Below are 995,944 nucleotides of genomic sequence, written 5' to 3'. Positions count from 1 at the left end.
CCCAACTATCGAACCCTCTTGCCACCCCTAATCTCTTAATTATCGTACTCATTACCACTATTACACTGGCTATCATTAGTCTTCTCCGCGACCCGTATCCCGACTAACACAAACCTCCCTTTATCGTTCGTCACAACTATCGTACTTTATCGCTTCCGTAACTAAATTATCGTATTCTCTCGTTATTTGTTATCCCAACTATCGCAATCTTGTTCTATCGTATCCTCCAGTTACCGTAGCCTCTCCCATATTGCATTCTAATTACTACACTCGTTCCGAAATATTGTATATGTCGTCAGCTCCGTAAATTACCCTAAATAGCAAACGTAAGTTTATTTCAATAGTTTAAGATTTTATTATGAATAAGCTCGATTAATAATTATTAATTATTAATCGATTATGAAATTAGATTCAGTTTCAGTGGGGCTAATTAAAATTATATTATAAAGAATGGCGGCGTTAGGTCGCACGTAGCAATCCGGCATAGTAGGTAGTGTGGCGTTTACCGCAGTAGTCGTGACGGGATCACGCAGTAGTTGTGACCGGCACGCTAGAGAACGAGGGTAAGCGGCGCGAACCTCGGTAGATAGAATTAACGAATGCAGTTGGATTTTAGGAATCCTAGGACTCACGAGAGCAAAAAGAGACGGGACGCGACGTGCTCCCGGCATATAGGTACATGGAAGGGCAAGGCGGTCCTCTCGTCTGCATGGCGAGTTGGCGGACATTGCGTGACGAACGTGGTGGCGGCGTCGATTCGTCCCGATGGGAGCGAGGAGGATTCTCGATCAAAATGAAGAAACCGGAGACTCATGAGACTTGCAGGGCCGGATGCGAAATAGCGGCGACCTCGTCCGTCTACTCGTGATAGCGCGCGAGCGTTGGCAAGCCCCGTCAAGGGGGCCCTGCGCAGGGGTTTCGCGAGTAGCAGGGCCACTTTATTGTGAAAATTAAGAGACATTGTTAATTAACAAATGAAATCAAGTAAAGAGTAATTCAAGCATTGCGAGGCCTCGACCCTAATCCCCATCTCATTAGATTTTCTCCTCTGAGTTAGCCGAGCTCAATAGCTTTGCCCCAATCCTTACTCGCGTCGAAGTTATTAATAAAAGAGATCGTGGGATCTCTGGAACTCCGGTACTGGTGCCCAGAGCCGCGACGGCCCGTCTGCGCGGATATACAAGGAGTTGGTGATGCGAAGGATGGTAGGAAGAAACGGAGTTCGCTTTCGCGGCTCACAGAAAGCCACAAGTTTCAATGTGTACTGGGTGTTAAATAAATCACTGGTTGTTAGATAGTACACTGCCTTGCTAACTATACAAATTCTGGAAAAAGTCATAAAAAAGGTAATGAACAATTGTTTGAATTTTGCATTTATTATATATATTATTTGCATTTTATATAAATAAAACAATATACATTGATTTGTTCAGAACTAAAGTTTTTTAATATTCTTCAATGTAATACTTAAATTTTAAAACAACTGTTAAATAAATAAAATGTTATTTTTTTCATATAATTCTACATATACATAGTCTACTAAATCATAAATAAATAAGTTATTTAAGGTACCATATTAAATCTAATACTTGTACATAACTTGTATAACAAAAGTTTAATTTTTTTCTTATGATTTTATAAATATTAGTGAGACTATATCACAATCAAATCACAGTCATTTGAAGTACTACATAGCTTTTGTTATAGAATTATAAAATCTCTCTTTGATCATTTACAATATTTATAAACATATTTATAAGCATGTTTTTTAATATAATTTTTTAAGAGTAGATTCAATGTAATACTTATATTCTAAACTTTAAAAAAAAAAATTATGTTTGTATGATTCTACATACATGCATAGCCTTATAAATCACAATTCAATAAAACATATTTAAAGTTCTATATTGAATGTAATACTTGTACATAGCTTGTACCACTTTTAAAACAAAAAGTTTCATAATTTTTTTATGATTTATAAATATTAGTACGACTATATCACAATCAATTAATACTCATTTGGAGTACTACATAGTTTAGACTTTTAAAATCTCTTTTGATTATTATATTCATAAACGTATAAATTGTTTTTAAAAAACATAATGTTTAAAATAAAATCTTTAATTATTTATCTGAGGTAAATTTAAAAACTTTTTTAATTTACCAGCATAGATATTATAAAATCTAGCAGATATCTGCGCCAGACTTCTTTGACCTAAATATCTGTTTGAGGATCGTGCTTGTCGAATTTCTGGTGAAGATGGAGTTCTTCGAGATGATAAATGTGGCTTGAATACTTCACGAAAAGCAGCGCACTCGTCGTGATCCCATGCTCCGGTTTTACGATCTAAAAATAAAGTGCATTATTATCAAGTTTATTTTTATGTTAACTTAAAATTTAGAATAATAAATCAAACACTGATGGAAAAATAAATAAAAACTGATCAATTAAGCGTCATTATAGACCAATTACCGATTTTAGACCAATTAAAAAATACAATGAACTGGAGAAGCCAAAAAAGATTATCAAGCGCCGAGCTGGGAGCGCACTATAGAGTGTATGAGAAGAGAGACATGCGACGCGGTGCGTTGCAGTCACATCCATCGAAAATATCGATAGATGCGGCGAGTCCGAATGTTGTTGTGCTGTTTGTCATCAGCGGCCGCCGTCTCTAGCTTGATTCTGAGTACAGGAGAGAAGCCGTTACCGATGTCGCGCGAGCTGAGTCAATCAGATAGCGTAGATGTGTGGCTCGGTAGTCCGCGCGGACTTTCGAACCAATGCGGCGCGCTTAATAGTGAGGGCCCGTTGGAATCGACGTTGCCGCTTGCAAAAGAAGGAGATTTTGCGCGAGCGCAAATGCGCGAGTTCCTTCCCGATTTTTGTTGGCGACGGAGGTGGTCAACGAGATAGGAATTGGAGTTGTGCTCACAAGTGAGACGAGCACGTGCGGGTGTGGAGAGTCTGCACAGGAACGTGTTAATAGTGGGTGCGGGTACGACGTGATGCCAACAAGCACGAGCAGTGTCGGCGGGTGTGCCGCCGAGACAGCAGCCGGTGCAGTCATAGCAGAGGCGGGGACGAGAGGACAACTTCGAGCATCGGGGAAGCCTAGCCAGCTCCAACTTCGTCAGCAGGGTGCTGCCGGACAACAGGAACCAACCAGCCCCCGGTGCGAGAGAAGACGGCCATAGTGAATATTTGTAGTGTGCGTGAACCTTGAGCGAGCAAAACGACAGCGTTGCGAGTCGTCTAGGTGCCTTGTACTGGGACGACGAGCCGCTGGACGGCTACCGCGAAAGCGTGTGAGAGCCAGAGAGAAGAGGCAAGTGTACGTGTGTGAGAGAGAGAGAGAGAGAGAGAGAGAGAGAGAGAGAGAGAGAGACAGAGAGACAGAGAGACAGAGAGAGAGAGAGAGAGAGAGAGAGAGAGAGACAGAGAGAGAGAGAGAGACAGAGAGAGAGAGAGAGAGACAGACAGAGAGACAGAGAGACAGAGAGACAGACAGAGAGAGAGAGAGACAGAGAGAGAGAGAGAGAGAGAGAGAGAGAGAGAGAGAGAGACAGAGAGACAGAGAGACAGAGAGAGAGAGAGAGAGAGAGAGAGAGAGAGAGACTCGCATGTGGAAGAAAAGTTATCTAACGAAATATTTAATCTCACCTGAAACGATTGATTCCTGTACATCATCGTTGGAACTATCCAGGGATGGTAGCGGGGGTTTTTGAGATTGATGTTTATTTCTAATGGGTGATTCGTAGTTTGTGCTGTTGATCCTTTTAAGGAAATTGACATTCGCAACATCTTGTTTATCGACGACCCTCTTGTATTTTGATTTCTGCATTTGTTCAGAGTGTCCTAAGAGCTCTGCACACATTTGAGTGTTCTTCCCATCATCTATTACACCATTTACAGTGGCTGCATGCTTACGCAGTGCAGTAGCACGTATTGCTTTGTGATTAATTGGTTTATATTCATCATTGCATTTTTTTGTGAACCGGCACATTGAATCGTACAAATCTACATATCTCTCTACATTATCTCGTCCATTTTTTATGGCAAATAAATAAGCATTAGTCGAAGAAATATTAAATGACTTCCTATGTTTTACCAATAATTTTAAACAATCATAATCTAAATTATCCATGTACAAAGATCCTTTACCATCGTATCGTTTTCCCAAAATATCCATTCTGTAGAATGCTAAACGTTCCTCCTTCTCTTCCTCAGTCAACTGTTTAAAGAACTCACAATTTTCGTCTGCTTGTTTAATAGATTCAAAATCTTTTAAAAGGACTCTAGCAACTTCCCCGTTGCGTCGACGATTGAAACTTTCGATGAGCAATGCAACGCACACTGTGAGTATATAATATTGTTCATAGGTCATCACGTTAGTTTCCTTTACTTTATCTAAGGTCTGTTCCCTAAGTACATTCAAGAATTCTCTGAAGATAACTATGTCGTTAGATGGTGGCAGTGGTTTATCATTCGTATGACGATTCAATTCTTTTCTTGAGAGGTATGCCTTGATAAGTATTGCATTCTGAATATCGTCGTCAAAGATGGCTATAAAATCATTCAAATTTTGAATGTTTTCAGTATCTTTGACAGTAACGAAGAAGTGTCGTAAAATTTTAAAACATTTGCGAAAAAGAAGAGGTAATGTTTCAGCATTATATGTTATGCCAAAACGTTGAGTTGCTGCATCATAATCACTAACTTTTCTCATGGCTTCAATAACACTATCCCAATATTGAGGTCTAAAGACCATTTTAAAATCTTCTAATTCGGGGCACAAGTTTTTCATCTCCAACATGAATTTCGCAATAAGACGAACGTAACCTCTGACCATATCAAGTTGTTTAGTATTCGAAAATTTATCTGCGAATTTGTTAGCAAATAAAACAATAAGAATGTCTTGCCTCACTAAAGCTGAAACTACAGGATCTCTTATTTTTGCAAAAATATGATCTTTCACTCGTGGGTCTGTTTTTGGGTGCACGGCTAACATGCAACGTTTTGCTTCCTTTAAAATTTGCTTAGAATTACGATCTCCCATAGTATAATGAGCTGATCTATAATGATTTCGCAAATTTTGAGGTACAACCCATATATTACAAACAGCGCATTTCAATTTGAATACTCCTGATATTGAAGATGCAGTCATATCAGTTGTAGTTGTAATAGAGCTCTTCATTGTATTCTCTTGCTTTGCAGGTATATTATCTGTGGAAACTTCTTCATTGCTCTGAGATTCTGTTTGTAACAATTTCTGTTTCTCAATCATTTTTGGACGAGAAATTCTCCGCGAGCAAATGATTATTCCTTTAGGATTAATTGTTCTGTCATTATTGTAATAATCATTCCCACGTAAACGCAGCTCTTTATACTTAACTCTTCTTTCTGCAGCGGATTTGCAATGAATTAAAAATTGCACTTCTTGCTCTTCAGGGTGGTGGGTTTTATAATGTCGATCCACTCTCAATTCTAGGCTATGACAAAAACAACAGCAATTTAGTTTGTAATAAAAAGTTCCACCTTCATCGGAAAAACCTATTGTTTGTGTAGGAAAATCTAAGTCTTCGATGGTGTTGCGTTTACGCTTTAATGAATTAACATTCTTGTTAGGTGGCGGAACATTTGTTGTGTTTTCGACAAATGTAGATGAACGAAAATTAACTGTAGATGTTTCACATCCTCTATTACTTTCATTTTGATCATTTTGTTCTTCATTTTCTTTTTCTTTATATTCAGAATTAGTTTGAGGTAAATCAGTCGTAGTTGGTTCACAATTATTTATATTTATTTCTTTTTCTTTCTCAGATACTCGGTTTGTGGTAGAATATAGTTCAAATAAAAATTTTTTTCGCTTTGCAGGTTTTTTTGTTTCGGTATGAGGAGCCTCTATTTTTGACGGTACATCCACATCTGAATTTAATTCATTTGATTCAAATGATATTGGTTTATGAACCCTTGAGTTATTGACTTTTGAAACTACTTTTCTTTTCGTAAGACGTTCCGTCTTATGGGATTTCTTCGATTTTTCAAATTCTGCATTAAAGTCGGTCAAGTCACTATCTGAGTCATCTAAGTAATCTTCATTGGATGGTTGGTATTCAGATCCCGAGGAATTCGGATCATCTTCAGGTATCATTGATGCCCGTTCAAATTTTCTTTTTTTGATTGGAGGTAACGCAAAATCGCTTTTTATATTCGTCAAATATTCATCTGAAAAATGAAAAAAAAATATGGATATGTAGATAAAAAGTTATTATTTTATAAGTTTATGTGTGAGATGTGTATATTAATATATAATGATTTGGGTGTGCAATGGAATTAGAGATTCTATTACTCAATCTGCAGTGTGTGTTAGTCTTTATTAGGAGCTACGGTATGATGATTGAATAGATAGATTTAAAGAATGTCGTTTAGAGTATATTTGCAAGGTTTGTCAATGGTAGGATTATGTTATTATAACATACGAATATTTATTATTACCTGCATTTTCTTCATCTGAACAGTCACTTCGATTTGAATTTGATAAAAATAATTCTAACTTTGATTGGTCCAGTCTAGATATTTCATTTGAATGATGGCTGAATTTGCCACTCAAATTAAAGCTAGAATGCTCATTAACTCTGCAAATTTCTGGTGAATTATTGCAAGATTCTACATTCCAATTATTTATTTGTGACGAATCATTACTGTGCTCTATATAAAAAAAATCATGTTTCGAAATTACTCATGAAATATATGTATATAAATATTTATTCTTTTTAGGGAAGGTCAGAACTTACGAGGACCGTTCATATACTTCCATAAACAAATTTCAGTCAACGCTTTTCAATAACAATATCTCAGTGAACGGCTTAGTTTTTCAGTCGTTACCAAAGTTCGCAATCAATTGAAAATTTTTCAAATTTAGAAATTTGTATTTATTCTATAAAGATTTTACATTGTACATGATATCTTGAAAGTATACTGTACTAGTGTTACGTCATTTAACTTGATTTATTTTTGTAACAATATTTTAAATTGGAAAAAACTATGAACTAATTAATTGAAAATGGTTTTTTGTCGCGAACTTTATTTTGTTCTGTCATAAGTTCTGATCCTCCTATAGTAGCATGCTTAAAATAAAAATAATTACCATGAAGACGGTCTTGCTCTGAGTTGAGATATTTGCAAGTTTCATCGGAGTTTGCTGAATCTTCAACTTCATTTTCGTTACAACCTATAAAAATTAATTATATTCAATGTTTATCAATTTATAAATTTGTATGTATAAATTAAATCACGTTCGAAGTTAATACTTTAAAATGACAACATGCAATAAAATGGAAAAAAAGAAAAACAGATAGGAACTATGCAGCTAGGGTGAAGGGCTATTTCTTGCAAGGGCGATCTCGACTCCATTTCCTGCTTAAAACTAACCCGAGCTACAGAAATTGTGCCTTACCCCTCCCCCCCCCTTCATGTTACACACTATGCTTTTTTGACAAGTGCAGGTAAAGGCCCTTTGTTATGTATCTAGAGTGAATGGGAAGTTGCGCATTTTGAATCGTGCGACACTGTCTTACAAAATTTCATAATAAAGGTAGGAAAATTACAGGATAATAAGCGATAAAAGTGCAAGTTCTGGGTCCAGATCGGCATTCTGAGTGGCAGATTGTGATAGCATCCGCGACCCGGAAGCAACCTCGGTAACAGGTTATACCCATAGAATCTAGTAAGGAAAGCCTCTGCTTGAGTTAATGCTGCCGGCCAGGATCATCCTTAGTGGAGGGTTAACCTGATGGGTCAAAACTTGGTTGTTGAAGCAGCTGTTAAATATTGGGATCAGTAGTTCGTCTTTTTTGCTGCGAAGAGAATGGAAGGTCGCCGAAACGCAGGCTCCAAAGGCGTTTCGATATAGGCACGGAGCTGAAAAGTCCTCACCATGGCCAGTGCTGAAATCAAGTGACCAGTCTGTGATGATCAACATCGGGTCTTAACTGACTTGCAGTGGGATACTCAACGAGCAACTTTCCATCTCTGTACAATTGCCGAGAATGTAATCAGCATCAACGCAGCTTGCTACATAGCGAGCGCTTTGAAAAGAGCGTTTCAGCATCTCATCTCTAGATACTGAGACTTTCCCACAAAATGTTGCCAATTCATCAGATTGACTAGCTCTCTTCACGTCCGGTTTGGTTTTAATATGACGACGTGATGGCTGGCTGGTTCAAGCTCGTGCCTTAGTTGATTTAGGATCCAAAGTTATTTGGTCGCATCAGTAGTTGCATCTTTGACACCGTTACAAGTTCAACCTTCATATTACTTCTTCCTCACGGATAAAGAGGCTCGAACTTTAACGATTACCGCCCTGTTGTTGCCCAGCCTGGCTCTAACTACACCGAGGGGCCTTCTGAAGCATGACCACTGGCATCATCTCGACAATATCAGGTTGGCTGATCCTTCCTTCACTACTCCAGGTGATATTGATCTCGTGCTAGGTTCCAAAACATACACCAAGAACACCTACTGCTGAAAACAGCTCTTTTGACTGGCTAGTCTACGGCGACTTTAAATCGAAGTATGAAGATGTCATAATAGTTGCGAGCTCAGTGCCACAAGACCTCTTGCCTAGCTGTTACAGCGCTGTTGGTGTCTGGAAGACGTGAGCAGCACCCGCACATCTTCTGCCGTCAACGTCGATTGTAAGCGCTAGTTCAAAGAGGGTTGCAAAGGAGATGTTTCAGGAGATATGTCGTGCGTGCTGTTGGGTCACTAAAGATCCTTGTAGATCCCAAGGCAGTTGGTCTACAACGTATTTTATGGGTAGAGCCTGATGGTTATGAAGACATTACCAGCTACTTACTATATTAGTATAACATACAGAGTCAGCTGCGCCCCGTTGTTCGTGCTCAGAGTCCTAAGATAGTTAGCTTATAATGAAGATGATGATTTTTGAGAGCAGCACAAGTCCTATTGAGCTTAACTTACATCCACATAATTCTCTATTGAGCTGATAACGACCCTATGGCTCGACAGCTTAGAAACTTGCGGGTCTTCCAGTCACCTGCAAGTTCTCGACGGTGGTTCTCGTCTCTACCAAAATTCTGTTGCAGAAGATGTGGCGCGACCGGTTGAAAAGGGACGATGTGTTGCAGTAATCCCTCAATGCCAGATGGCTAAACTTTCTCCTCGGTCTGATCCCTGTACCTCGAATCCGACTTCCATGGTGGATTCGTGCCACCTCGTCAAGTCTATTGGAGCTTCGTGGATTCGCTGATGCACGCAAAGGGGCTTGTATAGCTGTCGACTGCGTAAGAGTCGCAGACGACGGTTGCACAAAGCGGCGAGCGCGGTGGCAGGCAGCGGCATAGTACCTTAGACTAGCAAAAAAAACGAGGGGTAACTTAGCGCGTGCGAATTTTTTGTGGGTGCTCGTGCGATTTTGTATTGTCCACCATTTTCTGTATTGTGTTTTGACATCTCGCAATCTTGCCAGACACCTCGAAAGAGGATCATCGATTACGATTCGTGCCACTACTCATTAGAGTAGCGACTACCGCGGAACTGATTCGCTTGATTAAGAATAGACTGTGAAAGTACCCGATTTTCACCAAGTATTTCTTATTGTTGTGTTTGTTGATCTTTTGCCTTCTCTCTTGCGCTTTGATTCGTAGGGTACCCTGACCCCTTCGAGGGCACGAGCGAGCCGCGCTTGCAATTAGCTGCGCTAGCCAGCGCAAATCAAGGGGCAGCTGAGTGTTTCAGACGACTCGCTAGGACGGCGAGTAACAAGAACCACTATCGATTATTAAGAATCCGTCCTCAGCTGCCTCGTTATATTTTCAAACAGAGACAAACCAATAACGTCTTGATAATCCGGTACTGCACATCTTCATATGTAGACAGATCAATTAAATAGGCCTTAAATAATAGATACAAAATTTAGAAAGACCAGTTGATAGCTGATAACAGAGTTAACAGCTTTATTGTGTACTATTATCTGACTAACTTCTTTAAAAATTACATCAAATCACTTAATATTCCAGATTAAAGTGACTTTTCACGATAGCAAATGTGTTCTACGGCAACTGGAGGTCTACGAAAAGTTGAGATATATGAAGAATGCACAACCACCTTGCAGATGACTTCGCCGTCTTCTATCAACCTCACTACACTGTGTTGAAACTAACAGGGAATACTCTCACCTATCTATACAGTACCTTTATGTCACGGCTGTCCAACAAAATGGAAAAGAAGAAGAAAGAATAAGCATGAGATTATCGAAGTTTTCACTCGCTGGCGTCAGTATCGGCATCTCTTCACATCAGACTTTGTAGGGATAAAGATGAAGAAAGTTCGGATACGTCCAGATTACGCTATCTAGCAGAGAGTTTCGCCAGAGCGAACAATCGAGGAGAACCAGAGCTGCTCACGGTAACATACGACACTGCTCGTGCACCTTAACAAGAAACTCGAATGCTTTTACGACTAGCTTTTAAAGAGAGATTGACCTATCCTCTCGGAGAATGTTCTAGAGATGAAGAAAATTTGCTTTCTATGGGTGCGTGTGCGGAAAAAGGCTGTTTTATTGGAATTGACAATGAACATGTGACAGTATCGTTGAAGGACGAAGCTGTGGTTATTATCGGCGTATAAATCAAGGTAACGCGATTTATCGAATGCTCGTCCGCGTGGTGTCACCGAAAGAAACATCGCAAATCGACATGTCAACGCGGGCTGATTTAAAAACATGGCATGATTGTTTGGGATATGTCGGAGCTCGTGCACTTCAAGACATGATTCAGATCGATCGTGTGACCAGCGTGAAGTTGAAAAACGTGGATAAATTTTTTTGCTTGCCATTTCATCTGGGGAAGGTACCTGAATCTGTTTTAGAAAAAGTTGTCCACTTAATTATGAGGAATAGTGAAGTGCTAAAAACACTAGTGATAGATTGTCTGAAAAACACGTTTAAGTTAATGATGCGATTTATAAATATGCAGATTGAACGCGTGCTGAGAAAACGATGTTTGATCATCAATCCGAGTACGCTGAAAAAAATCTTAAAAAAGTTTGGTGTGTTGGACGCGAAATCTGTATGTGCGTACCTACTGATCCAAACGTTTTATTGTATTCATACCAAGGGACAGCCACCTAGCCAAAAGTACGAATTATGCATGGAATATCCCTTCTTAAAAAAGAGATACAAGAAAAGTGAAGCCGACTAAAACGAGATTTGATTGGTTGCTTTTAAAAGAGCGCGAAAATACAAAATCTAGAAAGTATTTACGAATTAAAATAGATTTTATTTTTACAAAGTTATTTATGATATAAAAGCAAATTGAATTAATAATGAAACAATATATTAATAAATAAATTTTAATTTGATATTGATTGAAACAATATTTTCTTCAATTGTTTGAGAAATTTTAACCTCAAAATTTAAGACACGTCCAAAAGGCATCAAAATATAAAAGTGCAGTTGCCCGCGCGAAGCGCGCAAAATGTCACTTGTATTAGCTTAACATATATCTTAAAATGAAAAGAATTTTGAGACCCTAGCGGAAATAAATAGTGCAAAAAACAGTACAAAACTGAAGAAAACAGTTAATAACTGTAGAAACATTTAGACAAAGATAACAGTTACCTACAGTTTTTTTCAATTTTTTCAATTTTGTTCAGTTTTATACAGTTTTTCCCAGTTATCTTCATATACAAAATATTACATTTCTTAAATAAATATAATAATGAATATAACAGATAATAACTGATAATAACTAATGACAACAGTTTTTGCCAAACAAAACTGTTATGCACGCAGAAAAAAATGAGAATAAAAGTTTAAAAAAAAGATGAAATTTGAATTTAATAAACAATCAAGTTTGAATTTCCCTCCCAAAAAAAAGTCGCATGCATCTCGGGATGCAGGGTAGACAACTTGAAACAGTTAATACTAACCTAGAAATATTGAAATGATAATAAGGAGGTTTTTAATTTCGAATGCTTTTTGAGGATATTTATCATGATTTTCTACTTTCCTTTTTTATTCTCATGATTAGAAACATATAATTCGAGTGATTTTACTCTTTGCTGTATCTTACTGCGGGACTGTAACTTAGGTAAATTCATTATTTCACAGTGAAATAATGAGCTGTTTAAGTCACGGATAAGCGTGTCTTAAATGCGGGTTTAAGTCACGCAGTGCTATAAACTGATATATTTAAATGAAGTCTCAGGTTAATTACAGAATCTGACAGGTCAATTATAAAAATTCTCAGTTACTTTGACACATCAATCTATATACTCTATGAGCTCTGAGGATCGAGGTTTTTATATACATTTTAAAGCTCTACATTTTAAAGCTCCGAGGATGTCACAAATTACCCAAAGTCAGCCTAATTACTTGGATATCAAGTCATAACTTTGAGTTCTCAGGTTTGAGGTTATACTAAAATCAGGATGAAACTTACATATTAACGTGGGATGTTCATAACTAAGAATTTTAAGCAATAAGATTGTAATTAATAAATTTTATGCGACAAGGTTCCAATTAAAGATTTGTTGGATGAAATTCTAAATCAACGTTTAATCCAGCTCGAGAATTATCAATAAAGTTATTGTTTATTAAAAAATGAATATAGTATAAACGAGTTAGTTATTACTTTCAACATATAGAGTTTGATGGGATCAATCGTGTTTCCAGCAACAATGTATTCCGCATAGAAATTTTTATTAATATTTAAGACGAATATGTAGCTTCTTTAACAAAGTAAATATATTAAATAAAAATGGCCCAATGATATATATACACATATATTGTACACCTATAATAATGTCATAAACAGATAATATATTGCGTACAACATTGGGCCATATTCAAGAACTTTTATTTTATGTAGAAAATAATAATAATGTATAATATTGCTATTGAATTTTTCAAATCATTGAAAATATTTTGACAGAATACAGAATAATCAACAGTATATTTGTTCAATACAATATCAGTTATTTAAGGTTTGTAATATATAACGTACAGCACTGGAACAGATTTGATAACTTTGTTCGTTACAAGATTCAATAATACTTATAGACGAGCATTGAAATTATTTGTTTGTTTAATTATATTGTACTATTGTACAATATAAATGTAAAATAAATTTTAAATACAGCTATCATTTAGTACGGTTAAATTATTTTGTATGCAACTATCAATTTTATATTATTTTAATCATGGTTACTTGTATTAGAACACGGGCAATGTTAAATTTAAGGCGCATTAGGCTTGTAATATATTTAGTACAATACACTAGGCCATATTTAATAATACTTCGTTAATTACAGGTTTTAATAATACTTTTATACAAGCATTCAAATTATTTGTTTGAGTATACTGTACTATTAATTGGACTAGTGTCGATAAATTTTAAATGCAGCTATAATTTAGTACGGTTGAATTTATTTTGATGCAGCTATTAACATTATATTTTTTTAATTAGAACACAGGCTCTTTATATTATTAAGTTATATTTATAGTAGAACATGGGAAGGTTAAAAAGTTAAATAAATATCATGACATATCTTATTATATATTTTTTATACTAAAAAAGATCTGTCAATGAATTTTATATGCAGCTATAAATGTTTAATTTTTTTAATTAAGTTTACGTATATTAGAACACAGGCAAGATCAAACTTGAGGTGTAAGCAATAAAAAATTAAATAATAATCATGCCTTATACCTTATTATATTTTCTATATTATAGATGTACTCACCAACGATGAAAGTATTTTCAACTACTGTTTTATCATTATCATCATTTATTTTTTCATAGTACGCTGAACCAATAATACTTTCGGAGTCTAGTTCCTCAAAGTCTGACGTATATAAATCTGCATTATTATTAGTGTCTTTTTCATCATCTGTAGCATCGAGTAAAATATTTTGTTTGAACGATTCATTGTCAAATAACTGATTCTCATTTAGGTAAAATTTGATGTTATCATCCTTTTCAGAGTTATGGTCAATAATTAAATCAAATGATTGATAATCGTTAGGATCGAATTCTTCGATTTCCTCTTCAGGGTTTGGACCATCCATTTTTTACTCTCAATAGTGTAAAAATGTAGTCTACAAGAACAATATCTAATTGTAATATAAATATTCAATAAAAGTAATATACTAATACTGTTTTAGCACGATAATCTAATAATCTATATATAGTACTGTATATATAGTACTATACTTTATATACATATCAGGCATAAAATATTTAAAACATGACAGAAACTAAATAGATTTTTTTATTATTTAAATAATAATGTATATTATTATAAATAAACACATACCTGTAATCCGTTAGTCGCCGTAGTTTGGTCAAGAAGAAAGAAAACTATGATCAAGACCAAAAAGGCGGGAGTACGTAAATCCAACGAAGACTTGCGTATATGTCTATAGACAATCAAACTTTTTACACAGAAAATTTCAGCTATAATATCCGGGATAAAGAAGCCCATATAATATATAAATATATATATATATATATGGGCTTCTTTATCCCGGAAACTGTTATCGGAGCCTAGAAAATAACAAAATTACTTTTCGAGGATCCCACATAATATGTATAGAACATTTTCTGGGATCCTGCATTATGACGCAAAATGTTTCCGGGATCCCGCATTATGATGCAAAATATTTCCGGGATCCCGTATTATGATGCAAAATATTTCCGGGATCCTGCATAATTACTTATAAATATTTCTGGGATCCCTGAATATTGCGTTCCAGATAAAATTTTTCTGGGACGTCCCAGAAACTAACAAAAAGCCCAGAAGATTGCATTTCGAACCAGGATTCGGCCCGGAAGCTTTCATTCTATACACATATATATATATATATATATATATATATATATATATATATATATATATATATATATAAATTATGAAAGTGTTAATATATAGCTACAAAATAACTTAACCATTACTTATCTCATATTTATACAATTCATTATTAAGTATATCTAACATTTAAATTTTGAATATAGTTTCTGTGGCGATTATTTGGCCAATATTTTACATTTCTAAATTCAATATAATTATGTTGAATTCACATTTTATTTACAATTATCAATATGACATATGATGTTTAGTTTCGAGTGAGAACTTAGTTATTTAATAGGTAATTTAAATTTTAGTAATGTACTATTAGTGGAGATAATTTAGCTGATCAATAGAAAAGTAATATTTCAACAATTTATAATTAATGGCGATTACTCAGCCAATTAATAAATAACTTTAATTTTATTCATTTACTATTAGTGGAGATAACACAGCTAATTAATACATAATTTGTATTTTAGTAAAGTACCATTAGTAAAAATACTTTTGTCAATCAATATATTATTCAAATTTTAGTAATGTACTATTAGTGGAGATAACTCAGCCAATCAATACAAAACTAGCAAAGAACGCTCGCTTCTCTCGCAATTTACATATTCATTAAACTGATATTCAATCATTCGATGTGTCATTATTAAATATACTGTTAAATATAAGATGTATCTTCAATGATAATTAATTTTTGTACAACGTTTTTGAAATGGTTCAATTAGATTGTCGGATTGAAAAATTTCAATTAATTAAAAAGCACGATTTCAAAAACGTTTCATAAGAATTAACTATACTGCCGAGGGTAAATGAATCTATTTAATACAACCAAAATTTTATAATAGTTGTTATAACTACCAGTTGCAATACATGTATATTCAAATAGGGTTTTACTATTCAAAAATTGTATTATTTAATTATAATAACAAATTTAATAAGCGTATCTTAGAATTTTAAGGGGTCCAGCCTGGGTTAAATCCTGCAAAAAAACAACAAAATATTCGTCTCATAAAAATTTTTTCTTTTTACGTACATTAAAAAACAAATAATATCTCCTACAAATATTTACAATACACACTATTCCTACCAAAAAATATCATAGATATACCATACAAAATCACTGACCAAAATTCATGACATTTTACTATATACATAAGTGTTTTTAGTCAATTGCCACGGCTTTGTGAAAGATCCGGGCCGTCTTCTTTACTCTACCCGAGCTTAAAATGTACCTTAGATATGCCTCCTTAGACCTAATAAAATACATTTCTGAAAAATATTAATTAAATATTACTATCCATACGATGTATACACAGCTAATGAATTTAATTAATATTTCTCACACTGTACTTGTTGCTAACAACATTTAATTAATATTTGTCAGAAATGTCTTTCATTAGGTCTGTGGGGACATGTTTAAGGTACATTATAAGTATATTATAAGTATATTCATTTTTGCTGAAAATCCAAAAATTGCCAAAATTGCCATCTTTGGCTCCTTAACATTTTGGTAAAAAGTAATTTAAAAATCTGAAAAAATTCAGGTGCATTGAAAACTGTTTCTGAAACATATTTACCGTGGGTTCAAGCAGAAAAAAATTATTGATCTTTGATTTGACAGAGAACCACCCACATATATATATATAAATATATGGGACGTTCCACGTCAAATGTAACAAAGCTCTGCCCAAAATTCTTTGTGATCTAAAAATTTTTTAAAATATGGAAAATTTAGCATTTTTTATGTACTTTAAATTAGTGAGGGGCGTTTTTTAAAATTTTGTTCCCAGACGGAGCTACGCGTTCCCTAACCTTAAAAAATTACTACTTTACGAAATGATCAAGCTGTCAGAAATCACAGGGGCTCAGGAAAATTCTAAGCAACGACTATTTTTATGTATTTTGAGCTGCTGAACAAGAATCCGATGGTATTTTTTACCGATACCTCAAGCGTTCGTTCCTAACCTCAAAAAACACCCCCCAAAATTGCTTTTTCACGCAGTTGAGAGGTTTATCCTGTGATCGACGGGATGAAAATTATTGACAGAAAGTATTTTTATGTATTTTGTGCTGCTGAACATGAAACCGATCGTCTTTTTTACCGATACCTCAAGCGCTCATCCCTAACCTCAAAAATCCACCCAAAATGTCTGTTTTACGCGGTTAAGAAATTTACATCTAGAGGAAAATCATTGACGAAGGCTATTTTTATGAATTTTGGTCCACTGAATTTCATCACGAAGCTAAATTTTATTTGTTCACTTTTACTTCAGTGCATTTAAATAATGTAATTGATTACTAATAATATGGTTTATACTGTGCAATTTTTTTATTGATTCCTATGAAAGCTCTCTGCGTTTTACAGGGTTGAGACTGTCTTTATTACAAAGCCCGCATTGCTTTATTTTTTTTTATTTGTTGAAGTTTTTTAATTATTACTTTTATTTTTGCATATTTGTATTATTTTGTTGAACATATTTTAAATTCAATTATTAATATTGTACTATTGGATGGACTTGGTGCATTAGAGTATCTAAACACAGTAACTTTTTGTTAACGGGAGAAACTAAAAACGCATGTCCTTCTGAAATTTTTGTAACAGACGGTGCAGCCGAGAATCTTTTCTTTAGTGATCTTGAAGTTTTTTCGTAATCTTTTTTGGAATAGTGAATGATTGTTGGAATAGTGACTGAATGTTATTGTTTGGAACTTTTGTCTCGCCCAGTCATAAAGTTGTTTTGAATTTAAAATCGCTTCCATAGCTTTGGCCTGCAAGCTGGTAAGAGTAGCTTCTCTTTTTAACACGGCTCCTACTCCGTCATATGAACCCTTTCCATGAGCAGTAGCATAGAAATGCCAATCCGCCATTATTTGAAAATCTGACTCATGATTAACCAAGTTCATCATTTGATATCTATTTTTATAGTGCTGCTTTGCACCATCTGTGACGTATATAATCTTACTCATTTTTGGGAATCTTTTCTTTATTTCAGAAATAATCTTTTCTTGTAAAATATAAACTGCGGCCGTATCATGAGTAGTACATTCAGAAAGTGCTATAAAACTACAATGCCTTGTTTCATTATCTTCTCTGTAATATAGTACTGCAACATTTATTGTACACTGATCATTGTTAAAATGAAATTGCTGAGCAGTATCCTGAACGACGTAAGCAAAATTTTCAGAATAATCCATCCCCAGAAGCCCTTCCTTCTCTTGTAAATTGTTCTTCTGATCTTTTATATATTTAGATTGGTTTTTTGCGATGAAATGATGTGATATAAGTTTTTTTAAACTCAAAGACAATTCAGACGTAAAATTATCCACCGAAAGACATTCTCTTATTAAAGTACATTTATTTATTGACTGCCAGACACTAAAAATTAATTCTTCAATCTTATTTTCGTATAATACAGAAGATACAAGTTCTTCAAATCTTAAAAAATTACCACATTTTTGACAACTTCCTAAAAAACAAGCAGGATTCTGATTTCTGCATAAGATGAACGAAAAGCAATCGATATAACCATTTATTGGATCACCAGATCCCTTCGTGAGAATCATCAATTTGGATGCTTCAAGCATGGCCTTGAAATTTTGACACAGACACACACGCTATGCATACCTCTTTCACCAGCCAAAACACACCATTTTGGACGTAGTTCGGCGAATTTACTAAAGCTGATAGGAAATTGTGGACATTCTTCTTTAAAAGTTCGATACAATACTTTAATATCACATAGTAGCAATCTTTTTGGAATATACTGAGTTTCACCATTTTCGTTCATTTTAACTACATCTTTCTTATTCGGCATAACTCGATTGTTAATATCAGATTCATAAAATTTGTTTACCTCTTTAATTGTAATTTCAGGTAAATTTTTCCCTTTTTCGGATCAGGAATCGCTAAGATACCGAATTCATCTTTCAAATCTCTCGCCTTTTTTGCAATTCTTAAAGAGACATTAAACTCTGATTCAATATCGCGTAATGTCCAGCATTCAGGTGCTATTGTCAATATAGAAACTATCAATGGATCATTTGGAGGTAAAGAAGATAACTTACTTTTCAGACCATCCAACATTTGTTCTAGTTGAGCTTCTCTCGACAGACGAATTTTCTTATTTTATGGTCTTTCATTTTCTTCCTCACTCGGCTCATTTAGAGAGTTATTCGATAAATTAAAATTTACAGAAGAGTACGACTTTCTACAAGATGAACAAATCATAGCTGTTTCAAGTATATCTGAATAATATAACAAAAATTTTTTGAAACTTTGCGAAGACCTTTACCTCTATGTCCATTAATATTAAATGGATTAATACACCTGTCAACATGAACTGTTGGAAAAGAATGCTTTGCAGTAGACTCAGACATTATAAATATTTTAGATGCTTCAATTAATCATGGACAAGTATACAAAAGCTATTTCAGCTTAAAAGTTAATTGTGTCTGCTTCAAACTAATTTTTCTGTCATTAAAAATACCACGTGGAAAGTAACAGCTAATAAATTGTGTAGAATTTGAAACAAAACTAAACTATAGAGAAAGATTCTGGACTACAACAGTATACAAAATAATATTATTTTAAATATACTTCAAATCAAAATTTAATAAATGAGAATAACAATCTAAACTTTGATTTAAACATTTTAAAAGAATTCTAGATAAAACAATGTGTGATACAATTTTTACTAAAACTTTACCATCAGAAAATATATCAAAGACAAGAGTAGCGTCTGCAACGTTTACACAGTGATAGCAAGTACAACTCAATTAATATCATTAAATAATTATAAACTTAGAATAATTTTTAAAGTTTAGAATCTTTGTTGGTTGCATTGGACAGCAAATGAAGTTGTTTCGATGAGAAGGTTTTGTAACTTATATTTCCAAATAAACATACATAGCAACGAAGTATCAAAATATTATCATAGTTTGATAAAATACGTTTTATGCGAAACATATTTTAAATATAATAGTTAAGCAATTCCTACAATAGGTAACATAATTTAGAAATATTTTTATATTTTTTATTATAAAAATTCAGATTAGAAAAATAGGTTTACCGCAAGCGAAGCGAGACCAAACGTGCAGGCTATGAAATTATCTTTTAACTTGTACTCGTTTATTTAACAAAAATGATAATGCTATTTATCTCTTGAAAAAAAAAATTAAGTAAAGTAAACTAACTTTACTATATGTCATAATATTTAAAATTAAAATATAATTCAATATTTTGATATTTTTTACAATAAAAATTCATATTAGCAAGTATCAAAATATTACCAAATTTTGATAGTATTAAGTATACTGCAAACATAATATCTTATTGGCAATAATAATGATAAAATAAATAATAAATATGTTTAGCGAATGTTTTAATGTAGCCCTAACATGAAACGGTTCTAAAAACATTTTAAAAACTTTTAATACCACACTTTGAAACGCTGGAATGAAAGTTTAAGAAATATTGGAAAAAACGATAATTAAATGATCGAATGTCCACACTTTTTGGATTTTATTAATTTGATAAAACGTTTATTTAATGTTATAAAGTTGTACACTGTAAATTGTTATAAAATTCTAATAAAAATAGTTAATCACTATAAAAGATTGTTTGTATTTAGACTATGCTTAACAGTTTTTTACAGAATCATACACTTTTTACATTTTTTTTATATTTATTTTTATCATTATATTTTTACATTGTTTTGCAGTTAATAACATTTCTAAATTTGATAAATTTTAAACATTTTAAACTTTAAAAATGTTATAAACTGCAGAAAAATAAAAAATTAGAAAAGATGTTTGATTGCACAAAATGTGAAATACGTAAAAAAAAATATAAAATATAAAAGGGTAGAAATCTGTAAAATCTTGTAAAGCATGCTTTTTTACGGTTCTCTACTATTTTTAGTATAATTTTAAAGGTAAACAGCTAAATTTCTTTTTTATTTTGGTAATTTTTAGAATATCCCAACTAAGGCTGTTCAGAATAAATTCAATTACAACGCGGGCTTTGTTCTGATTACTTATAAAGTTTAGTAATATTTGGTCATTATGAAAGCCATATGGAATTGACGTAATCGAGTTAATTAAATCAATAAATTTTCTAAAATAACAGGTATTTCAGTCATTTTCCAAAAGGAATCAGTCCATTTCATCTACCCTGGTAAAAATAACTTATTAAATCCGATTCGAAAGATAATAGGGTTTAATTGGATTTCTTAATCGGAAATTATCGAATTAAAACCTATTTAATCGATTAAAATCTATTTAATCTGATTATAAGTTTTAGTCGGTCTTAATCGGATTTAAACAGTTGTGTTTTTAAATAAAATGTTATATTTGTTGAAAAATACATCTGATTGAATCCGATTAAAACAGATTTTAATCGATTAAATTGGTTTTAATTGAATAATTTCCGATTAAGAAATCCAATTACAACCTATTACCTTTTGAATCGGATTTAATAAATTATTTTTACCAGGGTATTTATTTCTTTGAATCCATGAATCAGTATACACGACCAAAAATGTTTTTAACAGGTATAAAGTAAAGGTACGTCCATCTAATTATTTAGGTTTTAAAGGCATTTGGTTTTAATCGAATGTACTTAACTAATAGAAACCAAAAGAAATAAGCTTCGTGATCAAATTCAGTGGCTCAAAATTCATAAAAATAGCCTTCGTCAATAATTTTCCTCTAGACGTAAATTTCTTAACCGCGTAAAACAGACATTTTGGGTGGTTTTTTGAGGTTAGGGACGAGCGCTTGAGGTATCGGTAAAAAAGACGGTCGATTTCGTGTTCAGCAGCACAAAATACATAAAAATACTCTCTGTCAATAATTTTCCTCCCGTCAATCACAGGATAAACCTCTCAACTGCGTGAAAAAGCAATTTTGGGGGGTGTTTTTTGAGGTTAGGGACGAACGCTTGAGGTATCGGTAAAAAATACCATCGGATTCTTGTTTAGCAGCTCAAAATACATAAAAATAGTCGTTGCTTAGAATTTTTCTGAGCCCCTCTAAATATATTAGAGACAACAAAGAAACACATTTATTTCGTTGTAATAAAAAATGCGAACCCCAACATAGAAATAAATAGTAGTGCGGGCGCCGCGGCTTCGTCTACTTCTCAAACTCGCCTTCGTGGCGCTGCCGTGCCTCTTGATTCTTATAAAACGTTTTTGAAATCGTGCATTTTGAATAATTGAAATTTTCCAATCCGATCTAATTGAACCATTTCAAAAACGTTCTACAAAAATTAATTATCATTGAAGATACATCTAATATTTAACAGTATATTTAATAATGACACATTTAATGATTGAATATCATTTTTATCACTGTGTAAATCGCGAGCGTTCTTTGCTAGTCTTCTTTAATTTGGTGTATTTGTTTAAGTTTTATTTGAGCTATTATGCATCTTGCTGTAGAGTTCAGTGTTACCTCATCTTTATTTGAGGTTAAATTTAAGTCTTGGTGTTCAGGACAGATTACTAGCGCAAAACTTATCCATTTTTCGTTATTTAATTTTTCAAAATGATTTTGTTGTTACTTTTAATTTTGGATGACATTTATAGTAAATATCTGAACCAGGGCCTAGAGGCAGCTTTTCCTCGGACGCCATTTTGGAATTTTGTCAAAAATATGAAATCGGTATAAAAAAACACCTTTGACAACGTAAATGTAACGGTGGCAACTATAAGTTTTGACTTCAACTACATAAGGCTGTATCTTTGTATTAAGATGCTAATTAGAAAACATATAAATTAATGAATGTAGTGAAATCAGTTAAAGAAATGTCAAGTATTTAAGTTCAGCAGGTAAGGTTAAATCAGCTATTTAGCGGTTATCAAAAAATAAAATTTTACTAAAAGATATAAAACCAAGAGTAAGCTGCATTTTTTAAAATTATTATTTTAATGCACACTTGCCGTCCTGTTGTCTTGTATTCTACGATGAATTTAGATTCAAACATAAGCATACTTGCTAAAAGTCACAATTATAAGAGTTTTAATAAAATAATTTATCGCTTTTTTGATAAAGACAATGCAATAAAAACCCACAGTAAAGTAGATGTAATGCAGTAATTTGGATTTGAGATTTTTTGCCACAAAGTTTCATGCGTGTATAACAATTTTTACGACTAACGGTTGGAGACAATGTCTTGAAGGAAAAAATAAAACTAACAATTTGGATCTTACATCGATGGATTATAAGACGACGGGACAGCAAGTAAAAAATAAAATAATAATTTTCAAAAGCGCAACTTCCTCTTGGTTTTATATGTTTTAGTAAAATCTTATTTTTTGATAACCGCTAAACAGCTGATTCAACCTTACCTGCTGAACTTTAATACTTGACATTTTTTAAAGTGATTTTAGAAAAACTTTTGAAGATTTTTTAAATGTTTCTCAATTATTTCAATGATTTTATGATTTTTAAATGTGAAATTAGCATCTTAATACAAAGATACAGCCTTATGTGGATGAAGTCAAAACTTATAGTTTCCACCATTCTACTACACATTCGAGCGTTTATATACGTGATGTGAGATCAAAATTAAGAAATGCAACTAATGTGGCTGCATAAGTAATACATATAATTTATTAATTGTGTACTCCAAACCAATAAATCGCATAGAAAGTGGCATTATGGATAAGTTCTGAATTTTTGGTGTTCATCTCATTTAATCACGTAGAAAGTACGGCATACATTTAATTATAGTAACATTGAGTATACAAATACAACAATCTTAAAATTCATGGACTCCCGAGTTACCATTTTCTAAGAACATTTTTTTAAGTCTACCTTAGTCGAATGATAATCATATGAGAATCATATAAGAATCCCATGAGACTCATATATAATTTTAGCATGATTTTCACGTGAGAATCACTTGATTCTCATCTCAGATTTTTCAGTAGGGTCAAGTCAATCAAGGGGTTCTATTTTTAAACTAATTTTAGAACTGAAATGCGCGTTTATTATGTATGACTACGCTGAGAATAGAATTTCCAGCGTTTCGTTTTGGACTTCACCTCGCATTTTCATAACTTGGAAATCTAGGAATATTTTGCTTTCTGATGCTGTACCACTTGGATCAACATGTGGTTTTGATTTTTATGTAGAATTCTTTGGATAGTATTTAATTTCTGGTGCAAAAATGGTTTCGCATTTTAAGTACCGAGGCTGCGAAAATGCTTCTATAGGTGTTGTAAAATAATAAACTCCGGAAGGTTTTTGGAAAAAGGTAACGAAGAAAATTAGTCTTACCGTTGGATAAGTGTCTTTACTCCACCGACAGCGACCGTCAAGATAGTACACAAAAATGATACTTGTGCCACCACTAGTGCATTGCTTTTCAAGATTTTTGTGTTCAGGCGCTGAGCGTCCGCTAGGATGACTTAAGCACTAGCAAAGAATGAATCTCACTATAGCTTCAAGATCAAAACGAGTTTTGTGTTTGAATGATTCTTCTATAATTAAACAGAATTTGCTTAATTTTTTTATATAATTTTGCTCATTTATTCGCACAAGATGATTTGGATCAGATGTAGGCAAGTCATTAAACACAAAGCGGATTTCCATTTCGAAGCTATTGTAAGATTAATTCTGCTTGGTGAAAATAATTATCAATATGCAAATTTTTAACATTTGTTATCCATGTGCCAAGAAAACATTATATAATAGATAGGGGAGATTGAGAAAGAAACTCTGAAAATAAAAGGAACATGAATAGTGAGTTTACAGCAACATTAGTTTAAACGCTACACAACCAAATTACGTCATCAGTTCCAATTAGGTAAAAAGGGTTGTGAAAACCGTCGGTATTCAAAACCGAAACCCAAACTCGTTAAGCAAGATGATAACGTTACATTCGGATGTAATCACTAAAACAATCGAGTACGCTAAGGTCAGGAGGAACGTGCATGGACCGATTAAAATGGATCTCACGGAAGCGTTTCTTAGAAGAACTGAGAAAGTTAGAGGAAAACGGTATACTGGAAGGTAAACTGAGAGAAAAATCTTTTAGATTAAGAACATGCAGTATGGATGGTTTGCCTAGCTTCGTCAGTGTCAAGGGCATACACAGCAACTCGTCAACTAAACAAACCGCAGACTACAAGAAGTCTCTGCAAGAAGCCATAAAAGCACGCAACGGAGAAATGGAGTATATAAAGAAGCTTAAAAATGAAGTAGATGAACTTATTGGGGACTGCTAGACTAAGTGCGGAGGAGCATGTCATCATATGGCTGAATGCTAGATGGAACCGAAGTGATTCCTCTGCAAAGAGAATGGGAAGAAGGAAGAAGGCTGTAAACATATAGCTCGTTCCGGCGGCTGTAATATATTCAGGCACACTCTAGATTCAGTAAACAATATTACATATACCAGCATCAAGAGTATGAATCGACGAGGGCAAAAGAGGCGTTCTATGCTGTGGTTGGATCAGCCACTCTGGCTCAAGTGCGAATGGGTTTAGTCGGTGAGAATCCAACACACCTTGGACATTGCTATAAGGACTGTTTCGACGACCGTATCTGTGCGGGCTGTCATGCTTTTCCTAAGATTTTCCCTAATATCTCCTTGTTCAAGAAAAAAGAACACGCACACATGCACATACACGCGCGCGCGCACACGCACACATACACATGCACATACACGCGCGCGCGCACACGCACACACACACATGCATATGGACTTTTGAATTACTTACTATTCGCTCGTCTTCTAAATGTTCAGGAAATTCCTTTTTAACAATATCTGCATAAGCTATCAAAACTTTGACAATAGTTTTAGCAAATCGCTTCATGTATCTTTTCCAAATTTCTGGATCTGGACACTCGAGTTTTGAAACAACGTCGAAGCATTGAGTCAATTGTGTGAATACATCGACGACTGATACACTAAAGAGAGTATGTTCACTACTTTTCTGAAACTAAAAATTAAAATAAAATTACTTGTTTAAATCGGAAATCAAAATATTATTTTAGTCTAGCAAAAATTTAGACTCACCCCATCTTTTTTGTCTCTACTAAAGGCACCATGTAGGTATTCAAGAGAAACATCATCGTTTTCGTTAAGCCATTGCATGACAAATGGCTCAAACCAAGCTGGATATTCTGGTACCTGACCTTTGTAGGGCGGTACGTCTTGCACATAGTTTGTATAGAGCCACTTTACTTTAAAATGAAGATTCATATACGCGGATGATTTGCAAGACCTACTCTGTTCATGTTCATCAAGAGCATCTTTGACATCCAGAGCAAATAGTGACCATACGGTTGCAGCTGATAATTGTCCAATGTTAAGCTCCTGAGGAAACTGATTTAAAACAGGTGCATAACTGTTGCGGTCTTCATCAATTACTGAGACTATTAGAGCAATAAGTTTATGCCAGAAATCTAAAGAAGCAGGCGAATTTTCATCTTCGCGGCGAACTTCATTTGGATCAACTTGAAATTCACGACTGTACAGATCATAGCAATTTTGAAAAAGAAATTGATACGTTGATTTCAAACAAGCAATTACACAATCCTTGACAACGTTACTAGCTCGCGGGGGAGAAGTTAATTCTTGCACTTTCATACGAAAAAATGTTATACTTGTCAATAAATCAACTGTAGATTTTAGATCCATTAATTTTTCTTGACTTGATGCAGGAAAATTATTACGATACATACATAGGTCAATCCGTAATGAGTTATGCAGTTGGTCAAGTAATTTCACAAACTTTTCTTTCTGTAAAAAAAAATACACGAGTTGTAAAGAAAATGTGTTTTATTAGGCATTATTATTTTTTTGCAACTAATTTTGAGTTAAAATTACTTATATCTAAATGATTAACTTTTTTAATGATTTGTATAATCACGTTCCTATTTCTTTAAAATTGTTTACAGTCAAGTAATTTATCATAGTAAGAATAAGAACAGATGGCGTGCGCGTATACAACACAAGAGAGGGGGAGCCTTGAAAGTATAAAAAAGGTTTAACAGTGCTAATCTGTACCATTTTGTCTCTGGTTTGTCTAAAGTTCATTCTCAGTAAGTATTCTGGGTCCTCTATATTCCCGGTACGCAAGCTCTGCTTCTCCTGCCAAGTATAGGCATACCAGACCACTCTCCTTGTGTGTGATATTACGGAAACCTCTATACATGTAAAATCGTTTATAGAACGAAGAAGAATATATTTTTAGTTCTATTTGAATATTATTATTTGAATACAAAACCTTATCATATTGTTTACCCTCCCCTCCCCCCTCCCAAGCCTGAAAATAACCTCTAAGTGTACAAGCTAATCGCTTGACTCCCATGTAGAGGTTCCTTTAACAAGTTAGGACATAAAGACCGACTTTCGAGACCCTCTACCCCTTACTACATTTTATCACGCGATATTTTGCCCAATGTGTAAAGATCTTCGTATATTCCCTCCACTATTAGACCTTCTGTTACAGGTTCTATGACATCCATCGACTCGTGGGAAATTGTATTCACCTTTGGTCACAATAATTACAGCTTTACACAATTTTTTTCGAGTGTTCACGCGTATTGATAAACCTGGATTACATACACAACGCATCAGGTACACTTGTATGTATAGATAAGGTTAGTAATTTTATAGAATGTCGGTTGCCCATACATCTACAGAACCAAGGAATTATTTCTGTAGACTGGCTTGCTTCCGAGGATTCGACTGAACGTTATCCAATTCTTCCGTGGCAAAATGTTCATTTAATGTGTTTACTATGCTTTAATTACTCGTGATTTATATATAATTAATATTTGTATAGTTTTACTGGGAATTCCAGTCATTATTTATTTATAGACCCAGTTCTAATCCGGTTAATATCACATTTCTGATTTATTCCTATAAAGTTATATTAACTTGTAAAAATGTTTTGTTTCTTTTTTTTATAATTTTATTTAATTGTTTGAATCGTGCGGCGTTCTGTGGTCGCTAGATGTTATTGCTTGCTCATCTAACATTATTTGATTCAATATTATTATTTCCTCAATTGGTACTTAGTATTATTATCATTTAATTTAAGCTCTTATAACCTCAATTAATATCTAATTTAAAGCGTTTACAACTTTAAATTTATTATGTATGTATTCCCTTATCCTAGCGCCACGATTATTATATATCTATCCCCTTATCCTACTACCAAGATATTATTATATTATGTTGTACAATTATATCCCGTTACCTTTATCATTATTTTTGATTTAATTTATTCATTTTTGTTTTTGCTTGTATCTGTACCCTCTTCCTGTTCAATTTCCTGTATATACCGTTTGAGTTAATTTATGGTTACTACCCGTGTTTCATTCCCTTTTTGAATTTCCGCGTTGTGTGTTAAGTAGTTTATAGCTATTATTTCGCCTGGCTATTTATATTCAGGTTTGAATTGGCCTACCTTGGGTACCTAAGGAACATAAATCATTTCTCTTTCTCTCAAGTGTTTAACATTTAATTTCTCATCGTAATAGCATTTTGAGCGGTGTTTTAATTGTACTAGATTTATCGCTCCCATCGTTCTAAGTTAAGCGTAAGCTTCTGTCGTGTCATCAAGACAATCGTCGTATGTTTGTAAGTGCTCTTGTGGTGAATAACTTGACGGTGTGCGTGCACGTCTGCCAAAAACTAATTCGTGTAGTGAGTAATCTAGTCCGTCGTGTTCCGTAGAATTATATGCGTGCTGTGCTAATGGTACGACTTCATTCCAATCATCGTTGTCTTTGATTTACATTTTAATATACTCTTTGAGAGTATGAAACACTTGCTCTATTACTTCGTTTGACTGTGGATAGTATGCGGTTGTCAAGTGCTTATCCACTCTGAATATTCGTGCGAATTCTTTTATTACCCGGTTCATAAAATGTGCTCCCTGCTCGAATATAAGGGTTACAAGTGAGCAGAAATAACAAATTAATTTTTCTGTAAGTGCTTGTGTTACTTTCCTTGTCATTGCGGGTTCGACTGTTACTAGTATGCAAAATTTTGTAAAGTTGTTTTGGATAGTTCATATGTAACGGTTTCCTCTTTTGGTCTGTAGCATTGGTATGCAGAAATCGAACGATATTTTGTCAAATAGATGAGATGGAGTATCGGTAATAAGCATTAGCAGTTTTGTTTTTACTTGAACTAGTTTCTTTTCTTGGTACTCTGCGGGTAATGCGGGTAAACATAAAAATAAAAAAGGGCAAAGCTAACAAATTTAAAATTTATAAACCGATATTTTGGAATGAAAAAATTTATAAAACAAAAATGTTGAATTGAAATATTGCGAAAGGAGATATTTTTGGTTGAAATACTGCGAAAGAGATATTTTTAGTAATTTCAAAATTTAGTTTTTCAAAATTATACCCTTCTAATATTTCGAGACTTAAAATTTTACCATTCCTTATAAATAAATTCGTAATTTTTCTTCCTAATCTTTATTTTTCAAAATTTTTACCCTCACGAACGAATTAACAAATTGTCTGACGTCTACTCGCATGTTTCGCCAATAGTACTTGCCTGCTATTCTGTATGTTTTGTTCATTCTCTTATAGCCGCCAATTGATGACTCATGATATTCTTTGATAGGTCTGTATATATTCTCGATCTTTGGTAATGGTAAGTTATTTTTAAATAAAATGATCGATATTGCTTTCCCTTTGTAGGTTTTGTTACACTGCTCAATTACGTGTTCCCAGTTCGTGAGCGTAATTATTCTCTAATTCTCTGATAAAGCTGATCGACGTTTATAGATCCTACAATATCTGGTCTTAAAGATTTGTCGTGTAGATGTTTCTTTAAAATTATGCCGAACATGTATGTCTCTTTATATTTTGTTACGATTATCTTGCATATGGAGCGTTGTGTTTTTAATAGCTCTTTTGTGTGTATATAGCGTTTTTCTATTAAAGAGTTTAGTATCTCTGTGTCAAGGGCCATGTCTTCTGCCAAAATATAAGCAAGGTTGCATTTATGCAAGAACGGGCGCCCTAACTTCTCTTTTTCTTTTTGACTTGGTCTATATCCCTTCGATGGTACCGGAAAATTTGTAGTAGTAGGAATCTCGTGCGACACTAGTGTTGTTGCTTTAAGTTTTTCCCCAGGTAGCCCAAGAAGTTTAAAAATCTTGCGGCCCTATCCTTGCTTTCATTGGAAAAATCGTTACTATATTGACAGTCTCTGACGCTTCATCTTCTTCTAGATTAAATTCTGCTTCTCCCTCTTTTATGGCTTCGTAGGCCTCCAGTGTTACCTCTGGTGTATTCAATTCTTTGTAATGATCTGTAGTATTAACCAGATTCTAGAGAGCTAATCACTTTTGTTTAGGGTGGGAGGCTCGAAAGAGTAGAATTGGGTTAGTGCGATAGCGCGCACTATATCCTGGCGTGTACCCAGTCTAGCACCACCTTTAGTCATGTGTTGGGCCATGTCAGCTGCCTCCATAGACGGGGGGATCCGGGTGGTCGAGCACATGCCGGAATAGAGAAAATTTATGGAGACTATGAACAAACTGGTAGGAGAAGCACAGAGAGAAATCGTAATCGAATCGTAACTTCAACGCGAGAGACATGGAATGGGGCCTGCACAGAAGAATATGCAGCTATCAACCACCAATATATTCTACAAGCACAAGGAGAAACGATAATCGGACGCCAAAGTGAAACACCAGACACATTAACCGAGAAACACTAGCGGAGTTAATTCAAAGTGCGAACCTCTCATCTAACGGGATTCCACAAGAATTAACTGGAAGTGAAAAAGCAGAGCCATTAATAGAAAGAACTACTGAACTAATAACTGAGTTCTATGATGTGACTATGCCAAAGGTGTCCACCAGCTACCTGAGAAGACCGGTTTACTGGTGGACACACGAAATCGCTAAGCTAATAAAATAAAACTTTCACGCCAGGAGGAGGGCCTAAAAAGCCTGGAAACGACATAGGCCGGAAGCCGAGGACTTGTCCAAGAGACACGGCAATATGCGAAAAATTCTTAGGGACGCAATAAAAGAGAGGAAAAACCTTGCTGGGCAAAGATCATTGATGACGTAAAGATAGACCCATTCGGATACGCAATCGTGACACGAAATGTGGGTGAAATGAAACGAACGGAACCCATGGAGGCAGAGGCGATGGAAAAAGTAATAGATGGGCTGTTCCTCTCACACTCCATTCGACCTCAGAGAGGAGCGACGGAGGTCCCCGCAGACGAGATACCCTTTTTCATAGAAGGCGAACGGCAACTTCATCCCTCAAAAGCGATAGGGCTCCGGGATTGGATGGCATCCCTGCGTCGCTCCCTGAGCTGCTCCGGAGATCTATAATCAGTGCCTGGCCAGGCTCATAGTGGAAAAGAGTAAAAATCGTGCTTATCGATAAGCTGAAGAAAGAGGCAAACGCGAATACCTTTTACAGACCTTTGGGTTTACAACTGCAAATATTAGGTGCCGTACGCAAAGCGGGAGACCTTTCAATGAAGCAATATGGCTTTAGAAAGAGGTGGTTAACCATACGGGCAGTTAGTAAGGTAGACACGCGACTAAAAATATTGTAGTGCTGGTAATGCTAGACGTGAAGAATTGTTTGAGGGCCTTCTTATCGGCGTTATTTTTATAGGTAGCTCTCTCCAGTCGCGCATGTCATGGCTCGCGTCATGGATGTTTAACAATCGGTTGAGCAATGTTCGAACCCACAGTCCGTAGTCTCCGGCACTTTCTCCCGCATAATTACATATAACCTTAAGATCAGCTGAAACTTTATCCGCCCCGCTAACGCCACTATTATTATTACCCTCTTAACTAATAAGTAATTTATTGATATGCATATATAGTTGGTCGATATAAGTTTAGTAACAGGGAAAGCCATTAAACTACCCCTTTTTTATAACAGGATATTGTTGCTCACTTCAATATAAGTATGTAAAACAATTTTGGTCGAGATTCAAGATGGGGAATCTTTCCTAGAGGGCGCTCGAAAGCAAGCTGATGCGTCAATTTTCGACTTAATCCATTTTTGGCACATCGAAGGGAGGCAGGCCAGGTAGAGGATTTTGTATATAAAACTAAAATACTTATACCCACCCACCACACGCACCGCGCGTATAAATACGTCGGCACATCTGAGGGAGGCGTGCAAAGGCGAGGATAGGCGAGGATAGGCGAGGATAAAATACTTATCATACGATATTTTATATATATATTTTATATCACTGACTAGCATAAACCAGCTGTCACGCCTATCCGTAGCATTAGCAGTCCTTTTTTGCACCGTGAGGTTAGATATGCACGGTGCAATAAAGGACTACTTATTCCACGGATAGGCGTGACATAAATGCAGATTTATGCCACGCAGTGCTATGAAATAATTTTTTAAAATCACTAAAATGTAGTAAAATTACATGAGGTTCCAACCCCACGTATAGCAATTTTACTACTCTCAGCTACGTAAAATTACAAAAATTTAACAATTTTACTTTTCTTGTAGTAAAATTGCTCCACCCAGCATGGGTCAGATTAGTTTACTAGTCTTAGCGTAGTAATTTCACAGGGGTCAGATTCTCGCGTTCAGTGTGAAAATACTACCGCCGTTATAAAATTACAGCGCGCAAAATAGTAAAATTACTATACATATACCGTTGTGAATTTACTTATACTGTTGTAAATTTACTGTGCTGGGCGTAGGACGGATTGGTTTACTACTGGGTTAGTAATATTACGACAAAATTTTTTACAGTATAACCCTGAAAATAGGCCGTCCCGCGGACGAGCATAAATGTAGCGCGCTTTTCAAACTCAGATTCACAACTGCAGTTACGAGAACAATAAAAGCAGTGCATTTTTTGCGAATTCTATATACGGCTTGACCACGACCAGCTTAACCTATTAGTTTATTGCTTAGTTTATACATACGAACGAAAAGCAATCCGCCTGTATAAGCTTTATGAGCTCTCACTTTCATTGTTTCCTGCTTTACTGAGGCTGTCTTAAAGCCATGTGTAAACGTAATTATAAAATTTCGAGTTGTTTGATAAATATATGATTAAAAAATAATCTCGAGTAGTGCAAGAAACTCGTGTAACTCAAAAGATTCGTGAACGAAAAATTCAAGTAGCTTGGAAAATTCGAGTAGCTCGGAAAATTCGAGTATTTCGAAATATTCGAGTAACTTGACTCAACCCGGTACTCAAGCTCGTCGAGTCGAGTTTTTCGATCGAGTAACCCGACTTTTCGAATAAGGTAAAACGCCCAGTACCCGGACAAAAATAAAATTCAGACTTATGCTTAGACACTCAAAAATGAATTGTAACGATAAATTAAACTATTTAACGTCAAAAAACAAAATAGATTATTATTGTTAATATTATTTTTAATAACATACTTAAATTTCGTATTAATTTTGTACACAATTTAATAAAAATAAACAAGTTGAAATTTTGCCATAAGCCCCATAAGAACAGCGTAATGTTCGTCCACTAGTTTTACATTTTTGAAAACTGCTTAATTAGAATAACAAATTATCTGAAGTACGTATTACGTGCGTATTACTTTTATTTTGTAGCTCTTGCACTGTAGAACTTTTCCATTTAAATATTGTTAAAAAAAAAAATTATTAAAGCCAAAATTAGCTGTCTAAGTTTACCTCGCATAATCGGAGTAGTCGGACAGCGCGGTGATCATGTCCAACTTTAGCTCATATACGATGCTAGTACATGGACACATGTTTCGCTTTATTTTCACCTGGTATTTATGATAAAAGTATTGTTAAAAGTGCATCATTGTAATAATATTAATAAATTATAATCGACATGAAGTTATGTAATTGTAAATTATCTCAAGAAAAAAATGTGTATCATTGTGCAACTTAACCTACAAATCTACAAACGAAGTGTTACTCTTGGGAGACAACGTAACCGTACCGAAAAGTGGAACTTTACCGCTTAAACGAGACGAAGTGCATAGTGTTTTTAAAAGAATAATAAAATTAAATTAAATCAATTTTCATAATTTACAAGCCCTCAGGTATTACTTTTATAAATCGCTAAGCAATTATTATTAAATCAATTGTCAACTAGGAAGTACATATAAATCTGCTGTCTAACTACTCCGATTAGGCATTGTCCATGTACTGCGATGATAGTTCAACTTATGGGTTAAAAACTGTCCTAGTACTACAGTAATCGCAAACGGCTGTCCAACCACCCTGGTATTTTAGCATTAATTAAAACCGACTCTTTAAATAGAAAAAAAGTTTATATAAAAAATTGTTGGTGTCTATCGATAGGAAATTATCTAAGCTTCACGCTGGTACCAAAGATTTGTTTCATAGTTCTATTAATATATGCACGATTTACGATTTTCTAAAACGTTCGTAAAATCTGTCCAGGTGCTGGGCATTTTACCTTACTCGCACACCCTAGTCCGCACGACGCAAAATGAGCGCGCGCGCACCAACCGAAAGGCGAGTCCGCATGAGCGCTGGCCGCGGCGGCCCGACAAGCGACTCAGCCGTAACGCGCCAGGTGACGGGAGCGGCGCGCGCGAAGCGCCGCTAACGCACCTATACACATGCACGTCGCGGGGCTTTATAAGGCCGATCGCGCGGCGTGACGAGCAGTTGTACTCAAGCTTCCGATCTGGGATATGTGACCGTGTGCTCATGGTACTGCAAGAAGAGCCAGAGCTAGACCACCGCCGACAAAACCGTCTCGTAAGTACACGTGACGATTAGTTAGCAATACAGTATGCCGATTCTCCGGATTATCATCGTAAGCACACGAGATATTTAGGAAAACCCGAACGACAACGAGTCTCGTCCTTGTGAGCACACGTGGACCATACCCAGATTCGCCGAAACCCGTAGTCAACAACCTGATGCATCACTGCTCTCTCTGCCACTGTGTGCACACAAAGTTGAGGAAGTAGCAATACGTTCACCGAGGGTTCGTGCGTGGGCGCACGATCAAACTTGTAAATTTTCCGACAAAAAAAAACTGGCGATTGGCAAGGCTGAAAATTTGCACAGGTGTCGAGGAGAATGAGAAATAGCAGGGAAAATATTGTCAGAAGAGCAAGTGGAGGCTAAAGGGTTGTCAGAAGCTGCTAAAGTTGCGAAAAATGTCGGGAAATTTACACGTTAAGGAAAACTTCTGACAATTTGCATTTGTATTGTTTAAGTATAGAATAAATTGCGTGCAGTGTCAGAAGCCAAAGTGGAAGAGATCACGAGAAATTCGGGGGTAAAGTCCAAGAGCGTCTTTCGGCGCGCGGCGCAGCGCCCAGCGGACCGATCGCTTTTATCTTCATTTTCACATCGTACATGTTTTAGAGCACTTCTGACAATTAATATGAATATTCGTAGAGGGTTGAAAGAACTATCATTAATACGTCAGAAGTCAATTGAGAAGATATACATGTTTATACAAAATTTTTTCAATTTCTTTTATTTATAAGCAATTCAATTTTGAAATTATCAATCGGTTTCGCATTCAGTATCTTACACATTCTCTTCAGATTCAGGATCTTCATCGCTATCATATTCGAACTCCTCGTTATCAACTGAAAATAATAAATAGTTTAGTAAATGAAATAAATCATGTATACAGGTAAGAGTTGCGAATTGAATATTACCTTCGGAATCGTCATTATCCAAAATGATATCCTTCACCGATGGGGGCAACTGTGGGCCTTCAAACCACAGGAAATCATATTCATATCATTTTCAGTTAAAGTCCATCCCGACGTTTCTGGCTCGAATTGGATTGGATCCGATAATGTAGCGTTATTCCACAAGTGTGCAATATAGTGTGCTCTTCTTATCTGTTGTTGAAGTTCGGTGTAGCAAGGTGGCAAGCAGGAAGAGTCGAAGTTTTTAAAGATTTTTTTAAGAAAGCTTCGTCCGTATTTTTTATTTTATAATTACAGAGGAACATTTTAAACCTGACGTTATCGATTTTTTTAATTAACACAAATCCATACATACTGCAAACGAATGATTCTATTTTTGAAAATATTTCGGTTGTATCGATCGACGTATCTCCTAAGCTAGCAAATGCCTTCTGAAATTCCTCTTTTTTCGCGAGGATTTTAAATGGACGCTGTTTGCCTTTCCTAAAAAATGCAGGATTATAATCGCAACCGGTCAACGCTTGAAATCCTGGCAATGCTTTGCATAGATCTAAACCTAAAAGTGTATGAAGCGCATTTACATCTATAATATGACGACTATTGGAGACTCCACATTCAATATAAATTTTCGCTGTTATTTTGTGCAAATTACCTAACATAATTACAACAATATCTGTATCAGAGCACTTCACCACAACATTACAATCTGAATTTATTTTAGACGCATAATATACAATTTTAGTATTAGCCTCTTCATGCGAAGGACAAAAAAAATCGGGATTCACCGTTCGAACAACATTACATTAACGACGCTGTACGAGTAACAATGTATACATAAATACAATAGTTTTATTTCGTATAAAAGGGGCTACATCATTACTTTGCCAGTGTGAAATTAGGAAAAGGACAAGAGCTTCTTTAAACTTGTCATTCCTAAGTTCTTTGGCAAAATTATGTGTCCTAGCTTATTCCGGACCAGAGATAACGTAGTCATAGTTACTATCGATACCTCCCCTCAACGAACGTTCATAATCTTTGATAGACGGCGACCAGTAGCGATCAAAAACTATATGAATAGATGAAGCATTATAACTCGTAAGAATTTGTAAAATTTTTTTTGAAATGTTGCCGAACAATTGCGACACATCTTTTATACAATGAATTAAAAAAAAAACCATCAACAATTATAACATCGATTTGGGTCGGTAAAGCACTGTCATTTCGCAGAATTTTCATCATAGCCGATTTTTCGGTTTTACAAATCGTGCCATCCAAATGACATAATGAAGTAGGCATCGGAGTCATCGGGTATGAAAACATTTTTTCTATATCTGTCGCCTCCTCCATCCCTAACATTCGACCGAATAAATCGCGTTGCATACGAATTTCCTGTACTTTATGGTTGATTGTTACTTTTTGTCTTTTATTACAAGTTGTGAAATTAATTATTTTGTTCTGTTTTATAACAGATTCAAATCTTTGTTCATTTTCTGAGCACTCGCAAATAAATGTGTCTCTTAGTTCCTGTCCTTTTTTTCAACATTTAGAAGAAAATCAGCCACAGCTTCAGGCGCGCAGCGACCACTTTTTATATTGTACAATAAATCATTGTTCATTTCATCGCAATCGAAAGGATTCATATTTTTCTTAAGTACATTGATAAATTTAAGTAAACAAGCAGAATCTTTCTTGATATGATGATTTTCCAAATTAGATGTCGCATCCTGAATTTTTTTAATCCACAAAGGTCAAACACATACGAAATTATTGTCGATCTGCGGACGTCGATTGCATTGATTCGCGTCCTTCTATAATATTGGCGCTTTCTGAAAATGTATAATTTAAAATATTAATTTTTACGTATCGTGATAGTTGATTTTTTACACTGTATAAACTCTACACAAAATAACTCTACACACACATATTTGCTACGCATAATCAAAAACGCGTGTAGGCTATTTGTGTATAGTAAATAAATCTGTGTAGAATTTTTTCGTGTAGCAAATATGTGTGTAGAATTATTTTGTGTAGGATGTAGAGGTATTTTTGTGTAGAGTTAGTACGGTATCGATTTTATTGATTAGAAAATTGTTTAGACATACTATAAAGTGTTAATGTGAATATTTAAATTACCTGAGGTACTTGCAAACGATGTCGACGCTGTATCAACTACAGTGGGATTAGCATTTTCTTCGGTTAATTTGTTTTGAAGTTGTTCGTATTTTTCAATATATTTTTTCGGGATTGCCAAGAAATTTTTGCGGTAACCGGAGTGATATCCATGAACATCATCTACACAGTCAGGAAAAACGACGTCGTTGTATTTCATATTTAATGCAGCACGAATACGAAGGATATCATGGCACTGTTTTAAATTGTCGTCGGTAAATTTCATTATTCTACCGGAAACAGCTTCACACTTAAACACACAAGATAGCTTTGAACTTATTTTGTCGTTTACAAATACAGTCACAGAACGAAAATGAAAAATTGAACTCTAGCCATGCTGTAGGCTCCGAGTTACAAGCCGAACTGCCGTCTCGTTCCTCTTATCAAATTGAAAACGGTCATTTCCGAGCGAGAAATCGAAAGAGAGGGGAGAAGAGAAACCCAAAAGAACGAGCAGATGTTCGCAAGAGCTCGTAAATACTGTACAGCGACCCTCGGTTTGTATACCTGAAACGCAGGTCAACGGCCAAACGACATTCAGAGCTGAGATCCATCTCTCTTCTAATATAGCCCCCTCATAAAACTTTCTCTTCCTCTATTTCATAGTTTTCGAACTTGAAAATTTATACATTTATTTTTCACTTATATTTCAACATTTTAATATGCTTGTATTAAAGATATAACAATCACTCAAAATGTTGCTAACGTAACGATAAGTATAGTTAATTAAATTTATGAATTCTTCTCAATTGACTTCTGACATATTAATGATAGTTCCTTCAACCCTCTACGAATATTCATATTAATTGTCAGAAGTGCTCTAAAACATGTACGATGTGAAAATGAAGAGAAAAGCGATCGGTCCGCTGGGCGCTGCGCCGCGCGCCGAAAGATGCTCTTGGACTTTACCCCCGAATTTCTCGTGATCTCTTCCACTTTGGCTTCTGACACTTTGCACGCAATTTATTCTATACTTAAACAATACAAATGCAAATTGTCAGAAGTTTTCCTTAACATGTAAATTTCCCGACATTTTTCGCAACTTTAGCAGCTTCTGACAACCCTTTAGCTTCCACTTGCTCTTCTGACAATTTTTTCCCTGCTATTTCTCATTCTCCTCGACACCTGTGCAAATTTTCAGCCTTGCCAATCGCCAGTTTTTTTTGTCGGAAAATTTACAAGTTTGATCGTGCGCCTACGCATATAGCTTCCAGTGCACCTTCTGACGGTCGAGCTTTCGCTTTGCCGGTAACAATCGAACCTTTTCCAGGTAAAATTTTGCTTGCACCGAGGCATGTTGCTCGCCATGTAGCCAGCTCTCCATCTAGAACGAGGCCAGCGACAAGGATCCGCAGAGCCGTGCGCCCATGACTCTGCGAGTCCGAGGATAACCTCAAAATACCGTAAAACCATTCCGACTATCACTGTGCGCACACAGGGCGATCGAAACCGTTATTACGCGACGCATTCGGATCGATGTAGCCGTGCGCAGACGACTCCGTCGCAACCGAATGCAATACTAATCTCAAAATCCGCCACCGCTCCGTAATTCCGACACCGAACCGATTCACCGATGCTGCAAGCGTATAGTCGTAACTGCACCCTAATTGTATAGTCGCTTTAAGATATTGTAATCGCGCTAGTTTAAATTACTACTCCGATTGTAAAGGCGAAATCTTCTTAAGGAATCGCGTTATTTAAATTCTATTACAGGTGGGCTTTAACATCTAACACCCACCATGATGATTTTGATACTAAATATACGTCTTTATTATTATTAAAACATACAAACAGAGTCATTATTAGCCCTTCCCCCTAACCGAATCCTGGATCCGACTGACAACTCAACACCCGGGAGAAAATCCAAGTCCAAATATCAAATGCTCCTGTCAGCATAATTATGCAATAAATATACTGATAAATTATATTTTATTTGCAGGTTATTTATAAAAAGAGGAATTTTTATAGCTTTAAGGCCATTGATGCCACTGTAGTCGTATACAAATATAAGCGCCAAAAATGAGAAATGTGATTCTAGTGAATGAATTTAATATACGATAATTACATATAAGTGCTCTGTTACAGTGCTTTAATAATATAACGAGAATTTTTAACTTTTTTGTGTTAAATCTTTGTTTTCTCAACTATCACTTATCAAACCTCCAAAAAGTGACATGCGCATGTGGTGTTTAGAGATCTGGCTAAAATTTTAGGAATAGTTTCTTGACGGTGTTTCAGACCAAAACTGTTGAGCAGATTTTTCTATAATTTTTATGTGTCTAGTGTACATATTGGTAAACATAGACATTTTTTTTTATTAATAATACAAAATTAAAATGTATAGAATCATTTAAAATAAATTCTGTTTCTCTTGTTTTTAGGTCAACAAATATTCAAAAAAACTTTCAGACGACAACATTTTAATGGTATGCGCATGCCGCACACACACACACACGCGCGGGGAAACCTAACACCCGTATGTAGCGCGTCCCCAGAGGGTAGAGCAGAAATAAAATATTCTCCGTGGACCAAATCAGACCGCCGCGTTTGCTGTGCGGTACGGCTCGTAAGTTGCCGAAAGGAGATCCTAGGTAGGGAGGCAATGTGAGATTGCGGGCCAAAGTGACCTGAACCACCTTAGGCTCCCGCTGACGGCAAGACGGGAGGCCGGTCACATAGCCAGTACCGGTCAACCGGCTAAGGCAAGTGCGTGATATTGCTTGATGTCTGCCAGAAACTCTCCAGAGAGCCAAGCACTTTGTTCGAGGTGGAAGGTTCAAGAGAGTAGAGATGGGCTAGAATGGTATCGTGTGCTATACCCTGGTATGATGTTCCCAATCTGGCACCGCTTACAGTTACCTACAGGGCCATATCAGCTGCCTCCATAGACGGAGGGATCGAGGGTGGTCGAACACATACCGGGATAAAGACTATTATCGAGCATGGATAATTTAACCGAACAAGAAGAAAAAGCAGGAAGAAGAGCTCTCGAGATCTAGAATAAAATCCGGGATGCTGAGCGAGAACAAAAAAGCATATAAGATAAGATCCGAGACAGGCTAGGCTCTATGGATAATGTTGTGTCAAACGCATCCAACATTCATAAGTCTGTTAAAAGTGATCTATCAGTGATTATAATCCAGGTTGAGCGGCTTGAAATAGGACAAATGGCGCTGGAAAAGAGCAAGGAGAGTCTTGGATCCAAGGTAGGCAGTATCAACATCGTCGCCTAGGATTATCTTAAGTATAACACCATATCCATGCTCAGTGGCCTCAGAAATCCCTAAGTAACGTATTTCACTTAATTACTGTTAAATTCCCACAAAACTCCAGATGATGATGTCAATACTGCCCACCCTGGGCACCAGGTATATTGGGAAGTGTTGTTGTCGCTATATTCGTGTTTAGTGACCCCGAAAACCCCCATTCAAGGAGTCTCGACAAAAAAAATCGTTATTTTTCCGTGAAACTCTAGGAGACGACGTTGATACTGCCCACCCTGGGCACCAGGTACTTCGGGAAGCGTTGCCATCGCTATATTCGTGTTCATCAACCTCGAAAACCCCCGATTAACGAGTTTCGACTAATTATGTTTCAAATTCTAACAAAACTCCAGGAGACGAAATTAATACTGTTTACCCTGGGCACCAGGTACTTATGAGAGTATTGCAGTCGCGATATTCGTGTTCAGCGACCACAAGAATCCCCTAATAACAAAACTGTACTTTCTCCCATCAATATTTACCGAGTTTTTTTGCTTCGCAGGTTACGTATCTCTTCTTTAAAAACAGTATGGGCAAAAATAACCTTATTCTTGCGTTAAAACGATGTCGCTGTTAGCCAATTATAACCCAATATTCTTGGCTTATATAAGCTAATTCGACACTTATAAGCTTATTTTTCGGTTAAAATTGGTTGCGATTTCTACCAGGGCATGCCTTCACCAAAATGCCTAGAACTATTGCACCAGGTAGTGACCACAATGTTTCCCAGGCAACTGAAAGAATTAAGTGTCATCAAAAGAGGTTTAAATGAAGAGACTATCCCACCGATCACGATTAAGGAATTGTTAGCCGCCTGCAGAAGGGTAGGAAACAACAAGGCCCCAGGGCCGGATGACATTCCAAATATTGCATTGAAGCATGTAATTCACGCTTATCCAGAGGTCTTCGTAGACTTGTACAATACATGTTGTACAATACATAACATTCCACACAAACTGGAAGAAACTGCGACTAGTGCTTCTGCCAAAGGAAAAAAAAAACACTCCAGGAGTCCTTATCATACAGACTGCTCCGCATGCTAGATACCCCAGGCAATATCTTGGAATGCATTATCTGCGTCAGAATGTATCATTTTATAGAAGGAAAAGGTAGATTAGCGGAACACCAATATGGTTTCAGAAAGAAGCGTTCAACCCTAGACGCAGTTAGTCTAGTGATTGACACTGCACAAACAGCGATAGAGGGGAAAAGATGAAAGGGAGGAATAAAGAAGTATTGCGCTATAGTTACAAAAGTCGCTGCTGCACTTTCGCGACTAATGCCAAATGTAGGTGGGCCAACGCAGGGTCGAAGGTTACTCCTAGCCAGTATAACTACATCAATTATGTTATACGGTGCCCCAATATGGGCAGATGCTATGTTGGTAAAGTCTTATACACGAAAGCTTTCAACAGTTTATAGGAGAAGTGCATTGCGGGTCGCTTTTGCCTATCGAACAGTATCAGAAGATACAGTGCGTTATTTCAAGTATGCCGCCTATTGACCTTCTAGCAACAGAACGAAAGAATATATACGAAGAAAGCCGGCGTGGTGACAATACTTAAAAGGAAGTTTGGAAATCCGCAAAAGAACAAACCCTAGCTGAGTGGCAAAGACGATGGGACTCCAGTGGAAAGGGGCGATGGACGCACCGCCTTATACCACGTGTTGTTAGCTGGGCCAATAGATGACACGGGGAAGTGAATTACTACCTTACGCAGTTTTTGAGCGGACATGGGCGCTTTCGAGCCTACCTACACTGCTTCAAGATAGAGGGCAATTAGAATTTCCCAGTATGTTTGGAAGCAAACGAAGATGCGGAGCATGTTTTCCGTAACAGTTCGCGATACGAAATGGAACGAGAAGAACTTGAGCGTTACCTTCAGACTAGGGTGACCCTCGAGTCAATGATGATAGCTATGCTAGCGTCAAAGGATGGCTGGTGCGCAGTAAACAACTACGTAAGGACCATTCTGAAGAAGGTTAGAAATAACGAAGAGAATAGAAGGAAAGGACAAGGCGAAATAGCTGAGTAAAACTGTTGCTAGACGATGCAGAGGAACGTAAGAACTAGGGTTGAGTACCTCTAAGTGCTCCTTATACCGATGCAGAGGAACGTAGCTGTCGGGGTTAAGTCTGTCCAAAGGATGGCCGGTCAATGCTGCTTGAAGTAAACGACCAGACGATGCTGCAGGAAGCAGACGGCTGGACGATGCAGAATAAAGAAGACGGCAGGACGATGCAGAATCAAGAAGACGAGTTTGATCCTGAACCCCTTATCACCTTAGTGGATGGGGGATGTATGAAAATGTCAAACTTCATAGAAGAACCCTGGTACAAATGAGTCTAAGAACAGGCTAGTAACTGGCCAGTTAACGGGCCCCATGGAAGTATTGTTCAACAATAGTACCTGTGGGGATCCGGTGTCGGAGGGTTTTGCTTTGCCTACGCCACATTAAAATAAAACACACACACACACACACATATTTAAGTGTTAAAATATCAAAAACAATATATATATATATATATATATATATATATATATATATATATATATATATATACACATATATACTAGGGGGGGGGTACCCCCCCTGCTCGCTCCGCTCGCCAACCCCTCAATTTTAAGTTAAAAGTCAAGTCTTGAGTATAGTTTTGATAAAGTATTTTGTGTTATAAAATGTAATAATATTATATTGCAATACTATAGTATATACAATAATAATAATACTATATTGCAATATAAATATTGGAAATTTTAATTTAAATTATATTAATTATTTAATATTGATATTAATTTAATTATTAATTTAATATTGATACATAATATTACAATAAAATGAATTTAAAGAATACAAAAATGATAAAATATCATATTCTTTTATATGATAAATTTATTTTTTTCTCTTGAGTAAATAACAATATAGGTTATTATTTAATAAAAAATAATTAATAAATATTTATAGCAAATTTAATATTTTACAAAAGATTAAAAGGCTAGATTTAATTTTGAGTATTTAACTCTTGTAATTTATTATTTTCGTGATCTCTTACTAAATCATTCAAGTAGTAAGTTCATAATTTACTTGTTCGATTAAGTGTTGATCTATTTGATTATTCAATGCAATTAAATAATCTCTGTGTTCAACATTCTCTACACGAAATAATGAATTTGGAACTGGATCCCATTCCATTGTTAATAAATATAATAATAAATAAATAACTATTTGAACTTAAAAATTAGTATTTTCTTTTAAACCATATTATTAAAATTTGTTGGCGAGCTTTGAAAGAAAGATAATTAATTGTGATTACTGTGTCGTATAATATAAAAATAAGTAACGGAGGTCTTAAAAAATAATAATCTATAAAAAAAATAATTTGTTTTTTTTAAATTTCGATGAAATATTTTTAAAACATATTTATAATAATAACTCATAGGATTTAAAAAAAATAATGCAATAAATTTGTTTTAAATTGCATCTTTGAAAATCTCACTCCACACAATATTATCGATTTTTGAAGTCTTCTAATTCATTTTGAATAAATATTTTATTATGATTGTTACATCTAGATAAAGCTACATATAATTGACCATGAGAAAATAATGCTCGTCTAAGAAAAATTCCTAAGGAATCAAAACTTTGTCCTTGAGATTTAATTATTGTTATTGCGAAAGCTAATATAATTGGAAATTGTTTTCTATAAAGAGTAAATGGAAATGAAGAAATTTCTCCAGTATTTAAGGTGACTCTTGGTATAAAGACTTTATTTCCAATATTCTCTCGAGTAACTATTTCTGCTTCAATATTATAATGATATAATTTAACAATTTTTAAACGATTCCCATTGCATAGACCATCTATTATACTCAAAGGCTATAGCCGGGTTACTATGGTGAAATGGCCCCCTTGGAAAATGTATATATGTTATATACCATTCGATGGGGGATAAAAAAAAACTCCCATAGCCAAATTTTTAGCTGTCTGCCTAGTGCGCATGCGCAGTAACGTCGATAAACGTGTTTTTTTGATTTTATTTTTTTCTGAAGTCCCTATAGGATAAAAATGTTTTTAAAAATTCACATTGGTGTATTTTTATGTCATGAATAACTGCAATTTTTTTGGGATTACATAACCTCAAATATCGGATCTAAAAAAATTATTAAAGTTTTCAATCGATATTTTGACCCCCTTGTTTTTGAGGTGCAACTTTTTAAGTAGACTTTTTTTGTGTACTTTTTCCCGTTCTTTACGATGGCACTAACGTTTTTTCCTTAAAAATGGTGGCACAACTCGATTTGAGCCAAAAACTGATTTTTTTGCCATTTTTTCACGTTTTTAGCTGGTTATGTTACAATTTAGTTACTAAAGTGACTCCTTTTGAGTAGTTTTGCATATCTTCCCATGAAAACATAATCAAATGAAATATTTTGTTCGCTCCAAGCCGTATTTTTTATATTATCTTACGTTTTCAATGATGGTCTTATCAGAATTGTGATATCACCTTATTATAAAACTGATGGCTAATGTTATGTTCTTTTTAAACGTTCTGTGATTGGTCGAAAGTATTGTCTCTGTCGCACTTTTTTGTTTATTGTTTATTTTTATTTATAATAAAAGGTTATGCTTGGCCCGCGGTTGACGCGGCGGCTGCAATGCAGACGATCTGCGTAGTGAATGGTCAATCATAAAATTAAGAATTATCAGGAGCATAAACAAATAAAGTATTTTGATTTCTCAATTAATTAAACGATGCGCAAACCAATGGCCAACATTGTTTTTTTCAAAACTAATTTTTTTTTTCTTACAATTGTCTATATAAGGGAGAAAGTACAATACGTCCCGTCCCGTCCCGTACCGACCCCGGGACATACCGTCTGAAATAAGTCACTTTTATATTATTGGCTAATTCTGTTCGATAACCCAATCGACGGTACAGAATTAGCCAATCCCGTAAAAACAGCTTATTTCAGACGGTATGTCCCGAGGTCGGTACGGGACGACGGACTCAATTGTACTTTCTCCATAATATACTAATACAAGTGAATGGTGAAAACGCTGTTAGTATAAGTTTATAACTTTTAAAGTAAATTAAAATCTAGCAAATAAAAATTGTTTCGATTTTTCTTTTTACTATTTCGGCTTTTGACTGATAATTGATAGCAATACTAGAAAAAATAATAAAGTAGTTAAGTATTTATTTTCAAATACATTGGAGTTAGTTGGAACCGAAGGCTGACGCGGCTACTTTAAATCTTTCTGCTGTTTACTTCAAAACTAACAATCTTGTATATTTAAAGTGAGTACTATATATTTTACATATCTTTTAAAAAAATGAAGATTTAACAAAGTTTTTCAAAAGTTTTGACATCACAGATTATATGCTTTGATATTAGGGTTATATGTATTTCTAATACATATTACACAATAAATTAATATTTTGTTAAATAACTTCTTTAAAATCAAAACCTATTATTAATATCTAAAATGTTATTTTTATGCCGACACTTTGAGTTTTGAAAAAAATACTGTAACCAACCTACTGATAAATAAAAAATCTCCCATGTATTTATAATAAATACACTTGTATTTTACCGGTATATGCAGAGTAAGACTTATTAATGGGTAGAAAAATAAAATTTTTATTATAAATTCTGTAGTATTAAGAGTAATTGTATCAAAAATAATGACAGATAATATAGTAATATAATAATATGATATAATAATATAATAATATGATATAATAATATAATAATATAATATAATAATATAATAATGTAATAATAATAACAGATAATTATTAGACCTTTTTATACGCTAAATAAGAAAAACATGTTGTGTACGTTATTAAATTCTTGCATAAAATCAAAAGTTTAAACCAACATTAAATTATAAACTGTTTTAGTACTCGCATAAAGATCCGATCTTATCCTAAAACAAAAATAGCAATCAGATTTTAAATCAATAAGCTAACAAAAAAGTAATTAATAAAAATGAATTTTCAATCCTATAGATATAGATATACGTACAATGCATGTAAGGGGAACGAGTCTTTATCTATTTAACTTAACCAATTTAGGCTAATCACATAAAGTAAAATGAGAAATTAGTTAAACATAAAGTTGTTGAAACTATTAACTAAATAAAATTAAGAAGGAAAAACATTTGAATAAAATATGACAATAAACTTTTGCTAGAAACGGATTTGACGATTGATGAGTTGCATGTTTTGATGTAATGCGGTATATTAATTATACAAGTATGATTAAATTGATAAAATATAGAAAGTCTTGAACAATAATTAAATTAATAAAAAATGCACATAAATATCTGCATATGACTATATATGATGTGATTTTTACTATAGTTAATTATTATGAGATGAGAAAAAATATTTGGTTTTACATAAAAACAATACATGAGAAATAATAAAAATGAAAAATAGAACTAATAGGATGCGAACTTATTAATTGTCAATTAACTTTTAAGTTAAAAAAATGTAAAATGAATAAAGTAAACACAAGCTAACCTATGCTTTAAACACATACGTATATGAAACATCATTAAAAACAACATTATTTATTTATTTTAAAATACACTATTATTCATGTCTAGATACAAGAACATATTTTTACAAAAAAACAAATTGAATATAATAATTTCATAGGTTTGTTGATTTTATAAAATCACTAGGTGCAAGCACTTCAATACAGTTTTTATGACAAAAAAAAATTATTTGCTTAAAAAACTTATAAATGAAATACAACTTATTTCACTTTTACTAGGCAATATTATTTTTTTACTTTTCATGTAAAGCTACTGAGAAAACTGGATTATACAAGAACTTAGATTATAATATTTTTGTAATATTTATTATTCATTCTAGTTTTTAATTTAAAAAAAGGCAAACAATTCTTTTAGATTTTTAAAAACTAACTAACAGCATTTTTAAATGTATTGTAAAATATTTATATTTTATTATTTCAGAAGTGATCTTCTTGTCTAATGGTTAAATAAATATGGCATCTAATAGTAATGAAGAGTCAGATAACATCAGGAAACGCGATGATCGAAGATGTGCCATGTGTAATATTTATATTAGAAAATCAATTGGTCGAGAAAAGGAAATCGAATCCGAAGTTGAAATCGAATATGCTAAACAATTATCAAATAAAAATATTTACATCCATGATGTAATTTGTGATTCATGTAGAAAGCGATTAGCCAAATACATATCAAGCTCTAAACCTAAAAAGGTTAATGTTCCAGCAACTGCTTCGTCTCAAGATTCAAATGTTTCTGAATCATTTTCTCAGTTAACTGTCACTTCATCATCTCAGGAAAGTACACAATCATCTGTATACACAATAAAGGAACAAAAAGTACGAGCAACCACGGAATTACTTATTCAAAGGACGATTGCGGCACATAAATATTGCTTTGTTTGTGGGTACCAAAAACAGACTAATAATATATTAGTTCCTTTAGAGGCCCGAATTCAAGTTTATAGTAAAATGAATGTTTTTATTCCACATGGCAATAGATGCTGTTGCACACATTTAATTAAAAAAAGATTTTATGAAGATGAACTAAATAAAATTAATATTTTTTCCACTACAAGTACGGTATATATTGATGAATTACTACAATTTTTGAGTCAATTATCAATGAAAGCAGACGAAACTTTATTAGATACAGTAGCTGAATTTTCCATGCCTGAAAAAAAATTGAAAGTTTTTACGGGATTAACGTGGGAAAATATTAATTATCTTAAAGATCAACTCACTTCTCTGAAGAATTCCTGTGTAAGGACAGCGACACAAGCCATTGTCGTATTTTTATTCAAAATGCGCTCTGGGAATTCTAACTCGCTCATCTCTACAATATTTGACATTGAAAGCGAACAACAAGTATCTCGTTTTTGTCAATCAGTATTATTATCTTTCGAAAAAGATTTACTACCAAAACACTTTGGATTAGAAAATGTAGACAGAAATGAATTGATTGAAAATCAAACTTCTAATATGGCAAAGAAATTACATCCTGGTAAACAACTTATTTTGATTGCTGATGGTACTTATATAAGGCATGAAAAAAACTCTAATAACGAGTACCAAAGAAAATCTTATTCAGGCCAAAAAAAAGTTCCTCTGACTAAACCATTTACTATATGTACTACTAATGGTTATGTTGTTGACCAGTTAGGTCCATATCTTGCAAATAAAAATGATGCTACAATACTGATTGAAATATTGGAAGAGAAGCAGAATATTTTACAGAAACTTCTTCGCCAAGGGGACATTTTTATACTGGATAGAGGTTTCAGGGACATTAAACAAAAATTAGAAAATATGGGTTATATTGTTTTGATGCCTGCACTCAAAGGTTCAAAATCTCAACTTTCTACGCAAGAATCAAATGAAACAAGATTCACGACAAAACTGCGATGGGTTGTTGAAGCAGTGCACGGAGTTCAAAAGAAAAAATATAGGTTATTAGATCACAAACTTGATAATAAAATGGTGAAAAATACTGGATCTTATTGTAAAATTTCTTGCTACTTAAATAACTTGTTTGGCAAACGCCTAGATTCTGATGAAGACATGCAAGATGAAATATTTAGTGCTATGCAATCTAGAAAAAATGTTGAAAATACATTAGCAGTTTTAGTAGCAGACAAAAGATGGAGTCGTCGGAAACTACCATTTAAAATAATAACTTCGGATGATTTACCAGACTTTCCTGAATTAACAATAAAAGATTTGAAAATTCTGTTTACAGGAACATATCAGCTTAAACAGACAATATCTTACTTAGCGGAAATGCTTGACGCAGATAATAATTTGAAGATTGGATATTCAAAAGAGACTAACAATATTCTCAAACTTGAAGTTCAATCCAGGCATATTAACAGAAAACAATACAAATGTTTCGTTGAGTATAAACCAAATGGTATTGGTTATTCTAGCATCTTAAGACACTGTTGTGATTGTGCTAACGGTAACCGTACTATAGGATGTTGTGCGCATATTGCTGCCATAATCTATTATCTTTCACATGGAAGATATTTATCAAAAATCATACGACCAGCTGAAATTCTGTCTAAAATGTTTCTTAATGATCAAATTGAAGTGTGTATTGATGAAGATAGTGACAATGATGAGTGAATCATTTTTTCTATTGTGAACATTCGTTATTTTTAAAAAGCTACTTGTATACGTTCCATAATTTATTTTAAATAGCCTATGAAGATAATAAATTATACTTTGTACGAATTGAACATACTTAACTTCAATTCCTTTTTACCTGATAATTATTACTGTCAATAGATTTTGAATAATCAATTAAGTAGAGGCAGATAAGCCAAATATGGCCTTTTTAAGACCACAAGACGCCAAAAGTACCCTCAAACGATCGATTTCAAGGCTATGTTTAGCTAAAAACAGGCTTTTTTGCGTGAAAACCCTTGCATTATGACATTTTTAGGTTAGTTTTGGGTTACATGGTACCAAAAATGGCCTTTTTCGGCGTTAAATCACTCAAATGAGGGCATTTTTAGGTTAAAGAGAAAAGCAGACACTGACAGCGGCGATATTCTTTTTATATATAGAGAGAAACCCTTTATTACCTCAAATTCTGATAAGACCATCATTGAAAACGTAAGATAATATAAAAAATACGGCTTGGAGCGAACAAAATATTTCATTTGATTATGTTTTCATGGGAAGATATGCAAAACTACTCAAAAGGAGTCACTTTAGTAACTAAATTGTAACATAACCAGCTAAAAACGTGAAAAAATGGCAAAAAAATCAGTTTTTGGCTCAAATCGAGTTGTGCCACCATTTTTAAGGAAAAAACGTTAGTGCCATCGTAAAGAACGGGAAAAAGTACACAAAAAAAGTCTACTTAAAAAGTTGCACCTCAAAAACAAGGGGGTCAAAATATCGATTGAAAACTTTAATAATTTTTTTAGATCCGATATTTGAGGTTATGTAATCCCAAAAAAATTGCAGTTATTCATGACATAAAAATACACCAATGTGAATTTTTAAAAAAATTTTTATCCTATAGGGACTTCAGAAAAAAATAAAATCAAAAAAACACGTTTATCGACGTTACTGCGCATGCGCACTAGGCAGACAGCTAAAAATTTGGCTATGGGAGTTTTTTTTTATCCCCCATCGAATGGTATATAACATATATACATTTTCCAAGGGGGCCATTTCACCATAGTAACCCGGCTATAGCCTTTCGAATTAATATTACTGTTGAATTTATTTTTAAGTCCAATTTATGAGGTAGAAGACCTTCTCTAATTTCATTTAACATTTCAATTGGATAATTTAGATGAATATTTTCGTCAGTTTGATCTACACCCTTATGTGTTGCGTAATCTATACTGTAATATGTCCATGAATCACCATATAACAATTTTAATACTTTATTATTTATAATTTTAATATCTTCATTATGAGGAGCTAAAATTACAGAATTTATAGAAATATTTTGATTAATATTGCAATAAATTTTGTCACAAACATCATTAGTTTTCCAAAGTTGAGGTATTCTGAAAAGATTAATTTTACTTTCTCCTAAATCTAATAATAATGATGAGAATTCTCTATCATTAGAACGAATATTTTTTTTTAATTTTAAAACATTCAAAAGAGGCCTTTTTTTACGTGGCATTTGGAACTCGAAAGTTCATCGCCTCATCTACGCAAGCCTTCCACGCTGCCCTATCTTGTGTCAACCCCACCTAAGATGCACCTGTCCGATCGACACCCACCCGTCCTATTTCTACTAGATCCGCTTTTACGTTGTCCTCCCATCTACGTCTAGGTCTACCTAGAGGTCGCGTTACCATCGGCCTGCCCTTCATGACACGCGCTGCCGTACGGTCGTCTCCCATTCTCGCTACGTGCCCTGCCCATTCCAATCTGCGCGATTTTATTATTCTGTTAATATTTGGTGACGCGTACAGATTGTGTAACTCATCATTGTGTAGTCTCCTCCATTCCCAGGTTTCCTCATCTTTCTTCGGCCCGTATATTTTTCGCAAGACTTTATTTTCAAATACCCTAAAACGGTTGTCCGCCTGCTTAGTGAGAGCCCACGTTTCGCACCCGTACAGAACCACCGGCAGTATTATTGTCCTGTATATTCTTATTTTAACGTTTTTAGACAACAGCCTCGACTTAAGTAAATTACTTACGGCGGAGAAGCAAGCATTATCCGAATGGAGTCTCTTATTTATTTCGACATTAATCTCGTGTCTATCATTTATGGTACCCAGATATCTGAATTCGCTAACCTTTACAAAAGTAAAATTCCCAACTCTGAGATCTTCCTCCCCTCTGCAGATGCCTAGCTTATCCACAATCATGTACTTTGTTTTTGATTCACTCACTTCTAACCCTGTATACTCCACCGCTTTTATGGGGATTTCCGCGTTTCTTGCTACCATTTCCCTACAATCCCCCAGTATATCCAAATCATCTGCGTAGCCTAGTATCTGCGTTGTTCCATTAAGCGTTGCGCCCAGCTGGCTAACCTGCATTTTTCAAACGTTAAGTTGAACAGCACCGTAGAGAGCCCATCCCTTTGTTTTAAACCATCGCGTATCATGAAGGGTTCTGAGACATTACCGCCTACTCGGACCTTTCCCATGCTTCCGTTCAGATATATTTGAATTAATCTCACGAGTTTTTTCGGTACACAGAGAAGTACTAGAATTTGATACATTTTGCTTCGCTTAATAGAGTCGTACGCTTTTTTAAAATCTATAAATAGTTGGTGTATGGTTTCGCAAAATTCCCACTTTTTCTCTAACAACTGTCTTATGGTATACATTTGATCGCTCGTCGATCTGTTGCACCGAAATCCGCACTGATAATCTCCTTCTATATCTTCCGCGAATGGAGTGAGTCTAGCTTGTATTACGTTTGACAGAACTTTGTAGCACGTTGCTAAAAGTGAGATACTCCTATAGTTATTGCAGTCTGTCTTATCCCCCTTTTTAAAAATTGGTATAATGATAGATTCCTTCCAATTTTCGGGTATTGTTTCATTTTTCCAGATGGCACATACTAGTTTATAGATTTTGAAAGTGAGCTCGACGCCCCCATATTTGAGTAACTCAACTGGTATAGAGTCATTTCCCGCGGCTTTGTTGTTTTTTAGTTTTTTAATCGCGGCCTCTACTTCTTGGTAGCTCGGTTCCTCCACGTGGAGTTTAGCAGTGTGAATTTCGTTCCCTAATTCTTCGCTATTTTCGTGCACGTTTAATAATTTATTGAAATAATTTATCCACAGCGACCGTAATTCGTTGTCATTTGTTACGAGGTCCCCGTTTTCGTCCTTCATCAATTGCGCTCTACTCCTAAAACCCTTTCTGATGGCGTTAATCCCTCTGTACATTTCGCGGGGGTTATTTTCCTTACTGTTAGTTTCTATTCTCCTAATAAGAATCTTTTGATACTCCCGCTTCTTATTTCTGTAGATCGCGCTCGTCTGTTTCCTTACGTTAGAATACTCTTCTACGGTCCTATCGCTTCTATTTTGTAAGCTATCTAATTTAGCCTTTTTGCGCCTTTCAAACCAGAGTTCGCACTCTTCGTCAAACCATGGTTTGCTCTTTGGCTTTTTCTTTTTACCCAGTACTTTGTTCGCGGCCTCTTTTACCGTTTTTTCGATGTCCCCCCATAAGCTATTCGGTTCGTCATTCCCCTCCGGCGATGTGTTTGCTTTTTCAAGTGCCTGAAACCTGTCATTAATTTCTATCTGGTACCTAATTCGCTCTGTTCTATCTCGTAGTTTCTCAATATCGAAGCTTTCTACCTTGTTTGCTCGCTTACTATTTTGATTCGCTACTAGTCTAGCTCTTAATTTGGCTACTACTAGGAAGTGGTCCGAGCCGCTATCTGCCCCTCTGTAAGCCCTTACGTCGAGAACGTTAGTATGACGTCTTTTTTCAATGAGGAAATGATAATTTGGTTCTGTTTGGCCCCGTTCTGCGATGTCCACGTTGCCTTGTGTATGTCCTTGTGCTTCAAACACGTAGTTTTGATTATAAGATCTTTTGCCGCCGCGAAATTTATGACCCTAATACCGTTATCATTGCTGGCTTCGTGCAGGCTTTCCTTCCCTATAGTAGGCCTAAACATTTCCTCCCTACCTATTTTAGCATTGAAATCGCCTAATACTATTCTTGTGTCACAAGACGCGAACTGGTCGATTACCTGCTCTAAAGTTTCGTAATAGGGATCCTTAGCTTCTTCTTCTTTGTCCTCCGCAGGACAGTGTACATTAATAAATACATATCTATACCATTCACATTCGATAATGATGTACGAGAGCCTAACATTGACGGATTTCAAACTTTTAACCGAATGTATGATGCTTTTGTTTGCGAGAAATCCGGTGCCTAGAGATCCCCCACTCCCGGCCCCATACAGGTACGTTAAGTTACCCGATGCTAGTACTTTGCCATCTTTTGGTAATAATATAGAAGCAATACCAGTCCAAGGCATTGATTAGACTTGTTTGTTCAATGAAATAAAATAGTGAATTAAAGTTTTGTATAAGAAAGTTTTTCCTGAACCTCCAGGACCATCAATAAAGTAATTGTTAGTTTTACTGTTAATGATTTCTGTAAAAATGGAGTGTTCATCTTCATTTAATTGATTTACCATTTGTTTGAAAATAGTGGCACTTTGCATTATGTTTTCGGAAGACATATCATCATTAACAATAAGATTAGCAGGTTCTGGTAAACTAAAATCCTTACAACATCTTTCTTCTGTTTCTAATATACTTTGGATATGAGATAAAGCATTATTTTCTTTAAAATCCGCAGTAAAAAAATTATTGAACATATTCCAAATTGTATTTCCTTGGATGTTTTCTGCTAATATAAACCAAGCGAAAAATTTACGTAATTGAAAGGGCAACATTATTTGACAGGCCTCTTCGAAAATATTATAAACACAAGAATCATCAGCTACTAAAGCCATAGCAAGTGCTGCTTCTTTATAAGATTGATATAGTTTATTATCATAAGTTCGCAAATCTTCAAAAGAAGTAGCACCTTTCATTCTGTTTAGTATCAACTTCAAAAAAATCTTTCACTATCTTTTGGAGATACTACATTTAATCGTCCAATGGCACCATATTTATAATTACGCGATCGTTTTATCCAAGATTTTGTTTTTTGATCAAATCTATATGGCTCTAAGCGATGATTCCACGGTTTTTTTTTTAGATTATTGTATACAAATTTTAATTGATAAAAATGGATCGGAATTAATCGTTTCATTTTTAACAATAACCATAATTTTATATAATTTAATCATGTCATTTAATTATGTAAAATTATTGGTGATTTTTATACAATAAAATAAAAAAAAAAACAAAAAAAAATCAACGCAGCTAAAGTACATTGTATTAAGACTCTAATACAATATGCTCGACAGTACCTCTTGGGTGGTGTGGAAAACTGTCATTCTAAACTTTAAACCGATGTATCGATTAGAAATTTAGTGAGGTTTTGATCTTTACATTTTTGATGTAAAAATCGGACATAACGATCGGACGCTTTAATCATTTTATTTTAATTCCATCCAATCGTAAAATGTTATAAATTTGTATCTAATTGTTACATTCTTCTGTCTTACAATAATCCTCAAAATGTTTCACTTCTCAAAGTGTGAAATTATTCCAAAGAGAAAAAGTGGAGGGAAAGTGGAGGGGAAGTGGACGGAAAATGGAGGGAAAGTGGAGGGAGGTGGAGGGAAATGGAGGGAAGTGGAGGCAAGTGGAGGGGTTAGTGGAGGTAAGTGGAGGGGCAAAGTTTAATCAAAATAACGTTATTTTTTAAACAATTTAAGGTTATTAAGTGGAGGGGTAAGTGGAGGGGTAGGTGGAGAGGTAGGTGGAGGGAAGTGGAGGGATGGTGTTGGAGGGGAGTGGAGGGGCGGAGGGGATTTGAAGCCTTAAAATAACGTAAATTTTGAAACAATTTTACGTTATATAGTGGAGGGGGCGGAGGGGGTGAAAGGGATTTTCAATTAAAATCACGCTTATAACTATATAATATATATATATATATATATATATATATATATATATATATATATATATATATATATATATATGTATAAAAGGCTTCAACATTTTTTACAATTTATGAATAATACTTTTCAAAATTTTTAATTATTATTTATTGAATTATTTTCGATTCACCCCTTAGGAGTACTTCAGCAAATATACATCATTCAGGTCACTTCCTGTGTATTTTCGGTATATTTCTGGTTCATTGCCTGTTATTTTCGGTCACTTCCGGGTCATTTCGTATTTTTACTGATGACTTTCGGTTCACTTCCAATTGACTTGCGGTCTACTTTCGGTCTACTTCTGGTCTACTTTCGGTCAAGTTCCGTGTCACCTCAAGCCCCTAAGGAGGGGTATTTTTAGGGATGATGTGAATTTATCGTCGGAGACTACCAGACACATTTTAATATAATAAGAGGATTTTATTTTGTATTTCCTGGCCCTGCGTTCAAATACCCCTGTGTACCTCTGTGGGATTTCTGAGTATCATATTATACTTTGTTAATTTGACTGGTTAAAGTGAATAAATTAATCTGTTTCAGAGTGTTCCCATTAATTTCAGATAAACCTCATTTTAACACGCGTTTACCAGAAATTTTGCCTTGAAATAGGGTCAACTTTTAACCAGGGAATTGCATTGTTTTTGTATAGAACCTAATCGGCACTTTTACAGCACTGACCCTTAAAACCCTTGAAAATTTATAATTATTAAATTTTTTCAAAACCGTCAAAAACCGTCAAAACTTGGGTGAAATTTTGGTTTAAAAATTACTGCTGAGTATAGTTTAATCCAGCAATACATTAGTTTTAGCGCTTGATACTCTATTAGTACATTATGTAAAAAGGGACTAAAGTCGAACATTATTTTTGCGGGTGGGTTCACTGTCCAAGCGAAGCAGGTTCCACGTAGAACTTTATTTACGACTTAACTGTGTAGCGACTTTGTTGACTTAAAAAGTGGGACTATTGTCCCGATTCACCAACTGTCAATAAGAAGCAAAGCATTTTCAATATGCCGCGACGGCACCAAAGCAGTTAAATATTTAAAATATTTGACACTTTGAATTTTTCAAAAAATTTTGTATTTTTTTATCATTTTTTAGCTTTTCAATATTTTCAAATTTATGGATTTTTTGTTCGAAATTTTTAAGAAACCTTTTCGGATTTGTCGTAGATAAAGAAATTTATTCCCGCAAAATGCAGAAATAAAGTGAATTTTCGGGCCACTTTAGTCTTGCATTTTGGATCACTAAAGGAGCTACTATATAAGTAAGAGGTGAATAAAATACTTCTTTGCAAATATATTAATCAAAAAGTCACATTTAATTAGACAAAACTTTGACAATCGTTACGTAATGAAATATAATATAAAATTAACTTACCCCAAAATTACTAGCTGCAAATCTATCACTAGCTGATACAGCTGAACTTGCTGTAGTATGGGCGTAGTAGGCATTAATGTTTGCTAAGAGAGAAGACATAACCGCTGGGACTCCTGGACACAAGTATTTAGTAGAAAGGCAGTGAAAGTGTCTATAACAAACATAAGTTATTGGTTTATTTATTTATTAATTTTGTAAAATATTATTTTGCTAAAAATATGTTGTAAATAGTGAGTACACAGTTACATCATCAAAGTTAAAGATGCTGGATAACCCACGCGAAAATATCACATGCAATCTTATATAAGATCTCACGTTGATCTCGCATAAATTTTATATAGATCTCGTATAAATTTTATATAGATTTCACATTAATCTCATTGCAATTTCAATTATGTGTACGTCGTGTGTCTCACAGGCCGGTCGAAAAAGGCACCTCAGAGCCGCTTTTAATGTCTAAAAAACGCAGAAACATCAGCCCCATTCAACAGATGCGAAAGAACAAGAAAATACGTCAGCGCGTTACAAGAAATATAGTGTACACAACGAGCTAAGTGGACTTTTCGTCCTCGAGTGATTGCTGTACTCATCTTCGGTTTGGAGACGCACCAGCCTTCGGCTCATGCTGTGAAATCTACACTTGGTCTCAAAAAGCCCACTTTTCGCCCTTGGTACACAATATACTATTTTGTAACAGATGCACAATTTCCGCGTTTTTCAGACCTAGAAAGCGGCCCTAAACTGACCTTTTTGACTGGCCTCAAAAAAGAAGCCTTTTTTTCGACACAAGTGCACCAAAGTTGATTCGACACGAGTGGGAGGTTTGACAATCTTAGGAGTGTAGAATCAACTTTTTGCATGTATCGAACGTTATTTTTTTATATAGGGGGCGGAAAATGTGCTAGAACGCACGCGGAGCGTTCGTAATAGTACATTACGATACTAGTGGCATGAGTCATACTTTACGACATGGCGTGTACAACGCCTGGAGGTCGACTTATAACGCATGTAGCGTACGTTATTTTATAGCATTGACTAGCATAAATCCGCTGTTACGCCTATCCGTGGCATTAGCAGTCCTTTTTTGCACCGTGAGCCTAGCACGATACACACGGTGCAATAGAAATCTACTTATGTGACGGATAGGCATGACATACATGCAGATTAATGCCACGCAGTGTTATAAAAGTGCATTTGACGCATACTGTATCAAAAAAAATGATTAAAACATGTAATGACATATATATAAACATGGGTATGACAGGGTGGCGCTTATTTCCCAAACTGCTTTAGTATATTCTCCCTAGCCTAAAATAGGTTTGACATCATTAAGAACTGGAAAATAAATATTTATATGACCTTGAAAAGCCGTTTCAACGTTTTCACTGTTCAAAAATCATGATTTTTTTCGATCCTAGGTATTTATTGTTTTAGATTTATGTTCTAGTTCTTAGTAATGACAAACCTATTTTAGGCTAGGGATAATATACAGTTATTAGTATAATATGCAGTTTGGGAAATAAGCGCCACACAGGTATATGCTTCATATATAGAACTGAATACTTTAAAGTGCCGTGTTAGAAAAAAAGTCACCTTAGTTTCGCTTACAGGCACGAAAAAACGCGGAAATCATTACATGCGTTACGAAAACTATGGTGTGCACCAAAAACTAAGCGGGCTTTTCGACCTCGTGTAGTTATTGCAATCTCTACACTCGGTCTAAAAAAGCCTACTTTAAGCCCTTGGTACACAATATAATATTTCCTCTTGGCGTCACTTTTCCTTCTGCTCCCAGAAAAACTTAATTTCCAATTCATTTTTCATGCCTGACTGCGTCATTCAGTGCGTAAGAGAAACAATTGCAATTGTAAGTCGCATTAATATTTAAAATATCAAGAGGCGCGATAGCGCTACAATGGCAAGTATAAAGTACAAAGTATACACGAAGCCTTTGGAAAGCACCGCGCTCTATATTCTTTGAAATCGTGGTTTCTAACCTTAATTAATTTTTTTAACACTATTTTATAAATACAACAGTAGTATTTCATGTGATTGTTGGCATTAATTTGAAAGGTATGATACTTATTTTTCACGCCAGAAAAGAATTTTCTCAAATCATCATTTATTTAATGTAATAAAGAAGATTAAAATTTGGCCATCTATTTTTCATTATTGCACTTTTCATTTCCATAACACGACTTCCGGTTGACAGTGCATAATAGGTGTAATAGGTGTATAACAGGCGTAATAACGTATACATTATATTCACTTTAAAGTACTAAGAATAAATGTCTATTAATGTTATTATATTTTATATTAATTACTTATTTCTCTTAATATATATATATATATATATATATATATATATATATATATATATATATATATTTATTTATTTATTATGACGAGGAACGTTGTTAACTTGTCATAACTTCCCCAGCATACAATAATTATATTATGTGCTGTAAACTAGTTACATGTTACAGGTGAGCAGCGGCAGAGCAATGAGAAAGAGCACACCGCGACCGACGATAAGTTGGGGGAGAGAGAGAGCAAGAGCTTCGCGCGCGAGACTTACTGAGAATACTCGCGACAGATCCGTTCGGGCTAGCTAACTAGATACACGGCTTTTCGCTAGACCGCGTTACCTTTTGTATTTGTGATTCGAGAGAAGCTTGCCCCGATCGTGTGCGTGACCTGTGCGTTACCTGCTCCGAGATCACGGCTACCTCGAGGCCCCTTTGTGCGACATCGCCTTGATTCCGTTCAACTTGCGACTACGCCACCTCGCCTGCGAAGGAGACGTCCTGGGCTTGAGCATTTCCGAGAGCGAGCGACATCTACGAACCGTAAGTGTCAGCTCTCTACTTCTCTCTTTCTTACTAGCTCTCTCCCAATCTCTAGCTACGTCGTCCATCTGCGTCTCGCACAGCCGCGTGTGCTTGTGTATTATATTTTGGAGTACAGACAATATATTTGATTTCTTTTCAACTCAACGATTGTGTTCGGCGTCGGTTATTTCTGCAAACCCGCTTCCCGTCACCTCTAGACAACGTTCCCTGCCGCCTCCGCGGGCACACGTATTGCTTCACGATACACGTGCATGAAAGCTGCAGCTAGCCATACTCGACCTTGGCCGGTTCACTGCGAGCCTCGAAAACATCCCGAGGAAATGAGATCTTGTCTCGATTATTACGAACTAACGTCTGCGCGACTGCTGTCGAAAACTCCACCCCGTTATATTAGCGCCCATACGTAAGTGGCCCTTTTGTTTATTAGAGTACGGATTCTTTTTAGCGCGCAATTATTTGACGCTAAGAACAAAGAGAACAGAGCGACGCCGGCAACCTAGCCTACTGTATGACGTCACACGCACAGTAGCGGCCGACTCGCTCACAGCGCGAAGCCGTTCGGCAAACAGCTGATGTACTTGCGAGCGCGCAGTGTAGTCGCGATAGTATAGGCTATATAGGAATACTTTTGCGGAGTATTGTAATTCAAATATTGTAAAGCTAAAGAATTGCGAATTTGCGTAAGCAATAACTTAGTGTTCCGAGAGTAAATCTTTTTTGTTTCTTTTTTTTTTGTAAACAGTGATGAATAGAGCGAGATTATTAACGCATAAATAATCCCGCTTTAAATCTACATTTACTTTTCTTCTCTCTCCGGTCGAATACGAGAATAATAGAGTTCCTTTTATTTTTATCGAGACATTAGGAAGCGAAGGAATATTCTCTGAAAACTCAAACAGAGGAAAATAGAGTTAGGAGCTCTCAGTTCTGCGGATCGCTTGAATAAATTATTAAATTATTGAACGGTTAATATTTAGAGAAATCAAGAATTGTGTTTTAATTATTTTCGTTCCTCTTTTGCTGTTCAAAAAAAATTTTTTTTTGGTTCTGTTAAGCCCTTAAGTTACTCGCTTACACTGTATAAAATTAAGTACAGACTTGGTGGTGATTCTAGACTGAGAGACCCGTTATAAAATAAATAAAAACAATGAAATATTGTTTCGTTTTTTTGGCAAACAAAAGGAGTGAGAATTTTTCTTCGTCAAACTAGATTTTTCTGTTTTACTTGTTAGAGAGTATATATTACTTCGGATTTCGTTCAGCGTATCCTTATTTACTACTGCGCATAAGCGAATAATAAGAGAAGAGAATGGAAAATAAGCGAATAATAAGAGAAGAGAATGGAAAACTCCGGAACTGGCCACTTCGACGTGGCACAACAAATAGCAGCATGGGCATACAAGATGCCAGAAGAAAGCATAGTAAACGTTCTTACAAATTTAGAATTAAGAGTAGAAAGCGATCAATCTCGAAATGTAGATAGGTTAATTAGGCGATTATGCGGCGATTACACTGCAGAAGATTTCGACCACTGTACCAGAAGACATAGCAACTTCAAGAAGAGCGGCGAAATTGCAAAAGGCACTGCTGCCGAGTAGAGCGTTTTCGAGAATGTCCTCCGTAACAAAAAGCCAAATTCTTGAGCGTCAACGCCCATATCAAGAACGCAGTTCCGATATGGAACTTACGAATTTGGCAGCAAGAGCACTGATGTACCATAGCTCACCTAGACAGCAGCTAGAAAGTAATAATCCTCTCGGCAACAGAGCTCAAGATGATGGAAATCAAGCAGCAGCTTCAAACGTAAACGACTGCCGGTGGGAATTGAGAGGTACGACAATGTCTACACCAGCAATTAACACAGTAGCAGCTGCAAAAGCATCGATGTACGTACTAAGCGACAATCGCAGCGAAGTGGCAACAGCAGCCGTCGGCACGAATACCATAACCACAACAGCAAACAGTACGTTAGTGACAGCAGCAGCAACTCAACAAGAACAGACCAGGTGACAAGTAATATCAGGCAACAACATGTGAGCACACATGCAGAAAATACAGCAGGACATGGTGTGCAGCAACAACAGGCCGAACATGCTGTAGAAAATGAGAGGTTCGAGAATAGAATCAAGAACCTGGAACATCTAGTAGAAGAATTAATTGAAGTCAGTAGAGAAACCACAGCCTCGATACTGCAAATAGCGAATACGCAACCGAGTAAACAGGTGCACTTTCAGGACACGTTTAATATAAGGCACATCGAACCGAATGTGCATAGCATTCGTAATTCGGGAATGAACCCAATAGCAAGTGCCTTTCTACTCGTAGCAGGAGCAAGCACCAACTATACGCAAAACGCGGCTCGTCAACAACACCTGCAGGGGGATCCTAGGAAGGGGGAAGAATTACCTTAGGGTAATGAGAATCCATTTCTCGAAGCCGGACAGTTTCCAGTCTACTCTAGCAACCCGTTCGGGACTAGGTACTCCTAATCGTTTTCGTGGAGTAGCTCACGCCGATATATCGGGAAAATAGCCAGAGAATGGAATATCAAATTCGACGGGCACAAGAGTAACTGCATCGAAGAATTTATTCAACGTGTCAACGAATGTAAAAATAACAGATTAAAAAACAACTGAGATCAATTAAAAAGTCAAGTTTCTAATCATATTATTTTATTATTCATAATGCAGGAATAATATATCGATCAATTACAAAAAACTCTCAAGATACCACGTAACTTTTGATGCCCGTTTCATTTTGTTCATGGTGATGTTGTCTAATTGTAAGTGCAACTTTCTGCATATTTTATTTGTGTACAAAAACTTATAGAATCATTATAATCATATAATGATACATATCTAAAATAAATTACTAATTGTAATTGAACAAAATTTATTTAATATATTACATATTATCTACGTGGATATCTACATGGATTGACATGGATTCTACATGAATTCCACATGGATATCTACGAATGTATCCTAGGCACTGACTTTATGCGGGCGTTCAATGCTATACTCCTACTTAGAGAAAATCAAACAAAATTTATTTAATATATTACATATTTTCCTTATGTAATAAAAAAAAAAAATATATAGAAATTTTAGTCATGAAAATTTTATTTATTTTGAAAAATATGTATTATTTAGCAGTTCAAAAATTCTTTGTAAGAAGTTAGAAACATTAATAAATTTGGTATCACATTGTAACTTATAAAAATAAAATTTTAGTTGTTGACCTATGAATAAAATGAAACGGGCATGGCAAGTTACGTATTATCTTGAGAGTTGTTTGTAATTGTTCGATATATTACTTAAGTTTAAATTAGCAATCATTTGACTCAACCTTGAATTGAACACAATGATTTTTTGTTTCCTGCATTATGAATAATACAATAATATGATTAGAAACTTGACTTTTTAATTGATCTCAGTTGTTTTCTAATCTGTTATTTTATTGTAAATAAAATTGCCTTCTTTGATTCATCTCAATTGTTTTCAATCTGTAATTTCATAGTAAACAAAATTAGATTATTATGTTACATAATTTTATTGACATGCATGATAATATGCAATACATCAAACTCGCCTAACCTTTTTACTTTGCTTAAAAGTTTATTTTCTTCTAGAGATTTCATGTCTTTTTAATCGATCTTATTGAAGTACCATTAGTTTGTTTTAAAAATAAATTGCATGACAATAAGCAATGCATCAAACTTGCCTAAATTTTTTACTCTGGTTAAATTTTACTATTATTATACATTATTGTATTAAGTTTATTGCTGTTTAATCAAACTAGATTTTCATATTATTTTTTATTTTATCAAAAATTTAATATAGGCGTATAAAAGGTAATATAATAATATAATCTATTTTCAACAAATATTAATAACAGTAATGCAACAATAAGATTATAAACCTTAATATTTACTTTGTAGGAATCATTTATACATCTTGGTATTTAGCTTGCCTTAGTAGGTAAAAAAGTGGGTGCTTTAATTATTCACGAAAGGAGACATTTAAGAAAAACTATATAAATGTAGCATATTTCATCAAAACATTTACAACATATTATCAGTCAAAAGTTCATTAAAATACACACGAAGATCAACAAAAATATGGTAGTTGTACCCTGATGAAAATATCTGGCTGGATATCTATGTGAATTATTTACGTGGATATCTACATGGATTGACATGGATTCTACATGAATTCCTCATGGATATCTACGTGTATAATCTACATAAATATACAGCCAGATATTTTTATCAGGCAACGTATTGTGAATAAACTAATGTCTGAAAAAGTCATTTTCTCACAAACTATAAGCTCTAGCAAAAAAATAATTGAGGCACTTTTAAATGTAAATACCATAAACACAATTTAAGGAATAAATAAATTATGGGAGCATCAGTGTGTTTGTGGTATTTACATTTAGAAGTGCCTCTATAATTTTTTTGATAGAGCTCATAGTTTGTAAGAAAAATGACTTTGTCAGATATTCATTTTTTCACAATACTTTACCTAAAAAATATCTGGTTAGATATCCATGTAGATTATCCGCGGAAATATTCATGTATTATCCACGTGCAACCCATGCCAATTCATGTATGTGGATAATTCACATGGATGTCCAGCCCGATATTTTTATCAGGGATAACAGTAGGTAATAGGTGTAGTAAAACAATACCCATATGCGGATAATTTTACGGTCTAACCCTTTTCGTCCGCTCTTGGTCAGACTGCATGCGCGGCTAACTTCACGGTCTTACCACTTTTTGGGCTGAAGAAAAATTAAGTAAGTGATTTCAGCATTTTCGTTCACCTGCATACTTGTTTATTATGTTAAAGCTGCTTTTTTGCTAAAATTTTGGTTTAAAGTAATAGTTTAGCATACCAATGTAAACATTTATCAAAATAAGTTGGGTACATAAATGATAAATAATTTTACCCTTAATTAAAATTTCGAGAGATTAGTATAGAAGTAAATAGTGTCACAGGCGCCGCGGCGTCGTCTGCTTCACAAATTTTCCTTTGTAACGCTCCCGCGCCACTTGATTTAGATGGTGGTTTTGGTCAGATTATAGGTGTGTGCTTTAGTGTGCGATGTCCATGTTGGCTGTTGACGGCGTCCGGCCTGAAAAACCTTCAAATTTAGCATAAGTAGAGATGATGGTGACCCGTTCACTGTCCTCGCCAGAGTAGATTCTCCCATCCCTCATAAAGGTGCAGCATCCCCTTCTCCTCTTTGCCTCCATCCTGGTTTTGATACGCAGCTTGTGAATGTCTGGAGGAAGCAGCTCATTGATGTTAATGAGTCCCTGTTGGTCTGGTTAGAGAGCTCTTGCTTTCTCCAGTAAAGCAGCATCCAGTTCACGAGTGTGAAGCTTGTGTATCCTGGCCTTGGCCACGATGATCGAGCGGGTCAGCGCACTGAAAGAGAAAATGACAGCCAAGGGTAGAAATCTGCTGTCACCTTGCGCGTTGGTGGTGGTTGCGTCAAGTCATTCCATGGTTCTAACGGATGCCACATCCTGCGTTAGGACCGTGGAATCCAGTGCAGCCAGGACAGTGAAAGCCAGGAGTTGCAGCGAAGTTTTCTGTGTGTAGGTTTTCTGTGTGAGTCCAGAGATGTCCACTACATTGTTCGCGCTTTTGCTCCTGCCTCCTCCTAACCTCAGCCAGCTCGCTGTGGAGGTTGTTGAGTTCCTCAGTTGTTCAGTCTAGTTTTGAGTGCAGGCAAGTCGTCAAGGGCTTTGATGCGGTTGTCAAGAGGGCCAAGCCTTTACTCAATATGAGGGACCCTTTCAGACACGGTGTTTTGCGCCTGAAGGATCTCATTCTGGACTTTCCGAATATCCTCCAGCGCCGCAAAGATGTCCTTCAGGGACGTCTCGATAGATGCGGCGGAGATCCACGCAGGTGATTAAGCCCTGGAGCCAGCGAGCGATGCGGGTGCCGACTTATTATTCTTGGGCACGATCGGTTTAGGTGTACCCTTGGCAGTTGTTATTTCTGCTGCTGCTTTTGCCCTCGTCTGTGCGGTTTTAGACGTGCTGGTGGTGTAATCACCTACACAGGTAGCACAAGCGAGTGTGGTAACATACTTCACCATTATAGATCTGAATGCTACACATATAGTATGGAATTGCTGGTCACACAACTTGCATGTCTTCAGTTTGCCTCTTGTCGTTTTTTTTCGCAGCGAGCACACATGGCGAGCGGTTCCACGTTCTTCTTACCGTTTACGCTCATATTATATGTTGTTGTGTCTCTGTCGACAACTTACAGTAGTTGATAACGTAAAGAGTGTTGGAGGGTAGTCGTGAACAGTAAGTTACTGACAGAGCCAGAGACTTGGTACTCTCGAAGCCAGATGGAGTGCTAATCGTGTAAGTGAGAATTGACCGACCTGAGATTGATGATAGTTGATGTTAGAGAGAGAAAGAGAGAGAGAGAGAGAGAGAGAGAGAGAGAGAGAGAGAGAGAGAGAGAAAGAGAGAGGGGGGATGCACGAAAGTTGTGGTCAAGCTATTGTGACAAACTTGTTTGTTCTGTGAGTTTGTATGACCACATTAAACCTATGTAAAACTGGGCTCTGGTATTATTCCTGACTGAGTATAAAGTTTGAACCTTGTTAAAATTAAGACCATTAGCGACTAAGACTCTAACAATTTAGAAGTGGAATAATCCAAAAAATTTTGTGAAACAAGTAAGTATGAAGTGAATACTTAAATAGATGGTGTAGAATTTTGGAAAATTTTGAATAGTTTCGTTGCCAGAGAATCAAACGTATATGAAGTGAGAAATGCACTAGTCTTCGCGACAAAACTGAAATGAATTCAAATGTGTCTTCGTTGAGTGCAAATTAGTAATCTATAAGGATAAATTTGATTGTGACTTTTCTAGATTATTATCATTTTTTGATTTAGTGATTTTGATGCGAAAATCGCCGCCATGTTCTTATTTTTCAACTTAATTGCAACTTTGACAGAGATATATAAAATCTTAGGTAAAGTAATCATCAATAAACTAGTAAATTTAGAATAAACAAAATATAATACGAATAAATAAAATATAATTAAAATAATAGTATCGTACGATATTTTATGACACAACGTGCGTAAACCGAGATGTAGCGAGTGCATTTTTGCACAAGCATGCCGTAAATCAAGGTTTACGCCACGGCGTATCATAAAGTAATAATGTTTACCTCGAGTCAATAATGTTTACTTGCAAACGTTTTGCGCATATTAAAAAAGTCACGTCGTCTAGTTGACAAAAAAAAATTTAAGTGCCATGAAAAGGCACCGCTATATTAGCGCGTCGAGGGGCCCGAAATCCTGCAGGAAAAACCGAGAAAACCCGATAGTCGCTTGCAGCGTGTGTAAATAAGTGCGGCTGATATGTAAGGGGAGAGCTGAGCTGTGCGAGCACGCTAATATGCGCGGCGAAGTGTGCATGGTGGGGGTGGGAGAGAGTTGCCGCTGCTTTCGTGACGATCGGTCTGTCGCGCCGCCGTGACGGTCACCGCTCGCCGATTCACTCCCCAGTAAAATGTGTACCCGGCGAGCCTATAGAAGTATTCACTTCAAAAAAAAAATTTGAATTTCGTAAACGCAAAATGGTTATAGAATCGGCGAGTTCTCGAATTTCGAAAATAGCTGATAATCGGATAGGTGGAAGTAGCAGGTAGCACAGTAAGCTTACTGTTAGTAACCGAGAAAGACAGGAAATAGTTAGTTTAAGGGGACAGAACACCTTTAAATCCTGAAAAACAGAAAGTAAAAATAACAAAATTAAAGTAAATCATTTGACATTTTTTTAGTGATATTTAGTATAAATACCTTTAACTTTACCGTGTTAAAACCTTAATTATCTCTGCTGGCCCATTGTGGCACTCGGTGCAATGTTTTGTGAATTTTTTCACTGTCCGTAGGATTCCAAGTGTACAAACGGTTCTTTTGGGCTCAAATTCCAGGAGGATACTCTGTACACTAGTAGTTTTAGTATGAATGCAGGGATTTTAATTTGAATGTTTAGAAAATGTTTTATACCCAAAAAGGTGGCATAATAAGCGAAAAAAAGAAAAACTTTAGTATTATCATTGTAAAACCATTTCTAAACTTTCTTAACTCGGCTAGTGTTAAGACCGTATATTTAGACGCACATGTCAGAAGTACCGTTGTATGGATATATGCGCCACTTGATTGCTTTCCCACGAATACAAACTACTTATGTAATTTTATTTCTTTTACGCCCTGTAGTTTATGTTGTCTAGGTGTAAAAAATATTCGAGGTTGGCTTTTAGGTGTACAGGACAGCCGATCACGAGGTCTAGGTGGTGCGTTTCGTAGTTTTTTGTATGTATGTGTAAAATATATTTAAGGACGGTGTCTAGGTGTACAGGGTGACCGATTTCGAGGTGTGGGTGATGTTCTCCGTAGTATTTGGTGTCCAGTTGTAAAAAATATTTGCTCAAAAAGAAATAAAATATCTATAAAAAAAAACTGTTAACCATAGTAAAAGGGTTATGCGAGTTTCATGCATTCCGTGTTATGTCGTGCATGGGAATAACATAATGTAACATAACAGCGTTATTTCATTTACAACGAAATTACAGATTATAAACGATCTGAGATCAATAAAAGAAGTCAAGTTTATTATAATATTATTTAAATCATAATATGGCAAACAGAAAATTGTTATGTTCAATTAAGGGCTGAATCGAATGATTACTAACTTAAAGTTAAGCAATATATCGATCAGTAACAAAAAACTCTCGATACCTACTACGTAAGTTGCTATGCCTGTTTCATTTTATTTATGGTGCTGTCTATCGGCAACTTTCTGCATATTTTATTTTTGTACATGCACTTATAAAATTCTAATTTCAATATTATCTCATAGCTTTCCAATGTAGATTACATGACAGTCGAAGTTGAATATTAATAAATTTGATATCACAATCTGACACACAAAAAGAATATTTCAGTTGTTTACCTATGAACAAAATGAAAGGGACATGGCAAGTTACGTAGTAAGTATCAAAAGTTGTTTGTAATTGATCGATATATTGCTTAAGTTTGAATTAGCAATCATTCAACTTAGCCCTTAATCGAACACAACAATTTTCTGTTTGCTATATTATAATTAAAATAGATTTATAACACAATGTGGCTTAAATCCGCGTTTAAGTCACGCCTATCGTGAGTTAAGTAGTCCATTATTGCACCGTGTATATCGCACTCGCAATGCTCGTGCGCTAACCTCACGGTACAATAATGGATTAGATCACGGATAGGCGTGATTTAGCAGATTTAAGCGGCTGTGCTATAAAATTGTATACGGTACTTGTCAACTAAGCAGCCCATTTGTGCACGGCGTTTTATTACCCTCGCTACACTCGGGCGCTAATACACGCCGTGTAATAATCAGCTATTTAGTTCACACGTATCGTAATTATACTATTACTTAGCAAAGTAAAATCATACCATTAATTTGGATATGTATAAAAGTGAGAAGCTATTTATTATTAACGGTTTGAATTTTTTATATAGTAATTTAATAAAAAACCTTGGAATCATTACCTACAACTATATAACCACTAGTTCTCCTACCTTAAGACTTCACGTAGCTAATACCACCCTCCATCCTGCAAAAACATTTTTTTTTATAAATTTGAGAATAATTTTAGAAAATATTAGATAGAGCAGGCAATATTATTTATTATGTTAATAATACATAAAATCTTTGTTATTCATGTTTATGTTGTAAAATATTTAGACTTAATTTATCATCATACACTGGTACAATAAAATATTATGTAATGAATAATTTTATACAGCAATAAAAAACTATGTTACTTATGTTAAACAGAAAATTAAATTGGGGAGTTGGCGTGCGGAGCGAGCAGGTGGGCGAAGCCCTACTTGTATATACATTGTCACAGACACACACGTTTGCATCGCGAGCTGCTAAATGAGTCAGCGATAAGAGTCCGCAGAGCCGTACTACGATGCATAGCATGCGCTTGCATCGTAGACATTAGCTCAGTGTTCAGAGTTCCGGCTTGTTAATCTCGGGGTCCGCGATTCCAGCCCGCGTCTACTCTTTTTCGCTCCCTGACGTGTAATCCAATATGTAATATGTAATCCAATATGAAGAGAATCGAAATGAATTATCTTGATTTTGAATAACATTTAATCTTCGATTTCTCATAAATCTATATTTTTAGAACAAATTTGAAGTATTTCTAGAAGTTCACATAAAAAGAATTGAAATCTCTATAAAAAAATTGATTTTACCCGAAGTTAAAGGTTAGGCGAATTTCATGTATTATTCCGTACTACCATGCAAGTCAATAACATAATGCAATATTAGTATATTGTGTACTAAGGGCATTATGGAGGATTTGTTAGACCAAGTGTGAAGTTTGCAGTACTTCGATTCAAGGCGAGTTAGCACGACCGGTGAATGTATCGTACTAAATCATATGGAAATTTACAAAAATTTACTTAAAAGTAATGATAAAGCATTATGTAAAGAACGGATATTTATGGGAATGAATTTTAGTATTCCAAATACACCAAAACATTCAATAAAATACGTGCCTAGTCAAAAATAGCAAACGTACTTAACTGTACATTATCCTACATAAATTTGCATTGAACTACTTCAGATTTTTCCCATCTGGGAAAACACGTTAAATAGGCCAAGCTGTAGAGCATTTTCACATGACATAATTTGTTACAGCAAACCGATTGTGCGATCATGTGAAGGATGATAAGCAGATAAAAAGGTATATGTTTTTCACTTGCATTTCCGTTCCTTATTGTTAGTTATTAAGAATTCATTGCAAAAAAAGCGAGTTTTGTCCTTTTTTGCTTATAACTTTAAAACTAGCGGAGCTATCGGTATGCTTTAAGAAGGTGATTTGTAGAGAATAGAAATATCTACAAAATGAGAGGTCGAACGCCTCAATCGGATAATTAGATTCTGAGATAATTATGAAAGACCGGAAAAATAGGCGTTTTTTCGAAAATTCATACTTCCGTCATTTTTTGGGCTAGAGCGCTAGAATTTTGGGAATAAGTAGGGATTATAATGTTCTTTATATGTGCAAAAGTTGGGTGCTGTCGGATTATTAGTTTGCTTAAAATCGCGATTAAAAGTTTGCTGTGCGTTTTTTTTTCCGGCAGGTCTGTATGCTGTACCGCAGGTCCGATTGAAATTTCAAAAAGGGTCGAAAAGTTGACATCGTGGACTACGAAATGTAGATTTAAATTTTTCAATCAAGTGTCTGAAAGCATGCGAAAAACCGTCGTAAAGTTCGCGAAAATCGGCCGAGCGCGCGCTTGCAGCCGAGTGGTGGGGGACGGAGCAGCGCCGGAGGAGAGGCGTATATATAGTTATAGGCGCGCGCTACGCGCACGTTTCCTATCTGTGCAAACTGCTGCTTGCGCGGCAAATTCTCCTCGGCGTGAGGAGACAAGCGAAAAGCCGATCAGTTCTGGCGAGGCCTGCGTTTTCTCGGACAAGAGCTGTGTCCCGGGAATTTGTGGAAGTCGCGAAAAAACTAGCTTCGCGGAACAAAATTTTTTTAAATATTGAAAAAACCAATAAATAAATCTCTTACAAAATTTTTTGAGAAAATCAAAGAACTAGTTCGTTCGACCCCGCTATTTAGGACCAAAAAGTAGAACAAAATACCGTGTGCAACACGAGGCAAAAGTAGGTTTTTTCATAGCGTGATTATACTGTGTTTACGAGAATATTCTTTCATAGACGCATCATTTAGAAACATATTTTCTACTTTTGCCCGTTGTTGTATATGTACTGTAACAAAGCATTGGACCTACAAGTTAGCAGACAAAAATATAAAGAATCACTTATTACTAATTTATATATACTTACGTCATAGCTTGGTAAATACTTTCTATTCCATATCGCATGGCAAATTCATCTACAAGTTCTTCACCAGGTGGATCAAAGTATACTTTCCAAGCATCATCACCTTTGGCTTGCGGAAGTTTTACCATTCCATCGTTGTTTTCGCATAAACTATGAAAAAGATTTTCATGCAGGCATGTATATTGAACATGATATGGAGCAACCTTTTCTTCTCCCTTGATTTCAACACTTATGTGCAGTCTAATAGCTCCCGAAACTGCAGATTTATCTGTGCGTTTTTCTAAATTATACCATACGTCCATCTCGCCACTAAGTGTACGTACTTCAATAATCGTTTGACCCAAAAAATCATCACTTTCGCGAGTTAATTTTTGACGAAGTTTAGACTTGAGATCATTATCTTCATCCCAAACGCGAACTTTAATTCGATCTGATGAATTATGGCATTCGCTGCAATGCAAAAAATAACAATAATCAAATAATTGAAAAAGAAATACTGAAGTTATTAAATAAATTATTTCATTAAATATACATTAAATCAAATTTTATTTATAAATATGAATTTTATAAAGAGTTTATGTAACACTTTATAATTTTTATTTTTTAAAGTTTTTATTTTCACCACAAAACAAGATAAACCTTTTGTTCACGATACATACACATTGTGCGAAGGAAGACGGACAATGAGTGTTTCCACTCACAAGGAAAGGTACCCAACCCGAACTCACCGATTTTGATGATTTTCATATATGTTGTAGAACATAAAAAAATAAGAGACACGTATTTTTTTTTATCGGCTAATTTTCATTTTTAAGGGGTAAAAACCTCCCCTAAAGTTAACCCCCAAAAAGCGTTTTTTTTAAATATCTCGGCTTAAAATTAATATTTTTCAATGAAACAAATTGGAGGTTATTTCTTACAAAAAGAGCAAGTATTTCATGGTGATTTGAAGAGTAAGGGTAGCATCCCCTATTTTTTAGGGGTTGAAAACATATATTTTTTGGCATAATTTTATAATAAAAATGTTTAAACCGACTAAAAAAAATTGGAACAAATGTTTAAACATCCTTAATAACAAAATTTAGTTGACGTCTTTCGGTGTTTTCATAAATATTACCCCTAAGGGGGTAAACCACCCCTAACACAAAATAACTGTAAATATGTAATTCAATACATAATATTTCGTAGAAAGTTTGTATATAGAGGTTTTCGAGGTCGCTGATTACAAATCTGTTATCAGATTTTGAAAATTCAAAATGGCGGAACCAATGAGGTGGACGAAAATGTCGAAAAAAAATTTTAACTTTCATAAAAACTTGTTATAAATGTGTTATCTTTGTAGCCTGTACATGTGAACTAAAGAGCCTTAAACCCTAAACCCCTAAAGAACAGATAGGCTAAATGGTTGTGCTTTTTAACCAAACCACCTCAAATTCCTAAATTTGTAAACAAGAAAATTCTGTGTGTGAAGCAGTTTTATAATTTCCGTAGAAATTGTTATCAGAATATTATTGAAATTCCTTTATTGTAAATTCAACTTATAATGTATTTTTGTTTATAATATTAGAGTATAATAATAATCTACAATCTTTTATCTTTTGCCATAGTGCATTTTTTGTATTGAGCATAAAATATATTATTTTACGATGTTTTTACAATAATGGTAGTCCTCATAAAAGTGTTTAAAGCACAATGCTTTTTTGCACCAACCACATCGTACAATTGCAATGTTTGTGCACCCTTCTATTTCACAATGTGTTGCACAAGACTTTCCAAAACTGAAATCTATAGGATTATCAAATTTATCTGGTTTTTCATTGACGTAACCGCTTTTATACCAGGAATATTTAAACAAATCTATACAGGGTGTCCCATTTTAATTTACCACCCCCTAGAACTGGTTAATAATTTGCTCTGAGAAAAAAATGTTTCAAATAAAATTTGTTGGGTTCGAAGGGGGACATCTTTTGGCTATTTTAGCTGTGACCTTGAACATGACCTTCAAGGTCATTTGAAAGTCAAGACCAAATTTTCATATGAAATGTGCATATTTTTATGGCGGATTCGGATTCTACTAAAAAAGAGAAACACTTTTTGTCCGAATCATTTTTTGAAAAAATCCCAAATTTTTGTTGTAAACGGCTTTAAAAAAGTTGAAAAAATCACTAGATATCTCTTATTGCCCCACCCTTTAAAAGAAGTTAAAAATTTTACATTTTATCCGAGGAATTAGAAACGTACACAATTTTACAAATTTAAGTCCAAGTATGACCTTAGCCATGAACTTGTCCTTAACCAACAAGGTCATTCGAAGGTCAGTCAATTTATTTAACGGTAATCCTCGATTTTTATTCCGGCAATTGAAGCTTGGCTATGACCTTGACCTCGAACCTTAAATTCATTTTAAGAAAGAACCATCACTTTAATGGAAAATACTCTCTTTTTCAAAGAAATGAAATTACCAAAAAATTTATTAACAGAACCAAAGTTCATTAGAACGCTAATCTGATTCATTTTTTATCACATGGGGGAAGTTTGCAATCTTCGGGGTGTGTTTGACATTCTCTGGGGCAAGTTTGCAATCTTCGGGGTATGTTTGACATTCTCTGGGGCAAGTTTTACGTCATCTGCGGAAAATTTGACATCATCTGGGGCAAGTTTACGGTCACAACTGGGACAAGTTTGACATCATCTGGGGCAAGTTTGAGCAGTAAGGGGGATGTTTTCAACTGAGAATCAAAATCAAGCTTAGTTTTTTTAATGAAAATTGTACATATTTTAAATCATATTCAGATTCTCTGATAAAGTACGCATCTTTTTAAGAAATATTTTTCTCGTAAATGCTTTATTTCTCGCTAAAAGACATTTTTTTGCTTCGTTATCGTTCTATTGGTAAAGCTTGTAAATTCTTACAGCTCCTCAAAGCTTCTCATCATTAGGTTTTCATTGACTTTCTGAATTTCAGAGCAGAAAAATACTTATAATAAATTATTTCTAGTAAGATTAAATATTCCCTAAAAAATCTACCTACAACAGATAATGGCTGACTACACGCCAGTAGAGATAGTCAACATGATCAAGATTCTGGGAGAATGTCACGACAATTACAAGGCTGCAGCGAGGCTGTACGCTGAAAGGTATCCGGACGCTCGTCATCCTACTAGGAGGAATATTAAACTTCTAACGATAAGAGCTCAAGGAGGTAACTTAAGAAGGAAGAGGCGACGGACGGGCCCAAGAGAGCATATTGCACTTGGGGTTCGTGCTGTAATTGCCGAGGATCCTCATATTTCGACGCGACAAATTCAGCGAATGCATGGAGTAAGGAGCCAGGTGATCCTGCCAGGCGACTTAGATTCTGTCAATGGGCGGAAACACGAATGCGCATAGATCCATTTTTCTTTGATCAGACTCTCTTTACAGACGAGGCAAAGTTCGACAATATGGGAGGAGTTAATCTTCATAACGCGCATTATTATGCAGAAGAAAATCCACATTGGCAGCGAGATCACCGTACACAAAGACGGTGGTCAATTAATGTTTGGGCGGGCATAGTTGGGGAATACGTTGTGGGTCCAATTTTTTATGACCGTAATTTAAACGGCGAGCTTTATTTAGATATTCTCGAGAACCAAATTCCACCTCTTCTAGAAAACATTCCGCTAGAAATAAGGCGAGACATGTGGTTCCAGCAAGATGGTGCTCCCGCTCATCGTAGACTACTTGTCAGGAGATTTCTGAACGCGACATACCCAAATAGTTGGATTGGAATTGGTAGTCCAATCTGTGAATTCCCTGCGCGATCGCCAGATTTGACCCCATTGGACTTCTTTCTGTGGGGGGCCGTGAAGCAGAGAGTTTACGCGGAAGCCCCGACGACGGCACAAAATATGATGGAGAGAATTGTTGCAGCATTCCAGGCGTTCACCCCACAAACATTAATAGATGTCCAAAGAAGTTTTCGGCAGAGAATACAAATGTGCATTCAACAAAATGGGCAATTGATAGAGCACTTGAGGCGTTGAAATTTCCGTGACTAGCTGAACGAAGGGGTCTTGCCTCAAGTGGCTGGACGTGAAGGTCTTGCCTTAAGTGGTTGGACGTGAAGGTCTTGCCTTAAGTGGCTGGATAGGGTCTTGCCTTAAGTGGTTGGACGGGGTCTTGCCTTAAGTGGCTGGACGTGAAGGTCTTGCCTTAAGTGATCAAAAGGATACCTCTGTCTTTGTTTGAAGCTAGTAACATTCATCTAAAACAGCTTATTTCTAGGACAAATTCTCTTTTCAGTTAAAGGGAGAGCTACCTATTGATGATCAAAAAATGGTTAAGACAAAAAGTGTTACTTTTTTGGTAGAACCCGAATCTGTGATAAATCTTATTCAAATGACCTTGAAGGTCATGTTCAAGGTCACAGCTGGAATAGCCAAAAGATGCCCCCCTTCTAACCCAACAAATTTTATTTGAAACATTTTTTTCTCAGAGCAAATTTTTAACTTCTTTTAAAGGGTGGGGCAATAAGAGATATTAGTGATTTTTTCAACTTTTTTAAAGCCATTTACAACAAAAATTTGGGGATTTTTAAAAAAATGATTCAGACAAAAAGTGTTTCTCTTTTTTAGTAGAATCCGAATCCGCCATAAAAATATGCACATTTCATATGAAAATTTGGTCTTGACTTTCAAATGACCTTGAAGGTCATGTTCAAGGTCGCAGCTAAAATAGCCAAAAGATGCCCCCCTTCGAACCCAACAAATTTTATTTGAAACATTTTTTTCTCAGAGCAAATTATTAACCTGTTTTAGGTGGTGATAAATTAAAATGGGACACCCTGTATATCTCGGTGAAGACAGTTGGTTGTGAACCAATGATTGAAGTTTAATTATATTATTTCTCACATGTAAATTCATATCATGATCCATTAACATTACATTATCAGAAAATGTTCGGACAAAGTTTTTCCAAATACGGAATCCATAGACATCAAGTGGTTGTATTTTTCCTGTGGTTCCAGTTGGAATTTTTTTATGTTAATAATTTTATTTTGTGGCATTGTTTCTTCTATAACTTTGTCACAATGACCACTCCAAGAATCAAGCAATAGTATTGAGTGATGGCCTACATAGGGATAAAATATTTTTTCCAACCAGATTTTGAAGTGATCTGCAATTAAACGACTTACTAATTAACTGATCAAAGATATTACAATGTAAAAATTGTTATTAGTTCCCTTACTTGTTGTTAATTTTCCAGATTTGGATGCTTCCACGTACACGTTTTCTGGTCTAAATATGTTTTGTTCTACAATAGGGCCAAACTTGCCACTTGGTTCCTTTAAAACAAGAAATAGCGGTGACAACAGTTGTCCAGTAGCTAATATTAGTGGCTGTATAGCATAACTATGCGTTGTTGCTGAAATTGACTGTACCAGACATTGCACTTGCTTTTCTCCTTCTACTGCTAATGTTCTTCCAGAATGCATTTCTAGCTGAAATCCGCTCTGATCTGTATTATACAAATTTTCGAGTCCAATCCTTGGTATACACGATTTAACGTCATCGATAAATGCTTCAGCTTTAGCCGTAAGTTCTGCACTACTTTCTAGTGTTTTTCTTGTTATGAACTTATTTATTTTCCTAGAAACTATTCGGTGTGCTTGCTTAAATTTGAGTAACCAATGTTTAGAAGCTTTGAATCTAATATCATCAATACCAATTTCTTTTTTAGCTTGTAAGGCCCATCGAATTATATCTTCATCATGGATAATTGAACCACTGTCGAGAGCTGCTTGAAAATTATCCAGGGTATACTGACAAATTTGTGCTACTTTTTCTCTATACGTGCCACCTTTATTAATTGAATGAGCCCAACGACGTAGCTGACTAATAGATGATACTTTTTTGAATCTGTTTTGCACTGTTTTGAGACTTAAATTTTGCTTCGTTTTGCTACTTCTCCAAAATTCTACAGCTCTTTTTTTGTATTCAAAATCTAGTTCTTCATTATCTGCTGTACATTGATTTGTTGGTGCTATATCCGGATCAGGAAAATGATGTTGCACTTCATCTTCAATTATTTCCACATTATGGTCTTTATACTCTTCTTGAAAATCCAAAGAGTCATCAGTAATCATTTCTACATCGTTGAAATCATGTGTTGCATCTATTAAAATTTCTTTTATTTTTTCGGCCAACTCTGTTTCGTGATAATTCGTGACACTATCTGGTATGTTTAACGCTTGAAAGTATGCTAATAATAAGTTTAGAACGTTTAACGGATTAATTTTCATTTTTCAATCTAAAATGAAAACAAGCGGTAAAATTTATACAAGCTGTGTTTTTGCATGTAAGGCACGACTGCTACATTTCTACCAGAATAAAACGAGTGAATGTAAATTGAATCAAATCATTAATTTATGCATTGGAGAAGAATTCTCGTTCCACTTTGTGATGTTCGGAAAACTCTATTTTTGGTTTTATTCAACTTTTATTCACTTTGAAATTGAATAATGTATTTACATATATAAAATCACCAAAGAAAATTTTCTACAACTGTATGATACCACTGACAAACAAAAAGACGTACTATTCGTACTTTCCGGCATCGAACTAGAATACCCACAAAACTCACTCACTGCCTAAAAAATAACACAGGCAGCTGAGGTAAACACTCGATGAAAACAATCTAAAAAAAGAACATACTGATTCGCACATATTGTCAACAACTTTTATGAGTGAAAGACATTTATCTGTGGAATTATCATTGAATGTACGATAACATTCATTAAACTAATGAATGCATATAAAATTCCCTTTCAATAACAACGTGTTCTTTAATTGCAAATGAAGTTCGAGTATTAATATTCTTTTATGTATTTTTACCAATAACAAAAATTATCATAGTAATATAATAATAATAATAAGAAGAAGAAGAAGAATACGCATAATTGCAATAGCAATAATAACAGTAATACTGATAATAGCAATGATAATGAAAAATAATAATAATAATTAGAATAATATTTATTATTAAATTTAGATTTTTTGATAAATTCATTAAATCGTATCAAATAGTATTATTATGGAATTCCAGACTGTAAATATTTTACTATAGATACAATAATCATTACTTCGAGAATTCATCTAAAAAACGTTTGGCTTACGAAATAATTGTAACAATGAAAAACTCCCAAGTTTGACAACATTAAATTTTATTACAAAACGCAAAAGAGTTTGATAAACTAATTTTATTAACCTATGTTTTTTCATTTGCAAAAAAGTGTGGACTTTTTGAATTTATAAAATTATATAATTATGCAATTTATGAAATACTTTATAATTTATGAAATTATTTTTGAAATTATGCTAATTTATAAAAGCAGAAAAATAAATAATCTTTGATTGAAACATAAAACGAGACGTTATTTGTTACATACAAAATGATAGAATAAAATATCGGTAATATGTCTATACTCGTGTCTACGGTAAAGCATAGGCCTTCGGCTTGTCTGGAGGTTAGGGGTTTGGAGTCGTTTGGTTAAAATGCACAACCATTTAGCCTATTTGTTCTTTAGGGGTTTAGGGTTTAAGGCTCTTTAGTTCACATGTACAGGCTACAAAGATCACACATTTGTAAACAAGTTTTTTTGAAAGTTAAAATTTTTTTTCGATATTTCCGTCCACCATATTGGATCCGCCATTTTGAATTTTCAAAATCTGATAACAGATTTGTAATCAGCAACCTCGAAAACCTCTATATACAAACCTTCTACAAAATATTATGGATTGAAGTATACTTTTAGTTATTTTGTGTTAGGGGTGGTTTACCCCCCTAAGGGGAAGTATCTATGAAAAAACCGAAAAACTTAATTTGTTTATTATAGATGTTTACAAATTTTTTCCAAATTTTTTAGTCGTTTAAAACTTTTATATTATATAAATTTTTTTTTCGATATTTCCGTCCGCCATATTGGATCCGCCATTTTGAATTTTCAAAATCTGATAACAGTTTTGTAATCAGCGACCTCGAAAACCTCTATATACAAACTTTCTACGAAATATTATGTATTGAATTACATATTTACAGTTATTTCGTGTTAGGGGTGGTTTACCCCCTTAGGGGTAATATTTATGAAAACACCGAAAGACGTCAACTAAATTTTGTTATTAAGGATGTTTAAACATTTTTTCCAATTTTTTTTAGTCGGTTTAAACATTTTTATTATAAAATTATGCCAAAAAATATATGTTTTCAACCCCTAAAAAATAGGGGATGCTACCCTTACTCTTCAAATCACCATGAAATACTTGCTCTTTTTGTAAGAAATAACCTCCAATTTGTTTCATTGAAAAATATTAATTTTAAGCCGGGATATTTAAAAAAACGCTTTTTGGGGGTTAACTTTAGGGGAGGTTTTTACCCCTTAAAAATGAAAATTAGCCGATAAAAAAAAATACGTGTCTCTTATTTTTTTATGTTCTACAACATATATGAAAATCATCAAAATCGGTGAGTTCGGTTTGGGTACCTTTCCTTGTCAGTTGAGAGCCAGATCATTAATGCTCGCTGCTGGCTCCGGGGCTCCTTATATACCCGAGCTGCTCCCTTTCTCCTGTGTTACATGCGCGCACGCCATCTACCCGCGCATAGGTAGACTATTTACATTTGGCTACTAGCGCCACTCGGTCGGTAACTTGCCTATGCTAGGCAAGTTATCTGTTGCTGTTCTCTTATCCCCGGGCTGGGCCTGCCGTCACAAGATTATACTGTATTATAAAAAAGTAAATATGAAGAGCGATGTTTAAGTATTTCATCCTTGGCTAACTTATTGTAACCAAGGCTGTTATACCTGAAAAGAAATTTATTTTTGCATTTGTTTTATAAAATGATCAAGATTTCTGCTTTTAGTTTTTTATCTTTAGCTTTTTATCTTTAGTTTTAAGTGATCAAATACTAAAGATAATTACATTATCAGACCCTTGCAACACTATTTATATTTTTTCCTTAAAATTTAACAAATTTAAAACTATTTGGAAAACTAAGTTTTGGTTTTAATCCAATTCTTAATTTTACTTTTTGCCGCGGTTTTATCTAATTTCTTGAGCTTATTTAGTAGTGAACTGTATGTTATAATAGCATTATTATAACTGTTTTTATCACTTACTCGTTTTTTCTTTTTAGTATGATTGAGCTTTTTTTCCTAGTAACACTGTAGACATTTGGAATTGAGTTTTGAGATCATGATAATAGATTTTAAGGGATTCAAAATTAAAAAGTTGCTCTAAGTTTAATGGACTATCTTGTATACTAAAATTCCTACATTATATTAAGCACGATCAATTTTTCTCCGGTCGTTTTGAGGTTGCTCATTTTATCTTGGTTAGGTGTTCATAACCGTAGGTGAACCAGAAGTGACCAGAAGTGAACCGGAAGTGACCGGAAGTGATCGGAAATGACTGGGAGTGACCGAAAAACACCGTAAATATCTGTACATTATACCTTCAAATGATCTTCTGCTCATGTTCCGTCGAACTGGAAGTTATTCTGTGGTGTTCTGAAGACCTAAAAAGGAACAAAAAATAAATAGTTAACAACAGAAGAGTAGTTCTTCCAGCGTTTGCCAACAATAGATATGTTGCCCAACTCTTACGGCGAGGACGTGCTGGTAAGGTATACTTTTTCGAGAGTCATTCTAGCGCTGCATTCAAACGAATGCTGCAGCCGATCTTTACAATATTTCTTTATATACAATATTTTTCGTATAAATTTTTGTTTTATGTTCAATTTCAGCATTATTTAGTAGTAGCAATTTTAATTTTTCTCTAATTCTTACCCTTGATAGAGCGACGTGTAATTGACCGTGACTCAAAACTGATGATGGTAGATAAACACCAACTTGATTGTATGATCGTCCTTGTGATTTATTGATTGTCATTTCAAAGCTTAATCTAATTGGAAATTGTTTTCGACTTATATGAAAAGGTACTTCTTCCTTCGATGGTGATAATGTTATTCGTGGAATAATAACTAATTTTCCAATATTTTTTCCACTTAAAATTTCGGCTTGAATTGGATATTTTAAGAATCGCTTTACAATTAATCTTGTACCATTACAAAGACCTGAATTAATATTTAAATTTCTTAATAAAATTAAAATAGCACCAACTTTCATTTGTAACTTATGTGGAGGAAGTCCATTAGGAGTTAATGAGTTTAAGAATTCTGTAGGTAACATAACATCTAAGTTTTCTCCATTATCATCTTCTGCTGTATCTTTACTTAAATATTCAAAACAGCATACTTCCATTATATTTAGAATTTTTACTTTATCATTTAATGTTTTATTGTTTATTGTTATTTTATTTCCAAGAATTTCTTTAATAATATCTCCTTCTTTGGATATTATATCAGTCGGAATTTCAATTAACTCATTTTCTTCTTCGTACGAATTACAGTATTTGCCATCGTCTACACTTAATAGCCATTTTTTAAAACTATTATCATTATTACATATGCGAAGATTTTCATTTAATGTCATTCGAACAAGATATGACCATAAACAACTATGTTTGACAGAATTTTCAATAACTTCTATACTACTACCATGACGAACGATGGTAACGTTTGCCTAAAATCGCCTGATACAACTACGGTTTTACCTCCAAAAATTTCTTTCACATCACATCAATCTTGTAATAGACGATTAACTGCTTCAAACGCAAATTTGGATATCATTGATATTTCATCCCATAATATAATTTGTACATCTTTTAATCGTCTACCATCTTTTGATCTTTTGTGTTAGCTTTTACATTACATGTAGTACAGTCAGTTATATTAAGTGGTAATTTAAATGTCGTATGTACAGTTTTTCCATTATAGTTAACAAATTCGCTGCAATGTCTGTCCAAGCTACACATAAAAATGTTATATCATGCATTTTTAAATAGTCTATTAGAACATTGAGTGAATAACTTTTTCCACTTCCACCTGATCCATCAATAAAAATGCATCTATGCTGTTCGCATTCAAAACTTGTAAAATCGTATCAAATATATATATTTTTTTTTGGATAATAGTTAACGATTCCACCTTTTTTTATAATTCGTTCAGCATTATACTTTCTTGATGAATTGATGTTACATTATTCCAATTATCAATATGCGTTGTTATTTTAGGCAAATCAAAGTCAGTTAAGGTAAATCCATTGACTTGTAAAACTGTTTCAATTGCATTCGGTGCCATATTTTCACCTATATTCTGTTCATATTTAGGGTGGTAAAAATTATCTTTGTATTTTTCATATAAAAATCGCACATTAATAGGATTATGAAAAATGCAAATGAACGCAAATAACTCACACAATGCCACAGAAAATTGTATTTGTACTGCTTCTTTTAAACATTTGTCCTATTCTTCATCTTCGGTAACAATTTGTTTTGCTACAACAGCTTCAAAAAATGAAGAATACAATATTCCGTCAACAGTACGTAAATCTTCAAATGGCGTTGGTCCTTTAACATGCAATAATAATGTAATAAAATATCGTTCTCGATCTTTTGGATTTTCTAAATACATTCTGTTTAATATCGGTTTATTATTTTTTTTTTGTTCAATACTTTCAGCTTTTTATCAAATGTGTGGTATATTGGTATATCTGAATATAAATAATTTCGTGCTTCAGGATCTACTTGATTTAATTTAAAAAATGCAGTTAACGTAGTTTCAATTATTTTATTTATTTTCTCTTATTTTCCTTCTTCAATATAAACATATTGTTCACCTTTATTGTGAATAGCCGAATGTTTTATAGCATGCGATATTTCATGTAAAGAATATTCTAATAATCTGTGCATAGCTTCCGGTGGACATAAATATCTTGTATTAAGAACTGGTTAATTTCGTCATATTTGTACTCATTATTTTCATTGTTTATGTTTTCATTTTCATTATTATTATTTTTTCTAAAATTAATATCTGCATTACGAATTTCAATGAATGCACAATCATGACCTTTGTAACAATATTTAAACAAATATTTAATGCACTGTACTGTTGAACACACTTCTACATTAATGTGACAGTTGAATTTTAATAACAAGAAAAAATTGTAGGGTACGACAAATCGATTATCAGCAATTTTATATGAATTTTTATTTTTATATTTAATTTGCCTACCATCATTTCTTCGTTTATATAAAGGATACTCTGTTGCTTAGAAAGTAGTTTTATTAATATAATTTTTTGGAAAATTGTTGTACATTTTCCTATATTTTGATCCATACAAGGAGAATATTTTGTACACCACAAGGACCATGGATCATAAATTGTTTAACAATACTATATAGATTTGGATAACAATTTTCATTAGGAATTTCAGCATTTATTTAGTTATCTACTTTTTCAGGAGTGTCAAGATTATAATTTTTGTCTAAAAATAATAACATATGCATATGAGGAATCACGTTCTATTGGCGGTTGACCATCTTCTCCAACAAATATCATTGCACGTAACTTCATTATATCTATTTATGTCTAATTTAGCATTTTGTTTTTCGTTTTTCGACATAACATTTCTCAGATTGCAATTATTTGTACTACATTGTTTTAATTCTTCTTGTTCTATATCATTTTATAAGCTTGGGCATATAGATTAATTTACAATACTACAAAATATATTTATGAATATACATATTTAAAATGTATTTATGTATACGATTGTCATCGATATACAACCGAGCGAGCGAGGCATCTGCTGCTAGTATTTTTATTGATAATCTTGAGAATTTTCCTCTGTAAACTTTGTAATAAATCACGGTTATTTCTATAGGCACCACCCCAGGTTACTATTCCATAGCTGATTATGCTATGGAAGAATGTATAGTATATCATTCTCAGTGTTTCTGTTGACATAGTATGTGATTTGTAAAAAATATGAATTAGATACTTCGTTTTTTTTTGTTATATATTGGATGTATTTATCCCATTTTAGATTAAAGTCAATGACAATTCCCAAGTATTTGTAATCTTAACTTTAGCTATCTTTCTATTCTGAATTTTTACATGAATATGCTTCGGTACACTGTCGCAATAGCTTCCAAATGTCATACAAACGTTTTATCCACGTTTAGAGATAACTAATTTACCGCCAACTATTTGTATATCACAGTAAGAAACTCATTCATATTTTTTGCGCCTCTATCCGCGTATTCCCTGTTGCTATTATAGCAGTATCATCTGCGTACGACAGAATTGATTCTAGTGGAATCTCCTTTAGAGCATCATTTATATATAAAATAAATAGGAGTGGACCCAGTATCGTATCCTGTGGAACACCCATACTTATTGGTAAACTATCACTTTCTACACCGTCAATTTTAACAATTTGAGAATATTGATTTGTCTCTACCGGTCTTCCCGAGGCAGGTTGTGTGGTGAGAAAGGAGAGAAAAAACTTAATACATTTTCTCTTTTCTTCTTAACGTTTCGACGGACAATGCCGCCCTCATCAGGAGAAATTATGGAGAAGATCGGTACAAAATTTTGTCAAGAAGGCGCTTCCCCGCCGCGCGGTGGGGGGGGGGGGCGTAGGTGAACAGTGTTTCTCTCTCAACTGTTCGATTCCAATTTGTTTGAAAAAAACAATCTTTTTAGAGAATATGTTTTTTTTTCTATCTGATGTTCTACCTCGGTGGTGATCAGGAATATTGATTTGTCTTTATCGGTCTTCCTGAGGCAGGTTGTGTAATGAGAAAGGAGAGAAAAAACTTTAAAACATTTAACAGTTTGATATTTGTTATTCAAATAGCTTCGAAGAAAATCCAATGCCTATTCTCTAATACCAATACAATACAGTTTATCTAATAACAACTTATGGTCGACTAAGTTATCAGTTTTTATAAAAATATTATTAATGCAAGATCCCTTTGCATTCCCACAGGTGGCCTCGTAATTCCAACGAATCCAGGAATATATCCTTTATCGAAGAAATTACACAGGAATTATTGGCTTACAGTATCGCAATCCAATATGTCAATATTGTAATCTCCTATTACTAAGTGATTTTTAATGTTACTCTTTTTTATTAAATATTTATTTAAATATAAACTTAGTCTTAGGTATGCCATGAGATCTGTATATGAATGAGATTTCAATATTGCTATTATTATTTAAGTTAATTTTTGTATTTAATTCGAATCCTACCCTGTTGAACAATTTCTGTGCTCTGGACCAAATTTCTATTTTCGAATACTATAACTCCATTATTCCTCTTAATCCTACTATCGTTGTAGTAAGACTCGTATTCATAGTTACTTCCGATCAGACTTTCAAAAAATATTTTTACCTTGTCAAAATTCGCATTTATGCTTCTTACATTTAAGTGCATAATTATATCAGTATGTTGCTAATCGTCTTATTTAGATCGCTAATACCACTGTATGTTTTTTCTTTTTGCATTGAATCCTTTTGTATTATATCTAGATAATTAAAAGTATCCATATTATTAATTTGTTTTACTGCTTTTTAACCTTGTACTTTTTGCATAAGCAGCGTGTTCTTGTGGTGTTTGAGCCATCTTTGATTGTTGAAGTTGTTGCTGCTTGGCTGGCTCACTTCTTTCATGTTTATGTTTTGTAGATTTAGGTGGTTCTTGTAAATGCTGTTTCATTGTGCTGTTTGTGGTTGGGTTATGTGTATCTGTAGTAGTATCATGTTCTCAATAAATTGGATGTACCGCTGGTAAGGTAGGCCTCATAGAATAATCAGTGGAGTCTATGTTTTATGCTAATTTTTTTCTTTAGGATGTTGCATTGGTTTATATCGTTAGCAGCGAGGTTGATGTCAAGCTATGTATTGTATTTACAGTTCGAATATACACAATTCAAACACCTAATGGCGTTGATTGTGCAGGTAATAGTCTTGTGCTTTTCTGCGCACTTAAGGCATACAGAACTGTTGTTGCATTTGTTACCGTTGTGTCAAAATCTTCCACAATTGTAACATGGATTTATATTTATTGAGTCATATACTTTGCAATTCTGGTGGTCAACAAAAATCCTACTTTTGTTCTCCTTGATGAATTTGTATATTTCAGCAGGAACCTCTATTAGTACTGTAGTTAAGCTACTGAAATTGCTTTTGTACATAATGTGTAGTACTTGACCCTTGTTAGTAAAACTTTTCATGATTATATCTTTTTCTATGTCCTCCATTTCCATTTTACTATAGTTCTCGATTCCGACAATTTAGATTTTAGGATTCTTCAAAGTATCTTTCCTAACCTCACATATACCTTCGAGGTTATGTTTCAAAACAGATTCAGTTAGCATAGTACTTTCACTATTCAAGCAATTGATAATAAGTTCTTCTTTTCTGTTTACGTACAAGTTTTTTGTTTGAATCTTCTTTCCAGTAACTAAGCACTCTATAACTTTCTTTTTGACGTCCACGGCTTTATTACTCACATTTTTTACAGTTATCTTAGGCACTTTCTTTTGTAATAGTTTAGGAAAGCTTGTAACTTCTGCATACGAAAAACTAGCCGCGGCACTTTCATTTTGCTCATTTAGCAATTTTTTCTTCAAGTGGTACGTTTTTTTCCTGCAATTCACTGACTAGCTGTTTCAAAAGTAAGTTTTCATTTTTTATCAGCTTATACTTTTCTTCAATATTAATGTCAAGTTCATCCTGTTCTGTAATTGAAACTTCAAGTAGTAGTTCCCTCCTTACTTCTTCTGTTTTATTCAGTTTAATTTGTGCAATCAGGAATCTTGTTGCATCGTTTAAACCTTCCTTATCTATCTTTGAGGTTAAGTTTCTGTCTCTGTGTTCTAGGTACACTATTAAGTTTCCACTTATAAATTTGATGTAAGTTGTTTTTTGTGCTAAACGACTAAAATGATATATGCGTCACATGTGATGCAAATCAATGTTGTTGCAGTTTTCTGGCTGTAATAAGCAAAATTTGAGACACACTTATCGGGGGACATTACTGTTGATTCAATCAAAAAGTTGATTATTTCCTAATCAACTTTTTTCCTTCTCAGGTTGGATTTAAATTCGGATAACTGCTTGATGAGAGTGATTCGTTGCGGGAGAGAATTTCTTACGCGCTTTAATCTAGGTAAGGTCAAAAAGAACCCAAAGTTTAAGTGCGCCAGGTGCTTATGTATAGATCTGTGATTACGCAGATTATAAGATAAGTGTCTAATAGACAAATTAATCAATAAGTTTGAACGTCAGCAGACCGTCGTGGTAACGATACAATTTTGAAAAAATTTCCAAATAGAACAACTCCAAATGGTATACCGAATATCACTGTTAGACTGTTTCACACAAAATTTCAATCAATTATGAATAATAAACGGAAAAAATATTTGCTAACGTATCTTAAATTTATACAATTTAATTTAAAAAAAGAGGTTTACCACATGCACATATTTTAATAACATTACATCCTGACAACTAATTTATAAGCTCAGAACAAATTGATAAATTTATATCCGCTGAAATAATTTCAAATAAGGAAAAACTTAAGAAATTATTTATTAAACATATGCTTCATAGACCTCAGGATGGAACAAGTCCGTGTCTTAAGAATCCCAAGCATGAATGCAATAAACGATTTCCGAAACCTTTTGCTAATGTAACAATAATAAAACAAGATGGTTATCCTCAAAATAAAAGAATAGACAATAGCTCTGAAAATCATATTTATAGAACTAAAAATAAGGAAGAAATTCTAGTTGATAATTCAATGGTTGTACCATATAATAAATTTTTGTTAATGAAGTACAAATGACACATAAATTTTGAATTTTCTGCATCTATATAGAAAAAATATGGCAAAAGAGAAAAAATGTAAAGAAAAATATTACAATTGGTAGATTAAATGTAGTTTTACCTAAAGATCACAAAAGACATAAATTACAGTACATATGAAGATACAGCTATTGCGATAGGTTTATTAGAACGTGATTCTCAAATTATGGGTATTTTCGAAGAAGCAAGCACTGTTATGAGTGAGTTGTATAGTGATTTAATCATAACAAATTCGTGTTATTTCTGTGTAGGGGGTGGGAGGGGGGGAGTATAGCTAAAATAACTATATTATATATATGTATATATGTGTATATATATATATATATATATATATATATATATATATATATATATATATATATATATACAGGGTGTTTCATTTTAATCCGACCACGATAAAAAACCATGGAAAAACTAATTTTAACGAAAAATGGCCTTAACAAAAGTTGAAGGGGGTAAAGGGGGCCATCGAATGACACAAACACCTATGACCTTGAACTCGATTTTCAAGGTCATTTGAGGGTAATTTTTTTAAATAGGAACCTCTATTTTTGACCTCGGAATACGGAGCAGCGGAAAAAATTACGTCGGAAATGACATTTCAAGTTTGCCTTAGTGACCTTGAGAATATCAATTCAAGGTCAAATAAGAAGTATCAGCCTAAGATTGTTTTCCTTTCAATTTTTTCGTAGAATTATCATTTTGTTATTGTAATAAACATTAAGAGAATAATTGACTTAAAATGTGATTATGCTTTGCTGACTTCAAAGCCATTTTGTAAGGTCAAAAGTGCAAACATGCAATATCAAATGTTATGTGGAGTCCATATTTATATCCTAACTTTAGTGTTGCCCAGGAACAACGACGTGGACGTAATAGGTGTTTTCCTAGGTGTTAAGATTGTGTTCCCTTTGGGGTGCTTGATTAGAGTGAGTCTCCTTGACTCTCACTTTTATTATGTACAGATTTGAATGTAGGTGCCCAAAGACACCACCCTTTTTTGGATTCTATTCAGTTCTTGGGATGTTTTCGTAAGCGAATTTTTATCCTATCTTTAGCGTTACTCAGGAACGACGTGGACACAATTGGCTACTAATTTTCCTCATCGAATTTTGCCTGAATTTATTGTTGAAATAAATAATTTATTTTGTAAAGATGATTTTTCATGTTGAATTTTCCCGCGACTCATTGTTGAAATAGACAATTTTGCTAATAAGAGATCTCTTTTCATATGAATTTATCCTCTACTCATTGTTACTGACACTTAGTATTCAATAGTTTACTAGTTATTGAATAGTTATTGATTAGCCAAACTAATCAAATATCATTTGTTTAACATTTTCTCTTTTTCATTCATTGACTTTTATTTTTTCTATTAAAATTTATTACTCATCGAAAGCTATCTAATTTGTTCAGTTTGGTAAAAACAAAATTTTGTATTGAACTTGTTATAAATTTTTAACAATGGCTGATTATCCAGCCGCTGAAAGGGTTGATATTTTATTGATTCTTCGTGAATAATCACTCACTCTATCACTATCACTCGAATCAAGCACCCCGAAAAGTGAGAGGCACACTCTAATCAAGCACCCCGAAAAGTGAGAGGCAAGGGGACTCACTCTAATCAAGCACCCCAAAGGGAACACAATCCTATTACGTCCACGTCGTTGTTCCTGGGTAACGCTAAAGTTAGGATATAAATATGGACTTCACATAACATTTGATATTGCATTTTTGCACTTTTGACCTTACAAAATGGCTTTAAAGTCAGCAAAGCATAATCACATTTTAAGTCAATTATTCTCTTAATGTTTATTACAATAACAAAATGATAATTCTACGAAAAAATTGAAAGGAAAACAATCTTAGGCTGATACTTCTTATTTGACATTGAATTGACATTCTCAAGGTCACTAAGGCAAACTAGAAAGGTCATTTCCGACGTAATTTTTTCCGCTGCTCCGTATTCCGAGGTCAAAAATAGGGGTTCCCGTTAAAAAAATACAATGACCTTGAAAATCGAGTTCAAGGTCAAAGGTGTTGGTGTCATTAGATGGCCCCTTTTGCACCCTTCAACTTTTGTCAAGGTCATCTTTCGACATCAGTAAAATAAAACCAGACAAACAGCTGCTTAGCAGATTTTTTGTTATTTGACCTTGAATTGACCTTCTCAAGGTCACCAAAGCAAACTTAAAATATTCTTTGCGACGTATTTTTTTCCGCTCTATCCGATTCCAAGGTCTAAAATAGAGGTTCCTATTTAAAAAAATCACAATTACCCTCAAATGACCTTGAAAATCGAGTTCAAGGTCATAGGTGTTTGTGTCATTCGATGGCCCCCTTTACCCCCTTCAACTTTTGTTAAGGTCATTTTTCGTTAAAATTAGTTTTTCCATGGTTTTTTGTCATGGTCAGATTAAAATGAAACACCCTTATACAGGGTGAGTCATTTTAATCTTTAATCTCAATTATCTCGTTGGCAAAGCATGCCAGCGAAAAAATTTTCGGGTAATAGTTTTAGGATTTTTCCCTGGCTATCTGATGATGACCTTGACAATGTCATTGAGCATGACCTTCAAGGTCATTTAAAGGTCAAGTCGATTTTTTCAAATAGAAACCCCTACTTTTGGCACCAGAAATGGAAAGAGCGGGAAATTTTACGTTCGAACATGTGATTTTGGAAACAAATCATCTTTTGTGCGGAAATTACCTTTGACATCAGCCGAACCCAGGATGCACCATCGAGGAGGTTGTCAAAAGGATTTAGTATCTCATTTTTTGTTTTTTGTTTTATTTTTGTTTGTATTTTTTTTATTTGTTTTTTTTTTGTTTTTTCCCTTTTTGTTATTTTTTTGGTATTTTTATGGAATGTTAACTGGAGTTAACCATTGATTAATTGTTCGAAATTACCGCCGTTTTGTTGGATGCAAAGATCAAGTCGGTCATCATCAGATAGCCAGGGAAAAGTCCTAAAACTTTTATCCGAAACTTTTTTCGCTGGCATGCTTTGCCAACGAGATAATTGAGATTAAAGATTAAAATGACTCACCCTGTATATAAATAAGGACTTATGCTGACAAAAAGTACATACACAGTGGACTTATGCAGACTGTGAGTAACGAGAATGACGTTAGAGCATAAGTAAAAATCAAGGGCACCTATAAATTATAATCCTTTGATTTCGGATAATTCACATACCTCTTATTCAATACCCTTACACAAATTACGAATCAATAAGTTTAAGCAATTCACATAAAAATCTTCTTTCTCATTAAAGCCATTCGCTTGCAGGTGTATATGTACTGTTTTGGAGATCAATCATTTATTTAAATTGGGCTCTTCATCTATTATGTAAAATTTGTCAAAGTTAAATGTGTAATTACAATTTTTTTGGTGTTCAGAGATTACATTATTTTTTGATTTTCTATGTTTCTCAGCGGCATACTAACATTTCTTTTCGTTTGGCCTACGTATGCAGCAGTGCAGTCATTACGGTTTAGTTTATAAATAACATTATTTTCAAGATTTTTGTCTTTTTTATCTTTGCCTTTTATTATAATGTTACACATTTCGCTGTTAATTTTTGGAACCGTATCAATGTTGTTTCTTTTAAAATTAGGACTGATCTGCTCGTAGAAGCTATTTACATATGGGATGCAGTAGCTTTCTGACTATATCGATGTTTTTATTGTGAAATTTTTTATTTGTTAGTTTTATCGCTCTGTTGACGAGTTTGTACACCATGGCAATTTTCTGTGTGTTTGGATGTTGATATAAAAAGTTTGTAACGGTCCTGACTTGCGTACATTGCGAGCGTCAAAAAAAGACTAGCGCACAAAAAAATACCGCGAAAAGGGAGTAGATCAAAAAGGAGATCAGCACCGAAACCAATTAGCGCGCAGCAGCAGGGGCGGACTGGAAGTGGAAGCGGCAGCAGCAGCAGTTGCGGCGGGCTGGAGGGGGAAGCGCGCAGCAGTGGCTCGGCGCTGTAGCACCTCATAAGATAAAAGGCACCTCACTTAGCTCCTCAAATCTTTTTCGCTCTACCGAGCTCGAAGGGATAGGAGCAATAAGTCTCCTTCTCGAAGTAGAGTTGGGTCAAAGCACCTTTTTTAGCGCGAGTTAAGGCACTGGTAATAAGTCCAGTCCCATATACTTGCAGTTAAAATTAAATCGATTCGAACTGTTAACGTAGAGAACAATAAATTATATGTATAATTAGTATTCATATGTCCACACAAGTATCTTTCCGCTAAAGCCCATATAGCACCTATTATTTTGTCAATATTGCCTGCAAGACTAGTTAAATTCCGCAATATTGCCAATGCTTAAAATAACATTGCTGCAACTATTAGGCATTGTTGCTACACGCTAAAATGTCCGCTTTTTCATTGCAAGCTTAGTTATCTCCCACACAGGTGCCAATATTTTGGAAACATTGATGGAAGATCGCGTTCCTAGTTTTCGCAATATTGCACGAGAACTCATTAATATTGCTGCAACTATTCAAAAAACATTGGTTCTAGATTGTACAATATTTAATTAATATTGCGATAACCTTAAATTACTTTCGCATCATTATAAAAATTTGTACCTATATAGCACCCAATCTTTCGGCAATATTTCCTCAAGGTTGCATTTGTAGATTCGTCAGCTTCGAAAATATTGTGCGAAGGTTAAATAACCTTCAAGAAATTTCCCTGCAATATTGCTGTAAGGCATAATGTCCGATTTTGATAGAATTTCCAAAATTGTGTTAATATTGTAAAATATAGGCGAAAAACACTGTTACGAGTGAAGAGTGCAATGAAAAGTGACGGACCCCGGGCTTGAATCGAGATCCTCTAGCTTGCAAGGCAGACGTTCTGTCGTCGCGCCACGGCCGCCGACGCATTGCACTATTCTACTTGCTCTCTTATAGTAATTAGACACTCGTGACGTGTATCCGCACGTGACAACACTATAGTTAAAAAAATCAAATAAACTTTTTCAGGGGGTTCCATACCCTATTCGGGGACTACCATCCGGATGATACTTCCCAAAATGGGCATGGGAGCTCTTGAAAAAGCTTATTTAATTATTTTAATTTAATGTTTTTCGCCTATGTTTTACAATATTGCAAATAATCTTTGAGCAATATTGACACAATATGCTTATTGTCTTTTGGAAATGCAATCCAAAAACGGACATGATGCCTTACAGCAATATTGCAGGGAAATTTCTTGAAGCTTATTTAATTATTTTAATTTAATGTTTTTCGCCTATGTTTTACAATATTGCAAATAATCTTTGAGCAATATTGACACAATATGCTTATTGTCTTTTGGAAATGCAATCCAAAAACGGACATGATGCCTTACAGCAATATTGCAGGGAAATTTCTTGAAGGTTATTTAACCTTCGCACAATATTTTCGAATCTTACAAATCTACAAATGCAACCTTGAGGTAATATTGCCGAAAGATTGGGTGCTATATGAGTATACTAATGCGAAAATAATTTAAGATTATCGCAATATTAATTTAATATTGTACAACCTAGTAGCAATGTTCCCTGAATAGTTGCAGCAATATTAATGAGGTTTTGTGCAGTATTGTGAAATCTGGTAATGGAATCTTTAGGCAATGTTCCCAAAATATTGGGACCTGTGTGGGAGACAGCCAACCTTGTAATGAAAAAGCGGACATTTTGGTGCGTGGCAACATTGCCTAATGGTTGCAGCAATGTTGTTCTAAGCACTGGTAATATTGCTGAATCTAGCCAGTCTTGCAATGCAATGTTGAGGAAATGTTGCTAAAATATCGGGTGCTATAGGGGAGCAATCATCACTCGTTTTATGCGGACGTCTGCATAACTCACGTTGCAGTTTCGATTTTGTCAGCATAAGTCACGGTACAGAAAAAATTTCAGCGCGATTCCTTCAATTGGCTTCGATTTATAGTTGGTCAAAGTTGGGATTTCAAGCAATTTTTGCATTTTTTTCCTTTTTTCAATGATTTGTAGCTCACAAGGGATGCATTTTTAACTAAAACTACCCAAATACTTTTTTTGCGAAATTTTCTGAATTTTTTTTTAAATACTTTTAAAGCTCTACAAATATGTTAAGGCTACCTTATTTGGATTTTGAATGTTTGATCCGGACTCCGACCACCTCAATACAGTAAAAAAGTAGCTGTAAAGTTTCAGAATGGGTCTGACCTACTACTAAAAGTCATGGATTGTAAGTAAACAAACATGATATAATGGCTGATAAGTGGTTTTATACGCAAATTTGACACATATAATTTAGTAAATTGTAAGTCTATCGATACAAATAAAGTCACACGGCTAAGTTTGAGTAGTAAAAGAGCAGTAAGCAACAAGTAGTTCACAACTTTAAGAGCTGGGCTTGGCCCGTAGCAACATATCATGATATAATATCAGTACATAACATAATCAGTACAAGCTTTTAAATGTTTGTCTTCAATTGTTTTTTTAAGTATAAAATAATAATTTTTTGTGCTGCAAGATAGTATTGAAAGTTTACAAATTTATGATGACTCGAAAGTTTAAATATCAATACTAGATTATTGCGTACCTATAATTTACCAATTGATATTCTTATTTTTTGCAACAAACGTATTTCCCCTCCATATTGAGAATTACGTAGATACTTTTCTAGTTCCTGCAGTCATCTTTATGACTATTTTTATAGTGATTGGATATAATAATTTAATTTATAGGCAAAGGTATAAAAGTTGAATATTCATTTTTATTACTTTTTGATTAAAATTATATCATAATATGTTGCTACGAGCCAAGCCCAGCTTCGGTAGTTATAAACTACTTGTTGTGTACTGTTTTTCTATTTGTACTTAAACCTAGGTAGCTGCGTAACTTTTGTTACGTCCTAAGTCGTATGATGACTGTCAACGGATGAATCATTTAGTGGTTATTATATTTAAAGTAAACACGGAGACGATTTGAAACTCGGGAGAGAATTGAACGTTTCGGTTTTTAGACACTCTCGCGATCAGAGAACGACGAAGAATGCCTGAGCGGGAAACTACTTTATTAGGAATATTATTGCTTATCACTAATGTCAGTCTAACAACAATCTCTCTATTTATCTCGATTGTCTGTTATTATAGTTGTGTTGCTCTCTCTCTCTTTTAATATTTGACATAATCGCATTAATAAGACGTGACTCTACGTTGTGGCGTCTTAATAAATCTCGGTGTAATAGTTGGTTTTTATAACTTAAGAGAGAACGAATGTGGGTTTAGTATATTCGGATTTTCAGTGATGTAAATAGGACGTTAGCATTTCATCCGCAGTGTAAGTTCAGAGAGAGAGAGAGAGAGAGAGAGAGAGAGAGAGAGAGAGAGAGAGAGAGAGAGAGAGAGAGAGAGAGAGAGAGAGAGAGAGAGAGAGAGAGAAAGAGAGAGAGAGAGAGAGAAAGAGAGAGAGAGAATGTATCTGTCTAGCTTATATTGAGTATTATGTCGACACCTACCTTTTGTAGTCCTTGCTTCTGCTTCTTCGAATGCACTGCGTCTGCTCGTCCTTAGTGAAGGTGCCGGAAATACGATCGAATTATGTGACGAGAGGGATGGCGGAACAAAGGTTTGAAATTAACTTCACTCACGATTCGTACCGTAATAATTCAGTTTATTCGATTAATTAACCTGTTTCGCGAAATTTATGCTCTTTATAATCTTCGATGCTTCGGAATCACGAGTAAAATCGATGATTTACAATATTAACTTTAAACCTTTTAGATTCCGAGAGACGATTGATTCGATAGACAATCTGTGGGAGCTGATTCCGAATTGCGCGATTTCTTTTAAGTTCGTTATTTTGAGAACTTCTAAGTTAATTTTATTAAAATGATTCTAAGTCCGACGCGAATCTTAGTTTACGTAGAACCGTCTCGAAGATCGTACTAACGTGTAGTGTCTGTAGTATAGAATTACTAGCCGCTCGTGCGGTCTAGGCTGGGCCCTTTTATATCATGTAGTCGCTTTTGTGATAAGCAGGTGTGTAGGTGAGACAGAGGTATGTGATATTCTGTCTCACCTACACAGGGGTGGGCTTCTTTAGCGGAGAGGTCCAATCAAAATGCTTAGTTCCTCTGTGTCGTCATTTTCGTGAGCTCGCTATCACACGTACATAGGGTCTAATCTCCTTCCTAGGCTATTTCCCCGCTTGAGCATTTCTTATGCTTATTATTCTTGGAAATTCGGTTCCTGTTGCTAGCCGGCTTCTCCTCTTTTGGTTGTTGTTTGTCTTTCCGAGTCGTGCCGTGCCCTGCTTTAAGGTATGCGACTACTTATTTGCACAGCTGTGGAGTGCTGGTGCCTACTTGCTTGATTCTTGTTTTACGTTGAAGAATATTCGCAGCTCATGTCGCTTTTATTTGAGTGCGTATATATGGCCGTTTGCTAGGCGGGCTTTGGAAGACTTCTGGCTCGTGGCTGGTGCAGTGCGTTCGCCTTTCCTTGTGTGTGTATGTTAGTTCGCCTCTTGTAGATGTTTGTGTGTGCGTTTCTGGTAGCTTGTAGTGTTTGGTTTATAATGCTGTGATTTGGGGATTCGCGCTCTTATTAATAGTTTTGTTGTTGATTATTCAATTTGGTTGTCGTTAGTTTCGATAAAGTCTCTCTCGATTTCGTCGTCTCTCGTCTTCTCGCGTTTCTGTATAATGTATTCGTAGTACATTCTACTGAGTTTAAGTGAATCATCATGTTCTCTGACTCTATGCTATTCGGTCTCTTTATTTATGCTGTTGTCGTCGGCTGCTCCCTCACTGACGCTGTAACTTAGTGGGATTCTGTTCTAATATGAGTTTTGATATTATTTTATACTGAAAGTAGAAATGCGAAATTTTTGAGTATTTCACACTTTGTTGGTATCGATAGACATGAAATGTATTAGGTATAATACTAGGTATATAAAACCACGTATTAACCATTATATCATATTTGTTTCCTGCATAACTTCTAGTAGAAGGTCAGACAAATTCTAAAACTTTACAGCTACTTTTTTATAGTCCAGTCAAAATCTGCTCGAAATACACTTTTTTACTAGAAGAGCTGCATTTTGAGTATATGTAAGTTTAGTCTGCCCAAAACGTTTACGTAAAATTGCAGTCCCCATAGTGCCCGGGGTGGGGATAAAAATAGCAAAACAATATATTTTTTGTCAATTTCTTGAAAACAGTGGTTGCTACAGAAAAATGGATGCAACCATCTTGAAGAGCGTGAAATTTTACATCGGATGCCTTAGTACTCAACTGATCGTTGCTTATTTATTATCTGATTAAACAGGTTTCTTTATTTATGCGAGTAAAGCAATATATATATATATATATATATATATATATATATATAGACATCGGCTGAATAGAGCTAACGCTATGGTTGTATATCGTGCAGCGCGTATGCGCCGCCATAGACTAGAGTGTAGACAGTCACGATTGGTACACTGTGCGCCGTCGCGCGATCATGCGAAAGAATGAGATGCTTCGATGCAGTGAAATGGGATATCAGGTAGTCAGTTAAGAACACACAGAATATAGGGGAAACGAGATACTCTTTATTCCCTCCAGCAATTATTTCTTCTACATCTTCTTCTTTTCCCTAGCTCTTCTTGCGGTCCCGTAGGATCTCTGCCAAGATCTTCTTGCGACCGCTTCACGCCCGGGTAACCGCAGATGTAGCATCTCAGCTCTTCCTCCCTCTTCTTCCGGAGATACTCGGTGCGCTATTGATCCTTTATCCACGCGCATTCTTCCTCGTAGCGAGTCCGTGTCAATGTGGTATATTATGATGATGTTAATGTAATATATTATGTTTATGTCAATGTAACATATTATGATGATGTCAATGTAATATATTATGATGATGTCAATCGCTTGGTGCGGCACCTTGCTCATGTCTTTCGAGATGATAACACCGTCGGCTTTAGCTGTTTCGGCTGATTTGCTTGAGTCGAGCCCTTAGATGGGCCGGACTTACGCTTTCCATTCTGCTAATTTGCCGTCGACGTGCTTGCCGTTACAATTTTCCGAAGTCACCCGCGCTGGCGGCGAGAGGGTTTCGGGATAGCCCCGTGTACGGGTCCCCCACTTCTCTCCGCCACCGCGGATGTCAACCTATATTTACCAGGCCATTGCTCGCGCTCGTGCTTCTCTCCCGCCACTACGTCCGTCGGCTTGAGCTCAGTCTTGAGTACGCACGCTTCTGGCGGGTCGCTCATCGCTTTCACCTCTCAAGCATCTCCCGGTGATCGCAACTCATCGTCGTTCCCCTCTTCGTCGTCTTTATGATAAGAGGTCTTCATTTCTTTTGCCGATACTAGCTTTTCCACTCTTCCTTTTTTATCGGTCAGCTTGAATGTATTCCAGTCGACTTGGGCCGTAATCGTATATGGGTCTATGTAAGGAAAAGCCAATTTTGCCGTGATCCCTTCCACCGCAGACAACAATACGTGTCTCGTATTGACGACGTCGCCAACCTTAAAAGTTGGCACTAGTCGTCGGGCATCGAAAAATTCTTCTTGACAGTGCAGTTTATTCGTTCCACTGGATTCACCTGCAGGTGATATGGCGGTGAGTACGAGTGGTGGATTTCTTGCTCTGCCAAGTACTCTTTTATTGTCTTGTTTTTGAATTTGGTAACATTATCTTAGTGAAACACCTCGGGTGCACCGAATCTCAAAATCACTTTCTCCTTGAGTGCAGTTAGTATTGCTTTGTCGTTGGCTTTGCAAAGTAGCACGCACTCTATCCATCAACTAAGCAAACTAGCAGACTTCGGCAAGGGTCCTATGATATCTCCGGCTACCCATTGCCAACGCCTTTGCACTACACGTTTACCCATGAAATCTGGTGATGCGCGCTGTTTAACTCTGCTCAGCTGACAGAGATTGCATAGCCATCTTAGGCTGCTGTGATCTGTTATAACTTTGAATTTATAACCTTCGATGTACCGGTGAAACTTGCGTATGGCAAAAGCACGGCCAAGCATTCTCGTTCGCTGACCGTGTAATTCCTCTCTGTGGGGGTAAGTACTCTGCTGGCGAATGCGAGTACTCGGTCTTGTCCGTCTATATACTGCGTCAACACAACGCTGTATCACTTGCATCGGTTTGTATGACAAACTGCTGATCGAAGCACGGGTAATGCAGTACTGGAGCCAAGGCGTTAAAAGCTTTTATTGTCTCAAATGCTGATTGCTGTTTATCGCCCCAAATTAACGGCTGATCTTTCTTTGTCAGCTGAGTCAAAGGCTCGGCTAACGTTGCGTAATTTTCCGGTAATTGTCTATACCACTTTGCAGCTGCGGCGCCAGGCTGTTTGCGTTTTGACGGTGAGACGTACGCAAGCGATGCTAGTAGAATTTGCTCCAGTAGTGGTGGCGTGCGGTACTCTTGCCCGCTCGCCAGTACGGTTTCGGCTTCTTTGGAAATTGTCCCAGTCGTGGCAGTTCATACAAGGCGTCAACTTTTGCAGTTCTGGCATTAGATTTTTATGTAAGAGGTCTAGTTGTCTTTTAGGCTTGGTTGTGGCTTTATTTCCTTCATCATGTCTCCCAGGCATGTCACAAAATCGTGCACGGGTTCGTACGCGCCTTGGTATCTTCTCTCTGCGTCCGTTGTTTTAATCGCCTGTTCGTGCCGTACCATCTTGTCGCCGCCGTATAGAACTCTTTCTAGCTTTGCCACTCATCTTTGTTGTTTTCGCATTATTCTGCGGCTACGCCTGTAAATACGAATGGCAGAGCCGCCATCCTCTCTGCTTTGGTCATTTGCGCTAGGGTTAGCTAATTCTCCCTTCTCGCTACACAAATTTATTTTAATGCCCATCTACTCCGACGCTCTTGCTCGTTACCTGCAACGTTGAGGTGCCAGTTTATCTCGGCGCAACTGGCCTTGTGCATGACGACCACAAAGATGCCACAGAGTCACCAAGCAGTTTCTCTATTTATTAAAATACTACGCCACGGCGATGACGATGCCGCAGCTATATCCCAGTCCAACCCTGTCGAGTCCGCGAACAGGAGATAGGAAGGACGGGGTTCGTAACAGTAAAAAGCGCTACTTGTAAATAGAATAGTTGAATATATTGATCACTTCAATTAGTTACAAAAGTCGCGCGCGTTGCGCGAGAGGACAGTGTTCGGTAGACGAGCCGAGGATTTGGTGGAACAAATCTCGGCTTCGGCGTCTTTATAATCGCGTAAAGAAATTTGTGAGATATACGGAGATGCGAAGCACGCATCGAGCACGATCTCTGGTGACGAAAGTCAAACGACACAATTTGGTCGAGGAGGCGTCCCTCATAACTAAGCTGCTTCACTTCTCAAAAGGCTGCAGGGTAGCTGCTTCTGGACGTCAAGCTGAGATCGAAGGTGCCAGCCATGGGAGTTGATTGCTCGGATGATGCTCGTCGACACGATACGTTTACCGGGATACTTTAGTATGGTCTCCGCGCACGTGTGTTTACTGATCGCAAACCCGAAATAATCAACCTTTACTTGCAGTGTCTCACGCGCGCCACTGTGTAATCCGAGATTTAGAGAGTGCATTTTTGCACGAGCGTTCGGTAAATCGAGGTTGACGCTAGGGCGTATCATACAGTAATGATGTTTACCGCAATAAATTAATAATGATTACCTGCAAACGTTTTGCGCATATTAAAAAAGTCACGTCGTCTAGTTGACGCAAAAAAATTGAAGTATCATGAAAAGGTACAGCTATATTAGCGCGTCCGAAATCCGAAAAAATCCGATAGCCGCTTGCAGCGTGTGTAAATGAGTGCGACTGATATGTAAGAAAAGAGCTGAGCTGTGCGAGCATGCTAACAGGTGCGGCAAAAAGTGCGTGGTATGGGGAAAGAGCTGCCGCTGCTTTCGTAACGATCGGTCTATCGTGCTGTTGTGACGGTCGCCGCTCGTCGATTCACTCCCCAGTAAAATGTGTACCCGTCGAGCCTATAGAAGTATTCACTTCAAAACTCTCAAGATACTTACTTCGTAACTTGCCATGACTGTTTCATTTTGTTTATTGGTAAACAACTAAAATTTTCTCTTTACGTATTATAACGTCATAAAAACACCATAAGTATCTTTTTATCTGTTATTTAGTTGCGGAATATATCAAACTTGCCTAACCTTTTACTTTTTTAAAAGTTAATTTTCTTTTTTATGTTATTAAAGGCGTGTTTTTAAAAAAGTTAAAAAAAAAATGTATAGAATTCCAAAGATAGCTGTTTTGATTGGAAACAAACTAGTGAACGTAGAAGACAGCAAATATAAAATGAAGAAAACTGCTTTGAACTGTGAAAAAATTGTTGTCTTCACTTATCAATAGTTATTGTCTGTTGTATTCATTTTTTTATTTATTTTCTAAATTGTAAAATTTTACACCTGAAAAATAAATCCAATTGAAGTATCAAGCAAACTAAATAAAGCTGAAGACAACAAAAGATTACTGTTATCTGTGTCTCAACTCCAACATTTTTCTGCTATTATCTGCAGTTCATAACGTTTTTTTTTTTCAATTGAAAGTGCACAGTAACCGAAAACAGAAGTAAGCTTTGTTTTAAATGTGGAAAAGATGGGCACAAAACAAAGGAGTGTAAGAACCAACCTAACTGTGTACTCTGCAAAGGAGGTACAGGGGGGAAGAGTCACCTCGCGACTGCACAGGACCTACTGAGCCAGTATGTCCGCGAGACAGGAATCGACATAGCGATCGTGGTGAACAATACAAAGACCTGGACAAACCATCGTGGGGTATGGACAGTACTGATAAAGCGGCAACATAAGCATGCGGAGACGCCACTTTCCAGGAAAAAATGACAAGACGTATAATAAAGGATTCACACGCGCTAAGGTTGCAGACGTATACATTTACAGCTGCTATGCTTCACCCAACACGTCAATAGAACAATTCAGACAATTGTTTGACGAAATAGTACAGGATGCTGTAGGAAGAAAACTGGTAGTGATAGCAGGCGATTTCAACGCCTGGGCAATAGAGTGGGGCAGCCAAAGGACGAACAAAACAGCACAAGCGCTATTCAACGCATTCGCCCTCCTTGACTCGGTCATAGCTAACCAGGGATGTTCTTACACATTTTAAAAAGGAGACGCAGGGTCCATCATATATCTCACGTTTGTCAACAGCTGCCTGATTGGCTCAGTTAGATCGTGGATGGTGAGCGATCATTACACAAACAGTGACCACCAAGCGATAATAATGGAGATAAGAATATCAAAACAGAGATCCAACGGAAGGGCAACGACAAAAAGGGTCGATTGGAAAACAAAGGATTATAATAAGGAGACATTCCTGCTGGCTCTAGAAGAAATACAGCTGTCTGGATCTGCGAATGATAAGGTCGAGCAGGTAATGAAAAATATTACCAGAGTCTGCGACGCAACAATGCCAAGGAGAACTCCTCACAATAGATGATTGCCAGTATACTGGGATAAAGAAATCGACGCGGCCCGCAAAGAGTGTCATCGAACCAGAAGATGAGAACAGCGGGCTAGGAAGAAATACTATAAGACTGGTCGTGGTAAAGAAATAGTAGACGCCCTAAATAAAGAAATGAAGAATGCTCAACGGATACTCCTTCCTTAGAAATAGTAAAAGAATGCTCAACGGATACTCCAGAGAAAAATCCAAAAGAATAAACGACGGTGCCTGAAATAGTTACAGGACGAGGTTGAGCTGGACCCCTGGTGGCGACCGTACCAAGTGGTAATGAAGAAGATAAAGGGAGGTTATATCCCCTCTCCTAAAAGCCCGGAATTAATGGATCGTATTGTGACCACACTGTTTCCCCTTCAATTAGAAGTAACAGCTATTCCTGAAGTGGAGGCTAATGACGAAACCATTCCAGCAATCACCACAAAGGAATTACTGGCTGCATGAAATGAATTGGGAACAACAAGGCTCCAGGCCTGGATGGCATACCCAATATTGAAGAAGGGACGTTTCCTAAGAACTGGAAGAAGCAACGCCTAGTGCTACTACCAAAAGGAGATAAGCCACCTGGAGAAGCTTCCTCGTAAAGACCACTCTGCATGCTGGACACCCCGGGCAAGATCTTAGAGCGCATAATCGGCGTTAGAACGGACCAAGTAGTTGAAAAACCAGGCGGACTTGCGGAATATTAATACGGCTTCAAGAAAAAACGCTTCACTCTTAATGCTATAAGCTTAGTAGTTGACACCGCTAGAACTACAACAGAAGAAAAAAGATCGAAAGGAGGATCCAAGAAGTACTGTGCTATTATTACACTGGAAGTTAAAAATGCGTTTAACTCAGCCAGCTGGGGCAAGGTACAGGAGGCACTACGGATAAAAGAGGTATCCGCATATATAAGAAGGATTATGTCTGACAGAACCCTTTTGTATGACACAGAGAGCGGCATGAAAACCTATCAAGTAACCGGAGAACTCCCACAAGGGTCAGTGCTCGGCCCACTATTGTGGAACATCATGTACGATGGCGTACTTAGGCTAGAGCTACCCGAAGGTGCAACAGTTGTAGGGTTTGCAGATGACATTGTGGTAGTGGTAATCGCTTACGAGGCAGTAAGTATAATCCACGATTGGCTAAAGCAGACTGGACTTGAGCTTGCTAGCCATAAAACGGAGGCTATTCTTATATCCAGTAGAAAGAAAATAAAGACAATAACGCTGTAAGTGGACGGACACGAAATAAACTCTTAGCCGACCATTAAGTACCTTGGAATCACCATAGGCGCCAGACTAACGTTTAAGCAGCATCTTGAAAGGGCAAGCAATAAGGCAGCAAAAGTCGGTTCTGCACTATCGCGACTAATGCCAAATGTAGGTGGGCCAACGCAGGGCCGAAGGTTACTCCTAGTCAGTTTAACTACATCAATTATGTTATATGGTGCCCCAATATGAGCGGAACATAGGTCACAGAGTTGAGCCAAGACTTCCTTACCCGGTGCAGAGGAACGTAGGTGTCAAGGTTGAGTCTGTCCAGAGGATGGCCGGTCGATGCTGCTCGAAGTAAACGACCGGACGATGCGGCAGGAAGCAGACGGCTGGACGATGCAGAAGGAAGAAGACGGCAGGACCATGCAGAATGAAGAAGACGAGTTTGATTCTGAACTTCTAATCACCTTGGTGGATGGGGGATGTAAGAAAATGTCAAACTTCAAAGGAGAAGCCAAAAAAGGCTAGTTAACGGGCCCCACCGAAGTATTGTTCAACAATAATACCTGTGGGGATCAAGCTCTGCCTACGTCACATAAAAAAAAACACACACATCTAAAATTATACTAATTCAGGCGCAAATACTGCAGACAGACCCTGAATATCCGTAAATGCAGTCCTTGTCCGCGTCCGACGGCTGATGACAAGACTCGTATTTTCTCCACCACTATTACCGCACTAAATTTTAAAGCTACAAAACACTTCTTTTGAAAGGTTAAGCGGAGACAGCCACGGAACAGATAGCCACGCACGCGATGTTTATTTACTAAAACACGATTTTGAGGTGCGTGCCGCAACGGTGCTTGCTAATGGGCTGTCGTTAAATAACACATCCGTCTAGCTTGCTCTCGAAACTCGCGGTTTAGCGCATTGGACTAGATTATTGACCACGGCACGTGTACACTGCTAAACTGCTCTCGTATGACTATATCAAAGAAAGCTTGCGAGTATTAAACCCTTGCAGAGTAAAGACAGCCCAGTGCTCGCAGATATTTACAAAAAGAATATGCTTGACTTAAGTGTGTGTTTTTGTATCTTGAGCACGATATGCAGCCGTTTTAATCCTTGATGCCCCAGGCCAAGACTTAAGCATCCTGTCAAGTCGCTTACAATTGTTATTTGCGCCAATAATCTTGCTGGTCGTCTTCTCTCGTACCTTCGACACCTTTGCGAAAGTCAACGACGGCTGCTGTACTTATTCGTCTCTCTCGGGCGACTCTCCTTCCCCCGCGTTGTTTGCTCAAAATCACACGGGCGATTGATTTTGTACCGATAGAAGCACGCGGTAAGAAATCTGATAAAACGCATTTTCGATATCAAGGGAGAGAGCGCGTTTTAGGCATGTTTTGGGAAACTCCGGACGATACGTTAGGATTTAACATGGGCGCGGAAAAAGTACCGCGAGACATTCTTGACGGAAGTAGAAAACCGACAAAGCGTGAATTTTTAAACGTCATCATGTCGGTCTATGACACTCTCGGATTACTCTCACCGTTTACGCTAAAATCGAAAATATTGCTGCAGGAAATTTGGCGCAGTGGGGTTGGATGGGACGAATAAATCCGTGACGAAGAGCATGTAGGTTGGATGGCATGGGTGAAAGCGTTGCGAGAAGTAGAATCGTGTCGCGTACCGCGATGCTTAACGCCGAAAAATACGAATTATTTAGGCGCGCAGTTACATGCATTTCGGTCTCTGTAATTCGTTGGATTAAATCAGAGCCAATCGCACGACAAACATTTGTGGCGCACAGGTTGGGAGAGATAAGCGAGCTTACCACGTGCGCGGAGTGGCGATGGATTCCGACGAAAGTGAACCCCGCGTAGGTACGCCAGCGATACTGGATGTTCCGATAACTGCGAAAATATTTGGTTGGAAGGTCGCGTAACTAGAATGGATGGGGAATGTTTTAACAATTAACCGATTATTCTCGCAGGCGAACATCCAGCTACTAGATTACTCGTTAAAGATTATCACTGTCGATATTATCACGGTAGTAGCGACACTGTCGTAAACGAATTGCGACAAAAATTTCACATTGTTGGACTTCGAAAAGCGTTGCGTTCTATCATAAGCAAATGCGTAGAATGTAAGAAGCAGTGGGGCAAGCCACAAAGCCCGATGATGGCGTCATTGCCAGCTGGACGTCTCGCGTATAAAATAAGAGCGTTCAATCACTGCGGCCTCGACTACTTTGGGCCGATGTTCGTAAAGATTGGCCGGCGTAGAGAAAAGCGTTGGGGCGTACTTTTCACATGTCTAACAACACAAGCGATACATTTGGAGCTCGCGGACTCGTTAACTTCAAGTGCTGTTATCATGGCTATACAACGATTGTCAGCCCGAAGAGGCTGTCCGTCGGTGATGTATAGCGATAACGGTACTAATTTTCGCGGTGCATGTCGGGAGTTGAAAGATGAAGTAAACAGAATGAATGTTAGTGAACAGAGAGGATTTGCGTTGCGAAATGGAATGAAGTAGCTGTATAACCCACTCGATGCTCCACACATGAGGGGAGCGTGGGAGCGACTTATTAGATCTGTAAAAACTGCGTTGTATGCGACCTTAAAAGAACAAGCACCGAGCCTGGAGGTTTTACATACATTGTTAACAGAGATCGAACATTCGGTAAATTCACGTCCGCTGACGCATGTGTCAGTAGATCCGCGCGATAATGAAGCTCTCACTCCAAATCACTTTCTTATCGGGTGTTCGTCCGGCGCGATAGAGCTAGGGAAATACGACGCGGAGGCTGTATGTTTAAGAAAACAGTGGCGTATAGCACAGCAGTTCGCCGATGCGTTTTGGAAACGGTGGCTTCGCGAGTATTTACCTTCTCTTTTGCCTCGGAAGAAGTGGTTAGAAAAGGAAACTCCGTTAGCTGTTGGAGATATCGTCATTATCGTTAATTTACAAGCATCGCGTAATAATTGGAAAAGGGGCATTGTCGAAGAAGTGCATAAGGGCGCAGACGGCGTGATTCGCGTCGCGAAGGTTAGGACAAATAGCGGCGAATCTGTCAGGCCGGTGCATAAACTAATTAAGTTATTAAGCGTTAGCGAAACTCAAGATTAGGTTGATCTTTGAAAAGGTAAGAGGTCAAACAAAATTTTTTGGCTTTCTCAAAATCAAGTTTATTAAATATAATAAACTTGATTTTGTTTGACTGATGTCAGTTTTTTTTATCTGTAATTTTGTTGCGAAAAATATTAAACTTGCCTGACTTTTTACTTTTTTAAAAGATAATTTTTTTAGAGATTTCAGTCCTTTTTAGTAAATTTTTTTGAGTATTCACCACTCAGACTTCGTCATAGGCTACTCTATAACCTAGACACAGTCCTCAAATGATTTTATACCTAGACACCAGAAACCACGGAGCGCACCACCTAGACGTCGTCATCGACCACCCTGTACACCTGGACACCCGTTCAAATGATTCTGACACCAAGACACCAAAAACCACGGTGCTAACTACCTGGACGTCGTCATAGGCAACCCTGTACACCTGGACACCGCGTTTAAATGATTTTTACACCTAGATACAAAAAACCACGGAGCGCGCCACCTGGACCTCGTCATCGGTCACCTTGTACATCTAGACGCTGCCCTCGAATAATTTTTACACCTTGACACCAAAAACCATGGAGCGCACCACCTAGCCGTCATCATCGGCCACCCTGTACATCTGGACACCGTGTTCAAATGATTTTTACACCTAGACACCAAAAACCACAGTGCGAACTACCTGGACGTCGTCATTGGCCACGCTGTACCCCTAGACACCCTCCTCGAATAGTTTCTATACCTTAACACCAGAGAACATATAGCACTTTTAATCCGCGCCACTTGATATGATAGAAGTGTGTGTGGGAAAGCAATATCTAACTGCACTATACATATAGCTTATAAGTGGCAAACTTGACGGTCCTAACGTTTATCTGTCTGGAGAATCGCAAAATTGCACATCGTTCATTATCACATAAATAAAATCGGCTTTTTGATAATATTTTAACTGGAAATCTTAATAAAACATAAGCTTTTTGATATAAGCTACAATTTTTGCAGCAGATTAAGTGACGGAAAAACAATAATAAATAATAAATCCAGCTACACTGCATGCGCAGCTAATTTAACGGTCCTAACATTTGTCTGGAGAATAAAGAGATGATTTAAGCATCCGGAAATTACACATCCATTTATTTTGAAATGAATTAGTTTTTGTGACAATATTTTTGGTAGAATCATAGTTTAGCACAAAAACATGCTAATGAGTCAAGCATTAATTGAAGACAGTAATGATATGCATTTTTTCGAGATACTATTAAAATAGTGTCGCGGCACATGGTTTCGTCTGCTTTTCAAACTCGCCTTCGTAGTGCTACACCGAGCCACTTAATTATGAAATTTCCAAGGAATGGACATCTAAATTATGTATTAGAGCTTTTAATAATTATTCAAAACAGTAGAAAAATAAAAAAACTATATGATTTTAATGCCATTAGCAGTAGAGGTTCGACGTTAATTCAGTTCTTTTACTTTTGGCAACGCATTTCATTTTTGTTTTCTCGACTTCGACAAACATTTAATTTTTGAAATTTTTAAAAATAAAATGCGGGGTTGGTGAGCGAAGCGAGCAGAGGGATGGAATCCTACTATCATATGTATACGTGTATATATATATTTATACTTACAAATAAAACTTCTCATTCCATACTGGATTGAGTTCTTGTGGCATAGTTTTTGTCCGTTTTTTAACTTTACCAACTTGGACAGTTACGTAAGGATCTGAAGTACCGCTTTTATCTTTAGCAATCAATCCTTGAGCACAGATAACTGGAAAAATAAAATTATTTCTGTATTATTATAAGATCATATGTTACTAAAAATATATACGAATATGAACAAAAATTTTACCAACAAGTCAGAAAGTAAAACTTTAAAAATGAACTATAATATTTATTGATTTTTTCAAGAAGCTGAGTTTTGATTAAATCTATGTATACTCAATACTAAATTTATGTATACTCTACTATTGAAAAATCTCACCTAAGATCTCACGTGAGATTTCATGTGAGATTTTTCAATAGGGGCGCGTGCGTGCGTGCGTGTGTGTGTGTATGTGTGTGCACGTGTGCGTGTGTTTTTTTTCTCTTTCGGAGAAAGAAATATTAGGGAAAAATCTTAGAAAGACCACAGCATGACTTTGTTTATGGGGTCGTCAAAACAGCCCCATCCCCAATGTCAGCCGTGTGTCGGATTCACACCGACTAAACCCATCCTTCTTATGGCCAGGTAAAAAAACACTCAGCCATAAAAAGGAACGCCCTCTTCGCGTTTATTGACCTTCGGTAAAGGTGTCTAGCTCCATCTTCTATGCCGCTGAACCCCGCGATACCACTGTCAAGCAATGCTTCGCGGGGGGGGGGGGGGGGGGGTGGCAAAAGGCTTTCGCCCGCTTCTGGTTGATGTGGTCGTCATCACTATAGTCATCCTTCATTTTCTGCGTCGCAAATACACACGTACGTACTCAGCCTCTTCGGCTTCTTCTGTGTTCTTCGCCTTTTCTGACTTTCTTGAGAATGTCTGCTGCATAGTTGCTGACTGCGCACCATCCATCCTCTGAGGTCAGCATGGCCGTCATAATCAACTCAGGAGTTACTCTGATCTGAAGATAACTCTCAAGTTTCTCTCGCTCCTGATGATATCGTGAGCACTCGCAAAAAACGTGCTCGACATCCTGTGTTGCATCCGAACATATTGGGCAGTTCGGATGGTCGTCTAGTTTGAACCGATGCAAGTACGCCCGGAATCATCCGTGTCCGATTAAAAACTGCGTGAGGTAGTAGTTAACTTCTCCATGTCTACTTCCAATCCAGTCTTCTATCCTTGGTATAAGGCGATGAGTCCATCGTCCTTTGCCACTAGCGTCCCATCTTGTTTGCCATTTAGCCATCGTCTACTTTATTGCGGCATCCCAGATCTCCTTCTGGCTTTTGTCACTCGATCGTCTCCTAGCTTCAAATACGTCCTTTCTTTCCAACGCTAAGAGGTCAGTAGGTGGCATACCTGCTATAGTGCAGGCAGCATCGTCCAATACCGTACGGTAAGCGGACGCCACTCTTAGTACACTTCGCCTTTACACGGTAGTCAACTTTCGTGCATACGATTTCACTCGCATCGCATCTGCCCATATTGGGGCTCCGTATAGCATAATCGATGTGGTTACACTGGCTAAGAGTAACCTTCGCTTCTGAGATGGCCCTTCTTCATTTGGCATCAATCGTGACAGAGCAGCCCCAACTTCTGCTGCTTTATCACTGACTATTTTCAGATGCTGTTTAAAACTTAGTCTTGCATCAATGGGAATGCCCAAGTATTTGATGGTTGGTTGAGAAACGATCTCATGTCCATCCACCGTCAGTATGATTTCCTCCATTTTCTTCCTACTGCAATTGAGGATAACTTCCGTTTTGTGACTAGATAGTTCTAGTCCAGTCTCTGTTAGCCATTCGTGTATCATACGGGTTGACTCTTCAGCTATGGCTGTCAACTTTTCTTTATGTTTCGCTACTACAACCACTGCTATGTCGTCAGCGAATCCTATGATGCTGCTCCTTCAGGTAATTGTAGCTTAAGTACCCCGTTATACATGATGTTCCAAGTCGGTGGGCCAAGTGCCGACCCTTGGGGGACGCCTTCTGTAACTTTATATGGCTTGGTACCGTCCTCAGTGTCATATAAAATATTGCTGTCCTTGAAGTAATCAAACATCATCCTCCTTATATATATATATATATATATATATATATATATAAGGATGATATATATATATATATATATATATATATATATATATATATATATATAAGGGCACATCCTGCTTCCAGAGTGCCTCGTGTATTTCACTCCATCTGGCCGACTTGAATGCATTTTTGACATCCAATGTAACTATGGCGCAATACTTCTTTTTTCCTTCCTTCCATCTTTTTCCCTCTATCGCTGTTTGCGCAGTTTCAATCACTAGACTAACTGCGTCCAGGGTTAATCGTTTCTTTCTGAAGCCATATTGGTGTTTCGCTAATTTACCTTTTCCTTCTATAAAATGATCCATTCTAACGCAGACAATGCGTTCTAGAATCTTTCCTGGGGTATCCAGCATTCAGAGTGGTCTGTATAATGAGGACTCCTCGGGTGATTTCTTTCCTTTTGGCAGAAGCACTAGTCGCTGTTTTTTCCAGTTTATGGGAAATTTTCCCCCTTCTAGACATGTATTGTACAAGTCTACGAAGACCTCTGGATGAGCATGAATGACATGCTTTAACGCAATATTTGGAATGCCATCCGGCCCTGGGGCCTTGTCGTTTCCTATCCTTCTGCAGGCGGCTAACAATTCCTCAATCGTGATCGGTGGAAAAGCCTCTTCATTTAAACCTCTTTCGATGACACTTGGCTCTTCCAGTTGCCTGAGGAACATCATGGTCACTACCCGATGTAATAGCTCCAGGTATTTTGGAGGGGGCACGTAGCTTCCTTTAATCTTCTTCATTACTATTTTGTATGTTCGACCGCAAGGGTCTTGTTTGACCTTATCCTGTAATTCCTTAAGGCACCGTCGTTTGTTTTCGCGGATTTTCTTCTTAAGACTCCTCTTAGCGTCCTTCATTTCTTGTCCGCGGGCATCTACTATATCCTGGCCTTTACCAGGTTTATAGTATTTTTTCCTCGCCCGTTTTGTGGCATTGTAGCGTCACATGCTCGGGTGATGTATGCCGTCACCTGCTCCGCCTTGCTGTTCGCCGTTCCAGACAGTTGCATTTCTTCTAGTGCTAACAGGAACATCTCCTTATCATAATCCTTCGTTTTCCAACTTACTCTATTTGTCGTTGTACTCGCGCTGGGTCCACTTTTTGGTATTCCTGCCTTCATTATTATGGCCTGATGATCACTACTTGTGTAGTGTTCACTTACTGTCCATGAATCAACTGAGCCAATAAGACTGCTACTAACTAACGTCAGATCGACAATAGACCCTGCGTCTCCTCTTTGAAATGTGTAAGTGCATCCTTGGTTAACTAGGATCAAATCCAGAAGAGCAAATGCTTCTAGGAGTACTCGTCCTCTGTGGTTAGTCTTTATGCTGCCCCACTCCACAGCCCACGCATTAAAGTCGCCTGCAATCAGTATTGGTTTTCTCCCTACTACGTTTTTTATGAGCTGATCTAGCAGTTGTTCGAATTGCTCGATTGGAGCTTTGAGAATGCAATTCAGCTCGTTCGTGCAACTTTCCGCTGCATGCCCTTACGTTCCGCATTTGAAACAGCATTAACTTCTATCGTACGTCTCTGTACACTTTTTTGCGATATGACCAAAACCCAGACATTTGTAGCATCTAGGTGTTTGCATTTCTTAACCATTCCCTGATTCTGCAATCAACCTAGCCTACTCTGAGCTTTCGCCATGTGATCCCCTTTTGGGCAATCTGGGCAGGCAGCTGTACGATGGCAGTCTGCGTATCTCCGTATGTTTTCCGAAGAGTCTTTACGGACGTCTTCTCTACTACTTCCTTCTCTTCTGGTAACTCTTTACTCAGGACTTCTAGAATATCCTGCTTAGAGGTAAGCATATCCAGGTCTTTTATTTCAAAGACTACTTCATGCTGAAGTCTCTTGATTGTGGCTTTTTTTACCAGCACCGCTTTGACCGCTTCTTGAAGTTCCTGCGTTTTTACTTTTTTGGTGCATCGTAGCTCCAAAATCTCCTGCCACCGTTTTGCGTATCTTATTTACGCTGGTACTGAGCACCGTCAGATTAGGGTCCGCTTTTATTTTCCTCAAAATATCAGCGTACGAATTTCCTTCAGCGGCTTTTATAACAAGTGCATAGGCCTGGTGAGTCTCTCTCGTGGTTTTCTAGTGCTATTTTTGTTCTTGGCATTAGTGCTTTCGTGTACCTCCTCTTTCCTCTTCTTTTCTTTCTTTTTCTCATTTCTGGTAATAACCTCCTGCCAGGGTGGGTCTGCCTTTTCTTCCGGAGACACCTGTGATTGGATTTTTTATGCGACTTCCACAGAGGCTACTTCCTCATTTTTCCTCGTTCTTTTAGCGTAGTTTTCTTGTCGCTCTTCTACCTGGCTTGGTGACATTGCCTTACGCTTATTTAGCGTTCTTGTCGTTACCGCGTTTGATGCTTCTATCGTCTGTGATGCCTTGTCCTCCTTCTGAATACGCTGCTGGTTCGGTGACATTTTCGCTTTTTTTAGCATCAATCCAAGGCTCTCCCTGCTCTTTTCCAGCGCCACTTGTCCTCTTTCAAGCCGCTTAACCTGGATCATAAACGCCGATAGATCGCTTTTAACAGACTTATAAATATTGTATGCGTTTGACACAACATTATTCATAGAGTCCAGCCTGTCTCGGATCTTCTCCCATATGCTTTTTCGTTCTCGTTTAGCATTCCAAATTATATTCCAGATCTCGAGAGCTTCTTTTTCTGCTTTCTCTCCATGCTCGGTTAAATTTTCCATGCTCGATAATAGTCTTTATTCCGGTATGCGTCCGACGACCGTCGACCCCCCCCCCCCCCCGCCGTCTATGGAAGCAGCTGACATAGTCCTAACACATGACTGTAAGCGGTGCTAGACTGGGAACATCATACCAGAATATAGCACGTGATACTGCCCTAGCCCACCTCCACTCTCTCGAACCGCCCACCCCGAATAAAGTGCTTGGCCGGAGAGTTTCTGGCAAACATCAAGCAATATCACGCACTCGCCTTAGCTGATTGACCGGTACTGGCTATGTGACCGGCCTCCCGTCTTGCCGTCAGTGGAGCCAAAGGTGGTTCAGGTCACTATGGCTCGCAACCTCAGATTGCCGCCCCACCTAGGATCTTCTTTTGGCAGCTTACGGGTCACAACGCACGTCAAACGTGGCGTTTTATGTGAGATTTTTTAATACGGGCGCGTGCGTGCATGTGTCTGTATGTTTGTATGTGTGTGTATTTTTTTTATATGTGGTGTAGGCCGAGCAAGCTTTGCACAAGTGGCCCTCTGACACCGGCTCCCCACAGGTACTATCGTTGAACAGTACTTCTGTGGGGCCCATTAACTAGCTTTTTTTGGCTTCTCCTTTGAAGTTTGACATTTCCATACATCCCCCATCCATTAAGGTGATTAGGGGTTCAGGATCAAACTCGTCTTCTTTATTCTGCATTGTCCTGCCGTCTTCTTCCTTCTGCATCGTCCAGTCGTCTGTGTGTATGTGTGTGTGCGTGCGTGTGTGCGTGCGTGCGAATAACAATGACCACTTCTTGCATAAATTAAGAGGGTGTGTTAATGTAACACCAATATGTGTTTGTATCGGTAGACATGAAATTTACTAGGTTATAAATGTCAAATTTGCATGTAAAACCACCTATTAGCCATTATATCATGTTTGTTTTCTACATAATTTCTAGTAGGAGGTCAGGCCCATTCTGAAACTTTACAGCTGTTTTTTACTATAAAAAAGGTATCTTTTTACTGTATTGAGGTTGTCGGAGTCCGGATCAAACATTCAGATTTTTATATTTGAAGGTTTAAAATGCATATAAGGTAGCCTTAACATATATACATAGGGCTTTAAAAGTTTTTTTATTGAAAAATCCAGAAAATTCACAAAAAAAGTATGTTTGGGTAGTTTTAGTTAAAAATGCATCCCTTATGAGTTTTAAATCATTAAAAATAGGTAAAAAATGCAAAAAGTTCTTAATACCTCAACTTTGACCAGCTAGAACTTGAAGCCAAATGAAGTGGAGGTGGGAGCTATAGCTTCGCAAATCCACCACGGGGTATTTAGTATTTCAAATGCCAAAAAAAAACTAAAAGCCCTATTGACATTTTCTTTCGGTAGAATGATTCACTTATCTCAAACCTATGGCGCTTTGCTCATTGTATTGATGAGATTTCAAATTAAAAAAAGTTAATAAGTAAAATTGGTGTTTGAGGTTTATCAATATATATATATATATATATATATATATATGTATACACACACACACAATTCGTATTTAGGCACTCGCATGTATAAAGAGTTTCGAAGAAACCTCTTATACCCAGGGCAAAAGCCTATTGGATTTGACTAAAATGTTGTTTTTTTCCAATTCTTTCTGTGCCATTTTTTACAAAAAGTTTTTTTTATAAAAGTACTCTGGCTTTTTTGTAGTAAATTAAATTATGAAGTAATGATCATTGCGTTAATGATTTACATTTGTATTTTTTATAATTATGCGGCATCGTGTTACGTTCAATGCTAGCAAGATTAAAGTTTTATCATTTTAGATTTTGTCTTGCTATGCGGTAGTTGTATGTGTATGTTATACATATCTATACATATATAAGTGTTTACTGGACGCAAGAGTATTATAAAAAGTTCACCAATTCAAGATTTTAAGTAATATGTAAATATTAAATGTATATTCATATATATATATATACATGGTGATAAAAGCAATATAAGTGACTTGCTGCTATCAGTCACAGCAGCGTAGCACAAATTTTGTGGACGACATAAACTATGATATATTATGAGTTCAAGTGTTTAGTTCACTCAGCTGTAAATGTTTACTGAGTTCCCATTCAAGGTAAATACAAAAATATATATATATACAATATATATTGTAACGAGGAACAACGTCCTTCGCCGCGCCGCACGGTGTGTAAAAAACATTTTTTTTGTATTAAAACCTAATATCTCACGATTGAGTGAATGGAATTGGATGACATTTGGTTAAAGTATAGTTTGAACTATGTGGAATATGAGGAAAATATTGAGAAGTCCCAAAATAGTTTTTAAGGGCCCCAAAATTCAAGGCAAAAAGGCCCATTTTGCGATTTTATCGATAAAATCTTTTCCTTTTTCAATATTTATAATATTTTTTGGTAAAAAAACTATTCGACTTGCAAATTTTTGTCTACTGATCTTATATTTATCAAGAAAAGTTAACCACAAAACCCCATGACCCTAAAACCCCAAAACACCATAACCTCAAAATCCCGTATCCCCAAATCCCGTAACCCTAAAAACCTCAAATCTCTCTAACCCTCAAACCCCGAAATCCTCAAACTCAAGAGCCCAAACCTTTACTAAAAAGATGGCAGCCAAACAGGTCTTTATACCTTAAAGGCCTTTCAAATTTATTATCATATTCCATTTGCTCGCTAAAACACGAATATTATATTGTCGACTTGAACATGCATTTTAAAAAGAGATTTTGAGTTATTGAAATACTTTTACCTTTCTTTAAAAAAGACAATATTCACATAAAAGTGATAAGAAAACTGAAAAGAAATAATAAAAAGGACTAATAGTCTAAATATAAATGAAAAGGTTAATAAAAAATTCAAAGTTTTTTTTTCAATCATTTTATTCAAGCTCCAACCAAATATGGACAATTTATTCAATTTTTTTTTTACGACCGAGTGTCTTCTGTAAGTGTCTTCTCTTGTATCTGAAAAAAAAACATAGCAATAATAACTAATTGAAAACGATTCTTATACACTTCTAGATATCTATAACAATATATTAAATAATTAATAAGATGCGAAATGTGGGTTTTGCCGAAAGTTCAGCTTTATTTTTTCGTGTGATAAAAAATTTGAAATACAGTATTTGAACGGCCTTCAAGGTATAAAGACCTGTCTGGCTGCCATATTTTAGTAAAGGTTCGGGCTCTTGAGTTTAAGGATTTCGGGGTTTGAGGGTTTAGAGAGATTTGAGGTTTTTAGGGTTACGGGATTTTGGGATACGGGATTTTGAGGTTATGGTGTTTTGGGGTTTTGGGGTCATGGGGTTTTGTGGTTATACGGTTTTGGGATTTCAGGGTTATGGGGAAAAATAAATGTATTCCTTCAAATGAGTTACGGTATTCATACATTCATTTGTAATAAATTATCCAAATGTCAAAATTGGACGAAAATTGTAATGCCCGCCATATTTTTCAGGCAAAAAAGGAAGTTATATGTCGTGTTTTATAAAATTTAAATGCTTTCTATCAAAATAAAAATGTTTATAAATATATACATAATTTTTTACGAAAAATACACGATTTATCATATTTAAGTCGATTTTCTTGAAAACTGAAGGAGCTTAGATAACTTTTCTTGATAAATGTAAGTTCAGTAGACAAAAATTTGCAAGTCAAATAGTTTTTTTACAAAAATTTGCAAGTCGAATAGTTTTTTTACCAAAAAATATTATAAATATTGAAAAAGGAAAAGATTTTATCGCTAAAATCGCAAAATGGGCCTTTTTGCCTTGAATTTTGGGGCCCTTAAAAACTATTTTGGGACTTCTCAATATTTTTCCCATATTCCACATAGTTCAAACTATACTCTAACCAAATGTCATCTAATTCCCTTTACTCAATCGTGAGATATTAGGTTTTAATACAAAAAAAAATGTTTTTTACACACCGTGCGGCGCGGCGAGGGACGTTGTTCCTCGTTACAATATATATTGTATATATATATATATTTTTTTGTATTTACCTTGAATGGAAACTCAGTAAACATTTACACCTGAGTGAACTAAACACTTGAACTCATAGTATATCATAGTTTATGTCGTCCACAAAATTTGTGCTACGCTGCTGTGACTGATAGCAGCAAGTCACTTATATTGATTTTATCACTATGTATATATATGAATATACATTTAATATTTACATATTACTTAAAATCTTGAACATACACATACAACTACCGCATAGAAAGACAAAGTCTAAAATGATAAAACTTTAATCTCGCTAACATTGAACGTAACACGATGCCGCATAATTATAAAAAATACAAATGTAAATCATTAACTCAATGATCATTACTTCATATTTGAATTTACTACAAAAAAGCCAGAGTACTTTTATAAAAAAAACTTTTTGTAAAAAATGGCACAGAAAGAATTGGAAAAAAACAACTGTTTAGTCAAATCCAATAGGCTTTAGCCCTGGGTATAAGAGGTTTCTTCGAAACTCTTTATACGGGCGAGTGCCTAAATACGAATTGTGTATATACATCTTTCTATATTATATAGATGCATGTGTAAATTTATGTCAATAACCCCTCCGCGCCCCTCCGCGTCCCTCCGTCCCCTCCGCGCCCCTCCACTGGCCCCTCCGCACCCCCTCCGCTGGCCCATCCACACCCCCTCCGCAAGCCCCTCCGCATCCCCTCCGTTGGCCCCTCTTAACTTAATGAAATTGAATATAAATTTAACATGTATTTTGTAATTTTTAGTACTATTATTGGATATATAGAAGAAATATTTGGCCAAGAAACTTACACACATAAGGCTAAGAATACGACATGATATCCTAAAATTTTTGTTGCGCAATAATGATGGTGTAGAAATTCATAACGAAAACATAAACATTTTTTCTTCTCAATTAAAAATCAATGATGTAAGTAATACGTACATCTATACTTTAAAATTAATTGAAAATTATTTTCTTCAAAAATTACCTCTTTGACTATATCATGTTATAAATACACATTTTCTTTGTGGATTTTCTTTGTGCAATTGAAATGTCGTAATTTGCACAAAACTATAAAATATATATAACATAAATAAACTGTATAAATTGTATAGTGAAATTATTATTTTTTCTATTATTTTATCCCAATTATACTTATATAAAAAACAAATATCTAATTTATATAATGTAACAAAATATTGATAAATTACATGAAGAAAAAGTTAGTTTATAAACGAATGCATGGTTGCTAAAGTAATTTTAAGAGTTTTACGCAAATAAGTGCAAGTTACGAGGAAATTTCTTATTAACAATGAAAATTATTGTAAAAAAAAAACAAATTATTGATGAAAATTAATTTTTTACAAGATTTTATTAGAATCAGTGGTCGTAACAGCAGCTACGTCTTTCACATATGGAAATACAAATTATGAGTGTAACTTACAACACTATTCGACAATAACAAATTTGGGTGAATTTCAAATTATAAAAAACATGAAACCAAGCAAGATTTCTTTCGAAGATATACCAAAAAAGAAAGGATTTATAAGTAAAGCTATATTTAATAATTTTAAAAACAGATTCAATTTGATATCAGTTTTAAATCATTATTTTATACTGTTTAAACTTGCAAATTTTAAAATTTTTAATACTTTGAAATAATATTGACCGATGTAATTATTAATATCACATGACTTTCAGAAATACAAGGATTTCTACGCAATTGTTTTAACCAAAAAAACGTAAATAAAGCAAATGAACCTTTTGGTGCTATAACTGACGGTCATTGTTAGGGTGATGTGTGGCCGTTTAGCGAGATTTGAATTTCGCGCCGTAGAGCGTCGATCGCTGCGGCGAGAGCGAGCGAGCGCATGCGCGCGCCGCCAGGGGCGTATCTTTTTCGCGGGGGATTGGGGCTCGCGAGCACGTGCCAGTCAGTTCTGACAGCTTCTCCCGAGGAACCGGTCGACTTTTGCATCTTGCATCTACACCTCTTGTATTTGCGTGCGATTAAAGTCGTCACTCACGTCCTTTTCAGGACGGTCGACTCTACTTTTAATTCCGTGCGTCGCGTATTGTGTGCGAATTACGAGCGGTGTGCTGTGTGTGTGTTTTCTTCGTGTGTTGGGACGTCGGCCACGTTCGAGTTTCCTCGGCGTGCCGATCTCCACCCGGCGATCGCTACCTACACGGCAGGGCTGAAAAGGTCTGCCCGTGGTCCAGGATAGGTTCCCTCGAGATGTCGAGGCGTCCTGCGACCGAGGAAGGTGCATCCCACGTGCGGCCAGGGCTTTACGTCGCGCCGTCCACGTTTCGTTCTGCGAACAAGGTAGGAGAGCTCTCCAGCGTGCGAAAGGTACCTCGCGGCAAATTTAGCGTTTAGTCATAATTGCGTTTTTCTCTCTCTCTTTATTTGGTCTATCCTAGAGTCACTTTGCATTGTATAATTTCATTATTTCTTCAATAAAGCTATTCGCTTGTCCCGGCTTTTCTCTCTTCTCCGGGAGAGTTTTTACGCCGAGGCAAGTCGTCTCTTTCCCGCGCAATTCATTGTGTCTTTATTGCGTTTGATTTATTCACCTAACCTTCCCTCATTCATTCCACCATTTTAGTTTAAACATATATATATATATATATATATATATATATATATATATATATATATATATATATATATATAGGTGGTTCTCTGTCAAATCGAAGATCAAACATTTTTTCTTCTTTAACTATATATATGTTATAGCTATCTTATAATCCATTTAAACCTTAATATTGATGAAAGTAAGATTTCGACACCCATATATGTATATATATATATATATATATATATATATATATATATATATATATATATATAAATAAATAAATAAATATATATATAGACATTTTAATATTATACGAATATTATTATATTATTTTTTAGATAATAGTTATCTTCTAAAAGTTAAATCTTTCGATCATATAAAATTATTGAGTGAAAAAGTGGAACTAGAGGATCTGAACAAAGAAAGTTGTGCTTTTTTATATATTAACTATATGAATTAACAATAGATGACGGCAACTACGAATTAAGAGTTAAAAAAGAAGATATTTTTTTGAAGAGTATAAATTTAAATAATATATAATTCAGAAAATTTTTTTTCAATTTTAATTTTTTCCATAGTTTCATATCATAGAAAATAAAATGGGAAACTGGCGAGCGGAGCAAGCAGAAGGGCGAAGCCTTACTTGTATACATATTTGCATATTTTAGTGTTGAAATATCAAAATATTTAAAATTATGTACAATTCTAATTGTATCTAATACTAAAAATGCCATCAATATAAATCATTTTAAAAAATGTACATTTAAATAAATATTTAACGCTGTATACAGTTAAATACACTTCAACGTTAATGTGACAGTTAAATTTTCATAATAAGTATGGGCCATATGAAAAAACAAATCAATTTTCTATTGGCGAAATTTCCCTGGAGTGAAATTTTATGCTCCAAAACGAGGAAGAGATGCAACAAGACACGAGTCTCGTCGATAAATATACGCGAAGGCGGCCGCAACAGGTTCGGGGCAAGGTTAGCTGCGCGACACAAAGGCTCGACAAGTGATTCAGCTGTAACGCGCCAGGCAACAGGCGCAGCGCACACTGAGCGCCGCGAACACACCCGCCCGACATACACGCACAACAGCGCACACATACACGCTGCGGGGCTTTATAAGGCCGACCGCGCGGCGTCGCTGGCAGTTCAGCTCAAACTTCCGATCCAGGCAGTACCGTGAGCACACGATACTGCAAGGAGAGCCAGAGTTAGACCACCGCCGACAAAACCGTCTCGTGTGCACACGTGACAGCTAGTTCGCCGTACCGTACCCCGATCCTCTGGATTATCGTCGTGAGCACAGGAGATAATCGGGAAACTAGAACAACAACGAGTGTTGTCCTCGTGAGCACACGTGGACGATATTCAGAGTCACCGAAACCCACTACACACATTTCGACGTATCTCTGCTTCCTCTGCCACTGTGCACACACAGGGTTGAGGAAGTAGCGAGACGCTCACCGACGATTCGCCGAGTCGTGTGCATATGTCTCGGTAAATTTGAGGTTAACCTCTCTCCTCCGAAACGATCTTCACGCCGACGCCTCTTGACTCCGTTTGTCAACGTGCGCAAACAGGGCAAAAGAAGAACACACCTCAAAACACCGTGATATCGGTCCGACTGCTACTGTGCGCACACAACTCCATCGCAACCGAATGCAAACCTAACCTCAAATTCCCGTCATCGCTCCATAATCCCGACACCGTACCGTATCACCGATGCCGCACCCGCATAACTGTAATCGCGCCATAGCTCTATAGTTGCACCGAAATATTGTAACCGCGCCGATTAAAATTACTTAGATTGTACAGGCAAAATCTGCCTAACAACCACGATATTTGATTTCTGTTATAGGTGAGCCTTAACGTCACTCAACCACATCGTTAATTTAAACACCAAATACATATCAATTTTTGTTGTACCATACAAACAGAGTCTTTAATAAACCTTTTCCTCTAACCAAATCCTGGATCCAACTGGTCGCCTAACACGGGGGAAAAGTAGAAACGTTACATGGCGCTCGGACAGGGACCTATTAAGAAAAATTTTGCCTAAAATTCCGCAATAGACTATAAAAGAGAAGCGACTCGAAAAAAGACTGAAAATTATTATTTTTTTTTTTTTGCTCAATTAATGTTAGGTGGATATACCACCTCAATAAGGCGCAACTCAACGCCATACTTTATGAGAAAAACCTCGATAGCAAAGGGACTGTAGTAGAGCTTCACCAACGTCTAATACGATATGCCCAAAATAATCCCGGTGAATTCACGGATAAACAAGAAGACCCAGCGAAGTACGATGAAGAAGCCGATTTAAAGCAAGATTTGGAAATAGAATGCTCTGAATTAATCTAACAAACCCCCGAAGAAACAGGACGAGAGGGAGGCTCGTACACACCGACCGGAGATCCTCCATAATTGTTACCGGGCGAGAATAAAGTCCCCGATCAGATACGCAAGTGGAACTGTCATTTAGAAGGAAAGGATATCTACACCTTCCTAGAGAGGGTCCGAGAATTACAGGTATTCTATGGATTTACCAGTGAACATCTTCTGCAGGGAGCCCCGGAACTACTCCGAGGAGAAGCCCTCCAGTAGCGGCGTTAATACGCCAGCGACTGTCGTACCTTTGAAGATCTTGAGGACAGACTCAGAAACTTCTACCTGTTAAACAGGAAGCGACGCAATCTAACCAGGCAAAACACCGAGAGAATACAGAAACCCAACAAAAACATAAGGGCTTACTGCAACGCTCTATCGACCCAATTGAGACGTAGTGGAGGATATACACTGATAGAGCAACTCGACAACTTATATTATAACATGAAACCTGAACTACAGTTAAGAGTACACAGAGAAACGATCCACGATATTCCTCAGCTAATACAGCGTATCGAAGAATACGAGGATATCGCCACTAAACTACGCAAACAAGAACGGAAAACGACAATCAACAGTACATCCACGAGTAAGAACATCGGAACAACCGACTACTATAACCAAGCCGAGTGCTGTTGGCGCTGTTAACAACGTGGACATTCCCGCTCCAGGTGCAAAAATAAACTACGGAACTTCAGCTCCGTATGCGGGAAGGATGGTGTCCTCACCAGAGACTGTCATGGATTCCCGGACCGATCGGGAAACGCCCAGAAGGACGGCTCTACGGTAGCAAGAGACCGTCTTGAGACGGCAGATACCTCTTAAGCGTACAAATAAACAAAGATACTGTTCTGGCACTTGTCGATCCGGGGACAGTTAGCTCATTTGTAACGCCAGAAACCGCGATACTTGGACAGAAACGGATGGTTTCATAGAAAACAAAAAACTCTCGCTACCCTTGCCGATGGATCTGAACTGGAGGGTAAAGCAACAAGCCTGGGAGCCACCTTTAGGAACAAGTTCATAATAATGAAGGGACTACGCCACGAGATGCTGCTGGGGATGGATGCTTTACGTAAACTGAACATCCGCCTCATCGTAGCGGGGATAGAATTACAGCCTAACCAATCCACTACATCAATACTATCAATCAACGACATCGGCATCCAAGAAATTTCAGAACATTAACAGGCACGAGTAGACGAACTGATCCAGTACGAAAAAGATCTCTTTAAAGATATATAGAGACCAACACCGCTAATTGAATGCACTATAAAGGTAATAGAGTCTAATCCAATCAAACAACGCTACTGGCCCCGCAACCCCGTCATGCAACAAATCATTGACAAAGCGGTCGAGGAAATGTCACAAAAAGGCGTGATTAAGCCATCGGATAGGGCCTGGAGTTCCAACATTGTCTTTGCGAAGAAAAAAGATGGAAAACGACGATTCTGCATAAATCTCCAGGGCATTTATAAAATCAGCGTCAAGGACGCACACCCGCTACCGCAAGTCAATGCAATGCTGAACAAGCTCCGGGGAGAGAAATACCTTACCATGATCTACCTGAAAAATGGGTATTACCAAATACCGCTGTCAGAAGAGAGTAAAAAGTACACTGCTTCCACCCCCGAGAGGGGTTCAGTGCAGTTTAAGGTTTTGCCATTTGGGCTACACTCGGCACCAGCAGCTTTCATACAATTGATGAACACGGTTATCACACCAGATCTTGAACCAAATATTTTCTGCTAACTCGACAATATAGTCATAGTTACAGAAAATTTTGAACAGCACCTTCAATTGATCAGCGAAACTCTCCGCCGTCTTTGTAAAGCCAAACTGAAACCAAATTGGGAGAAAAGCTATTTTTGCAGAAAATAATTGAAATACCTAGGCCATGTGGTCAATGAAGAGGGACTACACACAGACCCGGAAGAAGTAAGAGCGATCACAGATCTGCAACCGCCGATGAACTTAAAGGAATTACGGAGATTCTTAAGATTAATATCCTAGTGCAGGAGGTTCATACCACAGGTGGCAAAGTAACTCAAAGAAGACCTAGTGTGATCACCAGTCTTAGCATGCCCAAATTTCTCAAAAACATTTGTGTTACAAACAGATGCTAGTAACGAAGGACTTGGAGCCGTCCTGACCCAAGAAGAAGAAGAAAAAAAGCTATCACCTACGCCAGCCGATCGTTAAACCAGGCCAAGCGGAACTATTCAGCGACCGAAAATAAGTGCCTCGCCATAAAATAGGGAATTTGAAAGTTTCGCGAGTACCTCGAAGGTTATCATTTCGTCGTACTAACCGATTACCAGTCTCTTAAATGGCTCGAAAAAATTGACAATCTGTCTGGCAGATTAGCACGATAGGCAACGTCGCAGATGCTCTTTCCAGCCAACCTGTAGCAGTGTGTAAGATCGACGTCAAGATGAGCTGCACTTGGTATACGAAGAAGTTGAACGCCACCCAGCAGGACTCAAAAAGTTATCCGGAATACTGCATCAAGAATGGAGTCCTACACCGCCACATTCTACACACGCTGGACTTTAACGACACAGATGTAACCGAAGACTGTAAGATTAGCGAACCTACCGAAAAACGAGCCGACGTATTAAAAAAATGCCACGATTACCTTACCGCAGGACACTTGGGCGTGGCCAAAACATTACAACGATTGACCAGAAGATACTACTGGCCTGGGATGCTATAAGATGGCGCTTGATGTATGCATAGCTGCACAAACTGTAAGGCTTACAAGGCCCAGCAGCAAGCAAAAAAAAAAAAGAACCATGCACGCCACCAACGTCGAACAACCTTGGGAGATGGTCTCGATTGATCTCGTCAGACCACAACCATGCTCCAATAAAGGTAATATATGGCTTTTAGTGATGCAAACAGATTCACTAAGTGAATTGAACTAGCAGTCCTAACGAAAGCAGATATCAAGGCTATAATTTGGCATGTAAAATAGAATAGTACATTACGCAACTAGTGCGAGGGGAACACGAATTACGCACGCGGGGTAGATCGCGCCCGAGCGAAGCGAGGTCGCTGAACTACCACGAGTGCGTAAGTCGTGTTTCCCTCGCGCGAGTTGCGTATACTATTTTTCATAACAAGTGTCGCGGGTCGCGGGTATATTATAAAAATTAAATTTATTTCATAATGCGAAATAGGCCACGCTCCTGTGAAGGCTTATTCATACAAAAAGTGTGTTAAATCACACATTGTCGCTATATACGAGTGTAATTATACTAAACTAAAATATTTTTGCAAAGGCTATAGCCGGGTTACTATGGTGAAATGGCCCCCTTGGAAAATGTATATATGTTATATACCATTCGATGGGGGATAAAAAAAAACTCCCATAGCCAAATTTTTAGCTCTCTGCCTAGTGCGCATGCGCAGTAACGTCGATAAACGTGTTTTTTTGATTTTATTATTTTCTGAAGTCCCTATAGGATAAAAATTTTTTTAAAAATTCACATTGATGTATTTTTATGTCATGAATAACTGCAATTTTTTTGGGATTACATAACCTCAAATATCGGATCTAAAAAAATTATTAAAGTTTTCAATCGATATTTTGACCCCCTTGTTTTTGAGGTGCAACTTTTTAAGTAGACTTTTTTGTGTACTTTTTCCCGTTCTTTACGATGGCACTAACGTTTTTTCCTTAAAAATGGTGGCACAACTCGATTTGAGCCAAAAACTGATTTTTTTGCCATTTTTTCACGTTTTTAGCTGGTTATGTTACAATTTAGTTACTAAAGTGACTCCTTTTGAGTAGTTTTGCATATCTTCCCATGAAAACATAATCAAATGAAATATTTTGTTCGCTCCAAGCCGTATTTTTTATATTATCTTACGTTTTCAATGATGGTCTTATCAGAATTGTGATATCACCTTATTATAAAACTGATGGCTAATGTTATGTTCTTTTTAAACGTTCTGTGATTGGTCGAAAGTATTGTCTCTGTCGCACTTTTTTGTTTATTGTTTATTTTTATTTATAATAAAAGGTTATGCTTGGCCGCGCGGTTGACGCGGCGGCTGCAATGCAGACGATCTCCGTAGTGAATGGTCAATCATAAAATTAAGAATTATCAGGAGCATAAACAAATAAAGTATTTTGATTTCTTAATTAATTAAACGATGCGCAAACCAATGGCCAACATTGTTTTTTTCAAAACTAATTTTTTTTTTCTTACAATTGTCTATATAAGGGAGAAAGTACAATACGTCCCGTCCCGTCCCGTACCGACCCCGGGACATACCGTCTGAAATAAGTCACTTTTATATTATTGGCTAATTCTGTTCGATAACCCAATCGACGGTACAGAATTAGCCAATCCCGTAAAAACAGCTTATTTCAGACGGTATGTCCCGAGGTCGGTACGGGACGACGGACTCAATTGTACTTTCTCCATAATATACTAATACAAGTGAATGGTGAAAACGCTGTTAGTATAAGTTTATAACTTTTAAAGTAAATTAAAATCTAGCAAATAAAAATTGTTTCGATTTTTCTTTTTACTATTTCGGCTTTTGACTGATAATTGATAGCAATACTAGAAAAAATAATAAAGTAGTTAAGTATTTATTTTCAAATACATTGGAGTTAGTTGGAACCGAAGGCTGACGCGGCTACTTTAAATCTTTCTGCTGTTTACTTCAAAACTAACAATCTTGTATATTTAAAGTGAGTACTATATATTTTACATATCTTTTAAAAAAATGAAGATTTAACAAAGTTTTTCAAAAGTTTTGACATCACAGATTATATGCTTTGATATTAGGGTTATATGTATTTCTAATACATATTACACAATAAATTAATATTTTGTTAAATAACTTCTTTAAAATCAAAACCTATTATTAATATCTAAAATGTTATTTTTATGCCGACACTTTGAGTTTTGAAAAAAATACTGTAACCAACCTACTGATAAATAAAAAATCTCCCATGTATTTATAATAAATACACTTGTATTTTACCGGTATATGCAGAGTAAGACTTATTAATGGGTAGAAAAATAAAATTTTTATTATAAATTCTGTAGTATTAAGAGTAATTGTATCAAAAATAATGACAGATAATATAGTAATATAATAATATGATATAATAATATAATAATATGATATAATAATATAATAATATAATATAATAATATAATAATGTAATAATAATAACAGATAATTATTAGACCTTTTTATACGCTAAATAAGAAAAACATGTTGTGTACGTTATTAAATTCTTGCATAAAATCAAAAGTTTAAACCAACATTAAATTATAAACTGTTTTAGTACTCGCATAAAGATCCGATCTTATCCTAAAACAAAAATAGCAATCAGATTTTAAATCAATAAGCTAACAAAAAAGTAATTAATAAAAATGAATTTTCAATCCTATAGATATAGATATACGTACAATGCATGTAAGGGGAACGAGTCTTTATCTATTTAACTTAACCAATTTAGGCTAATCACATAAAGTAAAATGAGAAATTAGTTAAACATAAAGTTGTTGAAACTATTAACTAAATAAAATTAAGAAGGAAAAACATTTGAATAAAATATGACAATAAACTTTTGCTAGAAACGGATTTGACGATTGATGAGTTGCATGTTTTGATGTAATGCGGTATATTAATTATACAAGTATGATTAAATTGATAAAATATAGAAAGTCTTGAACAATAATTAATTTGTTTATGTATAAAATACTGTCAAATTAATAAAAAATGCACATAAATATCTGCATATGACTATATATGATGTGCCTTTACTATAGTTAATTATTATGAGATGAGAAAAAATATTTGGTTTTACATAAAAACAATACATGAGAAATAATAAAAATGAAAAATAGAACTAATAGGATGCGAACTTATTAATTGTCAATTAACTTTTAAGTTAAAAAAATGTAAAATGAATAAAGTAAACACAAGCTAACCTATGCTTTAAACACATACGTATATGAAACATCATTAAAAACAACATTATTTATTTATTTTAAAATACACTATTATTCATGTCTAGATACAAGAACATATTTTTACAAAAAAACAAATTGAATATAATAATTTCATAGGTTTGTTGATTTTATAAAATCACTAGGTGCAAGCACTTCAATACAGTTTTTATGACAAAAAAAAATTATTTGCTTAAAAAACTTATAAATGAAATACAACTTATTTCACTTTTACTAGGCAATATTATTTTTTTACTTTTCATGTAAAGCTACTGAGAAAACTGGATTATACAAGAACTTAGATTATAATATTTTTGTAATATTTATTATTCATTCTAGTTTTTAATTTAAAAAAAGGCAAACAATTTTTTTAGATTTTTAAAAACTAACTAACAGCATTTTTAAATGTATTGTAAAATAGTTATATTTTATTATTTCAGAAGTGATCTTGTCTAATGGTTAAATAAATATGGCATCTAATAGTAATGAAGAGTCAGATAACATCAGGAAACGCGATGATCGAAGATGTGCCATGTGTAATATTTATATTAGAAAATCAATTGGTCGAGAAAAGGAAATCGAATCTGAAGTTGAAATCGAATATGCTAAACAATTATCAAATAAAGATATTTACATCCATGATGTAATTTGTGATTCATGTAGAAAGCGATTAGCCAAATACATATCAAGCTCTAAACCTAAAAAGGTTAATGTTCCAGCAACTGCTTCGTCTCAAGATTCAAATGTTTCTGAATCATTTTCTCAGCTAACTGTCACTTCATCATCTCAGGAAAGTACACAATCATCTGTATACACAATAAAGGAACAAAAAGTACGAGCAACCACGGAAATACTTATTCAAAGGACGATTGCGGCACATAAATATTGCTTTGTTTGTGGGTACCAAAAACAGACTAATAATATATTAGTTCCTTTAGAGGCCCGAATTCAAGTTTATAGTAAAATTAATGTTTTTATTCCACATGGCAATAGATGCTGTTGCACACATTTAATTAAAAAAAGATTTTATGAAGATGAACTAAATAAAATTAATATTTTTTCCACTACAAGTACGGTATATATTGATGAATTACTACAATTTTTGAGTCAATTATCAATGAAAGCAGACGAAACTTTATTAGATACAGTAGCTGAATTTTCCATGCCTGAAAAAAAATTGAAAGTTTTTACGGGATTAACGTGGGAAAATATTAATTATCTTAAAGATCAACTCACTTCTCTGAAGAATTCCTGTGTAAGGACAGCGACACAAGCCATTGTCGTATTTTTATTCAAAATGCGCTCTGGGAATTCTAACTCGCTCATCTCTACAATATTTGACATTGAAAGCGAACAACAAGTATCTCGTTTTTGTCAATCAGTATTATTATCTTTCGAAAAAGATTTACTACCAAAACACTTTGGATTAGAAAATGTAGACAGAAATGAATTGATTGAAAATCAAACTTCTAATATGGCAAAGAAATTACATCCTGGTAAACAACTTATTTTGATTGCTGATGGTACTTATATAAGGCATGAAAAAAACTCTAATAACGAGTACCAAAGAAAATCTTATTCAGGCCAAAAAAAAGTTCCTCTGACTAAACCATTTACTATATGTACTACTAATGGTTATGTTGTTGACCAGTTAGGTCCATATCTTGCAAATAAAAATGATGCTACAATACTGATTGAAATATTGGAAGAGAAGCAGAATATTTTACAGAAACTTCTTCGCCAAGGGGACATTTTTATACTGGATAGAGGTTTCAGGGACATTAAACAAAAATTAGAAAATATGGGTTATATTGTTTTGATGCCTGCACTCAAAGGTTCAAAATCTCAACTTTCTACGCAAGAATCAAATGAAACAAGATTCACGACAAAACTGCGATGGGTTGTTGAAGCAGTGCACGGAGTTCAAAAGAAAAAATATAGGTTATTAGATCACAAACTTGATAATAAAATGGTGAAAAATACTGGATCTTATTGTAAAATTTCTTGCTACTTAAATAACTTGTTTGGCAAACGCCTAGATTCTGATGAAGACATGCAAGATGAAATATTTAGTGCTATGCAATCTAGAAAAAATGTTGAAAATACATTAGCAGTTTTAGTAGCAGACAAAAGATGGAGTCGTCGGAAACTACCATTTAAAATAATAACTTCGGATGATTTACCAGACTTTCCTGAATTAACAATAAAAGATTTGAAAATTCTGTTTACAGGAACATATCAGCTTAAACAGACAATATCTTACTTAGCGGAAATGCTTGACGCAGATAATAATTTGAAGATTGGATATTCAAAAGAGACTAACAATATTCTCAAACTTGAAGTTCAATCCAGGCATATTAACAGAAAACAATACAAATGTTTCGTTGAGTATAAACCAAATGGTATTGGTTATTCTAGCATCTTAAGACACTGTTGTGATTGTGCTAACGGTAACCGTACTATAGGATGTTGTGCGCATATTGCTGCCATAATCTATTATCTTTCACATGGAAGATATTTATCAAAAATCATACGACCAGCTGAAATTCTGTCTAAAATGTTTCTTAATGATCAAATTGAAGTGTGTATTGATGAAGATAGTGACAATGATGAGTGAATCATTTTTTCTATTGTGAACATTCGTTATTTTTAAAAAGCTACTTGTATACGTTCCATAATTTATTTTAAATAGCCTATGAAGATAATAAATTATACTTTGTACGAATTGAACATACTTAACTTCAATTCCTTTTTACCTGATAATTATTACTGTCAATAGATTTTGAATAATCAATTAAGTAGAGGCAGATAAGCCAAATATGGCCTTTTTAAGACCACAAGACGCCAAAAGTACCCTCAAACGATCGATTTCAAGGCTATGTTTAGCTAAAAACAGGCTTTTTTGCGTGAAAACCCTTGCATTATGACATTTTTAGGTTAGTTTTGGGTTACATGGTACCAAAAATGGCCTTTTTCGGCGTTAAATCACTCAAATGAGGGCATTTTTAGGTTAAAGAGAAAAGCAGACACTGACAGCGGCGATATTCTTTTTATATATAGAGAGAAACCCTTTATTACCTCAAATTCTGATAAGACCATCATTGAAAACGTAAGATAATATAAAAAATACGGCTTGGAGCGAACAAAATATTTCATTTGATTATGTTTTCATGGGAAGATATGCAAAACTACTCAAAAGGAGTCACTTTAGTAACTAAATTGTAACATAACCAGCTAAAAACGTGAAAAAATGGCAAAAAAATCAGTTTTTGGCTCAAATCGAGTTGTGCCACCATTTTTAAGGAAAAAACGTTAGTGCCATCGTAAAGAACGGGAAAAAGTACACAAAAAAAGTCTACTTAAAAAGTTGCACCTCAAAAACAAGGGGGTCAAAATATCGATTGAAAACTTTAATAATTTTTTTAGATCCGATATTTGAGGTTATGTAATCCCAAAAAAATTGCAGTTATTCATGACATAAAAATACACCAATGTGAATTTTTAAAAAAATTTTTATCCTATAGGGACTTCAGAAAAAAATAAAATCAAAAAAACACGTTTATCGACGTTACTGCGCATGCGCACTAGGCAGAGAGCTAAAAATTTGGCTATGGGAGTTTTCTTTTATCCCCCATCGAATGGTATATAATATATATACATTTTCCAAGGGGGCCATTTCACCATAGTAACCCGGCTATAGCCTTTAAAAATGAATTATTTTTAATAGAAAATTATTACATCTTTTATCAAAAAATATTAAACTAAAACACAAATATAGTGTATCGTACATTGTAGTTAATTATGATAATTATGTACATTAAGTGTAACATTACAATTATTAAAATGAAAATAAATATTTTTGTCGATGCTTTCAATAGTAAATGATTGTTCGCTTTTTTCATCACTGTTTTGTCTACGTTTTTTCAACGGTGAACCACGTGTAGCTTGCTGTGTTTCGGTTAATCGATAAAATTCATCCTCAGCGTGTGGTTCATTATCATCATCTCGACCTTCTGAAACAAATCTGTGTTTTTTTACTTGATTGTCACACTGGTATATGGTATCTGCCACTACAACTTCAGTAGGTTTTAGGACGATCGATTTAGTTATTTTTTTATGAATTTGTTCCTTATGACTCATAGATTCATTAATGTAGCCCTCAGCTACTGTAGACGATTTCCAACCGCCGACTTTTAATGAAACTGTTACAGATTTTTTGGGTTGATCAACTGTAATTTCTGCTCCAGAAGTGGATGCTACTTGATTGTCACAGCGGTATATGGTTATCTGCCACTACAACTTCAGTAGGTTTTAGGACGATCGATTTAGTTATTTTTTTATGAATTTGTTCCTTATGACTCATAGATTCATTAATGTAGCCCTCAGCTACTGTAGACGATTTCCAACCGCCGATTTTTAATGAAACTGTTACAGATTTTTTGGGTTGATCAACTGTAATTTCTGCTCCAGAAGTGGATGCTACTTGATTGTCACAGCGGTATATGGTTATCTGCCACTACAACTTCAGTAGGTTTTAGGACGATCGATTTAGTTATTTTTTTATGAATTTGTTCCTTATGATTCATAGATTCATTAATGTAGCCCTCAGCTACTGTAGACGATTTCCAACCGCCATGTCTTTTTATGTCAGTAAGATTACCTCCTCCATCGACTAGCAAAGATGCTGAAGTTATTCGGAAACTATGACCAGTGTATAAGTGAGGATTTGGTAATTTTAATCAATCAGCTATTTGCTTTGTCATTTGACCTATTGTATTGAGACCAATCGGCTGTCGTGTGCATTTTCCGTCTATATAATGTATGAAGAATCTTTTGTGTTTATCGATTTCAGTTGGTCTAAGATTCATGTAATTTTTACATATTTGATATTCTCCACGAACTGCAAAAGAACGAGGGACATTATTCTTCGTTACTGGAATTTTTATTAATAATCTCATCGAATCATCTTCAATGTCATCGATTGTTATATTAGTTAATTCTCCTATTCTCAACACACCGAGAATTCCAAAAATAAGAACAACCTACAACGAAATCAATTCTCGTAAATTGTTGAAAAATGAAATACAATTTTAAATTTTTTATAAATAAATTACTTTTTTCACTAAATATGCTTCGTACGGAGCATCATTACAAAATCTACTAACGTTTTCCGCAGTGAAAGTCTTGGATTTTTTTTTCGAATATTTAGCATTTTTTTTCTTGATGTAAGCTAAAAGTTGATGATATTGACTTATATCAATATGATCAAAAGTTTTTACGGTAGTCTTCAACATTGAATAACGGTTCCATAGTGTCGGAGGAGAAAGTGTCATTGCCAATTCTTTGAAATAAGCTAAAAATATTTCTTCAACGAACATTGTGGTTTTTTTTGTTGAACGCCAAGACTTCTAGTTGTTGTATGTTGCAACATATAGACGTTTTGATTTGTCCGGCAATAAATCTAAAGTTACTTCTTTAGCTGCTGCAGCGATTTCGGGTGGAATTTCATTTCCATAATCGGATATATCGTCTGTATCACAAGAACTGTTATCACTCATGTTTACTTTTCGGTTAGGTACCAATAGGTTATAAACAAGACGTTTTGCACTAATGATACACAATTTCGCAATCATACATATGTAAAACAAATGACAGCGACAGGATAGGTTTCCCCACGCACGCTTCAAATGTTCCCGCGCACGCTGTGAGAGAGCGTGCCTAAGTCGATGACTTTAGCGCCAAAACAAATGACTCTAAAGTCGAGCTCCGCGCACGCTGCTATGAAAAATCTTTTTCCGCTATGGCTGTCCTAACACTCTAGTAAGCGATAACGAGCGACAATTTGTCAGTAGGAAGTTCGAAGAGTGTCTAAAAGAGAACGGAGTAAAACACCGGAAAACTCCACCGTGTAGTCCGCAGTGCAACCCAGTGAAATCCACTAACAGGGTGGTGAAAACGATGATCGCCCAATGTGTTAGCAAATACCAGAAGAATTGGGATGACAATCTGCGCGAAGTAGAATTTGCCTAGAATACTGCAAGTAGCACAGTAATCGGCTACACTCCAGCGTACTTGAACACAGGCAGAGAACTCAGGACGCCGGGCAGCCTTCATCAAAAGGTGGTCTCGCAAAACACCACGCCGCTGTCCAACAGAATTTAACACATAAGGTATGCCATCGAACTCGCTAAGGCGTAAATGGTTCGTCAATTCGAGAAGCAGCAAAAGCATTATGAACTTCGGTGACGAGAGTGGAAACCTAGTATCGGCGACAAAGTAGTCAGAAGAACGATAACCTTTTCAAGTAAGGCTGACGCACGAAACGCCAAGCTGACACCAAAATACTCCAAACCACTAACGGTCAAGCGACAAATATCCTCTATTATATTAAAATGTGTCTAGTAGTCTCCGGCGATACGTTTACTTCATCCCCAAAACTACCCCTCCTTAGGGGTTGGGGTAAACCGGAAGTTTATTGGAAGTAAACCGAAAGTAGACCGGAAGTCAACCAAAAGTAAACCAGAAGTAGACCGGAAGTAATCGGAAAAAAATACAAAATGATCCGAAAGTGACCGAAAATAACCGGCAATGAACCGGAAATATGCCGAAAATGAACAGTAAGTGACCAGATACATATTTGCTGAAGTACTCTTAAAAGGGTAAATGGGAAATAAATCAACAAATAGTTAATAAACATTTTACAAAGTTTGAAAAGTATTATTCATAAACTGTAACAATCACATCAATATAATTAATTTTCAAAAATGTACATTTAAATGAATATTGGCTTGGGGAAAAAATAATTTTGGTTCATTCTAATAGATGACGTTAGAAGTTTAAAGTCTATAAAATATTCTAGAGTACAAAGTAGCGTCATTCGTTTACTGATTTAAAAATTATTGCGCTTTGACAATGTAGATTCTAGAAGGCCACTTTTGTCACATTTTGCTTTTCTACTTTCGAAAAGAGAAAACTGCAGTGCTGGCTCATCGAAAAGTGAACGCCAGTGTCAGAATTGGTTTGCTCGATTACGTTCCGGAAATTTCGATCTTAAAGATAAACCCCGCCCTGGTTGGCAGACTGTTGAAAAAATCGATGAAATTCTTAAAACAAATCAAGATAGACCGACATATTTTATCTTACGACTGGATACGAAAAGAAGCTCGATACTTGGGTTCCACACAAATTAACGTCAAAAAATTTAATAAACTGAATTTCCCTTTGTGAATCCCTGCTGAAACGAAACGAAATCGAGCCATTTTTGAAACAAATAACTACGGGCGATGAAAAATGGATCGCGCACGACAATAATGTGCTAAAGAGATCGTATTTGAAGCTCGATGAAGCTTCACAAACAGTTGCGGTGCCCGTATTGACGCAAATAAAGGTGTTGCTAAGTGTTTGGTGGGATTGGAAGGGTATTGTTCATCATGAGCTGCTTGAACCTAGACAAACCATTAATTTGACTGTCTACTGTCAACAACTGATGCGATTGCTGCAGGCAATTGAAAAATAAAACCGTCCAGAATTGATCAATAAGAGAGGCGTTGCCTTCCATTACGACAATGCTAGACCGAACATATCTTTAATGACTCGTCAAAAATTGAGAGAGTTTGGCTGGGAAGTTTTGATGCATCCACAGTATAGCCTAGACATTGCCCCGTCGGACTATCATTTGTTCCGGTCTCTGCAAAACTCTCTTAATGGTGTAAAACTGGATTCAAAAGATGCTGGAGAAAATCACTTGGTTAAGTTTTTCGCCTAGAAACCTAAAAAGTTCTACAGTGACGGAATTATAGTTTTGCCAGAAAAGTGGTAAAAGGTCATCGATCAGAACGGCACATATATCGTTGATTAGTTTTCAAAATTTATATTAAAAAATTTACCTTGAAAAATATGAAAAAATCAAAATAACTTTTTCCCCAACCCAATATTTAACACAGTATACAGTTGAATACACTTTAACGTTAATGCGACAGTTTAATTTTAATAATAAGTATAAGCTAAGTGATACAATAAATCAATTATTTATTGATTTATTATCTGTGTATTTTATAATATATTATCTATTGATCTATTATCAATAAGTTATTATAAAATATTATACTGTTTTAATCAAATTTTTAATGAAGTTTTATTTGCTATTTTAATTTGATAAGTATACAATGTCATTGTTATCCTCGTACATCAGTAGGATTCTTTTAAAATGATGATTACAAATATTAGTTGTTTTATCAGCTAAACTTATTATTTTATTATCTATATTATTTTTTGATTGCATTTTAGCATTCACTTTTTCTTTGTGTTGGCTTCTAAAAGAGTTGATGATTGCTGTATATAATACCTAAAATTCCTCAATATTAATTTTATCAAAATATAATTTAAATTCAGCAAATTTTATTGCTTGAGTAACGTTTCTTAAAACTAAAATTTCAGCAATTGTTTCAAAATAAATTTTATTTTTATAATCTTTTGATATTGGAAAAAGGATAAAGTTAATGTATCATACATTCCTATCAAATGTTGTCGCATTTTACTAATATTAAATTGAACTTTGCACAGGCAAATATCACATACAATAGCAACTGCAAATGCTATAGCAAAAACATCGCAATCATAATAATTAGTCTCATAGTGTACTTGTTCAAAAGATATGTGTAAATTATCTTTATTTTGAAACAGCCTATCAATAAAAATTTTATGACCATCATCAAGACATTTTTTGTTAATAGTATCAAAAATTTGTATTACATTGTCTTTCTACCACAAACAAATCCAGTGTCTGTTTGTACTTGAATCAGAAATAAGTCGTAAAATATTTTCGAAAATATATAATTAGAAAATCTCTGAAAATCACTGCAGATTACATATCAAAAAGCGAAAATGGGCTTTTCTAAGCGAGGATGATATTTGAGATGGAGTGGTAGTCAAGGGCGCCGTAGGCGCCCTCGACTACCACTCGTGCTCCAACATCATCCGAGTCCGTAAAAGGACATTCGCCGCTCGTTGTTCACCGTGCTTTTTATTTTTTTAATCATCCCATTGTTACAAACAATTCAGCTATAATGCATTTAAAAGAGAATAAAATTACCTACTTTTCCTTGTTTGGTCCTCGGGATCGACCGCTTTGTTCGGCTGATAAAATGAAAAAGGTGATTTTTTTTAAAAATTCATATCTCTGAAACTAAACATCATAACCTCGCAAAAAAAATCATGTGGATGGGTCACTTGTCAAACTATATCATTAAAATTCAAGTGATTTGACTACTTATTTTTTCAGTAATAAATCAAAAACTGAACAAAATGAGTTTTCTGTGTCCTGATTACGGACGTAAAAAGGCCTAATTGCACTTGAGATTTTGGGAAAAAGTAGATAGTTCATGTGTTTTGGCTTAGTTCATTGCACAGCTTTTAAACCCCTATGGTTCGTAAGATATCAAGGTTTCAATTTTTTTTGAAAATTTTTTGATTCCATATGTCTCTAAAACAATGTAGTCAAATGCTTCAAAATTTTATTTGGCGATTCGCCATAAAAAAAACTACCTGCTGCTATAATTTTAAACGATTTCGTCAAGCGGTTTGGTTTTCTAGTAAAAAGCTTAAATGTAAAAATCGATTTCTCGAAAATTGCGCGAGCGACCTATCTAATGAATAGCCTGTTGTTTTGATGGTTAGGTTGGTCAGAAACACATGTAAACATGCGTGAATTTCCGTGGAAAAAAATTGACGGCAGTGTTCGTATTCTAAAAAAAACAGAGGAGTCTGCAAACTTTTAGACAATGAACCATCCAAAACTTATATATTAAATTATGTATCAAAAACCGCCTCATACATTAGCAGGCAGATATACTGTATATTAAAACAATATTTTATTTATTGGACCCATGAATTTAGTTGGTGGTAGCTACGTGCCAACAAATTGGCAGCGGTTTTTTTCCTCATTATACTACGAAAAAGCAAAAAAAAAAACGATCATAAACATATATTAGAGGCCACAGGTCATACAACAACGCCGCAATGGTTATTATAAGAAAGAGTGGCGGACCAGGTTTATTTTTAATTGTAACATATAATCAAAAATAAGAAGAATCAAAATTAATTTTGAAACAATTTCCGAAAAAATGGAAAAAACTATATATTTGAACTGCGATTAGCAGTAGAAATTCGATGTTAATTCAGTACTTTTATTTTTGTTCTTTTGATTTTCTCTATTTCGACAAACATTAAATTCTTGACTTTTTTATGATCTACAAATTTTATATAATACAATAAGATCGTTCTTTACTAACTCGGACGTAATCATCAGATCATGAAAATAACATTTTCAAAATAAAAATCACACAGAAAATAAAATGGGGGGTTGGGGAGCGAAGCGAGTAGGGGGGCGAAGCCATACTAGTATATATATATATATATATATATATATATATATATATATATATATATATATATATATATATATATATATATTCATATATTTATATATATATTCATATATTTATATATATATTCATATATTTATATATATGGGTGGTTCTTTGTGAAATCGAAGATGAAAATTTTTATTTTTCCTAAACTGTACGTATATATTCTATATATTGTACTTGACTCCCAGAAACAAATTCAGCGCGATTCCTTCATTTGACTTCGAGTTCTAGCTGGTCAAAATTGAGGTTTCAAGTAATTTCTGCATTTTTTGTAGCTTATAAGGGATGCATCTTTAACTAAAACTATCCAGATACTTTTTTTTTGTCAAATTTACTAAATTTTTAATAAAAATACTTTTAAAGCTATGTATGTATGTTAAGGCTACCTTATTTGCATTTTAAATCTCCACCATATTTGCACCAATATGTGTTTGTATCGGTAGACACGAAATTTACTAGGTTATAAATGTCAAATTTGCATGTAAAACCACCTATTAGCCATAATATCATGTTTGTTTTCTACATAACTTATAATTGTAATAGGCACGAATTTTAGATGGAAAGTACGCATAGGCAAAAACAAAAGAGAGAGAGAGAGAGAGAGAGAGAGAGAGAGAGAGAGAGAGAGAGAGAGAGAGAGAGAGAGTCGTAACAAACAAACTGATGAGATAAGGCGCAGTTAAGTATGATGTTAATTAACGTTTGGTTTGTGCGCAAGTGACGAAATCACATCGCAGTAGTATAAATGTTTTAAGCAGAAGAAATTTAACTGTTTCAATGGCTGTGGTATGAGGTAAGGACGTGACATCATTGCTCTGATATGAAATGAGTTATAGAAGAGATTGATATTAAAGTGGCGAATATAAAAATTAGATACACCACGCCGCGTGGATTCGCGCATTCCCCGATGGGTCGTTAGTATAAGATTTTTTACCAGGTAACCTGGTCGGCCTGTCTGCGGTAGTGAAATATAGAGAGATATCGAGCAGCGCATTGTTACACAAAATCGCGAGAATTTGTACTATTAGAGAAAGTAAATAAAGAGCAAGTGTAAGTGAATTTTAGTGTGTATTTAATCATGACTAACACTGAATTACCCAATTTTAAGAGATCTAACGGGACCTCCTTCGAGATGGCAAGAAGATTTGGAACACGCTCTAAAATTGTATTGTTCCGGATTTATGGCTTGGAAGACAAAGCAAAGGTAGATTGACGGAAAGATAAGAGATATGCTAGCGAGTGATGCCATCGAAAGAGCAACCTCACCCTAACTTTTGCCAATCGTCCTTTACGAGAAAAAGGACGGATGCTATCGCTTCTGCATCAACTACCCCCGGTTCAATGGTATCACCACAGACGCAGCACAGTCAGTCCCACACATTAGAGATGCGCTCAAGGACCTGGGTGACGCGAGCATCTTTACGTCAATCGATCTGAATAATGAACTCAGATAGATGTTTACTGCATGATTCGAAATTAAATATTAAGTATTAACCAGAAATTATAAAAGCCGCAGCGTATTTAAAAAATAGAACAATAAGAAATACAAGTCAGAATAAAACTACGTTTGAAATATTTTTTGGAAAAAAGCCAAACATTAGTAATCTGAAATTATACGGGAGTGAAGTATTTGTTAGAGTTCCAGAAATAAAAATACAATCAAAATGGAATAGAAAAGCTGACATAGGTATACTCGTAGGCTATGAAAGCGTTGGATATAGAGTTTTGGTAAACGATTACACCACATGTAGACTTTATCGAAAATGAAAATTTAATTGGATTTAAAGGTGATGATGAGAGTGATGATGAATCCGACTTTAGTATAATGAAAACTCTAATTCAAACGAAATCGAAGAAAATGTAAATGAAAATAAGAAAGATGAAGAAGCTTTACAGGGAAATGATTGTGATTTATGGACAGAGGCTATGAATAGAGAAATAAATTGTTTAAATAAAAATAAAACTTAGCAATTAGTAGAAAAGCCAGAAGATAAGATAATTTTAGATTTAAAATGGGTATTTACAAATAAATCTGATAATCATAAAAAAGCGAGATTATTTGTACGAGGTTTTCAACAAAGAGAACTACTGAAAGACTTGTATTCTCCAGTAGCTAAAATTCGAACATTAAAGTTACTATTTTCATATTGTTGTGAAAACAGTTTAATGATTATACAGATGGATGTCAAAACCGCATTTCTGAATGGAAAAATAAAATCAGAAGTATTTGTAGAACAACCTTTAGGTTACAGTGATAAAACCGAAAAAGTGTATAAACTTTAAAAAGCGTTGTATGGACTGCGAGAAAGCCCGAGAGCTTAGTATGAATGTCTCACGAAATATATGAAAAAATTAGAATTTAAAAGAAGGGTAAGCGATTATTGTTTGTACACAAAATGTGAGAATAACGAAACAATTTACTTGATTTTACACGTTGATAATCTTTTAATTTGCGGAAATACAATAAGAAAAATTAATGAGATTAAAATCAAATTGTCACAAAAATTTTCAATGAAAGACTAAGGCGAAGTAAAGACTTATTTAGGAATAAATATTAATTATGATTATAAAAATTATAAGATGACAATGGACCAAAGTAATTACATATTTTCATTAGCTAGACAGTATAATATTGAAAATAGTAAACTATTTAAAACACCGATGGAACAAAATTTAAGTCTAGAATCCGTACAAACAGCATCAAGTGATATAAAATATAGAAATCTTAGAGGAGCACTATTGTATATAAGTTCTGGAACAAGATTAAATGTTAGTTATAGTGTAAATTATTTAGTCGATTTCCATATAGCTACAATGAAACTCATTATAAATATGCGTTGAGAGTTCTAAAATATTTGTATTTGACTAAAGACTTAAAGTTAACTTATAAAAAGAATGAAAATGCTGAAGTTATAGACAGTTTTGTTGATGCTGATTGGGCAGGAGATAAATCCGATAGGAAATCCACGACAGGATTGATTATAATATTATATAGAAATGTTATATATTGGAAAGTCCGAAAACAGGGCAGTGTGACAAAGTCGTCAACAGCCGCTGAGTATGTAGCTTTATCAGAAGCTGTAACTGAAATCAAAGTTGTTAATAATTTGCTAAAAGACTTCAGTATAAATTTAGAAAAACCAATAAAAATATACGAGGATAACTCAGGAGCCATAGCAATAGCAAAGTTTGGTAACATGAACAACTCAAAGTACATTGAAGTACATTGTCATTTTGTAAATGAGTGCTACGAAAAGAAAGAAATTAAAATTGTAAAAGTAGACTCAGAAAATAATATTGCTGATATTTTAACAAAGACTCTGGGTGGAAATGGGAATTCGGAAATTTTAGAATAAATTTAGAAATTGTTTAAAGTTTAAGTAGCATAAAAATTAAGGAGGTATGTTGAGATATGAGTAATTTATATGCTACTATCCGTACACACTATGTAGAGTATGTAAGCAGGCATGCGTGCGCGTATATAGCAAGCAGGATAGACTAGCGCGCGATAGCGGTAATTATAGGTATAGAGTTAGAGCGTGAATATAGAGCAGAAAAGCAGCGCGACCACCGAGAGCGTAAGATGGCTATGAATTGAGCCCGAGCACATGTTGTGCGTATCCGACGATATAAGTGTAATCTCCAACAATGAATATTAAATAAAGGTACAACACTAACCCGAAGAGTCCACTGGAATAATGGGTGATATTATTTATTGCACCAAACCCCTCATTTATTAACAAACCTTCAAGAAATTCCCCTGCAATATTGCTGTAAGGCATCATGTCCGTTTTTGGATTGCATTTCCAAAAGGCAATAAGCATATTGTGGCAATATTGCTCAATAATTATTTACAATATTGTAAAACATAGGCGAAAATATTAAATTAAAATAATTAAATAAGCTTTTTCAAGGGTTCCCATGCCCATTTTGGGAAGTGTCATCCGGATGGTAGTCCCCGAATAGAACATGGGAGCTCCTGAAAGAGCTTATTTAATTTTTTTAACTATAGTTTTTTTTGCCTATATTTGACACAATATTACAAATAATATTCGAGCAATATTGCCACAATATGCTTATTGTCTTTTCGAAATGCAATGCACAAACGGACATGATGCCTTACAGCAATATTGCAGGGGAATTTCTTGAAGGTTGTTTAACTTTCGCACAATATTTTCGAACCTGACGAATCTACCTTGAGGAAATATTGCCGAAAAATTAGGTGCTATATGGGATGGTAGAACGGACATAGCAGACCACAGCAATATTTCTCCAAAAGCTTAGCAAGGTTTTATAATCTTTCAACAATAGTTTTAAATCCAGCGAATCTGTGAACGCAACATTCAAGCAATATTGATGAAAGATTGGGGTCTATATGGGTAACAACAATTCCATGCTTACATAGAAGACTCTCGAGCACGGGTCTAGTAACTTGCACTACGTATAGTATGTTATTGTTATTTATATGTTAATTTGTGTTTTTTTATTTTTCGTATAATTGTAAGTATTAAAATAAGTTTATTCGACAGCTGTTTACATGGCAACTTAATCTAATAAAATTGAAATATTTTCAGACTATTATCAACATTATTAGAATAATGCGAATATTTCAATTTTATTGCAATATCACTTCAATATTTTACAATTTAGTATAGCGACGGTCCCTAATATTATTTTTTATTTATTGAAAGAGCAGATAACATTTTATTGCACGGTAAAATTGCCAACTGGTTGTAGCAATATTATTTTTAGCACTGGTGGTATTGCCGAATCTAGTGAGCCTTGAAATGGCAATGTTGAGGCAACTTTTGCAAAATATTTGGTATTATGAGGGCTCCTAGCTAGCGCACTTGTGCGTCTTTTACTCTTGAGTCAAGTCTCATCATTGTTGTTACTTTTTCTGTTGTTCATTCAGCCTTTCGTCTGTATGAAATAGTATATGATATGGGAAATCTCACGGAAGTGCATTAGAGCATTTTTATTGTAAATTTCTTATGATCTTTAGCATATTTAAGAATATTATAGAGAAAAATTGTATAATTTTACTGCGATACTCAACCTACGTAAATATACTTATATTAACACACAATTTACATAGACAATATAGAAAAATATATAAATGTGTGCGAATATATCAAGGTAAATTTACAGCATCCACATGCATATATCAACATGCAATATAAATATAGTGTACCATAACTTAATAAATTACTGTATAAAAATATACTCCCACGCATAAATAAAACAATTGTTTGAAGTGCACTATCTAAACCATTATCCTGTGCGGAATGTTTGCAAATTGCATGTAGATATTTGAAGTTTGAGACCAAAAATATCGTACACCATTCCTTGAAAACATAGCTACATCTGCCACGATATAAGTTCAGATATGGTGTTTTTAATTAGGACGATTGGTCGCGTATACTTAATAGCCCATATAGCACCCAATCTATCGGCAACATTTTCTGAAGATTGCATTAGCAGATTCGTCAGATTAAAAAATATGGCAAATAGATTATTGAATATTCTGGATACTGTCCATTTTGCTGTAAAGGGTAATTGTCTATTTTTGGATTGCATTTTGAAAAAACAATAACAATATCGCAGCAATATTGCTCAGAGATTATTTGCAATATTACACTAAATATATAGATGCGCGTTGATGATTCAAGAATTGCAGCGTAAAAGGAGAGTGATGACGTGACGTTACGCGCCTGCGTGCAGACTTTTCACAGATCTCGCTTTACCATATATATATATATATATATATATATATATATATATATAAAATCAACTCAAACTTGACAACAAAAACTATGCTAATGTTAGATAAAGTTATCAAAGATGCTAAAATTATATGATACAAAGTTAGTTCAAAATAATGTCAATAATCCTAAAAAACTTTAGGGTATCATAAACAACAAAATGGGAAAACAGAAAAATAGTAATACTATAAATTATATAAAGGTTAATGATAATAAAATTACGGATATAGTAGAGATAGCTAAGAGAATGAAAACATTTTTTTGTGATATTGGCCGCAAATTGTCTGATGATATTGTGAAGCCAAATAATGCCGAATTGAAACAACCAGATACAAATCTAAATTCAATATTTCGGAAACCTACAAGTACGAGTGAGATAATAAATATAATTAACAACCTGAAGCTAAAAAGCGGTGGTGTTGATCAAATAAATAGCAAGACACTAAAGATTCTTGGAAGTTGTATGTCGGTACCATTAACACATATTTTTAATATGTGTATTGAAAATGCGGTTTGGCCGCACCCTCTAAGCCGGATGCTTTAAAAAAGGCTGAAATCGTACTAGTATATAATAAAGCAGGTGAGAAACATAGCATCAATAATTATAGGCCAATTTCACTCAAATCTAACAATGCGAAAATTTTTGAAATAATATACAATAGGTTGTATGAATTAGTCCATAAAAATAATATATTATCTAAGTATCAATTTGGATTTAGAAAAAATATTGGCTCAAAGGATGCGTTAAATTATATTACGGAAGTATTGTATAATAATATGGATGGGAATATATGAACAATTGTAACTTTTCTTGATCTGGCCAAGTTCTTCGAGACGGTCGATCATAAATTACTACTGAAAAAACTTTACTGTATAGGCATTAGGGGTCAGGCTTTGGATTTTTATTCAAGCTATCTTGATAATAGATACCAGACAGTTAAAATCGAAGAAAGTAAAAGTGATTTTTTATTAATAAACACAGGTGTTTCTCAGGATACTATCCTGGGGCCACTACTATTTATATTATACTAGTGACATTTTGCGCGTTTCGCGCGAGCAACTGCTTTTATTTGTATGCTTTTTAGACATGTCTTAAGTTTTGAGGTTATAATTTCTCAATTTAGAAAATATTGTTTCAATTAATATCAAATTAAAATTTATTAATTAATGTTTTAATTATTTTATTATTTATTCAATTTGCTTTTATATCATAAATTACTTTGTAAAAATGAAATCTATTTTAATTCGTAAATACTTTGATTTTGTATTTTTGCGCCTTTTTAAAAGAAGTACTTAGTATATATTTTTTATAAGCTAGCAAACATCATGTCGACGGTAACACTACGAATGATATATTATGCTTTTTTCCATAGCATGATAAGATATAGAATCTTAGCCTGGGGTGGAGTGTATAAAAATAATCGAGATCTGGTGCAAAAATTACAAAGTAAAATATTGAAGATAATTAATAAAAACAGCTCCAACGTACGTGACAGCCCTCTAAACCTAGAACAACTATTTATCTTCGAGGCAATAAGGCTACATTATAACGACCTCAAAATCCAGAACTTAAGTTCTACAAGTGTTACTAGGAAAAAGAGTTTAATTGTACCTAAAAGTTATAAAAGAGTCAGCGATAAAAAAGTATTAACAAAGAAATTATTACATATAATGTGCTACCAAATAGTCTAAAAGTAGTAGATATAAATAAACTATGTGATAATAATTTAATCAACAGGTGGATTAAAATGAATTATTGACTATGTATATGCCGTTATTTCACATAGAAATTATTTCAATGATATTTCTTATTATTGCGTGCGAAATAAAATTTAAGCAAAGGAAGTTATTTGATAAAACGCAACAAATAAGCATGCGATTGATGCCTTTTGTTTGTAACATATAGAGTAAGAAGGAAAGTTTTTTTTCTTCTAGTTTTAAGTATTTTTTAATATTAATATTATGTAATGCCAGTGCTTGCGAACAGGTAACTTGTTTACCTCTGCAAGGTTATGAGTGTATCTATTAAGTAGTTATACTCTGTACTATTCTGGAATAAAAAAAATAAAAAATTGCTAATATTTCAACACGAATTATGAGGGTTCCACAGTCAATACAAATTTGGATTTGGAATGGCGATTGGACCCCTTCTGGAAAGAAAGTTGCATTTATTTTTGCTAGCTTCCTTTTTGCCTGTTTTTGATTTGTATAAACTATTATTGCGTTTTTCTCATTTTATTATTACAAAAAATTCGGCTGTAACAAATTTAATTGAGAATAAAATTACCTATTTTTCCCGTTTAGTGCTCGGGATCGACTACTCCTTTTTCAAGTAAAAACAAAAAAGTAATCTTTTTTAATTAATCCATATTTTCTAAATAAATTATGAAAACCTTGCAAAAAATATATAATTGAACGTTATATGTCAAACTGTATACAACAAAAACTTTGCTTTTCACATTTAGCTTATCTTCTAAGTTTCTAAGTTTGTGAAAAACATATGACAGATATCGCAAAAATGGCGGATACATATGGGGATATTGGAGCAAAGAGAATGTACGAAATTTTAGAATAGCCAAAGTTTCTTTTGAGTGGGTGGAATGATCGGCGAAAAGTCGCTGTCATTCATATAATATAAACAATCTTATGTATGATTTGCTCAAATCATTATCTTTTTCTCCAGTGTGAAAGGACGGTGAAGTTAGCTGCGCATCAAAAATGATAGGGAATTGCTTTTCCACCTTTTTTACATATCCTCACATTCCTCATATCATTGCGGGATTACATACAAAAAAATATTACTGCGGCATCCTATTAAATTAAGAGTTTATATTATAGGTATAATAATCATTCAAGAGCGGTGTCTAGATGTACAAGGTTGCCGGTGACGAGGTCTATGTGGTTTGCACCGTAGTTTTTGGTGTCTAGGTGTAGAAATAATTCAAAAGGGGTGTATATCAGAACAATTAGTGATTTCATGTTAGTGATAAAAATGTTACAAAAAAGCTATGGTCAAAGGGTTAAAGATGCTTATATTTTATTTTTACGACGTTGAATATGAAATAGTCAAAAAAATTTACAAAAAAGGATTAAAATCTCTAAAAAAAATTAACTTTTAAAAAAGTAAAAGGTTAGGCGAGTTTGATATGTTCCGCAACGAAATAACAGATAAAAAAAAACTGAGATCAATCAACCAAAGTCCAGTTTATTATATTTAATCATAATAAAGCAATAAAATTTTTACTTACTTAACTTAAAGTTAAGTTATATACTGATCGATTAGAAAAACTCTCAAGATCCTTACTACGTAACTTGCCATGGCCGTTCAATTTATTAGTTTATTGGTTAACAACAAAAATTTTCTTGTTGTGTATTAGAACGTCATAAAAACACCATAAGTACAATGAAACGGGCATGACAAGTTAAATAGTAATTATCTTGAGAGTTGCTCCTCGTTTCATTAGGATTAAATATGATAAACTTGACTTTGTTTGATTGATTTCAGTTCTTTTCTATCTGTAATTTCGTTGCGGAATATATCAAACTCGCCTAACCTTTTACTTTTTCAGAAGTTATTTTTTTTTTAGATATTAACTTCTTAAGTTTTTATTTCCGAAGAGCCAGGTTGTATCCCACTTTTATTAAAATGTACAAACTGAGTTTTTTTCGGCGCTAATTCTAAACCTAAAAATGACAGATTTATATTTAAAGTTTCTATTGATTTTTCTAGTATATTGATACTGTCTATTTGTTTCGTGGATTTGGTTGTTTTAACGATATGACCATCAAATTAAAGGACGGTCGCCTCATTCGGTATATTATTTGTTATTTTCGCAGCATAAATAATGAAGAGAAGTGGACTCATAACTCCTCCTTGGGGATCTCCTTTATTTAGTATTATACACTCTTGTACCTCTATAAGTTTTTCTTTCATATAACAAATGTTTTACAAATTTAATTATTTTCTCTGAGCAATTCATAGATACTATTTGTCTAGCATTATACCATGGACGACATCGTTATATGTATCTCATTTTTATCTACCCACAACTCTAATCTGTATTTTATCATTAGTTCAAAAATTTTGCAGATACAAGAAGTTAGAGCTGTGGGGCGAAAACTTTTACCGTCTGTCTTATTTATTATGTGAATGTAAGATTTTTTCCAAGATTTAGAGAAGTCGCTTTTTTTGAACATATCATTATAAATATCTAAGAGTAGGAGTCTAAATTTTAATGGCAGATTAATTAGCTTCTCATAGTCGAGTCCGTCTAAACCCGGCGAAGAAGTCATGTTGCGGGAATCTAAAGCTCTATTCAGCTCGGCAAACGAAAAGGGTTCATCAAAGAAATCATTTTGTTGACATGACGGGAGGAATTTAGGGTCAGTCTTTACCCATGTAGTATTTAGTTTGTTTAGACATTCCGTGCATTTTTTAACACGATCCTCTTTACTTTTCTGACAGTTTGCTTTGGCTTTGCACCATGAGTTTTTTATGATTTTAATTTTTTCCCATGCATATGATGTATTTGTATTGAAATTGATTGTACTAGCAAAACGTTTAACATACTGTGATTTTTTATTTTCAAAAGTCTTTTTTGATATGGCACAATTTTGTTTGTACTCAATTAGTTCTTTTAGTTCCAATCAGTCGTTTGACCTTGTCACACTCTGCATCCCACCATGCTACAGGGTTTGATGTCTTTTTGTTTGTTTTGTTTCTAAATTCATTTTTCCGGGGTGTAGTTGATTTGCAACCGGGAAATAATCTGATCCAAGCGTTTCATTGAAAATGTCTACTTTTATTTTCTCTGAAATATCCATGGAGGATAATACTAAATCTATATTTGAATTTTGGCCGCTTCTCACTTCGAAATGTATTTGCGTGTCTGTATTATGTATAAATAAATTATTTTTTTCAATGCTATGGTCTAATCTGTCCCCATTAATGTCTGTTACCTTGCAATTCCATGTAGTATTATGAGAATTAAAATCCCCTAATAAAATTGTATGAATCGTCACATTTTATAATTTTATTCCATTCCGTCTGTATCAAATTATTTCCTGGTATTCTATAGACTGATATGATTTTTATATTAGGTATAGTATTTGTAATTTGAATGCCTGCGTTTTCATTCATATTGGCGATACTATCTATTTCTATCCAGGTTATATTGTTGTGTACCAAAAACATCAAACCCCCGCCTTTCGTATCTAAACAGTCTTTTCTTAAAACATTGAAACCTGTAATGTTAAAGTAGTCTTTGGGTTTTAACCAAGACTTGACTCATACGAAAATATCATAATCATTCAAAATGGCTATCAATTCTCCTTTTCGTTAATTTACGCTGCGAGTATTCCAAAATAGAACTTTTAAGTTAAATTTTTCTATTTTGTATATATTTTTCTTTAAGACAAACAATAAATGAGATTACAACTCTTGATCGCATAGATTTTTTGTATCAAGCTGTTCCACGCTATGAGTTTTTCGATAGCTTGCTAGGCTTACATTTGATTCGCCGCTTGACAAAACTGTCTTTTCGGAAACTTCGCTAAAAATATTTTTGATTCACTTAATTTTAGATTTTGTTTTTCGGTTAGTTACATATTTATAAATACTTATAAGCATGCTGCTCAACGCCGGAGTATCTTTTGTGTACGTACGAGCTAATTCTGGAATTTTTGTGTTGTTGCCGTGTGACTTACATAGGAATTCGACGAGATTTTCAAAGTTGAGCGAAAACATTTGCGCGTTTTCGGTTACAAATACTTTTGCTGGCTCTAAATTCTCACCGTAATCGTTATTTTGTTCGATTTTACCTTCATTTCTTTCCTTTTCTTTTGGTGCTTTGCGTAGCGGAGGCGTCTTCCTCAAGTCCGGACATTGATGCTGAATGCGTCGGAGAATGTGCCCTTTTCCCTCCTGCACGTGAGTCGGGAATTCGAAATAGTCCTTGAGGAAGCGTTGGTTCAATCGGTTTCTTTTCCAGTGTCTTCCTTCTCTGTTTTTTTCGGTGGGATTGTTTTGCGCCGTGTTTTCCAGTTTTTTTACAGAATTTAGCAAGATGGCCTTCCTCTTTAGAAAATGTCCGTGTGTGTGTGTGTGTGTGTGTGCGCGCGCGCGCGTGTGTGTGTATGCATACCGTAATATTTCTGGAACTACTCCGTCAATATGAATAAAATTTGACATGCATATATATATTTTTGGATTCTGAATTCAGGAAAAACAGTTATTTTTTATTTTCTGAACTAATTTTTTATGCTAATTTTGGAATTATTGAAAAACACTATTTTGCGTTTTTTTCAATCATCCCATTGTAACAAACAATTCAGCTATAATGCATTTAAAAGAGAATAAAATTACCTACTTTTCCTTGTTTGGTCCTCGGGATCGACCGCTTTGTTCGGCTGACAAAATGAAAAAGGTGATTTTTATTTAAAAATTGATATCTCTGAAACTAAACATCATAACTTGGTGAAAAAAATTATGTCGTTGGGTTACGTGTCAAACTATATCCCATTAAAATTTGAAGTGATTTGAATACTTATTTTTTCAGTAATAAATCAAATACTGAAAAAAAAGAGTTCTTTTTGTGCCACGATTACGGACGTAAATAGGCCTTATTGCACTTGATATTTTGGGAAAAAGTAGATATTTTATGTTTTTTGGCTAAGTTCATTGCTTTTAAACCCCTATGGTTCGTAAGATATCAAGGTTTTAATTTTTTTTTTTGAAAATTTTTTGATTCCCTATATCTCTAAAACAATGTGGTCAAATGCTTTAAAATTTTATTGGTAATTCACCATAAAAATAGCTATCTGCTGTTAAAATTTTAAACGATTTCGTCGAGCGGTTTTCAAGTAAAAAGCTAAAGTGTAAAAATCGTTTTCTCGAAAATTGCGCAAGTGACCTATCTAATGAATAGCCTGTTGTTTTATGATGGCTGGGTTGGTTAGGAACACATGTAAATATGCGTGAATTTCTGTGAAAAAAAATTGACGGCAGTGTTCGTATTCTATAATAAAAAAACAGAGGGGTCTGCAAACTTTTGGACAATGACCCATCCAAATCTTATACATAAAATTATGTATCAAAAACCGCCTCATACATTAGCAGGCAGATATACTGTATATTAAAACAATATTTTATTTATTGGACCTATAAATTTAGTTGGAGGAAGCTACGTGCCAATGAATTGGCAGTGGTCTATTATTATGTGCGTGCGTGTATACATAAACATACACGTATATATTACAAGAGTTAAACACCTATTTTATCGGTAAGAAAAAAATTAAAATTTTTACAACCATAATACCGTAGCAAAAAAAATGTTTGTTACATAATTATGAAATATGTGTAGAAATTTATAATGATTGGTTTTCATAATCAATATTGACTATAGATACAGGGAAATACATTTGTTGTTAAACTATAGAACAAATGCTTGCATAAACAATAATACTGGGTTTATTTTCATAAACTTTTTCCATTTTATACATCTATATATTGTGACGGCCAAGTGCACGTCAATTCCCATGTTCAATTGTAATAAGATTATTGTTTCAGCAAGCTGCCAACGAGCGCCGAAACGAGCGAGAACGAGAAACGAGGCAAGATAGAGACAGAGAGAGTGAGAGCATAGGTAGCGCGGTTGCCGATTGGCCGCACAGAGTTGGCGAGATATGACAACGATGTGCCGACGGCCGGGAGAACCGCGACTAGAGTTAGTCTCGCTGCGCTATCCACACGAGTAGCTCGCGCTACTATATACGCGGATTTGTTGTGAGTCCTGCGAACATCTCGAGAGCGAACGATATTCGTCCGTGCGTTACCGACGAGTGGCTGCGACGCCCGTCCGAACTGTACATCTCCACGTCCGAAACTGGACCACGTCCGTTGCGTCAAGTACTACTGCCACTACCGAGTTGTAAGTACCTGCACTCTCACTCTCTCACGTCGACAGGGTGATATCTCTCGTCTCTCTTTATCGTTCGTCGAAGTGTGCGGCGTTTGCACCTCCGTGTATAGTTACAATTGAATATATATTTCCTTATCTAAACTTCTCGTGTGTTATTTCCTACGACCCGACCTACGCCGCCTCCGCGGGCTCGTGTAAAAACACGTGCATGATCTGAGTCGGCCGAGCCGTGCCTTCTGCACGCCCGACGTTAATTTACAATAAACAGGGCCCTTCTGGCCCTGGTTATAACACGGCAGGAAAGTATTAACCGAGTGTTATAATATTTATAACTGATATCCAAAAATTATAAATCTTTATAAGTATTTCGTAATCAATTTGAATTGTTACTATCCACTAAAATGAGTGAACTTATTATTTTCAATTCTAATTTTACGAGTTAAATCTTGTGTTAACTTACACTCGTGCTTTAAACGTACATCAATATATTTTTGAATAACTAGTAAAAGCAATTGATTTCTATGATCCATTAATAGTTCTTGAGACAACCATCTTCTAAAATTTAACTGGTTAAAGTTTTAAGAGCTAATCCATTATTATTCTGAAATTGATATTTGCCGTATACAAATGTGTACAATGGCGTAGGAATTTTTCTGTTTTCCTACAATTTATTTCCTTGGTCTTTCGGGAGTGTTAATATTGATTTAGTATCCTTGTCCTTATCATCAAATGCATTTAATATTTTCCATCATTTTTCACAGTAAATCTTTGCTACCAATCCGCTAAGTACTGATCCAGCTATATACTTCACACTCTTGTCAATATAATCGGAACTTATCCAGTCCTTAGCCCCAGTATCTAAGCCCCATATGGTTTGCAAAAAGTCAGTTGCTTTGATAACAAATTCTTTAGTGGACGTCAAGCACTTAATATTATTTTTTTAATAACTGCTTCACCTTTTTTTAACCGTACTGTATGCTTTAATTTTACTGGAACATTTGCAGACGACGATATAGAAATATTCATTCCCTTTATTAAAAGTTTCTGATATGCAGCTTGAAATTGCGTGGTCGCCGGATTATTATTATATCCGCCCAGTTTTTTTTTATAACAGAAAAACATTTTTAAGCAGTCTTGGAATAATTGATAATCTTATTTTCTTACAAATATTTCGTAAGACTATAAAAATTTGTTAAACACCCTAGTGGAAATGGATTGTGTGTCAAAGTGTGCCAAAGTGTGCCATAGTGTGCCATAATGTTCCAAAGTGTTCAAATTAGGAAATTTAGTTCAAACTAGGAAATCTTGGTATACTTTGGCACACTCTGGCACACTTTGGCACATTTTGACACACATGGGTTTTTCGGAAATTGAGGACCTAGAAAATTTTTGCACGAAATCTGGAAAACTTGTATTCCCGACCCCGATAACATGATGTCGGCCGAATGACGGCACTGAGACTGCACGGAATGGGCCACGCGTGATGTCCAGGTACCCCTGCTCCGGGCCACGGAAATGATGGCATTGTGCTCAGCACAATGCTGGCACGCGGTGCCAGCATCGTGCCGGCACTTAAATTAAGAAAAAAATTATACCCGAGCAGGGATCGAACCCTGAACCTTTCGGTTAGCAGACTGGCACTTTGCCACTCGACCACGAACACTTGTTACAAGTCATAGCTAATTGTGTCCTTATGTACTGCGAGCAGCTGTTGATGTTAATAAAGTTGCAAGTAATCGTAATAAATAATAACCAGAATTATTATCAACGCGATAACAACATCGATATTCGCCGCTTATTTCATGTATAGGCGCGAAACCTGCAGGTTGCTATAAATTCGGTAGTTATAAAAGAGTAGTCATAATAATATGCGTGCCGGGCATTTTGGGGTCACGCATGCTGGCCGCCCGTGCCGTCATTGTGACGTCCCCAAGACATCTTTCGTTGGAATTTTCAACAATTTTTTTTCCTGCCATTCGGGAAGTCATAATGTTGACATTTTGGCGGCACAGCGTGCCAGCACGCGTGCTCACATTGCGACGGTACGAAACTTTGTCAGAATGACGGCAATGTGTGCCGGCTGTATGCCACCAGCACGAACGTCGGCATTTTGCAGTCACGCCGTGTTGCCACTCATCGCAGCATTATGATGACATTTTGAGGAGCTACATGACGGCATTGTGCCTTCGACCCGTGTTCAAAATTTATTAACATTTGGCACTGTCAGAGTGCTAGCATAATGCCTGCTGGGAGTGCTGCTGGCCATGACAGCATTCTGTCGGAACGAAATTCCCGCAGAATGCTGGCTTTGTTGGCTGCGAAACTTAGAAAATTTTCAGCCGCACAATTCACGAAATAAGGCCTTACAATGTATTATATTTTAAGGCTGTTGATTTTGTTAATTTGGGCTATTATTTATCTACCAGACTTTGTTCCTTGCCAATTTTTATTAATTATATTATTATGACTTCTCTTTCATGACTACCGAATTTATAGCAGCCTGCTAGTTTCGCACCTTACACGAAATAAGCGGCGAATATCAATGTTGTTAAACGCGTTAATAATAATTTTGGTGATTGTTTATTACAATAACTTGCAACTTTATTAACATCAACAGCTGCTCGCAGTACATAAGGACACAATTAGCTATAACTTGTAACAAGTGTTCGTGGTTGATTGGTAAAGTGCCAGCCTGCTAACTGAAAGGTTCAGGGTTCGATCTCCGTTAGGGTTTTAATTTTTTTGTTTTTTCTTAATTTAAGTCCGGCACGATGCTTGCACCGCGTGCCAGCATTGTGCTGAGCACAATGCCGTCATTTCCGGGTCATGGAGCAGGGGTACCTGGACGTCACGCGTGGCACATTCCGAGCAGTCTTGGTGTCGTCATTCGGCCAACATCATGTTATCGGCCGGCGGGGAAGAGATGTTTGTTTCCGAAAAACCCATGTGTGTCAAAGTGTGCCAAAGTGTGCCAAAGTGTAGCAAATTTCCGAATTTGAACACTTTAGCACACTTTGGCACAGTATGGCAAGATGTATATACATTGTTATAATTGTAGAATATACGTTAAAATTTAAAATACTTTATCTACACCAATGAACAAATCGCGACAAAAATTTTCACGAAAATTCGCTGTACAAAATGAAGTAATAGATATAATAACATTTTTTTGCATTATTCAAATTAGAAATAAATGGATGTAAAATAGTAATTATATTTTCGTTGCAATTTCAAACCGTTTTCTTCATGTTTGCCATAACGTTAAAACGAAAGTTAAAACGGAAACCTAAAATATCAATGAAAGTAATAAACCACTATCTGATGATCAATTAATTTTTTTATACATATTAGTCAAATGCAACGAAACAAAGGTTCCCGAGGCGATTTACGCGCCAATGCTTCGCGCCCTCACCTACGTTCGGAACTTCAGCTAGGGGGGAGGGGGGGCGTTGTGACAGTGCATATGCCCTCACAACAGCTCGGCATAAGCCCAGCACATACTCGCGCGCGTAGCACGCACACACACATACAAACACGCATTGCGACGACTATCGAGGCGGCAGGAACTGCGCGCGTAGCATAGAAGTAGAGTAGGAGAGAGAGAGGGGGGCAAAAGGAAAGCAGCGTGACAATAGCCGATACTGACTAATAAACACGCAACAAGAGAGAATAAGAGAACAGAGTCGGATTTGCACGAAGCAACCCGAATCGATCGAAGAAGGACTATCGATCAGCAGAGAAAAGCACGACTCGCTCTTTCGACTCCTGACTCTGGTAACTACCACACGTGGCCGAGAGCCACGGAAGCCGACCAGCCGTCGGAGCCGCTCATCTCCGCCCATATAGACCCCAATATTTTAGCTCTCTCTCTCTCTCTCTCTCTCTCTCTCTCTCTCTCTCTCTCTCTCTCTCTCTCTCTCTCTCTCTCTCGGTTAAGTGTGCGCATGGCGCACCACGTGTAGAAAAGCACGAGTATAGCTTAGCGTAGGGCCAAGGGCAAAGCTCGATTGTCGCGCATAGTGCGCCGGCCGATCTCGATGATCGTCTCGACGCACAACACACGCATACACATCATCATCTGGAAATTCAACATTCAGGTAATATTGCCCAAACATTGAGGGCTATATGGATTACTTTAAATTTTCAGAAATTAAATTACACATGAATTCTTTTCCGTGAGATCATGTACACTTATAGAAATAGTTCATTAAATACATCATTTTCAGTAGCATTATTAATGTCTTTTGTCTTATTACCAAAAAAGAATTGCAATCTTTTCCACGATCAGACTCTTCAAATTGCTACGTATAAATGACCATGAATGAAAACGTCCCTGCGCAAATTAATTGCTATATTTGAAAATTTTTTACCTTGTGCTTTATTGTCATTGCAAGAAGTATTTAATAGGAAATTGTCTTCTTCTGAATGTAAAAGGATATTCATTTTCGAAATATAGCGTTATTTCATTTATAAATATAATATTATTTCCATTGACACGTGAGAACTTTACATTTCAAAATATTAATTGGCATATCTTTAATTCTTAATCGAGTTCGATTTCATAATTCTTCATAAATACTTATGTTTCTAAGGAGCATTACGATGCAATTTATATTTTAGCGAAGTTAATAAGAAGGTGAATTAGGTAGATTCAATGTATTAAGATATTTAGGTAATTGTTCCGGATAGAATCGCGCGAAGTAGATCGAAGATACCGAGAGCGGTGAATTAAAGTAGCGGGTGTTCCTTCGTGGCTGAGTCGGCATTGCATGGATCGGCAGTGCGATCCATGGCTGTCAGGCTATCCAATTGGGGGTGGTCTGACCACCCTCAGACTGTCACCGACCTCACCAGGGACTTGCTCCGCGTTACTGAAGGTTACCTCTGCGCGGGAGACCGACAGGTCGACCCGTGGCTGCAGGCCACGCTGACAAAGCCGTGGGAGGCGCCTTGGGTATGCACACGCGTACATTTAAAAGTGAATGCCATAATTAGTATAGTGCGAGTTCACGCGCTCGGTCATCTTTGGGCTCCTTCGGCGCTCGCCGGCGAGCGCACGTTCGGCGTTGCGATTTAGCGATAAGCGCGCGATCGAGCGAGAGAATGATCGACATGAGTCAGCCATCTCGTGCCCCTTGACCGAGACCCATGGTCGCGACTAATAAGCATTCGACGTTGTAACCTTCCGTTGATTCAATATAATCATTTTAAACCATTTACTCTATTTTACTCATTTATTTCACAAAACCTCGCCTTTATCCAGAACAGTAATAATGCTTCAGACATCAATTTATTATCAACACCATTTTCTGCAGTTTCGATGCTTGTATATACACGTTTTGTAGAATATTTATATACATTATTTATAGATAAAATTGCTGACGAATTCATATCATCGTATAGTTGGTTTCAAATTAAATAACCAACTAGTGCGCCACGCGCGGCCTTACGGCTTCGCTTTGCGTTTTGCGTAAAAGGTATGACTGCTGACGCTCGCGCTCGCCATGCCCCCAGGTGCTCGCACCGTACTGCTTTTGGTTCCCAAACATCACTTCTAGAATTGTTGTTTGTCTAAAAGTGTTTGAAAAAAATAATTGCCACGGTAAAAAGTTGTATTTTAAAAGTGTCTACAACTTTTATACTTAACATTTTCATGTAAAACGTAAATCCGCAAAGTTTTATGGCAAATAATTAGTTTTTAAGCTGTAAAAAATCGATTTTGGGCTGTAAATTCTAGTAATAAGCAGTTTCATGATTTGATGTCAACATAAAAGACTTGTATTATTCAAATATCTACAACTTTTCTATCTAACTTTTTTTGTAGAATGCTTAGAATTCGAGTTACATCCAAAAAACTGTTTTTAGCGATTTTTGGAGGTGGCCGAATTCTGCAAATATGTGCGAAATCAAGCTGAAAGTAGGGCCATAAGGTTCTGATGGTAAGGGGAGTTTGCATACAAATTTTTAGCCTGATCTACTAAAGTATCTCAGAGATAATCGTGTAACACTAAAATTTTTATTAAAAAATGCACGCAAAAATCACACAAATTATGCCCGCATTTCAAAAAAAAAAAAAAAACGTAAAGGATCATGATAAAAAAATTTGTTTTTCAGTTTATGCGAGAAGAGACTCCTACCAAAATTTCAGCCCAATCGGTCGAAAATTGCGTGAGATATCGCATCTCACACATGTTTCGCTAACAAAACTATAAGGCATACTTCCGTGTCGTGGTCGTACCTAGAAACAAAATCAACTATGTTTGTATTTTTCATAACACAATTATCTGGAAAAATGACGTTGTTATTATCGCCATTTAAAGTTCCATTACCTATATTCAATACAAATACTGCAAAATTATTTTGTTTATCATCTGCCCTAATATTTTTTGTGAAATGAAAAATATGAAATTTGTTCTACGAATGATTGCTTTGAATTGATAAATTAATCACTTTACTGTGCGTTCCTTTTGGTAATATTGATTATAATTGACGAAAATCGCCGCCCAAAATAACGATTTTATTATCGAATACTTTGTCGTTATTCATTATATCTTTTAAAGTTCGATCCATAATTTCTAAAGCATAAGGTGGTGCCATAGGTGCTTCATTCTATATAAATACATCTGTATTTCGTAAAATTTTAGCTTTTTTCGATTGCATTTTAACATTTGATGATAAATCAGGTAAAAGTGGTACAGGTAACCCAATTACTTTACTTTATAAACAGTATCATTCCTTTAGGTAACAGTGTTGTTGCTATTTCTGTAAAAGCTATAGTACAAATATTTGATTAATTTCTTCGTCATGAATTATAGTATTATGTACAAAGGTTTTTTCAGTTCAACCTCTTGTCTATCTACATATAAACATTTTGAATTAGTATCATTATTCGCATCCTTGTATGATTTTAAAACAATGTCAACAATTTTTATTCTTTATTCAATTGATTACATAATTCTATAGTTCGTTGGAAATCTTCAGATAATGCATCTTTATATTTTTCTCATAGTGATTCAAGATGTAGCGGTTGGTGATGAATTGAAATTCGTACATACAAATTACGAAGACTATACGGCATCCATACATGTTTCAGCTTCTTTCATAGCTTTATCCTATTCATTATCATCGTTGATTAGTCCTAAAGCTAGACAGGTTTATGAAAATGTATTACATAGTTTTCTATCAACAGTTCTTAAATCTTCGAAACTCATTGCACCTCGAACATTTAATAATTATAGTCGCAAGTGCAATAATTCCATTTGAGTAGGACTGACGAAATCCATTCTACCGACAACATTAAAATTTGACTGTTGTACAGTCAATTGATATACTTTTTCACCATTTTCTATGTGTTGTTTAAATACGTAAAATGATTGAAGTGATTTAGTTATAATTCGATATCACGCTTTTAAGGGACTAACGTATCGACTATTGATATAATTTTTTATTTTGTCGTAATTGATTAATCTTTGATTACCTATTTCATTAATAATGATATACGCGGCATCGTGTCCTTTATAGACGTATTTATATAGATATTTTACATATTTAATGCTACAAACTTTATATGGCAATTGAAAATGGGCAATAATCCAGGATTACATATACTACTACATATTGATTGTTACGTCTAACTATCAAACTGTTAATTCGTCGACGATATAATTTAGATACTGATTTATGCATTTTCTATTTATCATGGATCTATCCTCACAGGAAAAGATCCATGTATCATGTTTCAAGTAACTATATCATATAAAACTGCATTGAGTTTCGGATTTGGGATTTCCACCGATATATATTCGTCAATATCATCTAAAGACAATAATTTTTGTCCACGTTTAAATGTTAACAATATATGAGCACGTGGTAATCCCTGTTTTTGAAACTTAACTACGTATACATTCGTAAGAGCTTCTCCGAAATATTTACCTTTTGTTATCATATAAATTAATTGTTTTTTTTTTTCAAATGAAATATACGTGCACAGATATCAGGATGATCAGATGCTTGTTGATTAGGCAGTAAATTATCTTTCATCTCTATCTAATTAGATTTACACGTCGTAGTAACAAATAAATCTGTTTTAACTGTTTTACGTACAATAGCCACAGAATCTTGGTGATTTTGAATCATACATCGTGGCTAACTTACAAATGTTAATGGTAGTGCAATCATTTTACCAATCTAACAGTTCTGGCATTACTTGCCGTAGTATTAAAATGATCAATTAACTCTTGATTAGACTCTGAACGCAATTTCTTTTGATTATCTTTATTTTAATAGAGCCTATTTTATGTAGAAAATAATAAATAATAAATCAAAGGAGTTTTAAAGGTGAGGGTAAACATTTTGAACTTAAATGTTTGGGGCCTAGTATTATGATGACTGAGTTTACACTTTGCAGTTAGCTTGTTTTCGTTTTTTTGCTTGTTTATATTTTATATTTGAAGAATCTTAATATTGTTTATTTGATTATTTTATGTAAATTTGTATGTTTCAGTCGAAGACTTCAATGGACATATGAGATAAGTAATTTAACGTGAATTGTAAAATAAAATTAATCTTCCGCACTTAGTGGAATATTTTGTCAGGTTTTTCAACTCTTATGGCGTCAGCGTCACATGAATTTTTGTTATCAGCTTTATTTTGTAAGCATTTATTTTAATGATAAAAGTATGTGAAAATGTCTTTCTATTATTCAAGTAGTGATTCAATTTCTAATTATATCTGATTTTATTATGTTCATAAATTTTTGATTCAATAGTAGATACTTTTATATAAATAGAATATGTGTTGTTCTAATTTAATACTGTTGATTTAGTTTATGATTATTATGTTTTAAAATGCTTGTTCTAATTAAAATTTAATTAATGTGTTAATCTACACTTTGCATATTCTTTGTACTAACGGTTTAATGAGCGTGAATATATATTTTGTACAAAATACTATTTATTGAGAAACTGCAAACTCTAAATTCAAAAGCTTATTTCAAATTACAATATTTAAATGTAATTCCAATTATGTAAATTATTATTTACAAACTGTAACGCAAAATAACTTTATCACAAAGCTTAAAACTGCTTAAATAATAATAACAAAAAAGGAAAATCCAACAAAACAACTAAATACCTAGTTGAAAAAAAAACACATGTTTTTATTATATGGTAAAAACATATTATTTTATTACATGTAATTGTGGTTTCAATTTATTACATCATAATGACATATGATAAAATTATATAATGACTACAGTCTATGCATTGTTCTTTATAGAGCAGACATTATTGTAAGAGAAAAATGTATTAAATGGTTGGAAATTTGTGAAATGAATGTTATTTGATGAATATGTTAAAGCTATAATAATAGATGAACTATCGTTTGAAAGGGATAAACTATAATCGAACTGACAAGATTAAATATGAGTAATGATGATTTAAATGAAGCTACTTGTAATACAATAATTCAGAAAATATTGAAACAAACTTGTTATAGATTTGTCTGCGTCACAGAACATGTCCGGTATTCAACAGGTCTTATAAATTCTCTAACACAAATTATACTAGATAATCATAAAACAACCAAAAGTAATTAACAGATAAACTTTGCGTACTAAAATAATTTTTAGTTACATCTGATCAAACTGTTATTGCGTAGTACACAATCACAATGAGACGCAGAGTGCACGTGATTGTCTTGTGCGTGTCAAGGGTTATACGCACAAAGGTGTTACAATGTGATATTGTTAGTTAAGAACAACATAAACGATGTGCGTCTTAGGACAACCGACTGTAGATGACGTAGCCATCCCAGCCGGACGGCACGTAGCGGTGATTTTAGGTCCCTTCGGAGGCAAGTTAGTTAATAGTGTTTTGTGCTGAGTTTTCAACAAAGTGGAAAACTCCCTGTATCAGTTCAACGAGGAAGATTCCCAAGTGTACAATTATTAGTAACAGAACAATGGGTGAAATCTAAATACTTATTTCCCGACGTGGGAACCGTATCCGCTTGGTTTGAGTTACTGGAAATGTACTTCCTCTGGACCTCGCAGGAAATACGTGGCGTAGTATGTCTTTTTGTGTCTAGAGATAGATGCATAAGCTGTGGAAGAATGAAAGTAACTGACGACGCCGGAACGCTTATGCCGCCTGCAAGCCACGAAGACCACGAGGAGAGAGCAAGATAGAGAGATGCGTAGAGACGCTTTTTGCATCTCCCGTGTAGACTGCGCGCGCCGCTGGAAAGCACAGGCGTCGCCGTAGACCGATCAATACTCTTTCGGATCTATCGCGCGTGTACGTTAGAGAGCCTCCTACTCCTAGCCCCTAGGCCTCCTACCGCCTCGCCTCTAGATAGGGATGTTGCGAGCTGTTTATTAAGCGATTTATTTGTTCAAGAAACAAATATCCTGTCTAGAGAAGAGCAAATGTGTTACCATTGTCTTCTTGAGTATGAGGTCATGTTTTCGAACAACTGCTGTACTGTTCCTGAACAAACTTTTTGAGTGTTCGGGCCCAGGAAGAGCATTTTGTAACTTTTCGTGCATTTATGCGATTATTGTCCTGCGCTCGCTGGTCATGCATGGTGGCTAAGTGCCCAGGGTCTCCGCTGACGAGGTCGAAATATAGTGCGCGCCGAAGATTTTTGTACTGTCAATATCGGCCATGAATGCGGTATCTAAAATGGTTGATAACTGAGTCAAGGCAGTGCGCAACGTACTTCTTGGTGCAAAAATGTTTAAATTAGTTATGTGTGGTGTTTAGGTGCATGAGGTCACCAATGACGGGGTCAAAAAAAGCGCTCCGTAGCTTTTATTATCTAAAAATTAAAACTGATTCTAGACACCAAAAGCTGAAGGGCGCACTACCTGGACCCCGTCATCGGCGTCTCAATTCACCTGGACACTATCTACAAGAGATATTAATATCCCCTTGTGCACTAACTGAACCTAAACATCGGCGACAATACCAAGACACCATCCATGATCAATGTTGACCAATATATCTATTACGAAGAGCACGTTTCTGGACTGCGTCATCGGCGACTTACAACACCTGCACAGATTCTACACTTGATTTTTGCACCTAGAGGTTAAGAAGTACAAAGAGCACTTTCCAGACGCTTTAATTGGTGTTGTTAAAGTATAATAAATGACATATTATTCCTTGACGATGATCTACCATACTAAGATACTTTCGGTGTAGCTGCTACTATTCAAGTACACGTGGTGCCCTAAATCGTAGTAGTAGGCGCTACTCTTGCAATCGGAGTAACAGCTTCTCTGATTTGGAGTCGCTTGTGCGCCGACGAGTGTAGCAGTGGCTCCATTTACTCGCGGCCCTATTCAGCAGACGACATAACCTTAAAACGACCTTATAAACTATATATATATATATATATATATATATATATATATATATATATATATAGTTGTAAGCAGGATTTTAATTTAAAATCTCCTCCACTAAATAACGCAAAATTGTTTTAAATTTTACGTTATTTAGAGACTCAAAATCCCCTCCACCTATCCCTTCACTTCCCTTCCATTTTCCTCCACTTCCCCTTCACTTCCCCTCTACTTCGTCTCCACTTCCCCTCCATTTTTTCTCTTTGGTGTATGTAACACTTTGAGTTTAACACTTTGAGAAGTGAAACATTTTGAGGATTTTTTGTAAGACAGAAGAATGTAACAATTAGATACAAATTTATAACATTCTATGATTAGATGGAATTAAATTGGAAATTATTAAATAAAACAATGCGTAACGTTATGATCAAAGCGTCCGATTATTATTAACATCAAAAGTGTAAAGATCAAAACCTCAGTAAATTTGTAATCGATACATTGGTTTAAAGTTTAAAGTTTAAGATGACAGTTTTCCACACTACCTAAGAGGTACTGTCAGAAACATATTATATTAGAGTCATAATACAATAAACTTCAGGCGCATAGATTTTCTTTTTTATTTTATTGTATCCGCAAGTCTCAACGTATCTCGCGCGGACCACTTCAGGCCGACGAAGACTTCAGAACATCAAAGTGATCACCGGAACTTCAAGCTACTACCAATTTTTAGCCAAGTACCAAGATGACCCGATGGACGAGCACTCGTGACGAGACATACGACGCGCCATCACATCAAGACAAACCAGGACCTCCAGTGGCATGCAAGCCTCGCCGACTCGCACCCGATCACCTGCGCCTAGCATGACAAAAGTTTATCTTTATGGTGCAGCTAAGCACGGCGAGACGAGGCAAAGGCAAATGGGCGATGCCTCTGCAAATGGCACCGCAAGGCAAGGACGACCACCGGCCGTGCGACAATTACCAGAGACTTAAGGCGCTCACTATACCGGACCGTTACCGTGTGCTAAACATCCGCGAATTTGCTCAAGCGCTTCGAGGTAAGCAGATTTTCTCCAAGATCGACTTAGTTTAAGCGTACAACCAGATCCTGACCACTGAGGAAAACATCGCTGAGACCGTCATCATAACGCTATTCAGGCTATTTGAATTCCCGTTCATGAGTATCGGATCGTGCAACGCGGCGCAGACGTTCTAACGATCTTTGCTACGCGTACATCGACGACATCCTTGTGGCATCAGACAGCGAGGAACAACACCACGACCACGTAAAGCAGCTGTTTCAGTGCCTGCAACAGTACGGCATCGTTGTCAATCCTGCCAAGTGCGTTTTCGGACAGCCGGAGGTTGAATTCCTCAGTTACGCCGTGACGAGCAACAGCATACGTCCAACGTCCTGGAAAACCGAAGCCATCAGCAAGTATACGAAGCCGCATACTGCAAAGCAGCTTTGGCGTTTCCTCGAAGAGGCCAAATTCTACCGTGACCTGCTTCCAGGCCCAGCAAGGACGCAAGCTCCGATGAATAACCTTTAAAGGGCAAGATCAAAGGCAACCAGTTGGTCAGCTGAACGCATGCAGCAACGGCAGCCTTTGAGAAGACCATGGCCGACCTCGAGCAAGTCACGCTCCTCGCTCATGTATAAGAAGGCACACACCTCGCATTGGTTTGCGATGCCTCAGACTCAGTCCTGCAGCAGCGAGTAGACGATCAGTGGGAGCCGTTATGATTCTTATCAAAGAAACTGAGCCCGACGCAAGCCAGTTACAGCGCCTTCAACCGCGAACTACTCGCTATCTACCTGGTGATCATACATTTCTGCTCCATGGTAGAAGCTCGCGCGTTCGTCGTCTACACGGACCATAAGTCACTGATTTTTGCTTTTAAGCAAAAACCAAGCATTACCGAGGCAGGCCCGACACATAGACTTCGTCGGCCTATACTCGACGGACATACCACATATCTCCGGCAAAGACAATGTCGTCGCAGAAACCTTATCACGCATTAAAGCAGTGACCACGCCGATCGACTACAGTGAGCTGGCAGACGCACAACGAGGCGACGCCGAGATTCAAAACATCAAGCCAACAGATCACGGCCTCCAACTTAAGCTGGTGTAGATTCCAGGGACTAACGCGAAAATCCTGTGCGATGTGTCGACGAACACTGCGCGACTCCTTATCACGGAGACTTTCCGTATAGCAACATTTGACGCAGTGCACAATCTTGCTCATCCAGATATTAAAGCCACCGTCAAGCTCATGACACAACGCTACGTGTAGCTGTCCATCAGACGGACTGTTGGAGATGAAGCCTGCATCCAGTGCCAACAGTCAAAGACCTTCCGATACGTTACGTCACCAATCGGAGATTTCACGCCACCATCTGCGAGATTCCAGCACGTGCACATTGACATCATCATTCTGCCACTATCTGAAGGTCAGAAATACTGTCTCACAAGCGTGGACCGTTACACGCGCTGGACAGAAGCTTTTCCGATATCGGACCAGGAAGCGGAGACAGTCGCTCGTGCTTTCTACGCCGGCTGGATTTGCCGCTTTACCATATCGTTAAAATATCATATAAATTTTCTGTTTTGATAAGTTTAAAATCACTCTTCATATCATACTTATCTGTGTCTAGTATATCTTGTGTTTTGTTTATAGTTTCAGCTAATAATTCCTTTTTAATCTTTTCTGAATTCTGGAGTTTGATTTGTGCAACTAACAATCTTGCCGAGTCACTTAGTTTTTCAACAACACGTAAAATTATTATCACTCTTGTCGGGAGAATCTCGTCCTTCCACCATGATGGAAACGACGATTTAATATTCAATATTTTGGGCCTTCAAAATCTACTTCTACTATTATATTAAATGGCTATCGGTGTGCCGTCTGCTGTGTAACTTATGTAAATTAAGCTCATGCTCCTGCATTGGGATTTATAATTTGAGCCTTTTAATATTTTAAGCCTTATAAATCTTGGACCTTATAAATTTTCAGTTTGTGAGTTATTGGGTCTTATAAATTTTGGCCCTTACAAATATTGTCCCTTAAATATCGTTGCCTTAAAATGTTGCGTCTTTACAATATTGGGCCTTGTTCCTTTAGGTTTTTTCAATTTTGACAGTCATGATAAAGAGTTTTAAAAACTTGAGGTATTGGTGTTTGGGCTTAATAAAGTTTTAAAATTATAAATTTAAACTCTTTTTCTTAAACAAGTTTTTTAAGCCACTTTTTTAATTTAAGAAATCTAACGTTCCATCTTACATCTGTTATTTACTATTTTTATGATTATAAATTGTTAAATTCTCTTGAAACTTGATCATAAATTTTTTTTAACTAACCTTGAAAGTTCTACGAATAATAATACAAAGCACTTCAAGGGCCGTAACTAAAATTTGGATTTAATAAGTTTACTCAAACTTTATTAAAAGTTCAACTTTGAGACTTATTAATCGTCATTGCGTATGCTAATCTTAATAGAAATCGTCATCTTTTCATTTTAAATAATATTTTATCTTTAGAGGAAGTTAGATCAACACGTGTTCACTATCAAGTCGCGCGGTAGCGCCACGAAGGCGAGTTTGAGAAGAAGACGAAGCTTTGACGCCCGCAACACTATTTACTTCTATATTGGTATCCGAGATTTTAATTTTAAGAAAAACGATACTTTCCATAATTGTTTCTAAGGGATTTTTATATATTATCACATTCGTGTGCTAATCAGTGATTTTAATAGTAGTTGTCAAAAAAAATACATAAATAAATAAAACGCTGTCATTTATATAATATAAACAATCTTGTATATGATTTGCTTGAATCATTATCTTTTTCTCCAGTGTGAAAGGACGGTGAAGTTTGCTTGCTCATCAAAAATGATAGGAAATTGCTTTTACACTTTTTTTACATATCCTCACGACTATGTGGTGCCCTCCATGGTTTTTGGTGTCTAGGTAAATAAATTATACGAGGGAGGTGTCTAGGTGTACAGGGTTGTCGATGACGCGGTCTAGGTGGCACGCTCCGTGTTTTTTCGTGTATAGGTGTAAAAATCATTCAAGGAAGGTGTCTAAAAGTACAGGGTGGCCGATGAGGACCTGTGGATTTAAGTAGTTCGCCCCGTGGTTTTTGGTGTCTAGGTGTAAAAATCATTTGAACGCGGTGTCTAGGTGTGCAGGGTTGCTGATGACGAGGTCTAGGTGGCGCGCTCCGTATTTTTTCATGACTAGGTGTAAAAATCATTCAAGGGCGGTGTCGTGTACAGCGTGGCCGATGGCGAGGTCTAGGTGGTGCGATCCGTGGTTTTTGGTGTAAAAATCATTCAAGGGCGGTGTCTAGGTGTACAGGGTTGCCGATGACGCGGTCTAGGTGGCACGCTCCGTGTTTTTTCGTGTATAGGTGTAAAAATCATTCAAGGAAGGTGTCTAAAAGTACAGGGTGGCCGATGAGGATGTCTAAGTAGTTTGCCCCGTGGTTTTTGGTGTCTAGGTGTAAAAATCATTTGAACGCGGTGTCTAGGTGTGCAGGGTTGCTGATGACGAGGTCTAGGTGGCGCGCTCCGTGTTTTTTCATGACTAGGTGTAAAAATCATTCAAGGGCGATGTCGTGTACAGCGTGGCCGATGGCGAGGTCTAGGTGGCGTGCTCTGTAGTTTTTTGTGTCTAGGTAAAAAAATCATTCAAGGAAGGTGTCTAGGTGTGCAGGATGGCTGATGACGAGGTCTAGGTGGAGCGCTCCGTGGTTTTTAGTGTCTAGGTGTAAAAATAATTTGAGGGTGGTGTATATCAGAACAATCAGTGATTTCATGTTGCTGATAAACATGTTACGAAAAAGCTGTGGTCGAAATGTGCTAAAGGTGCTTATATTTTATTTTTACGATGTCGAATATGAAATACTCAAACAAATTTACTAAAAAGAATTAAAAACTCTGAAAAAAATTAATTTTTAGAAAAGTAAAAGATTAGGTTTATGAAGCGAGGAACAACTCTCAAGATAATTACTACGTAACTTGCCATGCCCGTTTCATTTTGTTTATTGGTGAATAACTAAAATTTTATTTTTATGTATTAGAACGTCATACAAACGCCATAAGTACAATGAAACGGACATGGCAAGTTACGTAGTAATTATCTTGAGAGTTATTCTTCGCTTCATTACGATTAAATATAATAAACTTGACTTTGTTTGATTGATCTCAGTTCTTTTCTATCAGTAATTTCGTTGCGGAATATATCAAACTTCCCTAGCCTTTTACTTTGTTGAATCATTTATTCATTATTTTTCTTACAGTTAATCGAGTACCGATACAAAGACCATCATTCAAATTAATATTACGAAGAAGAATTACAACAGTGCCTACTTTAAATTGCAGAATATGGACTGGCAAGCCATTTAGAGTAAAAGAATTTAAAAGTTTTACTGGAAATAATTCTCCCAAATTGTTACTCTTGATTATACATAAATTTATACTAATATACTTTTATTATATCGCCTTTAATTTTCAATAATATTTTATTCTTAATATTATGTACATTTACATTTTTTGGAGCTTGAATAACTATTTTGTCATTGGCACTTAAATTTTCTTCAAATATTTCTGTAATTATATTGTGGCTTGATAAAATTTCGTGTGAAATTTCTATCACTCCTAACTCTTTTTTATAACTACTAAAATATTCGCCTTACCCAATATTTGAAAACCATGCCTTACGAAAATAATGTGCAGAGATCTGTGCACAAAATTTGGATCGTATCCTTTTAATTCTCAGAATTTTCTTTAAAACAAAAAAAATAATATAATCAGTGCATATATGGGTGTTACCAACTGGATGATAACAAAAAATCTCTAGTTGTGAACTCTAAAATTTTTATTTTACAAGATATTATGAAATTTTTGTTTAAATAAAATTATAAAAAATAAATTTTTGGAGTTCGTATATCTGTGCACATTATTTTCGTAGGAGATTCTTTGAATTTCGTTTAATTTTGAGATACTCTTATATTATTGTTCAAAAACATGTACTGAAAATTAAACCATATATTACTATTTTTTAAACAATTTTCAATTATTGTAGTCCTATTGCCATGTTTAACTACTGGGCAGAATTGCTTAACATCACATAAAACAATTATTACTTTATTTCCGAAAACCATTTCATTATTTTTTCCAAATTCAAATTCAGAAAACTATTTTTAATATGCATTAATCAGTAATCACAATTAAAAAGTTTTAAACTTTTAAAAGCAATTATGATACGTAAAATTGAATGATTGTAGCATTTCTAAAAATTTAAATTAAATAATATCAAGTAGCTTGAAGTAGAAGAGATCTATTGCTATAACTTGACTTTGTTTCATTGATCTTAGTTCTTTTTTATCTGTAATTTTGTTGCGGAAAATATCAAACTTGCCTAATCTTGTACTTATTTGGAATTTTTTTAGAGATTTTAGTTCTTTTTAGTACATTTTTTTGAGTATTTCATATTTGTCCTAAAAATTAAATAAAAACATCTTTAGCACCTTTCGACCATGGCTTTTTTGTAACATTTTTATTACTAAAATGAAAACACTAATTGTTCTGTCGCAAAATATTAGTATGGTGGCTATGATTAATAATGTATGTTAGAAAAATATGGATAGGTGTTAATTTTCCTTGTCCACAAATATTATTATTACACTAAGACACCAATATCTACGAAGAGCACCATCTACACTTCGTCATCGGCCACCCTGTACACCTAGACGCTGTCCTCGTAAAATTTATTGTCCTATATACCAAAAACTACGAAGTGCACCACCTAGACGTCGTCATCGGCCACCCTTTACACCTAGATGCCGTCCTCGTATGGTTTATTTACCAAGACACCAAAAACTACCACTAATAATAAAAATATTTGTATTTATTGAATTGCAAATTCGAAAACCCAATATAGTAGAAAATAGTGTCGCGGTCACCGCGGGCTTCTCAAACTTGTCTTCGTGGCGCTACCGCGCCAATTGATATATATATATATATATATGGCATTCCGCGTCAACTGAGACAGCTGTACCCAAAAATCCTTCTGACCTAACAATTTTTAAAAAATCATGAAAGTTATTGGTTTCAATCTACTTTCGATTACCGAGTGGCACTTTTTTAAATTTTGACCTTAGGAAGAGCTGCATGTCCCTTAACCTCCAAAAAAAATGTATCACGATTAAAATGCTTACAAATTTTCACAGGAGCGGTCATTTTTAACCAGCCAGGGCTTAAATTGTAGCTCTTTTATTCTACTTTTGTTGAAAAAGTTTATACTAAGTTCCTGTTTGTTAGTTAGCTATATATAAGAATCAAGAATGGAAAGCAACAGTCGTCGCAATCATAAGCATTTCAATCGTAATACAGTATTTTTTTTTTTTGAGGTCAAGGGAGGTGTAGCTCTTCCTAGGGTCGAAATTTAAAAAAGTGCCACTCGTTAATCGAAAGTAGATAAAAAACGCTAACTTTTATCATTTTTTAAAAATGTTTAGTTCAGTAGGATTTTTGGGTACAGCTCTGTCTCAGTTGACGCGGAATGCCCCATAAATATATAGTCTACCGATACAAATACATGTTGGTATCGGTAGTCATGAAATGTACTAGGTTATAAGTGTCAAATTTGAATGTAAAACCACTTATTAGCTATTATATCATGTTTGTTTTCTACATAACTTCTAGTAGAAGTTCAGGCCCATTCTAAAACTTTACAGCTACTTTTTCACTATAAAAAGGTATCTTTTTACTGTATTGAGGTTGTCGGAGTCCAGATCAAACATTCAGATTTTCATATTTTAAGGTTTAAAATGCAAATAAGGTAGCCTTAACATACATATAGGGCTTTAAACGTATTTATATTGAAAAATTCAGAAAATTTAGCAAAAAAAAGTATCTTGATAGTTTTGGTTAAAAATGTATCCCTCATAAGCTACAAATCATTGAAAATAGGCAAAAAATGCAAAAATTGCTTGAAACCTCAACTTTGACCAGCTAGAACTCGAAGCCAAATAAAGGAATCGCACTGAATTTTTTTTTGAAGTCAGGTACGACATGTAGAAAAAAAAAAAATATATATATATATACAGTTTGGGCAAAAATTAAAATTTTCATCTTCAATTTCACAGAGAACCATCCATATATATATATATATATATATATATGATTTTTCGAAAAAATTTAGTTGCGCTTCGAGAAGCAGGCGTTTTTCCATTTTTGTTTGCCCGCCGGTCTGAAAAAAGTTACTTTAGTTCCGCCTAATAGGTCAGAAGATTGCGAATATTGTGCTTATGTTACAAAAAAGCATTATTATACTTCATACTATGTTTTATTTTTTTCTTCAATTTCCTTGTAATTATTAAACGTTTTCGTTACAAGGCTGGTACGCCGAGAGAATTAACGATGTACTAATAAGTTTTGCTTTGGATGTTTTGTTGCCCTGAAAAAAGCAGATTGGAATTGTGGTAGTTAAAGAGCGTGGAAAACAAGCATGGCTTGGCAGAACCGTAGCTGCAAGAAGCGTACGTTAGAAGAGATAGGAAGGAGAGAGGTGCAAGCGAACTGTTATGTTATAAGAAGGAGGATATCGGAATATTGCGGTGACAATGACCTTGCGCTCTAGTCCGGAGACACGACGAAAATGGGATCCAAGTGTCCCTTAGTATATCCCAAGAACTAATTCAACCGGGAGATAATCCAATGGAGCTCGGCCGTTTGACTATTTGAACGTCAGAGCACGTATTATGTTGCCTAAGAAGGAGCGGACTTAGTCCAGGTAGCAAGCCTTGACCGGTCGTTCGTCCGAGAAGGAATGGGAAGGTTTTGACGTAGTACAAGTAGTGTCTGGTCCAGGAGCCGAGGGCTCTACCTTTCGAGTGTTTTGTTCGACTGCGCAAAATGAGCTAACAAGTGCAAAAGAGCGTCGAACCTATAGTTCCGGAGCGCGGATCTTAGAGAGAGCCTGGTGTTCTTTGCTGCTTTCCCTGGTGGTGGCGTCTAGATGCTGGAGAATCGGAAGGCCTGCAAAGGGCTGAAACCGAAAGACGACTGATTCTCGCATTTTATCACGTCTGCTATTTATAGGCGTTTGGTGAGCAGCACCGACGCATTAGTAAAAGTGTGGGTAATCACTCGCAAGGGACTGGGGAAGAGAAAGTATCACGCTGAGAAGTGACCGTGCGCGGCGATCGTAGAAAGGGGGGTATCTTTATGACGAATATGCAAGCAAGTATATTGCACAACACTTCATTTCAGATGCAGAGCTTGAACAGAGCAGTCAATCCCGAGGGCCGAACGGAGAAGAGTAAGTAATTTTAATTTCTTTCAAATGCCTTGTAGCTGTATTTTTTGTAATTTCAATCAAAAATGACTTCTTTTCTTTTATTAAGAACCTAAAAATAAATGTAAACATCAAATTTTATTGACATTTATGGACTGAACTTAGAAGTATTATGATATACATACAAACACACACATCCATGTGGATGTCGTTTCAAAACATGTTTTCGAACTCCAAACACTTACAAAAAAATTTCTAATTCATTTTTGATGAAGTAAACTTTTAACAAAAAATGAATTAATTGATTTATTAAAATACTAATTTTAATTAATATAATACTTTACAAAAAAATATCCAAAACTCAAAAATAACAGTATAAATGTTAATACAATTCTGAAATAAAGCGCCCAATTCATAAGAAAAATTACTTAAAATTAGAATCAAATATAATTGTTAATAAATAAAATATATCTGTACGTATGTATAAGCATGTGTGTGTGTGTGTGTGTGTTTTATATGGCGTAGGCAGAGTAAGCTCTGCGCAAGTAGCCCTCCGACACTGGATCCCAGGTGTTCGGTCATCCTATGGACAGACTCAAACTCGACACCTACATTCTTCTGCATCGGGTAAAGGAGTCTGAGCTGAACTTAGTTAACCTCTGTTCCTCAGCATCGGTCTGAGGAGCACTTGGAGGTACTCAACCCAGCTCCTACATTTCTATGCTTTGGGCAGAGGAGTGAGAGCTCAACTCTGTGACCTACGTTCCTCTGCATCGGTCAGGGGAGTAAATTCTCAACTCTGTGACCTACATTCTTCTGCATCGGTGTAAGGAACATTTTATATTTACGACTTAGTGGACATCGTCTAGCAAAATTCTACTCGACTGTTTTGCCTTGTCTTTCCCTTCTTTTCTTTTCGTCCTTCTTAAGAATGGTCCTTACGTAGTTGTTTATTGCATACCAATCATCCTCCGGCGTCAACATAACTGTCATCATTGACTTAGGTATCACTCTGGTCTGAAGATAACATTTGAGTTCTTCTTGCTCCATTTGGTATCACAAACAGTCACAGAGGACATGCTTCGCATCATGGTTAGCGTTCAAACAGATTAGGCAGTTTAGACAGTACTTTATTTTAAATCTGTGTTAATACGCACGAAAGCATCCGTGCTCCGTCAAAAATAGCTTAAGGTAGTAATTGACTTCCCCGCGTTCTCTTTGCATTCAGTCCTCTATACTTGGTATAAGACGATGTGTCTATCGCCCCTTACCACTGGAATCCTATCTTTTTTGCCACTCAGTCATTGTCTGCTTCCGTGCGGAGTCCCAGATTTCATTCTGCGTGTTGTTTTTAATCCGTCTCTTTGCCTTGAATACGTCCTTCCTCCCCATTGCTAAAAGGACAATAGGCGGCATGCCTGCTATGATGCAGACCGCGTCATCCAATACCGTACAGTAAGTTGATACGATCCTTAGTGCTCTTCTCCTGTATACTGTTGATATCTTTCGTGCATAACTTTTTACCAACATTTGGCATCAGCCCATATTGGGTCCCCGTTCAAAATAATCGATGTGATCACACTGGCTAAGAGTAACCTTCGTTTTTGCGTTGGCCCTCCTACATTTAGCATTAATCTTGATAGAGCAGCACTAACTAACTCTTACTGCCTTATCCCCCAATATAGCAAGATGTTCTTTAATTGTGAATATTGCATCTATAGTGATGCCCACGTATTTAATAGTTGGTCGAGAAACAATCTCATGATCATCCAACGTCAACGTTATCGTCTCCATTTTCTTCCGGCTAGATATAACGTTAGCCTCCGTTTTATGGCTAGAAAGCTCTAGACCTGTCTCCATCAGCCAATCATGAATTATTTGAATAGCCTCATTAGCAACTTCTGCGACTTCATCCTTTTCCTTTGCTACTACCACCACTGCGATGTCATCTGCGATTCCTACAACCATTGTTTCTTTGGGTAGTTTCAGCCTTAAAACTCCATCATATATAATGTTCCACATTTGTGAGCCCAAGTGTGTGTGTATGTGTAAATGTTACAAATAACTTAATATTAACCTATAATACAATAGATAGCACAAATTATCATTATTATTTTATCAAATAAGGATAATTTTTTTGAATGCTAATGTGACTTTGTATATTTTAGTTTTCTTAAAAAGAATAGAGATTTTTTCACCTGTTATAGCAATTTTGCAGGACCACTTGCTGGTACCCTCTAGGACCATCTGTTCGGCCTGTTCTAGGCTGTCTATGTGAGTGTCCGGGTCGACTGAAAACGTCGTGCTGAAAAGACAATTACTACGTCAAATCCTATAGCTTACTTTTTTAAATTGTCTCTTTATAGAGATTGAGTACGGTGAATTGTAGAATCACACCTCTGCTTGCCCCATGGAAATCCTGTTTTGGTGTATTCAAAACGAATCTTAACGTAAAATAGCGATAAAGATATAAACTAAATGATTGTAATTATTATATATTATATGTTATTATTTTAATAAAAATTTAAATTTGATATGAAAATGATAAATATGTGCAACAAGTAAAAATCATCAGTATGTCTTAATATAATGATGAAAAGTTTATTTAAAAAATCTTCGAACTCGAAGCTATTATATAATGTTCGAAATAAATATACGTTTTTGATAAATTGGCGTCTATATTACTTTCTTAAAACATGAATCTTATTACTAAATAGAAGAAAGTCCACAGAAGCACTGCTTAAATAGCGCCAATTCAGGATAGAAATATTGTGCCGTTGTATCATGTTAGTTTCTAAATAAAATGTAAATGATGCTGGCTTATACCAGCTTGTTTGCAGCATTAGGCTCAATGATTAAAGATTGTTTGGGCCTTTACCGCTTCTACTACTCCAGTTGCCTTTGTTTTACAAAATTGTGATCTGTTATAGTACTGTTTTAGTTTCGAAATAACTTCAAAAGTTAAACACAGAACTTTGATTAATTTGAAAATCGTTATCAAATGTAGAACATTTTTACCTACCTACCTTATTCTTTTGATAAACATTTTTTTATATAAAATATCTAATAGTGCGTTACAGGTGTAAAAAGAAACGTGATAAAAAAATGCACTGACGCTAGAGCTTATTGCCCATTGTGTCTATACCGTTTGACTCGTCAGTCTCCGTTCTTCGTGCCCTGCGCTTACCGCTTTACTTTCGTTTCCCAGACTTAGCAGTCTCCTCACTTATTGGAAAACTCAGTATTGGAAACTTACACAGTTGATACGCTCTCTGGCGGATTTTAGCGAAAACACTCCATCACACAGATTATCGAGTCAAAATCGACTTAAACTTCAATATGGCCTCTGCATACCACACAACTTTACACATTTGTATTACTATATACATGTAGGTTACATTTCTGTGTGGGTCCACAATAGAAATAAGATTTGTAAAGCATATCTATATTTCCATAGATAACACTATATTTCCAAAAAAAATTGCAATTTACTTCTTTAACTTAATAAATAATATACTTATTATATACTCGAATTTCTATGTTTCACATCTGCCATCTGATGTTTTTGTATAAAACTTTTTCTAAATTAATAATTCTGTTTTATATCTTAATGTTATATGAAGAAGATATACTATTTTTAACACAAACTAGCGCGCCATGCGCAGCCTGGCAGCCGCAGTGGCTTGCCACCTTGCATCGCTTTGCGTTCGCGCAGCGCGAGCGTCAGCGGTCGTGCCTTAGACGCGAAAAGTGAAGTGGATGGTACCTCCCAAAACGGGCATGGAAACCTGTGAAAGCGCTTGTATCATTTTTTTAATTTAATGTTTTTTAGCTTTATTTTAGAATATTAAAACAATATTGCAAATAAACTTTGAGCAATATTGCTGCAACATTGTTATTATTTTTTGGAACCGCAATCTAAAAACGGACATTACCCTTTACAGCAATATTGCTGAATAGTATCCAAAATATTCAATAATCTGCCTGCAATATTTTTGAATCTGACGAATCTGCCGATGCAATCTTCAGACAATATTGCCAAACGATTCGGTGCGATATTTGAAACTGACTATATTCGCTATATAGACACGGAATTGAACCTAAATTTATTCTGTCACTATAGTAGAATGAAGAAAACTTACAAGAAAATTTTAGGCCAAATCAGTAATAATGTCGCTAATATTATAATCGCATTACACTGAATTTTATATTAAATTATAAACGTTTGAAACGGTTTTTGAAGATTTGTCCTTCATTAAAGCGTTCCAAAAAATGTTGTCACTGTTAAAGTTGTGCTTTAAAAATATCTACAACTTTTGTGTTTTAAATTTTTATGTTAAACGTAAAGCCGCAAAGTTTTATGGCAAATAGTTGTTTTTTTAGCTTGAAAAAATCGATTTAGGGCTGTAAATTTTAGTGATAAGAATTTTCATGATTTGATGTCAACAAATAAAGTTGTATTTTTTAAATGTCTACGACTTTTATAGTTGTTGACTGCTTTGAATTCGAGTTACAGTCAAAAAACCGTTTTTAGCGATTCTTGGAAGTGGTCGCATTCTTCGTATACATGCAGGATCAAGACTAAAATATATCTGTCACCTTAATATTATAAGGGGTATTTGCACACAAATTTTCAGCCGAATTGATTAAAGTTTTTCAGAGATAATTGTGTAACACCAACATTTTTATTCAAAAATCACGTAAATTGGACAAATTGTGCCCGCATTTTAAAACAATGTAGAGATTCGTGATAAAAAAATTAGTTTCTTAGTTTGTGAAAAAGAGACTCTCCTAAAATTTTATCCCGATCGATCGGAAATTGTGTGAGATATCGCATCTCACATACTTTTCGCGCACGAAACTTTGAGGCACTTCCGTGTCGCGGTTGTGCGTAAAAAATAAAATCGTAATAAATTAATACGCGAGCGCGCAGGACCGTAACACGCGCAACAGTGTTACAATTCAGTATTTTCTTCGTGCAGTGCTTGCTAAGTAGTTAGTCTTAAACAACGGTTCGAACTACTGAACCCACAAATTTAAACATTTACCGCAAAAATACTGTCATCGTTATCGAAACTTACCGCATATTACCGTCGTCCTTGCATTTCGTCCTAGTGGCATACCGCGATTCTTCATTTATCTCTTTATTAAGATAAATCAAAAATCGCGTGATTGTGATCGTGATACTGTCGTGTTGGCGGGAACGACTCCATATGTATAATATGGGACTTGAACTCGCGGACCCGAGAGCCTGCGCTCTAACCACTGAGCAAACACACTGCCATCCGTTCGTTTAATTTTTTTTTTCAAATATATAAATAATTTCAAATATTTTTAACAAAACAAATCAATTGTCAATTTTATGATAATTTAAGGTGGTTCTGCAAAAACTAAGAAAGAAGGTGAGGAGACCGCTTGCCTAAGCACAAAAAATGTAAAGAAGACACGTGACTGTACAGACGACGCAAAAAAAATATAAAAAAGAAATCGAAAGAGCCAGGGTGAAGGCTAGAGGTGATACTACAACAGTCGAAGCGCGATGTCAGTGACGGCAAAGCTGTGCAACTTTTTACAACACCTAAGGTGACCCTGGTTAATTTGATCAGACACAAATAAGGAAACTAAACCAAAAGCAGAACAGATAATTTAGAATGTCTGATAGGAGCCCATTTTCTTGACTTGAAAATAATCAACAAAAATTGTTTAAATACTTTAAAAAGTAACAAATTTTATGTTAATATCCAGACAACTTTTTTTAATAATATTTTTTTGCAAAACCCCACATTTATCTGGAAACTGTATGTGTTTGAAGAATATCTATCAGTATAAAAGTGACCTTCGAAGTCCAAATCTTAAGTGAGTCTACGGTAGCTGAAAAATGGAAATTCTGAATTTTGGCCTTTGAAGAAATGTTATACTTGATAATATGGCACATATTAACATTGTTTTTTTTACATTATACCTGAATATATTTAATAGTTTAAGAATATTGATTTGTCTCTATCGGTCTTCCCGAAGCAGGTTGTGTGGTGAGAAAGGAGAGAAAGAACTTTAACCGAGGGACATCAGATAAAGAAAAACCATTATCTCTCAAAATATTTTAATAGTTTAATTCATTTTTAAAACAATTTAGGAAAAATTTAAACAAAAAATTGAATTTTTCATTTTTTGACAATTTAAGGTGCATCCGTCCCCTTAATATTGATTAATAAGTAGTTCTCATAACGTTGACTTCACGCGAGAAAATTATCAAAGATACTAATTTCAAAATAGAGGCAATATATTTAGCTTTGGAAATGAAAATAAATTTCGCGAAATATTAAAAATAATTTTAAGCAAAAAGATTTTCTTTTTTCTATGTAATATAAACAAATCGGCGAGAGACAACGAAGAATTCTACGTCCTTTAAGCGACAATGAGACTAGAGTAAATCAAACTCTAGAATATTGGGATAATATGAGTGGTAGCCATAGATAGACCACTCCAAACTGCCAAACGAGTTAAAAAGCCTCGCGGCAAGATTAGTCGAGGAGAGCCACAGGGCCACCAAAACAAACTACATAAATCATCCGGAGCCTAGAGAGCACGTATGAAACTCTATAACTGAGCCTAGAAAACTCAGGGTAGAAGTTGTCGCTAAGCGGGAGCCTATAGAGTCTCTAGAAAAGTTATGCCGCAAAACGAGTCAAAATCTCGGGGTACAACACTAATGGAAGACTAAAGAGGTTCTGCAAACTTATCGCCAGAGAAAAAAAAAGAAACTGATCTTTATGTGAATGTAAATAAAGTTTTAAAACCAATACAATAAATTACAAAAAAAAATAAGAAAAATAGACTTATAATTTGCAATAATATATAAGGGAGACAAGATCAAGTCAACGATTAACGATAATAATTATAAAAAAAATGAAAATAAAATTAGAAAATACTGCAAAAAAGAGAACAAAACTTATATTTTATAGGATATTTAAACAAAATTTAAACAAAAATTTATTAATTTTTTTAAATTTTCCGCAGCTTCCGCACGCTGCGCAAGCATTTAAAAATAACATATATAGAAAAGAGCACATTTCATGGCACACGCGATAGAACAATGATTCCTTTCAGAGCACTCGAAATGCGATGCAGAGGAAAGCAGTTGCAGACGCCTATTTAAAGAAATTCTATAACTTCATATTATACGATTATGCTTTAATATATTATCATCTACAATTCATTCCAGTAAGTTCGCGTTTTATATCCAATACTTTAACTAATTATTTTAAAGTCAAGAATTTCAAATGTTCATTTGCTTTTACACAAATATTATTAAATATAACAAGAACATAAGAGAGAGAGAGAGAGAGAGAGAGAGAGAGAGGGGGGAGAGACGCCTGATCGCGATAAATTAGATTAAAATTGTTTTTCAAGGTCTACGCGGACGCAGACTCCGTAGCCCCACACGTATCACGGATGCGACCTGATCCATGGGTCCACCCGACACCTCGCGACTGTTGCCACGAGTAAAGTGCAGACTTGCAGTTTTGCTTATGTGGCCGCTGGTCGCCGTCGTTCCGTAAAATACTATACTGTGTTAATCAAATTGCTTTTTAATGAAGTTTTTTTTTTGCTATCTTGATTTGATAGATATACAATATTATTTTATTATCTATGTTATTTGTTAATAGATTTTTAGCAGTTACTTTTTCTTTGTATTGACTTCTAGAAGAGTTAATTAATGATTGTTGTTTATAATACCTCAAGTTTCTTAATATTAATTTTTTTTAATTTTATTTTGATAATCTTTTGATATTGGAAAAAATGATAAAGTTAATGTATCATACATCTTCCAAAAAAACTTTTTTCAAAAGTGAAAACCTTGGCAAGAAAAATACTAATAAATGTAGTGAAATCTCTAAATATTAAAATGTCAAGTAAATGTTTTTTGCTATACGCATTAAGATATCATTTTTTGGGAAAACTAATGTTAACTTTAATTTTATATCTTAATGCGTATAGCAAAAAACATTTACTTGACATTTTAATATTTAGAGATTTCACTACGTTTATTAGTCTTTTTCTTGCCAAGGTTTTCACTTTTGAAAAAAGTTTTTTTGGGGAGATTCCACATCTTTTACAAAGCATATCGTCCTTGCTATTACACTTCATGAAATCTTGATCTATTCGATAGACAATAAGCTACTATTGCTTTAGACATTGATCGCATCGCGCATATAATCGTATAGCATTATTATATGCATATACCGCGTGTGTCGCCGAGTAGCAGACGAATGTCGGTAAAGTAGATGAATGACTTTAACCACTGGTGTATAATACCTAATATAATACTCACCGGAAGTCACGTGACCGGAGGAGACGAAAAAAATCGGGAGAGGATGGAAACTCTGAACGAAAAGAAATATACCGACCAAATTTTCAACTTGCAATATTAAGTTAATAACTTAATATTTTTGGATGAATCTTTTTAATCATGAAAGATTAGGTTAATATATTCAAGTAGATACCAACAGATTGCGCATACGCGCAATAGTAATGATTTAAATGCTCTCGAGATTTTTTTAAGGTTAAGAAAACCCAATTTCAAAGTATATAGGGTTGCGCCGTCGACAAATCGTACTTCGTACTTTTTCTTGCCAGCGCGGCGTTGTCGAAACACTTGATTCTAATCAAATGTTCTCGCATTTTACTAATATTAAAGTGAACATTGCATGGGCGAATATTAAATACAATAGCGACTGCAAATGATATAGCAAAAACATCGCAATCATAATAATTAGTCTGATACTGTACTTGTTCAAAAGATATGCGTAAATTATCTTTATTTGGAAACAGCCTATCGATACACATTTTATGATCATCATTAAGACAGTTTTTGTTAATACTATCAAAAATTCGTATTACATTGTCTTTGTACAACAAACAAATCCAGTGTCTGTTTGTACTTGAACAAAAAAAAAATAGGTTAAATATTAGACAATCTCTAAAAATTAACTGCAAAATGCATATAAAAAATTAGGTAAAATTTTTTTTTTTTTTTTTTTTTTTTTTTACTATTCTTACACAGTGACAAAATTTCGTTAATCTATTTTGCAGTTTCTTTTTTGTAAACCACTTTTAAAACTTGCAAAAAAGATTTATGATAAAAAAATTTAGAGTAAATTATTTAAAATTTTTTCTAGTAATATTTAGTATTATTACCTCTACTTCTACCATGATAAATCATATATTACACCCTCTTACCATTGTGGCAGTTGGTGCAGTTTTTAGGGGTGTCATCCGAATGATACCTTCAGAATGGACATAAGAACCCCTACAAGCGCTTATATAATTTTTTTAATTTAATGTTTTTTTACCTTTATTTTACAATGTTGACGCATAATTGCAAAGAATCTTTGAGCAATATTGATACAATCTTGTTATTCTTTGTTGGAACCGCAATCGAAAAATTACGCTTTACAGCAATATTGCTGGACACTATCCAGAACATTCAATAATTTACCTGCTATATTTTCGAATCTGACGAATCTGCCGATGTAACCTTCAGACAATATTGTAAAAAGATTGGGTGGTATATGGGTCCCTGCATTCATACCCATATAGCCCCCAATCTTTGGGCAATATTGCCCGAATGTTGAAATTCAAGATTGGCCATATTAGATTCCATATAGCACCCAATCTTTCGGCAATATTGTCTGCATTTGTAGATTCGTCAGATTTGAAAATATTGTGCAAAGGTTAAATAAAACTTAAAAATTAAACCTTCAAGAAATTTTTCTGCAATATTTCTGTAAGGCATCATGTCCGTTTTTAGATTGTATTTCAAAATACAATAAGCATATTGTGGCAATATTGCTCAAATATTATTTGTAATATTGTGTCGATATTGTAAAATATAGGCGAAAAACACTACAGTTAAAAAAATTAAATAAGCTTTTTCAGGGGCTCCCATGTCTGATTCGGGGACTACCATTCAGATGATACTTTCTAAAATGGGCATGGAAGCCTGGAATTTCTTGAAGGTTATTTAACCTTCGCACAATATTTTTGAATCTGACGAATCTACAAATGCAACCTTAAGGAAATATTGCCGGAAGATTGGGTGTTATAGGGGTAAGCTTTTTCAAGGGTTCCTATGCCCATTTTGGGAAGTATCATCCGGATAGTCCCCGAATAGAGCATGAGAGCCCCTGAAAAAGCTTATTTAATTTTATTAACTATAGTGTTTTTCACCTATATTTTACAATATTGACTCAATATTACATATAATATGCGGTTTCGCGCAGCTGTAAAAGACCCTTTTTTCCGTCGTAGGTCGACGAGTCGTGCTACTTTTTGTGAATGGTTGCTGAATCATGCTTATTTTCGGAGATGGTTTTGTTCAATGCTTTTCTTCGTAGTAAACGTCGAAACGAGATAGTTTTCATAGAGGTTTAAACAGTGCTACTCTTCGCAGGGGCCGTCGATATAACCCAGGTACAATATTTTCGAATCTGACGAATTTGCAAATGCAACCATCGAACAATATTGCTAAAAGATTGGGTGCTGTATAACCCATTTATCACCTAATCTTTCAGCAATATTTTCTGAAAGTTGCATCGGCAGATTCAAATATTGCAGGCAGATTATTGAATATTTGAATGTCCGTTTTTGGATTGAATTTTAAAAAAAACAATAACAGTATCGCAGCAATATTGCTCAAAGATTATTTGCAATATTGCGTCAATATTGTAAAATAAAGGTAAAAAAACATTAAATGAAAAAAAATTATACAAGCCTTTTCACGGTTCTCACGCCCGTTTCGGGAGGTACCATCCGGATGATACCTTCCGACACGGGCATGAGAACCCGTGAACAAGCTTATATAATTTTTTTAATTCAATGTTTTACCTTTGTTTTACAATATTGACATAATATTGCAAATAATTTCCAGACAATAGTGCCGTAATATACATATTGTTTTATGGAAATGAAATCTAAAAACGGACATTACCACTTACAGCAATATTACTGGACAATATCCAGAAGATTATATATTCTTCCTAACATATTTTTAAATTTGCTAAACCTGCCGATGCAACTATTAGATAATATTGCCGAAAGATTGGGCGCTATAAGGGAATATTGTGGAATAATTATATAACCTTTATAAATTTTTTAGCAATATTGCTGAGGACCAAAATGTCCTTTTTTTTAATTGTATCGTTTTCGCGGGAACCTCTAAAGCATCCAAAATTATTATTAGATTGAACAACGTTTCACTAACATTGCAATAATATTGAAAATTTTTCGCATTAGTATACAATATTTTTATACTGATGCGAAAATTTTTCAACATTGCAGCTATGTTAGTGACATGTTGTATTAATGTTGCCTGATGGCTGCAGCAGTATTATATTCAATGTTGTGCAATCTGGATATGCAATATTAAGGTAAGATTGGATGCTGTAGGGGATTTCCGTAAAAACGCTACAATAAAAAAACGGACATTTTAGTCCTCAGCAATATTGCTCGAAAATTTATAAAGGTTATTTAATCCTTCTATAATAATATCTAATCTGGCCAATCTGCAAATCCAACATTCAGATAATATTGCCCAAACATTAGGGGCTATATGGGTACTGAAACTACAAGTGTACAAAATATCCTCCTAAAATTTTGGCCCAAATGAACTACTTGTTTATTTGGAATCCTCCGGACAGTGACAAAACAATCAAAACATTGCACCGAGTGCCACAATAGGTAAGTAGGTTAAAATAATGATTTAGCATAGTAAAATGAGTGGTAATATTACCAAATACTAGCAAAAATATGTACTAGTTATTAAATATTATTTTATTAATTTTGCATAATAAATCTCCTTTTCAGGATTTTAAAGTGTTGTGTCCCCTTAACTGAAAGACTAAAACGTTGGATAGATAAACTTTTATTTTGTGACTTATTGAGGCTCATATAGCACCTAATATTCTAGTAATATTGCCTAAAGCTTGCATTGGCAGATTCGGTTGATTCAAAAATATTGTAGGCATATTATATAATTTCCTGGATACTTTCAATATTGCAAATAATCTTTGAGTAATATTGCTGCTATATTGTTATTGTTTTTTTTAATGCAATCTAAAAATGGACATTAGTTCTTACAGCAATATTAGTGGACAGTATCCAGAAGATCATATAACTTTCCTACCATATTTTCGAATCTTCCGATGCAACCTTTAGCCAATATTGCCGAAAGATTGGGTGCTATATGGGGGTAAATAATTCTGTTTCTTGCATATTATCTCACAAATACCTCTAGATCATCGTACTAAAAATTGTATGTTTTCATACTAGATGGTAGATTTTTGTGCATACAAACAAAAATATTTTTATAAAGGATTTATTTAAAAAATTGTAAATATCTAGCACATATGACTAGCGAGCCTTACGTTAGTCAAATTCTAAAGGTTAGAATTTCCAAATAATATATTCTCCTCATTCTCTAAAGGCATTCCATAGAAAAATCAGATATAAATACATATCATGTTAATAATATTCAAACAGAACAACGAAAACATTGGCAACAACATCAAGAGCAACAACAATAACTGAGCAGCATTAAAATTTTATTACATATATACTAAAGCCTATAGTTGACGCATATCAAATAATTAAAACACGTAAAAAAATTAGCCAGGCTTTTATACAAGGACCCATAGTACACATCGCGGCCACAAACCTGTTATGGCGATTTTTGCAGACCATTTGCTAGTACCGTCCAGAACCGATTGCTTCACTGATGTCATGTGTTGAATGTGAACCTGCTGCTCGACCCCAAACACTGACCTAAAGTCTCACGATATTTTATATGTAATGTACCATATTATTTACAATATCTCTTTTTCTTAACATGCAATGTATTATTATGAAAAACATATATTGAGCAGAATTCTTAATAATTCACTATTTCGATTATCATGGGTAATTTTTTTTGTTAAAATTACTAAATACAACTTTTCTAAAAAATGCTGTTATAAATAATAAACAATTCTTATTAACTTACATTATCAACAAAAACATAAAATTTGAATATTGAGTTAATTATTTTGAAATAAATCAATAATTTGTATTGTGCGAGTCGCGAGCATACTTTACACTATTTCTTCTTTTGTTAAAAATTGTAACAGGGCTCATTTTCAGGGGAAAACTTGACAATACTTGAGCGAATCACTATCTCAAGGTGATGCAGAGAACTCTCTCAACGCTCGTAATCTGCTCGCGTTGCAACGCAGCTCGCTTCGAGTTAGCTACTAAGATTTGCGTTAAAACCGTTTGTTCCAACGCCCGCGGAGGCGGCAGTATTTATAAATAAAGTAATCTACTATTATATTAAAGTGTTTTATGTACCTGTGTACTGTAACGCCATTTACCTCTTTTCTCAATATCTTAACATCTAGGAGTTACCCTACAAAAGGCAATATGCATTTTGTGGCAATATTGCTCCAAGATTATTTGCAATATTGTAAAACATAGTCGAAAAACAATAAATTAAAATAATTAAATAAGCTTTTTCAAGGGCTCCCATGCCCATTTTGGGAAGTATCATCCGGATGGTAGTCCCCGAATAGGGCATGGGAGCCCCTGAAAAAGCTTATTTAATTTTTTTAACTATAGTGTATTTCGCATATATTTTACAATATTGACACAATATTACAAATCATATTTGAGCAATATTGCCACAATATGCGTATTGTATTTGGAAATGCAATCTAAAAACGGACATGATGCCTTACAGCAATATTGCAGGGAAATTTCTTGAACGTTATTTAACCTTTGCACAATATTTTCAAATCTGACATATCTACAAATGCAACCTTTAGGAAATATTGCCCAAAAGATTGAGTGCTATACGGGGAACTTGCAATGGTAGAACCCATATAGAACTAAATCTTCCAGCAATATTGTTTGAAGGTTGCATTTGTAGATTCGTCAGATTCGAAAATATTGTGCTAAGGTTAAACAACCATCAAGAAATTCACCTGCAATATTGCTGTAACGCATCATGTCCGTTTTCAGATTGCATTTCCAAAACACACTATAGTTAAAAAAAATTAAATAAGCTTTTTCAGGGGCTTCTATGCCTTATTCGGGTACTAATATCCGGATGATACTTCCCAAAATGAGCATGAGAGCCCTTCAAAACGCTTATTTAATTATTTTAATTTAATGTTTTTTCGCCTATGTTGTACTATATTGCAAATAATCTTTGAGCAATATTGCCATAATATGCTTATTGTCTTTTGGAAATTCAATCTAAAAACGGACATGATGCCTTACAGCAATACTGCAGGGAAATTTTTTGAAGGTTATTTTATCTTCGGACAATATTTTCGAATCTGACGAATCTACAAATGCGACCTTAAGGAAATATTCCAAAAGATTAGGTCCTATATGGGAACGGACATAGCTGTCCACAGCAATATTGCTCCAAAAGTTTAGCAAGGTTTTATAATCTTTTAACAATATTATTGAATCCAGCGAATCTGTGAACGCAACATTCGAGCAATATTGCTGAAAGATTAGGGTCTATATGGGATGTTTTTTTTACCTTTATTTTACAATATTGACACAATATTACAAATAATATTCGAGCAATATTGCAGCAATATTGTTATTGTTTTTTGGAAACGCAATCCAAAAACGGACATTACGCTTTACAGCAATACTGCTAGACAGTATCCAAAAGATTTAATAATCTGACGGCAATATTTTTGAATCTGACGATGCAAGCTAGACAATATTGCTGAAAGATTGAGTGCTATATGGATAGTTTTCGTCCCATTTTAAATGTTCGTATTTATATCAGGTTCCAACCTTTCTATCGATGTGCCATTTTTTTACAACAAGATTTCTATGAACTTCTTAACTGCTGAATGAACCTTAATTTATTAGATCGAAGTATGAATGCAGCCTATTTTATTACAATTTTAAATATCAACGTACCAAAAACATACATCGGTCTACAGATCGATCAACAAAAAGAGAACTCTGAATTAAATTCTATAATAATACAAAAGTCTGAAAATATCTGTCATAATCACACAAATTAATCTGTCTTTTAAGTAATTTATTTATAAACACAGTACAAACTTATAAAATTTACCGTATTTTGTAAACAAAGTGCGAAACCGGGTAGGTTCGCGCATTGTTAAAACGCGACATTGAGCAAGCACGAGGCAAGATTCAGGGCCTCGCGTATAAGTCGTGGTTCGTTAGACAGACATATAGTTGTCGGCAATATGTATACGAATCTGTTAGCTCTTGTGCGTGAGACTGACCGTATATAGCCCCCAATGTTTGGGCAATATTACCTGAATGTTGAATTTGCAGATTGGCCAGATTAGATAATATTGTGGAAGAATTATATAATCTTTATAAATTTTCGAGCAATATTGCTGAGGACCAAAATGTCCGTTTTTTCATTGTAACGATTTTGCGAAAACCTCCTACAGCATCCAATCTTGCCTCAATATTGCATATCCAGATTGCACAACATTGAATATAATACTGCTGCAGCCATCAGGCAACATTAATACAATATGTCACTAACATAGCTGCAATGTTGAAAAATTTCCGCATCAGTATAAAAATATTGTATACTAATGCGAAAAATTTTCAATATTATTGCAATGTTAGTGAAACGTTGTTCAATCTGATAATAATTTTGGATGCTTTAGAGGTTCCCGCGAAAACGATACAATTAAAAAAAAGGACATTTTGGTCCTCAGCAATATTGCTAAAAAATGTATAAAGGTTATATAATCCTTTCACAATATTATCCAATCTGGCCAATGTAGAATTTAAAAATACGGGCAATATTGCCCAAAGATTGAGGGCTATATGGGAATATACAACAAGCAACTACCGCCCATATAGCACCTAAGCTTTCAGCAATATTGTCTGAATGTTGCAATGGCAGATTCCTCAGATTCAAAAATATTGCATTCAGATTATTGAATATTCTGGATACTGTCCAGCAATATTGCTGTAGAGTAATATCCGTTTTTGGATTGAATTAAAAAAAAACAATAACAATATCGCAGCAATATTGCTCAAAGATTACTTGCAATATTATGTCAATATTGTAAAATAAAGTTAAAAAAACATAAAATTAAAAAACCCATATATATGATAGATTATATAGATAGAATTATTTTCGCATAAAAATTTTCGTATAAAAATTTGTATAATGATGCAAAAATAAATTGAGGTTATCGAAATAATAATTAAATATTGTACAATCTAGTAGCAATGTTCCCTGAATAGTTGCAGCAATATTAATGAAGTTCCGTGCAATATTGCGAAATCTGGTAACGATGCTGGACTGATTCAAGCTTCTTAGCGAAAATCGTAGTAATCGAAGACCAAATAGAAGACCCGTAGAGAAGGATCGGCAAGACCAAAGACCTGTACAAGTAGACAACAGGCCCATACTGCTTAAATAAGATGATAATAAAGAGATGATACCAATAGAATTTTTAAATTTACTTACACCAAATGGCCTACCGCCTCATAAGTTACGCTTAAAAGTAGGTGCTGTAATTATTTTTCTGAGAAATTTAAATGTAAATGATAGTCTTTGTAATGGTACTCGATTAATAGTAAGGAAAATGATGCAATTCTGTATAGAGGCAGAACTAATTAGCTGTAAACAATTTGGTAAAGTTGTATTTATACCACGGATTGATTTGACTTCTTTAAAAGAAGAAATTCCTTTTGCCATGACAAGATGACAGTTTCTAGTACGATTAGGATATGTCATGACAATCAACAAATCACAAGGCCAAACATTTAACAAAGTTAGTGTCTATTTACTAAATTCAGTTTACAGTCATGGTCAATTATATCTAGCATTATACTGGGTAACGTTAAAGGAAATTTAACAGTTTTACTTTCAAAAAATTCAAGTTTTGAGAATAAAAGTAAAAATAATGATGATTCAAATAAGATATATACGAAGAATATCGTAAAAATAAATTAAAAAGGCTTATTTAATTTTTTTAACTATAGTATTTTTCGCCTATATTTTATAATATTGACACAATATTACAAATAATATTCGAGCAATATTGCCACAATATGCTTATTGTATTTTGGAAATGCAATCCAAAAACAGACATGATGCCTTACAGCAGTATTGCAGGAAAATTTCTTGAAGGTTATTTAACCTTCGCACAATATTTTCGAATCTGACGAATCTGCAAATGCAACCTTGAGGAATTATTGCCGAAAGATTGGGTGCTATATGGGAAATAATTCATTATACAAGAGATTTTTAAAAAGTATTGAAGAATACTCGAAATCTAAATTTTAAATACTTATATAATAAGACTTACAACTAAAACAGTTGTTTCTCATTAATTAATAATCTATCAATCATTCATATATTGCCTTACTTTTTTATTCTACAAACGGGTAGACTCTCACACATTTGACGTTTTTCAACTTTTTTATAAAACTATTGTTTCTATGACCACATAACAGGAAACATTGTGGGAACGTTGCTGCGACGTTATACTATGAACCTCTTGAAATTACATAACACCAACTGCCAACGCTAGCGCCTCCCAAAACTCGTTCCCACCACGTGATATTCTGCGGAGATCCGCGAAGCCGCTCGCCCGCCGCCTCACTCCTTGTCCAGCTCTCAAGCCGACAAGACGCTTTACGCTTTCTGTTTACACGTTATCTCTTATAATAAAGCCACACTTACGTTCACTTAAACCTTGACTATTTATTTACGATTCCTTCACTTGTTCGTGAGTCGATATTTCCATAATAACAACAGAACCAAAGAACGTTTCCATAAAGCGAATAAAACGTTGCCCAGAACGTTACCGGAATGTCACATTTCGTTGACAAGTGAACGTTGCCCAAAACATTTTGAGATAATAGAGTTAGAGACGCTACCGAAACGTGGCGGGAAGAGACTATTGGAACGCTGATGCTTCGTTGCAAGAACGTTTCTAAAAGCATATGAACATATGTACAGTATGATTCTAATACGTCAATTAATAAGTATATGGCTTATCCAAATTCACATGTGAAGTAATTCTCTAAAGTCTATAAAGTAAAGTATCAAAGATAGGGTGGTAGAGTGGAAGATGTAGTGGTTTATTTATATTATACAGGGTGACCCAATTTAAACGGGCACCGGTAATAACTCGTCAGGGACAGCTTTAATCGAAAAAATGGTAGAGACCAAAGTTGTAGGATATCGAGGGGGAAGTCAGATGGTGACCTTGAATTTGACTTTGAGATCGATTTTCAAGGTCATTTGAAGATCAACGTTGATTTTTTAAATAGGAACCCTATTTTTTTATTGCGGGAATGGAAAGAGCGGAAAATTTTACGTTCAGAATGGTATTTTTGGTTGCGGTATCGAAGGTCATCTCAAGGTCATGCGGCTAGTTCAACACGATCCACCAGGGTAACTCCTCTGGCAAGGACCTAATCAAAAAAATGGTAGAGACATAAATCGTACGATATCAAGGGGGTGCGTAACTGCGACCTCAAATTTGACCTGTCTTTAAAGGTCATTTCAAGGTCAAATTGATTTTGTCTTCTTTCAAAGAGTTCTCATATTTTCGACTCCGGGTTCTGAAAGCCCGTGAAATTTTGTGTTTTAAACAAAGTCGTCTACTTAACATCGAAGAAAGAAATTTTAACATCTAGCGTACCATTTCCTGTCATGACCATGACCTTGAAAATAGATCTCAAGGTCAAATCCAAGGTCACCATCAGACTTCTCCCTTGATATCCTACAACTTTGGTGTCTACCATTTTTTTTATTAGGGCCTTGACAGAGGAGTTACCCTGGTGGATCGTGTTGAACTGGCGAGTTATTACCGGTGCCCGTTTAAATTGGGTCACCCTGTAGTTTAGCTAGAGTTTCAATAATACTTTAAACATTTTTAATTTACGTTACAGAAATGTTCTTGCAACGATCCATCAACGTTCCAATTATTGCTAGCAAAATTTCGATTCAAACTTTCCTTGCACGAAAGTTTCCAACTTTTTTTTATCACGTTTAGAAAACGATGCTAAGACGTTGAGTAAGGAAATTGTTCTAGCAACGTCTTCAACCCTATTTCACAAAACATTTTGCCGACGTTTCCTTGTCAACAAAGTGTAACTTTTCAAAGTTCCGGCAACGTTCTAGCTAAATTTATTTTATCGCTTCAAGTAAACGTTCTTCGGTTTTTAGTGCAGCGTTGCAGCAATGCTTCCACAACGTTTCCTGCTATGTGGGTAGGAACACTGTTTGATGCAAGATGTGCATTTCGTGGTTTTAGTTTTTCTAAATAAAGAAGATTGTCTCAAACAATCGCCGTTAATGTAAATGAAATTATTTTTATTAACTTTTAAGGTTAGATAATCTCCGAACAATATTATTTTATATTGCAAATCTATAAACGCAACATTCAGACAATATTGCTGAAAGATTTGGGTCTACATGGGATATGATTGCCTTCAGGGTCACCTTTAAGATATTATTAATGTATAGGATAAACAATAGTGGTCCTACTAGAATATTGTTTAATATCACTTAAATAAAAATAATTTAATCAATATACAAATCATCAGTAATAAATCATTTTCATCCTTTTCTAAATAAGTGTCATAAGATTACATACGAGCAAACCATGTATATCCAAAATTTCTGGTCAGTTTTGCTCTTTTTTTTTTTTTTTTTTTTTTTTCATTACGAAGAATACGCGAAGGAAACTGGCCATCGCTTAGCGACCAGGCCAATCAGACAAGGGAAATTTCTATCAGGGTATCAGAGGTATAAAAGTAATTGTTGTGTAAAAAGTTACTAATACCTCATTAAATTTGCAATCAATACATATATATTAAAGTTTTTTTAAAGTGTAAAGTTTAGGGTAACAGTTTTTCACACTTCCTAAGAGGTACTGTCAGAAGCGCATTTTATTAATGTCATACAATGTACTTCGAGCGCGTTGATTTTTTTATTTTATTGCATCAAGGAGTATAACAAATATAAGTATTATACACTGTGCCGTCAGGAACGCACCGCGACCAATTATAGTTTGGATTTACTAAACAACCTGTTCACGTTTTGCGAATTCGGAATATAATGTATTCGATCTGTTGTTAATATTCATGTATGAGTATACGATTTCAGAGATTTTATAAGATCTTTTTAATCACCATATTATTTTGTTAAGAAAACTGCTCGTTCATAAAATAATTGAAATTGAAATAATTTTGCAAAAAGAATTTTTTATCGCTCGTGCTCGGATAGTGCCTCATAATGCGACAGTGCTGCCTTGGATAAATAGCGAAATCCATCATCGGGTAGATTTGAGATAAAAGCGTTAGGTTATAGGCAAACGCGTTGCGTAATGAAAAATAACGCAACGCAAAAGCGTTGAGTTATGAAAAAAACGCGACGCTTCTCGCAGCGCCCTTACAGTCTACATAACCTCTCCCATTTTAGCTCCGGCAAAACCGTGCGTTGTGCAGCATTTAATCCTCGCACTCGTGATAAAAAATAGTGTGGGCAACTAGTGCGATAAGTTGCCAACCCGCCCGCGTAAGTAATTGGCAACTTATCGCACTCGTTGTACAATATACTATATTTTTCGCCTTTCTGATTCTTTCCGCTTTCTTTCAGTCAGTCATGACCATAGATATACATACTAATAATTTTAATGTTACTATATTTAAAATTAAATTCACAAACGCTATAAAAAGATTAAAAATAGCCGGTGTATAGCCTGTTGATCCATCTGTATTGGACGTAAAGAAGTTTAATAGCTATACCAAAATGAATACCTTATAGACTTAATTAATACCCAAAGACTAACACGCAAAGAGACGCCGTATTTTTGATCACTTACTCAAGATCTACATAGGATCTCATATAAGATCTTGCATACGAACTTGCTTAAATGATCAATGAGAAGATTATTCCTTAAATGTTACAAAGATCTTTTATAAAAACTTATTTAAGATCTAGAATTAATTAATAATTAAAATATTTGTTTTGATCATGGTGGTAAGATCTTGCATAACATCTTATGTGAGAATTGGGGAAACATAATACGTAATGTTGTAACACCCCGTACAAGCTCCGCATGAAATTATAAATTATATTTAAAAAAACATTTGTTGAATAAAATTTTAGATTTTACGCGAGTATCTCGCGCTCCCTCACTCTTCATTTGAACGCTCCAGGTCACAGCTGAGCTCACAGCAGCAGCATAACATCAGCAGCGCCACGAGCCAGCCAGCAGCGGCAGCAGAAGCAGCGATAGAGCGGGAAGAGCGCGCAACACGCGCGTATACCCATATATAGCGAGCGGCGAGCGCAGCGGCTTGATAAGACCGAAGAGAAGGAGTAGCGAGCGCAGCGGCAGCGCGGCGCGCACATTCGAATATGTTAGTGTAAATTATTTATGTATATACAGATGTGAATGTACGTGTGCAGGTATGAATGTAATCGTTTTTTCGGCGGCTCGATACCCGCTCTCTCCGATACCTATATAAAGACTTGTACGGGCTATCTAGGCTCACTAGCTCTAGGGCAACTTCAGCGCCTAGTCTTTACTCAAGAGCAACTTACGCCTTAAGTAAATATAAAACTTAGAAATATTTCCGTATTTCAAAATACTTATAAATTTGTTGAGTCGAACCTGATAACGCAACTAAAGCGTATTAGATAGGAAAAGAATAATTTTAAATATCTGCTATACTTATAAAATTGTGATCTAGAGTCAATAACTCAAAAGTAAAACGTATTGATCTACAAATATATTATATTATAAAATTAAAGCGAATACATACGATTTTCTGTCACGAAGAATATCTGCAATTTACGCAATATTCTCTCTAGAAAAACTATTTATTGAATATATTTATTTTTGGTATTGAAGTGAAATAACAAAATTTTATTATTGTAACATTCTTCCACTACTTGGTATCACAGACCTCTATTATTATAATAATACATAACAAAATAAAATCAACTTTCTATTTATGATCTGTCGTCATAATTATTACACAGATCAGTAAATGTGGACTACTCTTCACTAAAATCTAAATTCATTTACGCGCATAGGACCGAGAAGAGTGGTGACCATTTCAATGTCTTATGTAAGATATTATCTAAAATCTTAGTTCAAAATCGTTAATATGATCTTATGCACGATCTTAAACGAGATCTTTGCCGAGATCTGGTATCCCATATCTTACTTAAATTTTCATATAAGATCTTTAATAACATTTTTAATAGGGTAATGTTCTAAATCGTCGGTCCCTACGAAGAGTAGTACGGTTCATATTTCCTACGAAGAGTAGTACAGTTCAGATTTTGTGGCAAAGAGTATTGCAGTTAAGAATTTTGCGGCGAAGAGTAGTACAGTTCAGAATTTTGCGGCGAAGAGTAGTACAATTCAGATTTTTGTGGCAAAGAGTAGTACAGTTTAGATTTTTGCGTCGAAGAGTAGTACAGTCCAGATTGTCGCAGCGAATAGTAGTACAGTTCAGATTCTCCCGGCGAAGACATCATACAAACCCTACAGAAAAATAACCCTATACCCTACACAATAGTATATTTCGTGTCGCCCGAGCGTGATCATGAAACTCATTTGCTATGAGCCGTTTATCAATTATGGCCCGTAGGTCAGTTTTTTTTTCACTTAAAGCTATTTAACAGTTATAACCTTTGGGCAATCTATAATCTTTCATTAACTTTCATGTAAAGTTCTTTTGTTTTAAATTTAATTTTTGTAAACTTTCTTCAAAATCGTACTTGACAGGAAAACTTGGCCCTCATACAGTAATCACTTTTACTGAGATAGAATCCTTGACTTGGATGTGCCAAATAACCAATAACGCCCTTGAAAGTGGAACTTTTGAATAATCTGCAAGTTTGATCTTTCTCATCTTGAGAAGAGTCGATTTGGGTGGGTGCCAATTTTGGCGTAATCCATTGCCTAGTGTCAGGCTTTGCAAAGTGCTGTTTACTCGTATTTTCTTTAACTTTTTTCACGATGTAGTGATTTTGCTAGTAGCTTCCTTTACCATGTTACGTGTTCCTTGATTCGAGGCATTTCGAGATAATATTCGAATTGCTATTCAATCAAAAGACCTACTGAGACTGCGAGCAATACTACTCTCGTTGGTAGAGGTTATTTGATTGTTAGAAGAGGACTTGATCACTTGGCTATAGCTGGAATGTCGGTAGCTGTGGTAATCCTCTGCACTTGCCGTTTTTGTGAACTTATATGAATTGGGTCTCACAGAAGTTCGCATGGAAATCGTGAATTTCATGTCAACTGCATGGTAAAAAGTGAGCCTGGAGGGACATCAGCACTCGTGTGCAGAATAAGAAACGCTCAATTCTGCCGATACAGCAGATACGAGTGCCATTAGTGCACACAATTGTGCCACATGAGAACGGTATAAGCAAAGCCTATGCAGCACAGACGATTCTAACCCTATTTTAAATTGCTTGTAGTCCTCGTACTCTATTTTAACTGGCCTAAAATGAGAAAATCCGACTAAATACTGAAAATTCTTGTTTCGGAGGCATTTTCGACGAATTTTACCCTATTTCAAATAACTGGCATTCTTTATAGGGACGGTCATTTTCGACAATTTTTCTTTTAAATTCAAGATCTTGAGCTAAGATGTTCAGTGATGGCAGAAAAAATAATATTCGCTCGGCTAGGTAATAAATTACCCGGGGCGCAATAAAGGCTAGTTTTTGGTAACTATTTGGAATTGGATATCGTATCAGTGATACACCTTTGAATAAAATTAAAACAAATATAATAAGCCACGACTGGAACTCTGATGCCACAGTAGAACGGAAACATGCCTTTGTGATACTATGTGCGCGCATGAACAGCTTAGCGCAGCAGCTGTATAGCATAGCAGAGCATAGCATGGCAGAGCCCTATGTACACTTTTCCTAAATAAAAACAACTAAATTTATATGTCAAATGAATAAAATATTATACAATGGAAGCAAAAGTTTTGAGAAAAATCGATTTTTACATTGTAGCTCTTTATTTGAGAATAGCTCAACGAAATCGTTTAAAATTTTAGCAGCATATAGCTTTTTTTATGGTGAATCACCGAATGAAATTTTGAAGCATTTGACTACATTTTTTCAAGAGTTATAAGGAATCGAAAAATTAAAAAAAAATTGAAACCTTGGTATCTTAAGAACCATAAGGGCTTGAAAGCAGCGCAATGAAACTTAGCCAAAACACATAAAATATCTACTTTTTTCAAAATCTTAAGTGCAACAAGGCCTTTTTACGCTCGTAATCAAGGCAGAAAAAAATCTTTTTTTTTTTAGTTTTTGATTTATTACTGAAAAAATAAGTAGTCAAATCATTTGAAATTTAAATGAAATATAGTTTGACACGTGATCCATCCACATGTTTTTTTGAGGTTATGATGTTTAGTTTCAGAGATATGAATTTTCAAAAAAAAATCAGTTTTTTCATTTTATCTGCCGAACAAAGTGGTCGATCCCGAGGACCAAATAAGGAAAAGTAGGTATTTTTATTCTCTTTCAAATGCATCATAGCTGAATTCTTTGTAACAATGAGATAATTAAAAAAAACGCAAAATAGTGTTTTTCAAAAATAAAAAAATGACTATAAAAAATAATAGTTGGGAAAATAAAAAATAACTGTTTTTCCCGAATTCAGAATCCAAAAATAGATATACATGTCAAATTTTATTGATATTGACGGAGTAGTTCCAGAAATAATACGGTATACATACACACACACATCCACACACACATATGCACACACACACATACACACACATCTATACGGACATTTTCTAAAAACACTAGATTTGAACTTCTAACACACCAAAAAGTATTTTCTACAAGTTTTGACGAAACTCAAAATGTTACTATTACAAAGCTTCCTCTAGGAGGAAGCAATTGCATGATTATTACAACATTTTACTGGCTGCATTCATATTTGATTAATTGATTTTAATGAACTGAATGCACGTAATGGAAGAACGTTAGCGACCGGCTTTATTTGATCAAAAACAAGATCCTAGCGGTTAGTCAAGCTGTAAGAGTCGTTATTATCATCCTTGGTACTCATATTTCGGAATATACTATTGCGTAGGGTGTAGGGTTATTTTTCTGTAGGATTCGTACGGTGTCTTCGCCGCGAGAATCTGAACTGTACTACTCTCCGCCGCAAAAATCTGAACTGTACTACTCTTCTCCGAAAAAAAGTGAACTGCACTACTCTCCGCGGCAAATCTGAACTGCACTACTCTCCGCCGCAAAAATCTGAACTGCACTACTCTCCGCCGCAAAAATCTAAAGTGTACTACTCTTCGCCGCAAAAAAGTGAACTATACTACTCTTCGTAGAAAATCTGAACCGTACTACTCTTCGTAGGGACTGACGAAATATAGAGCCAACTTTTTGTTGCACTCACACTCTCTTTTATTACTGGAGAGAATAAAGAGCAATATTTGTTACAGTTATGTTTTATAAAATAAGCATTTTTCCCAATTCAATTTTACTTTGCTAAAAATGTATTTCAATGTGGTAGATAATTAATTGAACGATACGCAAAAATGTATTCTATTATGAGTATACTATCAGTACATTTACAAAATTTTATGTCTGTCTAATTAGATATGAAGTACTCAGACTCGCACAATACTTATGTGTAGTACAATCTTAAGAACTTTAAATTATTTACATAATTTAATTAAATTAGTTTCTTTACACAACATAACAATTACGGAGTCTGCAAAACACATGATTTGTATAATGGTATATTCGAACTTCTATTATATTAATACGAAATACAAAATAAATCAATGCTTACCGAATCAATTCAAAAATTTCAGGTTTTTCGAGCTCTCGTTGTTTCATTCTTTCTTTCATAGCAGTAATTATACTGTTTGCTTTGTCTTCTGCGCCATGCTTCGAACTTTTTTCGGCAGCCCCTGAAAATATTATTACTATTACTTTGTGTAAATTTAAAAAAAAATAGGCTAAAACCACCTTAAATCATAATAAAAGCTGAATAATTGAACTATTAGATATACACAGGTCTACTTTTCTTTGGATATGGGCATCAAAAAACAATTTAATACTTGTAGATTATATATAAATAAATATTGATTAGAAAGGCGTATTGCATTTAGTCGACATAATATTATTATATTACTTACTTATAAAGCACAGCCAAATCTCTTAATGAGACTAAAAAAGAAGTTACAGAAAAAAAGAGAATAAAGAAATCTAACTATGAGCACAAAACCAAAAGAGGCTACAAGAACGCGATGAAATTTTTTAGAAGAATGGAACCCTAGATCACCTTACTGGAAGAAACAAGATTGTTTATCTGTAAGAGCATCACAAAGTGATAGAGAAATACAGAAAATATTAAAGTACTTTACAACCATTAGAGTTAACTCAGGGGGAGACGACGATAACAAAAGTCTTCTGAAAAAAATAACGTAGCTTCCCTGGTAAGAAATTGCCCATTTAAAATGGCCGTAAAGGCAAAAACTGGCTAAGTAAAATGTGAAAAAACTGGACATTTTAAATTTCCTAATAGTAGCGATGTCTTAGGCATTTTTTATGGCTGAGAATTATATTTCAACAAAATATCAATAAATCAATTAATTTTTCGAATGTAAAATACAATATGATTAATATTTAGGCGTAAGCTGAATAATTTGAATAATTTAAACATATGGCGAAGCTCGTAGGGCTTGCGTGGAACAACGTCTGCGTGGCTCGGTCGGTTAAGGCGCACGGTCGTACTTATTTGGCCTCGTGCAGGGTGTGGGTTCAAGTCTCCACTTAGACAGAATTTTTTCTGATGCAAAAATTATTCGATACTTTCCTTTAAACTAAAAACTCGAATCCAAGCCTGCTAGATACCATTTTCCAATTCTAACCTCAAACTGTGATAAACACGTGTAACCCAGTGGTTTGGATGTGGAAACATCCAAAACTCAAATTTCCTTTGATAACAGTTTCAAATCTTAAACAAAAAAATGCTTAGTCATCATTTTTCGCTATTAAAGAACAATCTATAATTATCAGCGGATTTTGATTTAGCGGCCCATAACACGAATAGAGCAATTAATTTCGTTTCAGTCAATATATTTTTTTATTAGTAGTCCTGAACAATTATTAAAGAAATCGTTGGAGCCGCGCTGATAGGTTTAAATGTTCTAGCTTACCTGACCTAAAAAATTTCGTAGATCATAAAGGATGAATAAATACTTGCTTAAAGCATAAAAATACAGTGTTTCACAATTAAGATTATTAAATTTTAGCAGCCGAGTCTCATGTTTTCGCGTTTACGTTTAATTTTTTCAAACAATGTGAGGTTAAGGCAATAATTGAAACTGAGTATCAGTAAAATGACCATCAGTTTTATATACAATATTCAATGAAATAAAAACTATTAGTATGTAAACCAACAAAAAATCTGTTTCACTTCATTGCCTAAGCTAAGAGTTCTAAGCGCTTCTAAGGGTTGGGATGGACCGAAAATTGACCCGAAGTAAACTGAAAGTGAACTGGAAGTTGACCGGAAGTAAATCGGAAGTTCTAGAATTTCGATCGCAAGTCGTTTTTTTTTAATATTTCACTTTATTCCTCAAACTACCCTTTCTGAGGGTGGAGGTGAACCGAAAGTTGACTGGTAGTGCATCGGAAGTTGACCAGAAGTAAACTACCATAAGCTGACAGAAAGTATACCGATAGTGAACGAAAATTTTTTAAATTTTGTTTGTAGGTCCGTTTTTGATAATTCACTTCATCTCCCGAACTACCCTTTCTAAAAGTTTAAGGTGAACCATTAGTTGACTGAAAGTAAACCAGAAGTGATCGTAAGATTGTCTTTAGACTCACAGTTATCCTACAAATTTCTTTCAGAAAAAAATTACAATGCGTTTCGTCTAAGATCTGCTCTTTGGACTCATCAGTGAGGCATTAAAAATTTTCTTGTGTAACGTTTTGCAAATCGTGCAGCCAGTCATGTATATTATTTGCAGATAAGGCTTATGGCTAATTCCCGCATTTAAGTTGTAGATATTAATAGAAAAAAATATTTGGAAAATATTGAAAGAGAATTCGCCGTATAAATGCTACTAATTAGAACTAAAAACTGCAATATGATTTTTAAATTGTTTAAGGTTTATCATATCGTCGGTCCCTACAAAGAGTAGTAGATTTCAGAATTCGCGTCGAAGACTCGTACGTTTCGTTGTTTGCCACAAAGACTAGCACTTATAATTTTCACTGCAAAAAGTAGCACGTTTCATGCCTCACACTAATGCTTTTTGAAGCATGAGAAAAACTTATGATAATTTAATAATTTTTGTATTAGCTGACTTTTTGCACGTGAATGTTGTTTCTGTCTTACTAATTTTATGTCATACTGTAGGGATATATCCTTATTGTTCATCTTTATCTTAATCAATATCTCTGCCATTATATCTACCTTGTATCTCTACGTTTATCCCCGACCATGCGTTCTGGTCGGATGCTTGTTGGCTCGTCTGCCTCTATGATGTTGGTGGTGTCGATGTCTGCTCGGTGGACATGTTGGATGGAAGTGGCGGTGTTGGTGTCATCGAAAGCGGTTGGTGACTTCAGTTGCCTTCCTCCAAGATATAGGCAGGTTTTAGCCTGTCGATTGAAACCGTCGTTTCTTTGCCGTGCATTTGATAAAGAGTCGCGCAGTGTTCGTCGACACATCGCACAGGATTTTTGCGTCTTTCCCTGGAATCTACACCAGCTTAATTTAGAGGCCGTGAGCTGTTGACTTCATGTTTTGGATCTCAGCGTCGCCTCGTTGTGCGTCTGCCAGATCGCTGTAGTCGATCGGCGTGGTCACTGCTTTGATGCGTGATAAGGCATCTGCGACGACATTGTCTATGCCGGAGATATGCCGGGCTTGCATCGGGCTCAGTTTCTTTGACAAGAAACATAACGACTTCCACTGATCGTCTACTCGCAGCTGCAGGACTGAGTCTGAGGCGTCGCAAACCAACGTGAGGTGTGCGCCTTCTTCTGGATGTGCGAGGAGCGTGGCTTGCTCGAGGTCGGCCATAGCCTTTGCAAAGACCGCCGTTGCTGTATCCGTCCAGCTGACCGACTGGTTGCCTTTAATCTTGCCCTTTAATGGTTGTTGATTGGTGCTTGCGTCCTTGCTGCGTCTGGAAGCAGGTCACGGTAGAAGTTGACCTCTTTGAGGAAACGCCAAGCTGCTTCGCAGTATGCAGTCTCGTATACTTGCTGATGGCTTCGGTTTTCCGGGACGTTGGGCGTATGCTGTTGCTCGTCACGGGGTAATTGAGAAATTCGACCTCTGGCTGTCCGAAAACGCACTTAGCAGGATTGGCAACGATGCCGTACTGCTGCAGGCACTGGAACAGCTGTTTTACGTGGTCGTGGTGTTGTTCCTCGCTGTCTGATGCCACAAGGATGTCGATGAACACGTAGCAAAAATCTAGGTCACAGAGCTCCTCGTCGACGAAGCGTTAGAACGTCTGCGCCGCGTTGCGCAATCCGAAACTCATGAACGGGAATTCGAATAGTCTGAATGGTAAAGGTAGGTAAATACTGGTAAAGAAGCTTCTAAATTTTGATTGTTATCATCTTTAGCAGAATCTATAATAATATAATCATCTACTTTACCTTCTATTTTAGTAAAATTTCATTTTTAATACTAAGTACCTCTGCATTATCTCGTGCTAATATAACTTTTTCATTAATATTTTTTTCATTAGAATTAATTTCATTATTAATATTGTAAGTACATACAATTTCTTCTGGTATTTCTACTACTTCATTATTATTTTCAAATTTACTTGAATATATTCGATCACCAACATTCAATAGCCATTGTTTGAATGCAATGTCATTTTTATTTACTCTGAAATTATCATTTAGAGTCACTGACCCGAAGTAAACTGAAAGTGAACCAGAAGTTGACCGGAAGTGTATTGTACGAAGGTTAAATAACCTTCAAGAAATTTCCCTGCAATATTGCTGAAAGGCATCATGTCCGTTTTTGGATTGCATTTCCAAAAGACAATAAACATATTGTGGCAATATTGGGCGCTATATGGATTATAAAATATAAAAATAGAATATAATAACTTAAAAAATTCAAATTAAAATTTTTCCCACTACACGCATGAAATAGGCCTCTTTTCATGCCTAAAAGTAGCGTAGAAAATCATCCATTCCGAGCGTTTTAGAAGAAGTTTGAGCTCAAGCGAGGACAAGATTATTTTCTCCCCGCTTGATGAGCAGCGGGGAGAAAAAATGCTCTCTCCGCATGATAAGTAGCGGAGAGATATTTTTTTCCTTCCCTCTGTTAATACCCATTTTTCAAATCTCTGAAATTTTTTCAAATTTTTTAATTGTTTCAAATTTTTTAATTTTTTCAAATTTTTTAATTTTCCAAATTTTTTAATTTTTTTAAATTTTTTAATTTTTTCAATATTTTTTAATTTTTTAAATTCCTCAAATTTTTTGTGCACAACTTGAAATGCGCGATCTCCTACTCAACTTTCACGCATGAAAAAAGTCCCTTTCATGGCCTTGTTATAAAAAAAACATGATGTGCAACACGGGAATAAAAGCTATGTCAGACTCGGGCGAGGTGTTTTTGCGCCTTCAACGCCCTCGACTCCGACTCGTGCTGAACACCTCACCCACGCTTAACAGCTTATTTTCTCCCCTTGTTGCATAATGTACTATTAAAACATAACGTACAAAATTAAAAAATTTAAACTTACAAAATGTTTAAGAATAAATAAAAGTTTAATTGTAAAATTTTAAACAAATTTTTATTTCTACAATGCTAATGAAATCGCCGAATTAAAAAAACTTGATAAAACAAGAAATACGATTTGCAATACATGGTACAAAATATTTCTTTCACATAATATTGTATTTATAAATTTTAAATAGATATTGTGGAAGATTTCAGAATTGTTGATAGTATTACATATTTGTCTTTCTTAAAGACATCTTAGAGGATTTATAAAAATTAGCGAGGAATGTGATAAAGGTTTACAATAAAGTACACTATTTTAATTTCCAAACATTTTATGTAATCTTTTTGCTTACATACCATATAGGACTCAATCTTTTGGCAATATTTTCTGAAGGTTGCATCGGCAGATTCGTCAGATTCGAAAATATTGCAGGCAGTTCATTAAATACTCTGGATACTGTTCAGCAATATTGCTGTAAAGGATAATTTCCGTTTTTGAATGGCGGTTCCAAAAAACAACAGGAATATTGCTCGAATATAACTTGCAATAAAACTTTAAGAGTTAAAAATAACGCAGTTTTTTCTATATAGACCCCAATATTTTCAAGACAGCAATATTGCTTGAATGTTGCGTTCACAGATTCGCTGGATTCAATAATATTGTTGAAAGATTATAAAACCTTTATAAGCTTTTGGAGAAATATTGCTGTGGACCGCTGGTTTGCCTGGTCTACAGCACCCAATATCGTCCAAATATTGTTTCAAGGTTGCAATACAAACTTTGGCAACATTGCATAGGGGCATTATAATGTTAATGCAACTATTATACAATATTCTCACTAGATAGCACAATATTTGATAAATATTGTTATATTATCTAAAATAATTTTGCATTTATAAAAAAAATGTATACTAATGCGAATATTTTTAAATACTTATACAATATTGTTTAATCTGGTAGCAATGTTGTCTAATAGTTGGATCAAGATTATTATGACTTATTATTATATTATGATTATTATTATAAGATAAGGTATCATGTTTATAAACAGGTAATTAAGATAAGGGTATCATGTTTATACCGTGTAAGTCAGATATCATGTTCACATAAACAAACATGATACTTAATCTTTATTATTTGTTTATAAGATAAGGATGCGACATGTGTGACACCTTATTTACAAGATAAAGATTATCTTTATGACACGTGTATAAGACATCTTAACGATATGTTTACATGATAACATATCCTAATTATTTGTTTAGAAGATGAAATTTTAATGATGTCACTAATCTCTAATATAAACATCAATCTTACATGGTGCATGGGATAAGGAATATGTATATTATTACTTTGCGCTAAGTTTATGAAAATATTGTGGTCCTTAAAAGGACCGTTAAAGTAATAAAATGTATGAATTCAAAGATTATTTATTGAATCTCTTGTAGCCTTGTTGTTTCGGAAACGAGAAGGTGTTATTAGAATATTCATGACAATACTTCTTAAATTTGGATTCTGACGTTTTATCTTTTTTAATAAAAGGCTTTTTTTCCTCCTTCTTTTTGTTCGAAGAGAATACGCTTTTTAATTTATCCATCTTTTCAATACTGATGATGATGATGAGGATGATGATGCTTCAAGGAGGTACATACGTGAGAATGAGTAGCTCCCCGAATCGCGGTGGTTTAGTTGTATACTGATACGTAGGGAGAATGGAGGGGGAAAAGTGAGGATTGAATTATGTAACAAGAAAAAACATGTCTATTCTTTCAGTTTTATTTTAAGTAAAAAGTGCATATGTACAAAGCGTAATAACAAAGACAAATACAAAATAATTATATTAACCAATGATTCATCAATAACGTTTACAAACTTATCACCAACATTAATTTTAATATTACCGCTGTATAGAGTATAATATTGTTGAAATGCCTCGTAGGTTTTCATCATAGTAGATTTGGCATTTTCAATAAAGTTTTCTGTATCGTTTTTAATACATTCAATTAAAAATCCTTTAATATAAACCATGATTTCATTTACCCCAGTAACGCAGGCTTCAAGTTTTTCGAGACGTTCATCGACACATGGTAAGACAATCCTCAATCCATCGAAAGTAACTTTCTGCATGCAAATAGCAGGTTGGATGTGGGACGTTTTTCGTTTCTTTGCCCTTGGAAGTTGATATCTCCCGGCAATAGGAGTAGCATCACTACCATATGTAGCACTTCCAGCCAAAGCAGCGGAAGCGCTATTTACTTCGTCCTTGTCTTCTTCGTCTAGTAAAAGATTTGGAAAGACAGATGTTCCAACGGGTCTTTCCTCAATCAGTATAGACTTTGTGTGGTATGTAGTTATAAACATCAGATCGTGGTTTTCCATGTATATCTTTGTTGGTCGTCCGTACTTACTTTGGAATCTGTATGCATCTTGGAAATAGGTGTTGATAAGATCGAAGTAATTCTTAAAAACTTTCCAGCTGGCCACATCGAATTTGATGGATTTGAAACTCCCTGTAGCTGTAGAAAGCTTAACTATAGGACGGAAGCTACCTTGATGACACTCCAATCCAAGAGAAATTCTTTTGAAATTCGACCTATTAACTGCGTAGGTCATAGACAGCAGCATGTTTGGCAGGATATTCTGCAAACGAGGTTGGACAATGGCAAATAAAACTTTTACACTGTGAACGTCACGAAGGTTCGGCTCTTGAGAAACGATTTGTGAACTCCACAAGACTGTACTGACGTGGCTCCTGACAGAGCTCGCTCTTTTATCCACTGTCAAATGAATCCCTTCACTATCTCAGAGTAAATTATTCAAGAGTAGTGAGAATCCATTCCTGCATGTGTATTCGCAGAAGAACACAAAGAAGCCTGCTGTCGCAACAGGAAAGAAAATATCATATTCGTCAACGGTCAAAAGCTCAACGGTCAAAAGTTAGGGTTACATCTCGCAAACTTCTAAGAATAATATGTTTGAGCATGATGAAACAGGATATGAAACTAAAACATAAATGACTCTGGATGTTGTCAACGGCTATAGTGATAAAGTTCTTATATTACAGTATTTCAGATGACAGGAATGTAGGAGCAAGTAAGATATTATAAACGAGAACATTTTAGATATTTATGATTGTAATTTATTCATATTTTTATGAGTTATCATTGAGATGATATTTGACAATTGTTTCAATAATTCACAGATATTCTCGAAGTACATGTTTGATTGCACAATCCTGAACCAAGAGACGTACATAAACGCAGACGTACTTTTTTATTACTTAAAAGTTTTTTATAAAACGCAACCACTAAGTTAAGTATATTAACCATATGGTAAGGAAACATAATGCAGTATTGACCACACACTTGCAAATCGATGCTTTGTAATTTTTACTTATTCCACTGATATCGTTTACAATTTCTTTTGAGTCTTTTAACATAATGTTGTGAGATTGGTGGTAATCCATAACTGTCAAAGCACGTTCCGTAATCATTTGCATCTATGTAAATAGCAATCCAATGTGTTCCTCGCTTGGAGTGATCATCTGTGTTTGCGATAATAGCCGTGGGATGTTCCATAACATTAGGGATTCTATTTGCAGCATATACACTAACTGTCTTAGCAGCTAATGGTTTGAGGGCCCTTAGCAGTTGACCTGTATTCATTGTTTTAGCTATGATCAACTACGTCGCTTCTACGTCTACTATAAATAGATGTAGCTGTTCTAACATGAGAATGTAGTATACAGTATAAAGCGTCGCTAAATTTTTGCGCTGAAACCTGGGTTACATCCTCAGCAATAAAATGCAACCAATTTCTCAATAAATATGTCTGGTTGACAGCACAATCACGAGTGTTGTTTATATCTTGGATACTGTAATATAAACACATAAATCTGTCCGGATAATTCTTTTTTAATTCTTGAAAAGTCGGTGCGTACATTTCTTCCACATTTACAACTTCACGAGACATAACAGTTTCCAAATATCTCCAATTATCGTGTCCACGAGTAAAAACACGTATATCCACTTTGGCCACTTGTTGTAAATGAAATTGCAATTGTTCCATACGAATCTCACCTTCATGCCAGCGGACACCATGAAACTGATTAAGGATATATTCGTTATACCTTTTTATTCCAATAAGCAATTCTGTGAAATTGTGAAGGGCCTTAATGATCCAGTGTCAAATAGCTTTATTTTTAGGCTAAGTATGGCTACTTCTTTAGGAATAAATTTGTTATTAAGGTCTCTCAGACCTTGAACGTTAATAATGTAATCCGTGACACTTTAAGAGCGCCTAGCAGCAGTAGCAGAAGGTAAAGTAGCTCTAGTGAACTGTATACGCGTTCAACGAGAACTGAGCGCAGTGTGTCTCTTATCTATCTCTTACCGTTAACGATGTAGACGGCGCTGCTGTTGCTTTTCTCTCTATCCCCACCATCCCTGCCTAAGCATTGAAATCCGTTATGATTTGTCGACTTGAATCTATTTCCAAGACATTGTCATATTCGGCATAAATTATGCAGTTAATTGTTGCTGCTAGTGCGTGTTCAAATTTGACTTCTACTCGAACACTACCTTGCTTGATAAGATTCCAATGAAATGATGAGTTTCCAGATAAATCAGGTGTTAGATCAAAAGCAAAAAAGCAATAGCCCTTATTGTAATCTGTTCGTGTAACCGTCAGTGATTCATTCAGAAAGTGTATTACCGTACCAGAGAATAATGTATGATAACATTCTACGAATATTGGATTACTTCCCGTAAATCGTGGCTGTAACGGTTTGCTGTAAATCTGCACTTCATCCACATAAAGTGAAAGATAGTCTATGTTGAAATGTTGAAAATTAAAAGGATTGAACTTTCTATTCCCATTAAATGCTCTATTATCTACGAAACCGATTATTATTCTTTTAGGAATCTGGCCTAGGATAATTGTCAAGTCACACATACACATTATCAAGTGTATCGCCATGAACGCCACTGTGCAATGTAAATGCTTTTACTTCTACACGATTTATTGGATATTTAGCCGTGGCTTTTGCGAGAGTGTTTGCATGTGCTAACATGATCCCTGGACTCACTTTATCACGGCGTACAATCAGTGATGCTTCTTTAATATGTACGTTAAATTTGTCGTTATCAGACGCATCCATCAAGCAAAAAGCATCCTTACTTCTCACTAATCGTAAGCGTAATTCAACACCATTTAGCAAAAATTTATTTTGATTAAAAACATCGCAATGTAAATGGCCAATTAGATCAACAGTTTGGCCGTTAATTGAAAAATACTGACGATAAACGTGTCCCTTATTTGCTGTTGCATCAGTGACTGGGGTGTTGGGTGGTGTCTCCATATGACTAGGAGTATCTAAATACCAGAGTGCTGATGTAAGATGAGAATTAATTGTAGGCGCTGAATAATTTAGCAGTGTTTCAATGTATACACAGTATGGATATGCATTATTTGGCGGTAATACTAGTTTTTGATTAAAGAACACATCTATCTGATTAAAGAGTGAGTGTAAAAGATTATTGACTGGTGCTACCTTAGAGTACTCTGCGGTACTCTCATTAGCCGCAATTTCAACATTAGGTACTATCTGCAGGCGTATACTGAGCACTGTATACGCAAGATCAAGATAATCACTTCCTCCTAGAACGACAAATTCCAATGGTCCATTGTCGGTGAAAGATGAAACGGGCTTGTAATGTATGAATTGTGAATTTTCTACTGACGTTTGCGTCGGTGGTAAAGTAAATAAATCTAATTTTTATTTCATGCACTCGCATGAGTTTGAATGCAGAAAAGCCATGATGTTGGTGTGTTTTTTCAAAAAATATCAGAGATACTGCGTTTCCTCTTCTTTCTATTTACTTTCTTTTTTTTCGAGCTTCTAACTTTACTCTTACTAACACGTCTTTTCTTCACACTACCGCTGATGCTACTGCGTCCAGTTAAACGACTCTTACGCGACTGACGTTTTCGCTTCTTCCCACGTCGCTTATATCCAGACCCTTTGATCATTGCAGCTATTTTAACTGCGGCTTTATGTTTAAGATTTCGACCAGACTCTCGTGCACCCGTATTCACAGCTTGTTTAAAACTGAGACCGTTATTACCCAAATAATCTAATACATTTATTCCTGCTTTAATAGCTTCTTTACCTACAGCTTTGGCACCAATAGTGAGATATGATGAGACTCTTCGAAATAAACCACTCAAGAAATGGCCTATACCACCGTGTCCTCGTTGATAGCTTGATCCTGCACACTCGTAGTACACCTTCTGCAACACTCGTCGTACACCTTCTCTATCTCCCCCAGTACCAATTTGATCGGAATAATATTCTATGTAGTAACTCATTTTTGTTTTTCATGTTCTACTGACAGCGTTTAAAGTAAAGTGTAACTGTCAACGTCCCGTACTCGAATGGTATATGAATACCATGCTGATCTCTTATATCTATTGTTACATTTTAAAACGTGTTGTTCAGTAGTGATATGTAATTAGGAGGTCCAAATTGTTTGACCATAGTTACACCCAGTTTATACTTGGAATTATCCAATACCACCATACGTAAAAGTGATGCTTGAATATCACCGACTGTGTATGGAATGCAAATATCAGAGTAAATAAGAAATTGATCTGGTATAGCTCCTGCTAAACAAGCAGGTTTGTTCCCTGTGATTGTTGTATATCGTGACTCTGGTGACTGTGGTTTCAAGGTTATAAAATCTTCTAGCCTATACTTTTCATTCTCAAAGCCAAATATACGTTTAACTTTTTTGCTAAAACTATAGTAATGAGCTTTCTTACATTCGCAGACTTTTCGTAGGTTGTAGTAGCCTCTTTTACTTTTTGCTGGCGATATAGATAGATGTCCGTGAAGTTCAGGTACATTATTTATAGCCTCTGCTAGATCTTTCAGGCTGTCGTAGACACCAGGTGGATAAGAAGTATCGTTATACTCTAAATTTACAAATTCATGCGTGTGTTCTGTCGTACTTCTTTTCTTCTGCTTTTTCTTCTGCTTCTGCTTCTTATCGTTATCATTAGCTGCTGCTGTTGTTATACTACCGCAACTACTAGTTTTGGTAAATATTATTTCACATTCATCTTTTTGAATATGCTCCATAGTGCATGGTATATGTATTCCCGTTAATGCAACAGACCAGTTCCTAGATAACCGGACTTCATGAGATAGTTAAGTGTTAAAGCAAGATGTAGTGTTATCTGGAAAATATTTTATACCACTGTTGCTTGGTAGTACCAGATAAAATTCTTCGCTAGCCACATTATAGATTTCTACGATATCGTTTGCTTTAATCTACGAGTTAAATTTATCTGGATAGCCAATCCACTTCATAAATAATTGATTATTTACTCCTTGCCCTTTAGTCTTAATTACTCGTTCAATTTTGAATTCCTTATTTTTTGCTACACGATCATCATCGACACGTACGACTTCTTCTGGATAAAAAAATCCATCAATTATTTCTCCATCTAGATCAACGAGTTCGTAGGTATAAAGATTCTGTCGACGTGAAACTCTATGTACTCTAAAGGTCTCTTCGCTGTAGTTCTTCTCGTATCATTTGTCGAAGGTGCCTTTTGCTCGACTGATGCGTACGTGCTCACCTACTCTATATATACCTGCTCTAGAGTTTTTGCGCTGACTTAATGCTCTTTTCTGTAAATTTTTTCTAGCCACATCAGCGTTTCGCATATTCACTTTGGCAGGAATCATTTTTATACCACTGTGCAGTGTGTGATTGTAGGCATAAACAATATTTTTAATAACGTCAATATATCTGTGTAAAATATCTAAACATTAACTCTTCGAGGGTTCGATTAAGACGTTTCACAACTGCGGCTTTAACGTCATGATTACGTGCAACTCGAAAATTTATATCATGCTGTTTTAAATATTTTTGAAATTTCGAACCAACAAACTCTTTACCTTTATCTGATTGTACAAGAACAGGAGAGCAACCATTAGCTCTTTTAAAGATTTTACCGAAAGCACTTACGACGCTCTTGACACTTTTGTCATAAAGCGGCTCGACCCGAGCGTATTTACTAAGAATATCTATTACAACAAGAAGATATACGTAGTTATCGTTGTAAGTTTTGAGAGCTTGCATGTCACACAAATCCATCTCCCAACAATTATCCACATTACTGACATTGTACATCAATCTATTGGCACATAGATGCTGTGAATACTCAATAATAGTCTAGCTTTCATTAGCTGCACGTTCCATCAAGCGCTGTAGAATATTATTAGCAGCAGCTGTTGGCTCTTTACATGTGGCAAGGAGGTGCTCAACATTGGACATGCGGTGAGAATCATTATTGACAGGTGCATCTTCAACCTCTTACGCTCTAGTATTCGGTGCTCTCTCTTCTGCTTCGTCTCCCCCTCATCCTCCTCCATCGTGCATTGAAGATGCACCGCCGCAGGCATCGCAGCCGCCGCTACTGCTGGTTGTTCCCCCTCCGCTGCTTCTCTTCTTTCGGCATCGCTCTCCTCCTCCACCTGCAACTCTTCTCCGCGTGCATCGTCAGCGCCAGCCGCCACTACTATTTCAGCCGGCACAAACTGTACATCGGCTACAGCATTCCCCGCTTGCGCTGTGTCCTCCTCCTTCGTCTCCCTTGCCTTGCTTTCTTCTTCTTCTTCCCGCTCCCCCTCTTCACCTTTATCCGATGACGTAGCTTCAACATTTTGGCTTGATGAATACTCCGTAATATCATAATCATCTTCATCAGAGGTTATGTCAGCTAATAAATTTTCTAAGGCTAAAACATTTTTATGTTAAAAATACATTGTTACTTTTTATAATAAACGTTAAATGTATTCAAAGCTATTGATGCCTACTACGAATAAATATTATTGTTGAAAGATTATAAAACCTTGCTAAGCTTTTGAAGCAATATTGCTGTAGACAGCTATGTCCGTTCTACCATCCCATATAGCACCTAATCTTTCGGCGATATTTCCTCATGGTTCCATTTGTAGATTCGTCAGATTCGAAAATATTGTGCGAAGGTTAAAGAACCTTCAAGAAATTTCCCTGCAATATTGCTGTAAGGCATCATGTCCGTTTTTGGATTGCATTTTCAAAAGACAATAAGCATATTGTAGCATTATAGCTCAAAGATAATTTGCACTATTGTAAAACATAGGCGAAAAATAATAAATAAGAATAATTAAATAAGCTTTTTCATGGGCTCTCATGCCCATTTTGGGAAGTATCATTCGGATGGTAGTCCCCGAATAGGGCATGGGAGCTCCTGAAAAAGCTTGTTTAATTTTTTTAACTATAGTGTTTTTCGCCTATATTTTACAATATTGACACAAGATTACAATTAATATTCGAGCAATATTGCCACAATATGCTTATTGTCTTTTGGAAATGCAATCCAAAAACGGACATGAAGCCTTACAGCAATATTGCAGGGAAATTTCTTGAAGGTTATTTAATCTTCGCACAATATTTTCGAATCTGACGAATCTACAAATGCAACCTTGAGGAAATATTGCCGGAAGATTAGGTGCTATACTGTAATGCCCTATACACGATCCGGCGTGTAACTTCCTAGAACATATACATTTAAAAAAATCCTAAAAAACATCCGACTCTGCCTATACAGCGAGCGCACGGAATATTTCGGCCGTCCCCACTCTTCTCACCTCCTACGAAACCAGCAGCTACGCAGTAGTCAACGCAGCGATGGCAGGCCATCGTCCCCCTTCTCTCTCCAGCTACCAAGCCAGCATTAGCAGCAGCGCGTTGCGTAACAGTATTTATATGTATATGTGAGCGTAAGCGAGCGACGGCGAGTCGTGCGCATCCGAGTATGTTTGTATGAATGATAAATGTAAATATGAATGAATGATAGTATGATTGTGTGAATGTGCGAATATTTTCGGCGGCTCGATCAGCGCTCGCTTAGCGCCCTATAAAAGGCCATGCGAGCCCTGTGTTCAATCACTAGCGGCAGCATTTTCAAGCGCCCTAGTCTACTCTGGCTGCACTTTTAAGCGCCTTAGTACATATACAGAAATCTACTGCAAAATTAAGCGTAGAATTTAATAATTATAAAATTCGAGCAGCACTTTTAAGCGCTCTAACACATACTCTACTGCAAAATTAAGCGTAGAATTTAATAATATTTAATCATCGCATAACAGAAGTCTTCATCAAAAAATAAACAAAATTGTAACTATATCTGATTTAAAAAGAATAATAGCATTAATAGGCATTATTCTTATGTTAAATTATTTTTGTTAATATACACACTATTTTAAATATAAACAAGAGTTTATAATTATTGCGTTGCATATTACCCACAGTCCCGGACCTACTATTATTATTATTATTTAATTCATTTACAATCAATTTTCTTTTTATATTATTCGTTAAATAATAATTTAAAGTAAAATCGATTTATTCCAAATCTGAATTCGGATCCACGGTTTATATTTGCAAATGTTTATTACTTTTTCTAATAAATATTAGACTTATTATTTCTTTTATTAAAATCTAATATTAAAAAAGTACCAAGGACCAGTAAGAAGAAGTGATGAGCGTTTCACTACAGCACCCAATATCGTTAGAACATTGTCTCAAGGTTGCATAACTAGACTCCGCAATATTGCATAATGGCATAATAATCTTGATTCCACTATTGGACAACATTGCTACCAGATTAAACAATATTGTATAAGTATTTAAAAATTTTCGCATCAGTATACAAATTTTTTTCATAAATGCAAAATTATTTTAGATAATATAACAATATTTGATAAATATTAGTACTATCTAGTGAGAATGTTGTATAATAGTCGCAAAAATGCCCCTATGCAATGTTGCCAAATTTTGTATTGCAACCTTGAGACAATATTCGGACGATATTGGGTGCTGTAGACAGGCATGTAAATTTTTTCGAGTTGCTTGAACATAAATTATAATTCTATTATATTATTCTTTAATTTAGTTCTGCCACGAATATTTAGTACATTTGGCTCTCTTGTGTCTAAAAGTAGTAAACTTGATTTACTGACAACGTAATATTTTCAAAATTTTGCAAAAGTTTCCAATGTTTTCAAAATTTAACAAATTATTTCAATTTTTGTATTATTTTACCTATTTTTGAAACGGATAACAACACACTTATGTAAGTAAACATTTTTCGGACTCAAAAACCCCGATTCATTGAAAGATTTCATTTAAAAATTTGCATTGTTACACAAATTTCTCTTTAAAGTAGTTAATTTGGCTTAGTGGTGCTTAATTAGAGGACGGGTGAGGGTACAAATTTTGAAAAATAAAAATTATAAAAATAAAGATTAGAAATTCAAAATTTATAAACTGAGATTTTGAAATGAAAAAAATATAAAACAAAAATGTTGAATTGAAATATTGCGAAAGGTAATATTTGTAGTTAAAATATTGCAAAAGCGATATTTATGGAATTTCTAAATTTAGGTTTTTAAAATTATACCTTTCCAATATTCTGGGACTTAAAATTTTACCTTTCGTTATAATTAATTCGTAATTTTTGCCTTTCAAATATTTATTTTTCAAAATTTTTACCCTTACCCCTTAATTCGAGGTTAAATTAGAAAATTAATTTTTTCAAATATCATGCAGTGTTATTAAGTGTTAAAACTTTAAAATTTGTAGTATTGTATATCAAAATATACAATACAATGATTGGGATAAACATAAAGATGCCCAAAGGCGGTATAAAAAACACTAGGCAGCTAGGCTAATCTGGATACTCGAAAAAAATCCAGAGGTATGGCTCGAAGCAATAAATCAACCGACAGGAGAATATGCGGCTTCGGAAGAGGAGTGTCTTCATCTTCTCCTAGAAGTCAACTTTCCAGACTTTCAGCTGGTGAATGAATTGTAGCCGATCCCCTCTCAGAGGAATAGACCGCAGAATACAGCATGGGAGCTGGCGGCGAAAGTTGTCGCCCCAGAAAAGGTCAGATGGGCCATCGGGAACTTTCAGCCCTTCGAGGCTCCGAGTACGGATAGTATATACCCGGCCTTTCTACAGGAGGATCTGGAAGAACTAATAGGCTCCCTGGTCAAACTTTTAGAGCTAGCGTTGCTCTTACTTACATGCCCGAAATTTGGAAAACGGCCAAGGTAGTTTTTATCCCAAAACCTGAGAGAGCTAGTCACACGACTGTCAAAGATTTTAGGCCCATCAGCCTGAACTTCTTTGTGTTTAAAACATGTGAATGGTTAGTGGACAGATGTATACAAGGTGAAATCCTTACCATTAACCCACTATACCCCAACCAGCATGCGTATAGGGCGGGTTACTCCACGCAAACCGCACTCTACGGTCTATCGCATCGAGGAGCAGCTGGAAAAGGGAGATCTCATGGTGGGAGCATTCCTGGACATAGAGGTGCGTTCAATCGCACCTCAATTAAAACGGTAACTAAGGAGGCTATCAAGCAGAGCGTGCCTAGGCCACTGATTCAATGGCTTGAGGGCATGCTAAACTGCAGGACTATGGTCTCAAAACTAGGAACCACTACAGTTTCGGATGTAGTCAGTAAAGGATGCGCGCAGGGAGGAGTGGCGTCCCCCACCATCTGGAGTCTGGATCCTACCGTCTGCTGGAGACGCTGGATGTTGGGGGGTGCTATGCCCAGGCCTATGCAGATGACTTCCTAATACTGATCAAAGGTGCCGAAGCTGGCGCTGCCATGGACGCAATGCAGCTCGCACTAAGGAAAGTGGAAATTGGTGCTGCTCGACAGGGCTTTCGGTCAACCCGGACAAAAGTGAGCTTGTCATCTTTACACGCAAGTACAAGATTGGAACCTACAGGGCACCTAGACTTTCAGGCACAACCCTGGAGGTGAAGGACTCAGCTAAGTACCTCGGCGTTGTCCTCGACAGGAAGCTGACCTGGGAGAAACACGTCACGACCTGGTGTAACAAGTTCCTAGTGGCATTCTGGACATGCCGTAGGGCGTTTAGCAGCACGTGGGGACTCAGTCCCAAAATCCTTCTATGGCTCTACAGAGCCGTACTTCTTCCCAGGCTTGCAAGGGTAGAGCCGACGGAAGCGAGGGGGACCCTGGAGAGACTAAGCGGACTTGTAACGAGGGGAGCTACTGGGGATCTAAGGACCACGCCCACCAAAGCGCTAGGAATCCTAGTGGAAGTAGAACCCCTTCACCTCACGATCGTAGGGGAGGCTAGCAAGGCCGCCAATAGGCTTAATGCCTACGGGCAGTGGAAACAGGGGACGAGGCATACTCGGCTTCTGCCGAAACTCTGGCTCAAACCGGGATTTTTCATAAAATCGGACATGATGATAGCGCGTTACTTCTTTGAAAAGAAGTACGAGATAATCATCCCAACACAGCAAGACTAGGAGACTAGGAGAGACGCCCTGCCAGGGGAAGGAGATATCTGGTAGACTGATGGATTCAGAACCGATGACGGCACGGGCTCCGGTTACTACAGTCGCAGAGACGGGAAGGGCACCTTCTTCTCCCTGGGGCGGTTTACCACGCTCTTTCAGTCAGAAATTTATGCCATATTGAGCTGCGCACAGAGGGTCATGGAACTTGCAGGCGAATAAGTATTTGCTCAGACAGCCAGGCTGCACTTAGGGCACTTAGTGCCCAGAAGACAACATCCAAGCTGGTCTGGGACTGCAAGGTAACGCTAATTCAACTGGCCGATAACAACAAAGTTAAGCTACTCTAGGTCCCAGGTCATACTGGGATCAAGAGCAATAAGATTGCTAACAGACTCGCCGCTCTGGGAGCTCGAGCTCCCCCGATCAGACCGGAACCTTTTACGGGCGCCGCAAGGTGCCTACTAGGAGGGTCGATTTGAGAATGGGTGGAGAAAGAGCACACTAGAGAATGGCGAGATACCAAAGGATGTAAACAAGCCAAAGCGGTCATGGGACGGGACATTAACGCGGACTGGACCAAGTGTGCAAGCGGAGGCAACAGAAGCGACTCCAGACCCCTGTCTAAGATCATCACGGAACACATACGTCTCAGATACTATGGTTGGAAGACAGGAAAGGAGGATACAGGAGCACGCAGATGGTGCGAAGAAGCAGAGGGGACGCCAATTCATATCATGACAGCATGCTCCATATTCGCTGAGCTCAGACATCAGTACAAAGTCGCTGGACGCACAGACTGATACCGGAGGTCGGACCCTGGAAAGACAGGAAACACGGTGAGGTGGATTTCTACCTCACCCAATTTCTGTCGGGACATAGGTACTTCCGAAGGTATCTATACAGAATGAACAGAGTGACCACACCGGAATGTACGTACTGCGGACAGGCTTGGGGTGACGCAGAGCACACATTTTTCAGGTGCAACCGATGGACCGAGCAGCGACAGAGACTTTAGACATTACTAGGCACGACGATCACGCCAGAAAACGTAATGAAACTGATGATAACCAGCGAAGATGCGTGGAGAAGCATTGCGTCATACGTTGGTAGTATCTTGCGAAGTAAGAAAGAGGATGGATGTTTGGATAATTGAGTGAGAGCGAGGATGGAAGAATATTAGCGTAGCTATGAATGACTGGAAGTAAGGAATGGATGCGCAAAGTAAGCGCAAAGGACAGCGGCCCAGTTCGAAGTAATGTGATAAACATTACCGCCGCCGAGTCACACGCTTGGAGTTCCCGCAAGGGAACACCAGTCAGTCCTTTACAAGGATTCACAGACTCCTAAAAAAAAAAAAAATAATAATAATAATAATAATAATAATAATAATAAACCACGCGGGGAAGCCTGACACCCCGTATGTGGCGCGTCTCCCGGTTGGCGGATGGGGGAGTGCTCGCTGAGGCACACACCTAGGAGGGTAGAGCAAAAATAAAATATGCTCCGTGGACCAAATCAGGCCGCCGCGTTTGCCGTGCAATGCGACCCGTGGGCTGCCAAAGGGAGATCCTGGATGGAGAGGCGATCTAACGGTCTCTTGAAGACCTACGGTTGCGTGCCGAAGTGACCCAAACCATCTTTGGCTTCCGCTGACAGCAAGACGGGAAGCCGGTTACCTAGCTAGTTTCGGTCAACCGGCTCGAGCGAGTGCGTGTTATTGTGTGACATCCGCCGGAAACTCTCCAGAGAGCTGAGCACCTGTGTTCGGGGTGGGATGCTCGAGAGATTGGAGGTGGGTTAGTGCGATAGCGCGTGCTATACCCTGACATGGTGTACCCAGTCTGGCACCGCGTACAGTCATGTGTTGGGGCCATGTCAGCTGCCCCATAGACGGGGGGATCCAAGGGGTCGGACACATGCCAAAATGCTTATAATATGGGAACCACAAACGAACTCGGGGAAAACCCACAGGAGAACCTGGAATTTAAAACCTTAAGGGTGCCAACAACACAAGACGGTGGATATCCAATCCACAAATCAAGCAGCAGTACCAGCAGCGCCATGAGTGCTGCAGCATACCGATATGACAAGAACGCAGCGGTAGGAGAAGAGAGCCAGAATATAAGGGATTGGCTACAAGCCCACGCCAGACTGCGAGACAAGCTACGGGAGGTACTTGAAACGGCCAGGGAAATTACCAAAACCCTGGAAAAGCAAAAGGGCGTGAATATCAAGATCAAAGAAGGCTTACCCTTAATAGGATCCATGATGATCGAAGCTTTCACGCTTCTTGACCAGATGGAAGATGTCGCGAAGAGGCAGTCCCCCAAACAATCTAGTGAGGACAATGTAAAGCCTCAAAAAACGGTAAAATCAAAGAAGAGGGTACGGGCATTATCTGACGGAGGCGGCGGTACCCCCGCCAAAAAAGACAAGAAGGATGTAAGTGCTCCCTCGACAAGTAGGGACAGCGAGGGGAACGGCCAGACTTCTCATGGTCAGACACAATGGGAAGTAGCTACTGGCAGGAGGGCTAAAAAGAAACAGAAGGTAAAGCCGGAGCAGATCCAATCAAAGAAGAGAGAAGAGAAGGCTCCACGTCAGAGGACGGACGCTATTCTGATAAAGCCGGAGAGTGGCAAGACCTATGCTGACATTTTGTCTCTGATGAAGATACAGGTAAAGCCGGAAGAGCTAAACAGGTGGTTAAGTTTGTTCGCAAAACAAGAGAAGGCAGCATTCTGGTCGGGGTGGGCAAAAGCAATGACAAAATGAAGTCATTTCAAAAGGCCATCGAAGAGGCAATCGGACAATTAAGAGCAAGATCTCCAAGACAATACTAGAAATCAGAGACTTCAATGGACTTACGACGAAGGAAGAGGTCAACAGTGCTATCACAGCCGCAACAGGCTGCGACAAAGAAGATACCAAAGTCCATCTGTTTGAGCCAAACACGACAGAGCAGAGGATGGCAGTGGTCGAATTGGACCAGACCAAGGCCGCCGCACTGCTCAAAAAGGGAAAGATTCGCATAGGCTGGGTAAACTGCCGAGTGCGGGTGCGAACGAGCGTCACGCGATGCTACCGTTGCCTTGGCTACGGGCATGTGAAAGCCAAATGCAAAGGGCCTGACAGGAGCACTAGCTGTTGGAAGTGTGGTGCGGGTGGACATAGAGCGGCGACATGCAATGTGACGACACAACAGATAAAGTGTTTTCTTTGCAAAGACGCCTGAGGATAGGACGATGCACACTCCAGGCACCGGAGCGTGCGCAGTCTTCCGGACGGCCCTTAACGCAAGCAAAATCCAAAGATAATGGCAAGGATACTCCAAGGCAACCTGCACAGAAGTAGGCTCGCACATGATCTGCTAACACAACAAAGCGGATACGGATACTTCCTATAGGCCACTGAGTCTTTTAGACACAATGGAAAAGACGGGGGAAGCACTGGTTAAACCGCGAATACTAAGTGCTGTACGCAAAGCAGGAGACCTTTCCGATAAACAGTATGGCTTTAGAAAAGGACGATCCACCATAGGGGCCGTTAGAGAGGTAACAGACACGGTAAAGAAAGTAGAGGAAGTTAGACACGCGACTAGAGACATCGCGATTCTGGTAACTTTAGACGTAAAAAACGCGTTCAACTCGGCAAGATGGACCGACATACTTGCTGCCTTAGAATCATTCGGTATGCCGCGATACATTATGCGTCTTACGAAAGATTATCTGTGGGACCGGGTTATCGGGTATGACACGAAAGAAGGGCGCAGAAGAAGGCCTATAACTGCAGGAGTTGCGCAGGGTTCGATCTTGGGGCCAGACTTCTGGGGTATCTTGTACGATGGGCTTCTGAAACTCGAAATGCCGGGGGACGTGATGCTCTTTGGATACGCCGACGACGTGGCCGCGGTTATAACAGCACGGAATGTGGGCATCGTACAAGCGAAGTTAAACGCGATCATGAGCAGAGTGCTATGGTGGATGGCGAACCAGAGATTGACTTTAGCACTTGATAAGACCGAAATTGTCCTATTGACAGGAAAGCGGATACCGACCATCATACCCATGAAGGTAGGCAGCGAGATTATAACGACGAAACCATCAGCCAAGTATCTAGGACTAACTAGACACGAAGTTGAACTACGTAGAACATCTAAATCGCGTCTGTAAAAAAGCCATGACTAGGATAGGTCAGCTTAGCCGACTCATGGCGACCAATAACTCTATCCTGTTATATGGAGCAGAGGTGTGGGCCGACGCTATGACTATGAATAAGTATCGGAAAAAGATTATGGCGGTACAGCGAAGGGGGGCCCTTAGAATAGCATACTCCTACCGGACGGTCGCGGCCGAGGCATCGATGGTAATCGCGGGGGTAATCCCCGTAGATCTTCTTGCGATAGAACGCAAGCGGATCTACGAGGCTCGTTTAGCGTCGAATAGCACCTCAATTGCCGTGGAAGAAAGAGAAATAACAATGCGCAATTGGCAGACTAGGTGGACCGATTGTCCAAAGGCTAGATGGACTAGGACCCTTATAAAAGATGTTGGCCCGTGGATGGACAGGAAATGGAGGGAGGTCAACTTTTACCTTACCCAGTTTTTCTCCGGTCACGGATACTTTAGGAGCTACCTGTTCGCGATGAACAGGGTGGCAACACCGGGATGCAAGTACTGCGGTGACGAACGGGACGACGTGAGACACACGTTTTATGACTGCCCTCACTGGGCTGAAAAGCGTAGAGCACTGGAGCTGATGATAGGGGCGTTCACGCCCTAGACTATAGTTGAAACGATGCTTGACAGCAAGCAGAACTGGGACGAGATAACGGCGTACGTAGAGACGGTTCTCCGCCCGAAAAACAATGACGGTTGTTTACAAGACTAGTTGACGGCTAGCACAGCTTAAGACAGACGACCCCCCGAAGGAATGTGAAAGCGGTTACCGGGGGGTTTTTTCGCGGCCCTACGAGATGTGGAGTTTTAGTAAGTATGCCTGGTGTTGTCCCACACCAATAGAGCCTCACACACGGGGAGTCTCGCACGGCTCCTGTCATGGTACATTATGCATTCCAACTCTCCGGATCAACAAAAATTAATAATAATAATAATAATATCAAAATATTGATAGAAAGTGTTAAAAGTTTCAAATATCATCAAAACTTAAAAAATTAAGAAACACTGCGCACGTGGTGTAACTTTGAAAAAAGCACCAACTGCCCTATAAATATTTTATTTCCTCAATTTGTATTATGATTTTACATTATAAGCTAGTTTTTCAAATAGATGTATTATATATTTTCTTCGTCATTAAACAAAATTAACACCTACACTCTAAACCTAAAGTTGAAAATCAGGAAGTGAAAAGATTAAAACCTACATTTAAAACTTTATAAATATTTAAAAGTAAATGGTATCCTCACAGAGAATTAATTAATGGATTTTAATCTTTATGCAAATCAATTCTAGATTCAATTGTAGATAAATTCTAGATTCAGATTTACACTTAATTGTAATGCTATCATTTTGAGGATATCGATCACTTTTTAATATTCATAAGGTTTATAATGTAGGTTTTAATCTTTTTATTTCCAGATTTTCAACTTTAGGTTTAAAGTGTAATTTAGACTTGGCATGTTAAAATACACAACTTCAAGATCCGATATCTTTAAAAATTATACCGGTGGGGGGGGGGGGGGTAAAAAATTATACCATGCTCTAGAGGATGCCTAATAGAACAAATTTGCAAAATTTTAGCAATCTGTATAAAAATCAATTTTTTGCGTGAATTACCTTAAGATAGCCAAACCAACATAATATTTTTCTATGTAATGTTCCTTGAAATCATGTAACCATAAGATCATTTTTCACCAATATTATTAAATCTGATCCTACTGTCATTATGGAACTACATAAAATATTTATTTTAAATATTTTAGAAACATTATCATTACATTAAATTAAAATATAAAGAACACATTGCAGTAATTTCAGTGATTTAGCTATACAATCGAGAAATTAAAATAAAATATAACTTATAACAAATAAGCTTATTTCTTGCAAATATTATTTAAAAATTATATCTTCATACATTACTTACTTTGCAAACAATCAGCATTAAGGAGGTCTTTACACTTTTCATGGCATTTAACGCCGCATTCAACACATCGGACACCTTGTCTAGCTATCCCCCATAGAAGACCTTCACATTCATAACAATACGTAGGTGATGTGGCAGTCCATGTTATAAAGTTGTGTGGTGTTGTAGATGAAATAGGGTATATCATTGCTTGCAGCGTCTTCTTATAAACATGCATTTTCTGTGAGACAAATGTTTTTGTTATTTTATGTTTATTTAGCTTGCAGTAATTGAATGATAAACATAATTTTATATTTATACAGAAGCACTACGCATGAATTAGTACACCGTAAGATGACATAAGCAGGATATCAAAAAAGTTCATGTCATTGATGCTAGCAAAGTTAGGATATGGTAGTTATTACACACGTGTACATGTATATTGATCAATTCAGGTAAATATATCTGCATCTAGAGAAATTGTACATTATGCAACAAGGGAGTTAAGTCGACGATTATTCCCGTGGGTGAGAGTTTATTTTAAATCACCCGAGGGAATCATCGACTTTACTCTCGTCTTGCATATAGTGCATTATTCACGACTGAACTTTGTAGCTACTTTATATCTTGAAAAGTGGAATCTACTCAGCTATCGGCATTTTAATAAAAATATACGTTTGTTATTATTTTCTATTTATTCTATTATAGTTATTTTATGATAATAAAACAAAATAACAATCATTTTGATAATTTATACGAAATAAATAAATTTCTAAACTTTTAAAAATTTTTTTCAAAATTTAATAGTACATATGAAAAATATGAGGGAATAAAATGCTACTTTAGTCCTGCTTTTCAGGAAATAAAGTGGCTATTATAGTTCAGTCGTAAATAATAGTACATTACGATACGTGTAACTTAAATGGCTCTTTTTTACACGGCGCACCCGAGCGTAGCGAGGGCGCTAAGCGCCGTGTCAAACTGAACCATTTAAGTCAAGAGTATAAAATTTTATAGCACAGACTGCTAAAGTCCGCAAGTCTCGCCTATTCGTGACTAAAGTAGTCCTTATTCGCACTGTGTGGTTAGCGCACAAGTGTAGCGAGTGTGATAAACACGGTATAAAAAAGGACTACTTTAGTCACAGATAAGCGTGACTTAACAGCGGATTTTGGCCACACTGTGCTATAAATGCTATTTTTACCTTAGTAGAAGTGAAAAGAAGCGATTGGTTGGCATTTTTCAAGCACAGAACTTTAAGGCACTTTCATGCCACGGTCGTGCCTAATAAATATGTTTTTTCATAACACGTGCATCGAAAATACGCTTTTCGCCTACGAAAAAGTGGAACGAAAGTCGAGTTTTTCAAGCCTGGGCGAAAGACTTTTTAATGTTTGTGTGTGTATATGTACATATAAACACACCCAAACACACATATATACATATATCTTAAGGCGAAAGTGTGTTCTCACTTTCGTCCTGGGAGTCAAGTCAAGTCAAGAGCACTTTCGCCTCGGGAGCGAAAGTAGACAGTATTTTCGCCTCCAAAATTTTCAAAATTCTGCTTTTTTAGGCAGGCTAAAGAGCGCTATCGATGCCCTAGTTATAAAAAGCACGGTACACAACAAGGGCCGCAGAAAAAGAATGGATACACATCCCCGAAGGACTTTCAGCCAATCAGCCTGACCTCCTTTATACTTAAGACAGTTGGTCGACAGATACATTCGAAAGATTGTTCTGAAGGACAAGGGGCTGCACAAGGAGTAGCACGCCTACAGGGCGGGCAGATCTGCGGATAAGCCCAACTCCTATACCAATGATAATTATAAATAATAAAATCTTTAAAAGCAGTTGTTTATACATACGCGTCAACAACAGACCATATAAAATACAGACAAAACCATTGAGACGCAAATAGTTAAAAAAACAATTTCAAAGTATATTGGTTCGCGATGCTTCCCAATGGCAAAGTGTATAATACTTATTCTTGCCATCGGGACGTAATTACGTTCCTCTATTGATTAAAGTAAGACTATACTTAACTTTTATAACATCACAGTCATACCTTTGTAACGAACGGGAGGAGACGAGTCGGATAGCAAAAAAGAGTAGACGCGGGCATGGTCCACGGATTCCGAGATTAACAAGCGAGAGCTCTAACCACTGAGCTAACGTCTACGATACAAGCGCATGCTATGCATCGTAGTACGGCTCTGCGGACTCTTATCGCTGACTCGTCTCGCAGCTTGCGTTGTAGACGTGTGCGTCCGTGACACCTTGTTGAAAAAAGTTGATAGAAGTCGATAAGATGTCTTATTGAAGTAAATCTTAATTCCATTTTTCATAATTCATAAAATTCGAGATGATCTTGAGTCTATATTTATTTCAGTAATGTTTCTTGCATAGAGATTGTATCGGCTTGCGTCGATTTATATCGGCCTATATCAACTTATTTCACAATTTATAGTGCCTTAAGAGTACGGATATACCTTTAAATAATAGTTCACTAATTTTTTGATTTTTCACAGATATATATTTGTTTAATGTTTCAACCTTCAAAAAGTATTTTTTATACATCTTTATAGTTTTTTGGTAAAATGTATATTAAGATTAATCAATACATAAATTAATGTTTTTACTTAGCTAAAGCAGGGTTTCTTTAATTTTATTCATCGGTTTACACTTCACTAAATTTTTTGTTTTTTTTTTGTTTAAAACACATGTGGGTTCCAGACGAGTGTGGGGATTAAAAAAAACAATGTAACAAAGTTACAGCTATTAAAAGCCCAATTTTTTGCAACTTTCGAAAATTTTAAACTAAAATTTGACTTTAAATGGCTGCAACTTTGTTTAATTGATTTTTCTTAAATCGCCACTCATCTGGAAACCACATGTGTTCTGAACAATAAAATTTTGGTGGAGTGTAAACCGATAAATAGAATTCAAGGAACCCTGCGGCATCCAAGTAAAAACATCAATTTATGTATTAACTTACATTGATATAAATTGTTAGGACAATTAATTATATAAGACAAAAAAAAGATGCTAAAAAATATAATGATATATAAAAAATACTTTTTTGATGATTGAAAGATTAAAAATACAATTTATCTATGAAAAATCAAACAATTAATTAACTATTATTCAAAGGTGTATCCATCCCCTTAATGTAAAAGCGCTGCCAATTCTTTGACACGTAGCTTCCTTCAACATTATATATTGCTTTAATATCAAAAGCAGCTTAAAGCGCTCGCTTCGCTCACGATTTACATACATAATTAACATAGTATTTTACTATTGAACAAATTATAAAATAATAAAATATCTATCTTATTTCTAATATATTATTTTGAAATACATTAACAATAAGATATAAAAAAAGTGGTGGGTTTATACACCATTTGCCTCACGTGGCGTAGATAGTGTTTTTGTACCTTTATTCAAATTACCACACTTTATTATTTTCCCATGATTTGTTTAAACCTGACATGCTAATTCCCAACCCCATGTCTATGTCTCCTGGGAGGCTTCTCCGGTAAGGACATCTTTCAGACTTACACCTTGCCAGTTAAGCTGACACTCTCCACCCCCGCAGGGGTGTCGGACTCATTCTCACAGTGTAGCTTCGTCTGGAGAAGGATCCATGTATCATGCATGGGACCAGCTCCTCGACGGTAAGGCCGACGCTCCCTGCCCGGTGCATCAGACTGACTACCCTAACGTTTATTTACCCCCGATATAGTCCCTACCACTGTTTCGTATTCGCCCGGGCTTGCGCCTGTGAGACAGGGAAAACCTGAAATTAACACTGAAGGAAAATTCCCGGAAAACACCTGCCTCGAAACAGCCAAAGTCCAGGGTTCTTTTCATGTTGAAAACAACTCAGAAAAAATCTGAGTGACTTCACCGGGAATCAAACCCTCGACCCTTGGAACAAGCATGTTTCGGCCGGATAGGGCGTGCGCCTTAGCCAACTGAGCCCACGGACGCTCTTAACAATAAGATATAATCACCCCATTTACTAGGAAACCATGATTGTACAGAGTTGATAAGAAAGATAAGATATAAGAAATCGATAAAATACATGATTGACATAAATAATACTAAACTTAATTGCAATCTTTTCTGTGTTAATATTTAGTTGCCCTGAAAAGGGCAGATTGTAATCGTGGTAGTCAGTGAGAGACAAGCGCTGCTTGCCGAGTCGTGACTATAGGAAGCCTACGTTAAATAGGGGGGGGGGGGCGGCGAAAGAACTGTATTTGGAATATGAAGAAATGTCGAGAATGTGGAGCGGCGATGACCTTGCGCTCTAGTCCGCAGACACGACCGAAACAGGATCCGAGTGCCCCCTAGTATATCTTCCAGGACTAAGTCAACCGGTAGATAATTCGGTGGACCTCGTTTAGCCGCTTGAGCGTAAAGGCATCGGGAACGAGTGGACTTGGTCCGGGAAGCAAGCTTCGACCGGTTGCTCGTCCGACAAGGAAGGGAAACCTCGACGTAGTGCGAGTAGTGTCGGAGCGTCCGAGAGCGGAGGGCTCTGCCGGTCAACCGTCTTGCTCGACTGTGCGAGACGAACTGGTGAGAAGGAGTTGGAGCCGGACCTATAGTCCGGGAGCGCGGACCTTGCCGAGAGCCCTGTCCCAGAGGGTAAGGAGGTCCCCTACTGAAAAAAATCAGATGACAATCAAATGATAATCAGCTGATAATCATGCCAAAACGTCAGCTAAATTATTAAAAAAAAATTTGTTTAAATTAAATTATTGAAAAACAAAAATATTGGAGCTCACAGCCAGAGTTTTCGTGTTATCATCCTGATGGTAACACCAGTACTGGCCCTCATTATTTGAAATTTATAAATTTTACTTATTTTAAACAACTTATAATAAATATATTAAAGGTTACAAATTTTGAATGATTATCACCTGATTATCACCTGATTATCATCAACATTTTATCTAACATAAACGCATATTTATAACTATCACCTTTATTAAAAATACTGAGCCGAAATCACCTGATAATCAGCTGACGTTTTGGCATGATTATCAGCTGATTATCAGCTGATTATCAGTTGATTGTCATCTGATTTTTTTCTGTAGGGTCTGCACCGGGCCGAAGCCAGGAGGCGTAGCGCCAACACGCTAGTAGGAGTGGGGGTACTTGCGCGCAAGGAACTGTGGGAGACAGGGAATCGAGTATGGAAATAACTGCGCGCGGCAGTCGTTGAGAAGGGAGGCATCAATATTGATCTTTTGCTGATATTCAAACCGCGTTTTCGATAATGTCAGCACTTTACGCTCCTTTCCACTTACATAGACTGAGCAATAAATTTGCTCTTCTGGCATTTTATACTAAATCCAGCGCATGCATAGACTATTCTTTTAAAATTACTAATACATCGACATTTCCGTTTTAAAGTGCGATGACAGACTAAGCAATACATGCGTGGACGATATGTATAAATTTTCCGATTCACTAATTTTTCTTAAAAGCAACAAAAATGATATAACATTATTTCAACCTTCCAGCGTTAGCCACATAAACATGTTGACCGACTCTCACGACGAGGACGTGCTGGTAAAATAAAATATTCGAGAGTCATATATTTTGTTTTTGTTTTTTTCTTATTGTTTTGAACGATGCATCTACGAAAATTCTTCTTTCGAGTTTTTTTTATTGTTTTATAATAGTTTTGAGTGCTGCATTTACAAAAATGCTGCAACCGATTTTTTTATTGTTTTATAATAGTTTTTAGCGTTGCATTTACAAAAATGTTGCAGCCGTTTTTTTTTTTAATTTTTCAAGGTATCCAGTGCTGCATATATCTCAATGCTGCAATCGATTGGTTTGTTAATGCTCCTTTTTTAAAGTGATTCATAAAACTTCTTTGCATACAATATTTTTAGTGTAATTTTTTTTATTATTCGCTTCTTTTGATCCTTCTATTCCCTGGTAGAAATGGAATCCTAGTAACTAGAAAGTTCTTAATCTAAGGAATAGGTAGTTTTACTTGCCAGTTTTTGTTACGAAATGTAACGCTTTTTCTTAGATTGAGTATGCTTATAGTGACTGCCCATAATAATTAGGTAAAAACTGGAATCTAGTTACACGTGGGATATTGCGATTTGAGCTTAGATATGAAAAGCTCGGTATTAACACGCTTAGTGGGAGTTTTCGTTAAAGGAAGCTATTGAATAACGATTTCTAAGCGAAATATCGTATTCGCAAAATTGAGTTTGACCGAAAACTCGCACTCACGCCTTCCAGGAAGCAAAATTCGTATGACACGTGCCTTAGCCATTTAAGTCAATAATATAACGCAGTCCGTGAATTATTTGTTGAAATTAATAACATTCTTTACTTAACGCCTTAATACTGACAATTATTTATCGTATCCTACTCAAACTTGTTGAATTATCAAACCTATATAATAGTACATTACGATACGTTGAATTAAATGGTTCTTTTTTACACGGCGCAGTTAGCACCCGAGTAGCTAGGGCGCTAAGCGCCGTGTAAAACTGAACCATTAAAGTCAAGAGTATTGTATAAAATTTTATAGCACAGACTGCTAAAATCCGCAAGTCTCGCCTATTCGTAACTAAAGTAGTCCTTATTTGCACCGTGAGGTTAGCGCACGAGCGTAGCGAGTGTGATAAACACGGCGCAAAAAAGGACTACTTTAGTCACAGATCGGCGTGACTTAACAGCGGATTTTAGCCACACTGTTCTAAAAAGCGTATTTCTATCTCATGAAAAATGGGCGGTTACCAGCAATTTTTAGCCATGCAAAATGTGAACAGTTTTTTACATTATAACTACCTAGTTCTTGGGTTTTTACCCAGTTTAAATAGAACTTTTTCTACCAAGGTTCTAGCCTTTTTCAATAATAGTAATTTCAAATTTTTCCTATGTCTTACCCCTGAAAGAGCGACGTATAATTGGCAGTGACTGAAAAGTTGTAATGGTAAGCATACAACAACTTGATTGTATGATTGTTCATGTGATTTATTAATTGTCATTGTAAACCTGATCTTATGAAAAATTGTTTTCGACGCATATTAAATGGTAATTCTCCTCTAGATAGTGATAGAGTTATTCTTGGTATTATAACTAATTTTCCAATATGTATTCCACTTAACATTTCTGCTTGAATTGAACATTTCAATAACTTTTTCACTATTAACCTTGACTCATTACAAAGACCATTGTTTATATTTAAATTTCTTAAAAGAATTACAATAGCACCGAGTTTTAATCGCGATATGTGTGGTGGAAGTCCATTAGGAGTTAACGAATTAAGAAATTCTGTGGGTAACATGATACCAATATTTTTTAGCGATTTTTTATATTTAATAGCATGTTCTTTCATTATACCCAGAATTTTATTATTAATATTAATGGCATCATTGTTTTTAAAGCCAGAATAACTTTATCATTCAATGTTTTATCATTTAATTTTATTTCCTTCCTGAAAATCTCAATAATAATATCATTTTCTTTCGTTATTATGTTAGCAGGCATTTCTAATAACTTGTTTTTTATTTTATATAAATCGAAACGTTTACATCATCTTCATTCAATAACCATTGCTTAAAATTATTGTCATTGTCAGAAATTCGAAGATTTTCGTTTAATGTCAAGCGTCTTAAGTTAAGCCATAAATAACTGCGTTTAATTAAATTTTCAATAACTTCTATACGTCTACCATGATGAACAACTGGTAATGTTTGTCTAAAATCTTCTGATACAAGCAATGTTTTACCACCAAATGTTTTTTTTTTTGTATTCCATATATCTTGAATTAGACGATTGACTGCTTCGAATGGAAATTTTGAAATCATTGATATTTCATCCCATATAATAATTTGTACATTTTTTATTAGTTTACCATCATTTGAATAAGGTTTCACATTATATGTTGTACATTCCGTTATATTAAGTGGCAATTTGAATGTTGTGTGTGGACTGTTCTTCCGTTGCTTAATAAATTTGCTGCAATGCCTGTCCAAGCTACACATAAAAATGGTATATTAGAGAATTTAGAATATTCTATTAAAAATTCAGTAGATAGCTTTTTCCACTTCATCCTGGGCGATCAATAACAATGATATTATTCTGTTTATAATTTAAACTTTTTAAAACTTTATCAAATATATTTTTTTGATTATTTTTAAGTTATTCCACCTTTATTTGTAATTCATTAAGTGTATCAGTTCTGTTATAAAATGTTTTTTGCGTCATCACATTCTTTTATTTTTATGATTATATTAAGTAAATTAAAATCGGTTAAAGAATGTCCATTTACTTGTAAAATTCTATCGATCTTATTTAGCGCTACGTTCTCACCGACACTTTTCGAATTTAGGATGATCAAAATTAGTTTTGTACTTTTCATACTCTTGCGTTAATAAAATTATGGTCGATACGAATAAAAGCGAATAACTACAAACAATTACGAATAATTCACAAAGTGAAGTATGAAACTGTATTTAAGTTGCTTTTTCTGAACATCTATCCCATCCCTGGTAGAATCGGTAACCCACTTAATGGCCAGTTTTTGGCATGAAATCTAAGAACCAGGCAGTTTTCTTTGCCATTCCTTAGGCAGACTGTAACGCTTTTTCTCTAACTAAATGGGCAGTTCTTGGATTCAATCTGTTTACCTTGTTTTAAAGTACAAATTGCCCATTATAATTGGTCGAGTATCACAGCTGGTTTACACGTGGCTTATCACGGTTTAAGGTTGGAATTGGAAAATGGTAGCTAGTGTCACGGACGAGCTTTCGGCTCTCCGGCGGCATCTCCGATAGCCTGCATTTTCAGCGATGCGCCAGACGCATCGTCAGTGGAAGAACACCGCGGCCCAAAAGTTTCCGCGTGCAGAAGTGCAACGCTGTACTTCGGCACGTGCAACCGCTCTCCGTTGACAAATCGCATCGACGAGCGAGCGGGCAGATCGCGACGGGCGACTACGAGCAAGAACGGAGCTCCTCCAAAATCAAGAATATACGCTTATCACAACACCAGGACTTCTTCATTCCCTCCTCGTGAACCCCTATCTTCCGTCACACTAGCAGGCTTAGATTTGACTTTTCAGATTAAAGGAAAGTATAGAATAATTTTTCAGAAAAATTCTGTCTGACCCGGGATTTAAACCCACACCCTGCATAGGGGTAAGGGTCAAAATTTTGAAAAATAAATATTTAAAAGGCAAAATTTTAAGTCCCGGAATATTGGAAAGGTAAAATTTTGAAAACCTGAATTAGGGAATTCCTAAAAATATCACTTTTGCAATATTTTAACTACAAATATCACTTTTCGCAATATTTCAATTCAACATTTTTGTTTTATAAATTTTTTCATTTCAAAATCTCAGTTTATACATTTTGAATTTCTAATCTTTACCCTCTTTCTAATTTTTATTTTTCAAAATTTTTACCCATACTCCCTGCATAGGGCCAAATAAGTACGGCCGTGCGCCTTAGCCGTCTGAGCCACGCAGACGTTGTTCCACACAAGCCCTACGAGCTTCGCCAAAACGTTTGAATTATTCAAATTATTCAGTTCAGACCTAAATATTAATAATTTCGTATCTTGCATCCGAAAAATTAATTGATTTATTGATATTTTCATGAAATATAATTCTCACCTATAAAAAATGCACAAGATATCGCTACTTTTAGGAAATTTAAAATGTCTGGTTTTTTTTACATTTTACTTAGCCAATTTTTGCTTTTACGGTCATTATAAATAAGTGCTTTTCTACCAGGGATTCTTTATCCTCGTCAACCAGTTTTTAAGCTACAACAGCTTCATAAAATGTAGGATACAATACACCATTAACAGTACATAAATCTTCAAATGAAGTTGTTCCTTTGATATGTAAAAGCAACAATCTAATAAATTATTGTTCTCAGTCTTTCGGATTGACTAAATACATTACATTTAAAATCGGTTAAATTGTTTTCTTCCTCTTATTCCACATTAATTTGTTCTTTAAACGTATAATGCACTGGTATTTGAGAGTATAAATAATTTCGTGCTTCAAAATCTATTTGATTTAGTTTAAAATATGCTGTTAACGTAGTTTCTATAATTTGTAATATTCTTAGAGAAAATCGGTTTTTCTTTATCTGATGTTATCCCTACTCGGAAAGACCGATAAAAGCATTGAAAAGAGGTACGTAATTTTGCTAGCTTGCGAATTACTTATGGAAAACACTTATTTTTAATTCGACAGAAGATTCTACAAACAACTTTTTAGTACTCCAATGGGCTCTCCAATCTCGGGGCTATTCGCTAGACGTTGTCATGGATGACCTTCAGACCAATTAGCCTGACCGAACATTCTCAGGCACATTTCTGAACTATTTATTTCAACATCCAAACACGTAGAAAATTGCCATAGCGTACAATCTTGTCGACAGAGCCATAAAACTAGCAAATAAAAAATTTCACAATAAAAACCCCGATATAGTCAGAAAGCTACTGTTAGACAATAAACATCCAAATTATTTGTAGATAAAAATATAAAGAAAGGATTATTCGTAATAAAATCTAATGAACAACCACGAAAAACAAACAAACAGTAACAACAACAGTCAATGAAACACCATATGTATTTCATCCGTAAATGGCTTCTACGAGCTGATTGATCATAGTTTTAAAAGAAAGAACACTGATACAGTTTCAAGAATTAACAGCGACATCTGTAACGTCATAATAAAAGGCAAAGATACAAAAGAAAAAATGTTTAGAACAATGCTGTTTACTCTGCTACATTCGTAAGCCAAACGAAAAGAAATGTTTGTATACGCGCTGAGGAATAGAAAATAAAAAAATAATGTAATCCCCGAATACCAAAAACATTCTAATCACACATTCAACTTTGACAATTTCAACATAAAAGATAAAGAGCCCAATCTAAATAAAAGATTGATCTTATCGAAATGGTACATATATACACCTGCAAACTATTCGCTATTGTTAAATATTCAAACGAGATCTAATGTACATAATATTAATATGAATAAACAGTTTCCTAATGAAGGTGGCATTGACTACGAAAACGTCGGAGGAAGAAAAAAGAAAAACTCTTGTTGTTTTTTTGCTTCCTCCAAGATGAAGCTTTGTTATAGTAAAATTTTCAGTTTTGCTGAAACTTCGTAGAAACGCATTTAAAGGTATTTAAAGTTTGAATCATGCGTTTTAAGAAAATGTCCGTGCGGATGAATGTGTGTATGTATGTATGTACGTATACCGTCATAATTCTCGAACCACGCAACGCACGGCTGGCATGGCGAACACGAAGCGCGAGCGTTGGGGACATAGCAAGCGCGAAGTGCGATCGTCAACGGTCGTACAGAATACCCAAAACCCGAAGCGTTTTTCGTTCCTTCCCATATAGCAATTATAATTTAGCAATATTGCCTCAACATTGCTTTGTAAGACTAGCTAGATTCAGCAATATTGCCAGTGCTCAGAACAACATTGCTGCAACCATTAGGAAATATTGCCATAAACGGACATGATGCTATACAGCAATATTGCAGGAAAATTTCTTGAAGGTTATTTAACCTTCGCACAATATTTTTGAATCTGACAAATCTACAAATGCAAGCTTGAGGAAATATTGCCGAAAGATTGGGTGCTAGATGGGAACCAACCTTGCAATGAAAAAGCGGACATTTTGGGGCGTGGCAACATTGCCCAATGGTTGCAGCAATGTTGTTCTGAGCACTGGCAATATTGCTGAATCTAGCCAGTCTTGCAATAAAATGTTGAGGCAATGTTTCCAAAATATTGAGTGCTATAGGGGTTGCATCGCTTCGCGATGCAAGGCGGCAAGCCACCGCGACCGTAAGGCCACGCAGGGCACGCTAGTTTTTTAAACTAAATAGTCAAGAGTTTTAAAAAAATTATGATAATAGAAAATAGATAATATCTACTTCCTGTAAAAATGTTAAGCCATTTTTACGAAAGCCGTTCTGTTTTAGTTGATATTTACCTATTACTTTTAAAAAATGCAAAAAATGTTTAGTTTACCTACGACTTGACCGTCTGTAACTACATGTAAGAATGTTTATGAACAAATTTTGAAATAATTAATGAGATCCTTGGAACACTTCGGAAACATATTTTCACAGTTTCAAGGCAAGACAATACTGTATATTTGAACAACATTTTATGTATAAGAACTATAAATTTAATTGGAGAGGTCTACGTGCCAAAGAATTGGCAGCGGTTTTTTCTCTTTTCTCGCGCATAACTTGTCTCCGGAAGACCGACAAAGCCAACATCATTCTATTTAAAAAAAAAAATTATTACTATAATCAAGCGAGACGCCGACATATTGTAGCATATATTATTGTGTCCAATCACTATGCCTATTATTAGACACCATACAACATTTTTCTTTCCTTATAACAGTTATTTTAAGTTTATAATACTGCTTTATTAAATTTAGAAATGCAGAATAAAGAAATGACATTAAATGTTTTATTTTGCGACTATTAAAAAGTCATCTGTTTCCTTAAAGAATGTTTTAATAAAAAATGTACAATATTTTAAAAGTGTAAACTTTTATCTAATTTAAAATTCAAACAATAAAAAATCATGTTTTAAATGCATGTATTTATAATATAAATGTTTAACTATGTCTCCATCGAATTACAACCGAGCAAGCATCAGCAAGCGAGGTGACCATTGCAAGTCTAAGTAATTAGAACCGGAAAATTTAAGAGTGTGATCCCACAAGTCACAAAAATAATTTTTGCTACGAATCCAATTATTGCGATACCTAGCGTTTTTGTCAGCTTACTACAAATTAAATGGTTCAGAGGTAATCTTAGTACAAGCAAAACTTTCTCGAACACTTTTTCATCTGCTTAGCGCTTCCTTCATTCTCTAACCACGTTAACAACAATTCTGGGGTTGAACTAAGAATTGCTTTTCTATCTGTTGTACAGTTTACCAATACACAGATCATAGTCATGCGTCGTCTCGCTTGCACCCTACTTGACTGCACGGATTTGCGCGTGAATTTATATCTGTCTATAATTGCATAATGTAGCATTGAATCGCGAAGTAAGTCCTCTACTGAGCTATATTTGGCGGTTTTGACGTGATACCTGTTACCGTGTTACCTGATACCTAAGTCAACTAGTTTTCGTTATATGCGGGGGATCAGTATTGAAAATATTAGTGGTTTGTCCACTGACCTTTCCTCTGACGGCAAATACTTGTTTTTATCATACCGGTTTAAACGCGAAGATTGTCGCCGCTGTGCGTCACCTTTACGGTCACCTAATCGGCTCAGGCGCTTGTCTTTATCGTGTCTCTTATCTTTCTCGCTATATGATCTATGGCGATACTTGCTATTACGTTTGCTATGGTTTTCGGATTCGAGTTTGGGGCTATTTTCTAACTTGCGGGTTGTTTCTTTTCAAGACAAGCGCGTTTCCCCGGTATTACGCAAATTTTTTGATGTTTGAAAATGCGTTCGACTTGTAATTTGACCAACCGCGTTCCTTTGAGATTTATTTACTTTTTCGCAATTATCTTTTGCGTAATGGTTCGCTCTTATATTCTATTTTCCTTAAGCATTTAATGTACGCCAAGTCAAGCCCTTTTCCATCTCTCTGTTTAATAATTTTTGCTGTCGCAATGAATGCACGCAGGGGCTTTTTGAATAAGATGATTGTTTTGCTTGGTAGTTCCGGGTTGAAGCTTGTTTATGCATGCACTCGGTGCTCTCTCTCTCTCTCTCTCTCTCTCTCTCTCTCTCTCTCTCTCTCTCTCTCTCTCTCTCTCTCTCTGTATCGCAATTCATCGGCTGTTGCCTAATATTGATGCGCTCGTGTTAATGTTCTTACTGTTCAGGTGGCCCTTTGTGCTACGACTTCTTATTCTATTTTTATTACTATTCTTCATGAGCCTCGGCAAATGGAAATTTGTTTTTTCTAGGGAAATCACCTTCATTTTGCACGCTGGTAAATTTTTTTGCAGCAAAGTTATTCTGGCATTGTATGCTTAGAGTTGATTGCGAAGCAATGCACACCGTGCATTTTTGCACGCCGCAGCTAGCAGGTGGTTGTTTACCTAGCTAATAATGCGTCTGCATCGTCGGTAAAATCACTATCGGATGTGCCGACAAAGAGCCTGATGCTCGCTCGTAACACGGGTCTTGCTCTGGCCCTTAAATGGCGTGTAACGGGGCGTTATAATCTAAGAATGTGATTTTTTAAATCAAAACTACTGCTGCTGATAACCTCAAAAAAGAAATTCTGATACTTTTAGTTTAAAAATTAAATACTCTGGTAGAATATTATCAATCAATAATTAGTTAAAGTAAGTTTTACAATATGTATGCTAAGGGTGGTAACCTAACCCTACACACATATATAAATATATATACTACTCACTGACACTAATCTTCAAATTATATCTCAAGTATCATAAAGGAACAGCTAGTACATGTGTGCCCGAGATAGCCAGCGATGAACTCTGAAAGTAAAGGATCTCCTGTACTGGACGTATAAAATCTGATGTAAGAGAGAATATCTTAGCGTACACTAGATATTATGGTAAAATATGCACTGTATCAAAGTTATACATCTAATTATATGGACATAAACTTAAAAGATTATTTAGAATCAGACTACAATGTCACTTTTTACCTATCTGCCTTGATTGGACCGTTTACATTGAACCTTAAGGCTTAAGCGTGAAAATTTACCCGTAAATGTTTATATGAAAATCAAAATATGTCAGTTAAGGTGAAAAAAGTTAATATATTCTTTCAATATGTCAAAGCAAACTAAGATGTAGAATTTTAGCTCACAAGCTGACAGTTTTTATATAAGAATAAATGAGAGTTAAACCAAAGTTGTGAAACGCGAATAATCTTAAAACAAATAATAAATAAAAATCTTGTTAGGCAATATTGTCGCAAAATTAGGTCCCATATAGCACGCGATCTTTTCGCAATATTTTCTGGAGGTTGCATCGGCAGATTCGTCACATTCAAAAATATTGCAGGCAGTTTATTGAATATTCTGGATACTGTCCAGCAATATTGCTGTAAAAGGTAATGTCCGTTTTTGGATAGCATTTCAATAAAACAATAACAATATCGCAGCAATATTGCTCAAAGATTATTTGCAATATTGCATCAATATTGTAAAATAAAGGTAAAAAAACAATAAATGAAAAAGATTAGACCCATATAGCGCCCAATCTTTCGGCAATATTGCCTAAAGGGTGCATCGACAGCTTTAGCAGATTCAAAAATATAGTAGGAAGATAATATAATCTTCTGGATATTGTCCAGCAATATTGCTACAAGTGGTCATGTCCGTTTTTAGATTGCATTTTCAAGAAACAATGTGTATATTACGGAACTATTGTCTGGAGGTTATTTGCAATATTGTGTTAATATTGTAAAATAAAGTTAAAAAAACTTTAAATAAAAAAAATTATATAAGCGTTATTTCACGGGTTCTCATGCCTGTTTCGGTAGGTATCATCCGGATGGTACCTCTCGAAACGAGCATGAACCCGTAAAAACGCTTCTATAATTTTTCTTCGTTTAATGTTTTTTTACCTTTATTTTACAGATTTAGTTTGGGTGCTATATGGGTACACATATAGCCCCCAATCTTTGGGCAATATTGCTCGAATGTTGTAATTCTAGATTGGCAAGATTAGATAATATTATGGAAGGATTATATAACCTCTATAAATTTTTAAGCTATATTGCCGAGGACCAAAATGTACGTTTTTCATTGTATTGTTTTTGCGGGGAGCCCTAACCCATATAGACCCCAATCTTTCAGCAATATTGCTTAAATGTTGCGTTTACAGATTCGCTGGATTCAATTATATTGTTAAAAGATTATAAAACCTTGCTAAGCTTTCGGAGCAATATTGCTGTGGACCGCTATATCCGTTCTATCATTGTAAGTTTGCCTGGTCTGGGCCGGCCTGTCTACAGCACCCAATATCGTAAAAATATTGTCTCAAGGTTACAATACAAAATTTGGCAATATTGCATAGGGACACTATAATGTTACTGCGACTATTATACAACATTCTTACTAGATAGTACAATATTTAATAAATATTGATATATTATCTAAAATAATTTTGAATTTATACAAAAAATTTGTATACCAATGTGAAATTTTTTAATACTTACACAATATTGTTCAATCTGGTAGCAATGTTGTCCAATAGCCGGATCAAGATTATATTGCCATTGTGCAATATTGCGAAATCTGGTTATGCAACCTTAAGACAATGTTCTAACGATGTCGGGTGCTGCAGACAAGCCGGCCCAGACCAGGCGAACTTGCAATAGTTGAACGGACATTGCTGTCCACAGCAATATTGCTCCAAAAGCTTAGCAAGGTTTTATAATCTTTTAACAATATAATTGAATCCAGCAAATCTGTGAACGCAACATTTGAGCAATATTGCTGAATGATTGGGGTCCATATGGGAAAGCATCCAATCTTATCGCAATATTTTATTTCCAGATTGCGCAATACTGTACATAATTATGCTGCAACTATTTGACATTATTATCATGAAAAAAAAAAACGGACATTTTGGTTCTTAGCAATATTGCTCAAAAATTCATAAAGGTTATATAATTCTTCCACAATATTATCTAATCTGGCTAATCTGGAAATTCAACATTCAGGTAATATAGCCTGAACATTGGGGGCTATATTACATATATAAGTACCTCCCGAAACTGCCGGGATGTAGAACACGTGAAAACACTTGTATATACCCATATAGCACCCAATCTTCCAGCAATATTGTCTGAAGGTTGCATTTGCACATTCGTCAGATTCGAAAATATTGTACCAGGGTTATATAACCTTCGGAAAATCTTCCTGCAATATTGCTGTAAGGCATCATGTCCGTTTTTGGATTTCCAAAAGACAGTAAGCATATTGTGGCAATATAGCTCGATAATTATTTCTAATATTGTGTCAATATTGTAAAATGTAGGTGAAAAACACTATAGTTAAAAAAATTTAATAAGCTTTTTCAAGGCTCCTATGCCCATTTTGAGAATTATCATCCGGATAGTAGTACCCGAATACGGCATAGGAGCTCTTGAAAAAGCTTATTTAATTATTTTAATTTGATGTTTTTGTCTATGTTTTAGAATATTGCAAATAATCTTTAAGCAATATTGCTACAATATACTTATTGTCTTTTCGAAATGTAATTCAAAAACGGACATGATGTCTTACAGAAATATTGCAGGAAAATTTTTCGACGGTTATATAACCATGGTACAATATTTTCGAATTTGACGAATCTGCAAATGCAACCCTCAGACAATATTGCCGAAAGATTGGGTATATATGGGTTATTTAATTATTTTAATTTTATGTTTTTCGCCTATGATTTACAATATTTCAAATAATCTTTGAGCAATATTGCCACAATATGCTTATTGTCTTTTGAAAATGCAATATTGCAGAGAAATTTCTTGAAGGTTTTTCAACCTTTGCACTATATTTTTGGTCTGACAAATTTACAAATGTAACCTTGAGGAAATATTGCTGGAAGATTGGGTGCTATATGGGTAGATTTTCTTAATTTAAAGTCTTTTTACCTTTATTTCACAATATTGACTTAATATTGTAATAAATCTTCGAGCATAAATCCAAAAATGGACATCACCCTTTACAACAATATTGCTGGACAGTATCCAGAATATCCAATAAGCTGCCTGCAATATTTTCGAATCTGACGAATCTGCCGATGCAACTTTGAGACAATATTGCCAAAAGATTGGTTGCTATATTGGTCCTAATAGGCAAAGTTATCCCAACGAGCATTTCCGATCAGATAGATGATATGTAGATCGACACAGAAAATAAGATATTTGATCGCGAACACAAAGTCAAAAGAACCTATAAGAACGCGGTCGAATTCCTTGAAAGAATGAAAAAGAAATATCCGGATGATCTTACTGATAGAAAAAAGAAGTTTATCCTGAGAAATGAAAAAGTGGCAGATTAGTACGAACGAGAGAAAAGTGCTTCTTAACCCTGAAAACGATACCTAAGGAAGCAGATGCCAAAGGGACAGGTGATCAAAAGGATGCTGTTAGGTAAATTGTAGTAAAAATAAAGTAGTTAGAGGTAAAAGCGTGGATCTTAGTGGTTATAGCGGAGTGATCCAAAGAAAGCGGCGACGATGAGATAAGCTTTGACGGACTTGACTGGCACAAAAGAATCATAGTGGTAGGGTGCAGCAACAGTTAGTCTTGCGACTTCCTAAAGCTAGGTTATTCAGGAACCCGGAAAAGACAGATTAGGCGAAGTTTTTGAAGCTAGTAAAGGAAAAGCTAGGGACCTCGGCACAAACTCAGATCTCGGCAAATCCAACTTACAAAGACATCAAAAACTCAATTCATTGGATGCTATATGGCGGGCATGCCCATATAGCACCCAATCTTTCGGCAATATTTTCTGGAGGTTGCATCGGCAGATTCATCAGATTCGAAAATATTGTGCGGAGGTTAAATAACCTTCAAGAAATTTACCTGCAATATTGCTGTAAGGCATCATGTCCGTTTTTGGATTGCATTTCCAAAAGATAGTAAGCATATTGTGGCAATATTGCCCAAAGATTATTTGCCCAAAGAATATTGTGAAACATAAGCAAAAAGCATTAAATTAAAATAATTAAATAAGCTTTTTGAAGGGCTCCTATGCTCATTTTGAGAAGTATCATCAGGATAGTAGTACCCGAATACGGCATGGGAGCCCCTGAAAAAGCTTATTTAATTTTTTTAACTATAATGTTTTTCGCCTATATTTTACAATATTACAAATAATATTCGAGCAATATTGCCACAATATGCTTATTGTCTTGTGATAATGCAATCCAAAAAAACAAGCCACGCAACACCAAAAGACTTCATACCTATTTTCCTCTTATTGTTTCTGTTTCAGATACTAGAGAGACAAGTGGACAGGCATATAAAGAAGATCACAGAGGTAAAAACGAGGTGCACATCACAGCATGCTAATCTAAAGAGCAAATCTGTAGATAGTGCACTACATAAAGTAGTGGGAACAATAGAGAAAGTCCTACATGGAAAGGAATACATACTAGGTGCATTCCTAGACATAGAGGGAGCTTTCAACAACGTTAACACGTAATCGATAGAGAAGGTGTTAAAAGAAATCGAAACGAATCAAATCACTATCAACTAGGTAATGTAAATGCTAGAAAGCAGAACCATCAGCTCAGAGATGGGAGACAGCTCGATAAAAAAGTAAATCACAAGCGGTTTGCCACAAGGGCAAAGCAAAATAATAGCGTATGCAGACGACGTAGTAATACTAATGACAGGTAAGGATTTTGCCACGATTAGAGATATCATTCAGTCAGCACAAAGAGAAATCTCCATATGGGCAGGACAAAACAGCCTTGGAATCAACCCAACTAAGACTGAGCTAGCCCTGTTCATAAGGAAATACAAGATACCCAAGTTTACACCGCCAAAAATTGAAAGGTGCGAAATCACGCTATCCAAGGAGGCAAAGTACCTAGAAATCATCCTGGACTCCCATCTTACCAGGAAAAGGAATGTGGAAGAAAGGATGATAAAAGAAATAAATGCATACTACACATGCAAAAAGATGTTCGGTAAAAGATGGGGCTTGCAACCATACATCATACATTGGATGCATACAGTGATCGTAAGACCTATAATTACCTATGGAGACTTAGTATTGTGGCCAGCCATGTTGGATAGAAAAGTGAACAGAAAAACGCTTAACAAGGTGCACAGGATTGCAGCACTCAGCATTACTGGCTGGCATAAAAGAACTAGCTGCAAAAGGGGCTCTCAGACTAAGGGATTCCAAATTATAGAGACAGATCAACTATGGACATGTAACGGTGACGAAGGAGATGGGGAAACTGAGTAGAAACCCTAAGCTTCTGCTAACATAGCCAACGGACTACATGGTCACTAAACTTCATTTCAAAGAAAACATCAAAATAAGAATACCGACAAAAGAAGGCTCGGAACAAAACTTAATAATAAACGAGGACGTAATCTCGATCTTTACTGATGGCTCAAAAACAAGAAAAGGAACGGAAGCGAAAATCTACTCAGAAGAGCTAGGAGTTCAAAAGTTATACAGACTTAGGAACGACTGCAACATCCTGCAAGCGGAAATCCTGGCAATAGAGAAAGCAGCGAGAGTGTCACAGCTAAACGATAGCTCACTAATGGAGGTGACTATTTATACAGACAGTCAAGCAGCCCTCAAAACTCTGGCGTGAAAATCAACGAGATTAAAAGCAGTAATGAGCTGCCGCGAAGCCTTGTCATGGATCCGCAACAGCGAAGTCAGACTCTGCTCGGTATTCGGACACTATAGTGTTGAAGGGAACAACATGGCAGATGAACTGGCACAGCTTAAAACGAAAAGGGACAGCAGCGAAACAATTAGCCACCCACTGCCAACGATCAACGTAATAAAGACGGTCATAGAAGGAGGCACCAAAGAAATTCACAGTGCGAGATCGAGAACACAAGGTAACTGTCGTACATTAAAAACACTGTGGCCAGAGGTAGACAAGAAAATAAAAAAGGACCTACTAAAATACAGGAAATTATTGATAAGCACGATCATTGGAGTAGTAACAGGATACTGTGCAGTCAGGGTCAATCTCAAAAGATGGGGAAAGACGAACGACAACTTCTGTAGAGAATGTTGCGAAGAAGAAGAAACTATATCCCACCTGTTCTGTCACTACCCAGCCCTAAAAAGCAAAAGGCACAGCATCATGGGCCACGGCTTCCTAACAGAACTGGTAGAAGCAGCAGGAATGTATATAGGAAAGATAACAAGCTGGAAATGTTTTCAGCAAAAGTAAATGAACTGCGGTAGCTTCGATCGGTCAACAAACAAGGTATCGCAATGAGCCATAGGCAACCTAGCAAAAGTAAGGTTTTTGATTATAGCTAATCGTGCATTTAATAAAAGTCAGTGTTCTTTATTTAATGTTTCTCTTCAATACTTAGCATTACTTGTACTAGCTAGGGATACAAATCACACAAATTTGCTCTCTATTACTCAGAAATACACTTGTAAGGGCCGTAGATATAACTATTAAAAGCTAACAGAAATATTCCAAAATAAAAATCAGCTGCCTGTAGAGCGCATAAACGAATACTATTAAATTAGTCAGTTGTACTATTAAAAATTTTTCAGTTTGATTGATACTTGTAGAATCATACCAATTATCCATCTACACTCGTACTACCTCTAACGGATTTTTCAGTGCTCATTCTTCTTGACGACTAACTATTATGATTATTTCGCACTTCATACGAAAATAATTCTAATAATCATAAATATTTTATTGCGATATGGACCTTTATACTTTTAAAAATAAATAAATACATTTCTTACCAATTCTTCGTCGTTTAGTGTCGCTCTCGGTACAGCTGATAGTCCAGCATTTCGTTTTGTTGCAGCCATTGTCTATAAAGATAAACAGCTTTTATAATGATTTAAAAAAAAATTTGGTATTTAAATATTTTAATCATCGTACTTTCTCACTAACATAAGATGGCTTATCACTTAATTAAAAACAAGATACGAGAAAACTTTGAGAGGTTATTATATGTTAAAATATCAAAAACATTCTTCTGAATTTTTATATATCCCGCTGCCGGGAAAATTATTGTTATTGCGATTCCATAAAGTTTTTAACATAATAATTACGACTAACCAAGACAGTGATATGCCATCTTAAGTAAAATGAGTTTAAAAAATAACTATTATAATTGCACACAATAGTCTGAACATGAAACGATTATTGCTTAAACAATATTATTAAGAATTGAAATTTATTTGGTGTTAGTACCTTTTTCCGTGTTATCATCTAACCCATATAGCACCCAATCTTTCGGCAAATTTTCTCAAGGTTGCATTTGTAGATTCGTCAGATTCGAAAATATTGTGCAAAGGTTGAATAACCTTCAAGAAATTTTCCTGCAATATTGCTGTAAGGCATCATGTCCGTTTTTGGATTGCATTTCCAAAAGACAATAAGCATGTTGTGGCAATATTGCTCAAAGATTATTTGCAATATTGTAAAACATAGGCGGAAAACATTAAATTAAAATAATTAAATAAGCTTTTTCAAGGGCTCCCTTGCCCATTTTGGGAAGTATCATCCGGATGGTAGTACCCGAATAGGGCATGGGAGCTCCTGAAAAAGCTTATTTAATTTTTTTAACTATAATGTTTTTACCTATATTTTACAATATTGACACAATATTACAAATAATATTCGAGCATTATTGCCATAATATGCTCATTGTCTTTTGGAAATGCAATCCAAAAACGGACATGATGCCTTACAGCAATATTGCAGGAAAATTTCTTGAAGGTTATTCAACCTTCGCACAATATTTTCGAATCTGACGAATCTACAAATGCAACCTTAAGAAAATATTGCCGAAAAATTGGCTGCTATATGGACAATGATAGTACATATACGGCAATTCTTCTGTCATTTCTAATGCATTTTCCTGGTGAAAACATTGACGTGATTTTATGTCGTATAAAATTTACGCCTTTCTTCATGTAATTTTTATATGTAATTTGTGATGTCAGTTTGTTATTTATTGATTTCGAAGTTTTATTATGTATTGCTTCCTCTTAGAGGAAGCTTTGTAATAGTAAAATTTTCAGTTCCGTCAAAACTTCTGGAAAATACTTTCTGATGTGTTAAAAGTTCGAATCAAGTGTTTTTAGAAAATGTTCGTATGGATTTGTGTGTGTGTGTGTGTATGTATACCGTAATATTTCTGGAACTACTCAATAAAATTTGACATGCATTTTATTTTTAGAGTCTGAATTCGGGAAAAACAGTTTTTATTTTCTCAATTATTTTTTTATGGCCATTTTTTGATTTTTCGTTTTTTTCAATCATCCTATTATTACAAATGATTTAGCTAAAATGCATTTAAGAGAGAATATAATTATGTACTTTTTCTCGTTTAGTCCTCGGAATCGACCGCTGTGTTCGGCAAATAAAATGAAAAAAGTGATTTTTTTTTAAAAAATTGATAGCTCTGAAACTAAACTTCATAACCTCACAAAAATAATTAAGTCGGTGGGTCATGTGTCAATCTACATTCCATTAAAATTTCAACTGATTTGACTACTTATTTTTTGAATAATAAATCAAAAACTGTAAAAAATGCGTTTTTTGTGATTTGATTATGGACGTAAAAAGGCTTTATTGCACTTGAGATTTTAGGTAGAAGTAGGTATTTTATGTGTTTTGGCTAAGTTTATTGCGCAGCTTTCAAACTTCTATGGTTCTTAAGATATCAAGGTTTCAATTTTTTTTGGAAATTTTTTGATTCCTTATATCTATAAAACAATATGGTCAAACGCTTCAAAATTTTATTTGATGATTCACCATAAAAAAATCTTTCTGCTGCTAAAATGTTAAACAATTTTGTCAATTGGTTCTCAAGTAAAGAGCTAAAATGTAAAAACCGGTTTTTCTCAAAACATTCGCTCCCTCTTATAATGGTGTCGTTGCACGTCGTTAAAGTCCCTCCCTATGAATTCATATCATACTGATATATCCTGTGAAAAAAATGGATGGCAGCATTCGTACTCTATAATTAAAAAACAGAGAGATCTGCAAACTTTTAGACAATGAACCAAACAAAACTTATATATTAAATTATGTATCAAAAACCGCCTCATACATTAGCAGGCAGATTATACTGTATATTAAAACATTATTTTATTAGACCTTTAAATTTAGTTGGAGAAAGCTACGTGCCAATGAATTGGCAGCGGTTTTTTATGACTTATTAAAAAAATTGGAATACTTTAACTTCATAAAACATTTTTACGTGATTTTAGTATGTTATTTAATCACATGAATATTTAGTTCTGAATAATTATACTCTTTATGACGGGCGATATTAGCACGTCATAAGCTCAGCATGCCGCGAGAAGAAAGACTTGTACTAAATCCACACTGTTACAGGTACCAGCGCTGGCAAGGCGGGGAGAGCCGCTGGACGACACGAGAGAGGCGGAGAGAGGGGGAGAGAGAGAGAAAATTCGGCGACACGCGACTGAGACGCGTGCCGCCAGATACGATCCGACCTTTGAACCGACTCCTCGCGAGACGCTCAGTACTTTCGGGAGATAGCTGCTAAGAGAGTGAAAGTCGAAGTGTGTGAGTGTGCGTGCGTATACGACGTTGCGTCTCGCTACCGCATCCAGAACTGCACCGACGGGGTTCCGACTGCTGACAGCGAACATTAGGGCGATACCGGCTAACTGTAAGTGCCAGCTCTCTCTCTCTCACGCTACACTCGCCAGGGCTCTCCTTATCCTCCCTCGTACCTGCGACCTCGCTTGCTCGCATGCAAGCCCTGTATATAGTTTGTCAATAAACGCTGTGACAGTCCCTCAACAATCTCGGTAGTCGTTATTTTGCGTGTTCCTACGCGTACACTTGTATCTCGCTCCATCACCGACCCAGCCGCCTCCGCGGGCTTGCGTCTTGTATATGTACGAGATCGCAGCATAACTGGCCTGGCCGGAACCTATTCGGCACTAGGTGCTATCCCGAATACTCTCTTTCTCGAGAGTAACGAGGTCTACGGACCTTGATTATAGCGGAGCTGGAAACCGAACAACTGCACCCAGCACACCGTTATATCTTAAATACTTTGAATTTGTTAAAATGAGTGGCTGTACAGATACTAGCATGCGGATCGTAGTACGGAAAATGGGGGCTATTGCCTTTGAAAGCAATCATTTTTAATACTTTTAATAAATAAACTAATATAAAACTAATTAGCACTTCACGGTTTGCGTTTGTGGTACGACCTCTAACGCTCGCGCTTCCTATCGACGCTTACACTGCGGGCTCGCTGTCTAAACTTTATATTTGTTATCTACTTTAGAAATCATTTTTGAGGATTCGTCCTTCGTTAAAGTGTTTTGAAAAAATATTTGTCACAATAAAAAGTCACGTTCTGAAAATATCTACAACTTTTATATTTTACATTTACTGTTAACACGATTTATAAGCATTTTCATGATTTGATACCAACAAAAAAAAGTTGTACTTTTTAAACATCTACAACTTTGCTGTTTAACTTTTTTTTGTAGAATGCTTAGAATTCGTGTTAATGGGAAACCCGTTTTTATTAATTCTTGAAGATAACCTCATTCTGCGTATATGTCTGGGATCAAGCTTAAAATAGAACTACAAGGTTCTAGTGATAAGGTAAGTTTGCACACAAATTTTTAGTTCCGTTAATTAAAGTCTTTCGAAGATCATTGCGTGGGACCAAAATTTGTATTCCAGAATACACGTAAAAATCGAACAAATTGTTCCCACATTTTAAAAGTACGTAAAGTATCAGGATAAAAAAAATTTGTTCGTTTGTGCGAGAGGAGACTTCTACTAAAATTTAAGCCCAATCGATCAAAAATTGCGTGTGATATTGCAACTCACACGTTTTACGCTAACAAAACTATAAGGCACTGCAGTACCGTGGTCGTGCCGGAAAATAACATTTATCGGTCATGATCCAAGTAGTTAGCCTTTTTATTATGAGACACCGTTAATACCAGATTGTAATGTAAATTAATTCTAAGAGTAGTTTGTGAATTATCTGAGTAGTTATACTTTTAGTCGCAAGCTCTAGATATAAGTTCTAATCATGTTTAGCATAGGTTCATGGCTATCTTTATTTGCAGTTAATTATACAAGCTCTCTGCCATTTTAGGATGTACGCAGATATTTTTGCACTATAAAAAGGTATCTCCATGAATCTTGCTTTCTCCTAGAGGAAGCTTTGTAATAGTAAAATTCAGTTTCACTAAAACTTCACAAAAATGTATTTGGAATTTAAATCATACATTTTTATAAAATGTCCGTGAGGATGGCTGTGTGTATGTGTGTGTATATTTATACACAGTCATACTTCTGGAAGTACGCTACCGATCGTACTAAAATTTGACATGCATGTATATTTTCTGATTCTGAATTCGAAATTTTTTTTATATGATACTGACCATTTTACGGCTATTTTTTGAATTTTGTCAAAATATATTTGCTTTTTTTTAATAATATGATTAATAAAATTAAAAAAAAAATCAATATCTCCAAAACTAAATTGTCAAACGTTTTGAACAAAATTATGACCATAAAAAATGATAATATTTATTTACTGTAAAAATTTTAAGCAATTTTGGTGACTAGTTTTTAAGCTAAAAATCAAAAACCAGAAAAAATGGATTTTTTATGTCATATGATTACGGGAGTAAAGAGGCTTTGATTAAGTTGAAATTTTGTGAAAAGATAGATCTTTTGCTCACCTTGTCTTCGTTTTTTTTTGTAGCTTATAAAACCGATTAGTTTAAAAGATATTAAGATTCAAATTATCCGTCGATCACCCTGTATACCCTATATAATTGAAAATTACTATTCTTGTTAAACCATATTATTCGCTAACTGAAGTTGGTTTATAATAATGTTTTGAGAAAATTCATGATTTTATAAGGTTATGAGGACCATAGGGTATTTAAAATATTAAGATTAAAATTTTTTTTTATAAAAATTATATGATTTAATATTGAGTGACGAGTGGTAGACGGAACAGTGTCTGTCTAACAGCTAGTCGGTGCGATTGCAGGGCACCTCACCCTTTTAAGTGTCATCCCTACTTTATTTTGAAGAATTTGATTGGATTTTTCTGATTATTTTGGTAGCCACCGCGACCTTTAGCACAGATCTTCAAGATTTTGTGCAAAATTTGCACCTTAATCTGCGTCCGTGCAGACGAGTAGCGTGGGACGTACTTAGATCTTACTGAACAAAAGCTAATGAGTTCAAATTATATATATATATATATATATATATATATATATATATATATATATATATATATATATATATATATTGAATCGAAATAGTGGAATGAGTGAGGGAAGGTTGGGTGAATAAATCAACACAATGAATTTCGCGGGAGAAAAAAGACGACTTGCATCGGCGTGAAAACGCTCACGGAGTAGAGAGAAAAGCCGGGACAAGCCTTATAGCTTTATTTTAGAAATACGGAAATTATACAAAGAAAAGTGACTCGAGGATAGACTAAACAAAAGGAGAGAGAGAAACGCAATTATAATGTACGCTTGTACAAAAAAAAATAGACTCTACTATAGGTAACAAAAGAGAAAGAAACGCAAGTAACTTAATACTATCGCCGCGAGGTACCTTTCGCACTCTGGAGCGCTCTCCTACCTTATTCGCAGAACGAGACGTGGACGGCGCGACGTAAAGCCGCACGTTGGTGGGATGCATCTTCGTCGGTCGCTGGACGCCTCGACGTCTTGAGGGAACCAATCCTGGACCACGGGTAGACCTTTTCAGCCCTGTCGCGTAGGTAGTAATCTCCGGGTGGAGATCGACACGGCGAGAAAGCTCGCACGTGGTCAACACTCGAAGAACTCACGCAAACAGCACACCGTACGCAAAATGCACACACACTAATCAACGCACCGTAATACAATAAAGAGTGTCGATCGTCCTGAAAACGACGATGATGACGACTCTATTCGCACTTAATTTACAAAGAGGCTTTTGAAATCGCAAGTACAAAAAAGGCGCAATGTCAACTGACCACTCGAGAGGAGCTGTCAGAACTAAACTGCACGTGCTCCTGCACGTCGAAGCCCGCGCAAACGCGAGAGGCTCACAGCGGCGCGCGCATGCGTTCGGCCGCTCTCGCTGCAGCACTCGCCGCGCTATGGCGCGAAATTCAAAATTCCCCTTCCCGCTCTTACATAACCCGAACACTTACAGTCCGCGCGTAACACTAGTAATAATATTGGTACATTATGCAACAAGGGTCGAAAGTAGCAGATTTTTCCGGCTAGTGGGTTAACTGCCCGAGCAAAAAGATTTTTCACGAGGGTGCGTTTACTGCACGAGCAAAGCCAGTTGATCTCTGTCTCTATTTCTAATTCTGCTTGCTTTACATTTTCAAACTAATTTGTCGCTCAAGTATAATCTATCGTTACCTTTATCTCTAGTTTAATTTCTAATGCCGTATCTATTGCGTTTCCAATTGTCTCTCTGTCTTTCTTCAACTTATTATGTAGATCTACATTTTTATAACTTTCTCTACTTCTGTATCAGTCCACTTTTTCATACGTATTTCTAAAGTTATCGTTACTTCTGACTACATCGATATCCCTATACATTTATCTACGACTTTAGATCTATCAGGAATTCCATCGTTATCCTAATTTTTGTCTTTATCTTCGTATTCTCAGATTTCCCATCTATCTCCGATCTTCGTCATTACGTTTTTTTTTTTTTTTTTAAGTTTTTATCGGAATCGACATCTCTACCCATATTCGCGTCTTTACCCATATTCCCGTCTTCCCTTTTTTTTGTGGTGAATTCTATTCTTATCATTAATATAATTCTAACATTTTTAGCTTAAACTTCATCGATATTGAAATCTATATTTGTTTTCGTCTTTATTTCTTTATTTTCTATTTCTTTTTGGCACTTGGTTCATTGCCTTTATGTTTTTTAAAACTTTTTATGTGGACGGAGAATTTCTGATCGCAGCTGTATGTACCTACATCGTCATAAGTACGGAAGCGCAATGCTTTTCGTAGAGAAGGACCGTAGCGCTCAGTGCCAGGTACAGCAGTTGCCCCTGTATATGACAGCTACGGACGTCAATGGCAGGGGACGCTGCGGCCCGTAAAGGGACGCTGCAGTCTAATAAAAGCCGATGCGTACATATCGAGTTGCTGGCTGCCACTAAGAAACGGACAGCACCGTCCCCTGAGACTGCGTTGCGTACCCTGTGAAACAAGAACTGCAGCCGTATCTTAAACGTAGGAGGTGCTCTGTCCTTGTTCAAAGACGGCTGATGTCAGACATTTTTCTCGTGTATATTTCTACCCTTTTAGAAACCCAGCGATAAAGATAGCACTACATATGTAGCTCTATCTTTATTGCTACCTAAACCTCTGATTGGTCTAATTTATCTCTATCTGTAACCTAAACTTTTACGCTCACCTTCGGAAGTATGGACGCCTTTTATATTTCTTACTTTATAAGGATGCCTTTTATATTTCAAACTTTATCCCTATTACTTATCTCCATCTCTACTTTTATCTGGAGTCTATCACAAAAGTCATCGATGTCCCGAAATCTGATTGTAATTCTTAAACTTTTAATCTGATTCTTTTTCTTGATCTCTAATTATTTTCTTTATCACCATCTTCATCCCGAATTGTATATCTATCTTTCTTTTCAGGTTTCATCTCTATTTCCGATCTCTGTATCTGTCTTTTTAACATGTTTCATTTAAATCGACAGCTCTACAAATTATTGCATTCTAATTGTTTGTATGTCTGTCGCGATCTCTACCTTTGCTAGCTATCTATTTTTTCTCTTGTTAAATCTTTGTCTATATCTTGAATTCTATTTTCATTTACTCATTCAACCCTACTCTATCTGCAAGTTGCATACATGTTTCACGAAAATATTCTACAAGATGTCGATTCGAGCTACGCTGAAAAATATAGGCGCGTCTGCTGTCCTCTACTGGTCACTATAGGCTTTCTTCGCAGGGGGACTGATTTCCTCTCGTGTTGGGACGTATAGTGCCCACTTGTGCATAATAGCGCTCTCGCCGCTATGCCGCAGCTTGCAACCCACCTGGAAATGTTAGCCGGGCTGCCACGCCAAAAGAGATAGCTCGTCTGTGGTTGCTACGGTTGGCCCACATCAAAAATGTAATGGTGCCCCCACCTGGCCCGGCTCTAGGCCACCGCGGGCGAGCACGATTTACCTCACTCGGGTAATGATGCTGCCGTTTGCGCATGCGCGTACAATATTAAACGCAGATGCATTCTATCAGTCGCCTTGTGTAAGTTTGCGTCTGTTCGGTCTGTTCGCTGACGTGGCACATGCGTACTGCTCGCTGGAGCCACGGCTGTCATGTGCTTCCATAACCCTGATATCTCATCTGACATACGCATGTTCAATTAACTAATTTTGCTGTGTAAAGTGTATAATTTATCGATGTACCGTTTGTTTATGGATAATATAACGTGGTAAATGCGTTATTTGTTGCGTAAGTAAAATTCAACTGAAGTTATTTGCAATTTCAAAATATCAATAACTACCGGCTAGATGAGTTAATTTTTGGCTACCGTGTCACCGTCCCATTACCTGCCACAGTAGTGCCACTGTGGCAGCCATGCTCAGCCCCTAGGTAGCAGTAGGACAACCACAGCTGGCCCACAGCAGCGCCACCTCCTATTTCCAGTCGGGAAATAGAATCTCAAATTTCAATACAAGTCGTTTATGAGAGTACTGCGGTCCATAAGCAAGCATGTGCTCTACCGAGAAGGGGCACCAGGAGTTCGATTGAAGTAAATAATGTATCGCAAATATATCGAAAAACAACGAACGCTTGTCTACTTTTAGCGTTGCACAAGCTTATTTTCTGCAAGTATTCTTTTGTTTCGCGGGATATCGCTAGGTTCAATCGGACCCCTGAGCCCAAAACCTGTCGCGTCGTACACTGGCTGGTAATGATTTCATGTATTAAGACTATATCAATCGAACGTATACATACTGCGTTTACCTAACGTCTATACTTTAAGCGTAGATTATTAACGAGGAACAACGTGCCTAGCCACGCCGGTAATCGAGGCAGAATAGAGTGTGACGAAATAAGGCGGCATTAGCTCGACGTACAGAGCGCGCGCCTAGAGATCTCGGGAGCGCCGGATCGATTCTCGGTCCCGGCGTCTCCTTTTGTGATTTTCTACACTCACGTCTTACCCCGTTACAATATATATATATATATATATATATATATATATATATATATATATATATATATATATATATGGGACGTTTCACGTCAACCGGACCATCAGTGCACCCAAAATTTGGGTTAACCTAACAAGACGTTTGAGGTCTCAAAATGATCGTCTGGTCAAGGGCTATTGAAAAAGTTCTGGCCTTTTCAAAAATCCAATGTGGCGCATAAAATATGGAGCCTGAAACCCACGTTTTCATAGCACATTCAATAAAAACAATAGTAAAAATGTTCTAATTTGTGAAATATCCCACCAAAAAGCATGTACAACTCATGATAGGACATATTATTGACAATGCTGGCGGAATTCTAAAATCAAAAATGGCGGAATCAAAATAGTGGACCTCCACCAAACCCATTTTACCGCAACAAATGATTTTTGATCAGTTTAAAGTATCGATATGGGGGTTTTCAGGGTCACTGAATCTTATTTTAACCTCGACATTTCAAAATTCGAAATGGTGGATCCAAAATGGCGGACATTATACCACCACCAAACCAATTTTACCGCAACAAATGATTTTAGATCACTTTAAAGTATCGATATGAGGGTTTTTGGGGCCAATGCACCTTATTTTAACCTCGAAATTTTAAAATCCAAAATGGCGGACATTATACAACCACCAAAACTATTTTACCGCAATGAACGATTTTAAATCAGTTTAAAGTATCGGTATGGGAGTTTAAAGGGCCGCTGAATCTTATTTTAACCTCGAAATTTCAAAATTCAATATGGCTAATATAAACTGGCGGAAATTTGTCATAACCCACCCGCAGGCTCTCTCGCGAAAAGCCCCTGCTAACACGCAGCCCGCTGAACACGCCACGCACGCTGCAGCGCTTATCACCGCGGCGCTAGTACCGCGGCGCGCCGCTAGGCGGCTGCGTATTACCCACAAGTGAAGTAGCGTCGCGGAGGGCACATAAGGAGGCCGGGTCCAGCGCTGTACCTCGCCCCTCTTCCAACAGCCTAATGCTGCAAGTACACGGCTCGTGTCCAATGACACCTTGTGCAAAGACTTCAGCAAATAAAACTGTTTTGTGGCAAAGGAATTTATTGCTTTCAAGTGATTTATTTCATTCCTCTTTTTTACCTACACCCCCAACCCCTTTCCACGTTTAGCAACCTATAGAAAGGAATATTTTCTTCAAGGAATGCTTTCTTCATCGGCGACTTTTTCTCCAACAGTCTTTTTCAGGATAGTTGGTGAGCAAGTCCATCAGCGGCTTTATTCATAGGCGACTTTTTCTCCAACAGTCCTTTTTAGGATAGCTAATAGGTACATTAATAGACATTGGCGACTTCTTCAACATCCTTTTTAAGGCAGTTGTTGAGTAAGTCTTACTTTATCGCAACTCCTTGTTCAACTGTACTAGCCGTAATTTTGTTATTTCTAACATTTTTTGTTTGTTTTGGTTGTGCTTTCTCATATGCTACAACAATGTCTTCTCCTGCGAAAAATATCGTATCGATAGATGCGTTAATCCATTTGATATTAATACAGGACACAACAAATCTCTTAGGAAGATCTCCAAAGAATTTCAAGATGTCTATCCTGATTATCCAACATCTTCACTGATTTGTGATACATGTAGAAAATCCTTTTACAAAGTACATGATTTGTCATCTCCAAACGTCAGTATGAGTGTTGATTTTGAATCAGAGACTGACTCACCTTTGGTTTCAAACATGGATGCACCTCTGCAAGATGATCTTACAGATATTTTAACTGAACTTAAAAACAAATTCCAATCCCTGCCGGAGAACGATCCATTACGTGTCAGTATTCTTACTATTTTGCCCGAACACTGGGCAATACGTAAAATTATGAACCAATTTGGTGTGTCTCATAGAATGGCTCGTAAAGCAAAACAATTAAGAGAATCAGATGGAGTTTTGGCTTCTCCTGTTGCAAAACATGGAAAAACATTACCTGCAGAAACTACTCAGAAAGTTGAAGATTTTTACGAAAATGACCTTAACAGCAGAATTATGCCAAATAAAAAAGATACCGTCAGTATTTATTTATATGGTGAAAAACTAAAAGTGCAGAAAAGATTATTACTTATTGATATTAAGAACCTTCATAATCAATTTAAAGAACAGTCTCCTGAACATCCGATTGGGCTTACCAAGTTTGCGGAACTGAGACCAAAATGTTGTGTCTGCAGGATCCTCTGGTACACACAATGTATGTGTATGTACGATACACCAAAATTTCAAGGCGATGATTGACGCAGTAAATATAGAAAAAGTCTCAATCAATATTCTGAAGAATTATAAAGATTGTTTGAATTTCGTTCTATGTGAGGATCCCAAACCAAGTTGTTATTTGAATGAATGCAAATTTTGTCCGGACATTCAAAAGTTTTCTAATTACGTTGAGAACATTATGGATGAGCACAATACTGATCAAGTCATCTTCAGCACGTGGCAATCAACCGATAGATACACTTTGATAAAACAATGCCTAACATCGCAAGAATTTATTGAAACTTTATGTTCTAGCCTAGAAAAGTTGATACCTCATCACTTCATCGCTAAGGAACAATCAAAGTTTATTTCTGGGAAGAAAAATAATCTTTCAGATGAAGAGGTTCTTGCTCAATTGGATTTTGCTGAGAACTATGCTTTTACAGCCCAAGATGCTGCACAGGCATTTCATTTTAATAATGATCAAAGTACGATTTTTCCTGCTGTTGTTTATTATAAATCTGAAGGCAAGCTAAAGCATTTCAGTACAGTATCTATGTCCGACTGTACTACTCATGATGCCACTGCAGTATACATAATGCAGCAAAATCTTATGCCTGAAATTCGCAAGGTTTGTCCCACAGTAAAAAAGGTAATATATGCTACTGATGGTGCTAAACAGCATTTTAAATATCGTTATCAAATGAGTAGTTTAATGAGTCATAAGAGAGATTTTGGCGTTGATGCTGAATGGCACTGTTTTGCAACAGCACACGCAAAAGGTAGTTACGATAGTAAAGAGAGAAGCTACAAGAGCTTACAAGCTGCAAAAAATAAAGCAATTCTAGATGTTAAAGCTATTTATTCATGGGCTAATGGGCGAGTATTCAATATAAAATTTTTCTTATACACCAAAAAAGATCACGAACAAACTCGTCAATTCCTAACAAAGAGATTTAAAAACTGTCCACCTGTCACAAACATACAAATGGGGCATGGATTTATCCCAGAAAATAATGAAACGTTGAAAGTCATGCATTACTCAAATGCCAATGAACCTAGGAACAGAGTAATTTATGATATCGGCGAAAGCCATTTATCACCAGTAAAAACTCAACGAACGAGGAGCCAGAATTGATAAGAGTGCACAAAATCTCATTAAAGATTGATTCATTTGGCTAAATTATATATTTTTTTCATCCACGCAGGCATATACATATACACAGAACAATAGAAAAATGTAAGTGCAAAAACCGCAGACAGATAATTCTAAATCTAATAGACCGGAAAAATATAAGATTCATGTGCACAAATACTGATTCCGATAATACATTTATAACCATTTACCTCACAAACCCCCATATCGATACTTTAAACTGATTTAAAATCGTTCATTGCGGTAAAATAGTTTTGGTGGTTGTATAATGTCCGCCAATTTGGATCGGCCATTTTGGATTTTAAAATTTCGAGGTTAAAATAAGGTGCAGTGGCCCCAAAAACCCTCATATCGATACTTTAAAGTGATCTAAAATCATTTGTTGCGGTAAAATTGGTTTGGTGGTGGTATAATGTCCGCCATTTTGGATCCACCATTTCGAATTTTGAAATGTCGAGGTTAAAATAAGATTCAGTGACCCTGAAAATCCCCATATCGATACTTTAAACTGATCAAAAATCATTTGTTGCGGTAAAATGGGTTTGGTGGAGGTATAATGTCCACTATTTTGATTCCGCCATTTTTGATTTTGGAATTCCGTCAGCATTGTCAATAATATGTCCTATCATGAGTTGTACATGCTTTTTGGTGGGATATTTCACAAATTAGAACATTTTTACTATTGTTTTTGTTGAAGGTGCTATGAAAACGTGGGTTTCAGGCTCCATATTTTATGCGCCACATTGGACTTTTGAAAAGGCCAGAACTTTTTCAAAAGCCCTTGACCGGACGAAAAAAATTGTCTGGATGTTAACATAAAATTTGTTACTTTTTAAAGTGCCCATTTAGCACCCAATCTTTCAGCAATATTTCCTCAAGGTTGCATTTGGAGATTCGTAAAATTCGAAAATATTGTGCGAAAGTTAAATAACCTTCAAGAAATGCAATATTGCTGTAAGGCATCATATTCCGTTTTTGGATTGCATTTCCAAAAGACAATAAGCATATTGTGGCAATCTTGCTCAAATATTATTTGCAACATTGTAAAACATAGGCGAAAAACACTGAATTAAAATAATTAAATAAGCTCTTTCAAGAGCTCCCATGCCCTATTCGGGGACTACCATCTGGATGATACTTCCCAAAATGGGCATGCCCCTTGAAAAAGCTTATTTAATTATTTTTATTCAATGTTTTTCGCCTATGTTTTACAATGTTGCAAATAATATTTGAGCAATATTAACACAATATGCTTATTGTCTTTTGGAAATGCAATCCAAAAACGGATATGATGCTTTACAGCAATATTGCAGGGAAATTTCTCGAAGGTTATTTAACTTTCGCACAATATTTTCGGAAAACTTTTTTAAATAATATATTTTTTAATAACCCCACATTCATATGGGAACTATATATGTTTGAAGCTTATCTATTTGTATAAAAGTGCCCTTCAAAGCCCATATCTTAAGTAAGTCTGTGGTAGCTGAAAAATGGAAATCCTGAATTTTGGCCTCCGAAGAATTGTGTGAAAATATTCAAGTGCATTGAAAACTGTTTTTGGAACATATTTACCGTGGGTTGAAAAAGAAAAAAAATTTTGTTTTTTGATTTGACAGAGATCTACCTATATATATATATGTGTGTGTGTGTGTAAAGATTATTTTAAGATTAGTCTAGATGAAAGGGATGCTGCAATTAAATATTTGTGCAGATATGCTGTTTTTTTCTTAAAGCCATCTATTTGTGAATATGAGATGACGAATGCTCTATGTATTCATGCATATCATAAGATGTAATCAGTAAATTTGGTCCAGATAAAAGGGATGCTGCGATTAAATATTTGTGCAGATATAGTATTTTATTTCAAAGTTATTTGTTTGTGAATATGAAATGACGATTTATGTATTCATGCATATGACAAAATGTTATCTGCAGATTCGATTTACATAAAAGGGATGCTGCAAATAATTACTCGTGCAAATATAATCGTTTTTTTAAAGTGTGGTGTTCGTGACATATAATCCCGGTTGAAAATAATTAGGTGAATTTAGTATATGATATCGTTACATAATTTTATTACATGTTTTTATTATATGATTTTTTAGTCCCAAATATTCATGTAATAAAATCATATACTAAAATCATTTATAGTAAAAAAATATAACAATATGGTTTATGAGGGAAATTACGCATATACATATAGCATTACAAGATAAAAGATAGACAAAATAATAGAATATTTTATAATGAATATTGTACACATGTTTTTTACATATTTACCATATTTTAATAATAATATAAATAAGGCCCAACAGATAAATATGTACAATTATTGGCATTCACAGAAATACAGATTTTTTTAATTCTATCAGTTTTAATAGCTATATCATCCTGAGCAATATTTACAAATCTTTTTACAGAGTAACAATCTTTTGAGAAATTCTCAGCATTTACAATATTACATGTTACATATTCTTTTGTAGTGATTTCGACAACAATAAATTGCTGTATCCAAATGAAGCGATCGTCGTCAGTTGTTGCGAATGAATTATTCGACCTAAGCCTTGGTCTCCTGCTGAACGTGTAGAGGCATCCTTCTTTAATTATTTTAAAAAATGATAAACTATCAACAGATAACTGTAGTTGTCGGATCTACGTGCTTTTTGTTCTGTTATGCCATCTTAAATATCTCGCTTTTGACAACATTAATTGTTTTTTATTATTTTAGTTGATGATATTAATTATTAAAAATCAAATTATTTGATAATAAAGTTAATGAAGTATCGTTTTGAAAAACAGTATCAAATAGTACAATATTTATATCATAAAATACATGAAGTATTGATATACAGAGGATTTTCATTTACAAATTTTAAACATGGTTTCTAAATAATAAAATTCAAGAGAAAATTGATCCAAAGTGTAGAAAGCTGAAAATTTAATTTTATCGATGAACAGAAAGTTGAAACGCGTATTAACTTTTTCTGGTCAAAGCACAATACAATTTGAATAGCACCATTTTTTAGCACCAAGCTGAACATTTGTTTTGTCAATTGACAGAAAGTTGAAGCGCGCATTAACTTTTTCTAGTGAAAACAAAAGCTTACCCTATCGTTATTAATTTGAATGCATATTGTGTTAGAGCAGGACATTATAAATTGATATGCAAATTTTCAGACCTTTGACTGCTATATTTTTATAAAAAATTGATGTAATGTGGGCCAGATTTGAAATACCTTTCGATGATTGACAAAATGTAGAAGCGCGCACCAACTCTTTCTAGTCACAAGATAAAATTTATTATAACTCGTCATCCTTTTGTATCTTATGATTTTTAAATATATTTCTTCGAGTTATGTTGCAAGATACATGAATATAAAATTTATTTTTGATATAATTTGTAACCTGGTTTTTTCTTGCAACCACGTTACTATGCAATTCCTTGCCCGGGACTTAGAAAATAACCCGGTGGCGCTAGACGCTCTCCGCGAACGTCAGAGTCTCGCAACTCTTTGTTTCCTGGTGCGAGGTTTTGCAGAGTGTTTTGCTCGGCTAGCTGCAGCTCCGAGATCGGTAAGGAGAGAGGGTGGTTTGGAAGAATCAAAACACGTGGATAATCAGACAGAACTTTATATTTGAGATAAACTTCTACAATTCTGAACTGAGAACCGCACAAATTATTAAGATAGCCCGTAAACATAGACAACCACAACAAACAGATATCCGTACATGAAAGATACCCCGCGTGACTTGCACGCGCCTCAAGGCTCGAGAAACAACAAGTTGACACACTCGATTAAACGCTTCGTTACACAGTCACTCTCAGATTTTTGTCGAACGCGAATTCCGCAAACGCCAGAACGACCTATTCTAAGATTGCCCTACCACCTTACGCCTCGTGCGTCCAGGTGCCGGCGCCAAATATTATTTGACGGTTTCACCAAATCCTTATTTCTACGTTTTGCACTAAATTCTTATTTTTACGATATTATCACACGATAAGATAACCCGTGTTTCGCACTATACAAACGAGATAGCCCTTTCTTCGGGACGGGAACACAAGATAAAAAGAAAGACAGTGATCCGAAGGTAACCAGTACACACGTGAGATAGCCCGAACCATTCGCGAGACCAAAACGTGGAACGGCTGTTCACCTGCGAGACGAATTCGACCAGAGAAAAGGAAACGACTCACTGACCTTACAAAGAAATCCTCTAGAGCGAGGTTGAGCCAAAGATTGTTACCAGGGCGAAGCTGGAATACCGGGAGCACGTCCGTTTAGGAGCAGTCAGGGCAGGCGAGTGCCGGCTCGAGCGCTCGCGGCTCGCGGCCACCACTCTACTCTCACTAGCCGTGTCGCGGGAGCGCTGATTGGTCAGCGCGTCGCAGCCCGATGTTCTGCTCGCTCGCAACACTATCGGTTCGCGCACCGTTGCCGCGTTGCGCGGTCGCGTATGCGCACTAATATCTCCGCGGACACACTGTCGGAGAAAATAGCCGCAAAATTTAAACTCTTGCAACATACAGGCAGCCTTTTGCTCACACACAACCAAGATTGCTCTTGGCCGTGGAACCTGCAGCTACTCCCAATGCCCCGTCGTCAGGGCCCTTGACTCAGGTGGTATCTGTCACTACGAACGCGAGACGCTGTAGTTTTGGCTCCTGACGTTCGTGCGGGCGAGCTGGTCCTGCTGCATCAGACTGTCACGTAAGCAGACCCCACGAAGGGTTCTGCCACCTGCATCGGCTGTCTTACGGTGCGTAGGGCCGACTTGAACGCCCTGTCGAGGTAAATGGTTGCTATTTGTCCGTCGCAGCCACTGCTCCTCTCTCGCTGTTTACTCGAAAAAAAACGGCGCAATTAATCACATGCACTATTTCTCTCATTCATACAGCCTTGAGACGGTCTACCCCGACCGCGCCGAACGCAGTTGTTGCACGGCGATATTTCGTTGTGTTACAAATTATATAATTTTTGTACATGATTTTATTACATGAGTATTTGGGACTGAAAAATCATATAATAAAAATATGTAATACAATTATATAACAATATCATATACTAAATTCACCTAATTATTTTCAACCGGGATGACGAGAACTGTATGTATTAATTCATATCACAATATGAAATCTGCAGTTTTGGTCGAGATCAAAGGAATGCAGCAAATAATTATTTGTGCAGGTATAATTTTTTTTTTTAATTCTATGTGTTTGTGAATACGAAATGATGAATGCTTTTATGTATAACGCAAGATTTAATCTGCAGTTTTGGTCGAGATCAAAAGAATGCTGCAAATAATTTCTTGTGCAGATATGATCTCTTTTTCAAAGCTATCTGTTTGTAAATATAAAATAAAAAAATCATTATGTAATTATTGTCTTTATATAAAGAGCACTCACATGAGTTTATCAGTAGAAAAAGATAAATTAATATTAAACAATATACATGTTTTTTAATAAACCGTAACTTATAATCAAATAGATGTTTTAAACAAACATTACCATCAATTATATTCTTTTATTAATGTATTACATATGTTTACTATAATATGTAAATATATTTTATACAAATTTACTGCACACCCCAAGCTGATGTGAATTTTCAATATTTTAACGTTTTCATCAATTATCAATAGTCATTTCTATTGATTAATCTTAAATGAGATCTCTACTATTAGGTATTCTGCTCTTTTGAGTTTACTTCTAAAATACTCTAAAGTTTGTTATAGTTGAAAATTATTTTTTAAATAGTAATACCGTATTCAAAAATAGATGCATTTAAGCATTCTGCGTTGATTCCACAATCAATAAAGTGTCATTCTAATATTGACAACTAAATTTTTATCTATTTATAAAATTTTAAAAATCAACTTTTGCATGTGTATCGAACCTTATTTCCCGTTACAGGGGGCGGAAAATGTACTTCAATACGTGGAGCGTGCGTAATAGTGATTTTTACGCACACTATAACATAAAATATTTTAAATACTGTCTTATTTAATAATTTAGATAAGTATTAAATAAAATAATAACAAAATAAATTTTTTAAATCTTAGTATGAGGATATAAAATATGATTCTATATAAAATTACATAATTTTCCATTCTTATATTGATCCTTAGTAGAACAAAAATTCTGCACAACAGTTTTCATCTGACGATTTCAGACTAAAACAGAAGATAACTGAACAAAACAGAAATGTTTAGCAGAAGAATGTCGGAATTAAGAGAAAGTCAACAGTTATTCACAGGTATTATTAGTTTTTTTTCAGTTTTTTTTTTAGTTTACTGCGGATGGTACCAGATTTCAACAGTTTCCAACAGTTCCGTTAATTAGATTCTAGTATCAAGTAGTGCGGTAGCACCAAAAAGGTGAGTTTGAGAAGCAGACGAAGTCGCGGTGCCCGCGCTACTATTCACTTCTATGTTGAGGTTCGCATTTTTCATTACAAAGATATAAATGCGTTTCTTTCTTGTCTTTTATATATTATGACTTATATCATGTTTTATTATGCCTAACTATGATTTTCAACAAAAATATTGATAAAAACTACCTTTGACATAATACACGAGTGTGTCATTCACAAAATGCTCAAATCAAATCAAATAATGTTAGGACCGTTAAGTTAGCTGCAAAAAGTGTTAGGACCGCGAAGTTGGCCGCACAGTTATACACAGATGGATATTGCTTTCTTATCGGTTTTCTGCATGCTCGCTCACATGTAGTTTTTAGTGTCTAGGTGTAGAAATAATTCGAAGGCGGTGTCTAGGTGTACGGGTGTACGGGGTGGCCGATGACGATGTCTAGATGGTGCGCTCCCTAATTTTTTATGTCTAGGTAAATACATCAGTCAAAGGCGGTGTCTAGGTATACCGGGTGGCCGATGACGAGGTCTAGGTAGTGCGCTTCATGGTGGTTTGTGCCTAGGTGTAAAAATAATTTGAGGGCCGTGTCTAAGTGTGCAGGGTGGCCGATGAAGTGGTCTAGGTAGTTCGCATTTGGTTTTAGTGTCTTGGTGTAGAAATCATTTGAGGGTAGTGTATCAGAACAATCAGTGATTTCATGTTAGTAATAAAAATGTTACAAAAAAACATGTTTAAAAAGTGCTGAAGATGCTTATATTTTATTTTTAGGAAATAAATGAAATACTTAAAAAAAATTACTAAAATCGACTGAAATCTCAAAAAATTAACTTTTAAAAAAGTAAAAGGTTAGGCGAGTTTGATATGTTCCGCAACGAAATAACAGATAAAAAAAACTGAGATCAATCAACCAAAGTCCAGTTTATTATATTTAATCATAATAAAGCAACAACATTTTTACTTACTTAACTTAAAGTTAAGTTATATACTGATCGATTAGAAAAACTCTCAAGATCCTTACTACGTAACTTGCCATGACCGTTCAATTTATTAGTTTATTGGTTAACAACTAAAATTTTCTTGTTATGTATTAGAACGTTATAAAAACACCATAAGTACAATGAAACTGTCATGGCAAGTTACGTAATAAGTATCTTGAGAGTTCTTCCTAAATGATCAGTATATAATTTAATTTAAGTTGAGTAAGCCCTTTATTGACCAAACAAAATTTTATTGCTTCATTATGATTGAATATAATAAACTTGACTTTGGTTGATTGATCTCAGTTCTTTTTTATCTGTTATTTCGTTGTGGAACATATCAAACTCGCCTAAACTGTTACTTTTTTAAAAGTTAATTTTTTGATGTTGTTAATTGCGTGTTGTTAAACGAGTAAAGAACAATCTGAAATACGAAGATAGCTGTTTTGATTGGGAACAAACTAGTGAACGTAGAAGACAGCAATTATAAAATGAAAAAAACTGCTTTGAACTATGAAAAAGCTATTGTCTTCACTTATTAATAGTTATTATCTGTTGTATTAATTTTTTAAATAATTTTCTAAATTGTAAAATTTTACACTTGAAAAACAAAAAATCCAACTGAAGAATCTAGCAAACTAAATAAAACTAAAGACAACAAGAGAGTACTGTTATCTGTGTCTCAATTCCGACATTTTTTTGCTATCATCTGCAGTTTATAACGTTTTTTTTTTTAGTTGTTTTCATTTTTCGTTAGAGATTTTCGTTTGAGATTTAAGATATTTTATCATTTAATATAAAAGTAAATATCGTATTATGTATTACATTTCAGTACAGAATATCAATGTTATGATTCTTATAATCTCACAATTTACATTATGTTATAAATGTAAATAAAAAAATGTTTAATTAATTTAATTTTATTGTTAGATTCTGTTAATATTATTAATAATGTCATCAAATAATTACAAAGAGTTTAGAAACATTCTTTAATATTCAAAATTTATTTCTTTTTTATTTTATAATTTAGTAGCTATAACTAGTAGCTATAACTACTTTAATAGAATGTTGGCTGTATTGAATATATTCATTTATATACGACGGTAATCAATTCTTATGCTTTTGATCAGTTAGAATGTATCAATCTAGCAAGCTGATTGGAGCATTTCGAAAATGATTCACAAGAATTAACTACCATCGAGTATACATCTAATATTTAACAGTATATTCAATAATGGCACGTCAAATAATTCAATATCATCACAATTAATTTGTAAATCTCGAGCGAAGCGAGCGTTTTTTGCTAGTCACAATATTATTTCTCTTACTGACAAAACATTCTGAAATTGAGTTAGCAAGTTATAAGGTTTAACAAAAATAGTTATTTTCAGTTATACAGGATATACATTGTAAAAAAACAAAGAATTTGATGGTGAGAATCATAAACAAAATAAGTTCTCCAAATTTAGAATTAGAAAATATATATTCATGTAAAATTGTATTACGATCGGTCGCGTACTTCCAGATTTAGGATGGTCTACACAGACGCACACACACTAACAGACTGACAGACAGACAGACAGACAGACACACACACACACAACTCCGCTACGCCGGTCCCAAGCCCGGGGCCCCACCACACAAGAGGTGGGGAAGGAGGAGGGGGAGGAGTAGCAACCTTGTTAAAATAACGAAGGCTCATCTGGCCCGGATGATAGCACCTTGTTAAAGGGCTCCTTCCTAGGATACGGGATAGGGGAAGAAACCCCGAATATAAATCAATCATGAACAGTGAGTTAATTATAACACTGCCCCAAGTGGGTCAAGCTTTACAGCCCACACCCGACGTTGGTTCCGATCGGGTGCAAGCCCCGGTGGCCGACGCAGGCTCCATGGATTTTGGGAAGAGTCAATTAACTCAAACAAGACAGGAGGTTACAGAGGTGGGTCACTCGGCCCTCAAAGGAAGATTAGCCACAAGTGACGCATCAGAATGTGATGGAGTCATAAACAGGGGAATGCACGAGGTACGGTGTAAAATTCAGACAGCAGGTCGTGCGAAAGAAGAGTTGATTGACAAGATTCAGAACCATCTGGACAAGATAGATGCTGTAGTAGGTCCAGCCAAAAACATTCACAAGAGTGTTAAGGATGACATGAGAAAGGTCATGTCTTTCTGGAAACGGCTCATCAGCGTAAGAGAAGTGTCGAGCAAGACCAAATCTAGCATTGGACTGATGATGTCGAATAGCTCACGGACCTCGCTGACCTCAGAAGAAAAACGGGAGGTAGAAACGCCAAGGAAGAGGAAGGAACGGTCTCCTACACAGAACAAGACCAATAAGAAAAGCAAAGAAGAGGACAAGACGCCAAAGCATGGCCAGAGTGCGCCACTAGCGACGACTTCCAGCACTACTCAGTGCCCACCGCCCACAACAGGGATATTACCACCCTGACAGAGGGTGGAAACGAGAAAAAAAAGAAGAAAAAGGAAAAAGAAAACGATAAAATTAACAATGGTGTTGTAGATCAGAAAGGCACTAGAAAATCTAAGCCGCCAAGGGCAAGACCAACCCGACCGGAGGCTCTAATCATAAAAGTTACCGACGGGAAGTCCTACGCTGATATCTTGCGAAAGATGAAAGCAGACCCAAAACTAAAGATGCTAGGGGATAGCGTAAATAGGATACGCAAAATGGTGGTTGGTGACTTACTTCAGAGGGAGTTTCAAGATAGCGGCTTAAATGCAGTAGAGGAAACGGCAGTAAAGTCTGTGCGCAAGGCATATGGCGATACGCAGACGGCGGTCATTCAAATGCCAGCAAAAATGGCCCAGCAGATGATAGCAAAGCAGAAAATCAGGATAGGCTGGGTAGTATGCAGAATACGAGAGATAAAGCGGAATGCACGTCCACTTTGCTGCTATAAATGTCTAGGATTTGGACATATCGGCAAAAACTGCACAGTAACATAGGATCGAAGTAACCCCTGTTACAAGTGTGGAGTCTGAGGACATAATACAAGAGATTGTAAAAACAAACCGAGCTGCATTCTCTGCCAAGAAAAAGGAGCAACAGAGAATAGTGACCATGCTGCTGGTAGCTACACATGACTGTGATATATGTACCGAGCGGCAGTAGAGAAGTTGAAGGAACGAAGATAATGAAGATAGTGTAGTTGAACTTGAATCACTGCGAGACAGCACAGGATTTACTTAACCAGTACGTTCATGAGACGGAGTCGACGTAGCCATTATATGTAAACCATATAGGGCTCTGGACGAGAAATCGTGGGAAACAGACGACACTGGCAGAGCAGCGATCTGGGCATGTGGGAACGTGGCATTCCAGGAAAAAATGTTGACCAGTGAGGAAGGATTTGTTCGTGCAAAGATAGTAGGAATACACCTATACAGCTGCTATGCTTCGCCTAACGCACCGATCGAACAGTTCGAGCGGCAGTTAGATCGACTCGTGCAGGATATTGCGGGAAGAAAGCCAGTAATTATCGCAGGCAATTTTAACGCATGGGCCGTAGAGTTGGGAGGTCAAAGGACTATCCAAAGAGGACGAGTACTGCTTAAAGCATCTGCTCTCCTGGATTTGGTGTTAGTTAATTAGGGTAGCACTAACAACTTTAGAAGAGGAGACGCAGGATCTATTGTAGACCTGACCTTTGTTAGTAGTTGCCTTATTGGCTCAATTGACATGTGGACCGTGAGTGAACACTACACAAATAGTGATCACCAGGCCATAATAATATAGGTAAGAAAATCAGAGCAGAGACCCAGCGCGAGTACAAGGACCAACAGAGTCGGTTGGAAAACGAAGGATTATGATAAGGAGATGTTCCTACTGGCACTGGAAGAATTGCAACTCTCGGAGACGGCGAACAGCAAGGCGGAACAGGCAATGGGTAATATCACACGAGCCTGTGACGCGACCATGCCGAGAAGAGTGCCCAATTGTAGACGACCACCAGTATATTGGTGGGACAAAGAGTTTGAGAGTGCGCGCAGCGAGTGTCACCAGACCAGAAGAAGAAAACAACGGGCAAGAAAGAAATACTATCAAACCGGAAGAGGCCAGGAAATAGTAGATGCCTGTGGACAAGAAATGAAGGACGCTAAGAGGAAGCTTAAGAAGACAATCTGCGAAAACAAGCGATGGTGCCTTAAAGAACTACAGGATGTGGTCGAACAGGACTCTTGGGGTTGACCTTACAAAATAGTAATAAAGAAGATTAAACAAAGCTACGTACCCCCCCCCCCCCCCCCCAACAAAAATGCTCGGAACTTTTACACCAGGTAGTGACCACACTGTTCCATAGGCAACTGGAAGAGCCAAGTATCATCGAAAGAGGTGCGAATGAAGAGGCTGTTTCACCGATCACGATTATGGAATCGTTAGCCACCTGCAGAAGGGTAGGAAACAACAAGACCCCAGGGCCGGATGGCATTCCCAATATTGCATTGAAGCATGCCATCCATGCTCATCCAGAAGTCTTCGTAGACTTGTACAATGCATGTCTAGAAGATGGAACATTCCCCACAAACTGGAAGAAACAGCGACTTGTGCCAAAGAAAAAAAGTCACCCCAGGATTCCTTATCATACAGACCGCTCTGCATATTGGACACCCCGGGTAGGATTCTGAAACGCATAATCTGCGTCAGAATGGATCATTTTATAAAAGGAAAATGTGGATAGCGGAACATCAATATGGCTTTAGGAAGAACCGTTCAACCCTGGACGCAATTAGCCTAGTGATCGACACTGCGCAAATAGCGATAGAGGGGAAAAGATGGAAGGGAGGAAAAAAGAAGTACTGTGCCATAGTTATATTATATGTCAAAAATGCATTCAATCCGGCTAAATAGAGTGAAATACAGAAAGCACTCCGGAAACAGGATGTGCCCTTACATGTATAAGAAGAATAATGTCCGACTACTTGAAGGACAGAATCCTATTATATGATACGGAGGACGGTACCAAGACCTATACAATTACAGGAGGCCTACCCCAAGGGTCAGTGCTTGGCTCACTCACGTGGAACATCATGTACGATGGAGTACTCAGCCCACAATTACTCAGCATACAAACCTAAAGGAGCACCAGTCGTGGGCTTCGCTGACGACATAGCAGTAGTGGTAGTAGCGAAACATAAAGAAGAGGATAGCGGGTGATGTCATGGGGTCGAAACCAAAGACCGCTTGAGAAAACGAATATATTCTCATATTCAAAGACTTGTTCACCCGCTGGATAGAGTGCATTCCGATTAAGCAGGCGAACGCGAATACAATCCTGCAGCATCTCCGAGAGCGAGTCTTCTTGCGATACGGTGCGCCAGAGGTATTCCTGTCGGACAATGGCACAGAATTAAAAAATAAGGCCATCGATCAATACCTCAGAGAACAAGGCGTGCGACATCAGTTGACGCCACTTTATCACCCCCAGGCGAACCCAGTGGAGAGGGTGAATAAACAATATGCGCGCGCTCATCGAGGAGAACCATAACACACGGGACGAGAGATTGAGCGACATCGCCTTCGGGTATAATACTGTGCCCCATTCCTCGACAGGCGTGAGTCCGGCGATCCTGATGTACAGGACTCAACCGAGAAAACCTTCTACAGCGAGGTGCGAGCAGGACGCCGCCGTAGAAGAAGAATTGCAGCGACGCGCGATCGATGCATGGTACGATCGAATGTGGGACTTATCCCAGCTACGCGAGCATGTGTTGCAAAGGACGCAGAGCGCGCAAGATCTTTTAGAAGCGCTATTATGACGCCAAGCCTAAACCGGCGACATACAAAGTAGGAGACCTAGTGATGAGGCGAAATCACGTGCTGTCTTCCGGAGCGGAGCAGCGCTCCGCGAAACTAGCGCCACCATATATTGGGCCGTATAAAATAGTCGAAATACGCGGCACCAATACTTATCGACTTGTCGATGAGATGGGCGAGCAAGTATATCTTGCACCAGCTGCACAGTTGAAGCCCTTCTATTCGACAGCGACGGACGAAGAGTCGCAGAAGAGCGAAGAAGATGGCGACGCTCAACCTCCGAGGGACGCGAGCGTAGACGCGGGTGCTAGCGAAGAACCGTCACGAAGCGAGCGAGACTCTGTCTGCGAGTGAAGTCGCCGACCGTCCGATGCGAGCGAAAAAGATGCGCGTGGTCGTAATAAACCCTGCGACCAAGAAGAGAGACCGGCCAAGGAAAAAGGTGTATACGGCTAGGCGTGTGAGACCTACGCCAGAGACTCCTAGAGTGGAGGTTAACGCCGAGAAGAGGAGGCCTGATCGTCCGAAGGGTTCGCGCAACCGCGGGCATGCGACGACACCTACTAACCAGTCGACGTCACCGAGAAAAACGCGCGCAAATAAAGCCCAGCAACGGTAGTCACCGTAATAATGTGTTTTTTTTATCGCCCTGGCATCCCCAGATTCCTGGTCGCGGAAGCGATTCACGAAGCTTCGGTTCGACACGGTCGGAATAGATAGAATCGCCATCTGGTCGATAGATCGATTCTAGGGGGGGGGGGGGGGTTGTAACGAGTTGAGCGAGGAAAAACACGCGCCAATTCGGGAATAAGAGCGAGCGCGCGGGCTAATCCTTGAGGTGCGCGCTCAGATAGCTCTCAGCCTTCGGAAGGTAAACACAGGACTTCGCTCGTACAAGTCTGAAACTTTCGTGATATCGTGTGCTGTGCTGTGTCCAGCGGATCGAATTATACCTTGTGTGTGAGTGCGACGCGGAGTCCGGGTAATTCTGATCCTCCTGCCTAGCGGTCCAGCGCAGTGGCCAAGTCTCGCAGCCTGCCCAGGAATAGGAACGTCGTCGACGAGAGAGAGAAGGTTTGTGTGACGCGCAGTACATGGGAGAGAGTGTATGTGCGAGTGTGTATCGCCCATGCGAGGGTGATCCGGCGCGCGCGACCTTCACGACGATATACGCGTGCGAGCGCGATTATTCTGGCGTCGCGGCGAGTCGCAAAGTTGTTGGCGACTCGCATATTATTATTTTAATTGTAAACTCACGTTTATTTCGCGACTAGCAAATATAACCTTAATCTTATTTTTTTACGTGATTTGTCGTCATTTCTAAACCTCGTTCGCTTACTTCCGATTCCTGTTCCTTCCTGCGAATACCGTCGCCTCCGCGGGCGTTATTTATTAGTACTTATCTAAAGCAGTTGAGCAGCCGTGCACAGGCGGCGCACAGACCCAGCAAAACAGAAGCAGTTGAGACAGCTGCATGCAACGGAGGTGTTTCGCGGGCGGAGAGCAGTCCTTCGCTGCATCGAGTGAACGCAATCCGGTCGTTTAACGAGTTATTCGTTGATCGAATTTACACCTCGTTACAATATATATATATATATATATATATATATAATGCAAGCTTTCATTTATAAATATCAAGCAAGTTTTTGAAACAATAAAATATTATTAACAATTACCTTTAAGACCTGATGATAGAAATTCGACATTTTTCATAGGTGTAGGCATACGTAGTTGAGTTGATCAGGTAGACACAACGATCAGCACCACAGAAAACAGAAAAAGCATAAGGTTAGATATAATTAATAATTTTATGAGTCCCAAAAACACTTACTCTCATATACGTGCCTACACAAGTAATTCATAGTAAAACTCGCGTCTTAAGTAGTATTAGTGAAAAAAGTTTAGCAATACAAAAATTTTAATTGATTAAATTTCTGAAATTAGCTAAAATTGATTGCTCTGCGGATTGTATATTTTATTATATAAGATTTTATTACCTAGTGCTTTTTCAAATAATTAATTATTTACTGTAGAAATAATGATCTAATATGATATATTACTAATTTAGTATATACTGTAATCCTTTGAGCATGATCTACACTGGGTAGCCCGAAACCCTGTATGTTGCGAGTTTTCCGGGTGACGAATGGGGAAGAGCTCGCCGAGGCATATACTTCAGAGGGTAGAGCATAAATAAAATATTCTCCGTATACTAAATCAGGCCTCCATTTTTGCTGTGCGGTGCGACCCGTGAGCTGCCAAAAGAAAATTCTGGATAAGAAGGTGATCTACCAGACCTTCTTCAGGACCTACAGCTGCGTGCTGAAGTGACCTGAACCATCTTTGGCTTCTGCTAACAGCAAGATCTGAGGCTGGTACACGTGTCAATATCGGCCATGAATACGGTCTAGGGTGATCTATAACGAAGTCAGGTAGTGCACACCGCGGTTCTTGTTAATGCAAAAATGTTCACATTAGTTATGTTTACTGTCTAGGTACATGCGGTCGACAATGACGCGATTGAGGTAGTGCGCTTCGTAGCTTTCATTGTCTAAGTATAAAAACTGATTCTAAACATCAAAAGCTATGGAGCGTATCACCAAGACCCTGTTATCGGCGACCACATGCCAGGGGGTCTGATTCTCTAACTGTGTGGTGCTCACATAGTTCACACAGTTCACACAACGTTCCACACAGTTCACACAGCGTTCCACACAGTCCACATAAGCGACATAAAATTCAAAAACACCTTACAAGTGCTAAAAAGACACTCTGTGTCGGTTGGATTTATGTAAATTTGCTGTTTTTAGCATTTATGATAGATTTAAGGGTTGAAAATTAAACGGCACATGAACTATTGTCGTTAAAAGGTGTAGTCTACGAGCTCTTATAAAATTGTCCATATACAAACGCATCTCAACGAAAGAAGTTCACATGTCGTTTGATTTTCAACCCTGAAATCTACCATAAAAGAGAATCGAGAATCAGGCCTCTGGATACCATACACGAGAGATATTGATATTTTCGTAGTAAAACTCCCAGATTGCACTACCTGAACCCCATCATAATCTATTTTATTTTTAGAATAAATTTAAGGTACTTCAATAAGTTTGCTCAAAAAGACATGAAATCTCTAAAAAAAAAACTTTACCAAAGTAAAAAGCTTAGGCGAGTTTGATGTTTTGCGTATCATCATGCGTATGAATAATTTTGTTCACAGTGAAATTACAGATTATAAAACAACTAAGATCAATTTAAAAGAGTTAAGTTTACAATTATATTATTTTATTTATTATACGGCAAACAAAAAATCATTATGTTCAATTGAGGGCTGAGTCGAATGATTGGTAATTAAAACTTAAGTAATATATTGATCAATTACAAACAACTCTCCAGATACTTACTACGTAACTTGCCATGCCTATTACATTTTGTTTATGAAGTTGTCTAATTGTAAGTGTAACTTTCTGCATAATTTATTTTTGTACATAAACTTATAAAATCGTTATTTCAATAAAATGAATTATTTTAAATGTAAAAGTATGTATCATGAACAAAATGTAATAGGCATATTTGACGAAAAAAATAACTTGAAAATTAATATTTTATCCAATAATTGATTCTTTGTGTTTAATTATTAAAGTACGCAAGGAAGATTACCGTAAAATAAATACAAATTTGTTTACTAATATTCATAACATGAATAATAAAAGCATTGAAGAAAGCTGTAAAAATATTTCAAAGCTCTATAATTAAGATTTATTCCAGGAATGTTTGACATTCGAACGTTTACAATTTAAGCACTATATTAACAAGACAAGAAGTAAAGTAGTTTTGAGTATCAAAGATCTATACAAACAAATAAAAAATGATTGCCTTGCCTCTACATTTCCTAGCATAAAATATGTTTTCGCATATTTTTAATTATGATGGTAACCAATTGTAAAGCGGGAGGTTATTTTCCGCTTTGAAGCTTTAAGAACATGAACATAGAAGTACGAAGTCAAATAATAGATTAAATTATCTTGAAATAATGTATAGTGAATCAGGCATATTGGACAATATTTGTTTTGATAATTTGATAACTGAGTTTGCTATTGTTGAAAGTAGCGCCCCCATACGCGACGCGGCGGTGCTCTGCCGAGCTCAGCTCCGTGAGCCCCCACTCCTCTTCTGCGCGAGCTACGTGTGCGAGAGTGCGCCGCGCTCACTTCCTCTCTGTCCGTCTGAGTTAGCGGTGCTACGCTTACATATATATACGAAGAAAAGATATTAGACCGGAAGTGACTAAACTGTTAAACGAAATAAACGAAAGTGATTAAAGACTAGAGTGTTGTTCAGTTCTCCTGGATCTGCCTCCACGTTACCAATAACTCATCAGCTATTCAAAAATCGAGAAATAAATTAAAATGTTATTTTATGAAATGAAGTTTTGTAAATAACAGTCATTTTCTTCTTATTTTTCCTTTTTATAATTTATTTTCTCTGTTACAATGCCGCTACCCTAAGCGGGTCTTGGGCGTTGTCGGTCAGATCGGACGGGTGGGTGCCTATCACCACTACACAGCGCGTCCTTAGGTTGCGGATAGAGGAACAGCCCCTGAGAAAGAGGTTAGCTGCGAATAAATTGAATAAGCAGCCGCGGACAGCCGATAGGAACAGGCGTGGGTGTGATGAGCCCACACTGTCGAACGCATTCATCTAGAAACACTACGCAAGCACCACAACAACAAAAACACTTCACATTATCTCTTATCTCTCAATCTATCTCTTTCATCACACATTACAAAAATGGGCAAAAATCCTGCTGCCGAGGAGGATGCGGGAGCGATGACAACTGCCCCGAAAGGGGATGTGTAGAATGATTCGTCACCTGGTCTTACGCGGTAACGATGCCAGCGAAGGCGCGCTGCCTTGCAGGGGGGCCTTAGGATGCGAGAATGAAACCGTATTGTGTCTGACGACGAATTGACACTGTCCTCGTCAAAGTCGGAAAGCTCTCATACTTAGTTCTAGAGAGGTATGGGGGTTATCACCTCTAGAACGGTGGACTCACCTGCGATCGGAACAGGATCCGCAGCGCGCGGGTTATAACATAACATCATGGCTCAAAAAAAATCAAATCCGAACCAAAAGGGACTTAAGGGTTGGAACTTGGAATGTTCGCAGTCTATACAGAGCAGGTGCGTTTAAAGAACTCGTAAAGGAAGCTGATAGGTACAATCTAGATTTGGTAGCAATACAGGAATCGCGGTGGCCAGATGGCGGAGTACTAGCATCGGGTAACTTCACGTACCTGTATGGGACCGGGAGTGGGGGATCTCTAGGCACCGGATTTCTCGTAAGCAAAAGCATCATACATTCGGCTAAAAGTTTCAAATCCGTCAATGATAGGCTCTCGTACATCATTATCGAAGGTGAATGGTATATATATGTATTCATTAATGTACACTGTCCTACGGAGGACAAAGAAGAAGAAGCTAAGGATCTCTATTACGAAACTTTAGAGCAGGTAATCGACCAGTTCGCGTCTTACGACACAAGAATAGTATTAGGCGATTTCAATGCTAAAATAGGTAGGGAGGAAATGTTTAGGCCTACTATAGGTAAGGAAAGCCTGCACGAAGCCAGCAATGATAACGGTATTAGGGTCATAAACTTCGCGGCGGCAAAAGATCTTATAATCAAAACTACGTGTTTTAAGCACAATAACATACACAAGGCAACGTGGACATCGCCGGACGGGGTCACACAGAACCAAATTGATCATTTCCTCATTGAAAAAAGACGTCATACTAATGTTCTTGACGTAAGGGCTTACAGAGGGGCAGATAGCGACTCGGACCACTTCCTAGTAGTAGCCAAATTAAGAGCTAGACTAGTAGCGAATCAAAATAGTAAACGAGCAAACAAGGTAGAAAGCTTCGATATTGAGAAACTACGAGAACAAAGTACTGGGTAAAAAGAAAAAGCCAAAGAGCAAACCATGGTTTGACGAAGAGTGCGAACTCTGGTTTGAAAGGCGCCAAAAGGCTAAATTAGATAGCTTACAAAATAGAAGCGATAGGACCGTAGAAGAGTATTCTAAAGTAAGGAAACTGATGAGCGCGATCTACAGAAATAAGAAGCGTGAGTATCAAAAGAATCTTACTAGGAGAATAGAAACTAACAGTAAGGAAAATAACCCCCGCGAAATGTACAGAGGGATTAACGCCATCAGAAAGGGTTTTAGGAGTAGAGCGCAATTGATGAAGGACGAAAACGGGGACCTCGTAACAAATGACAACGAATTACTGTCGCTGTGGAAAAATTATTTCGATAAATTATTAAACGTGCACGAAAATAGCGAAGAATTAGGGGACAAAATTCACACTGCTGAACCCCACGTGGAGGAACCGAGCTACCAAGAAGTAGAGGCCGCGATTAAAAAACTAAAAAACAATAAAGCCGCGGGAAATGACTCTATACCAGCTGAGTTACTCAAATATGGGGGCGTCGAGCTCACTTTCAAAATCTATAAACTAGTATGTGCCATCTGGAAAAATGAAAAAATACCCGAAAATTGGAAGGAATCTATCATTATACCGATTTTTAAAAAGGGGGATAAGACAGAGTGCAATAACTATAGGGGTATTTCACTTTTAGCAACGTGCTACAAAGTTCTGTCAAACGTAATACAAGCTAGACTCACTCCATTCGCGGAAGATATAGTAGGAGATTATCAGTGCGGATTTCGGCGCAATAGATCGACGAGCGATCAAATGTTTACCATAATACAGTTGTTAGAGAAAAAGTGGGAATTTTGCGAAACCATACACCAACTATTTATAGATTTTAAAAAAGCGTACGACTCTATTAAGCGAAGCAAAATGTATAAAATTCTAGTACTTCTCGGTGTACCGAAAAAACTCGTGAGATTAATTCAAATATGTCTGAACGGAAGCACGGATAAGGTCTGAGTAGGCGGTAATGTATCAGAACCCTTCATGATACGCGATGGTTTAAAACAAGGGGATGGGCTCTCTACGGTGCTGTTCAACTTAACGTTAGAGTATGCCGTTAGAAAAATGCAGGTTAGCCAGCTGGGCGCAACGCTTAATGGAACAACGCAGATACTAGGCTACGCAGATGATTTGGATATACTGGGGGATTGTAGGGAAACGGTAGCAAGAAACGCGGAAATCCTCATAAAAGCGGTGGAGTATACAGGGTTAGAAGTGAGTGAATCAAAAACAAAGTACATGATTGTGGATAAGCTAGGCATCTGCAGAGGGGAGGAAGATCTCAGAGTTGGGAATTTTACTTTTGAAAAGGTTAGCGAATTCTGGTATCTGGGTACGACCATAAATGATAGAAACGAGATTAATGTCGAAATAAATAAGACTCCATTCGGGTAATGCTTGCTTCTACGCCGTGAGTAATTTACTTAAGTCGAGGCTGTTGTCTAAAAACGTTAAAATAAGAATATACAGGACGATAATACTGCCGGTGGTTCTGTACGGGTGCGAAACGTGGGCTCTCACTAAGCAGGCGGACAACCGTTTTAGGATATTTGAAAATAAAGTCTTGCGAAAAATATACGGGCCGAAGAAAGATGAGGAAACCGGGGAATGGAGGAGACTACACAATGATGAGTTACACAATCTGTACGCATCACCAAATATTAACAGAATAATAAAATCGCGCAGATTGGGATGGGCAGGGCATGTAGCGAGAATGGGAGACGACCGTACGGCAGCGCGTGTCATGAAGGGCAGGCCGATGGTAACGCGACCTCTAGGTAGACCTAGACGTAGATGGGAGGACAACGTAAAAGCGGATCTAGTAGAAATAGGACGGGTGGGTGTCGATCGGAGAGGTGCATCTTGGGTGGGGTTGACACAAGATAGGGCAGCGTGGAAGGCTTGCGTAGATGAGGCGATGAACTTTCGAGTTCCAAATGCCATGTAAAAAAAAAAAAATAAATAATTTATTTTCTATGTTTATATATTTAAATTTTGAGATATGAGTAATTTATATGCTACTATCCGTACACACTGTAGAGAGTATACAAACAGGCATGCGTGCGCGACTACAGCAAGCAGGATAGACTAGCGCGAGGTAGCGGTAACAATAGGTATAGTGTTAAAGCGTGAGTATAGAGTAAGAAAAGTAACTCGACCGCCGAGAGCGTAAGACGGCTATATAGAGAGCCCGAGCACATTTTGTGCGTATCCGACGATAAAAGTGTAATCTCCAACAATAAGTATTGAATAAAGGTACGACACTAACCCGATGGGTCCACTGAAATAATGGGTGATATTATTTATTGCACCAAATCCCTCATTTATTAACATGGCAGCAGTCCATGGTTAAAATGTTAGTGAGGTTGTACCCACGTGTTGCTGGTAGTGAAGTAAAAGTGAAAGAAGAAAATTGTGAGAAACTCGAAATAAATACAGTGAAATTAGAGCAACAAATAAAATTACAGATTAAGAAAATCTGGATATTGAAAAAAAATATTTTTGAAAATAAAAATGAAACTACGAGAGACAGAAAAATGTCGAAAACTGATGATGTAAGATGTCATATGTTTAACGGTAAAGATTATAATATTTGGAAAAAGAGATATATTTAAGTAGAAAAAGTGCGATCAACCAGCAACAAGAGAAAAGTTACAATCTGAACGCCAGACTGAGTGGAATGAGAAGAATCTCAAGGCAATAAACTACATATATTGTAGTATCACAAATGAACAGTTAGAATTTGTAGGAGAAGAGGATACGGCATTAAAAATTATGAATCAATTCGAAAAAATGTATTTAAAAGAATCGAAAAATTGCAAATATGCATACAAAACAAGATAGACCGAATGAAGTTGAAAAATTATGAAGATTCGTCTACATTCTTTATAGAGTTCGAAAAAATTAGACTACATGTTAAAAACTCTACCGGAATCATTAAGATATCTCGGTGACTTAATAGATTCAATGCAAGAAAGTGATCGCACGTGTGAATTTCTTGAAAATAAAATTAAAATGTGGGAAACACCAAGCCCGAACGATTGCGGCATTAAAAAGCCGAACGTATTTAAAGCTGAAAGAAAAGACTTTAAGGGTTGAGGCTGCGAAAAGAAAGGTCATCTAAGGAGAGCGTGCACAAATCCGTGGAAAAAAGCCAACTGAGGAATGCAGTGGACAGGAGATGCACAGCAACAGCGAGGCAGAGGTTATGGCCTGTACGGACGAGGGTATGGTCAACACGGAAGAGGTTATGGTCAACGCGGACGAGGCAGAGCCTGGCAACCACATGCAGACGGAACGAGTCAACACGACGCAAGGTACACCTATAACGAAGGTTATTCTATTCGATATCAACGAAGACCGTCAGACCTGTACAAGGAGAAATCACAGTCGAGCGCCAAGATGGAACACCCGACGCATGAACCGAGAGACACTCGCGGTGTTAAATCAAAGCGCGAACCTCCCATCCAACGGGATCCCGCACGAATTAGACGGACGCGAAAGAGCAGAGACAATAGTAGAGAAAACTACTAATCTGATAACTGAGATCTGCGATGCGACCATGCCCAGGGTGTCTACCAGCCACCAGAGAAGACCGGTGTACTGGTGGACAGACGACATTGCGGAGCTTAGGAAAGAAAATGTCAACTCTAGAAGAAGGGCTCAAAGAGCCTGGAAGCAGAAAAGACCTGAAGCCGGAGTCCTTTCCAAAACACAGGACGAATCGCAAAAAATTCTCAGAGACGCGATAAAAGAGAGCAAGCACCGCTGCTGGACGAAGATCATCGACGACGTCGAGAAAGATCCATTCGGCGATGGATACGCGATTGTTACACGAAAGATGGGCGAAATGAAACGCACGGAACCCATGGAAGCTGAAACGATGGAAAAAGTAATCGATGGGCTGTTCCCCACACATCCCATCAGACCCCAGACAGAAGCGGCGGAAATACCGGCCGACGAGATACCTCTTTTTATAGAAGGCGAACTCATCGCGGCAACTTCGTCTCTTAAGAGTGGCAAAGCACCAGGGCTGGATGGCATCCCTGCGGAAATGCTCAGGATCGTCGCGTCGAAATGGCCTGAGCTGCTCTTGCAGATGTACAACCAGTGCCTGGTGCAGGGAGTTTTTAGCTCGCCGTGGAAAAGAGCGAGACTTGTACTGATTGAAAAACCGAAAAAAGAAGCGGATACGGATACTTCCTATAGGCCACTGAGTCTTTTAGACACAATGGAAAAGACGGGGGAAGCACTGGTTAAACCGCGAATACTAAGTGCTGTACGCAAAGCAGGAGACCTTTCCGATAAACAGTATGGCTTTAGAAAAGGACGATCCACCATAGGGGCCGTTCGAGAGGTAACAGACACGGTAAAGAAAGTAGAGGAAGTTAGACACGCGACTAGAGACATCGTGATTCTGGTAACGTTAGATGTAAAAAACGCGTTCAACTCGACAAGATGGACCGACATACTTGCTGCCTTAGAATCATTCGGTATGCCGCGATACATTATGCGTCTTACGGAAAATTATCTGAGGGACCGGGTTATCAGGTATGACACGAAAGAAGGGCGCAGAAGAAGGCCTATAACTGCAGGAGTTGCGCAGGGCTTGATCTTGGGGCCAGACATCTGGAGTATCTTGTACGATGGGCTTCTTAAACTCGAAATTCCGGGGAACGTGATGCTCTTTGGATACGCCGACGACGTGGCCGCGGTTATAACAGCACGGAATGTGGGCATCGTGCAAGCGAAGTTAAACGCGATCATGAGCAGAGTGCTATGGTGGATGGCGAACCAGAGATTGACTTTAACACTTGATAAGACCGAAATTGTCCTATTGACAGGAAAGCGGATACCGACCATCATACCCATGAGGGTAGGCAGCGAGATTATAACGACGAAACCATCAGCCAAGTATCTAGGAATAACTCTAGACATGAAGTTGAACTACGGGGAACACCTAGATCGCGTCTGTAAAAAAGCCACGACTAGAATAGCGCAACTACCGACTCATGGCTAACGTTCGTGGACCTAGGCCAACAGTTAGGCGGCAACTCATGGCGACCACTAACTCTATCCTGTTATATGGAGTAGAGGTGTGGGCCGACGCTATGACTATGAATAAGTATCGGAAAAAGATTATGGCGGTACAGCGAAGGGGGGCCCTTAGAATAGCATGCTCCTACCGGACGGTCGCGGCCGAGGCATCGTTGGTAATCGCGGGGGTAATCCCCGTAGATCTTCTTGCGATTGAACGCAAGCGGATCTACGAGGCTCGTTTAGCGTCGAATAGCACCTCAATTGCCGTGGAAGAAAGAGAAATAACAATGCGCAATTGGCAGACTAGGTGAACCGTTTGTCCAAAGGCTAGATGGACTAGGACCCTTATAAAAGATGTGGGCCCGTGGATGGACAGGAAATGGGGGGAGGTCAACTTTTACCTTACCCAGTTTTTCTCCGGTCACGGATACTTTAGGAGCTACCTGTTCGTGATGAACAGGGTGGCAACACCGGGGTGCAAGTACTACGGTGACGAACGGGACGACGTGAGACACACGTTTTTTGACTGCCCTCACTGGGCTGAAAAGCGTAGAGCACTGGAGCTGACGATAGGGGCGTTCACGCTGTAATTGAAACGATGCTTGACAGTAAGCAGAACTGGGACGAGATAATGGCGTACGTGGAGATGGTTCTCCGCGCGAAAAACAATGACGGTTGTTTACAAGACTAGTTGATGGCTAGCACAGCTTAAGACAGGCGAAGGAATGCGAAAGCGGTTACCGGGGGGGTTTTTCGCGGCCCTACGAGAGGTGGAGTTTTAGTGAGTATACCTGGCGTTCTCCCGCGCCAGGAGAGTTTGACAGACGGGGAGCCTAGCACGGCTCCTGTCATAGTGCATTAAGCATTTCTCCAACTCTCCGGATAAACAAAAAAAAAAAACCATAACCTTAATCCTAAAATTTTTTCACAAATTCTTAAAAATCTTCTCTATGCTCACTTTTCAAAGCTTTTCTTGGTTGTTTAATGCATAACAAAGTTACGCATAAAATGTTAGATCAATAGCTTCCATAAAAAACAATATATGGCTTGTCAAAGAATCTGGCTCTGCATAGCTTGATTTTTGGTTTTTCATAATTTCAACTTCTAACACACTAATAACTTTCAAACCTTAAAATACTTTTCTCATAAGATAATAATATCATTTTCTAATAAATTTATTGCCAATCTGATGTTGATCTGATGTAACAAAAGTGTACTCTAATAACCTAAAATTCGTATCATTTAAAAATCAAGCTATGCGGAGCCAGTTTCTTCAACAAGATATATCTCATTTTCTATTAAAGCTATTGATATTTTTATGCACAGCTTTATTATGCATTAATTATAGCAGAAGCGAGTCTAACGTTGAGATTTAATAACGTTATTTGCCAACCTAAGCTATTGGTCAGCTTTTTTCAAAACAAATTTCTAACAAGTTGTTGAAAAACTTATCAAAACTCACTTTCTAAAGTTTCCCTCAAAAGTTTAAAGCATAACAAAGCTGTACATAAAATTTTAGGTTAAAGTTTTAATACAAAATGAGATATTGTTTGTCTAAGATATTGGCTTCAATACGAGTTATAAGGATTTTTTAGAATAATAACTTCTGACAAACTAATAACGTTCAATACAACAGCTTCCTAATAAGATATCAATATCATTTTCTAGTAAATTTCTAATAAATTCCAATAAATTTATCACTAATCTGTTGTTTATAACAATAAATTTACTCTAATAAACTAATATTTATTTTAATCAAAAATTAAGCTACACGGAATAAAATTCTTTTAGAAGCCATAACTCATTTTCTATTTAAGCTATTGATCTATAGTTTTATGTACAGCTTTGTTATGGTAAAACAAATAAAAAGGGATTCAAATTTTAGAATTTCTTTATTGCCAAAATAAAAAAAAACGCTGCCAATTCTTTGGCATGTAGCTTTCTCAATCTGAATTTATAGTTCCAATACATAACATGTTGATCAAATATACAGTATTGTCTTGTTTTAAAACTGTGGAAATATGTTTCCGAAGTGCTCCAAAGATCTCATAAATTATTTCAGAATTTTTTCATAAATATTCTTCGAGTTACAGAGGGTCAAGTCGTAGATGATCTAAGAATTTTTTGCATTTTTATAAGATAAAAGGTAAATGTCAACTAAAACAGAATGACTTTTGTCGAAATGGCTTAAAATTTTCACAGCATGTAAAATCAAAAAAAAGCAAAAATATTTTTTTTAAATCGAAAAATGGACATAAAATGTCCATAAAATGGTCATACGATGGTTAGAATATTGAAATGAAACGTACCCAAATTGAAAATCAGTAAACATACATGCATGTCCAACTTTATTACAATCGGTCGCGTGGTTCCAGAATCCTAACGGTATACGTATAACACACACACACACACACACACACACACACACACTCACACACACACATTCATCCGCACGGACACTTTCTAACAACGCAAGATTCGAACTCTAATCACCTTCAAATGCGTTTCTACGAAGTTTTAGCGAAAATGAAAATTTTACTATTACAAAGCTTCCTCTAGGCGGAAGCAAAAATAATAATATTTGTTATCAAAACGTATGCAAAAATTGTTTAAGCGATTGATATAATATGTGCCCTAAAAAGAGGTTAGAGCGCCAGAACCGCCGCCCGTGGCTGAACAGCTGCGTTCAGCTTTTAAGTAAGCGTTTTTCTGATTTAAGCGCAATATACGTCCTAAAATGAAGAGCGGTGCCTATTTAAGATTTTCGTACAGTGCATGCATTACGTTTGAGGCTGTGCGCTGTGCGTAATATTCCATTGTTGTTGTTGTAAAGACAGCAAAGTAAGTACATAATATATCTACATGCATAGGACGTCGAGGACGATTACGAGTGATCGTGCACTGTGAAAAAAAAACCAACGGCCCATAACAAAAGCACGTGTATTCTATGCTATTGTGCGGATCCGCGTCTGAGCTGCAATCGCGCTAATTCTCATCTAGAAGCCGACAGTATACGCTTTAAATGAAAATTTATTTAATTTTTGTTATTAACGTTTATTAACAAAAAAAGTGGTATCCCAAGTTACAATTTGCATTATAAAACTTTTGCTTGCATTTAAAATATACTTTTTTAAAAAAAAAACAAAACTTTTCTTATATTTTTCCAATATGAAAACGTATGATTATAGTTGAGAAAATACATTATTTATTACAAGGGTAGGATTAAAGTTTAGCGTAGTGTACGTTTTTATTATTAAAAGAGCAGCTTGCTCTCCGTTTAAATAATTTAGTGGACTTGAGAAGGGCCGATTATTTTTTTAGTCTTAAAAACGATGATTAATTTCGCTGGCGTGTTCTCAGCCAGCGAGCACCAATTTTCTTCGTGCTATTAAGAATAGGCACGATGTACCCATCCCTATAAGCTTGCATGATTACATCCTTCACAGCAGCAGGCATTTTCTTTGGAGGCAAATAAGGAGTCTCCGCCTGGACGATTCGGGCGGCGCTGCTTAAATCTATCGCAGGAGGTTTTCCTTGAGCATCGTAGGTTGACATCTTCTATGCTCACTCCATGGTCAAAACTTTTAATTTTTGCGAGCTTTTTCCTGTTACTTTACTATTGATGAGAGTGCTATCTGGCTGATTCAATATTTTCATTCGAACATCATTCTCAAAATTCAATATAGAATGTTCTACGTTTAAAAAATATGGTGGCCCTAAAAAGGGCCTATTGTTTTTTAGCTCTTAAAAGAGCTGGTGTCTTTTGATTTTTAACATACTTTCATACAGTTACAATCTTAGGTCGAGTACGTTTCCTAATACGAGGACAATATTCTTTCTTCTTTTTCGCAGTTTTTACTGTAGTTAATGATCTTGCAGTATCTATATAAGGAGACTTTTCTTGTTGACGCATGGCGACGTCGGAGTCGAGGCGGGAAAATCTTTTTGCCAAGTAGTGAGGCCGGCCGTTGGCAATTACTGAGTAGGCCAAGGATTCCAGAAGATAGTCGCGCCTGCGCCTTGCGGACAGTTAGCCCAGCTTAAGTCGGTAGGGCGTGACATAGGCGCGGCGCGGGATATTCCCATGCACAAACCGCACGCATGCGTTTTGCGCAGACTGCAGTTTTAGTGACCGTGTGACGTCAACATCGTGGTAGACAGAGCTGGCATAGTTGAAACGGGGGAAAACCAGAGATTCGACAAACTTGCGTTTAAGATCGGTGGTTAGGGCGTGCTGAAAGTACTTGAGGGAGTACAGTGAGCAAAACACCTTTATGTGGACGTGCTTAGTGTGCAGCTTCTAGTCGAGATTCGGGGTGAGCCAGACGTCCAAGTCGCAAGCTTCGGTAACGAAGTCAAGAGGGAAGTCACCGATGTAGATCTTCGGGAGAGAGGTCAGATGGCATTTTGCTGATGTAGAACTGACTTCCTAGGATCATCACCTTACATTTCAATGCGTTCAGCGATAGGCCGTTCTCTTCAGCCCACCCTGCCACGACAAGCGCATCTTCTTGAGTGGCTGCCAGACCACGTCGAAGTTCACTTGGTGGTCAGTGGTTAGTTACAAGCTCGGACAAGTTTAGAATGTCGAGAGTTTAAAATCTCTCATAACCCTTTTTCTCAGGCATAGAATGGGTGTTTCTATGTAGCATGGTGATAAAATAATGTAATGCTTCTTGAAGTATCTTTCCAATCTCTAACCAGGTTTTCTCTCGTTTATATTTATCTGTGAGTCGACGCCAGCAAAAAAGTTCTTTTTTGTAGTAAGTAGCACAAGAGGCTCACCGTGGTCTCTCAGAGAAACTATAGACAATTTTTTAAGGATAAAGTAATTGCCCTGTTGCTTGAAACCTTGCATATCTACCAAGTACTCTATCTCAAAATGATTCACTGACCAGTAGTGAGCGTTCTTTTAAAACCTCAAACAAGTCTGTGGACAACGCTATTTGCGAAATTATACTAAACTATACGATCATGTATAATTAAACAATAAGCAAATGTTTCAGCGGGAAACATCTTTGGATTCAAATTCCAGTCGAACATCAACTAAAGCATTTTTCAAAGCTTTGTTCTGCTTCGAACAATTGATGACTATCAGAGGGAGATAGCCGATGAAATGTTTCTTTTTCAGCATAGGCTTAATACTCTTGTCATAGTATACACGTTGAAAGTTGCATACATGTCGTAAAGCATAGCATTATTGCTTTCAATATCTAAATTTAGATTTCCATTAGTATAGTACTGTGAATTCAAGAAAAGTTTAACATTACTGACATAGCAGTGATCGAAACGACTAGAATTTACTTATCGCACTTCCTTTTAATTTGCCTGGGAACCTAGAATAACGTAGCCTGGCTTTTACAATTGATTAAACGTTTTGACTATCCAAACGTGTCTTGGTGTAGTGGAAAGCAGTGGATACTCGTACAACTCCCAACTACAAGTCAAATTTTATGCTGATTTGATAATACTATATATGGCACGAGACACTCAATTTTTATCAACTTAATCGTTTTCGTAATCTGTTGTAGTAATTGCAGTTGCAACCTTTATACGCATCTGTATAACGAAATTCAAATCATTCCTCAAACTAGTGAGAATGAGTATGCTTCACGTTAACGACGATCTTATGATAGACTTCATTAAAGCCTAGGATCATACTGAGAGGTATAGATGCATCCAAGGACCCTTCACTATTTATCAAATTCTCTTTCTCCTTTGCGTCAAGCCAGCCGGCATTTTGTACGGTTAGACTTTGACTTGATAATCATTTCTATATGCGTTTATCTCATATCTTATTTCTTCAAACATATGGCAGATGGCGTTGTTTACCAACATTGTATTTTTCACATAAGTGGAAAATACAATGTTGGTAAACAACGTTGGTTAGCCTACGACATACATGAAGCGAACCAGCCGATGGCAAGAGACATAAGTCTTAATGTTGCACTGAAATACAAATTTCATCACTATTATTGTAAGATGAAGCGTTGTAAGGTTGATGAGCGTAAATTTCATAACGAGATATTGACTCATCGGTCAAATGTCACGGGTGACTGCATACTTTGTATTTCTTCCATTTAGACAGCAGAAGAATACACACGTTGCTTTCCACCAACTCTTAAGCCTATGTTTTTTAGAAACTAAATGTTTTGTCGTGTTAGCGTACTTAAAGTTCGAGGACAACTGATGGTTCTTCAACATTTTTTATTCCTTATATTGATGGCTGAGTGGAATAAGGTTGTATTGTGTCGGCGACTTGGAGAACGTCGTATCGTGGTGGTGACTCCAAGAACATCGTATTGAGGCGGCGTCTTCAAAAACGTCGTATCGAGGCAGCGTCTTAAGAAATGCCGTATCGTGGCGGCGACTTGGAGAACGTCGTATCGTGGTGGTGACTCCAAGAACATCGTATTGAGGCGGCGTCTTCAAAAACGTCGTATCGAGGCAGCGTCTTCGGAAACGTCGTATCGTGGCGGCGTCTTCGGAAACGTCGTATCGTGGCGGCGTCTTCGGAAACGTCGTATCGTGGCGGCGTCTTCGGAAACGTCGTATCGTGGCGGCGTCTTCGGAAACGTCGTATCGTGGCGGCGTCTTCGGAAACGTCGTATCGTGGCGGCGTCTTCGGAAACGTCGTATCGTGGCGGCGTCTTCGGAAACGTCGTATCGTGGCGGCGTCTTCGGAAACGTCGTATCGTGGCGGCGTCTTCGGAAACGTCGTATCGTGGCGGCGTCTTCGGAAACGTCGTATCGTGGCGGCGTCTTCGGAAACGTCGTATCGTGGCGGCGTCTTCGGAAACGTCGTATCGTGGCGGCGTCTTCGGAAACGTCGTATCGTGGCGGCGTCTTCGGAAACGTCGTATCGTGGCGGCGTCTTCGGAAACGTCGTATCGTGGCGGCGTCTTCGGAAACGTCGTACTCTAGACGCGATTTTATTTTCTCTAATTTTGTAGTGGCATCACTGCGTGATTTTTGAATACGACTTTACAAGGCATAAAATACGCGTGAAAAATTACGAAAAAAATCAGAATGATTTACTTTTCATTGCCCTTGCGTATATTATGAAAACTTGTAACATTAAGCGAATCAAATTTTACTTAATGGACTGATTGAATCATATTATTTTGATGTACACGAACCCCAAGCACATAAAGATCAGTCTCCGTCCTGAGTTAAAGTCCCCGGCTTTAGCCGACCAAGTTTTTAAGCACGACCGCGACACGGAAGTGCCTTATAGTTTTGTCATTGAAAAATGTGTGAGATATCTCACGCAATTTTCGACCGATCGGGCTGAAATTTTGGGAGGAGTCTCCTCTTGCACAAACCTAAAAACTAATTTTTCTTTATCCTGATTGTCTACGTTTTTTTCAACTGCGGGCACAATTTGTTCAATTTTGGCGTGTTTTTTGAACAAAAATGTTGGTGTTACACGATTATCTCTGAAAGACTTTAATCAATCAGGTTAAACATTTGTGTGCGAACTCCTCTCATAATAGAAAGGTGCCAAATTTATTTTGGGCTTGATCCTGCACAAATGCGCAGAATGCCGTCAAAAATCGCTAAAAATGTTTTTTTGGCTTCAACTCGAATTATAAGCATTCTACAAAAAAAGTTTAATGGAAAAGTTTAGTAGATTTTTGAAAAAAAAACTTTTTCCTGTTGACATCAAATCATGAAAATGCTTATACCTCGAGTAAACAGCCCAAAATCGTTTTTTAACAGCTAAAAATCCAATTATTATCCATAAACCTTTGCAGTTTTACGGTTTATATGAAAATATTAAATCTAAAAGTTGTAAATATTTTCAAAAAACAACTTATTACCAAGGCAAATATATTTTGTAAATGCTTTGATGCAAAACAAAGCCTCAAAAACGATTTTTGATAGAAATAGTTTAGTAACGATATAGATGCGACGCGCCCACAGTCCCCAAGTTTTGTAGGGATATATCCTTATCATTATAAGCTTATAGTTAAATTCTGAACATTATCCCGTACATGTATATAAAAAAGACAACATAAACGTAATTGTATAAACCGCAATAAGCGCATGAAATTTGACAACAGATAATTGATATTTATTAAATTGAATCAGCACAATTTACTTTCAAAATTTGAGTATATTGTACTGATCTAGAAAACCTAAACTTAATAATAATGAAAATAACTCAGATTGAAGAAAGGCTCTGAGAAGCCTTACACGTCCCTCTAAATTAAATCTCTATATACTCTAAACAATTAATTTTATAAATTATGCCTTATTATTATTATTATTATTATTATTATTACTATGGGAGTCGGGCTTGTACAGACCACTGGACGCATGGGTAATCCCTTGGCGTCCCTCCGGTTAATTCAGTCGCTAATCAAGCGCCAATCGCCTCCCAGAATGAAAGAATTCCGGGGGCGTGCTTGGCCTGAACATCTTCCGCTTCTAAGAAAGGGGCACCTAGATGGCGCCGCCTCATGCCCGTTATGGCGGGGCAGTTGCACAGGAGGTGTTCAGGGGTCTCCTCCTCCGTGCAGCAAAATCTGCAGAATGGGTCTTTGTTTAGTCCCATTGTATGTCTGTGAGCATTTAGGCTGCCGTGACCTGTGAGGATCTCTACGAGCAGCTTGGTTTTAGCCCTTTTGAGTCCTAGAATTGCTCTGGACCAATCTTTTGCATTATCTGTCGTCACGAAGGCTTTAGTTTTGCCGCGCGTGGCGATTTCTTCCCAGATCCGGTTGGTCTCATTGGTTGCCCATTGTCTGATCTCCCCTTTGATCAGACTCTGGCAGAGTCGGACAGCCGGTTCTGGTCCTATAAGGTCGCTTTTTGTGCCTAGCTTAGCCAGGTCGTCTGCTATCATGTTTCCCTTGACACCGATGTGCCCCGGGACCCATAATAGTGTGACACTTGCTTTGAGAGCTAGTCTGTTTAGGGTATGCACACAGTCCCATACCAGCCTAGATTTAGTGGCGAAGCTATCAAGTGCTTGTAGGGCACTCTTGCTATCAGAGCAGATATAAATCCGCGGGCACATGTTCCCTGCTAATGCCGCTTGCGCCGCCTACATGATTGCTATCAGCTCCGTTTGTAGTACGGTGGTGTATCGACTCAACGGCAGGATTGTTCCAACGCTGTTCTGACGACAGTACACCCCCGCTCCTGCGGCATCCTTCCTTCTGGATCCGTCTGTGTACCACAGGTCTCCGTTGTTCGGGATGTTTATTCTTTCGTCATCCCGTTCCACACGGGATGGGATGCTTACTCTATATTTCTTATCAAACAGGAAGGTTTTGTTCATGGCGTCCGGGTTCATCCGAAGAATCCCTTTTTCGTCCAATCCTTTGGGGAGCTGTGGTTGTCCCTGCATATTGCCTTTCCCGAGCGAGTTAGTGATCCTGTGCAGGGCTTGCGCAGCCGTTGCAGCCAGTGTCACTTTTAGTGGTTCTATATTAAGCAGCAGTACCAGTGCAGTCATTGGTGTCGACTTGATTGCACCCGAGATGCTCCTCACGATTAGACTCCTTAGTCGCTCTAGGAGGATGTTTGAGGTGGAGAGGGCTGTTCGCTTCCACCACACCGCCGCTACGTACGTCAGCCTGGGTTTGAGAACAGCCTCATATATCCATCTCATGGCCTCTGCCGACAGGCCCCAGTTCCTGTCTATGACTCTTCGCATTTGCTACAGGTTGGCCGTGACCTTGCCTATTACATATTCCAGATGTTGCTTCCAGGACAGCTTACTGTCCAGGATGACTCCCAGGTATTTGACATAACTCTTAAGAGATAGTTTTTGTCCCCCAAGAGTCAAGTTACATTCCCTTTTCCATTTGTATTTTCTGGTGCAGACCAGGATCTCCGTCTTGGCTGGATTGACAGATAGTCCGGTCTTGTTGCACCACTTGTTTACTAACGTTAGGGCTCCTTGCATGACTCCCATCAGGGGGTCAAGAAAAGGGCCACGTGCAATTATTAGGATATCGTCCGCGTATCCAATAGCCGTGCAGCCTGTGTTGTTTAGTTGGGTCAGCAGCTCGTCTACTACCAAGCACCATATTAGTGGTGAAAGGACGCCACCTTGGGGGCATCCTGACCTCACTATGCCTTTGAGTGTTGTGCTGCCTTTACTCGCTTCTAGGTTCCGGTTTCCCAACATGTGGTCAATCCATCCCGCTATTGCTAGAGGGATCTTGTGGCTATTCATAGCTCTATTGATCACCTCTCGCGATGTGTGGTTGAATGCTCCTTCGATGTCCAGTAGTGCGCCTACGGCGTATCCTTTAGCATTCAACTGTGATTTGATCATAGATACTGCTCTATAAAGTGCTGTCTCGGTAGATCTGCCAGCCCTGTAGACATGTTGCTCCTTATGTAGCCCTTCGTCCTTCAAGACCATATCTCGAATGTACCTGTCGACCATTCTTTCAACGGTCTTAAGTACGAAGGATGTCAGGCTGATAGGCCGGAAGTCTTTTGGGGATGTGTACCCGTTTTTTCCCGGTTTCGGTATGAATACTACTCTGGTTCCCTGCCACCCCGTGGGAATCGCGCCGAGCGTCAAGCTTGCTCTCGCTATTCGTGTTAGTGGGCCAATGATAACGTCCTCCGCTTGTTGAAGCAGGGCCGGAAAAATACCATCGGGTTCCGCTGACTTGAATGGCTCAAACGATCTTATAGCCCACCTCACCCTTTCCGGCGTGACAATTCGTCCGGCCAGCAGCCGGTTTTCGCCCAGTTCAGCGTACGTCGGTCTGCGGCCTCGACTGGAACCCCCGCCCGGCGGGTCGCGCGCTTCCCCCACGAAGCTTGGGAAGTGTGTTTGTACGAGGAAATTTAGAGTTTCCTCGTCTGTAGTGGCATGCTGTCCATTTGGAAGCTTAAGTGTGCCCAGAACAGCTTCGGAATTCTTGGCCAGGATTATGTCTTACTACTAAATCAAATCTTGGCTGGACTAATTAATAAAAATCTTCTATTATGTTCCATGGAATCCTCTTGAAAATATTATCCCTTGCTGCAACTGCTTGCCATTATGTTCAATTTTTTCACCTAAAAAAAAGGATAAAATTAAAATAAAAAAATAACATATGCAATGTAAATAGTATTCTAAGTGGAACCATTTATGCACTGAATGCATGGTTGTACATACGTATAACCTCCATCTTAAAAACACTGCATCTGCAAAAATAAAAATTATATCAATCGCATGAAATGTATTTAAATTATATAGAACATATTGTACCTGAAAGTTACACTCTAACGAAGATGAGTGTTATCGATGATCAGGCATGAGACCAGTGCCCTTAATTATACTGCTCCCCACCAGCCAGAGTCTTGATGAAGCTTTTTTCCAATTCCAAGATTGCGATGCTTCAGATACCAACGTCAATAATATCTTCAGTTATACTCTGGTGCATGCACTAGACTGCGATGCCAATGAATGCAGCATTGCTCATACACCTAGATACACAGGAAAATATACTATAAAGTTTTCTCACAAATAATTATTGATAGATCAAGTCCACTGATCTTCTAGAATAACAACGTCACAAAATGTTTTTTAGTCACATAGTTTATATCTACAAACAGAAAACTAGCAGTATATTAATAATCACTGTTAAAGTACCCGTAAGCAAGAAAAAATATCTATTTAAAAAACTGATAACATGCATACTGCATTTCAAATTAAAACTTATTAAAGATATGTTATCAATTAAACATACAGTACAAGTCATTGTAATATTTTGAATATTACCATGTCCGATAGTATAAACCTATTTCGAGAGCCATATTAAAGTGGTTAAAGTATCCAATAAAATCAATCAATAATCCCAACAAACATGAACCCAGCTCCAAGATCATCTAGACGTGGTTCAAGCAGCCAGCAACGCCAACCAGGACAGCCAGGAAGTTCAAATATAGCTCGAGAATAGTCTCCGGGTGGTTAAATCAACCAGGAACACCAAGAAGCATGACCAGATAACATTGAAATACCCAGAGACGCCTATCAGCATCACTCCGCGCTACGGTACGACGTCCTCGGAGTCGTTGCCACGAAAAACGTTCTCGGAGTCGCCGCCGCGATACAACCTTATTTTACTAAGCCATCGATGTACCCTCGACTGTAAAGAATACCTATTACGCTTGCTTCAAATGCAATTTGATTGTTATTACTTCTCCGCTAAAGTTAACTGAATTTCTGTCTTAATCGACTATACGAATTTAAATAAGATCTAAGCTTTTCACAGTGATTGGAAGGTAAATAATTTGAGAAGGAACTTCGATAATTTTGTAGCCTGGTGGTACTGCGGGGAAAAATTCATGTATAGCATGCACTTTCTCTCCGTTTATGTAGGCACTAGTAGTGATGTACTCAATTTTTAAACGTTGACTTTGAGTATGAATACAGGTAGATCAGAACTATGAGTAATCTTCGCTGAAAGAAGTCGTTGTGTAAAGCCGAGTATTTGATCTATTGAAATTTTTGGAGGGTAATCATTTGTATGGCTGCACTCTATTATACTACAAAGAGTTTTGTTGTTTGGTTTGAGATTGATAAGTATATCTCTTGCATCCAATGCTTCGCAAAAATAAGTGTCTATGTCTTTGATTTCGTAATTTCCAGTAGGTAGGGAGATTACTTCATTATAAACGTAAAACTTGTTGTTATCTATGTCAATATTCGAAATCAAATTCAAGGTTAAAAGTTCAACCAATCCAAACCGTAGTTCTTAGGCATTGAGAGTTCAATGGGTGAGTACAATTGAGCGTTAAGCGTAAAAGATGTGCCTAAAGACTCAATGTCAATGTATCACTCAAAAACAAAAAACTTTTTTCAAAAGTGAAAATCTTGGCAAGAAAAAGGCTAATAAACGTAGTGACATCTATAAATATAAAAATGTCAAGTAAATGTTTTTTTGCTATACGCATTAAAATATCATTTTTTGGGAAAACATAATTTTAACTTTAATTTTATATCTTAATATTGTAAAACATAGACGACGAAAAACATTAAATTAAAATAATTAAATAAGCTTTTTCAAGGGTTCCCATGCCCATTTTGGGAAGTATTATCCGGATGGTAGTCCCCGAATAGGGCATGGGAGCCCCTTAAAAGCTTATTTAATTTTTTTAATGAGCTTTTTTTTATAGTGTTTTTCACCTATATTTTACATTATTGCCACAATATGCTTATTGTCTTTTGGAAATGCAATCTAAAAACGGACATGATGCCTTACAGCAATATTGCAGACAAATTTTCCGAAGGTTATATAACCCTGGTACAATATTTTCGAATCTGACAAATCTGCAAATGCAACCAAGTTAGTTCAGTCAATATTGCCGAAAAATTGGGTGCTATGTGGGATATTTTCGATCGTTCAAAAACTTAAAATATTTTCGGTCGTTCAAAAACTTAAATACTGACGTTGTCGTTTGTCGTTCCTGAGGAAAATTATAATTCCTTTATAATACATGCGTTAGTTGCGAGCGAGCGTTAAACAAAATCTTGTTGCTTTGAATAAACTTGATTGAGAATTTAACCGCGAGTGCACATTTAAATCCTTAAACTCCTAATTCCTGAGGCGCCGATTCATACTCGAGATTTATTCGCTTTAGAAGTTGAGCCGACGCCTAACTGAGAGGATGTGCTGGTAGCAGAGCAGGTCAGAAGCAGAACAAAACACGAGATAAGTGAAATACACATGTGTTACGTCGGAATGTGCGTAACCCACCAATATACTTACGGTGTCGAGTCCCTATCTTCGGCTATTATTTATTATTTTTATTTATTCAAAAGAAATCCCTTTTGGCTACCGCAGACGCGGTCACTGCCTTCCGAGAAAGGGAGCCGGATAACGAAATCACTTTAACGACGTTAGAATTTTAAGAGCAACTACAATTTTATTCACTCGATTAGAGAAGAAAGAGAGAAGTACCTTTTACAATATGTGTGGGTGTGCGTGTGTGTGGATGTATCGATGTCTCAGCAGGAAGCTGCAGCTTTGGGTCCTTGGCTCTCTGGAGCCTGGTGTCGGTGGTTCAGTGCGGTCAGGCTGGTGTGCGTCTCGGTCCTCCTAGCTTGTCCCTCGTGAAGCAGGTGTTGACAGATGGGTGCTCCGAAGTGTCGGCTCTCTTTCCGTGATGAGAGAGAACGGTGAAAGTGGCGTTTGTCTTATTCTTGACACGATCACTTAGTTTTTGTATAAGCTATTCTTTCTTGAACTCTTTAACGTATCCGCATTTTTTAATTGGTTTAGTGCGCACTAGTTTTATTGTGGCGACAAAGTTCGCCCGCGCTGTTCTGGCTCGCGACTAACTGATTCGATACTGATTTGAATAGTATAACTGATATCGACTGGATCTGGTGACTAGCAGCGATTCGTTTAGTATGACGAGTTCAAGGAAACTGACCATGTGCACCCTTTTACTCCCGGCCTTTATATACTGGAAATTCTGTAGCCTCTATTTTCCATATTAGGAGTGCCTAATATCCTCACGACTTTTCTCTTGACTTTGCGTGACCTCGTAAAATTTGTATTACCTTGAGTTTTTAGGAAAAGCGTCTTGTGATAGCTCTCCTGCTGCTTTTCGTCGCCTGCGTACTATCATGTGTAGCTTTCCCGATTCGTTTTCGGGAGAGCGTGCTCGACCGATGCTTGCTCGTCGCATAGCTATTATGATTTTCGTCGCTTTTCGTGAGAAATATGGCGACTCGTTCAGTGACATCTTTTTATTTCGTCACCGTCATTTTTTTTCTTGGCGTTAGCCATTCTTTCGGATGATCTTCGCCTAGAGCGCGGTTTGTCGCTACGCCTCTAATCCTATTTTTGTAGGAATACGTTGTGGTGGGAAATACTGCTTCTTGCGGCTGCTGCGATGACGATGCTCGCGAGTGTCTCACGTATGTGTGTTTCTTGTTTCGTGCGTAGAAAAATTGTGTGACCTACTTAAATAGGGTCGTAGGCGCGTAATGGAATCGGGGATTCCATTACACATGCATAGACCGCGCGCCTCACTAAATAGTCTATTTCTCTCCTTCTCTTACACAATTCGTCGCACAGAAAGTCGATTGCATCTTCCAAAATCTAACATAATATTAGTCCGTGATACAATCATAACGATAGGAGTGATATCCTACTTATCTGACTACTTAGGGAAGATTAATTTACATTATAAATCTCAGTGTTGAATTTAGACTAAAAATAAATAAAGACCAATGGTGGTTTCAAAAGACTTTCCAGTGGCTACTAAAAGCTGTTCTTTCTTAGATCGCGAAGGTAGTCAGGCACCGATGGCGCTAAGATTTTGTGTTTTAAAGCTTTGTCGTCATCTGTGCTTATAAAGCAAATCAACTCGTAGAGTTACTGTCCGGTGACATCTCTCATTAGTTTAGGACATAACAGTATACATCTGCATCTCAGCTTCTACTTTCAATTAACCAAGTCTCATTTTCTTTGTTTTCACTATGATGGAAAAATAGTCCATTTTTACATTTTGTAGACGCGTTTCATTTTTATAGCGATTTTTTAGTTTTAAGATTTCATTTTTTTCTAATAAAGTTATTAAAAAAGTTAATAAAAGTAAATCGCTTAATATGTACCTGAAGGAGAATAAATCACCTATCTTTTAACCGCAAAGAATTTAAATTATCGTTCGTTGTTCTTTTATTATACACCATAAAGTGAATTTTTTGGAAACCGTTTTGATTCAAAAACTAAATGTTGAACCTTTCTTAAGAAAAAAATATTATTAATAAAGGTTGTTAGAACTATAAACCACTTCAAATTAAGGTAATTTACTTGGTCAAAGAGTAGTTTTAAAATTTGGAATTTTTAAATACTATTTTATTAGAATAGTAATGTAAGACCAAGAATATTTGAAAATTAAACCATGTTGTTTTAAACAAATTTAAGCGTTAATTTCTTAGATATTAATTAAATAATAAAACATCAATAATTACTCTTATTTTTTTTTTATTTTCTCGTTGGCTCTTAACGAAACAAGGGTCATATTGTTCTTTGAGAAATTTCAGAGGGAGTGACGGTAGAAAAATTTATGATACGATTTACCAGAACGGCACTAGATCGGTTTGTTTATTTAAATTTGAGTGATTTTCTTAAACAAACTAATCTAGTGCTGTAAGATTGAACAAAAAATAAAAAAATGTTTTTTTTATATAATTTTTAAATATTCTTGCATGTAATTACTAATTAAATAAAATATTATTTAAAAATTCCGAGTTCTTAAACTACTTATATAGCCGAGTAAACTACCTTAATGTCTTTTCATGACCCTGTTGAAAATAATGACGTTGTTTTATGACGTCATTAGATGACATTAAATGACGTCATTTGAAGCTACAAATTGGAACCTTTTATGACGTCATTATTTTTAACAGGTTGTACAACGGAAAATGGGAGCTAACGCCAAAGAAATATTGTTTTCTAATTATTGTTTGTTTAGTAAAATTATTAAAAATTATTAATTTCTTGGACATTAGCCCCCGTTTTCCGTACTACCATCCGGATGGTAGCACCTATATAGGCAACCATTTTATCAATTTTAAAGTATTTAAGAGTATAAGTATTTAGAAGTACAACCTGTTGAAAATAATGACGTCATTAAATAACGTCATAAAAGACTCCAATCCGTAGCTTTTAATGACGTCATCTAATGACGTCAGTCAATGACGTCATTATTTTCAACAGGGTAATCAGAGTTCAAAATCGATAATTTTTCGTTTATCTGGTATTATTAAGTGATTAAATATTATTCGCTGCTATTATTTATTAATTTTGGTCAATTTAATATTAATATTAACTCATGAGTAAAAGTGATTAATATATCGGATTCGAAATTCAGTACTTAACAGTTCTGTTTAGGTAAGTGGTCAGCGCGCTCGACTCCCATGCCGGAGGTCACGGTTCGATTCCCGTCGCCCCAAAAAAATTCTTTCCTTTATTTATTTCTTTCAGTTTACAATATTAAATATCAATAATAAAAATAATAATATTCGAATAAACGCGTAATATTGATCAGTAAAGAGAAAAATCAATTTTTAAAAATTTGATTTCAGTATAAAAATTACTATATAAGATAGTAAAATTTAATACGAAACAAGTAAATTTGAATATGTAGTCCCAGTGTACTTTTTTAGTTATAATGATTTCAAAAAATTGCACTGTATAATGTATAATAAAAGAAAGACTAGAGGTAATATAAATTCTTCGCGGTATAAAGATAGGTAATTTTATTCACTTTCAATTACATACAAGCAATTTACTTTTATAAGCTTTTTCGATAACTTTATTAAAAAAAACTTAAATTTCAAAACAAAAATGTTGCCAATGTAGCACGCAATTTTTTAGCAATTTGTCTGAAGGTTGCATCGACAGATTCGTCAGATTCAAGAACATTGCAGGCAGATTATTGAATATTCTGGATACTGCCCAGCAATATTGCTGTAAAGGATAATGTCCGTTTTTGGATTTCCCTATGTAGCGCCTAATCTTTCGGCAATAATAAAGGTTGCATCGGCAGGTTTAGCAGATTTTAAAATATGGTAGGAAGATTACATGATCTTCTGGATATTGTCCAGCAATATGGGTGAAAGTGGTAATGTCCGTTTTTACATTGTATTATCAAAAAACAATATGTATATTACGGCACTACTATTATTTGGAGATTATTTGCAATATTGCGTCAATATTGCAAAATAAAGGTAAAAAAACATTTAATTAAACAAACTAGCAGCGAATGCCTTGCTCGTTGACGCGCGCTCGGTTGGATATTGATGACGATCGTATATATATATATATATATATATATATATATATATATATATATATATATATGTATATTTTATAAATACATTTTGTAGTATTGGAATTTATAATTACGGATAATCTGACACTGTTAAAATATTGTGAAATTATATTTTGAAACTTATTAAATAGACAAATATATCTTTGATTCTCAAAAATTTTTTTTATGTGTTATTTTAATATAGATGTTCGCTTAAAATTTTAAACCATTAGAGCCAACTAATATACAGTAAATTATTATTTTTATTCACGACTGAATTATAATAGCCACTTTATTCCCTGAATAGCAGGACTAAGTACCATTTTATTCCCTCATAATTTTTCCCCGCAAATTTACTTTATTTCCGCATTTTGCGGGTAATAAACTCTTTATTTCCAAAAAATGCGGGAAATAATTTCTTTATTCCCGCAAAATTTTGGAAATTTTTGAAAATTTGAAAAAATTTAGAAAAAATGTTAAAAAGTAAAAAAATTTTAAATATTTTGGATGTTTAAAAAAATTGTATTGATTTATTCAATTTAGCTGTTGTTGGTCCCACTTTTTAAGAAATAAAGTGGCAATACAGTTCATTCTTGAATAAAGCAGTATATGCAACAAGAGAGCAAAGTCGATTATTCCCTCACCCGCGGGAATAATCAACGATTTTACTCCCTTGTTGCATAAAGTACTATTATACAATTAAAAGAAAGTTGAGATCCAGGCTTGTACCCGTGATTTTTTAGGTTATAGATTAAAGATTATATGACTTATATGAATATTATTTGTAATATTGTGTCAATATTGTAAAATATAGGCGAAAAACACTATAGTTAAAAAAATTAAATAAGCTTTTTCAGGGGCTTCCATGCCCTATTCGGGGACTACCATCCGGATGATACTTCCCAAAATGGACATAGGAGCCCTCGAAAAAGCTTATTTAATTATTTTAATTTATTGTTTCTTGTCTATGTTTTACAATATTGCAAATAATCTTTGAGCAATATTGCCACAATATGCTTATTGTATTTTAGAAATGCAATCCAAAAACGGGCACGATGCCTTACAGCAATATTGCAGTGAAATTTCTTGAAGATTATTTAACCTTCGCACAATATTTTCGAATCTGACTAATCTACAAATGCAACCTTGAGGAAATATTGCCGAAAGATTGGGTGTTGTGTGGGTCTGGGCCGGCTCGTCTACAGCACCCGATATCGTTAGAACATTGTCTAAAGGTTGCATAACTAGATTCCGCAATATTGCACAATAGCATAATAATCTTGATCCGACTATTGGACAACATCGCTAACAGATTTAACATTATTTTATAAATATTTAAAAATGTTCACATTAGTATAAAATTTTTTTTCATAAATGCAAAATTATTTTAGATAATATAACAATATTTATTAAATATTGTACTATCTAGTGAGAATGTTGTATAATAGTCGCAGTAACATTATAATGCCCCTATGCAATGTTGCTAAATTTTGTATCGCAACATTGAGACGATATTCTGACGATATTGGGTGTTGTAGACAGGCCGGCCCAGACCAGGCAAACTTATAATGGTAGAACGGACATAGCGATCTACAGCAATATTGCTCCAAAAGCTTAGCAAGGTTTTATAATCTTTCAACAATATTATTGAATCCAGCGAATCTGTGAACGCAACATTTAAGCAATGTTGCTGAAAAATTGAGGTCTATATGGGGAAAAGTGCAATGTGGGTGGCGGCCGTGGAGCGACGACAGAGCTCTGCCTCAAGAGTCAGAGAATCTCGGTTCAAGCTCGAGGTCTGTCACTTTTTCATTGCACTTTTATTCGTAACATTACAAAAATACGAAGAAAGTGTTTCTTAATTATTAGCATCAAGCTTTTTTAGAAATTGCTTTTTACGAATTAATAATCTTAAGATTTCTTACCAGTTCTGACACTAATGGCACTGATTTCCTTCGTGGGCGTATATCTGGTTTGCTGTCGATATTGCTGTAGAACCCTGTTATCTCCCCTGAATGCCTGTAAGTATAATTTTTTTTATTATTGTATATATTATTTTATATTTTATACTTATTCCCATATAGCTTCTAATGTTTGGGCAGTATTACCTGAATGTTGAATTTCCAGATTGACTAAATTAGATAATATTGTGGAATGATTATATAAGAAGGATGTCTGTTTTTTCATTGTAGCGTTTTTGCGGAAAACCCTACAGCATTCAATCTTGCCTCAATATTGCATACCCAGATTGCACAACATTGAATATAATACTGCTGCAGTCATCAGGCGACAATACATGTCACTTACATAGCTGCAATGTTGAAAAATTTTCGCATCGGTATACAAATTTTGTATACTAATGCGAAAAATTATTAATATTATTGCAATGTGAGAAACGTTGTTCAATCGGATAATAATGTTGCCTAATAGTTGCAGCATAATTATGTACAGTATTGCGGAATCTGGAAATAAAATATTAAGATAATATTGGATGCTTTAGGGGATTACCCGCAAAAACCATACAATGAAAAAACAGACATTTTGGTCCTCAGCAATATTGCTAAAAAATTCATAAAGGTTATATAATACTTACACAATATTATCTACTCTGGCTAAGTTACAATTTTAACAATATTTTTAGAGAAAATGGATTTTTTCCCAATCTGATGTTATCCCAGGGTGGTGATAAAAAATATTGATTTCTCTGTATCGGTCATCCTGCTTTGGGAAGACCGATACAGACAAATCAATATTTACAATTTTAACATTTGGGTAATATTGCCCAAAGATTTGGGGCCATATAGGTTTTAACTATATCCCCCCCCCCCCCCGCCCGCAAAACAACAAGAAAATCGTTCGTTATGTTATTTTGAACATAATGAACGATTATATTGATCATTATGTTTTTTGAAAATTTGAATGCCCCTCTCTCCATAGCTCCCGCTCCTACACACAGATATAACACGAGTTGGTATGATTAACTCACACAAAATGTACTGTAAGTATAAGTTATGACACAATATGCTTATTGTATTTTGGAAATTCAATCCAAAAACGAACACGATGCCTTACAGCAATATTGCAGGGAAATTTCTTGAAGGTTATTTAACCTTCGCACAATATTTTCGAATATGACGAATCCACAAATGCAACCTTGAGGAAACATTGCCGAAATATTGGGTGCTATATGGAGGGTTCTTATGCCCGTTTCGGGAGTTTATAGCACCTAATCTTTCGGCAATATTTTTTGAAGGTGGGAACTCATTAATATTGCTGCAACTATTCAGAAAACATTGCTACTAGATTGTACAGTATTTAATTAATATTGCGATAACCTCAAATTATAATTATTGTATCATAATAAAAATTTGTATACTAATGTGAAAATAATTTAAGGTAATCGCAATATTGATTGAATATTGTACAATCTAGTAGCAATGTTCCCTGAATAGTTGCAACAATATTAATGAGGTTTCGTGCAATATTGCGATATCTGGTAATAAAATCTTTAGGCAATGTCCCCAAATATTGGGACCTATGTGGAAGACAACCAACCTTGTAATGAAAAGGCGGACATTTTGGTGCGTGGCAACATTGCCTAACGGTTGCACCAATGTTGTTCTAAGCACTAGCAATATTACTGAATCTAGTCAGTCTTGCAATGCAATGTTGAGGCAATGTTGCCAAAATATCGGGTGCTATAGGGGAAGTGGCACTTTTTTAAATTTTGACCCTAGGCAGAGCTACACGTCGCTTTACCTCAAAGATAATACTGTATTACGATTGAAATGCTTATAACTTTTTACAGCAGTGGTCATTTTTAATCAGCCAGGGCATAAATGAAAGCTCTTTTATTCTACTTTTAATTTAAAAATTTATATTTCGTGCCTGTTTGTTAGTTAGTCATATATATTCTTATCAATTACGACTGTTTGTTTCTCTTCTTGATTTCCATATATATAGCCAACAAACAGGGACTGCCTGGGTCAAAAGTTATAAGCATTTTTACTTGTGAATATATCTACGAATAATCTCAAATAACTGAATCAAAGAAAAGCCTGTGCTGTTTTTGCTTTCTTAAAATCCTCATAACTGTCGACCCAGGCGGACGTTTTTAACTATTTAAGGCTTAAATTAAAGCTCTTTCATTTTCCTTTCGTTTAAAAAGTTTATACTAAGTTCCTGCTTGTAAGTTAGTTATACATATGAGAATCAAGAAGGGGAAGCAACAGTCGGAACTGATAAGAATATATGTAGCTAACTAACAAACAGGTACTTAATATAAATTTAGACTAACTAGTAGAAAATGACCGCTCCTGTGGAAAGTTATAAGCATTTCAATCGTAATACAGTATTTTCTTTGAGGTTAGGGGACGTATAGCTCTACCTAGGGTCGAAATTTAAAAAAAGCGCCACTCGGTAATCGAAAGTAGATAAAAAACGCTAACTTTTATGATTTTTTAAAAATGTTCAGGTCAGAAGAATTTTTGGGTACAGCTCTGTCTCAGTTGACGCGGAATGCCCCGTATATATATATATATAGTGTATCGATCAAATAATTAAATAAACATTGTAATATTCGTATTGCTTGTTACTTATTATTATTTATATAATATTTAAACTCCCAAAATTACAAATAGTCAAGCATATTTAGTACACAATTTTATAATAGTCATTAATTGAAGAAGACAAAACAATCAATCGAATTGTAATAATATAATATTTTTTAAGTACGATTTGAATATTGTAACGGGGCTCGATTTCAGGGAAAAACTCGGCAATACTCGACCAGATCGCAATCCCTCGGTGCGATGGAGAACTCTCCCAACGCCTGAGATTAACCCGCGTTGCAACGCAGCTCGCCGCAAGAGAAAATAATGTTAAAAGAATTCCACAAGAATTGATCTGTAATAATGATCTGACCACAGAAATTTTCAATCATAAAATTGATACAAATGATTTATCTTTAAAAAACAAAGTAATTTTATCACCTCTTAATTCCAATATATTATAAATTGATGAAAATATAGTTGATTGATGAATGGAAATTGATGGAAAAAGCTTTATCTTTTATAGTGATGATAAAATTAAAAGTGAAAATGATGGCAATATTATAAACGCAATACCAACTGAATTTCTGAATTCGTTTTCACCAAATGGTTTACCACCACATAAATTAATCTTGAAAAAAGGTGCAAAAGTTAGTTGTTTGAGAAATTTAGTTATTGATGGCGGTCTTTGTAATGGAACATTGTTATTAAAACTATTAAAAAAGTAAATTGTGCAACAAGGAGAGAAAATAAGCTATGTCAAGCGTGGGTGAGGTGTTCAGCACGAGACGTAGACGAGTGCTGAAAACACCTCACCCAAGTCTGACATAGCTTTTATTCCCGTGTTACACACCGTGTTTTTTCCAACAAGGGCATAAAAGGGACTTTTTTATGCGTAAGTTGGGTAGGAGATCGTGCATTTTAAGCCGTGCACAAAAAATTTAAGAAATTTTAAAAATTTGAGAAATTTTAAGAAATAAAAAAATTTGAGAAAAATTCGAGATTTTTGTAAAACGGGTATTAACAGAGAAGAGAAAAAAAATTTCTCCCCGCTACTCATTAAGCGGAGAGAAAATAATTTTCTCTCCATTTGAGCTCAAACTTTTTCTAACACGCTTGGAATGGACGATTTTCTACCCTACTTTTAGGCATGAAAAAAGGCCCATTTCATGCGCGTGTTGGGAAAAATATTCATTAGCTGGAGAAATCATAACTGGTAAGTATTTTGGTAAAATCGTCTTATTGCCAAGAATCGATCTAAGTCCATCATTAAAGAAAATACCGTTTCGTACAATAACAGGACAATTTACGATAAGATAGAGTTTTGCTATGACTATAAATACATTTTAAGGTCAATCTTTTGCCAAAGTTGGAATCTATTTATGAACTCCTGTATTCAGTCGTGGTCAAGGTGATAAAAAAACGAATAAAATTAGATATTGATACGAAAATATATACAAAAAACATAGTATATTTGGACATTTTTTCAAAACAATTAAATATTTCAAAAATAAATAGAATAAAATAAATTTTATGTACACTGGTAATTGTTTATCAGAGTTATCACCATTATAAAGTCTAAATAAATAATACTAATATACAAATTGATTGGCTGACTAATCGCTATTATAAAGTCTAAATATATAATACCAATATACAAATTGTTTGGCTGAGTTATCGCCATTATTGTTCCTAAGTATATACCATAATAACGAGTTAATTATTATTTTTTTTTTTGTTAAATTATTGCTATTGTCATTTTTTATATATAACAATAATAATAACCGCTTGTTAAAGATATCAAAAAATGTATTACATATCATAGTTATGATAATGGCTGTGTTATTATGATCATCAATTTTATCATTATTATTCAAGTGTGATATTTTAACTATTTTTTATATTATTTCCAATCATAAATTATGATATTCATAGTAAAAAATATTTACACAGGTCGACAAATCCATTATTATATTTATTTGATTTAAATATGTAATGGTAGTGCATAGCATATTAAAAATATATTCATGTTGTTTAATATATATTAAAACAGTCAAACATTTCATTAACATATTTTATTGGAAAATATAATAATTTATAATATTTCATTATTTTAAAACGTGTTTCATATTAAAATTTAGTAAACGAAACAGATAATTCGCAGTAAAACTACCGTTTTTTTACGTCAATTGTTTATTTAAAATATAGCACATGGAATATTTAATCAATTAATTAGTATAATAGAAAAATTGGAATAAGGGTGTTCTTATTAGAACATCTATATCTAATTATTACGACAGTCTCAACCCTGTCATACGCAGAGAGCATTTTTATTACGCAAACTCTCATTGTTCATATGAAATAAATCATCTATATCTAATTATTACGACAGTCTCAACCCTGTCATACGCAGAGAGCATTTTTATTACGCAAACTCTCATTGTTCATATGTAATAAATCAAGAATTTATTAAACAGTAAAATTCTTTTAAAAAACCCATGATTTAATAATAGTCATAATTAAACAACTTTTTCCAGAACAGATACCTTAAATAATAATTCTAACTTCTTTTCAAGATGTTCTAAAGTATAAGTGTAAACATTTTCAAAAGGATTAATATAAATGCCTTGCGCAAGGAACTTTTTGAAGTCAAATGACATACAAGAAAAATGCGTTTAAAGTTTTATTTTTGTATGTAATCTAATGTAAAATATTTTACTTAACCGCCTATAGCATTGGTATAATTTTGAGTTTTTACATCAGGTTGGTCTTAAAATGTTTATAAATCTATAAGCAATTAAAATATATAATAAAAAAATTTTCGAGTTATTGGCAAAAACTCAGTGGAGATCCACCTTAAGGAGGGTCCGGAGATATAGCAAAGTAATGAGAATCTCTCCAAATGAGTATATATCTTTTCCTTTATGCATCACACACGACCTGTGAAAATTTCAAATCGATTGATCGATCCGTTACCGAGATATCAAATGGCGCGGCAGCGCCATGAAGGCGAGTTTGAGAAGCAGACGAAGCAGCTGCGCACGCGCTACTATTTACTTCTATGTTGGGGTTCACATTTTTCATTACAAAGAAATAAATGCGTTTCTTTGTTGTCTCTAACATATTTTGACTTATATCATGTTTTATTCTGCCAAACTATGATTTTCAACCAAAAAATTGATAAAAACAGCTACCTTTGATGTAATACACGAGTGTGTCATTCAGAAAATGCTCAAATCAAATCAAAAAATGTTAGGCCCGTCAAGTTAGCCGCAACAAGTGTTAGGACCATGAAGTTAGTCGCAAAGCTATATACAGATGGATATTGCTTTCTCATCGGTTTTCTGCATGCTTGCTCACATGTAGTTTTTAGTGTCTAGCTGTAGAAATAATTCGAGGGCGGTGTCTAGGTGTACGGGGTAGTCGATGACGAGGTCTGGGTGGTGCGCTTCGTGGTTTTTTGTGTCCAGATGTAAAACTAATTCGAGGGCTGTGTCTATAAGGTGTATAGTGTGGCCGATGAGGTGGTCTAGGTGGTGCGCTCCATGGTATTTAGTGTCTAAGTAAATAAATCATACGGGGATGGCGTCTAAGTGTGCAGGGTGGCCGATGATGAAGTCTAGGGGGTGCGGTCGTGATTTTTTATGTCTAGATAAATACATCATACGAAAACGGCGTCTAGGTGTACAGGGCAGCTAATGACGAGGTCTGGGTGGTGCGCTCCGCCCTACTAAAAAAACATCAGTGAAAATCAGATGATTTTTCATTAAGATTTTTTTCGAATTTTATTAGCAGATGATTTTTAGGTGATAATCATGTAACCTTTTATTACTATAAAATATTATGTTTTGGATTTATATTTGCTATAATTAAAAAAACTTTTTAAACATTATTATTATTATTTTTATTATAATTTTATCGTTTGCAAATATAATTAGAATCTTTTTGAATATTATTTATATTATTATTTACTAGGGGGGTACCCCCCTGCTCGTTTCGCTTGCTAACCCCCTAATTTCAATTTTCGTTTTTAGGCACGACCGCGACACGGAAGTGCCTTATAGTTTTGTCATCGAAAAATGTGTTAGATGCGATATCTCAAGCAATTTTTGACCGATCGGGATGAAATTTTGGAAGGAGTCCCCTCTTGCGCAAACCTAAAAACAATTTTTTTTTTATCCCGATCGTCTACGTTTTTTTAAAATGCGGGCACAATTTGTTCAATTTTTGCGTGTTTTTTGAATACAAATTTAGGTGTTACACGATTATCTTTAAGAGACTTTTATCAATCGGGCTAAACATTTGTGTGCGAACTCCTCTCGTAATAGTAAGGTGCCAAATTTATTTTTGGCTTGATCCTGCATGTATATGCAGAATGCAGTCACATCAAAAAATCGCTAAAAACGGTTTTTTTGCTCTAACTCGAATTCTATGCATTCTAAAAAAAAAAGTTATAAAGAAAAGTTGTAGATCTTGAAGAAATACAACTTTTTCCTATTTACACTTAAGCTTGAAAATGCTTTTAATTCAAGTTAACAGGCCAAAATCGATTTTTTTATAGCAAGAAGTTTCAGTATTCATCATAAAACTTTGAGGCTATACATTATACATAAAAACCTTAAATATAAAAGTTGTAGGTATTTTAAAAACACATTTTTAAACTTTTTACCGTGACAAACATTTTTTCAAAACGCTTTATATAAATAATAACCCTAGAAACGATTTTTGGTACATATAATTGAATAACAATTTCGGTGTGACACGCCCTATCTGGCCCAAAAGCTCTAATTGATTGCCTGACGCTCGCGTTTCGCGATCTGAGGCGAGCGCGAGCGTTAATGGTCGTGCCTTACACGCGAAGCGTTTTGCGCGCCTTGCATCGCTTCGCGATGCAAGGCAGCAAGCCACCGTGTCCGTAAGGCCGCGTGTGGCGCGCTAGATAATTTTATAATTTTATAATTTCTAAATCTTCTCATTACGATTTTGATTGTTCATTCCAAAATGATTAATTTTTAAATTGAACTCGCTTTGCTCGCCAACCGCCAATTTTAAAATAGATAGTAATTTATAAGTTGAAAATATTTCCACTGCAGTTGTTATTTTAATTGTATTTGATATTCAAAAATCTATTATGTTTAAACTCGGAGTGGTTACCTATAACATAATGCATAGCAACCGTATCAACAACATATCGACGGTCGAGAATGAGAAGCAACTACTTCAGACCAAGTCTCAGAATGCAGCTACTCCAGAAAACGAGCCAGAATGCAGCTGCTCTAGAAAATGCGTCAGTAAGCAGCTACTCCAGAAAGCGTGTCAGAAAGAGCAGGTAGTCGAGAAAATCGTCCAACAACCAGATTCCTTTTTCGAGTAGCAAGAAGCAGCTACTTCAGAGCTAGTTTAAAAAGCAGACAATTCAGCGCGCGAGTCAATAAGTAGACATCCCAGACAACTTTAAAGTATTAGATTAGGTAGGAATTGATAGCGGGGGGCTGCTCATACGCGCCGTAAGGGATGGGGCTCTTTTTACGTGCTGTTCTCCGGCAATCTTACTGTTTCTTTCGCGAGATATAATTTTGAAAAGTGATTCTATCACACTTTAGAACGGTGTGCGATAAGTAAATTTTACAGGAAGCTACAGCTACATCCACTTGATCATCATCCCTTATGTTGGGGGTGAAAATTATAAAACGAGGCTTAAAATAATTAAAAAAAAAACAGTGAAAAAATATTCGCAAGTGGTTTTCGAGTCCTTTCGAACTCGATGACCGTGCTGCGATCATCCCCCATTTTAAGAGTGGAAATAGGGGTGCTGGGGTGAAAAGGTCAAAAAAAATCGCCGGATAAAAATTATTTTAATTTTCGGTAACAATTATTCTAAAGGAGAATGAAATGTTTGGACAACATATTTTTACCCCTGACTTGTATCAATCGTATCACGAAAACAAACGATTTTTGTGAAAAATGGACACAATTTTCGTTCCATAAATGAGGTAACCTTTCATCATTATTATACGTCACAGCCATACTTTATCGCGCAAGCGAAGTCACTAGTGAGATAGGTAATTTTTTTGTAGTCCCTTTTATAAATATTCTATTTTTTCCGGCACGACCGCGACACGGAAGTGCCTTATAGTTTCGTGCGCGAAAAATGTGTGAGATGCGATGTCTCACGCAATTTTCGATTAATTGGGCTAAAATTTTGGGAGGGGTCTCCTCTCGCACAAACTAGAAAACTAATTTTTTAAGTAAAGGAGTAAGCGAGAGGCCAGCCGCCAGGGGGAATGCGTCCCAGAGAGAGTATAGGTAACACGAAAGCCGGGTCACTTTCCGCGTAAAAAATGCCCTGGGCTGATTTTTCGGCCCAGCTTTTCTCCTCTCATCTCCGGCGACTCTAACACAGATGTTGCTCTCTCGATACCCTACTCGCGCGCTGTCTCTCGAAATTTCCGATGCGCCGGATAAATTACGAGGCAGATGAGAAATTCCTGGCTACTTACACATTAAGATACACGGAAGATAAATGGAGTCGGGCTCGAAAAAATTGTCGAGCTCGTAGCAATAATTTGTGGCTACTGGATGCTACCGCAGCTGGAGTTTCGTATACAAACCTACTTCGAAGCGTGTTTTAAGGTTTTTGCTGAAAATTCCAATTCGTCCGCACATTACTAATATCACAATAAATAGCAAACGCGAACAATCTATCATTATAACCATTATAATAAAAATAAAAATAATAATGATAATGTTTAAAAAGTTTATTCAATTATAGCAAATATAAATCCAAAACATAATATTTTAAAGTAATAAAAGGTTACATGATTTTCATCTATTAATCATCTGCTAATCAAATGCGAAAAAATTGGGTTTTTAATATAATAGGTCACATGCTTTTCACCTGTAAATCATCTGCTGATCAAACACGAAATTGGCATACTTTTCCCTTGAAAATCACTTAGAGATCATCTGATTTTCACTGAAGATTTTTCAGTAGGGCGTGGTATTTGGTGTCTAGGTAAATGAATCATACGGGTGTGGGGGCTCAAGCCACCCACCACCGAAGTCAATGCAGAAGGCAGCATTTTTTTCATGGTCATTTTTTGATTTTTAAAAAACACTATTTTGCGTTTTTATCAATCATCCCATTGTTACAAACAATTGAGCTATAATGCATTTGAAAGAGAATAAAATTACCTACTTATCCTCGTTTGGTGCTCGGGATCGACCGCTTTATTCGGCAGATAAAATGAAAAAGGTGATTTTTTTTTAAATTTATATCTTTAAAACTAAACGTCATAACCTCGCGAAAAAAATTATGTCGATTGGTCACGTGTCAAACTATATCCCATTTAAATTTCAAGTGATTTGATCACTTATTTTTTGAGTAATAAATTGAAAACTGAAAAAATGAGTTTTTTTGTGCCTCGATTACGGACGCGAAAAGGCCTTATTGCACTTGAGATTACAGGCAAAAGTAGATATTTTATGTGTTTTGGCTAAGTTCATTGCGCAGCTTTCAAACCCCTATGGTTCGTGAGATATCAAGGTTTCAATTGTTTTTAAATATTTTTTAATTTCTTATATCTCTAAAACAATGTAGTCAAATGCTTCAAAATTTTATTTGGTGATTCACCATAAAAAAAGCTATCTGCTACTGAAATTTTAAACGATTTTGTTGAGCGGTTTTCAACTAAAGAGCTAAAAATCGTTTTCTCGAAAATTGCGCGAGCGACCTATCTAATGAATAGCCTGTTGTTTTGATGGTTAGGTTGGTTAGAAACACATATAAACATGCGTGAATTTCTGTGAAAAAAAATTGACGACAGTGTTTATATTTTATAATAAAAAAACAGAGGGGTCTGCAAACTTTTGGACTATGAACCATCCAAAACTTATAATAAATTATGTATCAAAAACCGCCTCATACATTAGCCAGCAGATATATAGATATATTAAATAGTACATTACGATACGTGTGACTTAAATGTTTTTTTTTTCACACGGCGCAGTTAGCACTCGAGCGTAGCGGGGGCGCTAAGCGCCGTGTTAAACTGAACCATTTAAGTCAAGAGTATCATATAAAATTTAATAGCACAGACTGCTTAAATCCGCAAGTCTCACCAATTCGTGACTAAAGAAGTCCTTATTTGCACCGTGAGGTTAGCGCACGAGCGTAGCGAGTGTGATAAACACGGTGCAATAAAGGACTACTCTAGTCACAGATAGGCGTAACTTAACAGCGAATTTCAGCCACACTGTGCTATAAACAATATTTTATTTATTGGACCTATAAATTTAGTTGGAGAAAGCTACGTGCCAATAAATTGGCAGCGGTTTTTTATTTCTAGGTACATACATCATACGAGAACGGTGTCTACGTATACAGGGTGGCCATGACGAGGTCTAGGTAGTTTGCACTTGGTTTTGGTGTCTAGGTATAGAAATCATTCGAGGGTATTGTATCAGATCAGTCATTTCATGTTAGTGATAAAAATGTTACAAAAAAAAAAACATCGTCAAAAGGTGCTAATGATCCTTATATTTTATTTTTAGGAGAAATATGAAATACTAAAAAAATGTACTAAAAAGTACTAAAATCTCAAAAAATTAACTTTTAAAAAAGTAAAAGGTTAGGCGAGTTTTATATATTCCGCAACGAAATAACAGATAAAAAAGAACTAAGATCAATCAACCAAAGCCAAGTTTATTATATTTAATTATAATGAAGCAACAAAATTTTATTTGGTCAATAAAGGGCTTACTTAACCTAAAGTTAAGTTATATAATGATCAATTAGGAAAAACTCTCAAGATACTTACTACGTAACTTGCCATGACCGTTTCATTTTATTTATTGGTGAACTACTAAAATTTTCTTTCCATGTAGTACGTCATAAAAACACCATAAGTACATTGAAATAGTTTTCCACCTAAAACATTTATTTCACTGTGCGGTGGGGAATGCGAAGCCACAGGCAATAGGCTCATAATAGGATTCTATGAAAATACGCATCACACTTGTTGGAGAAGCTCAGACTGCAATGCCAGAGAAGAAACGCTGCTGCAGTACGTAGTAGGAGAGGAGATTATTTGGGGTGTGCGAGCATTCGAAAATTCGAGTAACTTGATCGAAAAAGTCGACTTGTCGAGTCTAGTACCGAGTCGAGACAAATACGCGAAAAATTCGAGGTACTCGGAAAATCGAGCTACTTCAAACATTAAGCTACTCGGCATTTTTAAGTACTCGAATGACGTATTTAGAAAAAAATTCAACAGTTTACAGTAAGTCTTGTTATAATTTTACAAATGAGACCGCCGTATTGCCATGTACGTTTCATTGTACTTATGGTGTTTGTATGACGTTCTAATACATAAAAAAAAAATTTTAGTTGTTTACCACTAAACAGAATGAAACGGGCATGGCAAGTTACCTAGTAATTATCTTGAGAGTTGTTTCTCGCTTCATTATGATTAAATATAATAAACTTGACTTTGTTTGATTGATCTGAGTTCTTTTCTATCTGTAATTTCGTTGCGGAATATATCAAACTCGCCTAACCTTTTAGTTTTTTAAAAGTTAATTTTTTTAGCGATTTTAATCCTTTTTATTAAATGTTTTTGAGTATTTCATATTCCACGTCGTAAAAATAAAATATAAGCATCTTTAACACCTTTCGACCACAGCTTTTTTGTAACATTTTTATCACTACCATCAAATCACTGATTGTTCTGATATACACCACCCTCGAATTATTTCTACACCAAGACACCAAAAACCACAAAGCGCATCACCTCGACGTCGCCATCGGCCACCCTGTAATACCGCGTTCAAATGATTTTTACACCTAGACACAAAAAATCACGGAGCGCGCCTCCTGGACCTCATCATTGTCCACCCTGTACACCTAGACACCGCCCTCGTATGATTTATTTACCTAGACACCAAAAACCATAGAGCGCACCACCTAGACATCGTCATCGGCCATCCTTTACACCTAGACACCGTACTTTAATGATTTTTATACCAAAACACCGAAAACAACCTGAACCTTTCATTGGCTACCCTGGCAAGCTAGTTACTGTTACTGCTTCGGAACGCAGAGTATGCACCAGCAACCTCTTAATTCTAAATATCGTAATATATTATTACATTTTCTTGAGAAAGCAATTCCCATCTGTATATAGCTGTGCGGCTAACTTCACGGTCCTAACACTTCTTGCGGCTAACTTAACAGTCCTAACACATTTCGGGCTAAAGAAAAAAAACGTGATTTTAGCATTTGTGGATTATACACTCACATATTATAAAAATCAGCAGCCTTTTCACTAATATTTTTGTTGGAAATCATAGTTTAGCTCAGAAAACATTCTAATAAGCCAATAACCTTACCAACAGCAATGATAAGTATTTTTTTTTTGCATAATGAAAAATTTGAACACCAATATAGAAGTAAATAGTGTCATGGGCGCCGCCGCTTCGTCTGCTTCTTAAACTCGCCTTCGTGGTGCTACTGTATTTATATATTACGGATTTTCAAATAAAACAGCACATTATTCGAGGTTTATAAGCTCCGAAAAAACTGTAGTGTTAAAGTAAGAAATTAGTATTAATATAATTCCAACTGGTAATGCACGAATTCTAATATTCTCGGCGTTATTAGAATGCAAGCCATTGCATGCCTCATTACCATGTTGGAAATCATAGAGTTCCCCAGTTTTGACTGATCCCGCCGTTACCACGCTGACATCATCCAGGCTTTGTCAAATATTTTTGCCCAAGATTTTTAATAAAATTATAACAAATATAGTCAGCCACAATTCCAAAAATAGCCTTAATTGCGCCTTGGGTAATTTATTACCTGGCCGAGCAAACATTATTCTTTCCGGCATTACTGTACTACTCTTCGCCGCGAAAATCTGAACTGTACTACTCTTCGCTGCGAGAATCTGAATTGTACTACTCTTCGACGCAAAATCTGAACTGTACTACTCTTCGCCGCAAAAATCTGAACTGTACTACTCTTCGCCGCAAAAACACGAACTGTACTACTCTTCATAGGGATCGACGATATAAGAATTCATTTATTTCTTTATTTTTCATCGAAATATTTGTAGTTATTTAACTGTTTTTGAAATACTATATAAATGTTATATAGAAAGGTTCATAGTTTTATTAATATAGAATAGCGATAATTTCCAACGTTGTGTAAACGCTAAGAAAACATTTCCTAAGCCAATATTTTAGTTTGCTTTGTTAACTGTCTGTTAACTTTTAATAGTTGTTCTTAACAATCTTCTTTCGCGTCAATTTCTTTTAATCAAAGTATGTTATTAATTTTATTAACACAATAAATGTCCATATACTTATATATTTTCACATAAGTACATATAAGTCCATTTTCAAGGACATTCCGTATGTGTAAGGCCAACTTCCAGGACTTTTTGTAGTTTCAAGGACCGTCCTGAAAACCCCCTATGTTTAACCACATTTTCAAGGACCAAACTAGAGTATCTTCCCCCAGAGTGATGATTGCTTTAGCACAGTCCTTGATGGCGAACTCTGAGCGAAGGGATCGATTTTTGCCAAGGTCCATACATGTATAATTCTAATATATCATTGTAGTATTTAATATTTAATTATTATTTTGTCGTAATAATATATACTAGCAGGGTCACCTCACTCCTGAAGTCGCTCGGTTGATGTTAGGTATAAATGTTCATAGCTCCAAGGAAAATTTAAAGAAAATAATATTGTAATGATATACACAAAAAATTAAAAGGTTGCGTGAGTTTGATTATTTTTCTGTGCATGTTAATAACATAATGTGTAATGAGTTACAAATGTAATATAATAGTATGTATGTATGTCAATTAAAACGAAATTAAATATTAAAAATAAAGTGAGATTAATCAAAGTAAGTCGAGTTTATAACAATATTTTTGCAAACATAATATAACACAAACTCAAAAATTGTTATGTTCAATAATGGGCTCAGTTTAATATTTATGAAACAGGCATGGTAAGATACGTATTAAGTACACAAGAATGGTTTGTATCTGATCAATATATTATTTAAGTTTTTAGTTAGCAATTGTTTGATTCAGAACTTAATTGATCCCAACAATTCTGTGTTTGTTATATTATGAATAAAATAATATTGTAATATTACTATAATATTGTATAACTTATATTATAATTTACTATAATTTACTTTATTCGATTGATCATATTTCTTTTTAGATCTGTAATTTTTTTTCAATCGAAATTATTATGTTACATGCTATTATTGACATGCACTGTAATATAGAATAAATCAAACTCAGCTAACTGTTTACTTCTGTTGAAAGTTAATATTTTTGAGACATTACTTTTTTTCAATCAAACTTATTAGAAGTATCTGCAATATGGTCTAGAAATAAAATGTATGTTTTATAAACAGTTTCAATTACAAACAAAACACAGTTAATAGACTCGACATTGACAATTTTTGAATCATAATTGATTTTATGTGATCGAACTATGTAAAAAATGTAGTTCGATTAATGAAAAAAAATTACATTAATTGAAGTTTCTTATTAAGTTATTTTTTATATATTGCAACTGCAGAAAATTCTCAACTTTTCAGTTTGCGGGCTCCGCCTCAATCAGTTACGTCAGTAACATAAGCTCGCGGCGCGTGATTGGATTAATACGCACTATTATATTATTTGCACGAAAAAGATATGAGAGGGTTTACAACACACGGATACGTTAAGCCCTTTAATATAATAGAGAATATACATATCTAATATTTATAAATGCAGTCCGCACATGCGTACCAAAATGTATAAATAGCCGGGGAAATTGTTTTGATTGCTTAGTCCACTCTGGCCTTTGAAATTTGAAGATCTTCAATTTTTATTTTGCTTTGTATTGTCATATTAGCTTTGGTCCTGAATATAGTTTTTAATTTGAACTTATTGTGCTACAAACTTGTTGTGAGTGTCGACTTTATGGGTTTCAGTGAAGGGGCGCTGTTCGCTTCGGCGATCGTTGAAACGGGTCCCTTTTTTTATTATTTTTACCCTTAAGTCTATGTTGTTACACAGTTTATAGGACTACAATAAATTAAAATGAGATAAGAATTATACTAATAGATATAAATATGTCAGTTATTAAGAAAAGATATGAATGGCTTGACGACACACAGGAATATTTAAATAACCCAAAATTAAGGCCCAAAAATTTTAAGGTTATAAATTTTAAGATCCAAAACTGTTAAGGCTCAAAAATATTTGAGGCTTATAAATTTTAAAGCCAAAAAATTTTAATGACCAAAAATATTTAAGGCCCAAAAATTGTAAAACCCAAAAATTGTAAGGCCCAAAATTTTATCCTGATATTAAGTTATTGAGAAAAGATGTGAAAGGCTTTACGATACACGGGGATTTGGTTTAAATTTCATAGAAAAAAAGTTACATGATAGTTATGTTAAAATTAATCAAAAATTGATAAAAAAATCAGTAATATGCTTATAAAACTTTTTCTATGAAATTTAAACCAAATCCCCTCATTCATACCATAACTAATGTACTTTTAAACAATATCCTAGAGTTAGAGCTCATTTGGGCCATTTGTTCCTTTGCAATCTTACGGTAAGTGAATTATGGACTCCCTACTATACGTAGGTATTATAGAGGTATATAGAAGGTCTGAAACCATCAAAATAAAGGTTAATTAAAATAAAATTATGTCTAAGAATAGTAATAAAAATTTGGTTCATTTATATAAGTATTTTGTTAAGTGACGAAGTTACTGGATGAATATTCAGAAATATTAAATTAAATGAAACAAAGACAGCAGGAAAAATCCAGAAAATTCGACGCTTAACGAGCGCAAGAAGTAACCCTAAACCAAAACAAACTTCTCCTCCCTCGTCTGAAAGCGCGCGTGCACAGTCGACGCTGCAGTTTAGCCGTTGACCGTACTTAGGCCCATAAGGCCTAATGAGTAAGAAAGAGAGCGCGGCTAAACTGAAGTGCGAAGGAGAAGTAAAGACCCTGCGTGGGAGAAAGCCATGACGCTTTCTTCAAGCTTCGCCTCCCCCGATTATTCATTCCTGTGTGTGCGATCCAAGAGTAAGGACGCTATTCAAGAGTTCGATTTTATAGTTATATTTCTGAGTTTTTAAGTTGGAGTTTAGTCTTAATTGTGTTTCCGTCTTGATCATCATTTACCGAAATTGTGTCTTATTCCATTTGAAAGTTATTTGAAGTCTCCAGAAACAAATAAAGGAATTTTTGAAATAATTGAGTCTAAGAAATTGTTTGATTTGAGAGTTTTGATCGTCAACCTTTGGGTCATCCCCGTCAACAAACACAAGTAAGTCGTTCTCGTTAACAATTTAATTTTCCTTGGTGTTTTATTTAAGTACTGATCTCCCCCGTATGGGAGATTAAGCTATCATCCGCATAATCACACAACGTTACTTTGTTAGTTCGGTAAATTTATTACTACCCTAACATATTTATAAATTTTTAATGAAAATTTTTGATTTTAATTTCAAAGGTGGTGTGCCCCCTTAAAGTGTGTGAAGAAGTGGCCAAGGACGCCATGAAGACTGCAGTGATAGAAGAAAAAGCCGCTACAGAGACTGGAGCACCCGGATCTAACATTTGGAGGTTAGACTGATAATTTTCTATCAGTTTCAACTTGAAGGTTCTGCACAGTAACCAAAAGAAAAGATAAGTATAAAGTCTTATTATTATCAAGGAAAAAATAATCTTTTTACCACGTTTTTATAAAAATTCATGAAATGCTTTTTTTGGTTGCAGTTAAGAAAAGCCGCACAGAACCCAGAGATATATGTGAATATACCTCATAATTGCTGAGAGTCAAGGTCTATGTGTGTGAAACATAGAAAACTTGGTCCCAGAGGATTTGGTAAGCACTAATTTAAGTTACACTTTCAACAATTTTGTTCGGGTTATGTAAGAGCGGGAGGGTGAATTTTGAATTTCGCGCCGTAGCGCGGCGAGCGCTGCAGCGAGAGCGGTCGAGCGCATGCGCGCGCTGATGTGGGCCTCTCCCGTTTGCGCGGGCTCCGGCGCGAGGGAGCACGTGCAGTTCAGTTCTGACAGCTCCTCTCGAGTAATCAGTTGACATTTTGCGCTTTGTACTTGCAATTGCAAAGGCCTCTTTGTAAATTGCGTGCGAATAGAGTCGTCATCATCGTCCTTTTCAGGACGATCGAACTCTTTATTGTATCACCGTGCGTTGCGTAGTGTGTGTGCATTTTGCGTGCGGTGTGCAGATTGTGTAAATTCTTCGAGTGTTGGGATTTCGGCCACGTGTGAGCTTCCTCGCCGTGTCGATCTCCACCCGGCGATTGCTACCTACGCGGCAGGGCTGAAAAGGCCTGTCCGTGGTCCAGGATCGGTTTCCTCGAGACGTCGAGGCGTCCTGCGACAGAAGAAGGTGCATCCCACCAACGTGCGGCCAGGGCATTACGTCGCGCCGTCCACGTCTTGTTCTGCGAATAAGGTAGGAGAGCTCTCCAGCGTGCGAAAGGTACCTCGCGGAGATAGAATTAAGCTACTTGCGTTTCTTTCTCGGTTGTTGTTTATAGTAGAGTCTCTCTTTTTTTGTATAAGCGTAAATTGTAATTGCGTTTCTCTCTATATGTTTAGTCTATCCTAGAGTCACTTTTCTTTGTATAATATCCTTATTTCTAAAATAAAGCTATAGGCTTGTCCCGGCTTTTCTCTCTACTCCGTGAGAGTTTTTACGCCGCGGCAAGTCGTCTTTTTTCTCCCGCGAAATTCATTGTGTTTTGCGTTGATTTATTCACCCAAACTTCCCTCACACATTCCACCATTTTAATTTAATATATATATATATATATATATATATATATATATATATATATATATATATATATATTTATATAATTTGAACTCATTAGCTTTTGTTCAAATTTTCATAAACTTTAAAGTTGATTTTCTTTAAATGTTATTTTTACTGATTTGAGCTCACTGTCCGTAGGATTGCAAGTAAACGAATATTTCTTTTGGGCTCGAACTCAAGGAGGATACTTTGTACACTTGTAGTTCTGGTATGAATGCAGGGATTTTGATTTAAATTATTAGAAAATGTTTTATACACAAAAAGGTGCCAGAATAAGCGAAAAAAATCAGTTTTTTCATCGCCAAATCATTTCTAAGCATTCAAATCAAAATCCCTGCATTCATACCAAAACTACAGATATACAAAGCATCCTCCTTGAGTTTGAGCCCAAAAGAACCATTCGTTTACTTGTAATCCTACGGACAGTGAAGAAGTTCACAAATTCTTGCACCGAGTGCCACAATGGGCCAGCAGGGATAATAAAGGTTTTAGCATAGTAAAATTAAAGGTATTTATGCTAAATATTACTATAACAAATTAAAAATGATTTACTTTAATTTTGTGATTTTCACTTATAATTCTTTTTTTAGGGTTTAAAGGTGTTGTGTCCCCTTAACGACTTGCCACGCGCATTACGTTTCGCTCGACACGTGCTGTTTGCGGACGACACACAGCTTTACGTGCACTGTTAGCCCAGTGAACTTCTTCGAGGCATCGAGGAAATTTCCTGCGATACGCAGGCAATTGCAAATTGGTCTCGCGAAAATAGACTCAAGCTCAATCTTGGAAAATCCAAGGTTTTGATTCTTGGCAGCCTTCAATATACGTTAAGAATCGACCTCTCTGCTATGTTCAACGTCTGTGTTGACGGGGTAAAAATCTGGGGCTCTGGATGACCCCGACTCTTGACTTGCAGCTTCACACTAGACACGTAGCACGGAGGGTCCACGGAGCACTCTGCTCGCTCAGGTTTCATAGACGAGCCCTCTCGTTCCCACTTCGGAAGAAATTGGTTTAGACTCTGGTTCTTTCTCTATTCAACTGCGCCAGCCCTGCGTACGCCGACCTAGATGCGACACGCACCCTACAATTGCAAAGGGCGCAAAACGCTTGCGTCTGTTTCGTTGTGGGGAATATCCCTTGCCGTGGCCATGTCACCACTCACAGACTTGCACTTGGCTGACTGTCAGCAAAGCGCCGGCGCGAGTACCTTCTCGCTGTCCAGGCATACATCGCCAAGATACGTCGCTCGGCGCGAAACTCTCCGCGTGTCCTCCTCTACTCCACACCACGTACGGAAGCCTAGTTGCAATCATTCTGCATCCAAGCATCTTCGTTGCTAAATAGTTTAGGCGTAACTGAGTTCTCGGAAAAAAACATTCCCGGGTTTAAGCGCTTTCTCCACCGTGAACTGCTCACCCGAGACCGAGCCGACTAAGAAGCTCGCGTGGTGATGGAAGGACTAATCATAGATTAGACGCTTACCTGTGCTCCAACATGCACTAAACCGGCGCGAATCAGGATTTCGTTTTCTATTATAATAGTATTTTTCTTTACGTAGCCGTAAGTCATAGTTTTAAGTTTTCTTTGTAAATCATCCAATGATAAAAAGCTTAATAATTAAGTAGGTTGACTGAATGTACGTACGTCAAAGTAAGGCAATATCCAAAAGGTAAAACAAAGTATTTTCGCCCACTATCGATTGTATTGACTGTAACATATATCTAATATTGTAATTCTTAATGCCAGATAGAGTTCTACCCCAAGGGGCAATAACAACAATCAATCTCTCTCTCTCTCTCTCTCTCTCGCTCTCTCTCTCTCTCTCTCTCTCTCTCTCTCTCTCTCTCTCTCTCTCTCTCTCTCTCTGTGTGGTGATCACCGGCCTGGCCTATACCCAGGAGACGTCACTGCAACTCCTGGCTTTCTCCGTCCTGACTGCACTGGATCCCACGGTTCTGAAGCGGGACGTGGCAGCCGTCAGCATCATGGGAAGACTTGACGCAAAGAACATCAATGCGCAAAGTGACAGCAGACTCCCACCTCTAGCTGTCACTCTCTCTTCCAGTGCGCTGACCCGCTCCATCAGAGTGGCCAAAGCCAGGAAACGCAAGCTTCACACTAGTGAATTGGATGATGCACTACTGGAGGAAGCGAGAGCTCTCTGCCCAGACCACCAGGGACTCATCAACATCAATGAGCTGCTTCCTCCAGACATCCACAAGCTGCGAGTCAAGGCCAGGCTGGAGGCAAAGAAGAGACGGGGATGCCGCTCTTTCGTGAGGGACGGCAGGATCTTCATCCGTTCTGGCGAGGACAATGAACGGGCCACCATCATCACTAAAGATGCTGATCTTGAAGCTTTTTTAGCCCGCACGCCGCCAACAGCCAGCAAGGACACCACACACTAAAATACATACATCCTACCAAAACCACCATCTAAAACATTAAACTCATCCACATCTACTTCTAAAGCGTCTCTGTCTGGGGGCCTAAGGGTCTGTCATTTCAATGCGAATTCCCTTACGGGTCACATTGAGATGATCAGATTCTTCTTATCCACTTGTTCCCCCTTCCACGTAATAGCTGTAACTGAGACCTGGCTAAGCGACAAGATATTGTCCATCCCTTCACTGGACAACTACACTCTGTACAGACGGGACAGAAACACGAACGGTGGAGGTGTGGCCCTCTACATTCATCACTCATTGACAGCTAGTATTATTTCGTTATCTGACGGTGAATGATCGGGCAAACCAGGTAAGCCGGAGTATCTTTTCTGTGAAATCACAGCTAAGCGAATATCGCCCATCTTCGTGGGGGTTGTGTATCGCCCTCCTCATTCTCCCTTTATCCAGGGATCTAATTTCATTGAACAACTAACAACACATATGCACAATTACTCCACGAAGGTCATCATGGGAGACTTTAATGCAGACCAGCTTTCCTCGTCTGAAGACGCCAACTTCATCAAGGCTTTCATCGACGAAAACTCCCTTACTTCTGTGCCATATGGTGCAACCCATCACAGACAGGACTCTGACACCTGATTCCACCTATACTTAATCGATGAGCAGGATCGCCTGCTCTCATATTGGAAGACAGACACTCCTTTCATCAACGGACATGACCTTATCACAGCCACACTCGACGTACAGATTCCACGCCACATACCTGCTACATACACCTACAGAAACTACAAAGGAATTTGTGCTGAGAAGCTAAGGGACTTCTTTAGCGCATGTGACTGGTCATCTTTCACCACGCCATCACTTGACGAATGTATTACCATCCTTAACGACAACATCACGAAAGCCATAAATCATCTCGCCCCATTAAAGACTGTGACACCTGGACGTAAGCGTCACCCGTGGTTCACCGCGGCTCTTCGTGACCTTTTAACTGAAAGGAATAGGCTCTACAGGCGCTTTCGCAGAAGTCGACTACCTTGGGATCTATACTTTTATAGAATCGCAAGGGAGGACGCTCATAGACAGGTCGAGGAGGCTAGGCTGAATTACTATTATTCACGCTTGTCTACTCTGACCGACGTTGCAGAGATATGGAGAGAGCTTGCAAATCTTGGTATTACTACCTCTAAATATTCTCCACCTGCTAGGTTCTCTCCAGATGCTCTCAACAAACACTTTAGTTCCATCTCAAATGATCCTCAAGCTCCATCTGTTGAGGAGTATCTGCGAACCCTTAAGAGTCTAGACCTCCCTGAACATTTCATCTTCAGGGCTATCACAGAGTCGGACGTGTTGGCTGCAGTATCACACTTCAATATCCAGGCCAGGGGAAGCGATGGCATCCCACAGGTTGTAATCTCCAAAGCATTGCCAATACTCGCTCCTTTACTTTGTCGAATTTTCAACCTGTCTTTGAGCGAGGCACGCTTTCCTTCCGCCTGGAAGTCATCGCTCGTAAGAGCATTAAACAAGATCAACTCTCCAACAGCTGTAACAGAACACCGTCCGATCTCTCTACTTTGTTTCCTATCCAAGGCGCTGGAGTGGCTGGTGCACAATAAAATCTCTGAATACCTTGAAACAAGACTTTATCTTCACAACTTCCAAACTGGTTTTCGCACTGGCCACAGCACGCAGTCCGGCTTAATTAAGCTGACTGATGATGTCAGGCTTGGGATAGACAGGAAGAAGGTCACTCTTCTACTTTTATTTGATTTTAGCAAGGCGTTTGATACGGTGTGTCACGTCAGGCTACTCGGAAAGCTATCCTCCTTCGGCTTCTCCAAGCAGGTTATCCGCTGGCTTGCATCTTACCTCTCGGGAAGAGAACAGGCCGTCATTGGTGACAACAATGAGATCTCTACCTTTCTACCACTAAACACCGGTGTCCCACAGGGGTCAGTTTTAGGCCCCTTATTGTTCTCGTTGTACATCAATCATATTGGTTTTTGTCTAGATTCAGATGTGTCCCATCTAATCTACGCGGATGACCTGCAGATCTACAGCCAATGCTACCTCGAGGAGCTTGACTCCTGTTCTGTCAAGATGAGCGCTAACGCCGAGAGGATAATGGGCTGGGCTGCACTGAATAGACTTAAACTAAATGTAACTAAAACTAAGGCTATCGTCCTGGGTTCCCCCTACTATATAAACGCTCTATCTTCTACTGCTAACACCTATATAAATATAGGGGGAGCCCAGGTCAACTTTGAATCATCGCTGCGCAACCTGGGGTTGGTGCTTGACTCCAAACTTACGTGGAAAGAGCACGTTACACAAATTTGTAAACGTGCTCACTCTTTAATGTACCGTCTCTATTTTTTTCGGAAAAGCACTAGCCTTAGATTGCGCCAATATTTAGCGCAAGCACTCCTGTTTCCCCTCATTAACTATTGCTCACTTGCTTACTGCGACCTCACTCAGGAACTCGACTTAAAACTGCAGAGACTTGTCAATACGGGGATCCGTTATATCTACGGTGTGAGGAGGGACGAGCACATCTCCCCTTACAGGCGTGAGCTACAATGGCTTAACACCGCCGGACGTAGGGAATACTTCATGACCTGTTTTTTAAGAAAAATGTTCAACAGCTCAATACCTACTTATCTATTAGCCTATTTTGATTTCCACGTCGCGCTCAGGCCTGTGAGGGGTGAAGTGACTCCACTGGACATCCCGTCCTTCAAGACGGAGACGCTGAAGAATTCATTTTTCATCAGCGCCTCCTACCTCTGGAATAGCCTTCCATCTCATCTTCGCAACACACTATCCATATCACACTTTAAACAAGCAGCTAAAAATTACTTCTTCAATCTGGAAAACACATAAACATCACACAAACATACACACATTCTCATTCATCTCATTTCACTTCATTCCATTTCACACTCTTCACACGCACTGGCACCCTTACACAAAATTTTTATTCTTTTTATAATATACTATAATTGTATATGTACAACACAATGTACAACAATAAAAAACAATTAAATCTAAAAAATCTAAAATCTCTCTCTCTCTCTCTCGCACGCACTCTATCGCTCGCTCGCGTTCGGCTCGACTCGACGAGGTCGGTACCCATATATCACCCAATCTTACGGCAATATTGTCTGAAGGTTGCATTTGCAGATTCGTCAGATTCGAAAATATTGTACCAGGGTTATATAACCTTCGGAAAAATTTCCAGCAATATTGCTGTAAGGCATCATGTCCGTTTTTAGATTGCATTTATAAAAAACAATCAGCATATTGTGGCAATATTGCTCAAATATTATTTGTAATATTGTGTCAATATTGTAAAATATAGGCGAAAAACACTATAGTTAACAAAAATTGAATAAACTTGTTCAGGGGCTCCCGTGTCCTATACGGGGACTACCATCTGGATGATACTACCCAAAATGGGCATGGGAGCCCTTGAAAAAGCTTATTCAACTATTCTAATTTAATGTTTTTTGCCTATGTTGCACAATATTGCAAATAATCTTTCAGCTATATTGCTACAATATGCTTAATGTCTTTTGGAAATGCAATCCAAAAACGGACACGATGTATTTCAGCAATATTGCAGGACAATTTTCCGAAGGTTATGTAACCCTGGTACAATATTTTTCAATCTGACGAATCTATACAAATGCAACCTTTAGACAATATTGCCAAAAGATTGGGTGGTGTATGGGTAACGCCGCGCCAAAATGTATAAAATTCTAGTACTTCTCGGTGTACCGAAAAAACTCGTGAGATTAATTCAAATATGTCTGAACGGAAGCACGGGTAAGGTCCGAGTAGGCGGTAATGTATCAGAACCCTTCATGATACGCGATGGTTTAAAACAAGGGGATGGGCTCTCTACGGTGCTGTTCAACTTAACGTTAGAGTATGCCGTTAGAAAAATGCAGGTTAGCCAGCTGGGCGCAACGCTTAATGGAACAACGCAGATACTAGGCTACGCAGATGATTTGGATATACTGGGGGATTGTAGGGAAACGGTAGCAAGAAACGCGGAAATCCTCATAAAAGCGGTGGAGTATACAGGGTTAGAAGTGAGTGAATCAAAAACAAAGTACATGATTGTGGATAAGCTAGGCATCTGCAGAGGGGAGGACGATCTCAGAGTTGGGAATTTTACTTTTGAAAAGGTTAGCGAATTCAGGTATCTGGGTACGACCATAAATGATAGAAACGAGATTAATGTCGAAATAAATAAGAGACTCCATTCGGGTAATGCTTGCTTCTACGCCGTGAGTAATTTACTTAAGTCGAGGCTATTGTCTAAAAACGTTAAAATAAGAATATACAGGACGATAATACTGCCGGTGGTTCTGTACGGGTGCGAAACGTGGGCTCTCACTAAGTAGGCGGATAACCGTTTTAGGGTATTTGAAAATAAAGTCTTGCGAAAAATATACGGGCCGAAGAAAGATGAGGAAACCGGGGAATGGAGGAGACTACACAATGATGAGTTACACAATCTGTACGCGTCACCAAATATTAACAGAATAATAAAATCGCGCAGATTGGGATGGGCAGGGCACGTAGCGAGAATGGGAGACGACCGTACGGCAGCGCGTGTCATGAAGGGCAGGCCGATGGTAACGCGACCTCTAGGTAGACCTAGACGTAGATGGGAAGACAACGTAAAAGCGGATCTAGTAGAAATAGGACGGGTGGGTGTCGATCGAAGAGGTGCATCTTGGGTGGGGTTGACACAAGATAGAGCAGCGTGGAAGGCTTGCGTAGATGAGGCGATGAACTTTCGAGTTCCAAATGCCATGTAAAAAAAAAAAAAAAATCTATACCTCTTTTGGACTTACAACAATTTCTTTGGCCGGAATACCATTATTTCGCTGTAAGCGAGTCAAACAAAACTTACATGCCGTTGCAATCAGAAAAAATAGCGAAACTTCGAAAACTTAACGACTTATTGATCATAACTAATTCCGAACTAATCTAAAAATAAGAGACAGCGCGGCATGCAAAATAAAATTGTCAGCAGGTCTTAATAAAATCGAAGAATGCGACATTAGAGTAAGAGAACGAAAAGATACATTTTGGCTCGGCTTACATAGAGCCAATGCATGGCTATTTCCAACAAAAACCACGAAAAACATTTTTATTCAATGTCAAGGTGCCGAGCAGTTAACGACATCACTGATCGGCGTCGGCATTCTAGAATTACTTGCTAGCTGCGCAGCTCATACAGCAAACGCGCAGCTAGTGGCATCCCAATCTTATTTATTATTTGAAAATACCACCGTTTTTGAAAACATTAAATTTAATATAATAAAAATATTACAAAAATCAGAGAATGAAAGCGAGAATACCGCAGCTATAGAAGCCGCGATAGAGACCGAAGCGGCTAACCGTGCAGAAAATGAGCAGAAAATAAAAGTAGAAACGCTAGAAGCAGGGTCAGTGCTCCGCAAAATAGCCAGCGAGGGAAATCTCAAACCATAAAGCAACCGAGTTCGAACTAAGAAATCTAAGCAGTTGGACCTCATGGTTTAACAACTCATTCTAAACCATCGTAACCATCGCAGTTTTCGCGGTGATAGGTTGGTTTATCGTTAAGCGACGATGCGCTAGCAACGCAGTCCCGCGGATAATTAAACAGCAGGAAAAACAATTAAAAATAGAAATATTAAGAGAAACGATCCGCGCACGCCAGCAACGCACGGAAAATACTGCTGAAACTACCGAGCGCGAATAACATGCAAAAATAAGAAACTACTATCAAACATTATGTGACTAACTACTCAAAAAGAAAACGAAAAGCCAAGCCCATAACAGAATAGACTGGAAATAATTCATACTAGTTTCAGAATTGTAATTATAAGCTAACTTTACATTTATTCATATCTATCCTCGTATTACATAGTTTTATAAATACACTATAATGTATTAATAACATTGTAAGGAGATCCAGGTATATCCTTGGACGAGGCCAAACGGCATTAGATCCAAAGGGACATACACAAGGCAGGGCCGAGTTCCGACACCACCAAAAGGGCTGAGACTGACGTGACCGAACGTCGACACCAAGCAGCGGAACACAGCGACAAAGCGATCAGGCCGCTTGGTCGGCAATTGATCGTAAGGACTGCGCGCAACTATATATAAGCGCGCGGCGATTTAAAAAGAGCAGTTACAAATTCACAACTCTAGCGAACAGAGCTCCCGCGAATATTATTTAAACGCTAAACGCAATTGTAAACGCAGAGCGTGATTGTGGTCCGCACTAACAACGCGACATATTGTTAAACTTAGTATTATAAAAATAAAAGGTAAGTGTAATTAAATTTACCACAAAGTGTTATCAATTAATTACCAGCTCCAATATTCCTGGCCAAGAAATATATGTCGCAGCGATAATCGAGTGATACCCACTTGGGTGAACAACCATACTTATACTGTCCTCCTGCTTGTACACAACAAGCAGGTAGTGACCGTACATCAAGAGGTAAGAGTCCGGAGATCATCAAGTAACACGCTGCTTTGAACGGGAAGCAATATAGCAACCTCGATAATCTCCTTAAAACATTAACTATAATCTCACATAAAACCTTGTAATATTTCAAATATTTTTGTATCTTAAGGAACTCAAATCAACGTAACGCAGCAGCGGCTCCGATATTTCTTTACGCAAAGCTAATAAAAAGATCTGATGCAACTCACACAACTAACACTTGCAGGGACACTCACACATACATTTACACTCATACTCACCCCATAGATACTCGCAGACAAACAATCTTACACACAATAAATTGAAAACGACACCAATTTTGTAAAGCAACAGCGGTTGCTAATGCTTAACAAAAACCACACACAAATAACAGAAACGCAAATCAACATCCTCACCCCCATACAATCAAAATCTCAATCATTTAGAAAAGTTTACAAATTCAAGACTGTTTTTTGCGGGCGATGTCGACGTTCGCCCACGCGTCCCGGACGTATCACGGGCGTAAGCCCATGGCACACCACCGTACCTTGTGGAGTGTTGCGCGGCCCAAAGTTGCTGATGCAGCACTTTCGCGCGGAGCAGTTCGCATACACGAACTGCTACCGGCCAGCAGGCCGGCAGATCACCGACGAAACTTGCCTGATAAGGAGCTCCTCTCGACTGCTAATGAACGAGAACTTGATCAAGTTGCTCTTCGTGTCCATCACCCGAGTACCACCCTCCGTCTGTAACACTCCTTTTGTGAACTCAGAACTTCAAAAGAAATAATAAAGACAATTATTCTTGGAAAACGCGAAACGTAAAACCATATTGGCACCAAAAAAGCCGTTTATGTGTTACAAGAACTGCCCACCTGTGCATGTACAGTGCCAATCGAATCAACTATTCCAGAGGCTCCAAACGATTTGTAAACATTAGGAGCCTCAAAAATTAAACACATACTGTTAGGCGTATAATTAAAATGCGCTAATACTTATAAACGAATTTATTATTGTAGATATCAAAAGAAAAAACTCACAAAAAGCACAGTAGTCATTGTAAATTTTAACAAGATCCGTGGGAAATATTAAAAAAAAATTAGCGATACCACGTATATAAGTCATTCTACGAGAAGTCGGACACTTTACGGTAAAAAAATCGCCGATTATAACTCTATTGTTTAGTTCAAAATCATAATAGAGATGAGAGAAAATGTTTCGAAATCTAATTAACACTTCCCATATAGCGCCCAATCTTTCGGCAATATTGCCTAGAGGTTGCATCGGCAGGTTTGGCAGATTTAAAAATATGGTAGGAAGACAATATAATCTTCTCGATATTGTCCAGCAATATTGCTGTAAGAGGTAATGTCCGTTTTTGGATTGCGGTTCCAGAAAAAAATAACAATATTGCTTAAAGATTATTTGCAATATTGTGTCAATATTGTAAAATAAAGGTTGATAAATATTTAATTTAAAAAATTATATAATCGTTTTCACGAATTCTCATGTCTATTTCGGAAGGTATCATTCGAATGGTACATCCCAAAACGGGCTCGAGAACCCTTCGAATAATTTTTTTAATTTAATTATTTTTACCTTCATTTTTTACAATATTGACACAATATTGCAAATAATCTTTGAGCAGTATTGCTGCAATATTGGTACTGTTTTCTGGACCCGCAATTCAAAAACGGACATTACCCTTTACAGTAATATTGCTGGACAGTATCCAGAAAATTCAATAATCTGCCTGCACTATTTTCAAATTTGACGATCTGCCGATGCAAAATTCAGACAATATTGCTCCAAGATTGGGTGCTATATGGGGTTTGACTGTAAAGAAGGAAAAGTAAAGTAGCTCGATGCAATCAAGCGCTGCTGGCGCGACTGCTAACCGAGCACTGACCACTGTGCTAGTTACGTCCATACAGACGTACTTAATAAAATTGGTGCAAATCCACGGAAAAAGCCTGACTTGTTGCAGACTGCACCCTCTCTCTCCAATATGTAACTGCACGTTATCTCGTGGCAAAATTCAGCATGATTTGCTCTCTTTTATTATAATACTTGTACATATACCTTGAATGAGCATACATTCGAATTATTCCTTCATTCATTAAAACAAATAGTGTCGTTATTTACCCAAAAATATCTGAATATCAGGTCAATATATCCTTCAATATATTATTCGACGCATCGTCGAATCAACAATATACATTGAGTTTTATAAAATTTGAATTATTAGATTATTTCACTGTCTGATTTACTCACCCATTTCCTCTACCTCCAGATTCACCACCGATTCCACTTCCATTCTAATTAACAAAAAAATATATATTTTATTATTACAAATGGATAATGTTACAAAAATATTAATACATTCCAGTTAAACGCTAGCTTTATTTCATAAGGATCTTTAATACAATGGTTAAAAAAGGAACATTTATTTGATTCGGTGTTTAAAATCACTGTTTATTCTATACGTAAAAGGCAGATAAAAAGTATCTAGTCCTGGATTTTTTTAACATGTGTAAGAAAAAGGCTTTTTCTCGCGCATCAAAAATGAATGAAAAATCAAGCTTTTCTCGGAGCGGGAGAAATAGCGTAAAGAAAAGTGTTTTTCTACTCGCTGCGCAAAAGTTTTTTAACATTTATATAGTTTTTTAAAACTTTAAAAATTTTACAATCTTTGCTGACTTTTCTGACTTTTAAGAATTTTAAGAGTTCTTAATTCTCTGTTTCTTAATTGCTATACACAAAAGGAGCCTATTTTTCTTGCCCTTGTCAAAAACAGTATGGCGTGCAAAAAGGGGGGATTGTAGACTTGGGTGATGATGCCCATATAGCACCCAATCTTCCAGCAATATTGTCTGAAGGTTGCATTTGCAGATTCGTCAGATTCGAATATATTGTACCAGGGTGATATATCTTCGGAAAATTTTCCTGCAATATTGCTGTAAGGCATCATGTCCGTTTTTGGATTGTATTTCCAAAAAAAAACAATGAGCATATTGTAAAATATAGGCGAAAAACACTATAGTTTATAAAATTAAAAAAGCTTTTTCAGAGACTCCCATGCCCTATTCGGGGACTCATCCAGATGATACTTTCCAAAATGGGCATGGGAGCCCTTGAAAAAGCTTATTTAATCATTTTAATTTAATGTTTTTCGCCTATGTTTTACAATATTACAAATAATCTTTGAACACTATTGCCACAATATGCTCATTATCTTTTGGAAATGCAATCCAAAAACGAACATGATACCTTACAGCAATATTGCAGGGTAATTTCTTGAAGGTTATTTAACCTTCGCACAATATTTTCGAATCTAACGAATCTACAAATGCAACCTTGAGGAAATATTGCCGAAAGATTGGGTGCTATATGGGTGCTTTTGGAGCAAGCGGGTGATCGGTCATCAGTCTTGCCGTCGAGTCTTCGGTGGATCGCGGCGAGTTCACGCGTAATGTCTGCCATGCTTTTCTGAAGTTCTGAGAATGCTGCGGTGGTTTGAGCGTTGCCTTAGTTGATGGCGCAAATATCGAGTGACCCAGGACAAACCCATTACGTCTATGGTCTTGTCCGCTTGCAATGCAAGTTTTGCCAGGTCTGATATCTGGTCTATTACTAGGTGGGTACGAACCTGCTCTGGAAGATGCTTCATGAATATAGTTCAGAGAATCAAGTCACTGCATTTCCCTCCCGCCAGATTTTTCCCGAGTGTATTTGGACCGAATATCCTTCCTCCACCACTAAATTGCTGTGATGCTTATTGAATCCCTCCGCTTCGGCTCCGCGTAACGGCGCCACAAAAACTGACTAGATGATACACACCTACAGTAATCGCTAGAACACGTGCGTTTGTGTGAGTGCGCTACTCACTGACGCGGTCCGCCTTACTTTTGTGTGTGTGTGTGTGTGCGTGTGTGTGTGTGTGTGTGTGAATACACAACAGTTTCTGTCGCGCGTGTTGGCGCGTGGCAGAAATGCGTCTGAATATTTACTGTTTTTATTTACATCTGCCTTTTTCCAACAATGAAATATTTATATCATTTTTATAATTTTATCTAGTAATATGTATATTTCTATCCACACATCTAACACCAATTAGTTTATTGATGTGATGTTACAGAAAACGTGAATATTCAATGGGTTACTTGATGGATATCATAAAGGTGCAAATTATATTTATATTATAACAAAAGTAATTATTTGCAAGTACTGCATTGTATTATGAATACCAATGATTCATAGTTTATTATTTACTAACCCTAACTCATGAATTCCCTATGCCATGCTACAAAGCGCAAACATTATCGACAATACATGTAATATTTGTTCTAAACAAAAAACATTAATTTCAAGCTCAAGCTCGAACTTAAACCCAATTACAATAATAGCCCCCAGAAGTGGGCGATGATCATATGCAACTTTCAGCATTGTATTAATAACAATGTCGGTGGCTGTGGTGGCTAAGGCGCCGCCCTAACGTTTCTTATGCTGAGGTTCGAATCCAAATCTCGGATTTTTTTTTCCTAGTTGAAGAACCGTATTTATTTAACCAAATTTCATTAATTTACGATTGATTATTATTGTTATGTATAATCGAGTTAAGGGTACATTGTACCATTTTATTGCATGTTTTAATTATCATAAAGAAATCGATACTTTAAGAAAAAGAAAATGAAAAAATTGATAAATATTTAGACACATAACTATATATATATATATATATATATATATATATATATATATATATATATATATATATATATATATATATATATATATATATATATATATATATATATATATATATATATATATATACACGCACACACATGATATGGCACGCGCAAATTTGTGGAGTAATAGGACAAGATTTCAAGTCTGGACAGTTTTGAATTCGCCATGTGTACAAACAGTAATTGCTCAGAAAAGCGCAAGCATTAACGTTCGTCAAAACAAGATACACATCAGTGTCAATTCTAGTCTGCATTAGACTACAGTCTATAATTATTTGTACTGTGAATATTTGAAGTTTTCAAAGTTATCGTTTTTATAACTTTTTATAAATTTAATCACATTGATTAATAGGTATTTTTTTTTAATTTGCTTCACTGTTTAAGTGATATCTTGTATTTTAACAAAATTATGTATTTTAAAGTTTAATTAAAATGGGAAGACGCTGCAGTGTAAAAGGCTGTCAATCCAGAAAAACAAAAACAACGCTTTTTAGTGCCCCGGATAGTGCCGATGAATTAAATAAATGGTCTGATCGGTTAGGTTTTATAATAACTGCAACGACTTATGTTATAAAAAACACTTTCACCTTGACCAAATAACAGCAGAAAAAAAAAATCGTTGACAAGGCTAGAAATAAAATAAGTACATGTAAAAACACTAACATTTTTGTATTAATATATTTATATACAAAATAATATATCAATAGATACAGTATCAAGTTTAATATATGTACGGTACGATTAATAGAATAGAATTTAGGCGTGCATGCAAACCTACACACGCACATAAACAGAAACATAGACAGAGCACGCATTTTCAACAATATGTTATGTTTCTTACGTCATTTAAAAACGAAAAAGTATTCGTTCACACAATTATCAGAAATCTATTTTTTTTAAGAGAATAAAATTACGAAATCAATAAGATTTTTCTTATTTTTACATCATTTTGAAATACGCGACGTTTCTGTTTGAGACTATTCTCAAATAAACACAGTTCTTGTAGTAAATCAAATTTGAAACGTAAAATTTTATTTTGCGGAGCACTTGAAATAATATGTTGAATATCTGCAAATTTTACGCATAATTAAGTGAGTACTATCATATTTCAGATTAACATTAAATTATTAAGACATAGACTGAAGCCAGGAACATTACTGTACGAACATGAGACATTTTTGGAGCCACCAAGAAAGGTGATTGAATTATGCAAAAGGCTCAATGAAGAAAAACATGAAGCATCTACTTTAGCAGCATCTACATGTGCCGGTATTCATGAAGCTGTATATATACATTGCACTTCAAGTACAGTAGCAGCTGATACTTGTAATGTGATCGAAAATACAGACGATTCACTTATTGAGAATATTCTTGAAGTAAGAAGTAAATTATCAATCTTTGTATTCGTAAAGGGGTCGGAAAGTCGATTTAATGACCTACAAGTTTTAATGATGTTCTTTTTATATTATTGATAGTTTTTACTCGTAAAATTGTTGTATGAAATTTAAACTGTAAAATAATACATAATTGTATAAAGGAAGGCAAACATATAGTGGATTTGAATTATTTGTTATAAACAAACATTTTTTTTTGCTTCATTATAATGCAAATTTTGAATTGACTTCATAACCCCTTTAAATTAACACTAATTTTAATTTTTAGTATGTATAGATGTATATTGTATGTATATGCACACATTAAATTAAATAATATTTTTTCTATGTTGCAGGATATGGCATCATTATCAAATTTAAGCAAACATGAATTTTGTTTAAATGAGAATTTGGTTGAAGTAAGAAATAGTTACAATGATGTACACACCGTAACATAAAACTTCAAATATCCCGCCCGTCGGCCATGACACTTCACATATAAGATGTAACATACCAAATAGGACGCCACCATTAAAACTGCGGATAACTCGCGACTCTTACACTAGGCGCGACGCGCAAATTTCAAAATGCACATTATACAAACGTCAAAACTCGAAAACTCGGGAAGCCCTAGAGAACCGTAGAATGTAGGATTATCACTCATATCTCAGGAGGCTATAGAACAACAAAATCGTGGAAAGGAGAAAAGCATAAGCAGCAATAAAACAGAGACACAAGCAGAGGACTAATGATGGCCTGGAGAAACCTCAACGCCGTCCAATGGCGCGGAGAGGGCGGCAGCACAGCACAGCCAGGTCAACGCACGCTCGCTACCGGCTTTGCGACGGACCTTTCCACTACCCCAGCCACCCACGCCCCCCTCCCTCAGGACCCAAAACACCATCAAGGAGGAAGAAACTGAGGGGAGATGCTTCAGAAAGAGAGAACATCAAGCAGACCACTTCAAGACACGTTCCGATCTACTTCTTATTTTTGTAACTGACAGTCGAATAAACGTTAGACCTAGTACATCATTCTAAGTCCTGCTTACATCCAATTCATTTTGTTGCTATTACCAAAGAGAATCCTGCTAAGATCAATTTCATTCTCTCACACACCTTTAGCTCGGTCGACGAAATATAGTCAATTCGAATGCACGGGAATAATATGGGAAGTGTCATGGCCGACGGGCGGGATATTCAAAGTTACATTGAACGGTATGTGTACATACTTATGTGTACATATGGCGGTCCTCTCCTACCACCACATGCGGCCCGAAGCGCCGCCTAGCGGAGCACCACGACGTGGCGAGCGCGAAGGGAGCTTATAAGCTTTGTCACTTTCGTGAATCAGTTACGGCCTGACTGCCGGGTCGAACAGACCTAGACATCTTGTACATAAATAATTATAATCTAGTCGCAATCAGCTCTCAGCATTGTCTTTATTCTTTGTACCTCGTCCGTTCGCCTTTCCCTACCTTATCTCTTATTAGGGAGTGTAGAAGATAGAGATCCAAACCAACTCAACTCTCTAAAGTGGTGACCCCGACTTCGAATATTCGCAATCCGCGAGTCATCGCGTGGCGCCATTTTGGACGCCGCGCCATTTTCGCAAAGCCTCGACCGCGAGTTCGCTCTCTTCAGAGCTCGCCTCGGCTTTCGCTCCCGGCGGCCAGCAGCCTTTCGCTCACTTCGAGCTTTTAGCTCGCATCTCGGTCTCTACACCGAAAAACACACGTCTTTTCCCTTTTCAGCCGCGCGATGACGCATTTTACTCTTTCAGACATCACGTCTCGCGCAGGCCACTTTACAGCCGCGCGACGACGCTTTTATTACTTTGACGATTTCACGTCTCGCGTCGGCCATTTTTAGCCAGCGACGACGCTTTTAATCAGGCTGCGGCCCACGCACAGCCGCAGAGGACGATTCTCACCAGTTCATCTACAGTCGGTGAGACCCTCAAACTCCGCAACATCGGTCGCGAGACCAGCGAGCAGCGGAGCCAACAATAGCGGGATCAACAATATCAGCGAGCATCGACGCGTGGACGCCGAACGTAGCGCCAGCCAGCATCATCGCGCGGACGCAAGACGCCTCTTTAGCCATCAGCAACGCACGGGCGCTGGACGCCGCGTCAGCCAGCAACAGCAGCAACAACACCAGCGGCGCAGCTAGCCTCGCACGCTACGGCCATCTTCACCATCTCCGGCGCCTCGCAGCTTCACCTCTCTCCCAGGGCTCCGGGTCGTCGGCCTCAGCATCAACATCATCAAGGCCAGCCCTGAGGGTATCCCCTATTTTTCAACCAGCATCACCGGCCAGAGGCTTCTGCGGACATACTTCTGGGCCCAAGTCCATCCAGCCAATAAGGACCTGGCGACTCTGGACCACCACCATCACCATCGTCCGCACCCTCGCTTCATCCGGGCTCAGCAGCCCTCATAAGCACAGGCGCCACGTCACGCATCCGCAGCCTCCCTTCCAGGCAGGGCCTCCTCTACAGGAATCTCATCATCGTTTCTCGGGAAGTCTGCCCTTGTCACTGGTGGGGGAGTAGCTGTGGCGGTCCCCTCCTACCACCACATGCGGCCCGAAGCGCCGCCTAGTGGAGCACCACGACGTGACAAGCGCGAAGGGAGCTTAGAAGCTTTGTCACTTTCGTGAATCAGTTACGGCCTGGCCGCCGGGTCGAACACACCTAGACATCTTGTCAGCTCTCAGCATTATTGTAGCTCTCTTTATTCTTTGTACCTGGTCAGTTCGCTTTTCCCTACCTTATCTGCTATTAGGGAGTGTAGAAGATAGAGATTTAACCTAACCATCCTAACTCTCTAAATACATACATGTTTATATTCACATAAAATTCAAGTACATTAATACTAGATGATCGTTTACTCTATAGGATGCACCATTAGCAAATGTAAATACATCTAATGAAGAAGTGCATGGAGCAACAGAAGGATTATATTTTTTGCTTGTACAAAAGAAAGACAGCATTCAATATCCAAATTCTTAATGGGCGTCAAGTCACTCTATTGAAAAGAAAATAATAATATATTCAATGATCGATACGATACCCAGCCCGTCTAGAGGTGGCAATGTTATTCCTATTTTAAAAAAGCAGGTTAATGCCAAGTGATACAGAATAAATTCGTACATCTTTTCTATTAATTTTTTTACTCACACTACAATACTAACAAATGCAGGCATTCTACTAATATTTCTGTTTAATTGTAGGTTATTGTTCACAACAATTTCAGACTCCAGGTAAGATTTTTTTTTTTTAAATAGATACGAATTTTTTTGAAAGAAAACCTGAAACTATTCAGGATTTCCAAAAAATGTTTAAAGAGATCGATGCTTGTCATTTTTGATTTGAGAATTTTTGTCAAGGAGGGCCATCAATAAATTACTTAAAAAATGTTAATGATGGAACTGCATATAAAGATGATGAGAGCGTCTTACACGAAAGGAGCGTAAACTGCGTGACCTCACAAAAGAATTAAATGAGGTGCATGCATCAATTCAGAATGTCAAGTAAATACATTTTGATGAGAAGTTGAAGACACTGTCACCTAATCTAACACTACAAAAAGAAAATCTGAAATTCAGTGCTGCAGTACTGAATTTTGTTGCTACTGAAACGGGTCACGAACTGAATTTCAGTAACGTAAAACATAATATTACTAAAATTCAGTAAAATTTGATGTGATCCGGTTATAATATTTATACATTTATTAGAAATAATAGTAGCGCGCTGCCTGGTTTTGCATATATTAATGTAACTTCTGCTCGAAGATGATGAGTACGTCAACCGGAACTCTTGTAGACGATGTCCAGGTATCTTTCAGAGAAAAAAATGAAATCCAGGTAGCACGCTCCATGGCTTTCGGTACGTAGATATAATTTATGCTCGAAGATGATGAATAAGTCACCCGGATCTCTCGTAGACGATGTCCAGGTGCCTTTCGAAGAAAAAAATTAAATCCAGGTAGCGCACTCCATGGCCTTCGATACGTAGATATAATGTATGCTCGAAGATGATATAAAGCAAGTAACCCAGGACCTCATCATCTTCGAGCACAATTAACATCTACATACGAAAAACTACTGCTCGCGTTGCCGACTTGTCACTTTTTCTTTCCTCGAACACCTGGACATCGTCTACAAGAGTCCAAACATTTTCCAAAATGTTCCAAAAATTTTCCAAAATTTTCCAATATTTCCAAACATTTTTTAAAGTCTGGTATAGTAATTATTTCTACAGAGCACGCTACCTATATATTATTATTTTTCTATCGTCAAAGACCTAGACATCAGAAAACAAAAACCACGGAGCGCGCTACTCAGGTCTCATTTTTTCATCCTTTGAACACCTGGACATCGTCTTCGGGAGTCCTTGGTGATAGGTTCATCAGTTTCACGCAGAACCTACGTGTACATACCGAAAGCCACAGAACGCATCACGTAGGGTTAATTTTTTCCTCCACTGAATACCTGGACATCGTCTTCGGGAGTCCTTGGTGACAAGTTCATCAGTATCGCGCAGAACCAACGTGTAAATAGTGAAAGCCACGGAGTGCAGCACGTAGAGTTAATTTTTTCCTCTGCTGAATACCTGGGCATCGTCTGCGAGAGTCCCGGGTAACGTGTTCATTATCTTCGAGCAGAAGCGTACATACAACCTAGACATCATCACCGTATGCCATAACCTCCAAGTTAGACCCTTCTGAGTTTATTTCGCTCTCTAATTTTTTTGTTCAACTTTAAGTACTGATAGTACTGAATTTCAGTTTACTTTTGAGCGATTGCCAATTCAGAACAGGTAGTACTGAATTTTGTTGCATTGCCATTTCAGTTCGCTTCATTACTGAATTTCAGATTTAATTTTTGTAGTGAACAGAAAATCAGGTATACAAATAATTTTTATATATTGTACTGTACATATAGTATTCTCATTAACTTTTTCATTTAACGCATTGCAATTGGTAACTGAAATTTTTCAATTATTTATGTACGTCTTATTACAGGTAACCTTAAGTAACGATGTTTAGCTGCTGGTAAAGTTTCCAATGCAAAAAGTCGTCGGTATACGCATGAATAAATTTTACTATATATGCTACTGTACATTAGAAGTTCTGCAGCGTATAATATGCTAAGAGATAATGGCATTTTACCTTTGCCAGAAAAATCTACAATTACAAAATATTTGCGCTCTTCGAATACAGGTTGCGGATTCGATGCTAAATTTTTTTAAATTTTTAAAAAGAAGAAGCAAACTTTGCCCGAAATTGCAAGAAATGGAATGTTGTCGTTTGACGAAGTTTCAGTATGAACTAGCATCGAAGTTAACGCCAAAACGTTAACATTTGATGGATTAGTAAATCATGGAAATAATGAAATTGAAGAACAAAGTATAAGTGAACAAGCAGACCATGCCTTCGGTAATGTAACATTCTGTTAATTTAGATCATGTTAAAGTTTCACTGAAGGGGTTGCGAAAGTCAATTAAAAATTCACATTTCACGGCACAAAATAGCAGACGAAAAAATAGTTTATTTGTTTATAAAAAATGATAACAATTAAATTATAAAAAAACCGCAAGATAATTTCCCTCATTTCTTTAAGTATCTATCATGTAACGAAATTTATATTTAATGCAACAATATTTCGTAGAGAAAACTGTAAATAATAATTGTCATATGATCGTGTGAATTATAAACTTACTGAAATGTTGATTATTACATAACGAAGGGCAACTATCTCGTCGTTTGCTGTTATTGAATGTTTATTATTTGTTATAAACAAATTAACATTTTAACGTCTGCCATATAGTGACACAAAATTCAAATTTTAGATTGACTTTCAGACCCATTCAAAGTTCTGTAGTAACTATTTATAAGGTTAAATAAACCGATTTTATACATTTTTAACTTTTCTAATTTCAGTTTTTACGTTCTCTTCGTTGTATTTAACTTTTCGTCAACCAGTTGGTATGTTTGGATCTAAGGGGATCACAAAAAACAATTTTTTTATCTGCTCTAGTTATACAAGCTATAACAGAAATAGAAAAAGCTGGAGGTAAAGTGCACGGTATTGTGTGCGATGGTGCTACTACAAATAGAAGTATGTGTAAAAGCTTTGGAATATCTGGGAAAATTGATGATGTCAAAAATATTTCCGAAATCCATTTGACGATAGAAGAAATTTTTAGCTTTCTCTGATGCTCCTCATCTTATAAAATGTATAAGAAACAGATTAAAGCAAAAAAAGTTTGAAGGTAAACGCTTTTAAAAATTTTAACAATTTTATGTTAGGTGATTTCTTTCATTACAACTGCAATAATTATTTTCATTTAAAATACTTGTACAATTTAGGTCAATGGTGATTCTGTGAAGTGGGCTTTTTATGAAGCTCTGTATTATCATGATATTCAAAGTAATCTTAGAGTATATCCAAAATTAACAGAGAATCACATCAAACTTGTACATGCAATAAAAAAGGGAGTTATTCTGGCAACTTAAGTAATATTTTATATTATTTTGGTCTGTCTTCTGCTATATTTTATTTATAAATGCAATAGTAATATTTTAAACTATAGGAATAGATCTCTACGAGCTCGTAGAGATTATTGTATTCCTATAGTGTGACGGCAGGCTCAGCCCAGGGATAAGAGAACAGGAACAGATAATTTGCCTGGTGTAGGCAAGTTACCGACCGAGTGGCGCTAGTAGCCAAATATAAATAGTCTACCTATGCGCGGGTAGATGGCGTACGCGCATGTAACACAGGGGAGAGGGAGCAACTCGGGTATATAAGGAGCCCCGGAGCCAGCAGCAGAGCATATTAATGATCTGGCTCTCAACTGAGTAACGTGCGAATGGTAGTACTCACTGCTTGCTCCGGTCTCCACCATACCTAGTAGTCCATGAGCCCCAGGCTGTCGGAGAGTATGTGTGCAGTCCACTCCATCTCCTATAGGCTGAGATCCAGCATCGCTTACAAATATTTATTAAAAGAATAAATGAATAACTCTTTACATAATATAAATAATATTGACCCTTTATTAGAACATCCTCTCCCATCCCCCTATCAGTTGTGTCATCGGTGCAGGATGGTAGTACCCTGTTCTTAGGTGGCTCAGCTGATCGTAGATTCATGGTGAGATGGTAGTACCTCATACATCAGTCTAATAGCTGCGTGGTTTACCTAAGCGTGCGGAGCGCGCGTAGTGGATAGACCCTACTCACCTCCTTCAACACGCGAACAGCTCTCCTCTGGTGGGTCTTCCACTTCAGAGCATAGGGAAGGCTTTTGTCCACTCAACAGATATTACCGGGTGGATCAGAGTTCGTCATCGTTCTTCGTATGTACTTGTCTCCTGATTTACTAACCTCGGGTCACGAATTCCTCGCGTTCGCGCTCTAACCCTTCGCGGACCGTTTCAATAGTTTAAAAATATAAGGAGCATTAGAGTGCTTAATTATTATTATTATATTAATATTTTATTTAACGCTATCTTAGTTCTTTAGTAACTCTGTAAGTGCAGGATTACAGTATTATTCACAATTGGAAAAACGTGAAAATCCAATTGTAAAATCCTTCGCAGGATGTGAGTCGACGAGATTATTCACATTGAAAATAAATAATTTATTTGATGCTTTAAATAGATCTTACCCTAAAGAAGGTATCTGAAAAACAGCAAAGATTTGGATGTGATTAATTTTTTTTAATTTTATTAACGATAGTAATAAAATTAGATATTTCATTAATAAATTATTCATACATTCCAGACTCTTCGAGAATCTATAACTTGGCTTGATATGTGGGGACGTGAAAAAGAAAGCGATGATGACTTTTTAACTGCATCAACTGCAGAAGGTCTCCGAGTAAGGTTGCATTCGTCTTTGCAATTAACGATTTATTTATTGAAATATTGCGATTTTAAATACGTTTTAACTAATAAAATAAACCAAGATTGCCTAGAAGTTAGTATAAAAAAGGTTATTATTTAATAATTAATAATAAAAACATACGTTTTACAAAGAAAGTCAGTATTGCATCGAGTAAAATTATAAAAGTGCATTATTTAGTTTTATTTTTAACAATTCTTTGGTATTATACGTCAAGCAAGATGTCAAAATGATCATCCGACATTTCTAACATTCATGCAACTGTATCATTTGCTTTCGGTGTATAAAATATTAAGACCGCCTAAATATGGAAATTGCACCGTAAGGGAAAAATTGCCCCAATAATAACATTGGATGATTTTTAAGCAATTTTTAACAACAACACGAAAAGTTATAGGCAAGAATATTTACAAATATGATCAGTAAATTATGTTAAAAAGCGTAATGTTAATTTTTTGTACGAATAAAAAAATAACGTTATGCACATATAGAACTAATAATAATATATTATCTTTAAAAGTTTATTTTAAATATCATATTTGAAATTGTTACAGAAAGCAGGGCATTCAAACATTAAAAAGTAGGATTGAGGGGTTAATAGCAGATAGGGAATGGGAATGTAATCAAATAATTTTGCTGTGATGTGATAAATAAAATTGATAAATTGTATCATAAATAATCGAATTCAAATGAATAAAAACGCTTATTTAAAACTTGATACAACGACAGTTATTTGTAGTTCTTTGCTAGTTCATATTTCGTTTCCTGCAAAATGTTTCAATTAATTAGTTGTAATTGAGTGAGTTAAAGATTTTCAGTACAGTTACGTACTTTTTAATTAAACATAAATGTGTAAATTACAATAATAATCAATCGTAAATTAATGAAATTTGGTTAAATAAATACGGTTCTTGAAGTAGAAAAAAAATCCGAGAGCTGGATTCGAACCCCAGCATAAGAAATGTTAGGGCGGCGCCTTAGCCACCACAGCCACCGACATTGTTATTAATACAATGCTGAAAGTTGCATATGATCATCGCCCACTTCTGGGGGCTATTATTGTAATTGGGTTTAAGTTTGAGCTAAAGTTTAAGCTTGAGCTTAGGATTAATGTTTTTTGTTTATTACAAATATAAGATGTATTGTCAATAATGTTTGCGCTTTGTAGCATGGCATAGGGAATTCATGAGTTAGGATTAGTAAATAATAAACTATGAATCATTGGTATTAATAATACAATGCAGTACTTGCAAATAATTACTTTTGTTATAATATTAATATAATTTGCACCTATATGATATCCATCAAGTAACCCATTGGATATTCACGTTTTCTGTATCATCATTTCAATAAACTTATTGGTGTTAGATGTGTGGATAAAATATACATATTATTAGATAAAATCACATGATATAAATCTTTTATTGTTGGAAAAAGGAAGATGTAAATAAAAACAGTAAAAATTCAGACGTATTTCTGCTGCGCGCCAACACGCGTGACAGAAACTGTTATGTATTCACACACACAAGCAAGGCGGACTGCGTCGCGTCGGTGAGTAGCGCACTTACACAATCGCACGTGTTTAAGCGCTGACTGTAGGTATGTATCATCTAGTCCACTGTTTCTGTGGCGCCGCTATACGGAGCCGAAGCGAAGGGCTTCAATAACTGTCACAAAGAGTGGGGGGCAGTCGGTTCACCTCTTTAGCTTACACTATGGTTCCACGTAACAGGCGTCGGAGTTTTGTCTCGGTGCTTTGCACGAACGTCTTGATTATACGTTGTTTCACGGCGTCGTATTTACCTTCTTCCGGTGATCGTTCCACGATGTCTGCGAGGTATGGGAGCATGGTTTGGTCCATGTTTACCACTACTTGTCTGAATTTCGTGATGTCGGATGTTACGTCTTGCAGCGCAAAGGACATTTCTACCTGTCCGAACCAGAGATTGGAATGTTCTTCCCAAATAGAAAGTAGTTTTAGCGTGTTTATCGTTGAAACTTCATCATCCGCCTGTTCTGCGTTTGTTCGAGCTACGTTTAGGCGTGTCTGCAGATCCTTTAGATTGGCTTGTAGATCGGCCTGTTGATCGAGGAGGATCTTTGCCTGTTCAGCAGATAATGTTCCGTTTTGTTTGTCCGGCATTTTGATTTAGGGGTCTCCAATGTAGATATTATCGCACGTCGCTGGAAAATAATGCGGGATAACTCACAGTCGTTGAATAAGATGAACTTTATTTACAAACTTAGGATGAATACAAAACACTTTACTCTAATTGATTAGATATAAGGCAGAGGTAAAAGATGGCTACAGCTGTAGCGGATTGTCAAAAGCACGTCTGGACCGTTTAAGCGCTCGCGTCCAAGTGAAGGGTCAGAACAGCTTGCGCAGTACGATGACTTGCTTGCGCCGTCGTCGGGAGATGGCGTCTGGTTTAGCGCTGTCGGGTTGTGCGGAGAGGTGGCGTCGGTCTGCGTTTGTTGTAGGTGAAGCCTCCGGAGCCGCCACAACTCCACTGCATGAAAATCTGGGAGGCGCTGGTTGCCAGCGGCTCGTACCGCGGGTGCCCGACACTTTTTTCAGTGTCGTATCCGAATCCATGGCCTTCACCTTTTCTATAACTACGACACTGTGTAGCAACTGCGCCGAAAAATATCGAGATCTTCGTGCAAGAAGGCCGTATTTGGGCGGTGGCTTTAAGAAGACCGTATCTCAGCCGCGACTTGAAAAAAGCGACGTCATTTGTAGCCCAAATATGATTAATTTTCTGTAATTTTATTCTGATTATAGTCCCGCATGTTTTTAATAATTTCGATATATAACCAAATTTCAGAAAGTCAATCACATCTGGACTAGAAATGACATAGAAATCTCAAAAATGAGCTCGTGCCAAGGTACGGGTTTCTTCGAGCTGCGGCCGAGTTACGGTTTTATTGAAACTGCTGCCGAGATAAGGCTTTCTTCTATTTAGGTGTCGATATACGACAACAATATTTACTTAGAAGCACACTACAGTAGACAACCGCGTCGCAGTAGCAACTGCATCTCGAGGTCGTTTATGTCGAGGTTATTTCTTCTAAACTTTAATAAAACTCATTAAAAGTATATGAAATCAGTTTAAAAAACATCTTTTACAAGGTAAAAACTTGGCAATCATAAATTTATGTCCATCCTCACCAATCTGTATCTTAGTATTAGAATTATAATTTTTCCTCCATCAAGTTATGAAATCCTTAAAGATATTGTCCACTCCCCCATCAAACACACTTTCAAGGCAACAGATCAGCAGTAGTGGAAAACGTAAAATTGTAGGCCTACTATATATTCACGGTTTTTAAAAACAGACCAGTAATGCATTTAAGGCTCTTAACATTAAAACTGTGGCGAAAATAAACAGCCAGATCAAAAATATCATTATAAAAGGCAAAGACAAGAAAGAAAAAGATCTCGAAAACAACGTCGTCTATAAAAACGAATGCAATGACTGTTCTGCTACGTACGTAGGCCAAATAAAAAGGAATGTGTGTATACTTATGAATTAACATAAAAAATCGAATAATACTGTAATTTTCGACCAAATCAACAATTTTAATCACACTTTTAATTTCAAAAATTTATCACATTAAAGACAGAGAGATCAATTTAATGAAAGACTAGTTTCCGAAATGCTACACATACACTTACAAGAAAACGGAATAAATACAAAGGACGATACACAAAATTTAAATACAGTATACACACACCTTATACACCAGCTGAAAAGAAAACAAACATGAGTCATGCTCTGACGTCAATAGCGGAAGAAATTGTCAACACGGCCGCTCGACTCACTTCTCACTGCTCAGCGCTATATAAACACGACGAAAGTCTCGACTCGCGCGAATTAGAATCGAACAGCTTAAAGAGACACAGGAAAGCGCCTTCTCGAAAATTTTATACCGAGTAATTCTCCATAATTGTAAGTTATTTCTTGTTATACTGTACAAACATTATACATCAATTTTTAAATATATACAACTTTTCACATCAGTCTCCTGATGAGGGCAGCATTGTCCCTCGGAACGTTAAGAAAAGAAGAGGAAATGTTATAGAAAAAATGTTCTTGTTTCAGGAAGACTGATACAGCCAAATCAATATTTTGATCACCACCGAGGGATATCATCGGATAGAGGAAAACTTTCTCTAAAAATATTTTCATATTCTCCAAAGTTTTTCTGTATTTGAATAGTTTTTAAAATGTCAAGTGCTTAAAATCAGCACACTCACACAAATTATAATAATAATACTAAGAAACAAATTAGTAAGGATGTACACAAAAATTATGGTTGCCAACTATATACATTGTAAAAGAAGTTTTTTAATTACGACAGACACTCATATTATAACCTATAAAACTAGCCCGTTTATTTTCGCTCGTGGTATATAAATGGATTGCAGATCTCAGACTATTAGTATAAAATAAATTTTTGTCTGACGCCAAAAGAGATAGCCTGCGCCTACGCCTTTTGGATCAGTTGTTTCGCGCAAAGCGCGTCTAAAGCCGCTAGTATTGAACAAATTTAAAATAATAGAAAACAATTTTGAGGTTAATATTATTAAGTCTACGTTATTTACATAAAAATTTACGTAAAAACAACAATAGCAATCTTAATAAAGTATTGCTATTGAGTATCATAAGTTATTTCTGTAATATTAACATTCGATGCTGTTTCTGATGGTATAAAAATTACAATAGGCTGACAATGACAAAAAATATAAAATAGTTGAGAGAGAGAGAGAGAGAGAGAGAGAGAGAGAGAGAGAGAGACTATTTTTGAAATTGTCGAAATCAAGTGGCGCGGTAGCGCCACGAAGGCGAGTTTGGGAAGCAGACGAAGCTTTGGCGCCCGCGACACTATTTACTTCTATATTGGTATCCGAGATTTTACTTTTAAGAAAAACGATACTTTCCATAATTGTTTCCAAGTAAATTTTATATATTATTACATTCATGTGCTAATCAGTGATTTTTAATAGAAGTTGTCAAAAAAACGCTATCATTCATATAATATAAACAATCTTGTATATGATTTGCTCAAATCATTATCTTTTTCTCCAGTGTGAAAGGACGGTGAAGTTAGCCGCCTCCAGTGTGAAAGAACGGTGAAGATAGCTGCGCATAAAAAATGATAGGGAATTGCTTTTCCACCTTTTTTACATATCCTCACATTCCTCATATCATTGCAGGGTTACATACAAAATAATATTATTGCGGCGTCCTATTAAATTAAGAGTTTATATTATAGGTATAAAAATCATTCAAGAGCGGTGTCTAGGTGTACAAGATTGCCGGTGATGAGGTCTAGGTAGTTCGCCCTGTGGTTTTTCGTGTTTAGGTGTAAAAATCATTTGAACGCGGTGTCCAGGTGTACAGGGTAGTCGATGACGAGGTCTAGGTGGTTTACACCGTGGTTTTTGGTGTCTAGGTGTAGAAATAATTCAAAAGGGGTGTATATCAGAACAATTAGTGATTTCATGTTAGTGATAAAAATGTTACAAAAAAGCTGTGGTCAAAGGGTTAAAGATGCTTATATTTTATTTTTACGACGTCGAATGTGAAATACGCAAAAAAATTTACAAAAAAGGATTATAATCTCTAAAAAAAATTAACTTTTGAAAAAGTAAAAGGTTAGGCGAGTTTGATATATTCCTCAACGAAATTACAGATTTATCCGATGGGCTATCAATTTTTTGCATTATGGACATAGAATCAAGAATAGTTTGGTGCATGTGTCTAGAGCTTCCTATAAATGTTGGGGACAAAACAAACAAATTACCTAATCTTTCGTTATTAGCAAAATTTTTATTATTGTTAAGCGCACTTTTTGTTAGGTGATCAACAAAACCTTGATAAAATTCTACACGTAATTTTTTCTGATTATATCTTTAAAAGTTTAGTCCACAATATTCTAAAATGATATAAGCTTGAATAATATACTGTTGAGTTACTCTTCCTTAATATAAAATAGGACTAAATTTTGACATAGGCCTATAAGCTAATCGATATGAATAATATTGCAAAGGAGACATACATTTATCCTTGTTATGATTTTGTTTGAACATTGGAGTGCATGCTATTGTTCCGTAAAGAAACACTATAGGGAAAATCATAGGATCTATGTAAAAAGATAATTTATTCAAAAAAGAAGTTAGACCCATTTCATTTAGGGGTTTTCTCGGATAAACACAAAGATTATAATGATTAAGTTCATACGGGCGCAGGGAAGAGTAAAAGGGTTAAACACACTCGGACGCGCGCACTGAACTTTTAAAGCCGCTGGGGAGATTCAGGGAGAGAATTAGTTGAGGAAATTTCTGCACCAGCGGCGAAACTTTTTTTATAGTATATATATTTTTCTTCATCAGAGAAAAAAAAAGTGCTCTTCTATTTACCTCATGGGTGGCGTAGAAAAAATAGAAGTTTTAACATAATGAATAATACTTTTTACTATAAATGTTGAATAAAGTAATTGAGGGGGGATAGGGGGCAGAGGGGGGGGGCAACGAGGGACGGCGAGGGGGGGGGAAGGGGGAACTAAATCTCACCTTGGCTCAAAGCAACTATATATATATATATATATATATTAGAAATTAAAATGTTTATCTTCGATTTCACAGAGAACCACTTTATATATATATATATATATATATATATTTTTGTGTCCAATTGTTTTTTTAAGTATAAAATAATAATTTGTTGTGCTGCAAGATAGTATTTAAAGTTTACAAATTTATGATGACTCGAAAGTTTAAATATCAATACTAGATTATTGCGTACCTATAATTTACCAATTGATATTCTTATTCTTTGCAACAAACGTATTTCCCCTCCATATTGAGAATTATGTAGATACTTTTCTAGTTCCTGTAGCCATCTTTATGACTATTTTTATAGTTATTGGATATAATAATTTAATTTATAGGCAAAGGTATAAAAGTTGAATATTCATTTCCATCACTTTTTAATTTAAATTATATCATGGTATGTTGCTACAAGCCAAGCCTTGTACTTAAAGCTAGGTAGTTGCGTAACTTTGTTGGTATTAATAGACATAAAATGTACTAGGTTATAAGTGTCAAATTTGCATATAAAACCATTTTCCATATAGCACCCAATCTTCCGGCAATATTTCCTCAAGGTTGCATTTGTAGATTCGTCAGATTCGAAAATATTGTGCGAAGGTTAAATAACCTTCAAGAAATTTCCCTGAAATATTGCTGAAAGATTGGGGTATATATGGGAATTCCCATATAGCACCCAATCTTTCGGCAATATTTCCTCAAGGTTGCATTTGTAGATTCGTCAGATTCGAAAATATTGTGCGAAGGTTAAATAGCCTTCAAGAAATTTCCCTGCGATATTTCTGTAAGGCGTCATATCCGTTTTTGGATTGCATTTTCAAAAGACAATAAGCATATTGTGGCACTATTGCTCGAATATTATTTGTAATATTGTATCAATATTGTAAAATATGGGCTAAAAAGACTATAGTTAATGAAATTAAATAAGCTTTTTCAGGGGCTCCCTTACCATATTCGGGGACTACCATCCGAATGATAGTTCCCAAAATGGGCATGGGAGCCCTTGAAAAAGCTGTAATTTATTTGATTATTTTAATTTAATGTTTTTCGCCTATGTTTTACAATATTGCAAATAATCTTTTAGCAATATTGCCACAATATGCTTATTGTCTTTTGGAAATGCAATCCAAAAACGGACATGATGCCTTACAGCAATATTGCAGAGAAATTTCTTGAAGGTTATTTAACCTTCACACAATATTTTCGAATCTGACGAATCTACAAATGCAACCTTGAGGAAATATTGTCGTATGATTGGGTGCTATATGGGAAGTAACCTTGCAATGAAAAAGCGCACATTTCGGTGTGTGGCAACATTCCCTATTGGTTGCTGCAATGTTGTTCTGAAAAGCACTAGCAATATTGCCGAATCTAGCTATTCTTGCAATGCAATGTTGAGGCAATATTGCCAAAATATCAGGTGCTATAGGGGAACTTCTTATGGGACATAAACTACAAACCGGATAGTCCCCTTTACATTGCTGCATAGTAAAAATGGTACAAAATCTACCCAGAGTACTTAAGGACGAGAAATTGAAAAAAATACTCAACCCGTATATTTTAGTACCTACCCTGCTAAAAATATGCGATTGAAATCGATGGACAAAAAATGAATCGATTCCGAGTCTATATCTTAATCCTGCGTTTTACATTTGAAAGCGATTATATTTAGGCTACTGCGTGTGTAATATATTGATGGCATTAAAATCGATTTAAAACGATAAACTAATATCGATTAAACCGGATTAGAATACATAAGTATTAGGATATTCACTTAATCGATTCAATGCTTATTTAAATCGGAACCAATATATCTGCGTTCACTAGAAAAACGGTTTTAATGATTTTTTATATCTAGAATAACATTTAATATTATTTAATCGTACTGTATTCAACTGAATTCAACTATGCAATCGTTTTTACTGACGTGTGTATCGTGGTGTTAATCGATTTAAATTGACATTCATTTTTTTTAATCATGTGCCGTTTAATAAAGTAAATCGATTTTAATAAAGTATTAATTCAAATCGATTGTAGTTAATAAATCTATTCTGTCTTCTACAGAATTTGACCTTTCTTATATAGTAACAGAGAAGAAATCTTTTCACTTGCGAGTATGAACATTTGAAGCGACACCGAGCGGTTATATTAACAAACATAGGGTCGATTAAAATCAACTAGTTTTGTAATGAATTTAATCGATTCTAATCGAAATATAAAGGTTTTTTTTCATAAGGAATATTACAAAACTTTGATCAAGGTCACTTAAAATGTTATCAAAATTATTTGTAAAATTAAACTAATTTAATATCGACTAATAAGTTGATTTATATTTATTAAAAGAATCCCAATTGAACTGCATTAAAATAATCATCGCATAAAAGTCGATAAAAATATCTTCATTTTGATATTTAGATTGCGATTGAAACCGATTCACATCGATAATTTAAAACGTCGATTAAATTAATCTAGTATTTTTAACAAAGATTTTTTTTTGGATTATTTTAATCGATTGACGGATAATTAAATCTAACCGTAAAAAGGTATCAAGTTCGATTAAAAATTATATAAACGAATTACCTTATGAATTAATTCAAATTTATTGATAAAATCACGAACAAATCATATTAGAAAAATGATTATTATTTTTATTATTCGTAAGAAAGTACCATTCGAACAGATTTATATATACTGATAAAATAACAATTAAATGATATTGCAAGAATAGTATTCGTTTTGGTTATTAAAGTCTATTAAACTATATTCAGAGCTATTCATAAAACTAGTATTGGGATCGATAAACTATTTAATAATAAATAGTGATTTTCAAATCGATTAAAATAGATTGACAAAATAACATTTAAATGATATAACAAGAATAGTAATTGTTTTTGTTATTAAAGTGGATTAAAATATATTCAAAGCTATTCATATCACTATTATTAAGATCGATAGACGATTTAGTAATGATTAGAGATTTTAAAATCGATTAAAATTAGCGAAAAAAATTACAATTCAACTGCACTAAAATAATTACTACATAAACATCGATAAAAATATATTAAATTTAATACTTATTTTTTGTATTAAAACCCTGATAGAAATTGACCGATTTAAAATGGTGAAAAAGCTAAGAACTTGGTAGTTTTATTACGCGGGAAAATTTTACACAGAAATTTTTATCACAAGTATTAATTTTACTTAACTGCAAAACTTTATACGAGCATACAATTTATTGTTATATCATTTTTACAACAATGCTTAGAAATGTGTGTAAAGTTTGGCAGTTGAGTAAACTTAATCCTTGTGTAGAACATATCTAAGTAGAATTTTTTTGTGTAAGAAAATTAATTTGTGTAGGGTATTTTTGTGACTCGTATGTTCGGCCCCGTATAGCACCTAATCTTTCGGTAATATTGTCTGAAGGTTGCATTGGCAGATTCGTCAGATTTGAAAACATTGCATCGCAGATTATGGATATTCTGGATACTGTCTAGCAATGTTGCTATAAAGGCTAATGTCCGTTTTAGAATTGCGTTTTCAAAAAACAATAACAATATTGTAGCAATATTGCTTGAAGATTATTTGCAATATTGACACAATATTGCAAAATATAGGTAAAAAACATTAAAAAGACAATCCCCATATAGCTCCCAATGTTTGGGCAATATTACCTAAATGTTGAATTTGCAGAATGGCCAGATTAGATAATATTGTGGACGGATTATATAACCTTTATAAATTTTTTAGCAATATTGCTGAGGACCAAAATGTCCGTTTTTTCATTGTAGTATTTTTGCGGAAACCCCTACAGCATCCAATCTTGCCTCAATATTGCATATCCAGATTGCAGAACATTGAATATAATACTGCTGCAGCCATCAGACAACAAATAGAACATGTCACTATCATAGCTACAATGTTGAAAAATTTTGCATCAGTACAAAAATTTTGTATACTAATGCGAAAAATGTTCAATATTATTGTAATGTTAGTGAAACGTTGTTCAATCTGATAATAATGTTGGGTGCTTTAGAGGTTCCCGCAAAACGATGCAATGAAAAAACGGACATTTTGGTCCTCAGCAATATTGCTCAAAAATGTATAAAGGTAATAAATCCTTCCACATTATTATCTAATCTGGCCAATCTAGAATTTTAACATTCAGGCAATATTGCCCAAAGATTAGGTACTATATGGGTCGTGTGTAAGACTCCGTGTTTTAGAAAACTTTAATAAAAGGTAAAAGTGAGAGCCAAACCAGATGTAAATTAAAATTATAAACAAATATATTTTTTTCTTGGAAACGTTTCATCCATGGTGTAGAACCTTATCAAGTCTTTAATAAACAAAATAAAATACATAGAGTTATTATCTGTGCATTATAACAATTTTACCAGTGCCTTTAAAATATATACTATTCGCTAATAATACTAAAAATACTAAAAAAATCATATATTTAATATTACTACACTATTGTCAAAAAAGATTTTTGTCGATAAGAGACCAACGATGTATCTGTCACATGTCTCGCAAGTCTATAAAACTAAAAGTATATGCTAGTAGCCGAGCTACGACCGAAACAGCTGAACATTATCGCACCTATATAGATATACACATGCATAGGCTATAGATGTGGATAACTATACAAACTAAATAAATCGACCAAGATACGTATCGTTTTTCAATTCAAATTGAAAGTTATGTATACGACACGACTACAAAATTAATGTAACAAACAAATTAATATTTTATTATAAAATTGTTTAAATTCATATACTAGTAAAATTTAATAAATGTTGAAAGTCAGAAAATTATGTTCAGAAAATTAAGAATTATTAGAATTGTATGGTATCGGGCAGAGGGAAGAGCCATATAAGACTTTAAAAGGACTTGAGAAGGCTATAATATAAAAAAAAAGAATTCATTTAACAACTTTATTACTCTACTATATTGTTTACTAATAAATTGGAAATCTTCTTATTTGTTAATAGAATGTTTATTCATATTGATATACAAACTTTTGAAAATTATATTTCATTAACACCTGTGTTAGTTCTTACTTTTGCTTTTTATTAAAGTTCCCAAAAAACATTAAATTAAAAAGTTATATAAGGGTTTCCATAAGTTCTCGTGCACGTTTCGGGATGTACCATCCAGATGATACCCTCCGAAAGGAGCATAAGAACCCCCGAAAACGCTTACATAATTTTTTTAATTTAATGTTTTTTCACCTTTATTTCACAATATTGACACAATATTGCTAATAATATTCGAGCAATATTGCTACAATATTGTTATTGTTTTTTGAAAACGCAATCCGAAAATGGACATTACCCTTTATAGCAACATTGCTAGACAGTATCTAGAATATCCAATAATCTGCGACTGCAATATTTTCAAATCTGACGAATTTGCCAATGCAACCTTCAGACAGCATTATCGAAAGATTGGATGCCATATGGGGCGTCATATCAACCACCACCTACACTATATTAGACAAAAATGTGCAAGTAAAAATATTAAAATTAAATATATTGCAACTGAATATGTATTTAAATTCATCAGTGAATCAGATTTAACCAGACTATGTCTTCTCCTGTACGTTAAGTACATAACGTTGATACAAATATAAGGATTGACAAAAAACGTTAATAAAACGTTACAGCCACTAGAACTAAAATTTTTAGTAAAATTTTTTTTTTTTATTTAAGCTATTAATGTTCTCACATTAGAGTAATATTTAGCCCTCAATCAAATTAAGGTTTATAAAATGATAATTTCTGGTTTTATAAAATTGTAATTTCTGATTGAGATTTTATTTAACATTCTTTGTAAATCTATTTACATAAAATACAGATAATAATAAATTACGATAGGACATGGTTTGGTTTAATTGAAATCTGATGCTGATAAATTAAATAAATAAACTCTCCAGTACCTGACAAAAGTATGTTTTTGCTATCCTTTTGGTTTTTCTGCATTATATAATTTCTGGTCATATGATTATGGTTTAGATGCATTTATTTAATATATATTTTGAACGCAAAATTCTATCTTTCCCAGAAATGAGTCAGCAGAATAATCATAACTTCAAAGCAGCTAAGTCTACTTAACGGAGACATGTCATTTTTTATACATTGAAGATTTTCATTTTATTTATTAACTTTAAAAACCGCCTTAATTTTAAATTAATTTTTTATTAGCTAAAAATGAAAACACATAGATTTTCACTCTCACACAAAATATATGATTTATATAATTGACGTTTTCAAGAATTCGCGATAAATGTAGCATAACGAGTATAATTAAATCAAATTGTAAAAAATTAACAATGTTAATAATATCATTATGAGCATAATAATTTTAAATTAAATTATTTCTATTATTTATTTTCACAACTTGTTATTCTTGAATACACTTTACAAAAAATATTTTTTTTTATCCTTGTTTGATACTTACAGGTGTAATTCCTTGTGATATTTCATTAGCTTCTTTATTTGCCTCTTCAATTTCTTTTAATTTTTCTTCAGCCTTTCGTTCTTTTAATGCTTTGAGCAATTTCCATTTTGATCCTGGAAGACCTGGACTAAATTGGCCATCCCTTGCTGCATTATCATCGCAGCTGGCATGTGATGATGTATCAACTTTTATTTTTGGCAGGCTTTGAATACCAGCTTCAGTAGCTTCAGTACTAGCAGAACCATCACGTTCACTTTCAATAAAGATACTTTCAGAATCCCATGCTCCTGGTATACTAACTGAAATCTCACTAGGTGGTACACTAACACTACCTTCGCGAGAGAAAGAATCCGAGCTGTGTGGCATTTTTTCATAATGTCGGAGCATAGAACCACTGGAACTCCGTCTTGAGTGATATTCATCAATATCTTTCGGTAGTTCATCATCTTCTTCTACAGAGTGGACAGGGCTGTCAGGACCGGAAGTGTCACCAGAAGAATTTTCTTCTGATATTGTAAATCTTTTCTCTCGCTTAGCATTTTCTTCATGAGCCCACGTATGATAATCCGTTACTCTAGCAAATACCGTTTCTATCGGTTCTGCATACTTTTTCTTAGGCGCTGGTCTTTCATAATGATACCGTTCTCCTATATCCATTGTTGCATTGATTTTTGTCGTTACCAGTTCAATTTTTGCATCGTCATCAGTAATAACAGCCGGCAAGTTTGTTTTTAATTTTAATTCTTCAAGTACAAATGACATTTTTTCTTTAACTTCTTCATTTGGTTGATATGTTTCAGTTTTCTCAGATTCTTCTACAAATGTAAAATTTATATCTGTTTCTTTTTTCGTTTCTGATTGTCTTTCTAATTCTTCAAGTTTTCTCAATTCATAGCAGTACCATTCATCTTCAGAATCAATTGAATCTTCAGTACTTTGGCGGCGTGACGATACTCGTGATGTACTTCTATAAGAATGTGTGCTTCTGTTATCTTCATCACCATCGCCATTACGAGATCCAGCCCAAGGGATTTCAAGAGATTGTTGATGCCGTGGAAAAAAACGGCTCCCACTTTGTGTATGGCCTCGTGTACTTGAAGCGGAAGGGCTACTTTCTGCAGGTTGTACTTCCTCAATGGTACTGGTAACAAGTTCAGGTAATTTGGATTCTTTTTCGCTCTTGTCGCTTTTTTCTGATAGATCTTCTTGATAATCAAAAGAAGATTGAATAGCACTATTATATAGTTTTTGATCATTGTTAAGTAGATCTAACTGGTCATCAGGAAGTGCAAATGACTGTCTTTGTCGATATTTACCTAATGCTCTTGACACTGCAAACTCCATACTAGAACCACCTATAAGAGTTACTGGTGGTAATTTTGGAAACCTGTCATTTAATGTTTCATCAGAACTATTAGTGGATTTTTTTATATCACCTACTGTAGGAAAAATGGATGAACCACCTGAACCAGATATAGTACTATTTCCTGATGTTTCATCTTCAAAATCAATAATTTGTTCGACTGGCTCTTCTTCGTATGGGTCTGATTTACATTCAGTTTCCATTTCTGATAACCATTCTTCTTTTATGATATTCTTTTGCAGTTGTTCTTGGTGATATTGAATCTGCTGTTGAAGTGCTTCTTGATGCTGAAGACATTGCTGTTTTAAGAATTCTTCTTTTTGTTCGTCGTTTTCAGAATGTTGCTGAGCGGTAATACGTTTCAATTGTTTTTTATTGCATGTATTAACTCGAACTTTAGCAAAAACAGAAATTTCTTGATTTACTTCTGAAATTGTACTTTCTTCATCTTCTGACAATCCACTTTGTTTTCCGCTACTCCATTCAGTCTCAGATTGTTCTGGATCAGAAAGAGATTGTGTGTGGTGAGATCTACGTTTAGCTTTTTGTAAAATACCAGAAACAGTCGACACAAGAATATGTTTTTTCTTTTTACGAACAGATGGTCCGCCGGGACGATGTATTACCGATATCGCCTCGCTTAATACGCGCTGACTAGCTGAATTAGGTGGCTCATTTAGCTCTTCTCGTTTGATTCCCCCCGGTAATGATTGACTTCTATTTCTTTTATGTAAGTATAAATCAGGAAGCCAATTACTCATTGAACTCATGGCATTTTTTAACGATGAACCCCTTCGTATTTTTTTTGATGATTTCAAAGATTCTGGTTCTAAATCTTTAATATTTGCTGAAATACTTATATATCCAGATTGCGAAACTATAACGTTGGAAGCATCATAAAACTCTTCTTGTTGCAATTTAGTAATTTGAGTTTTTTGGAGCTCTTGATCTGTAAAATGTTGATGCTCTTTTTGACACTGATTTTTGTATGTGTCAGCCAATTGAGGATTCTCAAAACTTGACAAGCGTTGATTAAAAAGTTGACATTGTTGCTGATATGCTTGTATAAATCCTTGGTTAGCATAGGTATGAAATGCTACTGTTTGGTACGAAGGTGGTACAGTTCGTCTATCAGTATAAATATTTTGATGGTGGTTATATTCTAAACTTGGCGATTTAAGATTTAAAGAGGTAGGATCATTTAATAAATTCTCATTACAAGTACCATGCCAACTATTATCGATTATTTCAGTTCTAGAAAGATTAGTGCTAGTAGGATAATAAGACAATGCATCGGTAATATTTCCTGTTGGAAACATTGTTTTATAATTTGCTGTTTTTGATCCATCATTATTTGTAATTTCACCTACATAGAGTGCTGTTTTTGATGACTTTTTAACATAGTTTAATAAATCACAATTAGCTGAAATAACGTTGTGTGATACAGTATTGTTACGATCTTGATAGATTGTGCGTAGATCTTCACTACTTGAAACGTTTTCAGTAGGCGCAGTTTTTGCTTCATATGCTCCTGAACCACTTGTATATACACTAGTTATTGCTTGACATTTATTACTTCCAGCGACAGAATAAATTGCGGGTTGTACATTTCTACAAAAGAAATCTTTTGTTGTTCCAATTGTTATTACATCGATACTCTTAGATAAAGTATGTAGATGACTACTTTTTATTGGACTTAGAGGTGATCTTTTAGCAGGAGCTGGTGGAGGTACAGAATCAAAATCATCTATTATAACTGAATTTACAACAGTTTGTGCTAATGGTAGATGATTAACAATTGAGTCGTACAGATGGTCTGTTACTAAAGGTTCTCTCTGACATAAAGAATCGAGGCCTTCAGGGGTATCATATAAAGGGTCGACATTAACTATTTTTATATCTGAGAAAGACATAAGGGGATTTTCGATTTTTATAGCTTCAGTATTTAATACAACGGTAGGTTTCGCATTATCTGATAAAAACGGCGATAATGTTTTCGACACAACATTTTTTGGTGAACAAGGAGATTTATCAATACTGCTCCATCCACTCATTGAAGATAGTCCAGAATCTGACTTAGCTGTAACAATACTGTTAGTTAGTTTTGTCACTTGTTTAGGAGATAACCTAGGAGATTTCGGAGATTGTTGAGCTCGTGAATTAAATTTGTTTTGATCATAATTTATATCAATATTTTTCGAAAAACCTGAGCTTTGTGAACTTTTATTTATACATTCTTGCTGTTCCTTGCTTTTTAGAAATAAATTTTCATTTAAATCCTGTGGAGCTGGTGGAGGCGGAGACATTGGTGATTGGCTTTCTGGGCTTCGATTTTCGTTATATTCCATTTTATTTAACAAGTTTAATCTCATGACGCTTCCAATGTATTCATCTTTTTGAGCTTTTATGTCATGAATATCATGAAGACTTTCCACAGATCGTGTAGGAGATACACAATTTATAGTTCCTAAACTTTCTACCATCAGATCAGTTAGCTCTTTGTTTTCTGCATAACCTTTTGCAAAATTCCCGACATCTATAGGTAATGTAATGACAGATTCAGGACTTATTTCTATCAGCGCAGTTGCATAGCTTGCTTTTGGTTGTGTGTATGCCAAAGGATTAAAATCTAAATTAGATTTAGATGCGGAGTTCAGTCTAGGTGAAATCGATCGGGTAGTGATGTCACCGTCAGTCGTTAAGCCGCTATCTGTGCTAACTCTCGATATGGATCGCCCAGTAGATCCCGGACTCTTGGAATATGTCCAGTTATCAACATCGGTTTCGACATACATTTTTCTTAACTGTTCATCCGTATTACTCATTTCATCAGCTGATTTAGCTTCACCTTCAGAAAAATACTGCTTTTTAGGAGATTCCGTTAGTCTAGAATGGAGTTCTATGAGATTTTGAGAATCTTTTTGTAATTTACTAGTCAATCTATTCAATTCATGCAATTTGTCCAAAGAAGCTTCATCAATTAAACTTAATCTTGATAACTGTGCTAAATCATGTTCACTAACGCATGGACTATCACCGCGATATGTTTTATAATCTTCGGCACTGAAAACTTCTCCTTCATCCTCTTGTACATCAGTTTCTTCTTCAATCTGTTTTTCCGGTTCTTTTTTTGTTAGTGTACAGGAAGTTTGCTTTAATATCGTGGAATTATGTTGAATTTGTTCTTTAGATTGTTTGCTGTTCTCTGTATCTTTTTTACAATTCAGATCTTCCACATCTTCAGCTTCTTCCCAAATCATGCCTAGTTGTGAAGCAGGTCTAGAAGTATCACCACATATCAAATCTTCTCGATATGCGTTATTTAAACTTCGATAAAATGCTTCATCTGGAACTGCAATTTCTTCATCCAAAGTTTCTAATCCTTCAAGATATCGAATATTTCTCTGGTTATCGGTTACTGGAGATATTGATTTTGACGATTCTTGAATAAACTCTTGCTTCTTTGTTAATTCGTTTTTAGCCAATTTTTCTCTTAGAACACTTGTTTCTTCAATTCCGATAGCTGCTCCTAGACTTTCAGCTATAGCATCTAATTCGCCAATAGAACCTACAATATTTTCATTAACTACGTTGGATTCTTCTTGATTGTTTTCGGTAGAATGATATTCTACTAATTGCGTGATTACATTTTGTTGTTCAAACAAAAAACCTTCTAATTTTTCTAATCTCTCCCACATTTTTATACACTCCTGATTTAAGATGTCTAATATTCTCCAAGCACATTTTAGTTCATGTTCTATGTCGTTCAGTTTGGTAACAAGACGCTCCATAATAACATAATAAATATGACCTTCATTAGGCGTATGATAACTTTGTAAAGCTGGAGATTGTACATTACAATCCTGGGATGAAGGTTGACTTACATTTTTTGAATCCATGACTTTAGTTTAAATTTGATTAATTTTAGGAAAATCAATTCATCAATCAATTATTTATTTCAAAGCTCAACATTTAACAAGTTCGACTTTCATATTAGTAATAATAATAAGTATTGATAAGTATATATGTTAAACAAACAAGTTTTAAAAAAGCTTTGTCAATGTTTGATAAAAATATTCAGGTCGACAAATTATTCTTTATAATTTGTTTAAATATTTTAATTATATAATCTGTGTCAGTATTAACTTCCAATATCTTATGCAGGAAGCAGTCTTTTAAGCATTTTTATGTTGTCAGGTACGATCTCGAAAACATTTTGTTGGTAGAATAAAACTTCTGATTTCAAGTGTTATCATCAAATATTTCTTCATACTGCAAACATCATCTGCAAAATACATAGAAGACACATCGAGTTAAAAATTGTCTTAAAATAAATCAAACAGTTTCCATTTACTACTATATTTTTAAAAAGATGAGCTTTGCTGTCATATATTTCCGCGCATTTACGAGTTGGATCATATTTGTCCGTACGAAAACATGCATATAAACAATCGTGTAAGTAAATACAAACAAGTAAATAAATATTTGTATAACTTTTTAGAATCAAAGGACATATTCAAGCATTTAAGTATGATTATCTAAATACATCAATTTAATAACAAAAATTCATTTCATGTCTTTATGACTATGAACTTAAAAAATAATAATTATGTTTTTCAGTAGTTTATATTAAGCAAAAGATGGATAATATTTAATGCAGGATAAAAGCAGACACGTGATATAAAATATTGGACAGCATCGCTATTTAAACTCCTTGTATGTTTGCATGCACAGGGTAAAATATATCTGAACTACTTTACACACAAGCTGTAAGAAAGTTCTGGTTATTGATTAAGCCATAACAATGTTTAATATATTTTTTAAAAAAATATATATATTCTAAAAAGTTATTATAATTGAAGACAATAAAAAATAAAAATAAAAATGAAGCAAAAAATACTTGTAACGTACTTTTGTCGAACAATTATTTAACAACATAAAAAATGTTAGCAATCTATAAAATAGGTTAGTGTATACAAGAAATTGATTAAATAACTCAACAATAATTTCAAAAAAGTGCGACATTTAAAAAAAAACAAAATAGTTTTTAAGAATAATCACTACTGCTTAAGAAAACAAAAATAATGTATTTTGTAAGGAAGCATTGTAATAGTTTCTGCTAAAGCATATTAGAAATGTGTTGGGAGACAAGTATTGCTGTGTATGTGTATGTGTGTATTAAATTTTTGTATATGATTGTATGCAATGGATTTTTTTTTACTAAATCAAATTACAATTGTTTTTTCTGCAACAAAAAAAAAGGAATAAACTTTACTCAACAGTCATTTAAGCCAGTTGCTTAAAAAATCTGCTACTGTAGAAGGTGAGGACTATAGTCAAATAGTAAAATCCCAAACCATAGTATTTTAAAAATATCTATTTAAAAAGTAAAAACTTACAAAGTAAATCCGTATAAGAACAGCATTTACGCCTTTTTTAGGCAATGAAAAACTGTATTAAATATAACATCAAGTTCATTTTCTCAGCGCAATATGTATGAAAGAGTGGGTCACGATGAGACGTTATATCCCCCTGTAGCACCTGATATTTTGGCAATATTGCCTTAACATTGCATTGAAAGACTACCCTGCTAATAGCTAAAGATTAAAAGCGATATAATTTACAAGTTTACTTTATACATATACAATATTTTAGAATTGGTTTCGAAAATACGCCGATTACTTGATTTTCTATATTCTACTTCAATATCACGCAGAGAGAAATAGTGGAAAGTGCATATTTTCAATACAAATCAACGTCAACATAACCATGTCGAACGTAGAGGAACCTTCTACTGCATTGATTGCTGCTGTGACGAAGGCGTTGGTGGATGCTCTGAGGATTGCTATTCCACAAGTTACCACTTCTGTTACAAGCCAGCCTGAATCTACTTCTCAAGTTCAACCCAAAGCTCCTCTGTTCAAGTATCAAGAATATCGTTCATCTGACGGAACGACAGTCAACGATTATTTCAAGAGGTTCGAGTGGGCATTACAACTGAGTAAAATTTTGGAAGAAGAATACGGTGATTTCGCTCGAGCATATATGGGCGCAGAACTTAAGAATGCTCTAAAAATTCTTGTTGCTCCTGATACACCAGAAAGTCGTACGTATCAACAAATTCGCACTGTTTTAATTGCACATTTCGACGTCAAGAAAAAACAATATGCAGAAAGTGTTAAGTTCCGACAAATTGTACAGCTACAGAATGAATCAATTGCTAATTTCTCACTACGATGAAAGCAAGGGGCTACGTTCTGCGAATACTACACATTTCTCGACAGGATGCTGATTGAACAGCTTTGGTCTCACCGATCGTGATATGCGCGATGAAATAATCGCCAAGAAACCTACTACATTCAAAGACGCTTACGAAATAGCACATACATTGGAGTCAACTCGTCAAACAGCGGATAAGGTTACCTCTACTTCTAATAAGATACATGCGCTATCTTGTTCAACGACGCATTTCAAGCATAAACGGAATGCTTCACATATATCGCGCAGTGCTTCTCGGAAGCAAGATCATGGTGAACAATAAGGTCAGTACGCTTGTTATGGATGCGGAGAACGTCACAAACGCAGTAAGTGTCCATTTCGTACTTCTGAATGTCATAACAAAGCATACGAAGAGCTTTGAAATATTTTCATTTCTCCTCAAGTTTTGATGCCATACGACCCATCCTTACCTCTCATACTCGCCATTGATGCAAGCAAAGTAGGACTCGGAGCTGTTTTATCATATAAACTTAGCAACGAAATCGAAAGGCCAATTGCTTCTGCGAGCCGTACATTAACTGCTACTGAACAACGCTATCCTCAAATCGACAAGGAAGCTTTAGGTATTGTATGGGCTTTTCAAAAATTTTTCAATTATTTATACGCTCATCATTTTACGCTGTTTACAGATCACAAGCCATTGACACCGATTTTTCATCTTGAAAAATCACTTCCTATTCTTTGTATCAATCGAATGGCTAATTATGCTGATTACTTAGCTCATTTCAACTACGATATTAAGTTTAAGCCAACTAAAGCTAATGCAAATGCAGATTATTGTTCACGCGCTTCACTTCCTTCAACAGTTGACACTATTGAAGAAATTACAGAACTTGATTCTTTTGATACATATATTATTAACCAGATCAATCAGTTTCCTGTACGAGCAGAGCAGATTACGAAGGAAACTAGTAAAGATTCTAACTTAGGTAAAATTATTCAACTACTCGAAGCTGGCCAAGACCTATCTCGTCATAGATACAAAGCGCCTGAGTCTTCTTATGGTCTATCTTCAAATTGCTTGATTTTTGAACATCAAGTTGTGATTCCATCGTCTCTTCGTCAAGCAATTTTAAACGACATTCATTCAGCGCATTTAGGCATTGTCAAAATGAAAGGTTTGGCACTGGTCAGAAATTAATGCAGATATTGAATCAGATTACTAAATCTTGTGCTGAGTTTGCCAAGCATGCTCATGCTCCTCCTAAATTCAACAGACATCATTGGGAATATCCTAAAGGTCCATGGGAACGTATCCATATAGACTACGCTGGACCAATAGCTGGTAAAATGCTTCTAGTAACCACTGATGCTTATAGTAAATGGCTTGAAGTCAAGGTCACAAGTTCTAATACTAGCACTGCTACAATCGATATTCTCGATCAGCTATTCGCTACTTATGGTGTACCTAGCATTGTTGTTTCAGATCATGGCCGTCAATTTGTTTCAGATGACAGTTACATTGCTCAAGATAAGTGGAGTGAAATATTACAAACTTACTGCTCCTTATCACCCTTCGACAAATTGTCAAGCAGAAAAATGCATAAGTACAAGAAAAAGAGCCTTACTTAAAATGGATACGACACAAGGTTCTTTGCAGCGGAACTTGAATGAATTCTTGAGACAATATAGAGGAGCTCCTCATTCAACTACTGGACAACCACCTGCTTTATTATTTTTAAAACGAAACATTCGCACGCGATTAGATCTTGTTCGACCCGAACCTATCAACGAGAAGATTTCTGAGAAACATCAAGATGATTTTATCAATACGTACCGAGAATTTAAACCACTTGAACATGTTTATTTTCTTTTTGGTAATCCAAAATTAGATAAATGGATTCCAGGACAAATTATCAGTTACATGGATAACAAGTATAAACGACACGTCGATCAAATTCGTGCTTCTACAAAAAGATCAAAAGAAGGGGAAGAAACAAGAAAGAATCCAGAAAGAGTAAAATTTTCTGAAGATAAAATTGGTGCTAATTTAACAATGTTTTCCATCACAAGCACACGACGTCATACTCGATTTTACAAAATTAACGTAACTCCAAGATCTATGAGTGCACAACAAGAAGTAAATACTGAAGTAATTACACCATCATATAAGGCTCCTTCGACTTTTCAGAGTGTGTCGTTTAAATAATCACCGACTATACAAGCTACGTCAACTCAAGAATCTTTAATTTCAGAATCTTTACCATCTTCAAGTGTTGACATGTCTACGACTACAACGGAAGCTCAATTCTCAAAATCTCACGTATCTCTTCCACCTACTGTAAATGATTCATTCCAAAATCAATCTACCTCTGGAACTCTTCAAGAAGAATTTCCGTTACAAACTCAAGATCAACGTACTGAACATTTACCTGAAGAACAGTCATTTTTCATTCCAAACACACCGCCGATTCGACGATCACCTCGGATACGCATATCACGAACTATTTACTCTCCACCATGATAATTTGAGAAATCTTTATAAAGGAGGGAGGAAATGTAGTATATTTCAATTAACGTTCTTTTTAAGTTCTATTGTTTTTCATGCAACTTCATATTATTGATTGTAAATAATTATTGTCTTTTGGAAATACAATCTAAAAACGGACATGATGCCTTACAGCAATATTGCAGGGAAATTTCTTGAAGGTTATTTAACCTTCGCACAATATTTTCGAATCTGACGAATCTACAAATGCAATCTTAAGGAAATATTGCCGAAAGATTTGGTGCTATATGGGGAAAAAGCGGACATTTTGGTGCGTGGCAAAATTGCCTAATTGTTGCAACGTTTGCATAATCTTTTTTACATATTCCTCCAAACGTGTTGAAGATCACCAGATTTAATTTCTTAATCTTTCGTTACATCAACTTTCATCCCCAACCTGAGCGGCACGGCGCCTCCTCGAACATGGTTAACCTGAACTCGATTGCGTACCTTACATAATGTCATTAGTGCAGCGGGATACATCGCAATAGCCTTGACAGACAGCAAGTAACACTTTGACTTCTCGCTCAAGACCAAGGCTAAAGAGAATTAGAAGCCTACGCTTAAACAAAAGCTATGTACCAGCAGCTGGGTAGCTTATTAGACAACAAGCCCGAGTATAAGTTTATGATGCGACTGCAGCAACTATTTTCTTGCGTTTAAGAACGAGTTCATAAGTTTTGGAGACCTTGTTTAGCCTCAAGCTTACTAATACGACATCCCGCAAGAAGTCCAAATCGACTACTAATGCTGCTTTCCGCCAGCATTATCAAGACCCTCTCGCTTCAGATGATCGAGGTTGCTTAACAGCAACAGGAACAGGTCTTAAAGTTAACGATCACCGTCATCCAAATCGTTCATTCTTAAATTGTCACTCGGTAGCTTGTCTAGAGATATAGACAAAAAGACAGTTATACAACAACAAAATTTAACTAGTGATGCAGCAGTATAGACAACCGCGATTCGTTTGTGTCGAGGTCATTTCTTTTGAACGTTAACTCTGTATTATTTCTACTTTTCCTCAGTGTTGGGCAATCAGTCAGATCCAGGATTTGGTTAGGAAAAAAGTTAAAGTAAACACTCTGTTTGTATGATTTGACAAAAACGAATATGTATTTGGTGTCTAAATTAACAATGTGGGTGTTGAAGTGATGTTAAAGCCCACCTGTAACAGAAATCAAATATCGCGATTGTTAGGAAGGTTTCGCCTGTACAATCTAGGTAATTTCAATTTACTTTCGATGCGACTATAAAACTACGGTGCGATTACAGTTATGCGGATGCGGCATCGGTAATTCCGTACAGTTTCGGGTTTACGGGGCGATGACGGCGATTGGAGGTCAGGTTTGCTTTTGGTGGCGACGGAGTCGTCTGCGCACGGCTACGTAGATCCGAATGCGCCGCGTGATAACGATTTCGGTTGCCCTGTGTGCGCACAGCGGCAGTCGGCTCGATATCACGTATTTTGAGGTTAGCCTCGGACTCGAAGAGACGTGTGCTTACTACTCTGTGGATCCTCATCGCTGGCCTCGTTCCTCTTATCGCCCTGTGTGCGCACAGTGACAAAAGGAGTCGAGAAACGTCGGCGAAAAGTTGTTTCGGAAGTGAGAGATTAACCTCAAATTTACCGAGACGTGAGCGCACACTCGGCGAATCGTCGGTGAGCGTTTCGCTACTTCCTCAACCCTGTGGGAGGACGGTGGCAGAGGGAGCAGAAATACCTCAGGATATATGAGGCGGATTTCGGCGACTCTAACTATCGTCCACGTATGCTCACGAGGACAAGACTCGTTGTCGTTCTGGTTTCCTGGTTATCTCGTGTGCTTACAACGATAATCCGGAAGATCGGTGCACGGTATTGCGAACTAGCCGTCACCTGTGCACACGAGACGGTTTCGTTGGCGGTAGTCTAACTCTGGCTTTCCTTGCAGTATCGTGTGCCCGGATCGCGAGCTCAAGTTAAACTGCTAGCGACGTCGCGCGATCAGCCTTATAAAGCCCCGTGGCGTGGATGTGTGCGCTGCTGTGCATATGCGCCAGACAAGTGTGTTCGCAGCGCCTAGAGTGCGCTGCGCCTGCTGCCTGGCGCGTTACGGCCCATATAGCACCCATCTTTTAGCAATATTGTCTAAAGGTTGCATTTGGAAATTTGTCAGATTCGAAAATATTGTACCAGGGTTATATAACCTTCAGAAAATTTTCCTGCAATATTGCCGTAAGGCATCATGTCCATTTTTGTATTGCATTTCCAAAAAAAAATAAGCATATTGTGGCAATATTGCTCGAAGATTATTTGTAATATTGTGTCAATATTGTAAAATATAGGCAAAAAACACTATAGTTAAAAAAATTAATTATAAGCTTTTTCAGGGGCTCCTATGCCTTATTCAGGGACAACTATGTGGATGATACTTCCCAAAATGGGCATAGGAGCCCTTGAAAAAGCTTATTTAATTATTTTAATTTAATGTTTTTAGCCTATGTATTACAATATTGCAAATAATCTTTGAGCAAGATTGCCGCAAGGCGAGAGAGAAAATCGAGCAAGGTAGAAAAACATCTACCTTAACAGTCTCATACGATATTTTATAGCACAACAACCTGAAAATTGTCAATAAAGTTGTCATTTTCAGGTTAGTGTGCTATACAAAAATTGATGTATTTAGATCTTCAGTCGTATATTAAATTTTTATTTGATTTAAGATAGATTAAAAGTATATGATTGCATATGTTTTGAGAAATACCAAAAGTTAATGCATAATTTAAAATTCAACTTATATTTCTATTATACCGATCATAGGAAAATTTTTTAATTTTTATCTCAAGAAAAGTTAATTTTAATGTTCTAATGGGTGCTTAATAAGTTTATTATTGTTAGAAAGATAAACAATTACTTGACAGTTATATTATAAGGATTTTAACACGCTTGTAAAAAACACTTTTACCAGCCAAATTTATACCTTTCAAAAATGTTTTTCATGAGAAATTTCACAACTTTTATAGAGACTAGGTTTCCACGCTTCATGCAAATGCATCAATACATATGGCCATCCCTTGTAATCTAAAAAAATTAATATTTTTGAATTCAATATTTACTTAGAATAATATTTTTAAGTAAGTAGCGTCATTTATGTCGATAACCACAATCAACAATAATTTGGACGCCATGAATTCATCTGCAATTATTCTTCATTCAAGTTACTGCCTACAGTTTTATAATTCAATATCATAATGATAATATAATAAATATCATAATTATTAATGCTTGAACCACTACTTTAATGCAAATCAAGTTTAAAAAGCTGATCATGTGTAGTAATGAGTGTAATATAAATAATAATTTTAATGATTTTTTCAAATATACTGACATATATTTGTAATAATAATAACAGAAGATTTGACAATTGAATCATAAAGTATTACACTATATTATTTAAGTGAACATCTTTTATAAAACACGCAATAAAATAATCATGTATCACTTTGAAATAATACACTTAATAACTTAAATCACAACCATCTTTATCTGCTTATTATATAATCTTATAGTGACGTCTGCAAATATCGTACGGGGTTGGCTTTTGTCTGCAGCAAATTTGTCGTCTACAAACGACCTGCTTATCACTATATGTAACCTTGGCAGCGGGCAGGTTAAATTCAACATCAATGATGCGTTTGGCAGACAAAATATTTGTTCACTTATGATTGGCACTCATTCAGTAAAACCGGTTAGATTACATATGACTGCCATTTCTCGCGTCTAACCTAACATTAATCCATCGAAAACTAGGCTACTGATACATTTACAAACAACAACGATATTTCAAACCAATTAGGTATTATTATAGTAGATATATAGCTAGATATCATTTGTTATTGAAGAGTTAATTTACAGTGGCTTTTGCATTTTTTTTTGTCAGTCTTGATAATTTTTTTTTGTCTTTGTAATAGGATTTAATAAATAGACGTCTAATAATTAAAAACTTGTCTTACTTTTCTATTGCTTGAAAATAACACTTATTATTATGAAATTAGTTTTTACAATGATTTTTTAAAAATGTAAAATTTTTCATTAAATTTAATTTTCTTTATGTTTTTGTATTAAAACAATATATCGCGTATATAGCGACGATCAACTAGTTTAGAAAAAGCTGCATGCTAATGAATTGTCAGTGGGTTTAAATTTATCCATAACAATTTCAATGGTAGTATACGCCTGCGCAGGAGCTCATGGATTCTATAAAGTTTAGAATTATCGCAACAGACCAGCTTACTATAATATGTTACAATTAAATATTCACACTATGTATTATTTGATGTATTTTTGTTGCTTTGTTGAAAACAATGCTAGTTATAGTTATCGTATGTTGCTACTTTTATTTGTAAAGTTTTTTCATTTTGCCTTACTTCATAAAAGTGTGCTTCACATTGATACTTAATATTCACCATTTTTAATAAGCTAGTTCTACGATAATCTCACTTATTGCATAAAATATTGTATGCAAGTTGTGCGTGCGATAAATTAATTTGTTTTATTTGCCACCGGTGTACTACTTGTTTGTGAACCTAATGCACTAGTTGTTCTAGTATAATACATAATTTTTATTTGATTAACCTAAAGTTATAAATATTTTTTATGCAATTATGGTGAAACTACTTTTTTGATATAAAAGATTAACTGTACTTTTTATGGAAACTGTTTGATAAAATACGTTAATAAAACAGGACTATTACCTTGCATCACAACTGCTATTTGAAGCAGGATGTTTTTCAAACTCTTTAAGATATCCATTAACTAGAACTAAAAAGATACTGGAGATATTATTTTTGTTTATAAACTTTTTATGCCTTAAAGAACTTTGAGGACGTTAACGTACAGCTTCTCAGGGAATCCAAATAATACACAATAAGTTGTTCATGTTTGAATATTTAAAATTAATACACTCATCACTGCACTATAAAGCTTCTTTTATTTGTTATAATATATGTATTTGTGTATGCAACTATTATCTTGGAGATAGAATTAAATGTTTCAAACTTAAACGATTTATGCATAATAATTGACACAATTCGATTGGTCGTTGATTATACTTTTATCTTTTATTTGTTGTCTAAAAGTATTTTTTAACCATTATAATTTGCACTACTACACAAAAATATTAGTTATAAACATTTAATTTGACTAATTAGTCTACATGCTTTATTTATTGATATTAAAGCCTTTTATCTAAATAAGTACATTTAAGGCTTAATTAGTCAAAGATGTATTATTCGGTTTCTTAAGTTTTAATATTTATTCAATCAAAATGCTGAAATTCTCCTTTTTTTTTGTTCGCTTCTTCAAAAGATCATATAACTGTATACATACGAAGATTTAATGTTGTTTACAATCGAATTTGGCGAAATATTAGAGAACATATAATGGATCAAAGCATTTGCTTGCAATATAAAGATTTAATTTTTGTCACTTAAATTACGTCTTGCCATGTGCGATGAAATTTTGCAGGTAAACATTTTTTTTTCACATTTAAGCTTACAAAAAAGATAATTTATACAACTATTTTCTATAGCGACGATGGCTGTATAAATTTAGTCGTACATCAAATATTGTTGTATAACTCAAAACTGTCGATGCATATCCAAAAATGTACGGTAGTATTTTACTTTTGTCTCCTAGTTCTAACAAGGGCGAGGCCGTCAAGCACCCGCGCTCTCTATATGACATGTCCTGTGGAGCCTTAATGACGGAAGTTGCACGTTCGAAGATTGTATTCAAATTACTGCTGCTACTGATGCTACTACTAGCTCTACTGTTGCTTTACCGTTAGTCTTGTGAATCACGACTCTAACTAAAGCCGGTGGACAGAACGTATACCTTTTTCACTGACACGTACCCCTACCTTAGCTTATCCTAGCATCATGGAAAGCCCCTCCTACTTACTCTACAAGCAATGGCTTGCCCCCTCTCTACCTGTCGGTGCCACATACAAAAAACTAGTTGCGCACGCAGCAGGCAAGAGACAGGGTCGGTGCTCGCGCCTCTTTCATCTTTAACCTCGACTGTTGACCTGATGCTTTATATAGCGACTAATATGATACTTTTACTAACAGTTATAACTCATGATTTAAAACCCAAAATGCTATACCTGCATGATTATTTTATTTAATTAAAAAATATGAACTGTATTATAACAAGGATAGTTAAAAACTCAAAGATCAATATAATGTACGAAAAGCCATATTTTTTTATTTCATTTGTTTTGTATTTTGTCCTACCTGTCTCTTTGTGCTTTTATGAAAAAAAACTTTTGAAAGTATTTGATAAGAAGGAGAAAAATTAATAAGACTATTCGAATGCGAATAAATCAAACTTCTAAAGTTTATTTTATTTCAAACGTAAGTTCGATCGTGTAATTCTTGTTGATTAAATTATAAATTTTTATAATAAATTGTATTAACGAGTAACTAAAATAACAATGTACAAGCTGAAAAACAAGTTTACAGAAAGAACAAGTTTATAGAAAACAGCTATTTAAAAATGATTTATCCCTTATTTCCAAAGTAAGAAAAGATATTTTTAATATGATATAATGCAGTCCGTTCGTGCATTATTATTTGCTTTTAAAGTCAACGATTAAATTTGCAAGTTTCATTTAATTATATACATTATTTCTTCTACAATTTTTAATACCAGCACTAGGTCTCGCGAAAAAAGGAATGTAAGATTTAGCAATAGTGAAGAGGGCTTTGAAACCTTGGTTTACTATAGTCTTACAAGATGGAGTTGCAGAGCATGCTTGGAGAAATCAATATAGAATAGCGGGGTTTACTTGAAAAGGGACGATCGATATGGACACTAGGTTACTAACTATTTCGTCACAAACTACTACCCCCATGTACTTTGCGCTAGCTTTTTATGGTCATTTTTTACATGAAATATTATTGTCTATTAGAAGAAATTATTATTAAATACTATATATATATATATATATATATATATATATATATATATATATATATATATATATATATATATATATATATATATATATATATATATATATATATATATATATATATATATACACACACACACATACACACACATACATGTACATACACACATATATAAATAACGTATTAAGTAATAATCAAATTTGTATGTTCGTATATTTCTGTAATAATGATATGATGTCCACCTATAAAATATTACAAAAATATTTCATAAAATATTTCCAGTAATATTTTTGAATTATTTTTGAAATATTTTATGACAGAGTTTTTCGGTAAAATTATTTCTCGTAATATTACTAAAATGTTATTAAAATATTTCTATGATATTACTGATAATATTTCTATAATATTTTTGAAATGTAACAATCCATTAAAAAAAACTAATTTCTTTCAGAAATCTCGACTCACGCCTTAATATTCATTATTTTTTATTTATCTTACTAATTATTGATGTCGGTGACCTAATATTTTGAAGAAAAATTTTTTTGTCAGTGATGCGAATAGTACCTGGACCGGGATCAGGGTAAAAATGTTAAAAAATAAAGATTGGAAAGAAAAAGGTTACAAATTAATTTATAACGCAAGGTAAAATTTTGAGTCCCAGAATATTAGAAAGGTGTCATTGTAAAAACTAAATTTTGAAATTACTAAAAATATTCCTTTCGCAATATTTCAAGCACACATATCCCCTTTCGCAATATGTCTAATAAACATTTGTGTTTTATAAATTTTTCATTTCAAAATCTTTGTTTATAAATTTAGAATTTCTAATCTTTACCTTTTGTAATTTTTGATTTTCAAAATGTTTACTTTACCTCTTGGACAGCCAGCGTGACAGTCGGATGCGCTAATAATTTACCTAAACATAACAATTACATGTACTATTTCAAAATTTATATATTAGCTATATGTAGCATGTAAACTAAGTTAACAATAATCACACAGCGTCAAATAAATAATACCAGAATGAAATAAATAACTTTCTGATAACAAGTAAGCGTAAAGTAATGAAATCGATATTTTACCTAAAAAGTAACGAAATTAACTTGACTCGCGGTAATAGGGTGAGGGCAAAAATTTTGAAAAATAAAAATGAGAAAGGGTAAAGATTAGAAATTCAAAATTTATAAACTGAGATTTTGAAATGAAAAAATGTTGAATTGAAATATTGCAAAAGGTGATATTTAAAGTTAAAATATTGCAAAAGCGATATTTTTAGGAATTTTCGAATTTAGGGTTTAAAAATTATACCTTTCCAATATTCTGGGACTTAAAGTTTTACCTTCCGTTATAATTTAATTCGTAATTTTTGCCTTTCAAATATTTATTTTTCAAAATTTTTACCCTCACTTGCGGTAATAACATTAGGCGTGTAAGTTATGAAATTGATATGACTTTTGTAAAATTTATTAGATAAATAATAATAAACTAGCAGCAGATGCCACGCTCCCTGACGCTCGCTTAATTGTATTACAGTGACGATCGTATATATATATATGTATATTTCATCAATGCATTTTGTAAGATTTTAATTTTTAACCACAGATAATTTAAAATTTTCAAAATACTGTACAATTTTATTCTGAAATTTATTTAGAAAAAAATTTAGAAAAGTATGAAACTGCAATTGATAGACGTCAGATTTTGTTGTTAAGTTATTCCAACAAAAAGTTAAAGAGTTTAAGGAAATGTAAGTTAAACAAGATGTTTAAGGAAAGCTTTTGCTTATATTTATGTAATCGAATTCCAAAAGAGAGGACTTTCTCACATGCATATGTTATTATTTTTAGATGAAAATAATAAAATCAATACTCCTGAAAAAGTTGATAAAATTATAAGTGAAGAAATTCCAAATGAAGATATATATCCAAAATTACATAATATTGTAAAACAATACATGATTCATGGTCTTTGTGGAGAACAAAATATGTGTACTCCTTGTATAAATAAAGATACAAAAAAATGTACAAATAACTTTTCAAACTGTTATAATAAAAAAACAACTTTCTATTTCCTTTAAAAATAACTTTTAACTTGCGCATATATGATGGATATCTATCACATATGCGAAGAAATAATGACAAAAAATCACTTATAAAGGTAGAAATTGTAATAAAGTTGCTGATAACCGATTTGTTTTGTTGAAAACAATATAATACTATTATGAAGGACACGACTGTGCAAATATTAAAATATGCAATGCAGGAATGAATTCTAAAGAAAATTGTGACAGTCTAAATAAAAATTAAAATATTGCAAACGCTGAATAGGAATATGATGAAATTAAGCAGTATATTAACTCAAGGTATTTATGTCATATAAGTAATGAAATCAAATAGATACAGAATGTATTTAGTAAATTCAATAGATCATCAAAGAGATTTCATTAGATTAATACTTCTGCATGTCAAGAGAGCAACTTCATTTTGAGATTTATCTACGATTGTTGATATAACATATCCTTCCTCTTTTGAGGCTGCTGTAGCTAAACACCTGGTTAAGAAGGATAAAGAATAGGATAGATCTTCAGAAGAAGCAACTAAAAACTGTTTCCTACTGCACTTTGTGAATTATTAGCATTTGTTTGTACTAGCCAAAATAGCTAAAAAGATCAGAATTGATATTTTTCAGTTATAACTTAATTCCAAAAAACGAACTTAAATATTAACATTTATAGGAGATATATCAAAACATACAATAAATATAATTGAATGAAATAATCAAAAGTTATTATAAAATTAAAAAGTAGATTAATTTATATCTTTTTTAATATCAAGTGGCGCGGCAGCGCCAGTAAAGGCGAGTTTGAGAAGCAGACGAAGCCGCGGCACCCGCGCAGTGCTAGGGTCACGATTATTCGGAGGGTCGCTCAAATGCCAACTGCAGGGGGCATCGCGGTAAGAGCAATCCCCTCCGTCCCCTGAAGTCAGCCATCGGGCGACCCTGCATCAATTCGAAAATGTTCGAATTACCCGTAGCTGCACCGATAAATAAGAATATGTCAAAATAAAACTAAAAAACAAGAACCCTAAGCACCAAATCAAGTTACCCAAGATTTGAACATCATACGTAAATATTAATATATCCCATAAACTTAAATCTACCTACCCCATGAACAGCGAGATGCAAATAAAAAACGAAAATATTAAATCCTAAGTACATAAGCCCACGCAAAAATCAAATTAAATTTTTAAATATGTCTGCACGTTGAAGGAAGGCGAGCGAGCGCAAGAGTGAGATTAAAAACTAAAATCCTTAAACCCACCTAACCCATTCAGTAAGAGTTTGAGTCGTAAAATATTATTTCAAATACGTTTCATCACGTAAAATATTATTTCAAATACGTAATTTAATTATATCGTTGTAAGACAATTGTATAATGTATGATTATGCCAAGATGTTTGAAGTTCAAAACGCAACAACCTCATAAAATAAGAATTTTTTTTAAACCTTTGATTTCTGTTTTAATTAATATCTTTGTAAATATCTTGGCTCGTAACGAAGAATAGTACATTTCATTTCTCGGTGCTAAAATCAGCAAGTTTGAGGAGATGCGGAGAAGACATATTTTGATAATTTTTGCTAAAAACTATTAACTTAATTGTTTCACGTTTCTTTGGCAAAAACCAGTACATTTTGCACTTCCACAGCGATAAATATAGCAGATTTCTCGCTATTTACATGTTTAGTTAGCGAATTTCAACGTTTGAACAAATATATACATCAAAATTCAGGATCATATCGTTTTTCTATTTTTTGCAATCATTTACAAAAAACCTCCTAATCTTATACTTAAAATTCTAACAGTAGTTAGTTCTTATCGTGTATATTTTAAGAGACAGAGAAAGAAGGAATTTCGAAGCTTTCGCTTTTCCTTTTAAACCTGCTTAATTCATGGGTAAATATTATACAAAAAAAAAAATGATATAAATAATTTAAAGAAAACTAAAGCGCAAAAATAAATACTCCATAATCTCAAAAGCAATATTTTGTGCTTTTTATCGTTTGGGGGTTTTGTCGAATATCAATGACAAAACGCCCGAATAACAAAACTTTTAAGGATGCACACCACCTTTAAAATTAAAATCAAAATTTTTCATTAAAAATTTCTAAATACTTATATATATATATTAACCAAACTTTTTTTTTACTATTCTTAGACATAATTACCTTTATTTTGATGGTTTTAGACCTTCTATATACCTCTATAATACCTACGTATAGTAGGGAGTCAATAATTCACTGACCGTAAGATTCCAAAGGAACGAATGGCCTAAATGAGCTCAAACTCCAGGATATTGTTTGAAAGTACTGTATATTTCAATTAACGTTCTTTTTAAATTCTATTGTTTTTTATGCAACTTCATATTATTAATTGTAAATAATAACTGTCATTCTAAATAAACCTATCTTTGAGTAAACACTTTTGCACTTTCTTTAAGTTTACTCTATACATACACAATATTTTGAAGAAATTTCTGAACTTGATTCTTTTGACACATTTATTATCAACCCGATCAATCAGTTTCCTGTACATGCGAAGCAGATTGCGAAGGAAACTCGTAAAGATTCTAACCTAGGTAAAATTATTTTTATTATATATTATTAGTATATGGTCTATCTTCAAATTGCTTGATTTTTGAACATCGAGTTCTGATTCCATCCTCTCTTCGTCAAGCAATTTTAAACGATATTCATTCGGCGCATTTGGTCATTGTCAAAATGAAAGGTTTAGCACGATCATATGTTTACTGGCCAGGAATTGATGCAGATATTAAACTTAGTGCTAAATCTTATGCTGAGTGTGCCAAAAGCATGCTCATGTTCCTCCTAAATTCAACACACATCATTGGGAATATCCTAAAGGCCCATGCGAACGTATTCATATAGACTACGCTGGACCAGTAGCTGGTAAGATGCTTCTAGTAATCACTGATGCTTATAGTAAATGGCTTGAAGTCAAGGTCACAAGTTCTAATACTAGCACTGCTACAATCGATATTCTCGATCAGCTATTCGCTACTTATGGTGTACCTAGCATTGTTGTTTCAGACAATGGCCGTCAATTCGTTTCAGATGAGTATGAAACATTTCTCAAGATAAGTGGAGTGAAATATCACAAACTTACTGCTCCTTATCACCCTTCGACAAATGGTCAAGCAGAAAAATGCGCGGGTACAACAAAAAGAGCCTTACTTAAAATGGATACGACACAAGGTTCTTTGCAACGGAACTTGAATGAGTTCTTAAGACAATATAGAATAACTCATCATTCAACTACTGGACAACCACCTGCTTTATTATATTGAAAACGAAACATTCGCACACAATTAGATCTTGTTCGACCCTAACCTATCAACGAGAAGATTTCTGAGATACATCAAGCTGATTTTATCAATACGTACTGGGAATTAATACCACTTGAATATGTTTATTTTCTTTTTGGTAATCCAAAATTAGATAAATGGATTCCAGGACAAATTAATTCTCGTCTAGAAGATCTGCATTGTGAAATCAGTTACATGGATAAAAAGTATAAACGACACGTCGATCAAATTTGTGCTTCTACAAAGAGATCAGAAGAAGGGGAAGAAACAAGAAAGAATCCAGAAAGATTAAAATTTTCTGAAGATAAAATTGGTGCTAATTTAACAATGTTTTCACCACAAGCACACGACGTGGTACTCGATTTTACAAAATTAACGTAACTCCAAGATCTATGAGTGCACAACAAGAAGTAAATACTGAAGTAATTACACCATCATATAAGGCTCCTACGACTTTTCAGACTGTGTCGTTTAAATAATCACTGACTATACAAGCTACGTCAACTCAAGAATCTTTAATTTCAGAATCTTTACCATCTTCAAGTGTTGACATGTCTACGACTACAACGGAAGCTCAATCCTCAAAATCTCACGCATCTCTTCCACCTACTGTAAATAATTCATTCCAAAATCTATCTACCTCTGCAACTCTTAAAGAAGAATTTCCGTTTTAAACTCAAGATCAGCGTACTGAACGTTTACCTCAAGAACAGTCACTTTTCATTCCAAACACACCGCCGGTTCGACGATCATCTCGGATACGTAAATCACGAACTATTTACTCTCCACCATAAGAAATCTTTATAAAGGAGGGAGGAAATGTAGTATATTTCAATTAACGTTCTTTTTAAGTTCTATTGTTTTTCATGCAACTTCATATTATTGATTGTAAATAATAACTGTCATTCTAAATAAACCTATCTTTGAGTAAACATCTTTGCACTTTCTTCAAGTTTACTCTATACCTACCAATAAGTACAGTAGTTATGGTATGAATGAGTGGATTTGGTTTAAATTTCATAGAAAAAGTTTTATAAGCATATTACTGATTTTTTTATCAATTTTTGATTAATTTTAACATAATTATCTTGTAACATTTTTTCTATGGAATTGGAATGGATATGGAAAGAAATCCCCTCATTCATACCATAACTAATGTATTTTTAAATAATATCCTGGAGTTTAAGCTCATTTGGGCCATTCGTTCTTTTGGAATCTTACGGTCAGTGAATTATACACACACTACTGTACGTAGGTATTATAGAGGTATATAGACGGTCTAAAACCATCAAAATAAAGGTAATGATGTCTAAGAATAGTAAAAAAATTGGTTTATTTATATAAGTATTTATACATTTTTAATGAAAAATTTATGATTTTAATTTCAAAGGTGGTGTGCCCCCTTAAAAGATAAAAAGTCCAAAAATTATTTTCAGGAAATTAATTCGATGACAAAAAGCCCAATCGACAAATTTTTGTTAATTGGGTGTTTTGTTATCACTCGAATCGCAAAGAATTATTTTTGGGCTTATTGTCTTTTAAGCGTTTTGTCATTTGGGAGTTTTGACATCACCCCTGTTAGTACGTACTCATATGGCACCCAATCTTTTGGCAATATTCCCTGTTGAAAATAATGACGTCAGTCAATGACGTCATAAAATGACGTCATTATTTTTAACAGGGTTGTCTGAAGGTTGGTTCGGCATGTTCGTCAGATTCGAAAATATTGTAGGCAGATCATTGAATAATCTGGATAATGTCCAGCAATATTGCTGTGAAGGGCAATGTCCGTTTTTGGATTGCAATTCCAAAAAACCATAACAATGTTTCAATTAAAAAAAAATGGGTCAAAAATATTTTTAAAAAGATGTGGTATCCATTAACATCGATAAGCGGTACAGTAAAAATTGCTTGCATAGTAAAAACAAATGTAGTACAGTTAAATTTAATGATCTAAAATTTTACCCTACCGTAGACTAAAATTTACTATAAGTCGAATTTGTCTTCTCGTTAGTAACTATACAGTATATTAATTTTTAATAAAAACTGTAGCAATATTTTCTGATACTATAAATATTTACAAATAGCGTGAAAAAGTGGTTTTAGTGCTCAGTCTGCTCTGACCTTTGGAAGCGGTAAGGTCGGTAAATCATGAATATTTTAAACAATAAAATTGTCTGGAATTTTCATATTTAGTTTTTTATTCGAAATATTGTAGTATCAGAAGCAGACTAAACGTTCGGAAGGCTGCGCAGAAAAATTGAAGCACTTTAATATAATAAATAAATAAAATAAATATTGTGTTGTTCTTTGAATATTGTAGGCCGAATGGCAAACATACAATTCGATGAAAATCTCCCTGGTAGAAACGATAGTAACTTGCAAGTTTTTAGGGTTTCAATTTAAGAAATTGGTAGTTTTACTTCACTGTTTTAGTTACGAAATGTAACGCTTTTTCTTACATCGAGTATGCTTATAGTGACTGCCCATAATAGTTAGGTGAAAACTGGATACCAGTTACACGTGGGATATTGCGATTTGAGGTTAGATATAAAAAGATATATACGATGTGCACAGACTGCGTTATTTGCTGAAATTTATAGCATATTTACTTAATGCCTAATTACTGAAAATTATTTATCGTATCCCACTCAAATTTTTTGAATTATCAATACCTATATAAAGCATATTTCTAGCTTATTAAAAATGGATAGTTACCGGCAATTATTAGCCATGTCAAATATTAACAGTTTTTTACATTTCAACTGCCTAGTTCTCAGGTTTTTACCCAGTTTAAATCGGACTTTTTCTACCAGGGCTATTTATGTCTGAGATTTGTAAACATTGCAATGCACAATATTTTGCTTTTGAGTATATATGAAATGAATTTTCTAATTGTAATCAAAAGGGCAAAATGAATTAATCAGTAATTCTTTGTTACCCCAAAGAATTAAAATTATTGGCTACAGGATTTCAGCTGAAAGCAAATGTTGCAAATTTTTTGCAAGATCTGAGATGATATCTTATGAATGATCTTGCATAAGATCTGGTATAAGACCTTGTCCAAGATCATAAACAAGATATTGTCATCGATTTTCAACCACGAACCTATAAAAGATCTTACATAAGATCTTATGCGGAATCTTAAGTTTATGATGAGAAAAAATATCTTTATCGAATATTTATTTAAGATCTTAGGCAAGACCGTGTACAAGATCTTACACAAGATATTATGTTGCATCTTTAACTAGCTCTTACATAAGAATATTTACAAAGGTGAGGGTAAACATTTTGAAAAATAAAAATTAGAAAGGGTAAAGATTAGAAATTCAAAATTTATAAACTAAGATTTTAAAATGAAAAATTTATAAAACAAAAATGTTGAATTGAAATATTGCGAATGGTGATATTTGTAGTTAAAATATTACAAAGGCGATATTTTTAGGTATTTCCAAATTTAGGTTTTCAAAAGTATACCTTTCAATATTCTTGGACTTAAAATGTTACCTTTCGTTAAAATTCAATTCGTAATTTTTGCCTTTCAAATATTTATTATTCAAAATTTTTACCCGTACCCATTTACAAGACGCAAGATCTTAAGAATGATCTTGCATGAGTAAATTATCAATAAAAAGGTTTTTCTTTTGGTGTCACATAAGATCTTATATCAGACGTTACATATGATCTCATGTAACACTTACAGGAAAAGTATTTTTTTGATAATTTACTTAAGATCTTGCATAAGATCTTAAACGAAATCTTGAGTAAATCATCAACGTAACAGTTTATTTTTTTTAAGTGAATCATAAGTTCTTACGTGATTTATAAAAGATGTCATGTAAAAACTTGTACTAGATCTTGCATAAGATCTTCGGATTATTGGATTATTGTTTATTTAGATAATAAGATAATTACAGGAAGTTGTCATTTAATTGATGATAATAATAAGAAAAAGTGTCTAGTATGCTTTAGAAATTATGAAAACAATCCAAAATATTTCAATAATGGAATTAAAGTATACATAACATTATATTACTTTTAAGTATACTATTTATATTTATTATTGTTATTATATTTTAAAATCACAGCTAGAAATATCCTATAAACAATTAGACGCGGTTATACTATACTACAATTAGTAGACTATTGTGACCAATTTACCTATCGGCGCTCGACATTCAGCCTTCGTAAAAGGTACACTTTGCAGCAATGCCCTGGACTTTTCTATATTGGAATACACGATGCAAAAAGCATTATGCATCGTGTAAATAGCATATGCCTTACTAAAAAAAAATTATCCAACATATTGTAGATTTTATTTAATATGTTGTACCTTTATTGCTATTCATAATTAAATTTTATTAGTTTTGAATAAATGAAAATGCGTGCACCAAACTGCATTACACGTCGCACTTGTAAAAAAATAGTCTGTGCAACTCGTGTGGCGTTTGGACAATCTCATATTGCATCTAGAATAATAACAATTGGTGGAAGTTAGATGCCAATGACTTGGTATCTGTTTTTGTAACGTAAGGACATGTGTTCTTTCTTACGTGTTAAGCGGGGCTGACCTGATTGTTTTTTGATACAGCACCTTAATATGATTATTTTCCAACCCCTATAGCACCTGATATTTCAGCAACACTGCCCCAACATTGCGTTGCAAGACTCGCTAGATTCGGTAATATTGTCAGTGCTCAGAATAACATTGCTGAAACCATTAAGGTAATCGCAATACTAAGTAAATATTGTACACTTCAGTAACGATGTTCCATGAGAATTTTCAGCAAAATTAACAATAGGTTCTGTGCAATTTTTCAAAATCTCATAATTCAATCTTCAGGCAATGTTCCAAAAATATTAGGACCTGTACGGGAGTACCCATATAGCCCCCAATGTTTAGGCAATATTACCTAAATGACTCGTCTGCGGCCCGTAAATGCCCTCGCCTTCGGCTCGGGCTAACTCGCCTTGACTCGTACTGCAAAATCCACACTCGGCCTAAAAAAGCCCACTTTACGCCCTTGGTATACAATATACTATTTCAGACCGGCGGGCAAAAAAAATGAATAACGCCCGCTAAACTATTTTAAAGAAAATGGTCAATAGTTCACATTAAGTATACGTATATGTGTGTATATAATATAATTTTGTACATATATGTGTGTGTTTAAACGCTGAAATCAGTACATGAGTTACAAAAAATATGGTGTGCTCGAAGGGCTAAGTGGACTTTTTACCTCGTGTGGATATCGCCGTACTCGTCTGCCGTTCGTAAACGCCCTCGCCTTTGGCTCAGGCTGCTCGCCTCAACGCATCCTGCAATCTCCACACTGGGTCTGAAAAAAGCCCACTTTTTTCAGATCCAGTGTGCCCTTGGTACACAATATACTATTCAATGAGATTAAAAAAAAATTAATTTTAAAAACTGAAAATCTTTAAAAATTTATAAATTTTTAAAATTTAGTTTGTATTAACAATGGATATGTAGGTCATACTTTCCTAGAAAACAAAGTGGCTACAGAGTTGAGTCGTGAATAATAGTATATTGTGCAACTAGGGGGGGAAATTGGCATTTTCTAGCGAGGGTGATGTTTTGAGCACGAGTGGGAGTCAAGGGCGCCTACCTAACATCATCCGAGTCTGAAAAAGCCATTCCCTCCTTGTTGCACACCGTACTTTTTATGATGAGTGCACGAATAGGCCACTTATCATGCATATGGAAGAAATGGAAAATTCGTGAACTTTTCAAAGTAAAACAATAGTGTATTGAAAATTTTGAAAATACTTATATAGACACAACATCCATCGGATAGACTGCAGAGTGAGGAAAAAACTAGTTTTTTCCCGCTGCTAAGAAAAACTATTTTCCATTCATTTCATGCATGGAAAGTGGCCTTTTTCGTGCACGTATGATGAAAAAGTATTTTTTAACCCATGTTTATAACGTTAATGACAGCGTCAATGTACTTTATTTTTTCGATTTCGTCCATTGTCTAATATAACAAATATTATAAAAAAACGTTTTGTTTCTTTTTTACAACAAAAAATAAATTGTTCGTTTTTTTAAAGAAAAATAATATTTTAATTTTTTTATAACTTACGATATTCTCCCTTGAACTTGTTGGAAGATAATTCGGTAAATCCACATTATATTGCTGTTTTATAAGTTTGCTTAGTCTTAGGGTACGCTGCGCACAAGTTAGTGATTCGCTGTAAATTAGCAACTCTTTCTCATGATCATTTTGCATTGCCTGTCTGCAAATATCTATCTCAAAAATAATATTTTCCGTAGATATGTCATGTTGTGGACTTTGCTTTGGCGTAACAGTACTTAATGGTACTGTTTTGGCAATAAGAGATTCACTTCTTACACTCCAGTTGGAACCACCATACTTTTTTAGATTCATCATATCTCCAATACTACCACATTCCTGGTTACTTAACATTTTCAAATTGCTGTTTGACAAAGCTGGCATAAATGAGACTAATTCATTTGTTCTTTCACTTGAATAAATCACATTTGATGATGATATTTTAGGTTGATACCTATCTAGATCTGAAAGTGACGAACCACGTCTGATTCTTGTTTTAGATATATTATACATTGTTTCTGCAGGAAGACCATTATTAAAAAGTGATGATTTCATTGTAAGAAGACCAGCTTTTAGTGGAAAAAGCAGAGCCCATTCAGTCGAGCGATCCATACTGAGTTATGTCTATGAAATTCATATTACTTTCAATACTTTCAAATTTTATAAATTTTGAGGTGTGAATAATCGTTAATATTCAAAAAATCAAAGAAATTAATTATTTTGATTGTAGCAATCATACTTACTTATTTTGCTACATTTATTTTTAAAAGAAAAACAGAAAACAAACTTAATATTGAAATGTTCGTAGTTTTGCACAAACAAGAAATCATAGTCACAAACTGAATATACATACATACATATATATGTGTGAATAGAAATTGGGACACCATAGTGTTATTCACGCTTAATTTTATTTGTCCCCCGTAGAGATCCATTTAGAGAACACATGCACTCAACATTTTTTTATTTCTTTTTTTACTCTTATTCACCGCACGTAAAAGAATTAATCAATAACTGAAATAATTTTTATTCACCGCACGTAACCTTGAATCAAGTTGTATTCTAATTTTATTGTCTTACGACATCCACGCACATAAATGTACGCACATGCTCGCACAATAATACATATATTCACGTCAAAAGTCATACACGTACATATGCATATATATACGTGAATATACAAATATCGTGCAATACATACTTGCATTAAAAGCAATTTGCGAAAATTCATTAGTTTATTACAGTATACTGTATTTAATACACTAAATACATACAAACTTTAATCTATATTAAATTAGTGTAAGAGACGCATGTTGTCAAGAGAGCTAGTATAATAAAACTGAAACCGTAACGGGCAACATTTTAGACTACCCATAGTGCGCTACTGCGATAAGAACGATAAAGTGTGGGAGGAAGCACCTTGTCGGGCATGAATTTATAACACAAGCTTATGATAGGGGCTTATATTCGTATATAAGGTTGGTTGACTCGTGGGTTCGGAGTTTCTTTATGCATACGTATAAGAAGATTTGAATAAATAGAAATATTCTAAAATCAGTTTAAAATAAATTAAACATAGAAATATTTTATTACTCATTTTCAGTCGTATTTTTAGAAACAGATTTCAGACAACTTGTTTTTCTCATGCTATATTTATTAATTCCAAAGAACGTTTTTAAAGAAATATTTTCCAGAATATAAAGAGGAACGAAAAAAGCACTTTATCCAATGTTAAACACGGAAAATAAAAAAAAATGCTTTAATAAGACTGTTACGATCTTGATAACTTTATAATATCCTTGTATTTCCTGGATTTTTTGAAAATATAGGGCTGATCGTAATATGAAGTTTTTATTTTTGTAGCTCTTATGTGAATATCACCTATACGATGACCTTATTTTAACACATTGCAATGATTTAAGAATGACTACATTGCAGAAGAGCAACAATCTAAAATTGGGAGTGCGCTTAAATCTTAGCACTTCAAATTGATAAAACTGTTCACATTTTATGTGCATAGAAATTCCATATAACCATCTACTTATTATATGTAAAAAAATATATTTCATAGGGGTATTAATAATTCAATTGATTTTTCTGATGTAAGTGTAATGTCCTATGTTCATATATACTTAGGAATTTTTATATATGTATAACGCCTGTGCAACTGCATTCGTGCACTCTTACAGACGACATGTACTAAATCGATTGCGACAGTACGAAACCAATTGCCGAAAATCAGAGCGAGTGCTTTTATCTATGAGTCAGCACTTTTTACGCGCGTATAACTTACCTTTGTACATCATCCTTGCACGTCAAATGTTGATCAGTCGACCATTGCCACGTTTCATTAAATTTCACAACTCCTTAAATCGTCATCAAGGCTCTGAAAAGCCAGGTAGCGATCCACGGAGCGCCTTTTGTATGAGTCACCTGTTGTCGTGTGGCTGTACTCGGTCAGCGAGTATGAGTGCTATATATTTGTACGCATCGTCTATTGAGTGTGTAGAAAACACTCAAATTCTGTGTGCAAGATATAGTAAAACTCTTTGATTTCTGGATCGAGAGTCTGCATCGTGCAATATGCGAAGGGTTGGTCGATAGCAGACCGGCGTTAGTGAGAAATCATAGAGCAATTTAGATTAACCATACATTAGCCACGAGTGATCGTGTAGAATTAAGACTAATCAGCATCTGCTGTGCCACGAAGGAGTTTTAAACATCCAGGTCACGACAGAGAAAGAATATATATTGTAAATTAAATTAATTTATACAAGAAATCCAGCGTATTTACAAATAAGCCATCTAATGACCATAACAAACAAAACTATAAAAAACATCTTTTAAGAAACTGAACGTCTCCTGAGTTCTGGGTTGTCTTCAATAAAATAAAACAATGACAATTTAATCATTTTCCACACTTATTATTTATAATTCAGAACATCTTTAAAACAACCTAGAATTATTGAGAAGAGAATAGAAGGAGAAAGTAAACCTGCTATCTACACCATAAGCCACCACAAGGTAAGAGTACGCAACATAATTGTGGACATTCCACCGTCCGCGATTTTACAGCGTGACAATACACCGTAGTAGATTCTATAGTTGAGGACAGGAGTCCGCCAGTCCCAATTCGTCACTGCGGACACATCAACAACGTCTGCACGAAACAAATCTTTCCGCTTTAGCAGACAGCGCGGATAGATGATCCCCTATACCCGATACCATACCAAATTTAGATTTTCAAAATTATACCTTTCTAATATTTTTACCTTTCGTAATAAATCAATTCGTGATTTTCACTCTCTCAAATCTTTATTTTTCAAAATGTTTACATGTTTAAAAACAGTGTTTTTAGCGACGATATTCCCTTAAATCCGTTTCTTGCATTAAGTCTGTAATTATAAAACTGCAAATAAGTAGCGTTATTTTTACCAAATTTACGCCTCATATTAGGCATCTATCTATAATCACCATTTGGACATATAAGTGGATATGTCATTGGATCAGTGTGTTTACTTATAAGAGGTATGGTAATCGGTTTATCATGCCTTGAATATATAAAAATATCGCGATCGATCGGTGGATGACCATCTTGGCAAACAAATATCATTGCAACTTTATTATACGCAGCTTTATTATATATATTTTTGTCTAATTCATCATTTTTTGTAATCGACGCTAGCTAAAAACTCACTCGCTGACGCTCGCTCGTTATATTTAAACATTAATTCAACTTGATAATATATACTCCGAAAATTTATAATAATAGAAATACAAAACAGAAACAATAATAAAATAATATACCGTATATAAAATATAATATTATTTTAAAATCAGAAGTAATTACATCATAACATTAAAGCATAATACTTATTATTTAAATTTAAATTAAATTCGAAGAATGTATTGTTATTGAGTAATGTTATGTAGTTATTGACAAAAAATATATTTATTTTGATGCGATGCGATGTGTTAAACATAATACCGAAGGCATTAGATTTTATTCACGACGGACAAAACATTAGTGAAAAGGGACTAAATTTGACGTCAAGAGACAACTATATCACTATAGACGATAAATGAGAAATTGCGGAATGTTCGTCATGGTGACGGTCATAGTTTTTTAGATGCTCTTTACCTCGAGATCTAACGATGAGACAATTTCTTCTCTCTTACAAAACTGATGGGCTTTGTTGTAGAGCATTTAATTGATATCCAGGTAGCCTGCTACAAGAATTTATAGGAACGCGAATTAGAAACGTGTATTTCATTACATAACCTATGAACGCTTTAAACTGCTAGTGTTCAGTAGGCGACAAAATTGAAAATCATTCTAGAAAGATATAATTGATAACATAATAAGGAGTGCGCGAAGCGCACCTAGATTTTTTAGTTAATTCTAACAACCAATCGAAGCAGTTCAATTAACATGACATCAACATCTATATTATATCACGCCTTTTTAGAGTCACACAACAAATGTATAACATTGACATTGTTTCAACTCGATTTTTTAATATATTTAACACGGGATCTGCTGCCATATTACGGCGCGTTTATCGAAGTTACTATGTCCGTTCTGTCTATTTATTACTTAATACTATAAATTTAATTGTAAACTAATATAAAAATTAAAGTTAATAACATTGAAGTCTTTAATTTAAGTTGAATATAATAATAAGATAATTTTAAATTTAAAAGTTAAAAAATATTAAATGAAAAAGTATATTAATGTAGTAATATAAGCTATGTTTCGTGGGGCGCATGATAGCATGGCAGCCGACAGGGTAAATTGCGTACGTTATTATACTATTAATAATATTTATTATTTTAATTTAATGGTTTAATGTTACCTATTGATCAAATATAATAGTATATTACGATACGTATGACCTAAGTAGACGATTACTGCACGGCGTGTATTATAAAACGCCGTGCACTAATGGGCTGCGTAGTTCACAAGTATCGTATACAATTTTATAGCACAGCTGCTTAAATCCGCCAAGTCACGCCTATCCGTGATCTGAGCAGTCCATTATTGTACCGTGAGGTTAGCACACGAGCGTAGCGATATACACGGTGCAATAATGGACTACTTAGGTCACGGATAGGCGTGACTTAAACGCGGATTTAAGCCACACTGTGCTATAAATGTATATATATTTTATTTTTAATATATTTCCTTTTCTTAAAATATTATTTATTGTTTTTTATTATTGAATATATTTAGTCTTAATAAAAATGGTATATTTCATACCTAAGACAAAAATCACTGGTAAAATGTTTACTTGTCTAGTTTTTCAGGTTGTTAAGCAATAGCAAATTCTCTTCGTGTATTTTACACTATGAAAGCTGGGTAAATTGGACCTAATTTAGGTTACACATTTTTTACTGATACATAACCATTCGCCACTTATTATTATAGCAAATAGCGAAACAGGATCTATGATACGATGCACTATAAGTATACAAAAAATGTACCAACAAAATTTTTAACTACAGAGGACAATGTCATAAGTATATGATCTGCGTTAGAATTCCAGGAACACCAAAGTTTTAAGTCCAGAAAAATTCCCTGAAAAATCCGAAAAGTGCAAAATTTCATCTTTACCTAAAAATATTGCAAAATGACCTGAATGGCGAAACATGGTCTACCATACACTGCACTATAAGTATACAACAACTGTACTAAAGAAAATTTTCTACTACAGCAGACATTGTCGAGGTATCAAAATCACCTCCCGGATGGTGAGACATGGTCTATGATACAACGCACTAAGTATACAACAAATGTACCAAAAAAAAATTTTCACTTCCTGTAGATGATGTCCAGGTGTCAGGATGATCCTGAGGTTAACCCATTATAGTTATGGTAGATGATATATGGTACTACCTTTAAATTACACCAAGTTTAACTACCAAGAAACCTTGTTTATAATCATAAGTATATTATCAGCGTTAAAATTTCAGGAAGACCAACATTCCAATAAATCCAGAAAAATTCTCTGAAAAATCCGAAAAGTGCGATATTTTATCTTGACATTAAAATATTGCAATATTGGTGCACGAAAGGAAAAAAATGAAACGGTAGGAATATTCTTAGATGTTAGGTCATGTGACAGTTAAAAAAATTTCAATTAGAATTGGAGGAATTTGAATCAATTGGGGTAAGGGTAAAAATTTTCGAAAATAAAAATTAGATATACAGGGTGGGCCATTTTAATCAAACCAGTCTAATAACTCCTAAATTAAGCCATGAACAGAAAAATTGTTCAGATGAAATTTGTCCAGGATCAAGGGGGACATCTTTTTGTGCAATTAGTTTTGACCTTGAACTCAAATTTCAAGGTCATTTGAAGGTCAAATTTTTTTAAAAATAGGAACCTCTATTTTTGATAGCAGATTCGGAAAGAACAGGAAATTTTACGTCCGAAACAGTATTTCAAAATTTTTTCATGACCTTCACAAGGTCATTTCAAGGTCAAATGTTAAGAAATACTGTAATTGCTATTTATTCGCATTTTCTGATAGAATAATCGTAGTTAATGTACTTTTATGATGAATATTCAAACCCAATGTGACAATGACCATGAAAATATTTACCTTGAAAACAAAATAATTCCCTAATTTCAGCGCTACCCAGGAACAACGACGTGGACGTATTAGGATTATGTTCCCTTTGGGGTGCTTTTTTAACGTGAGTCCCCTTCCCTCTCACTGGGGTGCTTGTTTACTGTGAGTCCCGTTGCCTCTCACTAGGATGCTTGTTTAACATTCGTTAACAAATTTTTAGTGGTCAAAAGTAAATTTTGAAGTAAACATGATAATTTTAAATCTCTGAGTTCTTAATGGGAGTGGGAAATGGAACGTTAAAAATCAATGTTGTCAATTCATTCACGGTCGAAGCAGAGTCAAGTAAAAGTATAACGTTTCAAAAACGTAAAAAATGGATAAACAATAAAGGTAGGATGTTAAAAAATACATTATTTAAGAAAAAATATTAAACGGCATTTAGCTTTTGTAATATTAAAAAAAATTTTTTAATAATTGTATTTGCCAAAGTGCATCATTTCCAGTTTAGATGTTTTTTTTTTTAAGTTGAATTTCTTTAATCTAATATGAATTGTAACGATTGTTCTCACGCTGTCTTCAATTTAAATCACAATGTCTAACGTAAGAAAATAAGAAGTTACAAATTTGATTTAAAAATTATACAGTTTGAAAATTCCTCCTTTTTTTGTTGTCACTTTCTTATTTTGGTTTAGTTTCAATTTCAATAAAGAGTGAATGTAAATAACATAGTTTTTCTTATTATAAACAAAATTTTCAACATGGGCGATTATCAATCCAATGAAATTGTTGATATGATAATGATCTTAGGCGAAACCCAAAACAATGCCAGAGCCGCGGAGCGACTCTACGCTGAACGCTTTCCTCTAAGAAGGCGTCCTACTCACGACACATTACTCAGATTACTTCGAAGAGCTCGTGATGGACATCTTCGTCGTCAACGCAGACACCACGAATACAACGAAAATGATCCTAACACAAATTAGTAGTCGACAAATTGAAAGAGAAATCCGTATACCACGAAGAACAGCATTGAGAATTCTCAATAATCTCCACTATCACGATTACCACATAAGATTAGTTCATGTGCTGAGGCCACGCCATTTTCTAATGCGTATTAACTTTTGCCAGTGGGCTTTAGGAGTTTTACAAAATGATCCAGATTTTTTCAGATTTGTTATGTTTTCTGACGAGGCTATATTTCGCAGTGATGGTCAATTAAATAGGCTCAATAGTCACTACTGGTCACCTGTAAATCCCCACTAGTACAGGGCTATTGACCATCAAAACCGATGGAGTTTAATGGTGTGGTGTGGGATCATTAATGGTTACCTGATTGGGTCATATTTTTTCGGTCAAAATGTTAACCAGAATACCTATTTGGCATTGCTCAGAGATCGACTGCCAGAGCTTTTAGAGGATGTTGACTTTCAGACGTTTCAGACGTAAAATTTCCTGTTCTTTCCGAATCTGCTATCAAAAATAGAGGTTCCTATTTAAAAAAAAAATTTGACCTTCAAATGACCTTGAAATTTGAGTTCAAGGTCAAAACTAATTGCACAAAAAGATGTCCCCCTTGATCCTGGACAACTTTTATCTGAACAATTTTTCTGTTCATGGCTTAATTTAGGAGTTATTAGACTGGTTTGATTAAAATGGCCCACCCTGTAGTAAAGTTCAGAAATTTAAAATTCATAAACTGAGATTTTGAAATGAAAAAATGTATAAAACTAAAATGATAAATTGAAATATTGCAATAAGGGTATTTGTTGTCGAAATATTGCGAAAGAGATATTTTTAGTAATTTAAAAATTTATTTTTTCAAAATTATACCTTTCTTATATTTGGGACTTTAAATTTTACGTTTTATTATAAATTAACTCATGTGTTGATATCGCAATTTTCTGTACAAAGCTATTTTTGGGTTATTTTTTTCTAAAAATATTTCACCTTTAAATTATTTAATTTTACCGCGGGATAACTTTTATTTTGTTCATTAAAAGTTAATTTTTTAATTGAAAAATATGAAATTCAATGTCATTATATATTAACTTCTTAATTTCGACTATACTAGACCTATAAGACCATAAGAAATATGTAAATCAAGGATACATTGATTACTTAAACGATGAAAAATTGCAGATTGATAGTGATAGTTACACTCGATAATATCAGGTAAATTAAAATATAATAAAATCAGCTATCATTAAAGTATCATTGATTGCTTAAAATAATATTGTTTTTAAACACTGCTTTAAACTTTTAGGAATTTTGGTTTTGCATTAAAAAAAATGTACCTGTTATATGTATTTACGTAAAGTGATATTTATAAAAGTAGCATTATCAATACTAATATAAATATTAATAGTCAGATATTGTATAATATAAATTAAAAAAAATTTTTTAAGTTTGAAAAGTATTATTCATAAACTGTAAATAATGTTGAAGCGAATCTTATGTATAAATATATATTATATATAAATTGAGCGTTGAAATATCAAAAATTTAAAGTTATATACAATTTTATCATATCTAATACTAAAAATCACATCAATATTACTCATTTTCAAAAATTTACATTTGAATAAATATTGAACGCAGTATATAGTTGAGCACGCTTCAACGTTAATGTGACAGGTAAATTTTAATAATGAATATGGGTTATATAAAAAACAAATCTATTATTTACGTATATTTTCTTATTTTTATTTTTAAACATTACTTGTTTACCGTCATTTCTTCTTCGGTAGATTGGGTAACCAGTTGTATTAAAATAAGTTTTATCATTAAATGGTTTAAGAAACTTTTTCGAACATTTTTTTTATCATTCATTATCCAGTTACTGTTGTTTTCTTCAACTTTGTTGCAGCTACTTGTCGATACTCTATTCAATTCTCCACAGTTGCATGGGATTAAAAATATACTTTTAAGTCCGGATTTTATCTCACTTCATGATTTTTCCAAATCTTATAAATCTGAACATTTTTTGCACTTCAGATTTTTCGCAAAAGATTTGAGATTAACGAACCTCGTCCCGCTCAGTTCAACTTCTTCTGAAGGGTTATGCGCTGGTATTTTGCCATTTAGATCGCTAAAACTGCTTTCTTTCTTCCGGTGATCTTCTTCTCTTTCGCAAATTTCCCTTTATATTTGTACTGATTCATGATTTAGCTACTGTCAAAAATACACCATCAATACTACTTATACAAGCATGCACTATGGCGTTCCTATCAGGAAAAGCGACGTTGCCAGATCGTCGCGCCCCCTACTGGAGTATTGCAAGTATAACCTATATATACTCTAGCGTTTCTCAACTTATTTTTGAAACGTCTGTATACCAATGTCAATTGCGGACTACTTCTCGCAGTTGAGGACGATTGGAGGTCCCATACTACCTTAATTGATATTAATAATAAAATACTAGGTATCATGGAAGGACATTTCAATGAATATTTAAGTATATATACAGTAGAAGATGATAATAGAAAAAACTAAGATGTTATGTTACCTCCAGAATTTCTGAATTCTTTAACTCTTAATGGACTCCCTCCACATAAATTACAAATAAAAATTAAATCCATTGTAATTTTCTTAAAAAATTTAAATATTAATAAAGGTCTTTGTAATTGAACATAATTAATAGTTATAGAATTTTTAAAGTTTGATCCAAGTAGAAATTTTAAATGGAAAGAAATTCGGAAAATTAGTCTTGATACCAAGAATAACTCTATTGTCATCTAAAGAGGAACTACCATTTAATATGCGTTGAAAACAATGTGAACTGTCGTGTGTTATAAATTTGTAAATCATCATCATATACGTATCAATAGTAAATTAAGTCAAAATAAGCAATATGTAAATCGAGACGATCGAGAAGACTGAAATCCTACCTCACACAAATATCTACGACTCTCCTCAAATCCACATTCATAAATCCCGCACATTCCTTCCAAAGAGCCGAGCCCAACCAGAGACCCTCTTTATGACGGCCCATAACCGACGCGACGACGAGCGCGGCTTAGGACGACCCATCGCCAGCGCGACGAAGAGCACAGCGTAGAAGCACATCTGCACAACTTCTGGACTCCGGACGGCTCGGATCTTGACCAGTTTATGACCAGACCCTTTTTTTGGCCAACTACGCGCGCCCCGCGCGCGACTCAAGCCCACATCTGGACACTTTTTTGGAAGACTTCGGAAAAACCCGCACGCACACTCCTTCAGGCCCAAAACTCCTCCTCCTAAACCGTTCCGCCAATTAAAATGCATTTCCCTCCGATATTCTAGCAAGCAAAACTTTCCCTCTCCAAAACTACCCCCAGCAGACCGAGGACAGCAAAATCTCGAAGCAGGAGTCTCTCTCGAACGCTCGACAGCTACAGATTACCTTATATACCAGATAAAATATAAATACTTTACTCCACATTAAGTGTTATTATTTCGCCTTACTGGCCTGTCGAATTAAGTTTCGGTAGACCGTGCCATTTCAAGGCACATTTCACAATGAACAATGCCAAAGTAGAACAATCGAATATTAAAAATACAGAAATTTACACTAATAATATTGTATACAAGAAAATATTATAAACAGTACAATATTATAAAAGTTGTACTATTTTCTAAATGCTTTAGTGGAAATATGAAAATCGCCTGTAGCATTTTGTAAATTCTGCGCTAAAAGTAAGATAATCGGCTTCAGCATCAGCATTTTTTAAAAGCAGCGCCGCACAGTGTGAACAAATTTTTTTTTGTATTAAAACCTAATATCTTACGATTGAGTGTAGGGAATTGGATGGCCCCCGGAAACTATTGTGGGCCTTCCCAATATTTTTCTCTTATTCCACATAACTTAAACTATACTCTAATTAAATTTCATCCAATTCCCTACACTCAATCGTGAGATATTAGGTTTTAATACGAAAAAAAATTTTTTTACACCGTGCGCCGTAAATGTTGAAATCGGATGCAGTATTTTTTAAATACAGCATTGCAAAAAAAATTTACTGTAGCATTTAACTAATGCAGCACCAGAATATCACTCTCATAAAACTAACCTTACGAGCACGTCCCTGTTGTGAGAGTCAGGCAGCATATTATACTGGCTAACGCTTAGAGGATCATTACATGTTTACCATACGTACTTCCAGGTGATACATTACCGCAACGCAATATACGACAAATTAAGCTGGAAAACAAGGTAAACATTTATTTATTTAATTTTAAAACTAGTTTGTAAGGACCACATTTTGTAATGCCTAAAATTAGTTTTTGAGGGATCAACTTCAATTTACCAGCGCGTCTGCTGTTATATATTTTCTAAAGGTTCATTATTTTTAAGACCCAAATTTTTGTTTGGATTAAAAAATTGTTGTTTTGCATAAAAAAATTTTAGAGCCTAAATTCTTTAAAACCTAAATGTTTGAAGGTTAAAAATTTGTAAAAATAAACGTTTGTAAGGCCCAAATTTTGAGACCAAAAATTAATAAGACCAACAAATTTTAAAACCAAAAGTTTCCAAGACCCAAAATTTTTAAGGTCCAAATTATTTTAAGCAAATTTTTCATGGTCTATTATTTTTTTATAAAAAGAAAACATAATATCTAAAAAAGTGTGACGTAGGGCTAGTGGACTGGAGAACCGGAAAAGATTTGTTCCACTTCAATATCATGTAAGATAAGATGTGTCTTAGCACGCGATGAACACGAAGAATCTAAATATAAACGACATTGAAATGTACCGCATAAGCGATGGCGATATCTGCGATTTAATGTAATAATGTATTTTAATTTTTGATAATATCAAATGACAATGTACATTTATTCTTCTCGACTTTCTGTTCAAATAAACTTTAAAACTATAAACTATCAGGAAATAAAAACAATCATGTATCGACAATACTTTTATTAAATTTTAAAAGCTGAACACTGACACGCACAAACTTAAGCTTAATATAACGGATAATTGTCCGATTTTCATTGCTATAAATAAGTTAAAGTCAGTAACTAAAATAAGTAAAGGTAAAGTATTTACTGAACTGTACAAACATGTCTCTGAAAGCAAATACAAACTTTTTGTGGAACATCAAATTTGTAAAGTTTATGACCTGATAAACATAAGGACATGCATTAAATGTGGTCGTTATGGCCACAATGCCAAAAAATGCTTCAATTCAACGATGTGTCTCAAACGTGCTGAACCACATAAAACAAGTGATTGTATCAACGGAACAAAAAAGTGTATTAACTGTGCTTTTAGTAATACTAAATATAAAACTAATCTTGAAACAAATCACTTTGCTATGGACCCTAAATTGCAGGATTCTTAAGAAAAAAATTAATAAACTGTTTTACGATACCTACTCTATCGACTGCGAATATGAATATGGCCTTCCATCAGCAGAAGGTAACAAATAGAACAAGCTCTGTGTCAACTACGATTGAACAATTACCACCTCATAATAAACAATAAGAGCAGAGCACACCTGAACAACTTACACTACCAGCGGGTATCAAGAAACAAAAACCAGCCGAATCAACAGTTACCTCCAACTCTAAGGCATAGAAAGGGTAAACCGGCCAAGTCTCTAAATACGTAGAATGGCGACCCTCGACTTCTTAGATATAATTCAAAAAGACGCTGTTTTTAAAGAAAAAACTTATATTAATATTGATATTTTTAATAGAGCCATTAACAAACGCAGTGTCATTATCATGCATATAAATTTAGAAGCCTGAACGCCAATTTTGATAAATTGAAAATTATGATTAAAAGTCTAATTAACAAACCGGCAATAATTATATGCACTGAAACTTTTGAGCAAATCAATTATAATATATATGAACTAGTAGGACTAAACTAGGAATATAAGAGCTACTACAATGATAGTAACATAAATAGGAATGATGGAGTCATTGTTTTTGTTAATTCAAATCTAATCCAAACTACTGAGGTTGATGAGATAAGAAGGTTAAACATTGTAAACATCATGATAAAACTTAATAACAATAGCAAGCTTGAAATCTCGGATGTATATAAATTTCACGGTATTCCCAAGTCTTAATTTTTACTAGATCCAAACAATTATCTTATCAAAAAGAGAAATGTTAAAAATCACCTAGTAAATAATGATTTCAATATTGACTTACTGGAATGCGATCATTTTAGCCAAGATTTTGTTTGTAACTTCTTTGAAAAAAGTTTTATTCTTGGTTTTGTAAGTACTACAAGATTACCTATTAGCTTCGCCATGGGATCTTGCATAGACAATATTTTTATTAAAACCGAAAATCTATCCAAGGCTACTTACAAGATAAAGCTTGTTATGACGGATCATTACCCTGTCTTTATTGTGATAAATAAAATGAAGAGAGTGAGTATAAATGAGCCAGTAACTTATATAAATAATAGGATATTAGTAGATTTCGCTAAGGCAAGAGACTGGCATGTTATTTTGGCGATCAAGTATCATAATAATGCTATGAATAAACTGGTATATAAGATAAAGCAATGCATTGAATTAGCCACAACTAAAGTAAAAAAGGATAGTCAATCAGGTAGAAAGAACTGGATAACTGATTCGATAATTAAATCATGTGATAAAAATCAATTACTAATGATCCCATAAATCATATTATAGTTGATAATATTGAGATTACTAATAAAGTACAAATAGCTAAAAATATGAACAAATTTGTTTGTTAAATTAGTGATAAATTAAGTAGTACTATTGAAAAACCTACTAGTAGAATTATAAAAATGCCATACATGAACCCTAAGTCGATATTTTTAAGGCCTACAAAAACACTAGAAATTACAAAAACAATTAATGCACTAAAAGATAAAAATAGTCGCGTGGGTAGGATTAATGCTAATACGATAAAAATGATCAGTAATCTTGAAGCGGAACCTTTAGCATATATTTATAATATGTGTATTGAAAGGTCGATCTAGTCTGAAGCATTAAAAAAAGCCAAAGTTATACCGATTCACAAATCAGGTCCAAAACATAATATTACTAATTAACGACCGATCTCTTTAGTAACAGACCGCTGCCCGTTGATTTGAATCATGTGTGAATGCACGTTTATAAGAAAGACAGAAGCAGTAAGAAGCGGGAAGAGCAAAGACGTCTGTGAACGTCTAGAAAGTGTGTGGGGAGAGAGAGCAAGAGACATTCGCGCGGCAGCTCGATAATTACTGATCATGACGGAAAAATTCATAACTCAATTTATTATAGAGTTACATGAACTTTATGGACACATTGGGACACAAAAGCTGCCAAAGATGATAGAGGAAGAAATCTACATCAACGAATTGCGTCATAAAATATCGTATCTTATAGCAACATGTGATTCGTATCAAAGAAACAAAGTCTTAGTAAGACCCAGCACAGCAAAGAGGCAAGCAATTATTCCGGAGAAGCCAGGTGATTTGTTATCTTTAAATTTTTACGGTCCCTTGCTTACCTCCACAGCAGGATGAAATATATTTTTGCCACAATAGACGTTTTTAGCAAGGGTAAGAAAGAGGAGAAGAAACGCGTGCGCATATGGAGAGGAAGAGAAGAAGTAAGAAGCGAGGAAAGCAAATACGTCTGTGAACGTCTAGAAAGTGTGTGGGGAAAAGAAGGGAAAATACAGTGTGTGTAGAGAGCCACATCTTAGCTCCCTTTTTCTATGCCATCCAAATTGTTGCCAGTTATCGACTTATAATTGCAGTTGGAAGTGATTTTAATATACAGATTGCTAATCATTAAAACATACCTACTATTTTTATAGAAATTCACATGTATTTATTCTTCTTCGGAAATCCTGTATTCCTTGTATAAACTAGAAAGAACCTTTACACTCTCATATCAAATTTTGTTAAAATTTTTGAAAGAATTGTTTATTGTATAATATATGATTTTGTGGACAAACACAACATAATTTCAAAACAACAATTTGGTTTCATAAGAGGGATTGGCACGAAAAATGCGCTTCATACTTTAACGAATACACTATATAATAATGTAGATAGGCGAATTCCAACAATTGGAATTAGAGAACAGGCACTTGATCTCCTCTCAAACTGCTTACATAACAGATATTAGAAAGTGAAATTTATTGGAACTCAGAGTGACTGTTTACTAGTAAACACAGGGGTCCCACCAGGTAATATCCTGGGACCACTGTTGTTTATTTTAAATAATAATGATATCTTGAATGAGATTTCGTTGAGGGCAATCATGGACTACGCTGATGATACGGCAATAGTAGCTACAGGAGAAAATTGGGACGATACCAAAGATAGCATGAATAATTTCATGAAAGTAATATTTGAGTGTTTAGCATTGAACAAATTATTTCTGAATGTTGATAAAAAGTGTGTATGACTTTTGGCAGTTACGTTGATATAGTGTACCAGCTCAAACTCATATTAGAATAGGAACTCAAAATATTGCAAATGTGGAAAGTGCCAAATATCTAGGGATTGTCTTGGACTACAATCTAAAGTGGAATAAGCATATACTATACCTAGTCAAAAAACTAAATACCTTGTATATATTTTCTATAAAATAGCTAAAACAACTTCAACTGAAACACTGAGAATGATCTACTGTGCTTTTTTCCATAGTGTAATAAGCATCATTCGGCAATATTGTCTGAAGGTTGCATCGGCAGATTCGTCAGATTCGAAAATATTGGAGACAGATTATCAAATATTCAGCATTTTTAAAAAAGAATATGTATATTACGGCACTATTGTCTGGAGATTATTTGCAATATTGCGTCAATATTATAAAATAAAAGTAAAAAAACATTAAATTAAAAAAATTATATAAGCGTTTTTACGGGTTCTCATGCGTGTTTCGGGGTGTATCATCCTGATGTTACCTCCCGAAACGGGCATGAGAACCTGTGGAAACGCTGATATACATTTTTTCATTTAATTTTTTTTACACTTCTTTTATAATATTGATGCAATATTATAAATAATCTCCAGATAATAGTGCCATAATATACATATTGTTTTTTAAAAATGCTGAATATTTGATAATCTGTCTCCAATATTTTCGAATCTGACGAATCTGCCGATGCAACCTTCAGACAATATTGCCGAATAGATAGTAGATCATTCTCAGTGTTTCGGTTGAAGTTGTTTTAGCTATTTTATAGAAAATATATACAAGGTATTTAGTTTTTTGACTAGGTATAGTATATGCTTATTCCACTTTAGATTGAAGTCCAAGACAATCCCTAGATATTACCCTTTACAGCAATATTGCTGGACAGTATCCAAAATATTGAATAATCTACCTGCAATATTTTTAAATCTGACGAATCTGCCGATACAACCTTCAGAAAATATTGCCGAAAGATTGGGTGCTATACGGGACTTAGCATCTAATAGTGACACTGGAAATAAAAGTGTTATTATCCTAGAACTAATAAAAGATTTAGCGATAAAAATAGCTGCATAAAAGCAATCACAACTTTTAATGCGCTCCTAAACAATATGGAAGTGTTAAATATAAATAAATTCCAAAGTATAAAAAACTGGATCATATCTAATTGTTGATTATTGAACATTCTCAATTGGAAATACTTATGCTCACTTCATTAATATACTGATGTTATACATCATGCTTTTAAATCAAACTATAAGTTTTGTATTTTCTTTGTTTGATTTTTAATATTCTAATTCTTTTTTCTAGTAATTAGTCCTGTAAACAGGTAACTCCGTTCACCTCTGCAGGATTTTTAAATATGTATACATACATTCTAAATTATTTTTCTAGTTATATATGAATTAATTAATTAATTAATTAAATGAATGTGTGTGTGCGATAAATAAGTATGAATATTATTACATATAATACTTTTAACATACGTTAAGTTGCATGATGATCTTATTGTAAGCGAAATGCCATTTTTGTTTTGCTGTCATTTTAATTCGCTCTTTTATTTGAATCGGTACAGGTGGTGATTGCACCATATTTAACAATTCTTCATCACCGGGTGGTTCAGGTGGACTTCTTGGTGGTGTATCCATTTGAACGCTTTCGTCTAAAGATGCCTGTTTTTTAATACTTCCTTTTGTAACAGAAAGATGTATGCAAGTGAATATGTTTGCAATTTATCATATTTATCATATCTAATCACAAAAAATAATATGTTAAATCACCTCGAGGACTACCGGTAAAGGGTAATTCAATTAAAGAGTCGTTTCTAGATCCTCTGATCATAGCTTCTTCTCCTCGTTCGTATCTATAATTAATCGATATTATTAAGTTAATAAATTAAAAATATTACATTATCATCGTTATCTATACATTATAACATAATTTAATTTGATATTTGCAAAAGCATATTTTTATTATTTTAAACTCATTTTACTTAATCAAACAAGAATTTCGTTCTAAAATATTATTCTGTATAGCACTCACTCTAACAGGTATAATGGCACATGTTTGGATAATGATTCCGCAATTATAATTCAGTTGTCTCTGCGAAAACAGGCTTGCGACTGAGTTACGAATTAGTGAATTTTTAGAAGCCAGCAATTCATCGTGGTAACGGTAAATGGAGTTTATGGTTCCCTGTTGAAAAATCTCACGTGAGATCTCACGCCAAAATCTCATCTAACCATTTTTTTGTTCTTTACGCGTTTTAAATTGCCCTTAGTCAATTGCTAGCTTTTTTAAAAAATTCGAAATTCACAAATTTTTGAAAAATTTTGACTTAAAAAAAGTAATTCCAATTCTCCAAAAATTTTTTAATTTCGAATTTTTCAAAAAAGCCAACAATTAACTAAGAATGGTTTGAAACACGTAAAGGATAAAAAAATCGTTAGATGAGATTTTGGCCTAAGATCTTATCTGCGATCTCATCTGAGATCTCACGTGAGATTTTTCAATAGGGTCGAAATGTCAAACGCTGAAGCTAACGGTGCGTAGTCGTGATCTATAAGCGCCATGGGCTGGCCAGATCTGTAAGCAAGGTAACGGAGAAATTTGTATTGAACCTTTTCCAAAGAATTAGTAGCTACTTAAGTGAAAGGTGACCAGATTTGGGAACAGTAAATAAAGTAGCATGACTATTGCTTCGTAAAGGTAAATTATTGCAGACATATCGGTGAAATCAAAGGTTGTACGTTAAATAAACCCGACCAGACCACAGCCACTAGTTACCACGACGTCAATGTGATAAAAAAATGTCATATGAGAGTCAAATAAGACCCCTAAGTCCCTCGCAACGTCGAAACGATGAATGTCCAAGCCACCAAGCGAGTAAGAAAACCTTATGAACAATTGATCCCTAAAGAAAGAAACAGCATGACACTTGGTTAGATTAACATCGAGGCCATTCTCCCTCGTCCAATCATTCAAAGCCACGATATCAGCACTAAGCTTTGCTGAGTAAACCTCGAATTGAATACGAGAATAAATCTTGAAATCGTAAGCGTACAGCAGGATCTTTGCAAATTAAATCCGAAAATCTAAGAGGTTGATATAAATTCAGAACAACAAAGGCCCAAGTTGCGACTCCTGCGGCACAGAAGTCAAGACCAAAACGGATGAAGAGATACAATGATTAATGCATACAGCCTGGTAACAATCAGTCAAATACGACGATAAGGACCAAGCAAACCACCCCCCTGTTAAATTCTTTCAAAAAATCTGTATAGATAGTCTATTTAAATATAACTTTCTAGAGATTCAAAATGAAGTCATTAAAGATAAGTAACTGTGTAAGAGCTGAAAGACCAGGCCGGAAGCCGTGCTAATGATCAGAAATCATAAAAAGTAGTCTTTCAGCTAAAATATTTGCTAAAAATGCATTAAGAATCTTTGGAATTATGCTGATGAGAGAAATTGGTCGATAATTTACATCATTATTATTGCCACCCTTAAAAATATGAAAAATGTAGGAAAACTCTCGGAAAGTAGCCAGCGTGCAACATTTTATTCCATTAATATATCACAGGTTTCTCCAAACCAGCCTAACAACGCTTTACAAAAAGATTAAAAACCTCGTCAGCCCCAGAGCTCGCAGAATCCTAAATACTATGTACAATAGGACGCAGGTCCTTCACCGCAACTCGTTTGCTGGAGATAAGCTCCTCGGAATCCGGCAGACAATTTAATGGATCGTTATATGTTAATATATTCTTTTATTTATTATCATCTTATTATATTGTCAGAAATTAATTGATTATGACATTTATGTTCTGGTAGTTTTTATTTTATCCAATGAATTTAAGTTTTTATTTACGTGGAAATCAAGTGAGACACTTGACAAGGGCTATGGAACGTCACATTTGTCTGATTACAGTTTGAAAACGATTGAAAAACAGACAGGCCAAGCAATATAGAGATTCTCCTCAACAAAGAACCTTCCTGAAAACTGCCTGTGTTATCACGTACAGGGCAGTCTATAGCTTGTTCCCACAGTTTTCTACTTGAAAATGTTATTTGTTAATGTTTTATAAAAAATTATTAACAAAAAATCGTGGGTTCTTCTCATGGCCATCACTATGGCAAACATAAGCCAATTGGCCAAACGCTCGATAGCGATCGAGTAGTCGAGGAACGATGCGCAGCTGAGGGGAAATGTATAATCGGTAATATGCACGCATTGCACGTAATTTAAAGGAAAGCAAAAATAAGTCAAATATCAGCAGTAAACGCTGAGATGATCAATAAAAAAAACAAATTATAAGGTAGCTTAGTAATAGTGATTTTTGAAGTTTATCTAAAAACATGTTGGAAGTGTGTTTTGAAGTATTTTGAGTCAAAAAATGGTGTTTTCCGAAAGTGTCCGTATGGATGTATGTGCGTGTGTTTGCATACGTATATGCCTGTATCTCACCTTCTACTGTTGATTTTAAGACTCTAAGTCTCATTTTCTTTGATTTTACCATGTCCATTTGTACATTTGTCCATTTTTATATTTTTTAAACTCTTTTTTTTATAGCGATTTTTTAGTTTTAAGTGTTCAGTTTAATCTTATGAGAGAGAGAGAGAGATAGATAGATAGATAGAGAGAGAGAGAGAGAGAGAGAGAGAGAGAGAGAGAGAGAGAGAGAGAGAGAGAGAGAGAGAGAGAGAGAGAGAGAGAAATTTTAAGTGATTTTATTTATTCGATTCCGAGAAATAGATCAAATACAGAAAATGCACGCTTTTTGTGTTATACAATAACTGAAAACCTCCACTACAACTGGAGGGAATGGTTCTTTCGCTCGAAATGAGAAGCTTGTCATTCACTTTAGATGCATTATCTTTTGCATGCACGTGTGTTAAGAATTTTTGACACTCTGTGTGCGAAATTAAATTTTTTCTAGCTGCGTAGCGTGTGCGAAACTCTGAATTTCGCGCATGCTCATCTGCTATGAACGTAGATTCGCACACTTGTATAAAAAAATAGTATACGATACTAGTGCGCGTAGGTGATCATCACACTCGCTTTTTTGTCACCCTCGCTACGCTTGGAGGACTCGCGCACTCGTATCATTATTTACTATTTATCCATCAAACAGAAGAATACAAAAACTGTATAGAATTATGTATGGAGTTAAAACAATTTTGATATTAAAGCAATCCATAATGTTGAAGGAAGCTACGTGCCGCAAAGAATTGGCCGCAGTATTCTTGATGTTAGGATATCAGAACTTGAAAAAATTGATTATCGACTCAGATTTTATAAGTGATGGACAGAAAAGCAAGTATTTCATGCTTTTTTAACAAAGCGCCGTTATATTGAAATGATATATAATTTCGAAGCAGCTATCAAGAGCTCCTAAGCGGACCCTTTCTCTTTCTTGCATTTTAGTTGGGACTTAATAGCCGAAAAACAAAAGCGACGCCAACGGTCCTTTTAACCTGATTAGTCACCGTTAAGAGTTCGAAGATACTTGAAGCGTTATACCTGTGCACGTTGTTTTTGATGAACAAATTTACAGCGTTTGTTACAGATTACTGTGAAATTTATCATTTTTAGTGATTAAAAACTTATATATTAATGTGACATTTTAGAATACGTATTACCAGTGTGATGGAGTCGACTGACGAGTGAAGCAGCATCTACAAATATTATGTAAATATTAAAGAATGTGAGATGTTGAATGCATGAAATAATAAATTATTGGATTTTAGACGTTTTCACCTATCATGACATTTTTAAATATTTTATATGATTTCTCATATTATTACATTTTAATTTGTTGCATTTTATTATATTTTCTTACACACATAATTATTCCGTCTTATAGAGATAGCTTACTATCCTTAAAACTGAAAAATTATACCAGTAAATTATAACAAGAAGAAAGATTTCCAAAAAAGCATAATAAAAAAAATAACTTCGTTTAACAAAATTTTAAGTTTCGTCAAAACTTCTAATATAATTTGTAGATTTTTAATTTTAAAATGCATGTTTATTTATCTTATTTGTATTTTTATAATAATTTTTTATTCAGACATGATTAAAATGCATCAGATAAAGAAGATGATGATTTATGGGAAGACGTAAATGATACGTGTTTGCTTCGCGAGAAGCCTATGGAAGCCTCAAAAAGTCCTGCGTCGTTTAAGAACAAACCATTAACACTATTATCCAAGGTAGCTTGAAAAGAAACGATAAAAAGTACCTTAAATAAAGGTTAGGTTAGGTTAGGTTAAAGGGCTGAGTGCCATTTTCTATAAAAACCGCACTTCCGCTCAGTGGCCTATAGCCATTTACGATACCCTGTTTTTTTTGCTTTGTTCTTTTACTTTTGCTGAAAGCATTTCCAGCTTCTTGTGAAGCTTGTTATCTTTCCTATATCCATTCCTGCTGCTTCTTTCAGTTCTGCTAGGAAGCTGTGGCCCAAGATGTTGTGCCTTTTGCTTTCTAGGGCTGGGCAGTCTCAGAGCAGGTGGAATATGGTTCCTTTTTCTTCGCAGCATTCTCCACAGAAGTTGTCGTTCGTCTTTCCCCATCTCTTGAGATTGACCCCGACCGCACAGTGTCCTGTTACTACTCCTGTGATCGTGCTTACCAATACTTTCCTGTATTTTAGGAGCTCCTTTGTTTTATCTTTATCTACCTCTGGCCATAGCGTTTTCGATGTACGACAGTTGTCTCGTGAGTAGTATATGGGCTGGTATGGAGAGACTGGGTGTGGCCTAGAGTGACGTCACCAGTCCCGTGGCTGGCACCAGTTGTTTATGTAAACAGAAGCCCATGTTTATATCAACAGTAGCTGATAAGGTTAATAAACATGATTTACGACCGCCACTGTCATAAACAAAAAATCTGTCATCGATGGGTGACTTTTATTTGTTTATTTATAAATAATTATAAATAATTTTTAAACAAAAGGTATATCACGTATACGATACCAGCCCTACCCCTTTTACCCCAAGCAGACCCGAGCGCGACGTGCGCGACTCTCGCTATACCAGCCCGTAGCCCCCCTCTCCTTTTACACTATAGTAGCCTCTGAGCTCTGGCGCAGTGGCTCCCGCCACTGCTGTACGGTACCCGCTTCTCTCTCTATCTCCCCTCTCTACGCCATACTGGCGCGCCTGCCAAAGCCGCCGTCTACCTGTCGCTCGCGTATACCTGCTGTTTGGCTTTTATTGCCCTAGCACCGGCTCTGATCCTTTCTGCGCTGTAATAATATGTAACCTGTATGATTTCCTACTACACGGTGCCGCAAAGCCTGCTCTAAATTTCAGCTTTGGGGTTTATTGATAGGATTTGCACACATTAAAATAGAGAAATTTTTGTTTGATACACTCTTATATTTATGTACATTTATGTATAATACATGATATATTTATGCGCGCGTATGTGTGTGTGTGTGTGTGTGCGTAGAACAATAAAGCATATTTACAGCTTAGAAACTAACGATAGGAGATGAATAAAAAAAAGTTATAGCGGAAACATAACGTCGTACACATCTTTTGCGATTCTGGCTAAGCCAAACGCATAGATTTCTGTTAAAACTACATCTAAAACGTCGACGCTTACAGTGGCGAAATTTAAGTTTGTCTTAACAATTTCGTCGATTTTATATTTATGAAGGGCGTAATATTGTTTGAACGAGTTTACACTTTTTAGAATTTCACGACATAGTTCAGCCTCTTCTCTTTTCAAAGCGTCTTTTATATAATCTAAAATTGTGTCCACGCCGCGATTAACTAATCCCGAAAGCTCCTCGAGCTGTTTAAAATGCAAATCGATGCACTCTTTTACCTTTCTTAAGCCAGCGAACGTTTGTTGATGCATAATTACACTAGGCGGACTCTCCTACTTTTTCTGCTTCTTGCACGCAGGCTGTACAGGTGGATGCTGTTGTGTTTCCTCGTCATGGCCGCCGTCGCCGCCGACACTGCTGATGAACTGCTGACCATTTTGGGTTGTCATTTCTGCTGTAGGTGCTGATGTTGGTGTTGGCCTCTCGTCGATGCCGATCGCCCTTGCTCCGAAGCTGTTTGTGAATGTGACATCGTGATTTGGAAGGAGGATCTTGCTAGGATTTCCAAAATCCTGGTAGAACGTGAAGAAGTGATTCAGATATGCATCCATAGACTCCATCTGATCTTTGATCACTTCCCAGCTGTGTGTGTCGAGTGTTACATACTTGGCTGGCGATCCATTGACACAAATTTTTAACACTGATCTGTAGTAACCGCCGTAATACTCCAGACCTATGGTTGCATGCTTGCAGTTTGATTTGTTGAGCGCGTACGTCGTCGAGTACAACAAGTTGCAGGAGATCGGCTTATTCTTCCAAGACTCGGTGCTGCTGCTGCTGAATCCATTGCAAAGACTTTTTACACGCGAGGTCTACCTGACGAGAGTGTTCTTACGACTGATGGCTGGCGACTGCGCCACGACACCTTTATAAAGAATGGGACGACAAAGAGCGAGCGTCAACGAGTCGCAGTTCTTTCTAGAAACGGCCGTTACAGTATTTACATTCCATAGTGAAACGAGACACGTTTGATATCGATAGAAGTTGTTTTGTTTAACGCAACCGTCACACCTAGTATGTTTGTATAAACTGCTCAGATAACAAACATCCGGTCTTAGCTGTGCACATCTGATTACAGTAACCCCGTCCTTCAGAACTCGTGCGTGGGAATGCGTTGACTCGATGATGACGATGATGCATTGTTTTATTTTGCATTCTTCTCATGAGCCTTCGATAAAACTTAACGGCTAATGCGTCATTCTTGACAAAGTCTGTTGAAAAAAAACAGTAGATATTTTCGCAGAGAAATGTCACTACACCTATGATACAGAAACATAATGCAGTGCTCGCCACATACTTTAGAGTCGACGCTCTGCACTTGTTTTTATTCCAGTCGAATCGCGTGCAGTTTTTTCCGAGTCGATCAAGATGATGCTTTGATACGGGTGTGTTAGGATAGAACCGATTCCACCAGCTAATAATAAAATATTATTAAAACATGGGCGCTTAGCTACTCTCCCATACGGGGGAGATCAGTGAGAACACTAATTTGTCGAGGCAGAACTGTTTGATTTAACCGAAATGTCAAAGTTCAGAAATATTGAATTAAATGCTACTTACTTTGTTCTGTGGACTTCTGGAATTTGAGAAATAATTTAACCCGAAAGGATGCTCAGAAAGACTGGGATGACTGCTCGGAAAAGATTGCGGGGTTTAGATCTCCTTTTTGGCAAGATGTTTTAGCAAAACGGAGGATGGCTCAAAATTGGTTGTATTCTGAATGACTTATTTTCCAAAACTCAACACATGGATTGCAGTGATGTTTATTATCAACTTATCAAAACACAAATTAAATCAGACACTCAAATGAAACAAAACTTATTGAATTTCTCAAAGGCAAATTACTCAAAATCTAAACTCTTAAAATTAGCGTCCTTTCTCTAGGAGCGCACACCCTGGAATGTCGTTTCGGGGGAGGTGATGATTGAGAGAGAGTCGAAGCTTTCTCCCACGCGGGGTACTTACTTCTCCTCTCTTCTTACTTCAGCCTAGCCACGCTCTTTGTCTTACTCATTAGGCCTTATGGGCCTAATACTATGGTCAACGGCTAAACTGCAGCGTCGGCTGTGCACGCGCGCTTCAGCCGAGGGAGGAGAAGTTTGTTTTGGTTTCGGGTACATCCCTTCGAGGCTTAGTTAAGTGTCGAAGTTTCTGGATCTTCTTTTTACTGGCTTTGTGTAATTCTTATATAATGTTTCCAAATAATTTATCCAGGAACTTCGTCACTTAACAGGGTGCAACTCCGTAGCCGTCAAAGTAAATTCCGTATCCATTTTTATCTATGAAGATGGCAACCCAGTGTGATCCTGGCTGATCGAACGTTTCGAGATTCGTTACAATAGCTGTCGGTGTGGATAGCAATTTCGGAACGTGATTAGCAGCGTAAACTCCTATTGAATCGTCTTTTAATCCTCTAATAGTTGTGATTATTTGACGCGTATTCATGTTGATGGTGCATCTACGTACTCTTCTTCTACCGCACCGTCTTTTCTCTCGTCAGCTTCATTTTTAATTCCGTCCACAACGTCGCTAGCACGAAATCTTTCGTGATAGTGATATCTCTACATCTGCAGCCGATCGTAATCTAATATAGCTTGGTACATTACTTGGCTATTTATGTCGTGCGGGTCGCTTTGATGAGGACTGGCAACGATTGAGTGTACCCACCTGACGTTACGAATTGCATAGAGAGTTCGTCAAACGAAGGCGCACTAAAATCTTCTAAATTGAGGATTCTTCGAGCCACTACTTTTTCCAAAAACTTGGCTTTTGCAGCCGAAGCGTAGTTGAGAAGCGTCGCGATGTATGCTCTGTAAGGATAGGGGTTATTAGGCGGCGAAACAATTTTCTAATTGAAAAAAACGTCAATGTGATTGAACATTGAATGCATGAAATTGTTGATCGGTCCGACTTTAAGGTCTTCTCCGACTTTAATGCTCGCTACCTGCCGGCATGACAAATTCCAATGGTGCATCAACATCGTCGCTAAGAGACGACACAGGCTTATAATGCAGAAAGCTGCTGCTTTCAATGGACGTTTGGGTGGCTGGAAGCGTGAAATGATCCAGCTCGCTGGATATGCATTCCGTCGAGTGAGAATGTAAAAATGCCATTTTTACCCCAAACTAAATACGCCGAGGACCAAAAATATCCGTAAAACTTCTCAAACTCTGCTGATGCTGCTGCTGAGTACTTCTCTTTTTAGGCCTCTTCTTTGTTTTTCTCGTGACTCTCTTCTTCCGTACTGCCGTATGTTGTTTGCGTTTTTTGCTAGAGCCGATTGTACTCGATGTACGTGTCTTTCTCAACTGACGCCTTTGATGCATTGCGCGTGATTTATAACCAGAGCCTTTCATCATTTCTGCTATCTTTTCACCGGTTTTTCTCTTCAATTTTTTCCAGACTCTTTAGTACGATATTTGAACGCCTAATTGAAATTCGAGCCGTTGTTTGCAACGTCGTCCAATACGTCCAGTCCGCGCTGATACGTTGAACCGGAATAGACGTGTCTCACTCCTCCACTGCCTACTTGCTCGTCGTAGTAGCGTGTGTAGTGACATAGCGTTGCTCTCTCTCTTTCTCTCTCTCTCTCTCTCTCTCTCTCTCTCTCTCTCTCTCTCGAGACTAGCTAAAGAGCACTTTCTTGAGCTTGAAAATACAAACACTTGAATCGCTTGTACACATTCACTCAAACGCACACACACACACACGCTTATACACATTCAGGCAAACGCACACACTCACACACTCTCTCTTGACCCATCTTCACATTATCATACTATCACAATACACATTTTTGCTGTACTACTATTCCTGCTGTATACAATTTATCGTACAACATATTGTACGCCAAATAAATCTAATAAATCTCTCTCTCTCTCTCTCTCTCTCTCTCTCTCTCTCTCTCTCTCTCTCTCTCTCTCTCTCTCTAATGATTACGTTTAAAGTGAAGCGTAACCGTCAGCGTTCCATATTCGAATGGTATTCGCACTCCGTGCTGATCCCTTATATCTATGACAATCGAGCGAAAACCGTGATGTAAAAGTGGAATATAATGAGCAGGTGCAAAATGTCTCGCGATATTACTGCCGAATTTGTACTTTGCACTATCCACGGAAACTATACGCAGTAGAGCAGCTTGAGTGTCGCCTACAGTGTGTGGCTCGCATACATCCGTGTACACGTAGAGCTGATCGGGAATAGCTCGGGAAAGCGATGCTGGTCTGTTTCCTAGCGCGACTACACTGCCCATTGACGATGTGACAAAGGTGCCGTTTTTTCGCCGAGTCCCGGAATCTTCGAAACCGAAAATACGGCTAATATTTTCGTTAAACGTTGTCTGATGCTGATCAATGCAGGCACACTTGCGCTGTAGCATGTAGTAGCCCTTTTGAAAGGGTGCAACTTCGAGACGCAGATGATCGTGAAAGGCGGCTGATTTATTTATTTCGTTGGCTAGTTGCTCGATCTTGTTGTAAATACCGTGCGGAAAAAAATGCGTTTCCTACTTTGCCTTTTCCGACTATTTAAACGTGTAAAAGGCGTCCGATTCCTGAATGTGCGTGACAGTACTCAGCACGTGGATTTCGACGAGCGCAACGGACCAATTCCCGCTGAGTCTGAGCTCGCGCGAGAGCTGCGTTGTAAATCAGCTGGTGGCGTTTTCGTTATAGTACGTCATACTGTTGTTGCTAGGCAGAACTAGGTAAAAATCGTTCTGGGCCATTTTAAAATTTTTTGTACTTTAGAGGCTTTGATCCACGAGTTGAATTTGTCCGGATAGCCAGCCCACTTGACGAGTAGCTGCTTCTTCGAGCCACAACCCTTCGTACGAATTACGCGTTCTATTTTGAATTGCTCAGCAGCGTCCGGCATGCGTTTCGTGCCAACGTGAGCAAGCTCCTCGAGATAGAAAATCTGTCAATCTCCTCGCCGTTCAAATCTTCCAGGATAAACGCTAGTAACTGCTGTCTGTTGGATATGCGCTTAATCTTGAAAACTTCCTCGCTAAAGTTTTTTTCGTATCCCTTCTCGAAATTATTTTTCGTGCGACTAATGCGTACGTAAGATCCGGGCTTGTATTTATTGATTACACCTGACGCCATCTTTTCGCGATTCTTGTAAGTCGATTGCAGACGAGCTTACTCACGTCACAGGGGCGCATCTTTGTACCGCTGTGTTGCGTATGATTGTAAGCCTCGATGATTGTCTGCACCATGTTGATGTAACGTTGCGTGTTATTGTGAGAAAAGTATCGCTACATTCGTTCGCGTACAGTACGGTTTAGTCTTTCCACCACAGCTGCTTTGATATCGGGATTTCGAGCAGTACAGAATTTGAAGTCGCGTTTTTTCAAGAATTCCTGAAACGTCGAGCCTACAAACTCACCCTTGTCGGATTGTAAGAGTATCGGGTCGCGACCGTTGCTGCGTTCGAGTATTCGTCCGAAGGCTGCGTGACGTTGGCTATAGTTATATCGCGTAGAGGCTCCAGCCACGCGTGTTTACTCAATACATCCACCACTACGAGTAGGTAACAGTATCCGTCATTGTGCTCTTTGATCGTGGTTAATTGAAGGAAATCGCACTCCCATACGTCGTCAATGTTGCTCACGTTGTAACTTAATCGCGGAAATTTACGCTTAACGGGTCTGTGAAGAGTATAGGCGTCTTGATTACTAAGCCACTGGTATATACGTTCTTTCTCCCGCGTGTCAGCCGCGCTAAATAATTTGCCTTTTCGATTTACACGCATGAGGTTGCGCGCACCCGCGTAACCAGCCTCGTGCGAGACATAGTATTGCTGCTCGTATGACGACGACGACGACATGCTTAAAAGTTTGCGAGACGTAGCCACTTGTTCTTTGCTCGATTTCTCGTGAAAGCAGGCGATGCCGGTGATTCGCTTCTGCTGCTAGCGTTGTGTATTTCCATCAACGCGTCGATGCTCTCTTTACTAGGCAGTCGTCGTTTCGCTGTATTATTCGGTTCTGTCAAATTGTTACCAATTTTTACTATTTTCGGGTTTCCAATCAGCTTTATCGGTGTGTCGACTGTCTTGATGAATTTGGCGAAAGGTAAACGGCCGATGGGCACTTCCGACTGATCCAGTGTTTTTTTCCTGCGTGCGACAACGTCGCTAATCAGTTCTATAATATTGGAATCTTGTATGGGCCGGCCGTCTATACTGACTCTGCCAGTGTTATCCCACAATCGCCGGCAACGGTTTTCCAGTGTTTCAGCAGAAGGCGCGTTTTTTGAGCGTAACTCTTGGGCACGCTGTCGAGTATAATTTCTTCAGTCATTGGTGCCGATGTGGACTCTATTTCGTCGACGTCGCACTCGTAATCGTATTCAGCGTAACGTTCGGAATCTTTGAAAAACAGATATCGCCGCAGTACTTGTAAATAGTTTTGACATTTTTCACGCTCATCTGTAAATTTATTCGATTGTAGAATTGTGTGCATCCCGGAATCGAGTCTCGAGAGATTGTCGCCGCACGTTTGAACAGAGTTTTCACACGACTCGATTACTACTGACGGTGCTGCTGCTGCTGCTGGCTGAACGTTTTGCATGCGCGAAAACATATCTTCGGGCACGATAATCATTTTTCTCGCACGATCCATTTTAGTCTTCCGCTGCTGCTGACTTTGAATTAAATAACTTCTAGACAAGAGCCCCGATAATAGGTGCGAGTAGAAGTGGCAAAAAAGCACCACCGTGCTGTACGAGAACTCGTTTCTTTTTCTGCCAATCGCTGACAGATTTCTTATTATTGCAAATCGTCAATTTTCTCAGCATGTTTTTGTGCTTTTTGAGTCGTCGTTTATGCGAGTCTTTGATTTTGATCACACCTTGCAAGATATTCAAAGCGCACTCGCATATGCAATGCACGAGTCTCTTGTCGGCTGTGCGTAAAAGAGCCGTACGTTGTTGGCCGTCCGTGTGACAAAGAGCGTTCAGTACAGCTACTCGTTTTCTGTTGAAATGCTTGATGTCACGGGTATACAACAGCCAGCCTGTTTCTTCTTCGAGGTTGTTGGCGCAATAGCTTCTCGCCTACTGTCTATGCCGAGAGCTCTGCACACCTATTTTGTATTTTTACTTTTTACCCAATTTCGGCACGTAGGCGTACTGAATATCGTCGCTTGGGAATATACACGTGCGAACCCTATACTCGTCCACGGCCGCTTGAGTTAGATCGAGAAAAAGATACGAGTGAGGTTCGCGCGTAGCGTCTATGTAAGCCTCCTGCAGAAACCTTGGATCTTCCGGATAAATTTGTTACGCGAGATGCCGAATCTGAGCTCTGTCGCGAGGATTTTTAAATATAACAAGATACTTTGAATTTAAACTTATGTCGCGCTGAGACTTTCCCTGGTGAAAAATATTCTGCGTCACCAGAAAGACCGACAAATTCAAATGATGAGACGAACGCGAGAACAAATCCAGAACTATATCGTTCGATGATTCTCGCATCAAGTTGTCGAGAATCAGTAATTTTTTCTTTCCCGTATCCTCGGAGTAATCGCTTAAGTGCGGAAGTCCCTATCGAAACTCGATAGGTACAGCAGCACTCCCGCCAACTTTGAATTCACTGCGGTACGTCTCTTGCCACTCGGTATAGTAGAGCATCGCACATCTCCGGCAGATGATCAAGAAATTTTCAGAAACCAGCTTTTTCCAGCTCCTGTCGGTCCTGCTATGCACACCGTAAAAGAATGCTTCCAACGCGTATCCATCTTTTCGACTAAAGCGCTCTCTTCCCGAAAAGCGCTTTTTATTGATATTATTCCTCTACCGCGGGGAGCGGCGGCGACGGCGAGCGCGGGCCGCGTATACGCGTGTACTCTCGTGGGCCTCATGTACGCGTATACTCACGCGGGCCGTGTATACGCGTATACTAACGCGGGCCGCTTATAAGCGTATATTAGCAGCCACGAGTATCATCTGCGGACGAGCCGTCTATACGCGTGCAGTTCGGCTCGCCTATAAGCCTGCAATGATGAGTGGGTAAAGGAGAGCAAAGGATGTTATAATTACAAAAAAAAAACTTTAAAATACTTTTTTATTATTATAAATATATTAAACATAACGCAGAACAATTTATATTACTTAAAAACTAATACAAAAACGAGATTCTTAAATTTACTTTTATTTATTCACAAACAACTTACATACTATACTTAACTTTTGTAACCGTACGGGAGCGATAACCCGGGAGTAATATACCTACGCTTTTTTAGAACTATGTTACACGATTTGACCTCTTCTCGCGTGACGACAGTGTGATCTGGCAATCTTTTAATAGAACTGCTCGCGTTCGCTCGACGACATAGTGTCGGGCGAATAATAGTGCACATCCGGTATGGCGCCACGGTATTCGGCATTAGACGAGGTGTTAAAAAGGTGCGGAAAACAGCCTTTTTTCGTAGTCTCACCTAAACCAAATGTAGCAGGCAACGCGGCCAACTTCAATTGAAAATAGCTGAGACTATCGATGAACTTTGTGCGTCCATACCGGATCCACAGTATTTTCTGACCATTCAGTATGATGCTTGGCGCGCAATTTATTTTACGTTCGACAAGCCGTCGTAGAATGAATTGCGCACCGTACCCTCGTGCGTTGTGCGCGATGCATATTATATTTTGAAAGTCCGTTTTGTCGCGTACTACAAGCTGTAGCAGCTAACCAACGGTATCTTCGGTAAATACATGCTCGCGCACACCGCACGAGGGTCACCATTCTGAAATGTCGTCAGAACTTATGCACTCCGTGCAGACTTGCTGTGCAACGCAGACATTCAGGACGTGCATCTTTATGCTTTCATCGCTTCGATACGATGCTTCTTGCATCGTTTCCAGATCGTAGAAAACATAAAGATATTTTTTCGCTGAAGCATCTTTTTTTTCGGCTATATAAAACAGTGTTAATTATAACCGTGTGTCGACTTGCAATGTCGACACCAATCTTTGCCGCACTCGTGCTTACCGCGCTGCCGGTTCACGCTTTTGCAGCAGGTAAGACAAATCTGCAGCACATCGCACAATCGCTTGTGCTTCGCTTTGTATGATCCCGCAATCGAATGGTTGCGAAAACATACATCGCCGAAAAACTGCGATTGCACGATGCGCATTTTTGCAAAGCTTCGTTCTCGCAACAGGGTGGCGAGACGAAGCAGCGCGAACACAGCTGCCTACAGTTGTGATCCTCGATATTACTGTAGCCGCGATTGCAAAAAGTACAGAAAAATTTTGCCTTCGCAGCTCCAAAAATATTGACGATCACGTCATAATGAAGCTCGGAGTAGAGCAAAAATATTACGGTTGTGCAGGCATCGCAGCGTCCGTCAAAAAATGGTGCTTCACCGTTGCCCATCGAGTCTTTCTCGTAAGCAACTAAAACTGTACCACGAGCAGTAAAATAATGCTGGAATTGACGAAGCTCTTGTACACCACAACCTTCGCGAGGTACGAGAACACCGGCATCCTGCAACAATTTAACAGCTCGCTCATGCTGTAGTTGTCCATGACCGTCGCGGATGACGTTTCACTCGGCTCGCATCGCCGGGGTATCGTTCGTCTGAAGCGCAATTTTCGCCGCGCCTACAACGAACGCTCTCGGCAGACAGAGATTGTCACGATTGCTGATCTGAATGATGGACCGTTGAGAAACGCTGTCTGTTCCGGACGTAACCGAGGACTACTAGGGATAAGAGTAAGTGCGGCGTATTTATTCTTTATTAATAATATATTCTACCTATTAGTAGTTTTAGCGAACGTTTTTCCGTCATTTGGCTCTCATATGCGCGAATCGACAAGGCGATTCGTGGCTTCAGGCCAATGCGGTTAGGAGTGATTTTATAATCATTCCTAGACTGCCACGACCCCCTCTAGGAGTTTTACTCCGCGGATTTTGAGGGTCACTTTCAGTGCAGAGAGGCTAAAAGGGCCGATCTGTGACTGCCAGGCCAGAGAGTCGAGTGGCGGGAGGCGTTCGCGTGAACACATGACTGCGTGTGTATAGCTATAGATCTAGAGGAGCGCTCGCACTGCTTCGAGTCCCTTCGGTAGTCCTCGGGAAAGTTTCTTTGTTCTAGCGGGCCCAAGTTTTCGTCGGCGTTTAATGAGTAGAGCGTCAGTTCTCGGCGACAACTTGTGAGAGAAGGTCACACCAGGACCTGATCATTCGGAGATTTCAATAAAGTCATAATATCTGATCAACAATGATTTCGCAGTTTATTTTTGAACCTTAATGTAGTCTTGTCCCATACAATTTTTAGTGCCGAAACCCGGGAACTATTTTAACTGGGAAATTTAGATTACGGGACAAGCGATAGTTTATTTAAATAAAAGTTATACGACGTGAGTACGACAAAATAGCAAGAGAATTAAGAAGATCATCAAGCGATGGATGCAGCCCGTTGAGAGGAACAAGAAATATTTTAATTGGGAGGAAAACTCGACAACGCGTGGACATAAGGAAAAGATGCAGAGGACAGAGGCGAGAGGAAGGCGTATTGAAGAATTGATTCTATGCGGTTATTTTTCAATGGACGATCAAATGGATACCTCACGGCGGATTCCAGATAAGGCTAGCAGCTTTGGAAAATTAAACGCTGGATGTAAAGATAAGTACTTGTGCATTTGTTGGGCATAGAAATACGCGAAGTTTTTTCGTATGAAATCCTTTGTCTCAGGCAGTAAGTTTTGATAATGTAGTTACGTGAGAGTAGAATTTGCTCGCGATTTGTTATGATTCAGTTTAATGTATAAATTGTTCTTTTTGAGATATTCGGCAGAAATATATTGAGATTTTACGATTTATTTTCACGTATAAATTTTTACCATGTATGATATGTGCATTTGAAGTATAGATAGTCATTTTTAAAATTAAATTTATTTGATTAGTTATTTGATATTGAGACGTTAATATAATTTGTTAAATAGATTATCGCGTTTGTATTGATAAATTTATTGTGCAGTTAGAGAAAGAAAGTAAAATATTATTAAAGTTTTATTTGAATTTTAATCGTTTTGAGTTTATAAAGATAAATAATATAATTGTTGGGAGTTTTATGCAATTAAAGTATCGGTCGAAATTATAAATGAATAACATAAAGTTGAAAATTTTCTAGTAAAATTCTAAGAGTTTAAAATACATTTGTTCTAAGTGTGCGTGACGTCACAATAGGACAGTATTGTTGCGAGAGTCGCGTCGTAGAACAAATCGAGCACATGTTCGAACATACGTGGAAACGTTGGTGGGGACAGATTTCGGGTGTCAACTAGCCGAGTCAAGAGCCCACGTGCGCGCCAGGCTCAGAGTTTTTATGAGTTGGACTATAGGGCCTCTTTGTATTTTAGAAAAGAAACTTGAAACCTTCGATTTTTTCCAAGGTTGAAATGTTTTTCCACTTGACGGGACGCGTTATAAAATCGAGAGTAAAATTTTGTAAATTTATATGAATATAAAGTTTTAAATGAAGATAGCAATTGTTAAACTCAGATTATGAAATTTGTTAATGCAATTAAATGTAGAAGTATATGGAAAATCGGTTTGCGACAGAGTATCTTATGGAAATATATACTAATTAGTTTGAATGTTATTAAGAGATAAAGGTAACTTTGTATATTCTATTTACTTAGAGTTATAAATATAAACGTAATTTTTGCGTGACAGTCATTCGAGTTATAAGCGGGATTCGGAAGTATTTGAAATTATTGTATTAAGGTGTCAAGTTGTAGAGTGGTAACGTTTTGTTGAGATTTGCGTAATGTGCGCGGTTATCATTTATTTTTGGAATAGAGAATGCAAAGAAACACTTTAAATATTTTTGGCATGGAAATTCAATGCGTTGTTTTTATTTCATATCTATTCTCTAGGGATAAGAGTAAGTGCGGCGTATTTATTCTTTATTAATAATATATTCTACCTATTAGTAGTTTTAGCGAACGTTTTTCCGTCATTTGGCTCTCATATACGCGAATCGACAAGGCGAGATTCGTGGCTTCAGGCCAATACGGTTAGGAGTGATTTTATAATCATTCCTAGACTGCCACGACCCCCTCTAGGAGTTTTACTCCGCGGATTTTGAGGGTCACTTTCAGTGCAGAGAGGCTAAAAGGGCCGATCTGCTGATTTTTCAAGCAAGTTGTTTAACCAGCGTACTTGCGCACGACCTTTATTCACGATTCATAGCGCAGCAGCTTGAAAAATCATAGCCACGTCATTTTCTGGATCTGCATCCGGACAGGGCTCCGTTCTTCGTTCAGACGACGTCTAATAACTTAAAAAATTATTATTGTTAGTAATAATAATTTTTTTAAGAAAATTGAAAAGGTAAAAAAATTTCTCTTACTTTTATTAATACGACGGTCGAACGAGCTGTATTGATCGAAGCGTGCATACGGATTCATTGCAACTTCCTCAGCGATCTCATCCCGAGTCGCAAAGCCCTCGAAAACCTCGGCTCTCGTAGGACTAAACTCGGGAGCTGGCTCGTAGCGCAACGAGAGCAGAATCATCGCAGCTTCCATCGTTTGCTCGCTACCTCTCAACGGTGCTGGAGCGCCCGCTCTGTAGACAGCTTGCTCGCAGACGCCAGGCCGATCATCGCCGTGATCGCTGTCCTCTATCTCGCCCTCAGCATCATCCTCCATGGGCTTCTCCATAGGAGCTTGTATATCCTCCTGCTCCTCCTGTTCCTGCTCCTCCTCCTCCTTTTCGGATGAAGTGACTCACTGTGGTGAAGGAGGTGATGACACAATAAACAGCGTTGCGTCACTGTCGCTCTCCTCAGCGTCCTCCTGCAGGGTAATTCGAGCTACAAGAAGAACAAAAATAAAGTACTATTATTTTTTTTTAAACTGATTGTAGGGAACACTGTAAATAATTACCATGTTCCTCGATGATATGCCTCAGACAGTACACATCGCGGGCACCGCATTCGACCAAGAAACTGCCGACGATTTTTATCACAACACTAGAATGTTTAAAGTATCTCTGATAAAAATCGGCGATCCAGCGGTACGCGCAATGCGTCAGCAAGCAGTGCAGCTCACGTCGCAGCCTCTCCTCGCACATCCCATGAACGCGAACGTATCACTCGCGGGTACACTTCCTCTGCACAGGTAGGTGACGACCCTTGAGCGCGTTGGCTACGCGCAGGATCGCATCGCGAACTTCGTTTGTAGCACTGGGCATTTCTGCGACACGTGGTAAGCTGGCTCTCTCAATGACACGCATTTCGAGAGACTGATGACTGCGCTAGCGTACGGAGGAGTTTTGTAGACGGCTCAGGGCTGATATGAAAATATCATGCCTTTCTTAGGAGTGATTTCATCGACTAAGAAGATCGCAGAGCAGAAAAACCGTTAAAGAGGGGGATTTGTTTTAAAACAGCGCATATTACAGCCATAGCTGAGAAATCCAGGCTGCCACCAGTGATCAAAAGAAATAAATCCGATACCGTACTCGCTGTTCACGCTTTAGGCACGTAGCAGTCATAAACCTTAGGCGGATAGCGGACGTCTCAGAGAATGGGCCGTAGATCCGGTGACACGGACCAAACAGTTTGTTATGACTCTACGGCTGACCCTTTTTAATCTCTCTTACCGGACACCTGTAATCTCTGTATAAACAGTTTACACTCGTTCTCAAGTGTCTACCGGAGATCCGATGATTCGTTCTTTGCTTAGTTTTGAAAACTAATCCGTTGGTGATAATAAAACAAAGACCGACTCCATGATCACACGATACTTCCTGGAGCTGATTCGCGAAACATTGAGAACCTTTCTTTCGCTCTCACCCGTCTCCGATTTTTTCTGATAAGCCCACGACGCTGGAACTCAAGTGTATACAAATAATCCAGTCCGAGTATAGCGTTACCAACGGTCTCGCATTCTTAAGATAACGAACGTCGTTAAAAGACAAAGAGTGGAGAGGTACGGTTCCCCTCTACCTACGTGCAGAAATTTTTGCGAACGGCTTTACGTTTATGACACGGCTTGCACCGATCAGTCCGCTCTGAGTCCCTACAGAGAGCACACACGTGGCCACCATCATGGCAGAATTGAAAAAATTAGCAGCCCAATGCGATGCGCTTCTCGCAAGTATCGAAGCTAAAAAACGTGCAATGGAGAAGCTAAACGGCCAGCTCGAGCGCTACCAACAGAGAATGCTGGATATGTCAGCGCTGTTGCAGCAAAAACAGCAAGAATCCGAGCGAAAGGCGGTACAGTTTGTGCCGATCAACTTGAGGTGCAGAGTGTGCATCACCAACAGTTCGGAGCACAACGTGTGGTAGCAATGCTGGAGGTGCCTTCTCTTTCGCTGTTGGAAGTGCAACGGACAGCCCTGCCCGCGCATCCTGGATATGGATTCGCCGAGATCGCCTTCGCCTCCACCATCATCAGCAGGCGCCGACAACGACGGTACCGACAACAACGTCCAAGGTATGCCACCGACAGCACGCCGCAACCGCAGCGTACCTTACAACTTTCATCGGATGCCTACTCCGCCAAAAGAGTTGGTGCCTGGTTTACTACGAGGAAGGCCCACACGTCAACTGCGCCGACAACGCGCCACTCGCAAGTGTAGGTGTATCGCTTGTTTGTAATTTATAGCGTAGAAATTTAGAGTGTATGTGTGTGCGGCTATGTAAGTATGTTTGTGTGTGTGTGCATGCGCTCGTGTGTCAATTTGTTAGTTCATTACCTTGTAAGCTGAGTCATTCGACTCGTACGCGTTTTTTAGTAAATAAATATTGTGCCAGAATTTCTTTTTTATACGTGCAAAACCCCCACTCCCATCAACGATCCCCAAAGCCGAAATTTAGAGTAAGCTTTGCGGCACCGAGTAGTAGAGTTATATATGCACGCGTTCATTTCGATGCGAATCATTCGTCAAGCGACCGGCAAAGCAACAACTCGACCATGGGACAGAAGCAGAGCAAAGAGCAGAAAAAAGGTTCTACGTGGGAGGAGAGACAGTCTCTCATGAGAAGCAAGGAACCAAGAAAGCAGAACAATCAGTCGTCATTCTCAACCAACACTTTCTCGTATCCAGAGAAAAGCGGTTATAATAATCTGTCTAAAAAATCCTCCTCCTCGTCACAGAATCAAAAATCCTTTTCCATAAACACCTTTTCGAGCCCCGAAAAAGACGACTACAGCAAGCTGAAACGCTAATTACAATAATATATATTTCGAAAAACAATCGGCCCTTTTCAGGGCCACCATATAAATTATATACGTGTATAAACAATCTCTCTCTTTACAGCGCAGAAAGGATCAGAGTCGGCGCTAGGGCAATAAAAGCCAAACAGCAGGTATACGCGAAAGACAGGTAGACGGCAGAGAGAAGCGGGTCCGGTACAGCAGCGGGAGCCACCGCGTCAGAGCTCAGGGGCTACTATAGTGTAAAAGGAGAGGGGGGCTACGGGCTGGTATAGCGAGAGTCGCGCACGTGCGTTCGAACTCAGGGCCGGCATGGAGTAGACAGCGAAAGAGAGAGAGAGAGAGAGAGAGAGAGAGAGAGAGAGAGAGAGTCGCGCTCGGGTCTGCTTGGGGTAAAAGGAGGAGGGCTGGCATCGTATGCGTGATATAGCTTTTGTTTAAAAATTATTTATAATTATTTATAAATAAACAAATAAAAGTCACCCATCGATGACAGACTTTTTGTTTATGACAGTAGCGGTCATAAATCATGTTTATTAACCTTATCAGCTACTGTTGATATAAACATGGGCTTCTGTTTTTTCGTCGGTGGTTCTGTCTATGGACGTCTTTATATGTGTCCTTAGCTGCGACAATCTCGCTGCTTTCTCTATTGCCAGAATTTCTACTTGCAGAATGTTTCTTCCTAAGTCTGTATGTCCTAGTTTATTATCAAGTTGTTTCCAGTCTCCTTTCGTCGGTATCCATATTTTAGTGTTTTTTTTTCAAACTTAGTTAAGTGACCATGTAGTATGTTTGCTGTGTTGGCAGGGGCAAACATTTTTGTTTTATTCAATCCAATTTTTAAATTAAAATAAATATTATAAAATATTATGTTCGCGCACATATATCTGAACATAAACATATAATTTAAATCTTTTACACCGTACTAAAATACACTAACTTATTTTTGATTTTTACCATTCGAATTTCATTTAAATCGGTATTTTTTGCATATTAAAAAGTGTTCTACAAAGTTTTGTGTATAATGCAGCATATGCAATGTGAAAATAAGGAAGACCCTTTGAGTCTCGTAGCGACCCTCGTAAATGTGGCCCATGTGTTTAGGATTACGGGCGAGCGTACTAGAATTCGGCGGTTGTCCCGAAACGCGTGCGAGTCTTCATTAGGAGCGTTGAAATACGCTAAAAAATGTATTAAAAAGGACTAAAATCTCTAAAAAAAATTGACTTTTAAAAAAGCAAAAGGTTAGGAGAGTTTGATATATTCTGCAACGAAATTACAGATAAAAAAGAACTGAAGCCCTTTTTATTGTACTCATGGTCGGACATAGCAAGTTACGTAATAAGTATCTTAAGAGTTGTTCCTAATGGATCATTATATGACTAAACTTTAAGTTAATTAAGCCCTTGATTGAACAAAACTATTTTTTGCCTTATTATGATTAAATATAATATACTTGTCTTTGTTCGATTAATCTCAGTTCTTTTTTATCTGTAATTTCGTTGTGGAATATATCAAACTCTCCAAACCTTTTACTTTTTAAAAGTCAATTTTTTTAGAGATATAAGTAAAAAAAATTTTGACATTTCATCGTAATACTCTGGTGCAAATTGTAAAATGTAAGAAAAAAATAAAATATTATTAAATATAAAATAATATGAGATGTTAGCATAAAATAATAAATTATTGAATTTTAGCCGTTTTTCCCAGGTTAAAGATAATTAGGTGGATTTAGTATATGATATTTTTATATAATTTTATTACATGTTTTTATTATATGATTTTTTAGTCCCAAATATTCATGTAATAAAATCATGTACAAAAATTATATAATTTGTAACACAACGAAATTTTGCCGTGCAACAACGGCGTTTGGCGCGGTCGGGGCAGACTGTCTCAAGGCTGTATGAATGAGAGAGAGAGAAAGAGAGAGAGTGCATGTGATTAATTGCGCCGTTTATTTTTCCGAGTATACGGCGAGAGAAGAGCAGATCACCGACTTGCGAGTAAGAAACGCGGGGATACGACGAGCAACGTTGGCGCAGCAGCAGCTACCATTTACCTCGACAGGGCGTTCACGATAGCCCCACGCACCATAAGACAGCCGATGCAGGTGGCAAAACCCTTCGCAGGGTCTACCTACGTAAGCGTCTGATGCAGAAGGACCAGCGTGATGGCAGCTCACCCGCACGAACGTCAGAAATAAAAACTACAGCGTCTCGCGTTCGTAGTGACAGATGCCACCCGAGTCAAGGGCCCAGACGACAGGGCATTAGGAGTCGCTACAGGTTCCACGGCAAAGGGCAATCTTGGTTGTCTGTGAGTATAAGGCAGCCTGAATGTTACAAGAGTTTAAACTTTGCGGCTATCTTCTCCGACAATGTGTCCGCGGGGATATCAGTGCGCATGCGCGACCGCGCTACGCGGTGACAGTGCGCCAACCGATAGTGTTGCGAGCGAGCGGAACGTTGGGCCGCGACGCGCTGACCAATTAGCGCTTTCGCGACACTGTGGTTAGGGAGAGCAGAGTGGTGGCCGCAAGCCGCGAGCGCTCGAGCCGGCACTCGCCTGTCCCGACTGCTTCTAAGCGGACGTGCTCCCGGTATTCCAGCTTCGCCCCGGTAACAATCTTCGGCTTAACCTCGCTCTGGAGGATTTCTTTGTAAGGTCAGTGAGTCGTTTTCTTTTCTCCGGTCGATCCGTCTCGCGGGTGAACAGCAGTTCCACGTTTTGGTCTCGAGAACGGCGTTTACGGAATTTGTGTTCGACAAAAATGTGAGAGTGAGTGTGTAAGGAAGCGTTTTAGCGAGTGTGTTAACTGGTTGTTCCTCAAGCCTTGAGGCGCGTGCAAATCACGCGGGGTATCCTTCATGTACGGATATCTGTTTGTTATGGATGTCTATGTTTACGGGCTATCTTAATAATTTGTGCGGACCTCGGTTCAGAATTGTAAAAGTTTAACTCGAATGTAAAGTTCTGTCTGATTACCAACGTGTTTTGATTCTTCTAAACAACCCTCTCTCCTTACCGATCTTGGGGCTACAGCTAGCCGAGCAAAACACTCTGCAAAACCTCGCACCGAGAAACAAAGAGTCGCAGAGGTCTGGAAATTTGCATACCAATTTATAATGTCTTGTTCTAACACAATATGCATTAAAATTGATGACGATACGGTTAGTTTGTGTTTTCACTAGAAAAACTTGATGCGCGCTTCAACTTTCTGTCAATTGACAAAATAAATGTTCAGCTTTACACACGTTAGATCAATTTTCTCTTGAATCATAGCATTCAGAGGTCTAAAAACTTGCATGTGGCTTTAAAATGTCCTTTTATAACATACAATACATAAAAAATGGTGCAATTCAAATTGTATTGTGTTTTGACCAGAACAAGTTGATACGCGTTTCAACTTTCTGTTCATCGATAAAAGAAATTTTCAGCTTTTCACACTTTGGATCAGTTTCCTCTTAAATTGTATTATTTAGAAAACATGTTTAAAATTTGTAAATGAAAATCCTTTGTATATTAATACTTTATGTATGTTATAATATAAATATTGTACTATTCGATACTTTTTTCCAAAATGATACTTCATTAACTTTATTATCAAAAAATTCGATTTTTAACAATTAATATCATTAGCTAAAATAATAAAAAAACAATTTACATATAGTTATGATATCTTGATTTTAAAATTTCTCTGAAGCACACAATAAGAACAATGAGGTTGCAGCAAAGATGTATGTTAAATGTTAACATAAGCATGTTTGATTTGTGCCAATGATACTTATGTTAATAGTAAACGTAGCTATATTATGCCAAATAGCTGTATATTAATAGTTAACATATGGCTCCTCTACGAGTTTTAATAGACCTTGTAAAGTAATAATCAGATAAAAATTATTAGAAAATGCTCTCGTATAAATTTTATTAATGCTGAGTGACTTTGGAATGATATACTATCAAAATTCAAAATTTTGCCTTCCATCGCCATTTTGGGTCTAAATAGCAGATCTGGTAGTTTTAGAAATATAATAGTGTTTGTGATTCCAACTGATTCAGCAGCTTCTGGCATTTCCGAAAAAGTATTCAATCACGGATGAGGGTAAAAATTTTGAAAAATAATATTTTGAAAGGCAAAAATTACGAATTGAGTTATAACGAAAGGTAAAATTTCAAGTCCCAGAATATTGGAAATGTATTTTGAAAACCAAAATTTGAAAATTCCTAAAAATATCGCTTTTGCAATATTTTAACTATAAATATCACCTTTCGCAATAGTTCAATTCAACATTTTCATTTTATTTCAAAATGTTGTCATTTCAAAATTTTTTTATTTCAAAATCTCAGTTTATAAATTTTGAATTTCTAATCTTTACCCTGTCTTATTTCATTTTTCAAAATTTTTACCCTTATCCCGCACTCGCATATAATCTTTGCCATTCCGGAATAGCAGATCTATTCAATATGATCAACTGTTTCATTGGTACGCGTAAATTTCCTGATACCCGTTATAAAGTTGAACGATTGTTTAATTCAAATGTAGGAATAGATTTTCATGCTCTATTCCCTCGTTGCAAAAAGCATATAAAACAGTTTCATCGTGATGATTGCGAAGTTACACGCACTTCCTGTGATGAAAGAGTTTCATTAAAAAGTCCAACTTACGTAGATTACTTTGCTATTTTTAATATTGATAACGAAATCGCTTTGTTAATGAAAGAAAACTCTGAACACTTCAATTCTGTGCTTGAAAAAAGATATACAATCTATTCAGATGTTGAAGATTTTACCGATGGAATTGCATACAAAAAGTTTATACAGTCGATACCATTGCATGAAAGAAATAACATTATAAATGCAACATTTGCTACTCTGACTTGTGGTATCTTATATGAACAAACTGGGAAGTGTATTACACCCTTTTTATTACATCTGCTTAATAAAAATGCCGAAGGAATGTTAAAATTGTCAAACGCGAGATATTTAGGATGGCATAAAAGAACAAAAACCACGTGGATCTGACAACTACAGTTATCTGTTGATAGTTTATCATTTTTTAAAATGATTAAAGAAGAATGCCTCTATACGTCCAGCAGGAGATCAAGGCTTAGGTCGAATAATTCAATCGCAACAACTGACGACGATCGCTTCATTCGGATACAGCAATTTATTGTTGTCAAAATCACAATAAAAGAATATGTAATATTGTAAATGCTGAGAATTTCTAAATAGATTGTTTATCTGTAAAAAGAGTTGTAAATATTTCTCACGATGATATAGCTATTAAAACTGATAGAATTAAAAAAATATGTATTTCTGTAAATGCCAATAATTGTACATATTTATCTGTTGGGCCTAATTTATATTATTATTATTATAATATGGTAAATATGTAAAAAATATGTGTACATATTCATTATAAAATATTCATCATCATTTTGTCTACTTTTTACCTTGTAAAGCTATATTATATGTATATGTGTCATTTCACTCATAAATCATATTGTTATATGTATATATTTACTATACATAATTTTAGTATATGATTTTATTACATGAATATTTGGGACTAAAAAATCATATAATAAAAATATGTAATTAAATTATGTAACAATATCATATACTAAATTCACCTAATTATTTTCAACCGGGTCACGTTTCATGACATTTTTCAATATTTTCTTATGATTTCTTATATTATTACGTTTTAATTTGTTGCATTTTATTATATTTTTTTACACACATAATTATTCCGTCTTATAGAGATAGCTTACTATCTTTAAACTGAAAAATCATACCAGTAAATTTTAACAAAAAAAAAAAGATTTCCGTAAAAGCAAAATATAGCAAAAATAACTTCGTTGAACAAATATTTGGATACTGATTCAACCTATTATTTCTTCCTGAAATGCTTAATTTTTAGTTTCCTCCTATAGGAAGATTTGTAATAGTAAAATTTTAAGTTTCGTCAAAACTTCTAGAACATACTTTTCAGTGTGTTAGACGTTCAAATCAAGTGTTTTTAGAAAATCCGGATTCCCACAGGTACTATCGTTGAACAATACTTCCGTGGGGCCCGTTAACTAGCCTTTATTGGCTTCTCCTTTAAAGTTTGACATTTCCATATATCTCCCATCCACGAAGGTGATTAGGGGTTCAGGATCAAACTCGTCTTCTTCGTTTTGCATCGTCCTGCCGTCCTCTTCATTCTGCATCGTCCAGCCGTCTGCTTCCTGTAGCATTGTCCGGTCGTCTACTTCGAGCAGCATCACTGGTCATCCTCTGGACTCAATTCCGACATCTATGTTCCTCTGCATCGAGTGTGACAGTCCGGGCTCAACTCAGTTACCTACGTTCCTCAAAATCGGCCTGAGGAACACTTAGAGGTACACAACCCTAGTTCCTACGCTCCTCTGCATTGGGCAGGGGTGTGAGAGCTCAACTCTATGACCTACGTTCCTCTGCATCAATCCGAGGAGCGTTTCGTATCTATAACGTAGTGGCCTTCGTCTATTAACAGTTCTACTCAGCTGTTTCACCTGGTCCTTCCCTTCTATTCTCTTCGTCATCTCTACTGCTTGAGAATGGTCTTTACGTAGTTGTTTACTACGCACCAGCCATCCTTCGACGCTAGCATGGCTGTCATTATTGACTCAGGGGTCACCCTAGTCTGAAGGTAACGCTCGAGTTCTTCTCCTTCTATTTCGTATCGCGAACAGTTACAGAAGACATGCTCCGCATCTTCGTTTGCTTCCAAACATACTGGGTAATTTGGATTATCCTTTATCTTGAAGCGGTGTAGGTAGTCTTGAAAGCACCCATGTCCGCTCAAAAACTGCGTAAGGTAATAATTCACTTCCCCGTGTCGTCTATTAATCCAGCCAACAATACGTGGAATGAGGCGGTGCGTCCATCGCTCCTTTCCACTGGAGTCCCATCGTCTTTGCCACTCAGCTAGGGTTTGTTCCTTTGCGGATTTCCAAACTTACTTTTGAGTATTGTCACCCCGCCGGCTTTCTTCGTATATATTCTTTCGTTCTGTTACTAGGAGGTCAATAGGCGGCATACTTGAAATAACGCACACTGCATCTTCTGATACTGTTTACCCATATAAAAAAATCTAATAGTTTTGGGGATAAACAAATAGTTATTTTGGTTAAATTTAATGGAAGTGCAATATTTCTAGAATTGCCAAAATTTTTTTTTAAATTTCAAAATTTTAAAAGTTGTTATGAGATTTAATATCATTTTTTTTAATTAAAGTATTCAATAAAAATTACTCTATGTAGGGACTAACAGCGTGATGTTCCACAATAATGGGCGAAGCACTGACCCTCGTGGGACCCTTCCGGTTACTTGATAGGTTTTCGTGCCGCTCTCTGTGTCATACAAAAGGGTCTTTCAGGTAGTCAGACATAATCCTTCTTATATATGCGGGTACCTCTTTTTTTCGTAGTGCCTCGTGTATCTTGTCCCAGCTGGCTGAGTTAAACGCATTTTTAACATCTAGTGTAATAATAGCACAGTACTTCTTGGATCATCCTTCCCATTTTTTTTCTTCTATTGCAGTTCTAGCGGTGTCGACTACTAAGTTTACAATATTAAGAGTAGAGCGTTTTTTCCTGAAGCCGTATTAATATTCCGCTAGTCCGCCTGGTTTTTCAAAGACTTGGTCTATTCTAACGCCGATTTTGCGCTCTAAAATCTTGCCCGGGGTGTCCAGCATGCAGAGTGGTCTGTATAAGGCAGCTTCTCCAGGTGGATTATCTCCTTTTGGTAGTAGCACCAGGCATTGCTTCTTTCAGTTCTTAGGAAACATCCTTTCTTCGAGACATGAACTGTACAACTCCACAAAGACATCGGGGCGTGCCTGTATAGCTTGTTTCAATGCAATATTGGGTATGCCATTCAGGCCTGGAGCCTTGTTGTTCCCTATTTTTTTGCATGCAGCCAGAAATTCCTCTGTGGTGATTGTTGGAATGATTTCGTCATTTGCTTCCGCTTCAGGAATAGCTGTTACTTCCAATCGAAGGGAAAACAATGTGGTCACAATACAGACCAGTAATTCTGGGCTCTTAGGAGGGAGCATATAACCTCCCTTTATCTTCTTCATCACCACTTGGTACGGTTGCCCCCAGGGATCTAGCTCAACCTTGTCCTGTAGCTCTTTCAGGCACCGTCGTTTATTTTCTCGGATTTTTTTCTTAAGTATCTGTTTAGCATCCTTCATTTCTTTTTTAGGGCGTCTAGCATTTCTCTACCACGATCAGTCTTGTAGTATTTCTTCCGAGCCTGCTGTTCCCGTCTTCTGGTTCGATGACACTCTTTGCGGGCAGCGTCAATTTCTTCATCCCACCAGTATACAGGCGGTCGTCTATTGTTGGGAGCCCTCCTTGGGATCGTTGCGTCGCAGGCTCGGGTGATATTTCCCATTATCTGCTCGACCTTATTATTCGCAGATTAAAACAGCTGTACTTCTTCTAGAGCCAGCAGGAATTTTCCCTTATCATTATCCTTTGTTTTCCAACTGACTATTTTTGTCGTTGCCCTTTCGTTGCATCTATGCTTTGATATTCTTATCTCCATTATTATCGCTAGGTGGTCACTATTTGTGTAATGATCGCTCACCATCCACGATCTAATTAAGCTAATCAGGCAACTGCTGACAAACGTGAGATCTATGATGGACCATACGTCTTCTCTTTGAAATGTGTAGGAACATTCCTGGTTAACTAAGACCGAGTCAAGAAGGGCGAATGCTTTCAATAGCGCTCGTGCTCTTTTTTCGTCCTTTGGCTGCCCCACTCCACTGCCCAGGCGTTGAAATCGCCTGCTATCAGTACCGGTTTTCTTCCTACAGCATCTTGTACTATTTGGTCCAACAGTTGTCTGAATTGTTTTATTGACGTGTTGGGTGAAGCATAGCAGCTATAGCGACCTTAGTCCATATCCCACGATGGTTTGTCCAGGTCTCTGTATTGTTCATAGACAATGGCTATGTCAGTTATTTATATTCAACTGCACAATTTTCATTTTTTTTCGTCTGTCAGTGGCTTCTACTGCAGCTCGGTGAACTGAGCATGCATAGCTACCAACTACGTAGTCACTCTTCCCACCTGTGCCTTCTTTACAGAGTACACAGTTGGGTTGGTTTTTACACTCCTTTGCTTTGTGTCCATCTTTTCCACATTTAAAGCAAAGCTTACTTCTGTCTTTAGCTACTGTATAGATTCTACCGATATGGCCAAAACCTAGACATTTATAACACCTAAGCGGCTCATTTTTGCGGTTAGCCACCCTGATCGTACAGTTGATCTATCCTATTCTGATCTTCTGTAGCTTAGTGATCTTAGACGCTATCTGAGCTGGTACCCGTATCACTGCAATCTGCGTGTCACCATACGTCTTTCGCAGAGATCTTATCGTAGAGACTTCTATGATGTTCTTTTCGCCAATTTCCTTCTGTAGTACTTCTAGTACCTGCTCTTTTGAGGTAAGCATGTCCAGATCTCTTACTTCAATGGTTTCTTCTTCCTAGAGTGCTTTTATTGTGGCGCCTTCAACTAGTACTGCTTTAACTGCTTCTTGGAAGTCCGAGGTTTTGACTTCTCTTGCGCGTTTAAGCTCCATTAGAAGATCTCCTGCAACTGTTCTGCGTATTTTATTTACGCTATTCCCCAGTGTCTAAAATATCTGCATAGCTCTTTCCTTCTGCAGCCTTGATGATTAAAGCATCTGGTCTGGGAGGTCTTGCATTTGACACATTTATCCTCTTTGCTTGCCTTTCTCTCCTTTTTCTTTGACTTTCTTGTGACGACTTCCTGCCACGCTACCTTTTTAGGTTGATTATCCGCTCCTTTATTTCCTCCATTTCCCCTGAGTTCCCGGGCGCTGGCATTGCTCTAAGTTATCTTCTAGCATGCAGAGATTTTTATAGCTCGCTCTCATGATTCGGGCAAGATCTTTAATTTGCTTGTGCACATTGCGCCTGTCCCTGACATAATCAATCAGTTCATCGATTCTGCTGCCAAGGCGATCCAAGTGCGCATTCCTTTGCGTTATGCATACAGCTTTCTTATCCCTGTCTGCATCAACCTCTATTTCCATATCACCTGCGTCTTTACATGCAGCAGGGGTCAGGTGATAAACCTCTGCGGCTTCTAAGTGAGTTTGGCCTCCCCTTCCCCCTAACTCCATAGCACCAGCGTTAACAACCGGGGCTTTCGCCCGATCGGAATCGACGGCGGGACTGGGCACTGTGGGGGGACCCGCTTGGGGTAGTAATGTTATTAACTCACAATCCATGTTTGATTTATCTTCGGGGTTTCTTCCCCTAGCATGATTAGTCAGCGGAGCATATTTTATTTCTGCTCTACCCGACGTCCAGGTACCCCTGCTCCGGGACACGGAAATTACGGCACTGTGCTCAGCACAATACTGGCACGCGGTGCCAGCATCGTGCCGGCACTTCAATTAAGAAAAAAGAAAAAATTTATACCCGAGCGGGGATCGAACCCTGAACCTTTCGGTTAGCAGGCTGGCACTTTACCACTCGACCACGAACACTTGTTACAAGTCATGGACAATTGTGTCCTTATATATTGCGAGTAGCTGTTGATATTAATAAAGTTGCAAGTAATCGTATTAAACAATAACCAGAATTATTATCAACGCGATAACAACATCGATATTTGCCGCTTATTTCCTGTATAGGCGCGAAACCTTCAGGCTGCTGTAAATTCAGTAGTTATAAAAGAGTAGTCATAATAATATGATTAGCGAAAATTGACAACGAACAAAGTCCGTTGAATAAATTAACAAAATCAACCGCCTGAACAATAGAATACATTGAAAAGCCTTATTTCATGAATTGTGCGACCGAAAATTTTCTAAATTTCGCAGCCAACAAAGCCGGCATTCTGCGGGAATTTGGAATTTCGAGCTGACATTCTGCCAGTACTCTGACAGCGCTGAATGCTAAAAAATTTTGAACACGGGTCAAAGGCACAATGCCTTCATGTAGCTCCTCAAAATGTCATCATAATGCTGACATGCATGACCCCAAAATGCTCGGCACGCGATGTTATCGGGGAAAGTGTTCAAATTCGGAAATTTGCTGCACTTTGGCATACCTTGGCAGACTTTTGGCACACCATGACACATATGGGTTTTTCGGAAACAAACATCTCTTTTTTGACGTATAGCACAGTATGGTACGGTATGGCACGGTATGACACAGTATGGCACAGTATGGCACAGTATGCCACAGTATGGCATAGTATAGCACGGCACACTTTATCACACTATGGCACACTTTGGCACACTTTGGCACACTTCGGCACAGTGAGGTATATCCCGCTGCCCACGCGACAAAACATTGCCACTGCACGATGCCGTCATATCGTATGTATTGTCCCAGTTGTACATAACATAAATAATTTATTACAAAAAAAAAATTCTAACGTTGATATGACTTAAACCCGGATCCTTTAGGTTAGTAAACTGGAGGTCTATCACTGAGCCACAAGTACTCGTTACAGTTAATACAAAAATTTAGACTCATGTACTTCAAGCAGCTTTAGATACTAAGTACTTTCACAATATTAATTAACAATTGCCCGTTGTTGCCTTAAAGCTGCTGCCCGCCGTAAATGTTGGAAAAACATGCCTTAACAGGTGAGTCCGCCGAGAATCCAAGTTTTCCGGATGTCGACCAAAAATTTTCTAAGTATTCGATTTCCGAAAAACCCATGTGTATCAAAATGTGCCAAAGTATGCTAAAGTATGCCAAGGTATTCCAAAGTGTAGTAAATGTAGGTACTCCACCGACAGGTGGCGTTCGTCCGACCGCAGAGAGGGGAGAGCGGCTTACGTCGCGAGCGAGCGCCGGTGGCGCGACCGCTCAGTTCCGCTCTGACCACCACACACGTCAGACTTATGGAGAGACGACAGAGCAAATACAGCAGTTCAGTGAAGAAGAGCATCAGTTTCCTGATCCCCGACCTGTCATTTCCCACATAAATTTGTGAATTTGAATACTTTGGAACATTATGGCACACTATGGCACACTTTGGCACACTTTGGCACAAAATCCATTTTCACTAGGGACTATTAAAAAATACTATCACTATAGTTACAAAAAAAGTAAAGGTTTTTTGGAATAAAGCTCAAATCGAAACTCAACAACAACAACGTTGTTATGATAAATTAAATAAATTATATTTATAATATCGAGCCATACAAAACGAAAAAATAAAGACAGCAATAAATTCAAAGAGACCAAATTTTCCGGCAAACTTTAGTTAGTATTTGGTATTGCTCATGGTGATGTGCTGAAAACATTTCGCGCCAAGCAAAAAGAGTTTTTTCTAAAGCAGTCATTAATTTATTTAGCTAATCACAATTTAAATTCGCAGATACAAGAAATATCAGGTATTAGAAAACTAAAATTAATAAATATATGCATTTAACTAAAAGAAATAATCATATGTAGATAATATTATTTTGTATATTTTATTTAAAAGCCTTTCAGATAAAAGTATTAATGCAGCTGAAAACGCAAAATCATTATTAGAAATTAATACGCTAAATTGTACATTGCAAAAGAAATATACTAATAGTTTAGAGAATGAGAATTTTGAAGTGGAAAATAACTGTGATTACCTTTTTATGGTGAATAAGCATACAAAATAAAATAAAAGTTGAATTACAAAATTTTATACAATTATTTAATTATCTTTTATTATTATTATATATCCGTCTGAGCAGTTGTGTTCGAATGAAAAAATGAATAGAATTAATTTACTAGACGGTGAAGAAACTAATCCTTCTTCACAAAGAACAAAGAATTAATTTACTAGACGGTGAAGAAACTAATCCTTCTTCACAAAAAAGTAACGTTTCAAATTTGTCCTTATCAGGTCGTTATTATAATAATAAAAACGTTAAAGAAAATATTAATTTGCTCAATGGGAATATACTGGCTGCCTTAGATAATTGTAGAGTTTCTTATAGGCAATTAGTTTATATAATTGGTATGATAGCTGATGCTTTGTGGCATGATATTAATAAATTAGTACTGAATAAAAGTTCATTTAACAGATAACGAAAAAATATACGTAAAGAGAAATCAGGGAATAGAAACAAATTATTTATAGCACTGCGTGGCATAAGTCCGCACTTAATGTCACGCTTATCAGAGGTATAAGTAGTTCATTAGTTCACCGTGCTTATGACCCTTGCCACGCTCGGGCGCTACTGCACGGTGAAAAAATGTACTGCTAATGCCACGGATAGGCGTGACAGCAGACTTATGTCAGGCAGATACTATAAAATATTGTAGGATACACGTGTCATAAGTTGCTATTGATGATTGGGGTTTGGGCGATAATGTTCAAGCTCTATGTTGCGACACAACAAACTCAAATTTCGGCTGTAAAGCTAGTGCAGCAGTCATTTTGGAGACATTTCTAGAAAGAGATCTACTTTATTTGCCATGCCGATATCATATATTTAAAATAATTTTGGCTGCTTCATTTGAAGTAAAACTACCTGGTACAAATAGACCGAATGTTCCCTTCTTTAAGAGGTTTTAGAGTGTTTGGTCAACTCTAGATAAAAAGAATTTCGTAGATGGATTAAAAGATGGAAAGATTGCATCACCATAAATAACCGAAATAGAAAATATAACCAGTTTTGCAAAAAAATACCTAAATAAACAATTGCCTTGAGACGATTACAAGGAATTACTTGAGTTGTGTTTAATTTTCTTGAGATAAGTATCATCTACTAAAGTAAAATTACGAAAGCCTGGTGCGTTCCATCATGCACGTTATATAGCCAAGGCCATCTACTATCTAAAAATATATTTGTTTCGAAAATCTTTTAAATGACCACAAAAAGAAGAAAAAAGGAAATCTTTCATATTTGTCAATTTGTTGTATTTGTATACTAAGAAAAATTGACTTTTAAAAAAGTGAAAGGTTAGGTGAGTTTGATATATTCCGTAACGAAATTACACATAAAAAAGAACTGAGATCAATCAAACAAAGTCAAGTTTATTATATTGAATCATAGTAAAGCAAAAAATAGTTTTGTTTAATCAAGGGCTTACTTACCTTAAAGTTTAGCTATATGATGATCCATTAGGAAAAACTCTCAAGATACTTACTACGTAACTTGCCGTGCCCTTTTTATTGTACTTATGGTGTTTGTATCACGTTCTAATACATAAAAACAAAATTTCAGTTATTTACCAAAAAACAAAATAAGACTGGCATGGCAAGTTACGTAGTAAGTATCTTGAGAGTTTTTCCTAATGGATCATCATATATCTAAACTTTAAGGTAAGTAAGCCCTTGATTAAACAAAACTATTTTTTGCTTTATTATGATTCAATATAATAAACTTGACTTTGTTTGATTGATCTCAGTTCTTTTTAATGTGTAATTTCATTACGGAATATATCAAACTCACCTAACCTTTCACTTTTTTAAAAGTCAATTTTTCGTAGTATACAAATACAACAAATTGACAAATATGAAAGATTTCCTTTTTTTTTCTTTTTGTGGTTATTTAAAAGATTTTCGAAACAAATATATTTTTATTTAAGCTGATAGTTACAAATATGCGTTTATATAAGATAAAATGCTAATGATAATCAGCTGATTATGAGGTGATAATCGTCAACAAATTTTTAACTTTTGGTATATTTTTTCGAAGTTGTTTTAAATTAATAACATTTATAAAATTCACATAATGAGGACCAATACGGTTTTTTCATCTACATGATAACACCAAAACACTGGCTGTGAGCTACAAAATTTTTATTTTTTAATAATTTGATTTAAACAAAAAATATTTAAATATTATAAGTTCCCTTAACAAAGCAATGCTTACTTAAGATATAAACTAACTTGATATATAGTTATTAAATCAATGAATATGTGTTATAAAACATTTAATATGAATAAAATATCTCCCGCGAGTCATTAAAAATTTCCTTGTGTACTTGTATAATTGTGTACGTTCGCGTACATTCGCGTTTATTCGCATACGTTAACATACGGTCGCGTATGTTTACGTACGTTCGCGTACGCTTACATACGCTTATGCACAAGTGAGTATCTTTTAGAACCGTAAAATTTTACGTTAAAAAATTGTTTTATCTCTGAAATGTATAAAGCTGTACATATTCGTATAAATGAGTATATTTTAGCAATTTTTTGTACGATCACGTACGTTGGCGTACGTTAGCGTACGTTTGCGTACGATTTCGTATAATGCTGTATTAAATGTCTGAATTTCACCTGAAACATACGCGCATGTACGTCAACGTACACAAGTCTACAGTAATGTACAAAAATCTATCACAATCGTACGGTGATTTGCGTTATAATACTGTTGAAAATTTCCATACGGGTGCCGCCATAACATGCAATCAAAAATGGAACAATTTAAATTAATTTTAAAACGATTTCCAAAAAATACAACTCCAAAAGATATACCTCACATCACCGTTAGACTATTTCACACGAAATTACAATCAATAATGAATGATATAACACAAAAATATTTTTGTTAAAGTATTAGTTTATGTTTATACAGTTGAGTTTCTAAAAAGAGGTTTACCCCATGCACAAATTTTAAGAACATTACATCCTGATAACAAAATAATCACATCTTAACATATTGATGAATATATATCTGCTGAAATGATTTCAAACAATGATAAACTTAAGAAATTAAGCATTAAACATATGCTGCACGGACCTCATAGTGATAAAAGTCCATGTTTGAATAATAAAAAAAATAATGCACAAAAAAATTTCTAAAATCTTTCGCTAATGTAACCACGATACAAAAAATGGTTACCCACTATATAAAAGAATAAATAATACTTCTGATAATCATGTTTATAAAACTTGATATAATGAGAAAATTCCAGTTACTTATTCAATATTTGTACCATATAATAAGTTTTTATTAATGAAATATGAATGCCTTATAAATGTTGAATATTGTGCTTTTATACAAAGCATAAAATACATCTTTAAATATATCCATAAGATAGTGACAGAACATTCGTTAAAATTCAAAAAGATGTATAATTGTAATAATGATAATAAATTTGAATTTGATGAAAATTATCTTGATGGTAGATATTTAAGTCCAATGGAAGCAGCTTGGCGATCACAAAATTATCCGATTTGTTATAGAAGTCATTTAGTAGAGAATATGCCTGTACATAATAAAAACAAGGAATGTAAAATATTTGAAGTAAATAAAATGAAAATTGCAATAGAAAATATCAAATACGACTAACAGCATGGTTTAAATAAATAAAGTCGATGATTTCGCAAAATCTATAAAATACGTAAATATTCCAGAATATTATATTTTCAATAAAAAAAAGTAAAAAAACCAGCAAGAAAGAAAAAAATTAAATGAAAAATAATACTATCGATAGATTAAATGTAGTTTCTCCCAAAGATCATAAACAGTTCCATTTTGACGATATAAATTATAGTACATATAAAGACACTGCTATTACCATGGGTTTAAGGGGTCCATCCTGGGTTAAATCCTGCAAAAAAAAAACAATTTATTCGATCAAAAAATTTTTTTCTTTTCACGTAAATTAACAAACATAAAATATCTTCTGAAAATATTCACAATATACACTATTTCTACTAAAAAATATAATATATATACCATACAAAAACACTGACTAAAATTCATGACATTTTACTATATAAATAAGTGTTTTTAGTCACTTGCCACGGTTTTGTGAAAGATCCGGACCGTCTTCTTTACTCTACCCGGGCTCAAAATGTACCTTAACAATGTACCTTACATGCACCCTCGCGCGTTTCGCGTTAGACGCCGGCAGTGTTCGTGCGCAAAATCATTTTTTAAATCCTTGCATCGCAATTTCTGCCGTACTCAGGCGTGTCCACGCTCCTTTCGGACTCGCCACCGGCAGAAATCAGCAAGCTTGGGGTGTGGCTATTTTCGGCCTCACTCTCGCTTTCGCGCAAAAGTCGGCCATGTAGACCGCCATCTTAAAAAGGTGCGCGTGTCGCGAGCAATGCTCCCGCATCTTCCGGTCGCAACTTTCACCGCAGCGCCACATCCAAACTCGCGGCCATTAGACCACCTCATGCGAAGCATCTCGCAAGAAACACCTGTCCGCCATTTTGATCCGCGGGTCGCGACTCAGTGCCCGCGTGATCTTATCGGCCGAACACAGAGCCTCGCTACAACACTCGTGCTTCCACGTCGCGCAAGCAGCGTCTCCCCTTCCCGACGTCGTTCTTCTCTCGGGAGAGCGGAGAGGCGCTCGCGCCGCGACGTGCAGCGGTCGAAAGAAATCGGAGCGCGCGCATTTGAGACGGGCAGGACGTAACGGAGAATGATCCATACGCCGCCAGAAAGCCAAGATGCCCCTGACGACCAGCCAAAGGCCGAGCAACGGTCTGGAGACATCAGGATGGCAGACGCGACAATGAACTCGCCGAACATCAAGCAAACGACTTGGCAGAGGTGTGAATGGTCGAAGCGGGATTATACCTCCTCCAGACAGCTTCGTGCTAGTAAACCCAGCAAGCAACGCTCTTTTAAATCCAGGTGCAAGTGGCCTGGGCCCAGGAGGTCCCTTTTCAGGAGGCTTTGGATCAGGAGGCTTTGCAGACTACTTACCTCAGCCGTTCCCAGTGATGGACCCAGAGGACGTGGAGGCTGCAGCAATCAGCTCATGCGAAGTCGCGCCTTTCTGAAAGTCAGCACCCAAAACCTTGTTTACGCTGATCAAATCGTCCTTCTACACATCTAGAGTGACCAAGGATGACTCCAAATATCATCTTGTTATGTCTGCGATGCCTCCAGACATTATCACAGAAATTGATGTCTGAAGCATCGGAACCTCCAGGCATTCTGGACTCGGGAGTACAGCACCACATCGTGACAACTGGTCCTCCAGTGCGGTACCCCCCACGGCGTCTCACAAGAAAGAAGCTCGCAGCAGCTCGCAAGTTTTCCGACTACTGCTTGCAGCATAGAATAGCCAGAAGGTCCAGTAGCGACTGGGCCAGTCCGCTGCAGATGGTTCCGAAGGGTGACAAAGATTGGAGGCCAGCAGAACATTTCAGAGGCACGAACGAGCGCACCGTTCCAGACGTTTCCAAGCTCGATCTAAAGCGAGATTTCCACCAGATTCCAGTGGCTCCGGAGGATGTCCCCAAGACGGCAGTGACGACTCCCTTCGGTCTGTTTGAGTTTCTGGGCATGCCGCTGGGTCTACGCAACGCTACACAAACCTTTCAGAGATTCATGGACTCGATCCTCAAGGATTGCCCCTACGCAAGAGTCTACATCGACGATATTATAATAGGTTCAAGATCAGAAAAACAGCATCTCCAACATCTCGACGCTGTACTATCCATATTCGTTAAGAACAAACTGAAGCTCAACGAGAAGAAGTGCGCGTTCGCACAGAGCTCGCTCGACTTTCTCAGGTTCTGCGTCTTAACTGATGGTGTCAAGCCGCCCAGATAAAAGGTAGAAGACATCCAGGAGCAACCTCCTCCCAAGACGATTGGAGAACTAAGGAGATTTCTGGGAGTCATAAACTATTACAGAGACTGTATCCCGCATGCTTCGGAACTGCAGTCGCCGTTGACAGATGCTCTGAGAAGAGCGAAGAAGCGCGACAAGCGCCCTGTGGAGTGGACCCCAAAGCGCTCGCATGCTTCACGCAATCGAGATTTTTGTTAGAGGTTAGAAAACCAGATTTTAAAGTATATAGCGTCGCCCTGTCCTTGACCGAACTTCGTCCTTTCTTGCCAGTGCAGCCCTATCGCGCCTCTTGATTTAAAATGTTTGAAGATTATCTCAGATCAAAACTGAGAATCAAAAACCGCTGCTAATTCTTTGGTACGTAGCTTCCCTTAGCATTTATGTATTTGTAATGTCCCACGTTTATATACCTATAGTACGAATGCGTATAACGCCTAATAGACGGCATCCACATACACACAAACCAACGAGAGCTGTACCGATTGCGACAATACACTACCGAGCGCAGAAAATCGGAGCGAGTGCTCTGACCTTCGCGTCAGCACTCCTCGCGCGCGAAACACGATTGCAAGACATACGCGACGATCCTGTGTGGCCGGTGCTGATTGGGCGACCGCGATCTTCTTCATCTAAATTACAAAACTGCTTGCATCGACACCGAGGCTTTAAAAACCCTGGAGCCGATCCACGCAGTACCTTTTTGCGTAGTTACTTGCTCACTATCGGTTGTAGCTGATTCTAAGGTGAAGCGGCGGTGTTTGATTGTGTTAGTGCTTGGAGCGTGCTAAATCCGTCCAACACCTTGGGAGCGTGCTAAATCCGTCCCTCGGCATAACAATCACCGGAAAGCCCTTTGAATCCAGACTCACACCGTAGAGAGAAGTACAAGCTAAGGTCCGTCGAGTGGAATCTCCGGCGTTAGCAGTGCAGTTGATCAACATATTTTATTGCCACGAGTAATCGTGTAGAGTAACTCAATCAGTATTGGCCACGTACGGATCGTAGAAAAATCCTGCGTACCTACTAAGATTATAATTGTAAGTCTTTACACTACATATTTTAAATACGATACTATCAACGAAACTATTAGATAAATGTCGAACATCAAACGTCTGTGAAGTGCTCTGGGTCAATTAAAAATAAATCAATAACAAATAATACAAAATACAAATTCAGCGAGTAATAAATTAATTGAAACCACCATAAATCATATCCTCAAATAGAAAGTCAATAGCTCCTACTAAATCATCATCGAAATCACAAAGGTAAGAGAGATAGCACTACGATAGAGAACTCGGATACATCGAAGTCCGAACGAAACCATCAAGAGCAGACAATACACCGTCCACGCACAAGAGTGTCCGCGCACAAGTAAGTCCGCGCCGGTCCCATCTCCAGACAACAACAGTGCATTAGAGAGTCCGCGCCGTACTGTCCGCGCACGCGTCCACTCGTGCTTAAAGACAGACAAATTATACACCCAGACATTCAGTATTATTCATTCAACCCTAGTACTCCCTAGTAACAATAAAGCTCCCGAGCTTATGCTAGTTTCCGCGAACTAAATAATTATTTGTGAACTCGCGCAGACCGCATTTATACCAAATACGGTCTTTACAAAATGGCATCCCTTGTGGGGAACTAGCCATTGTTACTAGAGTAACAATTTCTAGAATTTCTTCGAGAAGTCTTTAGATTAGATTTATTTTAGAAGTTTTTCTTTTGAAACCTATAAAAAGTAAAATACGAAAATGTCGATCGATTTAAATCAAACTAGAGAGCAGATTCTCGCTATTGAGGACGTGCAAGCTAGAATTAAGGCGTTGGACCAGTTTTATCGTGTCCAGCAGGCGGAACGTGATCGTCAAATGTTGGACGTGTCCCGTGGTGTCATGGAGGCAAGTCAGACTCAAAATATAGCTAGAGCGGTCATGCACATACCCGAATATGACGGAACTAATATGCATCTTAAAGAGTTTCTTCAGGACGTGGATAACGGATTTACGCTACTTCCACGAGAACAAGAGCCACAGTATTTAAGGTTAGTAATTTCAAAATTGAGAGGTAGAGCAAGGCAAATGTTAGAAGGCCACACGTTTACCACATTATCAGATCTCAAAAAGCACCTAAAAGAAAGCTTAGCTCCTAACAAATCATACGGTCATTATTTGAATGAAATTCAATCAGCCACAATGAGGAAGGGAGAAAACGTTCGGCAATTTTACGGACGTTTGAATGTATTGATAAATTCAGCTGTCACAGCCGTGAAAGAAGGATTGACAGAAGCACAAGCAGCTGTGGACCAAAGGCCGCACCTCGAGTTGCTAGCGCTGGAGTCCTTTGTTAATGGGTTACCGGACGGCTGGAGGACAGGTCTGGTGGACTCGGCTCCGCAAACCCTACAAGCAGCCTACAATTCAGCCCTCAATTATGAGAAAGCCAGGATAAAAATGACAGGTGACAATTACGTGTATCCCCGAGTACACTATGTTTATTGCAACCCTGATCAGAGACCGAGAGAAAGAGAAAATATTCCAGACTTTGTTCAACCAACGAACATCGCAGATAAAAATTATGAGGACGCAGTAGAAACTGTAACGAAGGGAGTAAATTTCCATGAGGCAACACACAGAAGAGACGAAATTGCTCACGCATACAACGCGAATGATACATACTTTCCAAAAACCGTGATTGAGAATGGGAGAATAAATGCTCCACCTCAATTGAGATACACGCCAGCACCCGAACCCACGGGTCCAATAAGTATATTGAAACGGCCACAAACCCAGTCGAGAAGCAGATCAGTGTCTCCAGCACGAGGATACCCTCCTGGGACTGTGGACCACGGACAGTATGGACATCCTTATCCACCGATGGGACCATACCCGTATATGCCTCCTCCGCCGTTTTACTATTACCCTCCGGGGAATACCCCTTTTGCTTTTCCATACAGTAATCCATATATGCAACATCCTATGCAAGGACAAATGCAAGGATATGGATACCAACAGCCATGGATATCAATGGAAGGCAAGGCGATGGAATTCAAGGGTGATAGGAACCGATCAGCGTCACCGTATCGGGGAGATAAAATTCATTTAAACTGGGAGGAAGCTCGTCGGAAGGATGCGGCGACGGGCTCATCGACACAGCAACAGCGTCCAGCGAGCCCGAGGCCAAATCAGACAGCAGAAGGCCAACACAGATTATACGACTCACGACGAGAGTCAAGAGAACTCCAACAGTAAAATTGGAAATCGAACAACTAACGGTACCAGAAGCTCTGTGCATCATAGATACCGGAGCTGAGGTAAATGTAGTTAAACATGACTCATTACGACCAGAAGTAGTCATAGAACATGATAACTTTATAAACATCATGGGAATAGCACCCAAAGGATTCGACACCTTAGGAACAGTAAAACTAACTGTTATGGGTAAGAAACACATCTTTCATGTGTTACCCTCAAGTATACCTTTACATGAGGACATTATATTAGGCAATCCGTTTCTCTACGGAGAGAAAGTGAATATTCAGTTCGGCGATGAGGTCCTAATCACCGAAAGCCAACCAATAACACCAGTGCCTTTTGTACATAAGCATTTCCCCGAAAATCAGGAGGACGTGGACATAAAATATGGCCAAATAAATGTTGAAGGACAATCTTCGGAAGGTAAAGAGACGGCCGTAGAAGAGTACGAATTTCCGTATGAGTCCGAAGCCATCGATCCTAAAGTTCAGGACTTGCCGACCAGACCGTACAATCCAAACGGATTCAAATTGAAAGCTAATACAGTTTTCAAGCTACCAGCTAGAGCCAAGGTTCCCGTGAGAATACCCGCTACAGAAGATTCAGTACAAGGGCAGGCTTACTTAAGGCTGATCAAGACCGTCCCGGGAGTATACATTGGGGAAGCTGCAGTAATGAATGAAAAGGGTTACTGTTATGCAATGGCCATAAATACCAGAGAAGACCCAATAGAAATCGAAATCTCGCCGCAACATCTTGAAGAATTCGATTTAAGTGAAGATGATGACTTCCTGGACTTTCCACTGGAAGGCGAAGCTCCGAAAAATTCGGAAGAAAGAATAAATTTTATTATGGAAAAGATCCAGCACCTAGGACATCTTGTGTGAGACATAAGATCCGGACGACGGATGAGGAGCCAGTCCGAGTAAAATATAAAAGAGGACCAACAGGACAAGAAGAGGAGTTGTTCAGTCAGTTACAGAAACTCCTGGACGCTCGAGTCATCAGACGTTCAAACAGTCCATTTTGCAGTCCGTGTAGAATTGTTCCAAAGAAACCAGGACCGGACGGTAAAAGGAAATACAGGTTAGTGATTGATTATCGCAAATTGAATGCAAAAACAATAAAAGATGCGTACCCATTGCCTAACATCGTAGAGATTCTGGAGCAGATAGGAAGCGCAAAGTACTTTTCGGTTTTCGATTTAGCTATGGGTTTCCATCAGATAGAACTAGAACCGGAGGATATTCAAAAAACTGCCTTTAACACCAAGTATGGTCATTTCGAGTATGTGTGTATGCCATTCGGATTGGCTAATGCGCCCCCAACATTCCAGCGTTTAATGGACTGCGTTTTATCGGGCTTACAAGGAGTAGAAATGTACGTTTTTCTAGATGATATAGTGATTTATGCAAATACCTTAGAAGAGCATGAGGAGAAAATTTATAAAGTGTTTGACCGGTTGTCCGATGCAGGGTTACGCTTGCAAATAGATAAATGTCAATTTTTAACTCCAGAAATAATATATTTAGGCCACATAATTGATTGCTATGGAGTAAGGCCAGATCCAAGTAAAATTTCGGCAGTTAAAAACTTCCCGAAACCGACAAACCAAACGGAGGTCCGTCAATTCCTTGGACTAGCAGGATACTACCGACGTTTTATTAAAAATTTTGCAGACAAAGCCCGACCTCTTAATTCACTTTTACAGAAGAACAAGAAGTGGGAGTGGGCTTCTGACCAAGACTCGAGTTTCGAAGTATTGAAACAGGCCCTATGTGAGGCGCCTGTTTTAGTATCAGTGGACGTCGAAAAGCCTTTTATATTGACTACTGACGCCAGTGATGGAGCCATAGGAGCAGTCCTTAGCCAAGGTGAACCAGGAGAAGACCACCCTGTAGCCTACATGTCCCGTTCTCTTAATAAAGCAGAGAAAAACTATTCAACAACCGAAAAAGAATGCCTGGCTATGGTGGAAGCTGTAGACTATTTTAGACATTACCTGTATGGCCGGCATTTTACTGTGTTCGGAGATCATGAACCTCTGACCTGGATGGACTCCCTTAAAGACCCAGTTAGTCGGCTCAATAGATGGAGAATGCGCTTGCGAAATTACTACTACACTTTTAAGTACAAACCTGGACGATTAAACATTAATGCGGACGCGTTGTCTAGAAATCCCGTTGATAAGCACGATCAAGAAAATTTAGGCAATGAAGGTAAAAATGAAGATAGTAAAAACCAGGGGGAGGAGGCGCGAGTAATGCCGATTAGGCCGAGACCAACAAAGACATCGTTAGTTAGACAAAATCGTAGCAAAAATAAGTCGGAGGAAACAAAAGAAACGAGCAAAAAGAAGACTGGACAGAAAACCAGTTCGAGGAAAGATGCGCCACCAATTCCAGCCGGAATGGAAGGTGGACAGGCTGATTTGGATGGAAGCACAATTGCAAAAAGGTTAAGACAGAGAAGAGCGGACACCGCAAAGACGGTGGCCTTCTCGGAGCCAGAGGTGACTGAATTCTCGTCCGCTAGTGAAGAGCAGTCCACGGACGTCACACTAACGGAGGACCACAGTAACGAAACATCAGACGCACCCCCTATACCGTTAAGGAATAGGTTGATTCTTCCAAGTTTAGTAGAAAATGAATTAAGGTCTGAAAGCGACATGAATTCGGAAGAAATTTCAAATTCAGGTAAAAGCTTGGGAGAAAGTGAAGTTGAGGAGGTTTTGCGAGATAAGCCGGTAAGAAAAAAAACGTCCGTTCCACAAGTCCAAACAAAAACTACGAAAAGCATTCTAAAAACACCTATGAAGGACTCATCGTCATCTAGTAGCGAGGGTGAATTAATGAAACCGCAGTTACACTCAACCATGAGAAGGTCTGTACCGGGACAAGTACATAATGAACAAGAGTTGGACGAGCTGTCTTGTATCGAGAATGCAAGAGGGGCCCAAGAGATGAGCGCAGAGGATCTGGGTTCGATAGAGGAGAGAGTCCAAGAAACAACTTTTAACCAGAAGTCCTCACTTTGTTGGGACAACTATATGGAACAACACCCAGAAACGGTAGTGCAGGACAGCTCAGCTGGAGAAGATCTTACAGATGAAGAGTGGAATATCGAGAATGCGTCTAGCTTAGTGCCAGAACGGAAGGCTAAGTCCCTTTCACCGTCACCGTCAAACCCAGCGGATGGATTTCCAGAAGACTTGGTTAAACTCAATAAAAATCATTCAATACCAAGCGGCGCAGTAAGGGAATGGATGCTTGAGTATGCACACAAGTATGCAAGTCCAATTCGTGCTAAGTCCCCTCTAAAAGTAACTAATGCCTGCTCCACGGCTTGGCATGGAGAAATGACGGAAGTACCTTCATGGAAGAATCTATCAACAATAGAGCAGGAGGACAGTGAAGAAGAATCCGAGGAGGAAAAATTCGTTCACCAGAACCAGCCGAATAAACTAACAGAAGACGACGAGAAACTAAGACAACCTGATATTACGGAAAATCTAAAATCCACGGAAGACGGAGGACGTCCCACGCTTGTGTCGAACATTGGGTCAACCACGATCGACACCGATAAACAATTTCCAGCCACAGCACCGTTGCTCAATATAGGGGAACCAATTGTTGACGGTACTATTTTGAGATTATTAAGCACGAGAGAGTGTGTGACGTATTTAAAGGACAACATAGTTCACTTTGTGCCTAAAGACCTAAATCTGTCCACAAGCACTAATAGACTGCTTACCGATATAGAGGCCATTTATCGAGACGATCTGATGAAGGCTAAGGCCGACGTGGGAGACGTTATAATAACAATCAATCGTAAGAGATATGTATTTAGCCTTGTAGTAACTGAAAAAGTTGGAGACGAAGTTAAACCTAGTAATTTGCTAAAGTGCTTGAACACACTAAAAGCACTTATAACTGAAAAGAAACTACGATCGTTTAGGATAGCTAGAACAGGCGAACTCACGGATAAACTTCCTAGAAGAGTTTTAGTGCAAACATTCAAAGATTCCTTTAAAAATGTTAAAATAGCAATAACATTCTGCTACGGAACGTGCAAAGTGTTGGCTCCAGAGTACCGGTTAACCGTGCTACAGGACTATCACAACAGTCTGTTTGGAGGACATAGAGGGATGGGCAAGACGTACAGACGTATACGAGAAAGGTATCAGTGGAAGGGCATGAAGGAGGACGTACAGGAATTTGTCCGTAAATGTGAAATATGTCAAGAACAAAAATTGGTTCGGATAAAAACCAGGGAACCTATGGTTATTACTGATACGCCTTCGGAAGTTTTTCATAAAGTAGCTATCGACACGGTGGGACCGCTGTGTAAAACAACCGAAGGAAATATGCATATCCTCACTATGCAATGTCAGTTTTCTAAATTCTGTATTGCTGTACCCATCCCAAATATAAAAGCCATCACCATTGCAGATGCTTTAACGAGATACTTGTTTGCCCAACATGGAGTACCTCGCATAATATTAAGTGACAGAGGTAAAAGCTTCCAAAACAAATTACTATTAGAGTTGTCCGAAATTTATCAGTTTAAGCTAAATACTACAACCGCATACCATCCGCAGTCGAACGGATCGTTAGAGAGGAGTCACGCTGTCCTAGCAGATTTCTTAAGGAATAAAGCATCTAGCAAACAGGATTGGGACAAGGTTATTCCTTTCGCCATGCACGAGTATAATACATCAATACATGCTTCAACCGGCTTCACACCGTTTGAGCTAGTGTATGGGCGTCCAGCGAGAGCACCACACCGATTGCCGGATGAGTTTGAGCTTGAAACTTACAATGATTACGTACAAGAACTAACAGAATGTTTAAAAGAAATGCAAAGAATAGCAAGGAGCAATCTAGTAGATTCAAAAATTAAAAACAAAAAGTATTACGACAAAAAGGCTAGACCTCTGAAAATAGAGGTCGGCGATGAAGTCAGAGTATTAAAAGAACCAAGATATGGGAAATTAGATAAATATTATAATGGAGAATTCATAGTGAAAGAAATTAGAGAAAACAACAACGTGATAGTAGAATCATCAAATGGAAAACTAATTGTTAAACATAAGGATAAGTTAGAAAAATGGAAGCAGTCCAAGTCGCAGAAAAAGTGTTACTTGGAGCCCTTGAACAGCTAAAAAGGGCTCAATTATTTGTGGAAAGAGCAGAAGAACGATATTGGAAGGAGTGGGCGCATTCTAAATTAAACCATAAAAGTGTGTTAAGTGAAAGTGAAATAGTAAAAGGACGAGTGTTGCAAGACGGATTAGCGAGACCGCCGAGTCCGCGCGCACATGCACCATCGGATGCGCGCGCGGAGGGGGACGAGTCGCGGGAGAGCGACAGTCCGCCGAATCCGCCGAGCCATCCGAGTCCGCGCGCACACACAACAGCGGAGGAGCGCGCGGAGGGGGACAGTCCGCCGAGTCCGCCGAGTCCGCTGAGTCCGCCGAGCCTGCCGAGTCCGCTGAGTCCGCCGAGCCTGCCGAGTCCGCGCGTACAAGTGCGACCATTAGACGTCACGGAGTGGGACAATAACGCAAGTCCGCGCGCACGCACACTTACTGCTGTGAGCGCGGAAGGAAACGAGTCGCGAGAAACCGTGAATCAGCTGTGTCCCCCAAGCTTGACCATTAATTCAGAACAGCCAGCAAAGAAGAGAAACAAACATAGTGTGCTACAATATCAGACCCGGGAAGAAGAGCCTAAATTAAAGAAGGCAAAAATTGAAAACCGCTACATATTAGTCCCCAATCAGCAACGGTTATTCATATCAACCGACGTTTTAATTTACTGGATAACCTGGTTCTGGAAAAGTCCAGCGAATAGGGGAATTGAGGAAGGACAACCGAAAACAAAAATTAATAAAACAAAATCGCAAAAGAAAGATAAGAAAGGAAAAGCTAAGAAAACGCATAATAATACTGAAACAGAAGAAGAAAAAGAAAGAAAAAGAGAGAAAGATAGAATAAGGAAGCGAGAGCAGAGAAGAAAACTAAAGGAAGAAGCCCAAAACTCCAGACCAAGAGTCCCTCTACAAAGACTAAAAATTACTACTAAACATCCATCATCTCCGCAGCCACCACTATTCACAAGCTGTACGGGTTGCAGAGAGGACTGCTGGTACCAGGGAATTGAACATCACACCACAAACTGGATACTCTGCGTTGTTTGTCGTACTAACTGGGCGAACGGTGAGTGCGTTCATAGAATTCCGTATGAGTGTAGGATTTGTAAGTTAAAAAGAAGATCTTAATAATTCATATATAGAAAACTTTTTTCATAAAGCCATATCTTAGATCTATTACACTACATGTAGACTTTATTTTCGTAAGTTATATTCATTCTCTACTAGCGAAACATAGTTTTAAAATTATCGTATAAAATAAATTGTACTCACCAAATTGTCCGGAATGATAAACATGGGACATTTTTTTTTTTATTTTTTGCGCCGGCTCCATTGCCGTGGGCGGCAATATTCTGGGGGGGGAGGTGTAATGTCCCACGTTTATATACCTATAGTACGAATGCGTATAACGCCTAATAGACGGCATCCACATACACACAAACCAACGAGAGCTGTACCGATTGCGACAATACACTACCGAGCGCAGAAAATCGGAGCGAGTGCTCTGACCTTCGCGTCAGCACTCCTCGCGCGCGAAACACGATTGCAAGACATACGCGACGATCCTGTGTGGCCGGTGCTGATTGGGCGACCGCGATCTTCTTCATCTAAATTACAAAACTGCTTGCATCGACACCGAGGCTTTAAAAACCCTGGAGCCGATCCACGCAGTACCTTTTTGCGTAGTTACTTGCTCACTATCGGTTGTAGCTGATTCTAAGGTGAAGCGGCGGTGTTTGATTGTGTTAGTGCTTGGAGCGTGCTAAATCCGTCCAACACCTTGGGAGCGTGCTAAATCCGTCCCTCGGCATAACAATCACCGGAAAGCCCTTTGAATCCAGACTCACACCGTAGAGAGAAGTACAAGCTAAGGTCCGTCGAGTGGAATCTCCGGCGTTAGCAGTGCAGTTGATCAACATATTTTATTGCCACGAGTAATCGTGTAGAGTAACTCAATCAGTATTGGCCACGTACGGATCGTAGAAAAATCCTGCGTACCTACTAAGATTATAATTGTAAGTCTTTACACTACATATTTTAAATACGATACTATCAACGAAACTATTAGATAAATGTCGAACATCAAACGTCTGTGAAGTGCTCTGGGTCAATTAAAAATAAATCAATAACAAATAATACAAAATACAAATTCAGCGAGTAATAAATTAATTGAAACCACCATAAATCATATCCTCAAATAGAAAGTCAATAGCTCCTACTAAATCATCATCGAAATCACAAAGGTAAGAGAGATAGCACTACGATAGAGAACTCGGATACATCGAAGTCCGAACGAAACCATCAAGAGCAGACAATACACCGTCCACGCACAAGAGTGTCCGCGCACAAGTAAGTCCGCGCCGGTCCCATCTCCAGACAACAACAGTGCATTAGAGAGTCCGCGCCGTACTGTCCGCGCACGCGTCCACTCGTGCTTAAAGACAGACAAATTATACACCCAGACATTCAGTATTATTCATTCAACCCTAGTACTCCCTAGTAACAATAAAGCTCCCGAGCTTATGCTAGTTTCCGCGAACTAAATAATTATTTGTGAACTCGCGCAGACCGCATTTATACCAAATACGGTCTTTACATATTGCTTCAACATCAATAATACATTGTGCAACAAGGGCAGAAAATAAGCTGTTTCTAGCGAAGGTAAGGTGTTCAGCATGAGTCGGAGTCAAGGGCGCCAAAGGCATCCGACGGAGACGAGTGCTGAAAACACCTCACCCAAGTCAGAATAGTACATTATGCAACAAGAGGCGAAAGAAGGTAATTTTTCCCGCAAGTGAGTTAACTGACCAAACGAGAAAATTTTTCCAGAGGGCGCGTAAGCACCGGATAGGAAAAAATTCTCGCAAGGGCTGTATAATCACTTAAGGGAAAAGTCTACTTAGAAGTAGCTTTTTATTCTCTTATATACTTTGTGTCCCGCATTTACAGGAATAACGTTACTTTTTGTAACACAAGCATGAGTTTCCTGTTTTTCGTACCTATTAAGCGGGCGTAAAGTAACTTTTTTCATACCAGCGGGCAATATAAAATTTTAGCGGGCGCTTTTTATTTATGCAGTATATGCGGGCAAAATAAATGAAAAACGCCCGCTAAAATATTTTAAAGAAAATGGTCAATAGTTCACATCAAATATACGTATGTGTGTGTGTGTGTGTGTGTGTGTGTGTGTGTGTGCATCATTAAAAAATATGTTGTGTACCAAGGGCTAAGTGGGCTTTTTGGTATACAATAAACTATTATTCCCGCAAATGAGGGAGAAAAAGTTTGATTTTAAATATTTATAAATTTTTTGGAAAATAAATAAATTTTTAAATAAATTTTTGGAACACAAAAAAAAATTTAATTTTAGAAACTTTTGAAAATTTTAAATATTTTATTTGTATTGGCGTAAGTCCCACTTTTCAAGGGAACAAAGTGGCTACACAGTTAAGTCGTTAATAAAGTTCTATATGCAACACGAGACTAAAGTCGATTATTTCCTTGGGTGATTACTGCCTTCGCTTCTCTTGACCAGTAAACCCACCGCAGGAATAATCAACTACTTTAGTCCCTTGTTGCATAATGTACTATTATTTCACTCTTGACTGAAAGGCCACATTTTAAAATGTGAAATGTCCTGAAAAGCGGGGTCGAAATAATTTCGCATTCTGTTAGATAGAGAAATACGTATGAATTTAGTTTTCAAAATTTTCACTGTTCAATTTTTAAAATTTTCTTTTACTTTGCTAAATTTTACTTTCACCCCGCTAAATTTTATTTTCGCCCCGCTAATTCTACTTTCGCCCCGCAAAGCTAGTTTTCGGGAATAATATGCCATTTTTTCATCCAAAAATTTGGAAACAACAGATAACTCAGAGTTATCTTTCTCAGGCACAGAAAACAGTCAGAAGTAGAGACTAGTGAAGATCAAGTTTCAAATGAACCTATAAAACTTAAAAGAAAAAGAGGTAGGTCCAAGTAATGTTCTTCTTATCTAAGACACCTAATCAAAAAGAGTTGAATTATGATAGATAGCTTAGCGATTTAAAGTATTACGAGTTACTGGCAAAAATTCAGGATGACCCCCAAACATAAAGAGAAGCAATTAATTTATTTAAGAGAGAGAGAGAGAGAGAGAGAGAGAGAGAGAGAGAGAGAGAGAGAGAGAGAGAGAGAGAGAGAGAGAGAGAGAGCATTGAATATATGCTATTAGAGCAGAACTTGATGCAGTAGTAGAGAGATAAAAAATAGCTATGCGTAGTAAGAGGGCTAAGATCATAGATTTGTAATAGGTTTTCAAGAAAAAAGCAAACGAGAAAGGATCAATTAAGGTGAACTATCTGGAGATATGTATCTAGAAATCCCAGATGGAGTTCAAGTAAATAATGATACGAGAAAATGATCTGTTTGAAAACTTAATAAATCCCTAGTACCTAGTAAAAAATACCGACATTATACTTGAAATTCTATAAGTAGATGATATAACTTTGGCAAAACTCAATAATAGATTACTGGATAAGATTAGCAAAAGTTTATTAAAGAATTTCTAAGTATAAATATCAGTAAAGACTTCAATAAACAGATTATAAAGTTGAATCAGACTAAGTTTATCAATAAAATGCTGGATGGATTTAGTTTGGATAAATATAAACATAGGGATACTCCTATAAAAACAGTGATAAAGCAAGTTGTGCTACGCTACTGGAAAAAAATCACTTGTTAACCACGTGAAAATCACGAGAAAATCACAAAAAATCACGACAAAATCACGAAAAAATCATGTGAGATTGTTGACTAATTTCTGACGTGGTTACCACGTGATAATCGCGTGACTATTTCGTGATTTATATTTATATTAAAACTTTTAAATATTATTAAAAATGTTAAAACAATATTTATGAATTAAGAAAATTGATAATTAACAATAAATAAGAATCAAAATAAAAATATCTCTGATCGACATTTGAACCCAGAACCTTGGCGTGGAAATCCATTGCTCTATCATTTGAGCTATTTGCTTTCTTTGACGGTTAATGTATAATAACTATTCACATATATAGAGGTATAATTATTTGTTTCAAGATTTCTAGTAAAAATTGATCCTCTTAGTTATTGTTAATAAAATACTAGTTAATTGTAACATTAATTAATTTTCTACCCTAAATTTTCGAATTTTTTAACTATTTAATAACTATGACTATAGGTCAGAAAATTAATTAATGTTACAATTAACTATTATTTTAATAATAATAACTCGAGAAAATCAATTTTTACTAGAAACCTCGAAAAAAAAATTATATCTCTTTATATGTGAATAGCTATTATACATTAACTGTCAAAAAAAGCAAATAGCTTAGATGGTAGAGCAATGGATTTCAACGCCAAGATTCTGGATTTAAATCTCGATCGGAGAGAATTTTTTCTTTTTTAATTGGATTTTATTTATTGTTGAATAACCATTTTCTTAATTAATAAATATTATTTTAGCATTTTTAATAATATTTTTAAATTTTATTATAAATCACGCGATATTCACGCGATTTTCACGTGGTAATCTCGTGATTTTCTCGTGGTAATCACGTGGTTTCTTTTAGAGGGGTAAGAATAAGAGGGAGAAAGACGAATATACAGCTGTTCAGAAAAGCTGTTGGATCTCTTTTATATCTAGTAGGTAACACTTATATCCTGTGCCAAAGTTAATGGCGGAAATAAACTTAAACACATGGTAGAATAACGTGAGCATTACATTAAAGAGGAACTAAGATTACAGGCAGAAAATTTATATTTTTTACATACATGTAATAGCATACATTTAGTCAATCAGAAATAGTATATTACGTGCCTAGGGAGGAAAAAACTTGGACAGTCCAATAACTCGTGTAAATTGTCACCTGAGCCGAAGGCGAGGGTGGCAAACACGAGGTATGGGCTCTTCAATTTTCCTCCCATGGTGCGTATACTATTTTTCTTCACACCAGCACCGAAAATGCACATTCTTCTCCAGACGCCCGGGAGAGAATGTGGTACTTTCGGTGCAGGTGTGGAGAAAAAGATATTCTTTGTACTTTGAAAGCAAATTTTTGTTACGAAATAAACTATTTTAGATCATCTTATTTTTTATTGATTTAGTTTTAAATTTAATTAAAAAAAATATTTCACGGTTTTCTTATACTTTTCAACGAACTATTTAATAAATAATAGTATTATTAAATATTACATATTTAACGGTTATAATAGTAATATACATACCTTTCGAGAGTTTCATTAGTCATTTTGTATTCACTATTAACAGCGCTTCCAAGAACAATGTCAGTCTCATCTATTGATTCTTGGTCATTAAAGTAACCACGTTGATAACTTTCAGCTCTAGATATAGGCTGTGGTGCAGTGAAATGTAGTCCATAATTGCTTGTTCTGTGTTCCTTTGACTGATATGAATCTGTTCTTGTTAGAATCGGTTTTGAGTAAATATCATAATTGATAGAGTTATGTGAATCTTTTCTAGTTGTCTGAATATAGGAATTTCTTCGATCATAAGAGTCATCTGGCAAGTGATCTGAAGCATAAGATCCAACTCGTGTGAGTTTTGGCTTCTGCGAATGTTGGCTAGAATTTTGACTGAACTGACTCTGTTGACTTTGATGACTAAGATGTGATAATTGTGAGTCTTTTCTTTGCAGTTCTTTTAGCAGCAACTCTGAATATTCATCGTCTTCCATAACTTCTTCTTGGTAAAATTCATTTGATATTGATTGATTACTATCAGTATTTAAATTATTCATCATTGTTTCTTCTTTTGTAAGATTCATTGTATCTAGAAGATCATTAACGTTATTTATCATCGAGTTTGATGGTTGTATCTGCTTTTGAGAAGAATCAGAGCGATTAGCGGGTGTAGTACTTAATTGTTCTGCAGTTGAATATTCGTTAAATGTATTTTTTGGCATGCAACTTTCTGAAGAGCTGACAGCTGTTTCAAAAGAATCCTTTAAATCGTCATCTTTTGACTCTAACGAGTCTGTATTTTGCTGAAGCAAAGGAGCTACATTACGTTTACTGAGTTTCTTCCTTCTTTCTAAACCAAAATTAGAAATTTCTTGGCTATTCTGTTGAACATAACAATAGTTCGATTCGACCAGAGTTAAGCTATCGGATTTTGTTTGACCTCGTGGTAAAGTGACAGAAAGTTCTGGAATGTTAGGTACTGATTCTTTCCTATCTTTGTCCGTATTTTCAAATGTTTCATTAAATGAATTTTGATCAATTTGATGATACCCTTTATTCATGTGATTTTGAGAGTCCGTATCATTAAGATTATATTTTGTTATTTTGACAGAAGAAATACAATCCACCAAGTCTTTTTCATTGTTTAATTCTTGATATTTACTTTTAGACTTAGATAAATATATAGCTTCTTTTTGGTAGAAACTTTGATATGGATTTTGAGCAGCATTACTAGTCACAACGTTATATTGATTATCATGCTGGACTTCTTGATATTGATTATCAAGTTGTATGTTTTCACATTCATCATTACTTTGAGTTGCTTCGAATTGATTATATATTTTGTTTACATTCTCACCATTATTTGTATCAAATCCCTTAGATGAAGCAGGATTATCGTATGTAAGGTATTGGTTATCTACATTTAATGGTTCTGAAAAATCCTCTTGGTATTGGTTTTGTTTTATGGGTCGATCCGTGCATTTGTCTTGAAATAGTTGATTTGAATATTCATCAATATAAGGATTCTCATAAGTTTGCTCATTATATTTCTTGTCAGATTGAATTTCAATAAGTTCTTGCTCTTTGTATTGATTATTATAATAACATTGAAGCAATGATTGTTCCTGATATTTGTCATCATTAGACATATTTTCAAATTGTAGATCTTTTTTGTATGCATTTTCTTTAAATCTTCCATTTAAATAGTGGCTTTCTTCATGAGTTTTTTCCCTGGCATCCAGAAAATAATTACTTCTTCGACATAACAGATTAGAATCTTCCACAGTAGATTGATTAGATGACTGAACAGTATTTTCAGTATATAAAGAATTATGATGATAATCTTGTACGACCATGTTTGGAGGTTCTTTATACAGATATTTATTCAAAGGTTCGTCAGATATCGAATAAGTATCAGTATTTTCTGCTTTCTGCTGAATATTTTGGCAAATATCTATACTTGGCTGATCGTAAGATGCTTGGTTTATTGTAGAAACATCAGAAAGCTCGTGAGTTTTTTCAAGTAAGCCGTGACTAAGGTTCTCATATACTTCTTTATATGAATCAATTAACTGTGCCGTAAAACTATTAGTATAATGATTACTGGGTTGGATATTAGCTATAGGCGTTTTACTAAGGCTTTTGTTTACGTAACTGTTGCTACTAGATCCATGTTGTAAATTATCCTGACTATCATAGGCATAATTGTAATCTTCATTAAACAATAAATTATTATAATAGTTCTCTTCGACTGGAGATTTGATATTTGGCAGTTGTCTTCCTGATGTCGTTGGAAGTGAGGCAGGTTTCCGTTCAGGTAAAATATTGTTTGTTTGAGATGGAATTGAAGGCAGTTTTTTACCTGTTTTTTCTGTAAACAACAAGTCATATTTCTGTGTTTGGATAAACTGTCGTTGAATAGCAGCCGGTTCACTATACGAAACAAAGAAATATTTTATTATTATGGTAAATTAAACATTTTTATTAGATAATAACCAATATTTCGTCATTTTGAACTTATTGGTTATCATTGGTATCTTATGAAATAAACACTTATACCATTAAATGGCGAAGTTAAGTAAAAATGCTACAACCATGTCTTACGGTGCACTATTTCACCATTAAAGCAACCTGACCAACTATTGAAAAAACTATTTTTTGTAACACATGCACGATTTTCGCGTTTTTTTTTTTGTCCTAAAATTCGGGATAAAAGTAGTCGTTTTCTAACCGGCGACAGTAAAAATGTAGCAGCGAGCGCAAAAGTACTTTTGCGCCCGCTACTCAATTTCTTTGCAAATCTTCTAAACTCGCGTGAAATTCAGCAAGTGCAGTTTGAAACGTAAAAATCAGTACATGCGTTACAAAAAATATGGTGTGCACCAAGGGCTAAGCGGGCTTTTTGGCCTCGTGTGGTTGCAGTACTCGTTTGCGGTTCGTAAACGCCCTTGACTCGTGCTGCAAACTCCACACTCGGCCTAAAAAAGCCCACTTTACGCCCTTGGTACACAATATACTAATGTGCACCTAGGGTAAAAAGGAGTTTTTTTTATTTTATCGATCGACAGCCTCACGCAGAATATTAAAACAAATATCTGTTTACAATAATTTGGAAAAAAGCGAAATTTATAATAATTATTAAGATAGTAGCGAGAGAGCGCGTAGATATCTGCAGAATTTTTGCGCAGATCTCTAAACAAATCTCTGCATAAAATTTGGACCGTCTCTTATTAATTTACAGAAAATAAAAAAAAAACCGCTGCCAATTAATTGGCACGTAGCTGCCTTCAACTAAATTTATAGGATCAATAAATAAAATATTGTTTTAATATACAGTATATCTGCCTGCTAATGTATGAGGCGGTTTTTGATACATAATTTAATATATAAGTTTTGGATGGTTCATTGTCCAAAAGTTTGCAGACCTCTCTGTTTTTTTATTATAGAATACGAACACTGCCGTCAATTTTTTTTTCACAGAAATTCACGCATGTTTATATGTGTTCCTTACCTACCTAACCATCAAAACAATATGCTATTCATTAGATAGCTTGCTCGCGCAATTTTCGAGAAATCGATCTTTACATTTTATCTTTTTACTAGAAAACCGCTTGACAAAATCGTTTAAAATTTTAGCAGCGGATAGCTTTTTTATGGCAAATCACCAGATAAAATTTAGAAGCATTTGACTACATTGTTTTAGAGATATGAGGAATCAAATTTTCAAAAAAAAAATTGTAACCTTGATATCTTACGAACCATAGTGGTTTAAAAGCTGTGCAACGAACTTAGCCAAAACACATAAAATATCTACTTTTTCCGAAAATCTCAAGTGCAATAAGGCCTTATTACGTTCGTAATCGAGGCACAAAAAAAACTCATTTTTTTCAGATATTGATTTATTACTGAAATAATAAGTAGTCAAATCACTTTCAATTTTAATGGTATATAGCTTGACATGTGACCCATCGACATTATTTTTTGGCGAGGCTATGATGTTTAGTTTCAGAGATATGAATTATAAAAAAATCACTTTTTTCATTTTATCTGCCGAACAAAGCAGTCGATCCCAAGCAATAAACGAAGAAAAGTAAGTAATTTTATTCTCATTTAAATGCTTTATAGCTAAATTGTTTGTAACAATGGGATGATTGTAAAAAACGCAAAATAGTGTTTTTCAAAAATAAAAAAATGGCCTTAGAAAAAAATTGAGAAAATAAAAAATAATAAAGTTTTTCCCGAACTCAGAATCCAAAAATAAATATGCATGTCAAATTTTTTATTGATATTGACGGAGTAGTTCCAGAAATATTACGGTATACATACACACACACACAACTCCGCTACGCCCAAGCCCGGGACCCAACCACACAAGAGGAGGGGAAGGAGGAGGGGGACGAGAAGCAACCTCGTTAAAATAACCAAGGCTCATCTGGCCCGGATGACAGCACCTTGTTAAAGGGCTCCTTCCTAGGATACAGGACAGGGGAAGAAACCCTGAATATAAATCAATCATGAACAGTGAGTTAATTATAACACTGCCCCAAGTGGGTCAAGCTTTACAGCCCACACCCGACGTTGGTTCCGATCGGGTGCAAGCCCCGGTGGCCGACGCAGGCTTCATAGATGTTGGGGGGAGCCAATTAACTAAAACAAGACAGGAGGTTATACAGGTAGGTCACTTGGCCCTCAAAGGAGGATTAGCCTCAAGTGACGCATCAGGATGTGATGGAGTCATAAACAGGGGAATGCACTAAGCATGGTCTAAAATTCAGACAGCAGATCGTACGGAAGAAAAGTTGATGGACAAGATTCAGAGCCATCTAGACAAGATAGATGCTGTACTAGGTCCAGCCAAAAACATTCACAAGAGTGTTAAGGATGACATGAGGAAGGTCATGTCTATCTGGAAACGGCTCAGCAGCGTAAGAGAAGCGTCGAGCAAGACCAAGTCTAGCTTTGGACTGATGATGTCAAATAGCTCACGGACCTCGCTGACCTCAGAAGAAAAACGGGAGGTAGAAACGCCAAGAAAGAGGAAGGAACGGTCTCCTACACAGAACGAGACCAATAACAAAAGAAAAGAAGAGGACAAGACGCCAAAACATGGCCAGAGTGCGCCACTAGCGACGACTTCCAGCACTACTCAGTGCCCACCGCCCACAACAGGGACATTACCACCCTTGCAGAGGGTGAAAACAAGAAAGAAAAAGAAGAAAAAGGAAAAAGAAGACGATAAGATTAACAATGGTGTTGTAGATCAGAAAGGCACTAGAAAATCTAAGCCGCCAAGGGTAAGACCAACCCGACCGGAGGCTCTAATCATAAAAGCTATCGACGGGAAGTCCTACGCTGATATTTTGCGAATGATGTAAGCAGACCCAAAACTGAGGATGCTAGGGGATAGCGAAAATAGGATACGCAAAACGGCGGTTGGTGACCAACTTATGGAACTCCAACGTACATCGGAAGTGAAGGCAACGGAACTTCGACAAGCGGTGCAAGAAGTGCTAGAAGAGGGTGTCACCGTAAGAACCCTACAAGATGTAGAGGTCTTTGAAGTCAAGGATCTTGATGTTCTAACCACTAAGGAGGACATCGTGGAAGCGCTACGAAGGGAGTTTCAAGATAACGGCTTAAATGCAGTGAAGGAAACGGCAGTAAAGTCTGTGCGCAAGGCATATAGCGATACGGAGACGGCGGTCATTCAAATACCAACAAAAATCGCTCAGCAAATGATCGCAAAGCAGAAAATCAGGATAGTCTGGGTAGTATGCAGAATACGAAAGATAAAGCGGAATGCACGTCCACTTCGCTGCTATAAATGTCTAGGATTTGGGCATATCGGCAAAAACTGAACAGTAACACAGAATCAAAGTAACCCCTGTTACAAGTGTGGAGTCTGAGGACATAATGCAAGAGATTGTAAAAACAAACCGAGCTGCATTCTCTGCCAAGAAAAAGGAGCAACAGAGAAAATTGACCATGCTGCTGGTAGCTACACATGACTGTGATATATATACCGAGCGGCAGTAGAGAAATTGAAGGAACGAAGATAATGAAGATAGTTCAGTTGAACTTGAATCACTGCGAGACAGCACAGGATTTACTTAACCAGTACGTTCATGAGACGGAGTCGACGTAGCCATTATATGTAAACCATATAGGGCTCTGGACGAGAAATCGTGGGAAACAGACGACACTGGCAGAGCAGCGATCTGGGCATGTGGGAACGTGGCATTCCAGGAAAAATTTTGACCAGTGAGGAAGGATTTGTTCGTGCAAAGATAGCAGGAATACACATATACAGCTGCTATGCTTCGCCTAACGCACCGATCGAACAGTTCGAGCGGCAGTTAGATCAACTCGTGCAGGATATTGCGGGAAGAAAGCCAGTAATTATCGCAGGCAATTTTAACGCATGGGGCGTAAAGTTGGGAGGTCAAAGGACTATCCAAAGAGGACGAGTACTGCTTAAAGCATCTGCTCTCCTGGACTTGGTGTTAGTTAATCAGGGTAGCACTAACACCTTTAGAAGAGGAGACGCAGGATCTATTGTAGACCTGACCTTTGTTAGTAGTTGCCTTATTGGCTCAATTGACATGTGGACCGTGAGTGAACACTACACAAATAGTGATCACTGGAAGAATTGCAACTCTCGAGGACGGCGAACAGCAAAGCGGAACAGGTGATGGGTAATATCACACGAGCCTGTGACGCGGCCATGCCGAGAAGAGTGCCCAATTGTAGACGATCACCAGTATATTGGTGGAACAACGAGTTTGAGAGTGCGCGCAGCGAGTGTCACTGGACCAGAAGAAGAGAACAACGGGCAAGAAAGAAATACTATAAAACCGGGAGAGGCCAGGAAATAGTAGATGCCCGCGGACAAGAAATATAGGACGCTAAGAAGAAGCTTAAGAGGACAATCCGCGAAAACAAGCGATGGTGCCTTAAAGAACTACAGGATGTGGTCGAATAGGACCCTTGGGGTCGACCTTACAAAATAGTAATGAAGAAGATTAAAGAAAGCTACGAACCCCCTCCAAAATGCCCGGAACTATTACACCGTGTAGTGACCACAATGTTCCATAGGCAACTGGAAGAGCCAAGTGTCATCGAAAGAGGTGCGAATGAAGAGGCTGTTTCACCTATCACGATTAAGGAATCGTTAGCCGCCTGCAGAAGGGTAGGAAACAATAAGGCTCCAGGGCCGGATGGCATTCCCAATATTACATCGAAGCATGCTATCCGTGCACATCCGCTCTCGTTTGCCTTCCTCCGATTTGCCGACGTACGCTCTTTTTAAAAATACTCGTATAAGGAGACTCGAAGCGTAGGGTATCTAGATTTAAGAATCGTCGTTTTGGATGTTCCCTCCAGCTCGCCTTCCTCTGATATGCCGACGTACTCTCTTTGAAAAAAGTTACTTCTAGGGAATCGTACAGGCACATCTGCTTAAAGTACCACGGTCTGAAGATGGGGAAGGAGGCTACGGGTATATGCAGGTGGTACGAGGAGGCGGAAGAAACGCCTACCCATGTACTGACTGTTTGCCCAAAATTTGCGCAGCTCAGAAATCAGTGCTTGGGGGAGTTTTTCGCCACGTATGAAGAGATTAGGGCACTCGACGCGGGAGCCATATTGACCTTCTGGAGAAGGGCAGGCTTACCTGAGTAGGGGATGCCATGACGAAGGGTGGTACAATGGGTTTACAGCCTAAGTGCCAGGGATCTTGGTGGTCCCCCCTTCATAGTAATAATAATAATAATAATAATAATGCTATCCATGCTCATCTAGAGGTCTTCATAGACTTGTACAATGCATGTCTAGAAGAGCGAACATTCCCCACAAACTGGAAGAAACAGCGACTCGTGCTTCTACCAAAAGGAAAGAAGCCACCCCAGGATTCCTCATCATACAGACCGCTCTGCATGTTGGACACCCCTGGTAAGATCCTGGAACGCATAATCTGCGTCAGAATGGATCATTTTATAGAAGGAAAAGGTGGATTAGCGGAACACCAATATGGCTTTAGGAAGAATCGTTCAACCCTGGACGCAGTTAGCCTAGTGATCCCCTACTGAAAAAAAAACAGATGACAATCAACTGATAATCAGCTGATAATCAGCTGATAATCATGCCAAAACGTCAGCTGATTATCGGGTGATTGTTTAAATTAAATTATTAAAAAACAAAAATATTGGAGCTCAAGCCAGAGTTTTCATGTTATCATCCTGATTGTAACACCAGTACTGGCCCTCATTATTTAAAATTTATAAATTTTACTTATTTTAAACAACTTATAATAAATATATTAAAGGTTACAAATTTTGAATGATTATCACCCGATTATCACCTGATTATCATCAATATTTTATCTCACATAAACGCATATTTATAACTACCAGCTTTATTAAAAATACTGAGCCGAAATCACCTGATAATCAGCTGACGTTTTGGCATGATTATCAGCTGATTATCAGCTGATAAGCATGCTAGAGGGGAAAAGATGGAAGGGAGGAAAAAAGAAGTACTGCGCCATAGTTACACTGGATGTCAAAAATGCATTTAATTCGGCTAAATGAAGTAAAATTCACGAAGCACTCCGGAAACATGTGCCCTTATATATAAGAAGAATGATGTCCGACTATTTAAAGGACAGAATCCTATTATATGACACGGAGGACGGTACCAAGACCTATAAAGTTACAGGAGGCATACCCCAAGGGTCAGTGCTTAGCCCACTGACGTGGAACATCATGTACGATGGGGTACTAAGCCTACAAGTATCTGAAGGAGCAACAGTCGTGGGCTTTGCTGATGATATAGTAGTAGTGGTTGTAGCGAAACATAAAGAAGAGGTGACAGAAATAGCGAAAAAGGCGACCCGTATAATACACGAATGGCTAACGAAGACGGGTCTGGAACTAGCCAGCCACAAAACGGAAGTTATTCTTATCTCTAGTAGGAAGAAGATGGAGGAAATTACGAAATTATACTGACGGTAGATGGACATGAGATAGCTTCTCAACCAACCATCAAGTACTTGGGCATCACCATAGATGCAAGACTAACTCTCAAACAACATCTGGAAATAGTCAGCGATAAAGCAGTGTAACCACATTGATTATGCTATATGGAGCCCTAATATGGGCAGATGTGATGCGGGTGAAATCGTATGCCCGAATGCTAATCACTGTGTACAAACGAAGTAAACTAAGAGTGGCGTCCGCTTACCGTACAGTATCGGACAATGCGGTGTGCATTATTGCTGGTATGGCGCCGATTGACCTATTGGCGATGGAAAGTAAGAAAGTATTCCAAACTAAAAGAAGAACAAATAACAAAACTCAGAAGGAAGTCTGGGATACAGCAAGAAAGAAGACAATGGCCGAATGGCAAACAAGATGGGATGTTAGTGACAAAGGGTGATGGACACATCGCCTTATACCAAAAATAGAGGATTGGACTGGAAGAGAACATAGGAAGGTCAAATAATACCTTACACAGTTTTTAACCGGGCACGGATGCTTCCAGGCTTATCTGCACCGATTTTAATCAGACGACAGTCCAAACTGCCCAGCTTGTTTGGACGCTAACGAAGATGCAGAGCATGTTCTCTGTGACTGTTCGCGATACCAAATGGAGCGAGAAGAACTCGAGTGTTATCTCCAGACCAGAGTGACACATGAGTCAATGATGACAACTATGTTGATGTCGGAGGATGGTTGGAACGCAGTAAACAACTACGTAAGGAATATCCTCAAGAAAGTTAGAAATGACGAAAATAAGGCAAAGGCAAGGCGAAACAGCGTGATAAAAATGTAGCTAGACGAAGGTCACTGAGCCGTGTAGGGGTTGAGGCTGTCCAGAGGATAGCCGGACGATGCCGCACGAAGTAGACGACCGGACTATACGGAAAGAAGCAGACGCCCGGACGACGCAGAAAGAAGAAGACGTGATGACGACTACATCAATTAGAAGAGGGCGTAAAAGCCTTTCGCCCCCCCCCCCCTCCGCGAAGCACTACTCGTCGGTCGTACCGCGGGGAGCAAGGGCACAGAAGATGGAGCTAGGTGCGCCTTTACCGAGGGTCGATAAAGGCAAAGAGGGCATTCCTTGGTAGAGTTGGGTGTTTTTCATTGGCCGTAAAAAGGATGGGTTTAGTCAGTGTGAATCCGACACACGGCTGACATTGCGGATAGGGCTGTTTCGACGACCCCATAAACAAAGTCACGCTATGGTCTTTCTAAGATTTTCCTTAACACCTCTTATCCGAGAGAAAGAGAAAACACACACATACACATCTATACGGACATTTTCTAAAACACTTGATTTGAACTTCTAACACACCAAAAAGTATTTTCTAGAAGTTTTGACAAAAACCAAAATTTTTCTATTACAAAGCTTCCTCTAGGAGGAAGCAAAAAAATATATACAGAGAGTACCTATATACATTCATGGATAATAACACTAAACTTCTTGTTGTAAAGTTCAAAATTTTTATTTTGTAAGATTTAACATTTTTTTTCGTAAAAATCCAATTATTACCAAATAAAAATTTCAAATCCTCAATCGGAGTTCTGATGTTATCAGAAATAGAATAATAAAATAATGGTTTATTTGATCAAATCAAAACATAACATTTTATACATATCCAGTGTATTAGGATCTGACACAGGAGCATAACCGATACATACAAGGCAATCAAATAGAAAAATCAAATGTGAAAACCAACCCAAAGGGAAAATCAAAATAATACTCCTCTTTTTTCTTTCGGCAACGTTTCGTCCCCGGGTATGGGATCTTATCAAGCCTTTTATTGAAAAAATGATACATAAAAGAAGACAGTACTGTTACGAGTAAAGAATGCAGCGAAACAGTGATGGAACCCGGGCTTGAACCGAGATCCTCTGGCTTGCAAGGCAGGCGTTCTGTCATTGCGCCACAATCGCCACCGCATTGCACTCTTCTACTCGATCTCTTATAGTAATTAGACACCCGTGACGTGTATCCACACGTGACAGTACATAAAAATAATAATTTGGTGAGTAGGTATAGGTAATATTTTGTAGGTCGGTGTTTTTTTGTGTTCGTTAGTTCTCTTTTTCGATTTTCTCTTCGTTTGGCCGATATAGAAAACATCACAACTATTACAACATATTTCATAAACTATATTCGTTTCATCCAATTTTCCAAACGTATGTTTTCCTAATTATACAATATTATTTAAATTGTGAGTTAATAATAAAGGTCGAAAACGGCCATAATTGATAGATTTATATATAGCTGATCATAAATTTTTAAAACGGAAATAGAAGAAAAGAGGTTTAAGGGGAAACAAAACTTTTAAACCGTAAAAAAAAGATTAACGAGGGAAAATTACAAACTTATATAATTAAATAATTTGATTTGATATATTTTTTAGTGATCGTTGGTAATAAAACCCTCGAATTTACCGAGGTTTTACGAATTTTATCACTGTTTGTAGAATTCCAAGTAAACGAGTAGTTCTTTTGGCTAAAATTCTAAGAGAATACTTTGTACACTCATAGTTTTGGTATAAATGCAGAGATTTTAATTTGAATGAGCTGAAAATGTTTGGCAATGAAAATACTGGATTTTTCCTTTCCTTCCGCTTATTATGCCACCTTTTTGTGTATAAAACATTTTCTAAACATTCATATCAGAATCCCTGAATTCATACTAACACTACGAGTGTACAAAGTGTCCTTCTTAAATATTATCCGAAAAGAACCACTCGTTTACTTCGAATCCTACGGATAATGAAAAAAATCATAAAACATTGCACTGAGTGCCACAATGTGTACGTAGGGGTAATTCATGTTTTAGCACGGTAAACTTAAGGGTTTTATTACCAAGTATCACTAAATCAAATATCGAATTATTTACTTTAATTTTATAATTTTCCCTCCTTAATCTTTTTTTCACGGATTAGAAATGTTGTGTCCCCTTAATTTATAAACTTTAGGATTTGAACGTTGTTTATTATGTGGACGTTTCTAAGGAATATATCCTTCCTTTTCAGGGCATCTAAAAAATATATAAATAGTTACAAGTCGTCGATTAACAGAATTTAAACTTATAATAACCAACATGTCATACCGATAAAAAACACAGGAGAGAACTTCTTTATCACATAGAAGCTATAAGTATACTTGTCCAGAAAAGAACTAAAATTTTAAATCGTCGAACGTTAAAAATAAAATTGAAGATTTAGCTGTAACTATTATAAACCGTTAAATTCTAGACTTACAAAAAGACTATCGAGCAGAGATGTTTATTGTTGCGAGCAAAGATGTTGTGCTTCGAGTAACGATTTGACGTACACTGCTAAACTGATAGAATGCAAGGGCTTTTATACCTACTCGCTCTGGTTTAATACGCAGAGTCGCGTGTCGTCCATCAGACACCATGAAAACATAAGGCAAAGGAAAGTGAAAACTGTTTAAATGTAGCCGGAATATAGGCAAATATATACGCAAGCAGCATACACAAGTCTACATTCCGACCGTATGTGCCGCTCCGGAGACACATCACGCCGCCTAATCATAGCAACCAGCGGTGAGGTCCCACCCATGCGTAGCAACGGCGTCTATAGTCCCCCGCGCAGCTAGGCACCACCTCCCCGGCTCTCACGCTCTCCTGATCCCTTCCAGCTTTCCACGACTCCGCAATTTGATGAATTTAACGGAAAAAGATTATTTTTTGCAAGCGCGTTTTTTTATCGTGTGTATTGAACTTGTGTCGTTTATTCTGTTGATTGCGTTGTCATGATAGTGTATGTGTAGCATTTCTGAAAATTTTAATGTGTAATTATTGTGTACTTTGTCAATGATTTGTGTGTTTTCTATGTGAAAGATGTGTCCTGTGTTTATGCGATGAATTGTAAGAGGCGATTTATCATCTTTATTTTTGATGCAACGTGCATGCTCTTTCTTTCTATGTTTGAGTGCTCTGGTGGTCATTCCTATGTATGTGGCATCGCAATCATTACAATCTATTACAGGTTTAATTTGAACCTCGTATGGTCAAAGTTAAACGTAGGAATCAAAAGTTATAAGGATTTTAAAAATAAAAAAATCGCTGTTTTTTGTAAAAAATCGCGAAATTGGTGATTTCTTGTCATTTTCAAGCCTAGACAACTTTTGACGTAGACAACTTTTTTAACCCACTGTTCCTCAAATTGAAACGCCTTTATTCACTGTGGGGGTAAAGATGAAACGTAGCTAGTTTTCAATAACTTTCCCTATGTTAAATTTCCATAAGAGAATTTAAACTGACCAGCGAAAAAGTTTGGCAAGCAATCAGCGATGCACGTGGCCATTTTCTCACTTTTAATGGGCCAATGAACCAAAAAAAGTCTGTCTTGTAGATGTGCCCTTAATTCGAAATTTGCAACTTTCAGCACCTGAGTTGTTTCCACTCGCTCGTGGATTTGCTCAAATATGAAACGCTCCTCGCACCGATGCAGAGAAACGTAGGTCATAGAGTTGAGATTTTACTCTTCTGTCCAATGTTACCTACGATGCTTAGTACGTAGGTAACTGAGTTGAGCCCAAACTCCCTTACCCGATGAAGAGGATCGTAAGTATCGGGGTTGAGTCTGTCCAGAAGATGACCGGTCGATGCTCCACGGAGTAGACAACCGGACAATGCTGCAGAAAGCAAATGTCTGGACGATGCAGAATGAAGAAAACGAGTTTGATCGTGAACTCCTAATCACCTTGGTTGATGGGATATGTATGGAAATGTCAAACTTTAAAGGAGAATCAACTAGGCTAGTTAACGGGCCCCACAGAAGTATTGTTTAACAATGGTACCTGTGGGGATCCGGTGCCGGAGGGCTACTTGCAGAGGGCTTGCTCTGCCTAAGCCACATGTATTATTTCTTCGTTAAATATCCTGTAGTCCTTATATAATTAAAACAAACCTTTGAAACGGTCACGGCTCTTCTAGGTCCGGTGCAGAATATATAATTTATATTATTATTAAAGAGCTATGAACATTTACTGCCCTGTGTCATAATTCTGACGACAGGTCAAAAAAGAGAAAGAAAGTTGAATATAATTAATGATTTTAGTATAGGTCAGGTCCGGGATACCAGGTAGTAGAGTTTTATCAAAATAATAAGATCTTGTTATATGTTTCAATAGTGACTAAAATATTTTCAATGAATCGTTTTATATGAAGATATTGCGTAAATTGCAATGTTCTTTTTAACAAAAAATTGTGTTAATCTGCTTTTGATTTTTACAATGGAGTTTTATTAGAGTATAAATTATATTATATAGTTTTATAAATTATACTTGGTTTGTAAATGATACGCTTAAATTGCGTTATCTTTTGAATTTAAATGCGCAAGTGTTGATTTCGGTGAGATACAATTTATAATTAGGTGCGCATAAATTGCGTCACCTAATTCTACTCGAATTAAGTTTGAATCAATATATGAATTTTATAATGTTAAATTTAAGTCTAAATGATAGACCGAAATTGCGTTATCATTTGAACAAGTTTAATTTGTAGTAATATTTCTAAGTCAATATTTCTATCCAAGGCATGAATTGCTTTTGAATATAGACTAGTGCGTGTAAATTGCGCCAGAGCTAGTGAATATACTAGGCCGCGCAGGGCCTTTTATATCATTCTTTGCGAGCGCGAATCAAGCCGCCGAAATTAATCACACCCTCGCATATCTCTCACGTATACAAATATTAGCGAGCAAAGCCGCTGCTGCGTCATCACTCGCTCCTAGTCAGCACGCATACATATATTCGTCCGTGCGAGCTACGCTGCTGCGTGCTCGCTCTTGTTGCGTAATCATTGTTATGCTCCTCTTCCGCCGATGCTGGCTACTCTGCGGTGTTGTTTAAGTGCCAGAGCGGGGCAGTGAAGAATTTTTGTATTTCTGAAAATTAGTCGAGTGACTTTAGAATATTGAAATATATTATATTGATTTGATTTTAGTTTAATCCGCAGATCGTGTGCGGGGTATTGCACCTTTAGATTTTTTAAAACAATTCAAAATAAAATGAAAGAAATTTATGTATTGGTTTTTATATTTTTGATATATACTATGACATTTATTTATTTATTCATTATTACCAGAAAAAATCCACAAGGTATGTATTTTATGCCCGAAAACCTACAGAGGTAAATTGAATTACCTCTTCGCAGTATGGTTACATCGAAGACAAAAAAAAAAACATAAACAAAACATAAAATTAGAACTTAAAACTATGATATATACATTTAGCATTAGTATCTAAAACGAATTTACATGTATTGCATAGAGAAAATTTTTTTTAACAGTTGGATCGTATCCAATCTTTTATGACTCTCTTTTGAAAGTATTTATTCATATTTAATACTTTTAATTGATTTAGAAGCACATTATATACATTAATCGCTTTCATATAGCTGTTCTTATTGCTAATTCTCATATTTGATTTAGGTATGATAATACTTCTATTCCTAGTAACACTATCTGACGCTAAGTATTTTTCTTTGAGATCAGAGTAGTGTAGCTCGAGAGCTTCTAAAGCAAACAGTTGTCCTATATTTAATGGATTGTCTTGTAATAAAAAGTTATTTTTATTGATTATTTTTAAAATTTTGTTTTGTAGTTTTTGAACTTGGTCTCGACTATTTCTATACGCACGACCCCAGACGATGATGCCATAGATTATAATGCTATGAAAAAATGCGTAGTATATCATTCTAAGTGTCTCTATGGGCATTGATTTAAAGATTTTATAAAAAATATATACTAGGCATTTAGTTTATCTAATTATATATTGCATGTGGTTATCCCACTTTAGATTACTATCAAAAACAACTCCTGAATATTAAAAGTTTTTAACCTTAGTTATACTTTTATCAAGAATTTTGACATTTATCTGAGCTGGTACGCTTCCAATACTACTTTTAGAAGTCATACACACTGTTTTTTCTACATTCAAGAACAAGTTGTTTACTGACAGCCACTCGGCAATCACACTTAAAAAATTTTTTATGGTAACATGGGCTTCTATCTAGTCATCATCTGTAGCTGTAATAGCAGTATCATCTGCATAAGAAATTATGGACTCGGGGGGACCTCCCTTAAGATATCATTTATATACAGGATAAAAAGTAGCGGTCCAAAGATCGTTCCTTGTGGGATTCCTATATTAACAAAAATTCTATCGCTTTCATTACAGTCTATTTTGACTACTTGATATCTGTTATTTAGATAGCTGGAAAGAAGATCCAACGCTTGACCCCTGATTCCAATACGATATAGTTTGGCCAATAGTATACGGTTGTCAACAGTATCAAAAGCCTTCGCCAGGTCAAGAAAGGTTATCATCGTAGGCTTACTCTTATCAATATTATTATATAGTACATTGGTTAAGTAGTTCAGAGCATCCTTCGTACGAATCTTTTTCATGAAACCAAATTGTTGCATATTGCTCTTTTCTAGAAAATCATAAATTCTATCATATATGATTCGCTCAAAAATTTTTGCAACATTTGATATGAAAGAGATAGGTCAATGATTCGTGATTTTTTGTTTCTCGCCTAATTTATAAATCGGCACTACTTCGGCACTCTTTAGAGTATCAGGCCATATCGCTTTATCAATACACTTATTGAAAATATAGTTCAGAGAACCTGCTATATGATTACATGGCCGTTTTAAATTCTTGGTCTTAGTCTTGGTCTTATTATTTCTGCCATACTGGTTGGCTTTAAGAAAATCGATATAGGGTTCATGACAGGCAGCTTAAGTTCTGCATTTACAAGTTTCGCGATATTTGCACTTAGTTTTCTTCCAATTTCACAAAGGAAATAATTAATGTTTTTTGCTTTTTCGATTTTATCTGTAATTTTCCTATCATTAACTTTTATGTAATTTATGGCATCATTAGATTTTTAATCTTTCCCGATTTTTTTATTTATTATTTCCCATAGTTTTTTTGGCTTATTGGAATTATTTTGCAATTAGTTTAATTCATTTTTCCTTTTTGCATCGTTAATTACCTTATCCAAGATTTTAGTATAGGTTTTGTACTGTTTTTAGCTGCTGATTCTGCAATCCAGATGCAACAAATTATACAAAAATTCTTTGGTTTCACATGATCATATTATTGAGTCTGTAATCTAGTTTCTTCTACCATTGAGTCTTTTAGCCTTTTTTTTGTTTTTGACAATTATACGCATAGTTTGATCTTATTTAACAATTTGTCTACAGCCAAATTTGGATCAGGTATCGATCTAATTCTATCCTACTTTCTACAATTAGCATTGTTTATTAGTTTTTTAAATATAAGATTAGATTTTTTAGATTTAAGATAACATACGGTTCCTTAGTTACTGTCTTCAACTTATTTACTGTAATAATAATCGGGTAATGATCCGTTAAAACATGCTTAAACTTGTATGTGGCTGTGTTAATGTTATGACATTTAATGAAACTGTTGTACTCGACACAATATTGTACATTCGATTTTCCAGAAATAAATGATATTTTTATGATAAGACTCGAGTGCGTCATGCAAAATGTCGCATAGGCCTCGTGGTATGTGTGGCCACTTGAATACTTGAGTATTTTTCTCTTCCGCGGGTGGATACACCCGGTAATTGGAGAGACCGCGGGGCGAGGAAAAGCCAAGATTTTCCTGCGCGGACGTGATTAGGCCAAAGACAAGCGAAGCTTGTTGGGAGTATGTTTTCCGGATCGACTGCCATGAAGTGAAAGCATGGAGTCGCTGTTCTGCGCTTTGGTCGAGCGGGCGTGCGGATGAGAGTTTCAGTTATTGTTAGATTTATGGTTGACAACGAGTTTGCGTGTATTTAGGCTAAGATATTTTTTATGTATGCGCTCTGTTCCTGGCGTAGGTTTTTCTCTCAAGAGTTTGTCCCTGCGTCGCGGGCGAAAGCGTGAGTGAATGCAGAAACAGAGCAGGGACGAAATGTGAAGACGGCTACGACTGCGAAGCATCCGACTGCGGATCCGAGCGTCTGGAGCGCGCGCGTCACCGTGTTGACTCGGCGCCGAGCGCGGAGTCGGGTCCGATTGTTTATAGCTTTTAGCGGAGGGAAAATTTCGGACAAGAAAAACAGAGACCCGGGAAGGGGAACTCGAGTATCGGGGACTTTGCGGGGGCGAGCGTCGCCCTACGTTCTCTGCGAGGTGAGTCTGGACCGCGACACGGAGCTGAGAGCTTCGTTTTGTAGAGCTTTTTGACGAATACATATTTTGAATTTAAGCTTAATTTTTGAGAGTTTTAATTTAGTTTTCCTTTTAATTATAGTAGTTTTTATCTCTTTGTAATTCCAGTCTTAATTGATTTTTAGCTTGAATTTATTTTTTATTAGTTAGATAAATTTTAGTAATTTTTTTATTAGAGGCGCGAACTCCGAGCGCGTCACTGCTCCGGTGAGCAGCCACATTTCATAAATTTAGAAAAGCTGAAAGAGCGATCTCGCTTCAAGGAGTAAAAGTTGAGACTTTCGAGTAGGCTGTGTCGCGGCGATCGCAAAGGATCTTCCGGGGACACCTAATCCTTTTTCAACTCGAAAAGTAAAAAATTAAAAAGGCACGTAACGGAATAACAAATGAGGTCTTTCTGGGCTACGGTGAGCCATAGAGACACTCCGTGGAAATGCTTCTCAATTTTCTTTTCTTTTTTCAAACTTTCTTAGGTTGCTACGACAACCAATTCTGGAAAACGAATTCCTCGTCGTTTTCGTTGATTTGTTTTGCGACTCTCGATCTGGCAAGACGTTCATTTAAAAATAAAGTTTTTGAAAAAACCAGGATATATTTATTATAGTTAAGTCGAAAACAGTTGTCAATACATGATCCTTTGGCTCTACCGATTGCTGGCTTTGTAATACCAACAAAACCCAGAATAAATCGCTTATCAAGAAAATTACATAGAAAATCTTGACTATATGATCACAGTCTAGCAGGTCAATATTAAAATCACCTATTACTAAATGATTCATTACATTTTTCTTATAAATTAAATATAATAATAAAATATTATAAATATATAATTGTATAATAAAAAAGTACTTATTAGGATCTAGAATAAACTCCGATTCGGTATCCCGTGTGACCTATACAAGGCTAATATTTCAAGACCGCTTTCATCATTTAATGTTATCCCAGTATTTATTATGTTAATTCCTGCTTGAACAACTTTGGTATTTTGGACTAGATTGCTATTTACAAAAACGATGACTCCATCAATTCTGTTATCTTATTTTCGTTATAATAAGTTTTATATTCCATTTAGTTGATACAAATGATAATTAACTTGCTCATAAGCTTCTACCATACCATAATCGCTGGTTTGATAGCTCAACTTTCTATTAAGATTTTTAGTTTACCGACATTCGCATTCATACTTCGAATGTTTACATGCATGATAAAGTATTTTTTATTATTTATAAGTTTGTTAAAATTTGCAATATTACCGCATGTCCTTTTTTTATAGATTTATTTTAAAACTTATCCAAACAATCAAAAATATTCATTTTTACCTATTTCTTGATCTTGTTTTTATCACTCTTGTTGACTGGTGACGATGCCGAGGATTGCGGCTTTAGATGGTTCAGTGGAATTTGTAGATCACGTCTTGTGAGTGGTCTGCGATTATGTTCTGTTTCTGACTTTGTTTTGTTACGTGGTGAGTCATTTTCCTGTTATTCACTAGCTACGGCGTTATTAGCATCAGTGGGTACTTTGCTTTCCAGAAGATTTCAAACACAAAATCTCATTTTAACATTTCCTGGCACTGTGTCCAAATCTACCGCACTTGAAATATGGGCAAACGTTAGCCAAGTTATAGGCTTTGCATTGCTGATATCGAACAAATATTTTGTTATTATTTTCTCTTATACGCTTGTAGATCTCAGCTGGAACTTCTATTAGCACCGTACTCAAGCTGTTATGATTATTCTTGTACATGTAAAGAACTTGACCTCCCTTTTCGAAATTACTGAAGTTCCTTTCGTTGATGTCCTTTTCAATACCCTTAATTTCCATGTTTGCGTGATTATCAATACCTACTATCTTGATTTTCGTATTACGTTCGTATTACGAGTATTCGATGTATGTACACTAATAATATATGTATACACATGTATTAATGAAGATTATTTTAAGATTGGTACAGGCGAAAGGGATGCTGCGAATGATTATTTTTGCAGATATGATTTTTTTTAAACGTATGTTTGTGAATATGAAATGACGAAAATCTTAATGATATCAATTTCTTTGTGTAAAGAGCACTTATACGAGTTTTCAGTAGGGGAAGATAACTCAATCTTAAACACTATAAATTTCTTTAAATCAAACATAATTTATAATCAAATAGATATTTTAAACAAACATTTTAATGAATTATATACTTTGAATAATGTATTATATATTTTTATTATAATATCCATATATATGTCACAAAATTCGTACGCGAAATCACAGATAAAATTTTGACTGAAGATCTCACTTAAGATTCTTAAATAACGATTACTATAGTATTTCGATATAAGTGCGCAAAAGTTAATTTTACACGAGTGGGAGGTTTGTCGGCTGAGCGAAGCAAGGGTGACAATCTCACGGATGTAGAATCATCTTTTCGCATGTGTATCGGAAGTTAGTTTTTAGTATAATTAAAGAATAGTATATATTTTAAAAGCACTGGTACAATTGTTATAATGCACATATAATGACTCTATGTATTTTATTTTGTTTAATAAAGGCTTGATAAGTTCCAACACCATGGATGAAACGTTGCCAAGGAAAGAATATATTTATTTAGTGTCGTATGATATATCGTAAATTCTCATAAAAATAAATAATTGATGTCGATCACTTTAGTAGAATCAAATAGTCATTATATTATCTAACACGTCCTTGTATGCTTTATTTATTATTAATTCATTGTAATGAGTTTATTTTATTAAAACACACTAATAGTTATTGAGTAATAATAAATAAAACATACAAGGGCGCGTAAGTTATAATGACTATTTCATTCTACTAAAGTAATCGACAATATCAATGATAACGATGGCTCGGTGGTAAAACGCTTGCTTCATAATCTTGAGGTTCAGGGTTAAAATCTCCACAACTCCGGTTTTTTTTTTCAATGTAATATCTATGAAAAAATTAATTTTCGATGCAATTTACAAATCAACAGTACAAATGAAGATATGATTGATAAGTATCGAATAGGGGTAGAATAATTATTTATTTTTATGAGAATTTACGATATATCATACGACACTCATATGATTCTCGCATGAGAATTCGGTTGGAAGTATCATATGATTATCATATGAGCACTCATATGATTGCTCATATGATAATCATATGATTATTTTCAGCCGGGAAATCATTGAAAATAGGCAAAAAATGCATAAATGGCTTAAAACCTCAACTTTGACCAGCAAGAACTCGAAGCCAAATGTACGTCAAGGTAGACAAGAACATAGTAATCTAAGTGCGAGATGACAAGAGCGCTAACCAGCTGCTTACGCAGTGTCTCGGTGGTACAGGATCTGAAAGATCTGAGTCCATAAAGAGCTCTATTAACCTTTTGGCTAATTGTATCTACTTACGGTTTTCACATCAATTTTGAATCCATTATAACACTGAGATTAGTTACAGTGTCAACAAACGGAACGAAAACGCCATACGCGACCTCAATGCCAGGCAGCTGTAGACTTTGCACTTTATTGATGTTATAATCCGAACCGAAAATAATAGCTTTAGTTTTCCCAACATTGAGGCAGAGTGCATTCTAAGATGCCCGTGCCAAAACCGCACGCGCCAAAGCCGACATGTGGTCTACAGCCTCACTCAGATCGTCCCTTGTTACGTGAGTATATATTTGAAGATCATCAGCATACAGCAAATGTTCGAAACTGTCTGATAATTTTCACTTGGGGCCTTTGAAGTTAGCCAGGAAATCTCGAATATCATTAATGTAAAGGCTAAACAGAAGAGGCCCTAGGACTGAACACTGTGGCACGCCAAGATTGGTAGTGAGCCAATCTGAATTGCCATTCGAATTCATAACCACAAGCCGGATACGACCTATAATATACGACGCAATCTACAGAAGAACAGACATAGAGAACCCTAATCTAATTAGCTTACGAAGTAGTTTGGAGAGCGAAATTGTGTCGAACGCCTTGCTGAAATCAAACATTAGGATGATGGTGTGCAGGTTCTTGTTGCTGTTGATACCAGCCCTAATGTCTTCTGACAGACTCAGCAGTGCTGTTTGCGTGCTATGATTTATCCAAAAACTTGTTTGGCGGAGATCAAGTAGTCTTTTAAACTCTATATACTCAGATATCTACTCAAGATAATCTTTTTAAGAACCTTGGAAAGAAAGCTCAGCAAAGCAATCGGATGAAAGTCCGAAGCAGCTGATGGAATTGCTGTATTTTGAGTGACACCGAATGGGCCCTTTTCCAGATCTCGGAAAAGACTCCACAAGACAGAGAGGTGTTAAAAATGGAGACCAGTTGAGGACCCAAAATCGGAAGGGACTTAGCAATGATACCTTGGGGAATGTCATCTTCCCCTTTAGCCTGCGAAGTCAAGTGTGCAACGGCCAGAACTACGTCTGAAAAAGTGACGTCACGAAAAGTGTAATCATCATCACTGGCCGTTGCTAAGATATCATGCAAGTTCGTATCGCGCTCCGTTTGAGAAACGGAGACCCCAGCGAAATGAATGTTAAGTTCATCTGGCCAAAAACCGTGTAGCTCCTCCCTGGACTCAAGCCCGAGGCAAAGCCCGAGATTTCAAAGCTCTCTCCAGATATTATTATTATTATTCATCGCTTCAGATATTCTATTTTGGATAAAAGCCTCTCGCGCATCAATCGTGCGATGTTCTGCTCGAGCAGCGAGAGACTGGAACTCCGACCATAGCCTATCATCACGGGTCCCCATATATCGCCGCCGAACAGCTTAACGTTGATTATATATATCGTTAAGTTTAGCGTTAACCCATGGTGGAGATCCCTTTTTTTCAGGTTTAAACTGCTTTAAAGGGGCAAGCCTGTCGATAACAGCCATGATGTTGTGGCTAAGAGAATCTAACTTACTTTTGACAGTCTTATCCAGGCAACTGATGGTAGACCAGTCACAAGCCTCGAGAAGAGATAGAAGCTCCTCTTGCCTGACGGCTTTAAAATCTCTATAAAAGAAAGGACTCAGGATTGGGGGGTTTTGACTTTTGGGCCATAATTGTGAAATTGATGATATTGTGTTTCTTCGGAAAGGTCGCCATCATGTTGTTCACATCGAGCACTGCTTCATTGTCGTCAATGGTGAGTCGTGCCATGATTAACTAACTTGAGATTTAACTCGCAGGCAAGGTCTTTGATAAAGTTCACGTTTTGAGACGCCGACAGCATATTCGCATTCAGATCCCCCATGATTATTTAATCGTCATATCTACGGCGTCTGATCTTACCTTATATATTAAATAGGAACTTCCCGTAAAGGAGATACCCGGTGAACTGTAAATAACCGCAACAAAAATAGGAGGAATTTTACCCTTCTGCACCCTACACATAAGGTATTCAGGAATACCTGGTTTGCCTTTATCTTGCGTCGTTGATAATGAGCACAACAAAGTCGTCTTGTAGCTATTATGTATAAAAAGCGCAACGCCTCCTCCCTGGGTATTCCTGTCCTGCCAAAGAACCGAGTAGCCGCTAACCTGAGCGAATACTCCGTCGACGTTTGGCTCGAAACGCGACTCAGTCACGCCGAAGAGATGGTAAATGGGACGAGCAGTCACCAGAAATTGGCGAAACATCTCCATATATTTGTTTAGGGATGTTGCATTTGAAAATCACGCCCTTAACCCCTCGCGTTCTTAAAACCCAGACCACGCGCTAAACTCTTAAGACTTTTGAATTGGAGAAATAATTCTTTACTTAATAATTCATTTATAAACATTTTACTTTAAATTAGGCTATTACTCGTTTCCTATTTCAAAGACGAGACGTTAATAGTCTTGTGTTGAATCCAGTAAATGCATGTTTCGTACGCATAATATTTATTAATAGCTTACGGCTAGAGAGACAGACTACCCATGGCGATAGTCTCAGACAATCTGCCTACGAACCAGATCTTTCCGCTGGAAGTATACGCGTGGACCGGATGTCGTCCCGAGCGACTGACGGCAGGATGGTGCTGAAAATGGCGTGGGCCAAATCGCCACGTTCTTGCTCAGAACCACCAATTAACGATACGAAGATACCTTTATGAAAAATATATTAAGATATAGGTTTGTAACATTTGGCTGAAACGATTCCGCCACTTATACGAATGTGGACTTTATGTACAGTAATTTCGATACCTCTTATATAAATTGTCTTCATACTTACAATATTTAAGACCAATTTACTTCGTTTTTGTTCTCATATATCCAGCGCTGCATTTAAAAAATGCTGCAGCCGATTCTTATATTTCCAGCTCTTCATTTAAAAAATGCTGCAGCCGATTCTCATATTTCCTGCGCTGCATTTAAACGCTGTATTGAAAAAAAGCGCAGCTGTTATAATATTGTACTATTTATAATATTTCCTTGTATACAATATTCTTAGTGTAAATTTTTGTATGTTTACTATTCGAATGTTCCATTTTGGCATTATTCATTAATAGCAACTTTAAATGTTGTCTGTCTTTTACTCTAGATAGAGCCACATATAACTGACCATGACTAAAAACTGGTGATGGCAGCTAGACGCCAACTTTATTATATGACTGACCTTGTGATTCATTTATTGTCAATGCGAAACCTAACCTAATAGGAAATTGTTTTCTACGCAAATTGAATGGAAGTTCTTCTTTAGATGGTGATAAAGTTATTCTTGGTATCAAAACTAATTTTCTAATATTCTTTCCATTCAAAATTTTTGCTTGGATCGAATACTTCAAAAATTGTTTAACTATTAATCGTGTTGCATTACAAAGACCTTCATTATAATTTAAATTTCTTAAGAAAATTACAATAACTCCAATTTCCAATTTTAATTTATGTGGAGGAAGTCCATTAGGAGTTAAAGAATTCAGAAATTCTGTAAGTAACATAACATCTAAGTTTTCTCCATTATCATCTTCTACTGTATCTATACTTGAATATTCAACGAAATGTCTTCCTTCCATAATATCCACTATTTTATTATTAATATCAATTACATAATTGTTTTTAGGAGCAAGAATTACTTTATCCTTTCATGGTTCGTCATTCATTTTTATGTTATTTCCAAAGATTTCTGTAACGATGTCTCCTTTTGATATCATGTTAACAGGTATTTTAAAAATTTAATTTTCTTTTTCATATAAATTTAAACGTTTCTCATCACCAACATTTAATAGCCATTAAAATTGTCATCATTGTTGGATACACGAAGGTTTTGATTCAATGTCATGCGTCTAAAATTTGTCCATAAACAGCTATACTTCACTGAAGTTTTGATTATTTCAATTCGATTACCGTGTCGAACTACCGGTAATGTTTGTCTAAAATCTCCTGAAACAAGTATAGATTTACCACCAAATATTGCAGTTACGTCACATAAATCTTGAAAAAGACGATCAACTGCTTCAAAAGCAAATTTCGATGTAATTGATATTTCATCCCATATTATAATTTGTACATCTTTAAGTTTCCTTCCATTTACAGAATTAGGTTTAACATTACATGTTGTACAGTCATTAATATTCAGTGGTAATTTAAATGTTGTATATACTGTTCTTTGATTACTAAGTAAGTTCGCTGCAATACCTGTCCAAGCAACACATAAAAATGGTATATTATTTAATGTTAATTAATCTATTAAAACCTTAAGTAAATAACTTTTTTCACTCCCGCCTGGTCCGTCAATAAAAATACATTTATCCTGTTTATAATTTAAATTTTCTAAAACTGCATCATATATATCTTTTTTATTAATATTAAGGGATGCAATTTTCTTTTGTAATTAATTTAGAATATTACATAGCAAATAAAAAATCAAAATTAAAATTTGCAGAGAATCATGCAAAAACATACACACATCTACGGGCTTGATTAGACATAATAACCAACACACATACGTACGCCCACATACACGCACCCATGCACGCACACATACACAGAAAAGCATTGTATAGAAAATTGTTAATTTGAACATAGGATATATCATAATAATAACGAATTTTCAAAAAATAAAAATGTAAAAATGCAAACTAATCAAAATAAATACTTGCACTTTTTATATTCCCTCCTGTCTTGTTTTCACAATATATTACTTATAATTATCCGTGCTTACAATAACAATAAAGATTACAAACTGGACTATCTGTTATCTAAAACGTAATAAAAGATTTAATAAAATATCAATTTAAGTATCCATACAATGAATGCGGCTAAAAATTCATAAATGTAATTTAAATTTGTATAATGTATTTTCTAAATAAATTTACAAATAAAGCATATAGAGAAATGTAAATACATTAGGATCAGTGAAATAAACTTCTCATAGCCCTTACACATAGAATCCGTTATTCATAGAGTTTAGCAACTCTTTTGGTATTTCTCCAGGTTAATCAGCACGCTTCGAAATCTTTTTTTTACATGCACAAGTTTTAATTAGATTTATATACTTAAAAAAGTACAACTAATCTTTGTCATAAATTTAATTTGAGAATAACATTAATATTGTAAATTAAAGAAAAAAACATTACGAATATTTTTTTAAAAATTTTTATTTTTTATTCGATTATAACGTGACATGGCTCATTTTGTAAATAAAGAAAAAAAAGACATCACTTGTAGAATTAAATATTCTAAAACATAAAATCAGGTGATAGTTTTTTAAATTTATTAGTTTTATAAATAAATACAAGAAAGGCATCTTATGTATCTGTGTTTTTTTGCTAGTTATATATTACTAGGGAGTACTCCCCCTGGTCGCTTCGCTCGCCGACCCCCACGTTCATTGCAAATTAGTGTGCCAGTATCTTCGAGGGTAACGCGTTTTTTTTTTATAATAAAAAAAGTTTTACAGTCGCTGGTTTAGAAATTCAAAAAGTAAAGCGAAGGTTAAAAAGAATATCAAGCTATGCTATAAAACTTTTAGTTTTTATTAGGCTTATTTTACAAAGTTACTACAAAATTCTTGTATTTTTTCCCCAAACAGTTTGTGCTAATGGTAATTTGTTTACGATTAAAAATCAAGCAAATAACAAACACAATTGCTTCAGTAACATAATTGTAGATACCTCATCAAATATATGAAATATTTCTTCATCGTTTTCAATTAATCCCATGGCTATTGCTGTTTCAGTAAATGTTGAATACGTTTTATTTTCAAAGTTCTTTAAATAATCGAATGAGGTTGCCGCCCTTAACTCTGTGTAATATTAATTTTAAGTGAAATAACTCTCGTTCGTTAAGAATCCCACAGATTAATCTTTCACTTCTTTTTCGTAAAAACATAATTTTCTGGTATATCAAAATACAAAAAATTTCTGGCATAATCATCAATTTTATTTTGTTTAACCCATGCTGTTAAAGTTGTCTTATGATGGAAAGAATCTATATCAATGTTGTTTCCATAAATATTATTTTTTGTTGATTCTGTAAAGGAATAGCTAATTCAACTACACTATAAGAACGATCACAAATTGGTTATTCTTAAATACGCCATGCAGCTTCCATTGGCCCTACGTAGCTACAATCCATGTATTCTGTTATTTCATCGTATATTACTTTATCTTTATTATTTTTACTCGCTATAATAAAAGCAGGATTATCTCCTTTGTGTAAATATTTGTATAAATATTTTATGCTCATAATAAATGCACAATATTCAACATTAATATGGCAGTTATATTTTCGAAGAGAAGTTGGATTATAGCGAACAACCATTCTATTATTAACCTTTACAGAACTACCATAAAGTCTTTTGTAAAAAAATAGTTTTTATTTTCATTATTACGACAAAGATATCTAGGAAATCCATTCTTTTCAAATTGCGTTGCAACACGCAAAGCTTTTTTCTTTATTGACCTGATCGACTTAAGTTGAAAGAAAATCCTACTGTAAAATAGATTTTATTTTTGCTTCCTCCTAGAGAAAGCATTGTAATAGTGATTTTTTGAGTTTGTCTAGAAACATATTAAAAATGTGTTTTGATGTATTTTTAGTCAAAATATAGTGTTTTTGGAAAATGTCCGTGCGTGTGCGTGGACGTTCGTATACCACTGTATCTCAACTTCTACTTTGAGGATTTTAACCCACCAAGGCTCATTCTTTTTGTTTTTACTATAGCATAATGGGAACAAATGACCGTTTTTCATTTTGTTAACGCGTTTTTTATGGCGATTTTTTGGTTTTAAGATTTCAGTTTTTTCTACTAAAGTTATTGAAAAAGTTCATAAAAGTAAACAACTTAATATGTACCTGAAAGAGAATGAAATTACCTATCTTTTAACCGCAGAGAATTCAGATTATCGGTTTCGTTCTTTTGTTATAATACAAAAAGTACAATTTTTTAAAACCGGTATAACTCGATAACTACTCTATAGAACTTTTCAAAAAAAGCATTGTGATTAGGAATAATGAGACCTACTTCGTGTACAAATATCAAGTTATTTCATCAATTATTTTCCGAGAAAAATCTTAATTACTGCAAATTTCTCCCCAACGATAACTCAAGAAAAATTGCATGAATCATATTAAAAATTAAGATTTAGATAGATTTCCTTGATGCCTTGATCCCTTTCTTTGGGCTACTTCTTAGCTCCATTAGATTTTGAGATATTTGAGATTTAATTTTTTTCAAATCTTTTTTGAAAACGTTGTAACTCGATAAATACTTTATGGAAATTTTTGAAAAAAATCATATTGATTAAAAATGATAAGAATTATTTAGTGACTAATTTTCAAGTTATTTCCATGCGGGGAAGCCTGACACCCCTATGTGGCGCGTCCCTCGGTAGGCGGATGGGGGAGTGCTCGCCGAGACACACACCTCGGAGGGTAGAAAAGAAATAAAATATGCTCCGTGGACATAATCAGGCCGCCGCGTTTTCTGTGCGGTGCGACCCGTGGGCTGCCAAAGGGAGATCCTGGATGGAGAGGCGATCTAACGGTCTCTCCAAGACCTACGGTTGCGTGCCGAAGTGACCCGAACCATCTTTGGCTCCCGCTGACAGCAAGGCGGAAGGCCGGTTACCTAGCTAGTTTCGGTCAACCGGCTCGAGCGAGTGCGTGTTATTCTTTGACATCCGCCGGAAACTCTCTAGAGAGCCGAGCACCTGTGCTCGGGGTGGGAGGCTCGAGAGAGTGGAGGTGGGCTAGTGCGACAGCGCGTGCTATACCCTGACATGATGCACCCAGTCTGGCACCGCCTACAGTCATGTGTTGAGGCCATGTCAGCTGCTCCCATAGACGGGGAATCCAGGGGGACGGACACATGCCAGGATGAAGAAAAATGCTTATAATATGGGAACCACAAACGAACTCGGGGAAAACCCACAGGAGAACCTGGAAGTTGAAACCTTAAGGGTGCCAACAACACAAGACGGTGGATATCCAATCCACAAATCAAGCAGCAGTACCAGTATAGGCAGCGCCATGAGTGCTGCAGCATACCGATATGACAAGAACGCAGCGGTAGGAGAAGAGAGCCAGACCATAAGGGATTGGCTACAAGCCCACGCCAGCCTGCGAGACAAGCTACGAGAGGTGCGTGAAATGGCCAGGGAAATGACCAAAACCCTGGAAAAGCAAAAGGGCGTGAATATCAAGATCAAAGAAGGCTTACCCTTAATAGGATCCATGATGATCGAAGCTTTCACGCTTCTTGACCAGATTGAAGATGTCGCGAAGAGGCAGTCCCCCAAACAATCTAGTGAGGACAATACAAAGCCTCAAAAAACGGTAAAATCAAAGAAGAGGGTACGGGCATCATCTGACGGAGGCGGCGGTACCCCCGCCAAAAAAGACAAGAACGATGTAAGTGCTCCTTCGACAAGTAGGGACAGCGAGGGGAACGGCCAGACTTCTTATGGTCAGACACAATGGGAAGTAGCTGCTGGCAGGAAGGTTAAAAAGAAACAGAAGGTAAAGCCGGAGCAGATCCAACCAAAGAAGAGAGAAGAGAAGGCTCCACGTCAGAGGACGGACGCCATTCTGATAAAGCTGGAGAGTGGCAAGACCTATGCTGACATTTTGTCTCTGATGAAGACACAGGTAAAGCCGGAAGAGCTAAACAGGTGGTTAAGTTTGTTCGCAAAACAAGAGAAGGCGGCATTCTGGTCGGGGTGGGCAAAAGCAATGACGAAATGAAGTCATTTCAAAAGGCCATCGAAGAGGCAATCGGACAAGCAGGCACAATTAAGGGCAAGATCTCCAAGACAATACTAGAGATCAGAGACATCGATGGACTTACGACGAAGGAAGAGGTCAACAGTGCTATCACAGCCGCAACAGGCTGCGGCAAAGAAGATGCCAAAGTCTATCTGTTTGAGCCAAACAAGAGAGAGCAGAGGATGGCGGTGGTCAAATTGGACCAGACCAAGGCCGCCGTACTGTTCAAAAAGGGAAAGATTCGCATCGGCTGGGTAAACTGCCGAGTGCGGGTGCGAGCGAGCGTCACGCGATGCTACCGTTGCCTTGGCTACGGACACGTGAAAGCTAACTGCAAAGGGCCTGACAGGAGCACTAGCTGTTGGAAGTGTGGTGCGGGTGGACATAGAGCGGCGGCTCTATGTCCACCCGCAACACACTTCCAACAGCGACTGCAATGTGCCGACCCAACAGATAAAGTGTTTCCTTTGCAAAGACGACAAGACGCCTGAGGATAGGATGATGCACACTCCAGGCACCGGAGCGTGCGCAGTCTTCCGGACGGCCCTAAACGCAAGCAAAATCCAAAGATAATGGCAAGGATACTCCAAGGAAACCTGCACAGAAGTAGGCTCGCACATAATCTGCTAACCCAACACGCGAGGGAGCAGAAAGTGGATGTTCTATTGATCAGCGAACAATACAAGAACCTAGACCCACCCTTTCGGGTGTCAAACGGTGAAAAAGTCGCAGCCATTTGGGTGCCCGGGCGCGGGTTGGCGAATACGGGTACAGGAGAAAACTACGTAAGGGGAAGGATGGATCCCAGCATAACATTATTCAGCGTATATCTGTCATCGAACCTAACTGCCGCCGACTATACAAGGAAACTAGGGGTATTGGAGGACGCTATTAGAGAGGTCCCCGGGGAAATCGTGATCGGGGGCGACTTCAACGCGAGGGCTACAGAATGGGGCATGCCGACGACGAACCCAAGAGGCAGAGCCATCCTCGAGATGGCAGCCAGGCTGAACTTGATAGTAGCGAGCGAGGGTAATACCACTACCTACCGTAGAACAGGCTTTGTGGAATCAATACCGGATGTAACCTTCGCAAGAGAAATGACGACCCGCAACATAAGGGACTGGCACGTTACGGATGAATATATAGCTAGCGACCACCAGTATATTCTATTCAATATCAACGAAGACCGTCAGACCAGTACAAGGAGAAATCACAGTCGAGCGCCAATATGGAACACTCGACGCATGAACAATAGTAGAGAAAACTACTAATCTGATAACTGAGATCTGCGATGCGACCATGCCTAGGGTGTCTACCAGCCACCAGAGAAGACCGGTGTACCGGTGGACAGACGACATTGCGGAGCTTAGGAAAGAAAATTTCTACTCTTGAAGAAGGGCTCAAAGAGCCTGGAAGCAGAAAAGACCTGAAGCCGGAGACCTTTCCAAAAGACAGGACGAATCACGAAAAATTCTCAGAGACGCGATAAAAAAGAGCAAGCACCGCTGCTGGACGAAGATAATCGACGACGTCAAGAAAGATCCATTCAGCGATGGATACGCGATTGTTACACGAAAGATGGGCGAAATGAATCGCACGGAACCCATGAACCCATGGAAGCTGAAAAATATCGATGGAAAAAGTAATCGATGGGCTGTTCCTCACACATCCCATCAGACCCCAGACAGAAGCAGCGGAAATACCGGCCGACGAGATACCTCTTTTTACAGAAGGCGAACTCATCGCGGCAACTTCGTCCCTTAAGAGTGGCAGAGCACCGGGACTGGATGGCATCCCTGCGGAAATGCTCAGGATCGTCGCGTCGCAACGGCCTGAGCTGCTCTTGGAGATGTACAACAAGTGCCTGGTGCAGGGAGTTTTTAGCTCGCGGTGGAAAAGAGCGAGACTTGTACTGATTGAAAAACCGAAAAAAGAAGCGGATACGGATACTTCCTATAGGCCACTGAGTCTTTTAGACACAATGTGAAAGACGGGGAAAGCACTGGTTAAACCGTGAATACTAAGTGCTGTATGCAAAGCAGAAGACATTTCCGATAAACAGTATGGCTTTAGAAAAGGACGATCCACCATAGGGGCCGTTAGAGAGGTAACAGACACGGTAAAGAAAGTAGAGGAAGTTAGATACGCGACTAGAGACATCGTAATTCTGGTAACGATAGACGTAAAAAACGCGTTCAACTCGGCAAGATGGACCGACGTACTTGCTGCCTTAGAATCATTCGGTATGCCGCGATACATTATGCGTCTTACGGAAGATTATCTGAGGGACCGGGTTATCGAGTATGACACGAAAGAAGGGCGCAGAAGAAGACCTATAACTGCAGGAGTTGTGTAGGGTTCGATCTTGGGGCCAGACTTCTGGGGTATCTTGTACGATGGGCTTCTGAAACTCGAAATGCCGAGGACGTGATGCTCGTTGGATACGCCGACGACGTGGCCGCGGTTATAACAGCACGGAATGTGGGCATCGCGCAAGCTAAGTGAAACGCGATCATGAGCAGAGTGCTATGGTCGATGGCGAACCACGGATTGACTTTAGCACTTGATAAGTCCGAAATTGTCCTATTGACAGGAAAGCGGATACCGACCATCATACCCATGAATATAGGCAGCGAGACTATAACGACGAAACCATCAGTCAAGTATCTAGGAATAACTCTAGACACGAAGTTGAACTACGGGGAGCACCTAGATCGCGTCTGTAAAAAAGCCACGACTAGAATAGCGCAATTTAGCCGACTCATGGCTAACGTCCATGGGCCTAGGCCAACAGTCAGGCGGCTACTCATGGCGACCACTAACTCTATCCTGTTATATGAAGCAGAGGTGTGGGCCGATGCTATGGCTATGAATAAATATCGGAAAAAGATTATGGCGGGACAGCGAAGGGGGCCCTTAGAATAGCATGCTCCCACCGGACGGTCGCGGCCGATTAAACGCAAGCTGATCTACGAGGCTCGTTTAGCGTCGAATAGCACCTCGATTGCCGCGGAAGAAAGAGAAATAACAGTGCGCAATTGGCAGACTAGGTGGACCGATTGTCCAAAGGCTAGATGGACTAGGACCCTTATAAAAGATGTGGGCCTGTGGGTGGACAGGAGATGAGGGGAGGTCAACTTTTACCTTACCCAGTTTTTCTCCGGTCACGGATACTTTAGGACCTACCTGTTCGCGATGAACAGGGTGGCATCACCGGGGTGTTTGTACTGCGGTGACGAATGGGACGACGTGAGACACACGTTTTTTGACTGCCCTCACTGGGCTGAAAAGCGTAGAGTACTGGAGCTGACGATAGGGGCGTTCACGCCCGAGACTGTAGTCGAAATGATGCTTGACAGCAAGCAGAACTGGGACGAGATAACGGCGTACTTGGAGACGGTTCTCGACGCGAAAAATAATGACGGTTGTTTACAAGACTAGTTGACGGCTAGCACAGCTTAAGACAGGCGACCCCCCGAAGGAATGCGAAAGCGGTTACCGGGGGGGGGGGGTTTTCGCGGCCCTACGACAGTATACCTCGCGTTGTGCCACGGGGAGCCTCGCACGGCTCCTGTCATGGTGCATTAAGCATTTCTCGAACTCTCCGGATAAACAAAAAAAAAAAAATTTTCAAGTTATTTCACTAACTATTTCGTCAGAAAAGTTTTTACCGTTTGGACATACAATATGTATAAAACATGGATAGCACCTCCAAAGTATTCCGACAAAAATTTACGGGACCGCTCCTATCAAAAGTTGCGAGCTCTTTAAAATAGGGTAAATATCGTCTAGAATGAGAAAATCTGACAAAATACCGAAAATTCTTTTTTTAAAGGCATTTTGACGAATTTTACCCTATTTAAAGTGCTTGCAACTTTTGATATGGATGGTCGTTTCCGACCATTTGTTTTAAATTCAAGATTTGGGCTCAGCTGTTCTTTAACACAGAAAAAAATAATGATCGCTCGGACAGGTAATAAATTACCCGGAGCACAATAAAGGCTACTATTTTTCGGTAATTAGTAATTCGCCCGTAACTTTTTGTTGGCATAGCGTTTGGAGGTAGCGCCCATATTCTTTACATATTGTATATTCGAACGCATCTAAAAAACTTGGTCTAGTCAGTGTGCCCTCAAAATTGCAGGAGCTCAATTTTTCGACCGCGAAGTGTCCGTCTTCTCGTAGAATGCCTCATATGCAAAGGCAATAAAAAATAAGTGATTCTGATTTTTTTAGAATTTTTCACGCGAATTTGATGCCCTGTAAAGCCGTATTTAAAAATCACAAAGTGCTGCGACTACAATATTAGAGAAAATAAAATCGCGTCTTGGGTACTCAGTTAATTTCACTCAGCCATCGATATAGTGTAGATAGAAGATAGATAGATGTAGATAGATTTTGCATAAATACTAAAATGTTTTTTTTTAATTGACAGAATTTGATAATATTATTTATGTATGTCATTTGGAAATTTTTATTTTATTTTTTGTACTAAAATTAAATAAAAAATGATATAAGTTAATATAAATTGATGTAATTAATAAATCATTTAATTCTTTATAAGAAATAATATACAGTAGCATAAGGTGTGTAGTTGCATGGGTTGCGGGATTATAATATAACATTACTATTATTTTGAAGTTTTTCTGCGACTTTAAAAAATTTAATAGAGAAGACATGATATTAAAATTGAATTCTAATGACATAACATCGTCTACAGAATAATTTACGAAATATTGATTAAATATAATCATTATAGATTATATTGTGTGTGTGTGTGTGTATGTGTGTGTGCGCGCGCGCGTGTGTGTGTGTGTGTGTGTGTGTGTGTGTATATATATATATATATATATATATATATATATATATATATATATATATATATATATATATATATATATATATATATATATATAAACACTATACGATAAGATCTCTGCGAAAGACGTACATTGACACGCAGATTGCAGTGATACGGGTACCAGCTTAGATAGCGGCTAAGATCAAGAAGCTACAGAATATCAGAATAGGAAGAATCAATTGTAGGATATGGGTGGCTAACTGCAAAACTGAGCCGCTTAGGTGTTAAAAATGCCTAGGTTTTTGCCATATCGGCAGAAACTGCACAGTAACTGAAGATAGAAGATAGAATAGCTAGATAGCTAGGAGATAAATAATAGAAGATAGATAGATGGGCACAAAGCGAAGGAGTGTAAGAACAAACCCAACTGTCTTCTTTGCACTAGACACAAGTAGTAAGAGTGACCACGCAACTGGTAGCTACGCGTGAACAGTTTAACAAGCTGTAGTTGAAGCCACTGACAGAAATAGAAAATAAAAATAGTGCAGTTAAATTAAAATCACTGCGCGACTGCACAGGACCTATTGAGCCAGTATGCCCGTGAAACAGAGATCGACATAGTTATCTACTGTGAACAATACAGAGACCTGGACGAACCATCGTGGGATATGGACAGTACTGGTAACGCGGTGATATGTGCTTGCGGAGACGCCGCTTTCCAGGAAAACTGACAAGACGTAATGAAGGATTCGCACGCGCTGAGGTCGCAGGCGTACACATTTACAGCTGCTATGCTTCTCCTAACACGTCAATAAAACAATTCAGACAACTGTTGGACCGGATAGTACAGAATGCTGTAAGAACAAAAATGGTACTAATAGCAGGCGATTGCAACGCCTGGGCAGTCGAGTGGGGCAGCTAAAGGATGAATGAAAAAGGACGAGCGCTATTGGAAGCATTCGCCCTCCTTGACTTGATCTAAGCTAACCAGGGATATTCTTACATATTTCAAAGAGGAGACGCAGGATCCATCATAGATCTCACGTTTGTCAGCAGCTGCCTGATTGCCTTAATTAGATCGTGAATGGTAACCGATCATTACACAAATAGTGACCACTAAGCGATAATAATGGATATGAGAATATCTAAGCGGAGATCAAACGGGAGGGCAACAACAAAAAATGTCGGTTGGAAAACAAAGGATTATGAAAAGGAGACATTCCTGCTGGCTCTAGAAGAAATACAGATGTTTGGATCTGCGAATGATAAGGTCGAGCAGGTAATAAAAAATATTACCCAAGCCTGCAACGCAACGATAGACGACAAGAAAAAAATCCGAGAAAATAAACGACGGTGCCTGAAAGAGTTACATGACGAGGTTGAGCTGGATCCCTGGGGCCGACCGTATCAAGTGGTAATGAAAAAGATAAAGGGAGGTTATATCCCCCCTCCTAAGAGCCCAGAATTGCTGGACCGTATTGTGACCACACTGTTTTCCCTTCAACTAGAAGTAACAGCTATTCCTGAAGCGAAGGCAAATTACGAAATCATTCCGACAATCACGACAGAGGAATTACTCGCTGCATGCAAAAGAATTGGGAACAACAAGGCTTTAGGCCTGGATAGCATACCCAATATCGCATTGAAACAAGCTATACAGGCACGCCCCGATGTCTTTGTGGACTTGTACAATGCATGTCTCGAAGAACGGACGTTTTCTAAAAACTGGAAGAAGCATCGCCTAGTGCTACTACCAAAAGGAGATAAGCCACCTGGAGAAGCTGCTTCACACAGACCACTCTGTATGCTAGACACCCTGGGCAAGATTTTAGAGCGCATAATCGGCGTTAGAATGGACCAAGTCATTGAAAAACCAGGCCGACTAGCGAAATATCAATAAGGGTTATGAAAAAAACGCTTCACTCTTGATGCCGTAAGCTTAGTAGTCGACACTGCTAGAACTGCAATAGAAGGAAAAAGATGGAAAGGAGGATCCAAGAAGTTGCTATTATTACACTAGATGTTAAAAATGCGTTTAACTTAACCAGCTGGTGCAAGATACACGAGGAACTACGGAAAAAAGAGGTACCCGCATGTATAAGAAGGATTATGTCTGACTACCTGAAAGATAGAACTATTGAATGACCCCTATTGTACGACACAGAGATAATCACGAAAACCTATAAAGTAACCGGAGGGGTCCCACAAGTGTCAGTTTTTGGCCTTGTATTGTGGAATATCACGTACGATGGAGTACTTAGGATAGAGCTACATGAAGGGATAACGGTCGCAGGATTCGCAAATAAAATTGCAGAGGTGGTAGTAGCAAAGCAAAAGAAAGAGGTGACGGAAATCACTAATGAGGCAGTGGGTATAATTTACGATTGGCTAAAGCAGACTAGACTTGAGCTTGCTAGCCATAAAACGAAGGCTATCCTTATATCCAATAGGAAGAAAATAGATACAATAACACTATTAGTGGACGGACACGAAATAGACTCTCAGCTGTTCATTAAGTACCTTGGAATCACCATAGACGCCAGACTAACGTTTGAGCAGCATCTTGAGAGGGCGAGCAATAAGGCAGCAAAAGTCGGTGCTACACTATCGCGACTAATGCCAAATGTAAGTGGGCCAACGCAGGGTCTAAGGTTACTTCTAGCCAGTGTAACTACATCGATTATTTTATTCGGTTCTATAAATGAAAGCTGTTAACAGTTTGTAGTATAAGTACATTGCAGGTTACTTCTGCCTACCAAACAGTATCAGAAGATGCAGTGTGCGTTATTTTAAGTATGCCCCCTATTGACCTTCTAGCAAAAGAACGAACGAATATAAAAAGAATATAAAAGAAACAAAAGGAAGTTAGAAAATCCGCAAAGGAACAAACTCTAGCTGAGTGACAAAGACGAATGGACTCCAGTGGAAAGGGGCGTGTTCGCGCATTATACGTCTCCGCATAAAATATGTATCAACTAGCACGGTTTGATTCTCGTGCCTCTTGATGACGAGTTAATTATGGCGCGCCAAGAAAAGAAAGAGCGCATGCGTAAGCCCTTCTGCGGTCTGAGATCGATTAGTGCGCGCGAGAGCGTCAGATTCGTTTCGGCATCGATCGAGAGCAGTGTGATCCGAAACCTACCTCTATTATCGTGTAGCTTTTGTATTGTGCCTGTAGTAATCGCTGTAATTTGAATTATATTTGTTAGTGAATCACTCGCGTGTGATTCCTCCCTTATTTCTATAATTCGTGTAAATAAAGTGCCTGTAATTCCGTGTGGGCGAGACACAAGCGTGCTGTTATCGCATAGCGAATCTTCGCTATAGGTCCCGGTCGCGACGACTCGACGAGTCGTCTCAAGTCGTTCACGGAGCCAGGGCTGGACCCGTTCCCGAGACGTCGGGGCCCTGTGACGTGCTGGGCATTGCCACCCCGGGATATCTCCATCTTCTCGATCGACAATCTACCCAGAAGAGAGGGTGGTCCGTCACGTACAGCGCACCGATATTTGCGATTTGCGGCGTTATTGTAGGGGCTGATCCCCGAAATATTAGGTAAGCGAGCGGTCTGTAAATATAAGGATCGATTATCCACTGCGTAAGTTAAATTAGATAATAAGTTTTGACTTTTGTATTTTATGCTTACATAAATTCATTAATTTACTTGATCAATAAATAATTTCTATTTCACTAGCTTGCTCAGGCTTTTCCCTCTGTTCCGTGAGGGTTTTTATGCCTAAGCAAGTTACTGTTTATATTTAGGTTAACCGCGAAATTGTTGCATTTTTTTATTTAAGAACCCGACTACTAATTCCTTTTCCCACTTCCTTCATAAATGTAATTTGATTGTTTTCAGGGCGATATACGCACCGCCTCATACCACGTATTGTTGGCTGGACCAATAGACGACACGTAGAAGTAAATTACTACCTTACGCAGTTTTTGAGCAGACATGGCTGCTTTCGAGCCTACATACACCGCTACAAGTTAGAAGATAATTCAAATTGCCCAGTATGTTTGGAAGCAAACGAAGATGCGGAGCATGTCCTCTGTAACTGTTCGCGATACGAAATGGAACGAGAAGAACTAGAGCGTTACCTTCAGACTAGAGTGGCCCCTGAGTCAATAATGACAGCCATGCTAGCGTCGAAGGATGGCTGGTGCGTAGTAAACAACTACGTAAAGACCATTCTCAAGCAGTAGAGATGACGAAGAGAATAGAAGGGAAGGACCAGGTGAAACAGCTGAGTAGAACTGTTAATAGACGAAGGCCACTACGTTATAGATACGAAATGCTCCTCGGATTGATGCAGAGGAACGTAGGTCATAGAGTTGAGCTCTCACACCCCTGCCCAATGCAGAGGAGCGTAGAAACTAGGGTTGTGTACCTCTAAGTGTTCCTCAGGCCGATGTTGAGGAATTTAGGTAACTGAGTTGAGCCCGGACTGTCACACTCGAAGCAGAGGAACGTAGATGTCGGAATTGAGTCCAGAGGATGACCAGTGATGCTGCTCGAAGTAGACGACCGGACAATGCTACAGGAAGCAGACGGCTGGACGATGCAGAATGAAGAAGACGGCAGGACGATGCAGAATGAGGAAGACGCGTTTGATCCTGAACCCCTAATCACCTTGGTGGATGGAGGATGTATGGATATGTCAAACTTCAAAGGAGAAGCCGAAAAAAGGCTAGTTAACAGGCCCAACGGAAATATTCTTTAACGATAGTACCTGTGGGGATCCGGTGTCGGAGGGCCACTTGTTCAGAGCTTGCTCTGCCTACGCTACATAAAAAAAACACTTACAACACTCACACACACCAAAAAACACACACACACACATATTTATGCCTTTATCCAAATTTTTACACAACAAAAGTCGTTAAATTCAGTTATTGCATGTAGCTTCATCGATAGGACAAGTCTTAAAGGTTTGTTTTTTACCGTGGAAGAAGAATGAGTCCATCAGTTTTGCATTAGCAAAAAGAATCATCAGAGATTATTTTATTATCTTTAAACAAACTTACTTAATCGCAAAGAGTCAGTCTAGCTTCATTACATCATGAAAGGGATTGGCAACATAAACCTCAAATCATCAGAGGCTCAAAAAACATACTAATTTTAAATGTCTTATTACCTGCTGATATCTCCATAGTTGTAACTACATTGTTTTAATGTCGTAGGACTGAATACATTATGAATGTCAATACTAGAAACTGGTGGTTGTGGAAGTATTTTACGATTTCGCTTATTTTCATAATTTGTACTTGATTCCTGACAGCATTTTCCACCACTGTCCCACTGTCTGTCTTCGTCGTTTTGTCCATAGCTGTTTTGATAATAAATTATATACATACATATAATTGTTAAAATAAAAAAAGTAAAAAGTAGTCAATAGAAGAGTAAAATGTATCAAAATCATTCGATTATATTGATTAACATCATAAAAATTATTCAAACTTTATAGTGTTTGTAGACTCTAATGCTCGTTGTTATTTTAAACTTTAGACGTAGAATGATCTCTACGAGCAATTCGAATTACTTTATTGTATTGTACCGAAGTTTTAAAAGATTAATCTTTCCTCTTCAGGGCATCTAAAAATTATAAAATTGTACACTAATCACTAAAGTCTCAAGTCTTAGAACAAACGAATTTAAACTAATAAAAACCAATATGTCATACCGATAAAATACGTGAAAAAAAACTTCGTTGTCACGTGTCGACTACAAGTAAAATTTAAATCGTAAAACACGTTAAATACACAAATTGAAGGTTAGTTATAACTGTTGTAAACCGTTTTGTTCCAAACTTACGAGAGATGGTCGCACAGAGTTGTTTATTGTTGCTCGCAAGGGTGTTGTGGTAAATAAATCATAAGAGGACGGTGTCTAGGTGTACAGGGTGGCCTATGACGAAATCTAGGAGGTGCGCTTCGTAGTTTTTGGTGTCTAGGTGAATAAATCATATTGTTTCTGATGGATCAACATATAACTTAAAAAACAATCTCAAGATACCTACTACGTAACTTATCATGCCCTTTTATTGTACTTATGGTGATGGTATCACGTTCTGATACATGAAAAGAAAATTTTAGTTCATCACCAGAAAACAAAATGAAACAGACATGGCAAGTTACGTAGTGAGTATCCTGAGAGTTGTTTCTGATGGATCAACATATAACTTAACTCTAAGTTAAGTAAGCTTTTGATTGGGCAAAATAATTGTTTTGCTTTATTATGATTAAATATAATAAACTTGACTTTGTTTGATTAATAATCTTTTGTCAATATATTTGTTAATTATGTGTAAGGGAAAATCGTTCGCTGTGAGAAATGATTTAATTATGGTGATGTTTTGATTATGGAAGGATTTATCTGAAAGTAATATAGCTTTGTCTACTAGGTTGTATATAATGGCTACTTTTTGTGAAAAGGGGTGATGTTAATGAAAATTTATATATTTGCCGAAAGCTGTGTCATTACTGTACCAATTAGTCAAAGGGAAATTGTCCGTCTAGTGATAGTGATATCCAAAATTTGATGCTATTATCCGACTCCACCTTATGTGTAAATTGTAAATGATTGTCATAATTATTAAAATTATCTATTGCTTCTTGTATTTGATATTTACGGCTAATAAAAAAACAGTTCTTAACATATCTAAAATGTTTAAGGATATTGTTATTTAAAGCGTCTAAACAATTGATCTCTAGTTTCTCCAAAACTATGTCAGCAAACCAAGGGCTAGTACAAAAACATATTGGAGCACCAAGGATTTGTTTACAAAATTTACCGTTAAATTGTAAGTAGGTAGAGTTCAACAGAACATCAATTCCCTGAAGGAATTCTGATTGTGATATGCATAGAAAATCTTTAAGATACTATCACTTATCGGTCAAGGCTTTGATAATCAGTTGTTTAGGGATGTTGCTAAATAGAGATACAACATCGAATGAAGTTTATGTGTATTCCGAAGTAATCACAGTGTTTTCGAGGTTATGACGACCTGGTGCAAGCGAGAGCGACAGCGGTCGCTTGTTGCAGGTAGAGTCGTGCGCGGCGTTTGCGGCGATTTATTGAATTCTATTGGTTTTGCGAGAATTCGGTGTATCTAAAGTGTTGAGCAACATATGCTGTAAGTGCGAAATGAAGGCCTTGAATAAATAAGAAAGTCACGGCATAAGCTGCTTGAGTTCTGCGTAATTTTTCCATCTGTTCCACTTCCTTTACTGACCAAGGACCCCTCCCGCTCTAAAGTAGATCACGGATGAGCTGCGGAAAATATCGGTGTTGCGAGAGTGCAACCGCAAGAAAAAGACCTCGCGGTCTTGACGATTTGGTCGTTTGGGGCCCCTTTGTTAGAAGAGCAGCTAAGCCGAGGCAAACACGTGGACGGTGCCAAATAATATTTCAAGTAAAATAAAGTAAGCCCAAGCAACCCATTGTGTTTCAGTATCATGAAGAAATGCGAATGCCAATATAGAAGTAAATAGTGTCACGGGCGCAGTGATAGGGTCACAATTATTCTTAACAACTCCCATTGGCCTACTCCAGGGGGCATCGCGGTAAAAGTAATCCGCGATATCCCAAAAGTTAGCCATTAAGATCCATAGCTGAAAGGAGTTGTAAAGGCCGTACTTGATAATAGGACGGGCTGCGCGAGTCTACAAATAATTATTTAAATTAAAAGAAACTAGCCTTCGGCTCGAAAGCCTTGTGTTACTAGAGTTATACGCGGACTAAAAGATATGAGTTTGTCCCGCGCTCGTTTGCTCGGACGCGTTTTTATGCGCACACGGTATTCTATCTCCGCTGCCTACTAAAGCGGATAGGTTTGTTTTGCGCGGACGTTGTTGGTGTCCCAGCAGTATAGTTACACTGTAGTATCGTGGACTAGGAAATGTCCACGATTATGTTCCTTGCCCTTACCTTGTGTGGCTTATGGTGTTGTCAGCAAGCGTGTTTACTCCTTCTGTTCTCGTTTCGATGGTTTTAGGTTGTTTTATGGATATTATTGATTATTAATAATAATTATACACTGATTAATTGTTATGGTTTTTGTTTGATTGGAGACAACCCGAAACTCAGCAGATGTTACAGTTTTTGTATGGTTTAGTTATTGTAGTATCGTTGTTATTACGTTGGTCGGTAGTTTATTTATAATTACATTTGACATTTGTACAATTAAACTTGACTATTAGTTTTCTTTCGTGACCTGAAAACTGGATAGTCCTTCGTGACACGTCTGATCCTGATTGGCCTTAACTCTACACGATTACTCGTGGCAAGTTTTATGATCTTATCTAAGCTGTGTTACCACTAACGCCAGATTTATTGACGGGCCCTTTGCCTATTGCACGATCCAGACTGTCTACCAGAAATCAAGGAGTCTACTCTATCTTGCACACAGAGTTTGAGTGGTTTGCACACACTCAATAAGCGATGCGTACTGAGAAATAGCACTTGTACTCGCTGACCGGGTACAGCCACACGACATCAGGTTAATTGTACAAAAGGCGCTCCGTGGACCGTTTCCTGGCTTTTTAAAGCCTCGGTGACGATTCAAGGAGTTGTGAAATTAAATGAAACGCGGCAACGATCGACCAATCAACATCTGACGTGCAAGGATGATGTACAAAAGTAAGTCGGTAATACGCGCATATAAGAAGTGCTGACTCGTAGGTCAAAGCACTTTCACCGATGTTCGGCGATCGGTTTCGTACTGCCGCAATCGGTTTAGTATACGTCGTCTGTATGAGTACACGAATGCAGTCGTACAGGCGTTATACATATACGTAAATGCTGAAGTATGTATGAACGTGGGACATTACAGCAGTTCAAACAACAAATTGAAAATAGTCATGCATTATGTGTTTAGAATTTAGTATTTTGCATTATATTAGCATTTTATAGTGCCTAGTGTAAGTGGTTTTAGGAGATTTTAGTATGGCATGATTTTCGTTTTTTGAGTTGCATCTCGCTGCGTCTGGCATAGATGCGTTTAAGGGCTTAAGATATACTAGTATCAAAATATTATATTTGCGATTCTTCGCGTTCGGGTAAGTAAATTTGGAGTATAAGCGTTTTGTGATTAAGATTTAGATTTGCAATTGGTTACCCGAACGGCGCTGTCACAGAAAATTCGAACATAGCTCCGTCGAGCTTGGGCTCTCAATGGCTTACCGCGAATTACTTTTACAGCGATGTCCCTTGAAGTTAGCTGATAAAAGCCGATAAGAATAATCGTGACCGCACCACTGTATGAGCGACGCGGCTTTTTCTGCTTTTCAAATTCGTCTTTATGGCATTACCGCCCCACTTTAGGTGCATTTTTTGTAGAATTTCACATATGCAGTGCGTGCGTATCCGGAAATATTATTAAAAGACAAACTAATTCATCGTATACGGACAAACGTGGTCAATCAAAAATTGTTTACAATTATAGATCATGTTAAGGTCAAAAAGGTTAAGCACAAAAGTTGATTTTTTTAATAACAAAAAGCATTCTGTAATGTACAAAAACCGCTGCCAATTTATTGGCACTGAAACGGTCACGACTCTTCTCGGTCCGTAGCGCGTATGAGACTTTAAATTTTAGAGAAGAGCAGTAACCATTTACTGATATACGTCCGAATTTTGACAACAGATCATAAATAGGAATGTAATTATATATAGTAGTGTATTATTATCATATAAGACAGGCCCGGGATACCAGGTAGTGTAAATTTATTTCAATAATAAAAGTTATTATAACAAAATAAATATATTCAAATTATATTTAAGGATAAGAATATTGTATTAATTGTTGCATATATTCTGTGTCACAAAATATATGAATAAATCCGCTTTGATTTTTACAAATAAGATTTTAAGTAGATACGCTTTAATTTGCGTTATCTGCTTTAGTTCGAAATTCTTGTAAGTGTTTGACAAGTCTTTGAATTTATGACAAATGTAGGACTGATACGCTTTAAGATACAATATCGTGCCTGACTCGAAATTTTATAAGTATAGAAACGATTCTAAATAATTCTATATAAATAAGTCGTTTATCTTCTCAAGGCGTGAGCTGCTCTTGAGAAGAGACTAGGCGCTTAAGTTGCGCTGGAGCTAGTGAGCTAATACGGGTTGTGCGGGTCCTTTTATAGGCCACGGAGAGAGCGGGAATCGAGCGGCCGGAAAAACTATCACATTCATACTTGCACACACTCATTGACACCTATATATAAAAATCATTTACACACTTATAATATAATGCACACACGGCGCCGCCGCACAGTGGTGCGAAACGGGATTTTTCATTTCAAAAATGTTGATTCAACTGGATTTTCGATATAAAAGGGTTGTCCAACGGTAAATTTGTAGGGTTTTGTATGTAGAATATGAATCTAAGTCCCTAGAAATGATTCGCCAAACCAAAAAAAAAGTTATACGGTCACAAAAACCATTGAATCTTGTAATTTATGTTGATCACTCATCTTATTGCTATATATAAAACGAAAAGTAAACATATTAGGTAAAAAAAAGCCAAAAATGAATCTCCCGATATGGAGAAAAATGAAAACCCTTATTTTATGTTTATTGATATTTATATACATATACAGACATATATGTATAAATGTGTGCGTACATACACATGCACACACACACACACACACACACACATATATATATATATATATATATACATATATATGGCCTAAGTTTATCCGAAAGTTTATTAAAATTTGACAAAATGAATAAGATTTAAATTAAAGGAACAAAATAAACTACAACAGAGTAAAGAAATGTTATCAACGTATTTTTATCTGTATATATATTTTTTGTGCATTTTTAAGCCATTTATTAATGATTTTGATGCAAGAAAAAATGTAAATAAATGATGTTTTCACTAAAACATAAAAGTAGTAACTAGGGTATAAATATATATTTATTAAAGTATTAATTGGTTCAAGGATTTGACATAGAATTATTACATAAATTCAAGACTACATTAGCTGTTATTGCATCTGGCCTGGAAATAAATAATGATGCATTCAGAATTTATTGCAAAAATACTGCTTATTAATATGTAGATTTATATGGATGGTATTACATGCCCCCATCGATGCATGTCATTCTCATCCATGGACATGCAATAATGGATAACTTTATGGTTGCTACTGGGTTACTTTCTGAAGAAGCTCAAGAGAGTAATCACAAAAATATTAAGAATTTTTGGGAGAAGTTTACAAGAAATTTTTCTCGGTAAATATTATTTAAGTAAAATTTGTAATCTGTACACTTTAAAAAGAGTGTGGAAGGTGATTACTGATTTCATGAATTAAATTTCCCCTTACACACTAATTTTGAATCGTATTTTATACCACGAAAATCTGAAACTCAATTTGTATCAAATCAAGTTATACTGAATATTTCATTCTTAGCATTGCGACATTGACTGACCTAATGAGAAGACTATTGGTAAACTCGGATCCACTTATTTCTTTGAACAGTAATAAAACTGCATCGAAACGTATGAGTTTAAATGCAGAAATGAGAATGTTGGACGTAACAAATGAAATAGCAGAAGAATAATCAAAATAATTTTGTACAAAAATAGTTGAATATTAATAGGAAATAAAATTGAATATATGTTTAAAAAAAATGGCGTGCTTCATGTAAATTCCTTTAACATTTCTTTACTCTGTTGTAGTTTATTTTGTTCCTTTAATTTAAATCTTATTCATTTTGTCAAATTTTAATAAACTTTCGGATAAACTTAGGCCATATATATATATATATATATATATATATATATATATATATGTTTGTGTGTGTGTGTGTGTGTGTGTACACATTTATACATATAAGTCTGTATATGTATATAAATATCAATAAACATAAAATAGGGGTTTTCATGATTTTTCTCCATATCGGGGGATTCATTTTTGGCTTTTTTTTACCTAATATGTTTACTTTTCGTTTTATATAGAGCAATAAGATGAGTGATCAACATGAATTACAAGATTCAATGCTTTTGTAGAATATTAACTCATTACTATAATGTTCTACATTTTTCTGCAAATTTGAGGTTATTTGTGGACCGTATAACTTTTTTTGGTTTGGCGAATCCTTTCTAGGGACTTGGATTCATATTCTACATACAAAACCCTACAAATTTACCGTTGGACAACCCTTTTATATCAAAAATCCAGTTGAATCAACATTTTTGAAATGAAAAATCCCGTTTCGCACCACTGTACGCCGCTTGCTCTCTACTCCTACTCTCATTAAAATATAGATATAGGCGCATGTTGTGCGCTCTCCCCGCTTTCTTGCTGCTTGCCGCTGTTGCCACTCGCTGGCTCGTGGCGCTGCTGTTGTACTGCTGCTTTGAGCTCAGCTGTCAGCTGTGGCGCGTAGCTTCGTATTGGGAGTAGGGGAGCATAAGATGCTCTTGTATAATCTAAAATGTTGTTTCATATAATTTAGTATTTATTATTTATACATTTTTTTGCGGAGCTTGTACAGGGTGTTACAGCACGTAACTTCCTCCAACTAAAGTCGTAGTTCCAATAAATAAAATATTGTTTAAATATACAGTATGTTCATGCTTCTATTATTGTTTTCGAATAAATAATCCACACACGCAAAAACGCTAAAATCTAACTCGAAACGCACAAGGGCACTCGTATACTCTGCTGTCGCATATATTATAACAGTAAGGGATAAGCTTAGTGATCCGCATAGCTATAGATATAGTAGCCAATGTTGAATTCGTCGTTGATTCTTGTTATTCCTCTGAATCCTCCGTTTCTGCTCTCCTTTCATACGTACATGTAGCTCTTTATTTTCGACTCGCCGGGGATAAAGTACTAACTTTATGTTGGGGTGTGTAAAAAAATGTTATTTTTTATAATATTGGATATGATCTATTTTTTATAATAATGAACTGACTGAATTTAAAAAACCGCTGCCAATTCATGGGTACATAGCTTCCTCAAACTAAATTTATAGGTCCAATAAAAATATTGTCAAGAGGAAGCAAACATTTTGAGAAAAATGGTTTTCACATTTTAGCTCTTTACTTGAGAATCGCCCGACAAAATCGTTTAAAATTTTAGCAGCAGATAGCTATTTTATGGTAAATCGCCAATTAAAATTTTAAAGCATTTGACTACATTGTTTTAGAGATATAAAAAATCAGAAATTTAAAAAAAAATTAAAACCTTGACATCTTAAGAACCATAGGGGTTTGAAAGCAATGAACTTAGCCAAAACACATAAAATCAGTTATCGGTATGTTTTCTGAGCTAAACTATAATTTCCAATGAAAATGTTTGTTAAAAAGCCGTTTCGTTTAATAAGTTTAAATTACCAATCATTTAACTGAGCCCTTAATTAAACATAATGATAATTTTTTTAACTTGACTTTTTTAAATTGATCTCAGTTGTTTTGTAATTTGTAATTTCACAGTGAAAATAATTATTGACATATTTATGATGATACGCAAAACATCGAACGCGCCAAACCTTTTTATTTACTTTTTCTCAAAATCTCAAGTGCAATAAAGACTTTTTACGTCCGTAATCGAGGCACAAAAATAACTCATTTTTTTCAGTTTTCGGTTTATTACTGACTACTATTAACATGATTTTTTTCGTAAGGTTACGATGTTTAGTTTCAAAAACATGAGAAAAAAACTTTTTCTTTTTATCTGTCGAACAAAGCAATCGATCCGAAAGCCAAACGAGAAGAAGTAGGTGATTTTATTCTCTTTTAAATGCATTGTAGTTGAATTGTTTGTAACAATGGGATGATTAAAAAAAAAACGCAAAAAAGTGTTTTTGAAAAATCAAAAAATGGCCTTAACAAAATAGTTGATGAAATAAAAAATAACTCTTTTCCCAAATTCAGATTCCAAAAATAATTATGCATGTCAAATTTAATTGATATTGACTGTGTAGTTCCAGAAATATTACAATATACATACACACACACGCTCCAGTAGAAAGTAAATAGAGACAATAACGCTGTCAGTGGATGGACACAAAATAAACTCTCACCCGACCATTAAGTACCTGTGAATCATTATAGACGGCAGACTAACGTTTAAGCAGCATCTTGAGAGGGCGAGCAATAAGTTAGCAAAAGTCGCTGCTGCACTATCGCGACTAATGCCAAATGTAGATGGGCCAACGCAGGGTCTAAGGTTACTCCTAGCCAGTGTAACTACATCAATTATGTTATACGGTGTCCCAATATGGACGGACGCTATGTTGGTGAAGTCCTATGCACAAAAGCTGCCAACAGTTCATAGGAGAAGTGCATTGCGGGTCGCTTCTGCCTACCAAACAGTATCAGAAGATGCAGTGTGCGTTATTTTAAGTATGCCCCCTATTGACCTTCTAGCAAAAGAACGAAAGAATATAAAAAGAATATAAAAGAAACAAAAGGACGTTAGAAAATCCGCAAAGGAACAAACTCTAGCTGAGTGACAAAGACGAATGGACTCCAGTGGAAAGGGGCGATATACGCACCGCCTCATACTACGTATTGTTGGCTGGACCAATAGACGACACGGAGAAGTAAATTACTACCTTACGCAGTTTTTGAGCAGATATGGCTGCTTTCATGCCTACCTACACCGCTTCAAGATAGAGGATAACACGAATTGCCCAGTATGTTTGGAAGCAAACGAAGATGCGGAACATGTCTTCTGCAACTGTTCGCGATACGAAATGGAACGAGAGGGACTCGAGCAGTACTTTCAGGCTAGGGTGACCCCTGAGTCAATGATGACAGCTATGCTAGCATCGAAAGATGGCTGGTGCGCAGTAAACAACTACGTAAGGACTATTATCAAGAATGTTAGAAGTGACGAAGAGAATAGAAGGGAAGAACATAACGAAACAGCTGAGTAAAACTGTTGGTCGACGAAGGCCACTAGGTAATAGATACAAAACGCTCCTCGGACTGATGCAGAGGAACATAGGAGCTAGGGTTGAGTACCTTCAAGTGCTCCACAGACCGATGCTGAGGAATGTAGGAGCTAGGGTTGAGTACCTTCAAGTGCTCCGCAGACCTATGCTGAGGAACGTAGGTACTCGGAGAAAAATAAACCGTTGCGATTACTGAAGTCAGTTCAGTAACGCCTGTTCAGTAAGAGCTACTGTCAAGTTCAGTAGATACTACCTGACTGTTCAGTTGCGGTCTCAAAGGTAAACTGGTGTAATGCTCGACAAGCAAAAGCGATTGTTTTCAAATTAATAATATGTTTTATTTTCATGTGCGATGTTTCTTAAAACAACATTAATAATGGATTATTTTGTACGAGACATGTTGCAAGCGTGGAATTTGGGAGGCTTCATCGAAAGATTCTTATGATCATAAGCCTAACCTCAAATTTTGAGTATTGGTAGTCTGAACTGAACTAACAGTTCAGTTGCAACTACTTGACGAAGCTCAGTTGGGTTTATTTGAACTCTCTTACTTGAATATTTAGGTTGCAGTTACTTAAGTTTTACGTAAGTGCAACATTTTTTTCTCCGTGTAACTGAGTTAAGCCCAGACTCCCTCACCCGATGCAGAGGAACGTAGGTGTCGAGGTTGGGTTTGTCTAGAGGATCGATGCTGATCGAAGTAGACGACCATACGATGCTGCAGGAAGCAGACGGCTGGATGATGCAGAATGAAGAAGACAGCAGGACGATGCAGAATGAAGAAGACGAGTTTGATTCTGAACCCCAATCACCTTGGTGGATGGGGGATGTACGGAAATGTCAAACTTCAAAGGAGAAGCCGAAAAAAGGCTATTTAACAGGCCCCGCAGAAGTATTGTTTAACGATAGCACCTGTGGAGATCCGGTGTCGGAGGGCCACTTGTGCAGAGCTTGCTCTGCCTACGCTATATATAAAAAAAAAACACTGGCGTCTATGGTAATTCCCAGGTAATTAATGGTTTACTGAGAGTCTATTTCGTGTCTATTTACTATCAGTGTTATTGTTTCTATTTTCTTCCTGCTAGATATAAGGATATCCTTCGTTTTATGACTAGCAAGCTCAAGTCCAGTCTGTTTTCACCAATCGTGAATTATACCTACTGCATCGTTAGCGATTTCCGTCACCTCTTCCATTTACTTTGCTACTACTACTGCAATGTCATCTGCATATCCTACAACCGTTGCTCCTTCGGGTAGCTCTAGCCTAAGTACTCCATCGTACATAATGTTCTACAATAATGGGCTGGGCACTGACCCTTGTGGGACCATTGTGTGTGTGTTTTTTTTTTCTTTTTTTGTAGCGTAGGCAGAGCAAGCTCTGCACAAGTGGCCCTCGAAACCAGATTCCCACAGGTGCTATCGTTAAACAATACTTCCGTGGGGCTCGTTAACTAGTCGTTTTTGGGCTTCTCCTTTGAAGTTTGACATTTCCATACATCCCCCATCCACCAAGGTGATTAGGGGTTCAGGATCAAACGCATCTTCCTCATTCTGCATCGTCCAGCCGCCTTCTTTATTTTGCATCGTCGGGCCGTCTGCTTCCTACAGCATCGTCCGGCCATCCTCTAAACTGGCTTAACCCCGACACCTACGTTCCTCTAAATCGGGTGAGGGAGTCTGGGCTCAACTCAGTTACCTACGTTCCTCAGCATCGGTCTGAGGAGCACTTATAGGTACTCAACCCTAGCTCCTACGTTCCTCTGCATCGGGCAGGGAAGTGAGAGCTCCACTCTGTGACCTACGTCCCGCTGTATCTGTCTGAGAATCGTTTTGTATCTATTACCTAGTGGCCTTCGTCTAACAACAGTTTTACTCAGCTGTTTCGTTATGTTCTTCCCGTCTATTCTCTTCGTCACTTCTAACCTTCTTGATAATAGTCCTTACGTAGTTGTTTACTGCGCACCAGCAATCTTTCGACGCTAGCCTAGCTGTCATCATTGACTCAGGGGTCACAATAGCCTGAAGGTACTGCTCGAATCCCTCTCGTTCCATTTCGTATCGCTAACAGTTGCAGAAGACATGTTCCGCATCTTCGTTTGCTTCCAAACATACTGGGCAATTTGTATTATCCTTTATCTTGAAGCGGTGTAGGTAGGCTCAAAAGCACCCATGTCTGCTCAAAAACTGCGTAAGGTAGTAATTTACTTCCCCGTCTCGTCTATTGGTCCAGCCAACAATACGTGGTATGAGGCGGTGCGTATATCGCCCCTTTCCACTGGAGTCCATTCGTCTTTGCCACTCAGCTAGAGTTTGTTCCTTTGCGGATTTTCTAACGTCCTTTTGAGTATTGTTACCACGCCGGCTTTCTTCGTATATATTCTTTTGTTCTGTTGCTAGAAGGTCATTAGGCGGCATACTTAAAATAACGTACACTGTATCTTCTGATACTGTTCGGTAGGCAGAAGTAACCTGTAAGGCACTTCTTCTATAAACTGTTGACAGCTTTCGTGCATAGGATGTCACCAACATAGCGTCCGCCCATATTGAGTAAGTATACTGGCGGTTGTCTATTGTTGGGAGCATTCCTTGGCATTGTTGTATCGCAGGCTCGAATAATATTTCCTATTACCTGCTCGACCTTATCATTCGCAGATCTAAACAGCTGTATTTCTTCTAGCGCCAGCAGAAATATCGCCTTATTATAATTCATCGTTTTCTAACCGACTCTTTTTGTCGTTGCCCTTCCATTAAATCTCTGCTTTGATATTCTCATCTCCATTATTATCGCTTGATGGTCACTATTTGTGTAATGATCGCTCACTATCTATCCACGGTCTAATTAAGCCAATCAGGCAGCTGCTGACAAACGTGAGATCTATGATGGACCCTGCATCTCCTCTTTGAAATGTGTAAAAACATCTCTCGGGCGAATGCTTCCAATAGCGCTCGTCCTCTTTCGTTCGCCCTTTGGCTGTCACACTTTACTGCCCAGGTGTTGAAATCGCCTGCTATTAGTACCGGTTTTCTTCCTACAGCATCCTGTACTAACTGGTCCAACAGTTATATGAATTGTTCTATCGACGTGTTAGGAGAAGCATAGCAGCTGTAAATGTGCACGCCTGCAATCTTAGCGCGTACAAATCCTTCATTACGTCTTGTCATTTTTTCCTGGAAAGCGGCGTCTTTGTATGCCTATATCGCTGCTTTACCAGTACTGTCCATATTCAACGATGGTTTATCCAGGTCTTTGTATTGTTCACAGACGATGGCTATGTCGATTTCTGTCTCACGGACATACTGGCTCAGTAGGTATTGTGCAGTCGCGCAGTGATTCATATTTAACTGCACTATTTTAATTTTTTTCGTTTATCAGTAACACCTTAGCGGCTCGTTTTTTTGGTTGGCCACCCGGATCCTACAGTTGACCCATTCTATTCTGATCTTCTGTAGCTTAGTGATCTTAGCCGATATCTGAGCTGGTACCCGTATCACTGCAATCTGCGTGTCCCCATACGTCTTTCGCAGAGATCTTAACGTAGAGACTTCTATGATGTTCTTTTCGCCAATTTCCTTCTGTAGTGTTTCTAGTACCTTTTGAAGTCTCTTTTGAAGTAAGCATGTCCAGATCTCTTACTTCAATGGTTTCTTTATCCTGGAGTGCTTTTATTGTGGCGCCTTCCACTAGTACCGCTTTAACTGCTTCTTAGAAGTCCTAGGTTTTGACTCCTTTTGTGCGTTTAAGCTCTATCAGAAGATCTTCTGCAACTGTTCTGCGTATTTTATTTACGCTATCCCCCAGTGTATTAAGTGACAGACCTGCTTTCATTTTTGACAAAATGTCTGCATAGCTCTTTCCTTCTGCAGCCTTGATGATTATAGCATCGGGTCTGGGATGTCTTGCCCGCTTCGGTCCATCCTTGCTGGTCCTATTCTGGTTTGTAATGCCAGGGACACTTTAATCCTCTTTGCTTGCCATTTTGCCTTTTCCTTTGACTTTCTTGTGACGACTTCCTGCCACGCTGCATTTTTAGGTTGATTATCCGCTCCTTTATTTCTTCATTTTTATCGTGTGGAGTAGTTAGGGCTTTCTCTGTTGTACCCGCCTTTCAAAATCTGAGACTTGGGGTTGTCTGGGTTTCCCTCCCCTGAATTCTCGGGCGCTGGCATTGCTGTAAGTTATCTTCTGCCATGCAGAGATTCTTATAGCTTGCTCTTATGATTCAGGCAAGATCTTTAATTTGCTTGTGCACATTGTGTCTGTCCCTGATATAATCCATCAGTTCATCGATTCTGCTGCCAAGGTGATCCAAGTGCGCATTTCTTTGCGTTATGCATACAGCTCTCTTATCCCTGTCTGTATCAAATTCCATATCCATATCACCTGCATCTCTACATGCAGCAGGGGTCAGGCAATAAACCTCTGCGGCTTCTAAGTCAGTTTGGCATCTCCTCTCCTCCCCCCCCCCCCACCCCCCAAATCCATAGCGCCAGCATCAACAACTGGGGCTATCACCTGATCGGAATCGACGGCGGGACTGGGCACTGAGGCTTGACCCACTTGGAGTAGTAATGTTATTAACTCACAATCCATGTTTGATTTATCTTCGGGGTTTCTTCCCCTAGCCTATTTGGTCTGCGGAGCATATTTTATTTCTGCTCTACCCTTCGGTCGGTTGAGGAGACCTCAACGCGTCGATGGGCATTCCCCTATCCGCCACCCAGGGGACGCGCCACATACGGGGTATCGGCATCCCCGAGGTGTATGTGTGTGTGTGGATGTATACCGTAATATTTCTGGAACTACTTCGTCAATATCAATAAAATTTGACATGCATATATATTTTTGGATTCAGAATTCGGGAAAAACGGTTATTTTTTTAATTTTCTTAACTATTTTTTATGGCCATTTTTTCATTTTTGAAAAATACTATTTTGTTTTTTTTTCAATCATCCCATCGTTACGAACAATTAAGCTATAATGCATTTGAAAGAGAATAAAATTACCTACTTTTCCTAGTTTGGTCAACGGGATCGATTGCTTGGTTTGGCAGATAAAATGAAAAAGGTGATTTATTTTTTAATTTATATCTCTGAAACTAAACATCATAACCTCGCGAAAAAAATTATGTTGGTGGGTCACGTGTTAAACTATATCCAATTAAAATTTTATGTGATTTGATCACTTATTTTTTTAGTAATAAATCGAAAACTGAAAAAAATGAGTTTTTTTGTGCCTCGATTACGGAGGTAAAAAGGCCATACTGCAGTTGAGATTTTGGGAAAAAGTAGATATTTTGTGTGTTTTGGCTAAGTTCATTGCACAGCTTTCAAACCCTTACGGTTCGTAAGATATCAAGGTTTCAATTTTTTTTTGAAAATTTTTTGATTCCCTATATCTCCAAATGTAGTAAAATGCTTTAAAATTTCATTTGGTGATTTGCCATAAAAAAAAAAAAAAAAACATATCTGCTGCTAAGATTTTAAACGATTTCGTCTAGCGGTTTTCTAGTAAATAGCTAAAACATGAAAATCGATTTCTCGAACATTGCGCGAGCGACCTATCTAATGAATAGCCTGTTGTTTTGATGGTTAGGTTGGCAAGGAACACATGTAAACATGCGTGAATTTCTGAGAAAAAAAATTGGCGGCAGTGTTCGTATTCTATAATAAAAAAATAGAGGGTCTGCAAACTTTTGGACAATGAACCATCCAAAACTTATATATTAAATTATGTATCAAAAACCGCCTCATACATTAGCAGGCTGATATACTGTATATTAAAACAATATTTTATTTATTGGAACTATACATTTAATTAGAGGAAGCTATGTACCAATGAATTGGAAGCGGTTTTTTAATTTTGGCCATATTATAGACATTTTTCGATTTAAAAAAATATATTTCTGTTTTTTTTTTCTAATGATATGATTGATACAATATATTCAACAATAGTGTATCTAGAAGAGCATAAAATTCCTGCAAGATTTTCTAGATTGACCTTTCCGTTCAATTTTTATGATAAAAAGTGTTTTTTTTTTAATTCATATCTTTAAAACTAATTAGTCAAATGTTTCGAAAAATATTATGACAATAAAAACGATAATATCCACAACTGTAGTTAAGCCATTTTGACGACTAGTTTTCTAGCTAAAATACTAAAAATTGTTTTTCTATGTCGTACGATTATGGGAGTAAAAAGGCTTCAATTTAACTAATTTAATTGAGTTGAAATTTTTGAAAAACATCAATCATTTGACTACCTTGACTAAGTTCTTTTTGCAGCTTGTGAAACTGTTTAGTTTAAAAGATATTAGGATTCAAATTTTTTGTCTCTCATCCTGTATACCATGTATGACTGAAAATTATTGTTTTTATTAATCTTTATAACTCGCTTACTAAAACTCAGAATGTTTTTAATGGTTTTATGAGGTAGAAAATGTCCGTGTAGATAGCTTTGTGTGTGTGTGCGCGCGCGCGTATATAATTATGTAACCACGCGACCGATCGTAATAAAATTGGAGATACATATATGTTTACTAATTCTGAATTAAGGTACATTTTATTTTAAGATTCTGGCCATTAGATGGCCCAGAATTCGAGACCGCACGACATATTCACAAAAAAATTTACGCGGTTCCCAGAAAATTACGTATGAATTTTTGATGCATTTGCGGCACGGTCCCAGATAATTTATCTATTGTTTAGTCAACTTTTCGATAATTCCCAGGGTTATTTAATATTGATTACCATTAAAATAATTTATTAATGCTTATATAAAAGGGCTGTAAACAGTTTATTTGTTATTGTTTATATCAACAAAAATATTTCCAATCTAGATTACTCGACTGGGACCGCAAAACGATTCCTTGGTTTATGCACGCGGTCCCAGTAGGTACTGCTTTCTCAAAAATGAAGGTTTAAGTCGTTAATAGCATGTTATGTACCAAGAAAGTAAAGTGGTCTTTTTTCGCCTAGTTATACCAAAAAGCCTACTAAATCCTATGTGTACACAATATTTTTTTATAACGCATATGGAATAATCGACAGTAAACATTCAGTTCTGATAAGTGCTCAAAAATGCGAAAAAAAGTTAGATGTTACATCCTCGCGAACACTTTTTTCTTATTTTATAGCATCTATTGAACACTTAAAAAGAGATGATCCTGTGAAATCGGGCTTGGCACAATGCTTTCTGGGCAATTTAAATTGTTCTTTAAGAAATTTACAAGAGGATTATTAACTAAAACTAGCTAAAAACTCACTCGCTACCGCTCGCTCGTTTTATTTAAACATTAATTTAAGTTTTGAATACATAGACACCAAAAATTATAGAGCGCACCACCTAGATGTCGTCTTTGACCACCCTGTACACCTAAACACCACTATCAAATGATTTATTTACCTAGACACCAAAAACTACGGGGCGCACCACCTAGACCTTGTCTTCGGCCTCCCTGTACACCTAGATACCGCCCTCGAATGATTTTTACACCAAGACATAAAAAAACCACGGTTCACTCCACCTAGACGTCGTCATCAGTTACCCTGGCTACCGCTACCGCGCCACTTGATATTAAATGAAAAAAAAAATGAAATCACACCGTAGTTCAACTGGTCTGTATATGTGTGGTCACATAATTAATCCCGCTGGCTTGTATAAGTATATGGGAAAGCAATATGTGCGGCTAAATTCAAGATCTTAACACTAGCCGTGTGCGGCCAACTTCATGGTCTGAACATGTTGGGCTGAAGAATCCCAAACGGATTTGAGCATTTTTGTAGAAACATGCTTGTTTGTAAAAAACTCCTTAAACGCCTTGTCGCCTTCGTAGCGCTACCGCGCCACTAGATACTTATTATTTGTACAATATGGAGAGTGTGATATGATTTACCATATGATTATATTTGCAATTTGATATTTGGTAGAATATATATTTATACATGTAATAAAACATGTGATTAGACATGTGATTAGATATGTGATTTACCATATGTATATAATTTTAGTAGGGTTGCAGGCCTCTTGCAGGCTGTACAAAGCCTGACCCGTAGCGCAGTTTGCTACACGTGCTCGTCCTTAAACACGTGAGCCCGCGGAGGTATCGTGAGTATTATGCTACGCAGCTTAGTCGCGAGAGACAAATATGAGAGAAGCGTGGGAAAAAGTAGAGTCAGGCACGACGAGCTGCAATCGGCTGCACAGCTCGTTGCCGGTAAGATAAGCGAACTTGTTAAAGGAGTTATTCCACCCAGCGACACACTAGGGACACGCCTCTGAAGCAGCAACAATCCTCCAGGATACGCACGCACGCGTTTTACAAAGCTTAGCGGTTTTAGAAGTCGACTATTCGGCTCGAAGGTAGATACCTAATTAACCTTTCTCCCACTTTCTCATACTCTCACACTTAGCGACACACGCACACACGCACGCGGCTTTCTCTATGCTCGTAGGGCTTTCTGCTCTCTCACTTACCTTACTGCTGAAGAAATACATGTTATTTATGATTGTTGTCAACGAATTTAGAAATTCAGTTGGTATTGAGTCTATCGAATTGCCATCATTTTCACTTTCAATTCTATCATCACTATAAAATACAAAACTTTTACCATCAATTTTTTCAACTATATTTTCATTAATTTTTAATATATAAGAATTTAATAGTGATAAAATCACTTTATTTTTCGACGATAAATCATTTGGATTAATTTTATGTCCGAACATTTCTATAATCAAATCATTATTACAAATAAATTTTTATAGAACTCTTCTAACATTATTTTGTATTTAAAATTTTGTTGCATTTTTATTTTATCCTACATTGAGTACCCAATTTTCAAATTCATGATCTTTATTCTGTAATGTCAAATTTTCATTTAATGATAATTTCATGAAAGATAACCATAATTTACCATAATTCTCTATTTTGGGTACTGTCTTTCAGGTAGTCAAACATAATCCTTCTTATATGTGCGAGTACCTCTTTTTTCCGTAGTGCCTCATGTATCTTGTCCCACCTGGTTAAGTTTAACGCACTTTTAACATCTAGTGTAACAACAGCTCAGTACTTCTTGGCTCCTCCTTTCTATCTCTTTCCTTTTATTGCAGTTCTAGCGGTGTCGACGAGGGATCGCTGACTGAGAACTCCCGATTATGAGTTTCAAAGATTTCCGAAGATTTTTGAAGAGTTATACAATTTTCCAAAAATTTATGAATAGTTCTAAAAACTTCTAAAGATTTCCAGAGATTTCAAGAGAGTTCCAAAGATACTAAGGATTTCTAACGATTTTTAAAGAGTTCCAAAGATTTCTTCAGAGCTTTTAAACCTTTTAGAGACTTTTTAAGAATTTCTGCATCTGTGAAGTACCATTCTAATTTGGCGGCTTATTTATTTTGATGGCAAACATATCTTTTTCTCTTTAAATAAAATAATAATCTTTAGCTTTTTAGAATTATTTGATGAATATACACTATATATTTTCGCTCTCTGCATACCCCAGGGCCAACGACGTGGACGTGGCAAAAATCTGGCCCCATATGTCTGTCTGTCAGTCTGTCATTAGTCTGTCTTATTTTTTCATAAATCAACAATAATATACAATAACAAAATGTATGTTTGTCAGTCAGTGCGCAGCGTTATAAGAAATTTTTTAACAATTTTTAGTTTGCTTTATAATTTTGATTTTTAATATTTATGTTTATGAATTATTTTTCACTTTTATTTTGCTTTGCATTAATAATCTTTAAAAGCAAGAGTATTCTCTTAAATTTTCACAACATAAGTATCTGAATCAGTATTGTCGGCTATTTCTTGAGCTAAGTCTTCAGATGTCGATGGTGTTGCCTCTGTTTTTGTAGCTAGATGTGGAATAGATTTGTAACTAGCTGTGATTAGATGTGGAATCAAAGGTTTAGTGCGTGATGGTTTCTGCATTTTTCTCCTTTTTGATGATGCACAACTTGATTTGGGTATGTGTTCATCGACCTGATCATTGCCTTTGCGTTGCATCCTCTCCGAGGTTCTCTTTTTTTTGGCTGTTTTTATCATGTGATTTATTTACACTTTGATCATTCCTATTTTGGACAATGTCTGCAGAAGCACTTGAATTTTTACTCGCATTCTTTGACTTTAAATTTTAAACTTTAAACTTTTGGCCATTAAATAACGTCTGATATTGAATACAATCCATTTGTAATTAATTTTTGTAATTTTGATTTGTTTGTCACAGATTGGACAAATAATTTTTGCAGCAATGACAGAATCCTTTATTTCTACTGATATTTCAACATCCGGAATAAAGTTCATGATCGACTGTTACATGTTTTTACTACTTAGAAAAAGTGATCGTATCTTTTCTATTTCTGGTGCATTGTTAAAATCAGTCACCAATTTGTCTTTCTGGTTGGATGTAGAAAAGACTTGATATAAATGTTTCTTCTAAAATTTTGAAACTTTTGTTGTATGAATGTTTTAATAGCTTTTAATAAAGCTTTATCACCGTAAGTGAATTCAAATTGATCTTTGTATTCGGAGTATAATCCATAGTAGGCTCTGCCCCCTGCTCACTTCGCTCGCCAACCCCCCATTTGTCTGTTTGATTTTTGTTTTCAAAATTTAATTTTCATGATCTGATAATTACGTTCTGGTTAGTTAAGAATGAAAATCTATCAGGATAATACAAAATATGAACTAAGAGATAATGAAATTAAATAAAATAATTGTAAACTTTCTATCATTAATCAATAAACATTAATAATGCAATGATTATTTTTATTTTATAAATATACCAATCTTGCCCAATTTTTAAACACAAAAAGATAGTATACTATACAAATCTACAAAGTATTACACGTGTAATTACACATATAATCATATGTATTACGCATTAACATGTTTTTATAGCATTAACAAATTATGCTTAAATTAAACATGTATTTTAGTATGTCAATTATAATTACTTTTATCCGTAAACCTTTTGAGACAAATTAAACATTTGTACTTTTATTAATACTATGCGCTCCCTTTTACATAATACAAGCTAGACTCACTCCATTCGCGGAAGATATGGTAGGAGATTATCAGTGCGGATTTCGGCGCAACAGATCGACGAGCGATCAAATGTTTACCATAAGACAATTGTTAGAGAAAAAGTGGGAATTTTGCGAAACCATACACCAACTATTTATAGATTTTAAAAAAGCGTACGACTCTATTAAGCGAAGCAAAATGTATCAAATTCTAGTACTTCTCGGTGTACCGAAAAAACTCGTAAGATTAATTCAAATATGTCTGAACGGAAACACGGGAAAGGTCCGAGTAGGCGGTAATGTATCAGAACCCTTCATGATACGCGATGGTTTAAAACAAGGGGGCTCTCTACGGTGCTGTTCAACTTAACGTTAGAAAAATGCAGGTTAGCCAGCTGGGCGCAAGGCTTAATGGAACAACGCAGATACTAGGCTACGCAGATGATTTGGATATACTGGGGGATTGTAGGGAAACGGTAGCAAGAAACGCGGAAATCCTCATAAAAGCGGTGGAGTATACAGGATTAGAAGTGAGTGAATCAAAAACAAAGTACACGATTGTGGATAAGCTAGGCATCTGCAGAGGGGACGAAGATCTCAGAGTTGGGAATTTTACTTTTGAAAAGGTTAGCGAATTCAGGTATCTGGGTACGACCATAAATGATAGAAACGAGATTAATGTCGAAATAAATAAGAGACTCCATTCGGGTAATCCTTGCTTCTACGCCGTGAGTAATTTAATTAAGTCGAGGCTGTTGTCTAAAAACGTTAAAATAAGAATATACCGGACAATAATACTGCCGGTGGTTCTGTACGGGTGCGAAACGTGGGCTCTCACTAAGCAGGCCGTCAACCATTTTAGGGTAGTTGAAAATAAAGTCTTGCGAAAAATATATCGGCCGAAGAAAGATGAGGAAACCAGGGAATGGAGGAGACTACACAATGATGAGTTACACAATCTGTACGCGTCACCAAATATTAACAGAATAATAAAATCGCGCAGATTGGGATGGGCAGGGCACGTAGCAAGAGTAGTATATATGCAAGGATAGGGACAAGATGATGGCCAAAGAGGGGAGGTAAGAGCCTCAGTCGGCGTACAAGGATGGGGACAAAGATGGCCGCCGTTGTAGGGAACAGCTGACGCTCGTACAAGGTTAGGTCCAAGATGGTAGACAGAGTGGTTGGTTTGTGTACCTCTCCCCTCTAGCCAGCGATATAGCGTGGCTGTAGCGTCTGTGGGAGTTACCCCCTCCCTTCAGCAGCTGTCAATGCATCGTGTACATGTGGCGTCCTTTTAACTATGTGTTGGTGAGGTAGATTTCTGCACCTTCTAACACGTATGCATACATATGTGTACATACACGTACGTATGCATACATATGTGTACACGTCCGTACGTATGCATACATATGTGTACATGTCCGTACGTATGCATACATATGTGTACACGTCCGTAAGTATGCATATGTGTACACACATCTCAAAATTCAGGCATATGTGTGTGTGCACGCGAGCGCCTGCTCGAGAGCGTCTATACACGCTCATATGAATATAATAATAATAATAATAATTATAATAATAATAATAAATATCAATAATAATTACGTAAAACTAAATAAATAATAGGTGCAGGATATATGTTCAGTTTCGGTAAATAAGGAAAAATGTAATAATAAATAATTTTTAAACAATTGCAAATGTCTTTTACATTAATTTATTCAGAAAAGTAGTATAAAATTTTATAATATTTATTTTTAATAATAGTTATAATAGTGATAATTGGAATGTTTCATACAAATTGTTAATAATATTTTAGGTTTACATGATTGAATACAATATTTCGAATGACGTTTATGACCACTACCTACATGATATTTAAATTTACTACTATTTTTAAATTTGACTGTGAAACCACGAAGACGGTTATAAAAACGTTCTACAATTTTATCATTTCTCCTATAATCAGTAGTGAATAATTTACAAAATCTCTCTAATGAATAACCACGTTTCATATAGTCAAAAAACATCAGACAAAACTGACCACACACTTTAGAGTTTAGACTTTGTAATTGTAGAGTATTCCACACATAAAAAATAGTATTACGCTGCACTGCTCTTATATGGTGTGGAAAAACAGGCGGTACTCCATAGCTGTCAAAAAAGACTCCGTGGCCCCGTCTGTTAATGTATAAAGCGACCCAATGAGATCCAGGCTGTGTGTGTATATCTGTATTAAATATGCATCCCGTCGGTCTCGTCAATGTCCGAGGAATCCTGTCGGCAGGGAATACACCCGCTGAAGGTATTCTTAATAAGCGTAGAGCATCCCGTATTTGACTCGTGTTCATCTTGTATATACGTAGAGTTTGTTTTAGGCGACGGTACTGAGTTTGTATAATAGCCACTGTTCGAAACCTCGTCGTATATTGGTTCTTCTAATGTGCGGCCAGGTGTTGGAGGTCTTGTATATTTAATATTTTTCTTCTGTTGTTTTGAATAATAATAATCCAGAGTACTAGATGGTTCAACACGTATACTCGTTGAAGACCCGCTAGCTCCTGTACAATCAGCGGGTGTTCGATAAACGAGTCTTGGATCCGAATAACTGTAGTGAGCATCCAGGGCAGTCAAAAGAGCAATGTTCTTGTTAACCCATGCTTTAAGTCTGTAGGCATTATTTAAAGCACAATTATGAGTACCGTGATGTAGAGATCCGTGATAACAGCAGAAAATATCTCGTTTTGGTAAATGATATGTAGATGGACAGTTATAATCCTCTAAATTTTCTATATGGCGTGTAGTTATACTTTGTATAAGTTTTGTCTCTTCAGCACCAAGAGCAAAAATCTGTCTTGCTGTTCTTACTAATTCTCTAATTGTAAGATTAGCGTTTAGCTGACGGTATGGAATATCTCCTTCGAACCACTTTATACCGTGAACATTACTTGTAAGCCAATTATTGTGTACTTGTATTTTGATAGGTAAGTCTGAGAATGAATGGGGTGCAGTCGCGATCCAGTGAGTGATATACTCTTTAGTTAAAGAAACAACAGCAACTTCTTTGATCATGAACTTGTCAGCACTGTCACGAAAACCCAAAACGTCGACTATATAATCCATAATCTCGAGCTGTTGTAGATGTGTAGAGTAGGAAGCACAAGACCTTTCTAACTGCTGGTCATATTAAGGAGTTGTAATTTATACCTAATGCCGTACAACGTAATGAGTTTTGTTATCAGTAGGAGGCCTAACTTACGTAGTGAAAAGGGCTAATTAGTGGTCATTATATGCAGTAAGTGAATCATAAAATTTCTAATAGCTAGCCTCCAAAATCAACGATGACTTGACGAGTTGAGTCAATTTCAAGAATATTGTCGTATTCGGCATATACAATGCAATTAACCGATAGTTGTAGAACACTTTCAAATCGTAATTCTAAACGAATGGTGCCATTTTTTATCAGATTCCAGTGTGTATTAAAATTTGCAGATAGATCAGATGTGAGGTCAAACGCGTATAAACAATAACCGTGGGGATAATCTGTCCTCGATATATCGTTTCCATCGTTTGCAAAATGAATACCCGTGCCACTAAATAATGTATGATGAGCATCTACATATCTATCTGGATAGTTTGGCTGTATAGCTCTACTAGGTATTTGTATCCCGTCTACACTCATTGCCAAGTAGTTTAAGTTGAAATGTTGAAAATTGAACGGATTCTCTTTTTTACTGCCGTTAAAAGCTTTATTTGAAACTAAGCCTATTATCATACGTTTTGGTATTTGACCGAGAATAATGTTGTCTAAAGTTTCTCCGGTTATACCAGTGTGTAAAGTAAAGGATTTTACTTCAACACGCGTTAAAGGATATTTAGCTGTACCTTTAGATAAAGCTTTTGAGTGTGCAAGCAAAATCCCGGTATTAATCTTAGCACGCCGTACTCGTAATGAAGCATCCAGAATTTTCACTTTTACATTTTCAGCCTCGTAGTTTATTAAACAAAAAGCATCTTTGGAACGTATAAGACGAACTCTAACTTCTACTCCATTGAGGAGAAATTTCTCCTGATTGAAAACATCAGCGTGTAAATGGCCCAGTAAATCAATAGTTTTACCACCTTTAGTGTAGTTACGACGAGCACAAGCCCCTAAATTAGTGGAAAAAACTGTTTTTCCATCACTGCTAGGTGTCTGTAGAGCTGCATCCATATGGCCAGGTGTATCATTACACCATAGAGCACACGTCAAATGGGATTTTTTAGCTTCTTCTGAATAATTAAGTAATGTTTCTATGTATGCACGATAAGCGTAAGTCTTACTCGGAGGTGAAACTGCTTTTTGATTAAAAAATACGTCCACTTGGTTAAAAATACTATGCAGGAAGTTGTTAACAGGAGCAACTAAAGTCTTATCTTCTATGGGTGAATCTCCTTCTTCAAGACGTATACTGAGATTTATCATAGTATGAGCCAAATCAATATAATCATCTGAGTTTCCAGGAATAAAAAATTCTAAATATGCTAGTCACAGGTTTATACTCAATCCATTGAGTACCTTCTATAGACGTCTGAATAGGCGGTAGAGTGAATAAATCAAGTTCGGATTTTGCACACTCGCAAGAGTGAGCGTGAAGAAAAGCAATTTTTCTTAAGCGGGACCAAAAATATCACGTACTGAACGCGTTTTCTTCTTAATATTCTGTGTCTTTCTTTTCTTGCTTGATTTTTGACTGACTTTCTTTGTTTTCCTCGTCTTTGCTTTACGTGTAGTGTGCTTTCTACGCTGGTTAACTTTCGACTGGCGTTTACGCCGCTGTTGTCTACTTTTATAACCAGATCCCTCCATGAGACTCTCTATTTTTTTTTCAGCTTTTCTTTTCAAATTTAGACCTGATTCACGGGCTCGCGAACGTAGAGCTTGTTTGAATGTGGATTTATTTTCACTTACATCATCTATTATATGCATGCCTGCTCTGAGTGCTTGTCTTCCTACTGCGCGAGCACCTCGTTTCAGAAATGGCAACGCCCTACGAAAGAGACCTCCGAGAAAACTACCTATACCACCATGACCCTTCTAATACGGGGCTCCTGTATATACATGCTCGACACCACCACTACCGACTTGCGCCTCATAATAATGATCGTAATGCGTCATGTTAAATAAAGTTATGTTATTTGTCTAAAATGAAGTGTCACCGTCGACGTTCCACACTCAAATGGTATTACAAGGCCCAGATGATCTCTTATATCTATTGTAATGGTTCGAAAGCAATTCCTTATTAAAGGTACGTAGTTATAGGTGTAAAAGTTTGATACTGATTAGAAGCAAATACATAATCCTTGTAATTGACAGGGGCTATACGCAGTAGAGCTGCTTGTACGTCACCAACAATCGTTGGTTCACATACATCTGTATAAATATACAATTGTCTTGGTAGTGCATTCAGAATACTAGCAGGGCGAGTTGCTATAGCAGGATTACTGTCTACTTTTATACGTTCAGAAACCTCAGCAAAGCCTAGTATATCTAATGCAGCACGACTCATCTGCACTGAATGTTCAAAATTGCAGAGCTCATCACTGCATGTGCGTTCGGCAAAAACGTAGGTATTGTTATGTTCAATTGAAAATCTAAATATCATATGTGAATTATTTATTAATAGAATTTCATTTAAATGCTCTAAAAATTTTATAAAATTATTATAAACGCCATAGGGAATAGATGCGGTTACTTCTAGGTTATGAACCGGTTGGTTGCTCTATATAAAGGTGATATAGTTGAAAACATTGTTATATCTCTATCTTCTTTTCTTAAATGTAAAACTGAGCGCGGGAAGTGTATTTCAGAAATTCCTACTTCCCACGAGCCGTGCAAATTGATTTCTTGAGGTAGCTTCGTGACATAACAGGCAGTGGTGTTCTCTGGATATACTTTCATACTACTATTACTAGGTAAAATCATATAAAACTGGTTTTTCTTCATTTTGTTTAGATTTTTTTATATCTTTAGCAGGTATCCAAGAATTAAATTTACTAGGGTAGCCAACCCAGCTAACAAAATATTTTTTCTTTTTACCTTCACCACTTGATTTGATAATTTTATCTATTTTGTATTCTGTGTTGGTTAAATCTTTTTCTATGACTGCGAGTTCTTCCTCATAAAATATACCGTCTGTGAACTCACCATTTAAATCCTCGAGCTCGTAAACCGGTGGTTTTCTATGTTTTAATACTTTAATAATTTTAAAAACTTCCTCTGACCAGTTAGCCTCATAACCTTTCTCGAAGGTACCTTTTGTTTTGCTTATACGCACTATGTCACCAACTGAGTACTTGGGTTTTCTCTCCTGTGTTTTATACCTGAGATCCATGTTACGGTTAGCCTGTTGGGCATTATATATAGTAACAGCTGCTGGCGCCATCTTAATTGTAGAATGTCTAGAATTATTGTAACCATAAACTAGATCTTGCAGAATATCAATGTAACGTTTTGTGTTTTTATGTGTAAAATAACGCCACATCCGTTCTTTTAAAGTACGATTAAATCTTTCAACAATAGCTGCTTTAATGTCTGGATTTCTAGTTACCTGGTGAGTTATATTTTTTGATTTTAAGAAAGTTTGCATTTTAAGGCCTAAAAACTCACCACCTTTATCAGTTTGAAATATTATAGGCGTTCTATCATTACTTCTCGAAAGAATTTTTTTAAACGCCTCTGTAACGGTTAAACAAGTTTTGTCTTTAAAAGGTTCGACAAAGACATATTTACTTAGTACGTCGATAACCACTAGTAAATATGAAAAATCATCGTTATAAGTTTTTAATGGTGTAAGCTCTATAAGATCACCCTCCCACACAGAATCTATAGTCGGTACATTATAATGAAGTCTTTGAAATTTTCGGTGTACTGGTTTATGCAATGTATAAGCATCTTGGGCTCTTAACCACTTGTAAATATTATTTTTATCTGCTTTATTCTTGATTTTATCGACAAGGCGATAGGCTCCTGCGTAGCCTGCTTCATCTTTTGGGTTATAATAAATTTTATTTAAAAATTGATTAGCTTCATCCATATTTATTTATTTTACAAATTACAAATTACATAGGAAATTTTAACCAACCACCTGCTTGTATAATATTACTACCACTACTGTTTTTACCGATTTTTCTTCTAGCTCTTTTACTTCGTACTCTGTATAAACTGTCGACGGTATCGTAGTCGGAGGCCACGTTTTCTATTGCTGCATTTATTATTGTCGAAGCATCCGTATATGAACTATTATTCAAAGACGTTGAACCATTAGTTGATTTTCTATTAGGTATAGGTCTAGAAGTGTATGGCGAGTTTTGAAGAGTCGTTTGTTTAGATAAAAGACTACTGTTGTTAGACCTCGAATAAGGTAATGATAGTGGCGTACATTTTTTTCCTTCTTTATATAATTCAGTGTTCCCGATAAATTCTAAAGGCATCCCGACATCGAGTAATAACCAACCGAAATGTTCACGTCCTGTAGCTCTCACGCCTTTTCTACTACGTACAGCATCATTTATAAGATCTATGATATTTGAATTTGGAAGAGTAACTCCATCTATCGTTACTGTCCCGCGATCATTCCAGGTTAATCTTGATGAGTTATTTGAGTTTTTTAAAAATTGTAGCATTAACTCAGCTTTATGTCTATAGGTTACTGGTACTGACATAACAATGGTTGCCATGTCAATGCCATACTCCTGCTCTTCTATTTTAACACTTGGCGTGTTTGAAATTTTAATATTCTTCTTTAGATCGTCTACAAAAAATAAATATCTTTGTAACACCGTTTGTATTTTTGCCACTTTTCTCTCTCGTCTTTTTCAGAAGAATTTAAAATTTCATTCATTTTAAAATCTAGTCGTGATAAATGGTTTCCAGGGATTTGTACACTATTTGAGACCTTTACGACCTCGTTTTTGCTTAGTAACATGTCATTATTCAGCAGCAGCTGCTGCTGTTGTTGTAACTTAGTTATACTGTCATGAGGTACTAGTACCATCTTACGGGCGTGTTGCATTTTTACTGCCTACTTGGTATTAATGCCGAAATAATTGTACCTATAACAGGTGCTAGTAACGCACCTATAAACCCGTCACCTTTTTGAACAATCAAACGTTTTTTATTTTTCCAGCCTTTCGATTTTTTGTCTGATAAACGACGTAAGATTGATTTATGTTTTTTGAGTTTGACTTTTTGTACTGCGCTTAAAGGTACGTTACCTTTCAATGTGTTTAAAGCACATTCGCAGATACCTTTTATTAGATTTCGGTTTGCTTTTTTCAGTACAGCTTTTCGCTGCTCCTTGTTTAAGTGATACAGAGCATGTAATATCCTCGCTGTTTTAGCATCGAGTGACGTTCTAGATGTTGACGGTGCCATTATATACGCAGGACTGGTAAATCAGTCTCACCTACGTTTCTTTTTATATTACGTGGAATATAGACATATTGATGCTTGTCATCAGGAAAAATGCATGTGCGCACTCTACATGATTCAGGAGTACTTTGTTTTAAATCTAACAGTAAATAACCGTGAGGAACCGACGTGGCATCGAAATAAGTTTTTGTAAGAATTTCGAATTTTCAGGATAAACTTGACGCGCCATATGCTGGATTTGAGCACGATCTCGTGGATTTTTAAAAATAACAATATAGTTAGCATTTAACGAAATATCTCTTTGTTTCGATCCTTGATGAAATAAATTCTGTGAGATTAAAATACATGATAAATTTCGATGATGAGAACCTTTTGTAAAAAGATCACAAATCGTATTGTTGGAAGATTCGCGCATAAGGTCATCGATAACTATTAATTTCGGTCTAGAATCCGACACAAAATCCTCATCCTGTGGAAGGCCTTCATGAAATTCGACGTCCTTACCGTATCCTAAGTAACCGTCTTGCCATTCTGAATAGTAAAGCATTTTACGGGCAAAAGGTGTGTCTGACATGAAATCTATATTCCGAAAAAATCGTTTAACAAAGTGCGTCTTTCCGCAGCCTGTCGGGCCACATATCATAGAGGTCCAAGGGTGTTTCCATGGTAGCCTCATTTTTATTTTTCAGAAAAAGCTTATTTGTCGAGCAGGTCACGCACGCGCTCCGTGTACACGACAAGCTATTATTTAGCTAATATACAAGTTCACTCCGAGGCCGCTACTCTAGAATGACCGCTATCGTTTAACTTCTTTCACTTTATAAGCTTGTTAGCGTATTGAAAACAGTCAAATTACATTTATGAAGGAAGTGGGAAAAGGAATGAGTAGTCGGGTTCTTAAATTAAAAAAATGCAACAATTTCGCGGTTAAACTAAATATAAACAGTAACTTGCTTAGGCATAAAAACCCTCACGGAATAGAGGGAAAAGCCTGAGCAAGCTAGTGGAATAGAAATTATTTATTGATCAAGTAAATTAATGAATTTATGTAAGCATAAATACAAAAGTCAAAACTTATTATCTAATTTAACTTACGCAGTGGATAATCGATCCTTATATTTACAGAGCGCTCGCTTACCTAATATTTCGGGGATCAGCCCCTACAATAACGCCGCAAATCGCAAATATCGGTGCGCTGTACGTGACGGACCACCCTCTCTTCTGGGTAGATTGTCGATCGAGAAGATGGAGATATCCCGGGGTGGCAACGCCCAGCACGCCACAGGGCCCCGACGTCTCGGGAACGGGTCCAGCCCTCGCTCCGTGAACGACTTGAGACGACTCGTCGAGTCGTCGCGACCGGGACCTATAGCGAAGATTCGCTATGCGATAACAGCACGCTTGTGTCTCGCCCACACGGAATTACAGGTACTTTATTTACACGAATTATAGAAATAAGGGAGGAATCATACGCGAGTGATTCACTAACAAATATAATTCAAATTACGGCGATTACTACAGGCACAATACAAAAGCTACACGAGAATAGAGGTAGGCTTCGGATCACACTGCTCTCGATCGATGCCGAAACGAATCTGACGCTCTCGCGCGCACTAATCGATCTCAGACCGCAGAAGGGCTTATGCATGCGCTCTTTCTTTTCTTGGCGCGCCATAATTAACTCGTCATCAAGAGGCGCGAGAATCAAACCGTGCTAGGTGATACATATTTTATGCGGAGACGTATAATACGCGAACATTCCGCCCGCCTTCGTCCGCAGGACGAATATCACTAGCAAATCCATCGCTCGCACACCACCCTTTATATGCCATACACACACTCACTTTTCACTAGTCTTCATTTGTCTTCTTCAAGTCGTCGGTTGTTGACAATGGGCAGAGACGAGCAATATGACGTTTAAGAATGGTGGTAGCAGTCTTCACCATAGCTACTCTTACGAGACCGTCTGAGCCGAGATGTACTTCTAGGACTCGCCCGAGAGGCCATTTCGCAGGTGGATAGCGATCGTCCATAACTAATACTAACTGGCCGACGGCAAAGTTTTCCGTAGGTTCCCTCCATTTGCCTCGTTCCTGTAAATGTTGGAGATACTCACTTGACCAGCGCTTCCAAAAATTGTTGCGAATGCGTTGTAACAACTGAAATCGGCTGAGTCGATTTTCTGGTACCGTTGGTGGCTCTTCATCTGGGATCAATCCCAAAGTCTCACCGGTAAGAAAGTGCGCTGGTGTTAAAGCATGCAGATCGTCGGGGTCTGAACTCATAGGACAAAGCGGACGCGAATTAAGGCAAGCCTCAATTTCGGCTAGGAGGGTAGATAACTCCTCAAACGTAAGAGTATGCTCGCCGATTACTCTTTTTAAATGATGTTTTGTTGATTTAACTCCAGCTTCCCATAAACCTCCATAGTGCGGTGCACTGGGGGGTATGAAATTCCAATCGGTACCGTCGTTGGCAAGAAGAGAAGCTGTATTCTTGTAGAAGTCTGAAGCCGCGTTAAACATGCTTTTTAACTCCTTATCTGCTCCATGGAAAGTGGTCGCATTATCACTAAATAGCTTACGGCAGATACCGCGTCGACTAACAAAACGCCGATACGCTGCGATAAACATTGCGGATGTACAATCACTTACGAGTTCCAAATGAATGGCTCGAGTAACAAAACAAACAAACAATACTATGTAACCCTTATAAGATTTATGACCGCGACCCTTTGTCGTACGCACTTGAATTGGCCCAGCATAATCAAGACCTGCAGTGGAAAATGGCCGCGCAGGTGTCACCCGAGCTGCAGGGAGATTACCCATTAATTGATGCGCCATCCGAGGTTTCACACGCTGACAAGTAATACAGTTACGAATGGCTGACTTAATTAGACGCTTTCTACCTAAAATCCATGCTTGATGCGTTACAATGCTCGCTGTAAGTGTAGGTCCACCGTGAAGACAATGACGATGCGCTTGACGCACGATCAACTGACTAAGCGCCGAGGAATGCGGTAAAATCGGTGGATTTTTCGGATCACACGATAACTCGGAATGTGCAAGACGTCCACCTACCCGTAATATTTCATTTTTGTCTAAAGTAGGGCTAAGTTTACGCAATACGTTGCGCTTAGGTAAAGTTTTTCCGGACTTTAATATATTAATTTCTTTGTCGAAAGCAGCTGCTTGGGCTAATTTAATGATCGAATGCCGAGCTGTAGTAAGCTATTCAGTTGTTAAAAACGGAGGAAGCGCACTCATATTACGCTTGCGTCTTTGCAAACGTAGCAGAGGGCGTAAACATCGCGCCACGACACGAATCAGTCGTGTACGTGAAGAGAATCTCGTAAGAATGTCCGGTTCAGCCGGAGATATTCGAGAATGCAGAATCTGTGCGCTTGCTACAGCGTGAGGCCAATTTTCAGAGGGCAACGAGAGCCAAGTTGGACCGTGCCACCATAAATCGTTATTGACTAACTCAGAAGGTTTAGAACCGCGAGTCGCTAAGTCCGCTGAGTTTTCCTTTGTAGGAACGTGAGACCAGATAGCTGAAGGTAATTCGGTCTGTATATAGGACACACGATTCGCGACAAATGTTTTCCAAGATCGCGGATGCTTGCGCAGCCAATTGAGAACTACCTGACTATCGGACCAGGCGTGCACTGGCAAATTTTTCAAAAAATCTAATTTTTGTAAATGACAGATGAGTTTAACGAGGAGTACAGCTCCACATAATTCCAGGTTAGGAATACTAACTGTTTTAACTGGAGCTACCTTTGTCTTGGCCGCTAGAAGTGAGACACGATAGTTGCTGTCGCCTGCTTCAATTCGAATATAGACAGCGGCTGCATAGGCACGCGAAGATGCGTCGGAAAAGCCATGTAATTGATAGGACTGGCCAGAAGATGCTCCTAACCACCGATCCACCGATAATTCCGAGAGTGATGCAAGCGAATTACAGTACTCTATCCACCTGTCGCGCACGGAAATAGGTAAAGGTGTATCCGAATCACATTTTAGTATCCATAAGTCCTGCATCAAAATTTTCGCCGTTACTGTAACTGGAGAAAGCCAGCCGAGTGGATCGAATAAACGTGCGATATTTGAAAGAACAGCTCGCTTTGTCGCCGCGCCGGCCAATGTTTTGAAATCGACTGTGCTAAATGTAAACACATCGCGCCTCGGATTCCAATGCACAGCTAACGTTTTTACAGCCGCGTCTTTATCAATCTGCTTGTCCGTGTCATCGAGGGATTGTTTTAAGCGCGCCGGAAGAAGATCGTTGTGATTCGCGGCCCATTTATCTAATTCTATGCCGGCTGATTTAAGAATCTCAGTTAATTGTTCTCTCTTTGAGACAGCGACTGAGAGTTCATCGGCCCCCGCAAATATATCGTCTACGTAAGTATTTTTCTCGAGACATTGAGAGCCGAGAGGAAATCGCGATCTCTCGTCTTGTGCCAATTGCAACAATGTGCGAATCGCGAGATAAGGCGCGCACGCCGTTCCATAGGTTACGGTGGTCAATCTGTAATCGACAGGAGGCTCATTTGGGTTGGGGGCCCATACGATTCTTTGATAATCCAGATCCTCTGGGGCGACGCGAATTTGACGAAACATTTTAACGATGTCGGCTGTGAAAACGTATTGATATTTACGCCAATTGAGTAGTATCAAAGCGAGGTCACTTTGAAGAGCCGGTCCCGACATGAGAAAATTATTCAAACAATGTTTATCACGTCTCAGCCTAGAAGCATCAAAAACGACTCGTAATTTTAAAAGTAATAGAATAAACTGTACAACTGCATGGTGCGGCAGATACCATGACCTGGGATTGTCGATCTCTCCTGCAGGCACGCGCGTCATGTGTCCGAGTTGTTCATACGTACTCATAAACTCGCGATAAGCTTTAACGAGATTAGAGTTGCGTAGAAAACGATTATACATATGAGAAAGCGATCCTAACGACATACGTCGTGTCTCCGCTCCCACTGCCGGAGGATTGGATTTCAAAGGAAGGCGAACTACGTACCGACCGTCAGAGCTGCGCGTATAAGTTTCACGAAAAAGTGTCTCGCACGCCTCGTCTTCTGGCTTTAATTTGTGAGTGGTATCCGGAAATTCTTCGAGATTCCAAAATCTTTGCAATGAGTCGTCAATATTGTTAGCCGAAACGCAGTGCAATGCTTGCACTGGAGCGTGAGCAGAGTGCTCCGCCCGCCGTGACGGGCTTGTTTGAACCGATCCCGATAGAATCCATCCGAGCGCTGTGTCTTGAGCAATCAGTTTTGAATCGGGAAAACTGCGCACTCCAGACCGCAAAAGTTGACCGTAAATGTCAGCCCCTAAAATCATATCTATCGAATCTCTAATGTAAAATTGCGGATCAGCTAAATCTATACTCGCGTACTGGACGAGATCTATTTCCATGATGTTGCGCGCTGGTAAGTGTGACGTAAGCCGGGAAAGTACAAGGGCTTCTGTTTTTATTTGAAATTATGGGTTAATTATCGACTGCAGCGTAAGTGACGTAACCGCATTAGCTATACCCGAAGAACTCGCACCGAGTCCCGATAACGAAATCTTGACCGGGCGTTTTGGTAATCCGAGCAGCTGTGCGATTGCTTCTGTAACGAATGTCGCTTCCGAACCCTGGTCGAGCAGCGCGCGTACGCGAGTATGCCTACCGCCCGGTCCTCGAAGAGTAACTTGAGCTGTGGCGAGTATAACTGCGTGCTTTGACTTAGAAATACTAGCAGTTAGCGCGTTTACCTTCTGCGGCGATGCACCATTGTTCAGATCGGGTTTTTTATCGGAGTCGTTTGATGACTGCGGAAAATTCGGCGGTCGTTTAGAATCGAAATGAAGAAGAGTATGGTGTTTCTCTTGACACGTATTGCAGCGTCCCTTTGAATTACACGCGTTGAATTTATGGTTGCCAAAGCAATTAAAACACAATTTTAAACGTCTTATCTCGGAACGACGCTCATACGGCGACTTAGCCTTAAGTTTATAGCATTTCCACAGCTGATGCAAACCAGAGCAAAGAGCGCATTTCGCAAGTGATTTAAGGCCCTGCTGCGTGTGAAATACTTTTCGCGAACCATGATTCTGCTTGACATTGGAGAACGATTTCTTATCAATATTATTTTCGGCCGCAATCATACTCAGCGTCTGTGAGCGCTTCTCAAGAAAATCTGCGAATTCTGAGAATTTCGGAAAGTGATGCAATGGCCCGGGTTCAGTTGTACTTGAGGAAGAGCTTCCTTCTACGCTCGTAATAACAACACGATCCTTTGCGCTCAGCTCCGATTCCCAAAGCTTTCGTGATTCTGGATCTAACTTTGCGGATAATATATGTGTAAACCATATAGTCCAATGCTCTACAGGCATTTTTAAATTAGATAAAGCGCGAACGATACGCTGTGCTTCGTCAGCAAACGCGCGTAAATCTACGGCCGATTCCTTTTTCAAAACAGAAATGTTCATCATAGCATTTAAAAGATTATTTACGATAAGCCTAGGATTATAGAATCGCTGTTTTAAAGCCTGCCAGGTAGTAAGATAATTCGCGTCCGTAGTAGCGACGTCTTTAACTAACATAAGTCTGTCGCGGTTCCCGTTAGACATAGTTTCAGATAGCTTAACTTGGTAGCATCCGATGCCTTTTTTGAATGTACCAGCGAGATAAAGAGATCAGAAAAACTCTCCCAATCCTCATAAATACCGGAATACTTAGGAAGATCAAGTTTCGGTAATTTTGCCGTATCCAATTTATCGATTGACGCGTCGTTGATACCCGGAACTGGAGGAGTAGGTGGCTCAACATTGCTCTCAAACTCCGAGAGCCTAGTGAGTAGTTCGTCTAAAAGATCTTCATATAAATTTTGAATTCTAGGAAAAATATTTTCAGTGATGTAAGGATTAGCCTCAGCATCATCTCTAATAACTATCTCCGAGTGAGTCTCACGGGCTTCTGACCAAACACCATTGAGAGCATCGATACGCGAATCAACAATGTTTTTGTTAAGAGAATCTGGTAGTCTCTCTCTCAGACGGGCACTCATGCGTTCTATCTCCGACATACGCGCATTTTGCAATGCAGTAAGCCTTCTAAGAGGTGTAGGCGCCATTATGCTACTTCTTTAATCTATCAATAACAAATTACAAAAATCTACGAATCCAGAAAATCTACTACTATAAGTAATTCAATTAATCTAATAAAGTTAGGCTAAATTATTATATAAATTAAAGCGAAGGTTAATAAAATAAAGCAAAGAACAATCAGTGCGAATTCTAAGAGAGGAGAGAACCACTGCAAGTTTGAATTTCATTAAACCGTTGGTATCGAGTAGCGTCTGAAACTAAACAACGGAATCGTTTCAGTACCTGCGAGTGTAACTTACTCGCCGAATGCTCAATTCCACGATATCGATGACGCGTCTGCACGCGCGTTTCAGATCTAAGCGGCGCTGGGCCGCAAAGGCGCGCAAATACAAAATAACGCCGAAGATAAGCGCGCCGTGGTGGACCTACTTGACACTTAAAGTAATGCGATCTGCTTCTTTGTTCACAGCCCTTTTCTACTTTAAACTTATAGCTAATCTAAAAATTGGCAAAGATTGCGCAACTTTCTTACGCAATTTACAGAATACACTTGATATCACGCACTTACAATAATGTATAGTATAATAAAGCAAAGTCTCTTACTAATAAGTTTTGACTTGCTTTGCTAGTTTGTAAACGATTATAAAAATAAGTTTAAGTTAGAGAAACAAAGAGCTTCGACCACTCATTCCTCACCCGGGGCACCATGAAAACAGTCAAATTACATTTATGAAGGAAGTGGGAAAAGGAATGAGTAGTCGGGTTCTGAAATTAAAAAAATGCAACAATTTAGCGGTTAAACTAAATATAAACAGTAACTTGCTTAGGCATAAAAACCCTCACGGAATAGAGGGAAAAGCCTGAGCAAGCTAGTGGAATAGAAATTATTTATTGATCAAGTAAATTAATGAATTTATGTAAGCATAAATACAAAAGTCAAAACTTATTATCTAATTTAACTTACGCAGTGGATAATCGATCCTTATATTTACAGAGCGCTCGCTTACCTAATATTTCGGGGATCAGCCCCTACAATAACGCCGCAAATCGCAAATATCGGTGCGCTGTACGTGACGGACCACCCTCTCTTCTGGGTAGATTGTCGATCGAGAAGATGGAGATATCCCGGGGTGGCAACGCCCAGCACGTCACAGGGCCCCGACGTCTCGGGAACGGGTCCAGCCCTCGCTCCGTGAACGACTTGAGACGACTCGTCGAGTCGTCGCGACCGGGACCTATAGCGAAGATTCGCTATGCGATAACAGCACGCTTGTGTCTCGCCCACACGGAATTACAGGCACTTTATTTACATGAATTATAGAAATAAGGGAGGAATCACACGCGAGTGATTCACTAACAAATATAATTCAAATTACGGCGATTACTACAGGCACAATACAAAAGCTACACGAGAATAGAGGTAGGCTTCGGATCACACTGCTCTCGATCGATGCCGAAACGAATCTGACGCTCTCGCGCGCACTAATCGATCTCAGACCGCAGAAGGGCTTACGCATGCGCTCTTTCTTTTCTTGGCGCGCCATAATTAACTCGTCATCAAGAGGCGCGAGAATCAAACCGTGCTAGGTGATACATATTTTATGCGGAGACGTATAATACGCGAACACGTATGTAATATTAATAATGTAATTCATAAGGTAAGCTATTGAATTTAGAAATAATTTACACATTAGAATTATTTAAAATTATTATTTATTATATTTAGCAAATACACAAAATATTACATTTTAATAACGATGTTTCTTCGAAAAAGGCATTATTATTTTTTCATATGATAAATCACCACAAGTTCTATACATATATCTTAATTTTTTTGTTACGTGTATTGGACAGTAGGGATTATCTGTAAAACCATATATTTTTTCAACGTTGGAAATCATAAAGTCGATTGACGTTACATCATATATCTCGATCATTTTTAATAAATGACTAATATGTCTATTTTTGAATGAAAAAATACAATAACGTTTATCAAGAATTTCATCGTACACAATGAAACTACAGTTGTGTATTATGTACCGACATTGAAATGAAAACAAAATTTTAGTAAATTGTGAAAAGTATTTCAAGTTTTTTAACATATCAACGTATTTTTCCTTATTCTATTTTTTCATTAGTAAAAGTGTATGTACAATACGATGCCATGCCAGCCCTTCCAATGATTGTTTATACTCAGGAAAGAAGCAACAGTTAGATACGCTACAGTTTATGCGGAATTTTTCCTCCAGGTTAATTTTTTTAGGTACTGGAAATAAGAATAAAACAAACACATTAAGACAAAAATAAAGTGCTAACTCTTTAAACTTTATTCAATTTTATTAAACATTAAAAATAATAATCTAAACTAAGTTTTGGGTCTCCTTTTCGATGATTACAAAAATACTTATCACTATTAACGTGTATATGACATCTATGGTTATCTGTACATACTCCAATATCATATTTGTTATCTATAGTAAATTGAATAGATAGTACATCACAGTAAATGATCCATCGTAATAAATCGGCGACTTTGGCGTTGTTTGAGTAAGTACAAAAATATTCATAGTCTACTATTGTAACTCTTCGGGGACAATCATCAGCATCGCAAAATTTACTATTACATATCATACACCACTCACACTTGCTTTGATATTTGACTTGGGCACTAAACTTTACATTGCAGACCTTCGCAAATACACTTAATTCATCTAAATATTTTTTATAATAATTATTTTTCTCCAACTTTAACCTAAGTAAATAACCTATAGCCTGTCTCCAGGCTATACCCTCCAAACTCTGCTTGAATGTAGGGAAATAATGACACGTCGGTACGTTACAAGTAGCAGTGCTCTCTGAATTTAAAGCTAAAACAAATTTTTTTTTAAATTAACATTATGTATATAACGAATAAAATAAATTTTTACATTCTTTAAAATGGTTTCCGTATATTTCGAATTTTATTACAATTTTAGTTGATTTATATTTCTAAGCAAAATATTTACAATATATAGTTTATAAATATTTCTTAAATTTTATTTACAATAAAAAGTCTATTAAACTTAATTATTTATACGTCTTTTTTTAAATCCATAAGCTGCTGCTTTTCATGCTGTTTAATTTACATGTTTTTGACTCGTTACATGTAACGACATCATGCATCGCCGTACGCCTGATTGAAGTAAAATTATGCACAATTCTATCACCCTTATTTAAAACTAAAGATTTTATTTTTTCATGGTTAATTTTACTATTTGTTGAATAATTTAAACTAATACCCTTAACTTTACACAACTCATGCGTGGAACCATCGATTTTTTTAACTTTATACGAATAAAATTTGGGTCCTGCTGTAACGAATGACTCGATATAACTTTTCACACCATAACTTTCAAGCTCATCAGTCATATCACCTAAGAAACATCCTGTAGGTACCTTGTACTCTCCAGGGGTATTTTTATTTAAGTATATACAGGAGTCAGTGTCATAATACAGCACTCTCCTACCAAGTTTTTCTAAATAAGAGTATAGTTTTAACCTAGCCTGAGCCGTAGTATAAGCGGCTATACTAACGTTTGTTACAGATGATGCATAATTATTGTCTGTGTAAGCCCAGTTGATATAAAAAGTTTCCTGATTGACATGTAATACATTTTTCAAGGTTCTATCAGATGACTGTAAAATTTCCATAAGCTTAACCTGATCATTTATAATTTCTGTAACGCCCATATTTTCTCGCCAAACTTACCCCAAAATGAATTTAAACAAAGTTTAGCTAAAAATCTTAAGCCAGGATTTTTAGCTATTTTTTCTTTATCTAATTTTATACCCTCTTTTCGCTCATATTCTGAAATATAGTTCTCACGTGATTGCGCGTCGTTACAGTCACTGGGGTATCCAGAAGCTTGCTGTTTTAATTTAAAAAAAGTATTTATATAATCAACAAACAGGCCCGATTCATTCTTCTCTGGATTATACTGTTTAACTTTGTACTGCCATATTTCATATATGGCAGTAATTTTATAACCTAAACTAACGGCTTTTTTCAACTCCTCCGATACCCAAGTGCCTGTAAGCTCTCTATCTTTTAAACGCTCGTGGTTACAATCCTCCTGCTCTAAATTCTCGCAGCATGTTCTACAAAGCGGAAACATTAGACGTTTGTGCATTCGCACAGGTAGTACAGGAAGAAATAAATCACGTGGAGGCAGAATTCGACATTTTACTAACCACTCGACCCTACTTAAACAGTTATTATCCCCGGTTAATTGCCTACACTCGTCCCCCACAAAAATGTCAGGGTGGCCTATAGGAAATTTACCTGTTTTACAAATGTAAGGGTAAAGCGAACATATATCGACATAATCGATTGTTTCACCTTCCTTTACTTCTGCCAAATTTACGGTATTCTCCGTTCGACCACCATAAAAGGCATCGCGAGGATTCAAAGTGTCCGACCATAACAGAGGGTGATTGTCAATATATCTCTTTATGTCAGTTGGAAAATTACTTTTTATTTTTTTTTAAATCACAACCCCAAATTTCAGTTAATATATACCCAGCCTTTACTATTCGAGCCGACGTATTTAAAGTTCGCGTATATTTTTCTTCGATATTCGTACCATGTACAGATTTTAAGCGTTCGGTACCCTTATAACATGAAGTACAACCATGATAAAAACACCCATGATATTGAAAAACGTATCGATCACCGGTGACCGATTCATAGTAACCGTCAACCAAAATGTTTTCGGTGAGCCTAACCTCAGTTCCTTTACCAGTGTATTGAATGTCGAATCCTGTCTCCTTCTCTTTGAAAAGCAACCATTCTAAAGATTCTTTAGAATCAGTATTTTTCTTCCTGTAACCACCAGGCGGTATTATGCCTATTTCGTCACGTTTGAGAAAGTTCTTACGAAAAACTTTCGAGCAAGCCCTAGCAATTGTCGATGCTTCAACAAACGGACATGTACCACCTACTTCTACAAAACTTTTTCTAAACGCTGAACAAGCTTTTCTAAGAATGTCAACGTCGGTTTTACAATATTTTAAAATTTCAGTTTGAAATTTGAAAACGTAATTAGATTCTCGCATCTCTTTATGCCACGATTGAAATTTTTCTCGGATTTATTTGATTTCGGACAATCGGTACATAACACAAATGATTATACGGTCTTACGCATGTGCAAGTGGGTCAGTATGATTTACCGCATTCATGAGCGTTCTGTTCAACGGATATGATATTATTACAAGTGTTGCACCTATTCACGGCAGCGCAGATGCTGATATTTTTATTAAATGAGTTTATTTTTAAATGTCTATTGTAACACGCTTCACCGTAAAAATTAAGTGAACAATCGCGACATTTTATTATTTCGGTATTTTTCGGGCACATAGGTGTAGTCATACACCGGTCACATGTATACGCGCATTTGTGCGTTGATCCTGTTTTGCACAGTGCGCTAAGGCTACGACTAACGCGCGCGGTAGGCATTTAGCGTCTTTATTAACTATGCTAACTACGGATTTTCATTTTATAATATCATAATTTGTTAGCGACCCTCTACCCGTAGGCGGTGTGATGCTAATTATTCTAATACATAACGTGTCATCAACTTTCAATTCACGCGAACTCTGAGTGATAAGATCTATCATCCTCCAGAGATCGTTGAATTGGTAGTCGGCCAACAATCTAAAATTATGTAACGGTCCGTTTGGTAGAAAATTACTAGATATTGTGATTCCTACGTAATCAGTCGACGCACAATTTTCAGTTATATAACTAAATAAATTCCGCATACATCTCTGTAAATCATCCGGTCTATCGCTAACTAAAACATCTTCATTTATTTTTAAATTAACTTCCCTAGTATTAGTCTTAAATCTAGGATAGTAATCTATATTATCCGAAACTACAGCAAAGTACTCACTATTTTCCGGGGCGGCTGGTTCGGGTGCTCCTGGAAGGTCTGCAGCTGTTGGCGCGGAAACCCCCGCTGCTGCGGCCTCTTGAAGCTCTGCTGCTACCTCTTGAACCTCAGCTGCTGCGACTTCATTAGATTCCGCTGCTGCGGCCTCCTGGAGCTCCGCTGAGGCCACCTCAGGGTGATCTGCTGCGGTTCTTTTAGTTAGTTCCTCAGCTGCTATGGCTGCTTCTTCCAATAGCGCGTCCGGAATCTCCATAGACTCTTCATCCAGGTTCTCCACTGTGCGTATTTTTTCGTACTCATTGAAGCAGCCACTCAAATCACTGGTCCAGCTACTGCCTAGAATTGAGCCGCCCTCACTAGAGTCACTATAATCACCTATGCTATTCACACATTCTTCTTGATTTTGACGATGATGATTAGAACTTGCGTCGTCAAACTCTTCCAAAACCATCAATTCGGCGTCCCGATGGTCCTCGTCATTTAAACTGAATGACACGTCTCCAGGTAGCTCTGCATTCAGAGCGTCGAGAGCATCATTCTCGTGTTGTAGACCTAAAATAAGTAATAATATTAAAGTCGCAGTTTTAACTAATACATTACGAATTTTAATAATAAATATTTACCCTCTCTCAGTCGAAGTAAATGACCCATCAAGGCTTTTACTTCAGATACGTTTTCGGTTCCTCGTGCTCTAAGCACCATAGACACGGTTTCTAAAGAGTCTAAATCCTCTTTAAACACTCTGTGTCTATGTAAGACACCGATACACACCGTGCTTTGCGTCTGGATAAATTCCCGGAACAACCTTCTCACATCCCTAACAGCATCCCTCAGTGCCGTGGTCAGGGTGCGGTTGGTCCGTTCTCCGCCACGAGGTTGATAGGTTCTCATATAGAGTTTCACTTCGTGAAGATCATCCCGAAACCTACGTATTTCTTGAATACACCCGCTGTCACCTCTAGCGTGGAGGAATGCCACGTCCAGGGCATCCTTGAAGATTTTGAACAAAGACTCCGTCTTGAAATCCATTTTGTACACTGAAGAAGTTCTCTGTGACTCAGATAGCTGCACAACACACTAGACACTGTGCACAATCCGCACTTGTAGACAGTAAGTTTAGAATAGTAAACTAAACTACTCCTTAGGACCTTATATAGCGATAGTTTTCCCACTCTGAACCTCCTGACGATACCGTTCTTTAATAACAGCGGACCATCCTTAGCCATACGTATATCCACGAAAATTATTTTATTATATGTAGGCACTTTAATGCACCTGTAATAAAATAATTTTGAAGGATACTTTTCGGGCTACAAAGTGAATCTTTGGAATTTCAGACGTACGTTTGGCGGGGGCTGGAGAGCGCTGAACCGACCCGAGACCCTTAATGACCTATCGAAGTAACCGTTTAGGGAGTTTAATGGTCTACAACGTCGCGCTGTGTATGAGTCGTTAATGACGTGCTTAGGACGGACACAGACTACCCATGCATGGTATTGCGACTGATGATCTAATAATAATAAAGTCATTTAGACAACCGATTCCTAACTAAAAGAACGATAACGACGCATCGCCATTACTGAGGCTGCGTTTGAACGACTGAGATGAGTTTATGAGACATTTTAAATGCATCAGTGAAGCGTCGCTGTCCAATACTATCAGCCGTAGTGGGGCGACGGCATAGCGTACTATCTAGGTAATTATATTTAAACACAAATTTCACCATACTCTAGTCATTAGAGTTATTATTCATACACGCTCTTTTCTCTTTTCCTCTCTTGTATAAACACGTATACCACCCTTTAACGCAAACGTATTTAAAGGATGGCTGTGACAGTCTTTGAGTATTCAAGTTGCTACGGCATTAAGTAACAGACGTACGTTTTCACATCAGTTTTCACAGTAGTATTACAAGTTTTGTTTAAAACATGAACAACACTCGTTTGTCAAGAGATACAAAGCGCATCGCAATGGCATCTTATAATTCACGAGAAGATGCTCTGCAATATTTACTATATTCAAGAGTTTATCCATTAAACACATCGTGTACTAAAAAAATTATCGTTGGTCTTAAGCCCCAAAGCAATAACGATTTTACTTGTATTGTAAAAATAATTAATCAAACATTTTTTGGTATAAATTTCACAACCGACACATGGACTACGTTCAAACTACATTTTGCTAAAATTAATAGTTATTTTAGTGACGAAGTACAGAATAATCCAGCAGCTTTTGACAAGATCTCGTTCAACGGAATTACACTGAGCTTTACAACTTCATATGGGACCAAAGCTATATTACTGGATAAAATCGAGGAGAAGACCACCACTAGCTACACATCAATAATCACTAACGAACGTGTAGAATATGAAGTGAGCAATAAGAAAAAAGCGTACTCTCCTGCAATTGTTCTACAGAAGACGACTTTTGAGGGCATTGTTAATATGCTTGAGTGTATCGACTATACGATTGAGGCATGTGTCAAAATAGCCTCTGCAGTGTCACAGTGCAGTAACGATATTATTAATAATGTTTACAAAAAATTTATTGAAAATACTGTACTCCCTCAAACTAAATCCTATGTCAAACAGTATTTACGCTCGAAAAATACTGAAATTAAAAATACAATATCAAGTAACTTTGACGAGAATTTTAATAAAAATTATTTTGACGTAATTTTTAGTGAACTGCTAACACTGCATTGTAATATAATATCAGAAAAAATTACGACACCTAAGTGAATATTATTCCATAAATATTGAAAATACAGCACATGATTTAAATATATGTATATATATATATATATATATATATATATATATATATATATATATATACACACATAAAATACAAACCTGTTTTTCCTTATTTACAGAAACTGAACATATATCCTGCACCTATTATTTATTTAGTTTTACGTAATTATTATTGATATTTATTATTATTATTATTATAATTATTATTATTATTATATTCATATGAGCGTGTATAGACGCTCTCGAGCAGGCGCTCGCGTGCACACACACATATGCCTGAATGTGGAGATGTGTGTACACATATGCATACATACGGACGTGTACACACATGTATGCATACGTACGGACGTGTACACATATGTATGCATACGTACGTGCATGTACACATATGTATGCATACGTGTTAGAAGGTGCAGAAATCTACCTCACCAACACATAGTTAAAAGGACGCCACATGTACACGATGCATTGACAGCTGCTGAAGGGAGGGGATAACTCCCACAGACGCTACAGCCACGCTATATCGCTGGCTAGAGGGGAGAGGTACACAAACCAACCACTCTGTCCACCATCTTGGACCTAACCTTGTACGAGCGTCAGCTGTTCCCTACAACGGCGGCCATCTTTGTCCCCATCCTTGTACGCCGACTGAGGCTCTTACCTCCCCTCTTTGGCCGCCATCTTGTCCCTATCCTTGCACATATACTACTAGCGAGAATGGGAGACGACCGTACGGCAGCGCGTGTCATGAAGGGCAGGCCGATGGTAACGCGACCTCTAGGTAGACCTAGACGTAGATGGGAGGACAACGTAAAAGCGGATCTAGTAGAAATAGGACGGGTGGGTGTCGATCGGAGACGTGCATCTTGGGTGGGGTTGACACAAGATAGGGCAGCGTGGAAGGCTTGCGTAGATGAGGCGATGAACTTTCAAGTTCCAAATGCCACGTAAAAAAATGCGCCCCCTGTTAAAAATAAATACATACATATTTTTTGTATGTATCTTTAGCCTAGTGGAAATAATTGGGTGTGCCAAAGTATGTAAAGTGTGTCAAAGTGTGCCAAAGTGTGCCAAAGTGTGCCATACTGTGACAAAGTGTGCCAAAGTATTCAAATTCGGAAATTTGCTGTACTTTGGCATACTTTGACACACTTTGACACACATGGATTTTTCGGACACAAACATCTCTTTTTTGACAAAGTATGGCACAGTATAGCACAGTTTGGTCCGGTATGGTACAGCATGGCACACTTTATTACACTTTGGCACACTATGGTACATTTTGGCACACTTTGGCACACTTCAGTACAGTGAGATATATCCCGCCTCCCGCGCGCCAAAACATTGCCACTGCACGATGCTGTCATATCGACGGCACGCGTGGAGCTTGAAGTCCCAGTTATAGAACGTAACAATAAATAATTTAATAAAAAAAAAAATTCTAGCGTCGGTAAGACTTGAACCCGGATCCTTTGGGTTAGTAAGCTGAAGGTCTACCACTGAGCCACAAGTACTCGTTACAGTTAATACAAAAATTTAAACTCATGTACTTCAAGCAGCTTTAGATACTTAGTACTTTTACAATATTAATTAACAATTGCCCGTAATTGCCTTAAAGCTGTCTGTCTGCCGTAAATGTTGGAAAAACATGCCTCAACAGGGGATTCCGTTGGGAATACAAATTTTCCAGATTTCGTACAAACATTTTCTAAGTCCTCAATTTCCGAAAAACCCATGTGTGTCAAAATGTGCCAAAGTATACCAAGGTATGCCAAATAAATTTCCGAATTTGAACACTTTGGAACATTATGGCACACTATTGCACACTTTGGCACACAATCCATTTCCACTAGGGTAGTACGTACTAAAAACATGTAATATCCCTGGTAATACGTAAAAATATGTACTAATTTGGGACTGACTATTTTAAATATATTAAATATAAATATAAGTACTTGATGTCGCCATAAATGGAAGTACCATAAGGAAAATAACACGATCGGTCTCAAAATATCTCACAACTATTAAAAGTCAAAATTCTAATTACCTAATACCTTGACAAAAAAGCCAAAACATTTATCACTTACTCTATGTAAAAATATGCTAGAAACCAGAAATACAATGTGCTAGAGATAGTAGTTTCTGCGTAACTGACTATAAGTAAAATTTGACCTGCTCAATTCATAAATTCGCTTGATCCTGGATGTGAAAATATGAACGAAAACAGTTAAATCAGAATCATCTAGGTTACATATTTCTAGGTAACATAGGAAGTGGCAGTGCCATATTTTAGTTGTCTAGTAGCCTTTTTACAATTCAAAGAGCATTGTATAATGATAGAATTAAACTTACTGACTCGGATACTGAACTTTTCTTTAAATTCACCTCTCAAACCTCACCGAGGGCGACTTTGGGCACAGAGACACAGTATATCTTCAAACTCTTTATTCTTTTAATTGAACTTCTCACTGACATTAAAAAAAAAAAAAAACTAAATAATTCACACACTTTATTACTACTTCAAATAGGGTTAGGGTGCCACTTTTCAATACACATGTTGTAATACTAGACACTCTTGGTAATGATTAATTTTTACTCAAATTTCTTGCTAGTTATATTATATATATTTTATCTGTTATCAAGGTTTACACATTTCATTTTAAACACTTCAAACATTTCTACCAGGGTTATGAGTTATGACTGTTTTGAGGGTTATGAATTTAAAGCGCGGTTCTGATCACGTTGCCTAGGCAACCAACGAGCAACCAATCAGAATCACGTATTAAATGCTTCACAATAAAGGCCATCATTTTTTAAAAAGAGGAATAAATAAAATATTGTTTTAATATATCTATATATCTGCTTGCTAATGTATGAGGCGATTTTTGATACATAATTTAATATAAGTTTTCGATAGTTCATTGTCCAAAAGTTTGCAGACCCCTCTGTTTTTTTATTATAGAATACGAATACTGTCGTCAATTTTTTTTCACAGAAATTCGTGCATATGTACATGTGTTTCTAACCAACCTAACCATCAAAACAACAGGCTATTCCGAAAACCACTCGACAAAATCGTTTAAAATTTTAACAGCAGATACCTTTTTTTATGGTGAATCAACAATTAAAATTTTGAATCATGTAACTACATTGTTTTAGAGATATAAGGAATCAAAAAATTTTCAAAAAAAAAATTGAAAACTTGATATCTCACGAACCGGCAGGGTTTCAAAGCTGTGCAATGAACTTAGCCAAAACACATAAAATATCTACTTTTTCCTAAAATATTAAGTGCAATAAGGCCCTTTTGCGTCCACAATCGAGGCACAAAAAAACTCATTTTTTTCAGTTTTCGATTTATTACTGAAAAAATAAGTAGTCAAATCACTTGAAATTTTAATGTTATATAGTTTGAAACGTGACCCATCGACATAATTTTTTTCGTGAGGTTATGATGTTTAGTTTCAGAAATATGAATTTAAAAAAAATCACTTTTTTTATTTTATCCCGAACAAAGCGGTAGATCCCGAGGACCAAACAAGGAAAAGTAGGTCTCTTTGAAATGCATTTTAGCTAAATTGTTTGTAATAATGGGATAATTGAAAAAAAAAAACGCTAAATAGTGTTTTTAAAAAATAAAAAAATGGCAAAACAAATAAATAGTTGAGAAAATAAAAATAATTGTTTTTCCCGAATTTAGAATTCAAAAATATATATGCATGTAAAATGTTATTGATATTGACGGAGTAGTTCCAGAAATATTACGGTATACATACTCACACATCCACACACACACACACACACACAAGCATATGCACACGTCCATACGGACATTTATTAATTTCTTATGCATGAAAAAGGTTTTTTTTCATGCACGAACTAGAAAATAGTACATTACGATACGTGTGATTTCAGTGGCACTTTATTACACGGCGTAGTAAGCGCTACGCTCGAGCGATACCTCAGTGCCGTATAATAAAATGCCAACTCGGGTTACAAGTATTGTGAGTTTAAACTTGGTAATAAAGATGGCGGCCAGAAAGTCTCCGAAATACACAGGGATCTTATGGAACTTCATTATAAAATGTAGAAATATAAACTTTTACACGATAAAAAATGTTGTCAGTGTCCTTACATACTCCGTGTGAATAGAGTGAAGCTACACCGTTATCAAAAAACATGATGGAAGGCCAGAACGTTGTAAATTCATTATTAGCATTATTAGCAAGTGTGGTGCTACATAAAATCTTCAGAAAAATTTAGCTGTATTCATTAGTTTGACAAACAGGTTCTTCGAAATTTAAGCCTTATCTGGTCACAGGGCTATTGTTACTAAAATGAAAACGATAAAAATGACGTAGAAGTAGTAGTTGAAAATAGGACTGTTCCTACTCTTGCTCAGATACACAAAATAAATTTTTTTTAGTCAATTTGTAGTAAATATCGTTCCTTTACTGAGTACTGAGTTTTTGCATTTTGGTATTACAGTCCTTGAGGATCGAATTAGTGCAGCAGACTCTCTTTTTTTAGTAAGTTTTCTATATTCAGTACAAAAATACATTTCGCCCTAGATAATAGTCAACTCTAGAAATTGATTTAATGAGTTCGCATACAATTTACAATAATTGTTATTTCAAAATTAACTAAAAATACTGAACTCCCATATACCACCAATGTAAACAGAGACTTTGTCGACGCCATGTTTTCTAATTCCCGAAGCTGCCGCTAGTATCGCATTCCAACTTTAAACTCCCAATTGTATACTATTTTATAGCATCTGCCTGCCCTAAGTCCGCTATGTCTCAACTATCCGTGACATAAGCAGTCCTGTACTGTACCGTGAGGTTAGCGTTCGAGCGTAGCGACGCTACGCGAACTTAGGTCACGCAGTGCTATAAAGATTTTTACAAGTGTAAGCTCATTTATTTCGTTTACCTCACTATTTTTTTCCAACACTTTATCATCAATTTCAGGAAACTGCTTCATTTAAAATAAAGTTAAGTGTCTTTTAAAAAGTTTAATTTAATTTATTCATTGCATAATAATTTAACAATATCTCAATAATATAATAAGAAAACAATATTGCGTTGTATCTCACCTCTCATTATGACAATCATATTCTACTATAGTGTCATAACATTCATTATAACCTAAATCTGTGATTGTATCTTTATACGCCGTATTCATTTTTTTAACGTTGCATTCACTGTCATATGCATCATGAAAGGATTGTTCGTCGTACAAAGTTATCTGTCTCTCCAAGGAGGGTCGTCTCGTTGAACCTTAAATTTGAAATAGAATTAAATGTAATTTTTATATTGATTTTGTGTATAAAATTCTTTGCAGTTATAAAATAACAAGGCTTCTTAATTATTATGAACCATATTTAAATTTGTATAGGTACAAAATTTGTATTTTAATAATTTTTAGCATAATTTGACTGTTACTTGTACTTTTAACGACGGTCGAATTTTCATTATGTATTTTCAAATGACAGTTTCTTTTCACCAATATATAGATTGTATTTGTATTTCGAGGGAATTTGACGGATATTTTCCCTTTGAGAAAAAATAAAAGCCTTTACAATTCAAGCTCTTAACCTATTAATGCCCATGTACAAACCATGAGACCAAGCACTTCGAAACCAATACAAAACAAGACAAAAGCCCTAATTATGCAAGGATATGGCAAAATTACAAATTTTGCAATTTGTTGAAACAATTATTGTCCATTTTATTATTTACTAGCATGCCATACCTCGCTTGCTAACGCCCGATCAGTTTGTATCTATTGTTTCAAAAATCATTATGTATACTCAACTCAATGATTTATTTTTTTATATGCGCACATAAAATTTTTGTTAATAAGGTTTTTTTAAGGTAATTATTCTATATTTGTTAATGTTAAAAATATTTTTGATTATGTAGTTTAAAAAGTGCAAACCTGCTAAAAAAGTTCGATACAAACTGATAGGAATCACATACACTTCTTATCGACGTTGAGTTTAACTTTTAATAACATTTTTTGCCATAGAATTTTATTAGACATGATGATATTGATATAAGTCAATAAAACGCTATATAAAAAATTACAAAATAAATTGATTGAATTTTAAGAAGATTTGAAGCGATACCAAGCCGTTATATTAAGAAACATAAAGTCGATTAAAATCGACTCAGTGCTGGGGTCACGATTATTTGGAGGGTCGCTCAAATGCCAACTTCAGGGGGCATCGCGGAAAGAGCGATCCACTTTGTCCCCTGAAGTCATAGCGGTGGAAGGCCCGCGAGGTTTACAGCAATACTACAGCTTCGCAGTCATTTTACTCTCGCATTTTTTATTCTAGAAAAACAAATTATGTACAAGTTACGTAAACATACTGTTTAAAATTCTATGATTTGAGAGTACTCATTTGAAGCATCCATTCATTTTCAATCCACGCGCCAAGAGAATTTTATAGGAAATGCGTGGCTTATGTCGATTAGAATAGCTTGTAAATGTACTACAACATATTGTATACATGCTTGTATACAATAATTCTCGCAATTGCTCGCTTTTCACCGCTGTGCCGAGTACGGAAACTCGCAGTGCATGAAGTAGGTGGGTATGAGAGTTTATATTTTTGATAGAATTCTCACAATTGCTCGCCTTCCTTCGCTGTGCCAAGTACGGAAACTGACAATGCGAGGGGTAGGTGGGTTTAAGAGTTTATGTTTTTTATATAAACTTGTAGTGCGTGGAGTAGCTAGATTTTTTGTTGCTTCCTTTAAAGTCGCATCGACAACTAGGCTATTAGCGACTATAAAAAATTATTACATGATTTCAAAAATATTTTGGTACAATATTTAGCATAGTTGTAAGAAGAAACAAAAGGAATATAAAAAAAAACAAAGTAAATATAAAACAAAATATACATAGTATAATTTGTCTAGATTATATCATTGAGTTTAATGTCTTTTAAAAAGTTTATCACTTTGATAAACTCACGAGATTCGGTGAGCATTATCTTTATATCTCGAGGAAGATTGTTTTTTCTTCTTTCTTCTATGAAAGAGGGACATTCTGATAGAATGTGTGGAACGTTCAATCGCACTTTGCAGGTGTCACATTCAGCAGGAGCATTTTTTTCAAAAATGTGTTGATGTGTCACAATCGTGTGTCCTATCCTCAGTCTCGTTATTATTTTTTGGTCTTTGTCTGTTAGTCTATGGTCTTGAACTTTGTGGAAAATATCCTCTCTAATCGAGCTTAAAAATGTCGAATTTGAGTCACGCCATTTGCATTGCCAGAGTAGCATTATTGCTTTAGTTAGAAGAGTTTGAGCATGATGTATTAGAAGAGGGCAATTTACTGGAGAAGATTGATATTCTTTGGATTCTTGAGCGAGCGCAGCAGATCTTATTCGATTTGGAGAATTTATGCTGACTTTGGTTATTATAATAATATATTTTTTCTTGATGATTTGAAAAGTCTTTTTCTGGATAGTTTGGATTAGCTGATTCTTTGCATAGGGTATAGTCAACTATTGTAAAATAAAGTCAGAGTTAATACAAATTGTGGCTTTCGCGTATATAAATGAGTATACTATTCCAAGAGCATTTATTATGGGAATGCATTTTGCTTCTGTCTCTGTATACAAGTTATGGAATTTTACCTACTCCGGTGCCTGAATCATTTTTAAAGCCATTAGAGTATATAAAGACAGTATCCGAATGTTCGTGGATCGCGTCGTACTCTGGTTTTACTGATGTCATGATATCTAGTAGTCCAATAAATTACTGATCTCGGGGAGCATGGGGAAGCTGGGTTTAAGCGCTTTGGTTTTTGATTTATACTCGCTTCGCTCGATATCCTACGATTTGCCAAGGTATTAATTATATAAATGATTGAGCTCGGGGAGCGTGGTATAGTTGGGTTTAAGCGCTGTAGTTATTAATTTTATACTCGCTTCGCTCGCCTTCCTACGATTTGCCAAGGTATTAATTATATAAATGATTGAGCTAGGGGAGCGTGGTAGAGTTGGGTTTAAGCGCTTTGGATTGTGATTTTATACACGGTTCGCTCGCATTCCGTCGATTTGCGGAGGTGTTGTTTAAATACATGATTGAGCTTAGGAGCATGGCGTTGCTGGGTTTAACAGCTTTGGTTTTTGATTTTATACTAGCTTCGCTCGCCATTCTCCAATGTGCTGAGGTTTTGATTGAATAAATGATTGAGCTTATGGAGCATGACGTAGCTGGGTATAAGGGCATTGATTTTTAATTTTATACTCCCTTCGCTCGCTTTCCTACGATTTGCCAAGGTATTAATTAAATAAATGATTGAGCTCGTGGTGCGTGGTGTAGCTGTGTTTAACAGCTTTGGTTTTCGATTTTATACTCGCTTCGCTCGCCATTCTCCAATGTGCTGAGGTTTTGATTAAATAAATGTTTGAGATTATGGAGCATGGCGTAGCTGGGTTTAAGCGCTTTGGTTTTTAATTTTATACTCGCTTCGCTCGCCATTCTCCAATGTGCCGAGGTTTTGATTAAATAAATGATTGAGCTTATGGAGCATGGCGTAGCTGGGTTTAAGCGCTTTGGTTTTTGATTTATACTCGCTTCGCTCGCTTTCCTACGATTTGCCAAGCTATTGATTATATAAATGATTGAGCTTATGGAGCATGGCGTTGCTGGATTTAAGCGCTTTGGTTTTTGATTTTACACTCGCTTTGCTCGCCATTTTCCAATGTGCTGAGGTTTTGATTAAATAAATGATTGAGATTATGGAGCATGACGTAGCTGGGTATAAGGGCATTGATTTTTAATTTTATACTCCCTTCGCTCGCTTTCCTACGATTTGCCAAGGTATTAATTAAATAAATGATTGAGCTCGTGGAGCGTGGTGTAGCTGTGTTTAACAGCTTTGGTTTTCGATTTTATACTCGCTTCGCTCGCCATTCTCCAATGTGCTGAGGTTTTGATTAAATAAATGTTTGAGATTATGGAGCATGGCGTAGCTGGGTTTAAGCGCTTTGGTTTTTAATTTTATACTCGCTTCGCTCGCCATTCTCCAATGTGCCGAGGTTTTGATTAAATAAATGATTGAGCTTATGGAGCATGACGTAGCTGGGTATAAGGGCATTGATTTTTAATTTTATACTCCCTTCGCTCGCTTTCCTACGATTTGCCAAGGTATTAATTAAATAAATGATTGAGCTCGTGGAGCGTGGTGTAGCTGTGTTTAACAGCTTTGGTTTTCGATTTTATACTCGCTTCGCTCGCCATTCTCCAATGTGCTGAGGTTTTGATTAAATAAATGTTTGAGATTATGGAGCATGGCGTAGCTGGGTTTAAGCGCTTTGGTTTTTAATTTTATACTCGCTTCGCTCGCCATTCTCCAATGTGCCGAGGTTTTGATTAAATAAATGATTGAGCTTATGGAGCATGGCGTAGCTGGGTTTAAGCGCTTTGGTTTTTGATTTATACTCGCTTCGCTCGCTTTCCTACGATTTGCCAAGCTATTGATTATATAAATGATTGAGCTTATGGAGCATGGCGTTGCTGGATTTAAGCGCTTTGGTTTTTGATTTTACACTCGCTTTGCTCGCCATTTTCCAATGTGCTGAGGTTTTGATTAAATAAATGATTGAGATTATGGAGCATGACGTAGCTGGGTATAAGGGCATTGATTTTTAATTTTATACTCCCTTCGCTCGCTTTCCTACGATTTGCCAAGGTATTAATTAAATAAATGATTGAGCTCGTGGAGCGTGGTGTAGCTGTGTTTAACAGCTTTGGTTTTCGATTTTATACTCGCTTCGCTCGCCATTCTCCAATGTGCTGAGGTTTTGATTAAATAAATGTTTGAGATTATGGAGCATGGCGTAGCTGGGTTTAAGCGCTTTGGTTTTTAATTTTATACTCGCTTCGCTCGCCATTCTCCAATGTGCCGAGGTTTTGATTAAATAAATGATTGAGCTTATGGAGCATGACGTAGCTGGGTATAAGGGCATTGATTTTTAATTTTATACTCCCTTCGCTCGCTTTCCTACGATTTGCCAAGGTATTAATTAAATAAATGATTGAGCTCGTGGAGCGTGGTGTAGCTGTGTTTAACAGCTTTGGTTTTCGATTTTATACTCGCTTCGCTCGCCATTCTCCAATGTGCTGAGGTTTTGATTAAATAAATGTTTGAGATTATGGAGCATGGCGTAGCTGGGTTTAAGCGCTTTGGTTTTTAATTTTATACTCGCTTCGCTCGCCATTCTCCAATGTGCCGAGGTTTTGATTAAATAAATGATTGAGCTTATGGAGCATGGCGTAGCTGGGTTTAAGCGCTTTGGTTTTTGATTTATACTCGCTTCGCTCGCTTTCCTACGATTTGCCAAGCTATTGATTATATAAATGATTGAGCTTATGGAGCATGGCGTTGCTGGATTTAAGCGCTTTGGTTTTTGATTTTACACTCGCTTTGCTCGCCATTTTCCAATGTGCTGAGGTTTTGATTAAATAAATGATTGAGATTATGGAGCATGACGTAGCTGGGTATAAGGGCATTGATTTTTAATTTTATACTCCCTTCGCTCGCTTTCCTACGATTTGCCAAGGTATTAATTAAATAAATGATTGAGCTCGGGGAGCAGGGCGTAGCTGGGTTTAAGCGCTTTGGTTTTTGATTTTATACTCGCTTCGCTCGCCTTCCTACGATTTGCCAAGGTATTAATTATATAAATGATTGAGCTCGGGGAGCGTGGTAGAGTTGGGTTTAAGCGCTTTGGATTGTGATTTTATACACGGTTCGCTCGCATTCCGTCGATTTGCGGAGGTGTTGTTTAAATACATGATTGAGCTTAGGAGCATGGCGTTGCTGGGTTTAACAGCTTTGGTTTTTGATTTTATACTAGCTTCGCTCGCCATTCTCCAATGTGCTGAGGTTTTGATTGAATAAATGATTGAGCTTATGGAGCATGACGTAGCTGGGTATAAGGGCATTGATTTTTAATTTTATACTCCCTTCGCTCGCTTTCCTACGATTTGCCAAGGTATTAATTAAATAAATGATTGAGCTCGGGGAGTGTGGTGTAGTTGGGTTTAAGCGCTGTAGTTATTAATTTTATACTCGCTTCGCTCGCCATACTACGACTTTCCGAAGTGTTGTTTAAATAATTGCTTGAGCTCGTGGAGCGTGGTGTAGCTGTGTTTAACAGCTTTGGTTTTTGATTTTATACTTACTTCGCTCGCCATTCTCCAATGTGCTGAGGTTTTGATTAAATAAATGTTTGAGATTATGGAGCATGGCGTAGCTGGGTTTAAGCGCTTTGGTTTTTAATTTTATACTCGCTTCGCTCGCCATTCTCCAATGTGCCGAGGTTTTGATTAAATAAATGATTGAGCTTATGGAGCATGGCATAGCTGGGTTTAAGCGCTTTGGTTTTTGATTTATACTCGCTTCGCTCGCTTTCCTACGATTTGCCAAGCTATTGATTATATAAATGATTGAGCTTATGGAGCATGGCGTTGCTGGATTTAAGCGCTTTGGTTTTTGATTTTACACTCGCTTTGCTCGCCATTTTCCAATGTGCTGAGGTTTTGATTAAATAAATGATTGAGATTATGGAGCATGGCGTAGGTGGGTTTAAGAGCTTTGGTTTTTAATTTTATACTCGCTTCGCTCGCCTATCTCCTATATGCTGATGTGTTTTTTTAAATAAATGATTGATCTTAAGGAACATGTGGTAGCTGGGTTTAGCAGCTTTGGTTTTTGATTTTACACTCGCTTTGCTCGCCATTCTCCAATGTGCCGAGGTTTTGATGAAATAAATGATTGAGCTTATGGAGCATGGCGTAGCTGGGTTTAAGCGCTTTGGTTTTTGATTTATACTCGCTTCGCTCGCTTTCATACGATTTGCCAAGCTATTGATTATATAAATGATTGAGCTTATGGAGCATGGCGTTGCTGGATTTAAGCGCTTTGGTTTTTGATTTTACACTCGCTTTGCTCGCCATTTTCCAATGTGCTGAGGTTTTGATTAAATAAATGATTGAGATTATGGAGCATGGCGTAGGTGGGTTTAAGAGCTTTGGTTTTTAATTTTATACTCGCTTCGCTCGCCTATCTCCTATATGCTGATGTGTTTTTTTAAATAAATGATTGATCTTAAGGAACATGTGGTAGCTGGGTTTAGCAGCTTTGGTTTTTGATTTTACACTCGCTTTGCTCGCCATTCTCCGATCTGCCGAGGTTTTGATTAAATAAATGATTGAGCTTATGGAGCATGGCGTAGCTGGGTTTAAGCGCTTTGGTTTTTGATTTATACTCGCTTCGCTCGCTTTCCTATGATTTGCCAAGCTATTGATTAAATAAATGATTGAGCTCGGGGAGCGTGGTGTATTTGAGTTCAAATGCTTTGGTTTTTAATTTTATACTCGCTTCGCTCGCCATCCTCCAATGTGCCGAGGTGTTGTTCCAATAAATTACTGATTTCGGGGAGCATGGCGTTGCTGGGTTTAAGCGCTTTGGTTTTTAATTTTATACTCGCTTCGCTCGCCATTCTCGAATGTGCCGAGTTGTTGTTCCAATAAATTACTGATCTCGGGGAGCATGGCGTAGCTGGGGTTAAGCGCTTTGGTTTTTGATTTATACTCGCTTTCCTACGATTTGCCAAGCTATTGATTAAATAATTGATTGAGCTCGGGGAGCGTGGTGTAGCTGGGTTTAACAGCTTTGGTTTTTGATTTTATACTCGCTTCGCTCGCAATTCTCAAATGTGTTGAGGTTTTGATTAAATAAATGATTCAGCTTATGGATCATGGCGTAGCTGGGTTTAAGCGCTTTTGTTTTTGATTTTATACTCGCTACGCTCGCCATTCTCGAATGTGCCGAGTTGTTGTTCCAATAAATTACTGATCTCGGGGAGCATGGCGTAGCTGGGGTTAAGCGCTTTGGTTTTTGATTTATACTCGCTTCGCTCGCTTTCCTACGATTTGCCAAGCTATTGATTAAATAATTGCTTGAGCTCGGGGAGCGTGGTGTAGCTGGGTTTAACAGCTTTGGTTTTTGATTTTATACTCGCATCGCTCGCCATTCTCAAATGTGCTGAGGTTTTGATTAAATAAATGATTGAGCTTATAAATCATGGCGTAGCTGGGTTTAAGCGCTTTTGTTTTTGATTTTATACTCGCTTTCCTCGCCATTCTCCGATGTGCCGAGGTTTTGATTAAATAAATGATTGAGCTTATGGAGCATGGCGTAGCTGGGTTTAAGCGCTTTGGTTTTTGATTTTATACTCGCTTTGCTCGCCATTCTCCAATGTGCTGATGTTGTGATTAAATAAATGATTGAGCTTATGGATCATGGCGTAGCTGGGTTTAAGCGCTTTGGTTTTTGTTTTTATACTCGCTTCGCTCGCCATTCTCCGATGTGCCGAGGTTTTGATTAAATAAATGATTGAGCTTATGGAGCAGGGCGTAGCTGGGTTTAAGCACTTTGGTTTTTGATTTATACTCGCTTCGCTCGCTTTCCTACGATTTGCCAAGCTATTGATTATATAAATGATTGAGCTTATGGACTATGGCGTAGCTGGGTTTAAGCGCTTTGGTTTTTGATTTCATACTCGCTTCGCTCACCATTCTCCGATGTGCCGAGGTTTTGTTGAAATAAATGATTGAGTTTATGGTGCATGGCGTAGCTGGGTTTAAGCGCTTTGGTTTTTGATTTTATACTCGCTTCGCTCGCCATTATCCAATGTGCTGAGGTCTTGATTAAATAAATGATTGCGCTTAAGGAACATGTGGTAGCTGGGTTTAACAGCTTTGGTTTTTGATTTTACACTCGGTTTGCTCGCCATTCTCCAATGTGCTGAGGTTTTGATTAAATAATTGATTGAGCTCGGTGAGCGTGGTGTAGCTGGGTTTAACAGCATTGGTTTTTGATTTTATACTCGCTTCGCTCGCCATTATCCAATCTGCTGAGGACTTGATTAAATAAAGGATTGAGCTTATGGAGCATGGCATAGCTGGGTTTAAGCGCTTTGGTTTTTGATTTATACTCGCTTCGCTCGCTTTCCTACGATTTGCCAAGCTATTGATTAAATAAATTATTGAGCTCGGGGAGCGTGGTGTAGTTGGGTTTATGCGCTGTATTTATTGATTTTATACTCGCTTCGCTCGCCATTCTCCGATGTGCCGAGGTTTTGATTAAATAAATGATTGAGCTTATGGAGCATGGCGTAGCTGGGATTACGTGCTTTGGTTTTTGATTTATACTCGCTTCGCTCGCTTTCCTACGATTTGCCAAGCTATTGATTAAATAAATGATTGAGCTCGGGGAGCGTGGTGTATTTGGGTTCAAGTACTTTGGTGTTTAATTTTATACTCGCTTCGCTCGCCATTCTCCAATGTGCCGAGTTGTTGTTCCAATAAATTACTGATCTCGGGGAGCATGGGGTAGCTGGGTTTAAGCGCTTTGGTTTTTGATTTATACTCGTTTCGCTCGCTTTCCTACGATTTGCTAAGCTATTGATTAAATAAATGATTCAGCTTATGGAGCATGGCGTAGCTGGGTTTAAGCGCTTTGGTTTTTGATTTTATACTCGCTTCCCTCGCCTTTCTCCAATATGCTGATGTGTTCTTTTAAATAAATGATTGCGCTTAAGGAACATGTGGTAGCTGGGTTTAACAGCTTTGGTTTTTGATTTTATACTCGCTTCGCTAGCCATTCCCCGATGTGCTGAGATTTTGATTGAATAAATGATTGAGCATATGGAGCATGACGTAGCTGGGTATAAGGGATTTGATTTTTAATTTTATACTCCCTTCGCTCGCTTTCCTACGATTTGCCAAGCTATAGATTAAATAATTGATTGAGCTCGGGGAGCGTGGTGTAGCTGGGTTTAACAGCTTTGGTTTTTGATTTTATACTCGCTTCGCTCGCCATTATCCAATGTGCTGAGGTCTTGATTAAATAAATGATTGAGCTTATGGAGCATGGCGTAGCTGGGTTTAAGCGCTTTGGTTTTTGATTTTATACTCGCTTCGCTCACCATTCTCCGATGTGCCGAGGTTTTGTTTAAATAAATGATTGAGCTTATGGGGCATGGCGTTGCTGGGTTTAAGCGCTTTGGTTTTTGATTTATACTCGCTTCGCTCGCCATTATCCAATGTGCTGAGGTCTTGATTAAATAAATGATTGCGCTTAAGGAACATGTGGTAGCTGGGTTTAACAGCTTTGGTTTTTGATTTTACACTCGCTTTGCTCGCCATTCTCCAATGTGCTGAGGTCTTGATTAAATAAATGATTGAGCTTATGGAGCATGGCGTAGCTGGGTTTAAGAGCTTTGGTTTTTGATGTTATACTCGCTTCGCTCGACATTATCCGATGTGCCGAGGTTTTGATTAAATAAATGATTGAGCTTATGGAGCATGGCGTAGCTGGGTTTAAGCGCTTTGGTTTTTGATTTATACTCGCTTCGCTCGCTTTCCTACGATTTGCCAAGCTATTGATTAAATAAATGATTGAGCTTATGGAGCATGGCGTAGCTGGGTTTAAGCGCTTTGGTTTTTGATTTTATACTCGCTTCGCTCACCATTCTTCGATGTACCGAGGTTTTGTTTGAATAAATGATTGAGCTTATGGAGCATGGCGTAGCTGGGTTTAAGAGCTTTGGTTTTTGATGTTATACTCGCTTCGCTCGACATTATCCGATGTGCCGAGGTTTTGATTAAATAAATGATTGAGCTTATGGAGCATGGCGTAGCTGGGTTTAAGCGCTTTGGTTTTTGATTTATACTCGCTTCGCTCGCTTTCCTACGATTTGCCAAGCTATTGATTAAATAAATGATTGAGCTTATGGAGCATGGCGTAGCTGGGTTTAAGCGCTTTGGTTTTTGATTTTATACTCGCTTTGCTCGCCATTCTCCAATGTGCTGATGTTGTGATTAAATAAATGATTGAGCTTATGGATCATGGCGTAGCTGGGTTTAAGCGCTTTGGTTTTTGTTTTTATACTCGCTTCGCTCGCCATTCTCCGATGTGCCGAGGTTTTGATTAAATAAATGATTGAGCTTATGGAGCAGGGCGTAGCTGGGTTTAAGCGCTTTGGTTTTTGATTTATACTCGCTTCGCTCGCTTTCCTACGATTTGCCAAGCTATTGATTAAATAAATGATTCAGCTTATGTAGCATGGAGTAGCTGGGTTTAAGCGTTTTGGTTTTTGATTTTATACTCGCTTCCCTCGCCTTTCTCCAATATACTGATGTGTTCTTTTAAATAAATGATTGCGCTTAAGGAATATGTGGTAGCTGGGTTTAGCAGCTTTGGTTTTTGATTTTACACTCGCTTTGCTCGCCATTCTCCAATGTGCCGAGGTTTTGATGAAATAAATGATTGAGCTTATGGAGCATGGCGTAGCTGGGTTTAAGCGCTTTGGTTTTTGATTTATACTCGCTTCGCTCGCTTTCCTACGATTTGCCAAGCTATTGATTATATAAATGATTGAGCTTATGGAGCATGGCGTTGCTGGATTTAAGCGCTTTGGTTTTTGATTTTACACTCGCTTTGCTCGCCATTTTCCAATGTGCTGAGGTTTTGATTAAATAAATGATTGAGATTATGGAGCATGGCGTAGGTGGGTTTAAGAGCTTTGGTTTTTAATTTTATACTCGCTTTGCTCGCCTATCTCCTATATGCTGATGTGTTTTTTTAAATAAATGATTGATCTTAAGGAACATGTGGTAGCTGGGTTTAGCAGCTTTGGTTTTTGATTTTACACTCGCTTTGCTCGCCATTCTCCGATCTGCCGAGGTTTTGATTAAATAAATGATTGAGCTTATGGAGCATGGCGTAGCTGGGTTTAAGCGCTTTGGTTTTTGATTTATACTCGCTTCGCTCGCTTTCCTATGATTTGCCAAGCTATTGATTAAATAAATGATTGAGCTCGGGGAGCGTGGTGTATTTGAGTTCAAATGCTTTGGTTTTTAATTTTATACTCGCTTCGCTCGCCATCCTCCAATGTGCCGAGGTGTTGTTCCAATAAATTACTGATTTCGGGGAGCATGGCGTTGCTGGGTTTAAGCGCTTTGGTTTTTAATTTTATACTCGCTTCGCTCGCCATTCTCGAATGTGCCGAGTTGTTGTTCCAATAAATTACTGATCTCGGGGAGCATGGCGTAGCTGGGGTTAAGCGCTTTGGTTTTTGATTTATACTCGCTTTCCTACGATTTGCCAAGCTATTGATTAAATAATTGATTGAGCTCGGGGAGCGTGGTGTAGCTGGGTTTAACAGCTTTGGTTTTTGATTTTATACTCGCTTCGCTCGCAATTCTCAAATGTGTTGAGGTTTTGATTAAATAAATGATTCAGCTTATGGATCATGGCGTAGCTGGGTTTAAGCGCTTTTGTTTTTGATTTTATACTCGCTACGCTCGCCATTCTCGAATGTGCCGAGTTGTTGTTCCAGTAAATTACTGATCTCGGGGAGCATGGCGTAGCTGGGGTTAAGCGCTTTGGTTTTTGATTTATACTCGCTTCGCTCGCTTTCCTACGATTTGCCAAGCTATTGATTAAATAATTGCTTGAGCTCGGGGAGCGTGGTGTAGCTGGGTTTAACAGCTTTGGTTTTTGATTTTATACTCGCATCGCTCGCCATTCTCAAATGTGCTGAGGTTTTGATTAAATAAATGATTGAGCTTATAAATCATGGCGTAGCTGGGTTTAAGCGCTTTTGTTTTTGATTTTATACTCGCTTTCCTCGCCATTCTCCGATGTGCCGAGGTTTTGATTAAATAAATGATTGAGCTTATGGAGCATGGCGTAGCTGGGTTTAAGCGCTTTGGTTTTTGATTTTATACTCGCTTTGCTCGCCATTCTCCAATGTGCTGATGTTGTGATTAAATAAATGATTGAGCTTATGGATCATGGCGTAGCTGGGTTTAAGCGCTTTGGTTTTTGTTTTTATACTCGCTTCGCTCGCCATTCTCCGATGTGCCGAGGTTTTGATTAAATAAATGATTGAGCTTATGGAGCAGGGCGTAGCTGGGTTTAAGCACTTTGGTTTTTGATTTATACTCGCTTCGCTCGCTTTCCTACGATTTGCCAAGCTATTGATTATATAAATGATTGAGCTTATGGACTATGGCGTAGCTGGGTTTAAGCGCTTTGGTTTTTGATTTCATACTCGCTTCGCTCACCATTCTCCGATGTGCCGAGGTTTTGTTGAAATAAATGATTGAGTTTATGGTGCATGGCGTAGCTGGGTTTAAGCGCTTTGGTTTTTGATTTTATACTCGCTTCGCTCGCCATTATCCAATGTGCTGAGGTCTTGATTAAATAAATGATTGCGCTTAAGGAACATGTGGTAGCTGGGTTTAACAGCTTTGGTTTTTGATTTTACACTCGGTTTGCTCGCCATTCTCCAATGTGCTGAGGTTTTGATTAAATAATTGATTGAGCTCGGTGAGCGTGGTGTAGCTGGGTTTAACAGCATTGGTTTTTGATTTTATACTCGCTTCGCTCGCCATTATCCAATCTGCTGAGGACTTGATTAAATAAAGGATTGAGCTTATGGAGCATGGCATAGCTGGGTTTAAGCGCTTTGGTTTTTGATTTATACTCGCTTCGCTCGCTTTCCTACGATTTGCCAAGCTATTGATTAAATAAATTATTGAGCTCGGGGAGCGTGGTGTAGTTGGGTTTATGCGCTGTATTTATTGATTTTATACTCGCTTCGCTCGCCATTCTCCGATGTGCCGAGGTTTTGATTAAATAAATGATTGAGCTTATGGAGCATGGCGTAGCTGGGATTACGTGCTTTGGTTTTTGATTTATACTCGCTTCGCTCGCTTTCCTACGATTTGCCAAGCTATTGATTAAATAAATGATTGAGCTCGGGGAGCGTGGTGTATTTGGGTTCAAGTACTTTGGTGTTTAATTTTATACTCGCTTCGCTCGCCATTCTCCAATGTGCCGAGTTGTTGTTCCAATAAATTACTGATCTCGGGGAGCATGGGGTAGCTGGGTTTAAGCGCTTTGGTTTTTGATTTATACTCGTTTCGCTCGCTTTCCTACGATTTGCTAAGCTATTGATTAAATAAATGATTCAGCTTATGGAGCATGGCGTAGCTGGGTTTAAGCGCTTTGGTTTTTGATTTTATACTCGCTTCCCTCGCCTTTCTCCAATATGCTGATGTGTTCTTTTAAATAAATGATTGCGCTTAAGGAACATGTGGTAGCTGGGTTTAACAGCTTTGGTTTTTGATTTTATACTCGCTTCGCTAGCCATTCCCCGATGTGCTGAGATTTTGATTGAATAAATGATTGAGCATATGGAGCATGACGTAGCTGGGTATAAGGGATTTGATTTTTAATTTTATACTCCCTTCGCTCGCTTTCCTACGATTTGCCAAGCTATAGATTAAATAATTGATTGAGCTCGGGGAGCGTGGTGTAGCTGGGTTTAACAGCTTTGGTTTTTGATTTTATACTCGCTTCGCTCGCCATTATCCAATGTGCTGAGGTCTTGATTAAATAAATGATTGAGCTTATGGAGCATGGCGTAGCTGGGTTTAAGCGCTTTGGTTTTTGATTTTATACTCGCTTCGCTCACCATTCTCCGATGTGCCGAGGTTTTGTTTAAATAAATGATTGAGCTTATGGAGCATGGCGTTGCTGGGTTTAAGCGCTTTGGTTTTTGATTTATACTCGCTTCGCTCGCCATTATCCAATGTGCTGAGGTCTTGATTAAATAAATGATTGCGCTTAAGGAACATGTGGTAGCTGGGTTTAACAGCTTTGGTTTTTGATTTTACACTCGCTTTGCTCGCCATTCTCCAATGTGCTGAGGTCTTGATTAAATAAATGATTGAGCTTATGGAGCATGGCGTAGCTGGGTTTAAGAGCTTTGGTTTTTGATGTTATACTCGCTTCGCTCGACATTATCCGATGTGCCGAGGTTTTGATTAAATAAATGATTGAGCTTATGGAGCATGGCGTAGCTGGGTTTAAGAGCTTTGGTTTTTGATGTTATACTCGCTTCGCTCGACATTCTCCGATGTGCCGAGGTTTTGATTAAATAAATGATTGAGCTTATGGAGCATGGCGTAGCTGGGTTTAAGCGCTTTGGTTTTTGATTTATACTCGCTTCGCTCGCTTTCCTACGATTTGCCAAGCTATTGATTAAATAAATGATTGAGCTTATGGAGCATGGCGTAGCTGGGTTTAAGCGCTTTGGTTTTTGATTTTATACTCGCTTCGTTCACCATTCTTCGATGTACCGAGGTTTTGTTTGAATAAATGATTGAGTTTATGGAGCATGGCGTAGCTGGATTTAAGCGCTTTGGTTTTTGATTTTATACTCGCTTCGCTCGCCATTATCCAATGTGCTGAGGTCTTGATTAAATAAATGATTGCGCTTAAGGAACATGTGGTAGCTGGGTTTAACAGCTTTGGTTTTTGATTTTACACTCGCTTTGCTCGCCATTCTCCAACGTGCTGAGGTTTTGATTAAATAAATGATTGAGCTTATGGATCATGGCGTAGCTGGGTTTAAGCGCTTTGGTTTTTGATGTTATACTCGCTTCGCTCGACATTCTCGGATGTGCCGAGGTTTTGATTAAATAAATGATTGAGCTTATGGAGCATGGCGTAGCTGGGTTTAAGCGCTTTGGTTTTTATTTATACTCGCTTCGCTCGCTTTCCTACGATTTGCCAAGCTATTGATTAAATAATTGATTGAGCTCGGTGAGCGTGGTGTAGCTGGGTTTAACAGCATTGGTTTTTGATTTTATACTCGCTTCGCTCGCCATTATCCAATCTGCTGAGGACTTGATTAAATAAATGATTGAGCTTATGGAGCATGGCGTAGCTGGGTTTAAGCGCTTTGGTTTTTGATTTATACTCGCTTTGCTCGCTTTCCTACGATTTGCCAAGCTATTGATTAAATAAATGATTGAGCTTATGGAGCATGGCGTAGCTGGGTTTAAGCGCTTTGGTTTTTGATTTATACTCGCTTCGCTCGCTTTCCTATGATTTGCCAAGCTATTGATTAAATAAATGATTGAGCTCAGGGAGCGTGGTGTATTTGAGTTCAAATGCTTTGGTTTTTAATTTTATACTCGCTTCGCTCGCCATCCTCCAATGTGCCGAGGTGTTGTTCCAATAAATTACTGATTTCGGGGAGCATGGCGTTGCTGGGTTTAAGCGCTTTGGTTTTTAATTTTAAACTCGCTTCGCTCGCCATTCTCGAATGTGCCGAGTTGTTGTTCCAATAAATTACTGATCTCGGGGAGCATGGCGTAGCTGGGGTTAAGCGCTTTGGTTTTTGATTTATACTCGCTTTCCTACGATTTGCCAAGCTATTGATTAAATAATTGATTGAGCTCGGGGAGCGTGGTGTAGCTGGGTTTAACAGCTTTGGTTTTTGATTTTATACTCGCTTCGCTCGCAATTCTCAAATGTGTTGAGGTTTTGATTAAATAAATGATTCAGCTTATGGATCATGGCGTAGCTGGGTTTAAGCGCTTTTGTTTTTGATTTTATACTCGCTACGCTCGCCATTCTCGAATGTGCCGAGTTGTTGTTCCAATAAATTACTGATCTCGGGGAGCATGGCGTAGCTGGGGTTAAGCGCTTTGGTTTTTGATTTATACTCGCTTCGCTCGCTTTCCTACGATTTGCCAAGCTATTGATTAAATAATTGCTTGAGCTCGGGGAGCGTGGTGTAGCTGGGTTTAACAGCTTTGGTTTTTGATTTTATACTCGCTTCGCTCGCCATTCTCAAATGTGCTGAGGTTTTGATTAAATAAATGATTGAGCTTATAAATCATGGCGTAGCTGGGTTTAAGCGCTTTTGTTTTTGATTTTATACTCGCTTTCCTCGCCATTCTCCGATGTGCCGAGGTTTTGATTAAATAAATGATTGAGCTTATGGAGCAGGGCGTAGCTGGGTTTAAGCACTTTGGTTTTTGATTTATACTCGCTTCGCTCGCTTTCCTACGATTTGCCAAGCTATTGATTATATAAATGATTGAGCTTATGGACTATGGCGTAGCTGGGTTTAAGCGCTTTGGTTTTTGATTTCATACTCGCTTCGCTCACCATTCTCCGATGTGCCGAGGTTTTGTTTAAATAAATGATTGAGTTTATGGAGCATGGCGTTGCTGGGTTTAAGCGCTTTGGTTTTTGATTTTATACTCGCTTCGCTCGCCATTATCCAATGTGCTGAGGTCTTGATTAAATAAATGATTGCGCTTAAGGAACATGTGGTAGCTGGGTTTAACAGCTTTGGTTTTTGATTTTACACTCGCTTTGCTCGCCATTCTCCAATGTGCTGAGGTTTTGATTAAATAAATGATTGAGCTTATGGATCATGGCGTAGCTGGGTTTAAGCGCTTTGGTTTTTGATGTTATACTCGCTTCGCTCGACATTCTCCGATGTGCCGAGGTTTTGATTAAATAAATGATTGAGCTTATGGAGCATGGCGTAGCTGGGTTTAAGCGCTTTGGTTTTTGATTTATACTCGCTTCGCTCGCTTTCCTACGATTTGCCAAGCTATTGATTAAATAAATGATTGAGCTTATGGAGCATGGCGTAGCTGGGTTTAAGCGCTTTGGTTTTTGATTTTATACTCGCTTCGCTCACCATTCTTCGATGTACCGAGGTTTTGTTTGAATAAATGATTGAGTTTATGGAGCATGGCGTAGCTGGATTTAAGCGCTTTGGTTTTTGATTTTATACTCGCTTCGCTCGCCATTATCCAATGTGCTGAGGTCTTGATTAAATAAATGATTGCGCTTAAGGAACATGTGGTAACTGGGTTTAACAGCTTTGGTTTTTGATTTTACACTCGCTTTGCTCGCCATTCTCCAACGTGCTGAGGTTTTGATTAAATAAATGATTGAGCTTATGGATCATGGCGTAGCTGGGTTTAAGCGCTTTGGTTTTTGATGTTATACTCGCTTCGCTCGCTTTCCTACGATTTGCCAAGCTATTGATTATATAAATGATTGAGCTTATGGAGCATGGCGTAGCTGGGTTTAAGCGCTGTATTTATTGATTTTATACTCGCTTCGCTCGCCATTCTCCGATGTGCCGAGGTTTTGATTAAATAAATGATTGAGCTTATGGAGCATGGCGTAGCTGGGATTACGTGCTTTGGTTTTTGATTTATACTCGCTTCGCCCGCTTTCCTACGATTTGCCAAGCTATTGATTAAATAAATGATTGAGCTCGGGGAGCGTGGTGTATTTGGGTTCAAGTACTTTGGTGTTTAATTTTATACTCGCTTCGCTCGCCATTCTCCGATGTGCCGAGGTTTTGATTAAATAAATGATTGAGCTTATGGAGCATGGCGTAGCTGGGTTTAAGCGCTTTGGTTTTTGATTTTATACTCGCTTCGCTCGCCATTATCCAATGTGCTGAGGTCTTGATTAAATAAATGATTGCGCTTAAGGAACATGTGGTAGCTGGGTTTAACAGCTTTGGTTTTTGATTTTATATTCGCTTTGCTCGCCATTCTCCAACGTGCTGAGGTTTTGATTAAATAAATGATTGAGCTTATGGATCATGGCGTAGCTGGGTTTAAGCGCTTTGGTTTTTGATGTTATACTCGCTTCGCTCGACATTCTCGGATGTGCCGAGGTTTTGATTAAATAAATGATTGAGCTTATGGAGCATGGCGTAGCTGGGTTTAAGCGCTTTGGTTTTTATTTATACTCGCTTCGCTCGCTTTCCTACGATTTGCCAAGCTATTGATTAAATAATTGATTGAGCTCGGTGAGCGTGGTGTAGCTGGGTTTAACAGCATTGGTTTTTGATTTTATACTCGCTTCGCTCGCCATTATCCAATCTGCTGAGGACTTGATTAAATAAATGATTGAGCTTATGGAGCATGGCGTAGCTGGGTTTAAGCGCTTTGGTTTTTGATTTATACTCGCTTTGCTCGCTTTCCTACGATTTGCCAAGCTATTGATTAAATAAATGATTGAGCTCGGGGAGCGTGGTGTAGTTGGGTTTAAGCGCTGTATTTATTGATTTTATACTCGCTTCGCTCGCCATTCTCCGATGTGCCGAGGTTTCGATTAAATAAATGATTGAGCTTATGGAGCATGGCGTAGCTGGGATTACGTGCTTTGGTTTTTGATTTATACTCGCTTCGCCCGCTTTCCTACGATTTGCCAAGCTATTGATTATATAAATGATTGAGCTTATGGACTATGGCGTAGCTGGGATTACGTGCTTTGGTTTTTGATTTATACTCGCTTCGCTCGCTTTCCTACGATTTGCCAAGCTATTGATTAAATAAATGATTGAGCTCGGGGAGCGTGGTGTATTTGGGTTCAAGTACTTTGGTGTTTAATTTTATACTCGCTTCGCTCGCCATTCTCCAATGTGCCGAGTTGTTGTTCCAATAAATTACTGATCTCGGGGAGCATGGGGTAGCTGGGTTTAAGCGCTTTGGTTTTTGATTTATACTCGTTTCGCTCGCTTTCCTACGATTTGCCAAGCTATTGATTAAATAAATGATTCAGCTTATGGAGCATGGCGTAGCTGGGTTTAAGCGCTTTGGTTTTTGATTTTATACTCGCTTCCCTCGCCTTTCTCCAATATGCTGATGTGTTCTTTTAAATAAATGATTGCGCTTAAGGAATATGTGGTAGCTGGGTTTAACAGCTTTGGTTTTTGATTTTATACTCGCTTCGCTAGCCATTCCCCGATGTGCTGAGATTTTGATTGAATAAATGATTGAGCATATGGAGCATGACGTAGCTGGGTATAAGGGATTTGATTTTTAATTTTATACTCCCTTCGCTCGCTTTCCTACGATTTGCCAAGCTATAGATTAAATAATTGATTGAGCTCGGGGGGCGTGGTGTAGTTACGTTTAACCGCTTTGGATTTTGATTTTATACTCGCTTCGCTCGCCATTCTCCGATATGCTGAGGTTTTGATTAAATAAATGATTGAGCTTATGGAGCATGGCGTAGCTGGGTTTAAGCGCATTGATTTTTAATTTTATACTCGCTTCGCTCGCTTTACTACGATTTGCCAAGCCATTGATTAAATAAATGATTGAGCTCGGGCAGCATGGTGTAGTTGGGTTCAAGTGCTTTGGTTTTTGATTTTATACTCTCCTCGCTCGCCTTTCTCCAATATGCTGATGTGTTTTTTTAAATAAATGATTGAGCTTAAGGAGCATGGGGTAGCTGGGTTCAAGTGCTTTGGTTTTTGATTTTATACTCTCCTCGCTCGCTATTCTCCAATGTGCCGAGGTGTTGTTCCAATAAATTACTGATCTCGGGGAGCATGGGGTAGCTGGGTTTAAGCGCTTTGGTTTTTGATTTTATACTCGCTTCGCTCGCTTTCCTACTATTTGCCAAGCTATTGATTAAATAAATGATTGAGATCGGGGGGGCGTGGTGTGGTAAGGTTTAAGTACTTTGGATTGTGATTTTATACACGGTTCGCTCGCATTCCTTCGATTTGCCGAGGTGTTGTTTAAATAAATGATTGAGCTTATAGAGCATAGCGTAGCTGGGTTTACGCGCTTTGGTTTTGTGATTTATACTCGCTTCGCTCGCTTTCCTACGATTTGCCAAGCTATTGATTAAATAAATGATTGAGCTCGGGCATCATGGTGTAGTTGGGTTCAAGTGCTTTGCATTTTGATTATATACTCGCCTCGCTCGCCTTTCTACAATATGCTGATGTGTTTTTTTAAATAAATGATTGAGCTTAAGTAGCATGGGGTAGCTGTGTTTAAGCGCTTTGGTTTTTGATTTTATACTCGCTTCGCTCGCCATTCTCCAATGTGCCGAGGTGTTGTTTAAATAAATGATTGAGCTTATGGAGCATGGCGTAGCTGGGTTTAAGCGCATTGATTTTTAATTTTATACTCGCTTCGCTCGCTTTCCTACGATTTGCCAAGCCATTGATTAAATAAATGATTGAACTCGGGCAGCATGGTGTAGTTGGGTTCAAGTGCTTTGGTTTTTGATTTTATACTCTCCTCGCTCGCCATTCTCCAATGTGCCGAGGTGTTGTTCCAATAAATTACTGATCTCGGGGAGCATGGGGTAGCTGGGTTTAAGCGCTTGGGTTTTTGATTTTTACTCGCTTCGCTCGCCATCCTACCATTTGCCAAGCTATTGATTAAATAATTGATTGAGCTCGGGGAGCGTGGTATAGTTGGGTTCAAGTGCTTTGGTTTTGGATTTTATACTCGCTTCGCTCGCCTTTCTCCAATGTGCCGAGGATTTGATTAAATAAATGGTTGAGCTTATGGAGCATGGCGTAGCTGGGTTTAAGCGCATTGATTTTTAATTTTATACTCCCTACGCTCGCTTTCCTACGATTTACCAAGCTATTTATTAAATAATTGATTGGGTTCGGGGGGCGTGGTGTAGTTACGTTTAACCGCTTTGGATTTTGATTTTATACTCGCTTCGCTCGCCATTCTCCGATATGCTGAGGTTTTGATTAAATAAATGATTGAGCTTATGGAGCATGGCGTAGCTGGGTTTAAGCGCATTGATTTTTAATTTTATACTCGCTTCGCTCGCTTTCCTACGATTTGCCAAGCCATTGATTAAATAAATGATTGAGCTCGGGCAGCATGGTGTAGTTGGGTTCAAGTGCTTTGGTTTTTGATTTTATACTCTCCTCGCTCGCCTTTCTCCAATATGCTGATGTGTTTTTTTAAATAAATGATTGAGCTTAAGGAGCATGGGGTAGCTGGGTTCAAGTGCTTTGGTTTTTGATTTTATACTCTCCTCGCTCGCTATTCTCCAATGTGCCGAGGTGTTGTTCCAATAAATTACTGATCTCGGGGAGCATGGGGTAGCTGGGTTTAAGCGCTTTGGTTTTTGATTTTATACTCGCTTCGCTCGCTTTCCTACTATTTGCCAAGCTATTGATTAAATAAATGATTGAGATCGGGGGGGCGTGGTGTGGTAAGGTTTAAGTACTTTGGATTGTGATTTTATACACGGTTCGCTCGCATTCCTTCGATTTGCCGAGGTGTTGTTTAAATAAATGATTGAGCTTATAGAGCATAGCGTAGCTGGGTTTACGCGCTTTGGTTTTGTGATTTATACTCGCTTCGCTCGCTTTCCTACGATTTGCCAAGCTATTGATTAAATAAATGATTGAGCTCGGGCATCATGATGTAGTTGGGTTCAAGTGCTTTGCATTTTGATTATATACTCGCCTCGCTCGCCTTTCTACAATATGCTGATGTGTTTTTTTAAATAAATGATTGAGCTTAAGTAGCATGGGGTAGCTGTGTTTAAGCGCTTTGGTTTTTGATTTTATACTCGCTTCGCTCGCCATTCTCCAATGTGCCGAGGTGTTGTTTAAATAAATGATTGAGCTTATGGAGCATGGCGTAGCTGGGTTTAAGCGCATTGATTTTTAATTTTATACTCGCTTCGCTCGCTTTCCTACGATTTGCCAAGCCATTGATTAAATAAATGATTGAACTCGGGCAGCATGGTGTAGTTGGGTTCAAGTGCTTTGGTTTTTGATTTTATACTCTCCTCGCTCGCCATTCTCCAATGTGCCGAGGTGTTGTTCCAATAAATTACTGATCTCGGGGAGCATGGGGTAGCTGGGTTTAAGCGCTTGGGTTTTTGATTTTTACTCGCTTCGCTCGCCATCCTACCATTTGCCAAGCTATTGATTAAATAATTGATTGAGCTCGGGGAGCGTGGTATAGTTGGGTTCAAGTGCTTTGGTTTTGGATTTTATACACGGTTCGCTCGCATTCCTTCGATTTGCCGAGGTGTTGTTTAAATAAATGATTGAGCTTATAGAGCATAGCGTAGCTGGGTTTACGCGCTTTGGTTTTGTGATTTATACTCGCTTCGCTCGCTTTCCTACGATTTGCCAAGCTATTGATTAAATAAATGATTGAGCTCGGGCATCATGGTGTAGTTGGGTTCAAGTGCTTTGCATTTTGATTATATACTCGCCTCGCTCGCCTTTCTACAATATGCTGATGTGTTTTTTTAAATAAATGATTGAGCTTAAGTAGCATGGGGTAGCTGTGTTTAAGCGCTTTGGTTTTTGATTTTATACTCGCTTCGCTCGCCATTCTCCAATGTGCCGAGGTGTTGTTTAAATAAATGATTGAGCTTATGGAGCATGGCGTAGCTGGGTTTAAGCGCATTGATTTTTAATTTTATACTCGCTTCGCTCGCTTTCCTACGATTTGCCAAGCCATTGATTAAATAAATGATTGAACTCGGGCAGCATGGTGTAGTTGGGTTCAAGTGCTTTGGTTTTTGATTTTATACTCTCCTCGCTCGCCATTCTCCAATGTGCCGAGGTGTTGTTCCAATAAATTACTGATCTCGGGGAGCATGGGGTAGCTGGGTTTAAGCGCTTGGGTTTTTGATTTTTACTCGCTTCGCTCGCCATCCTACCATTTGCCAAGCTATTGATTAAATAATTGATTGAGCTCGGGGAGCGTGGTATAGTTGGGTTCAAGTGCTTTGGTTTTGGATTTTATACTCGCTTCGCTCGCCTTTCTCCAATGTGCCGAGGATTTGATTAAATAAATGGTTGAGCTTATGGAGCATGGCGTAGCTGGGTTTAAGCGCATTGATTTTTAATTTTATACTCCCTACGCTCGCTTTCCTACGATTTACCAAGCTATTTATTAAATAATTGATTGGGTTCGGGGGGCGTGGTGTAGTTACGTTTAACCGCTTTGGATTTTGATTTTATACTCGCTTCGCTCGCCATTCTCCGATATGCTGAGGTTTTGATTAAATAAATGATTGAGCTTATGGAGCATGGCGTAGCTGGGTTTAAGCGCATTGATTTTTAATTTTATACTCGCTTCGCTCGCTTTCCTACGATTTGCCAAGCCATTGATTAAATAAATGATTGAGCTCGGGCAGCATGGTGTAGTTGGGTTCAAGTGCTTTGGTTTTTGATTTTATACTCTCCTCGCTCGCCTTTCTCCAATATGCTGATGTGTTTTTTTAAATAAATGATTGAGCTTAAGGAGCATGGGGTAGCTGGGTTCAAGTGCTTTGGTTTTTGATTTTATACTCTCCTCGCTCGCTATTCTCCAATGTGCCGAGGTGTTGTTCCAATAAATTACTGATCTCGGGGAGCATGGGGTAGCTGGGTTTAAGCGCTTTGGTTTTTGATTTTATACTCGCTTCGCTCGCTTTCCTACTATTTGCCAAGCTATTGATTAAATAAATGATTGAGATCGGGGGGGCGTGGTGTGGTAAGGTTTAAGTACTTTGGATTGTGATTTTATACACGGTTCACTCGCATTCCTTCGATTTGCCGAGGTGTTGTTTAAATAAATGATTGAGCTTATAGAGCATAGCGTAGCTGGGTTTAAGCGCTTTGGTTTTTGATTTATACTCGCTTTGCTCGCTTTCCTACGATTTGCCAAGCTATTGATTAAATAATTGATTGAGCTCGGGGAGCGTGGTATAGTTGGGTTCAAGTTCTTTGGTTTTGTATTTTATACTCGCTTCGCTCGCCTTTCTCCAATGTGCCGAGGTTTTGATTAAATAAATGGTTGAGTTTATGGAGCATGGCGTAGCTGGGTTTAAGCGCTTTATTTTTTCATTTTATACTCGCTTCGCTCGCCTTTCTCCAATGTGCCGAGGTTTTGATTAAATAAATGGTTGAGTTTATGGAGCATGGGGTAGCTGGGTTTAACAGCTTTGGTTTTTGTTTTTATACTCGCCTCGCTCGCTTTCCTACGATTTGCCAAGCTATTCATTAAATAATTGATTGAGCTCGGGGAGCGTGGTATAGTTGGGTTCAAGTGCTTTGGTTTTGTATTTTATACTCGCTTCGCTCGCCATTCTCCAATGTGCCGAGGTGTTGTTTAAATAAATGATTGAGCTTATGGAGCATGGCGTAGCTGGGTTTAAGCGCTTTGGTTTTTGATTTATACTCGCTTCGCTCGCTTTCCTACGATTTGCCAAGCTATTGATTAAATAAATGATTGAGCTCGGGCAGCATGGTGTAGTTGGGTTCAAGTGCTTTGGTTTTTGATTTTATACTCTGCTCGCTCGCCTTTCTCCAATATGCTGATGTGTGTTTTAAATCAATGATTGAGCTTTAGGAGCATGGGGTAGCTGGGTTTAACAGCTTTGGTTTTTGTTTTTATACTCGCCTCGCTCGCTTTCCTACGATTTGCCAAGCTATTGATTAAATAATTGATTGAGCTCGGGGAGCGTGGTATAGTTGGGTTCAAGTGCTTTGGTTTTGTATTTTATACTCGCTTCGCTCGCCTTTCTCCAATGTGCCGAGGTTTTGATTAAATAAATGGTTGAGTTTATGGAGCATGGCGTAGCTGGGTTTAAGCGCTTTATTTTTTAATTTTATACTCGCTTCGCTCGCCTTTCTCCAATGTGCCGAGGTTTTGATTAAATAAATGGTTGAGTTTATGGAGCATGGGGTAGCTGGGTTTAACAGCTTTGGATTTTGTTTTTATACTCGCCTCGCTCGCTTTCCTACGATTTGCCAAGCTATTGATTAAATAATTGATTGAGCTCGGGGAGCGTGGTATAGTTGGGTTCAAGTGCTTTGGTTTTGTATTTTATACTCGCTTCGCTCGCCTTTCTCCAATGTGCCGAGGTTTTGATTAAATAAATGGTTGAGTTTATGGAGCATGGCGTAGCTGGGTTTAAGCGCTTTATTTTTTAATTTTATACTCGCTTCGCTCGCCTTTCTCCAATGTGCCGAGGTTTTGATTAAATAAATGGTTGAGTTTATGGAGCATGGGGTAGCTGGGTTTAACAGCTTTGGATTTTGTTTTTATACTCGCCTCGCTCGCTTTCCTACGATTTGCCAAGCTATTGATTAAATAAATGATTGAGCTCGGGCAGCATGGTGTAGTTGGGTTCAAGTGCTTTGCTTTTTGATTTTATACTCGCCTCGCTCGCCTTTCTCCAATATGCTGATGTGTTTTTTTAAATAAATGATTGAGCTTATGGAGCATGGCGTAGCTGGGTTTAAGCGCATTGATTTTTAATTTTATACTCGCTTCGCTCGCTTTCCTACGATTTGCCTAGCCATTGATTAAATAAATGATTGAGCTCGGGCAGCATGGTGTAGTTGGGTTCAAGTGCTTTGGTTTTTGATTTTATACTCTCCTCGCTCGCCTTTCTCCAATATGCTGATGTGTTTTTTTAAATAAATGATTGAGCTTAAGGAGCATGGGGTAGCTGGGTTCAAGTGCTTTGGTTTTTGATTTTATACTCTCCTCGCTCGCTATTCTACAATGTGCCGAGGTGTTGTTCCAATAAATTACTGATCTCGGGGAGCGTGGTATAGCTGGGTTTAAGCGCTTTGGTTTTTGATTTTATACTCGCTTCGTTCGCTTTCCTACTATTTGCCAAGCTATTGATTAAATAAATGATTGAGATCGGGGGGGCGTGGTGTGGTAAGGTTTAAGTACTTTGGATTGTGATTTTATACACGGTTCGCTCGCATTCCTTCGATTTGCCGAGGTGTTGTTTAAATAAATGATTGAGCTTATAGAGCATAGCGTAGCTGGGTTTAAGCGCTTTGGTTTTTGATTTATACTCGCTTCGCTCGCTTTCCTACGATTTGCCAAGCTATTGATTAAATAAATGATTGAGCTCGGGCAGCATGGTGTAGTTGGGTTCAAGTGCTTTGGTTTTTGATTTTATACTCTCCTCGCTCGCCTTTCTCCAATATGCTGATGTGTGTTTTAAATCAATGATTGAGCTTTAGGAGCATGGGGTAGCTGGGTTTAACAGCTTTGGTTTTTGTTTTTATACTCGCCTCGCTCGCTTTCCTACGATTTGCCAAGCTATTGATTAAATAATTGATTGAGCTCGGGGAGCGTGGTATAGTTGGGTTCAAGTGCTTTGGTTTTGTATTTTATACTCGCTTCGCTCGCCTTTCTCCAATGTGCCGAGGTTTTGATTAAATAAATGGTTGAGTTTATGGTGCATGGCGTAGCTGGGTTTAAGCGCTTTATTTTTTAATTTTATACTCGCTTCGCTCGCCTTTCTCCAATGTGCCGAGGTTTTGATTAAATAAATGGTTGAGTTTATGGAGCATGGGGTAGCTGGGTTTAACAGCTTTGGTTTTTGATTTATACTCGCTTCGCTCGCTTTCCTACGATTTGCCAAGCTATTGATTAAATAAATGATTGAGCTCGGGCAGCATGGTGTAGTTGGGTTCAAGTGCTTTGCTTTTTGATTTTATACTCGCCTCGCTCGCCTTTCTACAATATGCTGATGTGTTTTTTTAAATAAATGATTGAGCTTAAGTAGCATGGGGTAGCTGGGTTTAAGCGCTTTGGTTTTTGATTTTATACTCGCTTCGCTCGCCTTTCTCCAATGTGCCGAGGTTTTGATTAAATAAATGGTTGAGTTTATGGAGCATGGGGTAGCTGGGTTTAACAGCTTTGGTTTTTGTTTTTATACTCGCCTCGCTCGCTTTCCTACGATTTGCCAAGCTATTGATTAAATAATTGATTGAGCTCGGGGAGCGTGGTATAGTTGGGTTCAAGTGCTTTGGTTTTGTATTTTATACTCGCTTCGCTCGCCTTTCTCCAATGTGCCGAGGTTTTGATTAAATAAATGGTTGAGTTTATGGAGCATGGCGTAGCTGGGTTTAAGCGCTTTATTTATTAATTTTATACTCGCTTCGCTCGCCTTTCTCCAATGTGCCGAGGTTTTGATTAAATAAATGGTTGAGTTTATGGAGCATGGGGTAGCTGGGTTTAACAGCTTTGGTTTTTGTTTTTATACTCGCCTCGCTCGCTTTCCTACGATTTGCCAAGCTATTGATTAAATAATTGATTGAGCTCGGGGAGCGTGGTATAGTTGGGTTCAAGTGCTTTGGTTTTGTATTTTATACTCGCTTCGCTTACCTTTATCCAATGTGCTGAGGTTTTGATTAAATAAATGATTGAGCTTATGGAGTATGGTTTAGTTGGGTTTAAGCGCTTTGGATTTTCAGTTATACACGCTTCGCTCGCTTTCCTACGAGTTGCCAAGCTATTGATTAAATAAATGATTCAGCTCGGGGAGCATGTGGTAGCTGGGTTTAACAGCATTGGTTTTTGATTTTATACTCGCTTCGCTCGCCATTATCCAATGTGCTGAGGACTTGATTAAATAAATGATTGAGCTTATGGAGCATGGCGTAGCTGCGTTTAAGCGCTTTGGTTTTTGATTTATACTCACTTTCCTACGATTTACCAAGCAATTTATTAAATAATTGATTGGGTTCGGGGGGCGTGGTGTAGTTACGTTTACCCGCTTTGGTTTTTGATTTTATACTCGCTTCGCTCGCCATTCTCCGATGTGCTGAGGTTTTGATTAAATAAATGATTGAGCTTATGGAGCATGGCGTAGCTGGGTTTAAGCGCATTGATTTTTAATTTTATACTAACTACGCTCGCTTTACTACGATTTGCCAAGCTATTAATTAAATAATTGATTGAGCTTGGGGAGCATGGCGTAACTGGGTTTAAGCGCTTTATTTTTTAATTTTATATTCGGTTCGCTCGCCATTCTCCAATGTGCCGAGGTGTTGTTCCAATAAATTACTGATCTCGGGGAGCATGGGGTAGCTGGGTTTAAGCGCTTGGGTTTTTGATTTTTACTCGCTTCGCTCGCCATCCTACCATTTGCCAAGCTATTGATTAAATAATTGATTGAGCTCGGGGAGCGTGGTATAGTTGGGTTCAAGTGCTTTGGTTTTGGATTTTATACTCGCTTCGCTCGCCTTTCTCCAATGTGCCGAGGATTTGATTAAATAAATGGTTGAGCTTATGGAGCATGGCGTAGCTGGGTTTAAGCGCATTGATTTTTAATTTTATACTCCCTACGCTCGCTTTCCTACGATTTACCAAGCTATTTATTAAATAATTGATTGGGTTCGGGGGGCGTGGTGTAGTTACGTTTAACCGCTTTGGTTTTTGATTTTATACTCGCTTCGCTCGCCATTCTCCGATATGCTGAGGTTTTGATTAAATAAATGATTGAGCTTATGGAGCATGGCGTAGCTGGGTTTAAGCGCATTGATTTTTAATTTTATACTCGCTTCGCTCGCTTCCCTACGATTTGCCAAGCCATTGATTAAATAAATGATTGAGCTCGGGCAGCATGGTGTAGTTGGGTTCAAGTGCTTTGGTTTTTGATTTTATACTCTCCTCGCTCGCCTTTCTCCAATATGCTGATGTGTTTTTTTAAATAAATGATTGAGCTTAAGGAGCATGGGGTAGCTGGGTTCAAGTGCTTTGGTTTTTGATTTTATACTCTCCTCGCTCGCTTTCCTACGATTTACCAAGCTATTTATTAAATAATTGATTGGGTTCGGGGGGCGTGGTGTAGTTACGTTTAACCGCTTTGGATTTTGATTTTATACTCGCTTCGCTCGCCATTCTCCGATATGCTGAGGTTTTGATTAAATAAATGATTGAGCTTATGGAGCATGGCGTAGCTGGGTTTAAGCGCATTGATTTTTAATTTTATACTCGCTTCGCTCGCTTTCCTACGATTTGCCAAGCCATTGATTAAATAAATGATTGAGCTCGGGCAGCATGGTGTAGTTGGGTTCAAGTGCTTTGGTTTTTGATTTTATACTCTCCTCGCTCGCCTTTCTCCAATATGCTGATGTGTTTTTTTAAATAAATGATTGAGCTTAAGGAGCATGGGGTAGCTGGGTTCAAGTGCTTTGGTTTTTGATTTTATACTCTCCTCGCTCGCTATTCTCCAATGTGCCGAGGTGTTGTTCCAATAAATTACTGATCTCGGGGAGCATGGGGTAGCTGGGTTTAAGCGCTTTGGTTTTTGATTTTATACTCGCTTCGCTCGCTTTCCTACTATTTGCCAAGCTGTTGATTAAATAAATGATTGAGATCGGGGGGGCGTGGTGTGGTAAGGTTTAAGTACTTTGGATTGTGATTTTATACACGGTTCGCTCGCATTCCTTCGATTTGCCGAGGTGTTGTTTAAATAAATGATTGAGCTTATAGAGCATAGCGTAGCTGGGTTTAAGCGCTTTGGTTTTTGATTTATACTCGCTTTGCTCGCTTTCCTACGATTTGCCAAGCTATTGATTAAATAAATGATTGAGCTCGGGCAGCATGGTGTAGTTGGGTTCAAGTGCTTTGCTTTTTGATTTTATACTCGCCTCGCTCGCCTTTCTCCAATATGCTGATGTGTTTTTTTAAATAAATGATTGAGCTTAAGTAGCATGGGGTAGCTGGGTTTAAGCGCTTTGGTTTTTGATTTTATACTCGCTTCGCTCGCCATTCTCCAATGTGCCGAGGTGTTGTTTAAATAAATGATTGAGCTTATGGAGCATGGCGTAGCTGGGTTTAAGCGCTTTGGTTTTTGATTTATACTCGCTTCGCTCGCTTTCCTACGATTTGCCAAGCTATTGATTAAATAAATGATTGAGCTCGGGCAGCATGGTGTAGTTGGGTTCAAGTGCTTTGGTTTTTGATTTTATACTCTCCTCGCTCGCCTTTCTCCAATATGCTGATGTGTTTTTTTAAATAAATGATTGAGCTTAAGGAGCATGGGGTAGCTGGGTTCAAGTGCTTTGGTTTTTGATTTTATACTCTCCTCGCTCGCTATTCTCCAATGTGCCGAGGTGTTGTTCCAATAAATTACTGATCTCGGGGAGCATGGGGTAGCTGGGTTTAAGCGCTTTGGTTTTTGATTTTATACTCGCTTCGCTCGCTTTCCTACTATTTGCCAAGCTGTTGATTAAATAAATGATTGAGATCGGGGGGGCGTGGTGTGGTAAGGTTTAAGTACTTTGGATTGTGATTTTATACACGGTTCGCTCGCATTCCTTCGATTTGCCGAGGTGTTGTTTAAATAAATGATTGAGCTTATAGAGCATAGCGTAGCTGGGTTTAAGCGCTTTGGTTTTTGATTTATACTCGCTTTGCTCGCTTTCCTACGATTTGCCAAGCTATTGATTAAATAAATGATTGAGCTCGGGCAGCATGGTGTAGTTGGGTTCAAGTGCTTTGCTTTTTGATTTTATACTCGCCTCGCTCGCCTTTCTCCAATATGCTGATGTGTTTTTTTAAATAAATGATTGAGCTTAAGTAGCATGGGGTAGCTGGGTTTAAGCGCTTTGGTTTTTGATTTTATACTCGCTTCGCTCGCCATTCTCCAATGTGCCGAGGTGTTGTTTAAATAAATGATTGAGCTTATGGAGCATGGCGTAGCTGGGTTTAAGCGCTTTGGTTTTTGATTTATACTCGCTTCGCTCGCTTTCCTACGATTTGCCAAGCTATTGATTAAATAAATGATTGAGCTCGGGCAGCATGGTGTAGTTGGGTTCAAGTGCTTTGGTTTTTGATTTTATACTCTCCTCGCTCGCCTTTCTCCAATATGCTGATGTGTGTTTTAAATCAATGATTGAGCTTAAGGAGCATGAGGTAGCTGGGTTTAACAGCTTTGGTTTTTGTTTTTATACTCGCCTCGCTCGCTTTCCTAAGATTTGCCAAGCTATTGATTAAATAATTGATTGAGCTCGGGGAGCGTGGTATAGTTGGGTTCAAGTGCTTTGGTTTTGTATTTTATACTCGCTTCGCTCGCCTTTCTCCAATGTGCCGAGGTTTTGATTAAATAAATGGTTGAGTTTATGGAGCATGGCGTAGCTGGGTTTAAGCGCTTTATTTTTTAATTTTATACTCGCTACGCTCGCCTTTCTCCAATGTGCCGAGGTTTTGATTAAATAAATGGTTGAGTTTATGGAGCATGGGGTAGCTGGGTTTAACAGCTTTGGTTTTTGTTTTTATACTCGCCTCGCTCGCTTTCCTACGATTTGCCAAGCTATTGATTAAATAATTGATTGAGCTCGGGGAGCGTGGTATAGTTGGGTTCAAGTTCTTTGGTTTTGTATTTTATACTCGCTTCGCTCGCCTTTCTCCAATGTGCCGAGGTTTTGATTAAATAAATGGTTGAGTTTATGGAGCATGGCGTAGCTGGGTTTAAGCGCTTTATTTTTTCATTTTATACTCGCTTCGCTCGCCTTTCTCCAATGTGCCGAGGTTTTGATTAAATAAATGGTTGAGTTTATGGAGCATGGGGTAGCAGGGTTTAACAGCTTTGGTTTTTGTTTTTATACTCGCCTCGCTCGCTTTCCTACGATTTGCCAAGCTATTCATTAAATAATTGATTGAGCTCGGGGAGCGTGGTATAGTTGGGTTCAAGTGCTTTGGTTTTGTATTTTATACTCGCTTCGCTCGCCATTCTCCAATGTGCCGAGGTGTTGTTTAAATAAATGATTGAGCTTATGGAGCATGGCGTAGCTGGGTTTAAGCGCTTTGGTTTTTGATTTATACTCGCTTCGCTCGCTTTCCTACGATTTGCCAAGCTATTGATTAAATAAATGATTGAGCTCGGGCAGCATGGTGTAGTTGGGTTCAAGTGCTTTGGTTTTTGATTTTATACTCTGCTCGCTCGCCTTTCTCCAATATGCTGATGTGTGTTTTAAATCAATGATTGAGCTTTAGGAGCATGGGGTAGCTGGGTTTAACAGCTTTGGTTTTTGTTTTTATACTCGCCTCGCTCGCTTTCCTACGATTTGCCAAGCTATTGATTAAATAATTGATTGAGCTCGGGGAGCGTGGTATAGTTGGGTTCAAGTGCTTTGGTTTTGTATTTTATACTCGCTTCGCTCGCCTTTCTCCAATGTGCCGAGGTTTTGATTAAATAAATGGTTGAGTTTATGGAGCATGGCGTAGCTGGGTTTAAGCGCTTTATTTTTTAATTTTATACTCGCTTCGCTCGCCTTTCTCCAATGTGCCGAGGTTTTGATTAAATAAATGGTTGAGTTTATGGAGCATGGGGTAGCTGGGTTTAACAGCTTTGGATTTTGTTTTTATACTCGCCTCGCTCGCTTTCCTACGATTTGCCAAGCTATTGATTAAATAAATGATTGAGCTCGGGCAGCATGGTGTAGTTGGGTTCAAGTGCTTTGCTTTTTGATTTTATACTCGCCTCGCTCGCCTTTCTACAATATGCTGATGTGTTTTTTTAAATAAATGATTGAGCTTAAGTAGCATGGGGTAGCTGGGTTTAAGCGCTTTGGTTTTTGATTTTATACTCGCTTCGCTCGCCATTCTCCAATGTGCCGAGGTGTTGTTTAAATAAATGATTGAGCTTATGGAGCATGGCGTAGCTGGGTTTAAGCGCTTTGGTTTTTGATTTATACTCGCTTCGCTCGCTTTCCTACGATTTGCCAAGCTATTGATTAAATAAATGATTGAGCTCGGGGAGCGTGGTATAGTTGGGTTCAAGTGCTTTGGTTTTTGATTTATACTCGCTTCGCTCGCTTTCCTACGATTTGCCAAGCTATTGATTATATAAATGATTGAGCTTATGGAGCATGGCGTAGCTGGGTTTAAGCGCTTTATTTTTTAATTTTATACTCGCTTCGCTCGCCTTTCTCCAATGTGCCGAGGTTTTGATTAAATAAATGGTTGAGTTTATGGAGCATGGGGTAGCTGGGTTTAACAGCTTTGGTTTTTGTTTTTATACTCGCCTCGCTCGCTTTCCTACGATTTGCCAAGCTATTGATTAAATAATTGATTGAGCTCGGGGAGCGTGGTATAGTTGGGTTCAAGTGCTTTGGTTTTGTATTTTATACTCGCTTCGCTCGCCTTTCTCCAATGTGCCGAGGTTTTGATTAAATAAATGGTTGAGTTTATGGAGCATGGCGTAGCTGGGTTTAAGCGCTTTATTTATTAATTTTATACTCGCTTCGCTCGCCTTTCTCCAATGTGCCGAGGTTTTGATTAAATAAATGGTTGAGTTTATGGAGCATGGGGTAGCTGGGTTTAACAGCTTTGGTTTTTGTTTTTATACTCGCCTCGCTCGCTTTCCTACGATTTGCCAAGCTATTGATTAAATAATTGATTGAGCTCGGGGAGCGTGGTATAGTTGGGTTCAAGTGCTTTGGTTTTGTATTTTATACTCGCTTCGCTTACCTTTATCCAATGTGCTGAGGTTTTGATTAAATAAATGATTGAGCTTATGGAGTATGGTTTAGTTGGGTTTAAGCGCTTTGGATTTTCAGTTATACACGCTTCGCTCGCTTTCCTACGAGTTGCCAAGCTATTGATTAAATAAATGATTCAGCTCGGGGAGCATGTGGTAGCTGGGTTTAACAGCATTGGTTTTTGATTTTATACTCGCTTCGCTCGCCATTATCCAATGTGCTGAGGACTTGATTAAATAAATGATTGAGCTTATGGAGCATGGCGTAGCTGCGTTTAAGCGCTTTGGTTTTTGATTTATACTCACTTTCCTACGATTTACCAAGCAATTTATTAAATAATTGATTGGGTTCGGGGGGCGTGGTGTAGTTACGTTTACCCGCTTTGGTTTTTGATTTTATACTCGCTTCGCTCGCCATTCTCCGATGTGCTGAGGTTTTGATTAAATAAATGATTGAGCTTATGGAGCATGGCGTAGCTGGGTTTAAGCGCATTGATTTTTAATTTTATACTAACTACGCTCGCTTTACTACGATTTGCCAAGCTATTAATTAAATAATTGATTGAGCTTGGGGAGCATGGCGTAACTGGGTTTAAGCGCTTTATTTTTTAATTTTATATTCGGTTCGCTCGCCATTCTCCAATGTGCCGAGGTGTTGTTCCAATAAATTACTGATCTCGGGGAGCATGGGGTAGCTGGGTTTAAGCGCTTGGGTTTTTGATTTTTACTCGCTTCGCTCGCCATCCTACCATTTGCCAAGCTATTGATTAAATAATTGATTGAGCTCGGGGAGCGTGGTATAGTTGGGTTCAAGTGCTTTGGTTTTGGATTTTATACTCGCTTCGCTCGCCTTTCTCCAATGTGCCGAGGATTTGATTAAATAAATGGTTGAGCTTATGGAGCATGGCGTAGCTGGGTTTAAGCGCATTGATTTTTAATTTTATACTCCCTACGCTCGCTTTCCTACGATTTACCAAGCTATTTATTAAATAATTGATTGGGTTCGGGGGGCGTGGTGTAGTTACGTTTAACCGCTTTGGTTTTTGATTTTATACTCGCTTCGCTCGCCATTCTCCGATATGCTGAGGTTTTGATTAAATAAATGATTGAGCTTATGGAGCATGGCGCAGCTGGGTTTAAGCGCATTGATTTTTAATTTTATACTCGCTTCGCTCGCTTCCCTACGATTTGCCAAGCCATTGATTAAATAAATGATTGAGCTCGGGCAGCATGGTGTAGTTGGGTTCAAGTGCTTTGGTTTTTGATTTTATACTCTCCTCGCTCGCCTTTCTCCAATATGCTGATGTGTTTTTTTAAATAAATGATTGAGCTTAAGGAGCATGGGGTAGCTGGGTTCAAGTGCTTTGGTTTTTGATTTTATACTCTCCTCGCTCGCTTTCCTACGATTTACCAAGCTATTTATTAAATAATTGATTGGGTTCGGGGGGCGTGGTGTAGTTACGTTTAACCGCTTTGGATTTTGATTTTATACTCGCTTCGCTCGCCATTCTCCGATATGCTGAGGTTTTGATTAAATAAATGATTGAGCTTATGGAGCATGGCGTAGCTGGGTTTAAGCGCATTGATTTTTAATTTTATACTCGCTTCGCTCGCTTTCCTACGATTTGCCAAGCCATTGATTAAATAAATGATTGAGCTCGGGCAGCATGGTGTAGTTGGGTTCAAGTGCTTTGGTTTTTGATTTTATACTCTCCTCGCTCGCCTTTCTCCAATATGCTGATGTGTTTTTTTAAATAAATGATTGAGCTTAAGGAGCATGGGGTAGCTGGGTTCAAGTGCTTTGGTTTTTGATTTTATACTCTCCTCGCTCGCTATTCTCCAATGTGCCGAGGTGTTGTTCCAATAAATTACTGATCTCGGGGAGCATGGGGTAGCTGGGTTTAAGCGCTTTGGTTTTTGATTTTATACTCGCTTCGCTCGCTTTCCTACTATTTGCCAAGCTGTTGATTAAATAAATGATTGAGATCGGGGGGGCGTGGTGTGGTAAGGTTTAAGTACTTTGGATTGTGATTTTATACACGGTTCGCTCGCATTCCTTCGATTTGCCGAGGTGTTGTTTAAATAAATGATTGAGCTTATAGAGCATAGCGTAGCTGGGTTTAAGCGCTTTGGTTTTTGATTTATACTCGCTTTGCTCGCTTTCCTACGATTTGCCAAGCTATTGATTAAATAAATGATTGAGCTCGGGCAGCATGGTGTAGTTGGGTTCAAGTGCTTTGCTTTTTGATTTTATACTCGCCTCGCTCGCCTTTCTCCAATATGCTGATGTGTTTTTTTAAATAAATGATTGAGCTTAAGTAGCATGGGGTAGCTGGGTTTAAGCGCTTTGGTTTTTGATTTTATACTCGCTTCGCTCGCCATTCTCCAATGTGCCGAGGTGTTGTTTAAATAAATGATTGAGCTTATGGAGCATGGCGTAGCTGGGTTTAAGCGCTTTGGTTTTTGATTTATACTCGCTTCGCTCGCTTTCCTACGATTTGCCAAGCTATTGATTAAATAAATGATTGAGCTCGGGCAGCATGGTGTAGTTGGGTTCAAGTGCTTTGGTTTTTGATTTTATACTCTCCTCGCTCGCCTTTCTCCAATATGCTGATGTGTTTTTTTAAATAAATGATTGAGCTTAAGGAGCATGGGGTAGCTGGGTTCAAGTGCTTTGGTTTTTGATTTTATACTCTCCTCGCTCGCTATTCTCCAATGTGCCGAGGTGTTGTTCCAATAAATTACTGATCTCGGGGAGCATGGGGTAGCTGGGTTTAAGCGCTTTGGTTTTTGATTTTATACTCGCTTCGCTCGCTTTCCTACTATTTGCCAAGCTGTTGATTAAATAAATGATTGAGATCGGGGGGGCGTGGTGTGGTAAGGTTTAAGTACTTTGGATTGTGATTTTATACACGGTTCGCTCGCATTCCTTCGATTTGCCGAGGTGTTGTTTAAATAAATGATTGAGCTTATAGAGCATAGCGTAGCTGGGTTTAAGCGCTTTGGTTTTTGATTTATACTCGCTTTGCTCGCTTTCCTACGATTTGCCAAGCTATTGATTAAATAAATGATTGAGCTCGGGCAGCATGGTGTAGTTGGGTTCAAGTGCTTTGCTTTTTGATTTTATACTCGCCTCGCTCGCCTTTCTCCAATATGCTGATGTGTTTTTTTAAATAAATGATTGAGCTTAAGTAGCATGGGGTAGCTGGGTTTAAGCGCTTTGGTTTTTGATTTTATACTCGCTTCGCTCGCCATTCTCCAATGTGCCGAGGTGTTGTTTAAATAAATGATTGAGCTTATGGAGCATGGCGTAGCTGGGTTTAAGCGCTTTGGTTTTTGATTTATACTCGCTTCGCTCGCTTTCCTACGATTTGCCAAGCTATTGATTAAATAAATGATTGAGCTCGGGCAGCATGGTGTAGTTGGGTTCAAGTGCTTTGGTTTTTGATTTTATACTCTCCTCGCTCGCCTTTCTCCAATATGCTGATGTGTGTTTTAAATCAATGATTGAGCTTAAGGAGCATGAGGTAGCTGGGTTTAACAGCTTTGGTTTTTGTTTTTATACTCGCCTCGCTCGCTTTCCTAAGATTTGCCAAGCTATTGATTAAATAATTGATTGAGCTCGGGGAGCGTGGTATAGTTGGGTTCAAGTGCTTTGGTTTTGTATTTTATACTCGCTTCGCTCGCCTTTCTCCAATGTGCCGAGGTTTTGATTAAATAAATGGTTGAGTTTATGGAGCATGGCGTAGCTGGGTTTAAGCGCTTTATTTTTTAATTTTATACTCGCTACGCTCGCCTTTCTCCAATGTGCCGAGGTTTTGATTAAATAAATGGTTGAGTTTATGGAGCATGGGGTAGCTGGGTTTAACAGCTTTGGTTTTTGTTTTTATACTCGCCTCGCTCGCTTTCCTACGATTTGCCAAGCTATTGATTAAATAATTGATTGAGCTCGGGGAGCGTGGTATAGTTGGGTTCAAGTTCTTTGGTTTTGTATTTTATACTCGCTTCGCTCGCCTTTCTCCAATGTGCCGAGGTTTTGATTAAATAAATGGTTGAGTTTATGGAGCATGGCGTAGCTGGGTTTAAGCGCTTTATTTTTTCATTTTATACTCGCTTCGCTCGCCTTTCTCCAATGTGCCGAGGTTTTGATTAAATAAATGGTTGAGTTTATGGAGCATGGGGTAGCTGGGTTTAACAGCTTTGGTTTTTGTTTTTATACTCGCCTCGCTCGCTTTCCTACGATTTGCCAAGCTATTCATTAAATAATTGATTGAGCTCGGGGAGCGTGGTATAGTTGGGTTCAAGTGCTTTGGTTTTGTATTTTATACTCGCTTCGCTCGCCATTCTCCAATGTGCCGAGGTGTTGTTTAAATAAATGATTGAGCTTATGGAGCATGGCGTAGCTGGGTTTAAGCGCTTTGGTTTTTGATTTATACTCGCTTCGCTCGCTTTCCTACGATTTGCCAAGCTATTGATTAAATAAATGATTGAGCTCGGGCAGCATGGTGTAGTTGGGTTCAAGTGCTTTGGTTTTTGATTTTATACTCTGCTCGCTCGCCTTTCTCCAATATGCTGATGTGTGTTTTAAATCAATGATTGAGCTTTAGGAGCATGGGGTAGCTGGGTTTAACAGCTTTGGTTTTTGTTTTTATACTCGCCTCGCTCGCTTTCCTACGATTTGCCAAGCTATTGATTAAATAATTGATTGAGCTCGGGGAGCGTGGTATAGTTGGGTTCAAGTGCTTTGGTTTTGTATTTTATACTCGCTTCGCTCGCCTTTCTCCAATGTGCCGAGGTTTTGATTAAATAAATGGTTGAGTTTATGGAGCATGGCGTAGCTGGGTTTAAGCGCTTTATTTTTTAATTTTATACTCGCTTCGCTCGCCTTTCTCCAATGTGCCGAGGTTTTGATTAAATAAATGGTTGAGTTTATGGAGCATGGGGTAGCTGGGTTTAACAGCTTTGGATTTTGTTTTTATACTCGCCTCGCTCGCTTTCCTACGATTTGCCAAGCTATTGATTAAATAATTGATTGAGCTCGGGGAGCGTGGTATAGTTGGGTTCAAGTGCTTTGGTTTTGTATTTTATACTCGCTTCGCTCGCCTTTCTCCAATGTGCCGAGGTTTTGATTAAATAAATGGTTGAGTTTATGGAGCATGGCGTAGCTGGGTTTAAGCGCTTTATTTTTTAATTTTATACTCGCTTCGCTCGCCTTTCTCCAATGTGCCGAGGTTTTGATTAAATAAATGGTTGAGTTTATGGAGCATGGGGTAGCTGGGTTTAACAGCTTTGGATTTTATTTTTATACTCGCCTCGCTCGCTTTCCTACGATTTGCCAAGCTATTGATTAAATAAATGATTGAGCTCGGGCAGCATGGTGTAGTTGGGTTCAAGTGCTTTGCTTTTTGATTTTATACTCGCCTCGCTCGCCTTTCTCCAATATGCTGATGTGTTTTTTTAAATAAATGATTGAGCTTATGGAGCATGGCGTAGCTGGGTTTAAGCGCATTGATTTTTAATTTTATACTCGCTTCGCTCGCTTTCCTACGATTTGCCTAGCCATTGATTAAATAAATGATTGAGCTCGGGCAGCATGGTGTAGTTGGGTTCAAGTGCTTTGGTTTTTGATTTTATACTCTCCTCGCTCGCCTTTCTCCAATATGCTGATGTGTTTTTTTAAATAAATGATTGAGCTTAAGGAGCATGGGGTAGCTGGGTTCAAGTGCTTTGGTTTTTGATTTTATACTCTCCTCGCTCGCTATTCTACAATGTGCCGAGGTGTTGTTCCAATAAATTACTGATCTCGGGGAGCGTGGTATAGCTGGGTTTAAGCGCTTTGGTTTTTGATTTTATACTCGCTTCGTTCGCTTTCCTACTATTTGCCAAGCTATTGATTAAATAAATGATTGAGATCGGGGGGGCGTGGTGTGGTAAGGTTTAAGTACTTTGGATTGTGATTTTATACACGGTTCGCTCGCATTCCTTCGATTTGCCGAGGTGTTGTTTAAATAAATGATTGAGCTTATAGAGCATAGCGTAGCTGGGTTTAAGCGCTTTGGTTTTTGATTTATACTCGCTTCGCTCGCTTTCCTACGATTTGCCAAGCTATTGATTAAATAAATGATTGAGCTCGGGCAGCATGGTGTAGTTGGGTTCAAGTGCTTTGGTTTTTGATTTTATACTCTCCTCGCTCGCCTTTCTCCAATATGCTGATGTGTGTTTTAAATCAATGATTGAGCTTTAGGAGCATGGGGTAGCTGGGTTTAACAGCTTTGGTTTTTGTTTTTATACTCGCCTCGCTCGCTTTCCTACGATTTGCCAAGCTATTGATTAAATAATTGATTGAGCTCGGGGAGCGTGGTATAGTTGGGTTCAAGTGCTTTGGTTTTGTATTTTATACTCGCTTCGCTCGCCTTTCTCCAATGTGCCGAGGTTTTGATTAAATAAATGGTTGAGTTTATGGTGCATGGCGTAGCTGGGTTTAAGCGCTTTATTTTTTAATTTTATACTCGCTTCGCTCGCCTTTCTCCAATGTGCCGAGGTTTTGATTAAATAAATGGTTGAGTTTATGGAGCATGGGGTAGCTGGGTTTAACAGCTTTGGTTTTTGATTTATACTCGCTTCGCTCGCTTTCCTACGATTTGCCAAGCTATTGATTAAATAAATGATTGAGCTCGGGCAGCATGGTGTAGTTGGGTTCAAGTGCTTTGCTTTTTGATTTTATACTCGCCTCGCTCGCCTTTCTACAATATGCTGATGTGTTTTTTTAAATAAATGATTGAGCTTAAGTAGCATGGGGTAGCTGGGTTTAAGCGCTTTGGTTTTTGATTTTATACTCGCTTCGCTCGCCATTCTCCAATGTGCCGAGGTGTTGTTTAAATAAATGATTGAGCTTATGGAGCATGGCGTAGCTGGGTTTAAGCGCTTTGGTTTTTGATTTATACTCGCTTCGCTCGCTTTCCTACGATTTGCCAAGCTATTGATTAAATAAATGATTGAGCTCGGGGAGCGTGGTATAGTTGGGTTCAAGTGCTTTGGTTTTTGATTTATACTCGCTTCGCTCGCTTTCCTACGATTTGCCAAGCTATTGATTATATAAATGATTGAGCTTATGGAGCATGGCGTAGCTGGGTTTAAGCGCTTTATTTTTTAATTTTATACTCGCTTCGCTCGCCTTTCTCCAATGTGCCGAGGTTTTGATTAAATAAATGGTTGAGTTTATGGAGCATGGGGTAGCTGGGTTTAACAGCTTTGGTTTTTGTTTTTATACTCGCCTCGCTCGCTTTCCTACGATTTGCCAAGCTATTGATTAAATAATTGATTGAGCTCGGGGAGCGTGGTATAGTTGGGTTCAAGTGCTTTGGTTTTGTATTTTATACTCGCTTCGCTCGCCTTTCTCCAATGTGCCGAGGTTTTGATTAAATAAATGGTTGAGTTTATGGAGCATGGCGTAGCTGGGTTTAAGCGCTTTATTTATTAATTTTATACTCGCTTCGCTCGCCTATCTCCAATGTGCCGAGGTTTTGATTAAATAAATGGTTGAGTTTATGGAGCATGGGGTAGCTGGGTTTAACAGCTTTGGTTTTTGTTTTTATACTCGCCTCGCTCGCTTTCCTACGATTTGCCAAGCTATTGATTAAATAATTGATTGAGCTCGGGGAGCGTGGTATAGTTGGGTTCAAGTGCTTTGGTTTTGTATTTTATACTCGCTTCGCTTACCTTTATCCAATGTGCTGAGGTTTTGATTAAATAAATGATTGAGCTTATGGAGTATGGTTTAGTTGGGTTTAAGCGCTTTGGATTTTCAGTTATACACGCTTCGCTCGCTTTCCTACGAGTTGCCAAGCTATTGATTAAATAAATGATTCAGCTCGGGGAGCATGTGGTAGCTGGGTTTAACAGCATTGGTTTTTGATTTTATACTCGCTTCGCTCGCCATTATCCAATGTGCTGAGGACTTGATTAAATAAATGATTGAGCTTATGGAGCATGGCGTAGCTGCGTTTAAGCGCTTTGGTTTTTGATTTATACTCACTTTCCTACGATTTACCAAGCAATTTATTAAATAATTGATTGGGTTCGGGGGGCGTGGTGTAGTTACGTTTACCCGCTTTGGTTTTTGATTTTATACTCGCTTCGCTCGCCATTCTCCGATGTGCTGAGGTTTTGATTAAATAAATGATTGAGCTTATGGAGCATGGCGTAGCTGGGTTTAAGCGCATTGATTTTTAATTTTATACTAACTACGCTCGCTTTACTACGATTTGCCAAGCTATTAATTAAATAATTGATTGAGCTTGGGGAGCATGGCGTAACTGGGTTTAAGCGCTTTATTTTTTAATTTTATATTCGGTTCGCTCGCCATTCTCCAATGTGCCGAGGTGTTGTTCCAATAAATTACTGATCTCGGGGAGCATGGGGTAGCTGGGTTTAAGCGCTTGGGTTTTTGATTTTTACTCGCTTCGCTCGCCATCCTACCATTTGCCAAGCTATTGATTAAATAATTGATTGAGCTCGGGGAGCGTGGTATAGTTGGGTTCAAGTGCTTTGGTTTTGGATTTTATACTCGCTTCGCTCGCCTTTCTCCAATGTGCCGAGGATTTGATTAAATAAATGGTTGAGCTTATGGAGCATGGCGTAGCTGGGTTTAAGCGCATTGATTTTTAATTTTATACTCCCTACGCTCGCTTTCCTACGATTTACCAAGCTATTTATTAAATAATTGATTGGGTTCGGGGGGCGTGGTGTAGTTACGTTTAACCGCTTTGGTTTTTGATTTTATACTCGCTTCGCTCGCCATTCTCCGATATGCTGAGGTTTTGATTAAATAAATGATTGAGCTTATGGAGCATGGCGTAGCTGGGTTTAAGCGCATTGATTTTTAATTTTATACTCGCTTCGCTCGCTTCCCTACGATTTGCCAAGCCATTGATTAAATAAATGATTGAGCTCGGGCAGCATGGTGTAGTTGGGTTCAAGTGCTTTGGTTTTTGATTTTATACTCTCCTCGCTCGCCTTTCTCCAATATGCTGATGTGTTTTTTTAAATAAATGATTGAGCTTAAGGAGCATGGGGTAGCTGGGTTCAAGTGCTTTGGTTTTTGATTTTATACTCTCCTCGCTCGCTATTCTCCAATGTGCCGAGGTGTTGTTCCAATAAATTACTGATCTCGGGGAGCATGGGGTAGCTGGGTTTAAGCGCTTTGGTTTTTGATTTTATACTCGCTTCGCTCGCTTTCCTACTATTTGCCAAGCTATTGATTAAATAAATGATTGAGATCGGGGGGGCGTGGTGTGGTAAGGTTTAAGTACTTTGGATTGTTATTTTATACACGGTTCGCTCGCATTCCTTCGATTTGCCGAGGTGTTGTTTAAATAAATGATTGAGCTTATAGAGCATAGCGCAGCTGGGTTTAAGCGCTTTGGTTTTTGATTTATACTCGCTTCGCTCGCTTTCCTACGATTTGCCAAGCTATTGATTAAATAAATGATTGAGCTCGGGCAGCATGGTGTAGTTGGGTTCAAGTGCTTTGCTTTTTGATTTTATACTCACCTCGCTCGCCTTTCTCCAATATGCTGATGTGTTTTTTTAAATAAATGATTGAGCTTAAGTAGCATGGGGTAGCTGGGTTTAAGCGCTTTGGTTTTTGATTTTATACTCGCTTCGCTCGCCATTCTCCAATGTGCCGAGGTGTTGTTTAAATAAATGATTGAGCTTATGGAGCATGGCGTAGCTGGGTTTAAGCGCTTTGGTTTTTGATTTATACTCGCTTCGCTCGCTTTCCTACGATTTGCCAAGCTATTGATTAAATAAATGATTGAGCTCGGGCAGCATGGTGTAGTTGGGTTCAAGTGCTTTGGTTTTTGATTTTATACTCTCCTCGCTCGCCTTTCTCCAATATGCTGATGTGTGTTTTAAATCAATGATTGAGCTTAAGGAGCATGGGGTAGCTGGGTTTAACAGCTTTGGTTTTTGTTTTTATACTCGCCTCGCTCGGTTTCCTACGATTTGCCAAGCTATTGATTAAATAATTGATTGAGCTCGGGGAGCGTGGTATAGTTGGGTTCAAGTGCTTTGGTTTTGTATTTTATACTCGCTTCGCTCGCCTTTCTCCAATGTGCCGAGGTTTTGATTAAATAAATGGTTGAGTTTATGGAGCATGGCGTAGCTGGGTTTAAGCGCTTTATTTATTAATTTTATACTCGCTTCGCTCGCCTTTCTCCAATGTGCCGAGGTTTTGATTAAATAAATGGTTGAGTTTATGGAGCATGGGGTAGCTGGGTTTAACAGCTTTGGTTTTTGTTTTTATACTCGCCTCGCTCGCTTTCCTACGATGTGCCAAGCTATTGATTAAATAATTGATTGAGCTCGGGGAGCGTGGTATAGTTGGGTTCAAGTGCTTTGGTTTTGTATTTTATACTCGCTTCGCTTACCTTTATCCAATGTGCTGAGGTTTTGATTAAATAAATGATTGAGCTTATGGAGTATGGTTTAGTTGGGTTTAAGCGCTTTGGATTTTCAGTTATACACGCTTCGCTCGCTTTCCTACGAGTTGCCAAGCTATTGATTAAATAAATGATTCAGCTCGGGGAGCATGTGGTAGCTGGGTTTAAGCGCTTTGGTTTTTGATTTATACTCGCTTCGCTCGCCTTCCACCAATGTGCAGAGGTGTTGTTTTAATAAATTACAGAACTAGGGGAGTGTGGTGTAGTTGGGTTTGAGCGGTTTGGTTTTTGATTTTATACTCTCTTCGCTCGCCTTCTACGAATGTGCCGAAGTGTTGTTTCAATAAATTACTGATCTCGGGTAGCATGGGGTAGCTGGGTTTAAGTGCTTTGGTTTTTGAATTATAGTAGTTTCGCTCGCTTTCCTACGATTTGCCTAGCTATTGATTAAATAAATGATTGAGCTCGGGGAGCGTGGTGTAGTTGGGTTTAAGGGCTTTGGTTATTGATTTTATATTCGCTTCGCTCGCCTTTCTCCAATGAGCTAATGTGTTGTTTAAATAAATGATTGAGCTTAAGGAGCATGCGGTAGCTGTGTTTAACAGTTTTGGTTTTTGATTTATGCTCGTTTCGCTCGCCTTCCATCGATTTGCCGAGCTATTGATTAAATAAATGTTTGAGATCGGGGGGCGTAGTGTAGTTACGTTTAAGCGCTTTGGATTGTGAATTTATACACGGTTCGCTCGCCGTTGTCCAATGTGCTGTGGTGTTGTTTGAATAAATTTCTCGGGGAACATGGGGTAGCTGGGTTTAAGTGCTTTGGTTTTTGAATTATACTCGCTTCGCTCATTTTTCTACGATTTGCCTAGCTATTGATTAAATAAATGTTTGAGATCGGGGGGCGTAGTGTAGTTAGGTTTAAGCGCTTTGGATTGTGATTTTATACACGGTTCGCTCGCCGTTGTCCAATGTGCCGTGGTGTTGTTTGAATAAATTTCTCGTGGAACATGGGGTAGCTGGGTTTAAGTGCTTTGGTTTTCGAATTATACTCGCTTCGCTCGCTTTTCTACGATTTGCCAAGCGTTGGATTAAATAAATGATTGAGCTCGGGAAGCGTGGTGTAGTTGGGTTTAAGGGCTTTGGTTATTGATTTTATATTCGCTTCGCTCGCCTATCTCCAATGAGCTAATGTGTTGTTTAAATAAATGATTGAGCTTGGGGGGCATGGTGTAGTTGGGTTTAAGCGCTTTGGTTTTAGATTTTATCCTCGCTACGCTTGTCTTCCACCAATGTACAGAGGTGTTGTTTTAATAAATTACTGATCTCGGGGAGTATGAGGTAGTTGGGTTTAAGCGCTTTGGTTTTTGATTTTATACTCTCTTCGCTCGCCTTCTACCAATGTGCTGAGGTGTTGTTTTAATAAATTACTGATCTCGGGGAGCGTGGTATAGTTGGGTTTAAGCGCTTTGGATTTTTATTTTATACTCGCTTCGCTCAACTTTCTCCAATGAGCTAATGTGTTGTTTAAATAAATGATTGAGCTTGGGGGGCATGGTGTAGTTGGGTTTAAGCGCTTTTGTTTTAGATTTTATCCTCGCTACGCTTGTCTTCCACCAATGTACAGAGGTGTTGTTTTAATAAATTACTGATCTCGGGGAGTATGAGGTAGTTGGGTTTAAGCGCTTTGGTTTTTGATTTTATACTCTCTTCGCTCGCCTTTTACCAATGTGCCGAGGTGTTGTTTCAGTAAATTACTGATCCCGGGGAGCATGTGGCAGCTGGGCTTAAGCGCTTTCGTTTTTGATTTATTCTCGTTTCTCTCCTTCCTTCGATTTGCTGAGTTGATGTTTTAATAAATTACTGATCTCGGGGAGCGTGGTGTAGTTGGGTTTAAGCGCTTTGGATATTTATTTTATACTCTCTTCGCCCGCCTTCCTCCAATGTGCTGAGGTGTTGTTTTAATAAATTACTCATCTCGGGGAGCATGGTATAGTTGGGTTTAAGCGCTTTGGATTTTTATTTTATACTCGCTTCGCTCAACTTTCTCCAATGTGCTGAGGTTTTGATTAAATCAATGTTTGAGCTTGGGGGTTATGGTGTAGTTGCGTTTGAGCGGTTTACTTTTGATTTGTACAAGCTTCGCTTGCCTTCCACCAATGTACAGAGGTGTTCTTTCAAAAAATTACAGAACTAGGGGAGTGTAGTGTAGTTGGGTTTAAGCGCTTTCGTTTTTGATTTATACTCGTTTCGCTCGCCTTCTACCAATGTGCCGAGGTGTCGTTTAAATAAATGATTGAGCTTAAGGAGCATGGGGTAGCTGGGTTTAAGGGTTTTGGTTTTTGATTTTATACTCTCTTCGCTCGCCTTCTACCAATGTGCCGAGGTGTTATTTCAGTAAATTACTGATCCCGGGGAGCATGTGGCAGCTGGGCTTAAGCGCGTTCGTTTTTGATTTATACTCGTTTTTCTCCTTCCTTCGATTTGCCGAGTTGTTGTTTTAATAAATTACTGATCTCGGGGAGCGTGGTATAGTTGGGTTTAAGCGCTTTGGATATTTATTTTATACTCTCTTCGCTCGCCTTTCTCCAATGTGCCGAGGTTTTGATTAAATAAATGGTTGAGTTTATGGAGCATGGCCTAACTGGGTTTAAGCGCTTTATTTTTTAATTTTATATTCGATTCGCTTACCTTTATCCAATGTGCCGAGGATTTGATTAAATAAATGGTTGAGTTTATGGAGCATGGCGTAACTGGGTTTAAGCGCTTTATTTTTTAATTTTATATTCGGTTCGCTCGCCATTCTCCAATGTGCCGAGGTGTTGTTCCAATAAATTACTGATCTCGGGGAGCATGGGGTAGCTGGGTTTAAGCGCTTTGGTTTTTGATTCTTACTCGCTCCTCTCGCCATCCTACGATTTGCCAAGCTATTGATTAAATAAATGATTGAGCTTGGGGGCCATGGTGTAGTTCGGTTCAAGTGCTTTGGTTTTTGATTTTATACTCTCCTCGCTCGCCTTTCTCCAATATGCTGATGTGTTTTTTTAAATAAATGATTGAGCTTAAGGAACTTTGGGTAGCTGGGTTTAAGCGCTTTGGTTTTTGATTTTATACTCTCTTCGCTCGCCTTTTACCAATGTGCCGAGGTGTTGTTTCAGTAAATTACTGATCCCGGGGAGCATGTGGCAGCTGGGCTTAAGCGCTTTCGTTTTTGATTTATTCTCGTTTCTCTCCTTCCTTCGATTTGCTGAGTTGATGTTTTAATAAATTACTGATCTCGGGGAGCGTGGTGTAGTTGGGTTTAAGCGCTTTGGATATTTATTTTATACTCTCTTCGCCCGCCTTCCTCCAATGTGCTGAGGTGTTGTTTTAATAAATTACTCATCTCGGGAGCGTGGTATAGTTGGGTTTAAGCGCTTTGGATTTTTATTTTATACTCGCTTCGCTCAACTTTCTCCAATGTGCTGAGGTTTTGATTAAATCAATGTTTGAGCTTGGGGGTCATGGTGTAGTTGCGTTTGAGCGGTTTACTTTTGATTTGTACACGCTTCGCTTGCCTTCCACCAATGTACAGAGGTGTTCTTTTAAAAAATTACAGAACTAGGGGAGTGTAGTGTAGTTGGGTTTAAGCGCTTTCGTTTTTGATTTATACTCGTTTCGCTCGCCTTCTACCAATGTGCCGAGGTGTTGTTTAAATAAATGATTGAGCTTAAGGAGCATGGGGTAGCTGGGTTTAAGCGTTTTGGTTTTTGATTTTATACTCTCTTCGCTCGCCTTCTACCAATGTGCCGAGGTGTTATTTCAGTAAATTACTGATCCCGGGGAGCATGTGGCAGCTGGGCTTAAGCGCTTTCGTTTTTGATTTATACACGTTTCGCTAGCCTTCCTTCGATTTGCCGAGGTGTTGTTTAAATAAATGATTGAGCTTAAGGAGCATGGGGTAGCTTTGTTTAAGCGCTTTCGTTTTTTATTTTATACTCGCTTCGCTCGCCATTCTCCAATGAGCTAATGTGTTGTTTAAATAAATGATTGAGCTTGGGGGGCATGGTGTAGTTGGGTTTAAGCGCTTTTGTTTTAGATTTTATCCTCGCTACGCTTGTCTTCCACCAATGTACAGAGGTGTTGTTTTAATAAATTACTGATCTCGGGGAGTATGAGGTAGTTGGGTTTAAGCGCTTTGGTTTTTGATTTTATACTCTCTTCGCTCGCCTTCTACCAATGTGCTGAGGTGTTGTTTTAATAAATTACTGATCTCGGGGAGCGTGGTATAGTTGGGTTTAAGCGCTTTGGATTTTTATTTTATACTCGCTTCGCTCAACTTTCTCCAATGTGCTGAGGTTTTGATTAAATCAATGTTTGAGCTCGGGGGGCGTGGGGTAGTAGGGTTTAAGCGCTTAGGTATTCGATTTATACTCGTTTCGCTCGCCTTCCTTCGATTTGCCGAGGTGTTGTTTAAATAAATGATTGAGCTTAAGGAGTATGGGGTAGCTGGGTTTAAGCGCTTTGGTTTTTGATTTTATACTATCTTCGCTCGCCTTTTACCAATGTGCCGAGGTGTTGTTTCAGTAAATTACTGATCCCGGGGAGCATGTGGCAGCTGGGCTTAAGCGCTTTTGTTTTTGATTTATTCTCGTTTCTCTCCTTCCTTCGATTTGCTGAGTTGATGTTTTAATAAATTACTGATCTCGGGGAGCGTGGTGTAGTTGGGTTTAAGCGCTTTGGATATTTATTTTATACTCTCTTCGCCCGCCTTCCTCCAATGTGCTGAGGTGTTGTTTTAATAAATTACTCATCTCGGGGAGCGTGGTGTAGTTGGGTTTAAGCGCTTTGGATATTTATTTTATACTCTCTTCGCCCGCCTTCCTCCAATGTGCTGAGGTGTTGTTTTAATAAATTACTCATCTCGGGGAGCATGGTATAGTTGGGTTTAAGCGCTTTGGATTTTTATTTTATACTCGCTTCGCTCAACTTTCTCCAATGTGCTGAGGTTTTGATTAAATCAATGTTTGAGCTTGGGGGTCATGGTGTAGTTGCGTTTGAGCGGTTTACTTTTGATTTGTACAAGCTTTGCTTGCCTTCCACCAATGTACAGAGGTGTTCTTTCAAAAAATTACAGAACTAGGGGAGTGTAGTGTAGTTGGGTTTAAGCGCTTTCGTTTTTGATTTATACTCGTTTCGCTCGCCTTCTACCAATGTGCCGAGGTGTCGTTTAAATAAATGATTGAGCTTAAGGAGCATGGGGTAGCTGGGTTTAAGCGTTTTGGTTTTTGATTTTATACTCTCTTCGCTCGCCTTCTACCAATGTGCCGAGGTGTTATTTCAGTAAATTACTGATCCCGGGGAGCATGTGGCAGCTGGGCTTAAGCGCGTTCGTTTTTGATTTATACTCGTTTCTCTCCTTCCTTCGATTTGCCGAGTTGTTGTTTTAATAAATTACTGATCTCGGGGAGCGTGGTATAGTTGGGTTTAAGCGCTTTGGATATTTATTTTATACTCTCTTCGCCCGCCTTCCTCCAATGTGCTGAGGTGTTGATTAAATCAATGTTTGAGCTCGAGGGGCGTGGTGTAGTAGGGTTTAAGCGCTTAGGTATTCGATTTATACTCGCTTCGCTTACCTTTATCCAATGTGCTGATGTGTTTTTTAAAATAATTGATTACGCTTAAGAAGCATGGGGTAGTTGGGTTTAAGCGCTTTGGTTTTGTATTTTATACTCGCTTCGCTCGCCTTTCTCCAATGTGCCGAGGTTTTGATTAAATAAATGGTTGAGTTTATGGAGCATGGCCTAACTGGGTTTAAGCGCTTTATTTTTTAATTTTATATTCGGTTCGCTTACCTTTATCCAATGTGCCGAGGTTTTGATTAAATAAATGGTTGAGTTTATGGAGCATGGCGTAACTGGGTTTAAGCGCTTTATTTTTTAATTTTATATTCGGTTCGCTCGCCATTCTCCAATGTGCCGAGGTGTTGTTCCAATAAATTACTGATCTCGGGGAGCATGGGGTAGCTGGGCTTAAGCGCTTTTGTTTTTGATTTATTCTCGTTTCTCTCCTTCCTTCGATTTGCTGAGTTGATGTTTTAATAAATTACTGATCTCGGGGAGCGTGGTGTAGTTGGGTTTAAGCGCTTTGGATATTTATTTTATACTCTCTTCGCCCGCCTTCCTCCAATGTGCTGAGGTGTTGTTTTAATAAATTACTCATCTCGGGGAGCGTGGTGTAGTTGGGTTTAAGCGCTTTGGATATTTATTTTATACTCTCTTCGCCCGCCTTCCTCCAATGTGCTGAGGTGTTGTTTTAATAAATTACTCATCTCGGGGAGCATGGTATAGTTGGGTTTAAGCGCTTTGGATTTTTATTTTATACTCGCTTCGCTCAACTTTCTCCAATGTGCTGAGGTTTTGATTAAATCAATGTTTGAGCTTGGGGGTCATGGTGTAGTTGCGTTTGAGCGGTTTACTTTTGATTTGTACAAGCTTTGCTTGCCTTCCACCAATGTACAGAGGTGTTCTTTCAAAAAATTACAGAACTAGGGGAGTGTAGTGTAGTTGGGTTTAAGCGCTTTCGTTTTTGATTTATACTCGTTTCGCTCGCCTTCTACCAATGTGCGGAGGTGTTGTTTAAATAAATGATTGAGCTTAAGGAGCATGGGGTAGCTGGGTTTAAGCGTTTTGGTTTTTGATTTTATACTCTCTTCGCTCGCCTTCTACCAATGTGCCGAGGTGTTATTTCAGTAAATTACTGATCCCGGGGAGCATGTGGCAGCTGGGCTTAAGCGCTTTCGTTTTTGATTTATACACGTTTCGCTAGCCTTCCTTCGATTTGCCGAGGTGTTGTTTAAATAAATGATTGAGCTTAAGGAGCATGGGGTAGCTTTGTTTAAGCGCTTTCGTTTTTTATTTTATACTCGCTTCGCTCGCCATTCTCCAATGAGCTAATGTGTTGTTTAAATAAATGATTGAGCTTGGGGGGCATGGTGTAGTTGGGTTTAAGCGCTTTTGTTTTAGATTTTATCCTCGCTACGCTTGTCTTCCACCAATGTACAGAGGTGTTGTTTTAATAAATTACTGATCTCGGGGAGTATGAGGTAGTTGGGTTTAAGCGCTTTGGTTTTTGATTTTATACTCTCTTCGCTCGCCTTCTACCAATGTGCTGAGGTGTTGTTTTAATAAATTACTGATCTCGGGGAGCGTGGTATAGTTGGGTTTAAGCGCTTTGGATTTTTATTTTATACTCGCTTCGCTCAACTTTCTTCAATGTGCTGAGGTTTTGATTAAATCAATGTTTGAGCTCGGGGGGCGTGGGGTAGTAGGGTTTAAGCGCTTAGGTATTCGATTTATACTCGTTTCGCTCGCCTTCCTTCGATTTGCCGAGGTGTTGTTTAAATAAATGATTGAGCTTAAGGAGTATGGGGTAGCTGGGTTTAAGCGCTTTGGTTTTTGATTTTATACTATCTTCGCTCGCCTTTTACCAATGTGCCGAGGTGTTGTTTCAGTAAATTACTGATCCCGGGGAGCATGTGGCAGCTGGGCTTAAGCGCTTTTGTTTTTGATTTATTCTCGTTTCTCTCCTTCCTTCGATTTGCTGAGTTGATGTTTTAATAAATTACTGATCTCGGGGAGCGTGGTGTAGTTGGGTTTAAGCGCTTTGGATATTTATTTTATACTCTCTTCGCCCGCCTTCCTCCAATGTGCTGAGGTGTTGTTTTAATAAATTACTGATCTCGGGGAGCGTGGTGTAGTTGGGTTTAAGCGCTTTGGATATTTATTTTATACTCTCTTCGCCCGCCTTCCTCCAATGTGCTGAGGTGTTGTTTTAATAAATTACTCATCTCGGGGAGCATGGTATAGTTGGGTTTAAGCGCTTTGGATTTTTATTTTATACTCGCTTCGCTCAACTTTCTCCAATGTGCTGAGGTTTTGATTAAATCAATGTTTGAGCTTGGGGGTCATGGTGTAGTTGCGTTTGAGCGGTTTACTTTTGATTTGTACAAGCTTTGCTTGCCTTCCACCAATGTACAGAGGTGTTCTTTCAAAAAATTACAGAACTAGGGGAGTGTAGTGTAGTTGGGTTTAAGCGCTTTCGTTTTTGATTTATACTCGTTTCGCTCGCCTTCTACCAATGTGCCGAGGTGTCGTTTAAATAAATGATTGAGCTTAAGGAGCATGGGGTAGCTGGGTTTAAGCGTTTTGGTTTTTGATTTTATACTCTCTTCGCTCGCCTTCTACCAATGTGCCGAGGTGTTATTTCAGTAAATTACTGATCCCGGGGAGCATGTGGCAGCTGGGCTTAAGCGCGTTCGTTTTTGATTTATACTCGTTTCTCTCCTTCCTTCGATTTGCCGAGTTGTTGTTTTAATAAATTACTGATCTCGGGGAGCGTGGTATAGTTGGGTTTAAGCGCTTTGGATATTTATTTTATACTCTCTTCGCCCGCCTTCCTCCAATGTGCTGAGGTGTTGATTAAATCAATGTTTGAGCTCGAGGGGCGTGGTGTAGTAGGGTTTAAGCGCTTAGGTATTCGATTTATACTCGCTTCGCTTACCTTTATCCAATGTGCTGATGTGTTTTTTAAAATAAATGATTACGCTTAAGAAGCATGGGGTAGTTGGGTTTAAGCGCTTTGGTTTTGTATTTTATACTCGCTTCGCTCGCCTTTCTCCAATGTGCCGAGGTTTTGATTAAATAAATGGTTGAGTTTATGGAGCATGGCCTAACTGGGTTTAAGCGCTTTATTTTTTAATTTTATATTCGGTTCGCTTACCTTTATCCAATGTGCCGAGGTTTTGATTAAATAAATGGTTGAGTTTATGGAGCATGGCGTAACTGGGTTTAAGCGCTTTATTTTTTAATTTTATATTCGGTTCGCTCGCCATTCTCCAATGTGCCGAGGTGTTGTTCCAATAAATTACTGATCTCGGGGAGCATGGGGTAGCTGGGTTTAAGCGCTTTGGTTTTTGCTTCTTACTCGCTCCTCTCGCCATCCTACGATTTGCCAAGCTATTGATTAAATAAATGATTGAGCTTGGGGGCCATGGTGTAGTTCGGTTCAAGTGCTTTGGTTTTTGATTTTATACTCTCCTCGCTCGCCTTTCTCCAATATGCTGATGTGTTTTTTTAAATAAATGATTGAGCTTAAGGAACTTGGGGTAGCTGGGTTTAAGCGCTTTGGATTTTCAGTTATACACGCTTCGCTCGCCTTCCTTCGATTTGCCGAGGTGTTGTTTAAATAAATGATTGAGCTTAAGGAGCATGGGGTAGCTGGGTTTAAGCGTTTTGGTTTTTGATTTTATACTCTCTTCGCTCGCCTTCTACCCATGTGCCGAGGTGTTATTTCAGTAAATTACTGATCCCGGGGAGCATGTGGCAGCTGGGCTTAAGCGCTTTCGTTTTTGATTTATACTCGTTTCTCTCCTTCCTTCGATTTGCCTAGTTGTTGTTTTAATAAATTACTGATCTCGGGGAGCGTGGTATAGTTGGGTTTAAGCGCTTTGGATATTTATTTTATACTCGCTTCGCTCGCCTTCCTCCAATGTGCTGAGGTGTTGTTTTAATAAATTACTGATCTCGGGGAGCGTGGTATAGTTGGGTTTAAGCGCTTTGGATTTTTATTTTATACTCGCTTCGCTCAACTTTCTCCAATGTGCTGATGTGTTTTTTAAAATAAATGATTAAGCTTAAGGAGCATGGGGTAGTTGGGTTTAAGCGCTTTGGTTTTTTGATTTATACTCGCTTCGCTCGCCTTGCTCCAATGTGCTGAGGTTTTGATTAAATCAATGTTTGAGCTTGGGGGGCATGGTGTAGCTGGGTTTAAGCGCTTTCGTTTTTTATTTATACTCGTTTCGCTAGACTTCCTTCGATTTGCCGAGGTGTTGTTTAAATAAATGATTGAGCTTAAGGAGCATGTGGTAGCTGGGCTTAAGCGCTTTCGTTTTTGATTTATTCTCGTTTCTCTCCTTCCTTCGATTTGCCGAGTTGATGTTTTAATAAATTACTGATCTCGGGGAGCGTGGTATAATTGGGTTTAAGCGCATTGGATATTTATTTTATACTCGCTTTGCTTGCCTTCCACCAATGTACAGAGGTGTTGTTTCAATAAATTACAAAACTAGAGGAGTATGGTGTAGTTGGGTTTGAGCGCTTTGGTTTTCGATTTTATACTCTCTTCGCCCGCCTTCTACCAATGTGCCGAGGTGTTGTTTCAATAAATTACAGAACTAGGGGAGTGTGGTGTAGTTGGGTTTGAGCGCTTTGGTTTTCGATTTTATACTCTCTTCGCCCGCCTTCTACCAATGTGCCGAGGTGTTGTTTCAATAAATTACTGATCTCGGGGAGCATGGGGTAGCTGGGTTTATGCGCTTTCGTTTTTTATTTATACTCGTTTCGCTAGCCTTCCTTCGATTTGCCGAGGTGTTGTTTAAATAAATGATTGAGCTTAAGGAGCATGGGGTAGCTGGGTTTAAGCGCTTTGGTTTTTGATTCTTAATCGCTCCGCTCGCCATCCTACGATTTGCCAAGCTATTGATTAAATAAATGATTGAGCTCGGGCAGCATGGTGTAGTTGGGTTCAAGTGCTTTGGTTTTTGATTTTATACTCTCCTCGCTCGCCTTTCTCCAATATGCTGATGTGTTTTTTTAAATAAATGATTGAGCTTAAGGAGCATGGGGTAGCTGGGTTTAAGCTCTTTGGTTTTTGATTTTATACTCGCTTCGCTCGCCATTCTCCGATGTGCCGAGTTGTTGTTCCAATAAATTACTGATCTCGGGGAGCATATGGTAGCTGGGTTTAAGCGCTTTGGTTTTTGATTTATACTCGCTTTCCTACGATTTGCCAAGCTATTAATTAAATAATTGATTGAGTTCGGGGAGCATGGTGTAGTTGGGTTCAAGTGCTTTGGTTTTTGATTTTATACTCTCCTCGCTCGCCTTTCTCCAATAAGCTGATGTGTTTTTTTAAATAAATGATTGAGCTTAAGGAGCATGGGATAGCTGGGTTTAAGCGCTTTCGTTTTTGATTTATACTCGTTTTGCTCGCCTTCCTTCTACGATTTGTGAAGCTATTGATTAAATAAATGATTGAGCTTATGGAGCATGGTGTAGCTGGGTTTAAGCGCTTTCGTTTTTGATTTATACTCGTTTTGCTCGCCTTCCTTCTACGATTTGTCAAGCTATTGATTAAATAAATGATTGAGCTTATGGAACATGCCGTTGCTGGGTTTAAGCGCTTTGGTTTTTGGTTTACACTCGCTTCGCTCGCTTTCCTACGATTTGCCAAGCTATTGATTAAATAAATGATTGAGCTCGAGCAGCATGGTGTAGTTGGGTTCAAGTGCTTTGGTATTTGATTTTATACTCTCCTCGCTCGCCTTTCTCCAATATGCTGATGTGTTTTTTAAATAAATGATTGAGATTAAGGAGCATGGGGTAGCTGGGTTTAAGCGGTTTGGTTTTTGATTTGTACTCGCTTCGCTCGCCTTCCTCCAATGTGCTGAGGTGTTGTTTTAATAAATTACTGATCTCGGGGAGCGTGGTATAGTTGGGTTTAAGCGCTTTGGATTTTTATTTTATATTCGCTTCGCTCAACTTTCTCCAATGTGCTGAGGTTTTGATTAAATCAATGTTTGAGCTCGGGGGGCGTGGTGTAGTAGGGTTTAAGCGCTTTAGTTTTTTGATTTATACTCGCTTCGCTCGCCTTGCTCCAATGTGCTGAGGTTTTGATTAAATCAATGTTTGAGCTTATGGTGCATGCCGTTGCTGGGTTTAAGCGCTTTGGCTTTTGGTTTACACTCGCTTCGCTCGCTTTCCTACGATTTGCCAAGCTATTGATTAAATAAATGATTGAGCTCGGGCAGCATGGTGTAGTTGGGTTCAAGTGCTTTGCTTTTTATTTTATACTCGCCTCGCTCGACTTTCTGCAATATGCTGATGTGTTTTTTTAAATAAATGATTGAGCTTAAGGAGCATGGGGTAGCTGGGTTTAAGCTCTTTGGTTTTTGATTTTATACTCGCTTCGCTCGCCATTCTCCGATGTGCCGAGTTGTTGTTCCAATAAATTACTGATCTCGGGGAGCATGTGGTAGCTGGGTTTAAGCGCTTTGGTTTTTGATTTTATACTCTCCTCGCTCGCCTTTCTCCAATAAGCTGATGTGTTTTTTTAAATAAATGATTGAGCTTAAGGAGCATGGGATAGCTGGGTTTAAGCGCTTTCGTTTTTGATTTATACTCGTTTTGCTCGCCTTCCTTCTACGATTTGTGAAGCTATTGATTAAATAAATGATTGAGCTTATGGAGCATGGTGTAGCTGGGTTTAAGCGCTTTCGTTTTTGATTTATACTCGTTTTGCTCGCCTTCCTTCTACGATTTGTCAAGCTATTGATTAAATAATTGATTGAGCTTATGGTGCATGCCGTTGCTGGGTTTAAGCGCTTTGGTTTTTGGTTTACACTCGCTTCGCTCGCTTTCCTACGATTTGCCAAGCTATTGATTAAATAAATGATTGAGCTCGAGCAGCATGGTGTAGTTGGGTTCAAGTGCTTTGGTATTTGATTTTATACTCTCCTCGCTCGCCATTCTCCGATGTGCCGAGTTGTTGTTCCAATAAATTACTGATCTCGGGGAGCATGGTTTAGTTGGGTTTAAGCGCTTTGGTTTTAGATTTTATCCTCGCTACGCTTGTCTTCCACCAATGTGCTGAGGTGTTGTTTTAATAAATTACTGATCTCGGGGAGCGTGGTATTGTTGGGTTTAAGCGCTTTGGATTTTTATTTTATATTCGCTCAACTTTCTCCAATGTGCTGAGGTTTTGATTAAATCAATGTTTGAGCTTGGGGGACATGGTGTAGTTGCGTTTGAGCGGTTTATTTTTGATTTGTACACGCTTCGCTTGCCTTCAACCAATGTACAGAGGTGTTGTTTTAATAAATTACTGATCTCGGGGAGCGTGGTATTGTTGGGTTTAAGCGCTTTGGATTTTTATTTTATATTCGCTCAACTTTCTCCAATGTGCTGAGGTTTTGATTAAATCAATGTTTGAGCTTGGGGGACATGGTGTAGTTGCGTTTGAGCGGTTTATTTTTGATTTGTACAAGCTTTGCTTGCCTTCCACCAATGTACAGAGGTGTTCTTTCAAAAAATTACAGAACTAGGGGAGTGTAGTGTAGTTGGGTTTAAGCGCTTTCGTTTTTGATTTATACTCGTTTCGCTCGCCTTCTACCAATGTGCCGAGGTGTCGTTTAAATAAATGATTGAGCTTAAGGAGCATGGGGTAGCTGGGTTTAAGCGTTTTGGTTTTTGATTTTATACTCTCTTCGCTCGCCTTCTACCAATGTGCCGAGGTGTTATTTCAGTAAATTACTGATCCCGGGGAGCATGTGGCAGCTGGGCTTAAGCGCGTTCGTTTTTGATTTATACTCGTTTCTCTCCTTCCTTCGATTTGCCGAGTTGTTGTTTTAATAAATTACTGATCTCGGGGAGCGTGGTATAGTTGGGTTTAAGCGCTTTGGATATTTATTTTATACTCTCTTCGCCCGCCTTCCTCCAATGTGCTGAGGTGTTGATTAAATCAATGTTTGAGCTCGAGGGGCGTGGTGTAGTAGGGTTTAAGCGCTTAGGTATTCGATTTATACTCGCTTCGCTTACCTTTATCCAATGTGCTGATGTGTTTTTTAAAATAAATGATTACGCTTAAGAAGCATGGGGTAGTTGGGTTTAAGCGCTTTGGTTTTGTATTTTATACTCGCTTCGCTCGCCTTTCTCCAATGTGCCGAGGTTTTGATTAAATAAATGGTTGAGTTTATGGAGCATGGCCTAACTGGGTTTAAGCGCTTTATTTTTTAATTTTATATTCGGTTCGCTTACCTTTATCCAATGTGCCGAGGTTTTGATTAAATAAATGGTTGAGTTTATGGAGCATGGCGTAACTGGGTTTAAGCGCTTTATTTTTTAATTTTATATTCGGTTCGCTCGCCATTCTCCAATGTGCCGAGGTGTTGTTCCAATAAATTACTGATCTCGGGGAGCATGGGGTAGCTGGGTTTAAGCGCTTTGGTTTTTGCTTCTTACTCGCTCCTCTCGCCATCCTACGATTTGCCAAGCTATTGATTAAATAAATGATTGAGCTTGGGGGCCATGGTGTAGTTCGGTTCAAGTGCTTTGGTTTTTGATTTTATACTCTCCTCGCTCGCCTTTCTCCAATATGCTGATGTGTTTTTTTAAATAAATGATTGAGCTTAAGGAACTTGGGGTAGCTGGGTTTAAGCGCTTTGGATTTTCAGTTATACACGCTTCGCTCGCCTTCCTTCGATTTGCCGAGGTGTTGTTTAAATAAATGATTGAGCTTAAGGAGTATGGGGTAGCTGGGTTTAAGCGTTTTGGTTTTTGATTTTATACTCTCTTCGCTCGCCTTCTACCCATGTGCCGAGGTGTTATTTCAGTAAATTACTGATCCCGGGTAGCATGTGGCAGCTGGGCTTAAGCGCTTTCGTTTTTGATTTATACTCGTTTCTCTCCTTCCTTCGATTTGCCTAGTTGTTGTTTTAATAAATTACTGATCTCGGGGAGCGTGGTATAGTTGGGTTTAAGCGCTTTGGATATTTATTTTATACTCGCTTCGCTCGCCTTCCTCCAATGTGCTGAGGTGTTGTTTTAATAAATTACTGATCTCGGGGAGCGTGGTATAGTTGGGTTTAAGCGCTTTGGATTTTTATTTTATACTCGCTTCGCTCAACTTTCTCCAATGTGCTGATGTGTTATTTAAAATAAATGATTAAGCTTAAGGAGCATGGGGTAGTTGGGTTTAAGCGCTTTGGTTTTTTGATTTATACTCGCTTCGCTCGCCTTGCTCCAATGTGCTGAGGTTTTGATTAAATCAATGTTTGAGCTTGGGGGGCATGGTGTAGCTGGGTTTAAGCGCTTTCGTTTTTTATTTATACTCGTTTCGCTAGACTTCCTTCGATTTGCCGAGGTGTTGTTTAAATAAATGATTGAGCTTAAGGAGCATGTGGTAGCTGGGCTTAAGCGCTTTCGTTTTTGATTTATTCTCGTTTCTCTCCTTCCTTCGATTTGCCGAGTTGATGTTTTAATAAATTACTGATCTCGGGGAGCGTGGTATAATTGGGTTTAAGCGCATTGGATATTTATTTTATACTCGCTTTGCTTGCCTTCCACCAATGTACAGAGGTGTTGTTTCAATAAATTACAGAACTAGAGGAGTATGGTGTAGTTGGGTTTGAGCGCTTTGGTTTTCGATTTTATACTCTCTTCGCCCGCCTTCTACCAATGTGCCGAGGTGTTGTTTCAATAAATTACAGAACTAGGGGAGTGTGGTGTAGTTGGGTTTGAGCGCTTTGGTTTTCGATTTTATACTCTCTTCGCCCGCCTTCTACCAATGTGCCGAGGTGTTGTTTCAATAAATTACTGATCTCGGGGAGCATGGGGTAGCTGGGTTTATGCGCTTTCGTTTTTTATTTATACTCGTTTCGCTAGCCTTCCTTCGATTTGCCGAGGTGTTGTTTAAATAAATGATTGAGCTTAAGGAGCATGGGGTAGCTGGGTTTAAGCGCTTTGGTTTTTGATTCTTAATCGCTCCGCTCGCCATCCTACGATTTGCCAAGCTATTGATTAAATAAATGATTGAGCTCGGGCAGCATGGTGTAGTTGGGTTCAAGTGCTTTGGTTTTTGATTTTATACTCTCCTCGCTCGCCTTTCTCCAATATGCTGATGTGTTTTTTTAAATAAATGATTGAGCTTAAGGAGCATGGGGTAGCTGGGTTTAAGCTCTTTGGTTTTTGATTTTATACTCGCTTCGCTCGCCATTCTCCGATGTGCCGAGTTGTTGTTCCAATAAATTACTGATCTCGGGGAGCATATGGTAGCTGGGTTTAAGCGCTTTGGTTTTTGATTTATACTCGCTTTCCTACGATTTGCCAAGCTATTAATTAAATAATTGATTGAGTTCGGGGAGCATGGTGTAGTTGGGTTCAAGTGCTTTGGTTTTTGATTTTATACTCTCCTCGCTCGCCTTTCTCCAATAAGCTGATGTGTTTTTTAAATAAATGATTGAGCTTAAGGAGCATGGGATAGCTGGGTTTAAGCGCTTTCGTTTTTGATTTATACTCGTTTTGCTCGCCTTCCTTCTACGATTTGTGAAGCTATTGATTAAATAAATGATTGAGCTTATGGAGCATGGTGTAGCTGGGTTTAAGCGCTTTCGTTTTTGATTTATACTCGTTTTGCTCGCCTTCCTTCTACGATTTGTCAAGCTATTGATTAAATAAATGATTGAGCTTATGGAACATGCCGTTGCTGGGTTTAAGCGCTTTGGTTTTTGGTTTACACTCGCTTCGCTCGCTTTCCTACGATTTGCCAAGCTATTGATTAAATAAATGATTGAGCTCGAGCAGCATGGTGTAGTTGGGTTCAAGTGCTTTGGTATTTGATTTTATACTCTCCTCGCTCGCCTTTCTCCAATATGCTGATGTGTTTTTTAAATAAATGATTGAGATTAAGGAGCATGGGGTAGCTGGGTTTAAGCGGTTTGGTTTTTGATTTGTACTCGCTTCGCTCGCCTTCCTCCAATGTGCTGAGGTGTTGTTTTAATAAATTACTGATCTCGGGGAGCGTGGTATAGTTGGGTTTAAGCGCTTTGGATTTTTATTTTATATTCGCTTCGCTCAACTTTCTCCAATGTGCTGAGGTTTTGATTAAATCAATGTTTGAGCTCGGGGGGCGTGGTGTAGTAGGGTTTAAGCGCTTTAGTTTTTTGATTTATACTCGCTTCGCTCGCCTTGCTCCAATGTGCTGAGGTTTTGATTAAATCAATGTTTGAGCTTATGGTGCATGCCGTTGCTGGGTTTAAGCGCTTTGGCTTTTGGTTTACACTCGCTTCGCTCGCTTTCCTACGATTTGCCAAGCTATTGATTAAATAAATGATTGAGCTCGGGCAGCATGGTGTAGTTGGGTTCAAGTGCTTTGCTTTTTATTTTATACTCGCCTCGCTCGACTTTCTGCAATATGCTGATGTGTTTTTTTAAATAAATGATTGAGCTTAAGGAGCATGGGGTAGCTGGGTTTAAGCTCTTTGGTTTTTGATTTTATACTCGCTTCGCTCGCCATTCTCCGATGTGCCGAGTTGTTGTTCCAATAAATTACTGATCTCGGGGAGCATGTGGTAGCTGGGTTTAAGCGCTTTGGTTTTTGATTTTATACTCTCCTCGCTCGCCTTTCTCCAATAAGCTGATGTGTTTTTTTAAATAAATGATTGAGCTTAAGGAGCATGGGATAGCTGGGTTTAAGCGCTTTCGTTTTTGATTTATACTCGTTTTGCTCGCCTTCCTTCTACGATTTGTGAAGCTATTGATTAAATAAATGATTGAGCTTATGGAGCATGGTGTAGCTGGGTTTAAGCGCTTTCGTTTTTGATTTATACTCGTTTTGCTCGCCTTCCTTCTACGATTTGTCAAGCTATTGATTAAATAATTGATTGAGCTTATGGTGCATGCCGTTGCTGGGTTTAAGCGCTTTGGTTTTTGGTTTACACTCGCTTCGCTCGCTTTCCTACGATTTGCCAAGCTATTGATTAAATAAATGATTGAGCTCGAGCAGCATGGTGTAGTTGGGTTCAAGTGCTTTGGTATTTGATTTTATACTCTCCTCGCTCGCCATTCTCCGATGTGCCGAGTTGTTGTTCCAATAAATTACTGATCTCGGGGAGCATGGTTTAGTTGGGTTTAAGCGCTTTGGTTTTAGATTTTATCCTCGCTACGCTTGTCTTCCACCAATGTGCTGAGGTGTTGTTTTAATAAATTACTGATCTCGGGGAGCGTGGTATTGTTGGGTTTAAGCGCTTTGGATTTTTATTTTATATTCGCTCAACTTTCTCCAATGTGCTGAGGTTTTGATTAAATCAATGTTTGAGCTTGGGGGACATGGTGTAGTTGCGTTTGAGCGGTTTATTTTTGATTTGTACACGCTTCGCTTGCCTTCAACCAATGTACAGAGGTGTTGTTTTAATAAATTACTGATCTCGGGGAGCGTGGTATAGTTGGGTTTAAGCGCTTTGGATTTTTATTTTATACTCGCTTCGCTCAACTTTCTGCAATGTGCTGATGTGTTTTTTAAAATAAATGATTAAGCTTAAGGAGCATGGGGTAGTTGGGTTTAAGCGCTTTGGTTTTTTGATTTATACTCGCTTCGCTCGCCTTGCTCCAATGTGCTGAGGTTTTGATTAAATCAATGTTTGAGCTTGGGGGGCATGGTGTAGCTGGGTTTAAGCGCTTTCGTTTTTTATTTATACTCGTTTCGCTAGCCTTCCTTCGATTTGCCGAGGTGTTGTTTAAATAAATGATTGAGCTTAAGGAGCATGGGGTAGCTGGGCTTAAGCGCTTTCGTTTTTGATTTATTCTCGTTTCTCTCCTTCCTTCGATTTGCCGAGTTGATGTTTTAATAAATTACTGATCTCGGGGAGCGTGGTATAATTGGGTTTAAGCGCATTGGATATTTATTTTATACTCGCTTTGCTTGCCTTCCACCAATGTACAGAGGTGTTGTTTTAAAAAATTACAGAACTAGAGGAGTATGGTGTAGTTGGGTTTGAGCGCTTTGGTTTTCGATTTTATACTCTCTTCGCCCGCCTTCTACCAATGTGCCGAGGTGTTGTTTCAATAAATTACAGAACTAGGGGAGTGTGGTGTAGTTGGGTTTGAGCGCTTTGGTTTTCGATTTTATACTCTCTTCGCCCGCCTTCTACCAATGTGCCGAGGTGTTGTTTCAATAAATTACTGATCTCGGGGAGCATGGGGTAGCTGGGTTTATGCGCTTTCGTTTTTTATTTATACTCGTTTCGCTAGCCTTCCTTCGATTTGCCAAGCTATTGATTAAATAAATGATTGAGCTCGGGCAGCATGGTGTAGTTGGGTTCAAGTGCTTTGCTTTTTATTTTATACTCGCCTCGCTCGACTTTCTGCAATATGCTGATGTGTTTTTTTAAATAAATGATTGAGCTTAAGGAGCATGGGGTAGCTGGGTTTAAGCTCTTTGGTTTTTGATTTTATACTCGCTTCGCTCGCCATTCTCCGATGTGCCGAGTTGTTGTTCCAATAAATTACTGATCTCGGGGAGCATATGGTAGCTGGGTTTAAGCGCTTTGGTTTTTGATTTATACTCGCTTTCCTACGATTTGCCAAGCTATTAATTAAATAATTGATTGAGTTCGGGGAGCATGGTGTAGTTGGGTTCAAGTGCTTTGGTTTTTGATTTTATACTCTCCTCGCTCGCCTTTCTCCAATAAGCTGATGTGTTTTTTTAAATAAATGATTGAGCTTAAGGAGCATGGGATAGCTGGGTTTAAGCGCTTTCGTTTTTGATTTATACTCGTTTTGCTCGCCTTCCTTTTACGATTTGTCAAGCTATTGATTAAATAAATGATTGAGCTTATGGAGCATGGTGTAGCTGGGTTTAAGCGCTTTCGTTTTTATTTATACTCGTTTTGCTCGCCTTCCTTCTACGATTTGTCAAGCTATTGATTAAATAAATGATTGAGCTTATGGAACATGCCGTTGCTGGGTTTAAGCGCTTTGGTTTTTGGTTTACACTCGCTTCGCTCGCTTTCCTACGATTTGCCAAGCTATTGATTAAATAAATGATTGAGCTCGAGCAGCATGGTGTAGTTGGGTTCAAGTGCTTTGGTATTTGATTTTATACTCTCCTCGCTCGCCTTTCTCCAATATACTGATGTGTTTTTTAAATAAATGATTGAGATTAAGGAACATGGGGTAGCTGGGTTTAAGCGGTTTGGTTTTTGATTTGTACTCGCTTCGCTCGCCTTCCTCCAATGTGCTGAGGTGTTGTTTTAATAAATTACTGATCTCGGGGAGCGTGGTATAGTTGGGTTTAAGCGCTTTGGATTTTTATTTTATATTCGCTTCGCTCAACTTTCTCCAATGTGCTGAGGTTTTGATTAAATCAATGTTTGAGCTCGGGGGGCGTGGTGTAGTAGGGTTTAAGCGCTTTAGTTTTTTGATTTATACTCGCTTCGCTCGCCTTGCTCCAATGTGCTTAGGTTTTGATTAAATCAATGTTTGAGCTTATGGTGCATGCCGTTGCTGGGTTTAAGCGCTTTGGCTTTTGGTTTACACTCGCTTCGCTCGCTTTCCTACGATTTGCCAAGCTATTGATTAAATAAATGGTTGAGCTCGGGCAGCATGGTGTAGTTGGGTTCAAGTGCTTTGCTTTTTATTTTATACTCGCCTCGCTCGACTTTCTGCAATATGCTGATGTGTTTTTTTAAATAAATGATTGAGCTTAAGGAGCATGGGGTAGCTGGGTTTAAGCTCTTTGGTTTTTGATTTTATACTCGCTTCGCTCGCCATTCTCCGATGTGCCGAGTTGTTGTTCCAATAAATTACTGATCTCGGGGAGCATGTGGTAGCTGGGTTTAAGCGCTTTGGTTTTTGATTTATACTCGCTTTCCTACGATTTGCCAAGCTATTAATTAAATAATTGATTGAGCTCGGGGAGCATGGTGTAGTTGGGTTCAAGTGCTTTGGTTTTTGATTTTATACTCTCCTCGCTCGCCTTTCTCCAATAAGCTGATGTGTTTTTTTAAATAAATGATTGAGCTTAAGGAGCATGGGATAGCTGGGTTTAAGCGCTTTCGTTTTTGATTTATACGGGTTTTGCTCGCCTTCCTTCTACGATTTGTGAAGCTATTGATTAAATAAATGATTGAGCTTATGGAGCATGGTGTAGCTGGGTTTAAGCGCTTTCGTTTTGATTTATACTCGTTTTGCTCGCCTTCCTTTTACGATTTGTCAAGCTATTGATTAAATAAATGATTAAGCTTATGGAGCATGGTGTAGCTGGGTTTAAGCGCTTTCGTTTTTATTTATACTCGTTTTGCTCGCCTTCCTTCTACGATTTGTCAAGCTATTGATTAAATAAATGATTGAGCTTATGGAACATGCCGTTGCTGGGTTTAAGCGCTTTGGTTTTTGGTTTACACTCGCTTCGCTCGCTTTCCTACGATTTGCCAAGCTATTGATTAAATAAATGATTGAGCTCGAGCAGCATGGTGTAGTTGGGTTCAAGTGCTTTGGTATTTGATTTTATACTCTCCTCGCTCGCCTTTCTCCAATATACTGATGTGTTTTTTAAATAAATGATTGAGATTAAGGAGCATGGGGTAGCTGGGTTTAAGCGGTTTGGTTTTTGATTTGTACTCGCTTCGCTCGCCTTCCTCCAATGTGCTGAGGTGTTGTTTTAATAAATTACTGATCTCGGGGAGCGTGGTATAGTTGGGTTTAAGCGCTTTGGATTTTTATTTTATATTCGCTTCGCTCAACTTTCTCCAATGTGCTGAGGTTTTGATTAAATCAATGTTTGAGCTCGGGGGGCGTGGTGTAGTAGGGTTTAAGCGCTTTAGTTTTTTGATTTATACTCGCTTCGCTCGCCTTGCTCCAATGTGCTTAGGTTTTGATTAAATCAATGTTTGAGCTTATGGTGCATGCCGTTGCTGGGTTTAAGCGCTTTGGCTTTTGGTTTACACTCGCTTCGCTCGCTTTCCTACGATTTGCCAAGCTATTGATTAAATAAATGGTTGAGCTCGGGCAGCATGGTGTAGTTGGGTTCAAGTGCTTTGCTTTTTATTTTATACTCGCCTCGCTCGACTTTCTGCAATATGCTGATGTGTTTTTTTAAATAAATGATTGAGCTTAAGGAGCATGGGGTAGCTGGGTTTAAGCTCTTTGGTTTTTGATTTTATACTCGCTTCGCTCGTCATTCTCCGATGTGCCGAGTTGTTGTTCCAATAAATTACTGATCTCGGGGAGCATGTGGTAGCTGGGTTTAAGCGCTTTGGTTTTTGATTTATACTCGCTTTCCTACGATTTGCCAAGCTATTAATTAAATAATTGATTGAGCTCGGGGAGCATGGTGTAGTTGGGTTCAAGTGCTTTGGTTTTTGATTTTATACTCTCCTCGCTCGCCTTTCTCCAATAAGCTGATGTGTTTTTTTAAATAAATGATTGAGCTTAAGGAGCATGGGATAGCTGGGTTTAAGCGCTTTCGTTTTTGATTTATACGGGTTTTGCTCGCCTTCCTTCTACGATTTGTGAAGCTATTGATTAAATAAATGATTGAGCTTATGGAGCATGGTGTAGCTGGGTTTAAGCGCTTTCGTTTTTGATTTATACTCGTTTTGCTCGCCTTCCTTCTACGATTTGTCAAGCTATTGATTAAATAAATGATTGAGCTTATGGTGCATGCCGTTGCTGGGTTTAAGCGCTTTGGTTTTTGGTTTACACTCGCTTCGCTCGCTTTCCTACGATTTGCCAAGCTATTGATTAAATAAATGATTGATCTCGAGCAGCATGGTGTAGTTGGGTTCAAGTGCTTTGGTATTTGATTTTATACTCTCCTCGCTCGCCATTCTCCGATGTGCCGAGTTGTTGTTCCAATAAATTACTGATCTCGAGGAGCATGGTGTAGTTGGGTTTAAGCGCTTTGGTTTTAGATTTTATTCTCGCTACGCTTGTCTTCCACCAATGTGCTGAGGTGTTGTTTTAATAAATTACTGATCTCGGGGAGCGTGGTATTGTTGGGTTTAAGCGCTTTGGATTTTTATTTTATATTCGCTCAACTTTCTCCAATGTGCTGAAGTTTTGATTAAATCAATGTTTGAGCTCGGGGGGCGTGGTGTAGTAGGGTTTAAGCGCTTTGGTTTTTTGATTTATACTCGCTTCGCTCGCCTTGTTCCAATGTGCTGAGGTTTTGATTAAATCAATCTTTGAGCTTGGGGGACATGGTGTAGTTGCGTTTGAGCGGTTTATTTTTGATTTGTACACGCTTCGCTTGCCTTCAACCAATGTACAGAGGTGTTGTTTTAAAAAATTACAGAACTAGGGGAGTGTGGTGTAGTTGGGTTTGACATCTTTGGTTTTCGATTTTATACTGTCTTCGCTCGCCATTCTCCGATGTGCCGAGTTGTTGTTCCAATAAATTACTGATCTCGGGGAGCATGGAGTAGCCGGGTTGAAGCGCTTTCGTTTTTGATTTATACTCTTTTCGCTCGCCTTCCTTCGATTTGCCGAGGTGTTGTTTAAATAAATGATTGAGATTAAGGAGCATGGGGTAGCTGGGTTTAAGCGGTTTGGTTTTTGATTTGTACTCGCTTCGCTCGCCTTCCTCCAATGTGCTGAGGTGTTGTTTTAATAAATTACTGATCTCGGGGGGCGTGGTGTAGTAAGGTTTAAGCGCTTTGGTTTTTTGATTTATACTCGCTTCGCTCGCCTTGCTGCAATGTGCTGAGGTTTTGATTAAATCAATGTTTGAGCTTGGGGGACATGGTGTAGTTGCGTTTGAGCGGTTTATTTTTGATTTGTACACGCTTCGCTTGCCTTCCACCAATGTACAGAGGTGTTGTTTTAAAAAATTATAGAACTAGGGGAGTTTGGTGGAGTTGGGTTTGAGCGCTTTGGTTTTTGATTTTATACTGTCTTCGCTCGCCATTCTCCGATGTGCCGAGTTGTTGTTCCAATAAATTACTGATCTCGGGGAGCATGGAGTAGCCGGGTTGAAGCGCTTTCGTTTTTGATTTATACTCTTTTCGCTCGCCTTCCTCCAATGTGCTTTGGTGTTGTTTTAATAAATTACTGATCTCGGGGAGCGTGGTATAGTTGGGTTTAAGCGCTTTGGATTTTTATTTTATATTCGCTTCGATCAACTTTCTCCAATGTGATGAGATTTTGATTAAATCAATGTTTGAGCTCGGGGTGTATGTGGTAGCTGGGCTTAAGCGCTTCCTTTTTTGATTTATACTCGTTTCGCTCGCCTTGCTCCAAAGTGCTGAGGTTTTGATTAAATCAATGTTTGAGCTTGGGTGGCATGATGTAGTTGCGTTTGAGCGGTTTATTTTTGATTTGTACACGCTTCGCTTGCCTTCAACCAATGTACAGAGGTGTTGTTTTAAAAAATATCAGAACTAGGGGAGTGTGGTGTAGTTGGGTTTGAGAGCTTTGGTTTTCGATTTTATACTGTCTTCGCTCGCCATTCTCCGATGTGCCGAGTTGTTGTTCCAATAAATTACTGATCTCGGGGAGCATGGAGTAGCCGGGTTGAAGCGCTTTCGTTTTTGATTTATACTCTTTTCGCTCGCCTTCCTTCGATTTGCCGAGGTGTTGTTTTAATAAATTACTGATCTCGGGGAGCGTGGTATAATTGGGTTTAAGCGCTTTGGATTTTTATTTTATATTCGCTTCGATCAACTTTCTCCAATGTGATGAGATTTTCATTAAATCAATGTTTGAGCTCGGGGTGCATGTGGTAGCTGGGCTTAAGCGCTTCCTTTTTTGATTTATACTCGTTTCGCTCGCCTTGCTCCAAAGTGCTGAGGTTTTGATTAAATCAATGTTTGAGCTTGGGTGGCATGATGTAGTTGCGTTTGAGCGGTTTATTTTTGATTTGTACACGCTTCGCTTGCCTTCAACCAATGTACAGAGGTGTTGTTTTAAAAAATTTCAGAAATAGGGGAGAGTGGTGTAGTTGGGTTTGAGAGCTTTGGTTTTCGATTTTATACTGTCTTCGCTCGCCATTCTCCGATGTGCCGAGTTGTTGTTCCAATAAATTACTGATCTCGGGGAGCATGGAGTAGCCGGGTTGAAGCGCTTTCGTTTTTGATTTATACTCTTTTCGCTCGCCTTCCTTCGATTTGCCGAGGTGTTGTTTTAATAAATTACTGATCTCGGGGAGCGTGGTATAATTGGGTTTAAGCGCTTTGGATTTTTATTTTATATTCGCTTCGATCAACTTTCTCCAATGTGATGAGATTTTCATTAAATCAATGTTTGAGCTCGGGGTGCATGTGGTAGCTGGGCTTAAGCGCTTCCTTTTTTGATTTATACTCGTTTCGCTCGCCTTGCTCCAAAGTGCTGAGGTTTTGATTAAATCAATGTTTGAGCTTGGGTGGCATGATGTAGTTGCGTTTGAGCGGTTTATTTTTGATTTGTACACGCTTCGCTTGCCTTCAACCAATGTACAGAGGTGTTGTTTTAAAAAATTTCAGAAATAGGGGAGAGTGGTGTAGTTGGGTTTGAGAGCTTTGGTTTTCGATTTTATACTGTCTTCGCTCGCCATTCTCCGATGTGCCGAGTTGTTGTTCCAATAAATTACTGATCTCGGGGAGCATGGAGTAGCCGGGTTGAAGCGCTTTCGTTTTTGATTTATACTCTTTTCGCTCGCCTTCCATCGATTTGCCGAGGTGTTGTTTAAATAAATGATTAAGATTAAGGAGCATGGGGTAGCTGGGTTTAAGCGGTTTCGTTTTTGATTTGTACTCGCTTCGCTCGCCTTCCTCCAATGTGCTGAGGTGTTGTTTTAATAAATTACTGATCTCGGGGAGCGTGGTATAGTTGGGTTTAAGCGCTTTGGATTTTTATTTTATATTCGCTTCGCTCAACTTTCTCCAATGTGATGAGATTTTGATTAAATCAATGTTTGAGCTCGGGGGACGTGGTGTAGTAGGGTTTAAGCGCTTTGGTTTTTTGACTTATACTCGCTTCGCTCGCCTTGCTCCAATGTGCTGAGGTTTTGATTAAATCAATGTTTGAGCTTGGGGGGCATGGTGTAGTTGCGTTTGAGCGGTTTATTTTTGATTTGTACACGCTTCGCTTGCCTTCCACCAATCTACAGAGGTGTTGTTTTAATAAATTACAGAACTAGGGGAGTTTGGTGTAGTTGGGATTGAGCGCTTTGGTTTTTGATTTTATACTGTCTTCGCCCGCCTTCTGCCAATGTGCCGAGGTGTTATTTCAATAAATTACTGATCTCGGGGAGCATATGGTAGCTGGGCTTAAGCGCTTCCTTTTTTGATTTATACTCGTTTCGCTCCCCTTGCTGCAAAGTGCTGAGGTTTTGATTAAATCAATGTTTGAGCTTGGGGGGCATGATGTAGTTGCGTTTGAGCGGTTTATTTTTGATTTGTACACGCTTCGCTTGCCTTCAACCAATGTACAGAGGTGTTGTTTTAAAAAATTACAGTACTAGGGGAGCATGGAGTAGCCGGGTTGAAGCGCTTTCGTTTTTGATTTTATACTGTCTTCGCCCGCCTTCTGCCAATGTGCCGAGGTGTTGTTTCAATAAATTACTGATCTCGGGGAGCATATGGTAGCTGGGCTTAAGCGCTTCCTTTTTTGATTTATACTCGTTTCGCTCCCCTTGCTCCAAAGTGCTGAGGTTTTGATTAAATCAATGTTTGAGCTTGGGGGGCATGATGTAGTTGCGTTTGAGCGGTTTATTTTTGATTTGTACACGCTTCGCTTGCCTTCAACCAATGTGCCGAGGTGTTGTTTTAATAAATTACAGAACTAGGGGAGTTTGGTCGAGTTGGGTTTGAGCGCTTTGGTTTTTGATTTTATACTGTCTTCGCCCGCCTTCTGCCAATGTGCCGAGGTGTTGTTTCAATAAATTACTGATCTCGGGGTGCATGGAGTAGCCGGGTTGAAGCGCTTTCGTTTTTGATTTATACTCTTTTCGCTCGCCTTCCTTCGATTTGCCGAGGTGTTGTTTAAATAAATGATTGAGATTAAGGAGCATGGGGTAGCTGGGTTTAAGCGGTTTGGTTTTTGATTTGTACTCGCTTCGCTCGCCTTCCTCCAATGTGCTGAGGTTTTGATTAAATCAATGTTTGAGCTTGGGGGACATGGTGTAGTTGCGTTTGAACGGTTTATTTTTGATTTGTACACGCTTCGCTTGCCTTCCACCAATGTACAGAGGTGTTGTTATAATAAATTATAGAACTAGGGGAGTTTGGTGGAGTTGGGTTTGAGCGCTTTGGTTTTTGATTTTATACTGTCTTCGCCCGCCATTCTCCGATGTGCCGAGTTGTTGTTCCAATAAATTACTGATCTCGGGGAGCATGGAGTAGCCGGGTTGAAGCGCTTTCGTTTTTGATTTTATACTGTCTTCGCCCGCCTTCTGCCAATGTGCCGAGGTGTTGTTTCAATAAATTACTGATCTCGGGGAGCATATGGTAGCTGGGCTTAAGCGCTTCCTTTTTTGATTTATACTCGTTTCGCTCCCCTTGCTCCAAAGTGCTGAGGTTTTGATTAAATCAATGTTTGAGCTTGGGGGGCATGATGTAGTTGCGTTTGAGCGGTTTATTTTTGATTTGTACACGCTTCGCTTGCCTTCAACCAATGTGCCGAGGTGTTGTTTTAATAAAGTACAGAACTAGGGGAGTTTGGTCGAGTTGGGTTTGAGCGCTTTGGTTTTTGATTTTATACTGTCTTCGCCCGCCTTCTGCCAATGTGCCGAGGTGTTGTTTCAATAAATTACTGATCTCGGGGTGCATGGAGTAGCCGGGTTGAAGCGCTTTCGTTTTTGATTTATACTCTTTTCGCTCGCCTTCCTTCGATTTGCCGAGGTGTTGTTTAAATCAATGTTTGAGCTCGGGGGGCGTGGTGTAGTAGGGTTTAAGCGCTTTGGTTTTTTGATTTATCCTCGCTTCGCTCGCTTTGCTCCAATGTGCTGAGGTTTTGATTAAATCAATGTTTGAGCTTGGGGGGCATGGTGTAGTTGCGTTTGAGCGGTTTATTTTTGATTTGTACACGCTTCGCTTGCCTTCCACCAATGTACAGAGGTGTTGTTTTAATAAATTACAGAACTAGGGGAGTTTGGTGTAGTTGGGTTTGAGCGCTTTAGTTTTTGATTCTATACTGTCTTCGCCCGCCTTCTGCCAATGTGCCGAGGTGTTGTTTCAATAAATTACTGATCTCGGGGAGCATATGGTAGCTGGGCTTAAGCGCTTCCTTTTTTGATTTATACTCGTTTCGCTCCCGTTGCTCCAAAGTGCTGAGGTTTTGATTAAATCAATGTTTGAGCTTGGGGGGCATGATGTAGTTGCGTTTGAGCGGTTTATTTTTGATTTGTACACGCTTCGCTTGCCTTCAACCAATGTACAGAGGTGTTGTTTTAAAAAATTACAGAACTAGGGGAGTGTGGTGTAGTTGGGTTTGAGAGCTTTGGTTTTTGATTTTATACTGTCTTCGCCCGCCTTCTGCCAATGTGCCGAGGTGTTGTTTCAATAAATTACTGATCTCGGGGAGCATATGGTAGCTGGGCTTAAGCGCTTCCTTTTTTGATTTATACTCGTTTCGCTCCCCTTGCTCCAAAGTGCTGAGGTTTTGATTAAATCAATGTTTGAGCTTGGGGGGCATGATGTAGTTGCGTTTGAGCGGTTTATTTTTGATTTGTACACGCTTCGCTTGCCTTCAACCAATGTACAGAGGTGTTGTTTTAAAAAATTACAGAACTAGGGGAGTGTGGTGTAGTTGGGTTTGAGAGCTTTGGTTTTTGATTTTATACTGTCTTCGCCCGCCTTCTGCCAATGTGCCGAGGTGTTGTTTCAATAAATTACTGATCTCGGGGAGCATATGGTAGCTGGGCTTAAGCGCTTCCTTTTTTGATTTATACTCGTTTCGCTCCCGTTGCTCCAAAGTGCTGAGGTTTTGATTAAATCAATGTTTGAGCTTGGGGGGCATGATGTAGTTGCGTTTGAGCGGTTTATTTTTGATTTGTACACGCTTCGCTTGCCTTCAACCAATGTACAGAGGTGTTGTTTTAAAAAATTACAGAACTAGGGGAGTGTGGTGTAGTTGGGTTTGAGAGCTTTGGTTTTCGATTTTATCCTGTCTTCGCTCGCCATTCTCCGATGTGCCGAGTTGTTGTTCCAATAAATTACTGATCTCGGGGAGCATGGAGTAGCCGGGTTGAAGCGCTTTCGTTTTTGATTTTATACTGTCTTCGCCCGCCTTCTGCCAATGTGCCGAGGTGTTGTTTCAATAAATTACTGATCTCGGGGAGCATATGGTAGCTGGGCTTAAGCGCTTCCTTTTTTGATTTATACTCGTTTCGCTCCCCTTGCTCCAAAGTGCTGAGGTTTTGATTAAATCAATGTTTGAGCTTGGGGGGCATGATGTAGTTGCGTTTGAGCGGTTTATTTTTGATTTGTACACGCTTCGCTTGCCTTCAACCAATGTACAGAGGTGTTGTTTTAAAAAATTACAGAACTAGGGGAGTGTGGTGTAGTTGGGTTTGAGAGCTTTGGTTTTTGATTTTATACTGTCTTCGCCCGCCTTCTGCCAATGTGCCGAGGTGTTGTTTCAATAAATTACTGATCTCGGGGAGCATATGGTAGCTGGGCTTAAGCGCTTCCTTTTTTGATTTATACTCGTTTCGCTCCCCTTGCTCCAAAGTGCTGAGGTTTTGATTAAATCAATGTTTGAGCTTGGGGGGCATGATGTAGTTGCGTTTGAGCGGTTTATTTTTGATTTGTACACGCTTCGCTTGCCTTCAACCAATGTACAGAGGTGTTGTTTTAAAAAATTACAGAACTAGGGGAGTGTGGTGTAGTTGGGTTTGAGAGCTTTGGTTTTTGATTTTATACTGTCTTCGCCCGCCTTCTGCCAATGTGCCGAGGTGTTGTTTCAATAAATTACTGATCTCGGGGAGCATATGGTAGCTGGGCTTAAGCGCTTCCTTTTTTGATTTATACTCGTTTCGCTCCCGTTGCTCCAAAGTGCTGAGGTTTTGATTAAATCAATGTTTGAGCTTGGGGGGCATGATGTAGTTGCGTTTGAGCGGTTTATTTTTGATTTGTACACGCTTCGCTTGCCTTCAACCAATGTACAGAGGTGTTGTTTTAAAAAATTACAGAACTAGGGGAGTGTGGTGTAGTTGGGTTTGAGAGCTTTGGTTTTTGATTTTATACTGTCTTCGCCCGCCTTCTGCCAATGTGCCGAGGTGTTGTTTCAATAAATTACTGATCTCGGGGAGCATATGGTAGCTGGGCTTAAGCGCTTCCTTTTTTGATTTATACTCGTTTCGCTCCCCTTGCTCCAAAGTGCTGAGGTTTTGATTAAATCAATGTTTGAGCTTGGGGGGCATGATGTAGTTGCGTTTGAGCGGTTTATTTTTGATTTGTACACGCTTCGCTTGCCTTCAACCAATGTACAGAGGTGTTGTTTTAAAAAATTACAGAACTAGGGGAGTGTGGTGTAGTTGGGTTTGAGAGCTTTGGTTTTCGATTTTATACTGTCTTCGCCCGCCTTCTGCCAATGTGCCGAGGTGTTGTTTCAATAAATTACTGATCTCGGGGAGCATGGGTTCGCTGGGTTTAAGCGCTGTCGTTTTTGATTTATACTCATTTCGCTCGCCTTCCTTCTACGATTTGTCAAGCTATTGATTAAATAAATGATTGAGCTTATGGAGCATGGTGTAGCTGGGTTTAAGCGCTTTGGTTTTTGATTTTATACTCGCTTCGCTCGCCTTCTACCAATGTGCCGAGGTGTTGTTTCAATAAATAACTGATCTCGGGGAGCATGGAGTAGCCGGGTTGAAGCGCTTTCGTTTTTGATTTATACTCTTTTCGCTCGCCTTCCTTCAATGTGCTGAGGTGTTGTTTTAATAAATTACTGATCTCGGGGAGCGTGGTATAGTTGGGTTTAAGCGCTTTGGATTTTTATTTTATATTCGCTTCGCTCAACTTTCTCCAATGTGATGAGATTTTGATTAAATCAATGTTTGAGCTCGGGGGGCGTGGTGTAGTAGGGTTTAAGCGCTTTGGTTTTTTGATTTATCCTCGCTTCGCTCGCTTTGCTCCAATGTGCTGAGGTTTTGATTAAATCAATGTTTGAGCTTGGGGGGCATGGTGTAGTTGCGTTTGAGCGGTTTATTTTTGATTTGTACACGCTTCGCTTGCCTTCCACCAATGTACAGAGGTGTTGTTTTAATAAATTACAGAACTAGGGGAGTTTGGTGTAGTTGGGTTTGAGCGCTTTAGTTTTTGATTCTATACTGTCTTCGCCCGCCTTCTGCCAATGTGCCGAGGTGTTGTTTCAATAAATTACTGATCTCGGGCAGCATATGGTAGCTGGGCTTAAGCGCTTCCTTTTTTGATTTATACTCGTTTCGCTCCCCTTGCTCCAAAGTGCTGAGGTTTTGATTAAATCAATGTTTGAACTTGGGGGGCATGATGTAGTTGCGTTTGAGCGGTTTATTTTTGATTTGTACACGCTTCGCTTGCCTTCAACCAATGTACAGAGGTGTTGTTTTAAAAAATTACAGAACTAGGGGAGTGTGGTGTAGTTGGGTTTGAGAGCTTTGGTTTTTGATTTTATACTGTCTTCGCCCGCCTTCTGCCAATGTGCCGAGGTGTTGTTTCAATAAATTACTGATCTCGGGCAGCATATGGTAGCTGGGCTTAAGCGCTTCCTTTTTTGATTTATACTCGTTTCGCTCCCCTTGCTCCAAAGTGCTGAGGTTTTGATTAAATCAATGTTTGAGCTTGGGGGGCATGATGTAGTTGCGTTTGAGCGGTTTATTTTTGATTTGTACACGCTTCGCTTGCCTTCAACCAATGTACAGAGGTGTTGTTTTAAAAAATTACAGAACTAGGGGAGTGTGGTGTAGTTGGGTTTGAGAGCTTTGGTTTTTGATTTTATACTGTCTTCGCCCGCCTTCTGCCAATGTGCCGAGGTGTTGTTTCAATAAATTACTGATCTCGGGGAGCATATGGTAGCTGGGCTTAAGCGCTTCCTTTTTTGATTTATACTCGTTTCGCTCCCCTTGCTCCAAAGTGCTGAGGTTTTGATTAAATCAATGTTTGAGCTTGGGGGGCATGATGTAGTTGCGTTTGAGCGGTTTATTTTTGATTTGTACACGCTTCGCTTGCCTTCAACCAATGTACAGAGGTGTTGTTTTAAAAAATTACAGAACTAGGGGAGTGTGGTGTAGTTGGGTTTGAGAGCTTTGGTTTTCGATTTTATACTGTCTTCGCCCGCCTTCTGCCAATGTGCCGAGGTGTTGTTTCAATAAATTACTGATCTCGGGGAGCATGGGTTCGCTGGGTTTAAGCGCTGTCGTTTTTGATTTATACTCATTTCGCTCGCCTTCCTTCTACGATTTGTCAAGCTATTGATTAAATAAATGATTGAGCTTATGGAGCATGGTGTAGCTGGGTTTAAGCGCTTTGGTTTTTGATTTTATACTCGCTTCGCTCGCCTTCTACCAATGAGCCGAGGTGTTGTTTCAATAAATAACTGATCTCGGGGAGCATGGAGTAGCCGGGTTGAAGCGCTTTCGTTTTTGATTTATACTCTTTTCGCTCGCCTTCCTTCAATGTGCTGAGGTGTTGTTTTAATAAATTACTGATCTCGGGGAGCGTGGTATAGTTGGGTTTAAGCGCTTTGGATTTTTATTTTATATTCGCTTCGCTCAACTTTCTCCAATGTGATGAGATTTTGATTAAATCAATGTTTGAGCTCGGGGGGCGTGGTGTAGTAGGGTTTAAGCGCTTTGGTTTTTTGATTTATCCTCGCTTCGCTCGCTTTGCTCCAATGTGCTGAGGTTTTGATTAAATCAATGTTTGAGCTTGGGGGGCATGGTGTAGTTGCGTTTGCGCGGTTTATTTTTGATTTGTACACGCTTCGCTTGCCTTCCACCAATGTACAGAGGTGTTGTTTTAATAAATTACAGAACTAGGGGAGTTTGGTGTAGTTGGGTTTGAGCGCTTTGGTTTTTGATTCTATACTGTCTTCGCCCGCCTTCTGCCAATGTGCCGAGGTGTTGTTTCAATAAATTACTGATCTCGGGCAGCATATGGTAGCTGGGCTTAAGCGCTTCCTTTTTTGATTTATACTCGTTTCGCTCCCCTTGCTCCAAAGTGCTGAGGTTTTGATTAAATCAATGTTTGAGCTTGGGGGGCATGCTGTAGTTGCGTTTGAGCGGTTTATTTTTGATTTGTACACGCTTCGCTTGCCTTCAACCAATGTACAGAGGTGTTGTTTTAAAAAATTACAGAACTAGGGGAGTGTGGTGTAGTTGGGTTTGAGAGCTTTGGTTTTTGATTTTATACTGTCTTCGCCCGCCTTCTGCCAATGTGCCGAGGTGTTGTTTCAATAAATTACTGATCTCGGGGAGCATATGGTAGCTGGGCTTAAGCGCTTCCTTTTTTGATTTATACTCGTTTCGCTCCCCTTGCTCCAAAGTGCTGAGGTTTTGATTAAATCAATGTTTGAGCTTGGGGGGCATGATGTAGTTGCGTTTGAGCGGTTTATTTTTGATTTGTACACGCTTCGCTTGCCTTCAACCAATGTACAGAGGTGTTGTTTTAAAAAATTACAGAACTAGGGGAGTGTGGTGTAGTTGGGTTTGAGAGCTTTGGTTTTTGATTTTATACTGTCTTCGCCCGCCTTCTGCCAATGTGCCGAGGTGTTGTTTCAATAAATTACTGATCTCGGGGAGCATATGGTAGCTGGGCTTAAGCGCTTCCTTTTTTGATTTATACTCGTTTCGCTCCCGTTGCTCCAAAGTGCTGAGGTTTTGATTAAATCAATGTTTGAGCTTGGGGGGCATGATGTAGTTGCGTTTGAGCGGTTTACTTTTGATTTGTACACGCTTCGCTTGCCTTCAACCAATGTACAGAGGTGTTGTTTTAAAAAATTACAGAACTAGGGGAGTGTGGTGTAGTTGGGTTTGAGAGCTTTGGTTTTCGATTTTATACTGTCTTCGCTCGCCATTCTCCGATGTGCCGAGTTGTTGTTCCAATAAATTACTGATCTCGGGGAGCATGCAGTAGCCGGGTTGAAGCGCTTTCGTTTTTGATTTATACTCTTTTCGCTCGCCTTCCTTCAATGTGCTGAGGTGTTGTTTTAATAAATTACTGATCTCGGGGAGCGTGGTATAGTTGGGTTTAAGCGCTTTGGATTTTTATTTTATATTCGCTTCGCTCAACTTTCTCGAATGTGATGAGATTTTGATTAAATCAATGTTTGAGCTCGGGGGGCGTGGTGTAGTAGGGTTTAAGCGCTTTGGTTTTTTGATTTATCCTCGCTTCGCTCGCTTTGCTCCAATGTGCTGAGGTTTTGATTAAATCAATGTTTGAGCTTGGCGGGCATGGTGTAGTTGCGTTTGAGCGGTTTATTTTTGATTTGTACACGCTTCGCTTGCCTTCAACCAATGTACAGAGGTGTTGTTTTAATAAATTACAGAACTAGGGGAGTTTGGTGTAGTTGGGTTTGAGCGCTTTGGTTTTTGATTCTATACTGTCTTCGCCCGCCTTCTGCCAATGTGCCGAGGTGTTGTTTCAATAAATTACTGATCTCGGGCAGCATATGGTAGCTGGGCTTAAGCGCTTCCTTTTTTGATTTATACTCGTTTCGCTCCCCTTGCTCCAAAGTGCTGAGGTTTTGATTAAATCAATGTTTGAGCTTGGGGGGCATGATGTAGTTTCGTTTGAGCGGTTTATTTTTGATTTGTACACGCTTCGCTTGCCTTCAACCAATGTAAAGAGGTGTTGTTTTAAAAAATTACAGAACTAGGGGAGTGTGGTGTAGTTGGGTTTGAGAGCTTTGGTTTTTGATTTTATACTGTCTTCGCCCGCCTTCTGCCAATGTGCCGAGGTGTTGTTTCAATAAATTACTGATCTCGGGGAGCATATGGTAGCTGGGCTTAAGCGCTTCCTTTTTTGATTTATACTCGTTTCGCTCCCCTTGCTCCAAAGTGCTGAGGTTTTGATTAAATCAATGTTTGAGCTTGGGGGGCATGGTGTAGTTGCGTTTGAGCGGTTTATTTTTGATTTGTACACGCTTCGCTTGCCTTCCACCAATGTACAGAGGTGTTGTTTTAATAAATTACAGAACTAGGGGAGTTTGGTGTAGTTGGGTTTGAGCGCTTTGGTTTTTGATTTTATACTGTCTTCGCCCGCCTTCTGCCAATGTGCCGAGGTGTTGTTTCAATAAATTACTGATCTCGGGGAGCATATGGTAGCTGGGCTTAAGCGCTTCCTTTTTTGATTTATACTCGTTTCGCTCCCCTTGCTCCAAAGTGCTGAGGTTTTGATTAAATCAATGTTTGAGCTTGGGGGGCATGATGTAGTTGCGTTTGAGCGGTTTATTTTTGATTTGTACACGCTTCGCTTGCCTTAAACCAATGTACAGAGGTGTTGTTTTAAAAATTACAGAACTAGGGGAGTGTGGTGTAGTTGGGTTTGAGAGCTTTGGTTTTCGATTTTATACTGTCTTCGCTCGCCATTCTCCGATGTGCCGAGTTGTTGTTCCAATAAATTACTGATCTCGGGGAGCATGGAGTAGCCGGGTTGAAGCGCTTTCGTTTTTGATTTATACTCTTTTCGCTCGCCTTCCTCCAATGTGCTGAGGTGTTGTTTTAATAAATTACTGATCTCGGGGAGCGTGGTATAGTTGGGTTTAAGCGCTTTGGATTTTTATTTTATATTCGCTTCGCTCAACTTTCTCCAATGTGCTGAGGTTTTGATTAAATCAATGTTTGAGCTCGGGGGGCGTGGTGTAGTTGGGTTTAAGCGCTTTGGTTTTTTGATTTATCCTCGCTTCGCTCGCCTTGCTCCAATGTGCTGAGGTTTTGATTAAATCAATGTTTGAGCTTGGGGGGCATGGTGTAGTTGCGTTTGAGCGGTTTATTTTTGATTTGTACACGCTTCGCTTGCCTTCCACCAATGTACAGAGGTGTTGTTTTAATAAATTACAGAACTAGGGGAGTTTGGTGTAGTTGGGTTTGAGCGCTTTGGTTTTTGATTTTATACTGTCTTCGCCCGCCTTCTGCCAATGTGCCGAGGTGTTGTTTCAATAAATTACTGATCTCGGGGAGCATATGGTAGCTGGGCTTAAGCGCTTCCTTTTTGATTTATACTCGTTTCGCTCCCCTTGCTCCAAAGTGCTGAGGTTTTGATTAAATCAATGTTTGAGCTTGGGGGGCATGATGTAGTTGCGTTTGAGCGGTTTATTTTTGATTTGTACACGCTTCGCTTGCCTTCAACCAATGTACAGAGGTGTTGTTTTAAAAAATTACAGAACTAGGGGAGTGTGGTGTAGTTGGGTTTGAGAGCTTTGGTTTTTGATTTTATACTGTCTTCGCCCGCCTTCTGCCAATGTGCCGAGGTGTTGTTTCAATAAATTACTGATCTCGGGGAGCATATGGTAGCTGGGCTTAAGCGCTTCCTTTTTTGATTTATACTCGTTTCGCTCCCGTTGCTCCAAAGTGCTGAGGTTTTGATTAAATCAATGTTTGAGCTTGGGGGGCATGATGTAGTTGCGTTTGAGCGGTTTATTTTTGATTTGTACACGCTTCGCTTGCCTTCAACCAATGTACAGAGGTGTTGTTTTAAAAAATTACAGAACTAGGGGAGTGTGGTGTAGTTGGGTTTGAGAGCTTTGGTTTTCGATTTTATCCTGTCTTCGCTCGCCATTCTCCGATGTGCCGAGTTGTTGTTCCAATAAATTACTGATCTCGGGGAGCATGGAGTAGCCGGGTTGAAGCGCTTTCGTTTTTGATTTATACTCTTTTCGCTCGCCTTCCTTCAATGTGCTGAGGTGTTGTTTTAATAAATTACTGATCTCGGGGAGCGTGGTATAGTTGGGTTTAAGCGCTTTGGATTTTTATTTTATATTCGCTTCGCTCAACTTTCTCGAATGTGATGAGATTTTGATTAAATCAATGTTTGAGCTCGGGGGGCGTGGTGTAGTAGGGTTTAAGCGCTTTGGTTTTTTGATTTATCCTCGCTTCGCTCGCTTTGCTCCAATGTGCTGAGGTTTTGATTAAATCAATGTTTGAGCTTGGGGGGCATGGTGTAGTTGCGTTTCAGCGGTTTATTTTTGATTTGTACACGCTTCGCTTGCCTTCCACCAATGTACAGAGGTGTTGTTTTAATAAATTACAGAACTAGGGGAGTTTGGTGTAGTTGGGTTTGAGCGCTTTGGTTTTTGATTCTATACTGTCTTCGCCCGCCTTCTGCCAATGTGCCGAGGTGTTGTTTCAATAAATTACTGATCTCGGGCAGCATATGGTAGCTGGGCTTAAGCGCTTCCTTTTTTGATTTATACTCGTTTCGCTCCCCTTGCTCCAAAGTGCTGAGGTTTTGATTAAATCAATGTTTGAGCTTGGGGGGCATGATGTAGTTGCGTTTGAGCGGTTTATTTTTGATTTGTAAACGCTTCGCTTGCCTTCAACCAATGTACAGAGGTGTTGTTTTAAAAAATTACAGAACTAGGGGAGTGTGGTGTAGTTGGGTTTGAGAGCTTTGGTTTTTGATTTTATACTGTCTTCGCCCGCCTTCTGCCAATGTGCCGAGGTGTTGTTTCAATAAATTACTGATCTCGGGGAGCATATGGTAGCTGGGCTTAAGCGCTTCCTTTTTTGATTTATACTCGTTTCGCTCCCCTTGCTCCAAAGTGCTGAGGTTTTGATTAAATCAATGTTTGAGCTTGGGGGGCATGATGTAGTTGCGTTTGAGCGGTTTATTTTTGATTTGTACACGCTTCGCTTGCCTTCAACCAATGTACAGAGGTGTTGTTTTAAAAAATTACAGAACTAGGGGAGTGTGGTGTAGTTGGGTTTGAGAGCTTTGGTTTTCGATTTTATACTGTCTTCGCCCGCCTTCTGCCAATGTGCCGAGGTGTTGTTTCAATAAATTACTGATCTCGGGGAGCATGGGTTCGCTGGGTTTAAGCGCTGTCGTTTTTGATTTATACTCATTTCGCTCGCCTTCCTTCTACGATTTGTCAAGCTATTGATTAAATAAATGATTGAGCTTATGGAGCATGGTGTAGCTGGGTTTAAGCGCTTTGGTTTTTGATTTTATACTCGCTTCGCTCGCCTTCTACCAATGTGCCGAGGTGTTGTTTCAATAAATAACTGATCTCGGGGAGCATGGAGTAGCCGGGTTGAAGCGCTTTCGTTTTTGATTTATACTCTTTTCGCTCGCCTTCCTTCAATGTGCTGAGGTGTTGTTTTAATAAATTACTGATCTCGGGGAGCGTGGTATAGTTGGGTTTAAGCGCTTTGGATTTTTATTTTATATTCGCTTCGCTCAACTTTCTCCAATGTGATGAGATTTTGATTAAATCAATGTTTGAGCTCGGGGGGCGTGGTGTAGTAGGGTTTAAGCGCTTTGGTTTTTTGATTTATCCTCGCTTCGCTCGCTTTGCTCCAATGTGCTGAGGTTTTGATTAAATCAATGTTTGAGCTTGGGGGGCATGGTGTAGTTGCGTTTGAGCGGTTTATTTTTGATTTGTACACGCTTCGCTTGCCTTCCACCAATGTACAGAGGTGTTGTTTTAATAAATTACAGAACTAGGGGAGTTTGGTGTAGTTGGGTTTGAGCGCTTTGGTTTTTGATTCTATACTGTCTTCGCCCGCCTTCTGCCAATGTGCCGAGGTGCTGTTTCAATAAATTACTGATCTCGGGCAGCATATGGTAGCTGGGCTTAAGCGCTTCCTTTTTTGATTTATACTCGTTTCGCTCCCCTTGCTCCAAAGTGCTGAGGTTTTGATTAAATCAATGTTTGAGCTTGGGGGGCATGATGTAGTTGCGTTTGAGCGGTTTATTTTTGATTTGTACACGCTTCGCTTGCCTTCAACCAATGTACAGAGGTGTTGTTTTAAAAAATTACAGAACTAGGGGAGTGTGGTGTAGTTGGGTTTGAGAGCTTTGGTTTTTGATTTTATACTGTCTTCGCCCGCCTTCTGCCAATGTGCCGAGGTGTTGTTTCAATAAATTACTGATCTCGGGCAGCATATGGTAGCTGGGCTTAAGCGCTTCCTTTTTTGATTTATACTCGTTTCGCTCCCCTTGCTCCAAAGTGCTGAGGTTTTGATTAAATCAATGTTTGAGCTTGGGGGGCATGATGTAGTTGCGTTTGAGCGGTTTATTTTTGATTTGTACACGCTTCGCTTGCCTTCAACCAATGTACAGAGGTGTTGTTTTAAAAAATTACAGAACTAGGGGAGTGTGGTGTAGTTGGGTTTGAGAGCTTTGGTTTTTGATTTTATACTGTCTTCGCCCGCCTTCTGCCAATGTGCCGAGGTGTTGTTTCAATAAATTACTGATCTCGGGGAGCATATGGTAGCTGGGCTTAAGCGCTTCCTTTTTTGATTTATACTCGTTTCGCTCCCCTTGCTCCAAAGTGCTGAGGTTTTGATTAAATCAATGTTTGAGCTTGGGGGGCATGATGTCGTTGCGTTTGAGCGGTTTATTTTTGATTTGTACACGCTTCGCTTGCCTTCAACCAATGTACAGAGGTGTTGTTTTAAAAAATTACAGAACTAGGGGAGTGTGGTGTAGTTGGGTTTGAGAGCTTTGGTTTTTGATTTTATACTGTCTTCGCCCGCCTTCTGCCAATGTGCCGAGGTGTTGTTTCAATAAATTACTGATCTCGGGCAGCATATGGTAGCTGGGCTTAAGCGCTTCCTTTTTTGATTTATACTCGTTTCGCTCCCCTTGCTCCAAAGTGCTGAGGTTTTGATTAAATCAATGTTTGAGCTTGGGGGGCATGATGTAGTTGCGTTTGAGCGGTTTATTTTTGATTTGTACACGCTTCGCTTGCCTTCAACCAATGTACAGAGGTGTTGTTTTAAAAAATTACAGAACTAGGGGAGTGTGGTGTAGTTGGGTTTGAGAGCTTTGGTTTTTGATTTTATACTGTCTTCGCCCGCCTTCTGCCAATGTGCCGAGGTGTTGTTTCAATAAATTACTGATCTCGGGCAGCATATGGTAGCTGGGCTTAAGCGCTTCCTTTTTTGATTTATACTCGTTTCGCTCCCCTTGCTCCAAAGAGCTGAGGTTTTGATTAAATCAATGTTTGAGCTTGGGGGGCATGATGTAGTTGCGTTTGAGCGGTTTATTTTTGATTTGTACACGCTTCGCTTGCCTTCAACCAATGTACAGAGGTGTTGTTTTAAAAAATTACAGAACTAGGGGAGTGTGGTGTAGTTGGGTTTGAGAGCTTTGGTTTTTGATTTTATACTGTCTTCGCCCGCCTTCTGCCAATGTGCCGAGGTGTTGTTTCAATAAATTACTGATCTCGGGGAGCATATGGTAGCTGGGCTTAAGCGCTTCCTTTTTTGATTTATACTCGTTTCGCTCCCCTTGCTCCAAAGTGCTGAGGTTTTGATTAAATCAATGTTTGAGCTTGGGGGGCATGATGTAGTTGCGTTTGAGCGGTTTATTTTTGATTTGTACACGCTTCGCTTGCCTTCAACCAATGTACAGAGGTGTTGTTTTAAAAAATTACAGAACTAGGGGAGTGTGGTGTAGTTGGGTTTGAGAGCTTTGGTTTTCGATTTTATACTGTCTTCGCCCGCCTTCTGCCAATGTGCCGAGGTGTTGTTTCAATAAATTACTGATCTCGGGGAGCATGGGTTCGCTGGGTTTAAGCGCTGTCGTTTTTGATTTATACTCATTTCGCTCGCCTTCCTTCTACGATTTGTCAAGCTATTGATTAAATAAATGATTGAGCTTATGGAGCATGGTGTAGCTGGGTTTAAGCGCTTTGGTTTTTGATTTTATACTCGCTTCGCTCGCCTTCTACCAATGAGCCGAGGTGTTGTTTCAATAAATAACTGATCTCGGGGAGCATGGAGTAGCCGGGTTGAAGCGCTTTCGTTTTTGATTTATACTCTTTTCGCTCGCCTTCCTTCAATGTGCTGAGGTGTTGTTTTAATAAATTACTGATCTCGGGGAGCGTGGTATAGTTGGGTTTAAGCGCTTTGGATTTTTATTTTATATTCGCTTCGCTCAACTTTCTCGAATGTGATGAGATTTTGATTAAATCAATGTTTGAGCTCGGGGGGCGTGGTGTAGTAGGGTTTAAGCGCTTTGGTTTTTTGATTTATCCTCGCTTCGCTCGCTTTGCTCCAATGTGCTGAGGTTTTGATTAAATCAATGTTTGAGCTTGGGGGGCATGGTGTAGTTGCGTTTGCGCGGTTTATTTTTGATTTGTACACGCTTCGCTTGCCTTCCACCAATGTACAGAGGTGTTGTTTTAAAAAATTACAGAACTAGGGGAGTGTGGTGTAGTTGGGTTTGAGAGCTTTGGTTTTTGATTTTATACTGTCTTCGCCCGCCTTCTGCCAATGTGCCGAGGTGTTGTTTCAATAAATTACTGATCTCGGGGAGCATATGGTAGCTGGGCTTAAGCGCTTCCTTTTTTGATTTATACTCGTTTCGCTCCCCTTGCTCCAAAGTGCTGAGGTTTTGATTAAATCAATGTTTGAGCTTGGGGGGCATGATGTAGTTGCGTTTGAGCGGTTTATTTTTGATTTGTACACGCTTCGCTTGCCTTCAACCAATGTACAGAGGTGTTGTTTTAAAAAATTACAGAACTAGGGGAGTGTGGTGTAGTTGGGTTTGAGAGCTTTGGTTTTTGATTTTATACTGTCTTCGCCCGCCTTCTGCCAATGTGCCGAGGTGTTGTTTCAATAAATTACTGATCTCGGGCAGCATATGGTAGCTGGGCTTAAGCGCTTCCTTTTTTGATTTATACTCGTTTCGCTCCCCTTGCTCCAAAGTGCTGAGGTTTTGATTAAATCAATGTTTGAGCTTGGGGGGCATGATGTAGTTGCGTTTGAGCGGTTTATTTTTGATTTGTACACGCTTCGCTTGCCTTCAACCAATGTACAGAGGTGTTGTTTTAAAAAATTACAGAACTAGGGGAGTGTGGTGTAGTTGGGTTTGAGAGCTTTGGTTTTTGATTTTATACTGTCTTCGCCCGCCTTCTGCCAATGTGCCGAGGTGTTGTTTCAATAAATTACTGATCTCGGGGAGCATATGGTAGCTGGGCTTAAGCGCTTCCTTTTTTGATTTATACTCGTTTCGCTCCCCTTGCTCCAAAGTGCTGAGGTTTTGATTAAATCAATGTTTGAGCTTGGGGGGCATGATGTAGTTGCGTTTGAGCGGTTTATTTTTGATTTGTACACGCTTCGCTTGCCTTCAACCAATGTACAGAGGTGTTGTTTTAAAAAATTACAGAACTAGGGGAGTGTGGTGTAGTTGGGTTTGAGAGCTTTGGTTTTCGATTTTATACTGTCTTCGCCCGCCTTCTGCCAATGTGCCGAGGTGTTGTTTCAATAAATTACTGATCTCGGGGAGCATGGGTTCGCTGGGTTTAAGCGCTGTCGTTTTTGATTTATACTCATTTCGCTCGCCTTCCTTCTACGATTTGTCAAGCTATTGATTAAATAAATGATTGAGCTTATGGAGCATGGTGTAGCTGGGTTTAAGCGCTTTGGTTTTTGATTTTATACTCGCTTCGCTCGCCTTCTACCAATGAGCCGAGGTGTTGTTTCAATAAATAACTGATCTCGGGGAGCATGGAGTAGCCGGGTTGAAGCGCTTTCGTTTTTGATTTATACTCTTTTCGCTCGCCTTCCTTCAATGTGCTGAGGTGTTGTTTTAATAAATTACTGATCTCGGGGAGCGTGGTATAGTTGGGTTTAAGCGCTTTGGATTTTTATTTTATATTCGCTTCGCTCAACTTTCTCGAATGTGATGAGATTTTGATTAAATCAATGTTTGAGCTCGGGGGGCGTGGTGTAGTAGGGTTTAAGCGCTTTGGTTTTTTGATTTATCCTCGCTTCGCTCGCTTTGCTCCAATGTGCTGAGGTTTTGATTAAATCAATGTTTGAGCTTGGGGGGCATGGTGTAGTTGCGTTTGCGCGGTTTATTTTTGATTTGTACACGCTTCGCTTGCCTTCCACCAATGTACAGAGGTGTTGTTTTAAAAAATTACAGAACTAGGGGAGTGTGGTGTAGTTGGGTTTGAGAGCTTTGGTTTTTGATTTTATACTGTCTTCGCCCGCCTTCTGCCAATGTGCCGAGGTGTTGTTTCAATAAATTACTGATCTCGGGGAGCATATGGTAGCTGGGCTTAAGCGCTTCCTTTTTTGATTTATACTCGTTTCGCTCCCCTTGCTCCAAAGTGCTGAGGTTTTGATTAAATCAATGTTTGAGCTTGGGGGGCATGATGTAGTTGCGTTTGAGCGGTTTATTTTTGATTTGTACACGCTTCGCTTGCCTTCAACCAATGTACAGAGGTGTTGTTTTAAAAAATTACAGAACTAGGGGAGTGTGGTGTAGTTGGGTTTGAGAGCTTTGGTTTTTGATTTTATACTGTCTTCGCCCGCCTTCTGCCAATGTGCCGAGGTGTTGTTTCAATAAATTACTGATCTCGGGGAGCATATGGTAGCTGGGCTTAAGCGCTTCCTTTTTTGATTTATACTCGTTTCGCTCCCGTTGCTCCAAAGTGCTGAGGTTTTGATTAAATCAATGTTTGAGCTTGGGGGGCATGATGTAGTTGCGTTTGAGCGGTTTATTTTTGATTTGTACACGCTTCGCTTGCCTTCAACGAATGTACAGAGGTGTTGTTTTAAAAAATTACAGAACTAGGGGAGTGTGGTGTAGTTGGGTTTGAGAGCTTTGGTTTTCGATTTTATACTGTCTTCGCTCGCCATTCTCCGATGTGCCGAGTTGTTGTTCCAATAAATTACTGATCTCGGGGAGCATGCAGTAGCCGGGTTGAAGCGCTTTCGTTTTTGATTTATACTCTTTTCGCTCGCCTTCCTTCAATGTGCTGAGGTGTTGTTTTAATAAATTACTGATCTCGGGGAGCGTGGTATAGTTGGGTTTAAGCGCTTTGGATTTTTATTTTATATTCGCTTCGCTCAACTTTCTCGAATGTGATGAGATTTTGATTAAATCAATGTTTGAGCTCGGGGGGCGTGGTGTAGTAGGGTTTAAGCGCTTTGGTTTTTTGATTTATCCTCGCTTCGCTCGCTTTGCTCCAATGTGCTGAGGTTTTGATTAAATCAATGTTTGAGCTTGGGGGGCATGGTGTAGTTGCGTTTGAGCGGTTTATTTTTGATTTGTACACGCTTCGCTTGCCTTCAACCAATGTACAGAGGTGTTGTTTTAATAAATTACAGAACTAGGGGAGTTTGGTGTAGTTGGGTTTGAGCGCTTTGGTTTTTGATTCTATACTGTCTTCGCCCGCCTTCTGCCAATGTGCCGAGGTGTTGTTTCAATAAATTACTGATCTCGGGCAGCATATGGTAGCTGGGCTTAAGCGCTTCCTTTTTTGATTTATACTCGTTTCGCTCCCCTTGCTCCAAAGTGCTGAGGTTTTGATTAAATCAATGTTTGAGCTTGGGGGGCATGATGTAGTTTCGTTTGAGCGGTTTATTTTTGATTTGTACACGCTTCGCTTGCCTTCAACCAATGTAAAGAGGTGTTGTTTTAAAAAATTACAGAACTAGGGGAGTGTGGTGTAGTTGGGTTTGAGAGCTTTGGTTTTTGATTTTATACTGTCTTCGCCCGCCTTCTGCCAATGTGCCGAGGTGTTGTTTCAATAAATTACTGATCTCGGGGAGCATATGGTAGCTGGGCTTAAGCGCTTCCTTTTTTGATTTATACTCGTTTCGCTCCCCTTGCTCCAAAGTGCTGAGGTTTTGATTAAATCAATGTTTGAGCTTGGGGGGCATGATGTAGTTGCGTTTGAGCGGTTTATTTTTGATTTGTACACGCTTCGCTTGCCTTCAACCAATGTACAGAGGTGTTGTTTTAAAAATTACAGAACTAGGGGAGTGTGGTGTAGTTGGGTTTGAGAGCTTTGGTTTTCGATTTTATACTGTCTTCGCCCGCCTTCTGCCAATGTGCCGAGGTGTTGTTTCAATAAATTACTGATCTCGGGGAGCATGGGTTCGCTGGGTTTAAGCGCTGTCGTTTTTGATTTATACTCATTTCGCTCGCCTTCCTTCTACGATTTGTCAAGCTATTGATTAAATAAATGATTGAGCTTATGGAGCATGGTGTAGCTGGGTTTAAGCGCTTTGGTTTTTGATTTTATACTCGCTTCGCTCGCCTTCTACCAATGTGCCGAGGTGTTGTTTCAATAAATAACTGATCTCGGGGAGCATGGGGTAGCCGGGTTTAAGGGCTTTCGTTTTTGATTTATACTCTTTTCGCTCGCCTTCCTTCGATTTGCCGAGGTGTTGTTTTAATAAATTACTGATCTCGGGGAGCGTGGTATAGTTGGGTTTAAGCGCTTTGGATTTTTATTTTATATTCGCTTCGCTCAACTTTCTCCAATGTGCTGAGGTTTTGATTAAATCAATGTTTGAGCTCGGGGGGCGTGGTGTAGTTGGGTTTAAGCGCTTTGGTTTTTTGATTTATCGTCGCTTCGCTCGCCTTGCTCCAATGTGCTGAGGTTTTGATTAAATCAATGTTTGAGCTTGGGGGGCATGGTGTAGTTGCGTTTGAGCGGTTTATTTTTGATTTGTACACGCTTCGCTTGCCTTCCACCAATGTACAGAGGTGTTGTTTTAATAAATTACAGAACTAGGGGAGTTTGGTGTAGTTGGGTTTGAGCGCTTTGGTTTTTGATTTTATACTGTCTTCGCCCGCCTTCTGCCAATGTGCCGAGGTGTTGTTTCAATAAATTACTGATCTCGGGGAGCATATGGTAGCTGGGCTTAAGCGCTTCCTTTTTTGATTTATACTCGTTTCGCTCCCCTTGCTCCAAAGTGCTGAGGTTTTGATTAAATCAATGTTTGAGCTTGGGGGGCATGATGTAGTTGCGTTTGAGCGGTTTATTTTTGATTTGTACACGCTTCGCTTGCCTTCAACCAATGTACAGAGGTGTTGTTTTAAAAATTACAGAACTAGGGGAGTGTGGTGTAGTTGGGTTTGAGAGCTTTGGTTTTCGATTTTATACTGTCTTCGCTCGCCATTCTCCGATGTGCCGAGTTGTTGTTCCAATAAATTACTGATCTCGGGGAGCATGGAGTAGCCGGGTTGAAGCGCTTTCGTTTTTGATTTATACTCTTTTCGCTCGCCTTCCTCCAATGTGCTGAGGTGTTGTTTTAATAAATTACTGATCTCGGGGAGCGTGGTATAGTTGGGTTTAAGCGCTTTGGATTTTTATTTTATATTCGCTTCGCTCAACTTTCTCCAATGTGCTGAGGTTTTGATTAAATCAATGTTTGAGCTCGGGGGGCGTGGTGTAGTTGGGTTTAAGCGCTTTGGTTTTTTGATTTATCCTCGCTTCGCTCGCCTTGCTCCAATGTGCTGAGGTTTTGATTAAATCAATGTTTGAGCTTGGGGGGCATGGTGTAGTTGCGTTTGAGCGGTTTATTTTTGATTTGTACACGCTTCGCTTGCCTTCCACCAATGTACAGAGGTGTTGTTTTAATAAATTACAGAACTAGGGGAGTTTGGTGTAGTTGGGTTTGAGCGCTTTGGTTTTTGATTTTATACTGTCTTCGCCCGCCTTCTGCCAATGTGCCGAGGTGTTGTTTCAATAAATTACTGATCTCGGGGAGCATATGGTAGCTGGGCTTAAGCGCTTCCTTTTTTGATTTATACTCGTTTCGCTCCCCTTGCTCCAAAGTGCTGAGGTTTTGATTAAATCAATGTTTGAGCTTGGGGGGCATGATGTAGTTGCGTTTGAGCGGTTTATTTTTGATTTGTACACGCTTCGCTTGCCTTCAACCAATGTACAGAGGTGTTGTTTTAAAAAATTACAGAACTAGGGGAGTGTGGTGTAGTTGGGTTTGAGAGCTTTGGTTTTCGATTTTATACTGTCTTCGCCCGCCTTCTGCCAATGTGCCGAGGTGTTGTTTCAATAAATTACTGATCTCGGGGAGCATGGGTTCGCTGGGTTTAAGCGCTGTCGTTTTTGATTTATACTCATTTCGCTCGCCTTCCTTCTACGATTTGTCAAGCTATTGATTAAATAAATGATTGAGCTTATGGAGCATGGTGTAGCTGGGTTTAAGCGCTTTGGTTTTTGATTTTATACTCGCTTCGCTCGCCTTCTACCAATGTGCCGAGGTGTTGTTTCAATAAATAACTGATCTCGGGGAGCATGGAGTAGCCGGGTTGAAGCGCTTTCGTTTTTGATTTATACTCTTTTCGCTCGCCTTCCTTCAATGTGCTGAGGTGTTGTTTTAATAAATTACTGATCTCGGGGAGCGTGGTATAGTTGGGTTTAAGCGCTTTGGATTTTTATTTTATATTCGCTTCGCTCAACTTTCTCCAATGTGATGAGATTTTGATTAAATCAATGTTTGAGCTCGGGGGGCGTGGTGTAGTAGGGTTTAAGCGCTTTGGTTTTTTGATTTATCCTCGCTTCGCTCGCTTTGCTCCAATGTGCTGAGGTTTTGATTAAATCAATGTTTGAGCTTGGGGGGCATGGTGTAGTTGCGTTTGAGCGGTTTATTTTTGATTTGTACACGCTTCGCTTGCCTTCCACCAATGTACAGAGGTGTTGTTTTAATAAATTACAGAACTAGGGGAGTTTGGTGTAGTTGGGTTTGAGCGCTTTGGTTTTTGATTCTATACTGTCTTCGCCCGCCTTCTGCCAATGTGCCGAGGTGTTGTTTCAATAAATTACTGATCTCGGGCAGCATATGGTAGCTGGGCTTAAGCGCTTCCTTTTTTGATTTATACTCGTTTCGCTCCCCTTGCTCCAAAGTGCTGAGGTTTTGATTAAATCAATGTTTGAACTTGGGGGGCATGATGTAGTTGCGTTTGAGCGGTTTATTTTTGATTTGTACACGCTTCGCTTGCCTTCAACCAATGTACAGAGGTGTTGTTTTAAAAAATTACAGAACTAGGGGAGTGTGGTGTAGTTGGGTTTGAGAGCTTTGGTTTTTGATTTTATACTGTCTTCGCCCGCCTTCTGCCAATGTGCCGAGGTGTTGTTTCAATAAATTACTGATCTCGGGGAGCATATGGTAGCTGGGCTTAAGCGCTTCCTTTTTTGATTTATACTCGTTTCGCTCCCCTTGCTCCAAAGTGCTGAGGTTTTGATTAAATCAATGTTTGAGCTTGGGGGGCATGATGTAGTTGCGTTTGAGCGGTTTATTTTTGATTTGTACACGCTTCGCTTGCCTTCAACCAATGTACAGAGGTGTTGTTTTAAAAAATTACAGAACTAGGGGAGTGTGGTGTAGTTGGGTTTGAGAGCTTTGGTTTTCGATTTTATACTGTCTTCGCTCGCCATTCTCCGATGTGCCGAGTTGTTGTTCCAATAAATTACTGATCTCGGGGAGCATGGAGTAGCCGGGTTGAAGCGCTTTCGTTTTTGATTTATACTCTTTTCGCTCGCCTTCCTCCAATGTGCTGAGGTGTTGTTTTAATAAATTACTGATCTCGGGGAGCGTGGTATAGTTGGGTTTAAGCGCTTTGGATTTTTATTTTATATTCGCTTCGCTCAACTTTCTCCAATGTGCTGAGGTTTTGATTAAATCAATGTTTGAGCTCGGGGGGCGTGGTGTAGTTGGGTTTAAGCGCTTTGGTTTTTTGATTTATCCTCGCTTCGCTCGCCTTGCTCCAATGTGCTGAGGTTTTGATTAAATCAATGTTTGAGCTTGGGGGGCATGGTGTAGTTGCGTTTGAGCGGTTTATTTTTGATTTGTACACGCTTCGCTTGCCTTCCACCAATGTACAGAGGTGTTGTTTTAATAAATTACAGAACTAGGGGAGTTTGGTGTAGTTGGGTTTGAGCGCTTTGGTTTTTGATTTTATACTGTCTTCGCCCGCCTTCTGCCAATGTGCCGAGGTGTTGTTTCAATAAATTACTGATCTCGGGGAGCATATGGTAGCTGGGCTTAAGCGCTTCCTTTTTTGATTTATACTCGTTTCGCTCCCCTTGCTCCAAAGTGCTGAGGTTTTGATTAAATCAATGTTTGAGCTTGGGGGGCATGATGTAGTTGCGTTTGAGCGGTTTATTTTTGATTTGTACACGCTTCGCTTGCCTTCAACCAATGTACAGAGGTGTTGTTTTAAAAAATTACAGAACTAGGGGAGTGTGGTGTAGTTGGGTTTGAGAGCTTTGGTTTTCGATTTTATACTGTCTTCGCTCGCCATTCTCCGATGTGCCGAGTTGTTGTTCCAATAAATTACTGATCTCGGGGAGCATGGAGTAGCCGGGTTGAAGCGCTTTCGTTTTTGATTTATACTCTTTTCGCTCGCCTTCCTCCAATGTGCTGAGGTGTTGTTTTAATAAATTACAGAACTAGGGGAGTTTGGTGTAGTTGGGTTTGAGCGCTTTGGTTTTTGATTTTATACTGTCTTCGCCCGCCTTCTGCAAATATTAAAACCAATTGTAATTAAAAACGATTTAAATCGAATTTAATCGTCCAAATTTGGCTGGTCGATTAAATGGATTTAAAACGATTAAATTCGATTAAATTTTAATCAATTTCAATCAAATTCAATCGCATATTTTTAGCAGAGCGGCTATGCCGGAGCCGGAATGGCAGTACGACACTGCAACGTACGACAGTCTCGCCATCTACGACATGTTGCACGACACTTATGATGGTTTATGTCGCGTTGTTGCGGCCTATAGTTTTAGACTTGTTGAATCATGACAGCGCCACTGTGTGCTCTCTCTTAAATAGATGTGTTCGTATCTAAATAGTTCTTTATTCTGTTACTATAAGGTTGAATGAGATTTATATTTATGAAGCAAATTATATCATTCTGTGCGTTAAAAGTATAAGCTAATGTATTTTAGCGAATTAATAATTTTAAGATTTTCCGTAAATGGCATGGAGTCATGCTAGCAAATTGTGTAAGGAGTGAAGTTGCCTTTGATTACTAATAGTGTTACTCTATAGTTATATTTATGTAATTTATGAGTCGAATCGTTTGTCGAATTTTAATATTGAAGTTTACACTCCATATTTAGTTTAGTACTTATTTTAGATTTTAGTTTGTTTTGACTTTTCAATTTTAAATTGTAAATTACATTGCATATATTGTTGGTGCATAATAATATTGTTTGATAGTTATTATTTTTCTCTAATTATTAGTGATATATGTGCGTGAATGTATATAATTTGTTGAACTGCACAAGTGTTCCATGTATGCGTATCCTGCCTTCAATAAAGTACTTCAATGGAATTATTAGAAAAGTAATTGCTCAGGTACTTGACTAGTAAAGTATATTATTTTTAATTTATTGAAATTATTATTTATCTTGTATATAAATGATTTTGTTGCATTTTATTGCAAAGTGTAATGTCATTGATATTTCATTATACTCAAAAATTGCATAAAAATTTGTTTACGGTTAAAATTATGATTAACCCTAGTGGAAATAATTGGGTGTGCCAAAGTGTGCCAAAGTATGCTAAAGTGTGTCAAAGTGTGCCAAAGTGTGCCAAAGTGTTCAAATTCGGAAATTTGATGCACTTTGGCATACTTTGACACACATGGGTTCCGTCGGAATCCGTCGGGAATACAAGTTTTCCAGATTTCGTGCAAACATTTGACATGCAAGTCCTCAATTTCTGAAAAACCCATATGTGTCAAAATGTGCCAAAGTGTGCCAGAGTGTGCCAAATTATACCAAGGTATGCCAAAGTGTAATAAATTTCCGAATTTGAACACTTTGGAACATTATGGCACACTATGGCACACTTTGGCGCACTTTGGCACACTTTGGCACACTTTGGCACACAATCCATTTCCACTAGGGAAAGTATTGTTCTTATTTTAATTTTTATTATTAATATTATTATTATTTTTTTTTTCAATGCAATAATGATTGTTATAATTTGCTATGTATAATCTAGTTACAATTTAATTAATGTATACAATGCATAAATTACAATTTAGTAAAAGTATCTTGTTCAATATTTGTTTAAGAAGTCGATTCTGTGATGCAGTAACCATATATCACTGAGTTAATGATTTTCATTTTTATTACTTATATGTATTCTTATAATTATGAGGCGTAGCGTTACGTTAAGAGCAAGCAAGATTGAAGATTTATCGTTTTAGACTTTGTGTTTATATGCGGTAGTTGTATATGTATATAAGTGTATATGTTATACACATATAGACTTATGTAAGTGTTTAGTGGACGCGAGAGTATTATATATATATATATATATATATATATGGTGATAAAAGCAATATAAGTGACTTGCTGCTGTCAGCCATAGCATGGCAGCACAAATTTTGTGTACGACATGACAAAGTAGTAGTTGACCAAGATAAGCCTCTATCGTTCATAGGCTTACAGCATACGTAACAGGATTACAAGATTCACAAAGACATAAGAAAGAAACTGAGTTACCATTTTGTAAGTACATTTTTTTAAGATAACCTTAGTCGAATGAGAATTTCATGAGAATCATATGAAAATCACATAAGGCTTACATACGATTTTGGCGTGATTTTCTCATAAGACTCAATGAATTCTTATCCGAGGGTAGGGTGGAAGTGCCCGCCACATGTTGGTTCAACAAGCAAGTGCTCAAATATAGTTGGCTACACTTGTGTCAGTTCTACAAATGATCTTCAGTCAACCAGTAACGATGAATTCTAGTATTTAAAGTTATTCTGAAGGTTAGATGTATAATGAAGTGAAATATTTAATTTAAAGATTATCATACCTTTTTTTCTTTTTGCTGTTGTTGTACTGCAGTAATATTCTGCATCGTCATAAAATCCATCAACATTTAACTCTTGGTAATCGTGATCGCCATTGTGCCAACCATCTTGGCTAGAAATTACGAAATTATAATTTACTATACGTGTTTATATTATAGTACTTTATATTATGCTTTCAAGGGCAGAAACATGTGATTTATAAGTACATAAGTTAATAACTGACCAAAGAAAATTGAGAAATTGCATAAAAGACATGTATTAATTGTATTTGTCAACATTAAGGTCAAGTCCTCCGCTTGATATTCTTTTAAGAACCTGGCGATCTTTTTATAAAATTGTAAAATATTAAAATATTTTTAATATTGTTATGTCCTAAACTTATGAGAGTTGTCACCGCACAGTAACTCTACAGGTTGATTTGCTTTATAAGCACAGATGACGACAAAGCTGTAAATAGCAAAGTCTTAGCGCCATCGGTGCCTGACTACCTTCGCGATCTAAGAAAGAACTGCCTCCAGTAGCGGCCAGAAAGGCTATTGAAACCGCCATTAATCTTTATGTATTTTTAGTCTAGATCCAACACTAAGATTTATAATGCAAATTAATCTTCCCTAGTAGTCAGTTAAGTAAGACATCACTCCTATCGTTACGATTGTATCACGGACTGATATTATGTTAGACTTTTGGAAAATGCGATCGACCTTTTGTGCAACGAATTGTAATAAGGAGAAAGAGAGAAAGAGAGAAAGAGAATATTTAGTAAGGCATGCGGCCTATGCGTGTGTATTTCACATATCTTGTGTTTTATTCTGCTTCTGACCTGCTCTGCTATCAGCATATCCTCTCAGTTGGGCGTTGGCTCAGCTACCAAAGCAAATAGATCTCAATTATGAATGGGCGCGTCAGGAATGAGGAGTTTAAGGATTTAAATATGCACTCGCGGTTTAATTCTTTAATAAGTTTATTCAAAGCAACAAGATTTTGTTTAACACTCGCACGCAACTAACGCATTTATTGTAAAATAATTATAATTTTCCTCAGGAACGATAAACGACAACGTCAGTATTATAAGTCTGATATGATCGAAAATATTCTAAGTTTTTGAACGATTGAACAAATTCTAAGTCCCGACAGAAGTAACACGTGAAAAGTTAAAGTCCGTCGCGACTTACCGGTCCGGATTCGGGGAGAACTTCCGCGTTGCGATAATTTTTAAAAGATACTGGTCGTTCGGGCCTTGTGCCCTAGGCCTTTTATACCCGATAGCATCCTCACCGTCATCCCCTTTGTGTGTATGTATTAGTAGGTGCGGGAAGGTAGTTCGTCCAATCAGAAGCTTAAATGATGCATATTTCCTTATATGGTGTTTACTTGCTTCTCTCTTACTCCCCTACTTTATACAAAGCATCATCTTTCTTCTATTATTTTGGGTACTGCCGTTGACTTCTAGATCTTATCTCGTAGTCAAGTGCGGGCGCACCTTGACCTTCCTTCGTCCGCAGTCCTTTGTTGTACATGTGACAGAGGTCTGTACTCAACGTATACAGGTGGCTTGCACGTGCCTGCACTCTCCTCCTCTGTTGATAGTCGCCTTTCCCTCTGGTATCGTCTCGATTTGTCATACATGGGATGAGTGCGAATGCGTCCCTCTCCTTTGTCTTCATGCACTCTCCTTCTTCTCTAACTGTCGCCTTCCCCTGATTCTGTATGTATGTGTATGTGATTTAACTTTAGTTTCCCCTCATCGCATTTTATAATCTTTAATGATTTTATTCATTTCTATTTGGATTTTGTCACGTTTTTTTTTGTTTGTATTTTTGATAACGTTGTCGTTTCTCATTTCTATCTTATTTAATTAATTATTAAATATACTCGGATATTCTCAACATCGTATTTCTAACTCTAGTTTCTTTATCGACTTTCTATTCGGAGTTTATTTATCTTATCTTTTGCTGCTTTCTAATGGGAAGGGTATTGGTTGACTTATTTTATTATGATTGATCTTCTTAATTTTTTTATTGTAGAAATATTAAAATGCGAAAGAAATGAGTATTTCACACTATTCTGATTAAACTTTTACATTGTTAAATGCCTAAACCATTTTACTCGAGGTTTCTTGTATTAAAAATAACTCTCAAATATACCATGGAAATGGTAAAATGATTCACTACATAAAAGATCATTTTAATTTTCAGTAACAATTAATTTATTTACCCTATCAACACCATCTCCACCCTTAAAATGAAGGCTAACCGCAGCACGGTTGTCAAGTTCGAAAGGGCTTGAAAAGCATCTGCGAATATTTTGTCAGCGTTTTTTAAAAATTTGTTAAACCTTGTTTTTTAATTTTGACCATTACAATAAGGGATGACGATCAAGTGGTTGTACCTGTAGCACTGCAAAATTTACTTATCGCGCACCGTCCTAAAGTGTGATAGAATCCTTTTGCAAGATTCGATCGCGCGAAAATACATTGAAATTGCAGATTAAGAATAGCAAGTAAAAAGAGCCTTACGGGGCGTGTGAGCAGCCACGCACGCTAGAACAATATCAATTTCTGACGAATCGAATACGTTCGAGTCGTCTAGGATCGGTGGTTATTAACTCAACTAGCTGCATTTCGAAGCGATTTTCTGGACTAGCTCCTTTCTGACGTGCTTTCTGGAGTAGCTGCTTTCCGAAACTTCTTCTGGACTAGCTGCTTTCCAAAACTTTTCCTGGACTAGCTTCTTCTCATTCTCGACCGTCAATATATACAAAAAATAGTTGATAAATACTGACTTATTGAGTTTAAGTATTCTAGAAAAAGAAATGATCTTATGGATTTTTTTCTTTTTGACGAGAGCAATCGATTGCTGAAATTTCGCTTGATTTATATTCAATATGTATATAGAATCGTCAGTTTGTAATCCTGTCGAAAGGATGGTCAGTAATTTCGAACACGTGCTGCGTATGAATTACATAGTTGATATTCTAGATTAGTATAATAAATCCTCGTTTTAGTCTCGCGTCGCTCACCCTGTTTAGTTGCGTATACTAAACACTTGTAGACTATATTAAGTTTATCTTTGTGCCGGCGATCGACAAGCCTAGATGAAGTGTATTTTCTTCCAGTCAGTAGGCGGTACTCTCACCCACAGCTTGTGGTTTTAAGGTTGCGTTTCGACTGATGCGAGGGTTGAAAAATCTCAATTTAACTGAGGCAATTTTACTGGTATATCTCAACGGCTCTCAACAATAATCAGAGATGTCGCGTGTTCAAGACATTGCTAGTGTTACAATTTTTCTTATTCTTGAAAAACTTATCCTAATAGGGCTGGCAAGGGCTCACATTACGTTCAAGCTACAACGAAACGTGGGGTTGGTGAGCACGCAAACGTATGCTTTGACGGCAGAGCGAGAAGTGTTTCGGACGCCGGCTCGCAAGTGTCACGCATACGCATCGAGTAGCGTATGGTCTGAGCGGCGATTTTCGGTCAGCTCGAACTCATGTGACTCCAGGCTCGTACATAGTAATAATAAGTGCTTACGGTACCTGGTCCCTTACATAATATATATCAAGCTTAGTTCCACAGTATAGTTCTCGAGTTATAAAAGTTTCAAAAACTCGCACTTTTTGGTGTAGCTCAGACTTAACGTACCTACTACAAAGACTGCTAAGCATCTTAACAAGGTTATCATCAAATTCAAACTCAAGGAACCTTGTCATTTCAATTGCACCTTTTGAAAATAAGAAAATTTAACATACATGATGTGTTGCTGCACTGTTATGCTATTATAAAGTTTAAACCGTTAACGTAATTCGTATATTTAAGTAGCAAAATATCTAAATTTGTATTTACCAGGATTTCGATCGCTCCATCTCAAAAGAGTTCTTTTTGTTGTCTAACAAATGAAGAAAAAAAACAAAGAAAAGAAAACCGCTGCCAATTCTTTGAGACATAGCATTCCCATATAGCTCCCAGGCAGATTATTGAATATTCTAGATACTGCCCAGCAATATTGCTGTAAAGGGTAATGTCCGTTTTTGGATTGCGGTTCCAAGAAACAATAAGAATATTGCAGCAATATTGTTCAAAGATTATTTGCAATATTGTGTCAATATTGTAAAATAAATGTAAAAAAACATCCCATATAGACACCAATCTTTCAGCAATATTGCTCGAATGTTGCGCTCACAGATTCGCTGGATTCAATAATATTGTTAAAAGATTATAAAACCTTCCTAAGCTTTTGGAGCAATATTGCTATGGACAGCTATGTCCGTTCTACCATTGCAAGTTCGCCTGGTCTGGGCCGGCTCGTCTACAGCACTCGATATTGTTAGAACATTGTCTCAAGGTTGCATAACTAGATTTCGCAATATTGCACAATGGCATAATAATCTTGATCCGACTATTACACAACATTGCTACTAGATTAAACAATTTTGTATAAGTATTTAAAAATTTTTGCATTAGTATAAAAAATTTTTTTATAAATGCAAAATTATTTTAGATAATATAACTGTAAGGAATAAGCTAAGCTTTTTCAATTAGATCTAGATATTTAGGTACAAGAGTCGCCCTGCGTGTGTTCGAGTGCTTTGACACGCAGGTCAATGAGTCAGTCGATTGCCGAACTTTGACAGGTCGACAGCATTCATATTAAGAGCCTTGCGTTTTCATAGAGATTTAGAGACAATAAACTTATTCAGTGTTTTACAATATAAAGTGTTATTATTTATCATCCTTGTGTCCAAAAATCCTATAAAAATCTTTAGAATATTAAAATTTTAATAAATTTTTCTTATAAAAAGAATCTGAATTGTGTTAGTCTTAGTGGCAAATCTGAATTGTGCTAGTCTTTGCAGCAAATCTGAATTGTGCTACTTTTTGCTGGAAAATTTGAACAGTGCTACGCTTCGTAGGAAGCGACGATATGTTATGTCCTGTCGTGTGGTCATGGCCAGGTACATGAGAGAGCCAATAGCTTCGCGGTACGGTACATTGCATTCACTCATTGCATTCTTATCTGCCGCTTGCAGATGTACACGTGTAACAGCTAGCACACATACCGGATTTGCTTCACTCATGTTAAATCGACTTAGAACGTGGTGTATGTAATTTTTCTGACAAATAGTTAAACATGTTGTCTCTATCTCTTTAAATTTCGATGCCAACAAAATAACTATAGAATCACCTGTTGTCATTTCAAAATCTTTCTTTAATTCAGATATGATATATTTTAAAGCTTTGCTTGATTTACAGGCTAACAAGCTGTCATCAACGAATAACGCCAAAAACACTTTAAGACCTTTATAATTTCCGAAAAGAATACATTCATCAGCATCGCTTTCTCTCGTTCGAATCATCATTTTAGAAAAGATTTGAACTTAATTTTCCAGCACCGGGGTGCTTGTTTCAAGCCATATAATGATTTACGCAATTTGCATACAAATTCGCTTCCGGGCATTAGAATATTTTCGCTCACGCATACTCCCTTGGGTACTTCCATATTGATTTCTTCTTTTAGGTCTCTATAGAGAAAGGCTAATTTAACATCGAAGGTCATGATGTCCCAGTCTTTGTGAGCGACGCGAGCCAGTAGTACTCGTATGGAATCATATCGCACAACAGGTGTGAAGGTTTCAGTATAGTCTAGTCCTTCCTGCTGCATGAAGCTTCTGGTAAGCAAACGGGCTTCGAAGTGTGCTTTCTGACCTGCTGATCCTGGATTGGCTCTGAAGACCCAGTTGGAGTCAATGGTCTTCACTCTTTCTCGTCTGAATATCAGTTCACAGATCTTATTTTAGTTATGCTGTTTTAGCTCGTTACCAATGGTCTTCCGCCAGTGTACAGAAACGGAGCCCTCTAGAGATTTAGTCTTTCTCTTCGGTTGTTTACAGCATCATCAAGACCATCAGCATCTGCTTCCTCATCATCATGACATATCAGGTCATCATCAGGCTGAGCTTGATGATTTACGGCGTGCTCCTGCTCAGTTGTAAATTCACCAGAAAATGTCCAATCCTCTTCTTGTTCCTGAGTGACCGTCTTAATGGATTTCTCAGATTCATTGAATGCTACATGCCTGGAAAATTGAACCTTTTTGGTAGTAGAGTTAAATAAACGGTAGATAGAGGAATCGTCCTGGTAGCCAACTATGACCATGGCTGTTCATTTTTCGTCCCACTTGTTGATCAGCTGTTTAGATTCGTATGTGCTCCAAGCTGTGTTTCTTCTTTGACCAAACTTCATATACGGTTTTGTCTTTCTGAGAGGGTCATACTGTAGTCCTATTCAGCAAATACACTGCCGTATTGGCAGCCTCGGCCCATAAAAAGCTCGGCAAATCCCTGGCTTTCAGCATGGTGCGTACAGCTTCTATGATGGCTCTGTTATCACGCTTAGTTTTGCTATTCTAGTCTGGCGTATACGAAGCGGAGCGTTTATGCACCATACCGTGTTGACTAAAGTATTGCTTCATCTGGTTGTTGAAGTATTTGAGTCAGTTGTCGGTGCGCAAAACTTTCATATGTCTTCCATAATGATTAAACACAAGCTTGTCAAATTCCATGAACTTCACCGCGACATCCGCTTTGTATTTCAAGAAGTATATGAATCTATAACCAGTACAATCGTTCTTGAATAGCACGTACTATCGAGTGCCACTCACCTACTTGACATGCATCGGTCATTACACGTGCGTGCTACCTTATTGTTGAACGGAAGTTTGTGGGAGTTGCCTAGTTGACATGGCTCACAAAAGAATTCTTCTATTACCCCAATATCGATGCCTTGGATTACTAGGTTTGAAGCTAGTTGCTTGGGAGTAAGCACATTGATATGGGCCAATCGTTCGTGTCAGATTTTCGAGCTGGTTACGACTACAAAGAACATCCTGTAGATCGCATTTGACTGCTTCGCGCCAAAGGTTACAGTTTCGTCTCAAAGTAGTAGACAGACATAGTTGCCTTTGAATTTGAATTCGTAGCCACGTGACGTGCACGTGGAGTACGTTTTCAACACGCGACTCGAACCAGCGGCCGTTTACTAGTCTCTTCAATCGTGCTTACTCCTGCTACGAGGCACTCTCCGTTGTCGCCTAGGACTATAGTGCCGCCGTCCATCCTCGGTTGGTACTCGATGAACCAGTTTTTGCGATAGGTTACGTGCGTGGACGCTCCACTGTCGGTATAACACACATCTTCAGTACCGGCATTAAGAAGCTTTCTCTCCTGCTCGCTAGTTAGATTCCACGGACTCACGACACTCTCAAGCTTGAATTCGTTCTTTAAACTCGCATGCTTCTCAGCTACAAAAGCAACATTCTGAGAAGAATCTTTTGTTTGGCGTGACTCTTGTTTGCTTTTCTTCTTAGGGCACTTACGTGCGTAGTGACCCTTTTCGTTGCATACAAAACACTTGTGAACTTTCTTTTACCGATGATCGTCACTTTTTCTTGTCTTTATCACTTTTCCCACCCGGACCGTTCAATCTCGTAACCGCAGCTAGTGCGACAGACTCTTGTTCTTCGTCTGTGCGCAATATGCATTTCTTCTCAATAAGCCTATCTAGCAAGTGGTCGATCGTCTGTTAGTCTGACGGTGTGCTGCTCCAAGTCGTGCGAATATGGCGGTATAATGTGGCTTTAGCATTTTCTTTCACTCACTTCTTACCATCCACCGACGTTAAGTCGTCCAGCTTTGTAAAACTGCCATCAATGACATCCAACATTTCGTACGTGGTTAACACTGAGTTCAGCTGGGATTTCCAAGCCGAGAAGTTTTTTCCGTCGAACTTCGTTATATGACGCACAGATAATTCACCAGCTATGATGCTAAAAACGTGTTTTCGTCCGCTTGCGACTAAAACTGTTTAAACTCTTCTTTAATGTAGATCTGGGCCCATAACCTGTTGACGTCTAGAATCGGGAAGATTGACTGGTAGAATGAGTAGATGAGATTCTGTGAGTAGATGGTGTTTATTAGTAAGAAATGTTTGTGTCGATGGCTAGACAGGTACTACCTCCTGAGACACGGAGCAGCAAGGGTGCGCCCTTAAAGAGGGAGGACACTCAGATACAAAGGTTCGCTCGAGTACATGCAGGTGTCGCTTATACTCGAAGTGTGAGAAATCTATTTCATCAAGTATCTTTATGTATGTTTTCTATCAGATAGATAGCGTACTAACACAATTTTAAAGCACTGCCCCTTACGCCATATCTCTCTAAACTTATTTAGCCGTATTCCATGATCCACATTGTCAAAAGTTTTAGCTAATTCTAAAAATGCTGTGATGATATTTTTGCTTTCATCGAGATTTTTATAAATATTTATAAATACTATTCGAAACAAAGTTAAGTGCATACTGTAGTTCCTTTATTTTTTACAAATCCACATTGTCTATCGGAAATAATATTACATTTCATAAAAAACGTATAAAGGCTATTATAAATAACTTTTTTGAAACGTTTAGCACTATTCGATGCCAGTGATACAGGTCTGAAGTTAGACATACAAGCAACACCACCAGTATTGTATATAAGAACTATGCCCGCTATTTTTTGACTATTAAGTAGACAAATGTAAATTGATTTTTCATTATTATCTGGTAGTCTTATTTGATCGTCACCCAAATTAGGAATTTGGTTGCTCTAATCAATTTTCACTACACAATAGTAATTATTCATAGCATTACCCATATCTGTTTTATCAGATATTTTTCGATGATTTATTACTAAATAGTTTGGCGCTTTCCTTTGTTGCGAGTTTCTGCCTAGCTTACTGTTAATTATGTTCCACAGCTGACTTCCACAGTCTGACAGCTGACACAGATTTTAACTTTTTTTTTTTTATTTCATTGTTGTTAAATTTGTACTTGTACTAATTTTTGTAATCGCTTTTTAAATATGAGTTAGTTGGATTATCTTTTCATAATTCATACAAATTCTCTTTGTGTCTACAAGACACTATAATTGCACTAGTTATCCGTTTATTTCTTGACGTTCAAGCTTTGTTTCTAAGCCGTTATTGTTTATAGCAGGTGGATTTTTCCAGCCAACTATGGATCATTTTTATTCATTTAGTCATTGTATTATTGGAGTCCCCAAAAGTTATATGATTGCTCACCGGAGCAGTAACGCGCTCGGAGTTCGCGCCTCTGATAAAAAATGAATAAAATTTATTCAAATTAATTGAAAATTGAATAAAGCTAAAAAGTTGCTTATTCTGAAATAACAAAGGGATGAAAACTACTACAATTAAAAGGCAAACTAAAAAACTCTAATTATTTAATTAGAAAATGCAAAAGCTATATTTTAACAAAAACTACAAGACGAAGTTCTCAGCTCCGTGTCGCGATCCAGACTGACCCCGCGGAGCACGCAGGGAACGCTCGCTCCCGCAAAGTCCCCAAAACATTAGTTCCCCTTCCCGGGTCTCGTCCACTGGTTTGAATTGCCAGATGACGATGCATATGAAATCTTGAAACTCTTGACAGAAAAATCTGCGCCAGGAACGGAGCGCATACATAAAAAATATCTTAGCCTAAATGCACGCAAACTCGTTGTCAACCATAAATCTAACAATAAACTCCCATCCGCACGCCCGCTCGACTGAAGCGCAGGACAACACTCCATGCTTTCACTTCATGGCAGTCGATCCGGATAACATGCTTCCAACAACCTTCGCTTGTTTTAGCCTAATCACGTCCGCGCAGGAAAATCTCGGTTTTTCCTCGCCCCGCGGTTTCTCCAATTACCGGGTGTATCCACCCGAGGGAGAGAAAAATACTCAAGTACTCAAGTGGCAACACATACCACGAGGCCTACGCGACATTTTGCATGACATGCTGGAGCACTTGTCCGCCGATCTTTGCTCTCACTTTGATCCGCGCCCGTACGTCGAGAACAAGTTAGTAAATACCCATAAAGCTCCCAATGTTTCGGCAATATTACCTGAATGTTGAATTTCCAGATTGGCCACATTAGATAACATTGTGGAAGGATTATATAACCTTTATGAATTTTCGAGCAATATTGCTGAGAACCAAAATGTCTGTTTTTTTATTGTAGCGTTTTCGCGTAAAAACCACTACAGCATCCAATCTTGCCTCAATATTGCATATCCAGATTGTACAACATTGAATATAATACTACTTCAGCCATCAGGCAAATTTACAACATATCACTAAAATAGCTGCAATGTTGAAAAATTTTCGCATCAGTATCTGTTTGTTTCGCGCGCAGTGCACCATCTGTAGACTCGTGGGAGATCCTGCTCGACGGAAAGATATAAACGAGCGCAGTGTAGCTGGTATAACCTATAGGCTATATAGTATGCAGCTGTTGAGTAGATCGTAGGATATAATATTTGTATATTTTCACATTCCTTAGTCGTTGCTGAAATCACGGGTAGGCCGATCACTCTGCAAAATCCACGATTGTTGAAGACTTTAACAAGATAGACTTTGAATCGCATCGTGGCTGAGAATCGCGGAGGTCAGATGCAGCTAGTGAAACAACTGCAAAAATGGTAAAGGATCTCACGCGCATGATCTTGCACGCCTCCTTCAGGGTAGATAGCAAGCACCACATGAAACAGCAGCCTCGCCTGCATGTGATGGCCAAAAGATTTTACAGCCAGGATAATGGACACGTGCCTTTGGTCTATGGTCTGCTCTACAACGAGATGGGTACCTGCAACAATGCAAACAAGTGCAGCAACACCGGCAACAAGTCCCTCAACAAGTGCATTGGTCATTTTGGTTACATAGACCTGGAGCTGCCAGTCACATTGGCTACTATAATTCATTAATAAAATCCTGCAGAGAATGTGCAAAAAGTTTTCGCAAGTTATGCTGAATCTAAAGGACAAGATGTATCTGAATAGAGTTTTGAATCCTAAATTAAGTAAAAAAGCACAGGAAGCAAATTTTAGAAAAAGCCAAAAAGCGCATTACTGCGGAGAATTCAATGGTACCATAAAGAAAGCTGGTCTTTCCATCTTCAACAAAGATTGTCCACAAGAAGTACAAACATTAGTTGTATCGAGATGGAAAATAGAGTTCCTAAAGTTCACATCGAAGATGGTAGCAGTAGGAGTAGAAGAGAACATCCAGGTCTTTCCATCTTCAACAAAGATTGTCCACAAGAAGTACAAACATTAGTTGTATCGAGATGGAAAATAGAGTTCCTAAAGTTCACATCGAAGATGGTAGCAGTAGGAGTAGAAGAGAACATCCAGGTCCAGATCCTCCAGGAAATCCAGTAGATCATAACGATTAAGATGAGATAGAAGAAGAGCTAAAGTATGAAGCAGTTCACGTCAAAAAACTGTTTGGCGCACGCGGCGCGCTACGAACACACCTATACACATACGCGCCGCACGCCTTTATAAGGCGTACCGCACGGCACAACGGCCAGTTCTACTTGAGTTTTACTCTGGGTAGTATCGTGAGCACACATTACTACATGGAAAGTGAAAGATAGACCCTAGCCGACGAAATCGTCTCGTGACGACTAGTTAGTTGCACCGAAATCCGAAACTCCGGATTGCCGTCGTGAGCACACGAGACAACCCGGAACATCCGAACGATACCGAGTCTCGTCTAAGTGAGCACACGCGGACGACACCCAGTGTCACAGTAACCTTCTTACCTACGTTCCGATATATTGCTGCTCCCTCTCTCACTGTGAGCACACAGGGTTGAGGAAGGAACAATAATCCCACCGTCGATTCTCCAGGTCGTGCGCTCGGGTCCTGGAGAATTTTAGGTTAACTCCAAACCTCCACAACAAACTTTACGCCGACATCTCACGACTCTCTTTGTCACTGTGTGCACACAGGGCAAAGAGAAGAACGAGACAAGCGACGAGGACTCTACAATTCCAAGGGATAACCTCAAAACATTGTAACACCATTTCGACCGCACCTGTGCGCACACAGAACAATGGAAATCGTTGCTACGCAACACATTCGGATCGGCGTAGCCGTGCCGAATGAATTCCTAACCTCGAAATCCGTCATCGACCGTAATACCGCCACCGAACCGATAAACCGATGCCGCAACTGTAGAATCGCGATTAGTATCGAAATCACGTAACCGTACTTGAAATTTGTTAACCGCTTTAGTTTAAATAATACAAATTGTAAAGGCAAAATATTCTTAACAAAGCCCGTGATTGATTTCTGTTTCAGACGGGTTTTAACAACTGACTCCCAACACTTTTGTTTTGTTACTAAGTATACTTTATGATTGTAAAAATATAAAAACAGACTCATTACTTTTCCTTTCCCCTATCCAGATCCTGGAACCGACTGACTATCCAGTCTCTCGGGGAAAGTCATACCGTTACAAGTGATTAACTTTGGTAATAAAGAATGAAAATAAAAAGTTTGACATTTCAGTGCGGCTGCTTGCATAAACTTTTCATCACGAATAATTGTGACACGACAACTGCCATCGATTATTGGTGAGTACACTTACAAGTCAGAACTATTAATATCAGTGATCTACATCTGGAATTGACACTAAGTAGAATATTGTGAACATTTTTTAAATCTACTTTATTTTTTTCAAAGTATAAATATTTGACATTACATTTCTTTTCCATGTAGTCAACGATGGGCAATTTTTCACACAAGCTTGGACACTTGATTTTCACTAATTTGACAATGTGTCCATCGTACATCACAATACCATCAAGGCTTGCACACAACCAAGGCTCCTCTTCGCTGACTATCAATCCTATTTTTGTCACGGACACATGAATCAAATCTTTGTACTCTTTTTTTTAGCATTATGTTTATGTGTATTTCCATATCAAAGAGCAGCAAGGTCAATTTTTGCTGGATTAAGCATCTCAAACACAAACTTTTCCACTGGCTTCTTGCTCCTGATTTTAACGTTGTGAGCACTGAAACTTGCAGATATCCTCAATCTTCTGGCTTTAAACCGTTTCGAGCACTTGGATTGTTGTATCGTCTCACAGCATAAATCAATATTTTATTTTCTGAATGATACAATATTACTGTTATAATAATTTTGAACGTCTTGATTTGATACTGGTAAACTTCCATAAGAAATAGACTCTTCACACAGTGAAAAAATCTGGACTAGACAAATTGCACAGTCTTCTTTTTCCAAGATTAAATCTACTTCATCTAGCATAAAATTCATCAGATTTTTAACTGCTCTCTCATTCTTATTTTTTTTTAGATTCCAACATTCTTCAAGTAAATCAAAACTTAAAGTGGTACATTAATGGTCTTCTTTGTTTGTGGGAACATGTCAGAAAAGTAACTTTCTTTAAAATACTTTTCTTTTCAGCTGTCTACGTCAGCTGTCGAGCAAATTTTCCCTATTGCTGTTCAAAATTCGTTTTTGTTACGCTCTCTTTATTGTTAACATAGTAAATCGAAGCAGCAATGGGTTTGCATTTGCCACTTCGATTGTACACACATGAGCAAGAAACTCCTGATATCTTACAAGTAGCATAAATCCAAAACACAATTATTTTGTTAATAATTTTTGCTTATTTATACAACAAAAAACTCTGTACAAATTGCATTTATCTTTGTATTGTAAGGTGTGAGTGAAACAGAAGTTTGTCTAATAATTTCTGCTTCTAATAATTTCTATCAGATAGCTGAGACCATTTGTTCGGTACTCTTGCACATTGCAAACATGATTTTCGGTGACCAGATGCTTTTCCTTCGGCCTGGTCTTTGGTTGAAAATTTATTTTGTGAATGACATTTTCAAAGCCAGTCTTAATTATCATATCCATTATTGATTTTCAATTGATTTTTGTTGATCACAATTTATTAATTAAGCACTTAACAAATTTCAACTAGAATGAATAGCAACATTGACACGAGAGGAACTTTACTCACGCCAAAATTCGTGTATTTACTCAACTGACATTAATGTTTATAAAATGTTAATGCCACTTGAATTTTGAAATGGGTAGCCTATATGTCGACGATTGAAGCAGCGCTTACGGCCGCTCGATGCTGCCCGCGCGTACGAGTTTTCTAATCGCATTTTCTCCATTTTAGGTACTAATTGGAAATCAATGAGATTTTTGTAAATTGTTCAGCAATGATCTAAGTAACACCACATGTGTTTATTTACTCATGCAAAATAATTTTTTAATTTATAAATGTATTTTTAAGCGTGTATCCTATATGTAAGCCAGTGGGCTCAATCTTATATTTTATTGTGCCTCTCGATCTGGTAGACGGCGCGTCATACTTTGCACGGAGCGAATAGCCACTGTTAATGATTAGATAGATGCCCAAATTACCATATACAATTTTCTAATTGTGATAACGGAGTATCTGACATTAAACAAGTTGTCATTAAACGTAGAAAAAACTGTTTACATGAGTTTTGAAAGTAGTGTTGGAAATGTACCAGCCCAAATAAACGCCAAAATTTTAGATAAAAATATAACTAGGGCAGACAATTTAAAAAATCTGAAATAGTTTTTGATAGCAACAAAAAGTGGGACAACCATATGAAACATAATCGGAGAAACAAAATACCTAGTATATAATTTTTAAAAATTTCTAAATTCATGCGTTCAGAGACACTCAGGATGATATACTATGCTTTTTTCCATAGCATCATTAGCTATGGTATCATTGCTTGGGGTGGAGCATATAGGAATAGCCGAGACCAAGTTCAAAAATGCCAAAACAAAATTCTAAAAATCATAAATAAAAATAATTTTCTATTACATGAAAATTCTTGAAATATAGGACAACTTTTTGTTCTCAAATCTCTGAAACTACATTATTATGATTTCAAAGAGAAATACTTAGCATCTGATTGTATTAATAGAAAGAAGTATTATTACACCTTAAACAAACAAGAGAATTAACAATAAATAGCAATATAAAAACAATTACTATTTTTAATGCGCTTCCAAATCACCTGAAAGGGTGAAACTTGGATAAAAACTCCTAAAAGAGGCTGGATTAAATCCAATCATTAAGAAAAAATAATAATAAATAAAAACCGCTGCCAATTAATTGGCACGTAGCTTCCTACAACAAAATTCATAGTTCCAGTAGATAAAATATAGTTTAAATATACAGTATATTGATGATTTTTAAAATACTTTCAACCTTAATTATTTTACCGAAGGAGTACCGGTCACAATATCAAATAATATAATTTTCATAAAAAAAATTCAAACGTTAATATTTTAAATACCATAGGGTTCTCATAACCTCAAAAAATCATGAATTTTCACAAAACATTTTAAACTTTAGTTAGCGAGTTATAAGGTTTAACAAAAATAGTAATTTTCAGTTGTACAGGGTATACAGGGTGAGAGACAAAGAATTTGAATCCTAATATCCTTTAAACTAAATGGTTTTATAAGCTGCAAAAAGAACTTAGCCAAAGTAATCACAAGATCGATATTTTCCCAAAATTTTAAATTAATTGAAGCCTGTTTACTCCCGTAATCGTACGACATAGAAAACTTTTTTATTGTCATAAATTTGTTCAAAACGTTTGACAATTTAGTTTTGGAAATATTAAATTTTTTTTAAAATCACTTCTTTTATCATAAAAATTGAACGGAACGGTCAATCTGGAAAATAAAAAAAAGTAGGCAATTTTATGCTCTTTTAGATAAACTGTTGTTGAATATATTGTATAAATTATTTCATAATAAGAAAACAAAAATATTTTTTCAAAAATCGAAAAATGGCTATAATATGGCCATAAAATGGTCAGAATCATAAAAAAATGTTTCCCGTATTCAGAATTAGAAAACATATATGCATGTCAAATTTTATTACGATCGGTTACGTGGTTCCAGAATCATAACAATATACGTACATACACACACACATCCATCCGCACGGACATTTTCTGAAAACGCATGATTCGAACTGTAAACACCTCCAAAAGCGTTTCTACAAAGTTTTGACGAAACTTAAAATTTTACTATTACAAAGCTTCCTCTAGGAGGAAGCAAAAATAATAATTGTTAATATTTGTTATCAAAACGTATGCAAAAATTGTTTAAGCGATTGATATAATATGTGCACTAAAAAGAGTTTAGAGCGCCAGAACCGCCGCCCGTGGCTGAACAGCTGCGTTCAGCTTTTAAGTAAGCGTTTTTCTGATTTAAGCGGAATATACGTCCTAAACTGAAGAGCGGTGCCTATTTAAGATTTTCGTATAGTGCATGCGTTACGTTTGAGGCTGTGCGTAATATTCCATTGTTGTTGTTGTAAAGACAGCAAAGTAAGTACATAATATATGTACATACATAGGACGTCGAGGACAATTACGAGTGGTCGTGCACTGTGAAAAAAAAACCAACGGCCCGTAACAAAAGCACGTGTATTTTATGCTATTGTGCGGATCCGCGTCTGAGCTGCAATCGCGCTAATTCTCATCTAGAAGCCGACAGTATACGCTTTAAATGAAAATTTATTTAATTTTTGTTATTAACGTTTATTAACAAAAAAAGTGGGATCCCAAGTTACAATTTGCATTATAAAACTTATGCTTGCATTTAAAATATACTTTTTTTCAAAAAAAAAAAAAAAAAAAAAACTTTTCTCATATTTGTCCAATATGAAAACATGTATGTACATTTTTTGATTATGTTTCATATATATTGGTTTTCTATGGACCTATATGAGAATTCTACTTTATAATTGTTCTAAAAAAATTAAATGCATCAATATAAATATAGTAATAACATGATTACAGCACAATTTTACTTATGTAATTTCATATGTCTTCTTAAATTGTCAACTTGTAACGGGATGAGACTTTTGACGTGAGAGAAGAAAATCACAAAAGGAGACGCCGGCACCGAGAATCGATCCGGCGCTCCCGAGATCTCTAGGCGCGCGTGCTACCGTTTGAGCCAACGCCGCCCTATTTCGTCACTCTTTATCCTGCCTCGATTACCTGCGTGGCGAGGGCCGTTGTTCCTCGTTACAAGCTCTATAAAATCTTTTGTTACAATAAGTACATATTTGTATATTTTTTTCATGTAAAAGTAAGTGACGAATAAGGTGATTATGCCTTTTGAATAATATTCTGCATTTATGATAAAGAAAGGTTTTAATGGCTGCATGCTCCCTTATGTGCCTTAAATAATTTTTCTTGAAATTAAATCTCGAATCACAAATTGTACAAATGTATTGTACATTGTATACAAATCCTATGTGAGTCTTCTTGATTTTGAAGAGGATCCAATTTCATTTTTTGTTGAATGAATAAAACCTTCTGATTGGGATGCGACGCTGTGCCTCCCAACACAGGTGCGCAACACCTAGAGCCTCGCATGCACTAGGATTTTTTTAAACGTAGGATTTGACCGCGATCATCACGTTTGGGAGAACGCTAGGGAGAGGGGAAAATGATCACACACAATGGTTAAGTTTTATTGCACATGTATTTCGCCCAGCCCTTCCCTACAATACGGTGGCTGTAGTGCCTCCCGCGCACAGTTTAGCCACGCAGGGCTTACACTGGGACGCTTAAACACGAGCCACGCTCGTGCAGCAGACGGCTGGCCACAGGCCCAGGTCCAGTCCGCTGACGGCTGACTCTCTCTCTCTCTCTCTCTCTCTCTCTCTCGAGTGCGCTGGCCAGACGCCTCGTGCAGAAGACGTCTTGGTGTGCGCCCGCACTGTACACCAACACCCTGGTCTCTCGAGTTCTCTCTCTCTCTCTCTAGTGTGCCCGCACCACACTCGTCTCACTCTCGGATCTCTCTCTCTCTCTCTCTCTCTCTCTCTTTCTCTCTCTCTCTCTCTCTCTATCTCTTTCTCTCTCTCTCTCTCTCTAATACTTTCTTACTCGCTCTCTCCCTGGTGGACGTCCGTCGGTGCTCCCGCCGGCGCCTCCCTGACTCTCGTGGACCTGGTGACGGCTAGCTTCCTCGGCTCTCCCACGCCAAGGCTGCTGGTTGCTCTGGTCCTCCGGACAATGATGGCGGACTGGCTAGCTTCCTTCCTCTCGTGCGGATGGTTGCTGGCTCGTCCGGATGTAGGCACTTGCTCGTGCCAACGCGCTGCACCTATGACTCTCTCACACTCTCACACACTCGCACAACCTCGGGAGACTCTCCCGATTCTCCTCGCAACAGAGGAGGCCACGTATCTCTCTCGCACGTCGACGTACTCCGTCGACAGTTGTGAGAGAACTCCCCGAGTTCCCGCTCGTTCTCGCGCTCACTCTCCACTCGCGCTCGTCGGGCCCGCTCATCTTCCTCGCGCCTGATTGGCTGGCAGTCCGCGCGGATAGCGAGTCGCACATCGGCGCCCACTGATTGGCTCGCGACATGCGGAGGACCAATCAGCGCGCGCGCCGTCGAGGCTCACTCTCGCGCCAACGATGCTCACTCTCGCGCTAACGTGGACGGTTAGCCGGCCCGTTCCTCGAACTCGAGGTCAGGCTGGCACCGACAACAACAATCCAACTCGCTTGTTTCTTCCGCGCACTCAGAGCTTGGCCGCATCGAACGAGATTCCTCGTATCGACGCGGCTGCGACGTTTGCAACGTCGCAATCCCCTCCCCTTAACAATGCTTCCTCTCTCGGAGAAGTTGGCCTTAAACCTTTTACTGGGTCCTGGGTCCAAACTTTCCTCTTTTCGCAGCATCTCTCCAGCTCCACTCTCTCACTTCCTCTCTTCTCCATTCTCGCTGACTCCTCTCTCGAAGAAGTTGGCCTTAACCCTTTCACTAGGTCCCAGGCCAACACTCTTCTCTCCCCTGCACATCTCTCTAGCACTACTCTCTCACATCCTTTTCTCTCCACCTCCGCTGACTTCTCTCTCTTCTCATTTCCTTCCTCAGCTCTCCGTCTTTCTAGCATTGCCATTTTTCTCCGGCAATCTAGACACAGACCTGAGTGGCTCACTCGTCTGCAAAGTTGTCATGATGTCTGTGGCAATTGCCTACGCGCAGGACATTCCCTTCGTGAATGTCCTTTTTGTTGGCATGCCCAGCAGATCATCTCCGGGCAATTCAATGCCCGGTGCCCCACTTTACAGCAGGTGAAGCACGTACCATCTCCTCGCCTCTCCCCTCGAGCCACGGCATTAGCGGTCGGACGCACCAGGCCGCGCCATACGGTAGCTCTCTTTCTCCTCGTTGAAGCTCTCTTTCTCTCACTCGTCCTCTCCTCAACCTCGATAGAAGGCAACTCGTCACCAGGGCCTGCATGCTCTGTCCTCTCGACTGCAGCGGCTCTCTGGGTCTCTCCTTCCTCCTTGTACGCCGCACCGGGAACGCGCATCTTCTCCGCTGGCAGCGGAGGTGCGTAATGGCTATCTAACTCTTTTAGCCGCTCCCAGCGTCGGCCGTACCTCTCCAACTCTTCCCAGCTGTTGACGCATTTTTCGCCAATAGCTCTCCGGTATTCCGGAAGGAGGTTCTGATATGCGATACGAAGCAAATCACGTTCGGATGGAGGTCGGCGAAAGCGCGAAGCCAGATACTGAAGAGTCGCGATATACGCCGCGATCTTCTCTTCTCTGTGCTGCGTTCGCTTGCGCAGATCTTCCTCCAAATCCTCCCGACAATACGGAACCATGTATCGGCGACGAAAGGCCCGGCAGAACATTTCCCATGTTCGCAAGCTCTTTCTCTTCGCCCGATACCAGCGGCTTGCCTGCAACTTGAAAATGCACGGCAACACCGCTAGCAGCTCGCGGTCTGGCACCGCTAACGCTACTCTGCACTCACACAGTCGATCAAAGAACTCCTCCGCCTCCTCGTGATCACTCTCGCCCGAGAACTGGAGCTCCCAATGCTTCAGGAACTCCAAAGCCCTGAGCGAGTCGGCTGATCTTTTCCGGCGTTCGGATGACGTCAGGTTCGCTGAGTTAAACTCGCAGCTCGAGTTAACTTCGAGCTCGCTGTCACTGCTCAGCAAACCTCTCTGTCTCCGTCTCTTTCTCGACGCACTTTTCTCTCTCCTCTCACTCTCCTCCTCCGACTCCTCTTCCGCACTCTTCTCTCCTTGTCCACTCTCCTCCTCCGACTCCTCACCCGAGCTCACACAGCTCCGTTGCATACTCGGCCGACCTCCAGAGTTGCCCCAAGAGACGCGGCGTCGCACCGTTTCGCGCTCTGGCTCTAGCAACTCTTTGTCCGCGTCACCAATATCACTCGTGAACACAGACGGTCTGCCTCTCAGCTGGTCTAGAGTAGCTGGGCGAACTGAATCAGTCGTTTTGACTGGGGCTCGCAAACATGGCTTTCGCCCTATTCGCTCTTCCTCCATTTTACGCATCTGTTCTATTGCCTCAACCCGTACCTGCTCTCGCGCCGCCTCCCTCGCCTCCTCACGGACTCGTTGCAGCCGCCGCTCATGCTCTAGCGTGGCTAACTCGTCCCGCAGCTTCGCTCGAGCTTCCAGGAGGGCTTCCTCGTAAGCTTCTCGCCAAGCTACAGAAAGCTCCTCCTCAAAGACTCGAGCTCTCGCATCCTCAAGAGTGAGTCCGCATTCTTCCAACTCTCTCACACGAGCGTCTCTCTCGCTGCAATCGACACTCACTCGGCTCGCATAGCCGCTGTTTACGCTGACGTCTATGCTTGAGCCCGAGCCTCCTCGCAACACATCTCCCTCAGCCACGTCACTGACTGTGCTGGAGGTTGCGCAGGCCGCGGTCCTTGCTATCATCCTTTCGGACAACCGCAAGTAACCTGTCCGTTCGCACCTCGCGATCACAGTACACACACTGTCTCTCTCACTCGAGCACAAACTTGAAGATCTCTCTTGGCTCTCATTGTCACTCGACAACGAGACCGAGGAGTCTCCTTGCTTCCGACTTTCGTCGAAAAGCTTTACTCGCGAGCCCCGCCGACGACGCTTATGACGTACTGTGTGCCAGTCGTCGCCGTTGGCTGACTCGCTGTCGCTAGAGCGCACGCGTCGCAGCACATCTCGTGGGGACACGGTAGAGCCTCCCACGCTATCACGTTTAGCGTTGGGCTCTACTCCGAGTCCCACTACGAACGGCCGTTTCGTCAGCTGATTCATCGCACAATATGGTGCGACTTCAACAGCTGACGACTGATCGCTGAGCTCTCTTCGCCGTCTTTCTCCACACGAAAATACGTCAGTAGCTTGCCTCGTGGCCCGCTGCGCATCTTTCCGTCGCTCACACTCCGCGCACTTTACACTAACACTCGCGAAAAGACTTCACCTCTCCCTTTCGATGATCGCGAATCCCCACAAGGGATGCCAATTGCGACGCTGTGCCTCCCAACACAGGTGCGCAACACCTAGAGCCTCGCATGCACTAGGATTTTTTTAAACGTAGGATTTGACCGCGATCATCACGTTTGGGAGAACGCTAGGGAGAGGGGAAAATGATCACACACAATGGTTAAGTTTTATTGCACATGTATTTCGCCCAGCCCTTCCCTACAATACGGTGGCTGTAGTGCCTCCCGCGCACAGTTTAGCCACGCAGGGCTTACACTGGGACGCTTAAACACGAGCCACGCTCGTGCAGCAGACGGCTGGCCACAGGCCCAGGTCCAGTCCGCTGACGGCTGACTCTCTCTCTCTCTCGAGTGCACTGGCCAGACGCCTCGCCCAGAAGACGTCTTGGTGTGCACCCGCACGGTACACCAACACCCTGGTCTCTCGAGTTCTCTCTCTCTCTCTCTAGTGTGCCCGCACCACACTCGTCTCACTCTCGGATCTCTCTCTCTCTCTCTCTCTCTCTCTCTCTCTCTCTCTTTCTCTCTCTCTCTCTCTCTCTCTCTCTCTCTCTATCTCTTTCTCTCTCTCTCTCTCTCTAATACTTTCTTACTCGCTCTCTCCCTGGTGGACGTCCGTCGGTGCTCCCGCCGGCGCCTCCCTGACTCTCGTGGACCTGGTGACGGCTAGCTTCCTCGGCTCTCCCACGCCAAGGCTGCTGGTTGCTCTGGTCCTCCGGACAATGATGGCGGACTGGCTAGCTTCCTTCCTCTCGTGCGGATGGTTGCTGGCTCGTCCGGATGTAGGCACTTGCTCGTGCCAACGCGCTGCACCTATGACTCTCTCACACTCTCACACACTCGCACAACCTCGGGAGACTCTCCCGATTCTCCTCGCAACAGAGGAGGCCACGTATCTCTCTCGCACGTCGACGTACTCCGTCGACAGTTGTGAGAGAACTCCCCGAGTTCCCGCTCGTTCTCGCGCTCACTCTCCACTCGCGCTCGTCGGGCCCGCTCATCTTCCTCGCGCCTGATTGGCTGGCAGTCCGCGCGGATAGCGAGTCGCACATCGGCGCCCACTGATTGGCTCGCGACATGCGGAGGACCAATCAGCGCGCGCGCCGTCGAGGCTCACTCTCGCGCCAACGATGCTCACTCTCGCGCTAACGTGGACGGTTAGCCGGCCCGTTCCTCGAACTCGAGGTCAGGCTGGCACCGACAACAACAATCCAACTCGCTTGTTTCTTCCGCGCACTCAGAGCTTGGCCGCATCGAACGAGATTCCTCGTATCGACGCGGCTGCGACGTTTGCAACGTCGCAGGGATATGATCTAAAACAAATAGTTAGTCTGTTAAATTTTGTTTAGCAATCTCGAATAAAAAGTAAGGCAATATCCACAATATGCATAAAAATAATATATCTAAAAACGTTTACACTTATAAGTTTGAACAAGTTTTCATGTATTTTTTCATACTTACATTTTTGATACCCATAACATTGTGTTCAAATCTATAAAGATGTTATGTATACTAAAAGAAAATCTATGAAATGACAATTACTAAAGTGGATATTATCATCGGAAAACAGACATTTGCACTTATTTAAATGCTTCTGCCCAAACAATATTCTTTATAAGTTGGGTATCATCCGTTTCATTTTGAATAAACAATTGATTTTCATTTTAACATCTAAAAAGGGCAACATACAACTGACCGTGAGAAAAAGTGGCTTATGAATATAAATACCAACTGTGTCAAAACTTGACCTTGCGAATTAGTTATAGTCATGGCAAAAGCCAAAATTAGAGGCAATCGACGATGGAATATTACGAAAGGCAAAGATGTATATTTACCGGTGTCTAAAATAATTCTTGGAATAAAAGCAGTAGTTCCCTTTTTATCACCTGTAATAATCTCAGCTTTGATATTATGTTTGAACAGTTTAATTATTTTCAATCTGGTACCATTGCAAAGACCGTCATTTATACTTATATTTCGAATGAGCATGACTATTGTACTTTTTTTTAAAGTCAATTTATGTACTGGGAAACCTGGGAATTTCAGAGAATTTAAATATTCTATTGGATATTTTAATTCAGCATTACTATGAGTTTCATCAACACCTTTATGTCTAGCGTAATCCATACTATAATATATAACTTCCTTGCTATTAATTTTTTTCAATATTTTTTTATTTATTTTGTAAATATCTTCATTATGGGGCGATAAAATGACTCTGTTTGAAAGATCATCATTTACAGATATAACTGAAACGTAAATTTTATTGCATATGTTATTAGTTTTCCATTTATCTGGAATCTTAGAACTGTCAATATGTCCATCACCAATATTTAAGATGAAAAATTAATATTTTCCGATCTCATATTTATCTTTAATTTTAACACCTTGAAGTTCTCCCATAGAAAAGAGGATTAAATTGTTTCATTAATAATTTTGTATTTAGTACCATACTTGATTACAGTAAGTGTTTGTCGATAGTCTCCTCCTTAAATAATTAATTTTCCAGCAAAAGGTATGCTACTCAAGTTGCAAATGTCCCGTAAAGTATTGTCAACGATTTCTAAAGCATTTTTGGGGATCATGGATGCTTCATCCCAAATAATGACATCGCATTCTCTTATTTATTTTTTTTTTTTGCTTAAAAAATAATAAATTAAAGTATTGTACAAAAATATTTTTCCTGCCCCTCTATGACCATCAATGAGTATCATTGTATCCCTGCATGATTTTGTTATATAATTAAAAATGTAAATTTCATCTTTGTTTAATTTTTCGTGCAAAGAATTGAAAACTTTTATGTATTTGGTAATGTTTGATTAATGTTCAGTCTGGGAAAAATTTTGGTCAAGTTAAGGTTCTGGCAAACCAAAATACTACTACAATTACTATAATTTTCAGAAATCAAAATATTGTTTATAAATGTTAATGCTTTATTTTCAGCATTATCATTAAAGTCTTCGCAAAAATGAACAGTATATTTTTCCCAAATTTGTTTTGCCAGTGATAATTTAATTAGTAATTAGAAACCAAGCAAAAAATTTATGTAATTGTACTGGTAACATAATATGACATGCTACGTCAAATATATTGAAAATTTCTTTGTCATTTTCTACCAATCCCATAACTATTGCAGTATCAATAAAAGTTGGATAAAACTTACCCTTAAAAGTTTTTAAGTCATCAAAAGAAGTAGCTCCCATTACTCGGTGAAAAATTAATTTCATATGAAATAATTCCTTTTCTTTGGTAACAACGCAAATTAATCCACCTAAAGTATTGCTATTATTTTTAAGTCTAATCTATTTTTTTTTAGTAAAAATATAGCGCTGTGGTATATTAGCGTATACAAATTTTCTGTCATAATCATCTATTTTTTTCAGTTTGAACCACGCTGTAAGTGTCGTTTCACAGTTTAATGCACTTAAATCTATATTGTTTTCATCAAATTTTATTGGTTGTTGGCCTGGCATGTGAAGAGCTAAGAGTACTGCAGTCTGTGAATTTCCAGTTATAAGTAATTCATGTATTCTCCATGCGGCTTTCATAGGGCTTAAGTATCTACAGTCTACATGATTTGTAATTTCATCATATAACAAAGGGTTTAAATTTCTTTTTCTGCAGGATTTGTAATTTCATCATATAACAAAGGGTTTAAATTTCTTTTTCTGCAGGATTTGTAATTTCATTATGTACTAAAGAGTTTGTATCTTTTTTTTTGTATTCTAATTAAAGCTCTATCATGACCTTTGTGTAAATATTTGTATAAGTATTTGATACTCATAATTGAAGCACAATATTCTGTATTTATGTGACAATGGCATTTTTTTAAAAGAGTCGGATTATAGGCTACTACCATAGAATTATCAACATTTACAATTTCACCATCGATCCTCTTATTAAAATGATAGTTTTTATTTCTATTGCAAAATCGTAACGAGAAGATTTCGAAATTATAAAATTATACAATTAAAACCGAAAATTGAAATTAGGGGGTTGGCGAGCGAAGCGAGCAGGGGGGTACCCCCATAGTATTTACTATTAATAATTGTAATCTATGTAAAAGACAAAATCATAAAATATAACTACCTGTATCTTGTATTGTGATTTGGTCTGCTATTATAAAATAGTGGCTCGGAAGACTCCGCATTAAACAAACTTAAACGGTTTTTAGATAAACCTCTAGCATGAAGAGAATCACCAAGCTGCGTAGTAAGTCCACAATTTAAAAAGCCACTATATACTGCACGTGCTTCTTGAGTATCTGCAGCCATAGGTACCTTAAATTAATATAAAAAATAATTTTTTATCGTTATAAATATTTAATGACTATCAATCAGTGATATTATTGATAATATTAATTTAGTTATTTAGTTAATCGTACAAAGCAAAAAGAGGAGACTTATATTAACAGAAGTAGCTGAAAATGAATTGAATGTTTAGCGGTTTAATGTACCAGTATTTGGACACGAAACAGGAATGTCCCAGCGTCCCAAAATACTAGTAGCATTATTCTGATTCGAAAATTTTAGATTAGACTAGGGAAGGGATATATTACTAGAGGCAATGGAACGGGGTGAAATTGTAGTGGGACTGGTGGGAAATGAGCTATATAATTGGACGGATGTTGACAAAGAGCAAAGCGAGCAAGACTCATCTAACTTATAAGAAAGTTCTGTTTTTCGGTTCTCTTTGAATTCTCACTATTGAGACATTTTTTACTAACATAAATTCTTATTTTATATTTTTCAGAATGGATCTATCTGCATTCAACAAGATTGCTGAGCGCGAGTTCTTGCCTAGGAAGAAAGTCACAGACTTAGAAAAAGATCATCAGTACATGGTGGCTGCACGCAAGGAGGTCAAGACAAGGTTCGACACAAAGGTTGTGGCCGAAATCGATTACAGCTTTCAAATATTTTTGCCAGAAAAGATCACTTTAGCACTTTTGAAAGATCTAGAATTTTTCTATAATCTCTCAAATGCGGCGAAAAAACTTAGTTGATTTATATCATATCTGGGTAAAACTTCTTTTAAGTTCAGTACTTTCTAAAATAATGAAATACAAAGATTGATTATTTTTAAAACTATTTATTTATTCAAACTTGTACATAATAAACATGAATAAATACAGCATTTAACACAGTTACTGTTTTTCTTATTAATTTATATCCTAGACAATTCATACAATCTAATTTTTATATATCCAACTATTATGTTTGTCACTAAATCCTAACCATTTAACATATACGCGTTTACCACTTTTCTTTAAAACTTTTTCTACTAAATAAATTTCCAGAGACATAGTTTTATAAATTTTCGTTTCATAAAAGCCGCCAGAGACGGGTTTATCATAATAATCTTTGGGGTGGTAAGTTACTGGGTCTGTTTTTACAACTCGCGTTTTTGTGAAAATTTCCGTAGACCAGTTTGGCGTGTAACCTATTTCAAAAAAATTTGTTATCCTACTTATTTGTACTTTATCTCCTACTTTGAAATTCAGTTTTTTCACTAGCGATATTTCATTTGGAAAGCGTCTCTTGATTTCTTGCTCATTTGCCTGTGTAGCATTTTCAGACTCGATTCCTGTTGTCCGATGTTTTCTCGAATTGTATGCTTTGAGCAAGTTAGGTAGAATATCTAACCATTTATAGCTTCCTTGTTTGCTGAATTCTATCCACATTGCATTTTTTAACGTTCTATTGAATCGTTCGCATATACTTGCATGAAGATTACTATGTGAAGAGTATAAGTGTATATTGTGCTTCTTCATAAGTTTTTGAAAATTGAATTGTAAAATTCTTTTCCTTGGTCAGTTTGTCGATTCTTTGGTACTCGTCCTTCTTTTAGTATTGACTTCATAGCTGTAGTAACATCATTAGCACTCTTTGACTTGACTGGGACGGCCCATGCATACTTTGAAAATATATCTATGACAGTGAGTAAGTAATGAAAACCTTTGTTTTTTTTAGAATATGGTATCATTTCTACAAGATCAGCTTGTCAAGACTCGTCTATTCCACGTATGTCATATTTTATTCTCTTGTATCGCCCACGTGCAGGCTTGTGCAGCTCTTCAGCTACTCTATGACGTTCCATCTTCGTTTACAGTTAATGAAAATCTATCTGGAAATTCTTCTATACGAACTTTTAATTGTTTATTCACTTCTTCAATGATATAATCAACACCAGAGTAATTGCGTAGAGTTGTACTATAAAGATAACGCAATTTTGCATTTACTTCCAATTGATGTTTTTCAACTTGCTGCTTATATTCTTCTATAACTTCACCAATTCCAGCAAGTTTAGCAGCTATATAATTAACTTCAGTTTATAGAATAACTTTCAGTGAATGAAAGGTGATTGCATCGTTTGGATGATAGGGCTGTCCTAGGTTGCAAAGTCGCTTATTTTTTAATCAAAATCACCGTCCGGTGTAAAATTGAAACCAATGCCTGGAGGACCACGACTCACTTGCGAGCCCTCAAGTTTTCTTCCAAACACATCGAGACTCATAGTAGTACTGATGCCTGTAATGTACATAGTAGTACTAGTTGCCTGTCAATATACATATATGCCCAGCTTTACGTAATTCCTCAATAATCGACTGGATTTCATTGTCGTGATTATTATTTCCAGCTGATCGTTTGGCAATAAATAGTCGAAGTCTCTCAGAAAGCTCATTTGGATCATCCCAGTGGACCAGATCAATGGAAGAATTTTTCTTAGCTATTTTATATTTAGGTATGAGTTCTCCTTCGCTGCTGTTGTTCTTTTTACGTGGAGTGCTGCGGAACATTAATGCTAAGATATTTTTATATTCATTACTTCTCGACATTCGGATAGATTCATCTTTGCTGAATTTTTTCATCATCATCATCATCATCATCATCATCATCATCATCATCATCATCATCGTCGTCGTCGTCGTCGTCATCGTCGTTTTTTCATTTTTATACTGTTGTTTTGATCTATAATGTGATTGGATGGTTGCTGTAGTGGGCTTTCACTTTTCATCTCAACAAGTTTCTCAAGTGGTGTGATGACTGGTTTTAGAGTATCAACTGTAAGTTTGAGACTCATAATTCCTTTTTTATTGCAAAACAGTCAAATCCTTTTCTGTGTCTATCCTCATTTATCGGTCTATCATTTTTCCAACATTTAGAACAAAGATTCCGAAATTCATTGAAAGTTAAATCGATATTCACATGTGATCATGATCTTTATAGATATGTTTAAGATTTAGATAATCTTGTCGATAAATTACTAACAAATTGACATTATCCCTAATGAGATGTTTTCCTCTATGAGCATAAGATTGACATAGATAGAAACTATCTACACTCTTATATCTCCCCATACAGAAGAATGCTCTGACGTTATCCTGCTTCTCATATGCCACATCATCAAAAATCATAATTGAATTCGGAAGGGCTTCATCTGGAGATACTACAGAATCATGCTCACTGAACGGAAGATACGATACTCCTTGAATCGGATCCCAGACGTATTTGAGAAATTGATACTTTGGCTGATTCAAGGATTTAGAGTATACATACAAATTTTCAAACCTAAGACCATTGGGGTCTGTAATTAAAGCCATTAAACTATTTGTGTTTCCTCAGTTTGATGGACCACAGAATACTGCTCGTATACTATCTGGTAGTAATTTCCCATGACGCTTCTTTCTCTTCTCTTTTCCAAAATTTAAATTCGTGACAGGGAGTTTAATGTTCTGCTCGGTAAAATCCATGTTCATACAACAGAGTCAGATTTAACATTGAGCTCTTGAAATATAAACGCTCGTTTTATACCATGAACGTCAGTTGTGAATCAACACTCGAAGAAAGATGATCATACACAAATCTCAGAAACAGCCAAAAGGCTATAGATTGCTTGATAAAGTTATGAATAACTTACCTGTTGAAATGCATATTCCTGGATATCGATACTGCAGTCCCGGAACCAAATTGAAAAAGCGAATGAAAAGAAGAGATCCTGGTATTAATCCGCTTGATCAGGTGTGTAAAAAACATGACCTAGCTTACTCCGATAAAAACAGAGATCGTAAAGCTGTTGACAAGATGTTTGCTAAGGAAACTATGCAACGTGTCAGAGCTAAGGATGCTAGTCTTGGCGAAAAAGCTTTTGCTTTTGCTGTTAGCAATGCTATGAAATTAAAATGAAAAACTGGAATGGGACTGAAATTTAATAAGTTAGTGACTGCGGCTAAAAAATTAATGTCAACAAGTAAATGTTCTCGCAAGATTGTTCATTCAGCCTTGAAGGGTGCACGTCAAGCTGTTAAAAGTGTAAGTGGAAAGAAAAAAGTTATAATTCCACGTGTTCTGCCGCTTCCATCAAAAATTGGTGGAGTTCTTCCTTTTATCATTCCATTGTTCGCAGGACTAAGTGCTACCAATGCTCTAGCAGGAGGTGCTGCTGGAATAGCTAAAGCAGTTAATGATGCTAAAGCTGCGCAGAAAAATCATGAAGAAAGTAACAGGCATAATAAGACCATGGAAGCAATTGCTTTAGGCAAAGGTCTTTATCTTAAACCCAATAAAACTGGAATAGGATTATTTATGAAACCTCATATCAGTCGTGGTCATCAAGTCAGTAGAAAAAAAACTTCGATTTAACTTTGCCAAATCGTCCACCGACTGACTACGATCTAAAAAATATGCTTATATGATGAAAATCTCAGATTTCCGAGGTGTTTTCATGAGAAATAATCTACCTCCCAATAGTCCGTGGCATAATGAAACAGCAGTGGTTACCTTGGACGACTTTTAAAATAGAGGCACTCACTGGGTTTGCTATCGCAAACATGGTCCTGAAGTGATTTATTTTGATAGTTTTATATGTGGCCATCTTTGTCTTTTTTTCATAGCTGGGAGACTATAGAAGAGGTGCTCACAGACGAATAAAATCATTATCTTCCGATCAGTCATGGAAGATAGCTTCACTCTGAGTCTCTCAGAAAACTCATCTGTCTTAGAAGCGCAATATTTTCCTTCGATTGAACTACCAAAGCATAAAAATTTTGTCTTGGGTTTAGTTGAACTTTTATCAATTAACTCTATTCCCAATATTGACTATTCAAATAATATACTGATACTAAACGGAGATATTATTATTAATATTTCTATTGACACTTATGAGATTTATGCTATTAATCAATTTTTTCAAGCAACTTTGAAATCCAAAGGAATCGAATTCTCTTTGAAAGCTAACAACAATACTCTTAGAAGTGAAATTCTCTGCAGTCATCCGATAGATCTCATACCTTACGATTCCATAGGTCGTCTCCTTGGCTTTGCTCCTCGCACTCTTGAAGAAAACATTTAACACAGCTCTAATTTACCAGTGAAAATATTGAGAATCAATGCACTCGGAGTTGAGTGCAATATTACTGGAGGTGCTTATATCAATAATAAGCAAGTTCATACAATCTATGAGTTTTTTCCCAGAGTGCCTCCGAGATAAAAAATCATAGAAGTTCCGTCACACGTAATATATCTACCCGTCAGTGTCAAGTGCATAGATCATCTACAAATTCAAATGGTCGATCAGGATGGAAATTTAGTGAATTTTTGAGGGGAGGAAATCACTATTAGACTTCACATCAAATCTGTATAATGGGCATCGTTTAGAATTCTGGATCGTATATAAATCAGTTATCATGACAACCAGTCATCAGTCGACCGAAGAAACTCAAACCGTTAACACGCAAGAGCATTCAGCTTCTGAAAAGTCTAGGACTAAAAGTTCGCGGAAAAAATTCATGTGCATAATTCTTTGCTGCTTCCAGAAAAATGGACGAAATTCTGAGCATTCGATCAGGTGTCGTATTCGATGAGTCTATTGCTCATTACGAAGTACACGCACATCAACCATACTCATCTCTATCCATATATGTAGAAAATTGCGAGAAAAAGGTGGATCAGCAGCACTTGCTAAAACTAAATTTGTCAATAATGCCATTTGTTATCTGTTAGATATATTATAAGACGATATCAAATCGGTCGTAGATGATAAGGGAAATTTTGACGTTGCGATCCCACTAGGTATGATCTTGGGTTTTGCAGAAGACTATAAAAAGATTATAGTTAATATGAACCATAAGCTCATTTTCACAAGATTGAGAAGCGACTTGAACGTAATAATCCAGGAAGGTACTGTAGCATCTGGTGTAACTACTTATGAAGATTACGATGTGAAAGTATCAAAGATAGAGTGGTTGATGCCATATGTTGTTGCATGTGATAAACAAAAAATCCAGCTATTGAATTTCATTTGTAAGGATATCCTATCTCCATGTGTTTCCGTTCTTGGAAGTTATTTGAATATCCTTTTCTCCCAAGCACTACTAAACACGTCTGGACTGTGAAAACATCAAATCAATTGGAAAAACCTCGTTTTGTGATCCTTGGACTACAAACAAAGAGAAAATCATCGAGAACGCCAGTCGATTCGACAATTGCGAGTTGAGTAATGTGAAACTTTTCTTGAATTCACAATATTATCCATACAACAATATGAATCTCGACATATCTAAAAATCAGTTTGCCATTCTCTACGATATGTACGCTAATTTTCAAAAATCCTACTATGGAAAAGATCCGCAACCGCTGCTGACAAAGTCTTCGTTTCTCAACTTAGCACCACTCGTAGTTGTTGACTGTTCACAACAAAACGAATCTCTTAAGAGCGCTCCTGTCGATGTACGTCTGGAATTTGAGGCTAAAAAAGATTTTCCCGCTAACACTTCAGCCTACTGTCTGATCTTACAAGATTGTATCGTTAAGTACAATCCTATCAGTGGGGATGTCAAGAAGCTCGTCGTGGCTGCACTGAAAAATGGATTATGCAGTAGACATTACTGGTTTAAAGCAAACCGGAGAAGATTATATTCTAAAGGAATTAGCAATCATACCTCTCAGGAAAAATAGTGATCCTGTTGTTCTATCATTCAAAAACCCCTTCTCATGGAAAAAACTCTCAGACAAAATGCAAAGGGAAAACAATTGGCTCAAACATAATTATAATGGCATCAGGTAGAAACGGATGGATATGACTACACTTAAATTGGAAACTTGCTTCGTGCCGCTTTACATGACGCATCAATAATTTTTGCCATGAGTGCATAAAAGCAAAAATGGCTTCAACGATTCAAATTTCCTGTTCACAGCATCAAACAGTTGTCTATCCGTCAAAACTATATTTTAAGTGCGTCACAGTATGCACAAATCATAAACTAAGCTATAAGACGACCTGTGCATTGCACAACTTCAAACTCATGAAATGGTTCTATAAGCATAAACTGTAAAGTAAAATAAAAAAATTTTAAAAAATCGCTGCCAATTAATTGGTAAGTAGCTTACTCCAACTAAATTTATAGGTCCAATAAATAACATACTGTTTTAATATATCTATACATCTGCTTGCTAATATATAAGGCGGTCTTTGATACATAATTTAATATAAGTTTTGGATGGTTCATTGTCTAAAAGTTTGCAGACCCCTCTGTTTTTTTATTATAGAATATGAACACTGATGTCGTCAATTTTTTTTCACGGAAATTCACTTATGTTTACATGTGTTCCTAACAAACCTAACCATCAAAACAACAGGCTATTCGTTAGATAGGTTGCTCGCGCAATTTTCGAGAAAACGATCTTTACATTTTAGCTCTTTAGTTGAAAACCGCTCAACGAAATCATTTAAAATTTCAGCAGCAGATAGCTTTTTTTATAGTGAATCACTAAATAAAATTTTGAAGCATTTGACTACATTGTTTTAGAGATATAAGAAATTAAAAAATTTTCAAAAAAAAAATTGAAACTTTGATATCTTACGAACCATAGGAGTTTGAAAGCTGTGCAATAAACTTAGCCAAAACACAAAAAATTTCTACTTTTTCCCGAAATCTCAAGTGCAATAAGGCCTTTTTGCGTCCGTAATCATCAATCAAGGCACAAAAAAACTCGAAACGAGACACAAAATTTTTTCAGTTTTCGATTTATTACTGAAAAAATAAGTAGTCAAATCATTTCAAATTTTAGTGGGATATAATTTGACACGTGACCCATCGACATGATTTTTTTCGTGAGGTTATGATGTTTAGTTTCAGAGATATAAATTAAAAAAAAATCACCTTTTTCATTGTATCTGCTGAACAAAGCGGTCGATTCATTCAGTCAATTTTATTCTCTTTCAAATGCATTATAGCTGAATTGTTAGTAGAAGAGTGACCTTCTTCCTATCTATCCCAAGCCTGACTTCATCAGTCAGCTTAATTAAGCCGGACTGCGTGCTGTGGCCAGTGCGAAAACCAGTTTGGAAGTTGTCAAGATAAAGTCTTGTTTCAAGGTATTCAGAGATTTGATTGTGCACCAGCCACTCCAACGCCTTGGATAGGAAACAAAGTAGAGAAATCGGACGGTAGTCTGTTACAGCTTTTGGAGAGTTGATCTTGTTTAATGCTCTTACGAGCGATGACTTCCAGGTGGAAGGAAAGCGTGCCTCGCTCAGACAGGTTGAAAATTTGACAAAGTAAAGGAGCGAGTATTGGCAATGCTTTGGAGATTACAACTTGTAAGATGCCATCGCTTCCCCTGGCCTGGGTATTGAAGTGTGATACTGCAGCCAACACGTCCGACTCTGTGATAGCCCTGAAGATGAAATATTCAGGGAGGTCTAGACTCTCAAGGGTTCGCAGATACTCCTCAACAGATGGAGCTTGAGGATCATTTGAAATGGAACTAAAGTGTTTTTTGAGAGCATCTGGAGAGAACCGAGCAGGTGGAGAAGATTTAGAGGTAGTAATACCAAGATTTTCAAGCTCTCTCCATATCTCTGCAACGTCGGTCAGAGTATATGTGACAACAGTTTCTTCAAACAAAGTCTCAAATTCTTGTCAATTATTTTTGCTAGAAAATTGTAGGGCTATCGACAGTAGATATAATTGGTCTTAGGGGAAAATTTGTTTTATGAATCTTAGGCGATGCTCGTTGGATACGCCGACGACGTGGCAGCGGTTATAACAGCACGGAATGTGGGCATCGCGCAAGCGAACCACGGATTGACTTTAGCACTTGATAAGACCGAAATTGTCCTATTGACAGGAAAGCGGATACCGACCATCATACCCAAGAAGGTAGGCAGCGAGACTATAACGACGAAACCACCTGCCAAGTATCTAAGAATAACTCTAGACACGAAGTTGAACTACGGGGAGCACCTAGATCTCGTCTGTAAAAAAGCTACATCTAGAATAGCGCAACTTAGCCGACTCATGGCTAACGTCTGTGGGCCTAGGCCAACAGTTTGGCGGCTACTCATGGTGACCACTAACTCTATCCTGTTATATGGAGCAGAGGTGTGGGCCGACGCTATGACTATGAATAAGTATCGCAAAAAGATTATGGCGGTACAGTGAAGGGGGGCCCTTAGAATATCATGCTCCTACCGGACGGTCGCGGCCGAGGCATCGATGGTAATCGCGGGGATAATCCCCGTAGATCTTCTTGCGATTGAACGCAAGCGGATCTACGAGGCTCGTTTAGTGTCGAATAGCACCTCAATTGCCGCGGAAGAAAGAGAAATAACAATGCGCAATTGGCAGACTAGGTAGACCGATTGTCCAAATGCTAGATGGACTAGGGCCCTTATAAAATATGTGGGCCCGTGGGTGGACAGGAAATGGGGGGAGGTCAACTTTTACCTTACCCAGTTTTTCTCCGGTCACGGATACTTTACGAGCTACCTGTTCGCGATGAACAGGGTGGCAACACGGGGTGTAAGTACTGCGGTGATGGATGGAGCGACGTGAGACACACGTTTTTTGACTGCCCTCACTGGGCTGAAAAGCGTAGAGCACTGGAGCTGACGATAGGGGCGTTCACGCCCGAGACGGTAGTTGAAACGATGCTTGACAGCAAGCAGAACTGGGACCAGATAACGGCGTACTTGGAGACGGTTCTCGACGCGAAAAACAATGACGGTTGTTTACAAGACTAGTTGACGGCTAGCACAGCTTAAGACAGGCGACCCCCCGAAGGAATGCGAAAGCCGTTACCGGGGGGGTTTTCGCGGCCCTACGAGAAGTGGAGTTTTAGTGAGTATACCTGGCGTTTTCCCACGCCAGGAGAGTCTCACACACGGGGAGCCTCGCACGGCTCCTGTGATGGTGCATTAAGCATTTCTCCAACTCTCTGGATAAACAAAAAAAAAAAGAAAGTGTGCAAACATCATTCGAGTGAAAGTTTCGTACACTGTTTTCAAAACTCTTTATAGTAATTAACATATCTTGTTGATTGTGGCTAGAATTAGTATTAAAATTATGACCCATTAAAACAACATCTATAACATCAGGAGGGAGATCAACAATAGACAAATTCTTTACCCATTTTTTGTTGTTGTGTATATCAGTACTATTCGAAATATTATTTTGCTTTTTTAACAATATTTCGATTTTGTCATTAAGAGAGTTTTCTAATGTATATATAATCTATCTCTCCATCTGTCATATGTTTGAGGAAATCAGATATGAGATTAATGCTATCGAGATCCATAAATGTAAGGACGTTAATTTATCTACTCTCATGGAAGAATGGGTATCGATCAACCTCAGTCAGAGTCTTATCATTCAAAACGCTAGCTGACTCGATGTTTTAATGAATAGTGATGGCTACTTTGTTATTTTTATACCTTTGAGTATGATTTCAGGCTTTGCTAAAGATTATCGTAAAATAGCAGGCAATGTAAAGCATAAACAAATATTTAGTTGATCGAGTAATGATTTAAATGCTATTATTTAAACACCTACGACACCTGCAACTAACGACAGCAACTAACAACAGCTACATATTTAGAATTCAAAATTGTATTGATAATAATTGAATGGCTAATGTAGTGCTCTCCAACATACGTAAGGGTCGTCTACTTAGATACATTCGGAAGAGTAAATTGATTGATATGAGTTTTCATAGTTGAGAGCTGTATGAATATCCACTGCTTCACACCACATTAAGATATGTTTTGACAGTTAAGGCATTTTATCAGTTGGAAAAGCCACGCTTTCTTATCCTTGGTTTCCAGACCGATCTAAAGGGAGTGAGAGAAATGAATGCTAGCAGTTTCGAGCATTGTCATATCAGTAATGTATAAAACTTCCTAAATTCTCAGTACTATTTATATTTTGTACTACATGTACAATTTTAGAGTTTTCCGTACCTATTGAGGGGCGTAATAAAGCTCTAGCTTTTTGTTTACCAGCAGGCAAAAAAATGTTACATGACTTTTTTTGCCCGCTCACAAAATTTTGTTGCATACTGCACATTTTTAATTTGTGTGTTATATTTTGAAATTTTTGAAATTTACCGATTTATAGTTAAGATAAACGCGTGAATCCATATTATGTGTTATGTCCTAAACTTATGAGAGTTGTCGCCGGATAGTAACTCTACGGGTTGATTTGCTTTATAAGCACAGATGACGACAAAACTTAGCGACATCTGTGCCTGACTACCTTCGCGATCTAAGATAGAACAGCCTCCAGTAGTCACCGGAAAGGCTTTTGAAACCGCCATTGATCTTTATGTATTTTTAGTCTAAATTCAACACTGAGATTTATAATGCAAACTAATCTTCCCTTAGTAATTAGTTAAGTAGGACATCACTCCTATCGTTACGATTGTATCACGGACAAATATTATGTTAGACTTTTGGAAGATGTGATCAACTTTTCGCGCGACGAATTGTAATAAAGAGGAAGAGAGGAAGAGAATATTTAGTGAGTCATGCTAACTGGTGTATCGTACAACAATTATAATTTTTCCTCAGAAACTACAAACGACAAACGTCATATTCTGTATAAGTCCGATATGATCGAAAATATTCTAAGTTTTCGAACTGTCAAAAATATTCTAAGTTTTTGATAGACTAAAAATATTCTTAGTCCTGTCAGGAGTTACACGTAAAAGTTAAAGTCCGACGCGACGTACCGGTCCGGATTCGGGCAGAGATTTCGCGTTGCGATAATTTTCAAGAGATACTGCTCGTTTGGGCCTTGTGTCCTGGGCCTTTTATACTCGATAGCACCCTCACCGTCATCCCCTCTGTGTGTATGTATTAGTAGGTGCGGAAAGGTAGGGGCGGTCAATCAGAAGCTTGGATGCTGCATATTTCCTATGGTGTTCGCTTATATCTCTCTAGCTTTGTCTCTTGCTTGCTCTAGGCATCCTCGCAGTCACCCTTGATGTGCGCGTAGTAGCTATGAGAGGACTTTTTGTACTTGACTTTGGCTTAGAGACGTAGTCGCCGTTGACTCATACTGCAAACTTCTCACACACTAAAAGTAGCCCAATTTTTACTCTTGGTAAACGGTATTTCATGATATAATTTAAGATTTTTCAGTATTGCGTCGAATCCTAACCTAAATATTAATCATTGTTCTTTAATAAAAATATATATTTATATAAAACATCTTAAAAACTTGTCTTACTTAAAAAATTAAAATAAATATGTACCTGTTGTTCATCACGTTCGTAACTATTTTCTCTAGAGGTCTCTATAGAGCGCTGTGGTGTTGCTAACTGATTTGCAGCTGTTCGAAATTGCGATGCTGAACTGTTTGCTCCTTGTCCACCAATTGGATAATTTAAATCAGATGTATAATCTGAATCCTCCGAGTAACCCGCTGTGAACAAACAATCGTGTATTCAGTAAAAATATAAGAAAAGTATTTATTTGCAAAATGTTCATGTGCTAAAAAGTATAATTCATTTAGAATAATTATAGTTAAATAAACTCGCACGCTTATAGTTATAGATGTATAATGGTATATTGTACCAAGGGCCAAAAGTGGGCTTTTTAGACCAAGTGTGGAGTTTACAGTACGAGTCGAAGGCGAGGTAGCACGAGCCAAAGACGACTACTGTAAACCATACGAGGTTAAAAAGTCCACTTAGCCCTTAGTGTACCTATAGTTTTTGAAACGCATGTATCGATTTTCACGTTTATCGTGGATATAAAGCTGGAGTTAATTGGCTGTTTTTTTACACAGCCATAAATATTTAGAAATAATAGTATTATTGTTTACTAAAATTTTTATTAATCAACACCAGTATTATTATTTATTAATGTTGGTTTGGGGGTGATGAAACGATAACTGCGAGTTCGGGTAGGGTAACTTTATTGAAATGTTGTAGGTTGAGGCAGCGCGGTGTCTGTCCCGGGTTGAGGTTTAAACTGTACTGGCTTGAGGAAGCGGCTTAGGAGGCTGCTTTGGTCTGAGAGAGAAGGGGATAGGAGGGAGTCGTGCGGCTGAAAGAGCCATCTAGGAGGTGTCAAGGGTAGCCGGTCGAGTTCGGTAGGGGCACCAATATTCAAATCCAACATCCCGCCCGCCCCGTTCCGTGAACGGAATGATTGCCGCCCGCCGTGAGGTGGTCAGCATTGAGTGAGACAGAGGTCGGGCGAGAAGATCGTGGCCAGAGGGCCCGCGTTGAAAGCAGGGCTGCGACGGTGGTTCGGCTGCATCACATCAGTGGTCGTCGGGTTCTTGATGGCTTCGCCGGAACCGGTAGGTCGGTCTCTCGCGCGTATCGCGGTAATTACGTTGCTGTTGGCTCCACGCGGGCGCAGTTTGGCGACCCCGCGTGGGCACAGCATTGACAGTTATAAATGCTAATTTGCTTACTTCCTTCGTTGCTCTCTTCGTATTGCATCTCCATCTCGTAGGCTTGAAGTCCGTCTTCGTTGTCGTGATTTATCCGGCCCGAAGGACCACTGTGGGGAGGACGTCCAGTCATGTGTGGTCTTGGCTGCTGCTCTCGGCCTTGGTCTCGGTCCACTGCGGCGGCACGTCATCCGCGGCGGGAAGGGCTGAGGTCGTGGCCGCGACCAGTGATCGTTGAGGCTGCTTCGACGATGGCTGTGCCCTGTAGGGAGCGGCGAGATGTTTTCCCGCGCCTTCGTGCATCAGCGTGTGGTGCTGGCCACTGCACGTTCGGCAAGAAGACTGCGACGGGCAGTTTCGCGATGAGTGCCCGGCTCGGTCGGCGCTCCGTGGCTCCAAGGCTTCTGAACGTCTCGCAGCGTCCGATGTAGTGCTGCTCGTTGCAGGCGAGGCAGTGCCGGCCGCCAGCTGCTGAAAGGCTGCTCGTGCTCAGTGCAAGTGTCGTGGCAAAGCTCGGTCCCGAAGAGTCTGTCGTGAAGAAGCGGTATGCTTCGCACTCAGTGACTTCCGCAGCGGCGCTCCCGATGGGTGAAGCTGTCGTGATAAGGCTGCGGATCACTCGGGAGCCTGCTGGGTTGCGTATGCCGTGTTCTTCGAGGGACTGCAACATCAAATGTCGACTTTGGAGGAAGCTTCTGAGTCGGTCATAAGACGGGAAGAACTCGGGTGAAAACGGGTCGACCCCGCTGATCTCGAGCTTCCAATCGCGTCGTGTGATCGGGTCCATGTTTAGACTCGCGAAAGTCACAAACCAGTCGTCCCAGTTCAGGTGTCCGAGTTTAATGAGCTGTGATCGGTGCTTCTCCAGCTCGTCGGCGATTCGCTGGATGCCCGCGGCCGACTCCTCTTTGAGAGGCCGCATGCGCAGGATCGCTTTGTAGTGGTCCTGCACCAGAACGCGGCGTTGGTCATAGCGAAACTCCAGTAGTACCCAGGCTGGCGCGAAGCAGGAGCCGGTGATAGGGTAGTTGTCCAGGGCAGCCTTAGCGTCACCTTGGACGGCGGCTTTAAGGTGGAACAGGCGTTGAACGTCGTCGAGGCCCAGGTCATTGTGGACCAGGGCTCGGAACAAGACCCTGAATTCCTCCCAATCTTCGTGCCACCTACTGGATTTGGCACATCGATCTTCGCTGCTCGGCTAGAAGTTCGGTAGCAGGCGGTTGGTCCGTTGGCAGGCGAGGGGGCGGCACCGACTACCGCGGGAGGGGGCGTCAGCATGTCAAATAGTCTGCCTCTCGCTGTGACATAAACTCTCTGTACCTCCGTGAACTCGTCATCCAGCAAGTACTGCATATATGGAAGGAGCCCCAGTAGCCCTCGAGCATCCGAAGGTTGCTGTCGACCTGGCCTCTCGTCCAGTCGGCCATGAGGCGTGCCAGGATCACTTTCGCCAGTCACTTGGTGACTTTGCCGTGGGCCCGCTAAGCGTTGAGCTGTGTAAAGTCTAAAATAATTGAAGTTTGGAGTTAGCCGACGAGTCGCGTGAGCGACGCCCTGTAACTGAGTATGCGACGCAGGCGATGTGGCTGCGCGCCGTTCCGTGGCGTCAGTTGGCCGACCGGGTGTTTCTTCAGCGCCAAGATAGCTTCACAAAGTTCCGTGGCCCTGATGTAGTGGGCTCCCCACCTCGCTGCCACTCGGCGTGGCGACGCCATCATGGCGGTGCTGGCAGTCGATAAGTTAGTCTCCCGCGCGTGGCGTGGGAGCGCCGTCATGGCCGCGCCGAGCCCGGTGAACCGGTCTTCCGCGCGTGGCATGGGGACGCAATCATAGCGGTACCAGTGACTTTTTGGGCTCGTGTAGTTGATTTTGAACTTTTCTGCGGCTCGTAAACGCCCATATAGCACCCAATCTTTCGGCAGTATTTTCTGAAGGTTGCATTAGCAGATTCGAAAATATTGCAAGCAGATTATTGAATATTCTGGATACTGTTCAGCAATATTGCTGTATAGTGTAATGTCCATTTTCGGATTGCATTTCAAACAAACAATAACAATATTGCTGCAATATTCTTATTGTTTTTTAGAACCGAAGGTGCAGCCCCGAGAACAATCAGAAATCCGTGTTTATTAATAAATTAACCCGCAAACCAAGATAACGGTGAAAAACACAACAACGTACGGAAGGAGATACCCCGCGTGACTCACATGCGTCTCAAGGCTTGAGTAACAACCAGCGAACCCACTCAATAAATCATTTTACACTCTACTTACTCATTCTTACTTTTTCGTCAAACGGAATCCGCAAACGCCAGAATGACTAACTATTCTAAACTGCCGAGTCACAATTCTTCTCGTGCGTCCATGTGCCGGCGCCAGGTACAATGCTATGGCTTTAACTAACTTCTTATGTCTACGCGGTGAGACAACTCGAAATTGACACAACGAACGAGGTAGCTCTTTTCTATAAATATAAAAAAAGAGAGAGAGAGAGAGAGGGAGAGAGAGTTTTATGCGGCCCATAGCTGAAACACGGCAGCAGGCGGCTAGTACTACCACGAAAACACAGACCTTATACTTAACTTATGATTTCGGACACAACAGTCGGAGCCCGTATTGGGTGACGATAAGGCACATATACACAATGTCAATCTGTGTGTAGTACAGCAGGTATGTAGCGCATGTCTGGATCACGAAAATATTTCTAAGTCGTGTAATTTTTGCGGGGTGCGAGAGCATGTATTCATGGACGATCCGGTGAAACAGTTAGTAGACTTAGCCTTGAATCGTAGAAAAAATATTGCACACGTGATCTGTATCGCGCACAATGCTCGAGGATTCGACGCACAGTTCGTGTTGAAATATTTGGTGAAGCGCAAAAATTTGCGTGAAATGCCTTCCGTATTTCTAAAAGGGTCAAAAATAATTATGATGAAGTCTGCCTACATAAATTTTCTCGATAGTATAAATTATTTGCATATAGCTTTGAGCGCTTTACCGAAAGCTTACGGACTTGGCGGCGGTATTGAGAAGGGAACATTCTTCCACTTATTCAACAGACCGGGGAATCAGAACTATGTGGGTGAGATGCCACCCGTAGAGAGGTACTCACCCGACTCGATGGGTGTCGAGAAGCGAAGAACATTCTTAGAGTGGTACGCCGATAGAAAAGGACAAAATTACATTTTTGATTTTCAAAACGAGATCATCAAGTATTGTAAGCAGGACTTTAAGATATTAAGACTAGCATGTCTTGCCTTCAGAAAGACATTTATCGAATGCGGCTCGACAGATCCGTTCCTAGAGTACGTAACTATCGCATCGTCACGTATGCGCGTGTACCGCAAACAATTTTTGAAAAAAAATACAATCGGGATTATACCGTCGGGTGACTATCATCGAGCAAATAAACAATCGCTTAAAGCAGCACAATGGCTCACGTGGATGGAGCATGAGACAGGCTGGCCGATACAGCATTCTGTAAATTTGCGTGAAAAGAGACTGCCCGAAGGCTCTCTGGTGGATGGATTTTGCATGTTACAAAACAATGAGAAAGTTGTACTGCAGTTCCACGGGTGTAATTGTCATGGTTGTGTTCGCTGCTACGCTGATGGTCGTGATTTGTCAATCGTTAATGGCAAGAGTATGGACGAGCGGTACAAGAAAACACTTAGAGTTTCGGGAAAAATTAGGAGACACGGGTATTGTCTCATTGAGAAGTGGGAGTGTGATTTTGATCACGAGTACAGTGGGAACGAGCAGATGATGACGTTTATAAAAGAGGTCACAAAAGACTGGCATACACCATTTAATCCGCGAGATGCATTTTTCGGTGGTCGCACGAGTAACACGATAAAATCTTAAGATATTTGCGAGAATGAAAAAAATTAAATATGTCGATGTATGCTCATTATGCCCGTACATTTGCAAATATGGTCGCTATCCCGTCGGTCATCCGAAACTTTATGTGGGTGAGGTTGAGTGTGCGCGTGTAGTTGGCCCTGACAACGACATCAGCCAGATTGACAGTCTGCTGATGTGCGAGGTGTTACCGCCGAAAAATCTTTACCCTCCTATTCTGCTCGTAAAAATGCATAATAAGCTACTATTTCCGATATGTAGATCGTGTGCCGAGTCTATGTATCAGGAAGACTGTAAACACGAAGACGTGAACGCTCGCGCTTTTGTCGGTACCTGGGTGGCTGAAAGCTTATAAAAGCCGTGGAATTTGGTTACGTTATTACTAAGGTATTTGATATATGGTTGTATAAAATTACACAATTCGACAAGCGGACGTGTAAAGGTGGTCTCTTTCATAAGTACATTGATAAATTCTTTGCGGAAAAGACCTATGCATCGGGATACCCACCAGAGTGTAGAAATGATGATGCGCAAGCAATGGATCGCTATATTCAGAACTTTGAGCAAGAGGAGGGCATAAAACTCGACAAAAGTCGGATAAAATTCAATGCTGGTCTACGCTCCGTGGCAAAGCTATGTCTTAACTCGTTCTGGGGAAAATTTGGGCAACGCGAAAACATGACAAAAACTGAGATAGTAAAAGACCCACAAAGATTGTTCGAGCTACTAACTAGCCCCGATATAGTTGTGAATTCTATACTGCCGGCCAACGATGAAATCCTCTACGTTAGTTTGGTAAATAATGACGAGGATGCCGAAATTGAGCCGTCTCCACAGTGCAACGTGGTTATCGCTGCTTAAACTACTGCTCTGGCTTGGCTCAAGCTTTACTCCGAGCTCGAGCCACTGGGAGAACGCGTGCTATACTATGACACAGATTCTATAGTGGATATGAGCCGAGAGAACGGATGCAAGTATGAGCCGTCAACGGGACCATTTTTAGGACAACTTACTGACGAGTTGGTGGGCTATGGGTTAGGTACATACATTACATCCTTTGTTTAGGCGGACCAAAATTTTATGCCTATAAGTATCTAACACCTGACGGTCGTGAATCGTGTGTATGTAAGTGTTCCGGGCGTAACCGAGGGCTACTAGGTATAAGAGCAGTGCCATGTATTTATTTTTATTAATATTTATTTTTCCTAGTATTATTTAGTTTAGCGAACGTTTCTACGCTATTTAATTCTCACATGCGCGAATCGACAAGGCGTTTCTTGGCGATAGGCCAGCACGGTTAGGAGTGGTTTTATAATCATTTCTAGACTGCCACGACCTCAGTAGAGAGTTTTACTCCACGGATTTTGAAGGTCACTTTCAGTGCAGAAAAGCTAAAGGGCTGATCTGTGACTGCCAGGCCAGAGAGTTGAGTGGTGGGAGGCGTTCGCGCGGGTGCATGACTGCGCTTATAGCTATAGATATAGAGGACCGCGCACTGCTTCGAGTCCCTTCGGTAGTCCTCGGAAAAGCGCCTTTGTTTCAGCGGGCCCGGGTTTTCGGCGGTTCGAGTGCTCGGGTTTGCATGGGCGCGTGTCTGCGACGCGTCGTCACTTCGCTCTAACTCCTCATCCAGTTAGCTCGAATCCTAAATCCAATCACGTTATATTGCTCATTTTTTAATTAAGTACTTTTAAGTTTGCGTTTTAGTTATTATTTTTTTTGTGTAGTCTATTTTCTCGTTTTTGTATTAGATTTATAATTTATTTCAATATATTTTCTAACTTCATAATTATTTGTTTGAGTCTTATTTATTGACCTTTTTACTTGACGTTAAAGGTATCCGATTGAATGCATCAGCATCCGAAAAGATCAATTTTGAATGTGCGCGTAAGACCGTGTTTGTCGGCAATTTCCTCAAATATATCGCACAGATGAGCGATACACAATTTGACCGTATATTACTCTACTATACAGAATGACAGCCTGCTTATAAGGAATTTGCAGGTGGTAATATTGAATTTCACGAGGGATTGCCAAAGCCGGAAGACTACAGTGGAAATCCCGAACGACCAAAACTCTTGATTCTCGACGATCTGATGCGCGAGTCGTCTAGTGCGAGTGCAGTTAATCTATTTGTCAAGGGCAGCCATCATTGTAATTTGAGTATTTTATTTCTCTCGCAAAATTTCTTTCATCAGAGTCAGCGAGAAATATTGTTGAACTAAAATTACATACTTATTTTTAAGAACCCTCGCGACCGCTCGCAGCTACAGCATCTGTCCCGACAGCTTCATCCCGAGGATACGAAATTTTTGTAAAAAGCATATAGCGATGCTGTCTCTCGACCATTCCATTATCTACTGTTGGACTTAAAGCAGGATACATCGGAAAATTGCCGGTATCGCACGTGCATATTTCCGTTCGATCGGCATCAGTATGTGTATGTGCCGCGCAAACATATTAAAAGCAACTTCGTCACCGAAAATGTGCCAGTCATTCGTGTGTGATAGATCGAGCAACGTCGACAGCAGCACCATCAGCAGCAGCAACAGTAGCGCCACCACAGCCAACATCAAGTCAGCGACATCAGCAGCGTCATCACTATCACATTAGACGGAAGTATCTGCATATATTGAAAGCGCACAGCTCTGCTGCGTCAAGCCTGCCCCAAAGTTGTGATAAGCCTGGTTGAGTGTGTACTGAATATTCTGCGTGGAAACGTACCACTGAGCAGACGTTATAAGAGGAAGTTATGTAAACACGCACCATTACTGCCCAAAATCATAGCTCCGGGACACGCAATAGAGACTCGCAAGAGACTTTTAATTAAAGCTCAAAACCTTGTGCCAGTAATAGTGAAACCTGTTTGATCAGCATGGAGCATGCTAGGAAAATGATTTCAGTGCCTCAAGAGTGTATCGAGAGTGTGAGACAGCAGCAGCAGCAGCAGCAGCAAAAACGTCAATGTTTACCAATAACAGCAGCAGCACCACCACCACCACCGACAAAACGATTATCACAGACGAGTGTGGGGCTGGCAGTAGTAATGACAACTACCTCAACACAGTTCAGACACCGGGCTCAGAGGTATTACGACTGGATGACAAGATGAATAAGATTTTGAACTTGTGTGAATTGGATGATCGGCAAAAGTACTCTATGTACCAGCAGGTGTTGCAACAGTTCCTACACTACAAAAAACAAAGTAGCAAGGATGATGAAGCCGGTAATGAGTTGTTGTTGCCTACAGTCGGTAAAACATTACCACCACTGCACTCTATTACTACAAATGGTGATGGTGAAGTAATAGCTGATCTACATATTATCAATAGTGTACCAAGTCTTCATCAAAATGCACGAAATCTAATGAATAGCCCACGTCGATCTGGTAGCATTGCCTGGAAAAAACTCGGTATGATTACGGTAGATGGCGAGCGTGCACGAAGTGTTAATATTGTAGACTTGGTGAACGAAGCTGTGAGACGTAGAAAAAGGCCGCCTTCTCGTAGCTTCGATCAGTTTGTTCGCGTACTTCGTAAGGCACACGTACCTCTGGAATTTATAGAGAATAATAAACTTCATCTTGCTATAGCGACTGCTGTAGCAGAAGAATCTAACAGTAGCGGCAATAACAATTCTCTGCTGACTGCTTCTGACACGTCAATGACACAAAAAGCGCAGTCAGACTTTGGTCGTGGAGCTGGTAGGTGCGTGACAACCACGCAGAAAAAAAAGAAGAGAAAGAAATCTACAACTAAAGCAGCATCGTCAGCAGTAGCTAAATATATCTTTGTCAACTAAAAGACTCTCTTTTTGAACGGTATACCTATACTCACTATACTAACTAGAAAAAAATATGGCTTTTCTACACACTGACTCTTGTGACTCGTTGAAGTCGCTTCTGACACGTCATTATTATCTGTACCGGGACGACAACAACAACAACAACAACTAGCATCCAGTGGAAGCGCTAGTGACGAGGACGACGACAACGACGAGGAGTAGGAGGACTACGACGGAAAGAAAACACTAGATCCGAATAATTTGACATTTTTTAAATATCACAAAGGTGATAAAAAGAGAAAACGAGGTGGCAGCAGTCGTGCAGCAGTTGACACCACGGTAGATACTTAATAAGATATGTAGCACCACCTGCTAAAAAAAAGTAGTACTAAAAGAACCCAAGCTTGGCCATATAAGATGGCAGCACCACAAAGAGTAAACACAGAGTCATCTAGTGTGCTGGACATGCTAATCAATGGAATGCCTTTCGAGGTATACCGGGATACTAGTTTCTCGGGCCGGGTACTCATCTTGAGGAGAGACTGGCACGTGCTGAGACCGGCAGAAACCCTCTGGATAGAGCCTGCCTCGAGCACGATATCGCATATTCGCGCAATAATGGCTGTGGTGGTAGTAGTAGTCGTGGTGGTGGTGGTGGCGGTAGTGGCGATGGTGGGGGGGCATACTGAAGCCGATCGTCAACTGGCTAAGCGTGATTTTTCACGCATGCTATCTGAGTCGTCAGGTAGTGAGGAGAAAAGCGTCGCTTTATTAACTGTTTTGTGTATGGTCGGTAAAATCACTTTTTATAGGGTTTATCGACGATTCTGACAGGCTATAAAACGTACAAGGAGAAAGAGGTCGAGATTAGTTGGCAGGAGACAGTCAACGAATGAAGAGCAAGCTTGAAAAACTCTTCTATGGCTTGCCAGCTCCATCAGCATACGCTGGTGGAGGCAGGCTTGTGCGAGCCACACGCAAAAAATTTCGCTCGAACGAGGTGAGAGAGTGGCTTGAGAGTCAGGATGCGCACACAATGCATAAAATGGTGCGATATCGTTTTCCTCGTCGCTTTTACCAGGTTTTCAATTCGTACGAGTTGTGGGAGGCTGATTTATCTAACCTTCGCTCTCTCAAAACGTATAATGATCAATACAGCTACTTACTGGTGGTCATTGATGTGCTTACAAAGTACGCATGGGTTGAGCCACTTCGTGATAAAATGGCTAAAAGTGTGGTCAGTGGTCTGGGGCAGATTTCATAGCGAAACGATGGCAGGCAGCCTATATACTTTCAAACGGACAAGGGTAAGGAATTCATTGGACGGGAAGTGCAGAATTAGTTGAAAAAAAGAAACATTATTTACCGTGCTGTGCGAGACCCTGACGTTAAGGCAACAGTCGCCGAGCATTTTATCAGAACTCTTAAAGAGTGAATATGGCGCTACTTTACACATCTCAATACAAGACGCTACATTGACGTGCTGGACGGTATTGTACAATCATACAATAATTGGTAGCATAGCGCAATAAAAATGACGCCATCTAGCGTGAATATGTATAATGCAGCTAAAGCTCATGAAAAATTATGAGTTAGTCGTGCTCGGACAGCCTTTCGAAAAGCATACGACGGTGGCTGGACTCTGGAATTATTTAGGATTATAAAGGTCGATACGAGGAGACAGCCGCCCGTCTACACACTCGAGGATCTGGTGGGTGAAAAAATTGACGGCTATTCCTACGAACAGCAGGTGAGTAGAATGCGCAAAGATTTGTCTGGTGATGTTTTTCATATCGACCAGGTATTATGCAGTAGGGGCAAAGAAAAGAGGAAGGAGTATTTTGTGAGTTGGAAGGGGTACCCTAAAAAATCTAATTCTTGGGTGTCTGCTAAAGATCTTGTAAATCTTCAAAACAATGACGATGATAATGACGGATGAATTCTACATGGTTTTGTCCAATAGTTGCAGTAAATATGTTTACCCCGAGAACACTGCCAATCGCTTTACCACACAACTCCCCCAAAATTTCTGTCTGCACGGCAATTGGTGCGTCGGTCTTACCGAAATTCAAATACCTCTTACCTTTCAACACATATATATTAAGGAGAGAAGAGAGGGAGTCGTTTGTATAACGAGAAAACCCACACGCGCTACTTACACTGACAATAAGTTACGGATTGATGATGATGGTGATGATGATGATGATGATGATGATGATAATGATGATGATGATGATGATGGTGATGACGATGATGATTATCGGGAGACTTTTAGTCAAATAAAATGTAGCGTTTATGACAGTCTTCATACTCTTTTGAGCAAGATAAATAACCTCAACAATGTGAAAGATCATCTTATTCAAGTCAAATACACCTGCACTGAGAATAAGTGCGCTGGTTGTACTCACTCATTCTCTCTATCTGAAAAGTTGTGTGAAGTATTAGGTTTTCAAAGTGGTGAATTATTAACTTTTGATGGTAAAAAAGACAGCTACGTTATCGGCAATAGACCGGCAAATCTTGCAAATGGTTTACCGAGCGTGCTGATGGTTTATAGCAGTATTTGTCAGCCTTATGTGACAGGTGATTTTTGTTCACAACTGCTACATGCTGTGACTCTTTAGTTACATGATTATACTTACGGTAGAATGCAAATTCAGAATTTTACCCCTCCAATGTATCTGCCCTTGTTGTCCTCGTCTTTTTAGTCAATCGAGATAGATATAAGAGGCGAGCATGGACATCCTGTCCTATTTGACTACGGTGCGTTGACGGTGGCACTTCATTGGTCGTAGGCGTTATCAGACTGGCGCGGGCATTGGCAGTTATTTCAAAGGTTTATTTCGCGGTGCTTTACCTCTTGTGAAGCGTGTCGCTAAGTTTGACAATAAAGAGGCTGCTCGTGCTAGTACAAAGATCATGGATGATGTGGTGAATGAGAACAGGCCTTTGAGAGAAGTGTTAAGTAAGCGCGTGTGCGAAAGTGGAGATAATCTCAAACGCAAAGCTGAACAAATAATGAATAAAATCATGGCGCCGGATAAACAGGAAGGGGGAGAGGTGGGGGGTGGTGAGACAAAGAAAGCTAAGTATAAGAAACACAAATGACACAAAAGGCGCAGTCAGACTTTGGTCGTGGAGCTGGTAGGTGCGTGACAACTACGCAGGAAAAAAAGAAGAGAAAGAAATCTACAACTAAAGCAGCATCGTCAGCAGTAGCTAAAGATATCTTTGTCAATTAAAAGACTCTTTTTGAACGGTATACCTATACTCACTATACTAACTAGAAAAAAATATGGCTTATCTACACACTGACTCTTGTGACTCGTTGAAGTCGCTTGTGACACGTCATTATCATCTGTACCGGAGTTATCACTCGTTGAATTGCCGCCAATACAGACGGTAATTGAGCGTTTTCATTGGGTGCAGTCTAAGCCAATTTCGTCACTTACCGATCAAGCACCAATAGAATTTACGATCCCTGGCAATTGTAAATATCTAGATTTAGCGCATACAATGTTGAGTCTACGTGTGAATATAATACCGACGAAGCCATTAGAAAAGGATGCGTCAGTACCAGTCGTCGGTCCTGTGAACAATTTTATGCATTCGCTGTTCAATCAGGTGAATGTATTTTTTAATCAAAAACCAGTATCACCGCCAAATAACGCCAACGCATACAGATCGTACATTGAGACGTTATTAAATTACGGACCAGCGGCAAAAAACCCACATATGAGCAGCGTCTTGTGGTATGATGACACGGCCGGTGAAATGGATAACACTGATGCCGGTAATGCGGGATTCTTTAGACGACAAGCAGTTATGATAAATAATAAAATTGATTTATTGGGCTACTTACATGTGGATGTGCTAAATATGGATAGACTACTACTTGGTGGTGTTGAGGTACGTGTACGTCTTGTGCGTTCTCGTAACAGCTTCTGTCTAATGGATCCAGATTTTGCGTATACTGTACACATAACCGAGGCGACCCTATTTGTTCGCCGCGTAAGGGTTAATCCGAGCATTTCATTGGTTTACGAAAAAATGCTTTCTAAAGTGACAGCAAAGTACCCGCTTACACGGGTAGAGGTGAAAAACGTAACCCTGAACAGTAGTGTGCATGGTCAGTCGATAGATAATGTGATACTGGGTCAATTGCCATAAAAATCATAATTTGATTTATTAAAAATAAGGCTTATAACGGCGATACAAAACTCAATCTGTTTAATTTCAAAAATTTCAATATCAATTTATTGTGTTTGTTTGTGGACGGTGTACAAGTCCCATCAAAACCACTGCAGCCTGACTTCAAAAAAACAAAGATGTATGTGGATGCGTACCACACACTCTTCTCGGGTACGGGGGTACATTTCTCAAATGCCGGTAATTCGATAACACGCGATGCATACCCAAATGGCTACTGTCTTTTTGCATTCGATTTGACGCCCGATTTATCGGCCAACAATGACACCCATTAGAATTTAATCAGAAGAGGTAGTGTGAGAATTGACGTGAGATTTAATGACGCATTAGATACTGTTGTAAATTGTATAATTTATGTTAAGTACGACAATCTGTTGGAGATTGACTAGTCACGACAAGTTTTAGTGGATTACAGCGGTTGAGACTAGATGGCGCTCTTTGAAAAACCAAATAAAACCACCTACCAATACAAGCTTTGTGCCAGTCGATACGCCTTTCTTGAGCTGTGCACAACATTTTGACGAGACGCTTGTAGATAAGATAGATCAATTATTAAAAGATAAAAATATATATTTAGCTTTAGAAGATGTTTATATCATATACGAGTTTGTTAATTTACATTTATATAACCTAGTCGCATACTTAAATACAACTATATGTAAGGATACATAACTATAATTATATTTCGTTAAAGAGTTTTGAATAAATATAATTGTTAAAAATATATAAATATTTCTACTCACTTACCTATGTACTTTATTCAACACTACCTATCCCAGTCATCCTCCACACTCGTTATAGTGATAAGCTAGATAAACTCACACACACACACGCGCACAAAACCAACATTTAAGAATGGATTTTACAGTGTAGACTGGTCTATTAATAGATTTTATAAATATTTACAAATATTTGTTTAATTTTTGTCAGCAATTTTCAATGAAATATTCTTGTAATCTATTGAAAATATTACACAATATTTTAAAATATGTTAAGAATGTTTTGCAAATGTTTCAAAATGTTTTTAAAATATTTTTTTTTTATATATATATATTTGTTAGATATATTTTTACCCAAGGACTAATGAGATACTAAAAATATTATATAAATATGCATAAAATGATTGCAGAAACATTTCATTTGTGATGTAAAATATTTTTTAAATATTTTTAAAATGTTTTTGTGCCGTTAGGGCAGAATCAATTATAGGTTCAAACTAATTAAAATTTAGTCTCAAATTTTGAGGCTCACTAATTTTAAACTTTCATAAGATGGGCCTAAAAAATCTTAGGGCTTGCAAATTCAAAGATGAATTATCCGTGATATTTTTTACAGCAAAGCTAGCAGGTAAGGCATCGAATGCTAGAAGATAATTAAAAAGATATTTTTTGCAGCAAAGCTAGCAGGTAAGGCATCGAATGCTAGAAGATAATTAAAAAGATAAATAAAAGTAAAACTTACAATGACCGATATTATAAATCATTTGACGTCGCACTTGTTCAATTCTGGTTTCTTGATCCATTGTATTGTTTAATAATTCTAATTTACGCTGTAATTCTGATGCTTCTGTGTTTTCTGGATCTATAAAAAAAGCAATGTCCATTTCTATAGTCGAACTTGAGGAAAAATAAGTATAAATTTGTTAAGTGGCAGTTAAATCCGTTTAAGTAGGCGAAACGGTCAATAAAAAGTCGTTCATAGATATTTATATAATTTCGAGGTCAGAATACGTTTGTGCCTCCCATTTGACAAGATCTATAAAAATCGCAAAAATAGCGGAGACGTATAAAGTATTGGAGTGAAAACTAAGTACGAATTTTGTGACTAATCGGCATGCTGTTTAATCATAAATTTGTGCGTGTTTATATAGATTTTTAACTATATCCCATTAAAGCCCATCCTAAGACTGGTTGAGATAGCGACAAACAAACTGTGCTATCCTTTGCATAAGTGAAAAATAAAATATACGTATTTTTCTTATGTCATTTGCAATTGTTTATAACAAATTATTTAAACAAATTACAAAAAAAATCATAATTTTCAAAATCTGAATGCGGGAATCGATTCTGGAGGTAAAATCGAGACGAAAACCTATATAACACTTTTTTGTCAGAGTTCAATTTGTTATCTTTATGTAGAAATAAACTATTGACAAATAAGTGTTTTCATTCTCTTGCATGGTATGTGGAATCATATCAGTATTTTTTACTGATAAATTTTGAGATCTTATACTGTAATTGGATAAGTTTATTTCATTTCGCAAATCCTTCCGTGTTAGAGATCACGTTTGAGTGGCGGGCTAACGGTTGAAAACATTCATACATTGAATCTATTCTTTGAAATAATAATTTCGGAAAACAAAATTTTGGTTATCTTCCAAACGTCTCCCCAAACGACAGAAACAGAGTGAACCTTCATCCCAAGAACACGTGATGAAACATGGAAGTCTTAGGAAATGTGGAATTTCAACATGTCGGACAAGAACGGAATGGTATTGTGAGAAATGTTCTATACCTGTTTGCAAAAGTCATAAAGTAGGACACGGCAATGAACAATAATTCAATCCCACCGAACATATTTACAATGATTCATGTGAATATTGATGGATAAATACAATAATTAGCTTCATTCTATACGATTTTTTGAAACACTCTCAGGAGGCCGAATGTTTCTTCCTACATTACAATAACTAATTGGCCTCTGACAGAAAAGTGTTATATAGGTTTTCGTCTCGATTTTACCTCCAGAATCGATTCCCGCATTCAGATTTTGAAAATTATGATTTTTTTTGTAATTTGTTTAAATAATTTGTTATAAACAATTGCAAATGACATAAGAAAAAATACGTATATTTTATTTTTCAGCTATGCAAAGGATGGCACAGTTTGTTTTTTGCTATTCCAGATAGATTTTGCTTGGGACTTGACATGGTCACTTTTTCTCCCCAACATGCAATTGTTTATTCCTACATTACACTAACAAATTGAACTCTGACAAAAAAGTGTTATATAGGTTTTCGTCTCGATTTTACCTCCAGAATCGATTCCCGCATTCAGATTTTGAAAATTATAAATTTTTTTGTAATTTGTTTAAATAATTTGTTATAAACAATTGCAAATGACATAAGAAAAAATACGTATATTTTATTTTTCACTTATGCAAAGGATAGCACAGGTCAGTATTTATTTGTTTCTGTTCCATTTTGTGTGTAACGCGCTCAATCTTCCGTCACCACAGATGCAACACTTCCATCTGTCTAGCAGCCACGGCTATACCGGAGCCGGAATGGCAGTACGATACTGCAACGTACGACAGTCCCACCATATCGACATGTTGTATGACGGTTTATGTCGCTTTTTTGCGGCCTATATTTTTGGACTTGTTGACCGACGACAGCGCCACTGTGTGCTCTCTCTTAAATAGATGTGTTCTTATCTAAATGGTTCTTAATTCTGTTACTAAGGTTAAATGAGATTTATATTAATGGAGCAAATTATATCATTCTGTGCGTTGAAAGTATCAGCTAATGTGTTTTAGCAAATTCATAATTTTCAGATTTTTCGTAAAAGCCATGAAGTCATGCTAGTAAATTAGTGTTATTCTATAGTCATATTTATGTAGTTTATGATTCGGATCGTTTGTCCAATTTTAATATTGAAGTTTACAGTTTACACTCCATATTTAGTTAGTATTTTAGATTTTAGTTTGTTTTGACTTTTTAATTTTAATTGTAAATTGTATTCCATATATTATTGGTGCATAATAATATTGTTTAATTCTTATTATTTTTCTCTAATTATTAGTGATATATGTGCGTGTATGTATATAATTTGTTAAATTGCACAAGTCTTCCATATATGATTATCCTGCCTTCAATAAAGTACTTCGATGGAATTATTAAATAAGTGATTTATTATAAATTAAAAACAAAAATTATTATTGAAAATCTTTTCTATTAAGCATTTACTCTGTGGAATTTATTTTATTATTGCAGGTTCTTCAATCGTTATGATTTTTGTAGCAGATGAATTTCACTATCAGCGTCTTGACTAGTAGATTATATTATTCTTAATTTATTGAAATTATTTATCTTGTATATAAATGATTTTGTTGCATTTTATTTCAAAGTATAATGCCATTGATATTTCATTATAATTAAAAATTGCGTAAAAATTTGTTTACGGTTAAAATTATGATTAAAACATTGTTCTTATTTTAATTTTTATTATTATTATTATTCATTTTTCAATGCAATAATGATTGTTATTTGTGATTGTTATAATTTGCTATGTATAATCTAGTTACAATTTAATCAATGTATGCAAGGTATAAATTACAATTTAGTAAACGTATCTTGTTCAATATTTGTTTAAGAAGTCGATTCTCTGATGCAGTAACCAAATACCATTGAGTTATTGATTTACATTTTTAAAATTTATTTGTATTTTTTATTATTATGAGGCATAGTGTTACGTTCAGAGCAAGTAAGATTAAAGATTTATAGTTTTAGACTTGTTTTTATGCGGTATATATATATATATATATATATATATATATATATATACAGGGTGACCCAATTTAAACGGGCACCGCTCATAACTCGTCAGGGACAGCCACAATCGAAAAAATGGTAGAGACTAAAGTTGTAGGATATCGAAGGGGCAACCCGATGGTGACCTTGGATTTGACCTTGAACGCGTTTTTCAAGGTCATTTGAAGGTCAACTTTGGATTTTTAAATAGGAACCCCATTCTTTTATTGCGGGAATGGAAAGAGCGGTAAATTTTACGTTCAGAATGGTATGTTCGGTTGCGGCACTGAAGGTCATCGCAAGGTCATGCAGCCAGAATGAAACCCCGCCTACGTAATTCCTCTAGCAACGCCAAATTAAAAAAATTGGTAGAGATTAAAGTTGTAGGATATCGAGGGGACAACCCGATGGTGACCTTGGATTTGACCTTGAACGCGTTTTTCAAGGTCATTTGAAGGTCAACTTTGGATTTTTAAATAGGAACCCCATTCTTTTATTGCGGGAATGGAAAGAGCGGTAAATTTTACGTTCAGAATGGTATGTTCGGTTGCGGCACTGAAGGTCATCTCAATGTCTTGCAGCCAGAATGAAACCCCGCCTACGTAATTCCTCTAGCAACGCCAAATTAAAAAAAAGTGGTAGAGACCAAAGTTGTTGTATAGGGGGGGGGGGGAGAATTGTGACCTCGAATTTGAGCCAGTCCTACAAGGTCATTTCAAGGTCAAATTATTTTTTTTTCAAACAGCACCCACTTTTTCGACTCCGGATCCTGAAAGCGTGTAAAATGTTGCACTTTAAACGAAGTAGTAAATTTAAAATAGAAGAAAAGATTTTCATCATTTAGCGTACCATCTTTGAGGTCCTCGCCTCTCTCGCTGTTCAATTCTCTGGATCGTACTTCGAGATGGATGATGATTTCTGTTTGGGAAACGCCTCCGATATAATTGTGCTGCTGCATTATAATTTCTTCGACACTCTCCCAAAATCAATAAAATATCAACAATTTCGCTTCGACTATAGTCCGGCATATTTACTTAGATTATAAATATTACAAAAATAAAAAAAATGACTCAAATCACATATTTTCAATTATTAAATTAGTATTTGAAGTCGATAAATATCTAAATAAATTTAAAAATTCTACTGCATTACTAGAACTTAGACTGTTTTCTGCAAAAAATAATAAATAAAAAACTACTTAAACAATTATTTAATTGCAAATAGTAATTATTAATTTTTTATTATAAAATAATTTATTGATTAGGAAGCTTTTATGAAATGATAATAAATAAATATTTTGTAATTCCAAAAGTGTTAAAAGTAAATTTTAATAGATAACTTATAAAATAGTTAAAATTGTATTTTAGTAAAAGATTTATTTTAACTTATTAAATTTTATGAAGTGAAATCAAACTTATACATACATTTAAAATATGGGTAATTAATCGGAATATTTAGCTCTTAAACAATATTTTCTAGAATAATCGCTATGACTTGAAATTATATCAAACATTTTTTAATTTTAAGTAAATTGATTCTTCAAGAAATACCTTCATTACGTATTGCAGAACTTTTTTATACAAGACATTAATACAAAAATTTTAATAGAAAATGTATATTCGTATTATTTTTAATATTAAATGAAATGATGTAAAAAGTACAATCTTCATTTGTTAACAATAATAAATATTCTGTTACGTTAGATAAAAATTTTTTTACATTAACATAACTTTAGATGCAATATTTTATATTAATATGTATGTTATTAATTAATTATTATCGTGTTAAATACAATATTTTACAGCTTACATATTGTACAAGTTTAAATAATGAACATACATTTTTTAGTGTTGTTGGTTGTTTATTATTACTTATCTAATAGAAAAGTGCAAAAAATGTAAGTACCTACCAATTTCTGCTGCAAAAATATTTCTAATAGAATTAAAATATTTATACAGTGGAATTATCACTAAATAATTATATTAACTGTTGCCAGTAATTGTATGTATAATCTGTGTGACGACATGGTATGTATTACAAACTTTATAATTCTGCTTATACATATGTATTTTCAACATGCGTGTTTACATGTATGTGTGTATAGCATATGTATACAAACATACGTATGTATGTATATCTATGTATACTTAAAACAATAATAATTTATGAATAAATTAAATGGAAAAACAACAACGTTATTTAAAAAAACGTAATGCAATTTATTTCTGATTCAAATAATAAATGTGTGTAAAATAAATATAAAAACTTTTTTACTTTATACTTCGATGTTTTACTTTTTCTTTTTCTGTATCGATGGCTTTTTATTGTAAAATTCTATTCATATTTTGGCATTACGGTTTATCAATTTATGATTTTTTAAAAATAAAACATTTAATATTTTTTTTACGTTTTTATCAAACTTTGACGTTTTTCTACAATACTTCGATGTTTTACTTAATCTTTTTCTGTATCGATGATTGGCTTTTTAATAAAAATTTTCGTTAATATTTTTGGCGGAAGGCCGAGTGTGAGACTCTTTCGACAATTTTCGGAGGCTATTTTTATTTTTGCAAATCGAAAGTTCGGGCGGCAGGTACGGCGCGGGGCCGGGGCGCCTGCTTGAAAATCATTCGTGAGTTAAGCGTCGTAGGGGAAGGTTCGACGGAGTCGCGGTGGCAAGACTGAGCGCGGGACTTATTTTAAAAGGCTTATTTCGGGAGCCATTTTTATTTTTCGCACATCAGGAGTTCGGGTAGGTAGGTGGCGACCACCTAGAAGAGTCATTCGCAAGTTAACCGTCGGAAGGGATCATTCGGGGAATAGCGAGACTTATGTTTGGACGCTAGCAAGGGCTCATTTATGTCTTGGCCGCTGGACAGAGAACATCTAAGAAGGGATTTCATCTCGGATACAAAGTAAAAGTAAAGTTTGAAAAAAAATAATTTGACCTTGAAATGACCTTGTAGGACTGGCTCAAATTCGAGGTCACAATTCTCCCCCCCCGCCCCCCCCCCCCCCTATACAACAACTTTGGTCTCTACCACTTTTTTTTAATTTGGCGTTGCTAGAGGAATTACGTAGGCGGGGTTTCATTCTGGCTGCAGGACATTGAGATGACCTTCAGTGCCGCAACCGAACATACCATTCTGAACGTAAAATTTACCGCTCTTTCCATTCCCGCAATAAAAGAATGAGGTTCCTATTTAAAAATCCAAGGTCACCATCGGGTTGTCCCCTTGATATCCTACAACTTTGGTCTCTACCATTTTTTCGATTGTGGCTGTCCCTGACGAGTTATGAGCGGTGCCCGTTTAAATTGGGTCACCCTGTATATATATATATATATATATATATATATATATATATATATATATATATATATATATATATATATACATATATATATATATATATATATATATATATATATATATATATATATATATATATATATATATATATATATATATATATATATATATATATATATATATATATATATATATGTGTGTGTGTGTGTGTTGAAATATAGAGTGTACTGTACAGAAAGTGTAGTCTACATATACTGTATGTATAGTATAGAGCGCGCGAGAATGAGTGAGCGCGCTAATGAGTGTGTGAGGGGACGCACACCTGTAAGCCTCCCCTCTTCGCGGTACATGCGTGTGAGTCACATGACTACCAGCGGTGTCGAGACTATACGAAGCTCTCGCATCGCTCTCTTGGTTCCGAGCCGTCGCACAGAATACACATGGTGTGTGCGACGCATAGCTGTATATATGAAGAATAAATAAATCCACATTATTAACTATTAATCCTCTGCCTTACCTCATTCATTCCAACATGGTAGCAGGAGCTTGGTTTGTATCTCTATTTTATCCCGCATGTCTACTCATATGAGTGACATGAGAGATATTTAGTGAAAAACAAAGTGAGGTTAAAAGCCACGTGGTGTGTAAAAGTTTCAAGTGAAAAATCAAAGTGATTGATTAACAATGACAGAAAAATATTAGCAAGAATAGAAACTAGAATAAAAGGACTATTAAATAGAAGCGAAAGTTTTGAGAAAAATCGTAAAATCAGTGTGATGCACGCGGATTAAATAGTGAGTCTGAAACACGTGGTCTAGTGCAAGCAGAGAGCACTTGAGTTTATGGACAACGGTGAGACATCGGAAGTCGTGAAAATAGAAAAGAAAGATTCCGAACACGAAGGAACGTTCGAGAATAAAGAAGAAGTTGAAGAAAAATCTGAACACGAAGGAAAGTTCGAGATTCAAGAAGACGAAATGGAGAAAAAAGAATTTTCTATACCGGTGTTTGATGGAGAGGATTACAGTATGTGGAAGAAGAGAATAACGATGTTTTTGAAATTGAAAAAGTGCCATGAAGTTATAGAAAAAGAAAAACCCTCAACAGAGACAGGCACAACATGGGATGATAATGACTTGAAGGCAATTAACATTATTTATTGTGCAATATCGAACAAACAGCTAGAATTTGTATGCGAGGAAACTACTGCTTTTGGAATAATTAAAAAGTTTGATAGTATATATTTAAAAGAATCTACAGCACTACAGATTGTGTGTAGAAATAAATTGGAAAAATTAAAACTGGAAAAATACAGTGACACTACCAAGTTCTTCAGTGATTTTGAAAAAGCAGTAAATGATTTGAAAGGCGCAGGTGCAAAAATAAGTGAAAAAGAAAAATTAAACTATATATTGAACACTCTGACAAACCAATACAGTTATATTGGTGATTTAATAGACACTTTACCAGCAAGTGATCAGACGGCAGAATACGTAAAGAATAAAATACAAATAGCCGAAATGAAGAACGGAAACGAAGACTCAGAAAGAAAGTCAAATGTCTTCGTCATGAAGAAAGGAAAATGCTTCAAGTGTGGAAAAACCGGGCATTTCGCAAGAGAGTGCCAAGATGGCGGCCAAACAGCACACAACGGCGGAATATGGCGAGGCTCAACACGTGGCCGCGGTAACAGCAGAGGCAGAGGCGGAAGAGGCAACTACACCAGAGGGCGCGGCAACTTCCGTCAGCAGCAGCAAGGAGCCAGTACGAGTCAACCGAGCGGCTCAGACGCCAACGCCTGGGTGGCAACAGCGCACGCGGTGCAAGGTGATAATATAGGTAACGAAATTCAGTGGCTACTCGATAGCGGGTGCACTGACCATGTAATAAATAACGATAGTTATTTTGATAAATATGTAGACTTAAAGAAACCGATAAAAATTTATTTAGGAGATAATCGGTCTGTAGAAGCAACAAAAATTGGAAATGTTTTAAGTTTTTTTTATGCGTTTGGTATACATAATGAAGTAGAAATGAGTAATGTCTTTTATGCTAAAGATATGAATATGAATTTAGTTAGTGCTAGTAAATTAACAGATAAAAATAAGATGATTATTTTGAAAGGAAATTATGCAAAAATTATTGATGAAAATAAACTTATAGCAGTAGCACATAAAGATAATAGTACGTATAGAATGAAAAGTATATTACGATCTAATGATTCTAGTGTAAATAGTGCTGATTGCAATAAAAATAAAATGAGTTTAAAAGAAAAATGGCACAGAACATTAGGGCATGTAAACTTTGGATATTTAAATATTTTGAGTAAACAACAGTTGTTGACGGGATTTCCAACTGAGTTTGAATCGGAAATAGTAAAATGTAAAACGTGCATAGAAAATAAAATGCATAATCTACCGTTCAGTAATAATAGAACAAAAGCTCGAAATATATTAGAAATCATACACACTGACGTATGTGGTAGTTTTAAGACCCCGGGTCCAAACGGTGAAAAATATTTTGTTTCTTTCATTGACGATTATAGCAAAATAGCCAAAGTTTACTGCATAAAATCTAAGGATGAAGTATTTGATTGTATGATAAAATATGTAAATGAAGTAGAAAATTTAACTGAAAAGAAAGTTAAGACTATAAGATGCGATAATGGTACAGAATACCTGAATAATCGTTTTAACAAATTTGCAAAAGAAAAAGGTATATATATAAACAATTGTCCAGCGTACGTACACGAATTGAACGGTACTGCAGAAAGGTTCAATCGAACAATTATGGATATGGCGCGTTGTTTACTGGATGAGGCGCAAGTAGATAAAAAATATTGGCCAGAAATAATTAGTGCTGCGACGTATTTGAAAAATCGCACGTTAGCAAATACAATTGAAAAGAAAACTCCATATGAGATATTTTTTAGAAGAAAGCCAAATGTTAAAAATTTAAAATTGTACGGAAGTAAAGTCTTTGTAAGAAAGCCAGAACAAAAGAGAATTTCGAAATGGGATAAAAAATCTGAAATGGGAATTTTACTAGGTTATAGTGATGTAGGTTATAGAGTCTTGTTGAATGGTAGAATAATAGTTGCGAGACACGTAGATGTTGTCGAAATTGATGAAAAATGTATCGGTATTGAATATTATGATGAAAATATTTCTTCCCGTACTCCGACTCTCGAGTCGAGTAAGAGAAGTGAGCGTGAGTTCGAAGACGAAATTGATGATGATGTATTCGATAGCGCAGATGAAGATGTAACTGAAAAAGAACAAACAAATGTAAAGAATATCGATAAAGATAATTTGAAACCAAATACTCCACGTAGATCGACACGTGAGTGAAAAAGTCCGGTTAGATACCCAAATAACGCATCGAATAATGTTAGTGTTAATTATTGTAAAATAGATACACCTCGTACTTTTGAGGAGGCGTTAAACAGTATTGATAGTAAAGATTGGCAAAAAGCAATGGATTTAAAGATAGATTGTATTAATAAAAATAAAACTTGGAAATTAGTAGATAAAGTAAAAGACAAAAAGGTCTTGGACGTTAAATGGGTTTATACGAGAAAATCAGACGATAGATATAAGGCTAGGTTAGTTGTAAGAGGTTTTCAACAAACAGATGTAATTGATGACATATATGCTCCAGTTGCAAAGAATCAAACTTTAAAAATTTTATTTTCTTATTGTTGCCAAAACGGTTTAAAAATTGAGCAAATGGATGTAGAAACTGCCTTTTTAAATGGCAAAATAAATTCAGAGGTATATGTCTATCAACCAAAAGGCTACGAAGACGGAACAAATAAAGTACATAAATTATCAAAAGCATTGTATGGTTTAAGAGAAAGTCCTCGAAACTGGTATGAATGTTTTGACGAGTGCATTACAAAATTAGGATTTAAAAGAAGTAATGTAGATCTCTGTTTATACAAAAAAAGAAAAGAAAATAATGAAATTTATATTTTAATTTACGTAGATGATTTGTTAATCTGTAGTACAAGCAAAGAAAGAATTCAAAGTATTAAGAAACTTTTGTCAGATAAATTTAAAATGAAAGATTTAGGAGAAATCAAAGAGTATCTTGGAATAAATATAAATTACAATTATCTAGAGAATAAACTCACTTTAAGCCAAACGAAATATATAGAGTCACTAGCTGATAAATATAAAATAAAAGAGAGTAGATTGTATAGTACTCCTATGGAGACAAATTTGAAACTCGAAAAGGCGGAAAGCTGTGAGTCGAATATAAAGTATAGAAATTTGATAGGTGCTTTGTTATACATTAGTTCAAGTACGAGACCAGATATAAGTTATAGCGTCAATTATCTTAGTAGATATCAAAATAGTTATAGTGAAACGCATTGGAAATATGCTATACGAATTTTGAAATATTTGTATTTAACAAAAAATTTAAACTTACATTATAAAAAGAATAAAAATTGCGATATTATAAATTGTTATGTTGATGCCGATTGGGCAGGCGATAATATTGATCGAAAATCTACGTCAGGCTATGTAATAAAAATGTTTGGAAATGTAATTGATTGGAAATCACGAAAACAAAAATGTATAACCAAAGCTTCGACATACGCAGAATATGTTGCATTATCAGAAGTTGTAAGCGAATTAAAATATATCAGAGAGCTTGTAAAAATATTCGACATAAATGTAAATGAACCGATTAAAATTTATGAGGATAATTCGGGAGCAATAAATATTGCAAATAACGGTAATTTTACCAAAAATTCGAAACATATTGAGATACACTATCATTTTGTACATGAGAGTGTAAAAGAAAAATTGATTGAAGTAATTAAAATTGATTCTAATGAGAATGTTGCGGATATTTTTACTAAGGCTCTGTGTAGAGAAAAATTTGAAAAGTTTAGGAGTAAACTAGATGTATTATAAAGTGAACTTTCCGTACAGTCCAAGGAGGCGTGTTGAAATATAGAGTGTACTGTACAGAAAGTGTAGTCTACATATACTGTATGTATAGTATAGAGCGCGCGAGAATGAGTGAGCGCGCTAATGAGTGTGTGAGGGGACGCACACCTGTAAGCCTCCCCTCTTCGCGGTACATGCGTGTGAGTCACATGACTACCAGCGGTGTCGAGACTATACGAAGCTCTCGCATCGCTCTCTTGGTTCCGAGCCGTCGCACAGAATACACATGGTGTGTGCGACGCATAGCTGTATATATGAAGAATAAATAAATCCACATTATTAACTATTAATCCTCTGCCTTACCTCATTCATTCCAACAGTGTGTGTAACGGGTGTTTTATTACAATAAGAGTGTGAGTAGAAAAGTGTAATGTGACTGGCACGTAAGCTTTAACACGACGACAGGCCTTCTGCCTTGCTAGCCAGAGGACCTCAGTTCAAGCCTGCGGTCCGTCAATTTTTCATTGTACAATCACATATAACAGTATATCCCATTAAAGCCCATGCTAAGACTGATTGAGATAGCGACAAACAAACTGTGCTATCCTTTGCATAAGTGAAAAATAAAATATACGTATTTTTTCTTATGTCATTTGCAATTGTTTATAACAAATTATTTAAACAAATTACAAAAAAATTCATAATTTTCAAAATCTGAATACGGAAATCGATTCTGGGGTAAAATTGAGACGAAAACCCATATAACACTTTTCTGTCAGAGACCAATTAGTTATTGTAATGTAGGAAGAAACATTCGGCCTCCTGAGAGTGTTTGAAAAAATCGTATAGAATGAAGCTAATTATTGTATTTATCTATCAATATTCACATGAATTATTGTAAATATGTTCGGTGGGATTGAATTATTGTTCATTGCCGTGTCCTACTTTATGACTTTTGCAAACAGGTATAGAACATTTCTCACAATACCATTCCGTTCTTGTCCGACATGTTGAAATTCCAATTCCAAAAAATTCCATGAATGTTTGTAGGTGCCCCACGTTAGGTGGCAGCACCTCCCGACTGCGGAGAGAGAGAGAGAGCAGCCATGCTGCGAGCGAGCGCCGACGCCGCAGCAGAGTTCCGCAGACCACGGTACAAGTCGGTTGAGCTGGAGAGAGAGAGAGAGGAGAGAATAAAGTTATTGTTCAGGAGAAGAGTGTCTAATCTCTGGCCTAGCCTAGACGTCCTCTTCCCACATTGGTGACCCCGACGCAGGCTTCTCGATGACGAGTCAACGAGCGCCGACGAGAAGAAGAAGAAACACACATCTCGGCAAGTCTCTCCAGCCGCGGAGTCTTTGTCTCGCACGTCGCGGACAAAGACATTTTGCGATTGCGTCATTCTTCACGCAAATCGCACACTCCCGTGTGCACGCTGGCACGCCGGTGCACACGCGGAGCATTATCGACAACCAAGTCGATCTCCTCGACACACGTCTTTTCGTGTCGAGAGCGGCAGCAACAAGTCCTAGCGACGCGCCGTCACTTTGAGCTATACGCGCGCAGGCACGCCGGCGCGTATAGTCTCCCCGCAACTATACGTTGCACAACGTGGAACCCCTCACCGATGGACTAAATCTTCTGCGCGAAGCCACCGTCACCGGCGCCTTCTCATCGTCAAGGCCGTGACCTTTGGCGCTCTCCAACAAAGGATTTGCGTGAAGCCATCGACACCGGCGCCTTTTGTCCACCCAACCAACACCTCCTCATCGGCAGCAGTAGTGGTGGAATTGTAGCGTCGTGTGTGGCGAGACGTGCGAAAATCTCACACTCAGAGTGCGTAATTAACACAAGCGTGTGATCTTCTTTTAGTTTCATAAGGCTTAGGGCACGTCAGGCCTCTCACGTGCAGACACGTTGCTTCCTTCTCCCGGACGTTGGTTCACGCAGAAGGAACAACAATCATCTCTAGTTGAGAGAGTCCTCTTACACACGCCGCAAGGTCAACTCAGCGCCGCGGCATATACAGGTTACAAACTTTAATTCCATAATTTTACGTTTCCTATCTAGGAACTTTGTGATTTCAATCATTTTCCTCTTTTATCAAATAAACAAACGACGATAATAAATAAATTCAAGCAACAGGCTCCCTCGCAAACAGACGCTGTTGCTTCCTCCTCCCGGACGTTGGTTCACGCAGGAGGGACAACACGTCTTTTCCGAGAGCCACGTCGTTTGGCAACGCAGCGTAGCGTTAGCCTTTGCATTTGCACCTAGCAATAAGTTAATTTAGTTGGCGGTTGAACAAGTCTTTGCCTTGCTAATGTATGTACCTGCGAGTACACTTTAGTCTGTTAATAATTTTGTACGGCTTGTTTCAACGTAGAGTTAGGCTGGTCGTTGCACCCCACCGTTTATGAGCGATAACGAGTCTAGCTTACAATTAAGGTCGGGCAAGCTAGTCCCCAAGACTTTCCTTCCTATTTCGCGTAATTCAAGGTCACTCAGAAGACCCGGGAAAATGTCGTTATTCCACTCTCCAGTCAAGACAACGAATACAAGTACCAGCAACGAGAGCACTCAGGATGCCACCACGAGCGACAGCCAACCAAGTATCTCTCCATCGCTCACCACCCACGTTAATTCAGGTTCATTACCGAGCACTTCGTCAAACACGATTTTTGACTACGTAGAGGTAACAAATATGGCAACCGGCTTTGGCCAGCAACCCAACGGTACGGCAAACGCCTTTCAAGATGGCTTTCGCCAACCACCTGGTACCACAGCGGGAGGCTTTGACTTCAGTGGAGTAAGCCAGCGATCAAATTTTCCAACTTCAACTTCGTACTTCTGGCCCTCAAGCACCACTAGCACCATTACCAACTACACTGGTGCCACCAACAAAAACAGGCCCTCAGACGGCCAGCGACGAGCGCCTAATGCCGACCAAATCCTGGAATCGATCGACCAGAAGATTGACAGCAAGATGGAGGAATTTAAAAGGTACATGGAGGAATGCTTCGCCTCGTGGTCGCAGAAGCAACCCACGAATCACGTCATTGAAAACAAGGCTGTAATGACAACGACCTCGACCTTCGCAAGCTCGTCACTGGCAACGACAACAACTGCTAGCACTACCTGCTATAGTTTTTCCAGCTGGACGCCCAACGTCTTCGGCAACATTCCCTCAACTGGTCACACCTTTCACCCTGACCTGCCTTTTGCTTCACGTAGCAATTCAGGAGCAGACTTCCAACAACGAAATCAGTTTCAAGGAAACTCCATGCTTGGACAGCCACACTGCCTTCCAACGGCACCAAGCACCAAGCATCTACAATTCTGGAACTTCCACAAACACGATCCTCAAGGATGGTTCAAGCAATTGGAAGATCTGTTCTTGACTCACAACGTCCATGACGACGTAGCCAAATTCAACTTCGTCGGCACACGCTTGAGTCAAGACATTCATCACGAGCTCCAGTACAAGATGAACACTCTTGTTAGAGGCTGCAAATATGAGGAACTAAAAAAAATTCTCACGGATAAATATGCTGAGACTCCGGAGCAACAATTAGACAGGCTTTTCAAAGGTCTGGAAATTGGTTGTAAGCGACCATCAGACTTCCTCGCTGAACTGCTCAGCCTAGCGCAGGACCGAGTGCCCAGAGATACAGTAATTTCGCTCTGGAAAAGCCGTCTTCCAGCACAAATACGACTGATGGTTTGGAACTACAAAGAAGAAGCAGAACTTGTCAAAAGCGCAGATATGGCCTTCGACATCCTTCAACAGTCACACAACATCAGTGCTTTGAAGGACAATAACCAGCCTGCCGCCTACCCGGTCGACAAGTTCGAACAACTATTAGCTGCACTTCAGAAGACAATCAATCCTGAACAGCAAGGTCGTTCTAGGCCAAACAAGCGTCACAACAGGTCTCGTACTAATTCAAAAAATAGACGCGATTCGACCTCGGGCAGATCAAAATCCAAGCCGCGCTATTCCAACAACACAAACTTTTGCACCTTCCATCGGAAATTTGGCAAGGAAGCGCGTAATTGTCAGCTGCCGTGTGCTTGGAAACGTGGCCCCGGTCAGGAATACAAGATAAGGCAGCCAAAAGAAACGGACAAACAGGAAAACTAAAGAATCCTGCTGTCGAGGAGACTCACAGCCGGTCCAACCTCACCGCACGTCTCCACGTGAAAGACAATTTCTCAAATGAAGTCTTCCTGATAGACATCGGCGCGGACATTTCCGTAGTCCCCAAGCCAGACAATTGGCAAGGTAAGCCAGCTGACCTCAAGCTCTATGCGGTCAATGGCTCTACTATCAACATTTATGGCGTCAAACGTCGCGAGTTGGACGTTGGCCTACCATACAAAATCGCTTGGAACTTCACCATAGCGGATGTTCCGCATTCAATCATAGGAGCCGATCTCCTGAAGCATTACCATCTTCTGCCAGATCTCAAGCTCAAGAGACTGGTAGATGGAAATCAGTTTACGCGCGCTCCCGCTTTCGTCAAGTCAGTGCAGCCAGTGCAAATTTCCTTTTTGGCTCCGAACCATAAATACGCACACATCGTGAACAAATATCCCCAAGTCTTTGGCCCTGACCAGTTCAGAACGGGCAAGAAAAGGGGAGTTTTTCACCACATTGTCACCAAGGGCCAGCCAGTCTCGCAGCGAACCCGTCCTCTCGTTCCAGCGAAGCTCAAGGCAGCGAAGCAGGAATTTCGGAAATGGTGCGAGCTGGGCATCTGCCGGCCTTCCAACAGTGCATGGGCCAGTCCACTTCACATGGCGCCGAAGAAAAACAACCAATGGCGTCCTTGCGGCGACTTTCGCAAATTAAATCTAATCACAGTCCCGGATCGTTACCCGATTCCGCACATGCATGATTGCATGACCTTCTGCCACGGCAAGAAGATTTTCTCGGCCCTAGACCTACGCCAAGCCTACCATCAAATCCCGGTAGCACCAAAAGATGTGCCCAAGACGGCAATAATTACACCTTTTGGACTTTATGAATTCCTAGTTATGACTTTTGGCTTTCGAAATGCCTCACAAACCTTCCAGAGTTATATTCACTCGGCGTTGGGAGACCTAGACTTTGTCTTCGTCTACTTAGACGACATTCTTATCGCTTCCACGTCTGAAGAAGAGCACCAGAAGCACTTAGATATAGTGCTCAATCGCCTCAACGAGTACGAGCTGCAGGTAAACCTGGAGAAATGCAGTCTCGGGGTTTCAGAACTCGTTTTCCTGGGTCACCTCATCACACCTAACGGTTTCAAACCTAACCCAGAGAAAGTTAAGGCGATTCAAGAATTTCCATTACCACGGACCATCAAAGAATTAAGAAGATTCTTAGGTCTTGTGAACAGCTATAGGCGTTTACTCGCGCACGCTGCCGAGACACAACGCCCTCTTAATGAATTCTTGAAAGGTGCCAAGAAGAAAGACAAACGCCCAGTTCCCTGGACTCCGGAAGCTGAGGCTGCTTTCCGCAAATGCAAAGAGGATCTCATCAACTTAGCTTTCACAGCTTTTCCCAGTGAAAACGCTGAACTGCACCTCATCACAGATGCTTCCGATACCGCAATGGGAGCGGCCCTCGAGCAACGCTCGGATGATGCCTGGCAACCCTTGGCATTCTTCTCGCAGAAGTTCTCTCCTGCGCAAATGAAATACGCCACTTATGACAGGGAACTAACGGCAATTTATGAAGCAATTCGTTACTTCCATCACTACCTTGAAGGAGCAGAATTTAAAATTCATACGGATCACAAGCCTTTGATCTACGCTCTTCAGCAGAGCCACGACAAAATGCCAGCAATTCGCTCACGCAGATTGTCATATATCGCCCAGTATAACACGGAGATTCTTTATCTCCCAGGGGAGTAGAATGACGTTGCTGACGCACTGTCAAGAATCAACGCTTTCATCTCCTGCATTTTTCAACTGGAGCGATCCTGAACTCTTGGCTGATCCACAAGTCAGGGAAGTCCTCGCTAACATCAACGCTTTCAAGCTGCCAACACTGTTCGACGCCAAACAACTCAGCGAGGAACAGGGAAAGGACGAAGAGCTAAAAGAAATTCTGCAAACGCCGGACCACCCCTTAAAGCTGCGCAAACTTACGTGGGGATTCGCGCACGCAGCATTTTACTGCGACATCTACGAGGACGTCATTCGTCCATATCTTCCCAAGAAATTGAGAAAGGAAGTTTTTAACAACTTTCACTCACCCTCGCATCCTGGAGTCAAAGTCACAACCCGACTCATCCACCAGCAGTATGTGTGGCCGAACATGAGTCGCGACATCGCCTCTTGGTGAAAAGCGTGCACAGCATGTCAGCAATCTAAAGTGACCAAACACAATAAGTTTTTGCCCAGGCATTTCATTGCTCCAGATGCTAGATTCGATCACGTCCATTTGGATCTCGTAGGCCCCTTCGCCCACAGCAACGGCTACACGCATCTCCTCACCATCATCGATCGCTACACGAGATGGCCAGAGGCAATACCAATTACAGATACCACTGCGGCTACGGTAGCTCGTGCTTTTCATGACAACTGGATCTGTCGTTACGGTTCACCCACGACGATCACTACAGATCAGGGTGCCCAGTTCGAATCCAAATCGTTTTCAGAATTATTATCGATCCTAGGAATCAATAGGATCAGAACCTCGTCGTATCATCCTGCTTGCAACGGCATGGTGGAGCGTCTCCACCGAGACATCAAGTCAGCTCTCATGTGCCACGGAGACAACCAAAACTGAATTCGTTTACTGCCCACAGTCATGCTTGGACTACGCACGCGCATCCGTTTAGACACCGATGCTAGTCCAGCTGATTTAGTTTTCGGCAAGTCAATGAGGATTCCCAGTGATTTCTCTCCCTTCACCAACGAAGAGCCGAACGTTCGTGTCTTCTACAACGAATTTCGCGATTACATGAGACAACTGAGACCAGTTCCAGTTAATCACAAGACAGCTACCAAGCCATTCACACATCAAGGTTTAGATACCTGTACACACGTCTGGTTACAGGAAAAACCTATTAAACCTGCATTGACGCGGCCCTATACTGGCCCTCACAAAATAATTTCGCGCAATCTAGCGAACCACACCTTTAACATAGATAAGGATGGCACTGTCAAAACAGTCAACATTGAACGGGTGAAGCCCGCATTCATCCTGCAAGATGATCCCGACGGCACTAAGGAAAATACCACTCCTGAACCGATCAGGATTCCTTCACCGACGGAGATTAACCGCGTTCAACCAGCAGACGACACACGTCCAGCACCCCTCACCACTGATCCGGTGGATCACCCTATTCCTTCCCCGCAACCTCATACACCCAAACGTACGAAGTTCGTGCCGAACATTTTAAAAAGGAATAGGCATTCGGACTCGATTCTGTTACAAAACGAGACTTCTAAGAAACGAATCTCTTTCGCTCGTAAACCTCAAGTCAGAACATTCGTTTCAGAAACTCAACCAAAGAACAAATTAGATTTAGTATACATTGTTAACACGTTACGAGAAATTTTCTCATGTTAGTCAAGCTCATTTGCGCTGGGGTGTAGCGACTAAGTCCTCTCACGCTCTTTACTTATTTAATTTATCTAATAATCATTATTTAAACGTCTAGTCATGGACAAGGTCAGAGAAGCTCGAACACAGCTGCAGGCATACAGAAGTGCCTCTTCCGATGAGCAGCTGCGTGCGGATTGCTTTCGAGTTGATTTAGACCTCGAGCAATTCGAAGTCTTCCTTCAGCAAGCCCTCGAGCATCGCGAAACACGAGCACTCACCACCAGATACGCGAGTTCGTCAAATTTTCCGGTCATCCAAGATGCTCAAGTTCCTCAATTGTTCGTTAACAACAAACCTGTATTGCGACTTTTCCTGCGTGACATCCTGTATCGCGTTAGATAGTCTTAAGAATACAAGAAAGGGCTCCGTCGCGGTCATTTCTTGCAAGTTGCTGTCATCCTCATGCGCTATTCAGATCAAATCTTGTAAAAAAGAACTGACTTTCACAGATCCTAGAGGCAGAGTCTCATACATCAAAACGAGACCCGATCAATTCACTCAGCAAGAACCTTTACCGAGCACTCAGCCCGCATTCAACAAATTAACGCTTCTACCCACTCCTCTTGTAGACATTTTACAATGTGGAGATGTGATCAAACGCTTAGCTCACTATCTTACTTACAATAATTTCCTAAATCTTTACACAGCTTGCCATGATGACCCCTAATTCCATGGCACAGCACTTCCATGCGACTCTTGTTACGATCGGTACTCTCACCCCAGTGGTCTGAATGGAATGCTTGAGGATGTCAATAACTTCAAATTCACTAGTATTTCATTCAATACTTCAGTCAATATAATAGAAATTCCGTTTATTAACAAATTGTTATGGCGCTGCGTCAGCCACAGGCCCATTCCCGACAAGTATCTTCGTCTGCGCGAAATGGACCTATCAGCTGTCACTGTCTCTAAGAAAACTGTCGACTTACTCTCGAACAGTTTTGCCATAAACAAACTCACGTTGGGCAGCACTCCAGGTGGGTGCGACGAATTTCTAACAATAACCAACTTAAAATCACTGAACTTCGTAAAAAACAATACACACCTTGCAGAATTAAATTTCTCAGATTCTCAAGGTAGAAAGAGACACACAGTCGATCTTGTTATGTCAATTTTCTCACCGTCCAATGTCACTGAAGCATTTAACTTCAATTATTCAGCTTGTAAAGTATTCCGTACTGAGATCATTCCTCGAGTAGTATTCTTGCGCACGAATGCTCTCAGGACACTCAATCTCGAAAACAACGACTATTTCAAAGGTTTTGTTACAGACATCATAGACAATGCGCCAAACCTAGTCGAGTTGAACTTATTAGGATTGGACTTCAATTATCCGTTACTTCTTTCAAATTTACCTCAATTACGGTCAATCCGGATAAATTACAACCACCATATTGTAAATGCACTCATCAGTGCTGGTCCTAAACAAACCTTTGAAGTACTCATAAACAATACGTGGGGAAAGAAAAGAACTCGAGTAATCAACCTAGCTAACTTAGCTGGAGTGATTCACGCCTGCGAACAAATAGATTTTAAGTTTGTTGACTGTCGAATCAATGTTCCGACGCACGTTCGCCAAGATCTCGCTACACACGGCGTTAGTCTACGAGCGTTAGACAATACTGTCTCTTTACTAAAGACTTTGTAAATACTTTAAGTTCATATTAATAAGTTCATACCGCGAGTTGTTACCATTAGAATTTACACAATCGTTATATTGTAATCTCAGATTCTAATATCTTTAGTTTTAATCATAACTTCTGTAAACGCTCTCCAGCTACTGACACTTCGCAATCACAAAAAATGTTGTAATCTCTCTCCGTCATAATTTCATTGATCAAAATAATAAAAATACTTTTCAGTCTTTTTTTTCCTTTTCGGGGGGGAGTACTGTAGGTGCCCCACGTTAGGTGGCAGCACCTCCCGACTGCGGAGAGAGAGAGAGAGAGAGCAGCCATGCTGCGAGCGAGCGCCGACGCCGCAGCAGAGTTCCGCAGACCACGGTACAAGTCGGTTGAGCTGGAGAGAGACAGAGGAGAGAATAAAGTTATTGTTCAGGAGAAGAGTGTCTAATCTCTGGCCTAGCCTAGACGTCCTCTTCCCACATGTTTTCAACCGTTAGCCCGCCACTCAAACGTGATCTTTAACACGGAAGGATTTGCGAAATGAAATAAACTTATCCAATTACAGTATAAGATCTCAAAATTTATCAGTAAAAAATACTGATATGATTCTACATACCATGCAAGAGAATGAAAACACTTATTTGTCAATAGTTTATTTCTACATAAAGATAACAAATTGAACTCTGACAAAAAAGTGTTATATAGGTTTTCGTCTCGATTTTACCTCCAGAATCGATTCCCGCATTCAGATTTTGAAAATTATGATTTTTTTTGTAATTTGTTTAAATAATTTGTTATAAACAATTGCAAATGACATAAGAAAAAATACGTATATTTTATTTTCCACTTATGCAAAGGATGGCACAGTTTGTTTTTTGCTATTCCAGATAGATTTTGCTTGGGACTTGACATGGTCACTTTTTCTCCCCAACATGCAATTGTTTATTCCTACATTACACTAACAAATTGAACTCTGACAAAAAAGTGTTATATAGGTTTTCGTCTCGATTTTACCTCCAGAATCGATTCCCGCATTCAGATTTTGAAAATTATGAATTTTTTTGTAATTTGTTTAAATAATTTGTTATAAACAATTGTAAATGACATAAGAAAAAATACGTATATTTTAATTTTCACTTATGCAAAGGATAGCACAGTTTGTTTGTCGCTATCTCAACCAGTCTTAGCATGGGCTTTAATGGGTTAATGTGTATATGCACGATGGCATATACACAGTCTGCTAATGTAAAATGCACAATTTTTGGTGTAGATACTAGTTTGATAATTATGTAGAAATAGGATAGCGTAACAGATTTTGCTATAGCTGTTTTACGCCGAACTCTATGGTTTTGTTGACGAAATTTGCAGATAGGTGTTGTATATGAAAATGTGAACTAAAACACTTGAAATATATATAAAGACAATATAATATATTCTTACACATATTCAAAAAATCACGTTATAATATTTAATCTTCTAAGTATAATAGTTTTCAGTTGAGAACAAAATCAAAATTAGAAAACAATTAATCGTGCATTCTTTAAGGCTTTTATTTCGCTCTCAATTGAAAACTACCAAAGAAAATTTGAAAAAAAAATTTTTGATTTTCGTTCGATGTATTATCATACATTTAAATATCCTATTTTTAAATTTGACCTTAGTTGAATGAGTATCACATAAGAATAAAACGAGAATCGTATGAGGATTACACGAGATTCGTACAATTTCGCTTGATTTTCCTCCAAGGTTTTTCAGTACGATAGATATACAACTGTACAGATAATAGTAAATATAATAATACATAGTATAGTATATATAATAGGACATACTAAAGAATATTAACATGTGTGTACTAAAATAGTGTAATATTATATATCTCATTATTGGACAAATTTTAGATAGTTTAGAGAGAGCGAAGCACTTTCAATAAATCAGGTTAGGGTAAAAATTTCAAAAATTAAAGATTTTAAAGGAGAAAATTACGAATCGATTTATAACGAAAGGTAGAATTTTGAGTTCCTCAATGTGAGAAATGTATAATTAAAAAAAAAAAATTTGAAATCACCGAAACCATTTGCAATATTTTAACTAAAAATGTTCCTTTTCGCCATATTTCAATTCAACAGTTTTGTTTTATAAATTTTTTCATTTAAAAATCTTAGTCATAGTCATAGTAATGTTACATATTTGGTAATAACAAGATGAACATATTTCGAAGAACTTTCATGAAAATACAAATACTTATAATATCCGTAGTATCTATAACGGTAGGATTATCTTCAATTTCGTTGACTATTTGTAAAATACTATAATGTTTACTTAGATATTTTCGTGTTCAGACAATATTACAAATTATTAATTTTTCCTGATTTTCTCTATCTACTACAAATTTATCTATTCGGGTAAGTGTTATCGTTTAGTAAAATGAATGAATTATTTTACCTTATTTTTGTTTTACGAAATGTCTCATATAAAAATCTATCTTTTATAATTTTTTAATATAATTTGGCATTTATTGATACATTCAGACTTGCCAATAAGGAATCATTTACACTGTCACCTCTATCAAAATAACTTATATCAGAAAGTTTAAAATAATTATGTACATTTGAACTGAGAATATCTTCGGCCCAGTATATGACCTGGACCAAAATACTTAAATGTGGATATGAGCGTTCTTGTAGAACTGTTGCAGCATGATTAATGTTAATATACCTAATTATCTGAGGGGTAACACCCTTTGGGTACCTAATAGCTTTTAACAAATTGTGATTTCCTGACTCGAAAGAGAAAGTTGAATGACACCATAGTGGTCCCCAATTTAAGACACTTTCGGCTATATGCAAGAGTTGATGTATGTTGTAACTCATTGCTTTCTCTCCGGAGAACTTCTCAGTTTTAGCTACAATTCCGTGTAACATTTCATCCGCTTTATTTACTTCTCACACATGAATATTATCTTTTAGTAAAATGTACAAACTTTCTACCTGGATATCCATCTTGGGACATGAGTTGATGCTCACATAAAAAATCACATAAATAATATTCAAAAAGATTCTATTAATCTTTGCGTACGATACAATTTATCACTAAATATCAACAGTCTTTTTAAATAATTATTTCGAAATAGCAAACGCGAACAATCTAGCGTTATAACCATTATAATAATAATAATAATGTTTAGAAAGTTTATTCAATTGTCGCAAATATAAATCCAAAACATTCACCTAAAAATGATCTGCTAATCACATACGAAATTATCATGCTTTTCCCTTGAAAATCACCTGGAAATCATCTGATTTTCATTGAAACTTTTTCAGTAAGGTGTGCCTCCTGTACCATAAGAAATTAATTTATAAACCCTTGTTTATAGCTTCGGTAACTCGGCAAATTGATGCAAAGCTTTCTAACTTGAGCTCCTCTAACCCCAACATGAGAACCCCATGAGAACATGTCTTATCCCTATGAAATCTGGGCATTCACATAGCAGGTGGGAGGTGGTCTCCATTTCATGCTTGCACCACCTGCAGCTCCCCGAGTCCCTTAGTCCCAGGTTTTACAGGTGGTACCATACTCTCCAATGTCCCGTCAGCCAGCCAACGGCCAGCCTCAACCTATTTCTGCTTAGGCCCCTAATGGTCCGCAGCCACTCCTAGAAAACGGTAGTATGGTGGTCGAAAAAAATCTTAGATTCTAAAATTTAAATTTCTAATCCTAACCCTTTCTTATTTTTGATTTTCAAACTTTCAACCTTTACCCAAATAAATCATAAACTTTTAATGTGCATCACATTCAATTATGTAAAAACCATGTCGTGAATTTAGTTATAGTACCACTAAGTATTCAAGTGCAAGAATTTAAAAGTTTATGGTTACTACAGTTCTTGGTGACACAGTCAGCAAGGCTCGGGACGAGCGGTCGTGTTTTGCGCGCGCGTACGTTTGCTCGGAGCAATATATAAAACTTTGTATATAAATTAAATTTAATAATGTTATTTTTGTTTATATAACAACATATAATACTGTCAATATGGAGCCAATTGCAAAAACACCTCCGGATAAGCCGGATCGCAGTTTTTACAAGTGTCATTCAAGTAAAATAGTGAAAACAGTGATTTGTATAATTTGTGAGAATGCATATTATAAAAGTGATTTTGAGAAGACTCAAAATCCCGTGTACGTTGGTAAACACTTGATTATATGCCAAGATCATGTCCTAGGAGACCTAACCCTAAAAGATTAGTGGTTACTAATACCGATCAACATATGCTAAGTGATGTGGAAAGAAAATCATTGCGTTTATAAAAATGAAAACATCAGAAGTAATCAAGGAACAACTACTAATAGAATTACACAATAAAATAGCTGAAAAACATAATACAACAATTATGGATGAGGAAAATGAAATGGAGAATCTTGTGGCAGAAAACATTCTATTGAAACATCTAGTAAGCAGAACTACAAGACAAAAATGAGCTTTAGAAAGAAATAATTAAAATGCAAAAACAAAAAAGCACAGAGTCACAGACAAATATAAAATCATATGCAGAGGTTATAAGAGACATAAAGCCGAAACCAAAGCGAGTCCCAAGTATAATGATTAAGGCCAATGACCACAATCAGACAAACTCAATGGAACTGCTCACGAAGTGTCTAGTTACAAAGAAGAACGTGCAAACTAAGTATATACCTAAAAAGGATGAAAGCGAAATAGAAGTCAGCTGTATGAATACAAAAAGTCTAGAAACACTTGAGAACGTGTTAACAAATAAACTTAAAAATTGTCAAGTCAAGGTAGAACAACAAGGTAATCCAAAAATAAAAATTGTTGGCATAGACAATGCTACAAACATGGATGAAATGGACATTGAAAGTGATATTAATACACGCAACTTTAAAAACTTCAACAGCTTATGTAAGGTACTGCACATGTACACCAATAAAAGGAACAAAACCAGCACAGTACTAATAGAATGCTCACCAGATATATACAAGTCAATACGTGAAAACAACAATAAGGTTTTTGTAGGACATCAGTGCTGTAAAGCCTATGATCTGATAAACATTACCCCTTGCTACAACTGTGGAAGATACCGACCCAGTGCATCAAAGTGTAGGAATGATCCTGCACGTATAAAGTGCTCTGATAAACACAATGTGAGTGTATGCAATAACAATAAAATTAAGTGTGTAAACTATATATTTAACAATAATAAATTTAAAACAAGTCTACCAACAGATCATCTGCCAACAGACAGACTGAAGTGTGCTATACTTAAAAAGAAGATACAAAAATATATTAACTCTATTGATTACCCAATCGCACCTGTATTACCGGCTTGGGGTAAAACAAGTGCAATTAAACAAATACACACAATACAAACTAACAGGCTACTATACCATAGGTCAGTAGCACCAGGAAAAAACGTGGGAAAAATCTAAAGAGCTACGCAACTCTAAAACACTAGTCAGCAGAATTATCTAGCAAACACAGCAGTTGTAGATATTCAATAAAGGAAGCACAAATAAATTTTATTGAAGAAATACAAAATAGTCTAAATGAACAAGAGCGGATTTACAGGGATGTCCAGACTTTTAAGAAGGATAGAAGTAGTAATAATGTTCTTATCCTGTACTTAAACATCAGAAGCCTAAATCCTAATTTCGAAAAGTTACAAATCCTTCTTAAAAGTCTAAAAATACCACGATATGTTATTGTAGGCACAGAGGTATGGAAAATAACACACTATCAGTATTATAGAATAAAAGACTACAAATTATATTACAATCACGGCGACATCAATAAAAATGATTGTGTTGTGGTTTATGTAAATGAGAATGTTAAACATACTAATGATTCGATTGTAATAGGTAAGCTTAAAATACTAAACACAATCATCTCCCTTATTAATAATAAACAACTAGAGATTTCATCGTTATACAGACACATGGACTAAGTTGTTTAGAATTTAATCAGAATCTCAAAATCTATTAAGATCAGAAAACAAATGTAAAAAACCATATTATAATTGGTGATTTTAACATAAATATACAGGATTACAATCATATAAGTGTAGAGTTCCTAAACAACCTTCTAGAAAATGGTTTTCTATCAGGATTTACAAACACCAATAGACCTACAATCATAACTATAAAAGAAGGAACGTGTATTGATAATATCTTTATTAAAACTGACTTCCTGAATACAAAATCGCTAACAATTATGACGCATATTACTGATCATTAATCACTATTCTTGGAATTAAAAAATCAAACACTAAAACAAGATAACAAACAGTTAGAAGGAGACTTTTATCATTACAATTACAAAAATTTTAATAACACTGCTAAGCATAAAATAATAAAGTCTACGCTATCATTATACTAACTTTAAAGATTAGGTTATTAATTCAACAAGCAGAACAAGAAATACACTAATAATCCTACTAAGGTATAACAAAACTGTAAACACAAAAAATAGTTACATCAAAGCTATTAACATCTATAATAAACTACCAAATGATCTCAAAATCATTGACATGCGGATAAAAACAAACATCCGAAAAATACAAGACCGGTTAAGAATTAATGAGTGAAAAAACAAATACCACGACAATAGACTGCCAGCAACTGAAAATATGGCTCTCTGAGATAGGCAACCAAGATCAATGTGAGCGTAGACGTGTAATATCCTCAAAAATACGGGATTTAATACAGCAAAGAAGAGAAATGAATAATAATCGACGAGGAACTGCAGAAAACTCTGTATATTTAGATATTAGAACCCACATTTGCGCAAAAGGCAAATATAATTGATACAATATACGCAAACATCGTTGTATCTTCACCTACAATTACAACAAAATTAATAATACATATCCAAATATTATTAATAGTTTAGACGATATAACAAACGATATTATAAATATCTGAATGGTCAAAACGAGAAAGAATAAGGCTAATATCAAATTTATTAAATTTATTAAAGGAACATGTAATAAATTGGAAAACTCAAAATCCTAATATTGAAAAATATAAACCAATTGAAATGGTCTTCCCCATGATAAATGGAATGGCTGCAGAAAATAGCAACAAAGCAAGAAATACAGAAGCGACTACCGCACCTGGACAGAAAATCACGGAAGCAGCCAGCTATAGAATGACCTATGGCGACATTAACTATCTAGGATCGAACAAAGCCTTTTCCTACTTTGACAGAGGAATAAGAGGGAAACAGGTTTTTACAAACTCAGTGTCTTCTCTCAAGTTCCAGTCACCGTATAAGGACATAGTAATAATAGATGAAATAATATTCATCAGACTGTAAATGTGACTTATAAATCAGCACAAAGAAATGTTTCCACACTATAGAGTTAATTTCCACAAATCGTTGAATAACTTACTGATAATTAAGAAAATGTTAACAAAATTTTTATATATTAATATTAAACGGATTATATGTCACTGTTAAATTTTTTTTATTAAAAAATAATATATACTGTCATCAGAGTTAGGACGAAGAGAGTCTAAGGATTCTTGTAACCCGACCTACGTTTGTATGAATAAGAAGGGTGGTATGAACTGAGTCTAGAAGTCCGACATGGTTTCATATTATCCTTAAGCATGAATAAAGATTGTATGGTATGTTGTATGACTGGATGTTATTGCTGAAGAAACAGCAATGACTAACTAGTACTCATGTATTTTTAGTATCGTTAATCCGGACCTGCGAAAAGGAAATATTGTTTTCTTCTACAGGATTGCGTCGTTATAGTGTGTTATTGTGCAAATAACATCAACTCTGTAACGAATGGAATTGTTTTGTAATTCTAGAGTTAAATAAATAAATACTAGAGATACAATTTTCTAAAAACATGTTTTTTTTAAATGACCTTAGACGAATGATAATCACATCAGACTTATATACGATTTTGGCAAGATTTTCTCATGAAACTCATTGAATTTTCACCTGGGGGTAGTTCGGTGGGGTTATAATCCTCTATCTTGAAATTAACAAACGGGCGTATACAATCTCTCTCACACACATACAGACAGACACACACACACGCTGGGATGCCGATTACCCGTATGTGGCGCGTCCCTTGGGTGGCGGATAGGGGAATGCTCATCAGCGCGTTGAGGTCTCCTTAACCAGCCGAAGAGTAGAGCAGAAATAAAATATGCTCTGCGGACCAAACAGGCTAGGCAAAGAAACTTCGAAAATAGATCAAACATGGATATTGAGTTAATAACATTACTACTCCAAGCAGGTCAAGCCACAGAGCCAAGTCCCGCCGCCGATTCCGATCAGGTGAAAGTCCCAATGTTCGACGCTGGACCCATGGAAATTGGGGGGCGGGGCGGGGCTAAACCCAATTAGACGCTACAGAGGTTAGTCATCTGACTCCTGCTGCATGTAGAGATGACAGTGATATGGAAATAGAGGTTAATGCAATAAGAGATAAAAGATCTGTTTCCGTAACGTAAAAGAATGCCCACTTGGACCGCAGCAGAATCAAGGAATTGATGGACTATGTCAAGAACAGGCACAATGTGCACAAACAAATTAAAGATCTTGCCTAAATCATAAAAACAAGCTATAGAAATCTCTGCATGGCAGAAGATGACTTACAGCAATGCCAACGTCCGGGAATTCAGGGGAGGGAAACCCGGAAAACCCCAAATCTTAGATCTTGCAAGGCTGGTACAACAAAGGAAGCCTCAACTACTCCACAGGATAAACATTGCTAGAAGTAAAACGCTTTGCTTTTCACATTAGGCACTCGCCGATATTTAAAGGTTCGCTGATGGACACACATACATGCACACACATAGACACACATACACAAAGTATGTAGTTATTTAAATATTGGTGATAAATTTATTTAACTGTAACGGAGTAAGACTTGGCAATGAGAGAAAACATCGTCTTTTTTTTCCTGTTTTGATCACCGGCTGTGTTACTGGATAGTATTTTTAATATACTAACCATGCTTTATAGAAAAAATTCGTATTCTTATGAAACAGATCAATCTTTTAGATTCGTCAATTGCATAATCTAAATAAAACTACTCAGTCTCATTCGAATACTTTTATTGATCTGCTGCAGCAAAAGATAATGTTGAATTTTAATAACAATTGATTTGTGTATAAAAGATTTTAGGGATTGTAATGATAATAACATATAAAATGTATAAATTAATGATACGATTAGAAAATAATAATCAATGGGACTTTTTTCGCAATAGCATTATTCCAGCTAAGGAAACAGACTAAACTATTCCTGATAGATGCTGCACTACATGATAATACTTATTTAATAGTAATAAATAGTGCCTGCAAGTAACACCAAATCTGAGTTAAGAATATATGTCAAGATCATCATTTCCACACCTCGTCGTTAGTGATCTCATACACACAGATACGACCTGTTGTTCCTAATATCGACACCTGCATAAGAACATGCATATCAGAATAGTTAATACGTATATTTCTTGTGCTGTAACAGGTATTTTGGCGTTGATCGTGGAGGCGCTGCGTGTCACCCAGCAGGAAATTTAGCTTCGACCGGCTGACTCCTGGCGATGGCAGAGAAAGGCGCGGCGAACGTTAGTCACCGCGTTCAACGCGTCTCCTTGTGCAATGCCACCGGGTTCGCACCGTGTACAAATGCGTGATGTGCTCGGCACCACGCTTTCTCTTCGCGATAAGCGTGGTTCTTCAGCCTCGTCAAGATGCCGCAGGTTCTGTGTGCGGGAGTCTAGAAAGTTAAGTATACACGAATACGAGAATAGAATGAGACTATGTAAAATATATTGTTGAAAGCAAAGAGTTAGTTACAATGATCGCGCACGCTTACACGAGAGGACGCGCGCTGGTCTTGCTTATTTTAGGTGAAGCTGGGCCCGGTTGCTGTGAGCACTGGCCGTTGACAATTTCGCTCGGAAATCGAAATATCGATCGCACAATCGTACTCACTCGCTAATACAAGATGTTCCTTGCGCTCACGGGTAGAATCAGCTACAGGAGCAGGAAGGCAGTATACCTAAAGGCATTTCTCTAGATGCGAGGGCTCAGCTGGTGGTTTCTCGAAGATGATGATGTCCTTGACTTCTGGTTCGGGCTTGCCATCCTTGAACGCTGATGCACGGTTTTACCTCGCGGAATCTCGCAGTAATGATCTTGGGTGATATTGTCCGCTTGCGCATGAAGGTGAGTCTAATCTCTCTACGTGCTCTCCGCGGAGCTCGGTCTTGTCGGTCTAGCGCCTCTTATTGCAACGATCGTTTCACCTGCTCGTGAACGGTTGGGAGTTTTACGAGGTCTTCTCACCACTTGTTTATGCGAACAGTAACAGAAGACATGCTCAGCATCTTCCTTAGCGTCCAAGTAGATTAGGCATTTTGGACGGTCCTCTATTTTGAATCTAGGTAGGTACGCTCGAAAGTCAAAAACTGTGTGAGGTAGTAATTGACCTCCCCATGTCCTCTTTGCATCCAGTCCTCTATTCTTGGAATGAGGCAATGTGTTAATCGCCCATTCTCACTGGTATCCTATCTTTTTTGACACTCTGTCATTGACATTATCGTAATCGACGGAATAGCTTCTTCATTCAAACCTATTTCAATGACACTTGGTTCTTCCAATTGCTTGGGGAACAGTGTTGTCACTACCCGGTGAAATAGTTCCGGGCATCTTGGAGGGGGCACAGAGCTTCCTTTAATCTTTTTCATAACTATTTTATACGGCTGACCGCAAAGGTCTTGTTCGACCTCGCCCTGTAATTCCCTAAGGCATCGTCGTTTGTGTTCGCAAATTTTTCTCTTTAGGCTCCTTTAAGCGTCCTTCATTTCTTTTTTGCAGGCATCTACTATTTTCTGACCTCTTCCAGTTTTATAGTACTTCTTACATGCCTATTGTTCTTGTCCTATGGTTGGGTGGCACTCACTACGTGCACTTTCAACCTTCTTGTCCCACCAGTATACTGGTGGTCGTCTACAGTTGTGCGCTCTTCTTAGCATGGCCGCGTCACAGACTTGGGTGATATTCTCTATCATCTTTTTAGCGTTGCTGTTTGCCGATCCTAGCAGTTGCATGTCTTTTAATGCCAGCAGATACTCTTATATATTATAGATATCACCTTATTATAATACTCCGTTGTCCAACCAACTCCTTTGGACCTTGTACTTGCGCTGATTCTCTGCTTTGATTTTCTTACCTCCTTTGTTATGGCCTAGTGATCGCTATTTGTGTAGTGTTCGCTCACGGTTCACGTGTCGATTAACTTATTAGACAGCTACTAACAAAGGTCAGGTCTACAAGAGATCCGGTGTCTCCTCTTCTGTATGTGTAAGTGCTACCCCGGTTAACTAACACTAGGTCAAGGAGACAAAATGCTTCCAAGAGCACCCGTCCTCTTTGATTAGTCCTTTGACGGCCCCATTCTACGGCCCATGCTTTAAAATCGCCTGCCATTATTACTGAATTACTTCCGGCAGCATCCTGCACGAATCGATCTAGCTGTCGCTCAAACTGTTCGATCAGTGTATTAGGCGAGGCATAGAAGCTGTATACGTGTATACCAGCTACCTTTGCGCGTACAAAACCTTCATCAGGAGTCTTCATTTTTTTCTAGAGACTAGCGTTCCATGATGGCTCATCCAAGTCTTTGTACTGTTCACATACAATGGCTATGTCTACCTCTGTCTCATGGACGTGGTAAATAAGTAAGTCCTGTGCTGTCTGACAGTGATTTAGATTCAGCTGCACTATCTTCATTGTCTTTGTTTCTTTAACTTCTCTACTGCAGTTCTGTAGACTAGGGATGTGTAGCTATTAGGTGCATGGTCAAGTTTACCTTCTGCGCCTCTTTCCTGACAGAGTCCGCAGTTCGGTTGGCTGTTACAGTCTTTTGCATTATTTTCCCTGCTCCCACATTTGTAGCAACAGTTGCTTGGATTTTGTATTGCTGTGCATTTTTGGGGATATGCCGTTTCCCTCGTTGTACCTCTCGGATTCTACAGACTACCCATCCTATCTTGATTTTCTTGTAGGACTTGCCCGCAGTAGCTTTTACGATCAGGGCGTTAGGCCGTGCAGGTCTCTGCCTTGGTAGTCTCTGTCCTTTTTGATTTCTGGTTACTGTAACCCTTTTACTATCTTCTTTATTTTTCTTTTCTTTCTTCTTTTTTCTTTTTCGGTTTCTACCTCCTTCCATGGTTGTTCTATGACTTGAGTGGCAAATGTGCTATAAGGACTTCCCAGGTCGACTATGCTCAGTTTCCTGCCTCGCAGACTTGGGGTAGTCTGTGTCTCCTTTCTCTCCATTCATGGTTGCTGGCACTATTGCAAACCATCATCCGCCGAGCAAAAAACCCTGAAGCAGGCTCTTATGCACCAAGCAAGATCATTGATCTGCTTGTGCACATTATTCCGGTATCTGTCAAAATTGACCAGTTCATCAATTTTATCGCCCAGACGATCCAACTGTGCGCTTCTGCGTTCCAAGCAGGTACTTTTTGCTTCGTTGCAGTTGAACTCTTCTACTGCCGTATTACTTGTAGCTATGTTTCCATCAGAGGCCAAGTAAACAATCTCTGTATTTGGCTTGTGAGTTTGCCCTCCTCCTTGTCCAAAAAAATATCAACAGAGCTAGCAACGGTAACCGGGGCTTTCACCCGATCGGAACTAGCGGCGGGACTTGGCTGTGTCGCCTTACCCGCTTTAGGTAGTGTATTTATTTATATTGTAAACTCACTATCCATATTTGGTTTATTTCCTGGGTTTCTTTTCCTACAGCTTGTTCGCTCTATCCGTCACCCAGGGAACGAGCCACATACGGGGTATCGGCATCCCTCGCGTGCGTGTATGTGTATAAACATACTATTTTATGTATGGTAACGGTTTATATGAAGATTACCTAAAACATTATAAATCTTATTCGAATCTTTTAAGAAAAATGAGGGATTGAATAATTAAAAATTCTACTACACATTTAATCGCCTGTATATGTAATGAGAGCAGTGTTAGTTGCGTTTCTAAATCAAAATTTGTGACAATCAACTAATGTGGCTACATAAGTAATAAATATCTACATAATATTAAAATATTATATTAGATCATTTTTAGTTAAATTTTCCCAATACTTGTAAATATATATTATCATGCTTCTTTGCGGTATATAATGCAAAAGTTTATAATTCTTCATTCTACCGTGAGAAATTTCACAATATTTTTTTTTTTTTAATTTTTTTAGCAAAATGGTGATCGCAAAAATATCCGGGGTCACCTAGCACATCAATTTTATAAATATACATCTTTTCATCATGTTATATTAGACTATATATGTGGGAAGAGGCTGGTCGGAGACCAAGAACAAGGCTCTTCTCTTGGACAAGGCACTTTATTTCAGTCTCTCTCTCTCTCCCTCTCTCTCTCTCTCTCTCTCTCTCTCTCTCTCTCTCTCTATCCAAGGCGCTGGAGTGGCTGGTACATAGGCAGCTTTCTCATTACCTGGAAACTAGGCTCTTCCTTGATGACCTACAGACAGGTTTTCGTACCGGTCACAGCACACAGTCCGGCTTAATAAAGCTGACTGATGATGTCAGGCTTGGAATAGACAAAAAGAAGGTCACACTTCTTCTTCTTTTTGATTTTAGCAAGGCGTTTGACACTGTGTGTCACGCCAAGCTCTTTAGAAAGCTAACCTCTTTCGGCTTTTCTAAGCAGGTCATCCGATGGATTGCATCTTATCTCACGGGCAGACGGCAGGCCGTCATTGGTGACGACAATCAACTATCCTCTTACCTTCCGCTCAATACGGGAGTCCCACAAGGATCCGTACTGGGCCCTCTACTTTTTGCACTGTACGTCAATGACATAAGCCTCTGTCTGGACGTGGATATTGCACATCTGATCTATGCGGATGACCTGCAGATCTACACCCAGTGCCACCTCGAGGATCTTGACTCCTGTTCCGACAGAATGAGAGCTAATGCCGAGAGGATAAGGTGCTGGGCTGGGCATAACAACCTAAAACTCAATGTCCTCAAAACTAAGGCGATCGTCCTGGGCTCGCCCTACTATATCAATGCTCTACCTACAATGGCTAACACGTACATCAATATAGGGGGAGCCCGGGTTGATTTTAAATCTTCTGTGCGCAGCCTGGGGGTCGTGCTTGACTCCAAACTAACCTGGAAAGAACACGTAACACAAATGTGTAAGCGTGCTCACTCTCTTATGTATAGGCTATACTTTTTCAGGAAAAGCACGAACCTCGGTCTGCGTAAACACCTCGTCCAGGCCCTACTGTTCCCGATCATAGACTACTGCTCACTGGTTTACTGCAACTTGACACAAGAACTCGACATTAAACTACTAAGACTGGTTAACACAGGTATACGTTACATCTATGGTCTTAAGAGGGGCGAGCACATCTCGCCTTACAGGCGCGAGCTGCAATGGCTCACCACTGCCGGACGTAGGAAGTACTTTGCGGCCTGTTTCTTGCGAAAGCTCTTTAACAATGCTAAACCATCTTATTTAATTGCCTACTTTGACTTCCACGTCGCACTCCGTCCTGTGAGGGGTGAAGCGATACCGCTAGACATACCTCCTTTCTCGTCGGAGGCGCTGAGGAATTCATTTCACATAATCGCCGCATACGTTTGGAATTCATTACCCTCACGATTACGAGACATCATACCCATCAATCATTTCAAAAGTGAGGCTAAAAAATACTTTTTTAGCCTTGAAAATTCGTAATTCGTAATCATCCTCATAGCAAACCAGGCACTTACCTCTCATACAGTCTCATACATCACCATCATTAAACAAAACTACAAACACACACACACACACACACACACACACCTTCAAGCACACCTACACACATATCCTCAATCCAATTAAACTTTAAATTATGTATCGATATATACTAATCTAATCTCTCTCTCTCTCTAGCCCGTCTGGCGTGTGCTCTGGTCAGAACGGAACTGACGGCGGCGTCAGCGCTCGCTCGCAGCTAGTGCTGCTCTCTCTATCTCTGCGGTCGGACGTACCGCCATCTATCAGTGGGGCACCTACAGTACTCCCCCCGAAAAGGAAAAAAAATGAGTAGCTTTATTTTTTTTTTATTCTGTCAGCGGCTAGAGAGTAATTTACATTTTATGAATACAGAGATTTCTTGATAGTACATTAGCATCGCTTAGCGCTTACAAATAATAATTGAGTTTTCTGAGCGTTGTACAATAACTCCATCTGATTCCAAAGCTCTTTGCGTTGATGCTAAAGCGACGAACTTACAGTTAATGAATTTTCAACTTAATTTAGCACAACCAAAGGTTACGTCTCTTAATGAAGTTAGATTGATTGTACGGGTTCTCTTATTACCTCGTGTGTTATTGACTAATACATGAAGTTTGCTTTTATTGACTAGGTTGGCTAACGTAGTTTCAATAGCCTGATTGTAGTTAAGTTTAAGAGAAGCTAAAAATGGTAACCTATGTAACGGAAGCGAATACTCGAATTCTAATCCGAGGATGTTCAACTCGGTTAGATTGGAGGCGTTATCAATAATCGGAGGAATCCAATTCTTAAAAAAATCATTATTTTCTAGGTTTAAAGCTCTTAGTGAAGTAGTTTGATTCAGAACCATGTTGGGAATCAGTTGAGTGCGGAATTCTCTTGTGCTTGAATAATCGAATTGGAATTCCTCTATACAATTCCTACTAGAAAATACTGCTATGAGCAGGTCAACTGAGTTTTTGTTTCTGCTCTGACTGTCCTTAATTACTAGCGTTTTTAAGTTAGTGTTAATGGTAACGAAGTTGAACAGCTTGTCCATTGGCACTTCATTGCAACCAATGATTTTTAGCGAAGTAATCAACGAGAAACAGTCTTTGGTCAAGAATTTTAACGATAATTGCGCGTTGTTAACTAGTGTCAAAGTATTTAACTTATTTATGTCTAAGGATCTATCGCAACCGCCTGGGGTGCTTCCTAAAGTTAGGTTGATAATCGTGCATGATTCAGACAGCGTTCTAATCGTTTGTTCTGAAGCTGCGACCGCTGATAGATCGACTTGGCGTAGCCAAAGGCGTCTGTCTGAATCAAGCCGACGATTTACGCAAATGTTCAACAATTTGTTAACAAAAGGAGTTTCTATAGTGATTCTATGTGCGTTGAACAAAATACTTCTGAAGCTCAATTTTCTGGCATCATCCAACATGCGATTTAATCCGTTCTCGCTGTTGTACCTGTCTTCTGCGGAGTCAAAGGTAAAGTCAACAGCGAGAAATTTTGGATTCTAGAAGGAAGCTATGTAGAAGTTGTAAATATCGTTTGCCGAGACATATTCTAACAAGTGATTTACTGCTTGAGGGCAGTCCAACAGACTTGAAAGAGCCTGCGGCAATACTGATATTTTTTTAGAAGACGCTTGCGTGGGTAGCAGTGCGTTTTGACTGGAAAATTGATCAGGTCTGATCCTAATGTATGAAACTTTCCCTTTTGGGTCTGTGAAAATTAGCTCTTTTTTGCATGATTTTACTTGAATCTTGCAGGATGATGCTAAAGACTTACAAACTAAAGTAGCTATAGAGCCCGACTTGGTGTTTTTGAGGGACTTGATTTCTACGTCCTCGAAACCCTGAGCTGATTAAACTTCACGCAACTTATTCTTGTTTAAGCGGTAATTTAAATCACGCAAGAACAACTGTGTGATCGGAACAATGTTTGAGAAGAGCTGAGGAATGGGAGGTTCGTACATGACGGGATGATCCGCTAGCGAGTGATGTCTCGCCATGCGCAGGCGAACGTCTCGATGTTCTAACTTTCGTCGTAGAAAGTTTTCAAAAGACTCCAGCTCCAAATCCGCGTTGAAGTAGTCTGCACGAACTCTCTCGTCGCTCGAGTTGTTTCTGAATCTGTTGAGCTGAGCTCTCAACTCTCCTAACTTGTCCTACTTAAAAGAAAAATTGTATGATTACTAACTATTCTATGTGAGATGTAACGTTGGTTAGGCATTGCGCCCCCCCCCCCCACCCGCAAAGGAGTTGAGTTTTCTCTGTGTGTGTTTACGTGACTGGATTGAATTCGCGTTCGTTTTTCGTTTCAATATGTTTGGGACGAACTTTGTGCGTTTTGGCCCTGGTTCCGCAAACGGAACACGTTCACTAGGTTGATTCTTGCTACATTTTGAGGTATCCGGAACAAATCTAACGCGTTTGGGTGCAGGTGGTTGAGGAACCGGAAGCGGTTGATCCGGAGGATGAACGATAGGAGGAGAAGGGGGTGCAGGTTGAATGTCGTCTGCTGGAAGCTGCGTGCGTATGGATGTCTTTGGTGCTCGTTGAACACTGTTGTCCTTTGTGGATTTGGGAATCTTGATCGGTTCAGGTCTAGCGTTTTCCTTAGCGCCGTCAGGATCCTCTTGAAGAATGAACGCAGGTTTTAGGCGTTGTAATAATACAGTCTTCTGCGTTCCATGTTGAAGGTCTGGTTCTCCATGTTGCGAGAGATGACCTTGTGAGGTATGGCCGTGTCAATGCCGGTTTGATCGGCTTTTCTTGCATCATCCAGGCGTGAGTGCAAGTTTTCATATCTTGATGTATGAATGGTTTGGTTGCAGTTTTGTGGCTAACTGGGACTGGTCTCAGTTGCTGTATGACGTCGCGGAATTCATTGTAGAACGTGCGGAGGTTGGGTTCTTCGTTGGTGAACGGAGAGAAGTCTCCGGGAATTCTCATTGTCTTGCCAAAAACCAGGTCAGCTGGACTGGCATCCGTGTCTAGTCGAATGCGTGAGCGAAGTCCAAGCATGACTGTTGGCAGTAGACGAACCCATTCTTGATTGTCTCCGTGGCACATGAGGGCTGTCTTGATGTCCCGGTGGAGGTGCTCTACCATGCCGTTGGAAGCGGGATGATACGCAGTGGGGCGAATCCTGTTTATCCCGAGAATTGACAGTAGCTCATTGAAGAGCCTGGATTCGAACTGTGCATCTTGATCAGTGGTGATCGTTGTTGGTGCGCCGTAGCGACAAATCCAGTTGTCGTAAAATGTACGAGCTACGGTTGCTGCAGTTATGTCTGCAATTGGGATCGCCTCAGCCCACCTCGTATAGCGATCGATGATGGTGAGGAGATGTGTGTAGCCGTAACTGCAGGCAAAAGGTCCTACGAGGTCCAAGTGGACTTGATCGAATCTAGCATCTGGAGCAATAAAGTGTTTTGGCAAAAACTTGTTGTGTTTTGTCACTCTAGATTGTTGACAGGCTGTGCACGTTTTGCACCAGCCAGCTATGTCGCGACTCATGTTAGGCCATTCGTACTGCTGATGGATGAGTCGAGCTGTGACTTTTGCTCCAGGATGCGACGGTGAGTGGAAGTTGTTGAAAACTTCCTTTCTCAACTTTTTTTGAATGTATGGACGAATGACGTCTTCGTGAATATTGCAGTAGACTTCTGCGTGATCTGAGCCCCATATGAGCTTGCGAAGCTTTAGCGGATGGCTCGCGTCGTTGAGAATGCCCTTGAGCTGGTCGTCATTCCCTTGTTCTTGACTGAGTTGCTTTGCGTCGAACATTGTTGGTAGCTTGAATGCGCTAATGTTCGCGAGAACTTTTTTTACCTGTGGGTCGGTAAAAAGTTCCGGATCGCTCCAGTTGAAGAGTGTAGGGGAGGTGAAAGCGTTAATTCGGGACAGTGCGTCCGCAACGTCATTCTCCTCTCCTGGGAGGTAGCAGATCTCCGTGTTGTACTGGGCGATGTACGACAGCCTGCGTGAGCGAATGGCAGGCATTTTGTCGTGATTTTGTTGTAGAGCATAGATCAATGGCTTGTGATCTGTATAAGTCTTGAACTCGACACCTTCAAGATAATGGTGGAAGTACCTGATGGCTTCGTAGATCACCGTGAGCTCTCTGTCGTATGTGGCATACTTCATCTGGGCAGGTGCAAATTTCTGCGAGAAGAATGCTAGAGGCTGCCAGGAGTTACCCGAGCGCTGTTCGAGGGCTGCCCCCATGGCAGTGTCAGATGCGTCAGAAATGAGACGCAGCTCTGCATTTTCACTGGGAAACGCAGTAAACGAAAGGCTGACGAGGTTGTCTTTGCACTTTTGGAATGCTGCCTCGGCTTCTTTGGTCCATGGGACAGGACGTTTGTCTTTTTTCTTGGCACCTTTGAGAAAGTGGTTCAAGTGACGTTGAGTTTCTGCTGAGTGTGCAAGAAGTCGCCTGTAACTATTGACTAGGCCTACAAATCTGCGAAGTTCTTCTATCGTCTTCGGCAGAGGAAAGTCGTTGATTGCTTTGACCTTCTCTGGGTTTGGTTTGAACCCATTTGGTGTGATGATGGCCTAGGAAGATGAGCTCTGAGACGCCGAGACTGCATTTCTCTAAATTGACTTGCAGCTCGTGCTCGTTGAGACGACTAAGCACTGTTTCTAGGTGCTTCTTGTGCTCTTCTTCCGATGTTGAAGCGATTAAAATGTCGTCTAAGTAGACGAAGACGAAATCGAGATCTCCAAGCGCTGAGTTGATGTAGCGCTGGAACGTCTGTGACGCGTTGCGAAGACCAAACATCATGACAGGGAACTCGTAGAGTCCAAAGGGCGTAATGACTGCCGTCTTTGGGATGTCCTCTGGTGCGACGGGTATCTGGTGATATGCCTGACGCAGATCCAGAGCCGAAAAAATGTTTTTGCCGTGTAAAAATGCCATGCAGTCGTGCATGTGTGGCACTGGGTAGCGATCGGGTACCGTATCAATGTTAAGTTTGCGGTAGTCGCCGCACGGCCGTACCTTGTTGTTTTTCTTCGGTACCATTTTCAGTGGGCTTGCCCAGTTGCTGTTTGATGGGCGGCAGATGCCCTGCTCGACCATCCTGCGAAATTCTGCTTTCGCTATCTTGAGCTTTTCTGGCTTGAGACGCCGTGCTCGTTGTGCGCTGGGAGGTCCCGTCGTTAAGATATCGTGAAATACGCCACGTTTCTTGGTCGATCTAAATTGATCAGGACCAAAAACTTTTGGGAAATTGTTGATTATATTGGCGTATTTGTGGCATGGTGCCAGAAACGAAATTTGCATGGGGCGCACTGACTTAATAAACGCCGGCGCATGCGTGAATAGATTACCGTCTACCAGCCTTTTGTTTTTGAAGTCTGGTAGCAAATGATAATGTGTGAGGAGATCAGCTCCGATGATTGAATGCGGAACATCTGCGATTGTGAAGTTCCATGTTAGTCTGTAGGGCAATCCGACGTCAAGTTCACGAAGTACGGTGCCGTAGACGTTGATGGTGGAGCCATTGACTGCGTAGAGCTTGAGGTCAATTGGCTTACCTTGCCAGTTGGTTGGCTTGGGTATCATATATTGTTTTACAGACAGTTAAAAGAAGTCTACACTATATTAAAACACTAAAATGAGCATTTACCAGAACTAGTTGATCATTATGGGATGATAATTATTTTATGATAGATATGTGGTACAAACATAAAGACATAATCCTACTTTAAAAAAAATCATAATTAAGTACACTTTTTCGATAAAGAATGGTTCACAAAAAGTGACAAGGTCATAAAACATTTTACATAAATTATATATAGGTATAAAATAATGATAAATATTTATATTTATGTGCTTTTTTTGGTAGTTCATTAGAAATAAAGTATATGTATACATATATCAAAAACACAGTAACCCTGTTGGAAAGGTCGATAGAAGTCGATTAGATCACTTATCGACTTGAATAGTTACATTCACAAATAGATATTTTTAAAAAACCAAATCATATCTGCACTGATGATTATTCGCAGCATCCCTTTCATCCGGACCAAATCTGAAGATTACGTCTTGTGGTATGCGTAAATACATAGTGCAGTCGTCATTTCTCATTCACAAACAGATATATTTAAAAATACTAGATCATATCTGCACAGTTGATCATTCGCAGCATCCCTTTTATCTTGATCTTATTGTCTTTTGGAAATGCAGTCCATAAACGGACATGATGCTTTACAACAATATTGCAGGAAAACTATCCGAAGATTATATAACCCTAGTACAATTTTTTTTGAATCTGACGAATCTGCAAATGCAACCTTCAAACAATATTGCCGAAAGATTGGGTGCTATATGGGACGCTTCTTCAAATATATTACCGAAATACACAGCGAAAAATCATTTTATTTATGGCTTAACTATAATAGCCACTTTATTCCCTGAAAAGCGGGACTAAAGCAGCTTTTTATTCCCTCATTTGCGGGAATAATATCACATTACACAACTAGGGGCAAAAGGTTGCTTTTTCAAGCGAGGATGATAATGAGCACGAGTGGGAGTCGAGGGCGCCGCAGGCACCCGAGACGGACACGAGTGCTCAACCATCATCCGAGTCTGAAAAAGCCAATTCGCCCCTTGTTGTGTACCGTCCTTTTTATAATCAGTCATCGATAACGCTTTTTTTTGCCTGCCTGAAAAAGTAGAGTCGTGCAATATCTCATAGTAGAATTTTGTTGTAAATCTGAATTAAGTAAGCACTTTCGCCCCCAGGGAAAAAACACTTTCGCCTGCGATATATGTATATATTGTTATAATCGGGTTCGGGTAATGAGAATAGTAACACGTATTTATAGAAAAGCACACCTGAACTCGGACTCTTTATTCAAACGTAAACACAGCTGTTCTCAACAGCTGACAGAACAAGACTGAACATAAAGAACAACATTCGCGACGCCGCACGATGGGCGATTTCAGGAAAACTATTGTCAAATTCAAATTGTGCCTCTCAGGAAAGTGCTAGGGGCCTAATTTTTTTTTTTTAATGAAGGTTGTACTTCTCAGATATAGGGAGAAATATCAGAATATTGTTTTCTGATGATGTCGAGCCGGGGCACCTATGAAAAGTACGAAATTTTAAGAAAACGATATTTTAGCTACTTGTTAATGCATTAATATGCCATAAAAATGCATTTTAAAATAATTGGGAATTTTTGAGACAATCATATACTATTTTTTTTAATTAATGAATGATTTTTTTTTACCTACATAACCTAAACATTCATCTATTTCGACCTATTGTACTAAGAAACTTGATTAGCTTCGAATATTATACTCTAATAATACGGCACTATATAAACAAGAAAACATGTTATTTTAAAGTATTCTAACCTACAGGAATTTTAAATCTGAGAAGTTTCATTCTGTAGCATGAAAGATTTCAAAGTTAACACGCATAAAATTGTTGATAAAATAAAATATTATTATTCTCACCACATATAACGTACATAAATTGTTATATATATATATATATATATATATATATATATATATATATATAAAATTATGTAACCTAGACTATTACTTTACATGTTAACGCTATAGTATTTACACGTTATATAGTAACAATTAGCAACGAAATAATAACTCTGTGATATAAGTATTCCATTTCCAATTAATATGATAACCTTCTATTATTTCATATTAATTACATTATAGATTCTTCATCAGAATTATCATAAGTCATATGACATTCATCATCACTTGTGTTCTGGTTTTCTTCTTCCCACTCTTCTTCGTTCATAATATGCCTATAAAATAGATTGAGGATGAAATCATAATTCTGAGCTCATGACAAAATTAAATTTGTAAATAAACTTACGTTTCTTTTATATAGTTCAATGCCTGTGCATTTTGAAAGAATATGTGCTTCTTAGCTAATTTTATTCGATTGCCTATGAACATCAAAGATAGTTTTGGGTCACTCATATGCACTACTCTGTTAAATACATCCGTAATTCGTGCTAATCTACTTGTCTGTCTGGAGTGTTCTGTTATATTTCTGCGGTAAAACTTATGCCAAGACTCATTAGCATCTTCGGCATAGTATGCTAAAGGCATAGGAAATTGCCTGGCAATTTGACACCCATGCATTCAAATTTTATGAAGCGTTGGATTCATTCGACACCATGGATACGTATTGTAGTACAGTTGATATGTATTTATACAGAACCTTTCTAACTCGTCTAATTTAAGCTCCTTTTTGCATTTAAATAAAGTTAATATAGTTACAATATTCTGAACCAAATCTTCATTAATTTCCAATGACCTTGCAAATTTTTTCGGATCTTCAAAACATCTACGAGCTATATTTCCAGTATTTGTTGTTCTATGGCCATGTAATACTTGGTCCACTCTAACTCCGAAATCAATGAAAACTTTTTTCTGCGCATCTATTATTCGAATTTGATGTCGCTCTGAAAATCGTAGAATGTATAAATTAATAAAAAACATTAATAGCATTTATTGATTAATGAGGTAGTTGCTTAAGACTCTAAATAAAACATCATGCACATAATTATTATAGACGTACCTTTTAGTGGTTCTCGAATATCGCACGTTTTGAATAGCATTCTATAAGTAATGTTTAGGAGATGCTCAAATCTATTAATTTCCGCGTGCAATAATCCCAAACCATACTTCAGTGATTCAGCAACAGGAGTGAAATTATTGCCAAATTCTCCAAACTGATGAGACGTTATCTTACAAATTGGACATCTACTGGTTGCTCTATTTCCCACTATTACATATAAACATTTGCCATTAAAAAGAGTTTGTGTAACTTCATAAGAAAAACAAATATTTTTTCCATTGGACAGACTAAATTTATAAGAACTGACAACTGTGAGATTCTTTATTTCATTTTCTAATCGATTGTATTCACGTATGGTCGAATCATCTGTTTCTTTTTCGAATGCAATCCTTAATGGTTGACAAAGCCTTACACTTTGAGGAATTGGATTGATCCATGATTTTCCAGCAGACATATTAGAGCTTATTTTAATGAGAATGAAGCTTGTAACGAAGAGGGACTGCTCGGAAGCTTCGCTTTCATTTACAGCATCCTTACATTTTTGATGTGCATTTTTATGGCCTGAAGAACTATCGAACCCTACAGTTACAGAAAGCGTTAAATCAATCAAGTCGTTGACACTCAAATCCAAAGCAACTGCATTGCAAAGTCGCTCACTAGTTTTATTTAACATCGTAACCATTTGCTAGACATTCGGACAAAGCTTTGGAAATTCCTGAATAGCAGAGATAAATGAGAGCATTTCTCATTTTACAATCTTTAGATAAACTTATGTAAGAATTTTTATTCAAGTTTTGCTCTAAATAAAATGCTGCATGCAGCTGAATCTGGTGTATGTTTCAATATATTTGACTCACACTGATGATTATTCTCATTTTGCGTTTCATTGGATAAATCAGTATCATCTACGGTGAATTTCTTTGCAAGACTTAACGCTATTTCTAAAATTTCAACATCATTTTGGGCGAAGCCATATACCTCTCTTGCTCGTCTATATTTAGTAGATATAGAGTAATCTGATATTATGGTATATCTTCCACCATTGGAACCGCTTCTGACTTTTCTTGGTCGTCCTCTATTATGCTTATTTTTTCTTTTTCGTCCGCCCATCTTATGAATTATAACGATATATGATTTTGTGAATAGCGTGTATGATCTTCAATAAATTTAACATATACAGTATGTCAAAAAAAAAAATTGAAGCCTTCTACAAGGAAAAATTTTTAAGATGAATTTTTAAATTTGCGTATCTTTTTTAAAATAGAATTTTGGCATTTCTTAGTTTTTGTCTTTTTTTGGTGTAAAAGTAATTATATGATATCACTCACGATTTGTTCTCATAATTTTTGCACCTAATTTTAATAAAAAAAAAAAACAACATAATATATTTTTGGAAAGATGCGCATTAATTTGTCGGAATTTATGCTGTAATGAAACTGTGATCTTATTTTATTTAATTATTTTAAGTAAGTATTTATCGTATACCACAGAAATTTATCGAAAAAATGCCACAATAATGAGTTTTATCAAAAACTTTTATCAAAAAAGGCAAAACGACTTTAATCAATTTTTTGTAGTTTTTAGATATTAGCAAATTTAATTTCTTTTTTGTAATATGTACTCAAGTCATTTTGCTTTTGAGCCACAGAATCATTTTCTTTTATTATCTTTGGCAACAGATTCTAATTTTTCAATATTTTAAAACTTACCCTCTGAACAATTTCGTAACTGAAATAACACTTGCTTTTTAAAAATAACACTTTATAATAATTATACTTTGTAAACAATAATACTTTGTAAAACACCTTGTGAAAAATAAAATTTGCTTGCTTTTTAAAACTCGAATTTACATAAATATATATTCTTTAATTAGTTACGGGAAACAACGTCTTCTGTTAAAGTAGTGCATAGAGTATATAGATTTTATGCGCAATTTTTTAAAATGATTTTTCTTTTTGTAATATTTAAATAATGTCAATTTTCGATAAATATGAAATTATTATGAATGCATATAAAAATAATATAAATATTATATAATATATTTTAATGTACATTCATAATATTGAAATGATCAAAACATGACAATATTAAATATTACAAGGAGAAAAATCATTTTAGAAAATTGAGCATGAACTCCATATACTCTGTAAACTACGATAACATTTGAAAAAATAATGACAAATAATTAAAAATAATAACAAATAAGATCCCTTATCACTATATCGATTTCCAAATAAAAATTAAATATAAATTAATAATAATCAATAATAATTAAGAAATTAAACAAAAACAAAATTCTTTTAGAAAATATAAAAAAAACAAATAATTGCAAATAATGACAGAAAAATTTATATAATTTTGACTATTAGTATTATTTCGTTGCTAATTGTTACTATATAACGTGTATATACTATAGCGTTAACATGTAATGTAATAGTTTAGGTTACATAATTATATATATATATATGTATATATATATATATATATATATATATATATATATATATATATATATATATATATATAACATTTTATGTACGTTATATGTGGTGAGAATAATAATATTTTATTTTATCAACAATTTTATGTGTGTTAACTTTGAAATCTTTCATGCTACAGAATGAAACTTCTCCGATTTAAAATTCCTGTAGGTTAGAATACTTTAAAATAACATGTTTTCTTGTTTATATAGTGCCGTATTATTAGAATATAATATTCGAAGCTAATCAAATTAGAGCTCCGTGATTTATGATAATTTTAAGTCCCGGATTCACGTTTCTTAGTATAATAGGTCGAAATAGATGAATTTTTAGGTTATGTAGGTAAAAAAAATCATTCATTAATTAAAAAAATAGTATATGATTGTCTCAAAAATTCCCAATTATTTTAAAATGCATTTTTATGGCATATTAATGCATTAACATGTAGCTAAAATATCGTTTTCTTAAAATTTCGTACTTTTCATAGGTGCCCCGGCTCGATATCACCAGAAAACAATATTCTGATATTTTTCTCTATATCTGAGAAGTACAACCTTCATTTTAAAAACAAAATTAGGCCCCTAGCACTTTCCTGAGAGGCGCAATTTGATTTTGGCAATACTTTTCCTGAAATCGCCCATAGTGCGCCGTTTTTCAGGTTGTTAAGGGTTGCTATGCGCGATTCTTGGCGCTCGAATCGCGCAATATTCAGGCTCGATCACTGTCTTTTTCTTTTAAGATTGTCGTGCCGACAATCATAACTATCCATCCTTTAAGCGGGTTGATACTCTTACAATCCAATGATGACTTACAGGAACTGACACCACCATCCTCTACCTTGACCCATCCTAGGCATCAAGTTACCGAGCAATGCTTACAGATGCCATTCCAATCATCACTTAACAGGACTAAGATAAACTCGTCTCTTGAACAATCTACTTCAATCATTCTTCTTATTTCCGCATCTTAGGATTGATAAAAATTGGTCAAAATAAGTCCCAAGACGATTGATGTTGACTATCTTGGATTTATGTCTTGGTGAACGACGAATACAATAGACGACGTCATTGATTTTTTTCACAGCCTCCCAAGGTCCCTCCCAATTCGATTGTAGTTTTGGTGCTTTTTCTTTAGTTCTTCGAGAGCTAAAGAACCAAACTTTTTGGCCTTGGGAATATTCAACGTTGAAAGCTCGCTTGTCGTACCAAGTCTTCTCCGATTGTAAGTTAATCCGGTCTCGTGCCATTTTATGGGTCTCGCTGAGTTTTCTCCGAAGCCTGTGAACGTAGTCTCCGTCTCCTTCAATCTCGACCTTATCTGGCAGACACCCTCGAATCAAGTCCAAAGAAAGCCTCAGATCAAAACCGGTGTACATCTCAGCTGGAGTAGCTCTGGTCTCTCATGTTTAGAGGACCTGAAAGCTATCAAAAATAGTGAAACCCAGCGATCCCATTCTTTCTAATTATCGTATATGTATTTTGAGAGATAGTGAAATAGTGTTTAGTGTTGTCTTTCTACTTGTCTGTTTGCTTGTGGGTGTAATGGTAATGTTCTTGTCTTTTTGATTCCTAATAAGTCAGACAAATTTTTAATCAATTTTAAATCAAAATTTGTCCATTGATCAATATTTACTTCTAAAGGTACCCCATATCTACAAACATCTGATCAACGAAAATCCCAGCAATGGTTATTGTTCTCATATTAGAGAGAGAGAAAAAGCTTCAACCCACTTCGAGAAACAGTCTGTCACAACTAAGAGGTATTTATTATCTAAAGAAGAAAGTGGAAAGGGGCCTAGAATATCCATTTAAGGTCGTTCAAATGGAACTCCTGAATTATAAATTTTCATCTCATCGTGACATTTATCCGTAGGACCTTTCTTTGCAATACAAACTTCACAGGATTTACACCAATTTTCTACATCTCTCTTGCAAGTAGCCCAATAAAATCTTTTTCTAATTTTATCTAAAGTTTTGTTTACTCCGAAATGTCCTCCAGATGGTGAATCATGTGCTTCTTCTAAAATATCTTTGATTTTATCTATAGGAACAACCAATTGACGAATTTTATGATCTAAATTTGTTGAAACCCATTCTCTATACAAAATTCCATTAATTAACACTAATGAATCCCATTGTGAACAATAGATTTTAGTGAATTCATCCATCGAAGAAATTTCTTGCCATGCTGGTTTTTTCTGTAATTCCTTCGTTTGACAAATAAAAGAAATAGCCTCATCTTTAGCTTGACTCTTCTTCCAATCTTCCGATGTATTTTCTTCAAAAATAATACGGCAAATAGTCTCTTCATTGATTTTTTCTTCTACTCTGGAACAATATTTACATGAAAAATCTTCACAAGGGCGTCTTGAAAGTCCATCAGCATTTCCTTGTAAATTACCTTTCCTGTGAATAATTTTGTAGTCATACTTATCTAATTTCTTTCTTTGTGCTGGAGAAGCCACATCACGCACGCAAAAATGGGGAAGAAGAAATCACATCACCGAGATTATTCTTCGGATGAACGAGACCCTGCATCCAGCGACGAGGAAAGGCGTAAGAGAACCAGGAAACACAAGAAGAAGTCACGTCGTCGAAGGAGACACGATTCAATATCAAGCGACTATTCCCCCAGAGGCAGTAAGCCATTTTAATTGTTAGCTAGGACTGCGAGTCAAGCTAACAGAGATTTTATCTCTGGTCACAGGCTTCATGTACGCAAAGAGACAACCTTCTAAGGTTGTTCTGACTCTAAATTGCGGAATATGCTAATCTCTAATATAAGCAACTGTGACAGTCGACATTACACAGGTTCTAACCTGCCTCGACAAACACCCTCGAAAGAATTTTTGTTTTCTAAAAAATACTGTCTAAGAGTTCTAACCTAAAATAAGAAATGTTGGCAAAAGGAGACATAAGTAGCACGTTGCTCAGTATTCTCTTTGTTACCACAGGAAAAAGATCGAGGCGTTGTTCGAGATCGAGAAGCCCGAGGCGTCGTTATTCTCAATCACGTTCTCAATCGAGAAGCGTGCGTTCGTCGAACGCTACACCGCCTTCGCCGCCGACGCCACCAGCGCCACCAGCGCCACCAGAGAACAGCGGCACGGATAAGAACGCGGATGTACCGACTGAGAAGGAACTGAGAAGTGAGATTCTCGATGTCATTGGCAAGCGGATTGAAGAAGAGAAGGCATTGGCCCCGCCTGTTCACAAGGATTTTGCCGTTCGATGGGCTGAGATAACGAAGTTAGGGCTATTATCTGAGGAAAGAATTGAGCTCTGTAAAAAATATCCTCCTCCTAAAAATTGCGAATTCTTCAACCCGCCAAAATTAAATGCCGAAGTTCATCGAGCAATAAATGATAATATTCGAACTAGAGACAAGCGGATTACTGATAAACAGGGAAAGCTCGTGGCTAGTTTGTCTAGTATTGCGAAAGTTATTTCATTCCTCCTGGAACGAGAAAGAACTGAGGACGTTCAGGCTATTGAAGCTTTGAGTGATGCAAGTCGTTTAATCGCAGATTTCGTACACGACGAGATTTCAATTCGTAGAAGCCTAATTCTCTCAAATGTCAGTTCTTCAATGAGAGAAACTTTAAATTCAACTTCGGTAGACGATTTTTTATTCGGTAATAAACTAGTGGACGAATTGAAATCTGCTAAACTAGTCGAACAGTCTGCGGAAGACTTAAGAATAAATAAGTCATCTCACAATCACCAGAAGGCATCAAAAAACCCAAAGGGCTCGTATAGACCACAGAACAAAGACCACGGATCTACGTCGAACGAACAGAAACAGACGACATCGTCGTCATCTCGGAACTATCTAGGTCACACCAATCGAAACAGTCGCACCAATCGACCCAGTTGAACTACCCACAAAGGTCGTCAACCAAGTCAAAGAGGAATGAGCAGTCCTAATGAGGAAAGGTTTACCGATAAGGTAATGATGAAAATATTTTAACGATTCTATAATAGCGAGGAGTTCACGTCGAGTGACGCAATAATTTCTCTCCGGTTTAGAAAGGACTCTACTATAATAACCTATGACTCGTTCGATTCCATCTTGCTTCTGAGAAAGAACCGACTCAAGTCCATGATCAGAAGCATCAGTATCTAAAATAAATTCAGAAGAAAGAGAAGGAAATGCCAAAATTGGAGGTTTTGTAAGAACCCCCTTTAATTTTGAAAAGTCTTTTTGACAATCTTCTGGCCATAAGAACTTAGTTGATTTTTCAGTTAATTTATACAAAGGTTTTGCTATATCAGCAAATCCTTTAATGAGACGCCTATAATAACCACAGAAATTCACAAAACTCAACACAGCCTTTTTGTTATGAGGAATTGACCAATTTACAACAGATTGAATTTTCTTTGGATCAGCTGATTTTCCTTTTTCAGAAACAATGTATCCTAAATATTCGACTTGCCTGCTGAAGAAAACACATTTCTTCTTATTTGGACGTAAACCTGCTTCTTGAAAAAGAACAAATACCTTTTTTAAATTGGATATCATCTCATTAAATGACTTTCCTAATACCATGACATAATCTAAATAAACTAAACAGAATTTTGAGAGATAATCTCTGAGTAACTTTTCCATCAAACGTTGAAAAATCACCGGTGCATTGCATAATCCGAATGGCATAACCTTAAATTGCCATAAACCTTTTCCAATTGAGAAAGCCGTGATTTTCCTATCCTCTTCCCGAATCTTGATCTGCCAGTATCCACTCTTCAAGTCCAATGTACAAAACCACGAATATCCTGCAAGTTTATCAAGAGTATCATCAACTCTTGGTAAAGGGTACAAATCTTTAATCGTAATTGCTTAATTTTTTGGAAGTTAATACAAAAACGAATTTTTCCATCCTTCTTCTTCTTGGGAACTACAGGTGAGCAATACGAACTATCTGATTCTTCAATGACTCCTTGAGAATGCATCTCAGTAATACATTCATCTAATTCCTTAACTTGATGAGTGGGGTCTTCGAATAGGTTGTTTAATTGGTTGATTCTGGAGTAATTGTATTCTCTGTTCAACAAAATTACATTTTCCAGTAACGTCATTATCTTGAAAGATTTCTTCAAATTTATTTAGAAGATCCGCGAATTCCTGACGTTGATCTTGATCCAAGTTCTCTGAGTTCTTGACAAAAATTTCTTGTAATGAGCCTGGTACAACCTTACTAGAATCAACTATTCTTGAAATTCGTTTACTAATGATTAAACTTGGAGTATTTAATATAATTTTAGTATTTAAATCTGTAATATCAGTTACATCAAGAAAATCACTTCCAAGTATACAATCATCAATAAAATACCAAAAAAAAACATCTAAATTAGCTACATGATCACCTAATTTTAACGACGCTGGAATCAAAAATTCAACTGTTACCTTTTCTACAGTTGGATACGTAAGAGTTGTAAAATCAATAGGATTCTCATATTTTTTGCCTCAACAAATTTTGGATTTATAATAGTCTCATCCGAATCGGAATCTACATTAAAAATATAATATTTGTTATTAATTAAGCCATCATATTTAAATTTTTTAGAGTTTTTATTTATGACATGGTAATCAATCTGACAAGAGTGTGTGTTTGTTGGAGTCTTGTCAAGTTCTGTTGAACTCGCTCCAAAAAGTTTAACGTAATCTGGTTTCCCTGGCTATTCCTCTGATTTGGACAATGTGACCTTAGATGCCCTTTTTGTCCACATGCCCAACATTCAACATTCTTAAAGAAATTTTGAGATCTCTGTCTGTCTGAAAATTAAGGACCTTTAGACTTTGTATTCAAAGAGTTGATTCCAGTCTTGTGTGTGTCATTCATACTCCTTGAAGCCTGAGGTCTCTTATTCAAATCACGAATAACCTTCACTTCCATAGCACGAGCAAGAGCAACTTTTTAAGAAGTTATTCTTTCCAAACGATGGATACCTTTGATCAAATAATCAATAAATAGCAGTAATGAATTGGGTACAAGCGATTTTATCTTGGACTCCAGATATATATTCTGGATAAACCAAAGTAGTAAGTCTCTCAAGATCAGCAGCTAGTGTTGGGAGATCTTTACCAAACCGTTGACGTCTGTTCTGAAATTGTGTGTGATAAGTAGGTGCTAAATGTTTATCACCGAAACGAATTTCAAGACGTGATACTAAATCATCGAAATTCGATGTAGTAGAATCAGATTCAACAAGGATGGCTCTTGCTCTTCCTTTCAAATAAGAAATAAGAGCTGCTGTTTTAAATTTAGGTGTCTCATAATCAATAACTTTCAATTTTAAACCCAAATCTGTTCCTGAGTTGATAGGTTCAGTGTTCGGAAAAACAGAATCACCTACATTAGAACCTAAACCACAAGTTCCAGTGATCAAAGGATCAATAACGGAGGTTCCTCACCCTAGTCTATTCTGATTCTGAGTCGATTCTGAGAATCCAATGTTATTGACTCTAGTGTTTTCTGTTTTTGTTGTAAGTGAATGTGTATTTGTATTCTGTAAACGACTTAGCTGAATGATTTGGCGTTGCTGTTCTCACAGCTCTGCCATCAGTGTATTATTCAGGGTCCGAAGTCTCGATATCTCCTTGTTCACATCAGCCCTCTGTTCCAGGTCACTGAACAATTCTCTTCGAACCAGTTAATCTTTCAGTCAGTGATTCTCTGCTTTAAGTTTCTCGTTGTGGCGACGAGCATCCAACAGTTCTGTTTCTCGAGTGTGGAGTTCCCTTTGCAAGCTCAATGCGTCCTCGTTGCATTGATGGAGATCTTGAGTATTTCCCTCTACACGTCTCTTCAAGCTTGTTATCTCCTTATTTGCTGCAGTGAGAGACGGTTGAGATTCCTTAGTAAGAAGAGTTCTTAAAGATAGAACTGGTCAAGTGTTGGTCGGTGTTCTTGAAACTGTTAAAATCTTGCCGAAACATAAAAGCATAAACCTATCACTACATCACTTTTCAAAAATCAGTATACAAATTTTTATAAAAATTTACTATACGAAAATAATTTAAGGTTATCGCAATATTAATTAAATATTGTACAATCTAGTAGCAATATTTTCTGAATAGTTGCAGCAATATTAATGAGGTTTTGTGCAATATTGCGAAAACTAGAAATGCAATGTTTCCAAAATATTGGGACCTGTATGGGAGATAACGAACCTTGCAATGAAAAATATATATTTTGGTGCGTGGCAACATTGCCTAATAGTTGCAGCAATGTTGTTCTAAGCGCTGGCAATATTGCCGAATCTAGCTAGTCTTGCAATGCAATGTTGAGGCAATATTGCCAAAATATCAGGTGCTATAGGGGTGTTCACGTTGTTAAGTGTCGCTATACGCGATTCTTGGCGTTCGAATCGCGCAACATTTAGGCTCGGTCACAGCAATATGTATGTGTGGGTGTGTTTATACGTATAGATACACACAAAAACACTAAAAAGGCCTTTGGCTTAGGTTTGAAAAACTCTACTTTCGCTCTACTTTTTCGTAGGCGAAAAGCACGTTTTCGATGCACGTGTTATGAAAAGTTACTTTGTTCCTGCAAATGCAGAAGAAAAATTTTTAATTAAAATTTTTTTTATTCTTCAAAACTAATACATTTAAAAAATTAAAAAAAAAATAATTTCAAAAACTTTTAAAAATGTTATTTGTATTGTAGTAAGTCTCACTTTTCAAAGAAACGAAGTGGCTACACAGTTAGATCGTATATAAACTTCTATATGCAACATAGAACTAAACTTTATTCTTCCTTCGAGTCATTACTGCCCTCGATTCGCTTGAACAGTAAACCCACCCGCAAGATAATCAACGGCTTTAGTCCCTTGTTGCAGTCACGGATGAGCGCTAAGCTCTTCGGTGGCACCTCCGGTGTCTGCTGGCGGCGGTGCACAAGACGCGCCGTTAGCAGAGAACGCGACTGCACTTCTGCACGTGGCTTGCTGCCGACAAATCGCGTCGGCGACGAAACGGCAGATCACCAGCGAGCACGCAAGCGAGCGAAGCACTCTCTCTCTTTCTGCATTAGAACAAATACACGACTATTTACAGGGACTCAGTGTGTCTTTCGTCATCTGTCCCCTTGCTGTCTGAGGAGAGCCCAACATCTGTCGATCACATCTGACATCCCGAAGAGGGGCTCTGCAGCAGCAAGAGTCGTTCTTTTACGATTTTATAGTCGCAAAAAAATCGCTGCCAAGTCCTTGGTACTTAGCTTCCTTCTGTTCCGCCTTTTGTTATTTTGTTTTAAATGTAATCGTAGATTGTACCAACCCCATACGAGGAGCACCTACTATTTTTTTCATGAGTGCGAGGTATAAAATCCATTCTGGCGCACGCAATTTCTTGCATCAAGTAGCCGTGAAATATTTATTATATTTATCGATTTTATTTTTCAAAACGTCTAACAATGAATTTTTTTTTAAATAACCTATTTTATCATATAAATTAAACAAAACAGTCAATCTGGAAAATATTGGGGAAAAATAGGCAATTTTATGCTCTTTCAAATACACTATTGTTGAATATATTGTATAAATCATATCATTAATAACAAGCAACAATATTTTTTCAAAAATCAAAAAATGGCTATAAGATGACCATAAAATGGTCAAAATCATAAATAATTTTTTGGAATTTATAATCAGAAAACATATATGCATGCCAAATTTTATTATGATCGATTGCGTGGTTTCAGAATTATGATGGCATACGTACATATATACACACAAACACATCCATCCGCACGGACATTTTTTAAAAACGCATAATTCAAACTTTTAATACTTCTACATGCGTTTCTACGAAGTGTTAGCAAAACTGAAAATTTTACAATTACAAGGCTTCTTCTAGGACGAAGCAAAACTCATGTGAGTGCTCTTTACATAAAGAAAATGATTTCATAAAGATTTTCGTCATTTCATATTCACAAACACGTACGTTTAAGAGCTATACCTATACCTCGTCATCGGCCACCTTGTACACCTAGACACCGCCCTTAAATGATTTCTACACCTTGACACCCAAAACCACGAAGCGCACTACCTAGACCTCATCATCGGACACCCTGTACACCTGGACACTGCGTTCAAACGATTTTTCACCTAGTCACCGAAAACCACAAAGCGCGCCACCCAGACCTCGTTATCGGCCACCCTGTACCTTTAGACACTTTCCTCAAATGATTTTTACACCTAGACACTAATAACCACGGAGCGCACCGCCTAGACGTCGTCATCGGCCACCCTGTACACCTGGACACTGCGTTCAAATGATTTATCACCTAGACTCTAATAACCCACTGCACAGTGGTTTCAAAATCAAAAAAATAGAACAAATTCACTCTTAGATCGAGTATTCAGTAAAATTCATTTTAAAAAATTGAAAACATATCTTGATGTACCTAGGAATGAAATAGGATGCCGCTTTTTTTTATTATAAACCCGCGTATAAGGTTAAAAAATCAATAAAGTTAATCAAAAATGTAATTATTATTTCCGCAATTTATAAAATGATTGTAAACAAAAACTAACTCTCCAAATAAGTGCAGATATATGTTTTCGATATATTTTTTGACGCTGAACGCGAATCCGATGTCGGAAATGCAGTAAATAAAAAAAACAGCCCCTAAAGTAGGGCCAAAAACGCCCTGATTTCATGTAATATCGACTTATTTTCGAGAGGTGAGTAAAGATACGGGTTTTCGGTGTATTTTTTGACGCTGAACCCGAATCTGATGTCGGAAATGCAGTAAATAAAAAAATCATAATTTTTTTTATCACAAATCATTTAAATTATTTTTATGCAATGATCATTAAATTTTAGGGAATTTGTTGATTTTACAAAAGATTCAGAAAAATTATTTTTTTATAATATTTAATAGAAGACTAAAATATACATTTTTAACATTGCTCATTCTCTGATTCCTCATCTGAATGCTGAGTCCGAACTGTCGAAAATACAATATATACGTATATAATTATATATATGCTTAATTAGGCCGTAATATGCTCAATTTTTTACGAGGCTAGTATAGGTATACATATGTGTATATATTTCTTAAATAATAATTATAGATAACATAATAATTAAAATTATAATGCACACACGCATAACAAACACACACAAGCGCACGTTTGTTTATATGTGTGTTTTTCAGCGAATCGGTGCGTCAGGAAAACTTCTGTTTATTGTATACAACATATATGCGCGCGGTCAAACGTATTTTGAAACATGCATCGACTTGGAGTTGATAAGCTTTGTTATAGTTTTAGTGTATTCGAGGCTTTCGAGCAGTGAAGAGCATTGATGAGCACAGGTGATACGGTCTAATTTGTCATTATCTTTGAATGCAAAGAGTGTGTATATAGTAGTAGAGTATAGTATAGTGTATATAGTAGTGTTGAGCATTGAAGATTTTGTATTATCGTGTCTAAAGTGTATACATTGATTATGAAGTGATATTTGTTTTTCTTTTAACTCGTTCAAATGTGGTTTTAAATATTATTTTATGTAATTACGTTAATATTTTTTGTTACAATGAATACTATTACGGTAACAAACAACGAACTTTATGAGGCATTCATAAATTGTACATCTTACTGATAAACAAAGACAAAATAATGTTCTGGAATATATCACAAAATAATTTAAAATTCAGGACGATGAATCGGTAATTTTCCAAATAAAAAAGAGACTTGGGAAAGGATTTTATAATAATTATAATGCTAAATTAGCTAAAATTAAACGAGCAAAGAAAAGCTCCAGTTTGTTTAAAACTTGGTATGCATCCTGGCTGATTAAGGAATTCAAAATATCTTACAACAAAGACATCGGCGACAATGAAATAAACGACGAGTTTTACGAACCAGGCAAGTATATAAATAATTAAATCATAACGGATTACCAGTACAAGGTAATAAAATGAAACGATAAATTTGTCTCAAATATTCTTGCTTGTAAAGTTACTTAGTAACTTTCAAGTTAACTTCTTGCTAGTAAATTATCTATAAAAACACTAAATTACACAGTGTTGCGATGTTTCGAAAACGATATAACAGTACTGACTAATTTTTGCTATTATTAGATTTTATGCTAATAAGTTTGAGAATCCCTATGCTAATAATTGTGCTGTAAAGCAATATAAACATACATTATTTCTTATTTATCATCAGTTAGTTATAGATATTTGATATTAAAAGTAAATTATGAAGAATATATTTATTATTCTAAATTTTTCATTAATACAAGTCAAGCTACAAAGAGTTAAAATTGACATTTCGAGCATTTTTTGCAATTTCTACTTATTTTGATTATTATTTATCTGCTTGATCGACCAATTTTCATTGAAAACATAAATACATTCTGGTAAAATTTTTTAAACTTTGTATTATGATTATATGATGATATTATATGAAAGTATGAAAATACTTTCAATTGAATAGTCGTTCGTGGTTAAAAAAAAGATTCGTATTTTTCAAAAATTTATAACAAATTTTATTAGCGCGATTATAAAGCAAGTTTTTGAAAATGTAGTTTTGATAAAGTAATTTATAAATATTTTTTTAGTCATAAAACGTGGCCGTCCTTCTCTGGGAAATAATATAGATAAGAGAAAAATAAGAGAAGCAAATTAATATTTAAATTAATTCAAAAAATGGTTTATGCTGCGAGAGACAAAAAATTATGTCAATGTTCCGATTTTTAGGTTAAAGTAATATAATTAAATAACATTAATAACGCTTTACATGCGTGCCAATATTGATTCTACACTTATGTGATCATCAATCTTGCTTCACTCGAGCAACAAACCTCACGTTCTCGTAGAATCAACTTTTCACGTTTGTATCGAAATATACTATTAACATCCTACTCTAAAAAAGAGAGAAATCATCATTGTATTCATTCTCTGATTGGTTATCGATTGGCCAATAAAATTACGAGATATATGGCGGGACGCGCGTGATAGTTTGTTTCTAGCCTATAAAAATGTTAATATAATCAGAGCGCGCATTAATCTTGCTTACAATAAATTAAAAATGTAATATTATTTTTTTAGGTTTTGACGAAATCTTGTTGCTCAAATTTCAAACTCTTCTTGGAGTTTTGTCATCTCAAAAAAAAATCGACGTTAATGCCTTTAAAGATTACTGCAAACTAACGGCAATGCGTTACGTAGAATTGTATCCTTGGTGATACATGCCTCCTTCGGTACATACCATATTGATACATGGTCATTTAATTGTACAAGCAGTAGTTCTTCCTATTGGCATGTTTTCCGAAGAGGCTCAGGAATGCAAAAAACAAAGACATTAAACGTTATCGAGAGAACCATAGTAGAAAAACATCAAGGTACTAAAGTAAAATTTATAAACGCCCCAAATAAAAGTTTGTGAAATCATTACCCTGATACAAGTTATAATGCATACTCTCACCCCTGGTAGAAATTCAAATAGTTAAAATGGCCAGGAAACTAATAAATGGCCATGAAAAGTACCCCGAAACTAGTTTGCGATAAAACGCCTTTTCTCACATTTTTTTAGTATTTTATGTAATCAACATAACCTCAAAACCATGATATTGATGTAACTCTTGCATTGTACACTAAATACAAAGAGACGTACAAATTTCGATCGGTTATTAAACTGTTTATACAACTCACAGTCAATTAAAGACGTATACGTACAACTTCCAGAGATATTCATGATTTCTCATTTTTTCACCTTTTCGGCCAAGTACATTTTGCATAGCGCTTTTACAGTCATTAACTGGCTATCATTTATATTTTGCTTTAGCCAATCCAATCTATGTTTACAAGCTTGGAAATGCTTAAGAAAGGCTTGAAAAAGAGATTTATCACGGGGAGAAAAATGGTCCATTTTTCGCCTATTTCTTCCCATATATAGTATTTACTAGTTTTTAAATGAAGTCGATTTCTACCAGGGCAAAAGACTAAAAATAATATAAAGTTTAGTAATTTTATAACCTAATAATACTATATTAAACAAATTTGTCATATAGCTAGTGAAAAAGAAAGTTTAAGAATAGGTCTTTTTGATAATTAACATCTAGAATAGTAATTCTACAATTTTCGTAAGTGTATACACTCGTCAAAATCTGATTGTTTTAAATAAGATAAGAGTAGAATATAAACAATGATATTTTTAAAATAAATTTTTAGCTTACATAGTCAAATATGTAGCCATTTGTATAAAAATAGGTTATTTTACTTGTAGTATCATAGTGACAAAAATAATTTTTATGATGGTATAATAGAGTATAATAGCCCTCAACATAACACCTAATCAAATAACAAAATACATTTACTATTGTATGAATATTTACAGAACGGAAACGAACATGGATACATTTAAAAGACTGTTATTGAGTTCCGATCCGTTGATTTCCCTAAGTCGAAAACTACCAAAAAAAAAAATCATCAAAAATTATCTGCTGAGATGAAAAGTTTATTGGTGTACGATAGCGAAGATGAGGAATCAGAGAATGAGCAATGTTAAAAATGTATATATTGGTTTTCTATTAAATGTTATAAAAAAATAATTTTTCTAAATCTTTTGTAAAATCAACAAATTCCCTAAAATTTAATGATCATTGCATAAAAATAATTTAATTGATTCGTGATAACAAAAATTATAATAAATACTGCATACTGAAACAACTATTAAATAATTTAGCAGTAAGCTTTCTATCTGATGGGTTGATTGTGAATTTATTGCATTTTCAAATTCAGCGTCATAAAGTACACCGAAAACCCGTAACTTTACTCACCTCTCGAAAATAAGACTACATTACATGAAATCAGGGCGGTTTTTGGCTCTACTTTAGGGGCTGATTTTTTATTTACTGCATTTCCGACATCGGATTCGGGTTCAGCGTCAAAAAATACATCGAAAACATATATCTGCACTTATTTGGAGAGTTAGTTTTTGTTTTCAATCATTTTATAAATTGCGGAAATAATAATTACATTTTTGATTAACTTTATCGCCTTTTTAACCTTATACGCGGGTTTATAATAAAAAAAGCGGTATCCTATTTCATTCCTAGGTACGTCAAGATATGTTTTCAATTTTTTAAAATAAATTTTACTGCATACTCGATCTAAGACTGAATTTGACCCATTTTTTTGATTTTGAGATCACTGTGCACCGCCTAGACGTCGTCATCGGCCACCCAGTACACCTGGGTACCGCATTCAAATGATTTTTACATCTAGACACCAAAAACCATGGAGCACACCACCTAGACGTCGTCATCGGCCACCCTGTACACCTGGACAACGCCCTCGTTTAATTTATTTACTTAGATACCAAAAACCATGGAGCACACCACCTAGACGTGGTCATCGGCCACCCTGTACACCTGGACAACGCCCTCGTTTAATTTATTTACTTAGATACCAAAAACCATGGAGCACACCACCTAGACGTCGTCATCGGCCACCCTGTACACCTAGAAACCGCGTTCAAATGATTTTTACACCTTGACACCAAAAACCACGGAGCGCACTACCTAGATCTCATCATCGGCCACCCTGTACACCTGGACACTGCGTTCAAATGATTTTTCACCTAGTCACCGAAAACCATGGAGCACACCATCTAGACGTCGTCATCGGCCACCCTGTACACCTAGAAACCGCGTTCAAATGATTTTTACATCTAGATACTAAAAACCATAAAGTGCTTCACCTAGACCTCGTCATCGTCCACCCGGAACCTCTAGACACCTTCCTCAAATGATTTTTACACCTAGATACCAAAAACCATAGAGCGCTATACCTAGACCTCGTCATCGGCCACCTTGTACACCTAGACACCGCCCTCAAATGATTTTTACACCTTGACACCAAAAATCACGGAGCGCACTACCTAGACCTCATCATCGGCCACCCTGTACACCTGGACACTGCGTTCAAATGATTTTTCACCTAGTCACCGAAAACCACGAAGCGCGCCACTCAGACCTCGTTATCGGCCACCCTGTACCTCTAGACACTTTCCTCAAATGATTTTTACACCTGGACACTAATAACCACGGAGCACACCGCCTAGACGTCGCCATCGGCCACCCTGTACACCTGGACACCGCATTCAAATGATTTTTACATCTGGACACCAAAAACCATGGAGCACACCATCTAGACGTCGTCATCGGCCACCCTGTACACCTGGACACCGCTCTCGTTTAATTTATTTACCTAGACACCAAAAACCATGGAGCACACCACCTAGACGTCGTCATCGGATACCTTGTACACCTAGAAACCGCGTTTAAATGATTTTTACATCTAGATACTAAAAACCATAGAGCGCTATACCTAGACCACGTCTTCGGCCACCTTGTACACCTAGACACCGCCCTTAAATGATTTTTACACCTTGACACCAAAAATCACGGAGCGCACTACCTAGACCTCATCATCAGTCACCCTGTACACCTGGACACTGCGTTCAAATGATTTTTCACCTAGACACTAATATCCACGGAGCGCACCGCCTAGACATCGTCATCGGCCACCCTGTACACCTACACACCGCCCTCATTTATTTTATTTACCTAGACACCAAAAACCATAGAGCACACCGCCTAGACGTCGTCATCGGCCACCCTGTACACCTAGAAACCGTACTTGAATGATTTTTATACCAAGACATCGAATATAACCTGTACCTTGTCATCGGCTGCCCTGGCAAGCTAGTTACTGTTACTGCTCCAGAACGCAGAGTATGCACCGGCAACCTCTTAATTCTAAATATCGTAATATATTATTATATTTTATTGAGAAAGCAATTTATATCTGTATATAGCTGTGCGGCCAACTTCACAATCCTAATACTTCTTGCGGCTAACTTAACGGTCCTAACACATTTCGGGCTACAGAAGAAAATCGTGATTTTAGCATTTGTGGATTATGTACTCACATATTATAAAAATAAGCAGTCTTTTTACTAATATTTTTGTTAGAAATCATAGTTCAACTCAGAAAACATTCTAATAAGCCAAAAAACCTTACCAACAGTAATGATAAGTATTTTTTTTATATGATGAAAAATCCGAACTCTAATACGGAAGTAAAGTGTTTCGGGCACCGCGGCTTCGTCTGCTTCTCATACTCGCCTTCGTGGCGATACCGCGCCACTTTATGATAATCAGCTGATAATCTATCGTTAATCATGCCAAAACGGCAGCTGATTGTCAAGTGATATCAGCTTAATATCTTTATTAAAGCCGATAGTTATAAATATACGTTTATATGAAATAAAGTGTTAATGCTAATCAGCTGATTATTAGGTGATAATCATCGAGCAATTTGTAACATTAAATGTTTTTATTCTAAGTTGTTTAAAATTATTAAAATCCATAAACTTTACATAATGAAAGCCTAATTAGCTAGGTGTTACCATCCAGATGATAACACCAAAAGTCTAGATGTGAGCTACATAATATTTATTGTTCAATAATTTTATTCGAAAAAAATTTTTTAATTTTGTAGGATAATAATTTTTGAGCTCATTATTCGAGTTGGTGAATTGGAATTTTAATGATTCTAAACAACTAAGAATACAAATATTCAACATTAAAAATTTTGTAATAATTGTCACCTGATAGTCAGCAGATTATCATTAGCATTTTATCTCAAATAAACTTATATTTATAACTATCAGCTCTAATAAAAATATCAAGCTGATCACCTAATAATCACCTAATAATGGACTGACATTTTGGCATCATTATCAGCAGATTATCATCTAATATTCATTTAATTGTTATCTGCCTTTTTTAGTAGGGGCATGTCTGCACAAATAATTATTTGTAGCATCTCTTTTATCAGGGCCGAATCTACAGATTACATTTTGTGATATATATGAATACATACAATATTTGTTATTCCATATTCACTAATACATTGTTAAAAAAAAGAGTATATTTGCAAAAATAATTATTTTTAACATTCCTTTGATCTGGACTAAATCTTAAGATCATTTCTGATAATCTAATGGATATGATTTATAAAATAATTCAGATTAAAAATACGAATAAACCAATGTGCTATATTTTTCTGAAAAGGTTATTATTTACAGCATCCGACATATCTGGATCAATCTTACTATGTTGTATGGTATATGTGTGCATATACATTATTAGTAATTACTTACTAAAAAAGATGACGTAAATATATTTAATTTTATATCTTGTAACACGGCAAAATTTCGCCGTGCAACAACGGATTTCGACGCGGTCGGGGTAGAGCATCTCAAGTGTGCATTAAATAATATTTTTGAAAATTTTTAACCCTTTTTTTAATAACTACTAGTTAACTGATCATATCTCACCTGCTAAACTTTAATGCTTGATGCTTGACATATATAAAATTTATTTCACTACATTTATTAGCCTATATTTATGCCCTGGTAGAAATGCTTACCAACGGTAAAATGTTGGCCAAAGTGACGGTTTTAGCAGGTTCGTTGGCCAACCATAATCAACTGTTGGATTATTGTCTGCCAGGGTGGTGACCAAACTTATAGTGTTTAACATTTTACCTTGTAAAAGGTGTTTTTCAAACTGATTTTATACCCGTTTAATGCGTCCCATTAATGTTCAGAATTACTACGACTTTTTGAGAGCCTTATTATCTTACGTATCTTGTCTTTGAGGACCTGCTGCTATTGCAGCTATTGAGCAAAACCTAGATGATCTAGAGCGTTATTTACTCTCTGGATTCACACGTCGTGTTTGTGATGATCCTCGCGGGTGCTCGCGTCGAGTCTTGGCAGGTGTTTGGTGCCTAAGTATTAGACACATTAATTTTGTCGAGAGGTACACTAGTGGTAGCACGAAGGTTCTTTAATAAACACACGATCATGCACAATAGACAGATTTGCGAGAGTTTGTGCGCACCACGCAGCTCCGAAACACCACTGTTTTAGGCTATGTTTATGTTTACACAAGGCCGGACGTACTCTGCTGCTGCGTGTGCCTCTGTCCTCTCAAACAAACACTGATACACGTCTGTAAACGATGCAAGAAAAACTAGATAAAGACAACTAGACAACTTCTAGTTTTGAAAAATCTAGTCCTCTTTCCTTAGAATCTTCGTGTATATAGATGCTTACTCCGTGCGTTCAGCTCTCTGCAACTGCGATTTGTTTCGTAAAAGGCAGCGACACTTAGCGGACACCTCTCTCACTCTTTTACTATTAGAATTGCATATAATTAATATGTTCTGGTGATATTTGCGGCGTAGTATAGTATATTGCACTGATTGCTGAATATGACCTTATTGTAACCTATTATCATAACTCATATTGTATTGTTGTACTTAAAAAGATGAGAATTGCACATGACTAAAATTTTAAGAAATCATCGCAAATTATTCTTTGATCATAATTATTTTGCTAAAAGAGAATTTTTTGAAGCAAAATATTATGATCATTAGAAAGTTCTTATTAAAATCTTTAAGATACATTACTCAAACATAAGCATCAAAGACATATCAGACAAGAAATCATTAAAGATAATAAAACGCATTTAGGTTAAATAGCAAATTTAAAGTATAATCGGGTCGCGCTGCTCCCCGATGGCACAGCGTATAAAAACTTATACTTGTCATCGGGGCGCTACCGCGCATCTTGATTTAACATATTGTACCTTACTGATATTCATAAAATTATATTGAATTTTACTATTAGCATTAAAGAAATGAAAATGCGTCTGCCAAACTGCATTATACCTTGCACTCATAAAAAAAAAAATAGTATACGCAACACGTGTGGCGTTGGCACAATCTAATATTACATATAAACAATGACAAATAGCGGAATAGAAGGAAGCTAAGTGCTGAAAACTAAGCAGCGGTTTTTTACAATACGTCAGGATTTCTGGTCAAATCTGATTGACTAGAAATTCTGCTTAAAATATGCTGAATTTCTTATCACGGTATCCTTAAATAAATAAATAATTTTTTTGAAACACAACCTGGAAAATAGCATGCGAAAATAAATCTTCTTACCGAATGGCAATTCGAATCGGCAGTCGAGCAGTAGATTATGTCCAGTCGGTGTTTTGGTTGCAAAAACCTCGCCATCTCTCATTTCTAGCTCTGAATCGAGACTCACCCATTGCCCAGATCCATCCTAAAAATTACAAATAGCACGATTATGTATTATAAATGTAAACAGAAAATAAAATGTACAATATAAATTGAATATGTTTGATAAGTAAATATCTTATAAATTAGTTTATTATGACTAAACTACTACTAGGAAAAAAGATCGCTAAGACCACTAATATTTCGAATATTAGCGGCAGGTCGAGTTCCTAGAGCTTTATGATTCATATGAGAAAAGTCTAAAAATTGTATACATTTAAGAAAAAGGTTTTCTAAATTAACACTGGCAATTCACAATAGCCACAAATAAATAACGCTAAGGTTATTTTAGACCAAAAGTTACGTACATTAAGTTACTTAATCTTAAATTATTAGTCACAAATATTTCTTACTGTCGAAAAATAACATGGCATCCGATGACTCGATCGTGTTTCTCATAAACTCTGTACAAACAAAATTATCCCAATTGGTCGCTTCTAGCCAGAGAAATGTTCTTTTTTGTCCTCGAAATTCCTCTTTTAGAATACGGTGCGACGTCTCTGCCTGTCATCCTGTCCACTTTTTTGTTACCCTGCACCTCCTCGGGCAGTAAGTAGAAAGATTTCAAGACTCAGTTCCTTCTCTGAAGTCCGGAAAATGGGCTTTCCTCAGGCTCTCCAGAGTTTCCTGACTGCTTTAAGATAAGTCTCTTCATTCTAGTCTTATCGAGTCAACCAGGGGTCTCCGTAGATGTCGCAACATGCTGCAAAGCCTCGCCGTCTCTAACAATGGGCTACGGCTGTTGCAGCATCGCCTATGATCTTCCGCAACAGCTCTTTCGATTTCCTTCTTTTATTCTTTTTGTGCCTATCTATACAGCCGCATATATAATAATTTGAATATATTATATTTAAAAGCGTATATTTTTTCTAATTTATTTTCATTTTAAGTCAATGAGAATGTATAAATTTTGTTAGTAAACTTAATTTTGACAATTTTAAGTATATTAAGCAGCGAGAGTTAGTACTGCTCTGTCAAAGTTGATCCCAAATGTAGGAGTGCCAACGCAATAACAAAGGTTACTCTTAGCCAGTGTAATCACATCGATTATTTTGTATGGGGCTCTGTCTAGGCGGATACCATGTTAGAGAAAAGTTATACACGAAAGATATCGACAGTGTACAGAAGATGTAGACTAAGGGTCGCATCGGCTTACCGTACAGTATCGGACGACGCGGTCTGCATAATAGCAGGCATGCCGCCTATTGACCTTTTAGGAATGGAGAGAGAGGATGTATTCAAGGCGAAGAGACGGATTAACGACAACATGCAGAATGAAATCTGGGACTACGCAAAAAGCAGACAATGACTGAGTGACAAAAAAGATGGGATTCCAGTGATAAGGGGTGATGGCCACATTGCCTCATATTAAGAATAGAGAACTGGATGCAAAGAGGACATGGGGAAGTCAATTACTACCTCACACAGTTTTTGATGGGGCACGGATACTTTAAAGCGTACTTACACAGATTTAAAATAGAGGACCACCCAAACTGCCCGTCTGTTTTGACGGTAACGAAGATACAAAGCATGTCTTCTGTGACGGTTCGCCATACCGAATGGAGCAAGTAGAAATTAAGTGTTATCTTCAGACTACCCCCGCCTAAATGTTTCAGTTGTGTCTGATTCCCTGTAAAACGGGCTTTAAATGTATGTAAATTCCCGTGAAAAGGGCTCTCACTCGACTGCGGGATTGCCCTAAAAATTGGCCTTGCTTCGGACTCTCAACGGGCCTGGGGGCAAAACTCATTCAACTCTCATCGTCTCAGAGGAAGAAGAATGAAAACTACATGGCGGACCGACTAGAGGCTAGGAGCAATACCCCAACCAGGCGAAGGCGGTAGTGCCGGTTGGGAAACACAATTCACGAATACACACGTTACACTTTAACACTCCGACACTGCCGACCTCCAATCTGCCCCCGGGCAAGTCTGACCACCGGGGTCACTCGAGGAGGGCCGACTCCTTCGATCTAAGGGTATCGTAGGAAAACTAGATGGTCTGGCGCTCCTTGACCGTCGGATAGAACAGGGGCCCAGGTCAGCTTAATCAGCATGACCTGGCTGCCCTATCAGTCGATAAATAATCCCGCCTGACCTAACAGTGCCAGTTGGTGACCGATAGGACCATGTTTGGTCGGGGGGGAGGGGGGCTACTGAGGCCACAGGTGTTGGAGTCGGCTTTTTCGCGGTGGGAGACTTTCTGGTGGCTGGGTCCGGGAAGCGGGGGCAAGGCTCGGTCCACACACACTAACACATCCGTTTATTCACTTTATGAAAATGAATAAGACACAAGAAACGGTTGCAAAAGTGCCAGCAACGAAAGAGCTCTCTAAGAGATCTATGTACAGCTAGGTTAAGCTATAAGGGCATTGGGGACGAACGGAAAGTCATTATGATTGCCGCGGCATACTTTCCCTACGAGGAAGCGTGCCCCCTGGAGGAAATGGTCGCATTAATTAGAGAATGCGAAGCCGAAGGCACCAAGCTTATAATAGGTTGTGACGCAAACGCGCAACACACATGTTGGGGCAGCACAGACTGCAATCCGAGAGGAGAAAGTCTATTGAAGTTCTTAGCAGCAACGAATATGGACTTTCTTAATACGGGCAACGTTCAAAAACGCCGTAAGGGAGGAGGTCATGGACATCATCCTGGCCTCTAGGAATGTGTGGTCTGAGGTTATGGACTGGAGAGTGTCCGAAGAGGTCTCAGTGTCAGACCACCAACATATTGTAGCTCCCTACAAAGGCTAGCAAATTTCAAATTTTCAGACGAAAACTAGCACAACTCACGATTTGCCGCGAAGAGTGGCACAGTTCAGAAATGCCACCAAGAGTAGCACAACTTGCGACTTTATATTACTTAAAATGTGAGTATTTTACGTCTTCATTGGGTTATTTGGTTGGTTAAGTTCATAAAAACCTTGGACAAAGGCAGACAAAACTTAAAGTTTAAAATATTTCGAAAATGTCTAAAAAAAGTGAATTATTTAACAATAAGTTTTTAAAAAATGATTGTCTACGGGAAAACAATTTTAAATTCAGTAAAAAGTTGTAAATTGTGAATATTTAAAAATGTTCATTAGGGACAGTTTCGCAAAAAATAGGAAATTTTTCTAGAAATTGGTTGTTTACATATTGAGTTGTGCTAGTCTTCGCGGAAAATTTTGAGTTGTGCTAGTCTAGCCCGCGTCAAATGAGTTGTGCTACTTATAACTGGAAATTTAAACAGTGCTACTCTTCGTAGGGAGCGACGATATTTTGTTCAGACTTGGTGGACAAAGTACGCTCGATCAACTCGTAAGGAACCCTAGAAAAACAAAATGGGTAGGCTATAGAGAAGTTCACTTTCTCTATTTCCAATGATAGCATTGATGCCCGTCAAATAAAGTTAGAAATACTTTAAATGTTACTTCAACATATTTTCCATTTTCCATTTTAAATTTATGCGGAAAAAGAGCTTTCATTTCAAGTTTTAATCGATTATACTCTCGCATTATAACGTCTTCATTTTCTTTTTCTAGCGAAATACACAAAGTGCGACATTAGACGCCAAGTATTACATAAAGTTAAAGAATAACCCCATTAATGGTTTAAAAAAGAAAATAATCTAAATCTTTGACTGCTTGGAAAATAGGGGCGTTTTGGAGTGTGATGTAGTTCTGAAGGACGTAAATAATAAATTAGACAATACATTAGTCCCCAAAGCATATGCTCTAATATAAATACATTAAGTCAATAATCCTATACGCATAATAGTCTCTGCAATCAATAGTCCCACATACTGGTTTGAATAGAGCATTTGCATACTTCTTAATAGACATGTACCTAAACCAAAATCAAACTTGAAAAATAGCATTGAACTGAAGAATATTCTAGATAACACTTTGATTGCTTGCTTCTAAATACTCATTAACCTCATTTAATATTGTATCCTTGTTAAGCAACATTCGTGAACACCGGATTATTAAAGCCTTAGCTGACCAGTGGAAGTATCTTAGAAGTTTTGTATGCAGTTTAAAATCCGAATGTTTACAGGGGATTGCTATTTAATTAGACTCTTCTCATTTACAATTTACTGGCAACTTTTATAAACAAATTTTAGGTGCTTCAAAGGGCCTGTACTAGCCTTTGGTTTGTCGACTTAGTCCTTGAAAACCTGGAAAACAATTGTTTAAGTGTTTTAAATAACAACATTCTTCGATACTTTAGATATGAAGACGACTTTTTGTAATCATTAAAAAAGATAAAATATTGGAGACAATAGATACTTTTAATAACCACAACAGTCAATTGCAATTAACATATGGGGTAGACTCTGACAACTGCATACATTTTTTAGATATTTCTATTACTACACAGCGAGATAATTTCTCCCTGACCAATTGGTACAGGAAAAATACTGCCAATGGCAGGTACATAAATTTTCATTGGCATCACAAAAAGTAGCTATTGTCTACAATTTAGTAGACAAAGTTATATATTACTCGCAGATAAATCCTTTTATAAGCAAATCATTAATACCATAAAAACCTTTCTCAAAGCAATATTTCCGTATGCACGTAATAAACAAATACATTAATAAGAGATTAGCACACATCAATAACAAACTAATCAATAGCAACAACAATAATAGTTATAACAACTGAGAGTGTACCTTTTCAAACTACTATACTATAGTTTTTCCGTATAATAAATACATTATTCCAAAAATTAAAGGTATTCTATGTAAAAATAACATTGCATTCATCAACAAAACAACAGATAAATTTAATAAATACATCAAATTAGGTAAAGACACAGTAGACAAGGACGTCATTTACAATTAAACCATCAACTTTACCCTTTTTTCGACGTTTGACTATTTGAATTTTTTAGTATTATCTTTGAACAAATATACTTATATTTTATGATATGACATGTTGTTTATTGCGAGTTCAAATTCTGTCAATCTACGACCTTTGAGAAATTGCGACTACCCCTATAGCACCCGATATTTTAACAACATTGCATTGCAAGACTAGCTAGATTCGGCAATATTGCCAATGCTTAGAACAACATTGCTGCCACTATTAGGCAATGTTGCCACGCACCAAAATGTCCGGTTTTTCGTTGCAAGGTTGGTTATCTCCCACACAGGTTCCAATATTTTGGAAACATTGATGAGGTTCCGTGCAATATTGCGAAATCTGGTAATGGAATCTTCCAATGGCAATGTTCCCAAAATATCGGGACCTGTGAGGGAGACAACCAACCTTCCCATATACCACCAAATCTTTCGGCAATATTTCCTCAAGGTTGCATTTGTAGATTCGTCAGATTTGAAAATATTGTGCGAAGGTTAAATAACCTTCAAGAAATTTCCCTGCAATATTGCTGTAAGACATCATGTCTATTTTTGGATTGCATTTCCAAAAGACAATGAGCATATTGTGGCAATATTGTTCAAATATTATTTGTAATATTGTGTCAATATTGTAAAATATAGGCGAAAAACACTATAGTTAAAAAAGTTCAAGAGCTCCCATGCCCATTTTGGGTATCATCTGGATGGTAGTCCCCGAATGGGGCATGGGAGCTCTGAGAAAGCTTATTTAATTTTTTTAACTATAGTTTTTTTACCAGGAAAATTTCTTGAAGGTTATATAACCCTGGTATAATATTTTCAAATCTAAGTAATCTATAAATGCAACCTTCAAACAATATTGCTGGAAGATTGGGTACTATATGGGTTGCAATGAAAAAGCGGACATTTTGGTGCGTGGCAATATTGCCAAATGGTTGCAGCAATGTTGTTCTGAGCACTGGCAATATTGCTAAATCTAGCCAGTCTTGCAATGCAATGTTGCCAAAATATCGGGTGCTATAGGGGTAGAGTAAATTTTTACTTGCCCTAAAGAGAAAGGATCAATTCTTTAAAACGTTGGCGAATAAAGAGTGTTTAAATTCACACTTACTCGTAGGGATTATTATATACGTTTGTATGTTATATACATAAGTATTCCATAACGTCCAGTCAAGATGCATGTGCACTACATTCCGATGTGATGCACATGCACTGCGACTATAGGGAACCTCTCTGGCCGGTACCAGTGTGAGGTATCGGGCAGAGGAAAGAGCCATATAAGACTCTTTAAGAGGACTTAAGAAGGCTATAATATAAAAATAAGAGTATGACAAGAGCGTCGACGAGCAGAGATCGAGATTTGGAAAAACAGCAGACCAGCGAGAAGCCACCAGGAGTTTCAGGAAGACTATACAGGAGAGAGTTTTCCCAGAATGCGTGATCGTAGGGGCGCGTCTGCTGCGACAGAGGAGCGCATCTTGTACGAGAGAAAGAGAGAGTGAGAGAGAAAGCATCGCGACGCGCGCCGCAAGAGTTGGGCCTCTTGGGCGAACAATAGAGCAGACGATCCGAGCCCACGATTGAGCCATCAGAAAGTAGAGACGTCTTTCGCGTGTTTAACTTTTAGTTTCTGTTGCCAACAGCCTGTCACGTAGCATCCTTGTGGCAACGTGCTTCTTCCCCGCTAATTTAAGTCAGTCTCCTGGATCTTTTGGCAATATTGTCTGAAGGTTACATCGGCAGATTCGCCTGATTCAAAAATATTGCAGGCAGATTATTGAATATTCTGGATACTGTCCAGCAATATTGCTGTAATAGGTTATGTCCATTTTTGGATTGCAGTTCGAAAAAACAATAACAATATTGCAGCAATATTGCTTAAAGATTATTTGTAATATTGTGTCAATATTGTAAAATAAAGGTAAGAAAACAATAAATTAAAAAAATTATACAAATTTCGCGGGTTCTCAATACCCATTTCGGAAGGTATCATCTGGATAATCACTCCCGAAAATGAAAGTTTATATATATTATGATTCAATTGGTTAAAAGCTTCTGTACATATGACTGCTGATTGTTTTATAATTATAATTTCAAAGAGAATTTTAAATTGATAACAATTGGCATTTATATTTCTTATATTTAAGTGCATTATTATGTCATTATCAGTATTAGTAACTTTTATCGTATCATTAATATTATCTCAAATTTTCTCTTTTTTGATCAAGTCTTTACATATGTTGTCCAGCAATTCAAAGGTATCCATAATTATTAATTCGTATATTTACCGCTTTTAAGTTTTGAACCCTTCAAGTTTGTAAGATTTCAAGCTGGCGGCTGTAGTCTGGCATGAGAATCCCTGTTCCGGACGTAACCGAGGACTACTAGGGATAAGAGTAAGTGCGGCGTATTTATTCTTTATTAATAATATATTCTACCTATTAGTAGTTTTAGCGAACGTTTTTCCGTCATTTGGCTCTCATATGCGCGAATCGACAAGGCGATTCGTGGCTTCATGCCAATACGGTTAGGAATGATTTTATAATCATTCTTAGACTGCTACGACCTCAGTAGGGAGTTTACTCCACGGATTTTGAAGGTCACTTTCAGTGCAGAGAGGCTAAAGGGCCGATCTGTGACTGCCAGGCCAGAGAGTTGAATGGCGGGAGGCGTTCGCGTGGGCACATGACTGCGTGTGTATAGCTATAGATATAGAGGAGCGCACGCACTGCTTCGAGTCCCTTCGGCAGTCCTCGGGAAAGCGCTTTTGTTTTAGCGGGCCCGAGTTTTCGGCGGCGTTTAATGAGTAGAGCGTCAGTTCTCGGCGACAACTTGTGAGAGAAGGTCACATCAAGACCTGATCGTTAGGAGATTTCAATAAAGTCATAATATCTGATCAACAATGATTTCACAGTTTATTTTTGAACCTTAATAAGTCCCATACAATCTCGTTTGTTTGTATGTTGCTTGCCATGTTTGATTTGATTCCGATGTTAAGATGTTAGTTTCAATTTCTGGTGTATATGGAGCTTGTGGAGGTTGTAGATTTATTATCATCCTTGGATGGTAAACTTAAAAGCCTGATGGTAAGGTACATCTCATCAGGTAATCGGTTAAATCGATGTATAAGTTAATTTTTTTTGTTTAAGAATGCTACATAGGTTCGGATTACTAGCAGCATGATTAATATGTGGATTCGTTCTGAAACTATTGTTCGAGTATACACGATCGATGCACTTTTTATGTACACTTATACAGGCATTGGTAATATGATTCCCAATACAGTTAAGGCTGGCCGTAGTATTTCTATATTTAAATCCACAGTGACCATATGGTCCATAGTTTAAACATGGTTTGATATTTATATAATCGTAGAATTTACAGCTTTGATGCCCTAAAAAGGTTTTACTTTTATTCTTCACTAGCAAGAAGCGCTCGCTTCGCTCGCGATTTACAAATTAATTGTAAAGATATTTAATTATTTGACGTGTTATTATTAAATATATTGTTAAATATTAAATGTATAATCTATGGTAGTTATTTCTTGTGGAACGTTTTTAAAATGCTCCAATCAGATTATCAGATTGATAAATTCTAACTAATTGAAAGCAGTTTTAAAAACGTTTCACGAGAATTACTTACCGTCGAGTATAAATGAATATATTTAATACAGCCAAGATTCTATAAAAGTAGATACAGCTACTAGTACACCAGACCGGTTTTAAAATTATAGAATAAAATAGAAATAAATTTTGAATATTAAAAAATGTTTATAAACTTTTTGTAATTATTTCATGACAGTATTAATGATATTAACAAAATCTACAACAAAATAATATTAATTAAACATTTTTTTTATTTACATTTATAATATAATGTAAATTGTAGGATTATAACAATCATTACATTCATATTCTGTACTAAAATGTAATACATAATACGATATTCACTTTTATATTAAATGATAACGATATCTTAAATCCCCAGTGAAAAATAAAAATGAAAACAACTGAAGAAAAAAGTTATGAACTGCAGGTGATAGCAGAAAAATGTCGGAATTGAGACACAGACAACAGTAATCTTTTGTCTTCAGTTTTATTTAGTTTGCTAGATTCTTCAGTTGGATTTATTTTTTTCAGGTATAAAATTTTACGATTTTGAAAATAAAATTTATACAACAGTTATTAATGAGTGAAGACAACAGTATCATCTCAATCAAAACAGCTATCTTCGGATTTCTACACATTTTTCTTAACTTTTTAAAAACACGCCTTTAATAACATAATAGAATCTAATTAATGTAACTGTTGAAAACTGTTAATATCTAGTACCATCCGCAGTAAACTAAAAAAAACTGAAAAAATCTAAGAATACCTTTAAACAACTGTTGTCTGTGTCTCAATTCCGACATTCTTCTGCTGAAAATTTCTGTTTGTTTTAGTCTAAAATCTTCAAATGGAACTGTTATGTGCAGAATTTTTGTTTCACTAAGGATCAATATAAGTATAGAAAATTATGTAATTTTATACAAAATCATATTTTATATCCTTACATAAAGATCAATTAATTTAATTATCATTGTATGGGACAAGACTATATTAAGGTTCAAAAATAAACTGTGAAATCATTGTTGATCAGATATTATGACTTTATTGAAATCTCCTAACGATCAGGTCCTGATGTGACCTTCTCTCACAAGTTGTCGCCGAGAACTGACGCTCTACCCATTAAACGCCGCCGAAAACTCGGGCCCGCTAAAACAAAAGCGCTTTCCCGAGGACTGCCGATGGGACTCGAAGCAGTGCGCGCGCTCCTCTATATCTATAGCTATACACACGCAGTCATGTGCCCACGCGAACGCCTCCCGCCATTCAACTCTCTGGCCTGGCAGTCACAGATCGGCCCTTTAGCCTCTCTGCACTGAAAGTGACCTTCAAAATCCGTGGAGTAAACTCCCTACTGAGGTTGTGGCAGTCTAGGAATGATTATAAAACCACTCCTAACCGTATTGGCATGAAGCTACGAATTGCCTTGTCGATTCGCGCATATGAGAGCCAAATGACGGAGAAACATTCGCTAAATCTACTAATAGGTAGAATATATTATTAACAAAGAATAAATACGCCGCACTTACCGCCCTCGGTTACGTCCGGAACAATCATTTTATTGAATACTTATCTAAATTAATAAAGAAGTCAGTATTTAAAATATACTTTGATATAGTTGGCGTAATGTGCACTATTACGCACGCTCTGCGTGCGTTCAAGCACATTTCCGCCCCCTGTATCGGAAAAAAACGTTCGGTACACATGCAAAAAGTTGATTTTTAAAATTTTATAAATCGATAAAATTCAGTTGTCAATAATAGAATGACCCTTTATTGATTGTGGAATCACTATGAGTTTCTCACCTGAAATTTTCATGTCTAATATTTTAAAATCAAAATATTGCTCAGAATGCTTCAAAACATCTATTTTCGAATACGGTTTTACTATTTAAAAAATAATTTTCAATTATAACAAACTTGATATGATTATTTCAGAAGTAAACCTACTAGAGCAGTATACCTAATAGTAGAGATCTCATTTGAGATTTATCAATAGGGATGACTATAGATAATTGATGAAAACTTTAAAATATTAAAAATTCACGTTAGCTTGGGGTGTGCGGTCGCACGGTTCACGGGAATATATATAACTATAAATTTTTATAACATATATTTTAATATTATAGTAAACATATATAATATTTATTTATTTATATATAGATTGATAAATTATACGGGCCGGAAGTCCGTTTACAAAATAGAATTATTACACAAGTTATGAAGATTTACAAAAAAACGAAAATTACGTATGAGTCAAAATTGTTGAACAAAGTTCTTCAATTGTGACTTAAATTGCGGCAGTACAGAGGTCTCCGTGACACTCCGCGGAAGGGTATTCCATGACCTTCTTAATCTATTTACCGTGGAGAAGAATCCATAATTAGACGAGGTGGATTCTTGAAGTAGAGGTCTATGGTTGCGGAGGGAGTACGCTCGCTGCCTAAAACGAAATTTCTCCGAAATAGCGCCAAAAGAAACGATATCATTGAGGACCCTGAAGATCAGCAGGCAGTCGTGATAATGGTGCAAACTCATGATAGTCGGCAGATTGAAAAACTGTGACAAGTCAGTGTAGTCGTGCTCGAACCAACCCATTGGGCTGCCATTCTTGTAAGCAAGATACCTGATAATACGATGATGGACTAATTCCAGCTTTCTCGCCAGGATCTCAATAAACGGGGGCCAAATAGGAGACCCATAGAGAAGGATCGGCACTACCAAAGACTTGTACAAATAGGCAACCGTGCCATACTGCTTAAAATCGGACGTTAGTCCGCTTGATAAAACCGATTAGCCTGCTGGCCTTCGAGGTCACATGATCCATGTGCGGTTCAAAAGTGAGCGCCGAGTTGAAAAGGACACCCAAGTCCCTGACCACATCAATCCTGTTCAACGCTTCGCGCCCCATGCGTTAATCGAAAGAGAACCGCCGCGAACCCCTGTGAAAAGATATAACATTGCATTTATTTATGTTCAAAAGTAGGCCATTTTCTCTCGACCACCGCACGAGAGCGCAAAGATCCGACTGCAGCAACTCAGAGTCCTCACGAGACCTCACACACGAGAATAATTCGACATCATCGGCGTACAACAGAATGCACGAATGCTTAATACAAGTAACGAGATCATTGATATATATATATATATACATATATATACATATACATATATATATATATATATATATATATACATATAAGTCCATTTTCAAGGACATTCCGTATGTGTAAGGCCAACTTCCAGGACTTTTTGTAGTTTCAAGGACCGTCCTGGAAACCCCCTATGTTTAACCACATTTTCAAGGACCAAACTAGAGTCCCTTCCCCCAGAGTGATGCTTGCTTTAGCACAGTCCTTGATGTCGAACTCTGAGCGAAGGTGTCGATTTTTGCCAAGGTCCTGGAAAGTAGGCGTAAACGCTATATATATATACACACACACAGAAAAGGAGCGGGCCCAGGTGTGATCCCTGAGGAACTCCTGTGGTGACGCGAACAATAGACGAAATACAATCGTTAAAACGAACCGCCTATGTTCTTTCAGCAAGGTACGACGACAAGAGTGAGTGAAGGGTCCCACATACACCACAGTTCCAGATCTTCGAGAGCAGTCGAGCATGATTGACCTTGTCGAATACCTTGGACATCTCAGTGTACAAGGCATCGACCTGCAGGCGCTGCGAAAAAGCTTCTGAGAGGAAATCGTTAAAGATCAGGAGATTGGTGAGCGTGGACCTACCCCTCACAAAGCCATGCTGCTTATCCACAAGCCGAAGAGAAAGAGTACTAGCTAGCTCGTCCATTATCGAGGCATCAAGTACCTTGGGCAGACAGCTGATGATGGAGATAGGCCTATAGTTGGCGACATTGTGTCTATCCCCCCGACTTGTGGACAGGAAAGATGTACGAGGGCTTACATTTATCAGGAAAAATACCGGAGGACAAGATTCTGTTGAACAGCTCCAATGTAGGCTTTTCGAGAGCAGACCAGCAGCGCTTAACAAAGTGAGCTGGGATGCCGTCTGGACCAGGGTTGAAACTGTCTTTCAGGCTGTCGATTATTGTGCGCACCTTACGAGGGGTGGCCAGAAAGCCTGGAACAAGCTTCAGCTCATCGAAACGGTCAACGACTGCCACCGGGTCCCTACTATATACAGAAGCGAGATGCGAAGACAGTGCGTTCGAGATGGATGAATCATCGTAGGCAAAACTGTCACCGGAGTACATGTACGAGAGAAGCCTAGATTTACTGCGAAGGCCCTTAACAAATGACTAAAAAGCCTTGATATTGAACGAAATCTTGGCCTCGGTGGCCTCAATTTACGCCGGATACTTCCTCCTAGATAAACGCACGCATATGGCTCTCAAGCGCTTAAATTCGATCTCTTGAACCGGATCGCGAGACAACTTCCAGAGACAGTGAATCTTCTTTTTATTACAAATTGCCGAAATTAGCTCCGCGTCGTACCAAAAAGGATAACTATCAGAGCGACGACCAAAGAGGGGGATCTGACTCTCAATAATGCTGTTTAAACTATGATAAAAACTATCTACAATTGAGTCGATATCATCCCCACTGAGGACGTCACTCCAATTTACAAGATTGAGAGAGCGGATAATTGTCATAGTCGGCCGCACAAAAGTTACGTCTACGGATATTACAGACATTACAATGAACTTGAGGTAGAACTAGCTGTAGAAGATGAGCTGCGTGATAAGAGTCCGGAGGGAGAACAGGGTCCTCAAGATCCAAAGAAAAAACCAATCCATCTGGCGCGAACAGCAAATTCAATGAGTAGCCCTTGCTAGCAAGCGAAGGCAGGCACTGGGTGAGTTTGAGAGAAGAATATGTGGAGCAGATGTACTCAGCGGACAGACGCAGATTAGGCTCAAGATAGGATGCAGCAGTGAACGTCAGTGGGTTAGCATTCCAGTCTAGGTGCGGAAAGTTGTAGTCTCCTACAAAGATAAATCGGTGATCTATGAATTTATTGGCCAGATCTTCAACACAGGCAACATGCTGCTTGTAAAGGGAGCTGTCAGACCTCAGCTAAAAGTAACAGGCACACAGGATGATCCTACTGGAAGGAAGTCTGGCGAAGAGCTGCCCCACAGCTGACACCGATGGCATCAGGTCCAGCTTCTGACCGATGATGGAACTCTTGACAGCAATGAGCACACCGCCACCACAAGAAGCAGCAGATCTAGACAGGTTATGGTCATGTCTGAATATGCTGTGGTTTCTTAGATCCAGTTCCCTGGAAGAGAAGTCCGGTTAAAGCCAGGTTTCGGTCAGTATGACAACATCAAGAATATAGGAGAGCTGATTAGATTTAAAAAGAGACACATTGATGTGACTACTGACCGAGTGGACATTCTGATAGTAGATGAGAATCTTCTCTCCCTCAGCGGGCTATCTATAAGTTTTTTTTTTTTTTTATTAGATCCATCCGTACTCATCCTGACATCCACCAGAGCAGACGTACTATGGATGTAGCGAACAGACTTCAGAGAGTCAGGGTTATCTCTGTGCTGTGCAGTCGCCTCAGCACAAAGTCTCTTGAACTGCTCCCTCTGGTAACGTGTACGGTCAGCTGCCACTTCAATGCCACCAGTAACGTGTTTCCGGTTGTTTACTACTCTCTGAGCATCATACTAAGAGTCAAAACTTGCCACGATCGGTGGAACAGTGCTGCGGGCAGATGGTTTGGCAAATCTTCTAATGGACATGGTGCTTAAGTTGATGTTGGAGATCTTGGCCCGGCACGAGCGAACCTTATCTATGTCTGGTGTGAAGTCTACTTGCACGTTGTACATCATGACGTTGCATGAATGACTCAAACGCTCCAGGAGCCCGCTTGCAAGGTCATCGGTGCTCTGAGGAGCAAAGGACGAGGCCTGACCATTGATATTCTGCCCCAATACAGAGAGCCCAGGTGGACCAGCAGGATTGCTGGGTCCCTGGCGAGCCAAATCCTCGACAATCTGCATCCTGGACTTGAGGTCAATAATCTGTTGGCAAATCTCGCTAATGTTGGAGTCGTTCTTGCTGATCCTGCCAAACTCAGTTAGCTTGGAGTTTATAGCTGTCAGGGAGGTCTTGATGTCAGCACAGTTCAGCTGAAGGGCCTTCTTGAATTCGCACAAGACGTCGTTGTTCCGGGTAGAACCAGAAACTGCACCTGATGTCTGTAGAACAGCTCCAGGACTGGCGGCTACTGGGGCAGCACTCCTAGTCGACGCACCAGCAGTACTGAGTGTCATCGCTGTAGCAGCATTTTGTGTCAATACAGCATCAGCAGGAGCTAGAGGAGGAGCACAGATGTCACATATAAGCCTCTCCTGGGAAAAGTCGACTATACTGCACTTAGCTGCTACTACACAGTCATGATGGAATTGACGATTGCATGTAATGCAGTTCCAGCTTGGGGTGCCAAAACACTGGTAGTCTAGGAAGTCACAAGCAGAGTAGTGACTCCTGACGTTTTTGCTACTTGACACATTGGAGTCGTCCAACAATAAAGTCATTACGAGGAGCCGAATAGTGCACTCACCTAAACCAGACACCAACAAAACAGCCCAGCCACCTTACCGAGTAGTCAGTTGACATTGCGCCTTTTGTATTTGCGATTGCAAAGGCCTCTTTGTAAATTGCGTGCGAATAGAGTCGTCATCATCATCCTTTTCAGGACGATCGACATTCTTTATTGTATTACCGTGCGTTGAATAGTGTGTGTGTATTTTTGCATGCGGTGTACGATTTGTGTGAGTTCTTCGAGTGTTGGGACTTCGGCCACGTGCGAGCTTCCTCGCTGTGTCTATCTCCACCCGGCGATTGCTACCTACGCGGCAGGGCTGAAAAGGTTTGCCCGTGGTCCAGGATTGGTTCCCTCGAGACGTCGAGGCGTCCTGTGACCGAGGAAGGTGCATCCCACCAACGTGCGGCCAAGGCTTTATGTCGCGCCATCCACGGCTCGTTCTGCGAATAAGATAGGAGAGCTCTCCAGCGTGCGAAAGGTACCTCGCGGCGATAGGATTAAGTTACTTACGTTTCTGTCTCTATTGTTGCCTATAGTAGAGTCTCTCTTTTTTTGTATAAGCGTACATTGTAATTGCGTTTCTCTCTTTTTGTTTAGTCTATCTTAGAGTCACTTTTCTTTGTATAATTTCCTTATTTCTAAAATAAAGCTATAGGCTTGTCCCGGCCTTTCTCTCTACTCCGTGAGAGTTTTTACGCCAAGGCAAGTCGTCTTTTTCTCTCGCGAAATTCATTGTGTTTTGCTTTGATTTATTCATCCAAACTTTCCTCACTCATTCCACCATTTTGATTTAATATATATATATATATATATATATATATATATATATATATATATATATATATATATATATATATATATATATATATAATTTGAACTCATTAGCTTTTGTTCATCTTTCGAACATTCTATTTTCACTCGTAGCAATATTCATTTCTAAACTTTATGATATATATAGATGATATTCTTCATAATTTCTTTGAATAGAATCAATTGCCTAGGAACAATAACCATAACTTAACGTTTTTTGATTTTTTACTGCTCTGTTGTTATAGAGAATACATAGAGACTTGTTTGCAAAGATTTTTCCGTAAATTGAAGGTTAATACATAAATGCTATTTGTCGTTAAGTGAATTCTATCGTTTATTAAGCCGTTCCCCTATATAGAGAGGTTAAATGGAAATACGTACAATCCTAAATATTTTGGATGTCTTATGTGTTTTTAAGGTGTTATATAAAATATAAATAAGTTGTCTGTTGCAATGCAGCGGGTAGTAACCCTAAGCGGGTCTTGGGCGTTGTCGTCCATATCGGACGGGTGAGTGACCATCATCACTACACAGCGCGTCCTCAGGTTGCGGATAGAGGAACAGCCCCTGAGAAAGAGGTTAGCTGCGAAAAAATTGAATAAGCAGTCGCAGACAGCCGATAGGAACAGGGTTGGGTGTGATGAGCCCACACTGTCGAACGCACCCATGTCGAAACACTACACAAGCATCGCAACAAGAAAAAACACTTCACATTATCTCTTAACGCTTAATCTATTTCTTTCATCACACAGTACAAAAATGGGCAAAAATCCTGCTGCCTAGGAGGATGCGGGAGCGATGACAACTGCCTTAAAAGGAGATGTGTAGAATGATTCGTCACCTGGTCTTACCCAGTGACGATGCTAGCGTAGGGGCGCTGCCTTGCAACGTTAGGGCGTTAGGATGTAAAATTGAAACCGTAGTGTGTCTGACGACGAGTTGACACTGTCCTCGTCAAAGTCGAAAAGCTCTTATATTTAGTTCTAGAAAGCTATGGAGGTTATCACCTCTATAACAGTGAACTCACCTGCGATCGGAACAGGATCGAAAGCGCGTGGGTTTAACTTACTATTATGGCTCAGAAAAATCAAAACCAAACCAAAAGGGACCTAAGGGTGGGAACTTGGAATGTAAGCAGTCTATTCAGAGCTCACGCGTTTAAAGAACTCATAAAGAAAGCTGATAGGTACGATCTAGATTTGGTATCGATACAAGAATCACGGTGGCTGGGTGGCGGAGTACTAGCATCGGGTAACTTAACGTACCTGTATGGGGCCGGGAGCGAGGGCTCCCTAAGCACCGGATTACTCGTAAGCATACGCATCATACATTCGGTTAAAAGTTTCAAATCCGTGAATGATAGGCTCTCGTACATCATCATCGATGGTGAATTGTATAGATATGTATTTATTAATGTATACTGTCCTACGGAGGATAAGGAAGAAGAAGCTGAGGATCTTTATTTCGAAACTTTAGAGCAGGTAATCGACCAGTTCGCGTTTTAGGACACAAGAATAGTATTAGGCGATTTCAATGCTGAAATAGGGAGGGAGGAAATGTTTAGGCCTACCATAGGGAAGAAAGCCTGCACGTAGCCAGCAATGGTAACGGTATTAGGATCATAAATTTTGCGGTAGCAAAAGATCTCACAATCAAAACTACGTGTTTTAAGCAGAAGTATATACACAAAGCAACGTGACATCACCGGACGGGGCCACGCAGAACCAAATTGATCATTTTCTCATTAAAAAAAGACGTCATACTAACGTACTCGACGTAAGGGCTTATAGAGGGGCAGGTAGCGACTCGGATCACTTCCTAGTATTGGCCAAATTAAGAGCTTAGTCTTAGTCTTAATCTGTTTGATGGAGGTTAGCTGCGGCGGCCCCTGCACGGGGACGTGCCAGTTGAGCACTCTGCAAGTTTCAATATTTTGCCTTCACAATATAATTGTTGAATTATGACTGATAAAATTAAAACCACATAAATACAGACTGCTGATTGCGTAATGTAATATCTATTATTGTAAGTATATTTGGACTTAAGCAAAATATAGTATTTATTATCTTATAGAAATTACTCAGTATTTTAGTTATTTAATTCGGGTACATTGTGGTACAGAGCAGGATAGTAAGATGAGGTAAATTCAATAACACTATTCTTTTTAGGTTTGATAATATATGGGGGCACGGAGCCTTTATTCTCTTTATTTATTAGAATTATAAAACGCGTTTGCATATGCGCAACGCTGTTACTGAGAAGAAACCCAAGCGTTACAAGTCGGCATGCGCTAGAAAGAGAGCGCGTGCCCGAAGCGAGGAAGTAGGCATAGCCACACCGCCGAACGTTCGCTCACGCAGCTCGCTGCTCACCTACGTACCAACAAAAATTAAATTTTGAGGTGCCGGGCCCTAATCTTCGCAGCAGGCATGTGCGATGCAATCTCGACTCCCCGATATATATCCAGCCTCTGGATACGGACGTTGCAACTCAGGCGAAGCCGATTGTGCTGTGTACCATAAGAAATGACTTTATAAACCCTTGTTTATAGTTTCGGCAACTTAGCAAATGGATGCCAATCTGTTTGACTTTAGCTCCTCTAACCCCAACATGGGAACCCCCCACACCCTCTGTCTAGTCCCTGCGAAAGCTGGGCATTCACACAGTAGGTAGGAGGTAATCTCCGTTTCGTGCTCGCACCACCTGCAGCTCCCGAAGTCCCTTAGTCCCAGGTTCCACAGGTAGCATCCTACTCTCCAATGTCCTTTTAGCCAGCCAACGGTCAGCCTCAGTCTATGAAAGAAAGTGCCTATCGCTTTCTCGCATTCATCTTCGATGTGTTCTCCCAAGTTGAGTCTCGCGTCGAGCGTGACTCTCAGGTATTTGACCTCCTTCACCAATTTCAGTTTTTTAATTTTTGCTATTCATGCTTTAATTTTTTCGAATTTTAATATTTCTAAATTTTTGCCGCCAAGTTAAATTAATTATTCAATCACTGATTCTTATGAAAATAAAGACGCTAAAATTTTAGTAAACAAATAGAAAAATATGATGTCTCATTATTATCTAGTATGCAACATAAACTTTTCATATTATCAAAAAAGTTATCTATGCATATAGTTATTTATTACTGACGAGAACATTGACGTGATTTGGTTATGTATTAAAATTTTATAGTTTCTACATCAATTCGTCACTGTCGATATGACAGTTGTTTAAAAAAGAGGTGAAAAAATTCATTCTGCAAATCACTTAAACCAATAAATTAATGTAGGAATACCTGGTGAAAATGAAAATGAAAAATAGATTATTTGCTGTTGTACGACAATTTATGATACATTTATGATACTATGGATGTACTTATATTAAAAGGAATTGGAAATTATTATATTTCTGAAAGTCTATTAAATGATAACTATATACTTAAATTCAACACTATTTTGAAATTTTACTGGATTTTTGATAAGCGATCTGCAGTTAATTTTCAATTATTTTATATTCTACCTATTGGTAGACAAAAAATATATTTAAATACTTCTTTCTTGTTTAAGTACAAACACACACCGGATTTGTTTATGGTACAAAGACTGTGTAATACGAATTTTTGATAGTATTGACAAAAAATGTCTTGATGATAATCATAAAATTTTTATTGATAGGCTGTTTCAAAATAAAGATAATTTACGAATATCTTTTGAACAGTTACAGTATTAGACTAATTATTACGTTTGCGGTGTTTTTGCTATAGCATTTGCAGTCGCTATTGTATTTAATATTTGCCTATGCAATATTAATATTGGTAAAATGCGAGAGCATTTGATTAGAATGTATGATACATTAAATTCATCATTTTTTCAAATATCAATAGATCATAAAAATAAAATTTATTCTGAAACAATTGCTCGAATTTCAATTGTAAGAAACGTTACTCACGCAATAAAATTTGCTCAATTTAAATTATATTTTGATATAATTAATATTATATTATTAATTATAAACAGCAATCATTAACTTTTTTAGAAGCTAACACAAAGAAAAAGTAAATGCTAAAAATCAATCAATAAATAATATAGATAACAAAATAATAAGTTTAGCTGATAAAACAATAATTGTAATCATCATTTTAAAAGAATCATACTGATGGATTTGGATAACAAAGACATTGTGTATTTATTAAATTAAAATAGCAAACAAAATTCATTAAAACGAAAATTTGATTAAAACAGTATAATATTTTATAATACCTTACTGATAATAGATCAATAGATGGGATATTATAAAATACACAGATAATAGATCAATAAATAATTGATTTGTTTTTTCGTATAGCCCATACTTATTATTCAAATTCAACTGTCACATTAACGTTGAAGTGTATTCAACTGCATACTGTGTTAAATATTTATTTAAATGTACATTTTTTTAAATGAATTATATTGATGTAATTTTTAATATTAGATACATTTAGAATTGTGCATAATTTTAAATATTTTGATATTTCAACACTAAAATATGTAAATATGTATGTGAAATACTTCCTGCATGTGAAAACTTCCTGTTCACTCCAACCTCTAAGGAGTTTTGGGGATGAAGTGAATTTATAGCCGGAGACTACCCGACACATTTGAATATAATAAAGGAAGAGAATGACTTGAGATTTGTGAATAGTTTTGAATGCTTTCTGACATGATTTTTCACTTGAAAAATCACGCTATGTAGTTACGTAATTCATTACGTAAGAATTCAAGCGATATATCACGAAATTGATTGTGTGATAAATCACGTGATTTTTCTCGTCAAGGTTGGTAAATGAAACGCAATCCCTTTGGTATTATATTTAATACATCATATCGCATAAATTTAAATAATAAGTATTATATTTTAATGTTATAATGCTATTACTTTTGATTTGAAAATAAAATTATGTTTAAATATTGATATATTTTTCTATTATTGTTTTTGTTGCATATTTCTATTATCATAAATTTGTGGAATATATATATTTTAAACTTGAATCAATGTTTAAATAGAACGAGCGAGCGAATTTTTAGCTAGTCCATAATAATTTTGCGGAATACATCAAACTTGCCTAACTCTTGCTTTATTCAAAGTCATTTTGCTTTATTGATTTCAGTCCTTTTAAGTCAATTTTTTTGAGTATTTACCTAGACTTCGTCATAAGCTACTCTATACACCTTGATACAGTCCTGAAATGATTTTTCACGTAGACACCTAAAACCACGGAGCACACCACCTAGACCTCGTCATCGGCCACCTTGTACACCTAGACATCGCGTTCAAATGATTTTACTCCTTGACACAAAAAACCACGGAGCGCGCCACCTTGACCTCGTAATCGGCCACCTTGTACATCTAGACACCACCCTTGAATGACTTTTACATCTAGACACCAAATACCACGGAGCGCACCACCTAGCCCTCGTCATCGGCCATCCTATACCTTGTAGTATTTATTCATCTAGACACCAAAAACCATGAAGCGAACCACCTAGACGTCGTCATCGGCCACCATGTACACCTAGACACAGCCCTGTCTGGCTAAATATCGTAATATATTATTATATGAGGAATGTGAGAATATGTAAAAAAGGTGGAAAAGCAATTCCCTATCATTTTTGATGCGCAGCTAAGTTCACTGTCCTTTCACACTGGAGAAAAAGATAATGATTAAAGCAAATCATATACAAGATTGTTTATATTATATAAATGACAGCGTTTTTTAACAACTTCTATTCAAAATCACTGATTAGCACACGAATGTGATAATAAGTAAAAATCATTTAAAAACAATAATGGAAATTATCGTTTTCCTTGAAAGTAAAATTCCGGATACCAATATAGAAATAAATAGTGTCGCGGGCGCCAAAGCTTCGTCTGCTTCTTAAACTCGCCTTCGTGGTGCAACCTCGCAAATTGATAATTGAAAACATAATAATTTTATTTTCTTCTTCTATCATACTCTAATAACTTTTAAAAAGATTCAAAAGGTTTTCGTTTATACTTTTCTTTTTAATGTATTTATAAAATGTACTTAGTTGAAATGTATATTATGCTATACAGTTAGGATTGAATTGCAATCATATTATCATACATTGACAAAAAACTCGTTATAACCTTACCAGCATACAATAATTATAATGTTATACTAATGTACAATAGTTACATGTTACAAGTGAGCAGCGTTAGAGCAGAGCACATTACGACGGTAAGTGAGGAGAGTGAGAGAGTCAGCTTCGCGTGCAATACTTTGTACACGCGAGACAGATCCGTTCTAGCCAGTCCACCGGATAGACACTTGTTTTCATCGCTCAACCGTGATAATCACCTCAATTTGTTACCCCTCAAATTACAACCGTGTGTGCTATTTCCGAGATTTAGGCTCAACCGTGCGTCTTCGCCTTGAGCCTGCCTGTCATGACACTACCCTACCTTGCCTTCGAAGAAGACGTCCTGGGACTCGAGCTGGTTCCCGAGAACGAGTGGGATCTCCGATATGTAAGTGTCATATCTCTCTCTCTCTCTCTCTCTCTCTCTCTCTCTCTCTCTCTCTCTCTCTCTCTCTCTCTCTTTCTCCGATCTCTGATTACGCCGTTCGTCTGCGTCTCGCACACCCGCGTGCGTGCTCGTGTAACAAATACTTTGATTTATCACAATATAAGTTCACTGTATACTGTCGAAACCTTGTGTTCAGCGTCGGTTATTTCCGCGAACCCGCTCCCCGTTTCCTCATAGACAAAGTTTTCGCTGCCTCCACGGGCACGCGTATCGCTTCACGATACCCGTGCATAGAACCTGCAGCTAGCTATTATAAGACCTTGGCCGGTCCACTACGAGCCTTGAAACAACACGAGGAAACGAGACCTTGTCTCGATTATTGCAAGGTGATCGTCCCGACAGTAGTTGCATCGTACACAGCTAAGTCTGCGCGGCTACTGCCAAAACACCACCCCTTTGTAATAGTAATCTGTGGCACCATGAGCCTTCGAACGAATAACGATATTATAAAAAGTCAATAAAATCAGTAGACCAAAATTTTTCTTATTTACCGACCTTTCCGCTTTTCAGGGTGAGAACAGATTGAGAAAGTTGTATGTTCGGTTAATAATAAATATATAAAACCAAGCGAGCGTTAGCAAGACCGCCAAAATATTGTGATTTTAACGATATTCAACACCATGAATAATATTTATTTTTGTGCAACAGAAAATTAAAATTTATGCTACTATTTTTTATATTTAGAAATAAATAGAATAAGAATAAAGAAAAAAGATTTTTTTGTGAGCGCGATGTTTTTTTTTATTATATCAATTGAATTTTCATGTATTTTTGAGGAAATTGGTGTCAGTCATTCTGTTGATTGTGTTTTCATGATAATGTATGTGTAGCATTTCTGAAAATTTTAATGTATAATGACTGTGTACTTTGTCGATGACTTGTGTGTTTTCTATGTTGAAGCTGTGTCCTGTGTTAATATGATGAATTGCAAGAAGCGATTTCTCATCATTGTTGCATTGATGCAACGAGCATGTTTTTTTTTGGTGTTTATGAGCTCTGGTGGTCATGCCGATGTATGTCGTATCGCAATCCTTACAATCTATCTTATAGATAACGTTGTTAATGTCATTCCTGTCTATCGCGTCCTTTCCTAGTTTGAAATACTTATTGAATTTGTCTGTTGTTTTATTGATAAGTCCAATGTTATTTTTTTGTAAAATACCTTTAATTTTTTATTGATATTGTAACGTGGTAGTTCGACTGCACGTTACAAGTGGAAAAATGGCGCCGCGCAATAGAGAGGCGACGACAACCTCGCAACGTGGCAGGTCGAGTCGCGAGTAGGCGCGCAGAAGGGGGAGTAGTTCGCGTGGGGAGCGCGCGGAGCACTGGCCCCGCGTCCACGTGTTGCCGCGTCGCGTGGGCTCGGCCTCTTTCGCTCCGCAACGCTGCTACCGATAGGACGTCTGCGCTGCTCACCGAGGTTTTCGATTGTCCCGGTATCCGCACGCCATTGTAGCTCGCCTTCGCTCTCGCTATCGTAGCAAGTAAGTAACAGTGTACTTAGTGTGCGAATAAACTAGTGCGGCTGTGCCTCGGATGAACGCGTCGCGACACGGTTAGTGCGATGCAATGCACTTTCACGGTCGTGGCAAGGGCGACGAGTCGAGTGCCGTGAGGTCTCGTCGCCTGTTGCGAATTTTGTAAGCTCTCGTTTTTCCTCGCTATCGTTCCTTTCACGCTACCGTTACCCTCCGCTGAAGCTACCTATTGTCTTTTCCATGCTCTCGCTCTCGCACAATTCCCCGCTATCGTTACCCATGTATTGTGCATATTTCCTCGCTATCGCTCTCCCCTCGTATTATACCTCCCCGCTATCGTTTCCTCACCCCCGCTATCCCTATCAGCTACCGATTACTGCGTGTTACCGAGCTACCGTTAGTAAGTAAGTTAGCGATTAAGTTAAGTTAGCTATTATTAGAGTTTCACACAAGTGTTGTGTGTCGGCGCGCGGTCGTGTCGAGGTCGTCACATCGTGAAGTGGTTTTCGGGGATTTATTATAGTAGTACGAGTTTTTCACGACGCGGTATATGGAAAAATAAGCGTCTGATGGGCCGGGGAAATCGCACAACTCGCGAGAATACGCCGCGACGGACGCGCTGGTCGTCGGGGCCAGTAGACGATCAGAGAGGCAAGGCGGGTATTCGCCCGCACCGACAAGTCGGCGGACGGCGCGCTGACGAGCGTGGTGGTGGCGTCGATTGCTCGGTGGGCGCGGGTGATCTCCCCGGAAGGAGGTTAGAATTATTAAAATCGTTGCGGGGCCGCGTGTGGAAATTCGCTCTTACTCACGATGACCTCGATCGGCGGCGTGTCGTGCCGCATAGTAGTTTAGTTAGTTCAGCGTAGTGCCTCTGGACTGTAGAGGCCGCAGGTTTTCGGCAGATTGCCGTGGTTGTTAAGAGGGAAAATGAAGAATAAATACGACATATCATATCAGCAGCAAGCCTTAATGAGTTTTATGACCCACGACCCTGTTCGATACTCCACCCCTTCCTTAGAGCTAGCCGAGCTCATCTCCCACGCCGTCAGGTCCCAACACACGGTGGCGCTCACACGGAAAGGGGATCGCGGGATCCCTGGCATCTCGATGCCTGGCGCCCTGGGCCGAGGCGGCCCTCCACCGTGTATGCATTGGAGTGTGACGGCGCGCGAACATAGATTTAAGAACGCTGGGCTGCGCTAGCAGACCCCAGTGTTTCAATATATTTATTATACGGAAAAACTATAGTATTGTGGTGTGTGAAAATACGTTTTGTGCTTTTGTGGCTAGTGTCGTTGTTCTAATTGATTTGTTTGCTATTAATGTGTGCTAATCTTTTGTTAACATATTTGTTAATTATGTGTAAGGGGAAATCGTTCGCTGTAAGAAATGATTTTATAATGGAGATGTTCTGATTATGGAAGGATTTATCTGAATGTAATATAGCTTAGTCTACTAGGTTATAAATAATGGCTAATTTTTGTGAAAAGGTGTGATGCGAATGAAAATTTATATACTTACCGGAGGCTGTGTCTTTCCTGTATTAATTAGTTAAGGGGAAATCGTCCGCCCGTCTAGTGATAGTGATATCCAAAAAATTGATGCTCCTATCCGACTCTACCTCATATGTAAATTGTAAATGATTATCATAATTATTAAAAATATCTACTGCTTCCAGTATTTTATCTTTTCAAATAATTAAAAAACAGTCGTCAACATATCTAAAATATCTAAGGATGTTATTATTTAAAGCGTCTAAACAACTGTTCTACAGTTTTTCCAAATCTAAGTCAGCAAACCAAGGGCTAGTACAGAAACCCATTGGAGCACCTAGGATTTGTTTATAAAATTTACCGTTAAATTGTAAGTAGGTAGAGTTCAACAGAACATCAATTTTCTGTAAGAATTCTGATTTTGATATGCATAGATAGAAAACTAAACTCGATCAGCATTGTAAACATCATCACTAATAATATACTAATGATTTTGATAACATTTTAACAAAAGTCAATTCCCAAGGATGATTCGAAAGACTGTTCTCTAGTCTCATAAGAGCATTTTCAGTATTGTCCAACTTTACCGAAAACGCGATTTCCATAAAGCAGTAGTTGGACACGTTTAATTCAAACGTCCAACTACTGGGGCTAAGACCGCGTCCAAGTACTGGTTCAACTGTGTCAAATGATGTCCAGCTATACCGTGTTTTATGTCACTCTTCAATATTTATTTTTATTGTGAATTGAAAGTTAATTTTGTCGGTTAAACGTTAGTGTTAAAGGATTTTGATACTTTGCAATTTATCCGTGCAAAATAAATGAGCTTCTAAAGTTTCCTCAAAATGTGTCCATGTATTGGGCGTTTTACCTTATTTCCACTTATCGGCCAGGGATTCGATAATCAGCTGTTTAGGAATGTTGCTAAATAGGGATATAACATCAAATGAGGCCAATGCATATTTCGAAGTAATCACTGTGTTATCAAGGTTGTTTTTGAGTTCAATGCTATTCTTTAGGCTCGATTTTCGTTAAGGAACGTGTCTATTCAGAAGTGTGCATTTACTTTTATCTAATCGGTATGTGGGACTATTAATTGCGGAGACTATTATGCGTATGGGATTATTGACTTTATGGATCTTTATTAGAGCATAAGCTCTAGGAACCTTGTGTTATCTAGTTTATTATTTACGTCCTTTAAAGTTGTCTGGATATTAACATAAAATTTGTTACTTTTTAAAATGTATAAATAATTTTCGTTGATTATTTTCATAAAACTTTTTTAATTAATATTTTTTTTTGCAAAACCCCACATCCATCTGGAAGCTATATGTGTTTAAAGCATATCTATTAGTATAAAAGTGCCCTTTGAAGCCCAAATCGTAAATAAGTCTGCGGTAGCTGAAAAATGGAAATTCTGAATTTTGGCCTTCGAAGAAATGTCATACCTGATAATATGGCACATATAAACATTGTTTTATCTTTTTTACATTATACCTGCATATATTTAATAATTTAATTCATTTTTTAAAAAATTTAGGAAAAATATAAACAAAAAATTGGATTTTTTATTTTTTTATAATTTAAGGTGTATCCGTCCCCTTAATCGGATTATTTTTCAACTTTATGTAATAATTGGAGTCATTCAATGCTTCTTCTACTTTATTATTATATACTTCCCTATTAATAGCAGTCGTGCCATTCCCCTTGTTCGCTTTTGTAAAGAAAATATTACCGTCATCTTTAATAAATTTATAAGTACGTTCTATATTATAGTTAATCATTTTGTCTATATAGCTGATATGTGGTTTATTTTTGATATAAGAATTAATGGTGTGAATTATATCATCTCTGATCTGGTTATTAGTGTTTTTTGTGAAGTATACGTTAGTTTCTAAATGTTTGAAGAACTCAAAAGCCTGCTTGTGTTTGAATTGTATTGAAAAATTTAATTTTTCTCCTAAACATAGTGTGTCTTTAGCAAGGATATATATATACATATTTTAGGCACGCACCGTGTTGCTTATGCCAACACTCTTTGTCCTTTATAGAACATCGGGTCCGTCTCCCAGTGTAGACCAAATCCGGAGAATGTCCGTTTTTCAGGAGCCAGCTCCCAGCTTTTTGACCTTTCTACAAGTCCCTACTACTGCTTCGCATTTGCCCAGGCTTGTGCTTGTGAGGCAAGAGAATGCCACTGAAGGGAAATTCTCAGGAAAAACCCACCTCGAAGCAGCCGGAGTCCAGGGTACTTTTCCTGTTGAAATATAACTTAGAAAACATATCAGTAGTTTTACTGGGAATCGAACCCGCGATTCCTTGAGCGAGCGCGTATCCGCTATAGTTAGAGCGTGTGCCTTAACCAACTGAGCTACAGACGCTCTAAATACCACGGTATATATTAATCACTGATAAATATTGGAAGAATATATTTATACTAGCATATTTAGAACTAATAACAGTATGCTTAGATGTACAACTGTTTTTGGTTGCAAATTTGCCTTCAAAGTTCACATGGTTTTAGTATAACTTACAAAGGTCGTAACAGCACCCTCTTACGACACCTTAACTTGCGAATAAGGCTTTAACTACTCTCATCACATACCTAATACTTGTAGCCAGTCCAACTACAAATCGGTTGCTTAATTTTCTGTTAAAAAAATAGTAACAAATTTATGTCGTCCTTGTAATTAAAGAATGTTTATATTGTTTAAAAAAAATAGGATTAGCAAAACACCAAAGAGTAATGAGCAACTGGAGATTTGGATCTTTTTGACATCTGCCGAAACAAATTTTATTTTTTAGCGAATCCTTTATTTCTTAAAGTACAAACTTAAATGTGCCTGTGTCTAATCGAAAAATTTTCGGAAGGCCTCATTATTAAATTGGTCGATAATTGGTACAAAATTTGATACTAGTACAGTTTGATTTTTTTTTATTTTTTTATTGTAAACACGATTGCAACATCCTCATCCTCGCTATCTGATGAATGAGGCTCCAACATGTCCTTGATTACGTGCTAACAAGTAAATAATATTTTCTTTTTATCTTCCAACATATACATGTTCTACTCTACATACAAAAATAACAGAATGTATTGTTGCACATAAACTTTAAAATTAAAATATAAAAAAATAATTATGAGTAACAAACGCGAGAGAGTTAACCCTTGTTATTAATTAATTTACGCAAAATTCTATGACGACGTTTTGTTGGTGTGATGTTCAACCTCTTCAGATCAAAATATAAATTCTAAATATTATGATATTAAGAGCAAATTTCTTGCGTTAGTCACAGTCAGTTATGACATATTAGTGGACTGAGGATATTGGAACATTTCAGCACTACATATCGGAACGTTCCGTTAGGTTTCCAAATCTCGAGATAAAATGGAATACATCCATTATTTAATGTTTTTTCGCAATACTCTATGAAAATCATGAAAATCGATCAAAATTTAGGTATCTTTATTTATACAAAATAGGAGTTCAAAATTTGAGGAAATATTACAATTAAATAGAAAAATTTTAATAATAAATAGAATGTAACAAGTTAAAGTCAAACAGTGTTTACTCAATCTTCTAAGTAAACTTTGCTTGGCTTTGTAAGTTATGGCAAATCAAGTGTGCTATAGCTAGATTAATTTCGACAAATCTACTGCTTAACTGTTAAGTGAATATAACCTATTATATGTCTGTGTAAGATTCTACTTGAAAAATTGTTTTTGAATAAAATTTTGATTTTTGGATTTTATTATTACCTCATTTGAATACGATACTCTAGGCAGTGGAATGTAATGGTAACCTAATGCTCGATCCCACAGCATTCCCTTTAACCATACCTCTATAAGCAGTCCAGCATTTATATCATTTGTTTCACTGAAACACAACATAAGATTATTAATTTGTAATACATAAAACAATGAAGGTGAATAATACTATAGTATTTTTTATATCGTTATATAATGCAGTTGTGGTAGGTAATAATGAGTTCGAAATAATTGATCAGAAGACTACTAATACTATATTAAATATATTGAGCAATATAGCTTACTTTTTAGTTGTAGGGATATCCCGCCGCCCTAGGCAAGACTTAACTATCTAGCACTACAGAGTACTGGTAGGTTCATTATAAGCAAAGGGGGAAGGGAAGGCCCAGCTGGTGGGTACGTTATAAACAAAGGGAGCATGGTAGGCAGGCAATCTCTTCAAATCCCACAAAAATGATGGTAAAAATTAAAAGCAGGGATATGTTTGGTACTTCAGTATAGATGGAAAATCAGTTTAAATTGAATTTCTATAGCTGTTTCTGCTTGCGAAATATTCAAATTTTTCGTTTTTTGTACAAGAATTTACCAGTAAATAAACAGTAGCAAGGAATCACGATGATTAAAAACTTAACTTATATTTATTTGTAACGGTCTAGTTTTCCCTGTGGCTGAGTGCCATTCGGGAACTAGGATTTGTGAGTGCAAAGGGCGATTGATAACTCTATTTGTTATATTAGTAAATGTGGTAGAATCTTTAAACTATCTTTTACAACTGTGGGTTGTGGTTGTTAGAGCCTGCCTGTAACAGAAATTTAATTGCGCAGGATTAGAAAGATTTTGCCTTTACAATTTACTTTATAAAGATACGGTTGAACGGCACGGTTACGGTGTTACGGTGCGGTGATGGTCAATAGTGTGTGTTTTTGTGGGAACATTCGGTCGCAGCGAGGTCGTGTGGTTCAGTGCAGTGTCGGTTTCCATTACCCTGTGTGCGCACAGCGGTAGCCGGACACGTCAACTGAGTGTTTTTCTGTGTAGCCCTTAAGACTCGCAGATACGTGTGCACACAACTCTACGGAACTTCGGGTGCAGTTCTCGATACTCTTTTAACCCTGTTTGCACACAGCGGCAAGAGAAACAGAGAGCTGTCGGTGCGGTGTTAGGCGACATTGAGTTACGTCCACGTGTACTCACGAGGGCGATACTCGCAATTGTCCCGGGTTCCTGTTTATCTCGTATGCTCACGACGATAATCGCTCGGTCATAGGCTATGCGGGCTGGCCTATATGACAATGACAAATTATAAAAAAAAAACGTTCATTTAAATATGTGTACGGATACGTATACACACGTACACATATACAATTGCTGGAACTTCAAATATTTCTGATTCTCCGCGATGCGACGTTTGTAAGCATGCGCGTTCTGATTCATTATTAGCCCCCTCCAGCAGATAAAATTGTGGTTAAGTATCATAATGAGAAAACGCGAGAAGTCATGAATATTCAAAGTTATGTTGGTATGAAGGTACCCTACCGACTGCGAACGCGACTGTTGAGTTCTACACTAACCACAGTACTAGTTAGGCGTCTGGAGAGACAGAAGAATAAACCTAGTGAATTTCTGTGGAGAAGAGTGTCTTGTCTCTGTCCTAGTCCAGCCTCCTGTTTCCTACATTAATGACCCGACGCAGACTTCTCAATGGCTAGTCTACCTGGGCCGACGAGAAAAAGTTACAGTTCTTCTAGTCTCCCCGGCTTTGCTCACACATGGAACGTGTTTAACTTTGAGTGTACATTGTGATTTTGTTCTAAGTGTAACTTCTCTGATAATTTACGATGTCTGAAAAAGAGAACTTAGAATTTACAAAACTGGAAGGCACGAACAACCATACGCAATGAAAGTTCGAAGTGCAGATTGCGCTAGAAGGTAAAGTTCTATTTGGCTATGTGGACAGAACAAATAAGAATCCAGATGCAGATAAAGCAGCTGAACTCAAAATACAATTAATAAGTGTTTTGCGCCAAAATGATAATTTTGTAATTAATTAATCAGAAACTATGATACAATATAAACAACTATGCATCTGCAAAAAGAATTGAAATTTTTACGATAGCCTGGAAATACACGCCCAAAGATGATCGGACACAAAAAAACGCTCATAGTGAGGTTGATCAAGACAGAAAATTTATCAACAAAGCTTGCGCTTTGCATGAAAAACGATATAACTGATTGATGCGAAAATTAATGCAAAGAATAAAAAAAGCTCCATCAGAGAGAAAGACCGTGGGACGAGGTAATCAATATATAAAGTAAATACAAAAAAAAACCGCTGCCAATTCTTTCGCACGTTGCTTCCTTTAACATTATGTATCGCTTTAATATCAAAATTATTTTTACTACATACATAATTGCATACAGATTTTCTACTTTCTGTTGGATGAATAATAGTACATTACGATACGTGTGACTTAAATTGGATCTTTTTTACATAGCGTGTAGTTACCCGAGCCCAGCAAGAGCTATAAGCACCGCGTAAAACTAAACCATTAAGTCACGAGTATCATAAAATTTTATAGCACAAACTGCTAAAATCTGCAAGTCACACTGTGCTATAATAGTACATTATGCAACAAGGGACTAAAGTCGTAAAGTCAGTAAACCCACCCGCGGGAATAATCGGCTTTAGTCCCGTGTTGCACATAGAACTTTATTTACGACTTAACTGTGTAACCACTTTATTCCATTGAAAAGTGGGACTTATGTCAAAGCAAATTAATTTTCAAAAATTTTCAAAAGCTTCTAAAATTAATTTTTTTTTTCAATTTTTCAAAACAATAAAAATTTTAAAATTAAAAATTTTACTCCAGCAAATGAGGAAATAAAATTACTTTATTCCCGCAAATGAGGGACAAAAAATACATGAGGGAATAAAAAGCTACTTTAGTTCCGCTTTTTAGGGAATAAAATGGCTATTATAGTTAAGACGTTAATAAAATTATTTATGACACGCCGTCGCATAAACCTCGATTTAATTCACTCTGGTGCAAAAATGCACTTGTTAAATCTCGGGTTATGCACGTTGTTTCATAAAATATCGTACGATACTAGGGGGGTAAAGGGATTTCTAAAACTGCTTTACCGCACTAGTATCGTAATATACTACTAACACGTGCTTTAAGTGGGCAAGTAGGAACAATTTTCAGTTATCTTGTAATTCAGGAAAGCGTGTTTGTTTAGTAATTGATCTATTTCTCGATCAAATTAATAAAATCACTCATAATTTGTATAATTCTCTCTCTCTCTCTCTCTCTCTCTCTCTCTCTCTCTCTCTCTCTCTCTCTCTCTCTCTCTCTCTCTCTCTCTCTCTCTCTCTCTCTCTCTCTCTCTCTCTCTCTCTCTCTCTCTCTCTCTCTCTCTCTCTCTCGCATAGCTATAATTCATTAATAGATGTTAAACGAAATATCGCAATAAAGTGCACGCACATGCAAGACTGAGAATCTTGTTTTTTATGAATTAATGAAAAGAGAAATAACAAGCCTAGAACGAACCTAGGTAAATTAAAATGTATTTTATTGAGGCTGAGATAGAAATGATGCAGTTTTCAGTTAAATAGAGTATACAGGGTGAGAAACCAATTTTTTGAATCTTTATCTTCGAAACTTACTAGTTTTGTAAGCAGCCTAAAAAGGGATTATAGTGCTGTATAATGCTAAGTTAATCCGAAATTTGAACTTGATTATTAGAAATAGATACATAGAAAAATGACTTTTTCAGTTTTTGGTGTTTTTTACGAATGTGCCTCATGGAATGCCTCAAAATTGAAGTAGTGTATACTTCTAATGATCTTTAATAATCATGTAAATTGTTGGAAAGGTTCAACATTAAGTTTTTGAGTAAAAACAATTTTAATAAATTGCGCTTTATGGTGTATAATACGACAAACAATAATATAAATATTCTGCAGTTAGAAGATTAGTAATTTTATTCTCTTTAAGGTACATACCAAGCAATTTACTTCATTCAATTTTTCAAAAACTTTATTAGAAAAAACTGAACTTTCAAAACTATAAAAAATTAAAATAATACTACTTGTACTAAAAATTTTCACAAAGAATTTTGCAATCACTTAACTTTTTAAAAAATGGTTATCCATTATATCGAAGACGGGATACAACATTTGAAAATCGCACGTATTCAACAAAAAAAGTAGGAGCAAAATATTCTAGTTGATAACCGTATGGTTCCTTACAATAGCTTTTTTCTGCAAAAGTATAAATGCTATATAAATGTAGAATGTTGTACATCTCTTCAAAGTAAATATATATTTGATTACATACATAAAGGTGAAGATAGAGAATTTATGGAAAATTGAAAAGCCGCGGCCAATTTTTCGGAACGTAGCTTACTACAACATTGCTTTCATAACAAAATCGATTTTACTTTATATATATTTCTATAAAGTTTCTGTACTTTTTCGTTTGATAGATGAAATCATTTCAAACCTATCACATTTACGTGATCAAAAGATAGCTAATTTTCAGGTACATATTAAGCAATTTACTTTCATCAACTTTTCCAATAACTTAAATTAAATTATTATTATTATTATTTTATATTTAAAAAATTATTTAAAAAACTGAAATCTCAAAACTCAAAAATCACTATTGTTAGATCTCACGTTTGTTAGCAGCTACCTGATTGGTTTAGTTGGATCGTGAACGGTGAGCGATCATTACACAAATAGTGACTACGAAGCAATAATAATGGAGATAGCAAAACCAAAACGGAGATCCAACGAGAGTACAAGGGCAAAAAAAGTAGTAGAAGCCCAAAACAAAGAAATGAAGGATGCTAAACGGACACTCAAGAAAAAAATCCGAGAACATCAACGACGGTGCCGTAAAGAGTTATGACATTTTACTTTATACATAAGTATTTTTAGTCACTCGCCACGCCTTTGTAAAAGATCCGGACCGTCTTCTTCACTCTACCCAGGCCTAAAATGTACTTTAAGCATGCCCCCTCAGACCTAATGAAAGACCTTTCAAGAAAATATTAATTCAATATTATTATCCATACGTTGTTTATGTAGCTGATAATTTTAATTAATATTTGTCACAATGTACTTGTTGCTAACAATATTTAATTATTATTTTTTTTAAATGTCTTTCATTAGGTCTGAAGGGGCATGATTAAGGTACATATTAAGCCCAGGTAGAGTAAAGAAGACAGTTCGGATCTTTCACCAATCCGTGGTAAGTGACTAAAAATACTTATTTACGTAGTGAAATGTGATGAATTTCGGTCAATGATTTTACAAGGTATATACAATGGTTTTTTGGTAAAAATGGTATGTATGTCATATATTTTTAATTGAATTTTTTTTCAAATTGCTTTAAATAATAAATTTTTTTGTAAGAAGAATATGTTTTTGTTTTTTTTGCAGGATTTAACCCAGGCTGGACCCCTAAAGTTATTGAAGAATCAAGTGAAATACCTAAAAGACACAGACAACTCTATTGTATGACACAGAAAACGGTATAAAAACCTATAAAGTAACCGGATCATTGTGGAACATCATGTACGATGGAGTACTTAGGCTAGAGCTTCCAGAAGAGGCAACGGTCATAGGATTTTCCGATGACATTGCAGTAGTAGTAGTAAAGCAAAAGAAAGAGGTGACGGAAATCGCTAATGAGGCTGTATGTATAATTCACAATTGGCTAAAGCAGACAGGACTTAAGCTTGCTAGCCATAAAACAGAGACTATCTTTATATAGTAAAAAAAATAAGGACATTAACACTGACAGTGGACAGACACGAAATCGACTTCCACCCGACCGTTAAGTACCTGGGAATCACCATCGATACGGCTAACGCCAAAAGATGACACGGAGAAGTAAATTACTACCTTACGCAGTTTAAGTTGACATGGGTGCTTTCGAGCCTTCCTACACCACTTCAAGATAGAGGACAATCCAAATTGCCCAGTGTATTTGGAAGCAAATAAAGATGAGGAGCATGTCTTCTGTGTCTGTTCGCGATACGGAATGAAACAAGAAGAACTCGAGTGTTACCTAAATACCAGAGTGACAACTAAGTCAATAATTACAGCCATGCTGACGTCAGAGGATGGTTGGTACGTAGTAAACGACTACGTCAGGACCATTCTTAAGAAAGTTAGAAATGACGAAGAGAAAAGGAGGGAAAGACAAGGCGAAACAACCAAGTAAAATATTGCTAGACGAAGGCCACTAAGTCGTAAATACGAAATCTTCCTCGGACTAATGCAGAGGAACGTAGGTTATTGAGTTGAGCCCAGACTCCCTCACCCGATGCAGAGGAACGTAGGTGTCGGGGTTGAGTCTGTCCAGAGAATAATCAGTTGATCCTGTACGATGTAGTTGACCGAACGATGCTGTAGGAAGCAGACGGCTAGACGATGCAGAATAAAGAAGACGAGTTTGATCCTGAACCCCTAATCACCTTGGTGGATAGGGGACGTATGCAAATGTCAAACTTTAAAGGAGTAGCTAACTAGGCTAGTTAACGGGCCTAACGGAATCGTTTAACGACAGGGCCTGTGAGCATCTGATGTTGGAGGGCCACTTGAGCAGAGCTTGCTGTGCCTTCGCCACATAAAAGAAACACACACACGCATTAGAAATGCGCAAGTTCCCGAAAAACCCGAGTCGAGTAGATCGAGTTTTTTTGCCGAGTTCGAGTCGAGGTCCCAAATCTTTTAAGCCACGGGAAATTGTCGAGCTGCTCGAAAAATTCGAGCTGTTCGAAAAACTCGAGTAGCTAGAAAAACTCGCGCAGCTCGAAAATCTCAAGTAGCTCGAAAAACTCGGGAAATTCGAAGAGCTTGATGATTTTTTTAATTTTTAGGATCATATATTTCAATTTTAACATCTGGAGGCACAATCGGAAAATGCATGTTACTAGGATCGAAGTATTGAAAAAGAACCTGAATTTGAGCGCTAGTGGGTTAAAAATGGTTTATTAGGAAAAAAGTAGTTTACACTTGAAAATAAAAAAAAAATTATGAATATCTGGATCTTAAATGAAAGCTCTTTTCTTTTACTTTGCGGCACTTTATGGAGGAAGAAGGCCCGCGAGCATGCTTGCGCGGCTGCTTCATCCACTGAGCCCACGACCTCTGACACTCTGGTTACGCGCCAGAAGAGGCGACAAAGGACGAACGAAACCCCACCCTCCGTTCCCACTAACAATAAGAAAATAAAAGGACCGTCCGAGGGAGCAAACCTTAACGGTGGGTCTAAGCAAATGAGGGGGCAAGCTGGAGGGGGCGTTCTCACAAACGCCCAAAGAACCCGCTCACCATCGTGTTGGTGCTGGAGGACTACCCCGATAGTCCGATCACCCCGGAGCTGTTTCAAGAGTTCCGGGAGGCGGTCAGGAAGGAGTTGGACCTCTAGCCGCCGAACACATGGCCGAAATTCGACGCCTCCTTCTGTAAGGAGGGGACGTTAATCTTCGTAGCCAGCAATCTAGAGGCGAAGGAGTAATTCGCCAATAAGCTAACCACTCTGGACTTACCCTAGGGCGCCAGGCTCGAAATGGGGGAGGGGGGCAGAGCTACTCCAACAGAGGATCAAGGTCGTCGCCAGGTTTCCTGGTCCGGCAGAGGCCAGCGTCGATCTTGGAAAGGTGGAAGGCTAAAACCCCTCCCTAAAGACGAAAGCGTGGAAGGTCGTCGAATCCAAGGTCGAAGAGGAGGGGGAAGCTGGCGCGGGAGACAGACAGCTCCTGGTGTTGACCATTCGCGAATTCCACGCTAGGACGTTGGCGAAGATGGAGGACAGGCCCTGGTATGACCTCGGAAGGATGTACATAAAAGTGCATCGCCGAGAGACGCAAGGGACCGTCGAGAAGGGAGTAAAGACTACGGAGGGAGTGATGGAGACATAAATGTACCTACTAAAGAATATGACAGTGGCGCACACAGACATATCACTCATCCAAGAACCTTGGGTAGTAAAGAGTGCCATAAGGGTGCTAGAAAATTTAATCCTTTTCAGGAACCCGAGGGAGCGAAGGCGCAGGGCCTGCATAGTAACCAAGGGCATCAACGCGCTGCCACTGCTGAACCTTACCACAGGGGACCTCATGGCAGTTCAAACAGAGCTAAGGACGTAGAACGGATCATCATAGACTCCGCTTATCTACTGTTTGAGAATACAGACAACCCTTTATAAGAGGTCCAGAGGTTAGTGAAACACTGTATGCTTAACAACCTACCACTGATTATAGGGTGCGACGCCAACTCGCATCACAGAGTATGGGGAAGTACGGATACAAATGCCAGGGATGTCAAACTGCTCGACTACCTGGCGGGGACAGACCTAGAGATAATGAATGTAGGCAACACGCCTACGTTTAGGAACGCAATCAGGAAGGAGGCGATAGACCTAACTCTGTCGTCCACCAAGATAGCGCATCTGATCAGCAAGTGGCGAGTGAGTGACGAATTATCGTTACCGGACCACTCTCTGATCACATACTTAGTCGGTAACCTTGGCGAGGAACAACCCAAATGGGTAAGGAACCCCAGGTAAATGAACTGGGAAGGATATAAAGGATATAAAGGACGTGGAAGAAGCCATGCGCGATATACCACTCGACATCCAGGATAGCACATTTCTGAAAGAAGCAGCTGACAAATTCGCCAGGGGCATCCCCCAAGCCTATGAGGGAAATTGCAAACCCAAACAGGTGAGATTGAAAGGTGAAGTCAAATGGTGGAATCAATGGCTGGAGCAACTAAAGGAGCAGCTAAAACACAAGGGGCCCTGGAAAGAGCCAGAAAACAGTACACGCTCGCTCTGGATCCAATACAGAACACAGAGAGATATATACCAGAAAAGCGTTAGAGAAGTCAAGCGTAACAGCTGGAGAAACTTCTGCTAAAACATCCTAAAAGGCAAAGAGACAGCCAGGATGAACAAGATCCTGGCGAGAAATTCTAAGGCCGTCCTGGGTACTTAGGCTCCCGAACGGACAATACGCCACTACAAAGGAGGAGACGCAAAATCTCCTCCTACAAACGCATTTTCCCAGCTTCATAGGGGCAGGGGGGACAGGCGACCTGTCGGGCGGGAGATCTGGTCAGGATCGCAGACCAACGGATGCCAAGTTAAGCAAAAATCGATTGCTAGCCGGGCGGATCGTCACGCCTGAGAGGTTGATGTGGGCTATAAGATCTTTCGAGCCATTTAAGTCACCGGGACCCGATAGTATTTTTCCGGCCCTGCTTCAAAAAGCGGAGGACGTTATAATTGGCTCACTGATACGAATAGCGAAAACAAGCATCACGCTCGGCTTGTCCCCACGGGGTGGCAGGGAACCAAGGTAGTATTCATCCCGAAACTAGGGAGAAATGGATACACATCCCCGAAAGACTTTCAGCCAATCAGCCTGACATCTTTTGTACTTAAGACCGTCGAAGGAATGGTCGATAGATACTTTCAAGAGAAGGTTTGAGGCGACAAGGGGCTACACAAAGAGTAACATGCTTACAGAGCAGGAGACACGAAGATCCACGGAGACAGCACTCTTTAGGGCTGTATCCACGATCATTAAACAGCTGGAGGCCAAAGAATATGCCATAAGCGCACTGTTAGATATCGAAGGGGTATTTAACTACACATCGTGAGAGGTGATTAAAAGGGCCATGAACAGGCTTGTGATCCCCTCTACAATAGTGGGATGGATTGACCACGTGTTGGAAAGTCGCAATTTAAAAGCGAGCAAGGGCAGCACGACACTAAAAGGTACGGTGGGGTCTGGATACCCTCAAGGCGGCGTCCATTCACCACTAATATGGTGCCTGGTGGTGGATGAGCTGCTGACCAAATTGAACAACACAGGCTGTACAGCAATAGGATACGCAGACGACATCCTAATCAATGCACGCGGCCCTTTCGTTGACCCCCTGATGGGAGTCATGCAAGGTACCGTAACGTTAGTAAGCAAGTAGTTAGTAAACAAGGCCGGGTTATCTGTCAATTTAGCTAAGACGGAGATTCTGGTTTGCACCAGGAGATACAAATGGAAAAGGGAATGCAACTTGACCCTTGGGGGGCAGAAACTGCCTCTTAAGAGTCAAGTCAAATATCTAGGGGTAATCCTAGATAGTAAGCTGTCCTGGAAGAAATACCTGGAATATCTGATAGGCAAGATCACAGCCAACCTGAGGCAAATTAAAAGGGTCATAGAGAGAATCTGGGGCCTGTAACCAGAAGCCTTGAGATGGATGTATGAGGCCGTACTCAAACCCAGACTGACGTACGGTTCGGCAGTGTGGTGGACAAGAACGGCCCTCTCCACCTCAAACATCCTCCTCGAACGACTGAGGAGCCAAGTTACGAGGAGCATCTCAGGTGCTATGAGATCAACACCAACAGTGGCATTGGTAATGCTGCTTGATGTAAAACCACTAAGGGTGACACTGGCTACAGCTTATGAACAAGCCCTGCACAGGATTACCAACTCGCTTGGGGAAGGTAATATGCAGGAGCTACCACAGCTCCCGAAAGGATTGGACGAAAAGGGAACTCTACAGATGACCTCGGACGCCATGAACAAAGCATTTCTGTCTGCAAAAAGTACAAAGTAAGCATCCCATCCAGGGAAGAATGAAATGACGAAAGAATAAACATCCCGAATGATGGAGACTTGTGGTATACAGATGGATCCGAAAGGAAGGATGCTGCAGGAGCGGGTGTGTACCAACGACAGAGCGGCAAAGGAACAATCTTGCCGCTAGGTCGTCACGCCACCGTACTACAAGGAGAGCTGACAGCGATCATGTGGGCGGCGCAAGCAGCACTAGCTGAAAGCGCGCGCCCGCGAATCTATATCTGCTCCGAAAGCAAAAGTGCTCTCCAAGCATTAAACAAGTTTACCACCAAATCTAGCATGGTATGGGACTGTTTTCAGACCCTAATTAGACTAGCACTCAAGGCTAGGGTTACTCTACTATGGGTCCCGTGGCACTACGGTGTCAAGGGAAATATACTAGCAGATGACCTGTTAGGTGCGAAGAGTAGCCTAATAGGGCCAGAGTCGGCTGTCGGACTCTCCCGAAGTCTGATCAAGGTGGAGATTAGGCAATGGTGGAGAATAAGACAAAACACATCTGGAGTCAAATCGCCACGTGTGGAAGAACCAAAGCCTTTGTGACGACTCGCAATGCGAAAAATTGGTCTAGAGTAATCCTTGGTTTTAAAAGAGCAAAAATCAAGCTGCTTGTGGAGATATTTACAGGACACGGCAGCCTACCCTATGGCAGCCTACCCTACTGAAAAAAATCAGATGACAATCAACTGATAATCATGCCAAAACGTCAGCTGATTATCAGGTGATTTCGGCTCAGTATTTTTAATAAAGCTGATAGTTATAAATATGCGTTTATGTGAGATAAAATGTTGATGATAGTCAGGTGATTACGATATCAACGTTCTACATTTATGCAGATAACTTTTTTAAATGACAAGTTCGACTTGCGCCAATTTTTGTTTCTTATAACAAATGGACTAGAAAACAAATAGAAATTTGAAATTCAAACTCTTATCGTGTCAATTAAAAGTGATGCCCAAAATAGATAAGGCGCATCTCCCCTATGCCTATCAATTATAGCTGTTTTTCAACTTCTTTGATTACCATTGCCCAACAAGGTGGTAGGAATTTTTGTTATTCATGTTATGACGGGCGATATTAGCACGTCATAAGCTCAGCATGCCGCGAGAAGAAAGACTTGTACTAAATTCACACTGTTACAGGTACCAGCGCTGGCAAGGCGGGGAGAGCCGCTGGACGACACGAGAGAGGCGGAGAGAGAGGGAGAGAGAGAAAAAATTCGGCGACACGCGACTGAGACGCGTGCCGCCAGATACGATCCGACCTTTGAACTGACTCCTCGCGAGACGCTCAGTACTTTCGGGAGATAGCTGTTAGGAGAGTGAAAGTTGAAGTGTGTGAGTGTGCGTGCGTATACGACATTGCGTCTCGCTACCGCATCCAGAACTGCACCGACGGGGTTCCGACTGCTGACAGCGAACATTAGGGCGATACCGGCTAACTGTGCAAGCCCTGTATATAGCTTGTCAATAAACGATGTGACTGTCCCTCAACAATCTCGGTAGTCGTTATTTTGCGTGTTCCTACGCGTACACTTGTATCTCGCTCCATCACCGACCCAGCCGCCTCCGCGGGCTTGCGTCTCGTATATGTACGAGATCGCAGCGTAACTGGCCTGGCCGGAGCCTATTCAGCACTAGGTGCTATCCCGACGACTCTCCTTCTCGAGAGTAACGAGGTCTACGGACCTTGATTATAGCGGAGCTGGAAACTGAACAACTGCACCCAGCACACCGTTATAATGTTTATAGTTATAATTATTTTATTTTAATGATTAACTAGAATCGATTCAATTTATATAAAACTCAGTAAAAATGTTTTAAATACAGGTACACAGGTGGCAAGCAGCACAGCTGAGTTTAGCGACATGAAATGTTTGAGATAGTTAAATTTTCGAGCTGCTCGAGTATTTCGAGCTACTCAAGTCTTTCGAACTGCTTGAGTATTTCGAGCTACTCAAGTCTTTCGAGCTGCTCGAGTATTTCGAGCTACTTAAGTCATTCAAATTACTTGAGTCTATCAAGTTGCTCGAGTTTTACTAACATCTCAACAATCTCGAGTAACTTGACTCGAGTCGAGTTTTTTGGGCGGAAAATTCGACTTTTCGGGAACTCGCACAACCCTAACACGCATACATCCGTACGGACAATTTCCAAAAACACTATTTTTTGACTAAAAATGCATCAAAACACACTTCCTACATGGTTTACATAAACTTAAAAAATTACTATTACAAGGCTTCCTGGGAAAAAAGCAAAAATGGATGAATGTAAAAATAATGAACCAGACGCTATAGTTTATAATGAAATTTCTGAATTTATTGATGAGGATATTTGAGCGGAAAAGAAGAAGCTTAGCGACTACAAGAATTCATGATATGCCGTGGCGTAAATCTTGATTCACCGCGCGCTCGTACAAAAATGCACTCGCTAAATCTCGATTCACGCACGTTGTGTCATAAAATATCGCACAATACTAGAGGGGTAAAGGGATTTCTAGAACTGCTTTACCACACTAGTATCGTAATATACTATTCCATTGTGTAGTAGAATCGAGACTGTAACTTATTCAGCAGTCAATACTGAAGATCAACAAAAAATTATTTTTAAATAACATAAAGAGTTAATTAATTAATTAATAACATAGAGTATTACTCAACGCGAAACAAACTTTAAAAGTGTAGTTTAAATTAAATAAAACAGGTGATTTTGCAAAAAAAAATTAAATATGTTAAAATTCTGCAATATTATAGATTTTATCAATAAATAAAATATAGGATAAAACGATCACGTAATTATAAGCATTATGCCTTCGGACGATTAAGTGTAGTATCTTTAACAGATAGTGGAAGATTTTTTCTGAAGTTGATACTGAACCGAATGAAAGATGCTACTTCTTTTAAAGGTTTGCAAACTTATGATAATATACTGTATTAAACTTATAAAGAAGCAGCATTTGCTATGGGTTGTGTTTATTTGAAGGACCTCTTCGTATATATTATAATGTTGCCCTTTTAATTATGTGAATTTATCGTTTAGTTCATATCTAAAAAAAATTAATTTTTAAAAAAGTAAAAGGTTAGGCGAGTTCGATATGTTCCGCAACGAAATTACAAATAGAAAAGAACTAAAATTAGTCAAACAAAGTCAAGTTTATTATATTTAATCGTAATGAAGCGAGGAACAACTTTTAAGATAATTACTACGTAACTTGCCATGCCCGTTTCATTGTACTCATGGTGTTTGTATAACGTTTAAATAAATAAAAAGATAATTTGAGTTGTTATGACGGTAGCTCGGCCGTCATTATTATTTTAAGTTGTTTGTTGTTTATGCTACTATTCACCGTTTCCGTCGGCTGTGCAGAAGGCACTAGATTCTACCGACTATAATCTATCCGCGCACGGACGTAAAGACGTATGAACACGCGGCGGTGATAGTAGTACTCAGGACGTGGATTCAAAAGGAGGAAAAGTCAATGAACACTCGCGGATTATTGTAAAACTTAGACTAACTGTTTATTGGTGCTTGGCTTACACAAGCGCGCCAGACGGGCGCATGCCAGCTACCAGCATGTAGTCGAGGTGAGAGAGAGAGGAGGCTTAAAGTCGCCCGAGTAAGCGAGAGTTGATAAGAACTAGTACTTACAGATGTACGTGGCCGGCATGGCCGTTCTAACCCACGCGAAGATGGTCTCGGACGGATTGTCCTCGGTTTGGTTGACCTCGCAACCCTCGCACACAATAATCGCAATCGCAGAGTGTCTATTCGCGAAACGGAGCGGAGCGAAGACAGACTCGGAATGGCTCGCTAGCGCGAGCACAGATTTACCTATGCTCTCTGACACACTGTTGTCAACTCTTGACAGCAGTGTGCGAGCAGGTGGCAACATTGTACGTTGCTGAATTTAAATCTCTCTCGATGCTTATTCTCTCTCTGTCTCTCTTACTCTCTCACATGCTGCGCCTTTAGTAGCTGTAACAACAGAAGTATTATACAGAATGTTGATTCTGTCCCGGAGAGACGTCGTAACGTGCTCAACGTGCGTTAATTGCACTGGCACAACGTTAATTACATTGTTCACCAATAAACAAAATGAAACGTGCATGGCAAGTTACGTAGTAATTATTTTGAGAGTTGTTCCTCGCTTCATTACAATTAAATATAATAAACTTGACTTTGTTTGAATTATCTCAGTTCTTTTCTATCTGTGATTTCATTGCAAAATATATCAAACTCGCCTAACCTTTTACTTTTTTAAAAATTAATTTTTTTTAGAGATTTCAATCCTTTTTAGTAAATTTTTTTAAGTATTTCATATTCGACGTCGTAAAAATAAAATATAAGCATCTTTAGCACCTTTCCACAGCTTTTTTGTAACATTTTCATCACTAACATGACATCACTGATTGTTCTGATATACACCACCCTCAAATTATTTGTACACCTAGACACCAAAAATCACGGTGCAAGCTAACTAGACCTCAGCATCGGCTACCCTGTATACCTAGACGCCGTCCTCGTACATGATTTATTTACCTAGAAACCAAAAACCACGGAGCGCACCATTTAGACCACGTCATCGGCCACCTCATACACCTAGATACCGCCCTTAAATGATTTTTACACCTAGACACCAAAAACCACAGAGCACACCACCTAGACCTCGTAATCGGCCACTCTGTACACCTAGACACCGCGTTTAAATAATTTTTACACCTAGACACCAAAAACCACAGGACAAACTACCTAGACCTCGTATTCAGCCACCCTGTACACCTGGACACCTTCTTTGAATGATTTTTACACCTAGACACCAAAAACCACGGTGCGAACTACCCAGACCTCGTCATTGGCCACCCTGTACACCTAGACGCCGCCCTTAAATGATTTTTACACCTAGACACCAAAAACCACGCAGCGCACCACCTAGACCTCGTCATCAGCCACCTTATACATCTAGACACCGCCCTTGAATAATTTTTACACCTAGGCACAAAAAACCACGGAGCGCACCACTTAAACATCGTCATCGGCCACCCTGTACACCTAGACACCGTACTTGAATGATTTTCATACCAAGACACCAAAAACAACCTGAACCTTGTCATCGGCTACCCTGGCAAGCTAGTTAATGTTACTGCTCCGAAACGCAGAGTATGCGCCGGCAACCTCTTAATTCTAAATATCGTAATATATTATTATATGAGGAATGTGAGGATATGTAAAAAAGGTGGAAAAGCAATTTCCTATCATTTTTGATGCGGAGCTAACTTCACCATCCTTTCACACTGGAGGAAAAGATAATGATTTAAGCAAATCATATACAAGATTGTTTATATTATATAAATGACAGCGTTTTTTTCTTTTTTTTTTTTTTTTTTGACAACTTCTATTAAAAATCACTGATTAGCATACGAATGTGATAATATATAAAAATCACTTAGAAATAATTATAGAAAGTATCATTTTTCTCAAAAGTAAAATCTCGGATACCAATATAGAAGTAAATAGTGTCGCGGGCGCCAAAGCTTCGTCTGCTTCTTAAACTCGCCTTCGTGGCGCTACCGCGCCACTTGATTAGCAGAAGGCATATGAGGAAATATAATTTGAAATATGTATATACATTTTTTTACTAAAGATTTTAAAGAAAATCAAGAAAGTAACGCTTTATCTCATATCCAAAGTATATCAGAAACAGAAGCAAAATTTAACGATTTTAGTTCACCAGAACTTGATAATCTCATTGTTAATGATGATATATCTTCCGGAAATATAATGCAAAGTGCCACTATTTAAAAAAAAAAATGGTAAATCAAATAACTAAAGATCAATACTCTATTTTTACAGAACTTATTAACAGCAAAACCACCATTTATTTTATTGATGATCCTTGAGGATCAGGAACAACTTAGGCAAAACTTTAATTCACTATTATATTTCATTAAACAAACAAGTCTTATCAATGTCTTGGACTGGTATTGCTTTTATGTTATTACCAAAAGGAATGACAAGTCATAGAACTTCTAAATTACCTTTGGATCCTTTGGATTTGGATAATGTAGATACTGCATTTTTAAAATTAGAATCAGATTAAAAAAAATTAAGGTTGGCTAATTTAATTATTTGGAATGGAGTATCTATGATTCCAAACAAAGCTTTAGAAATAATAGATCAAACCCTGCAAGGTGTATGCTGTAATAAACTACCTTTTGGAGGAAAATAAATAGTACTAAGAGGTGATTTTAGACAAATTCTTCCAGAAATGAAACATAGTTATATAAATGCTATCGTTGAGAGAACAATCAAATATTCCAAATTATGGCCCCTCTTCAAAGTTTGAAAAATGAAGAAAAATAAATTATTAAATAAAAAAAAAAATTTCGTTAAGTAGTAACGAATTCTCATCATTATTATTAGATTTAGAAGAAAATAAACTTAATCCTTTCAAAATACCTTAACTTTGGAAAACTAACGATGTTTGTGACAAAATTTATATTAATATTAATTAAAATATTTCTATAAATTTTGTAATTTTAGCTCCTTATAATGACAGCATAGATTACGCAACAAATAAGGGTGCAGATCAAACTGACGAAAATATTCATCTAAATTATCCAATTGAAATATTAAATAAAATTAGAGATGGTCTTCCACCTTATAAATTGGACATAAAAATAAATACAACAGTAATGTTAATTCGAAATTTGAGCATAATAGATGGTCTATGCAATGGGGCTCGTTTAAAGAGCGTTAAAATATATCAATATAATATTTAAGCTGAAAAAATTGCAAGAGAGAATATTGAAAATTAAGGCTTGATACCGAGAATCACCTTAAATACATAAAATCCTTCATATCGCGCGTTATTGCGGAAGCTGATATAATTTCTAATTATATCAACTTTCGCAATAACAATAAATAAATTGCAAGAACAAAGTTTTGATTCCATAGGAATTTTTTTAGACGACCGTTACTTTCTCATGATCAATTGCATGTAGTAGCTTTATTTAAATGCAAAACTGCTGGTAAAATATTTATCAAAAATGAATTAGAAGATTCTTTAAAAATCGATAATATTGTGTGAAGTGAGATTTTCTCAAAGATCCAATTTAAAATATATACAAATTCATTGCAATATATATTTTTTAAATTCATATAGGTCTTATTATTATGAACATATTTCGAAAACATTTCATTGAAATTAAAATTAGTACAAATTATTTTTTTATAAGTTATTATACTTTAAGGTCTTCATTACATTTTTTTTATTCATTACAATATCTCTCTGACCGCATCTTGAAGCTCACTTTTTTTCTTTTTTGGAGCGCCGAAGTTCCAGTAGTAGGTCTTTTGCTGCTGTCTTCCCTATTCTGTTAACGCTTTTCAAAAGTGCCTTCAGTTTTGGGTCTGCTTCTATCTTTTTAAGAATGTCAGCATATGTGTTTTCCTTTGCGGCTTTTAGGACCAACGCATCTAGGCGGGTAGGTCTTTCCCGTTGCTTCCTTAAGGGGACACAACACTTTTAAACTACGAAAAAAGGATTCACGCAGGAAAATTACAATTCATCCTTTGGCGATAATAATACTGGATTTTTTCTTTTTTTCCGCTTATTATGCCACCTTTTTGTGTATAAAACATTTTCCAAACATCTACTTCTACTATTATATTAAAGTGCTTAATGTACCTGTGTGCCGTGGAGCCATTCACATATTTTTTCAATAACTTAACATCTAGAAGTTGCCCTGACACCTGGACATTGTCTATGAAGCAGCTATAATTTTGGCCTTAAAATTGTTAAGCTTTATCATTTTTGGGCCTTAAAATTTTTAACCTTAATATTTTTGGGCTTTAAAATTTGTGGGCCTTGAAAATTTTTGATTATTTAAATTTTCCTGTATGCGGTAAAGCCATTCACATCTTTTTTCAACAACTGACATATTTTATTTTTTTTATTATTATTTATAATTCATAGCGCATTATTTACATGTTGCCCACACTGAAAAGCGGTTAGGTTATCCTCAACCCCGCCTCTGGTTCAACAGTGATACTAACGTTTCGCATATCTGTTGTTCTAACTTAACTACAGTATACGTCGTAAATTCTGAATTCTCTTTTTTTGAAAGGCACATGCGCAGTAAACTAAAGATTGTAGCGAGCGGCGCGATACTTTCATAAAAGCGGGTAGTATACGTCCTAAACCAAAGTACAAGCTCCGCTTCGTCAATAGACTTGTACGTGCCCGCGTGAGGTCACCTCTTATGCTAACCTTTTTTCAGTGCATATATATCTAGAATAGGAAATATTTTATTTGTTTATTATTATCAATAATTCAAAGCTTACTGTTCACATGTTGCCCATATATATCTAAAATATGATTTGTTTCTTTATTATTAATTTATATATATATATATATATATATACTTCAACTATTATAATTGAGTATACTTAAGGTATCTGTGTCTTCCTCGTGAGGGGGCTCCTCTGATCGATTGTGCAGCGAATCTCGGACCCGGACCCGGTGAGATAGAGTAAATGTTTTTGGCTGTGTCTGATTCCCTGTAAAACGGACTCTCAAATGTATGTTGATCCCCGTGAAAAGGGCTCTCACTCGAGTGCAGGATCCCCCTAAAAAGGGCTCTCCCTTGCTTCGGACTCTCAACGGACCTGGGGGCGGGACTCACTCAACTCTCCTTGTCACAGAGGGAGGAGAGCGAAAACTGCCTGGCGGACCGACTAGAGGCTAGGAGCAATCCCCTAACCAAGCGAAGGCGGTAGTGCCGATTGGGAAACACAACTCATGAACGCACATGTTACACCTGGACACTCACACAATGTCAAGCCCAAAGCTACCCCCGAGCACGTGTGTCCACCAAGGTCACTCAAGGAGGGCTGACTGCGTCGATCTAAGGGTACTGTAGGAAAACTAGGTTGTCTAGCGCTCCTAGACCGTCGGATAGTACAGGGGCCCGGGTCAGCTTGACCAGCATGACTTGGCTGCCCTATTAGCCGACGAAAAATCCCGCCTGACCTAACAGTGCCGGTTTGTGACTGGATAGGGCCACGTTGGCTCGGGAGGGGGGGTGGGTGGCTGCTAAGGCCACAGGTGTCGGGGTTGGTTTCTCCGCGATGGGTGTCTTCTGGGGAGCGTTTAGGATGCGGGGGAGGGCCTTGGTCCACGCACACTAACACACCCGTAAACACACAAATAAAAATGGAAAAGAATAAGTTACAGGAAACGGTTGCAAAAGTGCTAGTGACAAAGGAGCTCCCCAGCTCAAGCAAAGTTCTCGTGGACGGTATTCTGAAAGACCAGGCGGCTGTCGTCAAGGCGGCAAATACCGGTGCAAGTCCCCAGGAGAGTCACCGGGCAGCTGCGAGATCCACCACAGCGGCAAATACCGGTGCCTTCTCGGGAACTGAAAATAGCAAGGTGAAGAAAACAAACAGGCACGCTAATAGGAAGCTAGCCTCAGGAGCAAAGCTGAGGACGAAGCGTCTAAAGGACGCTTCCGGGGGTTTCAGGTTGGGACCCTTGCAGGCGCGACCGAAAGACAACACTCCGACAGCTTCACCCCGCCGGAGCTCAAAAAGAGGTAGGAAGTACCCGGAAGAGCGCCTTGACGAAAACTGAGGAAAGAAGGTCCTGGAGGCCTTGTTGGGAGAGATTGATGACGCCCCCCAGACGGAGGCTATTTTCCAAGTTTTTTGGATAATTGGTTCCAGGGGGTGCACATATCTTTCACTGCAAGGAGCAATAGGGCAAGGAGTGGTTACTCAGTAAAGCCACTAAATAGACGTGTGGAAAGGGAACCCAACTAAAGGCTATTGGGTTGGGAGACCTCCAGAAGCTGGTCAGAGCGATGATCTACGCCCCCAGAGTATATACTCCGGAGCTCGTTGGCAAAGCGCTTGAAAAGGCAGAACACCACACTCACACCGGACTCCTGGGTGGTCGCCGAAATCAAAACGGTGACATTGGGCACCGATGAGAAAAAGATGGAGGAGTCGGACATTCGGGTGCTGCTGGAAAGGACTGAGCTCGAGGCACTAAAGGCCCTTGACTTTAGACCTTTCTGTAGAGGCGGCAGGGCACATGTCGTCCCGTTGAAGAAAAAGACAGAGGAAGAGCCGGGACAGACGAGATTAGAGGTTATGGAGGTCGATCCCGGCCTTAATAAGGTAAACATAGAGGTAGATGCGAATAGTAGTGCTCTAGAACAAGATGGCTGATCGGGGGCAACGCAATAGCGTGAACAATATGAATGCGGCCGGATCTGTACCGGACACCACCATAGAGTTTACGCAAATCGATCTGCATCATTGCAAGGGCGCCTTGGCCGTACTGGCTAGACGTATAGCGGGGGTGCGTACAGGTATCTGCCTAATCCAAGAACCTTGTATTCACAACGGCAAAATCGCAGGCTTAAACGGAATACGTGCACTGATAAGCTGCAGTCCCGTCTCGACTAGAACGGGCCTTATTGTTAAGGGGCTTCAGGTAGAGACGGTGCCAAAGTACTGCTCAAGGGATCTATGTACGGCTAGGGTAGGCTGCAAGGGTACTGAAGGTGAGCGGAAAGTCATTATGATTGCCGCATCATACTTTCCGTACGAGTAAGCGTGCCCACCAGGGGAAATGGTCGTATTAATTAGAAAATGTGAAGCCAAAGGCATCAAGCTTATAATGGGTTGTGACGAAAACGCACAATACATGTTAGGGCAGCACAGACTGCAATTCTAGAGGAGAAAGTCTATTGGAGTTCTTAGCAGCAACAAATATAGACTTCTTAATACGGGCAGCAGACCCACGTTCCAAAACGCCGTAAGGGAGGTAAGGAGGTCATAGACATTACCCTGGCCTCTAGGAACGTGTGGTCCGAAGTTATGGACTGGAGAGTGTCGGAAGAAGTCTCCATATCGGATCACCAACATATCATGTTCAGACTCGGCGGACAAAGTACGCTTGATCAGCTTATAAAGAACCCTAGGAAAACAAACTGGGTAGGATACAGAGAAGAACTTAAGGCTAAGATCAGTTGCTTCCCTGTCACATGGGGCGAGGTCAGAGGCCGTTCAGCTGACGGCCCGCGGGGAGGACTGGAGACTAGCGAAATGGGTAACAGACAAGACAAGGATAAAGTGGACTAAAGGGACGTTCGAGCCCTACAAGGCGGCAGGTCCAGACGGTATTTTTCCGGCTCTGCTGCAGCAGAGCATGGACGTATTAGTCTCAGCCTTGGAGAAATTGTACCAAGCCTGTCTAGCACTGGGATATGTGCCGGAAGAATGGGGGCAGGCGAGGGTGGCTTTCCTGCCCAAACCAGGTAAGACACATCACGCGGTCGCAAGGGACTTTAGGCCAATCAGCATGACCTCGTTTTTACTCAAAACCCTGGAAAGGCTGGTTGACAGATATATTAAGGAGTCATCACTAGTAGAAGCGCCGCTGCACAGCAAGCAGCATGCCTACCGGACAGGAAAGTCAGTGGACACAGCGTTGGTGGACGCGGTTAGCTTTATTCAAAAGGGCGTGAAAAACAGGGGTTTGGTATTGGTGGCTTTCCTAGACATCGAAGGGGTTTTCAATTACACGACCGGCGAGGCGATTTCATCAGGCATGAAGGAGCAGGCAATACTAGCAACTGTCGCCAGGTGAATCAGCGTTATGCTGAGAACCAGGACGATAGTGGCTGCCTGGGGAGCATACTCTTGCAAGTGGTGAGGAAGAGATGCCCACAAAGAGGGGTGCTGTCACCGCACTATGGTGCCTGGTGGTAGACAGCTTGCTCTGCATCCTGAACAAGGCTGGAACAAGGCTGGTATAAACGCACAGGCATATGCAGACGACATCGTCATCCTAATTAGGGGGGACGACGAGGACGTGCTAGCAGTTCGCACCAGGCATAGTGGAGAAATGGTGTAATAAAGGAAGGGCTTTCAATCCATGAAGTTTCCCTAAAATTAGTAAAGGAGGTGAAATACCTGGGAGTCACCTTTGACGCCAGACTCAACTGGGGGAAACATATCAAAGATAAATCTTAGAAAGCGATAGGCACCTTCTGGGCCTGCAGGAGGGCTTTTGGCAATACTTGGGGTCTAGAACCGAATAAAGGGAGATGGCTATATGATGCAATCATAAAACCAAGACTCACTCATGGGGCACTGGTATGGGGCCACAAATGTGAGTTGAAAATTCACACAGGGGCCCTAGACAGGGTGCAAAGATTGGTTATGGGAGAAATCACGGGATCCATGCGAACGACACCTGCGGTCGCTATGGAAAGACTGTTGGAACTTTCTCCAGTAGGCAAGGTAATAATGGCCAAGCGTGCAGGACGTTCTGCAGAATAGCGGAATCATGGAACTGTTCGGATTTCAAGGATGCGGCACTTCTGGAACAAGTAATGCCGCAAATGAAAGAAAGAGGTTGTAACAGAATGGCGGAAAGAATTTATTTCTCTAAGCCGTTCTCGATCATAATCCCAGAAGGAAAGAATCGAAGTTTTAGTGAGATATTTTTACGTATTTCTTTAGTTAATAATGGACTGTAAAAATATGCTTCATATTTTTCAAATAATTCTTTAATATTTATTGGGTTATGAAATACGTATATATAACCAAACAGGTTACACAGAGCTTTAGGAAATTCAACCTTGATTGCTTATTCCAAGCATTTGTCCCATTCCTCATCGGTGGTAAATTATTTTCTAGCCACAACTACTTCATGAAATGTTGCGTATGTAACATTTTTCAATGTTTTTAATTCTTTATAAGATTTATCCCCTTTTACATGTATTATTGTATATAATGTAATAATAATGTATTATTGTATATATAATATTGTATTATTAATAATACAAATCTTAAAAAAAATCTTTTACGACCCTTCGGATTTTCAAAGTACATTCTACTTCTAGTTCAAAAAACTTCCAAACTATTTTTTCATGGTGTCCATTTCTTTGTTTTTTCATTGAAAACGTAAAAATATGGTATATCAACATACAAGTACTGTCTAACTTGCGGATCGTTTGCAAACCATGCAGTCAAAGTTGTGTTGGAGTTTTTATTAATCAACTCTTCTTCTGATCCTTTCTTAAATAATACTTTTGAATTGTTCATTCTTTAAATGTACAGCTAATCGGTAAATTACGTGTGATAAAATATACATTTCATATTGTAGTAGACGATACATTGCTTCTGGAGGGCTTACAAATCTTGTATTTAATTATTGTTTTATTTCATCGTAGTTGGAATTTTCTTCTTCACATTCGTTTTCATTATTACCTTGACTCATTTTTATAAATGCACAATCATGCACCTTATAACAATATTTAAATAAATATTTGACACATTAAGTAGTTGAACATACTTCAACATTAATTTGAAAATTAAAAGTAGCTTGCTAATTGAACTATTTCGGAAAGTTTTTGGTACATTTTTTTGCTTTGCTATCCATACATATAGAATTGAAGTTATTTTTACCACAAGTGCCATGTATCATTGATTGCTTAACGATATTATGTAAACTCGGATATTTCATTTCATCATTCATTTCAGGTATTTATGCACTTATAAGTTTATCAACATCATCTGCATTGTTCAATTTATGATTTTTATGAATAAAAGCCAACAAGTGCATATATGGTAAACCTCTTTTCTAAAACTCAATCACATAAGTATATGTAATACATTTTCCAAAAATGTTTTAAGATTTTTATTTAATAATTTAATAACTTTTGCATTAAAAACTTTTGCTACTAAATCAGGTCTATCAATAGCTAATTCATTTTTTTTCAAATTTTGTTTAATTTCCTTCCATTTTGGGTTACATGTCATAGCAATAAAAAGATCTGGTTCACTATACTTTTGAACTTGTGTTAAATTAAATTGTCATTTAATCTAAAAAGTTGTGTTGTAACGATCGTGGGCTTCCTGAAAATGTTGATGGTAATCTGGTATGATTGGTAATAACTATTTATCCCATTTTTACGTTGTCATCGTTACTTTTATTTTTTAAGTTATCCATAACACCTTTGTATTAATCTGTCCTTAATTGGTGTTGATCTTTATTTAAAAAAAAAATAATCGTGAACCTTTAACTTTTAACCAAGTATCAACAATGTATTGTTAAGTTAATTTTCCTAAATTTAAGTAAGAATTAAAATCGTTTCTAATGCTGAATTTATGACAATAAAATTGTAGCATTGAAATATTGTTTTTGTTATTTTTTTTATATCGGGCATCCAACCAAAAACTCCATTAGGATACATAAGTGGATATGACATGAACAGGATCTACATGCTTACTTATGTACAGTATATTATTAGGTACTCTATATTTTGAATATATACATACATTTTGATCTTCTGATGGTTGACCATTTTCACCTACAAATACCACAGTTACTTTATCACATTTAGCTGCGTTATATCTACGTTTATCATGATTAGAATTGCGTGTTAAGTAAATTATAATTTCTTTACTATTAAGCTCAACGCTATTGTTTTTTCAAACAATTTTGTTCTTCTGTTTTGACTTCACTTTACTTGTCGAAAAAAATTATCTAATTCCTTCAATAGCATTAACGAACATGATACATTAGTTTGTAATCGTGATTGCGAGGCGATTTCATTACCAATGATGTATAGTTGCCCATATCTTCTGGCTTCGTTTTCGTCTGGATGTAAGGTATAAATATTGTGGAAAATTTGACTACGTATTGGAATAACTTGAGGGCCTTTCCCGAAAAGAGCGTCAAATCTAGCTCCGAAACTTGCGAAACAAGTGTATTATTATAATGTCTAATAGTATTTCAAAAGTGTTTACTTTCGACAGTTTTTCCAGAAACTAATTCTTTAAAACGTTGAAGATAAGTGATATTGTCAGATAATACAACGTTTCCTCTATTGAAACAATTAGAAAACTTCTTATCACATAATATTTCAAATTTGAAATGTTTAGCATTACAGAATTCACATATTTCACTCATGCTACCTAAATCATTCTCCATAATTGCTGATTCGTCGAAATCGAAATCGAACGTGGCATCCAATTTTGTTATTGAAAATTCATTGAAATTTTTGATAGCGTAACCTTTTAATTTTTTGTAGTTATTATTATTATCTTATTACTTTTTTAATTTCTTCAGAGATATAAGATATATATATACCTAATCAACCGAGCGACGTTAGGAGTGCTGCTAGTTAAAATTAAAATCCCTGCATTCATGCCAAAACTACAAGTATAGAAAGTTTGTCTTCCTAAAATTTTAGTCCAAAAGAACCACCTGTTCACTTGTAATCCTACACAGTGAAAACATTTACAAAACATTGCACCGAGTCCACAATGGATAAGTAGGGGTAATTCATGTTTTAGCACGGTAAATTTAAGGATTATATTACCAAGTATCGCTAAAAAAATTTCAAATTATTTACTTTAATTTTGTAATTTTCCCTCGTGAATTTTTGTTTTTTCAGGGTTTAGAAATATTATGCCCCCTTAATTTATTAGAGTCTTTTGAACACTGTTATGGTGCTTTCACTTCCATCTTTTTTGCCTTATTTTTCTTTCATTTTTTCTTTCCTCGTGGTTACCTCCTACCACGTCATTTCCCCTTCTTCTGTAAGCTCCTGCGTTGAGGATTTAGATCTGCCTGCCACATCCTTCCTTGCGCTTAAAGTTTCCAGACTGATGTTGTCATCTGTTTTCTGGATGATGTATCCAGTTTCATCGAAACTTTTCTCTCCAAACCCTAGTCTCGTAGGCGTGTGTTATGGCCTTGTGCCATAGCGCAAGTCGTCCTCAAAAAGCATCCAGGGGAGGGTAGTGAGGCCCCCTTTTTAGGCACTCGCCCCGTATAAAGAGTTTCGAAGAAACGTCTTATACCCAGGGCGAACGCCTAATGGATTTGACAAAAAATGTGTTTTTTTCTCAATTCTTTCTGAGCTATTTTTTACAAAAAGGTTTTTTCATAAAAGTATTCTGGCTATTTGTAGAAAATTAAGGGGATGTGGGAGCTGAAAACATCGTTTTTCTGTTCCATATAACATTTTGTAAAAGTTGTGAAATACGAACGGGTGTTTACGCGTGTTTATGCGATTACAGTGCAAACCTTAAACACCAATTTTACTTATTAACTTTTTTAATTTGAAATTTCATCAATATAATGAGCAGAGCGCCATAGGTTTGAGATAAGTGAATCATTCTACCGAAGGAAAATGTTAATACGGCTTTTAGTTTTATTTACTTTAATTTTGTAATTTTCCCTCGTGAATTTTTGTTTTTCAGGGTTTAGAAATGTTATGCCCCCTTAATTTATTAGAGTCTTTTGAACAGTCTGTTATAGTGCTTTCACTTCCATCTTTTTTGCCTTATTTTTCTTTCATTTTTTCTTTCCTCGTGGTTACCTGGTATTTTGGCATTCGAAATACTAAATATCCCGTAGCGGATTTGCGAAGCTATAGCTCCCACCTCCCCTTAGATTCTGAACAAATTCACAGTATTTAGATTCTCATTACCTAATTGAAATTCTAAATACCTAATTGAAAAAAGTCTTTCTACTAGCGAAGCCTCATTCTCCAATAATTGACTTTCCGTCCGTGCGCAGGACCTCATGTTCATAAGAAGTAACCTTATATTACAGCACATACTTGCTCAAAACAAATTTTTTTAGTCAAATTCACTATGTATATTAAATGTACTATATTCTACATGATCACCATGTGTATGCATCTTTTCAGACATACTTTTGTAGACCAATAAAGGTAGAAACTGACATTTCTTTACTATACCCATACTAAATTCTTGAAAAACTAAACTTTTCACACTTGCTTCTGTAAAATACTTGTACAATGACTATATATGTTCAATATACTATATTCTAAGCCATCACTAAGTATATTGTATCTATATATACGTATATTTGATATTTTATTCCTCTGCATAACCTTAAATCTTCACTATATAAATTGAATATACTATATTCTACACTACGCCTAGCCTAAATTAAAAAAAAATCTTATGACCTATATATACCTTATGACCTATTATATACCTATAACCACCTTGCTTGAATCAACTTGTTTCACTCAAACTCACTATATATACTGAATATACAATATTCTGCACAACGCCTAGACTAAATTTTTAAAATATTCTCATATTACACATGCTTGCTCATACTTGCTTGAACTAACTTTTTTCACTTAAACTTTACACCATGCCTAGACTAAATTTTTAGAATGTTTTTACCCTACTTCCTTTTACCTTTTTTCTGACTCAAACTTCTCTTTCTTCTGTCTTCGTGAATCTTGTAATCCTGTTACTTTCTTATCACTCTTTTTTTAAAGTAGACGCATCATCACAATATATTATTGCACAGTCCGTATCCTGTAAATCTGTGAACAGTAGAGGCTTGTCTTTATCAACCACTACTTCGTCATGTCGTACACAAAATTTGTGCTGCCCTGCTATTGCTGACAGCAGCAAGTCACTTATATTGCGTTACAATATTTCTTTCGTCAGTATCCGTATCTGTGTTCTTGCGGCTAACAAGGAAAGGTACCCAACCCGAACTCACCGATTTTGATGATTTTCATATATGTTGTAGAACATCAAAAAATAAGAGACACGTATTTTTTTTTATCGGCTAATTTTCACTTTTAAGGGGTAAAAACCTCCCCTAAAGTTAACCCCCAAAAAGCGTTTTTTTTAAATATCTCGGCTTAAAATTAATATTTTTCAATGAAACAAATTGGAGGTTATTTCTTACAAAAAGAGCAAGTATTTCATGGTGATTTGAAGAGTAAGGGTAGCATCCCCTATTTTTTAGGGGTTGAAAACATATATTTTTTGGCATAATTTTATAATAAAAATGTTTAAACCGACTAAAAAAAAATTGGAAAAAATGTTTAAACATCCTTAATAACAAAATTTAGTTGACGTCTTTCGGTGTTTTCATAAATATTACCCCTAAGGGGGTAAACCACCCCTAGCACAAAATAACTGTAAATATGTAATTCAATACATAATATTTCGTAGAAAGTTTGTATATAGAGGTTTTCGAGGTCGCTGATTACAAATCTGTTATCAGATTTTGAAAATTCAAAATGGCGGATCCAATATGGCGGACGGAAATATCGAAAAAAAATTTTATATAATAAAAAAGTTTTAAACGACTAAAAAATTTGGAAAAAATTTGTAAACATCTATAATAAACAAATTAAGTTTTTCGGTTTTTTCATAGATACTTCCCCTTAGGGGGGTAAACCACCCCTAACACAAAATAACTATAAGTATACTTCAATTCATAATATTTTGTAGAAGGTTTGTATATAGAGGTTTTCGAGGTCGCTGATTACAAATCTGTTATCAGATTTTGAAAATTCAAAATGGCGGATCCAATATGGTGGACGGAAATATCGAAAAAAAATTTTAACTTTCAAAAAAACTTGTTTACAAATGTGTGATCTTTGTAGCCTGTACATGTGAACTAAAGAGCCTTAAACCCTAAACCCCTAAAGAACAAATAGGCTAAATGGCTGTGCATTTTAACCAAACGACTCCAAACCCCTAACCTCCAGACAAGCCGAAGGCCTATGCTTTACTGTAGACACGAGTATAGACATATTACCGATATTTTATTCTATCATTTTGTATGTAACAAATAACGTCTCGTTTTATGTTTCAATCAAAGATTATTTATTTTTCTGCTTTTATAAATTAGCATAATTTCAAAAGTAATTTCATAAATTATAAAGTATTTCATAAATTGCATAATTATATAATTTTATAAATTCAAAAAGTCCACACTTTTTTGCAAATGAAAAAACATAGGTTAATAAAATTAGTTTATCAAACTCTTTTGCGTTTTGTAATAAAATTTAATGTTGTCAAACTTGGGAGTTTTTCATTGTTACAATTATTTCGTAAGCCAAACGTTTTTTAGATGAATTCTCGAAGTAATGATTATTGTATCTATAGTAAAATATTTACAGTCTGGAATTCCATAATAATACTATTTGATACGATTTAATGAATTTATCAAAAAATCTAAATTTAATAATAAATATTATTCTAATTATTAGTATTATTTTTCATTATCATTGCTATTATCAGTATTACTGTTATTATTGCTATTGCAATTATGCTTATTCTTCTTCTTATTATTATTATTATTATATTACTATGATAATTTTTGTTATTGGTAAAAATACATAAAAGAATATTAATACTCGAACTTCATTTGCAATTAAAGAACACGTTGTTATTGAAAGGGAATTTTATATGCATTCATTAGTTTAATGAATGTTATCGTACATTCAATGATAATTTCAAAGATAAATGTCTTTCACTCATAAAAGTTGTTGACAATATATGCGAATCAGTATGTTCTTTTTTTAGATTGTTTTCATCGAGTGTTTACCTCAGCTGCCTGTGTTATTTTTTAGGCAGTGAGTGAGTTTTGTGGGTATTCTAGTTCGATGCCGGAAAGTACGAATAGTACGTCTTTTTGTTTGTCAGTGGTATCATACAGTTGTAGAAAATTTTCTTTAGTGATTTTATATAGATTTACATTATTCAATTTCAAAGTGAATAAAAGTTGAATAAAACCAAAAATAGAGTTTTCCGAACATCACAAAGTGGAACGAGAATTCTTCTCCAATGCATAAATTAATGATTTGATTCAATTTACATTCACTCGTTTTATTCTGGTAGAAATGTAGCAGTCGTGCCTTACATGCAAAAACACAGCTTGTATAAATTTTACCGCTTGTTTTCATTTTAGATTGAAAAGTGAAAATTAATCCGTTAAACGTTCTAAACTTATTATTAGCATACTTTCAAGCGTTAAACATACCAGATAGTGTCACGAATTATCACGAAACAGAGTTGGCCGAAAAAATAAAAGAAATTTTAATAGATGCAACACATGATTTCAACGATGTAGAAATGATTACTGATGACTCTTTGGATTTTCAAGAAGAGTATAAAGACCATAATGTGAAAATAATTGAAGATGAAGTGCAACATCATTTTCCTGATCCGGATATAGCACCAACAAATCAATGTACAGCAGATAATGAAGAACTAGATTTTGAATACAAAAAAAGAGCTGTAGAATTTTGGAGAAGTAGCAAAACGAAGCAAAATTTAAGTCTCAAAACAGTGCAAAACAGATTCAAAAAAGTATCATCTATTAGTCAGCTACGTCGTTGGGCTCATTCAATTAATACAGGTGGCACGTATAGAGAAAAAGTAGCACAAATTTGTCAGTATACCCTGGATAATTTTCAAGCAGCTCTCGACAGTGGTTCAATTATCCATGATGAAGATATAATTCGATGGCCTTACAAGCTAAAAAAGAAATTGGTTTTGATGATATTAGATTCAAAGCTTCTAAACATTGGTTACTCAAATTTAAGCAAGCACACCGAATAGTTTCTAGGAAAATAAATAAGTTCATAACAAGAAAAACACTAGAAAGTAGTGCAGAACTTACGGCTAAAGCTGAAGCATTTATCGATGACGTTAAATCGTGTATACCAAGGATTGGACTCGAAAATTTGTATAATACAGATCAGAGCGGATTTCAGCTAGAAATGCATTCTGGAAGAACATTAGCAGTAGAAGGAGAAAAGCAAGTGCAATGTCTGGTACAGTCAATTTCAGCAACAATGCATAGTTATACTATACAGCCACTAATATCAGCTACTGGACAACTGTTGTCACCGCTATTTCTTGTTTTAAAGGAACCAAGTGGCAAGTTTGGCCCTATTGTAGAACAAAACATATTTAGACCAGAAAACGTGTACGTGGAAGCATCCAAATCTGGAAAATTAACAACAAGTAAGGGAACTAATAACAATTTTTACATTGTAATATCGTTGATCAGTTAATTAGTAAGTCGTTTAATTGCAGATCACTTCAAAATCTGGTTGGAAAAAATATTTTATCCCTATGTAGGCCATCACAAAATACTATTACTTGATTCTTGGAGTGGTCATTGTGACAAAGTTATAGAAGAAACAATGCCACAAAATAAAATTATTAACATAAAAAAATTCCAACTGGAACCACAGGAAAAATACAACCACTTGATGTCTATGGATTCCGTATTTGGAAAAACTTTGTCCGAACATTTTCTGATAATGTAATGTTAATGGATCATGATATGAATTTACATGTGAGAAATAATATAATTAAACTTCAATCATTGGTTCACAACCAACTGTCTTCACCGAGATATATAGATTTGTTTTAATATTCCTGGTATAAAAGCGGTTACGTCAATGAAAAACCAGATAAATTTGATAATCCTATAGATTTCAGTTTTGGAAAGTCTTGTGCAACACATTGTGAAATAGAAGGGTGCACAAACATTGCAATTGTACGATGTGGTTGGTGCAAAAAAGCATTGTGCTTTAAACACTTTTATGAGGACTACCATTATTGTAAAAACATCGTAAAATAATATATTTTATGCTCAATACAAAAAATGCACTATGGCAAAAGATAAAAGATTGTAGATTATTATTATACTCTAATATTATAAACAAAAATACATTATAAGTTGAATTTACAATAAAGGAATTTCAATAACATTCTGATAACAATTTCTACGGAAATTATAAAACTGCTTCACACACAGAATTTTCTTGTTTACAAACAAATTTAGGAATTTGAGGTGGTTTGGTTAAAAAGCACAACCATTTAGCCTATTTGTTCTTTAGGGGTTTAGGGTTTAAGGCTCTTTAGTTCACATGTACAGGCTACAAAGATAACACATTTATAACAAGTTTTTATGAAAGTTAAAATTTTTTTCGACATTTTCGTCCACCACATTGGTTCCGCCATTTTGAATTTTCAAAATCTGATATCAGATTTGCAAAGAGCGATCTCGAAAACCCTTATATACAAACCTACTACAAAATATTATGGATTGAAGTATACTTATAGTTATTTTGTGTTAGGGGTGGTTTACCCCCTAAAGGGTAGTATCTATGAAAAAATCGAAAAACTTAATTTGTTTATTATAGATGTTTACAAATTTTTTCCAATTTTTTTAGTCGTTTAAAACTTTTTTATTATATAAAATTTTTTTTCGATATTTCCGTCCTATTGGTTCCGCCATTTTGAATTTTCAAAATCTGATAACAGATTTGTAATCAGCGACCTCGAAAACCTCTATATACAAACTTTCTACGAAATATTATGTATTGAATTACATATTTACAGTTATTTTGTGTTAGGGGTGGTTTACCCCCTTAGGGGTAATATTTATGAAAACACCGAAAGACGTCAACTTAATTTTGTTATTAAGGATGTTTAAACATTTTTTCCCATTTTTTTTAGTCGGTTTAAACATTTTTATTATAAAATTATGCCAAAAAATATATGTTTTCAACCCCTAAAAAATAGGGGATGCTACTCTTACTCTTCAAATCACTATGAAATACTTGCTCTTTTTGTAAGAAATAACCTCCAATTTGTTTCATTGAAAAATATTAATTTTAAGCCGAGATATTTAAAAAAAACGCTTTTTGGGGGTTAACTTTAGGGGAGGTTTTTACCCCTTAAAAGTGAAAATTAGCCGATAAAAAAAAATACGTGTCTCTTATTTTTTTATGTTCTACAACATATATGAAAATCTTCAAAATCGGTGAGTTCGGGTTGGGTACCTTTCCTTGTAAGTGAAAATTCTAATTTCTAGTGTTGCGATTTTAACGAATTTTATAGTGGTTATATTCACCCTGCCAATTAGGATATTCTTATCCTGCTTATCACAGTGCTGAATAAAATACTTAATCCGCAAAGTTATTTGCTGCCACTTTTAAAGAATAAACATACTCTCTTTTATTATTAACATTTTCCCAGATCTTTATCTTTCTTTTGAGCAGTAAGCTCATTCCTACCTATTTGACGGAAGTGAAAGAGTAGTAAGGAGCGACTTACTTCTACAATTCTCTCGGTAGGAAATTTGTAGATTAAAACTAAGGGATTAGTTTCAAAAATACTAAGTCCCGACGTAACAACTTTAATGATGCACTAAATAAACTAATAAGGAATATATATATATATATATATATATATATATATATATATATATATATATATATATTCCTTATTATATATATATATATATATATATATATATATATATATATATATATATATATATATATATATATATATATATATATTCCTTATTAGGATGCCTTATTAGGCATTCTCAACACAGATATGTATACACTCAACCGCTCTTTCCATTTCTGGTGCTAAAAGTAGGGGTTTCTATTTGAAAAAATCGACTTGACCTTCAAATGACCTTGAAGGTCACGCTCAATGACATTGTCAAGGTCATCATCAGATAGCCAGGGAAAAATCCTAAAACTTTTATCCGAAACTTTTTTCGCTGGCATGCTTTGCCAACGAGATAATTGAGATTAAAGATTAAAATGACTCACCCTGTATATATACATATATATATATGTTGAGAATGCCGCATGTAATAAAAAACCTCATAGAAAAAATAACAATTCGTTACCTAGAAAACTGGAAGGTATGGTTTAATTTAAATAACCCATATCCCAAAGAGTGAGTGAGAAAAATCGGTTTTTACATTTCAGCTTTTTACTTAAGAACCGATCAACAAAACCGTATGAATATTTAACAGCAAATGGCTTTTTTAATGGTAAATCGCCAAATAAAATTTAGAAGCATTTGAATACATTGTTTTAGAGATATAAGTAATCAAAAAATTTTCAAAGAAAATTCAAACCTTGATATCTTAAGAACCATAGGGGTTTGAAAGGTGCGCAATAAACTTAGCCAAAACACATAAAATACTCAAATGCAATAAGGCCTGTTTTCATCTGTAATCGAGGCATAAAAAATCATGTTTTTCAATTTTTAATTTATTACTGAAGAAATAATCGATCGCGAGGTCCAAACGAGGAAAAGTAAGTAATTACATTCTCTTACAAATGCATTATAGCTGAATTGTTTGTAACGATGGGATGATTGAAGAAAGCGCAAAATAGTATTTTTCAAAAATCAAAAATGGCTAAAAAAAGAAAAATAATTGTGAAAATAAAAAATAACTGTTCTTTCCGAATTCAAAATAAAAAAATAGATGTCAAATTGCATTGATATTGACGGAGTAGTTCCAGAAATATTACGGCATACATACACACATTCACACACACACAAACAACTCCGCTACGCCAGTCCCAAGCCTGGGGCCCTGCTATTCAAGCGGCAGGGAAGGAGCAGGGGTAGGAGTATCAACCTCGTTAAAATCATCAAGGGGCATCTGGCCCGGATGTTAGCACTTTGTTAAAGGGCTCCTTCCTAAGATACAGGATAGGGGAAGAAAATTCGAAAAGAAATCAAACATGATGAGTGAGTTAACAACAACATTTTCCCAAGCGGGTAAAGCCACAGAGCCAAATCCCGCCGACAGTTCCAATCGGGTAAAAGCCAGGTGGCCGTCGCAAGCTCCATGGATTTAAGGGTGGGCCAAACTCACAAGGTTGTGGAAAAGAGCCAAAGAGATGACCTTAAGATGTTGAAGGACATAAACACCAGAACAATCGAGTACGCAGAGGGCAGGATTAACGCGCACGGTCCGATTAAGATGGGCCTCGCGAACGCGTTGAAACAGCTAGGCAAGATAGAGAAGAAAGGTATCCATACTGGGAGTTAAACAAACCAGAAGCGGAGACATCTTTCTCAAACTAGAAAGAGGGTCTAGTATGGAGGCTTTTACGATAAAGGTAGAGAAAGCAGTAAAAGGCGTGCGAGAAGTCAGAAAGGAATAACGGCAATGGACCCTGGAAATACGAGACATAGGTTCAGAGGCAACAGTTGACAAAGTGAGAACAGCGCTAGAAAAGGCACTCGGAAACCAGGACGATAGTAGAAAGGCGACCTTTCTAAAACCCAATATGAGTGGCCTAAGGATGGCCATAGTCATGTTAGCTACAGCGCAGGCCGACGAGTTTCTTAGAATAGGACACGTTCGTGTGGGCCTTGTAAGCTGCAGGATCAGATAGATGTCTAGGCTTTGAACACAGGAAGAATAAGTCCAAGAACGTAGATAGATCAAACCTCTGCTTTAAGTTTGGGGGAACTGACCACCGTCTTGCACATGGCTGGATCGGGCAGCTGCAGCTTGTTCAGGCGTGCCCTGGATACGGCGGAAAAAAGGGCAAGATGAGACTGTCCAAACGATGTCCGGACGATGCTGCACGAAGCAGACGACCGAACGATGCAGAAATAAGAAAACAAGTTTGACCCTGAACCCCTAATCACCTTGGCGGATGAAGAATGTACGGAAATGTCAAAACTTCAAAGGAGAAGCCATCCAGGCTAATTAACGGGCCCAACGGAAGTATTGTTTAACGATTGTACCTGTGGGGTTCCAGTGTCAGAGGGCCACTTGCGCAGAGCTTGCTCTGCCTACGCCACATAAAAAAAATACACACACACATCTATACGGACATTTTCTAAAAACACTTGATTCGAACTTCTAACACACCAAAAAGTATTTTCTAGAAGTTTTGAAGAAAATCAAAATTTTACTATTACAAAGCTTCTTCTAGGAGAAAGCAAAATTAGATAACCACCTCAATACAAGTTTCTCGCAATATAAAAAAAAATTGTATAACCTGTGGAAAGAAAACCCAACAAATTCTGCACTAAAAAATGATTATAAAATATATGAAAAAATTTTAAAGAGTCATAAAAGATGCAAAAAATAAATTTAAAGATAATGAAATAAAACAAAATATTGACAATCTTAGACAGCTATCACCATAAAAAGCTGATCAAAAACTCTCAAAAAAGCAAGTCACTTGACTATTTAGTTTTAAATAACTAAAAAATGGGTGATACGGATACGATTGTAAACGAAATGAACGATTATTTCGTAAAGTAGGCTTACACTTAAGTAACCAAATTCCAAATTTGACAATAAACAACATCTCCCAGAGAGATATTTTATCCATCCAACGAATAGCTTCGAAATACTAAAAATGATACTGAAGAAAAAAAGGTCGGAGTTGATAATATTCATGCGAAAACACTAAAAACAATTGCGTTTTATATAGCGCAACTGTTGGAATACATCTTTAATAATCTATGTATCCAACAATCCACATGGTCTAACGCTTTAAAACAAGCTGACATAGTTTCTATATATAAGGCAGAAGATTGGTTTTGTGCGTCAAATTACAGACCCATTTCGCTCATATAAAACATAACTAAAATTTTCGAAAAGATATTAAACAAGATAAGCAATTAAGCTTTGTAAAAAATAGAGAAACAGTTGACGCTTTAAATTATATCTTATCAATATTATTTATAAGAATATAGACAAATGTAATCTTATCATCACCGCGTTTTTGGACTTAGCAAAGCGTTCAACACTGTAGATTATAAGATACTACTGAGCAAATTAAATAGATACGGTATAAGAGACACAACCTTAAATCTAATAGCTGACTATCTCTCAGATAGAAAACAATTCTACACAAGGCACTATATTGGGACTCTTTTTTTATTTTATACGTAAATAATCTACTTAAAGATATGCTAGATGATACTATAATGCCGTACGCTGACGACACATTCATTATAGCTAGTGATAACACGTGGTCTTCAGCTCAAGACAAAATGAATGATTACCTAAGTAAAGTTACAGTCTGGCTGACTTTAAAAAAACTATCTTTAAATATTAGTAAAACTGTGTGCGTAGCATATGGTAGCCACTGTGATAGTGTCTCGGATACATATTCATATAGGCAACACTAATATGAAAAGAGTAGAAAAACATAAATACTTAGGTTTAATTTTTGATCATAATATAAAACGGGAGAAACAAAAATTATATTGTCAAGACAACTAGGTATCTAATCTTTATTCTTGCAAAACTGAAAAAGTGAATAAAAAGCAAAACATTAATGATGATTTATCATACATTTTTCAATGTATTGGTAACTATAAATACTCTAGTGCTTCAAAAAATATTTGTGAGTGATTGTTAAGAAGGAAAGGTGCACAATAAAACAAAGACGCAGCTGAGCTTGGATGCAGAATGTATATTGAAGGGAAAAATATCGTTCAGCTCCGATTCGGTACTCGACTGACTGCCACTGCAGCCACCCTCGCCAAGGAATGACGCCGCCGCTAGACACCGGTCGTTGGCGATCACTGGAAAATCCCATATTTTTCCTCTCCACGCTCATTCACACAAAAATTAAAACAAAGCAGGAGACTTTAATGCTTGGCGTCAGAGCTGTCCCCGCGGCTCGCGCTAATCTGACCCGCCATAAAACCCGAGCTCAAACATCCGCGCCGCACAGCTTGACTCAATAGCGCGGGCCCACGCTCGAGTTGACGCTATGCTCGCCAGATGCGTGTACTCTAGATTAAAATTCGAGTCGATGTAATCTCAAACCGAAGCAACTTAACTCCGAAAACAGCGCATTCTCATGTGCACACGACACAACTCGACCTTTCTCTACACAAGAATCGATCAAATGTTTCCTTCGTACTTCAGCTATCTCCGAAGCACAAGCGAGCCGCTACCGTGAAGCAGGCTACCTTTCCAGACGACACGTATCCCAGGGGCAACTGGTCACAGAGGAACACTTCCAAGTCTTCATTTCTGTTCTGGGCCTAATCAATTAATCAGCCGTAACCAGCTGGGGGTGAGGGAAGCGGACTCGATCGATCCCATATTTGCGTTGTCGTGCACGCAGACTAAGCAACCGGTTTCCAAAACTGTAGCGCTGAGACGCTCGCCTTTAGAAGTTTGTGCTTCAGCTTAGATACGTCGGTAACAATTATTAACAAAAATCACTTTCCAACGTAAGACCGTCCTTTTACAATCGGACAATTGTTTCAATTAGATGCTGTCTCTTTTCATTATTCTACATTAAAAAATATATATTACAAAAACGAGCAAAACTGGAAATAAGAGTATTCCCTTGCCAAAAATAGATAAAACGGTAAGCAAAAAAACAGCTATTTCGTGGCTGTTAATGTTTCCAATAGATTAAAGAGTGGTCTCAAAACTTTGGAAGCAAACAAAGTAAGGATAAAAAAGAAACTGAAAACGTTTATAAGAGAATACATTCTAAAAGTTTTTTTATTTTTTATATTCATATAAGGTTTAAGTTATTCTTTTTTTTCTTTTAGTTTTGAGTTTTTTGTATCATTTCGCATCATATATAGTAATAATAAATAAATAATAAGCATAAGAAAAAGCACTCCAAAAAAGTAAAGCCTTTAGAAATCTTGGAAAAAGCAATGGGATAAGCTAATCAGATTCAAAAAAGGAAAAGTTTAGAGGCTGGGCACAAGTTTAGGCTTTGATCGACCCTACTTACGCAGTCATTGAGAGGTTGGTCAAAAGATTAGAAACGTACAGGAAAGAGCATTTTGAAAAACATTTATAACATCTTCTACACTATATTAAAACACTAAAATAAGCTAAACTCAACTAAACTAAACTAAACTAAAATAAATAAATTATGTAAAAATTCACCGGAACTAGTGAATCATTCTGGGATGATAATTATTTTATGATAGATATGTGGTACAAACATAATTACATAATCCTACTGAAAAAAATCAGAATTAAGTACACTTTTTCGATAATGAATGGTTCACAAAAAGTGAGAGGGTCATAAAACATTTCACATAAATTACATATAGGTATAAGATAATGATAAATATTTATATTTATGTGATTTTTTTTTAGTAGTTGATTAGAAATAAAGTATATGTATACATATATCAAAAACACAGTAAGATTGGTCCAAATGTGTCGGATGCTGTTAATGATTATCTTTTTAGAGAAATATGGCAAATATGTTTATTTGTATTTATAATCTGAATTATTTTTTAAATGATATGCGTCCCATAGACACATATGTATGTTTTACATATATCATTAGAAAGATCTTGGGATTAGGTCCAGATGAAAGGGATGCTGCGAATAATCATTTATGCAGGTATTATCTGGTTTTTTAAAGATATCTGTTTGTGAATGAGAAATGACGACTGCTCTATGTATTTACGCATATCACAAGACGTAATCTGCAGATTTGGTCCGGATGAAAGAGAATGAGAAACGACGAAAGCATTCGTCATCTCATATTCACAAATATGATAGCTCTAAAAAAAAACAGCATATCTGCACAAATATTTAATCACAGCACCCCTTTCATCTAGGCCAATTTTAAAATAATCTTTATTCATCCATGTATATATATATATATATATATATATATATATATATATATATATATATATATATATATATATATATATATATATATATATATATATATATATATATATATATATTATAACGGGGTGAGACTTGAGTTGAGAGGAGAAAATCACAAAAGGAGACGCCGGGACCGAGAATCGATCCGGCGCTCCCGAGATCTAGGCGCGTGTGCTACCGCTTGAACGCCGCCCTATTTCGTCACTCTCTATCCTGCCTCGCTTACCGGCGTGGCGAGGGACGTTGTTCCTCGTTACAACCCCCCGCTAGAGTCGGATTATCGTCCCGATTTCGACTCTACCAATCCATCGCAGGATCGCCGGTAAATGCAGGAACTCTTCTTCGCAGACAAGCTCTTCGACGATGTCTCCAACCTCGTACATCCCCGCACCTTTCGTACTCGTCTTCTTGACCACTTGTCGTAATCCGCAGTGCCCTGGGCTGCCGCCGCTGCAGCTGATCTGCTCGATCCCTCTTCCCGCCTGGGAGAGTCAGTTTTGTAGACGGGGGTTTCTTCCTCGTCTCCTCCTATTTCGTGGAACTCCTGGAGAACCGTGGAAATCTTCCTTATCCACGCCTGTGGGTAATTCAGTTGGGCGCCATGTTGGTGTGTCTTCTGCGTCTAACGACGTTTCGCGGTTGCTCAACAACGACGTGGCAGCTCCCTATCCTACGCACTCACTCCAGATAGCCCCTAGATTGTATTCTTGTTGCTACAACGTAAGCTACAAAAATACAACATTTCTACTCACACACTTGCACACCTAAGCGCGTCACTGTGACGTAGATTATTACGCGAAATCGAATAAAATGAAAAATCGAATTCGTATAATCGGAGCGAAATCCGTAAAAAAAAATTTTAATTACGCCAGATAAGCACGAATTGATTTTGGCGCGCGCACTCGTAGCACCGCTGTGCTCTCACTTGCAACGCACAGTTTGTGCTACAGGCATATACGCACTCATACACCCGAACAAAAATCCGAAAAAAAAGACGAAAATATTTTTCGTGGAATTACGCGTATATCTCGATCTGCGAGTCGAGTGTGTTCTCTTTTTGAGAAAACTTGAGGTCTTCTTGGCTGAAAACTGGGCATATACTGTTCCACGTCTTCCCGTGAAAGTGACTATATACCTCGCGCCCGTAGCGTTCTCGTAGAATTGTCTCTATGTAGCGCCGCAAGCGCTCGCACTCTCTCTCTCACACACTCGCGCCGCTGCGCGCTTCTCTCCACTATAGCGTGCGTGGACTATACTTTGCGACTACATCGTACTACTCTCTATCCTAACGAGAGTGCTTTAAAATTCTCCCGACAACAAATAGAAAATTATTCGACTCAGAGAGGATGCGATACTAGTGTCAGCTTCAAGTTTCGCTGCTCCGAGTCGTTTAATTCTACGTCGTGTGGTAATATCGGTAGATATTTGTTCTCGGCCTGGCAACAAAAATCTCCGATTATTATTCACACTTTTTACATTCTTTTCACACCGATTACTATTCGCACGCGTGTATCGTCGTGAAGGTCGCGCGCGCTGGATCACCCTCGCATGGGTGATATACACTCACACATGGACTCTCTCCCATGCACTGCGCGACACACAAACCTTCCCTCTCTCGTCGACGACGTTCCTAATCCTGGACGGGCCGCAAGACTTGGTCACCGCGCTGGACCGCTAGGCAAGGTCAGGAATACCCGGACTCCGCGTCTCACTCACTCACAAGGTACACTTTGATCCGCTGGACACAGCTCAGCACACGGTATCACGAAGTTTTCCGATTTCTATAAGCGAAGTCCCGTGTTTACCTTCCGAAGGCCGAGAGCTATCTGAGCGCGCGCCTCAAGGATTAGCCCGCGCGCTCGCTCTTATTCCCAAATTCGCGCCTATTGCTGAATTCGCACGTGTTTATTATCGCGCGCGCGACTCTACGCTATTTCGGTGCGGCGCAGCGGTACTCATACTGCTACGAGTTCGCTGTGGTGCTCAACTCGTTACAATAAATAAATATATATATATATGTATATGTCATAATATATGTGATAAATATAAAAAAAATCAATTAATTGCGTCAATTTTTTTTCAATTGTTTTAACAGTTTCCAATCTACCTGGACCAAATCTTGAAAATGTTTTTTAGTAGGAATGTATATTTTTATTATATGTTCCTGTCTATACCATTAAATAGTTTTTTATTTATAAAATCTATCAAATTTTGTGGAATAAATGCAAAAAAACTAATTAAAATTTGATACATTTGACTTTTTTTCGGTAACCTAAATGATTCACGTTCAAAGAACATTTCTACCGTAAAATAGATTAATTTGTTTGTTTTTATGAGTTTTGGAGGGTTTTTACAAAATTAAGCAAATATAAAATTTTAATATAGTGTAGATGTACCCTAGGGAAAATAAAAAATGTAATAAAGTGTAATAAAATATAAGAAAATGTAACAAATCGTACCATTTTGTACGTTTTCGTTGGATTTCGGACCTTTTTTACGTTTTATTACAGTTTGCTACATTTTATTACAATTTGTTACCTTTTATTACAATTTATTATAAATCCATTGATCCAGGATTTCATCTTTGAAATGACAAATGTAACAATATGAAAAAAGTATAACAAAATGTAAAAAATTGTCTGAAAGCGTAATATTATATAAAATGGCGACTTTTTTATTTTCTTACTTCTGCTTACATCCTTTTACTTTTTCTTACAATTTCTTATGCATTGTTACATTTTATTATAAAATTAATAATCAAAACAATATATTGACTATATTAGGCGGTAAAATAACATATGTAATAAAATGTAATAAAGTGTAATAAAATAGAAAAAAAATTTAACAAATATGAAAATGTAAGAAAGTGTACAAAAACGTATGAGAAAAAAGGTCCGAAATTCCAAAAAGGTACAGTTTCTTACATTTTTTTTACATTTTTTACGTTTTATTACAATTTATTATAATTTATTACATTTTTTTTCCACTAGGGTAAATCACGAGCGAAGCGAGCGTTCTTTGCTAGTATTGTATTTATGCTCTTTGGTCAATGCGGAAAAAACAAGTAAAATATGGGATATGTGCAAAATAGTTTTAAGTAATACAATAAAATAAGAAATTTAGAACAGGAATCCATAAAAAATGTTACTAAGTCCTTCATGTATATAATCTGATCATCTAGGTTTAAAAAAATAACAAAAAAGGACCCAACAGTCCTTAAGAGTATCAAAAAAAGAACTGCAAAGGAATAGACATTTCTCAAAATGCCATGAGAAAATATCTAAATGTGACGTATAATTCTACGATAGTCTTTATTGCTTCCTTCTAAAGCTTTGTAATAGTAAAATTTTCGACTTCATTTAAGGGGATGTCATAGCCAGAAATTACGAGTTGTGGGGTCTACTGCTTGTGTCACGTGACAGGTGGAATTATATAATGGCGCCATCTATCATAACAAAAATTAGCCGATAGATGGCGTCCCACTTTTAAAAAGCGATAGAATGTGAACACAATCAGAACCATGCTTTCTTGTCAATTATTAGAGACGCAACGGTCATGACTGTAGTTTTTTTTGCACATTTTATTTTTTTATAAAATATTTTTTTTTAGAAATATATAATTTTTATACTGCACATGCGGTATAATAAAAAAAATTTTGCATAACTAAAAAAACTATTTTTCTATTTCCATTTTGTACTCTTTTCAGCTCCGCTGAAGAGGTTTTTCAAAGCGTCTACAACTCACTTTAGCATATATCATACATTCTTTTTTTTTCTTGATAATAAAGTCTTATAATTTTGTATATTTCTGTTGGATATATGCAAACACATTTTCTTGTAGAACAACTTCCAATAATATAGGAGTATAATAAAAATAAGCGTGGACTACAATAAATATAGAAAGTTATAAAAAAGCGTATGATATAGAGCATGTGATAGACATAATTGACATAAAGCGGTTTCCATAATCTGTCATTGATGTTGTTTGCATGATATTTGTGCCAGCATTTTTTTTAATTTAATATAATAATTTTGTTTTGCTTTATATAATTTGTTTTTTTTTTTTGCACCACAACTAATGATAATTTTTTAATACAGAAAAAGTAAGCATGCACTACACAATATATAGCAAGTAATAAAAAGTAAGAAATTTAACATACGAATTATTTCTGACATTTTCATGTAAAGTACATTGCATTTTATTTCGCTTTTGTACGTATTTGTATCTTTTATTTATTTAATTTTTTTCTTTTTATTTATAAACCTGAAAAGCGGACAGCCTGTCGAGCTCACTTCTCCAGAGCCAATGAACATCGACTAAGTCTGGATGATAGTAAAAATAGAAATAAAACATTTTTTTATTCGAATTAATCAAATCCAGGACACTACATAGTTACCGTTTGGCAATAATCTATCCATGTAAATTTCATGACTTTAGGAATGTGATGAAATTCCCATCTAATACTTATAAACTTGAATTAAAATACTATAAATAGATAGTTTTTTATAAATTTTTTAATTTCCGGAAATAATAATGGTTTTTAATAATATTTATAACAATTTCGCTGAGATAAAAGAACGCATCTTAAAATTATGAATGTATATTTCAAAATAAACAATATTGAAAATTCGAATTCGTGAGTCGAAATTATTCACAAAGAACTAAAAAAGTTCGCATATGATATTGGATACTTGTAGAATAGTTCTATATAACTCATATAAGCTTTTATAAAACTACCGAGAGCACTATATAGAGCCGATATTTTCACGTAGAGCTAGAGTCTGCGGGGACCGGGCAGCAGTTCGGAAGGACTGTTGCCTAATTCTCAGAGGTTCCAGAACATTGTTTATATCCTCCTCTACTTACATATGATATTGAATACTGATCGCGAGGTCGAGTATAACTTATTATATCATTTATAGCACACTAACCTCAAAATGCCAACTTCATTGTCGATTTTGGGATTGTTGTGCTATAAAATATCACTGTTGTGTCATAATATACTATTTTATAGATAATATACATGAATAAATTTGAGGGTATGACTTTAATATTATAATTATGAATAAATATTTTATTTATGTGTAGAGATAATAACTATATATTTTGGCACGGGAAAACATTGCAAGCGCCATCTACAGCCACGTACTGCTACCAGTTACTTTCATGGCGGACATGGCGTCGTTCTTGTCATCAAACCTCGTGCCGTAGTTATCATTGTTTGCCGTTATTGTTTATTTATCAGTGTTAATTTAGGCCTACACATGTTTCTAAAAGTGATAGGCACCGTGGAACATAAAAGTTTGTGATGTGCAGTGCTTTATTCTTCTGTATTGAGTGATTCTGATATCCGTATGCCATGCCACGGCATCGCACCACCTTGCGTCGTAGTTTTCATTGTTTGTAAAAAATACACTAGTAAATGTGAGTTTGATGGCTTCATATTGTTGATAATCATGATAGGTACTGCGGAACACAACGTTTTTGGGCCATACGTGCTTTATTATTTATTTATTGCAATAAATATGTTTTTCGGTAGGTTAGGTACCTACATTGCCGACATTCTGGCTCCGACATCCCCTTAAAACACGTTAGAAACACGTTTCAAAGTGTTTGGAGTTAGAATACGTGTTTTTATAAAATGTCCGTATAGATGTGTGTGTATGTATACCGTAATATTTCGGGAATCACTCCGTCAATATCAATACAATTTGACATGCATATCTATTTTTGGGTTCTGAATTTGGGAAAAACAGTTATTTTTCATTTTCTCAACTATTTTTCTTTTTATGGCCATTTTTAGGCAAAAACTAATTTTTTTTATCCCGATCGTCTACGTTTTCTTGAAATGCGGGCACAATTTGTTCGATTTTTGCGTATATTTTTTAATAAAAATTTTTGTGTTACACGATTATCTGTGAGAGACTTTAGTCGATCGGGCTAAAAATTTGTGTACAAACTTCCCTCACCACCAGAATCTTATGGTCTTATTTTCAGTTTAATCCCGCACATATACGCAGAATGCGGCCACCTCCAAAAATCGCTAAAAATTGTTTTTTGGCTCGAATTCGAATTCTAAGCATTCTACAAAAAAAAGTTATGTAGATAAGTTGTAGATCTTTGAAAATTACAACTTTCTGCAATTAACAATCATGAAAATGCTTATAATTCGTATTTACAGCCAAAAATCGATTTTGTACAGCTTAAAAACCAATTATTTAACATAAAACTTTGTGGATTTACGTTACATGAAAATATTAAATATAAAAGTTGTAGACATTTTCAAAATACAACTTTTTATTGTGGCGAACATTTTTTTCAAAGACTTTTTGACAAACAACAATTCTAGAAGCGCCTTTTTAGAAACAAAAGCAGTACGGTGCGAGCCCGAAGCGCGAGCGTCAGCGGTCGAGCCGTATACGCAAAACGCGAAGCATTTTGCGTGCCTTGCATCGCAAAGCAATAGTTTGATTTTTGAAAAACACTATTTTGCGCTTTTTTCAATCATCCCATCGTTACAAACAATTCAGCTATAATACATTTGAAAGAGAATAAAATTACCTACTTTTCCTCGTTTGGTTCTCGCGATCGACCGCACTGTTCGGCAGATAAACTGAAAAAGGTGATTTTTTTAAATGTATATCTCTGAAACTGAACATCATAACCTTAAGAAAAAAATCATGTTAATGGGTCACATGTCAAACTATATCCCGTTAAAATTTCAAATGATTTGACTACTTATTTCTTCAGTGATAAATCGAAAACTGAAAAAAATGAGTTTTTTGTGCCTTGATTACGGACGTAAAAAGGCCTTATTGCACTCGAGATTTTGGCGAAAGATAGATATTTTATGTGTTTTGGCTAAGTTTATTGCGCACCTTTATACCCCTATCGTTTTGTCGCGTCCCCAGGTCTTTGATGATCAAAATAATTGATGAGAGTAAACACCTAGGAAATTCAACTTGAATTAATTTCGAGCTTGAGGACAAGGATTCTTGATTGATTTTTTACCATCAAGAATCGATGATTGTCTAGGAAAAGCAGTAAACTTTAAGAACAGAAAAAATATAAAGGAGAAAACATCTTTATGAATTGCATTTTTAAAATACAATTATTATTTACTACAAAGTCTAAAATGATTCTTTTTTTTGAAAAGCACAATATCCCTACATCGAAGAAAATACAGAAAAGAGTAGTCGTAATTAGGTTATTACTAAATTAGATCGCATATACATAACCTTGAAACAATTTAATAATATTAATTAATCACTGATCGGGGTTTCAACCCACGTCAGGAACTCACGGCCGAGGATATGTGGAATCCTGTCTTTGTTTACGATAGAAATTGTTTAGTTAAAGAACTTGTGGAGTTCTGTCGTTTAACTTAACGAATCGAATATGTGAATCTAAAATACCACCGCGAATGTCTACGACGTACCTTTAGATACTAATGAGTTCGTGCGTGATGAATGTCTTGTCGCCTCGGACCCGTACTCGTGCTTGGAATGCGTCTCGATTCAGGAGCTGGCTTCGTATTTCGTCGCGTGCCGGGAACTAACTAACTCGCGCGCGTTCGCTCCTCAAAAAAACCCGAGCACGCCCGCTTCTTCTCCCCTCTCTTAACTGTATACAGTTCGGAGAATTTCGCCTGCGAACTGGAGCTCTGTATAAAGTGGCCGCATCTTAACCCTACTCTCTTACTTATCCATTCTACATCCTCCCACCGATGCGAGGGTGGTGAGCAACTAACACTATTACAAATGTTTCTTATAAAATATTACAGCTTGAACGCATACAAATAATAACGCAATACTACAAAATTACGATTTACCTTTTTTCGGAGGAAACATCGTTCAAATAATCATTTACATGAGGTAGTGGACATAATAAGATAACGTTTCTAATGTATTCGCCGGTTTTTGTGCGGATTTTAGCTACTCGTATTATTCCGTCTTTACCCGGATATATTTCGAGTACTTTACCTAATGGCCATTGATTACACTGCTGATTTTTATCAATTATAATGACTATCGAACCCGGTGTGATCTCACCCTTTCCCTCGAACCATTTCTGGCGTTTTTGTAATTCAGATAAATAGTCGATATGCCATCGTTTCCAAAAATCTTGTCTAGCTTTACAAATGAACTGCCAGATAGAAAGTCGGTTGTCTGGGATACGAGAAATATCAAGTTCCGGAAGCATCGTGAGAGGTCGACCTATCAAGAAGTGAGCTGGAGTTAACGAGGCTGGATCGTTTGGGTCCGTGGACAAGAGTCCAATTGGACGAGAGTTGAGTACAGCTTCGATTTCGATCACAAGTGTATTAAATTCTTCAAATGTAAGAGTCTTTGTCGCTGCTACTCGACGCAAATGATCTTTACACGATTTGACGTCCGCCTCCCAAATCCCTCCGAAATGTGGTGACAATGGCGGATTAAAATGCCATGTTATATCACGGTGCTGAGCGAAACCATCAATCGCAACCTGGAACTCTGCAGTAGAGTGTAAATTATACAATTCGCGTAATTGATTATCCGCGCCAACAAAATTTGTTCCGTTATCTGAATAAACATCCGAAGGTATACCTCTACGTCCAATGAATCGACGCAAAGCTGCGAGAAACCCTTCAGTAGAAAGGTCGCACACGACTTCAATATGGATTGCTTTAGTTAATTTTTTAAACTTTGTATTATGATTATATGATGATATTATATGAAAGAAAATATGAAAATACTTTCAATTGAATAGTCGTTCGTGGTTAAAAAAAAAAGATTCGTATTTTTCAAAAATTTATAACAATTTTTATTAGCGCGATTATAAAGCTAATTTTTGAAAATGTAGTTTTGATAAAGTAATTTATAAATATTTTTTTAGTCATAAAACGTGGCCGTCCTTCTCTGGGAAATAATATAGATAAGAGAAAAATAAGAGAAGCAAATTAATATTTAAATTAATTCAAAAAATGGTTTGTGCTGCGAGAGACAAAAAATTATGTCAATGTTCCGATTTTTAGGTTAAAGTAATTAAATAACATTAATAACGCTTTACATGCGTGCCAATGTTGATTCTACACTTATGTGATCATCAATATTGCTTCACTCGAGCAGCAAACCTCACGTTCTCGTAGAATCAACTTTTTCACGTTTGTATCGAAATATACTATTAACATCCTACTCTAAAAAAGAGAGAAATCATCATTATATTCATTCTCTGATTGGTTGTCGATTGGCCAATAAAATTACGAGATATATGGCGGAACGCGCGTGATAGTTTGTTTCTAACCTATAAAAATGTTAAATATAATCAGAGCGCACGGAGCGCGCATTAATCTTGCTTACAATAAATTAAAAATGTAATATTATTTTTTTAGGTTTTGATGAAATCTTGTTGCGCAAATTTCAAACTCTTCTTGGAGTTTTGTCGTCTCAAAAAAAAATCGACGTTAATGCCTTTAAAGATTACTGCAAACTAACGGCAATGCGATACGTAGAATTGTATCCTTGGTATTACATGCCTCCTTCGATACATACCATATTGATACATGGTCATTTAATTGTACAAGCAGTAGTTCTTCTTATTGGCATGTTTTCCGAAGAGGCTCAGGAATGCAAAAACAAAGACATTAAACGTTATCGAGAGAACCATAGTAGAAAAACATCAAGGTACTAAAGTAAAATTTATAAACGCCCCAAATAAAAGTTTGTGAAATCATTACCCTGATACAAGTTATAATGCATACTCTCACCCCTGGTAGAAATTCAAATAGTTAAAATGGCCAGGAAACTAATAAATGGCTATGAAAAGTACCCCGAAACTAGTTTGCGATAAAACGCTTTTTCTCACATTTTTTTAGTATTTTATGGAATGAACATAACCTCAAAACCATGATATTGATGTAACTCTTGCATTGTATACTAAATACAAAGAGATATACAAATTTCGATCGGTTATTAAACTGTTTATACAACTTACAGTCAATTAAAGACGTATACGTACAACTTCCAGACATATTCATGATTTCTCATTTTTTCACCTTTTCGGCCAAGTACATTTTCATAGCGCATTTACAGCCATTAACTAGCTATCATTTATATTTTGCTTTAGCCAATCCAATCTATGTTTACAAGCTTGGAAATGCTTAAGAAAGGTTTGAAAAAGCGATTTATCACGGGGAGAAAAATGGTCCATTTTTCGCCTATTTCTTCCCATATATAGTATTTACTAGCTTTTAAATGAAGTCGATTTCTACCAGGGCAAACGAGTAAAAATAACATAAAGTTTAGTAATTTTATAACCTAATAATACTATATTAAACAAATTTGTCATATAGCTAGTGAAAAAGAAAGTTTAAGAATAGGTCTTTTTCATAATTAACATCTAGAATAGTAATTCTACAATTTTCGTAAGTGTATACACTCGTCAAAATCTGATTGTTTTAAATAAGATAAGAGTAGAATATAAACAATGATATTTTTAAAATAAATTTTTAGCTTACATAGTCAAATATGTAGTAATTTCTATAAAAATAGATTATTTTACTTGTAGTATCATAGTGACAAAAATAATTTTTATGATGGTATAATAGAGTATAATTGCCCTCAACATAACACCTAATCAAATAACAAAATACATTTACTAATGTATGAATATTTACAGAACGGAAACGAACATGGATACATTTAAAAGACTGTTATTGAGTTCCGATCCGCTGATTTCGCTAAGTCGAAAACTACCAAAAAAAAATCATCAAAAATTATCTGCTGAAGTGAAAAGTTTATTGGTGTACGATAGCGAAGATGAGGAATCAGAGAATGAATCATGTTAAAAATGTATATATTGGTTATCTATTAAATGTTATAAAAAAATGATCTAAATCTTTTGTAAAATCAACAAATTCCCTAAAATTTAATGATCACTGCATAAAATTAATTTAATTGATTCGTGATAACAAAAATTATAATAAATACTGCATACTGAAACAAATATTAAATAATTTAGCAGTATGCTTTCTATTTGATGGGCTGATTGTGAATTTATTGCATTTTCGAATTCAGCGTCGAAAAGTACATCGAAAACCCGTATTGAATTGTCGCGCGGGAAGCCCCTTAGGCGTGGATTCCCGCTTGTTCGTGTTTTGTTATTCAAATAGGAAGAGGTATGGGAGAAAAATAAAGAAGTCGATTTTAGCGAAAATGAGAGTGATTTAATACGCTCAGAATGAGAGGGGAAAGCCGTCCGGCATAAAACCCCTCTCGAAGATATTACAAGCTGCGGAACAAAGAAGTGTGGACTGTGAGTGTGTGTGTGTATCGTGTACTCGATCACCCTCAAAGAAAGTTTTCACTTCGTGTCAGCGGCGCAGTTCTACCGACTTGCACGATTCGACGCGCGCGTAACCACGTTCGCGGAACCGGTCGCGAGTCAAGCATGGCGTGCAAGCTGAGATAGAGCGAAAGAGAGAAAGAGAGAGAGAGAATGAGAGACACCAACACCAAGATATCCAGAGAGAGAGAGAGAGAGAGAGAGAGAGAGAGAGAGAGAGAGAGAGAGAGAGATAAAGAGAGATCAGCGGAAGCACCAGCACCACAACACTTCGGCGGACGTTTTCGTACGAGCAAATTCGTGAGGTCGAAATCGATTCGTCGCTTAGCTAGACAACGTGAGCTGTCAACGGCTTGGCATCTTATCGAGAACTGAACTCGGCGCTCGTCCGACCACGCGCGACACGAGGCCGGCGGCGCTGTCGGCCAGCGCAGCAAGTCGCGAAGTCGCTTACTCAACTCGAGCACGGGAGATGGCGCCACGAGCTCTACGTCGACCTCGCGGAGTTCGCTCGACGCCGTCTTCATGGCGGAACTCTTCTCCTCGGGTCTCGACACAACACGTATCTTTACTCGCCTCTCGAAAATAAGTCGATATTACATGAAATCAGGGCGGTTTTTGCCGTATTTTAGGGGCTGTTTTTTTTATTTACTGTATTTCCGACATCAAATTCGGATTCGGGTTCAGCGTCAAAAAATACATCGAAAACATATATCTGCACTTCTTTGGAGAGTTAGTTTTTGTTTTCAATCATTTTATAAATTGCGGAAATAATAATTACATTTTTGATTAACTTTATCGATTTTTTAACCTTATACGCGGGTTTATAATAAAAAAGCGGCATCCTATTTCATTCCTAGGTACATCAAGATATGTTTTCAATTTATTAAAATGAATTTTACTGAATACTCGATCTAAGACTGAATTTGTCCCATTTTTTTGATTTTGAGACCACTGTGCGACGGGATGCTTTGTTTCGTTGCAGGAATGGACTCGAATCCGTCGCTGACTCGGAAATTGATAGATGGATGAACGATGAGATGAGGACATGAACCCCACAGGAGGCACCAATGTTTTGACGCGTCCCCAGGCCTTTGATGATCAAAATAGTTGATGAGAGTAAACACCTAGGAAATTCAACTTGAATTAATTTCGAGCTTGAGGACAAGGATTCTTGATCGATTTTTTACCATCAAGAATCGATGATTGTCTAGGAAAAGCAGTAAACTTTAAGAACAGAAAAAATATAAAGGAGAAAACATCTTTATGAATTGCATTTTTAAAATACCATTATTATTTACTACAAAGTCTAAAATGATTCTTTTTTTTGAAAAGCACAATATCCCTACATCGAAGAAAATACAGAAAAGAGTAGTCGTAATTAGGTTATTACTAAATTAGATCGCATATACATAACCTTGAAACAATTTAATAATATTAATTAATCACTGATCGGGGTTTCAACCCACGTCAGGAACTCACGGCCGAGGATATGTGGAATCCTGTCTTTGTTTACGATAGAAATTGTTTAGTTAAAGAACTTGTGGAGTTCTGTCGTTTAACTTAACGAATCGAATATGTGAATCTAAAATACCACCGCGAATGTCTACGACGTACCTTTAGATACTAATGAGTTCGTGCGTGATGAATGTCTTGTCACCTCGGACCCGTACTCGTGCTTGGAATGCGTCTCGATTCAGGAGCTGGCTTCGTATTTCGTCGTGTGCTGGGAACCAACTAACTCGCGCGCGTTTGTTCCTCAAACAAACCCGAACACGCTCGCTTCTTCTCCCCTCTCTTAACTGTATACAGTTCGGAGAATTTCGCCTGCGAACTGGAGCTCTGTATAAAGTGGCGCCATCTTAACCCTACTCCCTTACTTATCTATTCTACACCTATGGTTCTTAAGATATGAAGGTTTGGATTTTTGTTGAAAATTTTTTTGATTCCTTATATCTCTAAAATAATGTAGTCAAATACTTCTAAATTTTATTTAGTTCTTGGCCATTAAAAAAGCTATCTGCTGTTGAAATTATAGACGATTTCGTTGATCGGTTCTTAAATAAAGAGCTAAAATGGTAAAACCGATTTGTCTTACTCACTCTTTGGGATATCATTATTTAAATCAAACCATACCTTCAAGCGCGGTTTTGCTTGCATTTAAGAAAAAATTTATTCGTGAACATTTAAAAAGCATAAATATACTGTATACGGAAACAATATTTTATTTATTAATTTAGTTGGTCTTATAAATGTAGTTGGAGGAAGCTACGTGCCAATAAATTAGCAGCGTTTCTTTTTTATAAAAATTAAATAAGATTATTGATTAATACATGTTTTTAAATTGTTTAAAAAAATAAGATGATTGGTTACAAATTCTTTAATTTTATGAGTTTTTTCTCACCTAAGAAATTATACCTAATGGTCACATAAGAAATCAGATCAGATATCTAAATCATGTAATAAGTTACGTTATTTTTGTCACCAGAGAAACCATGCGAAATTAACAAAATTTTCCATAAAAAACCATGTGAGACTACAACTTCTTCTTAAAGCGCCACTTTTATAATACTTATAGGAGTTGAGATTTGAATTATAGTAGTGTTGCAATAAACTAGTAATTATGTAACAGTCGCAGTTAATCATCATCATTATACGTAAAGCAAAAGTAATAACTTACAATAGAAAATCTTGCTCCCAACAAGGATTAGCTCCTTTCACAGTCACAGTTGTTGACTTCACGTTTTGTAACTTTAAAGTAACATAAGTATTAAATTGCTGAGCTGAAAAAAAAATTGTCCATGAACAATTGTTATTATCATTTTTATTATATAATGAACTTTATTAGAGCCACGTGAGTGTTTCTAGCCTGAGGAAAGTAAGCATAAAAGTTTGTAGGTGTAATGGTGGCTAGAGAAATTGGGATCTATTTAGGGGATTCATTTAAAAAATGATACATATCATAGATTTGATTAAAATCATCTATCTCAAAATTTTCTTTAGAAAACATTCAGTTTAGAAACGCTTTCATAAACCAATTAACACAGGGGGCTCTTTGGAAAATCTGTTAAATCAGATCACACCTTTGAAAACTAACTATCTAGGCTAGCTTTTCTTCAAAAACAGATTTCGATTTTTGGTTATGAAAAAATCAGTAATCTTGACCTACAGCTGCAAAACGAGTCTAATAATTTTGGTGTATGACTTCACAACTATCTATGTAAGACAAGTTATTGTGTATAATGCCTTTCTTAATCTGTATAATGTCAGTTCCGAATGCTTCGCTGTGTTCTAGCATGCCCTGCTGAAGATTCTGAAGAATAGCTGAAGATTAAAAGCGATAAAATTTGGTTAATTTCAATCACATTTTAATCGTTCTTAATACTTCTAATCCTCGTGATCATTGTAGAAAAATCAATTTTAATACATTTTAATCGTATAGCAATTAATGCTTATTTTTAGCATTAATTTTAATCGTTTTCGGTCCACATTATCACTAACAATTCCATTTAATTTATTTTAATCTATTTTAATGTCCTTGAAATCGCTGAAAATAATGCGGCAATGTCAGCTTTAATCCAAAGCAATCGTATCGTTTTTTAAAGACTATATTATAACTAAAAGTAATAAATTTAAATTATATTTGATTGTTTGTTAGTTGATCGAAATTAATGATGAGCTAAATGACATTGTTTCTAATAGCATATAATTAAAATCATTTTAATCGTTTTTAATATACAGTATTAAAATCGCATATAATACATAATTCTATCTTTTTTGATCGTATTTAATGCAAATCATTGAAATCATTTTTTCATAACATCGAAGAGACCATTTCGGCGCCTATAAAGAGGACCGAAATTAGAGTTTTCCAAGTGTCAAAAAACAAGTAGAGCGAAAATGGTCGTTTTCGCCCCCACGGGGGCGAAATTTATAAATTTTTGGATAATTTCCATATAAATATTATTATTTACACCTGTAGTGGACGACTTAAAAAACTCTATTTTCGATCCATTTCATAGGCGACAAAAATGGTCTTTCTTATACACTTTTTATAATTTATTACTATGTACCACTTTGGAGTTCGTAAATATCATCTATTGTTTAAGCATAAAGCCCGGAACCACTAGTGTTTTCGTAAAATGTGCTAGTCTTCGCGGTAAGGACCGGAAACGTGCTAGTCTTTGCGGCAAAGACGCGAAACGTGCTAGTCTTCGTAGGGAGCAAAGATATTATATGCCTGATTGAGAGAAAACATGAAATACTGTGCACAAATATTACTATAAAAAGAACGCTTTTCTGAGTTGCCAATATAAATTTGTAAAAATGTGAAGCATTTTGAAAAATCATAAAAATTTGTAAAAATTATGACAGGTTTCATGTTAGTGATGCTCCTAATTTAAATGTAAAATTTTTAATTTCCACATTACTTTACATTCCAACACAATTACTCGAAGTTTTTCACATTTATCAGATCCACAACATTTTTATTGTATTGAACGATAAACAATTAAAAAGTATTAAAATCTTCTACTAATATTATATGTTAAGAACCATTAAACTAATCTAGATTAAAAAAGATAACACTACATCATTATCCAGCGAATTTCAGACAATATAAAGAGCATTGCAACAGATTAAAACGTTTAGATACGATAAAATTTTATACTAAAAATAAAGATCCATTGCGATTATGCAAAACGATTTAATTATACTAAGAAACGATTAATAATGACTTGTCGCCATGTGGCGTCCGGATTTTATTACTCGCAAGTGGTAAGAATCTGTGATGGTTAATATATAAGACCATTCAAGTTATTACATAATTAATTAATTACATAATCATTATAAAATGCGCGTAATACATGCATTAATGTAACAGTGCGTGTAAGATTAGTCAGTACGAGTGTGTATTTATAAAGTGTTCCGTAAAATATAATAAAAAACTCCTCAATATAAAAAAAGATAAATGATACATGTATATTAAATATTATTATAAGAGATTAAAAGCGATGAGATTTATAAATACAGTAATTAGCATCAAAAACGATAAAAAAGACTAATATATATAACGAATTTTTAAAACATTTAATGATAATATATTAATCGTTTTTTTATACCATTTTAATCGTTATTGTAATACAAAATAATATTTTATAATATATTTGTATGCTGAACTGATACAATACATTCTAATACCTAATAAAGCCAAAATTACGTTAAACGACTATCAAAAATGATTACGGTTTTTGAAATCGATTTTGATCTTCGGATAGTAGCAGAGTGGGTATCTAATACGTATCCAAAGAGGTTAGACTCTTCTGATGTGTAAAATGTTCACTTCTTTCCCATTTTAATATTTTTACAATTAAGAAATTAATAAGTTCAATTATCATAAAATTATCATAAAATATTTAATCTCTAACTTTTAAAAAAGTAAAAGGTTAGGCGAGTTTGCAGATAAAAAAAACGAAATTATAGATAGAAAAGAACTGAGATCAATCAAACAAAGTCGAGTTTATTATATTTAATCGTAATGAAGCGAGGAACAACTCTCAAGATAATTATTATATAAGTCGCCATGCCCGTTTCATTGTACTTATGGTGAGTATTTCATATTCGGGGACGTAAAAATAAAATATAAGCATTTTTAGCACCTTTCGACCACAGCTTTTTTTGTAACATTTTTATCACTAAAATGAAATCACTGATTGTTCTGATATACAACACTCTCCAATTATTTCTACACCTAGACACCAAAAAACACGGTGCGAACTACCCAGACCTTGTCATCGGCCACCCTGTACACCTAGACGCCGTCCTCGTATGATTTATTTACCTAGACACCAAAAACCACGGAGCGCACCACCTAGACATTGTCATCGGCTACCTTGTACACCTAGATACCGCCCTTGAATGTTTTTTATGCCTATAATATAAACTTTTAATTTAATAGGACGCGACAGTAATATTTTTTTATATGTAACCCCGCAATGGTATAAGGAATGTGAGGAGATGTAAAAAAGGTGGGAAAGCAATTCCCTATCATTTTTGATGCACAGCTAACTTTACCGTCCTTTCAGACTGGAGAAAACGATAATGATTTGAGAAAATCATATACAAGATTGTTTATATTATATAAATGACAGCGTTTTTCTTCTTTTTTTTTGACAACTTCTATTACAAATCACTGATTAGCACATGAATGTGATATATAAAAATCACTTAGAAACAATTATGGAAAGTATCGTTTCTCTTAAAAGTAAAATCTCGGATACCAATATAGAAGTAAATAGTGTCGCGGGCGCCAAAGTTTCGTCTGCTTCTCAAACTCGCCTTCGTGGTGCTACCGCGTCATTTGATAATTAATTGAATAAGATAGAAACGAGAAATGACAAAGTGATCAAAAATATAAACAAAAATGCAACAGAAATCCGAATAGAAATAAATAAAATCATTAAAGATTATGAAACGCGGTAATGTAAAACTTAATTTTAAATCTGAGAACAATCAAGTCTGGACGCTATTACACACACATAAACACATACCCATGGCTCGTACACGACAAAAGGCTTGCGAACAAGAGTAGGTCATGGTTCGCCTGCACGTATCTAGAGAGAGAGAGATAACATCTAGATTAAGAGTGACTGTGAGGGTGCCTAGAGCAAGCAAGAGACGAAGCTAGAGAGAGATAAGAGAACACCATATAAGGAAAGGTGAGGGTGCTATCGAACGGGCCCAGAGCACAAAGGCCGAACAAGCAGTCTCTCTTAAAAAAATTATCGCAACGCGGAAGCTCTGCCAGAATCCGGACCAATACGTGGCGTCGGACTTTAACTTTTTACGTGTAACTTCTGTCGGGACTTATAATATTTTCGGTTAGTCAAAAACTTAGAATATTTTTGATCATGCAAAGACTTAGTATATTTTCAATCATATCGGACTTGGAATTTATAATAAACTAATTTCAGTAGCTTAACTATAGTATTAATGGAGGTTCCAGCCAATCTTCGCAAATTTTTCAAGGAGAACAAAAACAAGATCTTTTCTGAATACCAGAACAGCAAAGTATATGATTCAATAAACATAAAACCATTTTATAATTGTGGAAGATTTGGGCATAACGGTAATACATGTAACAATAATAGTTCCGTAAGCCTTAATTGCGCAGAACAGCACAAGACTAGTACCTGCACAAATATTATCATTAAGTGTCTAAATTGTGAATATTCAAACAGTAAATATAAGATGAAGTTTGACATTAACCATATTCCTATCGAATGCAACATCCTTAAGAAAAAAATTAGCATACACATAAAGTCTACTAATTATCCAGTGAGCCTACCTACCTTACCAACGGTTTATCAAGCGTATCGTTAACAGGAATCTACAATCGAGACACATAACCATTCCACAGCTAACACAACGAAACAGCCATTACAAGAACAACCTAAATCTTTAAATCAGAAACAAGCAAGAATTATGCAGCCAAGTAGCAATAACTACAACTGAAGATGGCTCTACTACCAAAACAACTAGCTATACAATTTACAGGTACAAGTTTGAGCGGTAAAACTTCAATTGATACAATGGATACTTTTGATTATCTAGGAATACAAAAGGATTCGATTGCTTCGTTCCTAGGAAGCTTTGTGATAGTGATTTTTGAAGTTTGTCTGAAAACACGTTGGAAGTGTCCTTTGAATTATTTTAAGTCGAAAAATAGTGTTTTTGGAAAATGTCCGTATGAATGTATGTGTGCGTATGTAAACGCCTGTATCTCATCTTCCTCTTAGTGGATTTTAAACCACCAAATCTCATTCTCTTTGTTTTTGCTTTAACATAGTAGGGAAAAAAATCCGTTTTTACATGATTTAACTTTTTTTTTAACAATTTTTTAGTTTTAAGAGTTAATTTTTTTCTGATAATGTTATCAAAAAAATTAATTAAAGTAAATCGCTTCATATGTACCTTAAAGTGAATAAAATTACCTCTTTTTTATTATACGTAAAGCGCAATTTATTGAAATCGTTTTCACTCGAAATCTAAATATCGAGCCTTTCTAAAAATTTAAATGTTTATTGAAGATCATTAGAACTGTACATCACTTTAATTTTGAGTCATTTTATGAGGCAAACCCGTCAAAAAAACACCAAAAACTAAAAAAGTCGTTTCTCTATGAAACGCGATAACTGGAGTAAAAAGGCAATAATCAAGTTCAAATTTTGGATTTAGTTAGCATTATACAGCACTATGGTCCCTTTTTTCGGGCTCTTTACAAAACGAGTTAGTTTCGAACAAATTAAGGTTCAAAATTTTGGTTTTTTACCCTGTATACTCTATTTATCTGAACACACACACTAGGGGGGTTTCCCCCTGCTCGCTCCACTCGCCAACCCCAATTTCAATTTTTAATTTATAAATAACTGTAAAAATAATTAACAAGGATGCTTTATCTTTAATACATCCATAGCTTATCATTAATTTAATATAAATTACACACATTAAAAGAATAATTTTAAAAAGTACTACCATCTTATTTTTTGTATAAGATGAAAATCCGCTTTGTGTTTAAATGATTCTTCTATTTACTTAGGAGAAATTTACTTGATTTTTTTATATTTATGATTTTGCTCATTTTTTTTAACAAGATGATTTCGAACATTTAGATAAGATGTGAGAGAATCATAAAACAAAAAGCAGATTTTCACCTTGAAGTTATAGTGAGATTGATTCTTCTTGGAGTAAGTAATGATTTGTCAGTGTGCTAATTTTTAACACTTGACATTTTTAAAACTGATTTCACTACATTTATTAGCGTTTATTGATAAAAATACAGAAAAACTTTTGTAAGCTATAAACATTAGACAATTTCTTTAAGTATTGCATAACTTTTTAGAGGAGAAATCATAATTATAATACTAAGATACAGAATGGTAAGGATGGGTACAAAACTTATAGTTGTCAACATTTTACCTTGCAAAAAGTGTTTTTTTGAACAAATTTCATAACCTTTTGATGAGTTTCAAATAAACTTATAAAGAAATATTTAAAAAAAAAATTCAATTGGTGTTCAAATTCAAGTGGTAGGACCATGAAGTTGGCCGCACAAGCTATTATGTGTAATACAGTCGTTGGGTATCGCTTTCTCACAGATTTCTATGAATAATACAGTTGGGTATCGCTTTCCCACAGCGTGGGAATAAGCTGCGCAGAGTAAATGTGTTTACATTGTCTGCTTGAATTTAAGGTTATGTTTTTGAACATCTGCCGCACTGTCGCTGCACAAACTTTCTGAGTATTCGGGGTCACTGCTAACGGGGCCTAGGAAGTGGATTTCGTGACTTTTTGTGCATACATGCAAATATCGTTTCGGGTTAGCCGGTCACGCTCGATGTCTTGGTGCCAAGGGTCTTCGATGACGAGGCTGTCGATATATCGTCGCTCCTTACGAAGACTAGCACAGTTGAAATTTTCCAACAAAAACTAGCACAACTCACGTATTTCCCGCGAAGACAAGCACAACTCGTGACTAATATTACTTAAAATGTGAATATTTAAAATTTTTATTCGATTATCGGGTTGGTTAAGTTCAAGAAAACCTTGGACTAAGACAGACAAACCTCAAAGTTTTAAAAAGTTTCGGAAATTTCTTAAAAAATTTAACAATTAAAAAAAAATGTTTGTAAAAAATTATTGTATCTGGGAAAACAATTTAAATACGGTAAAAAGTTTAAATTGTGAATATTTAAAAATGTTCATTAGGACAGTTTTACAAAAATCGGGAAATTTTTATAGAAAATGATTGTTTAAAGTTTGAGTTGTGCTAGTTTTTGCGGTAAATGCGTGAGTTGTTCTAGTCTTCGCGGGAATATTTGAGTCGTGATAGTCTAGCATGCGTCAAATGACTTGTGCTACTTATGGCGAGAAATTTGAACAGTGCTACTCTTCGTAGGGAGCGACGATATATTGCGCGCAGTAGATTTTTGTATCCACGTGTCAATGCTTGCAATCGGCACGTGTAAACGGCCATGAATGCGGTCTAGGGTGACCGATAATAAAGTCAGGCAGTGCGTAGCGTACTTCTTTGTGCAAAAATGTTCACATCAGTTATGTTTACTATCCACGTGCGGTCAACAATGACGCGATCGAGGTAGTACATTCCATAGCTTTCATTGTCTAAATATAAAAACTGATTTTAGATATTAAAAGCTATGGAGCGCATCAACAAAATCCTGTCATCGGCGACCTTATGCACCTGGATACCATACACCAGAGATATCGATATTCCCGTAATCAACATTTCAGTGTGCACTATACCCAAACCCCATCATCATGTATTTTATTCTTAGAACAAATTTAAGGTACATACCAGGGATGCTAATCCACCTTGCGTAACCCTACTGAAAAAATCAGATGACAATCAACTGATAATCAGCTGATAATCATTCCAAAACGTCAGCTGATTATCAGGTAATTATTCAATAATTTAATTTAAACAATTTTTTTTTTAATTGTTAAAAAATAAAAATTTTGGAGCTCACAGCTAGAGTTTTCGTGTTATCATCCTGATGGTAACACCATTACTGGCCCTCATTATATGAAATTTATAAATTTTATTTATTTTAAACAACTTATAATAAATATATTAAAGGTTACAAATTTTGAATGATTATCACCTGATTATCACCTGATTATAATCAACATTATATCTCACATAAACGCATATTTATAACTATCAGCTTTATTAAAAATACTGAGCCGAAATCACCTGATAAGCAGCTGACGTTTTGGCATGATTATCAGCTGATTATCAGTTGATTGTCATCTGATTTTTTTCAGTAGGGAAGTATACTATACGTATACTATACGTATAGTATACGTATAAAACAGGTATAATAAACAAGGCACAGTATAGTTTAAAAATGAAAAAAATAAATTGCTGTAATTAAATTTTGAATATCGGGCAACTAATTAGGTACTAAAAAAATAAAAGTTACCGTAAAAAAATGATTTTTTAAATTTAATAACAGTTATAAACATTTTACGTACTTGAATCGCTGCATTATTGAAATCGTGAAAAATTTCAATTTCAGCATTACCGGCGGTTGAAAACGGTTGAATAATAAACTATATGAAAAGTATGAATTATGTAGACATAATTAGAATAATCTAAACGTTTAAACAACAATATTAATGTAATAAAACGATAAAGCCCCTTAATTCCCTGCTAAAAATATGCGATTGAAATCGATGAACAAAAATGAATCTAATCCGAGTCTATATCTTAATCCTGCGTTTTATATTTGAAAGCGATTCTACTCAGGCTACTGCGTGTGTAATATATTGATAGCATTTAAATCGATTTAAAACGATAAAATAATATCGATTAAACCGAATTAGAATACATATAAGTATTAGGATATTCACTTAATCGATTCAATGCTTATTGAAATCGGAACCAATGTATCTGTGCTCACTAGAAAAACGGATTTAATGATTTTTTATATCTAAAATAACATTTGATATTATTCAATAGTACTGTATTCAACTATGCAATCGTTTTTACTGATGTGTATATCATGGTGTTAATCGATTTAAATTGATATGAATTTTTTTTTTATTGATAAAATCACGAACAAATCATACTAGAAAAATGATTATTATTTTTATTATTCGTAATAAAGTACCTTTCGAACAGATTTATATATACTGATCAAATAACAATTAAATGATATTGCAAGAATAGTATTCGTTTTAGTTATTAAAGTCTATTAAACTATATTCAGAGCTATTCATAAAACTAGTATTGGGATCGATAAACTATTTAGTGATAAATAGTGATTTTCAAATCAATTATAATAGATTAATAAAATAACATTTAAATGATATAACAAAAATAGTAATTGTTTTGGTTATTAAAGTCGATTAAAATATATTCAAAGCTATTCATAAAACTAGTATTAGGATTGATAGACGATACAGTAATGATTAGAGGTTTTAAAATCGATTAAAATTAGTGAAAAAATTACAATTCAACTGCACTAAAATAATTATTATATAAACATCTGTAGCTGATCTTGATCGCTATCAGCTGTGCGCACGAAGAAAGAAGACACAGAGACACTGAATTAGAAAAGACAAACTTTATTGACAGACCAAACGTCCGAACTATTCGATCGCTTGCCAACATCTGTCCAATTTTCCATCGCCTGCTCGCTCAATTGTCAAAAAACATAATTGTTGTTTCATCGCTAGACAACCTACTTCTTTTCGAACGTTTCTCTTAAGCACAAGTTTTCCTATGGCCAATCGTCCGTGAAAGCCTCTGCGCATTTCACCCCGTACCCTCCTTCATTTACCGATTTACTTATTTGCATGATATCATGTCAAAATCGTCGAAGGAGGAAAGCTGCCCCGGACGATCCTTTACGAACGTCGCGCACGCGGCCTACGACACAGTATCGACTATCACCGGTCGTCGGAAAACTTGTTTCGTTTCTTATTTCCAATTTTATAAATAAAAGAATTATTAACATTTGAGCGATTACAAATTATTAAATTGAAACGGTAACATTCTCCCCCCCCCCCCCCCGTGCAAAACTCAGGGGTTTTGCACTACTGTAAATCGAACTAACTTTCTACTTGGTCTTAGCAATGTACCGCTCGAAGTCCGTACTTCAGCAACGCGTACTTGGCCGTCTGATCCAGGAAATACCCGCGTAATTACGCCTTTCTTCCACTGAATCCGAGGTAAATTATTATTCAGAACTAATACCAAATCTCCAACAATTAAAGGCGATTCACTTACTTGCCATTTTTTCCTCGGTATCAGTGTCGGAAGATATTCCTGCATCCATCTTTTCCAAAATCTATCCGCCATATACTGCGCTATTTCCCACTGTTATCGCGAGCACTCTACCTGCTTATCGCATCTACCTAGTCTAACTTCGCCTGGGGATGCTCCAATCAAAAAATGATTAGGTGTTAGTGCTTCGTGATCTCGCGGATCGACTGATACATGCGTTAATGGTCTCGAATTAATACAATGCTCAATTTCAATTAAAATTGTTTGCAAAAGCTCTTCGCAATATGCTTGGTCCCTAAAAATAACATTTAAAGAGGTTTTGACTGATCGGATTAATCGTTCCCAAGCGCCTCCCATATGTGATGCCATCGGTGGATTAAACTTCCAAACTACCCGTTTTTCTCACGAATTTCAACCAAATCAATATTCTTCCTTCTCATTTTATTAATGGCTTCGTAAAATCTGATAATCGGGTAAATAAGTCGCAACTACGAAGAGAAACGTGATAAATATTGTGGAAAATTAAAAAGTTTATATACTTGTTTCGTGATTGTGAAAGCGCAAAAAATCGTTTTCTCGCGATATTCTAAATCGCCCTTGTTGATGTCAGTTGTTTGTTCGACAGGCCAGCTTTCTTCGGATTTTTTTAAGAAGGCAGGTCCGAGGAACCATCTACTATCCTTGTTTAAAGCGTCTGGTACGATCCTAGTTCCATCGTCTGCGGGATTCTCGGACGATGGAATCCACCGCCACTCAGAGGCCGAGGAGCTATCGCTGATTTCAGCTAATCGATTCGCGCCAAATATTTTGAATTCACGTGGCTCTTTATTAATCCAGTGTAATACGGTTTTGGAATCTGACCAAAATACTTTTCGCGAGATCTGGTAGTTGTGTTCTTTTGCTATAATATTGGCTACTCTGACTGCAAGTACTGCCGCTTGTAGCTCCAATCGCGGAATAGTGACCGTAGTTTTTTTCATCGGTGCGACTCGGCTTTTGGCCATGATTAAAGCAACGTGATACGATCCGTCGTTCAAACAAATTCGCCAATAAGCAACAACAGCGTACGCTTTAGAACTGGCATCGCAAAACGTATGTAACTCGGCTGAATTGACTTGGTTGTTCCTAAGTTAATAGCACCGCGGAATACGACACGATTTGATTCGTTCCAAATTACTTAGCCACTGTTTCCATTGCGAAAATTCCGTGTCGTGTAGCTGTTCGTCCCATCCTATTTTTGAATTCCAGACGCCTTGCATTATTAATTTAGACTCAACTGTAAAAGGTGTCAAGAAACCAAGCGGGTCAAAAATTGAAATGATGATTTTTAAGAATTCTCGCTTAGTTGGTTTATTGATCCCTGTTCGTAAATTTTAGCTGATTTTATCACTGTTTATGTTAAAAATTAATTCGTCGGACGAATTAAGCCACCTTAAACCTAAGATTTTTTCTATGTTGTTTTTTGTCTCGAAATTTATCGGTTGTTTGTCATTACTACAAGTGCTTGGATTTCTCAATATAGATGCATCATTGCTCGCCCAACCGTGCATTTCCCAGTTTGCGTGTTTATTTATCTCGATTACTTGTTGAACTCGCGAAGAGGCTTCCTCTATTGTTTCGCAGCTCTCTAAAAAATCATCCATATAGCTGTTTTCGATAATACTCTTTGCAGCTGCAGGATACTTTGATGAAAACAGAGAAGCATTCTTGTTTTTAATAAATAGTGCCGTGCATGGAGATGATTTTGCGCCAAACAATACGGAAACCATTTTGTATTCGACGGGTTCAACAGTCCTATCGCTGCCTCGCCATAAAAATCTTTGCGCATCGTGATCGGCTTCTTGTAGACCAATTTTCAGAAACATATCCCGTAAATCTGCTTTAATCGCGTAGTGAAATTGCCTGAATCGCATTAATACGCCTAAAAGCGACTTCAAAAGGTCAGGACCGGCAAGTATAAGTTTGTTGAAGCTCACGGACGACTCTTCTGCCGCGGCATCGAATACCAACCTCACTTTTCCCGGTTTATTAACATTCGTCACGCCAAAGTGAGGTAAGTACCAAGTTCGTTTCCCTGTCGGTTTATTCTCGCATTTTTTGCATAACCATTTTCAATAAGCCTATTCATTTCAAAGTAGTACAATTTCGCATATTGTTTGTCACGGTGGAGCCTGCGTTCCAATAATTTAAGTCGCCGAAGTGCTGTTGAACGTCCGTCAGTTACTGAACGGTCGTCGGATTTCCAAAGAAGCCCAACTTCCCAGTGATTATTTTTGTACCGACTAGTCTTTTCGAGAATTTCAAGCACACGTCTGTCTTCCTCGTTTACTCGCGTTTTATTTATTATCCCTAAAGAATCGAGGTCAAAATACGCTCTTACTATTTCATCAAACTCGCTTTCATTATTCCGGGAAGGGAAATTGTTCTCGTAACTCGACTTACTTTTATTCAATGCTTTAATATGAACAGAATCTTTTTCATTATAAAGATTACCATGAATGGACCAGCCCAACAAGCATCTCGATACGTAAAGTGCATTTTTTTGAATCTCTCGGAACTCATGAGAAATTATTAAGCTACAGTGATCTTGACCAATCAATAAATCGGGAGCTTGATTATAAGTGCTTAAATGAATTCCTGTTCGTAGTGCACAAAGCTCAACTAATTTAGAATTTACACGTTGCTCGGGAAGCGCTAGGTTATTAACAACCAACACGTTTGACAGCAAAAAATTTGTGAACGAACTCAAAATTTCGATGTTAACTTTTTCGCTTGAAAACATAGTCGCGTTTTCACTTCCGACGCCCTTTATCGCTATATCTATTTTATTACTTTGCGCTCCAACTTCTTTTACTACTCGTGCGTTGATTAGCGTCGCAGTTGATCCTTCATCTAGGAGAGCGTATATAAACTTAGATCTGGAAATTCCATTAACTTTGACTGGAATTATTTTCAAAAATGTCTGCGACGCTAGTCAGCTTGTACTATCCGTTGATTGCGTGGAAACCGACACATCTGCGTGTTTATCAGTGGCTTGAGAAGGAAATTCCCGACTTGTTGGCCTTAGTTTATCGGTTTCATTGGAATAATGTAAAAGTTCATGATGGCGCGGACCACATCGTTTACATGGCGGTTCAGTACATTTAAAACGGGAATGTCCTTCTCCTAAACAATTGTAACAAAGTCGGCCCGATTTAGCTACTTTCCAACGCTGATAAGTCGGGGCTTTCACAAAATCATGACACGCAACAGTAGTGTGGTTTTTATGGCCGCAATGCGCGCAGCGATGACCGTTTTGGTTTGTCGGCGGTACAGACGTGCTTTGAGTCGCGGCATAAACCGATCTTTCTTGATGACTCTTATGGGAACTTCGAGAATCTCGAGAATCTCTCGACGAATTATCGGATTTCCTGCGAGAAGTATCGCTTGATTGATCAGTAACTACACCCGCTTTTAGCATCATTGTTGCTTCTTTATCTAGAAACTCGGAAATTTTTTCCAATTTAGATTTTTCTTCATTCTCAAAATCAGCGAAACGGATGTAGTTACTGATTGTCGAATCAGGTAGCTTTTTCAAAATTTCGCCCTCGAGTTCAGTGCTACCCAAATAGCCACGATCTAAAACTTTAATTGCTTTTACGCGCTTTCAGAATCCGGAGTCGAAAATATGGGTACTCTATGAAAAAAAAAAAAATTAATCTTGAAATGACCTTTGAGAGCAGGTTAACTTTGAGGTCACCGTTACGCAACACCTCGATATCGTACAACTTGTATCTACGATTTTTTCGATTCTGGCGTTGCCAGAGGAATTATGCAGGTGCATCTTGTTGAACTGGCTGCATGACTTCGAGATGACCTTCGCTACCCAAAAAAAAAAAAATATCACTCTGAACGTAAAATTTCCCGCTCTTTCCATTCCCGCAATAAAAAGATAGGGTTTCTATTTAAAAAATTAATGTTGACCCTGATATGATCTTGAAAATCAAGTTCAATTTTTTCGATTAGGGCTGTCCCTAACGAGTTATCACCGGTGCCCGTTTAAATTGGGTCACCCTGTATACATAAAGTAAGTATATTGTCTAAAAAGACTTGAATTTGCCAATTAAATTTTTGCAATTTAAGGTTACCTTGCTCTGTACGTACGTGTATATACCGTAACAGCGCCAGGAAAGTGAACATAGGGCACTTTTTTTCTAATAGGAAGATGTAAGTGCGAGAGAGAAAGCCCTTTCCTCCCTTAGTTCCTTTTCGACCCTACCACTCAAAGTTTGACGGACTCAAAGTAGTCCTATTAGAAAAAAAGGTGTCGACTTATGGCTGAAAATTATGACGATTGTAGCGTCTCGGCCCGGGCTTTTCACACTAGAAAAAAATTCACCTATCCAAAATTTGATAAATTCAATAAAATGCACAATGAATACAATTAATAACGGAAGGTATATATTGCTAAAAAATGAATGTCAACAAATTTTGAATGGAAAAAATTGGATCAAAATTGCTCTACATCATATTTTCATTCAATTATTTTTAATATTCATTATGAAACACTTTATCATTATCAAAAAATATAGACTTATTTTCCTAAATTTATGAACAAGTAAAAATTAGTTGAAGCGTCAAAAGCATGATTAAAATTTGTAACAATTACGTTTACTCGCATTAACTGATCAATTAACCTAACCTGATAAGACATGGCGCGACCGTTTTTTCATTCAAAATTCAAAATTCATTAAAATAACCGTTAGCTGTACAGCAATCAAGCTATTTTACATCTATAATACAATAGATCTCCCTCGAAGGATTGCCACTATGTCGTGTGCCCGTTGGGCTGGTGAGGGGTTTCCTCTGGTCGATTGTGCGGCGAATCTCGGACCCGGACCCGACAAGAGAGAGTGAGTTTTTCTGGCTGTGTCTGATTCCCTGTAAAACGGGTTCTCAAATGTATGTTGATCCCCGTAAAAAGGGCTCTCACTCGAATGCGGGATCCCCCTTGCTTTGGAGTCTCAACGGGCCTGAGGGCGGGACTCACTCAACCCTCCTCGTATCAGAGGGAGGAGAGAGAAAACTGCCTGGCGGACCGACTAGAGACTAGGAGCAATCCCCCAACTAGGCAAAGGCAAAAGTGCCCGTTGGGAAACATAACCCATGAACACACATATTACACTCCAACACTCACACACTGCCGACCCCAAAGCTGTCCCCGGGCACGTATGTCCACGAGGGTCACTCAAGGGGGACAGACTGTGTCGATCTGAGGGTACCATAGGAAAACTAGGTTGTCTGGCGCTCCTAGGCCGTCGGATAGCACAGGGACCCAGGTCAGTCGAACCAGCATGACCTGGCTGCCCTATCAGCTGAAGAAAAATCCCGCCTGACCTAACAGTGCCGGTTGGTGACCTGATAGGGCCATGCTGGGTTGGGCGGGGGGCCCTGCTGTGTTTACAGGTGTCAGGGTTGGCTTCTCCGCGGTGGATGGCTTCTGGGGAGCGTACTGGTCCGGGATACGGGGCGGGGCTTAGTCCACACACATACACTAACACACCCGTTTAACATACAAAATAAAATGAAAAAGAATGAAACACAGAAAACGGTTGCAAAAGTGCCAGCAACAAAGGAGCTCCCCAGCTCAAACCAAGTCCTCACGGACGGTATTCTGAAAGACAACACTACGACAGCTCCACCTCGAGGGAGCTCAAAAAGAGGTCCGTTGAGGACACTCCAAAGAGCTACAGAATTAAAGGTGGCCATCGTTTCGGTCAAGTACCCGGAAGAGCGCCTTGACGAGGACCAGGGAAAGAAGGTACTGGAGGCCTTGGAGGGGAAGATTGATGACGCCCCAGACGGAGGCTATTTTCCAAGTTTCTTGGATAATTGGTTTCAAAGAGATGCACAGATCTTCCACTGTAAGGACCAACAGGACCGGGAGTGGTTACTCAGTAACGCTACTAAATAGTCGTGTGGGGAGGGAACCCAACTAAAGGCTATATTGGGATGGGAGACCTCCAGAAACTGGTCAGAGCGATAATCTACGCCCCCGGAGTGCATACTCCGGAGATCGTGGTGAAGCGCTTGGAAAGGCAGAATACCACACTCACACCGAACTCCTGGGTAGTCGCCGAAACCAAAACGGTGACGGTGGGCACCAGTGGGAAAAAAAGGAGGAGACGGCCATTTGGATGCTGCTGGAAACGACTAAGGTCGAGGCACTAAAGGCCCTTGACTTCAGACCTTTCTGTGGAGGCGGCAGGGCACATGTTGTCTTGTTCAAGAAAAAGACAGAGGAAGAGCCGAAACAGACGAAAGTAGAGGTTATGAAAGTCGACTCCGGCCTTAATAAGGTAAACAGAGGTAGATGCGGGTAGTGGTGCTCTCGAACAAGATGGCTGATCGGGGGTAACGCAACAGCGTGAACAATATGAATGGGGCTGGACCTGTACCAGACACCACCATAGAGTTTACGCAGATCAACCTGCACCATTGCAAGGGTGCCTTGGCCGTTTTGGCTAGATGTATGGCGGGGGTGCGGACAGGTATTGCCTAATCTAAGAACCTTGGACTTACAACGGCAAAATCGCAGGCTTAAACAGAATAGGTACACTGATCAGCGGCAGTCCTGTCTTGGCTAGAACTGCTCAAGGGATCTATGTACGGCTGGGGTAGGCTACAAGGGTTCCGAAGGTGAGCGGAAAGTCATTATTATTAATGGTCGCATTAATCAGAGAGTGCGAAGCCGAAGGCACTAAGCTTATAATGGATTGTGACGCAAACGCGCATCACACATGTTGGGGCAGCACAGACTGCAATTCTAGAGGAGAAAGTCTATAGGAGTTCTTAGTAGCAACGAACATAGACTTTCTCAGTACGGGCAGCAGACCCACGTTCTGAAACGCCGTAAGAGAGGAGGTCATAGACATCACCCTGGCCTCCAGGAACGTGTGGTCCAAGGTTATGGACTGGAGAGTGTCGGAAGAAGTCTCCATGTCGGATCACGAACACATCGTGTTCAGACTTGGCAGACAAAGTACGCTCGATCAGCTCATAAGGAACCCTAGGAAAACAAACTGGGTAGGATACAGAGAAAAACTTGAGGCTAAGATAAATTGCTTCCGTGTCACCTACGAGATGGCGGAGGACATCGATCACTGCAGTAGGATCCTAAGGGACATAATAATAAGTTCTTACGAGAACAATTGTGAACTTTGGCTGAAGAGGCCATCGAAGGGCGCTCCCTGGTGGAATAACTCACTCACACGCGCAGAAAGAAAGTAAGGCGGCTATAAAACCGTTCTAGGCACACGAAGTGTATCAAGGACAAATGGGCGTATAGAGTGGAGCTAATCTAAGGGGATATAAGGAGATCAAAAATGTCGGAGTGGAGGGTTGGAAGCAATACTGCAAAAGCCGAAGCTTGTTATCAGGCATAGCTAGGCTGTGCAGTGTCCTGCAAAACTCAAAGAAGCCACTGACAGACTCGATCAAATTAGTAACAGGGGACTGGGCAAAGAATGGACAGGAGGCTATAGCGGGCCTGATGGAAACCCATTTTTTTAGACTTCAGGGAAGGAGCGAGGTCAGAGGCCGTTCAGCTAATGGCCCGCGGAGAGGACTGGAGACTGGCAAAACGGGTGACAGACAAGGCAAGGATGAGGTAGGCTATAGGAACGTTCGAGCCCTACAAAGCGGCAGGTCTGGGCGGTATTTTCCCGCCTCTGCTGCAGCAGAGCATGGACGTATTAGTCCCAGCCTTGGAGAAATTGTACCGAGCCTGTCTGGCACTGGGATATGTGCCGGAAGAATAAGGGTAGGTGAGGGTGACTTTCCTACCCAAACCAGGTGAAATACATCACGCGGTCGCAAGAACTTCAGGCCAATCAGCAGGACCTCATTTTTACTCAAAACCCTGGAAAGGCTGGTTGACATATATATTACGAAGTCATTATTAGTAGATGCGCCGCTGCACAGCAAGCAGCATGCCTACCAGACAGAAAAATCAGTGGACACAGCGTTGGTGGACGCGGTTAGCTTTATTCAAAAGGGCATGAAAAATAGGGGTTTGGTATTGGTGGCTTTTCTAGACATCCAAGGGACTTTCAACTACACGACCAGCAAGGCGATTTTAGCAGGCATGGAGAAGCAGGCAATACCAGCAACTGTCGCCAGGTGAATCAGCGTTAGGCTGAGGACCAGGATGATAGTGGCTGCCTGGGGTGCATACTCTTGCAAAAAAGTGGTGAGGAAGAGATGCCCACAAGGAGGGGTGCTGTCACTGACACTATGGTGCCTGGTGGTAGACAGCTTGCTCTGCATCCTGAACGAGGCTAGTATAAACGCACAGGCATATGCAGACGACATCGTCATCCTGATTAGGGGGGACGACGAGGTCGTGCTAGCAGGTCTAATGCAGTTCGCACTGGGCCTGGTGAAGAAATGGTGTAAAAAAGTAAAACTGGGGGTTAAGCCCAACAATGTCAGTGTCATGCTGTGTATGAACAGGTATAAATCCAAGCCGATGGAAGGGTTCCAACTCCATGGAGTTCCCCTGAAATTGGTAAAGGAGGTCAAATACCTGGGAGTCACATTCGACACTAGACTCAACTGGGGGAAACATATCAAAGATAAATGCGAAAAAGCGATAGGCACTTTCTGGGCCTGCAGGAGGGCTTTTGGCAATATCTTGGATCTAGAATCGGATAAAGTGAGATGGCTATATGATGCAATCATAAAACCAAGACTCACTCATGGGGCACTGGTATGGGGCCACAAATGTGAGTTGAAAAGTCACGCAGGGGCACTAGACAGGGTGCAAATATTGGTTATGGGTGGAATCACGGGATCCATGCGAACGACACCTACGGTCGCTATGGAAAGACTGTTGAGACTTCCTCCACTAGGCAAGGTAATAAGGCAAATGCGTGTAGGACGTTCTGCAGAATAGCGGAATCAACGAACTGTTCAGATTTCAAGGATGCGGCACTTCTGGAACAAGTAATGCCGCTAGTGGGAGAAAGAGGTTGTGACAGAATGGCGGAAAAAATTTATTTTTCCAAGCCGTTCTCGATCATAATCCCAGAAAGGAAAGAATGGAAGACGGGTGCACATGAACTCCTCAAAAATAGTGTGGTGTGGTTCACTGATGGCTCGAAAAATGAGAACAATGTAGGAGCAGGTGCCTGGGAAAAGGGAAACACACAAGAAATTGTGTGCTTGCTCGACCACTATGCTACGGTTTTCCGGGCAGAAATCAGGGTCATTACAGAAGCTGCTAAATGGATGTTGGAGAGAGGCACAGGACAAAGAACTGTGAGCTTCTGCTCGGATAGCAGGGCAGCTCTCATGGCGCTAGAGAGTATCAGTATCTCTTCTAAAGAGGTGCAGACAGACGCTGGAATCACTGGCGGAACACAACGCGGTGAGACTGGTTCCAACTGAAAAAAATCAGATGACAATCAACTGATAATCAGCTGATAATCATGCCAAAACGTCAGCTGATTATCAGGTGATTTCGGGTCAGTATTTTTAATAAAGCTGATAGTTATAAATATGCTTTTATGCGAGATAAAATGTTGATGATAATCAGGTGATAATCAGGTGATCATCATTCAAAATTTGTAACCTTTAATATATTTATTATAAGTTGTTTAAAATAAGTAAAATTTATAAATTTCAAATAATCAGGGCCAATACTGGTGTTACCATCAGGATGATAACACGAAAACTCTAGCTGTGAGCTCCAAAATTTTTATATTTTAACAATTAAAAAAAATTTGTTTAAATTAAATTATTGAAAAACAAAAATATATAACTTCAAGTCATGATGTTAAGTATTTTTTTCTCCACTTTATTATTTTATATTCTTCTTTTTATTATACCAAGCTTGCTAACTATGTTCACCTCAGCAATATTGAAGGGTGTATTTATGTAATATACTCTGTAAATGTATCTACTTCGTTTAAATGAATAAATAAATAAATATATATCTATTATCTAAATAGTATAGTATTTTATTTATTTATTTAGTATCGTATTATAATATTACGATCTAGTAATATATTTGTGAGGTAGAACGAATTGATAACTGAATGAAAAATTTTGTAATAATTTACTGCAAAGAATTTGATTCTGTGTCTGACAGGTCAAATAAAAATTTACCAATTTTGTTCCCGATATAAGGACGTAAGTCCATTTTAAAATGGGTTTTTTATATAATAGTAGCTTCTTGAGAACTTGGTTTTGTTGATCTAAAACAAAATATTGCCTTCTAGAAGGCATATCCAGACAGTCCAAAAGTTATTTTATAAAAACGACTAATAATGGGCTCATATATTTTAGTTTTGCAGTCAAAGAAATTAATACACCTTCAAATAATAGTTAATTTATTTTTTGATTTTTCACAGATAAATTTTGTTTAATGTTTTAACCTTCAAAATAGTATATTGTGTACTAAGGAAGTAAAGTGGGCTTTTTTAGGCCGAGTGTGAAGTTTGCAGTACGAGTCAAGGCGAGTTAGCCCAAGTAGAAGGCGAGGGCGTTTACGAGCCGCAGACGAGTACTGCATCCACACGAGACCAAAAGCCTGCACAGCCCTTGGTGCACACCATATTTTTTGTAACGCATGTACTAATTTTCGCGTTTACACAAATAAACACACCCAAATGTACATAATCACACATATACACACACACACACACACACACACACACGTATATTTGATGTGAGCTATTGACTATTTTCTTTAAAAAATTTTAGCGGGCGTTTTTAATTTTTTTCTTTTTTTGCCCACCGGTCTAAAAAAAGTTACTTTACGCCCGCTTAATAGGTACGAAAAAAGCGAAAATCGTGCTTGTCTTACAAAAAGTATTTTTGTACACAAGCTACGATTTCCGTGTTTTTTTACCTTAAATTAGGGACAAAAGTAGTCGTTTTCTGATTGACAGGCGAAAAAATGCAGCAGCGAGCGCAAAAATACTTTTATCTACTTATCTCAATCACTTTTCTTACAGTTATTCCTATTGTGTGTTTGTTTGCGTTTAGTATATTATAGGTCATGTGTATATGTTTTCGTGTGTGTGTTTTCGTGTGAGTGTTTGGGTGTGTGTGTGTACATTTTCCTATATTCTCTTTCTTTTTCTTCATTTATCATCCTCTAACTCTCCTGACCTCCACTTCCTACACCTATCCTCCCCTGGTCTATCCCTCTTCTTTTCTTTGCTATTCTCTCTTTTTTTTATCCCATTTATATAGTTTTCCTTCAATTTCCGCCACTCATTCCTTTCTGTATGTGTCATCTCTCTCTCTTTAATGTCCTCCTTCTCTTTTCTTTCATTATGAGAGCTTTGGTTTTTCTCTCTTTATAGGACAACCATTGTTCTAGCCTCATTTTTCCTTCTTTTATTTAAGTCCTCTTCTCCCATATCATTTCCATGTCCTCTTTGCTTTTAAAAATTACCTTCTTGGTGTCTTCTGTTCTAGTATCTTCTAGTTCCCATTTAACGCCTTCCATGATGTTCTCTAACCAATCTTTTACCAAGTCCTCCTCAGTCCAGTTATTCAGGTGCACTATAAGATCTCTCTCCCATACCTTGCACCTGCTCTCACCTTTTCTTTCACCTGATCCGTCCGCCCTTTTCTCTCTTAGAATTTTCCCATCTCTTCGCTTTCACGGCTCTTCTGGCTTTTCTGGACTGACTCTACTTTATTCTTCTTTCCCAGCATCTCTTTTCTCAATTTATCCATCTCCCTCTGCAAACTTTTCATCTTTTCCTTCAGCATCTCTATATCCTCTTTTACCTCCTGCAATTTTCTCTCCAGCACCTCTCTTCTTTCTCTTTCGAATCTCTCCTTGATTTCCAGCCTTCTACCTCGTCCTTTAATTCCCTCATCTCTCTTTTCTTTCTTTCTCCGAAAGACATCTTTTTCTTTACAATTCAAACTTCTCCTTTCTGTGTTTGTTTTGTTTTAACTAACCTCTTTTCTATCGTACTGCATCACGTGTTTTTCTGTTCTGCTTGGTTCCGAGTCCTTTTTCCCTGTCCCTGTTCCTCTTACTATATATTTTGTTCTCTAGCTCTCCCCTAATGACTGTTACTTCTTCGTCCGTTCCTCCCGGTCCCCCTGCTCGTGAAAAGTCCCTTCGCTGGTCTCGTTTCTTTGTCTTCTTTTTTCTTTTTCTCTTTATTACTTTTTCCTGGTTATTCAGCTTCTTCCCTTCATGGCGGAAGTACTTCATGGCCTGTTTCTTAAGAAAACTATTTAACACAGTAGTGACATTTTACATCATTGCCTACTTTGGCTTCCACCTTACACTCCGTCCTGCGAGGGGTAAGGTGACACCCCAGGACGTCCCTACCTTTGTGTCAGAGCGCTAAGGAACTCAATCCATACAAGCGCCGCATATCTCTGGAACACATTACCCTCATACATACGCAACACTACTTCTATTACGCTCTTAAGACAAAAAGCCAGGCGAAACTTTTTTAATTCCAAAAACACATAGTTATAATATTCTTTCAATCTTATTCTTTTAAAATCAAGTGGCGCGGTAGCACCACGAAGGCGAGTTTGAGAAGCAGACGAAGCTTTGGCGCCCATGACACTAGTTACTTGTATATTGGTGTTCGGATTTTTCATTATACAAAAAAAAAACTTATCATTACTGTTGGTAATTTTTTTAGCTTATTAGAATGTTTTCTGAGCTACACTATGATTTCAGACAAAAAAATTAGTGAAAAGGCTGCTTATTTTTATAATATGTGAGTGTATAATCAAAAAATGCTAAAATCACGTTATTCTTCTTCAGTTCGAAATGTGTTAAAACCGTTAAGTTAGCCGCAAGAAGTGTTAGGACCGTGAATTTTGCCGCACAGCTATATACAGATGGGAATTGCTTTCTCAAGAAAATATAAATAATATATTACGACATTTACAATTAAGAGGTTGCTGGTGCATACTCTGCGTTCCGGAGCAGTTACTAGGTAGCCAGGGTAGCCGATGACAAGGTTCAGGTAGTTTTCGGTGAATTGGTATAAAAATCATTCAAGTACGGTGTCTAGGTGTTTAGGGTGGCCGATGACGATGTCTAGGTAGTTCACACCGTGGTTTTTGGTGTCTAGGTGTAAAAATCATTCGATGAAAGTTTCTAAGTGTACAGGGTGGCCGATGACGAGGTCTAAGTGGCGCGCTCCATGGTTTTTTGTATCTAGCTGTAAAATCATTCGAAGAAGGTATCTTTATATATCATTGTATCGAAATAACTATTTTATAAGTTTATGTACACAAATAAGTATGTACAAATAAGTATGCACAAATAAGTTACTTATAGTCAACATCATAAGTAAAATGAATCAAGCGTGGCAAGCTACAGTTTCCATTGTTAAATTATTTATATTATTAATATATTTAAAACTTGACTATTTTTCATTGATCTCATTATTTTTTCAATCTATGGTTACAATTATTACATTTACTAAGTTTACAGCATTTGTTAAGTCACAATGAACTTTGACAAATATAAAAATTGTGTAATAAATATGTATGAATTGCTACGTGATTGTCATCCATAATAATTTTGCGGAATAGATCAAACACGCCTAACCTTTTACTTTATTAAAAGTTAATTTTTTTTTAGAAATGTATTTGTACAACATAATGTACAGTAATACAAACACAATCTAATCTAATCTTATTGAATCGAATCTAATCTATCTCTCTTTCACTTGCATTTTGTCGCTCTCACTGGGCATCAACGCGTTGAATGTTTGCGGCATCTGCTCGCGCTTTTCTTAAAAGCAACGGCTCAGACCGACGCGCGCCTGTTTGGCCATGTTAAACACGATTTGGATAGTTTGAATTTACAGTCAGAGTCTTTCGTTCTTCGACATCTGGCTTGCGATTGTATGGTGTCGTCAAGAAATGAATGGTAGAAATTTTGTTTTCTTCGTTTTCATTGGCTCACTAATTGTGCTGGACGACACTGTAGCTGTACCGTTTTTTAACCGTATAGAACTCGAAATTTTCTATTCATTTATTAATTTTTTTTTCATTAGACTTAAATTTAATTTTTATTGACTTGACTGCGTAGCAGAGCAGTACATTTTTTCTGGACTAAGGAGGACTTGGTAAAAGATTGGTTGGAGAACATCATGGAAGGTAATTTTTAAAAGCAAAGAGGATATGGAAATGGTATGGGAGAAGAGGACTTAAATAAAAGGAGGAAAAATGAGGCTAGAACAATGGTTGTCCTATGAAGAGAGAAAGGCCAAAGCTCTCATAATGAAAGAAAAGAGAAGGAGGAAATTAAAGAAGAATATGACACATACAGAAAGGAATGAGTGGCGGAAATTGAATTGAAAATTATACAAATGGGATGAAAAAAAAGGAGAGAATAGCAAAGAAAGGAAGAGGGATAGACCAGAAGCTACGGTGTAGGCTCGCGGCTTATTCGATTCTTCTTGCCGCTTTTCTCTCCCTCAGTCATTGAAATGACTTGTTAGCAAGAGAGGCTACACGTGTTATGTAACACTAAGACAAGAGAAGTGAAGTGGCATCCTTGTGCTTAGAAGGCGAAATAGGCTTACGTGTATGGATTGTACAAGGCAGGATGTATGAATGAATGCGATATTGGTCGGCAACGCTTGCGTGCGTAGTTTACCCTGTTAAAAATAAATACATATTTTTTGTATGTATCTTTAGTACGTACTAAAAACATGTAATTTGCCCTGTGGCCATAAATGATGTTATTATCCTTATGGTACTTCCATTTATGGCCACATCAAATACTTATATTTATATTTAATATATTTAAAATAGTCAGTCCCAAATCAGTACATATTTTTAATACGTATTACCAGGCAAATTATAAATATAGATTACGCCGAAGATTGATTTGATCTCTATTGGTCTTCCCGAGGCAGGCTGTGTGGTGAGAAGGGAGATAGAAAAAACTTTAAAACATTTTCTCTTTTCTTCTCTGAAGAAAAGAGAAAATGTTTTAAAGTTTTTTGTTTTGGTAGAGACAAATCAATATTCATAATATTACTAGTTTTGCCCTTCATCATGACGGGTGGTACCTCGGACACTTGACTAGTACCAGCTCGGTGCACTTCCTCTATCCTGTCGTGAGAGGCCTTCCTTCCGAGCTTACCAAAAACTTAGGGTTCAGCTATCTGCCCTGTGGAAACTAACCACCTCGGAGGAACGCAACCCCGAAGGGGTTTCTTTTTTCGGAAGATAAGGTAGAGAGAGAGAGAGAGAGAGAGAGAGAGAGTGTGTGTGTGAGAGAGAGAGCATACGCCGCGTAACACTTTGAGTGCGAAAGTATAGATTCATTCAATTTCATATAAAAAGTTTTATAAGCATATTACTGATTTTTTTATCAATTTTTGATTAATTTTAACATAACTATCATGTAACTTTTTTTCTATGAAATTTAAACCAAATCCCCTCATTCATACCATAATTAATGTACTTTTAAATAATATCCTAGAGTTTGAGCTCATTTGGGCCATTCGTTCCTGTGGAATCTTACGGTAAGTGAATTATGGACTCCCTACTATACGTAGGTATTATAGAGGTATATAGAAGGTCTAAAACCATCAAAATAAAAGTAATTATGTCTAAGAATAGTAATCAAAATTTGGTTCATTTATATAAGTATTTATAAATTTTTAATGAAAAATTTTGATTTTAATTTCAAAGGTGGTGTGTCCCCTTAAAGGATTAAATTAATGTAAGAATTGGCGGGGTGAAGGTGCAAGCAAGTCACAGAGTCTTCTACTTTGGTTAAATATATTATAAGTGTAATAGTTACAGCGTCTTCACTCTACGGTAGCAGACTTAGCTCTAACGCTCCTCGGGGTTGCCGGTCAGCACCACGACTATACCTGCCCCTTCCACTCGCGCATCGTTCGCTCTCGGCCTCAGACGGGTCTCACATTTTCTCTACGTGTACACCATGCTCTCGGACACGCTCTCTCAGACCGTCATTCATGCCATAAACCTAAAAAACGTTCGCTCGGTTCTCACTCATAAACCTTTCGCTCGGACCGTTTGCTTTATGGTTTTAATCCGTCGCGCGCTCTAATCCTGATGCTCACAACCGTCCCTCGAATGCTGCTCGCAGGCGCTCTCTCTCTCTCTCTCTCTCTCTCTCTCTCTCTCTCTCTCTCTCTCTCTCTCATGCATCTATCCCTCCTACATTCGGCTGTCCTGACAATTTGTCTGCCCTCAGACAATAGCACTCATAAGCAATCATTTACATTCGTACAGTCTTACAATTATCATAACTATCAATTATTCATATTCTATAACTATTACAATTCTATAATTCAAGGTTACAATCATATTAATATTTCTCTTGTTATTCTTCATCTTCTTCACTTTCGAAGTCATCAAAGTCGACTCTAGAAAATCCTCTCCATTTCTTCATGTTGGCGGCTGAACATTTAGTCTCCTTCGGCCCTTCTGCTTCGTCGTCGACTTTCAAGATCGTATATCGCTCTTTTGGATGCTTGATGATTACCTCATAAGGCCCTAGGAATTTTAGTTTGAATTTCAGTCCTGGTCCCAGCTGTGTGCGCTTTATCGCTACAAGGTCACCGACTTTGTAGCTTCGAGCTTGCATTCGTCCTTTGTCGTAAGTTTTCTTATTTTCTTGTTGTACTTTCTCTATCATTCTTTTGGCAGCTATGCGGGCTTCATCTCGTTCTTTTTCAAAACGCTCTCTTAATTCTTCTGCAATCAAGTCTTGCAGCTCTATATTTTCCGGACACCTCATCTTTACCCCAAACATTAGTTGAAATGGCTACGTCCTATGCTCCTTTGGTACGTGCTGTTAAGGGCTTGTTGGACTCATGCTTGTATCATTTAGCAGCGTCGCCTTCAGCTAGTTTAGTTATTGCCGACTTTATTATGCTGTTTATGCGCTCGACTTGGCCGTTGCCTCTTGGCACTCCGGTGGCAATCGTCAGGTGTTGTACGGCTTGCTCCTCGCAATACTGCTTAAATTTGTCGGATGTAAATGCCGTCCCTCTATCTGTAATGAATCTTTTCGGATTGCCAAACGTCTCTCTCACGACAGTCAGCTTCTTGATTACTTCTGCTGTGCTGGTTGTCTCGACTGGAAAAATCCAAACAAATTTTGTAAAAGCATCTATTAATACAAAAATATGTTGATATTTCTTTGCCGATGACTGCAACGGGCCTAAATGGTCCATATGGATCGTGTGCAGCGGCAGATCTTCTTTTGGTATGGGGTTAAGCAGGCCCTCGGCTTTTCCTTGCTTGCGTCCTCCTAGAATGCAGTTAATGCAGTTATTAATATACATCTCGACTTTCTTCTGCAGCCCATCAATCCAGTACTCTTCTGATATTTTTTCCATCGTCTTTTTCTTTCCGAAATGTGCAACATCGTGCACTTTACGTATTATCTCTGTTTGCAGTCCTTTCGGCATTAATAATCCTCGCTGGCCTTCTTCTCCTTTATAAATTAGCCTGTTCTCTATGGCATAGTCTTCAAATGCTTCTTTCTCTAAAATTCTCGTAATTGCTCGACAGCGGTCGTCTTGATGTTGTACTCTCTTCAATCTTGCTAGTATTCCGTCTCTTATTACAAGTACACTCGATATTCGGCTTAAAGCATCCACGTGTTTCATCCTGAGTCCTGCGCGATGTTCCGTCTTATATTTGAACTGTGCTAATAGCATAGCCCATCTGGCTAATTTCGGCGCAAGTTCGTCCTTTTTTAGCGTCAGTTCAAATGCAGCGCAATCTGTCACTATTTTAAATTCATTATGCAGTAAGTAAATTCGGAATTTCTTAAGCGATTCTATAACGGCTAGCATCTCTAACTCGTAACTATGATATTATTGCTAAGTCGGTGTCGTCTTCTTGCTGTAATAATATACGGGGTGCAGCTGTCCATCTTTATCCGATCGCTGCAATAAAATTGACCCGTACCCATCCTTCGAGGCGTCACAGTGCAGCTCTGTCTCTTTACCTGGTTTGAACAGCTGTAGCACGGGCTCTTGCATTAATAATTGCTTCATTCTATAAAACGCCTCTTTCTGCTCCGGACCCAAGCGATACTTAGCGTCCTTTCGTAGTAGGTCTGTCATCGGTCGTGCGATCTTAGCATAGTCAGGTATAAACTTCCTGAACGTCCCCGCTAATCCCAAAAAGCGTTGAAGCTGTTTTATGGTCGTCGGCTCTCGGTAGTTCTCGAAGCTCTCGATCCTCTTCTTCGATGGTTTTATTGTCCTGTCCTCGACAATGTGTCCTAAAAATTCAATCTTCCGTCGTAGCAATTGGCATTTTTTCCAGTTTATCTTGATGCCGTATTCTGCGGCTATCTCTAAAACTTCTCGCAAGTTCTGCAGCGCCTCTTCTTCGTTCTCGGCTGCTAGTACAAAATCGTCAAAATATATTATAGACTTCTTTCTTCTTACAAGCTCTCCAAAAATTGCGGCTAAAAATCTATGAAACACTGCTGGTGATGTGCATAGGCCTTGCGGTGCTCTGCAATATTCATACTGTCCGGTTGGCGTCACGAATGATAAAAACTTGCGCGATTCTTCAGCGACGTTAACGTGATAATATCCATCTTTCATGTCCAGCGTGCTGTAGACTTTCGCGGTTGCTAGCCGATCCAATACGTCCTCCATCACAGGTACTGGAAAATGTTCTCTTCTAATCACTTTATTCAACTTCGTGAAATCTGCACATAATCTGATCGATCCGTCTTTCTTCCTCACTATCACTATTGGAGCAGTAAAATCTGAGGTACTGAATCTCACTATACCCGCTTCGATCCAGTCGTCTATTAGTGCCTCTACCTGCCTGAGTTCCTCAGCCGACAAGCGCCTCGGATTCTGGCTAATGGGTGTCTCATCGATCAATGTTACTTTCATTTCTACTGGCGCCTCTTTTGATCTGACGGGTCGGTAGCTTACGAGTTCTCTGACCTGCGTCGCGTACTCCGCCGGTAGCCCCTCGTATAATTCAAATAATTCGTCTTTCCATTCTTGAATCAGTCGAACCTAGCTGGCGCCTGGCACAACTACAGTCTCGTTCTCGAGCAAATATATATTCGCCTGCTTCCTTAACTCGTTCCCGATTATCAGCTGCTCGGGTATACAACTTTGAGGAACGATTCTATAAGTCAGTGGGTATTCGTGGCCGCCTATCGTCGTTACTATCTCAATAGTACCTGCTGACTCGAATCTCTTACCTCCGGCTCCTATCAAATGTTCCTTGATCGGCGTCACTTCCTAGTTTCTTAAGGCTTTATATAAGTCTTCTCTGATTAGATTGATCGGTGAGCCACTGTCTATCAACCCACTCAGTTGCTCGCCTTCAATTTGCACTGGAACCGCACTTAAGTCATCGGCGTTTTCTCTCTGTATACGATACAGTCGCGCCGCGTCTCCGCTCTTTCCATCTTTGCGTTTGCTATCGCCTGATTCTGTGCACTGCGTGAGTATGTGCCCGAACTTTTGGCATTTAGAGCACTTCTTGCTTTTATGCGTACACTCTCTGCTTAAGTGCCCTACTTTGCCGCAATTGAAACAGCGATTGCCTCTTCCATCTTGCGTCTTCTTCTGCGTCGTCGTCGCGGGTGACGCTCCCGACTGCTGCGTCTACGATTGTCTCGGCCGCTGGGCCTGCGTCTCTCGTTGCTTCTTCTTGGTGCCTTCGTAGGTTTTTAAAAACTCTTTTAACTGCGTGATCGTCTTCGCATAGTATAACGTCATCTTGTTGGCGGCGTCGTCTGGAATGCCATCAACTATATATTCTATGATTACTGATTCTTGCAATCCTCCTTGCTGTCCTAGCGTCAACATGCTTTGTACGTAATTAAGCATAGACTCGCTTCCCGTCTTCTTCTTTCTAGTCAGCATCTCGTGTACATTCCGACTACTAACCTGTTCTTCAAAATCTGCTTGAATCGTCAACTTGAATTCCTCCCAGGAAGCTACATGGCCGTGTCTCTGCGATGTGGCTAATTGCTCCATGCTACTTGCCCACATCGACACAGGACACGCCAAATCTTCGCCGGAGAATCGCGACAGCGTTCCCTCTACGTCTCGCAATTGAATTCGGTTTACACGCTCACCAGATCTTTGGCCATAGGCTAATGCTAACTCTCGTCTTATAGTCATCTCTAATTCGCGCCGTAGCAGTTCATTGTCGGCATCGGGAGCTGGCTGCGGCATAGGTATTATATCGTCGGCTATGCTGTTGCTCGCGGAGCTTGTTGCTTTCGCATATCCTCGAGTTGTGCCGACATCGTTTGTTTGACAACCGTCTCATTCAGTTCGTCTCCTACTGTCGTCTCGCTATCTTTCGTCATCTCAACGGTCTTTCGTTTAGTAGATCTTTCCGAAATCTTCTTTTCTACTGTATTTTTTACAGCTCTTACCGGTTGCTGTCGCGTCGGTAGCTTCGGAATCTTCTTACTCAAGCGCGCTTCTTTGGAAGTCTCCATCTTGACTTATTTTGGAACGTCTTAAATAGCTAACCTCTTCACGTCTACTCGCCTTTACTTTGCGCCGTTGATTAAGCAGCGTCTCTCTGCTTCGTCTCAACGTCTTCTTCGGCTTCGTCTTGTCGTCTTCGGCTGCGTCTTCACGTCTTCGTACATCTTGAGTGTGTGACCCTCGTCTTAAGCTACAAGCGTCTTCGGCTTCATCTTTCGTCTTCCAGGTCGTGCTCGTCTAAGGCTTTCTACGTCTTCGTCGTTGGTTTCGTCGTCGTCTTTCAGGTGACTCTCGGCTTGAGTTACCTGCGTCTTTACTTATTAATTTTTTAAATTCTTCACATCTCACACGACACTGTCGTCACCACTTGCTCGCACAAATCACTGATCCACATACCGGCTGAGCCCCCAGATTTGTAGGAATTGGCAAGCAAGTCACAGAATCTTCTAGTTTGGTTAAATATAATATAAGTGTAATGGTTACAGCGTCTTCACTCTACCCTGTTGGAAAATATCAATAGAAGTCGATTAGATCACTTATCGACTTGAATAGTGAATCTTAATTCCATTTTTTTTTGCATTAGAACTTGATAAAACGTGATAAAATACGATAAAAATCGATATAAGTCGATAATACTAAATATGAAAAATTACAATTGAAATTGAAATAGAATTTCAAGAAGATCATGGTCTATCGATTTCAATTGCAATTTTTCATATTTAGTATTATCGACTTATATCGATTTTTATCGTATTTTATCACGTTTTATCAAGTTCTAATGCAAAAAAAAATGGAATTAAGATTCACTATTCAAGTCAATTGAAAACTTATCGACTTTAATGGTGAATTCTAATTGATTTCAATCGATTTCTATTCACTTTTTCCAGCAGGGTACGGTAACAGACTTAGCTCTAACGCTCCTCGGGGTTGCCGGTCAGCGCCACGACTATACCTGCCCCTTCCACTCGCGCATCGTTCGCTCTCGGCCTCAGCCGGGCCTCACATTTTCTCCACGTGTACACCATGCTCTTGGACACGCTCTCTCAGATCGTCATTCATGCCATAAACCTAAAAAACGTTCGCTCGGTTCTCACTCATAAACCTTTCGCTCGGACCGTTTGCTTTATGGTTTTAATCCGTCGCGCGCTCTAATCCTGATGCTCACAACCGTCCCTCGCATGCTGCTCGCAGGCGCGCTCTCTCTCTCTCTCTCTCTCCCTCTCTCTCTCTCTCTCTCTCTCTCTCTCATGCATCTATCCCTCCTACATTAATATGCAAACGTTTTGTGATGTGCGAGTCTAATGATGATGCATAGCCTTTGTATCTCAAAAGTAGGCTATTTTATTTATTCTGTACAGCTAAAATTATAACATCCAAGCATATACATGGATTTATGTTATTAATGCGACGGGTATGACAGCTGAAACGCGTACTAATGCCACCCGGATTAAGTTTTCAGGGCTAATATTCTTCTAATATGTGATACTCTAATGCTATCCCGTGATTTCACGTTATATATTTTACCTGAACATTTTATTAAAGTATTTACTTCTAACAGGTGCACAGTGAGAAATTTTGGTATATTTACGGACAAAACTCTTTTTACAAAAGCATTCTTAACATATAGCAAAATTTTTTTGGTAGAAATACTTGAAAATAGTTGTACTTTACTCTATCACATAGAGTCAAAACACGTAATTCACGCTTTTTAAAATAGGGCATATATTTTTAGACAAAACACTGAAAACAGCGAAATTCTCAACGAATCGCAAAATTTTTTTGTTAGAAATACCCAAAAATAGTTCACAGAACATTCATTTATATCACAGAACCCTATAATTTTCGACAAAAAGCTTTGGAATCCATAATTTTCATGCAATCTTTGCAAAAATTGTTTTTCAGTACTTGTAAACATATGTACTATAATTAGGAATTGCGGAAATTTCAATATTCTTGAACCATACTTCTTGAACCAATTGAAGAAGCGTGATTTACGTGTTTTGGCTCCATGTGATAGCTGGTCATATTTAGCGGTTGCAATTTTCCGCAATTCCTACGCAAAGTACAACTATTTTCGAGTTATTCTACTAAAAAATTGTTACGATTTGTTAAAAATTCTCTTGTAACAAGAGTTTTGTCCAAAAATATACCAAAATTTCCCACTGTGATGTGTGCCGAAACGACCACATATTTTTAACAATGTATTTCTATGTGCATCGTTTAATAATTAAAAGTAAAACTTAAAAGCATTTGTTGATAAGCTAAAATTGTCAAATGCACCAACACATCTATTATACTTTGTGTTTATGATTATAATTTTGAGTGTTTTAAACAATTTTTAACTAATTCGTAATTATTTTAAAAAATGTTAACTCAAGAAACATAACCCTGGTAGAAAATTACCCAACCAAAATGGCTCAGCAATTAACAGTTAGGTAAATTTTTTGGCTAACGGTTTCAAACGACCTTGACCAACGGTAAATCAACAGTTCGATAAATCGTAGAACTACATCAATTAAAAATAACTAAATTGATTATAATGTTACATTGATAATTAACATCTGCGTTATCGACTAATGATAGGGAGTATAAATAAATGCTATGAAATTGCAAAAGAATAGGTTTTTTTAGTCAATCTTATTTTACATGTTCGGGGTTAGGATGTCGGCATACACGCGTAAGTATATGTATACAGAATATATATCTATACTTTACTGACCAATACATATACCCATAGCACATAAGCGTGCGTTTGATGCGTGGTCTGTTTGCGGAGCATGCGCAGTACACACCGGAGCAGTTCTTACTGCGTAGTTATATGTGCTTCCTTGCTGTTGTCTCTTTGATAAATAAACTATTGAAAGATGAATAGCAAAACACGCTGTACACTATACCAACATAAGAAAAAGATACGAAAAATTGTGTTAAATAAGCATGCAGCTAGGAAATACAAACAATGATCAAAGTGAATCACTGAGTGGTTGCAGTGAAAATAGTAGTGGATTTGATTATTATCGTGATCATGAAAGTGATAGTTCTACAAGTTCAAAAGTGACAGTTTGTGAGGATCAAGATGTACACCAAGAATTATGTGATGCTACAGTATGCGAGATAAAAGAAGTGCAACAAATAATACAATGGACAGTAGACACAAAAACACCCCACACACATGTGAATAGATTGTTGAAAATTTTGCAGCTGTGGCTTTTGCCAAGTTTGCCATTGTGTGCAAAAACTCTTCTCTGGAATAATGTGAAGTGTAATCCTGATGCTATGGCAGTGAGCGATGGTAGTGTTGGTGAATTTAATTACCATTTTGGTATCAAAGATAAATTGAAGCTTACAGTTAATCCAAAATTCCATGAGACTAATCTTCTGGAACTTATTATTAACATTGACGGTCAAGTAAAGTGACTATGTGGCCAATTTTGTGTCAAGTTTATTCAAAGAAGAATATTTACGAACCGTTCAGTGCTTCAGTCTTTGCTGGCCATGGAAAATCAAAGAACGCTGCTGAATATTTAGATCAGTTTGTTCAAGAAATCAATGTTTTACAAGTATCTAGTGTTAAAATCGATAAAAGCCACTTGGAAGTTAGAATAAAATTTTTCAGCTGTGACACGCCGGCTAGGTCATTCATTAGATGTTCTGTTAGTCATGGTGCATTCAAAGCATGTGAAAGATGCAAAGTGATCGGCGAGAAAGTTAATAAAGTGACTGTATTCCTTCAAAGTGATGCTGAAACAAAAACTGACGATGACTTCAGATCATTTCAAGATCCGGATCATCATACAGGCCCCTCATTATTAATTTTAATACATCCACCAATCAACATGCTCGACCAATTTATATTAGATCCAATGCATTTGATATATCTTGGATGCACTAACATGATATTGGAATATTTATTGAAGTCTACATCAAAACATAAATTTTGCTTAAGTTCAGCTTTGAAAGATGAATTGAATCGACGATCAGTAGAAATTCAAAAGGACAAACCAGAATAATTTCCCAGGAAGATGCGACCAACAAAAGATTATATCAACTATAAAGCTGTGAAGTTCAAGTTTTTCTTTCTGTACGCGGGTATTATTTACTAAAGAAGTTGGTATCCAAGGAAGTTTACAACCACTTCTTGTTATTTTCGATATCATGCAGATTGTTATCAGAGAGAGATCCACTTCCTTTTATGCAAGAAGCAAGACAAAATCTAACAAAATTTGTAGACGAGGCTGCAACTATTTATGGACCTACATTTATATCTTTAAATGTTCACAATCTGATACACGTTGCTGATGATATTGAAAGTACTCAATTGAACCAAGAAATTAGTGCATTCCCTTTCGAGTCATACCTTGGTAAAATGACAAGTCTTCTAAGATCACCAAAGCACTTGGTTTCCAGTACGCAAAAAGAATATTTGAACTTGAAAAGCACTCTACCCTGTTAAAAATAAATACATATTTTTTGTATGTATCTTTAGTACGTACTAAAAACTAGTAATTTGCCTGGTAATACGTATTAAAAATATGTACCGATTTGGGACTGACTATTTTAAATATATTAAATATAAATATAAGTATTTGATGTGGCCATAAATGGTGTTATTATCCTTATGGTACTTCCATTTATGGCCACATCAAATACTTATATTTATATTTAATATATTTAAAATAGTCAGTCCCAAATCGGTACATATTTTTAATACGTATTACCAGGCAAATTACATGTTTTTAGTACGTACTAAAGATACATACAAAAAATATGTATTTATTTTTAACAGGGTAGTGAAGTGGTAAAAATACCAGAAGATATAGAAATTTTAAAGGAACAGAAGAAACAAATTATGAAAATCAAATATAAAGGAATTATATTGTCGACGGTCCACCCAAATTACACAGTGCCTTTTTTTTTTTATTTTTACATGGCATTTGGAACTCGAAAGTTCATCGCCTCATCTACGCAAGCCTTCCACGCTGCCCTATCTTGTGATCTTGTGTCAACCCCACCCAAGATGCACCTCTCCGATCGACACCCACCCGTCCTATTTCTACTAGATCCGCTTTTATGTTGTCCTCCCATCTACGTCTAGGTCTACCTAGAGGTCGCGTTACCATCGGCCTGCCCTTCATGACACGCGCTGCCGTACGGTCGTCTCCCATTCTCGCTACGTGCCCTGCCCATCCCAATCTGCGCGATTTTATTATTCTGTTAATATTTGGTGACGTGTACAGATTGTGTAACTCATCATTGTGTAGTCTCCTCCATTCCCCGGTTTCCTCATCTTTCTTCGGCCCGTATATTTTTCGCAAGACTTTATTTTCAAATACCCTAAAACGGTTATCCGCCTGCTTAGTGAGAGCCCACGTTTCGCACCCGTACAGAACCACCGGCAGTATTATTGTCCTGTATATTCTTATTTTAACGTTTTTAGACAACAGCCTCGACTTAAGTAAATTACTCACGGCGTAGAAGCAAGCATTACCCGAATGGAGTCTCTTATTTATTTCGACATTAATCTCGTTTCTATCATTTATGGTCGTACCCAGATACCTGAATTCGCTAACCTTTTCAAAAGTAAAATTCCCAACTCTGAGATCTTCCTCCCCTCTACAGATGCCTAGCTTATCCACAATCATGTACTTTGTTTTTGATTCACTCACTTCTAACCCTGTATACCCCACCGCTTTTATGAGGATTTCCGCGTTTCTTGCTACCGTTTCCCTACAATCCCCCAGTATATCCAAATCATCTGCGTAGCCTAGTATCTGCGTTGTTCCATTAAGCGTTGCGCCCAGCTGGCTAACCTGCATTTTTCTAACGGCATACTCTAACGTTAAGTTGAACAGCACCGTAGAGAGCCCATCCCCTTGTTTTAAACCATCGCGTATCATGAAGGGTTCTGATACATTACCGCCTACTCGGACCTTTCCCGTGCTTCCGTTCAGACATATTTGAATTAATCTCACGAGTTTTTTCGGTACACCGAGAAGTACTAGAATTTGATACATTTTGCTTCGCTTAATAGAGTCGTACGCTTTTTTAAAATCTATAAATAGTTGGTGTATGGTTTCGCAAAATTCCCACTTTTTCTCTAACAACTGTCTTATGGTAAACATTTGATCGCTCGTCGATCTGTTGCGCCGAAATCCGCACTGATAATCTCCTACTATATCTTCCGCGAATGGAGTGAGTCTAGCTTGTATTACGTTTGACAGAACTTTGTAGCACGTTGCTAAAAGTGAAAAACACAGTGCCTTTAGAAAATAAAAATATCGCACAGATTATAGCATTTCATAGTTCAGATAATATTATATGTTTTAGATACAAAACCTACCTTAATAAAGTTGAAGTACCTTCAAATTCAAGTTTATTAAATATTTGGAAAATCAAGAAACTATCATCTGATGATTTAGTTGCTCCAATAAATCATATTTCTAAAAAATTCATCAAATTTAATGTCTCTCTCAACATCAGAAAAAAAGACAGTTTGTTATGCCTTTTCTACATTATAAAATTGGTATAAGTGTCCCCGGTTACTTCAAATTCTTGTCAATAAGGTATTTATAATTTTCAGTTATTAATATTGTATTTTTCCTTATTGTGACTTCTGAAAATTCTTGTCCAATTTCAAATTGAATTTTTCATGTTATTCTAACCTAACCTTAAAGAACATAGCCTGTATCATACTACAGTTATGACAGCTAAAACCACAGTGTTGTGTTAATTGATAAAAAATAAAAATAAAATACTATAGTTGTTAAAACTTTATACCAAGTTGCTTTTAGTTAGTGAGTAAGTGTTTTGAAGTGATAAATTATTAGTTAGACAACAAAGTTTCAAACTGTATATAACCTTAAAGTTCTACAAATTTTAGAACATTTTAAAATATAGTATTATAATATAATTGTGAATTTAATTATTAGTTACAAATTAACTGTTTGCTTAACAGAGTACAGGAAACAGTCATGAGTGAGAGTGAGTGTAAGTCTGAAAGTGTAACGGAGAAAGATACACTTTATGACTTCTCTCTTGTGAACTTTATCAAAAAAGGACGACCAAGTGTAACCAGAGAAATGGATACCTGGACACCAGAGAAGTGCCTACCAAGTGGATAGGCTTTTCAAAACAAAAGGGCGGATGCACAGTCAAATACCCATCATCCTCATCAAACCCAGAAGACTGAAGCTTGCTGCATGACCTAGTGCAAACTCTTGCAGTTCCTTCAGAAAATTGGAAAGAGAACACAATTGACATCAAAGGTCGAGCGAGAACATATGCTGAAGCTCTTGAAACATTTAAAATATTGAAGACCGAGGAACATTGTCTGAGTGCGAGTGATGAAGGAGCTTTGAAGATACACATGGCAGAAGATGTTAAAAGAAGACAGCTTCAGAATGATTTGGAGAAGATGAAAGCTAATTTTGGTTCTCGCAACAGTACACACAGTGGTAAATATAATTCAATGCTTGAAATGTAAATAATAATTGTATGAATATTACATTTTCATTATTTCAACAGGTACTTTCGATGAATCTGATGCTGATAGCAGTGATAAACCATGAGTCGACAAAAATAAAGATAATCTTTCTGATAATAATCAGAATATAGCAACAAAAGACATTGCATCTCAGAAAAAGCACGTATCAGATGCAAAAAATAAGTCAGCTTCAGATTCTATTAATCAAGGTAAGAGAAACATATATAACTCAAATTTCTAACAAATACTTGGCTCATTATTCTCTAAATTATTTTTGATGATACTTATAATCAAACTTACAGGAGCATCAACATCAACTGCATCTGTCAACTTTGATGAAAGCTACATAAAACAGTATGTTGATAATGAAATGGACGATAAAACTTCTTCAGATGATACTCCTTCACAAGATCAGGATATAGAACTACCAACAGCGAAGAGACCCAGAAGGGTTGAGCACACGGCTTCAGCACAACATGCTTCAAGGCACATAGCATCTTTACCAATAATAGATCTCTCTCACGTTAATATTCTATCAGAAAAAGGTAAGATTGACACATCATACACTTATATTGTACACGTAAGTTTGTTATACTTATGTAAGTTGGTTTGATTTATTTACAGAATTCAGGGTGGCTGTATTATCTGAACTAATTATTATACGCAAAGAGGTACAGGGCATGCGAGAGTCGCAAGATCAATCTTCTACTTATATATGCTTGATAAACAATGATGATAAGAAGGCATTTTCTGAATTTGATGAAAGCCTGAAGACGAACAAATATCTCCAAAATGATATTGTAAGTAAATTGAACTATAATCTTGTTTTTCTTTTAGTGTAATTTTTTGAAATCCTCTCTTGACAAAAACCTTGTCATCTCTAAATCATATCTAAATATGATAAAGCAGTTCATGACTAAAGGTCTTGCAATGGGTTTTGCTGCAACCAGGAAATCAAGAAATAACGAGAATCCAAAGGATCAAATGAAGCCCTTACAGTTTTTTAAACTTATGGAAATTAAGTAAAACTATATGCACTTCATTTAGTCTGTAAAATCCATGCAAATAATGATTATTATAATTTCTTTTAATTTTGCAGTTGTGATGACATCAGCCAGGGAAGAAAAAAAGTTGCCGTTCACAGACAAGGACTTTATCATGTTTGAGTGATGTGCGCTCAAATTCAAAAGGTTGGGACCAAACAAAGAATTAAAATTTCTCACTCTTAGTGTATAGCTACTATTTTTTACTACGCTGAACCTATGCAATATATTATTTCTTATGATCTCAAATGTAATGAATAAAAAAATAATTACAGTTTGAATATTTATTTGTATACAATCTTGTTTTATTTATTTAAATTACATATATCCCTCATCATGTTCTTTAATTTAAATTTTTGATAGATGGTATATTTTAAATGAATTTAACCTTAAAATCCTATAAAAAAACGTAAATATGGCATTTTTAATAAAAAAAATCTTTTTCTTAATCTTATTTGAACTCCTTTTACGATCTACTGTATCATATAAGTAATTTAAATAACTACAATCAATAAAAATTCTTTTTTAAATTATTTTCAATTTGACTACTCGTTTACCAACCGAGCCCCTGTAATGTGACGTATTAAGCCGTAATTTAGAGTAACTGTTGGTTAAACTGTTAGCCAAACCATTTGAATTTGACTAGCAGATACTGAATAAGTTTCCAACGTTTCTACCAGGGAACACATTTTGATTTAAGACAAATCGAGGTAAAATCTTTCAAAATTTTTGAAAAATAGTTATCATTTGACTTAGAACAGTTTTTAAACCTATAATGAGCGAAAACTTATTCTATCAGATTCTAGCATCAGATCTTGTTTAAGATCTCACCTGAGATTTGCAATATACATTATCTTAAAAAGTTTCAACATCGATGTCTTTAAAATATCAAACTCTATAATATATCATCAATTATTTTGATTTATTTGTGATACGTACCCTGAATCCCTGAAAATTGTGCCTTTTTTACTGAAATAAACAAAAAATATTTCACCATTATTTATAATTTATCATGATTTTATATATAAAATAATATTATTGTAACTTATATTGTTGTAAAACGTTTGAACAAAAATGAGTTTGTCGGGTAGGAACATGGCATATCGTCTGTTTCTTGCATTTTTAATTCAGTGAGATTGCATCCACTAGATTGAAAATAAACTATTTGCTGCATCATTTACTATTGTGACAACGCTGTTTGTTCAATAATTAGTATATTCTGTTTTATTAGTTGTATTATCGAGATAGTGTTACGAGTGAAGAGTGCAACGAAAAAGTGACAGACCCCGGGCTTGAACCGAGATCCTCTGGCTTGCAACTCGTCTTCTACTCCTCTTCTTATAGTAATTAGAAACCTGTGACGTGTGTACACACGTGACAATAGTATATATGTCATATCAAAGTCATGTCTGGTTTCTAAATTGTAAAAGGTGTACTCTACGGGCTACGAGTTGTTATTAAAAAATATAAAAATACAAGAATAATATCTAAAACATGAATGCTCAAGAGTTTTCATCTTAAAGAATATTTATTACTGTATATGAAAACTCGAGGCGCTTGGGGTAGAAAGGTTAAGAATTTTTAGTTCTAGATACAACCATCGCTTCTGCTCGCAAATATTCTTATTGCTTCTTTCCTAAGGAAGCTTTGTGACAGTGATTTTCAGAGTTTGTCTAAAAACATATTGGAAGTGTGTTTTGAAGTATTTTAAGTCGAAAAATAGTGTTTTTGGAAAATGTCTGTATGGTTGTACGTGTTTTGACGAGCGCTGAGATTTTGAATCTCGCGCGCACGTATGTCGCGCGTCTAGGACGAGACGCTCTAGCAGACGACGTCAGTAGCTGGCGCTGACAAGGGATTTTTCCGCAAGAGGACGATCGCGCGGGCAGACTTGATTTTGCTTCGGCCGTGAATAGATCTACGCAACGAAAACCGTCAGAAATCCGTGAACCGCTTAACCGCACCCGGCGCACAAGAGTGTTTCATCGTGCTTCGAGTGACTGGAGGGACACCTCCAAAGCAAGAGCAGCCAACCTCTATTCCTGGGGAGCCGTAACCGGTTGCGAGGACGAGCAAACAAGCGTTTAACCAGCAAGTGAGTTAGTAGCAGGATTCTTTTGATACCCGGGAGGAAGGCGCCGAAGGCCGAGATTCGTCGCCACCGAATCTTCAGCCCAGCTACGCCTGTAAAACCGCGCGCGTTCCTCTCGCATTCGCGCGTGCAAGCGTCGCCCTCCTTAACCTGTAACTTTGTATTGAACTACTTTGACCTTGACAATATATTTTATTATTTTCATCTACACGTGCGTGTTCTTTCCTAGCCTCATTTCCGATTATCCTGATCTGCCGTTTACCAACGGATACGCGGAGGAAAGCGTGGTGCTCCGCGCGCGCCACGCATTTGTAGCGAGCATCGACGGGCCATAGCACTGGTGATAGTGCTGCACATAGCGGCTAACGTCTGCTCGCTATCACCCGGCCGTCATCGAGGGAAAGCCGAACGGGTAAAGAACCTTCTCGAGGTGATCATCCGCTGAACGCCCCGTTACAGTGTGTGTGTGTGTGTGTGTGTGCGCGCGCGCGCGTGGGTGAGGGTAAAAATTTTGTAAAAAAAAATATTTGAAAGGCAAAAATTACGAATTGAATTATAACGAAAGGTAAAATTTTAAGTCCCAGAATATTGGAAAGGTATAATTTTGAAAATTTCTAAAAATATCGCTTTTGCAATATTCTAACTAAAAATATCACCTTTCGCAATATTTCAATTCAACATTTTTGTTTTATAAATTTTTTCATTTCATAATCTCAGTTTATAAATTTTGAATTTCTAATCTTTACCCTTTCTAAATTTTATTTTTCAAAATGTTTACCCTTACCCCCCGCGCGCGTGTAGGTATACGCCAGTATCTAAGCTTCTGCAAAGTGGATTTTAAGCCACCAAGTCTAATTTTCCTTTTTTTACTGTAACATGGTGAAAAAAACCGCTGCCAATTCATTGGCACGTGGCTTCCTCCAACTAAATTTATAGGTTCAATATATAAAATATTCTTTTAATATACAGTATATCTGCCTGCTAATGTATGAGGCAGTTTTTGATACATAATTTAATATATAGGTTTTGGATGGTTCATTGTCCAAAAGTTTGCAGATCTCTTTGTTTTTTGATGAATGACTTTCGGTCATTAGCCGAGCATCTTGCCAACTTACCCATCGGTACTTTTTATGAGGTAAGAGTTGAATCATCCCTATAAGCCGTAACGGGAATTCCAGCGTCGATCACGAGCATGAAAGTAGAATGAAACTATGTGAAATATATTATTGAAAGCAAAGAATTACTTACAAGATCGCGCGCGCTTACACAAGAGGACGCGCGGTGGTCTTGCTTACTCGAGACGAAGCTGAGCCAGGTGCTTGGTGGCACTGGCTGTCGGCAGCTTCGGTCGCCAACGTCATCTGCTAGTCTAGTCGCGCGACATTCGAGCACGTGATATCTGAACGGTCTCGGCGCTCGTTACAACACTTATCTACTACATGTCAATTTTAAATGGTTTATTGGTAATTCTAATTATAGGCTTTTTTAAATGACTATTATATGTGAGAATGAAAAAATTTAAGTCAGTGGGATATTAACTAAGGATTTTTCAATCTTGAGCCTGTCACCTTAGCTACTTAACTATTGTAACCTTTATTTCAAGTGCGCCACTTACAACTTTTGTAGCCATTTTGTTTAGGTGGAGAATTTGTTTGCTTTGAATTCTTTTGCAAATATTCTTGCCATTTAGAGGAGGAGGATGACTAAGAATCCTTTTTTGTTTTATCGTCTTTTGGTAGCTGCACGTATCCGGAGCTGCTTTGTTTTGAACACATCTTGATTATATAACTTGAATGAGCAGTTTCACGGGTATTTATGCTACGTCAGATGAGATGTTATCCCACTCCATGAACACGTGATCCAAGTAATTCTGCCTCATGAGTCTGACGTTCTGTCATGCGCAGGTGGCTCTGTGTGCTTCATTATGATTCGTGCATATGGTGACTAATTTTGGATGATCAATAGATGGAAAGCCGCAATCAGTGATGTCGGTAGCTTTAACATTGAGACGTTCGAGCTTCTTCTAATTTGAATCACCAATTATAAAAATTTTGCTGGCGTCCTTAAGTACGTCTCAAATAGTATTTGCTATTTTAGTGTACTCGTGATCACCTGACTTTCAGCTCAATCCGTAATGATAAAGTTCAAGCCATAAGTTCTCACGCTTATACCTATGAGTAAACTTACACAGAGGAAATGGTTCTTGGAACAAGAGTACAATAGGCTCAGCGTTTTTCTCGAGAAATAGTATGGCCAGCTCCTCCAAAACCACGGTGTAAAATAAAGAGGTGGACCGACTTTCCTTTCCCCACCACCGAATTACTGTGATGCTTATAGAAGCCCTTTGCTTCAGCTCCTCGTGGTGGCGCCACAGAAACAGTGAACTAGATGATACACACCTACAGTCAGCGCTTAAACACGTGCGTTTGTGTAAGTATGCTACTCACCGACGCGGTCCGCCTTGCTTGTGTGTGTGTGTTAATACACAACAGTTTCTGTCGTGCCTGTTGGCGCGCGACAGAAATGCGTTCGAATTTTTCCTGTTTTTGTTTACATCTGCCTTTTTCCAACAATAAAAGATTTATATCATGTAATTTTATCTAATAAAATGTATATTTTATCCATATATCTAACACGAATTAGTTTATTGAAATGATGTTACAGAAAACGTGAATATCCAATGGGTTACTTGATGGATATCATATAGGTGCAAATTCCCTAGCGGAAATAATTGGGTGTGCCAAAGTGTGCCAAAGTATGCTAAAGTGTGTCAAAGTGTGCCAAAGTGTGCCAAAGTGTTCAAATTCGGAAATTCGCTGCACTTTGGCACACTTTGGCACACTTTGACACACATGGGTTTTTCGGAAACAAACATCTCTTTTTTGACAAAGTATGGCACAGTATAGCACAGTTTGGCACGGTATGGCACAGCATGGCACACTTTATTATACTTTGGCACACTATGGCACACTATGGCACACTTTGGCACACTTTGGCACACTTTGACAAACTTTGGCACACAATCCATTTCCACTAGGGTTATATTAATATTATAACAAAAGTTATTATTTGCAAGTACTGCATTATTTACTAACCCTAACTCATGAATTCCCTATGCCATGCTACATAGCGCAAACATTATCGACAATACATGTAATATTTGTACTAAACAAAACTCCCAAGCTCAGGCTTAAACTTTAGCTCGAAATTAAACCCAAGTACAATAAAAGCCCCCACAGGGGGGCGATGATCATATGCAACTTTCAACATCGTATTAATAACGATGTCGGTGGCTGTGGTGGCTAAGGCACCGCGCTAACGTTTCTTATGCTGGGATTCGAATCCAGCTTTCAGATTTTTTTTAATTTTCTTACTTAAACAAACACATTAAATCAACCAAATTTTTATTTTAATGAAACAGAAAACGGTTATCTTATAAGCTTAAACTTAAACTTGAACTCAAACTTAAACTCAATTAAAATAAAAGCCCCCGGGGGGGGGGGGCGATGATCATATGCAACTTTCAACATTATGTAAGAAACCATGTCAGTGGCTGTGGTGGCTAAGGCGCTGCGCGATCGTTCGTTATGCTCGAGTTCGAATCCAGCTCTCGAAATTTTTTTTTTGTACTTCAAGAAACGTATTTATTTAATCAAATTTTATTAATTTAAGATTATTATTGTAATGTATAATCAAGTTAAGGGCACAGCTTGCCAATTTATTGCATGTTTTAATTATCATGAAGAAATTCGTTGTCTCTTACTTTATTTAAAAACGAAAAACTGTTCGTTTACAAGGTTATCAGAAATCCTTTTTTTTTCTAAGTGAATAAAATTATGGTATCTAATACGAAGTTTCACATTTTTACGTAATTTTGAAATACGCGACATTTCTGTTTGAGACTGTGCTGAAATAAACACAGTTCTTGTAGTAAATCTAATTTGAAACGAAGAATTTTATTTTGCGGAGCACTTAAAATGATATGTAGAATATCTGCAAATTTTACATTTCATGCATAAATAATTAAGTGAGTACTATCATATTTCAAATTAACGTTAAGTTATTAAGACCCAGGCTGAAGCCAGGAGTATTACCGTGCGAACATGACAAATGTTTGGAGCCATCAAAAAAGTTGATTAAATCGTGCGAAGAGCCAGCATTCATGAAGCTGTAGATATTCATTGCGATTGTTGTATAACATTTTCAACTGTAAAATAATACATAATTGTATAAAGGAAGGCATATATGGTGGATTTTAATTTTTTAACAGTAATTATTTGTTATAAACGCAAATTTTTTCCCCTTTATTATAACACAAATTTTGAATTTTTAATTGACTTTATGACTTCCTTTAAATTAACACTAATTTTAATTATTAGTATGTATAGATGTATATGTACACATTAAATTAAATAATATTTTTTCTATGTTGCAGGATATGCCATCATAATCAAATTTAAACAGACATGAATCTGGTTTAAATGAGAATTTTGTTGAAGTAAGCAATGAAATATATATTGAATTTTTTGTAATTTGATAAGCAATGTGTATCATAGTTAAGCGATATTTGCAATGATGTGCGTACACACCGATACATACAGCTTCAAATATCCCACCCGTCGGCTATGACACTTCATATATAAGAAATACATGGGAAGTGTCATGGCCGACGGGCGGGATATTCAAAGTTACATCGAACGGTATGTGTGTGGCGGTTAGCGCTGGTCAGCATCGGCGCCGGCGCAAACAGACGCTCCAGCCCAGACCCGACTTCTCGTAACGAGTCTGGCCGTCATCGAGCCGAGAGCGCCACCAGGCCGACGCCACACCGTGGCGAGCAGGTAGCGCGCACCTGTTCGTCATTCTGGGCTCGGCCGCCGAACATTCTAGTCGCATTGTAATCTTAGGCCTAATTAGGCGCTGTAAATAAAGTTACTTTCTCGATTCGCAACATCCTCGGAGAAGTTATTTTAACCCGGCTCTACCTTCCTCTACGCGCATCCAAGACAAGTATAGGAACAACAATTTCCAAATGTGTAGGTACTTATGTGTACATTCATCAATTGGCGCAGTAGCGCCACGAAGGCGAGTTTGAGAAGCCTGTGGCGGCCGCGACACTATTTACTACTATATTGGGTTTTCAAATTTTCAATTCAATAACTACAAATATTTACATTATTGTATCTAAAGTTTTTGGCGTATAATTATATTTGTATGATTATGATTTCCAATTGAAATATTGACAAGAAAGCAGCTTTTTTACAATAAACAAGCATGTCTGAACAAAAATGCTAAAATCCGTTTGGGATTCTTCAGCCCAAATGTTCAGACCATGAAGTTTGCTACACACGGCAAGTGTTAAGACCGTGAATTTAGCCAATAAATACAAATATTTACATTATTGTATCTAAATTTTTTGGCGTATAATTATATTTGTATGACTATGATTTCCAATTGAAATATTGACAAGAAAGCAGCTTTTTTTACATTAAACAAACATGTCTGAACAAAAATGCTAAAATCCGTTTGGTATTCTTCAGCCCAAATGTTCAGACCATGAAGTTTGCTACACACGGCAAGTGTTAAGACCGTGAATTTAGCCACACATATTGCATTCCCACATACTTATACAGACCAATGGGATTACTGATGTGATCACACATATACCGACCAGCGGGACTACAAATATGATTTCATTTATTTTCTATTTAATATCAAGTGGCGCGGTAGCGGTAGCCAGGGTAGCCGGGATGACGACGTCTAGGTGTTGTGCACCGAGGTTTTCTTGTGTCTAGGTGTAAAAATCATTCGAGGGCGGTGTCTAGGTGTACAAGGTGGCCAATAACGAAGTCTGGGTGGTGTGCTTCGTAGTTTTTTGTGTCTTAGTGTAATAATAATATTCGTTGACAGCGAAAATTTACACCTATCTAAATTTTTTTAACATACATTATCAATCATAGCCACTATACCAATATTTTGCTACAAAACAATGTGTTTTCATGTTAATAAAGGTGCTAAAGATGCTTATATTTTATTTTTAGGACAAATATGAAATACGGAAAAAAATTACTTAAAAGGACTGAAATCTCTAAAAAAATTGACTTTTAAAAAACTAAAAGGTCAGGCGAGTTTGATATATTCCGCAACCAAATTACAAATAAAAAAGAACTGAAATCAATCAAACAAAGTCAAGTTAATTATATTTAATCATAATAAAGCCAAAAATTGTTCTGTTCAATTAAGGGCACTTAACTTACAAGGAAAGGTACCCAACCCGAACTCACCGATTTTGATGATTTTCATATATGTTGTAGAACATAAAAAAATAAGAGACACGTATTTTTTTTTATCGGCTAATTTTCACTTTTAAGGGGTAAAAACCTCCCCTAAAGTTAATCCCCAAAAAGCGTTTTTTTTAAATATCTCGGCTTAAAATTAATATTTTTCAATGAAACAAATTGGAGGTTATTTCTTACAAAAAGAGTAAGTATTTCATGGTGATTTGAAGAGTAAGAGTAGCATCCCCTATTTTTTAGGGGTTGAAAACATATATTTTTTGGCATAATTTTATAATAAAAATGTTTAAACCGACTAAAAAAAATTGGAAAAAATGTTTAAACATCCTTAATAACAAAATTTAGTTGACGTCTTTCGGTGTTTTCATAAATATTACCCCTAAGGAGGTAAACCACCCCTAACACAAAATAACTGTAAATATGTAATTCAATACATAATATTTCGTAGAAAGTTTGTATATAGTGGTTTTCGAGGTCGCTGATTACAAATATATCAGATTTTGAAAATTCAAAATGGCGGATCCAATATGGCGGACGGAAATATCGAAAAAAAATTTTATATAATAAAAAAGTTTTAAACGACTAAAAAATTTGGAAAAAATTTGTAAACATCTATAATAAACAAATTAAGTTTTTCGGTTTTTTCATAGATACTTCCCCTTAGGGGGGTAAACCACCCCTAACACAAAATAACTATAAGTATACTTCAATCCATAATATTTTGTAGAAGGTTTGTATATAGAGGTTTTCGAGGTCGCTGATTACAAAATCAGATTTTGAAAATTCAAAATGGCGGATCCAATATGGTGGACGGAAATATCGAAAAAAAATTTTAACTTTCAAAAAAACTTGTTTACAAATGTGTGATCTTTGTAGCCTGTACATGTGAACTAAAGAGCCTTAAACCCTGAACCCCTAAAGAACAAATAGGCTAAATGGTTGTGCATTTTAACCAAACGACTCCAAACCCCTAACCTCCAGACAAGCCGAAGGCCTATGCTTTACCGTAGACACGAGTATAGACATATTACCGATATTTTATTCTATCATTTTGTATGTAACAAATAACGTCTCGTTTTATGTTTCAATCAAAGATTATTTATTTTTCTGCTTTTATAAATTAGCATAATTTCAAAAGTAATTTCATAAATTATAAAGTATTTCATAAATTGCATAATTATATAATTTTATAAATTCAAAAAGTCCACACTTTTTTGCAAATGAAAAAACATAGGTTAATAAAATTAGTTTATCAAACTCTTTTGCGTTTTGTAATAAAATTTAATGTTGTCAAACTTGGGAGTTTTTCATTGTTACAATTATTTCGTAAGCCAAACGTTTTTTAGATGAATTCTCGAAGTAATGATTATTGTATCTATAGTAAAATATTTACAGTCTGGAATTCCATAATAATACTATTTGATACGATTTAATGAATTTATCAAAAAATCTAAATTTAATAATAAATATTATTCTAATTATTATTATTATTTTTCATTATCATTGCTATTATCAGTATTACTGTTATTATTGCTATTGCAATTATGCTTATTCTTCTTCTTATTATTATTATTATTATATTACTATGATAATTTTTGTTATTGGTAAAAATACATAAAAGAATATTAATACTCGAACTTCATTTGCAATTAAAGAACACGTTGTTATTGAAAGGGAATTTTACATGCATTCATTAGTTTAATGAATGTTATCGTACATTCAATGATAATTCCACAGATAAATGTCTTTCACTCATAAAAGTTGTTGACAATATGTGCGAATCAGTATGTTCTTTTTTTAGATTGTTTTCATCGAGTGTTTACCTCAGCTGCCTGTGTTATCTTTTAGGCAGTGAGTGAGTTTTGTGGGTATTCTAGTTCGATGCCGGAAAGTACGAATAGTACGTTTTTTTGTTTGTCAGTGGTATCATACAGTTGTAGAAAATTTTCTTTAGTGATTTTATATAGATTTACATTATTCAATTTCAAAGTGAATAAAAGTTGAATAAAACCAAAAATAGAGTTTTCCGAACATCACAAAGTGGAACGAGAATTCTTCTCCAATGCATAAATTAATGATTTGATTCAATTTACATTCACTCGTTTTATTCTAGTAGAAATGTAGCAGTCGTGCCTTACATGCAAAAACACAGCTTGTATAAATTTTACCGCTTGTTTTCATTTTAGATTGAAAAATGAAAATTAATCCGTTAAACGTTCTAAACTTATTATTAGCATACTTTCAAGCGTTAAACATACCAGATAGTGTCACGAATTATCACGAAACAGAGTTGGCCGAAAAAATAAAAGAAATTTTAATAGATGCAACACATGATTTCGACGATGTAGAAATGATTACTGATGACTCTTTGGATTTTCAAGAAGAGTATAAAGACCATAATGTGGAAATAATTGAAGATGAAGTGCAACATCATTTTCCTGATCCGGATATAGCACCAACAAATCAATGTACAGCAGATAATGAAGAACTAGATTTTGAATACAAAAAAAGAGCTGTCGAATTTTGGAGAAGTAGCAAAACGAAGCAAAATTTAAGTCTCAAAACAGTGCAAAACAGATTCAAAAAAGTATCATCTATTAGTCAGCTACGTCGTTGGGCTCATTCAATTAATAAAGGTGGCACGTATAGAGAAAAAGTAGCACAAATTTGTCAGTATACCCTGGATAATTTTCAAGCAGCTCTCGACAGTGGTTCAATTATCCATGATGAAGATATAATTCGATGGGCCTTACAAGCTAAAAAAGAAATTGGTTTTGATGATATTAGATTCAAAGCTTCTAAACATTGGTTACTCAAATTTAAGCAAGCACACCGAATAGTTTCTAGGAAAATAAAAAAGTTCATAACAAGAAAAACACTAGAAAGTAGTGCAGAACTTACGGCTAAAGCTGAAGCATTTATCGATGACGTTAAATCGTGTATACCAAGGATTGGACTCGAAAATTTGTATAATACAGATCAGAGCGGATTTCAGCTAGAAATGCATTCTGGAAGAACATTAGCAGTAGAAGGAGAAAAGCAAGTGCACTGTCTGGTACAGTCAATTTCAGCAACAACGCATAGTTATACTATACAGCCACTAATATCAGCTACTGGACAACTGTTGTCACCGCTATTTCTTGTTTTAAAGGAACCAAGTGGCAAGTTTGGCCCTATTGTAGAACAAAACATATTTAGACCAGAAAACGTGTACGTGGAAGCATCCAAATCTGGAAAATTAACAACAAGTAAGGGAACTAATAACAATTTTTACATTGTAATATCGTTAATCAGTTAATTAGTAAGTCGTTTAATTGCAGATCACTTCAAAATCTGGTTGGAAAAAATATTTTATCCCTATGTAGGCCATCACAAAATACTATTACTTGATTCTTGGAGTGGTCATTGTGACAAAGTTATAGAAGAAACAATGCCACAAAATAAAATTATTAACATAAAAAAATTCCAACTGGAACCACAGGAAAAATACAACCACTTGATGTCTATGGATTCCGTATTTGGAAAAACTTTGTCCGAACATTTTCTGATAATGTAATGTTAATGGATCATGATATGAATTTACATGTGAGAAATAATATAATTAAACTTCAATCATTGGTTCACAACCAACTGTCTTCACCGAGATATATAGATTTGTTTAAATATTCCTGGTATAAAAGCGGTTACGTCAATGAAAAACCAGATAAATTTGATAATCCTATAGATTTCAGTTTTGGAAAGTCTTGTGCAACACATTGTGAAATAGAAGGGTGCACAAACATTGCAATTGTACGATGTGGTTGGTGCAAAAAAGCATTGTGCTTTAAACACTTTTATGAGGACTACCATTATTGTAAAAACATCGTAAAATAATATATTTTATGCTCAATACAAAAAATGCACTATGGCAAAAGATAAAAGATTGTAGATTATTATTATACTCTAATATTATAAACAAAAATACATTATAAGTTGAATTTACAATAAAGGAATTTCAATAACATTCTGATAACAATTTCTACGGAAATTATAAAACTGCTTCACACACAGAATTTTCTTGTTTTAGGAATTTAGGAATTTGAGGTGGTTTGGTTAAAAAGCACAACCATTTAGCCTATTTGTTCTTTAGGGGTTTAGGGTTTAAGGCTCTTTAGTTCACATGTACAGGCTACAAAGATAACACATTTATAACAAGTTTTTATGAAAGTTAAATTTTTTTTTCGACATTTTCGTCCACCACATTGGTTCCGCCATTTTGAATTTTCAAAATCTGATATCAGATTTGCAAAGAGCGATCTCGAAAACCCTTATATACAAACCTTCTACAAAATATTATGGATTGAAGTATACTTATAGTTATTTTGTGTTAGGGGTGGTTTACCCCCTAAAGGGTAGTATCTATGAAAAAATCGAAAAACTTAATTTGTTTATTATAGATGTTTACAAATTTTTTTAGTCGTTTAAAACTTTTTTATTATATAAAATTTTTTTTCGATATTTCCGTCCTATTGGTTCCGCCATTTTGAATTTTCAAAATCTGATAACAGATTTGTAATCAGCGACCTCGAAAACCTCTATATACAAACTTTCTACGAAATATTATGTATTGAATTACATATTTACAGTTATTTTGTGTTAGGGGTGGTTTACCCCCTTAGGGGTAATATTTATGAAAACACCGAAAGACGTCAACTAAATTTTGTTATTAAGGATGTTTAAACATTTTTTCCAATTTTTTTTAGTCGGTTTAAACATTTTTATTATAAAATTATGCCAAAAAATACATGTTTTCAACCCCTAAAAAATAGGGGATGCTACTCTTACTCTTCAAATCACCATGAAATACTTGCTCTTTTTGTAAGAAATAACCTCCAATTTGTTTCATTGAAAAATATTAATTTTAAGCCGAGATATTTAAAAAAAACGCTTTTTGGGGGTTAACTTTAGGGGAGGTTTTTACCCCTTAAAAGTGAAAATTAGCCGATAAAAAAAATACGTGTCTCTTATTTTTTTATGTTCTACAACATATATGAAAATCATCAAAATCGGTGAGTTCGGGTTGGGTACCTTTCCTTGTAAGTTAAGTGCCCTTAATTGAACAGAATCATTTTTGGCTTTATTATGATTAAATATAATTAACTTGACTTTGTTTGATTGATTTCAATTATTTTTGAAGTGAATACTTCTATAGGCTCGCTAGGTACACAATTTTACCGGGGAGTGAATCGAGAAAAAACCGACCGTCACGAAGTTACCGAACGGCAGGAGGGGAAGCAGGGGCAACTCTCTCTCTCTCACTCTCCCCTCCACCGCGCAAGGTATATGCACTGCGCGCATCTCTCCCTTCACCACGCTCTCCTTCTCTCTATCTCTCTCCCCTCCACCGCGCTCTCCTTACCGCATCTTTCTGTTGGCTTTCAGCGCTCTCGGCGTTCTCTACACACTATACTTCTCTACTACACGCTATACTCTGGACAATGCTATCCCGCGTCCCCACGCGCTCGGCTTTCTCTACCTAGCATAAACTGAAATAATGCTATCCCGCGTCTAAGCGTCAGTTATACGTAAACAGAAATAGCTGAAATATGTTCTGCTCACTGCGTTTTAGAAGACGGTCAAATATGTATCATGGCTGCGATTTACATTTCACCCAATCAAAGCATTACAGACATAATTCAATTTATCCATAGATCACTACTTGTATACACTCAAGTAGGATCACGGGAGCTTGGTGCAAATGATCATGAAATGCCACTGATATTAGCAGGAGATTTTAATGTTAACTTTGCTGACGAAAGTGCAAAACCATTAATTACATTCCTCAAAGATAAATTTCAATTAGACATGAATAATGATGCGCAACAATCAACTACTAAGTATAGCACAACATTAGATGCAGTATTTCCAAGATTTTTATATAAAATCGATTCTAAAACATTTATATCATACTTTAGTTACCACAAACCAATTGTTTCTTTTATTGAATTAAAAAATGAAGATACCTGTCATTCTACCATAGATAAATAAAGTTTGTAAGAAATAAAATAATGTATGAATAACGATAAACATATTTTTATTATTTCACCTATATAAAAAAAAGGAAGTCTACAACACACCTAATTCAGTATTCACTTCTATCAGCTGTCCCCGAGACAGCTACATTTTTTTTATTTGTAATTTGGTTGCGGAATATATCAAACTCGCCTGACCTTTTACTTTTTTAAAAGTCAATTTTTTTATATAATAAACTTGACTTTGGTTGATTGATCTTATTTCTTTTTATCAGTAATTTCGTTGCGGAATATATTAAACTCGCCTAACCTTTTACTTTTTTGAAAGTTAATTTTTTTTAAATGTTTATATACACATAAAATTCAAGGACATCAACACTAAATGATCTGTAGTATCGTTTACTTTGTAGGATGCACCATCAGCAAATGTAAATACATCTAATGAAGAAGTGCATGAAGCAACAGAAGGATTGTATTTTTTGCTTGTACAAGAAAAAGACAGCATTCAATATCCAAATTTTCAATGGGCGTCAAGTCACTCTATTAAAAAGAAAATAATAATATATTTGATGATCGATACAATACCCAGCCCATCTGAAAGTGGCAATGTTATCCCTATTTTTAAAAAGCAGGTAAATGCCAAATGATACAGAACAAATTCGGTTATCTTTTCTATTAATTTTTTCACTTACACTACAATACTCACAAATTCAGACATTCTACTTTTATTTCTTTTTAATTGTAGGTTATTGTTTAAGCGATTCCAGACTCCAGATAAGAATTTATAAAAAAAAATATCGATACAAATTTCTTTGAAAGGAAACCTGAAACTATTCAGGATTTCCAAAATTTTTTTGAACGAGATCGATACTTTAAATTCTTGTCAAGGAGGACCATCAATAAATTACTTCAAAAATGTTAATGTTGGAACTGCATATAAAGATGATGAAAGAGGAAGCATAATAAATGCCCAATACTTCTGAGTACTGGAACTGTCTGCTCATATTGCACGACATTATATAAACTTTTATCGCAGAATCAGCATCGACAAAAAATTAAAAAACTGCGCACAAATAGATATGCTACTAAAACTGTAAAAAATACTTTTAAAAAATGTGCAATAATAAACGTGTAATTAAACAGCGTCTTACACAAAAAGAGCGTAAACTGCGTGACCTCACAAAAGAATTGAATAAGGTACATGCACGAATTCAGAATGTCCAGCAAATAAATTTTATTGAGAAGTTGAAGACGCTGTCGCCTAATCTAACAGAAAATCAGGTATAGACATAATTTTTATATATTATACTGAACATATAGTATTTTCATTAATTTTCTTTATTGAACGTAATGCAACTGCTAACTGTAATTTTTTAATTATTTATGTATGTCTTATTACAGGTAACCTTAATTAACGAATGTTTAGTTGCTGGTAAAGTTTCCAATGCAAAAAGTCGTCGGTACACGCATGAATGCATTTTACTGTGTATGCTACTGTACATTAGAAGTTCTGCAGCGTATAATATGCTAAAGGATAATGGCATTTTACCTTTGCCAGCAAAATCTACAATTAAAAAATATTTGCGCTTCTCGAATACAGGTCGCGGATTCGATGCTAAATTTTTAAAAAGAAGATGCAAAATTTGCCTGAAATTGCAAGAAATAGAATGTTGTCCTTTGACGAAGTTTCAGTCCGATCTAGCATCGAAGTTAACGCCAACACGTTAACATTTGATGGATTAGTAAACCATGGAAATAATGAAATTGGAGAATAAAGTATAAGTGAACAAGCAGACCATGCTTTAGGTAATGTAACATTCTGTTAATATAGATCACGTTAAAGTTTCACTGAAGGGGTTGCAAAAGTCAATTAAAAATTCCAATTTCATGGCACAAAATAGCAGCCGAAAAAATAGTTCATTTATTTATAACAAATGATAATAATCAAATAACAAAAAAAAAACACAATATAATTACCCTCATTTCTGTGATTATCTATCATGTAACGAAATTTATATTTAATGCAACAATATTTCGTAGAGAAATCTTTGAATAATAATTGTCATATGATCGTGTGCATTTAAAACTTACTGAAATGTTGATTATTACATAACTGAGGGCAACTATCTCGTGGTTTGCTTTTATTGAATGTTTATTATTTGTTATAAACGAATTAACATTTTAACGTCTGCCATATAGTGGTACAAAATTCGAATTTTCGATTGACTTTTAGACTCATTCAAAGTTCTGTAGTAAGTATTTTTAAGGTTAAATAAATCGTTCTCTATAAATTTGTAACTTTTCTAATTTCAGTGTTTATGTTTTCATCGTTATATTTGACTTTTCGAAACCAGTTGGTATGTTTGGATCTAAGGGGATTACAAAAACAATTTTTTTTTATCTGCTCTAGTTATACAAGCTATAATAGAAATAGAAAAAGCTGGAGGTAAAGTGCACTGTATTGTGTGCGACGGTGCTACTACAAATAGAAGTATGTGGAGAAGCTTTGGAATATCTGGGAATATTGATGATGTCAAAAATTTTTCCGAAATACATTTGACGATAAAAGAAAAGTTTTTGCTTTCTCCGATGCTCCTCATCTTATAAAATGTATAAGAAACAGATTAAAGCAAAAAAAAGTTTGAAGGTAAACGCTTTTCAAAATTTTAACAATTTTATGTTAGGTGATTTCTTTCATTACAGCTGCATTAATTATTTTCATTTAAAATACTTGTACAACTTAGGTCAATGGTGATTCTGTGAAGTGGGCTTTTTATGAAGCTCTGTATTATCATGATATTCAAAGTAATCTTAGAGTATGTCCAAAATTAACAGAGAATCACATCAAACTTGTACATGCAATAAAAATGAGAGTTATTCTGGCAACTTAAGTAATATTTTATATTATTTTGGTCTGTCTTCTGCTATATTTTATTTATAAATGCAATAGTATTATTTTAAACTATAGGAATAGATCTCTACGAGTTCGTAGAGATTATTGTATTCCTATAGTGTGACGGCAGGCCCAGCCCAGGGATAAGAGAACAGCAACAGATAACTTGCCTGGCGTAGGCAAGTTACCGACCGAGTGGCGCTAGGAGCCAAATGTAAATAGTCTACCTATGCGCGGGTAGATGGCGTACGCGCATGTAACACAGGGGAGAGGGAGAAACTCGGGTATATAAGGAGCCCCGGAGCCAGCAGCAGAGCATATTAATGATCTGGCTCTCAACTGAGTAACGTGCGAATGGTAGTACTCACTGCTTGCTCCGGTCTCCACCATACCTAGTAGTCCATGAGCCCCAGGCTGTCGAAGAGTATGTGTGCAGTCCACTCCATCTCCTGTAGGCTGAGATCCAGCATCGCTTACAAATATTTATTAAAAGAATAAATGAATAACTCTTTACATAATATAAATAATATTGACCCTTTATTAGAACATCCTCTCCCTTGATTATTCAACGGATAACTTAACATTCAAATTGATGTGTGGTTATTATTGCGAGTTTAGGAAAAGCTTATAATGCAATGGCCGACTTGACTGGCATTCTTAGTTTGCTGTTTCTAACGATTGGCTTGAAATCATCCGATTACGAAGCATGGTTTATCTAATTAGTTGGATGTCTTTACAGTCCACACATTTTTGTCGAGATCGGAAGAATCGTGTACTCGTAAGTCGAATTTCATCCGTATTGGATGCTACGACACAAAACATGAGCATTTAATTTCTGTCAAATCTAATTTATAGACTTTAAAAGTAGCGACAACCTCCGCAAGAGTAAACGTCTGAATAATAATAACAAACCCGAATATCATACTCAGTGGTATGTTGACGTCAAAATAGCCGGAGGCATTGGTTAGCGATTAACTTTCTTTAATATCCAACCAGCCTTCATTTTCGATTATTAATCTTTGCTGGAGATTCTATGAAATTCGGACATTAATGACTGTAGTCAAACTAATATTTTTACACTTATAGATTTTTACAGCATTAACTTCATATCTGATCCTTTCGAACAGGTGACAGATAGCGTTGTTTACAAACTTAGTATATGCTAAAGCAATGCCATCTAGTTTTGCTAATTTACCATAAATGTGTAGCAAACTACGTGATGGTAAGAGACTCAAATCTTAATATTGAATGGCGATACGAATCTCGTCACTGTTGTTGTGAGATGAAACCGTATAGGGCTGATGGCTCATGAGAGCTTACTGGTGACTGCATGTTTAAAATCTCGTCTATTATTGTTAAACAGCAGAATAGTATGCAATTCATTTTTCACCAGGAGCGATGACTCGCAAATTCAGGCTTGTTAGGAAGTGAATGTTTTGCCGTGTTAGTGCTTTGGCGTTTTGCCGATGACTGATAACCGAGCGACATGTTGCTTTGCTTATAAAGTTTTTACCAACTTTGCTATTATGAATTATTTCCATTACGTTGGCTTTAGATGCAGTATCGTAATAGTTTCGTCTCGAAAATCTACAATATATCCGTCTTGATCGACTATGCGAATTCATAAATGATCTATGCTCTTGACGGTAGTAGTATACCCCTCGCTATGGGCCAGACAAACAATACACCTGCTCAGAGGTAATAGTAGGATAGATGTCTGGCGCCACAGCGAGGAGTGACATCATGCTGTGGTAGGGGAACCCGCTCTCTCTCTCTCTCTCTCTCTCTCTCTCTCTCTCTCTCTCTCTCTCTCTCTCTCTCTCTCTCTCTCTCTCTCTCTCTCTAATTCGGCGGTGTCTAGATGTAGAGTGTGACCGATGACGAGATCTAGGTGGTACGCTCCGTGGTATTTGGTGTCTAGGTAAATGAATCATACGGGAACGACGTCTAGGTGTACAGGGTGGCCAATGACGAGGTATAGGTAGTTCGCACTTGGTTTTGGTGTTTAGATGGTCAGAAGGTGCTAAAGATGCTTATATTTTATTTTTAGGAGAAATATGAAATACCAAAAAAAAATTTACTAAAAAGGACTAAAATCTCAAAAAATTAACTTTTAAAAATGTAAAAGGCGACGAAACCGCGGCAATTTTGAAATTTATATGAGCGCGAAATGAATCATATATTGTAAGTTTGATATATTTCCGTGATAGAAAGCAAATATTAAAAATATTAATCAAGCATTTATATTTCATTTAATAAATCAATGAATTAATAGTCTACTATAGTGCGCGTAGCGCACTGCGCCAAGTCTAGTATTCTATAATTTTAAAGCCGGTCCTGTATACTAGCTATAACTACTTTTATAGAATGTTTTGCTGTATTGAATATATTTATTTATACTCGACGGTAATTAATTCTTATGAAACGTTTCCGAAGTCGTGCTTTTGATTGGTTAGAATTTATCAATCTGGCAATCTTATTGGAGCATTCCAAAAACGTTCAACAAGAATTAACTACCATCGAGTGTACAACTAATATTAAACAGTATATTTAATAATGACACGTCAAATAATTAAGGGGATGTAAGCGCAAAAGCTTCGCAAATCCACCACGGAGTATTTTGTATTTTCAAACTTCTAGAAAAACAGACAGTCCGATTGAATTTTTATTTCGGTAGAACGATTCGTTAAACTTAACACTACGGCGCTACAGACTCGGTTTTTCATTAGCAAACTTTATTCAAAAAGTTTTATGTAATAGAAAAACAGTGTTTTTTGGGACGACATCCCCTTACATATCATCACAATTAATTTGTTAATTGCGAGCAAAGCGAGCGTTTTTTGCTAGTGAAGATATTAACAAACTAAATAAAAGAATATTAAAAAAAAATCAATAATGAAAAAAATATATTTTATTGTATCGATTACGCTAGACATAAAGGTGTAGATGAAACTCACATCATCACACACTCACTCACATGCGTAAATCATCATCCAGTGATAGTATAGTCGATATATTCTCTAAAGGCGTCCCATCATCACACGATCTCGGCGATATTTATCACGCAGAACGTCTTCCATCAGGGTAAAGAACAACGCGACATATCTCTGAACGCTCAATACATTGTGATTTTTAGGAATTTGCGTGACAGATCTCAGATACATTTATCGCGTCAGCTGTGTCCGGAGGATCCAAGATTCTGGCAAGAAGCCTACTGGGACGCCACCTTGAGACCCTACGGTTATCTTGTGCTGGATTTGAAGCAGAATACACGGGACAACTGAAGATTTTGAAGAAGGGTGATGATACATTGAACCTTGTACCAATCGCCTTCATGTGATGGGTTTGCCTAGAAAGCGACATCCCTTTACTCGCAAGGACGCTGTAATTCTAAAGGCGCTTTTTCATTTAAATAATAATCATCGAAAGGCTCTCTTGCAGACGGCTGATTCAAAACTGGTGCGTCATATGTGTGAGTGCGCCCTGAATGTTCTAATCGGTAACGTTCGACTGGAGAAGTCTCAGAAGTCACGTTTACGCAGGCATGCAAAAATTTTGCGAAAATTAGCTTAACCTCGCGCGAGTGTGTCGAAAAAGAAGAAAATTATTGTACAGCGTGGTGGTTTTCTTGCCTGCACTATTAGCACCGATCTTCGGCACGCTGTTGGCTAGTATCTACATAATATTAATTGGCTTAAATTTCTATCCAAAACATCATTTCCAGTTCAATTTATTCAAATTCCCCCAATTTTAATTGAAATTTGTTTAACTGTCACATGAATCCTAACGTCCAAAAATATTCCTACCGTTTTATTTTTTTTTCTTGAGTGCATCAATATTGCAATATTATAATGTAAAGATAAAATATCGAACTTTCCGGATTTTTCAGGAAATTTTTCAGGACTTCTCGGAATGTCTTTCTGGAATTTTAACGCTGATAATATACTTGATTATAAACGAGCTTTCTTGGTTGTTAAACTTGGTGTAATTTTAAAGGTAGCACCATATATAATTTACCATAACTATATTGGGTTAACCTCAGGAACATCCTGACACCTGGACACCCTCTGCAGAAAGTGAAAATTTTTTTTCAGTACATTTGTTGTGTTTTCAGTACTTCGTGCGTTGTACTATAGACTATGTCTCGCCATTCGGGAGGTGATTTTGACACCTGGACATCGTCTACAAAAAGTAAATATTATGTTTAGTATATTTGTTGTATGATTGGTGAATCATTTATAAAGTTCTTTTTTGTCTCGATACAATGCATTGTGATAAGCTCCCATTTCCATTGTAGTATCTTATTATAATCTATTTCTAAAACATCCTCACTAATTCTGACTGTTTTTTAATTGTCCTGATATCTAGGAGACATGGATTGCAAAGGCTCAAAATGATTGCTGACTGAATTCGCAGCTAGTGTAGAAGTATTATTTTGATTAGGTATTGAAGTATCAACTACTGATTTAGTATCTTTAATTGTTCCAGTAAATATAGTATTTGATACTGATTTGAAATCTAAACTTTCTTCAAGAACACTTGTAACAAGGGATCCTTTTCTGATTGGCTTAGCTGGAATAAGTACTGGAAGAAGGGGCTACATGCAAAATAAAGACTCTCGATCGATACTTTTCAAGTCTTTCGGGCTGACTTTGCCCGTTGTGACATTTATTTAGCGAATTCAATAATAGAAGATTCTATCGGCCTCCGCTCAGTCCGGGTCGCGTATATTCGTGTATATGTTGTAAATACGAGACGCTCACTGAGGTTATTCGCTGCCGGTGGTGCTAATGCCAAACGTGACTCTAAACTAACCTGGCTACAGTGCCTGAGCGCACTATCTGCGCTATGCGCTCTTCGCGCGCGCGCGCGCGCGAGAGAGAGAGAGAGAGTGAGTGACAGGCGCGCTGCGCGCCGACACTTACAATATTCGGTACGCTGTCGTTGAACCCTGCTGCGTCGCTCGGTGTCGGCCCGCCGCTGCTCCGACAGACAAGACATTGTCGAGCTGGTTGGGCCATGTTTCTCCTCGCCCTCGCGCCGCCCTGGAGTCTCTAGCCACGGCTGCACCTTCTCTGTAGATCCGACTAATTGTCGCCCTAATAGAGCAGAATGGCTCCGAGAATGCCGTATGGTCGTACCACTCCGTCCGCTGCTAGCCTCGTCGGCAGCGCCGGGCACTTTTGCTCGCTCTCGAGGATAGTTCGCAAAAGAGCCTCGACTAGGCTACCTTGCGTCTCAGCTCCCCTCTCCTGGTCCTTCGGGATGTGTCGTCTGCTCCCATCGGGTCTGTCCTTCTCGCTCTCATTCGGCGTCTTGGCGTCGTCTTGGGTATAGTGCTGGCTCTCGTGACGCGCTATACTTTCTCTCTATCTCTCTCTCTCTCTCGCTTACCTGTCCCTATACTATACTTTGCGCGTGACTCCTGTCGCCTCGGCATGCGCCTCGTAGAGCGCATGATATATATAGGTGGTTCTCTGTGAAATCGAAAATGAAAATTTCAATTTTTGTCCATACTGTATACATATGTTCTACATGTTGTACTTGACTCTCAAAAAAAATTTCAGAGCGATTATATATAGCTGGTCAAAGTTTGGGTTTTTAAATTTTTTGCTTTTTTGCCTATTTTCAATGATTTGTAGCTCATAAGAAATGTATTTTTAACTAAGACTGCCCAGATATATTTTTGTTAAATGTTTTGAATTTTTTCCTATATATATATATATATATATATATATATATATATATATATATATATATATATATATATATATATATATATATATATATATATATATATATGTTAAGGTTACCTTATTTGCATTTTAAACCTTAAAATATGAAAATCTAAATGTTTGATCTGAACTCTGACAACCTCAATACAGTAAAAAGATACCTTTGTTTAGTAAAAAAGTAGCTGTAAGGTTTCAGAATGGGTCTGACCTTCTACTAGAAGTTATGTAGAAAACAAACATGATATAATGGCTAATATGTAGTTGTATATGCAAATTTGGCACTCATAACCTTGTAGATTTCATGTCTATCGATACCAACATGTGACCACATTGTTTTAAAGATATAAGAAATCAAATTTTTCAAAATTAAAAATTATCGCGTCACTTAAGAAAACGACTCATGGTATACCGGGTGAGAAAACAAAATTTGAGAGCTTAATATCTTTGAAACTAATTGGTTTCATAAGCAGCCAAAAAAAGTGATTAAGGTGCTATAGAATGCTAACTAAATCCAAAATTTGAACTTGATTATTGCCTTTTTACTCCAGTTATCGCGTCATGTAGAAAAACCACTTTTTTCAGTTTTTGATGTTTTTCTGCGGATTTGCCCCATGAAATGACTTAAAATTAAAGTCGAGTATAGTCCTAATAACTTTTGATAATCATGTTTTTATTTAGAAAAATTCAGCATTTAGTTTTCGAGTTAAAACAATTTCAAAAAATTGCGGTTTATGGTGTATTGTAACGAGTTGAGCACCGCGGCTAACTCGTAGTGGTATGAGTACCGCTGCGCCGCGACGAAACAGGGTAGACTCGCGCGCGCAAAGAAAGGCACGTGCGAATTCGAGAATAAGAGCGAGAGAGATAGACAGAGCGAGCGCGCGGGCTAATCCTTTAGGTACGCGCTCAGATAGCTCTAGGCCTTCGGAAAGTAAATAAGCAACTTCGCTCGTGATCTCGTGTGCTGTGCTGTGTCCAGTGGATCATATGATATCTTGTCTGTGAGTGCGACGCGGAGTCCGGGTATCCCGATCTCCCTGTTTAGTGGTCCAGCAACGTCTAGTCCTGCAGTCTCTCGGGGACCAGGTGCGTCGGCGACGAGATCGAGAAGGTTTGCGTGACGCGCAGTGACTGTGATTGTGTGCATGAGAGTGTATATCACCCGGCGCGCGCGACCTTCACGGTGATATACGCGTGCGAGAGCGATTATTCCAGCGTCTCGACGAGTCGTAAAATTGTTGGCGACTCGCGTATTATTATTATTTTTTTATATTTGTAAGCTCACGGTTTTGACGCGCTAGTGAAATAAATTAGTCTTATTATTTTATGTGCTTTTTAGTCATTTCTAAACCTCGATCGCTCGTTTACTTCCGATTCCTGTTCCTTCCTGCGAATACCGCCGCCTCCGAGGGTGTTATTTATTAGTATCTAACGCAGTTGAGCAGCCGAGCACGCGCCAAGCGGTGCGTAGACCCAGCAAAACAAAAGCAGCTGAGACAGCTGCATGCAACGGAGGTGTTTCGCGGGCGTAGAGGAGTCCAAATTCTTGCAAAAATTCGCGACCGTCGTTGAACCGCTCCATCGCCTGACGAAGAAAGGCAGAAAATACGAGTATGAGACAGAACAGCAAGACGCTTTCCAACAAGTTAAAGCGCTGATAGCGTCTGCACCGATTCTCCATCGCCCAGATTTCGAATTACAGTTCGTGTTGCAGACGGATGCCAGTGACACGGTCTCGGCGCGGTACTTTTCCAAGTAATCAATGGAGAAGAGCGGGTTTTGGAATTTGCTAGCTGCACAATGTCGAAAGCCGAAAGAAACTACAGTGTCACAGAGAGAGAATGTCTCACTGTCATCTGGGCTATATAGAAGTTCAGACCTTATATTGAGGGATATCAATTTAAGGTCGTCACGGACCACAGTAGTTTGCGGTGGCTATGCAACTTGCATAATCCCACCAGACTCCTAGCAAGATGGGCGCTAGAAATGCAGGACCACGTATACACTGTGGAGCATAGAAAAGGCCTGCTAAATGCCGTACCAGTTGAGGCAGTCGGATGGGCAAGCGAAACCCAGGACGAATGATACTGCGAAAAGGTCCATGAGATACAGCTGCATCCAAACAAAGATCCGCTGTATAAAATGTACGGCGGGCGGCTGTACTACTTCTGCCCAGATGAGAAATTGCCAGCGTCTATAAATGACGATACGGCATGGAAAATCGTCGTGCTAAAAGAAAAGCGAGCATCTTGCGAGAGTGTCACGACGAGCCATCAGCCGGTCACCAGGGGCGTGAGAAAACTTGTGCGCGCGTCGCAATGTACTATTACTGGCCCGGTATGTACACCGACGTCACTGAGTATGTTCGACGATGCTTCGTTTGTCAGCAATGCAAAGTCGAACAGCGTTCGCCAAGCGACCTGATGAAAAAACGAGTGATTACTCGGCCATGGCAGATCATAGCAGGAGATGTCATGGAGCCGAAACCAAAGACCGCTCGAGAAAATGAATACATTCTCATATTCGGAGACTTGTTCACCCGCTGGATAGAGTGCATTCCGATTAAGCGGGCGAACGCGAAGACAATCCTACAGCATCTCAGAGAGCGGGTCTTCTTGCGGTATGGTGCGCCAGAAGTATTCCTGTCGGACAATGGCACAGAGGTTAAAAATAAGGCCATTGATCAATACCTTAGTGAACAAAGCGTGAGACACGAGTTGACGCCACCTTATCACCCCAAGGCGAACCTAGTAGAGAGGGTAAACCGCACCATTAATAACATAGTGCGCGCGCTGATCGAGGTGAACCATAATACATGGGACGAGCGATTGAGCGACATCGCATTCGGGTATAATACCGTACCTCATTCCTCGACGGGCGTGGGTCCAGCCATATTGATGTATGTGACTCAGCCGAGGAAACCTCCTGCAGCAAGGCGCGAGCAGGACGCCGCCGCAGAAGAAGAGTTGCAGCAACGTACAATCGATGCATGGCATGATCACAGGGATTTATCCCAGCTGCGCGAGCAAGCGTCGCAGAGAACGCAGGACGCACAAGATCGCTAGAAGCGCTTCTATGACGCCAAGCGTAAACCGGCCTCATACAAAGTCGGAGACTTGCAACGGAGGTGTTTCGCGGGCGTAGAGGCGTCCTCCGCCGCATCGAGGGAACGTGATCCAGTCGTTTAGCGCGTTATTCGTCGATCGAATTTACACCCCGTTACAGTATAATAAAATAACGAGAACGATAATATCAATTTTCCGCAGTAAAAAGATAGATAATTTTGTTCTCTTTCAGGTACATATTAAGCAATTTACTTTTATCGACTTTTCCAATAACTTTATTTAAAAAAAAATGAAATATCAAAACTAAAAACTCGCGATAAAAAAAAACGCGTCCACAAAATGTAAAAACGGACTTTTTTCCCTACTATGTACTAGTAAAAATAGAGAAAATAATACTTGGGTTAAAATCCACTGAGTAGAAGCGGAGATACAGGCGTATACGAACGAACACACACACATACATCCGTACGGGCGTTTTCCAAAATAATTAAGCCACACACCAGAAGCCAACAAATCACCTAAATACTTACCCCTAACCCCTAGAAACCACCCCTACCAAACCACAAGTAGGCTAACTAACCTAACCTTAGGAACAGCGAGTTAAATCGGTTTATTTTTTCTAAAAATAATAAAAACCCACTCAACAGGCCAGACAAGAAACACGCAGAATCGTATAACCACGTAAGTCAAAACATTATTACAAATAAATTAGTCACATTATTTGTTAGCTGTAATTGTTGAATGAACTTCTATTAGTCATCTGCGTTGAAACAGATTTAAGTCCCTTTACCACGTCAAGGTTGCCATTTAGCCTTCGAAAAATCGTATGATCAATATTTGTATGTATTATACTATAATCTAATAAATTCAAAAATAAACATTTAACCATCAAACACTCGTATGATCAATAGATTTAATTATATTAAATTATACTATAATATAATAAATTCGAGAAATCTTCAAAAAATTCTGATAGAACGTATTTTTTTATTTAATCTAAGAACTTTTTCTTCAGTAAATTTTTTTCTAAAGTCTATCATTCTCAAGTAAAAAATTCTGGAAATTTTTTCCTTTTTATTCAAAATTTAAACTGTGACACTGAAGTTTAAGTCTCGAGGACACAATTTCTTCGCTCTAAACATTAAATCTTAAATGATTTCAATGTGAAAAATCGATATGAATAAAGATTTTTTTTTAAACCATATTTTATTGCTTATGGTTTGGTAGGGGTGGTTTCTAGGGATTAAGCAGGTTAGGGGTAGTTATTTAGGTGATTAGCTGGCTTCTGGTGTGTGGCTTAATTATTTTGAGAAAAAATAAAGCGATTTAACTCGCTGTTCCCTGGGATAGATGAGTTAGACTCCTTGTGGTTTGGTAGGGGTGGTTTCTAGGGGTCGCATGGGTTTAGGGGAAGGTGATACAATCATTTCCGCACCTGTAGCTTAAACTTGATGCTTTTTTAAAGAGTTTAAAAGAAAAATTATGGCTCTACGATTAAAAATGACGCGTGGCTCGAATTTTGTCCATTTTCTCCCACTGTGCGTCGCGTCAAGGTTTTTTTAATTCTTAAATTCTTTCAGACATATGCATAAAATGTTTCAAAATATAAAAATAGTATATAAATTACAGAAACTTAAATGTCCCATAAATATAATTAAAATGTTTTATGAAACCTCGCGAAAATAAAAGTCGCGTACATTTTTTAAATCATTTCTGTACAAATTTTTAAAATATTTTATATCAACATTTTGAAATATTTCAAGGAATACTTTTAAATACTTCCAAAATATTTGAAAAATATTTAATTGTCGTTACTTAAGGTAGTAAAAACAATTTTAGGATATTTAAGGAATATTTCAAAATATTTAAATAGATAGGAAGGACCATAAGGATAATAACACCATTTATTGCCACATCAAATATTTATATTTATATTTAATATATTTTAAATAGTCAGTCCCAAATCAGTACATATTTTTAATACGTATTACCAGGCAAATTACATGTTTTTAGTACGTACTAAAGATACATACAAAAAATATCTATTTATTTTTAACAGGGCAGAAACAACTCGGATGTTGGAAGTTGAAAATTTCAAATTGAGGGCACACCTACCAGACCAACTTTTTTTCCATTCTTTGGGCCATCTGGAATGAAAAAATGCGCGCGTGCATGGCCGATCGCTTGCCAAACTTTTCTGCGGGCAGTTAACATGGAGAAAATTTAAGAAAATGACCCATGGTTCCAATTCATCTACTCAATATCTAAAGGTGTATTGCTAGGATCGAAGTATCAGAAAAGAGCTTAAATTTGAGGGCTGGTGGGTTAAAAATGGTTGCCTACGTTAAAAGTTGTCCAGGCTTAAAAATAACAAAAAATTAAAAATACTTAAATTTTTTTCAAAAAACGTCGATGATATCAATTATGGCCGTTTTTGGCTATTTTTATTGTCATATATAGCTGATCGTAAAATAATAATGTTAATCTAACTTTTCAAAACGAAAAAAGAAAATGGTAAAAATAACTTATTAAATCCGATTCGAAAGATAATAGGGTTTAATTGGATTTCTTAATCGGAAATTACCGAATTAAAACCTATTTAATCGATTAAAATCTATTTAATCTGATTATAAGTTTTAGTCGGTCTTAATCGGATTTAAACAGTTGTGTTTTTAAATAAAATGTTATAATTGTTGAAAAATACAACTGATTGAATCCGACTAAAAGTTATAATCAGATTAAATAGATTTTAATCGATTAAATTGGTTTTAATTGAATAATTTCCGATTAAGAAATCCAATTACAACCTATTACCTTTTGAATCGGATTTAATAAGTTATTTTTACCAGGGGATTTTAAAAATAGGAAAATTCGCTAATTTTCGTAAAAAATCCAAAAATTGGTGATTTTTTGCCATTTTCAAGCCTAGACAACTTGTGATCTCGGCAACCATTTTTAACCTACCAGCCCTCAAATTAATTCTTTGCAGATTTGGTGCGAGATCTGAAATGTACTACTCTTCGTAGGGGGCGATGATCTATTATCTCACATTTACAAAATATTATTAAATTTAAAGACTAAGATTTACAGTTTCAATGCACTCAAATTTTTGAGAGTGGAGTAATGCAACTTCTATCTAGGAACTCCAGATCGCCAATCACTGAGTCTAGTAAGAACGCTCCGTAGTTTTTGGCATTTAAGTATAAGAATGCTTTTAAACGGTGTCGGTGTTTCGGGTCAGCCATGATAGGTCACAGGAAGTGCGCGCCGAATTTTTTATTAGTGTAATTCGGATTTATCAACTAACAATCACAAAGCATTAAAGTTTATCACTTTTAATTGCGTTATAAGTACTTAATAGTACATTACACAACTAGGGACGAAAATGAGCTTTTCCAAGCGAGGATGAGTTTTGAGCACGAGTGGTAGTCGAGGGCGCCGTAGGCTCCCGAGTCGGACACGAGTGCTAAAAAATCATCCGAGTCTGGAAATGTACATTCGTCCCTTGTTGTATACCGTGGTTTTTATAAAAAATGTATAAGAAAGACCATTTTTGTCGCCTGTGAAATGGATCGAAAATAGGGTTTTTTTAGTCGTCCACTACAGTGTGTATATATATAATATTTATATGGAAATTATCCAAAAATTTATAAATTTTTAAAAATTTTGAAAGTTTTTGCCAATTTAAAGTTTTAATGAGGAAATGAAGCAAAAAATAAAAACAGAGGAGCAAAAATGGTCGTTTTTGCTACACTTGTTTTCTGACGCTTGGAAAACTCTATTTCGGTCCTTTTTATAGGCGCTGAAATAGTCTTTTCGATGCAAGTGTTATAAAAAATAATTTCAATGATTTGCATTGAATATGATCAAAAACGATAGAATTATGTATTATTTGCGATGTTATGAATTCAACTTTCATGTATAGACCCACCTGTATTTTTGCCGCCAAAGCCATAGGGTTCAGGGTGCAAAGCTGAACCAAGACTGTTAAGTAAAAACTGATATGGCAGTCTGTTTCTAAATAACTGAACAAGTCTCAACGCAAAAGAACAGACATCCACCTTTAATATCATGGATTTACCATAATTATGAGAGATTTGGTGGTTGAGAGTAACTGACTCGCATACTGATGATTTTGAAATACCTGTGCAAAACTTATCATTGGTGACTTTGAGTGCATCGATGAGACTTTTGACACAGTAATTGCACTTGAATAATACAAAGTCAGTCAGTTCACAATGCTGTACATACTGTGATGTATGATAGCATGCATGTGTAGGGTTAGGTTTTCACTATTAATGTGCACCTTAAAAATCATGTTTCCCCTTTAAAAGACATTGTAGATGAATTTATAGGGTATATATATATATATATATATATATATATATATATATATATATATATATATATATATTCATCAATTTATGAATATTAATTTATATATATATATATATATTCATCAATTTATGAATATTTTCAAACAATGTCAATGAAGAGCAGGATCATTGGTGTGAAAAGAAAGGCTATATGAACAAATCATAGTGGAGAAAAAATTCTACCGAGATTTCTTCCAGAAATCATGTCTGAGTTATCGGGGTTTTCATCTAGATTCTACTCTGGAAACCTGCTAGATTTGAAAAATCTCGGGAACGCTGCTACCAGGGACTGTATATTAAAAGCGATTAAAATCATTTTAATTATATGCTATTAGAAACAATTTCATTTGGCTCATCATTAATTACGATTAACTAACAAACAATCTAATATAATTAAAATGTATTACTTTTAGTTATAATATAGTCTTTTAAAAACGATACGATTACTTTGGATTAAACCTGACATTGCTGCATTATTTTCAGCGATTTCAAGGACATTAAAATAGATTAAAATAGCTTAAATGGAATTGTTAGTGATAATGCGGATCGAAAACGATTAAAATTAATGCTAAAAATTGTTATACGATTAAAATGTATTAAAATTGATTCTTCTAAAATGATCAAGAGGATTAGAAGTATTAAGAACGATTAAAATGTGATTAAAATTAATCAAATTTTATCGCTTTTAATCTTTAGCTATTAGCAGGGTAGCGGAGTTTTTCAATTTGTTTTTTTTTGCCCGCCGATCTGAAAAAAGGTTACTTTAGTCCCTCTTAATAGGCCAGAAAAACGCGAGTCGTGCTTGTGTTACAAAAATAAAATTTAAACGCATTTATTTATTTTAATTAATAAATTTTCAGCTTTTATTGCTTATTTAAAAACGACGGATTCCTATTAAGGTACTAATATTTTATTCTAAATTAACCAATTTAAAAATATATGTTAATTTAGTGAAAATATTTAATAAATTGTCAACATCTGTATATGTTTATTTATTATGTTCTTGCATAATATTATGTATATTAAAATAAACAATGAAAAATATAAACTGCATTAAAATATTGTTATATGTCATTATATCTCTAGTGTTCTTTAATTGAATACAATACAAGACATACATTATTATTTTTTTCGAAAAAATATAATATTATTTCATTTAAATTATTATTATTTTAATTTTTTCATGATGTTAATTATAATTCTGCTTAAACGAAGTGTGCAATTTTAGATATTTTTACAATACTTCTTATAGTAAAAAACAAAATTTATCATACTTTACATGTTTTGCGAACATCTGAGATCAAAGCATACAAACATACAACCAATAATGTCGAATCATTTACAAGCGCATGCACTTTTTAATGACTATTATAATCAACACTAAAAGAAGGATAAAATTAATAAAATTACTATCATGTTAGTTATTATTATCAACATTAATAAAAACAAAAATACCAATTACAATAGTATGTGTAATTAATCGTAGATTTTACAGTTTTATGATGCAATCGATTATATCATTTAATTTAGAAAAATAAAGTTTACATGCGAAACTATAGTTGAAAACTAACCTGTGATACTAAGAAGAGACATCTTAGACAAGTTCAGCTCAATAATGATAGCGATGAATGACTAATTTTATGACATAGGACTTTAATTAGCCGGTGGAACGTGTTGCTACTATTTTAGTAGATAAGTCCGGTTGAACGAGGATCGATAACATCTAACTATCTAGTGACGGTTGGTTCGAAATTGTTCAACGATCTTGTCAGGGGCAGCAGCTGGAGCTTATACCTGTACTTAACTTTAAAAAAGTGATTGCTTTTTTGTCATGGGTTCTAACATCTTGAAAACTGTTTCATTTAATAAAAATTCACGCTATAGTCAACACACTTTTCTGGATAAATAGATTTTATTTTTCCTGATGAAATCTTCATTTATTAGTAGAGTTGTTGTTGCTTTGATTGCCTTTTATTGCACCCGCCACTAAGGTAGCTTGGCCGCGTTGCATCTCAATGAACTGTTCGAGATCAAACAAATTTGTATGTACTAGGCAACTTATAAAAATTGGACGAACCTTAGAATTTTATTCACCAATTGTACAAGAATTTGCTTAAGGTTCCTGCACTTTATTTACATGAAACACATAAGTAAATTTATAAGCAACCAAAAAAGCACTGACTGCAATGACGAAGACGCCTTAAGCTCCCCGACGCCATGATACTACGTCAGCAAAGCATAACGGCGTCGACTCCAAGCCACCCGACTGCACACGAGGTCAGTCGAGGGTAGACGAGAAGGGTGGCTATATCCTTAAAAGCACTGATCTTTCGTACCGTACACTCTCTGATTATTCTACCAACGTTTACTTTTTAATCTATCTACGTTAAACAATTTAGACTACCATCAATTTGCTAATAATTGTCTTTGTCGTAAACATTTTATAAAGCAGAATCTTGTATATTGTTTTCTTTGCATATTTAAAATTTTTACGTTCAATACAAAAAGTTGAGGAACACTGTGGAAAATGTTGCCTTTTTATATATTATAAATAATGTTAAAAGCAATACAATCACATAGAATTTAATTTAAATCTTTATATGAACATTATAAGATAACATTTATGTTGTAATAAGAGAAACTTATGTTCAATAAAATTAATTTTAATTATGTATATTTTAATTGTCCTTAGCACACAAAATAGTATTAAAAAATTTTCAGATTCACGCAGCTATTTAGTTTTCACCCAGCGTTGCAACCTTAAAACTAAAATTGTCTTGCTGAAATATCTGCATTAGGGGTGTGCGAGTCAAACTCGAACTTTTATTGTTTTGATTACAAAATAAATCTAGGATGTTAAAAATCTACTTAAATACCACGATTTTCGAGTTTTTACATATATCTAATGAATACTATAGTTTTTCCTTGTTTCATAACGAGTCTTTACCTAAAAAATAACTCGATTGGTTGTTTAGTCTGATTTTTCATCCTATCAACATTCTTTTGCTTTTGTAATTTATTGAATCTGTTTAATCCGCATGTTAGCTTAAAATCTAAACACTTATAATATATATATATAATATATGTTTGGTTTAATTGTTTGCACCATAATGTCGTAACCAAATGTAAAACTCGACTTTTGACTCGCACGCCTCTAATCTGCATGCCCTGGTGGAAAAATTTTTTTGTGACAAATCGTGCTGAATCGTGCTAAACTGTGTCAAACTATGCCACACTGTGCTAGACTGTGTCAAATTGTGCTACACTATGCTACATAGTTTGGCATAGTTGGGCGCAGAGTGACACAGTTCGGCACAGTATGGCACGATTTGGTATAACTTGGTATAACACATTATAAATTAAAAAAAAATTACTTTTCTGAAATTTCTACAGAAAAGTTAACAGAGTTTTGCACAAGATAATACAGTCTGTCACAAAATTGCACAATTTGACATAATGTGACATAGCCATGGCACAACTTGTATGAAATGGGATAACTTAACATGTTTTGGTAACTTTTGGCATAAATTGACATAGCTTAGCATTTCATGTCATGGTATAATAAACATATTTGTTTATATTTTTTATTTTTTGCATGTAATTATTAAAACAAACACGCGTTTACAAATAATCATGATACTAGTTTAATTTAAAATGAACAAATTTTAAAAATAATGTATGTTCGTACAAAATGATCAAAACAAAATGACATTTGTTTAATTTAAAGTGAAAAACTTATAAATAGTGTACATATAAAATGATTATCACAAACTAAGTAATTACGTATGCATACGTTTAAGGTAGTTACATAGCCATTTCTGCAAAATTGGCGCATCTTTTAAAACTACTGTTAGCTTTACATGATTATTATAAACATTAAACAATGCGTCTTTCGTTATACACGCAGTATTGATATAAAAAAGTGTGTTTCGCCTACACACATAATCTATACTCAACGATCTGTATTTCGCATATACATCAAGCGTATTTCGACTACACGCATTTCTTATTTCAAATATTTATGTGCATTTCCTACACAAAGAGAAATTTGTACTTAAATATTGCAATGAATTTCAACGAAAATTACTATACCGTATAGTAACGGGAGACAAATTATAGTCTAGGCGCAAAGCACTTTTCATCGGACTTGAATGGCCAGTAGATCACCAAAGCGATTCCTATGTATTTTTTCCTCCTGAACACGAATTTCGAGGGTGGAATGCCTAAAAGTTGTCAGGTAATTTGTTATTAACAAATTAATTGTTAATATTTAACAAAATTATATTATTTGAACCCAGAAAACATTTTTTTAGATTCTATATATAATTCTAAATCGAAAATGTTATTATAAGATTTTCTGAAAAAGGCTTTCTTTTCGAGTAAAAGAGTACTAAAATGCGGTCAAAATCGTGATTTTTTTCAATTTTATTAAACTTGATCAATTTTTTACTCGAAAACAAAACCTTTTTCCAAAAAGCTTGTAGATATTTTCAATTTAGAATTATATAAAGAATCTAAAAAAATGTTTTCTTGGTTGAAATAATATAATTTTGTTAAATACTAACAATTAATTTGTTAATAACAAATTACCTGACCACTTTTGGTTATTCCACCCTCGAAATTCGCGTTCAGAAGGAAAAAATACATAGGAATCACTTTGGTGATCTACTGACCATTCAAATCCAACTTACCTACAGAATACAGACCTACAGATAACCTACCTACCCTGTTGAAAATAATCGGATGGATTCCAGCTGGATAATCCGCCCGGATTTCTAGTTGGATATCTCCTGGATTGTGGCAAAATCCAGGTGGATTTTCCAGCTAAAAATCCAGCTCAAAATAATCTTAAAAAAAACGCCTAGACCTGGGTTCGAACCCGGGACCTTTGAGTTGATAGACTTGCAACTTAACCACTTGGCCAATTCATGACTTACCTTATGATCTCATATCATAATATATATGGTAAATCCTGTATATTCCCGATATAATGTTGCATTAATTTGTGTTAACCATAATAGTACATTACGATACAAGTGGCATAAGTCGTACTTTACGGCACGGCGTATATAAGCGTCCAAGCGCAGCGAGTGAATTTTCGAGCTGGAATTTGCGTTTAATCTCGAGCGTAAAATGATAAAGTTTATACATCGGTTAATGCATATTATATTAACATTATATTAGGAATATGCAGGATTTACCATGTATGTTACGTTATGAGATCATAAGGTAAGTGATTAATTAGACAAGTGGTTAAGTCGCAAGTCACGATCAACTCAAAGATCCCGGGTTCGAGCCCAGCTGTCGGCGAATTTTTTAACGATTATTTTGAGCTGGATTTTTAGCTGGAAAATACACCTGGATTTTGTCACAATCCAGTGGATATCCAACTAGAAATCCGGGTGGATTATCCAGCTGGAATCGATGTTGGATCCACATGGAATCCATGTCAATCCATGTAGATATCCAGCTGGAAATCCAGGTGGATTATCCAGCTGGATATCCATCCGATTATTTTCAACAGGGTACAGATAACCTACAGAATACTGGAATAAACTCAATAAAATTTTACTACACTAGATAGCAAAAAGTATATTTACAATTTTTACTATACTGCATAGCAATTTTTCATATAATGAGTATCATAAATGTGCGAATATATAGTATTTTTTAGTATTACCCTAGTGTAAATGAAAATTGTGCTCCCCGATAACATCGCATGCCGGGCATTTTTGGGTCACGCGTGCTGGCCGCTCGTGCCGTCATTGTGATGTCCCCAAGACATCTTTCGTTGGAATTTTCAAAAATTTTTTTTTCCTGCCATTCGGGAAGTCATAATGTTGACATTTTGGCGGCACAGCGTGCCAGCACGCGTGCTCACATTGCAACGGCACGAAACTTTGTCAGAATGACGTCCATGAGTGCCGACTGTATGACACCGGCACGAACGAAGGCAAAATGTCGGCATTTTGCGGTCACGCCGTGTTGGCACTTATGGCAGCATTATGAAGACATTTTGAGGAGCTACCTGATGGCATTGTGCCGTCGACCCGTGTTCAAAATTTATTAACATTTGGCGCTCTCAGAGTGCTAGCAGAATGCCTGCTGGGAGTGCTTCTTGCCATGACAGCATTCTGTCGGAACGAAATTCCCGCAGAATGCTGGCTTTGTTGGCTGCGAAACTTAGAAATTTTTCAGCCGCACAATTCACGAAATAAGGCTTTTCAATGTATGATATTTTAAGGCTGTTGATTTTGTTAATTTGGGCTATTATTTATCCACCGGACTTTGTTCCTTGCCAATTTTTATTAATTATATTATTATGGCTATTCTTTCACGACTACCGAATTTATAGCAGCCTGCCAGTTTCGCGACTTATACGAAATAAGCGGCGATTATCAATGTTGTTAAACGCGTTAATAATAATTTTGGTTATTGTTTATTACAATAACTTGCAACTTTATTAATATCAACAGCTGCTCGCAATACATAAGGACACAATTAGCTATGACTTGTAACAAGTGTTCGTGGTCGAGTGGTAAAGTGCCTGCCTGCTAACTGAAAGGTTCAGGGTTCGATCCTCGTTAGGGTTTTAATTTTTTTGTTTTTTCGCTTAATTTAAGTGCCGGCACGATGCTTGCACCGCGTGCCGTCATTGTGTTCAGCACAATGCCGTCATTTTCGTGTCCCGGAGCAGGGGTACCTGGACGTCACGCGTGGCCCATTCCGTGCAGTCTCAGTGCCGTCATTCGGCCGACATCATGTTATCGGGGCATGTGCTGAGCACAATGCCGTCATTTCCGTGTCCCGGAGCAGGGGTACCTGGACGTCACGCGTGGCCCATTCCGAGCAGTCTCGGTGCCGTCATTCGGCCGACATCATGTTATCGGGGTCGGACATTTCGCACGATTTAGCACAGCTTGGCATGGTTTGGTGATGTTTGGGACGGTGTGGCACAGTATACCACAATATGGCACAATGTATCGAATTTTTTGAATAGTGAAAACATTTTTTACGTTATCTCGTAATTCTGGCACAGTCTGGCAGAAATCGGCACAGTTTGTCAAAGCCTGACATAATATGGTATAGTTTAGCACAGTTTGACACAGTTTGACACGGTTTGGCACAGTTTGGCACAGTTTGGCACAGTTTACATACATCTATAAATAAATAATTTTAATTTTATGAGACATTAGAATATTTTTGTTAGTTAATAACAACTTTTTATAAGTTCATAGTTCTATTAGATACTATTTATAGGTTGAAACAGTTACACTATTATTATAAGAAAAATAGCTCAGGCGGTTAGGTTTCCGACTGGTACGCTTCAATTCAGCCTCAGATCGATTTATTTTATATAAAATTGTTTGAGGGATGTTATGCCATATTATGCCAGGTTATGCCATGCTAGGCCATATTGTAGCAAACTGTGCTTGAAATTTGAAACAAAAATTCGAAAAAACATTTTTAATTCTTAAAATCTAATATTGTGTCAAACTGTGCGAAACTATACTCCATTGTGCCTTACTGTGCCAAAATATGCCAAATCGTGCAAAATGTCCGAATTGGCATAGGTCTAGCACAACAAGGCACAATGTGGCACAGCTTGACATGGTTAGCATAGTTTGACATTGTTTGGCATAGCAAATTATTTCCACTAGGGTATCTATTTATATATCACCCGTGTAAAAATTGAAATTCGTACAGGGATGTCGATAAGATCTATATGAGATTTAATGAGATCTATATGAATATTTTCATGTGGGCAATATTTATATTGTTAATAAAAAAATCCCTACATTTCATATTTACATTTGAAGATTCATACAATGGTTGAGGTATAAAGCATTGGTTTTAATCAGGAAAATTTTATACATATTACATTACAAGATAAGACGTCACCTAATTTTTACTAAGAATTTTATAACAAATTACGCTTGTTCATGTGACTTAAAAGGATGACAGAAACATGCTAATTGCAACTTGTAATTTTATTTATTCCCTGTTGAAAATAATAACGTAATTTTATGACGTCATTAATTGACGTTAAATTACGTAATTATATGACGTCATTTGACGCTACAAATTGGAATCTTTTATGACGTCATTATTTTCAACAGGTTGTACTTCTAAATACTTATACTCTTAAATACTTTAAAATTGATCAAATGGTTGCCTATATAGGTGCTACCACCCGGATGGTAGTACGGAAAATGGGGGCTAACGCCAAAGAAATAATGTTTTTTAAATATTTTTTGTTTAATAGAATAATTAAAAATTATTCATTTCTTGGACATTAGCCCCCATTTTCCGTACTACCATCCGGATGGTAGCGCCTATATAGGCAACCATTTTATCAATTTCAAAGTATTTAAGAGTATAAGTATTTAGAAGTACAACCTGTTGAAAATAATGACGTCATAAAAGGTTCCAATTTGTAGCGTCAAATGACGTCATAAAATGACGTTATTATTTTCAACAGGGTTACCATTAACGTCCCTGGTAAAAATAACTTATTAAATCCGATTCGAAAGATAATATTTGGATTTCTTAATCGGAAATTATCGTATTAAAACCTATTTAATCGATTAAAATCTATTTAATCTGATAAGTTTAGTCGGTCTATAAGTATCTATAAGTTTTAGTCGGTCTTAATCGGATTTAAACAGTTGTGTTTTTAAATAAAATGTTATATTTGTTGAAAAATACAACTGATTGAATCCGATTAAAACCGACTAAAAGTTATAATCAGATTAAATAGATTTTAATCGATTAAATTGGTTTTAATTGAATAATTTCCGATTAAGAAATCCAATTACAACCTATTACCTTTTGAATCGGATTTAATGAGTTATTTTTACCAGGGGTTATCCATTCTTTGTAATCGTGCATCAATGCTTGAAATACTATCAACATTCCCAATCGATTGATGTAATGTATTACAATTATCAGCATCGGAATGATCGATTTCATCTGTTAATAAATTTACGATATTAGCGTGAAAATTGTATAATAATGCATTAAATACGGTATAAAGTGCTTTGTGTTCTGAATTCAAAAGTAATATAATAATATATTACGCTACGTAGAAGAGAAACGGGCATGTGTAAGTTGCAAATACGTGAGCATGATAGCCCGTTTCTCTCCCAAGTGGCGTATACAACTTTTTATCATACCACGCGTGAAGTATGGCGTTTAACGCATAACCTCACTTCTATAGAAACTGCGACCCGTAGGCTCGTTTCTACTCGTTAATTGCGGCCCGAACGAAGTAAAGGCCGTAACACGCAGACAGCCCTAATCGAGAGTGAAAGCATAAAAACGAGCCTACGCGTCGTCTTTTCTATACGTGAAGAGGTATGCGGCGTTTCTCTCCCTGGCATCGTAGAGTAAACGCCAATGAAACGGTCCAAGGATAATGACTAATCGACCGTGTGATATTCGTGACCCGAATTGTTAAAAGAGGAGGGAGAGCATACTCGAAAATCGTCACGCGCACTATGATAAAAAACGCTTATAGCACTGCAAAAATTTCTGGCCAGTTTTGCCCAGTTTTCCTCACGTAAAATACCATCGCTTAGCGACCAGGCCAGCCGGACTGGTGAAAATTCTACCAGGGTATTTTGGGTAAAAAACGTATGTTAATAAAATGCGATATAAATCGATATAAATCGATATAGGCCGATAAAGGTTGATATAGGTCGATAAAAGCTCTATGTGAAAAATTACAATTGAAATCAATATACTCAATATCATCTTGAATTGTATCGATTTATTTTGTAATTTTTCGCATGGAGTTTTTATCGGCCTATATCGACCTATATCGGTCTATATCGACTTATATCGCAGTTTATCAAACCCTAATGCAAAAAATGGCATTAAGATTCACTATTCAAGTCGATAATACATCTTATCGTCTTCAACCAACTATTTCCAACAGGGAAATTCTGGCGGAGGTAGAGGGAGGCAATTTGAGGTTAGGAGGTTAGGATAAGCATATACAAATTTATTTGCTTACAATGAAAGAACTACATTTATTCATAATTTTTGCGAATAATTCTATTTGCTAATAGTTCTATTTCATTAGTATTCTAATATGCTTCATTCAAAACAGCCCTACTCTACAATCTCTACAAAGATTATGTGATACGCGTACATGACACTACCTACACTTCTTTCCACTTAACCAAACCAAGTCATTAACTTTTATTTCATCATATCATGCTATCTAATTAAACAAATTAATAGTCGTTATTTATAATAATGCAAAATGTCTTGTTTAAAAAAAGTTTACTCAATATAAATCCATTAGAATATTTACTATTTTTATTTACTCAAAAAGTTATTGATATTTACTATTTATTAAAATGCCAAGAGCTGATACATAAATTAAAATATAATTCATTGTGTTATCATTTTAATTAGCTGATTTGAAATTTTGACCAAAATGACCGATACCAAGCAAAACTTGCAATTTTTAACTAATGTACTCGACAAGTCTCAGTGAATGTTTTAATGGGTTTATATTGAGTAAACTTGTGCAGAGCTGTATTAAATTAAATAAATTGATATATGAGTCTGTAATGAAGCAAAATGTCTATTTAATAAAATTGATGATATACTGTAAATCAATATAAATTTGAACCAGCGATTTTTTAAAGGAAAATATTTGCAATTATACGAGTTATAAAAATTAAAATATATTTGTAATTATAAAAGTATATAATTTATGATTTAACAGTAGAATTATTTTCATTCCCACTTGATTGACTATCACATTCCAATAATCGCCTGAAACTAGCTGTCGTGTTTCCTGTACGATCTCCACTGACATCGAAAATGTTTTCATATTCAGAACATAAACTTGAATCATGTGTTGTCATTGTTATAGGAGAAATTCTGTCAAAATTAGAGTCTTGAAATGATTCGCTTCAACTACCATTTCCAATATTTGCACCATCATTTGCCTACGATTGAAAAAAGCATTTTCAATTAGTATCATTCTATAGTTTTACAAGAATGCAAAGTGGTAGATATTTTTACAAATTTATTATACTATACCTGATTTCCGTCTGACATTTTAGCACAATTCTTTTTAGCTTTTATAACAGTTACGGTAACTTTAACTTTTACGGTTATGTGGCCGCTTTATCATACCCACGGGTTATACGGTTATGTTATATACAGACTAAGTATACGAAGACTGTTTATTCATTATACAAGTCTTTCGTACGCAGTAAATGGTTTTTGAAATACACTTTTCCGCTTTAATTTTCTATTTATTCGGGAAGCTGTAAACTGTAAATTCGGCATTTGCACTTTTGACTGTGGCAGGTGAAGGCATATACATGTCTATAGCTGCTAAACTCAGCTTATGAGAGAAGTATAATAGACCATTTGTGGCACCTAGTGATGGAGCTTGGTACTACCGTAAGTCTTAATATAAGTATAAAAAAGTGTTGCATAAACAAAAACAAAGTGAAAAAAAATTATTTTCTATATTTATTAATTGAACTAGAATCTAAAGCAATTAATATTTCATTGAATTTTGCAAATTATAGATTTTTTTTCAAATCGGGCTCTCTGACACGAAACACAGAATTTGGACGAATAGAGGTGGAACAGAAAATAAACCATGAACCATACGGCAACATCGCAACGACTTCTTTGTTCTTGGTTATGCGGATCCGGCATCTTTAAGGTTTGAGGCAACAATATGGCTGTTTCACCAAACTACTTATTTTCGTTGACGAAAATGAAATGTTTTGTCGGACTGTGCAGCATTTAGAAGTCGAATACTAAGATAATTTTTATATCTTAATAACGACAGTCATTTGTAAGTATATCACATCATAAAAGTTAACGGAATAACCAGTTGTTCTGTGCTATACAAATCCGCCATGTGAACCGATCATATATTTTCGTTTGATAAAATATAGGCTGCGTGCAGTAATAATATAATATAATACATTTATAAAATTTTTTACCAGCGCGAGATGTATACTATACTGAGCATGAGAAATATCTGGCAGAGAAAAACAGAGAAAAGCACAGAAGAGTGCATTGGTTATAGTATATCTATACATATAAATAACAAAATCTTGTGTGTCGTTTTGCATTGTGTTTTGAACTACACAGATATATTAACCAGTGTTAAATGCTAATATTGTAGTATGTTGTAGTATGTACCTTTCTAGCCCTCTTAGCCCAGAGAAAGAAAAAATAAGTTCCTGATATTAATTACACAGCCCCACAATAAAAAAAATTGTAAGTCCCAAAAACTTGACCACGGTACTTATATGTTTTTGGGATCGCTGAATCCGAATCCAGGGTCATTTTAACCCCATCAGATCTTAAGTCAAGGTCAAATAGGGGTCAAATTATCAAAATACATTAAGAAAAGACTAAACTATGGTATCTTGGGATTTTTGGTGTCGCTGAATGCGAATCCGGGGTCAGTTTAACCCCATCAGAACTTTCTCAAGGTCAGTTGAAGGTCAAATTATCGAAATACATGAAAAATACACTAAAACCATGGTATCTTGGGGTTTTTGGGGCCGCTGAATCCGAATCCAGGGTCATTATAGTCCCATAAGGTTATATTTATGGTCAGTTCAAGGTTAGTTCAAGGTCATGGACGTAAAGAGAGTGAAAAAAATAGTTATAAACTGAAACAATGCAAAAGTTAATGTAAACCATAAAGCAAAGAACAATATATATGCAAGTACAATCGTATCCTTTAAAACTATATCATAGTTTGCTGCTCCTTCATTTACTTTAAATTTGTTAGAAGTATATGCAATTCAATAAAATACCCGTAAAAATATTAAGCCCATTACTTTTTTATGGTAACGAACTATTTTATTGTCAAATGATCTACGAAGTGGATTACGCTTCCGCTTCTCCGATGTTGATGGTAGATCTCTTTTTAACGACCAGCAGTAATCTGCTAACAAATTTACGTACCATCTTCCTTGGTACCTGCGCTCCATTTCCTTGATATCTTGGTGAAATCTCTCTCCCTGCTCTTCGCTGTAATCACCTAGGTTTTCTGGAAACTCATCAACATGCGAATATAAAAAATGTAATTTTAGATTCATTAGGCAGTCTTCATTATCGGGTGTCTCTCTCGGTGTAAGTCCCAAGACGATTGATGTTGACTATCTTGGGTTTGTGTTAAGGTCTTATTTCCCAAAAGGTTTCCAAAGTCATGTTACAGTAATCTTCATCTCACTTGTATCACTTGTATTTCCTACTTGATACGAACGGATATGAATATGCTGTTTGTTTGCTCCCAGGGTACCTCCACGTGGTGACGGTGGGAAACGACCGATTCTTTTTTTCGGTCAGCTAAACCCCTGGGTGAAGGCTTTAGAGCCGTCATGGCAGACAAACAGCAAAAAATTACGATGCAGGGATTCGGAACCCCAGTATCGGCGGCTGGTCAGGGTGAGCAAGCGGGCCCGCAGGCGTCGTCATCGAGCGACCGCAGCTCTTTGTTAGTGGGAAACTTGGCTTACGAAGAGATCTATAATACTACAAGAATTTATCACTTGAGGTCTGGTGACCAAGAATGCCTTATAGCAAAACGGGATAGTTTTTGTTACATTTGTGGCAAGTATGAGACCCTAAAAAATAGAAGAAAAATCAATCAAATATTAAAGAGCAGTACAAGAACATGTTTGACTTAGACATGAAAATTGACGAATTTGATTGGGTTCCTAAAATCATATGCGGAATATGTAGGAAAATGCTACAGAAAGGCAAAAATGGTAAAACTGAAGTAAAAATGAAAGTGCCTACGATATAGAAGGAACCTTTAAGGAAAGAAGAATGTTATTTTTGTAATACGAATTTGCATGGAGTTAATAGTAAAATCAAGTCGCACATTAATTACGCTAACGTTGAAAGTGTCACGAAACCTATATATGAATCGTCAATTGATAAAAGAGAAGATCCACTGGGTACGTACGTAAGTGGAAGTATGGATCTTAAGGAAAATTTAGAAAGACATGATAAAGATGAAATGATAGAAGAAGAAATGGAGGAAGGAGATGTTATTGCGGAAGAAGAAAAATCGCCTGATGAAGACAATGACGTTGCTAGTACAAGTGATACAAGTGACGAGGAATACATCCCCTATAATGCTAAGAAGGAGAAAGGTCCAATTACACAAGAAAAAGTGAATGATCTCATACGCGATTTGGGCCTACCAAAGGATGGGGCGGAGTACTTGGCTTCATGGCTAAAAGAAAATACTAATGAAGCTGGAAAAATTCAAGTTTCTTACTACCGAGACAGAGATAAGAAATATCGTGATTATTTCGCTAAAGATGAAGAATTTTCCTTAATTTACTGCAAAGATATAGTTGGGTTGATGAATTGCTTTAAACATGGATGTTACAACCCCAACGAGTGGAGATTGTTCATCGATTCGTCGACGAGAAGTTTAAAAGCCGTTCTGTTACACAATACAAATGTTTATGCAGCCATTCCCATGGGATATTCAGTAATACTGGATGAAGAGTACTGTAACATGAAAGTAATATTAGACCGGATAAAATACAATGATCATAAATGGCAAATATGTGGGGATCTTAAAATCATAACAATACTTCTGGAGCAACAATCGGGATTCACAAAATATCCTTGCTATTTATGTGAATGGGATAGTAGGGATAGAAAGAATCATTACATAAAGAGTGCTTGGCCCCTTAGAAAAAAGTTCGAACCGGGTTCTAAGAATATAAAAGAAAAGCCACTTGTTGATCCATCAAAAATTCTTATACCACCTCTGCACATTAAATTGGGACTTATGAAACAATGGGTAAAAACTTTAGACAAAGATGGTAGCTGCTTTAAGTATCTGCGAAATCAGTTTCCCAAATTAAGTGATGCTAAAGTAAATGAAGGAATTTTCGATGTCCCTCAGATTCGTAAGATGATAAATGATGAAATTTTTGTTACGAAAATGAATCATACAGAGAGAGAGAAGAATGGTTATGTTTAGAGGAATTAAAAATTTTCTTGGACATCATAAGAGCCCAAATTACGAACAAATAGTTTTAAATTTAGTAAATAGTTACAAAAATCAAGACTGCCTAATGAATCTAAAATTATACTTTTTATATTCGCATGTTGATGAGTTTCCAGAAAACCTAGGTGATTACAGCGAAGACCAGAGAGAGAGATTTCACCAAGATATCAAGGAAATGGAGCGCAGGTACCAAGGAAGATGGGACGTAAATATGTTAGCCGATTACTGTTGGTCGTTAAAAAGAGATCTACCATCAACATCGGAGAAGCGGAAGCGTAATCCACTTCGTAGATCATTTGACAATAAAATAGTTCGTTACCATAAAAAAGAGTAATGGGCTTAATATTTTTACGGGTATTTTATTGAATTGCATATACTTCTAACAAATTTAAAGTAAATGAAGGAGCAGCAAACTATGATATAGTTTTAAAGGATACGATTGTACTTGCATATATATTGTTCTTTGCTTTATAGTTTACATTACCTTTTGCATTGTTTCAGTTTATAACTATTTTTTTCACTCTCTTTACGTGCATGACCTTGAACTAACCTTGAACTGACCATAAATATAACCTTATGGGACTATACTGACCCTGGATTCGGATTCAGCGACCCCAAAAACCCCTAAATGTCATGGTTTGATTTTACTTTTTATGAATCTTTTATTTATTTATTTATTTATTTATTTATTATTACCAGAAGAAATTTACAAGGTATGTATTTCATACCTGGAAACCTGCAGAGGTAAATAAAATTACCTGTTCGCAGTCTGGTTACAAAGGTAAAAGAAAAATATAAACAAAATTTAAAATTAAAACTTAAAACTAAGATATATACATTTGGCATTAGCTTCTAATAACAAATTTGTGTATTGCATACAGAAACAATTTTTTTCTTTTATTATTTTTCTAACAGTTGTATCGTATCCAGTCTTTTATGATTTTCTTTTGAGGGTATTTATTTATATTTAATACTTTTAGTCTATTAGGAAGCTCATTATATACATTAATTGCTTTCATATAGCTGTTCTTATTTCTGATTCTCTTATTTGTTTTTGGTATAATACTTCTATTCCTGGTAACACTATCTGATGCTAAGAATTTTTCTTTGAGATCATAGTAGTGTAGTTTAAGAGCTTCGAAAGCAAACAGTTGTCCTATATTTAATGGATTGTCTTGTAACAAAAAGTTATTTTTATTGATGATTTTTAAAATTTTGTTTTGTAATTTTTGAACTTGGTCTCGGCTATTCCTATATGCACCGCCCCAAGCAATGATGCCATAAGTTATAATACTATGAAAAAAAGCGTAGTAAATCATTCTGAGTGTCTCTATGGGCATTGATTTAGAGATTTTATAAAAAATATAGACTAGGTATTTAGTTTTTCCAACTATATATTGCATGTGGTTATCCCACTTTAGATTACTATCAAAGACAACTTCTAAATATTTAAAGTTCTCCACCCTAGTTATACTTTTATCAAGAATTTTAACATTTATCTGAGCTGGTACGCTTCAAATATTACTTCCAAAAGTCATGCACACTGTTTTTCCTACATTTAAGGACAACTTGTTTATTGCCAGCCACTCGGCAATTACACTTAAGAAATTGTTCATGTTTACTTGAGCTTCTATCCAGTATTTACCTGTAGCTATAATAGCAGTATCATCTGCATAAGAAATTATGGACTCGGGGGGAATCTTCTTTAAGACATCATTAATATACAGGATAAATAGTAGCGGTCCTAATATCGTTCCTTGCGGGACCCCTGTGTTAACTAAAGTTCTATCACTTTCATTACCGTCTATTTTGACTACTTGATATCTGTAATTTAGATAGCTGGAAAGGAGATCCAACGCTTGACCCCTGATTCCAATACGATATAATTTGGCCAGTAGTATACTGTGGTCAACAGTATCAAAAGCCTTCGCCAGGTCTAGAAAGGTTATTATCGTAGGCTTACTCTTATCGATATTATTATATAATACATTGGTTAGGTAGTTCAGAGCATCCTTCGTACCAATCCCTCTCATAAAACCAAATTGTTGCTTAGAAATTATATTACTCTTTTCTACAAAATCATTTATTCTATTATACATAATTCGCTCAAGAATTTTTGCAACATTAGATATAAGAGAGATAGGTCGATAATTCGTGATCTTATGTTTTTCGCCTGATTTATAAATCGGCACTACTTCAGCACTCTTTAGAGCATCAGGACATACCGCTTTTTCAATACACTTATTGAAAATATGGGTCAGAGGACCTGCTATATGATTACATAGCAATTTTAAAGTCTTGGCATTTATCTTATCAAATCCCCCATTTTTCAGTTTTAGCGTATTGATTATACTTATTATTTCAGCCATACTGGTTGGCTTTAAGAAAATCGACATAGGATTCATGTCAGGTAGCCTAAGTTCTACGTTTACAGGTTTCACGATATTTGCACTTAATTTTCTCCCAATTTCGCGAAGAAAGTATTCATATTTTGAGCTATTTCGACTTTGTCTGTAATTTTCCTATCATTAACCTTTATATAATTTATGGCATCATTAGATTTTTTAACTTTACCGATTTTTGTATTTATTATTTCCCATAGTTTTTTTGGGTTGTTGTAATTATTCTGCACTAGATTCAATTCATATTTCATTTTGGCATCGGTAATTACCTTATCCAAGATTTTAGAGTAGGTTTTATACTGTATTTTAAGCTGTTTATTCTGCACATCTAGTTGCCACAAATTATACAAAAATTCTTCACATGATCTTATTATCGCGTCGGTAATCCAGTTTTTTCTACCATTTTGTCTATTAGCCTTTTTTGTTGTTTTTGACAATTCTACACATTGCTTGATTTCATTTAACAATTTTTCTACAGCCAAGTTTGGATCAGGTATCGAACTAATTTCATCCCAGTTTCTTGAATTAGCGTTATTTATTATTTTTTGTAGTTTAAGAAAACATACGGTTCTTTAGTTACTGTCTTTAGCTTATTTACAGCTATGATAATCGGGTAATGATCCGTTAGATCATGCTTAAGCTTGTATGTGGCTGTGTTAATGTTGTGAAATTTAATGAAAATGCTGTCGATACATGATCCTTTAGCTCTACCGATAGCTGGCTTTGTAATACCAACAAAACCCTGAATAAATCCCTTATCAAGGAAGTTACATAGAAAATCTTGGCTATAATGATCACAGTCTAGCAGGTCAATATTAAAATCACCTATGACTAAGTGATTCTTTACATTTTTTTTATAAATTAAGTACTTATTAAGATCTAGTATAAATTCTGTTTTCGGTATCCCATGTGACCTATACATGGCTGATATTTCAAGACCGCTTTTATCATTTAAGGTTATTCTAGTATTTATTATTTTAATTCTCCCTGCTTCAATGACTTTGGTATTTTGGACTAGATTGCTATTGATAAAAACAAAGACTCCATCATTCCTGTTTATCCTACTTTCGTTATAATAAGTTTTATATTCATAATCTGAACCATTCAGTTGATAGAAATTATAATTAACTTGCTCAAAAGCTTCTGAACATATCACAATCGCTGGTTTGATAGCTAAACTTTCTATTAAAATTTTCAGCTTATCAAAATTTGCATTCATATTACGAATGTTTACATGCATGATAAAGTCCTTCTTATTGTTTATAGCTTTGTTAAAATTTTCAATATTACCGCATGTCCGTTCTTTTTGCATCGATTCATTTTGAAACCTATCCAAATAATCAAAAATATCCATTTTTACCTATTTCTTGATCTTGTTTTTATCACTCTTGTTGGCTGGTGACAATGCAGAGGATTGCGGTTTTAGATGGTTCAGTGGAATTTGTGGATCACGTCTTGTGATTGGTCTTCTGTTGTGTTCAGTTTCTGGCTTTGTTTTGTTGCGTGGAATGTCATTTTCCTGTTGTTCACTATCTACGACATTATTAGCCTCTGTGGATACTTTACGCCTGTTTGCCAATTCTATGCTGTGATAGATCGATTCAGTTTCAGGTAGAGTAGGTTTTATCGGGTAATCAATAGAGTCAATATATCTGTCAATTTTCTATTTCAAGATGCTGCACAAGCTAGAGTCATAAGTATGATGTTTCGTGTCTAACTTTGACTTGTATTTTGTGTTACTATAGTGACAGTTAATGCACTTAGCATAATCTTTATCACAATTACACGTATTATTCTTCCCGGAACATTTCAAACACAGAAACTCATTTTGGCATTTCCTGGAACTGTGTCCAAATCTACCGCACTTGAAACATGGGCAAACGTTAACCAAATCATAGGCTTTGCATTGCTGATATCCAACAAAAACTTTGTTATTATTTTCTCTTATATGCTTGTAGATGTCAGCTGGGACTTCCATTATGACCGTACTCAAGCTATTATAATTATTCTTATACATGTGTAGGACTTGTCCTCCCTTTTCAAAATAACTGAAGTTCCTTTCGTTTATGTCCTTTTCAATATCCTTGATGTCCATATTTGCGTGATTATCTATACCTACTATCTTAATTTTCGGGTTGTTGAGTTCATTTTTCATAACATCACATTGGTCCTCTAGTTTTTCCTTTAGTACTGTCTCTGTCAATACCGCACTATTCTCATTAAGACAGCTTATAATGACTTCTTCATTTTTATTTACGTAGATGTTCTTTGGTTGGATGTTTTTTTCAGCTGTTAGACATTCAATAACTGATTTCATAACATCTATATTACTGTTGTTGTTTTTTCTTACAGATATTTTAGGAATTTTTTTATGGATTGATCTAGAGTACTTCATGGCATCTGAGTATGTAAGGACATTGTTGTCAGTTTTACTTCTGGTGTTTTGTAATTTTTCTTTTAGGAGGTCATTTTTCTCAGTTAATTCACTAACTAATCTCCTTAACAGCATGTTTTCCGTTTTCAGCAGTTCAAGATCACTTTCATCTATGGAATCAGTTTCTTGCAAGTCTTGAGTCTTGTTACTAGTTTCTGCCAGAAGGTCATTCCTCACATCTTCTGATTTTTTTAGTTTAATCTGTGCAATTAAAAGTGATGCCGACTCACTCAGGACATCCTCATCAATTTTTGAGTTTATGTTCCGATCACTGTGTTCAGAGCATACTATAAGGTTATTACCAATGAATTTAAAGTTTTCATTCTTGTTCTTAAGGCAGCTAAGGTGATATGCCTCATCACAGATCACGCACACTGCTGTTGTTGCAGGTTTTTGTTTGCAACATGCAAAATTACTGCGACACTTGTCAGGAGGCTTGTTTCGGCCCGGCGCCATTTTGGCATGTGAGGACGTATGTGTTTTTTCAGCTTGTAATGCTTATCAAAATTTTCGAGAGAAAAGAAAGAAACCTTCCTTCCTTTTTCAATTTTCAAAACTCCCACTCTAGCAGATTCTTGAGACACGCGCCAAAATTACCATGGCCGATCAGTTATAGGTGCCAACGTTTTTCCAGAGTCGATGGTGTTGCACTCTGGTGGCGAAAATTGGTACTAGACGCGCAGCGACGGTGACAACTGATCTCGCGCTCTTTAGAGAGAGATAGAGCTATATGTTTCTAACCTCAAAACATTTCTGAAGAAGACCTCGGTTTGGTGGAATTTGGAGCTGATGATCACAGAAACGTGATTTTCCTTTTTTTCCTTTTTAGCGATGTTGAACACTGATGTTATGTCCTCCTGATGGAACAGCCATGAGTATCTTCGCCGTCAGCAGTCGTTCAGTGGTTGAGATGAGGTTATGTTATCACCAGCTTGCGAAAAAAAATCCTCCAGGCCCGTAAAACACACGAAAAGCCGTGGTTTTTTTTAGCACTAGCGTGCTAGCCGGTTAGAGGATCCTTCTCGTTGCGAAAAATCACTCAATCGAGTGAGAAAACACATTAAAAAGATGTTAAACAGGCAGAGCGACTTGTTGATAATGTTAGACTTACCATAGACGTAAGATACACACTTTATGATTTGACCTTCAACTGACCTTGACCATGACCTGATAGGGTTGTAATAAGCCCGGATTCGGATTCAGCGCCCGAAAAAATCCCAAGATACCATGGTTTTAGTGTATGTTTCATGTATTTCGATAATTTGACCTTCAACTGACCTTGAGAAAGTTCTGATGGGGTTAAACTGACCCCGAATTCGCATTCAGCGACACCAAAAACCCCAAGATACCATGGTTTAGTCTTTTCTTAATGTATTTTGATAATTTGACCCCTATTTGACCTTGACTTAAGATCTGATGGGGTTAAAATGACCCTGGATTCGGATTCAGCGATCCCAACATATAAGTACCGTGGTCAAGTTTTTGGGACTTACAATTTTTTTTTATTGTGGGGCTGTGTTATTAATATCTAGATTTATTGACGCTGCCTTAGATAATGTGGCTACTTGGTTGACGTTGATTCTTTTTACGAGGTGTCAGTAATAATGTGATAGTTTCCTCTGGAATTTACAAAACAAGTTGTGTAATCGGTTAACATTTGTCTACACGCATGAAAAGTTAATTGGTTGGCTATAACATATACAGACAAAAAAATTTTCCATAATTGCTAGTTCACAGTGTCACTAAAAATAGCTGAATATTGAAAAATCAAGTTTATTTATGTTTTTAATTCAAAATCTATTAGGTTTACAGAAAAATTCATAGATACCTTTTTTTATCCCCTTTTTTATGTAGAATCAGCTAGTATTTTTTTATTCACCTATGTCTTTTAACAAAAAAGTTGAAATTTTGACCAAATTGCCGACTCAGAGAGAATTTTTGTAAGCTACCCAAAACTAACATTTATTGAATTCATATGCCTCATAATGCATTAAAAAGTTATAATTTTACTAGATTTAATAAAATAACAATTTTCTTCATGTCTACTGTAAAAAATCATATTGTTTCAAAATTCTAACCTCAACAAACAAGGCGATCAATCACGTTCAAGCTTTAGAGGCTTCACAACAAAGGCCATAACTTTTTTGAGAGAGGATATATTTGATCTAAGCTATAAAATGAAATTGGGTTCATTCATACAAGTTGTTAATATCACACATCATTAAGCTACTTACTATTTTTATAATAACTAGCGCAACAGCAGACTAAATTTTATCAAGATGTATAATTTTGTAAGAATAGAATAACAATAATAACATTTTCTCTGTATAATTTTACTTCAGAACCGTATCTCAAGAACAAGGACACCTTCATGTTCTCGGAGTCCAATTTGCAACCACTGAGAAACAATGTCGCACTCCAGGTTTACAACACCAGAGGCGTACCCATCGTCAAGGTGGTAAACCAATACTTTAATATCTTTATGTTTCTACGCAAGTGTGCACCTGATCACAGAATCACATTTTATTTGTTTTCAGCAGTACAATGGACGCAATAACTCATGCCAAAGTGAAATTCATAATTGACAATTATAAATGTCCAAAAGACCAAAATGTCTAAAAGATAAACCTCCAAAAGATGCAAAAGATTATGATAAGAAGTTTGTATATACATGCTGGTACCAAGACAATCGAAACTCAGAATTAAGAAAGTATGGTATACAAATAGGACAACTATGCGGTAAGCTGCTTTTAAAATTTGTATGCTAAATATTTATATTAGTAAAAATTTTGTTTGTAATCAAATGTTGTCTTGGCAGATTTTAAAGAAAGTCTTACACAAAAGAATAGGGCTATTTTCCTCCCGCTAAAAAATAGCATAAAAGACAGATACAAAAAAAAGCACGAAAATACTGAAGATACTGATAACAACGAAGAACCCGAAAGCTCAGGGGACGAAAAAACCGAAAGCTCGGGGGATGAAGAAGTAAAAGCAAAAAACAAAGATAAAGTTAGCGAAGAAGAAGAAGAAGAAACTGATGAAGAAAGTATCAACAACAAACAGAAAGTTAAACAGGTATTGATAAAAATGCATATAATTACTAAAATGTGTTTATTTTTCAAGATTTATTGCTAATATTTATTAAGTTAATTTTTTTCAGAATAGACGCCAGTTAAAAGAAAAAAAACAAATCGAACAAAAGAAAATGTTGGAAGCAAAAATGTTAAAACTGCAAGACGAAGCACCATTAAATATGCCAAAAAGTAAACGCAAGATAAAAACCTTGTAAACTATGATAATATAAAAAAAAAATGCACTTCCGCATGCCACAGTCGTGCTTCAAAAAATGATTTCACCAGAAAAAGAAGTAAAAAACTATAAACTACTATATGAGGATTTAAAAAAGAAATATGCTGCTCACCAAGATAGGATAGAATCCTTACGAATTCTAAATGAGAAACTTCAAATGTCTATTTTGATACCAAACATAGAAAGGGATAGTAAAGGTAAGTACTTTCATAATTTAAAAATTATAGTTCAATAGCATTCAAAAAATATATGTTTTTAAAGAAATTATCCTAGTTTCAGCTACGTCAACGCCATACATGGTAAGGGTCTATTTCAATTTCTACTATATATTTTTCATGCAGATCTGTAAATTGTAAATTTAGTACAAAAAATATTAAAATATAATATTAATATTTGCAAGAAATATCACCGAATAAAGCGTCGATCAAAAACATGGATTGTCCAACAATGGGTACTCCTAAAAGTGAACATGGTATATATTAAACACGACTTTTCATTCAAAAATGATGATTTTTCGATGTGGATGAAAAAAAAAGACGGAAAGTTTATTTACCAATGTATGCTATGTGGGTTTTATGAAAGTAATGAACTAATAAAAAGGTGCCTCAAAGAAAATCCAAACGTGCAGACTCCAAACGGTATTAACAAAAGGAGGGCTATTTCATCGCTTAAAGTTGATGCAATTCAAAGTAAGATTGCTAATTGTACTAGTTCCATTATTTAAAAGAGTTGTTTTGGTAGTAAAGTACGCAAAATGGGAATTATTTTTACATTTTATTATCCTCAAATTCAGATTACTTGAATTAAAGTAGAATAATTCAATTTTACTATTTTTCATATGGATATTATTTATGTATTTAATTAATTTACGGAGCACAGAATACTCTTATTTAAATATGGGCCTTAATTTTCTTATCGTTATAACTCTTTTAAGACATATTTCTTTTTAAGATAATTTTCCTAAATTATTTACTTGGGTTTTTTTCCAAAAGGAGGCCTCCGCTATTATATTTATAAGCGAGTAACAAAAGATAATAACGCGATAAAGACAAAGCTAGAACAAATGAACCACTATTTTACGGAGCAGATCAATACATGCAGAAAAGACTATCGTAAAAATAACAAGTAGATCAGTGTATAGTTCAATTTCGAATCAAAATTACAAGAAAACTGTATATTTATTAAATATGTATATATTACAATATAACGTATTTATTAAAACAAATGCACATTATTTCTCATTATTTGTATAACACTTACCCTTCATTTTACCTGGATTTTGTAAAAAAAATCCACCTGGATTTTGTAAAAAAAATCCACCTGGATTTTGTAAAAAAAATTCACCTGGATTTTGTAAAAAAAATTCACCTGGATTTTGTAAAAAAAAAAAATTTTCGGGGAGTCATGGAGTCAACTCGTCAAACTATCGAGCTTTTACAAGCTTGACTATCGAGGAAGACGTCTACATGACAGCGGAAGAAAAAGAGGAAACTGCGCTGGCAGCTACGACGAGAAATGCTACTCAAGGTGCTCCAAAATTTAACGCGAAGAAAAAGAAAAATTTCCGTGAGTCTAAAAACAATATTCAGTGTTATGTGTGCTCCGAAAAGGGACATTACGCGCGCGAATGTCCGCAGAAGAATAGTAAACAAGAGAAAGAGTCTCACGGCAATTGTGCGCTGGTCACTTCGAGCAGGACAGCGACGAGACACGGGCAAGGTGACTTAGCACAGAGAGACGCTGGTGTTTATTTTTCGGAGCCAACTTCGGAGCAACGGAAAAAGATTTTAAACGCAAAGCTCGAAGATATCTGGCTTACCGACAGCGGTGCGTCAGCCCACATAACTTTCAGAAGAGAGTGGCTGGTAAATTATCGACCGAGGCACGAGGGCAGCACCATCGTGCTCGGCGACAATCACGAGTGTGCAGTTGTGGGAGAAGGCTCGGTTCGTGTTAAGCGGCTGATAAACGGCGAGTGGCTAGACGCACAAATAGACAATGTTCTCTATGTGCCGAGCATGGGCAAAAATCTATACTCAGTGGGAGTCTGTACAAAAAATGGATTGACCATCAGCTTCAGTGGAGACGTCGTCAACATCTCGCGCGAAGGCGAGATTATTGCAACAGGTGTCAAACAGACAAACTTAGTCTATAGGATATGCTTGCTAGTACAGACGTCTGAACAGCGGAAAGCTAATGTAGCCACAGCTGACGTGAAAGTTTGGCACAAGAGGATGGGACACTTAAATCTTTGTTCTCTTCAAAGTCTAGTGTCCAAAAATCTAGTAAAAGGAGTCAGTGTTAGTGTCGCAGACGAGTTCTTCTGTGAAGGCTGTCAAATAGGAAAGCCACACAAACTACTCTTCAGCAAAGAGGTAGAAAGGAGCACTGAGCCGGATGAAATGTTTCACAGTGATGTGTGTGGTCCTATGTCTGAAGTCTCTCTAGGAGGAGCATCATACTATGTTTCCTTTATAGATGATGCGACTTCATACAGAGTAGTGTATTTCATAAAACACAAGTCTGATGTGACAGATCGGTTCATGGCATTTGAAAAACTCATCAGAAACAAGTTTGGCAGGACTATGAAAACACTAAGAAGCGACAATGGCAAGGAGTACGTCAACAGAAGACTTGAAGAATATTTGGAGTCAAGAGGCATAGTGCATGAGCGAACAGCACCTTATACACCAGAACAGAATGATAAGGCGGAGAGAGAAAACCGTACCATCGTTGAGTGTGCCAGGACAATGCTGAAAGCATCAAAGTTGCCAAATACACTTTGGACGGAAGCTGTAAACACAGCTGTATACATACTGAACAGAGTGCTGACTCCAAGTAAGAACAAAATCAAGACGACATATGAATTGTGGACTGGGAAGAAACCAGATCTGAGTCACTTGAGAGTATTCGGCTGTAGTGCATACAAATATATACCAAAAATTCACACCAGAAAGTTCGACGATCAGGCTACCAAGATGATCATGGTCGGCTATGAAGACAACTCAACGAACTACAGACTACTATGTCCAGAGAATATGAAGGTGTCAGTAGCTCGTCATGTAAAATTCAATGAGGCTGAAATAGGACCTGAAAAAGCTGAAAAGACTGAAGAAGTAGACGATGAAGACAAGGAAGATCTGCTGCTGGTACCTGAAACAAACAACGAAGTTAGAGAAGATGTCAACAACCCACCAAGGAATCCTGAAAAAGTAAAAGAAGTTGAGAACGAGGACAATGGAATTGGAATCAGACCATCTGAGAATGCGGCAAACGGTGCAGCCGAGTCAGTCTCCAAACGTCAAACTAGTATACCACCTGCTCAAAGGGAACTACAAGATAGGACCAACTTCAGAAACCTGCTAAGTATCTGGTAAATATAGCTGAAATTAAACTTCCTACTACTTTTAGAGAAGCAACCAGTGGTCCAGATTCAGAAAAATGGTGTGAGGCGATACAAGAAGAGCTAGGAGCTCATGAACGCAATGGTACATGGGTCATAGTGCCAAGACAAGAGAACACAAGGATCATTAAAAGCAAATGGGTCTTCAAGGTCATCAACAATCAGTCAACTGGTGAGGCTCGCTTCAAGGCTGGTTGGCAAAGGATTCATGCAGGAAGAAGGTATAGACTACAGTGAGACCTACGCTACTGTAGTGAGGTATGACTCTCTACGCGTACTCTTGGCTTACATCACATTAGAAGATATGGAAATGGTGTCATTCGATGTCTGTGCTGCTTTCCTGTACGGTGATCTGGATGGAAGTTCCTGAAGGTGTACATGTCGAGAAAGTAGACAGTGGTAGTGCTGTGTGTCTGTTGCGAAAATCCTTATATGGATTAAAACAAGCACCTCGGTGCTGGAATGTAAAGTTTTCTAATTTCTTGCGTAGATTTAATTTTAAAGAGTGTGAAGCGGATAAGTGTGTGTATATTGGAGAGTTAGAAGGTCACACAGTGTATCTGGCTTTATTTGTTGATGATGGCTTGCTTGCAAGTAAGTCGTCACAAATTATAAATAAAATTCTGAATTAATTACGTAGTGAATACTCCATAACTGTAAGAGATGCCAGCTACTTTGTGGGACTTCAAATTAGTAGGAATAGAACAGAGAAATGGATGTTCGTAAATCAGAGTGCGTATACTCAAGAAATTTTAGCTAAATATGGTATGGGTAATGCTAAGTGTATGAGTGTTCCGGTCGATCCAAATGTACATCTGCTTGCAGCAGATCCTGACTGTAAGAATGACTGTAAGGCTCCATATAGAGAAGCCATAGGATCACTTATGTATCTAGCGATTGTCTCTCGACCAGATATTGCTTACGCAGTTAATTTGCTAAGCAAGTTTGTGTGTAATTTTAATGAAGCCCACTGGGCAGCAGTGAAAAGAGTGTTTGCTTATTTGATAGGCTCAATAGATGTAGGAATTTTGTACTGTAAAAATGAAGATAATTGTAATTTAATAGGTTACTCAGACGTGGATTATGCGAATGATTTGAACACGAGAAGATCCACGACGGGATATGTATTTTGTATGTCAAGTGGATGTGTAACGTGGAGTTCTCAGCGATAGAAAATGGTAACGCTTAGTACCACAGAGTCAGATTATGTTGCTGCAGCTGCTGCTGCAAAGGAAATCTGTTGGTTGAGTAAGCTTGTAAATGGAATCGGTTGTCGATGTGAAGATGGTGTAACTTTGTTAGTTGATAACCAAAGTGCTATTAGATTAGCTCAAAATCCTCAATATCACAAGAGAACCAAGCACATCGACATACGATACCATTTTATAAGAGAGAAATGTGAGAGTGGAGAAATAAATATTGTGTATGTAGCCTCTGAGAACCAATTAGCTGATATCTTTACCAAGGCTTTGCCTAGGGACCGATTTTTGTATCCATGTCATAGCATAGGTCTAGTGAGCGAAAAGGAGTTGTTAGAATAATGTAGCTGGAGAGTATACTCAAAAGGCGGAAGTGTTTGAAAAGCGTCGCTTTTACCTGTTCTGCGTAGAATAAAAATTCAAATTAGTTAGTTGAGCACGAGCGTCTAGAGTGAGCACACGTCTGGTGCCTCTCTTGTGTACTTATAGCTAAAATAAATCTCAATCAAACAGACATTGTCTCTCTCTCTCTCTCAATAAACCTTTAATATCCTGCTTATATCCGTGCTCATATTTAACATAAATAAAGGTATATATATATATATATATATATATATATATATATATATATATATATATATATATATATACTTTTATTTAATCAATAGCTAAAACACTAAACCATTAAGGACGTCCGAAATCCAACTTTTACCAACCGAGTCGACTAAACAAGTGTACGGCAGAAAATGGCTTGAAACTAAAGAAGTACAATAAATTTGAAAAACCAAGAGTTAGTTGCCCTTTCTTTTATAAACATCTATCAATGTGCCAAGTATCAAATAAAACTATACACGCAATAATAAATGGCAATGGTAACTGCAGCGAGCATATGCTAAGAATTCCGTTGCTAATGCCATTTATTATTGCGTTAATATTTTTATTTGAAATTTGGCACGGCCATAGATGCTTATAAAAGGGAGGGCAACTAACTCTTGGTTTTTCATAATTCATTGTATTTGTTTAGTTATAAGTAATTTTGTACCCAGCACTCGTACCTTCGGTAAAAGTTTCGGACCTCCTTAAATTAAAATAATAAATATTATTATTAGTATAATAATGTACGCAATTTACCCTACCAACTGCCATGCTACCACGCGCCTCATGAAACATGTCTTTCATTACTACATTGATATACTTTTTCATTAACTAGCTTGCCAGGGTAGCCGATAATAAGGTTCATAAGGTTGTTTTCGGTGTCTTGGTTTAAAAATCATACAAGTACGGTGTCTAGGTGTACAGGGTGGCCAATTACTATGTCTATGTGGTGCGCTCCATGGTTTTTGGTGTCTAGGTAAATAAATCATACGAGGGCGGTTTCTAGGTTACAGGGTGGCCGATGACGAGAACGAGGAGGCCCGCTCCGTGGTTTTTGTGTCTAGGTGTAAAAATCAATAAGGAAGGTGTCTAGAGGTACAGGGTGGCTGATGACGACGTCTAGGTGGTGCGCTTCATGGGATTCGGTGTCTAGGTATAAAAATCATTCAAAGGCGATGTCTAGGTATACAGGGTGGTTGATGACGAGGTCTAGGTGGAGCGCTCCGTAGTTTTTGGTGTCTAGGAGTAAAAATCATTCAAGGGCGGTGTCTAAGTGTACAAGGTGGCCGGTGAGGAGGTCTAGGTAGTGCGCTCCGTGGTTTTTTGTGTTTAGCTGTAAAAATCATTCGAGGAAAATATCAAGGTGTACAGGGTGGCCGATGACGAGGTCTAGGTAATGCGCTCCATGGTTTTTATTGTCTAGGTAAATAAATCATATGAGGACGGCGTCTAAGTGTACAGGGTGGCTGATGACGAGATCTGGGTAGTTCGCACAGTGGTTTTTGGTGTCTAGGTGTAGAAATAATTCGAGAATGGTAAATATCAGAACAATCAGTGATTTCATTTTAGTGATAAAAATGTGTGGCGAGCAGAAAGAGAGAGCAGAAGCGTATTTTCCCAGAGCGTATTTTCTGCATCTGCACCGCGTATTAGCCTCCCACTCTCCGCGATACCTTCCGAGGTACTTTGGTTTCGCAGATGTACCTCGGACGGCAGTCCTTCCTCGCCTCTCGATCTGTCAACGTCGAGAGACGAGCCCACTGTCACACGTCCGACGAATAAAGAATAAAGCAAAACGAACACGAGTTTTTAGGCTATTTAGTAAGCGGGGAGGGCACGCGTCCGCTCCCAAACAAAGTCGAAGCCGTGAAGAATTTCAAGAAACCAGCGACTGTGAGTGGTTTGCGACGATTCATTGGCATGTTCAATTTTTACAGAAGATTCGTAAAAAACGCAGCCAATTTGCAACACCACCTAAACCAGCTTTTGACAGGAAGAAAGAAAGGAAACGATCCTGTCGAATGGACCGAAGATGCCGAGAAATCTTTCGATGCAATAAAATACGGACTCGCGAGTGCTGCAATGCTCGCGCATCCCAAGCAGGGAGCCGCGATATCAATCGTCGTCGACGCATCGAACTTTGCAGTCGGAGCGGCCCTGCAACAAAAAGTGGACGACGCTTGGCAGCCGCTCGCTTTCTTTACAAAAGCCCTCACAAACGCACAGCGTAAGTACAGCGCCTACGACAGAGAGTTATACGCTGTCTACGCTGCTGTAAAACGATTCAGGTACGCCGTCGAGGGCCGACACGCGATAATCTTTTCGGACCACAAGCCCCTCACGTTCGCATTTTTACAAGACCCAGAAAAGAGCTCGCCCAGACAGTTTAGATACCTGGATTTTATTGGGCAGTTTACAACAGATATCCAGCACATAAAAGGTGTCGAAAATACTGTCGCCGACGCTCTCTCTCTCGCATAGAAGCGGTCTCCGAAGCTGTAAGTACGGAAGAATTAGCAGCTGCGCAGAAGAACGACGACGAACTGATTACACTTCTCGAGAGCGACAGCCATTCCCTGCAATTAAAGAAAATCCGATGGCCTGGGTCCACCGTTGATATATACGCCGATATTTCGACAGCTGTAACAAGACCGTATGTCCCAGCACTTTTACGGCGTCGAATTTTTAATAGCATGCACGGCCTTGCACACCCCGGTGTGCGCTCGACGCAGAGGCTTATAACCCAGCGGTTTATATGGCCGGCCGTCGTAAAAGACACTCGACAATGGGCGAAAGCGTGCGTACCGTGCCAGCGGGCGAAAACTACCCGACACGTGTCAGCACCGCTGCAAAACTTCGACGGATTAAGCGGAAGATTTGAGCACATCCATATCGACTTAGTAGGACCGCTGCCGCCGTCGAACGGAGCTAGGTATTGTCTTACCTGCATCGACCGTTTTACACGCTGGCCAGAAATCATACCTCTCTCCGACATATCAGCTGAGTCCGTAGCAAAAGGACTGCTGGAAGGTTGGATTGCTCGATTCGGCGTTCCATCAAAAATCACTACCGACCAAGGGAGACAATTTGAATCGAACCTGTTTCAAGAGCTCATGCACTTAACAGACACGAAGCATTTGCGAACTACAACCTATCACCCGCAAGCCAACGGCATGATAGAACGCCTACATAGCCAATTAAAAGCAGCAATAAAATGCCATAAAACAGAAGCCTGGACAGAAGTTTTGCCACTAGTACTGCTAGGCATGCGCACCGTTTACAAAGAAGATCTAAACGCGTCATCCGCCGAACTGACATACGGTACTACATTACACCTGCCTGGAGAGTTTTTCACCAGCGGAAAACAGCAATGCAGTTCAGATTTCGTACAAAACCTGCGAGGACGATTCAACAGCATAAAGCCTGTTCCAGCGTCGCGACGCGGAAGCAAGAAAACTTTCGTGTTTAAAGATCTGGCAACAGCATAGAACGTTTTCCTCCGTCACGACGCAGTGAAAGAGCCACTTCAAAATCCTTATGACGGGATCCTCCTTGAAAAGCGAGACAAGACTTTTACCATTTTGAAGGGCGGGAAAAACGTCAACGTCTCAATCGATCGACTGAAGCCAGCTCACCTACTAAACGAAGACAACAGCGATATCGTAGATATACCAGGCAATGAAGATGCAACAAAACAGCAGCAGAACGAGCACATCGGCAATGAGCCGACACCACCAGCAACGACGACAAATCAACATCAGAAGTTTCACACGCGATCCGGCAGAAATGTATGATTTCCGGACCGCCTCCAAGGTGGTTTTAATTAGTTTTGTTGTATGAAAGAAATAAATGGATGCACTAATAATATTGTATTGAATAAATGAATAGTATTATAAGTGCATGCGGGCGACAAGTGACATAAAAATAGAAAAAATTTACCTTTATTATCATCGAAATCCATTATGTGTAAAACTAATATTTTAATTAATTAATATTTCAACATCACATTACAATAACACGTGAGAGCAGTGAAACGCATTAGAATAAGTTAGCGATAAGTATATAAATTAAAAAAAAAAAGTATTATAAACAATGATGAAAATAGTACTAAGATAATTTAGCATCTAATTAGATATTATTTGTAGCGTTATCACTGGTAAGGGGGTAATGTGGCGAGCAGAAATCGAGACGCGCTCGGAAAATGTTCCGTCGCCCGGACTTTATGATAGGGCCCGGATAAGCCCCAACCGACGCCGCGCGGCACGTCGCCGAGCGGCCCGTCGGATTAAGTCATAAAACGTCCGGCGATATTCGGCATTTTCCTAGAGCGTATTTTCTGCATCTGCACCGCGTATTAGCCTCCCACTCTCCGCGATACCTTCCGAGGTACTTTGGTTTCGCAGATGTACCTCGGACGGCAGTCCTTCCTCGCCTCTCGATCTGTCAACGTCGAGAGACGAGCCCACTGTCACACGTCCGACGAATAAAGAATAAAGCAAAACGAACACCGAGTTCTTATTTAAAGTAGCTTGATACTCTCCAACCTACAAATGTTACAAAAAAATTGTGGTCGAAAGGTGATAAAGATAATTATATTTTATTTTTACGATACCAAATATGAAATATTTAAAAAAATTCACTAAAAAGTATTGAAATCTCTAAAAAAAATTAACTTTTAGAAAAGTAAAAGGTTACCCTGGCGAAAAAATCACGTGATTAATAGCATGATTAATCGCGTGATAAATCACTTGATTGCTCACGTGATTTATCACGTGGTTATTTGGCGAGATTTATCACGTGATATATCACGTGTAAAATCACGTCAAAAATCACTTGTAAAATTTAAATATTTGTTTATATTAAAATGAATTGTTTATTTATTATGTAAGTAATTATAAAATAGGTAATGATATTGATAATTTATATAAATTAATCGCAATAAAAAAGAAAAATAATTTTTCTGACCACGACTTAAACCTCTGTCCTCCACTTGACAATCCAATGTTTTACTTCCTGAGCTATTTGTGTTGTTGCAAGTTTCAAACACCTAATCCTTATCATACACAAAAATATAATTATATTTATTACTTCATATAGTTTATATGGATACTGTAAGATTAATAATGGAAATTTCAAAAGTGTTTTTATTATTATTATTAATATATGCGGTATGCGTATAATCTATATAAAATGAATTATCAATATCATCAACTATTTTATAATTATTTCGATGGAAAATAAACAATATATTTTAATATAAACAAATATTTCAAATTTACGTGTAATTTCTGACGTGATTTTAAACGTGATATATCACGTTATAAATCACGCTAAATAATCACGTGATATATTACGTGAGAAATCGAATTATTTATCATGTGATTAATCATGTAATAATTCACGTGATTTTTTTCGCTAGGGCAGGCGAGTTTGATATATTTCGCAACGAAATTACAGATAGAAAAGAACTGAGATTAATCAAACAAAGTCAACTTTATTATATTTAATCATAATGAAGCGAGGAACAACTCTCAAGATAATTACTACGTAAATTGCCATGCCCGTTTCATTGTACTTATGGTGTTTGTATGACGTTCTCAGACATAAAAAGGAAATTTTAATTGTTCACCTATAAACAAAATGAAACGGGCATGGCAATTTACGTAGTAATTATCTTGAGAGTTGTTCCTCGCTTCATTACGATTAAATATAATAAACTTGACTTCGTTTGATTAATCTCAGTTCTTTTCTATCTGTAATTTCGTTGCGGAATATATCAAACTCGCCTAACCTTTTACTCTTTTAAAAGTTAATTTGTTTAGATTGTATAAACTTCAAATTTAATATCCAAGCCATTGTTATGTTTCTCAACATATTTATGTAGTTAAGTGTCTTTACTTGAACCAGAAGATCTAGTTTGCTCTAAATTCACGCATTTAGCGCAATAGGGCACGGTACAATGCGATATAAGTCAATATAAGCTGATTTAGGTCGATATAGACCGATAAAAACTTAATAATAATGGATAAAATTAAAAATGATTTCAAATTTATTCCTTTATCAGCCTATATCGACTTATACCATATTTTATTAGACCCTAATGCGAAAAGTGGCATTAAGTTTCACTATTCAAGTAAATAAGATACCTTATCGACTTCTATCTATTCGATCGTTTCATAGATAAACTATAAGATGACGAGACGGCAAGTAAGCATTAAAATAATCTCTTTACCCTAGTGCAAATAATTAGGTGTGCCCAAGTGTGCCCAAGTGTGCCCAAGTCTGCCAATGTATGCCAATGTGGTCAAATTCGGACAAGAAAAACAGTGTGGCACACTATGGCACTATTTGCCACACTTTGGCATACAATGGCACACAATAGCACAGCAAGCTATGAATTAAAAATGTTGTGCTCCACAACGCCAGACTATGGCACAGTATAGCAAACTAAAGAATTAATAAAAAATTAAGAGAAAATGGACCTGAGGTAGGATTGAACGGGTCACCGATTTGCCAGTCACCTTACGGCCTGAGTTTTATATTAAATAAAATATTCTTATAATAAGAATAATCGCGCTCGCACACGTATATTGCCGTGAAGGTCACGCGGGTGATATACACTCTCATGCACACAATCACAGTCACTGCGCGTCACACAAACCTTCACGATCTCGTCGCCGACGCTTCTGATCCCGGACAGACTGCAGGACTAGACGTTGCTGGACCGCTAAACAGGGAGTTTAGGAATACCCGGACTCCGCGTCGCACTCACACGCAAGATATATCGATCCTCTGAACACAGCACAGCACACGATATCACGAGCGAAGTCCTGTGTTTACTTTCCAAAGGCCGAGAGCTATCTGAGCGCGCACCTGAAGGATTATCCCGCGCGCTTGCTCTCTCTATCTCTCTCGCTCTTATTCCCGAATTCGCACGTGTTCGATCTATCGACCAGATGGCGATTCTATCCATTCCGTCCGCGGCGAACTGAAGCGTCGTGTATCGCGTCCACGATTAGGAATCTGGGGATGCTAGGGCGATAAAATAACCACATTATTACGGTGACTACCGTTACTGGGCTTTATTTGCGCGCGTTTTTCACGGTAACGTCGACGGGTTAGTAGGTGTCGTTGCATGCCCGCGGTTACGCGAACCCTTTCAACGACCAGGCCTCCTCTTCTCGGTGTTGACCTCCACTCTAGGATTCACTGGTGTAGGTCTCACATGCCTAGCCGTGTACACCTTTTTCCTTGGCCGGCCTCTCTTCTTGAAGGGCTTCAGCTGCACAGCTAGTGCAAGATCTACTTGCTCGCCCACCTGATCGACAAGTCAATAAGTATTAGTGCCGCGTATTTCTACGTTTTATACGGCCCAATATATGGTGGCGCTAACTTCGCGAAGCGTTGCTCCGCTCCAGAAGACAAAACGTGATTTCGCCTCATCACTAAGTCTCCGACTTTGTATGAGGCCGGTTTACGCTTGGCGTCATAGAAGCGCTTCTAGCGATCTTGTGCGTCCTGCGTTCTCTGCGACGCTTGCTCGTGCAGCTGGGATAAATCCCTGTGATCATGCCATGCATCGATTGCACGTCGCTGCAACTCTTCTTCTGCGGCGGCGTCCTGCTCGCGCCTTGCTGCAGGAGGTTTCCTCGGCTGAGTCACATACATCAATATGGCTGGACCCACGCCCGTCGAGGAATGAGGTACGGTATTATACCCGAATGCGATGTCGCTCAATCGCTCGTCCCATGTATTATGGTTCACCTCGATCAGCGCGCGCACTATATTATTAATGGTGCGGTTTACCCTCTCTACTAGGTTCGCCTGGGGGTGATAAGGTGGCGTCAACTCGTTCCTCACGCCTTGTTACCTGAGGTATTGATCAATGGTCTTATTTTTGAACTCGGTGCCATTGTCCGACAGGAATACTTCTGGCGCACCATACCGCAAGAAGACTCGCTCTCGGAGATGCTGCAGGATTGTCTTCGCGTTCGCCCGCTTAATCGGAATACACTCTATCCAGCGGGTGAACAAGTCTTCAAATATGAGGATATATTCGGTCCCATAACATCTCCTGCTATGATCTGCCATGGCCGAGTAATAACTCGTTTTCCCATCAGGCCGCTTGGCGAGCGCTGCTCGACTTTGCATTGCTGAGAAACAAAGCATCGTCGAACATACTCAGTGACGTCGGTGTACATACCGGGCCAGTAATAGTACCTGGTACACACCCTGGTGACTGGCTGATGGCTCGTCGTGACACTCTCGCAAGATCTCTGCTCGCTTTTCTTTTGACACGACGATTTTTCATGCCGTATCGTCACCCATAGACGCTGGCAATTTTTCATCTGGGCAGAAGTAAAACAGCTTCCTGCCGTACATTTTATATAGCAGATCTTTGCTCGGATGCAGCTATATCTCACGGACCTTTTCTCAGTTCCATTCGTCCTGCGTTTCGCTTGTCCATTTGACTACCTCGACTGATACTGCGTCACTCGTGAGCCCATGTGACGATTTGGTAGAAGAACCGAAACCCGAAACTCCAAATTGCCATCGTGAGCACACGAGGCAATCCGGAACACCCTAACGACACCGAGCCTCGTCTACGTGAGCACACGTGGGCGACACCCGCTGCCACCATAAAATCCTAACCAACATTCCGATACATTGCTGCCTTCCTCTGCCACTGTGAGCCCACAGGGTTAAGGGAGTAATAATAGTTCCGCCGGCGATTCGCCCGGTCGTGCGCTCACGTCCTGGTGAAAAAAGGTAAATTCCAAACCAACAAAGACAGCCTTACGCCGACATCTCACGACTCGCTTTATCTCTGTGTGCACACAGGATAAAGGGAAGAATGAGACGAGCGACGAAGATTTGTGAAGCCGTGCGCTCACGACTCCACAAATCCAAGGGATAACCTCAAAACACCGTGACACTATCCCGGCCGTTACTGTGTGCACACAGAACGGTCGAGATCGTGGTTACACGACACATTCGGATCGGCGCAGCCGTGCGCACACAACTCCACCGTACCAAATGAATTCCTAACCTCAAAACCCGCCACCGAACCGATACACCGCAGCCGCGAACACCAAATCATTCTTGTAATGAAATCACGTATATGTTCTTGTAAATTGTTAGCCGCCTTAGTTTAAACAATTCTACTTGTAAAGTATTTTTAACAAAACGCATAATTGATTTCTGCTTCAACCGCTATTTAACAACTGATTCCAAATGCTATTATTTAATTAAATATTTTGTTATAGTTTAGAATATAAAAACAGACTCTTTTTTTGCTCCTTTCCCCTATCCTGATCTTGGAACCGACTGACTATCCAGTCTCTTGGGGAAAGTTAAACCGTTACAGTAGTAACCTTGCCTACTTCTCCTTTTTGCCGTTTCCCTTACTCGAAGGACAGTCTCGGGCAAGGTGGCCTTTTCCGTGGCAGTTGAAGCACTCTATTGGCCTCCTCTGCTCTCTTTTGTCCGATTGACCGGAACCCTTGCCAAACTTTTGGCTTTTGCGTTTCGGACTAGGAGACTTGCCTCTCTCTTTTCTAGGTCCGGAGCGTCCTCGCGGAGAGGTCGACTTCTTGCTGCCTCCTCCAGCGTTTGCATGTTTCGCCATTGCCGTAAGCTTCGAATCTAGTAGTTTGCTTATGGCGTCGACTATTATTGTCAGTGCGTCGGTCTGCTCTGCTGATCCTACGGCTGCAAGCGGCGTTTTAGCGCCAGTCTTTGGCGTCTCGCCCTTAAAGGCGCATTCCGGGACGATTGTTACTCCGGGCTTCGGAGGTGCTTGATATGAGGCTTCGCAGGCTAGGGCGGCCTCAACTTCGACCACTGCCTCGAGTAACTGCTCCACGGTTGTGAAATCTTTCCGTTAGAGTCCTCGTTTAAGAGCGGTCAGCATATTATGGTATATCCGATCCAGTTGCTGACTAGCGTTTGGTTGGGGTTCCATTCTTCGCATAATGCCTTGCAGGTTGTTTATGTAAACATTCACGCGTTCGCCAGGCCCCTACGTTCTCGAAATTACTTCGCTCAGTAACTTCTGCTGGTAGCCCTGCATCTACCTGTACCATCTCTTGATACATTCGCAGAAATAGTCCCAGCCGGACCATTCTCCCTGTTCAGAGAGCCGGTTCTGTAACCACTCGTACGCGTTGTCTGTCAATACCTCTTGTAATGACGCTAACATCAGCGCGTCTGACAGGTCGTCCAGTCTTCTGCGTCCTTCCATGCGCTGTAGGTAGTTCTCGTCGCTTAATGATGAGTCCCTGGTGAACTTAACCCAATTTGTTCACCGCGGGACCGATGGGTCTGTTGTTCTGTCTTCGCGACCCATCGTAGTTGCTACTGTCACTCAGCGCTTGCGTATAGGCGTTCGTTGCATTCGCATTCCTCCCCCCCCCCCTGCGAATAGAGAGGATTCGCCGAGATCCAAGAGTTGGAGGCTCCACCAGCCACCACGCCCGTGTCTTCGCGAAAGCTGCTGTGATTCATGAGATTTATACTGTATGTGTCTTGAAAATTCACATGACCAGCTTTGCGTGAGTTCTGTGGATTACTCCCGCTTGCTGGTGGGTCCACCCTTATACTAGGCGCTATGTTAGTCGGCCATTGTGACATCATGGCCTCCATCTTGCACATCAGCGCCCTCATCGTTGCGGTATTCGCAGCTAACGGCTGACTTAGCAGGTCATTCTGAGCTACCAAATTTTGCGCTGATACTTCGTGACTCTGGGCGTATTGTACGCTGCAACGCTCGTCTTTACCGTACTCTCTATTTAGCGGTTGATTGCTCGTTGTTGCAGCGCTTTGTTGAGATCTGGTGCCTAATCCGCCAGTCACTGCCGCTGCGCCTATAACTGCGCGTGGTGCGGTGACCTTCACACTGCGGAACTTTCCGTTTTGGAAGGCGTATTCGCCTTTGCCTTCGCCCGCCGTAGTTGTCGGCGTTGTCGTTGTCGTCGTTGTCGTCGTTGTCGTGGTTACTGTCGTGACCAGATTCCCTGTCGGCACCTCTATCGTGACGAGAGTGTTTTAAAATTCTCCCGATAACAAATAGAAAATTATTCGACTCGGAGAGCATGCGATACTAGTGTCAGCTACAAATTTCGCTGCTCCGAGTCGTTTAATTTTACGTCGTGTGATAATATCGGTAGATATTTGTTCTCGGCCCGGCGACAAAAATCTCCGATTATTATTCACAGACTTCTCGTGTGAATTGCGCCTGATTTAAGCGCGACGTAAACAAGACGGGGATGCTCGTGTTTACGTCACTCGCGCCACCTTCTGAAATTCGCAACCGTTTCTCGCTCGCGCCGAAAATCGCGAAAATTACAATATTTGCGTGTTCTTTCTTAAGTAACCCACAAACTGGGCGCCAATGTAACGGGTAACCGATCAACGAATAACGCGTTAAACGACTGGATCGCGTATCCTCGATGCGGCGGAGGACTCCTCTACGCCCGCGAAACACCTCCGTTGCATGCAACTCTCTCTGCTGCTTATGTTTTGCTGGGCCTACGCGCTGCCTGGCGCGTGCACGGCTGCTCAACTGCGTTAAATAAGTACTAATAAATAACGCCCGCGGAGGCGGCGGTATTCGTAGGAAGGAACAGGAATCGAAAGTTAACGAGCGAGGTTTAGAAATGACGGAAAAGCACGTAAAATAATAAATCTAAGTTATATTTCATTAGCGCGTCAAAACCGTGAGTTTACAAATGTAATATAACGAAAATAGTACGCGAATCACCTACAACCTTGCGACTCGCCGCGACGCTGGAATAATCGCGCTCGCACAATTATATCGCCGTGAAGGTCACGCGCGCCGGATCACCCTCGCACGGGTGATACACACTCTCATGCACACAATCACAGACACTGCGCATCACACAAACCTTCACGATCTCGTGCTAACCTAACTTGCTTATCTTCAATGACTTCATCTCTGAATCTCTGGAGAGTTCTATTCAAGTAGACTCTATTTACATAGACTTTTTTAAGGCATTTGACCGGGTAAACCATGGCAGATTGCGCTGTCTAAGCTTTGAAATGCTGGTGTTCGGGGCAATGTCTTTAGGTTGTTGTCGTCGTACTTGATGGATCGGTTTCAGAGGGTTCGTATTGGCAATTGTATCTCTCCATCAGTTCTGGAGTCATCCGGCGTGCTGCAGGGTTCGCATCTTGGGCCTTTATTATTCTGCATCTACATCAACGACTTGCATTGTCAAATTCAATTTGCGAATATCCTGCTGTACGCTTACAACGTCAAGCTGTATGCGCGTATCTAGTCCAAGAATGACTCGGCGATGCTCAATGCTGATATCGATGCTCTGAGCGGCTGGGCGAGGGAGAAAGGCCTTAGTGTTAACCGGTCCAAGTGCAATATCATTTCTTTCTTCAAAGGGAAATAAGTCACAAGGTCTTCTTACTCGCTCAGCGGCTCCGACATTGTTCGCGTGGACGTTGTGTGGGACTTGGAGGTCTTATTTGACTCTCACATGACCTTCTCCCATCACGTCGAGGCCGTGATCTCTAGGTGCAGTGGGCTGGTCGGTTTCATTAAACGTACAACATCTTATTTTTCTGATCTGTCAGCAATAATTTACCTCTATAAGTCATTAGTCATGCCTCACTTTCTGTACTGCTCTCAAATTTGGTCACCATTCACTCAAATAGCTTCACATTCTTTAGAAAAGGTTTAACATAAATTTCTCCGTTATGTGCTTTTGACATTCCGACCATTAGCTCTATTCATTGTTACCACGACGGACTACTTGTTTTTAAAATGCGGCGTAATTTAGTTTGTAAATCGGTTGTAGGTCTTTTTTCACTTAAACAGCTTAGTTACTACTTGAGGAATCATAGAGTCCTTTAGGAGAGCCTGTGCTACTCTAATTACGGTTTTTATTCTACTTTGACCCGTCTGAGGCGTAACCTCCTTCCCCAGAGGATTACCACTATCAAAACGCTCTTAACTTTTAAATCTAGCCTCAAATCGCTTGTCTCCACCTTTTAATTTCAATTTCTTACCTAGTTTATTCTTGCGTTTTAGATACCATGCATTTTGTATTGAAGAATAGTGTCATATGTGTAACCGACCCCCGGGTCTTGTAAAAAGGTCAGCCTGGCCGTGTATTGATGAAATAAATAAATAATTAAATAAATAAATATATGTTCTATATATTGTACCTGACTTCCAAAAAAATTTAAGCGCAATTTCTTCATTTGCCTTTGAATTCTATCTAATTAAAGTTGAGGTTTCAAGCAATTTTTGCATTTTTTGCCTATTTTCAATGATTTGTAGCTTATACAGGATGCATTTTTAACTAAAACTATCCGAATACTTTTTTTTGTGAAATTTTCTGAATTTTTTAATTGAAATACTTTTAAAACCCTATATATGTATGTTAAGCTACCTTATTTGCATTTTAAACCTTAAAATATAAAAATCTGAATGTTTGATCTGGACTCCGACAACCTCAATATAGTAAAAAGATACCTTTTCGTAGTTAAAAAGTAGCTGTAAGGTTTCAAAGTGGGCCTCACCTTCTACTAGAATTTATGTAAAAAACAAACATGATATAATGGCCAATAAGTAGTTTTACATGCAAATTTGACACTTATAACCTAGTACATTTCATGTCACTGATACATATCACTGTATACAAACTTGTACACAAGATCAGGCTATTCTGAAACTTTACAGCTACTTTTTTACTATAAAAAGATATCTTTTTACTGTATTGAGGTTGTCGGAGTCCGGGTCAAACATTCAGATTTTCATATTCTAAGGTTTAAAATGCAAATAAGGTAGACTTAACATACACACACACACACATATATATATATACATATATATATATGGCTTTAAAAGTACTTTTATTAAAAAATTCAGAAAATTTCACAGAAAAAAGTATCTAGGTAGTTTTAGTTAAAAATGCATCCCTTATGAGCTACAAATCATTGAAAATAGGCAAAAAATGCAAAAATTGCTTGAAACCTCAACTTTGACTAGTTAGAACTTGAAGTCAAATGAAGTAATTGAGATGAATATTTTTTTTGTGAGTCAGGCACAACAAATAGAATATATATATATATATATATATATATATATATATATATATATATATATATATATATATATATATATGGGTGGTTCTCTGTGAAATCGAAGATGAAAATTTTTATTTTTGCCCAAACTATATATATGGAGCATTCCGCATCAACTGAGACAAAGCTTACCCAAAAATCCTTCAGACCTAAAGACTTTTAAAAAATTATAAAAGTTAGTGTTTTTTATCTACGTTTGATTAGCGAGTGGCACTTTTTTAAATTTCGACCCAAGGAAGAGCTGCACTTCCCTTAACCTCAAAGGAAATACTGTATTACGATTGAAATGCTTATAACTTCTTACAAGAGCGGTCATTTTTAATGAGCCAGGGCTTAAATTAAAGCTCTTTTATTCTACTTTTAAGTTAAAAATTTATATTGAGTGCCTGTTTGTTAGTTAGCAATATATATTCTTATCAATTACAGCTGTTTCTTTCTCTTCTTGATTTCCATATATATAGCTAACCAGCAATCAGGAACTTAGTATGAACTTTTCAATCGAAAGTAGAACAAAAGAGCTTTAATTTAAGCCCTGAATAGTTAAAAATGACCTTCTGGGTCGATAGTTATGAGGATTTTAAAAAAACAAACACGACGCAGGCTCTTCTTTGACCCAGTTATTTGAGATTATTCGTAGATATGTTCATAAGTGAAAATGCACTATGAAAAGGTATCTCCATGAATTTTTTGGTGGTCGTAGTGGGGATCGAACTCTTACTTTCACCAATATTAAGGTTTAAATGGCTTATAAGATAGATATAACATGGCAAGTGACTAAAAATACTTATTTATATAGTAAAATGTCATGAATTTTGGTCAGTGACTTTGTATGGCATATGTATGATATTTCTTGGTAGAAATAGTATATATTGTAAATATTTTCAGTAGATATTTATTGTTTTTTAATTTACGTAAAAAGAAAAAATTTTTATCGGACGAATATTTTGTTGTTTTTTGCAGGATTTAACCCATACTGGACCCCTTAAGCAAAGGAAATTATACTAATGAAAGAGACTCTAAGATAGGCAAACAGAGAGAAAAACGCACTTGAATTAACGCTATCGCCGTGAGCTACCTTTGCGCAAGCTGAAGAGCTCTCCTACCTTGACCGCAACGAACGTAGACGGCACGACAAAAAGCTCTGGCTGCACATGGGTAGGATGCACCTTCTTTGGTCGCAGGATGCCTCAACGTCTCGAGGAAACCTAGACCACGGGCAGACCTTTTCAGCCCTGCCGCGTAGGTGATGACCACTGGGTGGAGGTCAGCACGTCGAGGAAGCTCGCACGTGGGTGACTTCCCAACAGTCAAAGTAACACACACAGTGCACGCCGCTTACACAACTCGTACACACAACGCGACGCACGCTACAAAATAAAAGGTCAACCATCCTGAAAAGGACGTTCGTGAAGACTTGCTACGGACGATACACCATGTACGAGATTCGCAAGGAAACACAAGAAACGCCAATTGACATTAGTAGATCGACCGGTTCCTTGGGAGGAGCTGTCAAAACTGAACAGCAAACGGGAGAGGCCCTAAGCGGCGCTCGACCGCTCTCGCTGCAGCGCTCGCCGCGCTACGGCACGAAATTCAAAAAATTCCCCTTTCCGTTTCTACATAACCCGAGCGTTCCGCCCGTCTTCGTCCGACAGACGAATCAGATCCTTACAACGTTCGCGTAAAGAGCCCTCTATTTTCCTTTCTCGTCTAAAGCTGGAGGGCAGAGCCAAGCAACATGTCATCGGAGAGAAAAGGTAGCTGTCCTGATTATTATAACGACTTGCACCAAACCATCTGGGCCAGGATGCAGCTCAATCACCCTGCCCAATGGCCATTTTGATGGAGGGTACCGATCATCCTTAACTAAGACTAGCTGACCTACCGCAAAATTCTCGCTAGGATCCCTCCACTTTTCTCGCTCTTGTAAGTAAAGCAGATACTCAGTCGACTAACGCTTCCAGAAGTTGTTATGAATGCGCTGAAGCAACGGAAACCTAGTCAAACGATCCTCTAGCAACTTTACACAATCGATTTTCGGAAGTAATACCGATACCCCATTATTAAGAAAATGAGAGGGAGTGAGCGCCCGTAGATCGTTGACATTTTTGAATTGATGCAGGGTCGCCCGATGGCTGAATTCAGGGGACCCAGCAGATTGCTCTGACCGCGATGCCCCCTGAAGTTGGCATTTGAGCGACCCTCCGAATAATCGTGACCCTAGCACTGATCAGGACTGTAGAAAACTCCGCGAAGGTAAGAGTGTGCTCGCCAACAACTCTCTTCAAGTGATGCTTCACCAAGTTGACATCTGCTTTCCAAAAACCACCGTAATTAGGTGCACTAGGGGAAATGAACGTCCAGTTTTTTTATTTTTTTATTTATTTATTCCAGAATAGTACAGAGTATAACTAGTTGATATAGTCACTCAGTACCTTGCAGAGGTAAACAAATTTACCTGTTCGCAAGCACTGGCAATACATAAGAAAATACAAAATTAAAAAATAAAAAACTAGAAAAACTTTCGTTCTTACTCTATATGTTACAAAAAAGCATCAATCTCATGCTTATTATTGAGCGTTTTACAAATAACTTGCTTATATTTTATTTCGCACGCAATATTAACAAATTTCCTTTAAATAATTCATATGTTAAATTATGGCATATTAATAGTCAACAATTCATTTAAATCCACTTCTTGATTAATTTCTTATCCGATGGTCTATTTATATCAACTACTTTTAGACTATTTGGTAGCGCATTCTATGTAATGATAGCTTTGTTAATACTTTTTTTGTCACTGACTCTTTTATAACTTTTAGGTATAATTAAACTCTTTTTCCTAGTAACACTTGTAGAACTTAAGTACTGGGTTTTGAGGTCGTTATTATGTAGCCTTATTGCCTCGAAGATAAAGAGTTGTTCTAGGTTTAGAGGGCTGTCATGTACGTTGAAACTGTTCTTATTAATTATCTTCAATATTTTACTTTGTGATTTTTGCACCAGATCTTGATTATTTTTATACACTCCACCCCAGGCTAAGATTCCATAGCTTATCATGCTATAGTAAAAAGCATAATATATCATTCGTAGTGTTACCGTCGACATGATGTTTGATAGCTTATTAAAAATATATACTAAGTACTTCGTTTTTTCAATTATATATTGAATATGCTTATCCCACTTCAAGTTATAGTCAAAAACAATTCCAAGATATTTACAGTTCTCCACTCTAATCGACATCCAATCCTGAATTTTTACTTCTATGTGAGTCGGTACACTATTACAATAGCTTCCGAATGTCATGCAGACTATTTTATCGACATTCAGCAATGATTTATTCACCGCCAGCCAGTTATCTATGACCAATAAAAATTTATTCATGATACTTTACGCCTCTAACCAAGTCTCTCCAGTGGCTATTATGGCAGTATCATCAGCATAAGACAGAATAGAGTCCAGGGGTATCTCCTTCAAGATATCATTAATATATAATATAAATAGTAGTGACCCCAGGATAGTACCCCGGGGGACACCTGTGTTTATTAACAAAAAATCACTTCTACTGTCTTTGATTTTAACTGTCTGGTATCTATTATCAAGATAGTTTAAAAGAAGATCCAAAGCCTGGCCCCTAATGCCTATACAGTAAAGTTTCTTAAGTAGTGATTTATGATAGACCGTATCGAAAGCCTTGGTCAGATCAAGAAAAGTTACAATTTTCGTTATATTCCTATCCAAATTATTATACAATATTTCAGTAATATAATTTAACGCATCCTTGGAGCCAATATTTTTCCTAGATTTAAATTGATGCTTGGATTATATATTATTTTTATGAACAAATTCATACAACCTATTGTATATTATTGTTTCAAAATTTTCGCAATGTTAGATATCCAATATAGCACCCAATCTTCCAGCAATATTGTCTGAAGGTTGCATTTGCAGATTCGTCAGATTCGAAAATATTGTACCAGGGTTATATAGCCTTCGGAAAATTTTCCTGCAATATTGCTGTAAGGCATCATGTCCGTTTTTGGATTGCATTTACAAAAGACAATAAGCATATTGTAGCAATATTGCTCGCATATTATTTGTAATATTGTGTCCATATTGTAAAATATAGGCGAAAAAAGCAAATATAGTTAAAAAAATTAAATAAACTTTTTCACGGGCTCCCATGCCCTATTCGGTGACTACCATCCGGATGATACTTCCCAAAATGGGCATGGGAGCCCTTGAAAAAGCTTATTTAATTATTTTAATTTAATGTTTTTCGCCTATGTTTTACAATAATGCAAATAATCTTTGAGCAATATTGCTACAATATGCTTATTGTCTTTTGGAAATGCAATCCAAAAACGGACAATGATGCCTTACAGCAATATTGCAGGGAAATTTCTTGAAGGTTATTTAACCTTCGCACAATATTTTTGAATCTACAAATGCAATCTGGAGGAAATATTACCGAAAGATTAGGTGCTATATGGGTTAAGTAAAATTAACCTGTAATTATTAATGCTATGCTTCTCACCTGATTTATATACTAGTACGATTTCAGCCTTTTTCAATGCATCCGGCCAAATCGCATTTTCAATTCACATATTGAAAATATGTGTTAATGGTACCGAGATACAACATCCAAGAATCTTTAAGGTCTTACTATTTATTTCATCAACACCTCCACTTTTTAGATTCAGGTTGTTGATTATATTTATTACCTCACTCGTACTTGTAGGTTTAAGAAATATTGAATTTGGATTTGTATCTGGTTGTTTAAATTCGGCAATATTTGGTTTTACTATATCATCAGACAATTTGCGACCAATATCACAAAAAAAAAATTGTTCATTCTCTTAGCTTTATCATCTCCACTTTATCAGTAATTTTATTATCATTAACCTTTATATAACTTCTGGTATTACTATTTTTCTGCTTTCCCATTTTGTTGTAAATGATACCCCAAAGTTTTTTAGGATTGTTTACATTATTTTGAACTAGCTTTGCATCATATTTAATTTTAGCATCTTTGATAACTTTATCTAACATTTTAGCAGTGTTTTTGTAATCCAGTTTGAGTTGATCATTTGTAATATCCATCTTCCATAAGTTAAATAAAAGTTCTTTGGTTTTACATGATTTAATTATTCCATCAGTAATCTAATTCTTCCTACCCTGCTGTTAATTTTTACTTTTCTTCGATTTAGCTTGTTCTACACATAGCTTAAACTTATCTATAAAATTATTTATAGCTATATTTAGATCTTGCACAGACAATATTTCAGCCCAGTTAATGGTAGCAGCGATATGTTTTATTTTTTTCTAGTTTAATAACTCTATAGGTTTAATTTGTTCTGTTTTAATTTTGTTGACTGCAATAAAAATAGGGTAGTGGTCAGTTCTTGTAGCTTTGAGTTTATGAGTAATTATGTTAATGTTATTAGTTTTTAAAAATATATTGTCAATGCAGGATCCTTTGGCTAAGCCTATGGGTGGTCTAGTTACACCAACAAATCCAGGTTTATAACCTTTTTCTAGAAAATTGCATAGAAATTCCTGGCTCATGTAATTCCATTCTAACAGATCTACATTAAAATCGCCAATTACAAGATGATTTTTGATGTTTTTCTTTTTGATTAAGTATTTATTCAGATTAATTATAAATTCAGTCTGTTGTATTTCGCGAAATCGGTATATGGACGATATTTCAATATTACTATTACTATTTAACTTAATTCTAGTATTTACAATCTTAATTCTACCATATTTAACTACTTCGGTTTTTTAAGTAAATTATTATTAACAAAGACTATTACCCCATCATTTTTATTAGGCACGACCGCGACACGGAAGTGCCTTATAGTTTCGTGTGCGAAAAATGTGTGAGATGCGATATCTCATGCAATTTTTGACCGATTGGGCTGAAATTTTAGGAGAAGTCTCCTTTTGCAAAAGCTAAAAAACTATTTTCTTTTATCCCGATCCTCTACGTCGTTTTGAAATGCGGGAACAATTTGTTCGATTTTTAAGCGGTTTTTTTAATAAAAATTTTCCGGTGATGCGATTATCTCGGAAAGACTTTAATCAATCGGGGTAAAAATTTGTATGCAAACTCCCCTCGTAATACTAAGCTGACAGATTTATTTTGGGCTTGATCCTGCACGTATACGCAGAATTCGGTCACCACCAAAAATCGCTAAAAACGGATTTTTAGCTCTAAGTTGAATTCTAAGCATTCTACAAAAAAAAGTTAAATGGAAAAGTTATAGATCTTTGACAAATACAACTTTTTCCCATTAACATCAAATCATGAAAATGCTTAGAATTCGAGTTTACAGCCCAAAATCGATTTTTTACAGCTAAAAAACCAATGATTTGCCATAAAACATTACGGATTTACGTTTTACATAAAAATGTTAAATATAAAAATTGTAGACATGTTTAAAATACAACTTTTTTCTATTGACGTCAAATCATGAAAATGCTTATAACTCGAGTTTACAGCCCAAAATCTATTTTTTCCAGCTACAAACCAATTATTTGCCATAAAACATTACGGATTTACGTTTTACATGAAAATGTTAAATATACAAGTTGTAAACATTTTCAAAATACAACTTTTTATCGTGGCAAACATTTTTTTTAACACTTTTTGACATACACAACCCTAAAAGCGATTTTTGATACATAAATTCAATAATAACTTCGGTGCAACATGCCCCATCCAACCCAATTATTTTCAGCAATTTTCCTATATTATTAAAAGCTGAAAGTTATATTTTGGCCTTTATCTCATACATATATACAAAATTAAACCACTTTTTTAATTAAATTATAAAAAATGCATAATTTAGGAAATACATAATCGCCGAATACAATCCGTGTAACTTGGCATTGTAACGTCGACGTCTTTTTTTCAAAAATAATTTTCTCATAAGAAAAAAAAATATAAATGCCAAATTGACGAAGCGATACGCTGTGTACACATTAGATTGTATATGCACGCGCGTCCCGTCTGCCTACAAAAGAAAGTAATCTTCACACACCAAAATAATCTTTCCGCGGTATACCTACAAGTTTTTGGGTTTTCGTCTTTTCCGTTCCCAGAGACCTTTTTCTTAGTAAGCATGAGAATAAACCAAGTGGGAGCTCGAGTGTCGCCGTTTTCCTTCGAAGACGCGCCACTCGAATTGTCACTGAGTCTATTTTTTTCTTAAAACTATAGGCTAACAGGGCCAGCTGCAAGCTATAAAAATCCAGATAGGGCCCGACCGCTCGAACTTTTACGACCCAAAGCGCTGAGAAAATTTCGGGCGGGGCGGAAATCGGGAGATGTTATCTGCCTACAGCCGCACACGTGTACAAAAAATCGGTATGCTTTCCCTCTTGTCCCTCAAATAAATATTCAAACCACTCTACCTCCGCTGTTATATAGCCAAAAATAAAAATTTTCCTCTGCATATTCCTCCTTTTTCTCACAAATAGTTGCTTAATTATTAAGAATTATTATTAAAAAATTAACATTTTAAATTAATCAATATTCTACTTTAAAACATTAAGCCACCTTTAATCTAATTAAGACCAAATTATGAATTCTAATTATTTAGTTAACCTAGACATAATGTTAAAAATGAGTTAATTACAAGTATTGCATAAAGCATACTGAAAATTAGCTAAACTCTATCATACAAAACCCATATAACAACAATAAGGTAATAATTGCCAAATTCATTGTTAGTTCCTAAACAAATGATATGAAAATTTTAAATACCTCAACACATCAGAAGTTATATCAGAACGTCTAAAGGTTTAGTAGTTTATTATTATTAATATTATATTAAATTAATTTTTATTTTATCAGTAGCAAATATTTGTTATAATTCATTATTGTAAATTATTTCTAAGTAAAAAAATAAGTTGCGCATAATGGACTGAGCGTTTTAACAGATTTTTACCCGTGTGTTCTTTAACGATTATTTAACGATTAATCTTTTACAAAGAAGGGGAAGGGCGGGTAAAACGACGCATAAGTGAATACGATTTTTTTTCTTCGAAAACTATCTACAACACATAAACATTCGTAATTAGGAATATTATAACCAAATTTTATACAAGATTGTTTTAGCAACATTTCCTTAAAAGGAAAATATTAAATAAATATTCTATTTTCAATATTTATAATTTGTTTTATTAGAGTCTGCACTTGAATTTAATTATTTCGGTTAATCAAGATAATAGTCGAAACTGTTTAACTAATAATAACAAACTAATCTATGAAGCTATATTGTTTAAACAATCTTTTATAAAAATTCATTTTCTCATTTGTAAATGGTACAAGCGTCGCCATCTGTCTCGGGGACAGAGAACCTATCTTGGCCTCTCCCCCGGAAAATTTAGTTAGAGTAGGGGGTCTCCAGACCCAAGCGTAGGAGGAGCGCTCGAGGAAACTCTCTTTCTATTGGAAAATCCTCCGAAAATCTCTCGAAGAGGGAAATCGAGGGATGGGCCAAAGGTTATGAGTATTCTCGAGTCGCAACTCAAAATCACTTCGGTCCCGGCTCTCAGTCAGTTCGGAAGCAACAATCGCGCTTAGTCCGCACTTCTTTTTATTTTACAAAATTCTCAAACGCGCTTAGTCCGCATCTACATTTTTAACTACGCGCTTAGTCCGCAACTTTATAACTTACAAATTTTATCGCGTAGTCCGCTTCTCAAATTGTTACAAGTTTACGCGCTTAGTCCACTTATTGAATATTTTACATTTTTTCAAACGCGCTCCATTACTTTACTCTGTACTATTGTTTCCTTGTACCCACCACTGTGTGGTTTCGAGTCATTTCATTTTTCGCTACGAAGTAGAGTCAAGTGCCGGTTGACTATAAAGTTCTTATATCTAGTGTCGCTAAATCTAAAAGGTTTTGAATGAAGTATTTGTAATTCAAACTGCTGATCAGGATATCCATCCTGTTAATCACAGGATTGAATACACAATACTAAAATCGCGAATTTTTCTCCTTTTTCATAAAACTATACTAACTTTGCAAGTGACTGTTCAGGGCTTGTCCCTGTTTAGCAGTCGCTCCAAAGTTAGTCAAACTTCTAAACAAATATCATACAACCAGACCCCTTGCTTAGATTTTTGCATAATCTCTAATAATAATAAAAATAGCACTCTTTTTAATAACTTTGTTTCTTTAAAAAAATACTCCCGGATCACACCACTCGCGACTAGCTCATCCTTACCTATTTGCGGCAACGCGAGGGTAGAAAGGAGCGACGTACTTCTTAGAAGTTTTCTACTGAGAAAATTTCCAAGATTAAAACGAACGGATTTGGTTCGAAAGGACTAAAGCCGACGTGACAGCATCATATAACGACGTACGCTATATTAATTAAATCTTTTAAGCTGAATCAGTACAATTCACTTTCAAAATTCAAGTGTATACAGGGTGGGCCATTTTAATCAAACCAGTATAATAACTCCTAAATTAAGCCATGAACAGAAAAATTATTCAGATGAAAGTTGTCCAGGATCAAGGGGAACATCTTTTTGTGCAATTAGTTTTGAACTCAAATTTCAAGGTCATTTGAAGGTCAATTTTTTTTTTTAAATAGGAACCCCTCTTTTTGATAGCAGATTCGGAAAGAACAGGAAATTTTACGTACGAAACGGAATTTCAAATTTTTTTTCATGACCTTCACAAGGTCATTTCAAGGTCAAATGTTAAGCAATACTGTAATTGCTATTTAATCGCATTTTCTGGTAGAATAATCGTAGTTAATGTACTTTTATGATGAATATTCAAACCCAATGTGACAATGACCATGAAAATATTTACCTTGAAACCAAATAATTCCCTAATTTCAGCGCTACCCAGGAACAACGACGTGGACGTATTAGGATTATGTTCCCTTTGGGGTGCTTTTTTAACGTGAGTCCCCTTGCCTCTCACTGGGGTGCTTGTTTACTGTGAGTCCCCTTGCCTCTCATTAGGATGCTTGTTTTACATTCGTTAACAAATTTTTAGTGGTCAAAAGTAAATTTTGAAGTAAACATGATAATTTTAAATATCTGAGTTCTTAATGGGAATGGAAAATGGAACGTTAAAAATCAATGTTGTCAATTCATTCACGGTCGAAGCAGAGTCAAGTAAAACTTTAACGTTTCAAAAGCGTAAAAAATGGTTAAACAATAACGGTAGGATGTTAAAAAATACATTATTTAAGATAAAATATTAAACAGCATTTTGCTTTTGTAATAGTAAAAAAAATTTTTAATAATTGTATTTGCCAAAGTGCATCACTTCCAGTTTAGATGTTTTTTTTAAGTTGAATTTCTTTAATCTAATATGAATTGTAACGATTGTTCTCACGCTGTCTTCAATTTAAATCACAATGATTTAACGTAAGAAAATAAGAAGTTACAAATTTGATTTAAAAATTATACAGTTTGAAAATTCCTCCTTTTTTTGTTGTCACTTTCTTATTTTGGTTTAGTTTCAATTTCAATAAAGAGTGAATGTAAATAAAATAGTTTTTCTTATTATAAACAAAATTTTCAACATGGGCGATTATCAATCCAATGAAATTGTTGATATGATAATGATTTTAGGCGAAACCCAAAACAATGCCAGAGCCGTGGTGCGACTCTACGCTGAACGCTTTCCTCTAAGAAGGCGTCCTACTCACGACACATTACTCAGATTACTTCGAAGAGCTCGTGATGGACATCTTCGTCGTCAACGCAGACACCACGAATACAACGAAAATGATCCTAATGTTATAGCCGCCTTAGCAGCTGTTCATCTCAATCCACAAATTAGTAGTCGACAAATTGAAAGAGAAATCGGGATACCACGAAGAACAGCATTGAGAATTCACAATAATCGCCACTATCACGATTACCACATAAGATTAGTTCATGAGCTGAGGCCACGCTATTTTCTAATGCGTATTAACTGTTGCCAGTGGGCTTTAGGAGTTTTACAAAATGATCCAGATTTTTTCAGATTTGTTATGTTTTCTGACGAGGCTATATTTCGCAGTGATGGTCAATTAAATAGGCACAATAGTCACTACTGGTCACCTGTAAATCCCCACTGGTACAGGGCTATTGACCATCAAAACCGATGGAGTTTAATGGTGTGGTGTGGGATCATTAATGGTTACCTGATTGGGCCATATTTTTTCGGTCAAAATATTAACCAGAATAGCTATTTGGCATTGCTCAGAGATCGACTGCCAGAGCTTTTAGAGGATGTTGATTTTCGGACGTTTCGGACGTAAAATTTCCTGTTCTTTCCGAATCTGCTATCAAAAATAGGGGTTCCTATTTAAAAAAAAAATTTGACCTTCAAATGACCTTGAAATTTGAGTTCAATGTCAAAACTAATTGCACAAAAAGATGTCCCCCTTGATCCTGGACAACTTTCATCTGAACAATTTTTCTGTTCATGGCTTAATTTAGGAGTTATTAGACTGGTTTGATTAAAATGGCCCACCCTGTATACTGAACTAGAAAAACCTAAACTCAATAAAAAAAATTGCTTAGATTGAAGAAAAGCTTTAAGTAGCTTACTACGTCCCTCTAAACTATGCTAAATACCTAAACAATCAATTTTCTAATATTCTAATTAAAATCCTACAAACGAAATATCATCCTTTTGTTTACTTCCTCTTGAAAACGGCGATACAAAAGTGTTGTATTATTTATCTGAAATTACAATAGAATAAAATTAAAATAAGATCTATTTTAAGAATATCTACAAACAAAAATAAATAATTGATTCAAATACAAATAAGTTACTAATTTTCCAGTAGTGTTGATGACCGCCAGAAGAATACCAATCAAAACTTTGACAACAATATTGAAAAAAAAACAGGATAATACTGTATAAGCACCGACAGGCATTACGAATGCGAAGCGCGAGCGTCGGACGGCGTGGTGAGCGCGAAGCCCGAGCGTCAGCGGTCGTGCCTTATGCGCAAAACGCGAAGCGCGAGCGTTTTGCGTGCCTAGCATTGCGAAGCGAAAGGCCGCGCGTAGCGAGCTAGTTTAACCTACTATCGTTGTAATAGCAGTCATATTTCCCATTGGATCCTATCAGTTCATAGACTCTCAAATAAAATTTTAACTTTATCGAAATTAGCATTCATACTTCTAACATTTAAGCGCGTAATTAAATCATTTTTATTACTAATTAATTTTTTTTAAATTGTCAATACTATTACAAGTTCTCTCTTTCTGAATTGAATCTTTACTTATAGTGTCGAAATATTCGAAAGTAACCATTTTATCTAATTAAATTTTTAACGCTTCTAATTTTTTTATCGTTTCTGGTTTGATTGAATTTGCGTAGAGAACGGCTGTTGACTCGTTGCAGAATTCCATTGACCTTGTTGTTGAGTTGTTCCAGCTTTGATTCAATCTTGATTTTTCTTGGTTATATCGATTTCCGTTGGACCTTGATCCTATTGAGGTTGTTGATAAGTTACCATCCTTGTATGATAACCTTGGATCGCAGATGTTAAGGTAGGTTTCATCGGATAGTCGATTCTTTCTATGCATAAGCTTATTTTCTTTTCGAATAAGTTGCATAGGTTGTGATCACTAGCAACATGTTTAATGTCAAATGTGGTGCTGTAGTTAACATTTGAATATTGACAATTTAAGCACTTTATTATATTGTTTGTGCAGTCACTGGTCTTATGACTATCTGCACAATTAATCTACCACAGTTAAAACATGGTCTTATACTTAAATAGTCGTAGACTTTGCAGCTTTGGTATCCTACGAAGATTTTGCTGTTATTCTCCTTGATGAACTTGTATATCTCAGAAGGAACCTGCGTTAATACTGTCGTTGTATTACTACGTTTGCATCTGTACATATTCAGGGCCTAGGCCTTTATTTGAAAAACTGCTGAAGTTCCTCGAGTTTATATCACATTATCTCTATCTCAGCTTGACTCCAATTCATGTAGTTGCCAAAACCAACTATTTTAATTTTAGGATTTATAAGTTCTTCTTTCCTAACCTCGCAAATTCTTCCTAGGTTTTCCTTTAATACAGCTTCGGTTAGTTTAACACTATCACTATTTACACAGTTCATGACTAGTTCTTCTTTTTTGTTATAATACATATTTTTATTTTGTATCTTTTCTCGCGTTACGCACTCTATAACCTTCTTTTTCATATCTATAGTCTTATTGCCTATATTATTTACTGTTATTTTTGGCACTTTTTTACGGAGCGGTTTTGGCTGGTTTATTACCTCAGCATATACTCTAGGTAATACACTATCATACTATTTAGTTACAAGTTTTTCCATCAATAAATTATTTTTTTCTTCCAGTTCTTCGACTAGCTGCTTCAATAGTAAATTTTCAGCTTTCAGTATGTTGTACTTCTTATTAAAATCACAATCCTGTAGATCTTGCGCTAAACTAGTTAATTTCTTTAAGAGTTCTTTCCTTACTTCTTCGGATTTCTTTAACTTTATTTGCGCGACTAACACTTTTGCTAACTCACTTATGCTGTCGTCCTCAATTTTTAAGGTTATGTTCTTGTAGCTATGTTCTAGGCAAACGATCAAGTTGTTACTCACTTGCCAATAATTACGATACGTACAGATAAACGATGCTGAAGTCAGGTCACCAACAAGTTCCAGATGGATAGAGCGAGTAGTGAAACATACGAACAACGCGATGTAACTCTTAAAGGAACGATTTCCACGAACCTTCGACATCCGAATTTGGAAGGGACTTGCGTAGTCGAGTCCGGAGTGAGAGAAAGCCCTACTGATTGTCACTCTATCAGCGGAAAGTTCACCCATGAGTTGTTGAGCCGAGTGAGGCTTAACCCGCTGACAGGGCACGCATGCGCGAATCGTCGATTTTGCGGCCAATATCACAAAAAAAATTTGTTCATTCTCTTAGCTGTCTCCACTTTACCAGTAATTTTATTATCATTAACCTTTATATAACTTCTGGTATTACTATTACAAGCCGATTCCTACCCAGAATCCAAACCTGAGGCATTAAAATGTCAAGGTGGTGTAATGTGCCACGTTCATATTACATACATAAAGTAAATACAATATTTTTATATGCTATCCCTGCGTGACTGCAACCTGAAACGTACGCAAACTGTATACTGTGCAACAAAATTGCAACATGTATTGAGCTCCGAAAATTGGAGCAAATGTCTTGACCAGCACTGCTCGCGCGCGAACCCGGACTGTAAGCGTATGCGTTAATCCTTAGTGTGGCGAATGTTGATTGGCCTACCGCGATCATTACCATCTTAATTTTACAACTGCTTGCATCGGCACCGAGGCATTAAAAACCTTGGAGACGATCTACGCAGTGCCTTTTTATGTGAGTCAAGCTACTGCCACTGGCTGTACCTGGTGATAGAATACGAGGGCTTTGTATTCGTGCGCATCGCTTATTGGGTGCGTAAAAAACACTCAAACTCTGCACACGATTCAAAAGTACACCTCTTCAATTACTTGTCAAGAGTCCAGTGCCTAGTAGAAAAAGGCCCGTCAATACATCTGGCGTCAGTGAAAACATGGTTTAGATAAGTTTGATCAACTGCCACGATTAGTCGTGTAATTACTAGGTTCAATCAGCATCTGCCGTGCCAAGGAGCTATTATTATCCAACGTGCGGGTAATAAGATTGAAATTGTAAGTCGCCTTAGTTGAACATCTTACAAACTAATAATATAGTAAATAAAACGAACACCGTCGTGGACTCGCACCGTCCACCGGCCACTTACGCGTGAAGAGTGGACATCCCACTGTCCGCGCAGATATACACACGTCACTTCTAATTGTTCGAAATGCTCAGTACATAAGGCTCTCAAGCCAACGGCTAGTTTCCAATAAAGTATATTGTATTATATTATATATACATTATATTATATTATATATATACATTATATTAAACATGAACATTTTTTCTCCGGTTCTCCAGTCCTTCAGGTTCACACTGTCTATATTTCTTAATTTTATTAGTATACGAGTGACCTCTTTGAAATTCGCATCTCATTTAAACCTCTTTTACAGTGCATTTACTTATGTAACAATATCGACTTAAGGGTAACAATTTCAGATTCGTCTCACAGATCGTCAAAGCGAACAGCGCCCCTCCACTGAAACCCAAAAAGTCGACAAAGTAACAACAAGTTTGTAGCACAAAAAGTTCAAATGTAAAACAGTATACATCTAAATTTTTTACTCAAATTTTTCAAATGAACTTAATCTACCAGTAAAAAGCATAAACTGCACAGCTTTTCTATTCAGTCAGTTGAGGCACTCCAAACTGTAAAATCCATCTTTTAAACAAGAAACTAATTAATGCTCAGTCCGCTATAGTATCACGATCACGTATATCATCCTTCAAATGAAAAAAATAAATTTTAAAAATATAGAAATTATGTTGTCGAAAAATTTTCCTATTTTACTGACTCCTTCGCTTCAAACGGCGAGAACAGACTGAAGAATAAAAGCACTGTCCTGGCTATTCACATACAATGTTAAGCATACGTAGACTGCATGTATAAATATCAGAAAAATATTATAAGACATTACCTGCACAGTGATTCCAACGCTTTTGTAGTTTTATCTTATAGCGTTAGCCAACATTCTTCCGTTGCCCGACTCTCACGGCGTGGACGTGCTAGTAAGAAATGTTTTCGAAAGTCATAGTGTTTTTTATATTTTACTAGCAGTATTCGCATTATATTGTTATGTAAGTTACATAAGGTATAAGTGTAATTGCGCTAAATCAGAAAGTACTTTTGAGCATACAAAAAATACGGAATTTCACTCTTTAAAATAGCGAATGCATCTAGTATTTATTGTATTGCCAAAAATAATGTTTTGATTTAGTGCATTATTAATATCGAATATATTAAAATAATAAATATAACTGCAATTAAGTAGTTTAATGAAGAAATATTATTTTGTTACATTTCATTTGATTCTTCGGAATCATCACTGAATTTTTGATTCGACTCTTTTCCAGAAACATACTTATCATCTTTGCTAAAATTTTTTGAATGAATATCTAATTTGCTTAGTGAACTTGCAAGTTTGTTGCGTTCAAAATTAAATTCTGGATCGCTTTCACAAAAAGACATATCGTTTTCTGCTTTATTTGATTTTTTAGAGCATTTTGAAGCAGCCTTTTTACGTTCTACATTTAATTCTGAATCGCTGTCAGACGGAGACACATCACTTTTGTCATTTTTTATTTTTTTTTGAGCATTTGGAAGCAACCTTCTTACGTTTTACATCTGATTCTGAATCGCTTTCAGACAGAGACATATCGTGTTTTTTGGTGTTTTAGAGCATTTTGAAGCCACAACGTCTTTGTTTAAATAATTTTGTAAATTTATATAGAATAACGTTGTCGCCCCAGATGCTGTAGATGAAATCTCGTAAACGTAGGTTTCCATAAAATTAAAAATATTTTTCAACAGAATTGTATATTCCAAATTAAACACATAAAATAATTTGAATAACAAATAAAATGTCAGGATGATATTTGATACGTCTTTACGGTTGACTTATCTACCCATCTCTTTGAATGAAATATCTTATTTTTTCATGTTCATTGATACATATAATATATGGCTGGATGTTGCTTGAAGAGTTAGCTCCTTTTTCTGCAACGAATTGTTCAATATTGATACCTTTCTGCAAAAAATGATATTTTAAAGCAAAGTTTGTTTACTGTCAAGTGCCATCTTTATATGATTTAAATACATCGTCAATAAATAATATTTATCGAAATTACTTCTAATAAATTAACACGTTACTTTATATTTATGTTATTGGCAGATTTTTCTTTTTTTTTTCTTTGACAGACGTTGTTTTATCACAGCATTTGAAACCGATAAAAAATCGGCCAAGATCAAGAGAGCCCTTAAAGAATCTGTAATTAGAAAGAGTTGTAATACAATCTATCGATAAATATGAACTAAAATACATTAAGTATATGTTACCGTCTATAATATCTTCATATTTTTTTATCAAGTCCTGTTTACATGCTTTTGCAAAATTTATTATGCGTGGTACGTAGTGGGAGAGAAATATTGTTATTAAATTACCTCCTTTACCAGCAAAGATAGATTCAAAGTCATCGTCTATCTGTATACAAAATAAAAGAAAATTGATTAATTTTCTATGCAAAGGAATGATCATGTTCTTAACGAATTATAATTCAATCTTACGTATCCTATTGGAGATCGAGGATTTTTCAATATTGGAAATTCCGTGACTATGGCTCTTGCAAGTGCTTGCAACGATTCCCTAGGCGGATACCTATAAGAACATAGACATTTCATTACAGCATGTACACGCAAGAAAGTTTACGTGCCTTGTTTGTTACGTACAAGTTGTCATTGTGAACATGCACCAATTCCGTCATAAGTAAACAAACCAATGCACGTCTATCGTCCTCTGTAAATTTGGTTTTGTCTGCCTCAAGTAGCTTAACTCCTTGTTGGGATTGTGATAACGTTTCTTTCACATTTTCATAGCGCTAGAAATGTCGGAAATATATTAGTCTAGTATATAATTTTAAAAGTATTCAACTTATATTTTTAGCTTTATTATATTGTGATGTTGCGCTTTTTATAACCGATTCCGGTGACGCAAACAATCAGTTTACACTAGTTTTACTTCGATCTCCGAAGTAAGTGTCCCCGAAGGGGACAACGTGTATGTCTAGGAACAGGTATGCCTGGCGCGGCAAGGGGTAGAAATAAAGCTTATTACACAATGGTTTATTCGGAACAAACAATAATCGTATATTATGCAACCCCCAGGATGGATCAGACTTGGTCTGATTACAAGTTTCCCCGTAATAAATCAACTCCGACTCGAAACGTGATGTTATTCGATAATAAACGGACTCACAAAAACTACACACGATAATAACCGATTATTGCCTTTACTATCAGATCACGTCAGATAACTTCTACCAGAAATCAACAAACACGATGCAACAAACCGCGCTTCCGTGACTCTAATATTCGTATTCGACTCGTCCAAAATGGGCGGCGTCCGTCAAGATGGCGTTTTCCTGTTATATTCACCCCTGGAATTTGGCTGGTAATCGTACGCTCGTTGCCACTTTGCCGCTGTGCGACTCCTTACTGAAATGCACAAAAAATCGTAGAACGTCGCGAAAACCACCGCAATACGGAATGTTTCTGTGGCGAGACTCGTGTTGCCGGATCTTAAAGATCAACGGCGGCTCGACCTAAGGTTTCTCTTAAAGGCTGGATCTTTTGATCAACAGTGGCGCTACGCAACACCCGAGATGATTGCTGGATCGCTTAGCAATTCTATAGTGGCTCAACGTAATACAACAGTGACTTCTGGATCTCTTAGCGATCGACAGAGGCTTATACAATTATCCGGGTACGGTGCTGGATTGCTGCGCAATCGGCAGCGGCTCAATAATTAATGGCACTCGTGCCGAATATGCTCCGTCTTCTTCGGAACTCCAACTTCCTTCTACTGTCTCTGCTACCTCTCTCTCTCTCTCTCTCTCTCTCTCTCTCTCTCTCTCTCTCTCCCTCTCTCTCTCTCTCTCTCTCTCTCTCTCCCTCTCTCTCTCTCTCTCTCTCTCTCTCTCTCTCTCTCTCTCTCTCTCTCTCTCTCTCGCTTTCTTAATCTCGGGAAGAAGTGCTCGGTGGTGCGCGATACGTCTGCTCGGGTCAGTCGTTGAGACAATTCTGAACGAGAAGGAAGTCTCGTTCGTTCTAGAAGTCCTGCGCGACACATTTGATCCATGGAGGCTTAGAAGGTTTGGAGCAACATTTCCATAGATATCATGGCCTTACAATTTCTCGTGCGATAGAAGATACTGGATACATTTGTGCACAAAATGGCTGTGAATGTTCTTTTGTCTGTTTTAATTCTTTAGGTAGGCATATTAGAGACAACCATGATTTTCTTTAGCACAGTGCACAGATGGTCCACGAAAGTAATGTAGATTTCCCTAACCACGAAGAATTTGACGAAACAGATAATAGTAATAACGTAGAGCCAGAGGCTACATGCGAAGAAAATGAAGAAAATACTTATCGAAGAAATGATGAAAATGTCGATAATTTTGAAGAAAGTTTCAAATATATGTTGTCAAAATGATTGGCAGACTTAATTGTCACGGTTCTATGACTGGTGCAATGATAACAAATATTTTTGAAGAGTGCGAAGCACTACTATTTTACGTTTCTTGAATTTACTAAAAAAATTCAAAACGTATATTAAATAAGGCCAGGCAGTTGTTTAAGATTTTATAAATATTGCTGGTGAAATATTTCAAATAGATAGTCCTTTTGAGGGTTTAAAATCACTCGATCGGCAAATCAATGCACTTAAACCATCGCCTGACGGCATTTTAACTTAATTTTTAGATGGAGAATACTTCAAAATCTATTCATTTTTTTCAAATATATATGACCGCGATTCGAATAAATAGTAGATTGTGCAACTAGGGAGGGAGGGGGTGGGGGAATTGCCTACGGCGCCCTTGACTCCCACTCGTGCTCAAAACATCACACGAGTCCGAAAAAGCGACTCCCCCCTTGTTGCACACCGTACTTTTTGTGAAAGTGCAGGAATAGGCCTCTTATCATGCATATGAAAGGAATGGGAAATTCGAGGACTTTTCATTCGACTCCCGTGGGAGTAGTTTTTTCCAGAAAAATTTTTTCCTCCCAAGGGAGTAATTTTTTCCAGAAAAATTTTTTCCAGAAGTTTTTTCCCGCTGCTAAGAAAAACTCGATTTTCCATTCATTTTTACATGCATGGAAAGTGGCCTTTTTCTTGCACGTATCATGAAAACTATATTATAATGAATTAGAAATAGTCAACGCATTAGGTTCAAAAACAGGCATTTACAAATTGGGAGCATTTTATTTTCAAATCGACAATCTACCTCAGCATATAAATTCAGAACTAAGCAGCATACATATTTTGACACTTTGCTGCCATATGTTGTTAAATACGGTTTTCAACGGGTGCTTGATCCATTGCTTCATTATTTACAGAAGCTTGAAAGTGACGAAGGAGTAGAAATTGACTTCGACGACGGGAAATTAATTCTACGTAACATTATCAGCTTTTTTTGGTGATGGTCTTCCGTTCACGAGGTATTCGGACTTTTAGGTCCAAGAGCCAATAAATTCTGCTGGATGTGTGACTGCTCGAGAGGTCGATTGCATTTAGGTTTTTGGAAAAATGTTGTATGCAGAACAGAAGAAGTGTACAATGAACAATTAGCTATTTTAATACAAAACAATTATTCCGATGCAGCGAAAACGGCGACTGGATTAAAGGGCAAGTGTTGTTTAAATGAATTCAAATACTTTCATATTTCTCATAACAACATTTTTGATGTAATGCATGATTTAGAGCATTTTGAAGCCACAACGTCTTTGTTTAAATAATTTTGTAAATTTATATAGAATAACGTTGTCGCCCCAGATGCTGTAGATGAAATCTCGTAAACGTAGGTTTCCATAAAATTAAAAATATTTTTCAACAGAATTGTATATTCCAAATTAAACACATAAAATAATTTGAATAACAAATAAAATGTCAGGATGATATTTGATACGTCTTTACGGTTGACTTATCTACCCATCTCTTTGAATGAAATATCTTATTTTTTCATGTTCATTGATACATATAATATATGGCTGGATGTTGCTTGAAGAGTTAGCTCCTTTTTCTGCAACGAATTGTTCAATATTGATACCTTTCTGCAAAAAATGATATTTTAAAGCAAAGTTTGTTTACTGTCAAGTGCCATCTTTATATGATTTAAATACATCGTCAATAAATAATATTTATCGAAATTACTTCTAATAAATTAACACGTTACTTTATATTTATGTTATTGGCAGATTTTTCTTTTTTTTTCTTTGACAGACGTTGTTTTATCACAGCATTTGAAACCGATAAAAAATCGGCCAAGATCAAGAGAGCCCTTAAAGAATCTGTAATTAGAAAGAGTTGTAATACAATCTATCGATAAATATGAACTAAAATACATTAAGTATATGTTACCGTCTATAATATCTTCATATTTTTTTATCAAGTCCTGTTTACATGCTTTTGCAAAATTTATTATGCGTGGTACGTAGTGGGAGAGAAATATTGTTATTAAATTACCTCCTTTACCAGCAAAGATAGATTCAAAGTCATCGTCTATCTGTATACAAAATAAAAGAAAATTGATTAATTTTCTATGCAAAGGAATGATCATGTTCTTAACGAATTATAATTCAATCTTACGTATCCTATTGGAGATCGAGGATTTTTCAATATTGGAAATTCCGTGACTATGGCTCTTGCAAGTGCTTGCAACGATTCCCTAGGCGGATACCTATAAGAACATAGACATTTCATTACAGCATGTACACGCAAGAAAGTTTACGTGCCTTGTTTGTTACGTACAAGTTGTCATTGTGAACATGCACCAATTCCGTCATAAGTAAACAAACCAATGCACGTCTATCGTCCTCTGTAAATTTGGTTTTGTCTGCCTCAAGTAGCTTAACTCCTTGTTGGGATTGTGATAACGTTTCTTTCACATTTTCATAGCGCTAGAAATGTCGGAAATATATTAGTCTAGTATATAATTTTAAAAGTATTCAACTTATATTTTTAGCTTTATTATATTGTGATGTTGCGCTTTTTATAACCGATTCCGGTGACGCAAACAATCAGTTTACACTAGTTTTACTTCGATCTCCGAAGTAAGTGTCCCCGAAGGGGACAACGTGTATGTCTAGGAACAGGTATGCCTGGCGCGGCAAGGGGTAGAAATAAAGCTTATTACACAATGGTTTATTCGGAACAAACAATAATCGTATATTATGCAACCCCCAGGATGGATCAGACTTGGTCTGATTACAAGTTTCCCCGTAATAAATCAACTCCGACTCGAAACGTGATGTTATTCGATAATAAACGGACTCACAAAAACTACACACGATAATAACCGATTATTGCCTTTACTATCAGATCACGTCAGATAACTTCTACCAGAAATCAACAAACACGATGCAACAAACCGCGCTTCCGTGACTCTAATATTCGTATTCGACTCGTCCAAAATGGGCGGCGTCCGTCAAGATGGCGTTTTCCTGTTATATTCACCCCTGGAATTTGGCTGGTAATCGTACGCTCGTTGCCACTTTGCCGCTGTGCGACTCCTTACTGAAATGCACAAAAAATCGTAGAACGTCGCGAAAACCACCGCAATACGGAATGTTTCTGTGGCGAGACTCGTGTTGCCGGATCTTAAAGATCAACGGCGGCTCGACCTAAGGTTTCTCTTAAAGGCTGGATCTTTTGATCAACAGTGGCGCTACGCAACACCCGAGATGATTGCTGGATCGCTTAGCAATTCTATAGTGGCTCAACGTAATACAACAGTGACTTCTGGATCTCTTAGCGATCGACAGAGGCTTATACAATTATCCGGGTACGGTGCTGGATTGCTGCGCAATCGGCAGCGGCTCAATAATTAATGGCACTCGTGCCGAATATGCTCCGTCTTCTTCGGAACTCCAACTTCCTTCTACTGTCTCTGCTACCTCTCTCTCTCTCTCTCTCTCTCTCTCTCTCTCTCTCTCCCTCTCTCTCTCTCTCTCTCTCTCTCTCTCCCTCTCTCTCTCTCTCTCTCTCTCTCTCTCTCTCTCTCTCTCTCTCTCTCTCTCTCGCTTTCTTAATCTCGGGAAGAAGTGCTCGGTGGTGCGCGATACGTCTGCTCGGGTCAGTCGTTGAGACAATTCTGAACGAGAAGGAAGTCTCGTTCGTTCTAGAAGTCCTGCGCGACACATTTGATCCATGGAGGCTTAGAAGGTTTGGAGCAACATTTCCATAGATATCATGGCCTTACAATTTCTCGTGCGATAGAAGATACTGGATACATTTGTGCACAAAATGGCTGTGAATGTTCTTTTGTCTGTTTTAATTCTTTAGGTAGGCATATTAGAGACAACCATGATTTTCTTTAGCACAGTGCACAGATGGTCCACGAAAGTAATGTAGATTTCCCTAACCACGAAGAATTTGACGAAACAGATAATAGTAATAACGTAGAGCCAGAGGCTACATGCGAAGAAAATGAAGAAAATACTTATCGAAGAAATGATGAAAATGTCGATAATTTTGAAGAAAGTTTCAAATATATGTTGTCAAAATGATTGGCAGACTTAATTGTCACGGTTCTATGACTGGTGCAATGATAACAAATATTTTTGAAGAGTGCGAAGCACTACTATTTTACGTTTCTTGAATTTACTAAAAAAATTCAAAACGTATATTAAATAAGGCCAGGCAGTTGTTTAAGATTTTATAAATATTGCTGGTGAAATATTTCAAATAGATAGTCCTTTTGAGGGTTTAAAATCACTCGATCGGCAAATCAATGCACTTAAACCATCGCCTGACGGCATTTTAACTTAATTTTTAGATGGAGAATACTTCAAAATCTATTCATTTTTTTCAAATATATATGACCGCGATTCGAATAAATAGTAGATTGTGCAACTAGGGAGGGAGGGGGTGGGGGAATTGCCTACGGCGCCCTTGACTCCCACTCGTGCTCAAAACATCACACGAGTCCGAAAAAGCGACTCCCCCCTTGTTGCACACCGTACTTTTTGTGAAAGTGCAGGAATAGGCCTCTTATCATGCATATGAAAGGAATGGGAAATTCGAGGACTTTTCATTCGACTCCCGTGGGAGTAGTTTTTTCCAGAAAAATTTTTTCCTCCCAAGGGAGTAATTTTTTCCAGAAAAATTTTTTCCAGAAGTTTTTTCCCGCTGCTAAGAAAAACTCGATTTTCCATTCATTTTTACATGCATGGAAAGTGGCCTTTTTCTTGCACGTATCATGAAAACTATATTATAATGAATTAGAAATAGTCAACGCATTAGGTTCAAAAACAGGCATTTACAAATTGGGAGCATTTTATTTTCAAATCGACAATCTACCTCAGCATATAAATTCAGAACTAAGCAGCATACATATTTTGACACTTTGCTGCCATATGTTGTTAAATACGGTTTTCAACGGGTGCTTGATCCATTGCTTCATTATTTACAGAAGCTTGAAAGTGACGAAGGAGTAGAAATTGACTTCGACGACGGGAAATTAATTCTACGTAACATTATCAGCTTTTTTTGGTGATGGTCTTCCGTTCACGAGGTATTCGGACTTTTAGGTCCAAGAGCCAATAAATTCTGCTGGATGTGTGACTGCTCGAGAGGTCGATTGCATTTAGGTTTTTGGAAAAATGTTGTATGCAGAACAGAAGAAGTGTACAATGAACAATTAGCTATTTTAATACAAAACAATTATTCCGATGCAGCGAAAACGGCGACTGGATTAAAGGGCAAGTGTTGTTTAAATGAATTCAAATACTTTCATATTTCTCATAACAACATTTTTGATGTAATGCATGATTTAGAGCATTTTGAAGCCACAACGTCTTTGTTTAAATAATTTTGTAAATTTATATAGAATAACGTTGTCGCCCCAGATGCTGTAGATGAAATCTCGTAAACGTAGGTTTCCATAAAATTAAAAATATTTTTCAACAGAATTGTATATTCCAAATTAAACACATAAAATAATTTGAATAACAAATAAAATGTCAGGATGATATTTGATACGTCTTTACGGTTGACTTATCTACCCATCTCTTTGAATGAAATATCTTATTTTTTCATGTTCATTGATACATATAATATATGGCTGGATGTTGCTTGAAGAGTTAGCTCCTTTTTCTGCAACGAATTGTTCAATATTGATACCTTTCTGCAAAAAATGATATTTTAAAGCAAAGTTTGTTTACTGTCAAGTGCCATCTTTATATGATTTAAATACATCGTCAATAAATAATATTTATCGAAATTACTTCTAATAAATTAACACGTTACTTTATATTTATGTTATTGGCAGATTTTTCTTTTTTTTTTCTTTGACAGACGTTGTTTTATCACAGCATTTGAAACCGATAAAAAATCGGCCAAGATCAAGAGAGCCCTTAAAGAATCTGTAATTAGAAAGAGTTGTAATACAATCTATCGATAAATATGAACTAAAATACATTAAGTATATGTTACCGTCTATAATATCTTCATATTTTTTTATCAAGTCCTGTTTACATGCTTTTGCAAAATTTATTATGCGTGGTACGTAGTGGGAGAGAAATATTGTTATTAAATTACCTCCTTTACCAGCAAAGATAGATTCAAAGTCATCGTCTATCTGTATACAAAATAAAAGAAAATTGATTAATTTTCTATGCAAAGGAATGATCATGTTCTTAACGAATTATAATTCAATCTTACGTATCCTATTGGAGATCGAGGATTTTTCAATATTGGAAATTCCGTGACTATGGCTCTTGCAAGTGCTTGCAACGATTCCCTAGGCGGATACCTATAAGAACATAGACATTTCATTACAGCATGTACACGCAAGAAAGTTTACGTGCCTTGTTTGTTACGTACAAGTTGTCATTGTGAACATGCACCAATTCCGTCATAAGTAAACAAACCAATGCACGTCTATCGTCCTCTGTAAATTTGGTTTTGTCTGCCTCAAGTAGCTTAACTCCTTGTTGGGATTGTGATAACGTTTCTTTCACATTTTCATAGCGCTAGAAATGTCGGAAATATATTAGTCTAGTATATAATTTTAAAAGTATTCAACTTATATTTTTAGCTTTATTATATTGTGATGTTGCGCTTTTTATAACCGATTCCGGTGACGCAAACAATCAGTTTACACTAGTTTTACTTCGATCTCCGAAGTAAGTGTCCCCGAAGGGGACAACGTGTATGTCTAGGAACAGGTATGCCTGGCGCGGCAAGGGGTAGAAATAAAGCTTATTACACAATGGTTTATTCGGAACAAACAATAATCGTATATTATGCAACCCCCAGGATGGATCAGACTTGGTCTGATTACAAGTTTCCCCGTAATAAATCAACTCCGACTCGAAACGTGATGTTATTCGATAATAAACGGACTCACAAAAACTACACACGATAATAACCGATTATTGCCTTTACTATCAGATCACGTCAGATAACTTCTACCAGAAATCAACAAACACGATGCAACAAACCGCGCTTCCGTGACTCTAATATTCGTATTCGACTCGTCCAAAATGGGCGGCGTCCGTCAAGATGGCGTTTTCCTGTTATATTCACCCCTGGAATTTGGCTGGTAATCGTACGCTCGTTGCCACTTTGCCGCTGTGCGACTCCTTACTGAAATGCACAAAAAATCGTAGAACGTCGCGAAAACCACCGCAATACGGAATGTTTCTGTGGCGAGACTCGTGTTGCCGGATCTTAAAGATCAACGGCGGCTCGACCTAAGGTTTCTCTTAAAGGCTGGATCTTTTGATCAACAGTGGCGCTACGCAACACCCGAGATGATTGCTGGATCGCTTAGCAATTCTATAGTGGCTCAACGTAATACAACAGTGACTTCTGGATCTCTTAGCGATCGACAGAGGCTTATACAATTATCCGGGTACGGTGCTGGATTGCTGCGCAATCGGCAGCGGCTCAATAATTAATGGCACTCGTGCCGAATATGCTCCGTCTTCTTCGGAACTCCAACTTCCTTCTACTGTCTCTGCTACCTCTCTCTCTCTCTCTCTCTCTCTCTCTCTCTCTCTCCCTCTCTCTCTCTCTCTCTCTCTCCCTCTCTCTCTCTCTCTCTCTCTCTCTCTCTCTCTCTCTCTCTCTCTCTCTCGCTTTCTTAATCTCGGGAAGAAGTGCTCGGTGGTGCGCGATACGTCTGCTCGGGTCAGTCGTTGAGACAATTCTGAACGAGAAGGAAGTCTCGTTCGTTCTAGAAGTCCTGCGCGACACATTTGATCCATGGAGGCTTAGAAGGTTTGGAGCAACATTTCCATAGATATCATGGCCTTACAATTTCTCGTGCGATAGAAGATACTGGATACATTTGTGCACAAAATGGCTGTGAATGTTCTTTTGTCTGTTTTAATTCTTTAGGTAGGCATATTAGAGACAACCATGATTTTCTTTAGCACAGTGCACAGATGGTCCACGAAAGTAATGTAGATTTCCCTAACCACGAAGAATTTGACGAAACAGATAATAGTAATAACGTAGAGCCAGAGGCTACATGCGAAGAAAATGAAGAAAATACTTATCGAAGAAATGATGAAAATGTCGATAATTTTGAAGAAAGTTTCAAATATATGTTGTCAAAATGATTGGCAGACTTAATTGTCACGGTTCTATGACTGGTGCAATGATAACAAATATTTTTGAAGAGTGCGAAGCACTACTATTTTACGTTTCTTGAATTTACTAAAAAAATTCAAAACGTATATTAAATAAGGCCAGGCAGTTGTTTAAGATTTTATAAATATTGCTGGTGAAATATTTCAAATAGATAGTCCTTTTGAGGGTTTAAAATCACTCGATCGGCAAATCAATGCACTTAAACCATCGCCTGACGGCATTTTAACTTAATTTTTAGATGGAGAATACTTCAAAATCTATTCATTTTTTTCAAATATATATGACCGCGATTCGAATAAATAGTAGATTGTGCAACTAGGGAGGGAGGGGGTGGGGGAATTGCCTACGGCGCCCTTGACTCCCACTCGTGCTCAAAACATCACACGAGTCCGAAAAAGCGACTCCCCCCTTGTTGCACACCGTACTTTTTGTGAAAGTGCAGGAATAGGCCTCTTATCATGCATATGAAAGGAATGGGAAATTCGAGGACTTTTCATTCGACTCCCGTGGGAGTAGTTTTTTCCAGAAAAATTTTTTCCTCCCAAGGGAGTAATTTTTTCCAGAAAAATTTTTTCCAGAAGTTTTTTCCCGCTGCTAAGAAAAACTCGATTTTCCATTCATTTTTACATGCATGGAAAGTGGCCTTTTTCTTGCACGTATCATGAAAACTATATTATAATGAATTAGAAATAGTCAACGCATTAGGTTCAAAAACAGGCATTTACAAATTGGGAGCATTTTATTTTCAAATCGACAATCTACCTCAGCATATAAATTCAGAACTAAGCAGCATACATATTTTGACACTTTGCTGCCATATGTTGTTAAATACGGTTTTCAACGGGTGCTTGATCCATTGCTTCATTATTTACAGAAGCTTGAAAGTGACGAAGGAGTAGAAATTGACTTCGACGACGGGAAATTAATTCTACGTAACATTATCAGCTTTTTTTGGTGATGGTCTTCCGTTCACGAGGTATTCGGACTTTTAGGTCCAAGAGCCAATAAATTCTGCTGGATGTGTGACTGCTCGAGAGGTCGATTGCATTTAGGTTTTTGGAAAAACGTTGTATGCAGAACAGAAGAAGTGTACAATGAACAATTAGCTATTTTAATACAAAACAATTATTCCGATGCAGCGAAAACGGCGACTGGATTAAAGGGCAAGTGTTGTTTAAATGAATTCAAATACTTTCATATTTCTCATAACAACATTTTTGATGTAATGCATGATTTACTATGTGGAATCTGTCCCATGATAATAAAATTAGTACTTCATGAATATATTGTTGTACAAGAAATATCCACTGTATCGCATTTAAATGAAAAAATATCATCATTTAATTTTGGTTATGCAGAAAACACTAATAAATAAGCCTAGTGCCAATTTCACTGTAGCGATGCTTTCCAGAAGTGAGCATACTCTTAGCCAAAAAGCTATGCAAATGTGGTGTCTTACAAGATCGTTGCCGTTTCTTTTGTTTGATAAGGTATCCGAGGGCGATAAATATATGACACTTGTTTTATATTTATTGAGAATAATAGAATTGGCACTTGCGCCAAAATTAAATTCATCGTTGTTGGGGTACTTAGATGAACTTATAAACGACTTTACTGAGTGTTTTATGAGACTTTTTCCAATAATTAATGGCACTCGTGCCGAATATGCTCCGTCTTCTTCGGAACTCCAACTTCCTTCTACTGTCTCTGCTACCTCTCTCTCTCTCTCTCTCTCTCTCTCTCTCTCTCTCTCTCTCTCTCTCCCTCTCTCTCTCTCTCTCTCTCTCTCTCTCCCTCTCTCTCTCTCTCTCTCTCTCTCTCTCTCTCTCTCTCTCTCTCTCTCTCTCGCTTTCTTAATCTCGGGAAGAAGTGCTCGGTGGTGCGCGATACGTCTGCTCGGGTCAGTCGTTGAGACAATTCTGAACGAGAAGGAAGTCTCGTTCGTTCTAGAAGTCCTGCGCGACACATTTGATCCATGGAGGCTTAGAAGGTTTGGAGCAACATTTCCATAGATATCATGGCCTTACAATTTCTCGTGCGATAGAAGATACTGGATACATTTGTGCACAAAATGGCTGTGAATGTTCTTTTGTCTGTTTTAATTCTTTAGGTAGGCATATTAGAGACAACCATGATTTTCTTTAGCACAGTGCACAGATGGTCCACGAAAGTAATGTAGATTTCCCTAACCACGAAGAATTTGACGAAACAGATAATAGTAATAACGTAGAGCCAGAGGCTACATGCGAAGAAAATGAAGAAAATACTTATCGAAGAAATGATGAAAATGTCGATAATTTTGAAGAAAGTTTCAAATATATGTTGTCAAAATGATTGGCAGACTTAATTGTCACGGTTCTATGACTGGTGCAATGATAACAAATATTTTTGAAGAGTGCGAAGCACTACTATTTTACGTTTCTTGAATTTACTAAAAAAATTCAAAACGTATATTAAATAAGGCCAGGCAGTTGTTTAAGATTTTATAAATATTGCTGGTGAAATATTTCAAATAGATAGTCCTTTTGAGGGTTTAAAATCACTCGATCGGCAAATCAATGCACTTAAACCATCGCCTGACGGCATTTTAACTTAATTTTTAGATGGAGAATACTTCAAAATCTATTCATTTTTTTCAAATATATATGACCGCGATTCGAATAAATAGTAGATTGTGCAACTAGGGAGGGAGGGGGTGGGGGAATTGCCTACGGCGCCCTTGACTCCCACTCGTGCTCAAAACATCACACGAGTCCGAAAAAGCGACTCCCCCCTTGTTGCACACCGTACTTTTTGTGAAAGTGCAGGAATAGGCCTCTTATCATGCATATGAAAGGAATGGGAAATTCGAGGACTTTTCATTCGACTCCCGTGGGAGTAGTTTTTTCCAGAAAAATTTTTTCCTCCCAAGGGAGTAATTTTTTCCAGAAAAATTTTTTCCAGAAGTTTCTTCCCGCTGCTAAGAAAAACTCGATTTTCCATTCATTTTTACATGCATGGAAAGTGGCCTTTTTCTTGCACGTATCATGAAAACTATATTATAATGAATTAGAAATAGTCAACGCATTAGGTTCAAAAACAGGCATTTACAAATTGGGAGCATTTTATTTTCAAATCGACAATCTACCTCAGCATATAAATTCAGAACTAAGCAGCATACATATTTTGACACTTTGCTGCCATATGTTGTTAAATACGGTTTTCAACGGGTGCTTGATCCATTGCTTCATTATTTACAGAAGCTTGAAAGTGACGAAGGAGTAGAAATTGACTTCGACGACGGGAAATTAATTCTACGTAACATTATCAGCTTTTTCTGGTGATGGTCTTCCGTTCACGAGGTATTCGGACTTTTAGGTCCAAGAGCCAATAAATTCTGCTGGATGTGTGACTGCTCGAGAGGTCGATTGCATTTAGGTTTTTGGAAAAATGTTGTATGCAGAACAGAAGAAGTGTACAATGAACAATTAGCTATTTTAATACAAAACAATTATTCCGATGCAGCGAAAACGGCGACTGGATTAAAGGGCAAGTGTTGTTTAAATGAATTCAAATACTTTCATATTTCTCATAACAACATTTTTGATGTAATGCATGATTTACTATGTGGAATCTGTCCCATGATAATAAAATTAGTACTTCATGAATATATTGTTGTACAAGAAATATCCACTGTATCGCATTTAAATGAAAAAATATCATCATTTAATTTTGGTTATGCAGAAAACACTAATAAATAAGCCTAGTGCCAATTTCACTGTAGCGATGCTTTCCAGAAGTGAGCATACTCTTAGCCAAAAAGCTATGCAAATGTGGTGTCTTACAAGATCGTTGCCGTTTCTTTTGTTTGATAAGGTATCCAAGGGCGATAAATATATGACACTTGTTTTATATTTATTGAGAATAATAGAATTGGCACTTGCGCCAAAATTAAATTCATCGTTGTTGGGGTACTTAGATGAACTTATAAACGACTTTACTGAGTGTTTTATGAGACTTTTTCCAAATATTAATTTGATTAACAAATTACACCATCTACGCTGAATGCATAGCATGGTCAGGTCCATTATTTCGTCATTATTGCATGCGTTCTGAAGGAAAACACAATAAAATAAAATTGCGTGCTCAAAATGTTCATAATTTTAAAAATCCACCAAAAACTCTTTTACGTATTTCTCAATGTGTACAAAGCGCAAAATGGGGAGGAGGGGATGTGAAATTGAACAAGTTACGAATAGTATCTGGAACAACAAATTTTGTTTGCAGTACACTTTGTAGGCAGAATCTTATCGATCTCCAATAACAATATGATGATTTGGTATTTAGTGCGAAATCAGTGTTTGTTAATGGAACTGAGTATCAAAAAAATTTATATGTCGTTCTTGAAACAGTTGCTACAAGAACTAATGATTTATTGCTGTTTAGGCGAATGGAAGAGATTATATTATTGGATTCTGAAAAAGTATATTTATACAGTTCCGTTTGCTCAACACAATTTTTTGGCGCTGGCCTTAATGCGTATTGCATACAATTGGACTCTATTAATAATGGTCATAGATTTATTCAAACATCAGATCTTGTATATTACAAAACATTTAGTTACTGGCTCGGCTAGTGATGCGCGCTAGTGGTGTACGCGCGCTCCCCCACTAGTCGCGTCGACTCCGCGACGGCATGCGGCTTCGCGCGCGAGCCCCTCTCTCTCTCTCTCTCTCTCGGTTGCTCTCGCTCTCTCTCTCTCTCTCTCTCTCTCTCTCGGTTGCTCTCGCTCTCTCTCTCTCTCTCTCTCTCTCTCTCTCGGTTGCTCTCGCTCTCTCTCTCTCTCTCTCTCTCTCTCTCTCGGTTGCTCTCGCTCTCTCTCTCTCTCTCTCTCTCTCTCTCTCTCTCTCGGTTGCTCTCGCTCTCTCTCTCTCTCTCTCTCTCTCTCTCTCTCTCTCTCTCTCTCTCTCTCTCTCTCTCTCGGTTGCTCTCGCTCTCTCTCTCTCTCTCTCTCTCTCTCTCTCGGTTGCTCTCGCTCTCTCTCTCTCTCTCTCTCTCTCTCGGTTGCTCTCGCTCGCTCCGCCGACCTACCGCGGCGTCGTATTGTGTTTCGTGCTTGTCCTGATTTCGCTTCTTTGTTTCGCGGCGCGACTCCTGGTGTGAACAGGAGCAGGTGCGTGTCGGCTGCGTCGGTACAGCGGTATCCGACAACACCTGGAGAACCGCGGCGGCGCTACCGTGAGGGCATAGTCACCTGCCGAGCCAAGCGTGCTGACTGATGAAATTTACAGAAATCAAACACAGGAAAATAGAAAAAATTCTGCAGGGCTCGGCAGGTGACTATCAAAATATGACAATTGTAAGTAGAAAGGCGAACTGGTTCTTTCGTATATCATACTCATGCTTATAAAGGTAAAATATAGAAATAAAGCTAAATTTATGCATAGTAATATATAAAAAAAGTTGTACCGTAAACTTGTCTGGTTTAACCTTGGGAGTTTTCTCGTTTGACGAATTCTTAAAATTTTTTCTATTTTCCTGTGTTTGATTTCTGTAAATTTCATCAGTCTGCACGCTTGGCATTTCCTTTATTGTTTTTGCTTTTTTCATTCTTGCTTTTTTCATTTTAGTTGATTGTTTAGCACAGGAGGATTTTGGTTGAATACTATCACTTGAATTTGTATGTCTTTTGCTATTTTGTCTCTTTTCACAAGTATGATTTTCCACAATACCTTGTAACAAGTTTTGAAAAGAATCTGTACGTTATAAATTATTGGTCGTACTCACAAAAGAACTCGGGGTGGATTCGACGGTTTTGCTCAATTTTCTGTGCTTGACAGGGCTCGGTGCAAATTATTGCTACTGAGCATCAATTTTGGCAGATTGAGTATCCGTCGAAACTTTCACGTAGAAATGAGTTTTTAATTTATTTTTATTTGGTGTGTATAATAATATACGATATACTACGTTACATAATTAGGTATTTACATTATTATTTGCATTATTTATAATTTTCAGTAATTCTTTTTTTGGTCCCATTTTTATTCCCATTCACGTTAAATCATTTTGATCTAATTCCAAAAAGATCTCTCCATTGATATGTTCATCTGAAAGTGAGAAGTAAGTTAATCGAAAATATTTTATAGCACTGCGCGGCATAAGTCTGCACTTAGCTTATACAGATGCAATAAAATAATCTACGATACATCTGTCATAAGTCTTTCTTTATAGCAATTCGCTGCACTCAGGCACTTATAAACGCCCTGCCGTCAGGTACGACTTATGCCACTTGTATCGTAATATACTATTATATTATGCATTTTAAGCATGACGTACATTAAAAATAGTCTTTCTGTATTATAAAAAACAATTTCGCCGCCGTCGCCGCTGGTTCAAGAATTCTCTATTGCGTTTCCAATTGTCTCTGTCTTTCTTTAACTTATTATGTAGAACTACATTTTTATAACTTTTAGCGACTTACCTATATCTCTATCTTGAACTTTGTCTATCTACTTCTGTTTCAGTCCTCTTTTTCATATATATTTCTATTGTTATCGTTATTTCTGACTACATCGATATCCCTATACATTTATCTACGACTTTGGATCTATGACGAATTTCATCGATACAAGGTATTGTGGAAAATCATACTTGTGAAAAGAGACAAAATAGCAAAAGACATACAAATTCAAGTGATAGTATTCAACCAAAATCCTCCTGTGCTAAACAATCAACTAAAATGAAAAAAGCAAGAATGAAAAAAGCAAAAACAATAAAGGAAATGCCAAGCGTGCAGACTGATGAAATTTACAGAAATCAAACACAGGAAAATAGAAAAAATTTTAAGAATTCGTCAAACGAGAAAACTCCCAAGGTTAAACCAGACAAGTTTACGGTACAACTTTTTTTATATATTACTATGCATAAATTTAGCTTTATTTCTATATTTTACCTTTATAAGCATGAGTATGATATACGAAAGAACCAGTTCGCCTTTCTACTTACAATTGTCATATTTTGATAGTCACCTGCCGAGCCCTGCAGAATTTTTTCTATTTTCCTGTGTTTGATTTCTGTAAATTTCATCAGTCAGCACGCTTGGCTCGGCAGGTGACTATGCCCTCACGGTAGCGCCGCCGCGGTTCTCCAGGTGTTGTCGGATACCGCTGTACCGACGCAGCCGACACGCACCTGCTCCTGTTCACACCAGGAGTCGCGCCGCGAAACAAAGAAGCGAAATCAGGACAAGCACGAAACACAATACGACGCCGCGGTAGGTCGGCGGAGCGAGCGAGAGCAACCGAGAGAGAGAGAGAGAGAGAGAGAGAGAGCGAGAGCAACCGAGAGAGAGAGAGAGAGAGAGAGAGAGCGAGAGCAACCGAGAGAGAGAGAGAGAGAGAGAGAGAGAGAGAGAGAGAGCGAGAGCAACCGAGAGAGAGAGAGAGAGAGAGAGAGAGAGAGAGAGAGTGCGACGCTGTGCCTCCCAACACAGGTGCGCAACACCTAGAGCCTCGCATGCACTAGGATTTTTCTAAACGTAGGATTTGACCGCGATCATCACGTTTGGGAGAACGCTAGGGAGAGGGGAAAATGATCACACACAATGGTTAAGTTTTATTGCACATGTATTTCGCCCAGCCCTTCCCTACAATACGGTGGCTGTAGTGCCTCCCGCGCACAGTTTAGCCACGCAGGGCTTACACTGGGACGCTTAAACACGAGCCACGCTCGTGCAGCAGACGGCTGGCCACAGGCCCAGGTCCAGTCCGCTGACGGCTGACTCTCTCTCTCTCTCTCTCTTTCTCTCTCGCGCGCGCGGGCTATGCCTCCCGCTTGTGGCAAGCCCGACTTGCTGCAGCCGCGCAGCTATAGGGTTTTCTCTTGCGCTGTCTCTATCTCACGCACACGCGTTTCCTCGCACTGTTCTCTCTCTCTCTCTCTCTCTCTCTCGCTCTCTCTCTCTCTCTCTCTCTCTCTCGCTCTCTCTCTCTCTCTCTCTCTCTCTCTCTCTCGCGTGCGCTGGCCAGACGCCTCGCGCAGAAGACGTCTTGGTGTGCGCCCGCACTGTACACCAACACCCTGGTCTCTCGAGTTCTCTCTCTCTCTCTCTAGTGTGCCCGCACCACACTCGTCTCACTCTCGGATCTCTCTCTCTCTCTCTCTCTCTCTCTCTCTCTCTATCTCTTTCTCTCTCTCTCTCTCTCTCTCTCTCTCTCTCTCTCTCTCTCTCTAATACTTTCTTACTCGCTCTCTCCCTGGTGGACGTCCGTCGGTGCTCCCGCCGGCGCCTCCCTGACTCTCGTGGACCTGGTGACGGCTAGCTTCCTCGGCTCTCCCACGCCAAGGCTGCTGGTTGCTCTGGTCCTCCGGACAATGATGGCGGACTGGCTAGCTTCCTTCCTCTCGTGCGGATGGTTGCTGGCTCGTCCGGGTGTCGGCACTTGCTCGTGCCAACGCGCTGCACCTATGACTCTCTCACACTCTCGCACACTCGCACAACCTCGGGAGACTCTCCCGATTCTCCTCGCAACAGAGGAGGCCACGTATCTCTCTCGCACGTCGACGTACTCCGTCGACAGTCGTGAGAGAACTCTCCGATTTCTCGCTCGTTCTCGCGCTCACTCTCCACTCGCGCTCGTCGGGCCCGCGCATCTTCCTCGCGCCTGATTGGCTGGCAGTCCGCGCGGATAGCGAGTCGCACATCGGCGCCCACTGATTGGCTCGCGACATGCGGAGGACCAATCAGCGCGCGCGCCGTCGAGGCTCACTCTCGCGCCAACGATGCTCACTCTCGCGCTAACGTGGACGGTTAGCCGGCCCGTTCCTCGAACTCGAGGTCAGGCTGGCACTGACAACAACAATCCAACTCGCTTGTTTCTTCCGCGCACTCAGAGCTTGGCCGCATCGAACGAGATTCCTCGTATCGACGCGGCTGCGACGTTTGCAACGTCGCAATCCCCTCCCCTTAACAATGCTTCCTCTCTCGGAGAAGTTGGCCTTAAACTTTTTACTGGGTCCTGGGTCCAAACTTTCCTCTTTTCGCAGCATCTCTCCAGCTCCACTCTCTCACTTCCTCTCTTCTCCATTCTCGCTGACTCCTCTCTCGAAGAAGTTGGCCTTAACCCTTTCACTAGGTCCCAGGCCAACACTCTTCTCTCCCCTGCACATCTCTCTAGCACTACTCTCTCACATCCTTTTCTCTCCACCTCCGCTGACTTCTCTCTCTTCTCATTTCCTTCCTCAGCTCTCCGTCTTTCTAGCATTGCCATTTTTCTCCGGCAATCTAGACACAGACCTGAGTGGCTCACTCGTCTGCAAAGTTGGCATGATGTCTGTGGCAATTGCCTACACGCAGGACATTCCCTTCGTGAATGTCCTTTTTGTTGGCATGCCCAGCAGATCATCTCCGGGCAATTCAATGCCCGGTGCCCCACTTTACAGCAGGTGAAGCACGCACCATCTCCTCGCCTCTCCCCTCGAGCCACGGCATTAGCGGTCGGACGCACCAGGCCGCGCCATACGGTAGCTCTCTTTCTCCTCGTTGAAGCTCTCTTTCTCTCACTCGTCCTCTCCTCAACCTCGATAGAAGGCAACTCGTCACCAGGGCCTGCATGCTCTGTCCTCTCGACTGCAGCGGCTCTCTGGGTCTCTCCTTCCTCCTTGTACGCCGCACCGGGAACGCGCATCTTCTCCGCTGGCAGCGGAGGTGCGCAACGGCTATCTAACTCTTTTAGCCGCTCCCAGCGTCGGCCGTACCTCTCCAACTCTTCCCAGCTGTTGACGCATTTTTCGCCAATAGCTCTCCGGTATTCCGGAAGGAGGTTCTGATATGCGATACGAAGCAAATCACGTTCGGATGGAGGTCGGCGAAAGCGCGAAGCCAGATACTGAAGACTCGCGATATACGCCGCAATCTTCTCTTCTCTGTGCTGCGTTCGCTTGCGCAGATCTTCCTCCAAATCCTCCCGACAATACGGAACCATGTATCGGCGACGAAAGGCCCGGCAGAACATCTCCCATGTTCGTAGGCTCTTTCTCTTCGCCCGATACCAGCGGCTTGCCTGCAACTTGAAAATGCACGGCAACACCGCTAGCAGCTCGCGGTCTGGCACCGCTAACGCTACTCTGCACTCACACAGTCGATCAAAGAACTCCTCCGCCTCCTCGTGATCACTCTCGCCCGAGAACTGGAGCTCCCAATGCTTCAGGAACTCCAAAGCCCTGAGCGAGTCGGCTGATCTTTTCCGGCGTTCGGATGACGTCAGGTTCGCTGAGTTAAACTCGCAGCTCGAGTTAACTTCGAGCTCGCTGTCACTGCTCAGCAAACCTCTCTGTCTCCGTCTCTTTCTCGACGCACTTTTCTCTCTCCTCTCACTCTCCTCCTCCGACTCCTCTTCCGCACTCTTCTCTCCTTGTCCACTCTCCTCCTCCGACTCCTCACCCGAGCTCACACAGCTCCGTTGCATACTCGGCCGACCTCCAGAGTTGCCCCAAGAGACGCGGCGTCGCACCGTTTCGCGCTCTGGCTCTAGCAACTCTTTGTCCGCGTCACCAATATCACTCGTGAACACAGACGGTCTGCCTCTCAGCTGGTCTAGAGTAGCTGGGCGAACTGAATCAGTCGTTTTGACTGGGGCTCGCAAACATGGCTTTCGCCCTATTCGCTCTTCCTCCATTTTACGCATCTGTTCTATCGCCTCGACCCGTACCTGCTCTCGCGCCGCCTCCCTCGCCTCCTCACGGACTCGTTGCAGCCGCCGCTCATGCTCTAGCGTGGCTAACTCGTCCCGCAGCTTCGCTCGAGCTTCCAGGAGGGCTTCCTCGTAAGCTTCTCGCCAAGCTACAGAAAGCTCCTCCTCAAAGACTCGAGCTCTCGCATCCTCAAGAGTGAGTCCGCATTCTTCCAACTCTCTCACACGAGCGTCTCTCTCGCTGCGATCGACACTCACTCGGCTCGCATAGCCGCTGTCTACGCTGACGTCTATGCTTGAGCCCGAGCCTCCTCGCAACACATCTCCCTCGGCCACGTCACTGACTGTGCTGGAGGTTGCGCAGGCCGCGGTCCTTGCTATCATCCTTTCGGACAACCGCAAGTAACCTGTCCGTTCGCACCTCGCGATCACAGTACACACACTGTCTCTCTCACTCGAGTACCAACTTGAAGATCTCTCTTGGCTCTCATTGTCACTCGACAACGAGACCGAGGAGTCTCCTTGCTTCCGACTTTCGTCGAAAAGCTTTACTCGCGAGCCCCGCCGACGACGCTTATGACGTACTGTGTGCCAGTCGTCGCCGTTGGCTGACTCGCTGTCGCTAGAGCGCACGCGTCGCAGCACATCTCGTGGGGACACGGTAGAGCCTCCCACGCTATCACGTTTAGCGTTGGGCTCTACTCCAAGTCCCACTACGAACGGCCGTTTCGTCAGCTGATTCATCGCACAATATGGTGCGACTTCAACAGCTGACCACTGATCGCTGAGCTCTCTTCGCCGTCTCTCTCCACACGAAAAGACGTCAGCAGCTTGCCTCGTGGCCCGCTGCGCATCTTTCCGTCGCTCACACTCCGCGCACTTTACACTAACACTCGCGAAAACACTTTACCTCTCCCTTTCGATGATCGCGAATCCCCACAAGGGATGCCAATTGCGACGCTGTGCCTCCCAACACAGGTGCGCAACACCTAGAGCCTCGCATGCACTAGGATTTTTCTAAACGTAGGATTTGACCGCGATCATCACGTTTGGGAGAACGCTAGGGAGAGGGGAAAATGATCACACACAATGGTTAAGTTTTATTGCACATGTATTTCGCCCAGCCCTTCCCTACAATACGGTGGCTGTAGTGCCTCCCGCGCACAGTTTAGCCACGCAGGGCTTACACTGGGACGCTTAAACACGAGCCACGCTCGTGCAGCAGACGGCTGGCCACAGGCCCAGGTCCAGTCCGCTGACGGCTGACTCTCTCTCTCTCTCTCTCTCTCTTTCTCTCTCGCGCGCGCGGGCTATGCCTCCCGCTTGTGGCAAGCCCGACTTGCTGCAGCCGCGCAGCTATAGGGTTTTCTCTTGCGCTGTCTCTATCTCACGCACACGCGTTTCCTCGCACTGTTCTCTCTCTCTCTCTCTCTCGCTCTCTCTCTCTCTCTCTCTCTCTCTCGCGTGCGCTGGCCAGACGCCTCGCGCAGAAGACGTCTTGGTGTGCGCCCGCACTGTACACCAACACCCTGGTCTCTCGAGTTCTCTCTCTCTC

At 37.4% G+C, this 995,944-nt stretch overlaps 8 protein-coding genes and 2 long non-coding RNA genes across 30 annotated transcripts; 3 read left to right on the top strand and 7 right to left on the bottom strand.

The window, feature by feature from the left end:
- Nucleotides 1-1,360: 1,360 nt before the first annotated feature.
- Nucleotides 1,361-14,492, bottom strand: LOC116738664. The gene is made up of 6 exons (XM_032601856.1): nt 14,342-14,492; nt 13,769-14,123; nt 7,149-7,232; nt 6,497-6,709; nt 3,662-6,226; nt 1,361-2,347 (listed from the first exon to the last, which is right to left on the bottom strand). The coding sequence occupies exons 2-6, from the start codon at nt 14,091-14,093 to the stop codon at nt 2,121-2,123; spliced, it is 3,414 nt and encodes a 1,137-aa protein (XP_032457747.1). The 5' UTR covers nt 14,094-14,123; nt 14,342-14,492; the 3' UTR covers nt 1,361-2,120.
- Nucleotides 14,493-23,998: 9,506 nt separating this feature from the next.
- LOC107981437 (protein unc-13 homolog A) lies at nt 23,999-917,218 on the bottom strand. Of its 17 annotated transcripts, XM_031927059.2 has the most exons (27): nt 915,671-917,218; nt 884,571-884,600; nt 844,510-844,612; nt 790,530-790,647; nt 761,278-761,401; nt 695,867-695,986; nt 681,403-681,572; nt 668,957-669,147; nt 643,664-643,773; nt 548,095-548,278; nt 497,972-498,163; nt 457,642-460,050; nt 403,389-403,471; nt 403,095-403,297; nt 332,241-332,284; nt 302,542-302,635; nt 273,461-273,469; nt 245,800-245,871; nt 224,345-224,564; nt 199,900-200,020; nt 186,723-186,829; nt 109,464-109,605; nt 72,218-72,664; nt 57,448-57,598; nt 25,911-26,636; nt 25,612-25,833; nt 23,999-24,304 (listed from the first exon to the last, which is right to left on the bottom strand). In XM_031927059.2, the coding sequence occupies exons 1-27, from the start codon at nt 915,690-915,692 to the stop codon at nt 24,014-24,016; spliced, it is 6,705 nt and encodes a 2,234-aa protein (XP_031782919.1). In that variant the 5' UTR covers nt 915,693-917,218; the 3' UTR covers nt 23,999-24,013. The 17 variants fall into 17 exon arrangements, 14 of the variants coding, with proteins under 14 accessions (XP_031782919.1, XP_031782923.1, XP_032457745.1 ...); XM_031927063.2 differs by lacking the exon at nt 497,972-498,163; XM_032601854.1 differs by lacking the exon at nt 681,403-681,572.
- Nucleotides 839,832-841,490, top strand: LOC116416855. The gene is made up of 2 exons (XM_031927077.2): nt 839,832-840,169; nt 841,164-841,490. Exons 1-2 carry the CDS (start codon nt 839,985-839,987, stop codon nt 841,330-841,332), a joined length of 354 nt encoding a protein of 117 aa, XP_031782937.1. The 5' UTR covers nt 839,832-839,984; the 3' UTR covers nt 841,333-841,490.
- LOC107982129 lies at nt 898,434-901,385 on the top strand. Its single transcript, XR_001729702.3, has 4 exons — nt 898,434-898,662; nt 898,776-899,311; nt 899,432-899,836; nt 900,344-901,385. It is a non-coding gene; the product is annotated as an uncharacterized LOC107982129 (long non-coding RNA).
- Nucleotides 917,219-922,965: 5,747 nt separating the features above from the next.
- On the top strand, nt 922,966-937,273 carry LOC116416853 (ATP-dependent RNA helicase MAK5-like). Of its 5 annotated transcripts, XM_031927072.1 has the most exons (7): nt 925,417-925,529; nt 925,661-925,800; nt 925,881-925,935; nt 936,315-936,427; nt 936,513-936,711; nt 936,791-937,047; nt 937,133-937,273. In XM_031927072.1, exons 5-7 carry the CDS (start codon nt 936,567-936,569, stop codon nt 937,259-937,261), a joined length of 531 nt encoding a protein of 176 aa, XP_031782932.1. In that variant the 5' UTR covers nt 925,417-925,529; nt 925,661-925,800; nt 925,881-925,935; nt 936,315-936,427; nt 936,513-936,566; the 3' UTR covers nt 937,262-937,273. The 5 variants fall into 5 exon arrangements, with proteins under 5 accessions (XP_031782931.1, XP_031782932.1, XP_031782930.1 ...); XM_031927071.1 differs by lacking the exon at nt 925,417-925,529 and adding an exon at nt 922,966-923,735 and having other exon boundaries at nt 925,661-925,935; XM_031927070.1 differs by having other exon boundaries at nt 925,661-925,935; nt 936,510-936,711.
- LOC116416856 lies at nt 924,112-925,422 on the bottom strand. Its single transcript, XR_004227184.1, has 2 exons — nt 925,161-925,422; nt 924,112-925,066 (listed from the first exon to the last, which is right to left on the bottom strand). It is a non-coding gene; the product is annotated as an uncharacterized LOC116416856 (long non-coding RNA).
- A 35,058-nt stretch (nt 937,274-972,331) lies between the features above and the next one.
- Nucleotides 972,332-974,933, bottom strand: LOC116416854. The gene is made up of 4 exons (XM_031927075.2): nt 973,789-974,933; nt 973,627-973,717; nt 973,399-973,543; nt 972,332-973,328 (listed from the first exon to the last, which is right to left on the bottom strand). The coding sequence occupies exons 1-4, from the start codon at nt 973,821-973,823 to the stop codon at nt 973,225-973,227; spliced, it is 375 nt and encodes a 124-aa protein (XP_031782935.1). The 5' UTR covers nt 973,824-974,933; the 3' UTR covers nt 972,332-973,224.
- Nucleotides 974,934-976,890: 1,957 nt separating this feature from the next.
- LOC116738663 lies at nt 976,891-979,002 on the bottom strand. The gene is made up of 4 exons (XM_032601852.1): nt 977,870-979,002; nt 977,708-977,798; nt 977,480-977,624; nt 976,891-977,409 (listed from the first exon to the last, which is right to left on the bottom strand). Exons 1-4 carry the CDS (start codon nt 977,902-977,904, stop codon nt 977,291-977,293), a joined length of 390 nt encoding a protein of 129 aa, XP_032457743.1. The 5' UTR covers nt 977,905-979,002; the 3' UTR covers nt 976,891-977,290.
- A 1,961-nt stretch (nt 979,003-980,963) lies between these two features.
- Nucleotides 980,964-983,076, bottom strand: LOC116416850. Its single transcript, XM_031927052.1, has 4 exons — nt 981,944-983,076; nt 981,782-981,872; nt 981,554-981,698; nt 980,964-981,483 (listed from the first exon to the last, which is right to left on the bottom strand). The coding sequence occupies exons 1-4, from the start codon at nt 981,976-981,978 to the stop codon at nt 981,380-981,382; spliced, it is 375 nt and encodes a 124-aa protein (XP_031782912.1). The 5' UTR covers nt 981,979-983,076; the 3' UTR covers nt 980,964-981,379.
- A 6,673-nt stretch (nt 983,077-989,749) lies between these two features.
- Nucleotides 989,750-994,773, bottom strand: LOC116416849 (cyclin-dependent kinase 11B-like). Its single transcript, XM_031927051.1, has 2 exons — nt 993,261-994,773; nt 989,750-989,805 (listed from the first exon to the last, which is right to left on the bottom strand). The coding sequence occupies exons 1-2, from the start codon at nt 994,771-994,773 to the stop codon at nt 989,750-989,752; spliced, it is 1,569 nt and encodes a 522-aa protein (XP_031782911.1).
- Nucleotides 994,774-995,944: the final 1,171 nt, after the last annotated feature.

The sequence above is a fragment of the Nasonia vitripennis genome (assembly GCF_009193385.2).
Source record: "Nasonia vitripennis strain AsymCx chromosome 3 unlocalized genomic scaffold, Nvit_psr_1.1 chr3_random0009, whole genome shotgun sequence".
In the NCBI taxonomy this organism is placed as follows: Eukaryota; Metazoa; Arthropoda; class Insecta; order Hymenoptera; family Pteromalidae; genus Nasonia; species Nasonia vitripennis.
This window is presented reverse-complemented; position numbering and strand designations above follow the sequence as displayed.

Coding starts and splice junctions, on each gene's coding strand:
- LOC116738664 (XM_032601856.1), bottom strand. CDS start 14,093: ATGGATGGTCCAAACCCTGAAGAGGAAATCGAAGAATTCGATCCTAAC. Junction 7,233..13,768: donor TGAAAATACTTTCATCGTTG/GTGAGTACATCT, acceptor TAATTTTTATAG/GTTGTAACGAAAATGAAGTT. Junction 6,710..7,148: donor AGAGCAAGACCGTCTTCATG/GTAATTATTTTT, acceptor TTTTTTATATAG/AGCACAGTAATGATTCGTCA.
- LOC107981437 (XM_031927057.2), bottom strand. CDS start 362,345: ATGGATTCAAAAAATGTAAGTCAACCTTCATCCCAGGATTGTAATGTA. Junction 224,565..245,799: donor CACTAAACGACGAAGAATTG/GTAAGAAATGTA, acceptor TTTGTCTCACAG/AAAATGCATGTTTATAAGAA. Junction 26,637..57,447: donor TTGCAGCTAGTAATTTTGGG/GTAAGTTAATTT, acceptor TTTTTTTTACAG/AAAGAAAAGTTTGTGAAATT.
- LOC116416854 (XM_031927075.2), bottom strand. CDS start 973,823: ATGACGGAATTGGTGCATGTTCACAATGACAACTT. Junction 973,544..973,626: donor CTCGATCTCCAATAGGATAC/GTAAGATTGAAT, acceptor TTTTGTATACAG/ATAGACGATGACTTTGAATC. Junction 973,329..973,398: donor ATATGAAGATATTATAGACG/GTAACATATACT, acceptor TTCTAATTACAG/ATTCTTTAAGGGCTCTCTTG.
- LOC116416849 (XM_031927051.1), bottom strand. CDS start 994,773: ATGATAGCAAGGACCGCGGCCTGCGCAACCTCCAGCACAGTCAGTGAC. Junction 989,806..993,260: donor CGAGGTTGAGGAGAGGACGA/GTGAGAGAAAGA, acceptor TCTCACTTTCAG/ATGAACATATCAATGGAGAG.
- LOC116416853 (XM_031927071.1), top strand. CDS start 936,567: ATGTCCAAAAGACCAAAATGTCTAAAAGATAAACCTCCAAAAGATGCA. Junction 936,712..936,790: donor ACAAATAGGACAACTATGCG/GTAAGCTGCTTT, acceptor TTGTCTTGGCAG/ATTTTAAAGAAAGTCTTACA. Junction 937,048..937,132: donor ACAAACAGAAAGTTAAACAG/GTATTGATAAAA, acceptor AATTTTTTTCAG/AATAGACGCCAGTTAAAAGA.
- LOC116416855 (XM_031927077.2), top strand. CDS start 839,985: ATGCGATACGTAGAATTGTATCCTTGGTATTACATGCCTCCTTCGATA. Junction 840,170..841,163: donor CATAGTAGAAAAACATCAAG/GTACTAAAGTAA, acceptor GAATATTTACAG/AACGGAAACGAACATGGATA.
- LOC116738663 (XM_032601852.1), bottom strand. CDS start 977,904: ATGACGGAATTGGTGCATGTTCACAATGACAACTT. Junction 977,799..977,869: donor CATGTTCACAATGACAACTT/GTACGTAACAAA, acceptor ATGTTCTTATAG/GTATCCGCCTAGGGAATCGT. Junction 977,410..977,479: donor ATATGAAGATATTATAGACG/GTAACATATACT, acceptor TTCTAATTACAG/ATTCTTTAAGGGCTCTCTTG.
- LOC116416850 (XM_031927052.1), bottom strand. CDS start 981,978: ATGACGGAATTGGTGCATGTTCACAATGACAACTT. Junction 981,873..981,943: donor CATGTTCACAATGACAACTT/GTACGTAACAAA, acceptor ATGTTCTTATAG/GTATCCGCCTAGGGAATCGT. Junction 981,699..981,781: donor CTCGATCTCCAATAGGATAC/GTAAGATTGAAT, acceptor TTTTGTATACAG/ATAGACGATGACTTTGAATC.